We start from the raw sequence: 1,153,433 nt of genomic DNA on the forward strand, positions 1-1,153,433 counted from the left end.
AAGCAAAAAAGTGCCAGGGGCTACTGCCTCTATCTAGCACCATGCTCACAAGACAAAAGTGTCACTCAAGAGAAGCGTGCCACTGTCTCCACCCCTAGCTTCACAGCAGTGGCCTTGAAATTTCGCTCAGTCGAAGAACAGAGAGCTAACTGCATATCTCTCCCCAACAAAACTTAGTTTATTTGGAACAGAATGTGGGAAAGTTCAAGACTAAGAGTACTCCTGATGGTAAACAATTAAGAGAGGGCTGGTAGCTGCATGAGAGCATCAGCTAAACCGTAGGCCAGCTGGATCACTACAAAGAACCAGGGAAGAGATGGCTAAGTAGAGCCACCCTAGGGTTAAAACAAGCCTGGACAACTTGCTTCAAAAACTACTCTTATCAAAGACTTTTATTTCATTAGATCAAACAATGGAACAATTTAAGCCCTAGGGTATATTGAAAAACAATAGAGAAATTAGTATGCAATTCATGAAGACTAAACAACTGGGTGTGATACCAAGAGAGACAGTGTAACAGAGAAACAGAGAAAGAGACAGTCATAAAGCCCTGCTAAAATCGCCATAATCCCAGGGTGACATGCATTATTAGGTTGAGTCCCCTAAGGAGCGATATCAGAGGCTTCACATTTCAGGGAGAAATAAAGTCTATTAAAATAGTCTATACAAGTCAGTAAATGAATTAACAAGCAAGCAACGAAGTGTTAAGGAGGGGCTGTATTAATAAGGTTAGTACTTTGAAAATTATTGTGCTTTTCTTTCTTTTGGCTTCTTTATAAAACATAAAATTATATAAAGTAATTAAAGCAAGGTATGTTGGAAGGAAGAATTAGTGCTCAGAGTTGCTACAATATATTATCTAAAATGTTCAATTTTCACCAAGAATTATGAGACATGAAAAGGAATAGGAGTCTGTGAAACATGCAACAGAACTAGCTGTGAGAGGGCCAAGATGTCAGACTTAGCAGACCACGATTTCAAAGCAGCTATTAAAAATTCAAAGAACTGGGCCCCTGGGTGGCTCAGTTGGTTAAGCATCTGACTCTTGATTTTGACTCAGGTCATGATCTCAGGATTCATGAGTTTCAGCCCCACATCAGGTTCTGCACTAACAATGCAGAGCCTGCTTGGGATTCTCCTCTCTCCCTCTCTCTCTCTGCCCCTCCCCAGCTCTCTCTCTCTCTCTCTCTCTCTCTCTCTCAAAATAAATAAATAAACTTAAAACAATTTCAAAGAACTGAATCAAACCACCCTTAAAGATGTAAGGGAAGATATGATGACAATGCCTTCTTTTTTATTGTTTATTTATTTTTGAGAGAAAGAGAGAGACTGAGCCTGAGTCAGTCATGACTCATGGGGACGGGGCAGAGAGAGAGAGACACACACACAGAATCAGAAGCAGGCTCCAGGCTCTGAGCTGTCAGCACAGAGCTCGATGCAGGGCTGGAACTCATGAACCATGAAATCATGACCTGAGCTGAAGTGGGATGCTTAAACCACTCAGGCACCCCCTCGAAAATATTTTTAAATAAATAACCATTGAAAACTTCCCAGGTAGGTACAGCATTCCAATGTTACCCAGGCTGCCTCCCACTGACAATGTTTTAACTAATGTTCAGCTCATTGTGTGTCTATTTATCATCTATTTTGACTTACTCCTACCACTTTGTGCTGCCTTTTTAATTTTTTATGAATCTTTTCTGGCTTATTTCACATTGATATATTCTTTGTTGCATTTTCTTTTTTGCTGATTTGAAAATTATACACTGTTTCTTCTGTTAAATGGCTACTCTTAAATTTTACTGCTGCACACTAAACTTAATGTCTAAGTACTAGGAATACTTCTGCCCTTCTGAATAGTTCAAACAATTTTGGATGGTTTAACTCTGATCACCAATCTATATCTATTCCTCTAATATTGTTTATCTATTTTTTCCTAGTTTATATTGCTTTCCTTTTTTTTTCAATAATTGTTTCCTTAAATTTACTCACTTAGATTTATTTGCTACTTTATTTGTTCACCCTTCTTTCTGTATTTTACAATTTCCTTTTGAGATCATTTTTCTTATTCCAGGCTAAAAGGGGATTTTTTTGGAAAAACTAATAAACTAATAATATTAATCTAAAAAAAAGTAAAAAAAGGACACAAATGACCAATAAGAAAATAAAAAAGACATCTCTTTAGATTGTCCCAATATTAAAAAAGGTATGATTAACTTTATCCTAAAAATCTTGAAATTTTCCTTGAAACAGAAGTATTCCACTCATTGTGACATCACAGAACACCAAAGACAAAGAGAATATCCTGTATGTCTCCAGATATTACCTGAGAAGGGAAGACAATGAGACGGTTGAAGCTGTTTAAACTACACTAGAATTATATTCCTTACTAAATTATCATTTAAGTTCAAGTGAAAAATAAAAACCTCTTCACACAAGGAAAAACTAAAAGAGTTCATCACCGATAGACTCTTCCTAATGACAGTTAAAAAGGTGATGCTTAGGGGCCCCTGGGTGGCTCAGTTGGTTAAGTGTTGGACTTTGGCTCAGTTTGGCTAAGGTCAGGATCTCACTGCTTGTGGGTTCGAGCTTGGAATCTGGAGCCTCCTTTGGATTCTGTGTCTCCCTCTCTCTCTCTGCCCCTCCCCAACTCATGCTCTCTCTCTCTCTTTCTCTCTCTCTCTCTCAAAAATAAATAAACATTAAAAAGAATTTTTTAAAAAAGGTGAGGCTTGAAAACAAGACACAGACTACCAATAATAAGGATAAAAAAGGGGTACCTATCATTAACAATACTGTATTATACCCTTAAAACTCTGTTAAGATGGTAGATCTCATTTTAGGTGTTCTTATTGCAATAAAATATAAATAAGTAAGAAGGATTAAAAAGAAAAAGTAACAGAAGAAGATATACCAGGCATGAAAAGTAATTCTCTGATTAGGGAAGGTATTTTAACTGACACAATATTCAAAAGGCATACATTAAAACATTTGTGTAAATAACTAAATCATTTAAAAATATTCATATCAAAAATAAAATGTCATGTATAACATCATAAACCCATTTGTCAAAAGACAAAGACGGTGTATTTATTTCTGATAAATACTAACTGGTATATCATTCCAAAGATTCCACTGATGAACTAAACAAGCTATACAATTTAAAAAAAAATTTTTTTTAATGTTTATTTATTTTTGAGAGAGAAACAGAGTGAGAGTGGGAAAGGGTAGAGAGAGAGAGAGAGAGAGGGAGACATAGAATCGGAAACAGGTCCCAGGCTCTGAGCTGTCAGCACAGAGCCTGACGTGGGGCTCAAACTCATAAACCATGAAATCATGGCCCGAGCCAAAGTCGGACGCTTAACTGACTGAGTCACACAGGTGCCTCCCCAATTTTTTTTAAAGACAAACTGTTGTAGACATTGGTATGCCACAAAGACAGTGATGAGCTTAAAGGTTGAGGTTTATTACTAGGTGGTCCCACTCCCCAGTCTAACATGGATAAATCATGACTGACCACGAAAGTCTAAGTCAAACACATTAATCATCAGTTCTTTTCTGGTTATCATTCTGGGTGTGGGCACCGGATCCCATCCTGACTGACGGGACCTGAAGGGCCGTGTGCAAGGTGCCTCTAGAAAAGGTTTCTTCTCTAATGGGAAGGGTGCCATCAAAGAAAATGGCCTTTCTTCACAGGACATTGCTACATCTGCACGTGACTTTTAAAAGAATGGCAGCCACTGTGTGACCACAAACACAGGGGGTGGCCAGCACACGGAAGGAACAGGCACAAAAGGGAAAACACCCAGAGTCCCAGTAAAATGTCATGTTCCTGCATCAACCAATCCTGTGACTAAGTCTCCCCTGGGCTTTTTATTTTATCAGGTGACAACCACCTACTGTCCCAGCCACATTTAGCTGGGCATTGCAATACTTACAGTCAAAGCATCCTGGTTAATAGAACGTTCCACCTTGAAGAGATTGTGGAAAACCAGGGACTCAGTGATGGGTGGTAGAATGTTTTAAGACACCCTCTTTGGGGAATCGTTTGGCAGTATCAAATACAGTTAAAACGTTTTCAAAAATGACAGAGCAATTCCAGTTCTGGGAATTTATCCTATACTATTATATCTGTGCACAAAGATATACACACAGGATGTTCACTGAAGCCTTGGGGGAAATAAAAGAAGCTGAAAACTACCTAAACGTTCATGGGTATGAGAAAGGCAAAATAAAATACTCATTATATGGAATACTATGTAGCCCTTAGAAAGATTGATGGATGGGGGTTCCTGGGTGGCCCACTTGGTTGAGCGTCTGACTTTGGCTCAGGTCATGATCTTGTGCTTCGTGAGTTTGAGCCCCATGTCGGGCTCTGTGCTGACAGCTCAGAGACTGGAGCCTGCTTCGGATTCTGTGTCTCCCTCTCTCTGCCCCTCCCCACTCATACTCTGTGTCTCTCCCTCTCAAAAATAAACATTAAAAAACAATTTTAAAAAGAAAGATTGATGGATGGATAAAAAACAGTCCACACGTTATACTGATTTTAAAAAGATATACAAAAAATATATAAAGTGTATGTATAAATTAAAGCATACTGTGTTCAGATTATGCTTGTATGTACAGAAATTATTTCTGGAAGGATAAAGAAGAAACTATAAAGTATGATTGTCTGTAAGGAAGGGAACTGGGTGACTAAGAGAGACCAGGGTGTTCTATTATAATTAATGCGTTAATTTTTGCATTAATAATAATGTAATTAAATAAATAATTAATAATGCGTTTGCATTAACTGAGGGGTGAAAGATCCTTGAAAGGCATATCCTTTCTTTGCAAGATGCCTTGATTAAAAAAGACTGTGCAAAACAAAAGCAGCCCACTGTCCAGACTGGTGCTGCCCAATTGAGGCTTGAGGAAAAGGGCAGCCTTGGGGCTGGACTTAACCAGCTGGGTCCTGCAGTTCTTCCTGCCAGTGTGCAGAGGGCGCTGTGTTGGTGCTGAGTGTGCAAGTGACAGGAAGAACAGTTTGAGTGGCTTATAAGACACGTGCTTGCTAGCTGGACAGGTCCCGAGCTCAGCACTTGCAACAAACTCAGCAGTAGAGAAAATGTCCCTGTGTCTCAGGCTTGCCTGCTGTACACGGGACACTTTCAAATAGGGAACAGTGAGATGCAGAGCCCTAGAATGGTCTATTGGAGTGAGGCCAACTGCATTCCCACTGTGGTAAAGCCACTTATATCCTTTGTGACCTTAGGCCCTTACTTATTCATTTTTCCTAAAAAGAAGTATCTGAAGCACTCTTCTTAATGTAATTATGCGTGTTTAAACAAACCTGAACAAAACAGAAACGTAAAGTGAAAGTAAAAATCTCTCATATGTCCTGTCAGTTTTTCCCTCTGCTCCTGCCCTACCTTGACAATCATGTCTATGGTTTGCCCTATTTCCTCCCAAATTTTAATGACGCTAAATATACCTACTCATTTGACAAAAGTATGATCCTAATATGCATTATATTTTCCCATTGTATGCAACATAGGCCAGGAATCAGCAAACTTTTTCTGTAAAAGGTAGGATAGTAAACATTCTAGGCTTTACATACCATCCAGTTTCTGTCATAATTGCTTATCTGTGCCATTTCAGCAGGAAATCAGCTACAGATGATACATAATGAATGGATGTAACAGTGATTGAACAAAACTTTATTTACAATACAGGCAGCAGGGCCACGTTGGGCCTCAGAGACATAATTTGCCTACACACACACACACACACACACACACACACTTCATCTCTTTTACTGGGTACCTAATACTCCATTGAATGGATGAGTAAATCCCTTGTTGAAAGATATCTACAGCTATTTCTGTTAGGAGCTCTCTTAATCAAGCACTGCTTATCAACTAGCTGATATGCTCTCCATCCCTCTGCTCACTGCTTTCCCTGGTACACTGACATGTTATGTCTGCTCCTTACTGTACTTGTCTCCTTGTGCTTTCACCAGCTGAGCTTACCAGCAACTCCAGGCATGTTTAAACATTTGTACTTGTTCCTGTAGAGTGGATTGTAATTCAATAGGATGCTAACTGAAGAAACAGAAGTACTTGAGAAAGAGATTGTTGATTCCAACCAAAAGTCTTTTTGAAAAGACTGGATTGAGGCAAATAGTTTTAAAAACAAATCTTGCGGGGCGCCTGGGTGGCGCAGTCGGTTAAGCCTCCGACTTCAGCCAGGTCACGATCTCGCGGTCGGTGAGTTCGAGCCCCGCATCAGGCTCTGGGCTGATGGCTCGGAGCCTGGAGCCTGTTTCCGATTCTTTGTCTCCCTCTCTCTCTGCCCCTCCCCTGTTCATGCTCTGTCTCTCTCTGTCCCAAAAATAAATAAAAAACGTTGAAAAAAAAAATTAAAAAAAAAAAAAACAACAAATCTTGCAAGGTTGGTCAGTTGGTTAAGTGTCCCATTTCGGCTCAGGTCATGATCTCAAGGTTCATGGGTTCGAGCCCCACATCGGGCTCTGTGCTGACAGCTCAGAGCCTGGAGACTGCTTCGGATTCTGTGTCTTCCTCTCTCTCTGCCTCTGCCCCATGTTTTAAATAAACATTTAAAAAATAATAAATAAACAAACAAATAAAAAAATTTTTAATCTGTCAAATGAGGTATGTATGGGTGAAATAACTAGAACAGATAGAAAAGCCGAGGAGCATGAGTTGGGCAGTGGGTGTGAAAGCCCCACGATCTTTGGAAAGCATAGGCCCTGCTATTATGGTGCATCTGGGCACAGGTACTCTGTCCTGCTTCCTCCTGCAATTTTCAGAGGCTGGACTGGGCGGGGGAACTGCCTTCTGCCCAGTGACGCCCCACACTCCCACCTTGCCCAGCTATCTTTTCCAGGTCTTGGGGGACCTATTATCTCTGATTTTTAGCTTACGTTTTCAGACTCTCTGGCTGTGAAAGGTTAGTAAGCATGAGATTCTGCTTCTTCTCTCAAAGGCCCGGTCCATTAACATTTAAAATAGTGCCTATGCTGGTATTTACATTTTGATATCGTTCATGCTTTATTTCTTTTGCACACTGTCTATTCTGTTCCCCCCAGTTTTTCTCCCAGGCAGAATCTATCTTATCTGACATTGCAAAGCAGTTAACATTGATTCTGGTGAATGGTCTACTTTGATTTTTGCTACAGGGAGATTTTAGCACAAATTCACATATATTGTTTTCTCAACAAATAGAAAAATATGTTCCACATTCATTGTGCCGCGTATGCCGAGCCTGCTCTTTTGTAACTCACTGTCTCGTCTCTTTTATTTGCTTTCTCTGTCACTGTCGATCTTTTCCTAATACTTCATCTTTTATGCAGACTCCTTCCTTGGAGCCGAATTTGGCAGTGGAGTTTGCCTAACTAATGGGGACCATATGCTCTGCAATTACATTCCCCAACAACGTTCAGATTTGTTAGCAAATATTGGAGAAGGCAAGTTGAGAAACTGAAGTGCAAAGACTGTCAGGAATTGGCACATCCTGACAATAAACCTGCTCTTGCTGACCCCTGTGAGTGAGTTCTGGTGTGGGCTGGTCTTGGCTTAGGCAGAACTGGGGTTTGTTTGTGGAAGTATCAGTCGATTGGTAGACTGTTTTTCAAGGAGGCTGAGTGCCTCTTATGTGTTCCCAATGGCATACTGTGCTGACCCCTTTAGATCAGTTTTGAATACATGACTCTTATCTATTTATCCGGTGGTTCCATCCGCTCCCAGACTGGAGACGGAGATCATGATGTTGTTACTTACTGTTGTATCCCCCCAGCTCCCAGTAGAGAAATGTGAACACAATAGCTATTCAGTAAATATTTGGCTGATGAACAATGAAGTAATCTCTAGAATACATTAAGTGCCGCTACACTATATACATTGTATGTATATAACTTGGATGGCTTTTCTCCACTCCCCAGTTCCTTCCCTTTCTCCAGGCTAGACCAGACTTAACCTTGGGAGTCCAGCCTCCCTCAAAGAGTTTAAACTCCCAGGATTCTGAAGAAGAGGGAAATCATGGCCCTGAAACCACAGTGCTAATTTTGAAGAGGTCTTTTTTGTCTTGAGACAAAGTTTCATCTATTGCTCCGTTGGGGGTGAGTGTGAGTCAAAACTTTAGAAACTTGTCCTGGGTTTTGATGATATAAATGCAGGGGGAAAGAACATTGCTTGGCTCTGCAGATGTCAAGAAAGGGTAGTCAGCTTGGGACCGTGCGGCTGAGGAGAAAAGTTTTCTAGCCTCCAAAGTCCTGTTTAAAGGCTACCTATGTCTTTACAGGCTTTCATGCGGACGACCTCTGCATGAGCATGCGGTCCCTCTGGCACCACATCCAATGTCAGTGGCTCTCCCTCTCACCCACTGTGCATTGCAGCCTTGCCCGGGCACCCGCTGACCATCTCCTTGGACCTGTAAGGGTCTGTGTGTGCACTCCGAGCTGGAAAGGCACTCAAAAGGCAAGCCCGTGGCTCTTATTAGTCTACAACTTTGCCTTCATCTGAGAGAGCTAAGCTATCTGGCAGGAACTCAGGGACTTTGCCAGCCTCATCCCCACCCCACCCCCAAAACCCCCACAGACACGGGTGCTACAGAAACACAAGGAACACTCGTTGTTTTAGAACACAAATACATAAATTTTTAATCTGCGAAAAATACAAAATGAAACCATGTACAAGTTATGTACAAACCCTTTTTACAAGACAAGAGAGTTATCACTGGTTGTTACAGATGACAGAGTTGGGCAGATCATTTCAGAGCACCGGCATTTATTCTCTCCTCCAATTCCTGATCCGTCATGGTAATTAATCATAATCATAATCATAATGCCAGCAATCAAAAGTTTGAAAGACAGATGAATAAGCCACGCTCTTTTTCCTTAATGAATATGTAGGCTGACCTCTGTGTAAGTGTACTGTTTTTTTTCTTTGTCCCTGAAGAAACATTGAGTGCAGGTTTTGGTGTTAAGTGGGGAAAGCTTTTGCTTCAGCATCTGGGTGGTGGGATGTGGGCCAGAAGTTTTAGGCAGGATGCAATCGTGCCACCTGGGAATGGAATGTTTTTAATTAGGATTTCCAGGCTGAGTTTGGTTTATGTCTGAAATGTTGCAGTTCTGGTCAAACGTGTCTTGGGCTGTGCGAAGCGGAAGGAAGGGAAAGGGGGCGCGCCGCTCTGGGGCAGCGAAGCTTTGGTTTAGTGTGGAAATGGGGCTCTGTCAACGTTGTTGGCAGGGATCCCTTGCCTGCTGGCTGCCTCTCACGCTGACCCTGAATCCCATGTGAGGAAAGCTCTGGTTTGCTCTGGCAGGCGTGTGTCAGTGCCGTGTATACATTTCCATCTAAGATTCTGAACAGCCATCTCGGTAACGCTTCCAGAGGCAGGGACACTGGAGAGCTTTGGTGTCACGTTTGTCCCTGTTCTGCTGAATTGCAAGGTAGGGGAGAAGAAACACAGATGTCCTCAAGGGGATAAGCAGACCAAATGAAACCTTTTTAAACTTAAAATCTACCTAAACATTAAGGTCAGTTTTCACTGGGCCAAAGAACCTCTCCCCTTCTGCTCCCTGTCCAGAAAAGCCACCAAGTCAAAGGGATAGTCACATTTGTTTTAAGAATGCTAAAGCCAAAGCTTCCAGTGTGTGTGGTGTTCAGGAAGGGATGAAGAATAATGGGGTGACATGAACAGGGAGGGGAAATACGCCCACTTCAAGATCCCTCTCTTTTGAGTCCTTCTCCAGGAAGCCCTGCCCACCCTGCATTTCTCATGGCATCCAAAATAACACACAGTGGCCAGCTGACTGTCCACCTTGAGCCAGGCCTCATGACAAGCTCTGCAGATAAAGACACATCAACAAAGTCCTCGCCCTTATCATGTGAGTCTTTTTACTTCTGAGTCATCATCTCCAATACCCTTCAGCACCAATGAAGGTGACTCACCTTTCTTTGAGTTTCTCTCTCCTTTTTGCCATTTTTCTGTTTTTAGAGTACTCTGGATCCCCTATCACAATGGCATTTACCGATTTCGTTCCTTTTAGCTCCTACAAGCATGGCTGTAGCCCCCTATCAGTCTTCCGCCAGATGACCTTCCATACCTATGCTTCCTCCCTTGGAAGACTCAGCCATGCTCCCCACTTCACAAGTATCTCAGTGGCTCTGACTTCCAAACGCACAAGGCCTGCTGGAACCCTCTCCCCAGCTCCACTTGCCGACTCCTTTTTGCCTGCAAGGTCCTCCTTAAAGAAAGCTCTCAGCTTCTTCCACTCTGAATGAATCCAATACGATGTTGCTCAGCTGCCTACATTTGCTGGCTCCCCTTCTTGTCTTCTTGTTTTCTTTCCTAGTCTTCCACATCATTCTTCCCTTGAGGTCCAAAGGCAGTGTCCCTTTCACAAAGAACCTTTTCCAGAACCAGTTATTGCCCCAACGCCCAGTGCACCCACCAGCCCTTAACAGCTCCAACTAAACTTCTAGTATGATCCATAAGACTCATCTGAGGAGAGTAGGCGCTTCCCATACTGAGTTCTTGACTTGGAACATGCACCCTTGAGAACTCAATGCTGCTGAGAAAACATTTAGCTCTGCATATGTCCTCATGATGACTTCCAGGAGGAACTGACATTTGAAAACTTTCAACCTAAAAAATGAACAGGCATAGGTGTTCATCACTCCATTTACAACTTTTAGCGGCTTTCCGTGGCTTTCTAAATCAAGTCTCAACCCTTGGCCCTTAAGACTGTCTACTTCCTAAGGTCTCATCTTAGATTTCTTCAGCTCCCCTACACAATCGTGTCACCGTAGACAAAATAGACTGTGTATTGAAATCACATTCCGTCCAATGAGCCATGGCCCATTAAATCACCTCTTCCTGGAAAACCTTCATTCTCTTGATTTCTCCAGGCATCTATTTCCTATTGAAATACCTCCAAAACCCATCAAGCATTATATCACTCTGTATTCTTCCCAACCCGTATAATTCAATGCAACCTTTCCTTCCTTTCTAAAGCACTAACTCTTGCCACCACACACCTGCCCCTGGCTGATGGTGCTTGAAAATCCTATTTATATCATTTTGTTTTTGTTCATTCTTCCTAGCTCCTAGATGCATGTCCTGACTTGGCTTGTCTTAAGATACTTGAGTCTCAGGCCCTTTTTCAAAAAATGAGGCAAAAAAAGAAGGCCTGGTACAGATAGTCTAATTCAACATTCCTTCCCCAGTCTAACCACATGAGGCTGTGGTATAATGCAGTCTCCAACTGGTGTACAGCTAAAGGGTTTCTGCGTCGGGGCAGACAGGCTACTTTCTGAATGTGTTCCAAGCAATGGCTAAGTAGGGTCTGTAGTTCCTTGGGAAATAAAATTAAGCATAAAAGTATTCTCTGAACTGTCTTATTTTATGGCAATTTTGAAAATATGAACAACTGGTATTGCATGGGCAACAACCAATCAGAGTAGACTTCACTTAAAAATCCAATATGGCCACACTCATACAAACTGGCCGGAAATTGTTTCTATTTACCACTTTCCATTAACAAATCCAAAGGGCTGTATCACTGCCTTACATGACCATGGGATTTGAGTGTCAAATCATCTCTGCTGAATAGAAAAATAAATGTACTTTGAGAACATGGGGTGAGTAGGGGAGGAGCAGCAGAAAGGGAATTTACCAGGTGAGTTTCAAATGAAACCTCAGTTCCCTTTGCTTTTTAAAGAGGATGAGTCAAGCCCTAAATAAAAAAGTCCCTTTCAAAGACCACAGTGATTGGTGATTTTACCATCATTCCAAAAGCTGCAAAGAGGAACAGAATAGAAAATAGACTTTAGGGACTGAATAGAAAACTGACAAATTTTGCAATGGACCACCATGTCCAAGTTGAGTGGATTTGCTTGTTCTTCTATGAGTAAGGTGGCTCATGTTCAAATCAGTTGGTTTGATATTCTTTTTTTCTCTGTCTTCCTACCTGTCTTCCTCCTTTTGCTCTTTCCTTCCTTTCTTCCTTTACTGAGATTCTCATTGAAAATTAAGAATGATAGATCAAAATTAGACTTATGAATGTAAGTAACAGAGATGGTATACCAAGAAAGGAATACTAAGATGGAAGAAAAGAAATCAAATAAACAGGACAGGAAATGAAGTGAGAAGTGAGACAGTTGCTTCCTAAAGCCCAGATCCACTTGTGGAAATAAAAATGAGGAAAAATCCCAGAAATCCAGGGGTCAGAGCTTGTCACTACATATTGAAAAGTGGAGAGATGGGTTAGAGATGAATGAATTGACTAGAACTTGAGGCTGATGCCAAGAGAAAAGGTAGGTAGGGATGAGATGGCGAAGACCCTGGGAACACAGAGAAAAGTCTGGACCACACCATGACCCAAGAGAACTTGAAGTCTGAAATTGCATTTTGAACCTAAGGAGACTCCAAAGCGTAAGATGGAGGAATGAGGAATGAACTTAATTTCCACGTTTCTAGAGCAGAAACTGCACACTACTTGCAGGAGTATCACTTGAGTACTGCAGCAAGAGGACCGTCATTCCAGCACAAGACAAGGTCGTCTCCACAGGCTGTTCCCACGCTCCCACTCCCAAGCAAGCTCACAGCTTCCCAGACCTGGAAGGGAGGCCATTTAGATGAATCTCTCTCATTTCCAAATGAGGTCCCTGGGACTCCAGGGGTTTCAAGAACATTCTCACATAGCTGGTTATTTGTAGATATAGTTCTTGAGTATTCATATTAAACCACAAGAAAGGAAGTTGCACTTTTTCTCTTTTCAACCTCAATTTTAGGTGTGCCTGGGTGGCTCAGCTGGTTAAGCATCTGACTCTTGACTTCAGCTCAGGTTATGATCTCATGGTTCAAGAGATGGAGGCCTGCATCTGGGTTCCGTCCTGACAGTGCAGAGCCTGCTTAGGATTCTCTCTCTCCCTTTTTCTCTGCCCCTCCTCCACTTGTTCTATTTCTCTCTCTCTCTCTCTCTGTCTCTCAAAATACATAAAAATATTAAAAAAGAAAACATTCCCAATTTTCTAATGTTTTCTCAATTTCCCTCTTTCCAATCCTAACTGAACAGTTCTAATTCCCGGTTTTTTTAAAGTTTTCAATAAAGTTTTGCACAAAATACATCATAAGATGCCCAACCTTTGGAAAGAAAGAGCTCTGGGTGTCCCCCAACATGCCTTAGTCACGATCACTTACATTTGAAGTACTTTATATTGGTTCAAGGTGGTATTTTTAAATATAAAATTGCTTAGATGAAAACAAAAGTTTTCTTAATAAGAAAGATGATGGTGGTGATGACGTTTTATAAATAGGTGGTTTTAAAATAGCCTCTTGGTGAGTCTTTGATTCCCAAAGCACCCAAGAGTCTTTAGTTTGGGTAAAGGACTTTTCTGGAACCCTAAACTGGGATGGGAGACCATAGTCTTACAAGACAGACTGCACCAATGATGACTATCATTGGCTGCTGATAATTTAATCAGAAAATGTGGGAGCGGGTTTGTCACAGTGGGGTAGAATGATTACCTCTTCCCAGTCAGAGAGCTCAACACATAGAAACTAATCAGGAAGCTCTAGCATTGGCTTGAGCCCTTCAGTGGTCATACAATCTTGTTTCTGTTCTTGTGTCACTTTTAACCTACTAGGCACCAGTTTTTGCCAAAAGAGCCACCAACCAGTCACTTTGCACACTTTCTCAATAAAAAAGTAAAGCTTGCTTTTATTTTCTGTTTGAGAACAGTTCATTATTGCAAAAGCAAAACTGCATGAGCTTGCTGCTCTACCTTAGAAGAAAAAATAGATTCCTGCCAATTAGTTTTTGGGGGCAGCTCTTTGCTGGTGGGAAACATCTTAGCCATTTTGGTCAAGAGAAAAAATTTCTTTCAACTATACTTGAATGAAAAGAAAAGAAGAGAAGAGAGAAGAGGAGAGGAGAGGAGATGAGAGGAGAGGAATGGAGGGGAGGGTAGAGGAGGGGAAGGGGGAAGAGAAGGGAAAAGAAAGAAGAAGAGAAGAGAAGAGAAGAGAAGAGGAAAGGATAGGAAAGGAAAGGAACAGGGAGGGAAGGGAAGGGAAGGGAAAAGAAGAGAAGAGAAGAGAAGAGAAGAGGAAAGAGAAGGGAAGGGAAGAAAAAAGGAAAGGAAAGGGAAGGAAAGGAAAGGAAAGGACAGGAAAGGGAAGAGAAGAGAAGAGAAGAGAAGAGAAGAGAAGAGAAGAGAAAGAAGAGAAGAGAAAGAAGAGAAAAGAGAAGAGAAAGAAAAGAAAAGAAAAGAAATTTAGATTCAAATCTCTGGCCATGATGGTCACGGAGTTTACACGTCTGCTTCCAGACCGACTTGGCTGAAGAGATGGGTTTGAGAGGCATGGGGCACTGTGTTTCCCTAAGGAAAGATCATTTAGGTGGCCACCATCACCTGCCCCATAGGATACCAAATAGTTATAACAAATTCAGAAATGGTTATCAGGAAGAAGAGTGAAGAAGAGTCCACCAAGGTTCATGAAGGAAAGAAGAGCGTGGATTGCTGTGAATGTACTAAGGTGACCCCAATGCAAAATCATTATGTAGAAGAAGGCATAGCTTTCAGGAAAGTGGTAAAATCCTCACAAGGGATTCTCCCCACAAACCCATTCTACTGTTGGAAACCAGGAAATATTCATAAGCCTGAAGATAGACTGCTGACGTCATTTTAGTCTGCTGTGTAGACTAGTGATTGGTTATAAGTAGTTTTTAAACAATCCAATTGGACATACATTATATTCACAATACTTTTATAGAACTAATTCTACAAAATGTGACGACAGGGTAACCACAGTCTGACAAGTCACTTCAGGACGGCCCCTACAAGGCGGAAGCACAACTACATTGGCTCTGCAGGGAATAGACAGAGGTGGAAGCCATTTTGCCTACACTGGTAATTGGAGTACTTAGTGGACATATGTTTTCATGGTGATTTCGTTGCTTGGCTCTGATCTGATTTGCACTAATGTACTAAGTACCACAGGGTCATGGCCTAAAGAATTAATGGAATAGATACCATGGGACTTTGGGGGATATTTTAGTAAGTTTGGATTCTTTGAGTGTCCACAGTTGACATTTTTAAGAAAAGAAATATCACTATCACATCCATGCTTCTCATAGACCCTGATGATTGTATAAAAGATTGATCATTTTGAAGTTGAAAGATTTGCTAAATCGTTTGGAACGTAACAGTTGCCGGGACAGAGAGCATGCAAGCCACAGCAGAGCTCTGAGACTTGGTAATTGTGTCTGATGGCTAGAAAAATCTTTGAGCACAGTTGGAAGTGGCTGATACATTTGATTTCATTGCTGGTCATTTTCAAAGGCCTTTTCTAACAGTCTGTATTGAGCGCATTCATTGCTTTCCTTTTATCGTTATTATGTTTTACACTGTCGCAGCTAGTTTGTGTGTTTTGTCCCAGCAACTAAAGGAAGGCTGGAAAAAATAAAATCTGGGAAAAAGTAGTCTCTTTGATCATGACAATGTTCTGACTTTTTAACAAAAACTCAGTGAAAAGAATGATTGCATTATCATATCCTATTATTAAGTGGAACTACCCATTGGTGTTCACAAACTTTCAGGCTAGAAGCTCTGAGATTTGAGGAGTGGGGAGAAAGCCCACCAGAGCCTCCCAGAGTTGAAATGACTGTACTTGCGCAGGTGGCTTGGAGATAGGGAATGGGAAGCATAACAGCATGGAGGAGTCCCCACCATCAGAACAACAAACAGAGCAATATCTTGTGTGCGTCTGGTCCTCAACTTCCACGTCCCAGGCATGCTCACGCCCCTCCTGGCATCGTTAGTTGGCTGGATAAACCTGATCTGGCAATTGTAGCAAAGCTGCAAGAAGGTCTTCCCTTTAAATATACGAACAAAGGGAGGAGAAATACAGAATGAAAACTAAAACTACAAAAATATGACTTTCAACTGTGAAAATAAATAAGTTTCCATTTATTAAGAGCTGGTGTCAGTGCAGCTAAAATACACACCCATCCAGGAAATTCACCTGCCCCCTTTTGTCTTCTTATATGAATTTACTAAAATACATGTTTACATCATTGGACCATTTTAAAATTGTTTTAGCAATCCATTTGCCTTCATTACGATCAATTGTGGTGGTGACCATCATTCTCCTCAAAGAAAAAGACAGAAAGAAGAGAAATACATATTAAGGAGTCTGGCCACTTACTCATTTTGGTTTTGCATTGTTTAGATACAGGGAAGATATTTGACAATGAAAAAAAAAGAAAAAATATATTTTCTTTCTAATAAATAAAAATAATTTAAAATGCTAGAGGCTATACATGACTATTTTAATATGTTCATTTATAAATGAAATCATTTTCTTTTCCAAAATACATGGAAGCAATATTCAAGGCAGACAAAGAGAAAGATCTGTCTACTTTATTTTTCTTGCAATTCTCGCTTATCCTAACGTTTCCACCAGTGATTCAGCATGTAAGAGGAAGAAAAGTCACATCACCATTTATGAAGTTTGTCAGGCTTTAAAAAAAGAGTTCTGGTCTCCTGGAAGTCAACATTCATCTTCAACTTCTCTGATTGGTGGGATCAAGCTGCTTGTGGATTTATATTGGTTGATCTGGTTAGCCATGTGGGTACTCATGGGCTTGATTTGAATGTTTCTGGGATAGGCATTATCCGGTTCATCTGTAAACCATTTCTTTTCTGCTAAAGGGCGAAACGGATAGAGAACAAGAAGGAGAAATGAGAAGCTTAATTAGTCCTAGGGTAAAGCCTTTGGAAAGTTCCTTGAAAAAAAAATGCAAAAATGTAATCGATAGAAGCTGACAGTGAATATAGTTGCTAAGAGGGAGTGCAGTGTAGGGAGAATTCCAGAACCTGGGACAGCTCTGCTGCCTGTGGCAAGTAATGACCAGCTTGCCCTTGGGACTTGCAAGGACCATGGGTTGGACCTCTGAGAACAAAGAGGGGTTGGAAGAGGAACTCCAGCAATGTTCTCTGGGGTTCCTTTAGTGGATTGGGAATCTTTGGTGGGAAGGAGATGCTGAATATATCAAATATTGGGCATAAACACTGTGCCTGAGGAAAGATTTGTGTGTTCACTGAATTGAGTGAAACATGAAGGAAGTCGTCCCTGACACAGAGCCAGTGATCTGGAACCTTATGCAGGATCTCCTCTTCCCAACCTGTACTTAGCTTTGTTTGTACGAGACATACTTGAAGTTATATCTCAATATACCACTCTTCTGTATTTTTTTTTTTGCAGCCAGTTTTGAGGGTCTTAAAGGAAGCCCACAGATTTTGCTGGGTAATGAGACTGAAAATCAGAATGGTCACCAATGTTTTAAGACGGTTTTGAGATGGCTTTTTATTTCAAGAAAGAAAGCTCTGTGTTGGTATACAGTCATGAAAAGAATTCCTACTGGCAATACCTTAACCGACTATAATAATCCAAGTTGTTGACAAGGGAGCTTGACGACATCTTGGCATTTCATTTCCACCCTAAACACAGAGATGGCTGGGGGAGAACGCTGAGTCAGAGCGTTTGGGGGCTGGGGAGGGGAAGAAAATGGCCTAGTATCCTCGTGGCACTTCAGTGGTATTTTACAGGATTCAGGCCTTGCCCCCGCCTTTTTCTAGGATTTGAAACTTTCTGCATAATCGGCTATGTGTACAGATATGAAGAGACTGGGCAAATAAGACATTCTAATTTGGGAATCATATCAGTGGCTTAGGAAAAGAAAAGAAAAAAGGAAAAAGCTTTCAGGCACATCCACTGCTCTAGAGACAATGGCTTCTCTTCTGCCTATCAGAACAATTCACAACTGGCCTGTTCATGGTTCTGGACTGATACGTAACAAAAAATGGCTTGATAGAGAAGTGTGAGTATGTGTGTGTATGTGTGTCTGTTGGATGGGCTAATGATCTACAAATTCAGCATCTGTGATCAGCTCACGATCGCTCTGCTTATTTCTCCTTGATCTATACTTTCTCTTGCTGTGTCAAGTCTGAGCCCTCAATGTAAACACTGTCACTGGAGTGGGTTAGTGAGAGCTTGCTCACTACCCTTTGTTCAGCAGCTCAGTTTACCCCCAGGAAACTACTGTCTCTCTCTTGGATCATTCTCCACTCCCCTTTCTCCTGCTCTGGCTCTCTCACCTATTATAATTAAGTTCACTTTGATTTGAACAGATTGGACGATAGGAATTCATAATGCTACATCCTCACAGTGAAGCTAACTGATTAAGTGCTTTAAATTATTCCCCCTGACAGAATGATAAAGTTACAATCTGTTCTGAGATGATCTACAGCTTGCCAGACTCCTACAGCTTCTTTCTACATTCATTTATCTTTTTGTCAAGCAGAGTTTTTTTTTTTTTCCTAAGCTTCAATTCCATAGATCTTTTAAAGTCATCAGCACATCTGAATTATTAATGAGGCTTTAGAGGCAAGGTTCCTGATGGACTGGTTAAAAAAGGTTGTATAGAAATCCAGGACTGTGTACACATCAAAATAATTTCAGCTCCATTTAAAAAACCATTTAGTTCAAGTGTGACATAGATGAACCATTATGCATTTGTGGAAACCAATTTTTTGTGATCTACGATTAAACTAACCTTTCAGAGAGGAGTAAAGTGTGATGGTTATCATGTTTTAAAAGCATTGCCAGGCCGCTGAAACAATTTCAAACTACGACTTTTTCCAACGGTTTATGTATAAAGATGATTTTCAGAAGAGCTGAACCTAGCGCCTGTGCTGTTTGCCTGAGCTGCCCTTGGTTTTGGCTGTACCACTGTGTGGACTGATTTTGCAAAGGGATTTAGTGCTGGGTTGGACATGCCAGTTTGGAAAGGAGACTGAACTCTTTTGATGGAAACGAGTAGGTCTTTTGGGCGAAAGACCTAAGACAGCTGCAATTTGCTGAAATTTTTACAACTGCTGCAGAGAATAATTGTTCAAAATTTAGTCTTTACAGTTCAATTCAAAGTTGGCATTTTGACCTTTCACGGCAGAGAGAATATCAATTTCCTTCTGCTGTCGGTAAGATAGCATTATTTCCCCATTTAAGCTTCATTCTCTTTCTTTCTAAATTTCTCTCCTTAAAAGAAAATCTAAGAAGAGTAGCCCCTGTGTTTTGGCCACTGAACTTCCACACAAGAAGGACTTGTGTTAAAGTGCATCCTGGTGATGAGTTGAGGTTTTTGTTATGCCTGAGAAACATGCTTTTTAATTTGGGTACCTTGTAAGATATAAACATATATGTTGTTGGAGACTTGGTTGGATAGGATGTTGAGGAAATGGAAATATATCAATGCTCTGAGCATTCTAGTAAAATATCCAGGGGCAAAGGTATTTCATGAAAAGATTCTTCCACAGGGCATCAGAGGAACACACACTTAACTGATCGCCAGTCGTTTTCTTCAAGAGAGTGCGTTGAGCATGATGACGACACTTTGGTTCACTGAATCTCATCTTCCAAAGAAGAAACTGTGCCAATGGGAAGCTACAACATTGGCTATAGGAAGAATACTCAGGGAAAGGATTTAAATGGGTGCTGAAGTGGTCCAGGATAAATCCAAATCCCTGGATTTATCTCCTCTCCCTGCCTCATCCCCTATGCCAAAAAGATTTCCGGGAGCTTCATTTTTGTTCCTAAAATGGGAGGGGCAATGGATCTAGCTGCAAGGAGCTCCTCACTGTCAGAAAAAAAAAACAACAACAACAACAACAACAAAAACCAGCCCTATTTGTTAAGTCTCTTGAGGATGCAAAGCATGACGTCATCACTGCAAGTACAGTGCGTGACCTGCCCAGATCAGGAAAGGAAGGCATTTTAGGCTCTGGCAAGTGGGCTAGTAGAACAACATAGACAGTGACTGCAGAAGAGATGCCTCTAAAAGACCTGGCACTACCATCGGGAGAAGGCACCTATCAAGACCAGCCACGCCCTGAGCTATCCACCATGGACCAGTGATGAGGTGTGGGCTAAGGAGATGGCGTGGGGCAGTGGGGAAGTCTAAATGGATCTGGGGTCTCACACGGTAGTTGCATGGCTCCAAGAAAGTCACTATATAATTGATCTCTGCTAGTTTCTCTTCTGTAAAATGGGCTAGTGATCAAATCTTCCTAATGTGGTCTGGATGAAAGGGGCTAGTGCTGGTGAAGCACTTACTGCAGGTCCAGATACGGTAAATAAACGTGAGCACGTACGTCTGTTAGTAGCCACATCACAGCATAGTGGCAGAGTTCATAGCCCAACTTTAAATTCCACTCTGCCACTTTCTGGCTGGATGCCTTTGAACAAATCTTTCAGATTCTGCATCCTTCAAACAGAGATGCTAACCACATGTACATCTGAGCTTGTGTGAGGATTGAATGAGTTAATGTATGTAAAGTGCTTAGAAAAGTATCTGGCACCGAGTAAGCACTAAGGTGTCAGTCAGCTTGTCACATAAGGTTATGTTACACGTTAGCATTAACGTGAATATTCTCAGTACTAAAGGGTTACGTAAGGATGGGCGGTACTTTTCAGTGTGGCTGCAAATGAACAAGGGATGGAGAACTAGGGAACATAAATTGGGGTGCTGGCCCACAGAATGGGGATTTTGGCAGCAGAGATGACAGAGGAGGATTCACTTGGGCTACCTTCATTTGGAAGGTAAGGAGAGGAAGGAGTGACCCAGTGTTCTTTCTGGGGGGTTCAAGGATGCTACCCTGCTGTAGGACCTGTATCCTTGAAATAATGGCTTTATACTCAACAGGTGCCCTATCCCATCCATGAACCATCTGCGTCTTCCATTGCTATTTTCATCACTGAGACAGAAGGGTCCAGGGTATGAGTGAGGACTTCCCCAAGCCATAAGGAGCCTGGAGGAGTGGGCTATGGGTGGGAAAGAACGCCAGAGCTGGGCGGACCTGACTGCCTGGATGCCTGCAAGCAGAGAAATAGGCTGCACTATGAAAACTGAGCCTCGCTGTCTCTGTGGGTTGTCAGTGCTGTGGGATTTAGCCTTTTCACATAACTACTCCCCAGAGAAGAGTACACGAAAGGAGAGATGATAATACAGCAAACGTATTTGAAATAATTGGTCCTCTTCTCGCTGTACCACAAGCTGAGGTTTAGAGAGAGAGGGCTTGAAAGAAAAAGGCTGTTTGGGTAGAGACAACAGCTGAGAACAGTGAGCCCTAACCAGGAGCTGACGCCTTCAAAGGTAACGCTGTATGGTTTCACAGCTCACCTTTCCGGAGGCAGGCTGGCTTTTGCCCTTTGCCTGGCAGACCCTGAGGCCCACAGTGGACCCACCCATGCATACTGCCTTCTTTCCTCTCCATGGGCAAAGTATGGCTATTTCATAGAAATGAAAGTCATTTGTACCCAAACCAAGGTAGCTTCCATTTGTGAAAACTGTCATTTGCAATTGTCCGCCATGGCTCTAGTTTCCTCTTTTCACTGAAAGTCTGATGCTGCCATTCGCTGGGCTGAGCAAACTTCCCCCTTTGGCCCTTTCCTGGGGCCTTGATTCAGCTGCACCCCGAGACAGACTCTTCACTGTTCCCTTTTGGATGGCAAGGGGTAGGCCCCCTCACCTCCCTAGGCAATAGATATGTAATCTCCTGGTGGGAGACAGGCAACCAATTTAGTGATAAGTGCCCACAGCTTATTCTTCATCATGTTATGACAAAACAGGGATGGGCTGAAGAAGCTTCTGGAGACACTGATTTTTACCCTGTCTTGACTTCCGTGGCCCCCCAAGTTTCTACACTATCCTTTTTATCCTTCCAAAACCTGAAGGATAGGATCCTGTTGCTATAGGAACCTGGCGGGTTGATTTAATTGTCCCTATTGGGATACAGACACCTTTAGGCTTTTCCCATGCTGAAGAAGAGCCAGTCTAAGGTTTTTCTGGTCATCTGAGATCTTGACAATACTGGCTGGAGGCACAGTCAGTTCTGTCTCATGGAACTTACGAGGGTGTTCCCCTTCTCAGAAGAAAGTGCCAACAGCACAGTAGCATCGGGAAGCACCTAGAGGCATTCACTGTTTGTTTTTTTTAAGATAAGCCAAAGGAGTAAAGATAATGTATAACATGATGAATGGTATAAAAATATTTAAGGTCAATTTATTTCAAAATATTACTGAGCGTTATTGTAATGTTCTGGGTCACAATCCTTAATATTCATAACAGAATCTGATACTTCTCCAGTTGTGGTAGAACTCTATGTATATGGGTCCATCTTTCCCTTTATACATCTGAACTGGCTTTCAGGAAGGACCCTGGGTAGCAGTCCTTAGGGGTGTTGATGATTTTATGATCATCTGGGTGAACATTGAGGCTGAGAAAGCTTCACTGCACCTCCCGGTCTACCCACTCACTTAAGGTTCAGCCCTTCAAAGCCTAAAGCAAATTGGACTGAATGGCTCACAGACTGCTTCTCTTCTAGAATGGTACAGATAATTGAGTTGCTAGCTATTGCTCTTTTAAAATGTATATACCTTCTCTTCAAATAATTCTTTCACTTTCTACCTTTACCTACTTCTTTCTTTTACTTTCTTTCCTTCTCTTTTTCTTTCCTCTTCTCTTCTATTCTTTTTTTTTATGGGGAGCAGGAAAGGGAGAGACATAATGTGAGAACCCTGTGTACTTCCTAAGAGAACCTGAGGGGGAATGGGGAAGTTTGGGGTCACATGGAAAACAATGGAGGAGACTCTGTGTTCTGTTGAGGAAAGTATAATACAGTAGTTTCAGCTAACAGAATAGAGGTCGCAATGATACCTTTTCATCACTGAATACATCATTGGCCAAATACTATAGTCAACTCTCAAGTGTGTGCCCTAAGTCCAGGGAAAATTCCAAAGTTACATCTCATGTCATAGTCTGTTCCCACTCCATTCCTGTCACAGCATCATCTCGTCAGAGCTGCTAACAGACTGTATATAACACGCATTTTGGATTTACTTCTCTCTATCTGCCCAATCTCTGGTTGGGATTGAACAAAGGCAGGTGACAGGAGAGACCTGGAAAATACAGAGACTGAGTCATGAAACCTCAGATCACTGGGTGTGGGCTATGAGTTGATACACATAACTGAACAGTTTTAACTTGGGGTCATCCTGATCAAACATAAAGGAGACCAATGTTCTGTCATTAATGAACCTCCTGGTCTAAATTAAAAAGAGGGACAAAATATTAACCAAGAAGCAGGTTTGCCAAATGGAATAGCTGCAAATGTTTTCCAGCGAAGTTTATCACCTGGCATCACACTTGTAGTAGGTCTTGCCAAGATAAACACAGAGATGTGGACAGACCGATGGTGGGGGCCGGGTTGGGGTCGTGGTAATGGGGGGAAGTGGAGGAAGCTGGGTTTCTCGATGGCAAAAGGCTTTTGGACTTGGAGCAAGGTACCAAGGTGGGCAGGGAGGCCACGTGCAGATTCGAAGGCAAGCCAGATGGAGAGAAGTTCCCCCCAAATCACCCAACCCCAAAACCAAGAACACCAAAACAAACTCTAAGGGATCTAGCGGTAGCAGCGGCACAGCCTCATTGCGCTGAGCAATTTAGAAAGTGGAGGAAAGAGAAGTAGGGAGGGAAAGGGAGGGGGAAGGGGAGGAGGAAAAAAAAAAAAGCAAAACAAACTAAAGAAAACCACAAACAGAACAATATAAACAAAAAGAAACAAACCAATAACAGAATAAAATTTGTAACTCCTTTTTTTTTAATGTCACAAAAGTTTTCACAAGGACAACGTTATAGAAGAAAACCCCCAGCAGTGGCTAGGTCATGCAGAACCATTAATTGTCATACCTTGGCCCATTCTATTCATCCTTGTTGCACTTTAGAGAGAGAAGTAAGCTATGTGAGTTTTACAATGCTTTTAAACTGTCATATTTCCTGTCGAGCACTTTAACTGGCACATTCTTATAGTTATAAATGTTCTATGGGCACAACTTTATAACCTCCTTTGCAAAGAATGCATGAAAAGCTCTTCATGATCCCAAACTGGGGTATACGTGTGTGTATATATATATATATATACACACACACACACACACATGTATATGTGTGTGTGTGTGTACATATATGTAGATATAGATATAGTTCTATATAAAAGGATAGTTATACGTAATATAGAAATCGATATATATGGGGACAAAAATAATTTGAAAAAAAATTCTTCCACTCATAGGGCTTTTTAATATACATGTATACAATTTTTCCCCACCCCATTCCTGGTCTGAATACTGCCCTGTCTTTGGTGTGGGGGCACAGGTGCAGACTGAACCTCACCATTTTGTCAGTAAAAGTGCTTGTCAATTCACACAGCAAGCAAATCTCCAAAACTATCATGCTTAGGGGAGAGAGGGGATCCGAAATCTAAACTCAAAGCATTCACCATAAAAACACCTTTTTAGAGATGGTACCACTGTGACATATTTCTCCTCCCCTCCACCCCTATTCTGTTTGGTGGAATCTGCTCAAGTAGACACTTCAAACAGGTATATGCCAGCCCAGGGCTAGTCCACACACAGGATAATTCGGTTATGGTGGAGTTTGCCGATTCATAAGAACTACCGCACCGCCTACAGCATGCATAAACATCTGACAACTGTATGCTGAAAAAGGGATTTTTCTACCTTTCAGCTCATGCTTTACTAACTGTTCAAAAAGGAAGGAAAGAAAGAAAACAAAAGAAAAAAAAAAAACAAGAATTATACCAAAATGTGTTTGGCTCACTGTTGCACACTTCTTCTCCCCCGTCTCATGACGGTAAGGAGTGGTTCGCTATTACCGTCATTCACCTGCCTAAGTGAATTGGCTGTGTTCAAGAAATTGAGGAGGAGGAATTTTCCCACCAGCTTCCTGCTTTGGGACAGCCAGCGCCATGCAGCTGTGCCCACAGTTTGAAGTAGTAGCTAGCTTTTGTCTCTGTCGAGTCAACTGTGGCTCGATCCCCCCACAATCTGATTTATTTAGCATGTTGGCTCCTAGAAAAACATGATCTGCTGCTGGGTTTATCTTCCTCACACTCTAGCTTGGCCCCAGCCCCTGCTCCTGCCTGGCACTGGGGCCTTAGCTAATCAAACAAAGGGGAGTAAAAAGGTCCCCTGAGAATGCATGGAAAAATACTCGCTCTTTCCTGAGCATTATTTATTCTGTACATAAGGTAAGTAATTCACCTTTTAAAAGATGTAAAAGTCCCAGGAAGGCAGTTTTTAATGACTTACATCTGATATTTATGATACATATGGCTTTTCATCCCAAATGTCAAAAGTGAAAGAAAAAAAAATAGCTAGTCATATGGCATAAGGAGACAGAATAACAATTTAATATGCAATCAAACCTCTGTTCACTTAGATGACTAGAATTTGATACATCCACGAATGGGATATGATTCTTTCCTCCATAGTAAGGGTAGAAATGTGCCTAAGAACTCCCAGAGGAAGCTAGCTCTGGGACGAAAGGCCTTGGTGAGTAAAAAAAGCTAGGATGTTCTCTTACAAAAGCAGATGCTTAATAATCGTCTACACAAATGGCGAAAGCCTTTTAAATGCTTCGCGATACTTCAGCCCAGAGAGTGAGAGTGGAAACAATCGATGTGTTTTTGTTGCTTTTTGGTTGCTTGCTTCAAAGAAATGTGTATGTGTATATTATTGCGTGTGTATCAAAAAAGAAGAAGAAAGAAAGAAAGGAAAACAACAACAAAATCAAAACCCGAAGCACCCTGATAATCCTGATCAATCAGAACAAACTTTTCTTCTACATTAACTAAACTTGCTTTGCATAACTGACATGGATCACAATGACGCTCCTCTACTCTGCGAACTCCTTCCTGCAGTGAGCTATTTATGTCTGGAGCATGCCTTTGGGTTATTTTTCCCCTAGAATCATAAATAACTTTTGGTCCTTCTGCTTATTTGCTGTTGTGCTCAAGGGTTTTATGGTGGTGAAATAAAAATGGCAACCACATGCACACTATCATACATATGCAAATATGTGTAAAAAAAAGGGGGTGGCTACAGGGGAAAAGGGGGAAAGTTACTGTTGGAAACACCCACTGGGGAAATGAGTGGCAGATACAGTTTCACACACGGTGGCAGTGGATACACATATCAGAGGCGCTCTTCCTGCACGTACTTCTGTTTGTCTCGGGACTCCCGGGACTTGGGTCGGTTGGGTCGGTTTGCGGTGGATGGGATGGAGTGCACGGAGGAGCTCTTCTTGCTGGATGACTGGGACGAGTGGGAGGAATGGGAGAGGCTGGCCCGGGACTGGCCGGCGTTGTGGTCAAACTGCATCAAGCAGAAGATCAGGTCTGTCGGCACGAGCTCAAACTCGTACGGGGGGTTGGTGATGACGTACCTGGACAGGGAAGCAAAGGGGTCACAGAATGAGGACAACTGGGTGCGTATTTCACCTCTCATTGAACCGAAAAGGATCCTCAGGTCTTGCAGAGGATCTGGAAGGCTTCTACCCGGTCCAAGACCTTAAATATTATCTTCCAAGCTGAACTAGCTCTTCCTCTCTTCAGCTCAGCGCAGGTGGCCAGCCGTGAGCCCTGGCACCAGAGGCTCAATTGGTGCCCGTGGTGGGGGAACCACACTGCGCTTCTGATGGTCCCCACCCCTTTCCACTGAAGTTCGAGTTCACTTCAGATCCCGAGTAGCCCAGACGCATGCAGGAGGTTCACTGACTGCACCGCCTCTTTTGCTAGAGAATGTTCTGACACACCTTACAGGGTCTTTGTTTCCCATGACCTAACATCTTCTCAGCCTTTTCTCACTCTTTACCTCTTAAAAATCAATTTTGGTGGGGATTTTTTTCTAAATGAGAGAAGATAAGATCCCTCCCTGCCTCTGTGCTAGTCCTGCTTTAACTATTCTCAATCCCATCAAGCTTTCTCTGGTTAACGCCAGACACCGCTAACACAAAACAAAACAAAACAAAATAAAACAAAACAAAACAACAACCAAAAAAAAACCCCACCGCCTCCTCTCTAGTAGTAGGAGATCCCAAAGTGGGTCCTCAAGCCAAGACATATCAGCAACACCGGGGCATCACTTAAAATGCATTTTCTTGGGGGGTGCATGGATGGCTCAGTGGGCTAAGGGTCCAACTCCTGATTTTGGCTCCGGTCATGATCTCCCAGTTTGTGAGTTCTGGCCCTGTGTCGGGCTCTATGCTGACAGTGCAGGGCCTCGTTGGGATTCTCTCTCTCTCTCCCTCTCTTTCTGCCCTTCCCCTGCTTGTGCATGCTCTCTCTCTATCAAAACAAGTAAACATTTGAAAATAAATAAAATGCAAATTCTTTTATTTATTTTTTTTGAGAGGGAGACGGGGAAGGGGAGAGGGAGATATAATCTTTTTTAATTTAATTTTTAATTTTTAAAATTATTTTCTTAAGATTATATAATTTATTCTCAAGTTAGCTAACATACAGTGTATACAGTGTGCATAGATTCCCATGATACATCACTTATATACAACACCCAGTGCTCATCCCAACAAGCGCCCTCCTCAGTGCCCATCACCCATTTTTCCCACCCCCCAACCCCCATCAAGCCTCAGTTTACTCTCTGTGTTTAAGAGTCTCTCATGGTTTGCTTCCCTCTGCGTTTGTACAGACACATGAAAACATGCTCAGCATCGTTCATCATCAGGGAAATACAAATCACAACTACATTCAGATATCACCTCACACCAGTCAGAAATCGAGAGAATCATAAACAGGTTCCACACTCAGTATGGAGCCCCTCACAGGGCTTGATCCATGACTCTGGGATCATGACCTGAGTTGAAATCAAGAGCTGGATTCTCAAACAACTGAGCTACCCTGGTGTCCCTAAAATGCAAATTCTTAAGCAACTTCACTCCAGACCTACAGAGTCAGACATTCTGGGGAGTGGGGTCTAGCAATTTGTGTTGTAACAAGCTTTGTAGGTGATTCTGTTGCTCTCTAAACTTTGAGAACTCACTAGTCTACAGCAATTAGCCGCAACTCTGGCTATATACTGTAATCTCTGGGCACTAAGAAATTATCTACACTTTCAAGCCAGACCAGATAAATCAGAGAAAGCAGAATATTTTTAAAAAGCACCCCTGGTGATTCTAATGTGCAAGCAAAGCTGAGAAATACTAATCTCTGTAGCATTGTTTCTTGAGATATAGTATGCAAATGCACAGATTTGGGTAATTCTATGATATACTTTTAATTTGGGGCTGCCATGAATTTATTTTAGTGCAATTAAAAATATATAACTAGCACACATAAACTATTATATTTTTCTGCTTAAGGTGATAACACACAAATTTCTTGAAATAAATATATAAAAGTTTAAAAAGTGAGTCAATTAAAAATATATTAAGTAAAAGCAGAGGCATCTAAGATATGGCAAAGGAAACATCTATCTTAAACACTAGCAATATGAAATATCTCTTTATGAGGTACCGGCAGAATAATCCCAGTAGCTAGAGTTTGGAGGAGATGCTCCTATTCAGGAACTATTCTATAAAACTTGAATTCTTCCCATAATGTCTTTACATCTGCTATGAGGAATTAAAGAAAAAAGCCTCCCATAACCTCCAAACCCAGTGTTGGATTTAATGCGGGCAGAGTCATTTGCATGTTGAGAGCATGTACTTGGACCTTTGCCTTCACAGTGGGAAACAAGACAGGGCATTTCTGTCTCTGCATTTGGGGTGGGAGAGGAGAGTGGAAATATACTCACCTCTTCGTGCATTGGCTGGGGGTGCTGAGGTGAGCATCTCTCAGCCGGTAAATTCCAAAACAAAGCATATTATACGTTTTCAGAGCTTTGCAGAACAGATCACCATAACAACCACCATCCTGGGAGACAAGAAAAGAACAGAGAAAAACATTTTCATTTGCCTGGAAGTAGAGGTCCAGGGGGAACAGAGCCTTTTCGTGAAAGCTTGTATTGGTGTCTCCTGAGTTGGAGGGTCTGTCCCAAGGGACTGAGGCTAAAGCAGTCAATGTGATTAAGAGCCTACATCCAATACTGGTAATTTTGGGGGATCAGATAATGATGGGGTTCTCCTCCGGTTCTCTCCAGTTTTCCATCTGTAGCAATGAGAGCCCTAGAGAGAATGGGCCTCTCCCTCATTCTAAGTGATTGTGTAAGGCTCAAAGCTCTCAGATGCATGTTTGGCAGAGAAGAAACCAGCTGGGCAAAATGGCGATTATGTTTAGCCCCAGCTCAGCTGTAATCACTGTGATCTGACCGTGTTGTCAAAACTGCTCGAGTGATAATTAAAATCACTGCGAGGAGAAAAGACCCCACCAGGTGCTACGGTGAAAGACTCTTTCAGGGAAAAGACTGTGTGAAAAGCACAATTTACAGACCTCAGAGATGGCGCGGTGGAAGAGAATGTGTTTCCCCAGGAGGTGGAGAGCTGCAGGTGGAATAAGTGGGATTCACAGTCCTAATCAGTTCACAGTCACCTCCCAGAGGGTCTGGGGCCCGACATGGAATGTGAAAGCAACTCCACTCACTTGGAAATGCTGGCTTCACACAGCCAGGTGGCTTCAGGTGGGTGTGAGTGTAGGAAGGGCACTGAAGAATGACATCGCTGGGAATAAAGTGGCTGCCTGTGTCCTTCTTGTCTTGTTGGAATTTCCAAATGGGCATCATATTACAGAACACAAATGGGGCCATATCTTACCGTCATTTAAAGTCTTTATCCTTTTAAAGTGTATCAGTAAGTCGGTGATAGATGAAAGGAGCCACGAGCTACGGAAGCTGCCTTTCCAAAAAGCCCAGTCTAACATAGGTCCTTATCCATAACCATACTAAAATATGGTGCAAGTCAGCATCATAGTTTCAGAAGAAATAGCAAAAGTGACCCTTTCCTTGGGCGACGCTATTGTTCGTGCAATAAATGTATTGGTTGCCAAGATTTGTGGCTCCACCCCTTGAACCCATCCGTGGATGCCGTATAGGGCTGTGAATAAGGGTCAAGACTGCATACTTCTGCCCAAGTGTGAGAACCCAGTTGGTGTGTGGAGCCCAAAGGGAGGCACTGGTCATCCCCTCTGCGGCAGGAAGGGCGTGGGGGAGATTAACTGGGTGCAGCCTCAGAGATGCAAAGACCTAGGTCTGGAATTAGAGACATTAAATGGTCCACATGAGATGCCATTTGTTTGGCCAGTGGCTCGAGATGCACATAATTACTGGTAGTGTTTTAAAAACCTCCAATCTGTATACCCAGATACAAAAACTCAGAATCCTGGGAACTGGACATGGCCATCAGTGGTTTTGAAAAGCTCCTCATGGGCTATTAATGTGCCTTGGGAGTGAAGTGGCCCTGAGGTAGGCTAAGACCCTGTGGAAAGGGGTCCCAGCCTCGGTCACATGCTGGAATCACCTCATGCCTCCTAGCTCGTGGTAGAAGATACCTAGGGGAGTGAGTAAAGCCCACAGGCTCTGAAGCCAGGGTTCCTGGCGCAAATTCCTGATAGGGCCAGTCTTCTGTCTCTCTGAGCCTCAGTTTCCTTAGAATGTCTGAGAGTAGAACCTATGTCAAAGGATTGCCGTGGGAATAAAGATGAAGGACTGCATGTAAAACACAGCACACCATACACATCACCTCTAGTGAATCACCACAGAAGACAGAAAAGACAGGTGCCTGGCTCCTCACCCTGGCACCCAGTTCACTCTGGCCAAGCTATTCCCAGTCAGTGGGCTCAGGTGACCTCTGCACCATGAACTCACCCCCAGGTCCGCAAAGGGCCCATCCAGCAGCGCTAACTGGGCCACGCGGCAACGGTCCCTGTTGGCCAGCGTCTGGGGGGTGCTATAGCCCCCTCGAAGTGCATTCTCCTCGGCAATCAGAGCCTCGAGCTCTGGCGTGGCTCCTCCAGTCACCAGCGTCCGGATTAGTGTAAGGATATTGTCATTGAAGTAGGTCTGGGGAGAGAGTTGGGGGGTAGGGGAGAAAAAAATTCCTTTAAGCAAATACCCTAAAGTCACGACAACAGACATCCAAATTACAACTTTTCTTGGTATCTCCTGTTTAAAGTTCTGGCCTGTCTCTTCAAATAATTTTATGTGGGAAGTGAAAAGACAGCAGCCTCCAATTATTCCATTCTTTTCTCTCTTACTTGGTTCTGCCATGAGAGCTTGACTTTCAAAAACCACTTCAGGGAACTTTTATTAAAGGGCTGATGTCTAAATAGTTGGTGTTTACCATAATTGGTGTCAGTAGGGATGCAAATACTGCTTCCCCTTCCTCGAGTCCCACGTGTCTACTGAGGGACTTTGGACCTGGGACACAAATGCAGCTTGCACAGGCTGCTAACCCAAGGAGGACTCCTCCGAGGTCCTGTCACCCTATGCCAGGAAGCCGCCTTCCCCAATGTGGCAAAACTTCTTTGTGTGTTGGAAGGAGATGTCGAGAGCATCATTAAGGCCACACGCTCAACAGTTTACTACAACCTTTGATAATAATCTAACCCAGAAGTCTCTATCAATTAAATATGCCAGATAAAATTGCAAGGAGGAAGATGCCCTCGTGTGTGCACTTTGGTTGTTTTGTTTTGTTTTTAATAATCTCAATAGTCTGAGGCAAATACAGAAGATGACAGAAGTTTCCTTCTATGTGTACATTTCTCTCACACATGAAACATAACAGGTCTGTCAGGAACAAAACAATTAGGGTTTAAAAACATTAATAGGGGGTCAAATAAAAGAGCTCAAAAAGACATATGTCACCCAGCCTAATTTGAGAAAAGTCTCAACTGAGGGTCTGCATTCCATTTTCCAAGATAAGAAGAAATCAAGCAGGCTGAAGTGAAATCAAAGCAAAGTTTGCCTGTGTCTTCTGAGGGCATGTGGACCTTTGGAAGTGGGTTAGGAAAGGCAGCTAAATTTCATTTCAGTGATTTTGTTGGTTTACCTGGCAAAACACAGTGGGGAACAAGCCAGGGAAGGACAATTTCCCATCCTGCATGGCCATCACTAGTTCTATGGCTTGGGGGAGGTGGACTAACCATTCTAGGCTTTGATTTTCTCATCCATAAAATAAGCACAGACATTAGGGTCAAGCACATACGCAAAAAATTCCATGAGGACTTCTGAGTTCAGATGATAGCCGTTCACGGGGCAAGATTCACTTTCCTTACTGAAATACTTGCAAAACACCCAAAGTGATAGAAAATTCTAACAGCAAAGGAAACTAGGAATGTTACTCAGAAGGAGTCAGACCCTGAAGAGAATGAATGTATCCTCTACTAAAGCTTAGATGGGCCCTGGGGACACAGAAGCAGAACCAGGGCAGGTACAGGAGGAAATGTTGCTGGTGTGGCCAAGAGATAAGAGCCAGGCGGTGGGTTTAATGCTGGGCTTCACCACTTAGTAGCTGCGTGACCCTGGAAAGTTATTTGTCATTTTTGTTCTTCAGTTTCATGATCTATGAAATGTAATAATGGAGTGGTTATGAGGATAATATAACTAATACATGTGAAGCACATAGAAAAGTGCTTGGTGCACCGGAAGCCCTGATAAATACTTCTGGCCTAATATCAGAGACTTGCAGCTTTTGCTGGTGAGAGGGACAGTCAGCTCATCCTCAACCTTCCCTTTTAAAAATCGTTTACACTTGAGGTGAGAGGTAGGCAAACCAAGGCTGTTTACATCATCCCTGAATCTGCACTTTTTTTTTTTAATTTTTTTAATGTTTATTTATTTTTGACAGAGAGAGAGACAGAACATGAGCGGGGGAGGGGCAGAGAGAGAGGGAGACACAAAATATGAAACAAGCTCCAGGCTCTGAGCTGTCAGTACAGAGCCCAATGTGGGGCTCGAACCCACGAACCACGAAATCATGACCTGAGCTGAAGTTGGGTGCTTAACCGACTGAGCCACCCAGGCACCCCCCTGAATCTGCACTTCTTAATCTCCCCCCATTCTAAGACCCTATTTGGACTCAGCAGTGGCACAGCAAATGTCACCAGGGTGCTGAATCCTGGGAGGGGACAGCAGCAATGGGAAGAGCCACTAGAGTTGTGTTCTAGTAGGGGTCACCTTGGGGAAAATCCACAAACATGTCCGAAGTTTTCGGAGGTAAATCCACAGCCCTACAGTCATATAACCCACCATGAGAAGCAGAAGACCCCTACTTAACCCTGTGGCACATTAAATGAGTGAGTGCTGAGCAAAGAACTTTGACAAGGGTCTCTGCACTATAATCACCCCTTTAGATCAAGACCAAGAGGAGGAATCTAACAGCTAGCGAGGTGGGAAGCAGAACAGTCAAGACCTCAAATACTGAAAAACAGACCTCTCCTTGCTCAAAGATAGAGAGAAATAAAAAGAGCCAGTATACATATTTTTAAAAAAGGAACCATAACATTTAAGATATAAAGGAAAAGCATCATTTTGACTGATTAAATTGTTAGTGGAAGAAGTAATAGGAAAAGATCAAAGCATCTGTTTTGGAATCAAAATAATTTTTTCTTAAATATGGTTTCTATAAGAAGTAAAAGATCAGATTATAAGAAAGCTGACTTCATACAACTTACCCAATTACTTTTTTATGTAAGATATTTAAATTAAAATGGATATGATTAGAGATGATTAAAAGAATCCAATACCCTTCTTAAGATCAGGAATAAGACAAGGAAGTCAACTCTCACCACCTCTATTCAACAGAGCACTGGAGGCTCTAGCCAAGGCTAGAAAAAAATAAGGTATCCATATCCAAAATGTTTCTGTTTACAGAGAACATGATGTTATATACAGAAAATTCTAAGGTATCTATTAAAATTCAATCATAGGTAATAAATGTGTTCAGCAAGTTTCCAAGTACAAAATCAATATACAAAAAAAATCATTTGTATATCTATATGCTTGCAATGAACAATACAAGAATAAAATTAAGATATTCCACATATATTAGCATCATAAAGAATAAGTACTTAGGAATAAATTTAACCAAGGAGGTGCAAGACTAGTACAATGAAAACTACAAAATAGTGTTGAAAGAAATTAAAGAAAATCTGAATAAATATAAAGGCATCCCATGTTTATGGATTGGAAATCTTAATATTATTAAGACAGTAGTATTCCTCCAAACAATCTACAGATTCAGTACAGTCTCTGTCAAAATCCCCAAAACCATTTCTATAGAGACGGAAAAGTTGATTCTAAGATTCACATGAAATTTAAAGCACTCGAAATGATCAAACAATCTAAAAAAAGGAAAAGTTGGAGGACTCAAACCTCCTAATTTCAAAATACACTAGAAGCCTACTATAATCAAAATAGTGTAGTATTGACAGAAGGACAGACATGGGATTAAAGAATGTACAGGAAGAAATTCATATGCTTTTGTCAATTGATTTCAGCAAGGGTGCCAAGTCTACTCCATAGAGAAAGAACATAGTCTCTTAAGTAAATGGTGCTACAACACCTGGGCTTCCACATTCAGAAGAATAAAGTTGGACTCCTACCTCATACTATATATAAAAATTAATTCAAAATGGATCAAAGACTTGAATTTAAGAGCTAAAACTATGAAACGCTTAGAAGAAAACATAGGATTAATTGTCATGACTTTTGATTTGAAAATGGATTCTTAAATATGATACTCAAAGTTAAGGCAACCAAAAATAAGTAAATAAATAAATTGAACTTCATTGAAATTAAAACTTTTTTGTGCAACAAAGTACACTATCCAGAAAGTGAAAGAAACCCATGAAACCTGCAGAATGACAGAAAATATTTGCAAGTCATATATCTGATAAGGCCTAGTATCCAGAATATATATACAATCTTAACAACCCAACAATATAAAGACAACCCAATTTTAAAAAAAATGGATAAAAGACTCAAACATTTCTGAAAAAAAAGAGATACAAATGGCCAACAAAATAAATGAAAAGACATCACTAGTCATCAGGGAAATGCAAATCAAAACCACAATGAGCTATCTCTTCACACCCACTAGGATGGCTATAATCAAAAAGACTGAGGATGGGGAGAAATCGGAACACCAACACTCTACTGGTGGGAATATAAAATGATACAGCCACTTTGAGAAACAGTTTCACAGTCCCTCATGTGGTTAAACAGAGTTATATATAGCTCAGTAATTCTACTTCTGTGTATATACCCAAGAAAAACTAAAAAAATATATGTCCATATGAAAACTTGTATACAGATGTTTACAGCAGCATTATTCACAACAGTCCCAAAATGGAAATAGTCCAAATGTCTATCACCTCATAAATGCATAAGTAAAATGTCTGATATCCATGCGTGAGTATCATTCAGTTATACGAATATTATTCATACCATAAAAAGGTACAAAGTACTAAACATGCTCCAACATGGATGAACCTTGAAAACATTATGTTAAGTGAAAGAAAATCACAAAAGACTACATACTGTATGATTCCATTTATATGAAATATGTAGAAGAGCCAAATCAAGAAATATAGGCAATAGAGTAATGAATGGTTGCTTGGTGCTCAGGGAGGGAGACAGAGGTTTATGGGCCGTTGCTAAAGGGTATGGAGGTTTTTTGGGTTTTTTGTTGCTGTTGTTGTTGTTGTTGTTGTTTGTTGTTTGAGACAATGAAAATGTTCTAAAATTGACTGTGGTGATGATTGTACATACTTGTGATTATACTAGAAATCACAGAATTACACACTTTAAGTGGGAGAATTGCAGGATTATTAATCATATCTCAGCAAAGGTCCTAAAACAAGAGAAACAGCTAAAAGGTAAACTAAACTTGTAATGGCCAGATTTTTATCCATTAAGAAACAGTAATTAACAGTACTATATGATACACTGAAAAATTTAAGTGGGTAGATCTCATGTGAAGTGTTCTTGCCAAAACAACAACAAAAAATACACAGTATGTTGTAGAACTAAAATCACATACATAAAAGTCAGTGATGTGGAAGTAAAACTAAGAAGTTGGCCAAAACCACATGTAGAAACTCTCTTTCATCCTTTCTCCCTCCCTCCCTCCCTTCCTTCTTCCTTCCATCTGTCTGTCTCTATGAGAATGCTGGTAGATACTGAGGAAAGACAACAGACATCAAATTGATAAATAGCAAGTGTTCACAAGTTAATGTCGTAAACAAAATTCAAGCAGGTAAAAATGAGGAAGCAAGCAAGGAAACAGTTGAAAACAACCTGTCCTGAGCTGAAGAATGAACTGAGGATGTGGATTGAAATGGCTCACCAAGTAGGTGTGGTTAACACCTAAATCTGTACTAGGCAAATATTTAAATTTAAAATATGAAATGAAGAAGGGCATCTCGGTGGCTCAGTTGGTTAAGTGTCCGACTTTTGATTTTGGCTCATGTCATGATCCCAGGGTCGTGGGATCAAGTCCCATATCGGGCTCTGCACTGAGTGTGGAGCCTGCTCGGGATTCTCTCTCTCCTTCTCTCTCTGCCCCTCCCCAGCTCTTGCTTGCTTTCTCTCTAAAATTAAATAAATAAACATCTAAAAAATATATATTAAATAAATAAAAAAAGTAACCTAACACAATATTGTACAAAAATAAAAAGTACAAGATCAGGTTAGCCAGAGACTTCTCTAGAAAACTTAAGAACGATGCCAACTGAGATTTCAAAAGACACATTTATTCCAAGAATTCTACATAGAGCTAAATCATCAATCATTTGTGAAGGCAATAAAAATATTTTTGAAAAAAAAATATTTTGAATCTCTGAGTACCTAAGCATTTATTGACTTACTTCATTAAAAAAAAAAAAAAAAAAACACTCAGAAAAGGGGCGCCTGCGTGGCTCAGTTGGTTGAGCATCTGCCTTTGGCTCAGGTCATGATCCCACAGTTTGTGGGTTTAAGCCCTGCATCGGGCTCTGTGCTAACAGCTCAGAACCTGGAGCCTGCTTCAGATTCTATGTCTCCCTCTCTCTCTGCCCTCCCCAGCTCACGCTCGCACTCTGTCTGTGTCTCTGTCCCTGAAAAATAAATAAACATTAAAAAAAAAAAAACTCAGAAAAAAATTTGCATCCTTTAAGATCTTTTCAAACTTTTAGAAATTAAAAAATGAGCAAATTTGTTTTAAAAATACTGTGAAATGTATTGAAATATGGAATTTAATAAATGGTTGTGTTTTTTATTACTAAACTAAATGCAAATGTCAAAAGTAATCCTTGAGGGAAAAAAAATGACATAAAACTGTTAATACAGTAACATTCATTAATTTTTAAAAGTCCACAAAATGAGGTAGGAGAGAGGAGGATGGATATAAAGGCATCTGAATTCCTTGATCTTATAGAAGGAAGAATCAAGAATTAAATTTTTCTAGACAATAATGCTTAGAAAATATACTTTCACACATATTTATAGAATGCCTCGTAACCACTAACTAGAATCAAAAATAGAATATAGATAGTTCACATACCACTAGAGTCAATGAGCATACAAAAATATACCCAAAGATGGATAATAAAAGACACAATTACAGAGGCACGTGTAAAGCATAATGCAAAATTATAGCATTATATGTTAATAACTAAACAGATATGAACTAAGTGATTTGGTTGAATTACAAAGATTCTCAGACTTGTTCAAAAGCCAAAATGAAAATCAAACTCTGATATATTCATAAAGAAACATGAAAAAACAAAATAAAACAGCCATTGAAAACTGTATTTCAAGAGTAAAACGTTAAATGTTACATTAAGCAAGTTAACTTTATATTGAGAGTTAAAATTTACAATAAAGATATTACCTATTTATGGACAAAATAATATAACTGAAATAGAGAAAGCAAAACTAATTAGCAATTAGAGTAAAATAAATGTGGACTGAGGGTGGTATGTAAAATATCACTGTGTTTCTAGCTTCCACAGCTCAAACCAAAATATAAGAAAATTAAGGATATAATGCAAGTGATTTAGTAGATTTGTGCTAAACTTTGTGACATGTTTAGATAGCTCCCAAACAATAATTACCAAAAAAAAAAAAAAGATCCACAGCTCAAAGTATAAAATCTCAGTATATACAAATAAAGTATGAGCTGTAGGGTCTACATTTAAAAAATTAAGATAATAATAGAAATAAAAGTAAATATTCCAGCATCTCCAAGTTTAAAAGAAAAGTATTCTAAAACCTGACTATAGGTCAAGATGGAAATCAAACTTAGAATATAGAGTATTTAAAAATTAAATATTTGAAAATGGTATGTAAAAATGTCATAGACTGAGGCCAAAGCTGCAGAAACAAATTCAGAGCCTTAAATGATTTTATTATTAAATACAAAAGAATCATAATAAATAATGCTAAGCATTAAAAGAATTGTCTTTTATTGTTCTTTTTTATCTTAGAAAAGCAGAAGGATGAAATGAAAAGGCATCAATTAATGAAACTGCAGGAAGATATTTATTAAATTGATAAATACCAGAAATAATTCTTGGAAAAAATAAAATAAGCAAGCCTATGACAAATATAACTAAAAAATAAAATTAGAAATAAGAAAGAGAATATAGTGTCATATACGTTTGAGAATTAACTCTCCTATTCCAGAAGCTCTCTTTAATGTCACAGTTACTGGTCATGAGTAAGAAGAACAGCCACTGTTGTTCAACAGCAAGCAAAGTAATGATCATCTACCAACAGAAAAGATTATTAGGAAAAAGAGAAAAATAGAGAAAAAGACCATGTTCCTTAACATGTAAACTGGATGTTATAATGTCATATTTTCTCTAGTAAGTTATTTTAAAGTGCCTTTATTTATTTTGAGGGGGGATGCAAAGAGAGAGGGAGAGAGAGAGAGAATCCCAAACAGACTCCACATTGTCAGGCCAGAGCCTGAGGCTGTGCTCAGTCCCAGGAACCGTGAGATCATGACTGAAGCTGAAATCAAGTGTCAGACGCTTAACCGACTGAGCCACCCGGGCGCCCCTCTAGTAAAATTTTTAAGTTTGATATATGCCTAATCATAGATTCAACTGGGTTTTTTAAAAACTTGATATGAATATGCTAAATTTCCTCTGGAAACAGTTTATGAAGTTGTCCTCCCAAGTGTTAAAATAAATATTAAATATTTCATAATTAAACACTGTAGACAATATTAAAAACGAGAAGATCAATCAACCAGAATGGATTAGTGAGAACAAGAGCCTAGTAGTTATACAACCTTCATATGGGAGTTGGCAAATCTGTGGGCCAAATCTAGTCTGCCCCCTATTGTTTTTTTTTTTTTTAAATAAAGCTTTGTTGGGACCCAGACATGCCCATTTGTTTACAAGTAGGCTTTTGTGCAATAATGACAGAAGTCAAGTACTTACAGAGTATGTATGGCTTCAAAAGCCTAAAATATTTACCATCTGGCTCTTTACAAAAAAAACAGTTTGCTAATTTGTTGTTTAATATGATAAGGAAAGCATTATATACCAAAGGGAAAAAATGTTTCTTCAACAAATGATTTAGGGGCAACTGGCTATCTGGAAAAAATTCTTCAACAATATGGTAATGATTAAATAAGTCACAATACATTTACATTAGTTATATTGTCCAGATATTAATATTATGTTTTCAGAGAATATTTAATGGCACAGTAACAATTATACGATATAATAGCAACATATTCAAAAAAGCAGTATCCAAAAAAACGCCATGATCTAAAATTCACATTAAAAGTGTAGACCTCAACAGATAAAGGCTAATTTATGTAAAAATAATTGTATTCTCAAATTTTACTTGGTGATTAATTATGGGTGATAGAATTCTGATTGACTTCAATTTTTTCCTGTAATTTTATTTATTTTATATAGTTTTGACTATGAAAATGTATTTATATTTATCTTAAATTTCTAAAAAAAGGAAATGAATGAATGAATTCGTATAACTCAACAGCAAAAATAAGTCACAAAAAACATCCTACACAAAATGGACAAAGGAACTGAATAGACATTTTTTCAAAGAAGACATTCAAATGACCACCAGATACATGAAAAGGTGTTCAATATCACTAATCATCAGGCAAATGCAAATCAAGACCACAATGAGCTGTCTCCTGACACCTGCTAGAATTACTGTTGTCAAAAAATCAAGAAATGACACATGTGTTGATGAGAATGAGGAGAAAAGGAACCCCCTGTACACTGTTGGTGGGAACGTAAATTGGTGCAGCCACTATGGAAAACAGCATGATTGTTCTTCAAAACTTACAAATAGAACTACATATGATCCCGCAATTCCCCTTCTTGGTATATCCCTGAAGGATGAAAAATCACTATCTTAAAGATACATCTGCACTCCCATGTTCACTGCAGAACTTTTTACAATAGCCAAGACATGGACACAACCTAAGTGCCCATTGGCAGACGAGTGGATAAAGAAAATGTGGTATATATATATATACACAATGGAATAATATCCAGTCATAAAAAGAATGAAATCCTGCCAACTGCAACAACACGGATGAATCCTGAGAGCGTTATGTTAAGTAAAATAAGTCCAAAAGAGAAATACAAATATAGTATAATCTCACTTATATGTGGAACCAAATATATAAATACATACATAAATAAATAAATAAATAAATAAATAAATAAGCAAGCAACTATCTCACAGAAACAGAGAACAGATTGGTGGTTGCCAGGGCCTGGATGTGGGGATGGTGGTCAAAGGATACAAACTTCCAGTTATAAGGTGAATAAGTTCTAAGGATGTAATGTACAGCAGGGTGACTACAGTTAACAATACTGTACTACATATTTAAAAGTTGCTAAGAGTAGATTTTAAAAGTTCTCACACACATACACACACAAATGTAGCTATGTGAGATAATGGATGTGCCCACTAACCCTATTGTGGTAATCATTTCTCAGTATAATACATACATTGGATCATTGCACTGTATCCTTAAATGTACATAGTGTTAAAAGTCAATTATATCTCAATGAATCTAGGCAAAAGAAAGGAAGCAAATGTTTATAAAGTAGTTAAAGGCAAAAAACACAGCCACAAACAACCTGATGAAAATATAGCTGAATACTGAACTGATCTCAGGATACCTGAGAGTTCGCTTGTTTGGCAAGCACTTTTTCAGCATAAAAACTATAGAAAAGAATAAAACAAAACAAAATAAAGCAAAAAAAAAAAAAAACCAGTATAGAATAATTCACAAAAGAAAATATGCATTTACACGACTACATACAAATTAGAAGTTTATATACTTCAAAACTATCATAAACGCAGTTAACAGAGAAAATAATAGTGTCCACTAGAGTGCATAGGATGACATTTATCTAACAGTTATGGAAGTGCAAATTAATAGGAGATAACCTGGCAATATTAAAAGCATCAAGAGCTTTAAATGTTCATATTTGTTAAAAACTCAGAAAGTTTGCCTCAAGATAATAAACTGCTTCTTGTTCAAAGATTATATACAATAATGTTTATCACAGGGTTAATTATTATTACAATAACAAAAATTTTAAGTGAAATGCCCCACAATAAATAGGTAATGGTTAAATAGATTCTGGAATAGCTATATGTTAGAATCTCATGAAATCCTATGAAGGCTTTGTAAATCATGATACCCAATAAGACGACATGATTCAATGTTCTGGATAAAATACTAACTATGGGGGTGCCTTTGTGGCTCAGTCACTTATGGGTCTGACTCTTGATTTCGGCTCAAGTCATGATTTCACAGTCATGGGATCAAGTCCCACATTGGGCTCCTCTGGGCATGGAGCCTGCTTGGGATTCTCTCTCTCCCTCTCTCTGTACCCCTCTACCCTGCTCATGCTCGCTCAGTCTCTCTCTCAATAAATAAAAATTAAAAAAATAGTTACTGTGAAAATAAAAGGGAAAAAAACCCAACATAATAAAACTGAATGATTCCATACTTATCTATCCATCTGGGAGGAAATATACCAAAATATTTAAAAAATTTTTTGATGTTTATTCATTTTTGAGAGAGAGAGACAGAGACAGAGACAGAGAGACAGAGCATGATCAGGGGAGGGGCAGAGAGAGAGGGAGACACAGAATCTGAAGCAGGCTCCAGGCTCTGAACTGTCAGCACAGAGCCCGATGCAGCCTCAAATCCACGAGCTGTGAGGTCGTGACCTGAGCTGAGGTCAGAGGCTTAACTGACTGAGGCACCCAGGCACCCTGGAAATATACCAAAGTATTAATCATGCTTATCTTTGGGTGTTGAAAATATGGTTCACTTTATATATTTATATATATTTATATTTATATATATTCTTTATATATTTCTTGTGCTTTCAAAATACCCCACACTGAGTATGAATAACATTTCTAATGAAAACAGTCAATGATTTTTAAATGAAAACCAGTATAAATTCTGTTCTGCAAAGTCTAGAAGGTCAACATGAAAGATTATTGTTTTGTTAAATCTTTAGGATTTGGCTTTCCCCTTCTGTGTTGAAACCAGTTACACTGAAACAACACAAACTTCAGATCAATCAGTCACTGACATTTATTGAGCATCTACTAATCCTTGGGTCTTGGTTTGTGCCTAAAATTGTATGCTGCTCAGAGTGTGTCACTTTCAAAATTTCCCATCACACAGGTATAATTTCAGGGCAGGCCACAGGGTTTCATGGGTGCCCGAACAACACAGAGTTCACTCATAACTCTGAACACAAATCTCTGCCCTCTGACCTGGCTCTGTATCCCAGACCTCTCTCCTTGATTTTTCCACGCAGGCATCAAGAAGCAGCACTGCGGGCAACAATACCGGCTATGACAGAGAATAATGACGTCTGTCTGTCAGCAGAGCACTCTTGCTCCTATTCTGCTGCCTCAATAATCAGCCTGCAGAGAAGTACTTTGAGCATTGCATGTGGGTGTGTTCTAAGCATGCATCAAGGTCTCTTTGTGATCTGAGTGACTTGGTGGAAAGACCATGCTTTTCTTGAAAAAGGATATCCAGCTGGTCATAATGGAAGGCACAGATTTCTTCTTGTGGTTGGGGTATCACTCACAGAGCATAACATCGGTCTGCAGCTAAGCACCAAATCCAGAGCTTTCTGCATAGAAAGTGGCTGTTTCAGCACCACACGGCAAACCAGATGCTAGGACTTCAAATACCAATTATCACAGACAATTCCTGTGGAGGATGCGCCAGCTACAGCAAACTTCCGTACAACTCCCTTGACCCAGAAGGCACAATTCTTTTCTGGATTAATAGAAACACTAGAACTGAAGAAACACAAACTTCTGGAGGGAGGACTGCAGTATGGAAGTGTGATCCTTTGCCTCCTAAGCTTCTGTACTGCTGGCCTTTTCTGTGACTGTGTTCATCTTACTTCTGCTAGAAGCCTTGTGAGGGACTTCCGTATAGAGCCTCCAGACTTAGCCGGACTAGTCTTCAGGGATGCTATGGGCAGAGGCCATGGCTGTTCCTGTGTCACATGGGCTTTGGGAAGCCTATGGGAACCAAGGTAGGGTCTTTCTTGTGCTTGGAATCAAGAGACCCATGTAGGGGCGCCTGGGTGGCTCAATTGGTTAAGCGTCCAACTTTGGCTTATAGGTCATGATCTTGCAGTCTGTGAGTTTGAGTCCCGGGTCAGGCTCTGTGCTGACAGCTCAGAGCCTGGCACCTGCTTTGAATTCTGTGTCTCCCTCTCTGTCTCTCTGTTTCTCCGCTGCTCATGCTCTCTCTCTCTCTGTCTCTCAAAAATAAATAAAGGTTAAATGTTAAAAAAAAAAAAAAAAAAAAAAGAGGGAGAGAGAGACACACACACATGTTGTTTAGGGAATAGGGGAGCCCCTCTTCCTACTACCAAGGTCAGGACTCCATCCTTAGTCAGGAAAGCTTTTCTTCTAGGTAGGACAACATGGTCCTGACTTCAGAATTCAGCTAGTATGGCTTTAAATCCCTGATTCGCCACTCAACAGCCATGACGATGGGAAAGTTACCTGACTTTAGTATGCCTCGAGTTCCTCATCCATGTAACCGGAATCCAAGAAAACCCAGTATGAGCCAGCTTACAGTGTTAAATGAGATACTTTGTGTAACTTTTAGTGCACAACAAATACTCAAAAAATGGTAGTTTATAAAAGTAACAACCAACTAGCAATGCAAGCAATTTAGAAAATTCCGTCTCCCTACGTTTCTGTGTTCTCAACTCTCCTATCAGAGAGCTGGACCACGTGCATGGCCTCCTTGGCCTCAGAACTTTGACCTTTCTCAGATATAGACGGAGTAACAGGGCTTGAGGAAGCTGAGAAACCCTGGGCAGAGGACCTGACTGCACAGAGAAATCTGAGGCCACAGTGCCACCTAGCCTGCTCTGCAGACACCCCTCTGTGCCTGTGTTTCTAACACACTGGAGCATCTTCCTCTTTTTATTTTTTTAAAGTATAATTACCAGAGCTTATGTTTCACAGTTAATGCTGTCAAGCCTGTTAAACTAATTGGTCTTTTATAGAAAATTTAACTGAAAATTAACACATCTTTTAATAACATTGCCTTAACTTTAATGGCACTTTGCCTTTCGTTTATAATTGCTCTAAAATTGTCATTTTCCATGCCATAGCTGCCATTTTTTATATTTGCTAGTTTGCATGGTGTAGATTTTTATTTTTAGTATTTTTCTTTCATGAGGGATGAGAACGATTTGATTTTTTTTTTTTTTTTTTTTTTTTTTCCCCAATCCCAGGCCTTCCTGGCCTGATGTGACAGCAGTGGTATGTTCCAGGTGCAACACAGCTCACTACCGTTTGCTACACAGACATTGGCGCTAGCTGGTCTGCCTCAGGATGGCCCACGGGCTGTCTCTCACCTAGTGAGCAGAGGAAGTGAGGCTTTAGGGTGGAATGTAAGGAAGAGGGCCATGGAGGAATAATCTGTTTATGTTAACGTGGCACTGGATTAGCTTGGGCTGACTGAGAACTTGTCCCCTCCAAAACACCCTCCTTAATGCAAGGACAAATGCAAGTACAACTAAGAGAGTAAATCGTGTGGGGGAGCCTGGGTGGCTCAGTCAGTTAAGCAACTGACTCTTGATTTTGGCTCCGGTCATGATCTCAGTTTGTAGGGTTGAGCCCTGCATCGGGTTCAGTGCTGACAGCGCAGAGCCTGCTTGGGATTCCCTCTGCCCTTCCCCTATTTGTTCTCTCTTTCTCTCAAAATAAATTTTACAAAGTAATAATTAAAAAAACCCACAGAGTAAATCATGTGGGTCCATCTTCCAGATGGTCACATTCTTCATTCTTCCCAACATAAGCTCGGTAATTTCTGGCAAACAGAGACCAGCTCTCTGATATTAGAGAATAGAATACAGAAGCATAACATATATGTATCTGTGAGTACATACACATATGCGTATATGTACATGCATAGATATGTACACACACATATATAATCTACTTCTTTGTAGTTACATTTGATCTTAAATATTTGTCAACTCTGTGAAAGATTTTCATCTACCTTTGTCCCTACCTGATTCCTTGAATGTGGTAAGAGGCTGTTAATATCATTCTCATTAACAGTTAGACTCAACTGAGCCCCAGGCAGTGGAAAAGACAGACACAGGATGCTGCTGAGCTGGGACCAGAAGCTCTAAGTCCTAATTCATGGGCTGGTGCCACACTGTTTCTCCTCTATGTCCTTGCCTTTTTTATGAAATACTAACTTATTGAACATGCAAACACTCACCCTGGGCATTGATGCAGTGGGCAAAGCAGAGGTACACATGGGATAAAATGCTCATACTGAAGTTTTTCTTGGGCTCCTGAGGGATTCAGCACTGAGGGTCCCTCGATATGATGGCATCCTCTGTTGTGCCTGCAATGCTTGTTGGATGTATAGGACACTGGAAAAGGGGGCCTCTGGTTCTCCTCTGCCCTTTCCCTTTACACTGGTAGGTATGTCTTTCTCTGTATTTTTTTCCAGGTTAGGTAGAATGTACAAATCTGAAACTTCAGGGAATCTTATTTTCTAAAAAAGCAACAACACTGTGACTGTGCAGTGGAATTCATCAGCTCTCATTACAGGATGCCCTCTTTTCTCCCCAGAAGGGGTTGTCTTCTCAGCACTCCTTTGATAACGATGGTACAGTGTGGTATACTTCTGTCTGAGAAAGGTTGAGGGTTCAAAGAAAATGGACATCACATGTTCAACCTCCTGACTCAAAGGACAGGCAAATGGCCAGAAGACCAAGGATGCTCTCTGATGACAGTCGTGAGGGCTCACAAAATTAGAAGCAGGAGGCCTGTAAGTCTGATTTGGCAGAATGGACAGGCAGGGACCAGTGGCATGAGTAAAACAGGCCTGGTAGAATCCAATGGGGAATAGTGTGGGCTGTAGCTAAGGGGACCATCGCTCAGCTCTAACCAATTGCTGCTTTGTGGGCATTTGGGAATCTGCTTTGTGACTCTAATCAAAATTAGCTGGAAACCCATATTTTATGTGTAATCTTGTAATTTTAAAACATTGGCAGCAGATTCCATTTAAACATTAAAAACCTTTTGGAAATGCAGAACCTGTCTGTGGGATGGGTGTTGCCTGCTATGTGCTGTTTTGAGACTTCTATGATAGACCCATCATTACAAGCCAAATATCATCAGTCCAGGTACTCGTGCCAAAATATTGTGCTGTTTCTCTTTCTTTCTTCTCTTAAAATGAGTGCACTAGGATGGCACACTGGACAGAAAAATAACCAGAGGTTGACTTCAGGACTCAATTCAGTGATGGATTTGTCCTTCCATCCAGAACACACAGGAAGCAGTGCCCTTAGGAGGATGCCAGTGGCATCCGAAGGAAGAAGCATCCTCTAACCAGGACTGAAGTGTTTAACCCCGGACTTAGAACCTTGTGGAGTGTGATGTTTTGGACGCAGAATACTCACAGTACGGACGACAGCTTTGCCTGTCTGACTGCTTATTGTATGTCCCTCCCCGGTATCCGCTATCTTCCAACCATGATGGCCTTCAACTACTCTCTCAGACAAACCAAACCCAGCTCAGCACCACTGTTCAGCCTTTGCCCTGTTCTTTCTTCTGCCTTGGAAAGCTACTCGCCCTCACCCCCAGGCGCTTTCTTCTTCTGATTTTTTGGTGTCAGCTTCCAAGTGTTCTGTTAAGATAGCTTTACTCTGACCACGGTTGCTAACACAGGTCTCTACACCCATGCAAACTATTTTATGTTCTTCAAATCAGTCTTGCCCATTTCATAGTATTCATTTACTACTACTAGCAGTAATGATAGCTACTGTCATTTACATAGTTATCGCCCACTAGAATGAAAGTTCCAACAACAGGAGGGCAGGGTCTTCCTTTTTCTTCTTCACTACTGAATCCTCAGCATCAAAATAGTGCCTGGCATTTAGTTAAGTGCCCAGTGAAGGCATCGATTAGTAACAATGAATGCATATAGAGCTTGTCATGTGCAAAGCACTGCACTAGTCACTTTACAATCTTAACTCATTTAATTATCTCATCAATTCTGTGAGGAAGGTACTATTATTTTTTTTTTTGATATTTATTTATTTTTGAGACAGAAAGATAGGGCGTGAGTGGGGGAGGAGTAGAGAGAGAAAGGAAGACACAGAATCCGAAGCAGGCTCCAGGCTCTGAGCTGTCAGCACAGAGCCCAACCCAGGCCTCGAACCCACAAACCGTGAGATCATGACCTGAGCTGAAACCGGAAGCTTAACCAACTGAGCCAAGGTAGTACTGTTATGATCCCAATTTTAAAGATAGGGAAACTGAGGCACAGAGAGGTTAAGGTTACACAGCCAGTACATGGTGATTCTGGGCTCTGGATCCAAGCAGTCGGACTCTTAGTTCATGACTTATCTTTTCTGTCTAGGGAGGGTCCAGGTAGAACTCACATTGGGGGTGAGGGATGGGAAGAGTATGTAGCTGTGGAAAAGAAGTCTGAATACTCGCGTGCCAGTTTTAGCTCTAAATACAAAGAGGCTTCCTTTCATCTTTCTTGTCTGTGTGTGACCGGCAAGCTGGTACCACTCTGAAAAACACATTTCTTATTTTTCGGTCGTCTTCCTAGAGGCATCCACCCACAAGCGTAATTACTCCCTCTCATCATGTGTTTCTGCTGCTGATTAGCAGGAGGCAGCCGTGAGGCCATGTCTGAAACATCCCTATCTGTTCAGGAATGCCTGCGATGAATCAAAACATTACTCTTTTAACAAATGAAGCAGGAAGCAGCAGGAGTTGACTTATGAAGGACAATATTCAGGGGATGTTTGGACACATGATTAAATGGCAATTTGGGGGCTAGAAAAAGGAGATCATGGACATCTGAAGAGGTGTGTGTGTAAATGTCGGCATGCTGCTTGTAAGCGAGTGCCTGGGATGAAGCTTACCTCTGGCTCCCGCTGCTTGGAGAGGCCTCAGTTTCTCAATTTACATTCCTGCCAACCCTCTCAGTTCCTTCTAGTTACTGCCTTGGTTCTTGACTAATCTCCTGGTTTTTCATACATGAGGTAGAATGCAAAGAAATCACAGGTAACATTTTTGTCAACTGGGTCTGAGGAACCCGACTCAATTCAAGACCTCACTGTGCAACTTGTTCGTCCCAGACGATGAAAACCAGGCCTGGAATAACTGGATACGCATTTTGACTAATGATTTGAAAAGTCACTGTCAGTAGATTGGTTAAATATGTCCTGCTTCAGGTTTGTGCACGTTATTGCCCAAAAGATCAGACGCTAGAGCTGAAGTGCCTCTCACGGTTCTGGGCCCTCAACGGATGAAGCTGGTGATGAGTACAATGACAGTTACTAGATTCTTGATACCCTTTTTTCCCAGGCTGGAATTCAGAAGGAATGCTGCTGGCAGACCGTAGCATCCATACATGCCTTAGCCACTCTCTCCCAGACACTTCAGTTTGCATTTCAAAGGAGATTAGAGACGGCTTTTTAAAAATTTCAAGCCAACCCACTTTGATTTCTCATCTGAGTTTCCAAGAACTGACTCCCTGGTGGTGCTACAGACAGACAGTTGTGCAGCTCAGATCCAGATGTGCCCCCTACCCCCGCCCTGTGGCTACCGTGGGCCCCTTCAGTTGTGTAGGGGTGAAGTTCTTTGTTGCTTAAAATCAACTTTATTGGTTTTATTGGTACGAAGGGCTGGCTTCATGGGTGTGTGGCCTGTGCAGTCACCCAGGGTCCAGGCTCAGGAGAGCCCCTCACTTGGCTTAAAGCTCTGCTGTCATCATTTTGAAATTCTTAATAATGTATGAAAAGGTGGGCTTGCTAATTATACAGCTGGTCTTGCCTGGACTATTCTGAATGTCTGACAGGTAGACACATAAATAATTTTATAAATTTGAATTTTTATAAATTGTTGATAGAGTATTTTGTAGTTCTAGGAAAAAAATCTACTGTAAACAGTTTCATCATCTCTTAGTAACAACAATCTTCTGTAATCTCTCTAATTAGGATCAGAAGTCAAATGAAATTTCTAAAGAGATGAATTACAGAAATCCGGCTGAAACTGAAGACCATACAGATAAGTCGGCACTGTATGAGCGTATCCTGTAGCTTCTATCTTCTGGCTTGCTTAAGGTATTTGCCCAAACTGAGCCCAACATCACTAGCAGGTAGAAAGGTTACTCCTGGAACCAGCAGACAGTCAGAAAGAAATCACAAGTCCTGGGAAACCAAGAGTGCCTTCTCCAGGGACAGTTTTCTCTCCTTCTTGCCTTGGAAAGCTAAGTTATGGCATGATGCCTAGTCAACCTTAATTCAGATGAATATTGTCTCATAATTATTTTTAAACCCATAATTCTAATTTTTTAAATAAGATGTGCTTGCAGTTGGACCACATTCAGAAATACCGAATAACCTAAATTAGTCTTAAAAAGCTTTATGTTTTTTTTCTTTCCTCAAATAGAGGTTCTTCTGGGATCAGCTTTAATGAATAGAGGAGAATAATGCATAATTAGCATATCAGTTGTTTAACACATTCAGGAGAATAGCCTTCTTAAGCACTTTAAGGAATGTATGTGTATAAAAACTCACTGAGCTATGTTTATGGTTTTAATGTGTTCAATAAAACACTTTTTCATGGATTCCTCAAAGCTCAGTTTTTATCCAGCTTGTGTCTGTATTTTCATAAATTGTGAATTTGAGGGCTCCAAAATAAAGAGGCTTTTCTAATAAATAAAGACATTCGGTGGGAACACTTCACAATCCTCAATAATAACCAGAATAGGTTATTATTGTCTGCTTTTTGCCTTTTTTAGTTCAAGATAGCTTCATGAACCGGGGCCTACTTTTAATTGTTATTTGTTTTTAGTCTCAAAAGTGAAAAAATCATGCTTTGACTGTTTGGTGCATATCAAGTTAGAAAAGAAACCAATGATGCTTTTGACCTCCTCAGCCAGCCCGTCCTCCTCTCTCTGCCACTGCTTCATTCCTTCCTGGCAGCAGAGAACCGGCTAGGCCTGGCCCTCATGCGAAGTCTCCTCCCAGGACTTGTGTTTCAGTGATGGGCAGGGATGGAAGAGACACCCTTGACACCTTGTTCTCTTCCATCTTCTGCTCATATTCAATCTATCTCCAAGTCCTATCAATTTTCCTGACCAACACTACTCAGATGCACCCACTCCCTCCAGCTCCACCAGCTCTATCCCTGTCCAAGCTTTGATAGCCTCATATGCTCAGACTTCCTGCCGCCATCTTGTTTCCTAAGCCATCCTCCACACACCAGCCAGGACAATCCTCTTAAAACATAAACCTGATCACATGACTTGCCAGCTTAAAACCACCCTTCAATGCCTCCTCATTTACCTTGAGATAAAAAGCAAAGCCATAAAAATGAGTTTTCTGGTCTTGCAGGTCCAAACTTGCCTCGCCCTCCCCTCTCCCTCTTTCACTGTGGCCCAGCTACACAGGCTTTCTTTGGCCTCCTTAAGATTGTCAGTTTCCCTCACCGCCAGGCCTTTGCATTTGCTTTTCTTCTTCAGGGGATGTTCTTCCCACAAAATCTCCCCTCTTCCTTACCTTCCTCACACTTTCAAGAATTCATAACCAAATATTGAGTTAGTTACACAGCAGTCTGACTAACATTGGTATCCCCTTCTAGACTGCAAGCTTTGCATGGTCATGCTCTCCCCGGGAGCTCAAGCTCCGGGCCTAGGCTGCTAACGTTGGAGGTCAGAGATGCTCCCATATCCCGCACCCACTCACCGCACTCATGAGCGAGTCCAGGACACTGACTGCAAATGCTGTCCCGCATGCAAATGGCTGCGTGAGGTACAGTTCTGTGTCGGGATCGTCATCATCGTCTTGGTCCAAAAACTGAACATTAGTATCGTTCACTAGAAAAAGTGTAAAATGAGAATTAGCTCCAAAGACCATACACAAACAGTGAAGCCAGAGAAAGAGCAGGCTACTGGTTTAGCAACACTGAAGTCACTGAAAAAGAAAGAAAAGCATGGGAGAAGCTGTAAATGAATCTTGGGGTGGGAGCCAGCAGACTCAATGGACTGCTTCTACGTGATTGTTCAAGCTTCTCAGGCCTGGAGAGCAATGAGTTCAAGCAGCCTTGCTCCCTGGCAGGCCGCCGGAGAACTGCTGGACAGTGCTGGTCAGTCCTTTGGTATAGTTTTAGAATCATGACCGAAGAACACCCTGAAGTGTTTTTCGGTAGCCAAGTCCTTTGAGAGATGAACATATTTCAAGGATGAGTAGCCATGAGTAGCCATGCTGGGATGCTAAGTTTAGCCACAGGAAAAGAAAGCAATTTATTAAGACTGAAGAGCGATAGACTGGGAACACGGCAAAGGCACATAGCAAGGAATTCACCTGCAGGCAGGACCTAGCCCGCCGGGGGTCAGCCTGGGTAGAGCCTGGTGTCCCTAGCCCTGAATCTAGGCACACACTGACAGGCCCTGTCTGACAGACCGTGACCCCAGGTGGGATGGATTCCTGGCTGTCTCCAGCTGCTTGCTGATACAGACTTGCTGTGCATTCCGAGTTGCGTGGGGACGCCCACGTTCTCCCTTTCCCCTTCTAAACAGCTCAATCTTTTATGTGCTTCAGCTAAAGTAGATGCAGCATTTGATGCTGTAGTTCATTTCCATCTGAGGATTCCTCAAGGACTCCTCCGGCAGGCACGTGCAGACTGATTGGCTGTGTCACTGAGATGTCTTTAACTTATTAAAAATTAAATGACAAATTAATTTCCATTCCCATCTTGGCTTCAGAAATTATCAGTTTTGCAGAGCAAGTAATAGGGAAGAAAGTGTGGGGTGGGGGAGGAGATGAGCGCTCATGATTTCTGGAATAATTATGGTGCTTTTAGGAAAAGAATAGATGAGGTTTCCTTTTTTTTGATTCCTTTCTAAATGTATCAGTTGCTAATTCTCTTTCCTAGAGTTATTGTTCTAATTTTTTTTCCTGAAAGTTACTTTTTGGGTAACTTTTTTTAACTTTTGTTTGTTTATCGTATGAGGCAGAATAAATGATAATAGGCTAAGAGGCTAGGCATGGAATTATTTTTAAGTGACACCATCTTGTTTCCCTACAGAAAAATTTTAATGGGGGAACATTTTTGCTCAGCAACACTTGAATTACAGGCTAGTGGGTTAAGGTGCAAAATGCAAGATCTGACAAGTCAGCTTTGAATCTGGGCTCTGTATAAACCCTGTACAAGCAAGGCACTTCATCATTCCACGGCGTAGTTTGTCTGTCTGTAAAATGGGAGAAATAATAGCAGCTCTCATGAGGTTGGCAGGAGGCTCCTATAAGATTGTGTTTGGTGAGCCTGGCCCAGGACCTTGATAGACATCAGCTGCTCTCAGGATTGCCTTTCTGAGTCAATGTTCTGTCCACCTCACTACATTATGAAAATTCCCAGCTTCCCTCTGCCTCTCTCAGAAGCAAGAAAGACCTTGCTGAGAGACCCTACTGGGGCCATATGGTAGCTTTTCCTCTCTTCCCTCCATTTACCCAAAAGTATCTTGGAGGCTACAGTATAGACTTCTTGCTTTGTGGATCAGAAATATGAACTCTGGACAATACTCAGAGGAGTGTGGTTTCAATTACTTAGAATAGCCAAGGACAGCATGTGCACTGACACTCCAAAAGCTATAGCATCTGTTACCTCTTTTCAAGACCACGGGGAACGGGAGGTACTAGACTTGGAGGGGATGTGGCCACAAGTAGGGAGACACGAGTAGATTGTCAGCGAGCCAGGCATTTCAGTCATTGGGAAAGAGCTCCAGGGCAGGAACCAGGGTTCCCTGAAAATCCTGTGTTTTGTTCTGGGATAGTCTCAGAGGGAGAGCAGACAGTGTTATCCAAAGCCTATTTCACAGAACAGTCATTATGTGGATGCTAAGAGGGACTTTTTTAAAATCCCTCCCCAAATGTTGTACAGTTTCCTAGAACTGGAAAGCAGGTGAAATAGCTTTAAACAAATTTCCTTCTTGCGGAACTTCTGGGAGCCTTCAATCCACTAACATCAACTGAAACTCTCCAAGTGGGTGAAGACTGGAATACACTACACAGTTTTAAAAACGTGTTTGGTGCTAGCATCCCCTGTGCTTTTTAGAAGGCATTCTACTGGTTGGCATATGTGGAACGTGACTCAGAACATGAAGGTAAATAGTAGATATGTGTGGGGACGCAGGGAGGCCAAGTGATTGGTGGATGATGGTGTACTTGCAAACGTGGTATGAGCACTAGGAAAACAAGGCTTAAGGCAGAAGGTAAGGATGATGTGAACACACGGAAGGTTCTCTGAGCTCCCAGAAGAGATCTGGTGAGGAACAAAGGCTCAGGAGATTCCATTATGCTAACTGAATGCCTGCATTGTTGCCTCCGATTTGGGCCACCCAGCCTTTTCTTTTCTCTCCTACTAATCACAAATAAAGATATCCTAGTTAGCTGGCGGCACATGAATTCCAAACAGAAAAAGAAATTCCTGGCAGTGATGATTTTGAAGTGCCACTAAAGGTTTCTGAGATGGAGATATCTGGATGAATTTTCCAACCTGCCGTCCCGGCTGCACACGCTCTCTGGGTCTCTTACAACCCTATGGTTCTGAGAAGAGCAATCCCGAAACACAGGCTTTTAGCCAACTTCTCTAAACATGAAAAAGACACCTCTCCTACTGTTGGAAACAGAAAATAGTGCAATCCTCCTTGACCTGAGTGAATTTGTCCTGATAAATAGCTACGTCTCCAATAATGCAGTGCTGAATGGTGGACAATTTATTCCTTAGTTTCCAGACACCTCACAAGCAAGATTACTGTGTTAAAAGCCTGCTCTCTTATTTTGAAATATATTTGGGGGCCACGAGAATGGCATGTTCGTTTCATTCGTGAGTCATTCGAAGGCAGGTGCTCCCCACCTCTCTATCCACCCCTCTGCAGAGCGGCACATTTGCTGTCTCTATTTAGAAGATCAATCCCCAGTTCTGAGACCTGCTGCTGATGGGTGCCTTTTACAGAGTTATTAACCAAGTCATGGGGAAGTGTGAAGGGCCTGACAAATGTGGTCACGACCAGAACCCTTCATCTTCCCGGTGAGTCCACTCTGAATCTCCCTGAGGCTCTGGGCCAGGCCGGATGGGGGTGAGAGAGCAGGACTGTGCCTCAGTGGTGGCTCACCTCAGCCTTGGCACCCTTCTTGAAATCTTGCCTTTTGTAAGAAAAGGTCCCCTGGGAGCTGGCTGCTTTTTATGGTTTCAGAACCAGAGGTTCTGAGAAAAGGCCTTGTGGTGGGGGGGTGGGGGGGGGGGAAGGCAAATAAAGTCAGAATAAAGGAAAATAAACAGCTGGAGGGAAGGCTCCGTCTTAGGTTTCTTATCTTAAAATTTTTATATTTCTCCTTTGGCTTCCTCTGAGAGCTGTGAAGACATGTCAGTCAAACTGACAGTATGTTGGAAGAGGAATATGAGGGAGAAGGCGGAGAAGCAGGGGGACACATGGAAAAGAAAAAAAAGGAAAAAAAAAAAAGGCCCAGGCCACAGAAAATGAATTAGAGCAAAGATGCTTTGGAAACAACTGCCAGGTCAGATGGGTGTGATCAAAGGTTTACTGATGCTGTGTGGGGAAAAAAATCATTAAGAAAGGCCAGAACAAGACAGTCGATTCCAACCAGAGCCACAAATAAAACACATTCAAAGCAGTGCCATGGGGTAGTCTTTCTGTTACAGCCGGTGAAATAAAAAAACAAGCCGATGATAGTTGGAAACACCAACCACGGAACAAAAGGAGATACTGATGTGAAGGAAAACAGTGCTTCTTACCCAGTTCAGTTATCATTAGAATGTGCGTCCCACTGTTTTTTTCCTGATTGACTGATACCAAAGGCAACTTGCCAGGTTTAGCTAATTGGATACAGCATTTAAGGGTTGGGGAAAGGGAGTGGAGGAAAGTACAGAAAAAGAAGAGAGTGAGGGAATAACAGAGGAAACATTGTAACGTAAAGAGACCCAGCACCTTAGGTGGTTAGTATTGTCTTGGGGGGAAGACACCACTCAGCAGTTTTGTAAATTCACAAATGGTAGGAAAAACTGTCACAGCCAGGTTAAAAGTTGGGTTCCACTGGCCAATAATCATGGCCCTCCAAACCCCATCCTACTTTAGGCCTGAGTGACATTCACTGCAAATGACCTTTAGCTGAGAAGTTCAACCAGGATAGATTAAATGGAGGGTTATTACACATTAGCCCAACGCCTCCACCCAGTTCTCAAAATGGGTTTGGCTTAGTCCTGAGGCTTTGTACCTCAGTGGGAGGGCTCTGATTGTAGGAGCTGTCTTGAGGTGCTTCCAATGAAAATCACCAGGCAGAGTCCATGGATTATGCCTTTCCTCCTTTCCTCCTCCTTCCCTAATTTATGCCCCAATCTCAAATCCGTCATCTCAAGCTGCTTTGAGAATAGTGACCAGCACGAAGGAAACTGTCTATTCTTCTCAGAGGAAAGATAGATCAGTTTTCCTTTTGGTAATCTGTCACATTGCTACTCATACCTTTCTCCACCTCCCCCCAAACAAACCCTACTAGAGCCCACTATGCTGAAGGAGCTAAGAAATAGGACAACTTCCTCATATCCTACATGGTTGGAAAAGAGTACAAAAAAATCTACCCAAAGCTGACTTTCACCCCTACCTAGTTCAGTGATGATAGGGATGTTGACCCCAGTCGTGATGGATGGTTGGCGTAACATCCCGTGCACTGGGCTGTTATCTGGAGAGGATCTGTCCATTCCTGGAGGTGTGAACCCTAGTGAAAAAGAAAGAGAAGGAAGAAAAGTCAGAGACATGGGAAGCTTGGGAATAATATGAATATTATATATATACATAATAAAAAAAGTAGCTTATGTTTTATTTACAGGTCAACAATTAGCATTCCCAGGATAAGCTCTGATGTGTTGCTTTCATGAAGCACAAAGTAGGAGGCCATTATAAATAATTCTAACCTGCCTTATAGTTCCCGAAAAATGAGTCTCGACACCAATTACTGATCTTGCTCATAGATTTTTGTTCCCCTCTCCCTCTAGGCAGACAAGAAGACTGTACTCTGTGCTTCTGTGTGACACAGGAGATGCTTTGGCCCATGAAAAGTGAACAGAACAATGTACACCATCACTTCTGTTACAAATATTTGACTTGACTTTCTGCCTCTTTTTCCAGACTGTGGCAACCATGGGAATATGGGTTACTATGGAGATGAAGGCTGGGCAGCAGCCCTGGACAGTAACCTAGACCCAAAAGCATTCGGAGTGAGTGAAAAGGTGATCTGTGTTGCTTTAAGACACCAGGGTTTGTGTGGTTGTTGTTACCACAGCATAACCTAACCTATCCTGACTATTATCTTAAACCAACTGATTACTTATTCTCTTGCCAGTGAGTGACTCAAGCCAGGGTTTTTGATAGGTTCTGGCCAAAGGGAAATGGGAGGAAATTTGTCGGGGACTTTTAGGAAGTGTTTCTTTGCTATTAAAAAGAGTCACATACAAAGAGATTCTCTTTTAATTCACTAGACATTGCTCTGGTACCTGTAGTGCCTAGAACTATGGCAGCCATCTTGCAACAAGGATGGGCACCAGCTGAGGACCAACTAAATGACATTGGCTGAACTGAATGATGGACAGCCTTAATGATAGAAAGAAATATCCTTGAGTTCCCAAATTAACCAGCCCTAGAGCCAAAACCAATTGACCTCAGGATTCTTACTACGTGAGACTTTATACACAGTATATACAAATGAGATTTTAATATACAATATGATGAGATTATGTATACATTTTATATATAATAATTATATATAATATGTATGTGTGTGTATATATATACATATATATATGTATACACACACACACACATATATATATATATATATATATATATATATATATATATAATTTCTTATGGTAAAATATCCTGAGGTAGGATAGATTGGTTTTGTACACACACACACACACACACACACACACACAATTTAAGATCCTGACTTTCTTATAACATTTTCTTTTCTTTAGTTTACTTCATTGTAAGAATATAGTACATAAGACACATAACATACCAAATGTAGGTTAATCGATTATTTATGCTATCAGTAAGGCTTTCAGTCACCAGTAGGCTATTAGTAGTTAAGTTTTTGGGGACTCCAAAGTTACACATGGATTTTCAACTGTGCAGGAGGGCTGGCACCCCTAAACTTCCTTCATTGTTCAAAGGTCAATTGTACATATTTTTCCTTTTTGTTTAAGCCAAAAATGAGGAATTTGGTTTTGTTTTGTTTTTACTTGCAGCTGAAATCATCCTGACTGCTGCATATGCCACGAGCTTATAGTGGACCCTTGAACCTCCCAGCGTGCCTAACACAGACTTCATAAGGTAAACATGGGCATAGTAAATTGGAAAGTAGCCTACTTGGTTTCTGATTTTTGCAGTTTGAGCTTCTCAGACCCAAATCCCGAGTACATACAAGAATGAGCCTGGCCTAACCATAAGTTCAAATTTAGTGAGGGTGAGAAATCATCCCAGCTAGGCTTAATGGCTGCCTCTTTAAGGATGTGCATAGAGACCTATAAACCTGAGACATTTATTTACCTCAATATATTCATTTGGTGAAAATTAATTTTATCAAGTAAAACACCTGGTAAGTGGTACCAAGAGCTCCATGCTGGTTGTTGAGACCCAATCTCCTCCCCAACCTTACAGGACAGGCAGATAGACGTTCACATTTTCTTTGGTTTCTCTTCTTTGCCCTTGGTGGATTGGCTATACAGACTTATCAATGAATTAGGGGCTTATAGATACAGAGTCACTTGCTAAGTTCCCAAGGACAAAATTCCAAAAAGATTGTGTGGCAACATGCCCAACTTACTCTCCAGGAACGTAGCAAGGTTGGATTCACTCTGGTTTATGGTATGTGTGAAGCTCTATCTATCAGGAATGAAATGACAGGTGCTCAATAATTGCCTGTTGTTTTGGAGGTGCATAATGCATGAAATGCCAGAAAAATATGAAAGGGTTTTTTCCTATTTTCTGCTCGCTCGTGTATAAATTTTATACTATGGAATGCCATACTTTCAGAAGGAAAAAAAAAGTTTTATTTACTCTTCATTCTCTGATTGCACTTAATTTTATTCTTTGTGTTGATAGACTGTGCACAGGGGAAGTAATTTCAAATGACAATGCAGTGTCCATCTTTCTAAACTTTGGAATGCGTGTTTTTCAGCCAACCGCATCACCGAGAACATGCATTTTAAAGGCTAGCTGTTTTCTTCCCCAGAATAGCGACGGGGAAAACTAAACTGTTTTCATCAGAAGTTTCATTCAAAAGCATGAAAAACTGCAAGTGGCAGCTGTGCGGATTCAGTGGATGTGACGTTTTTGAATTTCTTCAACTTGACAAGTAAACACTTTAAATCGGTAATGCTATATGCATAATACATGGCCTGTATTTTGACATCCATCATCAAATGCTGACTTGAGAAAATACGGGTTTGTACGTCAAGGAATAGCACCCATAAAACAGGGAGAAATGCAGGTCACACGGTATTAGGAAAAGTGTATTTCATTACAGAACCCGCAACAAGCCAAAGCATCCTTTTATTTTATCTTATTTAAAGATTCCATTTTCAGCTGTGAAAAGACTCAACTCCTTTGCATGAAACCTTCATTTAGAAATGACATGCTTGCCTCATAGGCCTATTCCATTTTGCTTTCATATTCCATTTTCCCCTTCAGTCGCCAAGCCTGGTTCCATTAGCATCTGCAACTGACAAACTATGGTGGGTGTCCAAAGACATCTCTCCATTAAAAGTCCTTCTCTCTCCTATGCATAACCCCAAGAGCAGGGTGCTTTTGTTGGCAAGAAAACTTCAGTAATGATAATGTCTCTTTTTCTTTTGCTAGTTTTCTAGCCACACATTTTTGAAAGCAAAAAGCAAAGACAAAAGAAACAGATTTCATCTTTTTCCTGTTCCTTTCCTGTAGAGTTGTGTTGAAGATAAACAGAATTCGTTAACATTGTTCTCTCAGAGGTCCTAATATGGGAAAATTGTGGTTTGAAATGGCAGGACTGACCCAGATTCCCTAAATGACCTTGGAGAAAAGAGTAATTCAGGCACCTTCCTTCAGAAGAGATGAGGCAATCTGGCCCTTAATGACATTTGATGGCATCTACCCTATTCATCATAGCAGCAGTTGATAAAGGGACAGGTCCAAATTGTGTCCACGTTTCTTGATTGTCTTGCTCCCCACCATTACTGTTTGCTGCAGTGGATACATCTTTGGTTGGACTTGAAGTCTCTCTCCATAAAACAGTGCTCCAGTTATGCATGTGAACGTGCTGGCACATGGAACCTACTCCAGGGATCATAATCTACACCTGGAGAAGAGTGAAACTGGCAAACTCTCCTTTCATTAGTTAAACTAACACTTGCGAAATTAATTTTAGAAACCAGCACTTATTTTGCCAGAAGAGGTGACTAAGAATATTGGCATCAGAGAGATAGGATGAGAAGTTCTCAACCAGGAAAGGATTCGAGTTCAATCACCTACAGCCCATGCTCTTACCAAGATGGTCTTCTGATTCTTTAGATGTGCCCCCATTCTCTCTGTTAAGCATGGACACAAGAGGCAAGTTTGAGGCTACAAATGACTTCCAAAGATTACCTGATCTCCTAAAATTGAAGGCCCTTCCCCATTCTAATCCTCAGGGCCGGATGTAAGGGCCTTATGTTACCTTTCCATTCTTTTGGCATTAGGCATAAATGGGACAAACATTGCCCCTCTGCTAAACACGCTCACTTCACATGCTGTATGAGAACTTTAGGACAGAGACTGGGTTTTCCATCTTTTTAAAACTTTCCCAGATCAAGCCATACAGAGAAAGACAGATACCATATGTATTCACTCTTATGTGGATCCTGAGAAACTTAACAGGAACCCATGGGGGAGGGGAAGGAAAAAAAAAAGAGGTTAGAGTGGGAGAGAGCCAAAGCATAAGAGACTCTTAAAAACTGAGAACAAACTGAGGGTTGATGGGGGGGGGGGAGGGGAGGGTAGGTGATGGGTATTGAAGAGGGCATCTTTTGGGATGAGCACTGGGTGTTGTATGGAAACCAATTTGACAATAAATTTCATATATTAAAATAAATAAATAAATAAAACTTTCCCAGATCGTCTTTGGAATTCCCGGCCTGTAGACAAGAAACAGTGTGGAATAGTTAGAAGTATGGACTTTGAAGTCAGATGTCTTGGGTTCAAGTACTGACTCATCTACTTATGAGCCACATAACTGTGAGCATAGCTCTGACTCTCTGTAAGCCTCTGTTTCATTGTATATACACTGGAAGTGTCTCCTACATAGGACAATTAGAAGGATAAAATGAAATAGTGTATTAAAAACATTTAGTATAATGTCTAGTATAAAGCAAGTACTCAAACACTGGACAACTGATGTTACTGTTTCACTGGGTACACAATAAATATTTGTGGATAGGTGCAGCATCCATTGCCACTTGTTCCCTATGGATAAAGAATTGAGGAAGGTTTGACATATTTTCTAGAAAGAATTTTCACATAGAGAAAACCATAGAAAAGTAAAGGGAAGGCAATGAGCAGTGTGAATACATTTTGGTAGAAATAATCAGATGAATTCAGTGATAAAAATGAATTCCAATATATCTAAGGAATGAAGATTTTGTGTATGGATGGTTAGGATTTTTTTTATTTTTTATTTAAAAAAAATTTTTTTGTTAACGTTTATTCATTTTTGAGAGACAGAGCATGAGTGGGGGAGGGGCAGAGAGAGAGGGAGACACAGAATCTGAAGCAGGCTCCAGGTTCTGAGCTGTCAGCACAGAGCTCGATGCGGGGCTCCAACTCACGAACTGCGAGATCATGACCTGACCGAAGTCGGATGCTCAACCGACTGAGCCACCCAGGCACCCTGGTTAGGATTTTTTTTTAAGTATGGGGAAAACTGGGGGCCAGTTGATAAGAAAGACTAGGAAAGTTTCTTAATTCCTTATAGCAACTGTAGAATCTCTCTGGAGACTTCTTTTTCCAGATGTAATCTCCCACTTATTTTTTATTTATGTTTATATATTTTTTAGTTTGAGAGAGAGAGAACACAAGCAGGAGTGAGGGGCAGAGGGAGACAGAAAGAGGGGAGAGAGAGAGAGAGAGAGAGAGAGAGAGAGAGAGAATCTTAGTCAGGCTCCACACTCATCATGGAGCTCCACACAGGGCTCGATCCCATGACCCTGGGATCATGACAGGAGTCAGATGCTCAACCAACTGAGCCAACCAGGTGCCCCTCCCACTTTTCTTAATTATTTAGGGATATAAACTCCTCTCTTGAGTTCTAAGGCTCCTAAAATGGCTTTTGCTACTCTCTGCTTTCTTTTCCAGTATTTGTGTTCCTAACCATATGTGCTACTGTTACGTTCAGATGAACAGAATCAGCAGCGTGTGATGTTCTTTTCATGTTATTAATTATTCCAGGAGCTGGCAGCACTCAGCCCCTGCCAGGGAAGTTATCTTAAGTAATTTAAGTGACATTTAGTTAAATTAGACAAGGCTATTTCAGTTAGGGTGGCTTCCAGTTAAAGAATTTAACAAACATTTGGGCTATTCCTAAGAAGTTGAAGGAGAAGAGACAGAAAGGGGATAAAAAGGAGATCACCCAGGTGTCATTTTAAAAATCAATTGTTTTGGGTACCTACTGCATGCATGTGCATCTATGTGCAGCATCCAAGAGACACCATGTGGTTGTAGGGGAAAAAAAAAAAAAGCTGTGGCTCAGACAAGATCTACCATAGGGAATGCTAGAAATGGGTGGGATTCCAGGATAATGCAGAGGTGAGTGCATTAGAAAATGAGAAAGACTCAACATCACTGTCTATATGGAACTCAAAACAAAAGTTCTAGATTTAGACTGATTAAGATAATTAGGCATGAAGAAAATAAGTTTCAAAAGAACCTCAAGAAAAAAAAAGCCAACATTTATTGAGTGCTTACTATATTCTAAACTCTATTCATGGAGTAACTTTAGTTCTCAAAACCATCTTATGTAGATAAAACTATTTGGCAGACGAAGAAACTAAAGCACAGAGAAGGTAAGTAATCAGCCCTGGGGCACACATCTAGGAATTAGCAGATCTCACATTTGCACCCAAGGGAATTGAAATGAAATGCCATGACTTACAATATGTGTTATAGCTGCACTAAGAGCTTTTCATGGGCCACCTCATTTATTCCTCTGAACAACCCTATGAATGTAGGCACTGTTAACATCCCCATTTTGTAGATAAGGAAAATAAGATTCAGAACAGTCCAAGAACTTCCTCAAACACAACCAGTTAAGAAATGGAGGCTCTGGGAGTTGAGCCAGGCAGTCTGACGTCACAGCCCATGGATAACCATGCCCATGTTGCCTTCTCCCTGTGTGAGATGCTCCCTCCTTCTCAGGGGCTGATCCAGGCAGGTAAGTTGGAGGCCCGAGCCAGTCCTACTCTTTTGCTGTTTTCACTTTTAAACAATAGCAGATAACAACTGGGACCCATTGTAGTTATGCCTAACTTGCTTTGGTACAGTAGCATGCACAATTCGGTACATATAATAAATGCTTTATTACAGTCCTTTTCCATGGGGGAAAACACAAAGTACTTTCTAAATCTCCCCTAGTTAAATCCCCAAGCCTTTTCAGGGAGAGAGAGATGGAAATTCTTATCAATCACCTCCCCTAGAATAGATGGAGAAATGAAGGTAAGTGCCTCTCCCGCCCCCATAGATTTAACATAAAGGAATTGGTTCAAATGGTGGGCCAAATTATCTTTTATTGTGTGCATATAAATGATGGCTAGAAATCCATATGCTACGTTAAACTAGGGAAATAAATTAGGCCAAGTCATCTAGGTTTGCTGAGACAGGTATTCAATATGAAGTTGTAAAAGGAAAAGATCACCGTTAAAAATGATCTATAAAGACATGTTAAAATCAAGAGAAACATCTCATATTACATCATCTATGAGATGAATTAAATTTCCTGTTAATGCCAGGCAAAAAAAAAAAAAGAAAAAAAATCCCAAAGTGAAATGTCAGATGAAGTGAAGATCAATAAAAATATTTTGATAAGTAAATGCAACAATGCTATTTAACACATGATTGGCAACTGTTGAAACATAAATTATCCAAATTTCCCATTGCTGCTTATGGGAAAATTATGCAGATTAGAACTTGATTAGGCTTATATCATGAGACTCAATTTGGACTTTTAATCTATTAAGCTCCAATAAATGAGGCATCTGAATAGCTCCCCTGAGCAAGAACAGTAATAGCCACAGCAGTGATTTTGCAGTATGTATTCCAACAAATTCTTCAGCAGCTGAAGTCAAGAAAATTCCACCTACAGAAGCACAATTGCTTTCTAACTTATAGGGGGAAAATCTACATGCCTAGGCTTGATTTGGAAGATAGATTTTTGGAAAAGTCTGCAAGAGCAACCTGTCCAGAGAAAGCCTCAGTTTAACCTTGTAACAGGGTTTCCCACAAAGTTGGAGTCCTAGAGTCATGAAGGCCAGGCAGCTGACCAGTGTTGACTCAATAAAAAACAATGATTTACTGAGGCGGCATCTTCTGACCCTGTCCAAAGGGTACTCCCACCCTTACTTTTCCCTTCGGAGCCTGAGGTGTGCTAGCCTGAGACAGGGCGCTGGAGGGCAATGTTGGGGAGCTGTGTGGATGGGGGGGAAATTTCAACCAAAAACTCACGTGCTTGGAGTCGATTGGGTCTCCTTTGCCTCTTTACCAATCACTCTATGCTAGAGATTTAAGAGCTTTAGAAATCCTCTAATCAATCTCTCCATTTCAGAGATGAAGAAACCAAGGCTCAGAGCAAAGAAGTTACTGTGCCCAAGGTCACAGAACCAGTTGGTGGCAGAAGAAGGACAGTTGATTATCTGCTCTCTTCCAAGTCCTTCCCCACATAAGGAACCCATTCCACAGTGTTTGGTGGGGAGAGGGAGAGGGCAACCCTGTCCCCAGCCTGGCACAGAAGTGACAACATGAAGCCAGACAGTGTGACTTCACAGGCCCATCATCCTGGGCACACAGCTGGTTTAAGATGAACCTGTCCCCCGAGCTGGGGCCAAGCCATGTTCTCCCCATCTCTCTCTGATGTAAAAGATGTTAAAGATGTTGTTGTTGCAAAGCCAGAAGGAGGTAAGTATGGGGCTGTGGGTGACCATTTAGCCCACGATGGGGCAAACAAGTCAAGAGGGAAAGAGGATGAGACAGAATTCTGACATCACTCAAGCTCATGGGCTCACATGTCTGAAGCCATGGGCACCTCAGTTCTATGACTTCCTTTTTATTTAAGCCTTTTTGAGTTGAACCTCTATGTTTTCCAACCAAAATGCTCCAAATGGTACAGTACCCAAATATCTGTTTGCATGGTGAAATAGCTCATGCATGTCTGATGTTGTATTAAAACAAATGGTTGTATCTTTCTTTATTCAAGCTTTCCTTTTCACTTCCAGTGACCAAGCACAAGAAGTGGGTCAGCGTCACCCTCCATTTCCTCTATTCACAGTAAGTGACATTGATATTTTTAACAGTATTTTTTTCTAGAGACTGTGTTCGATGAATGCCTTGGGCAGTTGGCTCACCCATTGTGTAAAATACCTCACTTTTTTTAGAGTTTGTGTTTTGGGTCTGAATCAAACCAAAGCAGACTAAACCAACCAACCAACCAACCAACCAACCCACGTTTTCATAGCTGTTTGCTCATTAAGTTTCATTACGCAGAAAATTTCCTTTTAAAATAAGCCTAAAGAGCTTACTGTTTCCAGTATCTATCTCTCAAAGGAAAGAGGGAAGGAAGGAAGGAAGGGAGGAAGGAAGGAAGGGAGGGAGGGAGGGAGGAGGGAAGGAGAGAGGGAGGGGAAAAAAATCAGTCACAACTCAAACACAACTAAGACCACAGATTTGGAAATAAACCTAAGATTCATATGGTCTAATGTCTTCACTTGCCCCTGAGCTCATAGTGTCATAGTGAATTTTCCACAACTTCTCAATTGCTTTTTACCCTCTCTGAATTCATCTTACAACTTAAAAATAAGATTAACTTTGGCGATACGAATCAAATGAGTTAAAATTTTATGTGCCCTTTGGCCTAAGCAATTTCACTTCTAAAAATATGCACATACAGTCATAATTTCTTCACATTAAAGATCTGGTTACAACAGTCTTCATTTGTGGTTATTAAGTAACAATGTTAAGTTGAAAACAATAGGCATGTTCAGTATTAGGAAACTGATTATGAGAAGTATGATCCACTAAACATAAAGCAGAAAAATATTTACTAACATAGAAAATGGTCATGGTAAAATATTTGTGGAAAAACACAGGTCATATACTAATATATACGATCCCTTTTTGAGGGGGAAATATTCATATCTACAGAAGCAAGACTAGTATGTCAATACTAATATGTCCAAGTGGAAAAGTATGAAGAATGTGTGTTTTCTTCTTTTTGCTTATATGTAGTTGCTAAATTTTCTTAAACGAATATATTTTATTTGTGCAATGAGAAAAAATGATCAATGGATAATTATCAAAATTATAGATTGATAAAAGAAAAGAGCTTGAAACCTTAAAACTTCATGTGATCTTTATGAGTTGAGAGCAGCTGGTTGGATATGGTAGATGGACTCATCCTGTTGAGCGACACAGATCTTAAATGTTATTTTTGAGATCCTCAGTTTGAGGAAATGGAGGTTCTGGGGTGGAAATGACAAGTTGAAGTTTACACATTAAAAAGCGAGTCTTCAAGGATCCCGTTTTCTGCTATGCCAACCTCCAATCACTTTACAAGAGCCACTCAAACTCAGAGAAAGGATGGCTAATGCTCACGGGGCTCTAAAGAGCACTGGACTCATGGCCAAAGGGAGGAACAGTCAGAAGTGGTTTCCAACACAGAGGAAACTGTGTTTCCAACACAGTGGCACCTGCTGATTCTCATCCCTGCTCCCACCAAGGCTCACTCACTTCAGAAATGCCGTCTCCTCTCTTCTCTTCCAACCCAGCTCCCACCCCTCCTTCACCTCCTCCAGGAAGCCTGCCTTGACTAACTTCTCTCCCCCCTTCAGATACTTTCTGAAGATGTCTTTTTCGATACTTTTCCCATTTTCTTTATTTATTATTTTAAACTGAGCAAATAAATCACTAGTAATTATAAACTAATCACTACATTCTAATGTTTAAATGTTTTTTAAGTGTCTTTAATGTGTCCTATTTTTAGTCATCCTACTTATCGGATTCTTCATTTCGATATGGCATGGACTATGTCAGCCTTTTCTTTATTACTATTATTAATTCCTAATTCCTATTCTGGACCCTCCCTCTTTGCTGCCACCACAATAGGTCAAAGGCTGTTTTGCCACTAATATAGGGTTCCCTCTTTCATGCCGGATCCTGTTTCCAGTAAACGAGACGTGTGCTATGCCAGGGAAAAGGTAGACGTATACATTGTGAGACAGTGATATGCAGCGGATACTAATAAAACACACAGAAACCTCCCCTGTGTTTTCTCATTTTGTTTCCATTACATCAATTTTTTTCTCCCCCTTTTGTGAGCATTAATCAAAGAAATGCAAAGAGCTCATTAAAGTGATAGATTGACTGAAAATGTAACCACCTTTACATTATAAACAGTTTCTTTATGTTCTCAATGCTATGGGCTTTGTTATTCAGCATTTGTCATGTAGTTCAAGTGTCCGTTTACTTTTAAAACACCAAATGCCAAATGGGCCCCAGTTGTTTGGTTTAATGGGAACCAACGGCCAGCATAGCAAAAACCAGAGCTAGGAAATCACAGGCAAACTAAAACATCCGTATCTTAAGAGCACAGAAAATTAAGGAGCTGTAAGAGATGGCTTTGCCAAGTGATCCAAGGGAACACAGTTCAGGAAAAGCAGAATCCCATCTCCGGCAACTTTCTCTGTCAGAGACAGCTGTCTCTGAAAGGTTCTCAAGACAGGACGCCTGGCCTGAGAGAACAGTCCACGTTCTAAACATTTGAAAGTCCTTTAAAAGAAAGCACAGTAAACTTTTTTCTTTTAAGTTTTAAAGGCTTTCCTGCATACATGTTCAGGCTGGCAGATGAATATATAACTAGGATCAGGTATTCCCAATCCACACCAATCTTCACTAAAGAAGATGTTGATTGGTGCTAATTTGATTTTGAAAAGTCATTTACACCATGATCAATATCCCTTGACCATAATCTGAAATGAACCATAACACTGTGGTTGAAAACTTGAATTCTGGAGCTAGACTGCGTTCGTGTGAGTGCTACCTTGTTCAGTTTCTAGTTTGTGATTTGGGGAAATTTTCTTAAATTCTGCGTCTCAGTCTGTTCATCTGTAAATGTGGGAGAGTAGTACGTCATGAAGATTAAATAAGTTAAATAATACAGGTAAATTGCTTACAAGAGTGCCTGGAACAGAGTAAGCACTTTATGAATACTAACTTTGATGATGATGATGATGATGATGATGATGATGAATGTCGTCAACAATAGATTGGTAATGCTGACAAAGAAATGGACAGGGAATCCAAGGTCAATCCTTAACTCCCTATGAGAACTTAGAAGGACTCAGTGTTTTATCTAAACTCGGTTTTCCCTTCTGTAAACTTGAGGCAGATAAGGCAGTGCCCAATCCCTTCTGGTTCTCAAAAACTATCATCCTAATTCTGAGGGCACCGTATATGACAATGGAACCATGATAACTCTGGGTTTAATCCCTTGGTATTCAGGAATGACTGCAGAGTCATTCATGGGTTTTTTAAAAAATGTTTTTATTTGGTTTTGAGAAAGACAGAGAGAGCAGAGGAGGGGCAGAGAGAGAGGGAGACAGAGGATCTGAAGCAGGCTCTGTGCTGTCAGCAGAGATCCTGATGTGGGGCTCAAACTCATGAACCATGAGATCATGACCTGAGCTGAAGTTGGACACTTAACAGACTGAGCCACCAGGCACCCCCATGGGGTTGTTTTTTTAAGGATGCGGAAGACATGAACCTTTTCTTCCAGTATCCTAGCACACAGTCCGTTAGCAACAAACATACTGACAGATGCATACAAGAGACACACACTAAGTGCACCATGAGAACCCTGCCACTTGCACATCACAATTCACAACATGACATCATATCCTCTTTCAGGAGTAACCCAGAAGGCACGATCTTCCAATCAGGAGCCCTGCATCCACTCCACTCAGTAACAGACAATCCGGTTCATCTCCTGCTCTGTGATTATAGTTATAACAACTGCTCTGGTCCTCAGTTTCTTCACCTGGGAAATGGGGATGACTCTAAGGTCCTTTTTAGCTCCAAGGTTTAGGTCTCTTTCATGACCCCAAATTTTAAAAGTAAGTGTGTACAGACAGAATAAACAAGCAAGGAGAATCAAGAGGATCTCTTTTCAGAGGCTCTGGTACAGAAACTGCCTTTCAGTTGTATTTTATACCTTTGCCCGGAGAATGAAATTGCAGTGCTCAAACCAATGAGAAGGATGTACTTTCTCCAAAGTTGCTATAATGGCCAAAAAGGCCATAAATAACCATTTATTAAACAAACAGTATGGGCTAAAGGAAGAGAAACCGCCACAATTAGGCTCCTGGGGCCTGCAGGCATGGTACGAAACAGTGGGACTCTCTCATAATCCCAGCAATATGTTACCAGTTGTTCCATTTTCTTGAAGTTATCTTCATAATCAAGATGCTATCCCAGCCATTGTGGGCTTTAGAACTATTTTTAATTTTAATTTAAAGAGCAATTAAAGAAAGACAATGGATACTCTGGATAATAAAGTAAGTGATTAGCAGCATGCAAATGACAAAGGCTTAATGATAATATGGTTCTAGTCTCCAAAGGGCTTGTCAAGAGAAAGCCCTTTCTACATGTGGTTGTTCAGCTAATGCGTCTCAACCCACAATTACAACATTGCTGACACCATTAACCAGTGAAACAACATCACTTCGCGAAATCCTTGTTGTCTCATTAAAATGGAAAGGGTCAGGTAATTTACCAGCGTTGTATGTCTAGTTTTGTTGTTGGTAATTAGCAAACATTACCCAGCATGGACTCCCACTGGGAACTGGAGAAACTTTGTGAAATATTAAAGAGGAAAGTCTTTATATTTCACTAGAAAATTGAAACGAGATGCAGTGATATTCTCCCTGTCACTCTTGCGTTTAGGAGAAGGAAGGAGCAAGCTGGAAGGAATTCTTTAACTTAAGGAGAAATGTTCAGAAAGCACTGGGAAGTCACTATTGAAATCAATACCCTGAATCAGGCTGTATCCTGGCCGACAGGGTTTATAAAAGGGGGTGGGTTGGGAGGACAGGAAAATTGCAAACTACATCTTTATTGCTCTTACTTAGGTTTTTTTGAATTAATCTCCTTGAAATAGAGGAAAGGGGCTATAAAAAGTTTTCTCTTTGGAAGGCTTTGTAATTTAAATAAGCACCAGAATTGTTTATTCAAAGTTATTTATATATATTTTTTTTAAATGGAGAGATTGAGGAAATATATCCCAGTGCCCTGACTTCCTGCCTTTCTGCCTCTTTAATGAAAGCCTCTGTAGACACTGGAACTGAGACCCCACCCGAAATGTGGCCACACTTGGTGTGTTGTCAGAAAGCAGAATGGTATCTTATTCTTTAAATGGAACTTTTGGAACATAAAACACATTCCAATAAATGTGAACAGAAAATTATGAATTCATTAAACTACTTTGGTATCTTGCGCTATATATAATATTTATATTCCGACTACTGTAAAATATGCTTTAATATCTTTAGGCAGCTATAAGGGCTTAAATATTTATAAAATGGCTAAAGATAAAGTATGGCCCTTTTATTCCTACATACAGATGATGTAAGGCGTGCAATCAAAGACAATAACACTCTCTGCCCATTTGTCATCTTAAAGGAGCCGATCAGTGCGCCATCCCTCGTGTGCCATCTACATAAGAGTTGTTGCCGACACAGGCAACTCCAGAGGAGTTTGCGCCTTAAAAACTACCTAGAGTGCTATACTTCACAGAAAACAGGGCTTTCTGAAAATGGAGACAAAACAATAAATTTGCAGGCAAAACAGCTCCAAGAGGGGCTTCAAAATACTGCCGTATTTATCTCTGGGACATCTGGGAACAGGAAGCATTTTGATTTAATATTTCATAACATAGAGGCAATTGCTTCCTTGCATGGTATATAATTAATGCTCATAAAAAGAAGACTTTAGAAAAAAAAAAGTCTATGGAATCCTAAATGCAAATAAAAATAAATAAATAAATAAATAAATAAATAAATAAATAAATAAAATGAGACACACACCTGGACTTCTCTTAGAAATATGGAACAGCCTCATGTAATCCAATACAAAGAAAGCCACCCTGAATTCACAATCACCTGGGGGCTCATTAAAAGTAGCTTTATAGATTAAGTTTGAAACTTCAACCATGACGTTCCCATTATTTAGTCTCCTTCTCTGTCATTATACCCAGGGGTTTGATTGATTTTCAAAGTTCTTCCATTTCCTATACTGCTGATTAAGCATCCCGAAAACTACCTGCACCTACCTGCCTTGACCTCTCCCATGCACATTCCCCTGGTCTATTTTCCCCACTCCTTGCGGATCAGGACGGTGTATATTTGGGAACCACCTGGAAGTTCACGAGTCAAAGTTCATTTCTCCCATAGTTCCTATTTTTATAATGTCCATGATATGCCTTCCAAACTTCCCCGCAAGCAACCCTGGGAGGCTGCCAGTTCCATGGAGATGGAAGCTTACTGAACCAGCAGTCCCATGTGAGAATCACGGATGGTTACCTTGAGTAAAGAGGCTCAGTCTGTACTTCTCAATGCAGGCTGCACCTTGGAATCTCTGATGCCTGCATCCTATGTCTAGAGTCTGGTGCAATCGCTGTGGGATGTGGCTTGAGTGAGGTTTGAGAGCTCCTGGTTGATTGCAATGTGAAGCTAAGGTGGAAAACCCATTAGGCTAGGTAACTTGTTACCTCCATATGCAAATATTTCTGCATACAACTCTGGGGAGGTAAAGGAAGGGGCCAAGAGAAGATCCATCATTTTATTAGGCACTTAAAGGGATCCAAGACCCCTTCCCCAATTAAAAACTCAAAGTTCCTCAGATCTTCTGGCTGAGAGCCAAAATTAGTTTTTTTGAGGTGAAAAGAGGCCAAGGGCAAATGATAGGTATAACCTATCATCTAGTTGGAGCAGTATGGGCCCTACTCTGACAGTAGCAACTCTGGATAGTTTCATTTTACCAGAACCTCAGTGAACAGAGACCTAGCCTCTCTGCTTCATAGAGAAGCCCCATCATGTGGTGCCATACTAGCCTGTCTATGGAGGAAAAATCTCAGTGGTCACTGTCAATGTGTCCCAGTTTTTCCTCAACTCCTCTGTAGGCTTTTGTAAATCTACTGTTCCTGGATTTCTCACCTCCCAAAGGTGTGTTTTGTTTTCTACGCGTATTTATTGACAAGCACAATCAACAGCTATTCTGGCTGCTAGGTACAAAGGGATAATTCTTATCTTGCTATTTGTTATCTTGGGGGAGCAAAGGAAAGAAAATAGTAAAACTCTCCAAAAATAATAGTAACAAATGTAGCTGATGTTGCGTGATCTCTTACTACATCTCAGTTACTAAGTGTTTTATATCCATTCATTCAGGGCTGCCATGTGTGGTTGTGAAGGACGTGGTTTCTGACCCTATTTAATTGTGTCATGTATTGAAAAAAAAAGTTGTGTCATCACTCTGACAGCCCCATTTGTGACTCGCCACCATGAATTAGAGTGACAAAACCCATCTGCTGAATTCTTCCTGCCCAGGTATTAGGGCGACATGGGCTAGTCTGCTGCTAAAAGGAGTGCCCATCTCCACATGGCCAGGAAAGCTCTAAGGAACCATTCAAAGCTCCCTGGAGCAGAAAGTAGAGATGGTTTCTGCCCTTCATTGAACTTTGGAGGTCTCAGTCCTACAGCCTCCTTAGGCCTTGGGCTGGTATTGTGCAACACTACCTGCAGTGAGGCCAATGCAAGGTTGAAGATCACGAGCTATTAGTAAAGGTTCAAGGATTGGGGTGATTTACTAGAGAACGTTTGGACAAGCCTGACAAGTTCAACATCTTGGATCTTTGTAGCCCTTGCCTACTGCTCAGCAGTCAAAGGAATGGAGAGTGACTGAAGCCGGGGAGGAAAGTATGTGGTTTTTAGCAAAGTGTCGAGCTGCTTTGTCTCATTTGAGGGCAAACGAAGATAGGGCAGGCTGCAAACAACAGATATTAGGAGTATTCATTCATTTGTTCACTCCACAAACCTCTACAAGCATCTAGTAGGTGGGAGGTGCTGTGCTAAGCATTTAAATGCATTTCTGACAGTTGGCGGGAGTGGGGAGATCAGTAAGGTGATAGACCAGGCCATTCTTTTGAGGTCCCACCCAAATTAACAGTGACCTCACCTACCTCCTTTCCTCTGACGCCCTGAGACCATTAAGGCCCCTCTGTTCTATCATCAGCAGACAGATAGCTAAGTGCCCCTGCCTGAACTACACTTGGCCTTTCTTGTTTATGTGCCTTCTCTCACTCAGCCTCAGCCTCTTCCACCTGCCTGTAGCCCCTTTACTTATGATAATCATACCTATTTTCAAATTGAACTTCACTTATTCTGGAGCCCCCGCCCCCAACCACTGCAGCCCAAAACGGCTGCTGGCTTCTCTTAACACACTATGTGGTGACATCCCTGTGGCTCTTATAGCTGGTAGAAACTCTTTACTGGGGATATGTAACAAGATGCTCAATGACTGCTTTTCTAGAATTGGGGAATGATTTCCACCAGAACATTCCATGAAGTTTGACTGAAATACTTAAGGACCATCCACACTCCTAAATACTCTATAAATCCAGAACTAAGGTCATTTATAGATCAGTGTTTCTTTGCAAGGCCATTTTTAAGACAAGAAATAAAGGTTTTAGGACTTCATATGAGTTTTTTGGTTATACATAGATGGGTTAAGACAAAACTCCCTTGGATGGTTGGTTAGGCTCATCTACCGGCTCAGGGCATGCACGTTATCTTTACAGCATATGGATTAAACTCATGCCTCAGAAAATTACAAATGACTCACACCATGCCTTTTACAAGCTACTCTGGAATGATGCAGGCCCCATATCATTAAATATGTGTATTCAAGTTGTGCCATACAACTTATTTTATATGTCTGTGTCATTTCTGTCTATGGATCCCATTAGCTCCGTGACAGCATGACCATGGAAAGAGTGGGGACACTAATCTCAGCCATGGGGTATAAACCAAAGTAATGCTCAGGAAAAGAACTCTTGATGGACCCATCCTTATCCAGAATCTCATCTGGGGCCTTAGAGAGTCCACGGGATGACAAGACTTCTTTTACTTTTCTTTGATTATACAGTCACACTTCCCTCCCAAAGGACAATTTATCTGGACCATTTTCCGAGTGTAACACACCATGTGAAATCCTAGGCTTTGGGGGCTAGAGTGGTCTGTTTATTCTCATCTACTGCCTTTTACGGAAACTTCCACCTGGAGAGTGAGATGAATCGATAAAACCTGGAAATATTTTGTAAGTGTCTGGACAACAGAGAGCAATATCAGGGGTCTCTAACTTTCCACCTTTGTTCTGACAGCTCCAAAAGCAAATCTATAATAACAGGGAAAAAGCTGCAACAATTAAACTGCTCACAGAGGCAGGCTAAGCAGAGTTCTTGATATTTCTCTCAACTCTACTCTTGTTTGTTTAGCTATTGTAGCAAGGAAGACCAGAACCAAGAGAATCCCAGTGTCTCTGATTGCTGAGGGGAGGAGGGCCAGGGACCTACAAAATGTGGATGCACAGAATAAGAATGTTAAAAAGACCCTTGAGTCTCTGGGTGCAAAGAGACATTTAGCATGCCCAGGGATGCTTCCATGACCGTTAAAAGCAGACGTACGGATTGAGGCCTGTTCTCATGAGAATAACACTTATTCTCTTCTAGGGGGCTGACTGAGGCGGTAAGAAAAGCACAGGCTTTGGAATCACACAATTTGGGCCTCAACTCCACGTGCCCTTGACGCACTATGAGACTGTGGGGAAGCTGCTGCAGTTTCCTCGGCCTTAGTCTTCTCATCTGTAAAATGGAGATAGATGACCTCCGCCTTAACAGGTTATCAGGAAGAGTAACTGAGATAGTGCATATGAGTGTGCCTGGTGCATGACTCAACTGAAAAAAAGGGGGCCTACAATTTTTAAAAAGAGGCATTAACTACACACGCAGGTTTTAAGGAGTAAAACCTGATGTGAGGACGATGAGTTCAGCCCAAACCCAGCACCACCCCACATCTGTTTTCTGTCTCTGAAGCTAAGATTTTCCTTCACTGCAGTTGTCCCAAGCTGGGCACAACCTGAGAGAGGAACTCAATCTGCTCTGCATGTAGTCGAAAGGAAAACGTTATTTTGTCCGTTTTTATTTTTAATCCCCCACATCCACTCCCCAAGGAAGAGCCCCATCTATGGAAGGCCTACAAACCACCACCGGGTGAGCAAAGAGTCCAGGCTTTCCCATCTCTTGTTACAGTCATTCTTGTTTTTTCGTGTGTCCTCGTTTTCGTCGCTGGGAATCTATTACCAGAATAGTAAACGGCGGTCTTCAGAGGATCTCTCATGTGGTAAAATATGCTGTGTAGGAAAAATTCTCCCAAGTTGAAGTCATTTAGAAGAAAGCAGCTGCAGATGCTGCTTTGCTGTAATACATGTGCACTCCTGTGCTGAGATTAGTCTTGTAATGTCCGCCACAGAAACATAACGGGGCAGGCCCCTTTCTGTACTCGAGACCTGCTCGAGCCCTAAGCCAGATTTTCTTTATTGGTTAGTAAGCTCTTTTAATGAAATGTACTACTCTTATTATAGAGGACTCAAAATAAGATCTAAATCACAAACCAATAAAAGAAAATTATTGGGCTGGGTATCTAAAGTTACTACCTAGAGGCTATTCCAGTGTGGTATTTATAAATCTCGAAACAGTTAAGTATAATTGTCTTTCTGGTTTGGGGGACTGAAGCCAACAGCAGTTTCAGTTACAACCGAAGACAAATATTTTAGCACAGAGCTTTGTTCATTCGGCGGCTAGAGAGAAATGGCTTCTCCCCGCCCCCACCCCCACCCCAACCCTTTCAGAATTGAGAGACCATATTGTGGCAATGAATGTCATATGGGAGCAGCTGAAAAAAATGCTTCTCTGGTTTCAAGAAGGGAGAATGTGTGTAAGGATATGTGCATAGGTATGTTTGGGATTGGGGCAGGGAGGTGTGTGGCCTGGGTGTGCAGGGGTGAGGCAGGGAGGACAAAAAGGGGAAACACTAGCAGGACAGAAGTTGAGGGTGACATGGGAATTGAAGATGGGGTGGTCCGTCAGATTAACGGGAAAGCCAGATGTGCACTGCTTACCGCACTGCAACTTACACACAGAGACAGTGCCATTCTGGAAGGATGTGGAAGCTTCCACCAAAAGACCCGTTATAACCCCAATTCTACCAAACGCCATAGCTCTCTCTCTGGAGTAACAATGTAGATCATCAAAAACACAGATCCCCATGTAATAAACATAAAAAGCATACCAAAGACCCTCAGTTATGAAGGACCAAAGAACTCATCTGGTTTGACGTCCCTCTCATCACAAAGATCAGGTCAGTACCTCTCCCTTGGCAAATGGACCTGTGGCGACAGAATGCTCAGTACATTTTTAGGCAGCCCATTCTATTCTGGAAATGTCTTCCTTATGCAGGGCTAAAATCTGTTTCTCCTTAATCATTAGCCATCGGCCGTGGTTTTTCCAGTGGAGCAGAAGGTAAAATGGCCCTTTCAGTCCACTAACCCCCCACTCTCTTAACTGCTTGGCAAGGGATAGGCTGTCCTAGTGTTTCCCCATTCTGACCATCTCCTTGGCTGCATTCTTGAGTTGGTTAGTTTTTCCCCTCAAATCTTCATAGCTCCTGACACACTCACTCTCAGACCGACCAGGATGAAACAATCACTACTCAAAATAAATTACACTTCCATCAGCCAGGTTTATGCAACCCGTCTTCAGTGATTATTTGAAACTGAACGCCCGGTGGACTTCATTACATTCCATCCTGTGGGTTTTGTCCCGAAGTACTAGTTTAGGAAGGTCCTTTTGAATCCTGACCCTTTGAATCCTGCCATAATTTAGAGGTCCTAACCCACATAGCCTCCCCCAAAGATAAAAGAGAAGTCACATTTTCTTCTCTGGAACAGGAAAAGAAATCTCAGACTTTAGGATATGCCCTATGCCCCCAATTAATGCTGTCTCTCTAAGAACCTTGGCCATTCTTCCAAAGAAAAAGGTCATTCTCTACTTGAGGCTCTTAACTTTTGTTGAAATGCAGTCAAGGGAGAGCATCTGCTTATGTGTGGACATCATTTAGTGTCACCGTGGCTGAGGGTCACGGAGGGCTGGAGGTCTGGGTGTGTGTGTGTGTGTGTGTGCCCACATGCATGTGTGCTGGTGTGCGTACACATACATGCTTGTGTGTCTATTGGAGTGTTTGTGTGAGCCATTATATATTTTTTAACTTGTAGCTATAAAGAGGCACAGAATACAGAAAAATAAATTTAGAGGGGTGAAGAAAAGCAGGCAGGGGACATTCATTTCGGGTTTGTGACATATGTTTCTCCGTCCCTTGGGAAGTTGGGAGCCCAGCTCAGCTTGTGGTTCCTTGACTTCTACAAATGTTCCTCTCTGCCCTTTCTAAGGTGCTTCTCATCCTTCTGCTTTTCACATTTCTTTCCTCATACCTCTCTCCAAGGCTCTACTCCACTGATAGAGAATAAGCCATGGGGCAAACTTTTAGCTGTGACCCTCTCCTGAATGCAGGACTTTATTTCCACCCATCTGCATTTCATGGTCACCTGGATTTTCTGCCAAGTCTACATGGAAATGAACCATGGCTAGAACCCAACATTGCCAATACCACTTTCTCCCGCTGCCAGGCCCTGCCTGCTGAGGCCTCTTCCTATGAGCTCATCACTATCCTCTGTCACTGAGAAGGAAGCTGACAATCACATAATCTGTTTTACGTCTACTATGTCTCACAGTAAAATAGTCTCCCCTTCTGTTTCCAGCTCAAGGTTCCTGATCTCCTGGATAACCACAGTTCCTACCCAGACCCCTGCATTCTCTTCTTTCCCACTCCAAACAATGCTTCACAGGCTGCCAGATCAATCTCCCTGAAGCTCAGGTCTGATCCCATCACTCTCTTGCTCTGAAACCTGCTGTAGCTCCCCAGTGCCTACTGAATAATTATAGCTTCATAACTCAAAATTAAAAAAAAAAAATCCCTCAGTGCCTAACCCACATTTCTGCCTCAGGCCTCCCTGCTGTCTTACACATACCCTGTTTTCCAGCCAAACTGTACTCATCACTGTCCCTCAAACACATCTCCATGCATCCTTGCCCCTTACTTCAATTCTTTTCTCTGACTGCAGCCAGCTCTATTTGGTTCTACCAGCTGAAATCCTATTCATTTTTTCAAAATGTCTCTCAAACCCACTCTCTTCCTTTTTCTCTTCCTGTCCCATATCTGCCTCCATGGACTGTAATTCTTTCCTGGTAATATACCAGCATTCAGAAGCAGTTGCACATTTGCATTGGAGGTTGCAAGGACAGGGAATGTGCTTCACGCATCCCTGTCTCTCTAACAGTGTCTGCCATGCACAGTCCGAGCACACAACAGGTGCTTAATAAGGGTTTGGGGACAGGCAGCATGCATCTGAGGAATGCGGAGCATGTAACAGGAAAGGGAACCACAGAGAAACCTTCACACCACATCCAAAATGAACCCCGATGTTGAAATACACACACTCCATCTTCTTAAAGAGACCCAAGCTCTTTAGGGAGCACACTGCTGGCCCTGGGGGTGAGCGACGTTGCTGTTTAGTAGCAGCATAGTGCTGGATCTCTGCTTGGCCGTCTGTCAAAAGCTGTGGTCAGGAGGAAGGCCTGTCCACTGGGCAACTAATATCCTTCACTTATCACCATGAGACATGTGACAGAGACAAGATGACAAATGCAGCCAGTTGGTAGAAACTAGAACCTGGGCTCCAGCACAACCCCAAGCCCCTTTTTCTCCACTTAAGGTTTTTTTAGTCTTAGGAAGCTAATGACCATCCAGAAAATATGAAAGAAAGAAGGCAGACCAACAAGCTGAGCCAACAGCATTGTCCTAAGGAAGTAAAATAGTAAAGTTTAGGATCCGTGGGAGACCAGAAGGCCCAGGTGAAAACCATTACTTCACCCCTCAAGGCCTCAGTTTCCTCCCTTTCCAATCAAAATGGTAACCTCCTTACCACATATGCCTCCTCAGAGGACCAATTCGGGCAGTGGTTCCCACTCTGGCTGCACCATCTGGGAGTTTATAAAGCTTCTAATGTCCAGGTTATACCCTAGATCAGTTAAACCACAGTTGCTGAGGTGCGACCCAGCCATTGATATTTTTTTTTAAGTTTCTCAAATGAATACAATGTGTGGCCAAGGGTGAAAACCTTATCGTCTCAATTGGCAAAATGTCTATCATGCAATGGCAGCAAACTTTCATAAGCATTAGTGTTATTATTACAGTTGTTGGTGGTGCTGGTGGTGCTGGTGGTCAGATGGGCTTTGCCTTAGACCCAGAATCCGCATGCAAAATGAGCATAATACCACCAAACTCTGTTCAGGATCTGCAATATTTCATTCTCCGAGCTCATCACACACTCCTCTCCCACATCAAACCTCCCATGCTTCAGCTCTCCCACGCTTTTGCTTCACACCCTGTTCTTTGATCACAGGGATTAACTGCCTGCTTTGTCATGGCCTCTCAGTCTGTAAGCCCCAACACTGGTTTGACTTCCCCATCTATCATCTTAGACCTGGCGACCATTCATTTTAATATCCTCTGAACAGCTCCATGGAATCCTTCGCCTCCTCTGAATTGCTATCCCAAACTCAAGCCATTTTGTACATTTTCTGCTGTTTCTGCCAAGAGCTGCAGAGAAGATCGCAGAGCTGTGTTGACTGGCACCATAACGCCTTCCAACCCCAGCTGGCCCTCACCAACACTCACTCACACCCTCACCTCACTCCAGCCAGCTTCCTTACATGTTTACTGTAATGTCTGCCCTGAACCTTTGTCACCGTCAGTTCCCAGTCCCAACTGTCCCGGTCCCTCAGATCTTCAAGGAAAACCAAACTGGCAGCTTCGTGAAGAAAGGAGAGCCATCTGACTGCCTCCAGCTTATAATCTTCCTCATCTAGCTTTCCGTTTCACAGGGACCAGGGCCATTCCTTCTCCTTTTGAAGGCCACATTGTTTTCTCCTGCTTCTCTCTGTTACGCTATCATATAATGACTTCCTCCTAAAGCTTCAAACTCTCCCTCTCAATGGGGTTTCACCTCAGTCCACTGCAGCCAACAAATATGGTGGATTTCTCCACGTTCTAAAAACAGAAAGGAAATCTCTTTTTTGACAAGATTCCCCTGAAATACCCTATTTCTCTCCCTATGTGCACTTGAAAGAGTAATACACGGTTTCAACTTCTCACCTCCCATTAATGCTTCAGACCCCTCAACGCCAGCCTCCACTGGCAACAAGCTACTCAAGCTGCTCTTGCCAAGGTTGTCAACAACTTCCTGAGGGTCAAATGCACCATTGCCTCTTTTCGGACCTCATCTACTTGACTTTCCTGTAGTATCTGACAGTGCTAATCATTGCTTTCTTTCAGATCAGTGCATCCCAACAAATTCTTATGGCATGTCAACTCTGTGTCAGGTCCTGTGCTAGAGGCACTGGGGACATGAAGATGAGCAAAAGAAGAATGGTCCTCGCCTCTCAAAGAGCTCATAGTCTATTCAAGAAAACATATGCATCAATACTTAATTAGGATACACCCTAAATTGCTATCTGGAATTTATTCAACTCTCTTCTTTACTTTTGATAGTACCCACTCCTACTTCCTCAATCTTTGCCCTCAGGCCCTTTCACTGGATTCTCTCCCTCTGTTTGTCACTTCACTGTTGACATTTCCAAGGTTCCAGGTTTGGCCCTTCTCTCTTGGTTGCTCTGCCTTCTCTCTCTGGGAAATATCCACTCTCGAGGCCTATACACCATCCATCACCAATGATTTCCAAGTCTGCAACCTCAAACCTGACTTTATCCCTATATAGTCAGGGTATGGTTGTATTTTTTGTTAGATATCTACATATACTGTCAACTCAAATGAACCAGGACCATATTCTTTGCCATCTGCCCCGAGCCTGTTTCTCCTCCTGAGCCCTCAGCTTACTTTATATCCACCTAGTAGTCAACCCCAGAACTCATTACCAGCTCTTCATCCTTGCTCATCCACACCTCCATCCCACCTGACTGGCCTTCAATGGGCTATCTTTGCTGTTACAAATCCACCTCAATCTCTGCCTGGCCCTTGTGACTGCCATCGCTATAGCTGTCCTGTCATCTCAGCCCTATAATCCCAGCCCTTAAAATGGCAACAAGCTGATGACTTAGACCTGTGCCATCCAATATGGTAGCTACTAGCCACATGCCAGTATTTAAATTCAAATTTATTAAATTAAGTAAAAGGGAGAAAAAAAAAATCCTCAGTCACACTGGTCACATTTCAAGTGCTCAAGAGCCACATGTATTCAACTCATCCACAAACGTCACCTCTTCTTGGAAACTTTCGCAACCCCTTGAAGTGTATAAACAGAGGAGCTCTTTTGTTTCTAGCCTCATCCTTGTCTCATTGCACGGTAATTGTTTATGGGGGTATCTCACCCACTCACCTGAGCCCCTCAAGGATGGTGAGTGCTGAATCCATGTCATCTTTGTGTTCTGGGCTTTTATAGTGCCTGATGCATAGCAGACACTCATTTACTCCTATTTCTTTCTCTAAGAGTTACCTTCACTAGGAGGTTAGCCAGGAAGGAACTATAAGATGTTCATTTCATAATGTGATTCAAAAGCACAAAGGGAAACTCAATCACATGCCCCCTCTTTTCAGGTACTGACTCAAGTGGCTCTCTGAGAATGGGCCCTTCCTTCCTCTACCCACCCTCCCTTTCAAGATCAGGCTCAGTTCTTGTCTTTTAGAACCACAGGGAAACAGTCTGGCAAGAGCCACTGTTGTACCAGCTGATTTAAATTGAAATGTTTTCCCCAGATAAATACGTGCTAAATAATATACCAGCTCTCCAGCCAAAGGGAAGTGACAGGCGCTCTGTAAATAAAGGCACTTAGTTGCTGGTAAAGAGCTGTAAAGTGGTTCTGAGCTGATGTTTGCTGACCAGCAAGAAGCAGCTTCACCTGCTTTATATAATTGTCACTGCAGTCTTGCCTGCTGTATATTAAAACTGCATCTCATAGACCCAACTGTCACATCGGATATACCATCCAGCATGGGGTATGCCACCTTTCTCTGTAATTGTTTTTGACAACCAGCCATCACATCTCAGATCTTTTCAGAAAGCGTCTGGTCCAAAGTCCCTAGGCTGGGTCAGTTCTGACACCATGTGGGCTAGAACAGTGGCACCAAAAGGGAATGTGAATAGAGAAGAGGAAAAAGAGGTTTTGTTAGTCTCAGAGACCAGATAATGCACACTGGCAAGTGTCTGAACCCAAATCTCAACAAAGACTCTACCTCCTCAATGTTAAGGTACATTTTTCATGTTACATGGTATCATGCTAGAAAAACTTTCCATTGAGATGCATGGATATTTTGGCCCCAGAGCACACACGCTTGCCCTGAGTCCACACTTCTGTCCTGCTGAGTTTTGGAGAATTGGTAATGTAGCTCTCAAGACAAAGCCGAGGATGCAGCTTCATAAGGGCTGCAGAATAAATAGTGGTGAAAAGTGGGTAGCAGTGGCCAGAAATCTATGTTGCTATCCCTCAGGGGAAGTTAGATTTGCTTCCCAACATGCAAAGAGTAACACGAAATCCATTTTGTACCCTGTAATTCCAATCTACTTGGAGCGTGGTCGTGACAAATACCTAGATGAAGGGTAATTAAAATATCTGAGGCCGATGAGCGTTCCAGCTGGTCAAACAGTTCTCAAGGAGGGACAGTGACAGGGAAACCTAGTTTGTCCCTGCAGCCCCATGGGCTGGGACAAACCCAAGGAGTGGGCTGTGTGATGAGCAGCCCAAGATGAATACAGAGCACTTGCCCATCAGAGAGAAAGTCACTTCCTGTGCTGATGGCCACCGCTGGACTTTTGGAAGGTCAGAGTGTCCCCAGAGGAGGGTGTTAGAAACCAAGGACAAGAGAAGGGCAGACAGAGTAAGAAAACAAGGGGAAATATGGGCTCAGTGTGCTGGTAGCTTTGGCAGTCTCTCACTGAGAGCAGAATGAAGTGCTTGCTGGCTGCTGGGGGACATGGGCTCCACACCACTGCTGACCAAGAGTCTGAAAATTGCCGCTGGCCATGGGGTACATCCTTGGCCTCCTTTGGTGTGTATGTGTGTGTGTCTGGGGGGTGGGTGTACTAAAGAAGGAGTGCCCTTCTCTTCTTTGTGCAGGAAAAATATGCTCCCGTTCCCTTTCTTCCTTATCTCCCGCCAAAGCCTATTTTCCTTGCTTATTCCTGTCCTAAAGCAGTAAAGAAGGCTTTTGAGAATCAGGTATGTGCGGAGGGGAGGGGAAGCCTTTTTATCAGCGTGGCCATCATATAGGATCTGAGAGGCTGGGGTCAGGTTTATGAGAGCTGGAAGGAACACCCATGTCAGACACACACGTAACTCAATCAGGCATTGAGATTCTGATCTATGGACCTTGACAATCACAATTATTGAATTGGGAGAAAACAGACATGCTGGGGAAAGGGAGTATTTTCCGGCCCCTCCTGCTCAGTTCCATCTGCCCCCCACCCCCCGCCTGAAGGGAGCGCTTCTCCTGCTTCCACTCCTTTCCATTCCCCTTGCTAGCTCCCGCCAGGAGAAGAGGAGCGTCTAATCGGGTTGGTCAGCATGTTCACTGGACCGGGCTTTGTTAGCGTGCAGAATATTGTGCCTTAAAGCAGTGCACACGAGTCACCTGGGGACCCTGTTAGAATGCAGATTCTGACCCAGGAGGTTTGGGGTGGGCGTGAGATTCTGCATTTCTAACAAGCTCCCCAGGGGACGCCCATGCTGGGACGGAGTTGGGAGGACACATGAGGAAGAACAACTACTTAAAGGCAGGAACCAAATGGTGGCTTGGCTCTTCCACCTCCCAGAAGGCCAACTTACTGTCTCCTCATATCCTCTGTCACCTGTGCTCCCTGAGCAGGCAGGACAGAAGGCAGTCTCTGGCTCTCCAGTACACAGCTGGGTAGGTAAGACTCTCTTTTAGAGCCTTGACATGTTGCTATGACCTGAGGCCCAGCTGATCAAGTGGATACCAAGATTTAGATCTGGGGGAGAGGCAGAGGATGGCAGAGTGGAGAGGTGAAAACCAGGCTTCAGACCGTAGCAGTCAGGGTTGCATCAAGAATAGAAGCCACTCTATTCCAAGTATAAGGAAAATTAGATGTGGATGCCACCATCGGAAGGGCTGTAGGAACAAAAGTCAAAGAGGCCACCACGAGCCATTGCACTCGCAACACCAAGTTGCAAGCCCCACAGGAGGTACTGCAGATCTCCAGGCAGCTCGAAGAAGGCCACACCACGCCCCTCAGTCCCTAGCAGCAAAGCCAGTGATTCTCAGAAAGCTCCTTTAAAAGCTGCTTTGAACCTCGCATCTGCTCAGGGTCTGGCTGCCGCTGCCTCCAAAGAATCAAGGTCTCTTTGTCTCTTCCAAATTCCAGATCTCGTCCCAGTGCCCGGCTCTCCTTGGCAGACTCCAGCCCAGAACTGTGCAGGGCAGAGGATTCTAGGAACTGCCGTTCCCAGCTTTGCTGCACTGTTGAGCAGATGTTGGAAGGAGGTGGTGCTGGTGCTGAGCTGACAAAAGATCCAGCAGCACATGTCTGGGCTGCAAGATGGGGCTGAACTTTATCCCGTCAATAAGGTCGCGCTTCATATCCCAGCAGCTAGAGTTCTCACGGCTGTGCTCCCTCCACCTTTGGTCCTGGAATGATGGGATTCAGGCCCCCACCATGCACCCAATGTCACCCATCCAGCAGACCACTTATGACAACGATCCTGCAGTTCATGGCAAGCCTGCGCAGAAGCAGTCCTGCCAAGGCTCAGATTAGTCAAGCTGTTTGTTACAAGGTTTTGCTGTGCTGCCTCTCTGAGACTTCTAGATGACATCTTTACTAGCAGCTATCTGCCCAGGATCCCAGAGAAAATGACAGGGAAGATGGGGGCAGAGCAGAGAAGGTGGATGTACCTCATTTCACTCTGGCATGCCTGCTGTAGAGAACGTGTGGGCTGATGAGCCTCACCTCTTGCTAAATGACTTTTTGTGTCCCTATAGTCCCCGCTGTCCGGGGGTCACCATCCATAGGTCAGCGGATAACAAGGTAAAGCTTAACACCCCCATGCAGCTATAACAATGGCAATGCTTAACATAGGTCAATGGCAAAAATATATACTGCAGAGAAACATTAGGAATTGTTCAGCCAGCATCTTTTCAGTGCCTGACATTTAGCTGGTGACCCGGGTCACAGAGCCACTGTTTGGGAAGACTGAGGGCAGTGGCAATTGAAAGGCTGCTTTCCTCTCTGGGAAGGCAGGCTATTCGGAGTGTGGGTGTTCAGGTGTTCTCAAGCCTGCTTCCCGAGATGGTAAGAAGACGCGGCAGATGCCCCTTTGAAAGCCATCACCCGGACCACAGGTTTTACTGCCAGCAGGCTGGTGTGAGCCTCTTTGAATTACTGAGTGAAGGATATCCCTCTTGCCAGCCCCTGTCCCCTGTAGGCACAGCAGAGAAGTATTACAGGCTGTCCTTACCTTGGGAATTAGCCTGCAAGACCCCGATGCTGTCATCAAACTGCATAGATTTGATGTTGAGTGACGCCAAGATGCATTCCTTGTCCTGCAGCGAAGTATCATCAATATTATTCTGATTGGCTGACAGGATAACGCACATGTCACAGAGGTTGATGTTGACGGCCCTTAAATCAGCCCGACTTAATGGCGTACCCTTTGGCACCGAGGAAAGGGAAAAAAAAAAAGAAGAAGCAAAAGTGAGACCGAGGGACGAGAGGGAAAGAGGGGGAAAAAAAAATAAAAACAAATTAAAGATGGAGCCGGAGCTTTGGGAAATTATTTAACAAGTATCTTTTTTATGCCTTGACATTAAGCTGGCCTAACTACATTCAAGGGAATAGGAGCTGTGTGCTAATCTAAAGGGTAGTCGGTGCTGATGGCAGCATTTCAGGCTTGCTCTCCACACTCAATCAAGCCGTTGCTAACAAACGAGGGAGAGGAATAATGCCAGGGTTCTACATCTTCTTCCTGCCTGGAAATTGTCTTGATTTAAGAAACTGTCCTGTGGCAACCTCTGGCTTTCAGAATGTAACGAGGGGGTGGGTTTCAAATGCCTGTTTATTTAATAGCAGGTCACTTCTGTCTCGGGCAAAAACAGCAGCTCTGACTAGAATTTCCAATGCAGCCAAGGGGAAATAGCCAGTGAGCATGGTATGATGAGGTGGGACTGATAGCACTGCTCAACCTGGAGGACGTGAGAGGGATGGAATTAATGTGCATCTTGTAAAGGGGAGGGGGGAAGAACTTAAGCTTCAAGTCATATAATTTTATTGCAAATTTTCAGCAAGAGAAAAAAAAGCGCAAGAAAATCGCCTAATTGACCAACAACAGAGTGATGGTTGAATACACCACTGGACATACATACAAGGAAAGTCTATGCAGCAGGTAAAGAGACCAAAACAGCTCTCCATGTAGGTGTAGCCTGGGCAGGATCTCTAAAATAGTGGGATAAGTGCAAAACAAAAACACAAAGAAACAAGTCCTAGATCATTTAAAAAGTATTATTTCATTTATGTAAAAAGAAACCCACAAAATAAAACTATATATTTATGAATGCACTAGTAAATGCATGTACATTTGGAGAGAAATTTAAGGAAAAATATACACTAAACTAATAATAGTAATTACCTCTAGGGAGGAGAATAAGATTGGGGGTAAAGGGAAAAGTTTGTTTTTGACTTTACATACTTCTGTCTTGTTTGAATATTTTATAACAAGAACGTATTTGTATATTACCGGTGTAATTAAAAATAAATAAGCCAGTAAACAGATTTTTTAAAATCCCGGAACAACAAAAAAGCAGTGGGGGAAAAAAAACCCAGAACAAGGAGGTAATGACAGAGAGGAAGAGAAGGCAAGCACAGGTAGGAAAGAAGGGTTAAGTGTCAGAGGGGAGAGGCATGACCTCCACACGCTCTGTGTCCTCAGGAGGGATCACAGAAGAACTAATCAGGCCATCCATGTCAGGGCTCCCCAGGGGCCATGTGGCATCATTTTGGAGTTCACACACTTGGTCCTTCAGCCTGGATCCAGCTTCTGCTCTGCCTACGTGAAGATTTGAGTTGACTTCAACTCACTGACCACGTAGGGAGAGGGTTTGCCAACCCCCATATATCCCCGGATGCCTTCCTCCCATTCTCCTTCCTGGAGAAGGGGCTTTGGGATGATGGAACTTGGCCGCTCAGATTGAGACCATCAACCCCCTTTGAAGCCTCAGTGAGAGACATGATTCTGCTCTCAGGCCCCAAAATACTGCTGCAAAGTGGCATTATGGAGCAAGAGGCATTTAGTGCTTTGGGGCTGGGAAGCTACTAATTCCAGCCTCTGGAGCAGTATCTTCTGAGAGGAGAAGAATCCCTCTTTTCCAGGGATCACTTGGTACAAAGTAAGTCTGACCAACTTCCTGAATCATTTTGCCAGTGCATAAGCCTCAATTGCCTACATTCATATTCTTTTAATTTTCACCTTGTAGGGAATCCAGCAGTAATTGTGATATAAGACAATCCCTGCATAGTTGTATACACACGATTTCAAAACTCAAGAAATACCGATGACATATATAGAAATACCATGTTTCTCTGGACTGACTCCATACGTGGGGCACTGTTTAAACAATGAAATATGTGAAGACATAGAGGAAGGCCCATTTGTACAATATGCTGTGCTTGAGTGTGTTAAATTTCGGAGGGTTTAAAAAGGACCAGCAAATATGAGAGCTCATTCATATGTAGGCCAACAGGTGAGTGCATGTATACAAGGGCACACAGGAGACACACACATATACACACACAGAATGCACACACACACACACACACACCAAACATTACCCATACACCCAACACCCATACATACAGAATGCACACTTGTGTGCATGTGCACACACGCACATACACATACACATGTGCGTGCACACACACACACACAGCCCAGCAAAATAATAAGCTCTTTACAAAACACTTTTAGACCCAGTCCATGTGTTCCAAGGGACCATGTGTAAAAGCACATGTACAAAAATAATTGTGGAAATACATAATCAAATCTAACATGACTGAAATTAGCAAGGTATATATCTGCTTATGCTCTTCTATGTGTATGACTATTTGTTTTTCTTCAGGTGATTATTTTTAACTACATGTGTTTACTAAATCAGCTTACTAGTTTCCTAAATCTAGAATTGCTTAAAAGTTTATGAAAAATATATTGATTAATGATCAGGAAATAATTACGTGCCTCCTAGATCATGTATCCTGCATCTTTACACTAAATTGTCGAGTCTCAAACTGTTCCTTTTAGATTTGGGTTCTAGCATATTTTTCAATCAAGAATATCACATGCACATATGTGTGCGTACACATACAAGCCTATGAAAATATTGCTAGGCTTCTACATGAATGGGAGGCAGGGAGTGGCCAGAGGAAGGGGCTGGCCTTCCATACAACAGAAATAAAGAAAGAACTCTGTTAAATCCACTTAGTTAAAAACAGAAAGCAATATGACCAAGATTCACAGAAGCATTAATAATATCATAAATAAAATGCTAAAAATAGTTCCATAAGTAAATGCTGCTATAAGCATCATAATATCTCAAAGCACTAGGTTTGGGTAGGCAAGACAGAGAGAGAGTGTATAGACATCGATATGGTTAATACATTTGGTATCAGCTAAACTTCATGCTTGATGAGCAGCTGAACTTGGCTGCAAATTCCTTTTAATAAGGTCTCCCAGGGTTTAGATATTCCTAGACAGAGCATAAGGGAAGGGCTGAGTCCTCAGGCCCATAACCGGATGAAGAAGCGGAGGCATGATCAAAGCTACAGCTACTATATCCACCTGGGATTTTCTTTTGTGAATGAAAAGAAGGAAAAAGCATCGATAATGTGACCTTGGACTTACAGGCAATATGGACACTTTGGGAAAGTTATGAAGCGTCTCCCATTCCCGCTTGAGGTACTCAATGGAGCCCACAAACACGATGTGCTTGAGCTCGTGGTAATGAAAGTTGCTGGCACGGAGTGGCATCACCAGGTTCCGGAGGCCAATCAGGGCTGAGCTGACATCACCAAAGATGCAGACCACGACGTGGCCGCTCAGGACGGTCATGGCGGCTTCACTTCGAGTCTGCAACATGGAAAAGCGCACCAGCATTGGAGAAAAGACCTCACAGTGTTTTGGTAAGTATTTAAAAAAATACTTTCATAAAGATAGACATTTGCTGAGTGCTTACACTGTGTTATTATTTTTATTTCATCAATGTTATGTGTATGCCACATAAACTTACAATTTGAGTATGTGTGTGTGCATTATACTGGGGTCACAAATATATGTAAACATATACCCACACATAACCTGACCTTCTTTGTCACAAGATTTAAGAAAGTTATACCATCATACATATGAGCAGGTGGTCTTTCCTGATGATTTTTAGGTGGGGGGAAATATGAGAGAATAGTAATATTTATGTTGTTTAAAAAGAGAAGTCTTAGTTCACATGAAATTTTTGATAAAAGGAGTTGTCTTTGCTGTCTCTCTTGCTGAAATGATATTAAATTGGTCAGATCCTATGCTAGTCTCAGCTTGAGAATTTTCAGTTTTGAGTTCCAGACTCATCAAAGGGATGTCACACTACGTTATCACATCAACAGGTAGAACATCACATCCTCAGCCAGGGGCTGGCGAATTATGGTTCATAGGCTAAATCTGGTCTACAACCTGCTTTGGTATGGCCATGGCTGGTGAGCCAAGATTGGTTTTTACATTTTAAAATGGTTGCAAAAAAAATAAAAATGAAGATTTCATAATATGGGACAATTATATAAAATTTAAATTCCAATAAAATTTTATTGCAACTCAGCCAATCTTACTCATTTAGGTATTGTCTATGGCTGCCTTTACATTGCAATGGCAGAGCTGATTAGCTGTGACATAGAGCGTATGGCCAGCAAGACCTAAATTATTTATTATATGATCCTTTGCAGAAAGAGTTTGCTGACCCCTGTCCACTGCTGCCTTGAGTTTTCCAGGGACTGCCTGGAGTGGCCCACCTGTGAAAGTCATCAGACTATTACTTTAGTCACAAGACTATTCCCAAATAACAATTAAAAGGATCTAGAGAAAGGTCAGCCAGAGAAACAAGCCCATGTCTTCTCCCAACCCTAGGTTTGGATCTACAAAGGAGACAAATAAACGAATAAAATCGCTCCAGTGAGAGGAGGACCCCAGCTTCCCACACAAATGGTTAGCCACTGCTGCCCCTTTGCTCACTGTGTTAGTGAAGAGAATAACGCAGGAGGCCAGTTAGTGGGCCTTCCTCTGCTTCTCCTTCTGGTCCAATGCCTCCTATTCTTGCCTTGCTTGCTCCCTCTCCACTCACTGCATGCCTGGATGGTCCCATGTGGCTCACAATGCTTTGGGGGAGGCATATTAATGTCCACTGCACATATCAAACTCTGCTTGATTTAATCCCTAGAATTGACCAGTGTATTGATTGTTTAAATGCCAATATTGCAATTCACGACAATGTCAGGGTTATTACAGTAACCCCCAAGGAGAAGAAGAAGCTAGCTTTCACTCCCTGATCGTTACAATAAAGCAGGGGCTGTCACCATTATCGGTTTCCCTCTGTGATAATACAGTTATACCTACGACAGGGGCTGTAAGAAATGTCTTATAAATGGTGACCAAGAAGGACCCACTGGGAAGTCACATCCCACATCACCGCTTCATGGACAAGACCTGGAGTTAGTTACCTTGGCTGCTTGGAAGTGTGAGTGCCTGGGTACCACCAACAGAGCATCAGTGAGTCTGTAACATGCTGTGATGGGGTTTCTAATTACTTTTAATTGGTCAGGTCACCTGGGAGTCTAGCTCTCTTCAGTGAGCCTCAGGAATACAACCTGGGTTCAGAGTGGGGGATGGAAATCTGGGGAGCTGAGGAAGTCACTGGGAGGTGAGGAAGGCACCATCTAGCAAAGTGGCTGACCACAGGAGCTTAGCTCTGGGGACCAAAATACCAATCTTTAGATTGGCCACAGTAACATGACCCACAGAATCTTGTCAAGACCCCAGTTCCTGGAGAGTCTGATTTTGCCAGATTTAAGACCCAGTACAGCAACTCACATGCACATCTTGTGCTTCTTACACATCTTTGAAGGCTTAACCCAGTCTGGGCCTTCATCGCCTTAACCCCTTCAAAGCACAATCTGCGTGCACCCAGTAAGACTTCTCTTGCCACTTAGAAACATCCTAGTCCTTCTCCCCTAGATTTGAATCTTGTGCCTCATAACACAGCTTTAAATATATTGTTCCATGGTTACATTTTACATCTTCTAATTAAATGATCATTTCCTCAAGATTGAGGCCATTTCATATTTTCTAACCCCCAGAGCAGTTAGTGTCCTGCATCCAGTGGGTACATGCAACCCCAAAGCATCTTCACACAGCTGGCTCTTCTGAGTATGCTCATCTCTGCTCCAGTGTGACTTTGGAGAGGGCTTCTTGGACCACACTAACTAGCACCTCCCAGTCCCTTTCTAGCCCATGGCCCTGCTTGATTGTCTTCATAGCACTGTAGCAGTATCTGAAATGTTTTTCTATACTCATCATCTACCTGGAGATCTTCTCTTTGCCCCACTAGAACATCAGCTAGTCAGGGACTGTACCCCCAGCAACAAGAGCAGTGCCTAGCACATAAATGGCCTGTTAAAAATGTTTTGTTAAATGATATTATTTTTCAGATGACAGGTAGTAACTCACTTCCCTAAACTCTTTCATGCCAGAAGGGAACTCAGTTTGGATGTCAACTAGCCATATGCTCTTCAGGAATATAGGCAAGCCATTAAGACCTCGGATTCCAGATAGAGCACCAAGCCCTTTTACCTGCCACAGATGGGTAGTGCCACTCTGAGTTTGGTTCACCAGGGCAAAAGTGCAGTGAATACAACAGGATGTAAATACACAGAGCACCTTTGTGATTAGAACCATTTGCGCTCCTGGTAAATTGGACAATTGCTGTTTGTTGAGAATTCTGACTTTCTGTGCTTTTGTCTGCGACTTTCACACCTCCAAGACAGTCTCTAGCACAACCCTGTATTGGCTCTTAATTGCTTGATTATAATTAAACTGAGAAAACACACATATACACACATTCCAATAAAACGCAGGGAAGTCTGGTGGATTAGAGTACAAAGCCATTCTGAGGGACTCCTTTTCTAAGAAGGGTGGCCATGACATCAGAAATGATAGGATTTTCCCCGCTGACATACAGAAGCAGGGCACAGTGATCTGCAATGAGAAGGCGAAAAAGAGAAAGAACCCTTCCACCTGACCTTCCTATTAATCCATTTTTCATGGATTAGCAAGACAATGAACTGTAGGGAAGCTGGTGTGGGCATTCAAACCTAAAGCTGTTAACAAGACAAGTCTGGAGAGTAGATGGATTGTTCTCTAGGCTGACATTCTTAGGACAGACCAGAAAAAGCCCACTGCTGCTGCCGAGATGACACAACCACAAAACAGGGCTCTGAGCTCCCACCTCCCCGAGATAGACCCATGCATGGGTCATCGTTGTCATCATCGCCAAATGCATTTTGCATCATGCGTTAGGCAGGATCCCAAATACGCAAGGCTATTACCTAGAAGAATGCAAGATGTTGTTATAAACAAATAACATTGTTTATTATATTGGTAGCATTCACATTTCCTCATGGCATTTCATAATAATAATGATAATAATAGTAAGTAACTATTGAGTCCCATGTGGGTTTTACTCTTCAGTACAACCCTAGGGATTAGGGTCAATCTCATCTCACCTTCTTAGATAAAAGAGAACTAAGGTGTAAAGAAGCCAAGCAGAGCCACATTCGTAGGGATGACAGTACCTACTGCCTCCCATGATGCCTTTCACACAGCACATGACCATCCCTATCATGATGAGCCAATAAATATTCAGAGATTTAAAATTCCATCCTTGGTTCATATTCTGATGAGGGTTCTAGTTGCTTCGATGTGTCCCTAATTTTAATTATCAAAAATAATTAGGACCAGGGACTGTATCTTCCCAACATCCAGTTAGGGAAACCCATTCCTGGCAAATGTGGTTTGGGACAGAAGTGAACAGCATGGATTCTGTGGCCCGTCACTCACCAGGATGACTTTCTCTATCTCCTTGGGTGCGCACCAGTGAAACATGCCAGTAGAATCATACTTCTTCACGTTAGAGTCCATGTTGTCAATCTGATCATTGCCAGGAATTAACAAGGGGTCATGCCTGGGGAGAAAAGGACAAGAAAACCTAAGTGGAAAATGTAATAAATTATAAATGGAAAGTGCCCCCTGAGTTAGATCTCAGAGGAGTTGAAAGATGCACAGGAAGTGGCTGTCACTGAAGGCCATTCTTTTGCTTACAGAACCCATTCTTTGAAAGACAACTACCCCAACTGCCATCGCCACTTGGAAATGCAGGTGACCTTTATCAGCTAATAATTCTACCTTCCCCTCCTGTTCCTATTTCTCTAAAATGGCCTTCACGTCATTCTGTGGATTTAGCCTCCTTTTCATGGATATCCCTCCCTCCTATTCTCATTTTACCAGCTATCCAATCTCCCCAGTGACCGCACGCATGCACACACACACACACACGCACACGCACATGCACGCACTCACACCAAAGGGTTGTTATTAGCATTGGCAATGAAGAGGAAGGAATAGGAATAGAGCCTCATGCTGACTGACTGGCATGAGGATGGAAAGCCAATTACTTGCTCTTTCTGACTACAACTTCTGACGTGATGCTCTTCGCAGTAAAAGCTTTAACAGGCTGCACTTTAAATATTTTAGCAATTTGCCCAATCAGATTTTGCTCTCCCCGGCTGAAGCCCTTTAAAGATTCAGCAGCATGTCACTTCAGAGCAGATTGACTACCAAATGCCCACATCTGGAATACATGATTTCAATACTAAACAACACCCTCTCTCCTTGCCGTGACAACTGTATTTGCACTAACGGTCCAATGACGGTCTCCCCCACCCCCACTTCGCCTCCCTGCTGCAGCATTCCTTGGATGGGAGCTCACGCTCAGGTGCATCTTAATAAACTTGTCTTGAATTCGCTCTCTTGCCTTGTTTACTGGTGGAAAGGGAAGATGCTGCTCTAGAGACTTCCCCTCCAGTGGGTTGGCAGATCTTCGCCAACAACCTTAGGAATTATAATAAAATCAGGCAGGTCTAACAGGCTTACAGCATAAGAAATATACTCCTACAGCTTGGACTATGTCCATTGTCAGGTTCCATCTGTGATAGTGATTTCATATTCCCATTTGGGGGGAGGTCATTTGGGTTTCTACAACATTGACCGCATATAATTGGGACAACGTTCCAGGAATACCTAGCTCTCATTGCAGGGGAACTATCTTCCCTAAATAACACTGCCAATTTAAGACAGAAAATATAAATAGGTTCAAATTCCAAAAACTTACTATCAAGTGATTTTACCTTTTAAGTTATCTATTTCAAGCATCCAAGGGTAATCTTTATTGAGTTTTCAGTATTTCTCCCTCTGAAATTTCTCTGATGCTTCTCACTTATATATCCACTACACAGAGTGGGACAGGAATGGTCCACAGACCTAGAATTAATCTTTCAAGATATCTATTGTGATTCCCCTCCCTTCAATATTCCTTCCACCCTCACTCAAGATGGGAAAATTCTCGCTGCATTTATTTATTCCTGAGAATTTGCTTTTAGTCTATACCAAATGACAAATACCCTGTGAGGCAATCCTGCAAAGTTACCTTCAACAAACATGCTGGATTACTATAGGAACTGTCATATCTAATCTTCAAAGGGGAAAAACACTCCACCTTGGAATAGCGTCTCAGTAGCTGAGCTGTTGGGAGGTCTTAAGGTGTTGTAAACTACCAGGCCACCTTTCAAATACTGAACTCGGTCAAAACTGCTAAAATAAAATGGCAGTTTCTCTTAAGAACTGGTCACAGATCAGGGCAAGATCAACTTTTGATTTTTTTTATCCTTGAAGAATCTTCAATAGTTGTTGTAGATACCATCTGGGATAGGTAGGTGGATAGAAACCACCAAAGAGAAGAGATTTAAGAAAATGAACAGAATGAACTCTTCCCAGCCCTAGAAGAACATATTTTGCAAGAGGATCTTAATAAATTTACCTCAGAGAAATAGAGCCAGGTTCAAATTCTCTTGCCCAGTTTATTGGTTAGAGAGGAAGTATTATCTCAAGAAGGTCTGAGTACTGCCCCTAATGTATTCAGGATTTAAAAGACAGCCAGGACAATATTTACATAAAATCTGCAAGCAAGCAAATGATATAGCAAGCTGGCCAAAATTCCTTCTAGAAAATATGTGTCTTGGGTGGAAGAACAAACATTCGGGTTCCCTACCTTTTTGGGAAAGAATCATTCTTTGGTCACAAAGGCCTCCAACTTTCATCTTAGAAAAGTAAATAAACAAGGCTGATGATCAGTCGTCCCTCAATAAGAAGAAAAAAGACAGCCTTTTGTTTTCTTTTTATTTTTTCTTAACATTTATTCATTTTTGAGAGTGAGAGTGACAGAGCATGAGCGGGGGAGGGGCAGAGAGAGAGGGAGACACAGAATCCAAAGCAGGCTCCAGACTCTGAGCTGTCAGCACAGAGCCTGACACGGGGCTCGAACTCACGGGCTGTGAGATCATGACCTGAGCTGAAGTCGAACACTTAACCTACTGAGCCAACCAGGCGCCCCAAAAAGATAGTTTTTTAATGTCAAGCCTCATTAAACTGGGGCTAGGGTTTGGAGAAAGCAGGTATAATTTTTCAAAAAAAATCCTATTTATTCTTGAAATAGAGTTGATATACAATTTTATATTAGTTTCAGGTGCAGTTTGACACTAGGGATGTGAATCATGATTGTGAATCACTGGAATATCTAGAAGCATCAGAGAAGTCTCAGTGGTATGCCTTGTTGCAGTAGGTACTCCCTACACACCTCTCACCCTGGCCTGGATAACTTAAATGTATCATCCAAGATATTCCTCAAAAAGTTTTATCTGAAGAACATTAAAAATCTCCTCAAACAAAGATATTTTCTTTTCTGGCCAGCAGGGTACCTGGAATTCAAACTTTGATTTCTTAAATCGTCAAACAACCAATAAACATAAATTTTCTATTTTGATTCATGAATGGGAGATATCCTAATGATGAAGACACAGTCCCTAGTCAAAAGGAGGGTCATAATACAGCAAGAAAGAGAAAATGTCAATCAATAGTTGTGATACACTGTGATGAGTGTCATATCATGCAAGGTGGTATGATAATACCAAGAAAGAAACTGTTAATTGCCTGGTATTTGAGAAACATTAAGGAAGGCTTCCCAGAGAAGGTAACATTTTATCTGAGCCCTGAAAGGTGAGGAGCAATCTAAGCATATTTTAGTGTTGATCCACTAGCAGCCATTAGAACCTGCTCAGAGAACTGAGGCCCAAATGAGCCCACACATGGCACCCCCAACCACGGTTGAAGATGTTGGCTGTGGTATTGGCCCAACCTGAGGTATAGAAGACTCAGGCCAGGCACATTAGCTGTCTTTTTTTTTTTTAATTTTTAAAAAATGTTTTATTTATTCTTGAGAGAGAGAGACAGAGATGAGCAGGTGAGGGGCACAGTGAGAGAGGGACACAGAATCCGAAGCAGGCTCCAGGCTCCGAGCTGTCAGCCCAGAGCCCAACGTGGGGCTCGAACTCACAAGCTGTGAGATCATGACCTGAGCTGAAGCTGGATGCCCAACTGGCTGAGTCACCCAGGCGCCCCATACAGTAGCTGTCTTCTGATGTGCAACGGTAGTCATCGAATGGAAGATGGAATCCACTGATTGTGTACAACTGATTCAGAACAGGCGACGAACCATGTGTGGAATTTCAATAGAACAAAAATCAAGTTTCCAAACACAAAGAATGTTATAAAAAATGGAAGGTTTTAAAAAAAAAAATGACATGAGTTGTGTCCCAAGGCAGTGGATTTCTCATCACTTGAGACATTCCAGAAAAGCTGGGATATAGAGATTTCATTCAAAACATTGGGTGAACCTAGAAGACTCTCAAGGTTTGAAGCACTGTTCTCTCACTGAGGAAGACAAGGCTAGGATTCTGAAATACTTGGCCACTGCCGGACATCAAAAATCCAGAAGGCACTAAATAACTGAAGAAAGGTTGTTGTTGGAGCAAAGATGAGAGATAGGAAGAATTAAGACTGATCACTCTAGAGTTCCATGAAGGACCATAACTGTTTTTCCATCTGGGAGGAATATGATTCATTCCAGCAACACGAGCATCCATAACAACTTTGAGCCAGACAGGATAAATTTCTTTACCATGTCTGTTCCTGTAGTAACTTCAAGTGGCTTAGGTTGACTTGAACTCCTGAGAGGTCTCTGACATAGGTGAACAGTGAAGAGCCAGTTGGCTACAGGAACATGTGCTGCTAAACTGAGATTGATGGAGCTTATACAAACAAAAGAAAGTTCAAGCATTTGCCACTGAGCACAACAACCAACAGTGCCATGGTCAGAGGAGGCCCAGGAGAAGAACCTGGCAGTTTGTTGTACACAGAAAGGAAGACCACCAGAAACCTCTCTGAACAAAGCATCCCAGCATCACTGATTCACAAAATGATTAAGAGAACCCATTCAAATGTCCTCAGACAATTCCTCAATGACCACTTAGTTGGAATCAAGGGCAATACTAGATATTGTCTTTCCTATCTTAATTATTTTATACATTTGCCCAACTCACGAAGTAATCTCGACTCCCATAAAATGCACCATAATTGATTCAAGGCTCATTTGTCATTTACCACTGAGCCATGTACATGCGTTATTTTAGGATAACAGGAATGCCATGAGGTGAGGTCTATCTGCTGCAGAGTTGTTAAATGGGCATAATTTTGTCCCCCACAAGGTCTGTACACTGAGTTTACAAAGTCTGTAAACTCTCAGTACCTCAGGATGTCACTATATTGTACAATATGGCCTTTAAATAAGTAATTAAATTAAAGTGAGGTCATTAGGATGGGCCCTAGTTGAATATGGCTGCTTAATTTATAAGAAGAGGAGATTTAGACATGGACATGTGCAGAGGGAAGACATGTGACATGTGAAGATAGTGGTATAAGACAGACATCTAGAAACCAAGGAGAGAGCCCTGGAACAGAGTCTTCCTTCTCCTACTCAGAAGGAACCAACCCTACTGACACCTTGATCTTGCACTTTCAAAATCCAGAACTATGAGAAAATCAATTTCTGTTGCTTAAGACAACAATAGCAAATATCTTACTTAAGACCACAAGAATACATGGCAGAGCCTTAGGAAACTCATACAAGAGTCCACCTTGAAAAAGGGGCATGAAGTATCAGATATCAGTCCCTAGAAGGAACCCCAGCTGCCCTTCTTGTGCTTCAGTCTCACCTATTCACTTCATGGAGAAAAGCATCCTGCCACCAGTTTAGGAATACATGGAACTATACCAGAAATACACAATATCTTATTCAAAGAGTTTGGGCCATGTCCCTTCCCTCCTCAGCACCACCTCACCCCAACACACGTGTATAATTAGATCTAAGAGGGAACTTCTCTCTAGTCTTTAACTTGTATCCACATTTTTGGATCAATACCTATGACAACCCAGCTCAAAAGAAAAAGGAAGCCTGTGCACCAGCTAGTTAATGTATTTATCTGAACCAAGAGTCGTTCTCCAAAGGGTACATTTTGGGGGTGGATCACTGAGGGCGGGAAACCAATATTTCCTTAGTGATGATATGGCACAGTGGCTCCACATCTTGGCTTATCTACCACTTGTTACATTGTGCTTTGCCTCAATGTCTTCATCTGTAAAATGAGTGTTAATCACCATCATGACTTAATGGATTCCACTTGAGGACTCCATGAGTAAAGTCCTGTCATGCGCTTAGCATAGAACCTGACACAGAGCTTTCCTTTAAGAAGTGCTAACTACCATTATTATTATCATTCTTTATACTCTGCTAACAACCCACCCATTTCTTTGTAGCTCTTCTGAAAGGAGACAGTAAAGGTAGAGCACTTCAATAATACAAATGCAGAGTTACTACAATTATTTCTACTACTGTTGCTACTATGAGTGGCTAGCCACTGTGAGTTGAATTGTTACAAATGTTGCAGGGCTGAAATTTTTACCTACCTTTTATGATTTACTCATCAAGGTAACACTTGCATGTAATTTCTGCTGTGACTACACATTTGTGTGCCTGGGAAAGAGACTGGATAAGTAACATGGCTAACGTGGCTCAGCCAGAGAGAGGAGAGGCAAGGTTTGAACAGACAGGTCTTGACCGGAAGCCAATGCCACTTGGCCCCGTTCCACCCCCTCCCACTTACAGGAGGCAGCTGGATCTTGTTCCTTCTCCATTGCAGAGCCCTGAAGTACAGTGCCCTGAGCTGCAAAGACAGGCAGACCAGCATGGCGGGCATTCATGAAATGCACAGCTTGTGTGAATAATCAGTACGAAATTGCCCCAAGAGCCTTTGTCAGGACAACGTGCTAAGGAGAGCCTCAATAATCGATTAAGCCTGGGACAGCTTTTGCCTTGTCCCGGTATCTGAAGGCTCTGTGCAGGAATACCCTCATTTTTATAGCAACCAAGGAGCTCCAGTGAGTTAAATTTTTCATATCTATGCTTCTTGAATCTTAGCTCACACCTCCAAAGTCCACAGCTAGAAATTAAGTATGCCTGACTTCAAATAAAGAATAGAAGATCATTGTTTTGAGGGTTTGCAGAGCGAGGAATGCCACTTGCCATCAATTAATCTGAGGAAGTGAACTAAATGCCCTGCTACAGCAGAAACACAAAAAGCTTGCCTGGAAGACAAGTGCCTAAAGCAAAACCACAAATCCCTTTTCTAGCAAACCTGCTGTGAGGAAGCCGGTATTATATTTTAAAGAGCACAGTTCCCCTTCCAGGCAAATACAGCAAATCCCAGTTTTTCTGTGGCAGTGGGTTCAACACTGGCCTTCAGAAATGTACATTAAAGTATAAGTAAACAAACCAAAACACACACACACACACACACACACACACACAAAAGGAGGGGGGTGAAAAAGGAAAGTTACAACATGCTCTTTGTTCTTTTTTTTAAGTAGGTTCAAGCTGGAGCCCAGCTCAGAGCTTGAACTCAGGACCCTGATATCAAGAGTTAGATGCTTAACCAACTGAGCCACCCAGGTGCCCGGTAATATGGTTTCTGAATTGTACCCTTTACTTGCTTGAGCTTTGGGGCTTCATTTATCATCTCATAGAGGCTCTCTCGTCATTCCACGCATCCCATGTAGGCTGAGGCCCCACCCTGCAGTGGTCTCCCTGGGAGATCAGAGGCTGGATAAAACGTGAGAGAATTTTTCAGCCCTCTGCAGGCTTCTTGTCCCGGTGGCAAAAACTAATTCTGTGGGGTGGATCTATCAATGTCAAGTGCCATTGTGGATCTGTTGGGATATTTTTGAGGCCTCACAGTTTGTCTCATATGTTCCCCCTGAAGCTTCCCTCCTCCATAACCAGAGACAGTTGTTTTCCCTTCCTAGGAGTTCCTATAGAAGTGAGAGATGCTCCTTCAGAGATAATAATTTGCATTTTTGTCTCATCCATTAGATAAGGAGCTTCCTGAGGGCAAGGAACTCCTATTTTACTCTTTAGCAAATTTCCAGAACCCAGCAGAGGACACAGCAGATGCTTAATAAACAACCAACTAACAAGAGGAACTGATGAATGATCTCTAGTCTGACTCTAATTCCTTGACTCTTAAGCCAGTCAATGCAAACTCACCAGACCTTTTAGGGAGACCAGAAAATGTGCCCAGTGACAGTTTACTCACCTTTGATATCTTGAGACAGTTTGCTGTGGGAACAACCAAGGCTCTTGCACTGTTTTTCGCTTTTCAAGGACTATATTTGAAACAGGGCATCTTGATCTAAAGGGAGACTCTGAAAACGGGACTTTAACTGGCCCCGCTGTCTGGAGTGTTCCTGGATCCAGATGCTGTAGCTGATCAGCAGGGAGGACTCATGTTTGATCGCCAGTGGTGGTCAAGACAGGTGTTCTGAACGAAGCAACTATTCAGTGCTCCACTGTCAAGTCTGAACATTTCTGTAAGGAGAGCCCCTATGACATCAGGTTTCTTTCACTGTTCTGACTTACGGAGGCAGTGGTTCTCATACCAGCTGCATCAGCATCACCTGAGAGCTGGAGAGAAATGCAAATTCTCAAGCCCAGCCAGACCTACTGAATCAAGCTGTTTTACCAAGATGCTGTAGATGATTCTGATGCATGCCTAAGTTTGAGAACCATTGCTATAAAGTGTTGCCCAGATGGAGAAACTATATGGTTTGAGTCAGTCCTACCAGAGATAGCAACTGTTTGCAGCATACCGACTAAAAGGCTATGGTTCTATCCAGCAAGGCCAGGGACAGAGCAATGCAAGCAAAGTGTCTAGGTGCGGAATTTAAGGAGGCACTTCATATGGCTCACCCTAGTCCTGGACCTCTTATCTAAATGGATAATTACAGGACTGATGACAAAAACACATCCAGGTTGCCCACCCTGCCTCTCTGTGACTCTCTGGAACCTGAACTGTTGTGTCACTTGATGGGGTTCCCAACATGGATGCCACACTCATATTCTCTCTGTTGTTGACTTCCACTCCCATGAGCTAATCAGCGAATAAGCAAACAGAAAAAGGCAAATGAAATATTAGTTCTTGTGAAGTACGCTTAAAAGTCAGTTTTCTAGTCTCCTTTCTTTTCATTTTTTCTGCCACTCCACGAAAGAAACAAGGCAGTTAGTAACTAAGTCCTGTTCAAGAACGACAGGCCATGCAAGTGAGTGTCTGACTGTGCTGAAGAGTGTCTCAGGCAGACCTCCTCAAAAGGGCTCATAGCTGGGTGTTCAGCACCATAAATAATCTGCCTCATTCTGGGGTGTATTTCATTTCTGGGTGGATACTATTTCCTGCTATGTTGCAAGGACACTGACTTTTGGCTCCTACTTTGGCTCATTCTTCAACACTGCCCCCGCCCTCCTGTGTAATGAGCATCTCTCCTGAGACACAGCTGTCCCCAATTCCCCCCCACCCACCCAACCCCCATCCCCCACTAGATGGCCATCTCTGGAGCCACCTTGACAAAACCAGGCTCTTCAGGCCAGGCTCTAGCCACTCTGTCAAAACTAAAGTCCCTTTCAACTTCTCTGTATCTATCTACATACATTTTTTTCCCTGCCTAACAAGTAAACAGTCAAGAGCTACTGCCACCTGATACGTCATCTCTTGGTAGGCAGCCACCACTCTAAAAGCAAGAAGGAAATTACTGCCTTTGTGTCTGGGAGACAACCTGGGAGGACTGACAGATTCTTCCGTCCTAGAGGAGAGCGTGCACGATGCTCTCGAAACGAGAGGTTGGGATAATAACCCTCTGCTGCACATGCAACTTGTCCAGAGACCTGTGTCAAATCCACCCAAGCCCTGGTATGATAAGCCCCACTATTTCTTTCTTCTCCAGTCCTGTGAGGGCCTGTCACTTGCTATTTGTGCATTTAGAGGTGAATTTACTTGGCTAAGCTGTCCCTGCCTTCCTTCTTCATTCTGCCAGTTGCAAAGAACAGCAAGAGTGGCATTCTGTCCCCAACTTGGACTGGGCTCAGGAAATTTTGCCATTTGCTATTACGAGAACCTCTCAAGTTGGCAGTCCTCACCAAAGACCCTATAAAAGGTATGAGGTGAAAGAGAGAAATGGGCCTTAACAAGCAGATGAGTTTATTTCAGTTGATGATCAGTAAATGCCCAAGAAGATAATCTGTTTTCCTCAAATCATATTTCCCCTCCTATTCAGCAAACTGATCTCTAATATTTTCTAGGTCTCGGGACATGAACTCCCCTCACCTGTTCAATTCCTCTGTTTTCAGTATTGCCAGTGATCCTTGCTAGCCTGGCTGTGGGCCATCTCTTCGGTAAATTGTCTATCCAACACATCCTACATGAATCGTCATGGCTCATGGCCCCTCTATCTTACTCCTCCAAGTTTCCTAGGTCCTGGAGAAGCAGGTGTAACATCAACTGATGTCAGGAATGCTGTGTGTCCTTCTTGGGAAGAGTGGGGCCCACTTCTGCTCCACTATTCTATAGGAGACCCTGAGTGGTGTGGCACCCAAAGGACCTTGGCAGAGGCTGGGGCTGGCTGGGCCTTCCCTTCACACCTCTCTATTTCTGTAACGTGTGTCTTCACAAGGCTGCCCTGATGGAGAGTCCTAAACATCTCCTGACAATGTCACCAGTGATCCTCCCAAAACACCGCCTCCTCAAGAACTTGCAAAGGTTTCCCAATGCCTATGACAGACAAAGGCTTACATAAGTAGGTGCAAGAATACTCTCATACTTCCAGCTCCAGTTATGTCACCCCAGGGACCCCTTGCTCCAACCACACCACACCAAGCCTCTTACAATGGCCCGAGCATTCTCCTTATTTCCTCCATTGGACAGAACAGTGAAAGAGTTCATAATATGGGCTTAGAAGCTAAACCACCTGGGTTCAATCTTCCTAATTAGGTAAGACTCACCAGATTCACTAGACTTTACATCTCAGTTACTCAGCTTCTGCATCGGTAAAATGGGGGAAAGTATAATTCTTACTCATGGAGTTATAGTTAGGACTCAGTGTGCTCAAAGGCATAACACTCTGGGAATGGTGATCCCTGGCATCCAGTACAATGAACAAGGGTAGGTATTGGTATTACTAGAGAACTCTCCTCATCAGTCAGGGGTAGATTTAATAAACCTTCCTTCACAAACCAGCCTCAGCCTCCCAAACTAGGGGTAATGACATCTCTCTCTGTTCTCACGGCCTCTGCTAGTACATCTCCAAGCTCCTTCTACTCTATTTTGCCATACACGCTTGTCTGTCTCCTACATTAAACTGTGATCATTTTGAAGACAGAGACCTACTCTAACCCGTCTTACTTTTCACTCCTCAAAGACGTTCTAGGCCTTGAATACAGTAGACTTCGATAAACATTTGCTGGGTGAGAATTAATCTGAGGAAAGGAACAGAAACAGCTGAAATGCACAGCATTTTTGGGTACCATTTGAGAATATGGTGCGAGAGCCCAGACGTTTACTCTGTACTGCCTACCCAATGGAGAAATATTTCACAAAACAGAAATATTCACAAAACAGAAATATTCACAAAACAGAATTTGTGAATACAACTACGTGAAGGTGCCTGTGGAAAGAACTGAATATGATTGTAAGCTGGGCAGGGATTGAAGCAGTCCATGAATCTGCTTCAGTTGTAGTCAAAGTGGTGCCCAATGTCCTTTTTTTTCCCCCCTAGAGAGTCTTTCTAGAGAGCTTTCATTTGATGTTCTGTGGGGTCTGTGAGACCCCCAAATTAAGAACAATTGACTTAGTTATCTAGAGACAATATGCTTGCCCTCTACGGCCTTGCAATGGAAGGGAAACACAGCCCTCCTCCCAAGGCACAGACTCAGTAGCAGAGACAAGTGGACAATGAGTGCTTGTTGATTTTAAAGGGAAACTAGGAGAAACTCCTTAAATCACTCCATGTTAAGAGACCAACAAGGAACGGGAATAACAAGAATCTGGGAAACTCCATGGCCCGCTCCTCCTTCGGGGGATGGGAAGCCAAAGGTTATCTGTCATGACACAGGAATGCCTGGCTTGGAGCACAGACGGTTGCCATTTGGTTCAGTCTGGCTGCGAGAGTTGTTGTCTGTCACGGTGACTAAAAAACATAATGCATCAGGATCCAGACACACAAAACGAAGCTGTTCACCTAATGACTGTGCCGAGAGTTAAGTGACACTGAAAAACCAGGGTATGTCTGATACCAGAACAAAGGGGAGACAAAGACCATCAGTGCAGAGTCCCGGCAGCATTTCATGCTGGCGGATGGTTTGCAAGAAACCCTCGCGCAGAGTCTGTTTTATTTGCAGAAGCCACAGTGGTAAATTAAAGCCCATCCTAGCCCATTCTGGGCTCTCCGGTTTCTCTTGGAGCTGTTCCTATCACTGCCCATAGGCCACTAAAACCTTTCCACGTTCAGAATGATTGATTCCGCTCAAACAAGCAAGCCGCAAACTCATGTCGAAAAACTCACTTCAAATAAGTCATTAGCTTCCTTTATGGATTTTTCAGGTCATGAGGAATAGGACCTAGGAGCCCTATCTTCTGCAGAGGAGAAAGGGAGTATGTGAAGAGGTGGGGCGACCTGGAGAAGCCACGAGATGCTGCATGAGCCCCTCTCTCTTTTCAGTCAACAAGAGATGTATAACAGAAACAGGTCCTGGCAACCTCACTGTCAGGGCCAGGTATTCCAACCAAACGAAACTGCACATGCTGGAAGTGAAGGGAAAACGACGGCTCAGCACCCTGTCTTTGTCTCCAGAGCACTTGGGACACAGAAAGTCATGGCAAGGAAGGAGTGTCTGAGACTTTCTGACTCCTCGTGGGACAGGCTGTTTCAGCTGAGCCGCAAGTGAGACCGCGGTGGGCAGGTGGGAACAGAAGTAGCTGTGGCCGTTGCGGTAGCCCAAAGGCACCAATACCAGAAACCCAAGTTCCGTAGCTTGGCAAGCTTCGGCTCACCGCCTGACCCACGTTTAGCAATTCTGATGTACCACGGAGCAGACAGCTCCAGCCCGGGATGACTGCTCCCTCAGTCCCTCTCCAACAGGCAATGAAAGCAAGACCCACTTTGAAAATTCTCCCCCATCATGCAAACTGACATAGGCATGCTTTTCAAAAACCCACAGCCAATCTGTTGATCATTACTTATTTACAAAGGCCTTCGGGCAGAAAGTCCTGTAAAAACCATACTTGATACGGTATACACTAGCTTTTTCTGCTTGTGGAAAAAAAGTCCCCCCAAGGCTACCTCAAACCATCACTTTCTATTGCACATAAAATGTAGCGTGTAACACTAAAGTATTTAATATATATGGTATAATATATCTACAGGAAAGGCATTTGTGTAGAAGTATGTTACCCTGGATTTGGTAATTTGATGTTTTGCTGAAGGCTACGACTTAAAAAAGCTTCCACCTCGTACAGAAGACCTGTCATCTTGGTACCCAAGAGCCAACAGAATAAAGAAGTACCCTTAAGCAGCAAAACTTTGACACAGCTTTGAAGCATATGAAAACAGTATAACGCCTCAGAATTATTATTACTCAAGATCAAAGAAATGAGCCATACTTTACATAGCAAACAGGGACAGGGAATTTGGCTCCAAAGGTTTCAGATTTTTCAGACTTCTCTTTATTTATTTATTTGCTTCTCTAAATTTAGGCAAAAGAAAGCGCCTGGGCTTTTCTCTACTTTAAATGGATAAAACTATTAGCATTAGATAAGGCGATTACCTAAAGGTGAGTAAATAGGAAATGAATGGTAGCATGACAACTGGCACCGTAAAAATGAGAAGCTTGGCAGTTGGTGCATTTCATTGCTCCTCATAAAGTGTAAACAAGCATGTAAATCAGCAACACCCCAGCAAGATTGAGCGAATGGGCAGGCAGAGGACTGGTAAGGAAACATTTAACAGGAAGAGATGATCATAACGGAAAAGGACATGGGGCCAGGGGCTTCCTCCATGGGAACCTGTGCCCTGGACCGCATGGAGGACTGCCCCGTCTGTGTCCCAGAAGGGTGGCGGTGGAAGGCCAGGAAGATGCGAGTGAATGGAGGGAGGGAAAAGTAGGGGGAAGTGGCCATAATTGTATTTCAGTAATCAAAGGGAGGGGAGCAGCCAATGGCAATGAAAAGAAGAAAGAAACATCAAGATGGCAGGTATTTCCAAGGCAGTTATTATTCAGGGGTCACTCTTGTTTCATCACTGGGGTGCTGGAGAGTTAGGATGTTGGAGGAAATAAGCACAGGATTGGCAGATGAGTCGAAGACAATCTGGGGAAATGAAAGATGAAGAGGCCCGGAAGAGAAACCTGCAGAAGTCTGTCGAAATCTGGTTTCATTTGCCATTTCTGAGAGGAAGCCATAGTCAAGACAGAAAGAAGGATGGGAAGGAAGGAAGGGGGGAAGAGGGAGGAAAGAGAGGAAGTGAGGAAGGAAGGAAGGAAGGAAGGAAGGAAGGAAGGAAGGGAGGAAGGGAGGGAGGAAGGAAGGAAGGAAGGAAGACAGAAAGAGTACACACACGCCGTATTTCATAATTAATACTGCTTTTAGCCTGAGCAGAACTGGATTACTTTTGAACTTTGCTTTGGCAAGTCCACAGATTATTAGACTTTTTTATCAGTCAAAATCAATTAACAGAAATTTGATTTCAATCGACAGGATAAAAGGAAGGTAATCTTCAGGTTCATTTTTGATTGTGATGATACATCTCACATATGGCCTTAAGTACAGAAAACAGTCCTCGGAGGGACTCCAGCAGAAAGAGACTTGCCGGAGGCAAACTAACCACATGAGTTCCTCTGATTGGTTGCCGCCGTCATTAGTGCCACTGCTGTTTAGGAACTACACATAGACAGGACATGGTGACAGCTAAGACTTTAAAGCCTATGTATTTTTCAAACAGCTTTTCAAACTGTTTTTCATGACAGAATTTTTTCAGCTCTATCATTAACTGCTGACAAGCTGACAGAATAAATACTCCAGCCTTTAAGAAGCCACCTAACGATTGGTCCCCTCCCCCGCCTCGTGCTTGCTGGGGAGGGGCGGCTCCAGGCCTGGGCAAGGCGGGGAGGGGGCCGGGAGAGGAGGAGAAGGCGCTCAAGGGGGACCCGCATGGCCCATGGCCCCTCTTCTTACCTCATCAGCTTGGGTGAGGAGCTTGGTGAGTTCCGCATGCCTCCGTTCCGTTGCTTTTTTTTGGGGGACAGTGTTGATGGCGGCTCATCTTCAACTGGAAATATAGGCAGCTCATGAGATTATGAACAGTTTGAGGGCAGACCGTGAAATACAGGCAAGCTATCAAAGGACACACACTCACGGCTCAGTCACTCACTAGGAATTCATGGCTGTCTTTTAGGACCCAGTGACAAAGACCAAATGCGTTAGTCAAAGAGGCCGGCTTCGAAAAGGTGAAACCATCACCCCTTAACTCTCCAGCCTTTGAACATGCACTTTAAACAGACTAAACCAGTTTGTAAAAGCCCTACCATAAGAAAGGAAAGAACACATGATTTATCTGTATATAAAATATATTACATATATGGGAACACTCAATCATTTTTCTTAGTTAATTTTAGTTACTTTGTTGAGTAATCGAATGGGTTTCCTCATAAGCAAAATCAGAAATAAAGTTGTATGGGAAATAGCAGCATAGTAGCCGCCAACCAGCTGATTCTACAAATAAACCAATGTAGCTGGTGCCTAATCCCTGCATGCCAGACGAAGAGCCTTGGAGAGAGGCAAGGATTTGAGGACTTGACAGCCAATGTTTCAATCAGTCAGGGCTGGGAACACTGATGCATGCTGGCTCAAGGATCCATAGCCCATCTCGGCTCTTGTCCCCGTACCTCCCTAGAGGGAGAGCATGTGGGGTTGTGCACAGAGGATCCTTTTTTAACTCATTAAGACTGGGCTGTGAGTTTGGAGAACCAGGCTGGAGAAGAGTACCCACATGAAGGAGGAGGTTGCCATTGAATGGTATCTCGGATGATGTGGTGGGGGCAGGGAGGGAGGGCAGCATAGGGGGTTGGAAACCAAAGGCTGTTTTCCAAATGTCTAAACCACACAGATCGCTAAGCAATATGAAGGTTCGCTCACAAACAACACAGCACACTCTACTGCTTTTGCCCAAAGACACCCGCTAATAAGCTTTATAGATGTATTAGCCTGCATCATGCTTCTTTTTAAGAGAACTGCTTGATAATTAGCAGATGCGCACCCAGCCTGTCACCCAAGGGCATCAGCGGCAAAAGTCTAGCCCTCCTCTCCCCACCCCCACAATTCAGGCTAAAGCTGTAATGTCAAGAAGGAAAAATAGGATCCTTGGATTCTTAGAGTTGACTGCAACACAGACTGGGAGGAAGCACCCTTGAAACTCAGAATGCACGGCCGTTACCTTAAAGCTAAGAAGAGAAATATTAGCAGTGATGACATCAAAAGAAGCTTGACATACGTTAATGGTGTACAAGTCTCGGGTTGGGGGACAATGCCACCTCAGCTACTCGAGAATGCCCAGGAAGACCCATATCAGGACATGCATTATATGGTACTTTCCTGAAAACCCTAAATAAATTTAGTGTTACCATACATGGTTCCAAGGGATCATAATAATCCAACTATCTTCCAAACCTGCTTCAGAGTGTCCCACTTCGTAGGTTCCCCTAATCCACTGTTAGTCTGGGGTCATCTATATTCTGGCTGACACGTGGAAAGGGAGCAAGAACGCGGTTTGAGGTGAGAGTGATTCCAGAAGGCAAGGAAGCACCTACAAATGCCCACAGCCCACTCACTCCAGCAGCTGCTCCCCCGCCCCATTCCCCCTGAGGCCCAGGCTCAGGCTGCGACCCTATCAGTCACTTAGGGCTCCAGGCAGGAACTATGTGGCTGGGAGGATATCGCATCTTATCAGAAATGAGTATCCACAGCAAATCACACAGAGACTAAACAGCACTTAAAAGATTAAAGGAAATAAATACAAGCCACATAAATGCTATTGAAAAAAATCACTTAGAGTTGATATGCATCTCTCGGCAAGCAAACAGGCACTCTGAGCTTGACCTGAATTCATCTTCCTTTCACAGGATAGGAGGCCAGGCATCCCAGGTTAATAATGGGGTAGAAAGGCAGTGAGAGAGGGAGAGAGAGATACAGAGAGAGAGGGGGAGGAACAGGGAGACAGAGAGAGAGAGAGAGAGAGAGACGTGTGTGTCTAAGTATACTTTGGCGTTTTCCGCATCTAAGGATGGGGTAGAAAGTCTTGCATTGATTCCACCCATAATACAAGGTTGCTTTTTAATATGGACCGCCTACAGTTGTTGTACTGTGTTCAGGGTGACGTCGATTCATTGAGTCACAGGACAGACTAAAATAATGTGTGCGTGTGAGTGGGTCTAGTGGGGGTGAGTGTCCTTGCTTCTCTATCACACAGGCCTCCTTAGGCTTGGAGTGACATATCCAAAAAGGTTCTTCACCTAATCTAAGCTACTATGACTTAGCTTCATTCAAGGACCCCAGATGTTACCATGGTTTTGTCCAATTTATACGCTGAGTCTATTTTAGTTAAGATCTGAACAGAAGTCACACTCATTGGCGTTTCTGTTGGATACCTCTGCTTAACTGTTGTTTCCCCATTGGCCCTGGACCTATAATAACCCACTTTGGTTAAGCGTGGGTTATCCTTGCACCTTGTCACTGTTTGTTTACCTGCAGCGATCTTCAAATGGAAGACATGTAAGTTACCCAGCTCCAGGGAGACACTTCGTTCTAGTGCTAAAATTATACCTCCTTCTACGCAAGGAAACTATTTATTTTCATTGCAACTCACAAAGATCATCCATCATAATCATGCTGCATTTAAACTGGGATTTGTTCTCTTAAATGAAACTCATGTTCAAAGGTTTCCTCCTGCACTCACAGGCGTAGAAATGCAGATCTGTTCCCTGAAGAAATGGGGTGGGGGGGGGGGAAATGTCTTCAGCTTAAATATATGAACGTTGGGTAATGGAGACCATTACATATGGCTTAGATCCCATGAGAGAAGTAGTGATAACTTCTTTCTCATAAGTAGGTTATAAACCATATTTAATTATTAGCCTTTCTATGGATTCTATCAATTTCTGCATATTTAAAGAAAGCAGACCTAGAAAAACTTTTAGTTAAGCTATAAAATATAATTTTCATTTCATGGCTTCTGCGACTACACGAAAGGAGTAAAAATTGAATTACAAAGGAGACTTAAATTTACTTACTTTCACGAGAGACAAACGTATTGAAGTAACTGGCCAGCACCTCCTGTCAATGCACATTTTCAGGCTCTTACTGAGACTGCGTTTTGGCTAATTTGGCTAATTACAATACACCTCTGTCTCCATCATTTTCACCTGCACCACACTGTGGACGATATGATCTCTGAAAGGAACCTGACTTGCCAGCTTCTTTAAAACACAAACAAGTTCAGGAATCTTACGTGGAATTTTTATAGGAGCTGAACTCCATCCAGTCTCCAAGTCCTCATAAAATTCAAGGGCTTGTTTTTGCACATCCCTAAGTATAACACTTAATGTGCTGTTGTAACTTCCCAGAGCTCACTTGTCTAATAGGCACTGAATCTAACAGTTTTACAGTTTGGGAAGACTCAGTGCTAGAAAAATGTCAGGCAAGTCTAATGAGGCTTCAGATCCCTTGGTTTGCGCTAGAGTTTAATTTAAAGTTACAATGATGTTTTAACATGTTTGCTTATACTTGACTAAAGAGGATTCATTATTTCAATGACATAACCTCCAGACAATGTTCTGGGAATTGATTTAAGATGTGGTGGTAATTCCAACAGCCTTAATGCAGAGTCGAACATCTGTAACAACATTTTACTCGACTCTTCATCGGCATTCTGTTTTCAAGCGAAAGCAAGGCAACATCTTCCAGAAACACTGGCCAGAACTCTGGGCTTATTTCAAGATGATCCTATATTTTACTAGATTATTTTTTTTTAAAACAGAAATCTCTTTTTTTATTGGCCTCGCCAGCTTGCAAACACTGTGTCAGGGTTACCAACGCCTCTTTGTGGGCCTTTTGAGTAAAATGGGGCCAGGATTCCACCTTTCAGCTTTCCCAAATAGCCCAGTGCTGACATGTGATGGATCTTATGCTCAGCTCCAGCCTGGGGCACATTCCTTCTTCCCTGTTTCCTCCACAGGGTTTAGGGGGATGAGGCCCTTTGACACTTAAAGGTGAATTTGTTGGCTGGAGTTAAAAAACAGTTCAAAGCAAATAAATTCGGAAATGCAATAAAAGGCAAACAACCCATAAACATGAGTCGACTGGCTATCTCCATTACGTTATGAATCACCACATCTGGAGAAACCCACATCTGCACACACTTAGCAGGTCATTAGTAATGTCATATTCACACTGGAATCACTCAGAGTGAGCGGCATGCAAAGTGGCTTGAACGCAAAGGCATCTAGCTAACAGGGCTTCCGACTAAAGTCTTGAGCAAGCTGCTAGTTTGAGGGCAGGGTCACTTTAATTGTTATTTATTGTTTTCTATGGCTTTTCTCTTTGGTCTTTTGCTGCCCAACAAGCTGAAGGCATGCTGAAACCAACAATAGTACATCTTTCTTCTTCAACTGAGCTCAGCAGGTTAAGCTAGAACACTAAGGGGTGCAGTTATTAAAATAAGGACGGGCTCCAGAACTCCTTCACCTGGCTCGGTCACAAGCCGAGAATTGTGAGTTGTGTCCTTGAACTCAAATGGGTCTTTGGGATAGCGCGATCTAGCTGCAACCTTGACTGCCAAACAATAACGAGAAAAAGAAAACGGAAATGAATCCTCTGCAAAATTTTTCGTTAGGAAAGTTCCAAACAAGTTTTAACATTGAATAGAATGATCGCTTTACATGAAAAGGGAAGTTTCTTCCTCACAGCTGAACTGCAGTTTTTCTTTTTCTTTTCTTTTACCCCGATGGCTTCTTGAAATGCTTTTTGCTGGGTTTTTGTCATCAACGTCAGAAAGGATAATATGTCAGAACAATATTGTTTGTGAAATAATTTCCAAAAACCTACAGAGGACCCTTCTCCCCTATGACATAATACACAGACACCAAAAACTCAGTTTAGCCGCAAGGCCAGACCCATTATTTCCTGAAGTCTGCTAGAATGCATCCTACTGACTAATCATTATATTGCAAGTTATCAATCTTCAATGTTAAAGTGTCATTTTCATCCCACACCGCAGGTTTGGTCACTTGGCCATGATTGCTGCCTAATTTGTATTAAATGCCATAGGTTTGCAACTCCTAAGAAGGAAGGATGTGTAGCATCTCTTTGTGTCATGAGTGAGGAAAAAAAAAAAAAAGTGGGTGTGTGTTTTCCATCTTTCAAGATACAAATCTTGTTTTACTAAAACTGAGATTCGATCAAAAAGAATGAGATCCTGCCATTTGCAACAATGTGGATTGAACTTGAGTGTATTATGTTTAGCAAAATAAGTCAGAGAAGGACAAACATCATATGATTTCACTCATATGTGGAATTTAAAAAACAAAGCAGACGAACATAGGGGAAGGGAAAGAAAACTAAGAGAAAAATAGAGAGGGAGACAAAACATAAGTTTGTTCTCTCTGAAACAGAACAAACTGAGGGTTGCTGGAGGGAAGTGGGTGGGGGATGGACTAGATGGGTGATGTGCAGTAAGGAGGGCACTTGTTAGGATGAGCACTGGGTGTTATACGTAAGTGATGAATTGCTGGGTTTTACTCCTGAAACCAATACTACACTGTATGTTGACTAACTTGAATTTAAATAAAGTTTTCTAAGAAAAGGAAAATAGGAAATTTTGCTTCTGGTATGTGTCTAATTTTGAGGATGGGGTAGAGATGGGAGAGAGACGTATAGAGGCTGGCAAAAAAGTGTTTAGAGGACTTAAAGTGTATATTTTATTTTAGTTTTTTTAATATTTATTTATTTTTGAGAGAGACAGACAGATGGTGAGCAGGGGAGGGGCAGAGAGAGAAACAGAGGCACAGAATCCAAGGCAGGCTCCAGGCTATGAGATGTCAGCACAGAGCCCAACGCGGGGCTTGAACCCATGAGCTGTGAGACCTGAGCCAAAGTCGGACACTTAACTACTGAGCTACCCAGGCACCCCTTAAAGTGTGTATTTTAAATTTAAGACTGTTTACAATGAAAGTAAACATTTGGCACAGGTAAAAAATGAACTAAAATAAAACTAGGGTAAGGAGAGAGGGTAAAATTGCCAGACTAGGGATGTTAACAGTGTGCTTCCTACTTTCTGTATGTTTACCAAACTTTCTCCCCAAGAAAAATCATGTTAAGTCACAGTAATACCGTAATTTCCCAACAGGTAATTCACAATGGACAAAACTCCTAAACTGACCCAACCTCTCTCTAATATGATGGAAAGGCTTAGCCTTTCCCCAGAAAATCTGGGCTAGTTAACTTTCAAGGTCTTATAATGTGGCCACGAAAGAGCAATCCACAGAATGGCCCCTGCTTCCCGGAAGGATGTCTCCTGTCTTGTAATCATAGACTACCAGAACCCTGGCTGCCCGTCACACAAAACAGACAGGTGAGAAGGTGCAGATGCTTCCAGAAGCAATGAAGGAAAACAACAAGAACAACAAATGCCAGATAAATAATCCACACTGCAAGTTTGGTTTTATAATTGCTGTATAGGAGCACTTGACTGTTGGTTCAGGATGAATCCCATAAGTGGGAAATGTCATGTGCCCATCAGTGAGATTGAGCCACTAAGGAGGCTAGGACACAGTGAGGCAGGCATCAGAGCCAAGTTCTATGCCTAGAGGGTCATAAGCAGGTCATGAACATGGGGAAGTTATAGTGGGTGATATCCTTGGAATGAGGGCTTCTGGTCTGAAAACCTTGGGATAACATTCATTCCCCCCAGAAAACTGAACATTTTGCAGTATTATTGATAAGACCAATCCATAAACCTATATTTTGAAAGATCATGGGGAATATTGATACACAGATGAAATACAAAAGGATGAAGGACACTGTCTCTCAAAAGCAACGCCAACAATAATATTTCCAACACATAACATATGTAATTCCCTATAATTGAACAATCACTTTATCATTTACATTATCAGGCAGGATAATTTCACAACTTCTAGTCGAGGAATAGGAAATAACATTTATTTGGAAAATCTAGAGGATGTGGGTTGAAAATAACACTAACCTGTCATTATGTAAAATGAGGATGGAAAGTATCTCCAAGTGGCCCTGCAGCCCCAGCACAGGCACAGGAGCACCTGCCCCCAGGTAGGCCGAGGGGGGCAGGGAGGGGAGGTTTGTTGGAGCTTTTTCGTTTCTGGCTTTTGTAGAGCTAATAGGAGGATGGGGAGGGAGATTTTAAGGAACAATAGGTTATGTAGAAGCTAATCACAGGGTGTATTTCTGGCTCTATTCACTGCCTGGGAAACCTGAATTGTGTAAGTTTGAGTCCATCAACACAGAGTAATGAAAGAATTCAGCTCCTACATGGGAGAGAGGAAAAATACTATATAAATATACTAACAGAACCCACATGACCTGGATTGCAATGTTCTCTACGGAAACACTGCAGACCTAATGGATCCTCGAAAATCAAACAGGGTGGATTAGATGTTACCTCCCGAACCCATGCCCCCCTTCCCACATCAAACCATAAGCCTCATGTTCTATATGCATCCTGGTAGGAGTCCAACATTCATCAAAATGCCTTGTATCTAGAATCTCAGCTCGTATATCTTCGCTAAAAACTTGACCTGCTGTAATAACCTGCCCAATGCTCTGCTCTGCTCGGCATTTGGTAGAAAATTCCTTTTGGAGATCTGGTTGCCTTTGGCTCTTTCTTTTTTTCGCTTGGAACAGATTGTTTCTATTGTCTCAAGAGCAAAGAAAAGTCTCAAACGAAGACTAGATATTAGCTTCTCAGAGATAAAACACAAAGGTAAACAATGGAATTCTAAGCGCAAATACATGACTAGAATGAGAAATGCAAGAAATTCCTTGAATTAATGCTATGGAGTTTGGAGATCGGGAAGGTAGTAAAAGATGGAAGATAACTTTTACTTTGAATCAAACTGTGAAAAAAATATACAGGAGTCCAACAAAACAGCCCCTTCTCAACTTTCCTTTCCTTCTTTCCCTATTCTTTACTCTAACACCAATGAGATGCTCATGGCTTTGAAGCCAAAGGGTGTATCTGACTCCTTTCTGTAGCCCTGGCATGTGCAGTAACTGTTGGTGGGAGACAAGTTTCAGAGTAAGGATGAGACTTGCCAAATGCCCGGCATCAAGAGCTGCTTTCTTCTTATATTTCTCGAGTTCCAGGGTCAGCAAACTATATTCTGGAACACGTTTTTGTATAGTCCATAAGCTACAAATGTTTTTACATTTTTGAATGGTTGGGGGACAATCTATGAAGAACGATATTTTGTAACACATTAAAATGATAGGACACTCCAATTTCAATGGCTATAAATACAGTTTTGTTGGAGCATGGCCACATTCATTGACCTACTGTCTATGGCTGTTTTCACTGTACAACACAGTTGAGAAGTTGCAGTAGAGATCTAGTGGCCCGCCAAGGCTGAGATGTTTACTAGCCAGCCCTTGATAGAAAAAGTTTGCTGATCTCTGCTCTCATTACTCTTCTCACATTTTCCTAGCTGTCCGGTTTCCAAAAATGACAATGTGTTTCCCCATATGCCACGATGGCCAGACAACAAAAGGAACACACATGGAGCCCACTTCAAGTGCACAGATTTGGGGAAGTCGGGAGGGGCAGAGGTAGTTTAGTAGTTCGAAGGTCCCTGCTATCCAACCTGCTAGGGGTCTGGCAGGTCCCGTTGCATTTGGGGAAACCAGTCAGGTGAGTTTCCCATTTTCCAACTCAAGCGAAGTCAGATTCATCTACCCTGCACTTTGAGAATCCACATCGACCATGAGCAATTCCTTGAAGCTGTCAGTATGTGCTGCAAATCCACCCTGAGAGAGCCCGCACAAGACAACAGATTAACCATTAGACTAGATATGTTGAAAATATACAGCTTCAACCTTTCCCCAGCTAGCTCAGAGCGATATATAGATGATTATTTCAACCGTCAGCTGCCGCATAGATTTAAACCCCTGCACAATAACTCCTGGATTCATCTGCCCCTTGTCAAACTTGCACGGCTTTAGTTGGAGGATACATGGTGTGGCAGTTTCACTGTGAATCCAGAATGATCCAGACGGCTGCTGTCTCTTTGTTAACAGGAAGCCAAACTGATGAGTTTGTAATGCATTTCTTATCAAAGGTAGTTTCAGAAAAGAAAATGTGCCCCATCAGTTTGGTTAGAATTTCACATATAGTAGATTATGGGCTTAATCAGAACATCTCTGTTATTTTCATGAGGAAATAGATAATTCTGTATCCATCCCATTAAAATCACTTTATACTGATGAATTATGTATTTATAAATTTATAATTATCTTTGATTTTTTCCCCTCCTTTCAGGATACTTAATAAAATCATCAGCTAGATCCCAGAAAACAATGGTACTTCATAGACACAAGCATGGTAATATATTTTTTTTAAGTTAATGCCGATCTTTTTGAGCTGTGTGTCTAAAATGATCATAGTGAATAAAGGGATTGTAATTTTCAACTCGTATGTTTAACAAAGACAAAATGGACTGTAATGGAATTTATGGAGCCTGTAAAGGAACTCTTTCTCTAATATGGTTTATTATCAAATAGATTTGGATTTACTGTAGGATAAATCAGGCCCCACTGAAATGTATCTAGAGAAAATGACTATAAGGTCCTGAACACTGCTCCTGGCACATGGAAAGTGCTGCCATTTTTTGTTGTGCTTATTCAGTATGTAAAAGCCAGCATTAAAATTGTTATCTATCCCACCTTTATTTAAAATTCTGACATTTTATTCACCATGGATTTTTTGCACTTTGATTTAAAAAAAAATATTGCATGGAACTATCACTTATCTTGATTACTGAGAGTTTTGGTGCCATCTTAAATTTGGTGCCCAAGGCAAGTACCTCACTCTCTTTCCTCAAACCCTGGCCCTGCCCTGCCCATTTCTCAAGAGTGTTCTCAAGAACCTGCTGGGTCTGCCCACCCTGCCTGTCATTACAAAGACGTTATGTTAGTTAGTATCTGCATGTGTGTCTACACACTCTCTTGTTCAGAACTGGGCAAGGCAGATATAAAACCAGAGTTATTCTTTTGATCACTTCATGCTGTTTGCATGAGATTGTTAAGGGAGACCCTTGCAAGAAAGGTTTCCTTGTGGATTTACAAATTGTCAGACATCCAAAGGAGTGGAGAAAAGATCATACTGCCTCAGGAATCTGAGATTTGCCACCTGCCTGGGGTGAGAAACAGAACAGAGAGAAAGGGTCAGGTCTCTCATGGACTTAATTTCACACTTCACATCAACTTCTTCTGGTTAACACAATGTTGATTTACATTTCTACTTTGGGGTAAAAGTTTTTGTTTGCTTATATGTTTTGACTCAGATGTTACCTCCCTTCTCTTTTAGTGTTTCTTCCCCCTAAACAGCTTCAAGCAAATATGACTGACCAAAAATGTCCATCATATTTTCATCGTACTATTTATGTTTTAAAAATTAATGTTTGCCCCAATAATTCTACTTGAAGACCAGCCTAGTGTCTAATGGTGGGTATGTGAAACTGTTTTCTAAACCATAAGATGTTATGCAGATTAGGACCATCATTATTATTAATATCACTATTATTTCTGGTTCACCCATAAACACCATATCTTCCATTGAGGTGGTTGTGACAAGAGCCACCTAGAATTCTAATATGTATTCCAGATGGTTGCACTGATACTTTCTCTGAAGCTCAGATAAAGGTAAAATGCATGGGTTTTTAGTGCAAGCTAGGTACCCTCCATGGCCCAATGAAGAATGTTCTGCCAGAACACTTTAGAAATACTGTATGTTTTTAACCTTGGGAGGTAAGGACCAGTCTGGATTGTGATTTTACGCTAAACACAGCATTTAGTATATTTCTTAAGGGCATAGTCACCTTCTAAAGATGCTCTTGAACTACAAAATCATTATCTGTACTCTACTATAATTTATCCTCAGACATATCCTGTGCAACATTTTAAAATGCTAGTGCATGGGCCCCTTTTCCGGTCAACACAGAAAACAAGATGTAGGATGCAGGAGTAGGGTTTGAAGGGATTTAGAGATATTCTGGTCTCATTCTCTTTGGGCTCAAGACTACAGTAATATGCAGACCCAGAACCAGGGCCCAGGTCTGCTGACTTCTAATCCAGACCAATTGCTGTCAGAATTCCGCTTACAAGAGTAGTATGAGGTTACAAGTTTCTAGAGTCAGGCCACATGCCTAAGTCCCACCTGTGACCCTCATTACTGTTCTGATCTCAGACAAGTTACTCAACACTGCAATGTCACAAGATCAGCTATTATCTCTGCTGGACAGAGGTGGACACCAGGATTTAGAGAGGCTATAGAGTTAAAAGAGATTATCAGGGCCACATGCTAACAGCCTGAGGACCAAATCCTGTCCCGATGTGCTCTGCCTAGCACTGCTGCTCCACGGGATTTTATGTGTAGGGCAATCTTTAAGTCTGAAGACTGTCCATAAAAATATGCATTTCTAATGTCTGTTTGAACAGCTTGCAGAAGACTGGGCTCCCATTCCAGAAGGGTAAGTGTCTCATGGGGTATGGGCTCACCAGTTAGTCAAACACCCGAGTGCTGCCTACTGTACCCCACCTACCTGGCAGGCACCCTTCTTTGACATCTCTGGCCCTGGCTCCAGTGACACTCAAGTGCACCATCCCTGCGAGAAGGATTACAAGGTATGGGAAATCCTTCTACATATGTCAACTCGTATCGGGCTGCAAGAAGAGAAAGAGCTAACACAGAGGCCTTGCAGCCACACTCTGGGGCTGAACCCAGGTATTGGCAAATTACCTAACTTCAATTTTCTCACCTGTAAAATGGGAATCCTCAGAGTACCGTCCTCACAGGGTTGTTGTGACAATGGATTGGAAATCTAAGAAGTGCTTAGAAGAGTTCCTGGCAAGGTCTGGATAAATGCTACCCTTCATTGTTATTGTGGCTTTGAGTAATCAAAGTAATTAGAGCTCTTGGCCATTGGGTCCTTCTCTGCAATGCCAACCTGCTCTCTTTTGACTTTGTTCTGCTCAGATGGGTTCATGCTCTCTCCTCTGCCCCGAGTAACTGATCTGGTATCTGAGCACTACAACAGGGTGAGATTCAACACCCCCTCCCCATCCTCTGCTTTTGTTTGACTACCACCTTTGTCCTATATTTCGCATGGCCCCAAGGAATGGCTCAGGTCAAAATAATTAGGCTATGCCAAGTGTCATAAAAACAAAAAGCCAGAAAATGTTTAAATGGGCCACAATTGGAGAAGGCTGGGACCATTCAGAGCAATAACAAATGAAAATCAGATGGAAACATGGAGAAACCCTACTGTTCCCTCTAAATTACAGGAAATTCTTGCTGATTGTGAGGGACTCTATCCCTTGGATTTCAAGTGGGAGGTCATGGGATGGAAGCATGCATGTGGGCAATGGTGCAGGTCAGAAGAATGGTGGGGCAGAGGGGCAGTGACTCTTCCACTATTCCTTCCCACAGGTCTTCTTTCCATATACCTACTCTGTCCACCCTTCAAGAAACAGGTTAGCCTGCCTCCTCCAGGAAGTCCTCCTAGGCAAGTGTAACAAGATAGAATCCCTCCTTTCTTTACAAACCCCTTGGCATTTCTCATCCCACACCCCTCTGACATCTCCTTATTTATTTTTTTTGCATTACAATTGGTTTTCCATTTCAATATATCCTATTCCCCAACTAGACGTATACACTCCTTTACTATAGTTTACAAACCTCTGAATGTCTCATAGTCCTGGGCCCCTGGTAAGGTTCCTAATAAATAGCTCCCAGTTGCCAGAGCAGTAAGTGTTGCAGAGGGAAGAAGCACAAAGCGGAGGCCAAGTTCATCCGGGCTTGGATCAAAGGTGTGGCCTTGGAAAGACACTTCCCCTCCTGAAGGACTGGTGTTCACTAAGCACAAGGGCCTCTTCAGCTCAAATCTGCAATGGTTCTGGGCTCCATGCTCTCTTATGTCAATTGACAGATACTACAGGAGCCAGCCATGGTCAGAAGGCCTCATAACTCTCCAGCCCCAAATAATTATCCAGCATTTCCTCCCAGACTCAATCCTAAAGCACTACAGAATCAGAAAACAGAATTCCTGCTCCAAGAAAAGTGGCCTAGCTCAGTGGCTTTCAACACTGCCTTTCAATAAAATGACCTGGAAAACTTTATAGAGCACACATGTTTGAGTCCCACCTCACACCCTATTCAACAAAAATCGTGAGGGCAGAGGCTGAGGCTGGGCATTGCTTTTGCTTTTTCTTGTTTTAAAGATGCATAGTAGGAGAGAACCACAAGCCCAGCTGGAGAGATGATACAGCTGCAATATATATATATATATATATATATATATATATACACACACACACATATATGTATATATATGTATATATGTATATATATATATATAGCTGCAACATGTTTTATATATATATATATAATGAAATGTACATGAAATAATTTACATAGATTACATGAAACAACACTACAAAGGTGCTGCATGATAAGGTCAGATGAGGGCTAAAAGAAATGCCTCATATGGTAAATGCTAGAAGGTGTAGGGTAGTCAAGAAAAAAAAATAAAAGTCAGGCTTGAAACAAGGGTTGGATGTACAGAGATGTTAGCCTCGTTGAGCTACATATCCTCAGAACCAAACATGGGCCCTGGAACACTGAGGCCACCAAAGCCACCATGCTGAAGAAAGGGTGGGCAGCAGCCCAGGGTGTGAAGGGCATGCTACATGGAGGGGACAGCTTGAACAAAGGCAAGAAGATGGGAGGGCACTAAGCTAGGGAACTATAGGAAAATCCATTTGGCTAAAGCAGGCAGATCTATTTGATGGTACAGTTGGGAGCATAAGGGACAAGATAGTGTATGGCTTTAAATTCCCAAAGACAAAATTATGAATATTAGATACTAATCTGAATCCTCTGAAAGTTACTTTTCCTTCAATTTAAGTACTCAAATTCAAAGAGGGAGGCCGGTGGTTTACATCTAGGCAGAGTCTATCAAAAACCCTTCACTCAGCTTACTTTCTTTCTGCCCACTTCCAAATTATAAGGGTCCAAAAATAAGATACACACGTGTGTGCATAAAACTAAACAGGAGAAAGAGGCTCCTGGCAGTGGTCCAGTTCCCTTGGAGGTCTCGTTTTTTACTCTGGAGAGTGTATCTGAGAGCAAAATAAAGTTATTTATGGCCTTGGAAAGGGGGTCCTATGAAACTCACAAGGCTGCTCCCTCAGAGCCTGGCCAGGTAAATCTGACCTTGACTCTGGGACGGTATTTCCTGTCTTTACTGGAGATGATCCTGTCCCATTTAAAAAGAACTGGAAAGAAAATTATCAGGGTTTGACTTCAACAAGAAAACTGATTACAGTCCACAGTTTGAAAAACATTTTCAAGAAAACTAGTGATTTCAAGTGGATTCATTGAGAAAGAAAGGTTTCCCCCCCCTCTACTCCTTTGTTTCACTTAATCAATAACACTTCAGCATTTTCTCTGTCAAAAGCATAGAAGTGAATAAAAGAAGAATGTACATTATGTTATCTGGATCCTTGACCTGCACCCCTTAGGCCAGAATGCCAAAAGAAATTTACAAACTCAAAAGAGAAAATTCTTGCGGTGCCTGGCTGGCTCAGTCGGTAGACTCTTGATCTTGGGGTCATGAGATCAGCCCCATTTTAGGGGTAGAAATTACTTAACAAAAAAAAGAGAGGGAGAAGATTCTTACTGGCAGTTCAAGATTAGTGGGTTTGAAATTTTAAATTAAAAAACAAGTCAATTACTTGCATTCAAAGTTCTTTGTAGTCTGATAGGTAGCACTTAATAATGAATAAGATGAAGACATAAATGAGTCGCCCTGGGATGTATTTTAATTCTCCCCTTCAGTAACCCCAATAAATCCATTGCCCCTCTGTAGGTCCATGTTTACACCCAAACACCCTGTATAAAAGAAATAGTGTAGGTTTAAAAAAAAAAAAAAGGAACAAAAACATAGTTTTGTTTTTAAAAAAATGAAAAATAGGCTATGTGTGGACAAAAGAACTCCCCAAAATAGCTTTCCTTATATGTTTGTTTTGCTTCATTGATGCCCAGATTAAAAGCTGATCAGCCTTTGTGTGGATAACTTTGTTTTAAAAAGACAACCCGAAAACCTCTGATCCTATATGTCAGAAATTTAGTTTTGTCCCAGTGAGAAAGCAACATTCTTTGGTTAACTTGGATTCTAAGTAATTCTTGATGAAAGGGCATCATGATAAAATTATCTCTATATAGTACATTAATCCAGTAACTAAGCCACGTTTGTAAAAATGACCCACCTTAGTCTGGTGTGGAATGAAGCCTAGGGAATTAATTTGTATAAATAAGTATTAAATAAAAATGGGGACTTGCCACATAACAATAATCAGATGGTGGAGGTAATCCAGTCTTAGGGGTAAGAATCTGGCATTGAGTAGTTACCTTTTAAAAATATAATAACATTTATTTAACTAGGATTTATTCCAAATGAGCCTTAAATCAAGCAAGTTGGATTTAAAGAAATCTTAGCAATTGAGAGGTGGTGTCTTAGTGGAGGTATATCTCCTCAATAAACAAACACACAAACTCAGTTTTAGAAATTCATTTTGGAGAAATAAAGGAGTATCTGGAAAAGGCAGAAAGTATGTGGGGGGTGCGGGGGGGGGGAGTACCTAGAATACATCCAGGTAGAGGGTTTCATTTCTAGAAAAGCAGCGCCACCTGCTGGTCAATTTGCATTTCAAGCCCCTCTGTGGTTTGCTGGCCATCATCTATCTTGCAATCTATGCATAAATATATAGCAGTATTTCTCAGCTGCTGTTATACATAAGAATTTTATTACCAGCCGGCAGATTTCTAACACACTGGTTGCAGTTTAATAATCCTCTATTACCTGAAGTATGGGTTATATAAAAACCTAGAATGTTAATTGTTGACAAACCAATTCTAATATGTAAAGCACTGTAAGTCACCCAGTAAATATCCAAATAAATCAAAAGGGATACCTCTTTTTTCTCTAACAACGTGTTATTAAACAACACAACTTGATCACTTACATAAAAATAATTTTCATGCATTTCAACGTGCTAAGAAATCAGGAAAAATGCATTATAATCTTACTAACTGAGAGCTTTCCCTTCATTTACAATTTAGAGGAAAATCTTTTTGCTGTGAATATTTTTTCCCTTTCTTTAAAAAAAATGTACCTAAAGCAAGGTGTCATTTAGGAAATTTTCTCATATAACAAAACCTGAGTTATAAATAACTAAGATTACATCTATAAAATGTTATATTTTTAAAATGGCAATAGAGAAGTCGTGGAAAATATAAGTCACTGATACAGTGAGCAGAGAAACACTACCTGTCATTTTTCAGAAAAAGATCACACAACCGTGATAGCAAAGGAACACAATAAAAGGAAGAAACAGGGATGTGATAGGTGACTCTGATTATATCTGCAAAGGAAACTGTGAAATAAATTAACACCCAACAAGCACCCACGAAGGCATATTGTTTTAGCTTCCCCGCAAGTGCTCGTTATACAGCAGAGAAGGCTGGTGATTTTGTAAGAACAGAAATAAGGTGTAGGCTGTGAAATCTGGTGGTGATAAGTAATGACCACACAACTTACAACTCTGATTTGATCTCTAACAGAAAAAAAAATAAAAATAAAAAAAAGTACTCTACGGGATAGATGTATGCAAGAGCGATCGTATTTTTCAGTTGAAACAAATAAACCCCAAATGGGATCAAAGGGCTCCAGCAAATGAAAAATGACAGTTCCTATGTTGCCCTGATTTGATCTCAAGCAAAACTACCATGCTGATAACATTCCGGAGGTTGGGAGGAAGGCAGGGCTTAGCTAAAGGATTTGGGCCCCATTTGGCCCAGATCCTCACACTAATCTCACTAATGAGAAAATCAACAAGAAGCAGAACTCGACTACTTATAAAGCAATTTAGGAAAGGTGATGATGGGAAGTATCAACACGACCAGACCTCAAAGATGGGTAGAGATCAAGACCATCACCAAGAAAAGAAATTCTGATAGAATTTGAAAGGAAAGAAGTGTCATCCCTCCCCACCCTCTGTTCCCCTCGTTTGCTCTCCAACATGCCTTCCGTCTTCCAGTAACACACTATCCGTGTCCGTGGTAGAAATGGAAAAGTCATAAGGCAATTTCGATAAGATAAGGGATGATGAGGCCACAGTCACGGGTGCTCTATGAGACAGGTCCTATTATTATCTCCATTTTACAGATGGGGAAACAAAGGGATAGAGAAGTTCTAATACTTGCCCAAAGTCCCACAGTAGTAAGGGAGGATGTCTATCCTGGGTTCCCTTAGACGAAATGAGAAGAATAAAGATTCATACATGTGTAAGCCATTACTCTTATTATAGCAATTGGCATGCACTGAGCATCCATTTGGTGAATATATCAAAACACGACTGCTCCAGTACTGATTTCCAAAGTCTGCAGAAAACACACAAATCCCACCGCTTCCCTCCCTTTCCCTGCTCTGAGGTTCCCCAGAATTTCAGGCCTTAATTGCCAAGGAGAATCACTTAGCTCATTGCACAGTGAGATGAATGGCTTGGGAATCCCCAGCGAGATAGCTGAGAAAAGACAGGAGATGTCTGACTATCGGACATCCATCTTTATCTTCATTGAGGATATCTGCGAAGGAATGGCCCTTCCAGCAACTAGCCTCTTGCACGTTTCATATCCATGTCCCAAGACTTCCAGGCCACGTGATCGTAGCCCCTTCCTCTACCCTCTGCATTCTTAGCAAGTTTCATTCTATCATTTTCACAGGGTCTCTCTACTCTGCAGGTCACCATACTTTCTTTTTCAGTAACACCTGTTTAGGGCTTTGGCTTTGAAGCATCACTGCTGGATGTGTTCTCTCAGTTGGATATGTTACAGGCCATATGTGGAAATTTACTCATCTGCACTGAAGAAATGGCCAGATAGACCTTGACAAAATGCAGAGAGCAATTCAAAGCCACTCAAAGGTAAGAGAATGCTTGGTGCAACCTGAGAGCTCTGCAAGCAATCTGGAAAGCTCTCTGCCCCCTCCTTGTCTCAAGCAGAATAAACAGAATAATGACACTTAATAGGAAATAGCCATGAGACACACTCAGCCTTTGGATACCTTGAGGTGGGAAGAATTCCCACTTGGGTGCTGTTGGATTCGATCTGCCTACCTTAAGTCAGAGTCAATGATTCTAATAGTCATGAGTGGACTTAAATGTTCCCCCACATTGGGGCAGATTGGTGCAGCCATGTGCAAATGGTCACAGCTCTCCGCAAACAGGTCCCTCTCCTCATATTGGCCCTACCCAAGGCATCAGTATTTTTGTGCCACCCTGACTCACAGGAAAATGATCAGTCTCACTGAATGCAAATGTCACAAGTCCTCAATTTTTGAGGAGAAATGCTCTACATACCCTTTGTATGGTGGTATCTCTCTCATTTGGCTCATTGGTGGATTTTTGCCTATTGTGATTCAATTCTGTCTAGATCTGTTTTAATCTGGATCTGATTTCATTGTTTCGAGATCTTCTTTCTCAATATTTAGTCTTCACAAAGAATATGGGATTGTACCTACTAGTTGATAATGTTCAAGGGTCATCAGTTATGTCCTTGATTTTCTTGCTACATTTCTTCCTTGTAATCTTCTTGTATCATATATATATATACCATATATATATATCATATATATATATATGATATATATATATATAAGGCAGTTTCAATAAAATAAGGGATATATATATATATATATATATATATATATATATGCTATAAAGTTGTTTAGAAATTTTTAGGGAACTCCATGGATCCATGTGATCCTGCTTCTAGCATACCATCTATTCCTTTAACTGATGGTTGAGAATCCTTTCATTTATTCATTCTTTTACTCATCAAATATTTACTCAACTGGAATCCTTCAGGCCATTTCCTACTCAGGTATTCTTGCCAACACCTGAAGCCCAGCCAATGATGCCAGCATGGCTGCATTTCTGACCTTGAAGGGAAGGAAGGCAGCCTCTATGTCCTTTCTTGACTGAGTGCAATCCAATAGGCCCCAGCCCAGAAAGATGCCATTGGCCAAAGTGGAGATCACTTTACTGCAAGCAGTCAGCTCCACTCCCAGAAGATGGCCCACATTCTGTGGCCTACAGATGCCCCTTTACACACTATTGGTGCATCTTGAGGGACTCCAGCTCCAGGAAGCACTCTTTCTCACTTTGCTTGGTCTCTCAGTGCAACTGACCATCCCTAATGTTGATCTGCTTCAGAAGCTTCCACTTTGAGTTTGCATAGGGTTTTTTCTAGGAATATTTGGAATATTCTCTGGGAGTATTTGCAGTATTCACCCTGTTATATTGAAGGGGATAGAATGGGGGGCCTTCAGGTTTACCAGAAGAGTTTCTTGATTGCTATTTCCCTTGTTTGTGGGAGGATAGCTCCTTCTGAGGATGACCAAGTGAGATGGTCAGAGAAGGAAGGTCTCTGAGTCTCCAGACCCTTCACCCAGTTTGTCTGAGCTGGACTCCAGAAGAATGTCTCCTCAGAACAAGAATCTATGGGCATGTCTAGAATCTCCCTCGAAACCAGGCACCATCTAGCCATTTACAAAAAGCTCCCTTTAATGCTGAGATTTTCAATGTGAGGTTCTGACAATGCTGGCCTTGTTTCTGCACATTTAGATTCCTCTTAGGAAAATGGTTGGCTGGGAAAGCAGAACCCTTGTAAGTAAATATGGGGATGAAGGATTCCCTGATTATCTAGGTAATTCAACATATTGGTTTGGGAGAACGCCTCTGAGAGAGGAAAACAACATACAGCCAATTGAGTGGGTACATTCTGCCTCATTCCACCCCCAAAGTTGGCATTCTCAGCATGCATGCCCCAGCACTGTCAGGAAACGTAGGACTCTAGTGCTTTTCTGTGTTGTTTTAATGACCTTTTTGGGGTCAATGGCGTGTACAAATCCTACAGCCAAGGATGGCCAATATACAGCCACGATGAAAAAAAGGTCTTGTGAACAGAGAAGAAAACTGTACCATGGTACTTAGAAATGCCACATGACTTCCCCAGATTTTTGTGGCAGCACTTCACAGGAAATGTGTTTTGTATTTCCACTGGAGTGGGGTAAGTGGTTGAAAACTACAGTGAATTTTCAGCGAATGGGATGTGAAGTACTTTATTATTGTTTTTCCTCCATAGATGTAAGGAGACATGCTGTCTCCCTGAGAAAGACACAGAGAGAAAAGTCTCATTGCCATACAAGGGATTTGAAAAATAATTTTCATGAGGTCAGGCTGAAGCTACCACTTGGAGCTTAAGCCAAGACCCTCGGGGCCGGTCACACGTCCCTGCTGGTGGTGCTCACTTGCTCTGTTTCTCTGCCCAGCCTGGGCCAATACCGTTCATGGCAGCAGTCCAGAGCTACCTGACTCTGTCCCCATCAACACACTCAAAAGACGTGAGCCCTAATGGAAATGGAGAGCATGGCAAGGGAGGAAGAAGAAATACGAAGTTAGAAAAGGAAAAGAGATGGAGATCCCCCAAGACTGGGGATAGTGGATGCAGCCTGGTAGGTCTCCAGTTCCAACCAAGGCTTTAGTAAATTCCCCTCCAACAGAAGAAAACTCCACTGAGTCCAAATAAGAATCATGACTGCTGGGTCATCTGGGGAGAATTAAACTCAAGAAATTTAACTAATGCAACTCAACTGCTTCAGAGTCATTAATTAAACGTTCTTTAAAAAGATTTTTAATTTCTTGGATCTGCATTTGGATAAGTGCTTCAGCTGCAGAGTCCTGGACGCTGTAGCTCTGGCCTTCCTTCCTAGGGCTTCTCAGAGCAGCTCTCCAGGTCTCCTCCGACCACAGCTTCCCCTCTGCTGGTCTTCCCCACCCTCAGGGGGAGTCTCCCAACTGTCTCATCAGGCTGGCCCCTGCTACTACACTTCTTAAAACAAAGTCTCTGTGGTCCTTTCCCAGATCAAACACTCTGAATGCTTTCTATTGTATTGCAGATTAAGAACAAAACCCCTTCAGGGCTCCTCCCCCAGGGAACAGGTCATAGACTCCAGCCAAACTGGGTGACCAGCTGTTCAACTATGTAAGTATCTGAGTAACTCAACTTACTCCACAGCCTGTGGAGGCACTCAGCTTGCTTTCGAATCCCAGCCCCACCTGCTGACTCAGGCAAGACCTGAGGCAAGTTATTGAACCTCTCTGTGCCTTAGTTGCCTCATCTGTAAACGGCACAGTTTATAGCCGCGTCGGTTTACAGCCACCTCAACCGCCAATAACAGTTACTATCTCGTGAAAAGGATTAAGTTAATATATATGAAGGACATAGTGTCTACAATGCAGAAAATGCTATGTGCTAGATTTAACAAGATATACACATGTATATATGTACACACACACACACACACACCCTGGCTGTGTTGGCAGAGCACCTTACACACTAAGAGCAGACCTTACACAAAGCCTAGTCTTAACGTGAATCTAAGTGAAGCTTTAGCCATTTCCTACCACTGCCACCTTAAGAAACCCTGGGTTCTGTGCAATGGAGGACAAATATAACAATAGATCTGCCTGGAGAGTGGACCTTTACTTGGATAAGACAAAAGCATCAACCTCTTCTCAAAAAGGGAGAAGAATTTTTCAGCACACCTTAGCAAGCTTCACCCTTCTCTCCTCACCGATAAGCCTGATCTGTTTATAATCTCCACATCCACTCCCCTCTGAAAATGGTTCCCCCTATGCTCATTGCTTCTAGGCTTAAACCTGAATCAAAGATCCCAAATGCTAAGATCTTTCCTATGAGCATGCAGGCAAATGTCTTGAATCTGTTGGGCCAGATGACAAACGTCCAGCTCAGATGAAGTGAAGCGATGGGCACCATCCAAGGAGGGGGAGTCCCAGGCGTGACTGAGACCAGGAGACCTGCACATCTAGGGCTTGTTTCCATCTGGATGGGACTCGAAGGCAGGGTGTGGTGGGGCCCCATGCTGCCGCCCCACAAGACTCTCTTCAGTGACTTAACACCATTATTGGTCTGATACTAATTTGAGACGATGCCCAATCGCATCACAACAAATTAACTGCAGACACGCGATGGCAATCAACTCAGGGGCCTATCCTGAACACCGGCTGGGGGATTCCCTGTCTCCACGAGCCGCACGCTCCCACAGATGTTTCTAAAAGCCTCTTCCCAGAGGCCCATTTAGAGAGAAATTAAATGCAACTTTGACTTAATTAACGTTTTAAATGATAATGAATACAATGTAGATTCATAGGAGGCATTTACATTGTGTTGTAAAATTGATAAAAATTTAATAACTCTTTGTTAATAAGTTATGTCTCCCCAGACCCATAAAGCCTAAGGCACTGCAAACTCCAGACTGGGTCTAATCCGGGCTCCTGGTGCAGGTGGAGGAGGGAGGCAGAGATGGACCTGACATTTGCTCCAAGCCTGCTCCAATTCAAACCTCTGCTTGTTCATCAGTACTTTATTTCATACAGTAAAGGTCAGCATTTGGGCTCAAGGCAGAGCCTTGACAAGAAAGCTCAAGTGAAAGGCGGACTGGCCCTGGCATCTGTCGCCCGAGATAGTGGAGGAGGGAGGGAGATGGAGAGCTAACTGGCCACATCTGTCCTCCACCATGGAGGGAAGATGGAGAATCCGCTGCCTGGTGGTAGGGGCTGTCAGGCTGAGTAACGTGACAAGCGGCCACTGTCCTGAGTAAAATTGCAAACATAATTTCCACGTCACCTTGCAAAAGGACCTCTGCTCAGCTTACTTGTGGCATGCCAACGTCGTTTCTAGTTTGTCCTTGAAGAGCTGAGTCACTTACTAAAGTGTCGTACTCCTGGGAAGGGAGGTGTCCAAGTGACAGAGGGACACACAAGGGACCCTTCCATCTTTCCTCATTCTGACCTTTCTACTTCTTGTCCCCTAACTCTGTTTCAAAGTATTTCTTTTGAAAAGTTGGCTGCCTTTTGCCCGAATATTCCCTCTCTCCTTTATCTGTATGAAGTGGTTCTTCATAGAATATTTAGCATAAAGAATTCAACAACACCTTTTGTGGGAGAAGCACGAGGTCCCCGAGTACAAGTCAACTGCTTCACCTGACACCAAACTAACGAAAGCATCTATTTATTATGAATGAAACCCTTTAAAGATAAGCATTTGAAGAGGGTTCTTTGCAAAGGAAATTTTGCCCATGTATGATTTCTTGCCTTGCAAAGCTGATTTAACGAACTGACCACTGTGGAAGCACGTGGAAGGCATAGTCCCAATCAACCCATTGTTAAAGGTGGCTACCACAAAATCGAGTGAGAGGCACTGGCTTCTGTAACCTTGCCTGCTACCAACAAAAGTGCCCGAAGACGCCCTCCCAGGTACATCGTCAGTCTCCTGGAAGGATTAAATGGCTGTCTGGCCCTAGTTGCCTTCCTGTTTTCACGTACTGCAATGAAGTGCAAATGGCCAAACCAGGGAGTGTGCACTGGGGGTAACAAAGAACTAGAGAGGAATCCAAAGGCTGCTTCCATATTTACTGTCATGGATATAGAGAAGGAGAGGGGTAGAGGGAGGAAGAGTCAGAGAGACAGATCATACCAGCATGCACAAGAAAAATAGAAATTACAGACGCAGAATGAATGGGCTTAAAGAATGCATGGAATACTATGTTTAGCTGAGTTTCCTTCGACTCTCCTGTTTCTATCTTTCTATCACTGATGGCCGTGGTGGGAAGAGTTTTCGGTTTCAGGGACCAGAAGTAAACGTAGATTCATAGGAGGCATTTACAAATACAATTTGATGGGAGCTTGAGGGAGTCACCCAAAACTACACACAAAAAGAATCAGATAATGATAGGCTGTTGGTTTTTAAATACAGCTTATTAACTCAAACCCCTCCTTAACAGGCATTGGAGACTGTCCGTGCAGGGTGTGTCCTGTTATAGACATTTTCCTAGAGCTATTTCCACCCCTTGCCCTCGTATCTGATTTTATGTACTTCAAAATGCCATTAGTTCACTCGAGTGACTTTAGTTCTATTGACAATGTTAATTCTCTGCCTGTACAAACCAAAGGGTACTCGGGATAAGCTGATTTTTGTTTATTATCTGACAAGACTCAAGATTACACTAAACTGATTTTGGTATGTATCCCTTCAACCTAATGGTATTGGACTTGTCCTCTCAGCTTAACCATTGGAGTTGAATGCCTCCTTGTATTATATTTATACCCGAAATAAAAGTCACACGCCATTTAAAATTAGCTACAGTAGTTTGCAAAAGGGTGTACGTAATTGCGCAGGTTTAAACTATTAGCAGATTGAAAAGTGGGTGTGAGTGATCGCATGTGTACTTTAGCTAAAACTATTTCCAAGTGCAAGTCTAAAGATCTGTTTCTCTTCCAGCACATGATGAATTTGTTCGTGCCAGGGCTGCTGACGGTCTGTGGCCAGCACTGTGTCACACAGGTCTCAGGAGGTTTGAACCAATAGGGTCCTATATGTTGACACTGCATCATAATTTCCATTGTCCCTCTCTATTAGACTTAGCAATCACATGAGGCAGACTGAAATAAAAGAATAAATTCTGAACAGAGAAAAACCACTACTTTATCAACCTGTGTGGAGGGAAAATGGCCCTGATTAGAACTTACATCTATATTTACGTGTGTGTGTATGTGTGTATGTTGCTAGACATAATTATATATATATAAACTCTGTAAAAACTCTGGGCCCATTTCATTCTGGTGTCCTTTTCTGGTTCTTCTGCCCAGGATCAGCCGGAATAGAAACAAAACCAGGATGATCAGAAAATGAGGTTTTGTGCACCGATTCTAGCCTACCATATGGAACAATTCAGTCTTGTCGAAAACATAGTCTTGGATGAATTCTTGCTGGTCACTATTTGCTTTACTTTTCTGACACTGTTTTTTTTACGCCTTTTGTAAAGGAGTCCTCCTTCTCTGAAGATCTTTCTGTCTGCACAGTCTGACCTTACATCTCTCGAATTCAAAAGAAGACAACTGTTGGAAAAGAACGTGACTTTGCAACAACAGATCCTCGATGATGGGCCACACCTCCAAGGAGAGGTGCCCCGAGCAAGCAGGCCCTGCTGTTAGAAGGCAGATTTTTAAAACTGTGTGAACATTTTAATATATTACTACTCCTCTGGGAACTGGCTACTTTTCTCCCCACTTCAGAAAACACATAATGGGACTTTGTGTTTCAATTTAACGTCCCTTGAAAACGGAAATCTTTCCCCTTATGAGGAAAAAAAAAAAAACAAAAAACAGCAAGGAGGGAGACTAAAGGCAAAAGAGAAATGAATTAGGCAGTCTCCAAAGAGCATTGGCTCAACTGGGAAACTGCGACCAAAGCAAAGCTCCATAATAATATAATGACCTTTAATGAGTGTCTTGGGAAACAATACGGCCCTAGCATAAAAGACAAAGGGCAAAACCCATCAGGGCTCTGCTGACACTAATTCAAAATGATTTTCAGAACAACTAAAGAATGTAAGAGAAGTAATCTGATCCGCCCATCTGACCTCACTTTGATTCAAGGGCCCTTCTCCTGCCATTTCTAATTGTCAAACCCTCTACATCTCACATCTGCTCATATTTAATGAAAAGCCCACTCTCGCCACTGCTCTTTGAGTCCACCAGCTCTGTCAAACGGGCACCACCCAGCCCCACCACCAGCAAGGGAAGCCCAGGGATTGCTATTGGAGCTCTGCCAGTGGAGTTCTGCGTAGAGATAGACATTTTTTAATTGGAGAAGAAGGGTTTATGTGGGCGCATGAAGGGGCTCAGGTTGGAATGGGTTTTCCTAACTTATTGTTAATGGTCAAAGGTGCGAGGACTCACATGGGGTGGATGAAATCTTCTTTTGTTTGATGGTGTGAGGACGGCGGGAAGACCGATGAATCAGAGGAGGCGACCCCCACACCCCACCCCCGAGCTGTCAGTACCAGTTATGGCTTCAACACACAGCCCAGAGCTCCATGTTTTCCACGGTGGGGCTCATTTGGGAGGGCGGGAAGGACGACAATCTCACGCACAGGATGTTTCTGAGAGGATGGGACAATCCCACCCTAAGTTTTTCTTCCCCTGGCCTCCATCAATGCTGGGATTAAGTTGCAGAGCTGAGAAATCCCTCCAATTATGGTTTCTCCTGTATGAAATGGAAATTACACACACTGGGTATCATGAGCCCCACACAGGGGACACACATTTTGCTGTGATTGGTATGGGTGGCCAGTGCCAAGACACGACCGCATACAGCCCGAATGGCTCCTTCCTTTTCTCCACTGACTCTCTAGCCAAGGTTTTAGAGCCTAGTGGTTATCTGAACACAGAAAAAGTGGTGCCTTAGGCAGACGGGTAACCCCAGTGGCTGGTGGTTACTTTTGCTGCCATCAGTCAAAGATGTGGCCAAACTGTGCCACCATAGCTTACTCCTTTGTTCCTCCCCCACTAGCTCCTGTCTTTGAACCCAGTGTCTTGCCACACATAGTAGACCAACAAATTCCTTGTGTGGTTGTGACCAAGTTCACCTTGCAGGGTCATGGGAACTAGCAAGAATTCTCACAATGAGAATAAAGGGGTAAAGGTTCACACTGTGGCATTTGTATGAAAGGAAACTTTCTTCCTAGGATTTTAGGCTAATGTGGTTGGCACAGTCCAAAATCCCTCTCAATACGACCTCCATTAGGTATCACTTTTAAAACTGAATCCTGTTTCTTGGCACTGGTCTGGAAGAACAGTGAATCATGAAAGATAAAGGATGATTCGCTCAGTCCTAGATACAACTTTTCCAAATACCTTCTAAAACAGTTCAATGCACAGATTGTGCCTCAGTCCTGAACAGCAGGTTCAAACACCAGCACCTGACATGGCACACCACTCCAGGGCATACAGTGAAGTCAGGACTCCTTCAGCCCTGGGAGCCTCTATGGATCACTGTCCCACAATCACCCCATGCTGGGACCATCTTCAACACCCACGCAGGTGAATCAGCAAATTCTTCGCAAAATGCTCAAGAGGGAAGTGCCCTTCCCTTTCCCTCAACCCCTTATTGTCAACATGAATTTACTCCTGCTGGTGAAAGTTTATTTCAACCAGCTCTGGGCACTGAGAAAGAGAGAGAACATGTGGCAATATGGTTACCAATAAATGTGTCGGGTGCTTTCAAGAGGAAGGGATGAAGTACAGAACACAGAATTATCTTCTACCTCTCATGCTACCAAAAATGTGAAAATAAAGTTAGAGCCACACTTGAAGACATCTAAGTCCTCACAAGGAAATACAACGTCTTCTGCCCTTAGATGAGGACCCATATCTCCGCATTTCGGTGTACAGACTGGAGCTTCCAATAACATCACCCATGAACCATGTCAGTGAAATACTGGCAAAGACCACGCTGAAGAACAAGGAAAAGGGAGATCTCAGAAATCTGGTGTATCTCAGTGCTGCCAGCTGCAAGACCTTGGCCAGTTCTCTAACACCTCTGAAACTGTAAGTGACGAAGAAGACTGACCTCAAAGCCTGGTGCAAAGGACTCTGGGAAATCATGGCGGTTCATGGCTTACAGGTTTTGTTTTTTGAAATCACAATGGCTACAGGAGACCTTAGTTCAACAGAGGGTTCTATTTGGGGGAAAATGATGATCCTTTGAACTAGTCATCTGAGAAGAGCCCTAGACTTCATCAGTCAATATAGGTTTACAGATTTAGAATACTTGTTCCTAGAACACAGGACACAATCTGGCACTGGAAGAATGAGATACAGGTTAAAAAGACAAGGTAAAAGAAAAAAGAAAGAAAGAAAGAAAGAAAGAAAGAAAGAAAGAAAGAAAGAAAGAAAGAAAGAAAGAAAGAAGAAATCCACATTCATCCTAGCCCTGTTGTGTTTTGGAAATGATCTAAGCTCACTAAAAGCAATTGAATGGTCGAATTGGTTTCTTCTCTCTACGTGTTTCCTCTCCTTCCTCCCTGCAACCCAATCCAGTGTAGAGCCTTTACCCAAATATGAAGATAGGCATTTCCACACATCTTTGTAGTCATAGGGTATTTGATTTGCTGTCACATTAATTTCCATTTATATTTATTTAAAGGACAGAGAGAGGGAGAATATCACTAGACTAGAATATCACAGTTCCACACACCAGTACGAGAAGCACAACAAGTTAACAGAATGGGAAGGGAGCCTTCCCCAGCATGTACACAGGGACACAGGCAGAGAGGACAACATATCAGTCACCACACAAGATCACACTGGGAAGAAAACATCAGCTCCACGGACTCACAGAACCACAGGGCACGACACAAGACGGGGATGATACCACAGACAGCACAGACATGGAACTCCGTGTGTCGGGGTTAAACTTACAGGCACGGAAACTGGTGGAGCAATCATTAACAGAGACAGAAGAAAGTGGGAAGGTTCTCTCAAGGGTGTCCATGTTACCACGCACACGGCCTGACATGCACGAGCAGTCACGCTCAGAACGTCCGCAATCAAAACAACATGCCCGTCTCATTCTCTTGTAGATGGACATCTTGGCTATAACCATGTGGTTGGATGGGAGGAGAGGAAGAGCGGTAGTTAATGGCAAGGTCACACACAGCAAGGCAGCTGGAAGGGAGCTAAAGGGATTTAACACAGGTCTTAGTTCACATTAACAGTCTTGACCCAGAAAAAAATGCAGAGTGACTGCTGGTAACAGTTTGGTTGTACATCAAAAACAGCAGCGAAAATATAAATTGCCTTTATAGTTCCCCAAGGCTGTTGTGTATTATTTTTCTCCCCTAGGTAAAGCGGGTGACTACAGGAAAAGGGCATGGCTGATTACAATCGGGTTCTCGGATGAGAAGAACAACACGTTAGAAGACAGCAAAAATGTAACCGACATTTTTCCCCTGGCGCAATTAATACAGGAGGTCAAAATATACACACAGCCAATCAATTAATTGCTTATTTGGTACAATAAATGGTTTTTGCGAGTTGCAAAATATGTAATATGTAGGCTTTCTAATTTCCCTCCATTTCTGGGCATTAGGCAGAGCCTAGGACAAGCTTTCATCAAATTAGATGTGAAACGATTACATGTTAATATAGAATCTGAGGATGCCTCTGCTGAACTTCCCCAGAGTGAGTTTACATGATGCCTACAGGAATTTAAATTTACTCTTGACAGAACAAATATCCAAATCTGTCCATATAAGAAATGCAGCTACTCAAGGCTAACGCTGCGTATTTGACATTAAAGGCAGTTCACAAATAAGAAATCACCAAAAGCATATGAGATGTTGGTCTATTGGAATGCATTTAGCTACTCATGGGTGTATTTTCTGCTTAAAGCCGGGAGAATCTGAAAATCGCATCTGCTTTTCTCTCCCCTACCTCCCCCCCCCAAAATTCAGAAAGCCATCGGGTTATTGGTTAATCATAATTTTTTCTAATATAGGAAATATCGGCCAAAATAGACCAGAGGTTATAAAACATGAAGTAAGAGATTAGGTCCCATGTAAAATATCTTACTTATATTTACATGTAACATTGATAGCTCTTCTAAACTGATATCGTAGGAGCCTGGGGATCCAGCTTGAGTGTTGACCTACAAAACTTGCTGGACATCACTGCAGTGGTTCTCAAAAACACTTCACCCTTATCCTTCAAGCCAATTTATATTTCAGTCCATGAAGCCTTTTTGTGCCTCATTTTGATGCTACAACAGGCAAACGTGTTTGCTTATCACTTAGCATGACCCAGCCTGCTTCGCTCACAGGATTGGAGAATAACTTGTGTTTATTCCAAGCATCATAGCCAAATAGCAAGGCTGAACTGGAGAGGTGTTATTCCCCGCGCCTACACCTTCCATTTTAAAAGTCATTCTCCCCCCCCTCTTTCTTTTTCTTTGTGGAGAATGGTTGCACTCTTACTTTAAAATATGGCTTGTGGTTTTGCCCTCTTTGAATGTTACAGTCACCAGGAAGAGGGGTTTAAATCTCTCAAATGGGTCAAGTCCTGTTCTAAGACCTTTATGACTTGCCATACAGTATATTTGTCAAGCAGGGGTAACGTTATGATTGTGAAGAACAGGCACTGGGGGAGATGAATGAGAGATTCATTCCTGTAAACTTGGCTCCCATTTTTAGTGACATGTTCTTTTAGCATCCTCACTAGCTGGTCGTTCAGATCATCACCATGCAGCCCCAGCCCTCTTCAGTGCATGGCACATCATTCCTGAGCTGAGCTTTTACAAAAAAAAAAAAAAAGGAAGAAAGAAAAGAAAAGAAAAAAAGTTCCACTATAGCATTTGAATTGGAAGACTTTAGAAGGCATGGTGTGAATGCCCAGACACCCCAGACAGTAGTAGCTTAAGTCAAGAAAGAGGAAAAAGTCTTCAGCGGAAGACATAAAAATAAAGTTATTTTACATGCATCCAGATCTGTTGTACAACTTGTAGACTGCTCACTTGTTTCTTGCTTAGTTCTTTTACTGGAAATATTGATTTGTGATTTACACAGAGGAGGGAAACAAAGATGATTTTTTGTTTCACTGTAAATAAATTGTTTTGAAAAAAATTTAATCAAATGCTGTAGCAGAAGAGAAGCCCATCAAACTCTGAAACGCTATGCTTCTCATTAGCAGCAGTCCCTGGTTTTCATTTCCATACTGCCATTTTGGGTCATACACAATAATAGAATCTGACACATTTATAGGGAAAGAGAGTTCTTCTCCATATACCCGTCTTTAAGGACAAGGGGAGGGAGAATGAGGCGGGATAACTTTTGAAATCATTCTGTCAGAGGTAAGCCCATCCATCCTAATGGGTGATTTTCAGCCTCGTATTTGATAAGGGCTTCGGGAGGAAACAGAACCTCAACCCAGTGTCTCTCAGGAACTGTTTGCAACTGTTATTGCTGGCTGTTCTGGAGACCATGCATTGTTCTAAAATTTCATATTGTTAGCATGCAGGAACAGGCTGAAACTGGTAATCGAAGCAGCAAAAAACCATTTGCTATAAGAAGATTAAATGTTAATTATAAGCAGTCACATTCCAAAGCAGCATATGCATAAAAAAAGCAAACATGCTATTACTCGTCATTCCTCCCCAGTCATCATTTTTACACTCACACCAAATACAAAATAGAAATCTCAAAAGACACACAAGCACCACCACAAAAAAACCCAGCAAGAATGATCAATGAGAGGCTCAAAGACAAGACAGAAACAGTTAAAAACGATTGAGCCCCATGTGTTGACAAACCTTTGTGAATTACAATGTCTAGACCAAGGTGCCACCGACTGGGAGGGTGGCTCTCGCTCTACTTCTGGAATAGTCCATTTTCATGGACACCCCCGCCCCTCAGATGTCTTCACCTATATACACTTCCGGGTCCCCCTTCTTAAAAGGAAAGGCCCATCTGACCTCCCTACTGGTGGAGTGATTCATCAGGATTGACGGATATGCATCCCAGCCAGGAAGAGCCTTCTGCTGTGCCCTTACACGAGTCATGAACATGAACAAATGCTTTAACTAAAAACGTTTGAGGATTTCCCTGCTTAGTGGTAGCTGTTTCAGAAGATGTGGGCATTCTGTGTGTAAAATTATACTCTCAAGTTGTAAAATAAAATTATATCGAAATTAAGTCTTGGACCTCCTGATTTGGAAAATACCACCCTTTCAACTCTCTCTGGTTTCCTAATCCTCCAGGTTTGTTTTAGTGAATCATGGATACTCAGAACCACTGGTGTTTTATTTCCATTTCTCCATGATTGTTTCCTTTTCTGGAGCTGATGTAGGTTAGAAGGTTAATTTCAGATATCAGAATGCCACTTAAAACTACCAAGGTTAGGTTTCAAAGAACAACGTTAAAAGTTTCGGTATTTATTTAAAACAGAAGTAAGTTTCTTAATCTACTCCCTGGACACATAAAGTGCCCTCTCACCTTTGGCGATTGCTGGTTTTCTTTTTTACATAGTCACCCAATGCTCTCTTCCCAAATCTCAGTCCTCAGAAAAGGGACTTTTCCCCAGGATTTCAATAATACAAAGTGGATCTATGAGGACATCTAGTGGATCTGTGTGGAAGAGCAGCTAGTCGACAGATCACCTGAACCAGCTGGCCTTTCTACGAAAGGGAGTGGAAAGGGGACCCCGTGTGTCTCCAACAGTTGAAATCTGTGCATTTCAATCCAGTGGTTCTTACAAATCACAGTGGATGTTTAGGGGGCCGTGGGGGATGAGTGAATTCTAGGAGATGGTTCCAGAGTGGTCTAGAGTAGCAGCTTGCAAACACACTGGCTTTGTAGCCATGGCCAGCAGAGTGGGACCACTTCAGCACCAGTTGGCTGGGTCTCCTCAAAGCTCTGCTGCAGCTTCCTGAGACAGGAAACAGACAAGAGCGTGTCTCTGGTAGGTGTGAATACTGTAGCTACTTGTCATTCCGTCTTAGGGCTTTTGGAACTTTATGTTCAATTAATTGGCCCCATAGGCCACCTTAACTCTGGGAAAGCAGAAATATCAGCCTCTGGGGACTCAGTTTTCTCTTTGGCCCACATCACAAGGTTCTTGTTCTTGGGCCAGTGCCACAGATTCAAAGAGGTTATGCTGTTGCCAAGAATTAGACCCTGGGTCTCACCTTCCTCCAAAGAGCCCTGTCTTAGCAGTTTTACAATTTGAGAAAAAGCTTTTATATGCTTTCCTTCACCACAATGAAGTGGATATTCATCCAATATTTCCATTATGACTTCCTAGTGCTATTTGTAGAGATAAAATACAAGTATTTCCCTAACGGACATCATCAAAGCTATCTGTTTACTCCTAAAGTGTTTAAAAATGGAAGATGGCTCAGACGTACTCTTGGAGCACTTTTCCTATATTTTCAAAGGTCGTGATCATGTGAAAGGAAACCTGTAGAGAAGTGGCTGCTGTAGATGTGGCTCGGTTACTGCTCTGTCCTTGTGTCAAACTGACAATCAGCTGTCAAACTCAGGTTCTCTGCTGGCTAGCCCTTCTGCGCCAAGCCTGGAATGAAGAAGGAGTTGGACTCCAGCCTGTTCTCAGCACCATCTGCCTCCCGCATCAGCGACCAAATTGTCAGCCAATTTCCAATTGCAGAATCTTAATTTCCAGGGTGGGTTGGAAGGGGCAGGAAAAGCAGCACTGGACTGAGAGGTTCAGGTAGAGTTTTCCAGCTGCTGGAGAAAAAGTATTTTAGGTTCAAATGGAGCAGATTCAAAGGAAGACTAATGTGGAAGGAAAAAAGAGATAATCTGCCTTTCATTTCACAGATATTTTTTAGGCTGCAATCACAGGGTTAAAATCAATCCAATGAAAGAAGGATTAATTTGAAGCCTGACCCTGAGGCTGCTCTTCGTATGCTCAGCAGCAGCTAAAGTGATACGTAAAAGTACCATGGAACAAAAAGTCCACTGAGGCACAGCGTTTGAGACATTTTTTTGATGTGATACTGGGAATCAGAGAGCATTCTTTCCAGTCCTGTAAATGAGGAATAATGTCTTCACTATGCAAAATTCCTCCTATTGGCTTCTGCAGGGAGAAGAAGGATCTTCCAGGTGGTTTTCCAAGATCAGAAAGAGGGGAAAGAAAAAGCTAGTTAATGTCAGTAGCACTAAGTATATGGAATTAGTTGATATTGCCCTCAACACCACACCGTGGTTGCGGAAGGCAGAGGAATTTGGCACTAGAGTTGTTTGTTGACTGACATCATGTTTTCTGTCTGATTCTGAAGGATCACCAGGTACAGGAGGTGCCTCTGCAGGTATGAAAGTGGCACATGCCTTCGAGCCACCCTTCCAGATGTTCTGCAGATGAAGGGAGCCACACAGTCAACTTGGGCAGTGTTGTGCGATGAACTGAAGACGTCATTCATTTGTTTTGTTTGTACATTGAGCATTCTGTACCCTCAAACTCTGAAGACTAGCCAGAACCAAATGACCCATTTGCATGGTACAAAGGCAATGAGAGTTCTGAGTGCTGAGACATCTCCAAATTCCAGGACCATTGGATTCAATTGGTCTGCAGGCTGGGTTCCGTTTTCAGTAGAGTCTCATGAGCATGTGTAAAGATCCGACGATGCTCACTGCTGGTGCCACTGAACGCAGCATTGCTTTGAGTCACACATAGAAACCCTGGCCCTAAAATTGCCACATCTCGTGGGTGAGAGGGGTCCTATTCTGTGAGTAAGTTAGAGGCTCAGAGACTTAACATTTACTTGTTCAGACTTCTATATAGCTCACTAATGAAATGGAACATTCTCCTTGAGTCATCTTTCCTTGAGTCATCTTTTCCATCTTAAACAAGTCAATGGATCTTCCAAGATGCCTAACACCCATAGAAGAACTGGGTATGTCCTAGTGGGTACTGATTGAAAGAGAAACTTTAAAGCAAGGGAACTTCATAGACTGTAGGAAATAATTACCACTGAGGAAATATTTGTCTCCAGTAAGACTGTTTAAGATACTTACACTCCCAAAGTTTGATGTCCAATTAATTCTTTAGCAAGCACTTTCTCATATAGAGAGGTACATATATTATAATAAATACATCACTCTCTCTATAAAATATTTCTGTGCTTATATATAAAAATGTTCATTTTTACATATAAAGTACTGGTACATATCATATATATATCACAACACAGGAATATATATGTAGCATGTGTGTTTCCTTCAGGATAGGAATTCAAGCTCAGTAGCAGAGACCAGATAAAATTTATCAAAGGCAAGCATGACAATGACCCCCAATTGACGAGGCATCTACAGCTATAGTGGTAATTACCTCAGCCTACTCAGCGTCCCCTAAAGGTCCGAGACAAGGCCTTCAAGAGAAACACTGTTGTCAAGGTCTTATTTTCAAATGGAAAAATAAGACAGTGCCAGAAGCTGGCAAGAGGCTGGGGGGATGGGAAGATGAACGGAGGGCGGTTCCCTGCTCTCAGGGGTCTCCAGCTCCAGGCTACTCTGCAGACCATGTTGGATGAGGGAGTTGGGGCATGATGTCACTGCTACATGCAACATAAATACCAAAAGAAAAAAAGAAACTGAAACTGTACAGAAAATAAAAGAAGTATCTCTTCTAGAGAGAAAGACAGGGGGAACTGGACTCCGGGCTCCTGGGAACCCGTTTTACTCACAATATATCACTACCAGTGTGCAGTTAAAATAGAGTAGGGGCCGTATTCCAAGGCAGCAAAGAGGAAAAAAAATAAATCAAAAATATGTCAATGATTAGAAGTTCAAGAAAATTCCTTCAAACACATCAATTCAGACATGACTTGTCCCCTAGGAGTCCACCCTTTGGCAAACTTTTACAGGCTGGGGGAAAAAATGTAAATCATTAGACCAAGTTTGTTATACAGAAGAAGAAAATGGGTAAATAGTAGTTTCTGAGAGCTTGCTCCTTGGCCAGACAGCTGAATTTGACTCTCTTCCTTGATGGAATGCTATGAAGAAATAGAAAGAAATGCAAAAGTTAAACTATACTACCACAGGATTTCCAGATGGAATGCCCACACTCGAGATTGCTCCAGATAGTATGGCATGAAATGTTCAAGGTGAATGGGGAGGGTGGGGGTGGGGCTGGGAGGGGAAGAGCTAGGTTGGGAGGGGAGGGTTAGGAAGCTGTGGATAAAGACCACTGACTGTCATCAGCTCTGCCCTCATGTCATCAGCTCTGCCCTTGTTCCAGGGTGAATTATGATCACCTGGCCTAACAGGTTTGGACAAATGACTGTGTGGGTGAGCTGCCCTCTCCAACTTGGGGCACCAGGCAATGTGCATTCAAAGGCACAGGAACCACCCCCACCCCACCCCCACCCCCATCCCCGATGCATTATTCACAACCTTAGCTCCTTCTCTTGAAAGTTTCTTTGCAACCAAAACCTATCTTCTCCAATTTCCTGACTTGCCTGGTATGCATGGGGAGGTCCATGTTCAATAGTTCACTTTATTCTGACCACTCCTTACACATACACATCTGCATCCTGCCCTCTGTAACACAGGCGGCTATGGTCTTTTAATTAGGAAGAACAATATTTGGACAATTTTGATCGTTATCAAACATTAACCTCACAGCCAGGGGCCTCTATGAGATGAGCCCAAGAGGGAAGGGGGTACAGAGAGACAGGGGCAAGACCCCTGTCATGCTGGCTCAGCTCAGAGGCAGTATTTCTGAAGCAATCCATGCCATGCATGGTGAGAGATCACACCCTTCACTAGCTGGAACCAGCTTTAAGGGGAATGAAGAGAATAAAATTATTTCAAACAGTTATGTGGCTCTCCCTCCAGGATGAAGTTGAAAGTCAGCTGCTGGGTGCTTGCCTGGAACCAGGGTGGAAAAATAACCTAGAGGCCAAATCCTCATTTCTAGGGACTTAAAAAACTTTCTGCTGAGTTCCACTGCAGTGCCTACGAGGAACATTCCAGTATCAGAGCAGGGATCAGAGACACTTTCTCTCCATCATTCTGTCTTCTACCCTCGCCTTCTTAGAGTCTACTCTCTGTCCAGTCACCATGGAGGTCATCTAATATAGAAACTGATGCTATTGAGTTCTTGCTCAAAATCTTCCAAAGGCTATATCTGTTACAGGACTAAAACCCAGGTTTCTCCTCATGGCCGCTGTCTTCCTCTCTGAACTCATTTCATTCTGCTCTCTCCCCAGCCCCACCAGCCCCACTGGTCTGCCTTCCTTCCGTCCTTCCTTCCTTCCTGCCTTCCTTCAGCACTTCAAACTTATTCCTGCCTCTTGACCTTTGCCCTTGCTCTTCTACTAACCTCGACAGGGTCTCAGCTTCAATGTCACCTCCCAAGGGAGGCTTTCTGGCTAAAGCAGCGTCCCTGCAAGGTTCCCCATACCCTCAGGCAGTCTCCTCTCTCTTCATAGCATTTGACTCTACCTGAATCTATTTAATGGTTTCTATGATCATTGTTTGTCTCCATGTACTACTGTAAAGGCTTCAGAAGAACAGCGATGTTATCTTGTTCACCCCTCCATCCCTGGCACCAAGCATGCACCTGGCACAAAGAAAGTACTCAAAAATATGTGGATGCCTAATCAATAAGTAACTTTTAGTGATGCCCCGTGGAACCAGGTTCTTTGACAGATTATCTGGTTCTGGATTATTGGCCTTGACACTCTCCTGCATTTCCCAACCTCCTCTACTACAAAAGTTTCCTTACAATGCAGTTAACCATTTTGTATTTGTTGTTCTCATTTACTTCCACCTTGGGATACATGTTCCTCTGATGGAAAAAATCTGAGGGATGCCTGGTCAGCTGAGCTGTGTTTTTGTGTTCGCGACTAACCATGCTGGGATGCATGGCCTGGTAAGGAGGGCCTTTTGTATCATGGAGTCCAGGGGACTGGAAGTGAGGTGGGTTTGTTCTGGACCTACAAATAGGCTTAGATGCTCTTCCTGTTAAGTTGTCAGAATCAGAGAATTCTTAGACCTCTAGACTTTTGTCTGGATCTCTTTTTCTGAGACATCAATAAATACTCATCTTAGTAAGGTGTCAGAGCTAGGGGGAACAGGGCCATGGAAAAAGCAAAACAGTGGGCCTCAACTGCCCCAAACTTGGGAACCAGCCTCAGAGGATTTCTACAGAATCTGCTCTCGACCAAGAGTGCTCCCATGGGTATTTGCCTAAGAGCTCGAGTGTCTTCGTGCTTCAGCAGAATGATATTTATATCTTACTGGTTTACATTACTGTATCCCCTTTAGGAGTGTAGTGAAAAAAAGCCCCCTCTTTGGTTGGCCTATCCCAGGAATAGTGCTCTTCTATCTGGTTTCTGCTTGTGAAAAAAGTATTTTATGGGGCAATCTTTCATAACTGTGCTTCTACTCATCAGAGTCAAGGTCATTGTCTTGCCCTTCTCTCTTGCAGATGTGATTAGGGCACTGAGCACACAGCATCGAGAGGCTTTTGTGTGAGCCTGAGCCCTGGTCTGTTGGGTCTGTGTGACTCTTAGCAATCTCATCCTCCCACTAAACTTGGAGCCTTAGTTTCCTCTTTTTGTAAAATGGAATTAATAACATCCCTTGACAATTACCCAGGGTTATGGTGAGGATCAAAGAAAATAATGATCATAAATAAGGAGCTCTGAAAACATTAAATCACCATAGGAAGGAAGGCATCATTATTATTGTTTTCTTTACGGCCATGAACAATTTCTATTAGGCAATGCAACATGATTACTGCAAAAGGCACGGCCTTCTCAAGGCAAATCCACTTTAGGTCCTGGTTTCTGGAGAGCTCACGACCCAACGTTCCTGACTTACCATATCTTTCTCAAGAGGTCACACTGGCAAGCTGCTTTGGAAGAGATTTGAGACAGGATATGCCAGAAGCTAAGGAGACCAATCTAGTCTACCCCAAGGAGCAATGGAGTTTGAGGTTGGTTATTGGAGCAATGGCAAACAAAGCTGATTGGTCATGGTCAAATTCTCTTCCTGAGCCAGCTGGAGGGTACCACAAGTGAAAACTCTGGACTTTGGTATCAAACCTTGCAGCAGCTCCCATTTGGGAGACACAGTCCTCAGACTCGGTTTCCCTTTCAGCCCTAGTCCCCATGTTTACACTTGGTGGCCCCCCATCCAGTGGAAATCACTATGCAAAAAAATACTCCCTCTTCCATGGTCTTAGCAGTCCTCCTTCTCATATATTGTACTGAGTATGTTCAAGTGGGCACAAGCGCCTCGGCATCCCTTTAAGGTCCAGAGGTGGGGATTAGGCACTAGGTTCACTCAAAGGTGTTGATGGTGGTGATTTTTCATCCTTGCTCTAATAAAGCGAGGACAAGTATTTATTCCATGTCTCTTTAAACTGCTGGGCGAAACATAAACATATCCAAGAAACCTCTTGATGTTTAGTGTTTCTTTACTAGGAAAAGGAGAAGGGAAACAAATTTGGGGAAAAGGAAAGAGGGAGGGAAGGGGGAAAGAAACACTACTTACGCCGTTTGCAGCCACATTTTTTTATTCTTTTGGGATCTGTGATGTCATCATGACAGGCCTTGCAGTAAAAAAATGCCCTGGAGAAAGAGAATGGAAAAACTGACACATTTCATAATCCACCCGAATGAAATGAATACCACATTTCCTCCACCGTGGTGCCAAATTAATGAAACACGCCAGCACTAATTTCCTTTCATCTTTTGAAAGGTTTAGACTTTTACAGACGGAAATGTTTGTTGCAAGACCTCTTATTTCAAACACAGGACTCTGCAATTGGAGTTCGTGCTTCTTTTAATAAACCTTCCTTTGAACAGGAACGGGGTGAATGGCTGCTGAGGTGACCCCCTGCATCTGCCTGCTCATCCTTCGTTTTTTGAGCACAGCCTTCAGGGCTGCTCATCAAAGCATGTAGGCAACCAGCCCCAGGCCCTTGGTGGGGAAGTGGAATGTATCTCTGAAACCCTTGCCGTCTGGTCAGATATTTATTGAAGGGGGAGCCAAGATAAAGTTCCACAGTCAAATAAAATCATTAGCCTTGCCCCTCTGAAAGGATATTTCTTTTCAAAGTGAGAGAGGTTAAGGAGGAAGGTGGAGGGGGAAATACAAAAGTGATGGGTCAAGGGGGTCCTCTGTCAAATTTCTTCTGGCATTTCATAGCCCATACTTTGCTCCCAAGCTAGAACGATCAACTCCCATACTCTCGGCCCCAAGAACACAAAATAAATGGAGGTTTGCTTCTCACGGTGAAGCATAGCTCAACCGAGCACTGGAATGGGGTGGGCAGAAGGCACTATAGGGCTGGATACCCAGAGGCAGCAATCAATAAGAAAATCCCCTCATCTGACTTAAGTGTCAAGTTGTGATTATAAAGCACATTGGTTGTGTCCAGACAAGCGACAAACCAAGATCGTTCAAGTATAGAATGCATAGGACCTAGAAGAACAGCACTGGAGGCCTACATCTTTTCAGGACGGGGGATTACTGGGACAAAATTCACTGGAACAGCCTTACAAGCTTCCAGATATGGGAGCTAACAAAATCCCTGGTTTCACCACTCCCAACGTGAAATTGAATGGCAGGGATAAACATGGTCTTCCCTTGACCAAGACTATACAGAAAGAAACACAATTCTTGGCGATTCAATTCCCAGGTTCCTTTTCATGTTTTTCACAGGATTTGCACACGTGATTGACACCAGCTGAAAACCAATGTGGGATCTGGAAGAGATCTTGGAAGTCTCCAGGACTCAGTGTCCTCATCTGTAAAATGAGGAGGTTGTCACGACCTGCCCAAAGGTATCCTGTGCTGGGGTTGGTCAACTTCTAAATCCAGGCCCAGTGCTCTTTCCACCCCAGCATCTCACTCACTATTTCCCTAAATGCCAGTTTTCATCCATGTTGTGAAAAAAGGAAAAAGAAAAAAGGCAGCTGATTGTTTGCCCTGCAAGTGGCAATGTGGCTAAGAAGCCAATCAATGGTGACCTGCCTTGAAAAGGCAATGACAGGAAAGGAGGAAGCCTTTTTGTGTCCACATCCTTTGGCCATTTTCTCTCCCTATCTGATGCCCCTATACATAATAATAATGATAACAATGATAACAGACATTTATAGGGCAAGGCTATAGGCCAAGCACTATTCTAAGCATTTATAAGTATCAATGAATTGATCCTTAAACAATCCTTTGAAGGAGTCATGATTATTATCTCTGTTTTATAGAGTGTATAGGAAACTTAAGCACAGGGAGGTTATGTGACCTTCCCAAGGTCTCACAGAGCCGGGATTCAAGTCCACACAGTCTAGTCCTAAAGTCCATGGTCTTAAACACATCTCTATTGCTGAGATGATGAAACCGTGCTGAGCCTGAGTGGACTATTGAGAAGATAAAGTTGATTACTTCACAAATTCAAAGTGGATTCTGAAAGTGGCCCCATGGGGGCCAAACAGGTAAAGCTAATGACTGAGATGGGGCCAGGTTGGGGGGGGGGGGTGGTCTCTGGTCTGTGACCTGGAGACATATCTCCCAACCAGAGGGAGCACCGTAGCTAAGCTCCAGCTGAGTTTTGCCAAGTGGAACTTCTTTGAGAGCACCACTGTCTTCTCCACTCACCTCTGCCTCTCTCACACTCACCTGGCAAAGCACACACCCTACTGCACACCTGCACCTGAGCAGCTGAACTGAGGAACGGAAACACAACTGTGTTGACTAATCTCACTTCAAATCCATGGCCACGGATGCCAGGGGCTTCTTAACACACCTCAGGATCTATTCCATATCCCCTCCTTCCACCTCAACCTTCTCTGCTCTCCTCCCCACTTCCTCTCCTGCTCATCCACCCCTTCCCCAAGTGGCCCTGTGTTGGTGACCTTGACACACACATCATCAAGAAGACCGGATCCACACCCTGCAAGGCTGATCTTCAGGGTCTCCTTGTCCTCTGCTTTCCTGTTGTGTTTAGCCAATGGGAGGAGCCAGCTGGAAACTGGAGGATGGGAAGAGAGGAATTCCTCCCTGCAGGGCCATGAAATGGTGGTGGCCACATCTCTATATTCCAGAGGACTCAGCTCCTGCCAAGCGGCCTTTCCTACACTACAGCCTCTCTCTCCAGGTTCTGAGAACTCTCCTTCCCCTTGATTCTGCAGATCTAGGGCTGAGAGTGGCTCCACTCTGCTGCCAGCTCCAGGGTGCTTTTGCATCCCTTATTGGTTCTCCTTAACCCTCTGCCCACAACTTTTTATGTTCCCTTCATAAAACTCTCCTCCCTTTTCTCATTTAGGTGTGTCACCTGTTTCTGGCCAGGACCCTCCCTGATATAGCACCCAAAATGACACCTCCAGCTTTCATCTTCCCCCCAAACTCCAGAATCTTAGAGCTGACTGTCTACTTAACATAGCCAAATAGAATTCTTAATTTCCTACATCCCAAACTTGCTCCTCTTCCAGCTAAATCCAGTCTCAGTAAAGTGGGAAGCCAGCACCCACCCAATTTCATAGGCTCCAAATCTAGGCTCCATTCTTGATTCCTCTTTTTCCCCTCATTTCTTGTATGCAGTTTACCAGCGGGTCCTATATATAGACTCTCTAAAATATATTCTGAACTGGTCTCCCTTCTCTGTACCTCCACTCACCAGTTTTACCCAAGCTTATCTTCACCTACACTATGCAGTATCTCCATCTGTTGGGCCTCCCACTCCTGTTACCCCACATCCCATTCTCTATAATGGAGAGGAAAGACCTTTCAATGATGTAAATCAGACTACATCACTCCCAGCTTAAAGCCATCAGTGACTCCATTTTATAACAACCTGACCCATACATATCAAGTCCTATGGGAGCCAGCCCTGCCTTTTTCTCTTACCTCATCTCCCCATACTACTCCTTCAGACACACTTTCCTTCCCTCAGCTCCCTACACACAACAAAACTGTCCCTACTTTGTCTCCTCTTCCTTTCCCATCTCCGTATGATGGACTCTTTCCCATCACCTCCACCTCTGCTCAAATGTCACTCCTTCCAAGCAGCCTCCACTTGCGCACAATCTAAATCAGTGACCTGGCTGCACTAGTTCTTTGATTAATGTACCATGAATAAACAAAACTGTAATTCTCTCCTCCCTAGAACATGAGTCCATGAGAGCAAGGACTTCATTGTTCACCACTGCTTCCCTGGCACCTGGTACAGAGTGTTCTAGAAAGTGAGTGACCTTTGATGCATGAATGAGTATGAGAATGCAGCCAAGTAATGCCAGATCTGCAAGTTTTTCAGGGGAAACCAGAAATAAGGATTTTTAAATAAGGATGATGGTGTCTTCTGCTTGGCAAATAATTCATTTGTTAAAATTATGAATCAAATGAAGCCTGTCTGCAAGCCACACCGAGTCAACGAGGCACCATTTTGTGACCCTGACATCAAAGACTATGTGCCAACATTATTTAAAAAGGAAAATACTCAGTGGCAAGGAGCAGTGGACAAGTGACTGAATGCCCATCCCAAAGTGGCCTAAGGCTGGAATGGTGGTTTCACTGCTCTGTTCCTAAAACACTGCATCTGAAAGTTTCTGTGAGCTAAAAATCCATTAACTTCTTTTGTGGCTTTTTTGTAGGAGAGGGTGCATACTCAATACTAGATCGTCATAATCAACTTTTCCATTTTTACAAAACTTGTTTAGTTTCATTCAAATCTCCAAGGCCCTTTCTGTGGTTTTCTGCCGTCTTCATCTGTTTGAAGTCCCCTAACTGACAGCATTTGCTCCGACACATCACACACCACGGAAAATTACAGGCTGCTGTTGTTGCTGATTGTGTCAGCATGTATTTGTGAACACCATAAAGCACTGAAATGAGACATATTGCACTCCCTAATATAGGAGGTAATTTGTTTTTTGGACTGCCTGGTATTTGTGACATTCATTAGCAAGAGATGCAATAGGAAATAGAATTACACAAATGGGAGCTTCACGTTATATTTGCTATCTGGGAGGTACACGTGATCTATGGTGCCGCTGTGCTCCCCAGCCCCCCACTCCCCATACGTGGTGTTGAGATGCTGCTTCTGTGTCTCACATTCTGGATGTGAGCACAGCCTTCTCTTCCGGGGGGATGTGGGCAGGGGTACTTCAGTCCTGTTCACCAGCCCCCTCTCCTCTCTCAGGTGAACCCAGTTCTTGAGGTACTCCTGAAGAACAGTCAGGATCCATGAACTGGATGAGGTTTTCCTGTCCCCATCTGAATAATGGCAATTCTTTCCCAACTTGTAGACGTAAATTTAAGCCATTAGAGAGCTCAGTTTAAAGAATTTTTGTTTTTGTTTTTTTGCTTCCCCATCCCATTTTTCCTCCTAAAATCTTTCATAAATAGTATGGCTAGACTGTAGGAGTGGGTGAAGAGGCAGAAAGTAATAGACATCAGTTATCAAATATAGTTCTGTGCTCGGCATGCCAGGATCACATCATGACGAATAATTAACATCATAAGCTCTGGCACTGGACATACTGGCCTTACTACCCACAAGCAGTAGGGCTTTGGGTATTGGTTACCCAATCAGCCCCCCAGTTTCCTCATGTGTAAAATGGAAATAGTAATGATACCTATCTCATAAGGTTGGTGAGAGGATGAAATGAGTTCATCAATACTTGGGGTCCCTGGTCCATAGAACAGTGCTGGCACATATTAAACTCTACATAAGAATTTGCTAGTTTCATTAAATTTGGTAGAAAGTGTGGGTTTTGGAAAAGGAAAGACCACTTCCCATCTGGGCACTGCCCCTTGCTTCTGTGCTTTATAACCTCGGATAAATCATTTATCTCAACTTGACCAATGAGGAGACCAAAGCCCTGAGGGTTTTAGAAGACTTACCTTACGAAGTTATTTTGAGGACTAACAATTAAGAATGTAGAATACCTAACACAGGCCTGGCTTTGAGTGGAAGCTCATTAAATGAAAACAATAGGCTTACATAAATAATTACAGACCTTCACAAGTAATAATCTATTTTAAATAGTTTGTGTAACATTATTGTTAGAGTGAGTGACCTGTCTGGCCATTCGAGTCACATCTTCTGCTCATAAATTTTTCATAGATCAAGGATAGAAGCAAATATAATGATATTCCATGGTGTTCTCCAAAGAGCCCTATGATTCCCAGCTGTTTAAACAGGTTTAAGGATACTGATAAAAGTGTCGTAAAACACCGAGGTCAATAAAATCGTGGGCTGTACCTACAGAGGCCTAAGAATTGAACCTGACAACCTTGCCTACTTACCTAGTAGCCCACAAACAGAAATACAGCCAGTTTAGTATTTCATCTGAAATTAATCCAAACCTTTTGAGATTCCATTCGGCACTTAAAGTGGAAAGCTGATAAATCTCAAGTAAATTTTCCTGGATGATACTAGGTAAAGGGTACTAGACAAGGAACCAGTTGTCCTGTGTTATGTTGTTCTGGGTCATCAAGAATCTGGATGATCTCGAACAATCACTTCAGCTCTCTGGGACTCACTTTCCTCCCTTGGAAAATGAAGGAACGGTTAACAAGACCCTCCTAGTTCTAAAATGTTATTATTCCAGTTGAAAGATGTGGAATCAATGATGTGAAGAGGAGCTCATGGAAGCATTTGAAAGCACAGTCTCCTTTTCTTAAGACGAAGCACCATTGATACCCACAGACATGTTAAGAAGTTTAGCGGTTAGGGCCCTATACATACTGAAATTATGCCCATTGTGGTGGATCAAGACATATGTGGCTGGACCAGAAAGGAAGACAGATGAATATAAACTCTTACCTTTTAACTTCTTTGGCATCACTTGCGATGAAAAATCCTAAAGTACCTTCTTGGATCTTAAGATGGTTTCCAGGATTAATTAATATACTGCTCAGTGAACAAAAACAAACAAAGAAGATACAGTTGTGAGTTCATGTTCTGAATAAAACCTTGAAGGCTACACTGCACTGTTAATTTTATAGGGGGCCCACTAGTCTAATGATTTTCCCAAAGATGTTGTCTAGAGCCTGATGTCCAGAGTCCCAAACATTTAATTGGATAATGCCATCATAAAGCTCTGATTCTCAATTCCCAGGCTGGCATACTCCCAGTTGCAGAAATCAAAGCACATCTAGGTTTTAGGGCTGGGCGTGTATAATGTGGTTGCCATCATGGGCTTCTCATCTGAAGCAAAGTTCCTAATAATGTTGCCCCTTGGAAACTTCTGTTGATGGTCAACATTGAATGTGATTGGTCTATTAAACCTATTGCTACACCAATTTTCCATTACATGACAGAGCATTAATGGGACCCCTATATGCATCCAGAAACACACATATATACATGTATTACTGCAAGGAATGGTACACGACACCTGTAACCAATGCAGAAGCAAACATAACATCTGCACGACATCGGTAAAGACATGGAAGTGGATTCCACGTGCAGCCTTATGTAGAAAGAATTGGATCTACCTGAATGGGGAAAAAGAAAAATGCCAGCAGTTGGAAATGATTCCAGTCTGCTTTTACCAGAATGCATGGGAGTGTTTGAATAAAGTGTGTGTCTAGTACATCCTGATTGGGGCAAATTGTAATTAGAAAACAACATGCAAATTATGCCTTAAAAAAAACTTCCCCTTGCAGGGAAGTATACACTTAAATATACACTGTCCTATTTCAAAGTGTTATAAATAGATTAGCTGACCAAGTTGTGTTTGGACTGACAAAAGAGATACATGCATCCCAATCTAATAAATGGGTGAAACAAACAAGTTAAATTTTCTCCTGATCAAGAGCAGATTACAGAAATGTATTACAAACAGACTAAGATGAGGCTTTGGGCTTAATGGACACAGAATTTAGACCCTCTGAATGTAGCAATAGATACAACAGAGGTATTCTCTGATCTGAAAAGCTGGCTTTAAGGTAAAAGATGTTTGGAATCCAGCTAAAGGAAGTCCTCAACTGTCTAAAATAACCAAAATGGAGGATGGTAATTAATATGGAAATTTTTTACTGCTGGCAAAACAATTCCAGAAAGGCGCTGTGGACAACAGGGTGATGTGTCTGTAGCAATACGGGAAGGACCAGGTGAACTTTCGTTGTGTTGGGAGGACCCAGAGTGGATCATGATTGCAAAATAATTGTTTGTGGTCACAAGAACATCCACTATTACCCATAACGAGACCTGACAGAAGGAAACCAATCCTGTGTCATCACTGTCATTAACACTGAATAATAGCAAGAGACCAGGATGATTGGACTGTTCTGTCCTAGAACTACAGGAAACAATGACATTCTTCACAAATCAGGAAGCAGCAGGCCACACTAACAGCAACAGCTTGCAATGGACAGTGGCACTGTACAGGCACCTCCTAATTACCCCTCTGCCAATTCTTTACATGGGTTCAACAGCTCTCTGACTTCTCATGATCATCAGGGGGAAAGGGTCAGAGCTTATACAGTTTAGATGGATTCCTTTTTCAAAGCCAATTAAATGTGATGTCTTAGAAGGGCAGAATTCTGGATTCTGCACACTTTCTGACCCCTTTGCTACAAGGCAGTTCTCGTATGCCCTGGCTCTGCAATCAATCAGAAATTGGGCCCAAATTCCAGCATCAACCATTTAGTAGCTGTCTGACTTTGGGCAAGTTACTAAATCTCCCTCAGACTCATATCCTCACCTACAAGATGGGCATGATGATAATGATAGTCTTTCTTCAGAGGATTAAGCAAGATAATGCACAGAAGGCTCACTGCATATTGGTTTATTGTTACTCGTATTATTTATTATTGCAAAAAAGACAAAAGTATATTTCATCTTTAATGGAATTATCAGATTCTCTTTAGCTGGTCTAATGGAATGGAACACAGGGCTCCTTATCAAAATATCCTGTTCATAAAGAGATAAAGTTACAGAGTGAAGAACTGTACATTCCAGAATAATGCATAAGGACATACATGAAAAATTCTAGGTACTTCTAGTGACTAAAGAAGCTAATTTCAGGAAACCTGGGTGGCTCAGTCAGTTAAGCAGCTGACTCTCGATTTTGGCTCAGGTCATGATCTCATGGTTTGTGAGTCTGAGCCCCACATCAGGCTCTGAGCTGACAGTGCAAAGTCTGCTTGAGATTCTCTCTCTCTCCTTGTCTCTCTGCCCCTCCCTGCCCCCCCTTTCTCTCTATCAAAATAAATAAACTTTAAAAAAGAAGCTAATTCCTTAAAGTTGGAAAAATCTACATTTTGATATGTATTTATATAAGAGTGTAAAAAAAGCTTCTGAGGAAAAAAAATCCTATCATGATTTCAATGATACAATTCAAAAGCGGAAATTTGACACTCATCAATGTCTTGGTGACACCTATGTGCACAACATGCTTTGCACAGAACTCTTTTTTACATTATGTGCTTCATTAATTGCACTCCAGTGATCAAGCCCACTGTGTCATGGTGGGACGACAGTGATAGCAAGGTTCCTATCAATGAAAAGTTTCTTCTCATTTCCTCTGTTCTTTATCAACAGTGAACAAGAATTGGCGTACAATGAGAATTTGGGATTGTCATTCCAGACACTGTGGGTTGAGATCATTTATTACAGCTTTCAAGGCTGCTTTAGTCAAATTAGCGTGGCAGAGAAGAAAGATCTGGGGCACTGATGTAAAGCAGATTTGTGTTCAAATCTGTTTCAGCGCCGATGCTGGTTAAGCAAGCAGGCACATGTGTCGGGCCTGTGAGTTCAGACCCTGGGCGCCACTAAGCCTCACTCTCCTCATCTATGAAATGGAGTGAATAATCTGTAGCTTACAGTGTCACTAAGAGAATTAAAGTATATACTATGTGCTGAGTGACTGCCACAGGGTAGATCCTGAACGCAAGGTCACTATTAATAGTAAGCAAGGCTATTAAAACAACTAAAGGAACAGCAAATAATCTCTCACATTGTCTCAGCTCTCCATTTTGTCCTTGGTGCTAATAAGCTACCAGGAGGCACCCTAATAGCATTTGAAAGACCTTTTTAACTGACTGCAGGATCCAAAACATTATATCCCCATACAACATCTGGTGACAGACTAATTTGGAGTGACTTTTGGTTGCAGAGTGGAGTATCTCTCTGTTCCTCAAACCTTGTGTAGTTCCAAGGACATCACTGACTGTGTGTTTTCTTCTGGACGTGAATAAGAGGCTTTGAATCAACTCTCTAAATCATGTGTGAGGCTGTATGCTTACCTTTGCAGCTATCCAGATCAGGCTAAGGAAGCCCTCTGGGTGGGAATTGAAAGAATGAGCCTAGATCTTGAGAATAACGAAGGAAAGAAATCTAGATACATATGAATGTTCATTGTGTTGGATTCCACTCATACATTTAAGGTTTTGATAGAGAAGCTTGTGTCCCTTATTCCAGGGGGCCACTGCTTGTAATACTCCCTATGTAAGAGTTCAACGTTTCAAAGACTCTTTGAGGAAATACGTTACTCTCTTTAATATAGTAGACATTAAGTCTTCTATCCACATTCCATATCTAGAAAATTTAAATAAAATGTTAATCCTCCTCTTTTTGAAAATATAAAAAGATAAGTATCCTAGACAGAAGTAATTTTTTTTTCCCAGGAAAGTGCCTACTACCCTCAGAATATGTTATTGACCTCCTACTGGGAATATGTAAATCTTTCCAAAGGTCTTTGATCTCTTAAAAGAATAGCCAACATTAAGTTTGTTTTGTTCTAATGACCTGCCAGAAGTCTCCCTCCCCATGCATCACGTTAAATCAGTCTCTGGTTCCAATTCTGTCTAATTCACTAGCTTATCAGAGATAAACTTCAAAATGTGTCATGTGAAGAATCAAGAAAATCTCTAAGAAAAAGTCTATATATCAATTAGCAGAATTCCAATAGGGATATCTTCTTGGCAAGGGTGGACTTTCCCTCATTTCAAGGAACCTATAAATTACCCTCTTTCTTCTATGACCTTGCGGATTTCAACAGAAAACATTCAGTGGCAGCTGGAGGCAAAGGGCTTATGTAGCTCCTCCCCCGAGGATTCTTGCTCGCTCTCTTTTTCTTTTGCCCTCAGACTAGTTTTGTATCTAGACCAATTCTTTGGCTCCTTTCCAACATGTGAAACAAATATATATTTTCTGTGGGAAACCCATAGTTGAATAAAGGGGTGAAAAGCATGATCATGTTTTATATGCTTTTGTAAATAAGTTTCTCATAGTAGCCAGCTTAAAGCCCTGTATGCAATAGATACTTTTCAACTACTGGTGGAATGAATGAAAAATATAAACCATTGGTCTCAGTTCAAAAAGTGTTCCTTTCCCTCTCCTAGAAGGATAAAGGTAGCCATAGCTGTTCTTTCAAAGACCAAGATGTGATTCTTATTAGTCAGCCCTACCAAAGGAGTGACCACACCTTTTCTAGGGGGTTGGCAAATAAGCGAACAATCTCCCAGATGCACTAAGTACAAAAATGTACATGTACAAATATATAAACAGCTAGCCACTTGAGGCATGGGAGCAATTAATTTCAACATTGAAAACACCACTCACTTAGAACCAAAATATGTGTTTCTCAACTAAAATGCAAAAACACGGAACTGGCTAGCAGGGCTTGGTTCAACAGAGAAATATTCCTCCCAGATTCCTCCGGAAGGGGAACTCCAGGGCTCAAGCTACAATGCATTTCATTGTGTAGGTCTTGCTGAACTTCAGTCAGGTTGGAGAATCGGGGCTTGATGAGGCAACATGATTTATTCTTTTTCTCCACCACTTAGGGATAACAACTAGGAAACATCTACTTATTCCTTCTTCAATCATCATCAACTTTACTTGTTTGCTGTTTTTGGAGACAACCAATGATGAATAGCTCAACTGAACCCTATTTTTTAAAGGAATCTTTCATCCATTGTGGATAAATATGATAGGTCTGTATTTCTCCACCCCACCCCTCAGTTTTTGGTAGATGTAATGTACCATTCCCTGAGCAATTACAAAATTATCACTCACATGAGAATATAGTTTGTACTTGACAACATGATAATTATATCTGTGTCTAGCAAGCTAATGGGACTTCATTAACTACAGCAAGGGAATCAGAACCATCTAAGACTTCAGTTCATGCTGTGCCCAGATGAATCAGGCCACTGGTAGGTGGCCTCTTTGACCATCCATGGTCATATATGATTGCTATTGGTTGGCACTTTGTTTGAACTAATTGTTTCTCCTTTCAAAAGTACAATTGCCCTGCAGTTTACGGGCTGTGTTAGGGCACAGCCTACAGAAACCCCAAATCTCAAATCTTCTTGCTTTTCTGGAATTTTTCATTTCTTCTGGGCTTTCAAATAGATGTTGCTGGAGTCCCACACAACTAGACACACACACTTTCACTTATAGAATATACAGAGGAGACACAGTGTGTATTCCATGCTTCCATATACTTGAGCCCAGTTCACCCACACAGAGACAGCATAATAAAGATTGCTCCCAGTTGGTCAGACTCAAATGGCTGCCGTTGTGGTCCGCCAATGATACGGGCAAGGGATTGATTAGCCCAAACCCATCACAATGATTTTGGAAATGGCACTTAAAGATATACTTTGCACATAAGGAAAACAGTAGCCATATGGGATGGGGAAGACATCATTCATTTGGGAAGGCCAATGGTGGCTATTTGGCTCTGGGAGCAAGCTGTGTCACTTTCTGGTACCCTTTACAACAAGTCATGCTATGTCACAACATGCCTCCACCACAAGATAAAAGGACTCAAAGGCCAAAAGCCAACAGCAGAGGTGCAGCCACTGTGGACCTTTGAAGATGCAAAGTGCTGCAGTAACTTCTTGCAGTTGGATCATAACAACAATACCAAACTGACAGGAAGCCACCTCATGGTCACACATCAACACCAAAAACCACAGAAGAATCTGACTTTGGAAAGAGTTCCAGACGGATATCCCCCACCACACACACACACACACACACACACACACACACACACACACACACAATTACAAACATGAACATGTGACAGTGATTCCAACCACGGAGAAAAACAACTCTTGAATAAATGAACACATGGGCATCTCAATAGTATGTTTTCAACAATACTGTTTTAGAGAACACATTATCAAAAACTACGCTGGAAACAGTAACTGGAAAAGTTAAAAAAAAATGCTATCGATGAGGATTTGGTCATGCTTCATGCAACAGAAAACAGCAGCAAAACGGGGTGATGTCACATGGTGAAAACTGAGATACTTCACATGAAGAAATATGCCCAAACACGCTAGGGAAAAAATAAAGCCATGAGTTCATCTCCTTAAGCAGTACTCATTCACTGAGTTGAATGTGATAATCTGGCAATTTAGTAGCAGTGTTCTGTGTATCGAGTACTGTCGAAGAAATAAAATATGCAAAATGGTATCATCAAAACAAGTGTAAGGGGAAAAAAAAGTTGAGTATAAGAGCTTGGTCTCTGTTTTGTGGATAAAAGGACACGGATCCTGCTCTACAAACTTGAAACGGGACGTGGGGAGGAGGAAGTCACTGGGAATGTGGATGTGGTATGCAGACAAATGGCACCAGAGTCTGGTGGGCACCAAGACACATCAGGACAGGACAGAAACAGACACCAGGGGCTGGAGAGAAGCGTCCTCCTTCTCAACATCAATAACACTTGTTCCCATCACTGGTGCCATGACTGAAAACAGGGATTGTACCTGTTGGTTTGTTAGGTTTCCTGCAAAGAAGTTAGTGCGTCATCCAAAAGAATCAACAAACTAAACAAGAAAAGCAATATGCTATTTCCAATTTTTATGTGCTCTAGTTGGAGAGGGGTTTAAATATAAATATACATATATATATATAAATACATATATATACATATATATACTAGACAAGGGAATGAGATTATATGTATGTGTATACATATATATAATCTCTATCTTCCTGAATTCTTGGCAGATGGTTAGTCCTGTGGTGAGCAGTGAAGATAGAGGGTGGGGGTTGGGAGGAAGGTTAACGAAGAGCGCATACCGCTTTCGGCTTCTGCAAAACGACAAGAAAAAGAATTTAAAATCAAACAATTTGATAATAAGTTGACTGACACCAGAAGGAGAGAAGGAAGAAAACCTTTGTTTCAAATTATTTGAAGGATGCATGTGAAAACAAGGTTTTTCAGCAGAGCATGGAAACAGCATCATGGGGTAAAACAACAGAGGAGGTAGTTCAACACAGGCTGGAGGCAAAGGAGTGGAGAGAAGAAGCTGGGTTCTCCAAATTTTCACACCCAGCCGCTTGGAGGATGGGGGAGGGGAGGAAATGGGAAATTCTTAGATGAAAAACAAAATCCTTATCTCAGGAAGGGTTAGAAACTCAATCCTTTTTAACATGGATATTGTGTTTGGTAAGTTCAGTGTTTTCTCAGAGGCGTGATCCACATTCCCTCAAACACACCTTTTTCCACAAGAACCAATGTGCTTCCACACTGAGACCAAGCCACATGTGAGGATTAAAGTTGGTAACTGCACACAGAAAGCCAAAACAAACCCAAACAAGTTCTTTTCACTCTTTTCTGAAAGAAAAAAAAAAACTAAAAATCTGTATCTATAAATATGGCTTTGTTGAAAACATCTCAGATTGGTGAGTTAATTGGAGGGTCCATCAAAGAAAAGATTTTTGTCTTCAGGGATAGCTGTTAGTTATTTTTCTTAGAATAGTGACAGCAGATTCACACTGAACCATTAACAGGCTTTTTCTCTCCCTCCTTGTGACCAAAATGTGGCAGGTGGGAGATGATAGGTCAAGGTTCAGGGTGCGGACTCCTGCTTTGAGATTATACCAGAATGGTCAAGAAACAATACACGGCATTAGTGCCACCCACACCATGACACTTCTTTGAGAGATGCACAGAAGTGATAAAGAGAGGAGACTGAATTACACAGATTTACCGACGTGGCAACATGAAGAATATCATTTGCAAAAACCCGGGAGACATGTTTCTCCCTACACAGGCACCAGTGACTATTGGCCTCCATGCGGGAAAGCAGTAATTCCAGAAACATCCGCTTTATCTGTTGAACAGCAAATAGCCAGGACTCTGGGTTTGGGTTTTTTTTTTTTTTTTTTTTTTTTTGCACATAATATTCTTCACTTTGCCAACACAGAAAAGAAAAATGTATATATACATACTTGTTAACTGCTATGGCCGTGTTCTACATGTGGCCACCAAATCCACCATTTTTTTTTCTTCCTCTTGGTTGATTTGGACTTTCAAAATAGCTTAGCCTTTGATCAGATTTTGTGAGCAATCTGATCTGGTGGTTAAGGTAATATAGCAAACACTGGATTGATTGACTTGCTTACAATCCAGTGTTTTTTCATTGTGTTTTGTTTGTTCTTTGTCAGAGACAGACCATACTTTTGGAAGTCTGGCTTCATTGAGTTATTCATCCAGATAATGAAAACTCCTTAGATGGTGATAGCAGGCATCTTCTACTGTTGCCCTGCACTCACCGTATTAAGGCATATGTCAGAGGGTATCTGCACTCCACACTTGGGCATCCATAGGAAGACTTATTTACTATAGCTAGGAGGAAACCTAGCTATAGGTTTTGTCATTTCAGAGGACAAAAGCCCATGCATTTCTCAATGAGTTCTTTCTTCCAAACCCATTGATAAAAATTGGGGAGCAAAAAAATCAACTCTATTTTATCTGTAATACATATAGTCCTTCATCAACAAAATCCCCTGTTAATGGGATGCTTCCTTCTTCCAGTGTGAACTCATATATTGACTGGGCTGTTATCTATTTCAACCAGACCCAGTCCCTCATCAGTCTGATCTGCACATAATCAAGTGCAAAATAAATAAATAAAGAGGGCTCCTGCCTCTGAGCCTGCTCTCCTGACTAATTTGCATGAAGCTGATACTCTGCCACCTGGATTTCGGTTGCACGGGGAAAAGCACATATGGTACACAATAGGCTGCTTGCAATTTGGCTATCGGGAGAGCTGGCGTGTCCCATCACAGCCCTGCCCCATCCCTGCTGTGAAGGAGGCCAGAATCCACCTGCTTCATGCTCACCTCAGTAAAAAGGGGTTTGAGGACAGGGGCTGTCCCCGATTTTGTGCACAGAGGGTAAAAAGTGCAAGTTGGCATGATCAGCTGGCGATCTGGATGCCTCATCACTCTCCTCCGGAGAAACACTTTCTGAATGCCCGCTGGGGCATGAGATGGAAGTGGCAGTATCTGGTTGGGTACGCCACGAGAAGTGCCCGAGGGCCCGAAATGTGATGCATCAGGGTTCCAAGTACATCAATAACGTGTAAGAAACAACTGGGGAGACCCAGACTCTTAGTGCACTCTCACATCTCATAAATGTCGGCCGGCCACCAGGCTGTGGCAAACTTACCGGCTCTCTCGGTTGGCGGACTTGTACTCAATGGCTATCATCAGGAGCTTGAGCTTCACAAAACACAGCCTGCAATGAGATGGAGAAACCTCCCAGTCAGTGCTTCTGAATGACCAGAGCCACACGACACTGTTACGACCTCTCCATCGCCCGATGCACTCATTATTCCAGGGACCTCCATTCCATAGTCACTGTGCCAAAGGGAGGGGGTGGGAGCGACACCTCCCCATCCTCCCCATTAAACCTGATTTCTCGCAAGTGATAAGGCGCTGAATGTTCAAAGTGCAAATTGCACTCAGGTCTGGATGTCTAGACACAGACCCCAAGCAGGGATTTGTGCCTGGGGATTTATGCTGGGCCAGATTCATTAGTTACTCAGTCGGGTAGTAAAATGTTAACTGCAGGAGGAGGGAGGTATTTGGAGCAGCTGGACCTGTTATTTGGATTCCATTTCGGTCTTTTGTACAAATGGCTCATATTGTTGTTCCGAGCAGACCCCTGTGTGCTCAGAATGATGGTAATAATCCTTAGCCTCCGTGTAACTGCCCAGCACATGACTGTGGCACCGTCACTCTTGGCCTCATCCAAGCTGTCTCACCTCATCTGCCCGGTGCTCTCGCTTGCAGCCCAGCCTGCTTTGAGGTTGCCTCGTTCCTGCCTTGATGCGATTCCTCCCCCAGATGCCTTCTCTTCTTCCAACCCTTCCTCCCAGGCCCCCGTCAAGTCCAACCTTCTGTGCAGCTCTTCCGTAGCCCACCGCCACCCTCTGGCTCTCTGTTCCCAGAGAGCCACAACCTGCAACAACCTGCAACAATCTCCTTCAACCCGAAGTCAGCCGCACACTGGCTGTGGCTGCTCCCCGTTGCATTCTGTGTCTGAACTTTATCTCCTCAACCAGTGTGACTTCTTCAAGAGTCTGAGACTTATTTAGGGGCTCATGGGTGGCTCAGTCGGTTAAGATTCCGACTCCTGACTCTGGCTCAGGTCATGATCTCAGGGTTTGTGAGATCGAGCCCTGCATTGGGCTTGACAGCACAGAGCCTGCTTGGGATTCTGTCTCCCTCTCTCTCTCTCTCTCTCTCTCTCTCTCTCTCTCTCTCTGCCCCTCCCCCACTTGCTCTCTATCTCTCTCAAAAAAATAAATAAAAACAAAACTTAAAAACAAAAAAGTTTGGGACTCATTTGGAATTCCCCATAGTACTGTCCGTGGAACCACTGACACACAGAAGCTAAATAAATGAAAGGTTTTGCTTACTGGGGTTCTAAGAAAATAATAAAAGATCCAGTAAAGTATTTATGGGTAAAGATGTTCAAGGTGGTAATATTTATACAGAATAAAAAAAAAAAGTTACCTAAATGTCTAATAATGAAGCAGTGGTTAAGTAAAGTATGGTACAATATGGTTTTAGCATTCAAGATGAGTTTTTGAAGAATATTTCAAGGTATAAGATTAATAAATGATTGTCATATAGATACAAACTTCTAAATTATTTGATACAATTAGGTGAAAATACATATTTATATACTCAAAGAAATAAAAGCACACACAAAAGAATTACATACATTCTATATGACAAGTATCAACAATGAGCATATGTTTTAAGGACTTTCTGGATAATAAAACATTGGCTGACTGATAGATTGAGAAGTGAGTTGATGGTTATTGATGGGTTGATGGCTGCAGCCCCATAAGGGGGGAGGGGTGCACCGGTTCACAAGTCAGGGCCGTCCTTGGTGCTCTCCTTTAATCCCTACAATATCCCTGAGAGAGAGAGAGAGAGAGAGATGGCCTCAGTTATTCCAACATCTACTTATATCTCTATATCACGGGTGATGAAACTGAGGCTCAGAACACCCATGTTAACTTGCCCAAGATCCCCAACTAATACCTGGCAGGATACACATCCTTAGCCCCAGGGAAGCCTATTTCTTACTGGGAGAGATAGATAAAAAGCAAATATACAAGTGGTAATACATTTCCAGAGGAGGAAAACACTGTGCAGAAAACAAAACAACCGAAGAGGACGAGGAGTACCTGGGAAGACCCATAAATACAAGGAACCAACTGGTGTTGCCAAGGGGGAGTGGGAGGAGGGTGGGCAAAATGGGTGAAGGGGAGTGGGAGGTACAGGCTTCCAGTTATGGACTGAATGAGTCAGGGGATGAAAGGCACAGCATAGGGAGTATTGTCGAAGGTACTGTATCGCGTTGTATGGTGACAGATGGTAGCTCCACCTGTGGTGAGCATGCAGCATAACACGCAGAACTGTCACAATGTTGTACACCTGAAACTAATGTCACACTGTGTGTCAACTATCCTCCAACAAAAACCCCCAAAACCAAAACAACCAACCAAACAAAAAAGAGCAACTGGGAAGATGTGTTATCTGCAGTGGCCCAAGAGGACCATCCTGAGAAAGTGAAGTTAGAGCACTGAGCCCTGGAGGTGATGAGAAGAGGCAGGCAATGAGGATCTGGAGAAAAATCTTTCCAGGGAATGGCAGCAGCAAGTGCAAGGGTCCCGAGGCAGGAAGGAACTTGGGGTGTCTGAAGATCAGCAATGAGGGCAGCTGGACTGCAGCAGGCTGAGCAAAGTCACAAGTGACAGTGATTAGGTCGGGGAGCTAGGCAGGAGCAAGTTTGTGAAGACTGCTGGCCACAGCAATGAGTCTGCTGGTCTGTCATTTATTCTAAGTGAAATGGGAGGCTTCGGGCTGGTGTCAAATAGAAAAGTGACATAATCACGTGTGAGACTTTGTGGCTGTGTTGCTTGCAGGTAAGGGCTTGGTGAAGGCCTCATGCTCTCCGGTAGGAAGAAGACCGAATTGCTCATTCCTACATGTGAGGTCACGGTCTTCATATTGCTTTCAACAGACAGATTTCAAAGGACCACTTCATCTAGGCACATTTGGGCTCTCCCAGTGATTTGCAGGTTTGCTGATTCCTGCCAGCAGACTCTAATGACCTGGGCTTTGTGCTGATTACGCAGTTTGCTGAAACACCAATCCAGGTATCCAACTACAGCTGGAAAAACGCTCTTCTTAATTTATGTCCCATAGAGAACTGCTAACATGCACCCTTTATGGGGCTGTTACTTGTGGAGCTTAAATTGTTTAAAATATCAGATGGCTTATGCAATATTTGTTGAACCAAATTACCAGGGTAGGTAACCACTTTCTAATGTAAATAACAGCTAAGTGCCAAAATCTCAAGGAGAAAGCTGCTCTTAGCACATGTCACAAAGAGGCCGATATGCTGATACCCTATGAGCAGCTGGCCACTCTGTTTTGGGACTCTGTGGTTCATGGGATCATGGACCTTAATTGCTTTAATGACCTGATCCTGTTGGTAGAAGCAAAGAAATAGTCCACAGTAATGGTGAATTATGTCTTCCTAGGTACTACAATATCATTTACCAACTAGGTATAAAAAGAGAGAAGTTTTCCAATGCAGCATAGTCAGTAAAATCTACACGGCCTTGTGCACATTCCTTAACCTAGCAGGGTGGACCAAGGAGATCTCTGAGTCCTCTTTCATGACTTCCAAATCCGTATCTAAGATGACTGATTCTACACTGCTTTACAGAAGCCTCTTTTTAAGAAGCTCTTTGACCCAAACCCAGCCTTTACTCACTGGTCAAAGGGGGAGAGGGGAGGGACAGAGTGATGTCAACAAAGTAATCATATGCAAATAGTGCCACAACCATGGATTATCCGATTCAGGCCTGCCCTTCTCACAGAGATGACAAAGAGGGGCAACTTGCTCAAGGTCAAATGGCCTTTATGAAGAAAGGCCAAAAGTGGAAATTAAATCTCAGTGGTGGCCAGAAGCCCAGCATGGAGCATTAGGCAGTGCAGCATGTTTAAAAATTCAGAATGAGATACTAACAGGTGATTTCATATAAAAACTAGCCTTTCAGCTTTCCTTGATAAATCAATCATAAATAGCCACACTGGAGCCACATTCTGTATGGCTAAAAGGGACGTGAGCTTGATGCCCTTATACCTCTGGATGGGACATGTGCTCTCCACTATGCCAAGGTCCCCTGCACTCCTTACCCTACCTCCTCATTCTTCACTCTTTGTTGCTCACTCCTGCCTCCTACAGACACCTAAGTTTTTAATCTCTGCTCTAACTAGTATCTTCTGCATGTCCGCAAAAAGCACATCTTGAGTAATTTGCAATTTGCACTAGAAACAGAACTACATCCCCCCTATTAAACATCAGGTTTTTTTTGTTAGATCCTGCCACAGAGAGTTAGCCAATCTAGGATGGTGGGCTCAAGTCTGCAGCAGAGGTACAGTCTCTGTTGGGGGGTCCTAGAGGTATGAACAGACCAAGGCTAGGAACAGGAGTGCTGGGGTGTGGTAATCACTTGTTTACTCATCTCTCTGCCCTCGAGTTGAGCTTCTTCAGTGCAAGACACATGCTTTGTCTCCCTGGAATTCTGCAAAGTGCAAAGAGTGCAAGGCGCATTTAATAAACGATGATTAAATGCAGGAATGACTGGGGAGCAGAATCTCATGAGGTGCTGGAAGTATACATAAGAGATAAAGTGGTAAACTAGGAAAGTCGAAGCAGGGAAGGCTTGTGAGTTGAGTATCAAATCCTGAAACAAGGTGGCTCTTAACCTGCTCATTAGAAGCAAAGAGACTGGAAAAGAAGGATATACAGAAAAAGAATAGCAGCGATGTACTCTGGGGATCTCACATTCGCCTTGAATCAATGTGCCAAAATGCAAATACAATTCTAAGATACAGACAGCAATTTATCCTTGGGAATCTCTACAGATCCTCCCACAAGGGGTGTGCTTCTCAGAGCACATCTTCAGACCAGCCAGGATTGATGTCCTGAGATTAAATATTTACTTGTATCATTGATACCATTGTTTTTGGTAAAGCAAAATAAGCTTTGCTCATCCAGTTCTTATAGTCCTTCTTATGGTTTTACTCAGTGTCTCCACATAGATAGGACCGGGGGTGGATGAGAAAGGGGCTTAGGTTGAGGGAGGGTATAAGAAAGAGAAGCGAGACCGCCTTTACAATGGATAAACAGGATAAAATCAGCCATAAGTTAGCAGGAATTCAATTCTTATTTCTAAAATAAAATGTCCCAATATGTCCAATGCAGGAAGTTGCTGCTGGTTGTGAAAATAATTACAGGGGAACAGAAATGACTTTTTTCCAGAAAAAAAAAAATGCCACTTGTCACAAAAAGGTCTTAAACCAGCAATCTGCAATAAAACTGTTGTAATAACAAGTTAGATTGCTTTCTTGGTAATTATTAAGTAGAGATCTACCAAATTTGACAATGACATTATTCGAGGCCTTTTTTTTTTTTAGTGCTAGCATCATCTGTTAAATACAGTAGTTTCAACCCAGATGTTCCTGAACAAAGGCTCTTAAGAATTAGAGTCCAACTGTTTCTACCTACCCAGAGGGACATAAATTGTTCTTGCCATTAAATCAGACTCCTTGACTAGAAAGATTGCTTGCTGATGTGAATTAAGCAGAGAAACCTGTCGCAGAACCTGTACTTTTGAATGTGCCCAAGAAGGGTGTGTGAAGATGTGGTTTGGGGCTGTTGAAGATGAGTCACCTAGGAGTGAGTGGGTGAAGAGAGAAGAGGTAGCTTTCATTGTGCCCTGCAAACCCAGCTTACCCTGAAATACAGGCCCCTCTTCTGCGATCCAGAGGGACCCTGGCAATGTCAGGCTGATGCATGTAATCAGAGTAGATGTGGATGTAAATACTGTGCATTGGGAAACCAGATCTTTAGGATCTAGGGGCTAGAATGAAAAAGATTCAGATTTAGGAGCTTTGATTTAAAATGATAGGCTCTCGAAATGGAAACATCTAGTTAAAGGAAATTTGAAACAGCAGGATTTATAAGACTCAGGACCAAGAAAAAGGAAGTGATTTAAAATGCTCATGGAGATGTTCAGATTTCATTTCCCAATAGCTTTGATAGAGGTGGAGCGGGCTTCAGAACACCCCCACCTCAAACACACACGCATGCGTACGCACACACACACACACACACACTCACAATATCTCCACTACCACACCTGAGACACTTGATTTTATTAATAATTACATTCTTTGATATAGACAGCAAGCATTTGTCTAAAATATGAATAAATGCATTTTAGAAAACTGTATTACTATTATTAGTCAGAAACAAAATGTAAACTGTGTGTTTGTTATGTGGACCTAATATCAAGTGAAGCCCCTAACATCTCATTTCCAACGGACTGCCTCCTTGACCCTCCTGAAGAGAATTCTAGATGTGCCACTGTCTCTGTGGCCTTCGATTAAAAGTTTAACAGATTTTAGGGGCACCTGGGTGGCTCAGGCAGTTAAGCATCTGACTCTTGATTTCAGCTCAGGTCATGATCTCATGGTTCATGGATTTAAGCCCCATATTGGGCTCTGCACTGACATTGTGGAGCCTGCTTGGGATTCTCTCTCTCTCTCTCTCTCTCTCTCTCTCTCTCTCTCTCTCTCTCTCTGTCTCTCTCTCCATCTCTCTATTCCCCTCTCCCCCGCCTCTCTCTCCCTCAAAACTTAAAAAAAAAGTTTTAACAGTTTTTAGGGTCATTTGTTTATTCACTAACATGTAGAAAGATTACTGGTCATCTCTGGGTCTCTGTAGTAGAAATCATCATAAATATTGTATTCCTATCTGTGTTCATAAATGTTGTCTTAACTACAATACCACCCCTCAAATAATTGGATGAATAGGGCCACTTTGTTCAGGAAAAATATTTTTTAAAGATGAGACTTGAGTCCCTCCACAATTTCTCACAAAATTCTCATTTCTGCAGCCTGGCTAAATGAATCCATCAAATGACAATCAGGCTTGCCAGCTTCTCTCTGCTCCATGTTCAAATTCAGAAATCCTTCCCTAAAATCTACTGATCTGCTAGAACTCAAGTTCAAGTGGCTCTGGTTTTCATTTTACAGGAGACCCAGCTTTCCCCAGGTAGTCTTAAATCTCCCTCAAGCAGCTTCACTGGAAAGATCTGTCCATGCAGAACAACACAGCACGAGAGCATGATTTTCTTCTTGTTTAGGAGCCCTGAATGCAGGTGGACGAGGGGATGGAGAAGCCCCCTCCAACCTCCACACTGTCTTCAGTCATCACAAAAGCATCCATGCTCACATCTAGACCGAGGGCAGAACTCCTGCCCTGTAGCACCGCGAAGATCTGACCAGAGTTCCCCCAAGTTACCCAGGCATTAAATACTCCACATCAAATCTGAATTTTAACTACTCCATCAGCTGCAGGGGGACAGAGAGAGACACACTGTATTTTAAATACATCTTTTGTCCTAATCCCCTCTGAGCTGTAAAACCCAATACAATTAAGCTTTTATATTTTGCAAGCGATGAATGACTGACTAATACCCTCACTGAGAAAGCCAGGACCTGGAACATGGTGTTCTTGCCATAACCCAACCTCAGAACCTGTGGTTTCCTCCTGCTCCTCCTTCCCCACTTCTCTGGTCTCCCCTCTGCCTTCACTTTCTTGTCTGGAGGCAGACAAAAAAAACTCTGTCGCTGTTTCCCCCTGAAAACATCACACGTCAAAAGAAATCTGATTTGTCTCTTTCTCCCATCTAAAAGGGAAATCAGTTTGCTCTTGTTGGAAAATCGGAGAGATGCTATGTGGCTCCCAGCCTCCCAACTGCCTACTGCTTAGAATTCCCTCTTCCCTCTTTATTCCCTCTCTGAATCCAATCTCCTTACAAGACACAGCTCAAGTGTCTTCTCTTCTAGGAAGCCTCTCCTGCCCACCCCCCAGCCTACAGGGAGTTCTCACCCCCTCTCTCAGCCTCTGTCCTCCAGTGTGCACCCATCAAATACTTCTCCACAGGTGCTTAGTTCTCTCTGAGGATGGGTATTCTTTCTTTCTTTTTTTCCAAATGTTTATTTATTTATTTTGAGAGAGAGCACATGCACACGTGTGAGTGGGGGAGGGGCAGAGAGGGAGGGATACAGAATCCCAAGCAGGCTCCACACTGTCAGCACAGAGCCTGACTCGGGGCTCAATCTCATGAACCATGAGATCATGACCTCAGCCGAATCAAGAGTCGGATGCTTAACCGTCTGAGCCACCCAGGTGCCCTGGGTATTATTTTTCTTCGCCAGACTTAAAACTCTCTGAAAGCAGCCACTGTAGGGAAACAGAGTTCTTTACTTTTCACTTATAAGTACTGTCATTAATCCTTTAATTAATCCTTGATTAAATCTAATTGCAGTTTCCTTTAGAGATGGCACCATGCCTGGCACACTGCACACATATCCTAAGTTTATTAAAAATCTAGTCGACTGAGTGGCTGGTGACTGACAGACCACTGACTGACCGCAGAACTTTTCTAGAGGGTAAGAGTAAATACAACCTGGAAATGCCACAATGTAATCCCTTTCTTTCTTGGTGCTTATGTTGTACTTGATGGGACAGGAGTGGAGGAGGTGGGAAAAGATGAGGTGGGAGAGGGAAAAGAATATCAGCACTATTGAGAGATAAGTAATGTTCCTATTTCAGAGATGAGGATACTGGGGTAAACACCATGCCCAAAGTCAGGCAGCTGGTAACTATCAGAGGAAGGAGGTATGGAGAAATCAAATACCTTGTCCCAAATTACACATCCACCAAGTGGCTGCTCTGAGGGTTTGAGATTCCAGGGTCACACTCTACAATATCAAGCATCATCCTATTATGGGGACCGGTCAAATACAAGACCCTTTAGTGGCAAACATGGCCTCAGACAGCAGCTCCTTGATTCCTGCAGGCTTGGTGCTGGCCCCTCGCACCCTCCATGGTCCCTTGCTGAGGAAGGTGGGGAATGGGAGGGAGAGGGAGCAGGTGGTTTTGTGGTGTTCAGAGCACAATGGATGGCACCTTCTCTTTCAGATCCCAAAGCTCCTTTGCCTTGATCGTACTTTCACACAGACCCAGGGGCAAGCCAGCTATGCAAAATGAAGGGGGGTTGCTTAGGAGTTGCTGGCTCTTAAAAGGAACACCCTAAGGGCATCCTGGGGAAGGTCTAGGACATAGCCACCATGATCTTGCCAACAAAGCCAAGAGGCACCTTTGTGGGTTGCATCCTGAATTGTCCTTATTTCCTCTGTGCATCTTGGCATTGAGCGCTTCTCTGTTCTCTGCAGCCTGAAGTTGCTCTCATGATGTCCAGTGGAAATCTCACCAAGAGCATTAAAGGGCTCAGCACCCCCATGCCTTTTTTCTATACTGATTTGGATAAGGCATGGAGAGAGGGCAGAGCAGTCAGGAGTGTGCCTGGCGTGGCAGAGTGTAGATTCAGCCTGTCTTCCAGGAGATTGAAGAAAATGTGAAGCAGGAATGGTGGCAAGGAAACTCACACAAAAGCCCAAATGTTAACATTAGCTTGTCAAATATGGCCCACCTATAATTCTATGATTTGCCTAAAATCAGAGAGAAACATTCCAGTGACTGAGCCCAAAGTGCGGAGTAAGGGGAGCTTATTCCAGCCTGTGGTGTAGAGGGATGAGGCAGGAGGGGGTAGGGGGAGGCCCCAGGCATCAGACTTTGAATCAGAATCACCTGTCTTTGCTTATAAAAAAAAGTACAGATGTGGGGGACTCCCCCAGATATTAAAATCTGGAGATGGAGCCTAGAAATCTCTCCACTTACTACACTCCCCGGGAGATTCTTAATTAGACAGCTTTCCTCCAGCAGCTCCTCCAAGCTGCTCTCAATTACACAGGCCCAGCATCAGAACCCTGGCTCTGTCACTTGTGCACTAGGTGGCTTTGGAGGGGCACCAACATCCTCTGAGTCCCAGTGTCCTTGTTCATAAACCAGGAAGTGTGGCATTAATAGAAACCACAGGATTGTTGTGTGGCTAAAATGAGAAGACATAAATGAAATATTTAGAAATGGTACTGTGTTTTGTCTAAGTTAGTGACACACGGAACAAAGGTGCATCTTCTGATGACACACGCAGTGAGGCCACAAGGCCGGTGCCCAGAAGTCTGAGGACATAGCTGGTGTGAGTCTCCCCCGGGCAAGAGGGAACACCTCTCCACTAGAAATTTTTAAAAAGCTTGCCTTGTGGGGGCCTTCCGGCCCTCCTGCCTCTCCTCTTCCCCACTCTGTTCTCTGGGGAAATAACTTCAAATTTCATCCGTGTATCCTGCTCCCTTATCTTTCCACAGAACGTTTCTCCCGGCTTCTGAGAAAACTCCAAGCTCTCCTGGGCGGTGATCCCACCCTGCAAGGGGGCATACTGCCAGCTAGGGGAAGAGCAAATTTATTTCTTTTCATGCTTTAAGACGTTATTGGCTGCATATTGTTTTAATGCAGCACATAATTACAGAAACCGCTCTGAAAATCTGTATATTTTATCTGTGCTTTATTGTCCCCAGAATATTCCCCAATTCTTTTTCTTCTACATGAACCAGCTTAAAATATATTTCAGCGTCCTTTATGTCATCTCGAAATTGAATAGCCAATTCTTACTGTAATGAAAATACTTATGCGCCAGCCCGGTGATATACAACACTACACTCTAATTACGGCTGTGCTTTAATTAACCTGAATTGAAGAGTGTTATCATTAAACTGCTGGTAACTTTGAGTTATGGCTTTTCTTTAATTTAAAGTAGAAAACACAGATAATTAAGCCTCCAGATAATCAAATGCTTGAGGAGAGCTTCAATGTTTTGGGATGTTCCTAAATCTCATTAAATGTCCTTTCTTTATTGATTATTCCTACCTCTGCTGTATCATTGTGTTAAACGAATAATAGCACTAAGTTGAACACATTCTCACTCACATCAGAAGTTTGTGGATTTTTTTTTTTTGTATTCTAGAAGCTGTGCTGAACAAATATTAAATTCTCTGACAACGAGGTGTGTCTGAAAGATTCTCTCCTCCTCAGGACATGATCTAAACATGCAAATCCATCAAAGGAAATATTTACAGCAGCCACTAGTGTCCAGCTCTTGAGCTGGCTCCGAAGGGCAGTGAAGTGTCACACCACCCAGGGAGTTCTTGACAAAGTCACATGGCAGTGGGGCCAGGCCCAGGGTATCAATGCAGATCTGGCCTGGTTTAAGACAACAGAGAGGGGAGGACCTACACTAACTCCTTCTTTACAACAAATTAGAGCCAGTTAGCATCTGGTAGAAATGCAAGTGCACATCAGGTTTTCAAGAGAGGCCAAAAATCTGGTTTTTATGTGAAATACCACTATTTTGAAATATTCGCAATTAACTGTTAAGAAATGAAACACTGCACAGGGCACTTAAGGGAGCCAAATTTACCTTGTGGGTATCCCAGTTGCAGCCTCTAGGGGGAGCAATTCTAACCTTGCGGTTTAATGCTCTTAAAACAAACTGACTTGGTATTCCGCAGCAGAGTAAGAAAAGCAGTGGGAATGCAGGCTTCCGAGGAAGCACTCATGATAGATATAAACACTGGTCAAACCAGGGAAAATCAACAGCCAAGGAGGGCATCTTCACACACACCTCTGCTAATGCCCCCAATGCCATAGGACCCCTCTGGGCATTGGCATCTTCACACACACCTCTGCTAATGCCCCCAATGCCATAGGACCCCTCTGGGCATTGGCAGCTTTGCCGTGTGCTCAGACCACCCCTACATTATATAGGAGGCCTCCATTTTTTTTTTTTTAAACATAGAACCAGCTTCTATTAAAAGTCTTGAATTCTCCTGGGCTTTCTATCCTAGGCAGTCCAAACCCCAAGGTGGAGAAAATCCCCTGGGACAGCCTCAATGTTCCAGGACCTGAGGCCTCTGAATGGTTAACTTCTTTCTGTGGCAGAAAGAGAAATAGCTCTCACAGAAAGGAACACATGGGAGTTACAATAGGGCATCCATTTTCAGGAAATAACTCCTTCCGAATCAATTACCTATTCACTTTTCCAGTCCATTTAGCGTTTAAACTTTCGCTTAGAGACAGGATGGGAAATTTCAGTAAAGAGCCAAACCGTTTTGGATTGTTTAGGGTCTGGGCCCAGGGACAGACACAGTACACCTGCTGTGTTCTGTGACAGGAGTCTCCAGGTAAACACCACCTCCCAGGTGCTCTGTCCCCTCTCTGCTGTGCACAGAACAGAAAGCTAGAAGACAGAAGAGCCCAAGGGTCCCCAGGTCTATCCTTTTTAGACCTCCCTTTCCAGAAGGTGGGTTTCATTTGTAGGTACTCAGCACAAGGGAATAGCTTTTCATCCTCAGCCCAGTGGTTCCAAGATTCCCCTATTTCTGCCCAGTTTTTACCAGCAAGACTGAGGTTATCAAATCTTTTGCTAAAGTGTCAATGGATTAACAAGGCTTAATGTTTCAACATTCCCAGGGAGTTTATGCTTTCATAGGGGACAAAACCCCTGTTTGACTTGCACCCAACATTTGAGATTCCAAGTGGGAAATCTAAGGCATCATCATGATGGAAGTTTCTCGGGGTCCAGGACCCATGTAACTCTTGAGTTCATATCCCTTAAATGATCACCTATGCTACTTTGAGGGGCCATGGCCAGCTGGGGCTGCCTCTTGTTCAAATCCATCCTGCTGAGCCAATAATAAGGAAAAGCTAAGCCTTCTCATTGTCATAACATGGTGGTTGTTCATGTCAGGAGCTAAATTGCTAAGAGCTTCTCAAGGCCTCCTTCCATACATTTGGTTCCACATTTCCTCAGCAGTATTTGAATGCACTTTGAATAAAGGCTTCTCAGATGTCTCTATGATCTGATTTGACTGAAAGATATTAAAATTCCTTTCATCAAGGAGCAGGCAAGATTTGTTTTCATCCTGGTAAAAAGACATGGGTTCCTGCCACCCATCATACTTGTGTCTACACCACAGGAGCCTAATTCAAGACATGCAGGAACACTGTGGTTCATAATTTAATGCAAATGATGGACCTAAGTATAAGGTTCTCAGAGCTGTGGGGAAAAGTAGGGCCAGCAGAAATCCCCAAGGCAGAGACCATGTAATGACCCACCTTCCTGTTCACCACACAAGACAGAGCACACAGGTTACCCTCAGTAATTGTTGAGTACCCCAGCTGTATTGGGCAGGCGTAAGGTGTCTTCCCTGAAAGGGGCACATTAAATACCCCTGAGAGCCAAAGAGCACATGGTTAATGGTCACTTACTCACAAACAGTAGGGAAGGACAGACCCACGAAGGCACTGGAGAGATATTCTGTGTACATTTCATTTGAGACTCCTTCCAAGTAGTATTTCTGCCACGTGTCTTCCTCAATCTAGAGAGAAGAACACAGGAGGTTCAAGATATGACAGCACACTATAAAAGGAAAACCAGAGTTTACCATCTGGCAAATGAATGAATGCCCTAGTTATGTGATGGTGACTGTCTTCAGCAGCCAGGACCACAACCACATCGTCCACGTGAAGCTTTCCATGCTCCTAAGCTCTTAGAATGGAAGTACATCCTCTCTAAAGCACCATTTTTCTAACCTGTATGCTTTTCAAGGGTGTGAAGCATGGGCATTCACCCACAATACTGGTGGGCAAGTAAATCGATACAAATGCTTTGAAGAGCAATTTTGCAAGTGTTATAAAAATTTTTTAAAGGACATGTTCTCTTACACAACCATTCCATTTTAAGTATTCATACCAAAGAAACAAATAGACACATATACAGAGACATATGTATAAGAACATCCTTTCTATTAATAAAAAATTGGAAAAAAACACAAATGGTACATTTTTCAATGGAATACAAAGAAATAATTAAAAATGATGGTGAAAATGTATATCTGTTCATATAGCAATTATGTAAAAATTACCAAATAATGTTAGTAGTCTGACCCTATTAAAATACCCTATAATTATCTGAATGCTTGTAAAGCCATAGAAAAATCTAGAAAACTTTATACTAAAACACTAACCATTTCTTGTAAAGCCATAGAAAAATCTAGAAAACTTTATACTAAAACACTAACACTAACTATCTCTGAGTGGAAGACTAACACTTTTCTCTATAGATTTCTGAGTTGTCTGAAGGCTTTTACAATGAATGTGTGTGTGTGTGTGTGTGTGTGTGTGTGTGCATATATATACATAAAAAATAAAACAATAACACAATAGAACAATACGTATATTTCTACTCTGGGAAAAAAAAGATTTTTCCAACCACACACTGAGTATTACAAAAAGTAAAATGTTGTTTCAGACAGGCTTTACCCCAGATTTCATTAAAATGTGTCTTTTTTCCTAATTTATCAAGCTCTACTGGTTTTCCCAACAACCCTCTTCATGCTAAGCATTTCTAGAAGGATTTTACATTGGAAGTGATCTTTAAAAATTAAAGAGTGAGTAACAACAAGAATGCTGAGCCCCTATAGGAGGTCAAAGACCTTGGGATTCCCAAGGCAGGCAGACTGAGTAGTCCCTGGGAGTCTGTAGGCTGTGGCCTCCCATGTATACCTCTACATAAGGTGAGGAGATGAGAGGCACCTTCCCAGCCAACAGGAAGTGACTCCTTACAATTTCTTGGGCTGATGCTGAATTAAAAGGCATCTTGCCTATGGCCCATAATCAGTTAGCTAGGGGAAATGCAATGCTAGAAGTTGAAAGAGACTTGGAAACAGTGGGAAATGAACACCTACCATCTACTGGGTGACACCCTGGAATACAAAAAAGGCAGGACTCATTTAGAAATAAATTGAATGCTCCCTGCTTCTATGCTATTTGCCTGCTTTGTGCAAGTCTGGGTGATTAGAGTATGTGGGTTAACCTCATTAGTTTGAGCTGCTTCTAACCTACTCCCACACATTAGACATTAGCTATGCAGTGCTGCTGGGTATGGGCTGTTTATCTACAAATTGGTCTTCCCCAGAGTGGGGTCTTTAAAAAAAAAGCACTCAACCATTTCTACTGCTAAACTGTACGATTTTTAAAAATTAACTGCAATGTGTTTAACTAAGCATAAACTTTTTAATTTCCCTGAATCATAAGATTTCAACTTTTTTTTCAAATAAAAGATATTTTGACTTTATAAGCAAAGGCCATTAATTCTAACTAATTTGAAGAAAGCCTAGTCTGCATTAGTAAATAATTTGAAATATAGAATAGTTGGGGAATTATAGTATCATAATTTGTTTTATTGGTAAATAGGATACTACATGAAGAATTGCCAATGATAAATCCTCATGGTAGAGCTTCATGGGAAAATAGTGTTTTTGAAATGGAAGAATTCAGCCTATTCTTTCAGCAGAGACATTCCCTTTATAATGTGTTATGTTACTAGTTTAATCTGATTTTCAAAGCAATGAAAATAGGAGCCTTTATCTCGATTATTATTGATTGGTGGTGGTATTCCTCAGTTAATATAATTTTAATATGGTCCTTTTAGTTATGGCCAGTATTTTCATACCTCTGTATCCTAATAGAACTATTCTTTTTTTTTAACATTTCCTTTTTTAAAAAAAAAATATTTTTATTTATGTATTTATTTATGTTTATTTATTTTTAATGTTTTTAATATTTATTTATTTTTTTGAGAGAGACAGACAGAATACGAGTGGGTTAGGGGCAGAGAGAGAGGGAGACGCTTTCCCAAGCAGGCTCCAGGCTCCAAGCTGTCAGCACAGAGCCTGACACGGGGCTTGAACTCATGAGCTGTGAGATCATGACCTGAGCCCAAGTCGGATGCTCAACCGACTAAGCCACCCAGGTGCCCCTATTTATTTATTTTTGAGAGAGAGTGGGGGCAGAGGGAGAAAGAGAGAGAATCCCAAGAAGACTCTGCATTGTCAGTGCAGAGCCCAACATGGGGCTCAAATTCATGAACCCAGAGATCATGACCTAAGCTGAAATCAAAAGTCAGATGATTAGCTGACCCAACCACCCAACAGCCCTTGCAACTACTCTATAGACCAAATTTTATTGTAAGTTAATCATTAAATATTTTTATTAAGTAGACACAAATTCTTGCAGGATAATAGTATTATTCATGTTTGTTTTGAACATAGCAAATGTTCATTCAATTATTCATTCAGCAAAGACTTACTGAGCATATTCAGTATCTATTCAGGACCTATTCCAGTTGCTGATTAGATCTTATTTAAACGGGTATTTATTTTCCCATTTTTTTTTCTCTTTGCTGGAAGAAGCACCAGATGTCTAGCTAAGATATCTAACCAGATATACCTTTTCCTGATTTTTTCCCATATTTTTCTTTCTGCAGGTTTTGCCTTTGTGGCTGATCAAAAACACTTAAGGGATTCAATGTCAAATAACTTGGAAAAAAAACATACAGAACTTTTCTGGAAAGCAAAATGCCTCTTCTACATCTATCTGTGGATTCTGAGATGGTATCTGCAATGCTAGATAGAGTAGCACTGAAGGGACTGTTTAAACACTGAGAGGTTTCACTTCATTGCTTAAGATTTTTGCTTAAGATTGCCACATCTTTAACACTATTTCTATATAGATAAGCCAACATGTTTTTGAGATTCCTAACAAAGGTGTTCTGGGGCACCAGGGTGGCTCAGTCAGTTGAGTATACGACTCCTGATTTCGGCTCAGGTCATGATCTCATGGTTCGTGAGTTCAAGCCTCGTGTCAAGCTCTGTGCTGACAGTGCAATATCTATAATTGTAAGGGCAGAAGAACCAGTAATTATAATGAATCCTAAGACCTTTTAATCCTTAAGGGCAAGAATGACAAGTTGTGACAGATCAACAATAAGAACAGGCTAATCACATCAGGAGAATCAGGAAATGAGCCCCAACCCAGGACACTGACACCACAGCACACAGCAGGCTCAGACAAGAGAACCTCAATCTTCATCCCAAGGCAAGGGCTCAAACTATCTATCACTTCTTACCAAGGTTTACCTTTCTAAGTCTCAAACCTGGCATCTTTGGCTGAAAAAACAAAACTGAAAGTACATATTCTTTTACCTTTGTTAGCAGTAAAGACATGCATTCTTTTTTTAAATTTTTTTTTAAATTTTTATTTTTATATTTGAAAGAGAGAGAGACAGAGCACACGCAGGGGAGGGGCAGAGAGAGAGGGAGACACAGAATGTATCTGAAGCAGACTCCAGGCTCTGAACTGTCAGCACAGAGCCCGACATGAGGCTCGAACTCAGGAACTGTGAGATCATGACCTGGACTGAAGTTGGAAGCTTAACCGACTGAGCCACCCAGGTGCCCTAAGAAATGCATTCTTAAGAAAGGAAAAATAAGTGTAATATATGTTGAGTTGAAAACATTTGTGCTTCACCCAAGAGAAGATGGCAGTGAACAAAGAGAGCTAGAAAAGGTGGAGCGAGTTACTGTCATTATGATTTCCCTTTTACAGGGGACTAAACTGAAGCACAGAGAGGTTAAGTAACACACTAATAGTCACAAAGCCAATTGTTGGTGTGAATAAGATTCAGAGTTCATACTCTTAACCACACACCATGTACACCTTTTGCTAGAGATGACAGAGTAAATATATAAGGAGGGAGTGGTGCTAGGATCTTGGGGGGCAGGATGGATTTGCTGTATATGAGTACCTAAGAGGGGAAATATCAGAACAGAAGCTCACCAATGACTCAAATTCTTAAACCCTGGAGCCCATGACCTTGTGAGAGGTTGATGAGGAGTAACATTAATTTTGAGTTGTAAACCAATGGAAGGGAAAAGATATTTGCAAATGACACATCAGCTAAAGGGTTAGTATCCAAAATGTATAGAGAACTTACCAAACTCAACACCCAAAAAACAAATAATCCCGTGAAGAAATGGGCAGAGGAAGTGAATAGACACTTTTCCAAAGAAGATATCCAGATGGCCAACAGAAACATGAAAAGATGTTCAATGTCACTCATCATCAGGGAAATACAAATCAAAACCACACTGAGATACCACCTCACACCAGTCAGAGTGGCTAAAATGAACAACTCAGGAAACTATAGATGCTGGCGAGGATGTGGAGAAACGGGAACCCTCCTGCACTGTTGGTGGGAATGCAAACTGGTGCAGCCACTCTGGAAAACAGTACAGAGGTTCCTCAAAACATTACAAATAGAACTACCTTACCACCCAGCAATAGCACTGCTAGGGATTTATCCAAGGGATACAGGAGTGCTGATTCATAGGGGCACATGTACCCCAATGTTTATAGCAGCACTTTCAACAATAACCAAATTATGGAAAGAGCCTAAATGTCCATCAACCAATAAATGGATAAAGAAAATGTGGTTTATATATACACTGGAATACTACTTGGCAATGAGAAAGAATGAAATCATGCCATTTGCAGAAATGTGGATGGAACTAGAAGGTATTATGCTGAGTGAAATAAGTTAGCCAGAGAAGGACAGATATCATGTTTTCATTTATATGTGGAACTTGAGAAACTTAATAGAAGACCATGGGAGAAGGGAAGGGGAAAAAATAGTTACAAACAGAGAGGGAGGGAGGCAAACCATAAGAGACTCTTAAACACAGAGAACAAACTGAGGGTTGATGGGAGGTGGGGCAGAGGGGAAAGTGGGTGATGGGCATTGAGGAGGCCACTTGTTGGGATGAGCACTGGGTGTTGTATGTAAGCAATGAACCACAAGAGTCTACCCCAAAAACCAAGAGCACACTTTACACACTGTATGTTAGCCGAGTTGACAATAAATTATATTTAAAAAAATGAAAAATGAAAATGAAAATGGAAAACAAATATTGAGCTGCACTGAGAGTGTGGGCCTCCTCTCAGAGCATGACGGCATCCTTTCTACTCTACAAAATGGAACCATCTCAGCCTACAACTTCTTTCCTCAAATAGTACATGCTATTCTCCACATTTGTGTTGTGAAGGTATTTTTAACTGTAATGTAATGTACACATTCCCAGCAGAAAAATGAAGGAATGGGACCAAAGTGACTTAAGGAAAGGTGCCAAAATTAATTTGCCAGCCATGCAGCCATCAGTCAAAGGCAAAGCATTTCCTGAGGCAGCAATTTCTCCTTTGGCTGTCACATCAAACTCCAGCTGTTTTAGAAGAGCAAAGATGAGCAGATGATGTGCTGTGGCTCCTGATTCATCAAATACTCACTCACAGAATCTTCAGTGAGAAAGGGAAATTGAGCCATTGGGCTAGCTCGTCTACACTGCTTGTGGGCTTATTTATGTTTTCTTCATTATCTAATTTTTCAACCAGTCTAGTTCAACCCCCCGAGTAAATGGTTGTACACCAACTCATGGGCAGACAGCTCCACCATCAAAGGGTACCTGCCAACTGGAAACATGAGCCTTGGCTTCGAAGGAAGTAACACCTTCTTGATCCTAGATTCTGCATGTGTTACTAATGGTGGGTCGGTAATGACACCTTTTATTTTTTATGCTTTCTCTGATTAGAGTGAAACTGTGTTTCTCTAATGCTAACAACCCAGTGAATGTGAAAAATCAACCATCCTGGCTGGGGTATGCTACAACCACGGTGATTTCTGTTCCCAGCGAAGAGTCTGAATGACCGTGGTGATTACGGTCAAATAATTTTGCTAACGTCTGTCCCCACCTCTGGAGTCATGTAAATAATTCTGGAGATTATCTAATATGCCAATTCTTATTTAACTGGAAACAAGTACACTATTTTAATCCAAATATATTGATATTATGCACATCAAAAATAATGAACTAAAAGGAAATTATAAAAACCAATGACCATTATGTTAATAGCTGCAATAAGAAGACGGGAGTCATAACACAGACACTAACATTGCCCCAAACTGGTAGTAGGAGGCTAGTGTATTAGCAGGTATTCAACGCATTACTATTTTTTTAATCTATCCAAATTTTAAGTTAATATTTTTCTCTAAAGAATGCACAGTTTTAAATCATCAAACTGCTTTGATAAGAATTAACTAGTCACAGGGCACCTGGGTGGTTCAGTCGGTTAAGCGTCCAACTTCGGCTCAGGTCATGATCTCACAGTTTGTGAGTTTGAGCCCTGAGTTGGGCTCTGTGCTGACAGCTTGGAGTCTGGAGCCTGCTTCGGATTCTGTGTCTCCTTCTCTCTCTGCCCCTCCCCCACTTGTGCTCTGCCTCTCTCTATATCAAAAATAAATAAAATACTTAAAAAAAGAATTAACTAGTCACATCTGAATGAACTTTGTACATATAAATTACACAATACATTGTCATTGTGACAATGACATGAACTGATGACCAAGTGCCTTAGATACCATTAAACATATTAATTCCTACAACAAACAAAAAAAGGAAGAAAAGAAAGAAAAAGAAAGAGAAAGAAAGAACGAAAGAGAAAGAACCCAGAGGAAGTGTCAAGCCCTTGACTATAATAATAAACACAGGATCAGCATTTATGGTCTCTAGGCTGATGAGTGTATGGGTGGTTATTAAAATGTGTGGGGTCATTTATCCCCATTCTTTAACAGCATGCTCTGTCACTGAGAAAAATCTGATTTAATGTTGCATCTAATCATTTCTTGCTGGAACGAACAATGTTAAGGACAATTGAGTGTTAAGAAGGCTTTATCATTGGGCTTTTTGGATTCTCTCTCTCCTCATTTCCTCCACACACCAATCTTAACATATTTGTCCCAGTTTTTATCAATGGGTACAGGGCTACCTCTTTCGCCTTCCCTTTCTCGCCTCAACGTTCTTCAGTATAATGACAAATCCTAAGACCAACTTGTGGTATTAAAAAAATAAAGCCTTTGCATCTTGCTAGCTTATGTCCTCACAGGTGCCAGAATAGAGAATGCCTCGCTGCACAGCTTTCTGGGGGTGGGATAAACTGGTGATAAAGTTGAAACCAAAGGAGAGAAGCAGAGGAGATGGGGGCGGGGGGAATGAATGGTGATTTGCACCTTTTCAGAATGTATTTCTTCTCCATGCCAAATTGCACTTCAATGCTGTACTTCTTGGATGTGGACTCAGGTCGGCTGCCCTTCTGAGAGCAGCATTGGATTTCAGGGACTCCATAACGATTTGGCATTCCACAATTATGGCCTATTTCAGATTGCATTCTCCAGAATGTGAGAGCAGGACGAAAGGATTTCAGACTCGTCCAAAGCCTTCAGGACAATGTCAATTAAAACAAATTATTTGGGATTTGATGGAATGCCAGATAACTGGTTGCTTCAGTACTGAACGAATAAATAAACAACTCCGAAGATTAATTCTGGGTGGACTTGAGCCAAATCTCTTAGACCCAGACTAGTGGGCTGCAGACTATCAAATGAGATTTCTTCCATCAGGCATTATGAGGAAAAAAAAATGCCCACATGAGGTGTTCTGAGAGCGACTGACAGACACAGCATGCAAGAGTGTAAGAATATATGGTGTTTCCTCTGCTATATTACCTCCAGCCCAGATTATTCTGAAAACACAAAGGGTGCCAGAGGGGCTAAAGCTAAAAGGGCTTAGTGCAAAGAGTGATATGAGAACTTTTTTTTTAAAGTTTATTTATTTATTTTGAAAGAGAGAACATGAGCAGGGGAGGGGCAGAGAGATTGAGCGTGAGAGAGAATCCCATGTAGGCTCTGCACTGGCAGCACAGAGTCCCAAACGGGGCTCCAGCTCGCAAAGTGTGAGATCATGACCTAAGCTGAAATCAAAAGTCGGATGCTTAATTGACTGAGCTACCCAGGCACCCTGATAGGAGAACTTTTTTTAAGGAATTATTATTTAGAAATGATTTAAGAAAGTATTGCTTGTGTGGCCAGAAATTGGTATTTTTCTCAATATGTTAGAAGGCTTCTCTACTCTCTCCCTATTTTTCTCTCCAGTGAAGAAAGGGTATCTTATGCTTAAGAGACGTCAGAACTCATTAAAGGTTGGCCTATTCACTCTCTGTCCAAATAGGACTTTGGCTTTGCAATCTCGCTAATGGTTAGGAACATCCTCATTTGTGCTTCAAATAATAAGGTTCTTAAAATATCATGAAAAGAATTCTAATCTGGGTAGAGCAAGCAGGAAGTAAATGTTCTCAAGCAGATGCCTGCTGAGCAATCCTCATGAGAAAGCAATCCTCATGGGGATTCAGCCCCCGGCATGCAGGATTATCCAGGACAGAGCTTCTCAACCCATTTGAGGTAGGGGACCAGATTTTGTTTTGATTTCCAACATCCACTCTTTTGCAGACTCAAACTTCTGCAAAATCTAACAGAAATGAATTCCAAAAAAAAAAAAAAGAAAAAGATATGCAAAGTACAGGTCCCAAATTTTTCTTGTTCGATTCAACCATTATAAAATTAATCTATCAAATTGCTCTCAAAGTTCCTAAGAACTTGCTCTCATTTTCTGTACTTTGTCCCTCGTGGATGAGTAGCATACAGTTCACAGCACCCATCCATGGACTCACTGACAGATGTGCTGGCCTTCTCTTACAAACCCAACTTCCCACAATTCCCCCCAAGTTTTGGCAAAGTAGGAGTATTCTCAGCTATTTCCCAAAGTAAGCGCATCAGAACTTACTAACAGGTATTATCTCAAATGCACAGAGTGGAGAGAGGGTCACCATGAAAATATAGGTTATTTTGAGGGCAGAAAATTCTATCTGAATCTCCAGTGTAGCCTATGTACCCAGCAGTAGCTCAATAATATTTGGAAGAAGTAGATTTGGGAAGGACTGGAATTCACAAAGCCAAACTGGGCTTTTTTTTTTTTTTTTTTTTTTTTTTTTTTTTTTTTTTGCAATGGTTAGAGACTTAACATGTTAATAGTAGTTGTAAATCTGCAAACATGGCATTTAGTCACACGATCCTTTATTTCAAGGAGTAGCTCATGGAGATAGGTAATGCTAATCTAAAAACTTTCCTTCTTTCTGATTTCCCTACCACTTTGTTTCCCTTGATCCTTCTGTTGGAAATATATATAAATCCCTATTTTCAATTGTCAAATCCAATTCTTCCTATAAAGTTTGCATCATATGCCCCTTCACTGGTGAGGCTTTTCATTTCCCAGGTTGACATGCTCTTCTTTGCCTTATTGGAAATGCTAATCAAGCCCATTTCTAGGGGGCTTGGGAGGGCTAAATGGGGTTATCAGTACAGAATGATTAGAACACTATCTGGCCCACAGTAAGTGCTCAGTGCATGTTAACTATCATTAGCTGCCATCATAGCATTCAAGTCTTCTAACATCTGACGAGAGCTACAGCAAAGTAGCATTTGGAACATGAGCCCCTCCTTATGCACTCAACTTTGTATCTTCCAGAACAAGCAACATACTACCTTCTAAGGTGCTTATATAAGAGGTGCTCAATTAATATTTGTTGCATTGAACTAAGCAAGACAAAAACTAGAGAAAGAGACACAATGAAACAAGCAGTTTTCCTAAGTATCTAATCACAAGTCAGCACTGATGACTTCACAGCATTTAGTGTCGGACCATGCAACGAACCAATTCCTGCCTCCAAATGTTGAAAAATTCTATATTAGGTTCTAATAAGGAATGGGTAGAACTGGGTCATTTTTAAACTTCCCAGAAAACTTCATACTAGGAGCAATATTTTTCTGGAAAATTTTGTCATCACAGAACTTCTTTGGCTACTTAACAAGTGGCTTATGGTTTTCTAAATTCCAAATCCAATAACTTGGAGGCTTGAGTTTGAAAGAAGGAATTCTCAAGAGCTGGTATACTGCCATCAATCCAACTAATGTTCTTCTTCCCACTAGCTAGGAGTCTCACTGCCATCCCTGAGGAAAGAAGCCCCCTTTGTGTCCTTGTCTCATGACCACACTGTCTTCCGCATGGGACTTAGCCTTCTGTCTTCTCTTTGCCATCATTTTTTGGATTCCAATGTAAAGTCAAACAACAATTCAACAGGAAACAGACTGAGCCCAGAAGAGGCTACATTTGGCAATCCCATTACCCCCAAATTCTGAGAAACAATGGTTTATTGATTGATTGATTGATTGATTACTGGATGGATAGGAAGGGAATTAGAAAAGAAAAGCATTCTCCATCACAGAAACTGTGAGCTTGCTTTGAAGAGACAAACCACCACAGCATTGCCTATGCCTTTGCAGGATCTTCAGTATCTTAGATGGTTTGGTTTATTGCTGCTATCACTCTGGATAATTTCTCACCAGGGGGCACTTCTGAGGCTTACTTAACAAAAGTCTTCTGAGGCTCTGAGTCCACAGCTTCCCAAACTCTGACGTGCATGTAAATCATGCAAGGTTCTTACTGAAATGTGGTTTCTGATGCCATGGTCCTGGGTGGGGGCTGATTCTGCATTTCTAACAGGCTCCAAGACAATGACGCTGCCCGGACATAGACCACACTTTGAGTAGCAAAGGTCTATTCCCTAAGACAGTGAAGAACAGAAAACAAGTATTCTCCATCATGCCTTTGAAGAATAAAGATTAAGGAGAATCAATCACAATCCTTTAAATTACAGATGAAAAAGAATGTTCTCCACAAATATCACTAAATACTGGAGCCAGTTACAGAGAAAGCTTAAACCTAATTAAGCACTGAGTATCCAAGTGTTTGGGTTGTTTTGGTAATTAGTCTAAACAATATTCCAGGAGTCCAGATTTATCTACTTAGTCTCTCTCCATTGACTCAGTGACCCCAATGATAGTTTAGCTTCCATTTCAATGTGGGCTGTGTAAAGACAGAACAATGAGATGGCTATATTTAATTCAATTAAAAATAAAGTTTCAAAAAATGGCCCTGATTTGGATCCCTAATTTCTATTCAACTTCCCCATTTTAGGACACAGCATCGAGTGTGAGGACGAAAACGCTTGCCAACTCAGTCCCATTTTAGTGACAGCAGATTCTGGATACTTATGTCTCCTATCGCTGTACAATACGGCCTAATAAAGTCGAGCCAAAGAGACTAGATTTCATTTCAGAGCAAAGGGTTCAGCCATAAACTTTTGCTTTCTGGCTGAACAGAGCCATTCCAGCCGCAAGCATAAATTCTGCTAGTTTTAGGTATCAGGGTGATTGGGAAGCCAAATGGGTTATTTGTGAGCCAGGTATCCAAGGCAGAGGCACCCGCTTTATTGTGTATTCATTGTTATCTGGAACATCTCTTGCCAGCTACAGAATATTTTCACAGGAAGTTAGAAATGACTTCAGAAATTCCCCTCTGTGGCTTCCTGGAGTGGATTTTAGGCCTCATCAAAAAGACATTTGGTTCAGAGATTGAAAGTGGGCAGCTTATAAGTTGCCGAGGCATTTAGTTGGGCTTAGCAGTTTCCTTTTAAGGGGGGCCATGGTCCTCATTGGCATAGCAGCGTAGGAAGTACCAAAGCACATGCAGGCTCTGGGTTCAAATCCTAACCTCCCTGCGTGCCCCTGAGCTAAGCTGTATAACCTCTCCCAGGCTCAATGCTTTTACCTGCACAATGAGAGCAACAATTGGAAGACAGTTGAAATGAAGACAGTTGAAATGAAGGGACACGTGTAAAGTGCGTGGCAAATGTGTCAAATGCCCTTGTGCACTAAAAGATGGCATTTACTGAGTGTGTACCCTGTAAAGTTCTATACATGTCAGCTATCATTATAAGTAATGAGTGACTGTGATGGTGATGATGGTAATGGTGGTGATGGTGGTGATGATGGTTACAACAGTGATGGTGATGGTGATTATGATGATGATGATGGTGATAATAAAGACATTTCTCCAGCTCACACAAAGAAACAGAGGTCAGTTAGTTGGATGTTGGGTTTGAGACTCATGGCTTCCTATTGCTTAGCTGCTGCTAGAAGAGCCTGGAACACCACTGACTATCAAATGATCCTCTGGATTGAGGAGAAAAACTAAGAAGCTTGAGTTTGTCCCCAAAATGACTGAGAGGTCCTCCCAATCCCTCACCTTTCCTAGTGGCCAGCAAGTTCACTATAAATAAATATGATGGTAAGACAGATTAGATATTTGAAGAAAATAATGGTCCCCTAAAATAGGAGACGGGTCACATGTGGATGGAGCCTGAAGCTGATGGAGGAAGACCCAGCCTGGCCTTTGGAATGGATACCCAAGCCAGCAAGATCCTGATGGGTAGACTGGGCTACCCCAGTCTTCTGGTTCCTGGACTTGACTTTTGCCCACATGCCTCAACTGGGGAATCTCTATACCATACTCTTATTTATCATCCTCCTTCCTAGCAAATGGCTTTGCTCCTTACTTCCAGCCTCACCTCTCAGATGGATTTGGAACTGATACCTGGAGTATCCTTGGTCCATAGAATGGGCATACCAATAAACTGGTGCTTATTCAAACATTATTTTTTTAATGTCTATTTTTTTGAGACAGAGAGTGCATATGAGTGTGGGAGGAGCAGAGAGAGAGGGGCAGAGAGAGAATCCCAAGTAGGCTCTGCACTGTCAGTGCAGAGGTGGATGCAGGGCTCAAACTCATGAACTATGAGATCATGACCTGAGCCCAAACTGAGTCAGACACTCAACTGACTGAGCCACTCACGCACCCTTCAAACATTATTTTTAAAAAATACTTGCTCAACTCATATTTGGAGTAGAGGCTAAGCACTCATGGGGACATAAGAGAGAAGAATGATCAACTGCTCAGAGTCTTTAGCCTCTACTACCCTTATAGTCTATTTCTCGCCCCAATTTTGCAAACTTCCCTCAAAAAAGAAAAAAAAAAAGCTTTGCAGTTAAGTGGATTTATCCTTTTTAGTAGGCAATTTAGAAAATATCTGTTGTCACTTGGGGGGAGAAAGCCCATCCCTTCCACTCCAAATAGTTTACCAAAGTATTCCTTCCAACTGCAAATTTCATGCCTCCTGAGAAGAGTTCTGGAAGGCATGTTTTCTCCTTCTGGTCGTATTTCTAGGAAAATGTTAGCAATCATTATAATTCATTATTCCCCCAAAACTGTCAGGCTAGCTCTCATCCTGCAGTTGGTATAGACTTGTGATGATCTTGTTTGGGCAGGGACAGGTCTCTCTGTCCCTCTACGTTCACTGGTCCCATAAGCAAGGTCAAGTCAATAGTACATTTCAAGCCTCCAGGCACAAGCTGGGAGGTTGCTAGTCTCTCTGAGTTCTCCCCAGGTAACTCACTCTAGCACACAGCTTTTCTCCTGTAGGTCACTCCACTGTAAGGCTCTGTGTTGGGTAAGGCTGTACTAGCTAGCTGGGCTTTCATTACATATGGGGAACAACAGTCAGTGAGTATCCATTCACAGAAGAGGCCTGGGAAAAACCAGACAGAGGCACCCAGTTTTCACCTGTAAAAGCTTCTAGCTTAGGGGGCTGGGGGTGGGGTTTTTGACAGGAAGGTTGAAAGGGTTGAAGGAAGTAGTGTCATTTAGACCAATGAACAATGCTCCTGTCCTAGAAAGTGTACTCAGGCAGAAAATTCTGCTAACCTCGTATCTCACTACAAAGAGTTCTGGAGACCTCCCCCAACATCAGTCATTTACAAAGATGTTGGCAACACAAAAGTGTAAGCAATATAGGGAGGGATAACTTTATGCCACCCTTGAGATTGGTTTTATATTAGGTTCACCCCTCTATCTTCTCCCATCAGTGATTCAAGCCCAACCCAGTCTCAAGTCTCATGGCAAATAGAAGCCCAAACCGTACCACCCACTCCTAAGAAGGAAGAAAGAGGCTAGGGGCTTTAACACACTTGCAATCATTCCAATAATCATCTATACTCTCACACATTTTACAGTGGGAAAATATGAAGCTCAGAAAAGTTGAATAAGCAGTCCAAGGTCCTACAACAAATTATGTCCTAAATCAGAGTCTTTACAGCTTTCTCACTGCCCAGCCCTCTACTTGTTACACAGCTATACAAGTCCCTTCACATTTCACAAGTGAGGGAGAAAAGGCAGAGTGAGGGCTATGCTGGAAAATTTGGAACATGGTGGTCCATGGATGTATCTGCATAGGGAGACACTACCCAACATCTTTGGCCAAACAAGCCTAATACTTAATCTGAATTCTGAAAGGGGCACCAAGTATTCCTCCTTTGTTGCTTCCTTCCACACTAGTATATTCAAGAAGAAAAAATACCCAACCACTGAAAGAAATGGCCTCTTGCTGCCAAACTTTAACTAAAATAAGAAACCCAACAGAAACTCTTTCTTAAATGATACTTACTTTGTCACAGTCTAGAGAAAGGAGAAACTGATTAAATCCATCGTACTAAAAAGCAATGCCATAAGTATGAAGGCTAGGAATAAACACAGACTTCTCTTGGTAGACTGCCAGCAAGGAGCTTTTGCACACCAAGATCAATGGGCACAGATATAGATGTTATTTCTCAATGGGCAGAGATTGCCTATCTACTGATACAATATGGGAAAAAGAGAGGAAATGCTATCTTTTACTCATATATGTCAACTAATTCCATCTGCTTCCCACCCTACTTCCCATCCCCTATGGCAAATAAAGCACAACACTGAGGCAGGGAACCTGCATTTCTTAGAACTTCAAACCCTAATAAGTGGGCCTGAATCACTCTTGTTACCCTGAAATACAAGTGGCATTAATGATAAAAACTAAAAAAATTATACCCAGTTGAAAGCTTTTATTGCACACCATTTTTCAAGATGGCAGATGGATGCCTAAATTGATCTCAGTGTCATTTTACTGTTGTCCCAAAGTTTCTCTAAATCAGCCAAATGAGTTTGAAGTTGAAATAGCCACCTCATATTGTTCTACCAGGAGAGGCACAGGAGTTTGCCGTAATGTAGCTTGCCATATTATGTTATCTATAGCTTCGGATGAAAAGGTGGATAATCTCAAACCCATCCCAAAGAGAATGATTACTGAATATGTTAAAAGGACTCGATGATGACAATACCGTCCCAGAGGCAATATTCTCCTGGGTCTGACTGTAAAAGACAATCTAAAGCACTGTTTGGGTTTTTGGTTCTGGATAAAGTGGAATAAGTACTCTCTGCCCTGTATATTTCACTGAATGCATCTCTTAAACCTTGACAGAATGCATGTAGTAACCAGTTGAAGACCCTGACAAGTGAACAATAGCAGGCAGATTAGAGGAAATGACCAGAATTGGAAGTATCACCAAATCGGCAATGAGTTTACTATTATTTTTCCTCTCCATCCTCCAGCCTGACCTCAGAACCTATAAGCAAGGACCAGGATGTGGACAGAAAACTCCAAGAGAAGCTACGGTTCTGGCTCAAACACCAGTAGAAGGAATTCCTAATACTCAGGAAGAATGGGAGAAACAATGTTTTCTCTTTTTTTTCTTTTTCTTTTCTACTCTTTTCTAGCACCTGTACCCCTAAGGCATCCAGTGGTGGCAGTAGCAGCTGTGGCAATGGGAGCTGGAAGGACATGAGCGGTAGGAGAACCTCCACTGGCTAGAGGATCTGAGGTCCCAGAAGAGTGAGAGACAAAGCCCTGTTGCTTCTTGTCATTGTCTTCCCACTGGTTTGCCCTGGGTGGGCACATAGGAGCAGGAAATGTATAATAAGCAGGGAAAGTAAAGCCCCAGCTTTCTGGTCAGAGGCTTAAAAGAGGAGGAGGCTGACAGCCATGGAGGCTGACAATTCCCTGGTTGATGACAGAGAAAGAGGACTTGGGAAAGTAGCCTCTTACAATCATTTCTGAACTTCTGGGCTTACCCTGAGCTGTGCATGGATGCAGCTGGCCCTATATACAGCATATACAGATTTTGAGAACAAACTATAATATAGACTATTGCCCAGTCTGAGACTGATGTGAGACAGATCCAAAGAGCACTGCCAATGCTTTGAAATTCAACTGACATTGGAATCACAATCCGTAGAAGCCTGGTCAGAGCATGCAGCCTAAAATCCAACAGGTTGATTACATGTCAAAATAAAATTATCAACATTTTTTCTAAGATCAAAATAGACCCAAAGTTTCAAAATAAAAAAAAAAAATCAAAGTGTCCAGGATACAATAAAAAAAATTACTTGGCTTATGAATAAACAGAAAAATCTCAATTTGCATTCATCCAATGCCTAGACACCACAGATACTAGAATTATCTAACAAAATCCATAAAGCAGCTATTTTAAAAACACTTCAACAATTAAAGGAGAAAACTTTTGTAAAGAATTAAAAGACAAAAAGCCTTAGTAAAGAAACAAGATAAAAATGAGAATCATATGAAAGCTCTAGAGTTGAAAAATACAATAACACACTCACTGGATGGGTTCAGTAGCAAAATGGGAGATGGCAGAAGAAAGAATCAATGAACTTGAAGTTTGAAGCAACATAAATAGTTCAGTTTGAACAACAGAGAGAAAAAAAAATTTTTTTAAATGAATACAGCCTGAGGGCCCTGTGGTCTATTAGAAAAGGTCTAATATTTGTGTCATATGAATCCCAGAATGAAAGCAAGAGAGAGTATAGAGCAAGAAATATATTTGAAGAAATGAACAAAACCTCCCATATTTTACCAAAGACAAACCTAGAGATACAAGAATCTCAGTGAGCTCCAGCAGAATAAGCCCAAAGAAATAATGTCCAAACACAGTGTAATCAAATGATAGAAAACCAGAGACAATAAAAAATTTTTAAAGCAAGCAAAGAAAAATCACTCATTACTTATAGGTTAACAATAATTCAAATGACTACAGATTTCTCATCAGAAACAGTGGAGGCAAGAAGGAAGTAGAACAACATTTCAAAGTACTGAAATAACAGATCTGTCAACCCAGAATTCTGTATCCACCAAAAATGACCTTCAGGAATTAAGGTGAATTAAAGACATTCTTGGATGAAGGAAAATAGTATCTGTTTCCAGCAAACTGCTCTAACGGAATTGTTAAAGAAAGCTGTTCAGACAGAATGAGAAGAATAACAAATGGAAAGCTGGAATATCAGGAATGAAGAAAGAACAACAGGGGAAATATCAGGATAAATATAAAAGATGATACTCTTCTTTAAAATATGTTTAATGGTTGAGGGGTGCCTGGGTGGCTCAGTCAGTTAAGTATCCGACTTTGGCCAGGTCACGATCTTGCAGTTCATGAGTTGCAGTCCTGTGTCAGGCTTTGTGCTGACAGCTGGAGCCTGGAGACTGCTTAGGATTCTGTGTCTCCCTCTCTCTCTCCGCCCCTCCCCTAACTTGTGCTCGCTCTCTCTCTCTCTCTCTCTCAAAAAAGAAATTAACATTGAAAAAATGAAAATAAAATAAATAAAATATGTTTCATGGTTGAAAGTAAAAAAATTATAGCACTGTCTTATGGGGTTGTCAGTGTATATAGATATAACATAACAACAACAACAACAACAACAACAACAACAACAACGGGGAGGGTAAAGAGACCTACAGGTTCATAAGGTTTCTACATTACAACTGAAGAGGTAAGTCACTGAATCTAAGTAGACTTGAGAAGTTAAGTATGTACATTACAATCCCATGGCCAATCAATTATAAGGCTATATATATATATATATATATATGTAATAAGAAATACAATAGATAAAATGAAATACTAAAAACATTCAAAATACCCCCAAAGAAGAAACTAAAACAGATGAAACAGACAGAAAACAAATAGCAAAATATTAGACCTACATTATAGATAAATAGTCGAACACACCTTTTAACAAACAGATTCACAGAATGGAATTTTAAAAAAATTACCCAACTATAAGTTGTCTAGAAGAAAATCACTTAAAATTTAAAGATACAGTTTGGTTTAGACAGAAAATGATGAGAAAAGGTTTCTTCCCTGTGAAAACACTAGTCAAAAAAGAAAGCTTGAGTGGGTTTGTTAACATCAGATCTGAAGTCTACTAGACTTCAGAAAAAGAGAATTACCAAGAATATTAGGGACAATATGTAATGATAAAAAGGATCGATTCACCAAAAGAAAGAAAGAAAGAAAACAAGAATGCAAATGTATATGCATTTAACAGAGTTTTAAAATACACAAAGCAAGACCAGACAGAATTAAATAGACAAATCACAATTATCTTTGGAGACTGCAGCACTCTTCTCATGGTTATGGGTAGAACCAGCAGACGTGAAATCTGCAAGGGTGTAGAAGGACAGAGCAACACCACCAAGTGGCACGGATTAATGCTTGATGTTCATAAAGCACTCTATACAACAATAGCAGAATATACATTCTTTTTAAGGTCACACGGAACATTCATTAAGATAGATCCTATAAAACATACTTTAACAAATTTAAAGGACTTGAAATCATACAGAGTAGGTTCTTTAACCATAATGGAATCAGACGACAAATCAGTAATATCAAAATAAGAGGAATATATCCAAATTAAGCAACACACATTTAAATAATCCACAGGTCAAAGAAGAAGTCTCAAGTGAAATTGAAAAGTATTTCTAACTGAATAAAAATCAACATACAACATATCAAAATTTGTGGAATGTAGCAAAAGCAATGCTTAGAAGGAACTATATAGCATTTAATGTTTATATTTTTTAAAAAGGAGTCTCAAACCAATACCCTAAGGTTTATCTTAAGAAGCTAGAAGCATAAAATAAACCCAAAACAAGCAGAAAGAAAACAGAAAAATTAAGAAAGTAATAGACCCAAAAGTTGATTCTTTGAAAACACCAGCAAACTTTACATGTAGTAAGATTGACAATAAAAAAAGCATAAATTACAAAATCAGGAATAAGAGAGAAGATATCACTACAGACCCCATAGATGTTAAATGTAAAATAAATTGAAAACTATAAACAACTCTATGCACATAAATTGTGTAACTCAGATAAATTAGACTAATTCCTCAAAAACCTAAAATTGCCATAATTCATCCAAGATTAAATAAATAACCTGAATAGAGCTGTAAGTATTAAAGAAATTGAATTAGTCTTTAAAAACCTTTGGAAAAAGAAATTCAGGCCCAGATATTTTCACTAGTGAATTCTACTAAGCATTTAAGGAAAAAATTACACCAAATTCTACACCCTTGCAGAAAATAGAAGAAAAGGAAAGGCTTCTCAACTCATTTAATGAAGTCAACCATTACCCTGATACTAAGACCAGACAAAGACAGTATTAGAAAATCTACAGAACAGTATACTCACAAGAGTATACTCACAACACATACACAGAACACCTTCATAAAAATATTAGCGAATACATCACATTATGACCAAGTGGGGTTTATCTTGGAATGCACAGTGGCTAGTTCAATGTTCTCAAATCAGTCAACATAATTGACCATATCAACAGTCAGAAGAAGAAAAATAACATGATTATATCAATCGATGCAGAAAAAGCCTTCAGCAAAAGTCAGTATGCATTCATGATTTAAAGAAAAAAAAAAAAACCTCTCATCAAATTATGAATGGAAAAGAACTCCCACAATCTCAAAATAAAGGCATCTACAAAACACCTATAGCTAGCATTATACTTAATGGCTAAATACTGAATATTTTCCCCCTAGGACTTGGAAAAAATCAAAGACCACTACTCTCACTCTTCCTATTCAACATCCTTCAAGAAATGCTAGTCAGTGTAATACGGTTGCAGGATACAAGGCCAACATAGCAAAATAACATGTATTTCTACATACCACCATTGAATAATTGCAAACTGAATTTTTTTAAGATGCCATTTACAGTAGCTCCAAAAATTGTAATAATTTATGTATAAATCTAGCAAAAATGTACAGAACCTGTTTGCTGAAAACTACAAACACTGATGAAAGAAGTTAAAGATTACCTAATAATGGAGAGACAATGCTCATGGATTAGAATCCATGTTCATGGATGCCAGTGCTCCCCCAAAATGGTATATAGATTTAACAAAATACCAGTAGGATTTTTTTGTCGATAGGTAAGCTGATCGTAAAATTTACAAGAAAAGGCAAAAACACTAGAATAGCCAAAGTAATTTGAAAAATGATACATTTGGAGGAATCACATTAGCTAAGGCCAATTTTAAGCCACAGAGGATTATGCCCAGACGTGAAACTAATGGAATTTTTCTGATTGGATTTTGAAGTTAATTGGGGCTCATAGAGCCTTTCTTGCTTCCATATTCTTCCCTTTGGAATGGGAATGCCTGTAATTGTTATCCTATGGTTGTCCTATCATTATATTTTGGAGATAGAATGCTTGTCTTGTAGTTTTACAGATTTGTTGATGGAAAGGAATTTTGCCCCAGAATGGATCATACCCGGAGTTGTACCCATACTAATTTTGATGATAAAATTTGGGACTTCAGAGCTGATATTTAGATGGGGTTCTGAACTTGAATTGGTGCTGCAGGGTTGGTACTTTTTAAAATATTAGGATGGGGTAAATGTATTTTACATGTTTGATGGATACAGAATTTTAAGGCCAAAGGGCAGACTGTGGTGGACTGAATAGTGGCCCCCCAAGATATACCTGGAACCTGTGAATGTTACCTTGCATGGCAAAAGGGACTTTGCAGATACAATTAAGATCTTGGGATGTGAGGTGGTTCTATATTGTCCAAGATGGCCCTAATTATAATCTCAAGTGTTCTTATAAAAAAAAAAAAAAAGGAGGCAGATGGGGATTTGATTAAGGACGAGGAAGTAGGAAATGTGATATTGGAAGCAAATGCTAGAGGGATATGAAGAAGGAGTCACAAGCCAAGAAATGCAGGCAGCCTCCATAAACTAGAAAATGCAAGGAAACAGATGCTCCTCTAGAGCCTCCAGAAGGAACCAGCCTTGCCAACACCTTGACTTTAGTCCAATGAAACTGATTTCAGACTTTTGGCCTCCAGAAAAGGAAGAAAAAAAAACATTTGTGTTGTTTTAAGCAGGCAATTTTTTGGTAATTTATTATAGCAGCCATGGAAAATTAGTACATGCGGTTTCATTTCTCTTAGGTAGACACCTAGAAGTGGAATTTTTGGGTCATGTGGAAACTCCATATTTAACATTTAGAGAAAACCCCTAAAATCTTCAAAATTAAACACTTTTATCCAGGAAAGACAGTGTTAAGAAAACGCAAACTCAAGATACAGACCCGAGAGAATGTATTTACAAATCCATCAAGATATCCAGAATATATAAAGAGCTCTTAAATTTAACAGTGAAAAGCAAACAACCCAATTGAAAAAAAAAAAAGGGCCAAACACAGATAATACCCGATGCTGACAAGGATGTGGAGCAAGAGAAACTCTCATTCATTGATGGTAGGAATGCGATAGGGTACTTTGGAAGACACTTTGGTGACTTCTTACAAAATTAAACATATTTTTGCCATACCAATTGCTCTCCTTGATATTCACCCAAAAGAGTTGAAAATGTATGTCCATACAAAAACCTGCACATGGATGTTTACAGCAGCATTATTCATAATTGCCAAAACTTGGAAGCAACCAGGATGTCTTTAGATAGTTGAATGGATGAATTTACTGTGGAACCTCCAGACAATGGACATAGGGAATATCATTCAGCACTAAAAAGAAATGAGCACTTAAGCCACGCAAAGGCATATAAGAATGCAAAAGAATATTACTAAGTGAAAAAAGCCTATCTGAAAAAGCTACAGACTGTGATTCCAACTATGTAACACTCTGGAAACTGCAAAACTATGGAGATGGTTAAAACATCAGTGTTAGCCAGGGATTAGCAAGGAGGAAGCTTCATCAGTTGTAACAAATGTACCCACTGTCAGTAATGGGGGAAACTGTGCAGGTGTGGGGCAAGGGGTATTTGGGAAATCTCTGCCTCCACTCAATTTTCCTGTAAACTGAGAACTGCTTTAAAAAATAAGCCTATTTTTAAAAATGGGCCAAAAACCAAAAAGGACAGATAATAGAGTAGCAGATGAAGAGATGTTCAACATCATTAGTCACTAGGGAAATATACATTAAAACCACAATGAGATACTCTACACATGCAGTAGAATGACTGAAATAAAAAAAAAAAAAAACTGACAATCCCAAGTGCAGACGAGAATGCAGACCAACAGGAACACTCACGCTTGCCTGGAGGGCATGACAAATGGTACAGCCATTCTGGAAAAACACGTTGGTGATTTCTTTTAAAGGTAAACCCACACTTACCTTCTAATCCAACGATCCTACTTCTAGTATTTCCTCTAGAGAAACTAAAACTTAATGTCCACACAAACTTCTACACAAATGCTTATATCAGCTCTATTCATCATCTCTCCAGACTGGAAGCAACCTAAATGCTATCAAAGGAATGAAGCGACAAACAAGCTGTGGCACATCCATGAAACGCCATGCTATTCAGACACAGGAAGGAATCAAATACTGATACAATAACTTGGGTGAATCTCAAGGGAATTATACTGAATGAGAAAAGCCAGTCTCAAATGGTTACATCCTGTATGATTCTATTCACAAGACTTTCTCAAAATCACATGATGAGAGTGACAGAGAACAAATCAGTGGTTGTCAGGGGCTAGGGGGCCGGGGAGGATATGAGAATGCACAGTGAGAGCATGAGTTTATTTGGGGGGTATTGGAACTGTTCTGTACCCTGATTCTGGTAGTGGTGGCACGACTCTACATATGTGTTAAAATGCACAGAGCTGTGTACACACATGTACACACACATCAATTTTACTGGAAGTTAATTTAAAGAATAAAATGAAAGAACAAGATAGCCGGACAATTAACATTGCTTCTGAATCTTGGTGGGACTACATACTTGAAGCATTTTCCTGTAATGGAAAATGGCCAGAAGAAATGCTAGGTAAATGTGACTGGATTTATGTCCCAGTCTTGAAGACATAAATTCAGAGCCTTACCACTGTGCCCAAGTGGTTTGTGTTACTTAAATATTTGTACTTTAATCAGAAGGAGCCTGGACCTCACGCCCTCTTTACTGATACCACCTCCGTGTTGGAAATCACCATAGTGCATTCTGACCCACTGGTTCCTCCCTCAACCAACCAGTCACCCTCTCCCTCCCCTGTGCAGCCACAGTGCTTGACTTGGGCAACAAAGTCTCCCACATGCCAAGGCTTCAGGGATGATAGTACCTTTTTCAGATCATGGAGGGAATGGGGCAGACATAGGTATTGCCTACCATTGAAAAATATCTGAATTTTCATATTACATAGTTTGGCATGGTTGGGGAAAATGGAGGATACCACTTTCACGAATACTACGAAGTGATTTCTACTCTTAGAAGCTATCGATTTGAATACAAAGCCAAACAATGTGTATATCAAGACATTTCTCTCAGGGAAGCAACACATAATAATGGGAAAAGCACTGAGTTGAGCACTGAGCACTGGGTCTGGTGGAGTTCTGGGCCCTGCTCTACCATTTTCCATCTGGCTGTGCAACTAGAAGTCAGCCATCTTCCTGTTTCCTCTTTTCCTGTCTTCCTACTCTACACATGAGGAAGGGTCAGAAATGCTGGCTCCTTTGCCCAAATGATATTCAATAAGATGCTTTTGTATCTGGTCAAATAAAAAATAATTTAAGTAAAAATGTATACGTTATAAACTATAAGGTGCTATGCAAACTTAGGATACTATTATAATTTTAAAGTTGACAAAATACCACTGTAATAAATCACTGATGTGTCTTTAATTTGCACCCCCTAGATATGTAGAGTAGTAGAGAGATTCCTCGTTCTTGTTCTGGGCACAGATTTATACTCGGTATCACTTTAGGACAATGATAGCCAGTAGATTTACTAAAGGAATCTGCAACTTTATTCCTCATGGTTTCATAGTGTTTTGAGACTTTTGCTTGAAAAATCACCAATGGTATGTGCCATCCATAAAATCTAAGTGAGAAAATTCCAAGTCGGGGAGGCCAGGAGGACGCAGCCTGTGAATACACGTAGTTAATTAAAGGGTGATCATCTCCAAAGTGGATAGTTTTGATGTTTGTGGTCAAGAGGGCCTTATTTCACATTATTGACACTATACTGGCAGTTGATAAAAGCCAGGGTGAGTTGCAGCCTCTCCTGGTTTTCACGGTGAGTCCTGGCCACCTCAGCTCCTGTGGCTCTGTTCTCACTGGGCCATGGGGCTCTGTCTCTATGTTATGTAATTTTTCTGTGCTGCCTTTCCCTTTTGTTCAGTCTGTGCCAAGAGCCAAATAAAAGAATCCATATGTGATTACGGCTATAAAACCAAAAGGAAAATATTAGACAAAAATTTAACATTTTGGGGTTTCTAAGTTTGTTTTACCTTTAATGCTAGGCAGACAGTTTACACAAATCATTTTGCTGCAAAGTAAAGAGTAATGAGTTAAATGTGTTCCCTGTCACCATCAATCATGTACGTTTGCCTTTGATTGACCAAACATATAAGACACATGAAATGACTTTCTAATCATGTTAGGGGGAGGGAGGGAGGAAGAAGGAGAGAAAATCGGGAGGGAAGCATAAGCCTTTTTTATTTTATTCAGAAATTCCATTGACATTTTCTGGCAATCTTCTAACATGCTGTATGGGCTTCTCTTTGCTAATAATGTTTGCCTTGAGAATTTGTAAAGGTCTAAGAACTCTTTAATTCAATGTTCTAGAAATTACCAGGGCCAGGGGGGAACGAAATCCCTGTTAATAGTTCATGGATTAATTCTCTCTTTATTTGAAATCATTTGCAAGGAAGTTGCCCTGTTTTCAGGTGGGCGTTAGTCATCTTGAGCACAGTGGATGGCATTAGGGGAGGCAGGCTGAGCCGCTGATCTGACGAGATTCGAGGAGGGAAAAAGAGGATGCACAATGATGCTGACCCAGATGGGATACTGAGGTTTAGCAAATTCATTTCAGTGCATGGGTGTTTATTTTGATTTGTGAATTTAAACAACACACTGACTGGATTTTCTGGCAGTCGAAATGCTTTGTAACCAAATGTAACCAGCCTCCTGCGTCCTCGCCAAGCTTTGTATTTCAAGTTTCTACATGGAGTCCAAGCTCTTTAATTTGGAAAGGGAACTACCTACACAGTAGCAATGGAAGAAGTTTTCAGCACCAAAATCACCCCAAATTGTAATTGTGATCCTGGCCCCACCCAGCTGTCTGTCATAAAGTTCTGGCCAGGAAAGGCTAAGGCCAATTTATTCATTTATTTATTCAACACGCATTTATTGAGTACCTATTGGGCATCAGGCGCTGTTCCAGGCATTGGGGATTCAGCGAGTAGCCCTAGGCTTCACAGCGTTTACACTGTCTCAGAGAAAAGAGGCGATAAACAATGCCACGGAGGAAAACAAAGCCAGAAGCATAGATAAGGCCATAGATGTATGGGGTTCTGGAGGGGACAGTGATGTAAATCTTGAAAATGTTATTCTGATGCTTTTACTATGGAAACTTTACTCACCCCACGAAGCCAAGGAGAACCTCTAAATCCTTCCTGGAGAATGCGGTGAAGTGGGACATTTATTCCCTGTAGGGACCCAGGGACTCAGGAGCCCCAGAGAAATTTATGAGCTTAGTCACTTTCTTCTTGATTCTCCTGCATTTTACAGGAAAACTGTTGAACTGCAAAGCATCTCTTTATTAGAGATATGCCATATTAGACTGGAGAACTCAACATGGTAGAGATGTCAATTCTCCCCAGGGGAGCCCAGAAACAGACCCACACATACACTGATACATTAAAAAAAAAAAAAAAAAAAAAAAAAGGCTCCTGAGGTTCTGATAATGTGTGGCTTCTTAATCTGGGTCCTGGTTACATGAGAGTTCTGAGTTTGTGAATATTTAATAAGCTGTCCATTTATTAGATGTACCTTTTTATGTTTGTATATTATATTTCAATTAAAAATTTGTTTTCAAGCCCTTTTAAAAATGGACTTCTACTGTTTTAGAGAAAGGTCTGAGAAATGAACACTAAGCAAAGACATGAAGGATTTGCTAGGGAGAAGCCATGAAGCTACATGAAGGAAGAGTGTTTCGGCCAGAGGAATAGCATGTGCGAAACGTGCAGACTAGCTGAAGCAGGTGTGGCTGACAGTAAGGAGCAGGAGAGCATTTACAAGATGAGGCCAGTGAGGATTGCTTAGGACCTAGAGACCTTGGTAAGAATTTTATCTTGGTGAGATGAGATGCCTTGGTAAGATTCATGCAGAAGGGTGACAAGATCTGGTTCACACCTGCGAAGGATTGTCCTGGATGCTTTACTGAAGATAAACTGGAGTGGGGGAGGGATAAAAACAGAGCAGGAAGGATGTTAGGAGACTGGTATAATGCTGGAGGAGACCGAGGATGGTGGTGTGGATCTGACAGGAAGAGTGGCAGTGGTGAGAAGCGCTCAGATCCTGGGCATATTTGGAAAGTCAAACAGAGAGGATTTCCTGCTGGATTCGATGTGGTACATGAGAAAAAGAAAGAAGCTAGGGATGACTCCAAATATTTCAGTTTGAGCAATGGGAAGTAATGGCATCACCCATAGTATAATGGGAGGAGACAAGGTTTCCAGACAAGGAACTGGAATTCAATTCCGGATATGTTAGGTCTCAGATGAGATAAAGCATTCAAATAGAGATGCTGAGTATCAGTTACACAGATGAAATTGGGTCCAGGGAGATGTTCTGGATGGAGAAATATATTTAGGAATCCTTGGGGCATCTGGGTGGCTCAGTCAGTTAAGCATCTGACTCTTGATTTGGGCTCCAATCATGATCTCACAGTTTGTGGGTTCGAGCCCTGCATGGTGCTCTATGGTGACAGCACCGAGCATGCTTGGAATTGTCTCTCTCCCTCTCTCTTTGCCTTTTCTCTCTTTCTCAAGAATAAATAAACGTTTTAAAAAATCGGAATCCTCTATATATCTAGGATTTATGAGAATAAACATGTGAGTATATTTGTATTGGGAGCTGCTCTCTCCACTGGTGAGGGTATCTGCAGAAGTCCACTGTCATGACACCATTTGTGCTTAGGATGACACCCAAGGGTATGAAATAGGCAACAGTTTGGCTCTCACTATCTAACTTGCACTACGTGGATTTACTTTGCCAGACAAACCCTCTACTCTGACACCATTAGCTTCCCCTCCTAGAAACAGAAAGCCACCTTGACCTCAGCCTTATCCGTTGCAGCCCTGGCCCCCTTTAAGAGATCCTGTCACCCACCTCACTCCTGTCCACACAGGGTTGAGCCCTGTTTCTAGTATGTCTCCCTCACCTGGGTGAACACCTCAGATCTGCAGAGCCCATACCTACCAGCCAATAAGAACTGTTTGTTTTCTCCCAGAAGCATCTACTGAAGCCAATTAGCTTTACCCCCTGAATACAGCAGTGAGTGATGTCACTTCCTTCTGGAAAGCCTGGGGCATTTCCCCAGCCTGACTCATCCCAGCCTAGGTTCACATGTCTTGATGCAGTGAATTCTGCCCTTATAGAGCTGGCCAGAGAGAAAGGCCATCAAGACCCAGAGAATGGGGCTTGCAAATGTGTGCCCATACATCCCAGTCATAACAGAAGCTTCCTGAAGCTTATGAGTGCCTCCTACCCATGAAGATGACAGTGAGATTAGCACCCTGTCTGGAATACAGTAGGTATTCAGGAAATCTCTACCAAAGCAACCGTTTCCATAAACTATAGAAAGCTATGATGCTGGCACTAGCGAAGGTCCCCCTTACCATTTACCGTATTTCCTCTTGGTGTACCCAAGGACCTGGAGACAGTTTGTTTGGTCTGACACATGAATTTGTCAATTCTAGGCTTTCTGCCCTCATACAGGTTGCTGAACTTCTCATAACCCACAGCGTCTGCCACTGGAAAGTGGGGATGATAACAGCGCCAGTTTTGGGTTTGGTCACTGTGAGAAGTAAATGTCTGATGTACATAAAACAATTAGCCCAGGGCTGGGCACACAGTTAGAACTCACTATAGTTCAGCCATTATTAGAGTCTTGATTTATATTTCTAGCTTCTGAACCATAATGCATTCACACATGCATATAAGAAACACATCTACACATAAACACAACCCAAAATAAAGGTATTAAAATGATTCATTTGGCTACAAGTAGCACCAGGACTATGTATTTATCTTAATATGGTAATATCAATAATGAACAAACGTTTTTCATGTCCAGCAAAGTCCACTGCAGCCAGGATATGCTCTGAAGAACATGGACCTGATTTTCCTATGGCTTCCTCACTCAGAAATAGAAAATGTGACAGAGGAGACTGTTGTGATCAATATTAAGTAACATTTCACCCACAAATTTCAAAGCTTGTAAAACAGGGAGAAAAAATACAAGAAGGACATCACATACTTTTCCCGGTTTCCTAATTGATTCATTCAACCAAGAAATAATTACGGAGTGCATGCCATGTTCCAGGCTGTGTCCGTGTGTGCGTGTGCACGCATAAATGGTAGCTTAGCAGAGTTAAAATAGTTGGCAATCCCGAGAATGATTTAAATGTGCTAAATCTGAAGACTCCGTGTAGAGTGAAAAGACATGTTAAGAGTTAATCACTCTCTAAATTATATACAACACCCACACACACAACTTATCATGTCCAAGGACAGCTAATCCTAGTAAGAATAATAGCACAATTCACAGAGATGGCAGGTCAAGCCCCAACTTGAAACCACATCTGCTGAAGAGAAACTTAAGTATTACATGCTAGAACTCTAAAACCAAAAGAAAAAGAAAAAAAAAAAATCAATGGATCTTAAAATACATCCAAGGGAGGAAGCCAAGTAGAGGGTAAGTGTGGTCCATTATGAGGCAATGGCAGACAGGCTAAATAAGTTCATTGTCTTTGTCTTTACGGAAGACCTTAGGAAGATTCTCATTTGAACCTGACAGGTGGATGGGATCACCTGGTTAACATGTAGATGTAGACAAGTCAAAGGAACCAGACGATCACCTTCACTACTTAAAGGAACCCAGGGCAAAATCTGGGTGCTGCTGGGGAAAATGCTTAGCCTCTCATTAACAGGCTGCTGGGTCAGAGGACCCTTGACTGGCCAACCCATGCCTCTTTTGTGAAGGTATTGGCTATAAGGTTAGCATGAATTTGTTAAATAAATCCCAGCAGACAAGCAACTGCGGAGGGCATGCCTTGAGGGTTAAGCGGAGCAAATTAAATACAAATAACCAGGAGAAAGTCTTTAACAGTAGTTAGCACACTTGAATTCATTACCCCCAAGGATGTGGGCTAAAAATATAGATTCCCCAAAAGTTTAGATCAATTATGAGATGACATCTCCAAAATGGAAGCTAGGCTTTCAGGAGCAATGAGGCCCCAGGGTAAGAAACTTTGCAAGTGACATTGTTCAGGGGATAAACAGGTGTTCCTCATATTTTCCTGGTACCTCTGGGCTGGGTCTATTTTGTAACCCCTGCATACCAGTACCCCATCTCTCTTTTGTTGAGCTTTGTTGTCCTTACTTCCAGCCTTGGCTTTTGGTCTCATGGACACGAAAAGCCCAGTGGGAAGCCACCGTGATTCTACCTTTGATATACCATAATTTCAGTCTTGTTCCTCTTTCTTCTCTGCTCAACAGGGGCAGAGTACAATGCATTCTGCAGAACCAAGAAATAGACGCTGTACCTGCCCAGGGCAAGGGACAGACTGAGCTCACACTCCACGTTTGGCTTCCAGAAACGCTAAGTGTTCTCAAGGGATCAAATGTGCCAAAGCCTCATCCCACCTCCCTCCATCCTCAAGGCCTGCCTGTCTCTGTGGAAGTGCTAATGAATTGTCTGCTGTAGGACATGGGGGACACTGGGGAAGGAAGCACATTTCTGTAAACACTCATCCAGTTATAGATTCTCTTTTCCATCTTCCCACCTGCCAAATAAAAAGGAGTGAAGGCTTTGTGACCTATGGAATGAGGGATAATACATAAACATGCCGAGGAGAACATCATCATGGTGTTTATTATGACCTAAAAGAGACAAGGATCAGGGGTTTGGAGGGTAAGTACACGATGATGACAGAACGGGAGCACATGCTTAACACTGTCCTTATTTTAAATTAAAAAAACCTATATGAAGGTAAACCTTGTTATTTCCAGGTCATGTGCCTTAGCAAATTCCAACACAAAGACCACCTGAATGTCAAGAGGCCATGTTCAGAGAGCTACCTCCAAACACAGAGGAGTTGGCCCCGGGCAGAAATAACACGGTAACATAACCCTAGGAGGGAAATGTGTTTTCAGTTACACCGGGGCCTGGCTGGGCCTCTCCCACAGGCTCTTCCTAAATAGGAACTTGGCAGTGGGATTAGCTGGGCTGGAGGGGACGTCCTTGGCTCCAGAGGTGAGGCCCTTCAGGGTCTTGAGGAAAGTTGGACAGAAGTTCTTTCTCCCTGCTGGTAATAACACTGAAGAATCAGCGTCACATCCATTTTATTAATTTTCTTGACAGGCAGCTCTAGTTTCCATGCAGGCACCACAAAATCAAAACATACGCATGTCAAGCGCCCCATGTGTGGTAGGGCCCTGCCAAGACCACGTTACGTCAACGTAAGGAAGCAGAGCCCAGGTCTCAGACCTTGTGCCTGGGCCTGTGGGTAATTCCCTGCTGGAGGAAACCACCAGAACTTGGTCAAATGAGCCAGGAGAGCTCTCTTGGTGACAGTCCTTTATCCTGGGGTCTGGGCTCCTTGTGTTGAATGTAAGAGCCGTGGGAGACGCAAGGCTACGTCTGGCTTTGGGGCATGCCTCTAAGTCCAGCCACACAGAACTCCCCTGCCAACTCCATTTTGCCTGCATTCAGTTTCATCCAGGCAGGGGAACAGCAGCCTGGATTCAAGAAGCCATTAAAAAAAAAAAAAAAAAAAAAAGCCATGTCCTTATTTGTGAGCTGGGTCTGAGCCTGGAGATCTGTGGAGTTGATGAGGTCTTTGGGACCATAGTGAGTTGCAGGAATTTTTTGATCAAGGCATCCTTTGCTAAAGTGATTGAAGGGACTCCAAAACAATTTGTTCTTTTATATAAAGTATTATTATCTATAAATTGGCTAAATAATGTAAATTAGGTGGGTACAGAGGGTAAGGACCTAGAAAAAAAGCCTTGCTCTAATCACACAGCTATGGATGCCCAGGGTGAACACGCACATGGAGTTGGTCCATCACCTCCAGCCCCACCCTTCCCACTCATCCCTCTCACTGAGTGCAAGGCTATTTCCTCACCTCCCCCAAATGACTAACACTGGTACCAGACATAGCAGTAATGGCGGCAAAGGGCCGGAGGTCTTACACCTTTGACTGCAGAGCTTCGAGCCCCGCTTTGTTGGACCTCCTGGTAACTCATTAATTTCCCACTCCAATCACTACAAATTCAGGAAGGGGAATGAATGTAAGCCCAGATGCTGAGCTAATAGCCACCAATGCCAAGTCAGAAAGGCCCAAACGAGGCAGGTTTTACTGCACTGGTCTGCCTCTTTGATGGTCTAGGCCAGGAACAGACCAAGGATAAGGACTGGTGTTACCATTATCCCACAGTCTCCAAACTCTCTTAGTAGGGGCCTGGACTCTCAACACAGTGTCCTGGAAACTGTCCTGGCCTGGCCTGTGAGGACAGGGTTGGGTCTTTCACTGCCTGGGTTGGTCCAACAGGCAGGGTCCACTTTGGAGGCTCTGGGTGGCTGCCCAGTAAGCTCTATGGGGTGAGCCGGCCGACGAGGAGCATACCCAGACCGCCCGTGTCACAGGGTACAGGGCGCCGCTGCTGAGGGTTCGGTTCATAGATTCACTCTCCATTCAAATAACCATGGCATGTCAGCCCTGCTGGCCTCCTTGATTGTGCAGAAATAAATAAATGAATTATGTTGTTGGGGTTTGGGCTTCAGCACAAACACATGGTCTGCATTTATCCGCACAGTGAGAGGTCCACCAGCCACTTGATGTAAAAGAGCAAAATGATAATTCTTTTCTTTAGGCGCTCTGGTGCCATATGGAATGTATATAAATCATATTTTTGTTTTAACAGCGGAGGCTTTGTTGATAGATAAACATGTGGTTTATCTAAAAAAAAGAGAGGATTGTGCTTTGAACAATCATTTAATGGCCGTGGATGTGCCAAATAAAAATAAAAACATAATTTTGAAAGAAGTTGGCCTTGTGCCCAAATCTGTAACAAGGAATTTCTCTTTAACCAAAGTGGTTAAAGCCCGTCGATCTGTTTTGAGTTTAAGCTGTGCTCTCTACTCAACCCCACGACAAACTGAATCCGGGGCTAATGTGCTCTAATAGGACAAGACGTTACCTTTATGAATGACCTCATGGAGAAGAGGTTGGCGAGCATGGTGGAGAGGCCTTGAGCCAGGCAGCTCTGGGCTATGAACCCCAGCTTCAGCTCTGCGAGGCAGATTGCATCATCCCCCTCTTTCCAGTTCCAGCTTGGGATGTTTAGCAGATGCGCCTGTGGAAGCAAAAGCAAGGTATGAGACCTTTCATTCCTAAATGCTCAATTGTTGAAAAGCTCCTCTGGGAAATGCAGCATTGCCCAGCTGCTTAGAAGGCATTCAGACTCATCCTTTCTTTCCCTCTCCTGAGTCTGGTGTTTGGTGTTTTATTTGACTCTCCCATTCAGCAGACTTCAGTCTTCAGTCTTCCCTTTGGATCATTGCTTCTGCACCTCCCAAACCTAGGTCCCCCGCCTCTGGTTTGTCATGTAGCCAAACAAAGTCCAGAGGGAATTTCCTCTTGTGACAGACACATCAGCCTATGCTACTAGGATGTCTGGTTAAATTGTTCATAAATTGGCTCCTCAAACAGACTCAGACTATCAGATGTCTGTGTGTTTTAGATTCCTTTTTTATCTGCAATCCCAATACTCCAGATCAATGGCTCCCAAGGCTGAGTGGGCATCAGAATCACCTGGAGGGTTGATACACATATTGCTGGCCCCTATCCCAGAGTTTCTGAGCCAGTAGGGTACAGGGTGAGGCTGGAGAATTGGCATTTCTAATAAGTTCGAGGTGCCTCTGAGCTGCTGATCGGGGACCACACTTTGAGAAGCACTGACCTAAATTATCAGGCAACTCACAGTGTAGACCTGGTACAATCTCTGGCAGACGGACTGATCCTATTCAACAGTTAGGTCACACCCTGAGATAAGATGTATGTATACATGTATGTATACACCCAGATGTATGCTCATCCAACTAGTTTTAAGTGGCATGAAGTAGAGAGCCAGAGATGATATGTTGGATGAAAGAATCAAAATTCAAAAAGTTCTCCAGGGTTAGAAAAATGGGCAGAAAACCAACCAGAAAAGATTTTAAAGGCCTTAATGTCAAGTACAGCATTTAGGGTAAAAAAAAAAAAAAATCAACTGTATAAATTCAAAATGAGAAGACCTAACTTGGCAGCAGAGCTGAGGGGAAAGAAGGAAAAAACTTAAGTGTGTGGGCAACTCAAACCCGAAAAAGAGGCCAACCGTGTGACAGATTACAGAAAAGGCCAATGCTTGCTTGTTAGAAATGGTCTCCAGATCAAGGGAAATGAATGTTTCCTTCTGTTGTGAACTGGTCAGGCTACTCCAGAATACTTGATCCAGTTGTAACAGTCAGATTTAAAGAGGGAAACTGATAAACTGAATAACTTCCAGAGAAAAATGACAAGCACAAGGAGAGGTGGGGGTTCTGGAAAACATTTTTGGAGAAACAGTTAAGACAGCCATCCGTGTTTGGCTGGAAGAAGGGCCACGCCTTCAGGGAGACAAGATGGTTGCCTCCAAATACCACAGGTGCTGCCATGCCAAAGAGAGATTAGGCTTGTCTTGCTTCGTTCCAGGGGCCAGAATTAGGACTGACTGATGTATATATTATAAGAAAGAAGATTTTTGACTTGTTTTAGAAAGGAACTTTCTACGGATCTAATGTGTCTAACAAATGGAGAAAGCTACCTCCAAAAATGCAAGGTCTTTGTCCCAAAAACTCAGTAAGTGTTTTTCCAAGTCACAATGGAAAGACCTCTTGTTTTTCATGGGAGGCTGAAGCAGAGAGCCCTGCTAGGTTCCTGCTGATGCCAAGACTTCGTGGCCCAGAAATTACTATTTCTCTCCATGGAGCAGCAAACACAAGGAACCCCCTGGAGGTTTCCCTTCACTGTCAGGACAACACACTACAGTTGTACCTACTAGAAGAGATGAAAGACGCCATTGTGGACACAAACAGCAAGTCCAACGGCTCTTTGCTCTGCTTTCAGAAATACGACTCTTGTGAAATTCCTTCCTGCAAAGTCCTGTGACAGTCTCACAGTCTTAATCCAGCAGTGACTCCTGGGAGAGAAGACTATCCTCCCTAATGAGAGCATGGTTAAAAATGTCTGGTGTGTGGGCCATCGCGGATGGGAATTTCTGTCAAGCTGAGTGTCAGAGACATTCTCCCATAGGCTTGATTCCAGCGAGTAGCCTTGCCCTTTACCCTGTTTTCCTCCCTACTCTTCACTGGCTTATGAAGGCCACAGAGAATACTGACACCACAGAGAATACCTCAGTCTCAGTGGAGAAATCCTCATTTGCATTCACATCATCTGAGGACAAATGAGATCTATGTAATGAACAAGTAAATCGTCAAGTGTGAAAGGAGATTCGAAGGACACATACCCTTCATGGTACCTTCAAACAAACAAACAAACAAACAAACAAACAAAACCTTTTCCACAGAGTCTCTCATATCCCCATGTGCCTGGTTTCTGCAGGTATGGAAGTCCAGGTTTTTGGGCCTTGGGTCCCCCATGTCCCCATCTGGTTTGAGTTCCTTAGATAGATTTTACACGTTATTACACAGGAAAGTCAAGTTTGTTTCATTTCTCAGGCTTCCATATGGCCTCCTTTTATTGGCCATCATAACTTCCCCAATTGTGGAGCATGAAGCAGGGAGGGATATACCAAAGGCTGGGAGGGACATGTGTATGCATGAAACGAAGAGAGGAAATTTCCCCAGAGTTCCCCTGGCAACTCTGTCCTTCATATGAGGGACAGTCAGGTCTAGTGGAAAATGCCAGCATTATTGCACAGAAGTCTAGAGGCAAATCCTCTGTGACCTGGAGAATGAGGCCTGATAGAGCTGGCCTAGCAGGACCAGGGTCTCCCTCTCATCAGCCACTGAACCATTCCTCATCTCAAGAAGAAGGAACGTGAAAATGTGAGGACATATAATAACAGGAAACCAGGAGAGATTAATTCCAGTCCTAGTTCCAGCTCTCCCTGCACACACAACTTTGGGGAAGCCACCATAAGGAACAAAGAAGGTCATTTCAGAGAAAACACTTTAACACTACTACCTAAGTGTGTAAGGGTTGTTAGTGAGGAAGCGCAAATAACTTGCATCTCCTTTGGGCCACTGGGACTTGGCTTCCAGGTCCCAGGCAAAAACCTCTTTTTCTAGAAGCTGTTTGAAAAATAAAAAAAATCCATTAACAGCTAAGTCATCAGAAGTGACACTTTTCTAAGATATCACAAACTGTTCTTTCCTTGAAAAGCATCAAGACATTTACACTCAAATCAAAAATGTCCTGTACCATCTTTCTGTGTTCAGAGATGGCTAGGCCGAGTGTTTCTCTCCATGAATTCAGATCCACTTTAGGGAACATCAGTCTTTCATTAAGGCCTCCTGCGAGGAACCACAGTTTGGTTCAGTGGGGTGTGGCTCTATTTAAAGAGAAGGTGGCAGTTGGCAGTTCTGATGTTAGCTCACTGCCTGCCAAGTGACCATGAGTTGTATCTACCAGAGCTTCTCTGTCTGAGACATAGTTTAGACTCCCCATCTGAGGTCACACTGGGATGCTAACATGCACAGATGGTCAAATGAGAACTAAACGCGATAATGGATGTCAAGCTTTTTTAAAACCATAAAATAGGACATGAGTGTCTGAGATTACTATGATGACAAACTCAGGACCAGTTTTACATGCAGAAAGAAAGTACGCAGCTTCCCTACACCCCTGGAATTCCAGCATCATTAGGGTGCAGGGAATTAAAATTCTTTATATTTTAAGTCCAGTATCCAGTTACGGAATTAATTATCACTTGAAATACATTCAATGTTAACTTAAGTTTACATACACATACCAGGTTCTTTCAAGAAAGAGAGTTTTAATGGGTGGACATCTTTGGGCATTTAGGCATGGGTGAAGAGAAAGTACAGAGAGAGGAAGAAAAATACTATTATAAGGTAATGGGAAGAAAAACATATTAAACGTTAGGGGGAAGCATCTCATGGAACAGCACAATTATAAAGCAGGATGACAAATGCCCACTTGCAATTCCATGAGGAACGGCATGACAGTCACCGGTGGACATGCTGCTCTCTCTAGAAGAGAGAAATGAAATGAGAGAGAAAAATGCCCTGTATCAAGGTCACTCTGTTCCTTGTACCCTTACTAATCCTACAGGGGCAAAGTCTCATATGTGATTTTGCCTTACTTTGAAACCCAAATAGATTGGGGTGGTTCTAAATAAAATGTGTGGGGTATTTATTTATTTATTTGTTTGTTTATTTATTTGGAATGGGGAGAGGGGCGAAGGGAGGGGGAGAGAGAGAATCTGATGCGTGGAGCCTGATGCCAGGCTCAATCCCACGACCCTGAGCCAAAATCAAGAGTCAGACGCTTAATCGACTGAGACACCCAGGTGCCCCCAAAATGTGTTTTAAGCAAATAATCATGGATCAGTTGATGCCATTCATCCTTATTTCTGAATAATTACAATGAAGCAGTTTGTAAAAGTCATTCGGCTTGCTATGGTCACATGAGTACTGCCCAGGTACCATCTGGATCCTAGGTCCGTTGAGCTACTTTGAGCTTGACATGAATCGCATCGCTGAAATCCTCCTTACTTTCTTGAAGATGCTGAATCAGCACTCATTGGAAGGAGAGGAAAAAGGAACCGACATCCCTTTCTAAACATATAACATTAATTTTCCTATTTGATCTAAATTCAGCCAAAAATCTAAACAACAGCTTAGAACACTCTCACGCTAAATGAAATTTCATATCATAAATGAAAGAAGAGTTTATTGCCTTAGGAGCTGTCACCAGCCACAGCCTGGCTAATAAAATTTACTTCTACCTACAGGCGCTGCTGTCAATAAAAACTTCTCTGGCCTAATCCTTGTGAGTTACCAATATCTTACTTTATCTCTTCAATGTCCTTGGGTTTTCCCGAGACAAACAGGACAATGTGACCTTGGGTGCTCACCACCAAGCCCCACTGGCTGGAACGCAACACGTTCTACAATGGAACCACCTGCCGAGGGTTGGGCAGTGGGCAGCAGACCCAAGTGGTAGGCCAGTCACCGACAGCAGGCTCCACTCAGCAATGGCCTCTGATGAGCCTCCACACAGCAAAATGGGACAGCACTTGCCAGCAATTAAGAAATAATGGCATGGCACTGGTGCATTTGGCAGAATAGGGTCTTCTCTGGGTCACCTGACTGCCTATTTCGTAGGGAATATGGCCTATAAGATGGGACACGCACTCACTCATAACCCAGCAGGGAGTTATTCTGTTCAGACAGGACACCTGGTTCCAGGTACTGAGCCTCCAGTTTCTGAGCCTCATTATGGGCATAACCGGTTCCATATCGAACAGAGAAAGGTGCCACCTTCCCTCCCCCAAAGCTGTTTTCCTGGGAATTTAATGACAAGCTGGGTGAAGGATCAGTGCCTTTGAAAGAGAGACTGGGAAGAAATCACAAGGGAAACAACATAGACTCCGTTTGTTTTCTTTCCAGTCCCCCTGTAAACTAAAACACTAGGAAAATTCCTTCATGTTTAATCTCTGGAGAGCAGCTATGTTCCCGAATTCAACAATGCCAGTTCTCATCTTGAGGGTGAGAATGCCAGATTCCAAAGTCTCCACCCAGCATGCGATCTGTTCTTCCAGGTCACACGGTGCCAGGTAGAAAAGTCCTATCACTTGCCTGGAACACTCCCTACACCTTGACTGTGAAGCCCCTGAGGGTACAACATAGGATTCCCCATGGGGGGTTAGGGAGGTCAAGGTAGCGTGTTGACCACCTGGTAGGTAGTCAGTAAATACCGAATGAAGAAATGCGTGCAGCACACGAAAGTGGGAGTTGTTGAAATGGGATCTAAGATCGCATCAATGTTCTGAACCTGGGGGCCTAATAGATGCTTCCTATTGGAAACATGAAGGAACACATGCTTCCTTTCAGTGACCAACTGTGAACAAGGTGTTTGCCCTGCAAAAAAGTCCCAGGGAGGTTTTTACCCACCACCCCCTTTTCCAGGGCTTTGGATTGTAGCAGCATATGTGTGCATATGTGTGCACGTGTGTGCATACGTGTGTGTGTGTGTGTGTGTGTGTGTGCGCGTGTGTGTAGCTGGACACACATGTGCATATTTGAGCCTGGGCTAGGCTCTCGCTGACCTACCTTGTTGTGATACTGCAGCATCTGAGTGATGATTCTTATCTTCGGATGGTAGTTCTTTATGGAGATTACTCTGAAAAAGAAAGAACCAGAGTTGAGGCAGGATCTGCCTAACCCTTGGAGTCTGATGGGAACATTGATTTGATTACACCCAAATGGAGTGAATGTGGGGCCAGCAGCCAGGCCCATCCAGAGAGCTTGAGGCACAGGGCCAAGTTAAACTGTGTGTCCATTGCTGTACCCCATGGTGGTGTGAAAAAGAAATCACAAAACGGCCACAGACTGTGTTCTGGGCATAGAAGAAGAGAGCAGTCCTGTGGTGCCTTGGTGTTGGCATGTGAGTATGTGTGCACTGGAATGGGGGCTCTGGAGCAGGGGTCATGGGCTAGGCGTCTAAATAAAGGAAGCTCAACTCATGGAGCCAACTCATGGGGCTGACGGCTTACAGTCTCACATACCCTAGGGACGAGCCTAGAAACCATTTGCTCTGAGTCCAATTCTCTAAGTTAACTTGAGACAACGATGACAAATCAAACAAGCAGTCTGACAAATGATGCTAATTGTCACACACACATGGCCACTCACAAAAATGATTTCTGAGCCGGGCTCTTAAGACTGGATCAATGACTCAGCTTTCGACAGATACTGGTGTCTAAATGACAACTTTAATGCTGGTTGGCGATAAGTACCGAGGCCTTGCAGGGGTCACAGTCTGATAGAAAATCGCCTGGCTCAAACCGCCTTCAGTCCATGCTCTCTATGGACCACTGCCCATCCCCTCCCCCAACCCTCGCTTCTGCTCCCTGACACAGTCACTGGGCTACAGGTGGAAGAAGAGAAACACCTGGATTCCAGTCCCAGTCTTGTACGAAGGAACTAGGTGACCTTCAGGAAATCCCTGGGCTCTTTGTGACTGTTTCCTCATCTGGACATTGGGGGCAACAGTACCTGCTTTATTTATTTCACAGGTTCTGGTATGAGCAGCAAATGAAAGACCAGATGTGGAAATGCTTTGAAATCATTAAAAGCTCTCTCCACGTGTAAGTTATGGTTTTTGTCATTACCGACTCTGTCAGAGGTGACATTATACATTTCCTTCGTGACAAGGAAGGAATGGAATTCCACAGAAAGGCCCACCTCCCAAGCCTACTCAGAAATGCAAGTGCGTTTATTGTGACCACCCTCACAAACTTCACACCAAGAAACTGCTCTGTGCTCCATGCCTTTTTTGTGCAAAAATGGAGAGAAGGCAGCCAGGGAGCCATTTCGGCTGAAAAGCTACAACTTGTGAATTTAGGAAATGGATCACTCGTAAGCTTCTGCCTGCACAAATTCATCCTGGGCTTTTGCACTTGAAGGAATTCATTTTATTTTTGAAGAAGTGTTGTGTTGGCTCATGCTTAATAACTCAAGGACTTTGAGCCTCAGTCAGCCCTCAGAATTCTGCTCATAGCATCAGCCAGTTTTTCTGCATTAGCTCATTTCAAATGGATCTTTGACATTTTAATTTCAAAAGGGGCAGACTGGTCTCATTAAACTAAGGAGAAAGGAGGATTATACAAATAAGGGAAAGACAGAGCCCATTTTTAACCCTGAGTTTCCTGTTCCCTTTTGCTGCCTGCGCCTTAGTTCTGATTCTGGTTAATGAATGGCATCATTAAACTTATGATGCTAACTTTGTTCGGTAAGTTTTATGTCTTGGCATCATGCCAATCACCCTGATAACTTACATGTCTTCATATTAGCCCTACTGCACTTAAGTAAAATACTGCGATTAAGAGAATTGCCCGTTTCAAAGCTATTATCCATTTCAATTATTCACTTTTGGGGGAAAAAAAAGCCCTAGCCCTAAACTTCTCTGGGGGGATCAAAACATTAAGCTTTATCTTCTTTTGTTTTTTATGTTTGCAAATCTGAAGATAATGAAGCCTAGTTCCTTAAAAGGGACATTTTTATCATTTCAAATGACACAAAAACGCGGGGAGGATGGAAATCCTAGTTCAAGGAAAGGCTCACTGAAGCACTCTCTGCTGAGCTGTTGTAGTCACTTTCCAGCTGTGACTAGCGGGTGGACCGAGGTGTGGACACATGTCCCCATTCCATCATCTCCCCGTAGGCTGGCAAGTCCCACGCTTACAAGAGTTCATGCATCAACTTCCTTAAAACAACTGCACTGAGCATATTGCCAAAGAGAAGCGGGAGGAAAGAGAACACTGTGCCAACTGTCGCTTGTCAGACACAAGGTCCAGATGCTGAGGGAAAGACACGCTCATCCCAAATGCACTGGAGGAGCTCCCCCAACTCAGTGATGGGAGAGCTCATGTCACTTGGGGGCCACTGATGAGAAACGAAGGAAGGGCAATGGGAGCCTGGTGAGGAAGCAGCTCCCTAAGCCCTCACCCCAGGTAAATTCGCAGGACATGGTGGCAAACCAGGATGTGGGGAGAGGGCGGTCTGTCTGGACCAAAGGACGGCTGCCCACAATTAGGCAAGTGTTCTTGGGAATGTAGTGGGAGTGAGATGTCTTCTCTTTGGTCTCTTCTCCGGAAGTGTCTCTTTATGATTCCCTCCCAGTTCTCTTTACTCTGCAATGTGCACGGGAGGGGAGAAGAATCCTAAGGGGCTTTAACTCTCTGGCGCCAAATATCTTAACTCGTCCATCATTTTGTTGTCACAGAACAGTGTGCTTCTGAAATGCAAAAAGAATAAGGAGTGGGGAGTCGGCAGGGAAGGGCCTTCTATGGGCCTCGCCCATTCACAGGGAGGGCACTGAGCCATGTTTTCCAGAGTGTGCCCACACCCACCCAAAGGTGTTCTGTAAGAAAGGGGGCATTGGAGTTAAATACGTTTGATATGTTCTCTGTAGAACATTCTCTTAGAAATTCATATTAGTGTTAAAAGCACTGAGAAGGCTCTCAGTAAAGACACGATTTCATTTTGGAAAACTGGTTGAAACAAAAGCTCATCAGTCGACAAACTCCTCTTTGTGGGGCTATTAATCAACATGCTACAGACAAGCTCGAAAAGCTCTAACATGGAGCTTCTCAAGCTTGGCACTAGACATTTTGGGCCAGATACTTCTCTGCTGTGGGTAACTGTCTTGTGCACTGTAGGATGTTGAACAGCATCCCTGGCCTCTACCCGCCCCCTTGATGTGAGCAGCATCCCCTAGTTATGACAACCAAGAACATCTCCAGATACTTCTAAATTTCCTCTGAGGGACAAAATCACCCACAGTTAAGACATCCCAGGTCCACTCTCCCTTAGGGAACATGGTACCCTACTTCAGGCCTGCACCCATCTAAATCTATCTTTCCTTTCCCAGTCCTGTCCGAAATACTTCAATCCCAAAACCAGTTGTGAGCCCCAGGGCTCCCATTCACCAAGGACAAGCTTGTCTTGTGTCATCGCCCTCCACAGCCACCAGTGGCTCAGCTCCCCCCACACCTATGCTTGTGGCAAGGTGTAGGGTGTCTTATGGGGGAAAGAAGGTCCCACAGAGATGGTGCGCTGCAGAGAACCCCAAAGTGCAGCCAATGGGCTGCAGAGTGCCAAGCCCAGAGCCTTCCCTGGCCTCCCCGGCGTTACCTCATGATGTTGGAGGCGTCTTCAGCATCAGGGTCAGCGCAGTACTTATTGGCAAGGATTAGGCACGCATCTGCTGACTCTATCTAAGACACCAAAAGGAAGATCACAGAACACAAACATATAAATAGCCATGCTTGGTTTGCAATCTTTCTCTGTTGACAGCTTTTGGGGAACCTGGTAGTTTCCAAGGAAAGAAAAAAAAATAATCCTGGGAGATTATCTTTTTTTTGTCAAAAGTATAGGCTGCAAATTCTTATTATGGTATAAACATTTCATCTTGTTGCCATTAGAGGGTACGACATGTACCTTGGTAATTATACTTTTCATTTTGCACAGTCACTTAGGTATAATCTTTCCAGATTTCTTCACATAACAATTAATTAAGGCTTTCAGTCCCCCTCCCTGCCTCCTTTCCCAACCAACGGATCTACACCATCATCCTAATTTTTCCAGTCGGGAAATGGCATTAGGCAGACTAAACCCCTCCTCTCAGGTTACCAAGTTAACCGAGTAGTCGGGGATTCAGAAATTGAGACTCCAAAGTCCTTCATCTGATCTTGTTCACATCTTAACTGTGGCATAGAAGGCAGTAAGAGCCCTAAATCAGATAACAGCTCGGTATCGTTTAGTACTGAATTAGCATTCAGATACTCAAAAGACAACACATCCATGTGTATGAAATGATGTGTTCCAGATGACCTCAAAACCTACCGACTTATCTAAACATGAGCCAAAAAAAGATTGATTCCTTTGAGGGAATGATGAGTTATGCTAATAATTGCTTGCATCTAAATTAGGTCCTTGAACAGTAACTATTTTCTCCAAGTTCTCATTAGATTTCACATTAAGTCATAACTTGGATCCTGTCTGGATAATATTAAGATTAACTGGACTCTATAAGCATAAGAATTCTCGTGCTGGCCCAGGTCTGCAATCCGTCCTCCCTGGTTTGTTGTACTTAACAGACCATCCCTGCATTTGGTGGGGGGCCACGGTTTCCTCCATGGTATGTCACAAATTGTCTCTAGTTTTCTTTAATAACCCAAAGAATTTACCCAAATCCTTCTGGCTTATTCATGTTTGCCAATTACATGATTTACTAAATTATGTTGGAACCACAGTGAGCATTTAGATGTCAGTGGATTCACAATATTAATCTATACCCACTGCCATGCAAATATCGAATGTGCTCACAAAACCAATACAAAATGAGCAAAGTACCAGATGTCACTTTGCTATAGCCCTTTCCTTTATAAACCTCAGGTCTGCTTTATAAGAAGATTCTAACTTAGCAGATTTGGGAATGAAAGATTAGCCTATCACTAAGTGATATCAGATATCTGCATGGTTAGTTTTTCACTTTTAGTCTTTAGTGGGGGCCAAAAAAAAGGAAGCTCAAAATGTTTTATGGCCTGTTCACATTTTATTTATACTTTACACTTCATGTTCCTCTCTAATGTAAATAATAGATTTCAGAGCTACATTGAGTCTAATTTCAGTATTTCACATGGGAATTACTTTATTATGATGTTGTGTATGAGTCTACTGAGTCCATACAACTAGTCTGCTTCCTTGAGGAGTGTGGATATTGAGGGAACTAATTTTACGACTATTTCAAGTGAAAGAAGGCAGGTGCCAGAGAATAAAGCCCTGGGGCCAGTGGAAGGGTGATGTCAAGGCTGGTGGCATACTGACTTATGGCATCAGGGGAATGGGGGTGACTCTTGGTCATCCTGGGAGGCATATGCCCTCACCACAGAGTCAGTCCCCCTCTCAGATGGAGTAAAAGCAGAAGTCACCTCTTCCTTCTTACCTTGACTCTTGCAAGATCATGTGGATTGAGGACTGAACCCTGATAAAATTCCACCTGAGTAAAATGTCGTTTGAACAGAGCTTCTAGCTCCAGGTTAGGGGAAATGCTGGCAGGGAGAGAAGAAACAGCCATTAATATAACAGACTTGGGTATTTCTGCCTCCGTGGCCTCCTTTCTCTCTGACTTCCAAAAACAAAGCCCTAGGAAAAGGCTTTCACTTTCAAAGTAGCCCCCTTTCCTGCAGAAATGAAAGGGTCACACTCAAGAGGAGTAAAACCCCAGCCCACTGAAAACTCAAACCAGTACCAAGGTAAAATGAAGCCATTCACAATCTTCACAGAGTCTGAGGCCTATGGGGCAAAATGTCTTTCATTTTGTTATGAATGGAATCGCTATTCTACGAATAGAGAGACCGAGCTGTGACCTCAGAGATTAGTCAAAGGTGCCCCTGGCAGAGCCTACTGCTCTTCCCTCCCTCAAAGCCTCTTCCTTGCTTCTCAGCCCTATGGACTTCTCATCTCCTGGGGCCTGGATCAAAACATGTCACCTCTGAGCAGCCACAGACAGAGTGAATTTACTCTTGGTACTGTTCTTGGTTCATACACGTGTACGCTATTCGTCATTCTTAGTGTGAGCCATACAGATACCTTTCCCATTGGAGGACAAGGACTAAAGCACGGATTGACCTATTCATTCATTTATTACTTCTGCAAAGATGAAAAATATCTGTTCTCTATAAAGTACTATGCTAGATGGCAGATGATATTTCGTTTGAACCTTCTAGGTACCAAGACTTGTGTTGGTCAATGCTTGCCTAACATTCATTAAGTACTTAGTAAGAGTTGTTCATGTTTTTGAGCATTTACTATGTGGCAGATACCATTCTAAGCACTTGACAAGTATTAACTCATTTAAACCTCAAAACAACCCTAGAGGAAGGGATGTTATTAACCCAAAGTTTCAAGAGGTTAATTAACTGGGCTGTCTACGACAAAGCTGACGCTGACAGATGCTGGGGACGTGGAGGTGAATCCCAGCAAGTGAGGCATTAGCAGCCAGCTTGTTGGTTCAGACTCAAGTAGTGGATGAGAAACAGGTGCCTGTGCAAATCCAACCAGTCTTCGAGATCCATTACTGGTCTGGCCCCTCTCAGAAAGTCTGCCTGGTCATGTAAGAAGTGGTGGTCTCTCCCTGATGCAAATGCCCCATGTGATTCTGCCATTTGACTAAACTGACCTCAGTCAGTGAATATAGCATGGATGTTGAGCTCTAGCTGTTGCACACATGCTCATCTTGAAATGCCCAATGAGGGCAGGACCTACACACTGTACTTCTCTTGAACCTTCCATAGTGCTCAGCAGAGGATGGGCCCCTCAGCTGGTAATGAGAGGCTAAAGCACTGAATTGATCTATGAGTTCTGCTCCTGTGTTCATAGCCTGGCCGGTCTTTTCAGAACTTGGAGAATTCAGTGCTGAGAAGAAAAAAATGCTGGTGTGCTCAAACATGGCAGCCAGTTTGGTATTCTGTGAACAACTGTCAAAAGGAAGGAGACGCACAGAACAGAAGCTTATAGGAAAGTCAACTTCTGTGGGATCTCAGAGCAGGATTGAGTTGTGGGGTGTCAACCCCCTATGGAGCTAGCACCACACATGAGCTTTGTCTCTTGGTAAATTGGGGCTAGTGCTGACTCTATGATGGCCCATTTCCATCAGAAAAGAAAACAGTGCCACTCACATCAACATGCCCGAGTCCCAGAACTCTCTATCCCTGTGGCTGACTACCTTTTACCTAAATGGGGGTCAGATGAAGCTTAAAACCCCAACAACATTGAGCAGAAGGAGATCTCTTCCTTTCTTCCACTGCACAACAAACATGCAAAACAAACCTTCTATGTTGCTTCTATGTTGCTTATCTTGCCAAATATATTTTATCTTTCGTAATACTAGCTAACATTTATTGAACGCTTGCTGTGTGCCTGATTCATTCTTGACATGGCTTACTTCTTTTCATTCTCTCTACAGCCCAAGAAAGGAGACCAAAACCATTGTGATCTCCTTATCTACTGAATGTAAAAACTGAGGCCCAGGGAGGTTAAGTAACTTATTCAGCGAGTAACTGATTGAGTCAAGATTCACATGGAGCACTCTTGAATTCACAGCATGTACTTTTACTCCCTGTGTTGATTAAAGAAGAGAACTTATGCACGGGGAGTAGCACAGTGTCCTACAGCGGAGGTTTCTAGAAACGGGAATTATTGTTGCAACTGTTTCCATTACATTATACCCTGCTTCCTCTTATGTCTGTGTCTTTCCTGGCCACTGTGTCCCTCCTGCACTTGTAAAGAATCCACACGAGACAGCTAATCTTCCACACCAGACACTGTGGACACACCTGGATCAAATAGATTCAGACAGCTGATGGGACGGTAATGACGTATTTGACCCATAATGAACTTCACTGTTATTTGCCAGAGTTGCTCCACAGAGGCAGGTGGTGTTCTCACCACTGAACTAATGTTCCCTTTCCATTGGTTCCAGATTGTCCTCTTTAAGGAGGCCACATGGCTGATTCAACTCTGCACTACCCTCCAACACTGCCCCCATACCACCACTCCACAGATATTCAGTGAGCCCTCCTCAGGAAGCCTGGTTGAGTGGAGGGTCTTGAAACAGCAGGGGCCCCTTACTTGTGAAGAAAGACAATCTCCACGTTGACATCATCCCGGTCCTTGTGCAGGAAGTCCTTCAGGAAGTTGGAAACACTCTCCAGAGTGATGTGTCCACAGACCACAATGTGCCTGAACAGGAGAAGCCAGTTAGATGGGGCCAACCCAGCGAGGACCCAGCACCCACCCCAGGCAAGACAGAGGAAGCGCACAGCTGCGGGGAAGCATTCTTCTCCTCCCGAGGCCTCAATTAAAGCCCAGCTCCCATCCCCAGAGGGCTGTGAGGCAAAGCAGCGGTGCTGGCAGGTGTTCAGAGACTCCAGACAGAAAAGGCATATGGCTTCTCACCTGATGCTGCACAAAATCCTATTAAAAGCCCAACCGTTTGGCCAAGTGGTTTTATGCCTTTAACAATAAGTGACATTATGCGTGCGCTTAAATGCTGCATTATCAAGTCCCTTGCAGATTCAGATCTTTCCCTTTCTGCCCACAAAGCGTCCTCCTGAGAGATTTACCGAATGGGTCTTGGTTTATGACATAGAGCTTATCAGGTAATGAGATAACAAATCTTGCTGAAACGATGATTTTGTGTGTAAGAAAGCGGACTTTTATCAGGGTGGCTAATGTGCGGCTTGACACGTTATGGGCTCTGCTGGCCATAAGCAGTAAAAAGGAAATTTTGCATTTTTCCGCCATAACTCCTCCGACAATGGGGGCATGTAACACTTTACAGTAAGTGAGCATTACTCAGGGCTAAATGGGGATGGGACGCCTATGGAATCGGAGATCAGCAGCAGGCTGTCCATCCTCAGATAGCTACCTCCTCAGGGTGCCTGGGATTTCCATGAGAGCTGAAGGAATTTACTTCAAGATGGGGAGAAGCTAGAAAGGGATGAGGCTGGAACTGTTTGCCTTGATCCAGGGAGGTGTGGACTTCTGTTTCTGGAGATGGTGGCTCCCCCTGAGGAGATAAGCCTCTTTTCCAGAACTGCCGGGACAACAGTCCCCCCAATATCTTTGGGCTCCCAGACCAATCTGATGAATCTGAACCAACCTGGCTGTACCATGGCCACTTACATTTGCTATCCAATGCTCAATCAGGAATAAGCACTTCGGTGCACGAGTTAGCCCCATGACCCAAAGCAGGGGCCTCACTGTGGAGATGAAACCTGCTGGCTTCTAATAAGAAGACTGTAGCAAGGGGCTCAGCCCAGGTCCCTGTGCCTCTCAGGCTGCTAGCGACAGAGGCTGAATCCCTGGCTGGGCTCTGAGGCATGGGTAGGTGGTGAACATCGAAGCATGGTAATTTCGTGGGAAAAAATTTAGAATGGCTAGGTCCCTTGCACCTCATAATTGCTCTGTGCACATTCCAATAAGGCAGAAAGCTCATTGGCTGGAGGCAGCGCATAATGGGAGGAAGTGATGATCACTTATGCAATGTTCCATTAGATGCCATTACAAGAGCCTGCCCTTTCGTTGTAATTTGGTGCTTGACTAAGTATGTGAGAATAAGGCAGTAAACTCATTGGTGAAAGGATAATGATGCAGAACAAAGAGTAAATCAATAATATGCACAATGCAGTTAATAATATCACCATTATGGACTGTTATTGTTACGGTGCTGCACTTAGTGGCCGGGCAAGCGGAGGCCATCGCAGGGAGGAAAGATTGTCAGTGGCTGCCTCAGAAGAGACATCCCAGCATGATCACTTTATTCTCTAGCAAGTGCCAGCCAGGTACAGGGAGGTCCCTTGGCCACCCATTCCAAATGCCCCAAACCCACATGACTAACTCCCTCCTGAAATACACAGCGTGTGAGACTATAGGACGTAAACAGAACACTCGGGTTATATACGTTTTTATCATGTCATATCTTAAAATATTTCTTGTGACACGTGCATTTATATGGACAAAACAGGCTGCAAATGAATTTGCATGTTTTGCATAAGATCTCTGATTTTGAATTTGCCAAGTATGTTCAGAAAGTGAGAGAGAAATAGGACCTCCCTCCTGATCTGACATGTGGGGCTGCATGGGGCAATTCTAATGCTTTCTGCCTACAGACGTCTATGATTGAGAATAAGCCCAGCATGAATCCAATGTACGGGCGCCTCCACAGGACAGTTCTGGGTTGGGCCCTTCCTCTCACCTGGATGCGAAAATAAGCCAGATGGGATTCCCTGCTCTGCCCCCAAAGACGTGTGTGATCCTGGGCAAGCTCCTTATCCCCGTTCAATAGATGAGGGAGCTGAGAGGCTAATACCATCCAGCTAGCTTCCTGCCTCAGGCATTGCAAAGCTCAAAGTTCTATACCAGTAGAAGCCTGGTGATTATTTAAAGCTGGACTCAAATCAATGATAGGTCTGGGTAAATGCCTGAACATCCATCCTTCCCATCCTGTACGCAAAGGCCTGAATGAACATCGGCCAGCATTGCCTCTCCCTCTTCTGAAATCATTCATCTCTAGGACAGATGTGCAAGAAGTGGAAGGGAAGGAGATGAGTTCACCCTCTCACCCTTGAATCAAAGGCCCTGCCAGCTGATTTATTCAGCCTTAGAAAGAGTCAGGGTTCTCTCAGTTGAAAATGTGCTGGGTACATATAAAATATATTCCAATGCAATCAATATTATCCCTTAAGCCTTTAATTAGCTTTCACTTCTCTTAAGAAGTAGACAAATGCAGGCAGGAGAGGGGAGAAAAAAAGGATTGACTTTTCTCATTTGATGCTAGCTGTCCAATACCATTCTAGACAATTGAGAATATATATCTTTTAGCTACAGCATGATTTCTGGGGTGGAGAGCAGCCTTTATCAAAAAGGAAGAAAAAAAATCTTCCTTCAACATAATTGGTATTTTTGCTCAGAAAAAGCGAGATTGATTGAAAGCAGATTGCCTTTTTGCCCAAGGAGAGTTATTAGGTACATTATCATGGCAACCTTGGAGGACCCATATTGTTCCAATCTGTCCTATATCTGATTTGAAGATTTATGACTTCCTCCTTTTGTGCCAATAATCATTTCCCTCCATTTTGTTTTCCATACAGTGGAAGTTATCAAGAAGCCCACATATTGAACATGTTTGAATGCAGTTAGAGTTGATGGATGGGGAGAGGTCGCCTCTCTAACTCAGCATCTGCATTAGAAGATCTGCTCTCACCAGCCTACGTCTGAGGAAGCACCAGGGGCCTGCAGGAGTACAAGGGATGGATGGCAAAAAGGGAAATTTATTTTCCAGAAACATTTGCAAGACTTTCGAAGATTCCAGGGACAGTAGTTTGGGGAAGGATGTTATTTCAGGGAGAAGAGAAGCAGAATTTCTTATGTCCTCCATGATTGAAAATATAATTGAAAATATTCAAGACTGAGAGCAGGGTGTGTCCTCCTTGTACACAGAGTGATGGTTGTTCATGGTGCATGATTTGAAGAATGCCAAAGAGACCCTCATCCAAAACTGTCTCTGCCAGATTCCATGACACCTACAAATCTACCATGTGAGATTTGTACTTTGATAGCCCCGTGTTAGCTCAGCTCAGACACTAAATAACTGAATAGTCTTGGGCAAGATACCAATTCTGCATTTTACAACTATAAAGTCAGAGTCTCTGAGGGGCTGGTGCTAGTTCCTGATTCATGAGGTTATCTTGAGGATTTATTTAAATAGATAATACATGCGAAGAGCCTAGTAAAGGGCCTGGGCCATTGTAAGCATTATTAAATGGTGGGATTCATGTGATATCTATAAATCAGTAGGTAACAGATGTAAAGTGCTCTACGGCCCCTGGAATCTCACCTAATCCTAAACAACCCTATGTTCCTACAACCTATATCATTGCAGATAACCTCTCTTAACCTCAATTTCCTTAAGCCGCATGCCTGACATCCCACAGCAAGAAAGTGACTTGCCCAGGATGTGACCCAGGTCCCCGACTCTAATGCTTGTTCAGATGAAGGTGATAGAGGGCAGAGAGCAGAGGATGGAGTATTCCAGGTTCCGCTCTTTATGGCAGGCAGAGCTGGGCCAGCAGGATGCCCTCCTCATCACACAGTGGAGGGGATGATGGAGGGGTCCTCACTGGACCAGGAGAGAGACTTAGCCGGGGACCGAGATGGACGAAGATCATTCTCACTTAGGACGTCACAGTGTTGGGGCACCTGAGTGGCTCAGTCAGTGAAGCGTCCAGCTTCAGTTCAGGTCATGATCTCATGGTTCAAGGGTTCAAGCACCACATCAGGCTCTGTGCTATCGCTCAGAGCCTGGATCCTGGAGCCTGCTTTCGATTCTGTATCTCCCTCTCTCTACCCCTACCCTACTCGAGCTCTCTCTCTCACTCAAAAATAAATAAACATTAAAAAAATTTTTCTTTTTAAAAACATCACAGTATTGCAGCATCACTAGATACTGTGAGTGAAGGCAGAAACTCTAAATCAAGTTTTTAAACTTAAGCCACACAATTTGGTCAGTCAAGGGATGGCAAAGTGATGCAAATATCCATTTTAAACATTGTATGCTATGTCCGGCCCAGGACCGCCTCTCCAGTCCAAGGATCCTGAAGATACGGAAAACCTAAATGATCCATGTACAGTGGAGAATATTTAGGAAAGTTACACTATGAAGGTAACTAATGCTGTTCCCAATGTGATTTGAACTTCTTCAGACTACTGATTAGTCTATCTTAATGTCAATCTTATCAGTCTTAATGACTGATATTTACAGGGCCTGGCCGCATGGTTTGTGAAGATGGCCAACAAGCTTAAATCAATAACGATTTCTGATCGGATAGGACTTTTGGGTTTTTAAAACTTTGTCAAGTTCTGTAAACAAATCTTTCTTGGGATAAACTAATGTTAATGGCTGGATCAAAAGATTCCTCTCAGATGCATGAAGAAGCATCTTAAATGCCAAAATAGTAGCAGATGGCATTCAGTGGAAAAGAGTTACTCATCCAGTATAAGCAAACAGGCCTGGTTTGGGGGCAGGGCTCCATAAACACAGGCTGGACTGATGTGTCATGAGCAAGTGTGGCATCAGTGGATGAAGTGGATGAGTATGACAACCTTAAGAATAATGCTTGACTATTACAAACTCTATCAGGGCTCACCAGAAAATTGCCAATTGCTTGTTAAATGGGTATATCTTCACTAAACAACCATGAGTATGCCTCTCTCATCATTAAGCATCTCTGCCTCCAGAATGCAATCCCACACATTCTCCTCAATCACTCTCCTATCCTTCTTGGAGATGTCCAAGGGAAGCCAGGATGCCCCAGTTGAGTTGGAACCTGTTTCTGAGCTTAGTTCCACTGCGGCTTTTCAGAACGGACAACTTAGGGGAGGTGACCAAGGGCAGGAGGCATAAGAGGAGGATGCCGAGGGAGCCCCCAAACTCTTCAAGGCTCCAGTGAATGAGGCCTCCAGAGACTCACTGAGGCTGAGGTTAGCTAATGAAAACTAAAATCTACACATTTTTAAGATTCAGGTAGTGTTTCTTAGAGCCTGAAAAGTAATGGGCTCCACTCCACAGTCTCATGTTTATCTTAGTATGAGAATAGCCCCTGGTGAATGTTTAGTCTAGTACCTGCTATTTGGATGTGGAAACTGAGGCCCAGAGATTCAGTACAAGGTGAATGGCAGAGCATGAGCAGCCCTACCCCGTTGGTTTGGTGCCTTCTAGATAGAGGGAGGGCTGATGCCGCTGGGCTGGGAGTCAGGAGACTGGGGCCAGTCACTACAAAATGAAGGAGCCCAGACTGACTGGGCTGTTCCCACCGACACCGATGGATCCCCCCACAGAGTTCTAGCTCTCTGCCCTTCTAGTCCAGGCCACCATCACATCTTGTCTAGACGTCGGCAGTACTTCCTAATTCAGTTCCCTGTTCACCCTCCACACCACCCCCCCCCCTCAAAACAGCTAAAGAGCAAGGACTGAGGCAAATCTGCCTGCATCAGGTCCCCCCTGGGGGCAGGGAGGTCTCACATCGCTCTTTAGCACAGCCTCATTCTAGGAAGACAATGTAAAATGCACAGCTCTGGGCTGTTTATTTTTAAAGATACTATATCCATTTTTACTGGAACAAGTATAAAGAACTTAAAAAACCCATAGCTATCCTGTCACAATAAATCACACAGAGTAAATTGAAAATCCTATACAGCTTTCCCTGAATACATTGTGCTCACTTTGTCAGAGAGGTAGATGAAATGTGGCATATATTGATCTAGATGTCTCTGTAAAACTATAATATTTATATCAAATACATATGCTAGAATCTCTTCTGTCTTTCTGCTGAGACTTCTAATCATGCTCTTTCCATCCAACCTCCCCCAACCTCCCCCTGCCCCCCGCCCACACCCCAATGGTAGCCACTGGCTTGGTGGGAATGAATTTTAAGAAGGACTTGTCAGGGAAATTCAGCAGCATTTTATCACATAGAAAGCAGGCTGGGGGCAGCAAGAGACCCCACAACCCAAAGCACACAGTGGTCAGTACTAAAATTTAAAGTTATCCCTCCAAGGTTGAATTTGAACCATTCAGTGTCCACAGAACTATCTCTCCAAGACTCTCACACAAGCTAAGGTCTGGGCAGATTCTGGGCTTGACCTTCTGTATCACCTGGTGGTGCTTTCTGTGACTGCTTTGTCCCACAGCTTCCCCTACTTTGGATCATGTCCTTCAGGATGACTGTTAACCAGGTTTTCCTGTGAAGTGCAGGACCCCACTGCCTAAAAGGAAGGAGACTAATCCAACTCCTGCCTTCCCACTTCCTCCTGTACTGACAGCCAGTCCCAAAGGAACTGACGTCCATGCAGGGCAGTTCACCTATGGCCAACAAAAGCTAGCTCCAGACTGTGCAGGTCCCATCCTTCTGATGAGGGAGCATAAGGCAAGCCACCCGACACCCTGCATGGCCCCCCCACCCAGGTGGGATATGTGTGATATTCCTTAGGCACTTCTGCGTGCCCAAGAACAAAGGAAAGGGCAGAAAACAAATGGTTACATTGACAGAGTCTCTATCAGTTTACAAATATCTTAGTAAAATTACCAGAAAGGGGCAATCTTATCAATAGCCCAATCTCCAGGAACTCCTACTATCTTAATGATGTTTTGCTAGAGGGAAAACAAAAAAAAAAACTTACCTTAGTTTGACAAAACTAGGCACTCAGTAATCTGTGAGTTTTAGCATATGGAAATCCCTTTAAGAAACTTCCTCTTGACTTCACCTCCCCCAACTCCATAGTATATATAACCAGTCACTCCTCACAAGCCCAGTGCAACTCTTTCTGCACACAGGTCCTGTCCCCATGCTTTAATAAAATCAACTTTTTTGCACCAAAGATGTCTCAAGAATTCTTTCCTGGCCATCAGCTCCAAACCCCCATCACTCCAAAACCCATCACTTCCATTCCACCTAGGGACCCATCACTTCCATTCCACCTAGGGACCTGGCTCAGGACCTCCAAAGCTTGCTAGACTTTCCAGAACTATCTACTGACCAATGGACTGGTTGGTAAGGTGTGCTTGTCTTGGACACCTGATGCCATTGTAAGTGTAGAAGAAACATAACCATTAGTTAACGGCAAGATTGTCAGATCATTGGCTGATTCTGCTACCCCAGATCTGTTTCGAGTTTGTGAGAGAACAGTACATGTAAGGAGGGCAAAAATGAAATCAAAACAACTGTGAGTGTGTTTTGAGGCCATAATCCCAAACGCTGGCTTTAGCCATTTCTGGTTAGAACAAATGAAAAACAAAACAAGCAAACAAAAAGCCCAAGGAGGTTTGGAGATAAGACTTTCTACCCAGGGCCACAGCTAGTACTTTGCTAATTACAAAGAAAGGAAATGCCTTCTCCCTCCTAGTGAGGAAGAGAATAAAGTAATCATCTTATCCAGCTGTCAATAGAGCTATTCTGGAAGACACAGGCTGCTTTGCAGTTTCCCTAAAAAAGGGGCAGAAGGCTGAGCAAATAGATCCCAACAGTGCAGCAAAGGCACCTCTGTAAAACAGAGCCGCAAGGTCACAGGACAGACTATTGGGAATGCCAACAGTGAATACTGAGATGTCCTGACCAGAACAGAACTTTCTGCACAAAGTAGGTGCATCTGATCATATGCAGATGGTCAGGACCTAAACAACGCCAGAGGGGTCTATATCTACACCTCCACCATCCTAGATCACAATTACATCTCCATAATTAGACCATGCCCAAGGAATGATCAAATATCTTTTGTAGCTTGCTGCCTAAAGGAAGCCTCAGTCCACATCTTGAAAATAAATTCTGAGAACCTCAGGAGGCATTGGCTGTACTGACATGTGCAGCCCACACCCTCTCTTCTGTCAATGGCACCTCATTTTTAATTTGGGGAACCAGTCATCCCCAATGAGATATAGTGTTGGGACCTTTAATCAAGTTTCCCTGCCCGAACTAGGCCAATCAATACTTCTTTCTCAGCCTTGAATGGAGTGACACTAAGTTCACAGTGGGATCCATCCTTGTGCAAAGCCCTATAATGACTATCCCTGAGTTTCTGCTTGCTGGGTCCCAGAGCTGCTTGCCTAGCTCAACTCTGTCCTTTCTGGGATCTTGCTCTTCAATTTTTCTCTGAATTCTATAAGGTACTCTAACCTTCTAAAAAAATTCCTCTCTTGCTTAAGTTAGCAAGAACCAGTTTCTGTTGCCTATAATCAAAGAGCCCCTAACTGGAAGAGTTGTTTACCTTAACCTTAATTTCTCACTTAATTTTCACAACAACCCAGTATGCTGGTATTGTTTGGGTTTCTTTCTCTCCCCATCCTTCTTTCCTTCCTTCCCCCAAGAGGAATTATACACCGATCTTAAGTAAGCAATTCCATAACTGCCTGACTCTCACAAATTACACTGTGTCTCTCCCCAATACCCTTGCCCTTCCACATTTTATTCATCCCTTTACTGCAGACTTGGTAGCCTTTGGCCATTTTCAAGCAAGTCAATCTTCCTTTGACCTGGTTCTTCCAATCTTAAGAGAAATCAGGGCACTGAATAGCACTTTCCTCTATGCAGATCAAAGTAGATTTGCCTGTCTCTACTTGGTAATGCTGCTTCTGAATAAGAGGCACCAAGAGAAGAGAAGACTAAGGCCAAGGTCAACCATACCCTTCGGGGATGAAGGCGGAATGGGGGGATAATGAGTCCAAGCACAGAAATGGCTCTTACTTTTGCCCTGGTAAAGGGGAGGTCTGTTAGCTTTGATGTGCAAAGCGAGCCCCACCTCCCTGCTAACACTCCGGGTAAATCATGCATCATGGCCCTAGAGCATATGTTGTTGGGACTACCTTCCCATAATGACAATCAAGTTGACACATCCTGGCCTTGTTCCCCAGCCACACCCAAGGGTGTTGTCCCTGCTAGCATATGCTGCTAGCTATCCAATCCCCTCTGAGTAGATCCAGCACACTTGCAAAGGCCTCAACTGGCCTCCAGCATCTGTTACACAGGTAAGAACTGGGAGGAGTTCACAGGTGTCAGGGTCGGCTGAGACATAATACACCACAGGGGCACTCAGGGTAGCGTCAGCAGCTCCCCCACCTTCCCAAGTCTCTCCATATCCCTCTTTTACTGGGCCCATCATTAAAACCATAGGTTTTTAGGTGCACAAGTCACCCCGCTATTACCTTTGCCCAAAACTGCTCCAAAGGGTACATTTTAACAATATGAATTATCCAATGCTTTTGGAAGCATTCCCTCTGAAATGTTTGCAGTCTTTATGATTTTATTGAACAAAATTCCTGCCAAAGAGCATTTCACTGGGATGATTCCCTACATAATCAAGCCTCTATTTAGCTACCACTTGTTCCTTGGATGGTTCTGATTGGTCAAAGTCTCAGGTAAGCTCCAGGAGAGCAAGAACCACATTTTCTTGCTCATTCTTTAGCCACAGCACTTAGCGCAGTGACTGGAACATGGCAGGGGGTCACATACTTGTTAGCTGAGCAAACATGCTGGGATGGCAACTTTCCTAAATCTGTTCTATATCCTAGCCAGCATTTGCCTTTGAGTTCAGTGGCTAAGGTTGCAAAGCCTCGCCAGAGACGGGCATGAATCTACCTCCGAACTGCCTCTATGTCCCCTAGTTAAGAAGGGATAGGAAGGGGGGATGAGATTGCTTTTACTGACAACTGGTACCATATCTGGAGCAGTCCCCATGGTTCCGGGGTGGGAACAGATCATTGTCATGCAACACTTGTACTAGATGTGGGAGCCCAAACCCTGAGAGACACAGAATCAGGTTTTCATGAGTTTCACATTACAACAGCCTGTAAGTTTACTAGAAGGAGACACTGGGCTTGGACAGCTAGAGAGTTTCCTGGTTTATTTTCAGTGTATGATGGCAGCAGCAGTGGGCCACACCCAAGTCTACTAGGAACCACTTTGTGTGGCTCTGGAAAGGCTTCCAACACAAGAAATGACATACCAGGAAGACAGAAAACACGGTGAAACTTACTCTCGGATGGTGGTGTTTGTTGTTTAGATTTGGAAACTACCCAGGGAGGATTCACCCAATCAAACATGAGGCTGAGCAGAAAGATTCTCTAGGGATTATAATTAGAAAAGTCATATTCAAAATTCTTTCTTTCTTTTTTTTTTTATGGAGGAAAGACTATCTGAGAGCAAAAGTCTAGGTTTGAATATGACTTTTTTTTTTTTTTTTTTTTTTAGGTACACAGTTCATCTCCCACCTACATTTCTATTCTTGTTTTCAGAACAATAGCTGGAACATTTTGAAAAGTGTGTGGAAAGGAAGAGAGACAGCAAGAAAGTGGAGGGGGGAGGGTGGGGCAAGCCTTCACTCCATTAGGTATTATCAGGAAATTGATTTAATATGCATCCAAGTCTCTTTAAATAGAGCTTCAAGTTTGAAAGGGGCTGAAGATGTGGCTTACAAGAATCCAAAGCAGATGCAAAGAAAGAAGCGCCCACATCCACACCCACCAAGACCCCTCTCATCAGAAAGGAATACCTAGCATGTTACATTATACAGTACAGCATCTAATGACACTTGCTTTCGGTATCTGCCCCTCGGTTCTGAATTTCAGAAGTAGTAAAGGGGTCATTTTTCCAAAGTATTAGGGCAATCTCAATTCTTTTTTCCTCCCCCAAAAGTTTAATGTTAATCAAAGCAGAATGTCTAATCAGTCCAAGATGGTCTGTCAACTTGAATTATCTGTTTGTCTTCCTATTTACTGTATCTGTCTGTCTACAGTTCTTCCTATCTTTGTGAAGATCAGTTATTGGGGCCTGTGTTTCCTTCTGACTAGAATGGCTACCAGATGATCCTTCCTGGTGATATGTTGATGATTTGCTAATTTATGGCTTTTAAAATCTAGGAATCTGAAAACATTGCTGGGAGTTCAGGCTGGGAATCACATGGGCCATGCAAGGAGAGGACTGAATGGCTTCCCTGTCAAAGGACAGACGTTTGTGTGAAATGCAAAGCCTCAGTCACATTTCAACCAGAGTGATGTCTGTGATCTAGAAATCATAAATGGCACCTTATAGGAAACACTCTCTCCAGGAGTAACCCCCCACCCGCCACGTCAGGCTTTGCAGAAGCGAGAGTGAGTGTTGCCCAAGCTGTACATAGACGGGAAAGGAAAGGAGGCCCATGGTACTTGGCCCAAGACAATACCACACGAATTAACCCCACATCCTATTCCCAAGTGCTGGAGTCAGCCCTTATCAGAAAAAGTACACATGGAAATGTTATTATAGGAAGACGGTCACCTCTGGGAACCAAGAGGAGAGGCTTAAATAAGCTCTGATTTTGAACTCCCCAGCCACTTTAGTGGCCAAATAATATAATGCATAGCTCAAGAGAGATGTGGCATATTTGGAAATCTTCATGGGTTTGAAGAAGTACATTTATACCCAGTGCCTGTGTGTAGCAAGCACTCAATAATCACACGTGGAATGGACGGTGAAGGCATGACTCACGCTAGTTCCCCTAGGCTGGGGTTGGGGGGATGGCTATGGGGTAGACTGAGTGAGTCTTTATAAACAAATATGCTTGACCTTTGAACAACATGGGGGTCAAGGCACCGACCCCTGTGAAGTCAAAACTCCACATGTAACTTTTGACTCCCCCAAAACTTGACTACTAATAGCCCATCATTGACTGGAAGCCTTACCAATAACATAAACAGTCGATTGACACCTATTTTATGTGTTACATATGGCACAGACTGTATTCTTACCATAAAGCAAGCTGGAGAAAAGGAAATGTTAAGAAAATCCTAAGGCAGAGAAAACACATTCACAGTTCTGTACTGTATTTATCTCAAACAATCCACGTGTAAGTGGACCTGTGCGGTTCAAGCCCATGTTGATCAAGGGTCATCGGTAATGCCTGTTTGGGCACAGCAGATCGTTTAAGATTCTAATTCTTTGAAAAAGCAAAAATTGGTCTAGAACCACAGCAGACAAAGGTTGAGTGTGGTGGAGAAAATGGAGCGGAATTTCAAGACAGCCAGGCAGGAGGGAATAGAAAGTGGTCTCATAAAGGAACAAAGGCCACAGAGAGAGACGGATGAGGAGACCATTTCTGATATGAGGAGACACAGAATTTTAATAAGAACCCGCTAATAAGGAACCAGGGAAGATACGCAGGGTACCCTCTCCTGGTAAGTCTGTGGAGAGTATACTATACAGGCGAAATAGAGTCTGAAAGGAAAATGAGATTTTAAGACTTACTCCCATGGTTGTAGGACCACGGTAGTAGGACCAAAGACCAATGGTTGTAAGCGGAGTCCGTGTGACATGAATTTTAAAACTAGGGTGTTGACTCCTCTCAGCCTAGGAGTAACAAAAGCTGGGGTGCACAGCCACGGAACAGGCTGTGACATCCCCTCCTCTGAAAGGTCACCTCCCAGGACCTCTTTACAGTAAGTCACCCCTGTTCTGCTGTATAATAGGATCTTAGTCTTTTTCGTGTTCATTTTTGCCACATGTATGAACATTTGTACTTGGTATTTTCTTCAGTCATAGCCTTGCTCATTGCCTGTAACCTCCTGGCGACTGTAATGTCCTTGAGGACAAGTCCCACGGGTTGCTTGCTCACCACCGAATCCTTGGCATCCAACACAACCCTCATTGTGCCGGGCACAGAGGCGCTCAGTGAACATCCGTGGACTGAAAATGAGCAAGTGGAAATGATAACAGGAACGGAGAGTGAGGCAGGAAACTAACTGTGTTCTAGTATTTCTTAGCTCTTGAAATTCTTATCTAAATTACTGAAAACTCTTTAAAATATAACCACCACATTAAAGAACATAATAAAGTACTCTGTTTTCATTTTTAAATGGAAAAGCATGATACATTCTGCCAACCTCTGTGGCTTTAGGGCTCCCTTTTACAATCCTGAGGCCATGTTGAAGGCAGACTGCCTTACTCCCCCCAGGAAGACCCAGCCTCCTGAGGGTAACACTTCCACCTACAGCTCTGCAATAAACCTAGAGAGTGGATCTTGCAGAGGACTTTTGGGGCAGGCGGGAGGGAGGGAGGTCCTGCTACTCTAATTTTCACTGACAGTTAAGAACCCACCACCAAAGAAGTTCTCTAAACCGAAGGAAGCCAGGTGGATATGTCTGCCAGGGCAGGGAATGCTCTTCTTAAGATGCCATGCAGGTAGACTCTGCCTAGGAGGGTGTCTGCATCTGGCAGATCACTACAATCTGCCATGGCTGGTAACCTAGGAAGTGAGCTCCCCAGGAAGAGGTTGAAAGTGTTGAGACCCACAAATAAGGCACAATTTTGGTCAATGATCCGTCTGTCTATCCTTGAGAGCCCCTCATTGTTACAAGTGTACAAGAGGTAAATACATTCCTAGTCTAACCAAATGAGAAAAATCAAGGAAGAGACGGTTCAGTCCCCTCCCCACCTTTTTGTCCTTGGGGTGGGGCGAGGATCCTTAGAGGCAGTAGGTGAGCGAAGGAAAACACAGGACCACAGTGATACTCGTGCATTTCTCTTCCTTTCCATCATGTGCACGGTGTTGTGGCCCCACTTATGGGTAGAGGTGGAAGAACAACCATAGGATCATGAGGTTCAGAACAAAAAGGGGTCTCAGGAGATGATCTTCAGAGGCAGCACGGCCCAGTGAAGCAGATTGCCCCTTGGTTCAAACCCTAGATGCACCCTTTGTTAGCTGTGTGACATCAGGCAAGTCACATAACCTCTCTGTTCCTCAGTTTCCTCGCCCACTGCAAATGGAGATGATAATACTTCCTTTTGGTGGTTGCTGTGAGAATTAAGCGATATGCAAGTTTGTAGGTATTCTTACTGTCAGAGAAGGCAGTCCTAGGGCTCTGGGCTATAACGAGTCACTTCTCATCTACAAGTACCCCCAAAAGCTTGTGACCCAAGCTTTGTCTATATAAAGAAGAGTTCTAAGAGAAGCCACAGTATTTAAGTTTCACAAACAACTTTCCTGAATTGAAATTAGAGCTAGCTTAGTCTGTGACAATGGTTCCCTCAACCAGAAGAGAGGCCTAGCCTCCTCATTCAGCCACAGAACCTCTCCTTCAAGAAGACTTCCCTGGTCCCCTTTGCCTTCTCCTTGTCGTCTATTATACCTTGTCCTCTCTGTGTGTCCTCTCAGCATTTGGCTACAGAAATCAGTAGAATAATCCAAAGCTATCCTATTCTTCCTTGTCCCAAACACCTGGCCTAGGACTGCCTCAGTTGGGGGCCCCAGAAGCCCATCATGGGAAACACGAGGTCTGGATGGCTCCCTGGCCCGGCCACCTCTAACAAGGGGGTTACAACAGATGGATTCCTCTCTGTGGCTGATTATTTTCCATGGCCCTTGGCCATGTGACCTCAGACCATGATCTTGTCAGTTCTCATAAACTAACCAGGAGTGGCTGAGTCACACGCAGAGAGGAAATCTCAGGGGGGAACAGCAAGGGCCATGGGAGGAAGGAGAGCAAGCTGGGACCCAAAGGCCATGAGAGCCTCACCCCACTGCTCCCCCAACTCTGAGCAGCTTTGGTCTTACATGAAGGGAAGGAGGAGGCATCGGCCCTGGGGGTCAGCTGGGCTGTAGGCAGGCTACCCTTTTGAATAAGACCTGGGGTCTCAGCCCGAGAGGACAATTGTCCCCAAGACCTCCAACCCACAGAGACTGCCTGCCGAGGCCACTCATTGAACCTCTGGTCACTGACACCCAATTCCTATTCTTAGGAGCCCTGATGCATCATAATAAGATAGAGAATAGCTGACATGTCCCCACATCTACTGCTGGCTCTGGATGTCCTGTGGGAGGTCAAGTGAGGAACACTGAAGTGAATGTTGGAGGAAGCCAGGCCAGGCCTTTGATCCCATGTTGACGGTGAGGACGTGCCGGGGATGCTATATGAAGTGTTCACATTATGTCAAACACATTGATCAAAACCGAAAATGAGGTGCCAACAAAACCTCCACGTTCTCCAATATCCTGAAATTGGGTGTTGCGTAAACAAAACCCTGAACTTTTCTGCCTAATGTGTGTGTGTGTGTGTGTGTGTGTGTGTGTGTGTGTGTGTGTTTACTTTAAATCATCTTTAGATTTCAAAGTTGTGTGTCTCCGTAGCTTTTGGGTCACAAGTTACCTTAAATTCTCTGACAAGTTAATGCATTGTTAGAGTAATTCTGAGTAAGATATGCATGTGTAAACAAATCCCTTAACTATGTATATGTTTTAATTACATTCTGGGCGTTCACTTGATGAAATCCTGGGGAGAAGAGTGTACATACGTGTATCCATGAATACAGCACATGTATTTTTGCATACACAAAAACACAGGGCAAAGCACGCTATTTTAAGAGTCTGAGCTCTATCTTTCAACAAAGTTTAGCTGCTTTCCCCTTGCAAATGCATTTAATTTTATCTGGAAACTTTTTGACGTTAGAAATAGAACAACTGTAGTTTCTCATTATGTTTGCTGCCAGAATCCATGCTTGGTTGCTCAACTAAAGACCTTATATTGCTAATTACTACCACATGCCCATATCCCAAGCGAAAGAAAACTTATTGATTCTGACAGCCCATTCTCTCAACGCTGAATTCCAAATGAAAACTCAAATTTTGGCCAAACATAACATTTCATCAATCTTGTTCTACTGACTGGAAAAACAACATCAAACAAAGGGTGCTAATGGCCCTTTATTACCGTTCCTTTCCCAAGCTTATATTTTCTGATGAAAGATCTAAGTGACCAAAGGGCTTCTTTAAACTACTTAGTAATTAGCTTTTGAACCAGGAAACAATGCGTAAAGTAAAGTGAACGGTCCCAGTGTTGATGACAGGACCGACTCTCTGTCCTCAGGGTCGGGGGACATCAGAGACCCAAAGAGAACATTAAAAGCAAAGTGTGTATTTTCCTAAAGGGAGACGAAAAAAAGAGACAGAGAAAACACCAGGCTAAAAGCCGGTGGTAAAAGATGACAGAGATGGAGACAGAACAAAAGCTGCGGGGAGTCTGTGATCTGAAGTCATCAGCACTCGGGGGTTTGAGTGGAGGTGCCAGGGCAAAAAGATGATGGGATCAGACCAGGGGTGGGTGAGTGACTGCTGGTCTCAGTCCTCATCTGGGATGCCCACCAACAAAAGCCACCCGCCACCAGGCCCACCCGCACTGGACTAGGGAAACTAGAGGGAAAAAAAATTTTACCTGGAGGGAGAGTCAAGAAGTATTTTCAGCATAGACTTGGGGGCAATTGACTTTATTGGCTTCTTCGGGGGCAGTGACAAGGAAATGCTGGCCGAGGTAGTGGGGTGGGAGGAATAAAGAGAGCCCATGCCCTCAGAATGCCTTCTGCTTTATGGCGACCTGTTCACACCTTAAAGGCAAAATGGACAGAGGAGCTGTTTTTCTCTTGGCAATGGAATAAATGACCAATGGGAATCTCTGGACTTATCTGGCCTTTTGGATCCAACCAATGGCCCAGAAATCAGAACAGCTTGGTTCTAATCTCATCCAGGGTTGTTAAGATAATAGGGAGAGGAGGGCTCCATTAGAGGAAAGGTGGAGGAACGTGCTGCCTCTACAGACGAGACGCCAACTGGCCTCCTCTCGCTCACTGTCCTTTGTTCCTTTGAAAGGAAACTGGTGTCCTGTGGGCAGTTCAAGAAAATGAGTCTTTTTATTTTCTACCTCTTCATTTTCTGAAGGAAGGACAGGACACCTGAGCTCAGGATGCACTGGAATCACCGACAGGAGATGAGGTTTGCTCCATCCAACATGATTACTGGGCCCAGAGGAGATGGGGGTGGAGGATGGGGAAGGGCAATGCTATAGTTTTATTTTCTCTTAAAAAGCAAAATAGGCTATTCAAGAGCTCATCTGAAAATGTACTGGGGGAGGGGGACCTAGTTATGTGATAGGAGCTTCTATGACCGGGAAGGGGCCTGAGTGATGAAAATATTCTCATCTTCATCTGCACGGTAATCACTGGGTGTGTACATAGGTACAAATCCCTTGAGCTGTACTTTAAAGCTATATACCTCTTACTTTATGGAAGTTAAAACAAAAACCCAGAAACAACAAAAACAAGGCTGAGTGCCCAAGAAAAAGTTAAAAAAAAAAAAAAAGTAAAGAATGGTTGCCACCAGCCCTGCCTCTCCGGAGGCCTTCTCCTCCCAAGACAGTGCTCTGGCAGAAGACAGAGATGGTAAGGCCCTGCCATTTACTTAGGAGTCAAATTTCAGGTTGATAACGAACCCAGACACTGGTATTGATATCAATAAAACGATCTGAACACAAACTGAAATAGTCCCCAAGAAGACAGCATTGATGTATGGGAAGTCAAACAAAAGACCATCAGGAATAGCATGTGGTACCCTAACATACCATAAATGTAATATGTCTTGCCCAGAAGGAATTTCAGCTGAGTAATGAGTCCCTTTGAGGACACGTTCGGTGCCTCCTGGCTAAAGAGAATTGGTTTCCTGGCTGCCACGATGCCTTTACAGCAGGCAAGGTGACCTTTTTCTTGCCCTCCCTAAGACTTCCCTGCTGGAGTATGATCCCATGTTATTGCTGCATGAAAACAACCCCATAGGATGGCATCACGTTAGTCTGGGGCACCAGAATGTAATCACTAAGCCAGTTGAATGAGCTTGGTTTACTTGGTAGGGATTAGAACAGAAGATACAGGCCCAGTAATCTACAACCCGTTCCAGGAGAAACACAGTGGGTCTCTCAGAAAGACGGGTGGGGAAGAAAGGCACGAACGGGTGGGCACAGGTCTGGATAGTCAGTCCACAGGTGACGTCACACCCCACACAGAATGTGGCCCTTCCCTCACAGAAGCACCTGGGTAGGAGGAGGGAGGGGCAGGATTCAGGTGTCACCGCCATAGGGGCTCTTGAAAGTCACTCAACCACATCTTTTCTGATGTAACTGACTTACTTTCTGCCTCCATGTTTGTTAAAAGTCCCGCCGAATTTATTCCGATTCAGGATGAGAGCAGCAATTTCGGGCACGTAGCGGGCAAACATTGCCTACATGCATGAAACAAAGAAACAAGAGCCAAAAAAAAAAATGGCATGCAGAGAGGATTCTACCGCAGCAGAGGCAGCAAAACCTCTTGGCATACTTACTTTCTTCCACTAACCGCACTATAGGAGCCCCCGTATTTCTTGCGGTTTCCTATTAATTCTATGATTTCAGGGACGTAGCTGGCAAACATGGCCTGAGGAGAAGACAGGAGACAGAAGAGAGACTGAAAAGACAGGCCAAAGAAAGGGGGTGACCTTTTCAGAGGGGGTGGGGGGGGGTCGGAACACTAAGATCCGAAAACACAAAGGGGTTAGAACTGCAAAGGTATATACCACTGTGGTGGGTTGTAAAAATAAAGGCACAAAAAGGGCAAGCTCCTGAAAATACACAGGACAAAACAAACATTAACCAACCCGGACAACTAAAAAAGAAAAACAAAAATAAAAAAATCGCAGTCGAGAAAAATACAAAAGAGACAGGAATAAATAAGTTGACATCTAGCGCTTCTTGCTAAAGGAAAGTCAGTAAAGGGGGTGCATGCTGGTGAAATCACACACACACACACACACACACACACACACACACAACTGCAAGAGAAGACCTTTCTAGCTAAAATTCACAGGAGAATCAATGCCTTTATGAGTGATGAAAGACAATAAACATCAAAAGAAGATTAAAATAATATAAACTTATCCAGTAAAAAAAAAAATCACTAAAAAGCACAAAAGGTAAATTTAGGAAATCATGTGGGGGGGTGGAGAAGAAAGGAGAAACACAAAACTGCCATGTTTTGCCCAACAAACATTGTGCTTGTGGCTGGATAAGTGGGTCTCGTTACCTACAGGGACCTCCCTGATGCTGAGGAAATGCTTGTGTTAGCTTACACACGCACATGTACATTTAATATACATTTTTAAAATGTATATATGTCGTATGCATACAGAACAGAGAGATGTATATGCATAGTACAAATGTATGTGCCGTGGACACATGTGAAAGCTGTGTGTGAAGTAGGATTCTAATCACTTACCACATAACAGTGCAAACATCTAAACTTCACCTAAGTTACTTTGAAAGACAAAATGCAGCAACCCCCAATATGCTGCCAGAAATCCCCCTTTCAAAAATTACATCCTAACTGACTGTTATGACCTGCAAAGACCAGAAAAGCAAAGAGCAGAACCTTCTGACTTACAAAGGGGGAGGGAAAATATCCCATGTGTTGCTGCATAATGGAGTTGGTTGGTTCTTTACAAAACCACCCTCGGCTCACCTAATGATGTCCACCTGCATGAGACCAGTAGGCTTTCCATCCTCTGCGGGGACCCTACTCTCTGGGGCAGGCCCCAGCCACAGTGTTTGTTGGAAGTCAGGAGAGGATCGTGAAGGATGTGGGGGAGCTCTTGAAACCGCAAACTGTCTACCGAGTATCTATAGCATCTACTGGGTCAGGTGACAGCAACTGTCCTTGCCGAGGGTATCAGCTTCTGAATCATATTACTAAAGAACAGACACTCTCACTTAATAAGTGAGCATCACTTTCTTAAGACAATTAGGTTTCCTCCTGGTGAAAAGGCTGACCCTGACAAGGGCAGTGTGCCTGGGTCTCTGGGGAACAAGTCTCATATACCAAAGAAATATGCAGTAAAGCCACCATTGCATTTGGATGGACTCGGTCTGATTGTAACACTAAGGCAATCACTTGCTTGCAATGAAGAAACAGAGTCAAAATACAAAGCTTTAAAGAAATGGATAACGGAAAATATTAATGACCATAAAAATCAACATCATAATAAAGAGCTTTTACCAGTCCCCCGAGGATGAAGAAGACCATGAAGAGGCGTCCAAGTGTGGTTTTTGCGTAAACATCCCCATAGCCAACAGTGGACATTGTGACCATGAGTAAATAGACACATTCCCAATACGTAAGAGCCTGGTTGTTTTGGAAATTTTCCCATGGGTCCCCTGAATTCTCCACCTAAAGCAAGGGGACAGGGAAGAAAAAGGATGACATTATATACATATGATAAACCAGGGACACAAAAACTCCAGCGGGCTGCTTCCGGATACACAGCCACCTCAACACAAGGTGTCTGCTGCCCGGGTAAGTTCTGTAGTGATGACTCAGAATCCAGCTTCCCATCCCCCTACTGCCCCACTCCCCCACCCCAGACAGGTAACAGAGAAAGTGGAGAGGCTGTTAACAGAAACATATCTTCCTAGCTGATTGGGACAAAGAGGGGAAGAAACAAAGGTAAATATCCCTAGGTTTTCTTCTCATTGTTAAAGATTTGAAGTCAGCTGAATTTTAAGGCATTGCCCCTGGCTACGTTTTACAGTATCCTCTTCAAGGGAAGAGCCAGAGAGCCCTGCCCTGACCTTTCTCTGTGAGTTTCTGCTCAGTCTCGGAGGGCCTGGCTCATGCACTCCCAAAGAAATTCTAACCTCTCCCACAAAGGGCCTCGTCCTTTCATCATTCTGACCAAGGCGATTGCCCGGTGGGCCTCCCTCATGCAGATCTTACACCCGGACCCCAACCAGCATCTCTCGGAGTCTGACTCTGCTCTCCTGACTTTGCAGAATGTCAGGGATGGCTCTACCCTGCAAATGGCAGGAATTTCCCTGAGAGCACGAAAATCGAGCTCATGAGAACAATTTGCTTTTGTGCAACTCGTCAGACCAAGGGTCAGCAAGCGTTTTCCGTAAAGGAAAAGATAGTAAACATTTTCAGTTCTGCGCAACACAGTTTGTGATCTCTGTAGCAACAACTCAACTCTGCAGAAGGTGAATCAGCCAGAAGCAATACTTACACTAAAGGGGCATGGATGAATTGGGAGCCCTTTGGCCCCAGGGGTGCAGGCTGCCCATCTCTGCTTTAGACTTTACAAAACACTTCCCATCGAATTTGATCCACCAACAAGTTGTGAGGTAGGCAAGAGAGATAATTCGGGAGAGAGGGAGATGGGTGGGCTGGGCCTCCAGGTCTACCCCAGATCCCAACCCTGCAATATCCCCTGCCAGTGTTCTACCAGCACAGCCCCTGTGGGCAGTGAGCCTCCAGGCCTCCAATCCCCCAGGCCTCCCGCTCTTCCTCTGCAGAAAGGTTCCAGAACTTAGCCTCTTTCACACATGACTTCTTGATCCCAACGTGCCATTTTCGTGGAGGTTTCCTGGTGAAGCAGAAGCGACTTCACAAGATAGTAAGGTGAACTCACTGGCCTACCAAAGACCACATTTGTGATTGGGGTGATTACCTACTAAGAGTGATTTCAGCCAAGAATTCCATCAACACAAAGGGGTGGGTGGGGAGCCATCAGATCTACTAGTGAGAGCCCTGGCTTCCATGCCAGGCTGCCTTCCTCTGCATGGTAATTACATAAACCCCAGTGATGTTAGGTAACTAAATGCACCCTTCCCCTCACTTAACGCAGATAGAGGCTTTCCTCAGCAAGGGAAAGGCACTTTTACTCAAATCTTCAGAATTAGATGAGGCTCCTTCCAGTTTTAACAGTTTGTGTTTGTATGAAACATGCTTCCAACAAAAGCTGTGTTCCCTAAAAGCAGGGATAAAAGTCGGCCTCCAGGAGGTGAGAATAGCTTGACTTAATAATATAAGCCTTTCAAAGAGTCATTAATTTAAAAGAATTAACATTTTTGAGATACAAAATAACTTGACAAGCAATCAGGCAAAAGAATCGAAGGTAGCTTTTTGTAAGGGGGAAGTGGAGGGAAATTAAGGGATCTGAATTTGTTGTTCATTAAGAGATGTGGGTCAAACTTTCAACCTTGTCACCAACACATTTTCAAGTGTTGGCTGAGGAAGCACTGCCATCTTGTGGCTGCCTGGAGTTACTGCAGACAGAATGAAAAATCCCCCAACCCGGTGAGCCGAAAAATGCAGGTTAATGGAGCGAACATCATTCACCATTCGGAATTAGTTTGGGGTGTAGGGTTGGACACCCAGACAATTGTGCAGTTGCCTCTCCTTCTCTTACATTCTTCAGCTAGGCTGAAGTTTCTCTTCAGGGAGAAAAATTTCAGGTAATAAAATGACACGGTGGGGGGGGAGGGTACCTGTTGCAGAAAAGCCAGAGCTGAAGCATCTTCAAGGATACTCACCAAATGGATGAACCCAGCTGCTGTTAGCCATGTGCTGATAAATATGGAGAGCAGATTCACCAGCTTGATGGAATTACTGTGCAAAAGAGACAATAAGCAAAATCCCCAAGTTACAAAAAAAAAGACCATGCTGGGGCTGCCTTCCAGAGTGACAGCAATCTTTAGGGGACAGGCAGCCCACCTTCACTCTCCAGTGTTTCCTCCATCATAAAGAAATGTCCCAGAAGACAGCATCAGTAGCTAGGTAGGGCCAGAGCCTACAGAAAAATGACATCTGGGCCACTAAAAGTGACCCCTAAATTAACCCCTCCGTTGGGTTTAAATTTTTTTAATTAAATTTTATTTTGAACATTTTTATATCTATAGAAATATGGAAAGAAAAGTATAATAAACACTTACATGCCCTTCATCTAGATTGATCAATTAACAGTTTTGTACATTTGTTTTGTCTCTAGGAGCACCTGGGTGGCTCAGTCAGTTAAGCATCCAACTTTGATCGTGGCTCAGGTCATGATCTCACGGTTTATGACTTCAAGTCCCATGTCAGACTCTGTGCTGACAGCACGGAGCCTGCTTGGGATTCTCTCTCTCCCTCCCTCTCTCTCTCAAAATAAATAAACTTTAAAAAAAAATAAGGAGGGGCACCTGGGTGGCTCAGTCGGTTAAGCATCTGACCTCAGCTCAGGGCATGATCTCACGGTTTGTGGGTTCAAGCCTTGCATTGGACTCTATGCTGGCAGTGCAGGGCCTGCTTGGAATTCTCTCTCCTTCTCTCCCTCTGTTCCTCCCCAAATTGCACTCTTCTCTCTCTCTCTCTCAAAATAAATACATATTTTAAAAAAATAAATTAAAATTAAAATTAAAAAACATAAGGAAACCATGCAACACAGCCACACTACAGCTGTCATACCTAAAATAATTCACATGAATCCAGGAACGTCATCTAAAATGCACTCTTTATTTGAATTTTTCCAGTTGCCCTGAAATTGTTTATTGATGCTTTCATTTTTTTCACCCTGATACAGGAACTAACCAAGATTCAGGGACTGCATTTGGTTATTATGTTGCTTTCTGTATTCCAGGGGTCTTGAAAGTTTTTCTATAAAGGGGCAGGTGGTAAATATTTTAGGCTTTGTGGGTCACAGCGTCTCTGTAGCAACTCTTCTACTCTGCTGCTGTTGCATAGAAGCAGGAGAACGAATGTGTCTGTGTTCCAACAGAACTTTATTTACCAAAACAGGCAGTGAGCTGGATTAGCCCTTGGCCTATATCGTTTGCCAATCCCTGCTTTGTTCTCCTTTAATCTATACCCCCACCCCCACCCCGCCCAACTCTTTCTGTTTGTTTTCAAAGACATTTAATTTTCTTTACACTCAGGTCAGCTGCCTTATTTATGTCCCATATTCTGATTTGTCTAATCGTTCCCCCATGACAAGATTCTGTTTATATGCTTCTGTTAAGAGTATCTACCTGGGATGGCATCACATCAGAAAATCTCAACTCAATTACACTAGGCCCAGTCATTTGGTTAAGGTGGGAACATCAAATCTTGCCACCAAGAAGAGCCCACTTCCTTGTAATTAATATGTCATCTGTGCAGCAAGAATCTGAGACTATATGAACATCCTATTCTCTAAAAACCTCATGCTGAATAATTTCAGCATCCATCAGTGTTCCCTGAGTGGATCATTTGGGACTCACTACATTTTAAGCATCCTGAAAGCACAGGCCTTGTCTGTCTGGATCCTGGGAACATGAGTCCCTGGCATATAATAGGGCCTCTATGCATAAGTACTGAATGAACTGGTCCCTTCCTCTGCACTCTCCATACTTAGCTTCACCAGGCTCACTCCCACTGGAGTACAGCTCCTTGAATGCTGTCATCAGCAGGTCATTTCTCTGTCCAAAGACTCCCTGTTGGCTAAATGTTATTATGTCCAAACTCCTTCCATCCTCAACACTGGCTAAAGTTGCAGGCTTAACCACCACCCTCTTCTACATAAACTCTTGAAACTTCTGTAGCAGCCAAACCCGGGTATTACATCTTTGTTTATGCTACTATCATAGGTGGTCCTTCCCATCAATGCAAATATTTCCCTTTCTTCAGAGCCTGGTTCAATCCCCATGTCCTCATTAATATGGTCCCCCACCTGCAATACAAGGTGACTCCTCATGGCTCTTACTTTCAGGCACTTGTTGGTAATCAATCCCAGTGTCTTAAGACATCTTCTGTAATGTTGTTTGGATTGCTTTTGTCTCATGTTCCTAACTGCATCTTGCAGAAACAAAGTCTATCTTCTGCCTCTTTCAGTCTCCCTATAGTGGCTGAACGCCACCCACAGGGTAGTTCAGCCCATTATCCTTGACAGATTGTTTTCTGCCCTCTCCCATCTCTTCCTCACGGGGATCCGATGATGTAAATCCTGAGAGTTTAAGATCACGGTTAACAGTAATGGCTTACACTTCTATGGTTCCTTTATGGTGCTTACCATTAGCTCACTGTTCGAAGTGCTTTGAGTGTATTAACTCCTCTACTTTTCACAATGACTCTGTGAAGTCATCCAAACCCAAGCTCACATGGTGAGCACCAGAGTTGGGATTTGAGCCGGGGCAGCTTGGTTGCTGAGTCTGCCCTCTTGGCCGCTACACAGTCACAGCCTGGCATCTGTCAGAAAGTCTTCCTTGATTGCTAAAGCAAAGCTGTGTCTCCCCCCATGCTCTATGCATAGGATAGGAGAAGGTCAGAGATAGCTGCTCCACGGAGGAGAGAGACTATGTAGACACACTGATTAACCTCTTGAATTGCCACAAAAGAGAATGGAAAGGAAAAATTCTGATAACTACATCTACACTGGGGTCACCATGTAGAGGAAGGTGGGGTGGGCTGCAGTCCAAGGTAGCACAGGGGTTGAAGGAGAAGCCCCTCAGTGGAGGTCAGATCAGTGGCTCTAGGACAGGCACGAGGCAAGGGTCCAGTTTGCCTTTTTCTTCAATCTTCTTTTCTTTAAGTAACTGAGCAGAGGAACCCATGGTCTTAGTTTTCTAGAGTTGGTTCTAACAGTTCAAGGAAAGAATAACCAAATATTTTTAATTTTGTTTGATACTGATCTCTTGAAATGTGTGGAATGACTCCTTTCTGGTTCAAAAACAGAAAAAAAACAATAAAAACGTCTACTCTGTCATTCTTGGTCATTTCTAGAGTTGCCAGATTATGAGAATTGCCTATAAAAATTGCCAATATTTATTGAATCCCTATTATGTGCTATGCACTTTGTTGGGTTCTTTATTTTCTTCAGATTTTTACCATTTACCTTTTGATCTAGGTACGATCACTGTCCTCACTAACCAAATAAACTGAGGCTTAGTGTACTTAAGCAGCTTGCCTGAGAAGACATGGTCGGAACATGCAAGTGGTGGAGTTAATAGTCTAACCAGGCCTGTCTGATCCAAATCCTATTTAACGCGGTAATTCGGAGAAGCAGTACACAGCTGTTTTTATTGTTCTTTGTTTTGTCCCATATCTCTTCCTCAAGGACAGCCCAGTCCTCAGCCTCTAGCGCTCAAAGGTTCCCACCTCTCCCTCTACCTGGGTGGCCTGCGGCACACTGGCTGATGGAGGAGCTCCCGGCTCTAAAGGGCTCGGAAGTAAGGCCTATCAGGCATGTCTCAGAAACTGAGCAGGATAAAAATAATCTTTTTCCTTCTGAGATTTGGGTGCAGAAAATATTAAGTCTGGAGCTCTAGAAGGCCATCTGCCCTGGAGAAACTCTGTCTGAGAATGTAACCTAAAAGAAATAAAGAGAGAGGCAGAATCCTGATGAGAGAATCTGAACCCCTGGATCCACACATGCTCAATTCTCTCTTGAATCCCAGTCATTACTAAGGCTGGTTCAAAGTAGACTCTGTCACTTGCAATTAAAGCCATCTGCCTACAACAGAAGGGATTGGGAGCCAAAAAGCACGTGGGCGTGAAGCCTATATGAATGAATGAATGAATGAATGAAGAATGAATGAATAGAATTTAAAAAAACAAAAACATAGATATAAGGCATCCACCCAACGAGCCACTGGGGAAAGCAACTCTGGCAATCAGTGAACTGAACATTGTTGTGGCTGAAACACCATTATGTCTTGTTCCCAACTAGTTTCTTAATGGGAAGCCAAACTAGAGCAAAACCCCCTGTCTCTACCTTGTTACTCCTCCAAGGTGTGAGCTAACATTGGAGCATGAGAAGCAGTTGAGGAACAGGTAGCCATTAGCAAAGGGAGAGATCTCAGAAAAGCGTGTATAAATAGTCCTCGATTTAACAATGGTTCAACTTATGACTTTTTGACTTTACAATGGTGTGAAAGCCATCTGCATTCAGTAGAAACTAGATTTTGAGTTTTGGTCCTTTCCTGGGCTAGCAATATGCCGCATGATTTCTCTCATGATTCTGGGTAGTGACAGCGAGATGCAGCCCCTAGTCAGCCACGCGATCACAAGAGCAAACAATCGATACACAGCCATTTTGTTTTGCACTTCCGGGACAGTATTCAGTAAATTACATGAGCTATTCAGCACTTTAATATAAAATGGGCTTTGTGTTAGATCATTTTGTCCAGGTGTAGGCTGATTTAAGCGTTCTGAGCATATTTAAGGTGAGGCTAGGCTAAGTTCTGTGTGAGAGGTTAGGAGTATTAAATGCATTTTTGACTTATAGTGAGTTTATCTGGCCATAATCCCATCGTAAGTCAAGGAAAATGTGTAGTGTTCATTTTCTCAAAGGGTAATTAAATACCAAGTTGATTCACTTACAAACTTCCAGATCCTTGGAACCTGAACAAAGCAGTGTCCCACCAACCACCATGTGGAATGCTCTTGAGATATTAAAACTATTGCAGCCTTTGAGCCTCTTGGTGCTTTGGAAAAACAACCTAAATATGGTGATTACTAATTTCTAAATAATTGTCACAATGATATTAATAGTGCTTAAGGGAGTTCTTGCTGTGCGTGGAGTTCATCATTGATGATGAAAGACTCTGTATTCAGTGCTGAAATCTGATTATTTTATGGCATTATCATCATTACAGATCGCTAGTATTAGGAATTTGCTTTCCAAATTAAACTATACAACCAGGTAATTATCTAAAAGCTCTGTGAAAAAGATGCAAAATTAACTCTTGGTGCACTTACTGCATATTCTGAAATTTGAACCTCACCAGGTTGCACAGGGCTCCGTGGGAGGAGGCATGGGGTAGCAGGGCCAAGTTTGTGCACTCTGCATGGCAAAAGGGGGCCACTGGAAATAAGCATAGGTTTTTGGCCAAAGCCATGGGTCTGAGCCAAACACAAACTTCCCAATGGCAAGAATGACTGGAACCATTCAGATTCAAGCCCCTTTCCCATGCCTTGAGGGAGGGGACTATGACCTTATGAGAACCTAACTCATAAAGAAAATCATTTCTATGTTGTCCATTTTCATTGCTGCCTCCCCAACTCATGAGTTCTCCATAGCCATTGGAGAAATTTACATTACTGGATACAGTGAATTTTCCAAGGGCAGGCACAGATATCTTTCTGTTCCTATAGATCAGAGACCTTTCCAGGACCCCATAGATACTGGAAGAGAGAAAGTCTTTCTCTTTTTGAAAGTATAGCTATAAACCCAGAGCTAACATGAGCCATCTTTGCCCTCAGTGTATTTAAGAAGACATGTTTTGGTTAACACTAAAAACGTCATCCACTTTCTACAAAGAAGGGCAAATCTGTCCCTGTTCAGCTTGTCCACTATTTTCCTCCGTTCTGGCTAAAGTTACAGCCAGGTGTCAATGGGTTTATTTTGTTTTATTATTATCTTTGCTAGACAGATGTAAGATATCCACCCCTGAAAATTCACTTGGACTATACTACTTTGAGATGAATATTCTGAACTCTAAGCAAAATCAGGTTCTGGCAATTCTTCCCCTTTAAGTAATCTCTCTGCCCCTCTGCCTGCTCTCCACCCCAACTTGCCCTGCCTAAGGCCATTTCCTGATACCACTCGCCTGGACAACTGCCTTGACTGGTCTAATGCTCTACAGTCTTAGATGCTTCAAACCCATCAAACAATTGGTGGACTAGTAGATCTTTCTAAAATGTAAATCTGACCACATTCCTCTCCTACTTAAACCCTTCAGCAATTCCCTCTTGCTCTCCAAGTTAAATCCATGATACCTGAGAGCCCTCACGATGTGGCCTCCACCTGCATAAGCCCTTGCAGTCTCCATAGGGAATACTCTTTTTTTTTAAGAACCTAACTTGGAAGTTCGTAAGGGTTGGGGAAGTTTTACTTTATCCTTTATGCTTTTCTACATTGTTGAAATGTTTACAATGAGCTATAGTCTGCTTTGATAATTAGCAAGGCCGTTGCCACTTAAAACAAATTGTTGGGACGACCCATGTTTTTATCATCAGCCTGTACACACGAAATGAGATCAGAATGACAGCCTTTAAAACAGAGATGCTTATTTTGCTGTGAGTGTAGAATAAGTCTGCTCTCATCTGGGAGTCTGTTCGCCAGTTTTCAGAGCCACTGAGGCACCGCCAAAGCTCAGACGATGACATAGAGGGGAACCTGTCCCCTTCAAGATGCCATTTTCCAGAGAAGGAGCACATTAGGACCCTCTTTTGGCTGGTATTTGGCAGGAATGGCCCTGATGCTGTCCCATAACTGTGAACTGTTTCTTTCTTCTGTGTTTTCTCTGTCATCCTGTTCACTCTGCTGCCCTCTTGTCTCTCCCTCCCTCCCTCCCTCCCTCTCTCTCTCTCTTCCCAATATACTTCCCTGCTCTGTTTCTTCCAGCTCTTTGCCAAGCAAGGCAACCAAAGGACAGAAAATGAAGCTGCAATTTCAAATCATTATTTCAAATCACATTTGCAATATCTCTATGCCTACCTAATGCCACAGATTGGTAGGGACTGGCCACCCGAGGAAACCAGACAAAATCTCCCTAAAGATGATTACAGGGCTGCGCCCACCCTTCTGGAAGGTCATCATGAACACAGCAGAGTACAGAGGAGTCACCAGAAAAGTCACTCTGCGTCCAAAGCCCTACAAAAACCAAGCCTTCCCTTTCTCTGTATCAGAGCCTTTGGGATCTGGGCTTGGGGGTGTGCATAAGGAAAGAGCTGAGATTAACCAGGCACCTGAGGAGAGAATAGGCTCAAAGAGCTGGTCTAAAGCCTCTGGAGTTCTTATAAATTAAATCAAGTTTTCTTCTGTGCCTGGGGTCTGGCCTTTACCTGCCCTCCTATAATGTCATTTTTGTTTTCCCACCCCAGAACCCCTAGTCTCCAGGAGCACCAGACTACTCAAAGCACCCCCAAGGGCCATGTTCTCTCACCCATGTGCTTTTGCAGCTTCTATGATTGGAGGTGCCCAAGCCCACCCCTGCCTGGATGACATCTAGTTTTCTAGGAAGCTTACCTAAGACCTTTTCTTGAAAATGCCTCACTGCCCCCCACTCCCATCCCTGGATATACCTGTGACCCAGTACCACCACACCACAGGTCCAGCTGGCTCTTCCCTCCTCATGCACTCTCTGATAGCAGGACGCTACCCTGGCACCCACCTCACTGCTGGTACGAATAGATGGTCAGTTCAGGCTTGCTGAATTAACTCAGCCACCCACCTAAGCAGCAGGAACAGGGACAATCCAAGGGGGGCGGGGGGGGGGGGGGTTTGTGATGAAAACCTGCTCTACCATAGAAAGAGCTTAACTGAGTGGGAAGTAGGATGATGGGGAGATGCTGTTTGGGGCTCAAGATAGCAGACACCTGGCATACTGCCACCCCATGAGTCTTCCCTAAGGCCACTCTCTCCTGGTTTATAGTCACCTCTGTCCCTTGCTGGCTGCTTCAGCTCTTTCCCCTGTGCCTTGGGAGAACGAACCTCACCCATACTTGTGGCCTTCTTGGTGGATTGTGCACCACAGACATTAGTGCTATTTCCTGCACCTAAAGGAAAAGAATCTTCTCCAAGGATTGGAAAATCGGTGGGTCTCTTGATAAAGGTCCAGAAAAAGATATTTTATTCACATGGCTTAACATTCTCCCAAGTCCAAAAAGAATCCATGTGGAATGCAAGAAAAATGAGAACACAGTTCTCGCCATGTTATTCCTTGGAGTAATGGCACATTCTTAAAACACTGGTGTCAGAGAGTTAAAACCCCCTAATTTATGATGTAAACATGAAACAGCAAACGAGGGGCACTATACCATGTTAGAATGTTAGAGAGTGTGGTTAACTCCACAGGACACATTCTGCTCTAGAAAAAAAACAAGTGTCTCTTAAATCAGTCCCTGTGCTTGACACTGGGTATGCACCAATTCTACCCTAAAAAATATAGCAGAACAATTATGACATAGGTAAGCATTGAGGATTGCTGGCTTATGGATAATCTTAATTTCAAAAGTAATATGAGTTCATTGCACAGAAGAGCCATAAAAAGGTAGAAACGAGGGTTACTGTCACTCAGAAGAAATAGGAAGAATAACAATATTCATTCTATATTAATAATATTACATAGTATTAAGTGCAACATCAATAAACTCTGACCCCAGGGTAATGAAGGTACAGAGTAGGGGGACACACTATAGAGGGCTTCTATTACGTTAGATGCTCATTTGCTTTTTAACTTGGCTAACACAAAGAGAATTTATCCCACATGCACACAGATGAATAGTTAGCAAGGAAAAACCAATTTAGAATTAAAACAAACCAAAATAAACAAACAAAAAGCACTAACCCCAAAGAGGGAAGTCAACAGCCCATCACATTTGTTGGATACGACAGGTTTGGGAAGCTGAGTCCCAGCCTCAGTTACTGGGAAAACAATGCCAAATCCAAGGGCCCTCCCCCACCCCAAATTCAGGTATATTAATTATAAATCACAAAATCCAGAAGCATCCTGTTTTTAATCATTTATCAAACACGTCAACCTAAGAGGAAATGGAACATTAGGAGTGAGCTTCTTAAAGTGTAATTTCCTATAAGAGAAATTTATGGCCTGTACTTATTCTCCATTAGAGTACGTCTAACCTCTTTTATTAGTTTATTCATCAAGGCAGCCTGGTCTCAGACCAGCTCTGCAAACCCACAGGTCATCAGGAAAGGCATCTCTGGGGGATTTTTCCTCCTGCTCCCATAGTGTTTTCCAGATCATAACACAGTTAACAGAAGCAGTCACAGTACATTCGGCAGAAGGTTTTTAGGTATTCCCCAAAAGGCAATTCACAAAGCAAGCCCCAGGGACTACACTGGCAAGAAAGTGAACATCTAAAATGTACTTTGAAATGAAATGATTTTCTGTTTGCCATATGAGGTTTGTGATTGCCTCTCCAAGAGCACTGCTTCCATTGCTTTTGGGTTTAGGTTCAATTTCTTATTTAGTGATGTAATAAAGGGGCGATTCAGAACCTAGGAGCGAGGACTTCCCAATCAATGAGCTGCTCGATCCCTCATCCACTATGCACCATCTCTCCAGGATGCTGTGGCTGATTTCCAAGCAACCCACACGGTCCCCCCAAAACTATCTACTTCTCCACATGCACGGCTGTTTCTCTTCTTACCAGACAGTTCCCAGCCCTGCAGAAGAGAGCAGTTCAAACCCCACCCCGGGCTTTCTCCAGATCTCTGTGTTAGATCACTTTTTCTGAGAATAACAGAACTCTAACTTTATAGTGATGAACAAAAACACCTGCTATTTATAATTTGGCCTTGGGAACCAGAATGAAGAAAAAATATGAATAAGAACATCTTACCTTGTTTTAAGGATGTTCAGAAACTGCAAAATTTCTGAAAACTGTATCAGTCTGAGAGCTCTTAAAAATCTCAAACCTGGAAAGAGAAATGAAATAGAGACACATTATTCTCACCGTGTGGTTTTAATGTTCACACTCTGCCGTTTGATCTACAGCTGCCAGGGTTGAAGGGATATGAAGTTTTTGCAGGAGATTAAACCAACCGGTACCTTGGACATAGTCCTTCATTCTGATTCTTGACTTTAATCTCAGCTGGTAAACTTTCTCATTAAAGGAGGCCTGTTTTGAGCCCCTGTAGAGGAAGGTCTGGTGGGGAGAGCCCAGTTTAATGAGGCCTCTCTTTTGTCCATCTTGGATTTAAAGCACTATTTCTAGTTACCTACTGGTCTGAGAGGATTTTTGGCTCTGAAAAATACCAGGAATAGCACAGGGTAACCCTTGTGCTAGGAACAGATTAGGAACAAATCGGATAATCTTATGTCTTTGATGGATTTTTTTTTTTAAACTTTATCTTCAGTCCTGATAAAATGAAGAGTATAGGCCACAGCATTATCTGTTTTCTAGAAGGTTCTATATTTTTCTCCCAATCAAAAAAAAAAAAAAATCACATCAGTAAGATCTCACTCCCCATAACTTCAGGATCCAAAATGTGTATATTTCCACTTTTACTAAGTATCAAGATAAATGTTTGTCCTTTCTAAATCGGTAATGAAGAGCTGCTGAACAGAAACAAAGAGGTAGATTTCCAGACAGCAGAAGAGAGATGAACACCTGAAAGGAAGATACAATCAAGGATTAAAGAAAACACAAATTGTTGTTGTTTTAATAGACCAGGGTAAAATATATTTCTATTCAGACCCAATTCACGAGTCAAAAACAATCTGAGTCACTCAAAGGGCTTCATGTAAGAGAATTGCTTACATGCTTGGTCATCATATAAGAGAATTACATACAAAATACTGATTATCACAGCTTCAAGATATTTTCAATATCACACCCTTTGCTAAGGGGGTTTTCTTCTACAGATTTTCTGAAAGCCTTTTGTCAAGCAGCCCCACGTGCCAAGAGCAGTGCTAAGCAAAGAGTGGGCTAAATTATTGACAGGCTGCTCTAAGCCGGTGGGTGAGACTTTATCCTGCCTCCATACATAAGGCAGGAACTGGTGGGAAGAAGCTCCAGGGATTCACTGGAATGAATCAAGGAAAGGAGACAGACAGGAAGCTCCCCCCCCCCCCCATATAGCTCCACATCTGGCCCAGGTAGATTTTGCCTTGTTCAAGCATTAGGTACCAAGGAAAAACTAACACAAAGCCCAGGAGGGAAAAAAATCCCACTGCACAAGAGGAAGAAAAGGATAATGGCTCAAAAGGGAAATTTCTCATCTAAAAAGGATTTACCTTCATGAACAGAAGATTTTCTCAAAAGACATTGGCCTTCTATGCCAAATGATATTTATATTACTCTTATTAAACCAAAAATCACAGAGACGAGAAGGGATATTGATGAACTGAAGGCCCAGGAGCTGAAACACAGTCTTAACCAAACTGATGAAAGGTTCACTTAACACAGCTGAACACTGCACTGGTTGCAGAGGACAAAACTAAGAAGTAATCCCAGAACACAGAGAACATAAGGAAAAGACAGAGAAAAAGGATAAAACTTAAGAAAATGGAAATGGAGGGGAGATCACAGAAATCCAACCTATGAATAAAACATGTTCTGAAGGGAAGTACAAACAACCTGTAGTTCATAAGTAATGGCCGAGACATAATAGAAAAGAACTTTCTAGAAAAGAAAAAAGGATTTGAGATTAAAAGGCAGAATGAATGACCAGCTCTTAGAAACCCATGCTGAGAAGTATCTGCCTTTTCTTTTCTTCAAGTTTCAAGTATTAAAATAAATTAAAAAACAAAGTGTCAGGGTGGGGAGAGGGTCACCATTAATGCCACTAAGACCACAAGATGTAACAGTCAGTATAAATGACAATGTGGCAACACTCAGAACTTGAAGATGAGGAGAATCTGATCCAAGACTTTTATGCACAGTCTAGCACTTGTTCAACAATAAAGACAACAAAAAATGTCTTAAAAAATCCAGGATCTCAGGGGTGCCTGGGTGGCTCAGTTGATTAAGCATCCAACTTCAGTTCAGGTCATGATCTCACGATTCATGAATTCAAGTCCCGCATCAGACTCTGTGCTGGCAGCTCACAGCCTGAAGCCGACTTCAGATTCTGTGTCTCCCTCTGTCTCAGCCTCTCCCCTGCTCACATTCGGTCTCTCTCAAAAATAAATAAACAATTAAAAAAATTTTTAAAAATCCAGGATCCCAGAAAATACATTGTTTGTGCAAAATATTTTCAAAGTTAGCAAGCCTTATTAAATTGGAGTGAGTAGCAGAGGCTGGAAGGTGTAGTTTTAAAAAAATTTTTAATGTTTATTTATATTTGAGAGAGAGAGAGAAACAGAGTGCAAGCGGGTCAGGGACAGAGAGAGAGGCAGATAGAATCCGAAGCAGGCTCCAGGCTCTGAGCTGTCAGCACAGAGTCCAACGTGGGGCTCGAACTCACAAACTGTGAGATCATGACCTGAGCCGAAGTTGGACACTGAACCAACTGAGTCACCCAGGCACCCCTGGAAGGTGTATTTTTAACAAACTCTATTGTTGGTCCTAAGCATCCAGCCCAACCTGGATGGCTGGTCTTAGTCCAGCACCACTGGCATGCACTTGTGGGAGATGAAAAACCAAATTTAGAAACTTGAGGTAGAAAAAAACCCAGTAGCACAGAAACCAGTCAGGAAATAATGATGTTTTAGTAATTATTAGCTGCTAATGGTTTCATCCTGAAAATCTTGTGTGTGCATGTTTGAGTATATATATATATTAATATATTATATATATATATATATATATATATATTTTTTTTTTTTACACTTATGAAAACAAAAATAGGATACTTATGACCCAAGCTTTGAACTGGATTTCTTTCTTTCTACTGTAGGTGATGCTATTTGTATCCTATATTATTTGTCTGTAGCTTGCCACATTTTAAAGGGACTCACAAAAATATAATAATAGAATAAAAGCTTCCCTTTTAATGGAGCTGTATGAAAACAAGGGTAGGAAAAACAGTGAATTCAGCAGCCAAAGGTCCTATGCTCTTGCTAGAAGCAAACTGTAGATCTAGCTCTGAGTACTTTGTCAACAAAGTAAGGAATGCAACATCAGAAGATTAATGATGTCCAGAAGAGAAAAGCAAGCTGGTTCTTAGGAAAACAGGTTTTCCAGGATGAAGACAGGAGAGAACTGTCTCAGAACTGTCTCCCTGAAAAAGCGACCACCGTAGGTAATACAAGAATGGGCTGAACAACAGTGGGCTTTTATTTGACTGCCTCATGCTGGTCATTTCCATGGCATTGGCTTTCATTAATGCAAATGAACAAACAAAGTTCTATGTGGATTGAAAAAAAAAATCAGTCTACATTTTATCTTTAGGTCAAGCCAAACTGTCTGAAGAAATAGTGGTTTGAAGGACATACCCTTCAGTTCCCTAACTACTTTCTGCCCTGGACCCTGGGGGGCTATTCTCAGCATAGCAGCCAGAACGAACCTGTTAAAAAGTAAAACAGATCACACCATTCCTCTGCTCAAAATCCTCCAATACCCGCATTTCACACAGAGTAAAAGTCAAAGTACTTGAAGGGCCTAAAGCAAAGGCAACCCATTTCCTTCTGGATCTGATGTCCTCCCCCACTCCTGACATTACTCTCCCTTCAACCTGGCTGCCCTCCTCAGTGATCCATCCCTGCCGGCACAGGCAAGCTCCTGTGCAGGGGTCCTTCCTGGACACGCTGCTCTCTGTCTGGAGGGCTCTTCCCCACGTGGCCACAGGATTTACTCCCCCACCTCCTGGAGGTGTTTCCTTAATGCAGCCGTCTAGCAAGACCTGCCCCTGCTACTCTACCCCAAATGCAAGCCCCCTCCTTCTCCATCCCCCTAACTCTTATTCGTCGTGCCCACTTTCCTTCTCTCCTCAGCACGAAGAAGCGCTAGTGTCTTACTTGCTTATGTCATTTACTTTCTGACTCCCTACGTATAGCATCAGCTCAATGAAGGGAGGAACTGGTGTCCGCTTTGCTCGTGGCTTTATTTCATAGATGTAAATTAGTACCTGGCACAAGGTGGGAGCTCAATAAATACTCAGTTGAACTGAATAAATGAATCAGACTTCTGAGAAAGAATGAGCAGACAGCTCCAGAGTACATACTCTGCATTCAGGAGTACGTACCCAGCTTCCTGAAGAAAAGAGTCATGAGCACTGAAGGCTTACCTGACGAGCTGAGGGCTGACACCCTTAGGAAATGTAAAGCAGCCTAATACAGGAAAAGCTCTTAACCAGTGGCCACTCTGCTGCACCCAGAGAGATCCTACAGAGGTACAGACAGCAACTCAAATTACATACAAGAGGCCAAGAAAAGGGAGAGGTGGGATGGGTAATGCCTAAATGGCAAACCATTTGTCTTCTTTGCTTCATGATACTGTATTCTTACTACGTGTTTCCTATGACTGAAAATCTCTGGAATAAAATGATATTCTAGGAAAATATAAAATGACTCTAACAGTTGCAAAGAAGCAAATGTGTGTGTACCGAAAAACATGAATTATGCCCCCACAAAGATCTAGATGAGTTCAAGTCAGTTCCTTTAAATATTAAGAAATAGCAAACTTCTCTATACTATATAGTCAACTAATTAAAATGGATTGGCTTTTTAAAAAATTTTTAAAGTTTATTTATTTATTTGGAGAGAGCGAAAGAACAGGGGAGGGCAGAGAGAGAGGGAGAGGGAGAATCCCAACCAGGCTCTGCACTGTTGGCACAGAGTCTGATATGGGGCTCGAACTTATGAACTGTGAGAACATGACCTGAGCCTAAATCAAGAGTCAGACACTCAACTGACTGAGCCACCCAGGAGCCCCTAAAATGGATTGTTCTTTCTTTTTCTGCACTCTGTATTGGTTTAGAAAGCTGTAATTACCTGGACACAGGTACTCCACACATTGGGGGAAAAAAGGCAAACTCATCACATAATGACTAACTACAAGAATCCTAAATAAAACACTATCATATCATATCTGAGACTATATTAAATGAATAACACACATGAGCTGTAGTGGGTGTTGTGAAGCACAGAGGTCTTTATTCTCCCCTGACTCCTGAAGTGGCTTCACCTAAGGTTACATCCTTGCCATGGGAGGCCCCCAATGAGCAGTAAGTGTGGGGACAAAAATTCGCTGTCCTGCCCCATTTGGGATAACCCTAATGAGCCATCCAGCTGCAGAGCTCTATGTGGCATTGGCTGAGGCCTCTGTTGCAACCGTACTAGAGCTGGAGTTCTCCACCCAGTCTTATTACCTTTATCTCTCGGATCATACCCTGAAGATACAAAGGTTCAACATCTTTGGGATCCAGCAAAAGCAGTTTTAAGAAGGAAGTATATAGTAATACAGGCCTATCTCAAAAACAAGAAAAATCTCAAATAAACAATCTGATCTTAAAGTCCAAAATTAGTAGAAGGAAAAAAATAATACAGATCAGAGTGGAAACAAACAACAAAAAAGAGACTAAGTAGAAAGATAGAAAAAAATCAATGACACTTAGGAGCCAGTGTTTTGAAAAGATATACAAAATTGATAAACTAGTCAGACTCAGAGAGAGAGAAAGAGAGAGAGAGAGAGAGAAGTCAAATAAATAAAATAAAAAATGAAGAAGAGGAGGGACACCTGTCTGGCTCAGTCAGAAGAGCATGAAACTCTTCATCTTGAGGTCATAAGTTTGAATCCCCCCATTGGGTATAGAGATTACTAAAAGAAAGAAATAAACTTTAAAAAAGTAAAGCATAGTTTCAAACTAATATTGCAGAAATACAAAGAATTACAAGATATTACTATGAAAAATTATATGCCAATAAATTGGACAACCTAAAAGAAATAGATAAGTCCCTAGAAACAAATAGTCTTCTAAGACTAAATAGGAAAGAAATAGAAAATTGGAATAGACTGATTACTAGAACAAAATTTAATCAGTTATCAAAAAACTCCCAACGAACAAAAGTCTAGGACCAGATGGCTTCACAGGTGAATTTTACCAAACTTTGAAAGAATAGGTAATACCTATCCTTCTCAAACTATTCCAAAAAATAGAAAAGAATGCTTCCAAATTCATTCTATGAGGTCAGCATTACTGTGATACCAAAACCAAACAAAGACACTATAACAGAAAAGAAAATTATGTACCAGTGTCCCTTGGTGCAAGCAGTCTCAACAAGGCAAAAACATACCAATATCCAAAATGAACCTAGATGCGAAAGTACTCAAAAATATTAGCAAACCATACAAAAATGATCATTTACCATGATCAAGTGGAATTTATTCCAAGGATGATTCAATATCCACAAATCAATCAACATGATACAGCACATTAACAAAAGGGACGACAAAAATGGTATGATCATTTCAATAGATGCAGGAAAAGCATTTTTTAAAAAAAATCAACATCCATTCATGATAAAAGTTCTCCACAAAGTGGGCAGAAAGGGAAATGCCTCATCATAATAAAGGCTATATATGACAAACCCACAGCTAACATGATACTCAATGGTCAAAAGCTGAAAGTTTTTCCCCTAAAATCAGGAAAAAGAAAGGATGTCTACTCTCATCACTTTTATTTAACCTAGTACTGGAAGTCCTAGCCGTAGCAATCAGGCAAGAAATAAAAAGTCATCCAAGTTCGTAAGGAGGAGGTAAAACTGTACTACTTGCAGATGACATAATATTGTACATAGAAGATCCTAAAGACTTCACTAAAAATCTATTAGAACTGATAAATGAATTCAGTAAAGTTACAGGGTACAAAATTAATATATAGAAATCTGATGTGTTTCTATACACTACTAATGAAATAGCAGAAAGAGAAATTAATAAAACAATCTCATTTATAATTACATCAAAAAGAATACAGTAAGAAAAAAATTAATCAAGGAGGTGAAAAACCTCTACTCTGAAAACTATAAGACATTGATGAAAGGAACTGAAAACAACACAAATAAATGGAAAGGTATTCCATGTTCATAGATCAGAAAAATTAATGTTGTTAAAATGCCCATACTACCCAAAGCAATTTACAGATTCAATACAATCCTTATCAAATGCCAATAGTATTTTTCACAGAACTAGAACAAATCATTCTAAAATTTGTATGGAACCACAAGAGACCCCAAGTAGCTAAAGCAATCTTGAGAAAAAAGAACAAAGCTGGAGATATCACAATCCCAGATTTCAAGATATACCACAAAGTTACAGTAATAAAAACAGTATGATACCAGCACAAAAACAGACACATAGATCAATGAAACAGAATAGAGACCCCAGAAATAAACCCATGCATATCTATGGTTAATTAATCTACAACAAAGGAGATAAGAATATACAATGGGGAAAAGGCTGTCTCTTCAATAAATGGTGCTGGGAAAATTACATGCTGGGATAGCTACATGCAGAGGCATAAAACTCGACCACTTTCTTATACCTTACACAAAAATAAACTCAAAGTTGATTGAATACCTAAATATGAAACCTGAAACCATAAAACTCCTAGAATAAAATGTAGACAGTAATCTCTTAGACATAAATCTTAGCAATATTATTCTGGATATGTCTCCTCAGACAAGGGAAACAAAAGCAAAAATAAACAATTGGGACTAGTGAAACAAAACAAACAAAAACACCAACAAAACAAAAAACCAACCTACTGAAAGGGAGAAGATATTTGCAAATGACACATCTAAAAGGGGTTGATATCCAAAATATATAAAGAACTCATATCACTCAATACAAAGAAAAGTAATCTGACTCAAAAATGAGCAGAGGACCTAAAGAGATATTTTTCCAAAGAAGACATATAGATGGCCAACAGACATATGAAAAGATGCTCAACATCACTGATCACAAGAAAATGAAAATCAAAAACACAATGAGATATCACCTCACACCTGTCAGAATGGCTAGAATTAAAAATAGAAGAAATAACAAGTATTAACAAGGGACGTGGAGGAAAGGAAACCCTCATGCATTGTTGGTGGGAATGCAAAATGGTGTAGCTACTGTGGAAAACAGTATGGAGTTTCCTCAAAAACAGAAATGCAATATGATCCAGTAATTCCATTTCTGAGTATTTACACAAAGAAGATGAAAACGCTAACTTGAAAAGATATATTTACCCCATGTTTACTGCAGGATTATTTACAATAGCCAAGATATGGAAGCAACCTATATATCCATTGATAAAGAAGATGTATATATACACACATATGTGCGTGCACGTGTGCGTGCACGCGCACGCGCGAGCGCGCGCGCGCGCACACACACACACACACACACACACACACAATGGATTACTCAGCCATTAAAAAGAATGAAATCTTGCCATTCGTGACAACATGCATAGAAGGAAAGAGTATAATGCTAAGTGAAATAAGTCAGACAGAAAAAGACAAATACCACATAATCTCACTTATGCACAGAACCTAAAAACAAAGCAAATGAATGAACAAAAATGGACACATAAATACAGAGAAGAAACTGGCAAATGCCAAAGGAGAAGCTGGGGAGGGGATCAGAGAAATAGGTGAGGTAGATTATTAAGTTATAAAACAAATAAGTCACAGGGCTGAAGAGTACAGTGTAATAACTTTGTATGATGACAGATAGTAACTACACTTACCATGGTGAGCATTTCAGGATGTATATAATTGTAAAATCGCTATATTGTACACCTGAAATTATATCTCAACTATACTTCAATTTAAAAAAATACTCTGGAGATTGTATACCAGAAGAATAAGTATTCTGATAATACATGAAGGCACGTTGGTGGTACTCAATAAATGGTCATTTCATCATATGAAGCTCGAACTCATGAACGGTAAAATCATGACCTGAGCCAAAGTTAAGAGCAGGATGCTTAACTGACTGAGCCACCCAGATGCCCCAGTCATCTACTATTCTCGATTACTTCTTTTATGCCAAAATCCTTAATTATAGTTTACACATACAACAGAAGAAAATAGCTAAAAGTAAACAGACTGGGCAGTGTGTCCACCACAATTTGTAAGCAATGGAGCCAAGTCTCAACCCAAATTTGTGTACCTGCACAAAGCCTAAGCTTGTAAACACTGCCCCGGCACAGACTTTAGCCAGCCAGTTCCAATTGCAAACATCAGTACTCAAGTTAGCACTTTCAACATGGAGATCCTCTTGCCAGAGTCTGCTAACAATGTGCTACCACTATGTAAATGGTCATCTGCCCACAACCCCACCAGATTGATACCCTGATAAAAAAAAGAAGGGAGGGAAGAAGGGAAACTAAGCCTCTGAATTTGAAGGGCCCCAAATAGGAGTTTATCACTATTTTAGTTTTCTTTTCTATGTCAACAAATGAACTTCATTATTTTTCACATACTTATCAGTCATTGTATTTTTTCTTTAAAGTGCTTTATAGTGGCCTTTGCCACATGACCTGTGTCTTCATCTTATAAATAAATTTGGGCTTTGTTATACTGAGGACATTTTGTTCTCTAGTATCTCACACAGTTCGTCATTCTTGTTTTAATTTTGCTTAAGGTTTTTTTCTAAGTCTAAAATTTTGTTTTCTTTCTTTTCAAATTCTAAATTTGTTATATGGTCAAATACATCAATCTTTCATCATTGTTTCTTTCTTTTAATATTCAATAATGGCCACCTCCAACATAAAAACAGACTTTTTAAATGCATCCACCTTTCCTCTTTATACTTTTAGGGCAGTGGTTCTGAACCTTGGCTGCACATTTCAAACACCTGGGAAGCTTTAAGAATTACTGATACCTGTGTCCATTCTGACTTTATGGGCCTTGGTACAGCCAGGCAGAGGGAGTCTTAAGCTCTGAGATGATTCTAAGGAGCTGTCAAGGTTGAGAAGCATTGCAAACTTTTTCTGTAAATGGGCAGATAGCAATTATTTTAGGTTCTCTCACAACTCCCACTCTGCTGTAAATATATGTAAATGAATGGGCGTGGCAATATTCCAGTAAAGTTTTATTCAAATAATAGCCCAAGGGCCCTAGTTTGCTACACCTGCATTAGAGACCTACTATCAAATTCCACATTCACAGGAACTGCCTAGGATTTATTAACATTCAGATTCTGATTCAGTGGGTCTGAGATGGGGCCTGATACTCTACATATCTAACCAGCTCTAAAATGATGCAGATACTCTTGGTCAGAGACCATACTTTGAGAAATCAAGGCTGGAACGCAGCAATTCCCAGACTTTGCTGCTAATGCAATCACCCCAGGGATTTTAAAACAATACTGATACCTGCCTCCCCCTCCCAGATACTCAGATTTAATTGGCCTGGGGTACAACCTAGGTGTCAGAATTTTTTAAACTCCCCAGATGATTCTAAAGTGCAACCAAGTTTGGGAACCACTGGTTGAGAATATCTTTTTTTTTTTTTCTTTTAACCTTGTTACTCTATCTTGATGTATTTATTTATTTTGGTTAATAGTGTACCAAAGGAACCAAACTTTATTTTTGTTCTCAAATAGTTAGCAAATTTCCTCTTACCTGAGTAATCACTTGAGTAACCTAAAACCACTAGTATACCCACTAAGCATGCTGCCTCGCTACTTAATTTTAAAGAGCATACTTGCTAACTATAACTTAGAAGAAATCAATAGTATAATAAGACACTACCTATAAAAAATACATTCAGCTTAAGATCTTAGCAAAAAAGTAGTTTTAACAACATTAGGAGGTAGATGATTTCCATTTTAGTGTTTATAACTGAATACTCAGAAAACCAATAAAGATTAAAAGTGATAAAAAAAATTTATGGGGACAAACAATAACAACAGTCAAACAAAGGATAAAATAAATGACTGGCTCATCCAATAGAGAAGCAAATAGAAAAAAACAATTCATGCACAGTTATATACTAATAAAACTGAAAACCTCAGTAATAGGGGATGACTTCTCCAAAATGTAAACCTTGAAAGTTGATATGACCAAATGGGGAAATAAGTCATTGCAGAATTGTAGCTGGTATGTAAATAGGAAAATGTGCTAATACCTTCCTCTCAAAGGCTTTGCAACCATATAATTTATCATTAAATTATTTAAAACATTTTTTATTGAAATTCTAAACTATCCCATAATACAAAAAAGATAGAAAGCTACTAAGAAAATAAACATCAACCTGCTACGAAAAACTGACTTTTCAAAACACAAAAATAAAATAATCTCATGAATGTTAGAGATGCTGCATTCTACATAAAATACCAATATATATAATTCATCAGTGGATCAAATAATACTCCAGAGCATCGTAGTTAGATTTAGCAGGTTGAAAACAATGCTTTATCTCTGCCCCCTCTCAAAACCTCACTAAAGTAATACTAGTGGGGGAAAATGGTAAAATGCCCAAGGACAAAAAGAAGGGAAGAGAGACTATAGCACATAAGAGAAAAGCACAAAATGTTGGCAGGTGAAAAGTGGATACTTGGTTGGAAATTAACTCAACAGAACTAAGAAACCTAATTTCACATTTGTATAACACATAGAGCAACCATATACATATATATATATACGTATATGTATATATATTGAACACATTTGTTATATGTCTCTATATATTAACATATATATTAATAACTGTATATATATATATATATAACCATAATGATAAAAGAATATATGAAATGTCCTTTGTCAACAAATTTCAATGAGGAATTCCACAAAGACTGAGGCTGGAGGAGGTGGCAGATGGGGAGATTTTAGTAAAGAAGAAAACAACTGTCCAAAAAATGAAATGGTGTGACTGACACTGGGAAGGAGGAGGCTGGGACAGTGACACTGACTGATGGGGGCACCAAATGGGAGCAGCCAGGACACAGCAATAAGTGTGGGCATTTTAGTTGCTAAGCAATACTGAGTGAACAGGTAAGTCCTAGAAAGAAATTGTCACCACAGCTGTAAGAACAGCTACTAGAGCGGAAGGCAGCACAGCACAGCCCAGCATTCACTGGACAAGTGGCCAGAGGCCAAGACAGAACTCACAGCACACATCTCAAATCCAAAGAGGAACACAGAATTGAGAAAGTCATTTTGAGGAAAATCAAGTTTCCTTTGCAAAAATACATATTCTAGGGGAGCCTGGGTGGCTTAGTCAGTTGAACGTCCAACTTCGGCTCAGGTCATGATCTCAGGGTTTGTGGGTTTGAGCCTGTGCTGACAGCTGAAGCCTGGAGACTGCTTCAGATTCTGTATCTCTCTCTCTCTCTCTGCCCCTCCCTTGCTTGCACTCTGTCTCTGTCTCTCTCTCAAAAACCAATAAATAGTAAAAAAAAAATTTTAAAGAAAAAAATGCATATTCTAGAAAACTGACATTTGAGAATATAACATGAAAGCAACAGCTTCAGAAAAAATTTAATTGAAAACCATAAAGAGTTGTAACAAAATATGTCAACACTACGAAGTCAAGTAGATAGCTGAGAAATTAAAATTTGAATATCAAAGCATTAAAAAGTCAACAAAACAGAAGAGTGGACATAGCTACATACAAACCGGAGGGCTGAACTATCAGATAGAGATCTCTTCCTTCAAAAGGATAAAAAATACAAAGGAAAAGTCAAGGCATGGAAAACAAGTACAGCATTTTTAACATTTATGTAGTTGAATTTCCAAAAGGAGAAAATAAAGGCAACTGGAAGCAGGAAAAACTCAAATAATATTAGAATCAAGTTTCCTGGCCAGAAGAATGACCTGTATCCTCAGATTGGAAAGGTCTGTTAAGTATCCAGCAGGTTGCATTGTCAAAGGTCCAAATCTAGGCATATCATGGTGGCATTTCAGAACATCAGTGTAAACATCTAAGCCCCTCAAAGCAGTGAAAATCAACTTATTGTCACAGTTCCCCTAGCCACACTGGGTGAAAGGAAACAAAGGAAGGATATCTTCATAATTCCCGGGAGAAATCATTTGGAACCAAGAAAGATATACTTAGCCAGCTTCAAGAAAAATAAATCCGAAAGAAGTGAGATACAAGAACCAATGTAGGAAAAGAATTAAAAGTAACTGATTGGTTTATGTGTTGGCTGAATATTACAAAACATAATGAATAATAGCAATGACCCCAAAATTAAAATCTCTAGATGATACTGTATGTAAGATAGAGAAAGGGAGATGGGACAGCGGTGGAGGTAAGAAAGGTGTGCTAAAGCTCCCGTCCTGCTTGAGGAGAAAATACTATTTTTTAAGTGTATTTATTATAAGTAATCTCTACACCCAACGTGGGGCTCAAACTCATGACCCCTAGATTAAGAGATACATACTCTTCTGATTGAGCCAGCCAGGTGCCCTGAGGGGAAGATACTATTAATTATACATATTAATAGAAAAATTATGTTTAAGTATGTGTATCAAAAACTTAAATAGGGGCTCTCGTGTGGCTCAGTCAGTTGAGTGTCCGAATTCGGCTTAGGTCATGATCTCAGGGGTTCACGAGTTACAAGTCCTGCATCATGCTTTCTGCTGTCAGAGCAGAGCCCTCCTTAGATCCTCTGTCCCCGGCTCTTCCTGCCCCTCACCCACTTGCGCGCGCACGCATTCTCTCTCTCAGAAAAATAAATAAGCATTAAAAAAATTAGAAAAAAAACTTAAGAATATATTTGGAATTAAAAATTCAAAATCTTAGGAGGGGAAAAAGAACAACAACAACAAAAAAAAGACCAATCCAGCTAAAGGAAAACAGTTGTGAAAAAAGAAACCAAAGAAAAGCATATTAATTAGAAAATACTATTGTAACAGTAAAAACAGCCCAAAATTATATTAGTCATCACAATAGAACTAAGTAAGTTAAGTTCACCTATTAAAATACAATGACTCTCAGGTAGTAGAAAACCATCACTAACACATTACAGAGGCATGCTGTGTGTAAGAAATACACCAAAAACAAAACACAAAGAAAAGTTAGAAATTAAAAGCTGAAAAATAAATATCAGACAAATGTTGACAAAAAAGGGGGAAACAAAGTGACAATGATATCAACTAAAGTGGCAACTGCTGTGAAAAATTATGAGAGAAGTAAAGAGTAATACCTCATATTGATAAAAGGAACATGCACCAAGAATGTGTAGCAATGAAGAAATTTTACACACCTAAGAATATAACTTTGAGATGCAGGACACAAAATCTGATAAGAATACATCGAACAAAAAAAGTTGACAATGCCACATCACAATGGGAGATGCTAATGTTCCTTTTCCAGAAACTAGCCAAAAAATAAGCACAAATAAGAATATATGCATAACATTTAATTCCTTGGGATATATTTGTATAAGTTTATCAGAATGGATGGACAGACATATATACTACTCACTAATCTAGGAATACACATTCTTTAATAACAACTATTGAATAGTCACAAAAACTGACCATGCATTAGGCCACAAAGAAACTTCACCAAATTCCCAAATGCAGAAATCATAGGGGCCAACTACCCCAAAGCAATAGAATAAGAAAATCACAAAAAGATAGGCAAAATAGACCGTCTTATAGAGAGAAGCACTGAATATATGAAAATGGAGTTATCACAAATTAAAAGGACGTGAGCATTATAAATGATGGAACAATTGGTTAACAGCAATGATCAATACAAACAGCCATCTCATACCAGAATTGAAATTAATTTGAGATAAATTAAAATGAAATATAAATGACAAGCCATAGAAAAGCTAAAGAAAATGTAATTATGTATCTATTAGCTCTCTGCAGAGAGGAAGAATTTCTAAACTCAGATATGAAAGAATCATAAAAACTCTTAAATATCAGATCAGCCACCATAAAATTATCAAAATTCTACATGTCAAAAACAGTACTGAAGATAAGATGATAGCCTATAAGAAAAATAATGTAATATGATATAATGAGGATATGATATAATAAGGATATGATATATAAGGATGAACCTTTTGTAATGTCAAAAGCATGTATGGAAAATACCTTATCCCTAGTTCATAAGGAGGCAAAAAATCATAATGAAACGCATCATAAAAGAGTAAGTATAAGTAGTAAGCAATGATTAGAAATGATTAGACTTGGTTGAAACAAGAGAAATGCAAATTAACCAAAAATACAGTAACATTGTGTTTATTCTACTTAACCAGCAGCACATCTGAGTTTCACCTCCTAGAGATGACTCTACAAACAAGATAATTTTATAGTTTGAGGGTGGAACTGTCCAATGATTCAGAATTTTCAGAAAGTTATTCTACATTATGAATCAAACTAATTCCATTTCGGAAATATAACAAAATATGGAAAAATGCTACAGGAAATGTCCGTTGCAAAATTACTCATTAAACAAGAAAAATAGGACAGCAGCTTCATACCTAAACATGGGTTTTCTTCAATACAGTCCATCTTCTTTATGAGCTATTACACAGGTTTGAGAATAATATAACAAAGGAAATGTTATGAGACAGTGTTAAGTTAAAGAAGCAGGATGTGGAAAGCAGAGTGGCGATTACCAGAGGCTGTGGCGTAAGGGAAAGAGGACTTATTTACTAGGTAAAGAGCTTCGGATTTGCAAGATGACATCCGGGGATCCATTCCACAACAATGCCAATATACTTAACACTATTAAACTGTACACTAAAAAATGGTTAAGATGGAAAATTTTATGTTCTATGTTACTGTTTTTTAAAACAACACAGAACATAAAATTGTGTTTCAAAACAAAACAAAACACACAAAACATAAAATTGGGTATGGAACCCAATGACGGGCTTGAACTCATAACCTGAGATCAAGACCTGAGCTGAGATCAAGAGTCAGATGCTTAACCAACTGAGCTACCCAGGTGTCCCTATGTTCTGTGCTTTTAAACCACAATTTAGAAAAGAAGAAAAAAAAAAAAAGCAAACTGGAAACTCAAAAAAAAAGTAGTATATAAAATGCATGTTCTCTATAATAAAACTATAAAAACTAGGGGGTGCCTGGGTGGCTAAGTCAGTTAAGTGTCTGACTCTTGGTTTTGGCTGAGATCATGATCTCACGGTTCATGAGTTTGAGTCCTATATCGGACTCCGCGTTGAGAGCAGAGCCTGCCTGGGATCCTCTCTCTCTCTCTCCCTCTCTCTCTCTGCCCCTCCTCCAATCTCTCTGTCTCTCAAAATCAATCAATCAATCAATCAATCAATCAAAAAACTATAGCTATATGAAAAAAAACAGAAGAAAAGCATAAAATGGTGACAGTGGTTGGGTTACAGAGGCAGGGTTTTTGAATTTCTTTAATTTCCTCAAGTTTTTAAAAATTTTCTGTAACATATATATATATATATATATATATATATATATATATATTTCTCTTTTTATTCATAATTTTTTGTTGCTGTTATAAAGTTGATGGCAAGTCAAGACTGAGCACAGGTCCTCTGGCTCTGAGCCCTGTGTCCCCATCAAAAAGTCAGGACCCTGAAGCCAGCAGCTCTAGGCAGGGTAGACCCCAGGCCACTGCTGTTCCTTCAGAGGGTCAAACTTATTGCCTGGGGCCTGAACAACTAGGTTAGGGTCATCCTGCGAACCAGTACCAAGGCATTTCCCACTGGGCAGCTAGCCAGGTAAGTGATTAGGAACTCTTTCTCAGAGGGAAGCAGCATTGTTATTCTGACAGACATTAAGGGATGTGGAGGCAAATGATCAGTCATTCACCATTCAGGGTTCCCATTGCCCTGGGGCAGAAACAAGGTCCCATTTGAGTAGAAGACTGAGAAAACACAAAAGCAACCACATCCCAGCCTGTGGAGGAAAGCCTGCCAGGGTTTTCCAATTTGCTATTCTCCATTCCCTTTAACTCCTTAATCTTTAAATCCAAAAAGCTGAAAGGTTCAAATAAACCTCTGTCCTTTCCAATCCCTCCACCCCCACGTAAATCCTGAAGAGCAATTATTTTTGTGGTGTCTGACAAGGTCATAGTCATCTGGCCTTGCAGCCAGTGAGCTCAAACTGAGGCCAGGAGTTCTCAGGGTAACGGCGGAGGGGGGGGGGGCGGGGGGGGGGTGCAGATACAAGCACAGGGAGGCTTCTCCAAGGTGCTCCCCTTCTCCAGGGTAGTCACCCAACTGCTGTCACCAGGACCCACCTCCCATGCTCACCTCACGTGCTTCTCAGCCCCAGCACAGAGTGAACGGGAGCCTCTCCTTTCCAGCTGGAGGGAGAGGACTGTCTTTCTTGCTCTCAAATGCCCCTGGGCTTTTGTTCCTCCAGTCAGAGCTTTTATAAACAGTGCCTGCTTGTCTGACCTTTTCAAACCTTTTCCCTGGGTAATTGTTTGGGCTGTTTTGTTCCCCAACTCATCCCAGTACTGCTTCCTGTGTGACAGATACGAAACATCAGTTGAGATGCAACTGGGATTATCACCTATTCATTCATTCATTCATTCATTCATGCCGTAACATGTACAGTACGAGTGCTCTATACCAGTCTCTCACTGTTTGAAACACTAAAGGCAGCAGGGGTGATGCTCTGGCTTCAAGAGTCTTCTATTTGAAATGGGGAGGGGCAGAAAGTAAAGGAACACATTTTTTGTGTGTGTAAACAAGCAAGTCTTCTTGATTTTATCCCTTAAATATATATGAACTATCTCATCTTTTCCTTCTCCGCTGCCAGAACCATGGGCCAAGCCATTGTTACCTCCAGCTTGGCCGACAGCCCCAAGCTGTTCTTCCTGCTTCACTTTTATTCCTTCAGCCCACCCTGCCCAGGACCATTCTCCAGACATCAGTCAGGTCACATTGCCACCAGCCAAGAGCTGTCTCACCAGAAATCAATTTCAGATTCCTTATCTTACTCTGGAAGGCTTTCCATGATCTCTCCTTTCACTTCCACTCTCCCCATCCTCATACCCTCCACACTGTGCCTCTACTCCTTGAACGTTTCCCACTCATTCTCAGCTCAGCCTTCCCTTCCATTCTTTTCTAGAATGTCCTTCCCCTAAATCATTGTAAGAGAGGCTCAACTGGACACTGCCTTAGAGAAGTCTTTTCTGGCCAGCCAATTTGTAGCCCCCCTCCCATTACCCTGTCCTTCTTTAACTCTCTACCATGACCTTTTATTTGCTTGTATATGTGCCCATTTTCTCCCATAGAATGTGTGCTCCATCATAGCAGCTGCCTCATACACCTGCTCACCACTGTGTTTATCATCTTCCAGCACAGTGATGACTGACACATAGTAAGCACTCACTGCTGAAAATGAATGAATGAATTTATGAGAAACCATTCCAAAGGAAAGTAAGAAGAAGATTAGATACTAACTTAAACCTGTAGTATTGCTCAGTTACTCAACTCTTACTCAGGAAATGGTCTATTTCTCTTAGCTTATAACCCATCATTCCTGCTCATATCTCTAGGTGCTTTAATGGCGGTCCTCGCCAATGCTGGATGTTTTAAAACATGAAGCAGCTCTTTCCTGAAGTGAAGGGAGAGGGAACTTAACAATCTGATCAACAGATCTAGGGCTCCAGAAAGGAGGCATCAGTATTTAGATTCTAGGTGAAGTCCATGCAGATGGTTTAACCCAAGGAAGACTTTTAGGTCAGTTCTAATGAGAAGGATTGACTAGAATTCACCTATCACTTGCTTGCTAATTGGAATTTCACCATGCATAATTATATAATGCCGAGGTAGTTTGAGCTGTGCCTATCCACATCAGAATCCTAAACTGGGCTCCAAAGGGATGACACTTTATTTTAAAGAAGCTCCTAGTACTACTAACCTTTCCGGAATAAAAGATATCTCTTCCTAAGTCTGGCATCTTTAGGTCCAGAAATGTAAATTTAAGCCATTAATTCCAAACTCCTATACATTAATGGATGCCCAAATAAAATCAAATCCCCCTCAGAAATCTGTTGAGACAGAAGAATTTTCCCAGAGGATGTCTCTTTCATCTCTGCTGGGTAAGAAGAATGAAGTAACACCCAAGATAGGCAAGACAGCATCCCCATGGTCTAATATGAGGACATAAGAAAGCAAACAGAAATGGTACTGGTGTCCCTGAAAACAAATATTGTTCATACCTCCAAAAGCCTCTTTAGAAAACGCTGACTCACTGGAAATTGTTACCACTTAATAAATAAGGAGGCTATTGCTATTATTTGCCAAGCTTTCCCCAACATTTCTGAAATATATTCTCTAATAGCTCAAAAACATTTGGGAACACTAGAGGCCAGCCACATTCATCTAAAAAAAAAAAAAAAAGATGGGATTTCTGCCTGGCTTGGCACATCTGAGTTCAGGGGTGTATCAAACAAATGGGAATGGAGAAAGCTATCACCTGCCCTCTGGATATCACCCTCAATCCAGCCTATAAGAAGGGCACTTCTTTCCTGGGCAGCCTCCAAAAGCACAGGATAACTTTGGGGGATAACTGCTGGGGCTGGGAGGGACCTTACCCCAAGAGGCGCAAACCCTGCTGTAGGACACCAATGACTGCCAGAAGCTCTGCCGTTCCTCCTTCTCAGGGGCCGCGGGCCCACACCTCACCCGGTAGCCATTATGGAACAAGTCCCCCAGGGACTTTTTGCGGCGCCTGGTAGGTTTGTAATCTTCCGTGCTGGTGCCGTTGGGTGGGTGATGGTAGACCAGAATCTTACTGGGGATCATGGTGGGGGCAGAGAGCCGGACTGGGCTCTAGGTTCCCTTCAATTCACGTCTTGCACAAACTGATGTCCTGCAAGGATCTGGAGGAGCCTGTATTTCCTGGACCTGTGCTGCAGACAGGTCCTCCTGTCCAGCACCGTGTGGCTCACCAGCATTTATGTCCCGATGGAGATTTCCTCCTTTCTCATTCACCAGCCCCCTTGAAAAAGCCCCAGCATGCTCTGGGCAGCTGCAGGAGGCCTCCTCAGAGAGGCTGTTGGGAAGGGAGGGGGAGCAGTCTGATCCATTATGTCCTACAAGCTGATCAATCAGCTTCACTCTGGAAATTACCACATAAGCTCCTTTGGACATGATTTAGGCGGATGGAAGGAGAAAAGGCTATAATTCCTCAAAATCAAGGAGCACAGAATAGGGTGTGGAGGGGGGCTGCAGTTTGGGTCCTATTGGGCCATTCCTTTTATTCTGGTGATCTTGTCTGATGATTAAGGGTTCTCAGGGAAGACTCCCTTATGGGATATGATGCCCAACTAGAGAGAAGGACTGAATGGCCCCACTCCTTCTTTCCCACCTCCTACTACCAACATAACCCAGATGCACAAATCCTCTGCTAATATCACGTGTAGGACTGAGGCAGAGGAGGGACTCTGGGCTTTCCAGAAGGCAGAAGGAGACATTCCATTAGAGCTCCTCACCCCTGTGCTTCCCTACCTTGTAGTTCTCAGCACCTCGTCTTGTTACCAACACCGGTCCCCTCTTTCCCCTAGGGCACTGAGTGTAAACAAAAATATAGCAGGACAGAGAAAGTATTAAAAATATAAACAGAGAAATACCTAGATTCATAAATTATTAGTTAAGTCTCCCCATAATCTGGCCCCCACCTTTTTTTCCAGCCTTCACGCTGCCTTCTAGCAAGGCTAAAGTGATCAGATGGAATTTTCAGAGAGGGCAATTTATTTCTCCTCAGTAGAGATTTGTCCATCCCCCCAACCATGACATATTAAGCTTCTATCACATGCCAAGAATTGTGATTAGTACTGGCTATTCAGCAACTGATGGGAATGATACAAGTTCAGCTGTAATGGAGTTTACAGTCTAGTAGGAGAGAGAAGCAATACAAAATTCCTATCATAAATGTATCTAACTAACAGTTTGAGTAAAGTGCTGCAAAGGAAAAGCAAAAGTAGCTATCTGTCTAAATGAGTGTGTGTGTGTGTGTGTGTGTGTGTGTGTGTGTGCATGTGTGCGTGTGTGTGTGCATGCGTGCATATATGTGTATCTGGATAGGAATGTGTGGAACATGTTGGGGTGTGTATATCAGAAAGGGCTTCATATTGATTATGAATCCTAACAGTTGAACAGCAGACAGCCAGCTGAGAAGAGACAACAGTGGTGAGGGGAATTTTTTTTTTTTTTTTGGTTGAGGGAGCAGCATGACAAATGTCCTGAAGAGGGGAAAAAATGGCCTATTCCTGATTTGAAAGGAACTCACTGTGTCTAAAATGAAATAACTGATGAGAGACTTTTTAAAACTTACAGTTCTCTTGAAATGATCCGTGTAACCATAGGCCCTACAGACATCAAGAGGATAATGAAGGAAAATAATGAACAATATTGTGTCTACAAATTTGAAAAATAAATGAAATAGATAAATTTTGTTACAAATACAACCTTTTCAAAATGACACAAGAAGAAATGAAAAATCTAAACAGCCATGTATCTGTTAAAAAAAAAAAAATTGAAACTTCAATGGAAAGCATCCCCAGAAAGAAAATTTCAGGTCTAAATTGTTTCCACTGGAGAATTCTACCACACATTTAAGAAGGTAATAATTCCTATCTTAGACAAACTCTTTTAAAGAATAGAGGAAGAAGAAACATTTCCCAATTGTTTTAGGATGTTAGCCTAATTATGACACCAAAATGTGACAAGGGTAATAGAAGAAGAAGTGGGGTGGGGGGGCGAAGGAGAAGAAGGAGGAGAAGGAGAAGGAGGAGGAGAAGGAGAGGGTGAAATTATAGACCAATATACCTCATCAACATAGGCACAATAATTCTTAAATACATACAGTACTAGTAAAAGTAATCTGGAATGATACATCATGACCAAAGGAGTTTATCCCCAGAATACAAGATTAGCTTAACAAATGAAAACCAACAATGTTATTCACCACATTAACAAATTAAAAGAGGAAAATCTTATGACCATTTTAATAGACATCAGAAAAAAAATGACTAAATACAACATGCACTTTACTATAAAGACTATAAAGGTACATGTAATAAGAGTTTGAGACAGTATGCTATGGCCTAAACAATGATACATTGATTAATGAAAGAGAACAGACTCCAGAAATAGATGCATATATATATGTGATGATAGAGGACAATATACATATGTATGGGTGAAGGAGAAAGTTAATTGATTTATAACAAAAGCACCAATACAATTGCATGGGAAAAGGAAGAAATTTTCAACAAACAGAGCTGGAAAAAACGAGATCTCTGTACCAGAAAAGAAACAAACCTCAATTCTCATCGAACACTATATACAAAATCAGTTTGAAAGGGATCATGGACTTAAATGTAGAAGCCAAATATAAAGCTTCTAAAAAAGAATATTGGACAGTATCTTGAGGACACTTGGGGTAGGAAAAGATTTCATAGGACACAAAAGGCATTGACTGTTACAAACTTGATAAGTTAAATAGCATTAAAATTACAAACTTCTCATCAAAAGACACTTAGTGACTTTAAAACAAAAGTCACAGAATTGGGGACAATATTTACAATACACTTATCCAACAAAGCACTTAGGGAAATGCACATTAAAACCTTAATAAGGGGCCGCTGGGTGGCTCTTTCCTTTCAGCATCAGATTTTTGATTTTGGCTCAGGTCATGATCCCAGGGTTGTGAGACTGAGCCCCTCATTGGGCTCTGTGCTGAGCATGGAGCCTGCTTAAGATTCTCTCTCTCCTTCTCTCTCTGCCTCTCTCCTGCCTGTGTGCATGCATTCTCTCTCTCTCCCTCTCTCTCTCAAAATAAATGAACATTAAAAAAAAAACCTTAATAAAATATCACTATACTAGAATGACTAAAATGAGAAAGTTGGCAATAGCAACTGTTAGCAGGCAAACAGCAACTGTGGCTCTCATACATTAATGGGAGGGAGGGGTATACAGTGCTATCATCTCTTTGAAACCTGTTTGTCAGGTCCTTAAAAGTTAAACATCTATCCTATCACCCGGAAGTTCCATTTCTAAGTAGTTATTCAGGAAAAATTAAAACACATGTCCACAAAATCACCTGTACAGGCTGATCATAAAAATTTTATTCAAGATTACCCAAAGTCAGAAATGATCTAAATGTCTATCAGCAGGTGGGCAGATAAACAAATTGGTGGCATGCCCACAGAATGGAATAGTATTAGTAATAAAAAGGAACAATCTACTCATGTACACAGCAACATGTATGAATCCCAAAAATCTTACTTTGAGTAAAAGGAGGTAGACACAGGAAAGAGTAACCTGTTTGTTTTCATTTGCATAAAGTTCAAAAGCAGGTAAAACTAAACTGTGTTGATAGAAATCAGGACAATGATTACCTATGACTGAGGGAAGAGGGCAGCTGTTGACTGTAAATGGCAGAAGGAACCTTCTCAAGATAATGGCAATGCTCTGTATCCTGACATGGGTGATAGACTATTTCACAATAATACCTACGTCAAAACTCATTGAACTGCACCATAAAGTCTTTGTATTTTATTGTAAGTCTCATATACTTCACTAAAAATATTGAGATGGACGTCTCCTGATGATGGTGACCTCCTGGTCACTAGAGGTGTCCGAAATGTGGCTGTTTGTACCAACTTAATGAACATGGAAGTTGATCTTGGTGTCTCACTAGAGATCATCTGCTCTAACCCTATTAGTTACCTCCCAACAGCAGGGTAGACGGCAGAGTCATGAAACTCCAGTAAATCTGAAAGAGGATCAGTTTAATGGAAAGAGCGAAGGACTTATATATTTAGGCTCTGCCATTGCTGCTGTGGGGGCAGAACAAGTTATATGCTCCTAGCCTCAGATTCTCCATTTCTCAAATAGAGGTTTTAATATCTACTTCACAGATGACAATCCAGATTTAAACATGTATGCAAAGCCCTGCACAGGTACCTACACAAGGTTGTACTCAGCAAATTCCCCTCCATCCAACTACCAAAGTTCTAGGGCACAGCCCATCTGGTCTGTGTTCTGCTCACAGAATACCCCATCATTGATGGGCAACCTGGCCACAGAGTGTCAATAACCAAATCCCTTTTTGTCTCCACACAGCAGGCCTGCCAGCTGCTTCATAAGACTTCACTGATGTGGACACGACAAGTTTGGACCCTGGAGCCAGACGGCTGGGATTTGGGTCCTGGCATCTCTATTTATGAGCCATGTGATCTTGGAAAAGTTATTCAAACCCTGCCTTGAGTCCCTGACTCTTAACATGGTAGAAACATCTCAACATAAGCCTCTTCACTACAGGAGAGTGCTTCTTAAAACAATTTTTAAAAATTTAAAGAGAATCCTATGTAAACATATGCACACACTCAAATAAATTGGGGCTCATTTCTCTGGACACGTGTCTATTACAAAAAATTGTCCTAGACCATATCCACACTTTACACACCCCTCAGTGTATCCCACAGTTGCTGCCCTATACCATCAGACCCCAAGGAATTCAGTGGGGGTTTCATTTGTCTTCAAGAGCCCAGTGTTGCCAACATGAAGTTACTGCCCTTCATTCACACTCACTGTGCAGAAACACCCTGCACCTTCCCCTCTGCAACAGGCTTATTTCTCTTGGGGTGGGGGTGGGGGGCAGTTGGTGAGGAAAGAAGAACATGAGAATGTTAATCCATTCTTTTAAAAATATAACCAAGCAATTAACTCCGATGCAGTTAACCTCTTCAGTGAAATGAACGGATATCCAATTCCCTAAATCCTGTAGTTACTCATTTGTTCAAATAACTAAGCGCCTATGTAGAAGACAGGCAGGATTCTGGAACCCAGAATGATGGGATTCAAATCCCAGCCTCGCCATTAGTAGGGAATGAACATTGGCAAGTTCCTTCAACCCCCCCCCCCACTGTCTCAGTTTCCCTAACTATAAAATGGGAGTAGTAATGGTAACCCACCTCCTAGAGGAATACATCACCATATCTTTAACAGTTAAACTTGTCTTCAGTACAAGTAAGTGCCACTGAGTGTTTGCTGTTTTTATACCTACGAGCCAGATACTGAGCTGGGCGCCCTGGGGACACAAACTCTAAGTCCATCCTCAAGGAAGTTATAGTTTTATGGAGCAGTTTACAATCTACACTTCTATTTAGCCTGAAAGGAGAGATGACTGCCTGCATCACTTTATTTTAGGAGAAGACCCCCAAATTAGCTCTTTTCCCTCACTTGCTCCTTGATGCCTGAAAGTCCCCTGGTGGAACGGCAGTGATGCATAGTAAGAAAGTCCAGAGAGATGTGGGTTTGAACCCTGCCCCTTCCTCCTGCAATATGAGAATGGGGGCTGGTTACATGAAACCTGCAAACCTACCTCCTCACATACACATAAGAGAATAATTACACCTCTAAGGGGACACACAGAACGTGCTACACAAACACTCATTCCCTTTCTCCTCCGAGGGCCCTGCTCTTGCTCTCTCCTCCTAGGATCTAATGGTCTGCTCCCTATGAAAATGCACATTTGCCTAGGAGTCACCGATCCCCCAGATAAGTCTTGGTTACAGGAAAACTATGAAGCCACCTGGGCATGGGGGAGGAGAGCAGGTGCCGAGAATCGGGTAGAAAGGGGCAAACTGTGGACCAAATTGCGAACTGAACCAACTCCACTGGCTGGCAAGTCATGGCCCTGTTTTTAGCTGATGAAAGAGCCATCCAACATCTGTGATTTGAAATAGGGAAAATAAAAAGTCAAAGCTGAGTCTATGATCGGGCACATACTACTGTTTATTCCCCAAATCCCAGACCATTTGAGTTAAGTGCCTCAGGTCACCTCCCCACACTCTTAACTCTTTAAAATTGGAGACCAGAAGCATGCAGCGTTTGCACAGGCCTCAAGTCACAAGGGAAAAGGATGCTTTACTTTGGTCCCTGGTTTCTCTATTCAAGAAAATATCACCTAATCTCCAGTTAATCTGCCTCCTCCCACCCCACTTCATCTTCTCCCCTCTTTCTCCCTCCCTCCTGAGAACTAACCATCTGAGGGGTGCCTGGGTGGCTCAGTCGGTTAAGCGGCCGACTTTGGCTCAGGTCATGATCTCACGGTCCGTGAGTTCAAGCCCCGCGTCAGGCTCTGTGCTAACAGCTCTGAGCCTGGAGCCTGATTTGGATTCTGTGTGTCTCTCTCTCTGACCCTCCCCTGTTCATGCTCTGTCTCTCTCTGTCTCAAAAATAAATAAACACTTAAAAAATTAAAAAAAAAAAAAAAGAACTAACCATCTGAGGATCTGAGGGATAGAGTCTGTAACTTGGTGCATTTCCCTCCCCATCATCACCAGCTAGCGGTGCACATCACTATCTTCTTGGTCCCTGTCCTGCCCTCTCATCTCTAAAGTGACAGCCTCCGCCTGTCCTGACACACCACGTGTGATGCTGCAGACAAGTGAATCCAACTACCTCCAATATCCTCTCCTTTGCCCCAAGATGAAAACCCGAGCTCAATGATGAGAACTGGAATAATCCTCCCTAATCCCACCTCCCACGCTGAGCTCTGGCTGGAAAGCTGACACATGGCCCTGAGCATCCCTCCTGCCTGACATTTGGACCCACAGGAGACAGATGGTGTCCCCAGTCACTGTAGTGCACGCAGGTTTGGTTTTTGAGATTTGTAGCCCCATCTACTGCAGGGAGGACCTGAATCAGTTGACATGGTCAAAAATCACATCAAAACAAAACCCATACCTAGGGATAAACTAGGACAGGGCTCCTGCCAGCTAAAAGAAGCAGCAAGGAATGTTACCTGGAACCTGCCAGGCTCGGGACAAGAGTGAGGTTAGAGAGGCATGTAGCACACAAAATTTGAGGAGGCCCCCTTTTGTTAACGCCCACTTTGCCCTTGCATTGCCCTGAGAGTGAGTCATTCAATTTGCACCCCATACTCCTCTCTCACCTCACCCTAGTCCCCTCCCCGGCACTTGCAATGAATCTATTACTAAGCTCATCTCTGGAAATGGCTCTGCCTTTTCTGTCACCTGTGGCAAGAGAGAAACATACTGGGTTATGATTGTTGTGAACTGGGAAAACCTATAAAGTCAATGCAGAGATCAATGTTATCCTAAAATTAATCTCAAGCAGAATTTCTGTGCCAGCGGCTTTGAATAAAGACTGAGGAACACAGTGAATTATATCTTCAATTACAGTTTACAAAGAACAGAGGCGCTCCTTCCAAACGGGTGCTCTTGATTTAGCTCTCTATAAAGGCAGGAAGCAGAACACTGAATCTCGGATCAGTAAAAACATTTTCACAAGGGCCTCAGGTGCCACAGGATTTAGCGATGTTTAATTCCAATGCTCAAAATTAATTTAAGGTAAACTCGGAGGATGGAAATGAAGTGTTCGTTTTGGGGGGATTAATCCACTACCAGGTGTATCTCAGTTATGTTTTGTTCTAATGCTCGCAATTAACCCCAGGATAAACTTGGATAATCGAAACCAGGGCTCAGCACATTTTTTTCCTGTAAAGGGCCAATAATAAATACCTCAGGGTTTGGGAGTCGTACAACCTGTGTTGAAACTGCTCAACTTGGCCACGGTGGCGTGAAAGCTAGCCATAGACAATATGTAAGAAACCGAGCTTGGCTACATTCCAATAGAATGTTATTTCCCAAACTAGGTGGCAGGCCAGGTTTAGCCTGCAGGCCAATCTTGCCAACCTCTGATCCACTGACACTTCAGAGGGAGGGAGGAATGATTAATTTGCCAGCAAGCACTTTTCCAAGTTGGTAACACTTAGTTCCTTCTGTTTCCTGTGACACTCATTTTAACACCTGATATGCTGTTTTTGTTTTCCTAGCCTAATCCAGATATTTATAAATCACTTCAGACTATGAACTCCTTGAGGTCAGGGTCTCAGTCCCTCTTCTTTGTGTATAATTTGTAACATCTAGCAGAGTCGGGCATGTTGCATCTGTTTAAGATTTTTCCCTTGTTCCACAAGGGATGTAGTTCACATCTCTGGTTTCAGTATGTGAGGACTTGGACATCTTTCTAACCCAACAATTGAGAGTTTCTTCCCTCCCCATGCGCATCCTGTTTCTAATCAGTTCTGAATAAAGCTATGTTAAAGGCGTAAACCAGTTTGCTCCGACCCAAAACAAGTTAGCAAGTCCCACTTTGAGACTCCCAAGTCCTCAGCTCATGTGCTTATTTCAGTCTTTTTTCCTATAAATAAATGGCGATAAAAATTCTGTCTCCTTCTACGCTTGTCGCCAATGCCCAGCATATGGTAGCATTCAATAAATATGTGTTGAAGAAATGAGGAAATGAATATGATTTGGGTTAGCTCCTAAAACCTTTGTTATGTGAGAGGCCTTTGCCAGCTTAGTTTAGGAAGCAAAATCTGTTAAGCAAGATTTTGCGCTCTTGTGCCACCTAGTTGAAACCCACACTTGACGCTGCTTAGTGGACTGATCCTGTATCCCTGTATCCCTAACCCCAATTTGTCCCTGAGTACAAGGGGGTCACCGATCGGAGTTTGGATGGCAGGTTTCATTGGCCTGCCGATTCCACTGGCCTCATCCATTTCCGCATCCCCTTCTGAGCGACAGGGGATGAACACAAAATCTCCATCCCTTCACAGAACCAGAACGGGAGGCACCAAACCATCTGCTTATTGGTCACGTGGCAACAGACAATGTCTGGAACGTCCTTACAGCATATTACTTCACTGATAAAGATGGATCGCACTTAAGCAGTGATTCTTGATCTCTACGAAATGGCTCAGACAGCACAGGAACAATCTCACAGATAAGACAAACTGCGCCGAGCTGGTCTCAGACTATGAAAATGCCTGCCAGGACACGATTTATGTGAAAATAAATAAGGTGGGTCACTGCTTTATCATCGGCAATAAGTGGATTCTTTCTTCCTACCACAAAGCGAGGATGTAAAGGAACCACACACACCTATTGTTGCTTAGGCCTTTTTTCTTCACCAACTGCCTGAGGTGTGGGTTTGCAAACGAAATCATCCCAACCATTCTTTTGGACTGACTGTTTAATGAGGGGGTAAAATAGGCCAGCCCTTTCCTCTTCCATCAGATGCCTTCCTTGTGGTCATTTCACTAACTGCATGAGGGGACACCAGAGGAGACAAATGGGGGCAAGTTGCAAACCCAGCAAACAAAGGGTAGAAGTAGATAAACGGAGTGAATTAATCAGCGATAAGTCACCGTGTCCCTATTACATATTTGGTCCTCTTCTGGGAGCGGTTAGGGCCAGAAACACTATGAGACATGGTGTCTAAAGAAACACAAACACAACAACAAAAAGTAAAATCAGAAATCAAAAATAGCACATAACTAATCACAACGATTTACTGGAACAGACCGAGCTTTTAAGAGCACTGAGAGGGGCGCCTGGGTGGCTCAGTCAGGTAAGCATTGACTCTTGGTTTCAGCTCAGGTCATGACCTCACAGTTTGTGAGTTTGAGCCCCATGTCAGGCTCTGTGCTGACAGCACGGAGCCTGCTTGGGATTCTCTCTCCCTCTCTCTATCTGTCCTTTCCCAGCTGCTTTCTCTCTCTCCTCTCTCTCCTCTCTCTCTCTCTCTCTCTCTCTCTCAAAAAATAAACAAACATTAAAAAAAAGAGTACTGAGAGCACGGTCCACAGGCAGACATCTCTGGATAATGCAAAATCTTAAGTTGATTGGCAAATTAAACTTCCTTTCATAATTCTTATATGAAAACTGCTGAGAGGGACAAAAAGGGCAATAAAAATTTTTTAAAATTCTTAAGACTTCTGGCGACTATGAAAAGAACATCTGTATGACAATTTGAAAAACTAAGTGAGTGCTAGTTTTGGGAGTACTCCAACACAGCCCATCACCTTAGACAAGTCATGTTTCTTCTTCCTGACCTAAATGGTTTCTCATGGGAAGGGGGAAGGAAAGAACGAAGGAACGAAGGAAGGAACAGAGGAAGGAAGGGAGGGAGAAAGGAAAGGAAGGAGGAACTGGGAGAGTTTACTAGTAGGTAATCCCTAATGTCCCTTTCAAATAAAATTTCTTTTTTTTAATATAATTTATTGTCAAGTTGGCTAACATACAATGGATACCATGTGCTCTCGGTTTCGGGGGTAGATTCCCATGGATCATCGCTTACATACAACACCCAGTGCTCATTCCAACAAGTGCCCTCCTCAATGCTCATCACCCACTTTCCCCTCTCCCCCACCCCCCACCCATCCTCAGTGTGTTCTCTGTATGTAAGAGTCTCTTATGGTTTGCCTCCCTCCCTCTCTGTATGTTTTCCCCTTCCCTTCCCCCATGGTCTTCTGTTAAATTTCTCAAGATCCACATATGAGTGAAAACATGATATCTGTCTTTCTCTGACTGACTTATTTCACTTAGCATAATACCCTCCAGTTCCATCCATGTTGTTGCAAATGGCCAGATTTCATTCTTTCTCGTTGCCAAGTAGTATTCCATTGTATATATAAACCACACCTTCTTTATTCAAATCAAATTTCTATAACTATGTGGCTCTATGCTCTTAGAGGTCACTCATGAACAAAGAAATAATACTTTAAAAGTAGCCAAAAGAGAAAAAATAAAAATTACTTTCATAAATCTGCAATTTCCGTAGCTACTTTGTAACCATGAAGGAAATGCTACTGCACAGTAGGCCTGACTCACTCCAGTGAATTCCCTTGCCTTCATCCACCCATCTGCCCAGCTGGACCACATACATTTGAATGCCAGAGTGCTGGGCTTATTGAGATGCTAATTTCTGAATGTTCCCACTCACACCAGGGGGACAGCTTTGGAAGAAGATGTCATATCTCAGTGACCTCACCTTGTGGAATGATTTCTTTTTATAAATGCTAATTGCAACCCATTAATTAAGAGAGATGTTATAGTGGGCAGGAAAATCATGGAGTAAGCAAATCCTGCAATTCTCTCCAGCATTTATCATGAAGCAAAATCCTCTGTCTGATGCATTTCTGTATGGCCTAGAGGGCAGTACAGGAGTTAAATATTCCAGCTTCTGATTCAGAGGTCAACACGGGTCTGGTAGAGAAAGGGTCTCTCAGTTTAGAAGGGGCCAAGCATCCAACCTCAGTGAATTTTTGGAGTACTGTGGTTACAGTTGGAAGATAGGCCTGGACTAATTTATTTCTGTCTATTGTGCAAGACAAAGAGTTTTTTGTGTGAGTTTTTTTTTCCTGCATCTTGTCCTGTCATCTAGGAGAGTGCCAGGCACACAGTGGGTGCTCAGTAAAAGTGTTGATTAAATTTAAATCCTGGCTTTACCATTTGTAAACTATGACCTGGGGTGCCTTCTCTAGCCTCTTAGAGACTCTGGAGGATCTTTCCTTTGCATTTTGTTTTTTTGTAAAATGAAGTATCTCAGTGTAAATTCCCTTGGAAACAGAATGTGAGCAGAAGATTCTATTGTGAATAGTTTATTTGGGAGGTGATATCAGGGAACACAAGCAGGGGAGCAGGGATTTAAGAAAGGGACAGGATGAGTGTTGTATGTAAGCGATGAATCGCGAGAATCTACCCCCAAAACCAAGGGCACACTGTATACACTGTATGTTAGCCAATTTGACAATAATTTATATTTAAAAAAAAAAAGAAAGGGACAAGAAAGAAGGTAGCAATAAAGAGTTCATCGGGGGCTCAGTCGGTTAAGTGTCTGACTTCAGCTCAGGTCATGATCTCACGACTTTGTGAGTTCGAGCCCTGAATCAGGCTCTGTGCTGACAGCTCAGGTCCTGGAGCCTGCTTCACGTTCTGTCTTCCTCTCTCTCTGCCCCTCCCCTGCTCATACTCTGTCTCTCTCTCTCAAAAACAAATAATAAGCATTAAAAAAGAGTTAAAAAAAAAAGAGTTCATCAAGCAAGCATCACTGTGGACAACTGGAGAAGAACACCAGCGGGGGCCTGGGCAGCCCTGTGGAGGGGGATGCAGAGATCTCTCACTAAGGGACAATGGTAAGGATCCATCACCTCCAGTAGGTCATTGGTTGAGGGGAGCACTAAGATCCCAGCATGGTATCTTGGAGGCAGGCCAGGGAGCAGGCTTAGGTGACTGGAGAAAGGCCTCAGGCAAAGAAATGCTGCTGCTGGCGATTCAAAACCCAGCCACCTGCATAAAGGTGAAGACAAGGGGTGTGGGTGGGCACCAGAAGGGCCTGCCTCACCAGAATAGTAAAACCCACCTCTTAGGTCATTGTGAGGCTTACGTGAAACTGTATAGGGAAGTATTTGTCACTATGACTACTTTCCGCACTGTGCCTGCAATGACTGAGGGCTTACTGTTGGGAGGCCACGTCAGGTGGAAAAACACTGCTCCAAGGGTGTCTGAAGACACCACAGGTTCAGAGATAGGCCTCATCCTGTCCTCGGAAACTGACAATGTGTGCCAGCATACTAAAGGTTCTGAGAATTCCTCCAGTTAAGAAATCCTCTAATTAAACTAGGATTTCCCAAACTTACTTGACCATAGAGCTCTCTTTTCACAATGCCTACTAACTTTCTGTGTAATCTAAAATTCCACAAAGCACATTTCAAAAAAAGAAGGCCTGAGGCTGGTGGGTTTTACCCAGGAAGGCATTCCATAACTTCCAGCTCACCCCTAAAATTCTGCCGCCAAATGTGTTTTCTTAGCGCCACCCATATCCTCTGCTTTTACCTCCTTTCTTGATGAATCCAAACCCACAGTGATGATTCCCTTACTTTTCATTTCTCAGGCTTATGGCTGGCACGAGCTTGTAATATGAAATTCCTCTCTCTGGCACCCATATGCATAGCTTTTATCTCCAAAGGAAGGACTCCCTGCAATCTGCCTGAAGTTAGTTAGCGACTACCATGTGACATTTCTTTAACAGGCAGCACCGATGGAGGGGAGCCTCCAGGTCCTGCTCTACTGCTACTAACTGCGAGAGACTAAATAACTTCCCCAGCATCGTTTGTAAAATGGGAAAATGAGTCTACCTCACAGGTTGCTATAAAAGTTGAGCAAGACACAGCACAGGGGCGCCTGGGTGGCTCAGTCAATTAAGCATCTGACTGTTGATTTCAGTTCAGGGCGTGTCCTCACAGTTCGTGAGTTCAAGCCCCGCATTGGGCTCTGCACTGACAGTGCGGAGCCTGCTTCGGATTCTCTCTCTCCCTCTCTCTGCCCCTCCTTCTCTGCTATCTCTCGGTCTCTCTCAAAGGAAGTAAATGAACTTAAAAAAAATTGAAAATACAGCACATGTACTGAACGTACCTGCTCTCAAATCTTTTCTTCTAGCCACTCCCACAAGAACCCTGAATCAAGTTCTTATTGATTTAGAGGATTGTCATGGGAAGAGAGGATAGAATCATGAGAATAATTTGCCAGAATAATTCAAGCCACTAAGTAACTATCTATAGCTGTATAAAGTTTGCCTGTTACTTTCTGATCTCCAAAAAAGTGTGTGTGTGTGTGTGTGTGTGTGTGTGTGTGTGTGTCCCTATGGACCTATAGATAGGTAGCTACAGAGGGAGAAGGAGAAAGAGAATTTGATAGATCAATCTATTAATACCTGTATGGCTACCTATCTAGGTACATAGATAAATAATTCATTCCATCCCCACAAAACCCCATATGAGGTGGCTCTAGTTGCCCCCATGTTATAGATGCAGCAATTGAGGCACAGAGAGGTTACACAGCTTGCCCAAGCTCACCCAGCACCCTGAGGATGGAGCTGGGGTTCCTCGTGGCATGGGAGCAGTTTTCTCCACCATTATTCTCTAAACTAACAGTAAAAGCTACAAAGACAGGACCTGGGTGAGGACTTCACACTTTGAAATACTTAACCAAGACTAAATGACATGGAAAACTCTAGTTCCAGAAGACAGTGTTAGGAAGCCTTGGCAAAATGGAAATAAGAACCAATTCATGGGGGGAGGGGTTGGGAAGGATGCGGTGGAAATGTAAGCGTGGCCACGTTCTCTCCTTTCCCAGCACAGAGTTCACCCCTGTTACAAAACATTTTAAAATAGAGTTGAAAGAAAACATGACTTCACCTTCACTCCTTTGGTGAATTGTTGCTCTCCTAACCACATCAGCGGCCTCAGGAGCTACAAGTTAGGAGTTTAGCAATTCCTTCCCTGGTCTTCAATGTTGCTCCTGCTACTTCCAAACAAACTTAAATTTAACATTTTAGTTTTTAACAATATGGATAATGTTAACTCATATAAATTTCTGTTTAGTTAGCACTCAAGTATCTAAGGCATACAAAGATGTCTAACATGAACTTCACCTAGTTATCAAAATTTGCATGGTGTCTGTTTTAGCTCATTTTCTTTTAAAATGAGGATGTGTAGGGGTGCCTGGGTGGCTCAGTCAGTTGAGCGTCGGACTTTGGCTCAGGTCATGGTCTCACAGCTCATGGGTTCAAGCCCTGCGTCTGGCTCTGTGCTGACAGCTCAGAGCCTGGAGCCTGCTTCGGATTCTGTGTCTCCCTCTCTCTCTGCCCCTCCCCTGCTCATGCTCTGTCTGTCTGTCTGTGTGTGTGTCTCTCTCTCTCTCTCAAAAATAAACATTAAAAAAATTAAAAATAAAATAAAATTAAAATGTGTCATTTTTATAAAAATTATAAAAGAATTACTTTGAAAACACATAATTAAGATGTCCAGACTTCTTTTACTCTGCCCCATAAAATAGAATCTTCTTGTGTTGGAATAAAATAAGAGCTTCCTTATCTTGGAGGGATTCAAAGCATGTTTATGGTTTCTGGGATGCAATGTACCAAACAAAAAGTAAATCCCCTCATCTTGCTCTGGGGCTAGGCAAAGTTCCTCGCTGTGGCCAAAGTCTGAGAGGTCCTGACTATGGGGTTGCAGTGTCCTCTAAGCCCCACTGCCTTCAATGGGAACAGAGTCCTGGCACCTTTTCGGGTACCACTGCAGTGAGCTCTGGCTTCTGGTCACCTGCATTACAAATGCCCTAGCAAGATCCTTCTGCTCAGCCATGAGATGCCTCCCTTCTTGTTGCTTTGGGTTCCCCATGGGTCGGGGTCAGGCAGGACATGAACCAGGAACAGTAAAAGTCTGATCTAGAGAAGCATGCGGTCACATCAAAGAAAGAGTATACACAGGTCCCCAGTGATCAGATTCCTAACAGCTCCGAGAAAACAATCAGGAATAACTGGAAAGACAGAAGTGAGACTGGACAGAAGAAAATACTTTTAGAGAGAAGGAAGTCTGAGGTCATTGTCCTCAAGAATCTTCTTTGAGCAAAAAAAGGTTTCATGCCACGAGAGGGTAAAATGAAATAGGCAGAGCAAGAGAAAAATAACGACCTAGCCACTGGCTCAGGATTAAAAGTTATAACATTTCCTTTGATCTTCACAATAACTCTCTTACGTAGCTAAAGCAAGAGCTCATCTCCGTTTTGCAGGTGAGTTGTTCAAGGTCAACAAAACTGGCTCCAGCCTGAACCACAACTGGGGCCCTGGACTCACATCTGGGGCTTTTCGTGCTTGATTGCTGGGCTGTGTGGGGTGTCCTCTCTCTTTCTCTCTCTCCCTTCACCTTCTCAGAGAAGTGAGAGTTGGATGAATCTGATATTCCCCACAGTCCAGTATCACCAGCCCCTAGCCTGCCCCAGCCCCTTCCCTCCCTAGCTCCATAACAGGGGTCAAAACCATGCTGACTTCAAGAGTTTGGTGGAAATCCCATTTATGGCTTTCTAACAAGCTGTCCTGCAGAGCCCCTTCATTTCCTAGGAAGGAAGGACTCCTAGGGGGGCTCCAGTTTCTTGCTGGGGTTTAATATGAATCAAGGTAATGCAGTTCAAGCTTCAGTCGATGCCCAGGTATAATTTCAAGGGAAGAAGGGGTTCACAGTGACTGTTCTCTTTTGGGGAGAGGCAGGGTAGAATTCTGCATCCTGGATGTTGCAGCCTGGCCAGCTGGCATGTGAGTGTGATAAGTAACCCTTGCACCCCACCCCACTGCAGGAACTGGGCCGATAACCTTGACCAACAGCATGCCACCCGTCCTATCAGTGCAGATTGAAGCAAAAGGCATTATACATTAAAAACAACAACATTTTATAAACTTCCTGTTGGGTGAGTTTTTTATCCATGCTGTTTCAAAGCAACTGGCTTGGTTATAAATCACACTGTGTGCTAGAGAATATATGACACAGCTGTGAGTTACAAGGTCATAATTTTACCAGCGATTTTAGATGCTGCCATAAACCATCCAAGGTCTGAAGAGAGCTCTAATACATTTTGATTTTTCCTTAAGTCCCCTGAATGGTATTCTAGGCCAGCCATTAAAAGACACTTCATTTCCTCCTTTTGTTTTAGGGAAAACATAGTCTAGTACCACCAATGCCCTCCTCGCTTTGTTTTCTTCTACAGTATAGTGCTGCCTCTTCTCTTTCGTCTTGAATTGCTGGGTGTCTAGCCTTAGACAGATGTTCCCTAGGCCTTCTTGTGAGAAAGATGAGATGAGTGTTGGGCTACGAGTCAGAAAACTTCCCAGAGCAGTTCCATTTTTACCGAGGACTTGCCTAAGGGGATGTAGACCTGACCTTGCACCAGGTGGTCCAGTAACATTTTTCATAGAAACATTTTTCCTGTATCTTCTGCCGTTACCTTCCTCCCCCCTTCAGCTTGGATTACACCTACTTTCTTGCTTTCCCTCCAGTGTCTAGGCCTTTGTTCATTTGCAAACACTAACTCAGTTTGACCTGACTCTCCACCCCTTTTGTAGCTGATAAAGTCCAACTTCCAACTACAAAAGTCACCAAAAATGTCACTTCTTTTAGAAAGCCTTCCCTGACTCCATGGATTGGTGCTTCTCTATATGTTCCCAGAGCACCACACTGCCACACTTAGCCCAACACACTGGAACCCTCTATTTACTTCTCTCTCCCCAACAAATGAGCTCACCAGCCCAAACCCCATTTCTTTTGTTGATTCATTTATGTACTAATTCACCAAGCATTGAGGGTTCCTTTCAGTCGCTTCACTAAGACTTAATGCAGTGCCTAGATCACAGAAAGTACATAATAACTGTCTGTTGAAGGAAACAAAATGAAGTGAAATGAAGGAATGGGTGGATGGACAGGTGGATGAACTCCATCTACTATGCATCTGCAAGAGGTGGTCAAAGAGAAGGACCATAATGGAGTATCAGGTTCAGGTTCTCCTCCCCATTCCTCGATCTTCCCCAAAGAGCTTCAGCTATCCTGCCTTTCTTGAGGTAAATCCACTCCAATTATTTTTACCACCAGTGCAGATCCATCCACACAAACACTGAAATATCCACACTGGTCTACTGACTGGCTTCCCAAAGCAGCGTGCAGATTCCTCCCCATGCTTACTCTTGTCTACAATGCCCTTTCCTCTCCACTCCATTTGATCAAACCCTACCCATGCTTGAAAGCTCAGCTCAAACCCTATGCCCCCAGTGAGTCTCCACGGTACAGCAACTCCCTGCTTTCAACTCACAATCCGGTGCAGACTACACATGTGGCTCTCAACCAGAGAATAATTCAACCGATCTGAGCATATACCTAAATTAAGTGATCAGCACTGAGAAGGCAGGACATGTCACAGTTCTTGTATCATAGTGGGAATATGACTGATGGAAAGACCTCCTAATTCTAGCCCTGGTCATGCTGCTTACTGGTCATGTGACACTGGACATAGGCCTCTTGGAATACCCTTGGTCACATCTGCCAAACCTGGAGAACACTGACACCTACCTCACAGAGTTGATTAAATACAATAATGTTCACAAAATGTTTTCACAGAGCCAAAGAGCTGTAGAAAGGCTGTATGTCTTACAAATATACGTAAATAAACTCAAGCAGCCCTGACAGACCCCAGTTCCTATTAGGCATCAAGGCCACTCCTTTTCTATGTTATACTCCCTTGGCACTGAGCGTCCTTTCAAATTAAGAATTGAACATTCAAGCAGGAGACTCAACAACTCATAATTTAGGTCTGCTTTCACTCTCACCATGAAATACACACAGGGTGCTGACACCCCGCTCTTGACTTACAAGCCTATTTTGTGAGGAGGCCCCATCCCTCCAAGGCTCTTTCATCCACTCAATATGGTCAGTCCACTGACAGACACGTTGTCTACATGTTCCACAGTCCTTGCCCACGTGATGGCCCTCAAGGACAGATGTGAAATAGGTACATAAATATCAGTTGTTTAACAGATGCCTATATTCATTCACTCAGGGCTAGGTGAGCAGGACAGGGAGGACTTGCCATTTGGACTCACTGGGAAATTCCACCGGTCTTAGTATTAATTATTGCCTTGTGCCAACAAGATACCCAATCTAAGAAAGTCAGGCACACCAGCTTGTCTTGTTCAATTACTCTACCATTATAGATCACATGTATAGATAAGTGTATATGTGTCATGTAATCAGCACATGGACAACATGTGAATTATGTCCAAAGTAAAGAGTGCATTTGCATGCATTCCAATGCATACCTTCTCATGTTTACTCATCAGTGTTATTACTGAACTGTTCTATTGATTCATCAAGGACTTCAATCTCCCTTGGTAGACAAGGTACTTTGAATTCCCATATCCATAACTAGATTAAGCTACTCTAGGCAGAAACCATCTTACATCTCACAGTATAACCCTCATGACAAGCACAGTGCTGTAATCAATATGTTATCTGTTGAATGAATCATTTATTACTCTCAAATTGCATGCCAAAATCCTGTTCTCCTCTCTCTCTGCCTTTTTTTCCAGGCCTCAGGAGACACAGTGATTCTACTCAAATTGTTATCACTTTGGGCCCAGTTACAAGCACCCAAAGCGGATACTGTTGGTGTGCCTGTTCTAAACACCCTTTTATACACAAAGAACCATAATCCTTTGGGCAAAGAGCTGTAAAAACTGACAGCAGCTAAGGAAATTATTCCCCTATGCAGATAATGCTGTGTTCCCAACAGTTCTCAATAAGCAAATAAAATCTCTCAGACAATTAAGTTGCTGTTTAAGGCTATTTGCTCTGGAATTCCCCGAAGGTATTCTGAAAGAGTACAAAATGTTGGTGATGAAGAACTAAACTACTGGCTGGGATACAACAGATCATGGAATTAAGACAGACCAGAAACAGACAAACAAGTAAAGTATTATGCAAAACCTTTCAAGGTCCTAATTTTACCTTGCTTCTATGTTCAATAGTATTTTCCTGGACCACATTCTATTGTCAGGAAATAAAATGGACAGAGAGTTTTATTGTTTTCTGACCACAGTATAGAGAGCCATCTACACTAGTTTTGCTTCTAGTTTTGATCAAGATTAAAAACTGGGCAGGTCCACACCAAATGAGAAAAACTGGGAATTTTTTTTTTCTAAGTCTTTCTAATCTGTAAGGAAGTTATCCAAAAATCCACAGGCCCTCTCCAATGGGCAAGGAATAAGAAAGAGAATTAGCAGAAAGTTTTTGAGCACTAGAGACTAGGCAAATTGACTTCAAGAAAGTGGGGAAATCACTCCATCTATGTTGATTTTCCAATCTGTAAATAGGGAATATTTGTGTGTGTGTGTGTGTGTGTGTGTGTGTATGTGTGTGTGTTTAAAAAGGGAATATTTGAAAGATGCTTGTGATGTTTGGAAGGTGTAGTCTAGAAACCCCCAATTAACTTTAGAGCGCTTTGCATACATTGATTAGATGGACTGTGAGGTTCTTATTTACTACACAGTTATGACTCATCCTTTGAAGATCTGACCTGCTGAACATAATGACTTTGTCTTTGTGCTGGTGACTAATCATCATTAGGACGGCCAAGAGAGGCTAGCCATACCAAGTCTGCCTTCCAAAAGAAGTACAAAAATTATTATTCCTGTTCTATAGATTTAGGGATTAAGTCTCATAAGGAGAACTCTTTAAAAATTATCAAAGAAGGAAGCTCCAGAGATCTAATCACCCTCTTCTAAAACATACCCTCCTTCACTATTTTCTGTGTGGAGGATGGTACCATTAATGGGGAGATATCCAAGCCAAAAGCCAGTCATTCTAGATTTTTCCTATACCTTCATCTTCCACATATCTATCCACCACCAAGTCTTTTAGGGTCTTCTTCCTTGATATTTCTCTTGATTTTTGCCTCTTCTCCATAACTCTGCTTCTGCCTTAATTACCACAAGTCCTTATGACTTCCTCCCTAGATTCTGAAGTGGTCTCAAGCAGTCCTGTCCTCTGTCTCGAGCCAACACCCTCCCAATTTCTCCCACAGGATGCTCTTTACACTCTTTCCTGCAGACGACAGAATTCTAGAGGGTTTTCAGGGAGACACTTCCAAGAACAGACTTGCACATTTCAAATTCTGACACATAATACCCCAAGTCCTGGCACATATGGCCCATGCCTCCCGGGGTCACCTTTCCAGGGCCTTGCCCCCATCATAGCTGACTCTCGAAATAAAAACTGCTGCTGCATCTCTCCACACGTGGTGCCTTCCCTATCTTTTCCTGGCCATTACTTACTCATCATTCAGGCCTCAACAGAAGCAACACCATCTCCATGAAGCTCTCTCATCCTTCTAGCACAGAATTGACCACTCCCTCCCTGTGCCAAGCTTATTTTTATTATACTTATTTTTTTTTACATGTATCTTCTTCAGTTAGACACTAGACCAACTGAGGACAGATACTGTGTCTTATTTCTGCGTATGCCCAGTGCCTGATGTAGAGCCTGGCTCAGAACAGATAAATGAATCAATCAATTAAAACTTTCATGAGACCTTTAACAATTTATCTACTTCTATAGCAGGGTTGGTAAACTATAGCTCATGGGACAAATCTGGCCTGTCACCCCTTTCTTTATTGTCTGTAAGCTAAGAATGTCTATTTTTTTACATTTTTATTTTATTTTTTTAAGATTTTTTTTAGTTTATTTATTTTGAGAGAGAGAGAGCATGAGCAGGAGACAGGCAGAGAGAGAGGGAGAGAGACAATCCCAAGCAGGCTTGACGCTGCCAGCACAGAGCCCTTGTAGGTCTCAATCTCACAAACCATGAGATCGTGACCTGAGCAGAAATCAAGAGTCGGACACTTAACTGACTGAGCCACCCATGTGTCCTTATTTTTTATATTTTTAAATAGTTAAAACATATTATAATATTTCATGGAACAGGAACACTGTATGAAATGCCCATTTCAGTATCCATGAATAAACTGTAGAGATACAGCCATACCCCTTCTTTCACACATTGTCTATGCCTGCTTCCTTGCTACAAAGGTAGAGTTGAATGGGTGTGCTGGAGACTATATGGCCCCTAAAGCCTCAACATTTACTAGCTGACCCTTTACTGATGTTGGCTGATCCCTACACTATAGAATGGAACATGGGCACCCATATCATTTTGTTGTTCCTTCCATTGTTCATTCAGTGGATATTTACTGAGTATCTACCATGTGTCAAGTGTTTTCCCAGGTTCTGGGGATAAAACATAGAGCCAACAAAGGTACCTGCATGATGGAACTCACAGTCGGGGCCTGCAGCAGGAGATAAAAACTAATCAAACCCTCTTACAAGTACCTTTGCTATTACAGTGCTGATGGGTGCCAAGAAATGGTACCAGGGGTAACCTCCCATCATGCACTGGTGGTTACTGTAATTATCAAACACTGTCAAATCTGTGTTCACATCCACAGCATGAAGGTGGTTCTCTTTTCTCCCTTCTCTCTTGCTTCTGCCCTGAGACTCTTCATCCTCGGCCAGCTTTTTCTCTTAAATTGACTTAACAACAAATTTCTACTCCCCGTGTGACACGCATCCTCTTTATAAAACCCCGGCACCAGAACAAAGCCTGGCACATGAGAGACACTCAGGCATCATCACTGAATAAATAAATGGAAGAATTAATTAATTAGTGGAAGAAATGTAGGCAAATTCCTTGGCATCCCTGGGCCTCAGTTTTTGTCGTAAGTGAAATAAAGGACAAGATGTTCCCAAGCCCTTCTAGTTTTGTGCTCTGCAATTCCTCATGTCCTTAGAGGGGGTCCCCATCTGGCTTTCTGATTCACTCACTTCTGTGGACATACGGCAGCCTCCCTCTGCCTCTGTAGCCTGATGCATCGTCTCTTGAATGACACACGCACCCTGCCCAAGGCAACGCAGCCCACACCAATCCATTCCACAGATGACTGCTGACAGTGAACGAGGAGTATACCTTGGGGTTTTAGCCAAGGTCTGCTCAAGGTCTTTGGTACAAAGGATGGCCAGGCTGAACACACACCAGCAGAGAAGAGACTTGACATTGGCTTCTTAAATTGACCCATTAGAGCTAAAAATCATGAAGCTTTTTTTTCCACACCCATTTTTAAATTGCACCTTCAACATGGGTGGCCATTGTAAAGCACATGAACACATACACACAAATTACCCCTTTTGTTGTCCCTCCTCCACACACACACAAACACATGCTACTGATCATTTTTTAAGGGTCCTGGAACATAAGGAGCTCTGAAAACCTGATTCCCGGATTACTTTGTAGCTCTTTTCCCCTCTGGAAGCAGCTGCGTCCCTTGGTTATCTAGACCCAATAGAGGTGGTCTGAACAATGTACATTTGCACCCAAGGGTCATCTGTTTCTCTTGCTCTGTTAACTTCCTGGTTCCACGGCTGCCATTGTCAGATCATTGAAGTGCTCCTTGAGCAACCACAAATGCTTCTGGGATTCCTGTTAGCCCTAGAATAACACGTTTCCTTCTTGAAAACCCTAAACTTTCCATTTGGCAACAGGACATCAGAATTCTGTTTCTCCTTGTGTTGTGGCTCTCTCCCTTCTTCCAGTTTCTTCCCATCATTTTTTTCCCCTCATCTAGAATATTTTTTCAACTTTGCTGAGATGAAGTCCAGCCAGACAGTCAAAAAAAAAAAAAAAACGACAGAAATGTCATAACAGAAAAAAACAGGCTTTCTCTTCCCTAAAAATGAGTTGATATAAGGAATGACAACTCGAGATAAAAATATTCACTACTTTTTTTGGCCTCTTTTCATATTATTCTGCATCTGCTAGGCGGCTTGAAAGCATATCATATGAAAAGCTCTATTATCTTCCCCAGAAATGACCTTTGGGACCCACCCAATGGCAGTCAATGGTAATATCATGCTAACTCACCTCACAGGAAGAAGGAATGAAATACTAACACAACACTAACACAGTACATGCCTTATTTAAATACTGTAGTTCTGGTTCATCTATCAGAGCTGCTTTACTGGGATACATGTATTATGATCACACTCGAGTTTATTAATAAAGTTCCTATTTCTGTGTAGGTTTGACAAACATATCTATTCAGGATCTGCACATTCTTCCATTTTTCATAGCTGGCCAGCTTGACATACAAGAAGGAAAGTGACAGGTCCTTCAGTATTTCTTTCAAATCCGAAACCAATTCAAAGGACAGAAGGCACATATCCCACCAAAGGACAGAAGGCTTAAAAAGATTAGATAAACAATTGAAGAGAGTCCTTTGTGTTAGAGCAACACTCTGGAGTCAGGCTAGGGTATCTCCTTTCCTTGGCCTTCCTGGGACATCTTAGCACATGTTTAGCCTGAATACATATGCCTACTTTTTAAAATTTCTATCTATTGGCCTGACATTTGTCTTTTTCAAGCTTTCACAGATAGTCTGAGGCACCTTTTGAGGGATATGCTATCTCGAAGAGTCAAAAACAGAGCTTACATTCGCCGAGGTTCATTCACCAGGATTGAAGGAGGCAGAATCCGGAGGACAGAAGCTTCTGTGTGTTTCATTCCTAATTTCTCCCACTAGGGGGCAGAACCACACAACAAATCTTTTCAGAAGCGTGGCCTAGAAAACGCGGTCCTGCTACAGTGAGGGACTGGAGAGAGTCTCTGAGGGCCAAGAGAATAGACATTTGGGGCAGGTCACTGTAGGGAAAAAACGTGTGACACCTGGGTTTCCCTCAGATCCCCTCGTGCTTGCACTGGATCCCTCCTCTCCACCAGACTAGAAGCGCTTTTACTAAGGGAGTAGGGTGGGTAGTAAGCAAAGGCTATTGCTCAAAATGAACAAAAACCAAAAATAGGAATGAGAAGTCCTGAGACAACGTGCACTTTGCTCCAAATGCAAGAACATTGGAAAAGGGATTTCTGTCCCAGTTTGCAAATTCAAGTTAAGTGTTTTAAGTCGCCTAAGATACTCACCCGCCACATTATGGATATTTATTGGTGAATCTGCTGTAACCTGTTTAGTGTTGTCAGCCGATGTCAGGACATACATAGCCTTTGTAAGGATGCTGGACAATAGATGTGGTAAGTGGGAAAACAGTCTAGTATGACTGTTTCCTATAGAGAAGAATTTCTGTGTCCCAAGCAGAGAGATAATATTGCAGCCTAGACCAGTTTTTAAAGGGCAAGTCACTGTGGCCAAAGATAACTGTTCTCGAGGAGGAGGAGGAGGAGGAGGAGGAGGAGGAGGAGGAGGGGGAGGAGGAGGAGGGGGAGGAGGAGGAGGAGGGGAGGGGGAGGAGGGGGAGGAAAGGAGAGGAGAAGGCCCTATTGGACACTGAGGATGTGTCTACATAGCAAGAATCTGCCAAACATGATCAGCTGCTAACGTTTTAAGGGGGAAATTCACTCCCCAGCTAGAGACAGCCTTCATCTGGCAGGCTTCACTCATCTGTTATCTTCCCATCCCTGGAAACATCTGGGTTTACAAGCCCGGGTTTATAGACTTGCCCTTCCCACAGCAGGGGAAAGATATGTCACTCACAGTCTAAACACCAAGCCCCGTACAGCAACTAACGCGTGTACTTGTTTTAAGGTCTGTGGAATGAATGAATGAGGATGATAACAGCAGTAACAATGGTGGCATTTAATGGAGTCTCTTCACTAGAACCGAGATTCAGGGAAGGTGAGTGAGGTGTGCAGGGAGCAAGCACCTGGAGGGGCTAGGGCTGGACCGGGAGTACCTAGCAGGAATGAAAAGCGCGGGCTCTTAGATCACAAAGACCCGAGTTCGAATCCTTGCTGAAGTCACACAGCAAAGGAGACAGCTCACCTCTCAGAGCTCCAGGGTTTCTTATCTAGGGCTGTTGAGAGGATCAAATGAGACAGGCAGATAAAGAGCAAAGTCCAACACCTGCTGCACAATACTAGGTAGCTCTAGAAATAACAGCAATAGCATGGGCAGAAATAAGATGTTATTTTATTACTATTACGTTTCTTACTGATTTCAGAGGAAAGTTCATGCCCAGTTTATCAAAACCGATCAGTAGGGACCATATGCAAAACACTGTGGCAAACAGTTAGTGGAATGTAAAGGAATACATAACATAGCTGTTATTCTAGAGCAGGGATCACATCACAGACTTTCAATAAAGAGCCAAATAGTGAAGATTTTAGGCTTTGGGGACCCTAGATCTCTGGCTCACTGCCCAAGATAAGATGTAAATAAGTGGGTGTGGCTATGTCCTAATAAAACTTTAGGAAAACAGGCAATGGGCCAGCTTTGCCAGTTTCTGATCAGTTCATCAGCCAGGACATGGACTTATAAAAATACTTTATACATGACTTATAAAAAATATAGTCAACTTTGGAAGGGAGGCCATGAATGATTCAGATGATGGCAGTTTCAGAAGGGGCGAGATCGTAACTGGCTGCGTTCAGGTGAGCACAGGGGACGGATGAGCATCAGTTGCTAGTCAGGGGGTGGGGTCTACCAGAGTCATGGAGTTGGGGCATATCTGCAGCGGGGATTGGGGTGGCTGGTGAGTAAGCTGCTTGGTGACCACAGGGAAGAAATTCACCGAGAGAGGTAGAAAGGGAGGCCGCATGAGAATACGAAAGGCAAAGACTGTGAGATTGAGTTTTGACAAAAAGGACGAATTTGTTCTGCCCCTGGTCTGGCCGTGGAAAAGTTCTGCAATCCACCCAGGAAATAATAAATGAGTGGTACCCTCTGTGAGATGGGTTGCTAAATTCTTATCTGGCCTTAAAGACAGAAGTTGAATTTAGCAGTTGTTACTTGAGAGCAAAGTGTCGTCAAACTGGTACTTGATTTTTATTTCTGGTAATACAATGTGGCTCATGAAAAATGGAGCTTTGCTCACCACCTGTCATCTGCCCTTACTTTTGCCAGCAGGCCTGGGTCCAGGCTGGGGCATCTAGGTGTCTCCAGGTAGGATGACTGGGAAAGAGTGTTTGTTAGAATAAATTATCCTGGGGGTGGAGAGGAGTCAGGCTCTATCATTCTCTAGAAAAGGGAGCTGAGAGGCTCTGTCCTGCAGGGAGGGAGGAGGTCTGGCAATGGCGTCTCAGAGCTGCTTCCCAGTGTCCACTTTCTCCCTACCTGGTTTGCCAGCCAAGTCAATCCATCACGGCCCTATCTCATCGAGAAGAATCAAGGCATCTATTTTCTCAAGATGATGCAAAGGTAAATATACGTCCAGTCCTAGAGATTTAGGTTGCTTGAGAAGGCTGTTCCAATAATACCCCAGATGAAGTACAGCCATCTGGAGAGGTTTTGGCATCTATGAAAACCTACTGCTGAATTTGTTCCTTGAAGACATTCGTTTTGAGATGTTATTTCCAATTTGGCATATAACAGAGCTGTACACGTCAATGAGGATTTAGAATCCCTGCTACCTACAGAGGGCATCTTATTTAAAGCATGCCCTGACAAAGCAATATCAAGGGAATACAGTCGGAAATCTCTTACAGAGGAATAATTTCTCTAGAAGCAGTTTCAGCCAGAGCAGCTACCAGAGCAGCAATTAGCTCCCTGAAACACATCTAAACTTTCTGCGTGCCACTTTGCTGGGGCTGCCTTCCTTCAGAGCCCAGTCAAAGGGACGGAACTCAGTGAGTTCATTGCTCTTGCCACACAATAGCAATCCAGTCCCAATGCTTTTCCCAAGGCGCATGGCACCACTTAATAGCCCTCTCCACCCCAAAATAGCTCAGGCAAACAGTACAGCCCATAATCTCTAACCTGACACTATTTCAAGATGGACCAATGGTGGTAACATAGATTGTTTTTATTTATTTGGCTACTTGTATAGAATAAACCAAGAGGTTCAGAAAAAGGGGGCTGGTGAAAAGGGGAAAAGGTGTTTTAAGGCCAAAACCAAAAGTAGTTTTGGAGGCTACTAAGTTATAGAAATTGTATTAACTCAGTTTAAAAAAAAAAAAAACGGATTGGGTTATTTTTCTTCTAAATTTCCTTTCTTACCTAGGAGTACCAAAGAACTTTCTGTTTAGGGGGCTTTTCACCTTTTCTTAGGGGACTGGAATGAGGAGGAAGCTGCACTCAGTATTTGCTCTGATTAGACAGGGCTGTTAGATTAATTTTTTGTAAGTGAAACTATAATGGCGAGTTAATTTTATAGCTTGAAAGCTAGCGTAATAGACCACTGAGGAACATAAACCTTGGAGGTAGAGTGCCTGGGTCCAAAGCCTGGCTCTGCCACTTACCTACTATATGACTCTTGGCAAGTTACAGAACCTCTCTAGGCCTTGGTTTCCCCATCTGGAAAATGGGGCTAAAAATGATCCTTATTTCATAGTGGTGTTTGGAAGACTACCTGGGATAATTACAAATTGTACCTGTACATGTACAAACACACACATAAATACACACATGTAAAGATGTAAGATGTGAACAGATCCAACACACCCTAGTTATGGAAGCACCTTCTCTTTTAGAGCACATACTTCTCTCTCTTTCTCCATCTCCAAAGACATCTGGCCCCCAAAAGGGAAGCCACACTTTTCTTTTATTGTTATTATTTTAAATTAAACCACTAACTACAGGGAAGGGTTTACATAGAAGGCTTTGGGTTTTAGAGCATCTGTGTCCAACTGCCTCAGGTCACCTCTGGTGGTTCTCAAAGACCCTTCCTTCTAGACCCTGGGCAATGGGACCAGGAGAGCCCTTGGGGTGGTGGGGGGAAGAATGGGGAGTTTATGGTCATAGCGGCTGACTCAAGTCAAGTTATTAGATGTCAAACACCTTGTGGGAATGCGAAGTGAGCCTATCCTTACCTCTGACTAACTGCCAAGTAGCCACTGACTTTGAGCCAATTTATCTCCCCTCCTCCAGCCTACTTAATCTCACTCTGATCCAGCAAAGTCCAAGACAGTCCTGTAGGGGGCACCAGAGACCTTTCCTTTCAGAGCCCAGAAGGCCATTTCAAAATGCAGCAGTAGAGTCCTGGGGAAGAAGCTGGAGCTGGAGCCAGGCCCAGAGCCTCTTTTGTGTAGTTGTTGCCTACTGAGGCCTTAAATAATGTAATCTGGATAGGGTGGTGGGGAGTCTCACTTCGATTGTGTACATCTGTACATCGGTCCTCTCATTAAAAATCACTTCAGTAAACATTTGTTAAGCTTCCACAGTTTACAAGGGTGTCCCAGACATACAAAAAGTAAAAATTCATGGTACGTTCTATCACAAGACACAGTCTAAAAAAAAATTGTTAATGTTTATTTACTTCTGAAGGAGAGAGAGCGAGACAGAGCACGAGCAGAGGAGGGGTAGAGAGAGACAGAGACACAGAATCGAAAGCAGGCTCCAGGCTCTGAGCTGTCGGCACAGAGTCCAATGCGGGGCTAAAAGTCACGAATGGTGAGATCACGACCTGACCTGAGCTGAATTCGGATGCTCAACCGACTGAGCCACCGAGGCACCTCTCTCACAAGACACATTCTAGAGTAGTGTGGTCAGGTGGAATTCTTGTGATGATGGCAATGTTCTGTATTTGTGCTGTCCAACACCACAGCCACTAACCACACGGTGCTAGCGAATGCTTGAAATGTAGCTAGTATGAATGAGAAACAGAGCTTTGAGATTTTATTTAATTTTGATTAGTCTACATTTAAGTAGCCCAATGTTGTTAGTGGTTACCTTACTGGACATTTCAGTCCAGACTAGAAAGCCTGGCTACTTCAAATATGGTCCCCAGACTAGAAGCACCAGCCTCACCTGGAAACATGTAGAAAGGCAGAATATCTGGTCCCACCCAAACTTCCCAAATCAGAAACTGCATTCTAAGACCTCCCAGTGTTTCACATGCACATAAAGACTAGGAAGCACTCTTGTAGGGAGAAATTAACTCAACGTTCACAATTAGAAGATGTATATACATGGTTCTCAACCTTATTGCATTTTTGATGCAATGGAGAACATTAAAAAATGCTGAACCTGGGTCATATCCCCCAAACCAGAGACTCTGATCTAATTGATTGGAGGTTTGGTCTGAACATCATGAGTTTTGAAAACCTTCTGGGGGATTCTTGTGGACAGCCAAATGTATAAGCATCCCAGAATAGCCTAGGACAGTGGTTCTCAAAATTGGGTGAATATCAGGGTGGCCAGGAAGGTGTGCAAAACAAAGATTGTCAGATTAAACTCTGGGAGTTTTTGATTCATTGGGTCTGTGCTGGGTCCTGAGAATCTGCATATCTAACAAATTTTCAGGTGGTGCTGATGCTGCTGGTATTGGAACCACACCTTGAGAACCACTGGACTAGTAATTTTAAAAGCATGGGCTCAGAAATCAGATTGAACTGGGCTGAGTCCTGGATCCACACTTACTACCTGAGAAAGTTATGTAACTCGCAAACCTAGTTCTCTAAATTGTAAAATCAGACTATAGTATTTACTCATTGGGCTACTGTGAACATTAATTCAGATAATGTATATGAGATGCTGAGCCCAGTGTCTGTCTTTAATAAGCAAGTAATTGTTCATTATTATCATCCTTGAAAGAAAACACACTCATTCATTCATTCATTCATTCATTCATTCAACAAGCACAAATTATGTGCCAGGCACTGTTCCAGGCACCAGGACACAGCAAAAAAACAGGACGGTCAATGTTCCTGCACAAAGGTGTCATGGAACTTGTATTCTAACTGATAATATAACACAGATGATAATACTGTTTTTATAGCACTAATTGTAAGAGCAAAAGAGAAAAAGGTCAGGGAATTCATTCCAACTGGAAAAATGGGAAGGCTTTACATGGGTGGTGAAGTTAGGGCTGTGCCTTAACAGGGAGAGGGATGCCAGCCAGTGAGATGGGGCAGAAACTCACTCTGCCCTCAGCAGAGGGAACACACAGCAGGGTAGATGCAATTAGCAGCCTGGTGGACCCCTGGTGGGAATTGTAAGGGGCAGGGGAAGCTGGGAGTCAAGTCTGTGTGCCTGGGGCTGCCCACAAGGGGCTGCCTCTACTTTCTGGCCAAATCATATTTGGGGTTTTATGGTTTTGTTTTGTTTTGTTTTGTTTTAAGTTTCAATACACTGAAAATTCCTGATGTCAGGAAACAGAAACCAGGCAAAGGCTTTCACCATTGAGTACTTTTACCAAATGCAGAGGCCAGTCAACAGAAGGCTAGATATTAACCGCCCCTCACTTTACCCGTTGTGGGATTCTTCAAGCAAGGGAGTGGCCCTGGGGCCAGACACCCTATGATGTAGAGGGCAATGGAAAGCCTCCTAAGACTGCAGCTGTGCCCTGAGAGAATAACGAGAGGAAAGGTAACTCCACATGCTGCTTTCCCTGGGAACACATTATAACTTGTCGCCTCATCTGGCATTCTAAAATTCTGGTTTCTCTCCATTCTTTAAAGTAAGCTCCAGAAAAAGCAAGAAAGCATGAATTCTAAGGAAAGGAAGCTTTTAAGCAGGGGGCATGTAGACCTAACATGTTCCCCTCAATTGCTGCAGCCACGTGGGAAGCCCCCCCCCCCACCAGAGCAAATGTTTAAGAATAATGAATAGTAGGCATATCGGCTTAGTAATTCACCAGGTCCCAAGAAAAGAAGAAGAAGAAGAAGAAGAAGAAAAACACTACGTGGAAGTGAGGAGAGGGGGGAAGTTCTCAGGCTCCAAGCAAGATTTCCCCAAAGGTCTCCTCCCATAACAGGGTAGAAACATATGACAAGGCAAGGGCATGGAGGGCCCAGAATGCCTACTAGGTCTTTTGGACTCCAAAAACTGTGCAGCCCTGGCTCCATGATTTGGGGCAAGATACTTAACTTCTCTGAACCTCAGTTTCCTCTTCAGCAAAATAGGAGTATTAATAATAATACTGCTTTTGATGGGCAGAATAATGCCCACCCCTCCCCCAAAAAAAACATTCATGGTAATCCTCAGAATCTGGGCATATGGTAATTTACATGGCAAAAGGTAATCACAGTAGCAGACAAATTAAGGTTACTAACCCGCTGACCTTAATATGGGGTAAGTATCTTGGATTATCCATGTAGGACCCCAGTATAATCACAAGGGTCCTTAGAAGTAGGAGCAGGAGACAGGAGAGAGACAGTCTGAGGAAGGTGATGACAGATGGCAAGATCAGTGAGACGTGGTAAGAGGACTCAACCCAGGGCTGCTGGCTTTGAAGATGGAGGAAGGGGCCCCAAGCCAAGGAGTGTGGGTGGTCTGCGAAAGATGGAAAAGGCAAGGTAAGAGAACATTCCTCTGAGCTTCCAGAAGGGAGCACAGCCCTGAAGACTCTTGTCCCTTAGTCCAGAGAGACCCAAGCTGACTTCTAATCTACATACCTGTAAGAAATAAACTTGTGTTGGGGCACCTGGGTGGCTCAGTCGGTTAAGCATCCGACTTTGGCTCAGGTCATGATCTCACAATTCATGAGTTCGAGCCCCGCATTGGGCTCTGTGCCGACAGAGCTTGGAGCCTGCTTCGGATTCTCCCTCTCTCTTTGCCCCTCACCCACTCATGCCCGTTCGCTCTCTCTCTCTGTGTCTCTCTCTCAAAAATAAATAATAAAGCATTAAAAAAAGAAAGAAAGAAACTTGTGTTAAGCCACCGCCATTTGTGGCGCTCACTTGTTACTGCAGCAAGAGGAAACAAACACATCCATCTTGCAGGGCTGTGGGGCTGTGGGGCTGATTGATGCCTGGTGCAGGGAAGGGTGCTTTCTTCTCTAGGACGGCATTATCATTGGTGGGCACCTGCTATCCTCTGCACAGGGTAGGCTGGTCTCCTCTCCCCTTCGAAGCGGGCCACTGCTCCCCAGTTTCACCCACCACGGCAAGCCGGGCTGAGCTGGTGCCTTGCAGAAGCCTCCTCGCGTTCCTCCACCCACATAAGCTCTTTCTCCTGTGAACTCCCACGGCCCTTACAGCCTGTACCTGACAATTTGGGACTTAATTATACAGCGGGCAGTGTTACCTGCTGTTGCTGCATGCGTGTTTATTTTGGTTCTAAAACTAGATTGAAACCTCAGTCTCAAACAGGAACTACGTTTTGTCCTTTTGTTGTTGTTTTTAAGGATCTGACCTTTTTTTTTTTTTTTTTTAAATCCTGTTTTTATCACCTTTTGACACAAAAAAGGTACTGCCCGGGCATATATTTATAAGCAGATATCTTAAATCATTTTAATTGCCTTGTGGCTGGGCACTAACTCATTTTTCTATTTTTTATCAGAGTTCTCTATTTTCTAGCAGTGTTTTCCAGAGGTGCTGAAGTCTAACATGGGTTAGAGGAACAGGTACGTTTATAGTTGACAGTTTTTCCACCCTGGGTTCAAGGCCTGGGGCTCCTTACCATCCCCTGATTTCATTAATCAGAGAAGAGGGGCAATGTTGGAGATCATAGTAAAACATAGTAAAACAGGGTGGCCAGACATGGTCCCCTCATCTCAGTGCTGAATACACAGTAATCACTCAATAAAAGCTAGCGAGATGAGTGGCCAGTGAGTGCATCATTATTTTTTCTCTCCTCTCTCCTTTTAACCACACAAAATGACCCTCAATGAAACCACATAAATAAATACACAAAGGAGGCACAGTCTGTTGACCTACCTTGGGGATACAGTTCCCCCCAAAATGAGACAGACAGAAGAGCTCTCCTCAGCATGTTATTCTAGTCTCAAAATAAAATACATCTCTCATTTCAAGGTACATTTATTTTAGTGAGGTAGGATAAGGATTTGGTGAGAGAAACAAAAATGAATAAGCTGGTGTGTGTGGGAACAGGAATTAAAATAAGCAGAGACTTGCCGCCTGCCAACGTGGATGTCCTCACATCCCGCTGCCTTATTTTTGGTTCCATTCTGGTTTGTTTTCTTTCTTGGTGCTTTAAAATATGATAGGTAGGTTAGAAAGAGAAGCCTGGGATCATCGTGAACCCCGTCCTAGGTACATGGTATTTTACTTACACTGCCTCACAAAATCCCCTCTGCAACCCTGTGAGGTGAGTACTGCCCATTCATTGGACAGGTGGAAAACTGAGTTTAAGACAGGTAAAACAACCTTGCTTAAGGTGACCCATTGGCCAAGCCAAGATGTGAATTGGGGTGGTAGCCCAGAGCTTGGCTCTGACCCACTCTGCTCTATTGACAGCATGTGTGGAAGCCTCTAGTCTCTCCCTCTCTCTCAGGTGGAACAGATCTGGTCCCCAAGGTGCTAAGGTACCTTGGGACTCGGGAGACACCAGACAAGCTCTATGTGTTCCCCAGGTCCTAGTGACAACTCTAGAAACTGAAGGTGGGCAAGGACGAGTGGGATGGGGATGAGGAGTCATGAGGACGTGTGTTCTTAAATAAGAGCTCCCTGCCTGCCCGAAGTGAATCTTTCTCAGTAAGGAGAGATGGAGAAGTGCCAACAGAAATTAGCCAAATCAGTTCAGTCACCCCAACCCAGTCCTCAAAACCCCCAATCTTTCAAGGCTAAGGACAGAGGCAGAAGAACAGCATGAATACAGACATAAAATCAGATCAAATCTGGGCAAATCACCCCTTCCCCCTCTTCCAAAGCTACACAACCTGGGACAAGAGCTATCGTCGCTGAATCGGTTTCCTTATCTGCAAAATGGGGAAAGTAACTCCCAGCTCACAGGACTTTTCTGAGAATTAAGTGAGTTCATATATGTAAGGGGCTGATCAGAGTTCCCAGCACATGGTAGAACTGGAATTAGCTGTTATTATCAATACACCATCAAATGCACTAAGATAATACATACATAAAGTAAACCAATACAATACTATATAATATGCAACCATACATTATGATAAGAAGTCAAATGTGGTGTGCATTTTGCTCTGGCAAAGGTAAGGATGGGGGTCATAGCCCTTGTTCTGTTTTGCACCCACATGACTCCAGCTATAGTGCAGCCCCCTGTGTTATAGAGCTCAGCAGGTGTGTGCAGGAGAAATAGAACAGACTGCACTTTTCCTCAGCTTATGCCAAACCTCAACCAGTAAAGGCAGCACCTTTTCGTTTTCCAGGAGGAAGGTAGCACTTCCTGAAATGCCCCCCGTTTAATGGGATTATTCCTTCTACTGTATAAGCCATATCTCATGGGAATGTTCATTTTATATTTGGCAGCTCATCAGCACAATAATTGTTTCACGATGTAATAACCCATGTATTAAATCAGACACGGAAACCTCCTTGAAATATTATTCTACTGAATTCTCTTCCATAACAGGAAGACCAGTGGTGGAGCTCACCCAAGGGGCTGAGAACCACAAGCATTTCATTAAGGATGCCTTCTCCTACAAGGGGGGAAAGGTTATTTGTTGTTGGTATTTTTATTATGATTTTATAGCCCAAAAGTTTGTTGGTCTGTTTTCAGTTGCAACACACTTATGCTTCCTAACGCACTGTATAATTTGCCTATTTACTAGGCTCATTTTTTTCCTGTTCTTCCCTCACTGCAACATTATGGGGTAGGATGCTATTTTATTCACTGTTGTTTCCAAATCATCTGGAAAAGTGCCTGGCACATAGTAGGTATTAATAAATACTGTTCAATTGAAGCACATTTTAAAGGTTTAATTTTTGAAGAGAAACCACAGCAGATGCAAAAGTATATCTCATTTCTCTTCTTTTTTCTTTTTCTTCCCCTTTTCCTGTTCACTCTGGTGGATTTTTCACTAGATGAGAACACCAAGCCAAAAATCAGGATTAAATCATTCCCAAGAAGGCATGAGTTTTTAAAACATCCAAGTTCTCCTGACACAAAGATGCTTTTAGTCTCACAAGGAGACTTGGCTCTATACCCTTACCCTGGGGTGAGATCTGCTCGCTGCACAGGATGGTGTCTCCACCAGTCATGAAGGACTATCCTCAATCACCTAGGACCACAAGGGACCAAGAGAGAATGGAGCTTGACATAAAATTCCAACTCATGAAGTGTGGGGACTAGATGATAATTTAAGTCCAAACCTCCCATTTTTCAGAAGGGAAAACTGAGGGTCCAGAAGCAAAGTGGTTGTTCCAGTGTACAGAGTAATTAAGAGAAGAGAAGAGAAGAGAAGAGAAGAGAAGAGAAGAGAAGAGAAGAGAAGAGAAGGCAGGAAGAGAAGGCAGATTCCTTTCCCTCCTCCCTCCCTCCCTCTCTCCCTCCTTCTCTCTCCCTTCCTCTCTTCTTTCCTCTTCCCCTTCCTTCTTTCTCTGTCTGTCTGGAGTTTTTCAGGGTCTGTGCACGCTCACAGGTACATGGGTACATGCGTGTACGTGTGTGCACACATGCGTGTGTATACTCTTTGCAACAGGATGGACTAGGATGAACCATGGTTAGCAACCCATATGTAATTTTGACTCAGGAATGTTGATGGTTTGATTTCACCAATATCCCAGTCCTTCCCAACAACCTAGATGCCAAATTTCCCATGAACAATGCAAGAATCCTAGAGACATTCTGAGCTCAAAGTACCTGAGAAATCATCTAACCTAACCTTTATTTTACAGATTATAAACAACAGGCTGAGTGAAAGAAAAGTGAGCTCCCCAGGTCACAAAGCCAGTTAACAGTCAAGCTGAGGTAGCTGGGACCCTCAGTACCAGAGCATATTCAGGTTACTTCTCAGATTTGTGAGTGGCTCTGATGGTTTCATCATGCTGGCTAGAAAACCCAATCTAAGCAAGCAGGTCTCAAATCAAGGATGATGACTTTTCCATTGAGTGAATGAATACAATTCTAATGTGAAAATCCGTCCAAAATAGAATCCTTATGGGATATACACACGTAGATACACACAGATATGTGTGTATGTGATTATTGCATACATCATATACAAAGGGTGCTTCTTTTTTTAAATACTTGATATGAGGCATGTAATAAATTCACAGTGCTAGCAAGGACATCAAAAACATACTGCTAGTGGAAGCATATCTTGACACAACATTTCTGAAAAGTGAACCATCAATTTCTGTACAAACTAAAATATATGCATGCTTTGATTCAGCAATTACTCTTCCAGGAACCTAGAACCATCTAGAGAAATAAAATTGCACAGATGTGTGGATGAGGGTGTGTATTAAAACATTGTTTACAGTGCAAAAAGAAAATAATCAGGTGGTCCATCATTAGGGCTGTGTCCAAATGAACTGCAATACAACAATTTGTAGAATTCTGTGTAACTCTAATAAAATGAATTATTACAGAGCTGAAGGGATGTCCATCATTTATTTGTTAGTGAGAAAACCAAATTCCAGTGCAATGTCATGGACACACGTATTTGTACAAAGACCACCTCCTCTACAACATATATATGTACACATCCATGTTTGTAGCAATGGGGCATGAAGGAAAGATATGGAAGTCTATGAACACTGAGCATCCCAGGGAGAAGGCAGTGAGAACGGGGAAGACATGATTGATATTTCCTTTATACATCTTTAAATGTTTATACTGAATGTAATATACATAAAACCTTGGTTTGCGAGCATAATTCATTCCAGAAACACACTTGTAATCCAAAGCATTTGTATATCAAAGCAAATTTCAAGAACCGTTGGTTCAGTTGTGACATTCAGTGTCATTCAGTGTGACATTCAGCCTCACATACGACTCATATTGCAAGGCATAGCTCGTTTATCAAGTTAAAGTTTCTTAGAAATGTTTGCTTGTCTTGTGGAACACTCGCAGAACAGGTTACTTGCAATCCAAGGTTTTATTTCTATTACTTTGAAAAAAAATTGAGGTAACACCAAAAATTTCTAAAAATACAGATTGGACGCACAAATAGTCCTGTGAACCCTGTTTCAGCCTCCCTTTCTCCCGGTAGACCTACGGCAGCAGGAACATTCTGAGAGAATTATTCAGTGCAACAAAGAGAAGCTCAAAGCTGTCTCTCTATGCCTCTGGCTGCCATGACCATCCTCGAGCTAACTACTTCTCCTGCCAAACTGTCTTGCTCGTAATGCAGGAAGTCACCTGCCAGGGACAGACAGGAAGTGACATGTTGAGCAGATACGGGAAGTAAGATGTGAACACAGCACCAGCAAAAGCCTCTCCTTTAGCACGGGAGGGGAGCTCCACCTCCTTCAAGGAGACAGTGGCTCGAGATGCCTTCCTGTACGCTGTCCCACAGAGGAACTCTTAGCTCTAGATAAACCAGGCAGGAACCACTCGTCATAAAACCGAGAAGCAGACAGAAGCTAACTTCGGCAGGCAGGCCTTCTGGGGCACCTGAATCAGTTACTCGGAAAGTTGGCCTCGTACCAGGCTCTTCTGTGTCCAGTTCTAACGGCAGGCTGAATGAAAATGACAGAAACACGAGGCAGAGGTCCTGGCTGTGACAGTGTGACGCCTAGGCTTCCACAATGAGAAAACTGCCTTACCTGAAGCACTCACTGCGCGAATCCTCCTGGGCTAGTGCTCTGAAGAGAACTGTCCTCACTAACCCCCCAAACTCCAAGAGTTGTGCACATTCACACAAAACTTTCTTTCCGTGGGGACAGACCAGGCCTCTGATCCACCACAGTTCGGGAACCAGTAAGAAGAAAGGAGGAGAGACTGACTTACCAAGCCAACTTCTGTTTAAGTACACAGACACAAACACTGGGGGAACCGTGAAGAAATCTACCACAGAGTTCACTTCCAGCCAGAACCACAGCTTATCGTTGGCTGCAATAAACTGGGGAAAGAGAAAAGGAGACAAAAAAATGAGAAGCATGATGCTGGCATTCTAACTATGTTCTTTGGCCAAAGGCTATGTTTTGGTTTTTCATGGGGGCCTGGAGGGAGATGTTATGTCCTTCTCATATCTATACCAATCACAGGCTGTTTCTGTCTTAGAATTTGGATATACAGCCTTTTCTGGAGAGTGACTGTAGACTATGTTAACCTTGGAGAAATACCCGGCAATCTATTTTCCTATGGTTTTCAATAGTGTCATCGGAAAGTTTGAGTGGTCTCATCTTCGTTAGACTCCAATGTAAATATAACTGTAAATAAGGCATATACGTATGCATCCACTCACGCATGCACGTGTGCACACACAATCTCTGTGATACACACTCTATGCAGCCACCCCTGCCCCCCACCATTGCCGTAAACAGGCTCCAGTATAAATGCCCAAGTCCCAAATTCGGCCAATCTACCCCCTTGATTCAGTCCTCACACCTGTTCTCTTAGGATTCAGTTAAGCGAACCCTGATGAACATAATTTTAAGAGAAGTTTTTTTTGTTCCTATTTAAGGCAACAATGCATTCGTATTTAGAGAGATGAGAAACAGTAGGCCAGCAAAGGCAAAATAGTTATTTCAATCCCTGTTTCTCCTCCTTGGAACAAGATTTTAACATGTACTTCAGAAAATGCTGAGTTGAGGAAAGGTCTCTGTCAGAGACTGAAAATCACAGTGCAGGTCTGTTGTCTCCCCTGGAAACACTGGGCTTCATCTCTGCGAGAACAGATGCTGGTGAAGGATGGTCCCTGGGTCCAAGATGCCCCATTATGATACCGGGTGGCACGGATCAGACTTACCCTCAAGCCAAAGTAGAGAAGGAAGAACACGTTGAAAGCCATGTCGATCTGTAATGTGAAATCTTTGTAGAAATTCTGGCAGGATTCTATTGGGCTATTAGACAGGAAGAAGAAAAAGCAAGAGGTAAATGAAAAGCATCATCAAGTCTTCCACAATACTGTGTAGCAGTGGTGCTCGGGGTAGAGGACAAAATGAATATTCGTTAACTAAAACATTTGGTCTTTCTACCCTCTGTGATAATCAAGCAAGCATTGCCAAGGGGTCTTTTCATTCAACCATTCAGTCTTTTGTTCTTTTGTTTTTGCAATTATATATATATATATATATATATTACTTTTTACCATCATTCAACAGGTGAGCTAAGAATCTAAAAAGGATCATGCAGACACCTTGGAGGAAGGACAAGCAAGAGAGACCATCAAATTCCTTAATTTCATATTAACCCTTAAAGAACTGACTTCTTTCTTTAAGAGGACACGTACCAAAGCTAAAAATAGTCCCTCACACCCTCAAGCACACTGGAAGTGGAGCCCATTTTCAGTGAAACACAGTGGCTATGTTTTAGACCTCTTTAATGCCATCAGTTGATTAATAATAAAGGACCCAGGAGCATCTCAGGAAAGCTGTGGAAGAGAGGATCCTGGTTGATGTTCTGGCTAGACTAAGTATGGACTTTAAGTGCAGCACTCGGATCTGGAGAAAGAAGCATTGCCTAACCGGTAAAGTTCAAGACCCTTAAACAAAAATGTTGAAGCAGTACTCTAAGGGTTAATTTCTTTTCTTTTCTTTTCTTTTCTTTTCTTTTCTTTTCTTTTCTTTTCTTTTCTTTTCTTTTTCTTTTTTTTTTTGGCATGCAAGTTAATTGGCTTTGTGTGTGTCAAGCAGCCAATGCGAACCCCCAGCACACTCTACTTTGTTCAAGAGTACACAGTTTAAAACGGTACTACTATACAAACTGGTACATGGCTTCCATGTGCTTTCCCGCATCAAACTGATCAGAGGATCAGTGTGTGAAAAGTCCCAAGTTTGGGGCTGAGTGGGAAGCAGGAAAGCCTCATAAGTATCTCAAAGCTGTAAATGAAAATTCATAGTATACTCTTACCAGTAAGCAAAAGGTAACACTCAGGCCAGGAATATAAAGAAAGTGAGGGGAGGGAAAGGGGAGGAAGGATGGGGAGAAGCAAAATACCTTCCCTGGATGGGAAGCAACATGGACCTCCGGGCCAGGAGAGGGCCCCCTTGAGAAGTGCAGGATGTTGGATTTCTGAGTACCACCATTTTGGAAATCACTGTAGGCAATACCAGTTAGTATAGTTGTACTTCTGCAAGGGCAATGCTTGGTTGTTCAACAGGCATTATGGGAATGCACAGTGGGTCAGTCTATGGGACTCTCCAATCATATTACATGCACTGGATTTATCCATTCTTCATCTCTATTACAAGTCAAACATGCCCTTGGTCATCTCCCAAATCACAAATAGGCAGAAAAACCTCCAGACAAGCATTAAGAGTTATCTACACTTGCATTTACCAACTACGCAGACTGAACAAAGAGCAAACACTGAAAAACAGTTCTTTTACGAAGGAAATGACAACTCCTAGGTTTTCACTAAGGTGGGGAAGTGGGAGGGGAGACAGCATGGAGTTTGCTTAGTCCAATGCTGAAAGGAGGCAGAGCACAAAAAGCCAAACCATTGCTATTTGCCTCCTCCCTTACACAGGTATTAATTTAAATGAAAAAAAAAATCCAGGCCTAGAGTTAGTAAGTGACATTTCTGCAATTCCCAAGCCATGACGGTGTTTTGTTTCATTTCAAAAACAAGACCCATATGGTTCAAAGGTGTCAGAGTTCTTAGCTACTCTAGTTGTAGTGAAAAGAAGTACATGAACTAGGTTGACCAGAAATCCACTGTAGATTGCAAGGGATAAAGAGACAATGCATCTCTGTGCTACATAAGCCACTGGTATGATATGCTACTGAAGAATGAATGAGGTGTGTGTGTGTGTGTGTGTGTGTGTGTGTGTGTGTGTGTGTGTGTGTAAGAGAGTGAGCAAGAGAATGAGGGTGGGCAGCTCCATTCGTAAATACTGCACTTCAGCTTTTACTTGTACCAGTAGTGACTTAGCTGTGGAAATTCATATTCATCAAGATTAATAGTCATAGTCAAAGGGACAGAGAGAAACTCTTTGCTCCCAAGTCTATCATGGAAAACCCACTATCACTTCACCAAGGCCAAACAATAACCTTACAATTGCCTACACAATAGTTTTTCGTGGCTTATTTGGGGCTCCTGGGAATTTTCTAGCTTCTGTTAATGCCATGGCCTTTGTGGTTAATTTGGTAGTAACCTTAAAGTGTATCTAATAGGGAAAACATTTGCTAGGCTGTGGAAGAGAATGGGAGTGGGGGGAAAGATGTTAGCTCAATGCCATTGAGGATATTTTGGCTCAGTATAAATAGAAGCAGAACTATAAGGAATCAGACTAGACTGTAGCAACTTCTTTCCATTGATCCTTTCCTTCCTTGTCATTTCTGTTGTCCCCTCCTATATTGTCCATACCCAATGACAACAATGAGAGGGCTTGATGCTAAAGGACACAGTGTTGAAAAATATACCTCAACAGCATCCCTAATTTACAGTAGACAATGTTGAAACCATATTAAACCTTTTCTTTTGTACTTCTTTCAAACATTCAGACCTGATTTAACCGTTGCTTCACATTGTTCCTTGAGTCCTAGACTTTGAGCTGCAGTAAGAAAAGGAGCAAATTATGCAGCTTTTTCTCTGGCTGGAACTCACCAATGATATGAGCATATTCTGCTAAGATGAAAGAGAAGCGGAAAACTCTGGGATAAAAGAGGGCCAGCCTCTGGGACCCCTGTAGGACCAGAGTGATCAGAAAGTCTGTTTTCTATCACTTTTAGCTCTTTCCTGCTTACATGAGAGCCCAAGGAGAAATGTCCTGCCTAGTTTTCTCAAGTGGCAGTAGAACCCTTTATCAGGATCCCCTCTGAGTTAAATCCTCCGAGTGCCCGCAGTCCACAAACTCCAACAATCAGAGACCACAGAGTGGAGATTCTAAAGCCCCATCATTTCATTCCCCAAATGGAAACAACCCATGGAGAAGTTCATTGATCTTATAAAAAGAAAATACATAATTCAACAATAAAAGCGTTGGCCATATCAATGAGGATTTATTTTCCTCCCAACGAGATTTTTATCTAAATGATTAATGCTCATTGTAGGATAGAAAATGAAACACAAACTCTTCTTCCTTCCTATGTAAAATAAGAGAGTTCCTCGTCTAGACACACAGAAGTTTCAAGAGCTAGAAAACAAATTGTTTTGTTTTTAACACAAAATAAACTCTGAATTACACACTTAAATTTGGATTGGCATTCTGATGAGGCATGACCACATCAGAATATGTTTTATGTGGATATATGTTGCCAATAGAAAAAACAAAGTGGAGTTTTAAGAACTTAAATAAGTATACTGGTTCTGATCGTGGTAGTAGAAAATGGACTTTCCCTAAATTATTCCTGGTTAACTAATGACTTACCAATTAGATGATACAAGGTAGTTGGTAAGCTGATGGACTCTTCATTTTTAGACTCCCACAGTCCATGGATCAAAGGTGATACTAAAACCTTAGGCAACCTTAGCATTTTGACCAGGACTCTGTGATTGGGACACCTTCAAAAGAATCTCAATAAAGACCTGCTTCTTTTATTTAAATGTTCAGTGTAGGATAGAGGTCTTATTTCCTCTTGACCATCAAATAAGGATATCTTCAGTATTTAGGTGTCTGTAGAGGAAACTGAGACTCAATGTGGCAAATAGATCTCTTTCTTCATCTATTTAACATTAAAATATCCAATGAAGACCCTTGAGCCAGAAGATCCAATAGTCCTTCCTAAAAACTGACTTACGTACATGTCTTTCCAAAGACAAAGTTTTCTGAGCCTCAGTGGCTCAGTTGGTTAAGTGTCTTACTCTTGGTTTCAGCTCAGGTCATGATCTCACAGTTGTGAGATCGAGCCCCACATCAGGGTCTGTGCTGAATGTGGAGCCGCTTTGGGATTCTCTCTCTCTTTCTTTCTCTCTCTCTCCCTCTGCCCCTCTCCTCTCCTCTCTCTCCAAAACAAAACAAAACAAAACAAAGAAACAAAGAAAAACACTTGTCTTTCCAAAGCATAGGGCAAACAATAGCTAGCCAGGTTTTCTTTCCAGGAGCAGGGACTCAGGTCAAAAAAAAATCTCACTTCCAATGCTTATTCCTCTGGAAATCTGCATCATCTCCAAGAGGGTAGTGATTGCCCTCTCTTCTCAGCCTCTCAACTCCCCTGGTGTTTTCTGAAGTCTGTTTTCCTAACCTTGTGAAGGTATTTCTCCAGGACAGTGGTTCTCAAACTTTAGCAGGCACCTAGAAGGCTTATTAAAGCATTGGCAGGCCCCTTCCAGAGTTTCTGATTTAGTAGGGCTAGGATGGGCCCCTGGGAATTTGCATTTCTAACGGTTTCCCAGACACTGCTGCTTTTCTGGCGACCACATGTTGAGAGCCACTGTTCCAGAAGAACTTTCTTGCAACTACACACTAATTACAGGTGTCGCTGCTCGAGAAGATTCCCATTCAGACCTGAACAGAGGTGATTAAACATCTGAGCCCACCCCCGGATAACCAGCTGCATACCACTTAACTAATTGCTGAGATCAAGAGGTTGAACAGATATTTTCAGTTTCAGATGGGAACAAAAATTAAGACAATACAGAGAAGTAATTACAATACCACCATGCGAGCTTTACCAACGACATTCTAATTAACAGAGTGCCTGAGGAGCACATTTTTGTTTAAGATTAAAAGGAAAAATGATAAGGTATATATGGGGAGAGGTTATGGAGACCATCATTTATAAGAGATAACAAAATGTTAAGCAGTTTAGGGACAACAACAACAGCAGCAAATATCTGAGGTGATTTAATAAATAATCACATGAGAGGGAAGGGACTAACTGAGGAACAAAATAGCACTTTGTGAAATAATTTCCAACACTTAAACTCTCCTTGCTTTTGTGGCTAGTCCCTTTTTAAATTGGATGGAGCCTTCTCAATTCCCACCAGGATTATGGACCACCGGAGTGCCCACAGCACCAAAGACATGAATCAATACAGTAAGCTTAATGATTCCAGGCTCTTCTCCTAGTCTCACCTCTGCAATGTTGCCAGATTAATTTAATTAAAAGATGTCATTCATCTACCATCATGGCTGCCTCCTGCCTCTCGCATCAGCTCTAACCGTGGCTGTGAAGGACCTCTAAAACGCAACCTCACTACATGTCCCATTTTTGACCACATGCTCCAGGCCAAGCCCTTTGCCACCAGGAGCTGGTGCCTTCCTTATTTCATGAGTGTGACCCACACATTCCTAATTCTAAATCTATGCTTTTGTCATGGCCTCTTCAAATTGTTCCTCCCTCTTTGTGTTCAAACATTTTGCAGCCTTCAAAACCAACAGAAAGGTGCAGCTCAGTGAATTACTCATGCCCTGGCTGACGTCTCCCATGTGTCAATTCCTATAGCATTAGGAGTGAGGATTCTAAACCATCTTGTAATGTTGATTCTCATCCAATCCAATATAATCATATCTGTCAATTGTATAAAGTTTGCACATACTATTGTATTTGGTTCTTACAACTTGGCAAAATAAAGTATTTTGTTATAAACCCCATTTTGCAGGCTTCTGAGAAGTAGAGTCTCAGAAACCTACCCAAGATCATGTAGGTAAGTGGAAGAGTTGGGACAGAGACCCAATATCCCTTCTGCCATGCCACTTACTGTTCCAGAAGAACTGCAACATCCTTGGAGAGGTAAAAGAAACATAAGAGGTAGCCTCTGATATCCACAGACCCTGGCATGGAGCTTAGGTAAAAACGAGGAGGGCTGACTGATTTACAGAGGAGGTAAAACTGCCCTAGAAAATATAATGTGTTTGTCAAATGGTTTGGGAAAATTCAAAGGAAGTTGATCTGTCCAACCTGTATCTAACCCTGTTCTGTAAAGATGGTCATATGGGACATTACTAATCCCCAGAAGTGCTTCCTGGGCCCCTGAGGGGGCTAGTGGCATCAGGAAGCCTGACCCCATCTGCTGAGGATAAGTCCCACTGCTTCTTGAGAAATAACTCCTAGGTATCCATCTGCTTAAAGATGGATGACCTTCAAGATAACCCAATTTTTTCTCACCCTCTATTATTCTAGAAGAACAAGAATTGACATACTAATGGAATAATGTTTAGATACTTTGAACACTTCTAATTATGGACCAGACTGTAAATTTTGCATCTCATTTCATTCCATTGAAATAAAGAAAAAATATAAGTTCATACAGTCGCAGATACTATGGAGTCTATTTGCAATCAAGAGGTAGGCAATCTAAGTGATTTGAGGTTTTCCTAGCAATGTCTGGATATACTGGATAAGCAAAGTACCTCAGTTTTCCTGCCAACAAAATAGGAATAAATTTTTTTAATGTTTATTTATTTTTGAGAGAGATAGAGAGACAGAGTGCGAGCAGGAGAGGGGCAGAATGAGAGGGAGACACAGAATCTGAAGCAGGCTCCAGGTTCTGAGCTGTCAGCACAGAGCCCGACATAGGACTTGAACTCACAGACCGCAAGATCATGACCTGAGCTGAAGTCGGACCCTTAACTGACTAAGCCACCCAGGTGCCCCCAAAATAGGAATAAAAGCACCTAGCTAATCAGAATATGAGACCAAAAAATTTTAAAAGGGAATGCAAGTCTTTGCAATATACTCCAAATTAGAAATCAATATTATTATTCATATAATTTTAGGTCTCAGAAAAATACGTTGCAAGTTAATGATAATAGTGGATTTAGTGCAAATGACATGACAGTAATTAATCATTGAGAAAATAATATTCTTCACATAGAACATTGTCTTCTAACCTGCACAGCACCCCAGGTCTTGAATGGATCCAAGCTGCAAGCTTTCTATCCTTTAGCTATCATTAGTGCTCCCATTATAATTACCTTGTCAGAGGTATGTACTTTAGAGCTTATCTTTCCAATGTTGGTGCTTTTAGTGTTTACACTGAGTGGAGCATATATTCAATAACTTGTGTAGGCTTTATTACTTTTATCAAACAGAACCCAACTTCTTCTGTTGACCATCATTTTTACTTTATCCCAGAACATCTGAGTAGCTATCTTCTAAGACATTATTGTTGATGGGGGCAGTTTGTGTTCAGTCATTAATCAATACTAACGACAATGGCATCAAAAGGAGCCTTTTCTAAATCTTCAGACACTTGTTTTAGACCTTGCAATGGTTCTAATGCAAATAGCAAACACTTTTTGTTACTTGATCCCAAGCCAGTTGGTTAAATGGCCTTGTTGGGAAATCTTCAGTTACGTGTTTGTATCAACAGGCCTATTAATCTTTCTGACAGCATCAGGGTTCCAATTATGCCTCTGCTCAACTGATGAGATGCGATCCAATAGTCACAAACACATGCCTCATTAGGGTCATGCTGAAATGAACTGGAAAAAATGGAGAGGCGATATATAAACCCTTACTACTCTGGAATCCTATGTGCTCTGTCTCCTTGAGCTTTGACTGTTATGGAGAATCCTGGAACAATGATAGCCATAGACTTCAGAGCAGTTGTATGGCTCAGGGTATCTACCTGAATAATTGGTCCTAATAATTAAGCATTCTCAAGAGACAAAAATATGACATAGATGGCTGATGAAGAGAACAAAATACATCAGTTCCTTACACACTGGATTTCTCAATGAAACACACAGATAATTTGTTTTCATAAAACTCACATGGTGAAATCTTTGTCACTTTTTTATGGAGTTCTTCTGAATTTTCTCACGACATTTCAATATGCTATCCAAACTTAGGGTCTCCTCATCTTCATTCCATATCTGTTTATCCACTTATGTACCCAAATAAGTAAGTCAAAAGCAAAATGTGGGCATTACAAGTTGACCTCAAGCACAAATAGCAGTGAGGTAGTTTTTGGAATTTGATGAAAAAGTTAAAATCCCAGCTCTATCACTTATTAGCTACACAGTCATGGACAAATAATTTCACCTCCATGCCTTGGTTTTCTCATCTGTAAACTGGAGATAAGGATACAGACTTCACAGGCTGTTGCGAGCATAAAGTCAGATGAGCAAAGACCAAGCACTGAAAAGGTGATAGTTATTTTTAAAACTAAGGTAATAACAGCAGTGATAATAATTACTGTTTGTAGAAAAATGCCAAAAAAAGGGCAATCATCCAAATGAACAAAAACCTGATAGAATCGATTATTTCACACTTAATTTTCTATTTGTACCGGCTTTATTGCCTCTTTACCGGGTGTTGCAATATAATTCAAATGCCCAATAGGTTGTGCAGTGAGCTAACATCTGGTGCGATTCTATATATTAGAGCATTGCATTTGGGTAATATTAAAGAAGAAACACCAGGGAAATTATATTTCCATGAAGGCAGCCACACAGTCTCATAAATACTAAATAATTAACCAAGATTTCCTGACAGAGAGAGCCATGAGTCACTTTAATGAGTGGCCACAGGAGGCTGTGTATTCTTTTCCTGGGTCTTTAGCAGAAGAGAGAGTTTCATTTGCCTAGTTGGCTTAGTATGGATCTGGAGGAGAGGCAGGGGGACGAACCAGTCATATGTCTTCTAAATATCTCTTCCAACTCTACATCCGTAAGATCACTGTTGGACTCTTGGAATGAGGTCCAAGACAACCTACCCACTAATGCTTGTTTTCTCCAATTTGTCCACAGACTACAATTATTTCAATCACTGTTGTTACCAGAGTGGAATTAGTGTTCATATTTGCCAGCAACTTTTATGTAATAAATCAGAGTTAAGCTACTACGTGAAACAGAGTCTCGCCAAATGAGTGCTGCTTTGGTTTTCACTGAACTGTCTGAGGACTCATGACAGATTAATTCTTACTCTTATTCCTCTACCTCCACTGACTACAGCCATCTCTCATTGAGTAAACTCCTATTTATCTAGTAGAGGGATAGGATGAAGTAGATAATTCAAATACACACACACACACACACACACACACACACACACACACAAATACTATAAAACAGACTGAGAGTTCTTCAAGGGCAGGGTCAATGAGCATGTACAGTCATCGAGTGGTACATGTGGGAGGGTACACGTGCACATACACATGTGCACACACACCCACAGCCTTCCAGCACAAGCGTATTCTCTCTACCCAACCCCAACCGCACTCTGAGACCATCCACAAAACAGGATGGCCTGGGTGAGGTGAGTGGAAATGGGGAGAAGAGGGAAGCGAGAATAAGTTCCAGGTCTGAAAGGAGAGCAGGGAATCCAGACACAATGCCTGGCATGGAGGGGCGGGGCAGGGGTGTGGGGGACACAGTAGCTCTGACCCCTGGAGCCAAACTACTCTCATGCCTACAAAAACTTAGACCTGAAGAAGCCAGAAATGAGGATTCATCCTAACACTCCTGGATATTAAGTGTTGCCACACCACACATGTGCTGAGAGGCCCATAGACAATCATCTCCTGGCAGTAATAATCACTAGTCAGCTCCTAGACACTGGGGGGCAACTGCCTGGTGTCACCATTTCTGGAGGAGAGAGCAACCATAAGGAAGCAGCCTGGGGGCACAGTTGCTAGGTGCTTTGGCCTCAAGGCTTCCCAAATAAACTATGAAGGTCTCATAATTGCATAGAGAATGGGAGGGGCTCCAAAGGTTGAGTGGGTGGGTTGGGTTTTCCATAGTTTAACAGTCTTTCAAATTACCATGGGACCTCTTTGAACTGTTACTGGGTGCAGACTTTAAAATTCTCCTGTTTGGGCCTTCTCCTGCTATTTGTCTTGGATTCTTCTGGGCATTCCCTGATCATCCTACTAGTCTCCTACTTAGTATGCTAAGGATACTAAGATGCTAAGGAGCTATCTCCCTATGCTCCCATCTCTGTCCGCTTCCCTGGCTTTCACATAATCCTGACACACCAAAACAGCCTGACCTTGGCAATGCCTCCTTGCTATTGGTCTACCTGCAAGGATTTCGAGTGGGAAAGCCAAAACTACCAAATCTACTCAGCCAGGCCCAGTCTGCTCTGGGTCGCAGACTGGCAGCCTAATCAAGTGAGGGTAATGAGGATGCATGAGACAGATCCTTTCCCTGTTCTCTTCACTGAACTCCGATTTCCTGCCAGCAGCCTAAGAGACTTAGATCTGCTACAGTTTCAATCCTGCTATCTGCCAGCCACATCCGATCCAAGCACAACGGCATATATCTCCTCGATGGTCTCATCCAAAGAGCTACAATGACAAAGACTGCCAGTGCTGAAAACCTGCCTGGTACCAATACGGGGAGGCTCAAGAGCATGAGGGAAAAATTCAGTAGGTAAAGAAACAGTTGTTGCATTTGTCTGCTTTGCTTCACTTTGAGGAATAGAAAACACTGTCACATAACATACATACTCACGCCGAGACACCGGCATTTGTTAAAAGCTACACGTGAATTTATATGTGATGCTAAAGGATAATTATGATAGTTTTGTTTCTGACATCCTGAGGTGGTTTTTTTTTGTTGAGAAATTTTTTTTAAGAAGACAGAGAGAGACCTGGTACAAGTCCTTCTGACATCTGGCGTAGAAAACAACTGCACCTTTATATTACACAAGAAAATAAAATAGCTGTGTCTTAGCTCTGTCTTTGGCTGACAGCTGAGTCGTGGAAGTTTTGTAAGTATTCCTATTTAGGAGTTTTGTTGAGAGCCCAGCAGCCTCACAGCCAAAACGGAGAGTCTGAGATGTTGCTGATTAGAAGTCATGAGTCTGCTGAGTCCAAAGCAGGAATCACTCCTTAGGAATGCCATAAAGTGACCTGGGCAGTGAGGACCAACATCACCATGGAAAATCAGATGTGACAAGTTACCTTTAGAGACAAATTGTCATCATTAACAGGGAAAACGGTAATGGCTTGTTAAATCCTATGGTTGTGCCATCATATATTCAAGTATACACTCTCAATTTCCTCTTTACTTCATGAAAATAACTTCTTACCTCGAGGAACATTTATTTTCCTTCACTCTTCCTTTCCCATTTGCTTCTGGTTAGCAGGGCAAATCATTTATTATCAAAATTGTCCTGCTCATACCTCAGAAACAATAGCTCCTTCCACCAATATTAATGGTGTCTACCTGACTTCTGGATCCATATTCAGAAAGTAATGACGTGAGTTGTATGCTCACTGGAGTACAAGCTTCTCTTTCCTTGCTACCTTCCGCATGTCCCCCTTTTTAATTCTGTGGCCATGTCTTTGATTTTCTCTAGAGCCATTTTCCCCCTCACTGTAAAAGGGGGATGCCCCTAGGAAGCTTATTTCTTATGGTTCTCTCTTTTGTCTTCATGAATGGATCCATTTATCCCCCCTCTATGTTGGGTTTCAGAAATCCTTTCATTTTATGCGGAAGCGCTGTGTTTTTATGAGAAAGAGAAGTGGGTTCCTTTACTGAAGAACCCCAAAGAGGAAAATCAGTCGTTTCCCTTGCCAAACCCCCAGATGAAGACAAACTCTGGTAAAGTGAGAGCATGTCAACATGCTGGTCAGGATCACCTGCTCTGCACTGGTCTACACTAAAATTCCATCTAAGGTCCTTTCAAAAGAGGAAACACTTCCATGTAAAGAGCCTTTTTACTGGTTACCAAAAGAACATGCTATAAAATTCTAAGCAGAGTCTATTTCTACAGGGTGAATAGGATATATTTAACAGAATGGGGGAAAAGAAGTATGGAAAGAACTTCAATCTACTAAATTCCCCAGATATGAGGAAATCAGGATTCATGACAAAAAATAAAACACAGGATATGAAGCTTTCAGTTTTGTGTCATTATGACTGCTTAGTGTGGAGTTTCAATCTACTGGAAAGCTGATTCTACCAAGAATTCTTGGAACTCTAGGAACTCTTATTCCTGCCCTAGGATTATCAGAGTTTGGTAACACCAACCTGTCATCATTCTCTATTTACAGCCAAGGTATGTCTAAAATGTAAAGCATCTACTGTTTATGTGAAATAACAAAAAAATCCAGTTCAAAAAAAGACCCTAACAATTATTTTTTTTGTAAAAGTTTATTCTGAAAATAAAAGCATGAAAAAAGGAGAAAAAAAGACATGTTAAAAAAAGAAAAGCAGTTTTAAAAGGAGTCGTTAGACACCCTAAGGCAAAAATATATTTCAATGAGTGAAAAACGATCACAGTTACTAATCAGTAATACTGAATGCAATGCCAACATGTTTCGATAAATATGGTATTCCTTCATAGTACTACCATTTTACTCTTTTAAAGTTGAATTAGTGGTACTCCTGTTTACACGATAAACTAAGACAAAGGCCAATGACTGTATTTCCCAGGCCATTTAGCCTAAGAAGTTTTGGTTTTTTTTTAAGTATATACAGTCAGACATTTATTAATCTTATTAGCTCTAAACAAAACCAAACTAGGTCACAGTGTTCAGAAAGATGTGATAAGGTAATGTAATAACTGGTCATTTGGAGCACATCCATGCAGATCTGGGAATTTGGAGGACTGATCATCAGGTAAGTGGTTATTTGGAAAACTGACCCTTGTTTCTAAATTCCTTGTTGTTAGCCTTTGCTTAGCATACATCTAAATAGATTAATTTCTCTTTCACAACGTTTTAGTCTTGAGATTTTAAGGGATAGAATGGCCTTCCTGGTATCACAGCAAACTGGAGACCTACAAAGGTATCCAAAGGGAACCCTACATCCCAGTGCTTCAGTGTATTGGAATGCTCGCCGCTTCAATTCCATGCATGCGCCCAGTGCTCACTGCATTCAGGTCCGGGCCTTGGGGGAAAGCTCGCGGCATGCATGCACAGTGCGGGAAAAGGATCTGGTTAACCTGGAGGCGACAACCAAAAGGGTGAAGTTGCATCATGCAATGAAAACCACAGCTTGGCCTTAGCTGCCATGCAGAAAAGACCTACATCAAAGAGTCTGCAGTGCGGCTCCTGGGTAAGAGTCGATATGAGAGAGGTGAGTTACTTCAGCAATGAAAGACACGGGCAGAAAAATGTTCAAACCACTCTAAACAGAACACTGTACAGAGCACTGGCATTACACATGAGAAGAGGCAGCGTTGGGGACGGGGAGGGGAGAGACAGAGGAGGGAAGGTGAGGACAGAACCTCTGACAGTCACTCTGATGAGATGGTTTCCCCGGCCATCCTTTCGAATGCATGTCTTATTATAATGTATGTTGCTTCAAAAAATAACCTCATTAGAGTCTTTAACATCAACCATAATTTTTAAGATGTTTTGAAAATTCAGGAAAAGCAAGGCATCAGTTACATAAAGATACACACCATGATTTCCTGTGGTTACAATTCATTATACAAGCAGAGCTGAGCTGGTCAGATAAATAAAAGACAGTTAAGTGCCAACATCCTTAACCTGTGGGTTACAGAACTCATGGTGAGTCCCGAGGTATAACATGGCAGTGAAGCAACCCAATAGTCATGAAAGCTTGGGGCAGCACAAAGTAGGTAACTCTATGCAACTATAGCCCCAGGAAGCCACTTATGACCCTTTTTCAAACCCACTCCCAAGGGAAGCCATGTTTTCTTCATCTCAGCATGCATGGCAGGTTAGAAGTGAGTTCATCAACATATACCTTGACCATTTCATAAAACCTTAGTTACAGGTGAGACTCCCCAAAGGTGTTTTAATCAAAATCAAGTGATCAGAAAAAAAAAATTAAAGTTCTTCCTAAAGGAATAAAAATAGTACTGATTCAGTAGGATCCCATCAAGCACCCCTCTGATGTCAAATCCACACAGGATGTCTGAGAACTGCCTGCTTAACATCTGCTTTCTTTTCTCCTCCCCCTTTGCCTCTTGTGATCTCTGACACAATGAACGCAACGCAAAGGATGGTATGGTCTAAAGGATGGTGTGGTCTACGTCTAACTTCCTCCAATTTCTCCTTCCTGGTTCTGATTGGAGAAAAGTAGGCACCTCTTGAAATGCACTCCTGGAGCTCAGCCTTCTCCTACCCTGTGGGTGTGATCACAGCCCTGATGGGGGACACACTCCACAGGAAGGGGCAGGATGCTATCTCAGCCTCACGTGCTCCCTGAGAGCTGACCATCCACCAACACTACAGGATGCAGGTAGAAAAGAAACCCAGGGCTGCTTCCCACACCAGCTTCCACACCTCAAAATGCAGCTGTTTCCACTTGGTCGCAACTCATTCCTTTCTCATGGATTAAAAACCTAAAGGCTTAATTTAAATGACATGTTTTCAAAAAGATTATAGTTTGCAATGAAAATATAATACTCTGTACATTCGTTCAACAAATTTCTCCAAGGTTCTTTTGAGACAGGCACTATCTAGTTTGGGGAGACATAAAATCCAATCAAACATGGTTCCTCTTCTTGAGTCATTTTCCATTTAGTAGAGGAGTCTACCCATATTTTAATTTCTGGAAGCATATATGCAACAGTGTCTTGCTTCAAAATTCTGCTATAGGACCTTAGGCACGTTACTTAATCTTTCTGTACCTCAGTCTCCTCATGTATAAAATGCAAAGAATACCCACCTCCTCAGGTTGTTGAGAGGAATAAATGAGTTAGTAAATGTTAACTGTTTTGTTAGTGACTGGCACATGGAAAATGCTGTGTCATTTTAGCTATTATGGTCATTAGTACTGCAATACACATAAGAAACAAGCGGCTCTGGAGAAGGTGGCATCCGCCTAACTTTTGAGATAGGTTATGAGTGATGAGTAAAATCCGTCAGGGACAGAGGCAGGATAAGGTACTGAAGCAGAGGGACAAGCATGGACAGAAACTTGGAGGCACAGGAGCACACAGTGCATTCTGGGAATGGGGGGGGGGGCTCCGTATGACTGGAGCCTCAGTAGACTGTAGGATCGGCAAGAAATGGGGCTGGATGGAGATTGTGAGGCATCTGTGTGCCTTGGTAGCATGTCTAGTCTTTATCCTATAGGAAACAGCGAGGTGATAGAAGTTTCAATGCGGGTGAATAAGGCCATTATCTTTTGTAGGACGTTAACAGGTAAGGATATGGAGAAGGAATCGGAAGCAGGAACACGTGGAGGCAAAGAGGATCATCAGTCAAGTTAAATTCTAAAGGAAAAAAGTCACCTACACAGATAATAAGATAAAAACTGTTACTGCAGCACTAAGTATCCTAAGATCCTGGGAATTGTCCCTTACCTAACCATGTGGCTATTTTTTTTTAAAGTTTATTTATTTATTTTTGAGGCAGGGGGAGAGGGAGAGGGGCAGAGAGAGGAGAGAGAGAATCCTAAGCAGGCTCTGTGAACGGAGCTCGATGCAGGGCTCAGACTCACAAACCGTGAGATCATGACCTGAGCTGTGAAATCAACAGTTGGACACTTAACCGTCAGAGCCACCCTGGGACCCCACCATGTGGCTACTTCTAAGACAGCCCTCCCCATCATTACAGTCTTTGTATCACAGGACATGTGTCTCTTCATCTTTGGAAAGGACCTACCCTATTAAGAAGGCATTCTCTCTGCTTTTTGGAGAGCAGTCTCTAAGTTATAGTTAGAATCTACATGGATTGGATAAATTTCAGTACCTTGAATGGAGGAAGGCCATCTGTACATACTAAATACTTGCCAACGATTATAGACAAATAACATGTGAACATACCTAGGCATGCAGAGGAGTTACAGCTAACACTTTCTCTGCTGATTGTCTAAAGACCTTGGTTAACGCTGTCACCAAGCATCATACTCCAATGCCTTTTAAATGTTCTATAAAACCCTATGTGTCGTGTGTCTAGGCTTCTATGAGCATGATGAAGTAGTTTTTCTTTATAGACTTAGATTTCCTCAGATCCCAGAGGGCTGCTGAGAACACAGATTTTGAGGGGGTGCAGCTTTCTTTTGGCTGCAGTCAAGAAGGCAAGAGGGAGAGGGCCATTTGTGAGAATGTGCTCTCCTGTTAAAAGTTATTAAGTGTGGAGCGCCTGGGTGGCTCAGTTGGTTAAGCATCCGACTTCAGCTCAGGTCATGATCTCATGGTCCGTGAGTTCGAGCCCCGCGTCAGGCTCTGTGCTGACCGCTCAGACCCTGGAGCCTGTTTTGGATTCTGTGTCTCCCTCTCTCTCTGACCCTCCCCTGTTCATGCTCTGTCTCTCTCTGTCTCAAAAATAAATAAATGTTAAAAAAAATTAAAAAAGTTATTAAGTGTGATGCTCACTTAGCCCAACTTTCAAGGACAAATGTAGTGGAACTCTGTACCCTCAGCTGATGAGGCAGGAACAGGAAACGTTTGCTTATATACTGACCATGTGATCATACTTCTCTGGTGGGTTTTCATTTGTTCTAAGTGCATTCTAGTTTGAAGCCAGGACCAGAGTACACACGCTGACCTCGGGGGGGAAATGAACCCTCTGCACTCGGACTTGTGAGAAGAAAACATGATGAGCTGAACTCGTGGCAGAATCCCAGACTGGTACTATCTAAAATGACTGCTGCTACACAATTAGCAGACACTCAAGGAACCGGTCAGCTCAGCAGGAAGCCATCTTTGTGGGGCAGCCGCTGCCGCAGGGACCGATTTCAAAGAAGAGTGTAACAGGTCTTAACTAAAGCTAAAATAAAAGATCGCATCCAGGCAGCTGTTGTCTCTGAAGAATGGAGGAAGGAGCATGTCTTGTCTGGAAAGAGGGTGAATATTTCTCAGCTACCTAATGCCTCTCCTTTTCTTTCCCAGCTGGGTAAAAAGATGGATACCAACAAACGCTGTTTTCTCCCTCCTGCTGCCCCAGTAGGTAAAAAAAATATACACACAAACAGAATTCCAAAGAGCTGACAATATCATGCAGCAGGGTCTCATCACCTCCCCAGGTTGCTCTGCTGGTACTTATCGGACAGAAACTGACTGGGAATTTGCAAGAGCTCAGAGCATGTGTCCAGTCCCCAACGTCTTTCCCAGTGACTCGGTAAGTAGATCTGCTTCACCTGCTCCTTTCAAAGCCTGTACTCCTGCCAAGAAATGTGCTGATCATGTGCACCTTCATATGTATGCATCTGTGTGTGATTTCAGATGAGCCTGACAGACTGAGAGTAACTTTTTAGTAGGTAGCAAGTTAACAGTTTGATCAACAGAACTGACCAAGGTTTGAGGATGCTTATATTTAGAGAGGCTAAAAAAAGAAAACAGGTGATTTAAAACACACACACACACACACACACATACTGTATTTACAAGTAGTTTACTGAATAACGATTGGTTTTTAGTTGATTTTAATCCTCAATCGAAGTCATTTTGAAATTAATGCCATTTAAAAAATTCATTCAATGGGACCTTATAAAAATCTGTATATGTTACAATTTGTTTATTTCTCTTTTAAAAATTTAGTTTTTCACAAGGGAGTTTCTTTTTTTTAAATATGAAATCTGTTGTCAAATTTATTTCCATACAACACCCAGTGCTCATCCCAACAGGTGCCCTCCTCAATGCCCATCACCCACTTTCCCCTCCCCCCACCCCCCATCAACCCTTAGTTTGTTCTCAGTTTTTAAGAGTCTCTTATGTTTTGGCTCTCTCCCTCTCTAACTTTTTTTTTCTTCCCCTCCCTCATGGTCTTCTGTTAAGTTTCCCAGGATCCACATAAGAGTGAAAACATATGGTATCTGTCTTTTTCTGTATGACTTATTTCACTTAGCATAACACTCTCCAGTTCCATCCACGTTGCTACAAAAGGCCATATTTCATTCTTTCTCATTGCCAAGTAGTATTCCATTGTGTATATAAACCATAATGTCTTTATCCATCCATCAGTTGATGGACATTTAGGCGCTTCCCATGATTTGGCTATTGTTGAAAGTGCTGCTATAAACATTGGGGTACAAGTGCCCCTATGCACCAGCATTCCTGTATCCTTACAGGGGAGTTTCTATGTGCTGACGGAAGATCTCTATCTTCTGATTGGGAAGGAAAAAAACATAAATCCACATGTGATAAGATGTCCTCAAATGATACAGAAAAAAAAAAAAGTGCTTCTAAAACCTGGGGGGAAAAAATCAAAAAAGTTCCACACCCGAGTACAGTGTTGTGGCGACATCAGTTTCCTGGTTTTCGATCAACCACGACCTGCGGCTATGTAACATACAACACTATAGTTGGAGGAAGGGTGCATAGAAACTGTAACATTTCTGCAACTTCTTGAGAATCTTAAATTATTTAAAAATAAAGCTATAATAACAACATAATAAATTACTTTGCCTGCATGGTTTTACTTTAACCAGGTATCAGGTTAGTATTCTATTCAGTGGCAATTAAGAGCCACAATATATATGTATATATTATATATATATACACACACACACATATATATATCAGTATATATATATACATATATATCAATATATATATATGTATATATATATACTGATTTCTTTAAAAAGTGTTTATTTGGCAACTGTTATGTGAGTAGTACTGCATTCAATCCAAAAAGATACAAAAGAGGTTTAAGATAGACTGGAAATACCAATCGATATTAACTATCTTGCTCCCTTCTCAGAGGAATGCTAATTGAGACAGAGATGCTGTTTATTTACTTTGCAAATTATCATAGACAATCTCTCAAGACAGAACGAACTGTCAATAAATATAGGTCATTAATGTGATAAGGAAACTCCTAGAATTAACCCACAGCAATCTCCTCAGGTAAACAGATATCAGGTGACATGCCGTGTTGAATAATGCTACTGATGTTATAATGACCTCCCCATGTAGCATAAAGCTGGTCCTAGACTAAGCTGTTCTTTATCTTGTGTTTTTCCCTCTCCTTATCTTCCCAGAGCTCAATGCTTGCCTTAGTAAGGAGCCAGTATCTGATACCTGCTTAGTTAAGGTACAAGGGAATGATAAAAATTAATTAGATTTTTAAAAACAACCAAATAGGCTTCAAGAATGGATTTATAATTGTAAATTTTCATATAAATTTTAAGTGAGAAAGAGAGATATTTGGAGTACAGGGGTCTTTGTAGCCCCTCAAAATCACCCAAGGGTAGCAACCCATCCACTCCACCTACTAAAATAATGCTTGTTCAGGGCAATTCTACGGGAAATAAAGTCAATACCAAGATGAGGCAGTAAAGAAGGATCCTTAGAATGCCAAAGACTTTACAAGGAACATGTCCACTGCTTTATCTTTCTGAGAAGCTTCCTCTACTAGGAACAAAAGAAAATTGGAGACATGTGCAAAGAATAAAATCTCCTGGAACTGAAGCCTCACAAATGAGTATCCAGGAAGAGCCACTTCAATCCTTCCTGAAATAGAAGATGTGGCACTGCTGTTAACTCAACACTGTCATTACCTGCAGGTGGTTTGGGGTTATAAGGATTCTGGAACCTCCACCTTTCTCTAGCTGTTTAAAGGATAAACAAGCAGATCAGCTCACACTGGAAAAAAATAAGTTATTGAAACCTCTTTCCCAAAAAGCTGGGAAAATCCTACTCTGAAGAAGGATCCTATCCTGACTGCAATATTTTTTTTAGGTATTTCTTAACCAGAGGAAGACAAAGACTCACAGAAATATATGGCATCCGTAAGAATGAACACCAGCAAAGGAAGAATGGGCTGCTGAACTCACTCTTATGTTTCACACCCATGCTATTCCCTCAAAAACTTACTCATCTACCTTTGAACACCCAGTTCAGTGGCTACCTCCTCCAGGAAGACTTCCCTGATCCTCCCCTCACCTGGGGGTACCTGAGCCCTTTTCTGGGTTTTTCCCTTTCTTTATGAGTGCTTCTGTTGTGGCACTTAGCATTCATGCAGTGGTCATTTATCTGTTTGCTAGTCGCCCTCCCTTCCCTGCTAGACTTCAAGCTCCCTAAGGGGATGTGCTTTGTTCTTTACATCTGTCTCCACTAGTACTGTGCCTGTGCAAGAGGTCTTCAACAAATGTTTAGGGAAGAGGAGAGAAATAAATGGATGGAGGGAGGAAATGGAAGAATCTAGGGAAAACTAATTATAATCCAACAGCATCAAGATGAGGGGCCAACCCTACTAGAGAAATACCATCTTCTGACATAACTTTAAATGATCCCAGAATCCTTTACAGATTGAGAACTTAAATCATTATGACAATTACATCTGCTATGATAATACTACAATCTCTAAAGGATGCAGTGTCTTCAGTGGATGGATTTATGGACTCCTCTTGTGTCCCAGGAGAGTTATAGGTGATCTCATCTAGATGGAATTCTCACCTGCGAGAAAATTCTAAGCCTTAAATGGGGGTCTCAGAGACAGCAAGCGTCACATTTGGTGAAGCCACCTGACCTCTACCCGTGAAAAGCCAAAGTCCTCAGAGGGTCATGGGAGAAGTTGAATCCTATAATAGGGGGATCTCCACCAGGGCATTTGATTCCTCTGTGTCATTAGACATCACAAAACTAAATGTGTAAAGCCAAATTAAAACTCATTTCTCTTAAAGTAATGGATGTGTCATTTTTTTCTTTATGTGAGGGTTATCTTCTACCACTGGGAGGCCAGAACGGAAATAATACATACAGATGACTGGAGTCACAATTCATTCTTCTCTCTTCTCTTCAAATAATATATTTTTGTACTGTAGATCAGAAAGCTTAATCTGAACTTGACATGAAGCATATAAGCAGCATAAACCGAAACTCTAGAGATCTCTCCGGATCAGATATTAGGACGTAAATTTGGCTCTCTCTTGCTGATCCACTTCTCCAGGAACCAACCCAGAGAATCAAGTGTTGAAGTAATAATGGAAAGCAACAAATTAGAGGGTCCCCATAAAAACACAGGGGGCAGGAGTTTAGATGAGCATTTGAACCTAAAAGTTCTGCTTATAAACAGACCAGTCTTACTAGATATGAACCAACATGCTCCAGTGTTCAAGTAATGCTGAATATAATACATTCTAACCTTCCAAAAAATACAGTAATGTTTAATGCAATCTTACATAGGTATAGATGGGTTCTATCACAGTTTTTACCCTATGTTGCACATGTGATGAAGGTTCCATTCGAGACCGTCTCTAAACCAAACATTTAAATCACGTAACATTGACTTCCCTTTAATTTGTCCTCTCAAATCAGCACATATTTTGATGGACAGCTCCTTCTAGTCATCATTCTCTCTAAATATTAAGTGGATAAAAAAATCGGTATTATTTTCTAAAATGGCATGATATTATAATAATTTTCTAAGTTGCCACTAGTTTCTAAAACACCACGCTCTGTGTAAGCAATTCTAAAAAGACTATCTGTAGTTCTGTGTGAGCTAACTAATAGTAGAGAAGCAAAGATGTAATAATATTTGTTTATTATGAGTAGCAACAAAATTGTATGCATCAAAACACCGCTTTTACTCAGATGAAACTATGAACAATGTGATATCATCGTGTGAACAGAGCAAAATAAAGCCGTTCAGTGGACCCATTTGCTAATGAGCCAGTTTCAACAAAAGGAGGGACAACACCAGTTAAATTTAAAGCTTAAAAACAATCCCATCAAATATAAAAATACTTTTCCTCAGTTAAAAAGTTACCTATTAGTGCTAATGCAGTTACATTAGAACAACGTCATCACTGAAACTGGAAAAAAATAATTTAATGTCATTGTGTCCTAACTCACGGAATAGTTAAAGAGTTTTTAGAATGATCAACCTGAGAGTGAATTCATTGTTTTTCGGCTTAGTAGAGGTGTTTTAAAATTCCTGGAGTGGAGTTGTGATGTTTAAATGAGTTAAAGTACAACAAATGCTTAGGTTGCTGGCACCTAGTAAGGGCTCATTAACTGCTACCTGCTGATATTGTTGTTAAATGTAACACCACAAACCAAGCTCCTGTCTGCTCTTGGGTAAGTCTCACTGAAAACTGGATCTCTTCTGCTTCTAGGGAAGTTTTCTGTTCTGCACATCACTCTCCCTCTTGCCCAAAAACTCCAACCACACTCACCTTTCTCTTCCTCCAAATCCCCAAGTGTTTGTCCATCTCCCCTGGCATGCAAGTTCCATGAAAGCAGAAAACCCACGTGTCTTGTTTATTGCTTCACCAGAGCCTAACCTGGGGCCTGGGACATGGTAGGTACTCAATAATCTTTGCTAAATGAAATTTAAAAATGAATGAAGGATCAAGGGAAAGAATAAAAGCAAACAAGGACCTAGTTTGCCATGTTTCTCTTATCAAACCATGATCATTAGCATGAGGTTGCTCCCACCTCAGTTCCTACATATATATGACTTACATACCCACATCAAAGGATTTTCATCTCTTACTCCAACAGGAGTCCCTTGATAATTTAATATTCTATAATAAGTTAATATTCTATAATATATTCTGCAAACAACCTGGAAGGATGTTTAACATCTAATTTTTGACTTACACTTAGCCATATACTTCCAATCTCACTTGAAGGCAAAACAGAACATTTTCTTGTCAATTGCTTTTCTGGGTCATGTGAATAAGAAACTGACAGCCTGTTTCATGTTAATCCAAAGCTCTCCTTATTATGTATATTAATAAAGGAATGCCCCTAAATAAATTTGAGACCCATTATGCAAATCTCCCACACTTCAAGTGTGCTGACAAGGAGGAAATGGTTCAGGACTTCACACATATTGGCATATGACAGGATGTATAATTCTGGAGTTAAAAAAAAGGACTCTGGATTCAGACCAGGGGCTTAAATTCTGATCCCAATTAGTAACTGTGTGACCTCAGGCAAGTTCTTTAAACTTTCTGAGGCTCCCTTTCTTCATCAGTCAAATGGAGAAAAACACAGTAGTGCAACTGATTAGAATAATAAGATAGGTTTGTAAAGGGCTTATCTTTGCACATAGTAAGTTCTCAATAAATATAGAAACTGCTTATAAGCCTAGAGAGAGCAAACCAGGACTAAAGCCAGAATCCCTTACTAATAGCTAGCTGAGCCAGGCCCTGACCTCGTGAACATCTGATAAATATTGGCTGAATGAATGGCTGCTTCCTGGTGACCGGCCACGTGGCAGCCCTCCCCTACCACCTTTGCTGACAACTATTCAAGTTGTGTGGTGCTCCATACACTTATGAGACGCATTTTGTAGAATCTCTTTCCTTGAGCCCATTATAACCAGGACTGCATGCATACCAGAGATGCTTAAGTGGGGAAGCGCCCCTGTAAGACTGTGATGCCAGTTCCAGCTTATGCCTTTATACATAAGTACATTCCACTTTACTCTTCGCATTGGCATTTTGTTTAGAAGAGCAAGCCAGGAGTGGCCAGCTCTGGGCTAAGAATCTGGAATGCAGATTATAGCAGCTCAGCGAGTTGACTTGTTTGTGTAAACTGCTTAGGCTTCTTTTGCGCTCATGTAGAAAACAGCTCTGGCTGCTTAATAACCAGCACATCTTCCGTTTTACATGCTCCAAGTTTCTGACAAGAGAAGTGGAGAGTGAAATTCGGTGCTGTTGCAAACCTGCTAATAAGCATCGGTTTAACCTTACTCAATCTGGTGGACTTGGGGAAATGAGGAAAGAGAGATTTGGGCTACAGAGTTCCAGACCGACTCCCCTCTCTTAGTTCCAATTTCACAGGATTCCCTCGCTCAAATTCCCATCATGACTGGACCACCCTACTTTAGGCACCCCCTTCGATAGCTGCGGTTTAGCCACAATACGCATTAAACCTCCGTGCAGGAATGAATACCCATGAAAGCAGAGTAAAAAGTGAAACACAGCCCTGGAGCCATGGAGAAACCAAAAGACAGGTGCATATAGGTTAAGGTCCGTTAGCTTCCACTGTCCATCTCAGGGGCTTCTATAGGCAAACCCACAGGAGAAGGGAATATGCCTTCGTTTTACATTTAAAAGCACATTTGCTCTCATTTGGTTATTGCAGCAATGAACTTTGCTCATTTTTAATGTACAGGCAAAAGCTAACCAAGTACACTGAACCCCCAACCTGACCCTCAACAGCACAGAGACTTATTTTTATAGCAGTGTTAAGTACTCACACCAACCATTATGTGTACTTTTAAAGTAATCTTCATCCTGTCAACTGGTGTAGGATCCTGGGGCAGATGCTGAGCAATTCTGGTGCTCAGTGGTTCCTCAGCCAAGCCCAGCAGGTAATTTTCCCTAAGTATATATGTGCTTAAATGGCACCTACCAATTATATCTCTTTGTAAGAGCACAAATGGGTGGACCCACTCCCCCAGATGCATGCATGGTCCCACCTCCCCAGAGGGCTCTCTGCCTCCCCTCTCCAGAAACATTAGGGTAGCCCTTCTCCCAGGCACAGAAGAGTCGAGAAAACTGCGACGGGTGCAGTTATCACTGTTTTCAATTCTGGCTCTGAGACACGAGTCGGAGAAAACCTGCTCCCAGACAAGACCGCCCCTCTGGGATGTCTCCATAGAAACAACTGGTTCCTGTGATACAGCCCCAAGTTCTCACAGGCACCCCAATTCACAATCACCCAACAACCAAGGACAATGCACATGAAGAACCATGATGAAGATGGCATTTGTTCCCTGTTCCGAAGGCTGGGTTTCTCTCCTATTAATTTTGGTCTTGTAAATTTAGTCTTGAGCATGACAGGTGCCTGGTCCTAAAGTTCTAGTTTCAAATAACAACTCAGAAGGAGTGTGGGGAACTAAACCAGGGGTGAAGGAAAGAAAAAGTCAGAGGGGCACCTGGTGGCTCAGTCGGTTAAGCGTCTGACTTCGGCTCATGTCATGATCTCACGGTTCATGAGTTGGACCCCACTTTGGGCTCTGTGCTGACAGCTCAAAGTCTGGAGCCTGCTTTGAATTCTGTGTCTCCTCTCTCTACCCCGCCCCCACTCATCCTCCCGCCTCCCCCCCCCCCGCCCCGTCTCTCTCTCAAACAAACAAACTTTTAAAAATGTAAAGAAAGAAAAAGTCAGAGTGGGTCAGATAAGGACTAAAGTTCAAACAAAAAATCTGAAATCTCTTAACATGGATTCTATGCTCCACATGAAGTGATAACTGTACTACTTATAATTACTAAATATCAAACTTGTTCTCTTCCTTCCCTCTTCTGGCTATCTCCCTCCCCTCCCCTCTCTCCTCCTCTCTCCACTCCCTCTCTCCCCATCCCTTTTTACCTCCCTCCCTCTCTCATCTATGTCCCTTGTTCTTTTCTCACTCCTTCTCTCTCCCCTTCTTTATTAAGGAAATAAAAGCCATCTGCTCTTCCAAGCATGACAACGGTGCATCAGTATCCTTGACTTTGACAACCTCAATTCTTACCACCATGCTCTGTTGGACAGAAAACTGACAGGAAACTTCCAGATCCCCTGCCATGATCCTTAAAGATCTGTCCGGATCATATTGTTCCTTTCACTTGCTAATTGGTTTCCTAAGCCTTCCTCCTTTCTTGTTTTGTATTCTTGTTTTCGGGGCAATTGCCAACGTATGCATAGTTCTGGATTTTATTTTAAGTAATTCGTAGTTGACGATGGTTTATTTGTGCAATTGGTATAATTAAATCTAATTACATAATTGGTGAAAGACTGAGTAATCACATAATTAGAATGTGCAGTAATAACTGTTGAAATCCCATTGTTATGACGTGCAATGATACAATTATGATGTGTCACCATGCGGTATAATTCACAGGGTACCCTGTGAAGAGGGAGAATAGCTTTCATTCTGCATGTGGGAAAGGCAGCTAAGGTTCAAGACCTGGGAAGTGGCTGTCAGCATCAAGGCTTGGACTTCTTATTCATCTTTATTGCATTAATCTACCCCCCATGCCTATGCTCTGTGCTAACTGAAGGCAACAGCAGAGGATACATGAAGAAGGTACTTGTGGGAACAGAAGCACCCACATCTTCAAGAACCACCGAAACAATCATCCTTAAAACATAAAGCAGGAGCTGCAAGGGACAGTCTTGAATCTCTGAAACTTTCATTCCCACACGTCAATTTCAAATTCAAAATTGTAACCACGACACAAGAACCATGCACACAATACCAAGTGGGCCATAATCATTAGATTATGGCTGGGGCCCCAGCTCCCAGTTCACAGTCTTCCCTAGGCTCTCCACCTCCTATCATCTTTCGGTAATTGTCACATTGATAAACCAAGGGAATGCTGGACTTTTGGTTTCTTGCTCTGTTCGTTGTCCGTGACCCATCCCCCCACTGCATGCCACCCACCGCTCCCACGGTCATGCCCTGGACCTGGTCAGCCCCAGCAACTGCAAAGTATCTGCTATCTCCACCTCAAAAAGCCGGCTCTTCAACCACAGCCTCTTACCCCATGGGCTCACCAGCTCAAGAGTTCCCCTCTGGCATCATTCTTCAGCCTCCAGGAAACCTCCAAATCGTCAACCACCCCACTAAGCCATCATCTGCTCCCTGCCTCGCCTCCCAACCCTCCCTGTCCAGCCCGACTCCCCCAGCCCAGCATTATCACCACCCTCTGCCACCATCCTCCATCCCTAACAAAGGCCTCCCCATGATGGACTGGACTCTTCCTCCTCTTCCCCTGCTCCCTCCTGGTCCCTGAGTAGCAACAACCCCTGGATAAAATCACACAACTGAAAGGACCACTCTTACTCTAAATTCATGATCTCACACTGCAAACTGACACTCAAGGCTGACTGGCCAGCTGCTATTTTTCTTGAATTTGTTTGCTTTCCAATTCCCCAAGGCCAGTATTTCATAGCTTCTCTTCTCCTCTAACCTTTCACGCCCTTTGTGCACCATCACGCTCGGCCCGTGGACTTGCTTCATAATGTTATTAGAAAGAATCCCATGTGAAGTCAGATCGAGTTCCACCCTTTTTCCTCCCACCAGCCCTCCAAGCCTGCATGGGCCCCTCCTCAGTGCCTCTCATTCCTCATAGCCGGTTTTCCTCCTTCTACAAAAGGCCATGGCCTTCATAGATGCTCTGTCAGCTCTGTCCTATCTCTGTGGCTCTTGCCGGCTCTCCCCCACTACTGGACCACTTGCCAGCTATCTTGATTGCACCTTCTGTCTCCCATGGCCGCTCCTACTTTACCCAGCCTCTACGTGTTGGGGATGTTCCTCCCTCTGCCCTGGTCACTTTCTCAAACTCTTTCCCCTAGATAATGCAATCCTTTCCCATGAGTTCAAAATCATCTTTACATTTGACGAAAGTTAACACCAGCCCAGACTCTCTTCCAAGTTCTGTACTTTCTAACTTCCTCTTGACATCTCTTCTTCCATGTCTCACAGACTTCTCAAATTTAACACATCCATGAAATCCTAATTTCTCACCCAACTTACCTTCCAGTGCAGCCCTTCCTTTCTCAGGAAGTAGCAGCACCCTCAACCTGTTATTCAAACCAAACACCCACAAGGTCCATGATTCCTTCTTTCCCTTCATTCCACATCTAGCTCACCAATGAGTCCTGCTCAAAATATCTTTCTCATTAATTTCTCTGCTTTACCACCCATTCAGTCAAGCCACCACTATCTGTGACTGGCGTCCTCTCTTCACTTCAGAGCATGATTACAGATTAAAATTGGCTTTTAATATTCATCTGTTTTATTTTGCTTTTTATTTTTTGCCTCTCTCCCCTACTAGATTATAAATGCCCCCTGATTACATTTACTGGCTTGCTGATTTACAGCAGCCAGCACTGATCAGGTAATTAAGTTTCCATTGAATGAATAAATGAATGGCCACAGTGTTTGCATAGCTGCAGAGTCACTGCCTCATAATAAACTCATAAGGATCACTATAAAAGCTGGGCCCAAAACAGAGCTCATAACAAAAGAAGCCAAAAGTTATTCCAAATGTTAAACACAGAGATACCATACCATAGACTGAATTGTGAATCTCCAAAACTGTTATGTTGAAGTCCTAAGCTCCATGTGATGGTGTTTGGATGGGGCCTTTGGGAGATAATTAGCTTTAGCTGATGCTATGAGGGTGGAGCTGTCACTATGGGATTAGTGCCTTTATAAAAACAGACACAAGAGAGTTTGCCACATGAGAACACAGGGAGAAGGTCTGCAAACCAAGAAGGGGACTCTCACTAAAAGCCCACCATGTTAGCACTTTGATCTTGGACTTCCCAGCATCCAGAAATAGAAGCAATAGATGTGCTATTTAAGCCATCCAGCGTATTTTGTTATGGCAGCCCATGCTGACTAAAACATCATATGATCCAGCAATTCCGCTATAGGATATATACTCAAAAGAAATGAAAATCATACATCCACACAAAATCCTAAACACAAATGTTCATAGAAACATAATCCATAATAGACAAAAAGTGTAATTAATGTAATTAACTTAAATGCCCATCAACCGATGAATGGGAAAACAAAATTTGGCATATCTGTAGACTGGACTATTATTTGGATGAGGCACTAATACATGCTATAACATGGATGAACCTTGAAAACATTATGCTAAATGAAAGAAGCCAGTCACAGAAGGCCATGTATTTTAAGATTCTATTTATGTGAAATGTCCAGAATAGGCGAATCCATGGAGACAGAAAGCAGATTGACAGTTGCCTTGGGTTGGGCGGATTGAGGGCAGGAGGTGGGGAGTGACTGATGGTGGATACAGGGTTTCTTTTGGGGGGGGGGAGTTGAAAATGTTCTAGAATTAGATTGTGGTGATGGTTGTACAACTCTGTGAATATACCAAAAACCTATGAACCATTTAAACAGGTAAATTGTATGGTATATGAAATATGCCTCAAAAAAGCTGTTAATCAGAACAAAAAGAGGAAGAAGAAAAGAAAGAAGGAAGATAAGGAAGAAGAGAAAAGAGAAGGAGGAGAAGTTATGCATTACACATGTAATGTCTAGTAGGCTCACCTTTAAAAATATAAATACTCCAGTTTATTGAATCTAAGTTGCCATCAATAAGAAGGACCACTGTTTTATGTACCGCCAAGAAGGAAAACAAATAATGCCAATTATAGCCTTATGAAGCCATCAACTGTAAAGACTCTTCTTAATTTTGGAAATGTTAAAATATTGATTTAAGCTTTGTATCTTAAAATTAAATATAGTAGCTTTCTTATGTTCTAAGCATCAGCTCCCAGTGCCTTCTAAATAGGAATTACTTTTTTTTTCAGGTTTATTTATTGGAAGAGAGGAAGAGAGAGAGACAGAGTGTGAGCAGGGGAGAGGCAGAGAGAGAGGGAGACACAGAATCCGAAACAGCCTCCAGGCTCCGAGCTGTCAGCACAGAGCCCGGCGCGGGGCTCAAACTCAACAACCATGAGATCATGACCTGAGCCGGAGTCGGGAGCTTAACCAACTGAGCCATCCAGGTGCCGCAGGAATTACTTCTTTAAAAGAATTCCTTCAACTGTGAACTGACTTATTAAAAAATAAAAAAAGAACTAACATTTATCAAACGAGTACTATGAAGTAGGTATTGGCTGCATGTGTGCGTGACTTCGGCTTTGCATACATCATTCATTTAGTCTTCAACGACTATCTAGACCAGCATGATGCTCCCATTTTATAGACAAGGGAATGGGCTTCAGAAAGGTCCCATACTTAGTGAGCAACAGAGCCAGGACTCTAAGGCATGTCTCTCACTCTGCCACGTTATGGATGAAAAGCTCAGATGAGAAAACCTGGTGACTGGAGGATTTCATTATGGTTTTTTAAAAACGAACTCTATTTTTTCCAGCTGATTCATCTGTATCAGCTATACAGATGTAGACACCCAGATCCATCCCATCATCCCCCACTTTTTCTTGGTCACCTCCTCTCAACATCAACTGGTATATATCAAAGGAATAGGAATTATTATCCATTTATGGAGAGTGTTTGGGGCCACCCTTGAGCTCCCTACCTTCAATAAGTGGGCTTGCTGTGGAGTCTCCAAGAGCTGCAGAAATGAAAACACAGAGATACTTAAAGATGACACAGACAGAACAAGGTGGAAAATGAAAAACACAATGAGAAAAAAAATGATATGAAGAGCAGGTGCTCCTCAATTTATGCTGCCGATGTTTTCCTGAAAATTATGTGTAGATCAAATTGATTTATAAACTAAATCCTATTGTAAATTCAACAAGAGCACTGTGATGAAACCTTGCAATGGAAACTTTTATAATGAGAAAACTCATTTTGTGCTGAGAGCAGTCAATTCCCAATCTTTGTTTGAAATTCAGTTTTCTTTTTTTTTTCTTTTCACGTGGGACCCACCTAACATACATGCCATAACCCCCTTGGACCTCTGGTGGACAGGAATGTCATGAGACAAAAAGATTGTTTGAAGACTTTAAAAATATGCCTGGATTCTACCGTATTTACAACGGTCATCTTAAATGTATATTTCAACACAACGGGAGAGCTGGAGGATGCTTTCTGGAAGAGATGAAGAAGTGTAAGCTCAGGAATGGAATTCTAGGACCACCTAGACTTGGAAGGGGAGACAGAAGGCTTAGAGGAGAAGAGTATACCCCTCAAGTCCCCAAAAGCTGTGAGACCTTCTCTCTTGACAGCTGGAGGAAGGTAACCAGAGTTGAAGGAGTCCAGCACCCCGATGCCAGAGGACCCCTCTGGTCTCCTTGCACATACGGAGCAAGTATCTCCCTCGTCTTCTTCGAAGGTCAAAGGTTGCAAACTAGCCACCCACACGGTTCTTTAAAATCAGAAGTGTCACATTAAAACAGAAATTCAATTTCCAGAATTTCTGGAGGACCTGTTCCATGTTCCCACTGGGGAATAACTCTTTAGAGTTGACCTACGGACCAGTCTCCCCAGGCTCTACTACTCCTTGTTGCATTGCGTCCAGCCTGGCTCCTGTGGGCATTTTCGCTTGAACCCCCGAGGGAGACCCTTCAGAGTTAAAGCTCCACCACGTGGTCCAACCACATCAGACCAGAAGCAGTTCCACTCTCACGGAATCCCACGCACTACGCAGGACCTGTATCTACCATCATGTCTGTTTTCAACGTTTATGAGACCATTTCTTTTTCCTTTTTTACAAAAAAATGTATTAATTTTTTTTTAGATCCACCCCAAATTCTTTCAGATCCTCTGGTCTTAAAGTGCCTGCCTGCCTGGTTCACTCTGTCCAGTGAGAATCAGGACTCTATTATGACTGCCGTCCCCGGAATCAGCACTGGAGTCACGCTTCCAGAGCTTTTGCTTCACAGACGTTCTTAATGCATTAATTTTACCCTTTTAGTCCATAGGGCCTAGAGAGAAGCACTGATTGTTTTTTCTGCTTTCCATTAGCATAATACAATGTTGATGCCATCCTTCTAAGAAGAGCCTAATACGTTCATTTCTTCGAAGCACTATTAGCAGTAAACTGGAACCAGAAACTCAATATATAAAGGCACAGGCGCTCAGGTTCACTGTGCTCACATGGGGAGCCATGAGAGGGGGACAAATCCCAAACCCAGGCAGGCCTGCCAAGTGGGTACTGCTTGGGTACCAAGTGATGTGCTGCTCTGGGCCTCTTAGTGTCAAAGTCCTCTTTGACACTGATGGAAGCTACATAGGGCATTGCAGGCGAAGAGCAGCATTTTTGAAGCTCCTACCCACTCTGAGGTTTCTCAGCAACCTCAATCCATGTGGAAACTGCCAAGATCCCCCAGGTCTGTTTCCTGTCCTTCCAGCTATGACCTACTGCCGCCAAACACTGGCTGAGCATGCGCGATCTGCCCCGCACTGTTTTAAGCACATTCGCTGCAGCACCTCATTATCCTCATGACAACCCTGCATTTGCAGCTCTTTTCTACAAATGGAGCGCCTGAAGCTCAGAGCCTAAAGAATAATCGTAACTATTCCTGAAGGCGCTGTTCTAATCCTCTAACATGGCAGGCACTCTGACACCAAAACTGTGCTTTAACCTCTAGGCTGACTTGCTCAAGGTCACACCACTGCTCAAGATCGGGGCTGGAAGCATGCCTGGTGTGGTCACAATCTAGAGTCAGAGGAGTAGCCATGGGCTCTGGCCTCTGCAGTGTCTCCAAAGACTGGCCGACAGGGTCTAGGATGGATGTTCTAGCTTCCTCAGAGCTAGGCTGGGAAAAATGTTTCCTTATATTATTTTTTTCTGAAATCTCAGGAGATTAAAAACGTCTAGCAGAGGAGATAAGCCACATGAAAGAATTCTGGGTCATTCTTGTGCATATACGGTGGTCACGGGGTATTTTTTAAACAGAAGGAGCTGGAACTTGTATCAGGTATTCTTCTTTTGCTGGTGGGTTTGAAACTCCATCTAGTTTTGAAATAGAAAGATCCCCAAGCTCTTGGATCTAATCTTCCTTGCCCACTTAGCCATGTATTCCAGTTTCTTTTTTAAAAGTCTACCTGAGGACAGAAATCACGCCCACCTTCATGAGGCTACCTGTTTTTTCTTTTCGTAGAAGCTGAAGATTCTGGGGGGGGGTGGGGGGGGTGGGAGGGGGGCTCTTGAGAAGTCTCTAGCGGCCACTGACCTGGCCACCAGCATCTGGGTTTTACTAATAATGGCCCCAGGGAGCTCAGTAAGATTGTCAATCACTCACCCCCACTGATCTTAATAGAGAGTGGATAGGTGGAAGGTTTATAAATCAGGATGAGCCATTTGGTTCACCAAGGGAAAAGATAAATAAACCAACACTCCAATTAATTTTAACGTGAAAAGAAAATGCTTGTGAATAGTGCTTCAACCAAGTCCGTAGGGTCTGAACAGCCTTAATTATTCACAATGCAAATTGCTTTTACTGCTTGCTGTATAATTCCTTAATGCCTTCCATCCTGCTTCCTCTTCTCCTCACTCCTCTCCTCTCCATCTTCCCATCCTCATCCCTGTTCTTTATTCCTGAAGAGCCAGAAGGAAATTTCTGGAAATGGCCTTCCAATCACCCTACCTTTTTCTTAAAAAAATTTTTGTAAGCTTATTTACTTATTTTGAGAGAGAGAGAGAGAGAGAGAGAGAGAGAGAGAGAGAGAGAGAGAAGGGGCAGAGACAGGGAGAGAAAGAATCCCAAGCAGTCTCCATGCTGTCAGCACAAAGCCCAACATGAGGCTAGAACTCATGAAACATGATAATGACCTGAGCCAAGATCAAGAGTCAGACGCTTAACCGACTGAGTCACCCAGACACACCTCTTTAAAAAATTTTAATGACTCTTTTACTTGTAATAAATCTTCCCAAGATCCTAACTAGCTTAACCTAGGATCCAAGACTCTCCTAGGCCTAAATAATCCCCAGATGGGCTTCAGAGACCCCATGGACCCCTAGAAGTTGTATGCAGAATTGTGAAGTTGGGGTGTCCCTGCCTCTCTGCCCACCCAGAGGGGCACAGTTTTCATAAAATTCTCAAAGAGGTCTGCGTCCTCCGCCACCCTCCAAAAAAAGAGCATTATAAATTAAAAAACTAATCCATACCTGCCTAACCACTGCATCGCAAGGACATTTATGATGCAGAGTGGGACGGTCTGGACCTCAGAGCCAAACAGACTCAGGTTCAAATCCCAGCTCTGTCACTGACATGTTATATGAATTTAGACAAGTGTCTTAACTTCCCTGAGCCCCTGTTTCCTCATGTGTACCATGATGATCCTAAAAACAACTTCATTACAGGATTATTGGCGATTAAACAAAATATACATGAAAGCACATAGCATTCATATACAAAAGAGGCAACATGAAAGTCGTCTCTACAGGAAAGACAGAAAGGTAGATATAGACTCATTAGTAATGGACTTGCTCCCTGATCTTTCGGAGGTGCATCTTAGGCTTTGTTAGTGAAGCTCAGGGTTCTACAAAGACAATCAGGTTGGTATGGTCTCCGGGAATTCCACAAGAATTAGATAGTAGGAGCACTTTTTTTGAGCATCATATTGAAATGTCCAATCTGAATTAAATAAAATTAAATTGGGGGCACCTGGATGGCTCAGTCAGTTAAGTGTCCAACTTTTGATCTTGGCCCAGGTCGTGATCTCACAGTTCATGAGTTTGAGTCCTGCATCAGGCTTTCTGCTGTCAGGAGGGGGCCCACTTTGGATCCTCTGTCCCCCTCTCTTTCTGCCCCTCCTCCGCTCATGTTCTCTCTCTCTCTCTCTCTCTAAAAAAATAAACATTAAAAAAACCAAATTAATTAATTAAATTAAAATAAACCTCCAACACTCTGCTTCCCCACTCACTTCACCCACTGTCCACTACCCCCAACGTAACATGAAAAGCGAGGTCTAAATATTTCAATCACGTAAAATGTGGAGTTGCATCACTGTAAGGGCACTAAAATGACCTGAGGGAGCCTACACAGTCAGCCACCAGGAGTCCTGCTGCAAGATCCACATTTTCTCCATCCCAGTAGCAGCCTGGTTCTACCTGGGCCAGTGGGCTGCTCTGGGGTAAATACCAATGGGATGACTCTAGAAGCTTTGGCTGCTGGGACTTCCAGGACAGCAGTAATGATCCCAGGAACATCTTGATTAGTTGGCTCCTGTTTTATTGGCCAGATTCCAGATTTCAGGGAGATAGAGCCAGGAAAACACTGAAGAAAAGAGGATCCCACCTTCTGCATTTCTGCTTCCCAAGGCAAAGCTGCCCCAACCCCCAGTAAAAAAAAAAAAAAAAAAAAAAAAAAAAAAAAAAAAAGAACTTTAGCCTAATTAGCTGAGACTAGGTCAGGGACTGGAGCTGATAGCCATTCTCTAGATAAGTGATTTTACATTATGAACTGGACTGTGTGGTATCCTACTGCAGGACTGAACTGCACTTAAATAATTATGCCATTTCTCTTCAGCTTTAAAGAACCATAATTTGGAGGCCATTTAGAGTGATCATAGTTTTTCTCATCAGACTATGTTGTAACACAGAACGTGTTGGTTTTTCAGATGACATTGACCCAGCCACTTGCTCATCTTGGCCTTCTCAGGTGATCTTTGCCCATCTGTACTGTCATCCTTACAATTCTTACTATCAGCCTCACTCCCCAGTTAGAGAAGCTATTTGTACCCAAAGCAAATTTAAAAGAAAGCGCAAAAAAATTAGAACATGCCTAGGATGAACCAAAAAGGAGAACCTCATAACAGTGGAGGCTTTGTTGGGATACCTTCTTGATTGGACTTGCAGACACGGTGGCAGAAAAGGGAAGGGAAGAGGGTTGGGCTGATGGTTTCAAGAGCCACTGTCAGGGCTAATGAAGATCACTAGGCTACAAGTCCATTTTCTCAAATGTGGGTGTTCTGCCCTTTCTCCTTGTTCTGACTGGTTGTCATGTCTTCTTCTCTTTCCAGTCCCCTAACCAAGGATAGCTTCTCTGGACAACACAGTTTCAGATACCACAGGTTCAAGGAGGGTGAGCTCAGGCCACAAACATGATCACCTAGCAGAGGTCGTGAGTGATATGTAGAGGGAGGTGAAAAGCCACATTGATGCTGGCTCACTTGCAGAACCAAAGAGCCCAATGAACCAGAGATCTGGGGCAGTAAGGAAGTGTGTGGGAGTCTCCACTACTTGGAATATTGCCTGACATCAGAGAAGTTCCAGAACAGAGCAGTCCTTGAGCAAGCCGACTGTGCCTCTCTCAGCATGAATTTGATGGCTACAGAAGGGCTGGGAATTTCCCTGCCATGGTGCTGCTATTGGCTTGCTGCTGAAGTCAGGGCACAAAGAAGGGGTGTTTTCCATGAGTCCATTGATCTTAATCCCTGCCTCTATCTCTTTCTTTTTGCCAAATTTGCTGAATATCTGGGATGTTACAGTTCCATGGACCCAGATGCACCTGGAGTTTGGCTGATCTAATTAGCCTTAGATGTGTCTGCTCCCAAAATAGAGAGTTAATTATTCTAATTTCTGCTCTAACCAACAAGGCATGGCCTGGGCCCATGGCTCATAGACCCAAATTGGGAGAGGAACCACATTCCTTCTGCACAGTTCCTAATAGGCTTTCTATCCCACATGACTGTAACTTTGAAAGCTGAAGCTCCATCTTCAGATGGAGCTGAGCACATCGATCTATGTACATACCTTCGCCCCTTTGCATATAGCTCCCAAGTCCCTGGATCCAAATGAAGAGGACTGGTGAGCTTGCCTCCTTTGCAAAGGTCCTCATACTACAAGAAAGGGTTGTAGGATAGTCCTAACACCTGGAGACTGAGCCCAGAGATCAGGAAAGCATGGCTGCTCTCACCAATGCTGAAGACCAGGATGCCTTGAGAAGAGTCAGGACCCAGCTCAAGCATCAGCTCCCTAGAGAGGCTTTCCCTTAGCCCACTGAAGTGCTGACCACTCCCTTCCCTCACATCCACACTGCCCTAGACTCACCTCACTGTAGCATTAATTTAGAGCATCTATCTAGAGCTCTAGCTCCAGAGATTCAGATCATTTCCTATGTGACTCTGGGGGAGCTCCCTTGCTTGTGTGAAGGCCTGTCTCATCTATGAAATGAGGATGATGATAGTAGTAAGGCTCAGATGAGTTAGAAAGAAGAAAAAGCTTAGAACGTGGACTAGAACATACTAGAACATAGTAAGCTGCTATTGTTACCACCACTACTATTTGTCAGATTCCACATGAGACTGTGAGCTCCTGAGGGCAGAAAGCTTTTCCTGTTTCCATCTGCGGCCCCCAATACCCAGCACAAAGCATGGTACACAGGTTCACTAAATGTTTGATGGATGAATAAATGATGTCAATCCAGTAGGCTGTGCTGGACCACTGACACTCAGTTTTACGAGACCACGGTTGCCCTACTGAGTCCTTCTCTGCAGTATCCTGAGTGAAGGGAGGATGTCATGGGGAACACCAGACAGACAGGATCTGAGCGAGGTGAAGACAGACCGAGGGGATGAACATGGCAGCAAAACAGACAAGCCTTAACGTTGGCCAACTTGGTGTTCATGGGCACGTGTGTCTGCTCTCAGGCCTCAGTCCATTCAATGGTGTGCCTAAACAGAGGCTGAAACCATTAGGAAGGTTGGGTCATTATTTCAGGAAGAACAAGGTAGGGAGGGAGAGCATGACCCATCTATCTCCACCTGTCCCAGGAGACTCCACCATGACTAGGAAAACCAGCAAGCTCTCAACAGACCCTGCTTCTGAAGTCATAGCAGAAGCCAACTGGTGTCCCCAGTAATTGTCCAGGGTCGGCCAGTGCTCCTGTCACCAACATAAGGGCCAGTTTCTCCCCATCACAGGCCCTGGGCGTGCGGTGTCATGCCCTGCCTCTCTCTGAATCCACGAGGCAGGAAGTCTGTGACACTCCTGCGGCTGCTCACAGGCAACCCACAGAGCTGGCCTGGGCTGTTGGCCCCTGGGTAACCATCACTGAAGAGGCATTTGTGGCTTTCCTCCTGTGACCCTGAGCGGAGGCAGGGGCTGGGACCTGGCAGGCAGCCAAGGAGCTGTGGTGGCCACATGCCCAAATGGATGAGAGTAACAATGGCCTTTGAAACTGGGACTGCTGAGGTCCCATCTGCAGCTCAGACAGCACTGTGGGCCCCTCTTGCAGGCCTGTTACCTTACCTGGGCTCTGACTAAACAATCCTGTGACGCAGGCCCAGCCTCCAGATTCCAGCTCAAGAAGTGTCTTCTTGCCGATGCCCTGGAGGCCTCCATCACCAAGCCCTATATGTCTGCCAGGCAGGAAGCCCCCGCTCTCCGGGAATCTAGAGGAGGAAGGGGGCCCCGTACAGCTGGAAAAGGTGTGTTCTAACAGTCCTTTGTGACTTCAGACATGGTATTTAATCTCTTTTGAAATGCCAAATAATATTGAAAGAGGGAATGCTATTTTTATGATTTTTTCAGAGGGGGTCATGAACCAGTAAGAGTTTGGGAACATGGCCTGAAGGGTTTCTGCCCCTGCTGTGTGTACATATCACTGCTCTATTTATAACTGGCATCAGTCGCCTCACCCTAACAGTTACACATGGAAACAACACAGTAATCCAGGACTTAACAGATGTACACAGCCCTTTCCCCTACCTACTTCCTCCCTCAGATCTGGAATATTCTGGACTTTCAGCAATGGCTGAAAGGAGTTGAACAAATGCAGAGCCCAGAAACAGAGACCCCCCCCCCACCCCTCTTTGTCTGCATCCAGGAGACACCCGATCTGACCCATCTCAGCCTCCCATACCCCCCCAACCCCTCCCTGAGCATGAAGTGGCAAGAAGGCCCCCTGCCACCATAAACATTTGTCAGCGTGATTTGGTGAGGTTCAGCACTGAAAGCAATTTCTTACTCGGAAAATCATTTATCATGGACAGTCTGTCGAAAACAATCTCATTTCAAACCCTTCCCAGGGAAAAAAGAACTGACAACTGGCACTAAGTAATCTACAACACGGCCACTGGGACTCATTTATCTTTCCCTCGCCCAGCCCAGGACTGGATGCTTTGAGGAGAGAAGAGGAATAAATCACATCAGCTCTAAGGAAACCTGTTCACCCTGCAAGGAGGGGCTTCAGGTAAAAGGAGGAGCCATCAGGACCACCACACACACTCCAGGGTGTGTCGCTGGAGATTTTTTATGGTCTCCATTTTACTAACAGCCAACGTCCAGAAAAAATAACCTCGGTACTCTAAGAGAGCGGTGCACCTCCCCCATTACAAAATATGTTCTTTTTGTATTTTTCAGTTCATCCTAGAAGCCAGAATTCTCCTTTCTCAGGAGTAATGGAGGAAAGACTTACTGCTATTTTATACAATCCAAGTTCCCCTTTGCCTGGAGCAGTGTTTCCTTTGCCAGACCATAGCATGGAGTTTATGGCATGTTAGATAATTATTCTGTGCATGCCGTTTCCACTGACGTCAATACCCTGGAAACAGCCAGAATATCAAGCAATTTGAGGTCCATGGAGAAAAGCAGAAGACGGAAAAATTTCCCTGTTAAGTTCTGGGCATTTTTTTGCAATTAGTTACAGATAGGAAAAGTGATCAATCACTTTCCTTACTGAGTGTCTGACTAAACCCAGGTTCTGGTTCTGAGGTTCACCAGGCCCCAGAAAATGCCTGTGAACTCCAAAGTTCCATCATTCTAAAGCTCTGGCCCGTCAGTGTCTTGGAAGTTACTGCCAAATGCAAATTACGGCATAAATACTATACAGAAACACCCTCCTAGATGGGCAGCTCCTTCCAGTTCTCAGAAAGATTCACATTTCAGATCCTTATACATCATGCTTATAACAATTTTGATTCTTAAATAATTCACAAGCATTGCTACATGTGCTATTTTAGTATCAAATGATCCCCACACGGCTTTCATTTCACTGTTATTATCAGGGGGTCTGACGTTAGAAGAAATAATAGGCGATTTTGCCCAAGAAAAATGTAGGGGTTAAAGTTAAAGGTATGGGCTCAAATCCTCCTCTGCCACCTCCTAGCTGTCACCTTATGTAAGCCACTATCACCACCCAGTGTGTTGGTTTCCTTGCCTGTTCCATGAGGATGGGACAGGTGCATACCTTATGAACTGTTGCGAGGAACAAATGAGGTAATACTTACAAGGGGCTCAGCACAATGCCTGTCACAGAGTGAGTATTTAATTCAAATTGTTTGTTAAACTCTCAGCCACAGGTGAATGAGGGAATGACCCAGCTGGGCAATTTCCTGGGTGTCCATCTATAAGGTGCTCAAGAGATCACTGGAAAAGTAACAAGATTTGGAAAAACGGGATTTTCAGGGAGAATCATTATTACACATGATCAGGAAGTGAATATTTGGAAAAGCCACTTGTGAGGAGGTAAGACTCTATAAGGGCAAATTTGAAGACCAGAGGCTCTCTGAATTGCCAAGGCAGCTGGCTAGGGCCTCTGACACACCTCTATCATCATTTTCTTCCTCCTCCTCTTTCTCTTTGCTCACACAAGGCTCAGTCTCTCCACTAAATAGTTAATAAATATGTAAAGAAAACCAATTTGAAGGGATGTAAAATTATTAGCCAGGCTATGCATCTCCTTGGTCTACCATTCTCTCACGGTTTTTCTCATTCTCAACCATTATTTAACCACCTCTAGCGAGCAGAAATTCCAACTCAGACTACCTGTAGTCACACAATGACCCCTCATGAGTCACTTCCCATGGGACCAGCCCCAAACCCTCACTATCATTGGGGCCAAACCCCAAGGGAGGAGTGGTCCTCAGTGTTCACTGTCTGAGGACCTACAGTGCTTGAGACCAAGAAAGAAACAATTCATCATGAAAAACAGCACCACTGTGACTTACCAGTGGGTGTTATTCGGGAGATGTGGTTGAGCTTTGAATGTAGGGATCATATTACATCATAAGTAATATAAAGAGCTGTTGTCTCCTCCAAAGTGAATGAAGCAATTTGTGGCCAATAGATGCTCATTTTTTTAAATGATAAGAAGGCCATGTTATGGAAGGAACACAGAGATCAATAACCACTCCAATAACCAAGTCCATCCTCAAACATGGACACAACGTATCATCCACCCGCGAAATCTCAAGATCAAGAGTTAGCCCAGTTTATCTTCCGGATTTGGCATTTCCCATGCCCCCATCAACTGGCATACACGTAGAAAATAAATTTATAAATAATACAAATATTTTATGTGTAAAATAAATTGATAAATTTAATAAATACTTCATTTATAAAACAAAATAATAATTTAATCAAGTGTACTTTGGCAGGAAGTCCACTGCAAAGAAAGCACTCTATGATAAGGTCCAATAGCAAAAATAAAACAATAAGAAGAATTTCAAAGCAGATTGTTTAAAATCCAGCTCTTTCACTCTGCTTGTCTACACCATTGAGAAGGAAGAACAATACAATTTTCAGCCTAGTACCTGCCAGGCATGTACTGGGAAGTTGCTCATCCCTTCACCGCAGTGTTAAGGTAGGTGGTATCATGACTATTGTACAGATGAAAGATTCACACATATTATAACAGGTTATGTTCCTAGAAAGATGCAGACCTAGATTTGAATCCCAACTCTGAGTCCGAAGTCCATGGGAAGCAATTTGGTGATTCCTCAAAAAGTTAAACAGAATAATAAGATGACCCAGCAATTCTACTCCTAGGTATAAAAGAACTGAAAGCAGGATTCAAACAAATTCTTGTGCAGAAATGTTCATAGCAGCATTATTAAAAATAGCCAAAAAGTAGAAACAACCCAAATGCGCATCAACTGACGGATGGATAAACAAAATGTGACAAATCCATACGATGGCATATTATTCAGTGATAAAAAGGAATGAAGTAATGATACATGCTCCAACAGGGATGAACCTTGAAAATAGAATGCCCTGTGAAAGAAGCCAGACACAGGTATATGATTCCATTTATATGAAACATCCACAAAAGGCAAATCTTTAGAGACAGAGAGCAGACTGTTGGTTGCCAGGGGCAGGGAAGTGACTGCTTATGGATATGAGGTTTTTTTTAGGGGTCATAAAAGTGTCTTGGAACTGGAAAGAGGTAATTGTTGCCTAACACGATGAATATATTAAATGCCATTGAATTGTACGCTTTAATATGGCTTATGGTTAATCCTGTGCTATGTGAATTTTACCCCAAGTTGAAAAAACAACCAAGGGTGTAAAGTATAGAAAATGATTTTACAAGTTTTCTATTCAACTCTATCCTCTATAGATGAGAACACTAAGCCCGTGAGTCCATCTAGCCTAGAGTTACACATCAAAAAGTCAAGTTCTTTCGGTGCAGTCAAGATTAGAAATGAGCCCTCTGTCAATTAATTTCATGGAGTTGGACGTCCGGGCTCCCAAGGGGCACTGGAGGAAGAGGAAAAAATATGGAGGGAAACAGATCTTCCTTAAGCATAACTGAGTGTATATCAACTCCTGCCTCTCTGGCTCAAGGCTAAGGTTCCTGGGAAGTCTTCCTCTACCCTCACCCTAGGGAAAATGCCTTCTGTTTCATGTGAACATGAGCCATAAAGAACTCAGCATCATGGAAAATCCTTGACTCCCCACAACACGTTCAGGAGTCTGTTCCATTTGCTTCTGCTTGGGGTGAAGCAAATAACCTCAATTAACAATCTGATAACTTCTTTAATTTCCAGAGCTCGTTCATTACTGAAGCCACACTGTCTCCAGAGAAAGGCCTTAAGTAACAAGGATTTTAACACACTCGGACTGACAATTTACTTTGCCTGGGCTTCAGTTGGGACCTGGTGACTGAAGCAATCAGTTATTTTATCCATTATTTTGCTAACAGTATCAAAATCTTGTAATACTCAAGGCCCTGAAGTGACATTTTCCTCTCCCTTACTATTTGTACATGTGACTAGGAGAAAATTATGCTTGATGGACATGTTTAAGAAACATAAATTCTTGAATAGATTCTTTCCTACTTGCTCTGATCACAGATCTCTCTTTCTACAGAACAAATTCAGCATTGGCATGAGAAGTCATGAGGCTGGGGATTCATTCTTTCTCCCTTGGCTTGGCTTTCCAAAGCATGTGGTTTTTATGCTCTTTCTTTGCATGCATGAAAGTGTGCATGAAAATGTGGTGAGTGTGTGCACATATACATGTGTATAATGATCATTTTTCTCTGTTAAAAGCTCCAATGAAATTGATAATCATGACATATTGAGATCCAACTCTCCAAAGATTGTGTCGTGTTTAGGTCTATCAAAAATCCTCTCAACATTTCTGTAGATTGTAACTAAAACTCAAGTCTTCTAGGAAGAAAATACCAGTTATTAAGGTCAACAACCCAGAAGTCACTCTTCATTTTTCTCTATTTTCAACTAAACAGCATGGTCTGTCTACGGTACCTCCAGTGTGTGTTCGCCCCCTCCACTGCCTCCATCCCAGCCCAAGGCATCATTCTCTCAACTGGACTAATGACACAGCCTCCCAAGTGTTTTTTTCCTTTAATCTTGCAGCCCACACTCTCTTCTTCACATCACATCAGAGTGACTTTCTGGTAACAGCTTCATTGAGTTATGATTCATATATCCTACAATTCACCCCCTTAAAGTATATGATTCATTTGGTATTTAGTACGTTCACAAAGTTGCACAACCATCACCACAGTAACTTTTAGAATATTTTGATCACCTTAGAAAGAAACACTGTACCTTTTAGCCATCTTCCTCAATCTTCTCTCTCTGACAAGCCCTAAGCAACCACTCATCTATTCTGTCTTTCTGTATTGCCTATTCTAGATATTTCATATAAATGGAGCCATATAATATGTAATCTTTTGTGACTGGCTTCTTTCACTTAGCATAACTTTTTCCTGGTTCATCCATGTTGTGACATATGTCAGTACTTTGTTCCTTTTTAAGGCCAAATAATATTCCCTCAGTGGATATACCACATTTTCTTGATCCAACTGTCCATTGATAGGCATTTAGGTTGTTGCCATTTTTTGGTGGTTATGAATAATGATGCTATGAACATATGGGTATAAGCTTTCATTACTCTTGGTTATATTCCTAGAAGTGGAATAGTTGTGTCTTATGGTAACTCCATGATTAACTTTTTGAGGAATTGCCAGACTGCCTTCCAAGGCTGCTGCACCATTTTACATTCCCACCAGTAATGTACAGGGTTTCAATCTGTTGATATTTCCGTTCTTGCTGACACTTGTTATGAAGTGTCTTTTAGTATAACCATAGTAATGAGTGTGAAGTGGTATTTCATTGTGGTCTTAATTTGTACTTCCCTTATGACAAATGTGTTGATGAATATCCATCCTTTGCTCATTTTTAATTGAGTTGTTCTTTTTTATCACTGAGTACTCAGAGTTCTTTGTATATTCCAGATACAAGTCTATTATCAGATATATGATATGCAAATATTTTCTCCCATTGTGTAGACTCTTTTCACTTCTTGGTAGTGTCCTTTGAAACACAAAAATTTTCAATTTTGATGAGGTCTAATTTATGTATTGTTTCTTTTGTTGCTTATGCTTTGGCATCATATCCAAGAATTAACTGCCAAATCCAATGTCAAAAAAGTTTATTCCTATGTTTTCTCCTAAAAGTTTAATAGATTCCGCTCTTACATTTAACTCTATGATCTATTTTGAGTCAATTTTGCATATAGTGTGAGGTAGGGGTCCAACTTCATTATTTTGCATGTGACTCATCCAGTTTTCCCAGCACCATCTTTTGAAGATGTTATTCTTTCCCCATTGAATGATCCTAGCACCCTTATCAAAAACCAGTCAACCACAGACATATGGGTTTATACCTGGACTCCCAATTCTACTCCACTAATCTGTTATGTCCACAATGGATTTTTTAAAGTAGAAATCACATTATTCATCCCTCAGTAAAACAGCTCAACCCCCAGCACAAGTCACTCTCTATTCCAAGGGTTTTTACTTGGTGGCACAGATTCAGGAACAATATTCAGGGATTCCATGACCTTAGATGAGAAAAATTACATCTTTACTTTTATCAGCCTCTAACTCCAATACAGCACGTTCTTTAATTATAAATGTGGGCAACAAACTATGATAGAATTAATGAACCTTCTGACTCTATCAGCAATAAAAGTATCAGATATTTATATATAAGATTATAATTGACACAGATACCTCAAGATTTCATTTACTTTAATCCTACTTTAAAATTAAAGCGTGTATTAGAACTGTTGCACTTGATCTTGATAATAACGTATGAATAAAGAAGCATACATTATCATGAATTTGTTATTTTGTATTCTGATAACTATATCTCAATATAACTGGTTTTCTTGTAATCCAGTGTTTTTACATTATGCATTTATAAATATTCTCAAAAGGGAGTAATAGTCTCCACTAGACTGCCAAAGAAATCCTCAGCACAAAAATGTTAAGAAACTCTGCTTTTCCCATTACCAGTTTTATTTTCTTCCCAGCACTGATCATCAACTGAAATTATCTTATTTATTCATTTGTTGATGTGTTTATTATCTGTCTTCCTCTGACACTACAATTGGTAAGTGCCTGGTGCTTAAAATAGTGCCTGGCACATAACTGCCATTCAATAAATATTTATTAAGCTAATTACTAAATCATCAGTCATTTTTCTAAACAGGAGCTAAACCATCAGCTTAATAAAAATGAAAACTACTGGTACCAAGTTACTGATGTACAATTCACACCGAAAATGATTTCATATTCATACCATCAGATTTAATAAATGGCAATACAGTCTATGCCCTATACTAGATGCTTTACGTGGAGTATTCATTTACAGTTCTCAGTACCAAGGAGCAGAAATCATTATGATCCATATTTACAGTTGTGGATATTAAGTCTCAGAGAGGGTAATTTCTTGCCAAGGGCACACAGCTAGTAAACAACAGCATCGGCACTTATAACCAGGTCTACTTGCCTCAGTTTTTAACTGCAACAAAACAATTCTTGGAAAAAAAAAAAAAAAGAGGTGGGGGGGCGGAATTTCAGAGAAAAAAGAGAAAGATTTTTCTTATTGTTAAATTGAGAAAGCTGAGATCCTGTGAAGAAATATGCCCTGGGACATAGAGTTCAGCAGAGATTTCCAGTAAAACGTTCTTTCCACTGTCCTGTTTATAAGCTATAGCAGGAAAACCCCTTAGCAAAACTATAGCAGAACTGGGTGCTAACAGATTGCTTCACATAAAAGGATGAATTTCTGAAAAGGATAACTTTGCAAGTACAATTAATACTAGCAGCTATCCACCAAAGTCTGTTCTTTCCTTTCCTAGGGTCTAGCTTGCTTCTCTAAATATTAGGATTCAGCCTCATTCAGGACATTAAGCACTTCATTAAACTGAAATCCAAGTTAATTTGATTGCACAATTACAAACTGTCCCTGGCTGGAGATGGTTTCATTTGTCAGGTGGCAAGGGGGCAGCATGGCCTGATGGCATGCTGGATCTGCATTTTATCCCCAGCTTGAGGCCTCGGCATTTTCTGGTTTTGACCTCATCAAGCCTTACCGTGGGGAAGTTAAACTGGAGCAGGGGGCAGATGTTCTCCTTACCAAAGCTGTCGAGGGCACCTGGAGGCCCATCCGTTGGGTTTGCAAAGGAACAGGGCATAAGAAGAGTCCTGGTCACCTAGAAATGGCAGCAATGGGGTTGAACCAAAAGCCCACTGTGCACAGGGCAACTCACTCACATGGGGAGCATGCATCCAGGCGGCCCCTTTCCTGTCCCCTGTGCCCAGCTTTACCTTAACAACAGCAGGCTCACCTGTTAAGCTATTCAACTTAGATGTACATGGGGATAGATAAATCCTGTTGTACTCAACAGTAATTTACTGACATTAACAGACCCTGTAAACACTAGACTTTGTGAATTAGCATTTCCCTCTCCCCTGCTATTCATGCATGTGATCAAAGGACCTACCCCCAGTTCTTTCCAGGAGAGACCCCTCCTCCAGCCAGCCTAGTTCCCTCACTGACTCTGGTATAAAGATGTTAACCTTGCCCAGAAAGAAGGCTGGCCTTGGCCCTCAGCTTTTGGGAGGCAATCTCTAAGCCTTTGGGGGGTCATGCCCAATTAAAAGTCTTTGGCGGAGTGTCTTGTGTCAGCCCAGAGAGTAACAACGAGATTGGCAAGATGGAGAGGAGTGGCTAACCACACCAGAAAGTCTCACATTGTGATGTATAGTCGGGGCTCGGGGTCATGTGGTATTTGCAGCTTCCAAAAAGGCTGGAGACTGGGAGGTCAGCCATATGGAGAGTCACTCAAGTTTGTGTGTTGGAGCCCCCAAAATACTCTGAACATCTACCTTGGTGAGCTTCCCCCACTGGCAATATTCTTTGTATGTTGTCAGATATAAATGCTGGAAAAGTAACACTGCCCGTGACTCCCCAGGGAGAGAACAATGGAAGTTCCATGTTTGGTACTTTCATGGTACTCTGTGCCTCTTTCCTTGTCTGAGTTTAATCTGTATTTTTTCCCTGAAGGAAACTGTCTTTGAACCTAACAGCTTTTAATGAGTTTTGTCCTTCTAGTGAATTATCAAAGCTGGGGGTAATTTGGGGAGCTCTTTGAGCTTGGGGCTGGTGTTGGAAGTAAGGGTGATCTTGTGGACTGTTCACCTATCCCCTCCTTCCATACTATCTAAATTCCACCCATGCCTGGACCCCACCTCCCTGGTGCCCTAAATTACTGCAGCTCAGAGAACATGCTCTCTTCTGGACTCAGAGCTAGCATTGCTCAGACTACTTTTTCACAAAACCCATACATAGTAAGATACAGATTTTACATCACAAGCCAGTACAGACATACATTTACATAGTACACACAGCTCTACGTATATAACCAAGACAAATTTTCATCAAATCACAGTGACCTTCCGGAGCAGTATTTTCACCAAAGGCTGTTCAATCTCATCTTTTAAAAGTGCTTATTGTGACCCACTCTATTGCCTTCCCAAACCATTAATGAGTTAAGGGTTGTAGTTTGCACCACCTCGATAATTAACCACATCCCTACTTTGCAACTTCTTGTTTTGTTTCCTAATTTGAATGTGTTCACATGTTGTCCCTCTAAAGACCTGATTCCAAACAAACTTCAAAAGGACAACAGAAATATCTAAATTTGGGGGGCCACGGGAATGCAAATTGGTGCAGCCACTCTGGAAAACAGTGTGGAGGTTCCTCAAAAAATTAAAAATAGATCTACCCTATGACCCAGCAATAGTATTGCTAGGAATTTACCCAAGGGATACAGGAGTACTGATGCATAGGGGCACTTGTACCCCAATGTTTATAGCAGCACTCTCAACAATAGCCAAATTATGGAAAGAGCCTAAATGTCCATCAACTGATGAATGGATAAAGAAATTGTGGTTTATATACACAATGGAGTACTACGTGGCAATGAGAAAGAACGAAACATGGCCCTTTGTAGCAACGTGGATGGAACCGAAGAGTGTGATGCTAAGTGAAATAAGCCATACAGAGAAAGACAGATACCATATGGTTTCACTCTTATGTGGATCCTGAGAAACTTAACAGAAACCCATGGGGGAGGGGAAGGAAAAAAAAAGAGGTTAGAGTGGAAGAGAGCCAAAGCATAAGGGACTCTTAAAAACTGAGAACAAACTGAGGGTTGATGGGGGGTGGGAGGGAGGGGAGGGTGGGTGATGGATATTGAGGAGGGCACCTTTTGGGATGAGCACTGGGTGTTGTATGGAAACCAATTTGACAATAAACTTCATATATTAAAAAAATAAAAAATAAATAAATAAATAAATTTGGGGGGCCACGTTCATGCTGGGCACTTTACTAAGAGCTTTTACAGGCACGATCCGATGCCTTGTACACACAGCCACAAGGTACGTATTATCGCTGTCCCTCGTCACCATTTTCACCCCACTCCACACAAAAGACCTTACAGCCTGGAAAGGTTAACTAGCTCACCCAAATACAAGGACTACGGAGTGTAGAGCAGGATAAGCCCAGGAGGGCCTGAGTCCAAACCCTGCTGCTAACTATTGGGTGGTGCTGCCCACTCCTTTCTACCCATTCTCATGCTGGGCCAGAGCCCCCCAGCGACCTCTTTGCCCTCCATGGACAAGGCAGCAACAACACACATGAATGCATAAAACTGGCCAAGCAGCTCGGGGTGGAAGAAGCTGGCAAACGTTTCCGCCAGCCAGCACTCTTTCCAAGCAAGGGTCACTGACCTCCTGCCCCTACACAGCACTGCCAGGCCTGTCTGTCACGGTTCCCCTCACGCATCTCAGGGGAGTCTCCTTCTTCCGGAACGTCAGTCACCCCTGACTGCTTCCCCCACCTTGCACCAATTAAACTGTCTCAGTTGGCTGGGTTGGAGACAGGTGCAAGCAGGAAGAAATCCTAAGGAAGCAGGGAATTCAGGAGAGATGGGGCTTCTCTGGGAAGCTGCTCTTCAGTTTTCTGTCAAACTGGTCTGAAAACTGGTCAGATGAGCCCACAGAGGTTCCCCAGAGACTCTGCAGCCATAGGTGAAAGACTCAGCCTTCTGGAGAAGTGGCAGCTGCTTGCGTCTGTTTGGGCACCCCACACATGCCCAGGTTCTGGTGCGCCAGAGCTGTGTCTCAGATGAAATGCTCTTGGCTGGAGATGGTTTGCATCCCTGGATTGCAACCCAGGGAGAAGATTTCCCTCTAAATATAGGTGCTAACCAACAGTGTATAAGAGAAGCAGAAAAGAAAGAGTGTTTAGTTCTGCCCTGTAGACACATCTCACCTTATGTACTTCCTGGGTAGGGGCCTCCTTTCCCTGGTTTTGTTAGCACTGCCCCTCCATTTTCAAGATTTCAAATGCAGTGGGGGAAAAGGGGTATGTATGACTGCTTGAGATGAGAAAACACACTACAGAGAGACTTGCCCTTGGATGTGTTTTATATGCCAGGAAGGGAGGGTTGTCAGTCAATCTCTGCTTAGCCCTTGGGTATGAGGACTGCCCTCTGTCTGTCACGTGATCTTCATGGCAGAAGAAACAACCGTGTGTAGGCAGATGAACCCACCGTACAGAGCAGGAATCCTTAACTTGGGGTACATGGACCAACTTTAGGGTCCCTGGCAAGCAAAATTCCCATAGCGTTCATCAAATTCCCGAAGGGGTGCCTGACCCACAGGAGAACCACCACCACTGCACATCGTAATCATGCACATTGCCTTCCATAATTTTACTTGCTCTAGGTACCAGCTCTTACTCATGCGTGCCTCCTCTGAGCATATGCATATGAGTGCACACAGACACACAGCCACCAAATGCTCCATCCTTGTCTACTCCCCAGCCTCACTAAGTACTTGATAACAGATTGTGCTCCAAGGCACTGACAGACTGCATGGCTGCCTGGAGCACATCTCAATTATTACTGCTGCTCTTTATAGACCTTGTCTTATCATTCCTGTTCATGTCATTATGAAGAGGGAAAAATCCTTCATGCACTCCCCACCCTTCTTCCTGATGCTAGAGGAAAAGCATATGCCAGGCAGGGTCATCCAATGGCACCCTTGTCCTTCATCTTTCTCTACATACAGTCCCTGCAGTTCCCTCTAAGACATCAAGATCAATTGTATCTCAAACTGGGCCATAGGTTCATTTCCAGGTGGGAGGTAGGGGGAGGTAGAGAGAAAAAGGTGAAAATACCAGTTCTCAAAAGAAGAGACGGGGGCTCTCTGCCTGGGCATAAATAGGGCCATGGATCAAATATCTTTAAGAAGGACAAGTGCCTTATACTAGATTCCAACATCTAACTGGTAGGCCCTACAGTCCTACCTCCATTTTCTTCCTGAGAGTATCATGATAAGTGAAAGGTGGTATGAGTATTTTCCATTTGGAAACCAGACTGATGAAGCAGCTCTACTGGAATCAGGGTTATCATAATAGAACGGCCATCTTTTTCATAGCTCTGAAAATATTTGAGCCCTCTATATTCAAGGACAGCCTCATAGCACTACCTTAACATTAACTGCCAAGTTTCCATGTAAAAAGTGAAAGATGAGGGGATGAAGATACAGCTGAGACTTGGGACCATATCTAGGAAGAAAGGTCCAGAGATGCTTCGGATTTTGTTTTTAAAGGGGCCATCGCATAAGAATTTCATCACTAAGTGTTGAACTGAATGCTCAGCAAATTGCAACCTTTAAAGTTGATAAAAAATACAGCCAAGATTTATCTATGTTACCCCATGCTTTTATACCCACATATGCTAGAAATTAAACCAAGTTTCATATAATGTGTCCATTTAGACAAGTCAGAGGATAGATCCCAACAATGATCAACACACATGCTCAGTATAATCAACTTGGTTTTGGTCAAGTTAATACACCAGCAGAACACACAGACTTGGGCCTCTTTTCTTATAAAGAATCTGACAATTTAAGGGGGTTGTGTTCACTTCCATTTATGTCCTGGAAAATACACTCTTGTGACTTAGCAACCATGTTTAAAAAGCTCTAGCAGTTCTTAAACAAACAGAGCGTATGTTTATGAGGTCCTAACGACGTTATTTTCAGGGATGACGTAGAGTTTTTGATATGTAGCTTTAGGGATTTACAGTAAGTTACGGGTAATTTATTACTGTGACATACAGTATATGCCTAGAGAAAAGTGGAAACTTACCTAAGCAGCATTTGCAAATGTGTCAGATGGGAAACAAAACAGAGAACCTGAAGACCAGGGTCTTGTCACTTTGGAGAGTGAAGGGGCCCTTTCTGGGAGACGGAAAATCAAGAGTTAAGAAGATTTTTCTGGCACTCAGAGAGCAGAGCTAATTCAAGACCAGAAAGAGAGACGGTTTAGAATAAAGACTGAAAACGGGAGGCCCAAATCTGGCCTGCAGAAGTGTTTTGTTTGGCCTGCAGACTGCTTTAAAAGATCTGGAGCCGTGGGCAGTATTTTAAACCTGGAGATTCAACATCAAGCCTGGTTTGCCTCTCCTCTCTCTGAAACACAGGAAGATCTGGCCACATGCGCCTGCACTCTGCCTGGGGATGAGCAGCTGGAGCTGGGAAGTCACTTCAGGAGGGCTTGAGCTCTCAGCTCAGCTCAGTCTTCACCAGCCCTCCAGCCCTCCTTCCTAACATCTGGCCGACCGCCCCCGTCTACTAGAGCCTTGTACCCCGTCTACTGCAGACCTTGCTGTAGGGAATGTTATCTTTCACATGGTGCTCCTAGTGAGCAGATCTCCTAAACTGGCAAGGCTTCTTTTCAGATATAAGGACAGACAAAGCACACGTTTCTCTCTAAAACTCATCAGAAGATTATTAGGTTTTCTCACAAAATTGGACTTACCTACAGGTGCTACTCTTTTTAAGGCTGGGCTGCTGAAGTTCTCATTTCCCAAAGCCAAGTCAAAACACATGGTTTGAAATGGAATGTGTTTTTTTTTTGTTTTAGTTTTTTTGTTTTGTTTTGTTTTTTAAATATCCTCATCAGAAACAATTAGATGATGCTGGGAGGAATGGGATATTAGGCTTCTGTCTCTGGGCATGCTTTCTTATCTGTGAAAATTTCCAGATGGATGGGGCTGACAGGAAGGGAGGAAACAGAGCCAGCTTTCCATCAGGCACAGCAAACACTGTGTCTATGGCCCACCAGACTTCTAGCGACCTGCAAAAATGTCTTACTTTTCATTTCTTTAAAATCAGAAGAAAAAATGTAAATATAATAATAACGAACATGTAAAAATGAATCCAGCCTGGATTATATTTATCTTTATATGAATGTAGTCGCAAAATGTGACTTTTAATATTCTGCACAGAGAAAGGGACCCAAGAAGGCATAAGGACCTACACCCACAAAAATCATCGTTGTGTCCCTACAGGCAAACCATGGTCTCCAGACAAACATCCTGGAACGTGTGGGGACCGCTTTGTCAGTATAGCACTGCCTCCCTTAGCCATAGCTTTCCTCCCCACCACATCGCGGGACGTTCCACATGTGGCAAGTTCATAAACTAGGCCTCTGAAAGGCACGTTACACCCTGACTTTGGCCTCAGAAAGATGCAGTGGATGCCTTTCGGTCAGCCACTTCTGGAATTTTCCAAAGAGAAGTCTCCAAAGATTTTTGTCGTGTGCAAGTGGAGAACAGGCATTACCGCCAACAGGGAGAGTTTGCTTTTCTGGTTCTGTTAGGCCACCTCTGGAGCAATCTCAGTCCTTTATCTCGGCGGCTCATTTCAAGGTGGGGCTTTGCTGGACTCAGCACGTACTGAAAATAAAAGCCAGAGGACACAGCACAGGCCAGAATGGGAGTCCCCTCTTGTGGGAGACTGAGTTTTCTCTCTCCTCAACTCAAAACCTCCCCAGCCTGCCAACACTCCCAAGATCCAGCTGTCTGCTTGGCTTTTCTAACTTCAGCCCTTATCCTGAGCAATGCTTATATTAGAGACTGAAATATGCTAATACAGTATATGCTATACTGAAATCTTCCTTGGTACCTTGTTTTGTTGCCTCCATTTTCCTGTATCTTTTTTCTTTTTCCTTTGTTTATGTTCATTTTCCCTCTATTTCCCATATGATGGCTAGACTTCCTGACCCTTGTAAAAATATCTATAACTTTAAAGTCTTAATGAAAAAGATTGAGTCTTACACATAGTATTGTAAACCTTCCATACCTCGCAAATGTCTTACACGCAGTCAGTATTTAACAGGGATCTCTTACCTGACTGATACCTTTAAGGTCATGGGTGCATGGCTCTCAGCTTCATCTCTGTTGTTATGGTAAGATTGGTGGCCAGTCCTCCCATGCTATACTTTCCCATCAGTCTAGAGGTGGGACAGGGATTGTCCCCTACACACACACACACACACATACACACACACACACACACACACTCCCTTCTCCCAAATTCTATGAGTAGTCACAAGTGCATTAAAAAGTCCCAAGGGCATCTTTGCTGTAAGAAGTTCTATTTTTAAAACACAAATGACTCATCACTGACCAGGGTCTCCCCAAAGCTACAATTTGTCAGGCTGTCAGGAAGAAGGACAGGGGGGACAAAAAGCAAAGACAGAGGTCACATCTCCATCCTCATCTGAAGCCCATAAAACCCATCATAAAGCTGTAACCATCTCCACCAAGCTCAGCACAATCCAGGGTTGTGTTAAGCACGAGCCCTGCCCTTATGTTTGGATTACACCGCCCTGAGTGCTAACCTCTCCAGCTGGCTCCTACCCCAATCCCTTGAGAGTTTTGCATGCATGTCTGCCTGGGACATCAGGTAGAAGACCACTGCTGTGCAAGGGAGAAGATCCGGCCCTCGTGCAACATAAACACACGCTAATTGCAGAAGACATACACACTAACTGAACCTCCACGGGAATGCATTTTCTTTATTTTCCCTGAAATAAGCATTCTTTTCAAAGCATCAGAGAATCTAAAGTTTTCTTTTGAAATTCTGGAGAGTGGTGAGGAAAGAAGAAATAATTCATTATAATTTTTGGAGAGGAAAGTAAATGTGGATTTATAGACATAGTTGTCGGATAGGGTTTTCACAGGGAAACAAATGAGCCATTGGGCAACATGTCCTCAAAGGTCATGCATAACAAATTCCAAACAGGCCAAACCAAAGCATTCGGCCTTGTTCACCTTCCACAACACAGTTGAACTCTTACTCCCCTTCTGAAATAGTACAGAAAAAAAAAAGGAAAAGAAAAAAAAAAAGGATCATAAAATCAAGGAATTCAGGGCCTCCCTGCCAAGGGGGATGAAATAAAGGAATCCCAAGCATCTATCTGGCATTATCTTTGTTCTTATCCATGACCCTAAAGTTGCCCCCATGATGATAGACTAAAACTCCAAAATGAACATAAAAACCACTATTTGCTTTGCTCTTCAATGAATATTTGCCATCACATCTTTGTTGATTTTGTATGTGGTAGAAAGAACCCAAGAGATCAAGGAGAAAGGGCCCTGGACTGGGGAGCATTGATTGCTCTGTCTTTAATTCAGCCCCTGGCAAGTGGGGTGTTCTTGAGAAGGTCACTTAACCCTCATCAGGCAGGGGAGAATGCTGAGGCACAGGGAACAGTGGCACCAAGTGGACTCTGAAATCTCTCCAAGTTCTAACATTTTATTCTCTCCAGTTGTCCCTTGCTGCAAACCCGGAAGTAGGTCTAGCTGTGTCTTCCCTCCCACTCCTAACACAGTCCCTGATTTTTCCCAAGGAAATGCCAAAGATGAGCAGCTCATCCTGATGCTTCCAGCTGCTGTCACGTGTAGTACCTAGGCATCACCTGCACAATGAGAAATAAGTGAGGAAGCCAAGACCGCCTCACCCAGATGGAAGGGGGAAGGTTACCCTGTGGGCACCTCCTCCACCTGTCTTCTCTGCCAGGTTTATGCACCACCTGATGAAAAAAATGGCATTTCAGAAAGCTAGACCAAGTGGCACAGTTGAGTTAGGGTTGTTCCCACATAGGAGAATTGAGTGTTGCCATTAAAGGTTAAATCCTGAAAGGGGACAAGGACTTCTCATTGGGAGTTATTTACAGACTCTTTGCCCTGAAGGCACCCCCCTCCCCCATCCCCTCAGTGGGCCCAGCTCCTCCACCATCTGACATTCCATTCTTTCAACAGCTGCAGGCGCTCCTGTTGTGCTCCCCTTCACAGATGTGCAGTGCTGTTCTGAACATCCTGCCCTTGAACTTTCCCTACCCATAATTTTCCAGACCGAAGCCTGGCAATAAAAATGTCAGTGAGGGACAGAGAAAATTGGGGGGGAGTATGTAAAAAGGAAAAAAAAAAGAATAGGAGGATGCTTTGCACAGACAGCGATTTGTGTTGACTTCTTCAACAAAGGCTAAATGCATACCGTGACTCCTCAAAAAGGGCATCAAGGCGGGGAACGGCAGTGAATTTCTCAGAACGCCAGCTAGAAAGGCCACGTTCCATAAAGGAGCTGAGCACAAGGGAAGGTGATGAGCTTCCTTCCCTATACCATGGGCCACCCAGCTCTTCTTGCTGTGAGGCAGGGGGCGCGTTCAGGTACTCCATAGTACTTCATGGTACTTCACAGTCTACGATGAGCTTCCGTGGAGGTGGCGATGCTGTCCTCACAGCTCTGCCAGGCGCCTGCTACAAAGCTGCCACGTGTGAAGCACTGGGTCGACACCTGTGCTCATGGCCAGCAAGAACAAGACTGGAAGAGGCGATCAGGATATCTTACATTGTTACAAAGACCTCCACAGAAACCTCTTGTGGACCAAATTCTCCTAAAGTCCACTGGGAATCCTAACTTTCTAGGCACATCATGCAAAATTATAACAAATTAACTAAATTGTACAACTTTCTAAAGAGATAAGAGATAAAAGAATCTGTCTAATGGAGAAGCAGGGCTTCTCTCATTATCTACTCTAGTGTGTCAAATGATAGGCGCAGAGGGGGAGGTAAGCAAGGGGATGGGGGGGTGGGGTGGGGAAAGGGTCTTTCTACTGGGAATGAATCCCTTAACCGGGAGAAGCCATTGAAAAACAATCAACTTCCCTTGTTCTTTGCAAACATGACCCTCTTCCATCACCAAATACTGCCAGTCCATTGAGATAAAAGAGAAGGGAGTCTTATTAAGCTATAACATAGGAGAAAATGAATCAAGACATAACCAGACATCAAACAGCACATGTCCCACAGACATGTTCCATCTCTCTCATGTCCTAGGAAGGAAGCTGTGATAGGGCCCCTGCTGACTTGAAGGCCTGGCCCCAAAGGTAGGAAATGGGAAGATGGAGAACAAAAGAGAAAACAGGACAGAGGAACTGGCTAAGGAGGCTAAGCCATATCTTGTTCTGGTGACATGTCACTTAACCCATTTGGTCACTTCTACAAGCTGGAATTTCACTTCTAGATACTTGGGAGAGAGATGCCTTTAGATAACGTTGGGTTCAAATCCTGGCCGACTCATGAGCAACGTGGTTTGGGACCGATGTTGCATCTTCAGCCTCCTCACCTGTACAGTGGGAAAGGTGATAAGACCACCCAATCAGGTTGTTGGGGGAATCTAGTGAGGTCCCATGTGGTGTGTATTGTAATGTGCTTGACACTATACCTCACACAAGTCTATGATCAGGGAATGTTAGTTCTCCTGACCACCTGCCTGTCTCTCCCTTGTTCAAGAGAACTTCTAGGCTGAGGGACGAGAGGTCTGGCTTGTGTGAACACTCAGCAGGTAAAATAGCTGGTGATTGGCCAGTTCTGCGAAGGCTGTGGGTATCCCCATCATGTAAAGGGTACCAGTTTTATTTCCAGAAACTATGGAAACAGTCTGGTCAATTTCTACTGCAATCTTCAAGATAACCTTCCTGAACCATACCTAACCCTAAGCAATTTTACAGTGTAAAAAATCTTCCACGTTATCACACCGAAGAGGTCCCAGATGAGTGAATGAATACAAGATGAATGAATCCATGAATACAAACGTAAATTGTTAAATGAATGTTAAAGACCAGGGGAAGGCCATTTCCACATCATAATACCACCATTATCCTGGAATCCAGCCCTTGGATTAAATGCTCTCCAAATTTTGCACCACTCTTCCCTCCTCCTTGCTAATGTCCATATCCCCAAAGCTTCACTGCTGGTATGAGAAGCCAAGAGCAAAGGCTGGTGAAATCAGCGGGTGCCCCCACTGTGTGCCAGCAATTTTGGAGCAGATAAAGTCATTAAGGAAAATTTTAACAATGTATAACCTTTCAGCTTTACTCTGGTAACAGCAGGTAGCTTGCCTTGCAGAGACATGAGCCTGCACTGAAGTCACCAGTAAGCAGAACTTGACCTTCATTTTCAGTATACGCAGTATTAAATATTCATCACCCACAGAACTGTAGCATAAGAAGCAGCTGAGTTTAAACATGAATCAAAGGAATAAATATCTCCCCACAGGTGAGTCATCCTTTCCAAGAATGCCCCTGGAAAAAAAAATGCAAATACCCAGGGCCTGGAGCCTCTGTCTCTTCCAACTTTCTCTTGAAATTCTAGAAGCAGCAGGAACTGCTGCATTATGCAATCCATGAATCCTGCCCTCACACTGACATCGTTGGGTCTTTTTTTTTTTTTTCTTATCTGTTAGAGAAGAATTACTGTTCCTATGTCAAAGACAGAAAATAGACAGGGATGGAACCAGCAATGGTGACATTATCACCCACAGGGTGTCTGGGGCACTTTTGACTTGGTTGTACAATTTTTTAAAAATCTTTGCTTCACAGAGTATCAGAGTGTATGGGAGGAATGGGTTGGAATAGACATCAAGAGACATCAGAATTAGGAGCTGGAGTGGCAGATGCCTTAAATTGGACAGAACATCTTTCAAAGGGATGGAAAAAAAATGGAGTTCTTTTGGACAATGTCTGCCTCATGTGGCTAATTTAATATCTTTTGAGGGATGGGATGACTGTCTTTGGAGGACTTAGTGCTCCTCTGTGTCTGCAAGGAATCGGCACTTGTGCCTATCCAGACTTGGTAGAACAACTCCTTCTGCTTGGGTGTTTCTAGAGAGTCTACTGCTGGGATGATGAAGCATAATTTTAACACAGTTTAATGTCCCTCTTTGGCTTTCAACTCCAGGAGCTCTGAGCACAATCTGTCTTAGCTAGACAGCAATCACTTGAGGCTGCACGAGTGATTCTTCTGCGGCAATCACTCTAGGAAAACTAAGACCCAAAGAAGGGCTCCTCAAACCCTTGAATGAAAAAGAGCTGCTTGGGGACCGATCTTGGCCTAACAATGGGAAAGGAAAGATGCATAGGAGAGGCTGTGTTTGGAAATGACTTACCCACTGCCTTGATACTAAACTCAGCTTTGAAAGGTTAAAAAGATCAGACAACCACCCTTCACGACATTTATCTGAACTGCCTTCCCCACCTGTTGCCCATTCGCACAGCCTGGACGGGCCTGCCTGACACTGAGCCAGCAGGGCAGACCCCGGAGCTTACCTCATATATTGATCTGCATTCCTCCCACTCTGCAAGGGGCTGGGTGCAGAGAGCCTCACATCTTGAGCTTGTGCTGCTGGAGTATCCCCCACCATTGTGAGGGAGGCCAGCTCTGATCAAAATTCACTGAGACAAGCCACTTCCCGACAATGTCTGCCCAATTAGGCTCATGCAAGGGAAAGCCTACAGATTGATTTATTCAAAGGGCATAAATGTTAACTAAAATTCATTGGAAGAATACTAGGTGTTTTTTTTCCCAGTACTGGGTGATGATATAGTATAACTTCCAAGAGAAGTCTAAAGCTCTCATTCCAAGATGCCCAAATGGCCAGCCAAACCACCAGTGTGTACAATCGATGAGAATCTTGAATGAATAGATGGATTTGGGGAATTTACATCCTGCTTTCTTACACATTTTCCATTTGCATCTTATGTGTGGACAGAACTTCATTTTCTCTTGTTGTGCTTGATTACAATGTCTAACAGGTTCTTTGTTTATTCCTGGGAATCTGTGGACTTGCCATAAAGGTTACTCTACAGACTCAACCTTACTTCTTCCCCTTGCTTGATATGCACATGCTCTGCTGGTCTTTCCCCAGGAAGATGGAAGCCTCCTTGGTATTGGCTGTGCCGATCAGGTCACCCACGGTACAGAACCTTGGGAGATGGCTTTAGAACCAAAGGTAGTAATGCAAATGAGAAATGGAAGGGCCGACATAAATAAACCAAGTCTCGCTTTGCCCAACCATGTGTGGGTTTGAGGGACAAAGAAGGACTGAGCTAGGACAGTCTCCAGGGAGAGTGGAAGCAAGCTTGGTTCTAAGATTTTTGGCATTTTTGCTGAAAAAAAGTGGAGAACAGGGTCACCTGTCCATCTTTGGAATAGACTCTTTGCAAGTCCATAAAAGAAACCAGAACCAGAGAGGGCTCCCAACGCTGGATTTCCCAAGGCTTAGCAAAATCATAGCTGAATCTAGGGTGCTGAGATGGTGCAGGGTATCCAGGGAAGAGGCTCTTTTGTCTTAGAGAATTTCATTCCTCTCCATCCTCTCACATGGAGCCAAGAACACCAGGATGAAAGATTGCCTCTTAATATAAACACTGTAAAAAAGGACACAATTCAAATCCATCTAACAAGAGTATTTTATTTCTGAGAAATACAGAGGAGCAGAAAGGGTGGGGAAGGGAAAGAAGGTGCCGAGGCATCTCTCCTAACTGATCACCACACTCACCTTCATGTAAGGGTTTGCTCTGTCTGGGGCACACATATGCATGCCCAAACCCATTTCCTGAGCCCGCCACGGAAGCTGACAGGCTATGCATCCCCTGACATGTGAGAACACTCCTCACTCCTGAAAGGGAATGGAGAAATAAGACCAGGGCTTTAGGAGATCTTTGGTTCAATTCAAATATGGTCCAGAATTATGAAGAATAGATACTTAAAAGAGGCTTACCTTCAATGACATACCAGCTGGAATTTTCCAGACTTAAAAAGCTCTTCTCTTTCTTGGCCAGGAAGAGCTGATGGAGGGAGTGTGTGGAATCTTGTCTCCTGGAGGACTTTTAAAGGACCCTCCTCCACCTGAGACAGGTGAAGGCAGTCCAGCCTCATGTGTGGCAATGGGCAGAAGGACCTCTGATACTCTCAGACTTGGCTGACGCCCAGAGACAAGTGATTAAAGGGGACGTTTTCTTTATTTTCCCTGACATGGCATCTTGGCCTCAGTACCCAATTGCACATCAGCACCCAATTGCACAAAATCCTTTGGCTGGTGACCAGATGCCTCCGAGAAATTTAGAATTCAGGCGTGCATGACATTGCTACCATCCTGAGACACAGGAAAAGGGCACTAGGCTCAGAATTCAGGCACCCCAGGGTCTGCTCCAACAAGGACACAAAGCAGGTTTCCTGGAATCAAACTCTAGCAGACGGCCATACCAGGGATGGAGTTCAAAGAGTTGAAAACACGCTTACAGTAGACTGTGTAGGAAAAGAGCTCAAGTCCACTGCCCAGTTTTCAAGTACATGTCGCCACAAAAAGGTGTGTCAGACCAGCTCAGCTCCAGTTTCCCAGATGCTGTCAGCCTCAAACTCGCAATAGAATCGTTGGAATAAATGAGCCCCTTCCTCTCCCGCCCCCCCGCCAGGGTGACACCTGCAGGAACCAGAGCAGAGCTGGCCGCCACCTAGCAGCTCTGCTCAGTGACCTCTCCTGCCTCCTATGAAGCCTTTACAATGTCGCAACACCCCACCTCAGGGTCACCCTAGAGCACCAGTTCGCTCAACTGGCACCTTAGGGGTCTGCACAAATGTCCACTCTAGGAAATCCTAGATGGCCATGGGTCTCCACCTCTGGGAGTCATCACGAACTCCTCCGTCCCATCTGTGACCTTCACAAGTGAAGAAGCACCAGCAAGCAATGCTTCTGCTGAATATTCTGCTTGGTAGCTGCAAAGGATAGAGCCATGCTTCCTAATCTAACCTCCAATAAGGTTAAAGCATCAGAAACCCTAATGAGAAGAGGACCTTACCATCATGGCAAGAATAGTTCAGACCCTCACTGGCTGGATACCTGTAGCCCTCCCAGTGGTTGGACATTCACACCAAAGCCCTCTTAACCTCTTGACATCTTCAGTGCAAATACTTCGACGGGAAACAGCTATTTCAAAATAAATAATACCCAGCAAACAAAAATAACACCCTCACATACCTCTCCCCCCTCTCAGGCCAGCAGAATCAAAGTAACCTTCCTTGTGAGAACTTGTTTTCCCATTCAGAAAACCAGCACAGAGTAGCCCTGCCGTCCTCTGAAAGCCTTCCACACTCAAAAGACTCTTGCAAATTTTGGTGTTAAAGTCAATAAACTGATCAATGTAGAGGCTCATGATTGTTTTTAGGAAAGAGGGCAAGACAATGTATTTGAATACTCACTTTGACGAATCTATGAAGTATATTACAAGTGCACCAATGCTGAGAGCAAAGACTAAGACAACCTGCAAAAGAAGAGGAAAATGCCATCACTTAAGAGCCGACACTGGGAAGCTTCGGGTTTTTTTTTTGACACAGGTGCGGCAGCAGCTGGGAAGCAGGGTTCCAACTGCTTTCTGGGGCCTGCTTGGGAATCTCAGCCCCTCGAACTGCCGCCCACCACCCCCCCTCCCCAGGATACCCTGATGCTGACTCCGCACCTTGCAGCGGGCAGCAACCTCACTGCTGGCCAACAGGGGTCAGGGTAGACTCTTATATCTATGGCTTTGGGTCTCATCTAGCCCTATTAGCACAGGGTCCCGCTTCTCTGCAATGAAGTCAGCACACTCCAGTGGGAAGAGTGAATCAAAATTCCGGGTGATACAGTTGGTCATCTTATGTGTAATCTGGGTCCAGAGGAACTCAGATATGGGAATATCCATTTTTCGCAGCTCTGCCAAGATATAACTTACATACCATAAAATTCGCCCATCGTAAGTGTACAATTCAATGACTTCAAGTAAATTGACCAAGTGGTACAGCCATCACTATGATCTTCTAGTACCAGAACATTTTCATCATCCCGGTAAGAGCCCTCACGTCCATGAACAGTTAATCCCCGTTCCTACCCCCAGTCCTACACAACCCCTGATTTACTTCCTGTCCCCACACCAGAAACATCAATTTGAAAAACATAAATTTTCTGCTTGTACAAATGTGTGTATATACATTGGTGCATGTGTGTGTGTATGCTTGTGTGTGTGTGTTTGTGTGTGGTTACAACACTTCTCAGTATTCTGGAAATAGTTCAAGTGCAGGAAGCCAAATTAGGTAATACATTAGGCCAGCTACACAAGAATCCTTGTTCATCTTTACACTCTTCACTCAAAATTAATCACCACTGATTTGAAAGACAGTTTGGCATCTCCTTCAAAGGATACCTGTCACACTGAAGTCCATCCAATGCACATGTAGCAGCGGAAGCCGATACCAACACTTGTGTCCCCACTCCACATCCTATTTTATTTAGTCTTTGACAGAGGAGACCGGGAGGGCAACTTAATGGTCTCAAAAATAAAGACGTGGAGAGCCAATAATTAAGAATGAAAACAAAAGTAAACACCATGACCACACACAGTGCCAGGGCTCAACAAATACCTTTAGATATGCTAATATTCTAAAGGGTCTATAGACAGAGAGAAGCGTCAGCCTCCTCATAGTATCTACATATTGACATCACTGTGGCATTGGCTGGTGAATAGAGATGAATCTCAGTTTATGTAATGGCTGGGCATGGTCGAGCTGTGTGTGTGTGTATGTGTGTGTGTGTGTGTGTGTGTGTGAGAGAGAGAGAGAGAGAGAGAGAGAGAGGGGGGCGGGGATCATGCTGTATTGTGTGTGTGCACCGAAGTGGCCAATAGGAAGTGAAATCTGCATACGGTATTCATTCAAAACATTGCAGAACCCCACAGAGCTCCTGGGACAGAGAGCGGACCACACAGTAAACACTGACAGTTACAAACTGCCGGACACTGTGGAAGGAAGACACAGCCTCATAGCACCTGACAGATTATCTTTACAAAAGGAAGTGGTAAAACAGTACACCACTGGGGCTTATTTTATTCTTCCATTTTGTCTCAAAAACTAAACCACGCTGCAGCTGAATGCAAGGAAACCCTGCATGCAGTCTGCTAGCAAGTACCTTCTACCCAAGTACCTTCTACCGGGTGCTAATCCCCCTGACAGGCTCACCCCAGGCTCTCCCCTCACACACACTCACTCATTCATTCTTTGCAAAGTTATGCACAAAAACAAACAAACAAAAGCATAAACAGGCCTCAGCTTTTCCCTCCATTATCTGAATGAGGCAGCAAAACAAATAGCTTAAGATTAATTTTGATCTGTGTTGCTATTTCTGAGACATAAGCAGTTAGATCCCCGCCCCGACCTCATTCTCAAAATGCTGCAAAGAGAAGGGGCGTGGCCAGGACACAGGAAAAGGACCTCTTCTTCATTCATAAACAGCTGACCCAAGAGTAATCTCTGTCAGCTGGTGTGTGTGTGTGTGTGTGTGAATGCTGAGCTTTGGTCAGAGCTGGCTATCCAGGCCAGTGAGGGGAGGGCAGGGACAGAGGGGAGAGGAGAGGAAAAAGGATGGAAGTCCTTGAAAATGGCATCTACATCATTATGAAATGAGCTCAAAATCTAAGCTCTCCAGCAATGGCGAGGGTTTCCCAGCATTGGGGGGCCAGACGAAGTAGCTGACACTAATTTGTCCCAGCTGCCTTCGCTCGGCCTCTGTGACAGGGAATAATGTGCAGCTTATTTAAGCAAATCGGCCAGTGACAGGAGGAGAGGACTCCTGCTATCTTCTCACGATGCAAACTCAAAGAGCGGCATCTCTCTGAGAGGGTAAGGGAGGGAAGAAATCCAGGAGAAAAATGACCTCCAAAGCTCCCAAGAACTGAAGCTGTTGGGTGCACCTATTCTCGGGTCCACATGTTCTGCCGGAAGGCTTTCTCATGAGGAGGTTCAGGGTGTCCAAACTCTTCCACCCACCTGCCTCCAGGAATAAAATGATCAATGGTGGGAGGCGGGGGGTACCTGCTTCTCAGTATTAAGGCAGCTGTGCATGTGATTTTGAAACTTGCCACATGGCTCTTTATCATGTCAGGCTTGATTACATTGTCACCCTGGATCCAGGTGCTGCAGAAAAGGAATCAACCCTTTGAATTAGGCCATGAAAATAGGGATCCAACAAGGACTTGTCTTCTAGAGGGCCTTGGCCAAGGACTAGTTCTCTCTTGTTCTCTCCATCTCTTACCTCTCCCTCTCTGACAAATCCCCCATTGTCTGAGAACTCTGCTTAAATATGAAAAAATTTAATCCAACTACACAAAATGATTAGATTTGTTTTGCCTAAATGCTATGATGGTTATGTTATAGAGTACCCCCAAATAATTATCTTAAGTATTTATGTCACATCTCCTAAGGCCCTAGGAAAAATGAAAGAAGTCCACTTACAGTCATGAAATACACTCTTCTGCAGAGTAATCCTTACATAGATGAATGCTATGCTATTATGCAATCAGTGCTCAACTGTATGGCATAGGTATAGTCAATATGCAATAAGGTATTGACTGGGTGGAGATATAAATGGGAGAAGAAGCTAGGGACAGGCAGAACAACAGGGGCTCTTGTCTCAATACGCCTTTTGTCCTCAAAGTGCTCCTTTTTCCTACACGTAACGGCTACTCTAATATCCCTTCAGTAAGGGGGAAGGCCACTGGGAGTCCTTCCATGTGCTTCGATGGTCCCAGGAATAAGGGACATTGAAGCCCAAGGGACATGGTAAGAAGAGGCCAAGAAAAGCATAATTCCTAAGACAGAAAAACACTAGCCCTCCAGCAGCTGGGTCACAGAAGACACATTATAACAAGCAAGCACTTTACAAAGCACTGTGGCAAACAAGATCTTGTAAGCACAGTGTGACACATGGGACGTATGAGCATTCCCTCTCAGGGCACATTGTGTGCTGACCTTTCCCAGAGGCTTTCTAGCTTTCCTAGGCCGGGTTCACCAAATCACCTTGGCTACCGGGGATGGTGCTAACTGCCGTATTTTTAGGTTTACTGAAAATACCCACATGTTGTGTGCTGATACAAAGTACGTCGTGATATTTACAGAGTGCCAGATACCTAAAAACAAAAGCGATTTGACAAATGTAATTGAAACAACGGTGCCCTTGCATCATTGCTTTTCAAAACTTCAAGATCAAGCATGACATGTGTTTGCACAGAAGAATGCCAGGAACACGGACACACAGAGACACAGAGGCAGAAAATTTAAAAGAAATAAGTCTGTCCTTAACAACTGGCTGGCACCAGGAACGTGATGATAAATGGAGAACAGAGAGGGGGTATTCACAGGTATTTTCATGATGGACATTGCAGCAGGCCCCGAAGATCTTCCAAATGTCTCAAAAGTTCAAAAAACGGGAAACAGGATAGCAACGCACAGAATAGCTCCCCTCAGGTCACTGGAGCTCGTCAAGGAAAGGACAGTCCCAGTGAGGTGGACACAGAGTGAACGAATCAGGAAGGGGGGCTCTTAGGCACGTTGCCTGTTCTGGAAACTGGTCCCAAGTCATTGAGTTGGACCCAAGTGCTTCCAGTCGACGCAAGTCTTCGAGGGCCTCCAGACACTGGAGCAGAGGCTCATAAAGGTGGCTACCACCACAATCCTAACACTTGAGCAGCTTTCCTAAAAAAAAGAAAAAAAAAACAAAACAAAAAAAACAGATGCCCCCGTCCTGCCCTGGAACCAGAGAACGGCGAGCTCGGGGGAGGGGGAAGCCGGGCACCTCTATTTTTCACAAGCTCCACCAGTGAATCTGATGTATGGCCAAGAATGGGAGTCACTGAATTAAAGCCATTAGGGGAAACCACTTAGCTCAAGTCAGGGATTAATTTACAAATGTCGCCTTAACAATTAGCCCATTAGAACATATGTATGAGGCCTGCAGGCTTTGAGGATCGTGTTAGAAGTACTCTGAAAAGTACAGAGAGGGGGATGAATCAATTCTCTCCTGGGCAGGTTTTATACATTCTGCTCAGCTCACAGCCGAACAAATGACCCTAATTAATGATTCTGCACGTTTGACTGGGGCTGTCGCCAGCTACTGGCAGCAGCCGCCCCTCCAAAAATGGACCATTTTCTACACAGAATCCCTAGGGCACATCACTTTTTTTTTTTTTATTGAGGTATCATTTATATACAATAAAATTCACTATATAAAAACAATAGACCCAAGAATTCCCAAGGCAAAACAACGTGGGGACGTTTTGTTGATGAGTGATCACATCATTCCAGCATCCAAATTAAAATGTTTGGTCTGGTGAATTTAACAACTCCGACAAACATTTACTGGACTCCTATGTGCAAAGCCCGGAGGGAGAGAGAGGGAAATAGGAAACTTAAAGAGCAAAGTCAGGCCTGGTCTTTGCTCTCAACAAGCAAGGAATCCAGAAGTTTAAATTACTCAGGAGTCCCCCGTGGCTTTGGTAAATGCCACACATATAAACCAACACTTCTGGGATGTCCAAGGAAGGAGAGGACACAGAAGGAACAGAACCACCATCACAAATGCCCAAAGTGGAAGGGGAAGAGGAGAATGGAAAACCAAAGGAGAAGAAAAGAAATGCCCAACACCCCGGCTCCACCTGTCTGTTGCCGTGAAGGACAGGTGCCAGGTGCACTGGCAGACAGACTCGTGGCACAGAGGGCGCAGACCTCCCATCAGGAGGCCTGACTGGATTTGAGTCCTGACTCTGCTGCAGAGAGCAGTATGCTCTTTTTTTTTTTTTAATTTTTTTTAACATTTATTCATTTTTGAGACAGAGAGAGAGAGAGCATGAACAGGGGAGGGTCAGAGGAAGAGGGAGACACAGAATCAGAAGCAGGCTCCAGGCTCTGAGCCATCAGCCCAGAGCCCGACACAGGGCTCGAACTCACGGACCGTGAGATCGTGACCTGAGCCAAAGTCGGACGCTCAACCGACTGAGCCACCCAGGCGCCCTTTTTTTTTTTTTTTTTTAATTTTTTTTTTTTTTTAGAGAGCAGTATGCTCTTGAGCATATCACAGAACATCTCCAGGACTCAGCTTCCCAATCTGTGAAATGGGGAATTGGAACAGATGATTATCAGATCAGGACCTTGCCAGGTCATGGCACAAAGCAAAAGAACTAAAAACGTTTGGCTTGAAAAGGCAGCGCTCTTTGAAGTCAGTGGGATGCCATTCACGCATAACTGTAATTCAGCCTGATGGCCATTATGTGTGTCACTAATTCGTGTCAGAGGGCATGTTTCTTTCAGATAATCACAAGTGGGAATACCATGGACACTTGGATTCATAGTTTTGTGTTTCCAGTAGCACAATCAATCGCTCGTGCAGCCTGCCATCCCACAAAACTACAACAAAATCTGGAGGGGCCACGGACTAGCTCTCTCCTGGCTCTGTGCTTCTTTCTGCTATTGCTACACGGAATTGAGGGATGGTCTCACCCAGTCTCCTCTCCTCCTGCCCCTATGATTCTTCGAAAAGCCTATGTTTCTGTAAGTTTTGCCCAGAGAAACTCACACTCTGAGTATCAGTGTTTTCTTAAGGGAAAAAAAAGAAGGATATTTTTTTTTTCTTCGCAATCTGGTCAGTAATGTTTGCCTCACCCTTAAATCACTCTCAAGAGAAGATGTAATCTTGCTACAAAGAAAGATATTTTTGTTATCCTAAATAACAAAAGATTTGTAAAATATAAAACCAATATTTTGACAGTGCCGTTTAAACATCCAAAGGTCCCCTAAGTTTCCAAAATAACATTCTGGCACAATACTTTTGACTTATGAAGTGCTTACCAAAAAATGCAGTAAACTGATTCACTGAAAGCCAAGACTCCAAACAACAGTTTAAGTACAGATGTATTCAAGATGAAAGAAAGGAAGAAGAAAGAAGTGCTTTCAGTAGTCAGTATTTAGAATTATAAAATACATATAGGACTTCCAGATAAGAGAAAACTGTGTTTTATTCAAATGTTAGGAAGCCTAGTGAAAATGTCGATGCCTTTGGGGGCATTTTTAAATCTGGTCCTTCCAAAAATACAATATTTAAAACCATACTCACTATAGAATGGACTGGATTTTTAGGACACAAGATATAAATTAGAGAGGGCCCTCCCCCCTTATATTGCTTCAAATGACTTCCATGGCTTTTAGTATGAAGAAAAAGAAAATCTCTAACACAGCTTAAAAGACTCTGAAAACTCTGGCCTCTTTCCTCTGTTATAAATTCCAATTAACAGAAATTTTAGTCCTTATTCACCATGTGTGCCTCCCTACTCCCAACTACCACAGGGCCTTTGCACAAGCATTTTCTTCTTCCTGGAAGTCTTACCTCAGGTCATATACTTTTCATCCTCCAGATCTCAGTTCTGCTGCCACTTTCTTGTCACTTAATGCAAGAAGGTCCCCCATAAGCACAGTGGGCACTTTGTAGCACTTAGCACAGCAACCATTTTACATTTTTGTGTGCAATCATTTGATCAATTTCTCTCTCCTCTGCTGGACTGCAAGTTCTATGAAGACAGGTTACGTGTCCATTTTTATTCATCATTAAACTCCCAGAAGCTGGCAAAGTGTCTCAATCGATATTTGTCAAATAAATGTGTATTTGGAGAAAAGACTGGAGAATAAGTTTGGGGACCAGGTCTACTGAAAGCAAAAGAAAGCTGGAAAGACATGGACCTTCACTGAGTGAGACTTTGTGGAGTTTCAAACCCCAGAAGAAGGTGAGGTATAGTTTCCTGTGAAGGCAGGATTCAAGGGACACGTGGCTGGAGTGGAGCGGGGCTAGACAGCATCATGGTTGAAGAAATTAAGGATCTAGGATGCACGGGGGCTAGCGAGGAGAATCATGTGCCAAAGACCCAGCAAGGATGGCTGGGGCTGCGGCAGGGAGAAGGGACGGGGATGGAATCACCCTGAATGGCAGAGGAGCCTGTGGGTAGGAGCCTGCATCGGGGAGAGCAGACAGGGTGAGAGTTCAGTTGTACAGCAGGAGCCTCAAGAGAAAAGGTTTTGCACAAAGATGGAAGAGGCTATGGAGGATCAGAGTGTCCAGGGGGTCCCTGGACTGTGAGGAAATAAGCCATCCACATGAGAGAAGAGAGGGAAACCATGTCTTTGTGAATAACAGGTTCAATTAAGGTGGTGGATGTCAGGAGTGCTACATGAAGAAGTTGAGAATTTAGGGTCAGGACCAGGAATGCGTGGGGACACAATGAAGTACATGTCATTAGGAGGTGAGACACAAACTAATGTAAAGGTAAGTGTATAAGTAGTACATGAATATCTGTATGATGTGTATGTATACATAATACATGCTGTAAGGAACACGGAGATAAACCTATACTCCATTAATTAATCACAAATACTGGGTCTCTATTAATATTTATTAACCAACTACATTCCTAGTAATGTGTCTCTGTCCATTTCCAAGTTAGCTAATTTCAAAATGACCGTAGATAAAAAGAAACCTTGGAAAATAATAGGGCTCCTTAATGTAAGCTACTAAGGACAATCTTATTGTAAATCATATGCTTGCTTATATATAGACAAACTAAGTACAATAATGAGCTTTTTGAAGAAGGCAGAGAAGAATTTGACTAGTATGGAATAGATAAAAAGGGTCTGGGTCCTTCTTTCTTTCCCCCTCCCCCAAAGAAGAATCGGGGGCATTAATTATAAGTCAGTTGCCCAATCTCTTGTCTCGTGGGGGCTCATGTTGATATAACTCCAGGGCACAGGTTGTGTGAATTTTTGCAGGTCAGTGTTTCCCAAATGCCATGAAGCTGTCAACTATCTTACATCTTGGGTTTTGTTGACCATGTTCATTTCACTTTGTACAACACAAAATACAGAAGAGCTCAAATGTGCTCCTCTGAAGGTCTCAACTTATTATAACTGAAACAAAAAACCGAAATGATGGAAAGCCATTGTAACACTGAGTCAGAAAACTTTCCCTAAAGCCTGTGACCTTCCTGAGAATCGAACTTTAATGACACTGAAATCTTATATCATTGCATCACAAAACTTAAAAGGTTGATTTTCACATATTTTTACCAACAGCATTAAACTGGCGCACTGGCAAGCAAGATAAAATGTTCCATTCGAGGTCGAAAGTTTGAGAGACCTTTCCTGTCTAATTACTGAAAAATCCAGGGGAAAAAGTTCCAATTGCTGGTGAAGCTCCCAACTTTGCAGCTAATGAGCTTTGGGGGAAATTGTCCTGGCTTAAGTGCATGTGGGGCTGGCCAACTGGATTTTTAATTTAATTAGTTTCATAAGATGAGAAAACTTCTGGAGCATTGTCAGGTCACCAGTTGCCACTCACCATCACCAAGGACTACATTTATGGCCACCTTTGCCCTACTTCTCAAATCCTTCCATTCTTAGGCAAAAAATGGAAGCAAAAGCAGGGACTCAAACATTCTTGTACACCCAAGTTCGTAACAGCTTTGGAGGCAACCCAAGTGTCCATTGATAGATGACAGATAAACGAAATGTGATCTATATGTACAATGGAAAACCAGCCTTGAAAAGGAAAAAAATCCTGACACATGCTACAGCATGGGTGAACCTTAAAGATATTATGCTAAGTGAAATATTACAGACACAAAAGGACCATTATTGCATGATTTCACTTGCATGCCGCCCCTTGAGTCATCAAGTTCAAGGAGACACAAAGTACAATGGTGGTTGCCAGGCCCAGGGGAGGGAACAGGGAGTTATTGTTTAATATGTATAGAGTTTCTGTTTAGACTGATCAAAAATTTCTGGAAATGGAGAGTGGTGATGGTTGTACACCATTGTGAATGTACTTACGCTACTGAATTATACACTTACAGATGGCTAAAATTGCAAACTTTACACACAATAAATTTAATCACAATAAAAATAGAAGGAAAATTCTGAGAATCTGCGAGCAGAATCCAGCAGTATATTTAAATGTCAAAATTCAAACATAATCACCTTTCCAGAGGGATACTAATATCTCTCCTTTCAATGGCAGAGGGTACCTCTGAGAAACTTGTATTATGTGCAGGTGACTCTTACCTCTCTGGGATGTTTGCTCTTATCCCTTAGTAAGCTGGAATTTCTCCCTTAGTTCCAGAATCTATTGCCATTTAGCCACAGAGAACTTACATGGGTTCCTACCTACCTTCTCTTCCCACTTCCAGACTCATCTAGTACTGATACAAAAAGGGGGCTAAGAATTTCTCAGGTATCAGAGTTTCTAACTAGAGCCAGAACCAACTTTGTCTTTTGGTAACTGTAGCTAAAGTCCCAGATATGACTGGGAGTTTTAAAAGAATTTGCTCTTTACCACAAAAGGGAAGGTCCTTAGTAGGACCTTAAAGTCATCCCAGAACAACCTAAAATTTCCATCTTTTACAATTATGATATTGCCACCAAAGTGCTGTTTTAAAAAGGATTGTCAATGCACCCTAGAAAGCAATGCCACCAAAAGCCCTCCACATCAAGAAAGTTGGCCAAAGATGATAAATAACCATTCAATTGGCAATAAAACATTGACACCAACATTGACCAGGCTTCAGAATCAGTCACCCACCCCACACTGGGTTTGACCATGAAGTTTCATGTTCATGTACTTGGTTCCAAAATCACTCCATTTCCTCTTTTGGGACCATAACAAAGGGGTTGGCTTTGGCAAATGCCATCTAGATGAGAATGAAAGCAGCAAGGCCCCTTTTACTAAAGTTTATAGTGGGTTGAGACCCAAGTCTCCAAAGAGAAGGTTCTAGCCTGTCCACCTCTGATATATCTCCCTCCTTCCCTCACCTCAGATTGAAAAAAAAAAGAAATATATATTTATATATATAACATACTATTATAGTATATATAGTATATATACTATATTATACTAAAAATATATATATAATATATAATATATATATTTAATGTACTATTATATTCTTACAAAGAAGTTACCTATCCTGAAAGAAGTAGGAATCTTCACAAGATAGCATTCCTCACACTCACAAATTCCCACCCCGACAGCATGGAAGATCAGAAGGCAAAGGTCACCGGTACAAATGTCGCCATATGTAATTATGGTTGTCCTGCATGGGGGTGGATGCCCCACCAAACACTGCATCGCTGTTAATTTAGAAAGGTTGGACTACAGCCCCAGCTATCGCCCTACTTCCTGCAACATCTCATGCATCTCCCTGTTACCCAGTGATGATCAGATGCTAATACTGCGCACAGCATAACTAGGGCTCTGGCTTACAGGACACCAACAATCAGAAAACCGCAAGTTCCCCTCCCATGGGGCACATGTTAGGGAAGGAGGGATGGGAGCATGATCAGGTAATATAGCTTTCCTGCCTCTCTCAGCCTCACACTTAGTTTAGATACAAAAGAGGAGAAAGGGGACTGTCTATGTAATGCCATTTACTGTCTTTTCAAGGCCATTTAAAAAGGGTAAGAGCGGGTGACTAGATGGCTCAAATCTGTTAAGCATCCAACTCTTGGTTTCAGCTCGGGTCATGGTCTCGTTTGTGGGTTCAAGCTCTGCATCGGGCTCTGCACTAATGGTGCAGATTCTGCTAGGGATTGTCTCTCTCCGACCACCCCCCCCCCCACTCTGCCCTCTCTCACACGTACACTTTCTCTCTCAAAATAAATACATACAAACTTAAAAAAAAAAAAAAAAGAGGATGAGCATGTGTATGATGTTCAGGTCTCCTTCATACTTCAGTCTCTCTACGGACAGACCAGACACACACAGTCTGTCCTCAGCAAGGCAGGAGCCAGAAAACATGGAAGAACTTTTTATTTCCTATTTTTAAGAGCTTTGACACAGTTATGAAGGTTGACACAGTTATGAAGGAGAAATCAGAATCGAGGTGGACGTCCTTGAGTCTTCGTACGGGTTTTCCAACTTTTCAGTTTATACCTGGGGGAGTACCATCACCTTCTCAGGGTTTTGGGAGCTCTTGCCACAATCCGGCCACGCATTTCAGCACTGCCTCAGCTTGATCACCAAATTCCCCTCCCTGTCCGCTCCATTATAAGATCTTCCTGCACAAGAACTCATTCCTCTGAATGTCTCGCACCATTCTACGGCTATCCATTCATTCATCATTGCACGTGGTTGCCAAGTGCCCACTACAGACTCAGGGTTGAGCTGGCATGGGGTACAGAGCAGGAGACAATGCTCAAATTTGCTTTATCAAATGTAAACTCTAGCTTTGACTTTTGTGCAAAGTAGGATGACAGATGCCGAGATGAGGCTCCCAGCATCAAAAGCCTTTCGAGACATTTGTGCGGCAGCTGAACAGTGGTTGTCAAATAGGAGTATGGATCAGATTATCTGCCGGGCATGTTAAAACACACATTGCTGAGTCCCATCCCAGAGATTCCAGTTCAATAAGTCTGGGAGAGCCTGAGAATTTGCATCTGTAACATCTTCCAGCCGAGGCTGATGTGGCTGATTCAGGGACCACATTTTAAGAATCATTGCTTTAAACCATCAGAAAAAAATTTCAAAGTCACTCTTTTGAAGACATTCTGTCTTCTTTGAAGATGGGTGTAAAAACATTTTAAATTGTTTTGGGGATGTGCTATATGGACAAAATTCCTTTAAAATATCTATAAATTTTGAAGGCTTCCAAAAGGGAGAAAACTGGTCAGAACTCTGTCTTGAAATATTATTCAAAATAATTTTCATACTCTAGTTAAATGCACCTGATAATGCCAGCAACATGTTTGCTGTTTTTAACTAAGTTGATGAATCCTCTCCATAGAAGGAATCCCAAGAATTTAGATATACCACTACTGCTAATAAAACTAATAAAGCCCCCACTTCCAATATGCAAGCTTAGATTTCTGAAGACGTGCTTCAACTAGGACTTGTAACCATGTGGCTGAGAAGACTTGTTTCTAGACAAAGTAATCCAAAAGTCCCACAAATGGAACACAGAAGCTTATCAATAAACTATTTCCTTTACTGTTGTAACGAAGCAGCATTAAAGACTAGTTGCCCACAAAGCTTCTAAAATCAATGGAACCAAAGATAAGGCTTCTGACCATTTCCCCCAGATGTGTCTAAGCGAGAGGAAAGGCAAACCAACTCCCTTGGTTCAAGCTCCACCTCCCTGCAAGAAACATCTGGCACTAATTTGGCTTCCCTGTGTGCTCTGGGCTGACTGACCTTCCTAAGAATGCAGGTCTGCTTGGCACGTTCTCTTGACACGTTCTCTCCGGAAGCAGCCACAATTGTCATTTTACATTGCCATTCCACATTTTGTTTCAAATGCTATTTCAACTACACAGGGTGATTGGATTTTTTTAAAGCCTTGTTTCTTTTTCCTTCCTCCCTCCCTCCCTCCTTCCCTTCCTTCCTTCCATTTATTCTATTGAAAAATCAAACCATTGAGAAGCAGACAAGGTAACAACTCTCAGCATTCCCTAACTTCATCTGATGCTTCACTGAAGGCAACTCCTAAAAGACTCTGAGCAGACTTTATCAAATCATGTCTCACATTCCTGACTATAGTCGTCAGTTTTCTCTCAGCCTCTTGTCCATGATCTCCTTGAGGGCAGAAAGTGTGTCTTTGTCTCCACCTTTCATACATACATTCATTCATTCATTCTATAAACACTTATTTGGGTAACTACTGCATACCAAGCTTTGTGCTAGGCCTGAATATACAGCAGAGAACCAAAGAGGACCCTTGCCCTCATGAACCTTACAACCTAGAGGAAAGAAAGACACTCCACCAATGGTCACACTACAGAGTAAAAACTGTACATGGCAAAGAGGACTCTGAAAAGAAGGAATGGAGAGCTTTGTCAACTGTGGGGTCCAAGGAGGCTTCCCCAGGGAAGAAGGATAAGAAGGAGTTAACTAGAAGAAGACAAGCATTTTACACACAGAAAACAGCACATCCAAAGCTTCTTAACCATTGTCCCACTAACATTTCCTGAGTGGATGGAGGGACCAAGGTGCTGTTATGCACTCACTGTGACAGGGCAGAGTGAGGGCAGGGTTAAACACTGACTGAGTTGAACTGAATGAGGACCCGCTATTCTCAAGCAGGAAGAGGTATCTCTTTTCTGAAGATAGAGAAACTGAGTCACAGGGAATTTAAATGTCTTCTGCAAGAGGCAGAGCTGGGTCTCAGAGGCTTGACTCTCTACCTTTGTTCTTTTAATCCATGATACCAAAGCAAGTTTCTGAATTTCAGGTTATGAGGCTGTCAGCAACTGCCAAACCTTCCCCTGGTGGAACTTTGTGGGGTTCCATCAGCTTTCTTGGAGTTCCTTGGTGAAGAAGCATCAAGGCTAGAAGGTTTTCTTGGATAGCTTTGATGGCAGAACCCCCGCCCCCCCCCACCCCCTGCCGCCAACCGGGACACAAAAGGTAAGCACGAATCCCACTTGTCCCCCAAACCATAAGCAACCCTCTCTCCCATCCCCAAGGAAACTGTATGTTTACTGCTTTATGTATACATTATTGGCATATTTTCCAGTCTTATCCCCCATAATGGAAAATTCTTTTATGAAGTCTAAATTTAACAGTGAGAATCATTAGAGATTACTTCCTTTGAATTTTGCATTAACCTTCTTTCTTGGCCCTTTTAAAATGCACAAGGGATAACAAAAAAAAATCCATATGAAGTTGTTAATGATTTAATATAGTGATGTTGACAACACAGTGTACCTGTGATCCATTGGGGCTATTTGTCAAAAATTCTGTTTTTGTTAAACATTTGTTTAAAATTCTCTAAATATTCTTATTCCAAAGGCTTAAGAGATGACTCAGAAATCTGCATTTTCAACAAGCACACTGTACCCCCTTCCCTGTAAATTCTGACACATTCTGAGAAAGGCCCATTTAATACATCAGTTCCTTTGTGAAAAGGAGAACTTAAGAATTTTTAAAACCCAGATCACCAAGTTATACCCCAGAGCAATGACACCAGCATCTCTGGGAGGTAGGACAAGGCATTAGTATTTTTCTGATATATTATAAAATAAAGTTCCTCAGGTAATTCCAATGTGCAGCCTGGGTAAAATCACTCATTACATGTATATGAGAACTGCAGTAACCTCAACAGTGGTTTGGAAGGATCTTAAGGTATTGGGGAAGAATATGCACCAGTCAGGAGGCTGGGTAAATGGAAGCCCAACACAGAGAGTCAGGGTTCTGCGCTGGCAAAGGGAGAAACTACCCAGTTCTCCAAAATCTCCACTTGAATGACCTTGGAAGAGTGGTCCTCAGTTAACCCAGTTGCTGAGGACCCCCACTTCTCTCGCACACACCCACAACCTTCCTGGACACCAAGGCTGACGGGGAGGCTGCTGCATTCCAGACCTCTAGGGACACAGATGGCATGCGGGGGTTGGGCCTGAGCCAGAGGCCCTCACTGATGGGAACATTTGCTGCTGCCTGCATTTCAGTAGCCCAAGTGCTTTGGCAGTGGCTTCCTGCAAGCACAGCCACCTCACCCCTGCTCCTTGGCACCTCTGGGTCCAGGTGCAGCATTGGGCCCTCATGCGAGGGAAGAGGTAGACAGCTGCTTCCTGCCAGTGGCAATGCAGGCCTCCGTCCCAGCTAAAGAAACAGGCAAGAGCAGAACAGCAGGAGTAGGATCTGGTTCAAAGATTCTGCAACTCCAACCAAATCCACATCTTTTTTAGCAAAATGGGGGCCACGTGCAATGTATAAGCTCCCACAAACCTCTGTCTCCTGGCACTCCGTCTGCAAAACCTATGTTACAACAGCACCCATTGGTCCCTGGGAAATGGAATGAAGATGTGAGGGCCCAGGGGTCCATGGAGAACTGGCGATCGGGACGATGGCTCAGTATCCACCAAAAACATAATAGGTACTTCCCTTTGACTGAGCACCCGATCCAGTGGCCTGAGGGTGAACTTCAGGCCAGTGGCATCCAATAGAAATGACTACATTTGCTGTTTTTTTTACATGAAATTTATTGTCAAATTGGTTTCCATATATTTGTCATTTTAAATTGCCTAGTAGCCACATATTAAAAAAATTAAAAAGTAGGTGATATTTATGCTTAATATATTTCACATTTAACCCCACAGGGGCAAAATACTTTTATGTCAACAACGCAGTCAAGGTTGAATGTTATTAAGGGGCTTCTAGAAACAGCCTGTGCACCCACCACACCTACTACAATACAACAGTGTCTTATGTGATGCAATGGTTGTGGCATTCGGTGAAAATTAGTCCTAGTGAAACAACATAGCTGTGTTTAACAGAAAAACAGTTCAGATTGCTTCCGTTTTTTTTTTTTTTTTTATTTTTTTTTTTAACGTTTATTTATTTTTTGAGACAGAGAGAGACAGAGCATGAACGGGGGAGGGTCAGAGAGAGAGGGAGACACAGAATCCGGAACAGGCCCCAGGCTCTGAGCTGTCAGCACAGAGCCCGACGCGGGGCTCGAACTCACGGAACATGAGATCATGACCTGAGCCGAAGTTGGACGCTTAACCGACCAAGCCACCCAGGAGCCCCCAGATTGCTTCCGTTTTGAGGTTCACATTGAAATGAACCAAAACTGAATAAAATTGGAAAACTTAGTTCTTCGGTCACACTAGCCACACTTCAAGTGCTCGACAGACACAGGCTACTGGCTACTGTACCGGATAGCACAGAGAGAACATTCTCATCTTTGTACAGAGAGTTCTTCTGGGCAGTATTGCTCTAGGGCCCTTAACCAACTGAAAAGGTCCCACCTCTCTTTCTACCAATCCAGGATGAGGACACTTTGAAATGTTCTCAGTGATGTGGGTGGCCCCTCCTCTTATGGAAAGGAAGCACAGTGGTTAAGGGCTAGACTGTGTACCCAGACACTTATCAGCCACGTGACCTTGAGTAGACCACTCTCTATAGCTTGGTCCCCACATCTGTCAGAGGAGGTAACAAGAGTGGCTACTTCAAAGAGTTCTAAAGATTAAATAAATTAATATTTGTAAAGCACTCAAGACAGTGTCTTGTATGTGGTAAGTGCTCTATAAATAAATGTTAAATAAGTAAATGTCCAGCAGGATGCCTGCCGATTGGCACTTAGCGCACTGATATCTCTTATTCCAGAATGATCTTACTGAAAGATGAATATACATACATATATATATATACACATACATATATATATATACGTATATATATATACACATACATATATATATATACGTATATATATATACACGTATATATATATACGTATATATATATATGTATGTGTATATATATATATATCACTTGCCTGCCAATGGCTACCAACTTTCTGACTGCCAGAGTCATTCACAGATACACTTGAGAAATATTCACTGAGTCCTTACCTTGCAGAGGACTGCAACCCCAGACCTTAGGGAAAAAGGAGCTCAGATATTCTGAAATGTTCTGCAATGTCTATCCCTTTCCCATCCTCCAAATCATATTTCCTGGTTCTTCAAGGCAAGGATAGAATTCGCACCCCATTCGCAAGCTCCCTTTCCTTCTTCAGGCCTGATCTCAGGCCAGCTCCTCATAGAAGCCTTCCCTGACTATCCTTATTGAAGCTGCGTCATGGGTGTGCAAGTGAGCACACAGGTACACATAGCGCTGGCCTGTCCCCTAGCACAACCTCATTTCCTTCATTGGCTTATCATTCCTTGGAATCACTTTGCTTATTTCCTGTTACTTGTTTATTGCTTGTCCAACCTCAAGATAAGATAAACTGTATGGACAGAAGCCTGGTCTGTTTTGTGTTTGCTATAACCCCAACACCTAAGTCGGTGGCTGGAACATAGCAAATGCTTTACATGGAATTGCTGAATGAATGAACAAACGAGTAAATGCCCTCCTTAATGTATATATTCCCCACTTCTCTCTGCTTGGTATTCCAAAGCACATTTCATTTTTCATATTTTGAGGACACTCCATTCCATAGTACTTGATACATATGGTTAACTATTTTTGTGTATATGTCTTGTCTCCTCAACTAGACTACTAACCCCTGGAGGTTATGTCCTGAATGTTACGTTCCCCTTCTTAATGCCCAGCATGAGGCACATCCTCAATGAATACTTGTTGATGAATTAATGGGAAGTATAAAGCAGAGTCCCTAAATTAGTTTACTTGGTCACACATAGTGGACTATTTCTACAAATGATAATTTCTAAAATGAAGTAAATACATACATATACATGCATCTATATGTGTGTCATATTTCTCCTTCTAATTAAATGAAGCTATTTTTGTAACTATTTTCCAGTCTAGGAGTAAAATTGTAAAAAACAACGCTAAATGTTAGATCATTAAGTTGGTTGTCTTTAATTATATGGCAGTGTTTCAAAAAAGCTTTGAGTCATCTTTAAGATTCTTTGCCAGGGGTACAGCATGCTACATTTAAAATGGCACTTATCTTAGTAAACACATTACTATTGCAAATGATTTGTTCCAATAAAGCAATTCCTTGGCAAAGAGCTGCCATTTCTTCTAAACCCCCTACCAAGAAGAGATACATGAAAACATTATAAGCGCCAGAGATGAGAAAAGCTTGAAAAGTTCCCTTTATCAGAAGTCACCAAGATATACCCCCTAAGGCAGAAGAAGCATTAAATTTGTCTTCCCTCTTCTCCAATTTACATCCTATGGCACTTACTTTTTGTAAATATTTTCTATAAGATAGCTGTAAGTAAGCCCTCAAAACTCATAATAAAGTAAGCTATGGGCATCAGTATACATCCATATTTTCTTTCTCTCTTTTGTCCTCTTCCTCCGCCTCCTTCCCATTCTTTTTCTCTCCCTGTCTTTCTAAAACAAAAATTAGCAGGTTGGTCACATGCAAACATAAATTCAATTTCTACAGAAAGCTGAGTTCTTGAGCGATTAAGCATATAGACCAATCATTTGAAGTGGGAAAAAAAATCTTATAAAGGCAAAAATTATTTTCTGATGTACTTATTACATGAAGGGTCTATTATGATAAGCTATTATCCTTGCAAGATAAATTGAATTCACATTTATGCAACTCATCTATTCCTAGAGAAATGCAGATAAAAATTTTATAGCAACCTGAAAAGGTTTGTGAAATGGATATAAAAAAGATCAATACCGTAAGAGTTTAATATCAAATTGAGACAATAGAAAAGATGGCCCAAACCAAGGACTCAATTTCCAATTCTTTTTTTTTTTTTTTGCAAAAAGAAAAGTACTGTTAATCAAGTAAGCAGAGGAGAGAATGGCCATTCAGGCCGGGGCTGTCGGGAAGGAGATGATTGAAGTATAATTAAGCTGTGAAGGAATAATGGGTAGAATATGGAGGGTGGAAAACAGTCCACTTATAATTTATTTTGTTCACACATGTTTACTGATCTCCTACTATAAGCTGGGCGACATTCCCAGCACAAGGGAAATTGCAGAGAACAAGGCACAAAGAGCCTTTGTGCAGTTGATGTCCTGGTGGGGAGAACACCCTTCCTAGACATTAGTTATGACAAGACATGTACAATCTGGTGCTTACATGTACGTACAGGAAAGGGAGGGGTTTACTTTCTCTTTTCTGTTGCCTTTCACTTGAGTCTTGAGGGTCTTGCCTTATGCTGAAATCTAGAATTTCTCCGGGCTTTGTGAGATCTTTGTTGCAAACAAGAAGCCTCCTCTCTCAGGGTCTATCTTTTCCTTGCTCCTTCCCTCTCGCCATTATTAACCATAGGATGCAGTTAATGACCATGACAAATCATAAAAGATTTCTCCTAACTCCTTCAAGTGTGACTATCCTGATTATAGCCTGCAGGTACAGCCCTCCGTGAACCACATGCTATTTATAGGCTGAAAACCCAGGCAGAATTTGTGTCACTCGTGACGAAAATGCAAGCTTCTCCCAGGACCCAGGAACCTCCTCCTCTCCGCAAAACCCCACAGGCAGTGAGGATGCCCGCACAGTTCCTCCCAGAGATGCGTTCAATCAGGATCCCCTCCCCCACTCCCAATCAAGGAACCTGCACAATTACTGAGCTAATCATTTAAATGATGCTACTGAGAAACAAAGCCATTTTCCTTGTTAAAAATGTGTTTGCTGTCCTATCCATTTATCTCTTTCCTTGGCAGTGCTCTGTATTAATTTATTGCCCAATAAAGCACAGACACTAGCAGACTTGCTGAGCCATGCCCAGCGGAAGGCCCACAATTTCATCCTAGCAAAGGCAGCCTGTAAGCCAAAAACACAAACACAAGCATACCAGGCATCACAAACCTTGGCTGGCTAATCCTGGTTTCATTTGCTGTCCCAGAGATACAAAAGAAAGGACTGTATACAGCTTTGGGGAGAATGCAGGTGATTAATAATTACTGATTATCAGAGGAAATGGAGCTAAGTTTGGTCTATTAACCAACTGACCTAGGGTTTCTTTTCTACTGGATGGTAAACCTCACTGCTACAAGCAAGCTCATGGGGAGCTTTGTAGGGAGAGAAGCTGAGACAAGAAGTGATAGAGATAGAGATGGAAGTAGACTTGGCTTTTGCCACAGTGTCCACCGTCCCAGGAAACTGTGTCCCTCTAAATGAAAGGGTGATGTTTGTTGCTTTCTCTGCAGTTCACGCCCAGTGTTGTTGTTGTTTTTTTAACATTTATTTATTTTTGAGAGAGAGAGCACAGAAATAGGGAAGGGGCAGAGACAGGAAGACAGCGGATCCAAAGCAGGCTCAGCATTGTGAGCACAAAGCCCAATGTGGGGCTCGAACCCACGAACTGCGAGATCATGCCCTGAGCCGAAATCAAGAGTTGGCTGCTTAACCTCCTGAGCCACCCAGGTGCCCCAACACCCAGTGATTAACCCTAAGGTCCCTGTTCAGATATGTGCTTCGTGAAAAACATTGGCAATGATTATCAGGTGTACAGAAGGGTTTATCATCTGAGAATCTCCTTCATGGGTGGTTAACGGATGGTCATGGATGGTCAACTACGTAGACAGTGGGTTCTTCCTATTTGGAAGGGTTTGACCTCAGAGAGCCTTTACCAATGGAAAGTTCATAAACAGATGTTTGAGAATGGCTCCAGGCATCAGGATTCCCTTCTTGACTTTTGGACTAGCTCCAGTTTAGCAGGAGGTTCAAAGGTTCAAAGGGGAATGAACCCAGGAATCTGGGCCCTTGCTCAGACAGTGAGCTCTGATAGTACCTAATAGTGAAGGTATTAAAGCCAAGAGAACTGAACACCAAGGATGGTTCCAAGAATTCCAAAAAGTCATTGAATGTTACTCTGGGAAGGAATCATCAAGGACATCTAGCACTGGGCTTGCATTTAGGGACCCAGAGAGGAAATCACTTGTCCAAGGCCCGACTATAAGCAGAGGCAAAGGCAAAATATGGAGACTGGACGACAAGGAGGGAAGGAAAAGCCCAAGGGCTTGCCTTCAACTTGTCATAGTCCCAGTGGCTGTCCCTCAAAGAGGGCACAGCTGGCCAAGCTACTCACAAGCCCAAGACTTATAAAACCACAACAAAATCCCTGAAGCGGATGGACATCAGCCACTCCTGCAGGAAGTTCTCAGCAGGCTATACTGCTGACAGCCATCATCACTCGGCAGAAGGGCAAGAAGGAGGTGAGAGGAATGGGCAACACTGCCCCCAGGAGAAAGAGAATGGCGCCCACAAACGTCCCACCCATTCACACAATCCCCTTTCTCCCACGTGTCTTACCAAAAGTTATGCCACCTCCCATGTCCCCTCCAAGGGTCCCCTTGGTGAAAGCTGAGAATGCACCGTGGAAAAACCACTGATTTTGCAGGAAAAGGCCCTCAGTTCTGCACAGAAAGTGGGGAAAGTGCCCATGGGAGTCCTTACTATCCCTGCCACGTGCTACCCCTTCCACCCCTGCGCCTCCTCAAATGGTGCCCCTCCATGCTCCATCCTCACTCTTCTCCACAGTCACAAATCCTGCCAGCTTGTCCCAGCCACTCCTGTCCCTACAGGCAACATGTGTATCATGGGTCTCATGGTTAACCGGGCTGCTGCTCAGAGTGGGCATAGCAGACATGCACAGAATTGGTGCCTGCTATGCACTCTGATTTAATTTGATAATCACCTCCATAATAAGACCCCTCGGCAGGCACCCTTTGTACACCTGCCATACCGGAAGCTCTCAGAGGCGCCTGGTGACATGCACAAACCCAGTCTGGCCCCAGACCTGCAAACTCAGACTCTTGATCCAGGTCAAGAATAACTGTCTGGGAGTGCCTCCCACAGCAACGGGTATATACAGCAGACATGAGGGAGAACTTGCCAACCTGGCACTGTCTACACTGGTCATGGAGAGGACTCTGGGCTTATACTCAGGGAACCTGATTTTAACCCGACCCGTCTGGTCCCATGAGACTTTAACCCTCTGGGCCTCAGTTTCTTCACCTCTGAAACATACGTCGCAGGCTTGTGGCTCGTGTGTGTGAAGTTTCCTGCACAGATCCAGGCTTAGTGGGTACTCAGTTCAAGATGTTTGAATTAGGAGTGAGGTCTATGCAGGATTCGGACAGGCTGATCCAGCAACTCACCTGAACCAAATCCAAAGCAGGCGGGAATCAAAAAGCTAGTGACTGGCCCTGGCTTGGGAGGATACTTATAACATAATAACTATATAATACCTTAATATAATATATATTATATAACAAATTACTAATATAATGTTAATAGCAGCGAACATGTATATGGTACACATTTTGTGCCAGGAACTATCCTAAATACTTCACTTACAATAACATATTTAATCTCCAAAAAAAAAAAATAGCTATTGTTACTATTATCCCCATTTTATAGCTGAGGAAACTGAGGCCCAGGGCTACTGGGTCATTTGCCCAACTTCCCACAGCAGTTAATGGCACAGAGCTGGGAATCTTCCAACTGCCACTCCTTCCTGAGATATCTGGTGGCTGCCCAGTTTATCCCTTCTCTTTGTTGTCTCTGCCCTGGGACCTACTGAGATCTTCTCAGCAAGCCATCCTTGACTTATAGAGATCCTTGCCTCACCCTGGAAAAATCCCTCCCTCATGCAGGGAAGGACAGGAGGGGTGAGGAGCTACTGGCACAGCCCATTCCATTGGCAGTGTTTTCGGGGCTGAGCTCCAGGCCAAATCCTGGCAAGAAGGAGCACCCCCCCCCCGGACCTGTGCCCCTTGCAGTTCAGATTCTGGGGCCCCTCACAATAAAGAGGCCCACTAATGCAAGAGGCAGAGGCTACCCCCAGATAGTTTTTCCATGATGTGCCAGGGCCAGGATGGGGGGGGCCTGTGCAGACACCGGACGCATTTTTCCAACTTCTGAATGACTGATGCTGCCTCGCCAGGGAGAGGAATTAGCTAAAAGGATCACATGGTCCTAATGCCAACCCATCAGAGAAGCTGGGACAGACCATAACAGAGATACCAGTGCCCAAGATCCACCTCTGAGAGCTTGCCTCCAGGGACAGGAAGTGTCTCCAAAATTGAGTGGCATTCCTCCTGGGACTCATTCTCTGGACTTTCTGGAATCACTAGAAGGGTCCTGATACTTTATCCATAGAACTGACTATGCCTTCTAAATGGACTCAGCAGGCCACTCTTCTCAAAACTCACATAGCACCAAACCATGTCCAAGGCACCATCATCTTCCACCAGATTATTACACCGTCATTCTAACTCGTCTCCTTGCTTCAACACTTGACCTGAAGCACCACGGGTCAAGGGGGGGGGGCGGGGTGCTGGTGTTCAAAGCTACCTGAAAAGTCTACAGTTATCCCCAGGGAAACAGACTCTTTAGATCTTTCAGTTTCTAATAGTTCATCCAAGGGGGAAAAGAATGCTAGAGATGTGTCCTTTCCAACCCTTCCATTAATCAATGCCAGGGGCTGCCCATCCAGCTAGATCACACTGTGCTCACCCCCATCCTCAAGTCAGTCCTGCTGGTTATATGTATATAATCAACGTGCTCTGTTTAGATCTTTGTGACTATCTACGCAACTTAGTTCAAGTCTAGTCAATGCCATTTGCATTTAGGAAATTGGAAAGAATCTGCTCAGCACCTACAGTGACTCTGGCCACCTGCTAGGTGTTACAGAGGACAAAAGACAAACGCGAAAAAGGATTTTCTCTTTTAACAAAAATGTACGTCTTGTGGGGAGACAAAAGGAATACCCAACAAATAGACTGACAATCATATCAGATTGTTATGGCTAAATGGAGCTATCAGTAGGACAGATAATAAAAACCTTAGGAATGGAGAAGCAGAAGATCCGTGTGGCTAGAATGGCTGGGGAAATAATGTATCAAAAGTAAGTGGAATGATAAATGTGCGAAGTGTAATTGAGTCCTAGCACTACATCCCGAAAAGCAACAAATATTTAGTGCCCAGGACTGAAAAGCTGCTGCTGTTCCCCGCTCCTGCATTTGTCTCGAAATAAGAAAGCAGTCTCCAAAACCCAGCCTCGTGTGAGTATTATAGAAACTTGTCATGACAGTGAAGACAAAAATAATTTTCCCTGCTATACTGGGTCACCCAAAGCAACTCAACAGTTGAAGCAAGGGATGGAGGATTTGGTGTAGTAGAAGTTAAGAATTGCATGTCTTATTTTGTAGAAGAATATTATCTCAGCTCAGGGGAGAAACAGAGGGATAGTGCAGTCATTAAAATGTCACAGCTAAAAGGAAAAATAAGTCTTCCAGCCACTATGTGCGTTCCCACGGCTAGTCAGTTTTGAGAAGAAAAGCTGAGGAGACACACAATGTATTACATTGTAAATGTTACCGAAATTCCTATATAAATGGCTTTTTTTCATAGAGTGAAAATATTCCTGAAGACCCCCCCCTCATGATTAATAGGAATAGAGTCAATTCTAGATATACAGATCTCAGAAATGTTCCCATACTTTTTTTTTTTTTTTTTTTAATTTCTGGAAGCTCCAGCATTTTCTTTTCCACCACCTGCAACACTGGGTCACTGGAGCCGTGCCTGGCACAGCCAAAGATTTCCGTGAGGCTCTGACAAGACTAATTTTAAATTTATAGCAAGTTTTATAAGACAACGTGATGCTCTACTACATTTAGAATAATTATCCCATTAACTATTTACTTATACATTTTAAAGGAAAGGATAGAAACTGGGGTGGATATTTTAGGCTTTTTTTTTTTTATAACAGATATTTTCAGAGTAAATTGAAATATCCCAAAGCAGCCATTGAAAATGCTTAGTCTCATGGTGGGGGACCCAGCTGCTCCAGTGGAAACTAATGGTGGGAAGAGCGAAGAAATGGAAGACAAATCTACCCAGGACATCAAGATCCCAGCAGGAATACAAAGGGCAAAGCTGAACAAATTAATAACACCACTCAGAGTTAACTGGTACCTTTCATCAGGGAACTGGTACCTTTCATCAGGGAACCTCAACGCAGTTTACAAATAACACTTATTTCTCATGTCAATGGCAAGCCCAAAGGTCACACAGAAAGTGTGTAATGATTTGAAGAATAACATCCAGACCTTATTCCCCCAGTTTCTGGTCTAACAGGCTCCTCCCTTCAAGCCCCCCCCCCCGCCCCCACCGAGTGCATCTCACCTTTGCTATTTCAACCAACTACGGTGTCTGAAAATGTCCAGATTCTTGTTCCTCCAGTAGAGGACATCGCATATCAAAGACCCTTGAAAATCTTTCTCTCATATTGCAATTTCAACTGGAACAATAATACCTTATTCACTAATGTGCTAGAGACACCACTGATCACCAGCGTAGGGGTAAATGTGTGGTTTCATAGAAAAATTTGCACTGTCAGACTCAAGAATACTTCTTTGGGCTACCTGATTCTGACTGTATGGAAACAATTTCACCATTCTGTAAACTGTAGATATGTGATAGCAACGCAAATAATTGTCTATGGACACATAAACTCTGCCCTGTCCAAGGCAGGTTTGACTGAGTTCCCCCTCCCCTTGTGGAGCAAACAGCTCTGCTTCCATTGGCACATTTCTTCTACGATTCCTGGTCTATAGATGTGTGCTCTTTCCAAATGATCCCCTCATTGATTAAGGAAAATAAAATCTTTACCACATGGTCATTCTGATATCTGATATTCATGGTTCTACCCTTTTCATGAAATTTGATTTTTAACACCAGTTCAACCTCAGAAACGCTCTACCCCAAAGACAGAAACACAGATGGGAACAGCAAGAGATGCTAGAACTCAGAAGAGACCTGATGGAGAAAACAGAAAATGTGAAAATTGCGCTTGCTCATGGTAGAGCTGTAGATCTCTGAACACAAGGTAGAGAACAATTTTCTTATGGGCACAAATCCACACATTAGAAAACATCTGTAATTTGATCCTCTATTTGTCAATACAGCTCTCTGACAAGTGCCGAAGACAGGGCAGAATGCCAACCAAAAAGCTGCCAGAACCCCTGACAAAGTTTTGGGTTAGAAAAAGGCAACAGACTCAATCCCTGTTGTTGTTCTGACATCTGGCATCAGGCTCCTCCCCCTCTACCAGCTCCAGCCCCACTGGCCTGTCCTCAGAGTGACACAGGTGTGCCTTCCTCCATCCCCCCACTAGACCTTTGCAAATGCTACTTCCTCTGTCTGGAACATTCTCACTGACCCTCCTCCATCTAAGCCTCTTCCAACGGACGACTCTCACGCATCCTTCGGAGTCAAGCCAAGTGTTGCTCCCGAAAGCCGTTCCTCACCTTCAATCTATTGGTGCTCACAGCAACACTTCTCACATGTATGTGTACATGGGCACATGTATCTGAGTCCTGTAAGTTCAGTTTACAGATTGCAGGATTCTATTGATTAAACGATGCCCAGGGAATCCGTGGAAGACAGACGTCTTCTATGGAATAGGTTTGCATCCATTCTGCCCTCTGGCAGCATGACAATCGCCTGTGTGGCCCGGCCTCAGCAGACAGCTAGATGGCCTGATGAGAAACACAAGTGGCTGCGTGGCTCGGGCCCCCGAGGCCAAATATATTCCCACCTCTGGCAGGATGAGCTTCCCTACTTTTGGAGTCAGACCAGGAAGGGCCAAAGATCCTTTGTGGAAGCACATCGTGGTGGAAAATATAGGCCTTGGAGCCAAACAGGCTTAGGTTCCCCCACCAGCCCTTTCCCTATATGTTGGTGCCTCAGTTTCCTGGTCTGTGGTGATGGAGGAACGCAAGGAGGAGACAATGGGTGTGTATACGTGTGACACGGCACAGTGCCTGCAGCACAGCGAATAGTCAATAAATGTCCGTTTTCTTTCTTCACCTGCAACTTCTTTGCCTGTCAATCATTTCTATAAGACTCTATTTCCTCTTCTCCGAGTGTCCAGGCTGTCTAAATAGAACTTAATGCCACCTGTTTCATTTCCAGATCAGCCAGTGCACTGCAGCCTGGAAGTCCTGCTGCCGGTAAAGAAACCCTGGCGGCCCCACCCCTACCCCCCCACCCCAGCTGGCTTGGAGGGCGCTTATCAGGAAAGTGATGTGCGCATGTGCACACTGACAGCGCCAGGGGAGCCGGCAGACCTCTCTATCAGGTTCCTGATAGATTCCACCAATGCCAGGAAGTCTCTGATCCCTTCACGAACTTGTCGTGTGGGGTCAGAATCGGAGGCCACGTCAGTGAGAATTCAAGAAGGGTGGTGGAGTGCCGGGTTTCTCGGCATCGAGGGCAGAGTTGCAGAACATGGAGGTGTGCGAATGCTTCCGTCCGCGTGGGTCTGCCACAAATACTTCACCGAGTGCTCCGGTGCCGGGCACAGAGGCGGACGCTGAGGATATAACTGTAGCAAATGTTGCAGGTGGCAGCTGCTTTCAGGGAACGTCACAATTTATCAAGGAGGCAGACACTCGTCCCACAGTCAGTCACCCCCAGCGAACGAGGAAACTGAAACTGAAAGAAGAGCGTGGAAGGACGGAACGGGACTCCGGGAGAGCTGCGGGCAGAGGTACAGGGTGAGGGGAAGCTTCCGGAGGAAGTAGCACGTGAGTGGACATCTGAAGGGCAAGTAGATACCATCCGGGTGAAAGACGTGCAATGCCGGGGAAGGGAGACCGGAGGAGGAAGGAGTATCCCAGCAGAGGCCACAGCACATGCAAAGCCGGTGACGAGAGAGACTCCGGACATCGGGGGATGAGACAGAACCTACAGGACTGGAGCCCAGACTTGGAGGCGGAGAGTGAAACGCAGGGCACAGTTCCTGACGGCTGTGGAGGGGTGGCTGCTTAGGGGGTGGGATCGGGAGGAGCAGGTACGCTGTGCTGGAGATGGCCCCCCAGTAAGCCACTACAACCAAAGTCCCTGGAACAAGATTCTCCAGGCCTCCTGCCTAACGGAACCAACGGCCACTGAACAGAGGTGGAGACAGAGCACGGCTCTATTTGTCTCATTTCTTAAAAGTGATACAGGCATAGTAAAATGTTAAAATTAGAGCAGAACCACCTCTCACCTGGCAGCGTTTTGTAATTCTCTTTCAAGGGAGACTGTGAAGCTGAACACAGTGCACTGAACGGCCCTGTTATTTCTCTGCAAATATATGTGATTGCCTTTTAAATAATTCTCAAATGAAGGGTATAACAGCTAGTGATAAACATTCATTCATTTCTCACAAGATCAGAGAATGGGACCAGCATTAACAAACTGCCTTTTCCTGTTTTCTCCTGAAACGGCACTACGTGTCTCATTTATCATGAGTTTCTGTGAGCACTAACAATTTGTGAAATGAGTTAATTGTGTTCTCGGAGGTTTAATAAAATCTACCAACTTAAGGAATATCCTGATGGTCTTGAAATTTACCCAGAAAACTTACAAACAAGGAGTAAGTGCATTCAGCTGAGCTGAACGTCATACGTACTTACAGACGGCATCTATTATGCTACAGTGGTCGTGCTAAGAATACTACTGTTAGCGTCCTAGATGGACTCTAAATCAAGTCTCGTTGCAAACGGATCCCTCCTTTAATGTAAAAAACCTTCATATCAGTGTATAAATATTGGCATACAGCCAAATCCGCATTGCAAATCCAGAGGCTTTGGTGATCCAGATTGTGAGAGAAAGAATCACAAAATCTAATCATTAATGAGCCCAATAGGGATGTTAAGAACGTCCGTGGATCTTCAATGGCCATCAGCTTGAGGGAAGCAGAGGGTGGACAGCAAAACAGAGGTGACAATTACAGTGTCACATGGGGATTACACACAGGTCTCAACTGCCTACATTTAGGTTGGTGTCTTCTCTCTCTCTCTCTTTTTAAAAAATGTGTTCTGCTTTTTCCTCACTAGAATTTCAACTTGCCAACAGTTAGTAAACTGGAATGTGCACAGTTTTCTCTTATTCCATTTCCCTGGTCATTTGCCGGGGGACATTATTAGGTGTGAAATGGAATGTGGCATAAGTGGGAAGTGCCAGTCTCTGGAGTCAGATTGCCTGTGGTCAAATGCTGGTGCTGCCTCTTGCCAGTCCAGTGCCCTTGGAAATGCCAGCCACCACCCCTAAGTTTCCACATCTTTTAACAAAGGGATTATAAGAATACACGTTTTGTGGATCGTTTGGATGATTATATGAGGTGTACGAAAGGTACTTGCTTAGTCTCTAAAGGTTAGCAATCTGCGTTGCTCTGTTGGAAATGATGGCAGGATTTACAAAGTGAAGGAGGAACCCAGCCTTACTGCCTCCCCACAGTCAGAGCACTTACCATCCCCTACCCCAGGGTCTCCTAACTTGTCCTGTCCCCACAGACTACGTGTTTTAACTGGGTTCCACCTGCACAATTAATTATGTAGTGATTTTTTTTTCCCTTTAAACTGCATCCTTCCAAATGGTTTTCTTAAATGGAACTTTATATTATCACCAGAAATGGAAAGCACGTCTCACTTGCCATAACTAGAAAGTAATCCTATACGGCAAAAAAGAAAACCCAGATAACATAGATTCTACCTGGATACTGTTACTCCAGCAAAGACTCAGAGTCTGAGGCTTTAAGGCTGATTACCACAGTTCACAGAGGTGTTAAAGACATGGTAGAACCAAGCAGAGACTTTCTCCCTGTGGTACATGGAATATAAAAGGCAACATAACCCTCTCACCACATGAGTCTGTATCCTGTATCATCTGATGCTGGGTCAGCCCATCATCTAAAGTCCTGTTAATACCCATCTCTCACAATGTCATCTACAGTGACTTCTGTTGCAATTTGTGGGGGTTTATGGATAAACAGTGCTCCACGGCAGTGAAGAATACTTCCAATATCCCCTTGAAAGGAAGGTTCCCAATGAATTCTAGCCTATTCATTTCTAAAAGTGCAGAGTGATACATTAGAATTCATGGAATTTGTAGACCTGTGAATTCCCCTGGCATGCAACAACGTAATTAGCTCATCAGTAAGCCTTTGCAAATTTGATTGGAGATGGTGTGTGTGTGTGTGTGTGTGTGTGTGTGTACATATATGCATACGTGTCCACATATCTATATGCATAGGGGTGCTACTTAAACTTTATGCAGCTACAGTCAGACCCCCACTGTCCTGGGGTTAGGCTTCCAAGCTGATGGTTCATATCTTCCATCTCTGTCTGTTAATGCCTTTGACCCAAATATTATGTGAGTCCACCGGTGCATAGGGCTCTTAAAACACCTTAAGTGGAAAGCATTGCCTGTTGAGGATTAGAGTAGACATGTAATCACGTTTCATACTGAGCTACGGCCTTCATCCAATACAAATGCCACATTCACTTAGGACGGGTGTCTGCACGCCATAAACGGCAGCACCATTGTGGGTGGTTTCCTGAATCCCCCTGCTCAGCAAATCTGAACTCGTTCAGCCACAGACCCAGCTAACTCACACTTCAGGGTGTGTGCCACTCTAATAAGATGAATGGAAAAGCAAAGACGTACACATGGAGGGAGTCCCTTTAGATTGGGTACAATCAACCTGGGCTTCCTCGCACTTGAAAGAGCAGATGTATTGCACAGATAATTCAGAAGCACCCCACAAACAATCCTCGCCTTCAGGGAGCCTGTACCAGGAAAGTGCACATGACACACCCACACAGAGAGGCTCCGAACCAGTGCTGGCTCGTCCTCTCTTACCTGTCACATTGAGGTGAATGAACCATGACAGAGGATGTTGCCTAGTCCAGAAGCTCAATCAGCGACAGGAAATCCCAACTTAGGATCTTAAATTTGACCACAGGTCATTCCGACAGACAATGGGAGTCGTCTGATTTGTGGCCTGAGCAAAACCAAAAGCTTGAAACACCTTCTGCACATCTAAGAAAATGTATTTCTAAATCAAAGGCATGTTTTCTAGATGGGAGTCGGCATGAGGATCACCTGTAAGGAGAAAGGGAGTGCTCTTGGAAGGGGTGGGGTGATGGCAGGCTAAGGGCTGAGCACAGGGACACATGTGCAAGCTGAAAGCACACCAAGGGCTTCTCCCCACTCCCAGCACCTAACACGTCAGCTCAAAGGGCTGACAAGTCCCTGGATCACTCAACAGGCAGGCAGCAACCTCTCAGGGCACTGGGAGTTAACAGTGCCTTATCTTGAGCTCTGCTATTAACAAACTTGTCATCACTAAACTGGGTTGTTACTCACTGGAACACTTTGATGGAAAGAGCGAACAGCAAAGAGAAACAAGTTGACCCAGATGGGCTAGCCAAGATCAGGCAGCAATAAGCTTCGTTATCTCTCCTGGTCCACGAACGAGAGATTCTTGCTCAGCAACCATTCTGGGTCACCACAGACTACTCCACGTACCACAGAAGGTGGTCATGATGCCAATAAATAAGCACTGCAAAAATATGCATAACACTAAAACTCTACTGAAGGAAGCGACATCTTTCTCCAGTGACTTGGGTTTGTTGATCTGCAAATTAGTTACAATGGTCTTGACAAGGCATGGGGGTGTGAGTTACTAGAGACCTCCAGTTAATAAAGTGCCCAATAGCAAACAGTTTATACAGATCATCTGCTGTGTGCTTTGCAGCATGACAAAAAGGGGATTAAGGGCCAAGGGAGATCTCTAGCCCCGGTTCTGCCACGAGGCACAGCAGGCACTAAGTGTTTGTAGACTTCGGCTTTCTTCTCCGTAAAGTGAGACTAATAGACTAATCAACAGTGCTCAAACTGGACGGGTAACACACTGGTGGAAGAGTCTACCTGTGGAGCCCTCAAAATTAACTTACAATGAAAAGCTGGTATTTATTTGGTAGTTGCTTTATATGTATCAACTAATTTGAGCTTCACACCGATCCTGTGAAGGCGACAGTCTTGTCATCCGCACTTTACAAATGGGGCAACTGAGGCTCAGAAAGGTCAACAACTTGTCCAAGGGTCCCCCACCCAGCCACAGGCAGGGGTGGGACCTGAAATCCCTGTGGTCTGGCTCCAGGGCCCTGCTGTTACCTACTCCATGATAATGCTTCTCAGTAATGGTAAATAACAGCTATCGGTTCTAGCCAATCAACTGACAAGTGGCTGATCAGAGAAGAGGGGAGGCTTAAGTTAAAAAGCATATTCTCAGGGTGCTTGTGTGGCTCAGTCGGTTAAGCCTCTGATTTCGGCTCAGGTCATGATCACAGGGTTCATGGGTTTGGCCCCTGCATCAGGCTCAGTGCTGACAGCTCAAAGCCTGGAACCTGCTTCAGATTCTCCCTCTCTCTCTGCCCCTTCCCTGCACGCACTCTGTCTCTCTGTCTCTCTCTCGCAAAATAAATAAACGTTAAAAAAAAGTTTTTTTAAAAGCATATCCTCACCCCCCATTTCAACATGCTTTTTTTGAAAGACAAAGGGATAGAACAACATAACACAACCTGAGGCCTCTCAAAAGTGAATGCCACCCACCGGCTAGACGAGAAGAAAGGTTGACCAGACAACTGCCGTGGTTGGTTCCATGTAGCTTATTTATGGGGTCTGTGATCCCATAAATGGGGTGCTTTGAGAAAAATGTTGCATCTTACTGGCTCCCCTTCTGGTAGGCCAAAGCCCTGCCTCGCAGCAGTGACAATCCTGGACCTAAAACAGCAGAGAGGATCCTGACGGGCTTATCTCTCCAGCTCCTTGGGATGTCTCCTGTGGGTTGTCAGATGGAGATCACCAAACCGATTTTCCCAATTACCTCCTTGGCAGGTGAATTACACTGGAGCACTTCCTTTTCCACCTTGAACCAAGCAAGCTCTTGCCCCCGTGCAAGCAGCCCCATTCTTCTCGTAGGGCCCAGCCCCAGAAGCTCGGGGCTCCCAAGGACGTGACGTGATTCCTGACACCACAACCGTGTTCAGTCAGTGTTTGAGAGGGCCCCGCGGTGCCGGCACACTGGGTGGGGAGGGTAATATTCTGATTAGCAGCAGGCATCTGGAATTCTAGCCAGCCCCTCAGCAGGCACACAACCTACACCTGCATTTATGTACAGGAAACGGACAGCCGCCGGAAGTTACCAGACACTACTAGGTGTCCGTGTTTGGGACAGAAATGAAGGTCTCAAAGCTGCCCCTGAGTCCCTGCCACCAATTTCTTGAGGTAAGTTCTCTTTTAAGGAACCATTCAAACTCTTCCAAGCTTGTACAAAAGGAGTAAATAATGAAATAATACAGATGACTCCAAAGGAGGAATATCTGCTTCTATCAAAAAAGATCCACAAGAAAAGTCTTTCTCAAAAGGTCACATACTGCAGGTTCTATACATCTGACATTCTCAAAATGACAAAATTATAGTGATGGAAAACAGGCCAGTGGTTGCCAGGGGTTATAGGTGGAGGGCAGGAGTTTTATGGGGTGAGGGACAGTTCTGTATCCTGATTATGATGGTGGTTACATGCATCTATATGCATGAGCTAAAATTTATAGAACTATATACAAAAGGGAAAGAAAGTCTATTTTACTGTACAATAACTTAAAAAGTAAACATGTTTAAAGGCCCATGAATAGATTTTTCTCCAGAAGGTGACTTTTCTTCATTTTTTTTTTATTTTGAGAGAGAGAGAGAGAGAGAGAGAGAGAGAGAGAGAGAGAACAAGCAGGGGGAGGGGTAGAGAAAGAGAAAGGGAGAGAGAGAATCCCATGCTGTCAGGGCAGAGCCCCATGCAGGGCTCGAACCCACAAACTGTGAGATCATGACCTGAGCTGAAATCAAGAGTCAGAAGCTTAACTGACTGAGCCACTCCGGCTCCCCTTTCTTAGTTTTTAAAAACTGGATCATACTTAGAATATTATGGAGTATCTAATAAAAACTTAAAGTGGATATAGTTGCAGTGGATATTAAGTAAGTAACACAGGAGAGTGCTCTTAAAATAAAAAGAGCATGGAATATAGAAGGGGAGAGGTAGTGCTTAGAGAAAGAAGTCAAATCAGGCTTTCTGAGCCCTGTCCCAGACAAGGGTCTGAGCCCTGCCCCACTCAGGCTCCGGCCTCTGTCCTCAGAACTTCACTTTCCTCATGTGTGAGAAGGGGACACCTGAAGGGGGCACCTCAAGGGGGACCGTCTCTTCGTGCACGTCAAATCCACCACACAATTACTGAAGTGCACAGACCCATCCTTGGGAGCTGGCTGCTTTCCTTCAACACTCAAAACAGGGCACGTTTGTCCTTCAAAACTGAAAGTACTAAGGTCATGAATGAAGGCTGATGGAATTCTGGTCTTGGGGGAAATTCCACTTTCTGACAGCCTGACGGTGCCTCCCAAGAAGAAAAACACAATGACTCCACTTTTGAAGAGCAGGAGCAAAAAAGACTTAACCAGTACCTTTCAAAGCAAGGAAAATTCTATGTCATCACAAGCTTGACTAAGCCCAGTTCTGTGAAATGATAGGGAAGAGGGTAACTGTTTGGAAACCGGCAGAATATTTTTCTTCCGTGTCTCATGCGGCTGACAGGGAGGGGCAGTGGGAAGAAGACCAGGACATTCGATATACAGGATGTTCACCAGACACGCGGTGTTTTCTGAAAGGCGCCCTTCACCTACCGTCATATTAACAACTCAGACAGAAATCTTGGGAAGTGAGCATGCGTGCACCCCGCCCCACCAACGTACCACCACACCCACAGCTGCCCAAGCCTTTCTTCCCCAGGATTTAGCACCAGCCCCCCACGGGCTATTACCTTGCTTTCTGCAATTCAGTTGAAGTAACTTCCAGAAATGTTTAATAACAGGTCGGTGTCACTGTTACATTAGAGGTTTAAATAGAAGTCCCTGGCTTCGAACCTGCTGAGATTTCCAATAATACAAGGTACAGCTTTGACAAAGCAGCAGTCAACCCTAACACTGAAATGGGAAAAACCATTGCAGCTCAAAATTCAACCCTGGAGCAAAACTCTGGGGACAAGGCAGCAAAAAAGAAAGGAAAAGAAGAAAAAAAAAAAAAGAAAAAAGAGAAACAGGTACTCCATAATTACTCAAATAAATCAGTCCAGGCAGACTACAATTTTGTGTTTTAACACAGCCAACCTGTAAGGGAAAATTTATAGTAAACCTGCATTTACTCCTTTAACAGGACAAAATGTCAAAATGAGATGTAGTCATAAGTGGCCAACTTATTACCCACCTCTGCCCCAACCACACTCTTCCATGGAAGGTAATCAGCAGGAGGGAACCTGAAAATCCACAGGGGGGGTGCTGCATTGAGCCCTGGGTGGGAGCAGGGATAAGGGACGTCTGAGCCACCCGCCAGCGTTTGGGGAAAGTTATAGGAAAGCATTCTACATCATCAGGCCTCAAATGTGCTGCTGCTTTATTTTGGGTTGGTTTTTTTCACCATTTCACATTCCCTCCAAGGTGTTCATAACTCCACCTTACAGACAAATAGAGGCTCCAATATACTGAATCAATTCTCCTAGGTCACCAGATAGAGGCCGTAAAGAATGTGGAATTCAGCTCTAGTTCCTTAGCACCCCAAGGCCACGAATAAAATCCAGGGTACTGGGAAGGGTCCCAAACACTACAAATTTTAAAACTGAATGAAGAAATGGAGGTTTAATATTGTCTTCAAAGGAATTCCTCAAGCAATGTAACCCCACACATACAAAATCGACAGCAAGCTCAGATTAAAGGGATCGTGCAAGAATGTTCTTTCTTTTCAGAAATAAGAATCCTTCTCCCTTCCCCGGGGGTTAGGTGGCAGAGAGAGGACACACCAGGGTCAGAACCTACCAGGGGTCACAGGGCGTGATGGCCAAGCCCAGGCCCAGAGCTCCTCTCCATCAGGTCTCACTATTTTAACAGGAGTCAGTCCCTTTAGAAGTGACTTTGGAACGGACTTGTGTGGAATGGTGTATTCATACATCCATTCAATAATTACTTACTGTGGACCTATTACATGCCAAGGACCATGGAGATGCTGGGCACAGAGCAAGGCACCAGTTACCTGCTTGCTCTAACACCTGTTCCCCACCTCTGCTCTGTTCTTGGTTATGGAGGCTAAACCTCACAGGCAGCACACTTGCAAGTGGGTCACTGCTGGATTCCACCAATGGGAGCACTGGGGGAGGCTGGAGGGTGAAGGAGGGGGAGAGCTAGGGGGACTGCTCTTCTGTCGCTCCCTGCCCTCTCTCTTCCTCAGGTGGTGCCTCCAGCAGTGATGAGAACTCCATAACACCACCTCGTCCCTTTGCCTTTGGTTCCCTTCTTTTCCTAACCTCTGGGTTGCCCTGCAGTGGCCTGATTGGCCCCTGCACTCCTCCTAAGCCCAGGGACTAGCTCGCTATGCTGAATTCCCTCTCTTGAAACCCCTGCTTTCCTGATTGGACTCAGACCCCTACAGCCACTGAAGATGACTAACCAGATCTCTGCCCTTTTAGAATTTACATTCTAGTGGGGAGAAATCTAAAGGGCAAGAAAGCAATCAAATAAACAAACAAATACTAGTTCCTGGCCATATTAAGGATTATGAAGGAAATCAGCAGCAAAGTGGCAGGAGCGGGGGGTTGCTGACTGCGTCAGAGGGCAAGGGGATGTCTCCCCCAAGAGCCAAAGCATACAAGTGTATCCAACTATGAGGGCCAGGGGAGGAGAATTCCAGGCAGTGGGAACAGACAAGAACTACCTTAGGTGTGTTTAAGGTGCCACAAGAAGGCCAGTGTGGTTGGGCCATATGAGTAAGTGGTAAACAATGAAACTGGACGTGCAGTCAAGGGCCAGACCATGGCCGTCCTTGGGAGTCATGGGAAGGAGTTTAGACTCTGTAACTGACCTGATTTACACTTCAGAAAAATCACTCGAGCCAATGTATATGGAATTTTCCTTTTGTCTACAGAGAAAAAAATTCTTAATGCCCCTCCCCGAAATCGCATCCCTGTCCACATGTCACCTCACTTTAAAGGGTTAAGAGGGAACTAACCATCTCCCTAATCAACTTGCTCAAAGATGGACAGAGGGGACAACCACAGCTCCTGAAGCATGGCTTTGGGGAGATGGCTTGGTTCCCTTGATAACAGTTCCACCATGTTCTAAGGCCAAAGGAGAAGAGAGGTAACCACTCCTGTGCATGACAGCTCCATCACTCAAAGGCCCTGGTGGTCCCATCCTCCACCACTCCAGAAGGTTCCTGGTGGAACGTCCAGTGCATACCAGCATAGCTTTGCATTCTGAGGTGGTCCACTGGGCTACCCAGACTTTTATTTCAGGACTCTAGGAGTCAGATTCTCCCACCTGTGCCCTTGGACGACCAGAGTATCATGCTTTCCTTCCAGTTATTTCTCTGCTATGTCAGCCGGCCCTTTTCTCATTTCCTCAAAGTGACAAATGTATACTGCCAAGCAAGGCTGAGGGAAAGGAGAAAATAGACACGCACTCCCCATCGTGCATTCTTCCCCCAAATGCTACTAATCTGGCATTTAGGTTGTTTGCTCCTTTAATCAGAATGCCATTAAGAAATCTCTGCCAGGATTCTGTACACAGTTTTTCTCTGATGAAGCATCAAATCTCTTTCACAAACAATAGCTGTTACATCCAGGCACTCTGGTCCCAGCCAGCGCGGCTGCCATCTCTGGCAAATGCAATGCATCTTTCAGACCCATCCCTCCCAAAACAGCCTGCCACCATGGTACTCGGGTCTAAGTCTTGACACTCTCTGTCTCCAATAACTTGGGGAGACAAAAGGAATCTGTGGTTTTCAAAGAGAGACACACTATCGAATCTCCAGCATTTGACACAGGATCTTGGAATGTGATGCTTCATGAACATCCTTTTGAGTGAACATGTCTGTCCTGGTTGCAACTCTGGGTCCAGGACTGCAGTGGCTCACCCAGCAGGGGGCGACTTATAATCCTTGACTTAACCCCCTCATAGTGAAGGTAGATGTGGTGAGAGACGGGGCGATGATGAGGTGCCCCAGGGGTGATCAGTGAGGAACATGGAAGAGCTCTGGGGAGCGAAGTCTCCAAGTGCTTGCGGATATATTCTTCTTGGGAGGCAATGTGGCAATGACTCTCCAGGTTTAAGAAGCACAAAAGCGGAGACTGGACAATGCCAACCAGAGGAGTTTACCCCATAGATACACTGGCACATGTGTGCAAAGACAAATGCGAGAAGAAGCTTGCCATTGCATCCGTTCGTTCCAGCAAAAGATTAGCAATAATGATAGGCTCTCTGAATAAAGGGCTGGTTACATATATTCTGATAGAGCAATGCAATGGAACTAGTACTATGCAGCTGTTAAAAACGGCGTGTGTATATAAATCTTGATATAAACAGATTACTAAGAAACATAGTTCTGTAAAAATTAGCTATCATTTATTTTAAAAAACGGGACAGTTGTATACATATACACATGTGTGTATATATGCTTGTCTATGCAATCCTTCTGATTGGAAGGATACACCAGAAAGTGTTAATGAACATAGTTTTCCTCTCTAGGGAGGGGAAACAAAGCACTAGAAATCAAGGGTGAAGAAACATTTAAAATTTTGTTTTTGTACAGGTTATTTCTTTTCTTTTTTCTTTTTCTTTCTTTCTTTTTTTTTTTTTTTTGCAAATGTATATTTTCCCTATTAATTTTTTTTTAATGAGCAAATGTGATGCTCCCTGAGGCTTTGGCAAATAAAACAGAGAAATGAGGGGCACCTGGGTGGCTCAGTCAGTTGTGCGTCTGACTCTTGATTTCAGCTTAGGTCATGATCTCATGGTCATGGGTGGAATTGAGCCCTGTGTCAGGCTCCACACTGGGCACAGAGCCTGCTTCAGATTCTCTCTCTCTCAAAAGAAGAGGAAGAAGAAGGAGGAGGAGAAGAAGAAGAAAGAAGGAGGAGGAGGAGGAGGAAAGAGAGGGAGGGAGAAATCACTCACTGGAAGACCAACCGTTCCCCAAAGAGGACCACACCTTTATCCCCAGAACCTGTGAATGTTACCTTACGTGGCAAGAGAAATGTTGTTGATGTGATTCAGGGCCTTGAGATGGGGAGATTATCCTGGATTATCTAGGTGGGTCCTAAATATAATCACAGGGTCTTTAATAGAAGCAGGAGGGTCAGAATCAGAGACGATGTCACAACAGAAGCAGAGGTTAGAGTGATGTGCGGAAGAGGCCAGGAGTCAAGGAATGCACTGGCTTCTAGAAGGACAAAAAGGCAAGGACATGGATTCTACCCCAGAGGCTCAGTCCTGCCAACACCAAATCTTTACCCCAGTGAGACTGATCAGACTTATAACCTCCGGAACGGTAAGACAATGTGATTGTGCTGTTTTAAGCCACTAAGACTGTGGTAATTTGTTATAGCTGCAATTGGAGATTCATACAGGAGTACATCTTTGAAACAGTCTCATTCATGTTTCAGAAGGGGGAACAATCAGATAGGTTTGCCTCAAATTATGGCTCATCAGCCCTGACTGAAAATTCTGCTGGAGACACACAGGTTTTCCATAACACTGCCCCTTACAATAGTATCTGACAAATGACAAACTTCTCCCTTGGTTGGTCTGATAGCAACAGAGCCACCCGCCCAGCCCCACGCTGGGATGGACTCAGCATCCATCTGGCCTAACTGCTACTCTCTGAACAGAATGGCATCTCTATTCTAGCATGTGTCAGTCCCATTTGTTCAGGCAGGTGACATGGCAATAGGAAGGGAACAGATGAGAGGCCCTACCTGCCAACCTGCTTAATGGGGACTATAAAGTGTAAGAGGATGTCTAGGAAGCTGATGTAGAGAGGGACAAAGCTCTTTCTGGGGCTTTGGAAAAGCCCCACTGTGAGCCTGAACTTCCCTCTGCCTTTGAACCATTCACCTGATTGTGCCCAAGACATCTAAGGAGGATGTAGACTTGTCTCATTGCCCCAGAAGTTAAGACCATCCCCCACTACAAAGACAGAAGACCTAGTCCCCATGAAGAAGGCTCTGGTGAGATACAGAACAAACTGTGAGAGGTGAGGTCTATAATCAGAGCCTTCCTCTGGCTTCTGGAGAGCCACAAAACCAAGAGAATGCCATTGTCTCTCGTGGCAAGAACAGAGCCAAACCAGGTGGCCCTACCGCACCCAACGTTATGCAACGTGGAGCCCAAATCAATTGTCTCAACACACATTTCATCTATAGGATGTTGTTGCCAAAATTCCTGGTATCTCAAACGAGAAAACAAGAAGTTATTAAAGAGCTAAAGACAGAATCGCAAGGACCTCAATGGAACTTTACAGCTATTTCCCTCTGCTTGGGGAACACAAGCCTTTATCATTCTCTTTCACTGAAGTGACAGCTTCGTCCTAGCTCTGCAGTTGTCATGCATGGTGCGTGGCGCTGCTCTGCTGATTTATAACCCGTTGAATCATCATCTCATTAAGTCAAAGGAGATCAGTATTTGAACCCATTTTGTAAACTGTAAGGTGCTACACACGTCTGGTGGCAAGGCTAGTAAAGCTCTAAATACACACATAATTAATTTGGCTGCATTCTAAGACAGATGGTACAAAAGAGACAGCCTTTACCTATGAGAGGAAGGGGAGAGAAAAAAATAAAACACACTTCCTTCTGCAGCCAAGTAATATCTGCTCTCTCATGCCTGAGCCTCTTTATTCCCAAGATCTGAACATCACAGGTAGGGAGAAAGGAAGATGAGCTACATTCCCTGGTTAGTTCCTCCTTCCTGGGTTCCGAGAGGAAAACTCCAATGAAGAGATGTGTGCATTAATTGGCCCCCAAATGAGTGCACACAGCGTTTTCAGTAGCAACACCAAACAATGCTGATAACCCTCAGGGCAGCAACTGGTATCCATCCCAAAGGCTTTCAGCTTACCATTTCCTCCTAAGGCAGGCCCTTGAAGTTGTCAAGAAACTAGCAGCCTCTACTTGTACATCCAAACGGCGTCATGAATTGAGTCGCAAGGATTCAACAATAACTGTACCCTAGCAGGCTCTGCTGAACGAGACAAAGCTTGTCAACAAGAACAGAATAGCCACAAATGCCCCTCAAAGAGTCAGGGGGAAGGGGTTCACCTGAGCGTCAACTAGAACCACCAGAAACATCCAAGGAGCTTATTAAAAATGGATGTTTGGGCTCCTGGCAAGCCTGCCATAATGGAAAAGAGGGTGTGCTCTAGTGAAAAAAATCCCAAGATGATTCTACTACCCGCCGAGTTTATTCTCTACCATGACAGGGTGACTTCCCAAAGGTCTCCCAATTTGAGGCTCCCTGCCACCCCCTGCCTGAAAGCCAGCAAGTGCAGAGAGGAATGGCCCTCAGCCTCTAGCAGTGTCCTCTCCAGGGCCACTGGAGTGGTGGTCACTAGCCCCACAGCCTGACTGGGCTCCTACTGCATGTGAGGCAGGGAGGAGAGCGTAGGAGGTCTTTCCTGCAGAGGCTGAGGCAGGGGCTGGCCTGCGCAGAGACAATCCTGGACACCCACCCTACAGGCGCTCAAGGAATCTGCACCCCAAGTGTCAGACGGGCCTCTCTGCTCATGGAATAATGAGCCCATCTTTGGAACAAGTGATTTTGTTGCTGCTCTTTCCACACACGTATGTTTACCAGCGCTGGCTCTACAGTCACGCGATCTTACTGCACGGGGCGCTCGGGGGCTTTCTGAACATCCATTTGCGGAGCCAGCAGACCATTAATTTAGACTGCGCGCTGAAATGGAATTGGCCTTTGGAATGTGATAGAGAGGAAGAGTTACAGACCACACCCTAAGCCCCTCACGCCCCCACCGCACCTGACTTACTGCTGCCACCCACGAATGCCCCTCTTCTAAACAGCCGTCATTCTAACGCCAGCTACATGCTGCCGACTTATTACACCTTTCCTCCCATCTGAAAGCCTCCCCACGGAGCAATGTTTTAAGGCTTGCGGTGAGGGTCCTAAGGAGGCTGCTGCTTTGACAGCCCAGAGGAGCAGCAGAAAGGACCTCCTTCCCCAGGCCAGCGTCTGGATTTCCCATCTGGCCCCCGCCCGGAGCCGCGAAACCCTGGCTTTCCTCCAATGAGCCACGAAACGTTAGTTCTCATTCCGGGTCCAAGTGGATGCTTTCTGAGAAGTCGGTGTAGCCCATCAGGCTTTGGAAAGCAGTTAAAGTTGTTTCTGTACTTTCCATTACCCGGGTTGTTCTGGAATGCAGCGCCTGAGAGGTGCAGCCGGCCTTCCCGTCAAGGAGCCTGAGAAAGGAAAAACAGGAGGGGGAACCTGCACAAGCACAAGCGAGGCTGGGTTCAGGAATTCAGAGAGGTTGCCTTCTGTGGTTCCTGCTCGGTCCACCCTCCCCTCTCCCATTTTCAGCTGGCTGGTTGGAGCAAACTGTAATGTAAAGCATAGACGTGGGTCCTGAAAAGCATCAGAGGCCCCAGAGCTACAGGGCGCTCAGATTCCTTCTCCCCATCCTCTGTCACCAACAGGTCCCCTACAATGCTTCCTCATGAAGCCATGCACAAGAGGTCAGAGAACCACTTGGAAGTGGTGGGAAGGCCTGCTGACTGCTCTGTGATCTCTCCTCAGCCATGTCACCTTGCCTCTGGTCCCTTCGACAGGGCTCCGCCAGCTTACACGGAGCCTTTGTGGAATTAGAAGGAGCAACCCCTCGAGTTCGGGGCCTGGTGAGGGTCTCAAGTGGGATTTCATCCCCACTCATTTCCTCGGCCAGGCACCCTTGTGCAGTATACAACAGAAGCAACTGTACAAGATGTCCCTGTTCTTGGGGGATTCGGGGCCCTGGTTATGGGAAAGCCACCTTCCTGGGCTCTGAGAAAACACAGCCCCGGTTCTCACTACATTTCCTGGGTTACCGCTGAAAAGCAACTTCAAGTTCCAGTTCTATTGCTGACCAGCTCTGTGGCACTGGACAGATTATTCAACTTCTCTGTGCTTTCAATCCCTGAGGCCCCCATAAAATGGGGACAACAGTAGCAACCATTTAATCTTGTGAGGATTAAATGAGCACATTTATGTAAAGCACTGTATCATTATGTTATTAGATCAATTTTGAAGAGTCACATTTTCCAACATATAAGTTTGAAGTTAAAAGATATCTTACAATCAATGCATAATTTAAAACATTTAATACAGAGTTTTTTTCTTGTCCCTATGTTCCAAAGAAACAGTGCATCTTACTAATCAATGTATTTTTTAAATTTTTTATTTTATTTTTTTTACTGTTTATTTATTTTTCAGAGGCAGAAAGAGACAGAGCATAACCAGGGGAGGGGCAGAGAGAGACGGAGACACAGAATCCGAAGCAGACTCCAGGCTCTGAGCTGTCAGCACAGAGCCCGATGTGGGACTTGAACTTACAAACTGCAAGGTCATGACCTGAGCCAAAGTCAAACGCTTAACCGACTGAGCTACCCAGGCTCCCCGTAATCGATGTATTTTAGAATCAAGAAAATATAATTTTGAATTAACCCTTTCATGTACAGCAACAAATGCAATGTTCACGATACCCTTCTTCTCAGAGAACTTTGCAGCTTCCTCACTACGACCACCCCTGGGGGTGTAGGTCCATTCAAGCCAACATCTCCTTCTTCCCCGGGCAGCTCTAACTCTTTCCTGTCTCTCAAACCCAAACTCTAAGGAGCCCTCCTGGAGGGCCAGTGTTTCTCAGCCCTGACTGCTTCCTGGGATCCTAGGGACCCGGGCCACCCCCAGAGATGCTGCATGGACATCGGATTTTTGGAAGCTCCCCAGGGAATTATAATGTGATGCCAGGATTGAGAACTACGGCCGCAGCCAGTCTTGTCTCATTCCCCTGTCTGAATTCCCCTCCAGCCCAGCAGCTTACAAGTAGCTGGCAGCCTCCACTTGAGTTCCAGCAGAATCTCAGCCCTCACTAACTTAGGTCATAGAACACCATGAAAAAGGAGAGGTTCTTCCCCAGCCAGGGCCTTTGTTATTCTGAGACAGGGGTGAGACCTGAAAGGCAATTTTAAGCTGGGAAATAAGGAAACCTACCTTAATTTGATCCCTTCTTCCTAGCCAGCTAAACTGAAATACCTGGATAGTCACCTATTTTGAATTTTGTAGAAATCTTTTGACTTACAAATGATCTAATTCTCAAAGCCAATCATGCTGAGGATGAGAAATAACTTCTATGCTGGCTTGATTCCACAAGAAATGGCAAATGGTGAGAATAAGCGTCAGAAGAAAATTTCTTCTAACATGTTAACCAGATCTGTTTCTAAGTAAACTAGAATCACCTTTGAGGTATTTTTCCCCCTTGCTTTTTCTCATGCAACCATGCCAAGTTTTCTCTTTCTTGCAGACCTCTATTGCCCTCCACCTTCTACTTTTGGAGCCGAACTCCACCAGATTACACACATTCCTCATTTTGCCTACCACAAATATGTGGAGAATTAGTGTTAGTTTCAACTGCACTTTAATGGACCCCCTAGAGGGGTGCACATACATTTCCACCTGTACTCAGCACTGGAAACTATCCAGTTGGGCACTAAATGTTTAATTCTCTGAGAAATTGGCAAAAGCTACACTAAGTATCCAAGATGCTTTTGAATCACAATAATGGGGACATCTCACCACGGCTTGATGTTTTCAACCCATCTAAAGGCAGATTCTCAGTGAACCTAGGAGCATGGTGGCAAATCAAAGCCAATTGAAGGCAGATAGGATGAGCTCTCGTCCTGGGCTCCAGAATCTGGGAGCAGAGTCACAACTGTCCACATGGAGAAGAGCTACCGAGTTTTGAGGGTGCACCGAATGCCAGAAATCGGGTTGGGTCCTTCACGTGTACTATCTCATTTAAAGTCCTTCTCACAGTCATAGGGAGGCGGAGATTATATTCAGGCTCCTGCAAGGTCATAGTGATAATAAACAGCAGACCCGGGATTCAGCCTTGATCCCTCTGACTTCCAAGCCCCCTTCCACCAAAAGGCAGAGCAGCTTACTCCCAACCCATGGATCCAGACCTGGGTAACAGGGTGTTTCTCTCAATTCCAGAAGTTCATGACTGAGAATTCTACTTTTTGAATCTTTGTATCAGTACCCCCCACCCCCGCCACCTCTATACCGCTCCTTAAGCACTTAGCTAATGCTGCCCTATGACCAATCCAGGGTTCGAGTCCCCATCCCACCACTTATAAGGTGTGCAACCTTGGGCAACCTCTCTGGCCCCAGTTTCTTCATCTTTGAGATGGAACTCATAATACCTACATGTCTCTCACAGTCCCATTATCTTCCTTTTGGAGGGTGTGCGTCTTAGAAACCCTTTCAGGGAAAATCTTGTTTTTCTTTCATCCCCCCAGGCCTAGCTCACTGCAAATGCTTAATGATCATTGTCTCATCATGGATTCTGAAGACTACTAATGGGATTGTCCTAAACTGAAGGAACTTCTGACAAACTTCTACTACTTACCCTGGCCACCCACTCCCCCACCTGTAACGCCCATTACAGAAGAATCCATAAGTGATGCAAGTAGGCTAAATCCCATGTTACCTCTTGGCCTCCACAACGATGCAGTGTGGACCCAAAGTAGCACATTCCCTCCCTTGCTATGCTCTACTCTCGCCACTAAGTGGGTGCAGCCTGCAGATGAGGGGCATCAGCACCCGGGAGCTGGCTAGAAATGTCAATTCTTGGGCCCCAACTATGGAATCTAAACAGCTGGGACTGAGGCAGGAAGCTATTTGAACAAGATTATGGGATAATTTTTAGAAGAGTCATGAAGCCGTCAACCACTAGTTCAACACCCTGCACACTGCAATCACCCAGGACAGATTTTTAAAATACTAAGGAGCAGGGACAGGTGGCTGGCTCAGTTGGTAAAGCATGTGACTGTTAGTGTCAAGGTTGTGAGCTCGAGCCCTGTGTTGGGCTTGGAGCCTACTTAAAAAAAAAATACTAAGGATCAGGTCCCACTCCGAGAAATTCTGATTTAATTGATGGGGGAAGGAGGGAATCAGGCATTGGGGTTTTAAAAGTTTCCCTAAGTGTTCTAGTGCACATGGATAGAGATCTTTCTCACCTCACCTGGGGAGGACCACCAGGATGGGTCCTCAATGACCCATCAAAAGGTCTTGGTCACATTCCTTCATATCTCAGTTACCTGAAAATCTGTGTGGTCCTAGCAACATGCACAGTTCTGGCTTTAGAGCTTTCAAAGCCAGATCTTGTAACCTTGGGGAATAAGAATTCTAGCAAACACCTCTGCAGGATCTACTATGCTCCAGGAACTGTTCTAAGTACATGTTAACCCAAGAATTTCAACTATTAACAACCCTAAGATATAAGTACTAATATCGTCCACACTTCATATGTGAAAAAACTGAGACACAAAGAGGCTAAGTAACGTGTCCAATTCAGCAAATTTCAGACATGGAGCCCATGAGCTTTGCTCCAAAGACTGTGCAGTAAACTATGCTGTTTCTCTTTATCAGCAATAAAATGGAGGATTACAACTCATTTCCAACCCTGGTTATTGACTAAAACATGATCAGCCTTTCCTATTCAATTAGTTAACCATCGCTTCTGATCTTCCATATCTGAGATAAGACTGGTGGTTTGACAGATGTCTTCAAGCCTTGACCCAAAGAAGTGACAAACATGGACATTTCAGGCCAATGCTAAGGAATCAATGGAACATGATGATGGTCCACAGGGCCATAATGGATTCCTCAAATCACACCCCAGCTGCCCAGTTTTCTGTTCATGGAGTTGGACCAACTTACCTTCCAGAAATACATGAAGGGAAAAATGGTAGAGGGAAATGGAAAAAAGAAAAAATGAGGCCATGATCTTCACCCTGCAGGTATCTTCTTCAATAGGGAAGGTCTTTGAGAATGATTGAATGTTTATTAGCAAGGGACTTGGGAAAAGAATATTATCTCGCCATCTGTTATTGCTTAGTAATAGCCAATAAGCATACCTTAGAGGTTCTGGGTTTTCCAGAGATGATCCCTCTGAAGTCCCCATCCACTAGGAGTCACAGCACTTACCCTGGGCACCAGGGTCCCCACCTACTCTCTGGCCTGGTCCTTCAGATGTCAGCAGTCAATCCCGGAGGCCAGGAGCAAGGAGCTCTGATAGCAAATGGAAGAGGGCTTTCTTATTTGCCTGGTTCTGGAGAATGGACTTCCAGGGCCAACGTGTTTTGTTATGGTGAAATGGCATGGGGAGAGAATTTTGGGGTGAATGGTCAAAGAAATGTTTGCTTTTGTGTTAAGTCACCCAGAGGCGAGTCACTGGTTGCCAGCTGCCTGATTTTGGTCCTTCCTGGCCCCTGAGTAACACAGTATTTAAATCCAGTACAGCCCTGAGCAACCAGTTAATAGGTGCCCAAAGGGCAAGATGGACTTCAGCTACTTAAAAATGTTACTCCCGTTCTTCTGGTTCTAAAATATATGGTGAGCTAGTTTCCAGAAACACCGATTTATGTCTGTCCCCACTGTGGGTGGCTCATACCCACCAGGTTGTCTAAATGAGGGGATTTTAAAAAATTTTTTTATGTTTTTATTTTATTTTTGAGAGAAGGAGAGACAGACAGAGCACAAGCAGGGGAGGGCAGAGACAGAGGAAGACACCGAATCCGAAGCAGGCTCCAGGTTTCTGAGCTGTTAGCACAGAGCCCGACGTGGGGCTTGAACTCATGACCGAGCTGTGAGATCATGACCTGAGCCGAAGTCAGACACTTAACTGAGCGAGCCACGCAGGTGCCCCTAAATGAGGGGATTTCTGCAGACAGGAAAACAAAGGCTCCTCTTCTGGTTCACACTGTGGGGTTCATGGGAGAGATGGGTGCTAGGGATGGCCTTTGAGGGGCACCAAAGGAGAAAGGGAGAGATTTTCTCCAGACTGAAGAGAAGTAGGAGGCTGGGCTTATGAGCAAGTCATATGCTCCCAGTACCAGTAAGAGGGCAAGACCTCAGAGGGGGTGGCTGCATGACCTGGGGAGGACCACCACCAGTGTAGACTTCCTGCCTCCTGTGGGACTCCCATGCTCTGTGTTCAGCACTGATGCAGCAGAACCCCAAACCCAAATGGACCCGGATGTCACACAACAAGCATCTCAGCAGGGACCAGGTGCACACATCATTAGTGGCCAGAAACCTGTGGCTGGGCTCTTTCTTAGACACAACAGCTATGCACAGCCCTGAGTAGGGAAAAATATCCCCCCAAAACATGAAAACTCAGGAGTCAGATTTTGGTTCATTAGAAGATTAAAAAGTAAAGATGACTCTGTTAGCACACGCAGGTTTGTGAACCGAGTCACCCACTACAAGTGCTACGTAGCTGTGGATTAACCAACCACCGTGTCTGCCTGGGTGTCTGTCCAAGTATCCTTCTTCCTCAAAAAGCCCACTCATTCGTCTTTCCGTCCTCAAGGCCCCCGCCACAGTGCCACGACTTCCACAGAGTCCTCCCTTATACCCAGCTCTCAAGGTTCTCTCCTCTCACCTCTGCCTATGCCTCTCAAATCATAAATTACATTCTACCTCCGGTAAACAGTGGCATTTTCCTGTGACTTAGATTCACCTCAGCAGCCAGAGAGCAAACTCCCAGGAGGCAGAGCCCAGGACATCATTCTATCTTCCCCTCCGCCTGGCAGGAGGCTGGGCCTGCAAGTGACGTCCACTAAGCCCTAGGTTGATGGAAGGAACAGACCACTACTCAGAGCATGGAGTCCAAAGTTGAAGGCAGAAGGTGCTCTTGGAAGGGGAGCTGGGGCAGAGGAGCTATGACAGTCACGCCCCTCTCCCCAGACAGGGCTGGGCTCTCAAGGACCCCCGAGACTGGGAATATTGCTGCAGCTCATATGCAGGTCTGGAGGACTATCATTACCTTTGCTTCCTAGCTGCCCCGACTTAAACCACAGGTAGACCTCATCTGCATATAGTCAGGCTGAGGGCCAAGTGCAATTTTCACAGTAAATATTCAAAGCAACTTCTCAGAGACCAATCCAACCAACACCACCCTAAAAGACCTGCCCACCCATCCCCTCTCCCTCTGCAGTTCCAACCTCCTGCCTGATACAAAGTCTCCAGATGTACCTAATTGGGTCTCAAAAAAAAAAAAAAAAAAGCCCTCCAGGATACAGCACGTGCAGACAGACAATAAGAACTTCAAAAAGACCTGGTAAAGGCAGAGGTGGGCTTACCTCCACATCAGCTGTTTGAGGGATATGTCCAATGACTGCCCCTAACACGGAGGGGGAGCCCTCCCCTTGGAGGGCACAGCAATCGGTCAGGCTATCAGGAAGCAGGCATCTAGCGCTGTCCAGGCAAGGCCTCCTCCTCTCTCTGATGGGTTTATTAGGGCCTGACTTATAGGAAGAAATCTCCAAAACATTCAGCACAAGAACGGTCAACCCTGTTTAACCCCACAACATACTTTGCAGACATCTGTGTCGGTAAAATGATGATAATTAACAACCACGATAGGCCTACTCATGTATTATCTCATCAAATCCCAAAATGAGCCCAGGGTTCAGAGCAAGTGGGTAGAGGGAGGGTAGGGACTGCGTCTGCCTTCCTCATGATGCACCGTCAGGGCTTGCCCAATGTCAGCGCGTTATAGACATTCGATAAATACCAGCAGAAAAAAAATAAATAAATAAATACTCCCATTTTAGAAATGAGGAAATTTTACCTCTCTAAGCTTAAACAGGTTGCTCAAGGTCACAGAGCAAATTAGGAAACTTGAGTTCTGGTCCCTCATTTTCCATTTTATTCTAAGTCCCATGTAGTCACATTTTGGACCATGAGAATGGCAAGGACACTAATGTGACATTAGCAGCTAACACTTGCCATACTGGTCACATGCAGGCCCTACAGGCACTTTTCTCATGTAACTCATGAAATCCCCACAATGACCCTATTAGCATAGGTCCTAGCATCCTCCCCATTTACAGATGAGGAAAAAGAGCCTGAGTTTGAATAACTTGGTCAAGGTCACTAGGCAAGGATGAGGTAGATCCATACTACTGAGAGGTGACCAAGTAGTGGCTCTACACACAAATACTGTATCACCCTGAATGGGTTCAAATCCCAACTGAGTCTTGATTTAGGATCCTGTGCTCATTCTTCTACTTCACTCCATTCTCCTCTTGCCAAAGGGTCCAAGACCCTGAGGAGGAAGGCTCCAGGGATGCCTACTGCTTAGGGCACCAACATCAGACATGATGTTAGGGCTATGGACATGATGTGTTCAAATGCAGATGGTTGGACCCCACCCCCAGGGTTTCTGAGTTGGGGGCCTGGAGTGGAGACTGAAAATCTGTATTTCTAACAAGTTCCCCCATGATGATGGTCCACAGACCATACTTTGAGTAGCACCACCATTGAGATCATTTGAGCTAAACCTCTCATTTCACTAACATAGAATCTGGGACCAGAAAAGCTGACTAATTTGCTCAAAGTCACCCAGCATGTCAGTGGCAGAAGTGTCCTGATTCTTAGTTTTTACTTTGCCCCCCCCCATACCAGACTTACAATAAAACAGCAATTAAATTATCATTTTATTACCTACAATTGTTTTGAGTACCAAGTGCTTTTTCTATTTCATTTCCTTTGTCTTTAGACCCACCCTTTCAGGTTAGGGACAGTAGTCACGATTTATAGAGGAAAAAAGGAAGGATCAAGAAATTAACAACAACAAAACTCAGCTCAAGATTGCAAGCTAAGGGGTAGAGCTGGAGTCCACAATGCTCTGTCCAACCCAAGCTGCTCCTTTTTTTTTTTTTTTTAATGTTTATTTATTTTTGAGAGACAGAGAGCAGGAGCAGGAGAGAGGCAGAGAGAGAGGGAGACACAGAATCCAAAGCAGGCTCCAGGCCTGTCTGTCAGCACAGATTCCAATGCGGGGCTCGAACTCATAAGCTGTGAGATCATGACCTGAGCTGAAGTTGGACACTTAACCAACTGAGCCACCCAGGCACCCCTCCCCTGCCCCCAAACTGCTCCTTGTTAGGCCTCCTCAAACTCTAAGAAGGGGGCGGGGTTCTCTCTGCCAAATGCGGAATGCAAAATTCTACATGGTCACTTCGCTTACAGGAAGGAGGGGCCTGGAGACCAGGGTAAAATTAAGATAATAAAACAGTAAACAAATATTTGTAAAAATATTTTAAAAATTGTGGTTCAAGAGGAGAGCTAGAGGCAAGTTTCCCGAGTCTCTAACCACTCAAAAGACTGTTTATCCTTCTCTTTCCAAAACCTTTCAGGGGTTGAAGGCCCAGATCCACGTGTCTGACACCACAGCCCTGTAAATTCTGTCCCCAAGAGTCCTGGCTCTCCACAAACAAAATTAATAGCCTGCAAACTCTAAATGGGTGATTACAATCTATAAAGCAGCCCATAAAATGACATCATGGGGATTCATATTTATTCTCTCCCACTGATTTCCACTATAAATTTGCTCTGTTTATGAGTCATAATAGTTTCTTCTGCTACACGCCTGGGCATCTAAAGCACATCTAAAGACAGAAACATCTGGCTGAGTTGCCTGAAGCTCCTTTCACCTCCAGTGGTTCCCTGGTCAGTAGGACACCCGACAGGAAACCCTGAGGAAGCTTTGGAAACCTAGAAGGCCTACGACCTCTGCAAACATGTCCTGAATCCTGCTGAATTGTAGGCCCTGTGCTAGGTCTTGTGCAGTAGCCAACAAGATGGGGGTGGTGGCTCCCTGCCCTTGGGAACCTTGTGAGTGCCTGGAGGAAAGACAGACGTCAAACATCAAACACCAGCAAAAAACCCTGCACAGATAATATGGTAATTCAAAAGGTGCTTCAAAGAAAAATCACAGCAAGCTGTGAAGTATGGAATTGCAGCAGCCATCCTGGTCTGGTAAGAGATGATGTCCATAAAGAGCAAATAGGAGGGAGCGAGGCCCAAGTGGGACACATGAATGGAGAGGGAAGACATCCCCAGGAGAGGAATCCACATGGGTAGAGGCTACTTGTTTGTTGTTGTTGTTGTTGTTGTTGTTGTTGTTGTTGTTTTTAAGCTGCATTATAAATAGCACTTAGAGAACGAGAAAAGTTCAGGACCAGACAATCCATGATGAGATCAGATTTTCTTCTATGTACATGGAGGCAAGCAATGAGCTTTTGAAATGGAATTACCATGATCAGAAAACCATTTTAGAAAGGCCCCCCTGGCCACTGTTGGAAGAATGGATTTGATGGGGAGGGTGTGGCTTGGAGGGAATACCAGTAGATTTTTAGACCACAGTTGCAGTCGTCTGTGCAAGAAGTGATGGCTGCCTGAACTGGGTAAGAAGCAAAGGGACCACAGCAACACCTAGCAGGTCAGACTGGCTGGGGCTTTGCTGGTGCTCAGCATGACACAGGGCAGGGCACTAAGGAGGTGCACAAGAGCTAAATGGAGGTCATTTACTGACTCGGTATTTGCAACATTCTTTGAGTCCAATCTCATTAGCCAGGGTCACAGCTGGAAGCCACTCATCAACCAGTGTTGGTACTAAGTCAAGTGACCATTTATCCTGGCCACCATGGCAGATGTATGGCAACCTCAAGTGGTCCCCAAGCTAGACAGAACTCTTAGCTTGCAAAAGGACACATGAGGCAGAACTCTCTTCCTTCTATTTTACCCAGGCTCTGCTATTGCCTCAGGCCCAAATGGGGAGTCAACGGAGAGGGCATGGCTCCCTGCAGTGGGTACATTTCCCAATAGGCTGTGCAGGGCTCTGGCCCCATAAGGCTCATCCGAAGCCAAACTCTTTCAGCTTTCTGGAGCTTCTTTACTTTGTAAGCTCCAAGGACATCTAGATTGGCCCTAAACATATCTATCTTGCTTAGACTCCATTTATAACCATAATTTGTACCGTCTTTACTGTTGTCTAATAATTGCATGTTCATTCATCACAATTCCCAAGAAGACTATAAACCACTAGAAAACAAGCACAGTATACCCAGCAGTGTGCTGCCTCATGGGAGTGCCAACTAAATATCAGGATATGGAACCAGCTGACTTGAGAGAAGAACAGCTGGGTCTGGAAGAAGATATTTCATGGGACAATCATGCAGCCAGATAAACAGGGAGGAGCAAGGAGAGGAACGGGCTCAGAGTGCTGCGCTATCCCCAGTTGTCCTCATGTACTGGCCAAGACAGCTGTCACCCCCTAGGTGCCCAGAGATGGCGGCTTCCTTGAGCATTTGATCTGAAAAGAGGTCCCCCAGAATGAGCCAGTCCTTCATTTTCACACACTATCCAACCTGCGTCCCATGCTGAGTACAACCCAGATGAAATTACTGCCTGTAGTTAGAGCGTAATCACAGGCCAGACCTTTCCGTGTCTCACCACTACGGAAGGAAAGACCTTGCTCCCTTACTCTCAAACATTAGCTTGGCTTACAGAAATGCATTCCCATTTCTTAATGCCTGCCGTGATTCCAGGTAATTCCTCTAAGTGCACTATTAAATCCCAGCAGCTGTTCCAGATACCAGCAAAGAAGATGACTCCAGCTGCTCCCCTGTCAGTGCTCAGGAAATGAAGCAGGCCAGCTGGCAGCTTTCTAACACTGAAATGTGGCTAAAATGGCAGCCCACGGGGTCATCTCATGTGTGGGTCTCTTCGTCACCATACGTGACTTTCCTGACCTGAGTCCACGCTGATGCCTAAAGCCAGCAGACTCTAAGACATCCATTGCAGTTATCGTGAAAGCCCGTGAAAAGGACCCTGGAATTAACACGGAGCCCCTCCCCACAAAACTGCCCCAAGTGGTGGAGAGCTGTATAAGGCCCCTTAGCTGGAAGGCAGCAAAGTCGGGATTTGAACTCTGGTCCTATAAACTCCAAAGCGCCATGCTTCCCTATCCTACATTGTTCCCTACTCCTCTGGGTGCCACTCTAAGTCCCTTACCCAAAGGAGCCTGGCCATCTTAACAGTATTTTCCCCATCTGGGCCAACCACGTGCCAACCCAATGCATAAATACCATTTTTGTGACGAAAACTGTGTTTTCTCAATGGATCCAACATCAGCATCTTTGCACCTGCTACTTTCTTTACTTAGGAAGGAATTTTCCATGATGCAATGACAGAATGTGCCAGCAAAGGGGGTCATAGACACACATGCGTTCACAAACACACAAACATTTACCTCATAGCTTCTTGGCCTAAATGACCCCTCCAGATGTTTCTATAACCCAGGTGCTTTAGAGGCTGGCCAGCATCTCCCTGACAGTGGAACAAGTCTGACTAAGGAATTTCCATTTGAAAGCAAGTCCTGTAAAAGCTAAGCCAAGCAAGGTATCAATAGTAAAACGTCGCCCTCCCAGCACATGGCTTAAAGTTAGCTGTCCCCCTGCCCAACACCAGGTGGGTAAGAAAGACACAAATGTGGAGCACCTGGGTGGCTCAGTTGGTTGAGTGTTCAACTTCAGCACAGGTCACAATCTCACCGTTTGTGAGTTTGAGCCCCATGTCGGGCTCTGTGCTGACAGCTCAGAGCCTGGAGCCTATTTCAGATTCTGTGTCTCCCTCTCTCTCTGCTCCTCCCCTGCTCGCACTCTGTCTCTCTGTCTCTCTGTCTCTCTGTCTCTCTCTCTCTCTCTCTCTCTCTCTCTCAAAAATAAACAAACATGAAAGAAAGAAAGAAAGAAAGAAAGAAAGAAAGAAAGAAAGAAAGAAAGAGGGAAGGAGGGAGGGAGGGAGGGGAGGAAGAAAGGAAGAAAGGAAGAAAGAAAGACACAAATGTTTTCCATTTCCCCAGAACTCCTACCCTGGTGTGTGTTCTGGGATGGGGACCTAGATAGGAGACCTCACCCACACTGACTGCCCGGCTTCAGTTTTCCCAACTGGTGGATGCCATCTCCAAAAAAAAAAGTGTGTTTTCCCCCTACCCACCTCCCTTCAGAATGACTCAGCAAGCATGTGCAAGGGTAGGAGGGGTGCTGTGCAGGGTGGGGGCTGACTCTGATCTAATGCCAAGCTCAAGGAACAGCCTCAGTCATGGGGTACTGGACAAGAAGCCTGGGCAGTGAGTCAGGAGACTGAAGTTCTAGACCTGTTCTTGATGATTGCGATGGCCTAGGGCAAGTCACTGCCCCTCTCTGACCTGTTTCCTCATCTATGTTTCTCAGGCTGAATTCTCTGTGATGGCTCAACTCAGTCAATGGTTCAATTGACCATGCAGGAAAAAATTTCATCCTCTTTCTTCCCTTCTGGATAAAAAATACAGGGCATGAGGCTCAGGGCTGGATCACGGTGTTGTATGAGGTTGGGTTTGAGCTGGATCTTATTGGTGGGCAAGATTGGAAAAGTCAGTAAAACATGGAGGGTCGAGTGGCACAAACAAAGACATGGAGGTAGGGATTTGCTTGGCATTTTTGAAGGAACCACTAGGGCTGATACTTTAGACAATATGCGCTGATACAGCCAAATAGATTTCTAAAATAGTGAAACCTTTTGTACTGGTTGGCAAACAGGCAATGGCCAAGCCCACATGAGTGCCCCCTTGGCTGCTCCTGCTGCTCCAGTCTCCCATCCCTCCAACAACCCCAAGATCCAAGAACTAAAAGGTCAATGCCTGAGGTCTTGATCAAATAGGTGCCCATACCATGGTACCCCTAGGCCAACCTAGAGCAACATGACGCATTGTTAAACATCACTAAGTGTCAGGTACCATGTTGGACACGTTGACACTTACTACTTCCTATAACCTTCACATCAGCCCCTTCAGATTAAGAAACAGTCTTGGAACAGTTAAGTGACTTGTCCAAGGTCATTTTGCCAATGAGTGGAAATGGCAAGACTTGAACACTGATGGTAGGACCAAGTCCTTGCTCATTTCATAAAACCCTCGCTGCCCCTGAGCAGCCTGGACCCATAGACAGACAAGCTTTGGAGGCAGCAGGAGGAATTTGGCCCTGCTATAAGGAAGATGGTTTTAAGATCAAGATTTGTTAGACAGTGGAACAAATGATTGTGGGAGCTTATGCAATCACCTCCTCCAGAGAGTTTTATAAACAAGAGGGATTAGAATAGGCTGGGGGCCGAGGGATGGATGAGATGGCCTAATAAGGCCCTTCCCAACCCCCGAACTCCTCGGTCCTATATGAACAGGAAAGCTTATTGATTTTTAAAGTCCCAATTTACCTCCTGGAGGATTGAGGAGACTGAAATATGTCTGAAAGCAAAACAAATGTCCTCTTTTGCCTCTTTTTCCTGACTCCAGCTCTTCATTTTAGATTTTCTTCTGGCAGATCTGACAAACAGAACCTTTTCAGCCAGAGCTGCTGTCAGTTCAAAAGCTTAGTTCTGGCATCTGAAGACCAGAGTCTGCTCAAGACGGATCTCTTTCTAAAAAAGATTCTTAAATTCTGTTGGAGTCTCTGGCAGGGGAGAAAGTCATGTGAGAAAGCAAAGAGGATGGCCGCAATGTACTGGTAGGCCCACTTTGCTAAGCCTGTGCAACTGGTGTTAGAAGATGTCTGCTGTTCCTCCGGCTTTCTCTCCTGGCAAATAAGATGACTGGTCCCAGCGCCACCATCAAGGCCCAGCAGCAGAACCAGCAGCAGTCTTGTGAGAGGAGCTATAGTCAGTGGGGAGAGCAGCCCGCTCTCTGGTTTCCATGGCAATGGATGATCCTTCCTCCCTGTCTCTTGGCTTCAGGGAAAGACAAGGACACCCAAGAGAAGACAGTGGCAACAAGGATGAGGAGAAGTAGCAACGGGCCCCCTTTCCTTGTAGCCCAGGCAACTGTCACCCCACGTGTTGGCAGTTATAGCTCTCATTGACTTCAGGCAAGCCATCACCCAGCTCTGGACCTCAGTTTGTTCAGGTGTAAAAGGAGAGAACTAGACAAGAGAGGATCAGCATAACCTTTTCAACTCCAAAGACCCAGGATCCAGTGGCTTGTCTCACCAGACCAGTCACTGGGAATGGCCTTGCCTCATCTTTGCAGGCCTCGGTGTAAAAGATACAAAGAAGTGTGGCATTTCATAGAACTGGAATCCATTTTCCTCACTTAGAAACCACAGCCTTATTCATTCTCCAAGCCATGCTGCCTTTCCTTTAAGGGTCTGCTCTGGAAGAAACCATCTCCGTGAAACATTCCTGAGAGTGCACACATACATTATCACACATTCCTGAGGGTGCACAGGCCTCTGGGGGTTCACTTAAGCCATGGTACGGCAGGTGAGTCAGAATGTCACAGTCCCCCAGCCAGCAACTTGCATCCCACCTCACTGACATCACGGGTTCAAGCTTCAAATTCCAGTGTGCACAGCTTACTAGGTTCTAGTCCCTGTTATGATGCTCAAGTAAAGAAACTCAAGACAGAAGAATACCCTAAGAGGTCATTCTATCTGGCGTAGACAGTGCTGGACGGGGTGACTGTCGAGGGTGTAAGGGAAGATCCCCAGGCAAAGGGTAAACTAAGCAGAAGCAGGTTGCTGTCAGTCCAATAGCCCCTCAGGTTTGGGGAAGTATTTATAATTCTGGCTGATTGGCTAAAGTGGAATGGAGGGTGTGGCATGATGTGAGTGTAGGGGGGAAGGATAGAAACACGGATGAAGAGTATCAGGAGGTTTAATGACATGGTGGTATTTCTAGGGCTGGATTGAGGGTAGGACAGGGGGTCTTGGGTTGGAGGTACAAGCCATTGCTCAGTACTGGCTTTGGGGAGTAGCGGGGGGACTGGAAAAGAAGGCAAGTGCCCTTATGAGGGCCAGATTTTCACTTAGCCCTTCCCACGGGCCTGCTGGGGGGCATACTTATTCTGCTTCATGCATGAAGAAAGAGCAACTCAGAACTATGGAGTGACTGGTCCTATCAGCCAGCTGCTCCATTCCCAAGAATACACAATCTAGCTGGGGAGCAAATTAAATATAATGAAAAATCAGCACATCATACTAAACCATCATGTGGCCACCCTCCCTGTGTCCTCAGAAGTCCAGTAGCTCAGGAAGAATCAACACTGAATGAAAGCTTCTCATTATAGGGAAGACTTAAGGAACATCTAGCCCCTTATACTCCCTTGGGCCCAGTTTACCTCTAACCTCTGTGGTCAAACAGAGCATTTCTGGGACTTGAGTCAGAAACTTCCTTAAACCCCCACAAAAAGCTGGTCTAAGCATAAAAAATATGATTAGCTCCCAACACTGAGCAATCTCATTTACTAGTCCCTGCAAATTGGTCCACCGGATTAGTAGTCTATATGGGACACTAATCAATACACAACAAGTAATTAGGGCTCCTAATACCTGTGACAATGTCCAAGAGAAGACAGGGCCACCACAGCTCCACTGGCCTTTTTTTGTAGCATAAATTCATTTTGAGTTTTGTGTTTATTAACTGCAGCATGTTAAATTCTCTGCTATTGGACTAAGACTTTAGGGCTATATACTTCACCCAGAAAGATCAAGGAGAATGTGTGGAAATGAAGTTCCAAGGTCCCTCCCTCCCAAGAGAGGTAACTGCTGAGACTCTCATAAACCAAGGAAGTCTAATCAGGATCCCTATAGGTAGGTACTCTTCCAGGGCAGGGTTTGTGTATTATCTACTGTACATCACTGTAGCCTAGACAGTACCAGGTACATGTTAAGTGATGAATAGAATGAATGAGCAAGTGAATCAATGAGTGATTAATCAGATGGTTTTCAGTCACTCAACAACTCTATATGGGAGTCTGCTATACACAGAATTTGCATCCTAATGTTATGGTGGTGATTTACATTGCATACACAGAATTTGGGTGTTAAAAGGGAATTTGAATATAACCTAATCTAGTGCTACTTTTTAATGCAGCCCATTAATGGATCATGAAATGGATCCACCTAATAAGTCCTGGCCATCATTTTAAAAATGAAATGGGAATGGAATGAATGGGATAGATGGGATGGGATGGGATGGGATGGGAAAGAATAATGGGATGGGATGGGATGGAATGGAATGGAATGGAATGGAATGGAATGGAATGGAATGGAATGGAATGGAATGGAATGGAATGGAAGAGTTTAGTAGAGTTCAGCAGAGTACAATAGAACAGAGTACAGAAGAACGGGATAGAATAGATCAGAGTGTATCACATGTAGTAAGGGTCAGTATAGACCAGCCAGACATGTGTTTGTGGAGTAGGGTTGTGTGTGCTGGATGTACCCTGTCCTAACAAGTCCAAAAGACACTGATGAATCCAACTTTCATCCAGTTATTTCACGACCTCAGAGACCACATCTGGGAGAAGGTGATTTTCCAATTTCCAGCCTCTTCTTGTTATAGGAAATGACTTTCATCCAGGAGCAGTCTGTTCTACTCAGAGACTGTCTGGCTGTGGAATTGCAACATGGTTCAGGACACACCACAGACACACTCATACATGTATATACACCAAACCAAAACACTGTTTCATGAGGCAATACTTACTACGCATAATGAGATGCACTATATTTTATTCTATTTCATTTTTTAGTTATGTTGGTGATAACCCATTAAATAGATTTTACAAGCTGCTAATACATCATGGCCCACAGTAACACTGGACTGGATGGTGCCTAATAATCTGAAAATGGCAAGGTGAGGCTTTAGGAAAATTTTCACATCAATCCCATTTCTTTTCATTATGTTCAGCTGTGTGCCTACAACTGGCTATGTGCTAAGGAAGATAAGTGCTTGGTGAACTGGAGCCCGGCTACTTTGGGGGCTCACAAAGCAGAAGTCACAGCTTCTGCCTGTCTCTTATTGCCCCTGTGGACAAGATCATTGAGAGAAGCCTGCATGAGTCTTGTACAGAGCACGCTAAGAGCTACTGTAAATGCATGATTATTCTTGGTTCTCTTGCTTATGACAACACAGCAGCTATCATGGGTTTCCTCTTAAGATTGGTCAGCAAAAGCATTTCAAAGATTAAAAGTTAGAAGCAAAGTTTAAATGATGTGTTTCCCCTCGCCCCCCAACCCAACTTGGAAGAATCTGTCTTTGGAGAACCAACCTAATCAAATAAAGTAGAATCAATTTACTGGAGACATAATCCAACTTGCATAATTGTCCTGGCTGGTTAACACCACAGCTGTTCATAAGGACATGGTTCATTAAATAATGAAGTCTTCATCAGACTCTCCTTCACTGGGCTGCAATTCTTTTACCCCATACCACCAAAGAAGTGCTGCCTTCATTAGTATGCAGTGTCACTGATCGCCAATGGGATAATCGGGGGATTTATTTTTATGACATTCTATTAACCAAACATCATCAACTGCATCAACTAAAAGCCACTGTATTTTCCCCAATGGAGAATCCCATCACTAGATAATCACAATAGACTGTGGGTTTCCTATGGGCTGATCACATCCCTTCATCTTTCTATTCCCACTCCTAAGCAAAGTGCCTGGCATTTGGTGGGTGCAGGATAAATATCTGTTGAATCAAGGAGAAAATATCTCCAGTGTGGGATTCATCAAGGCTTCACGAGAGCAATGCTTAGAAGTCTGGCAGCACCCTGGTTGCAATGAACATTTGGTCTCAAATCATGTCCCCTTCCTTTCTGGTTTGTTAATTTTCCACTTGACTGAACCAAATTGTCCAAGTTCACATGAAAGCAGACAGGACTCTCAAAATCCCCTCTGGCCAACAGAAGGTTCGGCCATGCCAATTTTGCTGTCTTCAAGCTCAGAGACACACTTAACCCCTCTGGCTATAGGAAAACCTGTGCCAATCTCAGGCTTCCTGAAGAATCCCACTGTTAAAAGAGGCCACCAGAAGCTGGGATGCTGAGAAGTAGCAATGACCTTGTAAATTTCCTGAGGCATGAGAAGCCAACAATTTGGTTTACAAAGCATGGAAATAAAGACTCACTTTAAAGCTGATAGATTTGTGGCTTAGACCAACTTGAACTTCTACAAACACAGAAAGCTAGCCCCACTCCCAGAGTTTCTGATTCGGGAATCTGCATCTCTGAACAAGTTCCCTGGGTGATGCTGCTTCTCCAGGCACCCCACTTTGAGAAGCACTGGTTTAGACTTCTCATTACAAGCAAGGTCCTGGAGCAAGCTGTCTACATTGGAATGCTGAACCCACCACTTAATAGTCTGTAACTTTAAGTAAGTCCTTTAAACTCTCCCAGCCAATGGCTCGAGGTGTCCAATGAAAGCACCAAGAGCATCTTTCTCACAAGGTTGTTGTGAAAGTCAACACAGAATATCCGTTGCTTAGCAGGGTGCTTGGCAGATAGAAAGGGCTCAATTAAAGTTAACCACACAAGGAAGAAAGGTCTGGTGGAAAGACTGCTGGACGGGGAACCCAGACATCCATTCCAGTTCTGGCCCTGCCACCACTGCTGTGGGATCCTGGGCAAATGGCTTCCCCTCCCTAGGCTTCATGTCCTCATTAGTAAAATCAGCGCATTGGACATTTTATAATGGACTGAGGGTGCCTTTTGAGCTAGAAGCTTCCAAAGCCCTTTGCTCCTCACCTACCACTCAGCACCATAAATCAGGCCAGCCTCCCCAAACACTCCCTGCTCCTCAGGCTTCCCACTGCCAGGTCTCCAGCAGGATGTTTTCAGACTGCTCAGAATCACGGCCTGAATCCTCTGCCCTGGAGGGTCCTTCCACTTAGCTGTACCCTCCTTAACTCAGCTAACATAAACTAAGGGGTCTAGTTCCTCAACAGTCTAACCCAGGATTCTGGTTTCTAAAGCCCTATCGCATGCCACCACAATGTTTTCTCTCATTTGCAGCCAGCTCCACTTACACCACTCCTTGATATTCTTTTGTGCTTGCATCCTCGACTGAAAGATAGGTGGGACTCATGGAAGTTCAGAGGTGATGAGACTGGTTTCGCTGATAGCACTGTGTTCAGATGGGTATTGGAAGATGGGGCACACACTCTCAGAGGAAGAGGCAAGTCTGAAATTTATTTTCACAACCCCGTCTGGGGGAGAGGGGTCTCAGAAGGACATCTGAAGCCCAAACTCTGAATTGAAGATACAAAACTCACTTCCCCCCTCTGTACTTTCATTAGTCCCATCTCAGCCTGCTGTGCTAGCTTTCTGCTAACAGCTGATGACAGGGAGAGGACTCTTGTTGGCACACACAAGGCCACCGTGCATTTTGCTTTTATCAGATACTGGCAAAATTTCCCCACCAAGGAAGATAAATTCGAGGTGTTATTAATAAACTTCTGATGTGGAGATCAGATCTGGCTGGCACTCTTAATGATCCCATCAGCAGCCAGACATTTCCAGCATGAGGAGTCGAGAAGTTTACAATTCTGTAGCAGGCAGCCTGAAGGCTGGAATCTCCTCGCCTGGCTCCTTGGGGAATCTTGAGCCCTACTGGGGCTCCAAACATAGAGGAGGCTCCCCCATGCACCCAGGTGAACCAGGAGCTATGGGAGGAGAGGCACTGACAAAAGCCATGAGTAAATGTCGCCCTCATTATTTTGTATCCAGAGAGTGCTAAGGGTTTTGTATCAATCATCTCATTCAATTTTCTTAAGCTCAGTGAGGGAGGTACTATTTTTAGGTGAGGACACTCCAACTTGAAGAGGTTATCATTAGCAATATAGGCCAATCATTGTAATGGCTCACACCTACTGCATGCTTTCTAGGTGACCGAACTTAGGATTTTGCCTGCATCCTCACAACAATACTGCCAGTTACACACTGCTGCTATCCCCATTTCCGAGTTGGCACTGAAGGCTTAGAGAAGTTAAATGTATTGCTCAAGGTCACACAGCAAAGATGCTTAGCCTGTATTGGAATCCATGTCTTTGGATTCTGAAAGCCATGCTGCCACGTGCTACCCTCATTACAGGGGGTGTGTAGGGGACAGCGCCAGAGGGGACCCTCTAGCCTCTCATCCTACCACTGCTCCATGCCGATGCACATGGCTTCCCTGTGGTTCTGCCTGCCTTCCCACAGGAAAGCCGCCCGAGTTATTGGCCACATCTCACTGGAGACAGTAACACCAGCTTTTGGTACAGGGCCTGGCACATGGTAGGCATTCTTTAAGTTTTCTGTATATAAATCAATGGATAGGCAGTCCCCACTCATGTCCTAGAAGGCTTTACAAATGTGCCTCACTCCACTCTCCTTTGGGAGAGCTAAAATTAGGCTCAGAAAAAAAGTGAGTTGCAAAGTTCACTAAGAGACCTTAGAACAAGGCAGCAGGGACAATAGAGAGAAAGGAAACCAAAAAAATCCTGTGGAGGGGAGAGCTGAGCACCCAGGTGGCCATCTGCACAGGGCTTGTAATAATAGTAATAGCACAGACATGTCTAAGTCCTTTATGTCCTTTACAGTTGTTAACATATTTAATCTTCATGCCAGCCCTTTTACAGATAGAAAAAGTAAGCCATAGCAGGGTTGAAGTACTTGCTCAAGGGCCTACAGGTCATGAGTGGTAGAGCTGGGATTCGAACCTGAGCCATTTAGCACAAGAGCCTGTGATCTCAACCTCTCCACTTACTGCCCCCCCCCCCCCGCCCCAGATATTGGTTGTGTGCAGGGATGGGGAAGCTCTCCTGGGCCAGACAGAGATCTCTGAGAGTCCACCGCCCCAGGCCCCAAGCTCAGGCTGAGAGGAAAAAGCATGACATATGCAGCAGCTGGAGGTTAAATTCTGAGTAATTAACATGTTTATCCATCATAGCAGAATTGTTCCCCAGAGAATTCAAGTGTCATTTCACTGTGCCTTTAATTCAGGAATGCTTTTACTGTGTCTTGCCAACAAATACTAAGGGGAAAGGGGTTGGCAGCTTCTTGACAAAAAAAAAAAAAGGGAGGGGGCAGAGCTTTGGCCTGAACCAGGCAGAGTGTTACTGCCCTGGCTGTTCCCAAGGACACCATGCTAGGGATGTGGGGGCAATGGGGTCTGTTCTCAGCCCCCAAGACTTGGAGCAAACAGACTGCAGCACCTAACTTAAAAGTCACGGTCCAGGGGAGAGGGGGGACTGAAAGTCAGTAGAGTCAGGGGCTCTGGAAACAGGCGGGTTCAGTCCTGGCTGAACCACTTACCAGCTGTGCCACCTTGGCAAGTTACTTCTTTAACTTCATGTATAAAATGGGGATGATAATATGAGTCTTCAGCTGAGTTCTTCCTATAGGCAGGCCTGAAGGCCAAAACCTGGTGCAAGAAATTTATTTGGAAGATATTCAGGGAAACACCATAACCCATGGAGAAGTGAGACAGGGAAAGGAGGAAACCAGTTACAGGTGCACTGATGAGTAGGTTACTTCCACTGTGAGCAAATGGGGCTCTCCAAGAGGGTGAGGGTGAGGAAGGTGGGCTATCTGTTCTGCCAACCCGCCCATCATTGCTAGAGGGTCACTACTAGGGGTCTCCCTGGCATTTCAGGTCTGGCCCTATGAAGACAGAGAACACCCTCAGGAGGGAGATGCAGGAAGCCATCTATACGATGAGGTCCACGGTCAGGATCCACCTTCAAGTAACCTCAGGGATTGGCCATGGAGATATGGGTGGGGCACTGGGAACTTCTGCTTCACTGCAGGTTAAGGACTTGGAATAGTGTTATTTGCTGTCATGATGACGACGATTACTATTCTACTGCTGGCCTCAGGAGGACAAGAAGGAAGACTGAAACAATCCAAGGATAATGAAGGCAAGAGCTGATGGACACCCCTTCTCGCTCAGCAGCTCAGCCCACCTCCCACCCCCTACCTGCAGTGACTGATGCCATTGGAGTCCTGCTGAGGACAGACCTGCCTCCCTCCTGGTCCCTGGGGGAGGCTCAGAGGAAAGACCAACAGCTGAAGGTCAATGATGAGAGGAAATTCGGGAGATGGAGGAGTCTGGGAATATAAGGATTTCTAGGCTGCCAGCCTCTTCAAGGTCCCATGTGAGAGTTTAGGGACCTGAAAGTCAGAGGTCAGTTCCTGAATAAAACCACATGAACTCCAATGGCACTGAGAAATGAATACACATTGGTTCACTGAACAATATATACATGGCATCTGTCTTCCTGGCACTGTGCTAGGCACTGGGGGTGCAGAGGCAAATCAGACACTGCACATAGCTGGGGAGAAAGTGAAAAAGATGGAGGAGAAAGAAAGCCATAAATGGAGGAAATTAAGTGTCTCCTCGGGGAGGGGCAACCGAACAGGCTCCAGTCTACCCATAACCTTTCTGTGCTATTCAGGGGTCTCATTCACATGGCCAGTCACACCTTCTAGTATGGATCCTCTAACCCTCCTTTTTTGTACAACAAACCAGTACATAATAGTTATCTGTTGCTGGTAATGCTCCAAGAGCTTCACAAGATGTTAATTCTCACCAGCCTTATGAGGTTTTACAGAGGAGGAAAAGGAGCACAGAGAGGTTAGGTAACTCGTCCACAGACACAAAGCTAGCAAGAAGTAGAGTAGTCTGCAGTCACATCCATCCCCTTCAATCCCTCACCCCCAACCCACCCCATCAGAGTCTTCCCTCTCTTCCTGACCTGCCAGAGCACCCCCTCACTTGGGGCCTGATGGTCCAATATATAGCCCTTGTTTCCCCAAACCCACCCCACACAGACTGCCTCATTGTGTTTATTTTACACGTATGTGTATTGTGTCTCCCACTAGTTTTTCATCTCCCCAAGGAGTAAGACCATATTGTCAATTTCTATGGATTCCCAGAACGTCATAAATATGCCAAAGCAATAATAACAACTCCCATTCATCCACGTGAATGCAAGCTCCATGAGAGCAGTGACCTTATTCTGTTCTCTGCTTTATCCCCAGCATCTGGTAGAGTGCCTGGTACAAAGCAGGCACTCAAAAAATATTGCTGTGGAATGAGTGAGCAAACACATTAACTCAGCACTAATTATGTGCCAGGCATTGTATCAGGAGCTCCATACACACTCTGTTTTGTCACTGTGGATGACAGAGGAAATGAATGAAGTCCCAAGTAAATAAGTGAAGGAGTGAGTCAACCAATGAATGAGTGGCCAAGTGAAGGTATTCCAAGGCTGGTGTGCAGTCCATTGCCCACAACACCCACTCCTCAGTCTTCACAGGTGTTTCACTCCCCTGCCTGCCATCCCCCCCACCATCTCCTGGTCCAGGGCTCCTATGCTGCCATCTGCCTTTGGGCATATCGGTGGGGCTACTCTCCAGGGCCAATGGTTCATCAGCACAAGTGAAAATGGTCAAGGAAACTTTCCACATCCTACTTTGAGAGCCCTTGGAGCCTCTGTTACTCTAACAGGCTTGGAAGTCAATGCTGGATGCAGAGTGAGGAGAGTTTCTTTTCTGAGCAAAGACAGTGCTGGCCCACCCCTCCCCTCCCCTGGCTACTTGCCCACCACAAGGCAGAAGAGGCAGAAATGCACTCACTCATTTATTCCTTCACCCACAAACATGCCTCAAGCAACTGGGCACCTACTGAGACCAGAATAGTTCTGTGCTCTGCAGAGGACATACATATAAATAAGAGACAGTACTTGGCCATGAGGAATTTATTGTCTAGGAAGAAAAATAACAGGTATAGTACCTCAGACGTTGGCCATCTCTGGCTTATTCAGCACCTAGGCCGAGATGTTCTGCCTCTGATTTTGCCCTGAATGCTTTATACCCTGAATGTGGTGCTTGTCTGAGACCCTCCCGCCTGCCCCCACCTCCACCCATGTTCCCAGATACAGGCAAATAAGGAACAACACAAACTGTTGAAGATTTCACAGGTAAGGCAGAAAAGGGATATAAGTTGCCCAAATGGATCTAATAGGACATTCTGAGTTCACCTCAGTTCCTTCTAGGCCATGGTACAACCAAGTCTCCTGACCTTTCCCCTCACAGCCCATCCATGTAGAAACATAGTCCTGATAAGTCAAAATCCCTCACTCTCCCTGCAAAAGCCCCTTGACCCTGACCCTCCCACTAGAGTAAGCATATTCACCCCTATGGACATCACAGGGGATATTCACAACTATCCCAATTCTTTCCTCTTTCTGGGAAATTGGTAGAATAATTTCCTGTCTCTTTTGAAATTAGGTGTGACCAAGTGGTTTTCTCTGGCCAATGATTAAGAAGCAAAGTGATGTGTGCCATTTCCAGATGGAAGCTTTCAGCCAGAGAGGTGCACCATTGTGTTGGGCCAGGATGACGTTGGAAGGAAATGCCAAGATGGAACTTCTTCTATCAGTTTGGCTCACTGCCTGACTTTAATGAAGAGCCTCCCTCTTTCCAACTCCCTGCCTTTTCTGACTGATATTATATATGTATGGAGCATGAATAAACTTTTCTTGTGTTATGTCACTGTCAGGGTTGCTTATTACTATAGCATAATATGGCCTAACCTGATAGAGCCTGCTTGATGCAGAACAATTCAGCTTTGCCCTGATCTCCAGGTAAACTGTTCTATGCAACTAATGATGTCATTCACCAAACAAAATAGATCCTCCAGGTAAGAGAATCCACATTTGGCAAAAGATAGTTTATGACATCTTTTGATAGCTTGAACGTTCTCCTTGAGATCTCACCCTTTGCCCTTAAAAGACATATATATATATATATATAATATATATACATATATATATGACATATATATAAGACATATATATGTATATATATGTATATATATATGTATATATGTATATATGTGTCTTATATATATATGTATGTATATATATGTATATATGTATATATATGTATATATATGTCATATATATATGTATGTATATATACATATATATAAGACATATATATATATGAATATATATATAAGACATATATGTATGACATGTATATATAAGACATATATATATATATAAGACATATATATAAGACATATATAAATATATATATATATATATATTTCCTAAACAAAATGGTGGAGACTCCAAGAGGAATTCTGGAGAAGGACCTTCTAACTGGTGCAAAAGAAATATGTTCTGTTAAGTGCCATTAGAAATGTGGGTGTCATGAGCGAGGTGATATCCCCCAAATCCTCATGAAGGCTGTTCTGAAAGAAAAAAAAAGGGAACAATTCCTTAAGAATCAAATGTGTACATGGCTCCAAACACTAAAGCTGAGGCTGAGACTCCAGGCAAATTTGAAGAAAGAAGACGGAATTCCAGTGGCTTTCAGGGCCCTGCATCCTTGGGCTGAACCCTCCTCACCATACAAGTATCAGAGCCTTTGCAGGCCCATCCACTCCTGCCTGCCTCCCAGCCCACTCCCCAGGCCAAGATGCACAAAGGTAGGTAGGTATTTCCTTATTTGGACCCTACCTCACTTCTCTCTCCTTCGCACTTGCCAACCCCACCACATCAGAGGTTGGCAGACAGATCACTTGACCTATATATGATAGGACATGACTCCAACCTAAGAGTTACAGGAAAAAACCTAAACACAATTAAAACGTTCAGGAAGCCTGTGTTTAATGTGAAAGAAATCAGCCCCACAGGACACACCAATGCAGGCACTCATGACCAACCCTGAACAAATGCTGACCTTTTACCACCCAAACCCAGTTCATTGTCCACATGTAGGGTCAGAGCTCTTGGGCCACCCAGGTCCTCTGCCACATCATACTGCTCACACTCACCCTGCCATCCTCTGTCCTAAGTGGCTCATCTCTCTACTTCACACATCCCATCAAAATGTATCTGACTAATGTCACGTTCTCTCAAGGATTTTCTAAGGAAGTCATATTTATGCTGTTAATGACTTACTACTTTTCCCTCCCTACAAAGGAATATATATTCAATCAAACCATTTCTGGGATGACATATCTTTAATGGAAAGGCATGTATTACTCATAATGGAATTTTTCAGTACACAGTGAGTCACCATGGACAGAAGACCCTTTTGATGTCATGATGGACAAAAGACCTTTTCCTGAGTACGTACCCTCTTTGTCATTCTATATATCATAAATGCCACATAAGCCTCTTACACACAACTAGGAAAATACGACATAAGTGTCCATTCTCAAATAAGTGACTTTTGCCATTAACAGAAGAGAAAGGATCAGATTAGCTAATTCTGCTGAGTGGTAAAAGTCCGCTAAAGAAGAAATCACTTCTCCCACAGACAGAAAAGCAACTCTAAGAAACCCAAGTCCTGAGGATATTGTCAGTGAAAACACACACAGGCTTCAGCCTGTTATTAATCAATTAATTCTCAGCTAGCTTTGTCCCAAGTCATCCAGCAGAGAAGAGATTTGCAAACTGTGTGCATTTAAATTAATATTTTTAAATGGTATGAGTGTGTAATTAATACTTTCAAAGAACATGTCCACACGAGATCAGGCAGTGTTGTATTTTGCCCATGTCAGTATGCCTCTGTTTTTAATTCCTTTCTGGGAGGAAGACAACAGCTCTAAGTTTGTTTTGTTTTGTTTTCTTCTTCTGGGACTCAAAATAACCATGTTCTTTCTGCTTCAGTAAATCACTACTGCAGTTTGAAAGGGTTCCTAGAAAGTTCTAGTTTCATTCAGTCTTTAAGAGGTGAAGCAAACTACAAATGCCAAGAACTAGAAGTTTCATGCACAAGAAAGTCTGCTTCAGGACTGTATCAACCTCATTTTTCAGGATATACAAGGTTATGCTGCAGTAACAAAGAAACCCTAAAATTCCAAAGACTTAACATTTCATCATTTATTTCCCACTCATTAAAAGTCATATTGGGTCTGGTGGCTCTCCAAGGTAACTTGTTTTAAAAAGGTGACATCCAGGCTGGTTTTACCTCATGGTTCTACCATCTCAACACATGGTCTCTGTGATCACCATGACAGGGCAAGGAAGAGCACGTGGAAGTAGACAGGGGCTTTTAACTGACTCAAGCTGGAAGGGACACATTGTCATTTCTGCTCATAGTCCAGTTGGAGGAGTGAGAGAGTCCATGGTTATTTGGTGGTAACTGCATGTCTTTTCACTGGTTATCAGTGTGCAGTGTTGGGACACTTAATCTACTTAGCAATTTTGGAATTCCAGCCCTTAAAATTTGTGCTCCAAGTTCATCATGAAATCATCAGCAGAGGTGACAAAAGGATACAGAACACTGTGCAGTTCACTGGGTATGTGGCACAGGTATGTTTATTAGAACCCAATGTTTTCTTCTTTTTGTCCTCTGAATATGCCAGATGGAACTACTTCCTGTGCTTTGGCAAGAGAAGAATGGACCAGAGCAGGGTCACCTTGAGCTTTTGATGATAGCTCTGTTCCTCAAAAGCAGAATAAAAGCTATCAGGGTGGAGAAGGGAATGAAGACTAGACAAGAGCACCCACACTGGGAAATATTCCTCTGCCTGGGAACTGGTAGATAAATGAGATTGTTGTTCCCAAACACTGGAAGGAGGACTGGCTGTTAAAAATTACAGTCAAGAAATTCTAATTTGGTCAATCTAGTGTGGAACCTAGGAATCTGCCTATTAACAAACAACCCCAGGTCATGTGATACATAGCCATATTTGACAGCTATTGCCCTGGAGAAAAATATAAGGTTCCCCTAGCACCAGGATTGACTTACTCAGTCTTAAAATGAGAGCCAAGACCAAGTAATTGATTTGAAACCAACCGAGATCAGCAGACCACTGGGGTCCATTCAATATCTGATAGATGGCAAAAGAGCTGAGGCGGGTCTTCACTGGAGAACAGACTAGAACATCAAAAAAGTGATTGGTCCTCTCATTTGGAAACCAAGGCTCTTAGAGACAAATGGAACTCCCTAGAAGGATGTTTATAGGCTTGGAAGAATGGTTTGAGATGGGAATAAAGCCTTTGTCAATGGTAAGCACTGGTTTTTCTATTCCATGTCAGTTTGGGACCTACTGGGACACAGGCACATAGATGGGTCTAAAAGAAAAGAACTTCGTTCTGGATCAATGGGTTTGCCCTCCCCAAATGTGGTCAGGCCCATCACTATAAAAGAGCATAATTTTGTGGCAAGAGATTTGTCATACCTACTAAGCTGTGAGAGGGGTAATATGAACACATAGATAGCTTGAGTGAGCTGAGCATGTTAACTTAGCAATTGAAGAAAAGTTGCATAATAAATAGTAGATGTATTTATATGTGTTTTCCACTTCTCTCTCATGCTTTATGTATCACTATAAATTTTAGAGGTCAAGTTATCATGTCAGGCCAGTGGGATCTCCCTCCTGATATAGAATGAAGGGCCTGGGGCAAGTAAATTCATGGAAAGGGGATTGAAGGATAAGAGTGTTTCAGAGCTGAGAATGGGCTCAAAGCAATAGTACCATCCTGTAGTTTAGGGCTGTTATGGGTGAGACCTGAAGGAAATTTCTGGAGAGAACATTCTATGAACTTCTGAGTTGTCCTGGGTTAGATATTCAGATGTTGAGTTACTGGATCTTGTTTGGACAAGACAAGAGGGTAAGAGCAGTGTCTCTTCTGGAGATTCTGGGGGCAAGGTGAACAATGAAGCAAACGAAATGGTTCTCTAGAACACCTGTGATCCCATCTCAGACCACTACAGGTTACTGGAGTGAAAGAAAACCAAATGGTGTAGTGCCCACTGGACCCTGCCCACCTTCCAAACTGACCCATGCCCCCTAAAGTAGCAGTGTGGTGGCTTTAAGGTCAGGTTTATATGACTGCTTCCCAGCTGAAAAATTCTCAAACCTTCTAGTCCCCTCATCTAGAAAATGGGACAACTAGACCCATCCCACTGGTGAGAGTTAAATGATGTAATGCAGTTAAAGAGTTCAGTACCAAGCCTGGCACATTGTAAGTATACAAGAGCCTAAGTTTGTTTTTTTTTTTTAATTTTTTTAACATTTATTTATTTTTGAGACAGAGAGAATCAGAGCATGAACTGGGGAGGGTCAGACAGAGAGGGAGACACAGAATCCAAAGCAGGCTCCAGGCTCTGAGCTGTCAGCACAGAGCCCGAGGCAGGGCTCGAACTCACGGACTGTGAGATCATGACCTGAGCCCAAGTCTGATGCTTAACCGACTGAGCCACCCAGGTGCCCCTACAATAGCCTAAGTTTTAGCTTCCTCACCTAGAATGGCACCAACCCTGCCCATCTCACCATGACACTGGGTGATGATAAAAAGGCAAGAGCCCTATAAATACTAACATCCTTGTGGCTATGTAAGGAATTTTTGTCATGTTCTTAGCATTCCTGAATGTACATAGCAAGAGTTTGATCCATGTTTCATCCTGTCTGGAAATGGTTTTTGTCAGTAGCTGGAAAGGCAGGCCAGGATGGAGGCATTTCAAAGTGCCCAAGTTGTCTGGACTGAAGCTGCAACTGTAGGGTTAGCAAGGAAGGAACCAAGGAGAAACAGACTTCTGAACAATCAGTACAGCTCTAGGGACTCTGCACACGTGTGTGTGTATGTGTGTGTGTGTGTGTGTGTGTGTGAGAGAGAGAGAGAGAGAGAGAGAGAGAGAGAGAGAGAGAGAAGCAGAGACAGACACAGACACAGACAAAGAGACTGACTTTAAACTGACCAGAAGGCTTCCCTTCATTACTGTGTTGATTTAAACTGCCAAGACTAGGGCCTGGCCAGACCACTGAGGAGGAAAGACAATAGGAAAACAGAAGGCAACTCAGGATGCAAACACCTCATTGTTGCAGTGCAATAAATGGATTCACCCTTTCGCTAAATGTCAAGTTAATATTTCTCTTGGCACCAGCTGCGTTCCTCCCCCTCCTTCCCCCCACAGCAAGCTTGGCCTCCCGGAAGCCCGCCCTTCGGCAGCCGCCCAGCCTCAGCACTGGGAATTGAGGAGGGCAGGAGTGGCTGGCACAGTAAACACAAACATGCCCAGTCCAGCAGCAGAGGGGAAACAGCCTTTGTGTGGAGTGATATCCTCTGACAGCCCCGAGCTCTGGCTGTGGGCAGCTCTGGGCTTCAGGGTGCAGCTCTGGCAGCTGACCATGCCAGGGAGTGGCACTAACAGAAGTTCCCCCTGTCCTGCTCACAGGCAGGGAATAGGCAGGCAAGGAGAGAAGATGACCTTCAAGGCCAGTTACCAGCTAGAACCATGTGCTCATCTGCACTGCCCCAGGTCTCTTTGTCTCCAGGCTACTCTTGACAGTATCAGTAGTATACCCCCAAATAGAGGAGAGGTTGGCCCCATTACACTGAACTCACATGGTCCCTTGCCCAACCCTATTATCCACGATAGTGGTTGTCTATTTTGGGGTCTTCTCCCCTATTCATTAGTGCGGGGTCTGTGTCCCTCACCTCTGCATGCCCAGTGCCACTTTGCATGGGGCCTGGAACAGAGAATGTGCTCAGAAAATTAGAAGGTCATTCATTTATTCTTCAGACCACTCTACACATTGTTCTCTTCTAACCTCCCACCTTCTTCGTTCCAAAACCATTCAGGTGTCCTCCCCATCCGTTCACCTTCACTGTCCTTATCTCTCTTTGCAGCTTAGCTCAAGGCCCCCTGAAAGTCTCACATTCTCCATGAAGCCTCTATACTGTCCTGGTTTTTTCTAAGCTTCTATTGTACCTGATTAGCTGCGTCCCCCATATGGAGCTTCATAATAGAAGACTTTGTAATAGTTATTTTAACACCTCAGAACCTAATCTGTAAGCATGCTTAATAATAGCTTTGCCATACATTTTAAATTAAGACATAACATAAAGCATGTAGTACAGTGTCTGGCACATAGTAAGTGCTCACAATAGGTTTCTGTGAAAATGGTGACAGTGATGGTGATGATGATGATGGCGATATCTCTGTTTTTATATTTCAAATCCCAGGCTGTCAATCCCCTCTTTCAGGGGAAGGACAATTGCTTACTTTGTCTTGACAAACTTCAAATCTTAATCCCAATGCTTTACCCTTGGTAGAAGCTTTATCAATAATATTAATACTACTGAAAATATTTTGTTGTTAATATGCATCATGTTTGCAGCATAGAGTCACAAAGAAAGCATTGGATTAGGGGTCAAATATTGAATTTTAGTTCTGCTTTCCTACTCTGGGTCTCAGTGTCCTCTGCTATATAAGAATGAGTTTTCTACAAGGATCTGAGGTTCAGTCTACTGATGATATTGCAATGATGTGGTCATTAATGAGATTAGTTGACAACAAAGCAAGCCTGCCCTCCATCTCTATGGTCATCCTTACCCAATATAACTTGATACACAAATGCAAGCCTACCAGTGGGGAGATGGAAGAAACTGGGATTTATGTCAGCCAAGCAACAGAACACCAGTGCTCACAGGACATGCAAATGCTTTCTGTTTTAAAGGTTACTCCAGACAGCATCATGGTTGACATTCCTCCTCCCAGCAGTGGGTTAGCAGCAGATGTTGTGACAAAATGATCCAGACTGTAGATGCTTATTATCCCTTCTACAAGGCACACCCATTTTTACTTCTGAGCCCACACTTTATGACTCCTAAGGAAGCTTCACTTGCCTTCTCTGGCTTCTAGAGTATCACTACCCTCTTGTCTAAACAAGCTTGGATCATAAGCAGAACAAGGGACTGAGCATCAAATCCTATCAAATGCCAACCAAATCTCCTACATCTCTGTTCGGAAAAGGTTATCCCTCTCTTTCCACCCTGAGGACCCCTTGTGAGTGGATACAGGATTACCGTGAAGTTCAGAGTGTGGGCTCTGCTCCACTAATTATGACCTAACTGGGTTATCTTGAGCAATTTAGTCTCTCTGTGTCCTATTTTCTTCCTCTGTAAAACTACAGTACATTGCCTAGGACTGTTTTGGTTGTGAGAGATTAGATAAAACAATACATGCAAAGCACTCAGGGCAGAGGCTGGCTCACAATAAGCACTCAATAAATATGTATTGTCATCACCCATGATGTCATTGTCATGTAATGATACTGAAGAACAGGTAAATGAATTTCTTTATTTTGGCACCAACCACACTAAGGGACCAAAATTTCAGATAGGCAGGCTGTACTGAAAACAAACTGTCAAGCCTATGAAGTCTCAATAAGGTCAGAGAAAGCAAAAAAGGGCCAGTACCAACTCCGCAGAATGTTTGAAGCATTATACACTCTGATGTCAGCATGCGTGTATTCAGACAATGCTAGTGTGACTTACTACAATGCTTAGAAATATGTCTTATGGAAGATGGAAAAGAAACTGAGCCAAAAACACAGGCATAATCTAACTAAAATGTTTGCCCACTCCAGCACCCAGGACCCTGTCCATGGTACTGAAATAGACAAGTGGACAAAGGCTGATGGGAGTCATGACTTCTAAGAAATTGCCAAGGAGGATAGAGAGAGACTCTTTGGAATCATTCAAATAAAAACAATTATTCAGAATAAATGTGTTTCAGCTTAGCAATTGAGCTTCCTCACCTATTGTGCTCCTGATTCTAAACATATCATTCAAAAAAACCCTCATAATGCAGACCAGAGCTAACATAAATTACATGGGGAGTCATTGGCTCCCCTCTGTTGGCCTGAATAATAAGAAATTGAACAACATGGATCTTCTATCCTGAAATGAGTTAATTCTTCTATTCTCTAATTTACCTACTGCAAAGAGGTGGCAGAGAACATTATCGAGAGTGAGGCTCTGGAAGCAAACTGCCTAGATTCCAATCCTAACTCCTCATTTATCAGGAGGCGACATTGGGCAAGTTCCTTCACCTCTTCATGTCTCAGCTCATTCATCTATAAAAACAATCACAAAAATAGTCCTCAGCTCATAAAGTTATTTTTAAAATTAAGATAATGCTCTAAATTACTTAGAAAGGGCATGTAAGAACTGAGTTAAGTATAATTATCATTGTTATTATTATCATAGTGTTTATTGTCATTACTGTTTCAAATCAGACTTAACAAAGATGAAGCCTTCTTTTTTCCTCCTACATCTTGGTTTGCATGGATGCCCTTCTTTCTCTCTTTCCTATTAACTGCTATCCTGTTCTTCTGTCCTGTTCCTGAGCAAACTCTGGAGACAGATCAAGTAAGAAAGAAATAAGGGAAGGTTACTCACCCATCCCCTGAACTCAACATGAAGAGAACTCAGACATTCCTTAAAATGGGAGACATAAAAACACAAATGCCACAATTCCCCTAAAAGCAATGGAGAGCTCAGTCCATATTACAAGAGAGCCACTCTCCACCCCTTGTTCACCCATGTTTGAGGCCACCATCCACTTGCTTCTCCATCAGTCTGTCAGCTTCCAGAGGAGCCCAGCAGGCTCACAGGGCTGACACAAGCTGTGTAGATCACCAAAACCAAGGCCCCAGTTGCATGGCTTCTTTGAGGAATGGCCAATGCTAACTCAACATTCCCAGCCCATGACCCCAAAACTCTAGCAGTCATGATGGAAGACAAACAACGATAATGAACCCATCTGATATTGAACTCACAATACTTTCCTAAATACTTCCATGTATCTTACTTCCTTCAATCTTCTTCATATCCTTCCAGAGCAGGCACTTAGTGTCATCCCCACTATACAGAAAAGGTAGCTTAAGTCTGGGAACTAATGTGTTTTGGTAAAAGTCATATAGCTACTAGTGAATGGAAAATTCAAGACAGCCAGGCTGGCTCTTTAGGCAGGAAGGTTTTGTGAGAAAAGCATGGAAAGGCAGCCAGAGAGAAATCTGAAAACAAGTTTCACCACTTACTAGCTGATTGACTTGGTGAAGGTGACCTTAACTTCTGAAGACTCACTTTCTTCATCTGTAAAATGGAAATAGTATCTTCCATTCAGGATATGGGAGGGAGGGTGAGCAAAACACTCAGCCTACTGTCTGGCATAGAGATGGGGTTAAATAAGAAGACACTTGTCATTATTGTCAGTGTCCAGCCAAGTCTCTTTCCAATGTGCAAAGACACACAGAATCTGAATTAAAGGAGGCCGTAACATATACTGGCTTCAAACAAATGCCAGTGTCCTACTGTCCCCTCCCCACCCACCCTCTCTGATGTACTTGCCAGTCACATGCCTGAACTACAGAGAGCTCAGTTATCACATGTGGCTTATCTGGAAAACTTTTAAATCCTACACTGGCTTGGCTCACCCCACTTGGCATACCCCCAGGCTCCTAACAATGACTGACAGCAGGTCTGAGCGTGAGGAATATAATAACTAATAACTTAGAAAACCCTGTCCAAGCTTATGTTCAATTTATACAATACTACTTTAGGAAATACACCATCAGGACAACAGTGGGTCGATGAAACATATCCATTTCCATAAACAATTATTCCTGTCTTCACTAGGTAGAACCAATAAGGATGAAACAATGCTTAAGAGGGAGTCAGTGAAAGGCATTTTATACTATCAATATTCAAACACTACCAAAATCCTCATTTTTATTTAATAAATGTAAAAATGATCAAGAAGCTACCATATCTGTTTCCTTCCCCCAAATTGCCCTATGGAGCACTGCAAAGCCTTAAAAATAGTAAATTTTGGGGCGCCTGGGTGGCTCAGTCGGTTAAGCGTCCGACTTCGGCTCAGGTCATGATCTCACGGTCCATGAGTTCGAGCCCCGCGTCAGGCTCTGTGCTGACTGCTCAGAGCCTGGAGCCTGTTTCAGATTCTGTGTCTCCCTCTCTCTCTGACCCTCCCCCATTCATGCTCTGTCTCTCTCTGTCTCAAAAATAAATAAACGTTAAAAAAAATTTTTTTTAAATAGTAAATTTTGGATTAAGTCCTCTTCTGGCTTTTCTAGGCTGCTGGTTTTTTTCATTCAGTGGATAATCGAGAGATGTCTCTAATCGATTAAATGATGCTATGCACATAGATGTCATTGACTCCAGACTGTAGCACAGGCATAATTTTCTGGGCCCTGGAAATACATTGTGGGTCAAGACACAATCCCAGCCACCACCCAGTGTGGGAAACAGCTTGTAGAAGCAATTACAAAGCAGTGCAGTGGACCAAGTCCTTGGTGCTGGGGGAGCATAGAGGAAGGGCACTTTCCCTGAACTGGAGGCATTTAGCTCAAAGCTGGGAACTAAAGGGGGGCAGGGTAGGAGAGAGGAGAGAGGGGGGAAACAGGAGGATGTTGCCCGGGATCAAGAAAACACTGGAGTAAAACCCCTTTGTCACAGAACCTGGGGACCTCAGTGCAGCCACTGCACCCAGGTGGTGAGTGGCAAGTGATCATCCATAAAGGCAGCAGTTCCCAGTCACCCACCCAACGTTGTTCTTCACTTGCTCAAGAGCTGAAACAACTCCCAGCTGCTGCCACCTTCTGCCAGCAGGGCTGGCTCCAGGTGAGCTGATCTGCCCAGGGGTCATGGATGATTCAGTGTCTCCTTCAGGCTCAGCCCTGAAACCTCAATTCCCCACCTGTTGCTGTAACCCTAGCCATTCTTCCACCTGCCTCCCTGGGTGGCGGAATGGACAGTCTTGCCATCTGCTTCCCTCCCCAGAGCACTGAACATGGAACACTGGGGATTTGTGGGGTCACCAGGAGGAGGTAGCAGAATTTTGGAGTGACAGGGAACTATGAACACATCCGTGGGATGGCAGCAAGGAAGCCAGCAAAGACAGGTTAGCAATCAAAAGGACAGAAATGGAAATAACAGAAATGCGTGACTTTCAAGGAAATCATTCAATCAGCCTCAGCTCAGCTTCTAAACTTCAAACTCAGAGAGATACTGGACTCACTTAGCAAATGTAGTGTATGTGTTAACCTTTTTCAAAGATGAAATTTACAAAAAGGAGATTCTTCTCTTTCACCAAGTTGGGGGCCCTTACAACAGAGAGACTCATCAGCCATGAATAAGATAAATACAAGTTTTCATTCTGCTTTTTGCCTGGAGCTCCATGATGACCTCACAAGGTCAAGATAGGTCTCAATCCTGCCAGCCAATTCCAGAAGCTAAACCAGCAATGGCATAGACTGTATAAAGCAGGATGTGAGTCACACTATCTTGGACTTCCCTGTTGGCTCTGGTCTTAATAGACTAAACAGGTGAGACACAGCATGTATCAAGAATGGCCTGGCAAATAGCCCACAGTCCTCTCAAACCACATCACCACAAACCAGCCCCATGATTAGAATCAAATTCAAAACAAATTTTGTGCCTAAATTCACACTACCACACTGCAACGAAATTGCAGCATTTCAACTCCTTTTGGGTTCAGAATGCCAGCCAGAGCCTCATAGCATTTGCTTGCAGGACCCAGGTTCCTTGAGAGGGATCTTCCCAGGCTACAGCCCCGGCATATCTTGCATCAGATGATACTTCAGATGAGGTGTACTTCTGTTACCTGAGAATACCATACAGTGACTGCAGCTGCTGGAGGGCTGTCTAATTGAGGATCGACTTTGAAGAGGATGCAAGTGTGATGTATAATTGGCACATTTTCCATACTTCTGAGACTAAGCTGTGAGCTTAGGAGGCAGAACCTACTTCCTCATCTCACCAATGCCTGAAGCACATAAAAGAATTTCAATCCACATATGTACTGAATGAATAAGAGTGAAAGAAACACAATGTGAGGTGAATTGCTGAAACAATACGATAAAGTGAACCTCAAGAGATTTGCTCACCTTCTCCAGACTTTTGATCGTTATTTTCTTGATGAGGCTCCCATGGAAGATTCACAGGTCACCCACCTGACCCACCATACCCCCTTGCCTTTGCCTTGTGTTACTTTTCTCCAGGCTGCTAATTATATCATCCAACCTATAAACATTTTACCGGAAATGTGTTTATTTTACTTGCATACATGCAAGGAATTTCCAAAGAGCAGGGATTTTTAGCCCATTCATTTACTGCTATATCCCCATCACCTAGTACAGTTCACTAAACATTTTAGGAGAGTTTTGATCATTAGACTTTTAAGAAGTACTCCAGGTCCAAACAGAAATGACTGAAGATTTTTCTGCTCCTTGTACTAAGGATCTTTATATGTGTAAATTAATCAAACAATTCAGATACATTTGAGGACCCTTATTCTAAGTAATATAACCATTTCACCTTGCATGCTTTTTCAAAAATCTTTGCAATTTGGCCCCAAAAGATCATTTGAGCTTTATTAACACCCTCATCACCACAACCATCAACACCATCCCCATCGTCAACAATTACAGAAAACATTTGTCACTGCCTGCTGAGTACAGGGTGTTTTGATAATAGGTGTTTGGGGGACATAAAACAAATAGGATGTTGAGGTCTCTGTCCTCAGACTGTCTGTCTGATGGAAACATCAAGACATATTTATATATGAAACATATACTGAGTGGAAAATGAGAGGTTAAGTCAGTGCCATCTGATAGAAATATAATAATGCAAACTACCTAGGGAACTTAAATTTTTCTAGTAGCCATATGGAAAGGTAAAAAGGAATAGGCTAAATTAATTTCAGTAATATTTTATGCAACCCAACATATCTAAAATATTATCATTTCAACACATACCCAATATTTTTTTAAAATTTGTGTATTATCATTTCAACATATACCCAATATTTAAAACAATTTTGTCAATAAGCTATTTTACATTATCTTTTTATAGTTATTCTTTGAATATGTATATGACACAGCACATCTCAACTCAGACTAGCTATATTTCAAGTGTCTAACAGCCTTACATAGCTAGTGGCCACCATACTGGACAGCTGGCAGTTAGACCAAAAGTTTTTAGAGTATATACAAGAGGAGTACCTTAGTGGGAAGACGAGTCTGGAGAAGACTCCATGAGGGTCACCCTCCTCCCTCCTTTTCCTCCCCTCCCCCTCTGCCCACCTCTCAGAATCAAGAGTGATGGCTACAGGCACAACATAGGCACCCCCAAAAGAAAACAAGTAAAGGGTGTGCCTAGTCTCACCCACTGAGAATCCCCACTCTACTCCACCCCACCTCTTCTCTTTATTCTCTCAGGCACAGTCAGAAAAAGTACAACCCCATTCCAGTGTTAATGAGAGATCTGGGTCTTTGCCCACAAGCACTAAAATAAGTTTCCTCTGATCTCAAAAGAAAAGTATATTCAGGCTTTAGGCAACTCTGGGGACTTAGGGTTGTTCTCAGCCCTCGCATGCATCAGATTTACCTGGAAAGAATTTTTAAAGTGAAGATGCTATAAGCATATACCCCCAGATTCTGATTTAATTGGTTTGGAGTGAAGCTTGGGGATTTGGGCACCTTTTAAAGGTTCCTAGGTGATTCTAATGTGTATCTTTAACTGAGAAGTAGTGGGTTGGGGTGGAGGACAGGGAAGAATGGCCTGTTAGCTATCGATGCCATAGCCCACAATGCTGAGCATTGGGCTTTGTGTACATTTTCTCATTGAATCCATACTATCACCCCATGAGAGAGGTATCACTAACCCCATTCTACAGGTAAGGAAACTAAGGCTCTGAGAGGCTAAGTGCTTTTCCAAGGTCAGGCAGTTAGCAATTGGCAAGAAAAGAAATCCAGACCAGGTCTGACTCCAAAAGCCACTCTCATCTCTTCTTATCCATCCATGCCTGTCCTCGTTATCAATCCTGCTCCCCATCTCCCCTACACCAGTCTCGGTTCAAGGTGAGAAACTTGGATGGGGATGAGAGGATGAAGATAACCAGGCAGGAGACGGTTGGTGGCAGGAGTGAAAACTAGTAGCAAATGCATAACAGAGGGTACTACGGCCCTGGGAGACTTGCAAGTCCTGAAGAGATTGAGTACTGAAAGAGCACATGGGGGAGGGTACCAATATTGAGTACACTTGTTTGGTATCATGACAATGAGATAATAATAAGAAGAGATGCCCCAGAAAAAAAGTAAACATTATCCAGTTTCCACAGTGGAGGAGCCTGTCTTCCCTTATCAATGGCTAGACCAGAAAGAAGGCCAAACAATAGAAGAGTAAGAATAATCAAGCCATAAGCAAAGACACGCCCTCTTTCTTAGAGTTCTTACCTTGTAAAATCATCAAGTAGTAACAAATTAACTCAGTACTTTAATTTATAAAAGGAAGAAAAGAGCAAAGGAGAAGGAGAGAGAGTGTGTGGAAGGAAGGAAGGAAGAAAGGAAGGAAGAAGAGAGGGGGATGTGGGGATAAGAAAAGAAAGAAAGAAAGAAAGAAAGAAAGAAAGAAAGAAAGAAAGAAAGAAAGAAAGAAAGAAAGAAAGAAAGAAAGAAAGAAAGAAAAGGAAGGAAGGAAGGAAGGAAGGAAGGAAGGAAGGAAGGAAGGAAGGAAGGAAGGAAGGAAGGAAGGAATTTGGTAATACTGGAAGAGAAATCAGTCGTGCCTGACAGTATTTAAATTGAATGTCTGTGAGCATGGCTCATAATTTTTAGTGAAAGTAGAAGCTATTAAAAAGTCGATGCACAAGATTAAAATTTAGAATGCTATTTTAATAATACTGAATTCTACTCAATTTCAAATGGCTGTCATGTTTAAGCTCCACCAATCTGAGAATGTTTGATTGATGGTGTTGGGAGCTGAATGATGGGAAGCCTAAACTCGGCAGGTCCAGCTCAGTTAACACAGCCAGAGAGGAGATGAGCTCTCATCCATAAGGAACTAAGCGGATCAGGTTGAAGGGCCAACTCTGAGAACGCTTGCGCATCTGTCAAATGGGAGCAATGATATCTGTCCACCTAAAGGAACAAGTGGGACGAGAGGATAAATGAACCATTGTTAAAAGCAAAGTATACTATGAAGGCCAAGAATGTATGATATACCTGCCCCATGTGGAGCCTGGGCGAGGTCATCACTCACAAACCACCTCCTTCTGGAAGCTTCTTCTACCACCTCTCCCATTTCTAACTTAGTCAATCAACAAGCCATTGGACTAGTCAGTGCCAGGATGGAGGCAAGTCCAGGGTGTTCTGGAAGTCACAAGCAATGCAAAGCAACCCCCCCCCCCAGCCCTGATCCACCACTCTGGAAGACTGGGATTTTGTTCTGTGTACCAGCATTGTGCCTGGTATATAGTATGTGGGTCCTCAATAAGTATTTGTAGGTCTCTCATTCAACATATTTCTTGCCCTTAGGAGTTTTGACGTTAGTTGGGGCAACAAATAAATATTTACCAAACAGCATACTATGAGCACTAATGGAGAGATACTCAGAGAGCTACACAGAACAGAGGAAAGAGATTTCTACTTGATCTTGAAAAATCAATTTCATATCTTCATCATTTATTATTATCTTTGTGGTCATCTTTAAAGCTGTTCACAAGTATCTCCTGCTCTTCACATCCGGGGCACATGACGGGATTACATTTCTCTGCTCCCTTTGAAGTTAGGCTAAGCCATGTAACCTACAATGGCCAATGAAATGTCAAAAGAAGTGGCATGAGTCACATCTTGGCAGAAACTTTAGGAGCTGTACAGAGTTCCTCACGTCATCATGCCCTGCTATAGCCATAGTGGGAGCACATGCAAAAATGAAGGGGTGGGGGAAATGCAGGCTCCAGAAGCCTGGGTTCCAATATGAAGCATGAAAAGCAGGAAGCCTGAGTAGGAAACACACCACTGTTGCTCTGCCCTACTGAGATTTGGGGGCCATTTGCTACTAGAGTCTATCTTCATTGATACAGTCATGTCCATAGGAGGTCCAACTCCAGTAAAGTACCTGTCAGAGAAGGAGTGAGGGAGACACAAAGGTCTTGGGAGTGAAAAGAAAACAAGATTCTAGTCTCTCTTTGGTCATACACTCTGCTACTTTCTTTCAGAGATTCCCTCCGGACACTCTGGAAAGACTGCTCAATTTCCAAAAGCCCATGAGTTAGGAACCCCATCTCCTTCCCTAACCTATGAAGAAAATGTCTTTGTGCCCCATGGCAATTGGGCAAAGTATCCGGGCTGGGTCACTGACTCAATACCACACTCTAACTAGAGCCCAGAGAGTGACAGGCTTCCCCGTGGCTTCTTCTGGTGACTTGATGGCTCCACCCACATCTCCCTCAGCTCCCAATCCTTGGCTTTCAGGCAGGGCCCCATACAAGTCCTAAGCCTTCAAAGCTCCTGTCCCCACTTCCTGGGCTGCCTCCCCCTTCTCATTTCTGGGTCTTCAAAGCCTGGTCCCATCCCCTCCCCTCCAGAAAGTACCACCATGAACTAAGCCCATTCTGTTCTCCTAATCCCACCAGCTCTGAACCCATTTGACGCACAATCATACCCTGCCATAGGAACAGTGTCACCTCATTCATCTGGACAAAGTCGGTCTCTTCAAAGGAGGGATGAGCCTCTGAAACTTGATGCCCCTATTTATGAGATGGGGTCACAGTTCTGACCTCCCATCGGGTGAGATGATGTGTTTAAAGTGCCTGTTTTTGTGCCCGGCACATGGCAGGTGCTCAAGAAATGTGAGATTCCTCCTAGCTCCCGTCTTTATAAAAAGGTCTGAGCAGGGCCAGCTACTCCCCTCCCCAGAGAAGCCCAGATGTGCCCCCCAGAGATTTGTCTAACACATGTATTATCAATAACTCCTCTGAAGGGGCACAACTGATATTTGGGGGATCTAAACAATGTTACTCCTTTTATAGATAAGCACAGGTATCCATACAGCACATAAACATCTGTGATATTAAACTTTCATGGGTGGGTGGGGGGATGATTAGGAAAAAAATGTGTAAAAAGGCTCCACAAACAGGCCCTAATAAGAAGTTGGTTGAGAATCACTGGTCTAATGTCACCTCCAATCAGAAAACAGGCTTCCTCTCTCATGCCCATCTCAGCTGAGCCTCTTAGCACCCGTCTCTTACATTTCCTCTCTTGTGTCTCTCCCAAATCAATAATATGATATTTTAGAAAATTCTGTCGAATCCACATTCATTCCTCCTCCACCCCCTCCCCAGCCTCTCTGCTGCTCCACTGATCTAATCTGTCGCCTCTCCGGGGACGTGAGCGGTGCAGCTGGCTGCAGAAAAAGCAGGCAGTAAAGAGCTGAGAGACTCTGGGCTGGGTTTTGCAGACACCACAGACGTGACTGTGTTCGTCGCCACCTGCAGCAGCCACAAGGCAGAAGGGAGCTGGGCGCCCCTAACTCCTCGTGCCGTCCACCACTCTGCTCCACTCAGAATGGTCAAGGCCTGCCTGTATCGTCCAGAGAACTAAATGGGCTTTCCCCGGGGATGAGGGTCCCTGGTGGGTTTGAGCTTTGGCTGCTTTGTTAACATGTGGCCGGCCCCACAGTTTGGCTTACCCAAGGTGGATTCCCAGGCTGCCCGTGCTAGAGGCTGTACAGCTGAAAAATCCCTTCTAGCTCCTCTTGCCATTATGGATGGCCATGTCACGAAGTCTGCATGGCAGGAAGTCCAAGAAGGAAGAGCGAACAAGCATCACCTGATGTTGCCTCTTCCCCTTTTCTTCCTACCTCAAAAGACACACAAAATCTGAAGCTGCCCATTTGTTTTGTAACCATGAGCAAAAAGACAAGGGAATCTTGGCACCCGAGAGAGGTCAACCGTGACATGATAGAGCACCTGAACTATCACCAGCAACCACCCGTGCCTGGATTTCTTTCTGTGCAGAAAAAAATGCTTTTCTCTGTTATTAGCCAAAAGCATCCTAAGTAACACAGGAGCCGAGGGGGAGATGCATAACACTCATCTGCTTTTCCTGAGGTCTCTTGGCAAATTCATCTCAACTACAAAGAGAAGGCCTGTGCCTTTCAGTGTCTGGGCACGCAGCGGGGCCCAGGGGTGTTCTGCCACACTGCCACACTTGTGGGGTGCTGGCTCTCTGCAGGGGATAAGCACATGCACTCTGCAGTCGCCTGGGCCTGGGTTCCAGTCCTGACTCTCCACCAAACGTTGTGTGATCCTAGATAAGATGCCTGGCCCTTTCAAATGTCCGTTGTTTCTACTATAAAACAAAGTTGAGAATAATACTTACGTCATACTTGGGTTGGGAAGATTAAATGAGATGCAAAGTGCATAGCTCAGTGCCTGGTACACACTAGGTTCTCAGTGCTGGATTGTTCTCATGACAATTTTCTACTTTCCCTTCTGTTTCCAAGAGTTTTCTCACTTCCCAGTCTCACTCTGGTCCTGTCCTTCTCCAGTGCCCTGCAGTGACTCTGACTGCCTCTGGCTTCTTCTCCCTTCTCCCCCATCCCATTCATTTTCACAGTGGAGGCATGTGCAATTTGCCTCATTGGCCTATGATTCTGAAGAGCTCATCCCACGCAGACGTAGCACCAGGTCCCCGCACATCACAGGCCCAGGCTCCTCTGGAAAAAGGGACTCTTGTTGCAGCTACTTGGTTTGGCTGAGGCTGTGGGCTCGGGGAGCAGGGTGAAAGCCCCAGACTTTGGACCCTGAACCTCAACGAGGCCACAATGGCCTCCCTTTGAGAATGAAGCTTTGCTGCTGAGGCTCATGTTCTGGGAGATGAGCAAGGGCAGCCATGAAAGGCAGAAAAGAACCCAGAGGTGGTACCCTACTCAGCCCTGGAACCTCAGATCAGACCACAATGTCAGTGCTTTCAGGGACCTCAGGGCCTCATCCACACAGGGGCCCTCCCGAGCAAACAACTCTGCCACTGGGAATTCCTTAGGGACAGGAAAAGTGTCAACTTAAGAGATCCAACCACAAACAACTCCCAGGGAATGGTTGAGGAAAGGTTGTTAATTTTTTAGATGTCCTGTCCCAGATGCAGGAGAAGCCCTTCCCAGGCACTCAGAGGCGAGTCCCTAGGGACTTCATGCTCCCCAGTGATTGGGCAGGGGGTGGCTTTCTGCAGGGATGGGCTCCTGAAGAGTCAGGGCTCTTAAGGGAGAGGGGATGGGGCGGTAAGAGAGGGGTCTTCTGCCCCTCACCGGAACTGCACTGTTTCAAGGTGGCACTGATCAGCCCAGTCTGAGGGCTGGAATCACGGATCCACAGACAACTCCCATCACCCTTTGGCGCCTGTCCCAGGATCCCTCAGCAGAACTCAAGCTTAGGGTTGGGGCAACTCCTTCTCTCAAGAAGCTCACTGCCCCAAGTGGAACAAGACCTCAGTACATAATACCAAGCTACCGTGCGGAGTCTCCTCTCCCTTGCCCCTTCTGGCTTGCACAGCATGCAACCTCCCCCTTGGTGAGGGAGGCAAATCACCAGTGACAACTGGCAATGGCTAATATTCACTAAGCACTTCTCTGTGCCGGCAGTGTTTGTCCTCAATGCTCTCCATGCACTCCCTCATTGAACGGCTCACAGTTACTGAGGAATGCATTACTCTTTTCTCATTTACAAATGGGGAGATGAAGACCCACAGGGATAAGAGATGTGTCCAAGGCCACACAGCTACTAAATGGCAGAGATGTATTCGAACTCTGGGGATGGCTTTTTCACAATGATGATAATAATAGTAACAAGGGCAAAACTATTTTTTAAAATAATCGTTTTTAATGTTTATTTATGTTTGGGGGGGGGGAAGGGGGAGAGGGAGGGGGACAGAGGATCCAAAGCAGGCTCCAGTACTGACAGCAGCAAGCCCGATGCGGAGCTTGAACGCACCAACCGTGAGATCATGACCTGAGCCAAAGTTGGACACTCAACAATCTGAGCCACCCAGGTGCCCCTAAAATAATTTTTAACAAAAGACAAACCTATGTAGCATTTACCATATGCCAAGCACTGTTCTACATGCTTATGTGTATTGGCTTATTTAATCTCACACCAACCCTGCAAAATAACTACTAGTATTATGCTTATTTTACGAAAGGAAGTGGAGGGTCATCATTTGCCTCCGGCCTCAGTGATTCAAGACCCTAAGAGTGTGAATTTGGGGCTCTGCTCTCCATGCAAGCCCAGGGGCAATCATCCTGGAGATGGATGAGCTCAAGCCACCTCCAGGCTTGAACATGTGGGTCATTAAGGACTGGTCACCAAATGAATGTTTCCTCCTTCGTCTCACAAAATTCAAAAAGTGCCATTATCACAGAAGCCAAGGCTGTTTGCAAACTACAGAGGTGACACGAGGTAAATTCATTTCCCTCCTGTCAAGAGAAACTCAACAAGGGTATAATCAGAAGCTAATGTGTGCACTCGTGATTGGGCCCATCATGGGGGTGGCACATAATTGAACAAGTTCTTCGTGCCCAGAGGAGCAGAGCAAAGCCCCATCACTGGGAAGTGTCACTCATCTGGCCGGCATATGTGGCTTTTTAATAACATTATGGAAATCTTGCTGAAGGACTTTGGGAAGGACAGAGCCTTGAGGACGGGACCTCATGAAGCCTTGGGAGCTTCAACCTTGAGAAAAGGACCTTCCATTCTCACCCCGTCAGCCATTTTCCTCAGGGACCCCTCCTCTGGGCTGGGTGGGTTTATGTATCTTGGGCATAAAAACTGGGCTGAACCTCCTTGTTGAATGGACCCCAGGGGACCTCAGGTGACCTGCAAGGTCAAGTCTGCAGGTTACTGAGGGGATGCCTAGGGGGCCACATAGGGAATAGACCCCTCCCCTCTCCCAACAACTGGCAACAAGGTAATTCTTACATGCTTCTTCATAGGAGTCAGGAATTTTCCTGAGTTTTACAAATATTAACTCATTTAATCTGAAAAATAATCCTATGCAGAAGGTAGTGCTACTGTCCAGACTATAGATGAGGAAGGTGAGGCATAGATGAACTTGCCCAAGGTCACACATATGTTGCATTTAAGCCCAGAGAGGCTGGGTCTGATGTTCATCATTTTAATCAGACATTCTACAGCCTCAATGAGTCAACCTTTCAGCAGGCCCTGAGGGAGGGGAGAGCAGATGGGAGAAGTTATGGAGAAGGAGAGGAGGTGCCTCCCTGGTGACTGGCATTCGTTCATTCACATTTTTATCAGGTACCTTCTTTGCACCAGGCACTGCTATAGGCACTGACGGTACAGCGGAGTATAAGCAGACGAGAGGTTATAGTCTAGTGAAAAGACACAGATAATATATAAACATAAATAAGATAATGTCACAGAATGGCAAATACAATAAAGAAATAACACAGGACAGTCAGATAGAGTGACTAGGGCAGAAAGAGGTGTGGAAGTGATCTTAGAGGAGGTAAATTTAACTTTAATAGAAGCAGAAGCAGGCCTAGCTGAAGCTGAATAAATTCATTGGGTAGAGGTTTGCACATGTCTACAAAATACAGGGAACAAGCAGTCATTGAGGCCCTTATGAAGCCAGAAGTCAGAGACCCATGAAGACAGACAGTGAGGGTTCGCCCACCCATTCCAGGGCCGGAGCTAATGGAAGTTCTGCCATCTTGCATCACACCATCAAAAGCACCCAACCTGTGGTGGGGTGCCATCACAGGGAAGGGAGTGCTGGCGTACCCCACATGGGGACTCCCTGCCTCAGACCAGAAGTGATGCCCATCTCCTGGGTTCCTGTGTCCTGCCTAACCGTAGGAGCTGGGAAGTGTACAGAAGCGACTAGAATATTCAATGAGCCTAACTGCCTCAGCCACAGGCCCAAAGGGGACATTAATGGAGATAGCAGAGATGCAGGAGGACTCATGCCCTAAGAGATGGAACTCAGCCAGGCTGACTGGATAGTGAGCCATCGAGGAGCAGGGAGTTAATAGGTTTTTCCAAATGAATGGCCCTTAATTTCAATTCAATGAAGTAAGGGGACCAGGTGAAGGAAGCCAGGTGAAAAGGAGGATTAATCCATCTATCAAGGACCTTTGGTACTGAAAACACGAAAAGATGAATTCATTTGTGAGCCATAATGATTCACTCCTGGGTACAATAATTATCTTGAAGCTTGTTTGGCCCCAGAATCAATCTTTATTTAACTATATTTATTTTTGGTTGCTTATCCTGTTTGCCTCTCTTGGAAACTCGAAGAGTGCTCCCCCCACCTTCTTTTTTTGGTAAATTCCAAAGAATTTATTTCAGAATGATCTCTGTGTGTAATGCCTGTTTCCCTCTCCCTGTCCTCTCTGTATTACTGATCCTCACTCTACTCCCTCACTTCCCGGTGTTCTCTCTTGTCTCCTTCAGAGCACTTATCACTACCTTAAGATGCATCATTTGTCAGTTTGTTTATTGGCTTTTTGAATAATCTGGCTCTTCCACTGGAATATAAGCTGGGCAAAGCAGAGAACTTGCTAGTCTCCACTGCCTTGATCTTAACACGACCAATAGCCATTGAATAAATAAACAAAAAGATACTTATAATGAATACATGGAGCTCTTAATCTCTTATAGTCCTCAAAAAACCTCCATTTGCTATTATTGATTATTCCCATTTGATAAATGAGGAAACTGAGGCACAGAGAATAATTATCTAACTTGCTCAAGGTTACAAAGGTAATAAATAAAACAGCCAAGATTTGAACCCAGGTAGTTTGGCTCCAGAATCCATGCACTTTTGACACAGATATTTTAAAAATATTTGTAGATTGGGTGAATGGCTGCCTCCCTGCTTTCCTTCCCAGGCTTATTTGGGACTTTACTGGACCCCCTACGTAGCAGGCATGGTCCTAAATTCTCTATTCATATTGTCTGGTTGAATCCTCACATCTAGCCGGCTCTCCCTGACACCTTCCCCCAAGTCTGATACTTTGAACCACATCTCATTGTCCCCATCAGGTCTATCATCTCCCCCTTTGCCAGGTGGTACCTTCCTGATATGAAATCATGGACTCAGTTCCTTCAAAAAGAAAAACCAAACTAAAGATTCAGGAGGAGGTATTTCCCCTGAGAAGCATGTGGCAGAGCTTAGCCGGTTCAGAAGACCCTCTCCCTCTGTCCAGAAACTGAATCCCAGAGAGATGAAGTTATGGATCTCATATCTATGTTCACCTTTCAGCCTGCGGGACAAAGGCAAAATAAATAGCTGAGTATCAATTGTGAGATGCTAGGAATGGGGGTGGGGGGGGAGGAAGAAAGTAAAGTGTTGTTCCTACTAAGTTGGTCCTGACTGAGAGTGGAGAAGAACTAATAAGGTAGGTTAGTAAGGAAGCATCACCATACAGCACAGACCAACTCCCAATCCAGTGCTCCCATCTCCACCATGTTGGCCCCATTGCCCACACTGTCTGTGACATGACTGTGTGTGGTTGTGCTTGGCTGCACCAATCACAGCTTTATACCTTTGCCTGGCACAATGCCTGGCACACAGCAGGTGCTCAGTCAATGTTGACTGGGTGACTGAATGAAGGATCCTAATGTCCTAACTGCCTTGGACCTGCCTTTATCTCCACTCCCAGACTGCCCAGCTACACCTGGACCCATTCTCTTGAACCCAAGTGTTGGGCATATTCATGTACTGGCCACCAACCTTGGATGGACACACCCTCCCTTTCCCCCACAGGGATGCTTACAGGACCCTGAGCCAAGGAAGGTAAAATAGGGATATCCTGGGAAATGTGCTGCAATTGAACAGTGGAACCTGCTATTATTCCCCATGAACAACCCTGAAGTGTAATAGTGCTGCAGTGACTGTCCTTCCAAACTGTGGGATTTAGCAGACCCGGGCCAAGGCCAAGTAATGTTCCACTGAAAACTTAAATGCAATCATGCAAAACCAAGTGCATTTTCTTGTCCTGGGAACAAAAACATTCCACCTGCTCAGCACATCAAAATTAACACTCCCTTAGTATTGAAGACCCATCCTGGCTCTTCTCCTGGACTCTCAATGCCAACTGAATAGGAAAAGCATGATAGGAAAATCTTGGACTCTCCCTTGCCTTCCTTTCCTCCCCCTATTCTAGTGTCTTGCATCTGGTACCTCGGGTCCGTTGTTTTTCTCTTGTCCCTCAGGCTGATGGGTATTTTGAAATTGTTAACTAGAATTTGTCTGGAAGATGCAAACACTCTGTTGTCTTACGATGCATTGGATTTCATCCCCCAATCAGCTGGAAAACTGGCTGGGTATTCTCTCAGTTCATCGTGCAGGAAATCATTTCTTCTGGTCACCTGAACTGTTAAGAAGGTAACTGGACTCATTGGGGTCAGTGTGTCCTATGCCATGGCATAGACTCTAACCCCAGCCAAGCATGCACATATGAATGGGCCACCATCTCTGAGGTGACTGCTGGACCCAAGACTGGAGTTGGTACATCCCTCCTGGTGAAACTTCTGCCTGATTCTCCTGGCTCAGGAACACTGTCCTCAAGCCCAAATGACAGTACTATCCTACAGAGACATGGCTAAAATGTCCACTGCCAGACTACTGGGCTGACCAAGTAACATGGTCACGCACAAATCCTGCATATATCCCAGCACATGGCTCTGCAGAAGAGGAACGGGAAAGGTGTTTCCATGGAGGAAGGCTGCCAGGGCTTGAACCTCAACTTCACAGTCTGTGGCTTTATGACCTTGGGCAGGTCACTTACCTACACAGAGCCTCAGTTTCCCCATCTGAAAAATGAAGAGTCCAGATCTCCTGCTGGAGTTGTGAGGATTACAGGAGATCATGCATGTGAAGCAACCTGCACAAAGGCTGATGCACAGCATCACTATGAGCTAAGACTTATTGGGCACTAGCTATATGATAGGCTTTGTGCTTGACCTTCACATTCACTATATCATTAGCCCTGTTGTGTCCATCAGATATGGGTATTCCCATTTCTATTTTACAGCAGAGAAGACTGAAGATCAGAGAAGTCAAGTGACCTGTACAAAGGCAAGGAACTAGAGAGGGGTGGAATTAAGATTCGAAACCAGGATCTAGTGGAGGGTGCCTCCTACAAGAGCTGACACCAGGTCCATGTCTGTGGGTTTCTATCAGGGTCTGATTGACAGGTAGTTAGAGGTGCTTGGGGATTACGGGCATGGAGCCAACAAGCCTGCTTTGCACTGTGCCCTCTATGTGTTGGGGGACTTGGGACTAGTCTCTTCACCGCTCACGTATGCCTCACCGTCCTCCAGTATAAAAGAGGGACAGCTACATTTTTCCTCTAAGATTGTCATGAGGCTTAATAAAACAAGGGTTCCTTGTAATCTTTCATCCAAGGTAGTGTACTATCCTGTGCTCTACAACATGAGGAGGAGACATTAACACCACTTAGCACAAAAGCTTTCAGTAAACCATAATTAAAGGTATCAGTAATAACAATAGCTAATATAGAACACATTATATTTCAGAATTTGTGCTAAAAGCTTCACTAAAGCATTTAGCCCTCATGACAATGCTATGAAGTGGGTACTTTTTATTATCTCCTTTTACAGATGAGGAAACAGAGGCATGAAACAGGTAACTTGCACGAGGGCACGGAACTAGATGCTGAAAACTTACCACCTTGCTATTCACCTGGCTGCATCCAAACTTCATTCAAAGGATGAATCAGTCCAGGTAAGCAGCACATGTACACTGTGCCCTGCAGAATATCAGCATCCTGGTCTCACAGGATAAACAGAGGCAAGCTTGTCCAGGTCACTTTACTATAAGACTTCCATGGTCTTTAATATGTAAATATGCATGGAAATCATCAAGTGGGAGACAGAGTATGCAAGCTTCTTCCAAATTTGAGGGGTGCCAGTATTTCCTGAAATATGATTTCATAAATACCACTCCTGAGTCATTTACTCTAGACAGAACAGCCTCCCATCAGCTGTTGGAAACACTAAGTACAGTAGTACTTATCCATGGTTTCAGCTACCCACGGTCAACCACAGTCCAAAAATATTAAATGGAAAATTTCAGAAATAAACAATTCATATATTTTAAATCAGGCACCATTCTGAGTAGTGTGATGAAATCTCATGCCATCCTGCTCCATCCCACCAGGGATGTGGATCATCCCTTTGCCCAGCATATCCATGCTGTATACACTGCCTGCCCACTAGTAATGTAGCAGCAACCTCAGGCATCAGATCTACTCTTGTGGTATCACAGTGCTTAAGTTCAAGTAACCCTTATTTTACTTAATAATGCCCCCCCCAAAACACAAGGCTAGTGTTGCTGGCGATTTGCAGATGCCAAAGTAAAGCCATAAAGTGCTTCCTTTAAGTGAAAAGGTAGAACTTCTCAACTTAATGAGGGTAAAAATCATGTGCTGAGGCTGCTAAGATCTACAATATGAACAAATCTTCTTTCCGCCAAACTGTAAAACAGGAAAAAGAAATCTGTGCTAGTTTTATCATTGTTAATCTTTTCTTGTGCCCAATTTGTAAACTAAACTTTACCACAGGTATGTGTGTGTAGGAAAAAACATAGTATCTGTAGGGTTGGGCACTATCCACAGTTTCAGGCAGTTACTGTGGGTCTTGGAACTAGTCCCTGCGGAGAAGCAGGACTACCGTATGGGCAGAGGGAGAGAAGAAAAAAGCGAACAGCCCAAAAATGAATAGTCCCTCATCCTATGTCTTTTGTCCTCTTGTCCAGATCTGAAGTGTGTCTGCCTCCAGACCTGGACATCCACACACTGAATGGAAGGTCCTCAAGGACTCCAGCAAGGGGTAGGACAAGGGAAAAGACGTCAACTTGGCACCGTCCTGGAAAGTGGAGGCTCTGGTCAGAGCCTGCGAGGAATCAATCAATGGTCTTTTTAACACAGGTGTGACATTCACCTGGGCTACTGGGACCCATCTGGTGGGAAGGAAGGAGGTTTTTACATCCCTGCTTTTATCCCCAGCAGGCTCCAGAGATATATTTCTGTACTTCCCCTAGCTGATAAGTATGAAAAAGAGAATATTGAATATTATAATAGGGATCTGACAGAACAGGGGCACGTTCATTAGCTGCTGAATTTCCCAGTGACTCCTAGAAATTGCTACGATTAAAACAAATTAAGTGCTTCTGTCCCAACTATAAGCTGCCACTGTTCTTTGGGGGTATATCTCTGCAATGCTGGCCTTGCAGAGGAAGGTACGGCAGTTCCAGACAAAGGCGGCATCTCCTTCCCTCTCGCTCTCTGAGCAAATCTAAAATCTGGTGCCAGATTCCTTGGAGCTAATTCTAAAGCCAGGAAGGCTTTTCATAAGATTACTAAGATTGTATTGACCTTTGAAGAGGAGTTCTTTCCTCTGCAAGCTCCCTTTCTTAATGCAGTCCTTGGAATTCTCTCCATCCACCCCCCTCCCTTGGGCAAAAGGGTAACATCTCCCCCATCTCTATGGTGGATGCGGACACGTAGAAAGTTGCTCCCAACCCACTGGGTGAGTCAGCATAGAAACCAAGTTTAGAAAATACATTCAGTTCCTTTTCTCCCTATCATCTGCTTTCCCCTATAAGAAAATGATCAGCAGTTCTGCATATAGAGTCAATTTGAAAAACATTAGCAAAGGGTAGACAAGAAGCCACAGCTTTAGTTTCTTTGCTTTCAGAACAAGAAGAGTAATGAAATTTTATGGAGCATGGAAGTAACCGTGTCTGAGATGAAGGCCAACTATTCCTACTCTCTGGTCCTACAACCAACATTTATTTGGGAAAATTTGCCATTAGCCAAGTGTTTAAGAGCTTTAATCTTCTAGTGAGTCTTATGTAGACCTATTTATGTGCCCATTTCACAGGCAAGAATACTGAGGCATTGGGCACGTGCCAATAGGTAGAGACAAGAGTCCGTGGAGGACAAGTGCTCGTTCATCCATGTATAAGAATCAATTGCATCTGTGGACACTCTGTAGTTGTTTTATTACAGGTGACAGTCTGCAAGGCAGAATGAGCACAATGGGTCTCATGAGCCTGGGGTGGAGACCACAGCAGGACTTCCAGGTGCCCTCACCTGAGTTTGCAAAGCAAGAAAAACTGGATCAACCCAGAGTTTGAGCTAAGTTGAAAACCCTCCTCAGGGTCTTCCCAGCAGAATCCCTGAGTGGAGCACACACTCACCGTGAAGACAGGCTACATGGAGGCCAGTGCTCAAAATCCCCAGCTTTGCCTGGGAAACCATGAGCCAAGTTCTATGAGGATATGTGCTACTCTAGAAAAGAGCCTGGACTTTAGGGTACAAAACAGATGAACATAAGGAAAGGGAAGCAAAAATAATATAAAAACAAGGAGGGAGACAAAACATAAGACACTCTTAAGTATGGAGAACAAACAGAGGGTGGCTGGAGGGGTTGTGGGAGGGGGGATGGGCTAAATGGGCAAGGGGCATTAAGGAACTCAGGCAACAACAGATGTTGGCGAGGATGCGGAGAAAGAGGATCTCTTTTGCATTGTTGGTGGGAATGCAAGCTGGTGCAGCCACTCTGGAAAACAGTATTGAGGTTCCTCAAAAAAACTAAAAATAGAACTACCCTACGACCCAGCAATTACACTACTAGGCATTTATCCAAGGGATACAGGTGTGCTGTTTCAAAGGGACACGTGCACCCCCATGTTTATAGCAGCACTATCAACAATAGCCAAAGTATGGAAAGAGCCCAAATGTCCATCGATGGATGAATGGATAAAGAAGATGTGGTACATATATACAATGGACTATTACTCAGCAATCAAAAAGAATGAAATCTTGCCATTTGCAACAACATGGATAGAACTAGAGGGTATTATGCTAAGTGAAATTAGTCAGAGAAAGACAAAAATCATATGACTTCACTCATATGAGGACTTCAAGAGACAAAACAGATGAACATAAGGGAAGGGAAACAAAAATCATATAAAAACAGGGAGGGGGACAAAAGAGACTCAGAAATATGGAGAACAAACTGAGGGTTGCTGGAGGGGTTGTGGGAGGGGGGATGGGCTAAATGGGTAAGGGGCATTAAGGAATCTACTCCTGAAATCATTGTTTCACTATATACTAACTAATTGGGATGTAAATTTTAAAAAATAAAAAATAAAGTTAAATTTTAAAAAATATTTAAAAAAATAAAATGGTATTTGTTGATCTGGAAAAATAAATAAATAAATAAAAATTTAAAAAATAAATAAATAAATAAATGGGCAAGAGGCATTAAGGAATCTACTCCCGAAATCATTGTTGCACTATATGCTAACTAACTTGGATGTAAATGTAAATAAACAAACAAACAAACAAATAAATAAGCAATCCAGCCTGTGAAGAATCCAGTCCCTATCCTGCCAGTGACTTTGGATGAGTCCCTTCCCCCTGCATCCATCACTATAGACCCTCCTTGAACTGGGCCAAGTGGTGTAGGGGCCACTCTCCTCTCTCTGGCTGCCACCCTAATTCCAGGGGTAGCACGGGGTTGCTGTTGTGATCAGAAGACACACTGGCAAGGCTTAGTGGGTGATGCTCTGAGGTGGCATACTGGTGACCAAGGGGCTGGCTCAAAGACTGATGGAGGGTATGGGGGGCATAGGTTCAGTGAGCTGTGCTCCACCTTTTCTCTCCCCTCAGTCACCGCTCCACTTATATCTGGACTGCCTGGTGGATTCTAGCCAAGGAATGATGGCTAGAATGGCTAGGATGATGCTTCCAGGGGGCTTTATTCAAAAGGCTACAGAAATGTAAAGAGGTATTATTACACTTATTACTGTGATATGTTTAGAGTATTATAAATCTTCTAATATTTTTATCAGTGACAGGAGTTAAAAAATTCTCAATGTCACCAGTCAACTCTGAAGGAACTAAAGGTCAAAGGGCACCAAAAAGATGACCCCTAACATGGGTTGAAATTCCCAGGATGCCATTATTAAGACTATAAGGACAGGGGTACTTGGATGGCTCAGCAGGTTAAGTGTCCGACTCTTGATTTTAGCTCAGGTCATGATCGAGCCCTGCAGCATGCTCTGTGCTGATTGTGGAGCCTGCTTGAGATTCTCTCATTCTCTCTCTCTCTCTCTCTCTCTCTCCCCCTCCCTCCCTCCTCCCCTCCCCCACCCCACCTCACCCCCACACATGCACACTCTCTCTCTCTCTCTCTCTCTTTCTCTTTCTCTGTGTCTCTGTCTCTCTCGCAAAAAAAAAATCTTAAAAGACTACAAAGATATTTGGGGAAGAGCATCCTCTTGTCCTGGGACTTCTGGTCTTTTGAAAATACTATAGATATTCTCCAGCCTGTTTGGTAAGCCAGCTGCCCACAATTTGGAACACAATGACCCGCACCCCCCCTGCCCCCCATACTCACCAGAGGCTTAGAACGCTGCTGGATAAGCCCATCTCAGGCAGGCACATCAACCCCTTCCCACACATGCTCTGTCAATCAGACCTCAGATCTTGGGGGCAGCCTCTCCAACCTTTCCTGTTAGCTCAGACAGCCAGTGACCACTCTCTGCTTTTCTTCCCCTCCCTGCACCCCCACCCACGCCACACACAGGACTTAAGGATTCAGAACCTTTGTCCCGTATGTGAATTAAACTCTGCAAGCTGATTAAATTAGTCATTCTCAAAACCAGGTCTGGGCGGCCCCCACGAGGTCCACACGTTTTTTGCAATATTCATGCAGTGATGCTCATCTCTTTGGATGGTACTACTGGGCAACCTACTGATATTTAACAACAAAACAACAGCAGACGCCATTCTGATATTATCAAAAGCAAGTGTGTTCTTGCAGTCATTTCTGATGTCTGGTGTCTGGAGACAAACGAGTAGGCTCGATTATTCCTAAGTGGATTTGCACCCCAGAGTAATCCCCAGCCAGAAATGTTAAAGTTTAAATTGGACAGGAGTATTTAAAAGTCTTGGACCAGTTCAAGACCTGCCAAGCAATGTTCAAAAACAGTCTTCCTGAACCCCACTGTCTCCAAGACAAACAAGGTATTAACTACATTGGCCACCCCCTTGCCAGTCACCAAAGGGATGAAACATAATGTGCTGTCCAAGTTCATTGTTCATATGAAGTAACAAAATAGGCATTTATATTTCTCCATAAGATTAAAATAACTCAATTTTCAGTGAATGCTTTCATTGAATGTGTTGGATCGAAGAACAATATAGTCTCTTATTTCTCCTGGTTGTAAGTGTCCTTGGAATCACAAGAGAAATACACACAGAGTGAAGAAAGAGGAATATTTTAATATTTGTTGGTCTGGGGCACTATGTCACTAATGCTGACACTCATCGGCTAGTCCCCTCTCCTTTTCTCCTTTACACCAAAGGCTAGCTAGCACAACTTTCTGCATGAATGGAAATGCTGTCCAATACAGTAGCCACTTGCCACATGTAGCTACTGAACACTTGAAATGTGGCTAATGAGAGTGAAGAGCTAAACTGGTCACTTCATTTAAATTTTAAAAGCCACATGTGGTGAGTCACTACCACATTAAACAGCAAAGGAGTGTAGAATTCAGGGCCCTGGAATGTGTGTGTGATCACTTCTCGGTCTTTTGGCTAATATCAAGTGTGGAATGTGTGTGTGTCTGTGTGTGTCTATGTCTGTGTGTATGTGTGTCTGAGTATGTGTGTGTGTATAATGTATATATGTATGTGTAATATGTGTGTGTCTATGTCTGTGTGTGTATGTGTGCCTCTGTACATATATGTGTGTCTGCATTTGTGTGTGTGTGTATAATGTGTCTATATGTGTGAAATAATATGTGTATGTGTGTGTCTGTCTGTGTGTGTATGTGTGCCCATGTGTATATGTATCTGAGTATGTGTATATGTATGTGTGTGTGTAATGTGTGTGTGTGTGTGTGTGTGTGTGTGTGTATGAACACATTTTAACCAAGCAAACACTGCTCCTTCCATAGTGAACAATGCTCTATGGTCAGAGTCTAAGGAATATGCACAGGGGGGTGAGTGGAAGTTTCAGGCTTCTCGCTTCTCTAAGGTCTTATCAAAAGAAATTTCCTTAGCATTCCCTCTGGGCGTATAGAAAAACATCCATTAGGAAGAAAAGCACATGCAGATAGAGACACAACAAAAAGTACAGACACGTTAGGGGCAAAATATAGATGCAACCTTGTAAACTGGTTGATAATTTAGAAGGTGACAGTTCTCTCCGACTTAGTTGGAAATCCAACTGCCAAATGGGAAACATCAGTCTCTTCACGTCCATGGAAAACAATCCCCTGAATGCAGAATTAGAACTGGGTGACTATTTCCTGATCCAGCCCTTTGTATTTTTCATGAAGCTTAAAGGAGATTAATGGGGCAATCAGGATATTACTGATGAGAACTGCATGCATTTCAAAAGAGGCTGTGACAAATGGCTGGGAAGCCTCCAGGATGGAGAGAGAGGGGATGTGGTAGGAGCCCCGGACAAGGAAGCTCCTCACAGTGGGTCCTGCCCTCATCCTGAGAGTGACCACCTGGCCAGGACACCCTGGGAAGGCATTCAACCCTCCTCTGGGACCCACTGGCCAGAAGAAGGGGCCCCATCACTGAGCAGCTGTGAGGTCCAGGGGGGACAATGCTGGCAGCAGGCACTCTGGCAATGATAAAGCTCTACTCAGATGACTCACATTATTATTAAGCAGCTCGATCAAAATAATTATCATTAATAATAGCTAACATTTATCAGGTGTCTGCAATATACCAGAGAGCATATATGCAATGTCTCTAGGGCTTAGAGCAACCCTACAAGATATATCTAATTATCCATACTGTTGGTGCTTACAAGATGCCGTGTCAACTGTTTACCATATATTAACTCACTTAATTCTCACAACAACCCTATAATGTGGCTATTACTTGTATCCATATTTTACCAATGAAGCACTGAGACCACAGACATAAAGCGACAGTCATCACCCTCCCAACTAAATTGGAAGGTCGGATGACAAGACAACACCTCAGAAAACAATCCCCTGAATGGAAGATTAGGACCTGGTGCCTATTTCCTGATCCAGGTCTAATATATGAGAAAGCTGGGACAGGAACCCAGGCACAGCTTGTAAACAAAATCCTAAAAGCCAGGATTTAGACTCAAGGCAGTCTGACGACAGCCTGTATTCTTCATCCTCATGACACATTGCCTCTTCAAAAGTGACAGCATCAGAATTTGAAACCCAGGACTACCCACTTCCAAATAGTCAGCCTTTCCTAGAGCCATCCTGCTGTTGTTACAATCCACATACGATTGACCAGCTCTGGCTAATAACAGCCTTGGGTATTTCTTCCTCTCATCAGTGCCGGACATCTTGGGAAGCTTTTTTTTTTTTTTTTTTTTTGCTATTCCATGACTGAGGATAAATTTAGGTATCTCCGTAGAAAGGAGAAAGTAGTGGTCTTAGAGTGTGGTAAGGGTTTTAGAAAATACTTTGACAGATTTTTTTAAGCTTATTTATTTATTTTGAGAGAGAATGTGTATGTGAGCAGGGGAGGGACAGATAGAAAAAGGGAGAGAATCCCAAGCAGGATCCACAAGATTTGCACAGTCTACATAGAGCCCAATGTGGGGCTCAATCTCACCAACTGTGGGATCATGATTTGAGCTGAAATCAAGAGTCAGATGCTCAACCGACTGAGCCACCCAGGCACCGTGTGTCAGATTTTTTTACCCTCTTTGAAGCAGCTCTGTAAAAGGCCTAAGAGATTAGCTGCTATCAAGTTCTAGACCATCCTGTGTGGTACTTTGTCATTATGCCCAGAGTATCCTGGTCTATCCACAAAATTTACCATATACTACTAGAGAGTAGGTGTTCTGGGTGTTCTCAAACAAAGTCAAAGCAAGCTGGTCCAGGAGACAAACTAGGAAGAGACAACATGGAGAAAAAAGGTTCAATGGCTGGATTACCCAAGGTCAAGCTTGGAGTTTGAGGTACCCCAGACTGAGCATCAAAGGTTACGTGCAGTAGGTATAAGCCACCTTTACTGCTCAAGACAAAAGGAATATACAAACCTAAATGCTGTGGTAACATTTCTTTAATGCCTTCCCAGCATCCACTGTCCACTTCCCCCTTCCATCTAGAGTCAGAGTGCCTTGGGTTTTGGGCTGAGAATCCTGGGGTGAAGCCACCTTTCTTTCCTGATGAGCATGGCAAAGGAGGGTGTCAGCCATCTTAACACCCTAAAAGGAGCCAGCCTTGGATGATAAGACCATTGCCTAAGACACAAGAGAGGGATGGAAAGAAACCAGACCCCTGGCAATATCGGTAACCCAATGGATTAAGCCTTACTCTAAACCAGCCCTAATTCAGTGCTTTTCAATTAGATGAAACAATAAACCCCCTTTATTATTTGAACCAGCTTGTGCTAGGGTTTCCATTCTTTGCAAATGAAAGCATCTGAACTAAATAGAATCACTTTGGCCACCCAGTAAAATGAGAAGGCAGAGTACAAAGTGATATTACATCTTCTGGAGGTGGCAACTCCATCACACACACACACACACACACAAAAACCAACTCATGTATTACTCAGTTAAAGAACAAATTCCCTCTGCACCATACCCACGTTGGAAACTCCTACTCACTCATGAAGGCCTAGCTCAAATGTCCCTTCCTGCCCCCGAGACTATACTCAAGGAAAATTAATCACTTCCTTCTGGTGTATCATTTATTCCCATTGAAACGTATTACTCATTCTTTTATGTAACTGTAAACACACAGCAATTACATACTGTTCAAGGGCACAGAACATGCCTTACACATCCCTATATGCACTAAACCCAGCACAACCACATAAGTGTGTAGGATGCTCCAGGTTACATGGCCTCTGATAAGTCACATAACACCCTGACCCTGCTTCCTTTCCTGTAAAAGAGGACTCATAATATATCTCACAGGGTTCCTGCCAACATGTGACTTAATATTTATAAAGCATGCAACTGCCTGGTACATAGTAAGTACTCAATAACAGATAGATACAGATATTTAACAAAAACTTGTTCAATTAATAAAATTAAATAGTTCCAATAGTAAAATTAGAAAGAAAGAGGGAGAGAGGGAGAAAGAGAGAGAGACAAAGATTTTTTTCAATCTCCAATAGCTATCAGCTCTCAATTGATGGCCAGAAATTAATAGCAAGCCTAGAGGGTGGAAGGATTTCTCAAATCTGTAGTCGGGGAAGAAGTGTGGGCACAGAGCTTTTGCCTTGTCTTCTAGAGGAGGTCCAAGGTGGTAAATTAGCCTCTGCACACCCTTTCAGTGTCAAGGAACAAGATGGCAAAAGGACCATTCAAACAACTGAGGTACTTTATAGGAAACCAAAGAAGAAATCACCTAAGAATATCATCTGGCAAACATGGGTCCACCCCGAGGCTGGTCCCTCAAATCCACCTGACCAAACCACACCACAATGGAGAGCTATTATCTTTATCTGCTTAGTATATATTGCCCCTTTAGTAACAAAACTCCCTCACTCTCATTCCATCTGGTTCAAGAAGGACCCCGACCCCACCTTCTAGCTCTGGGAGCAGGTCCTGCCAGGCTTCCCCAGTAAGAGCATCAGACCCATCTTCCTGGCTATGGTGATTGGCTCAGGAACAAGCATGTGAACCAACCTGTTTCAATGGGAGTTGGTTCTGGGGCTTTTGCTGGAACTTCTGTATGCAAAACAGAAGTCATTTTTCCACTGGAGCTCAAGGTAAGGAGCAAATAGGATATGCATTTGAGGAGGAAGCTTTCCTGGGTGGAAAACCCGCATAGAAGAAAGCAGAAGTATAGATAGAAGGAGAAATGAGTGAAACAGTGACAGCAAGAGACCTTAGGACATCATTCAAGTGCCTGGAGTCAGCTACCTCGAAAGCCAAACCTAACCGTTGGGCTTTCTGGTTACTGGAACCATCAAACCCCACCCCCACTTTTTTTTTTTTTTGCTTAGGCAGCTGGAACCAGATCTCTCCCATGTGTATACATAAAATCCTGGATGATACATGCAGTCACACTGGTGAGGCTTTCTATCAGGTAACAGACCCTGGCTTTGCTCCCTGACACTCATGGACTTTGGGACAGCCTTTCTGGCAGCATCTTCTGGTGGTCCTAGAACCGGGACAGGACACATCTGGAGAAAATCTGCTTGGTTCTGCCTAGGTAGATCCCACTGAAAAAGAGGGATGATAAATTCAGCCTTGATTTCAAAATCCAATCCTCTAGATTCGATTCAGCACTTTGTATCTTCCTCTATTCCCATGGTTCCTCCCTAGCTGAATAAAGAACCGTTTTCTGAGCAAACATGTTCATTGTTTATCTAGCAGGGCTTTCCTCTTTATTGGAATGTGGGATTTATTTTAAAAATTAAATTTCCCATGATATGTAGTCATTTCAGTTAAGGGAAAAGCTTGTCTTTCTTAGACCGATATTTTATACGCTCCAGAAACTTCTACAGTTATGACGAAGGCCTTTGGTTTTACTGCTGGAGTCAGGTTCTCTTCATCACTTAAAACATCATGAGAAGGATCAGTCACAAATATAATCTGGGAAAATCCCAAAAGAACAACCTAAGATTTCAAATGTCAGCTTAAGAAAGAACGAGTAGCTTAAAAATAAAAAGCAAGATGAAGTGAAGTGGGCTGGGGTCTCTGGAACACCACATCACAAAATCAGCTTAGAGTCCAAGGGAGCTGCAGATGATCAGATTCAGGGTACAGAGAAACATTTCAGCTCTTGATGCCTTTCTCCAAATACAATATTTAAGCACAAGCACAATATAAAAGTAGAAGTACTTTTTCTTTTCTTTTTCTTTCTATTTTTTTTTTTGTAGGCTCCATGCCCAACATGAGGCCTGAACTCACAACCCCAAGATCAAGACCTGAGCTGACATCAAGAATCAGGCACTTAACCAACTGAGCCAGTCGGAAAAACAAGAATTGCTTTTTCAAAGAGGGAGGTTTGAGAAGGAGCAGTGAGGGTCAACTGAGAACCACCCCCAGGACTGCCTGCGGCCCAGCTGGTGGCCCCAGACCTGGTCTTCTGCCGCCCCATTCTCCAGCACCCAGAGCCTCACACCTCTAGCTTAGCTGGGGCTGCACTAGCAGAAGTCCTTCCGGGAAGCTTCCAGGACTGGACCAGTCTTTTTCAGCTAGTGGTCTATTATAAGCATACATAGTAAAAAGTAGGACTTATCGTATTGGCTTGTCTCTAGTAGATCTTGTTAAATATACAGAACAGTCTCCTGCCCCACTTTCCCAAGTCTAACCACAGAGCAGGATGGTATCTATCTATGCTCCCATCTGGGACACGGCACCAGGACACTGCTTAGAACCTAACCACTGATTGTCCCCCTGTCCGTCCCCAGGACACCGCTGAGCTCATCTTCTCTATAGGCCCCAGGGTCCTGGCCCTCCAGCATCCTTCCCCAGGCCACCCGCTCCCTGCAGGAACCTGCCAAGGAGAAGGATATTCCCTGCCACCTCTACATTTCTTAACACGGCCTTCTCCAAAACAAGTCCACAAACCTTTCAGGATTACACTGCTAGGACCCACAGGGAGGGAGAGATAAAGTAACAAAAGCTAGGGCAATTTTATAAAGTAAGAGGAAATGTTCTACATCATGGTAAAATATGTGCCAGGCCTTCGTACAACTACACAGACTTCGTGCCTGGCTCTTCCTTGACTTCTCAACCCACCACCCCCAATCTTCCCTCATCTCTCTGGGTCTCTTTTTAGAAGCCATCCTTGGTCAAGCCTTCTCTTTCTTATAATACAGGTGGAGCATCCTCAGTTTCCCCTTGATACTAGGAGCAAGCCCCATTGTTGGTTTGTGCCCACACCACTTCCCCAACCTCTCACCCCTGAAGCAAACAGGGGCCAAGTGTGGCACTTCCCAAGGAAGATTCGTCCATATCCCAGAGGAGGTGAGGTCCTATCTGCTTTCCCCATCATGCTCAAGATCAAGCATCCAACCCCTGTTCCAACCCAGAGGCCGAGAGATGCTCACTGTCTAGCAGGTGCTTACAACCTGGAAGTCTGCAGTGAGACCCTCCTTCACATCTCATTGGCTCAAACCCTCTTGCTCAGGTCTGCTGGGTGTCATAATGCACACAGGTACTGGTGGTTCTGTACCTGCCATGTGGGCACACAGGCTGCCAGGGAGGTGCAGGAAGGAGTGCCCAGCAGGAGGACGGGCAGGCCACAGAATATGGAAATGAGGTGCGGAGTCTGAGCCAGCGTGGCAACGACAGAACTACTGTTGCTGTGTGTGTGTTTAAACGGGTGCTGCTTATTTGACTGTGGCATCTGTCAAGGCTCAGTGAGGATGACAGATGTCTCTCTGCTCTAGGAACAAGCAACACAGCCCTGTGGGGGTGACAAAAACAGCCTCAGCCAAACCAGATCAGAGAGGTGCAGTTCTCCGGGAATAATCAGAAGACAGCCGCGTAGGAGTCCAGAATCTACCACACACCTGTTCCCCTAAAAAAAGCGTGTTCCCATTATGAAACCTTGGAGGGTAGCTCCAACTCCAGGAACAAGTGTGTGTGAGCCTGGGTGGCCTCATTCATTGCCAGATGAAATACTCATTCAAAAATGACCTGAGGCATGTCCAGGAAAGGGTCCGCAGATACTCAACCCACAAAGTCAGCTCCCACAGGATGTCAGCTCCAGGGGTGATACTGTTGAGCCTAAGTGAATCCTAATCCTGTGTCTTTCAATTGCATAAGACAATAAATATGTCATTCACCTCTGTACCCCCAGTACCTAGAAGACTGTCTGACACATAGTAGGTACTCAATGATTATTTGGTGAATGAGTAAATAAATGCCAAGATAGGAAAAAGTAGTGGAAAGCAAAGCTGTTAAAAAAAAAAAAAACCTAAGTAGAGCAAAGTGATAATAAGAATAATTAACAATATCAACTACAAAGAAAAGGGAAATGATCTAAATACCCAAGAGTATAAACTCACTATGCATGCTAAATTATGCCAGCAGTATTTTAAATATTTCATGGAACTGGCTATCCAGAAAGGAGACCACCCCAGGCTGCAAAGAGCTTGTGGACTTATCTTGCAGAAAAGGAAGAGAAACATATAAAGCATTTAGACCACAATGCAGTAGCTGTTCTAGAATGAGGTGTGGAGCCCTGATTCTGGGGCAGCCAAAGAAGACCTCCTACAGGAGGTGTCAATGTCAGCCTTGGAGAAAGGATGGGAGCCTAGGAAGAAGCAGGATAACCAATGAGGAAAGACAGGAGAGCTTCCAATAACTGTCTCCTCTGCGAACCTAGGCACAGACAGCCACTGGGCTTCCCAGCCCTGCCAGGGTTGGGGAGGCCAGCCCCTGTTGGAGCATGAGGTTTCAGGCTGGGGAAGCCCTCCTTGCTTTGTTCTCTGATTGTCTCAGGGAAGTAGAGCGTCAAGACTAGCAGGGTCTCACGCCACCTTGACCTCTGGGATGCCAGGCCACTCTCCAGACAAATGTGTGCCTAAGCACTTAGGGAGATGGGCACCCTCCTCATATATGAGGTCTTCAGCCTTCTTTTTCCTATTCTGCTTTTTCCTATTCTGCTTGCTTCTTTTCATATTCCCATTCATTTTTCAGATGTGTTTCTCAGGGCTCCAAAGGGAAACTCAGGGGAGAGACTGAGTCAAGCCCCTTTGAATTTTCTTTCTACCCGGCACTTTCCAAAGCACCCAGGCCAGCCATGGCAATTTTAGAGTTGGGTGGGTGGGAGGGACTAAGGATCCAAGGTACTAGTGCAGTCAGGGGCCTGAACCCCCTCATCGCCAGAGTGACAAAATGATCTGGAACCCTGACAGCTCTGGGGGGTTTCTGAGTGAGTGACTCCAGGGCTCACAAAGTCATGTGTCAGGGCACCTGGTGAACAGAGCTGGGCTTTGGAGTCGCCAAGACGTGGACACAAACCTCAGCTCAGTAACCTTCCAGCTGTTTGACTCTGGGAAAGTCACTCAACCTCTCTGAACATTAATTTTCTCATCTTAAGATGACTATAATACGTGTCTTGCAGGTCTAAATGACTTCTGGTGCAAATTGGCATTTGGTAAATTCCAATTTTAACTATTATTACTATTAGTACCACCATCAGCAAGATTAGACATATCTTAGACTAGGCCCCAGTCTTCCTAAGTCTGCATCCAGAGCCCTCTCTGTTCTAGCAGACAAGAATGAGAAAGTGGGCCCGGAAGTAGAACAGGCCTAGAGAAGTCACAGTGTGCACCCGTAGTCAGGAGACCTTCCTCCCAGGGAGGCCACTTGCCAGAGGTTCCATCTGCCCCCCCGAAAAAAGGTGCCTGGCCCTTGGATTTGCTCTTAGCAAAGAACAGGAAGGCAGAGAGAAGATCACAGGAACTAACAAGATTCCGAGAGCTCAAAGATTCTAGGCAGCAGGAAGGATGTTTCCACCTGATTGCTCCAACACCTCCCACTGCAACTGCAGGGTAACTGCAGAGATGAGGTGAGACAGAAGTAGGGGCAGGGCTGGGGGAGCTGGTGGTCCAGGCCACCAGCTACAAAGAGGAGCACTGGCTTTCTGTGGCCAGGTGGGACAGGTGACCACTGCCCACAGCTAGCCTGCATGGTCTACCTGGTGGGCCAAGAGCTGCTCCTGGCTAACACTGGGCTCCAAGCAGCAGGATGAGAGGGCCCACACATGCAGCCAGGCAGGGAACAGGACGCCCAGGCACCTCCTCAACCATGCAAACGGAGGCTGGTGACGTGGGCTCAGGAAACACTGTTTCTGACCCAGCCTGGGCAAACCATGGCCCAGTTCTCTGTTCCCTGGGAGCTCAGCACATATGTAGCCAAAACAAGCCCAAGGTCTCTCTCAGCAGGCTACCAGTGGTCTTGGCTGCCCATTAGCACTTCAGCCTCCTCTCCTGTGCTCTCTCTTCCCTAAAGACCTTCACACCCATTATCTCACTCGGGCTCCCGGTAGGCTGGCAGAGGGCAGCCCTGCAAGGCGGGCAGGCTGACCCTGCTTCACAGAGGAGAAAATAATGGCCTGCTGACAAGTCCATGCTGGGACATGCCCTAGCCAGTGACCCTTCATTGCAACCCCACCAAGGACAATGACTTAGCACCAGGAGACATGCTTCGGAGAAGGGCATCACTGACCCTCTTCCTGACATGCACGGGCATGCAGAAAGCTGGGGCAGGCTGTGAGACAACGTGGAAAGAGCCAGAAAGATTTGCATTCAGAGCCAGCTCTACCTGTGTCTTAGTCCCAGTTGAGCCACTCCAACAGAGTACCACAAACGGAATGGCTTAAACAACACACATTTATTTCTCACAGTTCTGGAGGCTGGGAAGTCTAAGCTTAAGGCACTGGCAGCTTCAGTGTCTCGTGAGGACCCACTTCCTGGTTCACATACAGTAATCTTCTCTTTGTGCCCTCACATGGCAGAAGGGGTGAGGGAGCTCTCTGGGGCCTTTCATATGAGTACGAACCCCATGAGGGCTCCCCTTTCATTACCCAATCACTTCTAAAAATTCCCACCTCCAAACATCTGCACATTAGGGGTTAGATTTCAACATATGAATTTGAGAGGGGACACAAACATTCAGTCTATATCAACCACTTATTGCCCGTCTGCTTTTGGGTACCTTACGTAACCACTCTGGGCCTCAGTTGCTTCATCTGAATACATAGAGCATCACTGGAAAGGGTAAATGGCATGGCATGTGGAAAAGGCAGAGCTCCAAAGATGGCAGACTCTCGATAAATTCGAGATGCTCTTTGGATGGACCTTGCCTTACACCCTGCCTCAGACCCGGCCACCCCGCTCACAGGGCAGCAGGACATGGGAGCCTCAGTCTGTTTGCCTGAGTTTCCATTAGCTTTCTCTGCCGTGGCCCTCTTCTTAGTTAGAAAGACTCTCCCCTCGATGGTTAGCTTTTAAAATACATGCATCAGTCAAGTGGGCCTCTGACAAATCTCTCCCCAGGCTACTTGCTTATATAGAGGAGGAATGCTATGAAGGGTTCCTGCCATTCTCCAGGTCAGGCAGAAGTGGGGACAAAGGGCAGATGTCCCCTTTTCAAGTTTTTATGGTCCTCCTGTCAGTGAAAAGAGAGAGACATGGTTGGCTTCGCTTGAACTATCTCCGTGCCCAAGAGCACCAAAGTGGCTAGGCCAAGCAGTAGACAAATTGAATCCTTGTGCTGCCAAGGTGACTTACAATATTGAGAGTAGTTTGAGATTCTTAAGAACTTTTTTTCCTGGAAAATACATGGAGGGCTTCCTCAATCCAGTTTATTCCAACCGATACCACAGCTTCCTTGCTTCTCTTTCAAACAATAGTGGATTTAAATCAAGTTGGAATTCCAGATCAGGCCACACAGCTGACATTTTCTGGATTCCCACTCCTGGGGATTCTCATACCCAAAGGCATAATGGGAGTGGGTCATGGGAAAGTCTATGGCTTCAGGCAGGCAGAACCCCACTGACTCTAGAGACTGTAGCATCTATCAGCCTGTCTCCCACTCTACAGCAGGGACCAGAATCAGGAAGAACCAAAAATGACCATCAACAGCCACCCTTGCCTTATGCCAGCCTTCAGCGCTGAGTGCATAAGCTCTTCCCATAAAAATGGCATCTGTGTTCTTAGTAACCTTGTATTCATTTCAAACTCATCTGGTCCTAATAAATAGAATTGCATTAATTCCTTGCTCAAAGCCCTTCTATGGCTTTCCCTGGTGCCCAGAAAAGATGCAAAACACTTCCTGTGGCCTGTAAGGCCTCTTGCCCTCCTCTCCAGCCTCCTTCAGCCAGACCCCTCCTTGCTCACCACACTTCCGCCTCCCTGGCCTTATTTTTCCTTCCTTGAATATGTGATGTTCTCTCTCTTGCCTCAGGACTGGACACATGCTTTTCCTTCTCTTTGCCCAGTGAATTCCCGCCTCCCATTCTGATCTCAGCTCTCCAGTGCAAGTTATTCCCAACCTCCTCTCTCTTCTAGATCTTTTAAAAACAAACGTATTAATGTGCATGAGTATACATTTCTGTGCACATTGCCCTCTCTTTCCCTGCCACATAAGCTCTGTGAAGCTTATGTGACAATATAAGTAAGGGACAATATCTTACTGTCCCCACCAGCTTGCATAACGTCTGATGCCTAGCAGATTCTCAACAAATCTTTGCTGAACAAATGTGCTCATTTATTCATTCAATTTCCCAATGTCTGACTTCATTCATTCAAAGAGCTTCCATGAGCCATGAAGTAAGAAACCACTGTCTACCAAGCACCATACTGGAGGCTTATATTAGCTCATTTTTATTTGTAGTTAGTAACATTGCCATTTTAAAATGAGTAAATCCTGACCCCAAGAAGCTAAGTAACTTTTATAAGTCATGGAGTCAGCAAGTGGCCAAACCAGAATGGCTCCTAAGCTCTTGTTTTTTCTACCAAATGACAGAAGTGGCAATAAGCCGGGTGCCCAAGTCTGAATGGGGAGCAGCTCCTCAACCCTCTGGTCCTCAACCCTCTGGCAGCCAAGGTCAGACTCATCATGGCCTCATTCCCCCACCCCAGCAGAGAGGGCAGCTTAGGCAATGAAATGGAACTGGCATGTTTACCTGCCTCCGATTAAACAGAGTTTTTACTTGACAGCAGTTGCTGAAATAACTTGGGCTATAAATAAATAGGAACTGGGCTAGAATCTGAACCTGTTTTCAAAACTGACTCCTCTTCCAATGGAGCTGCACAAAATCCAATCTGCTCAGAAGGAAAAAAGGGGAACAAGGGAAAAAAAGCCTTTCAGTCTCTGTGGCATTGTAACTGAGGATTAATTGAAGTTGTATGCAGTAGGGAAGGTACTGTTGAGGGGTAATTGCCAGGAAAATTGAGGTTTAAGAGCCATCTGCATAGAAGAATAACTAAGGTTATCAACCAAAGCACAACTGAGGGTAGGGGTGCCTGAAACAAATGACAGAGACGTCACAACCTCACATCCCAACAGCCCAACCTAGGCATTGTCTTTTGGTTCCTCTCACTGCCTCACTCAAAGGCACCACAACTCACTGAAGCACCATTCACAGACATCTTCTTCCACTCCCAAACCCTGAGCAACCCAGATACCCTTTCCTGGGACCTTCCGGAGACAAGGCTTTCATTGACTTGTTTAAGATCTCTCAATAACCGAGGTGTCAGAAGAAGCCAACTGAAGCCCAAGCCCAAGCCTAAAAAGACTCTCAATACTGGAATGTTCATGTACTACCTCCTCTGGTTGGGGGAGGAGAAAAGGTAATTAGGAGTAAGTGATAGTATGGTTTCCCACAGACCCACCATTTGACAAAGATGCACCCTTCAGTCCTTCACTGTGTATTTAAACCTATACTTGACAGTCATGATTTTATCTCCTCTCTTCTGTTCCCTCCCCTTGCTTTTTACTGTATCTCCATACAGTATTTTATTCTGCCGTCTTCACCTTGGTGTGTGAGCTTGCAGCCCACTCCCCAAAAGAGTCCTGAGAACCTAATTCCCGTGCTTGGTGCTCCGTGATGGCTCTGGCCATTTGACCTGCCTCTTGTGGGGAATCTTGGTCACTCTGGTGGGTAAGAAATCAGCCTCCTCCTTGTTCTTTCGCTAACACACTCTATAACCATAACCTCCCAGGGTGTCAGTGATATTACCTGCAAGAAGGGAGAATAATCCCTGCCTAGGATCCCACATAAATGTACAGTATCTTAAAAAATAACATTAATCCATAAGCTCTTGGAGAAAATAATAAAACTCTGACAGACTGGGCTGAGGTGAATAATTAAGTGCATCTTCCTTAGGACCCTCCTAATTTCTGTAGTTCCAAGGAAGCACTTTTCAGACTGTCAGGCACCAACAACCGTTGAAGTGTTTGTTCAAGTCTTTTGCTCATTTTTCACTTGAGTTGTTTTCTTGCTGTTGAATTTAGAGAGTTCTTTATATATCCTGGCTATACAAAGTCCTTTGTGTGACATGTGAATTTCAGGCACTTTCTCACACTATGTAGTTTGTCTTTTCATTCCCAAATAGTGTCTCTCACAGAGCAAAAGTTTTTAATTCTGATGAAGTCCAGTTGATCCATGTTTCTTTCATGGATCATCTTTTTGGTGTCATGCCTAAAAATGCTTTGCCTAGCCACGGGTCACAGAGATTTTGTCTTCTGTTTTCTTCTAAAAGTTTTACATTCTTACTTTGTTTCTGTGATCCATTTTGAATATATTTCTGTATGAGTGTGATGTTTAAGTCAAGCTTTTTGTTTTGTTTTGTTTTGTTTTGCTTTTGAATATCCAATTGCTTCAACTCCATTTATAGAAAACACTGTCCTTTCTCCATTGAACTGCCCTTGCACCTCTGTCAAAAAACAATTTGGCCATATTTGCTGTGAGTCTATTTCTGGAATCTCTATTCTGTCCCATTGACCTGTGTCTATTCCTCTGCCAACACCACATTGTCTTGATGACTATAGTTTTATAATAAGTCTCAAAATCAGGTAGTGAGTGTGATTCTTCCAAATATATTCTTTCCAAATTATTTTAACTATTTTAGTTACTTTGGCTTTTCACATGCATTTTAGAAATTGACTTAAAAAGTCCTGCTTTGATTTGGTTGGAACTGTATTAAATCTATACAGAAATCTGAGGAGAACTGACATCTTTATAGATGAGTCTTCCAGTCCATGAACATAGTATGTCCCTCTATTCATTCAGGTCTTCAGAATTATTATTTTAACATGTCTAGATAACTTTCCTGAACATCAGAGTTTGAGAAGCATTCTGCTCTAAAGTGGAAATTATAGTGAAGTCATCTGGGAAGATTTATAAAATATGGATGCCTGGGTTCCACCTAGACCAACTGAAAAAGAATCTCTGAAGCTGGGCTAAGGCACCATTAATTCTTCAGGTGATTCTAAGTGGCAGTCAGGTGTGAACCCCTACTCTAGACTCATACAAAGGCTTATAAGAATCTGGGCTCCCATGACTCTGGCCCCCTGCATCAGTCTGCTTAAGGTCATAGATTCATTGCTTCCCAATCCCACTGCACATTATAATCACCCAAGGACAGGGGTGATTTCACTGAGAATTTTCAAGGAGGAATTTTGATTAACAGATTTACTAAACTCTCTCTGTCTGTCCAACACATCTCTTAAACTTGAGGATTGCCTTTCCCCACCTAACCCAAGAATAGGAGCAATATTCCAGAAGCCCACCTTCTGGCTGTCTCCAGTCTTCAGAAGTCTCTCAGGAAGTTACTGAAACAGCACAAGACAGAGGAAACAGAAAATATGTGTGTGCATAAGAGAAATATTCAATCACATAGGTCTGATCAATAAGATTCATGACCCAAAATACTTGCTTCATGGCAAGGGAACATCTGCTTTCATAACCACCTCCTTTCTCTGCTGAGTCAGAAAAAACAGCTCCATATATAACAGCTCCAAGAGAAAAGCCCTCCTCTAATCTCTAAGGGCAAATGGAAGTTTTCCTCTCTCTTTGTGGCTCCTTGGAAATGTTAAATGCATTTCTCAGTTACAGCAAGGTGGGGCATGACATATTGGCCCCCAAAATATGAACCAATTGAATGTGGTGTGAGGAAAGTTCTGTTTCTGTTATCTTTTGATGGATTTGGGGGAGAGAGGAGCAGATGTAGATAAAAATGGATGTAAAACTTAATGCTTCCGTTTTGGATGTGCACCAACCCCAGCCAGCCAAAAATAGACTCAGTGCATCAATAATATTTCTCTTTGAAGCTGCAGGTCCTGGGGGTGGGGGGATTGTGAACATTCATAGAGGATAAAAGGGCAGAAATACGTGAAAACAGGAAAAGCTGCATTCTAGGCCTCTAGGTTGGGGGCCTCAGTGACAAACATGCTAGAATGACTATTTTTTACACATCCATGTGCCTATTTCATACACAAAGCCCTTCCAAGAATGATGAGAATGCATCCTTTCCCACAACTCTGCCAAATTCATTCTCAACCCTGCTGCCCCTAACTATCTGGGGATGACACATCTCTGATTCCTAACTCTTTGAAGTTAAACATTCAAAGACCTTTGGAATCATAACATTCCAAAAGGCAAATGCCTCAAGTTGCAGAACCAGAACATGCTGCAGACAAGCCCTAGGTTTCCTCTCTTGCTCTTCTGTGAGTAGATGGACGTGACCTAGCCAAGGTCACACAATGGGTTAGACTTGGAGCTCAAGGTGGAATTCAGTATAGGCCACAGCAGTAGTAGGGTCCATGAGAAAGAACTTGGCCTTTGGAATTCAACTGACCTGGGTTCCAACACCAGCTTTGCCACTGACCAGCTTTATCAAACAAGGAGCCACCAACAAGTGGAGTCCCAGTGTTCTCTACCTCACAGGGCAGCTTGGAGAATTAGCAGAATTAATGAGAATGTGCATGATGTGCCTGACACACAGATGGTACTCAGTAAATAGCAGTGACTTCTATGAGCCTGATCTCCTGACTCCCAGGCCAGTGTTCTTTTCAGTCCCACCATATGAAGACCCTGAGCCATTCCAGGAAGCCCACTTGGGCTAAGGGTTAACTTCCCTGCCTTCCTCACAAGTACAGGCCAGCATCACCCACACTTCTTTTTTCTTAGTTGAAGTATAATTAATATACAGTGTTATATTGGTTTTGGGTATACAATATAATGATTCAACAATGATTTTAATCGCCTTTATCTATGTCACCTCTCCCCTCAACCACCACCCACCACTGGCAACCACGAGTTTGTTTTCTATATTTAAGAGTCCAATTTTTTGTCTCCTTTTCCTTTGATCATTTGTTTTGTTTCTTAAATTCCACATATGAGTGACATCATATGGTATTTGCCTTTCTCTGACTGACTTACTTCACTTAGCATCACACCCTCTGAGTCTATCCATGTTGCTGCAAATGGCAAGATCTCATTTTTTATTGTTGAGTAAATTCCGTTGCATATGCATACATTTTCTTTATCTGTTCATCTATTGATGGACACTTGGGTTGCTTCCATATCTTGGCTCTTGTCAACAATGAAAAGATGTCCAAAATCACTTATCATTAGGGAAATGCAAATCAAAACTACAATGAGATATCGCCTTAAGCCTGTGAGAATGGCTAAAATCAAAACACAAGAAACAAGTGTTCGTGAGGATGTGGAGAAAAAGGAGCCCTCATGCACTGTTGCTGGGAATGTGAATTGGTACAGCCACACTGGAAAACAGTATGGAGGTTCCTCAAAAAGTTAAAAATAGAATTACCATATGATCCAGTACTTCCACTACTAGGCATTTACCCAAAGAATATATAGACTCTAATTCAAAAAGATATATTCACCCCTGTTTATTGCAGCATTATTTACAACACCCAGGCTTCTTTAAAGACAGCAAGTAAGAAACTAGATTTGTACTGTTCACCAAACCCTGAACCCAACACATGCTCCCTTTCCTTTAGGTACTCTTCTGTTCTAGGTCTTTGGTTCTTGGTGAGGGTAAGCCCTGCTCAGCATTAATTATTATCCCTGGCCATAATTGCACAAGAGCCTGACTATGATGCTGCCCACTCCTTGCTCAGTTCTCCAGGTGAACGCCCTCACCTTCCCTCTGCCATCTGTCCTGTGATGCCCAAGCCTGGAAGGACCTTCAGTGACCACACTGCCTACAGAGAAGTCGCATGTCTGTTTCTTGACCCATGGAGTAATTTTTTTTTTTTTACTGACAACATGTAAAAAACAAGCAGACTTCACACAAATGCAGATTTCTGACTTCCCTTGAAATATCACAACAGCAACTTTCCAAATAGCCACAGTCAGCCACAGCTCCAAGGCAGTTTCCCTTAGCTAGGAAGACTCTCACTGTGCTGACCAAGCTCCCACAACCAGGCCCTCTCCCCTCACTGCATGAGCTTCCTAGCCCCTGTGAGCATCTGAGCATTCAATCCCTGGTATAATATGGACTTCCAGTTTCTCAGCTGGACACTTAAGGTGCTTCACCACCTGGCCCACTGCACCTATTCAAACTCTTCTCCCAGGAACCGCAGGAAATCTCCCTGATTCCAGGCCTCTGCTGGGAGCTACTCTACTGCTTAGAATGCCTTCTCTGCTCTTTTGTTTACTCAACTCTTGATTGAGTGACTCCTCTCCACAAATTCCTCCTGACCACCCAAGCCACAAAGAGCTCTCCTTCTCCCAAAGCCTTGAGCAAACAGTTATCTTATCCACCACTGCATATGGTTAGCTCTTCTGGTGAGTGTGGCCTGTCTTCCCAGCCAAATCATAAGCTTCTTGAAGAGTTCACCAGGTGAATACACTTGTTTGCCTTGCCCAGGGGGCAGCAAGTTTGCAGGCACTTGCACAGGCTTTGCATAGAGAAGGCTCTGGACAAAGATGAATTGCATGGTCAAGGGTTGTCATCCATATCATCAATCAGCTAACAGCTGGGCTCTCCCACTTCTTTTGGCCTCATTTGTCTCCACTCTGCTGGGTTCCCCTTTTCCTCCTCCCAAATGTACCTAAGACCCCAATCTCCTCAAAACACCCCTAAAAGCACTAGGGCTTGTTTTCTGCTCCATGAATGGATGTCTCCATGTCCTTCGATCCCTACACATATCCCAAGACCAAGCACAGAACTTGGCACATGACAGAAGCTCAACAAATACACATTAAATGACAACCGCCTTACATTTTATTCCCTACATCTTTGCATATGCTGCTTACTTAGCCAACCTTGCCCTGTGCCCTTCTCCTTTCCACCAATGACTCCATTCTGTGGGGCTTGGAGATTCCCTATCTAACATTCCTGTCTCTTCCCTTACTCTGCCAAGGCACCCCTCTGCATAGGTTCCTGCAGCCTTTTGCTCTTGCCTCACAGCCATTACCCAATGGTGGCATAGTTACTTGTACAAGTCTGCCTCTCCAGTAGACATCAAGTTCCTCGACTGCCAAGACCATGAGACCTCCTGCCTGCCCAGCACCAAACCATAAGTTGGCACCCCCAGCCCACGAGGGAGGTGGTGTGATCCTCACGTCACCAATGAGGGAATGGAAGCAAGGACCCAGGCTCCATGCATGTGTAGGAAAGAGGTAGGGAGGTGATGAGTTTGGTGGGAAGACCTGGTGCTATTGTCAGGACTGAGGCACCAGAAGGGCAGCACATGCTTTCAACGTCACAGGTGGGGTGTGGGTTGACAGCCCTCCCAGGGGATGTTTCATTATCTAGAGGAGAGCACCTTTGCTTGGCTTGTTAAAAAGCTCAGAATCAGTGAAGGTGCATGTCCATGTGTGGGGTTTTCCCAGTAAGAAGACAAATGATTTCTGTTCAGTAGAAAAAAAAAATACCAGTTAAGATTTTACTGCCCTATAAAACATTAATTAGATCTGTATCTAATCTAGCAATCTCATCCCAAAATTCTCCAGTGCCTATGTAACTGCACTTGATTATCCTGTGGATTCCCTCATTAAGGAGCTAAATGCAATTTTTGACATGTGCACATTCTATATTTGTCTGAGTCACATTTTTAGCTTCCAGAAAATTCTACTTTGACACCAACCTGCCACCAACTCTGACAATGTGGGCAAGTCTCTCCCATTCCTCTTTCAGACTCAGTTTCCTTGTCAGTAATACAAGGAAGTGGGCCCAGATGGTTAACTACAAGCCCTGGGAATCTTTGAGTTTAATACAGAATCCTCAAATATTCTCCTCAAAGGGTTGACCATCTTCCGGAGTTATTTCCAAAAACAATGGCAACGATAACAGCAGCCAACATGTCTCCAGCCCCAGGTATCCTGCACTATTCCATCTAATTCACACATCATTGAGGTAGGTGCCGGCACCACTAGTCTCACAGAGGAGGTTAAGCAAGCTGAAGCATAGTGTTTTTTAACTGAAAGACACTACATTCATCCCTCCATCCATGTTCCCTTCCATTCATCTCTTCCCATCTCCTCAGCCAGCTAGCTAACACAAAACAAAGATGGCTCCCACTTTCACTTTAGATCTGCGGAACTGGCTAAAATGACATTTAGACGAGGCAGCGGTTGCTTCTAGCTATGGCGTCCAGGAAGACTTGGTGGAAGAGATGCCATTTTGAGCTTGTCCCTGAAGGTTCAAGCAGAGCTATTTAGAGAGAGGTCATGTGAGCTGAAGGAACTGTGGGTGGGTAGCAGAAAGGACCAGAAGCAGGAGGGAGGGGGTCATGCACAGCAATGTGGGAGCAGTTGTGGTGGGCTGCTGAGAAGGCTGTAGGAAGGGCAGAGGGCAGCAGATGGAAATGGAGAGACAGACTGATTGGTCTTAATGTGTATCAATACCTGACTGAGAATCATGATAATCTTCCTTGACCTGATGCTTCTACGCACTCACCCAGACCCAAGTGTGGTAGTAAATGAGCAGAGACAAACCAGAGTCCTGAACTCTTAGACAGCAGACTTGCAAACAATCATGGAGGGAATCTACTCCAACCACTAGCCTCTATTTCCCAACACATGGCCCTGAGCTAATTTCAGCTAGTCTGAGCTCACTTTGCAAGCAGTTGTCATACGAAGCTACATCAAAAGACTCCTGAGGCCCAAATATTTAACAACCAGAATACTCCCTCCATCCATCAGTTTGGTAATTGTATCCAAGGGGGGCGGGAAAGCTATTGGGGTTTCTTTTCTGGCCTGCTCACTTCTTATAAATATGCCAAGGCCATTTACAGCTCTCAACTCATTGCTCTGTAAACATTTACACATTTCTCCCACTTAACACATCCCTGGCCATCTGATTGAGTGTTAGGTCACAGGGGCTGGATGTCAAGGCCTTGGAACCTTTGGGTTTTGTCCAAACCTGCGTTTGGGTGGCTTCCGTGCCAGCCTCCCCCTTCAGCAAACATGGGGATTGTCAGAGTCCGTCCTTCAGACTTGCTGGTACCCTGGCCTCCCCTGAACCTCCTCTCATAATACATGAGATAGGACAGGTACAGACCCCCTCAAGATGGCACAGATGTGAGAATTTTTGCCAGCTGGGCTTCTGGTGGGAAAGCTGGTTGGCTTCCCCCACGACCCTTAGGGCTGAGTGGCGGCCAGCATTTTACAACACTCTGATTCCCAGAGAGAAGGGTTAGAGCGTCTCTGTTGGGGGAAGGAAGCCACCCACACCAAACTTCCTAGACCACGAGCACAGAAATCTCACAGAGTCCTACATCAGCACACATACAACAGCCCTGCCCTTTGGAAGTGTGCGGTCTCTCTTCCAGTGCAGCGACTAGAGAACATAACTGTGGCCAACTGCAAAAAGTCAGGGTGAGGAGGAAGCCATGTGGGCTGGAGAAGGGGGAAATCTTCATGGAGCAAGTATGGAAAAATGGCATCACAGGTGGGGGAACCGCAGGAGCAAAGGCACAGAGCTGAGACGGGGCACGGGCAAGGCTAGCAAGAGGGGACCGATCTCCCACAGTCACATCGCTCCTGTTGGCCCTGCTCCGCACATCTGAGGCAAATTTGAATAAAGAAAAGCACACGGCTTTCAGAGTTGGACCTGAGTTTGGATCCTGGTGTCTCCCTACTGGCTGTCTCAAGCAGCACGCTACCCAGCAAGGTACTCAACAGCTGCTTTCCTCATCCGCAAACAGGGTGCTGGCATATACCTCCTAGCGGTACCAAGGGGAGTTCTGAGGCTGTGGAAGACGACCAGCTGGGGTTGCTGAACAGTCCCAGGTGCAGCCCTCCACCCCTGCACCCGTCACACTAGAGTCTGGGCCACAAGGCTGCAGGCACTTTAAAGATAGGGACCAATCCTTTTGACTCTATCTTAAGTGCCTTAACATAGTGCCTCAGCCATGAGAAAACCATGATGAGCCCAGGAGTGACTTACCGCCCAGCTGCTGGGAGAACTGTCTGCAGTTCTTTAAGGCGTGCGCAGCCGCAGAGAACTGCTCGGCCCAAGGTCACGCCCTTTGGGGGGCAGCCCACTCCCTGCGGTTGAGTGGGGCTAGGGAACAGAGGCCCATTCCAGCTCATCCCAGGACGACACTGGCAGACCATCTTAGATCCAGCTCTCTCCATAGGTTTGGCCGAGGCTGCAATAGGGGGGAATCTTCATGGAGCTGCATCACCGCTCACTCTCCATGCAAAGTGATTCCTTCCACCCCTCGCGTGGGCATTGGTCCCGTGGATACTCTGGAATCAACATCCTGCACACACTCGACTCTGCCTCAGAGTCTGCTTCCCAAGAACCCTACCTGCAGAAAACCCTGTATTTGTTGACAGAATAAATGTCCGAAAACAAGACTCCCTGCCTACTAAATCCAGAGTGTTCCCCAGGCCCCATGTACCCAGCCAGGCTGTGGTCCTGGCCCCTGTATGTCCAAGGCACTTTTGCTGCTGGCATGGTCAAGAGACCAGGGTGAGCAAAATGGCATGTGGTAGGCTGTGGCCACCCCCATGGCCACACTTGCAAAGGGCAATTCCCCCTTCCAGGAAAATCAGAAAATCAGACATCTGTCTTCCAACAGGGTCTAGGAAGCTTCAGGTAGAGGAAGGGTTTCTGTAGACCTTCTCCACTCCAAAAGCCACCAGATTCACTCTCCCCACATAGCTGGAACAGTCAGTCCCACACAAGGAGGCAAATAAAGCAATAAAACATGCCAACGGGACCCTGCAATGGGACGGCGCCCACTTTTTTATCCACAGAGTCCCTGAGGGCATAAACATAAATATGAGTAAACATAAACATAAATAAACATAAATGATGAAGGATAAACATAAATGATGAAGGCTGGTCACTTCAAGGCATTATCTGGAAGGTCACCCTGGGGGAAAAGGAAGCTCTTTCCAATAGCAAAAGAACCAGAAACATTTTTTTTTTTTTTTTGCTAGAGGATAAATGGTCAATTTGAAAATAATTATTTTGTCAATGCTGTGTAAGTTTCAATTTAAAAAATAAAGACATTGTGGTTTATATACACAATGGAATACTACTTGGCAATGAGAAAGAATGAAATATGGCCTTTTGTAGCAACGTGGATGGAACTGGAGAGTGTGATGCTAAGTGAAATAAGTCATACAGAGAAAGACAGATACCATATGTTTTCACTCTTATGTGGATCCTGAGAAACTTAACAGAAGACAATGGGAGAGGGGAAGGGAAAAAAAAAAAGTTAGAGAGGGAGAGAGGCAAACCATAAGAGACTCTTAAAAACTGAGAATAAACTGAGGGTTGATAGGGGGTGGGAGGGAGGGGAAAGTGGGTGATGGGCATTGAGGGTGGCACCTGTTGGGAGGAGCACTGGGTGTTGTATGGAAACCAACCTGACAATAAATTTCATATTAAAAAAATAAATAAATAAACATATGATCATATGGAAAAATAAAGAAATAAAAAAATAAAATAAAATAAAATAAAATAAAATAAAATAAAATAAAATAAATTTAAAAAAAACCCAAACATGAAATGCTTCACTTTTTAAATGAATTGGAACATGTACATTTAAAATACCGGTAAGTTCTTTTTGGCAGTGAGGTGAAGAAGAGCGGGAGCTGGCTGAGCCCACAGGCCCTCAGGTCTGCTCAGAGCCGGCAGGCACAGAGAGGTGCCTGGAAAAGGGGGCACGAGTGGGATCTAGGCATGTCTGTACACAATGCCCTCAGGGCAGCCTCCTTGGCTTACGTCAGGTCAGAGCCAGCTTGCCTTAGAAGTCCCAGCTCACCTGTTCCCAGCCTGCAGCCACCAGGGGAGAACAGCATTTTCTGCTTTGCCCCACTCCCACCTGGGCTTTCTTCCAAGCAAGGGGCTTGCTGAGAAGGACCCGTATCTCCAGCACCCTCATCTGCAGCCTCATCAAGAAGGCCTACTCCCTTTCCCACTTCCAAGGACAAAGACAATCCCTCTACAATTCCTGTTGCAAAAAAAAAAAAAAAAAGAGAGAGAGAGAGAGAGAGAGAGAGAGAGGTAGGCCAATGGCTGCTGGTCTTCCCCACCTAGAAGATGGGAAGGCACACGGAGGCCTGACACGCAGCATTGACTGAGACGGGCCAGCCTGGGTTTCCAGAGAAGGGGGCACAGGTGAGCACCAGTCTCCCCCACCCTGTCATCAAAGCGGCTAGGTTTTTGTCAATTTACACAGAGCTCTGAGCCTTTACAAGTATGAAAGCAATGGCCTTAAACTATCTCCCTTACTGGAGATCCTGGGCAGCAGAGGCTATAAGTCAGACCACTCAGTGACTGTGCAACCATCAGCAAGTTACTCAACCACTCTGAACCTGGCATAAAACAGCAATTATAACAGTGTCTACCTCGTAGTCTGGGTGTAAGGGTTAAAAGAGGCCCACTAAGCACTTCACCCCATACCTGACTCACAGTCAGTTCTCAACAAATGTGAAGAAGTCACTGGTGGCATATAAAATTTGCTTTAAATGAGCATTTGCCCTTTTTAGTGCCTGAAGCAGAAGATGAGCTTCCAGTCAACCCTAGGGTACAAAGGCAGTGGAGCTTTATTTCTTTTCCTAAGTTTAAAGAAGTCCCCAGTGTTTAAACTGCTTAAAGTCTGAGAAAAGAAACTGTTCTGAAAGCGCTCCGTCTTTATCCACCTGAACCAACACTGGTCAGCACAGTCCCAGGGTGCCCAGAAGCCAATAAGCCGGGAAAATAAAAGGCACTGACTCGCCCCTCCAGTTGGAAGGGTGTCACAAGAACCTTGGCGAGGTGGTGAGGCTGCTGCTTTTCTGTGGACCACATGTTTGCATCTCCTTATGACACCACCCTCATCTCACAATGTTTGGGGCAAAGGCTTAGCTACGAAAAGTTTGCCTTTGTCTTGACTCTTCAGCAAGTAAGGTGAGGGCCACCGAGCTGGAGAGCTCACTCTGCCAAGTTCTCCCTTTTCTGCCTTCAGTACAATGGATAGCATGATGTCTCCCTCTGGCCATAGGCACTCAGGAGAAAAATCCTGGCTCTGGAATCTAGAGATGTAGATTAGGTCAACTGTCACTCCTGGTATGCTGTGTGTCAAAAGGCAACTAACATTACCTCTCTGATCCCCAGCTTCCACATTGTAAGGAAAGATCTTAGTTCCAGGTCTCATTACTTTTAGGATATTTGAGATCTTCAAATGCTAAAAAAGATAGCATTATGAGAGAGCATGTTGACAACTGAAAAGCACTCTATGCAGATTCAAGGCACTATTATCCTCATTATAAACCAACTAATCTATGGTGATCACTTGGCAGGAAGGATGTAAGAAAGTAATTTCAAGACAGAATTATTATTTATTGTAGGACTATTTGTGTAATGTTGTAAATGACAGTTCTTGGCCCCATCCTCTGATTCAAGTTAAAAGCCCCTACATGTACCTTCATTTTCATTGTTCAATTACAAACACCAAGATGAGGCGCAGATGACACCCTTGGTAATTGATTTCTATTGAGAAGTTCTTGGTTCATAAGCATTGTTTCATTTGATGTTTGGGGAATGACAAGGCTTTCCCCTGACACTATAGATAGAAAACACTGTCTGTTTAATGATTTCTATGTTAAACTGAGTAATAAATAACCAAGAGAGACAACAGACCAAATAAGAATTCCTTGACACAAGTGATTAACAGAGAATTGCGATCCACCCACCCCCACCAGGGACCACTGTCCAATAGAGAATCAGAATATCCTTTTGATAGTAATGAAGTAAAAAAGCAACTTAAAGTTATGACATTTTAAAGAAAGAAGTATTAAAATCATCCACAATTTTTAAAGTAAAGCATAAAATTCTCCTCTAATAAGCAATAAGAACACAAGAATTCTTTCTTGTGGGCATTTAAGGAATACTAATAGGTACAGAGAAAAAAAGAAAAGTAAAAAAAAAAAGCAGATGAATAAATATAGAGGCAGAGAAAAGAGTGATGGAAAAGAGAGAGAAGGGGTAGGAAAGACATCTAGGAGGTAGAGACGAAGAGAAAACCAGACATGGGCAGAAAAGAAAACAGTCAACCAACCAAACAACAACCATAAAATGAGAAACAAAGAGAAACCGCCCTAAAGTGACCTCTGATTTGGCAGATTATCACTAAAAGCTTTTAAAGCGATGTTACAGATTTGCGATTACAGGAGTTAAAGGGTATGGAACCTCTTGCTGTCTGCTTCCTTAATGTGGTAAAATCACATCACCATCACATCCAGTGCTCGGGCCAGCGGCCCCTCATCCCTGCCCCAGAACACCATGCTACGTTATTTTTCAACAGAAAACGTTTGACGTCTACAAGAGCCAACGTTTCCATCAGGCCTGCCACGTACCAGGGCAATTTCCTCACCTGTAAGAGTCCTTAGACGCGGGATGAACACGGTGCCCACGCCACCGCAGGAATGTGAGGATTACAGGTAATGTAGGGAGAGCACCTGGCACCACAGGTGGCACTTAGTAAATCCTTACTAAATACTGCCATCTGTTATTGGCTGGGGTTACAGACGGACGGAGAAAAAGAATGCGTGTATAAACAAAACTATTTGGAAGTCTGATACTATCACCTGAAAGTTCTTTCTTTATCAGGTGAAAGGCATCATACCCAGCACCATGCTCTTCTCATACCCGATACAAAAAAACATTCTCCGATCTCTGCCAAAGATCTACACACGGCATCTCCTTCCCACCTCTGCGTTTCCACACTGAGCCCTCCGTCTCGGTGGACATCCCCCCCCCTCCCTACGCATCTTCTTCTGAAAGCCCAGCCTGGAATCTAATTTTAAAGCATTTCCCGTATTTCAGGTCTTCATTCAGCCTACGGTTCAACCACAGAATCACTTCTGTTTCCTTCCTTCATTTCCCTCACAAAGGAGTCCTTTCATCTGGAGCCCCTAGGCACAGCTCCTTTGAAGAGACTGTCTTCCTGCATTACTTTCTTATTCAACCTACCTCACCGAAGAATGAAGGCACATTTCAGGAACTGGTGGAAAATGTGCATCCTTCTCTCCCTTAGTGGCCTACTCCCGATTGCTTCTTCCCTCAAACGTGCTCACAACCAAGCCACAGAGCCACATCCAGCCAGAGCCTAGCGTGTACTAAGGTGTACTCAAGAAGAATGTCAGCTGAATGAAGGATCATGTCTGCCTTCACAACTTTGCTTCCGGCAGTCCGTTCGTTTGGAATGCCTGCTCCTCTCCCACCTTAGCCTAGCGAGACCCTGCTGGTACTTCATATTAAAGATGCCTTCATTTGGGGAGCCCAGGTGGTTCCGTCAGTTGAGCGTCTGACTCCTGGTTTCGGCTCAGGTCATAATCTTACAGTTTATGGGTTCGAGTCTCACATCGGGCTCTGTGCTGACACTGTAGACCCTGCTTGGGATTCTCTCTGCCCCTCCCCAGCTCACTTTCTCTCTGTCTCTCTCTCAAAAAAAACAAAAAACAAAAAAAAAAGAAAACAACTTTAAAGATGACTTCATCTGGAAGGAAGGCTGCACCAAGTATCCACCCTGTCTGTTTATTTCAAGCAGCATAGTGGGCACGATGACATGATGGCTTGGAGGCACTAAGTCCCAAAACTTATGACCTCTTAGACTCTGAATTAGACAACCGAAGGAAAGCTGACTGACGCCAAGATGGATCTTGAGACCCGATTAGGCTCTCATCCACTTATTCAACATTCATTCGGTCAGCACCTACTCTATTCCACCAACTAGATGCTAATGATACACCAGTGGTCCAAAGAGACAAAAAAAAAAAAAAAATCCCTGCTTTTACAGAGCTAGTATGGATTCTAGTGGGGATGGGAGAAGATACCTAATAAATAAGATGAATAAGCAGAGTATATACTATATCAGAGAATGATGAACGTTATAAGGAAAAAAGAGAAAATAGGAAAATGGGAGTAATTTAAATTAGGGAGAAAATTGGCTAAGAAATTATTGAAAGTTACAGAAAATACAAGGAAGCCTCCTTCAGAAAAAGCGTGACACTTGGCGCTAATTTGCTATGTAAACCTGGGCACCTCCCCTGCTCAGTGCTCAGGCTCATCACCCCCCCGCCCCAAGCCACCTCCTAGCACTGACACTGCACTTCCCTAAGCAACAGGCAGCGATGGTAATGGAGATGAGAGTCTGCCAAGACCTAATGATTGCAGTCTAAGGTTCAATGACACAAAGAACATCCCACATCCCCCGGAGATCCCCACAAATCCTGCACGGGTGCCTTTGGTCCCAAATAATTGTGAAGACAATCAGGAATTCACTTGTGATTTTATTTTCCTCAACTGTTGACTTAGAAACAACTTTAAATCCAGGCCTTTCTTCCCCTCAGATAAGCTCAAGACACCCTGCTGATAGGCACAAACCCCTACAGAGGGTCGTACAGTGGGGCTCTGAGAGCGAGGCTGCTGGGCAACCTGGCTTCAAACACCCGCTTCTCCTAGAGCCACACACGTGAGCACAGCAGGCGTGAGTTCAATTAAGTCAGATCCGCCCTAATGAGGTGGCATCCAACAAAGGGTTTCCTATTTGTGGACCTTTTATTCCCTCTTTATTTCCAGTGGAGCTGACACAAGCCTCAGGAGATGGCCATTTATCTAGGAAAAGTCATCTTGGGACCATCCAGAGAAAGAAACCCATCCAACAAGCACTCACCACCACATCTGATTAAAAGCTCCCTTTGGGGTGATTCCTCTGTGTCTCTGAGTCGGCATTCGGCCTGCCAGAAAAGCAGTGGTGTGCAGGCTGGGGAGGGTCTGGAAGCTCTGGGAATGGCCACTCACCTCCACGCAGGCCCCGATGTGAGCTGATCGTCATTACATTCTTCCTACGTGCCCACAATTCTAAGTGCCCTACATGTGTCACCTCAACCCATAACCCTATGAAGTAGGTGTTATTCACATTATACAGATACAGCAATTAAGACATAGTAATGCAGCACAAAGTTTTAAGTGGGAGAGAATATCCCAGACCCTGCGTTTCACCACTAATCCTACAGAGCAGCACTGTCAAAAGAAATCTAATACAAGCCACATATGTAATTTAAAATTTCCTAGGAGGCACATCTGTTTGATGCTTAACTGAGTTATTTACAACCATAAGCAGATTTAAAGACGGTACTATTCCAAGTGGGGGAGGACATCTTCAAACTGCTTTCACCTAATGTTCAGATACATCGATTTGCTCGTACATTTTCCTTTAAGGTTGCAGTGTTGGCTGCCATCGCCCCCTCTCCTCTTCAGAGAGCCTTGGTTTTGTTCTAGGATACGGGTAGCTCATCACAAGAGACCCTGGCCTCACTCCTGTGTAGACTTAGTTAATCTGAGACAACTGAGTGGTGTCATTCTTTTGTGAGGAATTGGCTTAGGACCAAGCCTGTAGGGAACTCAGTCCTGACCCATAAGATAAATAGGGAAGTGTCCGGGGGGCTTCTGGGAAAGTGATCCAGACTCCTAAGAAAGAAGCCTGGAAGAGATGGTTCTTTTCCCATCAGACTTTTCTTTTTTTTTTTTTTTTGCTTTTTGCTTTCTTTCAATTGTGGTAAAATATAAATAATGTAAGACTTATCATTTTAAGTAACAGTTCAGTGCATTCAGTACATTTGCATTGTACAATCCTCACCACTGTCCACCTAAGGGGTATATTTTTAAAAATAACAAGAAACAGGTGAGATTAACTTTAATAAGGAAGTTTATTTAACCTAAATTAGGTTCTAGATAGATTATGCGAAATGTTATCATTTCAAGATGCAAACAAGGCAAAAATTATTAAGTATTCATAATATATTTTGCCATCTTTCTTTTCATGCTAAGTTTTATACTTATAGCACATCTTAGTTTGGACTGGCCATATTTCAGGTGCTCAGTGGCCGCCTGAGGTTACTGACCCCCGTGTTGGACAGGGCCTAGGTCTAGAGCTTGTCAAGCCTACGCACACTCAGCCAGATCACAGGCATCCCCAGGACAGAGCAGCAAGCAATCTGTTTATGAAAGGTATGTGCGTCACCATCAGCTCTCCAGGGTAGTCTGGGATTTACTGCAGGACCCTACACGGTGTCTGACTGTAACAGTTCTAGATACACATCTCTAACGTCCCCACCCCAGGGATCTCCATCATCAAGCTTACAGACAGCAGGAGCTCAGGGTCCTAAACGAGAGCGCTTCCTGCTGGGACAAATCTTGTGCCTCTACCCCCCAACCTGTGGGTCCATCTCCAAACTGAGAGAGTGACCTCAGCAATGGAGGTGCAGACAGCACCTACACGGCCACTCGGCACTCCCGTGTTGAGCCAATAATAAATAAACACATGCCTACGTGGAAAGAAAAGCGTGTGTGGGGGGCTGAGGCAAGCAGCAGTTTCCATGGAAACCGGCCAGCCTCACTCCAGACTTCTCTGATGCCTTGATCATTCAGTGGCTGATAAAACCCAGTGAACATTGTCCCCGTACCTATGGAAGCCTTCCAAATGGGCCCATTATGATGAAAGTAGACCGAAGAGTGAAGAGTTAAGTACTTTTTCCATCCATCATCACATCCACTTCTTGTCCTCAGTATTACCCAAAGGAGAAGGAAATAAAACCACCTGTGCCTCAGAGAGAAATGGCTGAAGGGCATCAAGGTATGACAAAAGGGGTGAGGTGGCCCCCAAAAAGGAAGCAATGAAACTGTCCCGCCTGTCCACCGTAGTAAATGCTTGACTGGGCAAATGGTTATGGCTTCAGGGGCTTACTACCTGCCCAACCTGACATGGGACACACGGCAAATCCCTGGTTTGATCTTCTCTTCCTGGAGCCATGTCTTTGGGATCTTCCAATTCATTCTTTCACACCTCTTTGTTCATTCCTTCACTCATCCTTCTTTTTTTTAATTGAAGTATAACAAACATACAGTATTATAGTTTCAGGTGTATAATATCATGATTCAACAATTCTACACATGTCTCAGTGCTCATCAAGATAAGTGTACCCATAATCCTCCTTACCTATTTCACCCCTCAGTGCCCACTAACAACCTCCAGTTTGCTCTCTGTATTTAAGAGTCTGCTTTTTTGTCTCTCTTTTTTTTACTTTGTTTATTCATTTGTTTTGTTACTTAAATTCCACATATGAGTGACATTATATGCTATTCGTCTTTCTCTGATTGACTTATTTCACTTAGTATTATACCCTCTAGGTACATGCATGTTGTTGCAAATGGCAAGAGTTCATTCTTTTTTATGGCTGAGAAATATTCCAGTGTGTGTGTGTGTGTGTGTGTGTGTGTGTGTGTGCGCGCGCGCGCGTGTGTGTGTGTGTGTGTGACATCTTCATTATCCATTCACCTACTGATGGATACTTGTGTTGCTTCTTTATCGTGGCTATTGTAAATAATGCTGTAATAAACATATGGGTACATATATCATTTTGAATTAGTGTTTTCTAAATACTCAGTAGAAGAATTATGGATCACGTGGCAGTTCTGTTTTTAATTTTTTGAGGAACCTCCATACTATTTCCAGAGTGCTACAACAGTTTACATTCCCACCAACAGTGCACGAGGGTTCCTTTTTCTCTACATCCTTGCCAACACCTGTTGTTTGCTGTGTTTTGTATTTTAGGCATTCCTCCTTCACTTGTTCTTGAATGAGAAGCACCATAGTAGAGTTGAAAGAGCCTGAGCCATTGAGTCACAGGAACCTAGGTTTAAATCCCAATTCTGATGCTTACTGGATGTGTGGTTTTATCTAACTTACTAAAAAAATCTCTGTGCCTTGGTTTTCGCATCTATAACATGGGGCTGAGATCAGAATAATATCTGCTACTTGTTTTCCATATAGTTAGAGCCAACAAGTTTAGATACAGACTTACATCTCTGTCCTTTTCCCTAGACTGTGAGCTCCTTGAATACTGAAGACATATCTCATTCCATTTTGATCATTAACAACTACTGAGCACAGAGCCTCAATAATATCAATAATATCAGCACCGATCAATAATATGAGCACAGATACTCAATAATATCAGTTGAACGAAGAAATGACAGTGCTTTCACACGTATTCATTCTCTCTCCACCTCTCTCTCTCCCCACCCCCCCCCCCCGTCTTTATCCCCCTTAAATTTCATCCTCACGTCAATCTGGTTCAGGATTATTTTAGCTCAGTATAAGACAAAGTTGATTATTAAAATCCGTGTTTCCTGTTCTCAAGGAATTTGAGGTTTACTGTATTTATTTAACAAACAATTTATATAATATTTAGTCTGTGCCAACCACTGTTCTAAGCCCTTTATAAATATTAGCTTATTTAATCCTCAAAATAACCCTATGAGGTAGGTACTATTATTGGCCCCGTCACTGGCTCTAGGTCACACAAGTACATGGCAAAGCAAAAGTCAGACTCAGCCAGGTTGGCTCTATAGCCAGTGCCCTTAGCCATTTGGCTGCTGTCTTTAATAGGGCACACAGGTCACATGCACAAGTGTAAGTGAACGGTGTACAAGAGCAGTGGGTTACACAGGAGGAAGGACCCCGCAATGCACCATGAAGGTGAACAGGATTTGAACACATGGAGCACATGGAGGAGAAAAGTGGGAAGCCTGGCAGGCAAGTCAGCGGGAGCCCTCGGATGGTGAGCCCTGACCATCTGCATAAGGAGTCTGGGCTTTAGGACATGAGAAGCTACTAATGGTCCCTGAGCCATGGGGGAACCAAAGCAAAGCTGGCTTTAAGGATGCAAATGGCATCTGAGAACAGCATGAAAGGTAGGCCAAAGGGAGGGGGTGGGCCAAAAGAGGAGAGTGACACAGAAGCTGCTATAATGGAGGAAGGAAGAGGTCACGGGGCTTCAACCAGGACATGGAGGCAGGAGTGTCGGGGGCAAGTCCAAAGAACTCTGCTACTGCCAGGATGTAAGATGTGTGTATCAGTTTCCCACCAAGCACCCAAATCAGAAACATGTTCTAGGTAGCACTCACAGGGTGCTTTCTTAGCCACCCAACATGGCATCTGGTTTCTAAAGAAGGCGAGACGTGGGGATCTCTTGAGCAGTGCATGGAAATGTGAAGTTAAGCCTTCTGCAGTTGTGCCCAGGTAGGCACTAAAGACAAAATTCAACACTGACAAAGGATCCCAGCCACCCCAAGCATGAAAGATTGCCTGGCACAGGCAACCACAGGCCTGTTTGTTATACTGCCCTGTCGATCACAACCCCAGAATCCAATCCCCGCCTGGGTCTCACAGCTAATGCAGCGCTCTATTCCAATCCCCATTAGGCTGGAAGGGGAGGAAGAAGAATTGAGGAATGGATGAGTTTAGGAGTGAATTATGGCCCGTGAGCACAATTTATCGCCTTCTTCTGAGTTTTACCAATTGTCTGAAATCCTCTATCCGGCCCCAGTTTTGCATAAATTCCTCGAGAAGGTTCTGTCTGGCATCAGAATGAAATAGACTCCAAGGTGCAGCCACAATAGGAAGACTCATAAACCTAGTAAAGAGAACTTTGCTTTGACAAAAGCTGGAGTTTTCCTTATTATTTATCTATCATATTTGAAACGTTGGAATCCCATTTTCTTCTTTATGGAGGCAATAAAATCTTATCAAACTTTTATGGCTCCCAGGATACAGCTGAGGACTCTACCCTTGCTCCCATCCAGCCACTCTTGCAGACTTTTAAGTTCAAGTCTGGGCAGAAACTGCTCTTGGTCAGAGGCAAAATGTATTTATCTTTGTAATCACAACCATTAAGATGTGAGCATGAATACCTGAAGAGATAAAACAATGAGGGGAAAACACAGGAAGACAGGAAGAAACAGAAGGTAAGGCTTCTGAAGCAAGAGAAGGAATGATGACGCACCAGCCCTCACTGAAAGCGTTTCACAGAGTGACAGAGAGTGGAGCAGGGGTCGGGCATCCTCAGAGATTGGGAGAGCGGAACCCAGGAGTGCGTCAAGGGCAAAGCTTTGCAGTGAGAAAGGCTGCGACCGGCACATACTCTGTGCTTAAGAGAGTTTTGAGAATGGTCCCAACAAATGGGAAAATTGTGCTTGCATTTCTATTTATCCGTAGAATCACTGTGGACCTGAAATCCACCCCCTCTGCTTCTCCAAACACTAAAGCAAGTCTCCAGATGGAAGAAACTAAAATCAGGCTACAACATGAAAAAAGAAAAGAAAAAGAAGGCTCTTACAGGAAGCTGACAAGTTTCTGCTTCTCTGAGATCTAACCAATGGAGCTGGGGTATCGAACGCTAGACATAGTCAGGAAACATGGGCTCTTGTCCACATGCTGCTTGGGACTGACTGTGTGATCTTGGACAAGCCTCACTTTAATCACACATAAAGTGAACTTTAAGGAAAACGATCTAGAACAGAGACAGCTAAGGCATAGTAACGTGTAAATAACACCGGTACTGCACCCCCCACCCCACCCACACCCCCTCCCAGTCACTGCTCATGGCAGAAATCACTAATCAATCACAGCATTCTGGAGAGCAGAGCCCCAATTAGGCTTTGCTGCTGAGCCTTGAATCTTCAGCAAAGCATTCTCGGAACCACTACCAATTAATCAGAGCAGGCCCAGGAGCTGACATGTTCACCAACCCCTGGATCAGATCTCTTCTAATCCTTGAACACCAAAGCCAAAAAATGCTCCATGTCACACATATTCTCATTACAAATACCCTTAACTAAGTTCTAGCTCTCTCTCCTTGCCCTGCTCCAAGTCTGGGCAAACAAGGCTACGAAGAAAACACTGGCTTCTAGGTCCTCACTCCATGCCTGAAGCTCTCAGAGTGACCTTGGGCCTTTCCCTTGAACCTCTTTACCTTAAATCCCCGCCCCCCCAATTCTGCTAAAAAGCTCCTTCCAGGGCCAACATCCCCTCCACCCTCTTAAGGAGTTCATCAAGGTAGAGAATTCTATTTCTTTTCATATGCTTTGAGATCATGGAACAGAAGACAGCCTAGGGAAGTTCAAAGACATTTAATTATTACCGTTGGTTCTTTTGAAAATTATTAAAAGAGCATGGAATTAGAAATTCAGATCTCCTCCAGCTCCCTAAGAACAAACAGCTCACTTATAAATGGCTTAATGTGTCTGTTTAATGTACACAAAATTATCTTTCAGGAAAGCGGATTGTTTCTCGTGTCATTTTGCATCTCTATACCACCTATGGCAAAAGGAAAGGGATTCAAGGACTGACAAAATCTACTGCAGAAATAATTAGCACCAGAGGCTGTGTCTGAAAGAAAGTTAAATGAAAGAGAATCTAGTTTCTTATTTATTTCTGGTCTATCTGGATCTCTCTATCAAGCCCCAGGGAAGAGGAATTGTAGCTTTGGGGGCTGGAAGGATGGCTTACCTAGCTGCCTCCACAAGGTTTGCTTGCTGGAGATGTCCCTGATCCCCCAGTACAGCAACTCCCTCTGGGCCAGGATGCTATGGAAACCTGCTTTAGCACTGAAATTTCTGGAAAAAACACCAGATAAACCCACTGGTTTGCAAAGTGGGCACAGGTCAGAGCAACAGTGGTGTTTTATACCTTAGCCTCCAGGAAACTGCTTAGTCCTTACTCCCAAGGATTCAGACAGTCTTTGCTTCAATCATGTTAATTATATCAGGAATACTTGAAATAGTCAGCTGAGGGTTTGCTGTGGTTGTTTTGTAAGTTCACTGAAGTTCACCTAAAATGAAGCTTCATTTGGGGAACTCCCACCATGTCAAGTCCATCAACCACCCATAGCGTTGACACCCTTGCTATGAATCTGGGGGTTAGCCTGGCGGCTCCCTCCGGCCCCCGGGGTGCACCACCTTGCTCCAGAAATAAAACAATGATTTTCACCACAGTAATCTTCCCTACTGCTCAGCCCCTCCTGGGTGTCTCTGCCACTAACCACTTTAAATAAATGTGCCTCTTCTGTTTATAGGTACCACTTCTACCTCCAGAAGAGGAACAGACTTCCAGGAACACAGTGACTTCTTCCGCAGCAGTTCTGCCAAAGCAAAGGACGGAGGCTGTATCTCAGTCAAGGTCTCCCAACCAGAGGCTGCTCAGTCGGAAAGAAGGCTTTTCTTAAAGTCAGTTTTGGTGCTAGTGTGGTTACCAAGTCGGAACATGATCCCCACAGGGGTTTCCGACTGTTTAAAGCTAACTCAAGGAGGATCCAAGACTGAAATGGTTTAAAAGAAGCCTGCACTTCCCCTGGGAGGGCCCAGCCTTCAGGATGTGACCCCTGCTCCCACCGCATTGTTCCTCCCACCTGACTCCACACTCACAGGCCAGAAGCCTCCCTTTCTGCACACAGACATCCACCTGGAAAGAAGTCCAGAAAGAAAAGAACCTTAGGTGAGTGTGAGGCAGAGGCCTTATCACAAAGGAAGAGTTTTAGATTTTTATCTTAAACGACAGGTGCCTGAGAGCCTCCGTTGGTTAAGTGTCTGCCTCTTGAGCATGGCTCGGGTCACCATCTCATAGTTTGTGAGTTCGGCTCCCGCATCGGGCTCTGAGCCAATGGCACGGAGCCTGCTTGGGATTCTCTCTCTCTCTTTCTCTGCCCCTCCCCAGCTTGTGCGTTCTCTCTCTCTCTCTCTCTCTCTCTCTCTCACTCTCTCTCTCTCAAAATAAGTAAATAAACTAATAAATAAATAAATAAACAAAACACAAAGCCAGGGAAGGGCCACATGGGGACACCACGCTGCTGGACTATCTCTTGCTTCTCTTCACTTACTCCAGCCGATGAGAAAAAGACTATGCTTCTTTCTCCTTTTGAAGCTCTCAGTGCCTAGCACGTTGCCAGGTGCACTAAAGGTCTGAGGTCAACCCTCACTGCCTTTATGGATGGAAGGACAGTAGAGGGAATGAGAAAACATAGAAACATTTGGGGCTGCAAGGGAATAAACTATTGCTACCCTCTTGTTTTGTTCATGGAGACGCCAAGGCCTTAAAAGGGAATTGACTTGCCCAAGGTCACCAGGAAGGTTACGGCAGAGCCAGGATAAGAACTCAGTTAGTTTTCCACTGACCACAGTTCCTCAGATGAAAGAAAGTGATTGCAACCTCTCCTCTTATTTCTCAAATTGATCTCCAACACTATCGATGGTCCCCAAAGCCCAGAGACACACACCACATGAACCTAGGGGAGCAAACTGTTTGCCTTTTTTTCTAATGATCCAAGCTTTCCTCCTGGACAGATCTAAGGTCACCAAGTTACCCACCTCACGGCTCAGAGGGAGACAATAACCTCATGGCAGCTTCCCCAGGAGCCCACATGGTGCCTGTGGGATGTGACAGCCCCTGAAAACAGCCCCTTTCCTTTGCAGGAAGTTCTTTTCCACCCCAGGGCACAATCCCAGAGAGAAGGCTCTGTGAGTGCCCAGCGGATATAATTAGCTCCAGATAGATCTAGCATGACACACAAGGAGAATGGTCTGGATCCCTCCCAGTGGGATTCCAAACCCCACGCCTTCCTGTGCAAGTCAGGGCCCAGAGACCAACAAGCCTAGCAGGTTCATGTGGCAGCCGGGAAGCCAGCAGACTGGCCTCTGAAACGCCACCCTATTGTGATTCAGCCTCTGTCTCAAGCTATTTTTAATGTAAGTGAAGCCTGAATTTGAGGGAAGGTAGTGTGGGAACAGGGTCTTTTCTTCTTCTCCCTCTTTCAATGAGTTGCTCTCTGTTTCCCATAGGACAGCCACTTCACCAAGAGCCAAAAGGAAGGAAGGAAGGAAGGAAGGAAGGAAGGAAGGAAGGAAGGAAGGAAGGAAGGAAGAAGGGAGGGAGGGAGGGAGGGAGGAAGGAAAGAAGAAGGAAAGAAAAAAGCTAAAAAGAGAAATGGGGAAAGGTCAAAATTCAGCCTCTTTGCTAAGGCAGGCTGGGAATAGTTCTAGGAAGCTGAGGCTTTCTGAACCCTTCAGAGGAATCCACTAGACCCCGGATTCTCCACAGGTGCAAGAAACCAGTATTACCAGTCCATTCACTTCTGGATTCACCCATGTGCAATGAACAACGAAGGCTCAGAGGTCTGCTTGCCCAGGGAGGAGGCACATACAATTGACAGGTAAACTCTGGTGCCTGAGGGGAAGACCTGTGTCCCGTCAGGCTTGGGAACTGGGAACCAAGCTTCCCTTCAGACAGGCCCCCAGCCTCCCAGCTTAGTCGTGATCTTCCACATCAGCACCAGGCCAATTTTATGAACTAAAATTAACTGGATGAGCAAAGAGGTGGGCCTGGGTGCACTTAATGGAGTTTTCGAGTGGCCTGATTCCTTAAGAAAGAAGGACAAGCAAATGTCCTGCCCTAGTTCCCTCACTACTCAAGTTCTAGAGGACATATTTTGCAATAAAATTTTAGGGCAATGGTGGGTTTCTGTTGTTGTCATTCCCCTGACGTAGTTGTTTTTCTGAGGAAAGCCTCATTCTGGACCCACACCCTAAAAATGGGGCTTCTAGCGCACCAAATTGGGATGTGTGGGGCCTGTAGGCACGAGTCAGTCTGCGTCCTCCTAAACATAGCCTAGTAAACTAAACTTGGAAGCATCAGCTTGCGTGTGGTCCCGAGTGTGACTTTCCAAGCACGTGCCCCGAGCAACGACAACGGCTGGCGACTTTGTCATCAGCATCATCTCTATTTTGGGGCCTCCCTGCTGAACGAACTTCCGCACAGCTGACAGGGAGGCTCCAAGGAGAGTCTCAGTCCACTGGGGTATTTTTCTGGCAAATAGGGTCTGCTAAACCATTGGCATCCTCCAAAGGCCCTGGGAGAAGAGCCAAGTGAGAAAACTCTCCCAGCACAAGATGGTGGGCTCCAAATACAGACATTCCATTTCCGACAAAGCCTCCAGGGGGTGCCAGCTTTTACCGGTTGGGAAAGGAGAAGCTAGTTTAACATTAGTCATAGAAACACATTTGCTCAGGCCCCTTGGGTCCAGCACAGGATGTGTGATCGGGACCAGAAGTGTGGGGCTCCCAGGCTTGTCCAAGGACTGATGGAGAGGTCATGGGCTCTGATTTATGACCAAACTACTTCAAAAATCTTGCCACCCAGAGCATTGTAGCAAAATGCAGACATAACATTTGCACTTTCAACACTTTGGATGATTTCACTTTGCAAGCTTTGCTAGAAGAACCAACATGTGTCCAGAGCCTTAAATAACGTCTGACACCTAGCAGATCCTCCAGGAATGTTTGAAGGAATGAATGAATAGCTCAAAGGAGATGCCTTGCACGTACAGCAGAATCTGTGTCCTCTCCTGGTGACAGCACACTTCCCTGCACCCTTTCAACAGATTCGTGGTCGCTGCCCAACAAAATGAATGTGGAAGACACCTCCCCACATACTGGGGCTGATGAGTTCTCTGAAACCAGCTCTGTGTCTGGCAGCCTCGCCTCACATCCAGGAAGGACCAGACATGGGGACCGCAGTGAGTGTACTTGACCCTCTTTTTACAAGACCCATGTGTCATCCTGCCAAGACATTTCCTATGGCACATACACCTATAATGTATGGCTCCCAGGGTGGGCCCAGCCTGCCCTCCAGACCCCAGCCAGCTCCGGGAGGCCACATGAAGTGAGAATTTCCTGGCCGACTTGACATTAGTGAGTCAGGCTGCCATGAGCTGGCTTCAGAAATGACAGGGCCTGAATTTGTGTGCATGGAGCAAACATCATCAGCTGGCTGGACCCAAAACAGGGCCTGCCTGGGATTCTCAGACCCCTTTCAAACGACCATGCCCAGAGCTGGTTCGGCATCCTGAGAGGACATCTGACTCTGGTGAGAGCCGAAGGCTGCTCCACGTCTGTGGCAGGAAAGGATTTATCCTCCACTCTCCAACCCCGTGTGTCTCCACACCAGCCCATTTCCTCCATGGTGTGTCACTGGGCTTACACAACAATGACCAAAACAATAATAGCTAATGCTTAGTAAGCACCCACCACATAATAGCCACTCTTCTAAACATCAAATATGCACTGATGCATCAAATTCTTACAACATTAAGAAGCAGGGACTATTATGACACCCACTGGACAGATAAGGAAACTGAGGCACCAAAATGGAAGCAACCAGCCCAGGGTAAAAGCCCTAGGGAGTGGCAGATCTGGGACTCAGTAGAATGGCCACAGAGGCTGGGCTCCTACCACACACAACAGCCCTCAGCATCCTTTCCTGAGGATGCATGTCCCAGGAAGGGAGGAAAGCAGGAGGTGGAAATGCTGGGGATGCTGAGTGCTTTACATGTCCTCCTTGTTGGTTCCAGTCAAATGAGAAAAAGACATAAAGAGCCAGATGGAGATCAAAAGAGAGTAGGAGCCCCAGGTCAGATAATGCTGGCTTAGCAAAGGGGCGGGGCTCCTGTCTCCCAGCCCAGACACAGAGGCTGAAATAGAGCAGAAGCAAGGGTGACTAGCAAGGGAAAGTCCTGCAGTGCCCTGCCTTGTTCACCAGACACCCACTTTGTGCTGCATTCAATCCCATGTGCTTGGGAACACCAATAGAGGTCGTGGACAGGACAGACGGATGAAGGGATACAGATGAGGGAATGGACAGATAATGCGGGAGGACTACATGGGTACCCACTCCCCCCAAGAAACTCCAGAGGAGAGAGGCAGTTGGGCAGAAGTGCTTCCCACCAGAGCCCAGAGGCCCCTGGGAGTCAGAGATAAACAGCCAGGACGAAGCAGGCTGCTCCTGGGCCAGAAGGCTCTTCCTCTTCCCAGAGCCGTCTGAGGATTCACTTCTGAAACTCTCCTTCATTTTCACAGGGGAGGCCAGAGGAGCCAACACACCAGCTAGTAAAATTAACAGCTGCTCCTTACAGAATGCGCTGGAGAGGCCGGCTCACGGATCACGTGGCCCGCAGACCAGCAGTGCATACGAGCAGCCAGTGTAGTGTGGCCGAGGCACCTGGCCTGCAGGCCAGAACTGGGGGTGTCCTCCATGGTAGGAACTGGACTCCGGGCTGCTGGGCAGGGCCTGGGGTGGGCTCGACTGCCGGAGATGCAGGTAGGTGGAGTTACAGGGAGTGACCCTGCCACAGAATTGCCAGACACGCCCCACTGACCTTGGGAAGGGGAAATCCATAAACTGAGCCAGCTGGGAACCTGCTGTAGAGCTTTGAGGCCCACCTGGCTCTGGCCTCCCTCTCCCCATCTCTACCACATCATTTGGTTTAGACTGTGAAATAAATGTCTCCCTGAGGGGCTAGATGGTACCCCTTATCTGTTGTGCTCTGAGGAACCATAGGGCAAGTCTCGCTGACTACTTGGAGACAGTCCTGGAGCAGAGGGGAACTTAATGATCTAGTTCAGGGACTGGCAAGCTTTTTCTGTACAGGGCCAGACAGTAACTATTTTAGGCTGGCGGGTATTTTGGACTCTGTGGATACTACTCAATTCTGCCGTTGCAGCACGTTGCAAAAGCAGCCACAGACAATATGTAAATGAGTGAGCATGGCTGTGTCCCAATAAAGCTTTGTTTATGAACACTGAAATTTGAATTTCATATAATTCCACATGTCACAAAATATTCTTCTCTTGATTTTTTAAAACACCATTAAAAATCTAAAAACCATCCTTAGCTTGTGAGCCATACAAAACAGGCAGTGAGCTAGATTTGGCCCATGGGTTATAGTTTGCCAATCCCTGGGCTATTTAAGTGTTTCCCAAAGTGCGTTCTTTATGATGCCTTACAGGTGTTTCATGAGGAAAGGGTTCCCTGGTGAAACAGGAAAGGGAAACGCTGGGCAAAGCAAAGTCTGCCTTCTTACTGCAGGACTTCTTTGAGCTTCACACGTTGTTATGCATTGACAATCTCACGAAGGGGAGAGCAATGAAGTCTGTCCAAGTTCCAGGGAACCATTTTTATCCTAGAGCATCTCCTAGATCCAGTTTTCTGTAGAACCTAATTAAAGCAGTGAGGATGAAGTCCGACCAACTGTCACAAACGGCACCAAATGTGATCCTGCCTCTCTTTGAACATGTCCGGTGACAGGCAGCTCACCACCTATCATGAGTGCCTGTTGGATTCAGTGACTTCTGTGACTCACGTTTTCTCACCCAATGGTGCGGTGTCACCAGCAACAAATCTAGTGCAAGCCCGTGCATCTTTCAACAGGTGAAGACAACATTTCATGTTTAATGATATAAAGAAAGCACACCTTCCTTGACTTATTGATTCATATCCAAAATATAAACTCTTTGCACAGGATAAAATGAAGAGCCATTATTAAGTCCCGAAGAGGGACTGCCATGCATTTCCTTTAAAAGAAGCCTCACTTAGGGGAGTTTAAAAAAAAAAACAAACCTCAAACAAAATCCCAATTTACCTCCAAGTGTACAGACAGTGGGGTCTACCTATTTACTATGAGAACATTCTTACTAAGAATGCAGGTCCATGACACCTCAGGTCTTTCCGCCACATAGGACATTTGTAGGTGATAGAAAAATTTTATGCAGATTTGCTTAAAATGCAATAAAAAGGGGGAGGGGGCATGAGTGAGAGGAAGACAGAGATGGAAATGTGAGCTGTGCGTGAATTTGCCACCAGGCAGCCCTGCAAAAGGAGAGGATGCTGATGAGATGTGTCAGCAGCACTGTGAGTCACCTAAAGGGAGAAATGAAGGCAATAAATGTCACATATTCGATTAAGCGTATGCCAATGCGCACCCCCATTTTGTTCAACTAGTCCAATTTCATGTGCAAATGGCACTGCAGAGAACGTGTCTATTTAACTCTATTAAACCAATAGGATTATTTCTATTTGAAAGATGTAGTTATTTTCTTTTGGGCTCTAGGAGATAAAGATGGACGGCCCAGCCTACGTATATAATGTTAATGTAAAATGCACACACATGCGATGTTTGGGGGAAGATAAAGGAAAAGACTGGTGTTTTTCTTTCTCTATCTTCAATAAATCATCCCAAAGACGGTAAAGCAAGTATAGCCTATCTTCTCAGTTCATGGATTCGATTTACATGTTTCCCGGAGGAATATTTAAATGTAGTGGCATGGGAAATAGGGGGAAAATAGCCAAACAGAGTGAATTCTAAGAGTTCTATCTTTGCTCAAGGAGCTGATGATTGTATGGGCAAAAGTAGTCTTTAAAGAGAAGCACAAAGCAGTGACCGTGTAAAGGGACTGAGGTCCGGTGCAGGCAACATAGATACTACGGCTCACACCTAGAGGTGAGGCCATGCTTGGCCATGATGCATAGTTTTTTCTTAGGGAGATAGCCTCTCTGAGATCAATGTAGAAATTAATATGAATACTCGGAAACAAGATGTTTAACAGAGGTGGGGTGAGTGTATGTGTGTGTCCACATTTAGCCATGGGTGTATCTGTGTGTCTGTAACTTTTCTCATTACAAATGGGTTCTCTGGGACTGTCACTCCTGTGCTGTATTACCTTAGAAAAGTCCTTCCTAAGGAAGTTCTTCCAATTTCTGCCTTTCAATTTCTTTATTTATTAAATAAGGAATTGAATAGACCATGATCGGAAACCTGTGACTATGAAAAAGGATCTGGCCCACCGCCTGTTTTTGTAAAGTTTCATCGGAACACAGTCACACTCATGTATTGTCCATAGCTGCTTTCAAATTACAATGGCAGAGTTGAGTAGTTGTGACAGAGTCCCTGTGGTCTGCAAAGCCTAAAATCTTTACTATCTGGCCCTTGACTGAACACCTTACCAACCCTGAAGTAGACTGTCTCTAATATTGATTTTTGCTAATGATTTTATAAAGTACAACCAAACAATAGAAAAGCCTACTCTGTTTCTTGCCCTCTTTACTTAAATGTACTGCCTTATTCTTAGAAAGATTTCATTTAGCTCACAAAACTGTAATGGAGTACATAGCCACATACATGTAAAGTCTGAATAGGAGAGAATAAGGAAATCAGGACAAAGGGGAAATGAGCAAAGAGACACAGACGTGAAGTCCAGGGGATGTGAACACATGGAATGTAAATCCTGAGATGCTGTGTGTTTTCAGTGGGCCACGAACGTGGCTCACAGCAGCCACTACAAGGAGAGGGCCATGATCCCTTTCCCAACTCCGTGTTCACTGAAGGTCCGCAGGAAGACCACAGCAATCCCCAGCACAGAGAACCACTTATCCCCGGAGTCTGTGCATACAAGGGAAAACATGACATGGAGTGAACAAAGTCCCAGCAACGCCCAAACAGCTAGGAGTTACCTCCATGGCATTTACTGCCCCTGAAATGCCCCTCAGTGTGGGCCAACCCCAAGTCCCAAAGTGGACTTTGTCACCAATTCTTCCAATATACTCCCCAGTTCTGAAATAAGCATGCATCCTTTTTATAGCCAGAAAATAATAAATATTTTTAATTTTTAAAAAAGATAAAGGAGAGGCACTTGGGTGGCTCAGTCAGTTAAGCGTCCAACTTTGGCTCAGGTCATGATTTCACAGTCGGTGAGTTTGAGCCCCACGTTGGGCTCTGTGCTGACAGCTCAGAGCCTGGAGCCTGCTTTGGATTCTGTGTCTGCCTCTCCCTCTGCCCCTCCCTTGCTTGCTCTCTGTCTCTGTCTCTGTCTCTCTCTCAAAAATAAACATTTAAAAAAATTTGAAAGATAAAGGAAGCAGTAACCCTTGCCAGCCTGGTGTCCACTTTGATGCAGAACCCCTCAGCCATGTGCTCCAAGACTCTGTCCAGTCTTGCTATTTTTATGAAGCTAAGCCTGACTACCACGGCAGGAGAACCAGGCAGGCTATTCCCAGCCCCAATGCTGAAGCTCCAGGTGTGAACCATAAAAAGCATTGGGGAGTGGTGACTATCATTTATTCTTATTCACACTGAGCTCAACAACTTTATATCTAGGCTATCGATACAAATAGTTCACCCCCTAGATCTCTGTTACTCATCCCCTATGCCCAGGGCCTAGAATAGTGTCTGGGGCAGGTCAGAAATAAGCACTCACTGAATGAATGGTGTGCTCGTCTGAGAGATCTCAGACAGCAGGTGAGTCAATAGATGTGCTGGGGTCATCTGGAGAATCTTCCCCAACCTGGGCCTTACCCACAAATGCCTAGCTTTGAGACTCTCACCTGTGACAATGAGACAGGTAAGAAAGGGGCCCACGTGTGGCAGCCAAGCTCCTGTGCCAGGTGTCAAAAAAAATTAAACATTAAACAGGGAAATTCTGAACAGCTGGGTGTCTAGTCTTGCTTTAATCCCATTGTTGCAAGGATAAACATTTGGACAGCTCAAGACAAACACAGCTTTGGGTTCGGAACAGACAGAGACGCTTTCTCGTGCACACTGAAACTTCTATGTGAAATCTGCTCCCTACTCAGAGCAGACACCCGCCTTCTCCTCAAGGAGAGGCCTGTTCCGAAGGCACCAAGACGCCTGCTCTCTTTGTGCAGCGGGACCAGGCCTGCTATGATGGAGCCAGAACAGCCCGGACAGGATTTTCTCCAAGGAGACCTTCAGAGGGCAGCTGGCATCAGGGGCAAAGAGGCGTAGGCAGACTGTGCTTGTCCATGCAAATGTTAAGAGAATCAGGCCAAACAGCCTCAGGATCTAACTGGCTCAGACAGTAATGTCAAAATGTCACAGCCAAAGCGACAGCTGACAGTGGCTTAGAAAAAGAAGAGGCATTATCTTTGCCTGGGAAGTAATGACACAGAAAGAGCACTAGACGGGGAGTCCAGAGGCCTGCAGGTACGAGCCTGGCTGTGTCACTCAAGCCTGCATGCTCTTCGGCGAGTTACTGCCCTTCCTATGCTTTAGGTTCCTCAACTGCAAACTGGAGACAAATTCATCGATAAGACCCGCTTGCTTGCTTCCTTGTAATGAACCCCGACAACACAACAGCAAAATGGGAGAGACCGAACAAATACAACATGGCCCTTGCCCTTCAACCTGATCGTAATGCATAGCGCCTCACACAGTGCCTGGCTCACGGGAGGCTCTTGATAACGTTACCATGAGCGGTAGCATCAACATGGCTACTGGTGCCCTTGGCCTCTTAGTTCTGCTTCCCTAGCACCACCCACATCCACCCACCTGCCTGCACCGCGTGGTGCTCATTCAGGCCTGGCTGCGGCGGGTCCCCTGTGGTCATCTGCTCACGGCCTGTCCCAGCGGGGTAGCTCACTGTCCTGACGGATCCTAGCACGTCGCGCTCCCGCCTCACCAATCTGCTCCCTACTTTGTCTCCTTGTGTTTCTCTCGGCACAACCACCAGTCATGATGCCCCTCCCTCAAAATCTCCTTTTCCTACAAAATTCAGTCCGCATTCTTTGGCTGGGCATTTGAAGATCTGACAAGCTGCCACCAGCCCATCTTCCGGGTCTTCTATCCCCTCAGGTGCCTCCTTGTTCGCCGCCTGGGCCTCGCTCCCTCCATGCTCTGCGCCCTTTCTCTGCTGCCACTGTTCCCTCACTCTGGGATGACCCCCTCTACTGTGTAGACATTCATGATGCTAGCTCACAGTTCAATGCTCATCTCAAATGTTCTCTGTTTTATTATGTATTATCTAGGTATTCTCCGCTTCTGGCCCACTAAGTGGTCCCTTTCTTATTTTCAAGCTCAGGGATGCTTCCATCTCAGATATCTTCTCTGTCATCAAGCATGTGCTCAGTTCATCTTGAAATGGAAGTTTTAGCTCAAAGGCTCCACCCGGTGAAGTGCCACGAGGCTTTCTTGATGGCCCCTGTGTCCCCACACTCAGCGCCCCCTACGCACACCCACACAATGCTCGTACTCAGCATTTCTCCTCCACACATTCCTTCAATAACTTCCATCCACGGTGCAATGGAAGTAGATCATTCCTTGTTTTCCACGGGGCCGCAAAAAACGCCTAGCCAAGTCATTCTGGTAACTCTCGGCTGATGCCGATGGAGAAAATTAGAGCTGTCGACAGTAGCCATGCAGAAGCGACAGGCGTCACATTTGTGCAACCAAATTGTCTGCTGTTCCTCACCCACCATCACCACCACAGGTAGAGCATACACTGCCTGCATTTCTTTCCCCATGAATGCCCAGACCCAGAACTCACCCTCCGTCAGCTTCCCACACAGAATCCACTCATACACAAGCACGAAACAGCAATGGAGCCTTTGCTGAAGAAGACTGTGCAGGGAGGTGAGGAGGCTGGTAATGGAGCAGAGCCTGCGACAAGCGACCTACAATCTCACATTAGATGCTCCGTGCCACCCGGTCTCTCCTGGGTCCCACCGACCCGGGAGGTCCTCCTCCATGCAGCATCTGGCCTCGTCAGTTTCCCTCTCCTCCTCTCCAGAACCACAGCTTTAAACCTCTCCCATTTCTATGGTGCCAGCAATCAACATCAGCCACAGCTTCTGGACTTTCCAGAAAGCTCTGCTCCCAAAAGCTCCCTCAGTTAACAGAACCCTGTCCTCCTTGACGGCTGTTTGGCCACCACCTTTGTGATGCGAGCATGACATTCAGTGTCATAGTCCCTCCCTCAAACGGTTTGTGACATAGTCATCCCAAACATGATGTAGAGTTGTCCCCAAGAAGGATTCTGACGAATCCAGAAGTTTCTGGTGAAACTTCTACCATCTCCCCACATCTATCGCCACCTCCTCACCGAGCTCTCACCATGAAACACCTTGGGTGTGGCACCTATTTTCCAATGGCCCTGCCTTATCTTTGGTTCACCTATCTGTCAGGACATTCCCATTCATTCTTTGAGTCAAATTAGTCTTGACCAAGCCCCAGCTTCAGGCCCAGGAAGGACAGCCCATACAAAACAGCTTCCAGAATTGTAATAAGAAATCATTTGGAATGCAACATCCTTCTCAGGGAAACTTCTGACCCAGAGCAGACCCGACAGAGCCAATGGGCACGTGCTGAGAACTCTATGGATCCTGGCATTTATCATTTATGGGTTCTTTGTGGAATTTTGAGCACAAATTTCTTTGACTCCCTTCTCCTCTCCAGGATTATCAAGGTGTGTATGTGTGTGTGTATGTATGTGTGTGTGTACATGGTGTATGTGTGCATGCATACACCTACTCTGCTGGCAGAGGAAATGCCCTACATCCTCCCCAACATACCCCCTTCACCCCAGGTGCTGGCCCACTCTACAGATCCTCCCTCATACCTCTGGCTTACGTGCACAGAGAACCAGCCTCTACTCCATGACCCGCTGTTCACCCCCATTCCCCAATAATGGGTAGCTTAGAGAAGACTTGGGAAACATGGTAGGATCATACACCAGACAGCAGGCCTCCCTGAGAAGGAAGGTGTTGGGGACTCACCAGGACTCTGCCAGTCAGTGTCTGGGCAGATATCATCACCCCCGCCCAGTCCTTCACAGAGGTCATCCAGCCGACCTCGGCTGCCACTGCCTCCTCTTTTTCGTCCACTGGCTTGAGAGTGCCATCCGCCTGGCTCGAGCCATTGTTAATCTTCTGGGCCTCCTGGCAACAGAGAGAACAGGATTGAGAACAGGAACCAACTGGATTTAGTAAACACAACCTACTCAAAAGAATCAAAGTTGGAAAGGTCCTGGCTGACGTGGATGCCGGCTTGAAGGTACAAGGGGCGAGGAGGTGCGATAGACTATGGCTTTGGTTTTCTTCTTAATCTTTTTTAAAAGAATCTTTTCTTTATTTTCTTTTAAAATATCTTTGTGAAAGAAAGAAGAATGAAATTATTCTCTTTCCCCTTTAAAGAAACAACCACTAAGTTCAGTAGGGAGAGCACCCTGTCTAGGGTCATGGAGTAACTACGAGGAGGCGAGGTTGGCATGCCGCCCACCATTCATACCGTCCTCACAGGAGCACCCTGTCTTTCTGAAGGAAATCTCCATTTGCTCATCTCAATCCATATAGTTCAAAAGGAACTGAAGGCCCACGCTTGTCCCAGGAATGGAGACTCCATTCCATCCCTCAGGAAACAGAGATTGAGCCAGTGATGGTCACATGACCCATGCCAACCCAATACAATTCAAGCCTGGGACTTTTGCTGGAAAGAACAGGAAAGGCAACCCTTCCCTGAGAATGAAGCCACCACAGAGGAACCTAGGAGAAGTGATAGAATACTGGTGTCATCATTTGAACACCTGAATCCAGCTGTGTCTGAAATCCACATAAGACCTTTTTCTTTTTTTTTTTTTTTTTTTTTTTTTCCTTTTCCACTTTTATTTAATGGTATGTACAGCTCAATAACATGTGTATAGTAGGTATGCAATGAATATTTGATGAGAAAAAACAATGGAAAAGGCTAACCGATGAAATTTGAAATCCTTTTTTCTAGCAACACCCTGCAAAATAGTTGAAGAGAACTATCCTACCTTATTTGAGACTCCTCTCAATGTTATACATCCATGATTTCTTTAATCCTTCTTCTTAGGAACTATTTTCAACATCTCTCGTCACTTAATTAATGTCTTTTGGGCCTGCCAGTTTATTAATACTCCATCTTAAAATCTCACATACAGAAATGAGTAAGAGTTTTCAGGTATTATCTAAGCAGTGCAGTCATCATTACTAACAGACATGATTAAAAACAAAAAAAGTAAGGCTTGCTCAAGCCTAAGGCCTGCTCAAGCCGTGGTCAACAAGCCAGCCTCCCAAAATGTTGTTACTATCTTGTCTCTATAATGGTAACCTGAGGCAAGTGTGAAACAGTGCAGCTCTCCTTGAGTTTTACTGTGCAGACATTTTCCCTCAGGATCTAGTTAAAATGCAAATTCTGATTCAGTCGGTCTGGGGTAGAAGCCTGGGATTCTATATTTCTAACAAGCTATGATCTATGGGCCATACATTGAGTAGCAAAGCTATACTTAAATGCCGGACCAGGAAATAAGAGAGCGAAATTTGGACTGCAGTTCTAACATTTTTTTTTTTTTTTCACATAAGACCTTTTTCAATAACTTTTTAAAATGTTTTATTTATTTCCGAGAGAGCACAAGTGGGAGAAGGGCAGAGAGAGAGGGGGACAGAGGACCCAAAGCAGGCTCCTCACTGACAGCAGTGAGCCTGATGTGGAGCTCAAACTCACAAACCACGAAATCATGACCTAAGCCAAAGTCGGACGCTCAACTGACTGAGCCACCCAGGTGCCCGCAGACCTTTTTAATTACAAAAGAGAATAAATCTCCCTTCGTGGCTAAAAACATGCTTGAGGAAACAAGGCTGACCTCTTCAGATAACCGAGCCCCACATGGGGCCCTAAACTGCACACTTTTGTATACAATGTGCCTTTGCCTAAAACACTCTTCTCCCACAGAAGGTCATGGCTTACTCCCTCACTTCCCTCAAGTCTTTGCTCAAATACCACCTTTCAGTGAAATCTTCTCTGGCAACCCTTTGAAAATTCCAACCCTATGGGGCACCTGGTGGCTCAGTCTGTTAAGCATCTAACTTCGGCTCAGGTCATGATCTCACAGCTGGTGGGTTTGAGCCCCGCATCAGGCTCTATGCTGACAGCTCAGAGCCTAGAGCCTGCTTCAGATTCTCTCTCTCTCTCTCTGCCCCTCCGCCACTAGCACTCTGTCTCTCTCTCTCTCTCTCTCTCTCTCTCTCTCTATCTCTCTCCCTCTCCCTCTCTCCTTCAAAAGTAAATAAACATTAAAAAAAATTTTAATTCCCACCTTCCTTCCAACAGCACCACCTTTCGGTTTTATTTTTTTACTTACAGTCTGCCTCCCCTACCAAATGCTGTACCTTGAGTGCCTAAAAGTGTGCCTTGCATATAGGTGGCTCTATAAACATGAATGAATAAATACAAAGGGTTATAAGAGCCAGACCTTCAATGTGCTTAGGACTACCAAACAAAATACAGGACACCTAGAGAAATTTGAATTTCAGATAGACAACGTATTTTTTACATGGCACATGGTTATACTAAACACACTGGTTATATAAATTTTAAATTTAAATTTAAATGGGCCCCCCTGCTCAAATACCCACTGATATCATTTCTGCAGGTACAGATGTATAAAAAGATACCAGCAAATTATATTCACCATTTAAAACCTTTGAATTAATTTTCAAGAGGCGCCTGGGTGGCTCAGTTGGTTAAGCGTCTGACTCTTGATTTTGGCTCACGTTATGATCGATCTCACAGAACGTGAGTTTGAGCCTGAATCGGGCTCCATGCATTTGGGATTCTTTCTCCCTCTCTCTTCCTCTCTCTGCCCATCCCCACTGCCAGCTCTCTAAATAAATAAATAAATAAATAAATAAATAAATAAATAAACTTTTATAAAATTTAAAAACGGAATTAATCTTGAAGGCAAACAGACCCTGGGGACATTGTGAGTTGGAGCACAGGAGAGAAACCAAGGGAGAGGTGAAAACCTTTGTCTGCAGTGAGTGGGGATGGGGCGAGTGAGGAAAGGAGAGCTGAGAGGCATGGGATGACTCATCCTCTTGGGGACTTGCAGGCAGGCAGGAAGCTGCTCCTGACACAGGGTTCTCCCCTTCCGGCCTCCCGTGGCTCAGGGAAGTGGGAAGCCAGAAGAAGCATCAGCACCACTGGGTGCTCATGTTGCATTTCCAAGTATATTCGGCCCCAGGGAGCTAGAATCGTCTAAGAGGAGGCTGTAGTAAGGGAGTCACAGGGTAGGCATATTTGGGGCCACCTACTGACATCTGTGGAGTCTGCTGCCTGAGCCAATCTCAGTGGCCTGTTAGGACCCTATATCTTGACTATGTGGAAATTATGCACAAGTGGGTGTTCTGGAAATGACAATGGTCCCGACCCAGGGGCCCTCACTAAAAGCCTTAGCAACTGAAGGTGTAGTTTCAGCTCTCCTGCGCATGGGACCCCCCCGCCCCCCGTAAGATGGGGACAAGAGGGCCTGCCCCATAGATGCACACAACACACTTTCAGTTCATTAGTCCTCCCGCCTCTCCTTGAGCCACGACACTCTAAAGCAGTGCTTCTCAAGTTCAAGTGGGCATCAGAACCACCTGGAGGCCTTGTTAAAACAGAGTACTGGGCCCCATGCCAGAACTGCATTTCTAAAAAGTTCCCAGAGAACACTGATGCTGCCAGTCTGGCACCCCACTCTGGGAACCCCACTTGGAGAACCACTGTTCCTAATCGTGCCGGCATGGCTTAATCATCCCTGCCCTGATCTAAAATGGGACATGGATCTTTCCCAGCCTCCCCCTTCACCCAGGACAGAACCACCTGCTTCTTTCAGAACTGGAGAATGTGGGTGGACAAGGGAGAGGTCGGGACAGGGCAAAGCCCTCCAATCAGAGGCTCCTGCGTCTCCCTCTGAGCAGTGCCCCCCGGCAATGTGTCAAAGCTGGTCCGTGGCCACAGGCTGCTCCTCAGCCCTGGAGCCTCAGGGCCCACAGCCACCCCGCAGGCCTTCGGACCTTGGCGGAGAGAACCTGCGGGAAAAGGGCCGGCAGGCAGGGAGTCTTCCCCAGTCACAGTGGTTTCAACGCATCAATAATTGAGAGCGCAAGACGTATATTGCACATGATGCCCTTTGCCAGCCCTCTTAACTATTGTTTTACAAGGCATTCATTATTTTAATTACTTTATGATAGGCAAGGACAAACAGAGACTAAAGAAAGATAATGCCCTTGTTATTATTTGCTTACACTAGATGCTGTGGGCTTAATTACCACGTGTGGGAGGCAGGACTAGGGCAGTGGCAGGACAGCGAGGACGCTGCAGCTCTGCAAAGGCACTGCCAGCCGGCCAGGTTAGCCATGCTCGGCCTGGGGGAAAGGCCCCCGCCACCTCTGACCTTACTTTGGCCAAAGCATTCCTTGCTGGGAGCAGGTACAGCCCCATGCTCTGGAGAAAAGAGGGTAGAGGCCCAGGGAGGAGGCTGTATCCTTGTGGAGACACACAGCAGGGAAGAAACGGGAAGGGACAGTGCCCGGTATCATAGTCACTGGCCACCATTTATCAAGCCAGAACTGGGTGCCAGCAACTAAAACTTTAGTGCTTTCCATATACGATTTGCTTAGGGCTTATAATAAATCCAACAGGCAGGTGAAATATCCCCATTTTACAGACAGGGTAACTGAGAGCAGGTATTTCTTAGCAGAAGACACAGAGCTTGAGAGGACTTGATCAACTCTGCCACTTACAAGCTGGCTACCATGGGCATGGTAACTGATGAACCTTGCCGCCTCCATATACAATGGGGACAGGCACACTGGCCCCATCCAGGTGGTGCCAAAGCTTACGTGAGACAGACAATACACAGCATGTGGTATGGTGCCAGGCAGTAACAGTTGCCCAGACAGCACCGACGGATGGGACTGGCCTCCAAGGATATTCAGCTAAAACGGCACCACTTCATTGATTGGTGGCCCTGAGAGGGACGCTAATAATCTACTAGGCGGGGACACTGACCCAGAGAGGAACCTTAACAAATAATTACAGAACGGAGGATAAACGCGTGTAGGTTCTAACAGCTATGACTATTCAATGAGGCAATGGGCCCCTGGGAAGGAAGGCAGCATGACTTCTGGAGGGGTTCCATCAGGAGTTGTGTGACGTCCCCCCAGGGCAGCAGGGGCAGGGATTCCTACATAGAGTGAGCCCTGGACCAAGTGACCTCTTAGATTCTTAGATCCCTTCTGATTCTGAACTCCTTCAGATCAGCCTCCCATTGGAGATGAGGAGACTGAGGGCCAGAGGGAGGCTGCCGCTTGGGTCCCAGGACATCACTCTGTCTCCCAGGACATTGCTGGCGTGGTGGGGGGGTGGGGGGCAGCCCTTTGTTCTGAACGGCAAAGTGGGCATCCATCAAACCTTCCACTTCCCACTGCAGAGAAGGACCCAGCTACCCTTCAGGGAAGACACCTGAGCAGGGTCGGGCAGGCTTCCCTGAGCATCAGGAGCAATCTGACCCTGATCCCCACTCATCCTGTGTGTGTGCACCCCTGGGTGTGTGTGTGTGTGTGTGTGTGTGTGTGTGTGTGTGTGTGTGTGAGAGAGAGAGAGAGAGAGAGAGAGAGAGAGACCCCACAAGTTACAGGCTCCAGCTACCCTTGCCTCAGACAGGACACCATAGATTTTCTGAAGAGACTGTGAGTAGGTAGGGCCTGCGGGCATGTCCTGAAAGCTACAGATCCAGCAACAGCCAACCCCTTGAGAAAGGAGTTCAATCTTGCTTTGGAGGCCACTCTTCCCTCCAGCCCTGCCTTCTGTCTCCACCAGAGTCTTACGTAAAACAAGCCACGCTACCTCCTGCAGACAGCACAGGACAACATCTAATCTCAGTGCCCAGCCCGGAGGACGAAGAGGGCTAGCGGGCAAGAGTGCAGGTACAGGGGTCTGGGGGTACACTGGAGAGCACAGTGGCCGGCAGTCCCCTCCTCCCGCCTGCTCACACAGGCAGCCTCTCACGGGTCTCACACCTCCTGTGTCACCTGTGGCCAAGGGCCTGACTGGACCGCAGGCCCCTGGTGCTCACTATACAGAGCACATATCTGCTGGATATTTAGGCATTGCTTCTGAATCATACGCTCAAAGACGGAAACCTGAGAAGGGACCTCGGCAATCCCTTCGGATGCCAACCCCGCTCACTATACAGATGGGAACACAGGGGTGGGGGGTGGCTGGAGAGGAAGCAACATGCCCGGTCCCACCTAGCCCAGCCAAAAGTGAAGCCCCAGCGGCTCTGTGGCTCTCATGCTTGTTGCCTCCTGGACAAGATGATTCTTCCTCCCAAGTGTAGCCTAAAGGAACCAGCCACTCCCTAGCACACCCCTCTGATGCACCAGCCTGCAGCTTGGCGTTCGGGTGTTCCTAGCACTGGCAGAAACGACTGGTCCAGGCTTTGAGTCAGGGGCCATGGTAGGAAGCAACCTTTCTTGTCTTCAAAGGGCCTGGCTTTCCCCAGCAATGGGGGCAGCCCTGGCCCCTCACTGGAGAGCAAGCTTGTTCTAATCCCAGGACCCCACAGCCCCCAGTCCTCAAATCTAGGCCCCCTCTGTGTCTCTCCTCCTTCCTGAATTGGACCCAGTATACTGCAAACTTTGGGTTTGTGGTGTGGTAGGAAGAGCTCCGAGGATCAAAATACTCAAATCCAAGTCCGGTTTTTCTGGATGGCCTTGGACAAGTCAGTCCATTTCTAAGAGCCTCTTCTGTAAACAGCAATGAGTGCTGCCTTACAATCTGATAAGGTGGAGCATAGCACTTTCTGAAAGCACTGAGTGGGATGGGCGATGGTGGCATCACTGTTCTCTGCTCCTGGGCAGGAAGCAATGCTGCTCTGGAGAAAGGGGCTCCACACCCCAAAGCCAGGCCTCACAGAGCCCATGGCTCAGCTGTCAGATCCCCACCCAGATGCATCTTGCAGGGCAGGGCCCCCATTATCTCCCTGAGCCCCAACAGGATGTTGCAATTGCCAGGTCCTGCCAGGTGGCCCACTGTGCTGGCCACACCCTCCCGTGAGACACATCACACCTGCTCCCACCTGGCCGGGCTCACTCACCCCAGGTACACTCGTACCCACACCTGTCAGGCGGAGCCAGGTCAGGCCACCCTGGGCACCGCACCTGCTGCGTGACTACAGAAGGGATGGGGGTCAGCTGCTGGGAGGAATCCAGAGTTCCCTTCCGGCTCCTGCTGGGACTGCCCCCAGTAGGCCCACGTCTGTCTCGAGTTTGATTTCATCTGGGTTCTTTGGACACAGGCTCCTCATCCCAGATCTGGGAAGTTGCTTAAACGGTGATCATCTGGTAGGAAAACTACTCTTAAAAATGTAAGTCAGATTATGTTGCGGCTGTGCCGACACCCTCCTGTGGCTCCCCGTCCCACTTGGGAGGATAAGTCACAGCCTAACACAGTCCAACGCACCCAATCTGTCCGCGCCTCCCACCACCCTCCTAGTCTCCCACTCACTCACTCACTCCAGCCCAGTCAGCCTCCTTGTGCTTCCAGAATGTTCCAGGCTGCCCCCCCCCCCCCCCCCCGCCTAGATAGCCCCTTGGCTGCTTCCCTCGCCATTCTCAGGTCATTGTCACCTTATTACTGAGAGGTAATTACTGAAAATGACACACTTCCCACCCTGACCACCCCCACCCTTGCTCTATTCCTCCTCAGAGCGTTTATACACTATCTGCTAGCCTGCCGACTTCGATCGTCCCTTATGGTCTATAAGCTCCACAAGGGAAACACTTCACATTTCTTTTGTCCACTGCCCTGTCCTCAACGGTGGAGCATTGTGAGCTCTGAGTAAGCACCTGCTCCATGTGGGTGAGAGACGGGAGCCAAGGGTTCAGGAAGGAAGGGAAGAGGGAGGGAAGAAGGACAGCTGCAGCAAATGGGAAGTCGGCTCCAGGCCCGCATAGCATCTGGAACGGGTGGTATTACTAACGAGGGGTAACGACACTAACACGGGCCACTGCCGCTGAGCGCCACTGCAGTAACTCTATGGCGCAGGCAGGAATGCACTGGCAGCAGAGGAGGGGATGAGTGGCTGGCCCAGGAAGACACAGTCAGAATTGTAACCCAGCTGTCTGACACCACAAAGAGGCGAGTACCTGTCCTGACGTCCTTCCAGGGACAGCGTGAGGAGTGAAGGGGATGATGTGTGCAGAAGGGTTATGGACTACTGCAAAGTGCCCATGAAGGGTTTATTACCATTCTGAGCACTCGATTCACCCCACTTCCGGGTACCACGGGTACCGCAGAGACCCTTCTTCAAGGTCCCCATGCCTTGAGAGGGTGATGAAATCAAGGACAGAGAAACATGGTTCCTTTCTTGGCCAAGAACCAGCTTGGAGACATAAATCACCCTTCACAGAGCAATGCATCCAACTGGAAATGAACATGGCCAGCTGAAAGGCCGTGAAGCCTTCCTCCTAAGCACTAAGGTGTCCTATGCAGATGTGGCTGAAGGTGGAGATAAAGCTTCCCAGGTGCTTCTGCATCCTTGGAGGGCCTCAGCGGGCAAATCCTCAAGGAGTCCTGCAGGGCCTGAGGCACCTCTGGGGTGTGACAGGGAATCGGGGGACACTGCAGGGACGGGAGCCAGCCCCATCCCTCGAAGTCCCATAGCTGCACCCCCTGCCCAGAGTCTTGAGCCACAGGCTATTTCCTGGATGTTCAACTTCCACAGGGCTGTGGGGGAAGAAAGGATCCAGAAACCTCTGTCTGTCCTCTCTCTGGGTCTCACTCTGAGTCCCACTCTTCTTCACGTTTCCCCGGTCATCATCAGAAACCCATTTCCGGGAGCCTATACTGAAGGATTCTGCTCCTGAACTATCCCTTTCATCCACCTGGAACCCCAACCCTCACCCCGTCTCCAGTGGCAGCTCCCCACCTCTCCTGCACCCTCTTGTCCTCAAAACTGACCCAGCAGCCCTGCATGCAGCTGCCCTCAGCTGAGCACAAGAGTCTTTCTCTCTCACTAGAGGAATGGTGGCAGGCGAAGAGCTCTGGGCTGCAAGTTAGGAAGCTGGCATTCTAGCCCCAGCTTTTCCAGGAATAGGCTGTGTGGCCTTGGCCAGTCATCCAACCTCTCTGAGCAGAGCCCTCAAATGAGAAATGAGAGGGAGCAATAAGCCCATAGTTTTCTGTTCGTTGGGGTCCAGCATCGCATAACCTGTGAGACGCCTTAGAAGGTTAGCAAAGGAGGGTAGAGGAGGCAAGGCTACGGCCCCCGTGAAAATCCAAGCATCTCTGCATTGAGCCATGCTAGACTGGGTCTGAATGAAGTGGTTTTCTGTGGGGGAAAAAAAAAAGTTTGAAATCCACTGAGTCAAAATCCATAGGCCCATTTTAGCTCTTAAAAAATGCTTTATTTTGTGGCAATGATTATGACATTCCGGGGCACAGTTTGGCCTAAGACCCAGAAATGCTTGAACTTTAGTATCTGTAAACCCACGGGGCTAGCGGTACCTCCATGCAGGCTACTGGCTCCTCTGCCTCAGGCCTAAACATTGGGGAATGGTCCTCCAGACACCCCTGCTTGTTCCAAACAGGCCCACAGGAAATCCCTCCAGCAGCCTCCTTTACATCCTGGGTGTGTGGCCCAGCAAGGGATTCTCTCAGGTACTGATAATCCTATGTATTAGGGATTAGGCCGATTACCTAAAGCAGCTCAGGCAAATAAAGCATAATGTGGGCACCACCAGCTGGGATTTTCATGGTGAGAGCTCTGCAGAGAAAGGAAAAGGAGGAGTGCACTGCTCTGCAGCACAGAGAGGGGGTAGCCCCGACACGTAGGGGTGGGGGCAACAGGGCAGCAGAGGATCTGGGCCCCACCTGGAGCTGGTGTGAGGAGGCAGCGAGACTGGTGTCTACCCTGGAGAAGTTCCTATTATCACACTCCTTCCTTGCAGCTCAGAGCGTCCCCGCACCTCACAGCCTCCCCATCCATCCCCCGGGAGCCCACAGGGGCAGGAGGACCCACACGCATGCCAGATGAGCCTACCCAGCAGCTATTACACTTGCTAACGACAGGCTACACCTCTAGGGAAGGCATACAGTGCCCACAGACGCAGGTCACAGGAGCTTAAAAAGAAGGCTGGACAAAGCCAAGTGCTCTGAGATGTCAGAAAACCATCCGCGTTTACTGGGTCTCTCTGCTGGTCATAAGACACTTGTTCATCACAGGCATTTTTAGCTACTGCTACCCGGGTGCACTGTCCAGTTTCTCACTCCTAGGAGTCCCCTGGGCTGTGTGTGAATAACTGCTCCTCATAGGTCTTTGTGGGAGAAAAAGGTGACAGAAGAAAAAGGCTAGGTGACCTTTAACAAGGCACTTACCATCTTTGTGCCTCAGGTTTCTTTGTCTCGAATTCAAAGGGGCTGTGTAAACACTCCCCGAGGCTCTGTCTTCTTGCAAACCGCCTGACCTTGAGGACTGGATTTTCAGCCCCTCCCTTGCATGAGTCCCTGAATATGAAGTGCTGGGGGAGCCTGGGGCCCTTGCTGGCTCCTGTCAGGAGAACACTGTAATGCTCGCCAGTCTCCCAGGCACTGAGGGGGCTCAGCTGGCCCTCAGGAAGTCCTTGGTTCCCTCCTGCATCTACAGGCCATGTTCTCTACTGACGGTTTTACACCATCTTATTTAATCCTCACAATACGCCTGCAAGGTAGGAATGTCATAAGACTTAGAGAGGTTGAGTAATTTCCAAGATCACTCATCTCCTAAGTGGCAGCACGGAAATTTAAATCCAGTTCACTCTAAGACTAAAAGCCATGTTTTCCCTCTACTCCTTGTTGCCTCAGGATAGGCAAAATGTACAAAGAGATGGGATCTCCTCCTAAAATGCTGTTTATTACTACTACTGAAACTATCATCTTACACCCGGTGGCTTCTAACTAACAAAATTTTGTACCTCAGACATCTAAATCTGGTCATGCCATATACGGATAGGGAGTTGGAGAAATGGCCCAGAGAAGGGGGTTCCAACCTGGGAACAGAAGGACCCATTAGACATAATGTCCCATGGTGTGATATGTTCTCAAATGGCCACACTAGCTGCTTAAAAATCAATAAGTCAACCCCTAACTTTATATCTCAGCCACTACACCATACATGCAGACTAACGATCTCCTTCTCCTTCAATTAGCTTAACAAAATGACAACATATGTGATAGCCCAGAGTTCACTACTGGGACCTCAGAGACTTGGAATTGTGTTAGCAGAGACCCCAGCTCTGATCCCTCAGCCAGACTGACCCAGGCTGGGCCCAAGTCAGTGCATGCACCTGCAAAGACATGGCCACCGAACTTCTGGTCTGCAAGGCAGAATGGGAGAATGGCTCATTCACCATCCAGACAAGAAAATTGTCACAGGGGCCCAGTCGGAAGACAAAAATGACACGTGTTTTAGTTGAGGAATAATTTGTAATCACACCCGGAAAGTCTGAGGCAGGGCTAGAAGTTCAGAAGGATTAATAATAAAGGTAATTTTCTGAAGGTAGTGTCTTGGTTAACCCTATTAACATGATTGCAGGTTAGACACTATTATCCCCATTTTGAAAATGAGAAACTGAGGGGCACCTGGGTGGCTCAGTCAGTTAAGCGTCTGACTTCGGCTCAGGTCATGATCTCATGGTTTGTGGGTTCGAGCCCCACGTCAGGCCCTTTGCTGACAGTTCAGAGCCTGGAGCCTGCTTGGGATTCTGTGCCTCCCTCTCTGCCTCTCCCCTGCTCATGTTCTGTCTCTCTGTCTCTCAAAAATAAATAGATGTTAAAAAAAAAAAAGAAGAAGAAGAAAGAAAATGAGAAACTGAGGCACTGAAGCTCTCTGAAGGTCTGAGGTTAGCACAACAACCTTACAAATCCCAGTGAGGACCATGAGCTCAATATAAATCCTTTTTTTTTTTTTTGTAGGAAGAATCTTGCATTTTATAGGAAGGCAATCTAGCATGACTTCTTGCTTCAAGGAGAGTACTCAAACCCTTCAAAAAAACTTTTTTTTAATGAAATGAATCTCAGGGTTACAGAGGTCAAGGTTGCAAGCAACTTCATAACTTGTGCAGTCTGATTCCTTCTCTTCAGAAAGGAAGTGTCTAGGGTCATGGAAGGAGGAGGGCCTTTTCAAGGAAACACAGCCTATTCAAAATTGTTTTTTAATGTGTATTTATTTTTGAGAGAGACAGAGTGCCAGTGAGGGAGGGGCAGAGGGAGAGGGAGACACAGAATCCGAAGCAGGCTCTAGGCTCTGAGCTGTCAGCACAGGGCCCGACGTGGGGCTCAAACCCACGAACCATGAGATCATGACCTGAGCCGAAGTCGGATGCTTAACTGACTGAGCCACCCAGGCACCCCCAAAGCCTGCTCATATAAGAGACTATGTAGAACCCCATGTGGCTGAGAGAGGGCATGAGAAGTGTGGGAAGCACGAGTGTTGTTGTCTGAGAGCCAGAGTCTGACTCCAGCCTTCCCCTCTTACCACTGTGCAACCTGGAACCTCATCCTAGCCTCAGTTTCCTCATTGGAAAAACAGGCTTACAAATACCTGCCACAAGAGAACACCTGTAAGGATCAGCCATCAAGATAAATGCTAAACAGTTGGTGAGGGCTCAGTAAACAGCAGCTATTATTATTAGCTAAGTGCCCAACGACCTGTTCAAGGTCCCACAGCTAATAGAGCTGATCAGAATGTGAATCCATATTTTCTAAACCGCAAACCTCATTCCTGTTCACTTCACCAAAGTGGAGGCCAAATCCAGTTTCTAGTCAAGACAGACTGGCGATGCATAACTAAGACCCACAGGAAATCCCAAACGCTCATTTTCATAAAAGAAGGCAGAAATCTCCACATCACAGTCAAGTTAACTTTTATGACTAAGGTTAATTGGGGAGGGGGAGGGGAAGACAAGTGAATCAAAACACGGATATGGACATGGTTGGGGAAAAAATGAATGCTTCCCAAAGACAAGGAGTTTAGATGTTGGAGGGACCGGTTCACCTGGTCAGTGAGGTCATGGATTCTTCCTGTCTCTCACCTTCACCTGGCTTCTGAAAAGCAGCCGGAGACCATTTGGAATGTCCCCACTTCCACAAAGGAGGTACTGAGAGGGAAACAGTAGAGGGTTGAGAGGGGAGAAGGAAGGGAGCCCATTGCCACCTGTGGATCTGGCTGTATGGGGTCTCACTCTCCACAGCAAAGGATGCTGGGAAGTTGGCTCATAGGCCCTCTGGTTCCAAGGTCCCACATGTTGGGCCCATGACTGTGCTGCTCCAGGAGGGAGTTTGAAAATAAAAAGCAACAGCACAATGTAATGATGTATGTCAGTGAAAGACAGCCAACATTCTTCTCCAGGGAAGAAGTGTCCTTTTCTTTGACATTATGTCATCACTCCTTTGTTGGGTATTAATATGCCCTTTTAATGAAATGACAATGATGGTAGAGCTGGCATTTGACAGTTTCTTTTTTATGTCCCTGCTTCTCAAAATAAAAACCTGGCAACCCTGTGATATATTCTCTATGTTTTTAAGTTTAATTGAGTATCCCATGGAAAGTCTAGGAACCACTCACCTACTCCTGATTCTACAGATGGGAAGTTAAGGCCCAGAGAGGCCCTGCTCATAATGGCCACGGTCCCCTACATGGAGCTTAGGGTGTGTCCGTCACGACCATCAGGGACAGCCTCAGGGCCAGGAAAGGTAGAGCCCAAGGGACAGAGACAATGTCCCTCAGCTCAGCCGGTGCCGGTTGGTCACGAGAGCAGGAAGAGAAGGGAATGCGTTCGTTTTCAGGGCTCAGGGCCATACTGAAGGGTCCTGAACTACTTCTGAAGGCTTCACTACGACTATAGGAAGAAGTGCACAAAACTACCAGTGCAGCCGTAGCCAGGGCCCCACGCCACCATTCAGGGGCCAAGTGGGGAGAAGTTTACCAGCAGACTGCAGGTGGGAGGAACTGCTTGGGGCTGAACATTGTTCTCCAAGTCAACAGACAGAAGCAACATGAGGTGACAAAGTGAACTAACTTGTGAACACTCCAAGGGACGGTCCAATGTCCCGAATGGGACAGACCACCTCCATCCCCTTGGCTTGACCCACTTTTCCTCCTCACGCCTGCCGCTACCTAACATCGTGCACGGGTGGGCTCGCTCTCTATCAGCCTCCACGACAGCATGAGCTCCTAGAGGCCCGGGTGTTGGCTCAACTTGTTCACACATCCTCAGAGCCCGGGACCTGCCTAGCACACAGAGGGGACTTAATGATGTGCTGAAAGAATTATTGGACAAATTCTGGTTTTGGTTTTGTTGTGTTTTGTTTTCCCTCTGTTCACATTTTCTGGAATCTCAAAATCCTCCCCCATCTCCACTGCCTGCTGCACAGAACTTGAGGGGTTTGAGTTATCCCTCAAGGCCTGCTCTTCAGGCTTGTCTGCTGCCCTTCCTGCTGTTCACTGAGCTTGCTTTCTCACTGGATTTCTCTGAGAGGACTTGGTCCTCCTTAGTGCCAATCTCCGTGCTAGCTGTTCCTACTCCTGGGACACCTAGTCCATTGCTCTCCAGTCGGTTTCATCCCCGTCAATCAAATCCAGGGGCCCAGTGAAGTCCTCTACCTGCCTACAACCCCCACAGCTCCCCCTGTCCCAATTGCAAGGCTCACTATCCATTCCTCTCACTTGTCACTGGACAGACACAGGCTGGGAGCCATAGTTGTCTTTTTATCCATGTATGTCCCATCGCCCCCATTAGCCTGAAAGCAACTTGAAGTCAAGGCCGAGTGTTAGGCATACAGCAAGCGATTAATAGGTATGTAATGATTGAGTAAATTAAAACGCTGCTTAGTAGGTACTGGAAAAGCAAGCCCTTTTCTGGGCACCACTGATATCCTGGCTAAACCAGGCCGGTCTCCCCAACTTGAGGCCAGCACTGAGTCTTGCCTCCAGAATTGCTGCTCCCCAGTGCAGCTACACTTTCAAATACAAACACCAAATCCCAAACAAGATCAGATGTCATGGGGCTTCTGAGAGGCACTTGCCTCACCAGACACGTCAGTCAAAAAAAAAGATGAATGTTCTTGTTTACAAAAGGATTTGTCCCAGTCCAGGAAAATTTCCACCATGATTTAGGAGTTAATCCAGCCTGTGCCTATGGACCTCTCACCGACTAAACATCTTTCTGCCTCTTCCATCTGCAGAACTTGGGATGGGGTTTGGCTTCAGGTCAAAAGAGCAGTCCCAGTTAGGTCGCCCCACTGCCTTTCCCAATGCGTCGCATGACCCTCGTTCAGGAAACCAAGGCCGAGCGGGTCAGAAAGGCCTCGGGAGGCAGAAAGATGGCCAGGTTACCAGGCACACCATGCACTCTGGACCTAGCAATGTAATCGGCTGCCCAGTGTGGCCGCCCAGGCTCAGACGTCCAGGGCTCCGCACAGCTGCCGGTCACCTCATGCTTTGATTCCGCACCCACCTCAGGAAGCTGGGCTGGACTCCGAAACCTCAACCTCCTATGCTCCTGAGTTCCCACAACCCGAGTCTGGATCTAGGTTTCCAACACGGCAGCCAAATACAAGAGAGTCTGGACCAGCTGCTAATGTGAAATAACAGCAATAACTCAACAGCCAGGGGAGAAGCGAGCGGACTTCTATTTCTAACCAGTTCAGATGACTATTTCTCCTAGATCCCTGATGGGAGTGAGGACTGGTGAGCACCCCAGCACTGCAAAGCCTCAGCTCTCTACTTGGCACCCCTAGGTCCATCAATCTCCTTCCTCCCTGTGGCCTGGGACCCCTCCAACCCTGGACGGCGGAGAGAGGCTCAGCAGCTGTGAGAACCTTCTTTCTCAAAGAAGGTTTTTCCAAAATTATATCAGGTTTCCTTCTACCCCAGCTTGTCAGCGGGGGACTCTTTTGCCTAACATGGTTGAGGAATGTCTTAGAAACTGGTGTGATTCAGTCTGGCTTCAGATGAGGTTTTCCACCCAGACAGAGAACACCGAGTGTCTGGACACGGCAGCTCACTACCCCCGGGGGCACCCACACCCTTTCCCTGTCTCCAGACCTCAGTCAGCAGGGCACAGTTGAGAAAGTGGCAGGTCCAGCCCAAAGATGAAATTAGATATAGGAAACAAGTGAACAGGAAACTGAAAGGTCTTGCTCACACACTTGCATACACAGGGGCTCCCTCCCTACAGCATCCCTCCCTTCCCCCCCCCCACCCCGCTATTCTTAATTTGCAAATCTGGTTGCAATGCACCCAGTATAAATATTGAGGAGCTAATGGGGAAGGTGATTCAACAACTGAAATCTCGAAAGGCACACACCTTTCTCTCGGTAGAGAGGGCAAACTCATTTAGCCTTCTCTTCCAATGGAAATGGTTTTTCCTCTCTTGCCTGTTCAGACTAGCCTCCTTCTATAAATAAGACTGTAACCAGAGGGGGGCCCAAGACAATTGTTAGAAAATGCAGTCTGCAAAAATGTCTGTAACCTGAATGTCAGGTTTGCTAATGAACTACTACTGAAGTGTTGTTAGTTCTGCACATTCTCCCCTGAGGACCCACAATCTCCCTTGGACAAAAAGAAACATGTTTTCCTTCCATTAGTGCTCCGCTCCATCTACTGTGCTCAGGAGACAGTATGTCATATCAGGCGGGCATGGGGACGAAGATAACACGAAAGGGAAGCTTCTTTTAAATCTCCCAAGTTTGTTACTGTACAGATCCAACTACAGCAATGAGGACAGGGGCCCCTGCCTGAGCGCTGTGGTCCTCACCTGACCAGGCATCCTGTGAGCCCCACGTTTCCACAGCAACTGTGAGTCCAGCCCCTACAACTCCCTGAGAGGGGACCTCCTTTGTGTGGGCAGCTCTGGAAGGAAGGTCGTATTGTTGTCTGAATCTCAAGTCTCTGTTTTTCTTCTCCTTCTACAGCTGCTTTTCTGACCAGGAGCCTGACAGAGGTAGCAGTTAGTATTTCTTAGCATTGACACATCAGAGGTGAGAAGCTGGCCAAGGAGAAGGGACATAGAGAAGCTTCTGGAGATACTTGGCAGTATTCTACTTCTTGACCAAGTTGGTTATAACTATTTTGTCATGATTATTCACTATTTTGTACTTTTATGTTTCTACACTTTTCTGTATATTTGTTATATTTCACTATTTTTAAGACTTTAAAAATAAATCAGCCAAACTGTTCTTAAGGGACCCATCATCATCACCCTCATTTATTAAGTATCTTTTGGCAAAGGACAGAAGACCAGATTACAAATGACTCTGTGTCACAGCCTGGGACAACAGAACCGAGAACCAAGCAAACTGCATTGAAAGTCACTGGTCTTGGGGTACAGCCAGGGGCCAGGCACCAGCCAGAAGAAAGAAGTAGAAGCAGAGGTCAAAGGCAATCAGAAATAGCCATAGGAGGGAAGGGCTAGAACCCTCCAAGAGGACTTGCTGATACAACAGTTGCTATTGGCTCAGGTTAAAGGCTGTGCCTATAAACAAGGTCATGGGGAGGAAGGGTGTGTTTTATGAGTTGTACTTGCTTCAGAAGGTCATGAAATGACGTAGGCAGGGCCCTAGCCATCAGACAAAGAGTGAGCCTTCCACCACCCTGCACTGCTCCCCCAGCCCTTCCCTGTACACACCTCATACCATCACAAACCCATCACTTCGCTCATGTTAGATTCATTATCCCTCGCCTCCTTCCCAATTCCTACAAGTTCTTCGAGACTCAGTTTAAATGCCACCTCCACCATGAAGCCTCTCCAGATCTCTTAATTAAAATTAATATCTGCCATGAGTGTTCACTCAACACTTACTCTTTGCTCCCTAAGAGAACTACTTGCTCCCCTGGTTATGAGCCCTCGCTACATTCAAGCACTGTGGATACATCCATCATTCCCCCAGCTAAGAATCTTGAGGTCAGAAACCTGACCCTATTAATTCTTATAGATATAGAATATAGTTATATTATCTGTAGAACATATTCTATAGTAAGTGTATATATACACATATGTATATATGTGTATATAGTGTGTACATACACACACACACACACACACACACACACATATATATATATATACACACACATATATATATATTCTTATTCTATCTCTGGCACCATGCCAGATACATATGTAGCAGGTGTGCAACAAATAATCCATGGTGATTAATAAAAAGGCTTTAAGAGGAGGCAGGCCAGCACCAAGGAGACAGTTTCTTTAGGTTGTCAAGGAGAGCACAGAACCTGCAGGAGGGAGGGTAAATGTCATAGATGTCATAAAGAGCCGTCACATCCCAAATCCACTTCTCTCCATCCCCATTCTCTCTCCCGTGATGGACAGTCAAACTTCATAATTATCTGCGCACTGCCACTCTTGTTACAGTCCCCCATCCGTTCCCCATATCGAAGCCAGAGAGACCTCGCAAAGTTTAGATCATTCACATCATTCCAGTGCTTAAACTCTTCAATTCATTCCCATTGTTCTTAGGGTAACACTCAAAATCCTCAGCATGACCTTCACAGATGCTCTCGTATGTCTGGCCTTTGCCTGGCATCCATCTGGTCACATATGGAACCACTCTTGGCTCACCTTCCTTATGTTCCAGCCATACTGGACTTCCTTCCACTCCTTCAGTGGGTGGTCCTCTTTTCTGATTCTTGGATTTGCAGGTACAATTTCTTACAACAACCCTCTCTGCCGTGTCATATTCTAGGCTTTCTACTCATCCTCAAGATCTTTCTCCAGAGAGCCTTCCCTACTGCACCATCCACCTCCATCTCTATGCAGTCCTCTGTAACACTCAAGGCACCTGCAAATGTTTGTTCAGAGCCTCTTTGCTTCACTCAGCTAGGGGTTGGCCAACTGTTTCTGCAAAGGATTAGACAGTAAATATTTTAGGTTTTGTGGGCCATACGTGGTGCGGTCTCTATGGCAACTACTCAACTGTCATTATAGAGCAAAAGTGGCCATGGACAATATGTAAACAGACAATGAGTGGTTGTGTTCCCATAAAATTCTATTTATGGACATTGAAATTTGAATTTCATATAATTTCATATTTAAAATAAATAAAATATCCTTCATTTAAAAATTTTTTCAACTATTTAAAAAATGCAAAAACCATTCTTAGCTCGCAGGCCATACAGAAACAGATGGCAGGCCAGACTTGGCCCACAGCCTGTAGTTTGCCAGCTCCTGCATGCAACTATAAGTTCCATGGAGAGAGAAACTATGTCTTGTTCATGGACGTATTCCCCCTAGCACAGGGCCTGATTCCTAGAAGGTGATTCATAAAAATGTGTTGAATGCCTTGATATGTGGATGAGTGCAGTTTTTCCCAGTGTGTACTCTGCAGAATGCCAGTCCAATGGGATACTCCATTCAAGGGAGGATAATTCTTTCACCAATGAAATTTGGAAATGCTACTGTTCCTCTTCCTGGAAATTTGCAAGGTCTAGTGCATAAAGCATATCAAAAGCTCAGAACCAGTCAAGGAACTTGCTTGGCTTAGACCAATACAGTACTTCCTAAACTCACTTGACCAAAGAACTTTCCACTTTAACCCAAAATACTTAACACTGTCCATGGACAACCCCATTAGAAAGTACAACAGTGAGGACAAAAGGTAAGGACTTAGAATAGTCCTCAGACTTCACGGTGCATCAGAATCTCCTGGAAGACCTGTTAAAGCAGAGATTGCAGGCCCCTACCCGAGTCACTGCTTCAGGAGGTCTGGAGTGGGGCCTAAGAATCTACATTTCTCACTAGTGCTCAGCTGATGCTGATGCTGATGCTGCTAGTCTGGGGTCCCCACTCTGAGAAACACTGATCTGGGAAAAAAAGACCTTCAAGGCATAAATGCTCCACCTGAGGTTTCCTCCTCATTCCAAGGACCTGATTCCCAAGAACCACCCACTTGCTCACACTGGTACAGGAAACCCTGAACCATCTTCCCAGCATCAGTGCAAGGAGCACATAATGGGTTGCACTGTGTTCCCCCCCCTCAAAATATGTTTAAGTCCTCCTAACCGTCAGTGCCTGTGAACGTGACTTTCTTTAGAAACAGGGTCCTTCCAGATGTAATCAAGTGATCAGGATCACTGGTGTCCTTACAAGAGGAGGAGAAAGAGACCAAGGGAGGAGAATGCCAGGTGAGCACAGAGATACAGGGAAAAGGGCAAATGACAGCAGAGGCAGAGACTGATGTGCTACAGCTGCAAGGCAAAGAATGCCAAGGATGGACAGCCACCACCAGAAGCTCAGAAGAAGCAGGGAAGATTCTACCCTACAGCTTCCAGAGGCAGCTCAGCCCTGCAAATCTCTGATTTGGGACTTCTGGCCTCCAGAACTATGAAAGAATAAATTTGTTTGTTTCAAGCCACCCACTATGTAGCAATCTTTCCCACAAATAGGGTGTTTCTTGCCATCACAGATTATGAGAGTCACACACACACATACATATGAAACTCTGGCCAAGCCCTAACCTTGGTGGATGTGCACAGAACTTCAGGGGAACAACGGGCCTCAGCTCTCTGATCCTTGTGGCCACCTCTGCATCACTGCGAGCTGTTAGGAGCTTGAGCTGGGGTCTCTCTTTGGAAATTAGATTATCTAATTAGTATTGGTATGATATTCTATTGGATTCCTGCCCCACGGCTGGTTTTGGCAAAAAGCGTGTGATTATTTTTTAGTTTAAAAAAAAAAGTCAATGAATAAATTAAGGAGACTTGGCTTTCCCCCATCCTGGTTCCACTGGTCCTGTCTCTCATTGAGAGACACTTGCAAAGAGCTTCTCAATGACAAAGAGCTTCTTTTCCTCCAGGTCTGAGCTAGAAATGCCTTCTCTCATCAACATGAAAACAACTAAGCAGTAGATATTTTCACAGCCTGAGTGCCCTGGTTTTAGCCACAAATTATACCCCTCCCCTTTTGAAAAAATAAGGGCCATAATGTTTATTCTCAAAAGAGGCAGACATAGTTATGTGCCCAAGGAGCATTTAAGGGAGCCAAGAAAGGGAATGTAGATACAGCTTGTCATTGCTGATGGAGAGAAAGAGGACCAAGGGATGGAGACTCCACAAGCTCAGAAGCCACAGAATGAAAAATCAGAACCAATCACTTTCCTTGCCTCTCCAACTCATGCCAACCCAGGGTTGACTGCTCACATGGAGTCTGTGTGAACTTGAAGGCCTTTGAATGTTTTAGAGATGGGTCGAGGCCATGTTTTCTGCCACAACAGATCATGAGATTTTCGGGATGCTATCTCCCACCTCAAGGTCCTTGAAATATAAGAGAAGGGTCTGATTCTGAGACAGGTGGAGCAGACACACACACACATACACACACTTAACCAGAAGTTAAGTATTCCTTCCTTCATCCTTTCCAAGGATAGCATCTAATTTCAAGTATCCAGCTGGTCCATGAACAGCACATTTGTCTTTGGCCAGGAGAGCAGACTTCTGGAACATCTACATCTCAGCCTCCAACTAGTGTTAAGAATTAAGCCAGTTAGATGAATAGTACGCTGTCGTAGAAGACAAAAGTCTTCTTGCAAGTTTGCCTCATTTTTACATTTGTTTTGTTTTGTATTAAAATCTCATTTGCCACACAAACTGCTGCAGGTTAGTCAAACTTTCAAAACCTCAGGTTTCTGGGCTATAAAATAAAAATAATAAATGCTTTGCAAGGAGGTTACGAGAACTTTGTGAGATGCTGGACGTTTCTGGAACACTACTACTAACTTCTAAAGCACTGACTGTGGCCAAGGACGAATCTAAGTAGCACACATGTCATAACATTTTTCATCATTACAACCTTGCTAACATCGCCCATTCTACAGATGAGGCTCCAGCAGGATAGGGAGGTCAAGGTACCTGACAAGGGCACACAGCCAGTAAGCAGCTGAGCCAAACCCAGGCAGGATGGCTATGGAACCTGTGCTCTCATCACAGGGCCCTGACACATCCCCTAGGGAGTGTCTGGGGTAGGAATGGAGGCCCATATTCATTCATTCAACAACAATCTACCTGTACAACACTCATAGAGGGACTTCTCACAGTAGGTTCTCATCCAATAAAACATAGCCTCTCCTTCCAGGAGCTGAAGACACAGCATGGCAAAAAAGACAAGTGCCCGAAATTAAATAAAGGTAGAATATGACACCGGAGTGGAAGACAGAGCATGGCAGAAGCCTGTGAAACGGCGGGAGATAATTTTCATAGAAGAGGCTGATGTCATGAAGGCAGAGGGCTTCTGTCTGGCCTTGATGGGTGGGCACAGCTATGACAGGCACATGCAGCACATCTGAGTCTCAGTGGGGTCCCCCTTATTCACCTTTCTGTCAACATCCCGTTGGTTTCCTCTGTCAGACTCTCTATAGGTTTAATTTCACAGATGTTTGCAGATTTATTTGTTTAACACAGAAGTCCCTCATTAGACCACGAGCCCAGGAGGAGAGTGTGCACCATGGTATACCCAAGGCATGGACCACAGCAGGCACATTAAGAGATATTTGTTGAAGAACAAATGAATGAATGAATGAACAAACGAATGAATGAACGAATGAATGGGTAAATGTTGGAGTGCTGGGGTCTGCTTCCTGAAGGAGTAAATGTTATGTGTAAAGACAATGCCCAGACCTACCTACCTATGTAGTAATTCCAAACCCTTGGTTCCCCTCACCCGAGTTTCCTCTCCTGTGGGAAGTTTTCAAGACCATGACAGTTCTCCTAGCCCCCTCTCCTCCAGTTCCCACAGTACTCAGGTTTTGGCTTGTGGGCTGGGTGTCTCCCCAGCCCTGCCTCCTCCTTCATGTTTGTCCACAGTGTTTGGGAAAGACCTGGACATCCAAGGGGTGCTAAGTCCAAGTCCATCAATGGCCTGTAGCTGAGAGCCATTGTCACTGTCCTCACTTATTGTCATCAGTCAACTGCCAATCAGCCCACACCCACCAAGAAGCATGGGTCCTCAGGTGGGCTCACTTGGCGAGGCAGGGTAGGCTGCCCTTCTGCCTTTCCCAGGTGGAAGGACTTCTCCTGCTGAGAACAGAGCCAAGATCCTTAGTTCCCCAGTGCTGAACCGGATGACTAAGAGCCCTAATGATTCCGGTAGTTTCCGAAGGCGGGGGGGGGGGGGGGGGGGGGCGGCGTTTAAAAATGCATGAGTCTCGCGGGGCTGTGCATCCTGTTTGGAACCCTCTTTAACACAGCACTTCAAATAGGGGCCAGCATTTGTCACGGGCTCTTTGTCCCGTCAGGGCCTTGGCTCCTGAGACTGAGAGAAGATGAGCCAGGCATGGGGCATGAGACACATCTCTGACACCAGCACAACCAGACAAAGCCATCTGGAGGCTAAGTAGCTGCAGGAGCCATCAGGAAACCAAGTCTTGGTAGTGAATGTCTGAGTTGCCTCTCAGGGCAGGCCTGAGCACTCCCCAGGACCACCGGGCTTCCAACCCTCCCTCTGCCCAGTGGAGAGGATGCTACCCTTTCTCAGGACCAGGAAAGGACCTAATCTGCCACATATTCAAAGGAAGCAGTGGCAGTAGGTCAAGGACAGAATGTGTCCAGTGGTTCAAGAGCACAGGCTTCAGAGCCAGACCAACCTGGGTCTGGGGCCTGGCGTGGCTCCTCTTTAAATACTCATTTCCCCCATCTGTAAGATGGGCATAATGATTCCCACTCCATTGGGTTGCAGGACTCTATTCAATGTCTGGAATATATTTATGATGAAAAAAGAGCAGTTATGATGATCATGATGAGAAAAAGGATATTAAATGAGGTGAGCTTCAAGCCTGCTTCAGGTCTTGTCTTGGTAAAGCCTTCTGTTAGGCACTCCAATAAAGCTCATATGGCAGACTAGGTATATAGTACATAAGTGTAGGTATGTTGGTTGGCCTTGTGCCAGGCATTGATCTGAGCATTCTGCAAATACTAACTCAATCCACACAACAATGTTGCCCAGTGTGGACCATTGTTGTGCCCACCTTACAGATGAGAAAACTGAAGCATAGAGAAGTAAGGTGATCCACCCTAGGTCAGGGAGCTATAAGCAGTGAGATGGCCTAAGATTTAAGCCTGGGCCAGCTGTTCTGGAGTTCAGGCTCTTAACTATGGCTACGCGGCATGGCTCAGTTATTATTCTTTAGGTGTTGACTGTTACCTCTTCTGTCTGGTTGGGCAGACCTGTGTTCTCTGGACAGAAAGGAAGAAGATTGAGGATCAGCAGGGGCCTCCTCTCCAGCATGCCTGAAGCTCCCAAAGCACCTAACAGAGCCCGGCTCAGAGTGGGCTCTCAGCCAACCCCCACTGACCAACCTGTCATGACCTGCTCCTTCAACCCATCCCCCGAGCAAAGACCCACAGCAAACACAGCAAACCTCCCTCTGGAGTGTCTGCTGCATGCCCAATAACCCTCCAGGGCAGTACTTTCAAACAAGTGACCTTCACCCAAAGTGAGAAAGACGTTTTACATCATGACCCATACATATCTAGTACATAAGTGATTGCAGCAAAGAAGTCATCCTTTTTACCAGGGATGTACTTTTATATCTTTTTTTTTTTTTTTTTTTGTAAGCATTGGTTGTAACCTGCTAAATTGACTTTATAGTCTACTTATGAGTTGCAGCCAGGATTTGGTAAATTCTTCTTGGGGGAGTTCAGCTCTAACACGTAGTATATGAGATTTCTGAGCACAGTGCACAGCAATTCTTTCCAAAGGAAGAGCTAGACAGCCCATCTACTGCATGTGAGCACCATGGTGCTATCACAGCCTGGATGGTCCCTCAGACCCTCCCCTAGAACTTGGAGCCTGACTGGGGCACTAGGGCATGGAGTCTGGGTACCAGCTAGAAGCTAAGGACTCAAGATTCAAGATTCAAAACTCATGGGAGGCAAAAAAGTAACAGCACAGCTTTAGAATCTGCTGGAAATTAGTTCAAATCCCAACTCTCCTAGTTAATAACTTGGATGGGTTCTTAACCTCCCAGGAGCCTCAGTTCCCTCACCTGGAAAGGCGACTATTAATATCCACCACAGAGGGAGGTCATGAGGGTCAGCAGAGACGCCAAAAGCATTCGGCAAAGTTCCAGGACTCATAATACTAAATCAGTGCTGACCAGCAGTAGGAGGTCTTTGTTGCTCCGACTTAAGCCTGACCCAAAACCCCACAAGGGCTTTCTCTGCCCCTCTCTGTGTCTCCATATTTTACAGATTCTGCAACCTTCAGAACAAAGAGCAGCACTCTCTAGCACATGGTTACCATTCAATAAATATCTGAACCAAGTAAGCAAAGGTCTGGAGTTTCCCCCAATAAGTCATCCATCACAGAGTGTCCTTTTGAAAAATGTGTTTCATACAATCCCCTCTGGGGCCAGTGGTTAATAAAGTTTGTTGCATAAATTTCACTCATTCAATCTCATCTGATATCTCTGGACACAGGATAATGCTCTACTTGCTACAGACGGGAAAGACATAGATGGCAAATCCCAACACGGTTTCCCCAAGGCCTCCTAGGTTACCGTTGGTGGCAGAGCTGGGGTTGTGAGCCCACTCATCAGGGCCTACGTTGCCTTCTGATGAAGCAGCAAGTTCTCCAAACATGGCTCATACCCCTAATGATGACGAGGTCCCCTGTTATGAGAACAAGTGCATGGTTGATGGGGCGAAGGGCAGGAGGGTAATGAGTTTCTACCTTGGGTTGGACCATTCACATGGTGCAGGGATGGCAGAGAGTCCTCAGAGACCACGTACCTCCGAAGGCTGGAGAGGAAGGGAAGCTTACAAAGAGTGTACCTCGGGACATGGCAGGCTGATTCCCTGAAGTTGTCCATAGGAAAATTCACTTCTGTAAGAGGCTAATTAGTCATGACAGTGCCTCGCTTCAGATATAATTGCACTGGTCCCATTCGGGTCTCTGTGGGCCAGCCTGTGATGGAATTTCCGTTACTTACTGTGTTTTGGTTACTGGAGAAAAATGTGTGTTTGGAGAAGCGGGGGAAGGGGGTCAAGAGAAAGCATAAAAAGCTGGAATACCTTGAGTATCCATAAAAACCATCTGTGACTTTAAAACTTCATAAAGATGATGAATCTGTGTGAGCTAGAGACTCTTCTTGGAATCTCAGCTCCATCTGCGGGAACAGCTCCTGGCAGGCAGCAGGTTTTGAAATCCAAGTTTCTTGGGCAACAGAGCAAAGTGAGCTCCCCCAGCTTGGCCACTGAGGGTGAAAACAAGACCCAGGAAAGGGAGACTTCGTGTTCTTCTCACCTCGCCACCAGCCTCTGAGCTGCCAGAAATGCCAGACCATGGTTACTGAACATATGGATACACGGATATGCGGCTCCTGAGCCAGCAGTGTGCAAGTATCTACAAGGATAAGGCAGAATGGCCTCACCTCTTCTGCCTTCCAGAGAGCAGTGGCATTCAAGGGCCAAAGATCCCTCCAGATAAACTGGTGTACCACATTGGAGACTGTCACCAAACCAGCCAATCCCCTAAAGTGTTAGAGCTGGGAGGAGGGGGGGCACTTTAGGGACCCCCTAGGCCAGGGTTTCCCAACCCCATACTATGACATTTGGGCCGGATAAGCCTTTATGGTGGGCATCTGTCCTGTGTGCTGTAGAATGCTTAGCAACATCCCCAGCCTCTCTCCACTGGATGCTGGTGACACTCTACCTCCCTCCCTAGTTGTGACCATTAAAATATCTCCTGACATTGCCAAATGTCCTCAAGGGGGCAAAATTACCACCAGTTGAGAACCACCGATCTAGGCTAGCAATTTCCAAAGTAGATTCCAAGGAACATTAGTTCAGTAAGCTCCCCTATAACACAAGTATTGCATGGTCAACTAAGATTGGGAATCACTGCATACTATACCCCCCCAGGGGTGGTGATTCCCCATATTAGTATATTAAACACCCTGAAATTTTCTGCAGTAGCAAAAAACCCATGGGATAATTTCGTTTAATCTAGTATTTTGCAAACTTTCTCAAACAAACTCCTTTATTATCTATTTGCATCTTCCAGAGTAATGTTTCAAAGACTATATTGTGAGATTTTTATAAATGTGCTAATGTGCACGTGTGCAGGGGCAACTATCCACCCCATTGACCAGATGAATGGAGGCAATAAGCCAGTCATGTTTCTAATGATCATTAACAGAGGAGTGGCAGGGCCACGTCTAGAAGTCTGGAGTCCCGAGTCCCAGTCTACTGCCTCCTGCATAAATGCCTTGGATGTTATTTACAAGACTGGAGTCCATCTTCTCGTGATCATGGGACAATGTGGTTCTACACCAACATTCAGAACATCTACCTGGGAAGCCAGAGCTAGTCAAATACTAGCATGAACATCCCCCAGGAGAGCAAACAAAGCAAGTACTTTCTGCAGGCAGATAGAGAAGGACCTCACATTGGTGATAACCACAGGAGGATGCAGGGAGGTGCCATCCATGCAACATCACATCCGTGAACCCTGCCAGCCCATCAAAGTGCAATCCCCATTAGCGTCGCTCGATGTAACTCATCTCTGTATCAACCCATCTCTGTATCACAGTGCACCTTTGTATCGTGGCTGGCACAGAGTGGGCCTCGATGAAGGCTGATGGGAGGAATATGTTAGCGAAGAAAAGCCAAGACCTCCACCATTGCCATGCCTTGATTAAAATTCACAGATCGTCAATAGCATAGTAAAGACTCTCCACTCTCCCCTCTATCCTGTCTCATGATTTTCTTGGGTCATATTCCACCCTGGCCTTTCCAGACAGCAGAGAACTACTCTTTTTAGGAACAGCAGCTTCGATCTCCAGTGAAGTGTCCACTGTCCATCTCTGCACTTAACATCAGTTCCAAGAGATAAGAGATCAATTCCCAGCTCAGATCAGCTGGTCCAGTGACTCTCCTAGAAGCAGCATATCAAGGTACCAGTTTCCTGTCACTGTGGGCCCAACCACACGCAATGAGTGATCATTCACTCCCCTGATGGGCTCAGCTGCCAAGACCAAGCACTGGAGGAGCCAAAGACCGGCTCCCGTTCTCAGATTGCAAAACAATCAAAATAATATCCAGAAGGAAAGTGTTGATGGTGTGACATTCTATAATTCTGCATGAGGACTGAAATAGAATCCTACCCCTAAGCCTCTGGTGTCCCAGGGATACTCTTTCAGCCCTGGGGAGCAGAAGACTTTCTTTGTGACTTTCCAAGCAGAAGAGCGTAAGTATATGGGAATGGGGAAGGGTCTAAGCTGGAGGGCAGGCCTGGGGCCCCTGTCCGGGTTTACCTCGGCTCCAGGCAGTCTGAAGAATACAAAGGTGACCGCAGGCCACTGAGCTCAGCCACAGGGTGGCTGCAGCCAACAGCTGCAACATGAATGCAGCAGCAACTGCTAGATGTCTGCAGCTCTGCCTGGAGTCTGTGCTGTTAGAAAACTGACAGCAAAGGACTCAGAGGCTGGGGCCCTCGGGATGGGGAAAGCACATGGCAGGTCTCTCCCACGTGCAGGATTCCAGACTCTGAAAGCCACACCTTCACTCCTTCTCTCCCCTTCCCAGCACCGTCAAGTTACTGCAGTATGGTAACGCTTAAGGTGAAGCCAAAGGGACTTTGCCTTCTGGAGCCTTATTTATCGCCTTGAACAAAACGCACAATTGCCTCGTGTTCTTTCACTCAACCCATTTTTACTCACACTATTCTAGGCACCGGGTGGAGGGTGGTGAACAAGACAGAGAAGGGCTCTGCTCAGTTGTTGATCTTCTTCTATTATGATGCCATCCCTAAAAAGTGCATCTAAAACAAGCAGGTGTCCTAATTTCACTTCCTAGTCCCACAAGTGGTTTCAAGTACGGTCATCAAGGGTCAGACGCAGAACATCAAAATGAGAAGAGGCCTTGGAGATTAGCTTGGGCGTCACTGTCACACCAAGGAGCAGACTGACATCCAGAAATAAAGAGACCCGCTCATCTGGCCCAAATCCCTTTGGCGGCCAATGAGAAAAAGGAGTCCCGGGAAAGTGAAAGGTATCATCACGTGGGGAGGTGGTGGCTGAGCCAAGCCCAGGAGGCAGAAAACCCAAAAGGCCCCCACTTTCTAATTTTTTTTAATGTTTATTTATTTTTAAGAGAGAGAGAGCGTCGGGGCGCCTGGGTGGCTCAGTCGGTTAAGCGGCCGACTTCGGCTCAGGTCATGATCTCGCGGTCCGTGAGTTCGAGCCCCACGTCGGGCTCTGTGCTGACAGCTCAGAGCCTGGAGCCTGTTTCAGATTCTGTGTCTCCCTCTCTCTGACCCTCCCCCATTCATGCTCTGTCTCTCTCTGTCTCAAAAATAAATAAACGTTAAAAAAAAAAATTAAAAAAAAAAAAAAAAGAGAGAGCGAGAATAGGAGAGGGACAGAGAGAGAAGGAGACAAAATTTGAAGCAGGCTCCAGACTCTCAGCTGTACGCACAGAGCCTGACGTGGGGCTCAAATCCACGGACTGGACCACCAGATCATGACCTGAGCCAAAGTCGGATGCTTAACCGACTGAGCCACCCAGGCGCCTCAAAGGCCCCCATTTTCAAACCAGAATTTTCTCTGCCCTGTCATTTTAAAGCTGGAACATTCTGATACAATTTAAAGAACAAATTCTTAAAGTTTCAACAATTTTTAAATTATCAAGCAAGATGCAAAACTGACTTTGCTATTCTATACCTGGTGGGAGAGACACAGAGGAACGAAGAGTGAGGTGAGAAAGAGAAGAGGGCCAAGAAAGGTGTGAGGCAGGGGATTAGCTAGGGTCACGGAGGGGTCAAGGTCAAGGATGGAGTAGTGCTGGGGTGAGAAAAGGTCAGCAAAGTCTGTTAGTGATAAGAAAGAAGTGACGATATTTCATATTTCAAAACTAAGGAAGGCCAAGTGCTGGGAAATCAGGCCACAATCATTAGATCTGTTTTACTGTTCATAAAAAAGTGATTTCACTTTTTGACAGATCGTTTTGACATCCCAGTCTACACAGTGGCAGCAAGCAGAGCGTAGCACAATGTCTTAATCACCCCAAGCCCGAAGCCCAGACTACAGCGTTAAGTGCAAAGCAGTCAGAGCCACATCCAGCCACAGAATGCCTCCCACTGGCTAAGCTCAGCTACACTTCCTCTGGCACCAACATGCCATCGCCTCAGAGGTATCCCTCCCTCACCCAGCAGGGGACTCTTCTCCCCACCATCACCAGCTGGCTTCGAGCTTCCTTCTGTTCCCCCAACCATACACTTGCCTCTTGGAAGGAACACACAAAGGCTAGTCTTCGAGCCGTGGTGGCCACGGTTGGGGCGGGGTATACTTAAGCACGCTCTCTAACATCTGCGGCAGGGCGCATCTCTTACCATCTGGGCCATTTCCCCTACAGAAGTGCTGACTGCTAGGAAACTGCGCTGCACCAGACCAAGTATCCTTCCCGCCAGGTTCGGGGAGCACGGTGGGCCCCCGGGCAAGGATCCTGGTTCTGGACAGTGTGGAATAGAGTTGCCTATGAGAAGAACTGAGAAATAGCATTCTCTGGAGAAGCGGCCACTACTGGAACTGCTCTCTACACACACATCTTGATGCCAACCTTGGGATGCCAACTCAACACTCTTCTCGGTGACAGGCCAATGTGTCTGCGTGAGGTGGGGTTTTGAGTCATAACGAAGGTGAATTCTTTCATATGAAGACATTCCATATTCAACAACAGCATCTACCTGTGTCTTCAGAACTCCGAGAGACTGGGGCATGTTGGCCCCCATTCCCAGACCCCAGGGCCCACCGCAAGACTGCCAGAAATCAGGCAGTCCACCAATATGTGTGTTAAGCAGACGAAAAATAGTAATGTGGCACGTCTCTATGTCATGCGCGGACAACAACGATGAAAAGGACGCTGCCCTTGACTTCAAGGAACTGGTAGGCTGGTAGAAGACACCCATGTTATTTGTCAATGTTGAGGTCAGAAATGGACTCAGGGTCAGCAATGGAGTCAAGGGGGCTAATCCAGAAGACTGACTCAGTCAGCACTACTCACAGCCCCCTCACAACCCCTGCCCTATTCACATGCCATCCACACTATTAATGACTAGGCTTTTTCTTTCTTTCTTTTTAACGTTTATTTATTTTTGAGAGAGAGAGGGAGCAAGCAGGGGAGGGGCAGAGAGAGAGGGAGACACAGAAGCCTAAGCAGGCTCCAAGTTCTGAGCTGCCAGCACAGAGCCCGACGCGGGGCTCGAACTCACAGACTGTAAGATCATGATCTGAGCCGAAGTCGGACACTAAACCAACTGAGCCACCCAGGCGCCCCAGGCTGTTTCTTTAAGTGGACTCATATTAGGTAAGTATTTTTAATGAAACTGTGTAACACTGGCATATGTAAAAAGCTGGTATTACTTATAAAAGAGACCTAGAAGATAGCCTTCAAAATAAACACAATGCAAAACACAACCGGGTCACATGATGCCAACTAGACGCTACAGCTGGCAAAGGCTCTGGCCTGAGGGTGGCTGTGCCTTTGTTCCAAAGGGACAAGGGTGAGGGTGGAGAGGTGCTCAAAATACCTCAAGGAGACTTTTTCCCTCAGGTAACCAGAAGAACTGGAAGAAAGCTGAAAAGGAACTACCTTCCTCCTGGAGAGTCAAGGTCTTGTGAGCATATAACTAGAAGTTCTCTGGCACATTCCCCACGGTGTGCTTCCCACCCTTGGGGAAACCCTAAAGCCCAGCCTAACTGTAGCATTTCTGTCCATGTCCAGATTCTGTAACAGCATAAGCACGTGGCTTATGCCAAAGAAATCAGGCACAAGGGAAACAGACAATGCTCAAACAACATTGGGCCGCTGGCTGAATTAGGTTCCCAAGTTTCTGCCCCTTCCTCCCCCAAGGTTAAATATATCCTACGGTCTTCAGGTTACAAACAAGGACATCAAAGACCAGAGAGGGGAGAGAATGTGCCCAGGTCACCCAGCTGGCAGGGTGAGCGAGTTGAGCACAGAGTTCCCAGAATCCCAGGTACAGCTGAGCAACAAAACCCTAAACAGGCAACACTAGAGGCTCACCAAAGTTAAAGACCTAAACTGGAGTTGACTATTTACACTACACGAATATTCTTGACTCTCCAAAAGCAATCCGCTGTAGTCTGAGTTTCCCTGGAACACATTAGTGTTTGTTAACAGATTATTAACTCCTTGGCAGGTTCTCAAGCTCTAAAGAAAATTAGCAGGGAAAGGAAGGGGGAGGGAACAGGAATCCCTGCTCTGTTTGTTTGCCAGGCTTTCTGCTAAGTGCTTTACATACAGTATCTCATTAAATTAATTCTCCCAGCAGGGTTAGGAATGATCATCTCCATTTTATAGAAAAGAAACCTGGGCGCAAAGAAGTAAAGTAACTGACCCAAGGTCACACAGCTACTATGGCACCAAAAGCCCGGGCTGTTTCCAGCGGCACTCGGCATAGTCTTCCCAGGGAAGTGCCATTGATATTTTGTTATCACCAGGCACTGGAATATGCCCCACTCTTTGAATATATATAAATGCCAAGAAAGTCAAGCACAACAAAGATGACTGTATCAAGCTTCAAACTTACTACCGGTCAGAGGCATCAAAAGATCTGAGTGTACCGGGCTAGAAAGGGAGAGGATTCCTGGTGCCTAAAAGTCTACCATTCCAGTCCTACCTCTTTACACACGCACACAAGTGCACTCACACACACTAACCTTCGGCCAAAATGTTCTACTTTAGTAGATGGAAAAGCAAGGGCTAGTGAGGCTTTTCCGGCTTCTCCATGATGCCTGCCTAGCTTTCCCTCTCCTGCATCCCAGGATCTGGAACTTATCTGGCCAGCCAGACAGCAGACAGCAGAGAACTCCTTTACCAAGGGTGGGCGTAGGCAGCTGACTGAGCGGGACTGGGCGACTGTATCCTCTGTCAGGTGATAAACTCTGGACATAGAAGCATTGTGTTACCTTGCAGTTATCAGGTGGGAAAGAATAGAAGGAAAGGGAAAAGAAAAGACAGGGAGGGGAGGTAGAACAGAGGAGGTGGAACAGAGGAAGGGAGGTGGTTAAAATTATTGTCAGTGGCATAAGATAAGAATAAGAATATTTTTTTTTCCGTGATTTAAAGCATTTTTAAAAATCAAAGACAGAGATTGCTGCTGGGCTATGCTGGTGAGATCATGACTGGTTTCCTAAATGTCTTTTCAAGTTCTTATTATATAGTTTTTATACCAGGTAAAATTTTGGGGTGAAAAGGTATTAAGAACATTCATGGGTAGAAAATTCAAAATGACTCACCAAGGGGAGCTTGGTTTGTGATAATTTTATAAATTATTTTATTATTACTACAGTTATCTCATTCCCCGCCCCCGCCCTGCCCCGGGGCCACCTGAGAGCCAGAAACAACACTGGACCAGGCTTATGGGATTTCTCAGAGTCTCAATGAGGCTTCTAATGGGAGGGCTACAGAGAGAGGGGCCACCCATACAGAGGTGTGGGACCTGCCCTGGGAGCCAGGGGCCTGCTCTGTGGACAAAATAGATGGCTTCAGGCAAATCCCTTAATCTGGCTGGCCAGTGTCCACTTCCTGCATTAGACCAGGGTGACAAACTCAAATGGTCTGAAGAGTTAGGCTGGAATGTAAGACTGAAAGGGCCACCAGGGACTGTGGTGACCTAGAGATCACAGGCACCTGCCACTCAAACCCAGGTAACTGCTAGGTCCCAGGCTGACTGATCAGTAGATTTTTGCTGTTCAAGAGAAGCTAGAAATCTACACCTTCATGTGGACTCTTAATTTTTTGCTGGCATCTAATTTTTCAAAAATGTAAACACCCCGAGGGTGACACAGAACCTGGACGTGTTCTCTGGGTTAACAGAGTCCAGAAATTCCCTTGATCGTAGGGTGTGCAGTAGGCCTGCTGTGTGGCCCCTGCTTCATTATCATCCAGCACTGGCCTCACTGGCCCCCTGGCTCCTACAGGACACCACCTGTCAAGAGGAAGGGTGACAGAAAGCTGCCGGGTGGAACTAACCAATTCAGTCACTAGAGCAAGGAAGAGCTTCTGCAAAAGTCCAGCTGGGGTCCCATCTAAGGCTCCCTGACCGCAGGGGAAGGCGACAACGTGCCTGGCTGGACCATTTGCCTCTGCCTCCGGACACAGGCTGTGTGACTGTGCCTCTGGGCATGTTGCCGGAGGCTGGCGGGGCCCTTCCGGTCCTGAAGTTGGACTGGGGATTCCAGCCCCACACTTCTCTGACGTCACTGAGTGCAAGCATTCTGCTTCTCAGACGAACTGCCAGGTGACACAGCGTTGCCCTCATCGGGGCACACTCTGAGGAGCTAGGCGGCACTCTCCTCCCTCCCGCCCCTTCTCTCCACCTGTGCCCCACAGACAAGTCTCCTCCATCCCCCCCGGTTCCCTCCCCTGTCCTCGTATTTCTAACAAGACTTCTGACTTCTCCACCTACCCCCTGTCTGTTTAAACCCCTTTATCAGCTTCTCCTCCATACCAGACCACAGTCCTAGAATAATTCTTTCACGTTACTAATGGCCTTCTCATTGCCTAATTCAATGTCCTCTTCTAAGACCCTATCCAAACAAGTGATAATAATGATAGCTGGTGCTTATCAATTAGATAAGTGTATCACACACTGTCTCAAGCCCTTGCCTAAGAAGTACTTCAAATGCATTATCTTACCACCTATGATATGTTCTATGATTATCCCCCATTTTTGCAGATGAGGAAACTGAGGCTCAGAGAAGTTAAGTAACTTCTCCAAAGTCACACAGCTAGACAGGGGCAAAGCTGGGACTGACTACCCCGGCAGTCAGCTGCAAAGTCCTCACTCCTTCCCCCCACCATATTGTATTATAAAAAAATTCAAACATACAGCAAGGCTGAAAGAATTTCACAGAGAACACATGAATATTCATCACCTAGATTCTACATGAACATTATTACATTTTACTATTTTGTTTTATCACAAACCTGTCCAAGGTTGTCACCTTTGATTCTATCTGAAAAGCAGCCTGGAAAGCACTTTGGAGGCTTAGGTCAGATGTTACCATTTCTGAATTAGAAATCATTTGGCATTTTCTGGCCATTCACCCCTCCCCTCTTCCGGGACTGGGGGTGGGTTGGGGCAGGCAAGAAGGGAAGCACTGATCTTGGAACACCCGTGCACATCATCACAACACGTGTCCCAGACAAACTGACTTCTCCCCTGGCACGAAACGCGGAGAGTAAATAGGTCCTCGACACCCCTCCCGAACCCTGAGGGGTCTTTCGGAATGTGGCCAGGAGACGGCAGGAGGGGCAGCATACAGCAGGGGCAGCTGTACCTACCTTCAGAGGCCTTCAACCTGTTCAAGCAGGGTTCGAAAGCACCCTTGGCCCTGACGCTTTTGTGTTTTCCGGCTGCAGGTGGCCTCAAGGCTCCATCACCAGGCCCAGGAGTGAGATGGGAAGGTTGTCAGGGAAACCTCCCATCCCAAGGCCCTTTTGTGCACCTCGAGGGAAGGCCAATCCCATAGAACTAAATGTGAGTGGTTCCCTGGAATTGCTGCAGGGCCACGGCTTCCATGCCACCCCCCCACCCCCATGGCATCTGCTCCTTGGAAAAGATGCTCAATCATTTAAAAAAAAAAATTGTCTCTGTGTCCCTGGCATAGTAAAGACCCTCAATGGGAAAGCATATGAAAAGAAAGGCCCTGGGGCTCCTGGAGCCCTGAGATCCCAGTCCTGCCCCCTATGGCTCTCCACCACTTCCTGCTGTGTGACCACAGGAAACATTCTCACCCCCTCCAGGCCAGAGCTTTCCCATCTGTACAAATGATGTTATACCAAATGAACAGAATAAGCAAATCTGGCCCATGTACTGTGTCCAAGGCAGGGGCCAGGGGCTGGGTGGACGGCAAGTATAGGCATCTCAGCAGGCACCACGGAGCCCTGCTCTAGGCCTTTTCTCTGAAAGTATTGACTCACTAAATCTTTAGGACATTTCTGACGCAGGTGTGATTTTAATATACATTTTACAGGTAGGGAAACTGAAGCACAGAGATGCTGAGACTTTCCCAAGGTCACGTGGTTAGTAAGAGGCAGAGCGAGAATGACAGGCAGAGGCAGGCTCTGGAGCCTGTGCGGGTGACCACCACACATCACCGCCTGCTGCGGAAGCCGACATTAAGACCCTCCCTCCGCCCTCCAGTGACACTCAGTCTGGTTGAGGTGGCAGGACAAATATCAAGACTTAAATGCTGATGAAATATTTAAATAACTCTTTTAGATAATAGTGGGAAAGACACTGCTAGGCAGAACATGATTAATTGCCAAATGAAAGAGTTCAGACAGAATTGCTCTAAAGGTCCAGAAAAAAAAAAGAAAAAAAGTGTGAGATCATTCTGAGATTGTCGGGAGCCCTGGAGACTGAATGTGAACTGGCTTTTGCAGGGTGAGGAAAATTTAAACAGGCAAAGAGGAAACATTCTAGCAAGAGTCAAAATTCAAAGAGGCAGCCCCCATATTTGGAGAGGAAAGGAGCCCTAAAAGACTGACGGTGGCTCAGGAGAACAGGGTACAGAGCTAGAAAGATGGGCTAAGGCCAGGCCTCAGAGGCCTCAAACACTAGGCAAAGAAGCCTAAACTTTACCCCGTGGGTAATAGGGAGCCATGGAAGAACTGGAATGAGGGTAGAGAGGTATCATGACCAAAGTGTCTACAGGTGACCCACTGGATACACTAGGGGGTGTCAAGGGGTGAACCTGGTGAATTGTCACAGGTGTTGGCCAAGGAAAGGTCATGACACACCTCTGACACTGACCAGGTAGGGGGACATCTGAAGTCTTCCCCGGGCTGTTCAGAATTTAGCACACTGTGTCATCAGGGAAGTGATTAAATGTGATCCAAAGAGCCCCCCGAGGATCACATCCAGTGAACAGAATTTTTTTAATGCTATTTTTAATCCTTCTGTTGACCAGAAACACACTGGGAAGAAATGAAGCATGAACATCGACAAGAGGCTCTCCAAACTCCCCTCTCTCCTCCTATTAGCCACACGGCGACCCTGCAGACTCACCATATGGCCCACCAGCCAGGCAGCCCCTTCTGATCCCAGACACGTTGATCTGCTTAATCATTTGGTGACTATAAATAGAAGGGTTGGACAATAAGCAGAGACCTTTTCTGTCTTACAAGCAAAGAAAGGGCCACCAAGCGGCAGACTGAGGAGGGTGAGGGTTTCACACACTCGATCCCTGCCAGTTGCCCTCTGTGTGAGCCAGAAAGCCGAAGGCAGCTTCAAAAAAGGCCCTAGGTCTGCTGGGGACCTGCCTCTCCCAGCAGAGCCAGACATGGAGATTGCTTGACCACTCACAGTTCTTAGAGGGGGCCACGGGGTCAGGAGAGAGACCATCCAGAAGACTCAAAAGGACTGTTTTGAGGTGTCTCCTTGACCTAGCTCCGGTCAGCCAGAGCCTTTCCTACCTTGCCACCCACTGTGCCTATGTGCAGCCATCACTCAAGCCCCACTGCACTCCCAGCTATAGGAAATGCCCCAAGGACTGGACTCTCAGGACCCAGAACCAGGAGGTGAGCTCAGTGAATAACTCAAGGGCAGGAACACCTGTTCTGGATTCTTGGTGCCCACGAGAGGAAGCCTGACACCCCAGCAGCCCCCCTTCCCTTGACACTTAGACCTCTGCCACACTGAAACCCATCGTCAGCCATCAGTCCTGCCCACTGGTCTCCTCCCCTTCCAAGTGGACTTTCTGTGCCCTGCACATGAGCCTTCTCTTGCCCCAACTAACTCCTCAGTTGTCCTCCCAACCCTGAAACCACGGTGGGCATCCAAATTTGAAGTCAGATAAGCCTGGCTTTGCCTTCTGGATCTGCTACCTTACTAGTTGTAAGAACTTAGTCAAGGGGCTGAAACATTCAATGCCTTGGTTTCCTCAACTGTACAGTGGGCACAACAATGGTACTGATCTCCCAGGATGCTTACAAGGACTAGCAAGAGAGAGCACGTAGAGGGTTTCACCTGGAGCCTAGCACTTGGCAATGCTCCCTACAGGAGTGTCACTGGGCTGCTTTTACCAAAACCCAGTCGCCAGCCCCAGCATGCATCAGACTCAGCAAGCATCCCATAAATGGCTGGGTTCTGCCCTTCCCCTTTTCCCCGTTCACACCCCAGCAAAAGGCCAGGTGACAACAGGAGTCTACACATTCAGCTCCTGTAGTTGGGACTCCTGATCCCGGCCAGTGTGAATTTGAACATGTTTTCATACGTGTCTGACACCTACTGCTTACCCTCTGTCACCATCCTTCCTCCTGTCCTAGCTAGGGGGCCCTCACTCCACACAGGTGACCAAGGTGCAAGGAGAGTCCTCCTGCCTAACACATGTTTGCTTTTCAAAGAACGTGTTTGCTCAGCAGCACGAATACCATGGTGACAGCCCAAGGCTGTCCAAGATCCAGGAGTGGGTGGGTACACACAACAGATGAGAACCTGGGTGACAGAAAAAGCCCCTAGAGGCCACCGGTCTCCCACTGAGGGGCCAGACTGCTTCTACATGAATGTTTTCCCCAAAGAATGGTCTTCTTGGTGGTCCCAGCAGGCTTCCGGGACACTCCTGCACACTGAGGCCCAGATGTTCTTGGTCTCGAAGCCACTGCATTCACGGAGTCTGCCACAGACACCAACCTTCATCAGATCCATCACTAAGCCCCATGACATTCGTGCTTCATGTGCATTCAGAGCCACTTATGGGTTGTGGTCATGGTTTGGAAAATTCCTTAGGGAGGCTGATCTGGGCTGGGCTTCTGGGGACAATAGAGGACAGGGTGAAACATCTACTCGTCAGAGAAAATAACAGCCCTCGTGAAGTGCAGAGACCGCAGCACATGATGAACGAGGCTCACCTGGCCCTGCACTGACTCAGGTGGAACATAGAATCAGAGGCCAGGGCCAAAACTTAGCTGTCCCACTTCTTAGCTAGGCGAACTCTGGTGATACATTTAACCTCTCTGAGCCTCAATTTCCTCATCAAAGAAATGAGAATTTTAAAAATGCCTTCTGCAAGGCACTGTTGAGAAGCACCAGGATGTAATTTCAAAGGGTAACAGGCACACAGTAGGAGCTTGCTTAATGGAACTGAGACTTCCCAGCACAAAGAATTCTTGTGGTGACTTCCAGACTCCTTCTGCCTGGAGAAAAGACAGTCCTGAGAATCACCTGACATTTCACCAAAGTGAATTCTCCAAGGATGAGTAGCAAGGAAAAGAAAAAGAATTTTTCTCTCTCTTCTTCAAAAACTGCAGGCATCCAGAGGAAGTATGGTGTAGGTGGCCAAGCAGCTAGATCCTTAAATAGCAACTAACGTCTTTGATGAGAATTAATAATGAAAAGGCACCTGTTAGCTGACTTGGAGCCACTTTAACTTGCCACAAGGCAATTATATCCACTATCCTATCGGCTGATCCGTGAGATGTAAAATGCCATGCAATCTGCCTTGGGTGTCTCCATGCTAAGAGGCAGAGGCTGTTCCCAGACACTCCAGAGGTTATCCTGGGCACTTCCCAGTAATTCCCAAAGGCCCAAGGCCCCCCTGCCCCAGAGAGCACTGTGGAGCCTGTGGGAGCAGCTGGGCAGCCCGTCCAAAGGTAAAGACCTGCCCTACACAAGGGAAAAGCCACCCCTCCAAGAATCACCAGCTTCTCCCTGTGGTTGCCATGGGCGGGGCCTGGAAAAGCCTCGCTGGATGGCATAGGGAATTCCCAACGGGCCACGAACAGAAGTGTCACCATCACCATTATCTCCCAGGTCAGGGGCAGGACGTGGAGAAATAAACAGGCTCTATGCCATACTGTGAGACTTGGTTTCCATAGCAACCAACTATAGCTACACAACTAGGAGAGACTCAAGGCTTGCCCCAAACAGGGTGGGAATGCTGGAATCCCAACATCCGATACAGCCCAGCAGTATCTGTCTGCATTCAGAAAAGCCCAAGAAAATCACAGTGGGAAAATGTGGCTGCTATCTTAGCCTTCTATCAAGGCAAACTCCAAGAATATCTTGTGTGCTGAGCTGGTGCAGGCCCTCTGCTCTTCTAGGGAGGTTAGAGTGAACAACAAACCTCTAGATCTTCTGCAGAAACATTCTCTCTCTCTCTCTCTCTCTCTCTCTCTCTCTCTCTTCCTCTCTCTCTCTCACACACACACATACACACACACAATGCAAGCACATGTGGGAAAATAAAAATACACACAGGTCCCTATGGTTAATTTGCAGATGAGAACGATACTGACGAGTGACCAGTTTCAACAAGCTCCTTTAATGAAAATTTCTAATTAACCTTCAGACACTTCTATCACTATACTTGTAGAGTACTTGTTACTTCAGCCATGCAGTATTTCCTAATCGACTCGGTACTGAGTGGGAGGGACCTGAAACCCAAACTCCGCACCAGGTACGAGCTAGCACAATCAGCAGCCAGCGATCTGGCTGCTGGACTGCTGATACGGAATAACTCAGGAAACTCAATCACACAGGGTTGCACCAGGGACCTGCCTACTGTCCACAGATGTCACTGCAGTCATTAGTCAAGGCCGAGGGAGGTTACCCAAACAGGCCACGAGGCCATTCTAGCTCTGCTCTGTTGTCAAATTCCAAAATACCAGGACAACACCCAAGTGGGGGCCTCTGAGAGTACTCGAGAGGAAATCCAACTTCAAGGGACTGATGTTCAAGGTGTGGCCCATGTTGGGCAAGTGGCAGCAGAGGAAGGCAGGGGACTGGAACAGCACATGTGAAAAGAGGGAAATGCTGATGGGTAGGGCAGGTGTCGGGGGAGAGCTGGCTGGACCCGGGTAACCTGCCTTCCTGGGGATGATGCTTCTGTTTCTGTGTTCTTCTCATAGAACTCCTGCTGCCATATACACCTGGCTAAGGAGACCCCCCTGCCACACACACACACACACACACACACACACACACACACACCACCAGTGAAGGTGAACAGAGTCACTGCCTATGAAAATCCCCTGGCTTCAGGGGCTAGCTCAGGAATCTAAACAGATAAACTGTCAGGCCAAAGACCAGCCTTTCTTCATCAGAGGGGCTCCAAGATGCCCAGTAAATACATGTTGCCTGGCTGCCAGCTTCCCAGATGCTGGTAAGAGGCCAACAATGGCCCCTACACTTGGGAGCTGGGATGTTCTATCCCTGCACCCCCCTCAGAAGAGCCTGTAATGAGAACGGGGTGACCTGGCTCAAGGAGGTTCTCAAGGCTCTGGTCAGCTGCCCTAGAAGTCCCCTCCACCTTCATCGAGATGAGCCCTGGAAATCCAGGCTTTGTGCAGGAAGAAGCAGATAATCTCCCCAGTCACCCAAGGTGAAGAGGCTGGAGGACACAGAGGAAAGGCCACTCCGGGTCACACGGGAAGACACATCACCCGTTTAGCTTGGCCTCCCTAACGGTGATGGGGAAAACGGGCTTCAGGGCAGGGGTAGAAGGCAAACAACAAGGCGGGTCACTCACACGGGTGGCCCCCTGGGCTGCTTCTCAATGGCTGGAAAGTCTCTGCCCAGACAAGCCAAACTTCGATGCTGTGCATTCTGGCTCTTGGTTATGACACCCTATCATTGTACCTCCACACCTTTGCTCACACTGTTGTGCTCACCTGGAAGCCCTCCCTGTTCCTCTGTGACTACCAAAGCCTGAGGTATCCTTCAGGATTCAGGAGGAGCTCCGGCTCCTTCATCAAGCTGTGCCTGCCTATGGGCATGCCCTGGCCCAATCCTTCTTCAGGGGAGCTTCATGGAGTGAAGCAGGCAGCTTCCAGCTGGCTCCATCAGGCTCAGCCTCAGCTGCAGGGGGTGGCCTCAGCCAAGGTCACACCATTCTCGGGCTAGTCAGCATCTGGTGAGTACCTGAGGTGGGGTATAGAGGCCCAGCCCTTGCAGCCACAAGAAATCAATTCTGTTGGGCAATATTTACCCTGAACTCCCGGCTGGGCCGGTGGGGGCTTGGTGGGGCCTGCACCAGCCCTCCACTTGTCCCTGTGGCCACTGCTGCCTGCCTCCACCCCTCCTTTCACAGGTATCGATCCCCAGCAAACATCCTATGGCCAAACTTAGGTCTGTTTCCAGAAAAGCCGGTCTGCACCAGTGCCCATCCCCTCTTAGCACTCACTGGTTGGCCATTATCAGTACAACCTGGGTTCCTCCCATCGAAGATATCCCATGAATGTTTGACACAGAACCACTTAATGACCAACTTGTTGACCAACCTCCCACACAGACAGCCCCTCCTCCAGGCTGTTTGGCAGGTAAACTAAAGGCTGCTGAGGCCAGAAACACAGACCACCACCTTAGGAAAGTCCCTTTGGCTCCCTGAAACTCGAATAGCACACCTGCTCCCTTCCATCTTTCACATGCAGCCTGAAGACCACCGGGAGATGCTCCACCTGGAACATTTCAGAGCCCAGGATCCAGAACAACAGCTCACTGGGTCCTTAGCGTTCTAAGTGATGGCTCAGCCTTTTTTCCTGGAAGGTCAGCTTTAGTGGCACCTTCTCATCAGCAATGCTGCCACTGGGTGCGAACAGCCTTGCTTTAATCGGGGTGGTGTGACAGTGTGGTAAATGTGAAAAAGGTTATAATTAGAGATGCTGTTAAAACAACCCACGGCTTAGTGTTACTAAAGATATTTGCAGAGTTTAGTGCAATATAAATAGGACGGTTTATGGTGTCATGCCTACAATTTCGAGCAGGCTGACATTCCAAGGGGACACTCAGTCAATGCCCATCCAAGCTGGGGCTCCTCTTGCCTGATTCTTCTCTCCTCAATGTCAGAGTTCTCAGGAAAAGTAATCCAGGGTGTGTCCATCCTAATAAAGGGATGATGATATCCCGCTCCCCAAAGTGCCTAGACGAACAAACTAGGACATAAGCTCAGTGTAGCCGCTGCTGGAAACTCTCTGCCTCCTGCTAGCATAGCTCCCAGCACTGTGATTCTACCAGGCTGGGCTGAAAGCAGTCTCACAGAGAAGGGCCAGCATCCGTCAGCCATTCAACAAAGCCGACGCTTGTAACAGTGCCTACCATTGGCCAGGCCCCCTGCACATGCCCACTTCATCCTCACAGTCCAGCGAGGTGATTCTTGGCACACCCATTTTACAGATGAGGAAACCAAGGCCCAGCAACCACATAACTGCCCCACCATCACACGGCAACATCCAAATTCGAATTCAGGTCTGTCCAAGCCTGGTCCGGCTCTAACGGGGCTTATTTCCGAGTTAAAGAGGGAGGTGGAAGAGGGCGCCCCTTTTACTTTTCACTCCGTGCACTTCCATATTGTTTGAATTTTTTATAAAGAGCAGGTCTTCTTGTACTACTTTTTTTAATCTTCAAAGCAGCAAAAATAATTTATGGGCAAGAGAAATGGTCCTATTTCCATACAAGAAATGTATCACAATTTGACAGTATCTACCAACAGCCATAAGTTTCTGTCCTTTGCTACAAGAATTCCATTTCTGGAATTCTGTCCTGAGAAAAAATAAGCACGGGGGGGGGGGGGGGGGGGGGCGGGGCAAACTTATACGTAAAAAATGTTTTTATTTTAAAGTATTACTTTTAATAACAAACTGGAAAGAAGCTAAATGCCCAACAGAGAATAGAGATGGGAAGATGAAGACAGCTTCATGACAGACTGGAATGGTGCCCTTTAAAATATTTTTTGAGGGGCGCCTGGGTGGCTCAGTCGGTTGAGCATCTGACTTTGGCTCAGGTCATGATCTTGTGGTTTGTGAGTTCAAGCCCCGCAGCGGGCTCCATGCTGACAGCTCAGAGTCTGGAGCCTGCTTTGGATTCTGTGTCTCCCTCTCTCTCTGCCCCTAACCCACTCGCATTCTGTCTCTGTCTCTCTCAAAAATAAATAAACATTAAAAAAAAATTTAAATATCTTTGAAATATCACTAGCAAGGAGGAAATGCTCATTACCTGTTTCTAGCCTCTAAGCCTAACTAGTCATGCATATGAAAGGTAGTATATGTGTTCTCCTCCCCACCACCACTACCCCTGGGAGAAACAAAAGAATCTTTGAAGAGTAGGTACCTTTGGAGAGAGGTTTCAGGGATCAGGGAGGGTGGATTAGCAGAAAGCTTATATTTTTCATTTTCTCTTTATGAATTATTTGAATACCACATGTGTTACTTTTAGTTTTAAAAAGCAATATTTAAAAAAAATTTTTTTAAGTTTATTTAGTTTTGAGAGAGAGAAATAGAGAACATGAGCAGGGGAGGGGCAGAGAGAGAGGGAGACACAGAATCCAAAGCAGGCTCCAGGCTCTGAGCTGTCAGCATGGAGCCCGCTGCGGGGCTTGAACTCACAAACCACAAGATCATGACCTGAGCCAAAGTCAGATGCTCAACTGACTGAGCCACCTAGGTGCCCCAAAAAGCAATATTTGTAAAGCTTTATATATATTATGACCCAATCCTTGTTTCAGAATAACATTTCACTGTAATAATAAAATACACCAAAATAGATTGCTACGCTGTAAAATTACAGAAGAAATTGCTTGTTCTTTATAACTTCCTGTTATTTCCCAAGTTTTCTACCATAAAAACATAAAGTCACGTTCATAAAAAACCTCTTTTTTAAACTTTAAGGTATCCAGTTAGTAAGAGGATAAAAATCTTACAGAATTCAGAGTTTCACCAGTCACGGCCTGCCTCAGACCCACCCAAAGGGTCACCCTGTCCTGAGTCCAGGAGAGGGAAGGAGCAGCAGGAGACCCATGACAACAGGTCAGCTAATGTAGCAGACCCAAACTCTGAACAGTTTAGCCCGATTCCCAGCTGAAGCCACTTCCTATGAGCCCTGAACCCCTGAGTCCCTGAAATACAAGGGCAGGTGGACCCAGAGGTAGCCCTGAATGAAATAGGGGAAGAACCTTCCTTAATTTTCACCCTGCGCAATACACTGGGCTGCAGAAGATTAGGCAGATCAAAAGGAACCACTAATGAGACGTCACATCTGCTCTGTGCAAAGCACTGAAGGGGTCACAAAGCTAATTCGGACCTGGACCCTGGCCTCCAAGGAGGGTGCAGTCCAGCTGAGGAAGTAAGAAGGTAAGTAACTAACTCAAATCCCAGACAGAAAGTGACCAGAGCCCTAACAGCAGAAATATGGGTCAAGGGCAACTGGGGCTCAGAGGGGGAAGCTCACTTCCAGCTAGGGTACAGGGGTGGCTTCTTGTAGAGGTGACATGGGACGTGGGTTAGAAATCTGGGCATATTCAAGACTTTTTTATCTGCAAATGTGATGTAATAATCCTTTCACGGTTTACCGTCTGCTGAGAGGTTAAAACGAAAACAGTTTGCAAGTATTTGCAAACTGTAAAGTGCTACAACATATAAGTTGTCAATTTACTATTGTTACTGTTAATGCCCTTTGTCATGGACTGAATGTTTGCATCCTCCCAAAATTCACTATAGAAGCTCCAGTCACCAGTGTGACTGTATTTGGAGATAGGGCCCATGATGAGGTGATAAAGGTTAAGTGATGTCATAGGGCAGATCCCTAATCTGATAGGGTTGACACCCTTATAAGAAGAAACACCAGAGATCTTCTTCTCTCTGTGTGCACTCAGAGAAAAGGCCACGTGAAGATGTGATGAGATGGTGGCCGTCTAACAAGCCAGGAAGAGGGCTCTCACCAGGAACCAAACTGGCCAGCACCTTGATCCTGGACTTGCCCACCTCCCAAACTGTGGAAAATAAAATTTCTGTTGTTTTGGCCAACAGAGAAAGAAAAGAAAGAAAAGAAATCTGGGTGTATTCAAATAGAGGCCAGGTGTCCACCTGACCCGGGTGTGGTCAGTCTCCACAGTGTGTGGACCACACGCTCTAGTGATTGCCCCTCCTGTTTATGGGCAAGGCCACCAGCCATCCCCATGTGGGGCACCTGTATGTTCCAGGACCCATGTGCTTGGTTTTTTTTTTTTTTTTCTCACTCAATTCCAAACCCACAGTAAATAAAAGTTTGCGGATGTTCACAAAACGCTTTTGAAATCCACAACTCTTTTTGCCACAGGAAACTAGGCCTGACAAGTATTTCTGGGTCTGACTGAACCCCTTCCCCCAGAGCCTCCTTCCCACCAAAGCTTTGCTAATAGCAGTGGAAATAAAAGTACAGATCCTATATTTGATCACTGCTCTGGACACAGGCTGGCATTCCAAGACAATAAAGTACTCATTTTTTTTAATGTTTATTTATTTTGAGAGAGAGAGCATGCACAGGGGAAGGGCAGAGAGAGAGAGAGAAAGCGAATCCCAAGCAGGCTCCATGCTGTCAGCACGGAGCCCAACACAGGGCTCGAACTCACAAACTGTGAGATCATGACCTAAGCCAAAAATCAAGAGTTGGATGCTTAACTGACTGAGGTCCCAGGTGCCCCAGCAAAACACTCTTTTAACCAAATTCATCAAGACTGTCCCCTCCCTTTTACCTACTGATGATCACATGGAGGAAGCCACACTCAAATGGGACAACGAGGTGGACACCCAAGGGAGCAAAGTGTACTTGACATCTAACCAGAGTTCTTCTCTAGATGGAGTCAGAGGGTTATCTTTTGGAAAAGTTCATTAGAGAATGAAGTAAGTGGGTTAATTTAATTGGAGCATGAAAGACATTTTGATGGTGATGGAGAGGTGAGGTGATGATTTATTTACAATTAACAAGGTTGTACCCATCCAAGGTTGTATTCATCCATCCAATTTTCCAGGAATAATGGTACACTTGAGAAATGCATGAGGAAAAGCCCCTTCACACAGCAGAGACTGGGGCAATTAAGGGAAAGTCCTGCCCAGAAGCTTCCTGTCTACCTGTGAGTGTGATATTGTCACAAAAGCGATTGGCCACTGGCCACCACTAACACCAGCTGTAACCTGGGGACTGAATAATGTCAAAGTTCCCTTCTAAAACTGAGGCCTTTTGCAGGAATAAGTTTTAGCCTCCATCCGCTTCTGGGGATCTTTTCTTATCTCAGTGCAGGGATCAGGAAGCATCCTTCCTCTTGCATCTAATCTGTTGTTTTTGTTTTGCTGATTGAGTTGAAATTCCAGCTCTTGGAGCCTCCTGAATCAAAATGCTGATGAAGATATTGGACAACATAGCATCTCATTTAAGGGCCAGCAGAACTAAGTTCAAACTCTAGATTTGGGAAATTTCCTTAACCTCTCTGTGGTTTTCCCATCTGGAAAACAGGGATGACAGAACCCGCCTGAGAGGGTTGCTATGAGGACAAAAGGAAATCTTGGTGTGCAGCAAGAACCCACTGACATGACCAAGTAAGGTTAAGTCACGGTGAAGGAAGCCCTATGGGTTGACATCAGTTCTTTAACAACTGGTGGTTCCAGCATGAATGGAGCCCGATGTGACCACCACCTGCATCTCTAAGGGCTCACAAGCACTCAGCTTAATAATCCAATAAAAAAATATTCCCAAGGATAAGCCACAGCATCATTAGAATGGAGATTCCAGAACCCATCTTCTAACATACACTGAGGAATACTAGCAAGGACAAGAAGTTCCAGAACACTAGGGGTGTTCCCCACTCTTCAAACACTCTCCAAAGGAAGTAAGAGGAGCCAGATTTAACAACCACTCCTCAAAACAACTACAAAAAACCAGAAGCAACATTGGAAACAAGGGTTTGCAGACATTGGAGTTCAGGCAGAGACAAATGAGAGGAGCCCACGATGGCCCCGGCCAGCCACCTGGAGAGTGTCCAGGCCACAGCACAGAGAAGGGGACTGAGGCAGAGCCCAGGACTCTCAATGAGTTGAGGAGATGAGCTGGGATATCAGGGAGGCCAAAGCGGCTAGAATTCACAGAGCAAGGCATCAGAGAGGAGAAAGCTGCCAAGACAACACTCCAGAGATCCGCAGAGGGGCCTCCTGAGTCTTCAGCTAAGTATTGATCAGCACAGGCCTGTGAGGAAACTGCCCAAGGTGGAGGAGAGAAACATCTTGAAGGGACATGGGGAACAGCCTGGAGCTCACATAGGGCTGAAAATAGGTCATGTCCAATCAGCCAGAACAGAAAACCTCAAAATTCATGAGGCACCAGGTTATGGACTGAATTGTGTCCCCTCAACATTCCTCTGGTGAAATGCTAACCTCCAGAGCCTCTGAATGTGACTGTTTGGAGACAGAGTCTTTAATAAGGTAATTAAACAAAAATGTGGCCCTTAGGCAGGAGCCTCATCCAGTATGACTGGTGTCCTTTTAAGAAAAGATTAGGATACAGACCACACAGACAGAGGGACTATGTGAGGACATAGAGAGAACATGGCCATCTGCAAGCCAAACAGAGAGGCCTCAGAAGAAAAATAAAATCCTACCAACACCTTGATTTCAGATTTCCAGCCTCCAGAACTGTGAGCAAATAAATTTGTTGTAAACCACCCAGTCTGTGGTGTTTTCTTATAGCAGCCCCAGCAAACTAATACAGGTACTCAGAATGGTATTGCCTCTACGGTGGGGGAAAATTAGCCCTACATTAAGACAGCTCTGGTCCCACTTAATAAAGCTGAAAAGCAAGACCCAAAAGGATCAAACTGTTTCTGTGGAACTTAATCATGTCCCAGAACGAAGCTCAAGAATATTTATAGTAGTAGTAAAATACACAGCACCCAACAAGGTAAAATTTACTGTCTAGCATCCAATCAAAAATTACCAGGCATGCAAAGAAGCAGGAAAATACAATCCATAATAAAAAGAATAATCAATCAAAAGAGTCTGCCTCACAACTCTGCAGTCACATCCAATGTGCATGTGAAGGCCCTGCTATAGAACCCACTTGATCCTAGAAATGCATTTTAAAATGACTCTCCAGGTCCTTGCAAGACACTTTCTTCCAAAGAGAGTTCATTCCAGGTGGAGAAGACAGAGAAAAAACAGAATGCTCACTTTTCTATTTTGTTCCTCTGTCTGCTAACAGTATCACTTTTCCAGAGTAGTGATACTATCCCGTCTCCTTCACGTTCTAACTCTGGGGCTATTATTTTACAAAGGCCTGTGGCTATCTTTAGCTCTTTTTACTAGCTTTAGTTCATTCTGTGTTTCAGCCCTCCCAAACCTCTTTTGATCAGTCCTAAGTAAGATGACTCTTCATTCCTCTTCATAAGGGTCTGTTAAAATCAGAGTTTGTCAGTGATCACTGCATATGAACACGTACTCTTTCTTTGATGCCTTCACCTTTCCTTCTTCATTTGGGGATTAATGATGTAATTATTTCACTAGTGAAGCACCCTCAAAATGCCACGGTGAGAGCCTTCCCTCACTCTTGGGCTCTATTCCCTTTTAAGATCTTCATACGACCAGCTGTATAAAGCAACCTTGAGGAGAACGAAGTCAATAAACAGCCCCAAGAACCCCAGGGTTGTGATTTGTGGTCATCCATCCGATGAGAGCAGGACAATCTGCATTATGTCCAGAGCACTGTTCTTCCTGCAATGAGGGTACTTGATAGAGCTGGCCAGGCCCCTGGGATGATGGAGCTTCATGGATGATTTGCAAAAGTCCACCTTAACTTCCTCTTTGTCACTGTTGTTTCATTATATTTATTTTTTAACACTTATTTATTATTTTTGAGAGAGAGAGAGACAGAGCATGAACAGGGGTGGGGCAGAGAGAGAGGGAGACACAGAATCTGAAGCAGGCTCCAGGCTCTGAGCTGTCAGCACAGAGCCCGATACGGGGCTCAAACTCACAAACCATGAGATCATGACCTGAGGCAAAGTCGGATGCTTAACTGACTGAGCCACCCAGGCGCCCCCATCACTGGTTTTTCAATGCTCGCTCTTTATAGTCGTAAAGTTCCAGGTAATATACCAGCTTTGGTCTCTTTCAGTTATTCATGTATTCCTGCAATTAAACAAACTATATTTACTAAGTACCTACTATGTGCCTGGCAGCACTTTCAAACCCTACCTCCCTTTGGAACGCCACACCAACCTTGAGAGGTGGGAAAGACAAGTATCAACACCTCCATTTTAGAGGTAAGGAAGCTGCGGCCTCTAAAACAGACTTAGGAACCTGCTGTGACCACACAAATAATGAAATGTGGAGCCAGGAATGTGAACCCAGGAGTCCTTGCAGCAAGCCCTTCATGGACACCTTTTGCTCACTGCAATCACAGCACTAGGTCGCAGAGATGAGCTGGAATGTCCCCTGCCCTCCCTGCCCAGCCTGCTCCAGACCTCCTGAGAACTCCTCATTTTGATCACTCCTTTGGAGTCCAGAAGAGCAGCGATTTCTCCCTCCCAGTTCAGTTACATCACAGAACCATTAAAATGACCTTCACCTAAATGTACACCTGCCCTCACTGCTGAGGTGATGGAGTAATATCAGGCAGGCTCGAAGGGTGCAAGATGAACTCAGGCAGGGCATGAGGCCGCTGCACATTGTAACCCTCCCGTCCCCTCATGAGCTACCTTCAAGAACACTTCCAGGAAGCCCGACTTGCACAGAAGCCCCGTCCCCTGTGAAAGGGCAGGCTAGAGAAGTGACCGGCCCCTGGGCCAGTGCAGAGAGAGCCAGAATGCAATTTCCTCTCCATCACTGCTGTGTTGGGTAGAAAGTGGGTCAGAGCTGGTCAGCCCATTCATTTAATCCAGACTCCCCCTCTCCATTCAGCTTTTAGTCTTCAGAGCTTTCACTCCAAGGAAGTGCTATTTCCTCTGCAAAATAAACAAAATAAATTAAGCCTGTGCTCTTTGCTCCCTGGGCTTTTGTGTGACTGATGGACTGAAGAGAAACAATCTGCCATCCTCCTGACATCTCAGAGACACCAAAACATTCAGCCACTGTTCTGGGGAGCAGAAAGCCAGCTTCCAGCCACCTGCCACACACCCTGCTGAGAATAGAGCATGGCGAAGGAAGGGGCACTTTGCCGCCCATTCACCCACTAAAGCAAGAAGAGCGTGCAGGAGGCCTGGCGGAGCTAGTCAGAAGAATCACACTGTCATGGCAGTCTAATTTGGCTTCAGCCACATGGGCACAGTTTATTTTTGTTTTTGTTTTTGGGGTCCTCATTCCCACCCCAGGGCCTTTGCATGGGCTGTTGCCCTCATCCGCCATGCTTTTTCTCTCAGAGAGCTGACTCCTTATCCCTCACATCTCTACTTAAACATGTCCTCCTAGGAGAGGCCTTCTCCATCAAAAATAACTCTCATACTCAACCATCATTACTCTATCCCATTTCCCCATTCTGTTATCTTCTTGGCACTGATCACGGTCAGAAATTATCTTGTTTGTGTCTTTGTTCTCTTGTTTGTTTTCTAATCCCACCTCCACTTCCATGACAGCAGGGTCATCATTTATCTTGATTGGCGCTGTCTCCCCCCATAGTCAGCAAAATGCCCGGCACATGGTAGGTGCAAGGTCCATGCTTATTGAATGAGGGAGACTGAATGAAGAAGAACTGGAGTCTGTTCCCAGTGCCAGCTCTGCCTGCCTCATTCACTGTGTGGTGCACCTAGACCAGGATCTAGATCGATGGCATGGATGCCACAGCTGCAGGAACATGCTAGATGGAGCGGTTTTGTGGGCCTGAGATCAGGAAGGCTGACCGGCAAGCAGAGACACACAGCTAGTTCTGGAGAGGCAGAGAGCAGACAGGGGACGTTCCTAACATCCTCACGCGACCAGGACAACTGAAGGACAATAGCCAGTTAGCAGAAGGGACCCTAGTCCACGAGGTCAAGTGTATTTCCCTGCATGCATAGATTTCCCATGAGTAAGACAAGGTGGTGGATTATCGATGGTGCTAGATCTTTCGGTGGGCGCAGGACAAGTTGAGAATCCGAAGAAGGATGCTGCCTCTCTTTCTAGAAAACGGGTGTATATACATGGACACAAAACAGTGCCTACACTCCCCAGAGGTGCTTGGCCTCCCTGAAGCTCATTCACAGGCTCCAGGATTAGAACCTCTCTTCTGAAGGCTCTCTTAGGCCCCCATGCTGACCCACTCCTGACTCCCCCTCTACAAACCGCACTTCCCCCACCCCCACCCCACTCTCTTGCCCTCTGCCTTCTGGTAGATCTGGCCAATAGGAATATAGGCAGAAGACTGTTTTTCTTCCTGCAAAAAGGAGAAGAGACACCAGGACACTTCTCCCTCTCTGTGTGTTGGGGGTGTCTCCACAGTGGTTCTACCCCCTCTGAGTCCCCTGGATCCCCAAGGAGTCACTTCCTCTGTGATCTTGCTCCATCCAGCAGGCCTTCCAAAATTCCAACATCCCCAGACACTACTGGATTCTGAGCTCCAGGAAATCAGCTCTCCCTGTTTCCCCAGCCCTAGGGATGCTAGCAGCTTCCTGCTACTGCTGTTCTGGGGGTCATCTGCCCATCATATGCTCAGCTTGTTATCTCTTCCACTACCTCTGTACTTAGTTCCCCATATAAACTCCTACTGCACTTGTTAGCATGAGCCCTGGTTTCCTGAACGGTCCCTGATGGACCAGCCTCCCTCCAGCATATTCTGGGGGGCTCTGAGCTTCTGGAAAAGGCCAACCCAAGCTGAAGGAACAAACCTCTAGGAAGTTCAAGAAGATCGAGGGAACTAGGAAAATCTACATTGACTACAAGTGCAAGGCTCCCAGCCCGTCCATTCCAATAGTTCCACTCCAGGAAAAACCTAAAAAGGATAAGCCTTCAAGTCACCACCTAAACTGTTTACTGCCACTTTGTGGACAAGGGAAACAAATGTGAGGCCCTCGGCAGCCATTATTAAATCATGCTCTTGCTCTGATCAAATGGCAGCCAGGGTGAGTTTTTCCAGTGTTCCTGCTCAGGAGCTCATGCTAGAGGCTAACTTCACCCTGCCAAGAAGACCAGAGTATGCAAAGACAGCTTCAGGACACTGGCATCCAGGGCAGCCAGGAACACCCATCCTAGCATCAAAGACACACGCAGTCCAGTTTCCATCAGCCATGAGCAAGCATCCCTGCAGCCAGAAAGAGGGTGCAGCTGGGACAGTACATCTTGGAAAGGCACCTTTCATCCTCACTGTGCTCCGTTGTTATGACTAGTCCCATCACCGAGCTCCCTTGTTCCTTCCAACCAGCCTGCAAGGCAGGTAAGGGCAGGCCCCGGGCCAAGGTGCAGGCAGGATTATCTTCACTGAAGACTGAGGCACAGACAGGGTTCGTGGCTTGCTCGAGGCCACACAGCCACTTTGAGGCACAGTTGGGATTAGAAACTAGCCTGGGCAGGGAATGATTTCAAACCTCCCTCCCCTAGCTTATGCACACAAATCAATACAAACCTCAATACCTCATGAGGTTGGGTTTGCCCAGAGAGCAGACCCAAGCTGGGGATTTCGGTGCAAACTAAATCATATGAAATGAAAGTACTAACATTCAACAATTTTTTGATGTAAAAAAAATGGCAATTTCATATGGCTGGAATGAATAGTTTATTTGGATGGCAATTCCAGGGAAGAATCAGCTGGGGAGTGGAGAAGGTAAGGAATTCAACGCAGGGTTTGTTAACAGCGAGGACACAGCTAATGGCAATGGAGCCAGGCTCAGTCCTGCTGGGGACCCCCAGGAAACGGCAGAATCGCCCTGCTCAACATGGCAGGCACCAACCACAACTGGCTACTGGCATTTAAATTACTTAAAACTGAAGATTCAGTTCCTCAGTCTCACCACATTTCATGAGCCAGTGGCTACCATATTGGACAGCACAGGTGTAGAGCGTTTCCATCATCATAGAAAGTTCTGTGAGAAGCTTTGGTGTAGAACACGCCTTGTGGCTGTGCCACTTGAGGGGCCAGATGCTGGGGGGTCTGTGGCTGGGGTTGTTCCTGCAGGCACTGACTCTTTCTGGGCTCACTCTGGCTCTGAGAAGTGAGGAGGAGGGGCGGGCACCGACCGGGAGCACAGGATAGGAATGGAGAGCACTGGGGGGGGGGGGGGGGGAGGGGGTACGGGGACGGGGCGCGGACGGCACCTGCTACATCACTGATCCTCCCTGCACATAACTCTTGGCTCTGGTCGAACCCTCCTCGAGGTGCAGGGACTTTGACAGCTCCCTTCTGATAGCACTGTGTCCCCAGAATCCTCTGGCCTGACGAGACGCCATTCTGTCCTGAACAATACACCGTGCAAAACACAACCCAGGCCTTCCAAGCATTTATGAGCTAGAGCAGGCAGCTAGGACACAGACCACAGCACGTGGCAACTGTATAAACACTGACCAATAATCTAAATTAGGAAGTCTTTATGGAGAAGCTCTTGTGAGCAGGGCCCAGCTAATGACATGCAGGTGTTGCCTCTAAGAACTATCTAGAGCTTAAGAGAAACAGTTTGGAGACTGAGGATCCCCAGAGGCAGGGTGGTCCCCAGACATCCGTGTTATGACAATTTCCGAAGCAGAGCACTTTTTTTTAAATTTAAAAAAAATATTTAAAATTTTTAAAATAGTAATAATAAATAACAATACCATCTCAATAGGGCTGTTATGAGGATTAAATAAGTCCATATTTATAAAGTACTTATAACACAGGTGGCAAGCTGTTTCTGTAAAGGCCCAAATAGTAAGTATCTTAGGCTCTGTGGGCCAAATAGCTCAGACTGCATTTTGTGGAGTGACTCATTCAGCTGCAGAATCTAATAACTCCTGTAAGATGAGATGATCCAGGGTCTTGTTCCACCACTTCTGAGTCTGTCACCCAGCGGGGGGCCAGGCACGTGCTGAATGAGGTGGAATTAGTCCTTCCTTTTTGTTCCCCTTCCTTCACTGTGAGTTCTGCCCACTGTCTTCTGGGCAGAAGGAACATATCCAGGATAGAGCCAAACAGAGATATTCCACAGGGAACATGTCCCTGTCCCATCCACGATGCTGGGGTTCAGGGCCACACTCCAGAGCAGCCGGGCCCTGAGGCTGTCTGCCGGCTCCCCACTGAGGGTGGACTTCAAAGAGTCACAGCCTAAAGCACACTCACAGACACACAAAGTCAAACACATACTCACATACATACTCATACAGATATACACATATAAACACACGGACAAGCACACATAGATACGTGTGCCACACATTGGCATAGACACAGGCACACACACACACACACACACACACACACACACACACACTCACACTTCCTGATGCTTTCAGCTTTCACTTTTACAGATGCATACAGCATGCTTTCCCAGGAAGAGGTCCAAGGTCCTTGAGAAAGGGACTGTGTTCTGTTCACTCCCCTCTGGCTCTGAGCCCTTGGGCAGCCCACCTGGGGCCTTGACCACAGCTGGCGCTCACATTTAATTGGTGGAAGAAGTCATGAACTTACCAATCCACAGGCCTTGGGTCCAGAGACAGAGCTTGGTTAAGAAGTGCCAGTCACTGTGTCACCCTGAATTTCGAAGCAGCCCTCCCCCTCCCCCTCCCCCGACCTGGAGAGGCCCTGTCCTACCCGGCCCAGCTTGGGGGCAGCGCTGCTCATTAACGCCTTGGCCACAGGTGGGAGAAACTGGGTTGAAACACAAACCCAGTCATTTGGCAAGACTTGTCTGGGGCCTGGGTCAAAGGTCTCCCCAGGGGGGGCAGGAGCGTAGTGGCCCTGGCCATCTTTTCTGGCGTGAGGATTTTCCAGCTGAACTTTATAAATAAAGACCAGTCCACCAGAGGGTGGCATGGGTCATGGCCCCCCACCTGGCTTCCCTTCAGATCAGCCTCTTGCAAAACAGTGGCTCAGAGAGAGTCCCCAGCCCTGCTTGACATGGGAGAATGGCCCTTTTCCATGACCTCGCCCGAGCAGGAAGGTGAAGGGCGTAGGGTTCCTAATCCTGGGGACCGTCACTTGCTCCGGGCCTGCGTTTCCGCCACATCTACCAAATGGGGTGGATAATCTCTCCATCCTGAGCACTAAGGATACAGTGCCGAGAGGAAAAGGATGACTTCATGAGGGATGGGGACCAGGAGGGGAAACTCAGGAAAGCCTGAGGACGAACTCTGCCGCCCCTCCCTGTCGAGCAGAGAGAGCGGCTCTGCGAGTGAGGTAATTGATGGAGCACACTCTAAAAATACAAACTGGGTTAGCACTCAGGGCAGTTTAGTGCTCCAGAGGGAGTTAATTCAGGCATTCGGGTCTCCCTGGAACGGGGACTATGAGCCTAGAGCAGACTTGTAAGCCGGGGGCCTCGCAGAAACCAGCGAAGATGTGACGTCTACTTCAAACACAGAGCAGGATGAGACAGGAGAAAATGGGCCGGGGAAGCACCCCAGCAGCAGCCCAGGCCTTGATGGCACAAGAAAAAGAAAACTCAGGAAAAGCTGGGGGCACACACATCAGTAAGGAGGTGGGAGAGATTTCACACAGGACAGAGGGCTCACTCCCACTCGCCCAGACTGCAAAGACCCCAGCCTCCTAGCTTCACCGAGCCCTCTGCTATTCCTGGCAGGGTCCCCAGACCAGCAGCATCAGCAACACCTGGGCCCTTGTCAGAAATACTGAATGTCCAGGCCCCACCCCAGACCTCCTGATCTGCATTTTCACAAGATTCCCAGGAGATTCTTGTGCATAATAAAGTTTGAGAAACACTGGATGGGAGTAAAAATCCCTGAGTTCTATTGCCTTCAAATTGCTGTGTGATTTTCTGAGAACTACCTGACCTTTCTGGGTGCTGGAGTTTCCTCATCTGGGCTATTGGGCCAGTGAGCCTCGTTTCCTTCTCCTAAGTTCCAGGAGGTTCAAGTCAGACTCCGTCTTCAAGCCCTTGGAGAAGGGGGAAGGTCTCTACAAATAAATGATTCCATTCTTAACCGGCTATGCTCCCCTCCCTTTTTTGTATGTCATTAGTGCGCAGATAGGAAGGTGGGGAGGTGATCCCTGAAGGACACAATGAGGCCAGGAAGATGGTCTCTTAATTCCACTTTAACCTTAATGGCTCTCAATTCCAAAACAAAAACAAAAATTAAAAAAAAAAAAAAAGAAAAAGGTACTGCCTCTTGCTAATGGGGAAGCAGCAAATCTGAGGCATGCTAAGTAAGACAGAGAATTGCACCCAGAAATCCCCAGTCTGGCACCATCCCTTGCCTTAAGGTAATTCAGGTATCACCACTGAATTCTCCTTTGAGACACGAGGTTTCCTAGGCTCAGAGAGGCTAAGTGAGTGGGTCAGAGTCATGCAACCAATGACAGGCAGGGCCAGAATCCAGAGCCTGGCTCCCTGCCTTCTAAGGCAAACTCTCTTCACGGCTTCAGGGCACCCGTGTCCTTGACAGTCAACTCAGACGGGTGTGCAGACAGGAAGGGGGAAGCCATTCCAGTACTGGTCTGAGTTGCACAGAATTGAGGAGATAAATCTGCCATGAGAGGAAATTACATCACAGAGCTTAGATAGAAAGTTTTTAAATTGTTGCTTATCTTGTTTCATCAAAGTCATTGCTTCCTTCCATCAGCTCCAGGGGCTGAGACTGGAGCACCAGTCCAGTGCTTGGTGGAGCACCAGTCCAGTGCTTGGCCACCAGGGGCTGGCCAAGCACCTGTCTTCTACACGGTACTATGGTTGTGTATAAATCTACAGGGGTGGGTAACAAAGAGACAGGGCTCAAATTCTAAACCAAAAACAGATGAGACACTTCAGTACACCCAAAATGGAACACATGCACACACCAATAATCCAGATGGTCTGCTCTGAGAAGGCCAGGTCTGGGTCCTCCTGAGCCCTCACCTGGGGCCCAGTCACAGTCTCTGGTGAGGCTGGGAGTAGCAGGGAGACCTCAGCAGAAGCCGGACTCCCTGCCCACTGCTGACTCCCGAGAGCGCCAAGAGCAAACTCCCTGGCCTTCCAGGCACTGGGAAGGGCCCCTGACCCAGGGGCACCAGGCAGTCTGCAGGAAAGAAAGGTGTCCTGGCTAGGTCTTCCATTCTATGGCACCTGTCTCTGGAGCTCCCTGGCTCTACCTGGGTCTTAGAATTCATCATGGCAGCACAGAAATACTTGGGAGGTGGAGTTGGGGAGCCAGAGATTGAATCTGGACTCTCTATTCACTAGCTGTGCCCACCTTAGGTAAGCCACTTAAACACATTGAACCTCAGCTTTCTCATCTGTAAAATGGGGATAATAACAATACCACCTTCAGAGGGCTGTAGGGAAGATTATATAAGACACCATATATAGGGCATCCTGTTAGCACCTGGCAAACACAGGCATCTAATGACTGTTGGCACCTTCCTCCAAGGTAAAACAAACAAAAACTGTTCAGGGATGGGCCCTTCCGGAGAACGAGCTCTTCCCTCATATATTATATCGAGAGTGAGCCAGGCCCTCCCAGATTCCCAGTTCCATACCTTAGCCACCAAACAACTACAGCAGAGCCCTGCCCATATTGTGGCCCTGGGGCTGGATAGTCCACAACCTTCCTCAGTCTATGGAGATGCCCATGGGATGCTGGGAGGGAAAGGACAGACCCAAATCCACCCTGGCAGGGAACGGGACCACCCCCAGAAAGTGCTCCTGGCAGGAGCACAGCTGGAAGGAGGTGAGAAGTCCAGCAAAGGCACACCCTTGGCAGGAACATCAGGAGCCAACCACAGCTGCTGAAGATGGAGGCCAAGACCAGCTGTGTGGCTCAGGGTGACCCACCCATCCCTAGCTCAGAGCTCCCTGCCTCTTGGATCCTGGCTGCCTGTGTCTCACCTGTCATACAGCCTAGCACACTTCCTTGCATGACCCTCCCCCACCTTCCCCTGGCTTCTCCAACTAGACAGTAGGCTCCCCATAGGCAGGAGAGTAATGGGTGTGGCTGCGGTCCCCTTGAACAGATTGCAATGACAGAGCCCAGGTCTATGTCATCTGATGGCAACCAGAGATGTTTGGGCAAACCACCTACCTACTTGAACCCGTTTCTTCAGCCCCAAAGGAAGACTTATCCAACCCCCCACCTCCCTCATTCACTCAACAAACAAGCATTGAGACCTACTGCAGTCCACACAGTGTGCTAAGCTCTTGGAGTACTACAGTGAAAGCAGACAGGGTCCCTGTCCTCAAAGAGCTTATCCTCTAGTGAGACACAAAGCAAATCAATTACTCACACCTATTATTTATAGCACAGATATGTTAAGTTGTGACAACTTCCAAGAAAAGAGTCATTACATTTTACAACCAGTCACTGGAGGCTTCAATAGTCAGAGAAAGAATAATGCACGAGGCGGGCTGAATCTAGCCGTGGCAAGATAGTAAGGGGTCAGAAAGGTAAGAGAAAGGAAAGACTATGAGCAAATAACCCTTCTACGTGCACTTTGGTGCCCATTCACAGAACCAAGGGCATGCACGTTATGTCACACAGAATGGCAATGCCCACAGGAGGCAAACTATCACCTTTGATCTGAAAGCTCTGATCAACAGTACTTAAAAGAAAAAAGGAAAAGGGCACCTGGGTGGCTTAGTTGGTTAAGCATCCAACTGTTGATCTCACGTTTGTGAGATCGAGCCCCACGTCAGGCTCTGCACTGGCAGTGCGGAGCCTGCTTACGATTCTCTCTCTCCCTTCTCCCTCTGCCCTTCCTCTGCTTGTGCTCTCTCTCTCTCTCTCTCTCTCTCTCTCTCTCTCTCTCAAAATAAATAAATAAACTTAAAATTTTTTTTTAAGTTTTAAAAAGAAAAAAGGAAGGAAAGAAGGAGAGGGAGATAGAGAAAAGAGGAATAAAAGGGAAGGGGAGGGAAAGAAAAAGAAAGCTAGAAAGCTGTGCTGGGAACACACAGCTGGAAGAACACAGAGCCTGTCCCAAGATCTCAGGGTGACCTCTAGGCCAGACTGTGAAGGACACCGTGTTACAAAGCTATTGCCACCTCACTTTGACACGCATCACCTCCCATAGCTCCTGGCCTTACAGATCCATCTGTTAAAACCAATTTTACATTGCAGAGGCCATGGCTACGCTGTGGGTAGGACCAAGCAGGCTCCACATTAGCTCAAACGACCACACTTCAATCATCTCCTCCTTCCTGATTGCGGTGCCTCACGATGGAACGGCACCCTGCCACACGGTCATCTGCAACAATGTTGGGGGAGCAGTATTCAGCGGATGTAATGCCAGGCGATCAGAAGACCCTGATTGTCCCTGATGGCATCTGGGTTCCAGGCACTACAATTTCATTTAGCATAACATTCAGCCACAGAAAGAGCTCTCAGTCACAGCATCAAAATTGTGGGGACATTTGGATCTGCTGGGACCCATAAAGGTCACCTTTTACTACAACACCTCCATTTGAGACAGGGAAGGTAAGCTCAAGGTATATGACCTTCCCAAGGTCACCACTTTTTCCTGGAGAGTTCAGAACCCAGGTGTCCAGACTTGGGAGGAAGTGGAGCACAGTAGTCCAAGACTAGAGACTGGGTAGCCCCAAAGTTTCAGAAAGGCTACCCCAAGGAGGCAGGGAGGAGCAAGGGCCCACTAGCCAAGTCTACATTCACAGAGGACCCAGAATTAGACCTCAAAGCGATCCTTGACGGGGTTATATACACCTCCACAGAGATGCCACACAGAATGGGAAGAGATCCCACTTTCCACCAAGTCTCCACTTTGATCCTGTTACCAGACCTCATCCCTGGTGGTACACAAAGAATTAACATTAAGTTCACATATTAAGTAATTGTCCTCTGAATGGCAGAATCATAGTGTATTTGATTCTTTTTCTTTTTAAAAGAGCTCCTTTATTTAATTCATCTAAACTTAAAGTATTTGTTTTAAATGCAACGTGCATTTGTGCACAATTGCATTACCTCGCTTTGGCGTTTCTTCATTATTTTTTTCAGTATGTGCAACACCAGGGGATTCTGGAGTCAGACCCCTGACTTCTGATCCTGTAGCTGTGCAACCTCAGGCAAGTTACCTAGCCTCTCTGTGCCTGTTACGGGCTGAACTGTGTCATCCCTCAAAAAAACTCATGTTGCATTCCTAATCTCTAGTAACTCAGAATGTATTTGGAGATAAGGTCTTTAAAATGAGGCCATTAGGGTGGGCTCCAATCCAATATGACTGATGTCCTTCCAAGAAGAAGAAATCCGGACACAGGTACAGAGGGCAGATGATGTGAGGATACGGGGAGAAGATGACCTTCTAGAGGCTAAGGCCCTCACAGCCCCCAGAAGGAACCAACCCTGCCTGACTTCGGACAGCCTCCAAAACAGTAGGAAAACAAATGTCTGTAGTTTTAAGCTCTCCTGCCCAACCCCAGCGTGTGGTACTTGTTATGACACTTCGGCCAGCTTGGCTTCCCTCATCAGGAAAATGCAGAGGGTAATAGTCCCTTCCTCACACAGCTGTGACGAGTGCCCTGTTCCTCACACTCAGTAAGTGCCCAGTAAATGTTTCTTACACTTCCTATTACTAACAAGTAGCGTTAACCCAACACAGTCTTGGCAAACTGATTACCTTACTGTGTGAGCAAAGGGGCGTACAATGAACACACACAGCACTAAACTCTGCAGACAAGCCCAATCTCTTCACGCCCCCCACCCCCCACCCCAAGGACCTCACAGCAGACCAGTCCAAACTCCCAGACCTGCACTCGGTCCACTTGCGTTCCTCCCATTCACCCGGCTGCCTCTCCTGCTCATCTCTGTTTCAGGGCCCTGCCTGTCAATCGCCACGTTCTCCCCACCAACACCTCCGAAGGCCTAAGTAGGAAGCCTGGTTCTCCTCCAGTTTATCAATGTCTAGACAACATAGGATGTGGCTCCAGAAAATGGCAATGACAGAAAAACATCTACAGGCTATCGGAAACCCCACATTATGGGAAGCAGAGGCCTCCATTTTGGTTTATTGGAGACCGAGGATTCCTGGTCAAGAAGGCCTACTTCAAAATGAGCTGGAGAGCTGACATGGTGCTGGACAGGGCTCCTGGCCACCCAAGGATAACCCAGCCTATTGCGGCAGCCTGAGACCTGTGTCTGGTTCTTGGTTTGTCTTGCAAAGGGCCCCTGCATGCAACAGCCACCAGAAGGGGTCCTCTGAGGGCCTAGGACAAGTTCACTGGAAGGTGGTGGAAAACTTGCCATGGGTGTGTGAATTTAGCTATAAAAGCTGCATGAGAACCGCTTGGGTCAGGCCAATGAAAGCAGGGGCACGAAGCTCTTTAGAAATCGATAAGGCTTCCAGAGGGATCACCCATGAACCCAGAAGCTTGCAGACTGTGAAAACCCCAGCACGTTGCTGCCTCAGCAAGTAGCAAGAGGTTCAGTGGCTGTGGTTGCTCCCAAACCTGCATGGCATTGGTGATTAAAATTAAGGTCATTTAGAAACCCAGAAACCAAAGCCCTTCTGACTCTGAAGGGAATTTTAATTTGTTGATGGATTTTCCTGCTGATGATTGGGGGGAAAGATAGCAATTCACAATGGGTTTGAGGCCAAAAATAGGGCCACATAAGCCAGGAAGTCATTGATAGCTCCTTAGTCTTTCTTCAGCTGCTTCAAGAACAGGAGGTCCCAGGATGCAGATTTTTCTTTTTCTTTTTTTTTTTTTTTTTCATTTTAATCAGCTAATAGCAGATGAAGACCTAAAAATGCTGCCAGACTTCTTTAATCCCATCAGTCACAGTGAGAGCAAGGAGGCAAAGGTTGGATGCCTACTTGTGCCTCTGGCTCTCTACTCTCTGAGCCTCATTTGGAGAGGCACAGGATTTGGGGCCTGGGGCAGAAACACCCGGAGCCAGCTTCTCCACTAGTCGCCCACTGTTTGGAGGGAACTGGGAAAGAGAAGCAAGTGAAGTTCTCTGTCCCCGTGCCAGTTCTGGTAAGGATCTTAGAAATGGAAATCTATTCACTTATCCCACAAATGATTATGGACTGCCTACACAATGCCATGGCTACTCTGAAGGCCAAGATGGACCCAGTCCCTGCCCTCATGGGGTTTACAGTCCAGCAGTGATTCTGACTGAGCATACCAAGGAGGTGATGCCACAGAATTATGCCTTTAAGGTCCCTCCCTGGACACTACAAAGGGAAGACGTGGGATGAAGACACCAGATGGAGTGTCCACACGGAGAAAGGGTGAGTCAGGAGAAGGGATCCTCCAGAAACATAAACCAAAGGCCACACACGTTCTCCTGAGCGCCCAGAGCCTGAGAGCTTGGTCACTACATGAGGCCTCTGCATAATGCCAGTGCTCACAGAGGTTGCTCTATGGTGAGGACAAAAGAGAAAAATCCAATTCCCGAATCTTATTTTTAGCTGCAAGCCAGGCAGAAGAGTAGAAATAAGCCACTCGACTATAATCCTGATCACAGTGAACAAGTAATTTCATCATTTTTAAAAGCCTGCCCACAGAATGTGCCATCTTGCAGGGTCTAATCTGGGAAATTCTCATCTTGTTTCAAGCAACGAGGGTTTCTCTAGAAGAGTCAGCAAGTGATTCCCCTGAGAGGTGTAATTTCTAGGCATTTGTTTGTCCCCAAACTTGGATTCTTTTCTTTTTTTAATGTTTATATATATATATATATATATATATATATATATATATATATATATGTTTTTAATGTTTATTTTTGAGAGAGAGGGAGACAGCACGAGCAGGGTAGGGGCACAGAGAGAGGGAGACACAATCCAAAGCAGGCTCCAGGCTCTGAGCTGTCTGTCAGCACAGAGCCTGACATGGGGCTCAAACTCACAAACTGAAAGATCACGACCTGAGCTAAAGTCAGACGCTTAACTAGATTCTTCTGTTGTGTTCCTTTAGGTAATATAAACACAACTATGCCAGCTGAGGAGGTGAGCAGGGGCAGACTCGGGCAGGGAGTGGGAGAGGTTATGTGGGCATCCCCGTTCACAGAGGAACACCCCTCATTTGTCCAAAGAATAAAAACACACACTCACATGTACACACACGCACACTGTATTCTTGCCTTTAACAGAAAATAGAGTTTTAGAAGGAAACATAAAAACTGGTATTTGGACAATTAGGCCAATCTTACTCTAACAGCTCCAATGAAGTACCTTCTAAAGTATGAGTTTTTCCACCTCTCAAAACTAACGTACTTCTTTCTGTTCTGTTGTTGGTGTTGGGCACTATGATATAAATATCTGTGTAGGTGGAGGCAGCTGCCTAACCATTCACCTGTGACACTTGTGGAGAGCTTTGGGGCTTGTGTTCTTTCCCAGGCGTCACCCCATTTCATCCTCGGAACAGCAAAGGAGGCAGATAGAATCTGAAGATAAGGGAAGTGGGGACCTTTGCTCGAGGTCTCACAAGGGGTAGGTCGGCCACAGAGCTGAGTCTTGGATGTACATGTTCCATTCAGTGTGACACTGAAGGTGTGCCTTCTGTGAGCCAGGGGACATGGCCCTGCACAAGGGACCCCCCCCCCAAGCTCTCCCTGTCCAGGGCACCCACAGATGGGGCTGGAAGGACCCCACCCCATTCTCAGGCCTGGCAGGGTAGGGTATGCAAACCAAAGATGCCCAAAAGTTCATTTCCCAGCAGGACCACTGACCAGGGTCCTCTAGCTTATCCCCCCATCCTGTGGCCTGACCTGGGTCCCCAGAGGGGCATAGTGCCACCCCTCACATAGGGCAGATTCCCTCTATCAATACTTAGCCTCTACCTTTCTCCTGGCCAAACTGATAGCACAGCTATCTGTTGAGTGATTCCTTTTGAGAAGTACTCTGTTTTCCCTACAATTGCTCATCAAAGACCAGTTGACGACAATTGGCCAAGTTTTATCTGGACCCAGAATGACAGCCGGCCCCATGAGGAGGGCACTGAGGAAGGTACTACACCCCAGAACTGAACATCCACATTCATCAAAAAACAGGGTAGGATGAAATCCTGAGAGGAGCTGCTTATGGAGAAACTGGGGCCCACAGCCTGGAGCAGGGAAGGCCAACAGGCCATCAGCCCTGTCTTCAAGACCTGTGAAGAGCTGCCCAATGGTTAGACACATTCTGTCCATCCCCAAAGGTGGACCCGACCAGCAGATAGAAGATTTAGAAAGAAGAAAGTTCCTTCTGACTTTCCTAGGATAGGATGGGCCCCTTGGATACAAAGGTGTTCCCTGGCACTAGAAGCATCTGAGAGAGGTGGAATGGTCCCTCAGGGGGACCACGGGAACAGTGATACAGGTGTCAGGTAGAAGGCTGGGCTGATAGGACCTTCCAAATGTCTTCCAGCTGTGAGAGTCTCCAATTGGACAGAATGGACACAAAGCCACAGGAGACCAGGTCACCTGCCTACAGGGATCTCCTCTGGGCCTAAAAATAAGACTCCTGGAGTCTGATCTAAATTGGATCCTCAAAAATGTGTCACCATGGCTATAAATATGTCTCTTTGAGGGCCGGTTGATATGATTATTTTAATCAGTTACACTCCCTAGAACTACCTCCCCCCTCTTCGGCCCTGAATGTTTTCTGAGTAGGCTTGGTCCTCCTGCCCTTACTCCAGGCAAGTCTGGGGAGCAGCCGTCGTGGGGTGAATGTGGGGGGTGGCCACAGGCAGCCCCTCTGCTTCCCCCTCTTTAGCATTTCCGGGACATTCCTTGCATTCTGGAATCTCTCCTGATCATTCGCCAAGGCTTCCAGTAGAAGATAGAGTTGGGAATGCAAATGCCCACAGGGGCCAAACAGACACAAGGTGACATGAGGGGGAATGTTAGGGGCTGGCGAGTCCCCCCACCCTCCCAAAGCCATATGTTGAAGTGTTAATTGCCAGTACCTGAGATGGTGACCGTGTTGGGAGACAGGGTCTTCAAAGAGGTGATTGGCTAAAATAAGGTCCTAGGGCGGGCCTACGCCAATCTGACAGGTGTTCTTATAAAAAGAGGATGGGAGGACACAGACACACACACAGCAAGACCACATGAAGACCCAGGGAGAAGACGACCAAGCAGAGAGGCCTCAGAAGAAACCAACCCTACAGAAACCTTGATCTCAGACTTCCAGTCTCCAGACCTGTGAGACAGTAAATGTCTGTCATCTAGCCCCCAGATCCGGGGTATTTGCTGCTGCAGCCCAAGCTGACAAATACAGGGAGAAAGGGGCACACGCAGAGGATTTACATTCTGTTTTTACCTCTCTCTCAAAGATCGGCTAAATAAAATGAAACCCTGGGCCTCACTACACCAGTATACAACCCGCTGGCAGAACTTCAGGGCAAGAAAGGCAGTAGGGTGGGGGGTAAAGGGCACTGTGTTCCTGGTGGGGAGAGATGGTCATCTCAGACTGCTTTAACAAGCTATGTGGCCTTGGGAACTACTCAATCATCTTCCCCCCACTCCAGCACCAACTAAAACAGTCAGACCTGATGACATCCAAGGGTCTCTCCAGCACTAAGTTCTAAGGCTTGAGGACCCCCAGTAGCTTTGGGGCCCAAGCCCAGACAGGGAGGTTTTGGATGGCAGAGTGAGACAAAACCGTGGGAGAAGCTCACAGGGGTAGGGGGGCTGTGGCGTGGCAGTGGGGCTGATTCTCAGAGCTCAAAGCTTCAGTTCCTTCCCTGCCCCTGTCTCGTTCCTCAGTCCCCTGGCTGCATGACCTTGAGCAGCCCCCTCCGCCCACCCTGCACCTGTGAAGAAACGTGAGTGTACGTGCTGTGCACCAGTAACACATCTTACCACACCAAGCACACTTGTCCGTCACTAGCGGACAAGACGGAAGGGTGGACCCTGAGGACTGACGTCCACCTCTATCGGTCCCACGGGGCGACTCCCCAGCAAGGGAGGGGGAGTCTTCAGTCCGAGTTGGAGCTGGAGTGCCCATCTTCTCCCTACCACAGTCCTGGGCGCCATACTGCTACAAGGCCCCGGAGATGCTCTCAGATTGTGGCCCTGTGTGGGATGAGGCCGTGAAGAAACCACGGTGCGCCTCTTCCAAAGGATCTATGCAAGGCTAGGGTGACCATATGGAGATCCCTCCCCACGGTCAGTGCTTTGCACTTTACGCAGAGCTTCACCAATACCATCTCCCAGGTAGTATCGTCCCCATTTTACAGATGAAGAAACCAAGGCTAGGGGAGATTAAGCAGACAGTGTGGTAAGGCAGAAAAAAACACAGGGCTTGGGCCCTTACTTTGACCTTGAATGAAGTTATTTAATATCTTATTATCAAACGACATGCAAATGAAGTCCTGTAGCTGGCCCCGGGGGAGCCAGGGGCTTCACCCCTGAACACACTATTACCACATTTCATGGATTCAAATAATCTCAGCACTGGAAGGGCCCTGGGCAATCACAGATGTGATCCCCTCGGTATACAGGTGAGGATACTGAGATCCAAGACTGTCCTGTCCAGGGTCCCACAGTGAGGCTCCACCAGGCTAAGATCAGAGCCCAGGGGGGCCCCATCCCGTTTGCCTTGAAAATATTCCTCTAAAAAACGAACAAACCACAGAGAGATGTTCTTCTGAGACATTGGGTTATGGAGAGAAGTTTCCATCCTTACTCCCCAAATCTGGATCCTTCCTCCAGGCAGCCTGCTGCTGGCCTCCTGCAGTGACTTTGAGCAGGAGAGCAAATGTGTCAAGTGCTCCTCTCACCGGATAAGGCTGCTGGGAGTAACTCAAAGGACTGGAATTAGAATTTCTAATTATTAGAACTCTCAGAATGCACCGAAGGACAGCTTATAATTAGCACATGTCAAAAGGCCATCCCCAAAGGGGACACATGATAAATCAGAAAACAAAGATGGTCCAGAGAGGGACTGGGGAGCTAGGCTATTCGGCCTCCCGCCTCTCCCTACAGCCCTAAATCCAATCTACTTCCCACCCTCCAAGCCCCACTTCTTCCTAGCTCAGGACTCTCTCCTGCTGCCTTGCCTGGAGCTCACCCATGGGGCCACCTGCTCCCCGAGCCCTCCACCTTTTGCAACGTAGGTACTACCACCGTCCTGGAAGGCTTTCTGCACAGGGATCCCTCTACTGAGGACCCCCCACCCCCCGCCCCCAGTCTTAAGCTGGTTAGAGGCTTGTGGCTCCTGCTGTCAGGGCTGCAAATAAGGGTTTAATGACTAGCCTGTTTGTGGGAAAGAAAGCCCCAGCGGAGTGATAATGTCATTATCTGCTGCACAGGTGTGGTTGTTCCCCGGGTAGCCTCACAGCCAGAGCCGCTCTTGTGATTAAAGCTCAGGGCACTCCCCTACCCCCAGAGTGGGAAAGGCCAGAATGGGAGGGAGGCAACAGGTTTCTTACTAGAGGGAGGGAGGGAGGGAGGAAGGAAGGGAGGGAGGAAGGAAGGGAGGGAGGGAGGAAGGGAGGAAGGGAGGGAGGAAGGGAGGAAGGGAGGGAGGGAAGAAGGGAGGAAGGAAGGAAGGAAGGAAGGAAAGAAGGAACTTTCTGCTGACTTGTATGTCATAAATACTTTCTTAATCACTTCCTGTGTTAGTCACAGTACTTGAGATTGAGGACGAAAAGTAGTCAAAGATAGAGCAATAAGTAAGACATGACCCTACCCTAGAGGAATTCATATTAGTGCAAACTCAAAAGGTTAAAAAAAACTGAATTTTTTTTTTAAAAGGAACACCCAAGAAACTGCTGCCTGGAGGCAGGGACACCAGGTTTCCAGGGGAAGTCCCAGCTGCAGGACTTGCCTCGTGCAGACCATTTATGTTCCTTCAGCCTCTATCATCTGTTCCATGGAAATAATACCAAGCGTGCCCGTCCCACAGGTGTTGCTATGGAGAACACATGACAAAGCACAGAGACAAGTCCTTTGGGAAATGCCTACAACAGAACTCGCTATCATAACATGAACCAATCTTCATTCTGGAGGCTGACAATAAGAGGGAGATCTGTGTTTTTCCACATTCACTGCTTTTACTCAAGATGGTACCCAGTTCTTTGAACAAACATCCCTAGAGTTCAGAACAGCAATTTATCAAGCCACCATATATCTGTGCTTACCAAGGAACTTCCTTATAGATGTTGATTTATTTTCCCATATGGTGTTGCCCATAGGAGAAAGAATGTACCCATGCCTAGGAATGACAAGAATGTTGTATTCCGGGAGCAATGACTGCCATTGTTTGCAAGTGTGGCTGCTTGGAGCACGGTGTTAAGAAGGATTCTGAACCTGCACCTTGGCTGGGCTAGAAAGAATATCCTGAGAGATTGAGGATGTCTGTCATGAGTAAGGGACAGGAGGTGGCACTTTGTCATTTATCACTTAGATGGATGATACTCCCTCCCCCCCCACACACACACACACTCCTTGTTGCCCACCTTTATAGTTGTACCCCCAGGCATTAAAGAATTAGCTGAGTAGTGGTCAATTCTCTGAACCTGTTTCCTGCTTCATGAATTGTTAAAATTAAGTTCATTGAGGCAGCAAAGCTAAAGGCTTGACCCCAGCAAGAAACTGCTATCCTTAATCAATGAGCTGGTCTCTCAGTCAAATGTGCTGGCTTGTCTCAATCTATGTTATGTATAAACTGAGAATAAGAGGTCATAAATTTGAATGCCATTATCTGGGGTCTGTGGAACTGGGGCACTGCCACACCCAGTCACCCGGCTAGGATACCCTGCAGGTACCAGCTATCCTCTGGCCTTTCATTCTATGGCATCTTTCCAAAGTCTTTGCAGTGTCCCGCCTTCAATACTTCTCAGGACAATACTTTCTCTGATATTATCATGGGCTTGATGGGGTAAGAATCCCTCCCATTTATCCTGCTCAAGTTTCAAAGGGGACCTCTCTGGGCATGTCAGCATTTGGTCAAGAGTCTTCCTTCCTTGGTCGCTCTGCTCACAGTTTTATAAAATTCTATTATGTCCGTGCTAATTCCAAATGGATCTGGGCTGCAGTCAAGCCCTCAACTACTGTGCAGAAGAAGAGCTGGGCAAATGGACACCATGATCATGACCGAGAGGGGAAGAAAACAGGCCCCACGGCAGCACCTGTGCACCAGGCCTCAGTGAGTCCTCAGGGAAGAGGGACCCCTGCGTGATCTTACATTTGCAGTTAGAATCACAGATTATTGGAGGCAGGAAGCAGCTTCAAACCCATCTAGTGACTACAGATATGGAAACTGAGGCCCAGAACAATCAACCTGCCCATGGTGCTAGGGCAAACCAGGAACTGGCTACAGATAACATCACAAAACTGTGTGATATGTTTTGTGATTTGTGTGATTGTGTGGTATGTTTTGTGATTCCAGATGGTGTCCTCCTAAGTTGTCCCATGACATTCTCAATTACCTATGCCTAAAAGCCTTTTCCTTCTCAGGGCTAAATGCACATTGTCTTGCACATTGCAGGGATTCAAGGCTTCTAAAATAAATGAACAAATGAGGTAATATATATAATTATGAAGAAAGATATTCAGTGCAATTCTATTTGTAATTTAAAAAGGAGGGGAAATGAAAGAAAAGAGGTGAGTATCCATATTATGGGACATGAGTCATTTAAAAATACGTTTACGGATCCCAATAACACATGGAAATACCGATAATATGACAACGTTAAAGAAAAAAGCAGAACATTAAATTGCAAGTGCTCTGTGACCTCAGCACTATAAAGAAAAAATGTACAATAATGCTATTGGAAGAAAATAAAGCAAAACATGACTAGTAGCAATGTTTCTGATGTGATTACAGGTGAATTTATTTCTGCTTCTTTGCAGGCTTCTGTTCTTTGCAAATATTTTACCATGTGTCCAAAGGACTTTCATAAGCAGTAGAGGGGGACTGAGAAATAGAAAAGAATGTCCAGAGGTATTCTTCATCCTCGTTGGAGTTTGGAGAGAAACGGAATTTCTCTCTTTTCACGTAGACGAGTTCATGAAGCAGAAAGACACAGAGGCCGACCAAGGAGGCAGCTCTCCCCACCGTGCCCAGCGGTCACTCCCCACCCCAGACATTCGTGTCACTGAGCAGATGCTGTCTTAGGACATCTCCTGAACTCCTGCCCACGGTCTTGTCTCTGAGGCTAGTACAAGTTGTTAACCTTTCGTGTGTGTCTCTCTATTGCTCGCCTCCATTGCACTGGGAGCTCCTTGGGCAGAGGAGGGAGTCCCTGCTCTGCTACAATTCCTTGCACCCCTACAGAGCCAAGTCTAGGGATTTTTTTCAATATTTGACACCTCAAATCTCAGGAAATCCTTGCTCATCGACTGACTAAGTGGATAGGTTAAAGAGAAGAATGGTCCCATGGGGCACCTCAGCCTTCAACCAAGACAGAAGCTGATGCATTTTCTTCAGGACCCGCTGACTTCACCCACCAGGATGTCTCAACACATGTCGACTGTGACGTTGGTATCTGCCCCCGCGAGTGCGAGCCACTGGGCAATACACCACAGGTCATCCAGACATCAGGACGTGTCCCTCGCTTCCCACCAGACCTGGGCTAGCTACAGGGCTGACAGGGAAGGGCTGGCTCAGCCTGCCTCCCATCCAGCTGCAGGGGTCCAGTTCCAGGTTCCGGCAGTGACCCAGGGCTCCAGCAGGCAGATCACAGTTGTACAACTCTTGTCTGATGAGACCCAATCCACAGTGCCCCCCACTAAACTGCAGCAGGGTGGTTTTTCCTCTGGCTGAGCCAAAGGCACTCAAACAGGGCCATGCTTACTTTTCCTGTACTATTAAAGCATCCAGACAAATAAGAAGACAGTCCCCTCTCCTGGAGCAATTGCATCCTTTAAGCCTAAACTCGCCCCAGACATGCTGAGCATTCAGAGCCCTCTCTGAGCTCTTCTGAAACCCCAGGGACTGCCATAGGCTTCTTCACCCCTTCCCGGGCATAGATTTTACCTCTTGAGAAAGCTCTCCCTAAGAACCCTACCCATAATAATCCTAATTTTTAGGAAACTTTTTCTCCCTGTATGATGAACATATTAAGACACAAACACGTACATACATACCTAGCATGTACATGTGATTTCCCCCCAGTGGAAGCATATTTTCCTTAAGAGCAGGGTCTGATGGCTTACACCTCCTGTATCTAGCATGAGCCAACAGCCTTGAATAAATGAACAGATGAACAAGTAGGCTCGTTAACAAAATGGTCAGTTTATAACTCCAAGAAATTGCTGGCTGCAGCCTCCAGAGGTACATCCTCCCCTCAAATCGTGCCTTCCCAAATCCAAGGAGTGATGCGACTCAATCACGGTATTGTAGAAATAAAGCAATAATGATAGTGATACTTTCTGTGAACTACGAGGTGCTAGGTACAAGGACCTGGATATACATCTCACACAATAATCTCATAAGTGAGGCAGCATTATCAATTATTATTATGATTCCCATTTTGTGAAGGTCAGAGGGCTACCCAAGGTTGAGAATATTGAACTTGGGATCTGCTGGGATAATGCCTCATAAAGTGTAAAGGGCCTCTGGTCTTAGCACTACCCTTCTTGGCCACAACCGGGGTGAGTCCAAAACTCTGGCGCACAGAGAGTCAGGGCTAAAACAGGAAGCAGGTGGGTTCTGCCGGATTCCAGCTGCTCCCAGGCACCGGAACCCGGGCAGAGAGTAACGGCCATGACTTGCCTTTTGCTAACGTGCTGAAAAAGACAACTCCCATCCTTCAATTTTATTTAATCAAAGCAAAGAATTCATAAGAATCTGCAAGTGTTCATTCATCAGACCGACTAAATATTTGATAGCCCTGTAGATTAATTTTTTATGGCTCAGTGTGTGGTGGGAACCATTCCCAGGGATGCCAACCCTGTCCCTGTAATGGAGCAGAGATGGCCCAGGGGCCAGAAACAGTGGCACAACGGGGCTCTGCTCCATCCCTGCACGTCTGCCCTGACCACGGTAAGACAACCGTTCTGGATCTCTGGGTCAAAGGGCCACAGTCACCATTTTCTAAGCTCTTAAGCAGACCGTGCAAAAAGGAAAGAGAAGTTGTGGAGAAGGCAGGGCTGAGGACCTTACAAGGTCAGGGAGGAACCTGGGTGACCCCAAATGTCCAGGTCCCGGGAAGGGGAGGCAGCATCCTCCTGTCTCTTTCCAAGACCACCCAACCGCACAGCGGAAAAAGTTTCTAGACAAGTGTGTGTCAGCATAGGGGTAAAGTCATCCCATCCGACCCCTGGCCAACTGCTAGCACCACGGGGCCACCCCACACCTTCCACTGCCCGTCCCAGCAACACCCGGCCACATGGGTCTTCCCTACGGCTCACCGGAGCCCTCGCAAGGTTTAGTTTCTAAAGGGGAAAAAGCAGCATTTGGAAGCAAGAGTCTTCACAGTTTCCAACTGTTTTCTCCAAGGCTAGAGAAGGTCTTTCAGAAGTCCTCTGATTATCTTTAAAATGAAACTTCAGCAGATTTTGTCTCCTATATGCCAAAATGCTCAAATCACATGCAGCATGCTTTCAATCCCCAAATTGCCCCACAACCCCTGAGTCCCTCCCTCCATTTCTCTCTCTCTCTCTCTCTCTCTCTCTCTCTCTCTCTCTCTCTCTCACACACACACACACACACACACACATTCCTCTCTACCCACCACAGAAAGAACTGGTACCTAAGCCTTCAGCTGGTACCCAGTCAACATCCATCCAATTAATTTGTTCAAGGGTTTAAAGAGGCCAAGAGAGAAGACTTTTGCATTCCAGCAGCCATCAGAGATTTCTATTTTAATTTCTTTTTAATTGGCTGCACCACTAAAAGCATATCAGAAGTCTCTCTGCTCTGACCCTTCTTCTCTCCTCCGCTCCCTTCTCTCTTACAGGGGAAGGACACCCTGGCAGTTTGCTAGAAAAGTAAAGAAATGCCCCAGCAGAGCTCAACTCATTTTTCCTGCCGTCCCTATTCATCAGCAGCCTCTAATGAGGACACGTGGTTGTGACATATGCTTTCACTTCATCAGTGCGTGGCTCACTGAGGCAGGCCAGGAGGAGGGAAGAGGTGTGCCTCTCCTCCCAGAGACAAGAGCTGCTGATGGTAAATAACAGGGTGAGGGCTCTCTTCCCCTGGGGCCTCCGGCTCTATCTCTGCTCTGCAGACCCCCCCTCCCCGGGGCCCTCAGTACTCTCTGGGAAGACGGGAGCCTTCCAGCAGCCAGTGCTGGCTGGCCCCGGGGCCTCTCTAGTGATGGATGTGTTGTCATTGGACACCGCCATGGAAAAAGTGGGAGAGTGTGGAGAAAGGAAAGCTGTTTGCCCATTTCCCTCGTTTAAGAATCTGGTGAAATTACTAGCAAAGCTTATCTTTACACTTGGAAAATTCATGTTGCAAAAACAGCACTGAGGCATTTAAGGGGAGGAGGCAATTTATTTGATGTCTTGGCATGGCCACCCAAGCAATTATCATAATGACAAAAGGGCACGCTGGACAGTCACCACCACCTTCACCTCCTCCAGGAAACCAGGCAGTTTTCATGACTTGCAGTTGACGTTTTAATAAAGGATCAACCACAGGGGGAAGCAAGCTGAGGACAAGATCTGGCCTAAGAAGGTCAGAGTAGGAGGGAACGAGATGGCATAGAGAAATAATGATTCCTGGGGCAATAAAATCCCTGTGTGACCCAGCCTAGAGTGGAGGTCTGGCATGGTGGGATTCCTGACTTTCTTTTACTATTTGGGAGGAGGAAAAATATTTTCCAAGGGGACAAAGTACAAGCCACCTCAGTCAATAACTATGCGGAAATTTCTCATATTTGCCTGGTAGCTTACAAATTACAAAGCACTTGAGGCAACTCGTCTCATTTGATCCTGTTAGTTGGGTCACACTTTACAGACAAGGAGACGGGTCTGTTCAAGGTCACAGCGCTAGTGTGTGAAGGAATGGGGAGTCACGCATTTCCATCCCTCCCCATTACAGAAGTTACTGCTGCCCCATCACAATGCAATTAATGAGCAAAACAATAACTGGCACTATATGCTTTGCTTTGTGGTAAACACTTGGCATCTCCTCTCTTAATCCTCATATTGAAGTTGCCAGAGAGAGGTGAGAGTCCTCATTTAATCAGATGGAGAAACCAAGGCTCCGGGTGTTAGTAACTTGCCCAAGGCCACAGGAGCAGCAAGGACAGAACCAAGACTCAAACTCCATTGTATCTCAGCAGTTCTCAGTTTCCCCTGGACATCAGAATCACTGGAGGGCTGGTTAAGCCAAGGCACACTGGGCCCCCAGCCCAGACTCTCTGATTCCCAGGGTCTGGGATGAAGCATAACAGTGTGCCTCTCCAACAAGTTGCCAGGTGGTGCTCCTGCTGCTGGTCCAGGAACCCCACTCTAAGAACCGCTGATCTAACACTGCCTCCTGTCACTCATCAGCTGACACGTCCATCCTGCTAGAGACGTGATAAAATAAGGTGGGCAGAACGTGACTGCAGGAAGCCAGCTCCCCAGTGCAGGGACCGCTCTCCTGACACTTGATACCACAAGTAGAGCACACATCATCCACAGAGACTCTTAAGTGCCATCTGCATCAGTTGAACATCAACCAAGGGATATTCTAAGCCAATTTCCACTAAAACTCATTCTGCTCTTCATCTGGACCTCCCCCTGCAGAAAGTGATTCTAACATCTCTCCTCCAGCCAAGAGATCCCATTATCATTAAAATACCTCTTCCTCAGAGGCAGAGAGAGCCTTCCACATGAGCAGCCCCCATCCACGTGCACCCTCACACGCGTACATGTATGTTTATCAGGTGCGATACTGCATTTATCACGATACGCTATAAAATACACACAGAAATAGCCACTTAAAAGGATGATAAAAAGTAAGTAAAATTGATGTTTTAATATTTTCTTCCTGTATTCCAAAAAAAAAAAAATGGTTTTGTGCATACCGCTTTGAAGACCACTGGTCTAGAATTCAGTGTCCCCACCAAACACGGGAAGGGATCCCAGTTTCAACATCTGATGCTGGGAACTTGTCACTTGCTCCGCCCCTCCACCACCACCCCCCCCCCAACCCCGTTCCCACTAAAGAATGGCTGTGCTCTTGTTCAGGAAAAGCATGTTCCGTTTCACTGACTGTAAGCCCCTAGAGCAGACACTGCCCCTCAAAGAGCTACCCTAATAACTCCCAACCCAGCACAAGTGCCCCATAAGGAGCCTTGAGCCAAAGCCACTTGATAATGAGAGTCCTTTCTCCAACAGAGGCTGAGAAGCACCTAGGAACCCAGAGAGAAGACAGAGGCTACCTATCCACACTGCACCTCCTGGGCACGGAACGGACCAAGCCTCATTTCTACAGGCTGTGGGAGAAGAGAGCACTGCACTGTGAGCAGAGAGCAGGCCCAGGATCTGTCTCCACCAATGACCAAGGCTGAGGCTCGGAGCACACGGTGTTCCCCACTGGCACCAGTGTCCTTGCCTATCATATAAGGGATACGGTGACCAACCATCCCAGTCGGCCCAGTTTAACGACGGGGTTTCCCAGGATGCCAGACCTGCAGTGCTGCCCAAGCAAACCGGGACGGTTGGTCACCCCAGGTGTAGACCAGACAGCAGTTCTGGGTGAGGCTGCGTCTTTCATCAGACACCCTGTAAGGTGTCTTGGGAGAGCAGGAAGGTGTCTGAGGCCCGTCCCTGCTCTCAAGGGCTTTGCAATCTCACCTAGACAGAGTTAATAGTAACAGCGGAAATATGCCCTTCCCTCACCCTCACCTTCACCTTCCTCCCACCCCTCACCACCATCAGCTCGAGCAGGAGAGCAGTGCAATCAACCTAGGCTCCGGGGGCTCACTGTCTCCACGCCTCAGTATTCTTTCACTTAAAATGGAGTCAGTGAAAGCCCCCTTTCTGAGGGCTGTTTCAAGGACTGAATGAAGCAACGTGTGCAGAGTGCTTCAGAACACTGAGGGTGTGTGCTCCACCAGCACTGACTATTCTTAACCGTTCGACCCTTTCCATCTGTTACGAATCCAAGGTATTTGTACGGAACAGTGCTCTGCACACAGCAGACAATCCACTAGCATGAGCTGTCCCGAATACTTTTGTTACTAATGATAGTAACGGCAGCACATTTTCCTTCCTCAGTTTCTTGTTGGAGCTCGTAGCCCTGAGCAGTCAGTCACCATGGTGGGGGGCTTCCCTCCCTCCTCAACCCCCCAACTTCTGAAGAAAGGTTCCCAGACCTCTTCCCCCTGCTGCAAGGACATGTCTCCTTGGGCCATGACAAGTCCCTGGCTAAGCATCAGCTCAGGACCGCTTCAGACTCTTGGAAATTAGCTTTCTAAGAGCATGGCAGATTCCAAGAATCCCTGGAGGTAAATGTCAGCAGCATTTCCCACAAACTCAGGCAGCAAGTTGACACTAGGGACCCGGAAGGGTGCTCTCCTCGTTAAGATAGTCTCTATCCAAGGAGGGTCTCCATCCAGGACGGCCCTAGAAGTAGGCATATGTAAAGAATCCATCCAGGCAGCCCAAGAAGCAGGCATATGTAATAGAATCCAAATCAGTAAGACTCTCACAAATCCTTGGACCTGAATTCCACCAACAGGCATTCACTTCTTGCACTCTGGACACAGTACCCCAGTAAAGGCACTTATATCCGTTCACCATTGTTTTCAGCGTCCAGTTCTCTCACTGCACGGTGAGTTTCCTGAGGCCTTTTTTATCCTTTTATGCCCCCAACTTGGTGTGCTGGGCCATAGTAAGTATTCGATAAAGACATGTGTAATTCGTGAATGAATGATTATTTTAATAAAAGTAACATTGAAATGCAACAAGGCATTTGTGAAAGGCAATAATTTAAGCCAGTGGTTCTCAAAGCGTGACCCCAGACTAGAAGCATTATCTGGGAACTTGTTAGAAATGCAACGTCTTGGTTCCTACCCAGACCTACAGAGCCACGAATCCCGAGGCTGGGGCTGGTCTCTGGCTTAACAAGGCCACTAGGTGATGCTGATGCCCGCTCAAGCTTGAGAAGCAGTGGCCTCAGCCTTTATCATCAGACACCTTCTACAAAACAGAACTACCCCTCTCTTCTCTTTCATGTATTCACTCAACACGCATTATTATGCACAGATACATACAGCAAAGGTCAGGTATATTCACTGGTTCTCTGGTGGCCCACGGATGTCCACAAGATGGCAGGCAATGTGGATAATCCCCTAAGCAGTTACCCCCGAAGACCCTCAAAAGCTATTCCCAGTCCACATGAAGAAAGGCCACCACGCTGAGGCACTGGCCAGCTGAGTGCCCTTCAAGAAGTACTGTGGGGAGGAGCTCCCCCAGCAAGAAGCCGCTCTGGGGAGAGGGGACAGATGGCATCCTCACACCCAGGAACAAGCATGGACCTTGGCGGGGGGTGAGCTTCGTGGAAGGAGTGGGGCAGGGCGACAGCACCACCCTCCACATGGGCTGTCAGCACCTGACTTCCAACCGCTCTGGAGCCCGTGTCCAGACTAGCAAAGTAGCAGGCTGCCAAAGGGGGCAGGGCAGGGTGAGGCTCAGAGGGCAGAGCAGCCAGGCCAGCATCCCCTTCTCGCCTCGCTTGTTAACAAAGGGGTTTCCAGTGGCCAGGCCCACTGGCTCAGAGGCAGTGCTGTGGGTGCATCATCCCCTGCCCTCGTCCTCTCCCCATGAGTTAAGTGCAGCTGCCCAGCCCCAGCCCCAAGGGCAGGCCCAGAGCCAGGGACCATGCAGGGACAGTACTTAGTCCTGGAAGGTGCTGGAGCATAGCGGCAGCCCAGGTGCTCCTCAGGCCCAGGTAGCAGTATTCTCTGGAAGCCAGTGAGATGGAAAGGACACTGCTCCTAATTTAGGGGCAAAGTTGCCAGACCTCTCCCCAGACCTGGTGTTCCAGGGACATAGCTCACTTGTTGACACTTCAGCTGAAGTTATAAAAAAGGGACAGCTTGACCACCCTCTCAGCTTACGGGCTCTTTAACCCAGTCTCTCCCAGACACCTGTGGACCAGGAGTTAGGGATGCCTGCTCAACTCTCAGAGCCACCTGCCCCTTTCCACCTTTGCCCTCCAGGCAGAGGGCCTATGAGTAATGCCGGAAGCCTCGAGTAGGAGCGGAAAGGTCCCATGGCCTGTGTGTGATCTCAGGGCAGCAGGTAGAGACTAAAAGGTTGCAGGGTCAAAAACAGGATGCCCCGTTCCATCTGAATTTCAGATGAGCAAGAAATAATGTATTGAAATAGCATGCCCCAAATATTGCAGAGGCCATACTTAAACTTAAAAACTATGTCTTATTTATCTGAAATTCAAACGTAACTGGGTATCCTCTATTTCTATTTGCCAAATCTAACAACCCTCTGTATCCACAAGCCTGGAATAGGAAAACCTGGCTTTCCCAGAGCAGAACTCAGGAGATGACAAGACAAAGTGCCTTGAAAGTGATCAAGTGTAGAATAAGAGCTCAGTAACGTGACTAAAGTTAATGATTTGCTTCACACAATGAGATGAAGGCACCAAGGTACATTAGGAAAGGGCCTGATCTCTGATCAGTCAACTCAGTTTTGGGTCCCGGCTCTAGCTTGGATGTGCAGGTGACCTTAGCAAGTCAATTCCCCAACCAGAGCTCAGTTTCCTCATCTTCAGATGAGGGCTTCACAGCCCTGACTAGATCTAGACAGTTCTTTGTTGTGGGGGCATCCGGTGCATTATAGGATATTTAGCAGCACCCCTGCCCTCCGCCTACTAGATACTAGTAACATCCCAGGGGAGGGGCAAGCCATGCCTGGCCGAGAATCACTGGGTTAGAAGATAGTCTGGCCTGATGTCTAGGGTCCTGCCAACTTTACATGGGGGGTTGAAGAAAAGATTCTTCTTGAACACTCAGTGCCCAAAAAGAATGTGCCATAGGATGTGACTTATCAAGGTCTGAATACATGTACACTTTTCAAACTGTATCCCCCCCTCACCCTGACTCTAGCATTAGAAATTGGCCTCACTTGGGGCGCCTGGGTGGCTCAGTCGGTTGAGCGTCCGACTTCGGCTCAGGTCATGATCTCGTGGTTCACGGGTTCGAGCCCCGCGTCGGGCTCTGTGCTGACAGCTCGGGGCCTGGAGCCTGCTTCGGATTCTGTGTCTCCCTCTCTCTCTGCTCCTCCCCCGCTCACACTCTGTCTCTCTCTCAAAAATAAATAAAGATTAAAAAAAGAAAGAAAAGAAATTGGCCTAACTGGTTTCCAGCAAGTGACTCTAGGTTTTTGATGGCCATACAGACAGCAATGACTTAATAATACTCAAAAATGAAATTACCGTCACCCTGACTGAAAGCAATGACTACTGAAACTTCCCAGGCAAACACAGTTTTTATTAATTTGATACTGATGTAACACTAGGCACTTTGGATTGGATCGATTATGTCTTTTAATTTTCACAACAGCCCTTGGATGTCCGTGCTACGCTCATTCACATTTAGCAGCTGACGAAACAGGTTCAGAGAGGGTAAGCAATTTGTCAAAGGTCACAGAGTCCACCTGACTCCAGGGCCTATGATCTTTCCACTATACACACCTTCCGCCACATGCAGCTCCCCCAGGGAATGGGAAGTTCACTTCTTCCTGGGCCTCCATTGCAGGTAAAAAAATTCACAAGCTTTCCTCTCCAGAACCTAAATCTCTAGGGGCAATACAAGGCCAATAGGCAAAGGGATGTAGCTAACATACAGAGGACGCATTTCTTCCCTTGGGCCACACAGAACACCAGGCCTTAGGGGGTCACCACTGGCTTGTGCGTCCTGAGCTTGCTCTTACCTTGCACCTCTCACTGTAACTCCAGAGCCTACGACAGAGTCAGCCCCACAGTAGCTGTTCAATAAACACACGCTAATGAATCACTGAATGTTCCTCCATGTCAAAGATGGGGACGCTGGGGCCCACCTCTTTCCGTGCGAGTCATTACCCAAGGGAAAACCAAATTCTGGCTCTCAGATTCTCTTTGTCCTGCATCCAAATTCCCTACCCCCTCCAGTGCTGACTCACTTTGTTTTTGCAACTTGTTCTAAGGATCCCCACATTCCCTTTTCTGTTATGAGTGAATGGAGAATTGATTGGGCTTGACTGACCCAGTTGTCTGGTGGCCCAACGGACTGTCACAGAAGACCACTGAAGAATTCTAGAGACTCGACCTGGAACGAGGGCTGGCAAATCATGTGTCCGTGCCCTCAGTTACTAGGGCACCTTGAGTGGGGCTGCCTCACTGTTCCATGGCCCAGTTTCCCCCTTGGACAGCAGGCTGAGTGAGATTCCCCCCACGGCGTGCTATTATTACCTGGCACACCAAGGAATGAGGCCACTGCGACAATGAGGCCACCCCATCCCCCAAGATTCTTCAAAATCCTGCTCTTTGGGGCAGCACAACTGGGCAATGTAGGGCAGCAGCTGCCCCAATTTGCCAAGGACTGGGGGATAGAACAGGGCATTGCAGGGATGAGAGGTAACCACAGCTCTGGGACACCCAATGACGACAGAAGGAGCCAGAGAACAAAAGGGCACAAACTGTGGGACTCACCTTGGGGGAGATGGCTCTAGAAGTCACACTAACGCACATGCACATGCATACACACACACACACACACACACACACACACACACACACACGCTCCAGGAGTCTAATTTTAGTAGCCATTCGCTCCAGCAACGCACTTTGCAAGCAGTTATTTTGAGAAATGCTATTAGCCACTGGGTTATTTTTAATGCCTCTTGTGGGACAGGCATTTGTGACACAAACAGCAGCTGAAAGTCAATAAACTCGGGGCCTTGGATTTGTGCAGGGTCCAGGGCTAGCCCCCTGGGATAGCAGATGGAAGGACTGGGCAAGCATCCTGTGTGTCCAGCTGGTCCCTTCCTTTGTGACTACTGCTCTGTTTACCAGGGATGGGCAGCTGGATTCGAATGAATGAGAAGTCCCTCCTGTCTGTGACAGCCACGCCTCTAACAGGCCAGAAGACTCTGAAGCAATCCCCGTGAGCCTGCCGTCCCTCAGTGTCTCCCTACCGCCCACAGGTCAAACCCCACACCTAACATCCCCAACTGTCCCAACCATGCTGGCACCCACCCTCCACTTTCCCACCTCCTTCCCATTGTCCAAACTGCCCTCCTCCCTTGGGCCACCCCCTCCCCATCTCTCCTAATCAGCCCATGCTGAGCTCTACACTCTAAACACCTATAATAAAAGAGCTGTATAGCCTTGTTGGCATTCTGCCTCGTGTAGCTTGCACTGTTGGTCACCTGTGCACATGTGTTCCCTATCAAGAAATTGCTGTCATTGACTGACTATTTATGATGTGCCAGGCATCCTGCCTGCTAAGCCCTTCACAAAGCTCAAGGGATTCTCCTAAGGGTCCTAGCTGGCACCCTCATCATTCCAATTCTAAAGACGAGGAAACTGAGGTACCTGGAAGTTGTCCAAGATTTCATAAGTGGGTCTAAGCAAGGCCATGTAGCATGGCAATTAAAGGTACAGATCAGGGGCTGGACTGCCTACACCAAACCCCAGCTCTATACCTTGAACTTCAAACAGCTCCTTGCAACCAGTCTGTGCCTCAGTCTTTCCCAGATCCTGGGAAGATGAAATCTGCTAATGCCAGTAAAGTGCCTCCCAGGCGGTTCACAGGAGGCACGGTCTGCGGGTCAGTTCTTCTCAACACAGTGGAGGTGGAGGGGCCAGTGTTTTAAGCTAATATTTACTGGGTACCTGAAACGTGCCATGCACTACATTAATGCTCATGAAAACCTCATAGAAGTTTACAAAGAAATTAAATTAAGAAAAATGAAATCATTTGCCTAAGGTCAAAGCTAGTAACTAGGGATCTGAACTGGTAGTTAAATACAAATCCAAGTTTTAGCTAGAATCCTCTGCTGCTTGTCTAGCCTCTGGAAACAGTGATTGTGTCTTCACATTCCCCGAAGTTCCTGGCCCTGGATCAGGCCCTTTAAATGGACTCAATAACAACTCCAGGTTTCTGGCAAGTCTCTCTAAATGGGGAACCCTGGCTGCAGATCAGGAGCCCTTCCCCATCCCAGGGTGCCCTAGTTTATCACCCCCATTTCCACCCACCCCCAGGCAGGCACGGTGCTTCGAAAGCAGAGGAAAAGCAGCAGAACACTTGATGAAGCCTCACTGAGGGCCAGGCCCTGGTGTTCGCATAGCAGTAAGCTGCCCATGGGGACCCAAGGCCTAAAGGTCAGGAATCTGGGACAAGCCGGACGTGCCACTGTGTGCTGGCGAAGTCCAAAACCATAAGGCGTCAAGCGTGAGCTGGAGGCAGGATGGCAGAGAGAATGCAAGCCCGAATGAGCAAAGTACGTGTCAGTGAATTATGTGTGTGGTTCAATTTTAGGCACCAGGCAGATTTATAAAGCTCATCGCCCTCCTCGAGTTGCCCGCAAAAGGCCACACGTTTAACACCATGCTCGTCAATCAGCACAGGAGGGGAATGTGTGCCCAAGCTGGGGCTGAGAGCCCGGGGGCTGCAGGAAAGAGGTGATCCCTGTCCCTGATGGCTCACTGTCTTAGCTGAGGACACAAGATTGGCCCCTACGGAACACTGAAGGCGCCATTAAACACAGAACGCTGATATGGTGTCTGTGAAGTGACCACACTTCCTATGGCCCTACCATGTGCCAGGGGACCCCTGGTCTAGCTCTGCTTGTGTAACATTGAGCAAATCACTCCACTCCAGAGTCTTGGTTTCCTCCCCCGCACAATAAGGATGAACTGATGGAACATCCCACGCAGGCCTGCTGAATGCGGCCAAAAATGACAAGCCCTAGGCAAAGGCTGGCTTCCCCCACGCCAGGTGAACAGGACAGGGAGAGGTCTTCGCCTTCTGGGAGTGGGAAGTAATATAAAGGGGGTGGACTCAAACATTCCAAAGGTAATAACCACTGGCCGGGGGGTAAATCTACAACTGACCGTGCCACTCAGTGGAACAGGATAACCATTGCAGAGGACTCTGAACACCACAGAAACTCACCACGCTACACTTGACTTTAAAAGGTGGTTTCTTCTTTGATCTTAGCCGCAACAACTTTTTACTCAACACGTCTCCGGAGGCAAAGGAAACAAAAGCAAAAATGAACTACTGGGGCCTCATCAAAATAAAAAGCTTCTGCACAGCGAAGGAAACAATCAGCAAAACTAAAAGGCAACCGACAGCATGGGAGAAGATATTTGCAAATGACATATCAGATAAAGGGTTAGTATCCAAAATCTATAAAGAACGTATCAAACTCAACACCCAAAAAACAAATAATCCAGTGAAGAAATGGGCAAAAGACATGAATAGACACTTCTCCAAAGAACACATCCAGAGGGCCAACCAACACATGAAAAAATGCTCAACTTTGCTCATCATCAGGGAAATACAAATCAAAACCACAATGAGATACCACCTTACACCTGTCAGAATTGTTAGCATTAATAACTCAGGCAACAACAGATGTTGGCGAGGATGCAGAGAAAGAGGACCTCTTTTGCGTTGTTGGTGGGAATGCAAGCTGGTGCAGCCACTCTGGAAAACAGTATGGAGGTCCCTCAAAAAACTAAAAATAGAACTACCCTATGACCCAGCAATTGCACTACTAGGCATTTATCCAAGGGATACAGGTGTGCTGTTTCGAAGGGCACATGCACCCCCATGTTCATAGCAGCACTATCAACAATAGTCAAAGTATGGAAAGAGCCCAAATGTCCATTGATGGATGAATGGATAAAGAAGATGTGGTGTGTGTATACACACACACACACACACACACGCACACACACACACACACACACACAATGGAGTATTACTCGGCAATCAAAAAGAATGAAATCTTGCCATTTGCAACTATGTGGATGGAACTGGAGGGTATTATGCTAAGTGAAATTAGTCAGTCAGAGAAAGACAAATATCATATGACTTCACTCATAGGAGGACTTTAAGAGACAAAACAGATGAACATAAGAGAAAGGAAACAAAAATCATATAAAAAACAGGGAGGGGGACAAAAGAGAAGAGACTCATAATTATGGAAAACAAACTGAGGGTTACTGGAGGGGTTTTGGGAGGGTGCATGGGCTAAATGGGTAAGGGGCACTAAGGAATCTACTCCTGAAATCATTGTTGCACTATACGCTAACTAATTTGGATGTAAATTATATTTTAAAAAATTAAAATAAAAAAATAAATAAAATAAAAGGTGGTTTCTGTTCAGTCTGCGTGTCTCACCAAACATACCGTGAGCGACCCAATGACAAGGACCTCGTCTTCCTTACCCTTAGGGCTTAGGGCCAAGGGCAGGATGGGTGCTGGGGAAATTCCTCAGTGGGGCTGCGCAGAAGGAGTCCAGCCCCGCTGCCTGGTTGGGCTTGACACACACATTCCCTGGCAGGGGCAGCTCCGACTGCCACCCGGCCCCACAGGGGGTGCAGCAGGGGCTGGCCAGGCAGGTGCATGGGGAGGAAATGGGGAACAAAGTCCCAGAGGCAGCCTGTGAACACGGGAGCTCACTGGATTCTCTGCAGATCAGAGAGCAGCTTGCACTTACCACTGGTGACCTCCTCGGGCTCAGATGGTCATACACACAGTCCTTGACATCAGTGGGAGCAGTTTTCCAGGAAGTGGGAAAATGGGATCTGGAAAGTGTGGTATACTCATTTGCCAAGAGCTATCATGACAAAGTATCACAAACTAGGGGTGTTAAACCACAGAAACATATTGTCTCACAGTTCTGGGGGCCAGAGTCTGAGATCAAGGTATCAACAGTGTCAGATGCTTCTAAGGGCTGTGAGAGAGGATGTGTTCTGTGCCTCCCCCTTAGCTGCCGGTGGTTTGCTGGCAGTCCTCGGCATTCCTTAGCTTTATGGATGCCTCACCCCAACCTCCGCCATCTTCTTCACACGGCGTCCTCCCTGTGTGCCCGTCTGCGTTCAAATTTCCCCTTTTTATAAGGACACCAGTCATATTGAAGTAGGGCCGGCCCCAATGACCTCACCTCACCTTGATCATCTGCAGATGCTATTTCCTAAATACGTCACATTTATAGAGACATGGGGCTAGTATTTCAGTATCGTTTCAGGGGACATAATTCAACCTATAATACTTGGGTTCCGCAAAGAAAAAACAAGTTTTTTTTTTTTAAGAAAGCCAAGTTGGGGGGCACCTGGGTGGCTCAGTCAGTTAAGCGTCCGACTTCTTCTCAGGTCATGATTTCACGGTTCATGAGTTTGAGCCCCGCATCAGGCTCTGTGCTGATGGCTCAGAGCCTGGACCCTGCTTCAGATTCTGTGTCTCCCTCTCTCTCTGCCCTCTCGCCTGCTTGCATTCTCCTTCTACCTCTCTCAAAAATAAATAAACATTAAAAGTTTTTTGATTAAAATTTAAAAAAAAAACAGTCAAGTTGGAATTCCTAGCATTGCTCCTATACTGGGGCAGAGTCCTGAGAAGTAGGCTAGACATCTGAAAGGACTTCCTGGCTCCAGCCCAGCCCCAGCCTTTGTGCCTCATGTCTCCATTCACTGAGATGGACTCCTTGCCAGTTGGTCTAACTAAGGTCAGGCTCCCTTCACTGCCCCTCCAGCATGCTGCAGCCCGACCTCGAACCCTACCATCAAGTGTCATCCCTAACAAGACCCATCCTGCTCTATAGCCCCAGAAAACAGAATGTAGCCCACCCCGCTGCCCTCTGCACCCCTGATGATGTGCACCAGTGAGAAAGTTAGCTGAGCTTCCTTGACTTCTCAGGCCATTGTCACATTCGTGAAAGGAGAAAATGCAAACTCCCCAAGCATTGTTCCTGGAATGTCCCCCTGAGACACCGGCAAGGAAGCATGCTTGGAGCCCAAGTCAAGGCTGCTGTTTCAGAGGCTGGCACACGTGGACACAGGTGGCAGTGCTCTGACCCCAGGCCCAAGGAGGGGCACAGGAGCAAAGGAGCCCTACACTCCGCAGAGGCAAAAAGGAGACCCTCAGACTGGAGACAGACATTTTCCCGAGCGGCCTCTGCCTCACTCCCTGTGGTTTCTCACAGAAGGCTGCCAGTCTCTGGAAGTCATCCTGCCTGCGACACGCACTTGCACCAAGGTGGCCAGAGGTTCTCAGTGAGAATCAGTCTGATAAAGAAACAGAGCACTCTCTGGAGGCAGAAAAGCCCCAGCCTCAGAAGGAGGCAGAAGGCTTCCACGGGTGTGGACACTCTTCATCTCCAACAAAGATTGCCTGAGGACTCTCTTGCCCACCTCTTCTTCCTTGACCCCAGGGCCCTCGAATCATCTCACTGCACACCCTGGCCAGCCTTCAGTACCATCCTGGACTCCAGACCCTTCCTTACCACCTCACTGACAAGAAAATCCTATCCAACTGTCATCTTTCTAATCAAGGTCTTCCTCACCAGGGGACAGGCCTTCCAGATAGGAGAGCACCTCATGAATGCTACACAGAATGTTCCAGAGAAAGCACCCTTCTAGGAAGAGATTTTGAGTACCCTGTCAGACCAGCAGCACTACCCTTATTGACTTACTTGATTTCACAACAGCACCATGAGCAAGTTACGAACATCGCAATTTTATAGGTAAGGTAACTGAAGCTCCGAAAGGTTAAGTGAGTTTCCCAAGACACAGAGCTAAGCAGAGGCCTGCTGCCACCCCCTGCAACACCATGGAAATATTCTCTCCACCCCTACAGTCTACTGGCTGTCTTTACCCAGTATCCCATGAGTACCTCAAACCCAACCTCTCCAAAGTTCAACTCCTTGTCCTCCCCTCCTCACGCTTCCTGCCCCCCTCCCTCACCAGCCTCCCACCCAACCTTGCTCTTCCTGTATTCTCACTAGGAAATCACCATCTACTCCATTGGCAATGCGGATGAAAACATCAGTGTCCTCCAAGGTCTTTGTAGAAGCCAATGCATGGGAGCAAGCAACATCTCAGGAAGCAAACCTCACACTCGCCTGGGGGATTACCCACTCATCTGAATGTGTCCTCTCTTGGTTTTCTGTCCTAGCTCTCATTGGAAAAACTCTGTGACCCGCCCCCCCTTAATGAGTTTTCTGAAACAGAGCGTGCCCTATTATCAACTGTCATTTATGAATAATCAAAGTCCAATGGGATCATCATTCTTAGCCTGGGAGTAACGTTGTTTGCAAACCACACTTGATGCCTCTAGAGTGTCAACTACTTAGTGACTGTCCATCAAGTAAACTTCAAGGAAGTGACTGTGCCTAGCACCAGACACAGATGGACTTGGAAATGATGCCCTGAGTCCACGCTGGTTGAGGGTGAGTGAGCTCACATACCCAACCTATCCCTGACACTGCATCTTTCACCTTCTGATAGTGAATCAGTGCCACATTATTGTGTCCACCTCTGAGTTCCAGACCTCCAGGCAGTCTTCTAAAACCTGAGTTCCCAGCCTGAAACCATGTGATGAATAAGGATTACATTAGTAGAGGACCCACTCTGTATTACAGTCTCTCATCTCCTAAGAGCTTAGTTTAGAAACCTGACCTGGGCCACCTGAGTCATAGAGTCTGAAGCTGCAATGTCTCATCCAACTCAATGTCAAATCCAGGGGCCCCAGTCCTCCCCTGCTAAGACTTGAGATCTGAGGTGGGGAGAAATGTAGAAAGTGGGAGGTGCCACCAGCAGGAAGAGGTGGTGAGTTACCCCCACCCCCACCCTCAGGAGCCTGGGCAGTGGAGAGACAAAAGTCCTGCCACTGGCTTTGGAGGGATCTGTCCATTTATGAGTCACCATGGCGACATGCGCACAGGCTTGTAACGACTTCCTGCCCGGATTCCTATTGTCACAAGCAAACAAGTACAGCAGGCCTGGCAAACCTGCAGTGGGAAGCTAGGAACAGGTGCCATTCCTGTGCCAGCGACCTGAAAGAATGTCTGAAGAAAATATGATGAAGACAGAGAGAAGGCCATGAGGCCCCTGGGAGAGCCTTGCTTTGTGAGAAGTGGCAGAAAGAACACACAATAAGAAGTGGAGGTTGCAGAGGAGCTGCACGTCAGAGCCGCCAAGATCAGGAGGACAGAACGGGACAGTGAGCCCAGCATGGGGCAGAGATGCTGAGCACACCTGGCTCCCTCTTGTCACCGGGGAGCGACAACAGCGTGTGTCAGCAGCCGCCCCGGGAAGCCCCAGGAATCACATGGCAGGTACACCAAGAAGAAAACTGGCTAGGGGCAGGAACTTGTCCCTGATGTGGCAGGTGGCAGCTCCAGGAAGGACAGGTCCAAGCACAGTTTGTACCTGGCATGGTGGCCAGGTCAAACAGCCAGCCAGATGCAAACAGTTGGCTCACGGTGCAATGGGTTCACCAAACTCAGGGAAGAAATATCATGGGGATTAAGTTTCCCTTCTGGAAGTCCTCATGGTAGGAGCTCACTTGCCCTGCCTTACAGTTTGCTGGGTCATGTAAGACTTCGTTTCATCAACCAATGATCTGCTGTAAGAGCCAGGAGGAGGAGCATTCTATGAGCAGTGCGGTGGACGGCATGGGGACCCGGAAGAACTGATCCTTCCTGTTCATAGGCAAACACTGTCCACATTCACAGATGAAAACCATAAACCTCCCACGAGACCTGTGGAAGCGTTCTTAAACACAGAAAGCAGAGAATACAGCCCTCAAAGTGAAGAAGAGATTGGAAAAGAATCACGGCTTGGAAAGACAGCGTATCATCATGGCCAAGGGCATGGGCTCTGTTGTGAAAGCGCTGGCCCTGAACCCTGGCCCCAGCACTCACTATCTGGGTGAGGCTGAGTAGAGCTCAGTCGCCCTGAGCACCTGCTTCCCAATCTGTAGAGTGAAGACACTCAAACCACAGGCCTCTCAGACTTGTTCTAAGGCTCCTCAGAGGTAATGCACACAAAATGCTTAGCACAGTGCCTACAGCACAGCACATGCTCACTAAAAGAGAACTCTGAGGATAGCTGAAGCACCGAGACACCATCTACTCCTTGTCTGCAATCAAAGCCAAGAGGCCTTATCTCTGAAACAAGATGTGTTGTGAAGGACAAATTTAAAAAGCACTCCCAAAATGAAGAGGAAGAAAGACACAAGCACAAATGCTGTGACATCTAAGACCTTGGGCTATACAAAAAGATAACAGTTAGCGAGGACAGGCCGCCAGTTCAGAAAAAAAATAACCGAAAAATTATGAAAAGCCAAGAAAAGTTTCCAACACGGAAGACACACCCAGGTCTGAAGATCAAAAGGCTCACTGATGACCAAATGGATACATATGTATTTATTTATTTCACTGTGAAGAAGGTGGCAGATGACCCACGGAAGGGAGAAAACTCAGGCTGGTCGCCGACTGCTCCCCGGCAAAACTCAGCCAACAGGGCCAAGCTGTCCTTGACATTAGGAGAAACAAAGTGCAATAAGTCAGAACAGATGTTTCAGAAAGCTTCTATAGGTGTTAGGCTTTTCATATTTACAGGAAAGACATTAATCAAAGTAAAGAATTCAATAATAGGGAAGGCCCCTGGTAATAAAGATCTGGCAATGAACATGAAGATCCATTAGGTCTCAATAATTGTTATAATTGGGACATATCAAAATTAAAATAAAAATTAAAAATTAAACTTTTCTAAAGAGAAGATACAATGTAAAAACGATAAAATGCAGTAATACATTTAGTAGAGTAGTAATGCAGTAATACATTAAGTAGAGGCTTAAAATACCAGAAGATATAATAAAAATATGATTGTACTATTATAGGAGTAGAGGAATAAGAAGAGGGAAGACTTACTGTTACTTACCTTACGTGGTAGAGAGTCAAGAGCTGCTGTTTCACTCTGTACATTAACCATCAGCAAAAGATGGATGAAGAATATTTAAAAATTTTTTCTAACATTTATTTATTTTTGAGAGACAGAGTGAGACAGAGCATGAGCAGGGGAGGGGCAGAGAGAGAAGGAGACACAGAATCCCAAGCAGGCTCCAGGCTCTAAGCCATCAGCACAGAATCCGACACGAGGCTCGAACCCACGAACCACGAGATCATGACCTGAGCCGAAGTCGGACGCTCAACCGACTGAGCCACCCAGGCGCCCCAAGGATGAAGAATATTTTAAATACCTGAGAAGCAACAACGATAGAGCTAACCTTCTGATGTATCAGAGGAAAATATAAAATTAAATTTGAAAATGGTTCATCATCGCAAGACAAAAGAGACTGCCAAGAAACATAAAAAGCAGAAGAAAGCCAGAGGGTCAAAATACATTTGCTTTCAGAATAACAAATGCATATATATGTAACACACATACACATAGTAGGGATGATGCCGGGTTGGAGGCATTGGTATCCAGATCAAGAGAAAGTCAAGATGAAAGACATTGGACAATTCAGGAGATTTTGTGTTGCTAAGGAGTACAATCCAAAGTAGATATCTAAAAGTCAAGGACTTTATGCACTAAGATAGCAGCTCAAAACAGAGGGCAGCAAATTTTCTTTTGGTTTTCTTTCTAAGTAATCTCTGTGCCCAGTGTAGGGCTTGAACTCACAACCCTGAGATCAAGAGTCACATACTCCACTGACTGAGCCAGCCAGGCACCCCAGCGGCAAATTTTCAAAAATAAAAAGAGACAAGGACAAAAACACAGTAGCAAAAGTAGAGTTTGTCAAACTGCACTGCTCTTTCATAAATTAAATTGGCCAAAACTAAACATAATTAGGAGTAATTAGAAGAACGGCATTCGTGGCAGGAGACTCCATCCCTCTTGTTTCACGGGGGAGGAGCCTGGGATGGGGGAGATGTGAGGATAGAACAGTGGTTCTCAAAGTGTGGCCCCCCCCCCCCGCATCAGCATCACCAGGGAACTGAATAGAAATGCACATTCTCAGGCCCATCCCAGACCCAACCAGAATCAGAAACTAGGGGGTGGGGCCCAGCCCTGCAGGTGATTCTGAGGCAGGTTCCATGCCAAGGATGCAGTGATTCAGCCCATAGGCTCCCAAGGCCCTGGTTAGTCACTGCTGGGTGACTTCAGACAAGATGCTTAACCCCTCTGGGCCTCAGATTCATCATCCACCAACTGAGAAGAAGAAGAATGCCTCCCTCTTGGTAGGGCTGTGAGGAGAGAATGAGATCACTCCTGTAAGGCACTCACAGTGCCTGCGGCCTAAGCACTCGTGGACGGCTCTCACTTTGATCCAGGGATGCACAGCAGGTCCCACCTCGGACCGCGCTGCTCTTTGCCCCCCACCCCAGCTCGGTGTCCACTCCTGTGCCCAGGGAGGACTGCCACCCCTGACAATGAATCTATGTTTCTCGGGGTTGGTTCCTACCCAGCTGCATGAGGCACTGCCACAAACCCCTCCCCGACTCTCTCTCCTGCTGGAGCAGAGGCTCTGTGAGTCACTGAGCCTGTCATTCGGGGCCTCTTCCCCCCGCCCACACCACCCTCCCTCCCTGCCTCCGGGCCCTATTCCACCTCCCCCTCCTGGAGAGTCTGCAGAGCTGGGCAGAGGCAGACCCAGACCCCAGGCCCTAGTCTCTGCAGAGGAGAGAAAGCCAGCACACAGGGGAGCCCCAGGCATGTCCCAGGACACGGCCTTCAGGTACCAAACAGGCACCGCTACCCCGGGCGGGAGGGAGCAGGAGCAGGCAGAGGCCTTGGGCCACGTAGCAAATTCTCTGTATCCCTAGGCAGACTGGAGTCAGGTGTGTCCCAGTGAAATGAAAATGTCCCAGGAGGCAGGAGACAATCTCTTCACTCATAAAGATGTCATTCAAATTTGAGATGTGGCAGTAATTTCACTGTTCTATGTGTCCTCATGATTAGATCATATGCTCAAGCGCTTTAGAGCTACAAGTGCCCAAGGAAATCAACCGGTGTAACCCCTCCTCTGCCAGGTGAGATTCATGAGGCACAGAGAGGCTTGGGGCAACCCCAAGGTCAGAGAGCAGAAAACCTAGCAGAAAGGACGAAAACACACTGAGGACATCTGAGGGCACCAAAAGAATCTTTCTACGACATCAAGTTGCCATGAAACACAGCAGCCACAGTACCTGGGAAGAGAGAAAAAAAATCACAGAAAGAGCAGTTGCTACTTGATATTCCACTGAGAATTGTGCTCCTGATACCAGGAATGCCTCTTCTCTACGGCACTTTTCTTACATGGAGACGATGAATCTTGCATCGCTTCATTCACAGTTAAACGTGCCCAGGACGGTGGGGAGACTGAGGCCAGAACACCGAGCCAATTACCTCTGAATCCTTTCTCAGGTTACTTCTTTCACGCTACACACCTGCCCCTCCTCCTACCCCAAAGCTTCCACATTTCGGGCCCCTCCAGGGCGCTCTCCTCCAGGACGCCATCCCTCGGAACTTCATCTTAGCCCTAGAGGAATCAGTTTCTGGCTTATTATATACCACCTGGCTGGTCCTCAGACTCCCAGCTCTATCTGGTCTAGGAGAGAGCGCCACCCCCTATGCTTCTCACACCCCACGGACATCAAGAGAAGGACTTGGGCTGTCTGATGGCAAAGCCTGAACTCTCACCTTGCCGAGGTCAAATGTCACCACTCCCACTCACCCACCTGTGGACAGCCACTTGAACCCTCTAAGCTAAAATAGCAATGACACCTTCCTCCTGGGTTCTTGCAAGGATTGAATGAGGTTACTTGTGTAAAGTTCCAAGTATGCCCAACAGACACTAAATTGAAGTCCCTATAATAAAAAAAATGATAATGTTGATGGTAAATAGCATTAGTGCATAATACACACTTTTCAATTTAGTTTGATTTGTCCGAGACCACTTGGTAACACTGTCAAAGAAATGCAGATAAATCATACGCTTTTGGGCAAAAATGTCGCAGATACAGTAACTCTAAACCCTCTAGGTCAGAGATGGAGAGTGGGGTGGTAACAAACTTCTTGGTTTAAAGGTGTAATAATAAAATCCACCTTCCAGGGGCGCCTGGGTGGCTCAGTCGGTTGAGCGTCCGACTTCAACTCAGGTCACGATCTCATGGTTCGTGAGTTCGAGCCCCGCATCAGGCTCTGGGCTGATGGCTCAGAGCCTGGAGCCTGCTTCCGATTCTGTGTCTCCCTCTCTCTCTGCCCCTCCCCCATTCATGCTCTGTCTCTCTCTGTCTCAAAAATAAATAAACGTTAAAAAAAATTTTTTTAAATAAAAAAAATAAAATAAAATCCACCTTCCAAACAAAAACTAACCTCACCACCTCAAGAATCCCTGAGAAGTATACAAGGGTACTTTAAAGGTCAAACTATCACCTCTTCATCTTAGGAATCAATGTCTATTTTTTTTTTTTGAAGCAATGAATATACAGTTTACACAAAGGCACAAAAGACACGTCATATCTAGGGCTGTTAAGTCTGTTGGAGAAGTATGCTCAAGTCGTATGAGCGAAACATAGCAAAGGCAATGTACAACTTGTGTGACAGTAATTCACTAGTAAACAGGGGAAGACCTCGTAACTAAGACTAATTACTGGCCCAGGTAAAGCAATCTACCTGGAGAAGAATCATGGCAGGCTTCCCACAGACTAACTTCCCAAGCCCCTCAAACACTGTTTTAATACACGTCAAGGTTTTTCCTTTCTTTCTTCCAAGGCTCAAAGAGTCAGTTCAATCCCTTAAAGAGAGAGTACACCAACCTCGCCTCTAGCACCAGTGACTTGGAAAGAAAGGTCACTTCACTTATATCTTAGACATATCCACATGCCACCCAGCCGGGGCGTTCCATGTGACCCAGAGTTTCGTTCTAGGCTCCTAAAGAAAGATCCAGAAAAGCCTGGTAGCTTTATTTCAAGTTGAAGAGGTCCTTAAATTCACAATATTTTAGCAACTAACATTCTCAGAGATTCTGAGCACATCCTCAGGTGCTTGTCTGCCGTCAGGTGTTTAATGGATCTACCTCCTGCATCCAGCCATCCAGCACTGGTCCAAGACCTACTAAATACCAGCACCATTCCAGCAGGTAAGGAGATGAGGGCAAGTCAGGCACGTCCCTGCCTGCATGGGGCTGGCATTCTTTAAACTACTTCTCTGGAAACCCTAGGGAGCAAGTAACTGGCCACTCCCATGTTTGAACTGCAAAAATGCTGTTGGATTCTCTAGTGCAGAATGGAGTCCTTGCCATATTGGTCACAAAGCATCAGACCCAAAATCTTTGCAACCCATCTTACAGGAGTTGTCATTACAACAACCTTCTGGAGCATGTCATTTCCTCATGTAACAAGTCAGGCACAGGGGTGCCTGGGTGGCTCCGTCAGTTAAGCGTCCGACTTCAGCTCAGGTCATGATCTCATGGTCCGTGAGTTCGAGCCCCATGTTGGACTCTGTGTTGACAGCTCAGAGCCTAGAGTGAGCTTCAGATTCTGTGTCTGCCTCTCTCTGCCCCTTCCCTGCTCATGCTCCCTCTTTCTCTCTCTCTCTCTCTCTCTCTCTCTCTCTCTCAAAAATAAACATTAAAAAAAAAAAAAAAGTCAGGCACTGAAGGAGACAACACATGACTTGCCCAAGGTCACACAGCTAAACCACGTTCATCCTGATGAAAGGGGGCATGTTGCAGGGAGGGGCAGGAACACAGGTTGCTGGGGTGTGCACTGCAGGGTCACTCTACAAGGGGGTACAGCCAGGTGGCATCATCAGTGGGAGTGCTCCCAAATGTCCCTTGTTTTGGTTATACTCCTGCCTGAAAGAGTGTGTTTCTCACACTGATCCCCAGGGGCTTACACTTCACCTTATTCCACACGTACTGTTCAGTCTTATGGTTTCTAGCACTCACATCTCTCCTCTGCAAAGACAGAATGGGAGCATCCCTTCCCCCATCGCCCTCTGGATACAATGTCAACACAGCAGAAGGGATTTGAACCCAGCTCTGTGCAATTCCAAGAAACAGTCTACACCCTGCTTCAGATCAGCCATAGGGTGAGGAGGCAGTGATGGGAAACTAGCAACAGGTGGGGTGGGGGGTACTGAACTAGCCTGGATCCTTGCAAACTTTCCAGCACAGCCCCTGAAGGCAAGAAGAGCGGGCACCAACCTCCCACCTTCCAAGGGGATCCTGGGTTGGGACCTCAAGCAAGCCTTCAGCAGGCAGGAAGCTGCTTTAAAGTGTTACATTTTATCTCTTAATACATTTGCATTTCTCTCATGATAACTGTGATTGAATATTAAAGAACATTTATTCCCAAACCTTCAGAAAGAACTGGTTCTCCAGGAAAACATGCCATGTTTATACAGAGGCTTCCAGCACTCCCCATGAGGCTCTGGGCCATGCACTTGTAAAGCTGGGAAGCACAGATCCAGGAGACCCAGGTCCCCTGAGACTCCGTGACCATCTGTTCATTCATACCATCCACTCATTGATTCATCGCCCAGAGGAGCCCCAGGTTGGCGGCTGGTGGCTGAGTCAGCAGCTCTCAAGGCGATCACCTTCTCCACCTACTCATGAATCACTAACCTGCTGCCCCCTTGCTACGTGCCTGGAAATAAATGCGAGTGCTTAAGTGAAGTGGTCCCTGGGCTGCGAGTTGCTCACCAGCAGGAACCAGTGCAGGGGAGGGGAGGGCAAACAGAACAGGGTGAAAAGACAGGTCCAACACCACTGAACACCCCGCGTCGTTTGTTCATTTTATTCACCAGATATGGCCACGTATTTGCCATATGAATGTGCAAGACGCCAAACCCTGGAAAGGTGGGCACTCAACAGCGAATCCGAGTCTTGCAAAGACTGTGGGCATACGACTAGCAGTCAAGAAACTCTAACAGAAAGTACAAAAATTCAGTGCTTTAGGAGAGGGAATGGGGGAGGAGGGTACTGGGTAGAGGAGAGAGAGGGATTACTTCTAGTTTGGAGCATCCTGGAAGAGAAGGATTTAGCCCCAGGCTATGAAGAATTATTGGGACCTATGAGTGCACAGACAAGGAAGCAGAAAGGATAAAATGAACTACCACGTGAGGCAGGGGCACGGAGTAATTTTGTGGGCTGGTACCCAGAGACATAAAGGGGAGAGAAGACAGGGAAGAAATACGGAGTTCTCTGATCACCAAGAAAAAAATATTTGGACTTTTTGTTTTCCTTTCAACTAATGAGAAGCCATGAAAGGGTATTTGATGAGGAAAGTGAAATAATCAGCTAACATTTAGAATGTTTAACTGGGCAGCCAGATGTATGACTAATCAGAAATGAGAGAGTTGTGCGGCCCACTGGAAGACCACTGCAATGGTCCAAAGCAAACGGCAATGGAAGCCCGCACTAGACAAGACATGAGGCAGCCGCAATGGAGAAGGGGGGTGCATGCAGGCAATGACTGAGAGACAATCACTAGCATTTGGCAACAGACTAGAACAGGTGCAGGGAAAGCCGGTCCCTGAAACCACAGTCCCTGTTGAAAGACACACTCTTTCTCCTCTCAGGGAATTGTAGCATGGCTCCCCCATCCCTCTTTGGTGGATTTAACCCCACGGGTTCATGTGTAGAGCTAATCAGACTTTCTTCTGAAAGTTCTGGAACCATCAACAGTGAGCCTCCTCAGTCAGACCCTCACCATCAGGCCCATAACTGTTTCTTCCTATCATCTCCACACCCAAGGGGTACAGCTCAAGAGAGCCCCACTCCCCTGGGAATGGTGAGGGCCAGGAAACGTGTCCTTTCAAGAACAGTCCAAAATCAGTAGGAATCTTCAGGGAACCTTATCAGGGCTTCCTACAACACCAGAGAGAAACCAAGAACACATCAGTAGATGTTCCCAAGCAGCATGTGTGCACGTGTGTGAGAGAGAGAGAGAGAGAGAGAGACAGACGGACATGGAGGTTCCCAAGCAGCGTGTGAGAGAGAGAGAGAGAGAGAAAGACAGACAGACGGACATGGAGGGAAAGATTTTAAATGTGGAGTGAGAGAGAGAGAGAGAAAAAAAAGGAAAGGGAAACAGAAAGAGAGATGGAGACCATCTTTCCTCTGAAGCCTTCAGGGGAGTCCCAGGCTCAGAGCTGTAAGCCCCTCCCACCTCCAGCGGAGCTTAATTCCGGAGGAATAGGCCATTCATTCCAGACCTGTGTTTATGCCGTCAGCTCAGAATAAAGAGCAGCACACTATTTCCCAAATGGGCAAGAACAAGCAAACATTTGTTTCTACGATCCACAAAAAAATAAACAACTTTGAAAAACAGAAAATGCTTTGCGGCCTCTAAATTTTTTTTTTTTTCATTCAAAAGGTAAATGGCTATATGGAGCCCACAGGGAAGTATATATTCTTCCAACTTAGTTCCATTCCCCGTTGAACAGGAAAATGCCTGTTAGAAAGCGGCCACCTGTTCTATCAGGGTATACTGGAAGAAAGCAACACAGAGACTCTCGAACGTTTTCCCAATCAGGAAGCTCAGTGAACCCTGCCTGGGCAGCTCTGCTGGCTGCCCCAGCCCAGAGCTGGGCTGGCAATCAGCCCTGATAAAAATCTCCAGACTGGAACCAGAGCGCCAATATCAAGGGATTATCCCTGAACTGGCTGTTCTCTCCCTCAGGCAGGCTCCGAACCCTTGGCTGGCCAGAGCACAAATCAGCGCTGTCCTGGCTGGCTAAGCAGGCACCCACTTACTGCCCGAAAGAAAAATGCACAGGCTGAGACCCAGCTCTGGCATCCGAAGGGACCAGGCTACCTCTCTCTTTCTCTCTCTGCATCCTCTAGGCTCCCTTTAGGGAAGGTAATGAAAAAAGACACTCTTTCTTTACACACTTCTGGTGAGATTGCATGAAAGCTGCATGACCTTTCTGGAAAGCAACTTGGCAATGTGTACAGAGAATCTTAAAAACATGTGCATTCTGGCCCAGCAAATTCCACTTCTTTTTTTTTTTTAATTTTTTTTTTCAACGTTTTTTATTTATTTTTGGGACAGAGAGAGACAGAGCATGAACGGGGGAGGGGCAGAGAGAGAGGGAGACACAGAATCGGAAACAGGCTCCAGGCTCCGAGCCATCAGCCCAGAGCCTGACACGGGGCTCGAACTCACGGACCGCGAGATCGTGACCTGGCTGAAGTCGGACGCTTAACCGACTGCGCCACCCAGGCGCCCCGCAAATTCCACTTCTAGGAGCCTGTCCTAAGGAAACAATCTGTGGTGTGAGTAAAAATGGACATATACAGACCTTAACTATAGCACAGCCTGAAACAGTGAAAAACTGGAAATAACTTCCAGAAGCAACACCAGGGAGATGGTTAAACAGACTGCAGCACATCTACTTGACAAACAAATGTGATGCACATTTGTATACACGGGTGCACTGGGTATACAGCCAATAGGGAAAGGGCAGGGTCGTACGGTAACTCTATGTGATATACTCTATATGATATATTAAAAAGTATATTTTCAACGAATTGTTGATGGCATGGGAAAAGATCCATACGTGCACCTAAACGCATCGAGAAACGATTGATACGCAATATACCCAAACATCCACAGCAATCATCTCTGAGATGTTAACAGTTGCTTTCATGTTTATACTTTCTTAAAAAACTGCGGTGAGATACACACAACATGAACTTTACCACTGTAGCTATTTTTAAGTGTTCTGAGATACACATAACATGAAATTTACCATTGTAACTCTTTTTAAGTGTACGTTTCTGTGGCGTAACTAAGTGTCTTCACGTGGTCGTGCACGGTTCATCACCATCCATCTCAAGCACTTTCTCATCTTTCCAGACTGACACAGTGCACCCATTAAAGTCTCCCCACACCTCCCAGCATCTCTGCACACCATGCCAGGCAGCCCCACTTCTCCTTTCTGTCTCTCTGAATGTGAGTACTCTAGGCCTCTCCTCAAAGTAGGACCGTAACAGTATTTTGTAACTGGTTCCTTTCACTGAGCACACTATCGTCAGTCAAGATTCGCCTGTGTGGTAGCACGTGTCAGAATTTCCTTCCTTTTCAGAGCTGAATAATATCCCAGGGTGTATGTTTCTCTATTCTTCTGTCAGTGAACACCTGGGAGGATTCCACCCTTTGGCTGTTGTGAATCAAGTTGCTATGAATATGGGCGTACCAATATCTGTTCAAGTCCCTGTCTGCATTTCTTCGGGGTATACAGTCAGTAGGGAAAGGGCAGGATCGTACGGTAACTCTATGTTTAATTTTTCGAGCAACTGCCATACCGTGTTCCTCAGAGGTTGTACCGTTTCACTTTCCCACCAGCAATGCACACAGGTTCCAACTTCTCTACATCCTCGCTGACACTTGTTACTTTCTGGTTTTTGGCTAATGGCCATCTTAACGGGTATGCATTTTTATACTTTTACGTATTTTCAGAGTTTCCTGTTATGTGTATACTCAAAGAAACAATGTTGCTGTGGTCGTTATCATTGTTGTCGTTTTAAAACTGAGCTGGGGAATGGCTCGTGCCTTCTTCCAGCCCTAAGCACTGCAGAGCATCATCTCACAGTGCAACTTGCAAGTCTGGTCCTCTGTTCCACGAGTGCTCCCTGTCTCCCTCCCCAAGCTCCAGGAGGTGATGCAGAAATAGAAAGAGAAGAGATCTGGGGCTCACACAATCCTGGAGTATGATCCCAGCTCCACCACCTACCCACTGTACACCCTGCAATTTTACCTTTCTGCACCTCCATTTTTCATCTGCTAACTGGGACTCAGGCTATCAACCCGTTAAGGTTGTAGGGCCTTGCACTGTGCCCGCCACAAAAAAGGCATCTGAGAAATAATGATCCCTGTTCATTTCTGGCATTGTTCATAGCTTCTGCCACAGGAAGGAACACTGCATACCTCTTAGTAAATACAACTTAATTGATAAAAACTCGTTGTGAAGATCCCAATCCGATCATTTGTATCTCCCCCCGAAACCCCTATGGAGTGCCATGTTTCACAAACATTAGTCCTGCTATTTGCTCCCCACAAAAGGCATTTAACAGTCAAGTAAGATTGGGAAATACAAATATCGCCATCTCCAAAAAGAGTGAAAGAATAATCACTGTATTAAAGATCCGCAACAAAGAAGCCTATCGACCACCGACACCTTTTTGGCATAACACCTGTTAGCGTCACATGGGACTGGCTCTGAGAGATGGCTGTGTTGCTTCTCATCTCACGTACAGCCTTGAAATCTGGCTCCTGAAGACATCCAGCCCTGGATTTCCCAGTGCAAACTCCCCGTGAGCATATCAGGATTGCTGTGAACCGGTGATCTCAAAATTTAGCAAAGCATGAGAACCTGGAGGGTGTGTTAAACCGAGAGAGGGCTGAACTGATAGCAGCCCCAGTTTCCAATTGAGGAGATCCAAGGTAGGACCTGTGTGTCTGACAGATTCTCAGGAGATGCTGCTGATCTAGGGACCCCACCTTTATAACCACTGACGTAGACAGTAAAAGACTCCTTACATACAAGTTTAACACGGGACACAGATGAAAGCTGTATATAGTTGAGTCTTGAACAGCATGGCTTTGAACTTATACATAGATTTTTTATAGTACAATACTGTAAATGTATTTTCTCTTCCTTACGATTTTCTTAATAACATTTCCTTTTCTCTAGCTTACTTTATGGTAAGAATACAGCGAATAATACATATAACATACACAATCAACTGTGTTAATCAACTGTTCATGTTACCAGTAAGCCTTCTAGTCAATAGTAAGCTATTAGTATTAAGTTTGGGGTAAGTCAAAAGCTATGCATGGATTTTTGACTGAGGCAGGGACGGCTGGCATCCAAACCTTCACATGGATCTAGGGTCAACTGCCCTTCCTGCAACACCAAAGAAATCAAGTCTCATTCAGAACTTGAAACAGCCATTCTCTTCTGGGACACATTCTTCAAGGAAGCATTTTATGGTGGATAACCAGACTTTGGAATCAGAAGGAGCACGTCTGCAAATCCCAGCTCCACCAGTGCCTGGAACAAGCACAGACAAGTTACTGAAACTTTCTAAGATGTAGCTTCCTCATCTTCTAGTTCACAGAATTTCTGTGATGCCAAAAGCCTGCATCCCAGCAAGCAGGATTCTATGGAGAAAGCCTGGCACTTAGTAAGTGCTCAATAAATACCGGTCACTCTTTTCAATTACTCTGTTATTTAACCACCTGATCTGGCCAACAGCCCATCATCTGTGTGCTTTCAGGTGACACCATAAAGTCAGTGGCTAGGACAGATGCTATTGTCACTCCTTCTTCCACCCACCGCCTCACACAAAGTGCACTTGCTCTCTCGGTGGACCTCCGAGGCCCCCGCGCGCTCGTGGCACTGGGGCTGAACTCTTGCACACGGCCACCTGCAAATATCTGTTACCACTGCCCATCGTCCCAGAGACAAGCCAAGTGTGGGTCCCAAGTGTTCAAAGGAGGTCAGCACCATTCAGTTACTGCATGCCACCCACCGTGCTGGCCTGTGAGGAAACAGGCTGGTAGGGCTGTGTCCCCCGTAAGATTCGTATATGAAGTCCTAACCCCCAGCACCTCAGAAGGTGACTGTGAGTGGCGATAGGGCCTTCGAGAGGTGATTAAGTTAAAATGAGGTCATTAGACACCTATATGACCAGTGCCCTCAGAGACATAGAGATTAGGATTTAGCCAGGTACAGAGGGAACACCCTGTGAGGACACAGGGAGAAGGCGGCCAGCTACAAGCCAGGGAGTGGGGCCTCAGCAGGAACCAACCCTAGGGGCACCTGGGTGGCTCAGTCAGTTAAGCGTCTGACTCTTGATTTCAGCTCACGCCATGATCTCACGGTTTGGGGAGTTCAAGCCCGATGTCAGGCTCTGTGCTGGCAGCACAGAGCCCACTTGGGATTCTCTCTCTGTCCCCCTCTCTGTCTCTTCTCCTCCCCCACTCTCAGTGTCTCTCCAAATAAATAAATAAACTTAAGAAAAAAAAAAAAAAGGAACCAACCCTGCCAAACACCTTGATCTCACACTTCTAGCCTCCAGACTCATGAGAAAATGTTCAGCCCCGCCCCCCGCCCCCGCCCCAGTCCAGGGTATTTGTTACAGCAGCCAGAGCAGGCGGATACAAGGACCCACAGGGACCACCCTCACCTCACATGCCAGCATCACACCATGCAAGAGAGGCAGGCGGCCTCCTCAGACACCACAGCTGAGGTGGGGGGAGTGCCTAAGTCCTGAAACCGGGGCTCTGGCTGCAGCTGTCAGCCCTGCTGCTTGCCGGCCATGGGACGAGCCATCAGCACCTTCTGAACCTCTGTGTCTCCCTCTGTCTCTAATGCGGATGCTCTAAGCTTAGAAGCAGCATAACTGATCTACGCTTTGGAGCCCGAGCCACACTTGCACCCTTAGCTCTCACCAGGAAAAATGCAGTGGCCTCCTAACAGGCCCTACTGCTTCTGTTCCTGCCTTCCGCTTCCTGGCTTCGCTGCTGCAAGAGGAGGCTTTTAAAAATGTTCACCGCATCACACGCACGGCTGCCTAAAGCCCTCCAATAACACTCTGTCACACTGAGAAGGAAATCCAGACTCTACGCCGTTGCCTACCACGCCCCCCAAGATACGGCCCTGCCAACCTCCTGTCGTAGCACTTTACCCGATCCCCCCACCCCCGCCGCACCCTACACTCTGTTAGAGTGGATCTGTTGCTATTTCAGGCCAGCTTATTCCTGCCTCAGGGGCTACGCAGTAGCTGTTCCACTTCCTGGAATGATCTTCCCCCAAATCTCTGCCCAGCTCCCTTCCTCTTGGGTTAAATGTCTCCTCCTCAGAGAGGCCTTTCTCCTTCTCACAAAGAAGCCTATGGGAGCACTTCACACTATTATCTTCCTAGAGGAGAGCATCAGCGTCTCCTGCGTCCCTGAGAGCGGGCACCACTCCTGCCCCTTCACTGCTGCTTCCCCAGCGCTGGTCTAGCACCTGGTAGGAGCTCAAGAAATATGGGTCACCTGCTTTGCAAACCGTAGAGTGCTGCAGGAATGTGAGAAAGTGTCACAAGTACCCCAAAGAGCCAGCCAAATAATTCAAAGAAAACAGGGGCCGGGGGGGAGGGGGAGGCGGTGGTGAACATGGAGGGACTCCCAGTGGTGATGTAAGAAGTAAACCAAGGGGCACCTGGGTGGCTCAGACGGTTAGGCAGCCGACTTCAGCTCAGGTCAAGATCTCACACTTTGTGAGTTCGAGCCCCGCATCGGGCTCTGTGCTGACAGCTCGGGGCCTGGAGCCTGCTTCGGATTCTGTGTCTCCCTCTCTCTGTGGCCCTCCCCCGCTCACGTCTCTGTCTCCCTCTCAAAAGTAAATAAACATTAAAAAAAAAAAAAAAGAAAGAAAGAAACCAAGCAACCCATGTGCTTCACAACGTGAGGCTTGCAAGGCCAGAGAAGCACAGATCACACTGACGATTCGTCTACACTCCACTCGTGCTTTACCTGCTCCCACACCCCACGGGAAACCACAAACAGGACAGGCAGCTGCAGCCCTCCAGGAGCCAGGCAGCAAAAGCCCCTCCTTGAGGGTGGCCGGGACTGCGTCGCCCTCATTGCACTGGCCCTCCCCCTCCTGCATCTGGGCCCTTCTCACTGCAGCGGGCGGGCCTGTGATTCACACAGATGGCCCATCACTCCCGCTGCCACCAGAGCGCCACCCAGGCCTATCTTTAGAAGTTCCGCAGGCTGAAAACTCAATCTACCCGCCTGGCACCTGGGCCTGGAGCCTCCCCACTACCATCAGTGGCTGGCGGCATGTGGCTTCCCCCCGCCTGGCGCATCGGCCTTGATGCCGCCCCCGGCGGTGCCGCCTCGAAGACTTGTGAGCCCAAGGGTGCACGGACCTGCCCTCAGAGGTAGGCCAGGCCTCTCCAGTAGCTGCAGGCAAGCACCAGGCCTTGGAAAGTACTGGCAAAGGGAAGCAAACCACTCTGTGTCCTGGCTGCCCCCGCTGGCACATTCCCTGGGTGGTCATCCGATCCTAATCGACGTGTGGCCCCATCAAAGCAGCTCGCCCAGGTGGTGTAAGCTCAGTCTCCTCGGAGCACAGACCAGAAGTGAGACAACAGAACGTGACTCCCTACTTCGGCAAAGCCTCGAGAGGCAAATTCCCAGTGCCTCCTCCCAGCCTGCCCCGAGGCTTCCCGCTTTCCGGAAATGACCATGTGTGAATCCCAGGGGCTGAAGGGGACACGGTGTTATGGGGTGTGGGGAAGGGGTCACCATCTAATTAGACCCTGACCACATCAGTCATGTCTTCTTTCTTTCTATAAAGACTCACTAAGGAGCTGGCTCAGTGAGTAGCCTGGGTGACAGGGAAATTGGGGAGTGAGGGCACAGAAAAGGAGTCCCTGGCCATGTCCCTGTCCTCTGCACCCACGAGCTCTCCATGTTCAGCCTTTGAGATTTCCAAAGAACTTCAGACCTTCTACCTCTTCACCCGCATCTGGACACACCATTTTTACAGACGCCGGGTGATGTGACCTGTGTCTTCCAACAATATCCCCCATTATTTCTGACATACAGTGACGCCGAGCTGTCCTGGAGCAAATGAAAACAGAGAGGGGGCTCCCACCTACTGGCTTCTAGTTGAGAAATGAGAATGACCCAGAAGAGCTTAAGGACTCAAAAGCCATCCCCAAGAACTTCCAGAAACACAAAACTGTGTTTGTTTCCTACATGCAAAAGAAGGGGTCCAAGCTTACATGCCCATGGGAACCAGCCTGCTATGGTAAGTAAGGGCCTGTGCACTCAGGCCCACAAGCTTTTTTTCAAGAAAAACTAGAAACCCATTTTTTTTTCCAGTTTATTGATTTATTCTGAGAGAGACAGAGATGGCACGAGTGGGGGGGAAGGGCAGAGAGAGAGGGAGAGAGAGAATCCCAAGCAGACTCCTCACTGTCAGCGCAGAACCCGATACGGGGCTCAATCCCACAAACCAGGAGACCATGACCTGAGCCGAAACCAAGAGTTGGACGCCCAACCGACTGAGCCACCCAGGTACCCCAAAACCCATTTTTTTAATCCCAAACCTCCCACTTTGTAAATGTAGGCAGTAAATGCAAAACAAAGACAAAAATCAAAAACAAAATCAAAAACAAACACACACACACACATACACACAAGACAAAACTTTAAAGCATGCAGACCAAGTCTGTCTATTCCCTCTGAAAGGGAGGGTGCGGTGACTGGATTCTGGGCAACATGTTCAAAGGACCTCTTCCTTCTCTGCTTCTCCCCAGGGAGGCCCTCCTGGCCCGCCCCTCAAACAGCAGCACCAGCCAGAAGGTGAGGCTTGACTGATAAGCCAGGAAATTTGGCTCCTGCCACTTTAAGGGGGGGAACTAGGAGGATGACCACGAGGCACAGGGAACAGGTGATTCAGGTACTCTCAGCCATAGGGATTGGGGAGGGGGGCACGCAGCCACAGGGCTCGCCCCCATGACAGCATCAACGCGAGGGTGAAGTATTTGGGACCCGTCTTGCTTCCTTCCTGGCCCAGCACAAACAGAGCATGAAGGCAAGAGCAGACGGCACTCCTCGAGCCCCTAACTGCCGGGAGTCCACTTGCATACATTCTCCAGGCATCACTTCCCTAGTCCTTGTAGCTCATCTCTCTGCCTGCAATGTCTCTTTCGAACTCCTCCCTCTCACTCTAGGCTAATTCCTCTCCTTCCTGAGGATTCTGCTCAGAAATCAGCTTTTCCAAAGAGCTGTCCCCTACACGGGGTCCCCTCACCAGCCCTGGCACATCCCTGGCACAGGGGCCTGGCACAAAGAGCCCTGGCACATCCCTCTCAGGGCACTTAATATTCACGCATCTGTCCAGCTGCCCGCCTCGCCGGCTGGGAGCCCCTGGAGGGGAAGGCTAGCTCATTCCATCCTGTCATCCCTAGCAGCCAGCACAGATATCTCATAACACAGAAGAAGTTCTGTGTAGAACTGAACAAAGCAATGTGTTGAGGGGCAAGTATTTTCTGGGGATGGATCGGTGCCAGGCACCATGAGAGGAACACACAAGACCACTGAGATGAGTCCCATGCATCCAGGGGATTCTGGGCATCACAATCTTTTTGGGGGTGACCAATGTTAAGAAGCCTCCATCGGAGGGACTCCCCACCACTCCCCGTTATCCCCGCTCATGGCTACGCTGCTGGCCTTTCTCCACTGCAGCCCCCACCACCCCACCCCCCACCACCCCTCCACACTTCTGTAAGTGCTGTTCCTCCCTCTGGCTGTGCTCTGAACAGACACCTGCCCAAAACTCAGCTTCTGGAAGAGCTTGTCTCACTGCCCCGTATGAAAGTGTGCCCTCCTCATCATTCCTTTCCCGTTTCCCTCCTTTATTTGTCCTATTGCCCCCACACTATCTGACTGACCCTGTCTACTTCATTATCCTGTCTGTGATCTGCTCTGCCTCTAGAATGTAGCCCGAGAGAGCAGAGCCTGTGTCTGCTCTGTTCTCTGGTGTATTCCCGCTGCCTAGAACAGTGCTTGATGTACCAATAGGCACAATAAATGTTGGCTAAGTGAATGAATTTGAGAAGGAGAAAGTAAGATCCTTCCCCAAAGCCCTGCACTGAGCCCCTTCTGTGCCCAAGAAGCAGCTGGGACCCCTTCCTCCTCCTCCTCCTCCTCCTCCTCCTCCTCCTCCTCCTCCTCCTCCTCCTTTGCTATCAGTAAGCAGGACACCTGCAGAACTTTCCACTCCTCACACCTCATCACGTTTCTGTGGCTCCGATGCCACAAAGCAAGTCAAGAACCCCCCTGTTTAAATGTAAGAGGATCTGATGAGGGGGTGCCAGGGGAGGTGATGTGGGGTGAGCATCCTGAGTGCACAGAGGTAGGCTGAGGGGTGGAGAGGGTCCACCCATGGAGGCATGTGTGGGGAGCTACAGGTGTGTGAGCAAATGTGTCAGATGAGGGAGTGGAAGCGTGTGGGCCTGAGTGGGTGGGTGAGGGGTGAGGGAGTTCATGGGGATGTGTAAAAACAGGCGAGGGTGAGGGGAGGCGGGCATGTCAGGGTGGGCGTATGCACGTGCTCACCTGGGTGCATTTGCATGCGTGTGAACGCAGGGAAAGCGTGCTGCTGGGAGAAGGCGCTGGTGCCTCCTCTCCCAAGGGCAAACTCCAGCTGCAGAGGCAGAGATGGGGACCAGGTGGGCACTGCCCTTGGGTCTTCAGCAAGAATCGCTCCCTCTGCTGCCTGCTGCCTGGCCTATGTCAGACTGCATGGGAAGGACACAACGTAATGGGAACCCAGGCCTCCTCCATTAACGGACCAGAAGGCAATTACACAGCAGCAACCAGACAAGCAAAGCAACCCCTGGAAAACACAAGCCAGCACCGAGCACGGATGCCTCAGGGTCCCTGGGGGTGGGGTCACCGGCATCCCTCAGAAGGAGCCCAGGCTCCTGGTGATTTTGCACCATGGCTGAACGTGTAGATCTGGATTCCCTGGAGACTCCGGAACGCAACAGAGGCATCACTGCAGTATTGGCACTTTTTTCATTAGCTACACACTTAATGAACATCTCAGCTTCTGGGAACAGGGGGCTCGGAGGTACGGTGACCCGCCGGTCTTTCTGCTGAGCTAGGGCTCACGGGGCAAGAAGGTCTGTTCCCTGCCCGCCCCATCCAGCAGGCTGTAAGACAAGAATACAAATACCTAAGGAGTGTTTCCAGCCTCTCCTCCTCACCCCTACGTGCCTACCTCGCCGGTTACATCTCCTCCCACCATCCACCTTGCTCACTGGCTCCAAACACAGGCTTCCATCCGTTCCTCATCTGACAAGAAGGTACTGAGTATCAGTACCTCCCAGGCACTCTTATGGGTACCAGGGACACTGCAGTTGGAGAAGCAGACAAGAAGCCACAGCAACAAAGCAAGGAATAAATACAAGATATGTTGGATGGTGACAAGCTCTCTGGAAGAGATATAGCTGGGGAGGGAGGCAGGAAAGGAGGCACTTAGAGTAGCGAGGGGAACTCTGCAGCAGCTGGGCTCACTCCCTCCCCAGAGGCTTCACAGCTGCTGTTCCACATGCCTGAAGCACCGTTCCCCCACAGGTCCCCTATGCTTCCTTTTCCCTCTGGTTCCCTGTGAAAGCCACTTCCTTGGACACATCATGCCTCTACATGGCCACCTACGTAAAACAGATGCCCCTTCACACTCATACCACTCACTACCCCTTAGCCTGCTTCATATTTTTAAACCACTTATCTAAGGTTAAAGAATTATCCACCTATGACGTTCCTGCCTCCCCAATTGGAATTTAAGGTCCAAAAGGAGAGAAGATTTGGGTCTGTGTCACCACTCTATCCCCAGCACCTACACCTACAACAGGCCAACACCCAGCAGGCCACACGGGGCCTGAAATTCTGCCATCCAGCTTTCCTTTGGGATAAGCAATGCCCTCCCCAGGCACCTTTTCTTAAGTTCTCTGGGCGGTGTGGGGCGGGGGGGGGGGGGGGGGGGGGGGGGGGGGCGGCGTGGTTCTGGGTGGTAACACAGGAAGTCATCGACACTGATGTGAACCCGCCATTTCCCTCTCGGGACTGCTTACAAATCTAAGATGTAGTGTTGATTTTGAGGGAGGGGACTGAGGAAAGAAAGTTGAGAGCACAGAACTGCTTTCCAGAGCACAGGACAGAAGTGCTGGTACCCAGCCCTGCCCCAGCTTCTGGGTGAATCTCGCTAAGCATCCGTCCCTTCCTGACTTGCAGCTGAGAGGCAGTATGTGGTCACCTGAGGCCCGGGATTCCAGCGGGAGGAACCGATCAATGGGGAAAGGACACAAATTCAACGGCCTCCGCGCTCTGCCATCAAGGACAACAGGTCTGCGGTCTGGCCTCCCAGATGGCTCTCCACAGGACGGTGGCAGAAACAAAGTGGGGAAAACCCAACAATGGTGAGAAGCCACGTGCCCTTGTATTAATGCACACTCAGTGAAGATCATCTCCCCGTTGCTAAGCACCGGCTGTACACACACGGTTACTATTAGAAAGTTAATCATGGAAAATGCTGAGGTTTCGTTCCCCAGCCCGGCATCGCTCCGCTCCACGCTACAATTTCATCTTCCATATAATGTTACCGGACAGTGCCATTGGCTCCGTCCACTCCCTTGTCCCAGGCCTCTGTGACCTTTCCATTCCCTTCAAGCTGCACGCCACGTCAGCCCCGCAGAGCTCTAAGACACGCCGGCCTTGGCCTGTGCCTGGCTCGGACAGCACGCTGACATTTTCCATGCGGCTGCACCAGCCAGAGAAATGCTCAGGGGGGATTAACAAAACTTGCTCCATCACCCAAGTTGCTTTAGGAAAGGGGAAAACATCACTAGCCCCACCTTGGCTGCTGACGCTATCCACACACTATCTCTACCCAGGGATCAAAGGCCGGAGCAAAAGCTGTGTCTCCATCCCTGTTTTGCAAAGCACGGACTACTTCCCAGCTCGCACTTTCTAAAAGCACACCAGAGAGGGGAGTCATGTTTGAAGGCCAGCCTCATAAAAGGCTTAGTACCTACTTGTCAGTCAACACCCCAGTGAGCAGATAATTGATTTTCTTGTTTTATGACTATTTGTGGGCACGGCTTCCCATTCCATTAGCCTGGATAATCGAGAGGAGACTGCAAAAGAGTATTAACATCCCAACCAAGGTCACTCAGCTCCCTCTTGCTGCCTCTCGAGCCCAAAGACTGAGTTAGTTTGGCTTTCATTAATAATAGCAAGAACAATAAATAACACCAGCGCTTACGAAGTACATGAAGTCTGCAAGTACCTCCACAGTGAAGGCCTCGCTTGGTGAAAAGCAGAGTGGAAAATGTTTTCTAGGGCTCAAGCTAGGAATCTTCTGACCATGTAAGAGCTTTCTGCGTGGCGACACTAACGATGAGCAAATGGACTTGTCTGAGGTTGTACAGTGTGAGGTCTGGGGCTCGCTTGGGTGGGGTTCCCAGCTCCACCAGCCGTGTGACCTTGGGCAAGTCACTCCCCCAGCACATTCCCAACATCACACAGGGACCCGTAAAGACTGAACAACAGGGCGCCCTTAAAAGGCTTGGCAAGGTGTCTGCCCATAGCAGTGTTCCCTAAATGTTAGCTCCTATTAATCCTTATTGTTCATGATAATGATGTGTTCTCTTTGGTCCCCACATCAGGGGGGGACCCAGGTATGGAGACGGGAATGGCGTGTCCTCTACTGTCCCTCAGCCTGCGTATGTGCAGCACCCGGGACAGGCCTCGGGTCACCCCGTACCACACAGTCCACTGCTTCTGGCAGCCAGCTCATCCCTCGCCCTCCCTTCCGTCTGCCACAGAGAGGAAAGGGCACCGCCCTCCCTATTTTAAAGAGACAGCGGCGAGGCATCCAACAGACTTTCTCAAAGACTGCCTTGTGGGAAAGGCATGGAAAGCAGCTCGGCCAGGGTCCCTGTGTTGACGTGGGCACCATCGTTCCCAGCAACACTGGCCTTTGGAAGACATCTCAAAAGGCTCATCTGCAGAAAATTCTTCCAAACTTCTCAGTCTAGATATTCCCCCAAAGTCCAAGAGCTTTACTTCTCATTCATTTTTTCAGCAAACACTTGCTGAGCATCGACTTTGTGTCAGGCTCTGGGCTGGGTGCTTGGGACACCGTGCTGACCAAGACACTCAAGGCAGACGATGATCAAGTAAACAAAGAAAATAATTATAAATTGTGGTAAGGGCTTTGAAAGAAGCAGAATGCTGAAACAGAGAATTACAAAATCACACAGTACAAAACTGTCCTTATATGCTGTGTTTATTGTGTATTTTCTCCCTCTCCCAAATAGACTTAAGCTCCTCACTGGCAGCGTTTTATGTCTGTTCACTAGCTTTGCAGTATGCCTAGAGTGGTGTGTACGGACACAAAATAAATACTTGCTGAGTGAGTGTTACTGGATGGTCAGGAAGTCTTCTCTGCTCCAATGACTTTAAGCTAAGACCTGACAAATGAGAAGGAGCCGGCGTACAACAAGCAGGCAAGACAATGATCCTAGCCACAGAGGATAGCACATGCAAAGGCCCTGAGGTCAAGAGAGACTGACATCTTTGTGTCACCCTCATCCAAAAGCAACCTTTAAAGAGCCACGGGAGGCACTACTTTCAACCCAGCAAATCTCTGAGTCCCCTCTCTTGTCTTCTACTTACACATTCTTGCTCTCACCTCATTTCCTCAGTTTCCTGGTTCCTAATTCCTAGGGCAGCAAAACGCAAGGTTAGAGGCCTACACACTAGTGCCAGAAAGCTAGGATTTCTACCCCAGCTCTGCCACTTACTGCTTCAGTGATTTGGGGCAGGCTACTTGACCTCTCCATGCCTCAGTTCCATTATGTGCAAACCATGGATAACAGGGAGCCAATTCTGAGCCACTGTAAGGATCAGACAAGTCAGAGGATGTGAAGCTCTCAGCTCAGTCCCTTACACATGGGAGGCACCCAATAAATGTGAGCACTATCACTGCCTGTTTTTAACATCTTCATTTTTATTATTAGATTCCCCTTCTCCACCCGGCCCCTTGTGAGAGATGACTGGGTGGGTGGATGACACCCACACCAGAACGTCGTTCCCAAATGCCCGAGCCCCCCTGCCTTGGGGGTGGGTATCAATCAGATGTGCCCACCCCACATCCTCACCCAATACCATGATTTCTGGGGACCCTAAGAGGACTTAGGACCAAGAGCCATTCCAAATGGCTCCATGGGGCCACCTTCAATTTCTTGGGGAAGAGTAGGGGGACTCTGTGACCCACAGAGGACTTCTGTAACCATGCCTGTGACTTACACTCACCCAGCTGATATTCTTCTATTTAACTTCATAAAAAAAAAACACCTCCAAATGTTTTGCCTTTTCAAATCACCTCTCCTCCCCCTCAACACCACCCCCCCCCCATCCCCAAACCCCCAGCAGTTTCAAAATTGAGTAACTGCTGGGAACTGCAGTTAAAGATGCTAATTTAAACACACACGCCACACAAGGCAAGCTGGAATCATTTTCTTAGCAACAGCCCCTCACCCACACCTCCCAGCTGTCGCTGCCCAAGAGCAGGGTTCCAGCAAAGCTGGCAAGACAGTGGGACAGGTAAGGGCAGTTTGGGGTGCCTGGCTCAGGGTCTGCTTCTGGCCTCTACCTTCGGAGGGCAACCTTCAAAGGTTCCAGCTCTGCCCAGCTGCCAAGTGAACCAGAAACAAGTCTCAGGGCAACCAACTGTTTAAGCAAACCCATTGGATTGCATTTTGAACTTACAGAACTGGTAGCACAGAGAACTCTAATTTCCTTTAATAAACCCAAAATCTTCCCTTTGAGTCAGCTTCATGCATTACATAGAGGGACCTACTATCAAAGCACAATAAGATCCCTTTCCCTGTCGCTCACATCATAACTGTGAGCATGGGTCCCATCAAGAGGCATCATGTCTCCAAGAGGCAATGTAAAATGTCCCTTCCTTCACACAGTCCTCCTGAATCCTCCTCCCCACCCTCAGATGGGGGTGACCACCCCCCCCCAAATCTCTCAGCCTCTTTGATATCTCACTGATGTGGCAAGTTCATGGTCAGGCTAGCACACATCTGTGCCCCCACTCCCACCCCAAGACTAGCACATCTTTGAGAAGAGAAGTCATGACTTAGCCTTGGGTCTTATTTCCACTGCACACACACACACTATCTCCCAGAAAGTCTGGCGCATAGTAGGAGCTTGATGAATAGTTATGGGTTGTTAAGGTGGGTCACTTTATAAATGCAAAAGAAGAGCTGACCCAATTGAAGGAACAATCAAGTAGGAACAGCAAAAAAGAAAGCAGCAAATATGTAAGAAAAGAAAACAACAAAAGAGTTAAACAATGAAAGTGTTAAATAAGATTGTCCTCAGTTGGTCTCATTGGTAAATATGGCTGTTCACAGGTTGGGTGTATTTAACATGGAGGTAGATACTCATTAAAAAATAAAAACAAAGACCAAAGCTAACACATAAGAAATACAAAACCCAGGTAACCCCTGCAAGGGAGAGAAACTCCCTCAGCTTGGTGATGTTTCAGAGGGGTGTCAGAGGGGAGATACTGAGTGCAGAAATGCTACGGAAAGAACATACCTCTAGTGAAGGGTTTATTTCAAGAAATTATGGAGATGCTCTGTTTCTTGATTTGGCTATTGGTTACATGGGTGGGTTCAGTTTGCATAGATGCATAGACTTTATGGTATGCTCACTTTTCCATACCATAGTATAGTTCCATTAAAAAGTAGAAAAGAAATTACTAAAATATTTCCTCCTGGAAACTTATCTTCACGGCCCAAGTGAAGTCAATGCAAGAATAGGATTTGCTTTACAAAAATTCACTCTGCAGAGAACTCCGCTGTAACCACCTACAAAGTAAGATAAGTCTCCAGTGCACAAAGGCAAGCAGGAAGGGTATAGGAGATGTCGAAAGGGGACATGGAATGCTTGAGTAATAAAACAGGTATGGAGAGCTTTCCATCGGCATGACAAGAGGAGAAGATTTGGTGGAGTTTGCTCTCCGTCCCCACGCCAAACGGGCTCAAGAATCCAAATGTTGAGGAAGCCAAGAATGTGCACATTGTACTCTCTGAGAATAATAAGAAGGCTATTCCTTTCTCTTCTGGGAACCTTCAAATGTGTTGGAGTTTCTGACACTCTCAAGATGGCACAGGAAACAGAGCCTGATTTTAGAAACTTCGACATGGTGTGTGTGGTGTTCTGAGTTCTGAATGATTTACAGCCCTGGTGACTCGGTTCTGGGGGAGAAAACAAAAATGCCAGGCACACTGATACACTGTAGGCCACTCATTTGGCTTTATTTAGGGTGGCATCTAGGGACCAAGGGATCTGGGTCTAGTTGTCCACAAACTACTCCCCACCCACATTTTTGGCAATTGACATCAGACCATAATGGACAACCAGAGCCACTCTGATGGTAAGACAAGGCTCCAGGAAGTGTCCTGAGGGCTGTGCAGGAGGCAGGAGGGGATATACCCACTCTGGCCCTGCAGCCCAGGGCAGTCACGAATGACCCGCATGGACACGACCTCCAGCTTCCCTCAGCACCAGTGGGTTGTGCCACCATCACCGCCTGATTCCCTCACCAAATCAATACCCAACCATCAAGACCACACTCCTTAAATAAGGCCAGACATGTTTGCTGTCAGGAGAGCATGATATTTTTCTTTGGACAATCCTGTCTAGAGAATCACTAGCATGACTTAATTTTATACCCACCTCATCAGGTGAAAATAAGGTAAAATTAACATTTTCATGGCCTCATGCATTTTTCATCAATGCAATTTGACATTTATCTGTGGGGTTAACAGTTGTGTTCCAGACACTGTTGTAAGTCCTTGGAATAGGCAGTGAAATACAAAAAACGAGGACTCTCCCCAGAAGAGAACACATACCCAGCTTTGACTATGCCTTCATGGGTTGGAACTTTGTCCTCTTGTGGATGCCTTGAGACTTCTTTACTGCATTTACACTCATAACACCCAGCAAGGGCGGGCTTAGAGACGCAGTGGTCGACCGATACTTTTCGTGAAGGAAAATAACAGGCCCTACAAATGGTTTCTAGAAGCCCTGACAACATCCTCCCACCCTGGGTTCCGGTACTCTTCCACAAGCTGTGTAACATCAGCCAGAACCCCCCAAGTGCCATCCATGCCCACACAGTTGGAGCCGGGTTCCAGGGTGGATCAGCTGGCTTTGGGCAAGTCGCCTCCACTCCCAGGGCTCAGTTTGTTCATCTGTGAAATGAAGAGACTGGAGCAGCTCACCTCTGATTTCTCTCCCAGGTTCAAGCATTCCTTAATGCCTTGTGCACCCAAGTACATGGGGGCTGCCCTTTGCTATTTGTGAATGCAAGCGACAGCTAGACATCACCCCCTTCCTCGTTCATAGCATGGCCTCATTTTGTTCAGGTTCCTACCTCTCTTCTATACTGCCTTGGGCCTCAAGTAAGCTGGGCCCATTCCCTTGCCAGCTCCTGAGTCCTGCCCTAGTTCTGGTCAACAGGACAGATAGAGAATTTGCTGGGGGCCTTGGGAAAGGTTCCTCTCTCCATAAAGTCTTCACTGGAAGAGATGATCCCACCATGCCTCTGGCCATTGCCATGACCGGATGTGATGCCCAAAACTGCCACAGCCATTTCATAGCCATGAGAGGAACCAGATTTAGGATGAAGCTGTCACCAAGGGCCGTAGAGTAAAGAAACAGGAGGAGCCAAAGCCTCAGATATCACTCAGCCAGAACCATCCACACCTGAGAGCTCCCCCCCCCACCCCAGCCATCTCTGTCCTACTTGCCACAGATATGTTTCCTTACAGTAAGCCAACTTGAGTCCGTGTTTCCCATCACCTGCACCCAAAAGCATGCTAGCTACTGTAGCAGACCACGACTTTGAAAAGATTGGTGAAATGCAATATTTCTTAAAATATTCTGAAACACGCTTAACACTGATACTAGACCACACAGAGCTAGCTCTTCCTTTCATGTCAAGGAAAAATGCTCTAGGCCACCATCTGAATGGAGGTTACCCTTTCAGACAAATTCCTGACATCTCTTCCATTTCTTCCTCTTAAGCCAATGGCATCCAGATACTGACACTTTGGAGTTGCTTGGTTTCCAGACAAATGCAAGTGGCCCACACATTCCAACAGGAAACAGCACGGATTTTGCCCTTCTCCATGGAAACAATGAGCACAGCCATGAACTCAACCCCAAGAGCAGAAGAATCAAAATTGGCACCTTGAAGGCAGAATTATGTGTCGTTAGTGATCCTAAGCTTTCAAAGTGTTAGTATGCATTTTGCTTTACCTGTGAATGAGTCCCAGATTTCTTCACCTGCTTACTAGCTGAGATAGATTTTAGCACAATATCAGGGAAAGACTTACGGTCCGTCCTCTCTCTCTCTCTCTCTCTCTCTCTGTCTCTCTCTCTCCATCTCCCTCTCCACTCCCCCCCACCTCTCACCAAGGTAACAAAAGAAACAATAATTAAAGTCAGTGAGCATTAAATGGTGCCACCATGTGCAATAAAAAACATCTCCCATCTTACAATGCCATTTCCTTTTTAAACCCTTCGGGGGCATTGTGTGCAAATATAGTAAACAGCATTAGAGGGAAATAATGCTGCACATACTTCTGGGAGCACGTCATGTCCCTTTAAGACAAGGCCCACTGTTCAGTTCCATTCTAGGGCAGAGCTCCGGTTTCAAGTCTGCGGTCCCCTTACTGCCTCATGCGGTATTAATATGGCCCTGGCATGCTCCCAAATTTGCATTGTAAACCATCATCTGGGCCAGCTCCCACAGGACGAACTGGTTTGGGGCTCCATCTTCAACTTCCAGGAGGGCCTCCCCACTCCCCAAGGCCCAGCCACCCCTTCCCAAGGGTTCCCCACCTTCAGCCTCAGCCAAGGGAACATACACAGGCTCTTCCACAGGCAGCTAGCAGCCCAGTATGAAGCGTCCTCTGTGGGTGCTGCTTACACCACAGCAGATGACATGGACCAGCCTGTGGCAGTCACAAGCGGGGGGCGCCCTTAGCCACCTGAGCCTGAGCCCAACTCAGGGTCATCTCTGCAACCCGCAAGCACCATGAAAACCCCTGGGCTGGATGGTCCCGTGGGTTCCCCTCAGATCAGCTGAAGGAGCACTCTCTCCTGGACCTTCCCCACTGCTAACCAGAGGGCAGGGTCTCTCTGTGGTATTATTTCTAGAAGAGCCCATCAACTTTTCTCCTTTATGGAAAGAGAAAGAGTAGAGGCTGGTGGCTGCGGTGGGGTGGTGGGGAGAGGCAAGGTAGAAAAAAGAACCAAAGGGTGGGGGTGCAGCTGAGGGGCCCCAAGGGCAAATGTGGGCTCCATGCTGCACACACAGCCTCCCACCGCACATCAGGAGGCTTCCCAGGCTCAGCCTGCAGCCTCGTCTGTGAACACTCCCAGGCCACTCCTAGGCCTCTCTGAGGCATCCTGTGGTATGTCAGAGAAACACCAGGCTCTGGAGACTGTCTGTCTAGCTTCAAATCCCCAGTGCACTACTCACAAGCTGTGTGACCTTGGGTATCATGCTTAACCACTCCGCGCCTCAGTCTCCTCATCAGAAATCTGGGAACAAGGATAGTGCCCATCTCCTGGGATTGCTGGTAAGGATGCAAAACCGTGCCTGGCACCTGGTAACTGTTCAGTGCATTTTCCAGAGCTGGTACCCAACAGTGCACATGAGAAGGGCCTGGCTCTAAGCACAGGGTGGAGCTAAAATGAACTCTCTGGGGACGCCTGGGTGGCTCAGTCGGGTAAGCGTCCGACTTCAGTCCAGGTCATGATCTCGCAGTTCGTGGATTCGAGCCCCGCGTTGGGCTCTGTGCTGACAGCTCGGAGCCTGAAGCCTGCTTCGGATTCTGCATCTCCCTCTCTCTGCTCCTCCCCTGCTCACGCTCTGTCTCTCTCTCTCTCTCAAAAATAAAAATAAACATTCAAAAAATTTTTAAATGTACTCTCAAGAATCCAGCAATTTCCTCCACGTGTTAAATGCAGAATTACCATTGTAACCCAGCAATTTCACTCCGAGGCATGTACCCAAAAGAATTAAAAACAGGCGCTCAAACAACCATTTGCACACAAATGTTCACAGGAGCATCATTCACAGCCCAAACGTCCATCAGCAGATGAACAGATCAACACAAGGTGGAATACCCATACAATGGAGGATTCTTTAGCCATAGCAAGGAATGAGACAGCGCTACTTGGATGAACCTTAAAACATTATGCTCAATGAAAGAAGCCAAATACGAAAGGTCACATACTGTATGATTGCACTTCTATGAAATATCAAAATAGGCCAATCCACAGAAAGCAGAAAGTAGATCCGTGGTTCCGGGGGCTGGAGGAAGGAGGAGGTGGGGAGTGACCACTAATGGGTGTGGGGTTTCTGTTTGGGGTGATGCGGAAGTTCTGGGACCAGGTGGTGGTGATGGCTGCACAACACTGTGAGCATATATTTTAAAATGGTTCAAATGGTCAATTTTATGGTATATATAATTTACCACACCCCAAAAAAAGGACCCAGAAAAGGCAGAGCACACAGACCCTTCTCCGCCAAGACCTCTCACCTGGAAGGGGTTTGGGAGGACAGAGGGACCAGGGTCAGAAGGCTGGGGGCTGCTGTTACATGCAGAGTTCCAGCCCTGTGCTCTTGCCCCCTCATTCCCCACACCACACTGCCTAGTTTCTCACATGGGCCATGCTGCCTATCCACCCCGGACATTTCTCATACTATTTTCTCCACCAGGATTGCACCCCTGCCTCCCCCCACCTGCCCCCCCGCCCCCCTGCCCCCCCCCCCCCCCCCCCCCCCCCCCCCCCCCCGCCAAGGATGCTGCCTAACTAACTCCCCGCATGTCCTGGGACCCAGCTCAGGTACTATCTACTGTGTAAGCCTCTCCCTCCAGCTGCCCCTTCCTAGACTGGGTCAGGTGGCCTCCTCCTCTGGGATCCCACCTGGCATGCTACACTCACCCTTCTCAAGCAGTGTTCTATGCATTCCCAACACAGCTCCCCCATATGACTGTCACTTTGTTCCAAGCAAGGGTTATATCTAATTCACTCATGGATCCGTAGAACCTAGCACAGAATAACTACATGAACAAATGAGTTAAAATTACAGACGACGATCTAGAAATCATGAGAAAGGAAATAAGAAGTGTAAAGAAGGAAGGGATGTCTGGGTGGCTCAGTTGTTTATGCGTCAGACTTTGGCTCAGGTCATGATCTCGCAGTTCGTGAGCTGGAGCCCCACATCAGGCTCTATGCTGACAGCTCGGAGCTGGGAACCTGCTTCGGATTCTGTGTCTCCCTCTCTCTCTGCCCCTCCCCTGCTTGCTTTCTCTCTCTCAAAAATAAACATTAAATTTTTTTTTTAAAAAGGGAGATTTGATTCCTAGATATTCTAACCCCACCCCCCACACCAAAAGCTCTACAGGATGAAGGAGCATGAGCACCCAAGCTGGCAGAGTGACCAGGCCAGTTCAAGGAACCAGAAGGAGCCCCTTTGAGGAAGGCCATGAGCTGGGGCTTAGTTTAGTGAACAGCCTGGCCCCAGCTCCAACCACATTTACCTGGGGCGCCAAGCACTAGGCCTCTCACATCTCTTATCTCATTTAAACCTACAGACATCAAAGCACCTTATAAAGGAAGAAATTCAGGCCCTGGGGGGTCGGCTGCAGGCCCAGGCCACACAGCTTGCAACAGTGCAAACACAAAAGCCAAAATTTTAAAAGTCATTTCCTCTTCTTCGCACAGAGTCTAAACAGCAGCTCTCGAACAGGAGAAACACAGAAACACAGGCGATGCTGAAGAGCAGACCCTCTGGGCTTACCCACCTGAGGCCTGGTGGGTTCTGCTCTCAGAACACACACTCCAAATAATGAGGCTCATGCCCATGATGGGCAGCCGGAGAGCGGAAAGAAAGATCTTCAGGGAAAGACACATAAAGATTTGTCCCAGCCACTGTGCTATTTGTGTGTCCCTGAGTAACTCTATACTTTTCTGTGTTCTCTTTTGTTTATATAAAATCATTTTTTTAAAGAAATCACGTGAGTCTCATATAAAATGGAGTAGATTGTCGCCAAGATCTCCTTTAGCTGGAGGGCTCTCATTCTGAAATGACTAACACTTGCCCTGGAAAAATCTGGAAGAGTGGTCATCTCATCCAGAATCAGTGGAATTCACAGCTGGGAGCTGGGAGAGGACAGCATCCAATCAGGGGGAGTCAACGCACAAAGTTGCGTTACCAACAACCTTTCTCTTTTGAGCTTCTTCCGCCAGCACCCTACGCCTTCCTCACATCAGAGCCAGCGCCCTACGCCCTCCCCACACCAGTACCAGACAAGAAAGCAAAGACACACCGACTGACCCTGCTCCCAGCATGTATTTATTCTGTCAGAGATTTTTAGTACAACATAGCTCCGTCGTGCCCAGAAATTTCTGTCCTACTCACCCCCCTTCCTGATTTCTGCCACGTCTGCATGTCCTGCACTAAAATTCACTGCACATTGTTCTTTGAGTCAACTTTAACTTGTCTCACTTCTTTAAAATTAGCATTGTCCTGAGCAATTGTATCTGCAAAAGCACAAGCTCTGATGTGCTCGTTCTATTTTTATAATAAGAAATCCGTCTGTGTCCCACCTAAAAGCATCCCACCAGTGTGGGGGTGCTGCAAAACACAGCCTCCACTGATTTAGTCTTTACCAGCCAACCGCTTAGGTCAATGCCGCCTTCTCCCATGTTAGAGAAGGTAAACCGTGGCTCGGGAGGCTGGTTTCCAAGGTGACACGGCCAAAAGCCCCACTGCCAGCTTCAAGCTCGGGTGTGCCTGGTTCCAAATCCCAAGTCTCTGCCACTCTTGTAAGCACTCAGCTTGTCTACAGGCCACGGAGGTGAATAAAAGTCAAGAGATTGTAAATAATGCTGATGACCTTTATCACCTATTCTCCTTAATCCTGTCCTAAGAACTTGACAGTAAGATTTTCCATGAGAGTCTGAAACAAGAGTAATTCATCTATGCAGAAGCAAAGCTGACAGCCAGAGTACTGTGATAGAGAGAGCAACGCACAAGCCCAGACTGGTCAGCTCCATGGGAAGGTGCCCCTCCCCCACACCACCAAGGTCATGGTTATTCCTCATCTGGGCAACACTGAGTTCAGGCTGTCCCAGTCCAAAGGCTGCACGACTGGCCCTGCCAGCCCTCCTGAAAATGCACAGCTTAGTCACAAGGGACTCTGGCTGTGCGTGTGTGTGACTCAGCACACATTCATCAGGCCTCCTGGGGAACCAATGGCAAGAGCACATGGGGTCAGCGGTGTCATCCATGAATGCAGGAAAGCCCAGGTCTTCAAACACTAAACCACCAGAGAAAAGGGCTTCCATTCTAGTCTGGCAAATGTGAGAACTGGGAAGCCCAGCACCCATTGTCATCTGGTCTGATCCCTGGTAGGATGGCAAGGAAACACCAGAGCCAAGAAAGAGACAGCAAGGGACTTGCCCAAGGGCACTGAGCTGTGTCAGGCCAGGGCTGGACAGAAGTGCCCCTATCTCAGGCAAGAACCTCGGTCCTGGAATCATACTGCTTCTGGTGGAATCAGCATCCACAGATACAGCCCTTCTCTCTGCTCACACTGGTTGGAGGAAATTGTCAATTACAGGACCATCCCCTAAACTCAGGAATCAATAAAGTGTAAGTGGAGAGCCCGTATGAATTCAACAACAATAACAAAGAAAAATGAAGAGGCAAACTACCCAGCTCATTATCCCTCTGAAGCATTTTCCACTAACAAGTCAATATGCGTCAGAAATAATCTCCTACAAAAAGCAGCAACAGGGGAGGAAATGCACTAAATTGGTGCTCAGAGGGAGAGGAGGCCTGCCACGCATTTCAGCGTGATGCAAAACCCCCTGAGTGTCATGCAATATGTCAAATGCAGAAGGATCCCCCAAGCAGGCATGTGATAACACGTCATTTGAGTCCAACAAGATGCCTTCGAGCCTCCCCATGATATGTGCAAAAGGGGCAGATTCCCCCCTGCTGGGCACTGGGCTCTCTGGACCATCATCTGACCAAGCAAAGAAGGCAAGAGGCTGCCAGCGGATGAGGGACCAAAATGAAGGAGGTGGAAAACGTGCTCTCACTGAGTAACAAGGAGCAAGGGTTAGTATATTTCTTCCCAGATCTTTTTTTTTTTTTAATGCATTTAAGCCTGGAAAACGCTTCCCTCCAAATCTTACCCACCAGGAACCAGCCAGTGACCAAACTCCACTCAAAAGAGAAAACACAAACACTAAAATATTACATGTACTGACTATTTTTAAGATAGGGTTAGGATTTCCTCGGTGTGTTTCTACCATGCTGGTGGTGGTTGAGGCGAGAAGGTGGCTTGATTATTTATAGCAGAATTTTACAATCTCTTCATTCATATACTCTTGCTTATAGATAAAGCAAACAAGATGTAAAAAAGCAAATGGTTTTTTTAAAGTAACCCAGCTGGTCCATAGTAGAACAAAACCAAAGTCCAAGTGGAAAAAATCTAGTTATTTTAACAGAACCCTCTCCTGGCCCTACGGGACCCTGCCTTCTGGGCAGGGCATCTGGGTTTATGCTGAAAGGTGTCTTCCCAAACTCTGGTGTGCCCCCTCTACATACATTCTCTTGGCAACCTGAAACCACTCTCTTCCTTGGCTCTCCTACCATTTGTAATTAATTAATTCTCTAACTCTTGGTGACAACTTTGTCCTCTGCAGGAATAGAAGGTTTACTGCTATGCTCAGAACAGACATAGTAAGTACTTAAAAATATTTGTAGAACGAATGCATGTGCATTTCTGATGGACGGATGAACAGTCACCAAACACAGGCTGACCATCCACATCGTGAGAGGCCCTTGCAGTTGCTAACCACTCAAGGTTGCTAACAGGTCCACTGAGTCTTAACAAGGGCATATCACACATGATTCAATACCCTGACCCCCAAGGAGCAGAGAGCCCAAGCGAATACAAGCCCATACATGCAAGGGGCTACATCACACAGTGGATGGGTTACTAGGAAAGCTGGAGCTCTCTGGTCTAGCTTCCCATCCCCATTCAATGGCTACCCAGCCCTGGGCAAATATTTTAACTTCTCCAAGACTTGACTGTTTCATTTGCAAAAACAACACAAACAAAAGGAGGAAAGCATCCCAAAGCTGGGGACATCCAGGGCTAGAAGAAGGGCTCCCAAGGAACATAACCTCCTTGAATGAAGGGGCCAGTCTTTCTTCCATATCCACCCTACCCTTGGGTCTTCATGCCAGACTCTGCCCCTCTCTCTCCCCTCTACCACCCCTCCCCTTGCAAGATTCACCCAACCCTATGATGGGGCCACTCCTCCAGCCACTGACCTTCCAAGATCCCTCTGAGGATTACCTAGTAGCATTTCCCAAGCCCTGACAAAGGAGGGTCAACTGTTCCCTGCTTAGGCTTTGGTTGTGGGAGAAAACTGCCTATTGTTTATTGACAACTCAGGGCAGAAATGCCAGAGGAGTATGGCTCCCCCTTCCCACCCCATGCCCATATCCACTGGCTCTATAAACCCAAGTCTCTGAAAGGCATCCATTTTCCTTAGCTCTGTACCTGCATATCCTACTCATGTCTAAAGAAAGCAGAACACTTCCCTCTATATACACTACACTGCCCAGTGCTGGCCTCTGGGCCAGGCAGCCCCTTGCCAAGGGAACACTTGAGCCAGGCAGCCATGTAACCCCAGGCCAGACTTCCCACCAGGGACTAACTAGGCCTCCCCCAGCCTCTCCTGAGTGTGGAAAACACCCAGCCCCACATTCTCCCTGGAAACCTAACGATATCATCTTCAAGAAAACTTAGCTCAAAGATGACTGTTGATGGGCATGTGGATGGCTCAGTCAGTTAAGCACCCGACATCAGCTCAGGTCATGATCTTGCAGCTCTTGTGGGTTGGAGCCCTGGGTTGGGCTCTGTGCTGACAGCTCAGAGCCTGGAGCCTGCTGCGGATTCTGTGTCTCCCTCTCTCTCTCTGTCCCCCCACCCCCAACTTGTGCTCTCTCTGTCTCTCTCTGTCTCTCTCTCTCTCTCTCTCTCTTAAAACTAAACATTAAAAAAAAATTTTTTTAAGATGATTGTTGTTATCTTAGTGATAAGCCAAACACTACAAACAGCCTAAATATCCCACACTGGAGAAAGGCTAACAAAGAAATGGTGGTATAGCCATACTGAATAACATGCAGTCATAAAAATGTTTACAGACTGATAACAGCACAGAAAATGTTTATTACAGTAATTGGGGGTAGGCATACAAAATTAGATAGAGTACAATCATGGCTAAGGAAATTGAAATAATTTGTAAATCTGTACAAAGTAAAGAGGGTTACAGGAAATGTATCAAATGGTAACCAATGAGTATCTCTAGGTAAAGAGACCAGAGACAAGGTGACTCCTCTGTCTATGTTTATGTATATTTATAAGAGCAAAATATAAACAATACTTTTGAAATACACCTCATCATTTCTTAATTTTTTTTAATGTTTATTTATTTTTGAAAGAGAGAGAGAGCATGAGCAGGGAGGGGCAGAGAGAGAGGGAGACACAGAATCCGAAGCAGGCTCCAGGCTCTGAGCTGTCGGCACAGAGCCTGATGCGGGGCTCAAACTCACAAACTGTAAGATCGTGACCTGAGCTAAAGTCAGACGCTTAGCCAACTGAGGCACCCAGGTGCCCACTTTTTAATTTTTTTAATGTTTATTTATTTTTGAGAGAGAGAGGCAGAGCATGAGCAGGGGAGGGGCAAAGAGTCATCATTTCCATGGAGGAACATATATTCAGAAAGACCAGGGATCCTGGCACCAAAAGATCTGGGTTCTAGGTCCAGGGCTGTTTCTAATGGCATGTGACCTTGAGAAGTGAAAAGCCCTTTGTTTCTATTTCTTGTTTACGTGCTCTCACGGAGTAACTTACAACTTATACCTACAACCTACACGCTATGCCTATAACCTACAACTCATATCTACAACCTACACTTATAAACTACATCTACAAACTATACCCGCACAACACCTCCACCTACAGCCTCAATCTGCAACCTACAGGGTTGCTGTCAGAGTTGTGGGGTTCACCCAAGTGCCAGTCTTCACATGAAGATGTTATAGGAAGGTAAGGCATAAAATAATTATGATTTCTTGACATCAACACTCATATACACACTACAATATCAACAACATATCAGTTCACTAGGTGGGTCTTAATTCCAGGAGGAAACACTAACACACCAGAAAATTCTTATCAGGGTTCAAAGTCAAAATGAATACCATGTGACTCCTGTTCACCTACCCAATACTTCTCAAGGCCTAACAAATTTGATTCAAAGAGTTTATCATCCTGTTGAAAAGTACAGATAGAAGAAGGTTTAATTCAGGCTTTCAAAAAAAAAAAGGGCAAAGAAAAAAAAGGAAACATACTGGCAGGTGCATTTTGTGTAATTATTTGGTTCCCAACTACTCTTGGCCTAGAAACAATGGTTTAGAATTTTCCCCCAGGTGAGGGCATAGTAGCTGGCATCTAGGGGCAGAAGGAAGCCAAAACCCTTTCTTGGGCTCGGAGAGCACAGGATTTCCCAGAGGGCTACATCCTGCTGTGGTCTTTCTTCTCAGTGAAGACACTGCGACCAAGACTCAAGAGTCCCCTAAGACAAAGGGCCTCTTCTCTCTCTAGCAGATATCACTTCAAAAGTCAAGAACTCTACTCCTCTCCCTTATCTAGTTGATAAGATCACAAAAGGTGGAAGCCAAGGCTAATGTGTGACCCCCACCCTCTGCCTCCCTCTGAGACTGGATTTGACTTCTAGCCCCACCAGGTACAGGTAAGTGACCACGGACACGTCACCTCACCTCACCAAGCTTCAATCTCCTCACTGGTAATAGAAATACCAACATTTTTCAGCTCTAAGTATGTACTAGATACTAAAGCTTGCATCTAAGAACTCACGTATTCCTTGCAACAGCACCACTATGAGAAGAGCAATAGATACTATTATATCACCCCCATCTTAGGGATAAGGAAGTAGAGGCACAGAGAGGTAGGTAACTTTCTCAGGGTCCTACGGCTAATTGGCAGCAGTAGATTAAAACTAGGTGATCTGTCCCCTATGCTCTTATCATTTACTGTAAAACATCTGTCAATTGGAGGGGAAAAAAAATGCCCACTTGACACGTTCATCCTCTGGACTTCAAAAGCCAACTATCTAAAATACCACAGTAGATCTTCACCTCAATAAATAGTAGCATTGCTATTTCCTCCCAGCATGCCAAATTCTGTACCTTTCACTCAACAGCCATCATGATGGTGCTTCCTGTTAGATACAGAAAGGATGCATAATTCAACACAGTCAATGACAGGGCAATACAAAACAAAAGTCACAGTTCACCACATAAAGAGTGAGGTCCTAGGGGCAAAGGCTGTCTTATTCATCTCAGAGCCATCTGCACAACCCAGTAGAAATCCTGGCACAGAGCAGGAAATCCAAAATGCTTCCTGACCCTCCATTCATTTCCTCCAAAGGCACCCCCTCTTATTTTATGTTCATGTTTGTTTCCAAGAGACAGCACTCAACACTAGTTATCACTGATTCTAAAATCTCCAAAGGAACACACAGAACCCCAGGGCTGGGAGGGACCGGGTCCCCTAACGCCAACCCCCACAAGATCTTTGAATTCCCTCTAGAACCAAGGACTTCCCTCTAACTTCACTGGCAGGAAACGCCTTCCTTTTGGCCCATCCTAAACCACTCCTCATCAGATGCCAGCTCAAGGGACATACTTTTCTGCCACAAGAGCCACTCACTCAGCAGAATCAAGGTGAGTCTGCAGTGCCCAAGCCATGCTACAGGAGAACTCTCATCCTCACCACCTTCCCCCAGCCCACCTTCCCCAAACTGCAGATAATTTCCAGAAGAGAGCCCCAGAAGGGCTTTTCCACAGTCTGAGACATGTGAGCTGGCTTGGAGAGTCCCTTCCACGTTAAGATCCCTCCCATGAGGGCAAAAAAATAAAAATCACTCAGAATTCTTTCTTCTGGCTTAGAGTGTCAGAATTTACTCGATGATCCCTGAAATCTTTCCGTCTCTCTTGCTGTTCGTATCCCCCTCTTCCTCTTTCTATTCTGCCTGTAAAAGAAGAAATAATTTTAAGAAGAAAGAAAAATAAATGACCTAACATGAGAAACTGGGAACAATCTGTTATTAAGAATATAGCCGCTCCTAAGGAGCCATTATGAGTCCCAGTGGCAACGCTGGCCCCACTGTCACCCAATTCATCACAATGGGCCATTCAGACCATAAAGTGCTCATGTCCCCCCGTTGGCCTGGACATTCTTTATGACTCTCCTTCCCCCTAATTTTTTTTTGGCGGGGCTCAGCAGGAACGCAACAGACTTCTGTTATGATGATGGACGAGCTGGCTGCTAGCAGAGTGGGGCCTTTGAGGAGGCACTTTACACACACACACTCACACAGATATACTCATATACTCTACACACACGCACACACACCCATATACTCTACACACACATACTCACACAGCTCCCCACACGCACAGTCCCCACCCTGCATATGTACTCACCCACACTACACACAAGCGACATTCTGCAGCCTCCTCGCCCCTACCTACTCTATATGTATACTGCATCCCACACCCTACATCCTACACGTGCACACACACACTCACGCTCTCACTCTTGCCCCCAACACCCAGGAACCCCAATGGTGGTCTTATGGGTCAGGACAACCTGCCAAGCTCTTTGGCCACTGAAGCAGCCCCATGAGCCCTTTCCTCTCACCCTTTCCAACTCTAGAGCCTTCATTGGTATCATTATCCCTACCTGGACTCCTTAGTTAGCGAGAAGACCTGAGTTCAGATCCCAGCTTACAAGCTGCGTGGCCTTGGCAAAGTCACTTAAGTGCTCTGGACCTCCACTTCATCCTGTGTATCCTGGAGAGTGGCAGTACCACAAACTCCAGAGCTAGTTATGAAGCCATCCTCAGCAGCTCAGCCAGATCATGAGTCCCAAGTCTATCAACCCCCCGGTACCCCCCAAACTGGCCCCCCCACCATAGAGCCCCCTGGATCTTCCACGACCTAATGACTAAGAGGTTAAAGGCTGAACCCAGGAGGATCCTGTTACAGCTCCATAAAAAACACCCAATCTGATTGGTCCACACCTGTGAGGGGCCTGTCGTGAAGGCATCGAGTAAGTGGGCTAATATAGGGGGAGCGGTTCGCACGGGACCCGGCACAGAGTCCCTGCTTAGTACAAGTTTACCTCCAAGCCTGGGCTGCTCCGAGATCAGGTCCCTCCTCCTGCTGAGCAGTGACCTGTCCCCCTCATGCCGCCAGTCTCGGTCCTGCATCTACCCATGGGACTAAAAAGATTCCAGTATAGGCTGGTTGGTCCAGGAGGCCCCCTGAAAGGGGCTGGGGACCCCGAGACTTATACCATTCATACACCAGCTCCCCCGCCCTATGAAAGAAGCAGATGTCCCCAAGAACCCTTCTCTTAACTCTCTCCCCTCTCCAGAGCCCACTAGGCCACTCTTGCATTCATACTTCCCAGCTCCCAAGAGGAAGCAAGGGCATTTTACAGATGGTCAATCGTCCAAGTCAGAAGTCCAAGATCATGCCATCAATCACCCAAGCCAGATGTCCAAGATCACGTGGTGATGGTGATGGAATTAAAACCTAGGTTCATCTTCTGACCCCTTCCGCTAAAACACCTGCAATTCTAATTTTACTGGTTGGGAAATAGACATCCAGGTGGGGAACGAGTGGCCTAGGATTTGCAAGATAATGGATTGTAGCAGGGAAGCAAAACCGATACTTGAGGCAGAACCGTGTCCTGTCAAGGGTGGATCTGGAAGACACCTTCAAGGATGGGACCCAGCTTTGACAGGGTCCCTCATCCCCAGCCGTCCCGGCTTACCCTACTCCTGGCCCCTGCTATTCCCGGGACCATCAGAGGAGCACCAGGGGTTGGACTCTCAGGCATACTTCTCTGTTCTGAGCTCAGCCTGTGGCACCAGGCATGAGCATCACCCCCTCCCAGAGTATCTGCACCCCCTACCTCCAGGAACACTGCAGCCGCGAAGGGAAAACAAAGCATAGCTCGCTGCCAGCCCAGCCCTGCTTAGTAATCTGCCCTTTGCATTGCCGGGGGAGCAGTGGGAATACAGCTCCAGTACCTGATGGTACATCCAAAAAAAGCCAGCTGAGGGGGCCCACAGACTCCCACCTGTCCTCTCCCACCCGCCACTCTGGGAGGGTGTCGAGGAGCTGCTGTTTCTTTTTTCTCCCACCCCAAGGAGATCAATATGTTGTGCAAAAACATCTCCATCCAGCAAAGTGCTGCTTTACACCTACCTCCATCTGGCCCGTCCCTTGTAGCATTCCACTAATTCACCAATAATTCCTCCTAGAATCATCATGATTGATTTCACAGTGCTGGGCTGCCTCCTCCCTGGCTGTGCCCGAAGCAGGTGGAGCTGAGCAGTTACATCCGTGCTCAACCCACTGGAGCTGTGGGTCAGGAGGTCAGAGCCAGAGGGATGCACACCAAGAACTGGCTTTCAGGGAAATGAGGCAGGGTAATGCATCAAGGCTAGTGTGTTGGAAAGGGGAAGTTCAGCTGTGTGCCCATATAAACGCTACCAATTATTGAACACCTACTCTGTGCTAAGTGCTTTGCAAAATTTATCTCATTGAATAAGAGAAGTCATGTAAAAAGATGCAGTCATGAACCCAGGGACAAAATACACCAGGACACAATGCTATCTTTCCTAATAGGCAGGCCCTCCTTTGGGAAAAACTGTCACTACTCAGACTAACAGATTTTCTGCATAATTTTCATAATAGTCAGCTTCTTGATAACATACTCACAGGTAAAAATACTGCTTAGCAGCTCTCTGGGTAAAATGATGGAATTAATATTAATTGTAGTGCTGGCAGTAGTAAGAGAAGCACTAGTAACTGGAAATTATTATGCATTTTAATGACTGTTAGACACTATGTTGGATACTTTCATATAGTATTTATTAATAATCCTGTATCACTTTCAGTGTTGCCAGAAACATTTTTTGGCTAAGTACGTACAGGCATACCTTGGGGATAATGCAAGTTTGGTTTCAGACCAGCACAATAAGGTCAATATCACAATAAAGCAAGTAATGAACTTTTCTGGTTTCCAGTGCATATAAAAGTTATATGCACACAATACTGCAGTCTATCAAGTGTGTGATAACATTATCTAAAAAACAATGTACACACCTTAATTTACAAATACTTTATTGCTAAAAAATGCTGTCCAGCATCTGAGCTTTCAGTGAGTTGTAATCACTGATCACAGATAAACATAGCAAATATAATAATAATGAAAAATTTTGAAATATTGTGAGGATTACCAATTTATGACATGAAAACACAAAGCAAACAAATGATGTTGAGAAAATGAAGCCAACAGACACTCTACCCAGGGTTGCCACAAACCTTCAATTTGTAAAAAAAAACAAAAAAAACAAAACAAAAAAACAACAACAACAACAACAAAAACAGGGGCACCTGGGTGGCTCAGTCAGATAAGCATCTGACTTTGGCTCAGGTCATATCATGGTTTGTGAGTTTGAGCCCCACATCAAGCTCTCTGCTGTCAGTGCAGAGCCCGCTTCAGATCTTCTGTCTCTCTGTCTCTCTGTCTCTCTCTCTCTCTCTCTCTCTCTCTGTCCCTTCCCCACTTGTGCTCTCTCTAGTTCAAAAATAAATAAACATTAAAAAAAAGTACAGTATCTACAAAGCACAATAAATCAAAGTGCAAGAAAACAAGGTATGTCTGTATGTTTAAAATATTAAGAATAACCACTAAGAGAATAGAATATGATCTCTAAATAGTAAACCAGCAAAGGAAAAAAAGGAGGGGATGTGGAAATATCCATCAACATAGAAAAGGGAAAAAAGGAGCAAGAAAAAGGAATGGTAAAAAAGAAACCGAAAATAAAAAAGTAGAGAAAAAACTCAGAAATTATATCAGTGATTATAATAACCATAAATGGATTAAACTTACCTACTAAAAGACAGAAATTACCAAATTTGTTTAAAACATTGAACAAAATTCAATTGTGTTGTGATTACAAGAGATATATCTAAAACAAAATCTTATTAAAAGATTGAGAATAAAGGGTCAGGAAAGAATATATTAGGCAAACAGTAACAAAAAGAAAACAGGCGTAACATGTAGTTAATGTCATTCAAAACTACTACAGATCCTCAAAACAGCCTTCACAACTGTGCAAACTAGATGTGAAATCCCTATTTTGCACGAGAAAAACTGAGGAACAGAGAAGTTAGGTTACTTGCCCAAGGTCACCCAAGCAGCAGGGACAGAAATAGGATCCACATTCAGGTTTCTATCATTCCAAAGTCCATGCTCCCTACCACAACACACTATATTGTTCTAAGTAACGTTATCTTATTTAGTGAGTGGAAAATACGTGTTCCATAACCAAGGGTTGGAGTACGAGTAAAGGAAATGGAGAAAGGATCATGAATCACTAAAGAAATAAGGAAAAGGGGCGCCTGGGTGGCTCAGTCAGTTAAGTGTGCAACTTTGGCTCAGGTCATGATCTCAGTTTGAGAATTAGAGCTCACATCAGGCTCTGTGCTGACAGCTCAGAGCCTGGAGCCTGCTTCGGATTCTGTGTCTCCCTCTTTCTCTCTGATCCTCCCCTGTTCACACTCGTCTCTCAAAAATAAATAAACGTTAAGAAGAAGAAAGAACAATCTACTGGTTTTCAACCCTGGAAGTAGATTAGCTAGAACATCTAGGGAGCTCTAAGAAAGGCTAGTGATTTGGGCCCCAATTAACACAGCATCTCCAGGGGTGAGGCCCAGGCATGAGTATTCAAAAATCTTCCAGAGGCGCTGTAACACACAGGAAAGGTTGAGAACAATCTATCTACACAAACTCAAGGACAAGCCTACTAAAAGATAGAGGGTGCTTTTACGTCACTGTGGAAAGCAAAGATTAGATAAGCCTTCAACCTCATCCCTCCAACATACATAGTTCAAAAAAGAAACGATCAGAACAAGGGGAGATGCATGACTCCTTCTTCCACATGATGAGGGAAACCACATCTGGGAATATCTGGGGAAAGAGCTGATAGAATCCCTGAACTAATACACCCTCCCTCCTTCTTAAAGAGAACAGAATGAATCACAGAATCTTAGGGGCAGAAAGAATCTTACAGGAAACTTAAAATTGATCCTAGACTTGGCCAACTGTTAGAACTGCCTTGGGAACTTCATAAAAATATACAGTTGACATTTGAACAACATGGGTCTGAATGCTTTGGTCCACTTACATGCAGATATTTTACATCACGTACTGTAAATGTATTTCCTCTTCCTCATGAGTTTCTTAATAACGTTTTCTCCAGCTTACTTAATGGTAAGAATATAGTATATAATACGTATAACATACAAAATATGTGTCAATCAACTATTTGTGTTATTGGTAAGGCTTCTGGTCAATGGTAGGCTATTAGTAGCTAAGTTTTGGAGGGGTTAAAGGTTATTCTGGACTTTTGACTGCACTGGAGGTTGGCATCCCTTAACCCTGCACCGTTCGAGGGTCCGCTAAAGGTCTCTGTGTCCCACTCATAGGGGAGTGAGATTCCATGTACATGGCTCAAGACTGAGAAACAATTATTTTTTAAAAGATACTCAGAGAGGCTTTTGGAGAAAGACAGTAGAGTGAAGCCACATGTCACACACCTCCATGTCCCAACACATTAATTAAACAAAACAAAACACGCACCTCCCTCAAAAAAGACGGGGTGGGGGGGCAGCAGTGATTAAACAAGGAACGCTATCAGAGCGCCTGGGTGGCTCAGTTGGTTAAGCGTCCAATTTTGGCTCAGGTCATGATCTCACGGTTGGTGGGTTCGAGCCCCGCATCGGGCTCTGTGCTGACAGCTCAGAGCCTGGAGCCTACTCCAGATTCTGTGTCTCCCTCTCTCTCTGCCCCTCCCCCATTCATGCTCTGTCTCTCTCTCTCTCTCTCTCAAAAATAAATAAACATTAAAAAATTAAAAAAAAAAAAAAAACAAGGAACGCTATCAACATCTAAAGGAGAAGTCCCGGGGTGAGGGTAGGGGAGTAGGATTCAGTGTGCCTTGTAAGTCTCCTATCCCCACCCCAGCCCCTGGAAGCACTATCGGTGAGGCCACAATCCTCACACTTTCTACTAATCATACTTCCATCATTATACTACTATTCCTACTCTTTAGAAAAAAGCGGGCCATAGCTGCATTGTTATTTTTTTTCCCTTTTCTGACTTGATGGGAAATTGTCGAAAGGATAAACTGGAAACTGCTAGAAGGCAGCTATAAAGCCATGGTTTCAATAACTCGGGGTCCCCCCCCCCTTCCTCTCAGATGAGCATAGGCTCTGAGACCCAGTGCTTAACTCAAGGGATCGTCTAAGGGCATCCCCTCACAGAAGACAACACATTCACCATGGGCGGCATGAACTTGGAACGGGACGTTGAACAAAACCAAGGGAGAGCAGCACACAGTCCTACCAAAGGAACACACAGCTCTGAGCTCCGACCCTCCCTCATCCCCAGGTTCCCTACAATGCTCTCAGGCATCAGAAATCACCTCAAACCGCAGTTCAGATTCCAAAGCAGTGGTTTTGAATAAGCTACAAAAAGAGTCATTTCAAAAAGGCATGAAAAGTCATTTTAAAAGAGCCTTTGCCCAGTATCGGAGTGGAAGGACCAGACAAAGCTACCCAAGGTCAGCATGCCATGGCACTTGCATACATACACGAACAGAGGGAAATATAAGGAACACCGCGTACAGACCAGGAAGAGCTCCGTCTTGAAGAAAACGGAACCGAAGAAACAGAGGAAGTTTTTTACAAGTGCTCAATGTATAGGAGAAACGAATCAGAATACATATTCAATACAACAAGAAAAGTTAGATTACCGTGAAGTGAGAGCAAAGAAAACAAACTAAAGACCAAAATGACAGCATTTCAGAGGGCTGCACAATTTGGAGACAGAAAGAATACTAGTGAAAATTGAATTCCTACGTAGGGGAAAGGCTTGAGGCCAGACGGCTCTGGGACTTACTAGAAATCATCAAGCTTAACAACGTACAAACAATGGTAAGTACCAAAATAAGGCAGAGACAGGTTGTAGGAGAAAGTATGAGCACATCTTTCTGCATCTTTTATAGCATGCACTTACAAGTCTAAAATTAAAATCAGTTGTTAACAGAAAGCAATGACTACAACCTCTTAATATTTTTCTTAACCTCGGTGAGATCTTTTAGAAACTATGTTTCAATGAAGAAATATTAATCCCGAGCTCAGCGCTTCCTTCAGATGCTTCCTCTTAGAAAATCAAGCAAAGTAAGTGAATACTCTTCGTTAAAATTAGAACAGAGAGTGTGATCCTATTATTCTAAAAGTATTCCTGTCAATCTATGGTCTATGTATCCTCCCAGCTGTATATATCCATAGAGAGATTCTTTAATGATTTCCTCCTACTGTTGAAGACGATTATTCCGAGGTGGTGAGATTTGGACTTATTTTCAAAATCTCTCTCTGAATTTTTTGCAGTGATTATTTCCACAAACAATTGCTGTTATTTGCAGAGGAAGAAACTCCCAGGTGGTTGAAACGATCACTGCCAAATCTGAGGACCACTGAATGCAGCCACCATCACTGCCCAGCACAGCTAATTTTCTCACTGCCGCTACACCCTGGTGGTCATGTCTTCCAGCAAGAATACCTACTTTTTATGAAATTGCCCTCATTATGAGCTACTCATACCCTTCTACTTTCTCCTTTAATCCTCAAAGCAACCTTATGAGGTTACAAGGTTTCATGAGTTTTCCCCATTTCGTGCAGGACAGATGGAGCCCCGGAGAAGTGAATTTTCCCGAGGCCCCACGACCAGGAGCTGGTAGGTCTGGGCTCCACAACTCCAAAGTCCGTGTTTTGAACCAAAATGCTTTTCTAGAAAGTGCTCCCTCACATTGATCCAAGACCCATCCTTCTATAACTTCTGACAAATGGCACTTAAATCTGCCCTCTGGAGGGGCGCCTGGGTGGCTCAGTCGGTTAAGCGTCCGACTTCAGCTCAGGTCACGATCTCGCAGTCCGCAAGTTCGAGCCCCGCGTCGGGCTCTGGGCTGATGGCTCAGAGCCTGGAGCCTGCTTCCGATTCTGTGTCTCCCTCTCTCTCTGCCCCTCCACCGTTCATGCTCTGTCTCTCTCTGTCTCAAAAATAAATAAACGTTAAAAAAATTATAAAAAAAAATCTGCCCTCTGGGGACTCACCAAAAAAGGCTAGCCGCTTCCCATATGGCACGGCCTTCCAATAGAGGAAGACAAAAATCCCATGACCCTCATCTGCCCAGCCTTCTTCCTCCCCAGGTGATCCCTCACCAGGTGCAAACGATACAGGCAAAAAAAAGAAACGACATTCTTTCTTACCTATGATGCAGTCACTGAATGATGAATTTATTTATTTTTTTCCACTGCATGATGAATTTAAATGGAACCATGAAGCTTCCAAGATGCTCTTATCTATATGCTATCATTCAAGTTCCACTTTTAAGGAGTTCCTAATAGTTGGGTTCCCTGGGAGAATCTCCCAGGAGACTTTCATGCCACAGACAACTCCCCACTCTGCAGTTTAATGGATGGGTGTAGTGGTGTGGGTAAAGTCATTTATATCTTGCACGGAAGCATATTATATGCATTTTTCAATCTATCTTCCTAATTATATTTTTTCATAGACTCATATTTAAATGAGTTTCTGCTCCCCTAACACACACAGACTGGCAGTGAGGGGAGGGACAGCGGGATGAAAATGTTAAGATTTTCCACCACGTGTGAACCTTCCCTATGCCCTGGCTGAGAACTCTCTGGGCTGGGTGGGGGCCGTAGGGTTGGGGTGGAGAGCTGTCACCGGCTGATAATCTCCCCAGGTCTGATTTTCACACGCAGATCCACCAGCCGCATCTCCACGCCAGGGGCCACGGGGCAGCTGGGCACAGGGGCTCCCCCTGGGCCCTGCCCAGAATGCACACTTCTCAGCAGGACCTTGTTCCAGGGAAAGACTCTGCTGCCTTGGTTTTGCACAGAGGTCGGCGGGCCTCCACCAAAATGCACACCTGTGTTGGCAGTGGGGCCATGGAACAGGGCCTGGAAAACATGGCTTCATGCCTCGGCGTAGGAACAGAGACCCAATATAGCTCAGCCCAGACTGAGTGGAGCTGCTGACCCCACTAGCCTGTCCCTAAATCCTCTCCTGCAGTGTCCTTGATCCTCTCCTGCAGTGTCCTTAATTTCACCTCCCTGTCCCCAAAGCCAAGCCCCCCAGACCCCTTGGGCATGTGCATTGCTCTCTTCTTCCTCCCCATGGCTTTTCCCCAGGCAAAATCTGAACTCACTTATCATAGCCTGTCTGTCCCTTGCAGGGGAAGGGAGACACCCAATACCGCAGCCCAGAAGGAACCTCCGCAGGGAATCAGTCAAAAGCCAGACACTAAAATTACATTTTCTCACTCCCTTCTCGTTTGAAGGGAAGTCTGCATAGCGCTGGCTGTGATCACACACTCCCTGCCGTAAATGAGAGAGCCATCTCCACAGCCGCCTCCTCCTCCTCTTTTTTCTTCTCCCTGTCCTGTCCCCTCTCTGTACCTTCAAGGCCTCCCTCCTCCACTGAGTTCCCAGCTTACTGCCTCCCTCTAACTCACAGTGTGCTAAGGGCACCCAGCTCTGACAAGAATCTGCAGACAGCTCTGGCCCACCCAGCAGGAAAGAGTACCACCACTGCCCAGCATGGATAGATGGGATGCAGGAAGCAGCAGGGCTAGACTATGCTTGGGCAGAGGGTGCCTCGTATAAAGGAACCATGCAGGAACATTCCAGCCTCAACAAATCTACAATAACACCAGGACAAGGAGAGAGGCAAGACAAGATAGCATGAAACATCCAGGGTCCCAGGCCACCCCTGTCTCCTTCTTCTGGAAAAGTTCACACAAGAAGATTATTTCCCAAGATGCAAAGACATGTGCCCCCCTTCGCCTTGGTGCTGCCTGGCCCCATACTGGCTGAGTATTTCCAATGGGTGGAGGAAAGGACGGTCGTACTCTCAGAAATGGATGTTCACCAGGGAGTAGACCGTCCTTTCAGGGCCTCCTTTATACTTTAAAACATTACTACTGGGTGGTTACTCAGGGCAGCACATGGACAACCTCAAAGATGTTGAACCAAACCTGGATAGTTGAAGCCGACCTCATTACAAGTGAATTTTTGTTTTCCTTTATAGGGCACCTACTATGTGTCAGGCACTGTACTCAGTACATTGCACATTGGTCCTCAGTCTTCCTCACTGGTCCTCAGTGCTGGTACCTTAGCACTGGGTACAGGATCATCACACCCTCGTGCAGGTGAGGTCTGCAGCTCAGAGAGGTTAAGGAACTTGCCTGAGGCCATTACAAGTAATGGCACACAGCCAAGACATAAATCTAATCCCAGAAACCATGATCTTCCTACCACACCAAATGTTTCCCCTAAAGAGTGCCCATAACTCCACACAGGAACCCAGCCCAGCCTGAATAATCCATCAGGGCAGAAGAAGAAAACTCCTCTGTCAAAATGAAAGATGCTAACAGCAGGATTATTTAGCTGGGAGTGTTCGAATTTCCATAAAAATCTCCCTGTGCAAAGATGTGTTGAAAAAATCATGCTGAATTTGTCTCTTATAAGCCAGTACCTCCTGGAATCCAGACTTCTATCCCAAGACCACCAAAGAGCCCCACTGCTTCCCCACCAACCTGCAATCCCCACCAGGAACTATTAAGGAACCATGCAGGGCTTGGCTAAAGGAAAAGAACTGGTCAGTTATATTTCACCCTACCCATTAAACCCTAAATATTATGCCCAAGATCACAGAGCCCTTGCCTTTCATTTTTCTTGGCTTTAGGAAGGCAGTGAGGAGGTATGGAACGAAGAACCCAAGTGTCTGAACATTTACAGCAATTCATCCTCACCCCAGACTGGCCCCCCATCCAGGCTCACCCCTGTGTGGCTTTTCCAGATCAACTGGAATTTGGGGTGAGAGCCAGGCTTTCCAGACACAGTAAGCCTTCTGCATGGAAGGCACATGTCTCCAGGACCTCTCCTGGGCAGGTATTCTGAGAAGGGTTTAGAAGCAGAGACTGAGAAGTGAAATCAACATGGAATTGCCTTCTCTTTGGATTATCTGACTCAGGCAGTACCCAGGATCAGCAAGACCGAAGGAAATGGGCCAAGCCTAAAGATGATCATTTAGAACAAGGGTTGCCAAACTAACAGCCGATGGGCCAAGTCTGGTCTGATATTTGTTTTTGTAAATAAAGTTTTATTGGAACTAACCCATGCTAATCTACTAAGTATTGCCTATTGCTGATTCCATGCTACAAAGGCATACTTGAGTAGTTGCAACAGCATGGCCCATAAAACCTAAAACATTTACTACCTGGCCCTTTACAAGAAAAAAAAAATTGCAACCCTCAATTTAGAAAAACTTTCAGAAGTAGTTGGGCCTGCTTCCTGAGTCCCTTTAAAAGCAAAACATCTCTAGAATATATTTGGTACAGTCTTGCATGGAGGTGAAAGGATGGAGAAAATAGCCCTGGAGGGCCCAAGCAGCCCCATAGGAAGCCAAAAAAGACACAAGATGCCTGGTACCCAGTGCCTCCCATGACAAGACATCCTACTTACAGAAGGGCAATCTGTGCACCACCTTTGGGAAGCCAGGTTGACACGCCCAGTGCAACCACAAAGCCTCCCCCTGCGCCCACACGCAGAGCCTGAAGCCTCACGTAGGTAAGGCCTGCTTCCGGAAAGCAAGCGGTCATCTGCACCACCCCAATCAGCTAGGGGCAGAAGCTGTCCGTCAGCAGGATTCCATGCAGCAGATACCACTGGCCTACAAGCTCCAGGGCTTTCGGCGTGCAGGATACGCACATGTAAGTGCACACAGAGGAGCCCCAGGCAGCGGCATGGACGGGGATCCAGGAAGTTGACCTGAAAGCTACCCACCTTCTATTTCGTTCCTGTTCCAGGCAACCTACTCCTAGTTAAGGCAACAGCACGCGGGGGCAAGTGCACGGAACCAGGACTCAGGAGACTGGGGTCCCGCCCCGACTCTGCTGCTAATGCCTCATACAGCCTCAGAAGAGTCAGTCATGTCCTATCTCAGGGCCTCAGCCTGTCCTCCTGTCAAATGGACTAGTACTACCTGCTATGCCTAACTCACAGAGCTCAGTCATTCAGCAAGCAATTAATGAGCATCTACTACAGGCAAGATGCACCTGAGATACAGTGGCAAACAAGACAGGCAAAAGCCCTTCCTCATGGAGTGTACCCTGTAGGGTTGGGACAGAACCTAATACGAACGCATGCAGGAATAGGTTGAAAAACCATGTTTGCCATGGTTTTGCAGCATGGATGGAGATATCCTCCGCTCCGGGCCAATTATGGACCAGACTCACACACACACAGCAGACCTGTTAGGAATCAATCACTGACCACAGGCATTTGCATGTAGTAACCCTACAATCACAAGCAGCCCCAACACCAAGGAAGAAGACACTATAAATACACACACTCCACAAACATGCAAGTTGGGGCCCAGAGAAGCGAAGCCGTTTTTTCTGTTTGGTTGGTTGGTTGGGGTTTTTTTTTTGGTTTTTTGTGTTTTGTTTTTTTCAGGATAACACAACCAGTAAAAGGCAGAGACAGGATTTAAATGCAGGCATTCTGATGCTGAGGACGTACATATCTAATAACCACTACGTCGTCTTGCTTGTACTGAGAAGGAAATCAAGTGGCCACCCCTTTTGATAGCTCCTATGCAGCCTGGAGGTGTTGAACTTTCTATGTTGAATTCTCCCATCATGACCTAGAGGAGTGAGGCCATGCTGCTCTATGCCAGCAGGAGTGCCCCAGAAGGAGGAAAGGAAGCTTTCGTCTCCTGGACGATGGACATCCTCTGGGAGAGGACAGCTGCACCCAGGACACAGGCCTTCAACTGACAAGGAGTTGGTCCCTGCATCTCCCATTCTGGGCCACCTCCCGGCCAGGGATCTCCAGAAGGGCAGATATCTAGTTGTGGGCTGCAGTGAGAGCAGCGACCCCTGTGCACGGAGGAGGAGGCCCAGACTAGGACGCTGGTGGGGATACGTTATGCCCTGTAAGACAGTCCCCTGGCTCTGTGACCCTCTGTTTATTTCCCTAGTGTCAGCCCCAAGTTTTCCATCAAGTCCCGTTTCAGTGTCTCAGGCCAGATGTCCAGCAACACGAGGAATTTAAGGAAAGGCTGAGAAGCCATGTACCCAAGCTGGGGCCACTGTGGTTAGAGGAAAATGGTGCCCCTTTAAAACTAGTATCTTATGAAAGTACTAACAGATGAGAAATTCCTCAAGAGAAAGGTAAAAATTGGAGAAAGTCAGGATGAGCTACCCTTTGGCCATGTGGAGTTTTTCTCCACTGCCGATGTGGAGGATGAAAGTCCTAGGTAACTTGGGCAAATAATAGCTCCCTTTTCAGAAGAGGAGGATGCTAAGAGGGGCAGAGAATGGAAGATGAGGGAAAGGGGTGAGGTTCAGGGACTGTGCAAGGATTCCCCCCGCCCGCCCAGCCATCTAAGAGACTCTCCTGAGCCTCGCAATAATGCTCATGTCTGGTATGCTCACCACCAGGGCCACGGTGGAGCAGACTAGAAAGGAAATGAAGACAGAGACAGGGCCCCCTCTTGGGGGAGTCCTGGTACATCCAGGTGGGAGGATAGAGCATCAAGACAGAAGACTTCCCAGGCCAGATGGGAGCATGGTTCCTCAGAGGCTCCATCTGATACTGGTTCTGGCTGGAGCTGCCTCTCTCTCAACACCTGCAGTGTAGACCTGGGCCTGTCTGGTCCCGAGAGGTGCCAGCACCCAGAGCTATCTTCATTCTGCCGCTGGAAGCCATGGGAATTCCCTGGATCCTCAGGCTCCCTCTGGGATTTCACACTGCTCTCTCCTGCCTCGCTTTCTCTTTTATCTCCTGGATTAACATATTGCTGTGACGTCGATGTGGTTGTCAGCCTGCCCGGCTGAGCTTTGTGACCTCATGCAGATGCACAGAACATAAGAGCTGGAAGGGGCCTTGGAAAACATTGCCAAGCAAGCATCTCAGACCCGGGCATGCCTCTCTCCCCCGGAAACCGGGCTGCGTCTAGGCAAAGCTGGGGACTGGTGAGGGCCGGGTGTGCATCTTCTGAGCACAGTTGCAACAGGGGAGCATCTGTAAGGTAAGATGTTGACATCGTCACTAATTCCACGAAGAAAAGATGCTAGAAGCAGTGTGAGAATACGACCCTGAGACGAGCAGAAAACGTGGTGCATGTGGGGCACCACTTTCATATGCTGCCCCCCAACCTGAGCATGACACAAGCCTGCTCCCTGAGCTTTGCCTCCCAGACTTAAGGTGTCAGGGCACATAAAACCACTCTGGGAATTTACGAATGGAGCATAATTGATTCCAAGTTGTAGGGAGAATACTATTTACATATTAAATAAAAAACAAACATCACATAATGACAGGGAAAATCTGCACAACTTTATCAAGTAAACATGTGCATGGAGGGTGACTTCAGATTATGCTCCTATATAGTAACAGAGGAGGAGCCCATTCACCTTTATTCATTTCTCCCCTTAAAGAATGTCAGTAGAGGGGCCACCGGGTGGCTCAGTCGGTTAGGTGTCTGACTTCGGCCCACATCATGATCTCATGGTTTGTGAGTTCGAGCCCTGCATCAGGCTCTGGGTTGACAGCTCAGAGCTTAGAGCCTGCTTTGGATCCTCTGTCTCCCTCTCTGTTCCTCCCCCGCTAGCGCTTTCTCTTTCTCTCTCTCTCTCTCTCTTTCTCTCTCTCTCTCTCTCTCAAAAATAAATAAAGATTTAAAAAATTAAAGAATTTCAGTAGAAAATTCTCAAATGCACTAAGGTTTTTTTTTTTTTTTTTTTTCCAGCTTTACTGAGATATAATTGACATATAACATTGTGTGAGTTTAAAGTATCACCTTAGGGGGCGCCTGGGTGGCTCAGTCAGGTAAACATCAGACTCGCGATTTCAGCTCAGGTCACAATCTCACGGGTAATGAATTCGAGCACCGCCTCGGGCTCTGCGCTGGCAGTGCAGAGCCTACTTGGGATTCTCTCCCTCTCTCTCTCTCTGCCTCTCCCCTGCTCTCTCTCTCTCTCTCTCTCAAAATAAATAAATAAACTTTAAAAAAGTAAAGTATCACCTTATGTACTCAGTTTCTAATGCCCCATTTTACAGATGAGAAAACTGAGACCCAGAACAAAAAAAAAGAACAGAAACCAACGGGAACCCGAAGCCCCTGAACCCCATAATCAATCAAACGCTCTTTCCGGGAAAGTATCGTGCACCGTTAGGGGGCCCCACCGGGAGGCCAGGAACTGTTTCCAATGTAATTCATCCTGCCCTGTGACTGGCACAGCATGCTACAAAGTTGCATCCTTAACTAAATAGTTCTGCTGAGCCGTGGGATGCTCTGAGATTCCAGCCAGGGTTCAGCTGATGCTATAGACTTGATCTTTCAGGTAAAACCCTTTCTCCCCTGAGCACACTGTATGTAGAGCAGAGTCCCTACCGTCCAGCCTGGCCAGCACGTCTATTGCAGCCATCACTAAGATGGCAGAAGGGGACCCAGAAGTCACCCTCTCCTTCTAGAGATTCCGGGAAGTTAATTCTGCAAAGGGACCCTCTACAATTCTAACATGATAGATACCTGCACAGTCCACCAAAGTGGCCACAAGCGGCAAGGAGGAAGTCAATTGTCAGCGACCGAAGCGCAAGCCTCCTGGAGCCTCAGTGGGAAAACACGCCCTGGACAAATCTGCAATTTCCAGGCATTTCTGAAACCCGGAAGAGTAAGAAGAGGGTTTGGACGCAGAAGGCTAGAGAGACTGCATTCAAAGAGACAGCAATGTCCTAGGAGCAGAGAGCCCTGCCAGGACAAAGTGGGGCAGGAAAGCAGACAGCACCGTGTAGGATGGGACCCTAGTTAGCCTCTGCACGTGGTGGTTAGCCCGGGGACCTCCAGGCTTGAATCCGACCTCCTCCACTTACCAGCTATGTGACTGCAATATGGGTCAGTTTCTTCACCAGAGAACAGACAATAACTGTGTACAAATAGCATGGGTACAGGGAGGAGGGGGAGGGGGATACAGGCTGAGCACTGGGCACTCTCTAGGTGGCAGCTCTGACAAGTCCCCATGGAGGCTTCTGTCTACCGGGCAGGCAGACAGCCCATGTACACCCATGCTACAGCTCTCCGCTCCCCTTCTATATTTGAAATATCCAGTAATGAGGGGGTTTTCTTGAGTTTATTTAAAATAAATAATTTTAAAAGTTCATTAAAATTTTTTAAATTTTAAATTTTAAAAAATTCAGTTAAAAAAATTTTAATTTAAAAATAGACCTACCCTATGACCCAGAAATAGCACTGCTAGGAGTTTACCCAAGGGATACAGGAATGCTGGTACATAGGGGCACTTGTACCCCAATGTTTATAGCAGCACTCTCAACAATAGCCAAATGATGGAAAGAGCCTAAATGTCCATCAACTGATGAATGGATAAAGAAATTGTGGTTTATATACACAATGGAGTACTACGTGGCAATGAGAAAGAATGAAATATGGCCCTTTGTGGCAATGTGGATGGAACTGGAGAGTGTGATGCTAAGTGAAATAAGCCATACAGAGAAAGACAGATACCATATGTTTTCACTCTTATGTGGATCCTGAGAAACTTAACAGAAACCCATGGGGGAGGGGAAGGAAAAAAAAAAAAAAAAGAGGTTAGAGTGGGAGAGAGCCAAAGCATAAGAGACTCTTAAAAACTGAGGGTTGATGGGGGGCGGGAGGGAGGGGAGGGTGGGTGATGGGTATTCAGGAGGGCATCTTTCGGGACGAGCACTGGGTGCTGTATGGAAACCAATTTGACAATAAACTTCATATATTGAAAAAATAAATAAATAAAAAATAAAAAAATAAAATTTTTTTTTCATTTATTTAAAATAAATAAATAAATAAATAAAGATAAAGCAGTGCATACTCTGGGGAGGGGCAGAGAGAGAGGGAGAGAGAGAGAGAATCCCAAGCAGGCTCTGTGCTGTTAGTACAGAGCCCAGTGTGGGGCTCGAACTCACGAACCATGAGATCCTGACCTAAAAGCTGAAACCAAGAGTCAGATGCTTAACCAACTGCACCACGCAGGTGCCCCAGGAGTTTTCTTTAGGAACATATGTGGGTATTCACAATTGCTTTTGTTTTTTGCAGCTTCCTTGAGATGTAATTGACAAACAAAATTCTAAGATATTTAAGTGTGCGTTATAGTGATTTGATGTATGCATCCACTGTGATAGGACTTCCACCAAGAAGTGCTGAGATCAGACACTCCCGAGGGCGTAGGTTTACTCTTCCTGAATGAGCCATGCTGTGCACGATTTTCTCTTGTCATGAACACCACCGGCAGGCCACCATGCAGCCCTTGAGTTCGCTTAAGAAGGCAAAAAGTTAGAAAGCAGCCTCTGCATCATTACTCTTCCCCAAACAGCACACACATTAACATTTTAGTGACAAAAAGGCGAGGTCAATTTTCTCAATAGTGTTCCATTACTGAGTGAAAGATGAAATCTAAATGTTTTTTTTTTTTTTTCATTTTTTTGCCCCTTGGGTCTCCATAAAACTACTTCTGCTTTGAATTTCTTGAAAATGCGGCCCATCAATCTTTTAAATGTTCCTGAATCTGCCCTCACAAATAAACGGTTCTTCCCATGCCCAAGCTTACCCCTCCCCCTACACTGAAGAAAGGGGCCCTTGGGGGATGAGGTGACAGAGGACAAGGGCAGGATGGCACTCCCCAGTAGAATGAAAACTCCCCCCACTGGGTGCAGGGTGAGCACCTGTCCAGTGGTGTGCCTGCCTCCAGCTGGGCCCTTTCCAGGCCCCCCTGCACTGCGAGTCAAGCCCTTTGTCCATGACACACACCTACCGGGAGCCTGAGTGTCCCTGTGGCCGGGAGGAACCACTGAATTGTTCAGCAGTGAGCCCACCTGTGATGTCTCAGGAACACCCTACTCCCAGAAAGCAGCTTCTGTCTCGGGGCTGTTCCCAGGGAAATGCCCACACCGGGGACCAGGGTGTCCTGCTGACCTCACTCCCAGGGCCCAATGTCAGCAGCAGGCTGTTACCACGAAGGTGGGTGCCCAGGACGTGAGCTCAAGGCAACCACAGAGACACAAGGTCTCATCCGAGTGTCACCTCACCCCTCCTCCTGCCCTCCCCCACTGTCTAGCGGATGGGTAAAGAGTCTGGTGGTTTCTGAAGCATGGAAGGTCATCAGAATTTCCTGTAGGGCTGGTCTAAGTAACACACATTTCATATTCCACTCCTGGATGTTTCAATTCAGTAGTTCTCGAGTGGGGTTTTATTTATTTTTTTAGGTTCTAACAGGTGATTCTTGTGGCCACGACCAGGAAGCACTGGCCTGGGCCACTCACTACAGACACCAGGAAGAGAAGCCCACAAGGGCCCTCTGCATGAACACAAGCTCCTCAAAGCAAGCTGAGCAATCTCCCCAGCAATCCTCAGAGCCGCATTTTGCACAACTGGGGGTGAGTGTGCTATTTCTTTAACCCTCTGAAAGCCCAACAGAAAAACTGTCACAGGCGCCCTGAGGACGTTTCCTGAGAACCAAGTCCTCTCTGATGAGGTGAGGAAAACTCCACGGAAGAGTCCAAGTGAGTCTTTGCCTGCATCTAACGAGCACACATACTTTCCAAGGCCCTCCTGTTCCCGGAAACGTTGCCATCTGCAAAGAGGGCGGGACTTGACAGGCCCTAACTTCACGGTCATGGCACAAAGCCCACAGAGTCAACCACCACGGTGCATCCTCTTGGACCAGCAATTCCTGGGGGACTTGGGGACAGTGAGAAACAAGGAAGATGCAGGAAGTGTTGATCACAAGGGGGGTTGAGTGGGGTCGGTGATGACATTTTACCAGCTCCCCACATCCTGCGAAGGTGATTTCTCTTCTGAGAAAAAACATCCGCTAACAAGGACTTCATCTTCAACACCTCCTCCCTCACCCTTTCTTCACTCCGACACACACGTCTGCACACACACACACACACACACACACACACACATGCACACAGGTGTGCACCACAGAAACATGAAGCAGACAAAGAACTCCCCTTATCAGGAAGAGGGGGACATTCATTCTCAGGAAGGGTAGCTGGGGGAACAGAGAGATGGACACATGTGTCTGAGGTACTTCAGGAAAGAGATCAGCAGGGCCCTTCCTCACAGGCCAGGGTGATTATATGACAAAGTCACAGGCCTTTCGTGCTTCTGGAGACTTGATTTGAGCCCAAATAAACCCATGGATCAAGGGCCATTTCTGACTATTACAAGGGATGAAGATCCCATAGGTCAGGGAGAAAAAAAGAACTATATATCTTGGGAGAAATAACCTGAAAATTAGAATCAAGGAATAGCCAACCTCCCTTCTAGGAGAAGACAAAAATCATTTACTCAAATGATACCTCAGTGTCACCTGTTTTTTTCAACCTTGTCTTTCTGAACAGAACATAAAAACTAGTTGTAAAACTCAGGTTCAGCCAACCTCACGACAAAAAAATCTAACAGCTTCTCGTAGCTTTAAGCAGAGTCCTATGCTGAGTATATTGAAGTCTTCCAAGATCCCAGCCCCCACGCCAGAGTAAGAATGATGTATGAGGCAATATAAAAACATCATTTTCCATTTGGCACAGACAGCATGGTACAAGACTCTGGAGGTTAAACTAAACAGATGAGAAGGGAAGAGTACAGGGATCCAAACTTAGCTCCCCCACCCCCGCCATCCCCTTGCACACAGCAGAGACCTCACACCGGTGGCATCTACAGATGAAGTTAGTGCTGGAGAAGCCAGGAAGCTTGGTTGTGTTTTGGGGCCTCTGGTTCTGTGCTGGAGTCAACTAGGCAAATCCCAATGAACAATAAGATTCTTGGTCACCACTACCTAAGAACTAACTTAGGCAAACACTGACATTCTATAAAGCAGCAAAAGCAAAATGCAGGTTTTCAAAAAGCATTCTTTGCTCCTCTCCAAAAGACCCATAGTGTGACCAGAGAGAAAGAGCTTGGGCTTCAGACAGAGGTACTAAGCCCCTTTCTACTACCTACCATCTGGGGGATTTGGGGCAAGTCACCCAACCTTGCTGAGTCTGTTTCTTCATCTTTCAAAAGTGGAAGTATAGTTTTTCAAAGTGATTGGGAGAAACTGAAGGTCATAATTCAGGTGACAGACCTCTGTCACCTCTGACGTGCTCCTACAGAAGTGTCAGTGCTGTAGATGATGGTGAAGACAGTGATAGAACAAGGCCACTGCTCATACATCTCAAAGCCATGATCACGCTGCACCAGGAAGAATCCAGGACCCTGGAGATATAAACCAGATCCATCTGAAAACGAGGATCACAATGAGCATGGATCCCAGGGTCACGAACACACCCAACCAAGTGCCTCCTGCTCAACACCAGAGAACCATCTTTCATCGACACCCAATGGTCATGCCATGGTGATGCACACCTGTGAGCCAAAAACACACGAGGAAAATGCAATCACTGGGGCATTTCCCCAGCTCCAGCCCCCCATCAACCACAGATACAATCACACCCCAATGCCTCAAACTCATCTCTACGGGCCCTGAGAGGACCGAGACCGAAAGTCACCAGGGAAGACAAGCATGTGTTCTATTTGTTGGTCCTCTAGCTGTAATTACTGGTTGGTTGGAGACTAATACAAATAACTCACTCAGATAATTCTGGCAATTAAGTCTGGCAAAACAGCAGGAGATGGATGTGACATATACTGAGCACAGAGGAGCTACAGAGGCAGGTTTCTGAAAGGTAGGGAGAGCTATGTGCAAAGAAATCGACTCCAGAGTAGTTTGCAGGGAGTCAGGGGCTCCGGGCTCATTAGTTCAATCTTGGCAGCTGTCAATCACTGCCAAAAGGCGGTTTAATCTTGCCCCCAAAGCATTCAGGAACACTATGAGTCATGGCCCATGGTTAGCCATTCAATGTTGAGTTTATGAGTTATGAGTACCCTCCAGCTGGGAGGACACAGGCTTCTCCTACCCAGCATGTGCCCTGAGCATGAAGGATGTGTGGATAAGTACAAATACAGCCAGACAGCCAGAGGTGACAGAAACGGTCTACAATATTAGCCCAACTGGGTTTATGAGAAACAAGTGTGCAGTTCAATACCGTTTATATGGTTCATAGGAGACTCTTGAGCAGTGACAGAGAATATAATTCTCATGCTCTTTAGGGTTTCCAGAGATAAACAGGAGATACAGAAAACACAGTAATAATGTGCTATTAGCAGGGGGGCTGGGTGATTCTGGGTCCCCCTCCCCAGCGTTTACAAAAAACCTTAAGCTGTCTTGCCAAGTTAAGAAATTCAGATGCCAGGGAAGAGTGATTTTGTTTCTATGTACACCATTCTGTATGCAAGGAAACTAATATCCCAATCTACAGTTGTAGAAAGATTGCACCGAATAAAGCATTTGAGTGTGCGAATTCTAGGAAATTCTTAATAGCGATATATTAATTAATAATAATTCCTTCTTTCACCTTGAGCTGAATAACTTGCAAAGTTCTATCTCATATGATCTTCACAGCAAACCAGTGAAGCACGCATTCTTATCCCCCTGGTACCGATAAGAAAAAGGCTCACAAAGTGGGTTCTTGCTTCTCCAGATTCCCCCCAGATGACTCCTGGAATGTTCATAATTCTGGTCTTAGAAAAATAAGAACACAGATGTCAGGACACGCATCGTGAGTCAGGTGACACCGAAGAGGCACCACATTCAGAGTGCAGACTTTCAGGAGCAGAGCCTGAGTAGAAAACTATTTCATAAGAACTATTTGACCAGGGTGACACTAGGGGAGGGAAGGGCAGAGAGGGAAAGCCGAGGCCCTCACAGAAGGAACTGAGCACTCTGGCTCGTGGTTCACCAGCATAAATGCAGTTCCAGGAAGGACCTTGGATAACAGGTGTCCTAAGGAAGAAGAGTCCCAAGGAGATAGGTTCCTACAATAAATTTGCTATCAATTATGCACCCTTTGTCCACAGTCCTGCCTCCACTAGTCAGAAATGCTGCTGCATCTCAAGAAAGGCCTCAACAGCAGTCCTGAAATTCCAGTAAGGTCTCTGCTTGTCCAGATGGAAAAGGGCACAGGCACAAAATAAAGCCATGAAGCAGAGGCTTGGAAGTAAGCATCACGCCAGGCATCTGGACCGTAGAACCCCTGGCAGAGTCACTAGCTGCTGGGCCTCAAGGCCTCTCCAAGGAACACCCCTTTCTAATGAGTGCTCTTAAAACCACTGTGGCCCAAAAGCGTTAGGTGGCGAGCCCACAAGATACTTTCATCATAATGCAGCGGGGGACATTTAGGCTCCAATGCTACCCGGGGAAGGCGAGGGCCTGACTTCCGGCCATATGCTGGAAAAGGCCTGATGGTTATGTCAGCCTCAGGGGCTAGCTCCTCCCCTTGCCTTTGGTCAGCCCAGCCCCTGTTGCCCGGCAACATGCATGCCGGCCTACTGGTGGCCTCTCAGGGACAGCCGCAATCAGGCTAAGATTGGTGCAGTTCCACAGGCATGAAATTACGGAACGACTTTGTACATGTTAGTATGTAGCCGCTCCTCCAAACTCTGGCGTGCCCGCCGCCACCATCACACTGCCCACCCACCCCCACCCCAGGACCCCAGACCTCCTCAGGATCCTGCAGCTCAAGAGTTGGCACCTGGAGCGGCAGGTGGGCGCTACTCCGGGACTGCACGTGGGCTCGGGCTGTGCAATTTCCACACAAGGTGAACACCCTCCCCACGTACGCTGTCGGCGGGGCTCAGCCTGACCCACTGCACTCCCCTGGCAGAAGGGCTACAGGACCCCGTTATGCCAAGAACCATTTGAAACCACTGTCTGTTGTCCTCCATATGGCGATAGGCCTCCCTTCCTTCCCACTGGGACTAGAGGCTAGGGAAGGAACTATAGTCCCACATGTGTTCTAATTCATACCTGTGAGTTTATGGAAATATCCACTTGATTTCGAGGAAAGGGAAAAAAAAAAAAAGGACCAGCAGCTGGCTCCACCTCTGGAATTGAAAATCTGGCTGGTATTTCACACCATCTCTGGCCCACAAGGGAGAAGCCACATGTCCCCCCAGTACTGTCCCAGCAGAATCACTATACAACAGCCCACACGGGCCCTCAGCTATCATTCAGCCTCATGTGTTTTAAGTGCATGTCATGACCCATTAGCAGCTCACAGAACCAACTTCATGGTTCACAACTGGCATTTTTCAATAAATAGAAAAGCATGTTAACAGCACAGGAAACAGAAAGTATGCCTACAGAAAGGTGCCGTTATGTGGAACTTTTGCTTAATTATCTTCACAGATGTAGATATTGAATTGAGAAAGGAAACACATCTTCCTGGGGTCTCAAGGGAAAAAAATAGAGTTTGAAAGCCCCAATCTAGCTAATTCCACCCTACTGCTGATGAGGAAACTGACCCATGCAAGGAAAGCCACTGGAGAGCATGGCACATGGAGGTGGCTGACAGTCCACGTGGCCTGCAGCCTTCACTTCTCTTGGAGGTGACTCTGGCTCTGGAACCTGATATCAGGTTTCCTGGATGCTAAGGAGCCGGGCTCTTCAGCCCCCAAGAGCTGCACTTAAGTGGTCTCTAGTGTGGCTGTGACTTTCACCAGCAGACTAAACCTTAGCACCTGACCTCCTGACACATTCAGTGCAATCCCAATCAAAATTGCACTGGCATTCTTCTTAAAGCTTGAACAAACAATACTAAAATTTGTATGGAACCACAAAAGACCCCGAATAGCCAAAGTAATACTGAAGAAGAAGACCAAAGGAGGAGGCATCACAACACCAGACTTTAGCCTCTACTACAAAGCTGTAATCACAAGACAGCATGGTATTGGCACAGAAACAGACATGTAGACCAATGGAATAGAAGAGAGACTCCAGAATTGGACCCACAAAAGTATGGCCAAATAATCTTTGACAAAGCAGGAAAGAACATCCAATGGAAAAAAGACAGTCTCTTTAACAAATGGTGCTGGGAGAACTGGATGGCAACATGCAGAAGAATGAAACTAGACCACTTCCTCACACCATACACAAAAATAAACTCAAAATGGATGAAGGACCTGAATGTGAGACAGGAAACCATCAAAACCCTAGAGGAGAAAGCAGGCAACAACCTCTTTGACATCAGCCACAGCAATTTCTTACTCGACACATCTCCAAAGGCAAGGGAATTAAAAGCAAAAATGAACTATTTGGACCTCATCAAGATAAAAACTTCTGCACTGCAAAGGAAACAATCAACAAAACTAAAAGGTAACCGACGGAATGGGAAAAGATTTCTTGCAAATGACATATCGGACAAAGGGGTAGTATCCAAAATCTATAAAGAACTCACCCAACTCCACACCCGAAAAACAAATAATCCAATGAAGAAATGGGCAGAAGACATGAACAGACACTTTTCTAAAGAAGACATCCAGATGGCCAACGGTCACATGAAAAGATGCTCAACGTCACTCCTCATCAGGGAAATATAAATCAAAACCACACTGAGATGTCACCTCATGCGGGCCAGAGTGGCTAAAATGAACAAATCAGGAGACTGTATCTCTTGGGTATCCTGTATCTCTTGGGTAAATTCCTAGCAGTGCTATTGTTGGGTCATAGGGTGGTTCTATTTTTAATTTTTTGAGGAACCTCCACACTGTTTTCCAGAGCAGCTGTACCAGGTTGCATTCCCACCAACAGTGCAAGAGGGTTCCCGTTTCTCCACATCCGCGCCAGCATCTACAGTCTCCTGATTTGTTCATTTTAGCCACTCTGGCCCGCATGAGGTGACATCTCAGTGTGGTTTTGATTTATATTTCCCTGATGAGGAGTGACGTTGAGCATCTTTTCATGTGACCGTTGGCCATCTGGATGTCTTCTTTAGAAAAGTGTCTGTTCATGTCTTCTGCCCATTTCTTCATTGGATTATTTGTTTTTCGGGTGTGGAGTTGGGTGAGTTCTTTATAGATTTTGGATACTACCCCTTTGTCCGATATGTCATTTGCAAGAATCTTTTCCCATTCCGTCGGTTACCTTTTAGTTTTGTTGATTGTTTCCTTTGCAGTGCAGAAGTTTTTATCTTGATGAGGTCCAAATAGTTCATTTTTGCTTTTAATTCCCTTGCCTTTGGAGATGTGTCGAGTAAGAAATTGCTGTGGCTGATGTCAAAGAGGTTGTTGCCTGCTTTCTCCTCTAGGGTTTTGATGGTTTCCTGTCTCACATTCAGGTCCTTCATCCATTTTGAGTTTATTTTTGTGTATGGTGTGAGGAGGTGGTCTAGTTTCATTCTTCTGCATGTTGCCATCCAGTTCTCCCAGCACCATTTGTTAAAGAGACTGTCTTTTTTCCATTGGATGTTCTTTCCTGCTTTGTCAAAGATTATTTGGCCATACTTTTGTGGGTCCAATTCTGGAGTCTCTCTTCTATTCCATTGGTCTACATGTCTGTTTCTGTGCCAATACCATGCTGTCTTGTGATTACAGCTTTGTAGTAGAGGCTAAAGTCTGGTGTTGTGATGCCTCCTCCTTTGGTCTTCTTCTTCAGTATTACTTTGGCTATTCGGGGTCTTTTGTGGTTCCATACAAATTTTAGAATTGCTTGTTCTAGCTTCGAGAAGAATGCTGGTGCAATTTTGATTGGGACTGCATTGAACGTGTAGATTGCTTTGGGTAGTATTGACATTTTAACAATATTTATTATTCCAACCCATGAGCACGGAATGTTTTTCCATTTCTTTGTATCTTCTTCAATTTCCTTCATAAGCTTTCTATAGTTTTCAGCATACAGATCTTTTACATCTTTGGTTAGGTTTATTCCTAGGTATTTTATGATCTTGGTGCAACTGTGAATGGGATCAGTTTCTTTGTCTTTCTGTTGCTCCATTATTAGTGTGTAAGAATGCAACTGATTTCTGTACATTAATTTTGTATCCTGCGGCTTTGCTGAATTCATGTATCAGTTCTAGCAGACTTTTGGTGGAGTCTATCGGGTTTTCCATGTATAATATCATGTCATCTATAGCAGCACTTTCAACAATAGCCAAATGATGGAAAGAGCCTAAATGTCCATCAAATGACAAAGGGATAAAGAAGATGTGGTTTATATATACAATGGAATACTACTTGGCAATGAGAAAGAATGAAATCATGCCATTTGCAGCAACGTGGGTGGAACTGGAGGGTATTATGGTTAGTGAAATAAGTCAGGCAGAGAAAGACAGATACCATGTTTTCACTCATATGTGGATCCTGAGAAATTTAACAGAAGACCGTGGGGGAGGGGAAGGGGAAAAAAAAGTTACAGAGAGGGAGGAAGGCAAACCATAAGAGACTCTTAAATACTGAGAACAAACTGGGGGTTGATGGGGGGTGGGAGGTAGAGGGGAAAGTGGGTGATGGGCACAGAGGAGGGCACCTGTTTGGATGAGCACTCGGTGTTGTATGGAAACCAATTTGACAATAAATTATATTTAATAAAAAAAAAAAACTTCTTGGGGCGCCTGGGTGGCTCAGTCGGTTAGGCGTCCGACTTCAACTCAGGTCACGATCTCGCGGTCTGTGAGTTCGAGCCCCGCGTCGGGCTCTGTGCTGACGGCTCAGAGCCTGGAGCCTGCTTCCGATTCTGTGTCTCCCTCTCTCTCTGCCCCTCCCCCGTTCATGCTCTGTCTCTCTCTGTCTCAAAAATAAATAAACGTTAAAAAAAATTTCTTTTAAAAAAAAAAACAAAAAAAAACTTCTTTTTCCAATAGGACCTGGTTAGATAACAGCTAACAATGACTAAAAGTTAACTATTTGGCAACTATTTTGTAAGGGGCTTACACACATCCTCTCCCTCCATGTACAATTACTTTATCTCACTTGGCATATGATAAAGCCCTGTATGTTAATATCTCACACATATATAGTGCCATCATTTTTACTATGACTGTTCTATTCTAAGCATTTCATGCATATTGTTTAATGTCAGCCTCAGCTCTATACAGTAGGTGCTATTCTAGTCCCCATTTTGCAGGCAGTGATTTAAGGTAAGAGAGGCTACATGACTTGCCCAAGATCACACAGCTAACGGATGACAGAGCTGAGACTTGGACCCAGGTGGTCAGGCTTCAGAGCCCACCCTCATAACTACTTCTACTGTTCATGATTAGCTCCATTTCCAGGTGCATAAACAGAGACCCAGAGAAGTTCGATCATTATGTTGACTCCACCCAGAGACTGCCCATAAGCCAGGGAAATGTCCAACATATTTAACAGCAGGTAAGGCAGGACCATGAACATCAGGAGGGACAAGGGCCTAGGCTGAAGCCCCTCTCGGTGCCAAACGTTGAGTCGTTAATAGCTGCCTCCTGAGAAGGTCCAGAGGCTTTCAGGGAAAAAGCCAGAATGACAAAGATACTCACACAACCTAGCACAAAGGCCATTTTATTTCATGTTTAAAATGTGATTTTATTTGAGAATAGTTGACACACAATGTTACAGTAGTTCCAGGTGTACAACTCAGTGGTCCAGCTTCTTTGTGTGTGAGGCTGTGCTCACCACAAGGGTAGCTACCACCTGTCCCCACGTAAAACTACTACAACACTGACCATATTTGACTATGGCTATTTAACCAGAAGGGAAGTTTTTAATTATGTTATCACTTTTCACTACTACAAACAGCCCAGATAAAAGAGAACTAAAGTTCTTACTGGAGTCTTTGAATTCTGCTTTGTCAATTACAGGCTTGGGGATGATTCAATCCCCGACTTTGACTGATGAGGAAACCAGGGCTGCTATGTGAAGTGTCATGCCCAAGGTCACACAGCTAGTCAGTGTCAGGGTCCAGATGAAAACCTAGGGCTCCTGAACTGGAGCTTTCAGGGTTTGTCTATGGTGGCTTGTCCTTTCTCCATCCATGCTGACTCTGCTCAATACATACTCACTAACGCACATGTCATGAGCCCAGCCCACAGCTGACAGGGCACACCCTGACAATCCCGGGATCCTAAGACACAGGCTCAGCTGCCCAAATTTCCACCAGTGATGATGCCAGTCTCATGCATATGTAGATTTTTTGAGTAAGCACCTGAATTCTCTGTGACTGATTTCAGTACCCATTGGAGGCGGCTTCTAAATTTAGAATGAACATCCCAGGCAGTCTATTGCACGAATGTATACTTCCTCAGAAGACGTCAGAAACAGTAAAGTTGACATACATAAAACAGTTTCTTCATACCTTAATAATACTGAACTGTAAAAATAAAGTATCTCCAACAAACAACGCTTTAACCACAATGCCCTTCAAAATTAACCACAGTAGTCAAGGACTATCCAGATTTGTTTTTAATGAAAAGCCACAGGAGTCCCCATCCTTACTCTCACTTGCCAGTACAGTTCCCTAGGCCTGGCAGCCATCACCACATACCTGCCACTATTCAATCTAGAGCTTTAGTAATTGATCATCTGGCATGCCAACCTGCACATTCTGTGACAATACCACCTTTGCAGGAGCTGAAGAGCATGTTCATTTTAATCACCACCCCCTTTGTCCATTCTGATTCGTTGCTTATATTCAATTACGTGGCTCCCCTGGCCTCTGCATATTCAGGAGAGGGAGGGGCCAGGACAGGGAGGGGCCTTTCATTGAAAACATCTTAACCATGTAGACCCTGCAAAGCAACATTGCAGAGGGACCCAGAGTCCACGTTGACATGCAACCTTCCATCAAAACACCTTATCGTCCCTTACCAGAACAGATGGGGAAAAAAAATTACTCTTACGCCCTGAAATTTTCCATTCTTGATCTCAGCCCAAAGGTGACTCTTTTATTTTTAAACTTAAGCAAAAAAAAAAAAAAGTTCAACTATTTTTGATTCATGCCTGGGCTAAAGAAACACACTTTGTTCTTGTTAAAGCAAGGTAAGATTTTTTTTTAACACCTAAGTAGCTCAAACAACTGAGCTTCAAATGCCCAAGCATCCCAACTAGCTAGTGTTCACAGTGATAGCACGTTTGCTATCATTGCAAAGCCAAAAATCAATAGCCAGCGTAACAGGGAGCTGGGATTCCACTTTCTGTATACCTTGTCCCCAGTTCTACTAAATACTTTAAGAACGATGTAGAATTCTGAAATATTTTAGCTGGGTGTCTGAGCCTGAAGCGCTTCCTGGATGATAAGGGATAGGTCACCTGACTGCCTCTGTCCCCAGACCTTGCTCCTCTGCCCTCTTCCCATCCATCCTGTCCACTGTAGCCCCCTCCCACACTGTTCCTTCTCCTCGAGTTCCATCCAGCTACTCCCATCTCCATGGAGGAAGAGGAAGGTAGAACACCTGCATGAGAAGCATTAGGGGAACAAACCACCCTTTATCCAACCAGCCCCATAACCCCATGTACCTTCCCTCTCCTTGATGAATCCCCTGGACTTCAGCCACAGGATTCTTCTCTCTACTCTCTCATCCTACCCTAACATACACAACTACAGGCCCAGGGGAGAGCCCACAGTGATGGGGTTGCCTCCATCTACCCTTCCATTGGAGGGGGGGGAGGGTTGCTGTGTGTATGGTTGCTGTGTGCCATACACTTGGCAAGACCCTAGGGCCGAGTCCTGCCTCTGCCACTTATTAACTGTGTGCCTGTGAGCAAGTCGCATCCACTCTGCAAACTGGCCCTGATCACATCTGTCCTGCCTGCCCCATAGTGTCATTATGAGAATCTCGGGGAATCACGGAAGTGGGCGCACTCTGGACTCAGCCCTCGACATAAACGTGTATTCCTATCAATAGAAACATAGTGCAGTAGAGTGTGGTATGTTCCTTTAGAACAAAGTCCAACAGATACTGACATTAAGTGAAAAACACCAGGCAGAAAACAAGGCACTAAAAGAGAAGAACACAGACTGGGATCTATAGGGCTCCTGCTAAGGGCAAGTTCACAGTGACAAGCCATCAGTGAAGGGTTCCTGGAAGAGGAGCCCTTCTACCAAACCTGGAGTGGCTCTCACCACGCTGATCAAAGACGAACAGCTCTTCAAGGGCAGGGCACCTCTCTCATATGTCTCAGTTTTCCCAGCCTCTCCCTGGCACTAAGTCACTTCATAGTAGATGGGTGTTGAGTGAAGGGAAGCCTGAACGAACCAGAACTCGGACACCTGGGAGGAGGAGGAGGGAGTCCCAGATAAGAACAGGCAGGTTGTGAAGGCTTGTTCGGGGCACACCGCAGACCAGTTTGGGTGCAGTGAGGCTCACAGAGGGCAGATGAGGAAGGGGAGGTTGGAAAGGCGGGCCGGGGTCTGAGGGCAGAGGCCTCGACCACGGGGTGCAGGAGGAGGTCAGGCTTCTGAGCACATGGAGGAGCAAAGGGAGTTCAGAGTGATGTCATAAAATCAGTATTTGGGGAGATGACTCTGGCAGCTGCACACAGGACTGGCTGGGGAAGGGAGCACAGGAGACCTGGCAGAGCAGCCAGGAGGCAACTGCAATAATTCAAGCAGGTGGTGAGAGGGGCCGGCGAGCCACTGCCTCCCCGGCAGAATCACGCTTCTGGCAGCAACCGTCTCTACGACAGCGGGAGCGCCATCAAGGGCAACACTCGGCGACTGTCCCCATTAGACTGCACCTCCAATGTCCACCGGTCCTCCCGCCTGACAGCCAGTGCTGGCTATGCCCGGCACCGGTTTCTTGCAAGTGGCCACCTTCCCCCTCCTGGATCCCGCCAGGGCTGAGCCAGTCCATTTTTAGATGACAGCTCCCATAGTACACTCTCCCTTAAAGGAGATAAACAGGGATGAGGCGGGGTGGGGGGTGGGGGGGCAGGGAGAGAGCTTCCACGGCTGAGCACACTGTCCCAAAGAGGTATCTTCCCAACGATTTCATAAGGCACTATGTTGACATGACACTGAAGACTACGATAAAAAGGAGGTGGAGAAAAAAGTATGAAAGAAAGGACTGGAGGGTTCAAGCCACATTAAAACCACGACGAGAGGTAAATCCTGCTGGTTAAGAGCTGGGGTGGGAGGTATGGGGTGGGAGTGGGCTCTGATGACAGACTGCCTTGATTCCAATCCAGCCCCTGCCGCTTCCTAGCCTGTGACCTTGGGAACCTGGACTCTGTGAGTCAGTTTCCCATCTGTAAAATGACGTTAATGATAGCTCCCACCCACTGGGGCAGGAGTGAGAACTGAATGGTTGATCAGCACTTGGCGCTGGTCTGTGATTGACAAGTGGGCCAGTAACGTGGCTGATGCGGAGGCAGGGGCGGGGGCGGGTACTGTGCCAGAGGCCGGCTCCCCGGCACAAACTGGCTCTGATTCCCGTGGCTTAGGAGCAAGCCCCCTGCACTGTGATGTCCTGTAGCAGGTGCATCATTGTGAGCTCCCTGCTCTCACCGGAATTCCAGGACGACACGTGCCTCCCCACAACCTGGTTCTCTTATCAGGGGGCACACAGAACAGGCTGACACCTCTTCCCCATCACAGACCTTCAGACATGGGAAGGCGGCTGCTGTGTCTCCACAAAATAGTCCCTTCCCAAAGACCTTTGTGTTTCTCTCCCCTTTCATTTCTCTTAACATTCACCTGCTGCACAGAGAAGATTAGGCATCAGAGATAGCTAAATAAGAAGAAAATGTTTTTTAAATGGAATAGCAAAAAAGGGGGGGGGGGGCTTTGAAAATGATTTGCATCCCATTGGTTCTGGAGGCTTATATGAATGGAATCCCTTTCACAAGAAGCTGCAACCCTCTGGGGAATATCCCCACACCCCATGCCCCCAGAGCCCTGCCCCAGAGAAGATGGAGGTTAGCTTCAGGTCCTCCTGATCCCCCAGGGCCCAGCTCAGGGTGGCCACCTGAATAGCCCAGCAGCATGAGCACCTCTCGCCATGCATGAATGCTGTGGGAAGCATTTGAAAATAAAGTTTCCAATTACTGCTGGCATTTCTGGAGTGTCCTGCTGCTGGCTGCAGCTGTCCCATGGAAGGCCAGTGACGTCATCTGCAGGCCTGACAGTGCTGAGTTCCAAGGCTGGGCTGGGCCCATGTCACTGGGGAGGGGGAACCTGCCATTTCCTCCTGAAAGCCAGCTCCACTCGGGCTCACTGCTTCCCTTCCTGGGTAGAATTCCATTGTCATGACTTGGATCCACACCAGGAAAGGTCCAGAAGCTATTCCAAGGTCCGGGACAACCCCATTAGACAGTTTCTAAAATCTTGGTATATGCCAAGCATTGTTGTGGGTCCAGGCCAAGTCCAGAGGAGACCTACTCCCCAAATTCTCACTGTACTCATTTCACAGAAAGAAAAAAAGAATGAGCTGTGTTCCTCTTCTAGAGAGAAGGAGAAAATACAGAGATAAAAAGGGAAAGGGAAAAAAAGGAGTTGGGTGCCTGGGTGGCTCAGTCAGTTAAGCATCTGACTCTTGATCTCAGCTCAGGTTATGATCTCACAGTACGTGAGTTCAAGCCCTGCAGTCAGGCTCTACACTGGCAGCGCAGAGCCTGCTTGGGATTCTGTGTGTGTCTCTCTCTATGCCCCTCTTCTGCTCTCTCTCTCTCTCCCTTTCTCTATCTATCTCTGTCTCTCTCTCTGTCTCAAAATAAATACACTTTTTAAAAAAAGGAGTGAAAGTCAAAGGAGAAGAATGGACATGGAGAAAATGAAGGTGGGAAGCGGAAGAAAGAGGGGGAGAGGATCTGTATGTGAGGCTATTTTTGCCTCTGAGCTCCTCTACAGGTACCTCCCATCCCCCTCCTCCTCCCCACTGTTCAGGAACTCAGGTCCTGTCCTGTAGAGCTGACCAAGAGGACAGGGTGCACAATGTCTGCAGAGCAATGTAACAGGTTGGGCCGAACCCCAAAATAGAGTCCAAGCTCAATGCAAAATTCAGATTTCCCAAGGGTTGGGATTGGATTAGCTGGGGATAGGATTTGCAGGCTTTGCCTGACCCAGATCCATATCTGTCGCCATATTAACCACATTCAGGCCCCTCTCAAAGTCCGAACCCCACCATCCACTCCCACCTCAGGATGGGAGGCCTGACCAGAGCCTCGCTACCTGAGACCAGCTCTTCTGACTGGTAGCCTGCCTTGCAGTCATCCTGGCTGCAATTACAATTATTAAATTATAGGACCCTTCCCAAAGGAGAAGGAAATGGGAGAGACTATGTATTCTTCAGAAGCAAGAGAAATAAAGGGAAAAGGGAAATCAAGATCCTTTCAAAAACTACCTAATAGAACCTTCAGAGCAAATCTGTGGAGTCTGATTACATAAGATCAAACTGCATCTGAGAGGTTAAGAAGTAACCCAAGGTTACATAGCCAAAAAATGAAAGCATGCCTGGGTCCCATGTGGTTTTTCTAATACATTATAATGCATTCAGTCCTGCAAAACTGCACATTTTTTAATGTTATCTTTGATGTACGCTTATTCGGAATTGCTATCTTAATGTTTCTAATAAAAATAGCCTGTAAAAGCGCAAGCCTAACACTAAAGATCATATTTTCAATTTCAGCGTTACATTTTTCATTTCTGGAAGTTCTATTTCTTTTTCTTCAAATGTCTGTACTTTTTTAAATTAGTAGAGTGCTTCTTGCTCATTTTTTCCAACAACTTATTTTTGTAACATTTGAAATACATTACGTACCCAATTGGTCTTATACGTGAAGCCCTTGGATCCGATTCTTGTATCTGTTTGTGCTCTCACTCATGGTGACTAGTTTCCCTGTTTCATTATTTAAGGGTAAAGCTCATGTCTGAAGGGTTTTACCTACAGGAATCTTTCAATGCTCGAGCTATGAGAATGTCCCTCTAGAGGGAATTTGTCATTTGATTCTGACAGATGCTATGGAGTGTTATCAACCCAAAACTACATCAGGTTAATTTCAAAGCTTGGGGTGTCCTGGGTCATGCAGGTAGTATAAATTCAAACCTGAACCCTCGTGAAGGCAGATCTATGACCATAAATTCTCACAGAAAACATTGTTTCACCCTCCCTCAACCAAGCCAAAGGTGAAACAGGTAAAGTCCCCTGTCTGCTCCCTTTGCACTGCCCCTGCCATCCCCCCACCCCCTCCTAAATGTTTGCTGGATCACCTGCTCCCTGAGGATGTAGCCACCACCACCACCCCCCCCCCCTCGCCAAGGTCAGGCTTTATGCAGGAATCTCATTTCCAACTTCCCACCTGGCAAGGGCCCAAGGTCTGGTCTCCTGGGCCTTCATAAAGACCATGCTTTCAATCCTGGCTTAAAGTCTGACACTCTTTCAGAATGATTCTTTTTAGACATATCAAAGTATCTCTCAGGGCCTGCATCTGTGTCCTCTCCTGTACTTAACTGAAGGCTGGGTATGACTTTCTCTCGTCTCAGGAGCCCACAGTTCCCAGAGCCCTCTAAGGCAGAAGCTTTAAAAACTTTAAAATTTTAAAGCCTTTACTGGGGAAAAAAAAAAAAGCAGCCACAGCAAGGTTTTAATGACCTACAACAGCTAATAGTAATGAAGAAAAGTGCATTCCACTGTGAAGTCAGCAGTTTCTATTAAGGGGCATCTGAACTCTTCTAAAGAAAAGAGAACAAAGAAGAAGAATGAAATATTAGAACAGAGCCAAGTAGATGTGAAAGGAATATACAAAGAATGCAGAGACATTCTTGTCTTTTTATTTTGCTTGGTTATTCCTCATCTGTGGCACAGCAAAATAACAGTGACACATTTTCTGTGCATGCACACACACACACACACACACACACACATACACACACGACGTGGGCCTTTGTTAAAGCTGGAAATAAGTGCATCATTAGAGACTACAATTCAGTTTTCTAATTTTTTTAATGTTTATTTATTTTTGAGAAAGAGAGAGAGAGCACAAGTGGAGAAGGGGCAAAAAGAGAGGGAGACACAGAATCCAAAGCAGGCTCCAGGTTCTGAGCTGTCAGCACAAAGCCCGATGCAGGGCTCTAACTCATGGACTGTGAGATCATGACCTGAACTGAAGTCAGATGCTTTTTTTTTTTTAATTTATTTACTTTTGAGAGAGAGACAGAGACAGAGCACAAGTTGGGGAGGGGCAGAGAGAGAGGGAGGGACACAGAATCTCAAACAGGCTCCAGGCTCTGAGCTGTCAGCACAGAGCCCGATGCAGGGCTCGAACTCACAGACTATGAGATCATGACCTGAGTTGAAGTCGGACGCTTAACCGACTGAGCCCTCTACAGTTCAATTTTCTAAAGAAACCAGACTACACGAAACCCCTGATATAGGTACAGACCACAACAGTTCTATCGCTGTCAAACCCTTCACCTACATCATCCCCACAAAAAAAACCTCTGTCGTTCGCAGGTTGCTGGCACCTTTCTAATAACTAGTCTTCCCCACTTTCCTCCATCTACCACTCTTTCCTCTCAAAAGACATCCACTGACTAAATCAATAACACACTCACACACACACACACACTTCAATTTTTATCTGCAGGTCCAAAACCCCTTACTCAAAACTGTGGAGCCAGATGTGTTTTAGAATTCCAACTGTTTCAGATTTAGAAAATTAATTAGGTGAATCTATGGGGTTTGGGCCACAAATCACTGTCACACACACTACAGTTTCTTCAGGGACACTCACATATGATTCTCCAGACTAAGCTAGTGAATCAAGACCATCAGCAGCCTCACATAAGTTTGGGGAAGGATTGCCTCCCTCCCCAATGAGTTAGGTGAAAACCCTCACTTTCTGGAGCTTCAGGGATTTTGGAATTATAAGCAAGGGGTTGTGGACTCAGATCAATGAGTTCTCTCTCAAAATCCCTCGCGCTTAGATCCCCAGTCCAAAAGTCCTTAGGACTCAGTTGCAAAATCCATGTTCTGGTTCTCAGAAGAGGAAGAAAAAAAGAACAGTGACCAGAAGAGAAAGCATTGAGATGGGTGATGGCCAGAGAGAGCCTGGCAGGCCTGGAAGCCACGGCTTTGTAGGCATAAAACCACAGAACATGCCATGAAATGGCCCTAAAAGGTCCCTAGCAAAGTCTCAGGTTCAATAGGTCAAGCTGGGGCAGGGTGGATGGTGGCAATCAATACAGTTGGATTCGAGTCTCAGATTTGCGACTAAGAGACACGCAATGTGAGGCAAAGCTTCAGCCTCCTCCCGGACAATGCTATACACATCATGGGTCATGAGGATCCCATGAGGAATAGTGCCTCGGGCACTTGGTAAGTGCCATATAATTTCGTTTGTAAGATTAAATTATGATTACTTTCTACATACAGTGTTTCCTGACACTTCTGAACCCAGCATTTATGATGCACATTCAGCGCCACCCCGTGATTGGAACAAACGGCTACTTTCAGAGGCCCTAAATGCTGGCCGCTGCAGAGCCTGGGTCTGGAGACCATAACCACCACCCTCTTTCCTGCCTCATCTTAGCCCATGGAAGGCTCAGCTCAACCCCTCGATAAATGATGAGCAGAACTCTGTATTTGTTACCCAGCCTCCTGGGAGACGGGCAGTGGCATAGCAGAGGGATTACTTGGGGTAAATATTTCTCTAAATGTCATTCTTGCCACCACCGGTGTTCAGGGCGAGGGGGCCAGGCTCCCAACAACCCCTGATTCTAACCCAAGGGAGCCTGGGATGCTGCAGACTTCATTATCTCACAACACAGAGCAAAGGGCCCCACTAAGGGTGAGCTCCAGCATGAGGCACTGGTGGCAGAGGGAGGGCAAGGAGAATTCCTGAACCAGGCTCGCAAGGAGCTAGTGACTGCCTTCCCCGGAACACAGCAGCATATCTTCGTTATAACACTTAGTACTTGGATCTGCGAGCCACTGCATTATAATTCCACCCCTCAGCCCATAGCAGGTATCCAACCCCACCTCTACAGGCACAGGAATCTCGCTGCACCTTTCTGACAGGTGGAAGCCGCCTCCCGATGCACTTTTCCAGGCTCCAGGGAACTAAATGAAAGGCCGAAGGCACTTTCCTTTATCTGGCAGGCAAACAGGGGTTAGTCTACCCAATTCCCCCTGATGTACAGCTGAGAAAACTGAGGTCTATTTTTCCATGGGGCTAAAGCGCTGGTCCTCAACGCTGTCTGCACATTAGAATCACCTGGGGAGCTTGTGACTTTCCCAGTGGCCCTGCCACATGCACGTGCTCTGCGGTGATCCTTTGTTTATCTTCCCGAGTGATTCCACTGTGCAGCCAGCGCTGCGGGCCAGTGCTCTGGCTCCTAGTTATCGATCTCACCAGTGCTTCAGAGCCACCTGGAGGCCCCCACCCCACAGGTCCTGACTCACTGGCTCTGGAGCGCAGCCTGACAATTCCCGTTTCTGACGCCGCTGGTCCAAGGGAAGAACTAGTGCTTCCCGGGTGGTCCAGGGAGAGAAGCGGAACTTTGAGAATCAGTGCGTGAGGCCCAGGGATAGCCTCAGTTTTCTCAGCTGTGGGTTGGGAAGAATGACTCCTGGCTTAAGAAGCTCTGGTCTGGAGCTGAGCTCCCCAGATTTCCGTATGTACACCTGGGAAATCTTGCTGAACTCCAGGCCTGGGCTCGGCAGATCTGGGGTAGGACCCATGCTCCAGGTCCTACAACTAAACTGGGAGCAGCGAGCCCAGACTAGCGTGCCTGACTTCCATGTTCTTCCCATGCTTCTCACTTCAGGCAGGTTTAGGGCCAGGCAACTCGGCCTTTCCCTAACAGAGATGTGTCTTCCTGAAACTTCCATTCTGACGTCCTTGCCCTGTGACACGGGATAGAGGGAATATGCCTCTCCTCCAGGAGACCCCCTAGGTATCCTGTCCCTCCCTCTGACTCTCAACCTCTCTCCATACAAATCTAACAAACCCCACCCCCTCTTCTCTTCTTCCACTGTCATGGCAAACACCGCTCTCCACTAGCAGAGTGCTTCCTAGGAGCCCACTGTGCGCCGTGCCGTGTCTGGGGCATAAGGACAGAGACACAGGAAGAAACAACATCGTAAGAGGGGGTGCCACAGGCCTCAAGAGAAGGGACACTAAGAGCTGGAACCAGAGGACTGCAAGGGAAGAAGCCTCAGCCGCCCGTCTTGAGGCCAGGACGTCTCAGGGCCAGCCCCCTGCCCTCTGAGGCACCAGCCCCATTCTCCAGATAGGACAACATCAGCCTGGAAGGTGCTGCCAGAGGCAGACAAGAAGAAGAGGGTTAACAGTAATGACTTAGGTTGTTTCACAGTTACCACGGGCTTGGCATCGTGTTCTCAAGTGCTCTACAGGTCCTATCTCTTTACTCCTGCCAGAACCCCAAGAAATGCTCAGTACCATGGTGTCCCATTTTACAGAGGAGGAACAGAGACAGGATGAGGAGGTAACCTGGCTACCAGGAAGTTAGAGAGCTAAAATTTAATTCCAGGTTGAAAAAGCTACACTCTTAACTGCCACATCGAAGGCTGGGAGGCACCTTAGACTCAGCACTCTTCCAAGATCAAGTGTTCCTTGAAAGATGGTCACGCAAGGGCAGGTTGCTTCTGGAGCTGTCCTCATGCCATCCCATGCGGTAATAAATAACAATTTCATTTTACTCAAGATACTAGACTACTCTAAATAATGCATACATATACAGATTAATTACTTATACATGTTAATATATGGTTATACTGTATAACAGAATATGTCATTGTAGTACATAAATATATCTATCAAATGAGTATACATATATGCACATATATCTCTAGTCTTACAACATCCTCATTAGGCAGATACTAAGTTCTCTCTTTTCCAAATGAGAAAGCAAACGAAAAGAGTTCGTGAAACTTCCCCAGGGGCTCACAGCTGTGAAAAGCCAGGATTTGAACCCTGACAGCTTTGTTCCCAAGTCATCCTCTTGATGCCCCACTCCACTGCTCACACTGGCTTCCTCTGACTCAACTACAAATTCAGAGCACAGTTCGAGGCTTCTAGGTGCTCTCTATGCCCACACCATGCCCAGCCCCGACGCCGAATCCTTTGTAGGTGCCTTAATAAATGCCTACTAATGAACAAACAGGTGCCTCCTGCACTATTTATAGCCCCCAGCATGGCCAACTGGCTATAATTAGCACAGCCTCCCTCAGGACCTTGGCTAAATTAAACCGGTGGGATTAGAAGCAACAGCCTCGAACAGCACCTCTGGACACCTCCAGCAAAGAGCACTGGTGCTGCACAGGAGTCCCAGCCAGTGGCCTTTCTCTTGGATGGTGCCTTGATCCAAGGGTTTCCCAATGGCCTCTAGTGGCCTGATCTCAATTCTGGGGGCTGATTTCTCCTGGTACCCCCTAATAAAGTCAAAAGTAGATGAGTAATCCCTCTCTTTGAGGGTCGGGAAGCCAGGATTCTGGTCCTGGCTCTGCCTCTGATCAGCCCAATGGCCAAGAGACTCCACTTGTCTGGCTTTCAGTTTTGCCTCTTGAAACGCAGAGGCCAGGACAGGTGCATTTCTGAAGTCCCTCCGGGGCATTTTGCATATGTCAAGTGGCCACCGCTGGTGCTGTCCTGGGGCTGAGATAGATCCCAGGAGGCTGTAGAGAAGGGCCTAGGGAAGGTGCAGGCCACCCACAAGGGAGGGCTCTGACCTGAGAGCCTGCTGTGACTTCTCAGCACGCCGCGCTGTCAACCTTTTCTTTAATGATCTGTGCAACTGCTCAACCACCATTGTTGCATAAAAGCAGCCACAGAAGATATGTAAATGAATGCACACGGCTACGTTCTAATAAAACTTTATGTATACACATTGAGATTTGAATTTCTCAGAATTTCCATGTGTCAAAAAATAATATCCTTCTTTTGTTTTTTTCCAACCACTGAAAGATATATAAACCATCCTCAGCTCATGGGCCATACAGACAGACGTGGCCAGCCATGGGGGCGGGGGGGGGGGGGGGGTGTGGTGTTGAAAAGTTTTAGTTAAGCGAATGAGAATGTCAGCTGGACCTTGTGTGAAGATGGTGACATCTTCAATCTCTCTCCTGGTTTGTGGAGGATGGGCCAATGGGGGTGTTTTTCCAAAGGCTAAGAGACCCTTCAGGAGGCCCCTGGTATGGGTTAGGTGAAAGATAAAAGAACCCAGCAGAGGAAATGAGACATAAAGGCTCCTCCTGGACAGCAGTCTTTATACTCACCCACTGAGGCTATGAGGCAGGTGTCCCAGGATCTTTCTTACCAAAACAGTGAGCCACTGCCTTCTATGAATGGCAGTTAAACGTAAACAAGCATGCTCAGTTTGAATCTGGATAACAGCCCTTCATCCTAGCAAAGCAAATCTACACTAATCACTTTAGGTCCCCACATATACCCAGCTAAACTTTACATAAAATGCTGCTAAAAACAAACAAACAAACAAACAAACAAACAAACCTTGATGTCTATAATAATGTTACTGTGCACGTATAGGAAAATGGCCCTTAGGGGCACCTGGCTGGCTCACCCGGTAGAGCATGCGACTCGTGATCTCGGGGTCATGAGTTGAAGCCCCACGATGGGCATAGAGGTTACTTAAAAAAATTTTTTTTAATCTAAAAAACATAAAAATGCCTTTATTTTTCAGAGAGGCATAGTACAATCTTTGGGATGAAATTCTGTGATGTCAGTGATTGACTTTTTTTAGGAAATAAAAGTGAATACAGGAAAACAGCATCCATTTCTCCCATCGTCCTCCAGCCCACGGCTTGGGGAATCCAGGACACGGCCTGCTCCCCCAGAGGAGACATCTGTGCTCGGCAAAGGTGAAAGTCCTGACCCACAAGCAGGTGAGAGCAGAGGACAAAGCCCAAAATGTTCCTGAAGCTATGCCATTACTGAGAGTCCCCGTCCATGCTGCCTTACGGCCCTTTGCCAATGGCCCAAAACGAGGCTGTAAATTTCTGGCATGGCACTTATCAAAGCTGACATTTATCGAACCCTTACCCTGTGGCCTAAGGCTTAAACTTCATGACAAGCCCCAGAGGGACATTCTACTATTATCTCCATGTTGCAGATGAGCAAACTGAGGCTTGACGTACAAACCGTGCAGGCCCACAGGTCCCCAGGCTTGGTTTAATGCCCTGATGCCACCACCTTAAAATCCTTAATAATGTTTGAACAAGAAACCTCGAATCTTGGCACGGGCGCCCACAAGTTAGGTAGCCAGTCCTGCTGAAAGTGGCCTAGATCACATGGCTCGCCAGTGAGCCCAGGCCATCAGCCTCCAGCACCGGCCCTCCTAACCACAACACGGTCAGAAATTACATTCATGAAGTGCCTCCTTGATTCCAGGCTCTTAAGAGGCAAAGCCAGGCCAGACACCAGGATTTGTTTGACACCCAAGTTTGGACTTTTAATCCAGGCAGGACAAAGATTCGGTGGCCTGGGCCAATCAGCCTGAGCACAGTTTACCATCTCCTACCACTCTCTCCCTCCTTGGGGAACACAGGGCCGGCCGTCTCCATTTACCACACAGCAGCCTTGGGCTGGTGACGGGCACTGCATGGGGACTGGCCTCAGAAGAGCCACCCTGCTTTGCCTGGCCTAGCCCTGCTGTCTGGCTCTGACTACAGATGCACGTTCCCCTTGACAGTCAAAGAGGACTTCAAGGGGTGGGAGAGTCAGGACAGAGGCGGTTCTACAAGCAGTTATCAGTTTCCCATAACTAAGCAAGAAAGCCTGCTGTAAAAAAGAAAGTAAAATCTCTCGTAAAAATTCAGCAAACCAGAAGACATGCCCTTGGGATACAGCTTTGAGGTTCCACTTCTCAAACTTTCTAAGGGTTGAGAAGATTGGCGATTTCTCCAGCAAGATCAAATGCATGTCACCCCAGCCCCAGTGGGGAAAGATCAGAGTCCAGACGCCATGACTGACACTGAGCCCAGCTCGGAACTAGTGGGCCAGGGGTCGAATCCCTGGCCCTGACACTCACTGGCTGGTTGGCCTTGGTGAGTCACTTAACCTCCTTGCACCTCGACTTCCTCCTCTATAAAACAAGTAACAATGGGTTATTGCCACACAGGGCTGACATGGGGCATGCACACGTTAATGCATGTGAAATAAGAGTGTAACAATTGCTAGCAATTCGTATTCGTAACATCATCTTCCAGCTGGAATTTAAGACCCCGAAGAAATGCTCACACATCAGGAAGCAGCCTCTGCTAAGTCTCTCACCTCCGGAATCTCTAAGACAAACAAGCGGTATTGCCCTCTCTTGACCAACTGCAAGGAAGCGCCTGTCCCCAGCAGCTCCCAGAGCCATGCCCTCCTGGGGGCCTTCCTGACCTGAGCAGTTGAGGCCTTGGCAGACACCCAGGTGTTTGGTTCCATATTAGCTTCCAGATGAAACTTTCAGCCGACTTTATTTAAGAGATATGTGACTGCTTAGCTATGGGCATGGACCCAAAGGCATAGGGCAAGCAGCCAGCAAGGGAGGCCCCACTTCCTGTGTGATTTGTCTGCACCCATAACCAGCCACCGACCGGCCCCATGTGCCAATTTGCAGGGCAAAGCTGACTCGGGCGAGGTGAGATAATTCCAGCATCTCCACCCCTCCTGCTTCAGTCAGCAGCACTGTGGGCCTCCAACCTTCTTTTGGCTACAAATATTGCTCACACGTCCAGGACTGTCATGGCTATTGCACACCTCTGTGCCAAACTCATAAGCAGGGCTGCTCTCGCTGACCTCTGACCACTCAGAGCCTGGCCCTTGGGGTTCTGCCCACTCCTCCTTGGTCCTGACCCTTTGCCTCTGCTCCCTGGACTCCCAGGTTGGACATCTTCCAGGTGAGACCCATCCCGGCCCTGACCACAGCTAATTCCACTCTGAGCAACTGAAGATCATCAGAAATCAGGTCAATGTATCACTGGCCCAGTTTCACAGAAAGATGGATGGGGAGAGAAACGGCTACTGGAATCCAGGTCCTGGCAAACATAGGCTTGACAGAGCCTGGGCGGGAATCATTTCTCACACAGGGGCACCAGTTCAGGAGACGATACGTCCAGGGACTGGTCTAACACCTGGGAGAGTCTAATCGCAAGAAGAAATGATTGGAAAACATTTAGCCCTTGGAGCCTATGCTGCTACAGTTTTCTGAGACCTGAAATCTGAGTAACATGACAATCAGCTTCATGACAAAAAGTCCATCCTTGAGGGAAACTTGTCCACCCTTCTCCGATCAGTGACCTAACTTTCCATACAGGCAGAGCAGGGTCAAAGTTTGTCCTGGGTTTGGGGTAATGCCTTTGGTTCTGTGGCAGAAGAAAGGAGAAGATGGGGTGTTGACTCCTTATGGCTTTGGGGCTTTCCCCGAGACCGCCCATCCTTTCATTCACCTTTCACACTCAGCCTCAGTGCTGGCTCAGGAGGAAAGACTGCCATGTCCAGACTCACTTCCTAAAGGCCTGGTCTCCAGCCCCAAGCCCTGATCATGCCCAGGCAGGAGGCACTAAGGAGGAATAGCCATACATCCACTTAAAAGGAATTTTCCATTTCTGAAAAGTAAAATCTCATTCATAAATGATACAATTTCAGGGGTCTGAGGTGGGGGGGGGGGATGATTACCCTCTGTCTCCTTCATATGTCATGCTTTATCATACCTTATCCAGGACCTGACCTGGTGACGATTTGCTGACTCCTTCAGTTGCTTAGTCCAGTTACCAAAACTTAGAGAGCAGGACTTGGGTACCCTGCTAGTCAGCAACTCAGGGTCAGAGAAACTCTGTCAGGCCACAGTCCTGGCTCCTTGCTAAGCCCCCACTCCCTTGGGTCAGGCCTTGGTCTTACCACCCACCCAGTTCTTCCCTGACAACAATCACCAAGAGCCCAACATACAGATAAGAGCATTAGCCTGTGAGCAACCCTTATCTGTCCCGCTAGCCACAGAATGTGGTACATTGAAGTTGTTCAATACGTGTTTTTAGCCAAGGAAATGCTCCTTGGAATCCAGGCCATGGGTCGTTCAGTCCCACGCTCTGTCTCTGATACAGACACCAAACGGTGAGCTGGGGGACAGCCTGGTCATCTGATATCCCCCGGGAGGCCCAAGGTCCAACCCAATCCTTCAGACCCTGAGAAGTCCCGCAGCGGAGCCAGCATTCACTGGTACCCACTGCCCGCACCCCACCTCCCAGGTCACCTCCAGCTTCCTAGATGCACCCCACACTCCCGCCCGGGGGACACCACTTTCTCCCCCCACCGGCCACTCACCCGCTGCGGCACTTGGCTCACGCTCTTCTCTCACCCTGAAGTGCCCTCCCTCGCCTTCTCTAGACTGTCCCTCAAAACCCAGAAGATGTGATCACTCCTGTCCTGAAGCCCCCACAACAAATCTCGAGTGCTCAGACCACAGGCCAACAGTTGGCTGGATGAGCGGGTTGAGGGGTGAGATGTACCCCTGCTCACAACCTGCATGCGTGCGGCTGGGGGAGGGGGCAGAGAGGTGGCTCCCTGCCGCGCAGGGTGAGAAGTGACCGTGTGTGGTGCCACAGCCAAGAGCATGAGCTCCAGGGTCCAACCAGTAGGTGGGAGTTTCTGCTTCCTGACATACTAACTGCGCACGCTTCAGGCGAATCACTTGACTACATGCATCTCGGTTTCCTCTTCCAGAATTTGAAAACGATGATGACTCCTACTTCATTGAGCTGCGCTCATGATTAAACGAGTGACTACAACTGAAGATGCTTATTACACTCAACAATCCCTTACTGTAAGGAGTGAAGATAAGCGCAAGGAATATTGCTTGGTTTTGTACCAAGCTCTTACCTGATTCCCTTCACCGGATGGGAGCTCCGTTGATGAGAGAAGGCTCTGAAAAAGGTGCATTAACCTGCCGTGAACGAGCTCCGCACCTCATCGCCTTCCTCCGTTCCCTTTACCTCTTCCATCTCTCTTTGTTTGTAAAATATATAGTCTTCAAGGGTGAGCTCCATGTCTCCTCCGTAAGTAGGCTCACGTGCTTCGTGAGTCCCCAAGTGAACAGCTTCCCTGCCCTGTTTTGGGATCTCCTTGGCAATCAGGAATGCAGGTCCTCACCTGCATTTAGTTACGGCCTTCTCTGCAGGGGCGCCGTGTCCTCCCACCAGTCCGCAAGCTCCGTCAGGAGAAGACTGAGTTCACTCATGCTTTCATTCTCCAGTGCCAAGCCTCTAGTGACAGAATAATTACAGCAGCGCTATTTCTGTGGGGGAGCACACCTAAACTCCCTTCTGAGGCCTCTTTCTCATAAGCACATAGGCCAGAATGGCCTTCCGGAACCTCATTTTTATCAGAAATAGAAGCCAATTTGACCCACCACGCTTAATATCACAATGAAATTGGACGTCCCAACCAAACAATGTATTTACAACACACGCCTTCTATCCTCTATATAACAAAGGGCCCCAATTTAATCTGACGTTGTAGGTAACACTGTCCACTTCCAAATCTGAAACCAGCCAGTTTCACAGTCATCGCTGCTGAGAGACAACTCCAGATCTATCTTCATTTGTTACACAGGACCACACGATCCGTCTACTGAGCTAGTCCCACCCATGCTCTTGACTCTGGGGACAACGGAGGAAAACTGATTCTAGCAGGTAGACAGAGGCTGCACTGTCTCATGTCTGACAGCCTCTCCTCGTGCTCCATGGGAGAACGCTCTGGATCCTGTGCGGGCCACCTCCCACTGTCCACATTCATGGTCAACAAGTCCAGTTTGGGATAGGTAACAGTTTTTGCTCCATTTCGGGAACAAACAGAGGTGCAGTCATCAATTAAATGATTAGAATTCTCATAGTAGATAGTAAATGTTATTGTTTATTAAAAAGCTAATAATCCATTCAATTTTTACATTATGTAAGAAGCCTCTAATATAATAAATTGGAATAATTAAGCCTAATATTAATGAATTAGTGAAATCATGAGGGAGGAGAGGAGTAAGTTCTAGAACCTACATTTTTTTCCCCCGTATACAACGTGCTGCTAATGAAACAAGAGAAAGAAGTTTTTATTCTTCAAATAACTGCCAAATATTTGCCAAAGCCAAGGTTCCCATTTAGGCTTAGATGGCTGAAAATTTCTAAGAAAACACAGAAAATTTTCCTAAATCAGCCCTCACTACTAACCTACCTCCGTTTTTTATGTTATCTCTTCCTTTTGTTATTTTATCTCTTTCCATTACAGACTAAGAATTTTCTACTCCAGTTAGGGAGTGCCCTGACCAGAACCCAGGCTGACAACCTTGATGGGTGGTCTACTCACCATTCTCTTTTCCCCACTCAGTAAATGCATCAATTCAATGATGGTATACTCGTGTTCTGAATAACCTCGCACAATGGTTCTAAACAAAGCGCTGCTTGAAATTATTTCTTCTGAAAGACAATCTTCCCACCGTGTAACAGGATAAAAGACACGAGGCCCAAGCACAGTGTCTGCCTAGAGACAACACCAAGCTGGTACCATCACACCCTGAAGAAGGCAAGGAGCCCCTTCCGAGGCCACAGAGTACAGGCTTGTTGTGTAAACAGGCGATATAACTCACTAGGCAGAGATGAAACACTGCACTTCTCTCTGAGCATGTTCAATGGGAATGCCAAACTCATTATACAAGCTAAACATCTTCTACATTCCCAGATATCCAAACAAACTTCTCCCCGGCAGCATGCACTTCTTACAGCTTTGCATTATTGGGATAAACCAAAGGCGAAGGAAAAAGGAGCCTTTTTGCATAAGCCCAGAGACATCAGAGTAAAGAAAAGAGTTCTGGAGAAGCACAGGATATCTGCGTGGTGAGCGTTTCTCAGGGGGGTGTGACTTTCTATGTCTAGAGCTGGAGGACATCTTTAGCAGAAAGGCACAAGTCAGACTTGCTCCCGATAATAATCCCTTGCCTCACAGATCCTGTTTTGCTTTCCCAGGCACTGTCATATCTTGTACCGATCAATGAGCAAACATTTTCTGAGCGCTTACCAGATGCAGGAGCTAATCTCACCCATCAAGAATCTCACAGACTTAATCTTCATATATATGTGTGCTACTCTGAAAAAAATGATCTGCCCTCAAGATGTTTCCAGTTTATTGGAAGAGATAAGAAGAGTCTCATAAAAAGATAAATACTACTGCAAAGCACCTTGTTTTTACTTAATGTTCCTCAAACTTTGGTCAAAATCAGAACCACATGAGGAGCTTGTTAAAAACCAAAGAGACCGGCCCCATCCTTGGAGATTCTACTTCCACGGGTCTGGGGTCTAGGCTTCTGGTTTTTTTGGTTTTTTTTTTTTTAACAAGTTTCCACAAGGATTAAAAAATAGCAACCAAAACACTACCCTGAGTGGCAAATGAGACAGTCACTCATGTTGGCCAAGGTCCAAAGACTCCAGCAAGGTCAGACACAAGGGGGACCCACAAGGGCAGGCAGCAGAGAAGCAGGAAAAGCAAAGATCAGGGTGGGACGCAGGGTCCCAGGCAATATGTAGGAGACACCATGCAGAAGATTCTGGATGCAACAATAGGTTGCACTGGAGACGTGAAAGACAGACAGGTAAGTAGTGGCCAAAATAAGGAGGGTGGTGAATGACAGGCCAAGTGCATACCATAGCCTGTAGGCAAGAGGGAGCCACAGAGAATGGTGAGTGGCAGGGGAGCCACCGAGATTCAGAAAGAGAAATCCAGGGCCAAGCTGGTTTAGAATGATCAGGAACACAAGAATCTAGGCCTGAGGTTCTATTAAGATATTTCAATATCCTGTTCTAACCTCACCACATATTGATGGAGGCAGACAATACTATCATCTTTCTATAGAAAAAACTGTGTCACAGAGAGGTCCAACAGAGGGGATGAAAGCTAGGGAAGCCAGGACAGCCAGGTGGTGGCTCCGGCCCCACACACTTAATCTCTGACAACTGGGCCCATTGCACTTCGAGTCTGGCCAACATATATTTATGAAGCGCTTACTATAAGCAAGAAACGGAAGATGCACAGATAAATGAAACTCCTCTCCTGCCCTTAAAGAATTCACCTTCTATTGCCGCAGCTGGCAAACTTCTTCTGTAAAGGGCCAGATGGTCAATATTTTAGGTCATTTAGGCCATTTGGTCTCTGTAACAACTGCTCAGCTCTGCCACGGTAATGCAAAAGCAGCCATGGCCGATAGATAAACAAATGGGCACAGCTGTGTTCCAATAAAATTTTATTTACAAAAACAGGCAGTGGGCCAGATCGGACCCTGCAGCCTGTAATTTGCTGATTCTTTATCTAGAGAGTCAAACAAACCCACACATGACTACTTATAAAACAAGAGAGATGTGTTACAGATAGAACAACTTGGGAACGGAAAGGAACGAGAGAGCAATTTGGTGTGGCCTGAGACGGTTGAGGAGGTGACATCTGCGTAGGGCGAGTCACTTAGCCTCTGAAGGTCTCAGTTAAAATGAAGGGGTTGAACCAGAAGCTCACCGATGTCCCTCTCGTTCCAACGTTGTGTGACTTGAATGACACACTGCCCCCCTGCCCGGGGCCTTCCAGCCGCGCAAACAATGCCAGGCTTCTCCCAAGCTTGCTGATCCCCCCCCCCCCGGCTCCCCTCTAACACTGATTATGGAAGGCCACTTAAAGGAATAAAAACTTCTAAATGAACCTGGAAGTTTAAGCACCTATGCACACGTGTAAATATTCCTACCACCGCCGTGTGTTAAGTCCAAACATAATTCAATTATCTATCTCCCGAAAGGTTTCGTCTCTCCATCAGAGAATGTCTCTCTCCTGAAAAGAATCCGTCCCCAGCAGATACTCCAGTGAGACTCAGATGTTCGACTTGACCAAATGCTGCCCTCAAGAAGAACATGGAGCCAGGAAGAAAGCAAGGGTGGCCACATACCTCATCTGCCCCCGCTGAGCTGGTGCCAGACAGGAAAACAGAAATAGAGCCACGGAGCCCAACAGCAACACCTCGAACGGTGCCAGCGGGCAGAGAGCTAGGCCCAGGCAAATAAACACATTCAGGCAGCCTGTGCAATACGGATACATCCAGGCCTCAGAGTGACTTCATCCAAGCCAGCCAAGGTCAACTCCTGTTAAAGGCTTAGTCAGCCTCCTCTTCTGGGGGCTCAGACTCCCCTGGTCAAAACGGCTCATGCTACCAAGAGGATTGAACAAGTCCACAGTGAGGCCAGAGGCCAACGTGGCAAAGGCAGGCAAAAGGCAACCACAGATTACATATGGCAGCAGCAAGAGAGCTGTGTATTCAAGCCCCACCCCAACCTGTGTAAACCCTGCCCCATTCAAGCCTGTCCTTTTCCTCCATGAAGGCTTCCTGGCCTGTGCTAATTGGCAGTGGCCTCTTTCTCCTCTGAACATCTAGAGAAGTAGTTCTCAAAGGAGGGTCACTGTAGCAGCAGCTGCAGCAGCATCTGGGAATTCTTAGGCCCCACCCCAGACCAAGTGGATCAGAAACCTTGTTGGTGACACCTAATAATCTGTGCTTTAACCAAGTCCACTGGGTGATTATGATATAGACTGAAGTTTGGAAACCACTGATCTAGAGTCCAGATGCTCAACTGACTGTCTGTAGCATGGCCACCGGCTCTTCCCACGCATTTCCCTGGACTCTTGGTCTACAAGGAAAATAAACCCATTTCAGAGCCTGGATCCCAGGTACCCAGCACAGAGCTCCACAGCAAGCACACGTTCAGCTAACACTGGAATGTGAGTTTGAGCTCATATACCACCATCTGGTATGTTATCCTGGAATCTGAATGTTGGAAGAGGCTTAAGGGTCCATCCAGCCCAGCCACCTACCAAGGCTCAGCACTACCCAGCTGCTCTGGTTCTCTCTTACTTCAGGTCAGACGCTCTGCTAATGCTGGGCAGTGTTGAGCCTTATCCGCTCGCGCAGCAAACACTGACTGAGCACATGTGCGGGCCTGGGGAACGTCAGTGAACCAGGTGGATGAGGACACTTGCTCTGAAGGAGCCCACAATCCAGTGCTGGGATAGACCCAATCAACAGCAAATAAAATCAATACACATTGACCATTAGAAGATATCAAGCAAATCTAAACTGGTGAATATTCTACAAAAACAACCTAACAGTGTGCTCTTCACAAATGTTAAAGTCATGAAAGATAAAGCCGTGTTGGAGACTGGAGGGGGGACCGAGGAGACAAGACCGTTAATGCGATGTGTGATCCTGGACTGCATCCTGCAAAAGAAAAAGGACATTAGTGGAAGAGCTGGTGACATCCGAAGGTCTGTGGTTAGGGAGTGGCAGTATACCAGGTTCATTGCTCAGGTTCTAGCCCTCCCAGCCCGTGGTTACCTGAGGTGTGCACACGAGGCGAAGCTGGGCAGAGGGCAGACAGGAACTCCCCGAACTAAGGTGCAACTTTTTGTATATGTTGGATGGTGAATCCAGTCCAGAAATAGGGGGTCAACATATTCCGGGGGGAGGAGGGCACGCAAGTCACATGTTCAAATAGAGAGGTTCCTGTAGACCTATCTAGAAGGTGACATGTGAGCAAGACCCAGAGGCAGGTAAAGGGTTGACCAGAGGTGTGAATGAATAGAAGGCCAAAGTCAGCCTTTCCCGGACTTCTACTCACTAGTCCCTCTTCTACCTGGAGCAAGCCTGATAGCCCTCTGAATACCTAAAGCATCACTGGATGCCCCCGGCCTTCTCTCCAAAGGGCCCTGGGAGTCCCACAGCTGCAGGGGCCCTGGTAGCCGGCGCCCCCTGGGGAGGGCAGTCAGAGGGTGCACGAGGGGGTGGGGCCTGACGAGGGCCAGGCTCAGGAGCAGGGGCACCTCTGCCTTCTGGAGTTCTGGAACTACCTTCGTCTCCTTTGCTTGCTAGCAAACTACTTCAGTCCCTACTCTCTGCTCTCCTGGACCTTGTGCCCAAGTATCTGAGCTTCTCTGAGCACTGTCCAAATTTGCCCAGAACCTCGTGCAGTAGAGCTCAGAGTGGGGTCAGTGTGAGCGAGCAGACATGAGTCAGAGCTGCTACTCCACCTAATGACTAAGGCTAAGCGTCCCACCCAACCTCCTGGTTTCTAGCGTTTTCAGAAGCACAGGCCATCATAACCCAAAAAGCAAAACAACCCACTCTCGGGAACTTCAGAGTCTGCAGTCCTGGGTTCTAAGGACTTCAGGTAAGTCTCTCCACTCCAGGTGTCTGCTTCACCATCTATAAACCGGTAGGGCTGGATGAGCTAACCCCCCAAATTATTTCCAGAACTAACATTCCATGATCATTAAGAATCAAGTGAAACTGCCCATGGTAATTGCAGCTTTGGAGCACCACATGGGGTAGCAATGGTAGCAGTGATGACATCTATGGTTTCCTGCCCCAAATGAATCACCAGGGTTGCAAACGACAGTTGTTACTATTAATATAATAATGCCTTATACTGCAGAGTGCTTTCCTATTTACAAAGCACTTTCATACACGTTATCTTGTGTGATCCTCAGAAGAGCCCAGTGGGAGTGGTAAGAAAGATGTTTTTTCTGTCGCACAAGTGAGAAAACCGAGTGCTGCAGCCATGCAATTAGAAATGACAGTCCGGAGCCCTGACCAATGGCCTGTGGATGCCTCTTCCTTCTGCTGCTCGGTGCTGACTTTGCTACCACAAAACCCATGCAATCACCTATGATTCTGTCTCTGTAGGCTTTGACTAGGTTAGTTGAAGGCATTCTCACTAAAAGGAAACCCAGGTGTCCACCCTGGAGGGGAAAGCATCCCAAGTGTGTCAAGAGCTGCCTTGGCTCCACCCATCTAATGGGCTCTCGGAGAAACAGTCCTTACGCAGAGGGTGGGTGAGAGCATCCCACATTTGTCTCCCTGCCGCTCGAAATAGAACAGATGAGATATCACAGTTCACATGTTGATCTCACTGCAACATCAGATGCTTTCAACTCATTAAATAAAGGGAAATGGGAGCATGAAGAAGAAAGCCCCGATTTCAATGCTAGTGTCCCATGCAAATGACAAGAAAGGTATGATGGCCAAAGTCAAGGCGAGGAACAGCTCGCCTGGAAGGTGCAGGTTTATGGCGAGTCTGTCCTACGTAGGACACCTTGGCCAACCTTCCTACCAGCAAGAGAACCGCCACCCTTCGCCATTTGGGTACTATTTATAAAGGGCAAGAGACACTCTCAAGAGTAGAGGATGTGCTCTGACCAGCCTCTACCATCCCCTAACCAAACAGCCTGTTCTCCCACATGCAGAGGTTCATCCAGGCATGCCCAGAGTGGGCGAGTGCTCTTGTATTACGTTAGAAAGCGCGGGCCAGGTGAGAGCTTCGTTCTCAAGCTTTCTCCACAGGCACCTATGTCCATACCTGACTGCCTCACCTTGCATAGGATACTGACCTCCCTGGGCCTCAGCCTCCTCGGATCCAAATGAGGGGTAAATGCATTCATCATACCTCTCTTTCACAGAGCTGTCAAACGACGGAGTGAGACCACACTTAAGAAGACACTTAAGACTTACAAGTTCCACACGGCGCTAAGAGACCATGGTGCAGCAAGTTCCTGGAGTCAAGACTGGCCTCCACCGCCCAGCCTCCCTTGAGTTACTGGGACACAAGACCAAGTTCTGGCCAGAGGAGCATGGGCACAGCCTCCAGCCCATGAAGCCCTCTCACACATAATCCTCTTTTCTCCCATCCCTTCTGCTAGCTGAGGACCCAGAGGAGGCCTCTGGGACCTGGAAAGGGCAGAGCCACAGACAAAAGAAGCCTGGATCCTTCACTGGACACCTAGGAGCCTGCCCCGTGAGGAACACCCGTGTTGGCTGTAACCCTTGTATTGTGTGAAGTTATTGAAGTTGGATGTTGTGCTATAAGGCCAGGAGCTGTTAGGCTACCTGGACAAGCATAATGACCCAGGGCGGTCCTTGCTTTGAAAATTCCCACAGTGGGGTTGTACATTCAAGCAAACGGAGAAATTATAGTAGCAGATGGCTAAGTTTCTTCATATTTCCTCAAACCAATGATGGGATAAAAATGAGACCATATAAAAGAAGTGCCCAGGCTGATGGACTCCCCGGCCCCACAGTTCTGTTATATCTGAGTTTAAGCTGTTTGAGGAACAGTCAGTGTAACACACTTGTCAAAACACAGCTGTGATCTACAGTTTGTTTTTGAGGCTTACTTCTTTTTCTCCAACACCTAGACCTTCACCCCTGAAAATAAAGACAGTGCGCCTTGACTCGTAACTAGTCAGACAGGTTAGGTTATCTGATCAGTGTCAAATGTCTTCACAACGTGGGCAGACCACACTGGAGGAGGCCAGATAAGGGACTAAATAATCCAACAGGAAAATAAAAAAGTGCAAAGGATTTGCAAGAAAGTCCATAAACATAAAACAGAAATAGCTCTTGAACATCTGAAGGGGAGTTCGTCTCCACACATGAGAAATAAATACAACACGAAATAAATACGTAATAGAAATGGGATTCAACTCACCCAGCCGACTGGCAAAAATCAAAATGTGTGACAAGACCCCGTGTTGCAGGGGGTTTGGGGAGAGGGCGCTTTCTTGCACTACCTGGGGATGGGGACACTGGTCCCTCTCCCAAGGGAGGTCATTTTGACAGTATCTATCACCACCTAAGCAGCAAATCCCTTTCAGTTCAGGAATCTACCCAACAGATATCCCCATACATGTGCAAAAAGACTCATGCACAAGATTATTCACTGTTTGAATTGCAACAGATGGGAAACAGCCTAAATGTCCAACAGCACAAATCACACAAGTACATACAGGCTATTAAACAGATGAGAATCGGCCTCAAAGTTGACAACATCCCACTTTGGAACGTCGTGGGGGAAGGGGGGCCAGGCAAGCACATGCCCACCGCCATTCTACCGGCGTTCCCAAAGCTCACAAGACCCGGTGCTGGGACGAAGCCTCGTCCTTCGGATGCTACAGGAACACGCTTCAATATCTGACAAGGTGTGAATCTCCGTCCGGGCGGCTCCTCGCTGTTGTGCTTATTTTAAGTAGACGGAAAATCAGCCGTAATGCAAACAACACAGCAGCAGCTGTGTTTTCATCTTCTGGGCTATCTTGACGTCACCAGCATCAAATACAAGTTCCAAAAAAGAGCTAATGACATTGTTCCCGGCAGCACACCCCAAAAGGCCACACACCTTCCCACCAGCTGAAGGATTCCACAGCTGTCCCTGTTTGTAGGTGTGACTTCCCCTCTCCGCAGGGTAGCTCTTTAGCAACTCAGGGACAAAGCCAGCCATCTGAGACTGAGGAAGGGTTCAATCTTGAAGAGAAAAAAAATCTTTCTGGAGAGAAATCTAACAATACCTATTAAAATTAAATATACGCACATCCCTTGAGATCCCACACGCCAACATATAAAATAAAAGCACCAGTATGGAAGGCAACATAATACAAGGATATTTATTAGAGCACTGATGTAGTCGGGCAAAAAAAAAAAAAAAAGCAGCCTAGAAGTCCATCAAAAAAGAATGACTGAATCAATTATGGTACATGAGTATGTTGCAAATATTTTTGAAAATGAGATCTCTATCTATGGACACGGAGGAGTGTCTATGATGTATTACTAAACAAGAGAAGCAAGTTGCAAGGTAAAAAATATGACGAGATCCCCTTTTCATGACACAACTGTAAAGCCCTATCCAATGCCCAAAGGGCCCTAAGCAATCTTCCCTCATCCAGTTCCTTCCTCTTCCCTCCACGACTTCATTTCCTACCTCTTTTCCCATCTCACGCCCTACTCCAGTTGACAGAGCATATTACCAGGCACAACTCTGCCACAGGGCCTTTGCACTTGCCCTCAGCCTCAAAGTTACTCCCAGAGATCTCATGGCTTTCCCCCACATGTCCTTTAGGTCTCTGTACAAAATTCACCTTCTCAGTAAATTCTGCTCTGACCTCTTGATTCAAAATTATGAAATGGGGGATGGGTGGGAGCTTTCTCCTGCTTTATTTGCCTCTATAGAACTTATCACTGGCTGGCACTTCAGACATTTTGTTATTAGATACTTCAACTTTCTAGACTGTAAGCCCCATGAGAGCAGGGATTTTTATCTCCTGTTCACTGTGGTACCCCCAGCATCTAGCACAATGCCTATAAATTCTTGCCAAATCAGCAGAAAACCCATTTGCACATCTTGCTGTGTGCCTGGAGAAATGAGTGGAAGAGTCTACACTGGGCTCTTCCCACTCACTGGTGGGTGAGACTAAAGGAGAGAAGTACGTTGCAGCAGAAAGTTATCAAGGAAGAAATAAAGACTACACTGTCTGCGATGTCATTATTCCACCAGTTGCAGTGAACGTGTGTTACCGTTATAATTGTTAAAGAGGCATTTGATAAAATAAAAAGGCAAAGATGGAAATCAGACAAAAAGGAAGCGGGCCAAAATGAAGAGAGAGGGAGCCTAGACCATGCCCAACAACCACTAAACCCTCTCTCACCTCATCACATCTCAGGCCAGCTGCCCTCAGAAGAAAGCCAGCTCGTCCCAACATCACAGGCACGAGTGTGTGAGGACAAGCTGTTGCTCATAAAAGCAATCCTAGTGTACGTTCTCACCCAAATATAAATGCATCCAGAACCCCCTTCCCACCAAGCTCTGCTGCTCCTGGAAATGAGTAAGAAAGGACAAGAGCAAGTGCTGGAGATAGTAGGGTCTGAAGAAGGCAGGTGGAGAGGAGCAGAAAGCAAGGAGCCTTTGCTCTCCTCCTGCTCACTTAGGGATGCTGAGCAAGGACACTGGAACCTCTCTGAGCCACTGGTTCCTCCCATGTAAAATCCAAACTAAAGTTACCCGTTTTGCCCTGGTGGGCTGGATGCGTGTGACAGTGCTTTGCCACACTGCACAAATATCCGTTAGGAGACATCACTGCAGTGGATGCCACATGGGATAATGCCCGGAGCCTCCATACAGAGACCCTAGGTTTTCTCGCCTTCGCTTCCAGTTAGTTAGCTGCTCATGGTCTACGAGAAGCTATGCATTCTGTACTTGACCTTTGGCCCCCTGTCTGAATTCCGTTACTTCTAATAATTTACAGATTCAGAGTCTAGGATCTCCTCTAGCCAGATGACTGGATCACCAGCAAATAATGACACTGTTCTCTCTTTCTGTCCAATGCTATGTCTCTCTTGCCTTTCTCTTGTCTTACTGCACTGGCTTGGACCTAGGGTTCAATGTTGAACAAGAGAAGTGATCATGGACATTCCTGTCATGTTCTTAAATTTAAGAGAATGCATCTCATGTCTATCTATTAAAAATGAGATTTGCTATAGATTCTAGCTCCTATCTGTTATCAAATAAGGAAGTCCCCTTCTGTGCCAAGTTTGGGATGTTTTCTCATGAAATATCCACTTGAATATTTTTCCTGCAACTACAGAGATCATCATATTTGCCCCCCCCCCCGATCTGTTTTAATAGAGAACTACTCAGCACTAGATACCCACCCCAATGCTGACTTTCAAGGTCAGGGGCAACAAGTCCTGTGACCCTGGACATAATGATATCATCCTACTTCAACAACCAGCAACCAGAGCTGTCCTGATGGTCCACTCCACTCTTCAACCCTATAACTTTCTGGGCTAATCTCCACCTCACTAATCCCTCAAACACCACTGGCCTTCACCTGTGTGTGTGTGTGTGGGGGGGGGGGGGTTCAAGAGAAAGTCACTGCCAACCTATCTTCATGTCAAGAAAAATCATCCCTAGGCTATACTGTGGGATATAGGCTGATTCTACCATTTTCTCAAGATGAACACCACATCATTTTGATGTAAATAGTTCATGATCCACCCTGGCATATTCTAAGATTCACATGAAACTATTCCAAAATGGAACAAAATGTATGCCTCAGGAGTAGTGAGCTCCCCGCTCCTGGCGGTATGTAAACAGAGGTGGGAATGCCTCCCATGATATTGTTACAGAAGGCTTTTCCACACAAGATAAAAAGTGGCCCACATCTCCTCATCTGTAAAATGAGGGTGACAGACCAGTTCAAAGGAAAAGGAGGAGGGGGAGAAGGCAGGCGGTGGTGGCCCAGAGGGTTGAGCAGCAAGTAGGATATATTAAGCATTTCCTAGCACTTTACACACATTTCCTCACTTAGTCCTCACTAGAGCTTTTCTGTACCAGGATACACACACATACACACACCTTGTTCAAGGTAACAGAGCCAGCATGTGACAGGGCCCAGGGATACATACACCAGGGGCCCCTCATGCTCCCTCCACTACACTACTCTGCCTCCCTATAGGGCATGAATCTTCTTGTTAAACTGCCTAACACAGTGACAGCCACATAATGGGCACTTAATGATTCCCCCCAGGTGGAGATGACGGAAGGTGCCTGCCACCCAGCAAGGGCCATTTTCTCATTTACGAAGCAAAGGGGAGACCGCATCCTGGCCCTTCGTGCACAGGAAGGTCTGACTGTGTGGCTTTTATGGCCAGCCCACTTTTTCAAAACATATTCAGGCACATGCTTTCATCTGAGCTTCACAGCTCTGAGAGGCAGGGACTTGACAGAGGTCGCCGAGGCTCACATGAGAAGTTCTGCTGCAGGTCCCATAGGTCCCATGGCTGGACCACCATGCTCAGGTCCAGAGACACCAGAGACAATCCTTATCTCCATCCCAACCAAAGCCTCTCAGATAAAAACACAGGGCAATCTCATAAACTGCATTAAAGGCAGAGCTACAATTAAACCTAAGTTCAAATCCCAATTTGTGATGTCGATTAGAGTGTGATATGCACTCCATAGCTCTTCGGTGACATGAATGAGGAAGCAGTAAGCCCATGATCTGGCCAATCGAGCACAGATAACGCCATTGCCTTAGGCTCAGACCATATGACCTTTACAGCCTTGGTATATACATTTGTTCTCCTTTCAAAATCTGGGAGCCAAAATATCTATCAGCAGCTCCCTCCCACCAGCCCCAGGATGAAAAAGTTCCTGCATTTGATCCCAACACAGAAGGCAGCAAGCCCTTGGAGGATACAGTCCAGTTCCAATGGTCTGTTTACCATCAGAGGTCATCACCATGGTGCCTTCCTGTCCCCCGGGTCCTGGTAAGCATCAAGGCCAATTTATTTGCTAATGATTCAACCAGAAACCATGTGGACCCCAAGGCATCCTCCTGGCCCTCAAGGACCTGGCCAAAGTCAAGCTGGTCAAGGGATGTAGCAAACTACTTGGACCAAAAGCCAAAGCAGGTGGCACAGACCATGCTAATGTTCAGTTCCAGGAAATGCTGAGTTCTGAGCAAGCGGTTTAATAGACACGCCCCCCTTGCTCCTCTGCTTACAAGGAGACCCTTTTTAACCTAAGAAACTAACCTTGCTTCTCACCAAAACTGTACCAAACTAAAGGGCACTGAAAATGACGCCATCCCTTACACCTATCCCCACCCCAGATAATGGGAGCAGCCTTCTGATTTTGCTCCTACTTCCAGGGCACAAGAAATCTACCAATGATTGACATCAAAACTGGATGGCACACAACCCAGGCTTCCCATCTCCACCCGGGCACTGAGGCTGAGAGAGACACCCTCGTGGTGGTAACTTTTCAGACTCAGGTGACTCCTGCATCCATTGTAGACAAAAGTGTTCAGAGAAAAGGACAGAGATTCACTCTCATAGCATGACATGGAGATCATAATGTATTTTATGATCTCGTTTATATGAAATGGCCAGCACAGGCAAATCACAGAGACCAAAAACAGGTCAGTGACTGCCAGGCCTGGGGGAGGGGGTGGGGAGTGACTGCTCGGCTGTAAGGATCCTATTTTGGGGTAATGAAAACATTCTAGAATTAGATAATAGCGATGGATTCACCATCAACTCGGTGAATACACTAAAGACTATTTTAAATTTTTTTTTAACGTTTATGTTTGAGAGAGAGACAGAGTGCAAGGGGGGGCGGGCAGAGAGAGAGGGAGACACAGAACCCGAAGCAACGTCCAGGCTCTGAGCTGTCAGCACAGAGCCCGACGTGGGGCTCGAACCCACAAACCGTGAGATCTTGACCTGAGCCAAAGTCAGACACTCAATTGACTGAGCCACCCAGGTGCCCCGTTAAAGACTTTATTGAAAGGATAAACTTTATGGTATCAGAGCGATATCTCAATAAAGCTTTTTTTTTTTTTTTTTTTTTTTGGTTGGTGGGGAGAGAGAATCTGAACGTACCAAATAGGAGGTTCGTCCCCTCCAACATCTTCCCATTTGTTCCTCCTGCACTGATAGGGGTCCTCGTATCCTAAGCACTCCTAGCAGCCCTACAGCACTGGGACCAGCACCCCACACATTGCCCTTCCATCGACCAGCCCTCAGCAGACAGGCCCCTTCCACCAAGTGACAGTCCCCACCCCCCCCAACCCCCCGGACACTCAAGGGTTCTAAGCAACCAAGGCTGGCATGGGAACATTCTCAGAACATTCCCAGGAAACAGGAAACACCTCTGGGAATATTCATTCATCTGGTAGGGAAGCTGGCTGCTTTCAGAAAACCAAGCCCAGGATGAGGAAGGGATGTGAAACCAGACAGACCGCCACCTCCCTTCTCGGGAAGCTGGGGCTGGCAGGGAGGAAGCGACGCACCCGACAGTCCACACCATCGCCGTGTTACTCCAAGCTGCATCGAAGGAGAAGTACACTTTGGGGCTGCAAGCGTGACAGACTTCAGAAAAAAGCAAATCAGGCATAAAAACTGCTAGAGGTTCCATTAGCAAGACACAGCAAAAAATAGGATTCCCACATCCCCCCTGTTGCCCTCAGGGCCCCTCATACTGCTAAAAATAAAGCTACGGGCCCTGGTATTTGTGATGCCAGAGTTCTCAGGAGGCCCGACAGGGCCGGCCTCCCTCTGGGCTTCCTTCAGTTTTCCTTGCCTCCCCTTCTCCTCCACCTCACCATGGATTTCTATAGCACAGGGGCGGGGCGAGTCCAGGACTGACAGAAATAAGTCTGGGACAGACTTCCTTCTGATGTCCCAATTCAAGGATGTGCACCAGGGCTTGAGAGCCGAACATGTGGACAGGTGCTACGCCCCTTCAAGAGAACACGGTGTGGGCATGTGTGTTAGTGGGGGCAAGGGCACAGATCCATTCAATAATGGGACACCCCACGTCCACCGCCCCAGTATCCTGGCGGGTGTTTAGGGGAAGGAATAAAAAATGTGCAGGCAGGGGCGCCTGGGGGGCTCAGTCCGTTAAGCATCTGACTGCAGCTCAGGTCATGATCTTGCGGTCCATGAGTTCAAGCCCCGCATCGGGCTCGGTGCAGACAGCTCAGTCTGGAGCCTGCTTCATATTCTGTGTCTCCCTCTCTCTCTGCCCCTCCCCTGCTCACACTCTGTCTCGCTCTCTCTCAAAAATAAATAAACATTAAAAAAAATTTTTTTAAGTGTGCAAACAGGGGGACAGCTGGGGCAATATGTCAGCCTGCGCCCACACCAACTCCCTCCTGTTACATGGCAGGAAGTGTCCCCTCTGGCTCCTTCCACAGACCCCCACTCCCACCCCCAGGGCTGCCCAAAACTCACGCAGAACCGTAGTTTCTCAGAGACACAGCAGCCTCAGGAGCAAGAAGGCTGGGTGGTCGTGAGTGCGGACTGTGCGTCGGCTGCTTTCGTTCCCATCCCTGCCCTACCCTGTAGCAGCGGGACCCTGGACAAGTTACTGATCCTCAGCTCTCCACCTCTAGAACGAGGATAATAATGTTTCCTAGCTGACAGGGTTCATGTGAAGCTCTTACAATACTGCCTGATGCAAAAAGGCATACAATAAATGCAGGACATCACTGCGGAGCCACTAACAATCTCTCCAGGGAACCCACTGGCATTGGGGGAAGGGCAGATCCTACCTGTCTAGGGCTGCCTCAACGTGGCAGGACAGGGACTGTTCCGGGCCCTGGAAGCAAAGGCTGGCAGTGCTTCTCCAGCCAGGTGACCATCAAAATGGATGAGCAGTGAGGACAGGGTTTGAACCAACATTTGTGTACCCTAAGCCTGTTCCTTTAACCACTGACACGAAGCAGCCTCCTCTGAAGCCCATGCTGAGCACAAAAAAAGAAAAAAAAAAAAAAAAAAACCTTTCTCCTCAAGGACAGCAGACAACAAAGAAATAGGACTGAAAAAAATAAAACAAAATAAAGCAATCAGAAGGCATGGCATTTATTAGTTTTTAAGTTACCAAATTCTCCTCTTCAGGTCTTTTGAGAGTCTCTTATGCCACAGCACAGAAACCAGGCTGTCATTCCCTTCCTAAAGATGAGCAGATAGCTCTCGTCAGAAGTGGACCACCGGACTGGGGTGCCTGGGTGGCTCAGTTGGTTAAGCGTCCGACTTGGTCTCAGGTCATGATTTCGTGGTTCATGGGTTCGAGTCCCGAGTGGGGCTCTGTGCTGACAGCTCAGGGTCTGGAGCCTATTTCAGATTCTGTGTCTCCCTATCTCTCTGCTCCTCCCCACTCACACTCTGTCTCTCTCTCTCTGTCTCAAAAATAAATAAACATTAAAAAAATTAAAAAAAAAAAAAAAAAAAAGAGAGAGAAGTGGGCAACCAGAAAGCCAACACTTTCCTCTGAAGGTCTTGGGGTCACCGGAAACCCCAGGTCCTGGCCTCATGGCCCAGCACTCCCCTAGCCCCTCCCTTTCACAGGCAGCTTGTGGTACCTATCACAGGCCACTGTGGCCCACAGAGGCTCTGGGAGATCTCAAGGTCTGACCGTGTCTGAGGTGTGGCTCCAAGAACACAGTGGCCCATAAAACAGCCTCAAGGCTGAGCACCAGGAACAGCCATAAAACCCACAGTTGTAACAGCAGACACCCCGCGGCCAGAGCAAAGAAGCCAGCTGCTGGGCTCCCTGTGAACCACAGAGGGATGTTCCCTCCCCAGCACTCCACCCAGCTGCAGCCCCGGGACACAGGATTGTAAGATCCTCGGAAGCCACCTGGCAGAAGATGCATTTCACAGAGTGCTCACTAGCTGCCGGGGACTGCATTGGATGCCCTCCCCGAAGGAGGTCAAGTAGATAATGCAGGAAAGAGCCGGCACCCCGCCTGCAGCCAAGGACTCTGTAAATAGTACCCTTCATCTCTCCTAAGACCAGAAGTGCCCAGCAAGTTGGGCATGATTCCCGTCCTCCAGACGCGGAAACCGAGGCTCTGAGAAGTTGCACAACCAGGAAGTGACCGCACTGGGTCTGGGCCAGGTCTATCTCCAAACATGGGTTCTGCCCACCTCCCTTTCTCAGCTGCTCCTGGAGGGACCGGGGGACAGGCTGCCAGAGATGCTAGAGGAGGTCTGGGGGTTCCCGGCTAAGCGGCCTCTAGACTCTGGGCACGTGGGCTTCCGGGGCACCCTCCCGTATCTGCTGGGACAGTCCCCAGTGGTGTCTCAGGGGGCAGGCCCAAGCAGCCTCCCATATCAGCCACGGCTGGGGGCAGGGGTGGGTACCATCTCCTACTCCCGCTTCTGGGAAGGTTTTCCATGTCGCAGGCCCTCGGGCTGCCAACACATGGTAACAATGACAGTAGTAGTTCACCTTTAGTAGGTGCTTCCTAAGTGCCGTGTAAGTACCTGACCCAGATTAGGTCCCTGCATGGATGCAGACACTCCAGGAGGGAGGTGCCCTTTTATAGAAAATGGAGGTTTATGGTAGCTACACAACTTGTCCAAGGTCATGCAGCTACAGATGGCAGAGCTGGGAGTGAATCTTCAGTCCTCACCATACCACCTCACCTCCCAGGTATCACATCCACAGAGGTGTCCACTTAGCCACCATATTCCCAGACACACAAATGGCTGCAACCTGGATCCTCTCCTCAAACTCCACCTTCCACCCTCCCTCAAATCCCCTGGCCTTTCTTGGCTCCCTGTGCCCTAGGCCCTTTGCAGGTAAGACTGCTGAAAGGCCAGGTTGGTTCTAAGCTTAGGGTCACCCAGCCCTGCCCCTCATCCCACTTCCAATTGGAAGGAGGGATGCGTCAGCCAGGTACAAGTACCTCCTCCAGAGAAACACCCAAACCCCAAAGGTCTTTAAAACAGCACCCCAACCTAGAGTCAAGAAAGACGTTTGCACCTGGCAGTCCCTTCTTCCTAAGCCCCAAGGGGTGCTAAGCAGGCAGTATTGCCCCATCACTAGCTCTCTCTTGATGACATGGAACCCCCTTCCTGAAGCAGGCAGAGCCATCAGGGATTCACCACATTCGGCCAACAAACCCTTGCAGGGCGCCATCTTGGTTGTTCAGAGCCACCTTGGGCACCTTGACCATGGGGAAGACCCTACAAGACCTCTAGGGGAAGCGGATCTTCCAGAGATCCTCTCCCCACTTTGGCAGTGGCCTTGCTCTGTTCTCCCTCCCCATGACTGTGTGCCTACAGTGACTCACCCTGGCCGGGCCTGGGGTTCTGACTCAGCTAGGCGGATGGGGCAGGAGAGACGTGTGCCATGCCAGACCTGGGATGAGAAGAAGAGCTGCCAGCTAGGGAAGGAACGGAAGTCAGGGAAGGGCGTGAGTGGGATGTGCGAGACTGAGGAACCTCGTGTCACTCTTGGGGGATATCAGGAGCAGCCACACAGGACGAAGGGTTGTACTGCAGAGTCACGCCAGCCAAGCGGAAGGACAGCCTTCCCCGCGGCTCCCCTGCTGAATGTACTTATGGACTCCCTTACCCTCAATACCCCTTAAGAACATCATTTGTGGACACGCTGGTTGGCGGACACACTGGACATGGCCTCACCATGTCCACGTCCTAATCCCCAGGACCCATGAGAATGTCTTACGTGACCAACAGGGTCCCACAGGTATCATTAAGCAATAGATTTTAAGATGCGGTAAGTGTCCTGGATTATCCCTAGATGTGAACACAAGGGTCCGGAGAAGAGGGAGGCAGAGGGAGATCTGACTGCAGATGAGAACGTAGGAGATATGGTGGTGGAAACAGAGACCACAGTGATGGGCTCTGAAGATGGGGCACAGGCCACAAGACAAGGACCACGACTGGCCACTGGATGCTACAAAAGGCAAGGGAAGGAGACCCCTCAGCTCAGAGCCTCCAGAAGGAACCAGCCCAGGGGATGCCTTGACATTAGCCCCAGTGAAACCAATTACAAATTTCTGGCCCCCAGAGCTGTGGGAGAATAATCGCTGGTGTCCTGAGCCACTAAGTTTGCAGTAATCTATCACAGTGGCGATCAGAAACAGAAACACACTCCCCCCATCTGAGAAGCCAGGACGTACTCTCCTTGCTCAGCGCCGTGCTGGCCAGAGGCTAAGAGATGAACAAAACAGACGTATGCCTGGCCTCCTAGAGCTTCTAGTTACTCTCTCCTCCTCTTCCATCTTTCCTCCTGGGGCCCCAGGGCCTGGAGTACATTGCCATCTGCCTCTCAGAGTCTCCCCGTCCCTTTCCCTTCCAGTCCACTGCCTCCAAGCAGCTTTGCTGGGGCCACAGAGGCTTCACGGCACTGGGCCCTCGGGCACACCCCTCACCTGCCCAGGCCTGACTAATACTGCTCTCTCCTTCAGGCCTTCCTTCTGCAGAGAAGCCTTCCGCGAGCCCTGCCCTCTTCCGCGGACTGTCATCACACTCTGGACTCCCGTGTATACACACGCGTGTGCACCTGTGCGTCCAAGGGGGCAATGATCTGTCTTCCTATCTACCTGCACTCTCACCAGAGCAGACTCAACAAACACTAGCCTACCAGGCTCCCGTCCGCAAGTGACAGTGTCCATCTGGACTAGGTCTATGGTCCCTGAAATTTGGCGGATATGATGTTTAAAAAGAGCATGAAGGTCTTTGAATAATCAAAATTGTTTAAAAAAAGGAAAAAAAAAAAGACAGGTGATCGGCACTCTCAGGCCTGAGTCGGAAACAGGAGGAAGTCTGGGCTCAAGTTTCAGTAACACAGAAGGGGCTTAAAGCCCCAGATTCCAAAGCCTTCCAAGGATGAATGTCGCCATGACCTTTAGACAGTGATCAAACCCTTCCAGGGCAGAGGCTGCAGGGAAAAGGTCCCAAAGAGGGAGGAACCATTCAGGAAACGCAGAAATGAGGTGGCAGTCACCATCATTCCAATCAGCCTGACTGCCACCCACGTCCCCACCCTTGGGCTAGGCCCCAACCCCCTGGACCTAGGGCACGCTGCCCCAATCCTGCATGGCCACCTCTCCCCTAAGGCAGGTCTCAGCTCAGTGAGTGCCTCCTCAGAAAGGCCTTCCCTGTCACCGACTAAGGGGGCCCCTCAAACACCCTCAACCCCATCGCCCTCTTCTGTTTTCTCCACTGTGCCCTAGAAATGATCTCATTCATTTATTGACTGATTGTTGATTATCTGACCCACCCCCCACCCCGCTCCCCACCTCCCCAGCCCTTTTCCTTGCTGTTCTCCTTGGGTGGGCTTCACACAGTGCCTGGCACATGGGGGTGCTCAAGAATGCAGAATGAACCCTCACCGTGCATATCCAGGAGACGCCGGGATACAAAGGCCCACTCCTGTCCTCACAAAACCCTAGTCTGGTGGCTCCCCCAAAAGAGCCCACCTGCAGAGTGAGAGCCTCTCACTAGCACAGAATCTCTTTCTTCCCCGGCCAACAGCCCCATCCACTTCAAGACAGAAGAGATGGGAATGGAGAATCCTTAAGGTCAAGCACAGCAGATCCCAGTCAAAAACAACTCACTGGCTAAGTGAAAAAAGCCAGACACAAACGGCCACACATTCTGTGATTCCATGTATATGAAATGCCCAGATTAGACACACCCACAGAGCTACAAAGTAGATGACGTAAACGGAGGAGGGGACGGGGGAGTGCCTGTTGAATGGGTACAGGGCTTCCTTTTAGGGTGATGAAAATGTTCTGGGATCAAATAGTGGTGACGGTTGCACAACTTTGTGAATATACTAAAAACTACTGAATTGTACGCCCTAAAAGGATACATTTTATCTCAACTAAAAAAAGAGAAGACCCATTGAATAATGCAATGGAGTGGTCAGAACTGCAGGTTCTGGAGTCAGACTGCCCAGCCTCATTCCTGGCTTGAGCCACGGGCTGTATGGACTCAAGCAAATTCCTTGGTCTCTCTGTACATTGGTTTCCCTATGTGTAGATGGGGGTAATAATTGTGCCAGCCTCAAAAAGGTGTTGTGAGGATGAAATTCGACCATCACTTGTAGAAAACTTTGGTTGACTGCTTTCCCAATGTCCATCTTCTCCCTTCCTCGCAGACCCTGTTTTCCATTTAGAGGTCATCAAGGTTCTAGGGACACTGACCACACAGCCTTGCCTTAGCCTGACCAGTGAGAGTGACCCTCAGGACCAGTGCAAGGAATTCTGGGACAAAGGTGTTCTATTTCCTGCAGGTGTGAACATAAGAGCACGTGCCCTCCAAAACTGTGGAAGCCATCTGGGAACCCAGAGGCAATGCAGCCTCAGGATGAGGCCACCTGTAAGGAAAGTAGACCGGAGAGACAGAAAGAAACTGAGTCCTTGGAGACACTGAGCCACTGGATCAAGCATCACCTGAAGTCACCCACCCTTTCAGTTACATGAACTAATGAAGTCCCTTTAACGTTTAAGATAGTTAAAGTCAGGATTCCTTCCACTTACTATCAAAAGCATCACAACTCATTCAGTTACATAAAGTCCTTCCCTCTGGGCCTGGCACATAGTTCCCTAAACGTGTGAGCTATTGTGACTTTTTTTCCAAACTTCTCCTATGCTATTCACCAAGGTCAAAGCTATTCATCCTAATGTCTAAAGATGAACACTACTGGCTTATAAGCAGATACCGGCTTATAACCTTATAATTCAATTCCACATCCCTGTTGATGGCAAGCCATAGACAACTCCCTCAAAGACCCTAAAATCAATGCACACAACAATTATTCATGAGGTGGTTTACTGTGTGCCCAGACAAGATGAGGTAGGCAAGAGGAAAGTGTAAGAACAAGGCACCATGGTTATAAGCTGACAGAGGAGTTTATAACCTAATCTGGAAGGCAAGAGCCAGGGCCACAAGACAGTAAAGCCTGTATTTGCCTCCTTATATGATTTAAGCAATTCAAAGTGAAAGCTAAAAGAGTTTGAGGGAAAAAGAGATGAAAGTCTTGGTGGCTTTCTAGTGTCTCCTGGCCCCCTCTGCTCCCACACAGGGGCCTACGCAGATCCAAACACACTCCCTCCGCCATCCAAGAAGGTACAGACTAAACAGCACACCAGAGTCCAGCCCCAGGCCTTGCCTCGCTCCCGCAAACACCAAAGTTCATGTCCATATTCCATGTACATGGCCAGAGACCCAGACCCATTCCCGGTCATGCACAGCAAGCTGGCTAAACTACTCAAGGATTCAGTCAGTTCCTCTTCCCCCAATTTCTTTTCTTCCCGATGCAGTAGAGATGTGATGCATGAAACACTTATTCCACAGAACCCAGGGGCAGGTGGGGAGCCTCAAATCCAGAGAAAGCAAGATGCAATGATGCAAAAAGAGATCAAGATACATGAATATTCATCTTCCTTCCCCTTATGATAGAAACCAAATTTGTGCGGGTGCATTGAGCTCCGTTTCCTCTGAATCCCTCAGAGCGCTCAAGGTCTGTATCTCATCGCTCTGCCTGAACACAGAACGTAATGTGGGGTTCCTGCCTCCAAGGACTGGTGGCTAGAAAGGTGCATACATATGTAAAAAAAAAAACAAACAAAAAAAAAACACCAACCTCTACACTAAGTTCTGTGCATGCCCTATATGTATTTAGACCTCAGTTTAGAAATTGAAAGTCCAAAGACTGGCAGATTTCTTCTTATCCTTCAAGGAGTTCTCTAGAGACCATCCCAGAAGACAAAGCAGAGGCTGACTTATTTCTGGATCCCCTGCCCCGTGCCCAGGTATACAATAGGTGCCTAATTATTGCTTGTTGCAGGAATTAAGTTACAACCTGGGACTTCTGCCCATACGATAGGACTGTAAGTTCTCAAACTCTGTGTCTTCTACCACCTGGGCTGCCTATGTGACCCTGGGGCAATTACTTAACCTCTCTGGGTCTCTCCTCCCCAACACCTGCCCTTCAGGGCTGCTGTGAGAATTTTACCGGCTGCAACGCAAAGTGGCCAGCTCAGAAATATGACACACTGCAGACACGTTCTAAGCTCTCAGTAAATGGCAGCCCTTCTGCCCCAACCTCCCCCCAGCCCCATCACAGTACAAGGTTTAAAACTTCCAGGATCCCAATAAATTCTGGTTGACCGGAACTGACCAGCCCCACCCTTGGGGGTACTCTGTGCCTCTTTCCAATACACCCTGTGCCTTGTTAAAGAACTCAAAGCTATCTGGTCCCAAAACAATGCTTTCGTCTGAAGTCAGAGCCAATGGGGGTAGCAAGTAAAACAAGAAGCCCATGAAGATATCTTGGCCAAGTGAGTTTGGCTGCCAAGGGGCCTTCCTCAGAGGCGGTCGTCCAGGCTGCAGGCCGGTTCACACGGAATGTAAGTGTGCACCAAGGGGTTAATTAGCAATAAACAGATGCCGAGATTCACCTCTGTGCTGTTATTCCCCGTGTGCAGCAAAAACTATAATCGTTCTGTTCTTTGACAGGATGTTTGCATTTGAGCTAAAATTGCCTCCTCCACCCAATTTGCTGCAATTCGGTTCAGCACTGTGGGATGAGGGACTTGGCTCCTCTCTTGATGGCTGGTGGCTGGCCCGACAGAGTCCCCTTCCCACAGGGAATGAAAGAAAGAGATGGACGGGGGAAAGCGGGGAGAAGAAAAGCACAAATCTGTCATTTTATCAAACACAGGCAAAGACTGTCTGCAGGTAGGAAGCTGCTGTCCAACACTTAGACAAACAAAGCATACAAAATGCCCTTTCTTTTGGGGAAGCTGGCCAAGCCGCTGGCAAACAGAGCAGGGAGAGGCTACCTTTGCAGGCACCCACACCCTGCCACTGCCCAGACTGGATGGGCGTCCTGTCTGCTCAGGGCCTGGGGAAGGTGGCCTGGAAGGCTCCATCCCAGCTTCCAGAGATAATTAAATACCCTCAGTGCTCAAGAAGCCACAGACAAGAAAGAGATTCAGTGCCCAAAATACAATTTTAGCCAGTGTGGAATATTAGTCAGCTCATCAGCAAGAGTTTAACGCCCATCTGTTCACTCATTCACCAATGTCTACCAGGTGGCTATCTTGTGTCATGCCGCATGCTTGGTTCTGGGGATACAGAGGATTACCATGAGGCCCACAGTTTGCCCAGGCCTAAAGGATCCGTTATTAGGAGCTTACACTCTAGCCAGAGAGCTGGGCAAGTGAAGCAATGTGGAATCCTCCAGAGCTCATCTCTACCCTCTACCTAACACAGTACTTTGTATAAGGAGGGCTCAACGGAAGACTTGAATAGATCTACTTCTGCTAAATAGTATAATTCCACCTCGCTCTGTAAAAAAAAAAAAAAAAAAAAAAAAAAAAATGGTGGCCTCTATATACTGAGTATCTCTCATGTGCTAGGTAGAACTTTCTCTGTGGTCTGCATCCTACAGGCAAGGAAAGCTGAGGCTTGGGGAGGGTATACCACTTGCCCAGGACCACTTACTTAGCGAGAGCTAAGCCCAGATCTTTGTGCCCCATAGCCCATACCCCTCCATGTCACCCGGCAAGCAGAGGAAAGAACACCCATGTGGGTCCCTCACCCAGCCCCAACTCAACTGGGGGCTCCCCCAAGGAAGTCCCACCATGACTAATGTCCCTGGGATCCTCTTCACAGCCTGGCCCAATGTGGAACAACTTGCTAATGATAAAAATATTTGCTTAACTCAGTGATTGTGGGAAAATAGCCTTTCTTCCACCCTAAGCTCTACCATCATATGTAGTATCCAAAGGAAATGTCACCACCTCACCATTGAGATACCATCTTGGTACTCCGCTGGCCCCTGGCTACCATGTAGGAGGCAAGGAATCCCTGCCTCCTACCTCATCCTCACTGTGGCTATTGATGGAGGAGAGAGGTCAAAAATAACTCAACCTCAACTGAACAGAAGCCATCTATTGGGCATCTAGGAGGTGCTAAGTGCTCATAATGACCACCTTATTTTACTCACACAAAAATTCTATGAAGCAGATATTTTTAGTATTCATATTTTACTGATGAAGAAAGTGAGCCTGGCAAGGTTAAGTGAACTGCCCAAACCCACCTAACTAGTGCAAAGTAATGCTGGGATTCAAGCCTGGCTTTGTTGTACTCCAAGGCTAGGCTATAATGCTCACAAGCCTAAATTTAAGAGAGGAAAGTTAACATGCAGCATGAGTATTGCCCCTCTGTGGTGGGGAGAGGGGAGGAGGGATCACACATTTACTCCAATGCTGCCAAAACTCGAGGCATTTTTGGAACTTTTCTTTGGAAGTCACCTACAGAGGTCAATTACATGCCACCCAGAACTTTGAGATTCAGTACATCATAATTACACATTTGGGGGACCAGAAATACATTATCCACATTGGCTTCCTCTCTTATTCATTATACTCGCCTGCAAACTACCTCAGTTTCCTAAAATCATATTGACTTTCAAATGCCAAGAGATGTCACCCCAGTAACATTCAAAAGAATGCACGGATGCTATCAACAAGCCTGTTGCCAAAGACAGACCCTCGTTTTCCAAGTAAGAATGAAACCGTTTGTTCTTTCAGTCCTGCATTTATTCAAAAAGCATTTTGTGATGCTGGACAGTGTTGCAGGTTGCTAAGGAAACAGGGATAAACATAAAAAGTTGCCTGTCTTGGAGTTCTCAGCATGGGGACAATATCTCAGGCAACTTTTGCAGAAGCCTTCCAGTGCCCCAAATACTATGGATGCAAAGATGGACATACAGTCCCAGACGTCAGGAAGGCTACATTCTAGCAGGTGGCCAGACATGCCGGCTATCCCTCCAGAAGCTGGGTCCCCTAGAGTGGAGAACTACGGAAGACAGAGTGACCACATAAGCTACTGTCCTGGTCCATGCTAGGAAAACAGCCTCCAAAGGTAACCAAAGCAAAGTAACAATCATAATGGACGCTTATATGGCACCTGTCACATAGCAGGTGCTACTGTAAGCAATTAACACATATCATATCCTCCTAACAAATCCACAAAATGGTTACTATGATTAGTCCCACTTTCCAGGTGAGTAAACTGAGGTGCGGAGAGATTCAGCAACTTGCCAAAGGTCTAAAAGTCACCAAGTGGCAGAACTATGATTTGAGGCCAAGCAGTCTGGCTCCAGAGGGCATGATGTTGACGACAACACTGCACTAAGTGGAATGAGAGATGTTCCTGTGGACATGTACACTCTGGTCCACTGGGTTTGAGAAAAGCAGCCACATTACTCTCCTTATTACTCACATCCGATCCCCTGTTGTCTCGGCAGTGAACTCTTGAACTTGAACTCACTCTGCTAAAACATGAAATTTGAACTGTGTGGAATGGGCTAAAGGGAAGAGACATTTCCAAGGGTGAAGCACTTCACTGCAGGCGGGACGATGAGGGACCTGGGAACCAGCCTCTGCCTCCATTACACTCTGGATGTCCCAGGCACAGAGCCACTCAGAGTAATACTCCAAGTGGAAGAGAACTGAGGGGCAGACGGTGCTTCTGGGTCACAGGGCAGAGCACAGGCCACCGCTGTCAATGCTCCACATCACCACGGCGGAGAATAAGGTATAACTTCATCTGGCAACAGCCAAGACGCCTTTGAGCTCTCCATCCTCTTTGGAAGGGCTCCGGAGAGATGGGGCACTCTAGCCCCTTGGCCCCTCTGCTCTAGTGTGTAAGAAGGAGAGTAGCTCTCAAGCTGATGGCAGGGACGAAAAGGTTTTCTGGAGCCAGAAATCCCTGGGTTGGAGTGGAGCCCTGCCACTTCTTCAGTGACACCCCTCGGCCAAGTGCCGTAACCACTGCACGGCTCGGTGTTTGCTCACCTATAAAATGGGGATGAGGGGGATGGGATAACACCCACAACATGGGCTTTTTGAGAGGAATAAGGGACATAAAGCATGTGGCGTGCTTAACACCATTCGTGACCCTTAGCAGCACCAGGAAACATCCAGTGTGATTAGTAAGTTCTAGAAGCCCTCGCCCCAGTTTCCCCCCAGCACAGCACTCTGGAGCCCCTTCTGCGGTCTGGATATTCTCCAGATCTACTTCCCACTCCTCCTGGGTGCCCTGCTGCAATTCTCAGGATCTCTCGCTGTTAAGGTGTTAGGGTACCATGTGACTGAGTTCTGGTCAACGGACTATGTGGGCAGAAGTGATGTGAACGGCTTCCAGGACCGCTCCCACAAAGCCACACCTCAGGATCCTTACTTCTCACTCCCCAGCTGTCAGTTGGATACAGAGGATTCAGCAGAGACTGTCAGAGTACCCTAGAAGACGGCAGGGCCATCCACGGGTGCAAGGAGCCAGGGTCTCTGAACGACTGTGTGGAACAAGCCCCAACCCCTTCCCACCCCACACACCCCATAGCTGGCCTGGCCTGACAAATGCACACAAGTAACCAAGCCCCCAGATGGACTCCCAGGTCCCTGTGAGCTCACTGCTTCCATGACCACTGCCTGCCTCACAGAGTCTAGACGCCATAATGTGGCTGAAGAGAGAAATCGGCGGCTGTGACTGGTTTGGCGTGGTAAGCATGAGGAAAAGCGAGCAACAGCTCACGAGAAGTAGTGGAAGGACCACTAGTCTAGAAGACAGCAGACAGCCCAGCAGCAATGCCACCTGGGCTCAGGGTCAAGCACAGGCTCTTCACGAGAACAGCATAGGGCACTGGAAACAGCATGGTCTTTGAGGCCAGGACCCCAGGATCCATGCCTGCCACGACCTCCCTAGGAAAGGAAAACCCTCTGAGCTTCAGTTTCACACCTGCAAAATGGGGGCGACGATGCCTGCCTCCGTGTCCTGCGACATCATGTTGGTATCTTGAAAACGGCCACGGTGGGTGTATTTACGCCACAGGAATGGACAAATGCTACAAATAGGGGTTTCTTCCTAGAGATTAAACACTTACCAGCACGTCTCTGGATAACAGGTGCCAGATAAATGGAACAGGAGAGGAGGGACAAGGAAAGAGAATTCCAGGCGGAGCAGAGGTCATCCTTGACAGGCAGGAAGTCCTGTGTGGCTGGCCGGCAGAGGCTGGGGAAGAGAGGCTAAGAGGAACCCAGAGAAAGCACTATGAACTGGATCTCGCAGAAGGACCACCCTAAATGGTCGTTGTTTGTTCTAGTTATTGCTGCATAACAAATCACTTCAACATGTAGTGGTTTGAAACAATTGTTTTATTTTGTTTATAATTTTTTAAGTCAGGAATTCAGGGCGGAATGAGCTAGCTGGTTCATCTCTGATTATGTCAGTTGGGGTTCAACTACCCATTTCCAGGACGGATTCTTCCCGCCACGTCCGGTGCCTTGGTGCTCCTTGGAGAGACTGTCTCTCCATCCCGTCCCCACCTCCATGTAGCATCTCAGCCTTCAGGCCTCTCCTTGTGGCCCGGACTCCTCACAGCACGGTGGTCTCAGGACAATCAGATGTCTTATACCCGATGGCTGCCTTCTCAAAAGCCAGTGTTCCGAGGGACCAAGAGGGAAGCTGGAAGGGTTCTTCTGACCTAATCTCAGAAGTCATAGTCATCCCCACCTCATTCTACTGGTGATGAGCAAGTCACGGTCCAGATTCAAAGCAAGGGAACACCCAAGAACATGAATACCAGGAGCCTTGGTTTGTCAAGGACCTTGCTAGAGGACAAGCCACCACACCATTACTGATGGGCCAACGCTCACCGCCCACAATCCAGGACCACCCAGAAGAGGCACAGGAGGTCGAAAAAGGAGAACCCCCAGCCCCGTCCACAAGAAACATCAGACGGGTGGTGGTCACACAGGACAGGGAGGACAAGCGGCAGAGAGTGTCAGAGGCAGAGCGAGGCCTGGCTCGCTGAGCGCAAAAGGCTTTGCAGGAAGGTGACACAGCCGGCAAGTGCACCACGCGCCTTGAAGGATGGGGGAGGCAATGTGGAGAGTTAAAAGGGAAGGAGTGGGCCATCCCTGAGGTCACACCCAGCCTTCCACCACACCTGGACCGCCCTTGGACCAGACCAGGCCGTCTGCACACTTCCCAGTCCAGGCATGCCGCTCAGCCCTGGGCACTCGGCGGCAAGGGTCAGGTAGCGCTCCAGAGCCAAAGCAGCCACTGACTATGCCAGCTCATCACTAGGCCCGTGAGCCTGTCCAGTGCACCAGCGCTCAGGGAGGGGCAGTGGAGTGTAGACCTGTTTACTCTGGCCCGACCTCCTCACCCAGAACCAGCAGGCACCACGACCGGCAGAAAGGCCAGTTATGCAACCACCCTCACAGCAGCCTGCCAGCCCCAGAGATCCGGCCTGGCCGCCTGGGCCCAGGAGCGAGACTGCCACGGCCTACCGGGCCAGCCTGGGCTCCGACTGCCATTTTCCATATAGGTGCGGATGCTCTGCTGACAAACACCTGGGGACAGCAGGGGCCGTGGGAGGGAGCTAAAAATAGCACAGCTGGCACTGGAGAGGCCTTTTCCACATCCTCTGGGTCCTGTTATTCCTCGTGCACAGGCCCTAGGGGCACACACGGGCTGGCACCCAAGCATTCACTCTTCTCAAAGGCTCGTGCTGAGAACGAACGTGGGGGCCTGGGAGCCTTCCTACATCACGTCAGGAGCTGCACCGTCGTCAGAAGTCATGGCAACAGCCTGTCCCGGGAGCTGGGCCTAGGGATCGGAAGGCTGGGTTCACCCTCACACCCCCACATCCCCCAGTGGTCCCTGTCTGGCCACCTCCTCTCTGACCAATCATCAGTGTTCTCCACCTTTTCTGGATCTCAAGCTCTTAATGTTTCTCTTACTTATTTGGCCATTAAGAATTATGGGCCTTACCCTGTTCTTCATTTCTTATGTAAGCGTATACCACCCCAGCTAGACACTTAGAAAAGTCACATGTATGGACGTGTGAGGCGCACACTGCACAATTCCAGGGGCATTGTTCACACTTATGATGTGGATGGTGGCCCTGGAATCACACAACGTGGCTACTGGCGTTGCCCGAGAGGAAACAATGCCTTATGCAAATCTGTACCCCTGGGAAGAGGATAGCCAGGATAATAAAGATTCACAGACTGACCAGCTCGTCTCCTGCTTCCAGATATTGTGCACAGGGTCTGGCAGACGCAAGGCCACAATACCCAATGGTCTAGAAAGAAATCCATGTTGTGATACAATAAGGTATTTCCAGGCTTTGGAGGTGGAGAGCGGCAAGGAATCGATCTTTCTAAGGCAACGGAAGATTCATAACCACTGAATGAGTTAGCACTACCTTCTTCTGAGTGCACAGATTAAATTCTCTGCCCCACCGACATCTGAAATGCACTTTATTTATAACAGATCAGGGAATTCAGATACAGTTACGTGCTTTTCATAGAAGTCCCGTTCTTTTAATAACACAGTTTCAGAGTTTGAGATATGAGCAAACTGTATGTGGGAAGAATAGGGACTCATTCCACATCACGACGCTCAGGTTCATAGTCTAATGATCAGGCTTTACTGGGGGTGTCAGACTCTTCCACCCTCCGTGCCCTCCTGCACATGCATGCACAAATACACACACGCCACACACACCTCGAGCTTTTAAAAATATGCCTGAATTCTGCATCCTAGTCCTAATATCTCCCATGTATGTGTAAATATTAAAAATAGTGGTTTTGGGGGCACCTGGGTGGACCAGTCAGTTAAGTGTCTGATTCTTGATTTCAGCTCAGGTCATGATCTCACAGTTGTAAGATCAAGCCCTGCACAAGCGCAGCGTTGGTTGTGGAGGCTACCTCAGGAAAAAAAAAAAAAAAAAAGTGGTTTTATTCAAAACTTAAAGGAAGACTGATACTCAGAAAAATGCCCCATATTTATTCTGTGCCTCCAAATACCCCCCAACATAGAGAGATGTATGGCACATGGGCCATAGTTAAAAGTCTAATTATGTATTATCTGATATGAATCTCATAGCGGCCCTAGAGTTGTGCAGTGAGCAACCTGTACAACTGCACACAGCATACCTGACTTTGTTCCAGCAAAGAAAAGCAAGAGTTAGAAAGATTAAAAGGACTAGATAATCTTTAAGGTTCATTTCTAGTCATAGTACAGAATTCTCGGAATTTGTGCAAGGGGTCTCACACCTCATCTAGGGATGGTACATGAGTCTCCACACACCAACCCTTCTCTTCAGTCCTATCTATCTATGCCCTAATGTTTTCCCTCACTCTGTGGCACAGATGAGCTAAGCAGAGCCAATCTACCACTACAGGTGGTACACCTGCATGTGGACAGTGCAAGGGTCAGATGTGCAAGGTCCACTGCCTGCCCACCAGGACTTAAACCTGGCTTGGCCCCTCACTACTGTGTGACCCCGGGAAAATCACTCTACTTTCCATGCCTCAGTTTCCTAATCTGATAACACCACCTACTTCACTGGGGTGTTGTGAGGATTAAAATAAGATAACGCACGCAGGGCTTAGAAACCATCAGACACATAGTAAGGACTCAAAATCTATTATCCAAATTCACACATATTCTCTATGCTTCACTGTTCTGATGTACAAAACGGGGATTATAAACGTGCTTACTCCATACGACTGTTTTTTTAAGTTTATTTATTTTGAGAGAGAATCAGCACAAGAGCATGAGGCAGGGAGGAGCAGAAGGAGAGGGAGAGGGAGAGGGAGAGGGAGAGGGAGAGGGAGAGGGAGAGGGAGAGGGAGAGGGAGAGGGAGAGGGAGAGGGAGAGGGAGAGGGAGAGGGAGAGGGAGAGGGAGAGGGAGAGAGAGGGAGAGGGGGAGAGAGAGAGAGAGAGAGAGAAGAGAGAGAGAGAGAGAGAGAGAGAGAGAGAGAGAGAGAGAGAAAGAGAGAGAATCCCAAGTAGGCTCCATGCTCAGTGCAGAGCCCCACAACAGGACTCGATCTCACAAACCATGAGACCATGACGTGACCAGAATTCAAGAGTCGGGCATTCAACCAACTGAGTGCCCCCATAGGAGTGTTTTCAAAGTTAAATAACATAATAAACATAAGGAGCTTAAGACAGTACTTGATGCATAGTAACTACTCAAAAAAAAAAAAAAAAAGTTTGTTACCTTTTTTTCCCCTAAGAAGTCAATTACTCCAGTTGACATAGACTTACCAAAACAAAAGCACCACTACGTGTAGGATCAATGCAATGACTAAGGAGGAAGAGAAAGTGGCTAAGAGAGAATGTCTGAGAATTCACTGCTGTTTGCTACAACACGTAACAGACAGGATGTACTAGAGATTAGAGGTCTTTGTTCTAAGTTAATTCTTTCTGAGGTCAGGAAGTAAAGAGGAGCGTGGGTGAACAGGCACTGAGAGGTAGGGAGGAAAGAACGGGACCCACTCCCTTGCTGGTTTCTCTCTTCACCATTAGAATCGTTTCAAAGCCCTGCCTAGCATTTAAATAGCATCATCCCCTAGAGATCGCTGTTTCGGCTTCATTACAGTCTGTGTTCATAGCGTACAAATAGAAACCTTTGTGATTTTATTAGTTTCCATGCAACTCAGGAGAGATTTGCATGATAACATTTCACCTCCTGACTTAAAAGAAGGGACCAATTAAAAATATAGTGCTTGCACTGCCTGTCACTGGAAAATGTAAAGGTTCCCGGAGTTTTAAAAATCTGTCGTATCTGGTTCACGGCCATAAATCAACCATTCAGTACAACCGATACAATAACCACTGTCTAAATTTTTAGCTTATTCTGTAAGAAATATTTGCAGGATGTCTGCACCCCCTAATAAGAGTGTAACGACAATACGGAAAAATCTAAAGTGTTTTTGTCTGGGCTTCGTCAAGTCCTACACAATCACCAATTCACTCAATACCCCAAAGCTGCCTGGGACCCTGTGGATCTGTGAAGTGCTAACGTAATGTATCTGTGACGAGTTAAAATGTAATACATGGCCCCTGTAGCATGATCTAATTGATGTTATGTAACCTAAGACTATTCAGTACGTTCTGATGTGCTGGTTGTTTACGATTTGGGGGTGGGGAGGATTTTATTTCAGAAATCATTGGGATGTGGGGATCATCCTTTCAGACACTCGCTCCTTTGCCACAGAAGCTCTGGGCATCTCCTCCCACTTCTCGTGGCTGAAATGCTCCATGGAACAGAGCCCAGATGAACATTCTCACCCTGGAGTTGCCTTCTGGGGCAAGTCAAAGAAAAGCATCAAAGTAGGTTGATTTGTGTGACCTCCTCTTTAATGAGATGTTTCTTTTTATGCCTAACCTCAACCAAGCCAGCCTATCATGGCACACCACTTACAGTCTATAATCTAAGATGTTTTCAACCTGGCCTCCACCCCCAAAATTAAAACTAAAACCTCAATAAGTGATGTGGCTATTTCCTTCGAAGTAATAGCAGAGTCACAAAATACTACTTCTGAGACTTTTTTTTTAATGACAAGTTTGATGATATTTCCAAAAGGGCCTCTGTCCTCAGATTGTAATTCTCAAATATGCCATCTCATCGAAGTCAACATTGATGTTTCGGGAACACATCAGTCAGATTTCAATCTTGTGATTTATAATAGAACCAGAACTGCCCATTTACCTTGAATGATTTACCACTGGGTTCTTTATCAGGCACAAATGATAAAGAATCTGACTGTAGAAATGGCTAGTTCTTGAAATCACTGAACCTGAGAACATGTTACACAGTGAAAACTGAGGCCCAGGGACAATGACTTGCCTAAGACACCAGAGCCACTCGTGTGTTAAAATCAAAAATCCAGAGGCGCCTGGGTGGCTCAGTCGGTTGAGCATCTGACTTCGGCTCAAGTCGTGATCTCATGGTTCTGGGTTCGAGCCCCACATCAGGCTCTGTGCTGACAGCTCAGAGCCCGGAGCTTGTTTTGGATTCTGTGTCTCCTTCTCTCTCTGACCCTGCTCCGCTCCTGCTCTGTCTCTCTCTGTCTCTCAAAAATAAATAAACATTAAAAAAAATTTTTTAATAAAAAAAACTTCACACTCAGAACAGATACCATCAAATCAGACTCCGCCAGCAGAGGGACAGTTGTCCTGTCTGCTCTGCTGTCAGTGTGGACAGCACCTCAAGCAAAAAAGGCCAGGCTGGGCACTTCTCAGGGGACTCCCACTTACCAACCCTTAGAGGAAAATTACTAGCTGCCCCAATGACAAACACAAGCACCACGGTGGAGAATGTGTCTGGGAGGAAAATGTACCTGAAGATAATGGGGGTCATCTCCAGGAGGGAGGATTTGGAACAATTTCTTTTTCCTTTTGTTTTCTTTTTTTTCCTGTATGGTAAAATAGTCCTAACATAGAACTTAACCATCTTAACCATTTTTAAGTGTACAGGTCAGTAGTATTAAGTACATTCACACTGTTGTACAGAATGCTTTCATCTTGCAAAACTGAAACTTGGTACCCATTAAACAACGCCCCATTGCCCACACTGCCCTCCTTCCTAAAGCCTCTGGTAACCACCATTCTACTTCTGTCTTTATGACTTTGACTATTCTGGGTACTTCATAAAGTAGAATCATACGGTATTTGTCCTTTTGTGTCTGGCCCCTTTCACTTAGCGTAACATCCTCAAGGCTCATCCATGTTGTAGCATGCTTTAGAATTTCCTTCCTTTATAAGGCTGCGTGGTTCTCCGCTGCATGTACAGACCACATTGTGTTCACTCACTCATCTGTCAATCAACATTTGGGCGGCTTCCACCTTTTGGCTTTTATGCTGCTAGGAACATGGGTCTCCAGAAGTGGAATTACTGAATCATATGGCAATCCAATTTTTAATTTTTTTTTTTTTGAGGAACCACAAATACTTTTTTCCACAGTGACTGCATCATTTTATATTTCCATCAACAGTGTACAAGGATTCCAAATCTTCAAAGCTTAGCCAACACTTGTTATTTTCTGTTATTTTTTTTATAGTAGGCATCCTAGTAGGTGTGAGGTCTCCTTTTTTTTTTTTTTTTTTTCTTTTTCCTAATGACTTTCTGTGCATTTCTACAATGAACATACATTGCCTTTAGGATTAAGGACAAAAGTATAAAACACTGAAGTTGAAAAAGGAATCTTATGGATGGATAAAAGACTTGAATATAAGACTTGAAACCATAAAACCCAGGCAGTCAGCTCCTTGAAATCGGTCCTGGTCGTGATGTATCAGATTTGACACTAAAAACAAAGGCGACAAAAACAAAAATAAACAAGTGGAACTACACCAAGCTAAAAAAAAAAAAAAAAAAAAAAAACCTTTGCACAACAAAGGAAACTATCAACAAAATGAAAAGGCAATCTGCTGAATGGGAGAAAATATTTGCAAATCACGTATTTTATAAGAAGTTAATATCCAAAGTACATAAAGAACTTATATAACCCAATAACAAAAGAAAACAAAAACAATGCAATTTAAAAAATGGGCAGGAGATCTGAATAGACACTTCTCCAAAGAAGGCATCCAGATGGCCAACAGGTACATGAAAAGATGCTCAACATCACTCATCATCAGGGAAATACAAATCAAAGCCACAATGGGATACCACCTCATACCTGTCAGAATGGCTATTATCAAAAGGACAAGAAATAAAAAATGCTGGTGAGAATGTGGAGAAAAGGGAGTCCTCGTGCACTGTTGGTAAGAATGTAAACTGGTGCAGCCGCTGTGGGGACAGTATGGAGAGTCCTCAAAAAATTAAAAATAGAGCTACTATTTTTACATTTTACATGATGCAGCATTTCGACTTTGGGGAATTTCTCCAAAGAAACCAAAAACACTAACTCAAAAAGATATCTGCACCCCCATATTCATTGCAGTATTAATTATAAGACGCAATATATAGAAACAAACTAAGTGTCCATCAATGGAGGAACGGATAAAGAAAATGTGATTTTAGACAGAGAGAGACAGAGAGAGAGAGAGAGAGAGAGAGAGAGAGAGAGAGAGAGAGAGAGAAAGAAAGAAAGAAAGAAAGAAAGAAAGAAAGAAAGAAAGAAAGAAAGAAAACACACAGACAATGGAGTATCATTTAGTCATAAAAAAAGAATGAAATCTTGCCATCTGCCATAACATGGATGTTATTGAGGGTACTATGCTAAGTAAAATAAGTCGGACAGAGAAAAAGAAATACCATATGATGTCACTTATATGTGGAAACCAAAAAGAAAGGGAAAAAAAAAAAAAAGAAAGAAAACCAAGCTCAAAGATATAGAGAACAGACTGGTGGTTGCCAAGGGCTGGGAATGCAGGGTGTATGAAATGATGTAAAGGGAACCAAAAGATACAAACTTCCACTTATAACATCAATAAGTCATGGGGGGATAATGTGTAGCAAAGCAACTATAATCAATAATACTGTATTGCATATTCAAAAGTTGTTAAAAGAGTAGATCTTAAAAGGTCTCAGAACAACAGAAAGTAATCTCTAACTCTGTAAGGTGACAGATATTAACTAGGCTTATTGTGATTGTTTCACAATATATACAAAAATCAAATTATTATGTTGTATATCTGAAACTAATAGTATATTAGTTTAAAAAAAAAAAAAGAAATCTTACAAGGAAAATAGGGTTGCACCCGAGCTTAAGGAAAGGATGCCATTTTGAATACTGAGGCAAACCACTGACTTCTCTTGTAGGTTCAGCTAAAGACACCATTCCTATGCCCGTTGAGAATCTTACACCTGATCAGTTGTGGCTGACACAATCCGCAGGACGAAAGGCCATAATGCATGGGTAGCTAAAACAATTCCTTTAAACACTATGAGGAAAATGCTCCCAGATGCAAAAAGAAAAGAAAAAAAAAAATGTATACAAAGCTGTAGCCAGCTAATACTGGTCACGAAACTCCCCAGCACTTGGATAAACCCTGTCATCTTCCAAACCTTCCTCCAAGCCTGAGAGTCCTTTCTCTGAGTTTTCCACTTGATCATCATTAGACGCCCACTTTTTCCCCTTCCAGAGCTATAAAGGGTCTATACTCCAAAGTCACATGAAGGGAAAATAAATCAATGCAGCCACTGCTCCTGAAGAGGGGCAGAACTCTGCTCCTGTGTAACGTGTACATAGAAAAGACCCCCACGGAGCCCCGTGACTCCCAGGATCTGGGCCACAGGCCACCCGGGGCCCCATGCTATCAGTTAACCAGACAATGCTTTTTACTGGAAAAGCCAAAATCTCCCCACAGTGAAAACACTCTTTCTACCGGTCTTTATATAACACTTCTCTCTTTGGGGGTGAGGTCACTTGTCATGACTTATTCGTTAAGACAAAGGTGCAGGAACTAAAAGCAAAATCCACCCAATTATATATTTACCCAACGTCTAGCTCCCAGAAAGGAAATTATATTTTTCTTGGTGTGAACATCTCCTTCTCCCCCCTACTCTCCCTCACCTTCTCCTCTTGCATGTTCTCCTTCCTTTTCTGGTTTCCTTCTGTTCCGCGGACCAGGGGAAATGGCAGAAGTAGTATATGGAAGCCCAGAGAAGAGGCGTAAGATGAGCAGTTGGGAGGGACAAGCCTTGATTCTAGGGAGCAGCCGTCCTTAAATGGTACAAAAAGAGGCCCCAGATCACTATCTGCTCTCTGCCCTTTGGGAAGAGCCGACACCTAGAAAGCAGAGTCCGCCTCCGGCTTCTTAACAAAGGATCCACACTCTACATCTGGATTCTTGGCATGGCCCCTGATTCACATCTGCTCCCAGCCAAGACCAGCACTAAACTATGAAGGAAGCTGAAGTTTGGAACACAGTGCATGCACCATTGACAAAGAGGTGACGTGATGGCCCGGGGACAGCCAAAACCTCCACCCGCAGCGTCTAACAAGACCAGACACATCCTGGAGGTTCAAACTATCAGAACCAACGGCCAAAATGGGCCACCTTCCAAACTTCGGGGAATAGGACAAGGAAAACTCTCACTACCCCAGGTGAAGGACACCAGCAAGTCATTAAGAGAAAAAGAAAGTGGCCTGCACAGGAGCAACACCATTATGGGCATTCTACCCCTCCACAACATTGCTGCCTTTAACCACCACCCAGCTCATGGCCTCCCTGGGCTGGATTTAGAATCTGAAATCTACTCTCCACTGAGATTGGCTCTGGGTGTCATGGAAACAGACCAGAAGCAAAGAGGGGCTAGTGCAAGGAGAAAACTCTTTCTCTCCACTCATTCTAAGGTGGGCTTGTCCTCCATGAAACAGTGGCCTCAGGAGATCATGAACACCCCCATCCCCAATGATGATGGGGCACAGGGCTCCCAGCACCGGCACCGGGGAGGAAGTAGAATCCAGGCCCAAATCTCCCTTCCACCTCTGTGACTTCATAATACCATGTGCTTCTCAACTCGTGAGACCAAGTTCCTGTTTGTTGTCCACTAACCTGCCAACTTCAGTCTCTCTGCTCCCAGACTTAGCAAAAGTCACTACAGAAGGAAGAAAAGAAGTAAAGGGCGAAAAGCAGAAGGAAGGCACGAAGAAAGGAATACAGGCATGTCTGCTGATTAGCTTTCACATGTCCAGAGTCAGCCAGATCTGGGTTCCTCAGAAAACATGGTAGGGAACCCAGTGAAACAGCACAGAGAACAGAAAGTAAATGAGATGTCTTAAATAATTTCGCGTTTGGCCAGGTAAAGAAGCATTAGTCATACAGGTAATGAGATCTTACAGGGAGATGAGGATGTTAAGTACATCCATTCAGGACCTGGAGTGTCAGTTACATTTCCAAATTGGCAATGAGACAAAGACAATCACCAAATAATGCTGAAAACAAAGCAAATTCCATTTCCATTCTTTTGAAGCTCCCCTCCTGTCCCCTGCCTGACTCACCCACCTCGCAGACAGCTGCTCATCATGAACTAAATCCTTGTTATCCGCTGGCCAAGAGAGACCTGGGTGGCGTGAATAATTGAAAGCCAGGAATGACTCAAACATCGTGTCACCAAATCAAGCCCATCCCTTTCACCCAGACTTTCTCCACAGCTCCTAACAAATTACCCAGAAAAAAAGAGCAAAACATAATTGCACCTACTACACTCCCACCCGGCCCCCAGCTAACTGTGATGGAAAGGGCCCTTCCAACATATACTTAAATGACTCAATTCCTGCCCTCGAAGGAGGGGCTCACAGGCAACTCCAAGACCAGACACTGCACACCCCATGAGAAGATAACTGTTTTTTTCCCTCTCATCCTATCAGATGAAAGTCACAAGTGGGGCGGGGTACCGGGGGGCACCTGAGTGGCTCAGTAGGTTAAGCATTTCAGCTCAGGTCATGATCTCATGGTTCATGAGTTCGAACCCCACATCCGTCTCTGTGCTGACACCTCAGAGTCTGGAGCCTGCTTCAGATTCTGTGTGTGTGTGTGTGTGTGTGTGTGTGTGTGTGTGTGTGTGTGTGTCTTTCTCTGCCCCTCCCCCATTCACACTCTGTGTCTGTCTCTCTCTCAAAAATAAACATTAAAAGGGGTCCCTGGGTGGCTCAGTCGGTTAAGCATCCAACTTCAGCTCAGGTCATGATCTCGCAATTCATGGGTTCAAGCCCCGTGTCGGGCTCCAGAGCCTGGAGCCTGCTTCAGATTCTGTGTGTGTGTGTGTGTGTGTCTCCCTCTGCCCCTCCCCATTCATGCTCTCTCTCTCTCTCTCTCTCTCTCAAAAATATACATTAAAAAAAAAGTCACAACTGGGTCTTATTCTTCCCCTAGCACCCAGCCTGGTTTGTGCACAGAGTATGTACTCACCAGGTGGTAAAAGCAAAATCAACAACAACAATCGTAACCATAACATTCAACAGAGGACCTACTGTGTGCTTGCCACTGCACTAAACCCTTCCTCCTTCCGGCCGCTGAAGACTCTCAGGGCTCAAAGCTTGGTCCGACTGCTCCTCGTTGACAGTGCAACCACATCAACAGGACAGGGTCCCTGGTGCTGTGAGCTGCAAACAACCCTAATATGCTAGGGTGACAAAAGAACGACTTTCAACTTCCCCTGACAGAACCCCTGAGAAGAGCAGCTGAGGGGGCCCAGCACCGTGCCGCGCCACCCATCTCCCCACACTCAGCATCGGTCTTGAGTCCAACCCTTTTAAGCTGAACCCTCCATCTGGGAAGACCCACCCAGGTCCCTGTGGAAAATCGGGCTGGCGGTCTTGCTGTCCGCAGACTTCAAACACTCCAGAGGGACCGGCCAGCAGCTGGCTTCCTGGAGCATCACCACAGCGCAGGCCTGGCTACACCACCAGCCTTTAATTTTGCAAGAAGTTGGTTTGGCAGACTTGCCATCCTGGACCTCGAGAAGCCTAGCCCCTTGCAGTGTGACCAACTGGCGAGAGGGGGAACCCGCATGTTGATGGGCGGGGAACGCACACACCCCACCCTGCATCTCTGCGGACCACTGCTCTGGCTGCCACAACCCAACCCTCCACCAACAGCTCTTGTGGGTTCCTTGGGAGCAGGCACCCGAACAGTGGGTGTTAGCAGTCAGGGCCCAGTCTGAACCACAGAGGCTCCAAGGGGCTTGTGCGGAGTCGTCCCGACCTGGCTGTCCTGGCACAGGATCCCTCCCCACCGCTGAAGAGCTGGGAATTTCCATATTTAAAAATAGGCTTTTTGGGAATGCAAGCTGGTACAGCCACTCTGGAAAACAGTATGGAGGTTCCTCAAAAAACTAAAAATAGAACTACCCTACGACCCAGCAATGGCACTACTGGGCATTTATCCAAGGGATACAGGTATGCTGTTTCGAAGGGACACGTGCACCCCCATGTTTATAGCAGCACTATCAACAACAGCCAAAGTATGGAAAGAGCCCAAATGTCCATTGATGGATGACTAGATAAAGAAGATGTGGCATATATATACAATGGAGTATTACTTGGCAGTCAAAAAGAAGGAAACCTTGCCATTTGCAACAACATGGATGGAACTGGAGGGTATTATGCTAAGTGAAATTAGTCAGAGAAAGACATATATCATATGACTTCACTCATAGGAGGACTTTAAGAGACAAAACAGATGAACATAAGGAAAGGGAGACAAAAATAATATAAAAACAGGGAAGAAGAGAAAACATAAGAGACTTAAATATGGAGAACAAACTGAGGGTTACTGGAGGGGTTTTGGGAGGGGGGATGGGCTAAACGGGTAAGGGGCACTAAGGAATCTAGTCCTGAAATCAGTGTTGCACTATATGCTAACTAATTTGGATGTAAATTAAAAAAAATTAAATTAAAGCAAAAAAAAAAAAATAGGCTTTTTTTTTTTCGGGGAGGGACTGACTGGAGGGTGGGGAATGATCCAGATCTTGGCTACTCAAAGTGTGGCCTGCACAACATAGGCACCTGCCCTCCCCCATGTCTTGTCAGATGTGCAGAATCTCAGGCCCGACCCTGGACCTTCTGTCGGAATCACAAGCTGCATTTTTAATGGCTACCCCAGATGATTCTTATGCATATTAACATGTGACAAGCCCCAGGACCAGACAAATACTCTCTCCAGCCCTCCGAAGCAGAGATCTGATATCCCAACTGAACATTCCTTGAGACTTCTACCCAGAATGCTAAGACACCTCTGCCTGGGAGGGGGAGAGTCCTTCTCTGTGTGCCCAGGGCCAGGATTCCACCTACTTTAAGTAGCATTTCAAAAAAGGAAGCACTTTTGATCTGCTACCTGCCATGCACCGAAAGGCTGTGGAATCTCAGAGGTGCTGCAGGAGGCCTGGCCTTGCCTGACCCCCAGACACGGGTCCATGAAGGCCAGTATTTCCCACGTGGCCCAGCAGCTCGGAATCACTGCACAGACACAGCCCTTTCCACTGGAGGCACAGGGGCACCCCTCCAGGGACTCCACAGCTCTGAAGTCCCAAGATGGTGGTGTTGCCTGCTGTGTTTCAAAAGTTAGCATATGGCCACTGCCACTGTGAGCTGGGGCCCCCCTGCTGCCCACTTTGGGAAAGAGGTCCCGGCATTGCAATCCAGTGCCAGGCAGTTTCAGCAGCACGCTTCTCCTGCCCCGGTGGGACAGAGAGAGGGACCCAAAGAAAGCAAGGACTTACTCTGTGCCACGAGACACCCAATGAATGTTCCCCTCCAGGAAAAAGGACAGGAGCAAGGCAAAGAAGGGGCCCACTCGGCCTTGGCCTTGGAATTCTCTCTGCCCCAGACCCGGTAATAGGGCAGCTCTTCCTTTCCTCCTGACACATGTTTGGATAAGTCCCCAGGGCACCTGGATACAGAGTCAGCCCAAGGCTTTAGGTCATCAGTGTCCTCCTAGGAAAGTCTACAAAATAGGGCTAGAGAGAGCACCTACCCCACAGGGCTGTGCTCTGTTACAATCCCCAATTTGCAGATGGGGAAACTGAGGCACAGAGCAGTGAAGTCCTTGCCCAAGGTCACAGGTGGACTCAGGTACTACACAGCAGTCTTGACAGCAAGGCAAGGCTGCTCGAAGTGAGCCTGGTTAAGAGCAGTTTGACCAATTTCTCTACTACAGGGCTTCTCCCCACCTGTGATCTGACTCTTCAAGGGGGTGCTCAGGTATGCCAAGACTCACAACATTTTCCGCAAGGTAAGTGCAAGGACAAGTGCTCCATGGAACGCACTTTGGGAAACAGCACTGGGAGGAAAGCTGGTCCTGTTACAGAGAACGCTGCCCAGGAAACTGTGGCATTGTCAGGGGAACAGGTCTACGAGCTCTGGACTGGGGTAACGGGATGAAAGTCCTCCCTTCTCAATGGTATGACGTTGGCCAGCCCTGCCCTCCTACCAAACATTTCACACCCTCTCAGTCTATCATTCCCGGAGCCCCACAGCGTTAACACTGGTCAACGCTAGTCCACTGATGTCCCCACCATCAAAACAGCAGCTGTCCTGGCAGGCCCCCATCCACGGACACTTCCCTGGCTGCCCCTCCCCAATCTTCCAGCCTTGCCACAGCCAAGAGCCATGAGCCCAAGTCTCAGTGTCACCTTAGCTGGTTGTTTGACCCAAGGACAGCAGACTTCAGAGTCTAGAGGTTCCTTTGGGTTCAAAAGTTCTGTTTGTTGTCGTCTGTGCCCATCTGGGGCCAAACACGCAAGGAATCAAAGAGAAAACAAACTCACCACTTTGTGAGCTATTTACAGGAAGCCTGCTTAGTGCCAGGCATTTGCTGGGTCCTGTATACCCATTATCGCTACTCCTCATAAGCATCCTACAAAGTAAGCATCATTATGCTCTTTTTTACAGATGAAGAAACCAAGGTGCAATATGGCTAACAGCCAAAGATACCCTGCTAATAAGATCCAGGATTTGCACTTGGGTCTGACTGCTGAATCTCTACTGAAGTGTGCATTTGCACAAAGAGAGCCAAGAATGAGCAGCAAAAATCTCTCTGCACAAGGGAAGGTCAGCTCTAACTCCCCTGTGACTGGGACCTGAGAGCTTCTCCAAGGCCACCCTAAGTGACCTGATCAAAGAGAATTATCTGAAGGTCATCCAGTGCAGGCAATGCCCAAGACGAGATGAGGCTGCAGGTCTGATCTGGAATCAAGAACTCTGAGGCACTGGAGCTCCAGTCCTGATTGGATGCATCGGGCCAGACCCTGGGTAATTACCAAGCCATGACGGGATCTGATGTTTATATTAGTCACGAACCTGACAGAGAAAACGTGTTGTTTTCTCAGACACAACCATGGAGACAATACCTCAATAATTCATTACATGCAGACCAGGCTCGATCAAGCCCAACTTCTACAGGGAGGACAGCTCAAACTGAGAGCAGGCGAGAGCCTATGCCCGGCCACATCCAGGTCCCCCAGTGAGCCGCAGCTCCATTGAAAGCTGGACTCAGTTTCCCCAGGCTAATCTGAAGAGAAGCAGCTTGTGTGCTGAAAGAGGAAACACACAGAGGCACTCCAAGGCTGAATTCCTAAAGAATTTGCCAGAAAATTACAAAACACACTCTGAGCTAGAAACTTTACCCATAGTTTCTCAACTCCTCCCAACCTCTGACACCGAGTCACGGGGCAGGAAGGGGCATCAGAAGTCAGAGAATTCAATCTCCACATTTTAAACACAAGGAAAAAGAGACCAGAGAGGTTAAATGACTTCTTCAAGGTCATGGCCTTATCCAGGCTGCCTGAGCTGCTCGCTGTTCACTACAGTTCGCAACTGGATTGGACCTCAAAACATCACAGCCTGGTGAACACAGAGCTCTGATGAAACCCAACAGAGAAAAAAACAATGACGTGAAAAAGTATAGCAAAGAACACAGTACCGGATGATTGTGCCCAAGTTCCCAACAGGAGGCAATGTGATTAGTTCTCTCATTTCCTGAAAAAAAAAAAAAAAAGTCCACACGCCATTCTTTTCAAAGTAGTAAAGTCACTCACCATTTACAATTCAGAGGCCAAAGGTACTAATGCTGAGATGCCCTGGGAGGCACGTCCATAGTCTCGGGTTCCTTTGATCAAAAAGGAAGATTGGGTTCCTTTGATCAAAAAGGAAGATGCCGTCCTAGGGGCCAAATACTTGTGATGTCACAGTGCCCTGATGAAATTTACTTCCCGTGGAATTTCAGATGCTAAAAAACCAGGCCTCCATGGGACCCCAGCTGCTGGTCAAACCGTCTTGGGACTGAATGAGGGTGAGGGTGGGCACATCTGAGGGCTGACAGAATTCTATGCCCCAGCAGTCTATGTTTGCTTGGGAAGCCCAGCACTGGAATAATTATTCCAAACTTAGGCCAAATGCATTCTTCTGTACCGCATCTCAACAACTAGCAAATACTTGGAAAACAAAAAGAATATAAGACAAAAAACCAGGATGGCAGTAAAAATACAGACCTCAGGGGTAGAAAGTAATAAGTTACTATTAATGGGTGTAATGAGCCAGCTACACATGGTTTAAGTGAGCAAATCAAGGGGCAGTTACTAAGTAACTCTGGGAATGTTTTAAAGTGGACTCTAATGGGATCAAAAGTGACCCAACCTCGTGCTACGTTGACCTCACATCCTCCCTCCAAATGCAAGCGTCTCTCATCCCAGGTTGATTTTTTTGTAGAAACTTGGAGTGACGTCAACTCAGCAGGTCTTGGAGCTACAAAATAAGGCCTAAAATATATAGGGATTATTTTTTCTCATGATCGTTGCCAAAAACCTATTTACTTAAGAAGACCAACAGAAGTTATGCTTGGTCATCATTTATGAAAGAGATTCTCTACGTGAGCCATCCAATTAGCATTTCATCACAGGTACTGCAGTGGCATCCATGAACCCCTAGAGTAAAAGGACTTGGAAGCCGTGTTTAAAACCCCAGGATGGGGTGCCTGGGTGGCTCGGTCAGTTAAGCGTCTGACTTCGGCTCAGGTCATGATCTTGCGGTCCGTGAGTTCGAGCCCCGCGTCAGGCTCTGTGCTGACAGCTCAGAGCCTGGAGCCTGTTTCAGATTCTGTGTCTCCCTCTCTCTCTGCCCCTCCCCTGTTCATGCTCTGTCTCTCTCTGTCTCAAAAATAAATAAACATTAAAAAAATTTAAAAAAATAAAAAAAATAAAAAAAAAAAAAAATAAAACCCCAGGATCACAAAAATACCAAAACTTATTTTGACTCGCTGAAAAAGTTTTCACTACGATCAAGAAGGTCCCATTTCTTAAGGATGAGGAGGCTGTTCAAAACTTCACCAAAACCACTTAGTCTAGAGAACATTTTAGAATGCACACATCCAGGAGTTCTCTCTCCCCTAAGGGCAGACACTGACCCTCAGTAAAGGAAAAAACAAACAAAAAAAACAAAAAAAACCCTCCAAGACGAAAGACTGCGAGAGAAGGAGACGAGGGAATGTGTGGTCAAGATGTTGAAGAAACAGGTAAGGGGCACCTGGGTGGCTCAGTCGGTTGAGCCTCCGACTTCGGCTCAGGTCATGATCTTGTGGTTTGTGAGTTCAAGCTCCATAATCGGGCTTGTTGCTGTGAGCTCCGAGGCCACTTTGGATCCTCTGTCCCCCTCTCTCTGCCTCTCCCCCACTTGCACTCTCCCAAAAATAAATACTAAAAAAAAAAAAAAAAAAAAAAAAAGACACAGGTAAGAGAAAGGCTAAGGCAGGAAGCACCATCTCAGGGTCTCATGGTTCAGATTTTGCTTAACCTGTTTGCTTCTTAGGAATGTGGGAGATTTCTCACCTGGACAAGGAAGGAGAACCCCCATGGCAGAGGAGGTAACTCCAAAGAAAGCTGGCTGGCCAACATCTGGAAGCCTCCCGAGAAGTGGGAGGAGAAAAGACAGAGATGGCTTTTATTTTTCTCCCTTATGTCCAACACACCAGTATTTTCCAAAACACAAATGTGCCTGCCACAAAACTCAGCTGATCTCCAGCACCCAGCGCCGTGTATAATTAATGATCAGGAGAGGGAGCCTTGGGTTTGCCCTCGGTATTTCACCCAGAGCCCCCGGCTTCCCTACTTCCCATAGCAACTAAGGAGACTGCGACAAGTTGCCGAGTCCTATGGAAGTTTGAGGGGTCCTGGGATTCACTTTGCTGGAAAAGAGGTGTGAAATATCCCGACCAAGATCTGCCTCCACTTTGCACTGTTCGCCAATTCCCCTTGATCTCCCCTCCCTGAGAAAATGTTAGCGCTGTGAAGTCCCCTAGGGTGGGACGTACTCAAACACAAAGCAGCTCGGTCCCTCTTTTTTCCAGTTTTCTCTCTCTCTCTCTCTCTCTCTCTCTCTCTCTCTCTCTCTCTCTCTTATTCAGTTTTCTGTGAAAAACTGCCCCAGCCCCTCACCTTCAGCCATTGGGAGGATGGGGGGGGGGGGGAAGGGAGGAGGAGGGCAGAGGACATCTCTAGGGACACGGCGACAGACCAGGCAGTCAGCCTAGCAACCATACTTAAGGTGTAGTGAGCTTCGGTGCTGGTGGGCGTCTATGCGCCAGGAATAGCTTAAGCCGATATCCAGCCACCTCAAAAGCGCTGGGGAGGAGGCTCCGCGCGAAACCGCGGCCTCGGAGGCTCTCGGGCGGACCTCCTGCTCCAGCTCCCCGCTGCTGGCGGCATTTCCGGGCACCTAAAGGGGGTAGCGTGGGGGGCGAGAATACACAGGCTGAAGAACTTGGGGTGGGGGTATATTCCAGAAGAATATCCAAGGGATGGAGAGGAAGGTGACATCAGATGTGCGCCCTTGCCACATTCCTAAAGTGGCAGCCTCCGCGGGCTGCCTCCAAAACTGGGATGCATCTCCCCAACTTTCCCTCTCTGTCCCCGAGATCCCCCACTTCCTCTGGCCAGGTTCCTCCCCTGGGATTCCCTAGTCCAAAAGATTTTCTCCCCTGTCCAAAGGCTTTCCCCCTTCCTTCTGACTCCGCGAACTCCTGTCCCCAACAGGTTTCTAGAGTGCGGGCTGCCGGGCTCCCCCTCGCCCACCACCAGGAACGCGGCCGCCGCACCCGGCACACGCACCCGGCGGCCCCCTGGGGCCTCGGGGCCCGCGGGCTCGGCTCTCCCCACCCCGCACCCGGCAACCGAGCGGCGCGCGTCCCCCGCCCGGCCCCAACCGCGGCCGCCGGCGACCCCACCGTAAACAAGGGGACGCGGGACCAGGCGTCCGCGTCCCGGGGCGCACCGGCTGGGGGCAACTCCTCTGCCCGGGCGCACCGCCCGCCGCGCCGAGCGGGGCGCGGGGAGAGCGGAGGGAAGGGCAGGCGGCGCGGGGAAGGCAGGCAGGGATGGAGGGCGGCAAGGCGCGGTGAGGAGCGAGGAGGTGGGCTGGCGCAGGGGGCGGGCGCCCGGGGCACGCGTTACCTTCGTCTTGCCCCCGCAGTGGCAGCAAACGGTCCACAGGTACTTGAGCGTCCGCCAGAGCAAGATGATGAAGAGGCCCCCGAAGAAAGTCACCATGGAGGAGGCCAGGAAAGCCCACCACATGCGCTGGCCCCGGCTGTCGCACGGCACCTCCATGGTCACCGGGATGATGAGCGCATCCATCTTGGGCTCGTGGACCGAGGACGAGGAGGAAGAGGAGGAGGAGGAAGAAGAGGAGGAGGAGGAAGAGGAGGAGGAGGAGGACGCGTCTAGGCTGAGATGGTTCGCGTGGATATTGCTACTCATTCTAAGACTGCTGCCTCCGCCGCCGCCGCCGCCGCCGCTGCTGCCGCCGCCGCCGCCGCCACCATTTGCCATAGCTAGCAACGGGCAGCCGGCGCAGGGGCTCGGGGGAGCTCCTCCCGCCGCCAGCGCCACCCCGAACACCCATCAACAGCCATATTGCTGCTACTGCTGCCGCCGCCGCCGCCGCGGAGCGCGGGGAGGGGGCGGGGAGGCGCCTGGGCTCGGGGCGCTGTGCGCGACCTGGCGGGGTGCGCCGAGATATATACGGCGGGCCGCCGCCGCCCGCCCTCCCCCCGGCAGCCCGCCCGGGGGGGAGGGGATGGAGCGCGCGGGCAGCTCCCCGCCCCGGCCCGCGCCCCGCTCGCCCGGGGCTGTGCCGGCCCCGAGCGCGGAGAGCGAGGGGGCGCCGCGGGCCGCCCGCGCCCGGGGTCTGCGCCGCCCCCGGGCCCGCCCCGGCTCTGCGCGCCGGCCCGCCGTGCGCCACGCGAGTGCGCTGCGCTCCGGCCCGGGACCCTCCCCGCGCGCAGCCCGCGCCGCTCACCCGCCGCTCCTGGCTTATTAGGTGGCAACTAGTTAATAACGGGTAATCAGCCCCCTCCGCCGGGACACCCCCACGCCAGCCCGCGGTCCCCGGCTGCGCTCGGCTCCGGCTCGCCGCCCCTGCACGCGCCGGGCCACGGAAGGTCCACTGCGTCCCGCTGCCAGGCCGCCGCGGCCGCTAGCCCATGCCCCCAGGGATCCCCGAGCCGCGTTGCCACGCCGCTGAGCCTCCTCGGCCTCCCCTCGCTCTTCCTCCTCGCCTCCTCCGGCTCCTCCTCGTCCCCGTCCTCGCCGCCCGAGCCTCTTCGGCGCGCTCCCCGCGCTCCCCGCAGCCGCCAGCAGCAGCAGCTGCGGCAACTGGAGCGGGCGCGGGCTCAGGCCGCCCGAGGCGGGAGGGGAGGAGGCTCTCAGCGCCGGCTCGCCTCGGCTCGAGGCTGGGCAGGGGGCAGGCTGATCCCTCGGCGGCCGCCGGGCGCGCGCCCCTGACCCCCCGAGAGCAAGGGAGAGCGCCCCAAGTCAAGGCGCGGGATCGGGCGCCTCTCTCCAAGGTGCTGCGCCCCCACCCGAGCGACCCGCGGGGCCCCGAGGAGGATGGCGGGGCACCCATGGCAGGCTGTTTTTACCAAAGGAGCCCCCAGTGGGGAGGGAAGGAGTGACCAGCTGTCGACACACGGCCGGACACCTCCAAATCCTCGGGCCTCGGGAGTGAGGAGGACCCTTCTCCAGGACACCCTAGTTCGACCCTCCCACCTCGGGCCTCTAATTCGTTCTTCCCTCCCCTCTTCCTAGGTGCCCCAGTGCCCCACGCACGGCTGGAGGCTGGAGGGTGGTCTGTGGCCCCTGACAGCAGCAGGTGGTTTTTCTGCTTGTTTTTAAGCGACAGAGGCTGCCTGAGAGGAGAGATGAGCAGGGTGGGGACCTGGCCTCAGGGATGGTGCAGGCTTCAATAGACAGTAGAGTTCCCCAAAGTGTTCCTTCCCCCTCTTATCTAGCCCCAAGCCTCATTGTGGGAAGAGAGCCACTGGGAGAAGGGGCACTCTAGGCGCCATCCAAGCCTGCTTTTCCCCAGTTGGGGTCTTCCCCCCTCAGCAGCCTCTATCCCTACACCACAGGGGAATACCTCTTCCAAAGCTCTGGGAAATTTTGCTCCCTCTGTACACTGCCCTTCAAAGCTCTTGGCTACCAGTTGGACCACAAGGTTTTCCAGTGCTAATTAGAAGGAAGATGGTCACATTCTCCCTTCAGTGGTTTCCCCAAAGTTTCCAGCTCATTAGTTTAAGCCTAATTGGAATTATCAGGTTCCTTTCAGCCCTTCCTGTGGTGAGGGCCAAGTTACCAACCTTAACTGTGTAGGCAGGCAAGTGCTGCTTCTGCCTGAGCCAGAGCACCACCCCCCCCCCTCCACCCGCCCTTGGAGGATGCTGGGGAGGACCTGGGAAGGGAGGCCCAGCTGGACAGAGAGGCTGAAGGGAACGTTTGCAGCTTCTCCAGACACATTCAGAATATGTTCACTGGGCTCAAGACACACACTCATTAGAAAAGGGTCAAGGCCAGCATCAAAGGGGGAAACAGAATGAGTAAGAGCTCTTGAATATTTGGTACTCAAAAAACAGTGTTAAACCTCCTCCTTCGTGCTCAGCAGCCACACAATACATCTGTGCTGCCTTAGTCCATGCAAAGGCCCTGGGTTCTTCCCAGCACTGGGTTAGGGGTCAGGCCCAGAAGTGCCGTGAAGATGTGCAAGAAGGTAAACCGTGACCTTGAGATTCCTTTGATTTGTTAGCCTTCTAAACAGCTGTACTTTGCTACCTTTGGGCCTCAGCATATGCCAGGAATGCTAAGGACTTTCCTTAAAGCAAGTACAAGATTTAAATTTTGAAAATAAAACACCCATAGCACAAAAAGAGCAGAGAAGGATAGGATTGTTTGCCCAAGGGGGTGTGAAACCCCCAGAATGGATTTCCTCCCTCCTACAACTGAGCTTCCACAAACCAGTGAATCCCCTCCAGGCCTTCCTGAACAGCCCCCACAGCCTGAGTTCCCCTACAACAGTCTGGGGATACTAGCAAGAAGCCACCGGTTGCTATGACTTCGGTCACCCCAACTGCAGGATCCCCACCAGTGTATCTCCTTCACTGTCACCTCCACCACCCCATCGTCCTTCCACAGGGTGCTGGGAGGCCCTATCTCCTGCTCTCTGCACACCTCTGCCTGTGCTGGTTGAAGCTTTTAGCAACTTCTGTGTCATACAAAACCCAGGCTGAGTTGGGATTCATCAGGGTCCCTCGCTGTGGTATACCCTACCAATCCTACAACCCCAGTCTCACACCACCTCCCAGGATGGCCCGACGAGTAGGCAGTGAATGCAAGAGTGCCACCATCCACCAGGCTCACCCGCCCACCTCTCCTGCTACCTCCTTATCATCCACCAACTTCAGCACCAGGTTCGGAAAACCTGCCCCTGGCCCCACTAATTGAGGAAAAAGTTATACACAGATGGAATGGAACCTCAAACTTCAAAGGAAACTTAGGTGCCTGCTTCCTCGTTCATAAAATTGGAATATAAACAGGAACTGCTCTACCCACTTACCCACAAATAACATTGGTTATTCGTAAGGTGAAAAAGAAAACGTTATACAGATCTTGGCTGTGACCCAAAAAACAGACAGCCAAACTCTGACCAGATGTTCTGACCCCAACCCAGTACTTAATGTGTGTGTGCATGCACCAGGCCATGGGGGAGAGGGGTCCAGATAGGACTATCTCCCTGCCCCCTGCTTTGCTGTTCTGCACCCCACAAGTCCCCTCAGTTGGGATGAGAACTGAGGCAAAGCGTTCCCGCTCTCTGCTGCAGCGATTACACTGTGACCTGGAGGGCCCCACAGCCAGTCCCCAGATGGACTGCAGGGCAAAGTATAGAGAAGCACTTCCAAACAGCCCCAGTGCATGTCCCCTCTTGTAGGTGTGTCTGCAGGCTGGGAACTGAGGGCCACTGCACAAGAACTCAAAGGCTAACCACAAATAGAAACTTCAACCCCCCCCCCTCCTAAAAACAATACAGGCCATTTATTTATTTCTAAATACATTTATAAGCTTCTCAGGGGGGAGGGCAGCCTCTTTACCATGTGAACATGTGCCTATCTCGGCTTTCAAAGCAAACCAGGGTTTCAAGTTTGTAAAGTATTCTAATCTGAACTATCTCAAATGATTTAAAAGAAATAAATAAAAGTACATTAACATACAAATGAAAAAAGCAGAGCAACTAAAGTAATAGCCAAGGAGGAAAAAGGAAGCTTATTTACTTAAATGTTGGCTCAACATCATAGTTAATGTATAGATTTCATCTTTTTCCTGCCTAGACCCAGTTCCAATACTCGACGTAATAAATCATGGTGATTTTGTTATGCGGAAGCCAGGGGGACACCGTAAGTGATCTAGCGCCCTCTGGTGACCATTTCTGGTACTTGACATTATTTGGTGAATGCAAAGGGGACCTATTAAAATAGTCAGAAATTTGGTGTGAAAATTCCAAAGAAGAAAGTCCTACTGCAAAATCCTGCAGCCGCAATAATATTAATTACCCAATTGCCAGTCCTACCAACATATAAAAGTACTGTGATAAAGGCGGTTAACAGGGTTGATATTGTTACCATGCCTTGATGTCAGATCTTCTAAGCTGTAACTACCCTTGGCAACTTACCACTTCTTAAATTACCATTGTGTTTTGTTCTAAATGGTTAAAGTACTCTCCCCTTCCTTGTTTCCTTCATTCTTTATAATCTCTTTGTGCCATAAGAAAGGACAGTAGCCATTCTCCCATTTTACAGGTAAGAAACTGAGTCTTAGATCTGTCAAGTTACTGGGCATGACAAGAGCACCTTACCTTTGGAGCAACGTCTCTCTTTGTGACTTATAATGAACAAGGAAGAGTCCACCCCTGAAACCATGCCCAAAAGCCTCTGAGGTCCAGAAGGAAGCACTGGTCCCCAGGATGGAGAGAGGGACTCAGAGAGCAAGCTTGGAGGGATTTATTTATAATAAATATTTATTTTATGTTTATTTCTGCTTATGAGAATAATTCAGACTAAAAGAATTTGGAAAATAAATGTTTCATAAAAGAATAGAATCCCACAACCTACCAATAACCATGATTGATTTTTTTTACATTTTAATGTTTATTTATTTTTGACAGAGACAGACGGAGTGTGAGTGAGGGAGGGGCAGAGAGAACAGAAGACACAGAACTTGAAGCAAGCTCCAGGCTCTGAGCTGTCAGCACAGAGCCTGACAACACAGGGCTCAAAATCACAAACTGTGAGATCATGACCTGACCTGAAGTCGAACCTTAACCTACTGAGCCACCCAGGCACCCCACCATGATTGATATTTTCATATATTTCTTTCACATTATATCCTTAACAGGGGTGTATTTTTGAAAAACTAAGGGTTAGATTGAACATCTAGTTTTTATCCTATTTTCCCTTAAAATTAAATTGTATTTTTCTCCACGTCATGAAATATCACCAAAAAAACATGCTTTTTAAAATAATTAATATTTCAGTAGATGGCATATTCTGAAATGTAACATCTTTTTAAATAAGTCCTAGAACTTATGTGTAAATGATCCATAGTAGCCAAAAAGACGTCCTAAAGAAGATTGCCATTAATATCCGTACTTCCTAGATCCAGTACCTGTCTTCCAGGGAGAGTGCATGTGTGGGCCAACCCAACTGTGGGACACCTCCCAGCCTTGCACTGCACTGCTGGCCTCATATCAGCCAATGCTGAGTGAAGAATGTGAAGAATAGTGTCATATCTTCCTCTGTCATTGTCCCCAGTGCCAGCCAAGATACAAACTTGCAAGAATATAGTCTTCATTCCCCTAAACTGCATCCTTGGCTGGGTCCCAGTAGACCTAATTCAGGGGCCAAGGCGTGGTTTGAATTCAACTCCCACCTGCATTCTTCACGAGTTTCCGAATAACAATTCTGCAAATTCCCATTTCCCTTTCATTCTGTGATCAGTGGTCACCAGACCAGAAGGCCAGGACTATAGGCCTTGCTTCTGGGAAGTAGGCAGGGCAAAAACTAGTCCACCCATTTTTCTGGTGGAGAAAGAAGGAGCCAAAAGTGAAGAGATACTCCTCGATACTACCCAACTCGTTCCTACTTCCAGACCAAGAGACGTTTTTGGTTTTTGTGTTAAGGAGACTGCACACCCACCATGGGGCTTAACCTCACGACCCTGAGATCAGGAGTCACATACTCTATAGACTGAGCCAGCCAGGCAGGTGCCCCAAACCAAACGAAGAGACTTTCTAATCCTTTTCTGAGAAGGTCCCTGATTTTGTCTTTGTAGAAACAGTGGTTCAAGATCTGGGCAGTCTAGCATGGAACTCATCTCTCATGCTAAAAGGCGCTCTAATGACTGCACCATAAAAGGGACCGTGCAGATGAGCTGAGGGCTTCCCTCCTGCCTCTGCCTGGAAGCTTGTGTCACATTGGCACGCAAGGACAATGCTGAGACCATCCATCCCACTCAGAAGCCCTCTTGAGAATAAGGAAAGATGAGCCAAAAGTCAGATATCTGTGGGTTTCATTGACTTCTAATTCCGACTGCTCCTTCGGTGTCCACTTTGGGCACAACATTATCCAGAGCAGGGTCCATCCCTTCCTTTCACACTGACACCTGGCCTCCCTGGAGGTCACGTCCCTTCTTCAGCTTAGTATCTATCCCACAGTTGTCAAGCTTTCTACTTCCCCAAAGATGAGAGAATGATTTCATGGCTTCAAAAATTATAAACGGTGGTATTTTTATAAGAGGTAAAGCTACCTGTACGAAATCAAGAAATCCTGCTTCTGCAATATGTTTGCAAAAAACAAACAAGACTAGACAAAAACCCAACCTAGCAATACCCTGGGAGTTGAAGAAGAATGAGACATAAAGGCAACAGACCAATAAACTAGCCACTGAGTGAAAGAGGAAAGTTTATTAGAAGTCTTTATGGGGGGCACCTGGGTTGCTCAGTGGGTTAAGTGGTTAAGCATCTGACTTCGGCTCAGGTCATGATCTTGCGGTTTGTGGGTTGAGCCCCGCGTCAAGCTCTGTGCTGACAGCTGGGCCTGGAGCTACTTCAGAGTCTGTGTCTCCCCCTCTCTCTGTCCCCCCTCCATACTGTCTGTCTGTCTGTCTGTCTGTCTCTCTCTCTCTCTCTCTCCAAAATAAATAAACATGAGACAAATTATTTCAGGTATTTATGGAAGGGGCTTGCCATGTTTCAGCAGAAGAACACAGATTTCCAGAATTTATGAAACACTATTCTAGAAATATAGCCTAAGAAGGAGAGGTAGGTCCTCACCATTGGCCAGAACCTGAGTCCTTGAGTCCGCCACCTAGGGAAGTTTTTCCAGTGGACTCTGCATGGCCGTTCTAATCCAGGAGAGCAGTGCCAATTGCCTGGCCGTTCCAGAAAATCCAAACCCAGAAAGGAGTGACCTCTGGTTTTTCCAGGTGCTGAAGCCACTGCTGTTTGCAAACATCCCGTGGGTGCTTTACCAGCTCCTTCTTTCTGGGGACTTCTGACATGGGCTTATATGAGCACAAACTTTAGATACTTGAGATACTCCTGGAAAAACACCTTGCACTGTGTAGCTGGAACGGAGCAGACTGTTAGAGGCAGATGCTGCCAGGTACGTGGCTGTGTCTTTGCTTTCAGAAAGCCTCCAGGAGCATCCAGACACTGTGCTAAATGAATTTCCTGCAAGGTGCTACACTGAATCGAAGGCTTACAAAAACATCCTTTTGGTTATCTATCAATCTCATTTCGCTCTCCCCTCCTTATAACAAAATTGAAAGCTATGCGTTAAACAAAGTAACCCACAAGCTGCCCTAACAGTCCTGGGAACTCCCTGAGTGATAGATAGTCATGGACTTAAAGCTTTTTATTTGACTTGCTCTTGGCTCTTCTACCAAGATCTGTCTTGGTGGCACTCTACTGAGACAGATTGGCTGGTATGCATAAGTGGCTTTTATTTCAGAAGGCAACACATATTCTGTTTAAAGTACAATGGCTCAGATGGGAAGTCCAGCCCCTCTGTCATTATTGTAGAAGTTCAATGGTTCACAATCTGGTGGCCATTTAAATGGCTTCCTGTTCAATTCAATGGGGGAAACCATTTAAGTCAGAACCAATCTGGAGACTGAAGGAATTTATTCTCACACTGCACCGCCCAGAGGGTTCGCTCTGCTCTTTCATCCATGGGTCTTCCAGGGAGACTGGCGTCACCTGCACTACCTGGGAGCTGAGATGACAAGCAGAGAAATGGCATGTAGGCAGCCCATGGCCCCTCCTTCTAAGGCAGTAACAGTCACGATTACCCCCATGATTGCCACGTGGCACATCCCCACATTTAATACAAGCATTTCTCCTATTCTTAGGTCATCTTCACAATTTCACTATATCACCATGCTACCTTTACTAGTATTTAACATTTGTCTCCAGTTGACTCCTATTATTTATTCAAATTTATTGCAAAAGGAAATTTTGTAACCCTAGCCTTGTGGAACACTAGCATTGCCATAAATAGAAGGTAAATAAATGATCATGAAAGCCACAAATGAGATAAAAATATATGGATACAAATAATGAAAAAGAAGAAAGTACAAAAATAGACATAATGAATAAAAACGATGTTATCAAATCAGAGGTTAAGGGCTGTCAACTGAAGGCCCTCACCCCGAGGCCTGGACTCCCTTTGCTAAATAGAGAAATGGATGAGTGTTACTGAGGTGGTACAGACATGCCAACTGTCTCCGTGGCAACTAGGTTTAAGAAAGAATTGATCAGGGTATGACTTTCTCGTTGAGTGCCAGGATCGAGTATGAGCTAAAATCCTCCTTTGCACCGCCTGGGGCCACACCGCTCAGCCTTTGAGACAAGCTGTACATTCCTGCTGGATGTATTTCTTACAGGATCGTACAAAGCAAGGATTACCCTCACCATGTAGATGTGGAAACTGAGGCTTAGAGAGTTTAAGTACCTCGTCTGAAGTCACACAAAGAGCTAGTATTTGTTGAGGCTTTTCTACAGGTCAGGGGACAACAGCAGCCTTGGTGGTCATCCAGCACCTCACCTCTCCCCTGGGCCATCATCATGGTAGAGCTGGGAGGACTTCAGAGCTCTTTTTGTCTTTTTCTTTTGAGAAGGGAGGACAGTAGGCTTGGAGGTATTAAGTAACCTGCCCAAACTCTTTGCTCACCAGTGGCTGAGTTGAAGTTCGAATCCAAGTCTCCCCCTTCCTTACCTGATGCCTTCTCTGCCCCTCTCCAATGCCATCTGGTCAGCCTGTTGGGGACTGGGGGGCGGTAAACTTTCCTCACCATCACCCCTTCTGCTCCCAGCAAGTCTCAGAAATTCCTTCTTGCCAACCTTTCTTTAAAATGCTAATCTGGGTCTCTGAGCTCCATGAGGCCCTTTATCCCATGGAGAGCCCACTGGCCCAGTGAGCCCCTGCTGTGGGTCAGCACAGAGGACTTCAGAAGTCCCCTAGGCTGGTGACTGGCACCAAGAAGTTCACCCCCATGGCATCTGGGCCTCTGCACACCGTGCAGGGGCCGGGCATCCTAGTTAGCTCAGCAAATGCTTCCCAGTGGGAGGCTTTAAACTCGGCAGGTGTGTCTGGCAGCCTAGCTCCTGGGCCTCTTGCTGGAGGCCAAACGCAGCCTGAGGCCAAGATGAGAGCACTGAAGAGCCTCTGTGGGATGAGCCCTGGGGTTGCAGGCAAGCCAGGACCTTTCAAGGCCACAGGGGGGCCAGTAGGGGTGAAGACAGAGAGCAGGAACGGGGGTCCCTGGGGAGAGAAAGAAGGCGTTAGGGGGGCAGAACTGTGCAGAAGTTCACAGGGACAAAAGTGTGAGGACTGGGAGAGGAACTTGGAGATGAGAAGGAGAGGGAAGAAAGGACATGAAAACAGGGAGAGAGACAGAGACAAAGTCAGAGAGAACTAGAAAGACAAAGAAAGGAGACCCAAGACACAAAGAAGACATCAAGACACACAGTTGCCTGGGGCCGGTTGCCTCTTCCGGGGGCTCCACTTCCCTGGCAAAGCACAGCCAGTTGTGGCTGTAATACAGGGGGTTTCCAAAGCTCCAGAGCTTCAGCGTAAGAAACAAGTCATTTCCCCTAGAAAGGAATGATATGCAGGATCCTGGTAGCAAATCTCAGCAGGTGAACCTTCCTGTCCCCTCCAACCCCCCAACCTCCCTCACTCTGGGCTGGGCTGTCTCATTGTCCAGGAGAAGAGATACTTGAGATGCTGGGTCTGCCTGCAGGGCATAGGTCCAGGGAGACCCTGCAGCTCTATAAAGTCTCCTGGTTTGCTGGGATGCGTCTGGGCTGCGTGTGTAGGAGGTGAGCCAAGGAAGGAATCCCTTCATTATGTATGCTGTTGCCCTCACCAAGATGAGGACTGACAGTAAGACTCAGCAGGATGAATATCTAGAAACTGCCACCCAGCCAAGAGAAGCTCCAAATAGCCAGGCTGTGACTCCCCATCACCATTATCGACTTGCAGTGTGACACGTTTCTAAAGAATCCCACCCGGCCCAGCCTCCTTGTCAGGAAAAGTGATCAGGACACTGGTTTCTCTGGCTGACTATGCAGTACTTTAAAGCCAAAGGTGAAGCCAGAGAGGGAACAGTCTCAATCTAATTGCCCTAGTCCACTTCTCCAGGGCTCAGCTCCCCAACTCTTCAAAGGAAAAAACATTATTTATTTATTGGGTAAATATTTATTAAGCACCCACCATATACCATGCACTGTATGCTGTTGACAGTTTCAATAACTTGGGTCTTCCTGTGCATAGCAGCTCTCCCACCACCACATGAAGAGTCCCTGGAGGGCCTACCACATGTATTAAAGTATTTTATATCATAACCCAGTGGGAATGCTAGTCCAGCCCTGCAGTGGCTACATGTGCCTGCTCTGGAGTTGACAGAGCTGGGTTCAAATTTCAGCTCTGTTCCTCTCCCTGGCTGTGGGGTCTGGGTCAAGTTTCTCAGCTTCTCAAATTTCAGTGACGTCATCTGTATAGTTGGGGGTGGGCGGGAGTGCCTCTTCCATGAGTTCTTATAAGGATCAAATGAAAGAACACAGATAAAGCTCTTCTTAGCACAGTACCTGGCACAGGGTATATCTTGACCCTTTACTGTCATTTGCTTTTTTTTTTTTTTTTTTTTTTTTTTTTGAGAGAGAGAGAGAAAGAGCAAGCATGAGCAAGAAGGGAAGAGGCAGAGGGAGAAAAAGAGAATCTTAAGCAGGCTCCACACTCAGCATGGAACTAGATGTGGGGCTCGAGCCCATGACCCTGGGATCGTGACCTGAGCCAAAATCAAGAGCCGGACTCTCAACAGACTGAGCGCCCCAGGAGCCCCTGTCATTTGCTATTATTAATAAAAGCAAGAAAGTGGTTGCGTAAGCCTACTCCCACTTTCTCAGAGGCTCCACACTCTGAAGCATACAAATGAGATTCTGATCTATCACCATGTTACCATGTCTTTGCACCCCTGTCTCAAGCCAGGAATGATGGTGTCCTGTTTACCCATCTTTGTTTGCTGCTCAACGATGCCTCTCCTCCTGTGACTAAAGAATTGTTCCATGTCCCTTTCCAGAATTTTTGCTCATTTCTCTTATCCCAAGGCTAGCTAACATTCTCTGGGCCCAAGAATATATGTCTCAACAACAGTGAAAATCTCACACACTCACAAGCAGACAAGCTTGGAGGGAACACATGGAAAGGAAATATGTCCCCTTCCAATAAAAGGGTAAAGAGATTTAGTTATCTTTTTGTAGCTTGTCCATGTCATCAGCAAAGATGAATGTTTGTTGGGCACCTAATATGCACATGAAAGTGTATTAATTGCTGGGGAAAAAAATACACATCCTCGACTGACTGGGAAGAATTCCCAAAGATAAAGCCACATTGAGTATGAACTCACCATCCAAAAATTTCAAAACCCATGAAAAAGCAATCACATCATGAGCTAATAATGTCAATAGATAGAAGGAAGCCAAGATCAGATAAGACTGCAGAACTTTAGGTAAGTGAATAACATGATGGAGACCATAAAATTAAAGACTTTAAATTATTAAAAGTATAAAGAAACAAAATAAAAAAAAAAACAACTAAAAATGGAACAACCACAATAGAACAAAAAAGGTGGATTTGGAAAAGAACCAAAAAGAGCTTATGGGAATTTTTTTTTTAATGGTCACTGACCTTTTAAAATTCAGTGAGTAGCAGGGCGCCTGGGTGGCTCAGGTGGTTAAGTGTCTGACTTTGGCTCAGATGATGATCTCACGGTTTGTGAGTTCCAGCTCCACATCAGGTTCCAGGCTACAGTGTGGATCCTTTTTGAGATTCTCTTTCTGCCCCTTCCATGTGCTTTCTCGCTCTCTTTCTCTCTCTGGAAAAAAAAAAAATTCAGTGAGTAGCATAAATTAAATAGATTAGACTTGGTTGGACTCTAAGAATTAAGCAAGTAATGGGGCACCTGGGTGGCTCAGTGAGTTAAGCGTCCAACTTCAGCTCAGGTCATGATCCCCCGGTTCATGAGTTCGAGCCCCACATCAGCCTCGCTGCTGTCAGCACAGAGCCCACTTCAGATCCTCTGTCCCCCTCTCTCTCTGCTCCTCTCCCACTTGCTCTCTGTCTCTTTCTCAAAAGTAAATAAAAACATTAAAAAAGAAGATTTAGTCACAGAAAAACAGATCTGAGAGATAAACCCAGAATGCAGTGTATGAAAAGAAAATAGAAAGAAGGAAGAGCGTGGACCCAGCAGGCACAGCAGATGAAAGAGGAATGTCTGTCCTGTAGTGTAGCTAACGAGAGTTCCAGAAAAGGATCCCAGGGAAGGGAAGCGATCATATTCAAAGAGATGATGGCTGAAAATTGATGAAAAACAAGAATTCACAAATTCAGGAAGCACAAGTTCTAAGCAGGATAATAAAATCCCACCTGTAGATGCCTTGTAGAGAAACGGTAGTTCGCCAAAGTCGAAGAGGAAAACAGCCAAAGCAACAAGAGGGAAAAGAGAAATTACCTACCGAGGAGTGACAATTAGCAGACTTCTCGACAGCAAAACTGAGACCACAGACAGCAGTCCTCAAAAGACTGAATGAAAAGAGCTTTCAATCTAGAAGTTTTTGCCAAATGACATTTTAACTCAACTGGGAGGTTCAAATGAAATGTTTTTAGATAAATGAAAACTAAGAGAATCTGTCACCAATAGACTCTCCCAGAAAGAATTTCTAAAGGATAAATTTCAGGGGGTGAGGAAGCAAACCCAGAAGAAAGTAATAAAAAAGCATTGATGAGCAAATATACCAATTGCCAGATGGGGAATACTAAACAAGCTTGATTTGTAAAACAACAACAATAATATTAAGGACATCTGGGCGGTACCAAACAAAATGGAACCCAAATACTAAACACAATAACATGTTAGGGCATTAGTCTTAAGCAGATCGATATTCTCCAAGTTGTTTGTAAGAGGGTGGAGGTATAAATGAACTTGAGATTGTGACATCAAGTAAACCTGTTAAGTTTAGAGATAATTTAGGGATAACCACCGAAAGAATGAAAATGGAATGGACAGCTAGTTCCCAAAACAAAAAAAGATGAAAAGGGAAGCAAGAAAGGCAGAAATAAGGAGGAGGAGTAGCATAAAGTAGGGTAAACAGAACTAATAGAAGAAAATGGTAGCTATGATCAAAAAGACAAGAAATAGCAGGTGTTGGCAAGGATGGGAGAAAAGGGAACCCCCGTGCACCGTTGGTGGGACTGCAAACTGGCGCAGCCACTCTGGAAAACCGTGTGGATGTTCCTCAAAAAATGAAAAATAAAATCACCATATGATCCAGCAATCTCACTACTGGGTATGTATCGAAAGAAAACAAAAACATTAACTCAAAAAGATATCTGCACCCCCATGTTCACTGCAGCATTATTTACAATAGCCAAGACATGGAAACAACCTAAGTGTCCATCAGAGGATTAATGGGCAAAGAAGATGTGGTATACATATGCCATGGAATACTGGTCAACCATAAAAAAGAATGAAATCTTGCCATGTGCCGCAACATGGATGGAGCTAGAGTGTAGTCAGGCGGAGAAAGACAAATACCATATGATTTCACTCATACGTGAAATCTAAAATGACAAGAAATTGCAAAAACAGAATTAGTGATGATGAACACTAGAAAAGAGAACAGATTAGTGATGATGAGAGGCTGGAGGTGGGGGGGGCGTGAAATGGGTGGAGTGAGACAAAGATACAAACTTCCAATTATAAAACAAGTCATGGGAATATAATATACAGCATGACAACTGTAGTCAATAATATTGTATTGTGCATTTGAAAGTTGCTAAGAGAGTAGATCTTAAAAGTCTTCATCACGGGGCGCCTGGGTGGCTCAGTCCGTTGAGTGTCCGACTTTCGCTCCGGTCATGATCTCGCGGTCCGTGGGTTCGAGCCCCACGTTGGGCTCTGTGCTGACAGCTCAGAGCCTGGAGCCTGTTTCAGATTCTGTGTCTCCCTCTCTCTCTGACCCTCCCCTGTTCATGCTCTGTCTCTGTCTCAAAAATAAATAAACATTAAAATTAAAAAAAAAAAAGTCCTCATCACAAGAAAAAGAAATTCTGTAACTATGTGTGGTGATGGATGTTAACCATTATTGTGGTGGTCATTTCATAATATATAAATATATCAAATCCTTATGTTCTACATGGGAAAGTAATATAATGTTATATGTCAACTGTATCTCAATTTAAAAAAAAAAGAAAATGGTGGAATGCATTCAAACATATTTAAAATTACAGTAAGTGTAAACAGATTCAACTAACCGATTAAAAGAATTACTGTATTTAAATTGTTTAAAATGCGTATGTCCCAGAAACACATCTGTAATTTAAGAACCCAGAAAAGTTTAAAGTAAAGGACTGGGGAAATATACACCGGATAAATTCTCATGAAAAGAAAACCATGTTGCTGTTCTTTGGTCAGAAAATATAGAATTTAAGGTGACAATAAGCAGAAGTGACATACATGTAATGGTGGGGGAAGAAGGGAAGCCATTGATGGCAGACAACTGCATGAGCAAAGACACAAAGGGAGAGTGTGCCTAGCAAATTTCAGTGGCCCAAATTCAAATAAGGAGTAAAGAGAAATTCTTAATTGTACTGTTACGTTCTGTTATTTTTTAAAATGTATGTTCTGAGCATCTTGGTGCCAGGCATCATGCTAACTACGCTGTATACATTATTCCTACTCTTCCCGTGAATTTCCACATGCAGCATCTTGCTGAGATGCCTCTGAAGACTTCCACAGGAAACAGAAGATTTCCATGTCATGACCAATGGGAACGACCACTACCAAATGTATCACTAACCAGGGGACACCTCCAGGCCTTGCTGACAGCCCATAGCTGGGGCAGCATACGAGACAGCACTTCCTATGTTTCTGATGCAAACCCCTATGAGATGACCAGACAGTCTAGTTTCGGGGACCTATTGATTTATCAGAGTTCTTTCTCCCCACCATAGTCACCCTTGACACTTCTTTAGAAAGCATCACTGTGTTCAATGTATCCATCACCGAGGCGAAAGCCAACTTCCCATCAACAAATTTTACCAGGAAGAGGCCTAGAAACCCTGAGAGGAAACTGGATTTAGCCAGGGAGACTTGAACTATAACCCCCTGCTCAGATCCCCATGACATAGCCTGAGGGGAGGTGATTTTCTAAGATATCTTGGCTGCTGGTCATGCCAAAAAACAAAAACGATGGGTGCCTGGGTGGCTCAGTTAGTTAAGCATCCAATTTTGGCTCGGGTCATGATCTCACAGTTCGTAGGTTCGAGCCCCGAATCAGGCTCCACACACTGACAGTGTGAAGCCTGCCTGGGATTCATTCATTCATTCATTCTCTCTCTCTCTCTCTCTCTCTCTCTCTCTCTCTCTCTGTCAAAATAAATAAACTTTAAACACAAAACACTACTTTCTTCCTACCCCAGCGTTACACCTAAATGTGCTAGGCTGGCTGTGGGAAATCAACTGAGGTAAGAAAAACAGGAAGGAAGGAAGGAAGGAAGGAAGGAAGGAAGGAAGGAAGGAAGGAAGGAGGGAGGGAGGGAGGGAGGGAAGGAAGGTAGGTAGGTGAAAGAAAGAAAGAGAGGGAGGGAGGAAGAAAGAGAGAGAGAGAGAGAAAGAGAGAGAGAGAGGGAGAGAGAGAGGGAGAGAGAGAGAGAGAGAGAGAGAAAGAAAGAAAGAAAGAAAGAAAGAAAGAAAGAAAGAAAGAAAGAAAAGAAAAGAAAAGAAAAGAATACAATACAATAAGGCCATTTATCCTGAAACAAACTGGTGATCCCCTTTCCACAGGACACCCCATCACTCACCCCTTTAGGGAAACACTTGCACGTCAGTTGCCTCACTCTCTGGGCACCAAGCACCTTTAACTTAGAAAATGGATCAAGCGTTGTGGGAGGGACAGGTCATCCTGCACGGTGCCATGAAAAGGGTGGTGTGCGATTCACCTATGGAAACACACAGGAAACCCACAGGCCACACACTTCCCCAGTGGAATCTTCTGAGAAAACGTCTCCCAGCTTTGCATGGTGGCCATATCATAGCCAATGAGGTTTATCCGAGGCAGGATTGTTGTGATTGAAAAGCTCCTCCTTCCACCAGGCAATCCCACCAGCAGCAGAGCTGGGCCCTGAGAAATGAAACCCAGAATTTCCATCTGCCAAACACTGGTACTTTTGCTTCTCAGCTTACTTTCCACTTGGGGGCCCTTCTCTGAAGTCAAACAGGATGGAGCTCGAGCTCCACCTCTGGACCTTATTTTTAAATATCCTGTGATCTAATTATTTTTACAATCAAACTTTCGTTTGACTGTTGGGTCTCCTCTGGGACTCCTTGCAGGTTTAACCACGCAGCCCTGAGGTTGCCTGAACACAGGAAAAGGTTTTGTTGGGCATACGTTGCCTTCGTTGCCAAGCTATTCGTAAATCATTAACCGGTTTTAAAGACATGTTCCATAAAAACCTTCTTCTGGGCTCCATCCAAGGCGGTGGAGCCAACATGGTCTTGGATGGATATTTCAGGAAGGCCAGGAGCAACCGCAGAGACGTGCTGTGCCTCATCACGGCACTCAACCGGATACTGTAGGAAAACTGCGACCAAAAATACCTCCTGAAGACAGAATGACCACATGGCCTGGGGCAGACGGGCGCTGTCTAGGTGTCCCGTTTTTCCAAGAACGGCACCTAGCCTACTAAGGTTTCCAGCTTTCCCTGGAAAATGCCTATGTCGGTACCAGGGGCTGCTCTGGCAGGTTGGGAAATAAAGAAGCCCCCTCCCCATAAGAAAGTCTACCGCAGGGCAATGGCACCTATGGGAGTATGGCACAGTCAAGAGCCAAGTGTAACAGCAGACGGATCTGGGTTCAAATCCCAGCCCTGTGCCTTTCCCGAAGTGTGGCCTTGGACAATCTAATTCCTCCAATTGCCAGTTTTCCCATTTATAAAAATAAAAACCATTGTGTGGTCAGGATCAAAGAAGATCATAGATGCAAAGTATTTCATGCAGTGTCTGGTAAACACTTGAGAAATGGTAGCTGTTAGAGTATTATATCATAATTGCTTTCTCATTATTAAGCGCTTATATCTGTAGAATGTTTTGGAGTTTGGAAAGGGCCTTCCTAGCCTTTCTTCCTTCCTCCCTCCCTCCCTCCCTTCCTTCCTTCCTAGAAAATTAGACTAAGTAATTTATTCATATAATTAAAAAATCAAAACAACAGGGGCACCTGGGTGGCTCTGCTGGTTAGGCATCCGACTCTTGATTTCAGCTCAAGTCATGATCTCATGGTTCATGAGTTCAAGCCCCACATCAGGCTCTGTGCTGACCGTGTGGAGCCTGCTTGGGATTCTCTCTCCCTGCCCTCTCTCTGCCCTTCCCCCGCTTGCTCCCGTTCTCTCTCTAAAATGAATAAACTTAAAAAAATCAAAACAATATACAAAATACAGCCTGTGTCTGTCCACTCCCTCCCTTCCTCACACCTGAGGCCCCTTTAGCAACCACTTTGTTTAGTTTGTGTATCCTCCAGTATTCTTCTACACACACAGTCCGTATATATTCAGAATTTTCCCTTTTCTTACATGAAGGTAGCATTCTATTTGCACTACTCTGGTCTTTGATGTGTTTACCTTACAATAAATCTTTACTGTGGATGGGTCCCCCTGGAGACCTTTCTACATTAGTATCTAGGAAGCTCATTCTCTCTCTCTCTCTCTCTCTTCCCTCTTTTCTCCCTCTCTCACAGCTGCATTGTATTCCATGGTGTGGCTCTGCCATACTTTGTCTAGCCAGCCCCTCTAGGTGTTCCCAATGACGGTCTTATATTGGTCCTGACACCACTACAGTAAAGACACTCGCCCACCATCATTGTGTACAAAAGCAGGCACACCCTTTGAATAGTGAGATCACGGACTCAAAGAGCATGGGCATCTGTGATTCTGGTCAACACGGCCAATTGCTCCCCATTGGGACTGTGCCACTGGGCACCCCCTCCAGCAACGTACAAGAGGAAGCATTCCCTTTCAATTCTTTTCACTGTTTCTTTGCTAGCTACTCCCCCCCTCACTTCTCCCCACGCATGTCTCCAAACACGCCTAACCACTATTTCTTGTTTCGTTTCCCACTGTAACCATTTTTAAATGCACAATTCAATGGCATTAAGTACACTCACAATATCAGGCAACCACCATTACTATCCAGCACCAGGATTTTATCAACAGCACAAGCCAAAGCTCTGTCCCCATTAAACAATAACTCCCAATCCACCTTCTAGCCATCTTTATCTGTCCATGTAGCCTGGTTTGAGGCGAACCAAGCCTCATGAGATACTCCTACATGCTTTCAGAATCATAACATTCCTTTAGTGATAAGAGAACAAAGATTTTCATTGTACTGGGAGAGAGATCAGCCTGACATCAAAAATTGCCCTGGAAGAGGAAAGCAAAATCTTTAAATTTCACATTAACTTGGGAATGATTCATTTCTAGATGAAGCTTTCCATGCAAGGTGGGGTGGGGTGTGCTCATGGTGTGGGGAACAGGCTCACAAAGGAAGGTTGTGTTTCTGCTTACCCACCAAGAATAACGCCTACTTGTCAGATACAGAGGGGCGAATTCATGCTCGCATCAGGCAAGTACTTTGTTTTCTAAGCCCTGTGGTCCGGTGGGCACCTCCCTACCAGGACCACGCTTTCCCAGACTCTCCAGCCTTGTCAAGATTCTTCATTCCAAGCTCTAAACCGCCGAGGACCACAAGCCAGAGGGCTCAGAGGTGGGGAGAACGAGCCTCCAAGAGAAAAGGAAGTGGCAGTAAATGGCAGAGATACCAACTGAGACCATGGCCGTGAAGAGCTTGGCAGAGCACTCAGTAAATGGTGATGAGGATGCAGATGATGATGGGGATTGTGTTGATAATGGACAAGCTTCCTCCAGTATCAGCTGCTTGAATGGTGGTTCAGCTCCTAACTACTGCAGCTACTAACTTCCTTATTCTGACCTGGACTCTGTCCCCATCCAGCTTTCATTCATGGATCTGAATTCCACCTCTTGGGCTATCCAAAATCTGACTATTCTTCCAGATATATACACTCGGGCCAGTGAATTAAACAGAGGGACCGTGGTTCTTTCTGATCTCCTCTTCTCCAACCTGAATATCCCATCATTCTTCAGATATCTTTTATAGAACTTGGTAGCTGGAGTCTCATCAAGCCTTCTGACAAACTGAAGCAAGGAAGGCTAGGAGGGAGCGGTCCTATCCCATGCAAGGAAGATGGAGCGCAGCTAAGGAGCAGGTAAAATTGGATGGACCCAGAGACTGAGAAAACAAGACAAAAAATGAGGATCTCCCTGGATCAGAGGCCCAAACGAGTGGTTCCTCAGGTCTCACTGCAGACTGAAGATCCATGAGGCACCAATACTGGACCATCAGCTGACTTAGCCCTGGGCCAGGGGACACCATGACATGACAGGGCTCCATCTGATTAGTATTTCTGAGGTTTGGCCCATCTAAGGAGGGTATTAGGGAGGTTCCCAATGCCCTCTAAAGGCCGCCTTCTCCATCTTTAGGTGTAGAATTAGCTGTGATACGACAACTCCAAACTCCATGTTTCAGGAGTCAAGCACCACTTTGACCGGAGGATCTCTCTCAGTTCCCAGTGATCAACCTAGTGGCAGCACAAGACACAGTAGAAGAGCTGCATGCTGTAGGGTGGGAAGGACACATGGGACAGCTTTGCTCTCTTCCCCTAGAGATGCCTGTGGACTCCAGAGCCCGTGGGGGAGCGATGGCATCAGCAACAAGACCTACCAACAGAAAGCAGTTCCTAGGCAGGCAGACCCAGGCGTTGAACTCCAATTAGGTCGTATGTATATGCACATCTTTTTCAGTCCGATGTGATTTTCCAGCTCAAATTATTCAAGTAACCTGTTCACTGCAGCAACTTTATAGCTTAACTTCTTACACAGTTGTTCCTTCCTTTCCAATAAGAAAATCTCCTTTATCTGCTTCTCTATGAAGCCCAACAGCAATTTCAAGAATGAAGGCAGAAGTGGCCTTTGATCCACAGAACACAACTCCAGGAAAGAAAGTTCATGGTCACTGGTGTCCCCTGTAAGGATGCCACCACACAAACATGAACAGAATAGCAATCACTGGCTCTCTACTTTCCCCGGTTCACTGACTACAGGCTCATGCGGTCAGTCGCAAGATGCCTGGTCAGCGTGACCATTACGAAGAGTCCCCCAGCCTGGTTACTTCTGCATGACAGGGCATAAGGGGACTGAAAGGATTCACCTTCACCGTGCATGGATATGGAGGTCAAGTGCAGGCTCGGTTCTTGCCTTGGCCCCAGGGGGAGGATTGTGTGTGGCTGCACGTAGGCAGCCTTGCCCCCTCCCAGGCTGCGGCTGCAAGTTGTTGCTGGCAAAATAGCATCCCCTCATTGACGCCGCCCGATTTCCCTCCCAGCCACCTTCTCTTTTCTTTTTTGGATGGTAGCGACGGCCCGAGTTAGCTCTTCTAAGTCAATTCCACCTACTTTTGGTCAAACTCCACTCCTGACTTGGTCATCTTCCAAGACAAATGCAGAAGCCACAGGGTGCTGGAGAGTTGCCCTCGCGGAGAGTTGCCCAACAGAACTTCAATTAATTTCTCAGGTTGCCATCAGGACCTCCAACATGGGAGGGGAGTTCAGCATCCAAGCCTGGCAGGGCACTTGGCTGGAGTCCTGGGTGGACATTTAGGATGCTGGAGACTCTTAACTTCTGCCTTTTAATAGGAGAATAGTCCCTAATTCCAATACACGTGCACGGACACACACACACACACACACACACACACACACACACACACACACACGCAGTAGGGACAAAGCTTTAGAATTCCACATTATTTCCCAAAGTCAAAGTCAGAATGAACAAGAGATGAGAGAGGTGGTGAGGTAGGCAGAGACAGAAGCAGAGAGAACTTGGTAACTAGTCTGGCTGTGGCCCACCTCGTACTCAGACCCCTGCCCAAGCTAACCCCACATCTTCGAACTCTTGCCTTTCCTGTTCCCCAACATCCACCGGTGGCTCTAGAATTTTCATATAAGAACTTGACAATCTTGTTGGAAGGGGGCTAGGAGCTTGTTCTAAGGCTACCATTAGGTAATAATCATGCCGTTTTGATTTTGAAGAAGTACGGTTTGAGGTGGCCGACGGGAGTGAGAGCGCATCCCCCGCCCAGCACCATGCCCACTCCAGTTGATGGGATCATTCTCTTTCCCTTCAATTCACGATGTTCATACCCATGTACCTAGAGTTTCTCCAATCCCTCCTTCCCTTTACCCAAACTGCACAGACCTGCCCAGTCTCAGCTTTTCAATGAAACCTAATTAAACGCCATTCAATGAATATTGCTTACTTACTTGGCAGCTGGGTATGATGTCTGAATAGATGCCAGGCACTGCCTAGTAAGTCCTGAGTCTATTCAGGACTTTACAGTTTGCAAAGCTTTCATATCCAGTATCTTACTCAACATTCATAGCAACTATTTATGGCAGTCAGGAGAGAAAGGGTCACCATCTTGTCTGAAAGACAAGTAGAGAAACAGCATATACACAGATTTTAGGCACACAGACCCAGATTGAAATTCCACCTCCAACAACTATTGCTTTGTGTGAGCGGAGACGGGTACGTGTCTCGGTTTTCCCGTCTATAAAACAGAATTACAGTGACCCACCTTGCAAGATTTTTATAAGATCTAGAGATGATCTATTTAAAGTGCCTACCAAAGTATGTGGAATGAAGTATCTGTTCCTACCTGGTAGCCACTTTGATGATGAAGATACTGAGGATGATGGTGATGATGGTGGTGTTGGTAATTATAATGACTAAACTCACCAAGATGTTGGTAGTGGTTTTGTTGTCTATATTTTCTGGGTTTTTTTTTTCTACAGATAATCATGACTAGTATCACTTAAGGGACAAAACATGACCCAAGTCCCTTCAGATATTCCCAATGAGCACTTTATTCTCGTATTCTAGGTCAACATGTTAGCTCTGTTGAAAGCTCATTGTGCAGCCAGCGACCATGGGCAGATGCTGTCTGAGCGCCCGGCCAAAGCTTCATTCCCCTCACTGGGTCTCACTCACCATGTCTTCCAGTCCAGGTAATTGTGCCCAGCAGCCACTAGCGCCCGTGTAATTGTCCCCAAATTGCTCTGGGTGGCCTTTCCAGGCAGGAGCTCTTTACAATTAGTCCACACATCGAGATGTTGAAAGACAAGTGATTATTTGGGGGAATTACTTGTCAGCAAGAAGATGCAGTGCCGATACGACACAATAGAGGCCTTGTGTTAATTACAATCAGCAAGATGCTATCTCGTCATTTCTTAATCCAAAGCTCATTAGGCATTCCAGCCTTAGCCCCTGTCATTACCGAGGGCTTGTTACAATGTGCAAAGAAAAAGGCAAATGAGGACAATTTAAGGACTATGGGGACCCACCCACATGCAGGTGGTCAGCAAGCATCTTCTTAATGAGCCTAATTTTGCCTTGGAGCCAAACTACCACATGTATACCTATGAGGGCAAACACACCCATGTATGCACACACCCATGCATGCACACACACGCACGTGCACACGTACACAGAAGCAGGCACTCTCAAAACGTCTTGTGAAAAATGTCCAAATGCTTCCTTATTACATTTCTTCTGCTTCATTTTTTTTTGTTATTTTTTAAAGGAACTAGGAATTATTCCTTGAGATAGGAAACCAAAATTCTCAATTATTTAATATTCAATTATTCAATTTTTCCCAAAGGGCCTACTGTGTGCTGCGCCTGCTATAGGCACAGGGAAGAGGGAGTAGACAAGAATTCATGTCCTCCTGGAGTTTTTTAATCTTGTTAAGGAGAAAGTCTCAGTGCCTGCAACACAAGAAGCTAAAAAAGTGACAGCAGGCGGAAAATGAGGTTAGAATCATATCCTAAATGCTCCCAGCATTCTGAGAAGCAGAAGTAGAAGCCAGACTGAGCCTGGAGGGATGGGCCAGACTAGGCACACAGGCTTGGGGGAGAAGCAAGGAGGAAGGTTGTGTGTGTGTGTGTGTGTGTGTGTGTGTGTGTGTGTGTGTGAGTTTGGGTGTGTGGGCAAGCACTAGACAGGAGGCAGGGGTGGGGAGGATTACAAAGCAGTGAAGGCCCAGAGAATGATCTTGAATATTAGATAAGATGTGGACTGAGAGATGGGGATGCTGTTTTAGGCTCTTAAGCAAAGAGTAATAACAGTGATGACAGGAGTTAAAGTATTTTTGAAGGTCAATCCAGGAGCTGTTTACAGATTCTTTAAAACACTGTTCTTTCCAAGAAACTTCACCAAGTTAGTTTAACCTCACAGGATCTTAATTTCCTTTAAGAAGTAACTGGGAAAGTGAGAGATAAGAGTGCGTGCGCATGTGTGCGCATATGTGAGTGTGTGTGTGCGTGTGTGAAAATCTCGACTAGAAACCTGATAGGTCTTCATAGCGCTAATCTGATGTTCTTGTTCTTTCGGCCAAAGTGTTGGGGGTAAACAGACAGGAAAGGATGCCCTTAGCCTCAGGAAAGTTTAAAGGAAACTGGCTCCCACAATCATATGTTATAACTTACAACCCCACCTTCCAATACGGCAAGACCCTTACATGTCAATATTATTTTGGACTGAGGATTTTTCATGCTTGCTGAAGGTGTATATATTTGAGGATCACTTGTCACTGACTGTTTAAGGGAGTCCAAATTTCCAAGGGCAGTGGCCTCAGACTTTGCCCCTCATTATCCACCCCGTAAGTATGAGCTGACACTTCTATTCCACCCCTGCCTCTCAAGCCAAGTCATTTTAGGATCTAGCTGTGGGGGGCCAGTGCTGGGTCAGCTCTGAGTGATGGGCAGGAAGCTTATGGGGATTAAGGCAAGGACACCAGATTTGGTTTCAAAGTGATATTCACCACGATATTGGATTGCCTTTTAAGGAGCCACTAATGGAGGTGGCCAGCCCTCTGGAAAATAATAGCCCCTGGAGATTTTCCATCCTGATAGTGAAATCGAGTCTCCAAGGATGGGCGGCCACTGGGATTGCTGCTCCACTTTGCTTGGGTAGAGGGGAGTCAATGCCACCTGAGGGCCAGGCAAGGCCAAGCCACCAGTGGTACTTCTCACCAAGTCAGCATCGACGTGGGACAGGAAGGTGTTCACTGAGCCCTCCAACTTCCTGAACCCACGGACACATGTGTGGAACAGACAAAGGGTAGTCCCCCGACAGTGAGGGGTGCCAGGACACCCTCCTGCCAGCCTGTAGGCCACCCAAATAGCCAACAGTAGCAGCTGCTTCTCCACAGACAGCCTGGGAGGCTTTCAGGTTTCTGGGAACCTCTATGTGGTATAAATATCCACAGAGGCACAGGAGGGGATCTTGACGTGGGGGATGGGGGAAGGATGGGGTACGGTAGATGATGGAGGGTTGATCTGTAGCCAATTGAAAGGCCCCTCATGGAGTCGCAAGCAGTCCAGGCCAGGGGAAGGGGTGAAAAAGTCAGTGAAACTTACTGACCTCACCATTTCGCCAAGGTCATCCCTTCAGGGGAACATGGCCTTCAGTATAGCTGACTCAGACGTTACCCTTTAATGCAGAGCTGGAGTTTAATCCTTCTTGTCTCTCCTTACTGCCAGACCAAACTGTTGGCTCTTCCCTCTCAGAGCCCGCTACCACCTCTTTTCTACCTTCCCCTGAGGCCGTTCACAAGCCAAAGGAGACTCACCCTCCAGGCAGGGTCCTTGATTCCACCCCCTGGTGGGACCCAGCTGTGTCACCAGGGACTTGTCCCTTGGCATTAGACCACGCAACCCTGTGGGAGGTGCCACAGAATGTGCATGGGTGTTGGAGTCCCTCGGGGCTGGAATTGCAGCCGTGACACTGGTGAGCTGGGGCACTCTCTGAGACTCTGTTTAAGGACATCATTACAGCTCACTCTTGAGTTGTAGGGAGGACTAAGTGAAGTGTGGTATATGGGAGCCTGGCCAGCATCCGGCCTGGCACATGGGAGGTCTAAATTATTTCTCTCCCTTCAAAGCATGGGCCTGTAAGGGTAAGGACTGGGTGCTCTCGTTCTCCCCTGTGGACCATCCCAAAGTGGCTCAGACAGGATTGTGTGTGCAGAAAGGGCTGCCGAGTACCCAGTAGCCAAGGCCCAGAGGTCTGCATTACCCTTGATGGGACCACCAAGTAAGAGGACGGGACTCAGCCCCAAAGGGCCAGCGCTGCGGCTCTGAGACACTGCAGCTGAGGCCAAGGGACAATGAGCTGAGAAATATGCAGGCCACCACCCCCCACCACCCTCACCACCCTCAGCCCCACGCACCTTGCCAGACACCCACATAAACCTACGCTTTGCTGACAAGGGTAAAATTAGTAGCAACTTCTGGGGGGCCACTACTTCCCTCACTCACTCCCTTCTTCCTCCTAAGCCAACAGCTTTAAAAAAGTCACTTTTCATTATCAAGATGGAAAATCTTCAGAGCTGCTTTCCAAAGGATGGTCAACTGAGCGGCAGCACAGCCCAGTGGAAAGAACCAGGAGGCTAGGACGGAATCCTGCTCTGCCATTCATTAGCTGAGCAATTCTTGAGCCAGTCACTTAACTTCTCTGAACCTCTTTTCCATATCTGTGAAAGGAGGAAAAATGGCTCTGTGCTGACAGCTCAGAGCCTAGAGCCTGCTTTGGATTCTGTGTCTCCCTCTCTCTCTGCCCCTCTCCCACTCTCTCTCTCTCTCTGTCTCTCTCTCTCAAAAATAAATAAGCATTTAAAAAAAAATTTTTTTAAGGAAAAACGTGGGGCACATGGGTGGCTCAGTTGGTTAAGCGTCCGACTTCAGCTCAGGTCATGATCTCTCGGTTCGTGGGCTTTAAGCCCCGCCTTAGGCTCTGTCCTGACAGCTCAGAGCCTAGAGCCCGCTTCGGATTCTATGTCTCCCTCTCTCTCTCTGCCCTTCCCTCATTCATGCTCTCTCTCCATCTCTCAGAAATGAATAAACGTTAAAAAATAAATAAATAAAAATTTAAAAATTATAAATTAATAAATAAATAAAGGGAAAATGCCCAGGGTTTTTAATGAGAGAGTAAAACAAGACAATGTATTCGAAAGGGCTTTGTTAACAGAAAAGGCTATAAAAACGTGATGGGCAGTCATTAGGAAGGGCATTTTTTATATGACACAGCAAAAGTCTATCTGATTGTGTCATTTCATTGGCCACATATTGATTGTGTATTTCCTATGTGACAGGCGGGGCACTAGGCTTCAGGGAAACCGCAGTGATCCAAAGAACCTGTTTCTGCCCTGGGAAAGCTTCCATTCTAGTTGAGAAGACAGTGTATGTATCCTGTGCCATGCAATCCGTGCTAGGGGCACGGAGCAGGTGGGCTTAGGGAGCTTAGGGGCTTAGGGTGGGCAGAGGTAGCCAGGGTTAGTCCTGAATAGAGCAGGTCAGGGAGGACCTTTCTAACAAGGGCCATTGCCAAACCTCCTAGCAAACTCCCCCTGCTTCCTCTGAGAGAGCTGGATTTTAGCCAATCGACAGCAACAGACCATCCTCTAAGGGTGTTCAGGAGCAGGAATTTGCCACCAACAGCATTGCTAAACATTGTTCTGGAAGTACAAGCCAGTGCCATTAGACAAGGAAAAAACAAAATAAGACGGAAATACAGTATATTCAAAAGGAGGGGGCAGATTTAATATGATTTGAAGATAATATGATCATATATCCAATCAATTGAAAAACTTTAGAAACATACAGAACTGATTTGGATGGTTTCTTCTTATTCAAACATCAAGCCAGTTAGAGAATACGCTCAAAGAAAAGGTCCCTAAAGCACCTGAGAGTGAATTTTACAACAACCGTGCAGGATCTGTATAAAAAAAGCTTTAACCCTCCAATGAGGAATTTTAATATTATTTGAATAAATCAAAAGACATATATTCTTTTTTTTTCTCTTAATGTTGGCCTCATGCCCAGAGCAGAGCCTAATGCAAAACTTGAACTCACCACCCTAAGATCAAGACTTGAGCTGAGATCAAGAGTTGGACGCTTAGCTTACTGAGACATTCAGGTGTCCCAAAAGACATATATATTTTTAAGACAAAATTTTAGTTTTGTAAAAATTTCAGTTTTCCTCATTCAGAGAAATTCCAGTTAAAGTATCAAATATAATTTCTTTCAACTAGACAAACTTATTCTGAGGTTTATCTGGAAAAGCAAATATAAGGTTAGCCAAGAGGAAAATGATAGGGGAAAATGAAGATAGACTTCCTTACCAGGTATGTTAAACTATTTATTATAAATCTGCAGCAATGAAAATACTTTGGCACAATGCATTAATAAACAAATTCATGAAACAGGAGAGAATACTTATGTAAACCCAATCACATATTGGACTTTGGTAAATGACAGAAGTGTGATTCAAATCAGTGATTAAAAGATTATTCAATAGGGGCGCCTAGGTGTCTCAGTTGGTTAGGCAACCGACTTCGGCTCAGGTGATGATCTCACAGTTTGTGAGTTTGAGCCCCGAGTTGGGCTCTGTGCTGACCGCTCAGAGCCTGGAGCCTGCTTCAGATTCTGTGTCTCCCCCTCTCTCTACCCCTCCCCTGCTCATGCTCTGTGTCTCTCTGTCTCTCAATAATAAATAAACGTTAAAAAAATTTTTTAAAAAGATTATTCAATAAATGGAATGGGAACAAATTCGAACAAATTCCTAACCATTTAAGGGGTGGGAGGGGCGGGAAGGTTCCTAAGATGGAAACCCACATTATATCTTACACTAAGATAACTTACAGATGAAGCAAAAAATTTTAATGAAAAATGTAAACTCTAAATGTTCTAAAAAGATACATAAATGACTTAAAAAATAATCTTGAGGTAGAAAGCCTCTCTCCAAAGATAACACAAAATGTAAGCATCATTTTAAAAAACAACCATGTAAAAAAATTATAGATCTGTATTATTAAAATAAATAGCATAGAAAGGGTCAAAAAACAAACACTGCACATATTTGATACATAAGTTAGAATAGGCTACTTACTCTGAATTTTGTGTACTTGTTAGAGGGGACTGGCTACTATTTTAAAAAAGAGAAGCCATAAAATGCATAATGGTTCAATTAACCAGTGGTTTCAATTAAACTCCTCCTCTACATCATCCAGAGACTAGGCTGGCAAAAGCCTTGCCAACTTTGACCTTTGGATTATGGTGAAGGATCAGTGAGAAATTCTAACCAGCTGCCGGCAGATGGCATCCACGCTCTCAGCCATTGGTTAGAACTCAGTCACGTGGTTCCACCTGCCCCGCTGGAAACGGCTGCCAAGGGAAATCCCTCGCTGGCAACCTCTTCCCAGAGACAACGCCCACAGCAGAAGAGAGCACACATCTTTGATGAACAGTCATCCAACCTTCACCGTGAATTTACATCACACAAAGACAAGCAAAAGGTAAGTACTGTTAGAGTCTCAAAGCTATTCAAAAAGACAAGCAGAGCAAAAGATATGAGCTCACAGTTCATAGAAAAATAAGTGCAAATACCCATCAAACACAAGAAAAAAAAATACTAAAGCCTACTATAAATAAATAAAACAAAGCAAAAAATAAAATAAAATAAAATAAAATAAAATAAAATAAAATAAAATAAATCGACAGCAAGATAGCGCCTTTTATTTATCAGACCGGTAAAGATGAAAAAGGTTGGTAACGGTTGGTGAGTGGGTGTGTAATACACACTTTTACATACTGTTGGTAGGAGTATAAATCAGTGAAACAATTTTGGAGAACAATTTGCGGTATTGATAAAAATTTTAAATAGACATATATATCTTTTGTTTGACAAGAGTTCCACACTAAGAAATGCATCCTGTAGATATAGTGGTTAAAGCACATCCCAGTATACGTGCAAGGAGGCTCACTGAAGCATTTCATTAGTAGCAAAAAAGTAAAATGAGCAGACAAGAACTAGAAACAACTTCCACATCTACTACCAAGAAGCCTGTAAGTTAAGGCATATGACACAACCCTACGGTGGTTACGATGCAGTATATAAAAAGAACGATATGGAGCCACGTGCACTAAAATAAAACGATTTCCGAAAAAGCCAGAAGGAGCTCGGTTAATCAGTCTCTGCCTGACTGACTTACCGACTCATGTGACTTTTGTCCTCTGTAAGCACACCATTGGATGACCGTGGCCCTCTCCAGCGTTCCAAGGCCCTTCTCCCACAAGCTGAGTAGGATCCTTAGAAGGAACCGGTTGTGTGTGTTCCCAAACCGATCTATGCCAGTTGTTACTGTTAATTCATAACTGAATACTACAGAATACCAAGTAAGTATGAGGATGAAAATGAGAGTCATTTCTATGAAAATTAAGGTGAATGCTTTGGACATGCTCAATGAAAGGGAGTTTATTAAAAAAAACAAACTCAAAATGATGTCAGAATGGGTGTGAGTGAGGCAACTATCAAAGATGGCAGGAGACAGTAAGAACTACCTGGAAGGATTCTGTTACCATATGTCCCGACATATCTCTAAGTTCTCATCCCGCAATAAAAAACTGAAGCTCCAAGCTGTAGATCATGCATGAGGGATGCGGTTTTCACTGAAAGGCAACATGGGCCTCCAGGGAGCTAACGTGCTCTCAGGAGAAGAGCCCTAGCCCCATATCTGAAGTTCATTCTAAAGGAGTCAATGGTCCAGTTTGTAGGTGCGGCAATGTTATTTTTCAATTTGCTTGTTTTAAAGAATCTTTGTCTTTTAAAGATGCTGTGTCAGTATAAGCTGCCAAAACAAAATACCACAGACCTGGTGGCTTATACAACAGGAATTTATTCCTCACAGTTCAGGAGACTGAAAGTCTAAGCTCAAGGTGCCAGCAAGGTGGGTGCCTGGTGAAAGCTCCCTTCTTGGGTTGCAGACGGCCACCTTTTCACCGTGTCCTTACGTGGCCTTTCCTCAGTGGATGTGGGTAGAGAGAGACAGTGAACAAGTTCTCCAGTGTCTTTTCCCATAGGGGCGCTGATCCCATCATGAGGGCCCCACCCTCCTCACCTCATCTGACCCGAATATTCTCCAAAGGCCCCATCTCTAAAAACCATCACTTTGGGGGCTAGGTCTTCCACATAAGAATTTTGTAGGGACACAGTTCAGTCCATAGCAGATGTGGATTAAAATATCATGGATTAAGCAAAATTACATCTAGGATCTGCTTCAAAGTAACAGTACATTGGGAGGACAGATATAGACCAAACAAGCTTGGCTGTGATTCAATAATTTTTGAAGTTGGATTATGGGCACACGAGGGTTCATTATACTAGTCTGCCTATTTTGAATATTAATTTTGCATATTATTTTAGAATTCTAAATTCTACATTTAGAATTTTCCCTAAGTTTTAAAATACCAGATTAATATATATTCATGTTTATAAATTAGAATAAAATGTTTAAAGTGCGTATATAAAATTTTTATAATCATTCTCTTAATCTGCTCTTTAACCAGAAGTGATGGCACCCGATAAGGGGGCTTTGGCTCTATCAATAGGGGAAAAGTAAAAAGGTATAGATCCAGTATTATCACATTACACTTAAATATGCTGGTAATATACATCTGTAGCATATTTAAATTTTGCCCCAAAACTCAGGAGCAAGAAACATTTTTTTTTTTTTAAGTGCTTTTCTGAAACCAAACTTAATCTGTTCTGAGTCCCTACTCCACAGAGGTAATAAAAATGTAAATCTCAGGCATTCTGGGACTTCTCCTCATCCCATCAAGGGAAGCCAGTGATTGTTGTAACCCTCCCCACATCTTCGACATGGTGATGAGACACGGCAAGACTCTTAAAGCAGCAGACCCTACTCCCTTTTCCTGGTGCCTGAGGTCACCAGTGTCCTTCCTCGATTCCAGCTCCCAAATAGCAGCCCCCAACACCCATGTCTTCTGTCCCCAGCCTTCACGCTGGGCACATGCAGGGGATGTTCCAAGCACTGAGGGACTCCTGTCCAGCTGCTGCTCAGGGATCCCCAGACCTCGTTCTCCCTGTGCAGAGAAAGGCAGCCCAGGACCGGGGCTCTAAGGCCCTTCAGGGACTACCTGGGGGAAGCCTCTCCACCCCTGCTGACTCTCTCAGTTACTTTTCCTTTGTAACCAAATTTGGGGTGTTTTTTTTATCATTGACAGTTTTAAAGACCTTTTCAGCTTCACAACTTATTATTGGCAATTCTTCAGAATTGTTACCAAATGTGGAGAAACTTCTATTAAGTTTCTTTCATATATATTAGCCGAAAACTGTCACAACATTTCAATTCTTCTTAACTGTACACAAGTCAGTTTTTATGATGTTCCCAATTATTTTTTGAGATGCACTTCTTTGAGGGGTGCCTGGGTGGCTTAGTCAGTTAAGTGTCTGATTTCAGCTCAGGTCATCATCTCAGGGTTCATGAGTTCAAGCCCCACATCGGGCTCTGTGCTGACAGCTCAGAGTCTGGAGTCTGCTTCAGATTCCGTGTTTCCCTCTCTCTCTCTCTCTCTCTCTCTCTCAAGAATAAATAAAACATTTTAAAAAACTGAAATTGGGGCACCTGGGTGGCTCAGTTGGTTAAGCGTCCGACTCTTGATTTTCGGCACATGTCATGATCTCACAGTTCATGAATTAGAGCCCCTCATCGAGCTCTGTGCTGATGGCACAAAGCCTGCTTGGGATTCTCGCTTTGTCTCTCTCTCTGTCCCTTCCCTACTCGTTCTCTCTCTCCCTATCTATCTCTCAAAAGCAAATAAACATTAAAAACAATTTTTTTTAATTTGAAATGTACTTCTTTGAGCTTCCAGACCCTGTGGTTTCTAAAAGTCATCAGTTAAAATGCTGATTCCCTAGAAAAGGATACAAGGCCATCATCTTTCTTGGAAGTAGACATTGGTTTGCAGGTGGGAGAGAAAAGAGAACAATTACAAAACTCCTACTGTATGCCATACCACGGACTCAAGATCCTTTTCATCACGTATATTTTATCCTCTCTACACTGCTGGGACGTAGGTATTCTTTTCCACTTACTTTTACAATGTGAAAGGCCTCACTCAGTTGCATGTGGTGGGGCTGGGATTGGAACCCAAGACCCTGTGGCTGCAGGCCCCAAGACCACAGACAGCCCACAACTCATGAAGCGGGAGCTTTTGCCCTCTGCTAGGTTGAACACAAGACCCCTGAGCACTTGTCTGTAGAACCTGGGCCCACGCATACTGTTTTCCCATTCCGTTTAGAAAGTTTCCATCATTTGCTCTGCTTTAAGTAGCCACCAGGACCAGGGTGCCTGGGTGGCTCAGTCAGTTAAGCATCCGACTTCAGCTCAGGTCATGATCTTGCAGTTTGTGAGTCTGAGTCCCATATCAGGCTCTGTGCTGACAGCTCAGAGACTGGAGCCTGCTTCAGATTCTGTGTCTCCTTTCTCTGCCCCTCCCCTGCTCGTGCTCTGTCTCTCTGCCTCTCAAAAATAAACAAACAGTAAAAAAAAAAAAAAAAAAAAAAAAAAAAGCAAGTAGCCACCAGGACCATCTGACTGTGGGCAATAATATATTTTAGGAATGTCAAAGAATTAAAAATAATACACACAAAAGGGTCCTGCTCATACTACCTGGCCCATAGTAGGTCTTCAGTAAGTTATGGTCAAGACTGTTACAGTCGTTATTCCCTTTTTCCCACTCACCTTCCTTCCCCTCCTCCCAGGAGGATACTTCCAACTGCAAAGGTTAGCTGGCTCCTCCCTGCCTCCTGGCTTTCCAGTTCAGGCTGCTAATGAGCAGATGTTCCTGGAGATCAGAGGGTGTGTGGGGGAGAGGAGAGGCGGGGACTCCTGCGCAGGCTCTCTCCCTCTAGGAGAGGCATCTGAAGACCTGGGCCCCCTGGTGTCATGGAAAGAACACCTCTTCTGAAGCGCACAGCTGGTGGCCTGGTGGCTATAAATATTGGCTTCGCTGAGTCACTTTCCCTTTCTGGGCCTCAGTTTCCTGCCTATAAAATGAGAGGGTTGAACCCGGTAGATTCATTTTCCTTTCCAGCCCTTTCATTCAACACTCCCTGAGCGCCTACTGTGTGCCGAGTGGCCCAGGCCATGGAGTGTAGCAGTGAACAGGACTCGGCAGGCCCTACCTGCTTGCCGCTTAGCAGAAAGCTCTTGCAGCCTAGGCTCTTGGAGGGGGAGGGACCTTGGTGTGTCCCTCCATCCCGGACTCTGTGCTCAGAGGTACTTCCAGCATCCGTCTTTAAATGACAAAACCAAAGGTGTTGAGAGGAATCTTTGGCAGACCACCCCACCGGATGCTCACAGCTCACCCCATCAGAGAGAAAATGTGAGCGAACCTGTTAGTCCCCCAGCTCCCCGCCCTCCTCCCTCCTGCAGTTTCCGGGAGGCTCTCTGCCCTGCCTGGGGACACTAACCAGGCAAAGCACAGGAAGTAAACTTCCCGACTCTTAGCCCTTTGCCACAGCCGTGAGGTCACTCGGCAGTTGCCGGGAATGAGTACAGGTTCCCACACGGACACCTAGGAGAAGGGCGGCAAGAGGGCTAGAAGGAGCAAACTCCGGGAGGGTCACCTTCCAGGGCATGAGGTCATGCGCCACACAGGCTGAGGTGGTAGAGTGTGTCCTAAGGACTTGCCTCCATTCTGGTGGCCTGGCTAGCTTGCTACCAACCCAAACATCCCAGGCCCACACCAATGAAAAGAAACGGTGGCATCCAATCCTCAAAGCACAGGAAGCCAGCTCATGCCAAATTCACATCTGCTTCCTGCCCAGTGCAAGGGGCCGTAGTATGGCGGTCAGGCACACAGGTGCTGTGGTCACGTGCCTGGGTGCAAGGTCTGGCCTTCTCACCTACTCACTGTGACCCTGGGCACGTTACTTAACCTCTCTGTCCCTTGGTTTTCTCATCTGTACAGTGGAAATGACAGTAATCACTTCTACCTTGTAGGGTTGTTGTAAGGATTAATGGATTTGTACACTGTGTGTGTCTGTGTACATCTAAAACTCCATTTAATACTCATGTATGTAATCTTCATATTATTATGTATATAACCCTCATGTATATTTTACATAATCTTCAAATGTAATTTAGAGCAGTGACTGGCACATGGCCAATGCATCACATAACTGTTGTGTTGCTAGTATATTACCATTGCTTCATGAATATAATCCTTTACTGTATGTAGCATGTATAAACTACAAATTCCCTTCACATTCATTGTCTCAAACACAAATCTGTACACTTGATTTATTCATCCCCTAGAATGTAACCCTCATGAGGGCAAGGAATTCCTAATTGTTTCATTCACTGCCGTATCCTCGAAGCCTAGAACAGTACCTGGGACAAAGTATGCTGAATAAATATTTGTTAAATGGATGGATGAATGACTTCAACAAACATTTATGGAAAGCCTAGTATATGTCAGGCGCTGAGGATTCAAAGGTTAAAAACTATGGTAATCAGCCTTTGGAAAAGACTTAAGTCGACTGGTAATTCACTTGTAAAGTGATAAAATGCATTACCCTGTGACATACCAGCCACAAGAGCAGTGGTTGTAGGCAGTGATTTGGCCCTAGCATCTCCAGGGGACCCAGCCCAAGCGGAGATGGGAGCGTTACAGCTCAGGAAGCCTCTGGGGGAGGACGGGAGGAAGGGAAGGAGTGGAGGACTCACACCCTTGAGAATCACTGTGCTTGTTTACTCTGTTGGTGGTACCAGTGTCTATTGTCCACTGGGTACCATTACAGGTTTTGTTTTGTCTTTTACTCTTACATCTTAAATAAACTGGTTCCATGTTTCCATGGAGTCCTCTCTGACCTGACCTTCTTAAGGCTATTTGGCTCTGAGCTTTATGTATCATCTAAGACTGTCCCATCCTCATATTATGTTCAATATAGTCTTCATACCGAGGGCTTGAACAAAACTATCTCCCTTAGACACAGTAGGAAGGAATGGTGGAAAAAGGTGTTTTCTTCCCCCAGTCATTGCTCTTTCTCTTTGTCCTTTGGTATTGTGGGTCAAGCAGTGACTTGGGAATTAAGAGACTTGGGTTCAAGTCCCAGATGTGCAGTTGGGAAATGCAAATCAAAATCAGAAGGAAAGGGGAACCTGGGTGGCTCAGTTGGTTAAGTGTCTGACTTCAGCTCAGGTCATGATCTCACGGTTCATGAGTTCAAGTCTTGCGCTGGGCTCTGTGCTGACAGTTTAGAGCCTGGAGCCTGCTTCCGATTCTGTGTCTCCCTCTCTCTCTGCCCCTTCCCATCTTGCATGGTCTCTCTCTCTCTCTCTCATTAAACATTAAAAAAATTTAAATAAAGGAAAAAACAAAATCACAAGGAGATTCCACTTCACACCCACTAGGGTAGCTAAAACAAAGACAGTGATGAGTGTGGGTAGAGACATGGAGAAGCTGGAACCCTCATATACTGCTAGTGGGAATGGAAAATGGCACAGCTGCTGTGGAAAACAGTGTGACAGATCCTCAAAAAGTTAAACTTAATGGGGCGCCTGGGTGGCTCAGTCAGTTAAGTGTCCTACTCTTTGATTTTGGCTCAGGTCATGATCTCATGGTCATGAGATTGAGCCCCATGTCAGGCTCTGCAAGGATCATAGAGCCTGCTTGAGATTCATATTCTCTCTCTCTCTCTCTCTCTCTCTCAAAATAAATAAATAAAACTTTAAACAAACAAAAAATTAAACTTAGACTTACCATATGACTTGACAATTTCACCCTAGGAGTATACCCAAGACAAGTGAAAACATCCATACACAAATGTTCATAACAGCATTATCCATAATAGTCCAAAAGTGGAAACAATCGAAATGCCAATCAAAAGATGGGTGGATGAATAAAACCTGGTATAGCCACACAATGGAATATTCCTCTTCGGCCAAAAAAAGTAATGAAATTCTCATACACACTACAACAAGGATGGACCTTAGAACATGCTAAGTGAAAGAAGCCAGATACAAGAGGCCACATATTATAGGATTCCATTTCTGTGATATGCCCAGAAGAGGCAAATCCATGGAGACAGAAAGCAGATTAGTGGTTTCCAGGAGGAACTCCATCCCCAAAATGCATCTGGTTGAAACATGGTCATCTTATGAAGTCTTTACCACACCCAAACTGAGGGTTGTTGGAGGGAGGTCGGTGGGGGGATGGGCTAAATAGGTGATGGGTTTTAAGGAGGGCACTTGTGATGAGCACTAGGTGTTATACCTAAGTGAGAATCACTGAATTCTACTCCTAAAACCAATATTGCACTGTATGTTAACTAAAATTTAAATTAAAAAAAAAATGTTTTAAGTCACCAGGGAATGCCTGTTTAAAGGGTTCCTTAAGGAAACCCGTCCTGTGTAAAGTGCCTAATTACCTACTAATTTACCTTTCCTTCCTTTGGCCTAATTTTCAAGTGGTGAACTTGCTTCAAGCCAGGTGTTGTTGTGCTTAACAGGGCATTGCCTGCTGACCGCCTGCTGGTGAAAATATTTCGAAGCACTTTTCCAAGTATAAGCCAAGTTCCAAATGAAACCCTGTTCTCTCGATGTCTAACTCTCCATGATAAATTGGCTCCCTCCCACCCCCTGCCACCCCTCTTTTGAAAGTGCCCCTGAACCAAATCAAGTGAGGACAGGCTGCATCTCAGAGGCCTGAGTTAGGAGGCAGACAATAATCTTTTAATGGAATCCTATTTTTCAAACCGACATTTAGCCCAAGCGAAGCAGACGTGGAAGCAGGGAGGATGGGAGGTGAGGGCTCAGAGAGGCTCTGAGGAGTGTTTGGAGCAGGAGCCCAACAGCAAAGCAAGTTTTTCCTGCTGGGCTGGCAGGTAGTTCTGGTGGAACTACAGAGGAGCCAAAGTGGCCCTGACCCCATATCCCTCCCAGGGCAATGGCTCATGAAAGCCCTCTAAAAAATCATACAGGAGTGGAAAATCCTTAAAAGTGAAGCTTCAAGGAATACTAGAGCTGCAAAGGATCCTAGCAATTGTTCTCCAATCAAACACCTTGTTTCACACATGGTGGAACAAGGGTAGGGGTATCTTCCCTAGGCCATGTGAGCCTGCCTGGGGTTAGGAAATGGCCAAGGGGCACTTGGTCTGGGTGATTGGGTGATTGGGTGATTGGGTGATTGGGTGATTGGGAGTGAGGTCGAGGGAGCGGGCATGAAATGGAATCACCCAGGGAGGTGGCTATTCACTTTCCAATTCATTCCCAACCGTTCTGATGATCTCAAGGAGAAAGCCTTAACGGAAGCCTGTCTACCTTGCTGTCTCCATCTGGATCTAGACAACATGGCAGGCAACAGCATCCAGCTAGGATTTGGTGACACTGCTTTAGTTTGTGGTGGTGGCGGTGGTGAATTTTTAAGCATTCTTTTCTATTTATAACATGCAGTTCTGGCTTTCCTTTATGATATGGATTTCAAGTTTTCTTTAAACATACATTTATGTCCCAAAGAGTAAATTGTTTAAAGAAAGAAATGGTATATAAATAAACAGGACACAGATATATCCAAAATCTGTAAGATGGCACATGAATGGGAAGTATTCATCTAGTGCAAAGTTACAATCATGTAAATTGCCATTCCTCATTGAAAAAAACACACACACATACACGATCCCTGGGAAGTGCTTCTCCAGTCTCAGTTTGAATATCACCAGTGATGGAGAGCTCACTACATTTCTACTGAGTCTCTATCAGACAACTCCATATTCAAAGTAAGAAAGTGTTGGGGCACCTGGGTGGCTAAGTGTCCAACTTCAGCTCAGGTCATGATCTCACGGTTTGTGGGTTCAAGCCCCACACCAGGCTCTGTGCTGACAACTCAGAGCCTGGAGCCTGCTTTGGATTCTGTGTCCCTCTTCCTCTGCTCCTCCCCTGCTCACACTCTGTCTCTCTCTCTCTCTCTCTCAAAAATAAATAAACATTAAAAAAATTTTTTAATGAGAAAGCATTTATTTAATAATTCCCAACATAACAATGCCCTCCTCTAGCCCCATTGCTGCTCCTCACTGAATGGATAGGATTTGACCATCCTGCCTGGCAGACCTAGGGCTGAGGTCTGTGGGTGACTGGTGCCCAATACAGGTTTCAGTCTCAAGTTTGGTGACAGTTGCTTGATAACCCTGAGGTCCCAGCTGGAGGGAAAGAGCCTTCTCTCCCTATGAGTCTGTGCTTGGATGGAGGGAAGGGAAAGCGCCGAGCAGGCCAGGTGACCCCCTGGATGGACAGACCTTACAGGCAGTGCTGTGAATTCTGGAGCCATAGAGAGGGAAGGAAGGAGAGGATGGGACCCCACTAAACACAGACTTCTAGGACTTCCTGATTTTTCTGTGGATACCCCTGATGCAGAGGTACCTTAAAGCCCATGATCAGCCTCCGAGGTTCTCATGCCACACATGTACTTGCACACAGACACACAGTCGTTTCGGGGGCCCTGCCCAGGAAGCAAAAAAGGTCTCCCTTTCACATGACTCCTGGCCCATCATTCTGTGGCCTGGCCACCGTGTGTCTTCAGGGATACCGTGGTCCTGTGGCCAGGCGAATCCCCCGGCGCCTCACCATCCTACACCTGCTTCCTTCCCGTGGGCTTCAGGGATGTGCTGCCTCCAGCGCCTCCTCAGGCAGCTCCCAGACACAACCTTCCAGATTTCCTTCCCTGCCCCAGTGTCCTCAGCTGCCCTCCCTTCCCCTCCGGTGATCCAGGTCGCAAGTCCCCTTTCTTTCATCCTGGCACAGCTGCCAATCAGCACACAGAAGTGAGAAGTGAGCAGACCAACAGACAGCAGGAGGTGATGTTTCTGGGCTTTGCAGAGAGGCCCCTCCTGCTGGGTGCTAGAGCCAGCCCGCATCCCCTCTGATGGCGCAGGAAGTCTCCAGCGCTGTGCTGTGACATTTATCCCTCCCCCGGCCTCTGCTCCAGTGGGGGTCCTTCCCTCACCCAGGAAAAGTTAATTAAGGTCATTCTGCACCAGCGCAGGAGTCCCTGGAATCACAGTTCCTGTCCTTCTAGCTGGCTCTCAGCACACAGATGCCTTCCCTAGCCAGATGGTAGTCACCGGGAGAGGCTGGCCCAGGGGCTGGCTGTGAACACCTGGGAATTTTCCAAGCCTTGGTGACAACATCAATGCAAAGAGATGGATTTGGCTTTTCCTACTTGAGACTTTCTTCAACCGAGCTGAAGCGAAAAGGTAAAATGTGTTTCCTTACCCAGAATTCTAAGCCAAAAGTAATTTCCCACTTTCCAGCTCTAAGTTGACTCAAATCTCTTGTAATCCCCCACTACGGGATCAGGGCCATTAGCGGCCAGCCAGGCTAGGTGGTGTCACTTGGACCAATGTCCTCTAGGCCAACCTCCTGTCTGCCAGTCCTTAGAAGGTGACAGCCTCTGCTTCCTTGCCCGCTCCCATCCGCCCAGCAGTCCTGCCGATGGTGGCAGGAGCCCCCAATGGGAAGGACAGTCAGGTGTGCCTAGAAAGGGACACAACCCAGTCCCCACGGTCAACTATAAACAGAGGCAGGTGGAATGGTGCAGGGTCCCTGAAGCTGAAGGCAGGCCATCTCCAAGTTCCCAAAGACCGGCTCTAGTCCGCATTGTCTATCAGATGTAGGAGAAGCCAAGGAAGCCAGGAGGAGGGAAGATAGCAATCGTCAGTCTCAAGACTCTCTCATTATCCTGAGAGGACAGAAAAATGGGGCAAGCTTTCAGGGGACAACCAAAGTCTTTTATGAACAGGCAAGACTAATTCACAGTTTTCAAAAACAATCAAAATAGCAGTTACCTCTGAGGTTGGGGGGTGGAGACTGACGGAGATGAGGCATGAAGGAACTTTCTAGGGTGTTAAGATTCATTGTATGCAAGTTTTCCCTCAAAAGAAAAGAACTGTAAACAAATACCAAACTCTCAAGCAATGCTGTCTAATAGAACATTCCAAGGGGAAGGAAATGTTCTGTATCTGTGTCATCCAGCACGGTCCCCACCCGTCACCGTGGCTGTGCAGCGCTTGAAATCAGGCAACTGAATTGGGTGCTGGGGCACATGGGCTGTCACGGGCCCTCACAGCCCCTGGGCCAGCCAGGGCAGGACCACCTTATTACAGACAAGGTCAGCCTCACCCAAGGTCATTCATAGGCAGCAATGAGCTGGTCAAGGGCAGAGAGCTGTAAGTCTCTGAGGTGTGCATTTTGTATCCTGGCATCTCAAAGGAAGAGAACAACCTCAGAGTTGAGGGTGGGGGGAGCACTGACGGCCCAGAGTCAAGGGTGGGGGGGGAGCATTGAGGGTTCAGGGGCTTGGGTAGGGAGAGCATTGAGGGCTCAGAGTGGGGGTGGGGGGAGCACCAAGGGTGGAGGGAAAGCCCTAGGAGTCTCAGCCAGAAGCCAGAGGCACCTGAAGTCCTAACCCTCAGAGCATAAGCTTCTTTCTTCTGGGGACAACTTCTGGTCCAACAGTGACAAACTCAAGTCCATGTTGACACTTTAAATTGTATGGTACGCCTTCACACACAGTCCCTCATTTCATCCTCACAACCTGGAAGACACCCATTCTCCCTTCCCCCTTCCCTCCTTCCTCCCTCCCTTCCAGCCAAGTGATGGGCAGCAAATAAGGTGTTTAAACTCTGAGTGAGACTGCCAGGATTGGCATTCCAGTTTACCAGGCACAAGAAGCTGTGGCATGGCACATCTTAGCCGCTCTGTGCCTCAGTTTCCCAACCTGTAAAATCAGAATAATAATAATACATGCCTGGCTGGATGCCACGAGAACAAAATGCCACAATCCACCCGAACCCCTCATCATTGTCATTGTCATTACTGCCGCGGCTGCTGTTCATCACGCATTTTAAACGACGGTGTTGGCAATGCAGGTGGCCCCAGGGGCCAGCTCAGAAGCCCGGAGGAGGGCAGAGCCCTGCGCATCAGAGTTGGTGCAGAGCCGTCCAGACTCCACAGGAGGGGGGATGGCGTCGCCAGCACCCTCTCTCCCCTCCCAGAGCAAACACCTGAGCTGCATTTGGCCCTGAAGTGTCTGCCCTTAGAGAGGAATTACCTTTTGCTTGTGAATCTCCCACCTGAAAAACGGCTCTTCCTGAGCCAACCGGGGTGATGAATCACTAGGACCATCACCACCATAGTTAATGGTCCATCTCCTGCTGCCCAGCAGGCAGCACACTGGCCCTTCTCTCTGGAGGCTGCAGTCAAGAGGGGAGGTTTACAGGATCAAATTAATGCAGAAAAAAGGGACTTCTGGGCCCTTCCATCTTTCCATCAGCCCGTCAGGGTGGGAAGACGGGCAAAACCATCACTGGTAAACCATGTGCAGGAGCATGTACCTGTGTGAGAGAGTCTATTTGCAGAGCATCACATAGTTATACAATCCTAGAAGGGCAGATATTTCTTATTCCTGGTTTTGAGATGCAAACGCAAACGGAGTGGGTGAGGGGCCAAACAATCAGCTGCATCATTACCAGCACCCTATCAATTATTACATGTCTGGGAAGTTCCCTGAAAGAACCACCTGTAATCAGAACGGGCATTGCTGAGTCTGTCCAACAGGGGGTCTTCCTGGCTTCATTTTCCCTGGCCCCACACCCAGGCATTGCCATTGTGCCGTCCCTCAGGAACGAGTTCCCCCAGCTGATGGGTGGCATATTCACTTCTGGTGGGCAGACCATTATGGAGAACCTCTCTGCTAAGCACTGTGCTTGCGGCAGGTTGGGGGTGGGGTAGGTGGTAACAGATGATGCAGAGGCCGGGCTCGCAAAGGTAACAGGCATCTAGTTGCTTAGACACCAGGGCTCCAGCCTGAGCTATCATTCACGTCTGCAACTGGAGAGAAAAATCTGTTGATATTTGGCTGCAAAGATAATGCTTTGTAAGTTTAAGTGACATTCTGTGTCTTAATTATGGTAATAGCTATCATTAGGGAGAACCTCCTCTTTGCCAGGCCCTGTGCTAAGTGCCATATATAGAACAGTCTCAATTAAACCTCACCTTAATTGATAGATACCTTGTGAAATAGACACCCTTATTATCAGAGTCTTAAACATGAGGAAGCTGAGACTTGCCAGAAAGCCACCAACTCAGCTCCTGAGTGGTGGTGCCAGGACTTGAACCCAAGCAGTATAATTCTAGAGCCTCACTCTGAACTGTCCGTGTAGGTCTCTTGCTACAAAAGACACAGCACACACCAAGTGAAATATCCCACTTCTGATCAGCTTTAGCCACAAAGGTATAAATACGGTTCCTCTTTACTCAGTTTACTAATCCTCTGTCGACCCCCAGCTGAAGACTTTGCCCGCATTTTTGTCCATAGTGGTGGCATAAATCAAATAAGCCAAATCTTGGTCCATCTGAGCATACAGGGCTCCAAGACTGAAGTCTAGGTCTTGAACTTCATTGTTCCACTTTGTGGCCAGTTCAGAGGGCCCCTACACTGGATGTCATGCTGTGCCCAGGACATATCACCTAAGGTAGAGGGCCCTGAGGCTTGAAATGGGGCTCTGTGATCGAGCAGCTGTGCATTCTGGGGTAGTCCCTTCACTCCCCCGCAGCCTAGCCACATCTGTCACTTAGACTCTAGAACCCCGCCCTCCCGAGCTCAGCAGAGAGGACACCATAACAGATAGCTGTATCACTGATTGACCACTTGCTATGTGCAACCACCATTCCCACATCCCTCCCTTATCTAACTTGATACACACAACAACCTTGGAAGGTAGGTACTTTTGCAGCCTGCATTTTACAGATGAGGAAGCTGAGGCTCAGAGAGACAAATGATTTGTGCAGGGTTAGACAAGGAATAAGTGGCATGCCCACAACCATTCTATACAAGGCCCTGTGGGTGCCCTATAGACTGTAGAGCTCTGCAGAAGGTAAGGGCCTAGCAGAGGACTGGAAACGTGTCCCAGCTCCTAGCACCTGGTCTCACGGGTTAGCCTGGTTTCCTGGCTAATCCTGTTCTCTTGGTCTTGAGCTCACTGACTCAGAGGTATAGAAGAACCCATGTCCAGCTTTAAAAGCCCACTTCTCCCTGATGGTGCCCATCTCTGCAACATACACTTCCTGATTCATCAGCCAGCTTTTTGCAGCCCTCAACATAGGGGAGGGTTTTGATGAATGTTGACATGGGAACCCATTAATGTTCTACCCCCATAGCAATAGAATCCTGCCACTAGTGATGCCTGGCAGGCCCAGATCAGACACTGCTTCTCCAGGCACCCAGGTGGAACGTTTGGTATTCCCCGGCTGGCTCTGGCAGGTCTGTGCAACTGCCTGAAACGAAGCAAGTCCTGAGACACATCAGGCAGATCGATGTTGAGCTGCCTCAGATAGAAGCTCATTAAGGGTTTGCTTCTTCCAGGACTGCTTCGGAGCCCCCTCTCCCTAGCCCTCAGCACAATCTTATCTCATCTCTCTTTACCCATCCCCACCCCCAACCCCCCTGTAAGCACACTGATGCAGTGTGAGGCCTGTTCTAAATACTGTCATGTGTTAACACATTCATACTCATGACGGCTCTTAACCACATGCTAGGTTTGCTGGGAAAAGCCCTAGTTTATATTGTTATATCACATCATATTGTGTGAATCAGTAATACAATTTCACGGTAAAAAATACAAAAGGGATACAAGGATATAAGTCAGCCTGTACCCAGGGCAAGCTGTCCTGCAACAGCTTCTAAATAGAAACCAGATGGTGCCCTGCTCTCTCCTCCAGTGGCTGGCTCTCCACTGCCCCCCCCCGCCCCCCCACCCCCCCATGGCCCAGAACAGAGCTGAACACTTGCAGGCAGAACCATGGAGCCTAGGCTAAGCTGATGCTTCTCAAACATGGATCTTTCAAGGACCCAATTTTTGTCCCACTCACATAGTACTTATACTTTTTAATTCTTTACCTAAGATTTATCTTTAAATTAGCTCACTTTAGGGCACCTGGGTACCCTGAGTTCAGGTCATGATCTCAATTCATGAGTTCAAGCCCTGCATCCAGCTCGCTACTGTCAGCACAGAGCCCACTTTAGATCCTGCTTTGGATCCTCTGTCCCCCTCTCTCTCTCCCCCTCCCCTGCCTCTCAAGAATAAATAAAAAACATTTTTAAAAACTTTTAAAAATTAAAAATAAATCAGCTCACTTTAAATATTTTTTATTTTTATTTTTTTAAGTTTATTCATTTATTTTGAGAGAGAGAGGGAGAGAGCGTGTGTGTGTGTGCATGAGCAGGGGGTGGTGCAGAGAGAAAGGAAGAGAGAGAATCACAAGCAGGTTCTGCATTAACAATGTGGGGCTCCAACCCACAAACTGAGACCATGACCTGAGCCAAAACCAAGAGCCAGCCTCTAAACCAACTGAGCCACCTAGGAGCCCCTTAAATAATTACAAAAAAAATTTAAATGTAAAGTATCACCATCCTAAAAGAGACAACTCCTAAGAATATGGGCTCTGGATTGAAGCCAAGCTTGGCCCTTTCCAACTTGTGACTCTCTTGGTTTACTAAAATTCTCTGAACCTGTTTCTAGATCTGAAAAATGGAGTACTAGAACCCTTCTCACAGAGTTCTCATGAAGATAAAATGAGCTACTAATCAAAAAGCATTCATAACACTGCTTGGAACATATTAGCTACTACTTATGGCACATACCTTGCCATAAGTAGAAGATAACTACAAAAATACACACAAAGAGGGGAGCCTGGGTGGCTCAGTCAGTTGAGTGTTTGACTTTGGCTCAGGTCATGATCTCATAGTTTGTGAATTTGAGCCCCATGTCAGGCTTTGTGCTAATAGCACGGAGCCTGCTTGGACTTTCTCTCTCTCTCTCTCTCTCTCTGCCCCTTCCCCCTCTCTCTTCTTTCTCTCAAAATAAACAAACAAACAAACAAATAAATAAATAACTTAAAACACATAAAGAGAAAAATAATTTATGAAACATTAACCAGAGACTATCTGCCTGAAGCCCAGTTTTCTCTTTGTTAAAATACAGATGAACAGAGGTTAGAAGTGTGAAAATCTGTAATCCCTATCAAAATAACACCAGCATTCCTCACAGAGCTAAAACAAACAATCCTAAAATTTGTATGGAACCAGAAAAGACCTGGAATAGCCAAAGTAGTCTTGAAAAAGAAAACCTAAACTGGAGGCATCACAATCCCAGACTTCAAGACGTATTACAAAGTTGTAATCATCAAGACAGTATGGTACCGGCAGAAAAACAGACACTCAGATCAATGGAACAGAATAGAGAACCCAGAAATGGACCCACAAACATATGGCCAACTAATCTTTGACAAAGCAGGAAAGAATATCCAATGGAATGAAGACAGTCTCTTCAGCAAGTGGTGCTGGGAAAACTGGAGAGCGACATGCAGAAAAATGAACCTGGACTACTTTCTTAAACCATACACAAAAATAAACTCAAAATGGATGAAAGACCTAAATGTAAGACAGGAAGCCATCAAAATCCTCGAGAAGAAAGCAGGCAAAACTTCTTTGACCTTGGCCATAGCAACTTCTTATTCAACACATCTCCAGAGGCAAGGGAAACAAAAGCAAAAATGAACTACTGGGACCTCATCAAAATAAAAAGCTTCTGCACAGCAAAGGAAACAATCAGCAAACTAAAAGGCAACCGATGGAATGGGAAAAGATATTTGCAAATGACATATCAGATAAATAGTATCCAAAATCTATAAAGAACTGATCGAAATCAACACCCAAAAAACAACTAATCCAGCGAAGAAATGGGCAAAAGACATGAATACACACTTCTCCAAAGAAGACATCCAGATGGCCAACCGACACATGAAAAAATGCTCAACATCACTCATCATCAGGGAAATACAAATCAAAACCACCGTGAGATACCACCTTACACCTGTCAGAATGGCTAACGTTAACAACTCAGGCAACAACAGATGTTGGCGAGGATGTGGAGAAAGAGGATCTCTTTTGCACTGCTGGTGGGAATGCAAACTGGTACAGCCACTCTGGAAAACAGTATGGAGGTTCCTCAAAAAATTAAACATAGAACTACCCTACGACCCAGCAACTGCACTACTAAGTATTTATCCAAGTGATACAGGTATACTGTTTTGAAGGAGCACATGCACCCCAATGTTTATGGAAGCACTATCAACAATAGCCAAAGTATGGAAAGAGTCCAAATGTCCATCAATGGATGAATGGATAAAGAAGATGTGGAATGGATAAAGAAGATGTGGAATGGATAAAGAAGATGTATACACACACACACACACACACACACACACATACATATACACACACACACACACACACACATATACATACACAATGGAGTATTACTTGGCCATCAAAAAGAATGAAATCTTGCCATTTGCAACTACGTGGATGGAACTGGAGAGTATTATGCTAAGTGAAATTAGTCAGAGAAAGACAAAAATCATATGACTTCACTCATATGAGGACTTTACGAGACAAAACAGATGAACATAAGGGAAGGGAAACAAAAATCATATAAAAAGAGGGAGGGGGACAAAACAGAAGAGACTCATAAATATGGAGAACAAACTGAGGGTTACTGAAGGGGTTGTGGGAGAGGGGATGGGCTAAATGGTTAAGGGGCACTAAGGAATCTACTCCTGAAATTATTGTTGCACTATATGCTAACTAATTTGGATGTAAACTAAGAAAATAAAATAAAATAAAAAGAAAGAAAATATCCAAAATAATGTGCAAATAAAATGTCAGAATTAATGGGGCACCTGGGTGGCTCAGCCAAACATCTGGCTCTTGGTTTTGATTCAGGTCATGATCTCATGGTTCATGGGTTCAAGTCCTACATCAGCTTCTGCACTGACAATGTGGGGATTCTCTCCCTCTCTGCCCCTCCCTTGCTCATGCTCACTCGCTCTCTCTCTCTCTCTCTCTCTGGATAAACATTTTTTTTAAATGTCAGAATTAATAATAAGTTTAGGTTGTTCAATAAAATGTCAATAGACAAGAATCAATTGCATTCATGTATACTAGCAATAGCAAAAAAAAAAAAAAAAAAGCTGATACCTAGGAATTAATCTAACTATAAGACCCCTCAGAAAACAATGAAAGACTAAGAAGATAAATAAGAGAAGATATAAAATAAAGATATACCAGTTTCGTGGATTGTGAGACCGATATTTTATTAATTTTTTTTAAAATGTTTATTTATTTTGAGAGACTGTGTGAAAGTGGGAGAGGAGTAGAGACAGAAGGAGACAGAGAATCCCAAGCATGCTCTGCACTGTCAGCTCAAAACCCCAAGTGAGGCTCGGTCCCATGAACCATGAGATCATGACCTGAGCCAAAATCAAGAGTCAGACATTTAACTAACTGAGGCACTCAGGTGCCCCAGGAGACCTATATTTTAAAGATAACAATTCTAGGGGCATCTGGGTGGCTCAATCAATTAAGCGTCTGACTTCAGGTCATGATCTCGCAGTTTTTAAGTTTGAGCCCTGCATCGGGCTCTGTGCTGACAGCTCAGAGCCTGGAGCCTGCTTGGGATTCTGTTGTCTCCCTCACTCTCTGCCCCTCCCCTGCTCATGCTCTGTCTCTCTTTGCCTCTGAAAATAAATAAACGGTAAAAAATAAAATAAAATAAAAATAAGTTAAAAAAATAAAGATAACAATTCCTCCCAAATTGATCTGTGTATTTAATGTAATCTTGATCAAATCCTAATAAGGAATCTTATAAGAGCTGCTTTCCAAATCTGTGTGGAGAAGTAAAACTTCCCACCACAGGGCAGACTATGGTAGCCACGAGAGTGTCTTGCCGACCTCCAACTATAAGGAGAAAACTGACCAAGGACCCCAGTGACTGAATGCATTTAGAGATACTAAAGCAGACCTGTTCTTGGCAGACAAGAGACTCTTCTGACAACCAGCTTTGGCTCCAGAATTTCCAATAATCTTTTCAAACCTTTCTTTGACTACACAGTTGCCTAGAACAATTCCACCCAATTTTCTCTTCTCCCCTTTACTTGTAAGCAGACTTGTACTGTTCAGTCTGACAGCTCTCCCAGCCTTAGCAAGCTCCCTCCCTATTTCCTCTCACATAACCATTCCCTTAATGAAATTTGGTTTTTAGTGTTTATTTATTTATTTTGAGTGAGAGAGAAGGAGAGAGGGAGGGAGGGAGGGAGGGAGGGAGGGAGGGAGGGAGGGAGGGAGAGAGAGAGAGAGAGAGAAGAACATGAGTGGGGGAGGGGCAGATAGGGAGAGAGAGAATCCCATTCGGGCTCCATGCTGTCAGTGCAGAGCCCTACACAATGAACCTTGAGATGATGACCTGAGCTGAAATCAAGAGTCAGATGCTCAACCACCTGAGCCACCCAGGCGCCCCTTAATGAAATTTATTTGACTTTTTAATGTTTATTTATTTATTTTGAGAGAGAGCATGAGCAGGGGAGAGGCAAAGAGAGAGAGAGAGAGAGAGAGAGAGAGAGAGAGAGAGAGAGAGAGAGAATGAATCCTAAGCAAGCCCTACCCTGTCAGTGCAGAGCCCCACGCAGGGCTCAATTTCACAAACCATGAGATCACCACCTGAGCCAGGTGCATAACTGACTGAGCCACCCAGGTACCCTTATTTATTAATTTTTAGTGCTACCTTGGTGTCCGATCGTTGGAGGATCCAGACTAGCACAATAGCCATGGTGTTCAATAAGAAGGTGGGGTTAAGGGGCGCCTGGGTGGCTCAGTCGGTTAAGTGTCCGACTTCGGCTCAGGTCATGATCTCGCGGTATGTGAGTTCGAGCCCCTCGTCGGGCTCTGTGCTGACCGCTCAGAGCCTGGAGCCTGTTTCAGATTCTGTGTCTCCCTCTCTCTCTGACCCTCTCCCGTTTGTCTCTCTCTGTCTCAATAATAAATAAACGTTAAAAAAAAAAAAAAAAGAAGGTGGGGTTACATGCTTGACTTAATATCAAGACTTGTTAATAAAGCATAGTAATTGAAACAGTGTTGTTCTGACACCAGGTTGGACAAATAGACCCAAAGAATGGAAGGCCCAGAAACCTTGCAATGCACGAGCCTGTGTACACGTACACATAGACACACACACTCACAACTTAACAAATGTGGCTCCAACAGAGTGGAAAAGAGACTGTATCTTAATAAATAAAGTGGAATACTGGATATCTGTATGGCGAGAGAAAATGAAACCATTTCACACTTCACACAACAACTAATTCCAGGTGTATTGTAAACCTGAATCTACAAGAAAAGAATAAAGCTTCTAGAATATGCGAAGCTATCTTCATGGCCCTAGTATAGAAAAAAAACTTCCTAATCAAAGCACAAAAGGCTAACCATTAAGGAAAAGAATACTACTTAGACCCCATTAAATTAAGAACTTCGTGTTCATCCAAAAACAAGCACCGGAAGGTTGAAAAGACAAACCACAGAGTGGGAGCAGATCTTTTCAACACATATAACTGATGATGGGATCATACGCAAAATATAAAAAGAACTCCTCCAAAACAGCAAGAAATAAACGTTTCAAGAGAAAAATGCCAAGAGTCTTGAACAAACAATTCACAGGAGGAACCTAGCCCCATTTATTATCAGAGAAATTCAAATTAAAATCACAGTGAGATAGTGCTATATGTCCACCAGAGTGTACCAGGAAGTACAAACGTACAAAGGCTAACAAATATATGGGAGTTACAAAAATGTACCAATGCACACTGTTTGAACTGATGAATCCAAGGGTGGGTGAGGCTGGGAAGCAATGGGAGCTCTCCTATAGAGAGTAGTGTAATTTTGGTATGATCACTTTGGAAAACAGCTTGGCACCACGTACTGTGACTGAAGATCGGCTTACACTAGAATTCAGCGATTCTACTTCTACATGGAACAAAACACATATCCATAGCAACGTGATTCTTATAGTCCCAAACTGGAAATTACTCAAATGTCTATTAACAACAAGATGGATAAACGTATTGTGGTAATTTCGCACAGTGGTCAACTATAACGAAATGAAATTGAAGCACATTACTGCTACATACAAGTATATGAGTGAATTTCTCAGTGTTAAGATACACATTTCAAAAAAACACACACAGTAAGATTCTATTTATAAAAATTCAAACTTAGGCAAAACTGCACTGTTTAGGAATGAGTATACATATGGCAAAATTATAAAGAAAAGTATAGCTACCATAAAAGTCGGGACAGTGGTATCCTCTAGGAGAAAGGCAGAGATAGTATTTTTTATCATTCATTCATTCATTCATTCATTTATTTATTTATTTATTTATTTATTTTTGAGAGAGAGAGAGACAGAGAGAGAGAGAGAGAGCGAGCGAGCGAGCACGAGCGGGGGAGGAGCAGAGAGAGAGATAGGGAGACACAGAATCTGAAACAGGCTCCAAGCTCTGAGCTGTCAGCACAGAGCCTGATGTGGTGCTCAAACTCACAGACTGCGAGATCATGACCTGAGCCGAAGCCAGATGCTCAACCGACTGAGCCACCCAGGTGCCCCGATAGTATTTTTAAAGTAACCTCTATGCCTAATTATGGGGCTTGAGCTCACAACCCCGAGATCAAGAGTCACATGCTCTACGGACTGAGCCAGCTAGATGCCCCATTATCCTCTATGAGGAAAAAGAGGGAGATGTCAGTGGGAAAAGGAACGTGGCAAGCCTTGGAAGATGCTGTCAAATAGTGATAATTACATGCATTTTCTTTTTTATGATTTATTGACCCATAAAGTTTTGCTTAGTAGACTTTTCTGCATGCGTGTCATATTTCAAAGTAAATAAACTTAAACTTGGCTAACTGATTTGGCAATAAGAACTAGCTTTGCCATCTCAGATATTTAGTGGACATTTTCCAAAGTTTGGATGAAAATATGTTTAAAGCTTGCACTAAAACAAAAGCATTTCATCAAAAATACTGTGTTGATAAGGGCAAATTGAAATTTACATTTGGATTTTTCCCAACTCTTTTTGTGACTGTCAATTTACACAAATGTTGCTCTGGAAAGGAATGAGAGTTAATGGATTACCTCTCAATTAATAGTCATTCCATAGGACTTGGTACAAAGCCTTCATAATATACTTCCCAGAAATTAAGAATGTGAATTACTCTATCCTTTGCAAATCAATGGTTTCTAATTCTTTGCTCTCAACAAAACTAAAGAAGGGCTTAGTCAAACTATTAGCTTATAGAATGTTAAAAATGGTTTTTGATAGTATATCATTGTGATTTTTAGCATATAACTCATAAAAAGTTCAAAGAATTATATGACAGTGTGATAATAAAACCTGCTCCATTTTTATTTACTTATGTGAACAAGGTTTCCTAGTGTCTAACGCTACAAAAACCATCAGTAGGAAGAGAAATTAGCTAATAATAATACCCACCCATAGATAAATGATACTCAACCATAGATAAATGAACCAATTAATTTTTAAATGCTCAATTCATGTTATTAAGAAATAGATTTACAATTCTTTAGTTATATGTTTATTATTTATAAAAAAATTTAATTTATATTGTTTTGTCTAGTTGTATATTCATTAAGATTGCAACATAGCTCAATCCAGGTCAAATTTTCAATCTCTAGAAATACATGGTTACACAATTTTAGTGTGTGTGTGAGATCTTATTGCAGAGACACAAGATAAAGTAATCTGGGGCACCTGGGTGGCCCAGTCGGTTAAGCACCTGACTCCTGACTTCAGCTCAGATCATGATCTCATGGTACATGGGATTGAGCCCCGCATTTGGCTCCATGATAACAGTGTAGAGCCTGCTTGGGATTCTGTCTCCTCTCTTTCTGCTCCTCCCCCAACTCACATGTGTGCTCTCTCTCAAAAATAAACATTGAAAAAAAAGGGGGGGGGGCGCCTGGGTGGCTCAGTCGGTTAAGCACCCAACTTTGGCTCAGGTCATGATCTCACAGTTCATGGGTTCGAGCCCCGCGTCAGGCTCTGTGCTGACAGCTCAGAGCCTAGAGCCTGTTTTGGATTCTGTGTCTCCCTCTCTCTCTGCCCCTCCACTGCTCACGCTCTATCTCTATCTCAAAAATAAATAAACATTAAAAAACATTTTTTTAAAAGAAAAAAGAAAAAAAAAAAGCCTGGGTGGCTCAGTCAGTTAAGTGCCCTACTCTTAATTTCAGTTCAGGTCATGATCTTACAGTTTGTGAGTTCAAGCTCCAAGTTCAAGTTGCCAGCACAGAGCCTGCTTGGGATCCTCTCTCTTACCCTCTCTCTCTCTCTCTCTCTCTGCTCCTCCCCTGCTAGTGCTCTCTGTCTCAAAATAAATAAATTTTTAAAAAAAGACAAAGTAATCTATAAAAGACTTTCAAGCATAAAAAAACACGTGCATAAAAAACATGTTAGGATGGGGGCGCCTGGGTGGCTCAGTCGGTTAAGCGTCTGACTTCGGTTCAGGTCATGATCTCACAGTCCGTGAGTTCGAGCCCCTCGTCGGGCTCTGTGCTGACAGCTCAGAGCCTGGAGCCTGCTTCAGATTCTATGTCTCCCTCTCTCTGACCCTCCCCCATTCATGCTCTCTGTCTCCAAAATAAATAAACATTAAAAAAACAAACATGTTAGGATGAAAGTCTGTAAGAGACACAGAATGGAAATAAGAGTTCAAGAAAAAAAAATGAATGAGCTAAATTTGACTGTTAAATATTTGTTTATGGAATTTTTTATTTGATTATAGTTGACATGCAAAGTTATGTTAGTAATTTAACAAGGTTAAACATTATGCTTACCACAAGTATAGCTACCACCTGTCCTGTTACATCACTATTACAATGTCATTGACCATATTGCTTATGCTGTGACTTTTATTCCTGTCACTTATTTATTTCATAACTGGAAGCCTGTATCTCTGACTCCCCTTCACCCATTTGGCCCCACCTTCATCCCCCTTCCTTCTGGCAACCATCAATTTGTTCTCTGTATTTATAGGTCTGATTCTGATCTTTGTTTATTTATGTGTTTGTTTGTTTGTTTGTTTTTGTCCACTCATAAGTGGAATCATTTGGTATCTGTGTAATATTCCATTGTGTACCTCTATCACATTTATTCATGTATTTTTTTAAATGATGGTATTAGATTACCATGAAGTTTTTATTTCTTTAAATACATTTTAAAGTGATATGACAGTTTTAGAATGTTAACAGTTTCAATAAGTCAGAGTTCATTCTTTGCAACTATTTAAACCTTTAAAGAAATTTTAGATGTCAACTTAAAAATCTACACAGGGGTACATGGTTCTCTAAGCCCAATGGTTTAAAGAAACTAATGGCTTATTCTCTTACATAAAAGAAGCTAGGGACACACAGTCCAAGCTGGTGTGACAGTTCCTCGAAATCATCAGAGGCTATGGATCCTTCAGTCCTTCTGTTCTGCCATGCTTAGAAGGTGGCATCTACCCTCAAGGCCACAATATGACTACTGGAGCTTCGGCCATCATTCCCATCATCTGGGAATCCTGGAAAGGGGCCACAATAACTTTCCCAGAAGACCAACCACACCACATCACCTGGCCACTCCTCTTAGCCAGGGAGCCTGGAAAACCGGGCATGTTGCCCAGAGCCCTATTACCAAGGGAGAAGATGAGAATATATATATATGGCAGGCGATTAGCGGTCTTAGTTACACAGAGTGTGATCCATGACCGCTACATTATACACATGCATGTGTACCTTTGCATTGTTATGACTAGGAGATATTTACCAGTGTATGAATGATTTATCCTGGGTGGGGGAGCTTCAGGTTATTTTTACCTACTTCTCGGCACTTTAGTATATTGATTTTTGACAATCAACCTGGTAATTCTTACAAAAACTTTGCTGAAATTCTCATAAGTTAAAAAGGGGCAAACTGGGAAAAAGAAAAAAAATCAGACTTCAGAGTCAAAAGACCAGAGTTTAAATTCCATTCTCCAGTATGACTTAGGTACATATCTTCATCTCTGTGAGCCACAATTCCCTTGTCTACAGAAAGAAGATTGGTTAGGTTTTTCCATTATCTCTGGCTTTAGTTGTTTCTCATGAGAAGTCATAGCCATCCTGATTTTCATTCCACTATATGCAATTTCTTTTCCTCTGGCTGCTTTTAAGATTTTTTTTTTCTCTATCATTAGTTTTCAGCCATTCTCTGGTGTGCCTGGTATGGTTTTGTGTCTATTCTGCTTGTCATTTTGTTGAAATTTTCCTATCTGTATATATTTTTCATCCTATTTGCAGAACTTTCAGTCAGTAACTCTTCAAATAAAAGCTATTTGCAGTTCTGACCTGCTATTTCTACCTATCATCTTGGCCATTCCTAGGTCTGTTTCTATCAACCATGTTTTTTTCTTTTTGATTAAAAAAATTTATTAGATGCTGGACAATATGATTGGTATGTTTAGAATTTGTTGTCTTCCTTTAAAAATGTTGTTGTGTTCTGACAGTTACTTGTGGATCTGCTCGCCACTGTCAAAGCAATTTTTTTTTTTAATGTTTATTTTTGAGACAGAGAGAGACAGAGCATGAACGGGGGAGGGGCAGAGAGAGAGGGAGACACAGATCGGAAGCAGGCTCCAGGCTCTGAGCCATCGGCCCAGAGCCCGACGCGGGGCTCGAACTCACGGACTGTGAGATCGTGACCTGAGCTGAAGTCAGACGCTTAACCGACTGAGCCACCCAGGCACCCCCAAAGCAATTTTTTTTTTTTAAAGCTTTGTCAAAGTACATCTAGGATGGCCTTTGTTTTAGGGATGGTTTAACCCTTGAGCTCCCTGTGTTCATGAAGACTTCTCTATTCTGGTCAGTCAGAACTCAAAAGTCTTCCAATATTTTATGTGCTTGGGTAGGTCCTTGCTTGTTGTTCATTCCCCAGTATTTGTTTTTTTGTCTGGCCCTCTGGGATATCACCCTACATATGTGCAGCTTAATATTCAGCCAAAAACTTAAGGGGATCCTCTTTGCCGCCAACTTTTTAAAAATTTCTTTTTAAGTTTATTTATTTATTTTTAGAGAGACAGAGACCATGCAAGTGGGGGAGGGGCAGAGATAGAGGGAAAGAGAGAATCCCAAGCAGGTTCGGAGCTGCCAGCGCAGAGCCCAATGCAGGCCTCAAACCCGTGAAACCATGAGCTCGGCACCTGAGCCAAAACCAAGAGTTGGATGCCCAACCGACTGAGCCACCCAGGCACCCCTACCCCCACTTTTTCTTTATTGAGATGCAATTCACGTACCATAAAAGCCACCCTTTTAAAGCACTGGTTTCTAATATATTCACAAGATCGTGTAACTATCCCCACCATCTAACTCCAGGACATTTTCACCACTGCATGGGGATCCTTCAGGAGATTTCTGGAGCCTTCTCCTCTCCAATATTCTGCCCCACAAGTTCCAGATGCCTCAGCCTCCCTGTACTCAAGACTCTGTGTGCCCAGCTCAGTGAGACTGCTGAGCTCCCTTGGAAACCTTCCTTGTGCTGGGTTCTGCTAAGTGCCTCCAGGCAGAAAGCCAGGGTGATCACAGGGCTCCACTGTCTATTGTCCAATGTCTGAAAACTCTTATTTTCATATATTTTTTCTAGTTTTGTAGTTATTTATAGAAGGAGGGTTACTCTGGTATAATTATTCTATCACGGCCAGAAGTGGAAATCTCGTTTATTTGATTTTCAAGATTAAACCAGCTTGTCATTGTGCTTGGCTGTAATAAACACTAAACAAATCATAGTTATTAAGTTACTATTTTATGTATTACTGAACCGAACATGATCTTCTCAATACCTCTTGTATCAGATTCCTATTGTCCGGTACCCACAGAATAGAGGGGAGAGGAGACGTCACCTCGGCTATAGCTTCACACTGGCTGTGTTTCATAATTTTTTTTAATGTTTATTTATTTTTGAGAGAGAGAGGGAGACAGAGCATGAGTGGGGGAAGGGCAGAGAGAGAGGGAGACACAGAATCCGGAGGAGGCTCCAGGTTCTGAGCCGTCAGCACAGAGCCTGATGCGGGACTTGAACTCACAGACTGTGAGATCATGACCTGAGCTGAAGTCGGACGCTTAACCGACTGAGCCACCCGGGCGCCCCTGTGTTTCATATTCTTTCAAACCATTTCGTGTGACTCCAAGCCCCACACCCCTGGCCATACTGATTAGTTCAGTTAAACCAGGGCTAAGCTAATTAGTGCATGATATTCTCTTGGCCACATGGATGGTTCTGGAAAGGAGACTTGAGGGGCAAGGGGGAGGGGAATGTGTCTTCCCCTCTCCTAATGTTTCCTTCCCTTAGAAAATCCATTAATGTGGTTTCTGACCTCTCTCTACCCCTTTACTCACAGAGGCGCAGCAATCCCTCTAAGTGAAAACCAGGGAAGAGTAAACTGGCCATGTTCAGCCCAGCTCAGCTTTTCTTCCCATCGAAGAGAGCCTCAGGAAGTGTGTGTGCAGAGAGCACACAGTCACCTCCACTTCTCCGTAGCAGGAGGCTTACTCACCTGGCAGGTTTCCCACACGGGGAGACCCCAACTGGATGAGCAGGCTGTCCTAACTGAGGGGTTCTGGAAGAAGGCTCACTGTGTTCTCGCCCTAAGTAACAGTCTCCAACAGTAATAAGGTAAAGGTACTATTTTCCTCTTTTGTTTCATGTATCACATTTTTTTATAACTCAGAGACACGAGTGTCCTTTACTGGAGCCCCCTCAGAGACCATCATGGTTACCTGGCCCCATTCAGACCTGTGAGATACAGCAGCAGGTTTGGCGAATGACTCGGGGGAAATTTCCCTCCTCAAGAATCTTCTACTGTGGTTGTAGTGAGAACATGTGCATCCTGCAGCCACCTGAGCCAAGCCTCAGAAGAAACCATGCGGGAGGAGGGTGGAGCTAAGAGAAGCACAGGAAAACCCGGGTGCCAGTGCCTGCCTGGTTACAGGAACCAGTACACATCCTTTACTGCTTCAGCCAGGTGGGGGTTTGCCCTCTTTTACCTGTTCGCTGACATCAGCCCAGCAGACACAATCTCTATTCCGTTTAAAAGTACTTTTACTCGGGGCGCCTGGGTGGCTCAGTCGGTTAAGCATCTGACTTTCGCTCAGGTCATGGTGGTGAGTTTGAGTTCATGTCCCGCAGCAGGTGAGCTCGAGCCCCACTCCAGGTGAGCCCCACTTCTCTCTCCCTCTCTCTCTTCCCCTTGCTTGCTTACGCTGTCCCTCCCCCTCCCTCTCAAAGCAATAAAAAGTGCTTTTACTTGTATCTATATCATTTGATCCTCTCCCAGTGGTCCAGAGTTACAGGAGATGAGGAAATGGCCACAAATGTAAAATGATGTGCTCAAGGTCACAGGGTGGAAAAGTGACAGACAGGGATGGGACGCACACCCGGGGGTCCCTACTCTAAGCTCAGCGAGCTTTCTGCTGGACCACACCACCCGTGCAGGCAGCCCGGCAGGTGTTCTGAGCACCCAGCGGGCTTGTCTCCACTATAGGTGTCATAGTAGGGCCGCAACCAGACTCTGGGGCTGACATCAAAGAGGGCAGTGGCCACGGTCTCCCCAAGTCACCCTCGTCCATCCCCATCAGACATGGGATCTCAAAGTGGGTGGCCCTCAGAACTGAGCCCTCAACAATGGGGATCTGGATGGGGATCCTGCTTGTGAATGGAGAGACTCCTGAAGGAAGCAAGGAGGTATTTCCAGGGCACAGGGATCCCAGTGATCAAGGAAATTGGGTGGGAGTCTGCTGAGAGTCCACTGATATGAGCCTGAAGGTAGACATTTGTAAGTTAAACTAAAAAGCTAAAAAATCCATTTTGAGAACAGCAGCAGCGGCGGCCAGCCTCTGGGTACCCCTCCCCCAGGCCACTCACTGACATATGACATTCCCTCAATTCCCATCTCACCCCTCAGCACCTCTGGGGAGTGGTGAGCTATTAAGCATCGACAGTCACTTACTCTTCATTGTGACCAGGCTACCACTCCTTTCCTGAAAGACACGGAGGGTGAGTCCTAGGCAAGACAGGAGGGAATCCCCAAACGTTATGTCTCCACGGCATTGGGAACACCTGCTCTCTGGGTGTCCTCGGACCTCCCTCTTGTCTGACCAGGAACAGGACAATCACTGTGGGTCCGGGGAAGAGGCAAACGAGCCCACTAAACTGGTCTGATGCTACAAGGAATTACTCCTTCTCCTCCCACTGGTCCTCCCCCACCACCGAGGAAAAAAAAATGCCAACAGGAAGAAACATTTCCATCTCGGCCTGTTGTCCTCAGTCTCTTTCTTTCATCCCACTGTCTGATTTGATGTCAGGTGCGGGGTGGGCTAAGTCCTGCTGTTATCAGAAGGCACTGGCCCTGGGCAAAAGGTGGACGCCACAAGCAGTTCGCATGCCATTGGCTCTCCAGGCGACATTCCCAAGTTTCATTAGGTGGAAGGGCAGGAGCAGAAGGAACAGAATGTGAGCTGCCAGTCTCCTGGGGAGGACATCACCGTCAACCTGAAGTTGGCGAACAACACTGGCCGCATCAGATCAATACGAGGAACAATAAAGAAACGAAAAACAAAAATCTCTCCTTACATTGTAGAACAAAGATCCGTGGAATCCAACAGCCCTGGTTTCTGCCTCTGGGCTCTGCCACTCCCTAAGTGTGACCTCACAGAAGCTACTTAAACTCTCTGTGTTGCAGATTCCTCATTTATAAAGAGAAATGACACTAACCACACAGCCTTACAGAGCTCTTCAGGGAGAATCACATACAACAATACACATACAGCACTTAAAACAGTGCCTGGCACGTAGAGAGTGCTTATTAAATGGTGGCCCTTATTTCTACTCATCTTGGGTCAGGGGCATGGACAGGAGATGGGAAATATTGTAGAGAAGTAAAATGCAAATTGTGGATAGGGAAGATCACATGGGCATTTTGTGAACATTAATAACACCATTGCCAACACTGAGGAAATGGTCACCAGACCTAGGTCTGGGCAGACGAACTGCTTACAAAGGCTTTCCCAATTGGATCAAGAGATTTTCCGGAGCTTTCACAGAGTCTGGGGCTGCCGTCTACCTTCACTGCCTCTGCTCCCTGTGGCTGACTCCCAAAGGCAGTGTCCCCACCACCAACTGGAGGAGAGTGTGCTCATTTGCAAAAGCCCCTTCACCACTAAGGACCACACTCTCCGTGGGGCTAAGAAGCATTGACAAGGAGGATCTGTGGGATTTGGGCCCCTCAGGAAGTCAGATCTTGGTCCATCGGGTTCCTGTCTTCCCCCATCATCTCCAACCAGCTCCTGGCTCTCCTGTATCCTCTGCCCTCGGCATCTCCACAGGCTGCTTCACTGGATGGACCCTTAGGCTCATCTGGCCCCACCTAATCACTGACAAAGCACAGAGGACCAGAAGGGACACGGGCTCATCCAGATTCGCACATGAGGCTTGGGATGGCTGTGTGGCTCACCCGGGTTGGAGGAGCCCAGGACAGTTATCACCCCCCATGCCTGCGTACTCTGCCATACATAGGCAGCTCACAAAGCACACACATATCCTGCACCCGGTTCACATATGGGAAGCCCTGACCACAGAAGCTGGCATGGAACACACTGACAAGGACTCGCTATCCTTACTGCTGTTATTGCTTCCCATCTCCTATCTTCATACCAGCTCCAAGTCACGGTGTGTGTTAGCACCTTGTTATACAAGAGCTAAGTAGGTTCACATGGTCCTCTGAAGGACTTTCCCCAAACCCTGCAGTTAGTAACAGCACAGCGAGGCCGGCACCCCAGACTCCAAGGTGCTGCCTCCCACCGTCCTCTGGGGTGGGACACGGACCCTGAGAGGATGTGGCGCTGGCCTGGCAGTGACGACTGTGACTCTCTACTATTAAGACCCACTTTGAGGCACCTGGGTGGCTCAGTCGGTTAAGCACCCATCCAATTCTCGATCGCAGCTCAGGTCATGATCTCACGGTTCATTTCTCAAGCCCCACGTCGTGAAGTCTGTGTGGGATTCTCTCCCTCCCTCTCTCTCTGCCCCTCCCTCACTCATGCTCTGTCTCTCACAATAAATAAAAATAAACAACAACAACTAAGAAGACCCACTGTCATCCTCAGCACTCTGCCAAGATGAACTGCCAGGCCTCCAAACAGCCCAACAGAGAGAGAAAGCCCAGGAGATGTGAGTGCTGGGAACCCGTCCTGCCACTTGCTCTTGACAGAGAGGCCATCGGAGTCTCTGAATGAAGAAGGCAGGGATGCTGACCCACCCAGGCACAGCTCACGCCACGGCGCTCGAGAAAGCTGGCAGGGCCATGCCCCATGGGGGTCACTGCATTTTGCAAGTGGTGTTTCACTGTGGGTGCTTATTGTGGGCCAAAGATGGGGCTTGTCGGTCCCCAGCAACAACACAAGTGCATCGTGGAGAGGAGTAGGCCCACCCCAGCAGAGCCAGACAAGGGGGGAGCAAGGAGAGAAGTCAGGGCAGAACCCACCCTTCCAGGCCTTCCCCACCTTGTTCAAAGTCAGCAGGAGGGCCTCTCAGAGTCAGAAGGACAGGAGCAGCTGGGGGGCTGTGGCTCGGGAAGGGAGACACTTCCCAAAAGGGTGCATGGCGCCCCTCTTCTGCCTCTAACCCGTGGACTCTCACCCCGGGCCCCTCTGCACACCCACGAAGCCCTGCAGTTGTGGGCATAATGGGAGCAGACTCACACAGATATATTTTTCCCGTGGAGAAGGCTGATAGCTCTCAACAGATTTTTAATCCTCTGCGGAGGACACTGTAGTTCATGTGGACAGATAGAAAGACTTCCTGCCTCACCGGGTCATGGGTGCCTGCAGTGGGAGTGGCCAGGAAGGGAGGCGATAGAGCCAGGCCCTCCTCCTGAAAAACAATGAGTTTTTGAGACCCAGTGTCCAACTCCAGTCCTCACTTCTCAAGCTCCTAATTCCCCTCACCTTTAGGCCTTTGCTTAGGGGCCTCCTCTTCCTCCAGGAAGTTCTCCTTGATCTTCCATGTCCACTTCTCACAGTTTAGCAACTGCCTCTTTAATTGTTTCCCTGAACTAAACCTCAGATCTCACTGAGGCAGTGGGCTGTGTCTGCGGGGTCTCTTGACCCTGCCTTTGGCAGCCTGCTAGGGGCCCTGGCCCATGGTGGAACCTGGTCAATCCTCAGTGAATGAATGAATGAGTGAGTGAATGAATAGTAGCCTAAGTTAGGTGGCTCCCAGATGCCCCGCATCTCTGAGGACGGTTGTACATTTTATTTTTTAAGCAGTAGAGCAACAGAGAAGCTTGAAGTCACTCTGCTTGCCCCTGACAGTTTGCAGGCAAGGGGAGAAGCTGCCGTCCCAGACCAATCTGGCCAGGGCCCAAGGCCTCCAGTTTCCTTTTGTGGAACTGGGCTCTGAGACACGGGGATGGGGGATGGGGGATGGGGGACGGGGGTGGGGGGTTGGCAGACCTCTTCTTTCATCTGAGAGCCCCGGCATGTACAAAAATGAAGAAATGCAAAATGGCTTGCATTTCTGGCTTGCAAAAATGATGGTCCTTCTTAAATGTTCACATTTAACAACTGGAGCTGTTTTGGCCTTGGGTTGGGTACCCTGTCAGGGGACCTCCCTCACCACACACCTACCCTAATTTGGAGGTGATGTCCCAAGTGGAAGTTTGAGGCCCTATGTGATTGGGTGGCCAGGTTCAAGGCCCTCTCCCCACCCCACACATCCCCAGCCCCAGGCTGTGATAGGCCTCAGCTATTATTTCTACCACATTCAGGGTGCAGGCGGTGCTCAGGGCATCTCGGGCTCAGAGAAGCCCGGATGCCCAGCCCAGGCTGGCCCAGCTCTGTGAGTCCTGCAGGGCGGGGGCCACGTGGCCATCCTGCTGTCCCTGGGAAAGCAGGACCCCTGAGCCCTCAGGTCACCTCAGGGCAGGACTCATGAATGGCCACACTCCTGGCTGTGGCCTCTCCTTCCCACAGGCTCTACAGGTAACGGCCAGTAACTGGTGCTTCTCCAGGTGGAGGTCCTGAGGAGGCCTGAGGCTGCATGGTCAGTTGCCCAGCCACAGCCACTCAGGGAGCCTGGCCCGGCCTGCAAACTGGCGCCACCGCCTGGTGGGGAGCGGGACTGATGCGCTCCTTTCCATCCCTCTCCCCACACATCTCCAGAGTCGCGGGGATTTTTCCAGAGTGCTGGCTGTGATGTTCAGGCACAACGTCCACCACACAACTGGGTGAAACACGTCCCGCCAAAGGAGCACAACGGTGAACAAGCCGAAACACCAGCCGGCAGAGGAGAAGCTTACAGGCAAACAGGCCCGCCTGACTCAGGGGGAAGAGAGAGACACACACGGGAAGGCTTGGCTGAGATCTCCAGGATCCGCAAGCCCAACCCAGGCTCAGCCTCCAGCAGAAGATACCTCGAAGACAGGCGCCAAGTGTGTGGGCTTTGGGGCCAGGCGAGCTGGGGTTTAAATACCCACGCTTCCGCCTCCGTTCACCAGGTGTGCGATCCCTAGTGAATCATTGTTCTTCTCGGGGGCACATTTCCTTAATCTGCGAAAGAGGGTTACGAACACTTGCCGTGCTGTGTTGATGGAACAATCACATTAAATACGGGATGCAGAGCACTTGATACAGTGCTCAGAATAGAATCTATTCTTAAAAGCAATCCATTAATAACAGGGAACCAAGGCTTGAGAATGCTTATTTAAAAAAAAAAAACACACAAATTAAAACAGATTCAAGTTCATTCCTACAAGAACATCCCTCTTGGTTCCTACTCGCATTCTTAAGCAGAAGGAGCAGAGTGGCCACCAGCTGAGGAGGGAATGGCCCGCAGCTCACCGTCTATTTTATCGATGCTGCAGCCAGGCAGAGACCCTGTAGAAATGACATCACAAGCTGTGGAGAGAGCAGGGAATAAATGCTGGCGCTGATTGCTTGGGAGATGCATTCACAATCTCATTTACTCTTTGCAACACTCCCCTGCAGGCAGGTGCTATTATTACCCCTATTCTAGAGGTGAGGAGGCCGGGACACCCAAGGTCACACTGCTTCTACGTAGCAAACCTGAGGCTGCAGCAGGGCCGCCGGGCCCCACAACCCCTCCTCTCAACTGCTAGACAAAAGCTGCCTCTCTGGTCTGGGCACTGCCTTCATCCCCATTGTTCAGATGAGAAAACTAGGTTCAAAGAGGTAAAGTCACTTTTGCAAGGTCGCACAGGCAGTCATCAGCCAAGCCAGGGCAGTCATGATTCTGAGCTGAGAGTTTTAGTCACGTGAGTGTTCTCTTTAATTCAACCTGGAACCCAGAAAGTAAAAGCCAGCCCCTCTCTGGTGGTAGGAACTGTGAACAGCAGTGAGGGCTCTGTCGGTAGCCATGTTTCCCACGTGTGCCAGAAGCTCCTGTGTGGTGAGACACCACGAAACCATCACATGGGGAGAAGCAAAGTGGTGACTCTGCCAGCCGATTCGAGCCCTGGTTCCGGTCGTTTCTGGAGTCCAGCAGCACCCCTTCCCTTCAAAGATCTGGTCGTTCAAATTCAGGATTTGATTCCACAAGCCAATAAAGCCCCCCTGGGTCCCCAAGTTGTTGATGAGTTGGTGTCAGTCACTTGCAACCCACACGGGTTCTTGCGTAGAAGGCGACATGGAGAAACAAGAAGCTGAAAGCAGAAGACGGGGGGACCAGGAAGACTGGCCGAGAGGCAAAGAGGAGCCAAGAGAGGCAGAAGAGCTACGAGGGGCACAGAGCTAGAGAGGGCTACTGGCCCAGCCTGTCACAGCCTTCGCACTGTGCGGCTCCTGAGCTTGGTTCTCCTGTCCCCAGGCTGTCCCAAAACAGCCTAAAAACAACATGAGCTGGCACTTCTGAACATTTCCTGTTCCAAATGCATGTGAGTTTCACAGCCCTCTGAATTCCACGTGTAGACATTCATCTATACCAATTTCTCCTTAGAAAGGGCTCCCTTCCCATACATCTTCATACTGGCTACAAAACAATCCCCGTCCTTCAGAACCCCTGCATGCTCTCCCGAAATGCCTGCCCCCCTGCCCCCTACTCCACTGCACCATCTTAGCAGGGTGCTTCTGGGAAGGCAGATGGTATTAGCTGGGAGCTGACCCCCAGCCCAGCCCTCAGGAAGGCAGAGCTGGTGGTGCGTCAGCAGGGTCTATGCAGAAGCATCTGGCCCAAGGAACCAAGATTAAGCCTTGTTCATCTAAATGCACACAACCCAACAGGCAGCACCCCATGCGGGGCACCCCAAGGCTGCTGTTAGTCACGCGTGCATTTTAATTTAGCTACAGAGGGGGGATGAGCTAAGAGCACAGAATAATCCTTCCTTTAGAGAGAAAAAAATGGGGCCTAGGGAGGTTACAAGTCAACCAGGAAACTCTCCCTGGAGACAAGTTTCCTGGTGCTCATTCTAATCCAGCCAGAACTCCAGTAATCCTGGAGTCAGAATCTGGCCATATTCCTCACCTTCTTTTTCTCCCCTGCTCAATTTTACTTTCTCTCAGAGCTCAAACACAAGGAGATCTGGTTTCATTCCATCCATCCATCCATCCATCCACCCGTCACGTACTGAGCCTCGTTCACAGTGTGCAGGCTGGAAGAGACCTTACAGGTCATCTGACCAAATCCTTCCCATCCAGTGTTGGTGGGCTCTTTGATTCTAAGAAACAGAAATTGACTCTAGCTAACTGAAGACATTTTTTTTCTTTTTTTTTTCTTTAATTTGTATTTAGTTTGAAAGGGGGGGGGGGTGCGGACGAGGGATCCAAAGTGGGCTCTGTGCTGACAGCAGAGAACCCGATGTGGGGCTCAAACCCACAAACCTTGAGATCATGACCTGAGCCAAAGTCAGATGCACAACTGACTGAGCCACCCAGGCACCCCAGAAAAAATTCTTTAAAAAATTTAAAGAATTTGAGGAAGAGGGGTGCCTGGGTGGCTCAGATGGTTAGACATCCAACTTAGGCTCAGGTCATGATCTCATGGTTCGAGGGTTCAAGCCCCACATGGGGCTCCATGCTGACAGTGTGGAGCCTGCTTGGGATTCTCTCCCTGTCCCTCCCTCTCTGCCCCTCCCCCACTCATGCATGTGCTCTCTCTCTCTCTCTCTCAAAATAAACTTTAATTAAATTTTATTTAATGTTTTTATTTAATTTTAGATTTAATTATTTAATTAAATAAACTTTAATGTAATTGAATTGAAAAAAAGAATTTGAGGAAGATGGGAAGCCTATATAACTGAAGAAAAGCTGAAGACCTGGGTCCCTGATAGGACAGACCCCAGGGACCTTTGGAGCAAGAATCTCTGGGCAGTCTCCTGAGGGTCACCCCCTTGGGCCTTCTTAACTGCCCCCCCTCCACCCCCAGAAGGCAATCAGGTGTCGGTTGTCTTCAATGTTTTGGAGGAATCAGCAAACCCTCAGATAACGATGGGACCCACTCTGGCCTAAGAATCACCTGCAGGGGTTACTAAAATATAGAGTATTGGGCCCCACACCCAGAGATTCTGACTCTGAGTTAGGTGTCTGGAGTTTTGCATCTCTGACAGGTTTTGAGGCAATGCTGGTGTTGCTGGTGTGGGGACCATCCTTTGAGAGCCAGCCCTTGGCTTGGCCACACACTTGGGTTGTGTGCCTCTCTAAGCTGGGGATCCTGGGGCACCTTGAGAAGCAGTCCCTCCAAAGCTGTATTCAGCAAGTCCCACAGGGCTGTGCTCAGTGGGAGTTCCAAAACAAAATCAGAATGTTATGACTGAAAGGGGAATGGATGTTAGTGAGGCAGGAAAAAACACAGATGTGTACCATTAAATATTTGGGGAAGACTCTCAGGCTTCCCTGGGTTGGTTCAAATAACCCCCAGGTACTTCTGCGGCTCTTCACAAGGTATGCTGATAACCCTCCTTGTAATCTTGAAGGAGAACAAGCTCCCAGTCAGGCAGACAACATGTTTTTGCAAGCTTGGTATCTGACCAGTTCAATGCGTTTATTGGCAATACAGTAGCAAAAGAGGCAAACACTGTCCCAACTCTCATGGAGTTTTCCTGGGTAATGAAATGAAAATGAAACAGTTCTACAGATAAGGTCTCCTACAGCGTGCAACAGTGAGGCTATCAATATCACCTCCCTTATTCTAGTTAACGTGCTTCTATTAATGCAGCCTGAGATGACATTAGGTTTCTCAGCAGCCACATCCTACCATTGACTTATTGTCATTATTCAAAATTATTTAGTGAGTATTTCTAGGGCACCCAGCCCTGTGCTGGGTGTCACGGGTGCAAGAGAAGCAAGAGGCCAGTCTCAGCCCCTTAGGAGCTGCCAGCATCTTAATGAAAGGCTGGTTAAGTGGCAACTGGACAAGATCTCCAGATCTCAAATTGGACACCCAAAGAGTCATCATTACCTATCCCATTAGGAACACTTGGATCCCCTGTCTCAGTATAGCCCATATTGGGAGGTAGGATACACAGGCTGCACAATCTGGCATCATATCCCTATGGTGCAATATACATCCTGGCACCCTGCTTGATCCTCCCCCAACTGAAGCAGATGGGGGCTCCCCCTGCCACTCCCCTAAAGGGGTTTATGAATGGTCAGCTGTAAATCAGGAGTGCAGGAAGAGTTGAAGCATCAAAGAGCCCTGAGCTGGCAGCATCCTTACCGATGGCCTTAGTCCGCATCTCATTTAACAGAAGACCCTGGACCCCAAGAGGTAAGTTCGCGCAATTAGTAGAGGGCATTTGGGAACTAGAACCCAGCTCCCCTCTGCCATAAAAGCCAGTGCTGTGTCCATTATACCACCAGAAGCAGAGGTGGATGAGGCAAGGGATAGAGAGAGAGAGAGAAAAGAGGATACATTTTGCTCATGAACTAGTGCCCTCAGGAGACTCTAATAGAAAACGTGCCAGACAATGCACTCTATACATATGTCATTAAGCAAATGATGTGATGTAAGCGATACATCAGGGGAAACCTTCAGTGCCTGAAATGGAAGAGCCTGAGACAGCACATTCTTCAGAAACAATGGGCAGATATAACTCAGGAGCTCAGAAAGCTTTTGTTTTTAAGTGTGCAATGCTAAGGAGAGGAGACAAACAGGGACAGACTCCAGGGACCTAGTCCTCAGGAGACAGGGCACTGGGGCCAAATGCATTAAGGAGATCTATTGGTCAGATGGTTCAGATTCAATTACTCTGACAGGAAAGGTGGCTTGTTAACTGTGGGGGGCCGGGCCCCGGTGCCAGGCTGAGACCGGGTCGAGCAAAGGCTGGCTCCCTGTCGACTCAGCCAACCTGCTGGTTCCCCCTCCCGTTCATGTGGGAGGCCGGGCCCCGGCGCCAGGCTGAGACCGGGTCGAGCAACGTTCCCTGTTGACTTAGCCAACCCGGTGGTTCCCCCTCCCATTCCCCCACTTTCAAGGGCATACGAAAGCCTTGTCAAGGCTGAGAAAGTTAATTCCTGAAGCCTGTGGTCTGCAGGTGTTGGCAGTAATGCTACCTCCCTTTTTCTACCCCGAGTCAGATAGAAACAAACATGGGAATTGTGTTTTGCTAGCAATCTTATCAACAAGGTCTTGTTGTGACCCGTCTAGAAAATTCACAAGAAACACAGAACTAAATGTTTTGGTTGGCAGCGATTATGTGAAACCTGATTATTCTCAGAATGACCTGATCCATAAGAGTCTTATATTATAAAAGATTGTGTACAGCAACAATAAAGCCGTCACTTGGGCCATCAGCCCAGGGGACCCTCCTGTTCCCAAACTTTCTTCTCTTCTTTTTTCTTGCATTCCCCTACCCTCAGGACCCTGACCTCGGTGTTTGTCACGCTGGTCGCGACAGTTAACCAGCTCTACAGAGGAAAGGCAATGAGGACTCTTTTCCAAGCCAGAGCTACACAGGTGTGTGCAAAAGAACTACAGAGGGGGTGTGGGTGTGCAGCAGCTGGGTGGGTGAAAGGAAGACACTGCTCTCCTGGAACACCCGATTTCACGGTGCTGTTTTCAGAAAATGAGGACGGACTTCCTGAGTCGGTAATGATAAGAGCTAACACACGTGTAGTGCTTACTGTTTGCCAGACACAGTTCTAAGCACTGAGTAGGTATTAGCTTCTCACAATAACACTATAAGGGAGGGGTGCTCTCCTGTCCTCAGTTTACATAAGAGTCGATTTTGTCACAGCAAGGCTTAAGGCAGTTGTCCTAGGTCACACAGCTTGGCAGCTCAGTCACGATGGAATCCAGGAAGTCTGGTTGGCAGTGCCTAAGCTCACCTCTGTGCCACCTTCGATCAGGCGAATTGACACGTGGCTGCAGATACCCCCCCCCAACGTGCCTGTATCAATCTTCAGAGTACCTCAGGACTCTGGCTTCTGACTGTCATTCGGGACCTGACTAAACTTTCCAACTTGAACCATTTCCTGCTGATACCGACACAAAGTACTTAATAAGTTCTGGCAATAATATTTTTTTTTCTTTTGCTTGTTCATTAGAGAGCTCTTATGGATAGCCAGACTGCAATATTTTAGCTTTCTTACGAGACAGAGAACTGGCACATCGGTACAGTGTGTAATGGCCAATTGTTCCCTTCCCGTTTGTTTCTTACTACCCATGATGCAATGACGAGCTGCATTGACCCTCAGTCCAAGGACTTCCTTATCTTAAATGAGCCCCAGGATGATCTGTCCCATGTATCAACGCTTCCTAGCCTGGTGCCTTGCTAGTCACCAAGGAGACACCAGTGGGTCACATATGATCTCTTCAATGCCTTCAATGAATTCAATCTCCCAGAGAGATTGAGTGCAAAGGAGAGTTAAACGTGGTGAGTGGTACAGCAAGTATCCAAATACTTCGGGAAGAGAAAGAGAACCCAGCTCTTGGGAGAACAGCAGGAAGAGAGGCTCACTTGGGGACAGAGGTCCGATTGTACACAGCTAGGCAGGCTGGACAGTCTCACAGGAGAGAGGGAGATACTGGAAGCCTCAAAGCGGGGATGTGTTTTAGAAAGATCACCCTTCTAGCTGCATGGACGGGAGACTGAAGGGGAGAAGGACCAGGAGGAGGACAACCAGCTAGGAGATGAGTGTGGGGTTCGGGCAGGAGAAGAGGGTTAGATCAAGGCAGAGGCGCCGATATTGGAAAAGAGATGATGGATTTGAGGGGGGAAATCAGAGGTGGTGTGAATAGGGCTTTTTTTCCCCTGTGGGGTTCACTTAGGCCGCAGGTTCATTTGCCATGAAAATAGCTTTGGATACAACTCTGATCATGGCTGAAGAATCACAGAGACGCAGGTGGTAGATTAGGTCATTTCAACACAAGGACAGGAAACACAAGTCTGATCAGAAGACTAACGTTCAGAAGCGCTGGGGTGGCTCAGTTGGTTAACCGTCCAACTTTGGCTCAGGTCATGATCTCACGGTTCGTGAGTTCGAGCCCCACGTAGGGCTCTCTGCTGATAGCTCAGGGCCTGGAGCCTGCTTTGGATTCTGTGTCTCCCTCTCTCTCTGCCCCTCCCCCACTCATGCTCTGTCTCTCTCTCTCCAAAATAAACATTAAAAAAACCTTATTTTAAAGAAGACTAGCATTCAGATCATGCCCTTGTGCTCTTGTGCAAGTCACTTGCATTCTCCTAATGCAGGTCACATCATTTGCAAAGTGAGAATCACCACATGTACCCACATCTACCTCTGAGCTCATTATGACCGTGGCTCACGTTCAGGCAATATTGTCTCATCCCTTTTTACCTCTCCTTACAATGACATCAGCCTCCACCATTCACTGAGCACCTGCTACGTGCCAGGTACTATTCTAACGTGCATTAACTCGCTGAGTCTCCACGACCACCTTAGGGAGATAGGTACTATTCTCAGCTTCATTGTGCAGGTAGAGAAGCTGAGGCAGAGATTCAGTAACTTGTCAACTTCTCACAGGCTAGGACAGAGCAAAGATGTGAAGTCAGTAGAGCCCCCTCTCATAACTGCCTAAGCATGTACCTACCCTTATGCACAGGAAGCCCAGGCTCTCCCCTCTGAGCCCCCCACCTCCCCTGTATGGTTCAAGAATCCCTCTCCTTTGGTCCTGCTTCCTCAAACCAGGCAGATAAAGAACAAGCTGAACTTTCTGCTGCCATTGTAAGATGCTGCCACAAGGTGTCGCTATTGAAAGGCAATCCAGCAAGGTTCATTCCCGAGGTCTGCTGGTGGGATGCCCTTACTGGCTCAGGTTCCCGGCTAAGCTACAGGGGTGTCTTACACTGGAGCTGAGGCTTCACTTTTTCTGTAGTCTTACCACGTGCTGAGATATTGTTCCTCAAATCATGCTGGGGGTGGGGACTCTGAATCCAACAGGGCTTCTCGTTCCTTAGTGGTTCAGCACCACTAACTCAGAACCCCCCTTTCCTTTCCAGCGGGTTCCCTTTGGATCCTTTGGGGCTCTTTCCTACCAGAATACCATGGGCAGGGCCATGCCAATTGAGCTCATCAGTTCCCCTTAACTTCAAGTTTCAGGAGAGACTGAACTTGTGGTCTAAGTGCCTTTACACACACGAGACCCCCTGGGCAACTTGTACAAATTGGCTTACCCCCTCTGAGACTGACTACTAAAGAGACGCAGCATTTTCTACACACACACACAAACACCATGTGTGTTGTACCTTTTTTCCATGATAATGGGTGTCAACTCCTCTTACCCATGCATAGCTAACAGGGGCTCAAATGACTGCTATCTGAACAAAAGCTTACTTCACAGTATAGAGTTCTGTTCACTGACATACAGAAATGCCAGAAGCTTCTTTCTCCAACTATGTCTAAAGAAGCTATTATATACTTTATGGCTATTAGAAACCCTCTTGTATACCAAGTAAAAGCTTCCCACAACAGACATTAGGACAGGCTAAGGAATCACCAAAACCTTATGGGGTGTCATGACAGTGTCTTCGTGGAGTTATTTCAGAAGGCTGATGAAGGCAGTTTTTGGTCCCAGGCAGAGAGAATCGGAGGCTGTAATTGACTATAAACTCAAACCTCTTCATAAAACAGATGGTCCCAATACCAATCCTCAGCAAGAGAAGGAGAATGCTGTGGGAAATCACATGCATCCTCAAGTATAACCATAATTGGTGCAGCCAGGTTTAGCACATAAAAGCACAGGATATCCAGTTAAGTTAAATTTGAATTTCAGATTGTAAAAGGGGTAATTTTTAGAATGAGCATATTGCTTGCAATATTTGGGACATACACTCTCTAAAAAATTCTTGGTTATTTATCTGAAATACAAATTTAACTAAGCATCCTGTATTTTATCCATCAACCCTAGTTCTGAAGTACAGCCATGATCAGAAGCAAACCTACATCTTAAACAAGCAAAGGTCAAAGGTATTCTAAGAAGTTGATAGTTAAAATTCATTTGTCTACTACACACTGACTAAACTTTCACTTTTAAGAAGCGGTTCCTAAGCCTGACTACACATGGAAACTAGCTGAGGGATTACAAACATAGATATATAAATGCCCATGTTTTCCCCGGGGATTCATATCAAACTGTCCAGAGGGTATTCTAAAATGCACCTGGGGTTAAGGAGTACCTTCTTCAAGTGAAGAATTGTCTGTTTCTGCCTATTCAGCAGAACATTTTTCTGAAGTGGTCGAGGAAATAAGACTGATGCACTTTCTCTGCAATTCTGTTTCCTTAAATTTCTTTAATATTTATTTATTTTTGAGAGAGAGAGAGAGAGAGAGAGAGAGAGAGAGAGAGAGAGAGAGAGAGAGAGAGAGAGAGAATGAATGAATATGAATCTGAAGTAGCTCCAGGCTCTGAGCTGGCAGCACAGAGCCCAACGCAGGGCTTGGACTCACGAACTGCGAGATCATGATCTGAGCTGAAGACGCTCAACCGACCGAGCCACCCAGGTTCCCCTGCAATTATGTTTCCTTAAACTCATAACTCACAGTGAGTTTACACTGACAATAGCTCTAAATGTGCTGAGGATAAATTGGCAAAGAGATAGATTGGCTACAGATAAATCTTTTTTTTTAAGTTTATTTATTTATTTTGAGTGAGTGTGCATGTGTGAGCAGGGGAGGGGCAGAGAGAGAGAGAGAGAGAGGGAGAGAGAGAAAATCCCAGGCAAGCTCTGTGCTGTAGCATAGAGCCAAAATCAAGAGTCAGTTGCTTAACCAAGAGTTGGACACTCAACCGACTGAGCCACCCAGATGTTCCTTCTTGTTGTTATCAGAATAACATTTCTAGTCATACTCTTTGTCCGAGTAATTCCAAATTAGAGAACAAATCTTAGGGAAATATTCAGAAGTCCAGGAAAATATTTATATGCAAAGATGCTAATCAAACTATAAAATAGAGGAAAATTATAATTTCTGTAAAACTCCAACAATAGGAAAATGGCTAAATAAATTTTGATATGCTTATGTTGGGGTATGACAAAGCAGTAAAACCATTTTTCTCACAAAATATTTATTAGTGAACATACTGGCAATATTATTTTAAGAAACAGAAGCAAGATATACATCCTTGATGGGGAAAAACAGAGCTTTTCCTCTACGGTCAGGAACAAGATAGGGATATTCATTCTCACCATAACTATTTAACATACTACTGTAGGTCTTAGCCTCAGCAATGAGACAACGAAAAGAAATAAAAGGAATGCAAATCGTCAAGAAAGAAGTCAAACTTTCACTATTTGCAGGTGACATGATACTCTATGTAAAAAACCTGAAAGATTCTACCAAAAAATTGCTAGAATACATGAATTCAGCAAAATTGCAGGATACAAAATCAATGTACAGAAATCTGTTGCATTTCTATGCACCAATAATGAAGCAGCAGAAAAATAAATCAAGGAATTGACCCCATTTACAATTGCACCAAAAACCATAAGATACCTAGAAATAAACCTAACCAAAGAGGTAAAAGATCTGTACTCTAAAAACTATGGAACACTTATGAAGGAAACTGAAGAGGTCAGAAAGAAATGGAAAACCATTCCATGCTCATGGATTAGAAGAACAAACGTTGTTAAAATGTCTATACTAGTACCCAAAGCAACCTACACATTTAATGCAATCCTACAAAAATACTACCAGCATTTTTCACAAAGCTGGAACAAACAATCCTAAAATTTGTATGGAACCACAAAAGACCACAAATGGCCAAAGCGATCCTGAAAAAGAAAAGAGGAGGTATCACAATTCTGAACTTCAAGCTATATTACAAAGCGATAGTCATTGAAGACAGTATGGTACTGGCACAAAAACAGATACACAGATCAGTGGAAAAGAATAGAAAACCCAGAAATGGACCCACAATTATATGGTCAACTAATCTTCGACAAAACAGGAAAGAATATCCAGTGGAATAAAGACAGTCTCTTCAACAAATGGCGTTGGGAAAACTGGACAGCGACATGCAGAAAATGGAACCGGACCACTTTCTTACACCATACACAAAAATAAATTCAACATGGATGAAAGACCTAAATGTAAGACATCCTAGAGGAGAAAGCAGGCAAAAACCTCTTTGACCTCAGCTGCAGCAACTTCTTGCTCAGCACATCTCCGTAGGCAAGGGAAACAAAACCAAAAATGAACTACTGGGACCTCATCAAGATAAAAAGCTTTTGCACAGTGAAGGAAACAATCAGAAAAACTATAAGGCAACCAATGGAATGGGAGAAGGTATTTGCCAATGCATCTGATAAAGGGTTAGTATCCAAAATCTATAAAGAAATTATCAACCTCAACACCTAAAAAGCAAATAATCCAGTTAAGAAATGGGGAGAAGACATGAATAGACATTTTTCCAAAAAAGACATCTAGATGGCTAACAGACACATGAAAAGATACTCAACATCACTCATCATCAGGGAAATACAAATCAAAACCATAATGAAATACCACCTCACACCTGTCAGAATGGCTGGAATTAACCACAAAAGAAAAAATAGGTGTTGGCAAGGGTGTGGAGAAATGGGAACCCTTTTACACTGTTAGTGGGAATGCAAACGGGTGCAGCCACTCTGGAAAATAGTATGGAGGTTCCTCAAAAAGTTAAAATTAGAGGTGCCTGGGTGGCTCAGTTAGTAAAACATATGACTCTTGATCTAAGACCAGGTCTTGGATCTTGATCTCATCATGGTCATGAGTTCAAGCCCTGCATTGGGCTCCATGCTGGGTGTGGAGTCTACTTAAAAAAAAAAAAAAAAGAAGATAGAACTACCTACAATCCAGCAATTGCACTACTAGGTATTTACCCAAAGGATAAAAAATACAGATTCAAGGAGGGTGCATCTGGAGATCAAGGAGATGCACCCCAATGTTTATAGCAACACTATCAACAATAGCCAAACTATGGAAAGAGCCCAAATGTCCATCAACTGATGAATGGATAAAGAAGATGTGGTATAGATGTTTATATATACAATGTGATATTACTCAGCCATCAAAAAGAATGAAATACTGCCATTTGCAATGATGTGAATGGAGGTAGAATCTATTATGCTAAGGGAAATAGTCAGAGAAAGACAAATACCATATGATTTCACTCATATGTGGAATTTAAGAAACAAAATAGATGAATATATGGGAGAGGGAGAAAAAAGAGAGGGAAACAAACTAAAAAAAACTCTTTTTAAAGTTTATTTATTTATTTTGAGAGAGAGAGAGAGAGCGTGCAAATGGGGAAGGGGTAGAGACAGAGGGAGAGACAGAATCCCAAGTGGGCTCTGTGCTAAGGGCTTTATCCCATGATCTATGAGATCATGACCTGAGCCAAAACCAAGAGTCAGATGCTTAACTGACTGAGCCACCCAGGTGCCCAACCATGAGAAGACTCTTAAAGATAGAGAACAGACTGAGGGTTGGTGGAGGCAGATGGGTGGGGGATGGCTGATGGGTATTCAGAAGGGCACTTGTTATGATAAGCTCTGGGTGTTGTATGTAAGTGATGAATCACTGAATTCTATTCCTGAAACCAATATTGTATGTACTGTATGTTAATTAAATAGAATTTGAATAAAAATTTGAGATGGGGAGCCTGGGTGGTTCATTCGGTTATGTGTCCAACTTTGGCTCAGGTCATGATCTTGCAGTTGGTGAGTTCAAGCCCCACGTCAGGCTCTGTGCTGACACCTCAGAGCCTGGAGCCTGCTTCAGATTCTGTGTCTCCCTCTCTCTCTCTGCCCCTCCCCCACTCGTTCTCTCTCTCTCTCTCTCTCTCTCTCTCAAAAATAAATAAACATTAAAAAACTAAATAAATAAAAATTTGAGAAAGAAAAAAGTATATAAAAATGTATACACATTAGTGTTTATTTTTGAGAGAGAGAGAGAAAGACAGAGTGTGAGCAGGGGAGAGGCAGACAGAGTGGGAGACACAGAATCCAAAGCAGGCTCCAGGCTCTGAGCTGTCAGCAAAGAACCTGATGGGGGGCTCAAATTCATGAACTATGAGATCATGAACTGAGCCAAAGTCAGATGCCACCCAGGCACCCCTACAAATGTATATGCGTTAGAATTCTTATACTTTAATATACGGGGGGGTGTGGGGGGGTGGGGAGAAGAGTGAAATGAAATAAATACACCACAACATTAACATATATCTCATAGTATTCCTAGGGCATACATTTCCCCATTTTTATTTCTCTGAGTTTTCAAAATTCAATACAATAAGCAGGCTTAACTTTTATTAACTAGGGAAGTCGGTGTTTCTCTAATTAAATAAAATATTTATTTTAAATGTCAGTGTTAAGACTTACTTCTCCTAAATGCAGACTAGGTGGTTCAGACCAAACTCTTACCAAATATAGCTAAAAGGATGAATAAAACATTTTTTAAATCTTCTTGAAAGTATCACAGAGCTCAAAAGATAATAAAAAATTATCTGTCCAAAATCCTAGAAAGCCCTGGAAACCAGAGAGACTAGTGAGATAGTCTGGGCTCTACTACCTGAAGCTAAGCTGCAATTTGGGGCTTTTGATGGCCTCAAGGAACTGTGGGCGAAAATGTTGGGAGTCCAGAGCTCTCAAAGTATGAGACCCAATATATGACTTCTGGCTTTGGGCTATGGCCCCCAAAAGCTGCACACTAGAAGTAAGAGTAACCAAAAGTAGACTGGGCCTTACACAGATGAAAATCTGGCTCCAGGTAATTTGGGTGCCTGAGAAAATAACAAGGCCTGAACTTGGTATGAAGGAGACCCCGGATTGGTAGTTTCCCCAGTCACCTGGCTAAAGCAATAGAAAACCCACTCTCAGAAAAATATGGAACACATCCCAGACATTAGTTTTCCCATGACAATGTCTAACACACAGTCAAAGATAACGAGGCACATGTGAAGATAAGATATTATAAATAAAAATAAGCAGAAAAAACACAAAGAACCCACAGGGATTTCAAATAATGGAATTGTCAGCTGAGACTATAAAATAAATAGGTTTGCTATTTTAAATAAATAAATAAAGGTTTGCTATTTATTTTGTCTCAAGGAGATAAATCCAATCTAAACAATTTGTACAGAAAACTAGAAACTATAAAAAGTGACATAATAAGGGAGGAGCCAAGATGGCGGAACAGCATGGAAGCTTTTTGTGTGTCTCGCGTCCATGAAATACAGCCAGACCAACACTAAACCATCCTACACACCTAGAAAACTGACTGGAGGATTGACACAACAATCTGTACAACTGAACCACAGAATTCAGCAGGTACGTGGCGCAGAGAGATGAACTTGGGGAGCAAGAAGGCACAGGGAGGTGCTTTTGTGAGCAGAGAGAGGACGAAGACTGGCTGGGGGGAGAATATGGGAAAAGCACCTCTCCCCAAAAGCAGTTGGAGAGAAAGCAGAAAATTGGAAACAGCTGCAGGGACTAAACTGAAAAGGGATAAAGGAGAAACGAGAGGGTTTAAACTCCATTAAAACTGTAAACAGGGCGAGCAGAGTCTGCAACTCCACAGCTCCATACCTGGTGGTGCTCTGGTGGGAAGGGCGAATCCCCAGGAGCAGAGTGGGGTCCGGGAGGTTCTCGGGCCACACAGGGAAAAGCGGTTCCACTGCTGGAAGGACGTTTGGTAGAGGCTTGAGGCAACCTGGGCCCAGCAGACCCCAGAGAATGGCCACATTCGCTGGTGCTGGAACAAGGTCATTAAGGGTGAAGCCTGGTGCCAGATGTGTGTTGTGATTTTCCATAATCCCTGAAACGCTGCTGCTACACTGTCTCGCGAACATTTTCTGGACGGGCTGGCACCTGGCCGCAGTCTCGGGGCACCGGGCAACAACAGGGTCCAGCGGGCGTTCCTGGGTGCAGCCAATATTCGGCCATTGCTCATTCGGCTGTTGCTCGGTGAGACCCTCCCGCAGAGGGGCGGAACAGGTCAAAGCCACAGTCCTTCGGAAGTAAGGGGGCCGGGGAAAACAGCCGCATCTGAGACAAAACTTGGGAGAGAGGTACTGCCTGGAGCCTGGTCACAGAGAGTGAAAAAGCAGCGAGTGGACGAGAGCTGAAGACAGAGGACGGGTGCACGATTGCTGATCCGGGATAGTGCCATTTTCACCCTCCCGCGCATGCGCATACGCACCTACGAGCCCTGCAACAATCCACCCCAGTAGGCTCGCAGCGCCATCTAGTGGAGAATGGAGCCATTACACTGAGCCCCACCCAACTGGGCCAACTTCGCTCTTCAGGAACACAAGTCTCACTGCAGGCTTCATTTAAGGACTATAAAGAGCTACATAGACTGACTTCTAGGGGAAAACGAAGCAATTTCAGTCCTACTTTCATGTGTTAGCAGGTTCATCTATTCAATTTTCTTTCTTTTTTTCTTTTTTCTCTTTTACAATTCTTTTCTTTTTCTTGAATACAGAAAGAGAAAAAATTCATTATTATTTTCAATTTTTATTAAAAATATCTTTAATTTTTATTACTATATTTGTTACTCTTTTGTAAATTTTTTCAAATTCTACTTTGCTTCCATAATTTTATTTTAGTCTACTTCAGTGTATTCACCTTTGCAAATTTTCAAACAATTTCCTTTTATTTTTCCTTCTTTTTCTTTTTTCTCTTTTTCGTTTCTTTTTCTTGGATACAGAAAGAGAAAAACTTCATTTTTACTTTCAATTTCTATTAATATTTTTCTTTAATTTTTTTACTATATTTTTTGTTTTTATGTAATTTTTTTCAAATTCTATTTTACTTTTATCATTTCATTTTAGTCTACTACAGTGTATTCACTTTTTCAAATTTTCAAACGATTTTATTTTTCTCATTTTTCTCTTTTTCGTTTCTTTTCTTTTTCTTGAATATATAAAAAGGAAAACGCATTTTTATTTTTAATTTTTATTAAAAATACTTTTAATTTTTTTCTACTATATTCTTTACTTTTGTGTGTATTTTTTCAAATTCTATTTTACTTCCATCATCTCATTTTAGTCTACTTCAGTGTATTCATTTTTTCAAATTCTCAAACGGTTTCCTCCCCCCCCCCCCTTTTTTTTCTCTAATCTGTCAAACTACTTTCAACACCCAGACCAAAACACACCTAGGATCTAGCATCATTTATTCAATTTGTGTGTGTGTGTGTGTGTGTGTGTGTGTTAATGTTAATTTTAATGTTTTTTTAATTTTAATTTTTCTACCTCATTAATTCATTTTCTCCCTTCCGATTGACAAAATGAAGGAATTCACCTCAAAAGAAAGAGCACAAAGAAACGACAGCCAGGGATTTAACCAACACAGATACAAGCAAAATGTCTGAACCAGAATTTAGAATCACAATAATAAGAATACTAGCTGGAGTCAAAAATAGATTAGAATCCTTTCTGCAGAGATAAAAGAAGTAAAAAATAGCCAGAATGAAATTAAAAATGCTATAACTCTGCTGCAATCACAGATGGATGCAGCGGTGGCAAGGATGGATGAGGCAGAACAGAGAATCAGTGATATAGAAGACAAACTTATAGAGAGTGATAAAGCAAAAAAAAAAAAAAAAAGAGGGAGACTAAGGCAAAAGACCACGATTTAAGAATTAGAGAAATCAGTGACTCATTAAAAAGGAACATCAGAATCATAGGGGTCCCAGAAGAAGAAGAGAGAGAGAGAGGGGTAGAAAGGTTATGTGAGCAAATCATAGCAGAAAACTTTCCTAACCTGGGGAAAGACACAGACATCAAAATCCAGGAAGGACCAAGGACCCCCATTAGATTCAACAAAAACCAACCATCAATAAGGCATATCATAGTCAAATTCACAAAACACTCAGGCAAGGAGAGAATCATGAAAGCAGCAAGGGAAAAAAAGTCCCTAACCTACAAGGGAAGACAGATCAGGTTTGCAGCAGACCTAACCACAGAAACTTGGCAGGCCAGAAAGGAGTGGCAGGATATATTCAGTATACTGAATCAGAAAAATATGCAGCCAAGAATTCTTTATCCAGCAAGGCTGTCATTCAAAATAGAAGGAGAGATAAAAAGTTTCCCAGACAAACAAAAATTAAAGGAGTTTGTGACCACTAAACCAGCCCTGCAAGAAATTTTAAGGGGGACTCTCTGAGGGGAGAAAAGATATATATATATATCTTATAAAAGATATATATATATATCTTTTATATATATCTTATATATATCTTTATATATCTTTATATATATCTTTATATATATCTTATATATATCTTTTATATATATATCTTATAAAAGACATATATATATATATATATATATATATATATATATATAAAGCAACAAAGATTACAAAGGACCAGAGAACACCACCAGAAACTCCAACTCTACAAGCATCATAATGGCAATAAATTCATATCTTTCAGTACTCACTCTAAATGTCAATGGACTCAATGCTCCAATCAAAAGACACAGGGTAACAGAATTGATAAGAAAACAAGATCCATCTATATGCTGTTTACAAGAGACCCACTTGAGACCTAAAGACACCTTCAGATTGAAAATAAGGGGATGGAGAACCATCTATCATGCTAATGGTCAACAAAAGAAAACCAGAGTAGCCATACTTATATCAGACAATCTAGACCTTAAAATAAAATAAAGACTGTATCAAGAGATGCAGAAGGGCATTATATCATAATCAAGGGGTCTATCCACCAAGAAGACCTAACAATTGTAAACATTTATGCGCCAAATGTGGAAGTACCCAAATATATAAATCAATTAATCACAAATATAAAGAAATTCATCGGTAGTAATACCATAATAGTAGGAGACTTCAACACCCCACTCACAGCAATGGACAGATCATCCAATCAAAAATTCAACAAGGAAACAATGGCTTTGAATGACACACTGGACCAGATGGACTTAACAGATATATTCAGAACATTTCATCCTAAAGCAGCAGAATATGCATTCTTCTCCAGTGCATATGGAACGTTCTCCAGAATAGACCATATACTGGGACACAAATCAGTCCTAAGTAAGTACAAAAAATATCGAGATCATACCATGCATATTTTCAGACCACAACACTATGAAACTCGAAATCGGCCACAAGAAAAAATTTGGAAAGGTAACAAATACTTGGAGACTGAAGACCATCCTACTGAAGAATGAATGCGCTAACCAAGCAGTTAAAGAGGAAACTAAAAAGTATATGGAAGTCAATGATAACACCACAACCCAAAACCTCTGGGACGCAGGAAAGGTGGTCATAAGAGGAAAGTATATAGCAATCCAGGCCTTCCTAAAGAAGGAAGAAAGATCTCAGATACACAACCTAACCTTACACCTTAAGGAGCCGGAAAAAGAACAGCAAATAAAACCCAAAACCAGCAGAAGACAGGAAATAACAAAGATTAGATCAGAAATTAATGCTATTGAAACCAAAAACAAAACAAAACAAACAAAAAAACAAAAACAAAAACAAAACAGTAGAATAGATCAATGAAACCAGAAGCTGGTTCTTTGAAAAAGTTAACAAAATTGATAAACCACTAGCCAGTTTGATCAAAAAGAAAAAGGAAACGACCCAAATAAATAAAATCAAGAATAAAAGAGGAGAGATCACAACCAACACAGCAGAAATAAAAACAATAATAAGAGAATATTATGAGCAATTATATGCCAAAAAAATGGGCAATCTGAAAGAAATGGACAAATTCCTAGAAACATATACACTACCAAAACTGAAACAGGAAGAAATAGAAAATTTGAACAGACCCATAACCAGTATCAAATTAGTAATCAAAAATCTGCCAAAAAACAAGAGTCCAGGGCCAGATGGCTTTCCAAGGGAATTCTACCAAACATTTAAGGAAGAGTTAACACCAATTCTCTTGAAGCTGTTCCAAAAAATAGAAATGGAAGGAAAACTTCCAAACTCTTTCTAAGAAGCCAGCATTACCTTGATTCCAAAACCAGACAGAGACCCCACTAAAAAGGAGAACTATAGACAAATTTCCCTGATGGACATGGATGCAAAAATTCTCAACAAGATATTAGCCAACCGGCTCCAACAATACATTAAAAAAATTATTCACCACAACCAAGTGGGATTTATACCTGGGATGCAGGGCTGGTTCAATATCTGCAAAACAATTAATGTGATTCATCACATCAGTAAAAGAAAGGACAAGAACCATATGATCCAATAGATGCAGAGAAAGCATTTGACAAAATACAACATCCTTTCCTGATAAAAAAAAACCCTCAAGAAAGTAGGGATAGAAGGAGCATGCCTCGAGAGCATAAAAGCCATATATGAACGACCCAACAGTAATATTATCCTCAATGGGGAAAAACTGAGAGCTTTCCCCCTAAGGTCAGGAACAAGACAGGGATGTACACTCTCGCCACTGTTATTCAACATAGTATTGGAAGTCTTAGCCTCTGCAATCAGACAACACAAAGAAATAGAAGGCATCCAAAGCAGCCAGGAGGAGGTCAAACTTTCACTCTTCACAGATGACATGATACTCTACATGGAAAGCCCAAAAGATTCCACCAAAAAACTGCTAGAATTGATTCATGAATTCAGCAAAGTTGCAGGATATAAAATCAATGCACAGAAATCGATTGCATTCCTATACACCAACAATGAAGCAACAGAAAGAGAAATCAAGGAATCAATCCCATACAGTTGCACAAAAAAACCATAAAATACCTAGGAATAAATCTAACCAAAGAGGTGAAAAATCTATACACTGAAAACTATAGAAAGCTTATGAAAGAAATTGAAGAAGACACACACAAAAAAATGGGAAAAGATTCCATGCTCCCGGATAGGAAGAACAAATATTGTTAAAATGTCGATACTACCCAAAGCAATCTACATATTCAATGCAATCCCTATCAAAATAACACCAGCATTCTTCACAGAGCTAGAACAAATAATCCTAATATTTGTATGGCACCAGAAAAGACCCCGAATAGCCAAAGCAATCTTGAAAAAGAAAACCAAAGCAGGAGGCATCACAATCCCAGACTTCAAGCTATACTACACAAGCTATACTACAAAGCTGTAATCATCAAGACAGTATGGTACTGGCACAAGAACAGACACTCAGATCAATGGAACAGAATAGAGAACCCAGAAACATATGGACCCACAAACGTATGGCCAACTAATCTTTGACAAAGCAGGAAATAATATCCAATGGAATGAAGACAGTTTCTTCAGCAAGTGGTGCTGGGAAAACTGGACAGCGACATGCAGAAGAATGAACCTGGACCACTTTCTTACACCATACACAAAAATAAACTCAAAATGGATGAAAGACCTAAATGTAAGACAGGAAGCCATCCAAATCCTCAAGGAGAAAGCAGGCAAAAACCTCTTTGATCTTGGCCGCAGCAACTTCTTACTCAACACGTCTCCAGAGGCAAGGGAAACAAAAGCAAAAATGAACTACTGGGACCTCATCAAAATAAAAAGCTTCTTTCTGCACAGCGAAGGAAATAATCAGCAAAACTAAAAGGCAACCAATGGAATGGGAGAAGATATTTGCAAATGACATATCAGATAAAGGGTTAGTATCCAAAATCTATAAAGAACTGATCAAAATCAACACCCAAAAAACAAATAATGCAGTAAAGAAATGGGCAAAAGACATGAATAGACACTTCTCCAAAGAAGACATCCAGATGGCCAACCGACACATGAAAAAATGCTCAACATCACTCATCATCAGGGAAATACAAATCAAAACCAAAATGAGATACCACCTCACACCTGTCAGAATGGCTAACATTAACAACTCAGGCAACAACAGATGCTGGCGAGGATGTGGAGAAAGAGGATCTCTCTTGCATTGTTGGTGGGAATGCAAGCTGGTGCAGCCACTCTGGAAAACAGTATGCAGCTTCCTCAAAAAACTAAAAATAGAACTACCCTACGACCCAGCAATTGCACTACTAGGCATTTATCCATGGTATACACGTGTGCTGTTTCGAAGGGATACATGCACCCCCATGTTTATAGCAGCACTATCAACAATAGCCAAAGTATGGAAAGAGCCCAAATGTCCATCGATAGATGAAAGGATAAAGAAGATGTGGTATATATACACAATGGAGTATTACTCGGCAATCAAAAAGAATGAGATCTTGCCATTTGCAACTACGTGGATGGAATTGGAGGGTATTACACTAAGTGAAATTAGTCAGAGAAAGACAAAAACCATATGACTTCACTCATAGGAGGACTTTAAGAGACAAAACAGACGAACATAAGGGAAGGGAAACAAAAATCATAAAAAGAGGGAGGGGGACAAAACAGAAGAGACTCATAAATATGGAGAACAAACTGAGGGTGGCTGGAGGGGTTGTGGGAGGGGGGATGGGCTAAATGGGTAAGGGGCACTAAGGAATCTACTCCTGAAATCAGTGTTGCACTATATGCTAACTAATTTGGGTGTAAATTTTAAAAAATAAAAAATAAAAATTTTAAAAAGTGACATAATAGATATGTAAGGGAACAAAATAGAATTTTTTAAACTGTAAAATATGATAATATGAAAATTAAGAATAAGATTTTTTCTGGCCTATCTTCCTTTTTATCTTTTTAACAACATTACTGAGGTATAATTTACATAAAATAAAATCCATTTATTCAAAGTACATACTTTAGTGAACTGTACTTGTGCAACCACCACCACAATAGAAAAACAAAGCATTTCCATTACCCCCAAAACATTTTGATGAATGGCTCAATGGTAGATTACAAAAGCTGAGAGAGAATTTGTGAAGGAAAATGTAGGAAGAAACTATGCAAAGAACAGTCAAGACAAGAAGATGGGAAATGAGGCAGAAAATCTAAGTGATAAGTTTTAAATGCTTTTATTTATGTCTGTTATCCTGACTAAAATCATTAAGTTGGGGAGAAGGCAGATTATAATTTACAGCAGTAACTGTATCTTTCCCTACATCCAACTTCTTCTGCCTCAGGGTCACACAATGAGAACCAGAGGTTAGACCTGCAGGAGCCAAGAGTTTTTCACACCACAGGAGAGAAACCCTGAAATTATGAATCTAGCAGTTTATATAGGTTGCACAATGTCCAGCTAGCACACTCTCTTCCTAAGAGACAGTTGGGAGGGAGAGAACCATTTGCTTTAGTCACAAGTTTACTCTCTAGTTTACTAGACAGGTATCTAGTATCTAATTAACTATCTAGTTTACTATCATTTGGAATGTAAACAAATGCCTCCAGGATTCCAGGTTTTATCCCCCTCTGAAATGTAAATGAATTAACTAAGAAGTAAAACAGTAAAAGATCTGTATGCTGAAAACTATAGAAAACTTATGAAGGAAATTGAAGAAAACACAAATAAATGAAAAGCATTCCATGCTCATGGATTGGAAGAATAAATATTGTTAAAATGTCAATACTACCCAAAGCAATCTACACATTCAATGCAATCCCAATCAAAATTGCACTGGCATTCTTCTCAAAGCTAGAACAAACAATCCTAAAATTTGTATGGAACCACAAAAGACCCCAAATAGGCAAAGTAATATTGAAAAAAACCAAAGTGGGAGGCATCACAATCCCAGACTTTACCTCTACTACAAAGCTGTAATCATTAAGACAGTATGGTATTGGCACAAAAACAGACACATAGACCAATGGAATAGAATACAGAACCCAAAATTGGACTCACAAACATGGCCAACTAATCTTTGACAAAACAGGAAAGAGTATCCAATGGAAAAAAGACAGTCTCTTTAGCAAATGGTGCTGGGAGAACTGGAAAGCAACACGCAGAAGAATGAAACTATACCACTTTCTTACACTATCCAAAAAAAATAAACTCAACATGGATGAAAGACCTAAATATGAGACAGGAAACCATCAAAACCCTAGAGGAGAAAGCAGGCAACATTACCTCTTTGACCTCAGCCGCAGCAATTTCTTGCTTCAACACATCTCCAAAGAATTAAGAATTAATAATTAAGGGAATTAGAAGCAAAAAATGAACTATTGGGACCTCATCAAGATTAAAAGCTTCTGCACTGCAAAGGAAACAATCAACAAAACTAAAAGGCAACCAACGTAGTGGGAAAATAGTTGCAAATGACATATCAGATAAAGGGCTAGTATCCAAAATCTATAAAGAACTTACCAAACTCCACACCCGAAAAACAAATAATACAGTAAAGAAATGGGCAGAAGACATGAATAGTACTTTTCCAAAGAAGACATCCAGATGGCCAACAGACACATGAAATGATGCTCAACATCACTCATCATCAGGGAAATACAAATCAAAACCACACTTGGGGTGCCTGGGTGGCTCAGTCGGTTGAGTGCTGACTTCGACTCAGGTCATGATCTCGCAGTCCGTGAGTTTGAGTCCTGAGTTAGGCTCTGTGCCAACAGTTCAGAGCCCGGAGCCTGCTTAGGATCCTGTGTCTCCCTCTCTCTGCCCCTCCCCCACTCGTGCTGTCCCTCTCTCTCTCTCTCTCTCAAAAATGAAATGAACATAAAAAAAATTTTTTTTTAAACACACTGAGATACGACCTCACACCAGTCAGAGTGGCTAAAATGAACAAATCAGGAAACTACAGAGTTGGCAAGGATGTGGAGAAATGGGATCCCTCTTGCACTGTTGGTGGGAATGCAAAATGGTGCAGCCACTCTGGAAAACAGTGTGGAGGTTCCTCAAAAAATTAAAAATAGAACTACCCTATGACCCAACAATAGCACTGCTAGGAATTTATCGAAGGGATACAAGAGTGCTGATTCAGAGGGGCACATGCACCCCAGTGTTTATAACAGCACTCTCAACAATAGCCAAATTATGAAAAGAGCCCAAATATCCATCAACTGACAAATGGATAAAGAAGATGTGGGTTACATATACAATGAAATACTACTTGGCAATGAGAAATAATGAAATCATGCCATTTGCAGCAGCATGGATGGAACTGCAAGGTATTATGCTGAGTGAAATAAGTCAGTCAGAGAAGGACAGATATCATATGTTTTCACTCATATTTGGATCTTGAGAAATTTATCAGGAAACCATTGGGGGAGGGAAGAGGGAAAAATAGTTACAGAGAGGGAATGAGGCAAACCATAAGAGGCTATTGAATACAGAGAACAAACTGAGGGTGGATGGGCGGGCAGGAGAGAGGGGAAAATGGGTGATGGGCATTGAGGAGGGCACTTATTGGGATAAGCACCGGATGTTGTATGTAAGCAATGAACCATAGGAATCTACCCCAAAAACCAAGAGCACACTTTACACACTGTATGTTAGCCAATTTGACAATAAATTATATTTTAAAAAAACTAATAAGCAAAACAGGGAACTCCCCACTCCAGAATGTAAGCATTTGGCTTGGGGAGATGGGGGGTTCAGAGAAGATAAGTTTTTTTACCCTTTGAATGGGAACAGGTGGCTTCAGTTCTAACTGCCTTCCCCTCAGGTATCAATAACATTTGTTCAGAAAGTCCTCGCTATGCAGAGATATGGAAATATTCACTTCCTAACAGATATAGACATAGAGCATATTGTGAGGAGGTCTAACACATATGTTTTATTGGTGTCCCAGAAGAAAAGAGAATAGGAACAGAGGAACATGTGAAGAAATGGTGACTGAGAAGTATCCAGAACCAATAAAAGATGTTGCTAGGGTCTGAATATGCCCCCCACCAAATTCATATGTTACAATCCTAACCCTCAAAAATGATGATATCAGGATATGAGGCCTTAGGGAAGTGCTGAGTCCAGGAAGATTAGAAGCCTCATGAATGGGAGTAGTGCTTTTTGAAGAGGCTCCAGAAAGCTCCCTAGCCCCTTCCACCATGTAAGGACACAGCAAGAAGACGCCATCTCTCAACCACAAAGAGGGCCCTTACCCCATCACGCTGGGCCATGATCCTTGGACTTCCAGCCTCCATGTCTATGAGAGGGGAATGTCTGTTGCTTATAAGCTACTTAGTATGTGGTATTTGGTTATAGCAACCTAAATAGACTCAGACACATACCAAACCACATCTTTAAAAAGCCAAATAAACAATGAGAAAGAATGAAATCTGGCCATTTGTAGCAACGTGGATGGAACTGGAGAGTGTTATGCTAAGTGAAATAAGTCAGGCAGAGAAAGACAGATACCATATGTTTTCACTCATGTGTGGATTCTGAGAAACTTAACAGAAGACCAGGGTGGAGGGGAAGGGGAAAAAAAAAGTTACAGAGAGGGAAGGAGGCAAACCATCAGAGACTCTTAAATACTGAGAACAAACTGAGGGTTGATGGGGGCTGGGAGGGAGGGAAAGTGGGTGATGGGCATTGAGGAGGGCACCTGTTGGGATAAGCACTGGGTGTTGTATGGAAGCCAATTTGACAATAAATTATATATATATATAGACACACATATATATGTATACGTATATATATACATATATATGTATATATATGTGTGTGTGTGTGTCTATAAATATATATATAAATATATATATATATATATATATTTATATATATATAGCGCCAAATAAATCCCAGGGAGAGAGTGTTAAAAAGAAATCCACATCTTTTGAGTGTATCATTTATTCTGACAGCTGAATCCTCAAAAAAAAAAAACAAAAAACAAAACAAAAAAAAAAAAACAAAAATCAAGAAACAATGGAACCTAAGAGACAGTGGAATGACCATCTTCATATGCGGAAAAATAACCCTCAACATAAAATACTTTACTCAAGAGAGAAAAAACCATTGACCATAAACATGAATTAAAGATATATTCAGCAAATGAAACCTGAGAGCGTTCACCACCATATATACCAGTGTTCACTCTTTATATGGAGCAACGAGTTTACTGAAATTAGGATAAATCTAAATACCTATTGGGTAAATAAAAAGTGATGATTACATCTTCACACACCACCCCTTCCCACAGATTTGCCCTTTTCTAGTGTTCTTTCCTATTGATGTGGGCGTCATCTGATACCTTTTCCCTTTAGCCTGAAGAACTTATTTCCTGTAATGAAAGTCTACCAGAGTCAAGTGCTTTTAGCTTTTTTCTGAGGGCAAATGTCTTTTTTTTTTTCTTTCATTCTTTAAGTATGTATTTTGATTGTTTTTTTTTTTTTAATTTCAGCATTTTAAAGAAGCTATTCCACTGTGTTCTGGAGTCTAGAGTTTTTGATGAGAAGTTAGTTGTCATTCTTATTATTGTATCATTAAACTATGTGCCACTTTTCTCTGGCTGTGCTTAATATATTCTCTTTAATTTTAATTTTCAGTATTTTGACTATGATGTGCCTTGATATGGTTTTTTTGGTATCTATTCTAATTGGCTTTTCCTGAGCTTCTAACATCTGTGAATTGATATTTTTTTATTAATTTTTGAAAACTCTCAAGTCTAATCCCTTCAAATATTCCCTGTGCTGCATTTCCTTTCGTCTCTTTCATAGGGACTCCAATATACATACATTATAGTGCTTGATATTATCCTACAATTCTCTGAGAGTCTGTTGTAACTTTTTAATTTTAATTTTTCTCTCCTTATGCATAAATTTGGATTAATTTTATTAACCTGTCTTCAAGTTCTGCTGTTAAATCCTTCAAATGAAATTTTCATATCAGTTCTAGAATTTCCATCTTATTCGTTCATGGAATTTCAGATTCTCTGCTGCAGTTTCCCCTATTTTTACTTATTTTTCCAATATTTTCCACTAAACACATTAATAGAGTTACCTTAAAACTTTTGTCTGCTGGGTCCAACATCTGGGTCATTTCTGGTTCTGTTTCCATTGGCCATTTTTTCGTCTTGGTTATGGGTCACATTTTCCTGCTTTTTTACATGTCTTCTATCTTTGACTATGTATTCATTTGGAAAGGATTGGTGGGCACGTGTGACTTGAAGGGGTCTCTATCCTTTCTTGTCTGTGCTGTTGCTATGTACTCAGTGGAGACTCAGGTAGAAAAAGCGACCTGTGAGTGCTCCTAGGAAAATCTCTCTCCACACTCATTCCCTGTCCTTCAGGGACAGACAAGAGCCATGCATTTGTGGGGCCTTATGGATGAGAATTTGCAGGTGGGTGCCGTTTGCATTTAGGTCTTTTGGAATCTTACTACATCATACCAGCTCATCCAAATTTCAGCCAGTTCAGCTAGTTTCTCATTGCATCTCCCAAATCCCCATCTATGGTGGGGATTCCTCCTCCATCCACAATGTTCCTATATGAAAGCAGACTCATGTATCACTCTCCTAAAAAGGGCTCTTTACGCTGAAATTAGGTCATTTTATTTTTATTTTTTTATATTATCTGTACTTTTTTTTAATATATGAAATTTATTGTCAAATTGGTTTTCATACAACACCCAGTGCTCATCCCAAAAGATGCCCTCCTCAATGCCCATCACCTACCCTCCCCTCCCTCCCACCCCCCATCAACCCTCAGTTTGTAAATTAGGTCATTTTAAATTCATTGCATCTTCAGCTCTCTGGTAGGTTTTTAACCACTATGATTTTGTAGCTTATACAGCTTACTCACATTGTTACAGTGAGAGAAATGGTCTCTTACAACTTTCTAGAACTCACCTGGAAGTCCAGGTGAGCGGAAGTCCAAATGTTTTCCAAAAAGGCTTATTAATTGAAAATATGAAAAGACAGGGTAAGAAGAAGCTTCTGACATCTGTAGACTATGAGATTACCCATCTCCTCTCCATATCTGGAACCAATTAACACTGACTGGATTCAGGGAAAACACTCCCAGGTCACATGTCAGGTCCGTATCTCTGCTGAGAAAGCCCAGGACAGCTAATGTATCCAAGGCCCAGTACAACAGAAACATCTGTCTTTAAAAGGCCACCTGTTTTAAAGTGGAATTTGGGGGAAATGACATAAAAGAGAATTTACTCCAATTTTACCAAATAGAATTTCTGTTATCATTTAAAATCCTCTTTATCCTCATTTCACTAGATTTCTTCTTCTTACTCCATGCTGGACTGGTACCAAATTCAGAAGCCAGTTTCTCTAACATACCTGCTGAGTCTGAAAAGATAGTTTATGCTTGCCAAAGAAACTGCAGTATAACTAGAATGTATGCATTTTCACACAAAGAAAAATAAACAAGGGGGCTGACAGGACAGGATCTTTGTTGCGGCAATCATCTAAACTTGTACATTAAGAAAGCAGAAAGGAAAGAGTAGCTTAATCCGAAAACAGTAGAAGAGAAACATGAAGGCAACAATAAGAATAATGAGGGTTTGCCTGGTGGCTCAGTCGGTTAAGCTTCTGACTCTTGGTTTCAGCTCAGGTCATAATCTCACAGTTCCTGTGATAGAGCCCTGGGTCAGGCTCTGCACTGGCAGTGCAGAGCCTGCTTGAGATTCTCTCTCTCCCTCTCTCTCTCTCTCTCTGCCCCTCCCCTGCTCATACTCTCTCTCTCTCTCTCTCTCTCTCTCTCTCAAAATAAATAAATAAACTTAAAAAAATAATGAAATAGAAAATGGACAAACAGTAGAGAGAAACCAATTAAGCCAAAGCTGTATCTTTTAAAAATGTAATGCATTTGATAAACCTCTACAGTTATCGAGAAAAAACACAAATTACCAATATCAGGAGTTAAAGAGGAAACATAACTACAGGTCCTACAAACACTAAAATGATAGACTAACAATATATGCAAATTTATTCCAGTACATTCATCAACATAATGAAACTACCTATTCCTTAAAAAAAGGAAAATTAAGGGGCGCCTGGGTGGCGCAGTCGGTTAAGTGTCCGACTTCAGCCAGGTCACGACCTCGCAGTCCGTGAGTTCGAGCCCCGCGTCAGGCTCTGGGCTGATGGCTCGGAGCCTGGAGCCTGTTTCCGATTCTGTGTCTCCCTCTCTCTCTGCCCCTCCCCCGTTCATGCTCTGTCTCTCTCTGTCCCAAAAATAAATAAAAAACGTTGAAAAAAAATTTAAAAAAAAAAGGAAAATTAAAAAAACTGACATAAAAAGAGAAATCATTTAATACCATCTAATACCACCTCATTTTGGAATGGCTGAAACAACTCAGGCAACAACACATGTTGGGAAGCATGCAGAGAAAGAGGATCTCTTTTGCACTGTTGGTGGGAATGCAAACTGGTGCAGTCACTCTGGAAAACAGTATGGAGGTTCCTCAAAAAGTTAAAAATAGAACTACCCTATGACCCAGCAATTGCACTACTAAGTATTTATCCAAGGGATACAGGTATGCTGTTTCAAAGGGGTACATGCACCCCAATGTTTATAGCAGCACTATCGACAAGAGTCAAAGTATGGAAAGAGCCCAAATATACATTGACAATGAATGGGTAAAGAAGATGTGGTATATATATATATATATATATATATATATATATATATATATATACATACATACAATGGAGTATTGCTCAGTGATCAAAAAAAAAATGAAATCTTGCCATTTGCAACAACATGGATGGAACTAGAGGGTATTATGCTAAGTGAAATAAGTCAGAGAAAGACAAATATCATATGACTTCACTCATATGTGGAATTTAAGATACAAAACAGATGAATATATGGGAAGGGAAGCAAAAATAATATAAAAACAGGGAGGGGGACAAAACATAAGAGACTCTTAAATACAGAGAACAAACTGAGGGTTGCTGGAGGGACTGCAGGTGGGGGGATGGGCTAAATGGGTAAGGGGCACTAAGGAGAATACTTGTTGGCATGAGCACTGGGTGTTATGCATAGGAGATGAATCACTGGAATCTACTCCTGAAATCATTATTGTACTATATGCTAACTACCTTGGATGTAAACTAAAAATTAATTAATTAATTAAAAATAGAAAAAATACATGTTTAATACAGAATTAAGGACAAAAGTAAGTTTGTTTAAAATGAGAAAATAAATCATACAAATTACAAATCTGTAAAGTCAAAAAAAAAGAGAAATCATTTAAATGATATTATATCTATGAAAGAAATTGAATTCATAACAACTTTTTAAAAACCCTTTACACAGGGGCGCCTGGGTGGATCAGTTGGTTTAAGCGTCTAACTCTTGATATCGGCTCAAGTACTGATCTTATGGTTATGAGATCGGGCCCCACATTGGGCTCTTCACTGAGCATGGTGCTTGCTTGGGATTCTCTCTATCCCTCTCTCTCTACTCCTCTCTCTCTCTCTCACAAATAAATAAACATTAAAAAAAAAACAAAACCCTTTTCACAAAGAAGATGCCATACCAGATGGCTTCACTGCTGAAGTCTATCAAACATTTAAAGAGGAAATAATACCAGTCTTAACACGAAAACTTCCAGAAAAGAGGTGAAAGGAACACTTCTCACATTATTTTATAATGCAACATTATCCTGATGAGAAAAACAAAGTTATTACAAGACAATTACAGACGGCTATCTCTCCTGAACACAAATCCTTAACAGAACATTAGTAAGTTGAATCCAGCAATATTAAAAAAGATAATACATGTGACTTAGTGGGGTTTATCCCAGGAATGCATAGTTGACTTAACATTCGAAAACTTACTGTATTCCTCAACATTAACAGAATAAAAGAGGCAAATTATAATCATCATGAGAGACACAGAAAAAAAAACAAAAACAAAATTAAAGAACTGGTTATGATAAAAGACAACAACAACCAACCCTCTCAGCAAAACACTGAAAATAGACGAGGACTTCCTCAACCTAATAAAAGGAGTCTACAAAAAAACTTACAGCTTCTGCATCTGAACAGAAAAATAAGCTGAGGGAAGAGAGAGTTGCCAAAAAAATGAACAGGACATTCCCCCAAAAAGGTAGGTCAAGTACCACAAGAGATCAAAAACTCCCATGATCACAAAGCCACTTAGGATACCACGTGCTCCAGCGAGGAGACTAAGTGGCAGACAAAAATCCTTGTAAGGATCATGAGCCACTCATCTTAGAAGCAAGGAGCAACAAAGACTCGAGTGGCAACAATTTATATTCTTACTCCACTAGACACACAGATAGAAAAAAGAGCAAATGATAAGAATGCTGGCCAGCCTAAACCCCTGCTAACTACGCCTTTTGACCTTCCTCTGACTTAACTAAGGAAGTGATGAACCTGCTTTGCACCAGACTCTAAAGAAGGTGATAGCGAAAGAAACCTATCTGTAAAAGAAGAGAAAAAATTCAGCAAAATGTCTAAGGAACTGAACAACACAGTAATGAAGGAAGCAAAAGGGTTTGGACACAGCAGCCGTCGGCCAGACGGGCTTAGCAGGAGCCAGAGTCAAGCTGTCCTGGGCAGCCCACGTGGAAGCCATAGTCCTGGAAGCCAAGGCTGAAGGCACAGTGGCAGTGCCAGCCCAGCAGGACGTCAGGACAACAAGAACAACAAACACAAGAAACACTTTTTTAAAAATGAATAAGCACACGGACACTAAGGTAAAATTGAAAAAAAAGTCAAACACACACACAAAACAGAAAAAGAAGTCAAAGAGCAAAGATAAAGAAAAGGAAAAGAGGAAAGATGACAAAAAAAAAAGAAAGAAGAAAGAAAGAAAGAAAGAAAGAAAGAAAGAAAGAAAGAAAGAAAGAAAAAGAAAGAAAGAAAGAAATCCTTTAGAGTATAAAAGGATGGGTTTTTTTTAATTGACTTAAGTCATCATACTGAATTTAATGTTACATTGTTAAAGAGAGATTCAAGCCTTATAAGTAATGGAACAAATGGAAAACCTGTGTACACTTAAAACACCACTGCTTGTTATTTGATTTTTATATCAGAGCTTTATTAATACAAACTTTTGTACAGAATAGTGAGTTGTGACCATGTGACATGGCAGGTTTTGCCAGGGATGGAGTTTATTACACAATTTTCACTTTTGAATTTTTTTTAATTCTCTAGCAAAAGTCAGTATCAGTTCTAAAATATCAACAGAATGATATGCTGAATTCATTACAAACCCATTAGGCCATTTTTAAAATCACAATAATAGTTTTCAGTGAACTTAAGGAAAAAAATACAAAACACAGAGCTACCATTACAGTTAATGATAAGATCAAGAAAAAGGCAAAATTGTCTATCTCATCATTCTATTCAGTATTGTACTAGAGTGCCACATGACAAAACAAAATAGAAAGAAATAAATTAGAAAGTTATGGATTAGAAGAAGTAAAACTATTTACAGAAGACTTAATAATATATGATTGTATGTAAAAAATCCTAAGAAACATACTATGAAATTACTAAAATAAGAAAATTCACAAAAAAATTCTAAAATACAAAGTCAGGGTGTCTGGGTGGCTCGGTTGGTTGGGTGTATAACTTGGTTTCGGCTCAGGTCACGATCTCACAGTGCATGGGTTGAAGCCCCATGTCGAGCTCTGTGCTGACAATGCAGAGCCTGCTTGGGATTCTCTCCCTTTCTCTCTGCCCCTCCCCTCCCTCAAAATAAATAAATAAACCTTAAAAAAGTACAAAGTCAATATACGAATTGTATTCCTAAATATTGACAATAAGTTACCAGAAAACTAAAATTTAAAACATGCGATTTACACAGTAGCATCACACACCATATAATAATTTGGAAAGAATTTAACAAAATAGGACCACAAGACCTGTGCACAAAAAGACATCGCTAATGAAAGTAAAGAAGACTTAAATAAACAAAGGGATATGCCACGTTCGGAGTTGAAAGACTCAGTGTAGTGAAGACGTCAGTTCTCTCCAAATTTATCTCCAGATTCAACACAATCCCATTCAAATCCTAGAAGATTTTTTTGGTAGAAAATGACAAGATTATTCTAAAAGTTTACAAGAGAACGCCAAGAATCTAGAATAGCCAGAACAATTGTAAAAAGAAAAACAAAGTAGAACATATACTACCTGATTTCAAGACTTCCTATAAAGCTACAGTAATCAGGATAATACGGTAGGCCACTGATTCCCATGAGCGCGGGCTCATGGCTGTACCTCATTTGCTGTAAAATGAGTTCCTTGGTCAGAAGTGATGCAAGGCGTAATACCGTCATGGCGACTAAGATATTCTGTCAGCACATGCATAAGAGTTTTGGAAGAAGTACTGCAGACAAGAAAAGCAAATCCATATCCAGAGTATCTATGTCAGTGAGATCAAAATCCTATCCTTTGTATGTTGTGGTAGCTCACTGGTTTTCCCAAAGGGTAGTGCTACATGGGGGGCTCAGTGTCGGTCTCTGCTGCTGGAGATTAGGCTTTAGGAAGTGGACAGTCCATGAGGTTGAGCTGATGCACCATCTCTGTCACTGCTGTCTTGGCCACTTTGATCTCTGAGGCCTTTGGGCAAGAACAGAGATGCCTGGGAAAGAAGCTAACTGACATCCAGAGAACGGATCATTTCCTCTACCTGATTATGAAAACCCTTCTCGGCTGCGACTACTCTTGAGTGACCATTGGGATGCCGATCTCCACATTCTGTGGCCATTTAGAGAGGTCCAGCCACACACCTCTTCCCCAGAATGCCTTGTGACCAGTTTTTAATTGTGCCTTCCCAAGTCCCTGACCAGCCAGCAAAACCATGGTAGAGAGTACATGGGGGTTCGTTAAACACTCTCTGCTTTTGCATGTGTTTAAAACTTTGAATAAAAAGCCTTAAAAAATTCTGATGAAAGCTACAGACAACCTCCCCTTATAAATGTACCTAAGAATGTAATAAAATGTCACCTGGCCTCACCAGCCTTCAAAATAAGCCTACAAAATTTCTATGTAGACCCAACTTATGACTGTAAGACCCACCCACCCATCCCTGCAGCCTAGGAGCACGTGCTCACCCTCACCAAAATGCCATTATTCCACCAAGTCCTCAAAAGGGTTCCACGTATTAGACCACAAGTAAGGCTGAAGCTGACAGCCGTCCCTAAGGCCTCCCTCCGTGCCTTGGCTCTCCTCTTCCAGTTCCCACCTGTCTACATCTACTGCCCGAGAAGCCACTTAAAGAGGCTTCATCATTGCTGCCATTGACAAAAAAGAAAGACAAAGAAAGATGTAGGACTCATTCTGAGGTAAAGGAGACTAAAATACGTGACAGCTAATATGACATGTGATCCTGAGTTGAGTCTTAGATGGCGGGGTTGGGGGGGAAGGCTATTGAGTCATTACTGAGAACTGAAATTACAAGACGGACTGTGGATCAGATGATGGTACATTCACGTTAAATTGGCAGATTGTGATCATTGCACCGCGGTTACGTATGAGAATATCCTCACACTTAGGAAATACAGTATTTCCTATTTGAAGTATCTGAGGGTACAAAAGCAAAGCATATACATTGAAAACTTTCCCCCCTTAACCCAGCCTTTCAGCCACATGATTTCCCTCCCAAATGGTAACAAATGTTATCTCGCTTCTGGATATGTCTTCCCAGAGGTATTTCATGCTTTTGTAAGCCAAAAGACATTTTAACGTCTCCTTTATACCGAAAGTGGGAGCATTCTCTACATTGGGCTCTGCATTTGGCTGTCTTAACAGTATGTCTTGGTGATCACTGCATAACAGGACATGAAGTGCCTCCTCATTATTCTTTACAACTGTGTAATATCCCATGGAGAGATGTGTCATGACTTATTTAAGTAGTTTCTGTTTTACACATATTTGGCTTATTTCCAATCTTTTGCTGTACTTTATTAAGACGAGCAGAATAGCAGCCTTCAAGGGACTCAGGATGATTTGGGAACCTAAGCATATAATAAAAATATGATGTTAATACATCAATAATTTTGTCAGGAGTTATATGTTAAATGACTAATGAATGCAAAATTGTAGGTTATAGACTTGCAAATGAATGATTGATGGTTACAAAAAAACAAGGATGTGTATGGGAAGGTCAATGTTAGCAGCCCTGTGTCTTAACCATTAAATGGCTGTGAAAAAGCATTTTAACACAATGGGATTATTTTTTCAGAACTGTGTGAGACGTTGAACCCAATAAATAACAATCAAGAGTAGAAGTAGAGTCGCTAATGGTGTTATTATTGAGACATTAATGAAAGTATTGATAGAAAGAGTAGAACTTTGGGTTCATAAACAAAAGACCCAAAAAATGCAATGTCTTAAGAGTTAAAACAACAAATAAAGTTGCCTTTCACTTCACTGCCAAATAAGGCTATACTGGAAGGAGAGAATTAACTATGAGCCAAGAGTCTGGTGCAGGGTATGAGCATATGTATCCATAAGTACATATACACTGAATGTATGTTTTGGGGTTGTAGGATTTTTTCGTTGTTGTTAATAAATTCTATGTCCACCCTTATCTTCAACACTTTTCCTTAAGTTCTTGAATTGCAAAAGATAGTAACACAATTGAATCTAGCCTTAGGCCTTATACCCAGAGCCCGAGCACACATAGGCAACTAATCCTGACCTAAATGCCTCTCTTCTTCCAGGAATCTGAGTCCAGTACCCATCCTTTTCCAACACACTTACCACTTTCTGTTCCATTATAATGACCTTTCATGGCTTTTCACTCCTCCAAATGGATGGGTAACACTTTAAGGGTAGGATCCATATATTTTTTTTACTGTTTATTTATTTTTGAGAGAGAGAGACAGAGCACGAGTGGGGAAGGGACAGAGAGAGGGGGGAGACACAGAATCTGAAGCAGGCTCCAGGCTCTGAGAGCACAGAGCCCGATGCGGGGCTCAAATCCACGAACTGCGAGATCATGACCTGAGCCGAAGTCAGACGCTTAACCGACTGAGCCACCCAGCGCCGCTAGGATCCATATTTTAATCTTTTAGTCTCCAGAGCCTACTGGAGCTGGCATGGCTCCAGCTCCCACCTTCCAGAGACAGTTCAGCAGAGGTTCGATCCCCAGTGTCTACCGCCTGGCGTCGCAGTGATGGTGAGGCAGACCTTGCCACCTGTGTCAGCAGTACTAGCACTGATGTCCCGACGAAGCAGTCTGAGCACATGATTCAGGGCATTGGGCCTGAGTTTGGAGCCACCAAGCCTAGTTTTCTGGCCTTATTGGTCAGCATAGCCTAGGCCATTCCAGCAAACAAACCCAACATCTCATCAGCTAACTGCAGCAAGCTTTACTTCCCAGTCACATGCAGGCCCGTGCAGGCTGGACAGCTGGCCTGAGCAGGACAGCTCCAGGTGGGGACGCAAGGCCGGGCTGCTTCACTGGTGTGGCTCTACCATCTCTGATTCCTCCTCTTTCACATGAGAGTAAAAGCCAAGGATCGGGCACAAAATTTTAGAGCCGCGCCTGGAAATGCCAGATATCATTTCCTGCCATGTTCCACTGGCCTGACTGAAAGGTGAGCTGAGAAACTTCGCCTTCCTGTAGGCGGAGAACAAGAAATGAGATGGGCAGCGTCCAGCCGGAATCCACCTTCTCTGAGATTTCATGAGCCATCTTTGACCGCTTCAGAAATCCATCTTCTGATTACCCCAGCCAGGGACAGTTCCTGTGTCTGCACTGAAACTCCTGACCAATGTCCAAACTGGAGACACAAGAGAACGCAGAGGTCAAAGAGTGCACACCTGAGCTCAAACTCTGGGCTCCTGCCCCACCAAACCGTGTACGGTTTGGCAAGCAACTAGGTCTCCTCCTCTTTGAATTCCAGACCCTAGAGTATCTGCCTTATGAAGTTGCTGTAAGTTAATGAGGGGCGGTGCGTACATAATGTTACCAAGTATTCATCTTCCCCAAAGTATCCAACCCTCAATCACTTCCCAGGACCAGGTACTCATGAAGACTTGAATGAATGACAAAACTACTGATTGTAGAGCACTGGGCCAAGGAAGGGGCCTTAAAGGAAAATGAGTTTCTCTAGACAGGAGGGCTGTATTGTCCTTGAATTAATGAGAGCTGAGCCCCACAGAAAGGGCTCTCCAAGAACCTGGGTGTCCCTGTCACGTGCTCCAGGGAGTCTCCTAGCCTGAACCCAGCCAAATTTCTCCTTTAAAGTGACAACTTTGGGCATGTGTCTGTGCCAGGCATCCAGCTCTAGAGGGTGGGTGGAGTGGGCAATCCTGTGCGAGCCATGCCTGTGTGGAGAGAGCAACTGCCACCGGCCAGCACATACCAGGCAGGGTCTAGGCTTGGGCTTAGGGAGGCCAGAGGGAGGATGGCTACTCTGACATCCCAGGTCAGGCCCAAGATCTTCCTCTAAAGTGTAACATTCCTGGACTCACTGAGAGGACAGGCGGGGGGTATTGGTTCCACAGTAGCCACGGACGGGCCCGCACTTACTCCTGTGTTCCCCGATGATGCTTGCTGAGGCTATGAAAATCCTAGCCCTAGTTTCCCCACCAACACTTCCTCTACTAACACAGAGACAGCACTACAAAAGAGGCAGTTTCCTGTGCCAGAGTCCAACAGGCCTGGGCCCCTGGGCTCACTGTGCTTCCACAGAGGAGGACACAGCAATTGTGGGGAATAGTCTCTCCTCAGGACAGGTGTTAGATTTCCAGAGGGATAAGTCCTCCCCCTGCAACATGGCCTTTCCAGCCACAAACAGCTCCAGGAAATGAGTACATTTTCAGGCAGAGTCCTCTTTCTCTGCAGAAAGATTTTCCAGATGTGAAAGGATGGAGGTGCACGTCTTCTGAAAGGGTAATAGCCCAAGTTCTCCCTAAAATAACGGCAGCATGCAGCAGAAAAACAGTGCACACAGTCAGGGGAAGAAGTGGGGGTATGGACACGGGACTAGACAACACAGCCGGGGAAACGCACATGGACCCTCTCAGCATCAGGCATCCTTTCAACCAGTTGGGCCAAGGGCGTAGTGACCATGCACTACAAATATCAGGATACTGAAGCTGCAACAGGCCAGCCCTGGGGGACTGAATCTGATTTCATCATTTACAAGTCCCAGAGCCTTCGTCCATGTTGCCTTGGTCCATGATAATTGTCTGAGCCTCAGTTTGTCAACTAGAGATAAAATTCCTTGCCCAGACTACTTCACAGGGTTCTCCTAATGAACTAAAAACAAAAAGCCCATGCAAACTCTTGATAACCCCAAAAGAGTTGTTTTAAAACAAAGCACAGTTATCATTGTAGTTGTTACGCTAAATGTCAGCCCTCCAGAACCCTACAATCTAGTTGCAGAAACAAATCAAAATACATGAAGCAGTGAAAGTAGCAAACCATGATGGTCTGCATTTAGCACAAAATGGTGTTATCAAAATTACAAGCAGTAAGTTTTCAGAAAAAGAGACAGGGGTAGAATGAATGGGACAGAACAAATTTCATGGAGGTGGTAATAAGAACTGAAGTGAGTCCTGGAAAAGGAGAAGGTTGTGGACAAACTTGCAGAAGAGGGAAAGCTTTAATTGTGTGGGTGTGTGTTGAAGTACAAACGCTCAGCTAGGACATGCACCATGCCAGCCTAGAGACACACAGTCAAGACTACAGAAGGTGGGAAATAGGTCTAAGGCAGGGCTTGGCAAGCTATAGTCCCACAAGCCATTTTGTGTGTGTGTGTGTGTGTGTGTGTGTGTGTGTGTGTGTACGCGCGCAAAAACTGATAATACCGAATGCTGGTGAGGATGTGAAGCAACAGGAACTCTCATTCTTGCTGGAAGGAATGCCAAATGGTATAGCCACTTTGGAAGACAGTTTGGTGGTTTCCAACAAAATGAAACATACTCATACTATATGATCCAGCAATGACACTCCTACCAAAGGAGTTGAAAACTTATGTTCAGACAAAACCCTGCACACAGATATTTACAGCAGCTTTATTCATAATTGTCAAAGCTTGGAAGCAACCAAGATGTCTTTCAGTAGATGAATGGATAAATAAACTGTGGTACATCTAGCAAAGGGACATTATTTAGTGCTAAAGAGAAATGAGCTATTCAACTATGAACAGACATGGAGGAAAACTTAAATGAATATTACTAACTTAAAGAAGCCAGTCTGAAAGGTTACATATTCTATGATTCCAACTGTATGACCTTATGGGAGAGGCAAAACTATGGAGACAGTAAAAAGATCAGTGGTTTCCAGGGGTTAGGGGGGAGGGAATAATGAATAGGTGAAGCACAGAAGCTTTTGAGGGCAGAGCAACTAGTCTGTGTGGTAACATAATGGTGCATACAGGTCATTATACGTTTGTCCAAACCCGTAGAATGTAAGACACCAAGAGTGAGCCCTAATGTAAACTATGGACTTTGGGTGATTATGATTTACCATTGTAGGTTCATCAGTCGTCTCAAATGTACCATTCTGGTGGGGTATGCTGATGATGGGGGAGGCTATGCACGTGTGGATACACAGATGATCTACGGAAAATCTCTGTACTTTCTGCTCCATTTTGCTGTGAACCTAAAACACTCTAAAAATAGTCTCCTTTTAAAATGTTATAAAGAAGAAAAAAGAGAACAAATGATATAGACCTTATACATTCCACAAAGCCTAAAGTATTTAGTATCTGGCCCTATGCAAAGTTTGCTGGTCTCTGGTCCAAAGGATAAACATCTAGGCTGAATTACAATGAAAATACAATGAAAAACATAACTGAATTTGTGTTCTGCAGCTAAAGCAGTGCTAATGTTGCAGGATTTTTTACCACAATACCCGGGATTCGTTGTCTCGCCACTTCGAAGAATGAAGAAGTGGACACAAAATGAGCAGCAGGCAAAAGCTTATTAGAGTATAAGATTAGGAAGGAAGGCTAGTAGGAGAGCTCTCTTTACAGAGAGGGGACATTCAAAAGTGAACGCCTGCCGACAATAGGCGAGGCCTTTGTTTGATAAGGTTCTGGTCACCCTAACCCTTCCCTTCCCCCTTGTTCCTTCTCAGGTTTTATCTGTATTGGCTGGATAACTCTAGGTGCTGGGTTGTCCTTTCCTGATTGGCTCATTTCTGTTGTATGAGGGGTGGTCTATGACCATACCAGTTCCTCATGGGTCATAGGTTTTACAGCCTACTTATTTTTAGTCAGGTCTTTTGTCAAATTCCTGAAGGAAACCTGAGGGGGAGTCACCTGAGGGGGTTTGCTGTGGTCAGACACTCCCAACATTGTTCCATAATGTATCTTTCCCCACCCAGGGACATCAGGTCCTAATCTTTTCCTTCTCTGCCTATTTTATCCTATTTTTTTCCTATCATACTAATAGGGAAAAAGAGGGAAAGCTTCAAATCAATATAATAGTCTGATGTCCCACAATAGGAAACTAGGAAAAGAATGTTTTTCACCTCAATGCCCAGGATTTGTTGTCTTGAAGCTTTGAAGAGTGAAGAGAAGGACACAAAATAAAACGAGCAGCAGGCAAAAGTTTATTAGAGTATAAGATCAGAAAGTAAGAATAGTATGAAAGCTCTCTTTACAGAGAGGGCGCATTCAAAAGTGAATGCCCGCAACAATAGGCAAGGGGCTTTTGTTTTATAGGGTTTGGGTGGGTCCCTTCCCTTCTCCCTGGGTTCTTCTCAGGTTCTACCCTTACTGGCTAGGTAATTCTAAATGCCTAGTCGTTCCTTTTTGATTGGCTCATTTCCATTGTTTGAGGGGTGGTCTATGGCCATTCCTTGTGGGTCCTACCTTTTATGGTCTGCTACATATTTTTTAGTCAGGTCTTTGGTCAAATTCCTGAGGGAAACCTGAGGGGGAGTAGGTGCTGTCACATTCTTAAGAAGAACTTTACGCCTGAAGGAGTTTGCTCCAAGTCTGACATTCCCAGAAGAAATGTTTTAAAATATGTGTTTTTCCCCACCCAGGGATCTTCAAGCCTTAGCCTCTCCCTTTCTGCTTACTGAGTCCTATCTTGTAATAGCAGAAATAAATGAAATTTCTATTATATATATTTAAGATATATATCTATGAAAAAATGTTAGCTAAATCCAGCAACATTATAATTTCCAAAAAAGTATCTATGAAAAGGATCTATGAAAAAAATTTTAGAATAAATCCAGTAAAATTGTAGGATACAAAATAAATATAGAAAATCAGCTGCATTTCTATACACTAAGAATGCGCTACTGGAAAAAAGAAACTAAGTAAATATGCTCATTTATAATAGCATAAAAATAATAATTAGGGACAAATTTAAACAAGAAGGTGAAAGACATATACTATAAGACCTAAGAAAACTAGAAGACATTGATGAAAGAAATCAAGTAAGACACAAATAAATGGAAAGATATCCTACATTCACAGATTGGCAGAGTTAATATTGTTAAAATATACATACTAACCAAAGCAATCCACAGATTCAATGCAACCCCTATCAAAATTCCACAGGCATTTTTCACAAAAATAGAAAAAATAATTCTCAAATGTGTGTGGAACCACAAGAGACCCCAAATAGCCAAAGCAATTTTGAGAAAAAAAGCAAAGCCAGAGGCATCACACTTCCTGACTTCAAACTATATTACAAAGGTATAGTAATCAAAACAGTACAGTACACATAGGCCAGTGAAACAGAATAGAGAACCCAGATACAAACCCAACTGTATATACAGTTAACTGATCTTTGAAAAGTACACCAAAAATGCACAATGAGAGAATAATCTCTTCAACAAATGGTGTTGGAAAAACTGGTTATCCACATGCAAAAGAATTAAACCAAATCCCTGTCTTACACCATACACAAAAATTAACTTGAAATGGATTAAAGACTTAAACATACAGCCTGAAGCTGTAAAACTCCTAGAACATAAGGAAAAACTCCCTGGCATTGCCTTGGCAATGATTTTTTGGATATGAAGTCAAAAGCAAAGATAACAAAAGCAAAGATAAGCAAGTGGGACTACATCTAACTAAAAAGCTTCCACAGGGCCCCTGGATGGCTCGGTCAGTTAAGTGTCCAATTTTGGCTCAGGTCATGATCCCATGGCTCATGAGTTCAAGCCCTGGGTCAGGCTCTGTGCTGACAGCTCAGAGCCTGGAGCCTGCCTCAGATTCTGTATCTCCCTCTCTCTCTGCCCTTCCCCTGCTTGCTGCTTGCTCTGTCTCTCTCTCTCTCTCAAAAATAAACAAACATTAAAAAGCTTCCACACAGCAAAGAAAATAATCAACAAAATCAAAAGGCAACTATGGATGAGAGAATTTGCAGACTACATATCTGAGAAGAGTTAGTATCCAAAATATATAAAGAATTCAATAGCAAAAAAGCTCATATAATCTAATTTTAAAATGGGCAAAGGCCCTGAATAGACATTTTTCCAAAGAAGATATACAAATGGCCAGCAGACACAAAAAAGGTGCTCAACATCACTAATCACAGAAATGCAAATCAAAACCACCAATGAGATATCACCTCACATCCATTAGGATGGCATTTACCAAAATGACAAGAGATAAGTATTAGGGAGGATATGGATAAAAAGGAAACCTTGGGTACTGCTGGTAGGAATTTAAATTTGTACCGCCATGACAAAAATAGTATGAAGATTCCAAAAAACCAAAACTACCATATGGTCCAGCAATTCCACTTCTAGGTATGTACCTGAAGGAAACAAAATCAGTATCTTAAGGAGATATATGCACTCCCATGTCTATTGCAATATTACTCACAATAGCCAAGATGTGGAAATTCTCTCACTGTCCATCAAGGAATGAACCAAAAAAAAGAGATGTGAGATTTTATATGATGGACTATTATTTACCCATGAGAAAGAAGGAAATTTTACCATTTGCAACAAGATGAATGAATCTAGAGGACTTAATGGGCCAGACAGAGAAAAATACTGTACAAACTCATACATGTGGAATCTTAAAAACACAAAAATAGAAGTCAAACCCATAGAAACAGATTATAAAATGGTGGTTACTAGGGGCTGAAAAGTGGGGGAGATGGGGAAATATTGGGTCAAAAGTTACAAGACTTCAGTTATAAGATGCATAAGCTCTGAGGATCTAATACACAGCATTGTGACTATAGTTAATATACTGTGTTATGTACTTGAAATTTGCTAGGAGAGAAGATCTTAGGTGTTCTTACCACACACACACACACACACACACACACACACACACAAGGTAACTGTGAGGTGATGGATGTGTTAACTTGATGTGTCAATCATTTCACAAAGCTTACATATGTCAAATCATCACATTGCATACTTTTTTTTTCAACGTTTTTTTAAAATTTTTTTTCAACGTTTTGCATACTTTAAATATATACAATTTTAGTTGTCAATTATACTCAATAAAGCTAAAAAATAAAAGAATACCTAAAAAAAAAAAACTATGAAAGATTGATTGTTTTTCCCTAAGTTCAGGCACAGGACAAAAATGTCTGCTTTCACCACTGACAGTCAACATAATGCTAGAAGTTCTAGCCAGTGTAATAGCATAAGAAAAGGAAATAAAAGACAAAGATTGCTTAAAATTTTTTTAAGTTTATTTATTTATTTTGAGAGAGTGTGTGTGTGAGTGGGGGGAGGGGTCAGAGAGGAGCAGAGAGAATCCCAAGCAGGCTCTCTGCCACCAACACAGAACCTGATGTGGGACTCAAACTCACTAACTGCAAGATCACGACCTGAGCCAAAACCAAGAGTTGGGTGTTTAACCAACTGAGCCACCCAGGCACCCCAAAAGATTTTTTTAAGACAGAAATTTGTCATATTTGCAGATGACATAATAAACCTTAAAGAAAACCCCAAGGAATATACCAAAACAAAACAGAAAACAATACCCAACTCTGAGAACTGATATTAAGGTTGGTTATAAGATAAAAGTTCCATATATATGAAAACTAATTGCATTACTATATAATGGTGGGAAGTGAAATAAAAATATAGTACCATTTGTAGTTGGGGAAAGTTTCACTTAGGTGTAAATATAACAAAATGTGTACAGGACTGAATGCAAAACATGACAAAATGCTGATGAAAAAAATTAAGTTCGGACTAAATGCAGAGATATTCCTGGATCAGTACACTCAACATAATGTCAGTACATATATATGTTTACTGCAATTCCTATCAAAATCCCAGAAAGATTTTTTTTTCAGATATAGGCAAGATTATTCTAAAATTTATATGGAAAGACAAAAGAAAATTGGAATTGCTAAAACAGTTTTGAAAATGAGAAAAAAGTAGAAGAAATCACTACTCAATTCCAAGACTTACTACATAGCTATGGTAATCAAGACTGTGTGATATTGAGAATGAAAGACACAATAGATCAGTGGAACAGAACAGAGGACCCAGAAATAGCCCTATATAAGTACAGCCAGTTGAATTTTTTTTAGGTAAAAAAATCCAATGCAGGAATGATGGTCTTTTCCACAAATTGTAGAACAACTTGACACCCACAGGCAAAAACAAAGAAAAAAAAGAAAGAAAGAAAAAAAAAACAAAAACAAAAAAACAACCTTTGACCTGAACATCAAACCTTATATAAAAATTAACTCCAATGGGGTCATAGATTTAAATGTAAAACTGTAAAACTTCTAAAGACTTCTATAAGAAGTTTTTATTTATTTTTGAGGGAGAGAGAGACAGAGAATGAGTTGGGGAGGGGCAGAGAGAGAGGGAGACACAGAATCCGAAGCAAGCTCCAGGCTCTGAGCTATCATCACAGAGCCCAATGTGGGGCCTGAACTTGTGAACCATGAGATCATGACCTGAGCTGAAGTCAGATGCTTAACTGACTGAGCCACCCAGGTACCCCTGAACCATCAGTATCTTAACTGCCTTCCAGAACAAAGCCAACACTCTTAAAAGCAATACAACAAAATATAGCACAACAAATGTAAGATGAAAAATATCCTGCCCAATAAAAAATTACTGGGTATAAAAAGGAAAGAAAGTGCTACCCATAACTGGGGTGGGGGGTGGGGGGGAGGAAGCTAGTGAGGAAAAAAAATCCAAATCACATATATGATGGGAGCATATCAAAGTGATAAGAGCCAACTTGAAGAAGAACCCAATGACTAGGTCAGGATCAATTTAAACAATATAATGATAGCGATGGATTACAACATATAGAATAAAATAAATATCCATGATTCCACACTAGCATAAATGAATAAATAGAAGAGAAAGAGTGGCTCTTCCTGTCTTCAAAATTCCAATTTGTAAATGTAGAAGAAATTACGGAAATTAAAAAAATCACCACTTGGGAAATATCACAGTAATAATTATTGCTGGCAAGAATTTTTAGTGAATGTTAAAATCAGTGGGTGAATGCTAAAAGTTAACACTATGAGTAGTAAGACATATTGATATCTTGTACCTCCTTGACAAAATACAGGCAGAGGGCACAACATGACTTCTGTGGTGTTGTTGCCAAGCTACATAACTTCAACCCTAATCATGCAAAAATATCAGACAAATCCTGATAAGTGTCAAAGTCATGAGCTGTCTCAAATTGGAAGAGACTAAGGAAACATGATAGGGGAATGCAAAGTGGGATCCTGGATTGGATCGTGGACCAAAAACATAACTTTAGAGAGGTAAAATTGTCAAAATTTGAATAAGGTCTGTAGATTCATAAATAATACTGAATCGATGTTAATTTCTGGTTTAGATCATTGTGCTGTGGTTATGTGAGATGTTACAAAAGTCTCAGAGCCATCATCACACAGAATGGTGAAAGATCAGATGATTTCTCCTTTAAGATCAGCAGAATGTCCTTACCAGTTTTATTCAACATTTTATTGAATACCCTATTCATTACAATAAGATAAGAAAAATAAAAAGATATACAGATTAGAGAGGAAGAATTAAAATTGTCTTTATTCATCATTAGCATGCTCGTACACACAGAAAATCCCTAAGAATGTATCATAAATCTACTGGAATTAATGAGTTTCGCAGGGTTGCAAGATACAAGATCAACATACAAAATATATTGTATTTCCATATATTACATATCAGCAACAAACAACTGGAAAATGACACAAGAGTGGCCAGAAAAATGAAATATTTAGGAATACATTAAAATACAGGCAAGATCTAAACACTAAAAACCTACAAAACATTCCTAAAAAAGACTTGAAGAGATATACCATATTTATGGACTAAAAGACTAAACACTAGTGGTGCCTGGTTGGTTCAGGCGGTTAAACATCTGACTCTTGATTTTGGCTCAGGTCATGATTTCATGGTTTGTGGGATCGAGCCCCATGTTGAGCTCTGCACTGACAGTGCAGAACTTGCTTGGGATTCGCTCTCTCCCTCACTCTCTGCATCTCCCTTGTTCACACGCATGCTCTCTCTCTCAAAACAAGTAAGCATCTTTTTTTTAATGTTTATTTTTGAGAGAGAGAGAAGAGAGAGAGTGCAAGCGGGGAAGGGGGAGAGAGAGAGGGAGACCCAGAATCTAGAGCAGGCTCCAGGCTCCGAGCTGCCAGCACAGAGCCCAATGCAGGGCTGGAACTCACAAACTGCAAGATCATGTCCTAAGCTGAAGTCAGACACTTAACCTACTGACCCACCCAGGCAGCCCAATAAGCATTTTTTTAAAAAATACTAAGTACTATTAAGATGTCAATTTTCCCCAAACTGATCTACAGACCCAATGTGATACCTATCATTATCCCAGCAGCCCGTTTGTAGAAATTGAGAAGCTGACAAATTTATATGGAAATGCAAAGGACCTATAATAGGTCCTGAATTTGTTTTAACATAAAGCTAAAGTAATCAGCAGAATGGGGTACTGGCTTAAAGTTAGCCACGCAGACTGATGGAATATTAAGTCCAGAAACGGACTCCTTTATATATGGTCAGCTGACTTTCAACAAAGATGCCAAGAGAATTCAATGGAAGAAAGAGGAGTCTTTTCAATAAATGATGCTGTAACAACTAGATACCCTTATCTAGTCGGGTTAAAAAAAAAAAAAAAAAAAAAGAATCTCAACTGTTACCTCACACCACATCCAAAAATTAACTTTGGCTAGATTACAGAATGTTCATAACAACTTTCCTCATAATAGCCAAAATTTGGTAACAAAACAAGTAAACAGATAAATTCTTGTGTATCCAAACAATGGACTATTACTCAGCAATAGAAAGGAACTAGTGGTAAATGCAACAGCACAAGTGAAACTCAAGACCATCATGCTGAGCAAAAGAAGTCAGACACAAAAGAGAACATACCATATAATTATATTTATACGAAGCTGTAGAAAAGGTTAAAGCTCACTGACTGTATCAGAGAGCAGGTCAGTACAGCTGAGGCTGCTTGGTGGGCATTAACTGCAAAGGGACATGAGGAAAATGTCCTTTAGCTGGACTGTGATGATTACAAAAACATAAACGTCTGTCAAAGCTCTTCGAACTACAGATTTTATTTTTTATTTTTTTTTTAAAGAGAGACAGGGAGACAGAGCACAAGCAGGGTTGGAACAGAGAGAGGTGGGGGGGAGACACACAATCTGAAGCAGGCTCCGGGCTCTGAGCTGTCAGCACAGAGCCCGACACAGGGCTTGAACTCATGAACTGTGAGATTATGACCTGATCCCAAGTTAGACACTTAACCTACTGAGCCACTTAGGCGCCCCATGAACTACAGGTTTTAAATGAGCAGATTTTATTGTATGTGAATTATACCTCAATAAAGTTGATTTTTTTAATTATATTTTGAAGGTTTTTATTTCTTCATTTATTTCGAGAGAGAGAGTGCACAAGTGGGTAGAGGCAGAAAGAAAAGGGGAGAGAGAGAGAATCTGAACCAGGCTTCTCGCTGTTAGCATGGAGACCCACAGGGGGCTCTAACTCACAAACTGTAAGATCATGACCCGGGCCGAAATCAAGAGTCAGGTGCTCAACTGACTGAGCCACCCAGATGCCCCAATAAAGTTGATCGTTAAAAATTAACTGTATATATTACAATCCCCGTATCTGTGGTCCTCAAAATGTCAGTAGATTTTACTTCTGGATCAGAATCATGCCATGTTTGATAATCTGGTAAAAGCCCTGAGCTGCCTCCCGCCCAGCATTTCCAGTCGAGGGCTGGAGTTGCCACTGGAGCTTATCATGGCAGAGAGTGTGATATCCTCTCTTCCGAGATAGGATGTCTGGGCTTTAATCCCAATTTAAGCCCCAATTTAAGCCCCAATTTAAGCAACGGATCAAGCCACGCCCCTGGTCTCGGAAATGCAAATATTTGCTGCCCTGTCAACCTTTCCAGCTGATGAGGACCAACGGAAAGTTCCTTTATGAATAACTGTCATCAGCGTTGACAGTTGGTAGGCTTAGCCCAGCCCATGTTGCCAGGACAACCAGGCCATGTCCCAGAAGCCCTCAGGTGTGCTGCTCTCCTCCCTGAGGCAGGACAAGGCTTGAGGAGAAAGTGAAGGGGAGCAGTCCCTTCAAGGGTTTAGGGAGCCGAGCTCTAACACACAGTCCCATAAATGCAGGAGCCTCCTGAAGCGGTCTTTCAGAAGTTGGGTCACAAGGAGGCCTCAGAGCTGTTGCCAGGCCTGGGAAGGAGCTGCCATCAGAGGCAACCGCTAAGGAGAAAGTCCTTCCATCGCTCAGTCCTGAACGGAAGAAGGCTTTGCCACCATGGGTCCCCAGGGAGGGGTGGGGGTGGCCCCCAGTGTCTCACAGAAGAGCAGATGGAATGTCCTGGGGAATGGAGAATGGAGGTTGAGCAGAAGCTTCAAACGGACCTATACAGATATATTCAAATACAAGAGAACCAAAGCTTGTTAGCACAAAAGGGGGGTGGAGGGTGGGAGTCAGGTGGTGGAGAGGGAGTTAGAGAAATAATGATCCCAAAGAATCAGCCTCAAGAGGCCGGAGTAACTGTGCACGAAAGTGGCTCTGAGCTTCTCAGCAGCAAACACGGAGAAGGGGGCAGATGGGTGACATCAGACACTTGGACTAGTGGAAGGCACATGGGTACTGATTTTTTTAGGAAGGAAAACTGCTTTCCTGACTCTTGAGCAAGGCAGCAAGCCAGAGCTTCTCATATTTCCTTACACTTGAGATAGGGATTCAGTATGCATAGCAAAGGAAACTCTTCATTCAAAGAGAGGACAGTGAGTGGTTCCAAATCAAGAAAAAGGAGGAACGGTTTAGTTCAAAAGGTAGGAGGAGGTTGACAAAAGGCTATTACCTTGAAGCTAATGAAGCCTGATTTCAGGACCCCACACTCACAGGACCTCTCCTCCAGTTCTCTCCCTTTTTTCTGCCCATCTAGGGAAAATTGTATAAATTTGATTTTCTGCTTTTACTGATTTTACAAACTCAAATCGGTTCGTGGGCACAGATGGAAATTTATATTAGAAACAAAAGCAAAAGCAGTTAAGTGCTGTCCTAAAAGCACTGCACATTGGAAAGTTAGCCTGGGAAGCATCTGGACCTCTTTTCAGACCATAGATTACTGGAGAAGACAGGAAGAGCTGGCTGGCAGGACCAGGAGCACAAGAAATACCTCATTGGAGGGGTCCAAGGGTGGAGGGTGGGTCAGCCACCAGGACTAAGCTTAGCCTCCCCCACTTCCTGTTAGTCTTGAGGCCTGATTGCAGCTCTCTCCCCTCCCAGCATAACCAGGATGCCCCGCTAGGATGCGGGGATAGTGGGCTAAGTGCCAGGCACAGGAGCACTCTTTTACTTCTCTTGGGGTATTTACCTAAGTGCTTCCTTTCACAGCCCTCTGGACTTAATCCTCCCAGTAATATGTGCCTTGATGCCAAGGCTAAAATCCTCCACATCTCTCTGCTCCATCCAGGAGCTCCTAAGGTTTGCGCAGAGTACCTGGCAACATGCTCTTGGGGATGGAAGTAAAGAACACAGGAGCCAATAATAAACTCCAAGTGCATTTCCAGTCCTATTGTAATAAGACACTAGTAAGCACACTCAAGTCCCACACGTCAGTGAAGCAGCACATGAGAGTTACCAACAGTCAGGAACAGAGAGGGGTGCAGGTTTTATGTGGGCTGGAAGTTTCCAAAAACAGGAGATCTGAGAACTTCAGGGTAAACAGCCCGTGGTCTTGCAAGTGGCTGGTGAAGGTGCTTATGAGATGGGATTTGAGTTTGGTGGACCTCGAAGGACAGGCAGGATTTGGAAAGGCCTGTGTGGCAGGATGAACAGATTTAAGAATGCAAGAGAGCTAGCCGCTCGGGAGCCAGGGGCAGACCCATCCAGCTGGACAGGAACTTTGCAAAGCACAGGCGGAGAGACAAGGAAGGCAGCCTGCGGAAAACTTGAGTGCAGACCGTGGGACCTGACTGGTATTTCACTGGCTACAGGAGCCACGGACATTGTTCTTACATGTCCCTGAGTGATCTGAATAAAATGTTTTAGGAAGACCGGCCCAGCTGTTTTAAGGCAATGAAGCAGGGGGAGTTTTATTATAAGAGTCCAGGTTTGGGGAACAAGGGCTGGTGGCTGTGTGGAAGGGAGTAAAGGGAAAAAGCCACCTTGATGGGCTGTGGTGGTTTAGGGACCAAGAGGGAAAGCATTCCAAGATGACTAAAGCTTCTGCTGAGTGTTAGCTAGAGAAGGGCTGTACCAGGAAGGGGAATGCAAAGATCAAGAACGGGGGCAGATCTGAGGGGGGAAAATAGAAGGAACATTTTAGACGTTTAGACTTGAGATGATGGAGGACCTGTGGACTTTGAGATGGATATCTGACCCCCTAGGAAGTAGGGAATGGAGAAGTCTCATTAGGTAATCAGGGCATCCATTTATTCATTCATTTAACACGCACTTGTCAGTAGCCTCTGGCACACCAGCCCTGTGTTGGGTGTCGAAGGGTGTAAAAGATGAAGTGTTCCCTCCCTTTGCATAATTGAACGTAGGCTCTCAAGAGAGAAGAGACAGAGGGGAAACCAGTTGAGTAAGGCAGGGTCTGTGGGGCATAGAATGAGCAAGGCAGAAGTGGGGGAGTTGGCTGTGACATCGGTCACCCTGTTGATTCCCAGAAAGTCTCCCTGTTGACTCCACTGACTTACGGATACCTTTACCACAGGTGACCTCGAGTCATCCTGTTGACCCCTCTGACTTGTGGATACCTTTACCATGTGGATACCCCTCTACTTCTCCCCAACTCCACATGTGTTCTGAAGGTAGACTTGTCTGAAGAGAACAACGTTCCCAGAGCCCACAACTATACTCTGGTCAAGGGTCCTTGAGTAACATGGGTGGTAAAGACAATGAGAGGAGTTCACAGGATGGAGAAATCCCTAGGAGAGGAGGGACAGTTAGGCCACGCTCCTGGATTCTGGAGGAAGTGATACTGGATCTGAATCCCAAAAGGTTGAGGGATTTGCCTAAGAGAAGTGGGGAAAAGACCTGGCCCTGAGAGAGAAAAGGCTTCATTCATCTAATAAGAAGCACCTGGTATTGGGCAAATCCTCTTTAACCCGTAAAACCTCAGCTAGGAGGAAACCTCAGCTAGGAGGAGGAGGAAGCAGCCTTCCCCGTGGCAGCCGTGTTAAAGCAGGGACCATGTCCCCTACGAAGGTAGTATAATCTCCATGGTCTCACTTGCCTGACTCCTCTTGTGCTCTTCTCTCCATTTGGAATGGCTTCACCAAGAAGCAAGTGGCAGAAACTAAAGAAGGGGAGGGGCGCCTGGGTGGCTCAGTCGGGTGAGCGTCCAACTTCGGCTCAGGTCATGATCTCGCGGTTTGGTTCATGAGTTGGAGCCCCACATCGGGCTCTGTGCTGACAGTGCAGACAGAGCCTGGAGCTTGCTTCGAGTTCTGTGTCTCCCCCTCTCTCCACCCCTCCCCGTCCCCCCCTTCTCACTCTCTCAAAAATAAATAAACATTAAAAAAAAGAAGAAAGAAAGAAACTAAAGAAGGGGAAACGAGTAGAGGTGGGCAGACGGAAGGAGCCACCAGGTCCGGGGAGGAATTAGGCAACAACCCGAAGACAGTCAAGTACACGTAAACTCCCAAATTCGAACCTGAAGATGTCTTCTTGGTAGCAAGCTTGTCTAGAGCTATTTTTGCAGTGCCTTAAAATGAATAGGTGATGCTTTTTTCCCCCCTAACTTCTATCACCAAAGTGTGTGTGTGTTTCACTTTCCTTCCTTCACTATGCCTTTTCTTGAGCATTCTATGTGAATGTGTACAATACATATTTCGAATGTAACACATTGACTTTAGGGAACTCGGATCAAAACGGCCACTGTTGAGGGCCATCTGAAATCCATGGGCTCGATTTCCCTCTTAGCAATCAAGCAGCGCGTCTCACACTATTAAGAAAAAAACATGCACTGCACACCTTCAGAACATAGAAATGGTCCTATCACCAAAGATGCTATGTGTGAGCTATCATTACTCTGTGTCTCCTTGGCTGCCTTTTGCTCTCCAGTTTTCTTTGCCTGCCATGAGTAAAGTGAAGACAGGAAATATCAGAAAAAGGAAGAAGTGGCAATCAAGTTAATTTTGCCACTTGTTCCTGCTCAGCTGCCCCGCCATGATGTGATGCTGAGGCTTCGAATGTGATGAGGGCGTGCAGTCCCTCCCTGGCGGAGCCCCATACTGATGGACCAGTGGCCCGTGTAGCAGGAAGGCTGGGCACTTCTCTGCCGATGGAATGGGGCTCCCATTCCCATTTGCGCCGAGTACCGAATAAGCTCACCCTCCCACAACCTGAGATAAGGGGTGGGGCTCGAACCCCAGGGGCTTTGCCTGTAACTTCAACTGCCAGTATCCCTGAAGCTAAGCTTCTTGTCATGACCCCTGCAAAGTTCTCACGTGGAAGAATCCGACCCTCCTCGCTGCAGGAAGACACTTGCTCACACTTAAAGCTCCTTCCAACTGGAAATGGAAAGGACCTTAGAAAGCAAGAAAGACCTCTTTGTTCCCTGATCATGAAATATTTCAGCAAACTGAACAATACTGAGGATGAATGCCCATATGCCCCCTACCTAACTTTAGCAAGTCCTACTATGTTACTTTGCTGGTTCAGATCTTTTTTCAAGAAGGTTAAATATGATTGATGTCTATGGGGCTTCTGTTCTGGCATCGGGGCAGACCAGGATAACCTGAAAGGCTTCCTGCAGCAAAACACCTAGAAAATACTAGGTACAACTTGTCAAAGAGAATTTTAATGCATAGTGGAGCTTGCCAGAAGGTAAGGGAAACTCCCCTGGGCCTGAACAGCAAGAGAACGGAACTCCATAAGCAGCTGCTGTTGCTGCCTAAGGCAGGAGGGTGTGGGAGTGTGGGACCATGTTTCACAGACTTGGTCTTCAATGCCCACACACAGAGCAGAGACTGTGACCTTGTTAGGGGGTATTGGAAGTAAGACACTCCTCACACAGACGAAGTTGGAGCTTTCTAGAAGCAATACTTAACTCTCAGATAAAGTGAACATTAGAAAAGTTCACACAGGAAGACAAGGGAATCTGTCTATCGGAGTCTGAGTTCTGGGTAGAAAAGTCTCCCCAGAGAATTCTTAACCAATGTCTAGGCCTCATAGGCTTCTGGGTTTAAATATACACTCCACTCATATTTGGGGAACTAAAAAAATTGACGCTGAGCTGGTGATATCCTTTGGCTACCTGGCATAAGCAAATGAAATATCTCTGTACAGGACCCACGCACAAGCCAGGGCTCACAGGGGTCCCACAGATAAAACCCTTCTAAAGATGAGTTCAGAGGTAATAATGCTTAAGGGAACAATTTGCTCCTTGTGTTGTATTTTTTTTCTCCACTGCTTTCAGCTACAAGCCACCCCTGTTGTATGATACTGTTCCTGTTAGCAGCAAGTTCCTGACGCCCAAGAACTGTGTGCCCCTCCCCTATCTTGTTCCTTCCTCCCTTACAGCAACCACTAAATCCCTGATAATTCCCATGCATCATCTTAAACTACACTGAGTCCATAAGTAATACATACATTTGTTTGCAACCTCAAGCTTATGGATGAAGAAAATGATGCTCGATTACAAAGGCGTGTGAATCAGCACATGCCAGAATTGAGTAGAATACAGGTCCCGGGCTCCTGAGTAGAATTGATTCCCGGGCTCCTACTCTTTCCAATTCACTATTTTGCTTCTCTCTTTCTTACGGCCAATATTTGCATTATTAAAACTCGCTTCATTTCTCTGATAATGCACCAACAATATTTGAGAGAAAGCACCCGAGAAGTTGGTTTGTTTTAAAAACTGTGACTAATTTCCAAGACAGATGATCTCTGATTGGATGATTGTCACTTGACTGTCCACCAGAGCATGGCTGACGTAGAGAATTAGGGAGGGGTGTGTCAGGATCACATGTTGAAGTCCATTAAGAGGGGATAAACCCACATGTGATCAAAAATGACCAATGAAGATCTACTAAATCACCGAGACACTGAAAAGCCCGGGGGTGGTGGGGCAGTCGAAAGACTGGAGGAGAGGCTGGATCAGTCAAGGACTCTGTTTTGCTGGAAGCCCATTGCTAAATGAGGTGCACATCCCAGAGTCCCGACAGAGGCTGAGTGTTCCCCATGACTATGTGGAAGGTGAGGGACCCTTCTGGCATCAGCATCACCAGATGGTTGTCAGCATTTCAAGGGCAGGGCCCGTGCCTGATTCAATATCTTTGTATCTTGAGCACTCAGAAAAGAATACGGCACCTGTAGGGCCCATGAAAAAGTTCACTGGATGATGAATTAGGCCACTCCCCTGGCCCAGTATAATAACCACCAAATCCCCAACTCTTCTGACAACACATTCAAGGCAGGCAGGTGGGAGAAGGCAAGGGAGACCGGAGGTGGGAGGCTCTGAACTCTACAGCTACAGGGCCACACTCTACAGCTGTGGCCCACAGCTACAGGGCCAACAGTCCAGCTGGAGACCCTAGAACAGCCATCACACCGAAAGCACTGCCCCTTCTCCTGACCCACATGTCCCCACCACTCTCTACAAATTACCCCAGCTGTTTGACAGCACCTGCTGTAACTTTCTCTCCTGTAGCTTTCTCCTCCCTGATCCACTTTGGCTGCCATGATACTGGGCCATCACTGAGATGATGATGTTCTGTGCCTGGAGAGACAGGAGGGGCCTGTGGGCTCAAGTGCAGTCCGGCCTGTTGGCTTGGGTTCAGGGCCTCTCCCTATTCCAGACACTGTTGGCCAGGGTCCCACGGCCCTCACCGACTACCGAGTCTCTGAGTGATTGCCCTTGGAGCAGCCCCTCCCAGCCACACAGCATACCCCGGCCTCTTTCCAAACAGTGTTTACTGAGAGTGAGGCCAAAAGGAAGGAAATTGGGGAGGGAAGGAGACAGTATTTCCGACTTCTGAAACAAACTTAAATATCAACTCTAACCTGGCCTGAGCTTTTCTACAACACCAGTCTGTGGAAGCCCCCTCACCACCGTGAAATCCTTAGACTCACTTCTAGGAAAAAAGCCACATTTCTGTCTGTCAACCAGTAATTATCCTGCGTTCTCCCTCCTACACCCCACAGTCCCGCCACCCTTACCCACTCTGCTCCTTCCTAACCTTCCACTGGCACTGTCCTGCCCTCACTGACCCTCGCCTGGGGGCCCTGTCAGCACAGCACACCCTTCCCACCAGAGCCGCCCGCACCCAGGAAGTAGCAGCTCCCCTGGGAAGACTTTTACTGGTGGCTCAGTCAGACGGACGTAATTTCCTGTCACCACAGTCAGCATCCCCATTTGTAGTTCTTGTCCTTTGGAGGTTCCTGAAGTGACTTTTAGAAACTGAAGAAAAGACACAAACCACTAAGACTTGTGAGCCCTTGGGAGACTCCTCCCCTAGGGGATCAGGGCAGACAGGCCTGTCTCAAAGTGGTGCATCTGACCATGACTTACCCAACTCACAAGGAATCCCTTTCCCCAGCCAAGCAATCCACCATATTATCCCCACTCTGCGCTCTCCCAACTCCACAGCACCTACCGCCTCAAATGGCGCTGGCCATGAAGGACTCTCTCTGCAGTGAAGAGCTCCAACACTTGCCTCCTGCCACACTGGCTCCTTGTTCCAGGAGTTCCCCACCACCATCCTCTGCTTGTGGCAGACCCTCTGGCGCCAGATGCACAGGTACAAGCCACCTTGGCCTTTGGGGCCTTGTCCCATGTCCAGCATAAAGAGGACAGCAGGAAAATGCCAGAAGTGGAACGATCCTACACATTCAGCTGAGGAAAGGGACAAAGCATTCTAAGCCCCACGGAGTGGCACCACACACAAAACTCTTGTCACATGGAGAAGGCAAGAGGGCAGGGAGCTGCCTAGACGGAGCTCCACCACGGCGCCCAGGCACCGATGCACAGCCGCCTGGCACGCCTGTCCCCCACAAGACCGTGAGCTCCTGGGGACAGGGACCATGTCTTATTCACCTTTGCTTCCCTGTGCACAGCATGCACAGCTGCTTGATGAATAAATGAATAAAAGCAATGAATGGAAACTGCAAACAAATGGTTCCACTCAGGAACCAGTCAGGGTGCCACCTAAGGAGGAAGGACTTCTCTGAATGAACCTTCATCTTCAACTAGAGTTGAGTTAGAGCTCTCCCTCCGTTGAAAGGGGCAATGGGGGATTCAGGGGATAATGAAGAATTGGGTCCACCCAGCCCAACATGAAGACAGGCTATCTCAGAGACTGAACAGAAGGAACCCGGCTTCTGATGGTCTCCAGGGACCGCCTCTCACTCCCACTGCTCTTACCTGAGCCCTTCCCATAGGTCAAGGCCTATTTCAAACACACCTTTGCTGGGAAGCCTACCTATGCTCCCTCACACCACCACTCCCTCTGCCTCACAAAAGGAGCTTGCCTTTGACCTCCTGGAGCCTGGTGCCCAGATGGCCCACTCAGGTGTGGAGACGGGACAAATGTCAGGAAACAAACAAAACAAAATCAACAGTTAAGTAACAAAAAAACAAACAAACAAAAAAACCGGGGCACATGTCTGCTTGTTGCTCTTTGCATGTACTCTCTGGAAGAACTCCCTGGAAACGTAACCAGTTCTGGTGCCATGGCTGTCTCTGGCGACGGGGACAGGAGTGGGGCTGGGTACCACATGTAACTGAGGGAAGCTTACTTTAACTGGATATTCTTCATAATGTTTGGGTTTTTACCATATGCACACAATTTTTTTTAAAAGAAGTATAATATCAGGGGTGCCTGCATGACTCAGTCGGTCGAGCGTCCGACTTCAGCTCAGGTCATGATCTCATGCTTTGTGAGTTCAATCCCTGCATCGGGCTCTGCTGACAGCTCTGAGCCTGGAGCCTGCTTCCAATTCTGTTTCTCCCTCTCTGCCCCTACCCCACTTGTGCTCTGTCTGTATCTATCAAAAATGAATAAAGGTTAAAAAAAATCCATATTTATAAAAAATAATTAATTAAATAAAAATAAAAGAACTATATCAAACCACAGAGAAAATCAGACATTCCAAAATGTAGAAATCTTTACAGGCCACAGTCACAGACCTCGTTATAAATAATTGAAGTTCCAGCATCATCAAAACAAGATAAATGACAATGATGAAATGGAAGACTTAAAGTCTTTCCTAAAACAATAAACAAAATCAAGAATACAATGAGCAACTATTTTGAAAGTAAAAATACTATCAGTTTAAGTGAGAAGAAAGAAGTTTTCAGAGGAAGTTTTTTTAATGCTTATATATCAGGAAATATTAAGAAAAAAAAATAAAGGAAAGGGGCGCCGGGGTGGCTCAGTCGGTTAAGTGTCTGACTCTTGATTTCGTTCAGGTCATGATCTTATGTCCGAGCCCCACATCAGGCTCCACGCCGACAGTGCAGAGCCTGCTTTCTCTCCCTTTCTCTTTGGCCCTCCCCTGCTTATACCCTCTCTTTCTCAAAATAAATATTTAAAAAAGGGGGGGGGGAATAGGTGAGAAAGAGGACTGCCAGGAAACCAGGGAGGGAGGAAAATTTGCTAGCCACCCTGAATCCACAAGAAATTTCACATGTAAACAAGTTCAGCCCTCAGGTGTCATCGTTAGGAACACTCAATTTATGCAGGTCTTACCAGTACCTTCTTAACTGGTTCCTTCCTCTGACCCAACGTCCCTCACCTCCAATCCATTGGGAAATACTCCTCCTCCCAAAATCTGATGCCACCATGTTCATTTTAAATTTGCAACAGCTTCCCAAATGACCTCCTATGGAATATACTTCTGAATCACATCCCGTGTCTGGCTTCATCCTCTCGCCTGTCTCCTGGGCCCTTGGTTCCAGCTCTGTGGGCCTGACTGTAAAACACAGGCCACGCCTCCATGCTACTAGCTCTGTCTACCAGCCGCTCCGGTGGCCCACCTCCACTGCTCTGAATGGCCAAATCTGACTCTTCATGTTTTAGCTCAAATGTCACTTCTTCTGTGAAGCTTTGTTAGACTTTCCCTGGAAGTTTCTCTTCCACAGGGCTTTGTTCATGCTGCTAGTGATTTCTGCGTGTTTTGTAACATCTGCCTCACCCAAGGAGTTAGGGAAGAGACTATGCCTTGTTCATCTTTGTATTCCTAGCTCCTCCCATGCCAGCATATAGCCCAGAGCTTAGATACCCCTCACTGAAGGTACACTGGGTGCCTCAAGTGACTTTTTGTAAGAAGCAAAAGAAAGCTAAAAGACTTCCCAATCCCAAGCCCCAAGACAACCCATCTACCCATCTTAAAGTCTCCTGCCCACCATGGACCTCAGGCTCACAGACATTGCTCTTCATGATGGTACCCAGACAATGCCTTCTCTGGCTGAAGCTTCTTTCACTAACTATTTAGGACCTAGGTGCACTGCTGGGGATGTCTGAACTCTGTTCACAAAAGACCACCCCATTTCCATTATGATTCTCCTTGTCCTTGATGCGTCTTACCCAGATAGGTCCCCAGACTCTTGTACACAAACGCCAGTGATTCCATACCCTGATCCAGGACCTGGGTCTGGGCAGAGCCCCTATTTAGCTCCTGATGCAGGGTCTCAGACCTAAAGGAGAAAAGCAGATGCATTCAGTTATGCATCCGGTTGTTTTCCTACATTCCTCCTGATCTCCTGGTTGGACAGCCCAAAGGGAAGCTTTATCTTTAGATACTCTTCCACAAGCCCAAGAGAAAAATACTATGCAGCAGCTGAGTGCCCACCACAGTTCTGTGTATGAAGGTGATGGGCCCTCCCTTATTGTCAACACCAACCAGATAGTTGTCAGGATCTTAAGGGCAGGGCCCTTCCATCCTGAGCACTCAGAAGAGAACCTGGCACACTGTCAGCTCTCCATCAATAAGTCAATGGGATGATGCAGTACCGGGGCCACAGAGCAGGGTCAGACCAGAGGTAATGAGTGACACCACTCCCCTGGCCCACTACAACCTGCAAATCCCCGCTCGGCAAGCCCACATTCCCGGCAGTCAGTGGGGAGAAGAGAGACCTGGGATGGGGAAGCTCTGAACACTCCACCCACAGCTACCAGCACATGCTCTATCCTTCAGAAACTTAGCTTTCTGGTACACATTTGAACCTGAAAAAAATGACACTTCTCAATCTTCAAAAGGGTTTGTTTTAGAACACAAGTTTCTAGAAAGCAGATTTTCCTTTCTGTATAACAGCAAGCACAGCACTTTTCATTCATAAATATTATTTGATAGGGATATTACTTTACAAAATGGGCAAATATTCCTGCTTGGTTATTTTCAGAAGTAACTCCTAGAAGAAGAACTCCATGTATCAGGTAGAGAATGCATTGCCTCAACAGAGGGTGATTAGCATGTTCTCTTCCAGCACATAATCCTAAAAAGGGAATCCTTTCTAATAGTGGTAAAATTAGTATCCTCTCAAGGTTGTATATAGTGTTTTAATTTTAAACCTGTTTGGTTGGGGAAGCTCAGAGAAATGTAGTCATTTCCCTACACATCCAGCATTTGAACTCCCATCTAAATCTCTATAAGGACAAAAAGCTCAGTACCTCTCGAAAACCCCTACCCCATTTTCAATCATTTCTATTAGAAAACATTTCCTTATGGCCAATCCAGTTTTGTCATTAGAATACTGCTTGCACACCAAAAACAAAACAAAACAAAACGAGAAATAAACCCAAGACTCACTACCAGATGCTGGCATCTAAACGATCTTCCTGCTCTATACCGGTGCTACACATGTGACTGTCTTCCAAATCCTACAGCTGCTCTCTGTTAAAGTACATTGGCACATTTTTGAGTGAGGAATTTGACCTCAGCTTTCTGTAAAGGGTATCTGTTGGGGTTAAGCATGGGCCCTGGGGCTCTTAGCCTCTTGAGTTCTTAACTTAAAAGGAAGATGTCAAAAAAAAAAAAAAGAGAAAAGAAAGATATTGCATTAAATATATTTCTCAAGGTGATTCATGTTAAGTATGGCTGACTATGTTTTGACCAAGACTTAACCCAACTCACAAGGAATCCCTTTCCCCAGCCAAGCAATCCATCATCTTATCCCCACTCTGCGCTCTCCTAACTCCACAGCACCCACCGCCTCAAATGGCGCTGGCCATGAAGGACTCTCTCTGCAGTGAAGAGCTCCAACACTTGCCTCCTGCCACACTGGCTCCTTGTTCCAGGAGTTCCCCACCGCCATCCTCTGCTTGTGGCAGACCCTCTGGCGCCAGATGCACAGGTACAAGCCACCTTGGCCTTCGGGGCCTTGTCCCATGTCCAGCATAAAGAGGACAGCAGGAAAATGCCAGAAGTGGAACGATCCTACACATTCAGCTGAGGAAAGGGACAAAGCATTCTAAGCCCCACGGAGTGGACACAAAACTCTTGTCACATGGGAAGGCAAGAGGGCAGGGAGCTGCCTGGACGGAGCTCCACCACGGCGCCCAGGCACCGATGCACAGCCGCCTGGCACGCCTGTCCCCCACAAGACCGTGAGCTCCTGGGGACAGGGACCATGTCTTATTCACCTTTGCTTCCCTGTGCACAGCATGCACAGCTGCTTGATGAATAAATGAATAAAAGCAATGAATGGAAACTGCAAACAAATGGTTCCACTCAGGAACCAGTCAGGGTGCCACCTAAGGAGGAAGGACTTCTCTGAATGAACCTTCATCTTCAACTAGAGTTGAGTTAGAGCTCTCCCTCCGTTGAAAGGGGCAATGGGGGATTCAGGGGATAATGAAGAATTGGGTCCACCCAGCCCAACATGAAGACAGGCTATCTCAGAGACTGAACAGAAGGAACCCGGCTTCTGATGGTCTCCAGGGACCGCCTCTCACTCCCACTGCTCTTACCTGAGCCCTTCCCATAGGTCAAGGCCTATTTCAAACACACCTTTGCTGGGAAGCCTACCTATGCTCCCTCACACCACCACTCCCTCTGCCTCACAAAAGGAGCTTGCCTTTGACCTCCTGGAGCCTGGTGCCCAGATGGCCCACTCAGATGTGGAGATGGGACAAATGTCAGGAAACAAACAAAAAACATCAAAAAAAATAACCAAGGATTCAGTGCTTCCTTTTATTTTCTGTTTGAGTGTCTTGTTTCCACAGTTGAACTAGAAACTCCTGAGGTGAAGAACACAATCTCCTCTTCCCTGATCTCCCCACAGCAGCCAGCACTGGACTGGGCTATGCAGTCTGCAAGCGTCACTGCACTGCCCGAGCAAAGGGCCTCACAGGCCTCTGTCTCAGGTGCAAGGTCCCAAATGGGAGCCTCCCAAATGCAAATGGGCCTACCATAGATCCCCACTCCCTGTTTAAGGAAAAGGCACCTTCCAGGTTTCTTCTTTTTGCAAACAACAGTACTGGTCACCACATCTGTCTGTGAAGGGCAGGGTAGAGAAGGTGAGCCTCATCACTTCAAATCCCAGCTTTACTACGTTGTAGTCATGAGATCTAGAGCCAAATTATTTCTCTTTCTATCCTAGGCTTCCTCATTTATTAAGTGAGAGTCAAAAGTAGTTATTTTTCTAGGGGCATCTGGTTGGCTCAGTCAGTAGAGCAGGCAACTCTTAATCACAAGGTCATGAGTTCAAGCCCCATGTTGGGCATGGAGCCTACTTAAAATTAATTATTTCAGTAGTTATTTTTCTAGGTCATTGTGAGGATACAAATAATACATGTAAATTGACTGGCACATGGTAGGCCCTGAAGAGATCCAATATGGTCATCATCAATTCACTGTTAGAGCAAATAGAATCAGCCACATGTGCTCACTGACCAAGCAAGCTCCAGAATGCTGCTGCCCCGTCCTGATCTCCCAGCCAGCACATCCTCACACCAGAGGGTAAGGGAGCATTGCTTGGAGAAGTGGCAGGAGCCCCCCGCCCCATAGGTTATGCTAGGCCAGATCACACAGACTGCTCTTTCTTCTTCAGCGATTTTTCTGTCTACTGCTTTCATATTAGGCTTAGTATATCTGCCCCCAAAAATCCTCTCCAAACTGGAATCTCAATTTTTTGGCAACTGCAAAACACTGATAATGTAATAATTTTTTTTATCAGAGGTCTTTTTTTATTATTTGAACCTTTTACAGTAACAATTTTTTTTTTACTAATTTGAAAGGTCAATGTAGTAAGTAAAAAAAAAAAAATCAAGGAAGTTGGTTTTTATCACAACTTTAAACTGTACGCCATTCAACCCAAAAATTCCATTCTGAGCATCTATCCTAGGAAAGCATTCACATGTAGATAAAGTAACTTGCACCATTTTTAGGAGGTTTTACGGCAAAAATGTCCACCGTCAGCCGGGGAACAGATTAGTAGTAATCAGTACATTAGGACACATCTAAACTATTGGAATTCAGCAACAAAAAAGCAAAATTTTTTGAACTCCAGATGCTATGCCTATACAAATCACAGGTCTGTTACCACTTTTCCACCAAGGCCCAACTGCAGAAATACAAGGCAGAATTTAGCTGTCATGAGAAGAGGAAGTGCTGAAACAATCCCAGCCCCAAGACCCGCACACACAGAGTCTGCCTAAGTCTAAGGATGACCAGAATGATGGAAAACCCCTACCAGTCCCAACCTGAGCAGTAGCAAGTAATAAGCCACCACAGTCTACTGCCAGAGGGGAGGCAAGAGCATGTAGAGACACCCTCTCTGTGGTATAAGTGTGCACTTGTGAAAGCTGGTGGTGTATCAGGAACACAGAAAAACCCTCTTGACACCCCCAGGCCCAACTTTGAACACAAGTTAACAGCCACCCACTGCTAAAGGAATTTGAAGTCTGTGATGCTCTGGAGTGATGACATCAAAAACATCAAAAACTAACCATCTCATGACTAGATTGATTCCACCTCTATACTAACAACCTGACAAAAGAGCCATGCTCATTTCTGGGCATAAATACTGAATGTCTTAGTCTCTTCTAGTTTTCCAAAATGATGTCCAGCATTAAATTTAAATTGTCAAGACAACCGACTGGGTGGCTTAGTGGGCTGCGTGTCTGACTCTTGATTTTGGCTCAGGTCATGATCTTACAGTTCGTAAGTTCAAGCCCCGCATTGGGCTCTGTGCTGACAGTGTGGAGCCTGCTTGGGATTCTCTGTCTCTCCCTCTCTCTCTCTGCCCCTCCCTCCCCCCTCTCTCAAAATAAATAAGATTTAAAAAGGGGGGGTGGTGTTTGTGTGGCTTGGTTGGGTAAGTGCCCAACTTCGGCTCAGGTCATTATCTCAGTTTGTGAATTCAAGCCCCACATCAGGCTCTGTGTGGGCAGCGTGGAGCCTGCTTTAGATTCTCTCTCTCCCTTTCTCTCTGCCCCTCCCCAGCTTGCACTCTCTGTCTCAAAAATAAATAAATAAACATTTAAAAAATGTCAAGACAAAGCAAGGTTAAATAATCTATTATCAAAAAATAAAGAATAAACACAACTCTATTCAAAGATGACCCAGATCTTGGAACCATCAAAGAGTTTAACTATTAAACGGTCCAAAGGAAAAGGTAGATGGGGAATTTCAGCAGACATAAGGAAACTATAAAATAGAGTCAAATGGAAATGCTCGATATAAAAAACATGATGTCAGAGATGAAGAATTACTTTAACAGGCTGATCAGCAAACTATACACACCTGACGAAAGAATCACCGAGCTCAAAGAACAGGTCAATAGAAATTATCTAAATTGAAACACAAAGAGAAATGAGTGAAAGAAAAAATACCCAGAAAGAATATTCAAAATTTGTGGGATAATATCAGTCTAGAATAAATGGACTTGCAAAATAGAAAGCAGAATAAATATTTGAACTAATGGTCAAGAATTTTCTAAAATTAAAGGCAATAAACAATACACCCAAAAAAACCCCAGGTACCTCAGAAGACAATGGAATGACTTCTTTAAAGTACTAAAAGGGGGGTAAGGGGGAGACCAAAATCGTCAACCCAGAATTTTATAACAATGAAAGCATCTTTCAAAATTGAAGGTGAAGTTCATCAAAAAGTTAAGCAGAATTACCGTATATGACCAGCAATTCCATTCTCTTAGATATCTACCCAAAAGAATTGAAACCAGGTATTCAAACATGTTAAAAGAATGTTCATAGGAACAATATTCACAATAGCCAAAATGTAGAAACAATCAAATTTGGGGGTGCCTGGGTGGCTCAGTCAGTTGAGCATCCATCCAACTCTTGATTTCAGGCTCAGGTCATAATCCCAGGGTCATGGGATCAAGCCCCATGTCGGGCTTTGCACTGAGCCATGGAGTCTGCTCAAGATTTTCTCTTTCTCCCTCTGCCTCTCTCTCTCGCTTGTTCTCTCTCTCTCTAAAAAAGAAAGAAAGAAAGACAAAAGACAAGACAAAGAAGAGAAAAGAAGAGAAAAGAAAAGAAAACAAAACAAAACAAAACAAAAGAAGTAGCCAAATTTCCATCAACGAATAAGTGGATAAACAAAACGTGGTATACCCATACAAGAGAGTATCATTCAGCCATGAAAGGAAGGCAGTACGATAGATGTTACAATCTGGATGAACCTTGAAAACATGCCCAGTGAAGTCAGAAACAAAATGCTACATGTTGTAACATCTCACTTATATGAAATATCCAAAATAGGTAAATCCATAGAAATGGAAAGCAGATTAGTGGCTTACAGGGGGTGGCAGGAACAGGGGAGGGGGGACCACTTTTAGAATTAGACAGAGGTGATGGTTGCACACAGTCTAAATATGCTGAATGCCACTGAACTGATATTCTAAAATGGTTTTATGTTATGTGAATTTCACCTCAATTTCTTACAAAAGACACCAAAAAATCAGACAAAAAATAACTATCTGCTTTAAATTAACTATGTCCAGGCACTTCCACTGCATGGTGTGGAACTCTATAAACAGCTATAGCCATGCAATCAATAGAAAAGTCACCCTCAAAGGTAGCTTAATTAATAAACAGCAGCTGGCTTTAAAATCACTACAAAGGAAACATAACAATAAAATTCACTTTTTTAAAAAAATATGAAAGAATTTTTCTTACCACCAAAGCTGAAAAAAAGTCATTGTCATCAGACCTAAACTTTGAGAAATACTAAAGAAAATTCTTCAGGCAGAAGGAGTATGATACCAGATGGAAACTTGGATTTACACAAAGAAACACAAAGTTTCACCAGAAACAGTGAAAATAAAGGAAACTCTGGCAAGTTAGTTTATTCAAGTCAGTTGTAAACAACTTACAATTTACTTATCAAGGCTCACTGGAAGACCCTCTCCTCGGTGTTACCGATCCTAAATTATAGTATCCTAAAACTTGCTAATCTCAATCAGTTTCCTGTCTGCCTTAAACCACCAGAGTCTAGACCCAAAGCTTCAAAATTACCCAGCTTCCAAACTTCCCTTTCTGGGACACTGCTAAGATTGTCAAAGTGTTCTTTCTTACTGCAGTGAATTCACATAAACTTTGTGTGTGTGTGTGTGTGTGTGCGTGTGTGTGTGTGTGTGTGTGTGTGTTTTAAACAGCAAGTAATACAATATATTCCTCAGTAAATGTACTACATTCCTCAGTAAATGTACTGAGAAAGACCTGGGCAGGTAGGTACCCACCAAACCCTTACAACAATCACAGTGGGAGAGGAATGTGCTGAAAGGTTCTGGGAACAAAGGGGACTGACTTTCCTCCTTCATGCTATATGCTTCTGTGTTAGTTGAATGCTCCACAGTAAGCAAATATTATCTCTGTGATTTAAAAATCCAATGTCTAAAAGAATGACAAATTGAAGCTTAGGCCATACTGTTATGAGTTCAGGGGAATATGTTTGACTCAAAATGCAGCATGGGTCAGTATGACCTAGGCAGGGAAGTGTTTTATTTTGACAAAATTTTGTCTAAGTCGCAAAGTATAGGAGTCATAATCAGACTTTCACTCAGCCCACTCTTAGAAGAAAATTAGCCAATAGGGTGGAAACCTTTCCCCTAATGCAAAAAGGGTCTGGGGAGGAAGGCAGTGGGGTGCTGGCCCTGCCCTAATGCTCGGGAGGCAAGTACAGGGGACACTGGAGGAAGGTCCGGCCCCAGAGTACCGCAGCCACAGGCAGACTCAACTCTGCTTGGTCAGACCACACTCTGAGACGCAGTCGACTTCTGAGCAACTTTCCCTATGACCCCAATTCAACCCATCCTAGTCCAGGCCAAGAGGCATCGTTACCACCACATCTAGTGCCAGCTGCCCTATCCAAAGGGTGGGCAACCTGCATCAGCGTGGCCACGGACTCCTCCCCGAATACCACAAGGTCAAGGACTCCTTATGAGGCTGACTGCTCTCCTAGGGGGATCCTCCACAATGCCTTTTCCCAAACCTATCTTTACAGATGGGAAAACTGAGACCCAAAGAACTTGGGTAACTCTGGCAAGGTCACAGTGAGGCAGACCCTTTTAATGCTGACTCCCTTGGCTTGAAAAAGAAAAAAAAGAAAAGAAAAAGTCTGGCACTTAGAAGAGATTTCTGTACTCGGAGAAGAACTTAACACGTCATACAAGAAACTTCAAATGGCTTGCTTACTCAATGCACATGCCCTAAGCCAGATCAGAATTCCCACTAACTACATCCAAGCAGTTTGGTCAGGCTTTCTATGGAAGCTGGGACAGCAGCTGTCATTCTACGTCTCGGCGGACGTGTGCTGCTGTTTCTTCTAGTTCCGAGAGGAGTGTCAGTGAGACTTCGTTAAGTCGTTTCAGTTGTCATTTTTAATAAGTAGGTGTTAAATCGGCCATCAGAGGCTGTATTCTCAACCTCCTCCCAACGGGGTTCATCTACAGGGACCCAAACATACATTCCAAAGAGTCAGTGCAGAGAGAACTTGAACTTGGCCTCCTCCTGGGTTTGCTAATGGAAGCAGTCCTGCCCCAGGGACTGGGCAGCCCAGAGAGCTGACGGAAGAGCTCCACGTGCAGGGTGAGGGGCTGCCAGAAAGCTCTTCCCCAAACTGAGCCGTAACCCCCCTCCGGGAACTTCTGTCCTTGGGCCTGGTTCTGATAGTCCTGCAGATATTTGAAGCCAGGCATCACGTTCCCCCTAAAATGTTTTTGGATTCATCCTCAGGGTTTGCTGCAGGGCTGGACTGTGTAGCGCCTTCAGGGACAGCCGCAGGGGCTCAGGGAATCTGACTGCGTATCTTATGTCTGTGTGAGCATCCTGCCTGCTCCAGTGGCCAAACTGACAGCACGTTTTGTATCACTTTCCTGTAGACCTACTCCTGACCTTCTGCCTTCTAGATTAATAGGCCAGCCCAGGATCTGTCCTGGGGACTTCTTAAGCTGCCAGAGACTCCCTGGAGTTGCCCAGCCTGTTCCTCTGGCCTGGGGCAACCACCAGGAACCAGCAGCCGTATTTTGTTGGCATCGCTTCTGCTGCTTCTATACAGTGTTGCTGCTGACCACTGACCCCAAACAGTGAGACACCCTCTTGCCTGCGAATGGGATGGTGTTCTCGATGGTTCGGATCCCCACTGTCACGAGCTGGTGCTGCAATCCCACATACACTCAGATGCTCTGTCCCATCCTCAGGATTCTCCCATGGGGCCAACCAGGTTCCTCACCATGACAACGCCTCTCTGGGTATCTTTTCTTTGTGGTGGTCCTCAGTTGCAAAGGCTAAGGCTAAGTACAATTCTAAGGGAACCTACCTCTCCGAAGGAATACACACTGAACCACACCTGTCCCTAGGGTCACAGTGGAGTAAAGGGTCCCACAGCCCCTCTCTGGTCCTGCCCTAATGGCCGATGCCAATCTTGCCTCTACGTTGAAGTGGACAGTGGCAAGGCTGGCTGTTTTGAGCCTCCAGCCATGGCATTAGCCCCAAGGGCTCACATGCCGTCTAGGTAGGGCATGAGGAGGCTAGAAAGGCAGCTGTTTTTATCCTGAGGATGTCCCGCAGCTAAGCATAACTTCAGAGCCCATGGTCCTCACTGGGACTGGCTGAGTATGGGGGAGAGGCTCCATGTTCTCTGGGGGTTCCCCTTCCTTCTGGCTCCTACTTCCCTTAGCAAAGTTATGTGCCCTGTTGGGTCAGCATGCCTGCCATTTCCTGCAGATAGTGGTCCTCCTCCCAGGTTAGGCCGGGTGGCCCAGATCTGGGAGGAGAATGAACGCCTTCTCAATTGCCTGGCAGGCATTCTAGGGGCAGAGTTAAGAGCATGGAGTCTGGCATTGCCACGTTTATGACCTTAAGCATAAGTTTTTCAACCTCTCTGTGCCTCAGTTTCCCCATCTGTAAATGGGGATAATGGTACCTAGCAAACAGTGTTGTAAGTTAATATATATGAAGCACCTAGGGAAGGGTGGCACGTAGTAAGGACCACAAGCTATTACCGTTACTGTTTTTCCTCCGCCTGCCTCAGGACATCATAGCTCGCCATGCCTCTGGCTGCCCACGGTTGAGCTTACAACTAGTTGAGAATCTCTCATTCGACGCCTACAGCCCGGAGACACTCACCCACCCTTACCAAGGTTCCCTGCTCTCTTCCACTTCTTTTTGTCTTGGGGGAGAAGTGCTGACCAGGGATGGGAGGCAGCCCCTGGCCTCGAGGCCGCAGGCTGATGTTACTAACCCTGCAGTCACGCTGATGTCTGGGAGGCAGGGAGAGCGCATCTTCGTGGCAGCAGAAGCCCCTGAAGGGTGCTGAGCCTTCAGGCAAGTCTCAGTTTCCCCACTCCGAACCGATAAGGCTGGGAACAGATAATCTCCAATTTTCTTTAAGTACTGACATTTTAGGATCTGGCTTATTCAAAAGGGTCCCTGAGATACCCACGGGTCTTTATAATCCGCCGAACCTAAATTTAGGGACTGTGGAATACGCCCAGTAGAAGGCGCCCTTGGCAGATAGGAGGGTTTAAAATCTGAGTTGACTGACATCCAAATCATGGAAATGAAGTTCTCCACATATATGGGCTGGTTTTCCAGATGACGGACGCTCACTTTTCTAAAAGCACCAAAACTTAGAGCTCAAAACTGTAGAATGATAGGAAAGAAAACAATTGGTGTTTTCTGCATCCTCTTTTAAGGCTGATTTTCAGGAAAACCAAGTTGCAAACTGCATTTTAAAAAGTGGCAAGTGGAGGAAAAGCGCAAACTTGGGTGGGAAAGCGTGACGGGTAGCACAGAAGCAGCTGCTGTAAAGAGAGGCTACAGGCCCCTCCTCGGGGGCTTCCACGTGCCCAGCCAGGGGGCCGCTTGGGGCTGTGGCCCCCCCCGGAGCTGGCAGTGCTGGGCTCTCCACCCGAACCTTGGTTACATGTATTTGTGCTGGATGTACGTTGCATGCCTGGTGGCATTTCCCAGTAGTAAGGGATTTCAAAGAGCAGCAAAGGAGTTACTTGGGCAGTTTTAACAACTGTAGCTTTCTATACTTCTTATGTGCAAAGAATCCAGCTCAAAAGCCACCCCTCATTTCGTCAATAAGTTGTGGTGGCCGTGAAGAGGCATCACCCACTCTCCTTCAAGAGAACCTGCTGTGGGCAGATCTCCTCCCCAGACTGACCGCTTTCAGCTGTTGCACGCACGAGCCCCGAGGCCCTGCTTCCCCTGGGCTGCTATCCAGGCAGAGGTAGTCATGCCGGCCCCCTCCTGCCAAATGCAGGGCTCTTCTAGCACCTTCCAAACGCAGCTTTGCTTGGGGCCTTTGGCCCGGTTGAGATTTTCTCAGAATTGCACTGCAGTTTGAGGCTCTTCCTTCTCGGTCCTTCCTTCCCTCTTTCTGTCACAGGAGTCGGGCCCACTGCCAGCTGAAGGCTTCTTTGCGCGCCAACTCCCTCCCCTTTTATCCTTCACAGGCGTTTCCCCCAATAAACCTCTTGTATGTCTAATCCCATGTTGGCACCTGCTTCTCAGAGGACCCACACGGGCACCTATATTACAAGGCTTTTCCCCTACACATCTTTTTAAAAATAACGAGACCACCCTCGATGAATGGTTTTGTATATCTTTTCATTGACCATATTTTGAGCATTTTTCCATGCCATTAAATGTTCTTCAAAAGGGGCTTATGAAATGGCTGCATATTACATGTTACGAATGCACCACACTTACCTTAAGGCATTTAGACTCATGCTGTACATTTATTGCTTGAAGCTGCCCAGCACCTTTTTTTTTTTAATGTTGAGAGAGACACAGTGTAAGTGGGGGAGGGGAAGAGAGAGGGGGAGTCACAGAATCTGAAGCAGGCTCCAGGCTCTGAGCTGTCAGCACAGAGACCAATGCAGGGCTCGAACCCACAAGCTGTGAGATTATGACCTGACCCAGTCGGTCGCTCAACTGATTGAGCTACCCAGGTGTCCCTGCCCAGCACGTTTTGAATAGCCTTCCTCCATATGGGAAATCCCTCACGTTAGGGGGTCCTGCCTCCCCAAGCTAAAAACCCACATTTGCTTTCTTGGGCTCCCTCACAGCTAGGGTGTGGACAGATGACTCTACCAGAAGCGGTCACAGGAAACCTGAATTAGAAGTGTACTGTGTGGGGAACATCTTCTATTGATGGCAGCGACAGGGATGTTCAGCTTTCCGGGCAGTGGTCCGGGTGGTCCCTGCTTGTGCCTCATCCTTCAAAGGCATTATTTTATTGGTTGTAAGGAAGTAGCAGGCCCATTTATAAAAAAGGACACTAAATATCAGAGATAAGTGCTTAAAGTGACGCATCCATTGTTAGGTACGAATCAGTTGAGGTATTTTTGACTCTTGATCAAATGCCCCCATATTACACACCAGGTGACAGGTCAGTCTCTGAGAGGCCGAAGACAAATCAGTCCCAAAAGGGGGGGATGCTAGAAGAAGCACTTGTTTTATGAACACTGTGTCAAGGGCTCTAGAAACATGAACTTGGCTTCAAAGCCTGGTTCTCTCTCTTACTTGGCTATGTGTCTTCGGGCAGGCAACAAGCCTGTTTCCTTCCATGCCTCTTTCACTCTTTGAGAGAATTAGATAATGCTTCTAACAGCAGAAAAACTATTTATAAAAAGTACCAATATTAAATAAATGATGGTTCATTCATGCAAATAAATACTGTCATAAAAAGAAGAGGCAGATTCACATGTTTTGATATGGAGAAGTCTCCGTGGTATTGGTGGGGAAAAATCAAGCGACCAGGTTATGGTTTTATTTAAGTAAACATATAAGGGAGAACACAAGTCTGTTTCTTCCTTGTGTAGACATAAATTGTAACTGTGGTTATTTAAAGGAAGTAGAACGGAGAGCAGGTCAAAATACTCTTTTCTAAGTGTTACAGAAGAAGTTCAGACAAGTGTACTTTTCTGTGATGAAAACCCAGGACTCACCATCCAGATCTAAAACTACATTTTGCCATGTGGCCTCATCTTTACCTTGCTGAACCACTTCAAAGGAAATGACACTAGGCGCCGTGCCTCTGAAGAACTGAGACAGCATTGCCACAACACATTGCCCTAGCACCCCAACATCTTGACCCATTCCCTAATACAATTTCACTCGGGGTCCATATCCAAACCTCAAGTTTCCCAAATGTCTCATAACTTTTTTTCTTATAGTTGGTTATATGTCCTTAAGACACTTTGAATTTAAAAGTTTCTTCCATCCATCCACCCTGCCCTCACTGCCCCCCTCCCCACCCCCCTATCCCCCCACCCCCCCACCCCCCCCACCCCCCCGCCACACACACACCTTTTTCTATACCTCGCACTGAAGAGACCAGGTGATTACCTTGTAGAATACTCCTCATCGTAGATCTGATTATTTCTTCATTCCCTAAACTTCCTGTAAACCGGTGCCTGGATTTAATGGCTTGATGTGATCCAGGGGAAACATTTTTGGCACAAACGCCTCACAGGCAATGCTATGTCCTTACATCACACTGCATCTCATCATAATAGCTGGTGATTCCATTATGAGATTGAATATATTAATGGACAACAGCAGGTCATATATAAAAATAGGACTTGGACCCACAATCTGTAGCCACCAGGCCAGACAACCTCTATAACAGTTGGCTCCAAACGGTCAAGAGTTGGTCAATACCTGCCAGCTTCCGTAATTTTTGCCACGGCATCTAGCTTAGTAAAACCAACCACAGAAAGCCGAATAAGCACCCTAACTGATCACGCAGGATGCCCCCCTGCTAGTTAGCCTGCCTCCAGCTTCCCAGGCCAACAGACTGATCAGAGCACACCTGACCCTTTCCTTTTCCACCACACAGCTTTCTCACTCCCCTGCCTGCCTTTGAGTCTCTACGGCAAGTGCTGGGGGCTGACTCCCTTCCTACGGCAAGCTGGGAGTAGCCCTGGCTTGTTCTCATCAGAGCAGCTCCTATTTATTTCCACAATTGTTACTGATGCTAAGTGGGATCACATTTAATGTGGTAACAGCCAGACCTCTCACAATGTCAACGACAACGGAATCTAACGTCAATTCTTGCAAATACTATACCATTTGCATTTTTTGCCACATGCCTGTTAATATTTACAAGAAAAAGATGGTTTAATTTTTTCTCTACAATGTAATTTTTTAAACTAAAAAAAGAAAGTTTGTGTTTTTTTGTTTTTTAACTAAGTGCCTCCAACTAGGCAATTTTAAGTCTTGCATATCTGGCTCAATAATGCAAAATAATGTCCTGTTGCTTTAAAATGACAGGGTTTCATCCTCTTTTCATTAGACATGTGGTTAATTAAACTGACCTCCTAAAAATGAGTTTAATTTAATTTGAATAAAAGAATGCCACAAATACTGATTGTTAAAAAAGAATAAAGAATTTTAACCCTGGAAAAAACGTAGAGCACAGAGCCTTTGAAAGTCACCTGGTGTAATACATGGCACATAGTTGGTATCCTGCAATATTAGGGCCCATTGCCATGGTGGTGCACATGGCTCATGACCAGCCCTTTTTTCTGTCAGGTTATGTTCGGTCACAATCCGCAGTGCATCCTAATAACCGCGTTGCCACCCCACGGCATGGTGGCATTGCCACAGGGCCACCAACCTCTCCTAGTGCCCAGTGGGAGGGAAGTGCAGCACCATTTTCCTCCCTGGACAGCATCACATATTTCCTCACTTTCCGGGACCCTTGAAGAACACTCAGTGTCCCTTGGTCCAAGTCCCTCATTTGTGCCTCAAGGTCCTAGACGACACATCCGGCTCAGGATATTCTATAAGGATCAAGGGCGTGAGGCAAGGCGGGCACTCTAACTTGTTGAGTGCTAGCAGAAAACCTCCACCCCCCCATGACCCCAGGGAACCCAGGGCTATTACAAGCACAGAAATTACTACCCACAAACCCTAAAGCAGGGGCCAAGACTTCTCCTAGCACCCCCACCCCCAACATGTGGGCACAGAGCAGAGCTTCTTGTCTGGCTTGACGTGAAACATCTTTAAACCTTTTTTTTTTTTTTCTTTTTCAACCACATTCCCTGTTCTCCACTGCCTAAGAAAGACAGGAGATAGTGGATGCCCCCTCCACACACTTGCCCCTCACCCCGAACACCACCCCAATCTCCGGCCCATCTTCGGAGGGGCATTGTCAGGGAAATGGGCTCTCTTTGGTGGGATGTGAACCTTGTGCCCACTTCACATGGGCTTGTACTTTCCCACCTCTACTGATGGCACCTGCATTTGCATTCTCAACTACAAGAGCCCCATCTGCTGCCATTGTAGTGTGTGCAATATAGAGCAAAAGGCCACACCAGCGTTTTGGGTTATGCAGAAAAAAGTAGGATACAGAATACAGGGTGTGTTCCTTCTGGATGAGAGGGGAGGGTGGGGAAGCTCATCTGATTTAGCTGGTGTCTGCTTTAAGAAGCCATAGGGACAAGGATGAAAGTCTGTCCTCTTTCTGGGATGAAGGGTGGAATGAACCTGAGAGGAGACATCTCATGTATAAAAATATACATTTTTATATCTTTTCTACTTTTGAAGCAAAAAATAAAAAATACTCCAGGAAGCCCTGATCAACAGATCCTTCCAGAGAGAGATCTTCTAAGCCAAGGAGGCACCTCCAGTCCCACCCACTGAAATCCTGAAATCCTTTACTCACCCATCCCACCTCATCACCCGATGTGTTTCCGGCCACTTCCTTTCTTTCACATCTCCACCTGGTCCCCCGGGGTCATGTGAGGCCTGCAGGGGCAAAACCACAACAAAGAGTCCAAGAAGCCTTTCCTGCCCCCCCAGCACTTCCTACAGATGGGCCGCCTCACAACAAGGGGACACACACCTCCCCCACTGTGGGCCTCTGGCCTTTCATCCCTGCATTTTCCCCCCATAGATTGGCTGTCATACCAGACTATTTCGACTAGCCTGAGGACACCAAGTACATCCTAGAGGATGTCTTCGCGGTCAGAGCCCATGTTTGATCCTGCCAGCTAACGTAGTAACAAGCCCGAGTATTGTGACTGTAGCTCCTGGTGTCCATTCTAAGGCTTTGAACCCAGCACATGATGGTGTGTGCTCTATCACCAACTGGCTGCTGTGGGGACATCAGAAAGCCTTCTGCGTGAGAGTTTAACCCCTCCAGGGTATCTGATGGAGCCTGTTTGTCAGCCTTCTTAACCTCTTCTACTGCAGCAGGAATGGCTGAATGTCTGCTTCCACTTGGCAGACCGCAATCCCAATGTTGGTTTTGGCTCCCCCTGATGGTGCTGGCTGCTGTCATCTGGGCACATTCAGACATATCTTGACTTGCTCCTCCGCTAACTCCTTCCCTGATTGACCTCAGGATGACAGCCATCATGAGGATCCAACCCAAGGCCACACACTGACCCAATCAGTGTTTGGTGCAGAGAACTGTAAGTGATCAGATCAAAGACTCAGTTCCTGCTAATGGACAGACACCACAAAGGCCTTCAACCTCTTTGAAGGTGATCAGCACCGCGTTACCTTCTCCACACAGCAACAATGCCAAAGAGTGTACCAGGGACACTTGTGCAGATTGACACAACTTTGATCGCAGTAGCCTGTGCAGAGCGCCTGCTACAGTGACTTCTGCTGGCCGAGCAGCTGGATGGTAAGCAGTAGCCCTTGACCTCTCATGAATAGCACCATCGTCAAGAGCGTCACATAATCCATTTGTTACACAGCGTAGGAAATCAAGCCTGCTGTTACGGGATTGAAGGATGGACTCCAGTCAGGATGAGGCATTGCTTTGGCACGAAGGCCAATACGCTCCTGTCCCCCCATACCTAGCCCTCCTCCTTGCACTGTTGGGGAAAACAAGTTAGCAGTCTCCTAAAGACCCAGAGAAGTTCTCCTGCTAGGCTTCCATCCATGTTCTTTTGCATTTGTAGACATTTTGAGAGGCTCCTTCCCTGCATTCTTAAGGGCCAATTATCTGGGCTTTGACCTGAAATAAGGGCCCTGCCTTCTGATCTTCAACGATATGTACATGGACACACACCTTTCAGATTCAACTCTGAGATTTTTGGTTCTAAAGAAACAACTGTATTCCCCACAAAAGATGACCTCAAGCAGCAGCCTCCTTAGAGAGGCGCTTGCTTAGTCTAGACCCTGTAACACTGCAAAGAGATTGAGAATGCCATTAAAATGGAATTTTTAAAAAGACACTGATTTCTAAGAACAAAGGGAACTGTTTAGAAATTATAAAATGCTATCAAAATACATTCCAAACACAAAAATGTAAAAGTTATTGTACTTCAAGAGACACGTAAACTTGCAAAATGCAAAAGTTAAACATAAATTACCTTCATGCTAAGTATTAGCAGATAATCTTTAAAAGTAAGCTGTTCGTCAAAAGAGACCACCGTTTTCAGTAAAATATCTTGCAATTTTAGATACATTACTTTCATTATTTCCATAGAGAATGAAGACCAGCATGCGTTGTTACTGAACTCAGAGGACCTTCTGATTCTGCTGTTTTACCATAATGTATTCTCAGACGCTGGCCATGCCACACCACGAGCGGCAGAACGCCCCAGTCTGTGGCTGGACCCCAGGGGCCCTACCAGTCCCTCCTTTACCCTCACAGGCACTCAGTTCTCAGAACCTCTGTCCCTCTTTCACAGACTCAAGCAGGCGTGAAGTGGCTTAGATGATTAACATCCTCAGAATGGGTAGCATCTGTACGAAGCTAAAGAGAACTCCAAAATAAGCACGAGATTGGTTTTATCCCAAAGGTAACCTGGTGTTAGAAAAGGGCTCAGGCAATCTCCTATAACTGCATAAAGCCTCTCGATGTCTGATGTCCGTATCTGTGAGGTACAGACTCCACATTGAAGCTTCTATGAAGATTAGGTTAAGTGAATCTATAAACAAACAACAAACTTAATCTGAATGCCCATTTGTGGGGAACTGGTTAGGTAAATGATTGGTAAACGCCCCTGTGATGGTTTTTTGGAGGATGGTTTTTTCGACTTGGCTAGGCCACAGTCCTCCATTACTCAAACACCCAGCTAGGCATGGCCATGAAGGGATTTTTCACTTGCGATTAAAGCCCCTAATCAGCTGATATTAAGAGCAAGGGAGTATTCCAGGATAATCTGGCTGAGCCTGATTCAGTCAAAAGACCTTGGAAGCAGAAAGGCCTGTAAAGGGGAGACCTCCCTGGAATAAGGGAAGAAACTGCACGAGTGGACAACAGTGTCTGCTCCCCTGAGGAGTTTAACCTGCCCACTCTTCCCTCCGTCAGTCCCCTGCCCAGGAGCCCCACCTGCCCGGGACCTGCAGGCGGGACCCCCAGCCCTGTGGACCTCACGCTTGCTCGCCAGCACTCACTCTCCCATAAGCCCATATCTTGTCACAGGTTCATGTTCACACACCCACGGTCTGGTTCCTGCTGGCCCTGCCTCTCCTGTCGAGGCTTGAACGACATACCCCCCAACTGGAAGAGACACTGCTGTTGAAAGGCATGCATTTGAGGTCCTTCCGGGCCCCCAGTGAGATCAAAAGAAGTGTAAAGGAACATGAAAAAGTGTAAGCCTGCCTTCTGGGATAAGAAAACAGAATGATACATACACTGCATTTTGTTCCTCCATTAAAACAAAGTAAATATAGGAAAAGGATTTCTTTTTAAAAAACTATAAATCCAGAAACACAGGGAGAGCAGAGAAATAGCCACCACAAAGTCACTTTAGAAAATGAAAAGGAGGGGCACCTGGGTGGCTCAGTCGGTTAAGCATCTGACTTGGGCTCAGGTCATGATCTCATAGTTCGTGCGTTTGAGCCCCAAGTCAGGCTCTGTGCTTGCTGACAGCTCAGAGCCTGGAGCCGGCCTGGGATTCTGTGTCTCCCCCCACCCCCCACCCATTCCTCCCCCACTCATGCTCTCTCTCTCTGTCAAAAATAAATAAACATTAAAAAACAATTTTTTTTTAAGAGAAGATGAAAAGGAGATGGGCCAGTGGCAAGTTATGTAGCAGACCTAAGCATGCCCGATCCTAAAACAAAAAGGGAAAACAAGGCATTCTCTAATGCAAGGAACCGAGGTATTGTTACTTCTAGAACCTGGGGTGGAGAGAAGACTCAAGGAATTTCGGAAGGCCAGAAAGAGACTTATTCCTAGATTCCAAACTCCAGGGCTCCTGCACTTCCCTCAACTCAGCAGAAGTCAGGAAGTTTTCTCCCTGAAGAACGTAAGAGAGGTTTTCTGGACAAGGGAATGGCAGGCACAGACCACCCCCGCCAATGTGGTGCCACACATGCTGCCAGGCCTGCCCTTCCGGTCAGAGCCCAAACTACTTCTCTGGGGAATCTGACCAACTCCTGCAGACGTAAGGGGCTCATCACTGACACTGCCCAATGAGTGGCACAGCCAGTCCATGATAATCCTCAGCAGACACCCAAGGATTCCTAGACACCTGAGGTCAAATCCTCTGAGGTCAAATCCAAGGCTGAGGCCAAGACAAATAGGAAAAAAAAAAAAAAAAATGGAGAAATCAGATTCAGGAGAAAAGACAAAAGAAAAAAGTCTATCTTCAGACAGAATATTGTACCCAGGAGACAAATCCAGAATGACATAAAGAAGAACGTTCAGGGGCACCTGGGTGGTTCAGTCAGTTGAGCATCCGACTTCAGCTCAAGTCATGATCTCGTGGTTCGTGAGTTCAAGCCCCACATTGGGCTCACTGCTGTCAACCCGTCAGCCCAAGAGCCCACTTTGGATCCTCTGTCCCTTTCTCTCTGCCCCTCCCCAGTTTGCACTCTCCCAAAAATAAATATTAAAAAAATAAAAGACCATTCAGAAAATAAAGAGTTCTTGGAAATTAAAAGCAAGATAGCGAGGATGAGAACTCACTAGAAGGGAATGACAAAGTTGAGTAAATCTGTGTGAAAGAACAGCAAAATGACAAAATATACTGACAGGGGATCAGAAATGGAGAGACTCAGTCAAGTACAGCTGACACACGAATAACTGAGGCCCCATGCCAGTTGTCGATGCAGTTCCTTCTTATTTGGGCTCTTAGCATCGAGGTGCTGCCTCCCAGGCTTCCTGACCCAGATGTACCGATCTGGAGACAATGGTGAATACAGACTTGGATACTCTTTTCTTAATTCAGAACTCTTCTATTTTTTTCTTCTTTTTAATTCAGAACTCTTCTAAAAGACAGTGTCAGGAGAAGGTAAACCAAGTCACCCTGCATATTCCGATATTCCAATATTGGAAAGAATTCCAATATTGACCCTTTCTTCTCACAAGTGGCACCAGAAACAAGAGATCCGTCAAGAGAGAGGAGAGCCCAAGAAAGAAATGATGAAAATCCCCAGGAAAGCAGAGGAGAGATTTTGGCATGAGAGCTGGCACCAGACTTCTTCAAGGGCAACGAGTCAGGTTTGGGGCAGGGACTCAAGACAGAAACGGGAAGGGCTGTTAGCACCAGTGTCTCTCTCTCCACGTGGCTTTGCTAAGAGTAGTGCATCCAGTGACCCTGGTGCACATTCTCATTTCTACTAGGCTTGTCTTGACATGAGCTGACAAACTTCCTGCCCTGCAGATCACCTTGAGGTATCAGCATTCCATCCCACAGCAGTGTCTCTCTTTGAGTTGCTGGCAAAATCCAGACGGCGGTGGTGAGCACGCAAGCAGCAGCATCCCAAGTCCTCCGATCACATTTCCGTCAGACGGTGAGGACCTCGTGTACGGAAGGCACCGCTGCCACGTGCCCCGACTGGCGGCCCCGACCCCCCTGCCCCTGGGCCCATTCTAGGCCTTGTGTGCTGACTCCCCCAGAAGGGGCTCCGGTAAATTCCCAGGGGGGCTGAGAGTCACTCCGACCCAGAGATCGCATTACTCTTCCTGGCCAACTTCATCTAATGGCGGCAATATTGTTCTCTCCCCACACAGCTAAGTTGCTACTGGATGCCAGGTGTTTGCAACACTGAACACTATATTCTTTCAAGATCTCTCTGTCGGGGATAAAAACAGAAAAGCAAGGAAATTATTAAACTACAAGTCAGGGCACGGCTTCCTTTGGTGGAAAAGGCAGAGAATTTGACCATGTTGGGCCTAAGAGGCCTTCTGAAGGATTGGTAGTGTTGTGTTCCCTGAAGAGAAACACCCTGCCCATTTTATTGTTGTTTGGGCTGTACGATTACATTGTACACACTATTCTATATGTAGGATACACTTCACAGTTGAAATATTTATAGATAGATAGATAGATAGATAGATAGATAGATAGATAGATAGATGCGTAATTGCAAAGAGAACATCAAGGGGAGCCATCAAAGAGCCAGAGACTAATTCGGGCAGGTACGAGCCAGTGAGGATATAGACAGACGAAACAAGGTCAATGAAACCTGCAAGTTCGAACACCAGTGGCAGGGGGCAGTGCCACCGCAGGCCCTGTGAGAGGATCAGCCCTCTGACGCCAGCCACATGCTCCCCGGTGGCATAGGCTTGCTCTGAGGCCCGCCCTGCACGTCCTTGTATTTCTCTCCATCCTTGGTATCTGATCCAGGTGGCCCTCTGCCCTGTCCATCTAAGGCGGGCAGCAGGTCGGTTTCCTTGCACCAAACCCTTTGTTCCAGCCAAGGAGAGGTCTGAGACTCTGGGGCGGAGCCTGGCTCCTAGCCCAGACCCTGTCAGTTTCCACTCGCAAGCACGAGATGTCGAGCAGCTCCTCTGACCTCCGAAAAGGCTACCTGGAGCTGGGGTTCTGCTGAAGCCCCATTTCCCACACCTACCCTGGATGTCAGTACGGGAAGGGTCTTAGAGATGATGTAGCCTGCATTTGTCTTCAAAGGCCCAGGTGCTGAGGCCACGAGTGTGATGCATCCAAGGCCTCACGGCCGGACGAAAGTCAGCTCTGCCTTTCCAGAAGGATCTGAGCCTGCATGAGACAGACACCTGCTTGGGGCAGAACCCCATCTGCCTCTGCAGCCCTCCTTGCTGCCCCAGTCTCGGCATGGCTTAGAGACGAGCATGAATTCCCTCAGTGGTACTTTGTAGCATCCAGAAGCAAGCGCTCTGGGATCTCAGCAACTCAGCGGGCCTCCACTGTTAAAAGCCATAGTAAAAAAAAAAAAAGCCATAGTAGTTTTTTTCCTTGTAATCATAACAGAAAACCAAGTTTCCTATAGGAGATTTGGAAAATACAGATAAGACTAAAAGACCCATTGCTAAAACAAGTGGCCCTTGCCCCCATTTGCCAGGTGGGTGACAAAATCCGTGCAGCCGCTGCCGCTCTCACCCTGGCTCTGGGCAGCCCGGTGGCTGGGTGCACGTGGACAAAAAGAGGAGGCCCTCTGGGCCCCGGCCAGCCGCACCAGCCCCCCACCCCCACACCTCAGCTGCCACAGTCCACACAGCCCTGTGACTCTCGTGGCCACCGGTGAGCCCAAGACTGCAGGTCCATGATGGAACTTCACCCAGCAAGAAAGGACCAAGGGGATACTAACACCAAGTCGGCCCCCGCTGGCCAGGTCACCGCAGTGGCATGGTGCAGTGCCCCTGCACGCCTCCAGGCAAAAAGAGCAGAGGAGAAGGACTCTGCTCTGACGGAGACCTCGGCGCATCTAATGAGGCCAGTCCGGGCTTCCTGCCACCCCAGAACTCCAGAGAGCCCTACGTGGTACTGCAATGCTGGGTCCTATCACAGTGCAGCCCCCACACCAGGCGCGGCCTTCTTTAGCCCCGGGCCTGACCTGGGCCTCCTCCCCTTACTGAGGACATTAGGGGATCTCCGTGTCCTTCAAATCTCCTTTGCTCTTCACAGCTCTGAATGTAAGCAGCTGAGGGTGCAGGCAGCAGGTCAAAGGGGCTCCTGAGCATCACAGGCGCTGGAGAGAACCTCGCACACCAGACAATTCCGGCTACATGCAGAGAGCCGAAGGACGGGGAACAGACAGAAAACCAATTTAAAAAACAGGTATCTTCATTGCAACAAGTTATGGAAATTGACCTTTATTTATTGTACTAAAGTCTGTGTAACTTTTGATACAAAGTAAGGTTTTAGTACAGAAAATCCCAGTCTGTCAGAACAGTACCTGTGCACACTACCATCACAGTCCCACTCGGGCCGCAACCCAGAGAGACAGCCAGAGGGCACCAGGTGGGACCTGACAGCCCACCGTCTGTCTTGGTTGTCTGAGCTAGAAGACGACGCGTACCTGTGAAACAAAGGGCAGCACTGAGGACTGACACATGTCTCTTTTTGAACAACTGTGCAAGAAAATATATCCCTTTTTTTAAAAAAATGTCAGTTTGGCTAATCTACAATCTAGTGTCTAGAATTACAAAGAATAAAATGAAATCAAAGATTTCTTGCTAGTAAAATGAAATGTTAGGAATAGTATTAAAATATAGGTCCTACCCCAGTGACACTTCCACGGAGCCCAGTACAGTACCTATTATTAACAGGACGCACAGTTTAAGGAGGAACCACATCAAATCTTCAGCCGGAGATATCCAGCATCAGAAGTGCAAAAAAAAAAAAAAAAAAAAAAGAAAAAAGAAAAGAAAAGAAGAAAACCCAACCAAAACAGAACCCCCAACAAAGACGTTCTTGTGGGGTTGTGTTTATGCTGGGAGCACGGTCACCGAGACTAAGAAGGTCCTCAGCCGCTCTCTAGATGTCTGACAGTGAGGACACTCGGCATTAAGCTTCCCCTAAGCGCTCTGGGTTCAAAGTCTGAAACACGAGTGTCTTCACATCAGAGACAGCTGATGTACCTGCCCCAGCCCCCAGCGTTTAAGAGTTACCCTGCAAAAATTGCACTGATAAAGCGGTCATTATTTACAGAAGCTGAAGAGGTCCCAGTAGCACGCGCCAGCCCTCGGTTAACTAACACCCTGCCCAGAACTACGGTGTGGTGGTGACCCCAGGTAGAATGCGGATGCAACAATCACAGATGGAGAAGAAATGAAAGAACACGGAAGGTAGGAGAGAAAGCCCGAGCAATGAGGGTGCAGGAAGCCTACGTGGTCTTCCTGGCGCAGGAAGGGAGAACACGGCTGCTGGTGACTCGGCCCTACAAAGGCACTGGTCCTGCCACAATAGCGGCTAAGCCTGCGCAGTCACCGTGTCCCTTCCAAGAGAGGTGCCACCGTGGAGTGGGAAGTTTCTTGAAGCTCTGGTCCCACCGACAGGAACCTCCCAGAGCAAAGTGGGCCCCAGTGAGGTTCCAGAGTCATTTTGCTAAAAGCAGGAACAAAACCCAACACCAAAGCAACACGGGGGGTGGCTGACAGAGGGATAGGGCTGGGCACCGACAACATGGAGCCGTTCAAGTAAACATAAGCAACCAATACTTAGAAAAGGCTTGTAAACGTGTGATCTGAAAGGTTGTCTTTGCAGCATCTCTGATCGGCTGGCTAAAGAAAGGGTGGTGTTGAACCCCTCTATCGAAAGTCTTTTGTGTTTTTTTATTTCGTATTAAAGCACATGTGTGAGAGGAAGGCAGTCCAATGGCCTGGGCCCGGATCCTGTTCACTTGTGGCCCTGGGTCTACAGAGGAGATGCTTCCGGAGTCCATGTGCACAGGTCCTTCCCCTCCATGTTTATATACAGATAGACTTGTACTTTCAGTCACTGAGAAGGAGCTGGGCCAGACGTTTATGCCGGCAGACAAGCCGCAGCGACTTCCTGCGTGGCATTCTTCTACAGCGGGCAGGCTGGAATCCACAGGACTTTGTTTTGTTCTTGATTGACCATTGCCAAGATCTGAGTGCAAATGCTCGACAGGGCTCCTCCCTGGATGACCCCTGCAAGAGAGCCCCCAAACACATCATTGAGTTCAGAGTGAGTGAGACCCCAGGCTTGTGGCAAATAAATACATCTTTTACTCTTTCTGGTTTTCTGCCTGTTTGGAACTGCTTGGTTTTCTTTCCTCGCTCTCTTCCATCAGCAAGAAATTGGGGAAGAGAAAGAAAAGAGTTGAGTGCAAATAACTTTGGTTTTTTTATCTGTCCCTCTGCTCAGCTGTTGAGTAGGAGGATGCTGAAAATGCGCGCTCAGATGAAGGTTGGTGTCAAATTTTGCCAGGCTCAGGGGCGCCTGGGTGGCTCAGTTGGTTAAGCGTCCAACTCTCGGTTTTGGCTCAGGTCAGGATCTCACGGTTTCGTGGGTTCGAGCCCCGCGTTGGGCTCTGCGCTGACAGTGCAGAGCCTGCTTGGGATACTCTCTCTCTCCCTCTCTCTCTGCCCCTCCCCCACTCACGCTCTCTCTAAAAATAAATAAACTTTAAAAAAAATTTTTCTTTTGCCAGGCTTCGTGGGCCCCTGTAACAGGGATGACCAGGATCTACCCACTCACACCAACTGCACACTCTCACCGCATGCCCTGGGTGGGGCTTGCCTAGTCTTGCAATGTGGAGCCTGGCACATGGGAAAGCAGTTTGGGGCTCTGTTGCAATGGTTCAATCAGCAGCAGGATTCTCCAGAAACAAGAATGGGTTTAAGGAGCCGGGGCATCCCCATAGGCCAGTGAAGACTCCCAGGCAAGATGATGATACGTCCCCAGCTATGGCCAGCCCTGCCCTGCAGGCTTTCAACACCAGAGGTCCCGTAGACACTAGCCCAGAGCTCTCAGTGTGCTCCATGGAATAGCACCGGTAGACAAAACGGTCCCCGGCCACTTCCCACAGGTATGGACAGAAATAGACAGGGAGCATTTAGAAACTGCTGTTGAACTGTGACAAGAGTAATTTTATGTCTGTTGAAACTAAGAGAAGAAAGTCAAAGGTTATATTTTGTAAGTTCTGGAGTTTTAAATTTTCATTTCTCTAGTAATTACTAACATATTTGACTAAATACTGGTCTGGGACAGATTGGAGATTGAAACTCCCATACACATACATAGAAGCTCCGAGTCTGGTTTTTGAGACCCACTGTTTTGCACAAGAAACACGAAACCAGATCACAACAGTCCCTACAAGTGAATTAGAATCACGGTCCTTGTCTCTGCGAGCCCAGTGTTAATTAACCCCACCACAAACGACTGGTTTCATCAGAGGTTGAAAGCCACAAAGTGAAGTGCTTCTTTTGGTTCGCGGTGCTTCGAAGATCAAAGCTGGTAAGAGTGCAGCTTTTTCTTCGCCAAACCGTACGGCAAGAGTGGAGCTCCCTGGAGGGTGTGAAGGGCAGATGGCCGCAGCCACCAACTAGAATGCTGGAGCTCTACGCTCGGCACCTGTGCTATGAGATGAACTTGTTGCTGCCTGGGTAAAAGTCCGGGTGGACAAGGCCATACCACACCTACCTGTGAAGTATCTACTGTACTCCTGTTCGATCTTCTGAGCCGTCTCAAACTGCTCTTTGGAATGCCTCTGAGTCACCTTGTCCTTCAGGTAGATGGGGTCTCTCTGCTCCCTATCAGACATCCAGAGAAGCAGGCTGAGTCTCCTGCCTCCCCGGGCCCTCCGCCTTCCAGAGTAATAGGGCCTCTGTCAACAGGGCCCCATGCGCTCCTCTGGTAAAGCACAGCGACAGCCTGCAGGCCCCATGGAGTGCTCTGGGCAGTAGGGGGGAGGTGGGCGCCCCACTGCGGGCACACAGAGAACAGACACCCCCCTGCCCCCCAGCTGGTCCCCAGGTGCAGGAACCGGAAGCTTAGAAGCACGGAAAGGCAAAATGGAGGGGAGGGCTTGACGAGTTGTCAGCCCAACCAGTGTGAAAACTAAAGCTCAGTGAAAACAAAGGCTCATCCATGACCCAAGCCAGCTCCTAGCAGACCTGGATCCAGCCCAGGTCAGCTAGTCACCGTGTCCCCGTGAGCACCAAGCTGAGAGGCAGAAGGGCAAAGAGGGGTGGGACGCCCAGGAAGCAGAGCAGACAAAGCCGCGCATACTCCGGGAACCGTGACAGCAACCAGAGAGGGCAAAGGTGCAGTGGGAGGAGGGCTGTGCTTGGTTAGCCCTGCCTGACTGAGCATTGAGACGGGGAGGGTCCCACACACGCTGCCCGTCTCATTCTCCCACGTCCGCCCCCACTGCCTAGCGTTTGAGCCAGCAGCCCCATCCCCAGCAAGGCCCCTGCCGAGCCCCCGCCGAGCCGGGCACCTACTTGATGTGTTTGGCGCTCTTGTAGTGGATGAAGATGACAATGGGGTAGATGTGCATGTGGTGCAGCCGCTCGATGGCATGGGGGGAGATGTCCAGGAGACAGTGCCGGTTCTGAGGGGGGGAGGGGGAAGAGTAAGTGCCCCGGGACAGGCAGGGGGCGGTGGGCTGGGCCTCAGAAACACTGACACCCTTCTGAGGACACCTCCTGCCTTTCTCTGCCACTGCTGGGTCCCACCTCTCCCACACTGCTCTCCCTCACTCCATACACAAACACGAAGGTCTTACCCGCGAACCAGGCAGCATGACCAGTCTTCCACGAAGACCACGTAGGAAAAACCGTGGGGAGCTTTACCCCAGAAAATCTCTCCCCCACAAGCTGTCAACTCTGACGCTGGTCAAGGCTCAGAGCCAGGGTGGAGTGGGGTCTGGACGGCCCACCTCCAAACTTCCTGTCCTTCCTCTGCCCAGATACAGGGAACTTTCTTAAAGCCCACCCCCAGCCGGGCCTCAGAAGCCTCACTTCTGCCAGATTGAGCAAAAGAAGACATGGAGATTCAGCAGGGCCTGCCCCAGGGAAGGGGAGTGCGTGTCTTTGAGTGGCTGTGACTGAAACGTGTCCCGGGGTTCCCTGAGCCTGTGGGCAGAGTGTGAGCCAAGGAACGACCACGGGCCCTCTGCACGTGGCTCTCCCCGATGCCCGCAAGCTGCAGAGAGGGAGCCCAACGTCGGCCAGCTTTCCACCTTCCTGGAGCACCCCTAACTGGAGCACATCCACCTCCTTCACTCAGTGAGGAGGAGACCAAGGAGTAGCCACACCTTCAACAGCTGCTTTTCCAATATCCCTTCCAGATTTCCCCACTTTTCCTCATGCTGCCTGGCAAACGGACCCCAGTACCTTCAAGAGGCTTAAAGACACACAGAAATGGCTCTTAATCCTTTCAGGGGCAGCGACCCTGATGGAGGCTGGGAGCCCTGTCCCCAGAACAAGGCACACGTAAACACGTCTGCACATAAGCAGAGCAGATGCAGGACCCTGCTGTAGAATCCCCCGTGTGGGGCTTTCCTAGAGTTCAAAGCTCCCATCAGATCCCCTCAGAGGGACAGAGGTGACATGTGCGCAGGGACTAGCATCCTGTTGGTGACCGTGGAAGCACACAAAAGCAGTGGGGGCAACCCTCGAGGAGAGCGACTTGGACTAAAGGGACACAGGCAAGTTCACTGAAGGCCCAAGAAACACGCAAGGCAGAGATCCAAAAGGGCCAGGCATCCAAGCCCAAATGCTCAAACCCTAACCCTTGGTCTGAGGCAACAGGTACCTTTTCTGTGATCTCCTTTATGGAAGCCACCGTGGTCACATCAAAATGGCCACTCCTCCGCTTATAGTCGACGAACAGGCAGTCTTTGACGCCCCGCTCGATGGCCTGCTGGGAGGCCTTCATCACCTCTGCAAAGCACAGACACGGGAATGAGGGTGCCCCCTGGCATGGTGAGCTGTCCTGGCACATTCTGGGCAAGGACACTGTGCAGAAGAGCAGTTCTGCCATCCTTACTTCCAGAGAAAGATCCGGAAGGCACACAGCAATGTGACCCAAGTCAGGAGGGCTCGGAAACACCGTGGAACGCAGCCCCAGGGGACAGGTGGACATAGCCCAGAAGGAACAGAGGGTGCCCCTTACCAAGGGGGCATCTGCAGAACTTGCCGGGCGCCTCGTTCACCAGCATCTCCTTCACCACGTCCAGTAAGGGCCCCAGAATGAGGACGGGCCTCAGGGAGGTGCAGTCTACTTTCTGGACCCGCTGATAGGCAAGGCTCACCGAATCTGTGGGAGACAGGGGCAGTGTCACAGGCACGTGCCTGGACCAGAGGAAGGGAGAGAGGCCGGGGACCCACTGCTGCCCTGACCTTTCTCAGCCCAGGCAGCTTTGCCCGCTTCAGGCCACACATCCAGAGCCAGGTGGAGTGAGCAGCTCAGCACGGTTCGCCTGTTCAGTACTGGAGAGTCCCCTTGTCCTGGGCACACCAAGCTCACGGGCAGAATTGAGAGGAAGTCTGTCCCCTCCCTCACCCACACCTCCACACCTCCACACCTCCACACCTCCATACATGAAGATTATCCATGTATATCTACATGGCTTCCTATAGAGCATTTCTCAACCTGGTGACCAGCTGACCTGTTCTGGTCAGCAGGGGAGGGTTTGGTGGCCACAATGACCATCTGGGAACTCCTATGCATTTCTGACTAAAGCCTCTGAGGAGTCCTGGGGCAAAGGAACTGCTCCACGAAAAGATGAACACATCTTCCCTTTTAAAAATCAGAACATCACAGGTAGGGCGAAACAGCTCTGACACCCATTCTCCAGTCCTGGTCCCCGCCAGCCTCCTCATAACCACTATTATGAGCTGGAAGTACATCCTTCCAGATGTTTGTTGTTGTCACATGTTGATTTTTACATACTCAAAAAAGACTAGTAAATATGCTGTGTGTGTGCATGTGCCCAAAAAAATGACACAACACTATAAACATTCTGCACCTCCCTCTTCCAGTCAGTGTTATGTTTCCAGAAGGCATCCCTGTTAATTCATACTGCCCTCCCACATTCCTTCTGAACTTCCCATGCATGGAAACACTGCGTCTACACCTCCATTTCCCTGTGTATGGACATCAACTCACAATGCCTTCAACTTATTTGAGCAAGAATCATATTCTACCCTAATGACTATGAACATTCCACACAGTGGGATACCAATTTAGAAGATTCCTGTTCCTCCCTGAATAATCTGCTTTGTTGGAAGTCCTCACAATTACAGATTCAGAGAGCTATAGAACATCTCACAAGTCATTAAACCCAACCACAGAAAATATAAAACTCCCTGGGAAGAGAAAAGATACATATAGAGAATCTGGAAGTAACATAATGTAGGCATGTAAATCACTTTAAATCTGGTGTAGATATTTCAAAACGAAAGCATAAAAGTAACTATAAATCTATGCTAATCTATACACTGATAGAAAAAGAGGTAATAGGTGTCATCAACAACATAAATGGGGTTGGGATCACAGAGGTGTAACATGGAATTTTTGCAGGAGACTGAAATTAAGTTATTATCAGTTTAAAATGGATTGTTATAATTTTAAGACTTTAGGGGGTTTTATGTAATTTCAATGGTAACCAAAAAGAAAATCTCTTTAAAATATACATGAAGGGAAATGGGAAGGGAATCAAAACCTGTCACTACCAAAAGCAAACAAAAAAACCCGAAACCCACAAAGCATACAACAGCGGGCAGCAAGGGAGGAAGAGATGGACAAAAGTGGTATAAGACACACAGAAAACAATTCAAGTGGAAATAAGTCCTCCCATATCAGTAATTACATGTGAATGGATGGGCTGAATGGGTAAATAAATAAGATCCAGCTACATGCAGTTTGGGAGACTCACTTTAATTCTAAGAATACCCACCGGCTAATAGTGAAAGAACAGAGAAAAGCTATTTCGTGCAACTGAGAATGTAAAGAGAGCAAGGTAGTCATGTTCTAGCAGCCTACACAGACTCTCAGGCAGACGATGTCACAAGAGACAAAGTAGGACATCATATAATGACAAAAGGGTGAATTCTCCAGAAAGATACAACAATTATAAACACACATGCACCTAACATCAGAACTCTCAAATACATGACACAAACACTGACAGAACGGAAGGAAGAACCAGCAACACAATATTCATAGGGACTTCAAAGCCCCACTTTTGTTATGGACAAAACAGCCAAACAGAAAATAAGGAAAGAGCAGCTGAACCACAAAGCACTACATACCACGTGGACCTAACAGACAGGCACAGAACACTCCAACCAGCAACAGCAGAATACACACTCTTCTCAAGTGCACAGGGAGCATTCTCCAGGATAGACCACAAAATTAATTTAAGAAGACTGAAATTATATAAAATATCTTTTCTGACAATGGAATGAAACTAGAAATCAACAGCAGAAAGGAAAAAAAGGAAAATAGACCCATACTTAGAAATACAACAAGTCACTCTTAACCCAAGGGTCGAAGAAACAAATCAGAGAGGAATTTAGAAAACTTTGGAGACAAATGAAAACAACACAGCATACCGACGCTTGCAGGATGCAGAAAAGCAGCCCTAAGAGGGAAATCTGTGGTAGTAAATGCTGACATTGAAAAAGAAGAAATCAACAATCCAACTTCACGCTTTGAGGAATCAGGGGGAAAAAAGAAAAAACTAACCCAAATTTAGCAGAAGGAAGGGAAAAATAGAGAGCAGAGATAAATCAGAGAACAGAAAACCAGAAAAAAAAATCAATGAAACCAAGACTTGGCTTTTTAGTAAGGTCAACAAAATTGACAAACTCTTAGCTAGAATAATGAAGAACAAAAGGGGGAAGCCTAACGTAACTGTAGTAAGTAAAAAAAGGGACATAACTGATTTCACAGAAATAAAAAGGATTATAGAAAACTACTATGAATAATTATATGTAAACAAACTGGACAGCCTGGAAGAAATGATAAATTCCCAGAAACATAGAATGTATTATGACTGTCATGAAGTAATTTTTAAAAATCTGAACAGAGCTATAACAAGGAGACTGCAAGTAATAGAAAAAACTTCCCAACAAGAAAAAGCCCAGGACAAGATGGCTTATTCAGCAGAGAATTCTACCAAAATAAAATTTAAAAAATTAGTATCAGTCTCTTCACACTCTTCCAAAAATTGAAGAGGAGGGAGCACTCCCAAACTCATTCCTCAGCACAACAAGAAAACTACAGACCAGTATCCCTGATGAATATAGACACAAAAATCCTCAACAAAATACTACCAGACTGAACTCAACAACACATCAAAAAACACATCATATGCCACGACCAACTGGGATTTATCCCTGGAATGCAAGGATGGCTCAACATACAAAAATCCATCAATGTCATACACCGTATTAACAAAATGAAGGACAAAAACCACATCACCTCAATTGACAGAGAAAACGCATTTGACAAAACTCAATACCCTCTCATGATAAAAACACTTTACAAACTAGAACAGACAGAAAATACTTCAACATAACAAAAGCCATATGAAAAGTCCATAGCTAACATCATATTCAATGGCAAAAGATGGAAAACTCTCCCTCCAAGAGCAGAAACAAAGGCAAAGATACCCCCATTTGCCACTATCCAACAGGCTTACTGGGAATCCCAGCCAGGGCAATTAAACCAGGAAAGAAAGACAGCATCCATGTTAGAAAACAAATACTAAAATTATCTGTTCACAGATGACACAAAATTATTCAACAAGTTCTAGAGAATACACACACACACACACACACACACACACACACACACAACCTGTTACAACTAATGATTTCAGCAGTTTCAGAATATAAAATCAACATACAAAAATCAGTTGACTTTCTATATGCTAACAATGACCATTCTGAAAAAGAAATTAAGAAAACAAACCCGTTTACTAGAGCATCACAAAGGAAAAAATACTTAGGAACCAACCTAACCAAGGAGGTGAAAGACTTGTAAACTACAAACTACACAATATTGCAAAAAGAAATCAAAGAAGATACAAATACATGGAAAGACATCCTATGCTCTGGACTGGAAGACTCAGTATTGTTAAAATGTCCATACTACCTAAATCAATCTACAGATTCAATGCAATCCTTCTGAAAATCCCAATGGCATTTTTTGCAGAAAGAAAAAAAAAAACCCTGAAATTCATATGGAATCTCAAGGGACCCTGAATAGCCAAAAGAATCCAAAAAGAACAAAGTTGGAGGCCTCACACTTCCTGATTTCAAAACGTACTAGGAAACAACAGTTATCAGACAGTGTGGTCCTGGCATAAAAACATATATACTGACCAGTGGAAGACAGAGAGAGCCCAAAAATAAACCCTGTATAATGGCTACATGATTTTTGAAAAGAGTGCCAAGATTACACAGTCAGGAAAGGACTTCAACAAATGGTGCTGGGAAAACTGATACTCACATGCAAAAGAATGAGGTTGGACCTTTATCTTACACCATATATAAAAGTTAACTCAAAATGAAATAAAGATCCAAACAGAAGACCTAAGATCATAAAACTCTGGGAAGAAAACAGAGAAAAACCTTTATGACATTGGTGTGGGCAATGATTTCTTTTTATTATTATTTGAGAGAAAGAGCACAGGTGAGAGTGGGGGCCAGGGTGGCAGAGAGAGAAAGAGAGAAAGAGAGAAAGAGAGAAAGAGAGAAAGAGAAAGAGAGAGAGAGAGCGCTAGATAGTGAGAATCTTAAGCAGGCTCCACACTCAACACAAAGCCCAAAGCAGGGCTCAATCTCACAACCATGAGATCACGACCTGAGCTGAAATCAAGAGTCAGATGTTTATGGAATACTACTTGGTAATGAGAAAGAATGAAATCTGGCCATTTGTAGCTACGTGGATGGAACTGGAAGATATTATGCTAAGTGAAATAAGTCAGGCAGAGAAAAATAGTTACCATACGTTTTCACTCATATGCAGATCCTGAGAAACTTAACAGAGAACCATGGGGGGGGGGGGGGAAGGGAGGAAAAAAGAGTTGCAGAGAGGGATGGAGGCAAACCATAAGAGACTTAAATACTGAGAACAAACTGAAGGTTGATGGGGGGTGGGGGAGAGGGGAAAGTGGGTGATGGGCATTGAGGAGGGCACCTGTTGGGATGAGCACTGGGTGTTGTATGGAAACCAATCTGACAATAAATTATATTTAAAAAAAAAAAAAAAGAGTCAGATGTTTAACCAACTGAGCCACCCAGGCGCCCTGGGCAATGATTTCTTGAACAGAACAAAAAGCACAGGCAATGAAAGCAAAACAGACAAATGGAACTACATCAGATTTTAAAACTTCTGAGCATCAAAGCAAATAATAGAGTGAAAAGGCAACCTCTGAAATGGGAGATAATATCTGCAAAACATACATCTGATGCTAACATCCGGAATTGATTTTTCGAGGGTTTATTTAAATTTCAGTTAGTTGGGGCACCTGGTTGGCTCAGTTGGTTGAGCATCTGACTTTGGCTCAGGTCATGATCTCACAGTTTTTGAGTTTGAGTCCTGCATCAGTCTCTGTGCTGACAGCTCAGAGCCTGGAGCCTGCTTCGGATTCTGTGTCACCCTCTCTCTCAGCCCCCTGCTCCTTCTCTCTCTCTCAAAAATAAATAAATATTAAAAAAAAATTCCAGTTAGTTAACATACAATGTGATATTAGTTTCAGGAATCGAATTTAGTGCTTCAACACTTACATAGAACACCTGATGTTCACCACAATAGGTGCCCTCCTTAATACCCATCACCTATTTCACCCATGCCACACCCATCTCCACTCTGGTAACCCTCAGTCTGTTCTGTATAGTTAAGAGACTGTTTTTTGGTTTGCCTCTCTTTTTTCCCTATGATCATTTATTTTGTTTCTTAAATTCCACATAGTGAAATCATATGGCACACTTAGCTTTCTCTGACTGATTTATTTGGCTTAGCATTATACTCTCTAGCTCCATCCATGCTGTTGCAAACAGCAAGAGTTCATTCTTTTTGATGGCTGAGTAATATTCCATTGTACATATATACCACATCTTCTTTATCCCTTCATCAGTTGATGAACACTTGGGCTGTTTCTATAATTTGGCTATTGTTGATAATGCTGCTATAAACATCAAGGTGCACGTATCCCTTTTAATTAGTATTTTTGTATCCTTTCGGTAAATACCCAGTGGTGCAACTGATGGATCACAGGGTAGTTCTATTTTTATAAAGAATTTCTACAACTCAACAACAAAAAGACATATAATTTTTAAAAACAGGCTAAGGAAGGGGCGCCTGGGTGGCTCAGTCGGTTAAGCGTCTGACTTCGGCTCAGGTCACGATCTCGCGGTATGTGAGTTCGAGCCCCGCGTCGGGCTCTGTGCTGACTGCTCAGAGCCTGGAGCCTGTTTCAGATTCTGTGTCTCCCTCTCTCTCTGACCCTCCCCCGTTCATGCTCTGTCTCTCTCTGTCTCAAAAATAAATAAATGTTAAAAAAAAAAATTTTTTTTAAAGTAAATAAAAACAGGCTAAGGATTAGAACGGACAATTCTCCAAAGAAGATATACAAATGGCCAACAAGTTTATTTTTTTTAAAAAAATGCTCTACATCACTAATTATAAGAGAAATGCAAATCAAAAACTACCCTCAGATACGGCCTTTACACCCATTAGGATGGCCACATGAAAAGAACAGAAAATAACAAGTTGGCGAGAATGCAGATAAATCAGAACCTTTGTGCACTGTTGGTGGAAATGTAAAATAATGCAGCCATTATGGAAAACAGTATGGAGGTCCTTCAAGAAAATTAAAAATAGAGGGGTGCCTGGGTGGCTCAGTCGGTTGGGTGTCCGACTTTGGCTCAGGTCATGATCTCACGGTCCGTGGGTTCGAGCCCCACGTCGGGCTCTGTGCTGACAACTCGGAGCCTGGAGCCTGCTTTGGATTCTGTGTCTCCCTCTCTCTCTGAACCTCCCCCGTTCATGCTCTGTCTCTCTCTGTCTCAAAAATAAATAAACATTAAAAAAAAAAAAATAGAAACCATACGATAAAGCAATCCCACTTTCAGTAATATAACCAAAAGAATTCAAGCAGAGATATTAGCACACCCATGTTCATCCAGCCTTCTTCATAATAGCCAAGAGGCAGAAGGAACCCAAATTCACTGCAAGATGAATAAAGAAAATGGGGTAGGTATACACAATGGAATACTATGTAGCCTTAAACAAACAAACAAACAAACAAAAAGAAATCCACAGAAATCCTGTCATACTACAACATGGATGAGACTGCAGGGTATTTGCTAAGCAATTACGCCCATCATAAAAAGCCAAATGCTGTATGATTCCACTCATATGAAATGTCTCAAGTAGTCAAAATCATAGAAACAGAAGTAGAAGGTGATGTGGGTGTCAAGGTGGGAATGGGGGGGGAGGGAAAATTAGTGTTCAGTGGGTACGGTTTCAGTACGGCCCGATAAAAAGTTCTAGAGGTCTTGGGCACAACGATGCAAATACACTTAACACTACTCAACTGTACCATACTTACAACTGTTAAGATGGTAAATTTAAAGTTATGTGGATTACTGAGCAAGAAAAAGGTCTGCTGAAAACATCCAGGCTCTCCAGGCTGAAGCACGGAGACAAAAAAAGAGATGGAAAGGCATATAAAACATAAGGGACATCGCCAAACAACTGACGTACAGGAGAGAGAAGAACAGCACAGAAGGAGCTTACGAGAAACACCGGACCGTCCTTTTCCCAAACTGACGAAAACGTCCGGCCTCAGATTCCGGAAGCGCTAAGAACCACCCACCGCCACCACCGAAGCCCCAGCCGAGTAGACATAAAACCACACCTCGTACCTCATGGTAGGACTGCTGAGAAACGCAGACAAGGAAGATCTTCAAGACAGCCAGGGGGATGGAGAAGGGTCAGACACACGTTACCTTCCGCATGGCGAACAACGTGAAAGATGACTTCTCACCGGAAACGACGTGGGGGGAGGCTGCAACGCGCCCCCTAGAGCAAGTCTCCCCCAGCGCCGGAACCTGGGACTGTTCCCTTACAGAGCGAAGAGTAACTGAGTGAAGCATCTTCGGAGGAGGCGCTCATCCTGGATCGCCCGGGCCCTGAGCGCAATCATGTGGGCCCTTGTGAGCGACAGAGGGAGTTCTGAGACAGACAAACATGGAGAAGGTGAAGGAACACGGAGCAGAGAGATGTGAAGATGCTGGTGATGTGGCCACACGTGTAGGCACGCTGGCAGCCACCAGAAGCTGTAAGAAACAGATTCTCCCCTAGAGCCCTGGAGGGAGTGTGGGCCTGCCATGACTTTTTTTTTTTTTTTTTTTTTTTTTTTTTTGCACCCAAAGGTAGATTTTGGACTTCTAGCTCCCAGGACTGTGAGAGAATAAACGTACATTGTGTTAGCCACAACACCTGTGATATTTGCTACCGCAGCCTTAGGAAATGAATGCCCCACGAAAGCCAGAAGACCGTATCTTGAAAACGCAGAAATAAAAGACTGCCCGTTTAAAATTCCATATCCGTTTGCATATCCATATCCATTTTTCACTCCATTTGGAGTGAAAGTCTCCAAAGATGATGGGAAAACACATAAGCAAACAGGGAGAGAATGTGTCGCCCAGGATCCTGCATGACAGGAAGTGCTAAAGGTCCCCCCACAGCAACAACAAAACAGCCACTATGTGAGGTGAAGTAACACGTTAACTCACCTTGCTGTGGTACTATGGTACCTACTGCACGACACACGTAACAAATCATCACGTTGTGGACCTTAAACCCACACAGGGTTACATGTCGACTCTATCTCAAGGAAGCAGGGAAACAAGAGACGCTAAAGGGAGCTGCTCGGCGGGAAGGAGGGAGCATGCGCGGGGGGCAGAGCTGCAGGCAGGCGTGAAGAGCAGGAGGCAGGGCGCCTACAAGTGAATGACTGGCGTGCACACCAACGATACGGTCTCCGGCTCAAAATACACGTCGAATGAAAGTGGTAACGGGAATGGCGGGGAGGAGGTACCTGGAAGTCAGAGGCTTTCCGTGTTTTAGAATTTTTAGGGAAATGGCCAGAGTGATGACTTATGTTGGTGCTGAGGCAGACACGTACGCCGTGAGGCCTCCTGCAACCCCCCAAGGAACAAACAAAATCAATTAGGAAAACGAACAGACGGACTGGGGGACACAGAATAATGAAAATACTTGATGCAGCCAAAAAAAAAAAGGTAAGCAAGGAAACAAAAGAAACATAAAACAGGCAGAACCACAGAAAACAAATGGTAAGACAGTAAAAGTAAATCCAAACCTACCAGTATATTTAATCAGGTAATTAAATACTCTGATCAGATGATAAAGATTGCTACAAGTATGCTCACTCAGACTGTGAAAGCTCATGTCATACACTGTTCTGTAAATGTATGTGCACTTTCTTTACATATATGATATTTCAAAAAATGAAAAAAGACAAATTGTCACAGTGGGTTTAAAAAAAAAAAACAAAAAAACCCTAGGGGTGCCTAAGTGGTTCACTTGGCTAAGCATTTGACTTTGGCTCAGGTCATCATCTCGCGGTCTCTGAGTTTGAGCCCCGTGTCAGGCTCTGTGCTGACAGCTCAGAGCCTGGAGCCTGCTTCAGATTCTGTGTCGCCCTCTCTCTCTGCCCCTCCCTGCTCATGGTCTGTCTCTCTCTCAAAAATATGTAAACATTAAAAAACAAAACAAAACAAAAAACAAAAAAAACAAAAACACCCTACAACCTGCTTACAGGAGACATTTACATATAAAGCTACGGAACAGTTTAAACGAGAGAGACAGGAAAGGTGAACTATGCAAAAACTAACAAAAAGAAAATGGGTGTCACAATTCAGACAAAACAGACTCTAAGGCAAGAAACATTAATAGAGATGAAGATTATTTCATAATGAACAAAAGGGTCAATTTACCAAGGAAGGATCATAAATCAAAAGGTGTGTGTGCCTAAACACAATTTCCAAAAATGTAACGTAAAAACCCCGAAGAACCAAACGAAGAATGGACAAATTTCTATTCTTCAAAGACGTCCCCAGGACACGCATGGAAGACACCAGAGATGGTGTCTACGGGAAAAGGGGAAGGGGAATGTGAAACTAAAGATCAAAAGATCAAAAAAATGAAAGGGGAAAAAAACAAAAAAACTAAAGAACAAAACCTTGCTTTAAGATATCAACAGATTTTTCTGTAAAGATCAACAAAACCAAGCAAAGGTTTTTGCCAAAAGGTTCATGCAGCTAAAGATAGTCTTTCTTACATTTTACATTTAAACATGTAAACATCAGGGCGCCTGGGTGGCTCAGCTGGTTAATCGCTTGACTTTGGCTCAGGTCACGATCTCACAGTTTGTGTTCAGGCCCCGCATCGGGCTCTGTGCTGACAGTACAGTGCCTGAAGCCTGCTTCAGATTGTGTGTGTGTGTCTCTCTCTCTGCCCCTCCCCTGCTCACACTGTCTCTCTGTCTGTCTCTCAAAAGTAAATAAATATTAAAAAAATAAAAACAAAATAATAAATAAAATAATAAAAGAAAAGAAAAGAATAGAGTAGAATAGAGTAGAATAGAAAAGACTACACAGAAAGATCCATTCTTAGCTCCAGGACACAGAAAAACAGATGTGGCCCACTGGCTGGGGTTTGCCAACCCTGTCCTGACGGGGAGAGACAGAGACCATGAACAAGGGTGGGATTCACTCAACCCCCTGTGCCTAAAGCCTTAATTTTAAAAATAAAAAAGGGAGGAGGGGAGGAAGGCAGGGAAGGAAGAAACCAGCTATCCTACTGGCTGCTTCTCAATGCCACCTTCACTGCCTGCCTGCCCGTGAGGGCGACATTCTAGGACACTGGACACACACCCGGGTCCCAGGAGCGGCATTCACAAGGGCCTCCTGCTTTACAGGACAAGTGCACCCTTTCCACAAGGGCAATCTGCCAGGGGATGTCTGACGCTCCCAAATATGCAACTCCAGCCCTGGCTGGGTGCCTGGTCCTGGAAAGATCTTGTAAGAATCATCAATGGACACAGGAGTGAAGCCAGAAAAGGCCAAAGATCCGCAGAGACTGGTGGCTCTCGGTTACCACCAAACAGCCTATGATAACCCCGAAACAAACCAGGAGCAACGCATCGAGCAGAGGCTGCTTCCGCCCATCCAATGCCTATCCTTCCTCTCTTCCTTACTAGGTACTGAGGCCGGCACAGTGCCAGCTAAGACCCTGCTTTTTCAGGGTCTCTTGCCGATGCAAGTAGCCAATGAGATGTGAGCAGAAGTCACACGGTGGGACTTCCAGGTAAGCCATTTAAAGAGGCGCACGCGGCTGCAGCACACTCTTGCCCCATCCTCCTTCCTGCTGCCTGGACACGGATGTGACGGCTGGAGCTGCAATGTCACACAGAGGGCAGGCCCTGGGGACAGCTGCGCCGCCACCCCAACCCAGACAACTGCTTCTGCACGAGAGCAGAGCAAGCCTCTATCTTGTCTAAGTCACTGTCACTGCTGTGCGGTTTCTGCGGTCAATGGCAAACCTAATTCTGAGCAAGTGTGCTCAGCCTTGCCTTCAAAGAGTGGAATGGTGTCGTTGGAAAAGGTGTCCAAGGCCAGGAGGTCCTTCCCATCTTTGGACCCGCTGCGTTTGTGCTTATGTTTCCTTCGGAAGAAGGATCTGCGTGCAGCTGCCGACAGCGTCTTTGTGGCGTTGTTGTCGTCTTTGACTTCAGACATGCTGAGTCTCCTGGAGAATTCTTGGTCCATCCTGTGGTCACAGGGAACAGTGGTGCTGGAAAGGGCCTAGGGACCACCTCCCGCCCGTCCTGCCCTGCCCGTGCAGAGGGTGTGAGCCAGGACTCCAGGCTGCTCCAACACTCCTCTCCAGGTTCCTTGGCCACATCACCCACCCATGCCACCAAGGACCCCTTGGGACCACTGCTGTGGGGGCGACACACACCCCAGTGCTGGGGGAGCTCTCAGAGCGGGACAATTGCTACACTCAGGTGAGTGTCAAAAGGAGCTGCTAGGACAGCCCTCCCTTGGTGACAGGACAAGTTACACTTCCTGCCAAAAGAAGGAATGAGACACGCATGCACACCGCAACATGAAACCACCTTGAAAATGGTTATGCTAAGTGCAAGCAAGAACCCAGTCTCGGAAGACCACACTCGCATGAAAGTCCACAACAGGGAACTCAACAGGGGCAGGAAGCAGTCATGGCCACCTCGGGTAGCAGGGGCAGGAGGCAGCTAATAGCTAACGGGGACAGGGCTGCTTCTGAGGTGATGGGAAGGCTCTAAAATGGATGTTGGGGACAGTGGCACATGGCTGTGAATACACTGAAAGCCACTGAACCTGTACACTTTGGGTGAACTGCACGGTGGATGAATATATCTCAATAAATCGGTTAAAAATAAAAAAGTTATGTCTCCTAAGTTGCCACCGTGCTTCCATATAGCAGTGACTTACAAACATTGAATTGTGCTAGGAGCAGCTTTTTGGACAAGCGGTGTGGGCAAAACATACAGACCAGAGCCAGGGTGCACGGTGGAATGCGTCCCAATCCTGTGGGACAGCCCCAGGTTGGGCCCCACCCTACCCCCAAGCCCAGACACGAACACTTACACGTATTTGCTGGGGATCTGCCCGCGCTGGATCTTCTGGGCATTCTCGTCCAGCTGCCAGGCCATCCAGGACCCAAATGTGCCCTGAGGCAAAGTGTCGTCAATGTAGAGGATGTCATCTTTCTTAAAGCTCAGCTCATGCTCCACCTCGGCCAGCCGGTCGTAGAGGGTCCTGGACCAGGTGACAGAAGGACCGGGATCAGAAGCTGCTGGCTACTGGAGGACTGACCAGCCACACAACTTGGCAGCCAGTCTCCTGGGACAGTCCCCCTGCTCTAAGCTTTCCCCAGGCCACAATCAGGACCCACCTCTCCCCTTCCTGGTGGCAGTTCCCAAAGGAGGGAGCCCCGGCTTTAACGTAACAGACAAAGTCACCTTGCCTCCCTGAGACCGGGGGCTCCCTGGGGACAAGGGCTGCCTCACATCCATCAGAGAAAGATCTTGTTGCCAAGGACCAAAACCATATCACCCCTTCCAAATGGAAGGACTTTCTTCCCTGAGTCAAGGTCAATGGTTCCTATAGAATGGAAACTCCTCAGGATGGAAATGTCATCTCCCACCAAGGAAGATGTCCTAGAGACAGAGACCTGTACCTTATGGTACACAGTTAGTTGATCGGCATTTTTATTCATTGTGGCTTCAGAACTTAGAGAACATGAAGGAACTGTGAGCCCCTTCTAGACAACGCCTGCTGTCTGAGCCACACACAAGTCATAAAGCACTTTGGGCACACACTGCAGATGAATCTGCAGACTTGGGTCGGGGGGGAGGGCAGGAGAAGAGTGCAGCCCACTGGAAAATGGGGTTCTGTGGCCTCAAAATTTCCCAGGCCCCAAACCCTAGGGAGCCTGTGTGGTCCTGCAAACCCTCAGGCATTTTCCTAAGTCATAAGCATCTCACTGTGAACTTGTGGTTTGGGACCCAAGCAACAAGGACCCTGGTCCCACCCTCTGTGTTTCAGAGACACTCATCAGGACCAGTCTCCTCAGGAAGCCCCGCCCCTGGCCCTGAATCCCCAGAAGCCCTGGCCCCTGGTACCTGATGTAGAAGCTGTCACCAGGCAGGCCCTTCACCTTAGTGAACTCCTCAGGGCGGTACTGCACCTTGAGACGGACACTGTCCTTGGGCTTCAGCATCTCCACATAGACCTCCTCCACCGTCTTGCCGCGCATGTCCAGACTGCCGTACTGCCCAAGGACAGGGAATTGAGGTCAGAGGACAGGGGCCGGGGCGGCCTGGGTACCCATGAGTGGGCAGTTGTGGGACAAAGCAGAGATTTAAGATCCCCTCAACTGGGAATCTGCCTGCCTCACCTCTGCAGGTAAGGCCTAGTCCTCCGCCCAGAGGCAGTCTGGACCTGCCAGTCCTCTGCCAGTGTCCGCCCTGCCCTCAACAGTTTCTCCCAGGAGAGACCCTGTGCCAGTTCCCCAGCAAGTAAGGGTTATAAAACATGGCACTTTATCTCACTCGTGCTACTTGTGTCTTTGAACACCTATAAGCCCTCTCCCCCATCAAAGGGGTCGACCCAGCCAGAGGGAGAAGACACTCCATCAGACCACAGTCCTGCTGCTCACACAGCAGAGCATCCTGCCTCCTGCTTCCCTCCCGACACCAGCGCCCAAGCCAGGGCCCTGCCCACATCCCTGTGACCCACCCCGAGGATCCTCAAAGCATTCAACAGGGGGCGCCAGACAAGAAGCTGTGCTCTGCCTCCTGGGCCACTTGAGATCACAAGAGTCCAGAAGTGTGGGCAGAGAAGGGCGGGCCTGCTGCTCGGCAGCCCAGAACTCACCTCAAGGATGAGGTCTCCTGGCACAAGGCCATCGGGGCCCTTGGCAGGACTATCATCCTCCACCTCAGCCACAAACACCCCGTGCAGGTTCCCTCCACATAAATGCACGCCAAGCTCCAGCTGGGACTTTTTGATGAAGACAAGTCTCGGCTCTGGGGTCTTCTTGTTGGCTTCTCCCACCATCCTTTTGGTTAGGAAAATAAAGTTCCTCAGTCGCACACGGCGGGGAGCAGGGCATGAACGACCAAACAGGCTAATGACTGGACAGTTTTCCGCTCACTCCATGAGATCTCAGAACCACTGGGAGCTGACAGGTGGTTCCATCTGGGTTCTGGTTCTAGTGACTTGGTTTACAGGCCGGCTGCTGGGGTTTGTAGAGGTGAAAACGTGGCCCCACTTGAGAAAACGAGCTGGGGATCGAGTAGAAATCAACACCCCTACTTCCTGGCCCAGCTGCCAGCCGAGCGCCATAGGCAGCGTCTCTCCCCACCTGGACGGCACGTGTTCTCCTGACCTTGTTCTGCCAGAACTGAGAGCCGGTCTCATGATTCAGGGCACAAAACAAACCATTCAGCAATGTTTACTGAGCAGCTTCTATGGCCCAGAGACCATGCTAAACCACGAAGAGAGGGCCCCTTGCCATCAAGGAACTCACAATGTAGGAGGGAGACTGAGTGCCAGCAAACTGAGTGGAGGCAACACGACAGTGCCTGTCACCGATGAGGGGGCCCCAGGGGACAGGCCAGCTGTGATTACTGCAGACAGGTTCCAGCGAGATGGACCCAGGGCAGAGGACCAAGGTGGCTGCATCCTGGGTGAGGCCGGGGCTTGGTCAAGGGGATGGCTCTGTCCGGAACTACAGAATGATTGCCATGTGCCCTGGCCCGGCGGCCCTCTCCCCATCTTCCCTCTGGATCCTGCTGCTACACAAAAGTTGACCCCCTCCTCCTGACCCCTCTCCACACCCACCACTTGCGTGGCTAACCCCTGCTCACCCTGAACATTTCAACTTAACTGTCACAGCTCCCTGTCACACTCTCACTGACTGCTCCGTCATGGCCCACAGTGGCTCTCCCAGCACATGCTGCACATGCCTGGACACCTGCCTGTCACCCTCTAAACCCGTGGCTCCCTGGGGGCGACTGCTGGTGATGGCCACAGCCCAGGTCCTGGTTGGGTGTTGACTGTGGAATTCTGTCTAAAGACAGTCAGAAAACGAGTAGATGAAAAAAGGAGGAAGGAAAGGAGGCAGAGCTAAGAACAAGTCAATGAGAAAAAAGGAGAAAAACAAGAAAGTGAGGAAAGGTCGGGACGGAGGGAGGAAGAAGGAATGGCCCGCTTCCCATCCCAGATCCTGACAAGCTGCTCTGCGGTCTGCGGCACAGGGGGACGCCGGCAGGATGCGCTCAGGCCACAGCGATGGCTGCCTGTCCACCCCACCGGGCCGGGGAGCAGATGCGGGAACAGCACGCATTTGCTGACCTGGAACTGGGGGTGCTCTGCTTGGCCTGGGGGGCACCAGGGCCCTCGTCCTGCTCCATCAGCGGGTCGATGACAGAGGGATGCTCCGGGCTGGTGGCGCTGCTGCCCTGGAGAGTGGAGTGAGCGCCAACAGGGTCCAGGTGGGAGCTGGGGACCGAGGTCAGGAAGAGTAAGGAAAGGCACACAGTCCTCAGCCGTCCCCAGCCACCCGCTCTCTGGCGGTGACCGGGGCTGGGCTGTGAACAGAGACCGGGTCACATGGCTCTGAGCCCTGAGAAGAGTAGCTCTCCTGGGAGCTTGGACTCGGGTCATCCACCCGACAGGATCTGCCTGTCTTCTCCTCCCCATCCGTCCTCAACCAGGGGGTCCTCTCTGAAGGTGCCGGCCTGGGGGCACACACATTCACTGTGTTTGCACATCCCGCCCCCTTCGCTGAGCTGCACAGTGCTGCATGGCAGGGGCAGGTGCTCCCCTTCTCTCACGTGCCCTGCAACCCACAGCTCAGGGGCAGAGACAGGCAGCGTCTGCTCGGGGACTGAGGGCCAGAACACTCTGCGTGAGAATCCTGCCCCCAGGGCCTCAGCTCCTGGCTACCACACACCTGTGTGGGGCTTCCTGCTGCACCGGGGGACCCAGCCACATGCTTCCAAACCCACACCTCAGGTATCCTACTTCACATCCTCCCCCTATATGTCCTTCTCCCCAAGTCCAGGGCTGGCCAACTCCCCTCTTACAGCAACCAAACGGCCCAGAACATACAGCTAGCACCTTGGCTGCACCCTCTCTCCTCCCCCAGCCCAGATGGCCCCCGTAGAGGCCAGGCCCTCACCTGGACCGAGAGTGGCAGCTGAGCTGGTGCATATGTGGGTTGTACTGGGCCAGAATGGTGATAGTGTCACACTGCTGTCCAATGATGAGCCGGGCCTGTTGCTCCGTGGCGCTCCGCAGGTTTATGCCATTGAACTAGGAAACATGCAGAGCACGCTTGGTGATGTGGTGGGGGGTGGGGACCGGGGGAGGAAAGGCGGAGGGAAGTACAAAGTGCAGAAGGCCAGCTCCCACTTACCTCAAGTAACTGATCCCCATACTCGAGGCCAGCCTGGTGGGCGATGCTTCCCCCAGTCACCTTGGAGACGTAGACCCCGCCCTTCTCTCCACTCACGATGGAGATGCCCAGAGGCTCCGAGCCCTTCTGCAGCTTGACGTGGCGTGGCTCCTCCACATAGGGCCTTGGAAGAGAGCCAACAGTTGTGGGGACTCAAACACAAAGGAAAGGGATGGGGAAAATCTGAAGTCGGGCATGCAATCGGCTACGCAGAAAGGGCCAGGGATCGCCAGGTGCTCCTATAATGACGCAGCTGGATGAAAACACAATGACCCCACTTTGTATGGCAGTGGTACACATTCCCACAACCTCATGCAATATAAGCACGACACCCCCAAATGGACACAGAAGCACCCAGTCCCAAAGACACAAAAAATGGGCCATGTGAATTATAAACACTGATATAGCAGGGAAAAAGCGCAAAGTTTCATACGTGAGAGTTGCCTCAACAGAATGTGCAATTTACAAACCCCAGTGGGGTCCCAAGATGCCCCAGGAGGAAAAGAAATGGCTCCTGTGATGACAGTCACCCAGAAGAAACAATATAAAGTATCACTTTTTATATTTACCAGTATATGGTGATGTACAATGACCATGGAAATTAAGCCGCAAACCCAAGCCATTAAAAAGGGAGTAGGGAGGCTCGGAGCAAGGCGGTGACCATGCACTTGCTGGCCCGGGGGCAGCCGTCCACCGTGCCAAGGGCACAAGGGGGCTCAGGCGGGGGCCTCATGTCAGGCCAACCTCAGACTCCTCAGGGAGGAAAACCTGGGCCTGGTGGCCACGGGCAGTCTCAGGAGGGATCTGTGGTGGTGAAGACATCTGGAAGGTGCAAAAAGTTAGAAAGAAAAGAGGGATGCTCAGAGAAGGATGACAGACGCCTGGAACCTAACGGAGAGAAAGATGGCCAGGTGATGCCAAATCATCCCATGAGGACTGTGCTGTCCTAAGCTCTTCCTCTCGGGACAAAACCGCAGCCAAAGGTCCAGGGAGGAGCCAGCTGGAGCACCACGTCCTTGGGCTCCCCTCCAGAGCACGTGGGTGGGGGCAGACTCACAGACCGTGACAGACTGCCAGACAGACCGGCAGGCCGCTGAGCCACCCTACCCCTGCCACCTAGAGGCACAGTAGTCTCTCCAGCACAGCGGGCCTCGGGCTGGGACCCCACGGCCCAGGGCTCAGTCCTCTGGCGATCTGAGATCACAATCCTTCTTGACTCATCCCTTCACCTTCCCTGCCCTCTCCTCCTCCCAAACTCACCCAGCCGCAATGCCCTCCCTGACCCTGCAGCTCAGACACCTCAGTCCCTGGCTTGCACCCGTGGTCACTTCCAGACGCAACACGTATCAGAGCACTAGCAGTCTGGAGTTATAAGAACCCTTATCCAGCAGCCACCACACCACCCTCACACCCCCAGCCAGCCTCGGAGGACAGCACAGCAGGTGCAGGCAGATCTTGTTTCTGGTCTGGGCTCCTCATCCCCTGCTGATCACCCTTCCTGTGTTCCACCTCCAAAACATACTTCTATCTCAAAAAAGCAGGAGGTAAGAGCCATATAACAGAAGGCACAAAGCCGTTATGAACGATATGAGTCAGGATTTGCCAACACGGAAAGACACAGAAGGCACACACTGCATGAGCACACAGGTGGGTGTAATCCTATTTACACAAACCTGTACATGTACACGTGTCTCCTCATGCATGGAGACGTCTCTATGAAGGACCCTACCAAATGGCACCTCTAGGTGAGGGACTTGAGGTGATCCTTACTTTTTCATCCCCTTAATGATCTAAGTTTCTTACAGTAGGCACAAGAGTTTTCTCAGAATAAGGCTGCGTTGTGAAAGAGATTAACAAAGCATACTTCACGATATAACAAATACTTTGAAGCAAGTATTTCTGTATGGAAAATACAAATAAAACATGCCTTTAAACAATGTACATCACACACTTAACAGAAGGGAAACAGCAACCGAATCTTCGGTTGAGGAGATTATATGTGACTTCTCTTCCACTTTTCTATTTTCCCCATTTTCTATAATGAGAAGTTATAGGATAATGTACTTTAGAATCAGGGGAAAGAGGCTGCTTTTTCTTCAGTCAGGCTACACATGCTAAATTTCATGCCTCCAACTAGAGCACCGTGCAGGCAGGAATGTGGACACTTTTCTCTCCCCAGAGCAGTGCCCAGTTCTCTGTACGCTACAGGAACTGAGGGGATACCCGACCACAGGTGACAAGGCCCTTTCTGCTTCCAGGGAACTCACTTCAGTTGTCACCTAGTTTCTCAATGACCTAAGCTGGGCTTAGGTAAAACCACCCACCAGACCCAGGACTTAGTGCCGGTTTGTGCTCCTGTGTATATGTCACATGGGCGAGACACTCCCACATGAACCGTACATGCTTCTTCTGTGGGCCAAGGTGCGTTGGCGTTTAGGTATACTTCTGTGCTCCAGTTAGTATGTGCCAGGTTCTTAGGTTACTTGTTAGGTTGTCTTACAAATTCAGATTTTCAAGTCAAAGGACTTTCCTAATGCTGGGCCCACCCTGCAGGGTCTCTTCCGTGGCTCACAGTGACGAGCGCCCTCAGCATTTTGGATTTGAGGGGAACAAGAGTGGCTCTGTTGCTTTTAAGTGATTCAATAAAGCCAAGTTTGAGTTTCATCAGATCTTCTGAAGGTTTAGGATCTGGATAGGACCTCTTCACTATAAGTATGACCTGGTAAATTCTACTGTGAAGAACAAGAGAGTTGGGTGAGGTGTGCAGAGCTTGTGGGGGGAGTGAGGGACCCCGCAGAGGAAGCATGTCTGGACTGATACCAGCCTTAAGTTAACCTGAAACCTCAGCAGATTGGGCAACATTTTACAATAAACCAATAAATGGCTAAGCTATACTTCTGTGCTTTATGTATGTTTTCTTCTGTGTATATTTTATTTCACAATAAAAAGCTCAGTGGGGGCCACCCGGTGGCTCAATCGGTTAAGCGTCTGACTCTAGATTTCGGCTCAAGTCATGATCTCACACAGTTCGTGAGATCGAGCCCCAAGTCGGGTTCTGCGCTGACAGTGCAGAGCCTGCTTGGGATTCTCTCTCCCTCTGTCTCTGCCCCTCCCCTGCTCAAATGTGCATGAGCACTCTTTCTCTCTCTCTCTCTCAAAATAAATTAATTACTTAATTAAAAAAAAAAAAAAAAAGCCTGGGAACGAGGGAGCAAGCGATGCAGGTGTGTCCTGAGGCCAAAAAGCAAAGAGTAAGGACAGGACCTGATTCTCATAAAGGTGGGCTGGCCACCAATCACGTGACCACAGACCCCTCACTCCAACCTCTGGCCTCAGGTTCCTTATCTGTAAAACAGAGCCAATAATGATGATGACGGTGATAACGATGCTCATGGGGTCACTGTGAGCATTTCCTGACTTGTGACACGGAAGTGCTTCATCAAGGGCCAGGGAAGCAGTGAACGGTGCCACTGCATCGTCACCACCAGGTGGTCCAGTATCACTTGCTACAGCTCACCACCTCTCGTGGACACTCAGCGGAAGCAGCCTATCTGCCCCTCACTTTGCCCCCTACGCATACCACCCCGTGGCAGGGCTTCCTGGTGAAGCTTTGGAGCAACACACCAGAGAACGCTAGGTGACCCAAAGCAGCCTGGCCCTGGGATCAACCCTGTCAGAACCCTCCCACACCTGCTGCCTCTCCCAACAAGCCCCGCCCCCTGCAGGGACACACCGCCCACTGCCATGCCCACGGCACAGATGCCCGGTCCCGCTCACCGGTCCTTTCTCCGTTCCCCGAGGGCCGTGGGGTTGACAGCAATCCTGGGCAACGTGGAGGCTGAGGTCTGGGACTGGCTACATGAGGACAGGGTGTCGATGTTCAGGGGTGACTGGGGAGGCGTGCTGCACTCAGAATGTGACAACGAACCTGCCGGGAGAGGTGCAAAGTAATTCGGGCCGCAGTCTCACATCTCCGTTCTCCTGTAGCCGAGACCAAGAGGGAGATGTGATCCAGGCACACGGTTGGCTCCACACCATGGCCACACCAGATGGTCTCGAATTTAGGTGCCGGGCTCTGCGTGGCCTCTCTATCCCCCGTATCACCAGGCCTGAGGCATGCACGGACTGGCTGGGATGAGGAGGAGGTTGCCCGCTGCACCCAGACAATGCACACAATGAGGCTGGAGTCAGCTAGCAGGAGAGGAGGGGAGTGCTGAGTCCTCACCTCTGTCGGAGCCCACAACAGACCGTGGGTATCTTGGTGTCGAAGGGATTTTAATGCGTTCCGCCTTGAACTGCAAGTTGCTCGAAGACCCTGTGGTTCCACAAGGGGACAAAACTTCAGGGCTGTGATTTAACACCACCCCTTGCTCCTTCACCACCCCTTCAGTAGTTAGGAAAGAGGCACAGTCAGGACAAATGCAAAGCAGGCCCTGCTACTTACCCCTGAGGGTGCCTAAATGTGAAACGGTCTAGGAAAGCAGATATTAACCCAGTATTTGAGTAAACTGCGGGCCTGGACCGCTCCAGAGCAGAATCCCACAAATCTCACTCCTAGCCCTGGACAAGGACAGTAACCCAAGTGACAGAAGGAACTGCTTGTCTCCACCCCACATGGCTGGAAGCAACACCACCGGAATGCCTATGTGAGGGAACTGCCAGTCTCTCTCTCTGGGTTCCATTTCCCACAAGTGAGCAGTGATACAAACCCCCGGAATCGCTGACAGGCTCAGGGACAGAGAGTAAGGCTCGTGGGCGCCATGGGTCACCTGGAACAACCACGTGGCTGCTAGGGAAGGCCTAAGAGACACAGAAGGCTAAGGGAGATGACTCTGAGTGCAATGTGGAGCCAAGCTCAGCCCCAGGAGCAGAGAAGGGCCCATGGGGGCAGGCCACCGGGAGGCCTGGCCACAAGGATGCAGGCAGAGAGGAAAACAGGCCCCATTAAGGTGAGAAGGTTCCAGTGGCACAGTTACCAAGGCGGGCGCTGGAGGGCAGAGAGTTGGACCCATGAGAGGTTCTCATCTCTGAGTAGTCGCTGCCAGTCCTGTGGCTCAGATCCAGGCTCAGGCGTCCCTGATGCTGGACGCTGCGAGAGAAGCAGACAGGTGAGGCATCAGGAGAAGACCAGAACCAGACCCAGCCGCTGGGGAGAAACAAGCAGCGGGCCTGGCCCAACACATCCCTGAGCCCACAGAAGGGAGGCCCAGAAGCCACCTGCCATTAGCTGGGGACAACAGACTGCCATACCCAGAGGCGGCACCCAGTGAGGGTCCTGCCTACAGAGAAAGGGCTGTGAAGGTAGAGGAGTGGCATACTCACTTTGGCCCTGGACCAGGACTGGGCTCTACCGGGAAAAAACAGGCTCAGAATCCTGTCTGTGCCCAGAGAAGTGGTGTCTCTCCTCCAGGATGGGTGGGGGAGGCTGGATGGGCACCAAGGACCTTGGAGAGGAACCTATATACCTCACTCAGGACAGCTGCCTAGGACGCTGGAGGGCAGAGAGCCCAGGCATCACCCGTAGCAGGGGCCTCCAATCAGGCCCAACAATGTCCTTTTCTAGCTATGTAATGAGACCATCTCTCTTCCCAGCTTAAAACCTAAACTAGGAAAAACTCCAAACGTTGCATCATGGCTACAGACTCTACAGGATCTGTGCCCTATAACCTGTGCTCTTCTCCTGATTCACTGTACCCGTGCCAAGCTCCCCACTCTGTGCCAGCCTACTGCACTGTTCCCAGGTGCCTGGACTGTGGGTCCTACGGCCCTCCTTCCTGGAGACTCCACCCAGGTCTTATGTAGCTGACCTCATCTCAGCCTCTGGATCCCGGTAGCATCCCCACTCTGCCCCCACCGTAGGGCCCTCCCGCCCACCCAATCTAACTGTCCACCCTCTTCCAAGTCACAGCCTAGCTGGTCGCTCCGTTTTGCGGTCTTCAGAGCTACTCAACATCACCTGGTATCACTCTGTTCATTTTTCTCTCTGCCTCCCACACGCCAACATAAAGGCCACATGAAAAGAAGCTCACTGGTTTAGTCCTCCACTGTATAGTCTCCTGGAACTAGTACAGTCCATGCCACATAGTAGGTGCAAAATTAAAACCTGTCAAACAACCGAATGAAGGAATGGGTGACCCTGAGCCAGTCCATTCACTTTTTAAGGCTCAGTCTCCTCATCTATACACCAGAGACAACAACAGTCCTTAGCTCGCAAGGTCACTGTGGCAATTACAAGAGACGAGGTTTGTTTGTTTTCTTTTTAATTTTTTTTTTAACGTTTATTTATTTTTGAGAGATACAGAAACAGAGTGCGAGCAGGGGAAGGGCAGAGAGAGAGGGAGACACAGAATCCAAAGCAGGCTCCAGGCTCTGGGCTGTCAGCACAGAGCCCGACGCGGGGTTCGAACTCATGAACCGTGAGATCATGACCTGAGCCGAAGTTGGACGCCTAACCTACTGAGCCACCCAGGCACCCCAAAAGAGACGAGATTTAAATGGTCCGGCACAGTGCCTGGCATGTGAGCACTTAAGCACCAGCTGCCATCACTCTCTCTTTAAATGCCTTTTCTTTATTTTACAGAGAGAGAGACAGAGAGACAGAGAGACAGAGAGAGACAGAGAGAGAACCAGCAGGGGAGGGGCAGAGAGAGAGAGGGGGACAGATGATCCAAAGCAGGCTCTGTGCTGACAGCAGAGAGCCCGATGTGGGGCTTGAACCCATGAACCATGAGATTACGACCTGAGCCGAAGGTGAACGCTTAACTGACTAAGCCACGCAGGCACCTTTAAATGTCTTTTCAAGCTTCTTGTTGGTGAATGAAGAGAACACCCTTAAAGTTCACTCCTCCTGGGGTCCCAGCGCTGCTCTAACCAGCCCCTTCTCAGCTTGGCAGGGACGCTTCTCTGCCCATGGGCCACTCTGTGCACCAGTAGCTTTTTGTGCACACGAATTTGGCCGGCTGGCGTGCAGGTAAGTGGGGGGTGACTTTACATACCTGGGGTGCAAACCCTGGGGGCCGACCTCTCTGGGCACAGGCGGAGAGCTGCATGGGCCAACCCTGTGGCTACGCACAGTGTAGATGGGGTTCCTCAGGATGGAGCTCACAGTGGTGCTCGGGGTCATACTCCGGGGAACAGTACCTAGAAATGGACTGGGTAAGAACAATCACCCCAAAGCACCCAGCCTGCCCCAGACCTGTGCAAACTATTGGCTTTCTGCATCTGTAAAATGGGAGAACTCACTTTATGGCTTCCTATTTCCCAGGCTGATGGAGAGGTGGTCTGAAAAGCTAAGAAATGTCTCTGATAGAAGATTAAACATCTCAGAGAGGGGAAGTCATTGCTAGATCTTTGGACCTCAAGGCTGAGGACACACAGTAGCACCTTGACATGACTGACTCCACTCTCCCTGGGAGAGTGCTCATACAGATCTCATACAGGGCCCCGTGAGCCCACTATGGACCCTCCTCCCCAGCCCCAACAACTCACCCACAGACGCCCTGCCAGGGTAGAATGGGGGGTTGCTGTGCCTGCTGGGGTGCCCTGGTGAGTAAGGGGACCATTCCTGAAGCTCTGGGCAGAGTTCTCCACTGGCCGGGACACACTTCTGCTCCTGCAGGGCCAAAGATGAGAGACAGTGGCTGGAAATGGAAATGCACAGGCATCTGCAAGTCTGTCCCCTACGTACTCGCTCTCCCACTCGGACACATGACGGGACAGTTGGGAGAGGTCACTGCTCATTCATGTTGCCTTATACTCCTGGAAGGGAAGAACCTCCTTCAAAACTACTCTGGAAGAAAACCCCAGAGAAAGAATCCATTCTCTCAAGTAAACAAATTATGTGCAGGAGGTGGAATGCACAGGTGCCTCTGGCACAGATGTGACAGCTCCTCAAAACATGCATGCCTGTGCCAGGGTCTTTGTCCACAGAGTGGCATGGATCTGTTCTCCAGCTCACAGCAATCACTCCCATCTGAAAGTGACTACCATACCCACACAAACAAGCTGCCCGCCACCTCCTGCTGCCGGTGACAGACTCACAAGTGCTGTCTTGGTTCCCAAGACCCTTCCAGGCAGGGCCATGTCACTTGCTTTTGTTGTGCAGTTCAAAAGCTTCTTGTTGGAAAAGCAAATCAAACACCACACCCAAGAAAGTGTTCCTGTCTTGGCATCATATGGCCACTAACATGCACGCCCCCTACGTTACTTTCCAATCTCCTAAGGAGGGCTCCTTCTCATGGCACCCACCAGGTACCCCATCCTCGAGTAGGTGCTTAGAACGAAGGCAAAGGAGCCAGGGCTGAACATGAAGCTGGGGACACCGGTTCAGGGTCCCTCCCCACGCCTTCACCCCCACCCCAGGATTGAGCTCTACCTCCAGGAACTGAGCAGGAATCACTACTGGAGCCAGCTTGGGCCGGAAGCTGGGAGCTGACTTTGGACGACGGCGCTTCTGCCCCAGCTCGTCCATCTTCTGGGAGGTGAGGTCCCCGTCACAGGACTTCTTGGCAGGCAGATAGGAGGAGTCCCCGTCCCCTTCAGGGTAGTAGCTGGAAGCAATGCGGACTCTGGCCTTGCGAGGGGGTGAGGTGTGCGTGAGTTCCCCGGGGTCCACGCCAGGGGGCAGTGCGCTCGGGGGGCTGGCAGACGGGGAGCTGCCGACCAGAGTAGCCTCAGACTCGGAACTGGTTTCCAGTCTGTGCTGGAACTTAATGGAGTCGCTCCTCCTGGGAGGTTTTGGGGGCGTCAGAGGCCCCACCCTCTTAGAGGTCTGGGGAGAGTGAGCAGACCCAGGGCCTGGGAGCAGGTAGTCAATTTTGGGGGGAGTCTGGGGGCGTTTGAAAGTGTTAGGGTCAAAGATAGACTTTCTTTGCTTTGGTTTCTTATAAACAGAGAGCTTCTCGGGCCCTGCCGCGGAGCCGAGCACAGCCTTGGGCCAGGTCCCGCCGCTGCTGGAGCTCTCAGGTTCTGTCTTATCCAGGGGGGCCTCTGCCGCCCCGCAGGGGCCCCCCTCTGTGTCGAAGGGCAGCAGCGGTCGCCGGCTGCGCACATCCACCAGCCCGTAGCCACGCTCCCCGGAGGTGTCTGAGCGGAAGGAGCTGAGGCTGCGCTCGGACGCGCTGGGACAGGCCTGGGGGGAGACGGGAAAGGGTCCCGCAGGGAACGGCTTGTGCAGGAAAGAGCTGCTGCCTCCTGGGGGGCCCGGCTCCCTTCTCTCCTCCAGCCTGTCTGCATAGAAGATGTCCGTCTGTGTGGAGTTATTGTGCTGCAACAGACTCCGTTTATTCTGGGCCTGTACCTCGGTGCCGTGGGCTCGGATGCTCAGCATCTTATCAGAGTCCTTGATGTTCTCGAAGATGTTCTGGCCACTCCACGAGGAGCTCTGAGGGAACACCTGTGTGGGGGTTACAGGGAGTGAGAAATAGCGGGAAAGACCGCCGAGCCTGGTGCTGCCACCGAACGCCGTCCCCGCAGGGGCCACACACACCCCAGAGACAGCTAGCGCGAGGCGCATGCGCACGCACACCTCTCCCTGACCGGCGCTCTCTCCTGACCCGGCCGTGAACCCGCAGGAGAGAGGGACTTGGAGCGCTATCTGCAGTTTGCCTGCGCAGTGCCCTGCCTGTATTTCTCTTTTAATTGTCAAATGAAAAAGGATTCGTTACTAAAAATCTGTATCGTGTAGCACATTCACATGATTTTAAATTATTCAGCAATAAAAAGAAATGAGCTACCAAGGCATGAGAAGACATGGAGCAAACTCAAATACGTATTACTAAGCAGAAGAAGCCAATCCAAAGAGGCTACATACTGTGTGATTCCAGCAATATGACATCCTGGACAAGGCAAAACTACGGAGACGGTATAAAGATCAGTGGTTGCAGGGGCTGGGCTGGGGGGGGGGGGGCAGCGGGGGGGGGGGGGTGCGGGGTGGGAAGGAAGGGAGCACTAGGAGGAACACGGAAGATTTTTAGGGCAGTGAAACTATTCTCTATGATACTATGATGTGGATACACATGTCCAAACCCACAGAATGTACAACACCAAGAGTGACTCCTCATTTCAGCTATGGACTTTAATACTATTACAGAGGCGCCTGGCTGGCTCCGTCGGTGGAGCATGTAACTCTTGATCTCAGGGTCGTAAGTTCCAGCCCCACATTGGGTGTAGAGATTACTAAAACAAATAAACTTAAAAAGAATACTATTATATTAATATTGGCTCATCGATGGGGCATCTGGGTGGCTCAGTCAGTTAAGCGTCCAACTTCGGCTCAGGTCATGATCTCATGGTTCATGAGTTCGAGCCCTGCATTGGGCTCTGTGCTGACAGCTCAGAGCCTGGAGCCTGCTTCAGATTCTGCGTCTCCCTGTCTCTCTGCTCCTCCCCCACTCACTCTGTTTCTCAAAAAATAAATAAACGTTTAAAATATGTATGTCATATATACATCAATTCATCATAATTCATCAATTGCAACAAATGAACCCCATTAACGCAAGATGCTAACAGGGGAAGCAGAAGGGTTGAATAGGAGAACTCTCTGTACTAGCTCAATTTTTCTATAGACCTGAAACTGCCCCAAAAAGTCTATTAATTTTAAGATAATTAGTTTTTAAAAACATCTCTCAGTGAAGTGGATGGGCCCACTTTTCTCAGTCTCTATTATAAATCTTTTCAACTATGCAGAAAAGTTGAGAGAAAAGTACAACAAATGTCCATAAACCCACCATTTAGATTCAACAGTATTTTACCAAACTGTATCTATCCATACTGCAAACATTTGAAAGTGACAAATATTATGACATCCCACCCCTAACAACCTTAGCATGTCCCCTAAATAAGGCCATTTGCCTCTATAAACCCCAATACCATCACTGTACCCAGGAAGATCAAGTTCCTAAGATCATCTAATTATTTAGTCCAGATTTGAATGTCCCCCACTGTCCTCAAAATGTCCTTCATAGCTGTCTTGTTTTGTTTTTGTTTAACAAAATTTTTTTTAAGTTTATTTTGAGAGAGAGAACAGAGAAGAGACACAGAGAGAGGGAGAGAGAGAATCCCAGGCAGGCTCTGTGCTGCAGCACAGAGCCCCATGCGGGACTCGAACCCACGAACCGTGAGATCATCACCTGGGCTGAAACCAAGAGTTGGATGCCTGACTCAGCCACCCAGTCACCCCATTTTTGTTTTGAGACCAGGATCAGGGTTCATGCACATCCTGCACTCTGTAAATCAATACCCTTTATACAAGGATCCCAGGGATGCAGAGTAGCAGCTCGGGTGTATGGAGCTGAGGTTTTGCCTGCCCCGCAGCCGATGAGAGCAGCTGGTGTGGGGCAGGGGCCCTTACCTTCAGGAGGGAGAGGGTCAGGGAGTCCTGGCAGCTACGTAGCAGAGATTCACACTCATTCAGAGACTTGTTGTCCAGGGCAATGCCATTGATCTAGGGCCAAACAGAGCTTTGTCAGGCCCACACCCAGCTCAGGGTCTCTGCCTGCCCATTCTGGACAGTGGGCCTGATTCTATACAAGTGGTGCCCAAGTCTGGAGTCAGCAAAGGGGAGACAGGCCCTCCCTGATGAAGGCCTGAGGAATCCAGTTTAGCGGCTTTCGAGGCAAAGAAAAGACGAAGGCTTACAATCACTTTCGGGGCATTGCTCTCGGGGCAAGCACTCTCTTGCTTGTCTGACTGGGACCAGAACACCAAGCATCCTGGGGGATCAACCAGGCTCCACTGCTGCCTACTGTGTGACAAAGGACCACGGCTCAGAACTCCTTCACGTACAGAATGGAAGATGAACATGCCTGCCTCCTGGGGCAGGAGGAGACCGAAGAGGAGATCATGGTGTGAAAGGCCTTTGTGAACTGTTCACAAAGATTCTCACAATCCCTTAGGCCTGAACCTCTGTCCCCATTTCTCTCAGATGTGTCCCAATCTTTAAAACACACGTATGTGCAAGCGTGAATGGTTAGACTGGGGTGCCACCAGACCATGCGATACTGCTCAGCACCAACAGGGACACACTGACGGGGCCCCCAGCCACCTGATGGATCTCATGGCACCATGCTTGGTGGAACAGCCCATCTCAAAGGCCACATACTGACTTATATAATGTCCTCAAGATTACAGAATTATACAGATGGAGAGCAAATTAACTGCCAGATGTTATGTATGGGGGGTGTGGAGAGCAGGGTTGTGGATGTTCCTATAAAGGGGTAACAGGAGGGAAATCTTTGTTCTGGTGGAACAGCTCTGTAGCTCAAATTTTTTGCCACTTAAATCATGATAATAAAATGACGTGGAAATAAACACACACGGTTCCAATATCAATCACCTGGGTTTGATATTATATAGTCATCCAAAACATAACCATTAGGGAAAACTGCATGAAGCATACATAGGACCCGCCTGTACTACCTTCACCACTTTATTTAGTTTTTAATACTATTTATTTAATATTGTAACTGAAGTATTTCTGTAATCATTTCAAAATCAAAAGTTAAAAAAAATAGGCAGAGTGATTATTTTGGAGTGGTAGATTAATTTGGCTGGGTTTTTTCTTCATAATTTTCCACATCTTATCATTTTTCACAATGGCCATCTTGGTTTTAAATTCTGGCATCCCCCAAAATCTGAAAAACACTGGCAAAGATGCAAAGCAATGCACTCCCCCACGCACTGCAGGTGGGATCAAAAAGGCCACGATCTCCTTGACCACATGGGAAAAGATCATGTCAAATACTAACTGCTTATGCCCACTGATCCCGCAATCCCCCACCCAGGAATTCACCCCGTGGGCCCCCATGGAGGGATGGAGCAAAAGCCTTGCTGCACTGCAAAGGTGTCCTGTCTGCTGGTTAATGGCTTGAGCAGCTGCCCCTAAGGAATATGCAGTTACTGAAATGACCTAGGCAGATCTAAAGATGTAAATGCAGAAGACTCTCCAGGGCACGCTGTGGGAAACAAAAAATGAGGTTAGCAAGTGAGAATATTATGATCACACCTGGGAAGAGAGGGAACGGAAGGGTTAGGGTTAGGGTTAGGGAAGGGAAGGGAAGGGAAAATAAAAGAGAAAAAAGAAAAGGAAAGGAAAGGAAAGGAAAGGAAAGGAAAGGAAAGGAAAGGAAAGAAAAAAGAAAAGAAAGAGAAAGAAAACAAAAGAAAAAAGAGGGAGATATAAATGTTTTGAATATTCCTGGAAGAAAACAGAATAATGGGAACTGGTAGATGAGGAGTCTAGAACCAGAGAAAAAGGTTATCATCATGTGCATCTTTTATACAGCTGGGATTGTGTGTGTGTGTGTGTGTGTGTGTGTGTGTGTGTGTGTGTCTTTGATCTTAAAGAGTTAGTCAGAAATACTAAATTAGACTTCATAATCTTACAGCATTTTGGGATTTGATCACCAGGGATGCCACTGGGTGTCCCCCAAAGGTCTGTGCACACAGGTAAAGTTCATGGCAGGGTGGTTTGCAATGGCAGAATCTCAAAACAATGTATCTGTCCACAACGGGGGCATGCTTTAAACTACCGCACAACTGAATACCATGAGGTAGATAAAAGTAATGAGGATCAATTTGGTATCCATGATGTGGAATCGCAAAATGATTTGCTTAAAAAGCAAACAAAAACCTGGGGTGCCTGGGTGGCTCAGTTGGTTAAACATCTGACTTCAGCCCAGGTCATGATCTCACAGCTCATGAGTTCAAGCCCCATGTCGGGCTCTGCGCCGACAGCACGGAACCTAGAGCCTGCTTCAGATTCTGTGTCTCCCTCTCTCTGCCCGTCCCCAACTAGTGCTGTTTCTCAGTCTCTCAAAAATAAATAAACGTTAAAAATTAAAAAAACAAAAAGCAAACAAACACCAGAAATCTTTATCTGTGTATATAGATCTGTAAGAGACATACGGTCTGCTGGGAGCACATCTTGCAAGTGGGGGCAAAGAATATCTCCAGGAGCAAGATTAAAAGGAAAAGAGGGGACTACCACTTTCTACATTTCTGTATTGCTTAACTATTTTATGGCACATGTCTTACTTTGGTGATAAAAAAAAGTAATGGACATAATGTTTAATAAGATTTTTTTAAAAATCACATGCAGATGCTATCTTCTTTAAACTGACCTAAATACAGATTCATGTGCAGAATAAAGGCTACAGAAAAATACATTTAAAATGTTCATAAAGGTTATCTATAGGTGGTAGCAATTAGGATTCTTATTTTCTTCCTAAAGTTTCTATTTCCTGATTTTCTACTATCAATGGAAACACACTATGAGAAAAAAAAAAGTTTGTTCCCATTTAACGAACAAGGTTAACATAAAATCTCTGTTCGTTACTTCCTGTTCAATCTCTCAAATCGCATCTACTCTCCATGTGGGGCAGACAGCCCGGCCCTGAGGCTTACCGCCACAATCCTGTCTCCCACGGCGAGGGACCCCTCTTTGGCGGCCGGGCTTCCAGGCATCACGGCAGCAGCATATACGCCATTCTCCAGACAGATGCCGCTGTCTGTGAACCACAGGGCAGACATGGGGAATATCCAGTTAATCCCCACGCCGGTCACAGGGCCCTCTGGTCCTCCCACCTTGTCTTCAGGAGGCAACATTCCCTTCAGAAGGGAACATTCGCAGACTGCGACCTGCCCGTCCCAACACCCGGGCCAGGTCAGACCACCCGGAGGCTCAGTGACATCTGGTCTGGTGAATCAAACACCCAGAGACCGGCAAGACCCAGGACCCGGGTGGCCCCCAGCCAGGGATGCACACGCACTGCATTTAACGGCATCAGTAACTCAGAAGCATCCCCTCTGCACAAAAAAGGGGTCTGCCCCGCCATCTGAGGTGCTCTGTGCACTTTGGCAGGCCCACTACCTTTCTGTCCATTCAGGTTGATGTGCAGTGGTGTGACCACCTTCCCGCCCAGGGACTTCCTCCGCCGCACGACCATGTTAATGGCCCCCTCCCCGTTGAGGAGGGCCTTGATGGCCTGCTTCTTGTCCTTGTTGATGAGGTCCACATCGTTGATTCTCAGCAGCCAGTCATTGACCCTGAGGAGGGGCACAGCCAGGTCAGCACCTGCTCAGGCCTTGGGACCAGTGGGCAGGCCCCACCGCTCTAGTCTGAGGAGATGAGTGCCAGAAAGCAGTTGCCCCGCACACACATTCAGAAAGATCTCCTCTTCAGCAGGCTCAAATGGCTACACTCACAGATGCTGGGGCCAGGCTGCTTGGGTGCCAATCCTGGCCCTACCACTTACTAGCTGTGTGACCTAGCGCCTCCACACCTCAGTGTCCTCATCTGTAAAATGGGGCCAATAGCAGAGTACAGACCTACCTCACTGGATTTCAAAAATTAATGAATTGATTATACAAGGGGCCTAAACCAGCACTTAGCAAACGGTAGTTTATTCTCGTTGCTATTTCATGGCATGGGCATGCAACGCACATCCTAAACTCTCACCCATACTGCCTGAGCCTTTTCCTACCTAGAAAAGTGAAGGGCAGCACCTGGGGCCTGTGGAAAGGTCAGACGCAAAGGCCCCCATGAGTCACAGAGTCTCCTTTAAGGGTAATGTTAGCGGTTGAGCCTTCGAGTCCCCCAGACCCTGGGGTGCACTCACTTAACAGCCACCTGACTCCCTGGGTCCCTTGCATTGAGTCAGAGGGCCCCCCTTCCCTCCAGAGCCTGGGCCTCCTCCACTCTTACCGTAAGCGGCCATCAGCAATGCTTCCTTTGTCCACTTTAGTGACAAATATCCCACAGTCCCCCGGCAAACAAGGCTCATTCACACCTTCTGCCATATCGAACCCAAGTGCCTTCAAGTCAATATCCTCCTGTCAAAAGAGCAGTAGCCGCACACTTTATAAAGCAGTGATTAGAAACATTTCACTCTGAAACCTCAAGCCACTTGCTTCTCTGTGAGGACTGCTCCTTCACCATGTCTGATGGGGCACTCAGACCACAGGATGAAGCCCGGAGCAGCTGCCATGTGCCCCTTCCAGCTACTGCAGACACACGTCCCTACAGAAGAGCCCTGCTCTGCCCTCTGCCCTCCATGCACTGTCTCCAGCCGCGGCTGGAGGGGCCACGGACACCAACCTGTCACAACCCAGCTTGGACAAGGGCAGGGAAAGGATGCACGCACCCTGGCAAGAAAAGCCAAAGCCCCAAACTGACAGCCGAGAAATGGGGGAACCCCACAAGGGGGGCATCCTCTCCCACCCCCCGTTCAAAGGGAGTAAAGACATCAAGGCAGCTCACCGTCTCTCTTTCGAACTCCACAATTTCCGTTTCCCACTCCATGGAATCTGTGTCGATGGCCGAGTCGTGGGAGCTGTGCGCCATCAGCTGCCGGAACCGAGCCTCTTTCTCCAGCTGGGATTCCATCTGCTCCCTAGGAACAGAGAGGGCTATGACGATGGTCCCCAGGGAGGCAACACATCCCACCCAAGTCACAGCTCAGAAGGCAGGAAGGCCACCGTGAGAGCCAAAGGAGGTTCCTCTCCCTCTCACACTCCATGCCAGCTTCCCAATAAATCTGGAGCCGCACGCCAAGGCTTCTTAGCTATCAAGGCATTTTCATAGAGGTTTATTCAAAAAACAGTCAAAGTCTTCCCAAACTTAACCCAGGGTTTAATACAATTCCTTGAGAAATGCCAGCAACACTTTTTTGTGGATACAGACAAGATTATTCTAAAACACACAGGGAGAGAAAGGTAAGGAATCAGAATAGCTGAAACAATTCTGAAAATGAAACATTAAGTGGGAGGAATCAACTCTACTCGATTTTAAGACTTTTTTTATAGCTACAGTAATGGAGACATTGCAGAATTGCAGGAAGACAGACACAGAGATCACTGGGACAGAATGAAGAGTCCAGAGACACCCCCACAAAGTATGAGAGGTACTAAAGTACTTCAGCAGAAGAAAGACAGCGTTTGACCAGTGACGCTGGAGCGCCTGCACACCCAAAAAAAAACTGAGCCCCAATCTACACGTCACATCTTACAGAAAAAGTAACTCAAAACGTATCACACATTGAAATGTATAAAATAAAGCTGTAAGACGTTTAAAAGGAAAATACAAGAGAAAATCTTTGAGATGAAGCGTTAAGGGTCCTTAGACATCATACACTCAATTAAAAATTAAAAATTGGGGCACCTGAGTGGCTTAGTCAGTTAAGCATCCAACCCTTGATTTCGCCTCAGGTCATGACATCACAGTTCATGAGATTGAGCCCCGAGTCTGGCTCAGCACTGACAGCGTGGAGCCTGCTTGGCATTTTCTCTTCCCCTCTCTCTCTGCCCCTTTCCTACTCTCTCTCTCTCTCAAAATAAATAAAAACATAACAACAAAATTAAAAAATTAGAAATTAAAAATCAGTAAGTTGGATTTGACCAATATACAAACACTTAAGCTCTAAGAAAGACCCAGTTACGAGATGAAAAAAGACTCAGAAACTTTGTACTATCCCCCAGGAACTTGCACCTGAAACCCCTTGTCCTAAAACCCGCATCCAGCCTTTACAGTTCATCGGTACTGCCTACTGGGCTCTGGGGCATACTCATGACCTCCTTCTGGTTCCTTCTCAAATGGACCGGCTTGCAGGTCCACATCTCTGTCTGGGCTGTGCTCTCACTGGCCGGCTCCAGAATGCCACCCAGCCTCAAGGCAGAGCCCCAAAGCCTCCTTCCCTGGACACGACCCCCACTAGCCCTGTGCAGCCTGAAGCTCTGTGTTTAATGCTCACTGCACCTGCTCATCTCTCATCCCCCGGGGCATGTCTGCTGCCTCTGCAGATTGGGGGGTCCCTGAGCAGCAGCACCAGTTAGAAAGCTTAACAAAGAGGAGGTGCAAATTCAAACGTGCAGAACAACAAGTGGAATTTGACTTCCTTAGAAGCTCCAGGCAATTCCAGCTCAATTAAAATGCAAAACTTTCTCCCGAGCTCAAGCCCCCAGGGGCCAGGCTTTACCTTAATTTGATTCCATCACTTGCTAGACCCAAGGTGGGTCTCTGGAGAGAGTGCTTCACTTTGCCTCTTAGCCCCTGAGATTTTCTTTAGAGTACTCAAGCCCAAGAGGTTCTGGGTTTTCATCTAATAACTAAAGCTGGTTGGCTCATGTTAGAGGTTACTGAATGGGGAGGAAGGGAAAGCTGTCACTCCGTGTGAAAGGCGTTGCTCGAGCAAGCGAGGCTTGCACACTCACACTCACGCTCCTCACCACCCTATACCACTCTAGCAGCTGAGCAAGTTTCTCAGAACAGACAGCCACTGCTTCTCAGGACAGCCTCGTTCTACCCTACAGTGACAGCTCCTGGGTTCTGCCAATCTCTCCTTTTAACTTTGATCTTTGTATTTTCAGTCCATTGCTCAGGGTCACCATGTCCTGAATCACAACCCTGGGTGCAGTGCTATAACCGAGGGGAGGCTGCCTGACACCCCAGTCTCTCTCACATGGGCATTCGCACGACACAGGCAGAACGGACTACTGTCTGTCTCTCCTGTGTGCTGTGAGCCCCACAGACAGAGACCTGGTCCTCTGTTCAGCTCCCCCAGGGCCTCCCCCAGGGCCTCCCACAGGCCTGGCCCATACACAGCAGGCGCTTGGTAAATCCTAGAGGTGGTGAATGAATGAGGTAGAAAGGGAACAAATGAATGAATGAATGAATGGACAGTACATGCATGCCTGTCCCCAAATGCACTGCCTCTGAATAGAGACTTTCCTTCCTATGTACCTTTGCACACGGTGCCTGCCCGTCTCCATGTGCTCACAAAAGGGCTGCCATCTTCTGTGATGGCCTAAGAATGTCTAATTACCTCTCAGCATGGAGGTGGCATTCAGACCCATTCTACAGGCCGACAGAGTAATAAGCCTGTGAAGGGACAGACGACCCTGCCCTGCCCGCAGAGGGGCCCCTACACCCCCAGGCAGGCGCCCACCCTGTCCCCCCACGCAGGCACCTGCCCCAACATACTTGAGCTCCTTGAGCTCCCGGCTGACGTCATTCTTCTGTTTGCGAGTGTCATCCAGGCTGCGCAGGGCCTCGGCCAGCTCGCTCACCGCCCGGTCCCGCTCCCGCCTTAGGTTGTCACAGAGCGTCCTGGCAGAGAGGGCAGAGGCCAAGGTCACCGTGAGGGTAAGGGGGCAGAGGATTCACGGCCTATCCCCCAGACACCCCAGGTGCCTGCCTTGCCTCCAAATGCACAGGAGTGCTGGAAAATCTGGAGGGGAGACCACCCAGGCCAACCCCATCCAGGGACAGAAAAGACGCTGAGGACCAGGAAGGAGACACCTCTGCAGTTATTGGGCAACGGGTTCTGAACATCCAGTGCTCTTCCCACTGCTTTGCCCTCAACATAGCCGCAGCCCACCGGGCAGGCCCTGCTATCCCTACCACATGCCTCATAACTACCCCCATGCAGGCCTTTCTAGAGCTGTCTCCCACCCTGCAACCAGACTGAGCCCCCAACTCGGACAGCAATAATGTCTCCATCGTCTCTGCAGCCCTGTGCAGTCTCTGTGCAGGTAAGTGCAAAGTGCAGGCCTGACAATTCCCCACCAAAGGATGCGTGGCTCCTGGGGCCCCAGCACCACCTCAGCCATTCAGAGAAGGTAGGGATAGGTGACCTGGCAGCCAGGGAACGCGTGCTCTGGGTCACCTCCAGAACTGCATCCTGTCATAGGATGGCACCTAAGGGCTGGTCCCCACCTCTCCATGGCCCCCAATCCCTCCAACCCTGAACCCTCATCTCCTGAGCAGCCCGGGTAGACGTCAGTCTCTAACCACAGGGATCGTTCGCAAACTCTCAATGACCAAATCACCACCAGCACCACCACAGCCCCTCGTGGCTCTACCCCTGCCAAGAATTAAGGCTACGCTCCTGGGCTTCCCTTTCGAGGCCCTTACAGCCTGTCCTCAGGAACCCCATCAGCCACCTCTCCTGAGACTCCCCCAAGTCCACGAGCATGTCCCTGCCCTGAGCAAACCACACATCTTTGTTCATGTTTCCTCAGGTTGTAACACCCATCCCCCTCCTCCACCTGGAAAACCTCCACTCGAGCTTAAGTTCAAGCTCATGCTTTCTGGGGAGACTCCACACCTGTTCCCCCAGTGCCCTGCAAGCCCCCATCACAGTTCTAACTGTGACCCTGGAATTCACCATTCTAACTGTGACCCTCCCTTGCTGCCCTGTCCGACAAAGCTGCCGTGGCCCCCACAGCGCTGGCCCCTCCAGGGCACCACACCTGTCCAGGAGTCCCAGGGTGTCCTTGTATGAGGGACCCACCATCCTGGCACACAGCAGGTGCCCAAAGAATACCAACTAAAAGAGTGCATTTTTGATATGTCCATTTCATCAGAAGTCCCCTAAGAGAAAACCCTGTCTTTGTGCCACCTCATGGCAGGGGGAGGGTCTCACCCAGTCTCCACGCATACGCAGACAGCTAGGTTGCAGCAGACACTTCTAACGCTATGAAGCAAGGCTGGGGCACCACCTCAGGTGAGAAGGGAGGAACGACGGTCACTCCCACCTTACCTGGACATATGGCAAGTGACTCCGACCATCCCCAGAGACCCAGAGCATGGTGGAGAGATGAGAGCCCACACCACCAGCCCAGGGGCTCCCCGTACCGGATGCTGTCCCGTTCCGCCACGATCTTATCCCGCTCCTGGAAGGCCCAGTCCCGCCGGCACTTGGCCACGTCCGCCTCCTGGAGGGCTTCCTTCAGTTCCTGGCACAGAGCCTTGCATTGCTTTCGAAGGATTTCAGCCTCCTTGTTGGCTCTCCCAGCATCCATTGTCACCGTGTCTTTCATCTGGTGGGGTCAAGGGGCAAGCAGACAGGGTAGTTAGTGAGCCTTCGGGTGAGAAGCACCCTCCAGCCAGTGCAGGAGCTGGGCTGAACCCTCAGGAGCTGGATGGGGGGAAACATGGGATCCTAGCCTGAGCCCATCCCAACACACCCCTGCCATGCACCTGCACCCCCGGTGACTCCATGTCCCACAGCCATACTCAAGACGCCTAGTGACATTAGGTAGGGTCCAGTCCAAACTCTCCCAGCCCCACAGAGCAGATCCTGGACCAGAACCCCAGCCCCTGTGCCGTGTGGCCGAGGTCTCAGTGGCGCAGGTGGAATGCCTCCCCTGGAGTGCTTGCTCCAGGCTCCTCCTCCCTGCCACTCGCAAGGCTCACATCACGTATCGTGTGTCTCTCAAGAGCTCTCCTGTCAAAACATAACGACACAAGGACTGACTGCAGTGAAGGGTGTAGACGTCGATCATGATAATTCCCAACCCTCTGTGTCTGCAAGACTGGTTTTTATGCTCTGGCACACGGAGTTATTTTTAAATCTGAACATACACCAGCATCTTTGCTGGTGAAATCCTGCGTCTCTCAGTTTGTTTAAAAAGCCAAAATCTGAGGGGGACCTGGGTGGCTCAGTCGCTTAAGCATCCGACTTCGGCTCAGGTCATGATCTCGCGGTTTGTGAGTTCAAGCCCCGCGTCAGGCTCTGGGCTGATGGCTCAGAGCCTGGAGCCTGTTTCAGATTCTGTGTCTTCCTCTCTCTTTGACCCTCCCCGTTCATGCTGTCTCTCTCTGTCTCAAAAATAAATAAACGTTAAAAAAAAAAAAAGCCAAAATCTGAAACATTTGCATCTTGACACCTCCTCAAAGCATTACATGCTCTGCTACAGTTTCAAGTCAAACACCTGGAAGCTCTTGTGTAGAAAGCTCCCTCTGCGTCTCTCTAACCCTTAGAAAACACGGGGAAAACGACAAAGGACACAGTGAGCATCTACTGCAGGAGGAATCCCACTTCGGCTCAAGGGCTTTCAGAAGCAAAGTACAAACAGGACACAAGAGGCAGGCACTGATGTCTGTGCCGGGAATCCCCTCCTCTTTGCAGAAAGAATAAAGACGACCAACACAGCAAGAAGGCCTCTGCGGACTCCACGGCTCACCCTCCGCAGAGGAGCCGGACGCGCAGCCCCTGATACACACGTTCAAAAAGATCCCAAAGGTTCAGACGACAGACAAGGATGAGGAAAGAAAGGAAAGTACACGGAGTCATCTCACAATCACCCCTCCTCTCTCGAGTACAGACCCAGGAGAAGCTGGAAAAAAGTCTGCACAGAAAGTACACCTTAACCCAGAGTGACACGGTGGTTGGTATGCTCGGGCTCAGACCTCACATTTCCCAACATCAGTTCAAAGCATTTCGGTTTTGATTTTCCCCACTTTCATGCAGTGTTGGGAGTCTGTCTAGTTTGCCATTTTTTTGAAAACTGATTACTGCTATTAAAGATGTCAAGAATTTATTATAAATAGTAGGTTTAACGATAACACTTAAATTAACACTTTACTCGGTGTTTTATATGTTAATAGTTTGATATAAGAAACGTGTTTCCATATGGTGTCACTGAAAGGTCTTTGCACTCTGGCCTGAGGTGACACACTGGAGGCCAGCCCCAGGTGTTAGGCAGCTCCCACCCTCTCCCCCAATTGTTCATCTCCAAAATGAATTCGCTCCCCAAACACCGTGTCCATGTGAGAAACACAAGAAGCACAAGACTTGGTTTTACTGAGGGGAGAAGAACAAGGAGTATTTTAAAAGCGCAATAGAGCTGGGAGCTGAGGTCCCTTCATCCGGTCCCCGGATAATTCGGATGAGGGTGCTCAGGGCCCAGGAAGTGACTGGTCCCAGGTCCCACCCATCAGCCAGGAGCTGAACTCCATCCCAGGTCTCCCATGGCCACTCCAGGGCTTCCTGCTCTGCACCGTGCTGTGCCTGCCAGGGCCAGGTCTTACTCTGCCACAGCACCCCCAACACGTACCTCCTTCTGTCCGCCCTGGGGGAGCGTGGGGCCACAGGCTCGGGAAGAGAGGGACTGGCTTTCACGAGACACTCACTGGGGCCAGGCACGAAGCCAACAAGAAAGACCCAGCAGAGGCTCACCAGGGTCCAGGGAGAGGGCAATGTTCCCCGAGCGGGCAGCCCACCCTGAGCACACTGGTCTCTTCTATTTGGGCAACATGTGACAGCCTCTAAGTTCCTGGAACGCCCTCGCGCTCCCCTGCTTGTCCTCCCTGTCCAACAGTACTTCCTCCCCCCCCCCCCCCCCCGTCACACGCGGCTCTCACTCTGTCGCCCCCACACCGAGCTCAGCGCCACAATACTGCAAGTCAGAGGTACAGCAGGAAGGCAGGGACACGGGAAGCCACTGCCAGCCTGAGTGACCAAGCTGGCCTTTCTATGGGACAGGAGCTCTGCCAGAGAGGCTGGTCTTGGGACATAACTTGTCATCTAGAAGAACCTCTGTGATAGGCAGCGGTGCCCCACAGCTTCCCAGTAGCAGGGACCAGCTGCCCCAGGCAGTTCCTTCCCATCCTGAGGGCAGTGAGCCCTCACGGGACCTGGTCAGCCAGCGGCCAGAGGCTGGTGCAGCAGCCCTAGACAGGGAGGCCCTTGTGGACACGGCCATTCAGGGAGGGGGAAGCTGCAGAGAGGGCAGCATCCAGAGCCAGGCAAAGACCCTAACAGGCCCCCCAAAGCCCTCTTTTCACCACAAAATGCACTCCAGAGAAGAGGGTAGAACGGCAGGGGTGGGGTGAGGTGAGCCAGGAAAGAGGGTCAGTGAAGAGGGAGGAACAAAGAGAAAGGAACAGTGTAGAGAACACACAGTCTGTCAGAAAGAAAAGGAACCCCCTCCTCAGCTGAGCACAATGAAGACAGTTCCGAGACTAGGGAGGCAGCCTGGCTAGAAGGCCAACCTCGGCTGACCCTGCCAGGAGGCGGCTGCTGGACAGAGACGGGGTCAATCCCAAGGGGACTCATCAGACCATGGGGGAGATAAGACCCTCCCAACGGCACCTCAAGGCCAGGACCGCCAAGGCCACAGACCCGGCCTCCTCTGGCCAGGTGGGGAGTGGTCTTGTCTGAGAAGCCAGACAAACTGGAGAAGGAGCGGAGCGTTTCAGCTCTGGGAACTGCCGGGGCGGGAGCAGAGCTTCTCCTGTCCGGCCCGCTGACTCGGAACAGTGCCTAGAAAAGATTCCTGCCTCAGCTGACAGGCAGACTTGGCATCCAGCCAATGCCCCCTGCGAAGGCCCAGAAACTGGGCTCCAGGCCGAAGGGCACGCTGAGTGCTGGGAGCAAGGGGGGGACGGCAGACTGCCACCAGCTGCTGGCACCGCGGGAAACTGGGAGCTCTATCACACCCCTACAAGAGCACCATTAACCTCCAGAACCTTGAAAACCCCTCGAGGGGGCTGCTGTCCTACCACCTTCCACGCCTTTTACACATTCTCCTGGACCTTTTCGTTCAGTGACTGACTAGTCACTTCCAAAGTTTCCTTCTTCATCGTTTTGTCTTCCTTCTTTAATATCCACATTTCCCCCAACAGTTAAGCTCTCAGATACCAGAATGAAAAAGCGAAGGGATGGTTTCTCTGGCACAATGCCCAAGTCCTAATACGTTATCTGTGCTTATTAAAAATTCCTTCATCATGGTCTTGTAAAAATTTCATCAAAGTAGATATTCCTTTTCATGAGGCTTTCGTCCTCACGGCCTGGAGAAGTCTCACCAGCCCCCCCCCGGCCCCCCTTATACTAAATCGCTCCCATCTGGCCCACTTTTGCCTACAGAAACAACTTCATAGTGCTCACCCTAGTCCCAAGAGGCAGTAAGATCCAGACAGGCATAATAATCATCTTAACAATAAAGTAAACACTCAAATCATTCCTACTTTACGGGGCACCATTCTAAGTGTGTTTTCCACATGCATTCATTGGACTGTCACAGCTACCCTGTGAGGCACTGCTATTATCTCTATTTTGTAGATGAGGAAACTAAGGCCCAGAGAGGTAGGAGGTCCCATGACTGAGGAGCGCCCCTCTCCAAGCACAGGGCCCTGTCCCTTGCATTCCCACAGCCCCTCGCGCCGCCTGGGCATAAGGAGGCATCACTGTCTGCAGAGACCCTCACAGGCCTTGGCCCACCCCTCAGGCATCAGCCCTGCCTCATGCTCAGTCTGGAGGGAGCTGGGTACACTAATCTAATGCATGCTGCTCCTGCCTACTTGCCCGACGTTTAACACCTTGCTTTTCTCTTCTCACAGACCAGTCTTAAAGACTGCATTCTAACAGAGCTGCAGAGCAAGTAGAATGGAGAGGCAGGAATGGAGAACTATTTCAATGGGATAAAAGTCTGCTGTGATCAATTTCAGCAGCTCTAAGCAGATCAACCAACAGGATGGGAAGGGAATCTCAAATAGGACGAGTCCACCAGTCCACACAAGCCCCAGAAGCGCACACCTGAACCTGAGGGAAAAATGTGTTAGCAACAAGGCCAAGGTGGCTCAGGTAGGAAGGATGTAGAGACTCCTTGCTTATCACTCAGGAGTCACGCTTTCTGGCTCAGTTCTGACGCTACTCAACCCCTAGCCGCTGAACCTGGAGGCCATGGGCCCCAGGGAGCAAGGCTTTAGAAGGGCCTTGTGCTCAACCTACTATCACATCTTCCCAGCTGGAGTCCAGATGATCCCTTTAAAGAGCAGACTCCAGGGCGCCTGGGTGGCTCAGTCAGTTAAGCGGCTGACTTCGGCTCAGGTCATGATCTCACGGTCCGTGAGTTCGAGCCCCGCGTCGGGCTCTGTGCTGACAGCTCAGAGCCTGAAGCCTGTTTCAGATTCTGTGTCTCCCTCTCTCTGACCCTCCCCCGTTCATGCTCTGTCTCTCTCTGTCTCAAAAATAAATAAACATTAAAGAGCAGACTCCTCAGATGTAGAGGGGAAAAAAATCCTTGAGGGTGCTCTCCTGAATTCACAAGGCCAAAGGTATGGATGGCTTTGAGCCCTTGTCCTTGGGATCTTGCTTCTCGGAGAGCAAATCTTTGAGACACACACTGACCATCAACACAAGGCTGATCTACAATCACTTAACCAAGGGTTTGGGTGTGAGAGTGTCTGTGAGCAGAGCCCACGCTTGTCTGTGCGTGTCCTGCGACTTTCTTGCTACGCTCTAAGCTCCAAGGCCCGGACCACAGCCGGACTTCCCTTTGCATGCCCTGCGGCCATGCTAGAGCCGGACCCCAAGTGTGAGCTCAGCAGCTACCCAGGCCGCACTCGATAACTCAGCCAGCACGCAGACCAAACAGGAAGAGGCTCCCAGTGCGGACGCCGTGGCCCCCATCGCCCTGCCTTCCCCGAGGCGGGAGGCCAGCCGCCCCACACCCACCTGTCTCAGTGCCTCCATCTCCTCGCTGGCCGCCTTCTTCTCGGACGTGCTGCTCTTGAGCTTGGACTCGGCCAGCTCCACCTCGGTCTGCAGCTTGTCGAGCTCAGAGATGACCTGGTCGCGCTCGCTCATGATGAGCTTGTACTCGCTGTACACGGCATCCCGCTCCTCCTTGTACTTCTCCGACTCCTTTGCCATTTTTAACTGCATGGTCCTCAGCTCGGTCATCTCCGACTGCAGCAGCTCCATTTCCCACTGCAGGTCCTTGTTCTGGGCTGTGGCCTTGTTCAGCTCGTGGTGGATGGCCTCAAACCTGGGGGAGAGAGGCAGCTGGGACGCGGGGGGCGGGGACCTGCCCAGGCCGTGCCGCCGTACTGGACAGTCAAGCATGAAGTTTCGAGTGAGGTCATCCGCACCTCCGACAGAGGAAAGTCACGGAGTGCCGGTGCCCCCGGACCTGGAATTTTTCTCAGCCTTTACAAATACCAGAAGTTGATCTGAGGACTTCATGCCCTCTGCTCTACTAGAAATAACAGTGTATTTCTTCCACAGTCAAGCCACGTTATTTTTAAAAAATAAAAACAAAACGATGCTAGAATCGCAGCATATGAGAGGTAAACGTGGACTTAATGATCATTTAGTCCGACCACCTCATTTTTCAGATACAGATGATAAGGCCTGGGTGTGGGTGACTGGGGCGAGAACACAGCTCAGTCCTTCTGGCCAGGAGGCACCTTCCACACAGGCAACCCTGCAAATCAGAGCCTGCGGCTCTATAGAAGCATTTGTGAATGCATCTTCTTTAGAATGCCAATCCTTCAGGAAGCGCCATCAAAAAAAAAAAAAAAAAAAAAAAAAGTGTGTTCTCTGATGGCTTTACATTGGGAAACACTGTGTCCCCCTCCTGGAGAGACTAGTACAGAGTATCAGAGTAAAGGCTCTGAGAAGTCCCGCAGACTTCTGTCTAAGTATAACCTGGCAACTCCTAATCCCTTTTACATCCAGAGAACTGCATGCATAGGACACCAGTGAACCCTCCAGAGAACTGGCGTTCTGCAGGAATGTACCTTACGAAACAGTGTTTGAGGGCAAGGGTCACTTCCCTACAGATTTTATACCTTTAAAAAAGTGAAATTTTAGAAGAAACAATGCCTAGGATGAATAACTCTCCTATGCTGGGTGGTTAGATGACACAGAAGGGAGAGGCTTATGAGGAGATCTAAGAAACGAGGTGATCAGAACACATCAGAGCTGTTCAGACGGGAGGAAAAAGTGCAATTCCCAGGCCACACTGAGTGCCAACAAAACATTTCCAAAATATTCCAAAAAAATTTTTTTTCAAATGAAAAGGCACAGTCACTTGTGCCTTCCCTTTTTTTTTTTTTTTTTTTTTTTTTTTTTTTTTCATTCCTTGGGAACGGCTGAGAGCCTTACAGATAACAATCAGCCCACAAAGGAGAGCGGTCCCAAGGCACAGAAGACCCACTTGGCCCTCTGGCCGTTCTCTGCACACAGGAGATGGGCGGACGGGCGGCTCTTACCTCCTCAGGGAGAGGGCACACTGGTGCTGCAGCTGGATGGCCGTGTCCCTCTGCTGAGTCAGCATCTCCGTCTGCTTCAGCAGACGCTGGTTCTCCTCCTCCAGCTGTTCCAGGCGGCTCAGGTCGGAGTTGTGGATGGCAACTTTCTCGCTGTACCTCTTCCGCAGGGCATCATAGTCCTTCTTGACCACCTCCAGCTTGTCCATGGCCGTGTCGTACAGTTTATTGAGAATTTCTGACGACCCGTTGTGCTTCAACACCTGGGGACCAGAGAGGCACAGTTACCAAGGACCTGAGGACAGGAGGAAGGGCGGACTCACCACTGTCCTCTGTCCGGGGGTATTACTGCTGACAAAGGAGGGGAGGCCACACCTTCTGGCCTTTGGGAGGCTCGAGATGTGATTCCACAGGCCTCTCAATCACACTGGCTAATTCACTCACTCACAAATATTTCCGAAGAGGGAGAAAGGAGTTACTGTTGCAGCCCCGAGACGTCTATCCCTAGAAAGACCTGCTTAACAAGCTGACCCTTGGATGGCAGCTGGGAACTTGAATGGCAAGCAGTCCCCTACACTAATGTAAAACGTTCCTCAAGGTGATAAGAGGGGCTCCCCGTGCCTGGACTGGACAGAGTGTGGCTTAGGCTGAGCACATGTTTTCTCCTGGGAGTCCAGAATTTCAGTGTATGCTCGGCAGAGGGTGCCTGTACGGCCAGACCCCACTAAAACCCCGGGGCAGGGAGTAGGTCACAATTCAATGATAGAAGAATTAAGTGTGTCCCATGTGACTCCGCAGGGGAGGACTCTCAGAAACTCGCAAAGCCCTCTGGACTTTGCCCCACGCACCTCTTCCCTTTGTTGATTTTGCTTTGGATCCTTTCACTGAAATAAATTTTTAGCCCTGGGTGTGATTATATGCTGAGTCTTATACATCCTCCTAGCAAATCACCAAACCTGGGGGGAGATGTTGAGGACCCCCAGTACAAGTACCTAACATATTCTAGATGCCGGTGATGCTGGACAGGTCATGTAAAGACTGTGACCTAGGGACCTTTTATCCTCATGGACAGAAACAAACACACAGAGACAATTAGAGAGGTAGAGAGAGTTATTATTATAAAAATGATAACTACAATAACTTCAGATCATAATCAGGGCTACTAAGAAAACATAGAGGGGCTAAGGCTTAAGGAGGCCTCTCTAAGAAGGTGACTTCTGAGCTTGGATGCAAATGAAGAGTAGTAGCTAGAGCACACAGAGGTGAACAAGTGCAAAGGCCCTGAGGCAGGGACTACCACACATGGTCTAGGCACAAAGAGAAGAGAAGGGCAGGGCTCCAGTCAGAGCCCCACAAACAAGGCTGAAGTGAAAAGGGGCTGCAGAAGTGGGCACAGCTCCAAAGCTCACAGCAAGCAAAAACTGTACCCTGAGCGAGATGGGAACCATGCAAGGCTTGTAAGCAAGAGGATGGTCTACTCTGACTTACAGGTACTGAAGTTCACTCGAGGTGCCGCTCTAACGAGTAAACAGCAAGATGAGTTCATTAGTTGCCAAGGGCCTTCTGACTTCTGCTAAGCACGACAGGGGATCTGAGCCCTTGGGTGGGTCACTCCACATCTCTGGATTCCAGTTTCCTTACTCCTCCAATGATAGGACTCAACCAGAAAAGCTCGCTTAACTCCTTCCAACTGCAACACACCGGGTGTCATCTGCTTATTCAGCATGGACCCAGGGTTATCAGATTTTCGAGGCACCAAGAACCAGAAGCTAGGAGTACCGGACACTCCCTTGGAAGGGAATGTTCGCTCTCAGTAAACATGATAAAGGAGAGCCAGAAGTCAGAATCCCAGAGACAAGGAAAGTGAGTCTGTTCCCCTAAGACGTAAGCCCTAGCTCCCAGGATCGCAGACATCAGAGAGGAAGGGCACCCCACAAATCTGCCCATTTGGGGCGGTTACTTTGTTGCTCCCTTTTTTTCTAGTTGGCTTTCTTTTTTTCTTCTTTCAAGCAAAACTCTTTCCTGCAAAGGAAATCTCACAAGACAAGGACACTGAAATACAAACTCATTTTTAAAATCCAGTAATAGGGGCGCCTGGGTAGCTCAGTCGGTTAAGCCTCTGACTTCGGCTCAGGTCATGATCTCTCAGTTCATGAGTTCAAGACCCACGTCGGGCTCTGTGCTGACAGCTCAGAGCCTGGAGCCTGGAGCCTGCTTAGGATTCTCTGTCTCCCTCTCTCTCTGACCCTCCCCCATTCATGCTCTGTCTCTGTCTCAAAAATAAACGTTAAAAAAAAAAAATTGGGATGGTGCCTGGGTGGCTCAGTCGGTTGAGCATCTGACTTTAGCTCAGGTCATGATCTCACAGCTCGTGAGTTCGAGCCCCGTGTCGGGCTCTGTGCTGACAGCTCGGAGCCTGGAGCCTGCTTCAGATTCTGTCTCCCTCTCTCTCTGCCCCTCCCCCACTCACTTGCATGTACTCTCTCTCTCTCTCTCAAGAATAAATAAACATTAAAAAAATTAAAATTAGATTAAATTAAAAAGCAATAATACGTTCTTTGGCAGTTATAATCTTTTTAATTCTAATGTTTATTTATTTTAGAGAGAGAGAGAGAAAAACAGCATGAGTGGGGGAGGGGCAGAGAGAGGGAGACACAGAATCTGAAGCAGGCTCCAGGCTCTGAGCTGTCAGCACAGAGCCCGACACGGGGCTCAAACTCATGAATCGTGAGATCATGACCTGAGCTGAAGTCGGACGCTTAACCGACTGAGCCACCCAGGCGCCCCTGGCAGTTAAAATCTTGACTGTTTTGTAAAAATGCTTCAATGTGGCAGACAAGAGCTGCACACTTAAACCAGTCAGAAAACCCCTAAGCACACTCTACTGTCTCAAGTCTTTTTTTGTGAAAAAAACAGAATATCTTCCAAACATACAGAAAAGCAGAGCACCTAATATAACACCATTTTAAAGTACTCACCACCCAGCTCTAATCCTGCTATCTTGTCACATGTCTCGAACTGTTCTCCCAAGAAATAAAGCATTATGGGTGTTGCTAAAGTCCCCACCACATTCTTCCTCTAGCCAGCACCCCCCCTTCCCCTCCTGAATCAATCACTCCCCTAAATTTGCTGCCACCCATCTCCATGCACAATACTTTATTCATTCTCCCTATTATTCATAAAAATCTCTTATGGTATCATACCATGTGTTCTCCTTTTTATTCAATGTTGCTTTTGAGATGCGGTCAAGCAACGCAAGTAGGATTTCACTACATGAACACATCTGCGTTCTTTGCCTGTTTGATGGAAGTTTACATGGCCGCCATAATAGTCTTCACCATTTTCTTACATTTTTAAGTGTCCATTTCGGTAGTGTTACGTATATTCATACCATTGTGTGACCCACCTCCACAACTTTTTCATCTTGCAAAACTGAAACTCAATCCCCATTAAACAACAGCCCCCCCCCATTCCCCTCTCCCCTCAGCCCCAGGAGCCTCCCTTCTGTATTCCCTCTCTCTGAATCTGACGACTCTAAGCACCCCATACAAATGGAATCATGTAGTATTTCTTTTTTTGTGATGGATTTACTTCCTTTAGCAGAATGCCTTCAGGGCTCATCCATGCCATAGTATGTGACAGAGATTCCTTCCTTTTTAAAGGTGGATAATGTTCCAGGGTAGATATGTACTGCATTTTGTTTATCTATTCATTTGTCAAAAACACTTGGGTTGTCTCTACCTCTTGGCTATTGGGAAAGTTAGATTTTTTTATAGTATTGCTAATTTCATAGATGAGTAACAGCTCTTTTAACTCCCATCCCCAAATGACTGGAAAGACAGAGCAATTCTCCTTATGACTCCTGCTTACTGACTACACACATCTTCTCGTCTATGAACTGCCTGTCTGTATCTTTGATTTTCCTTCTTCCCTCCTTCCCCACCCACCCCTCTCTCTCCTCTTCTTGTAGGACTTATTTTTAAATTCCAGACACTAATCCTTTCCCAGTTGTATTTATTACAAAATCGTCTCCCAGTATATGGCTTATGTTATACCACAGTTTCCCATGTTGATACAGTAAAATCTATCAATCATTTCCTCTACAGTTTGGGCTTTGGTTGTTTTATTGAAGAAGCTCCTTCCTACCTTGAGATCACAAAGATACTCTCCTATTATTTTTATCTAAAAAGTTTTAGTTTTACTTTTCACATTTAAATCTTTCAACTACATGGAATATTTTTTTTTCTGCACATTGTGAGATGGAGATATAACATTATTCTTTTCCATAAGCCACCAAATAAGAACTGAGCCCCTGAGTCCAGGACAAACTGAGGATACCAGAAGGTATCCAGGTGCAGGCAGTGAGGCCTGGAGGACACCAAGCACATCACCCAATGCGGTGCCCACAAGTGAGGAGTGAAAAAAATGTCCCACAAGGACTCATACCCACACAGGCCCAGGACACAAAGAGAGAAAGGAAGAGTTCTGACTTCTGCGTCAATCGGTGCCTCCACCAGTGTCTGGAAAAGGTCCAGCTTTTAGACTGGAGTGTCCCGACTTGTGGACAGTACCTCAAACATTCCAATTAAAAATCACTTCAAATGTGGCACAAGAACAGACACTCAGATCAATGGAACAGAATAGAGAACCCAGAAATGGATCCACAAATGTGTGGCCAAATAATCTTTGACAAAGCAGAAAAGAATATTCAATGGAATGAAGACAGTCTCTTCAGCAAGTGGTACTGGGAAAACTGGACAGCGACATGCAGAAGAATGAACCTGGACCACTTTCTTATACCAGACACAAAAATAAACTCAAAATGGAGGAAAGACCTAAACGTAAGACAGGAAGCCATCCAAATCCTCGAGGAGAAAGCAGGCAAAAACCTCTTTGATCTTGGCCGCAGCAACTTCTTACTCAACATGTCTCCAGAGGCAAGGGAAACAAAAGCAAAAATGAACTACTGGGACCTCATCAAAATAAGAAGCTTCTGCACAGGGAAGGAAACAATCAGCAAAACTAAAAGGCAACCGACATAACAGGAGAAGATATTTGCAAACGACATACCAGATAAAGGGTTGGTATCCAAAATCTATAAGGAACTTATCAAACTCAACACCCAAAAAATAATCCAGTGAAGAAATAGAAGACATGAATAGACACTTCTCCAAAGAAGACACCCAAATGGCCAACTGACACATGAAAAAATGCTCAACATCACTCGCCATCCAGAAAATACAAATCAAAACCACAATGAGATACCACCTTACACCTGTCACAATGGCTAACACTAACAACTCAGGCAACAACAGATGTTGGCGAGGATGCGGAGAAAGAGGATCTCTTTTGCACTGTTAGTGGGAATGCAAGCTGGTGCAGCCACTCTAGAAAACAGTATGGAGGTTCGTCAAAAAACTAAAAATAGAACTACCCTACGACCCAGCAATGGCACTACTGGGCATTTATCCAAGAGATACAGGTATGCTGTTTCAAAGGGACATGTGCACCCCCATGTTTATAGCAGCACTATCAACAACAGCCAAAGTATGGAAAGAGCCCAAATGTCCATTGATGGATGACTAGATAAAGATATGGTATATATATACAATGGAGTATTACTCGGCAACCAAAAAAAATGAAATCTTGCCATTTGCAACTACGTGGATGGAACCGGAGGGTATTATGCTAAGTGAAATTAGTCAGAGAAAGACAAAAATCGTATGACTTCACTCATCTGAGGACTTTAAGAGACAAAACAGATGAACATAAGGGAAGGGAAACAAAAATCATATAAAAACAGGGAGGGGGACAAAACAGAAAAGACTCAGAAATATGGAGACCAAACAGAGGGTTGCTGGAGGGGTTGTGGGAGGGGGGATGGGCTAAATGGGTAAGGGGCATTAAGGAATCCACTCCTGAAATCATTGCCTCACTATATGCTAATTCGGATGTAAATTTTAAAAAATAAAAAATAAAGTTAAAAAAAAATCACTTCAAACGTTTTACTCTCGCAACATCCCCTCAGCCAGGTGAGAACCCCACTGGCTCCAAAAGTATCAGTGGCTTCTGCAGAACAAAGGCACTGCTGCCATTCCTGGGCTTTCCCACAAGGTGGCAGCCCTGGGCAGACCAGCAGCATGCTCTCCTCAGCTGCCTTGTCCTCCAAGCCTCCTCAAGAAAGCAGCTAGTTCTAAAGGCAGCCTTGGCACAGCACAAAGACCTCGTTTTGGGCCATGGTATCTTCACGGGTCCGCAACAGAATCTGGAGTCGACACTGTGGCTTGGCCTTTCTTCCTTGGGCAATAGCCCCCAAATGCCCTAACCATAAGGAGCTTGGATGAGAGCCTGGGTGACAGTCCAGTGCAGTGAACCGGCTGCCAGGATGGGTCACAAGTTCCCAGAGAGACGGCGTCAGTCAGGGAAAACCCCGAGCAGATCCCGGAATCCTTTCTGATGCTCACTCCCAGCCTGAGCTGAGTGGTGGGATCCAGGCTGTGTTGTTTCAGCCGCGGCCCAGCACCACAGGTGACCACTGTGCAAGACCAGATCTTGCTTATTATGAGCTGAAATCCACCTTCCTCGACTTCTACCCTCTCATTCTCGTTCTAGCCCTAGTCATGTAGAATAATTCCTTTCCCGACAGACAGCATCCACTCAAAGAGGCTCGCAGGCCCCCAAATACTTCTCAACTTTCCTCTACAAACAAGGCTCAGAATCATGCCTGGGGGAATGTGATCAAAAGCCTCTGAAGAAGTTTGGAAAAATCATGGCCACAGTTAACTCCAGAGAATTTGAAAAGCCATCCTATCTATTAGTGTAGAATTTTTCCTTTTTATAATCAGAAGACTATGGTCTTATTAGATAGATAGCTTGACCTATGTACACGCCTGCACACACAGTGCTTAGCTTCCCAGCAAGGCTAATGCAATTCCCAGTGAGAGAGAATACTAAAATTCAGTCCAGCATTCTCAGATGAGACGGGCAGGAATGTTCTCATCTCAGGCAGGAGACTCTCCCAGCCCTCGAGGATGGGGAGGAAGTGGCCCAGGGGAGGGGCAAAGCCAGGGTCTGGTTCCATCCACACAGCAGGACCAGGCTGCTGGGCTGCACCCCACAGGGAGGCCGATGAGAGAACCGCCCTCATCTCTTCACTGGCCAGAAACACTAGTTTTGCTGGGCTTCTGTGAGGCCTGCCCATCAGAAACTAAGAAATACCCCTTTCTCGGGATATCTGAGAAAAGAAGTCAACTTTCAGGAGTCGCCAAAAGCTGCGGTGGGGGGAGTGACTTCACTGTTGTCTGTAGTTTTTCTTTTCTAACCAAAGAGCGCGTGTCACCGCAGTAAAGAAAGCAGACACTGCTCCCCCAGCCAAGGCTTGGCAACCTCTGCCCAGGATCTCTTGGGCAACCAAGAAGAATCCAGATGGCGCATTCTGACTGCGGCACCTGGAGATGGGCCGGCCAGGCTGTAAGCCTCCCCCGACACACAGGCATGTGGACACACGCACGCGCACAGGGAAAGTGGGAGAGCCCGTGCCGCCCCTCCCCGCCAGGCCTGCCTCATTTCCTCGGAGATAAATCATGCAGAGGGCTGGGGAGCCCCACAAATCCCTCAAGCAAACACGCAAGTCAAACAGCACCATTTACCCCGCAAGGGCCTCTTCAAGTTAACAAGGCGTGGGAGGAGCCAGGCAACAAAACCAGCCTTGTCCAGCGAGGTCAACCTTTGCCCTCGGGCCCTGTGGGGAGGAAACCTGTGGCCACCCCCGTGTCCCTTGCTCCCCCACTTCCTCAGCTGCTGGCCTACCCAAGAATGAGCTTCGCCTCAGTCCTGGTGAAGGTGAGGCAGCCCAGGCTGAGGACAGCAGGTGGTCCTGGCAGTTCAGAGATGTCCCCTCACCCCCACCCCCACGGCAGCCAGCCTCCTTTCCTGATGGGGTCCCAAGGTGGCACTTGCCAAGGGACCCCAGTCCAGCTGGCCAGAAGTGGGGAAACCTACTGACCGTTGTAATAAACTGCCCCTCCACCCCCCGCAAGGGTCACAGCTGTAGGAAAGGACAAGAGAACAAGACATGGGCTGGAGGGGTCAGGGAGAAAACCTTCCCATGTCATCTGCGGGAAGAACAGGAAAGGGGAGGAAGGGAAAGAATAATCTCAGTCCGGATGTTTGTTCAAGCTGTAAAAGTCCTCAGGAAAGTCAGAGAATGGGAGGCAATGAAACTTTATGCCTCATGAGGGCAGACATTTTTCTTACGACAAGGTGGCAACTGGAGTCTTGTTTTCAAGATATAATTCACATACTGCACAATTCACCCTTTAAAGTGCACGAGTCAGCGGAGTTGGTGTATTTACAAGGTCGTAAACCCACAAGGTTGTGTAGTGACGACCGCGACGTAATTCCAGAACACTGTCATCCCCTCGAAAGGAAACCCGTGCCCATTAGCACTCACCTCCCTCCTCCCAATCCTCTGGCCCAGACAACTCCTCGTCTACGATCAGTCCCTGTGGGGTCCCCTGTTCCGGACATTTCACGTAAATGAAATCATACACCATGTGGTCTTTCTGTGACTGGCTTCTTTCACTTAGCGCCACGTTTTCAAGGTTCATCCATAGAGCAGTAGGTATCAGCACGTCATTCATTCTTATGCCGAACAACATTCCACTGTAGAGAATATACTGTGTCTTATTTACCCGTCCATCAGTCGGTGGACATCCGGACTGTTTCCACTCCTTGGCTGTTCCGAACGATGCCGCTATGGACATTCCCATTACCGGTTTTTGTGTCAACATGTGTTTTCAATTCTCTCGGGTATACACCTCGAGGTGGAACTGCTGGGTCACACGGGAACTGTATGTTTAACACTTTGAGGAGCTGCCAAGCTGACTGCAAAAGTGGCCCCTTTTACATCCTGCCCAGCCGTGTATGGGGGCGTGGCCACTACTCCACAGCCTCCACGAGAGCAGACTGCAGTCCGGCACTGATGGGACTAGAATAAAAGCGATGATAGCAAGCATCCATGGAGCGCTTCACACACGCAGGTACACAGTGCCACTGCTTTATATGCAACATCTAACCTCCAGGACAGACGACCACAGGAGAGGAGATCTGCCTCCCTGAACAAGTCCCCCTCTGCCACTTTCTGCAAAGACCATGGGGCTTCCCCTTAGGCTAAGATGGAGCCAGCAACACATCTGGAATGAGAAACCGCTCACAGAAAAATAAAATCCAAGCCAAACCCAAGGTGAAAGGCTAACTGAGCCAAATTTAAACCAGGGTGGGAAAATGTCCACAAATAAATGAGCAAGGAGACAGTGGGGTAAAGGTAAAGGCAGGGAGGGACGGCCTGCCCTCAGACTGGGGCGGCCAGCACTCCCAGCCCCCGGGCAGAGAAGGCACACCAAACCCTCATCCAGGGCTATCATCCCTGCCTCTTGCTGTGGTTTCACACTGCCACAAGAGGGAGTTAGCAAAAACAGAAAGGGAGGCAAGCAGAATGAACCTAGGACATTGTTGTATTGGACTATAACTGGGAGTGTGAGATTTTCAATATATATATTACATATTGAATATGGGGGGGGGAGAGTCATGGAAATGGAGATGTAATTGGGGGGGGTGGTGATGGAGTACTCAGATATTCCCTACTCTGGCCACTGAGAGGACTTGGGAGCAGTGATACCCAGTAGTATCACTATGCTACTATCACTATACCCAGTAGCTACATGCAGACCCAGCATTCAGATCTTGTTTCTAAGTGCCATCCTCTATTAAAAGGAATGAGGACTCCTTGGAGAAATGGTTGATTCCCAAGGCAGGGGCAGGAAATAAAATGAGCCTGGGACATTTTCTTGTGCCAAAGAACAAAAAAGTGCTCAAAGAGTGGGAAGGACCTGTCAAAAAGACAGAGAAGCAGTCCTGAAGAGGCTCCCACTGGCCACAATGAATCCCAACCCACCAAATAAAACAGGGAATCAGGAGTGCACACAGAGAGAGACATGCAGGCAGGCAGGCAGGCAGGCAGGCGAGGGGAAAACAAGTAACTCTGCAGTGGAGAAGCCCGGAGAGCACACCGTCATTTAGTGATCAAAGGAAACATCACTGGTAATGGCTCCTATCCAGCCAAGTCCCAGTCTCTAAGACACAGGGAGAAGGTGGCAGTGTCCCTTCTATGGCAGTCCCAAGATGCACAAATGGAATCCAACCGGGAGCTTGGACAAATCCAGGCGGAGGGACATGCTACAAAGTAACTGGCCTGTAATCTTCTAAAGCATCACAGCTACGTACGTCACAGCCTGAGGAGCCCTTCCAGAATGAAGCAGACCAAAGAGACAGAAAAGTAAATGCACTGCTTTGTTCTGGACTGGATCCTCTTCCTATTAAAGACACTATGTATACGACTGGGAAAACTCAAATGGGGGCTGATGATTAGATGGTATTATGTATCAGTGTTAGCTTCCTGACGTTGATGTTTGTATTACTGTTATATAGGAGAACACCCTTGTTCATGAAAAGCACACAGGTTGGCAGTTTGTTCTGGAATAAGAAGGAAAAATTGTTTGTGCTATACTTGCAACTCTCCTGTAAGTTTGTGACAGTTTCACAATTTAAAAAGTTTTCATTGTAAATGAAAAAAAAAAAAAAAGCAAAGAAGATAATGTCATGCTAAATTATCAGATAAGTTCAGATCATCCTATATGAGCTCTGTCTCAGGCAAGCTCCAACAGTCCCGCTTTAACTCCAGGAGCCATAAATGGTTTTGATGGGGACGGGGCGTTCTGTGACAGTGCTCAGAGGACACCCTGCCACTCACTAGGATTGCCTTCCAAACCCAAACATGCAACCATCGATGGACTAGAACATGGCCTCGGCTCCTACCATAAAACCAAGCAATTCCAGTCTCCAGTCCATAAGCTACAAGAATTGGCCAACATCACTCACAGCAAGTCAGTTTTCTGACTGACTGGCCCACCCTTCATGCCTTTGCCCATGTGCAACAAGAACTGAGCAAAGAGAAAAAACTAACTTGGAATGCAATCCAGCAGCAAAGGAAGAGGCCACATTCCCACCAAAAAGTAATGACAGTAACTACTCTATCTCAAATCTGCATAGGGCTTCACTATTTCCAAGCTTCTCTCCATCTGTGTTCTCACATGATCCATATAAAGGAAGGAAACTACAGACCCCCAAGTCCCCTTACTAAGTCAAATTCCTATTACACAATGAACAGCACTGCACAGCACCTCCTCAATAGCCCTTGCAATGTGTACCATTGACAGTGATACACAGATGTGCATGATTATTTGACTAGCCTTAGTCTCCCCCATTAGACTGCAGAGTTCAACAGAGCGAGGGTATAGTGTCTGCTCGGATACCCCAATGCTTCACACTAGGCAGACACTCCAAAAATACTTGCAAAACGATCACATGGATACAGGGGAAGAATGGAAAGGGGTGGGGGGTAGAAGAATGGATGATGGGTGGGTGGATGGGGCGTTGGGAGAATAAGGGATGGGTAGAAAGATGGATGATGGGTAAAAGGATGGACGGAAGGTGGGAGGATGGAGGATGAGTGGGAGGATGGATGGGAGGTGGGAGGATGGATGGGAGGTGGAATGACAGAGGATGAGTGGGAGGATGGATGGGAGGTGGGAGGATGGAGGATAAGTAGGAGGATGGATGGGAGGTGGGAGGATAGACAGGAAGTGGAGGATGGAGGATGAGTGGGAGGATGGACGGGAGGTGGGAGGATGGACGGGAGGTGGGAGGATGGAGGATGAGTGGGAGGATGGATGGGAGGTGGGAGGATGGATGGGAGGTGGGAGGATGGATGGGAGGTGGGAGGATGGATGGGAGGTGGGAGGATGGATGGGAGGTGGGAGGATGGATGGGAGGTGGGAGGATGGACGGGAGGTAGGAGGATGGACGGGAGGTGGGAGGATGGACAGGAGGTGGGAGGATGGATGATGAGTGAGAAGATACATGGGAGATGGGAGGATGGATGATGGAGGGAGGATGGATGATGGAGGGAGGATGGATGATGGAGGGAGGATGGATGATGGAGGGAGGATGGATGATGGAGGGAGGATGGATGATGGAGGGAGGATGGATGATGGAGGGAGGATGGATGATGGGTGGGAGGATGGAGGATGAGTGGGAGGATGGATGGGAGGTGGGAGGATGGACAGGAGGTGGGAGGATGGATGATGAGTGGGAGGATTGACGGGAGATGGGAGGATGGAGGATGAGTGGGAGGATGGATGAGAGTGGGAGGATGGACGGTAGGTGGGAGGATGGACGGGAGGTGGGAGGATGGACGGGAGGTGGGAGGATGGACAGGAGGTGGGAGGATGGATGATGAGTGAGAAGATACATGGGAGATGGGAGGATGGATGATGGAGGGAGGATGGATGATGGGAGGATGGAGGATGGATGATGGGAGGATGGATGATGGAGGGAGGATGGATGATGGAGGGAGGATGGATGATGGGTGGGAGGATGGATGTGAGGTGGGAGGATGGAGGATGAGTGGGAGGATGGATGGGAGGTGGGAGGATGGACAGGAGGTGGGAGGATGGATGATGAGTGGGAGGATTGACGGGAGATGGGAGGATGGAGGATGAGTGGGAGGATGGATGAGAGGTGGGAGGATGGACAGTAGGTGGGAGGATGGACGGGAGGTGGGAGGATGAACGAGAGGTGGGAGGATGGATGAGAGGTGGGAGGATGAACGAGAGGTGGGAGGATGGACGAGAGGTGCAAGGATGGATGGGAGGTGGGAGGATGGCTGATGAGTGAGAAGATGCATGGGAGATGGGAGGATGGATGATGGAGGGAGGATGGATGATAGATGATGGGTGGGAAGACATGATAGGTGGGAGGATGGAGGATGAGTGGGAGGATGGATGGGAGGTGGGAGGATGGAGGATGGAGGATGGTGGGAGGATAGACAGGAGGTGGGAGGATGAACGGGAGGTGGGAGGATGGACGGGAGGTGGGAGGATGGACGGGAGGTGGGAGGATGGACGGGAGGTGGGAGGATGGACGGGAGGTGGGAGGATGGAGGATGAGTCGGAGGGTGGATGGGAGGTAGGGGGATGGCCGATAAGCGGGAGGATGGCTGATGAGTGAGAAGATGCATGGCAGATGGGAGGATGGATGGTGGAGGGAGGATGGATGATGGAGGGTGAGTGGGAAGACAGATGATAAGTGGGAGGATGGATGATGAGTGGATGAACGAGTGGGTAGGAGGCTACCCAACCTCGGTCTGCCCCCAGCCACCCTGCCTGGCTGTACCTGCTGCTGTTGGGCCCGGAGGTCACCAATCTCCTTCTGGTCCTCCTCATGGAGCCGCTTCATGTCCTCCCATGACTGCTGCAGCAGGTTACGTTCCCGCAACAGCTGTCCGTTCTCCCGCCTCAGCATGTCCACATCATCCTTCAGCTGGGTCTGGTCGCTCAGGAGCCGGCTATGGAGTGTGCTATAATCCCCGCACACACAGTGAACCCCAGCCAGCCTCCAACCCTCTCCAGCCCCTCCAGGTCCCAGGACTCCCAGTGGGAGCCCACACAGCAACCAGGGTAGCAGCACTCAGAGGCAGGCCAAAGCTTGGTATCAGCCAAATGCCAGGAGGACCCACTTTTTAAAAACCACTTTTTAAAAACCTGACACCAGGGGCGCCTGGGTGGCTCGGTCGGTTAAGTGTCTGACTTCGGCTCAGGTCATGATCTCACGGTCCGTGGGTTCGAGCCCCACATTGGGCTCTGTGCTGACCGCTCAGAGCCTGGAGCCTGTTTCAGATTCTGTGTCTCCCTCTCTCTCTGCCCCTCCCCTGTTCATGCTCTGTCTCTCTCTGTCTCAAAAATAAATAAATGTTAAAAAAAAAAAAAAATTTAAAAAAAAAATAAAAATAAAAATAAAAATAAAAATAAAAATAAAAATAAAAATAAAAAAAAATAAAAACCTGACACCAAAAAGGGCACACGTATGAAGGCCAAGGTGAGGGCTGAGCCCTTACCTGGTACAGGCCCGGCACCTCTGAGTACTGAGGCGGGGCAAAGGGCAGCTGATGGGCAGGTACGGCCGGCCAACAGCCTCAGAGGGGCCCCAGGAGACCAAAGGGAACATGCCCATCTGCCTCTCCTACTGCAGGAGCTGCAGCTGGGTCCTGGGCCGTGACCCAGGAGCGCAGCAACCTGACGGGCCTGATCCCTTTCCTGCCCACTGCGCTTCCAAGGCTGTCACCAGATGGTGTGAAGGCTCCACACCTCGCCCCGTACTTAGAAAAACCCACCTGAGACCCAAAGACCCAAACCCACTTGCTGAAGGCCCACTACCTGCTAGACGGCACCAGAACCGCTGGCTCCCAGCCCAGAGGCAAAGAGTGGGCCCACTCACTGGTAGAAGTCGGTCTCCTTGGCCACCTCCTCGCACCGCTTCAAGGCATTGGTGTGCTGCTTCTGCAGGCTCTGAAGGTCCGACATGGCCCGCACACACTGGATCTTCAGCCTCTCGTAGTCGGGATTCAGCCTGTGGTAGGGCCTGGCCCAGACAGCAACAGTGAACACGGGCTCCGGGACGACTCGGACAAGGAAGGTCTCTGCCCCAGGAAACCTCCAGCCCAGCGTCCCCGGATACTGGCTCCTACACACCACGACCACCTGGGGTTTGTTCTGCTCAGACATCCTGGCCTCCCCAGACCGACAAGACCCCTAGGATGGAGGGCCTTGGTTGCCTGGGCTCCCTGCTTGAGCCTGGAGAGCTAAAAAGGTGTTGTCTTATTCTCTAGCAGCTCCCGGGAGACCGTGCAACAGGCCTTCACACACAGTGGGCACGCCAGAAACCTGGGATGGAGTTTCTCCTCTTTTTAGGAAACTGACTGCCAATCCTGGGTGCACATTAAAACGCCAAGGCCCAGGCCAAATACATCAGCATCCTTAGGGATGTGACCCAGACATCAGGATTTTTTTTTTTAAACTCCCCCACGGATTCCAGTGTGCAGCCACGGTTGAGAACACTGGCCAGGAGTAATGCTTCCCAGAGTGGGGTTCCCAGACCTGCAGCATTCGTTTCACCTAATGCTGTGAGAACTGCAAACCTCAGATCAGCCCCAGAACCCCTGAATCAGGCACCTGGAAGGGAGGGAGGGCTAACCAGCAAGCGGTGCTTTAACAAGCCCTCTGGTGATTCCAGTGCACAAATTCGAGAACCCCTGCCCTACAGCTGGCGTCAGTAACCTTTCTCGTACAGGGCCAGGCAGTAAATACTTCAGGCTTTGCCAGCCACACAGCTCTGTGTAACTACCCGCTCTGCCTTGGTAGCATGAAAGCAGCCAGGGACAGTATGGACTCTAGCACACTGGGTCTCCACTGGCCCTCCCTTTGTGCTGAGGACCATATCGTCATCAACACAGCCTGAAAGAACAGGCTTTGCAGCCTTGACATCACCCCAGAGGAACCTTCCTGAGGAAGAGGCACACAACTCTGATGCCCCTAAGGGCAATCCCCCTCCCCTCAGAATCCCTACCAGCATCTCCCGGAAGGATGAATCACACTGTATCCCTCCTCCTCCTCTATGAAGCCCCCCTGGACTGTGCAGGTGGGTAAAGACTCTCCCTCTGCCCCACCCCATGGACCACCCTTCCTTGGTATCTACCTCTAAATCCCAAAAGAAGCAAAGATTTTCTTCAAAACAACAAAGAAGCCAGGTGGAATATACCCTCCTGAAACACATGTGGCAGGGAACAATTAATGTGTGAACATATAATGACCCATGTTATCAGTGAGGAGGAGCGGCACACGCACATGCAGAGACACACACACACACACACATGCACACACACGCATGCACGTAGCTGGGACTGGTCGGGGGCTCAACCATGGGATCACTATCTCTATTAGGACAGGGGCTGCATGCAAGCAGCAGACAGAGATAGAGAGGAAGCACACCGTCTTGGTGCTGGAAGGCAGAGGCCTAGAGAGGAGCAGTGATGAACCCAAGACCACCTAACAAACCCGTGAGGAGGCACCAGAGTGGGACCAGGCCCCGCCAGCTGCTGCCAAAACCACCCACCAAATGATCATGAATAGAGGACGGATAGATGACAGACACGCCCACACTTCTCAATCTCCGTGTGGTATGTGACTCAGGCCACAAGCTCCAGTCTGGCTTGGAGGAAGCATAAGCAGCCTGTGTTCCCTCCCCCCACCCAGGGCTGTGGGGACGGTGTTTCAAAGTGCAGTGGGGACTGGGGCAAAGGGACACTCTGGCAATGCCATATGCACCACCGGGAGCTAAGGATGAGCATGCGGTGGGGGGCAGGGTGGGGAAGGGGGGGCACGATGGCATCAGGAGAGTAGCCCCTGTCCATCGGGCCCGGGCAGGGGAGCAGGTGTTGATCACCACCTCTTGTCAAAGGTCGTCCCATGTGTCGCGAAGGCCAGGCGCTTCCGCAGCTCGTTCCTCTCTCGGGTCATCAGCCGCAGCTGAATGGAGAGGTTCTCCACCTTCTCGTTCACTTGCCGGTCAGGCAGGAGGGGTGGAGGGGATGGCGCCTTCCCGGTGGTACCTGGCGGGGGAAAACAACAAAGTGAACTTGCATTTAGCACTCACTGGGTCTGCCAGGCACTGTTCTGAGCCCTTGGCCTGAGTCAGCTAAGCCCAACAACCCTACCAGGCGGTCCTGGTAGCATCTGCCTTTCAGATGACAACGCCGAGTCAGGAGTAAAAGGGGGAACTGAGACCCAAGCCCGGGCTGTCTGCTCCAGCATCCAAGCATCACCCACCCACTCTGCTGGTCCTGCTGAGGACTCCCACTCTCTTCCCAGCCCAGCTTTGACACCTCCAACATAGAACCCTTTTGGCCCTGACTGGCACAACTCTGCCTAGTCTGGAAACAGCAGCTATCCACGCCTGGGCATGGAGAGGCCAACATGAGCCCTGAGCAGAATGGAAGACACGGCTTGCAGAAGAAGGGACAGGAGGGACCCAGAGAAGCTCCTGAGGCCCAAGAAGCTCCAGCCGCCTCTGAGGCCGGGGCCCAAGGCCTGTGTCCCTGCCCCCAACAAGGGCTGAACAAACACTGCACAGCTTCCTTCTCCAACCTCTCCAAATGCCCCAAGGACCTGCCCCAACCAGCCCAGGTATATGGGCTCCTAGAAGGCTTTCAGAGAGAGCTGGTCACGGCTAAGGTCAATGTAATGTGCTGCAGGTAAGTCCTGGGGCCTCTGGCTGCTCAGTCCATTCATATCAGGCCCTCATCACCTGTGTCCAGGACTGAAAGTGTCCCAAAGGGCATCCTATGCCTTATGCTACTACTAAGGAACAGCCGCAGCAGTGGCCACCAGTACCTCTGACAAGATCCAAATCCTTTTCTAAGAAGAAAACATCTCACCCAAATGTCAGAGACACAGAGACAGGTCAGTGGTGCTTCTGTCTTCGACTCTGTCCACATATTCCCCCGGGACAGCCACTACCCCTCCGAGATCCTAGGTGGGGTCACAGGAAATCACAGCAGCCATCTCATTTTATGGATGTGCTCCGGGAGGCTGATTCACAGGGAACAGAGTGCCTGTCTCCCCAGCAGCCCCGAAACATGCAAAGGGCAAGATGCAGGTCTTCTGACCCTGTGCCATCTCGACCACCAGCCCCCCGACTGATCCTTGTTGGCTGATTGCTTATGCAAGCCAAGTGTCCCCCACGACAAAAGATGGGCACTTTGACACTTTGGGGGGACAGGCTAGAGCACGGTGTGAGGCAGGATCCTCCACCACTCAGTTCAGCATTATGCAAAGTGGGTACCCCCACCACCTGAGTGTAGTACCCCCTAAAGTACATGTTATTATAAAACCATCACTACCATAACACCCGCAGGCCAGACCTCTGGGTCAGAATGCCCTCTGAGGTGGGGCCCAGGACCAGCATTTCCCACGAGCACTTCCCCTGCCCCACATGGTTCTACTCCACGGCCTAAGAAGCCTTCCCTCACCTGTCCCCAAAAGACCCTGGACCCTTACCCCTGTCCCCAGAGTTTTAGAAATCAGCTGGTTACAGCTGTGCAAGCTGTAACTTTTTCCTCTTCTGGCAAATGAAGTCACTTGTATGAGCCTTAACCCAGAGCCAGGTCTACACTGTCATCCAGTCTGCAATAACTCAGCCAGCTCTCTGACAAGTGGGGCTTCCTCTGGACATGTGTCTGATGCCTCTTCTAGTGATGCCAATGAGCCAACCCTCTAAACAACTTTAGCAGGCAATGATCCCTGCAGGACTGGCAAACCCAAGACAATGGGATAAAAAGACAAGGAGCCTCTGGACGAGAGGAATTTCGATGTTCACGGCCATCGCCAACCCATACAAGAGCAGCCAACACAGATGTCCCAGGCATTAATGTAATCTCCCAACAAACTTCGGTGGGCACTAACATTATCATTCCCATTTCATAGCTGAGAAAACTGAGGCCCAGCAAGGTTAGGTAACTGACTCAAACCTGCACAAAGAGCAAGTGATGCCCTGGAGGAAAGCCCAGGCACCTGGATTCAGAGCACGTCCTCTCCACCTCCGTGCCTCGCTGCCTCCCACAGGACCACCACGACTAGCACTTACTTTGTACCTGGCAGTTTTTGAGATGCATCCCACCCCCTTACTGAAGACACTGCTGTCATTCCCATTTCACACATCAGGAAAGAAAAACTGTCCAGGTCACAGAGCCAGTCAATGACAGCACTGAGAATTAGACCTCCCTCTGTCTACCTGACCCCAGAGCCCAAGGTCTTAACCTAAAAGTCCACAAACCTTTTGATCTTAGGACCTCTTTACAACCTTAAAAATGATTGAGAACTCCCAAGAGCTTTTGTTTACATGGGTTATATCTATCTGATGATGTCTACCAGATTAGAAATTAAAACTAAGAAAGAATTTTTAAATATTTAATTTTAAAATAAGCAAAAATGTTCACATAAGATTTTCTTTCTGAAAAAGTTAACTGCCCCTGCCCCTTTCCATTACAAAACAAAAAACGTAGCAAGAAGAGTGACATCGCATCTTTACAATGCTGTTGACATCTGGCCTAATAGAGATGGCTAGAGTCTTTTCTCTGTGTAATATCACACACGAGGGATGGAACCTCTAGAAAACTCTGCTCTACAGCAAAGTCTGTGTGAGGAATGACAGTGGAAAAGGCAAGTGGCTTCTTACGATCATTAGGAAAACAGTTTTGACCTCACTGGCCCCCAGAAAGGGCCTCGGAGACACCATGCCATGCGAGAACAGGTGCTCTGTACTATAATCAGGTCCAAGAAGTATCACAGAAACAGCAAATCTAGAGTTTGGGAAATGGAAAGTACCACCAGGCTCAGCAACTTGCGTCCTGGGAGGTAAAGAATTTTCACCCCATTTTGTAAACGAGGCAACAGAAAAATGTATCCCTTCCTTGGCTTATGAGGAAGCTGGAGAGAGAAGCAGGACAGAAAGAGAGGCCATCAGATCTGTCACCACACACAGCTACGGCCTCCTGTCCCAGCCTCCGGCAGAATGAGGACACTTGCTCGAAGATGCGAGGACCCAGGGACAGCCAATCATACAGACGGTGAAATGAGCGCGGACACTGCACAACCCAGGTGCTGGGTTCTGTGCTAAGTGCACTCTGTCTTTACTCGATTAACCCCCTGAGCACCCTCCCACGGATGTGCTATGATCATCCCGTGAGAAAGTGACATCCACAAAGACTGTACAGCCAGGAAAACAGTCCACCCCCATGTAAACGTGGCTCCAACTGGAGAGCCAGGGCCTCAACCACTACGTTACACTGTCTCTGGACAAGAGTATCCCTTTCCTGCTCCAAAGGTGTGAACATACATGAAACACACAAGAAATAAGGCTGCCCAGATCTGAGAAGCCAACACACAGCAGACTGACAGGGGAAAATGCTGCCTGAATGCCTATCCTTCCACAATAAGGAAGGTAGAAAGCACAGTAGGACCACAGGGCACCTCAAGAAGACTCCCAAGATATGCTAAGCCTGGACGTTCCAAATTAACGGCAAGTGTTGCAGAAAATCCTCTCCATCCCCAGTCAATTAAAAATAAAGTTTTTCTTTTTTTGCTTGCACCTCAAGGTTGAAAGATGTTTTGAAGAGGTATAGCCCCTCCATCCAGATGATTGCCAGAATCCCCCAAATGGCCACCAAGACTGTTTGGTGGGGGAGCTCACTACTTTACAGCAAAGCCCAGCCAAACTTGCCCCATAAAAATTATGCTCTGTACAGAGTTAAAATCTGTCTCCCTCCACTTCCCCCAATGACCTAGATATACTCCTAAGGGCCACACGATACAACTGTAATTCCTCTTCTACACAAGTGTTTGAGGACAACTACCAAGTCCCTGTATCACTATCAGAATAGCTTAATTAAAACATGACAACAACGGGGCGCCTGGTGACTCAGTGGGTTGATCACCCAGCTCCTGATTTTGGCTCAGGTCATGATCTCACAGTACATAGGATCGAGCACAGAGCCTGCTTGGGACTCTCTCTCTCTGCCCTTCCCCCATTGGTGCTCGATCTCTCTCTCTCTCTCAGTGTCTCAAAATAAATAAATAAACTTTAAAAATTTTTAAAAACTTGAAAAAAATTAAAACAACACCACCTCCAAATGCTGGCAAGGGGCACGGAGAAACCAGAATTCCCAAATATCGCCAGTGGGAATATGAAGCAACATGGCCACTTTAGAAAACACTTTAGCAGGCTTGTTTATTATTATTTTACGTAAAAGTAATCTCTACACCCAGTATGGGGCCTCAACGTACAACCCCGAGATGGAGAGTCACACGCCCGACCGCCTGAGCCAGCCAGGCACCCTGTCCGTCTTTTACAAAGTTAAACATGCACTTGCCATACCGCCGAGGAATCCCGCATCCAGGTATTTACACAAGACAAAAGAAAATGTACATGCACACCAACACCCACACACAACTACTAAAGGTAGACGGCGAATGGATAAACAGCAGCGTTTCCTTCCCACAAAGGAATACTACTGGGGAAGAAAAGGCCTCTGATACAAACCACCAGGACACATGACAGCCGGGGAATCTGAAAGCCCTCTGCTAAGTGAAAGAAGCCAGACTCAAAAGGCTATACCCCATATGATTCCATTTATAGGACATTTGGAAATAGGTGAAAATATAGGGCAGAAAAGAGATGAATGGCTGCCAGGGGCTGGGGGACGAGGGAAGAAAGGCTGAGTACAAAGTCACAGAAGAGAATGTTTCAGGGTGAGGGAACTGTCCTATATCTTACTTGTGGTGGTGGTCACAGGACAACGTGTGGTCGTCAAAGCTCGCTTAACGATATAAAAAGGAGAGACTTTACTGTAGGCAATTTATATCTCAATGACATGACTTTTTAAAAAATTAAGCAAAAACAAAACCCTTGGTGCCCCTAAACTGAAGCCAGGGTCCCAACAGCGGCATGGTTGGTGGCCCTGTGGACCATCAGCACCCCCACCCCATCAGTCACCCCAGGAACAGCAAACATCATAAAGAACAAGCAAAATAAAAACTGACATCAAGTGAGTTGTCCACAGAAATCTCACACGTCTTTCCCTTGGCTCTCCTCTCCCTGCACAGCTGTTTTTTTGGATTCAAACGCAAAACTGTCCACTCTTCCCAACTTTGCTCCTTCCTCTTTCCAAATCGGGAACCACTGGGGAAGGCAGATTTCCTTCTTCCATTCTGTGTCCAGAATGGGGCTCCAGGGGTAAGGGATTTGGACTGTACTAAAACAGGGGTGCTGGGAGATGCCAGGAGAACGGGCACAGGCCCCGGATTTTGGACAAAGAGCCCTCACTCACCGGGCCTTGGTGTGAAAGGGACGGCAGGAGCAGAGTCCGGCCAGGAGACTGGGCAGGCCCCTTTCACCACCACGAGACCTGGCTCTGCCTCCCAGTCGCCATGGCCGGTTCGGCCACCTCTGCAGGCTCAGTGAGCGACTCAGCAGCTGGGTGGTCTTAGCCAGAAGACCCTCTGTCCTTAGCTCTCTCACCTCCACACTCCAGCTGAGGGCCACCCCCTATGTCTTATTTACAGCCGGACAAATCGCAATCCGCTCCAGAGCTCCGCGGGTCCATGGTGCCAGAGCCAAAGAGAAAACTGGCACGGGCCAGCAGTGGCCGGGTAGAGGGGCGATGCCCAGATAAACTTCCTGGCTACCCCCAGGCCCTGGCGGTCGGGGGAGAATCAAAGCAGCAGCAGAACACGGTCACCATAGGCAGCAGCAAGTGAAACCAAGCCATCCTGATCTCCAGCCCAGGAGAGCCAGCACCATCAGGAGAGACACAGTCCCACGCTGTGAACCAGTGATTCTGAAAGCACCTAGTGTCACACACTTGTTAGAAATGCACATCTCGGGGCACCTGGGTGGCTCAGTCGGTTAGGCGGCCGACTTCGGCTCAGGTCACGATCTCGCGGTCCGTGAGTTCGAGCCCCGTGTCGGGCTCTGGGCTGATGGCTCAGAGCCTGGAGCCTGCTTCCGATTCTGTGTCTCCCTCTCTCTCTGCCCCTCCCCCGTTCATGCTCTGTCTCTCTCTGTCTCAAAAATAAATAAAACATTAAAAAAAATTAAAAAAAAAAAAAAAAGAAATGCACATCTCAGGCCCACTCAGACCTCCTAAGTCAGAAACCCAGAAAGTGAAGTCAGCACAACCCTCCAGAAGATTCTGATGCCTGATCAAGTTTGAGAGCCTGTGGCCTGGAGTTGCATTTGCTGGCCAGAGTGGCTTTTTTCTCCCTTGTTTTACTGGCTGCCCGGGAGCCACTCCATTTAAAGGCATCACCCACTGATAACATGCAAGGAGGGGCCCTCCCCTAACAAGGGGCATGCCCCCCTTGGTCAGTCAGTACTGGACGGCAGCTCAGCTCCTCCCAGGACTGACAGTACAATGCAACGGCTACAGCCACGCCCAACTCCTAGGTAAAACACTTGCTCTCAGAGCAGATCCTTCACTTAGGGTCTGCTCTGCACAAACCCAAAAATAGAGGCACTGATGGCCTATTGCTTCCTAGCTGCTCCTACTTCTGAAGCACCATCCATAAAAGACCCAACATAAGGACCACCTCCTCCTTGAAACTTGCTCTGATGCCCCCTCATCAGAAACAGCGCTCCTCCCTCTGAGCTATTTGTTTCCTTCAGTTCTACACAGGGCACAATGGCCAGTCGCTTAACTCTCTGATGCTATGGTCCGAATGCTGGTGTCTCCCCACCAAATCCCTACAATGAAATCCTAACCCCCAAAGTGTGGTATTGAGGTGAGGTCTTCAGGGGGCGATTAGGTCACAAGAATGGATCCCACATGGATGGATCTAGTGTCCTTATAAAAGGACCCCAGGGAGCTCTCCCCTCCTTCTGCACGTGAGGATACAGCAGGAAGACGCCATCTATGAACCTGAAGCGGGCCCTCACCAGACACTGGACCTGCCTTGATCTTGGACTCCCAACCTCCAGAACAGTGACAAATAAATGTCCTTTGTTTCCCAGCTGCCTGGTCTGTGGTGTTCTGCTTTGGCAGCCTGGACAGAATGAGACATCTGGCTGGACTGTGAGATCAGGGGCCAGGGCTCTCTGTGACCCCCACAAGCATCAAGCACGTACTCCAAGAGAAGCAACTGCCCACATTCAGCAGATGAGCTGGGAAAATAGGCCCCTGTTCCAGAAGGACCAGGAAAGGGTCAGAGGGCACAAGGAGTCAGGGTGCACGCAGAACCGGCCTCCAGGCTGACTCACCCGACCTTCCTGTGCCAACCCAGAAGCTGCACTTTCAAGGAATCTTCTCTGGGAAACGAAGGAAGCCCTCCGGCTGCTTCTCCTGCTGACAAGCCAAGAGACTTCTTTGTTTCATAAGAAACTTCTCCTGTTGCTTCAATTTGCATAAATTTAAGGCTTATTTTATATATGCTACCCAAGGATGTCTGTTTGCCTTAAAATCTCCCCAGCTGTCCCAGGTAAGAAACAAAAGGCACCTGAGAAATTAGGTCAGGGTGAATGGGGAAGAAAAATATCCATTGCCTGACATGAGTGTGCGTTCCCTGGGCAGATCCGTGAGGCCTACCGACAGGCAGGTTACCTACCGTCGGGCTGCATGGGATGGGGGAGGCCTCTGAGAAGCCACACACGCTCAGCTGATGAAAATTGCCTGAAAAGGCCTCCGCAGAAGAACTCTGCAATCCTTAGGGCTGTTAACCCTGAAGGTTAGCACAGGCGTGGGGAGTTGTCAGCAGTGTCCAGCTGGAGAGCTGGAAGGGGACAGGCCACCCGCAGATCGAACGCTAGCCAGGGCAGCCGATCAGGCACAAGCTGTCACAGAGAAGACACCACATGCAAGGCTTCCCCTACCAGTCTTCTCTTCTGCTGACTGTAACTTGCCGTTCTTTCCCCAAATGTTGTTTGTGACGTGAGTGGGAAAGTGGAGGTGACATTTTTATCGTAAGACGTTGCTCTTGCCTCGCCCTTCCTGAGGTTCATGGAGAGAGACCATGCACAAACCAAAACAGCCAGTCCCCATCTGACCTACCAGCCCCCTTCTGCCAGGGCTGTGGTGCAGGGAAAGAGCACCGCCAGTCATTAGGTGAGGCCAGGCCAGCCTCCTCCTCCAGGAGGCACAGCAGTGGTCCCCATGGCCAACCCCACCGCTCATTCCACTCCAAGGGACAGGTCCAAGCCAGCCTCAGACACTCCAGTGCCCTCGCCAGGGACTAAGTCAGGTCAGCCCATGTCAGACCAGGAGTCTGTTAAATGTAGATGCTAGGCCCCATCCTCATAGCTTCTGATGTAACAGGGATGGGGTGAAGCTCAGGAACCTGCATTTCTAGCAGGTGCCTGAGTGCTGCTGGTCCAGAGACCATACCATGTGAGCCACTGATTTGGGCACAGCCAAGCTACCCAACTATAGTCGGTGTGAGGAGACCCTGCGAGGGAATTTCTGCAGAAGGCTTCTTTGCTGACAAGGAGACAGTAGAGGAGACAACCCCCTTCAGCCTCTGGAGCATGTGATGACAGAGATGTTCTTTTATCTGCTCTGTCCCGTATGGCAGCTAGTAGCCACGCAGGTGGCCAGAGAGCACATGAAATGTAGCTGGTGTTACTGTTGAAACTAGAGGGGTATCTGGGTGGCTCAGTCAGTTGAGCGTCCAACTCTTGATTTCAGCTCAGGTCATGATCTCACTGTTCGTGGGACTGAGCCCTGCATCTGGCTCCAAGCTGGGAGAGTAGAGCCTGCTTGGGATTCTTTGTCTCCCTCTCTCTCTCTCTGCCCCCTCCCACACGTGCACACGCACTCTCTCTCTCAAAAATAAACAGACCTAAAAAAACTACAAATTTTAATTTTAGTTCATTTTAATTAATTTGAACTGTAAATAGCCACCTGTGGCTAGTGGCTCCCATAAGGGACACTGTAGCCCTGGACACTTCCAGGTCTAGATGTGACAGCCGGAACTGTTGCTACAAACGCCCTGCCATCAGCCTGAGCGGAAGACACACACAGAGAGGATCACAGAGCCACATCCTGATGTACTCAGCCCAACCTCAGCGGCTTCTTACTGTGAGGTCACACATTTCTCTACTGTTTAAGGCAATGTGAGAGGGTATTCCCTCCTCTACAGCCAAAGGTCTCCAGGCTAACACAGTCTGCACAAAAATGGGGCCACTCACCCCAAGGATGATGTCAACTGCATAAGAACAAGAAAAGCAACACTTGGGTCCCAGTGAACTGAGGAGGGTCTGACCCAAAGGGATACAACCAGGCCTTTCAGCATCCAAAATCCAGGCACCAACAAGCAAGGCTCAGCCTACACAGGACGTTCTGCACAGCACTGCCTGCTTGTCAACAAGTACCTGGGGACAGTGTTCACCCCTCCATCCCAAGGGCCGAACCAGCTCCAGGTACGCATAGAACCAAAGGTCGGGTCAGTGACATGAAGCTTCTTCCAGAGTTTACGGAAGTCCGGCTGCATAAAAAATACCTACTCCTACTCCTCCTTGAAATTCCACTACTAACAATAACTGCTGTGGTTTCAGTAATCCCACTGTCTTTGGAGAGAATGATGCAAATGTTCCCAGGAAAGATAACCACTGTAAGCCCTGAAGTGTCGATGTGAATGAATTTGTCAGGTATCTGTTAGATCACTGCACCTCGTTTCCAAGGGGAACAGGGAGCCAACAGAGCAGAGCATGAGGCAGGAGAGGTGCACTCAGGATTCAACCCCTCAGGTTTACAAAAGCCCCATGACAGCGTTCCATTCATCCTGACTGCCCCACCCCACAGGATTCCCGGAAGCCAGTCCCGTGTTCAAAATTCCAACAACCCCTTCATTGAGTCGATGGACTCCTAGCAGACAGCACAAAGTAATAAACACTGAAGTTCTGTCCTGTGGTCCCGGAGGAGTCCTCCCAGACAGGGAGGAAGGAAACTGATTGGCTGCTCTGTGTCCTCCCCAAAATGTTGAAATCCTGACCGCAGTAAATGTGAATGTGACTTTACCAGAGATACAGTCAGACACTGAAGATAAGGTCATCCTGGAGTAGGACTAGTGTCCCTTGAAAAAGTAGAAATCTGAAGACAGACATGCACACAGGGAGAATACCATGTGAAGACAAAGGCAGAGACTGGGATGATACATCTACAAGCTAAGGATCACCAAGGATTGCCAGCACCCTTGGCAGAAAGAAGGAGAGGTGCCTGGGACAGACCGTGCCTGATGCCATCAGACTAACTATGAGAGAATACACTTCTGTTACATAAGCCACTCGGTTTGTCGTACTATGCTATGGCAGCCCTAGAAAACGAATACAGTACCTCCCTGCTTGTAGCTCTCTTACTGGACTGACCTCACATGTTGTATTTACTTATGAAACCGTCTTCCCCCTGGACCCAAAGATCCACAAGCACGAGGACCACCGTCTGCCTCACTCACCACTGCATTCCAAGCCCACTTCTGGCGTTACAGAGGTGTTCTGTAAGTGTCAGTCGAATTAACGCATGAAAGGTCTGCCCCCAGCTGGGTCTGGACTCTCTGACATGAGACTTGCCCTCTCTCAGTGTCAATTTCCCCATCTGTCTATGTGGAAGAAATAAAATAATTGGACCAGATGACCTCTGTGAGCCCTTCTGACTCGGAAACTCCAGGACTCTGCACTGAAGGTGTACGCATCCATCAAGGTCAGATCAGGACATCAGAAACCGCACGAGGGTGTTAAACAGAGGGCACATAACACAGGAACAGGTAACAGAGGTGTGGGAAGGCTACGAGACCATGAGAACCTTCCTGCTGAGATATCTTCAGTAAAGTAAAGGCTTCTGGAAACACTTGGACTGGCTACCCCTGTCCCTAGGGCAATACACTGCCCAGAGGGCTGTTCCTGCTTACAAAGGACAGTCCCAAAAGGGGCCTTTCTCATGGACAGTGGTCACTGAAGTACAAAGCCTGGGTCAGGGGGACAACAGCTCACTGAGAAGCCCCACGCTCTGACAAAGTGAAGAAATGGTGAAGCACGGCCTCCCCTACCACCCGCCTCCATTCTAACACCATAACCAGATTTCTGCCCTCCTCTGTTAAGAGGATGTATTGCTGGCGCACCTGGTAGCTAGGTCGGTTGAGTGTCCAACTCTTGATTTTGGCTCAGGTCATGATCTCATGGTCATGATCACATGGGCATGAGATCGAGTCCCACATAGGGCTCTGTGCTGACGGTGCAGAGCCTGCTTGGGATTCTCTCTTCCTCTCTCTCTGCCCCTCCCCTGATGGCGCCATCTCTCTCTCAAAATAAATACACATTAAAAAATAATAATAATAATTTTTTAAAGAAGAGGATAGATCGCTGATGGAGAAAATGTGAATGGAGTCAATAGGAGATGACCCCATGAATGATCTGAAAGGGGAGGCCAACTTCCCATCCCATAGACTCAGGGCTACCTCGGCTCACACCCAGACCCCCCACCTACCCGGTGCCCTCCAGGAAGGAAGGGTGTCCAGGTGGTACTCACCCACACTGCTGAGGGAGCTGCTGCTTTCTGAGTCTGAGGGCATGATGGACAAGACGCTGTAGGTGGAGCCTGGGGACAGAAGGACAGACCATTTGTTACTAAGCCCAAACCACTGTCGGACCAACTGGTCTTCAGTCAACGCCAAACTGAGAACCAACACCACGTCAGGGACTAGAAATCAGATCTAAGGGGCGGGCAGGGGAGGTGTGGTCAGCAGGGCCTAGTCTCTGGTGTTTCTGCCCGATGTCCCACCTCGCCTTTCCGCCACCCTCCTGCCCTGGAGACCTGTCTACGCACAGACAGAGGAGAACTTGGAGCCAGTCAGATGGCTTCTTGTTAAGACATCTGGGGAAAAGCTTAGCAAGGGAGCAACATATGCCCCAGGCTAAAATAGGGTCTCGGGATTTCCTACAGATCTTTATCAACCTGACGCTGGCTTCCATGCAGACAGCAAGAGAGGAGAAGCTAAACATCTATGAACTATTTGTTCTTTTTGCCCGACTGTTCTGCTCTCGCGTTCTGACTATATTCAAGCTCAGTCGTTAATGATGTAGTCAGTGCCTGCCCCCTTATTAAAAGTTACTTATAAAATTTTGAGCAATTACACGGTCACCAAAGCCAGGGAGCAGTACGTGCCCTTTGTTTGGCCAACACTTAACGTTGTTAACCCCTGAGGTGGGCACACAAGCACCACACCACAGCTTCCAAGGCTAGGATGTTACCTGCCTGGCATCAGTAAAACCTCTGGGTGAAGAAACCCAGCTTCTGAACCCAGCTCTCATCCACTGAGCAAGTCACTTGTTTCCTGGAACTGTGCTCCCGACCTGAACAAGGATGGGGTTCAGCCAGACAGCTTTTGAGGTCCTCTCCCCTGTCCCATGTCAGGATTACACGTTCCCCCTGACTGCATGCTTTGCTTGTGGCTACAGGGGACACAGTGTTAAGAGGGCAAGCCGACCGAGACTACCTTGGGAGCTGAGAAAAGCACCCATGCGCAGGCGGTGGGTCAAAGAAAACAAGGTAACAGCAGGAATGCAGGGTTTTGTCCTGCACAAAACTACACAGTGAAGAAGTGTGTGTATCAGGCAGAGCGGGTGAGCGAGAGACAAGATTTTTGCAGTAAAGCCTTTGCATAAGCCTCAGGGCTCCCATGTGAGAAAGCAGCCAAGAACTAATGAGATCTAGGGCTCCAGGACCTGAAACGTGGGGGCCAGATGTCAAAGTTTCTTCTCTCCCACCTCAACTCTTTTAAAAAAAATTTTTTTTTTTAACATTTATTTATTTTTGAGACAGAGAGAGACAGAGCATGAACGGGGGAGGAGCACAGAGAGAGGGAGACACAGAATCTGAAACAGGCTCCAGGCTCTGAGCGGTCAGCACAGAGCCCGACGCGGGGCTCGAACTCACGGCCGCGAGATCATGACCTGAGCCGAAGTCGGCCGCCCAACTGACTGAGCCACCCAGGCGCCCCATCTCCCACCTCAACTCTTCACTAGCTACCTGATACCTGCGCACTCCCCAAAGGGACAGCAAAGGGATGAAGAGATGGGGGTAAACAGGGGAGAGAAAGAAGGAGACCCGTGGGGGCGGGGAAGGGAGAGACCAGCAGGGTGACAGATGACCCTGAGCAGACGGGAAAACCTGGGGGGAGGAGAGGAAGGGCAGACAGCCGGGCAGCCCTGGCATAATGGTAGGCGGGAGAGCTGGCAGGTACGCCCACCAGAAAAAGAGACAAAAGCGGAGAGCAAAGAGAAAACACAAGGAAAAGGGACTTTCATAATAGCAAGAACTAGGACAGTGGCCAGGGTGACCAGTGGCCTTGTGGCCGAATTTTCTGAGACTCTCTTAAGACCTTAGGTGTTTAGGGTGGATTGAAGACGTTGTGTCTTCAGAAGGGACTGTCAAAGGGATCTGTTTGTTCAACACAGCTTCTGGCACCAGAAATGGACACAGCAGGTAGGTGCCGGAGAAAAGCTGCGGGTGGGGGCGCCTGACAGACAGGGCTGGCTCGGTCTGCAGATACCTAGGAAGGGCAGGGCCCCCCTCGACACACGCGTTCACTTCACGGAGGCCCCGTGCCCACCTGGCAGGGAGACCACAGCACGGTTCTGCACATCACTTGAAGGGAAAAGGAACTAGAAAACCCTGTTCAGCCCTGAAATTCCTTGATCCCACCAAAAAACGAGTAGCAACATTCAGTGAAATACCTCCCATATTTCAAGTCCGACCCACACAATTCATTTTGCTGTCCATTCAACGTTTCTGCATTTTTGTCCCAACAAAACAACGAGCACCACAAGTTTCTTAAATCATCTCTCTTCCCACGCCATAAACATCAAACATTGCATAAGGATCCACGAAGCAATGTCAGATGCAATTCAGGCAATCCGCTGGTATGTCAGAGGACAAAAACGTAACAATGCCTGTTTTCTCAACTCAATTGCCAATTTCTTAATTGTTTTTTTCTTTATAGGGACGAGGAAGGCTAGCCAGCTGGTATGTTGGTGGACTGTTTTCAAAAGATGCCCACTCAGAAAAGCAAGCGCAAATAAACTCTCCCACTCACACCTTGCGGATCTCTGAGCTGGATCGTGCTTGTGACAGCACGGCCCTGCGCTCCAGCAGCCGCTCCTCGCAGGAACGCCTTGCCTCTTCCTCACTACTGGCATCGGCAGAGCCCCATCTTCCAGTAAAGCGCCCCTCCTCATCAAGTTGCCTCCCTCCTCCCCCACGGCCAGTTTCCACTGTTAATTAAACTTGGCAGACGCCCTTGTCTCTCTCCGCCCATCTCCCTCCCTGGCTGGGGGAGTCAACTGGCCAACCAACACATTCTGTCCCTCTTCTCTGTCCCCAAAGTCCTGCTGGGGTTCTGGGGCCTGACCTGGGGGCAGCATGACATCTCTATCTGCATCTCTGGGCATCACCACCCGAGTCGGCTGGCAGGGCTCCTAGGAGCTGGGGGCCGGCAGGGAGTGATTAAAATTGGACAGGGCCCAGTTTTTACAATGTTCCCAGGGCCTTAGACGTCATTCCGAGGGAAAAAAGGCCCGAAGACGACGCTGTCTTGGTCATGCTTTGTCTCTGCTGCTATTGTTGTCTTAAAAAGCCTGTGTGGTCAGGATGTCGGGAAAAGGCAAGAGGAGTCACTCTCCTCCAAAGTCACGCGGTGTCCTTTCAAAGCCGGTGGCTTCTGAAGGGCGGGTGTCAGGCGTCATCTACCTCTGGGGTTTCACAATCGAGTCTGGAGGCCAACAGCAGCCTCCTCTCACAGGCACACGCCTCCCAGCCACCCCCAATTCCCCCAGGAGTTCCATGCAGGCACTCACACCCCACCTGCCCTGAAACCTAAAGCATACCCCCACCTGGCAGAGAGGCCCAGGCCAGTGAGGGCTGTAGAATCAACCCGGCTCCCACGCTGGCACTGCCCCCACTCCCTCCCCATGTGCCCTCCCACATCCCCGCACGACACCACCACTCAGGGCACCCCCACAAACTGAGAGGACCCAGAAGTCGATGGTCTGGAAACGTTTCCAGGAAAGGAGAGCAGGGCATAAGCCCAGCTTTTCATGGACATGTAGACCACAGAGGGACACAAGGGAGCTCTTTCCTGCCATGGGGGCTACCCGGGGACCCGAGCAAAATGTAGGTTCTAATGTGGGGAGACGACGGGGGCCTGAGACTCTGCATTTCCAACAAGTTCCCGAGGGCATGTGGTCGACAGACAGAATAAACGCAGGGCAGCAGGGCAGCAGGGATGACCGGAGTCATCGGGTGGGAAACCAACGCAAACCGTGGCAGAGGCCCCGAAAGGCAGCCAGCAAGCCGTGGGACCCACGCATTGTCTGCATCCTTCCCAAGAGCCCAGCCCCTGCTAATTGTGTTTACTCTGTGACTCAGCCCCATTGGGTCAGGGAGACCACTTCAAAAGAACTTCCAGTAAAATCACCCAAGCGATAACAGAATGCCCCAGTCCTCCAACAAGGCCACCTCCCGCAGCCTGTGGGGCCCAAAAGAGACAAGCTTAGCTTGTCACCTAATACACCCCTTCCATTCACCTGGAGCTCATAAAGGCCCCAGTGACTCACGCTTCCTCCCCATGAAACCTGTAGGCACCAAAGGGACTTGTTCCAGCCTTGAGCCAGCACACAGAGTCCTCCCTGTGCTCCGGGAGGGTGAGGAGAGGCCGGGAGGACATGACAACCAGCCCCCCCCCCCCCAAGCACCTGGGAAGCAGGAGGGAGCAGGCAAGCCACTCTTTTCCTGGGGGCTCTAGCCAGGAGGTCCTGGAACCCTCCCCCAGGTCACAGGCAGATGACCGAGGGCACCCAATCGCTCGTGTGCTTGCACGTGTCCACCAGGTTCCTGACGCACGCCTGAGCCCTGCAAGGCCCTGGGCCAGGCCTGGTGAAAAGAAGACAAGCCAGGGGCTCAGGAGGCTACTCAGCTGCTGTGAAACCGTGCAGAAGTCCCTTCCCCTCTCTGAGCCGGGGTGCCTCAACCTTAAATGAAGGCAGTATTGACTAGAACGCCCACAGCGGTGCCAGCCTGCCTGGGCTGAACTCCCCCAACTCTGCCACTTAGCCACTGTGTGCCTTTGGGAAAGCCACTCAGCTCTCCCTGCCTCCATGTGCTTATCCGTAAAATGGGCTAGGAGGAATACTTTCCTAACAGGAATCTACTGAGTTAATGTGAAAAGGACTTGAGACAGCACCTGGCACAGCCAGCGCTCCAAGTGCCAGCTGCTGCCACCGTGGTCAAACCAGGCCTTCCAACCCTGCCATTTTCAATCCTCTGCTTATTGAAAGTCATGGCGGTACTAGAGTGACAAGGTCAAACAGTGCAGGATGAACAGACTGCCAGACTATATGGTACTCACTAACAATAATAATAATAGCAGCTAATACACACTGAGCACTAGTGTCCAGCTGTGCCAAGCACTTTAGGAATTCCTAAAGCAACCCTGAGGCTGCCATTAGGTCCATTTTACAGAGTAGAAAACTAAGGGTTAGCAAAATTAACAAATTTGCCTAAGGTCCTGATAGAAGGACGAGTAAGGGTATGAACAGGACACAAACCCAGTCTAGCCCCAGGGCTGTGCTCCTGATCCCTACACACAACACTGCTGCCAGGCTCTGAAGGTAGAAGGGCAGTCAAGGGAGGCTTCATGGAGGAAGCAGCCTGGAGCTGGCCCTGGAGGATGGTGAGCTTGGACAAGCACCTGAGAAACCAACTCAGCCTGGAAGCAACACAGGCAGAGCCTATCCTGCTGTGCAAATGAAAAGTCTCAGAGTGGAGCCAGCCTTGCCCATGGCCTTACAGCCTGGATGCCCCCTACAGTGGGCTTGTCCCCTCCTTGCCTTCCTTCCCCCACCAAGAACACACTCGACAGGCACTGTAAGCTAAGCCAGAGAGGTGACTGAAACTGGGAAGAAAGGGAGTGAGAGGAGTCATGGCTCCACGGCCCTGACAAGTGCTGCTGCTTCCCGTCCACCCCAACAGCCATGCCAGTGCTGGGTGCGTGGCAGGTCATAGAGCAGAGGCACCCTCATTCAAGAGGCACCAACTCTGTGAGCTGCAGAGATGAGGAAGGCGGCAAGAGCACGAAAAGTGCTTCGTGCTGTGCAGAGAACACCTCCCCTGCTTCTGAGGACCTCAGGAGTTGCTGGCGGGAGGTACTTTGGCTGCTGAGAAGTCCTTTTGCAGAATCACGGGTCAGTGCAGCAATGCCCCCCCACACACACACACACACCAGGGCCTCAGCTTCTCCTTCCGTTTAAAAATATGAGCCAAGGTGGGGTGCCTGGGTGGCTCAGTCAATTAAGCATCCGACTTCAGTTCAGGTCATGATCTCGTGGTTCATGGGTTCCAGCCCCACGGTGGGGGTGCTAACAGCTCAGAGCCTGGAGCCTGCTTCAGATTCTGTGTTTCCCTCTCTCTCTGCCCATCCCCACTCATGCTTTGTCTCTCTCTCTCTCTCTCTCTCTCAAAAATGAATAAACATTAAAAAAATTTTTTTAATACTTTTCCTTTAAAAAATAAAAATATGACCCAAGGCTGTGGATACCGAGACCCAAAGTGGGAGGCTGGCAAGACTCAATATGTCAGAGAGGTATGGGGTGACCACAGCCCCGGAATGGAGCAGCCAGAGCCTGGCCTATCAGTGAAGGAAGTCCTGCTTCGTGCACCCCACGTGCCTGCCTCAGGACAGGCAATTCACCTTATCCCTGACCTGCTGTCATGGGTCAAGTGATGATGTACCTCTGGTATACATAAGCCACCCCCCTAAGTGTCAGGTTTTTAAGTGAAGACTTAGTTTTCCCCACTGAGATACAGCTGTAGTATTCTCTGCCAAGTTTAGGACAAGGATAATGAACTTGCTAAAATATCACAGTTAAGGATGCTTACTTCTCCCTTCCTGGGGTCATGATAAAAACCAGTAGCCCCTCTTTCAAAGGTGAATGGGGGTGTGCCTTTCCTGGCTAAATGGAGGGTTGACATCCAAGTGTGCAGGTGAGATCTGCATGGGGGGAGTGTGAAGACGGATGCCTGCTGGGCTTGAGGCTCACTCCTTAACCCCCTCCCGCTGGACTCTGGAATCATCCATGAGATAAGGAGCTAAGGAACTGAACTACCTGATCCTGAGGAAACTCAGACGTCAGTGTTGTAATCTGTGACCCACCTCCATCTCCCGCCACAAATGCCCCAAAGCGAAAGTAGGAACAGGTAGGGAAAACAACACATGCACACCCAGAACTGATCACTCAGTAAGATTAAAATAAAGATGCTTCTCTCATTGTCGGACCGTTTGATTCTCCCCCCCCCCCACCCCCGAAAGGAACAAGAGGAAGATGGAAGTTCGTTGATTTTCCAGAGATTAAAAACAGCAGTCAGAAAGCTTGCTCCCCCTCATCAGCTGGAAAAGGCTCCTGGAGGCTTTGTCATCTCCCGTCAGGGGGGCTAAGCTCCAGGATGGGAGCAGGAGGAGGACCTGGGACCATCAACCTGGCACCAGGTGGGAACACTTCTCCTTGCTTCTGGCTTTCTGTCACCCAAAACAACAGAAAAGGTCCTGTTTTCTTCTGTCACCTCACAGCTGGGCTGGGTTACAGTTCTGAACCTAGAAAGCACAGATGGTGGCCCAAAGCAGGGTCTGGTGGGCTCCCTGGGAAAGAGGCTAGGCTGTCACTGCAGGGATGGGAGGGGAGGAGGGGGAGGGAGATTGGGATGGGTGTTAAGAGTTTCCTACTAAAACACAATGATCTGGCACAAAAACAGACACTCAGATCAATGGAACAGAATAGAGAACCCAGAAATGGAACCACAAACGTATGGCCAAATAATCTTTGACAAAGCAGAAAAGAATATTCAATGGAATGAAGACAGTCTCTTCAGCAAGTGGTGCTGGGAAAACTGGACAGCAACATGCAGAAAAATGAACCTGGACCACTTTCCTACACCAGACACAAAAATAAACTCAAAATGGAGGAAAGACCTAAACGTAAGACAGGAAGCCATCCAAATCCTCAAGGAGAAAGCAGGCAAAAACCTCTTTGATCTTGGCCGCAGCAACTTCTTACTCAACACGTCTCCGGAGGCAAGAGAAGCAAAAGCAAAAATGAACTACTGGGACCTCATCAGACTAAAAAGCTTCTGCACAGGGAAGGAAACAATCAGCAAAACTAAAAGGCAACTGACAGAATGGGAGAAGATATTTGCAAACAACATATCAGATAAAGGGTTAGTATCCAAAATCTATAAGGAACTTATCAAACTCAACACCCAAAAAATAACCCAGTGAAGAAATAGACAGAAGACACGAATAGACACTTCTCCAAAGAAGACATCCAGATGGCCAACCGACACATGAAAAATGCTCAACATCACTCATCATCAGGGAAACACAAATCAAAACCACCATGAGATACCACCTCACACCTGTCAGAATGGCTAACGTTAACAACTCAGGCAACAACAGATGTTGGCAAGGATGTGGAGAAAGAGGATCTCTTTTGCATTGTTGGTGGGAATGCAAGCTGGTGCAACCACTCTGGAAAACAGTATGGAGGTTCCTCAAAAAACTAAAAACAGAACTACCCTACAACCCAGCAATTGCACTACTAGGCATTTATCCAAGGGATACAGGTGTGCTGTTTCGAAGGGTCACATGCACCCCCATGTTTATAGCAGCACTATCAACAACAGCCAAAGTATGGAAAGAGCCCAAATGTCCATCGATGGATGAATGGATAAACAGGATATGGTGTATACACACACACACACACACACACACACACACACACACACACACACACACACACAATGGAGTATTACTCGGAAATCAAAAAAAATGAGATCTTGCCATTTGCAACAACGTGGATGGAACTAGAGGGTATTATGCTAAGCGAAATTAGTCAGAGAAAGACCAATTCACTCATATGAGGACTTAAAGATATAAAACAGATGAACATAAGGGAAGGGAAGCAAAAATAATATAAAAACAGGGAGGGGACCAGAACAGAAGAGACTCTTAAATATGGAGAACTGAGGGTTACGGAGGGGTTGTGGGAGGGGGGATGGGCTAAATGGGTAAGGGGCACTAAGGAATCTACTCCTGAAATCAGTGTTGTACTATATGCTAACTAATTTGGGTGTAAATTTAAAAAATATAAATAATTTTTTTTCAAAAAACACAATGATCTAGGGGCATGTTCTCCACCAATGAACGTGACCAAGCCTGAGCAGCATCCCCCAAATCACAGCTCAGGGCTGCTACCCTTGTGACAGCTTATTTGCCTGGCACAGCAGCCAAGAGGACACAGCAAGAGGGAACAGGGAACCAGAGAAGCACGAACACCTAAGGGGCAGCCGAGCCTCCACGATGCTGCAGATGGACAGCTCACTGTGGCACATCTGCCCTAGAATTAAGTCACCGTGGGCAGGAAGCAGCTCTCACAAGGCACCTGGCACTGCCAGCTCCCTCCTGTTCTCAACTAGGACTCCCCCTCCACTCCTCAGTAAAGGGAGAAGAGGCCACGTCCTCTACACAGACTACAACCGGAGGCACCGCCCTGCACCACTGCAGGGTGTCAGCGCAAGCCCCCTGCGCTGTGTGATCCTGAGCAAGTTGTTTCCACCTTCTGTGCCTCACGTCCTCGTTCATAAAACAGGAAGGGGCACCCAGCTGGCTCAGCGGGTGGAGGGTGCGACTCTTGACCTCAGGGTTGCGAGTCCGAACCCCATGTTGGGTATAGAGATAACGAAAATAAAGAAAACTTAAAAACACAAAATAATAGAATAGAATAGAATAGAATAGAATAGAATAGAATAGAATAGAATAGAATAGAATAAAATAAATAAAATAAAATAAAATAAAATAAAATAAAATAAAATAAAATAAAATAAAATAAAATAAAATAAAATAAAATAAAATAAAATATAAAACAGGAAGAATGATGGGTTTGAGGACTGAGTGAGTAAAGAGAGGTAAAGCCCTGAGGGCAGAGCCAGGCACAGGGCACGCACTCCATAAACCCTAACTCTTAACACTCCACCTGTTTCTTTGCCTGTAGGATAAGGAGGCCTCTTTTCCCCTCTTCCACCACTCTGCCTGGCCATGGCCAATTCCAATCCATCCCTGGCCTTCCTTGCGGGTCTCTAGTTTCTGAGTCACATGGAACAAGCCAGAGTGCTCTCTGCATGCTTGGCATCATTCCAGCCCGCCCCAAACCTTCTCACAGTCCTCGCTACCACCTACCTACACACGGGCACCGGTCAGCCCACCTCAAGAGAGACGGAGTGAGGGCACTCTGCATCAGACACCACCCCTCGGTGGGCACGTCTGCCCCGGGGGGAGCACAGAGCCCATTCATTCACCAAATGCTCAGTGAGCACTGTGCTAGGAGGTCCTGGGGGTGCAGCAGAGAACGAGAGAGCTCATGGAGCTCACACGGAGCTCACAGGAGTGGGGGCGGAAGAGGACAGCCTCACTAATAAACAAGTGCAGACTGCGTCAGGTAATAAGTACTACCAAGAAAAATACTACACAGTAAGATGGAAGGTGACTGGGGTGTGGTGAAGAGATAGGCACTGTGATACAATGGCGGGGGGAGGGTTGTCTCTCTGAGGTCACATCTGAACAGAGACCTGAAGGAAGTGCAGAATGCTGAAGGATTATTTCAAGTAGAGAAACAGCAAGTGCAAACTGTACCTGCACTCCACTTACACCCTGAACTTCCTGGGTATCAAAGAGACCGATGGACATGAGTCAGAGAGTGACAGGGAGAGCTACCAACGAGCACTCGCCACCTTACACGTTTGGGCTCAAGCTTTTCTTGAATATACTAATCACCGAGTTCTGACTACTCATAGCAGCTAACATTTATGAAGTACTTGTCCCAGATGAGTACTATTTATATGGATTATTTCATTTAATCACCCCAACAACACTATGAGAAATGGCCTATTAACAACTCATTTTCTAAATGGCAAAATACAGGCTCAAAGAGGCCAAGTAACTCACCCACGTCCACAAAGCTAGTAAGCGGATCCAGATTCAAACAAGACTCCTATCTACCAGCCCTGTATTACTTCCTTTGCAATAAGATCAGAAAAAAACAAAACTCACCAGTTCCTTGTCCCAGTGGACAGCAGAGGCTGTGAGCAGCCATCCCCCTACTCAGTGACAATGCTCAGGTGAGGAGTCACAACTGATGGGTTAGAAACTCTGGCAGGGCTGTGCCAAAAAGTGGCTTATGCGCCAGCATTTGGCACTGAGGCCAAGGTTATCTTTCCAACAGCGGGAAGGAAGAAGAGAAACAAGAGAAAGATGGGTTCTAGTCATCTCTGCCACTCCTCAGCCGCCAGCCTTGTCCTCTGCTCCTGGCTTCGACCCCTCCAACCTTGTCACTCCTCTGGCCATCAGATCATCCTGACCCACCCAAGGGAGACCAGCACAATCTCTGGAACAAGCCAGATAGGTATTTCCACCCTGGCTTAGAAGGCAGCAGGAAATAGAATGAACCAATGGGGCTTGGGGAACCTGTTCATGATTCTAATGCTCAGACTGAACGCAAAAGAACTGCAAAACATTTCCCTCCCACCGTCCCCTTAATGCTACGTCATCCCCCAAAATGGCCATTTTCCATTAATCTCAGATCAGGTAGGCTGAGGAGTCAGCCAGAGGAAATGATGGCTCTGGGAACAGCCCAAGTCTCAGGGCGTAAGCTGCAAAGTAGGCAAGGACACGAGACCCAAGCTGGACAGGTCAGGGACGTTCAGTCCACAAAGGGCAAAGAGGAAAGGTCTTGCTCTCATCAGCAATGAGCTGCCACTTCTGCCCCTCTTCCTTCAGCAGCATCAACAGCACCCTCCTCATCTGCTTTGCAGGGCACCTTGAAGATTACTGACCACCAAGCCTGGGTCCCCAGGACTCTGAGACCATGGAGAACCACTAACTTCTCCCTCCTCACAACGTTCCTGCTGAGTTTGAACCCACCATGACCCCTGCCACAGGGGTGGGAGGTACACAGTGACTGCACAGTACACACGACAAAGGGCACAGGATCAGGAGCTGGATGGACCTGGGCTCTCCTTGGTTTGGTCACCTAATGGGTGACCAGGGGCAAATTATTTTTTCTGAGCCTCAGTTTCCTCATCTATACGCCAGAGCTATAAAAAGTCTTTATCTGTATTTCACTGATTATTGTGCCGGGCAAATAAAGTAACAGATGCTGAAAGTACTTTGTAACTGGGCAGGAACTGCTTACACATGCTAACCTGCCCCGGAGATCCAAGTCCCCCTGCTCCCTGACTCCACTGTACGTCATCCCCAGCTGCCGTAACTCCCCTACTCTTCACTGCTGGCCTCTCCCGGAAACTCCTTTTTCAGTACTCTTATTCAAAACACAACACTGCAGCAACAAAACACAAGGAAATAAATAAAAAAGCAAGGGCTTTGTTAAGATGCCAACATCAGACAACATGATCTATAGTCTCAACGCAGTCCCTATCAGAATCCCAAAGACCTATTTTGCAGAAACAGAAAGCCCATCTTAAAATTAATATGGAGCCTCAACGAACCCCAAATAGCCAAAACAATCATGAAAAAGAAGAATAAAGCTGGAGGACTTATATTTCCTAATTTCAAAGCTAATTTGGAACACAAATAAACCTTCCCATAAATGCTCAAATACTCCTGACAAGTGCCAAGACCATTCAATGAGGAAAGGACAGTCTTTTCAAGAAATGATGCTGGGAGGGGCACCTGAGTGGCTCCGTCAGTTGAGCATCCAATCCTTGATTTCAGAGCAGATCATAACACCAGGGTCATAGGATTGAGCCCCACATCGGGCTCTGTGCTGAGCATGGAACCTGCTTAAGATTCTCTCTCTCTCCCTCTGCCCCTCTCCCTTGCTTGCATGCACTCTGAAATGAAATGAAATGAAATGAAATGAAATGAAATGAAATGAAACGAAACAAAACAAAACAAAACAAAACAAAACAAAACATGCTGGGGAAACTGGATATATATACATGCAAAAATGAATCTGGACCCTTACCTAAAACCATAAACAAAAATTAACTCAAAATTAATCTAAGTCCTAATATCAAGTCCAACCCAGAGCTAAAACTATAAAACTCTTATAATAAAATATAGGGCTTCATGACATTGAGCTTGGCAATATTTTCTTAGATACAACACCAAAAGCATGGGCAACAAAAGAGAAAGACATAATGAGTACTGAAAGGCACTACTGACAGAATAAAAATGCAACCCACAGAAAGGGAGAAAATATTTCCAAGTCACATATATGATAAAAGATTAATACCCAGATAGAGAACTCCTAAAACAACAAAATAAAACAAAATAAAAATTTTTTAAAAATTTTAAAGCTGATTCAAAAATAGGCAAATGGGGTGCCTGAGTGGCGTGATTGGTTAAGCCTCCAACTCTTGATTTTGAATCAGGTCATGATCTCACAGTTTGTGAGTTCGAGCCCTGCACAGTGCAGACCCTCCTTGAGATTTTCTCTCTCTGCCCCTCCTCTGCGCTCGCTCTCTCTCTCTCTCAAAATAAATAAAAATACTTTTAAAAAAATAGGCAAATGACTTGAATAGACATTTCTCCAAAGAAGACGCACAAACAGCCACAAGCACATGAAAAGATGCTCAACATCACTCATCCTTAGAGACATGCAAATCAAAACCACAATGAGATACTACCTCAGACCCCTTGGGATGGCTACTACCAACAAAGCAAACAAAAACAAAAAACAAAAAAACAATGTAGAGAAATGAGAACCCTCGTGCACTGTTGGTGGGAATATAAAATGGAAGAGCCACTATGGTAACTAGTGGTGGTTTCTCCAAAAAAAAGTAAAAATAGTATTACCCCATGATTCAGTAGGTCCACTTTTGGGAATATACCCCAAAAAACTGAAAGCAGGGTCTCAAAGAAATATCCCAATACCCATGTTGACAGCATTTCTCATAATATCTAAAACACAACACAACTAAATATCTAAATATCTCATAATATCTAAAATGCAGTACAAGTGTCCATTGCTGGATGAATGGGTAAGCAAAATGTGGGGCATATATACATCGGAATGTTACTTAGCCTTAAAAAAATAGGAAATCCACACATGTTCTACAACACAGATGAGTCCTGAGGACATTACGCTAAGTGAAATAAGCCAGTCACACAAAAAAGACAAACACTGCTTGATCCCATTTATAGAAGTACTTAAAATAATCAAAATCATAGACATAGAAAGTAGAATGACAGTTGTCAAGGGCTGGGGCGAGGAGGAAAAAATAGGGAATTACTGTTTAACAGGTAGAGTTTCAATTTTGCAAGATTGAAGAGTTCTGGAGATAAATGGTGGGGGTGGTAGCACATTATGAATGTGTTTAATACCACTGAAGTCTACATTTAAAAAATGGTTAAGGGGCGCCTGGGTGGCCCAGTCAGTTAAGCGTCCGATTTCGGCTCAGGTCACGATCTCGCGGTCCGTGAGTTTGAGCCCCGGGTCGGGCTCTGGGCTGATGGCTCAGAGCCTGGAGCCTGTTTCAGATTCTGTGTCTCCCTCTCTCTCTGCCCCTCCCCCGTTCATGCTCTGTCTCTCTCTGTCTCAAAAATAAATAAAGGTTAAAAAAAATTTTTTTTTTAAATAAAATAAAATAAAAAATGGTTAAGACAGGGGTGCCTGGGTGGCTCAGTCGGCTGAGCATCTGACTTCAGCTCAGGTCAGTCTTGTGGTTCATGAGTTCAAGCTCCACATCGGACTCACTGCTGTCAACGTGGAGCCTGCTTCAGATCCTCTGTCCCCCGTCTCTGCCCCCCCCCCAACTCGTGTTGTCCCTCAAAAATGAATAAACATTGTTTTAAAAAATGGTTAAGATGGCAAATGCTACATTATACACATTTAATCACAGAAAAAAAAAAAGAAAAAGAAAGAAAGAAAGGAAGGGGGAAAAAAGGCAAGGGCTTTATCTCCCTCTCTCTCAGTTAGTTGTCCAAACTCTTTGGGCTTACAGGGTGCTCCAAACCCCACCTAGCTTCACACAACCCTATAATAATAACCTTGGTTCCTACAAACGAAAGCCCCAGCTCCTCAGCCCTGGAACTCAAGGATACCCCCTGTTTTTGAGCACAGGAAAAAGAGAGCAGGGATGAGCTTCAGCAACTGTCCCCAGCAACTGTGAACGAGGAAGATAAAGCGGAAGGGCCTGGAAGTGTGGCGAACAGCTGGAATGCTCACGCAAGGAGCTCCCCTGAACCAGTGTTCACAGGGCGTGGACGGGGATGGAACATGAGGACAATGCAGGGGTGGAGAGGAAGGGATGAAGGAGACCATGTGGGAGGGGAGGGGGAGTGGAGGTTGCTGCGAGGAGTTTGGGTTGGGGTATCTGGGAAGGTACTGCAGTTGATGTCTTAAGGAAAACCCCTGTGCGCACAGCCTGTTGATGGTGGGAAACTGGAGTCTGGAGTGAGGGGAGTTTCAGACTAACACAGTCCCCTTGGGACTGGAGGTCGTAAGTGACAGGCCCACGGTCACTACCTGGTAATGCGAAGCCCTTGGGTAAGAAAGGAGCCAGGGAAAGGGGAGAGCGGGATCTAGCGCTTCCTATAGAGCAACCACACAGAAAGTACTATTCTGGGCATACACAGGACAAAATCCTGGGATGCACACTCTGTGAGGCTAGGAGAAGGAATAAAAATTTCTGGAAGAGACAGAGACCACTCAGGGAGTCAAGAGAAGCCAGAGAATGGAATCTTCTAGATGGCAGTGGGGTTGAGAGTGGTCAGAGGGGTGGCCTGCTGCACCGAATGCTGGCGTAGGACATGGAAGGCAAAGAAACATCTGATTTCATCATCCAGAGGTCAACAATGCTCTGCCAACTAAGTGAGGCAACTGACTGGCTCTGGTTTCTCCATCAGAATGGAAGTGCTGGGATTAGACCAGAAAAGGCAAACGGTCCTTCGGTCCTTCCTGAAAGAACTGCCAAGTCTTGTTAGAACTATCCCAGGTACTGTGCTAAAAGAGCTTGAGGCCACACCTGGGCTTGTGGAAAAAGGAGCCTGTGATGGATGTATCTATGTCTGCCGAGAAGGGAAGGCATGCACCACACTCCCTCTGGGTGGTTCCTAAGGGGCAAGTCCACCAACAAGAAACACAAGGTGCTCAGCTCTTAGCAAGGTTACTATCATTGATGATTGGTTGGAATTAAATCTATAATCCAATCTGTTTCTCCAAGATTCTTTAAATGACCAGGACCACCCAAAGGGTCCTCAGAGTAAAATAAAAGGACAATGATCCTCTATGTATTTTTTTCTTTTGAGGCCCTGAGAAACAGAGAACATTAAAGAAGGGTTTGGCCTTTCAGAGGGGTTCTAGGAAGCCCAGACCAAAGCAGATGGTTTTCCTGTCCAAGAAGAGCCCCCAGACACTTCCTCTTGAATAAGGAGACACTGTTCAGGAGGGTTCACTCCTTATTCTCACAGAGCCTTGTGTGGATTTTGAAAAGGTGACCTCCAGAAGTGGGTGGAAAGAATCCATTCCTGAAACCACAGGGACCTTTTACACTGTATTACAAAAGGGACAGCTACGCGTAGTCACCTGCAGAAACACACTCAGGTACGACATGCTCACCTCTGTCACACCCAGAGCAGGGCACACCTGGGGCTACAGACCCACTGCACCAACACATGCAGGCTGTGAGTGTTCCCCTTGGCAGGCACCCCACATCCCATCAAATAAACGTGAAACATCTCGAACATCTTTCTCCCTAAAAACCCCGTAACAAAGGCTCCCTTCCGTCATATTCCAGTTTCACACCTATTTCAGCGGATCTAGTGCTCCCATTAACCTTCAACTTGAGTGCATAACCGATTTCACATTCTCATGTTCAGAAAACAGGCCCATGGTCATTCTTTCGTCAAACGCAGAAAGAAAAGTCCCCCCACCCACCCAAGGCAAAATCTGGCCACGCAGGGTCTTCAAAGTGCCCCAAGTCAACCCCAGGAAATGGGGGAAGAAATCAGAGGAGGATTTCTAATGCACACAGGGATGTAGGTTATCTTTTACACACAGGCAGCCCTCAGGAGAAAAAGTAACAAGATCTTGGGTAACGAGAGGAAATATTTCAAAGCAGAAAAAGCCAAAATCCACATCCACAACCACAGAGTACAACAAATGAAACCAACATGTACCAGCCCCCAAAGGTCACAGTCTTCTCCTAGCTCTTTTTCTACTGGCCATCTGCAGGTCGTCACGACAGTAAACACACCCAGCCTCCTTCCAGTGGACAGGACACCCCCAAGCCTGTGTCACTCTGCCTGCTGTCCCCAGTTAAAGTCTGAAGAGTAGTGTTAGATCCACGTTTCCCAGTTACCTTCAGTTGCCTCAGAGCTTACAAGGACCCCTGTACAGCCGGGCCCTGATGCTGTGCAGATGTCCAGATGAGGCACGACTGAGCCAGGTCACACTGAGAGCTGGAGACAGTGCCAAGGCCAGTTTCCGGGCCCCTCATCACTACAGAACCATGCATAATAGAAATAACCGCTATGAAGGGCTGAATTGTGTCCCCTCCAAAATTCAGAGTCTAAGTCCTAAGTTCCCAGTACCTCAGCATGTGATTGCATTAGAGATAGGGAACAAGAGGTGATTCAACTAATATGAGGTCAGTAGGATGGGCCCTGATCCTTATAAAAGGAGGAAATTTGGACACAGACGTGAGCACACACACATGAGGACACAAAGACAGTCATCTACAGGCCAAGGAGAGTGGCCCAAGATCACCCTGCCGACACCTTGATCGGAGACTCACAGCCTCCAGAACTGTGAGACAATAAATGGCTGTGGTTTGAGCCATCTTGTCCTGGGTACTTTGTGCCCCACACCCCTAACATCAACATTTTTTGTCACGGCACTAATACAGCTGCTACCGTGCCAGGCTCTGTGCTGCCCTTTCTAACACAGACACTCAATACAGTGCCAGCTGTGAAAAACCATCAAATCGTAACTGAAAACTCACAGCACTCCAGGAAAGAGGTATTGTTATTAGCCCCTATTTATAGACAAGGACCCTGAAGCTCAGAGAAATTAAGGAACAAGCCCTTAATGACTCAGCAGCACCCACCTCCGAGCCCTGCACCTTTAACTATGGCTAAGCTGCCTCTAAACCAAACCCTTCTGCCCATCCTCACCCACCCAGCAGTCACAGTATGATCCCCTAGAACACCCTGTCCACCTGGATGACCACCGTCTGAGGCCACTGAGCCTCTCCCCCAGCCGTTGGCCCCCAGCAGATACTCAGGTTTAAGGGAACTCAGGCTTTCTACCTTGTTACATGGTTCTGGAATCTTTTCCTGGATTTTTTTTTTTTTTTTAATGAGCATTGCTTTGGTAATCAGAAAAAATATATATATTATTCTTAAGGAAAAACACTGTAACACAGTTAAGGAATTCTATAGAATCTGTGGCCTGTGTGCAAATAGACAAGTAATCAAAAGGAATATATTTGTAAAGACTATTAAGAATAAAAAGCGGGGGTTGCCTGGGTGGCTCAGACGGTTGAGCGTCCGACTTCGGCTCACGTCATGATCTCACAGTGGGTGGGTTCAAGCCCCACGTCGGGCTCTGTGCTGACAGCTCAGTCTGGAGTCTGCTTCAGATCTGTGTCTCCCTGTCTCTCCTGCCCCTCCCCTACTCGCGCGCGCGCGCACGCACTCTCTCTCAAAAATAAATAAATGTTAAAAAAAAAAAAGAATAAAAGGGGAGGGATGGGGGACACAAGCAGCCGTTGCCAGTGTCCTATCAGCCAAGATGAGATAAGGGACTCACGGGGCAGAAAGAAGACCGCCACAACCAATAATCCCAGCCAGGACATCATCCCCAGAAAATACCTATTTTTAAAAGCACGTTCCATTTCATCACATTTCAGAAAAACAAAGAGGAGACCCTGAGGGGCAGACAAGCAGGCTCCAAAGCCACTCGCAGCACGTGTGCGTGCTTGCGGCCGAGGCGATGGTCGCCCGTGGCCAGCCAGTGATTTTCATCTGAAAAATTCAGATCTCTAGTGACAGACGGGGCTCCGACAGGGAGCTACCATCAGCATGCAGCCCATGAAGCGCCAGTTTTCATATTTCCTACAGCCTGCTGGGCCCCCAACTTCTTAGCTAAAATGAAAACCGTCAGACAGGATTTTGTGCAAATATGCACTTTCCTTGGGGGCAAACATTGTGAGTCTACAATTTGTTCTTTCATTTTCTGAGCTCTCTGTCCAAGGCGACTACATCAAAGATGAAAGAGGCGGGTGGGGAGGGCGTTGGGAGCACAGCAGAGCAAATGCAAAGTGCAGGAACAGCAGGCTGAATGACTAGAAGGCAAAAATGCAGCAGGAGCCCCTTTGCTCAGCCTCTCACAGTCACAGAGAAATGACCTCGAGGGGCCCGTCCTTCAGCAGCTCCTGTGTGGCTGTCCCCATCTGTGTTAGCACATCTTGCCTCCAGATGACTTGAGAGGAAAATAATGTGAAAGAACATGCCAAAAAAAAAAAAAAAAAAAAGTTTCAAGGTGGGGAGCAGCGACAATACCACGATGGACGACAGAAGAAAGCAGGATTCCCATCTGAACAGGATTAGATGAGCGGCTTAAAGCTATCAGTCATGTTGGTCGGGCAAAACTGTTGAATGTAGTTTTCGTCAATGATACTGATTCTTCCGGAACCATTTTAAAGGGCCGGCCACTTTTTCATTGTCAGGTCATTCACTGGAGCCTCGTCAAATAGTCTCAACACACAGACAGACATGTGCCCAAAGCCACCTTTACACCATCAGCGCGTGTGGGGCACGTGGCATTCTGAGGCAAGAGCGTCTGTAAGGACCAGCCCAGCCCCTGTTACTAAATACATCTTCCTCTCGAGTTTCATAATTTAAAGCTAATTAAACCACGTCACCTATTACTTACCGAGTCCCCTTGAGGTGTGTGGTCTTTTGAAATGTGTGGTATGTTTGGGGTTTGCGTTGAGGAAGGGAGTGAGAGAAAGATTCCCTCGGAGACTGCCAAGAATTGCCAAATTTGAAACATTCAAACCTCCTACAGTCTCATTTCTCCTCTGTTGGCATCTCAAGGAGACATGGTAAAAGCCCAGCCATGAAGAAGGGTCACAACCCACAGGTGACCTCCCAGGCCTATGTCAGGTAGAAGAACCGATGAAGTCTCTTCATATAGGCACTAGAAAACCACTAGAAAATACTGTCTTCAATAGCAACCCAAAGGGGAAAGAAGTGGTCCCTGCAACTCTGTACCCCACACCCCCGACATCAAGAAAAATGGGGCCCGTTGTGGGCCTCTCAGCTCAGAGCTGGCTGCCCCGGGCCCCACCCAGCCCAGAAGGCCTGCGTGTGCAGCCACCTCGCCCATGCTGACGGCCACTCTGTCTACCAGCTCACCACAAAGGCCACTTGTTTCCCATGAGTGCCCAGAACAGTGGCTCAACCAGTTGGCCCAGTCAGGGACTGTGGTCCTTGTAGATGGGTGGTGACAAGGGCTCTGTGATCTCAGCAGACAATTAGCAAGGCAGTGTCAAGTTACCAAGCACCTGCCAGGCTGGGAGACGGTAGGCCTCAGCTTCCAGACCCAGGAAGGGTCAGGCAGGGTCAGTTGCAGGCTATTTCATCTCCATCTTGTCCCTCGACACTAAGCATCAGATCTTCCGACCCTGGGGACAGAAGAAAGGTGTTCACAAGGAGAGGTCACATGAATAACCACAGCAGGCCTTGGGGTGCCAAGTAGAAGAGTAGAGTCGTCCAAGGGGGTGCTTGGAGATGTGTGGGGACACGGTTCAGTAGACACATGATGGGAAGGGGCACACCAGCCCCCCATGGGTGGAGGCCAACAGACAATGAACATCTTAAAAGTGCAGGAAGATCCAAAACCCAACAGCATCTGCTGAGACGTGCTGAAAGTCAATCCCATCTATCCCAGCTGCTCACCACACCCGAGCCACCATACGCAGCATAAAACCACAACAAACGTAGGAAGGGGAGGAATGAACCAGGGGTTGCAAAAAAGAAAGAAAGAAAAGCTCTGGAGGAACAGACTATGGTCTCTACATGCCCAAAGGGTGATGATGAGGAAAAGGAGAAACTTAGAGACAGACTGGGGCCAAAACCCAAGAGGTAACAACCAGCAGGATCCACCGATGAGAAAGACAGGCAGCTTCTCAAAGTCAGGACCCCCCCCGCCCCTTGCCGCTGCAGCAGGATGCCACCCACCAGGACCGCAGATCTTCGGCTGCGGGGCACTCCTGACAGTGAGACGCGCTCAGGTGCCCACGTCCACCTGACCCACCTGCAGCCCCTCTCACCCTGGTCACCTCTCCCCCCTGCCACCATCCTGGTACCCGTGGCAGCTCAACAGTTTCGCCCGCCTCCCGATTCCCCCCCGCATCCCTAGGGTCCCAGCTCTACCACCTACGACCGCAGGCGAGGTTCGTGACACCTCTCTGCACCTCCGCTTTCTCATCTGCACCAGCCTGGGAGGACCGAGAGAACAAGCGTAAAGTGCATCGACATCAGAGGCATTCCGAGACTTTGGAACATCAGCGAGGACCAATCCCCAGAGTGCTTCCCAGAGCCCCACGGTGCCATCTCCAAGTTCCCAGCAGTCGCCGGTTGCAGAATAAAGCCTCCCTTGAGGCTGGCATCTGAGGGTCTTCGAGGGCTGAGCCCAGCCTGTCCACACTCCCAAATGCCGCCCACCACCACCCAGCCATCCAGCCAGGCTACAGAGCCGTGAGTTCATCACTCCCTGCCCACGCCCATGGGTCCCTGCCTCCACCCTCACCACCACCTCCACCACAGTCTTAGCCATCCCTCCAGGTCTAGCTTTACTAGTATTATCACTACTATTATTTTAGAGGGAGAGAGAGCACACGTGAGCAGGGGAGCGGCAGAGGGAGGGAGGGACGGGGAGAGAGAGAGAGAGAGAGAGAGAGACAGAGACAGAGAGAGAGACAGAGAGAGAGAGAGAGAATGAATCCCAAGCAGGCTCCATGCTCAGCATGGAGCCTGACATGGGGCTCGATCTCACAATCATGACCTGGGCCAAAATCAAGAGTCAGACCCTCAACTGACTGAGCCACTCAAGCACCTCCAGCTCCAGCTTTAAATGGGACCTCTCCAAGGAGCCCTCCCAGACCCCTCCATCGGGAAATCACTGTTCTACCATTATCTTGCTTGTACTTCCCCTACGGTTCCCCATGAGGCTGAGGACCAGGACCAGTGTCATGGAGCACAGCCTGTACAGTCTCAGGAACGTCACACCTAGCTTCATGCTCTGCTGTCACCGTCTTGAAACTCTTAATGATTTATGAGCAGGGACTCTACATTTTCAATTTGTACCAGGCCACAAATTAAGTATCCAGTTCTACTGATGACTTCCCAAGGAAGAGGCTTTGTCAAACCTCTATACTCCCCACAGCACACAGTAGTACCTGTTACAGAGCAGGGAATTCAGTGAGGGAGGAAAGGGCGTATCTCTGTTTGTGTGAACAGCTAACGTACATCCCTGCCATCCTGGGCAGCTCGTTCGCACATGGCAAGCTGACCTCCCTCCCTCCCAGCCCCCAGTACTCACACAGCAGAGGAGGGAGCAATCCCCCTCAGCCCATTCTCTGTACCCACATTCCGCTCTGGTCCCTACTACACAGCACTCCACAGGAAACCATGAGAAAGTTCTTTGGACCCGACAGAAGATGTAGCATCTCGGGGCTTCATCTTAATGAGACACTGGTTTGCTGAAAAGCTCATTCTCTGGGGAGCTTCAAGACGCAGGAACATGGACTCAGGAGTCATCCGGCTCTACCCCTTGCTGACTGTACAGCCTTGACCCAGCTCCCTAGCATGAAGCCCAGAAAGGAGCCCTAGGAGGACAGGGCCCCTCCAACCCTCCCCAGCCAGCGCCCCCCTCCTGCAGCCTGGTCCAGGGGCTCGGGGCCACACCGACCACCTCACCCTGCTCAGTCTGTATTTGCGGCGCCCACAAACCCCAGACTCAGGACAGACACACCCATGGGCCAGACATGGCCTTACCAACCAGGGATGGCGGCCGCTTCCCTGGGACACCTCAGCCAATGGAATCACACCCAGTCCTGGCTCAGATCCGCAGTAGCACATCTGACACGTGCCCTCAATCCCTCTCTACCCCGTGACCCATAAGCAGCCTGCTGGCACCGACACACAGCCATAAGCCAAACCAACTTCTGAGAAAAACATTCCCTGGCCATACAAAACAAATGTATTTGGCCCGTCAGAGAATGCACGATTGTTTGTGAAAAGAGATACAGAACCCAAGAGACACCTCTCTCTCCGTCTGACTCGGGAGCACTTTTAACATAAAATTTTGGTTGACGCTAGGTGTGTTCTAACCCTCAGGATTACACTCTTTTCACAAAGAGTCACAGAATGTAAAAGACAGAGGGACCCCAAAGACCAAGTAGTCTAATGCACCCATTTAACAGATGGGGAAACTGAGGCTCCAACAGGGTCCAAACCGCCTACTTCTGTACTCCCAGAGTCCCACCTTGCTCTGCTTGGACACTGCACCCGCCTGCTGTATTAGCATGGACTATTTACAAACTGTCACCCACACCAGACCGTGAGTTCCCTGTGACCAGGGTGTTACCTCTTTCGTGTCTGCAGATCCAGCATCTCCCACAGGACGAGGCATGCATCTGTGCTCAGTAAACAACCAGTGAACGAACAAGTGACCCAGAGAGGTATCCCAGAGCCACAAAGTTGGGCAAACAGAGCTGACTGAGTCTGGACCCCTGGCTTCCCGCTCTCTTCGGACTGAATGCAGTGCTAGATAACTGGGTGAAGAAACACAAAACTCAGAATGGCAAGACCAGTATGCTGTGTGCTGCAGGGTTAGGGCACTGGCCTGAAGGCCACACCTGCTTTCAGTCCTGCCTCTGACACTGGTGTATGGGTCATGTGACCATATGAACAGCCCACTCTGAATGGAGGAGAAACAAGTCTCACCTTGCCTGCCTGCCTGCCAGTACCAGAGCAAGGAGAGAAAAGGAAAGTGCCCGTGCGCTGAGGACAAGGCACCAGTGGGACTGAGCTCCCCGATGATGCCTCGTCTCCCTGATCCCCCGGCTCATTATTTCTCCCGTAGCTCTGGGAAGCAGCAAGAATAGACACCATCAGCCCACTGCACACTGGGAAAACAAGGTACCGAGAGGCTGTTCCAGTCCCTGCAGTGTCCCTGGAAGCCTGGGTGATTGCTCCTGCTCGAACAACTGCCCCAGGGGCAGGGAAGGTTTCCAGGAGTGCCTGCCCCCAGGCAAACAACAGCGGCCAATCCCACATCCCACATCTCGCTGGGCGGCAACTCCTGGCTGTGAACCACCAAGTCCACAGCCAGTGCCTGGATGCCACAGGGAAGTACCAGCTGTGGACCATCCCATGCCTTGGGACAGAAGGACAGAAGTCCAAAGAAGCTCAGATGGCCAAGTAAAAAATAACCAAAAAAGAACCACACCCTACAGCCTAGAAATCACCGCAGACACCATTACCTGGTTTACCAATTCTCCTTGGAAGGAACATTATTAACAGCAGATGGGGGGAGGTGGGGGACAGCTTTAGTCCCCACCTGCCCCCGGGCCTGAGATGGGAAGCCCCTCGTTCTCCTCTTCCCAACACGGCCATCTTGGGTCCTTCCCACCGACGGACTGATTTATCTATCCCTCAGGCAACTAGAGCAAGTAGATAAAACCTTGGTTTCTAAACCCCAGGCCACTGACCAAAGGCTTTTGTACAGGGAGCCATGGGATAGAAGATGGTACAGAACCGCGATGCCCCTCCATACGCACCTCTGTACGGTGGTTAGCAACTCTCTTCACAAACTGCGAATCTGAACCGTAGGCTGTGTGTCTAAGGACATGTGCGCACATCCACAGTGATCAGATACCTGCAGAGGTGGTCAGTACCCCAGCGGGGTTAGCAGTATGAGTTCCAGACCCACCTGCCTGCTGGGAATCCCAGCTCAAACACGGTCTGAGTGACTCGGGGCACCTTCCTTAACCTCTCTGTGCCTCGTTTTCCTCTCCCATAAAAGAGGGATAATAAAAGTACCTACCTCCCAGGGTTTTTGCGAGGATGAAATAACATTTGGCACAATGCTTGCCATACAATAAAAGCTCCATTTTCCCCCAGCACAATGTTAATAGGGTTGCCTCTGGGATTCTGTGTGCCTTTCCTTTTTCTTCTTCATTAATTGAATTTTCTACATGAATGTGCATGCTTTATTGTCAGCAAAGAATAAAGCTTTTTTTTTTTGAGATGGGGTAGGAAGAACAACTCATAATCCCAAGTAACCCTTTCCTCGAAACACACAGTAGTAAAGCAGCCTTCTCATTGTCAGGCTGTTGGGTGGGGGGGGTGTGGTGGGGGGGGGGGGTGGATCTTTTTTTTTTTTTTTTTTTTTTAATGTTTGGGGGTTTGTTTTTTTTTGTTTTTTGGGTTTGTTGTTGTTGTTGTTGTTGTTGTTGAGAGAAAGTGCACAAGGGAGGAGCAGAGAGAGGGGGAGAGAGAATCCCAAGCAGGCTCTGCACTGTCAGCACAGAGCCCGATGCGGGGTTCAAACTCATCAACTGTGAGATCATGACCTGAGCCAAAATCAAGGGTCGGACACTTAACCGACTGAGCCATCCAGGTGCCCCTGGAGGATCTTCTTTAGGGCAGGAAGCTTACTGCCTAAGGCAGGCCCTGACTTTTCTGCTCCCTGACTCTCACTATACCTCTTCTCTAGCCAGCGCATCCAGTAAGACTCAGGCCTGACCTTGTGCCAGAAGCTCCTCCTGTGGGCGCACACTGCAACCTTCCTCTCCAGGAACACCACCTGTCCTCACTTCTGTCCCCTCCTCGTTGGCACTTGCCCCCCAAGCGCAAGCTGGTCTTATACCAGTCTCTGACAGTCCCCGGGAGGATGAGCTTATCAATCCTCCCCCACCTCCTCCATGGACAGTCTTGAAGGGAGAGCCACCTCCTTCCATTGCAGTTTCAAAGAACTTACCCAAATCTCCTCTCAGATCCTCATGACAACTCTATGGACTGGGATGAAGGGTTCAGGGAAAGGAGGGAATGAAACAGCCTCACAGCTGGACTTAAAACCAGTCCAACCAATGCCAACCAAGGACTCATTCCCAGTGCTGAGGGAGACGTACAGCAGGCCCTCGGCTAACAGACCCTCGGGTCAACCGAGTGGCCCAGCTCCTTAAGGGCAGAACGACAGTGGCCACCATGGCACCTCTCTCTGCTCTCTCCCTTCCACGTCCTGTCACCCATATCCCCTCTCTTCCCTCTTCAGGATTTCCCTCCTCCCCTGGCTGGGCTTCGGTCCTTGGTAGCCCCACTGCAGCAATCAACCCTTCTGAGGGTGTCCAGAGCTAAGAAGGCCAGTGACCCCACACCAAAAGGGGAGAGGGGAGGAGGAGGTTCTGAGCTTTGTAGAAGACACTATCAGTTTTTCTCTGTTTTATGTCAAATGACCTATAACCCTCCAGGCAATGGTATATTTGAGCCCTGGGTACTTAAAAGAATTTAGCAGGACAGTTTAAAATGTCCAGACTTGGAGGTGTCAGATTTCATAAACCAAAGAAATTCAGAACACATATGCAGACCTCAACACTGGGATACTGGAAAGGTCTCTCTGATGTTCAGACACAGATTCTGTAAAAAAGAAGAGGGTGCATCTCTCCCAGGCTCCTCCCAAGTTTCAAGAATTCTAAGACCGCCTAGGGGATATCAATGAATATGGTATATGTACACATCCACAGTACAGCACTGTGTTCTAACAAACATATGTCAATCACGGATAATCAAGTGTATAATCCAGGGTTTTTTTAAATAACGCTAGCCTAACAACCAAATGCGTGTTTATTAGAGCCTAGACTTTTTTAAATTGATAAAGGCATATTTAGGACAACCAGGAAGACTTGGAAGAGACCACGTAGTAGAACATACTATATACATCAGCCTGGAATTCAGGTTTGGTAATGGTGATGTGTCACATAGGTGCATGGCCTGGTTCACACATGACACACGCGTCAGTGCTTCGGGGTGAAGTGTCCTGATGCCTGCCATTTTTTGTCCGAGCAAATTGGTAAAAAAAAAAAAAAACTGTACTTGAATATAGAACGTGACAGAATGAAAAAAGCAAAGACGGCAGGCTGTTACCCACTGGTGAATCTAGGCGAAGACCATACAAATGTTTATTGTACTGTTCTCACAACTGTTCTGTGCATCAGAAAATTTGCAAAACAAAGTATCAGGGGGTAAAAATAGTACCATTAAGAAATGTGTTTAAAAAAGAAAAATAGGTCGGGGCACCTGGGTGGCTCAGTCGGTTGAGCATCCGACTTTGGCTCAGGTCATGATTTCATCGTTTGTGAGTTCAAGCCCTGCATCGGGCTCTGGGCTGACAGCTCAGAGCCTGGAGCCCGCTTCAGATTCTGTCTCCCTGGCTCTCTGTCCCTCCTGTGCTCACACTCTGTCTGTCTCTCCCTCTCTCTCTCACAAAAATAAACTTAAAAAAAAAAAAAAAAAAACCACACACAGAAAAATAGGAAGAAAAATAAAATGCCTCTTGATGCCACTGACCACTGCCTACACAACACTTTTAAATTGTTGCTACTTAATCGTTGATTTAAAAAGAGGTGGATAATGCTGCACGTGTAGCAGCTATGTTTTACCTACCCCAGAGGGAAAATACCCTGAGAGCATTTTTTCTCTTAATAAATGAATGTTTAAGCAAATAAATAATACATAAAGAAAAAAGTCTATCATACCATTTTTTAGTAGTACAATGAATTAAAAAAAGAAGAAAGAAAAAAAGATTTGATTCCCAAAATGAGGGCCTGTCCAAAGATAGGTGACATGGGGAAGAAGCTTGGTAATATTTTACCAAAATATTCTGGTCCCCTTGCCTGTGGGTCACCTGAAGGCTCCGGAACTTCCAGGCAGGGCTCTCCTCTCCCTCTCCGCTGCCCACAGGCGGTACAGCCATCCTGGGGTTGCCCAAAGAGCCTCAGGAGCCCTGTGACCACCTCCCCGGGGTCCAGGGTCATGGTCCCACCCAAGCCCACTCCCAGCCACGCCAGCTGGGAAGCAGCACCTACCTCCCCAGACTCACAGGTCCTCGAGGAGCCAAACAGCCTCCTGCATCAGCGACATCGAGCCACGGCTGCCAGCTCAGCCACAGTGGCCCTGCGCTTCCCCCCTCAACCTGGCACCCCCACCAGCCTAGCCTCAGTCTCCTCGTCTCCACCTTGCCCCACCACACTTCTGTCTGCAGTTCCAGGGGACTTTGTTTTTCTCAGAGAGGAAGGGAGACAAAGGAAAACAAGTCTTGTTGAATTGCTCGTTAGGATTTTAAGACCCGTCCCCAGAGGCAGACGGGGGCAGAGGTGCCATCTGAGGAGGGCAGTCCTGGCAGCAGGAGGGAAAGGACCAGAGGGGAGCAAAAGGAGAGGCAGAGGCACCCAGCAGCAGGGGCTGGGAGCACCTGCACGGAGCTCACCAGGGCCTGGTGATTAAAGCCAGCAAGGGGCCACTCCTCCTGCCAACGGAGTTATCTTTTAATCCAACCCCCGGATGACACCATCTGGCACCAGCCCAGGAGCAGCTCCTGAGGGCACACGAGTCACGAGGCTGGGCCCTGGGTCTCTCCTTTCAGGCTGGGGCTTGCTCCTTGCTCCCGAGGAAGCAGGGCCCCTGTCCCTCCAAGGCCTGGCTGCTGACAGGCCCGTGCACGCCTGGGAGGGTGAGGCGGTAGGTGAGGAAGTACAGGAAGCTGCCGCACTCTGTAGGTCACCAAACGCTCCACGCAAAGACTGGACAAAGGAAGGCACTGGTCACTGAGCATGCTGGCATAATGCTGGGATGAGGCAGCGATCCTAGGATCTCCTTTCCATCCAGATGTGGCAACGAGGTTTGCGGCGCAAGAACAGCTGCTATCAGCGGGCTGTGACGGGCTGCCTGGGATTCACGGCAAGAGGAATTCCGTGGGCAGGCTCGGCCAGCAAGACCACTCGGTACCGCCCCAGACCTGCCACCCCTCTATGCACTCTGACAACCCATGGACCAGCCTGGAGTTAGTGCCCCCTGCAAGGCTGATTTCCGACGGCCTGCAGTCATTCGGGATATGGTAGCAACACTCTCCAAGACACGATGGGTTTATTCCCACCCCCATGCAAGGGGCTGTCTCTGTGCCTGTGTCTATGAAGGACGTGGGGGAAGGAGGTGTGGGGGAGGTGGGGACGCCAATCCGGATGTCTGGAGGCTGCCAGGGATGGGGGGGTAGGGCAGCCCCTCTCCTTAGGAGGTGCAGACCCGCCTTCCATCCAGGCCCTCCAGGACTTGGGAGCATACCACCTCCAAAGGCAACCATCCCATCACTGCCCAGCTCTTTGTGCCCAGCGCGCTTCCTTGTGGGCAACTACAACCTACCACCAGGAACTGGGAGCCAAAAACTCCAAACCTAACAGCTGCTCCAGTTCCCACCACAGCTCAGTGGATATGCCCTCTAGATTCCAACCACCAGGGGTGAAATCCGACTCACTAGCCTGCTGGGACTCTGGGCAAGTAACTTCCCCTCTCTGTGCCTCAGTTCCCTCATCTACAAAATGAGGACGTGCCGCGCCTGGGTGGCTCAGTCGGTTAAGCGTCTGACTCTGGATTTCGGCTTGGGTCATGATCTCACGATTCGTGAGATTGAGCCCCGAATCAGGCTCTGTGCGCTGGCAGATTCTCTCTCTCAACTCTCTCTCTGCCCCTCCCCTGCTCTCGCTCTCTCTCTCTCTCTCCCTCTTTCAAAATAAATAAACTTAATTTTAATAAAATAAAATAAAATGAGGACAATAATAGCCCCTCATCTTCTGGTGGTTGGGATGAGCCCATAAGCTCCCTATCACACACCCAAAGTGGTCAGTAAATGTGTATGCAACTATGGCTATACTATGGTTGCCACCATGCTAACCATCACTATCATGGCCTGTTCTGCAGACTCGAACCCAGCCATACGACACTCATCCCGCTTTCTCATGACCAGACTCAAGTCCCACAAGTATCCAGTTCTGTAGTTTCCCTTAGCGCTAACCAGCTCCCTGGGGACACATTCCAAACCCTACCCTCTCCCGGCAAAGTCTCTGCCCAGAGTTCGGGCAGGGCATCCCAGCAGCCCACTGCAGCTGGTAGACAAGAAATTCAGCAGGACACCATGTGGGGCAGGATTCTTCCCACCCGTCCTGGTCTTGGCCCATGGCTCTAGCCTCACCACCCGAGACCCCAAAAGTATCCTCCACCAGAATAACACACAAACAGGGTGCCTGGATGGCTCGGTCGGCTAAGTGTCTGATTCTTGATTTCAGCTCAGGTCATGATCTTATGGTTAGTGAGACTGAGCCCCTCGTCGGGCTCTGCGCTGGCATCTCAGAGCCTGTTTGGGATTCTCTCTCTTTCTGCCCCTCCCCCACTCATTCAGGCACGTGCACACATTCTCTCAAAATAAAGAAACTTTAAAAAATAAAATAAAACACATAAACACCCAAGTAAACAGATATAATCTTATTAACCTTGTGTTCCACAACCTTCCATGGCTCCTTTGGCCTACTAGGATAAAGCCAAAAAGTCTCACCCTAGCATTGCAAAGGAAGGAAATAAACATTTATGGAGCATGTGATCCTGTGCCAAGTTCTGGGCTACATACTTTACGTGTATTACACACTTAATAATTTCCTCCAAGGTTGGTCTGATTACTGCATCTCATAGGGGAGGAAGTCAAGGCTCCAAAATATTAAGCACCTTGCCTAAGCCAAAGAGCTGAGAAGCGTCAGAAGCAGACTTATAGGCCAGGTCCGTGGCCCGGCCCCTGCCTCCTCCAAACCCTCCCTGACCACCCAATCACCATGGTGCCCACGATTACCCAGAAGGCCTGGCTCCTTCTTGACTCGATGCTCTTTCTTCCCCTGCCCGGAAGGCACCTATCCAACATTTGACAACTTCTACTCAGCCCTTTTGCCCAGCTGTCCAGTTACATCCTCCATGAGATGGCCCTCAGCCCGACTCTCCCTTCCATCAGACAAAATCAGTTCCTTGCTTGGCTATGCTTCATAGCACAGTCTCTAACCACATTAGAGCACAACTTAGCAATCCCCAAGCTGGCAGTGTTGCTCCCTGCTTCTCCTAACGTAGATCATTTATTTTGACACCACCACAGCTCAGCGTGTTTGCTTGAATAAGTGAATGATCTCCCTTCTAGATTTACGGACCAGGAAACAGAGGACAGTCAGAGGTGGACCTGGCTTTTGCAGGGACAACTGGTAAACAGCCTGTCTAGGGTAACCTGCTGGAGATTACACACGGCAAAGCAGTTTATCCTTAGCTGGGGACCGCTTGGGCAACCCCATAGGGACTGCCAACTCCAGTGTTAGGACGCGGCACATCCACATGGGGACCCTGTGGTCAAAGGCAGCATCAGGGACTCCTGGGGCCACACTGCTGGGGAGTGACCTCCCTGCCTTCTCCACCACCATCCTCCCTGGGGCTCTGCCCTGGGCCTCTTGGCACTCTTGCCGGTGGACACAGGAGGCAGCAATCCAAGGGCAGAAGCGGTTCCTCTCTGCCGACCGGGACAGAAAGACACCAGTGCCTGGAGGGGGCCTCAGCTGGCAGCACCCTGCTCCAACAGTTTATCAGTCCCAGGTCCCCTTGGGGAAGAGGCGGAAAGAGGAGCTCTGTGTCCTGACCCATTTTTCCCAGAGCTCCCTTCCCGGATCTGGCCTGGCCCAGTAAAATCCTGCTCACCTGTGACATCAGTAAGAGAAACACTCACACATGTATTCACATAGAGAGCATTTCGGCTCATCAAAACCACTCTGAGACACCCACTTTACAGATAAGGAAAAGGGTGCCCAGAGGTAGGTCCTCGAACTGGCTCTTCTGGCTCTGAGGCCTGGCCATGCACTGAGTGGAAGGGTCTCCTGTATGCTGAAACATACAGATGTGGAGACCAGCCCACTCCCAGATTCTGTTTCAGGAGGCCTGGGGTGGGGCCCTGGAGTCTCATTTTTCAGGAGCTTCCCAGGTGATTCTAAAGAAGACAGCCAAAACCACACCCAGAGAACCTAGGAGTGACTCAGTGCCATCAGCCTGCCAATGTGTATCAACAGCCCCCCAAAACACCCACACCCTTTTACCCAAAAGAGTCACCACTTCCAGAAACTTATCCTGAAGAAATAAAAAAGTGCACAAATATCTATGCATAGGGATATCCACTAAAGCATGATTTATACTGAAAAATGGGAAATCTCTGAATCTCCAGCCAGGGGGAACTGGTGATACACTTCATAATAGGGTAATACTTGCAACCATTAAAGATGATTCCTTTCGTACTCTTAAAAGAAAAAAATGGGGGCGCCTGGGTGGCTCAGTCGGTTAAGCGTCTGACTTCGGCTCAGGTCATGATCTTGCGGTTTATGAGTTTGAGCCCCACGTCGGGCTCTGTGCTGACAGCTCAGAGCCTGGAGCCTGCTTCGGTTTCTATGTCTTCCTCTCTCTCTGCCCCTCCCCTGCTTGTGCTCTGTCTGTCTGTATCTCTCTCTCTCTCTCAAAAATAAACATTAAAAAACAATTTAAAAAAAAAAAGAAAAAAATGTACATAGGTTAATTCCAGCTGGTAAGATGACCTATAAACTTATTTTCCTTTTGATTATCTACCTTTTCTAAACTCTTGACCATACATACGGCTAATTATATTTTTTTAACCAAGTAACTTTTCTGTTTTAATTATCAGCATGAGCCCTAAAATTTAAAGCCCCGTTCAGTCAGAACAGGAAGGACTGCAGGAAGCATCTATTCCAACCATGAACATGACAGAACTCTTTCTATCTGCCTGAAGTTCTACTTGAATACTTCCAGCAGCCAGGAGGTCAACCCCTTCCCTAAAGCAGCACCTTCTGCCAATTAAAAAGTTATTCCTAGGGGCGCCTGGGTGGCTCAGTCGGTTAAGCATCCAACTTCGGCTCAGGTCATGATCTCACAGTCTGTGGGTTCAAGCCCCGCATCGGGTTCTGTGCTGACAGCTCAGAGCCTGGAGCCTGCTTCTGACTCTGTGTCTCCCTCTCTCTCTGTCCCTCCCCTGCTCATGCTCTGTCTCTCTCTGTCGCAAAAATAAATAAAAACATTAAAAAAAAAAAAAAAAAAAAAAAGTTATTCCTAAACAGGATTCTACCTTCCTAAAGCCAAAATCCCCAGTCTCTCTATACAGTTGGTAGTACCTGGCATCATATGATCAATAAACACATGGAACAGAGCTGTTTTTCAATGAACTGACTTACAGGATAACTGCCCATACTTTCCCACTATGACCAAGATGAGAGTGTGGGGTTTTGCAAGCATTGTTCACAATGCCAAGTTCAAAGCAAGCATTGTTCACCTCTTGCTCCTCACAATTACCTAGATGATTATTAAAACACCTGCGTCCCTACTGAGCCCACTGTTCCATGAACAGCCGCCCCTATCTGGTGGCCCAGTACCAGGATGGATAACTCTTCACCGAGGCCAGTTTTGGGTGAACCATCTGCTGGAGGTTGCCAGCTCCACGAAGACACACAGATGCTGCACCACCAGAAACTGAGCAATCGAGCACAGCCGAGAGAGCAGGCAACAGGCCCTTCCCTCAAAGACAGCAGCCTGGAGGAAAAGTGATGTTCTTTCCTCCCTCGCTTGATTTCCTCTTATTGCCATTTCCCTGCCCATTCTCCTCCCCCACATCCACAAGCAACTGTTCTTTTGTGTTTATCTTGTGTTCTTGCAAAATGGGTATCATCTGTATGATTAATTTACATAATAGCACCGCATCATCCACCTTACTCTATTTCTTTCTCTTTGAATGCTATGCTTTAGGATCGATTCCACTACCACGAGTGTCTCACCAGCCATTTGCAACTACTGCAGAGGACCCACCGCTGCACCCACCAGCTCCCCCAAGGACAGATGCCACCTCACAGGGCACTGCAGCGAACCTAAACCTGTCCCCTCAGGGACCTGTGTGAGAAGCTGGGCGATCCCCACCCAGGAGGGGAACTGCAGGGTCACGGCTTTGTGGGAGCCCTGCCGGAGGTTTCAGGATGGCCACATCAGCAGGGTAACCTCCTGCACCCCCAACACTCTGCTGTGCACGGACAGCATCCAGCTTTCTAGTTGCTGCCAGCCTAAGAAGTGGAAAGGGACAGAGTTCACAGTGGATTCTTAACAAACCTGCCAGAACCACACTTGCTAAGAGAATAGCAAGAAAGGCATTTGCTACTGTGAGCGTCAACGGCGCTGAATGGAAACAAATGCTCATTAATAAAAATCTCCATGGGGAGACCTCACTGCCTTGAGCTGTCACAGACTGCCGAAGCACAAACATCATGCACTGGCTTACAAAATGCTCTGGATTCGCCTGGTCTGCTCGGTTGGCAGAGGTTCCTCCCAAGGAAGCCAACTGTTCAGGAGTGGGCAGCAACAGAGCCCAGCTATCACGACACTCCACTTTTTTATCTGCAGTCACATGGTCTTACTACTGATGATGATTATGCATGGCTCCTCCCACATGTGACTCCCCATGTGATCTGACAGCACCTGAAGCAGTCTATACCTGTTCAATGAGTCTTGGCAAGGTCAAATCGCTCTAATTGCCAAACACTTATTCTGATCTCTGTGCTAACTTCATCACAGATCAGGAACCAAGAGTTTACAGACCGGCACTGGTCTGGAGACCACACCCTGAGTGTGGGATAGTGTGGGGAAACAAACCAAACCAACCTGCCCTGGAAGTCAGTTTAAGGTGGCACTTAAACAGCCATGGGACAGGGTCACTAATAACAACGTAAAGAACAGCCGCTGCTTACATAGGGCTGTGTGCCAGGCACTACTCTAAACAATCTACAAACAGTAAATCCTTTACTCCTTACTATACAAGGTACGATTTCTATCCTCATTTCACAGGTGAGAAAACTGAGGCACAGAGAGGGAAAGTGACTTGCCCAGAGTTTGAACCCAATACTTGGCTCAGACACAGGCTCTTAACCATTCTTCTGAACTAACTCCCAAAGGGACATGGCCTCCCCAACCTGTTCCCTCATTTGTCAGGTGGAATAAGCACCCCCCCCACAAGGGGCTGCTAATGAGATGAAATGAGACAATAAAAAATAACAAAGCATCCTGTGCAATAGAAATGTGAACCATCTGCACAGCATACAACCACCTATGTGCACACTTTCACACCAGCTCTCAGAAGAAGGCGGTGTCACGGACCCCATCAGACATACAAGGATGAGGCCTGGAGAGGCTATGTGAACAGGCCAGGGGGCACAGCTAGAGACCAGTGGTTGCTCATTACCCTCAACCACCTCATTCCTTAATCACCCCTGTCTCCTCCCCAAAGAGCAGGCCAGCACATGAGACAGCAATCCCTACACTACTCACGAGCTGACTTCTAAATATCCCAGCCATTAACTCTCAGACTTGCACCTTAGGAAACATTTGACTTTTCAGTCCCGCTAACAGATCACAGAAAGCCAATCACACATCTCCAGGGATTCTGCAAAGGCTGCTGGGCCTATTCCCCTCACCCCATCCTCCTCTGGCAGTGCACCCTCCCACCCCAGGCCAATGCTACCCATTCCTCTCTCTCCAGCCCCGTGCTCAAGGCGTCTCATGGAGAACCGATCACAGGAAGAACGACTGGAAGCAGCAACCAGGCCTGCCTTGTGCCTCCCAGGGCCTGGTTGGCCTGGGCTCATCTTCCCAGTGCCTGCTAAGTGCACACCCCAAGCAGAAGCTCGGAGTTCCCGTAAAGACCCACCATTCACAGAATGGATTCTCCTCCGAGTCTCCTGCCCCTGCCCCGCGTCCCGCCTTCACGGGGCCCACACGCCTCCTTGTGCCTCCCCAGCACCCTTCCAGCCTGTCGGCCATCTGCCCACACCCAGCTCGCTGTACACTCCCCTCTCCTTGAGGCAGCCTCATCTGCTCTGGGGGATGTGCCCTGCTGGACGGCTGCTCCCTCACGCTGGGGCTCTCCAATGAGACACTAAACTCCTAGTGGGCAGGAACCATCTTCTTCGTCATTCTGAGGATCTTACAGCTTTTTACAAACAAAAACCCATGCCATTTGCTTGAAACCACCAAATGGAAGGTGAGGAACAGGAAGTCAATAAGCCGGGCTGATAACTTTCTGGCATTCCTAAAAGCTCCATGACAGAGCAACAGAGAAGAAAAACCTTCAATGAACGATAGGATATATACTGCAGCTAAAAGGAGTGTTTGGTACAAGTCTGTGGAGCCATTCATGGAGGATGCTAAGGGTTTTCTCACCTTTTCACACTCAGCACTTAGCAGAGCACTGACCAGGGACATGCTGCACGGATGATGGGTGGGCAGATGGATGGATGGACCCACTGATAAAATCTGAGTCTGAATCTGGGCTCCACCCTAAAGCCAGGTGACCTCACACAAGACGACACTGTGGCCACGTCCAGTGAGTTTTCACGAGAAGCCTTGAAATGAGGGGGGCTGACGGAAGAACAAGCTTACACGAAATTCCACAATCTGGCACAGAAAGTAAGGACAACTGTTCACTGCTTTGCTCCCTCCCGCTGGGTTCATAAAATGGGAGAGAAAATAGGACAGGATTTGATTTATAAAGGCAGGCCACCATTTCCTATCAGAAATGAGCTGGGTGAACAGAAAGGCATATATACGTAACTGGCACACACATAGCCCCTAAATTCTAAGCTGCTTCAGGTTCAGCTGTATTTTTTTCCATAGAAAGACCCAGAACTAGCACATTTTAGTTTTATCTACTTTCTTGCTTTTTCCTATATCCAGCTCCCACCAATGTTAGGCATGAAGGTAGGTCCCAACTCAGCGTCCACAGGCCTCTACCCTCTTATCTTTGTTGACAACTTTCTCCTCTGGGGCAAGAGGCTCGGTAGCGTCATTTTCCTGCTTGAACTCTGTCCTGTGACTAAGCAATAAGAAGCTACAGCACTGGAGGTTTTTGCTGTGTCACAAAAAGAATGAGGCAAGGAGGTATCTCCTGCCAATACCAAACCCATTCTCTGACTCAGCACTAAATTTAGATGTCATGCCCTATGTCTACATCCAGACAGTCCCCTGTGTGACAGGTGCTGAATGAATGAGTGTTGTGGCAAGAAGTGTCCAAGGCTCAGGACACAGACAACTCAATGGGGACCTGCACCGGATGGGCTGAAGTACACACAACAAATGCAGTCTTTATAAAGAAACTGACAAGGACTCCAAAGCCTGCCCAGCCTCGCAGCAGCTGGTGGCCCGGAGCAAAGCCAGCGAGCCTCTCCTGGCCCAGTCTGCCCATCTGTAGAACGTAAACATCAGTCGCACAGACTGGTAAAGGCTTTTCTCAATGGTCAGGAATGAGAAGCTAGAGCACAGCTCCTCGAACTGAGACACCTGCTTCTTGCTCTCCCTCGCTGGAAAGCCGGTGCTTGCAAAGCCAGGCCAGATCAGGAAAAACCAGCTAAGGTTCCCTCAGCTCCCCACCCAGCCTATGGCTGACAGAGATGCCTTGGAAGGAGCCCCCACCTGGGAGGACATCTAGGTCCTGTGTTCAGCTCTGCCAGTGGCATGCTATACGATCCTGGTGGAGTCCCTTTGTGTCTATGGACTGCTGTTGGTCATTTACAAAATACGCTGTTTGGGCAAAGTAGTCTCCAAGACCCTTCCCAACTGTGACATTCAACAATCATAAGCTGCTTAAGAAATACAAACACAAAAAGAAAGTTCTGGTCAGGTAAGAAAAAAAGGCTACTCTGGGTAAGAATAGAGATTATCGGGAATATTGAAAAGGTCATTACAGGGATGCCCGGGTGGCTCAGTCGGTTAAGCATCCAACTCTTGATTTTGGCTCAGGTCACGATCTCACAGTTCATGAGATCGAGCCCACGTTGGGCTGTATGCTGACAGCAAGGGCCCTGCTTGGGATTCTCTCTCTCTCCCTCTCTCTCTTCCCCCCTCCAGCTCGTGCTCACTCATGTGCTCTCCCTCTCTTGAAATAAACACTAAAAAAAAAAAAAAAAAAGGTGATTATAACTTTTTAAAGCATGACTTCTTACATCACAATATAAAAATAAAATTCTCTTTCCAATTGTTCTCACATCACTCCCCATTGGCTGGACAGATTTTCACATGTGGACAGCAGACTCACAACGGTCAAATGAGATCTCAGAAGACTCATCTGGGGATCCCAGGCCATCCTAAGGAGTCAGACAGGTACCATCCAGACAAGCAACCTGAGGTTGACTCAGAAAGAGGCCTGAGAGACACATCACACCTAGAAAAACACTGTGGGCAGAGAGAACACGCACTGGCTGGAGACGGCCACCAAGGCAGCAGCTCAGGGTTGTGGCTGATTACCTCGGAAGCTGCTGCTTCACACACAGGAGGCGGGCGCAGGGACTCCGCCTGCAGGCTGCATATCAGCAGGGGCTCATTCATGCACGCAGCAACAGTTCCCTTATGCAATGTAGGGGTAATGCCAGCTAGTGACAATATAAACGAACAAGCAAACAAAAGAATAAGAAGAATTTTTCAAAAACGGCACTCACTTCCCACTACAAGGGACCCCAACGGATGGGGGTTGCACTGTGCTCCTAACCACAGTACTGTCTTGGATAGCAGAGAGCGTGGTTTGTTGTTTTTTTTGTTGTTGTTGTTTTTTATTAGCCGCATTGTGGTCATTTGTCATTTTTGAGAGCATGGTTCATCCCAAAAGGAAACCTACAAAGGTAAACAGAGGAAGCAGACAAAGACAAGAGTATCTCCCGGAAACATAGCTGTCACTGATGGCAGCCTCTGGGTCCCAGCTGTGACTCGCCAGCCCAGCTCAGCTGAGGCAAAGGAAGGTGGCTCTTCTCTTTCTCCACATGGGGAGCATCTTGAAACAAAAGCATCCCAACAAGTGGTTTTCAAGCTGTGTTCCGTGAACCCTGGAGAACCTCACGCACCTCTGCAGAGGGGCCTCGGGGAGGCCACAAGGAAAACCGGCACGCTCTAGGCCTCCACGCACACTCACCACTTTTGTCGTCACTTCGTCTGCTTTACACAGCTGGCTTTCACGTACAAGTCCACTCAATGAAAAGAGCCCTACAGCTTAAAATCAAAATTTAAGGGGCGCCTGGGTGGCTCCATCCGTTAAGCATCCAACTCTTGGTTTTGGCTCAGGTCATGATCTCACAGTTCCTGAGGTTCCACACTAACGGTGTGGAGCCTGCTTCGTATTCTCTGTTTCCCTCTCTCTCAGCCCCTCCCCTGCTCGTTCTCTCTCTCTCTCTCAAAATAAATAAAACTTTTTTTAAAAATTTAAGTCATAATAAACATTTACACTTCCTATGTTTTCATTTAATTGTTTGTAACAGCCCCATGAGGAAACTGAGGTCAAAGAGCTTTATGGTTGGACTCCACAGCCCATTCTCTTAGTAACCACCCTGTGGTTACCCTATGTGGACTCTCCGGGAAGAGATCTAGAACAGTCGACGCCATGGCTGGATGGCACTGGCAGGCTCTTTCTTAAGCAAGAGACCAGAGGCAGGGAAGCTGCCGGGGATTATGGAAGAGACTCAGAAGGCAGACATCAACTAAATGCAACGTGTGAACCTTATTAAAATCCTCATTTGAACAAACCATCCATAAAAAGCCATCTCTCTTTTCTTTTAACGTTTATTTGAAAGAGAGCACAAGAGCGAGAGAGCGAAAGAGTATGGGTGGGGGAGGGGAGGAGAGAGAGCGGGAGAGAGAGAATCCCAAGCTGGCTCCACACTGTCAGAGCACAGCCCGATGTGGGGCTCGATCCCACGAACGCTGAGGTCGTGACATGAGCTGAAATCAAGAGTGGGATGCTCAACTGACTAAGCCACCTAGGCGCCCCAAAAAAGGCGTTTCTGAGACAAGGAAAACCGAGTATCAAGTGAGTAGGAGACGACATTGAATTATCATGAATATTGTTGGTTGTAAAAATGGTCTTCTGGTTATGTTTCTTTAAAAGGCCTTATTATCTGTTAGAGCATTTATAGGGAAGCGGTACACTGTCTAGAGCTTGTTTTACATTACTGAGGAAAGCAAAAGTTGTTGGGAGAGTGGAGCATGCTTTACATTACACACTCCGTCCCTGTGTGTGTTTGAAAGATGTGCAATATGGGGGCACCTGGATGGCTCAATCGGTTAAGTATCCGACTTCAGCTCAGGTCATGATTTCGCAGTCTGTGGGTTCAAGCCCCGTGTCAGGCTCTGTGCTGACAGCTCAGGGCCTGGAGCCTGCTTGGGATTCTGTGTCTCCCTCTCTCTCTGCCCCTCCCCAGCTCACACTCTCTCTCTCTCTCTCTTAAAAATAAAAAACTCTTAAAAAATTTAGAAAAAGAAAGATGTGTAATATAAAGTTTAAAAGGAAAGGAGGGAAGGGGGCAGGTCCCTCCTTAAGTCAAACTCAGTTCTACTTCCCAATATCTTTAACCTGTCAGACCATGTTCAGCTCTCTGGTGTCCAGAAGAATCAGGTCTCACCACTGCCCTGTATCCATTTGAAAACAGGTATCCAAGCCCCTCTAAGTCTCCTTTCCTCCAAAATAAGCTACTCCCACAGTCTTGTGAAGCCAGTGGCAATGCATTCCTCCTCAAAATGTAGCCTCCATGGGGCGCCTGGGTGGCTCAGCTGGTTAAGTGTCTGACTTCGGCTCAGGTCATGATCTCATGGTTCATGGGTTCAAGCCCCGCCTTGGGGTTGTCAGTGAGGGGCCTGCTTGGGATTCTCTCTCTCTCCCTCTTTGCCCCTCCCCGACTCGTGCTTTCTCTCTTTCTCAAAAATAAAATAAATAAAATTTAAAAACAAATGTAGGCTCCAGGACCAAAGCAACCGTGAAAGTGTGTCCTGAGCAGCCCAAGGAGATGGGCCTCCTGGTCCGTGCACACTCTAGACTTCCCCTGACTCCAGGAAGGGCATGGGCCCTATGATACCTCCTGACTCCCAGCCCGGGTGGGACACTGGCTCTCCTCTCAAGGACAGGACTCTCCCAAGAGCAGCAGCAGCTCCAGTAGCTTGCCCTCACCTCACATAAATCGCCTCAGTCCTCACCAAAGCCCTGGGAAAATACTATTAGCCTTTTTACAGGTAAGGAGAAAGAAGACCCAGAGAGGGTAAGCAATTTGATGGAAGAGCCAGGATTTAAATCCCAGTCTGTGGGAGGCCCCAAGACTGGTTCATGACACCCAGCCGTCTCCAGTCTTATGGCCTCCTTCCCTGGCCCCAAACCTACCACCGATGCTTGAGCCACCTGGCTCATTCCTCTGTGTCAATGGTCTTCCCAGAAATGACGTAGCACTCTTAGGGCAGAGACTATCTTCCTGCTCCCCAGTCCAGTACCAACGGTTAGCCAGTCCCAGACCTGCAGGTGTCACACCACCAGGACAGATCACACATGCTCACCAGGTGGCCCCGGAAACCCTGACTGGGGACCAAAGCCCAAGCCGACTCACTCAGACCCAAAGAAGACCACAAGACAGGGCGCCGGCCCAGCTCAGTCAGTGGAGCGTGTGACTCTTGATCTCGGGGTCATGAATTCAAGTCCCATGTTGTGTGTGGAGCCCATTGAAAAAAGTAAAATAAAATAAAAATATTCAAAATATTCAAAAATATTCAAAAATAGCGTCTGGGTGGCTCAGTCGGTTAAGCGTCAGACTTTGGCTCAGGTCATGATCTCACGGTCCGTGAGTTCAAGCCCCGCGTTGGGCTCTGTGCTGTCAGTTCAGAGCCTGGAGCCTGCTTTGGATTCTGTGTCTCCCTCTCTCTCTGCCCCGCCCCCACTCATGTTCTGTCTCTCAAAAATGAATAGTCATTAAAAAAAAAAAAAAACTAAAAAAAAAATATGTAAAATAAAACAGACCTAAAAAAAACCACAAGACGGGAGGCACCTGGCTGGCTCAACAGATGGAGCATGCGACGCTTGGCCTCAAGGTTGTGAGTTCAAGCCCCATATTGGGCATAGAACTTACTTAAAAAAAAAAAAAACGACAATGACCACAAGAGGTTTCACCATCTGAAAGAACAGCCATCATGAAGTCAAACTTCATTCTTGTCGAGCTACACTGGAGAAATGGAGGCCCAGAGAGGTCAGGGTTCATACCACTTCAACATCTTCTGGTCCCAGATTCTACGGCATATCTAAGTTATCCACACATCCAAAAGATCTGGCCCCAGAATCGCACATGCCTACGTCAGCTGGTACTGGAGTTTAGGAGATGAGGAAGTTCAAGGTCCGGCACCCCAAGAGAGAGAGAACGGGGAGAAAGTTTGAAAAAAAAGATGGCGTACACTGATGTTCCAGCTCTGTGCACTAATGCTAAATGTTCCAGAAAGTACGCTTCTCAGAATTCTGATGTCGCAAGATGCTCAATGAAAAAAGATGTTGTGGTCAAATCCGTTCGGGAAACACTGCATGGTGAACCCACTCCAGTGAAATCTCCAAGCATACTGGCCTATTAGGGCTCTCAAGAGGCTCCCAGTAAGGGAGCCTGTATGACCTGCTCAAACCAGCACTGCTCAAATGCTTTGACCACAGAACCCTCTCGTCAAGTAACACCACTAACATCCCACCAGGCCAGTGCTAAGAAGACGTTTCCTTGGGAAATGCTGACCTAGAAAGAAAATCCTGCTAGCCATTACCCTGGATCCAAGACTGAGAAACCAAACTAAACCAACCCAGAGTGGGGTAAGGAGAAAGTGTGCACAAAGCAGAAATAACAAACATACTTCAAGGCCTTTGGGGATGGAGATATTAGTACTGGAAACGAGACGGAGATACGTGAACACCCTTCAGCTGCCAGATGTGAATGTTGCTGGGATTGTAGTTAACTTCTGGTCTCAAAAGTCAGACATAACTACTGAAACTGAAATCTTTCTTTAAAGTCCAAAGAAACTGTCCTGAACTTTCCAAAGTAGGCTGCAGGCAAAAATCTACAAGTTTTAGAAGAAAAAAGGAAAGAAAATGTTGGAACTTGGACTCCAACCAGGCCATTCATCCTTGAGTCAAGATGCTTGGACCTTATGGATTTCATAATTAAAACTCAAAGCAAACAGGACAGTTCCTCAAAAAAAAAACAAAAAAAACAAAAAAAAAAACAACAATCAAATGTAGAATTACCAGTATATATATCCCCAAAAGACTGAAAGCAGGGACTCCAAGAGGTATTTGTACATCAACTTTGATAGCAGCTTTATTCACAAAGCCAAAGGGTGGAAGCAACTCAAATGTTCACCGACAGATGAATGGATAAATAAAATGTGGTCTATCCATGCAATGAAATATTATTCAGTCATACAAAGGAAGGAAATTCTGACATTTGCTACAACATCAGATGCTACAAAGTCAGATGTTTAACCAACTGGGCCACCCTCTGCGCAGACTGATAAGCAGCTCAGCCCTCTTGCTCTATGCCCAATTTTTCTGTGGCTCACGCCTTCCCAAGTTTACAGACTTATTGAAGAGCCTCCTTGTACTGGTCTGCAGAATATATAAGTGGCTGGAACAAGGTAGGGGGCAAAAAAACAAAGAAACCTAAGACAAACATTTCCCCTAGTCTGCTCACTTTTTCAGGAAATATAAAGCCAGAGTATCAAAAAAATCACTCAACCCTAACACTAAATCAGAAAATAGTAACCATGGTGCAGACCTAGAAGAAGCCTCAGAATCTAGTTTCCTAATCCAAGTTTCCTTGGACCTAATACCACCTTGGCAGTGCTGAGAATCCCACTGGACTGAGCAAGCCCTTACTTTGTCAATGCTAAACTTCTAGTTTGACTGCTACATTGGAAAAACCCCCAAGCACCAGGTGGCTAAGAAGCTCATCCAAGGTCAAGATGTCGCACAGTTAGAAGCAGATCCCCATCCAGGTCTCTTTCGAGGACACCAAGCTGATATTCAAATTCTGAGTGTGAAAAGGAAAGGTGTCTCCAATCCCTCAACAGCCAATGTGGGCACTCCACATGGCTCCTGGCAGCCAGCCCCACCGTGCTGATACCTGATGGGTAACCTTGGGAACTTCAGACATCAATGTCACACCACCTGCTTCCATCACAGACGTACCGTGGGTGGTGACATCCGTGTGTGCATCTGGGACTCACTCTAGCCTTCCTACACTCCCACAACCTTCTGTCACCGCGAAGTCACCACTTATAAACGCATTTCGGAAGAGAACCTGGACTTACGCAGGAGACACCATTCATTCTACACACAGCAGACTACTCATCCATTCAACAGAAATTTACTGAACACCTATCTTGGGCTAGGCTCTATTCTAGGCATCAGGAATACAACAGTGAATTCAGAGAGATTATATTCTACTCTTGATGACCCACAGCCACAGTAAACGCAGCTCTAGCACAGTTTATAAGGAGCTCTCAGAAAAATCAGGAGAATGCCAGGTTTCTGGTCCTAAGGCTGCTTCCAGGCTATACTGCTCGCCACAATAACAAAATAACTTCGTGCTACTGATTGTCAAATAGCATAGTGAAGCAGTTATTGTTTCCACTGTTTTGTAGAGTAGGAGATAAGCTGAACTGCTCTGCTCAAAGTCTAAAACTTAGTAAAAGATGGCCACCTTGCCCCACCCCACTCCAGTGATGACCTCGCCTGCAAGTTGCATCATCACACAAAGATGGGACCACCTATGGTGGATATTCATCTGATGTTTTAGCCGCACCAACATCCTCCCTTTGGAGAACCACTTCCCCCCAGTCGAAAGAACCATGATACTGTACGGGCTGCCAGTGACAGCATCCCATCACCCTACTCTATTCATTGTGTCAGCTGCTGAGCCAGTCTTAGTCCCCAGCCCTGGCCACAGTGACTGGGCCTGACATGGACAGAGACCCTAGTCCGGCCACGCAGAACCCTTCCATAAGATGTTCTGTCTGGGCTGATTAGATTGAGCTCCCTTTAGTCTCTGGCCAGGGGCCATGAAGATGAAATCCTTGGGGTCCTGAGACCATGCTCCAGGCCCACAGGAAAAGCATCACATTCGGGGATCAATCACCCCAAGGCTGGTTTCTCCCATCCATCCCAAGCTCTTGGAATACTATACAATAAATTTCTCTTTTCTGCTTACTTTCAAGTTCCTCCACCACTTCCTCTCAAATAACACAGTTAAAAGAACCAAAAGAAAATCTACAATGGTTGGAACTTTTACTTATGTCTCCGTCCCTGCTGACCCTCCAGGCTGGAGTAGATGAAGACAATGTAGCTGGTACCTGAAGAGAGCAGACAGAGAACAAAAGGCCCAGGAAATCTCTAATGAATAATAAACAATCCACACCTGACAAGTGGCAGTCACCAGCTCTCATCCTGCTGGAAAAGCCTGGCAAGTTAGTCCTTTAAAAAAAAAAAAAAAAAAAAATTTCCTCCAGCTTTAACTTCCGACAAGTGCACAGTGTCTAAATTCGTAGTGCCATCCAAACCCTTCGCTCAGCCTAGCCATCGCGGTCCCTCTGGATCACCTTTGCACCCGTATCCACCCAGAGCCTGTGCCGCCCTCTGCTCAGGCTGGTCTCATTTCCACAATCTGAACCAGCACGTCCTCCTCCTTTGCCTCTGCACGTCCACACGGCCTCTCTGACACCCAGCTTGAGCCCCAGTCCCTCCTCAAAGGCCTTTGTCCAGCAGCCACCGCTGTCTCCAGTCTCTTGCCTCTGGGGAAGCCAAGTCAGCAGCTCGCTAGGATGCTTCAGAGAAGGCACATAGAGGGGATGAGAAGGAAACTTGCATCTCTGAGCACACAGGAGCAGCTACCAAGTTCTGCCACTTCTGTCCCATAAGAGACGCCTGGGGTGACGTGGTTTGAGAAGACCTTCACGTTTGGGTGGTACTTAGAGCCACTAGAGGTAGATGAGAGTATTCAGGGAAAGTATGTGCTAATCAGTGTTTTAAAAGGAAGAAAAAGCCTACCTGTGTCTATATCACTCAATTGATCTATCGCATAATGTCACTCTCCTGAGTGACCCATTCCCCCAACTAGATGGCAAGCTGCGGGCTGGAATTACATCCTACCCACCCCTGTCTCCATCTGCGGTGCAGCCCCACCTGGGGAAAGCACAGGACCAGGCACTTCCATCCTCCCCAATTACATTCCTCCCTCCCAGTGGCTGAGACAGGCAGCCTAGCACCCTTAGCCCCATCTCACAGATGAAGACATTGAGGCTTCCGGCCAGGAAAGGACCCTCACTCCAGGGACAGGCAGTCAAAGGTCTTCAAGCGAGAAAACCTAGGTGTCAGTAACTGAAGCAAAGAGAAACAAATGACAAAGGACCGAGCAGGTTCTGAATGACCAAACAAGATCCTGGTACACCTGCAGAAAAAACATGAGACACCTGAGCCATTCCAAGAACAAGAGTCCTCCCTCTTACTACCACTGCCAGCAGGGGCAAAGGTGATCACCTCTTCCTCACAGATCCATGTATTGGGACAGGAAAGGCTTCATAATTCCAGAGTTTCCAAATGTAGGAGATGGCCTGAAATTGTACTGAGGGGGCCTAATCAGGTGACAGGAAAAACACCCCAACACGGAACCAGGAGCACTGGGCTTAGTCTCGACTCAGCCTCCTTTCTGCCCCTTTCTGCAACTTCTGGCCTGTCCTCAAACCATAGAGATGTGAGTGCAGAACCCAGTGCAATGCAGATAAGGCACCACCACCCCCATCTCCCTGGGGTTGCTACAGAATTAAGTGAGACATGGAAGTACGCAGTGAGATTTGAAATGCTGAGCAGCAAGGTACCATCAACCCTGGAATAGGAATGTCCCTGCCCCCGAAATAAAACAACATGGTATGCTTGTTAGTCATCTTCATACCCCAGGCCTGAGCACGGTGGGTTATAAATGTCTGGGGCTCTGAGCATGAGCCCGTGGTTGGCTCATCTACCCAGGACCTCCCAGGCTAGTTTCACCCTGGGCTCCAGGCCCTTGTGGGGAGCTACCAGCCATCATTTGCCTGCAGTGGACCAAAATCCCAGCGCACAGGTGCCAGCCAGGGAATGGGCATTCTGGACCAGGGGCCCACAAAGCGTGCGGAAACCACCAGGAAAGTCCCTAACTGGATGATGGCAGCACCTGCAAAGAGACATGACAAACTGGCTGCCCCTTGATGCTGTGGATCCCTGGGAAGGCAGCTGGTTTGTCTCTCGGGCTCTCGCAAGGGCCTTGCACAGAGGCCGACTACAGGCAGAGCCATGGACCTGCGTGCCTACAGAAAGGTGCCTCCAGCCCTGTACTGAGCTTTGCCCCAGAAGAAGAGCTCGCTGGCTAAAAGAGAGAAAAAAAAAGTTGGAAAACCAGTGCACAATAACTCATCCTTTACAAAGGTCCCAACGCTACTGTTTATTTGCACACCACATCAACCCTCCCCAGAAGCTCTATTTTGCCATACCAAATGCTGCCCTAATTTTTCTCTAAAGCGTTAACTAAAATGAACATAACTTTCCCCCCGACAACTATTTTCCTGAGGCTTGCATGACCCTCTGGAAAGCCACAGAATTCTGCTCTGTGGTAAAACTAGGGTCTTCAATCACTGCCCTCAGGAGGAAAACCCAAACCATAGTCCATCCCTTCCTCAGAGGTCAGGACCAGCTCCTACAACCTCAGCCCAAGCGAGGCCCCACCTCCTCTGCCAGGCACAGAGCAGGGGGAACTAACTAATGGCAATCCGTCCAACTATTCCAGAGATTAAAGCTAGCACTGATTCAAACACATCCCAGGGAGGATGTGGGTCTGCACTCTAACTTATGCACTTCCTTGACAAACTTTCTCCTTCAAAAATAGAAAGATGAAAGCAATTAAGGAGAAAAACAATTACCCCAGTGAGAGTTCCCTGTCTCTTTATCCTCATGGACACATGTGACAGCCCTCCTCAGCATCCTCCAAACCACCATCCCAGGAGACTGGGTTTGCCCAGCGACTCAAATACGACCAAAACTGGGGGGACAGAACGCAGGCTTGAGGGATATAAATGCTAGAGTCAGAAATCCCAAAGTGGAGACAGAGGACCACCGATGAAATGATGCGCACTGTGTGACCAGCAGTTTATTCCTTGTACATCAGTTTCCTCCACTACAAGATGTGAGGTTGAGATGGCCAATATACACTGCAGCTCTAACCAGGAACAGCTTATAAAATCACCCCCTTAATAAGTGAGGCTTTTAACAGCCAAATAAATGGGTTTCATCAGCCTCTGGCCTACAGTTACTCAGGGCTGCTTTGTCAGCCCTCTCCGTTCACTCTTAAAACAAGGACAAGACATAGAAAAGGTGGCATTTGCCACTTTCGGGCTCTGAACGTGTTCAACAAAACAATAGGTCATAATTGAAAACTACTGGTGCCTAATACTCTGAGCATTTTAACCACTCCAAGCCAGAGTTTTCTCTCTGGCAAAGTAATAATAAGTAGACAGCTCACAGAATGGTAACAATAAATGTAATAAGGCAGAGTGCCTGCCACAACAGTAGGTGCCTAATAAATGCAGGTTCTCTTCCTTCCTCAGTGCTGTGCCTTTTTCCTCGAGCTTCTGTCTAAAAGGCTGGCTTTCCACATTCCCCAACCAGGCCAGGCCTATCATTTATCACAAACACCCAGTAGTACCCCCTCCCCCCCGCCCACACACACACAGGAATACTCACAAATCCATCACCCAAGGGCACCAGCCACCAGCCTTCCCTCCTCAGGCAGCTCAGCACCGCCAGGGAGGGATCTGAGCCCCAGCAGCCACTACTAGGATTTTCCCATGGTGCAATGCAACTTCCCCAACTTTTCCAGGCCCACAGTTTCCAAAGAAACCTAGCAGGCATTGTGCATAATCAAGCACAAGTCTGGGCGAGCAAACAGACTGAGCTCTGGGCAAAGGGAGCAGAGAGAGCCAGAAAGTGAAACGGCACCAGTTATCATCAAATGGGGTGGCAGGGACCAGAATTCAGGAGGACCAGTCCTGGCCCAATTTCCATTCTTCTAGACCGTATCACCGATTAAAAGCTAGCAGAGACTCCAAAATGACTGGTGGATGATGAAGAGCCTTAGGAGAGACTGCCGGACATCCCTCCGAGGTCGCCCCGCGGCTGGACCTGCTGGCCTCAGGAGCACCCCGATGCCGTGGCACCCGGAGAGTCGAGGCCCACAGTGCCGGGCATTGTTCACAGCGACAGGCGGGGACTGAGGGAGGAGGTGCGAAGTAGAGGACCACGCAGGGCCCCCTCCCCAGACCCGCTAAGGGAGGGAAGGCTCCACCCGCGCGGCCGGCGCCAGGTGGATGAGTGGCCCTCGCGAGTTCCCCCGACTCAGAGCTGCAAAGAGAGATGGTGGAAAGCGGTCCGAGAGGCCGGGCCGCGGGGGTCTGCCACTCACCGGCGCCCTCGGAGGGCTGTGGCGGCCCGACGACGCCGTTCAGGTAGAGAATGGGCAGCAGGTGAGGCTGCGTCTTCTCCAGCGCCGCCCGCAGGTCCTGGAAGTGGTCCCGCTCCTTGGCCAGCAGCAGCTTGAGCAGCAGCTCCGCCTTGGCGCCTCCCGCCTCCTCGTCCAGCTGCCGCCGCTCGCCGGGGCTCAGCGCTCCCGCGGCCTCGAGCAGCCCGAGCACGGCCTCCACCTCGGTCATGGCCTGGGCCAGGCTCTGCTGACACTGGGCGAGCAGCTCCCGGCGCTGGGGCTCCATGGTGGCTGGCCGCCCCGCCCCGCCCCGCGGACGGCTCCGGCTCCCCGAGGCCGGCGGGCGGGCGGGCGCGCGCGGGCGGGCGGGCGGACGGCGGCGGCGAGTGGCCTCGGGCGGCGGGCGCTCGGTTGCAGCCCTAGCGCGCCCGGGGCCGCGGGGCCGCGGGGGCCATGGGCCGGAGCCTGGCGGGCTGGGGGCCCGGGCGGCGAGCAGCGCTCAGCAGCGGCCGCCTCCCGGGCTCAGGAGCGCAGCCATGTTGGCTGCGGCGGCGGCGGGACTGGAAGAGGAGGAGGAGGAGGAGACGGAGGAGGAGAAGGAGGAGGCGGAGGAGGGGACGGCGGCCGGGGCGCGCCCCGAGGCCGGGCTCCAGCCGGGCATGCTCCCCCGCCCCCTCCGCGCGCGCCGCCCGCCGCTCCCTCGCCGGCCCCGCGAGAGATCGCGCCCCGGCTCCGGGGCCCCGCGCCGCCCCCCAAACTAGACACAACTCCGCGGGGAAAGTCGCCGGCGCCGCGCTCGCCGGGCCCCCGACGGCTCGGGCCCGGCTCGGCGGCCGCCCCGGCCCGGCTCACCGGGGCCCCGCCGCCGCCGCCGCCCGGTCAGCCAAGGCCCGAGCCCCGCCGCCGCCGCCGCCGCCGCCGCCGCCGCCGCCGCCTCCCGTCCCTCCGCCCTCTCCCCTCCCCCGCGGTCCCTCCGTGCGCCCGGGAGGCCGGCCCCGAAGGGATGGCGAAGGGGAGGGGAGGGGTCCCCGCCTCCCCGCCTCCCCGCCCCCGGCCCGCCCGGGAGGCGGGGACGCCGCGCTCGCCCGCTCGCTCTCCGGGGCCCCGAGGCCCGAGCGCAGCCGGGGTTGGGACTCGGAGTTAGAGAACCCGCTGGAAGTAGCAGGCTACCCCTACCCTCCTCGACCAGGCACACGGCCAGCCCCCAGGCTGTTGGAGCCGGCCTCAAACAAAACCCTGTCCCCAACCCAGGGTCTTCAGCCTGAGAACTCCAAAATAAAGCTTGGAGACAAATGAGGGGGGTGGGGGGCCCCCTGAATTTGGACGTCTCAAAATTAGCACCTCTTCTGAATATGTGAGATTTCCCCCACTCCCAGGAACCCCTAGATAATTTCCCAGTAGACTCCCCTGAGTCTCGTTTCATCAGGATGTTTCCCGTCACCCCTATTTGAGACGGGTTGATGGTCCCCGAGTCTTAGAGGGGTTTGGATTTTGGAGGAGGGGATGTGTTGCTAGATGAGGAAGGAGGGGGCTCTGTGGTGGAGCCCTTGGTGTTTTTCACACGAGAGGTGCACCCCCTAGATGTCACCCCGAGATTCTAGCGAGGCAAATCACCGGGTACAGAAACCTTGTAGCCTGACGCACTCAGTGAGGATCTACAGTCCCACTCGGAGTCCAAGAACTCTTCTGCCTTCCTTTATAGGCTTTCACAGACACATACCACATACCCCCCAAATGCAGGAGGAGGTCCTTAAAGCTGGAATCCCAACTGTTGGCTCAGTAACCCCACAGCACTAGTGTAAAGTGGGATCCTGGGACCATTGCAAATGTCTGTGTTGGAGTGAATGAATCTCAATTGCCAACGCCAGGGGCCAAGGGTGCTTTTCCTACTGACTGTCACTCCTACCCCAACCACTTCCTTTCCTCCCACCAAAAGCAAAATTTTCTTCAAATTCTGCCTCTTTAAGGGAGGAGTCACTTTTATTTAATGGAAACAAACTCTATATATACACAGTGGTTAGAATGAGCAGACCAGAATTTGCACTTCACTTTTGGATTTCCCTTTAAATAACTGCAGTGTGGGAGCAAATCAGTTACTCTGGATGATCTTACTTTCCTCCTCAGAAAAACAGGGTGGGAAGGGTGTTTTTAATCAGGGGTTATTGGCCTTGGGTTCATAAATAAGCTGGAGGGTGTCAGTGAAACTTTTGAAATTATCTGAACCTTTGTGTGCACATGTATGTATCTCTGGGGCGGGGGTCCATAACTTTGATTAAATTCTTTGAGACCTCCGTGACCAAAAATGGCAGAACTAAACTCTTAAGAAGCCTCCCTGCTCAGATACTCTGAGCTTCGATAGCCAAGCAAGGTTCTAGGGTAGCAGAAGCCTGGTTATTGCACACCACCAGGGTCTAGACAGGCTCCCTAACTGTCCCTTCACCCCTGCCCCTGAGAGATGGTTCCCTCTTCTGGCCACCACCTCCTCCACAGCAACTGCAGAAACTAAATTATCCTCAAAGGCATCCTTCAGGACACACCTGAAGGATGGACCCTTTGTTCTTAGAAATCTAGGGGGTGGAGGGGTAGACGAAGGGGAGAGGAGGAGAAGCTGGAGACTAATTTGGCTTATGGTTGGAACCATGTAGGAGTAAGTCCTGATCCAAAGGGTGCCTGAGACAGCAGGGAGACCCAGTCTCCCAGTGCCCCCTAAAAGGGATGCAATGAGGAAGCTCATTTGCTAAGAGCATTATTTCCCAGTGATAGACACTACTTTCAGCAAACCCTTTATTGGAAACTACAGCATTGTATGCAATACATAAATCCCTGGGAGGAAATAGTTTACTTTACAAACATATTTAACTTTAGCATTTCTTTAACCAATGCCTTTGTACTTCTGTAGCATTTTATACCCTTTAGGGCACGTTCTCACACACTATTTCTTTTGTGCCCTCTTCTGGGTTGAATTGTATCCTGCTAAGAGATATGTTCACACCCTAACTCTCAGTACCTATGAACATGACCTTATTTGAAAATAAGGCCTTTGTGGAGGTAGTCAAGTTCAAATAAGGTCACATAGGATTAGGGTGGGCCCTAATCCGAAGGCTGGTGTTCTTATAAGAAGGAAATTTGGACACAGACACACACACACACACACACAGATACACACACACACACACACACACACACACACACACACACACACAAGAATACTATGTATTCTGTCTCCAAGAAGATGGAAGCAGAGGTTGGAGTGATGGGTCCACCAGCCAAGGAACACCAAGGATTGCCAGAAGCTAGTAAAGAGGCCTGGAATGGATTCTGCCTCAGAACCCTCAGAAGAAACCGGCCCTGTGAAGCTTGATTTCGGACTTCTGGACTCCAAAACTGTGAATTACTAAATTTCTGTTGTTTTAAGCCCTGCAGTTTATGGTAACTTGTTCTGGCAACCCCAGGAAACTAACACAGTTCCATCACGATGGGGGAGGTTGGAAGGACAAGGCTGGGCATCCCCATTTTACAAGTCACCCTGTCACCTATTACTGCCTAGGAATTTCTCTGTAGATGGACCCATTTTTCCTTCTTTCTTCTGATCTTAGAAACAGAGGGCTCCCTCCTCCTTGGAAACAGCCCTTTCTTTCATGCTCTGGGTACAATCTCCACACTCTCAACACACATGTGTGCTCACGGTCTCCCTCTGCTCTGACGCAGGTCTCCCCATTCTCAGAGGCCCCCTTTGCCTCTCTACTGTCCTCAGGAGACACAGAGACCTCCACAAGCTCATCGACCACTCACTACTTAGTTGGTGCTTTGCAATCCGCCTTCCGAGCACAGCCCCCCACAGAAAACTGCTCTCTCCCGGCAGGCATTCACGTCCTGGTGCCACCCAGGCCCTTCCTTCACACCTCCTGCAGTGTCCACTCTGCTCTGTTTCACCCCACTCTGAGAACTTGTTGCCCCCACCCCTCCCACCCCCACTGGCTCTTTTCTCCCCATGGCTGACCACCTTCTTTCCTCTCGTCTCCCGAGCTCCTTCCCTCCTAAAGGGAAATCACTCAGAAATATGCACTGAGATCCCACTACACTCGCTGGCTATGTATCCCTGGCCTAGCTACTTAACTTTCCTGAGCCTCAATTTCTGTGTTTCTAAATTGGTAAGAAACATCACCCTTTGGCAGGGCTAGGAGGATTCAGAGATAGGGCTGATACAAAGCCCTAGCACAATGCTCGGTGTCTGGTGGACATAGAACCTTCCTGGTGTAGCACTTGAACAGGCAACTCCGCAGTCAGAAGGCCTGATTTAAATATTAGCCTTGCAACTTATCAGCTGGGTGCTGTTGGATAAACCTCTCTCTGCACACACTCAGTTTCCTCATCTTTAATATGGGGATATCGATAACAGTGAGTGCTCATTCAATAGTAGATGTCACCGTGCTTTTGGCTTCCACTCTCTCTTAGGTCTGAAAGACTCTCCAAGGCACAGAGAGACAGGTTTGAAGCAGATGTTTCCAGATTCCTGAAGGAAGGTTGTGGCCTCCGGCTTAAAGACTTCCACTTGACTTGTATTCAGCTGGAAAGGGCAGGGGCCCCTTCTACCTTGTTCTCTGCTTTACTGTCCTAACACGGCGCCTGGCATGTGTTAGGTGCTCAATAGATCTTTTTTAATTAATCAGTGAACATATGAATGAATAAACAACTAAAGAGTTTTGCGTTGAGGCCACATTTCAAAAATAATTTCTGCCACAAACAGAAAGATGGGAAGGAGAGTGCCTTAAATAGGAGCAGCTTCGGAAGCAAAGTGAGATATCCCCGGAAGTGGGCAGCAGCTTGAGTGGGTACAGGTGCCTGAACTCTGCCCACTTCTGGAGCCCTCCTACCCCCTGGATGCTGAGCCCCTCCCACCCTCTCCTGTCTGCCCCCCCCTCCCCACCCCCCCCACCCTCCCCACCCCCCCTCCCACCCCTGCTTCCAGCTCCACCCACCAGACCCTGAAGAAGAAGATGCCCTAGCTAACGTAGTCTTGAAGGCAAGGCTCCCCTTCAGGACTGCAAACTAAGTCCTGCCCCGAGGGTGTTAACCCTTCAATTCAGAGCCAGTTCTTCACATTTCAACTCAGATGTTATTTACTTTAAGAAGCCAGACATGCCTCACCAACCTCCTCTCAAAAGGTGTCTCTGATCTGTGCTCTCATTTGCAACTTTTTACCTCCCCTTATTAACATTTATGAGTGTGTATTAAACTTATCAGTTTACTTACCTGTATATATCTGCGGTAGATAGGCAGAATGGCCCCCCTAACGCGTCCACGTCTAGTCCCCAGGGCCTGTGAACATGAAGTATGTTACAAGGCTAAAGGGTCTGTGCAGATGTGATCGAATTTACAGACTTTAACATGAGGAGAGCTGCCTGGATTATTCAGGTGGGTCCAGTCTCATCACATGAGCCCTTAAAAGCAAAGAATCTTCTCAGGCTGGAGGCAGTAGAAGGGGAAGTCCAAGAGATTCCAAGCACAAGAAGGACTTGACTTGCCGTTGCTGGCCCTGAGATGTAAGGTCCCAGTGCAAAGACCCAGGATGGGCTGTTAAAAGCAAAGGAAGGTCCCCAGCTGACAGTCAGCAAGCAAACAGGCTCCCTGTTAGGGTCCAGCTGGCTGACACCTTGATTTTTAGGCTTGTGAGACCCTGAGAGTAGAAAACAGTTGAGCCCACTTAGACCTATGGCCTCCAGAGTTAGGAGATCATAAATGTAGGTTGTTTTAAATCCCTACATTTGAGGTAAGTTTGTTATGGCAGCAACAGAAAACTGACAATCCTCAAAGACTCTGAGCTCTGCGGACCCAGGAACAATATCTTCTTGTTCACTGCTGAACCCCCAGGACTTACATGGTGCCTGCTGTTTAGTACGCACTCAAAACAAACCCTCTTGTATGTATGAGTGAATGGGAACCTACTCTTCCAGCAGGACTTGGTTTGGGGGTAATTATTTATGGCATCTTTAAGATTTTTTTCCCCCAATGTTTATTTATTTTTGAGAGAGAGAGTGACAGCGCAAGTGGGGGAGGGGCAGAGAGAGAGGGAGACACAGAATCCCAAGCAGGCTTCAAGGTCCATGCTGTCAGTGCAAACCCACCAACCATGAGATCATGACCCGAGCCGAGGTCGGACGCTTAACTGACTGAGCCACTCAGGCACCCCTATTTATGCCATCTTTTAAAAACAAAATCCAGGAGCACCTGGGTGGCTCAGTCGGTTGAGCATCCAATTCTTGATTTTGGCTCAGGTCATGATCTCAAGGTTCGTGGGTTCAAGGCCCACATCAGGCTCCCATGCTGACAATGGGGAGCCTGCCTGGAATTCTCTTTCTGTCCCTTGCTCTTTGCCCCTCCCCCGCTTGCACGTGTGTGTGTGTGTGTGTGTGTGTGTGTGCGCGCGCGCGCGCGCGTGCGCTCTCAAATTAAATAAATTTTTAAAAAATTTTTAATGAAAAAAAAATTTTTTAATGAAAACAAGATTCAGTTCCCCACCAACAATTGGAGAGGAGGCTTTCAAATGAGGAAACCTAGAAGCTTTGTCTGCAGGCTGAGGAGCTGGGGCCCCAGAGGCTTCTGACCCTGAATTTTATGTTCTAATAGATAAGCAACAGCTGTTCCCTGGAGAAACGGAGACTGATGCTTTGCTCCACGTGCCCAGCTCCTTTGACAGGAAACGAGGCTGCACGCGAGACAGTGTGTGCACAGCAAGAATGTGAGGGCAGTGCGGGACTGTTGTGGTGTGAGTGCGGGTGTCTGGGAGTACAAACTGCACCAGGATGAACACCTGGATGTGTGTGACTAGAGAAGTAACCCTTTCTAGAGTAGTTTCTCTGCCCGCCCCCCCCCCCCGAAATTGCAGGTGGCCCTACATCCGAGGTGTGACATTTAGATTTCCTTGAAGAGTTCTTGAAGAGAATGAACTTCCCCAGGATGCTGAAAATGGAATTCTATTTATAATGATGCTGTGTTTCACACAACTTTTTTAGGAATACTATGGCAATGAAATGGACTATATACCTGTTAAGAAAAAAATTAGCTTAAGCTAGGCTCTTGGTAGCTTCTCAAATCATGAAGACATTTTTCTTCCAGATGGCTTTCGTTCTTAGTTCAGGAATAGCCTAGGGGCAAATTTCCTGCAATTTTAAAGCAGGAAATCTGGGAGAGTCTCATTTAATAATGAGTCTTGTCCAGGGTACCTGAGACCAGGCAAAATTCTGAGATCAGAGATTCAAAGCATGTGAGAACCTTAGAAAGAAGTAATTAATGATTAACAATTAAATAAATAATTAGCAACTATTTATTGAGTGCTCACTGTGTGCCATGCCCTAGGCTAAGGCCCTAAGGCTACCCACCTCATTTTGCAAATAAAGAGCCAGGAAGTTGCTTGCCCTAAACTACACTGTCAGAACTGGGGCAAAGATTCCAGCTCATCACCTAACTCCATCGCTCTTTCTGCACTCGTCCACGCCCTCCCTGGAGCCTTCCACTCCAGTTTTTTAGTCCCTCTGCATACCTACACAGTTTGTGTGCAGCAACCCTGTAAGGCTCATGCCCCAGCTCCTCACCCTTCATCCCTCCCCTGCATTAAAACACTTCCCGGGTGTGTCCCTTCTACAGAAACCAGCTTAAAGCCACATTTGGAAAGGTTCTGATATCATGTGATAGCATCTTCCTTTGGTTACTTCTCCCAAAGGATGGTCAGTTTAACAATGTTGCCGAGCCTCGGGTGTGAGCAGTCACCTTCATGAACCTTAGCTCAGTGGGTCCGGACTGGCTGCCTAGTCTCCCATCCGTGCTTCGACAACTGCAGGATTCCCCTCTTCAGAACACTGCTACCTCTTCCCTTCCTCAAGAGTCTTCACTAGCTCCCCATGGCCTACAGGAGCAAGTGTACCTCCTTAGCTGGACGTCCAAGGCTCCTAATTTCCTCTATCATCACAGACCCACCCCTACCCCCCAATGTTCCAGTGACTGACCCTCTCTGCTCTCGCCTTGGAGCCCACTCCTCCTGGCTCCTCTTTACGTGTCCAAACCCCTTCCATCCCTTAGGACCAGGAAAGCTTCCTGCTGACCCCCGCTCCCCCTCCCCAGAAGTCCAGAGGTGCTTATGCCTTGAACCACTTCTCCCCCAGTGGCCATTATCCACTGCCTTGCATTGTTTATGTTTTCCCCGGGGTAAGTTCCACCACCCTGAACACACTGGGACAGGGAACTTGCACTGTTACTCTTTTCAGAGCCCTTCACAGTATGGCCTATGCAGGTAGAGGTCTGCAGCAGACACTTCAGAGGAGCTGAGGATTGGGGCACCTCGTGGCTCAGTCGGTTAAGCGTCAACTTCAGCTCAGGTCATGATCTCACAGTTTGTGAGTTTGAGCCCCACATCGGGCTCTGTGCTGACAGCTCAGAGCGTGGATCCTGCTTCCAATTCTGTGTCCCCCTCTCTCTGCCCCTCCTCCACTTGTGCTCTGTCTCTCAAAAATAAATAAATATTTAAAAAAAAAAAAAAAAAAAGTCTTTCCCAGAAAGACATGAGGATTGAAAGAACCTAAACAAGGGAAAGCAGGGCAAGCACATTTTTATCTTTTAGATCTCAGGGGTTTTTTTAAGTTTATTTCTTTTTTGAGAGAGAGGGGGCAGGGGAAGGGCCGGGGGCGGTGGGGAGGGACAGAGAATCCAAACAGGGCTCTGCACTGACAGCAGAGAGCCCGACAAGAGGCTCGAACCCACGAACTGTGAGATCATGACCTGAGAGCCAAAGTCAGATGCTCAACCAACAGAGTCACCCAGGAACCCCTTAGATCGCATTTTAAAGGTCACTTCTGCAGAAGCCTACCTAGTCCCAGCATCTCCCCAAGTTATCAAAATGGGGTTCTATCCCCTTTGAGCAGCAATTTCCCTTCCTGGCACTCCTCACAATTTACATCATTTCTTATGTGACTCCGTGCTTAGCGACCGCCTCCCACTGGACTATAAGCTCCACGGAACACCTGTCTGGCTCACCTGTGTATCCCCAGCATCCAGTCTGATGCATGATAGAGGCTCAAAACTGTGTGTAGGAAGAACAAATTAGAGAAGGTGAGGATATTACCTGCTTCTGGTGCCCGGAATTGCGCTCAGGAACTCCCTAGGGGGCACTTCTGTCTCCCTAGTCTAGACCAGAGATTCTAGTCTGAGGATCAGGGTCTCTGGGGTTACTACAGCCCCAGCCACAGAAGACATTATAACAGTTCTCCTTTCCTGAGTGCCGAGTACATGCCCTGCACTGTACTGAATGTCTCCCCGCCAGCCCCCAATCCCTGTCCACTACACCCACAGGCAGTACTGGACCACGATCAGCTCCATTCTACAGGTGTGGTGCCTGAGTCTCGCTTCCTACCCTTCCCAGCCCTACTAGCTGTGTGCATGTGTCTCTCATCTGGTAGGGCAAAGAATCTCTACTGCCAGGGAACAGCCGAGAAGTCTCAGAAGAGCTTTTGAAAATGCACCAGAAACTACCCCTGCCTTCAAAGGAATGAAACCCCACTGCCAGAGAACAGGCTAGAAAGCAACAGCTGTCCTGCCGTGCAGACATATGTACATCAAATGCGAATGGACCCACGAGCCTGGCGAACTCTCTCTCGGAGGTGGTGAGAATGAACCAAAGCCAGAAACTGCGTGCTAGGAGGGACCGTGCAGCTTGGGAACTCTGGTTTGGGTAAATCAGAAACCCACTTGGGCACACCAGTCCTTTTAGGGCATTCACAATCCTTTCACGCATTCTCTCCATTGTCTCTCCTTCCGCCACGTGGCAGTTAACAGTGCCTCTCCTCCACATGGAGGGTCAGAGAAGTCAGCCTGCTCAGGATCACAATGGGAGAACGCGACAGAATCAGGGTTAGCACTGATGGCATTAGGAACAGCTCCCCGTGCTGCAGTCAGGGTGAACCTCCTCGTTGCAGAAGCAGCAGCTAAAGAAACAGCTGCCCGATGGAACGCTGGCCTCCAGTTTCCAGCCAGGAAGCATCCAGCTCTGTGCAGCCTTCCTGGGGTTGTTCCCTGGGGTGAAAGTCCCTCCATGGGAGGCCTCATTAGGTATGCACACCCAGGCATTTCTGCATCTGCAGCAGCAGGGCCACAGCAGAGGTGGCCGCTGGAGTGCAAAGCCAGGATGACCTCTAAGAGACTGAATATGCAAATGGACAATGGCCAGGGGCACCTGGGTGACTCAGTCGGTCGGTCAACTACAGTTCAGGTCAGGATCTCACAGCTTGTGAGTTCCAGCCCCGCATCGGGCCCTGTGTTGACAGCTCAGAGCCTGGATCCTGCTTCAGATTCTCTCTCTCTCTCTCTCTCTCTCTCCCCTTCCCCTGTTCGTGCTCTGTCTCTCAAAAATAATAACCATTAAAAAATTAAACGAACAGGGGTGCCTCGGTGGCTCAGTCGGTTAAGCAGCCGACTTCGGCTCAGGTCATGATCTCGCGGTCCGTGGGTTCGAGCCCCGCGTCGGGCTCTGTGCTGACAGCTCAGAGCCTGGAGCCTGTTTCAGATTCTGTGTCTCCCTCTCTCTGACCCTCCCCTGCTCATGCTCTGTCTCTGTCTCAAAAATAAATAAACATTAAAAAAAAATTAAATGAACAAACAAAAAAACACAAATGGACAACGGCCAGACCATACATAAAAATAGAACTCTGACCCTCAATCTGAAGCAACCAGTTTGAACAGCCACCTCACTGCCTGAAGCAACACATAGGTCCCAAACAGCCAGAACTTCAGAAATGACAGCTTCCCTAATTTCTGCCTCCGCTTCAGCTTAGGACCAACTGGAGAAAGCCAAATGTGCTCCCCTAGCCAGTCCTACAGGGTGCTCCACTTCTAGGTAATCTGCCCCTAGCTTCCCCTTGCCAAGCCTCCAATCTGGTAGTACCTGAAGTCTTCCCCATTTCCTCTCTAAAACTTTACCACTTCTCCGCACACCAAAAAGCAGGTGATGGTGGCTGACTCCCTTGCACACTCAGAGTAGATGGCCTTTGCTTGTCCTCGTTTGGGTGGTCTTCATTTATTTCCACATCTCTTCATTGCCTAGTTGCTTTGTGACTCTGTTTTCGTACCTGTGAAATGGGATAATAATTCTGGGTATGAATCTTTGGGGAAGAAACTGCCTTGGGTTCCGGGAGAACCTCCTGACACTCCCCCGCTCCCCAAGTCACCTCTGATCTCAATTCTGCAGGCACATAACCCACTACCCTCTTGTTCTGAGCACGCCTGGGCATATCCACTTGTCCACGGCCCTCATTTTTCTTTCCCAAGGAAGGACCTTGAAGCCCAGGGAGGGAAAGCACCTACTTACCCCAGGTGAAAGCAAACACGTGAGCCTTTGCAGGAACTCCACCGGTGTCAACCTTTACCTACGGTGAAAGTGAAGCAGGCTGAAGAGAGCAACCACGCACCCAAGGGTGAGTTACCAGGAGCCTTCGTAGAAGCCTCCCAACCAGGGAAGCCTAGTCACGGCCTGTACATGGAGGGGATTTTCCTCCTTGGTTTTGGGACACCCCACCCAGCCTCTCTCAGCCTCTTTTCTTCAGGTAACTCACTCCCGAGTCCCTCTTCCTTTCTTGAGGTCAGCTCCACCCACCGCTGGCCCAGCTTCTCACCATAAGACAGAAGCAACAGGAGCACAATGTTAACAGTTACCATTCTTTAAAGCTTATTTATTCATTTTGAGGAGGGGAGGGACAGAGAGAGAGGGGGAGGGAGAGAGAATCCCAAGCAGGGCCACACAGGCAGCACAGAGCCCGACTAGGGGCTCCAACTCATGAACCGTGAGATCATGACCTGAGCCGAAATCAAGAGTCGAACGCTTGACTGACTGAGCCACCCAGGCGCCCCAATAGTTACCATTTTTTTAGCCCCGGGCACGAACTATTTTACCAGGTTCCCGTGTATCAGCTCTCTTCATCCTCAGAACAACCCTCTGAAGTGTGTGCCATTATTAGCGGGCCTGCTTCACAAATGGGGAAACTGAGTCACAAGGAGGTCAAGTGAGGTGTCCAAGGTCACATGACTGACTAGCAAGTAGAACGGCCATGGAAACCAGGTCCAAAGAGGCGAGCTCCTTCAGCACCTCACGGCACCACCTCTACGTGTTTCCACATGGACACAAATACTAACAGAAGCACCTGTGGGGGATTCCCGAAGCTGGGAGCACGATTCTTCTAGTTTCACAGATACGCTGGGTTGTGTCTCATTCATTCTTCCATCATTTTGATTCCACACACGCTCTTTAACCCCAAAGAGAACAAGAGGACGGTTGTGAATAAGGCCTTCTCCACCTGAGATCTAGTACCTTTCTGGGAATGAAGAGGTCCCCCTGCTAATGGCCCTGCCAGTCACTTCAGGGCCTCCCAGGCGGTGAAATGCAGCTTACGTCCGGAAGGAAGCAGAACATACGTCTCCTTGGACAACACATGTGACACAGAGGAGAGGGTTTGACATCCAGACTCGGGAGCCCCAGTCTAGACCTGAAAGGCCAGGCCCTCCAGGGCAGCGGCCTGACAACCTGACGTTTTAACCGGCACGCCAGGTGAATCTCACCACAGTCTGGCAAACAGAACCCAGGACCCGCACTCTCTGAATGCATCGTGCAGGCTAAGCTCACAGAGCCTCACACTGTCTTGCACAGCGGCCCTGACCAACACTGCGAGTGCCCCTGAGGCCTTGCTGGGAGGCAAGAGCTGCAGGAAGGCCCATCCAGCCTCTCAGGTAGATCACTCCTTCAAGCTCAAACACTGCCACCTCTATGGAGCCCAGCCCTGAAGGCACAGAGCCAAATATGGCCACATTGTTGGAGGCTTGTGTGTGTCCCCAGCCAGATTCCAGATGCCAGGTTTGTTCATCTTTATTGGCTGACTCCCTCCTGTCGCCCCCTCCCTCCTGCTGACACTTTGGGGACTTTCAGTAATTGTCAGCTGAATGAATAAATTAATGACAGAGGGAGACAGACGTGTTAACAGCTCAGAGTAATTCAAGCAGAATGGAGTAAGTGCTAAATGGTGGTGGAATGAGTCATTATTGCTGACAGGGAAGGAAGAGGGGAAAGGCATTCACCCTCTCTCCCCTGCGCTGTCAAAATAAAGCCTTAACTCTCCCTCCCTCCCTGTCTCGCTCACATTCAGAGGAGAGCACAATGTATGTATGTGTATAGTTTACAGTGTCATGCCAGAGCAAATGCCCGTACAGTCACCCCCTCTCCTGCCCCTCAGGGCAAGAAATAGCATTTCACCAGACCTCAGAGTCCTCCTGGGCTCCTTCCATGAGAGCCCATCACCCCTTCTCTGCCCTTCCAACCTCCATCCCGAATCTGGTGTGAACCATTTTTGGCTCTTCTCTGAAGTTTGGCCCTATATATGTGCATATATATATATATATATATATATACCACTATATATATACCACTAAACAACACATTGTCTAGAATGGCCTGGTTTTGGGTTTTCTAGGAGTGTGCATTTTCTTCTGTGGCCCACTGCTTTTCTGCAACATGATTTTTTTGGAGTTTTTCCCACGTCGATGCTTGAGGTGGTTCATTCTTTCTCCCTCCCTGTTGCATGGTCAATTCTATTGTGCGAACACACCCCAATTTACGCAGCTGTTCTCCTGCTGATGGTCATTTGGATTGTGTCCAGTCTTTGGTGATTGCTAACAAGGCTGCTGGATGTGACTCCTGACTGATGCACATGTGCACAAATCTCTTTCACATATTTCAGGGGAATTGCTGGGTCACGGGTATGCGAGTTTTAACTTCACCAGGTAATGCCTAACTGTTTTCTGAAGTGGTTCACCTGCTTCTAGGCATCTCATCCGGAGTTCGTCTCACTCGACACCAGGGTGGTCTCTTTAACATGGGCCTGTAACACCAATTGAATTTCCTTTCATCAGGCTGAGAGTTTGAGGGAAGTCAAAAGCAAAAATTGTTCAGAAAGACCACCAAAGGGAATAAGCCCAGAGTTTATTGGCTATGACAGTTAAGATTGTTTTGCTGTGTTTTCCTGAGTGGCTCAGTCGGTTGAGTGTCTGACTCTTGATTTCTGCTCAGGTCATGATTCCAGGGTACTGGTATTGAGCCCTACACCGGGCTCTGCACTGACAGCATGGACCCTGCTTAAGATTCTTTCTTTCCCTCCCTCTGCCCCTCTCCCCCTGGAGTACCTGGGTGGCTCAGTTGGTTAAGTGTCTGACTCTTGATTTCGGCTCAGGTCATGATCTCATGGTTCAGGAGTTTGAGCCCTGTGTGAGTCTCTGTGCTGACAGCGTGGAGGCTAGTTGGGATTCTCTCCCTCCCTATCTCTGTCCCCTTCCCCTGCTCACTCTCTCTTTCTCCCTGTAAACAAACAAAAAAGATTGTTTTGCTGTAAGTTACAAAACCCCACAAATAATAGCAGATTGAGCTACAAGTATATTCCTCTCCCACATAAATGAAGACCACAGATCAGCTACCTAGGTTGATATAAAGCTCCATGGTTTCTTCTATCTTGTTCCACTCTCCTCTGCACGTGACTTGAGCTGCTTAAACTCCCATGAGGCTGCGTGACTCCAGCCATCATATCTATATTCCAGCCAACAAGGATGAAAGGAAAATAACGTTTCACCCCTTTTTCTTTGAATACACTTTCTGAAAGGTACACAAGATATTTTCTCTCATATCCCAGTGGCTAACTGCAAGCAATTCTAGGAAACGTAGTCTTTATTTTTGTGCCCATGTGCCCAACTATAAGAAAAGAGAGAGAATGCATTTGTAGGACAATGAACAATCTCTTCCAAAGATGTACTTGCTCAGAAGAGCACTTCCAAACAGGTCTGCCTAATGTTCTTACCACACAAACATACACACATACACATATTTCACAACACAAAATGTTGGAGAGAAAAATACATACTTAACAAGGCCACATCTGTTCACTGAGGAAACTGTGGTGCCCACATGGCCAGTTTTAAAGTAAGTTTTCTTTTTTTTTTTAATTTTTTAAAATGTTTCCATTTATTTTTGAGAGACAGAGTGCGAGCAAGGGATGGACAGAGAGAGAGGGAGACACAGAATCTGAATTAGGCTCCAGGCTCTGAGCTGTCAGCACAGAGCCTGATGTGGGACTCGAACCTGTGAACCGCAAGATCATGACCTGAGTGAAGTCAGATGCTTAACCGACTGAGCCACCCAGGCACCCCTTAAGGTAAGTTTTCTTACCAGATAAAAGCTGTGCTGTCCAGTTAACAGTAGGTTTACAACCTACTGGAAATATATATGACCCACCCCCACCCCTGCATAATGGAGTTCACTTCCTGGTTCTTCTTCCCCTCTCCTTTTTGAGGGCTTATTTTTGTGGGCTTTGCAATGGCATGCGCCAATGCACAAAGGAGGGACCGAAAGTCTTTGCATCACCTCAGGAAATGTACATTTATTCCAATCAGACTACTTTGGCCTTACACGGACATAGGCAACATCCAGGGAAGGCTGTAGCGTCTGCAGTACTCAGCCAATGAGGAACCAGGGGAGGGACTTGTGCGCTAGGAGATAAATTGTCTGCCGTGACTGCCCCAGTGTGTCGGTCCATCAGACACCCGCTCTTGCAAGAACGTTGATTAAAGCCTCGCTTCACTGTGAAAATAAAGTAAGTAAGTTCTCTTCCCCAGTTACAATTGTACCACCCTCCTCTCCAGGTCTTCTACATTTTTTTTAAAGCCTAGGGCTTTTCTCTTGGGCTCCTCCTGGAACTGGTACTTAAAACCCCTCTGATCCATAAACATGGCACCGAAACCCAGATGGGATGGCCTAGAAGCCCACACATCCAGCCCAGATAAATATAAGGTAAATATATAAACTTGGCTGCAAGCAAATTCAGTTCTAACATCCCACAGCGTCTCTTCCTCAAAAGCCTTCCAGGGCTCCTAACTCCTGGGAAAATATGACTAATTTCTAGGCTGTTCAAGACCTAATCTGACCCTGACCTAAGTTTTGGCTTTCTCTTCAACCATTCCCAACATGGATTAAAATATAACGACAATAATGGTGATGATAATAGCAATGATACTGTAAGCTACCATTAAATGACTGTGTATTTTGTGCCAATTCCTGTGTGAGACTATTGATATACAGTCTCTCATTTAATCCTCATGGCACCCTTACAATGAATGAGGAAACCGAGGCTCAAAGGAGTCATGGAATTTTCCCAGAGTCCTAAAACTGGTGTGATAGATAACCAGGATCTTCTGTTCTGATCAAACCCTACTTCCTGTAAAGGGTGCTGCTCAAATGTCCTTTCCTCCCAGAACCCACCCCCCATCTCCACCCCCAAGCAAAATGAAATGCTTCCTCATCTGTGTTTGCTCATACTGTGTGCATTCTTCTTTACAGCACTTTCCAAGAAAGCCGTCACTGGTACCTATGTGTAGCTATATTCCCATCTCTCTGCCCAGCTGCATCTGGGTATGTTGGTAGAAGGAACTGTGTCTTTTTAAAGGACGACTCCCCATTCCCCATCCCCTCAGCCCCTGGCCATCACCATTCTTTCTGTTACTATGAATTCACTATTCTAAGTACTTCATATAACTGGAATCATGCAATATTTGTCTCTTTGTAATTTGCTTATTTTACTTAGCATAATGTGCCTAAGTTTCATCCATGTTGTATCATGTGTCTGAATTTCTATCCTCGTTAAGGCTGAATATCCCAGTATACGTACATTCCACATTTCGTTTATCAATTCAACCATCAACAGACACTTGGGTTGTTTCCACCTTTTGGCTATTATGAATAATGCTGCTATGAAAAAGGGTGTACAAATATCTCTTCAAGACCCTCCTTTCTTTTTTTTTTTTTATTTTTTTTTAAACGTTTATTTATTTTTGAGACAGAGAGAGACAGAGCATGAACAGGGGAGGGGCAGAGAGAGAGGGAGACACAGAATCTGAAACAGGCTCCAGGCTCTGAGCGGTCAGCACAGAGCCTGACGCGGGGCTCGAACTCACTGACCGTGAGATCATGACCTGAGCCGAAGTCGGACGCTCAACCGACCGAGCCACCCAGGCGCCCCTCTTTTTTTTTTTTTTTAAAGTTTATTTACTCACCTTGAGATAGTGAGAGAGAGAGCATGAGTGGGGAAGGAGCAGAGAGAGAGAGAGGGAGTGAGAGAATCCCAAGCAGGCTCCATGCTGTCTGCACAGAGCCCATGAACCATGAGATCATGACACGAACCGAAACCAAGAGTCAGCCACGCCGGCACCACATGAGACCCTGCTTTCAATTCTTTCGGGTATATACTCAGAAAATGCTGGATCACATCTTTGCCAACACTTTTTATTTTCTGTTGTTCTTTTTTTAATAGTGGCTATCCTGATGGGTGTGGGGTGGTTTCCTTTATAGAGTTCTTGCTAAATGAGTCCAGACCCTGGCATATCAGAATGTTTGTGGAGCGAGTGGATGAGTGGATTTGACCACAAATGGATGAGGTAGTTTTGTTTCCCAGGGCTTGTTTGATGAAGAAGTAGGTATCCGAGAGGCTAATATCTTTTCTAAGCTCAAGAGCTTGAATTGGGATTGTTTGACTGTAAGACTGCACATTCTCTATACAACAGTGGTTCTCCCCTGAGCCCCAAGAGGCTGGTTTCCACCTGCCAGGCCCAAAGGCCCACGCTCAGTCCTCTTGGGGAGCAGCTCCTGGAGGTGGCGGGGAGAAGCAGCCTCTCCTAGAGTCATCTCCCCAACCTGGCTCCACTCTGCACAAGGCAAACAGATCCTGGAGAAAGAAACCAGCAGGCTTGCCAAATCCATGTCCCCCCAGCCCACCAGGGATGCTCTGGGGGCCAGGGGAGGGCACGGGCAAGAGCCCCCCACCCTACCCTCCCACCCCAGGGCTCAGTGGGGCAGAGCAGAGCCACATTTCAGGGACACTCCCAAGCTGACTCGAAAGCCCAAATAGGCAGGCTTCCCTGCTCCCGAGAACTCCTGTGGGAGCCTGCAGGCTTTTGCTGGGCTGAGTCACTTCCTCACCTTAATTCTCCCTAATACCTTCCCTTTCTCTGCAGCTTTACTCCCGGCACCACTGTCTGAGTGTGGAATGTCTGGTGAAGCTACGCAGGTGGGTCGGCTGAGCGGTGTGCCCAGACATTGTAGACATGACCGTGACGGGAGTTAGAACATGCGGGGGTTGGGGTGGGGGGCAAAAGTAAAGCCAGGTTTGTCTGCTGGCTCTGAAGCACATCCTGATCCCCACAGCCGGTCTGATCTCTGCAAGCCTGAGCACAGGTCAACACCTCCAGGCAGTCTTGGGGGGCAGGAGCAGGGCTGGAGGGTGGAGCAAAGGATGGAGAGGAGGGGAGGAAAGGGTGGGGAGCCATGGCTGCTTCGCCTTGCATCCCGTGCCACATTCTCTAGAGAACAGGGCTGCATCCTGAAGGTCAAGTTCAAAGATTATGTTCTGTGTACCAGCTTCCTGGGTGCGTCTAAGGACGCCTCACTTTTACCTTGAGTCCATATCTGGAAGCACCACTGTTCCTTTTACCTGCAGGTACTCTTTCCGTCCCTGTCTACCACTAGAGTTTTCTTTTAGGATCCTAGATTCTTCATTTATATCTTAGCATTGCTTCCTGGGCCGGCCTGCCTGAGCTTGTATATTCCAAGATAGAAATCAGGGCAAGGTTTTAATTTCTAGTAACGTTATTCATTTCCACAGCTCAGAGTCAAAGGGTGGCGCAAGACTTAGGAAAAAGAGCCTTCTCCCTCATCGGGGAATCCACCTTCAATTTCTATGGCTCGTTCTTACTCCCAACAACCCACTCACTCTTTTGGCCCCCATCCTTCCAGTGTCGCCATATGATAATCTGGTTAGAGCAGCAGTAGGTATTGACCGTACTGGTACTAGATAAACGCTATTCCCATGCGTTTATACCATGAGCTATGGATAGACTGTGATTACTTCCCATTTCATGCACAAGTTTTTCATTTTTTCCCGGAGGGAATAATTATCCACCCCGCCCCCTCATTTGCTTCATTTTCTTTGTACTCAATGCCAAACTCTATCAGTTGTTGAAATCTCCCCTCACTAAATTCAGATGATAGTCTACCAGTTTAATTTCCGTGTTTTTTTTTTCTTTAAAGTTTGCTTTTATTTTGAGAAAGATACCTAGAGCAAGCAGGGGAGGGGCAGAGAGAGGGGGAGGGAGAGAATCCCAAGCAGGCTCCTCACTGTCAGTGCAGAGCCCCATGTGGGCTCAAACTCACAAACTGTGAGATCATGACTTGAGCCAAAATGAAGAGTCGGACGCTTAACTGACTGAGCCATCCAGGCGCACCACCCCCCACCCAGTTTAATTTCCTTAATGAAATCTCTCCTGAAGTTTTCTGACCTAACCTGAGTTGGGCTGTTTGCCCTCTAGGCCTGTTACACTGCTTTCCTCCTGTAGTCAGTCTGCCTGCAGAAGTATCCTCTGGGATTCTCTCTACACTTCTCTCCTGGGTCAGATTCCTAGTTTCCTTGGTCTGTCTTTTTTTTTTTTTTTTTTTTTTAAAGCAATCTCTAGGCCCAATGTGGGGCTTGAACTCACAACCTCAAGATCAAGAGTTGCATGCTTTGCTGACTAAGCCAGCTGGGCTCCCCTCAGTTGTCTTTTTCTTGGTTTATTGCCTTATTCTGGTGAAACATATCCTCCAGCAGCATTTCTAACTAAGTACATGAGAACAATTTTTTTTTAATTTATTTATTCTGAGAGAGGGAAAAGAAGGAGAGAGAGCACAAGCAGGGAGGGGGAGAGAGAGAGGGAGAGGATCCCAAGCAGGCTTTGCCCTGTCAGGAAAGAAAAAAAAAAACTTTTTTGATCTTTAAAATTTTGTTTTCAAGTTTATTTATTTATTTTGAGACAGAGAGAGGGAGAGAGTATGAACTGGGGAGAGGCAGAGAGAGAGAGAGAGAGTCTCAAGCAGGCTCTACAAGGTCAGTGCGGGGCTTGAACTCACGAATCATGAGATCATGACCTGAGCCGAAACCAAGAGTCAGATGCTTAACGGACTGAGCCACGCAGGAGCCCCAGAAGCTTTTTTGATCTTAAATGACTGAAACTGCCTTTTTCTACTTTCAAATTTGATTGATAACTTGGTTGGGTATGAAATTTTAAGTTGGGGATAACTTACCTTCAGGATTTTGAGAACATTCCTTATGTGTCTTCTGACTTGTGGTGCTTCTTTTGAGACATTCAAGTCATTCTTCTTTCTTTTTTTAAAAACAAAATTTAATGTTTATTTATTTTTGAGCGAGGGAGAGAAACAGAGTGTGAGAGGAGGGGCAGGGAGAGAAGGAGACAAAGAATCCGAAGCAGGCTCCAGGTTCTGAGTAGTCAGTACAGAACCTGATGTGGGGCTCGAACTCAAGAACCATGAGATCATGACCCGAGCTGAAGTCAGACACTTAACAGACTGAGTCACTCAGGTTCCCCAAGCCATTCTTAAATCTGACCGGTTCCTCTATCCCTTTGGAAATTTGTAGAACCTTCTTTTTGTCTTCTGTGTTCTGGATTATGATGATTTTTCTTGATGTGGTTCTGTTTTCATCCATTGTGTCAGGTGTTTGGTAGGTCCTTTTATTTTTCACTTATTTATTATTTATTTTTATTTTTTAAAGATTTTATTTGGGGGGCACTTCAGTGGCTAAGTCGGTTGAGCCTCTAACGTCAACTCTTCAGCTCAGTTCATGATCCCAGGGTTGTGGGATTTAGCCCCATACCCAGTTCCACACTGAGTATGAAATCTGCTTAAGATTCTCTCTCTCTCTCTCTCTCCCTCTGTCACTCTCTCCAGCTTGTGCTCTAAAAACACAAACAAACAAAACAAAACTTATTTTAAGTAACACCCAACGTGGGACTTGAATCCAACAACCCCAAGATCGAGAGTCACATGTTCTACTGACTGAGCTGGCCGGGTGCTCCTTTGTGGGCCCCCCCACCTTTTTCTTAAATGTTTATTTTTGACAGAGACAGAGAGTGGGGGAGGGGCTGAGAGAGGGGACCGAGGGTCTGAAGGAGGCTCTGAGCTGTCAGCAGATAGCCGGATGCACAGCTCACACTCATGAACTGTGAGATCATGAGCTGGACCAAAGTTGGGTGTTTAACCTACTGAGGCACCCAGGCATCCCTGTGTGTCCTTCAATTTGGGGAAAATTCTTTCAAGTATTTTTTTTTAGTGTTTATTTTTGAGAGAGAGAGCATGAGCAGGTGAGGGCAGAGAGAGAGGGAGACAGAAGATCCAAAGCGGCCTCTGCACTGTCAGCAGTGAGCCTGATGCAGGGCTCAAACTCACGAGCTGTGAGATCATGACCTGAGCCAAAGTGTCAGCGTGCTTAATCCCACACTTTAGGTACAGAACCCCATGCCTGGTTTAGCCCAATATCTCCTAATCTGAGACCCTCTGGTTTACTTTCTCCTGAAAATAAACTTTTAGTGTTACACAGTAGTTTAGATGGTAGAATAGGAGTGGGTATTTGGGGCGTCTGGTCTCTTCTTAAATTCTCAAACAATTCTCTTGTTCTTAGCCCGAACCTCACTGCTAATTCTGGCGCCACTGATTCCTGAGCCTTTTGGAGATTCCACATAGTAAACCTAGTTGCCTTTCGCTTCTCCCCCTGCCGATTTAGGATTCGGCCCTCGCGGACCTGCTGAATTCGTTGCCACTCATTAGTTTTCCAGCTTCCAAAATTGAGTTGTGTTGCCGGCTCCAGGCTCCATTCCCATTCCTAACGCCTGGCCCTTTCTACACGTTCATGGTCCTTGTAGGGTCTCAGCCGAAAGACCGCTTAGGTCTTTGCCAAGGTCTGTCTACTGTGGCTGGGGCCAGACTCCAGCTGTCCCGGTGCTGGACAGCTAGAAATCTCCACTCAGCTGTCCAGCTGCAGAGGCCTGATTCTCTGCTCTGTTCACGAGTCTGGCGCTCTGGGTGGGTTGGTTTAGGGGTCAGCCAAGCTTCAAGGGGGATTCTGAAATAATCAACTCTACTGATTTAAAATACAAGATATTGATTTACTTACAAGAACATTCGCTCATTTAAGAGTACAATCTTGACAAATGTAAACAGCTGTATGACCTTCATCACAACCAAAATATAGAATATTCCCATCACCTCAGAAAGCTTCCTACGCCCCCAAGGGGGATTGTAATGTAAATTTTGGGGGGAGAGTCTCCTTTTCTGTATCTCCTCACCATACCCCTTGCCTTGGCAGCCTTGCACGCTGATCTGCTTTTCCCACCAAGCGAGACGGCCATTGTCTCCTTGGACACTATTTTCCACAGTTTAGAAAATGTCCTCAGGGCGCCTGGGTGGCTCAGTCTGTTAAGCATCCAACTTTGGCTCAGGTCAGGATCTCTTGGTCTGTGAGTTCGAGCCCCACGTTGGGCTCTGTGCTGACCACTCAGAGCCTGGAGCCTGCTTTGGATTCTGTGTCTCCCTCTCTCTCTGACCCTCCCCTGTTCATGCTCTGTCTCTCTCTGTCTCAAAAATAAATAAACGTTAAAAAAAAAAATTAAAAAAAAAAGAGTTGAATGCTCAACCAGACTGAGGCACCCAGGTGCCCCCAAATATCTTTTTAAATATTATTTTAATGTTTTTTTTTAATACAGAGCACAAGAAGGGGAGGAGTAGAGAGAGGGGGAGACAGAGGATATGAAGTAGACTCTGTGCTGGTTGGGGCTTGAACTCACAAACCACAACATCACAACCCAGCCAAAGTCAGATGCTCAACTGACTGAGCCACCCAGGTGCCCCCCAAATATTTATTTTATTTTATTATTTAAAAAAATTTTTTTCAACGTTTATTTATTTTTGAGAGAAAGAGTGTGAGTGTGAGTGGGAAAGGGGCAGAGAGAGAGAGGGAGACACAGAATCCAAAGCAGGCTCCAGGCTCTGAGCACAGAGCCTGACGTGGGGCTCGAACTCACGAGCAGGGAGATCATGACCTGAGCTGAAGTTAGGCACTCAACTGACTGAGCCACCCGGGCGCCACCCCCCTGGCAAAAATATTTTTTTAAATACACATTCTATACGTTTTTTCCTGGCTAAATAAGAGAACATGAAGAAAACACCCCGGCAAAAGCTTCCTTACATCAATCAGGTGGGGAGTGGTTGTGTTTGGAGCCTTCCCGGACCTTGAAGAGCATTCAGAGATCCTGATAGAGCAGATCTAGCCAGAGGCTCCGGGGTCACACTCTGCTACGTGCTCTCTGGGTGGCCTCTGGCCACTCCTGGGGAGGCAGGTGTTGTGACTGGTCAACCACGTAGAAAGCCTGGTGACTTTAGAGTCAGATGGAACTGGGTTTGTTTTCTGGTTCCAACATTTATGCCTGCCCTGGAAGAGTGAAAGAACCACTCTGGGCCTCAGGTTTTTCACTTACAAAACAGGGACAAGCATACCTGTTACAGGATCATTTGAAGAGTTAATGACAACATTTGATATGTTCACCGGGGTTCTTGCTGCATAACCCTATCAGCAAAACCCGATAAACAGTGGCTGTTGATTGCTACTCTTATGGACACAAAGATGGTTTATACTCTCTTAAGTACTTGGTGTTTCTCATCTTCTGGACGGCCCAGCATCTAAATCTCTCCTTCCTCCATCAAGTGAAGGCATTTCCTTGTCTCCTGTTCCCCAGGACAGGAATGACAGACCCTTACTACCCCTGCCCTTGGTCCCTGGTGGCCAGTGTGCTCAACCGGTTGCCCTGCAAGGGGAGAATGGAGAGTCTTAGCAGCAGGGCCAAGGCGGCACCAGGCCCCCCAGCAAGGCGCCCCGGGCCCTCACCAGACCATGCAGGGATGCGGCCCCGTCGGTTCTCTGCTGCTGTTTGCCCTTGCCTTTTGCTTATCTCCTCATCGTGAATCCCTGCACTGCCTTCCCAGCCTTTGTGACGACTCTGTGCGCTGCCTGATACGTTTCCAAAAACAAACAGAACAAAACTTTTCCACATCGTGAGCTGGATTTGGTTTCTATCTCTTGTCACTAGGAATTCTGACTGAGACACCGGACGTCCAAGACTAGCGACTTCTCAAAAACAAGGGCAATGACCTTTGAGGTGCCAGGGGGACCAGGAAGCACTTGTGTTTCTGGTTGTTCTAGGAGCATTGACAGCAGGCCACTTGTGAAAGATGAAAACCACTAGTCAACAACAAGTTGAACCTCAGGAGAAAACAAACAAGTGCAAATTAGAGAGAGAGCATTTTCTCCTGTCACATTAGCATGAATCTATGTGCATGCGATTAACTTAAAACAGCTCATACTAATACAACACTGTAGGTTAACTATATTGGGATACAAATAAAAAGGAAAGAAAATAAAAAATAAAATAGCTGGTGTGAGCAGGAAACCTCACGTTCCAGGCACCTCACGGACAGAGAGCTCGGCCTCCGCGGGCTCTGAGGGGTCCAAACAAATGTTACCACCTGCCTAGTGGAGAAGCACTTTATTTACTTACTTACTTACTTATTTATTTTTCCCTTCTTCGGTTTAAAATTATTTTAATAATTTATTGTCATGTTAGCTAACATACAGTGCATACAGTGTGGTCTTGGCTTTGGGAGTAGATTCCCATGGTTCATTGTATATATAACACCCAGTGCTCATCCCAAAAAGTGCCCTCCTCAATGCCCATCACCCATTTTTCCTGCCCCCAACCCCCCACCTCCCCATCAACCTTCAGTTTGTTCTCTGTATTTAAGAGTCTCTTATGGTTTGCCTCCCTCCCTCTCTGTTGGTAACTTATTTTTCCTTCCCTTCCTCTATGGTCGAGAAGCATTTTAAAGATCGCTTCCCACTGCCCTGAGCAGTTTTCCTAAAGGACGAGGGTCATTACTCTCCTGTGTATGGATTTGTTAGCAAATGACTTGGCTGTGCCTTTAAAACGAAATTGTGGTAAAATACACATTACATAAAATCTATCACTTAAACTATTTTTAAGTGTATACTTCGGTGGCATTCAGTACATCCACGTTGTTGTGTGGCCATCAACACCATCCATCTCCCGAACTTTTTCATCCTGGAAAAACTGAAACTCAGTGTCCATTAAACAATTCCACATTTCCCCTTCCCTTCAACCCCTGGCAACCACCGTTCTATTTCTGTGTCTGTGGATTTGACTCTTCTAGGCACCTAATATAAGTAGAATTATACAGGATCTGTCTTTTGGTGACGGACTTATTTCACTTGGTGTAATGTCCTCAAGGCTCATCTAGATTGCAGCGTGCGTCAGAATTTCCTTCCTTTTTAAGGCTGAATAATATTCCATTGTGTTCATAGTGCACATTTTGTTTATTCATCTGTCAACAGGCACTTGGGTTGCTTCCACATTTTGGCTCTTGTGAATAATGCTGCTATGAATGTGGGTGTGCAAATATGTGTTCATTTGTAGACTGGGCGTCAGCTCAGTTCATTTTCCTTTGAGATTTAAATGACATCGGCTAGGGGCGCCTGGGGGGCTCAGTCGGTTAAGCGTCCGACTTCGGCTCAGGTCATGATCTCACAGTTGGTGAGTTCGAGCCCTGCATCGGGCTCTGTGCTGACAGCTTGGAGCCTGGAATCTGTTTCAGATTCTGTGTCTCCCTCTCTCTCTGCCCCTCCCCTGCTCACACTCTGTTTCTCTCTCTCTCAAAAATAAATAAAAACATTAAAAAAAAAATTTAAGAATGGAACCCTTCCTTGATACTGTCACGGTATCTAGGAACCCTGTCCCGCCTTCTGGGACCATGATGACACTATTTCTGGCGTGCTAGGTGCTGTTCTACGTACTCCACAACTCTTAACCCTATCAGTCCTGGTAGTAGCACCATATGGTGGCTGAGGGCCACTGCTGACCCACAGGGGCCTTTTTATGTATTAGGAACCGATGCCCTTTTTTCCTGGCACATCCATAGCTTGAAAAGCAGAGCAGGAGCTGGACTGAAGTGCCCACTCAGGCCCTTGGCACAGCCTTCTTTTGTAAGCCACAATGGATTATAAACACAACACTGGTCTGTGAGGATCCTGAGCCCGGCCTAGCTGGTAACCTGGGTTTGTGGAGGAGTACAGGGAGACACAGAGGTGGAGGACTTTGTCTGAGGTCACGGGGGGCCAAGGCAGACTTAGAGCAGAACGAGGCCTGCTTTAAAACATAGACCTCATTTTTGGGGCGCCTGGGTGGCTCAGTCGGTTAAGCAGCCGACTTCGGCTCAGGTCATGATCTCGCCGTCCGTGGGTTCAAGCCCCGCGTCGGGCTCTGTGCTGACAGCTCGGAGCCTGGAGCCTGTTTCGGATTCTGTGTCTCCCTCTCTCTGACCCTCCCCCATTCATGCTCTGTCTCTCTCTGTCTCAAAAATAAATAAACGTTAAAAAAAAAATTTAAAAAAACCCAACAAAACATAGACCTCATTTTTATTTAGGTATGGTGAGGCCAACAGATTGGGGGATAATTGTCCTAGGAAAGGTAGTGTGTGCCCAGCATGCTGACTGTAGCTAACAATATTGTACTGTATGTCTGACAATTGCTAAGAGAGTAGATTTTAAAAGTTTTCATCACAAGTAGAAAAAAAGTTTTATGATTATGCATGGTGACAGATGTTAGCTAGACTTACTGTGGTGATCATTTTCCATGTACACAAATATTGAATCATTATGTTGTGCACCTGAAACGAATATAATGGCATATGTCAATTATTCCTCAGTAAAAAAAAAGAGAGTATGTTACTCACAGTTCCCAAGAGGAGGGGACGTGCCATACAAGGGCACACTGGGAAGCACCAGAAGGCAGGTGGGGAAGGGGAAACATGGCTGAGACCCTTTGTTATGGTTTCTGCAGGAAGGATGGGCAAGGTGGGGTAAGCACATTCAAGATTGTCTAGTTTGAATAGTGTCAGTGGCTCTGGGGCATAGGGCTGTCCCTTGTTGTCTGGTACCTGGCTCTGGGGTGATTAGGGCAGGGGAATAGTGGCTGAGTGTAATAACAAGGCTATTGGGGTACCTGGCGGGCTCAGTCGATGGGAGTATGTGACTCTTGATCTCAGGGTTACAAGTTCAAGCCCCATGTTGGGTGTAGAGATTACCTAAAAAAAAAAACACAAAAAAACTTATATGTATTAAAAAAAAAAAAGGTGATTGGGATATGGGCTCTAAATCAGTTGGTTTGCATATTAAAAGTGCACTCCCAGGACAATCCTTTATCTCCAGGAATTGGCTAGTCCTGGAAGGGGTAGTCTCTCCAGGGTCAGCAAGGCCCCAGCATATCAAAGCATCAGAATAAAAAGACAGGCTTCCTACAAGGCCAGTGGCTAGGTTCTTAATCACTTTGCCATCCCTCCTTAATACTTTCTCTGGTCAGTGTCTTTCAAACTTTTACTTTTCTTTTCTTTTGACAGTGGACCCCTTTCTCTAAATGAAATCTTGAGGTTGCCCCATTTGTTATAGAATGATGGTCTGGCTGAGGGCCGTGGGGAGGAGGGCACGATCTGAAGCCCCCAGCACACGGCACCAACTCATTTCAGAAACAGCCCGAGAAGCCCTACTGGCCCTCCTAAAGAGAATGGGTGCGAGGAGGCTGGCCGGTCGCCGGGACCCCAAAGCAGCCACTAGTGGTTGTGCGACCTTGGGTTAGTACTTTCCCTCTCACTCTCTTGTTTAAACAGCTTTATTGAGATATTATCCACGTAGCATACAATGTACCCACTCAAAGTATACAATTTAGTGACTTTTAGAATATTCAGAGTCATGCACCTATCACCACAGTCAATTTGAGAACATTTTCACCACCCCGGAAGAAACCCCACACCCATTAGCAGTCACCACCCAATCTTCCCCGCCACCCCCCCCCCCAACCGCCCCCTGCCCCGAGCAGGCGCTAACTTACTTTCTGTCTTTACAGATACCCCTGTTTCATGTAAGTGCCATCACATATATGGTATGTGGTTCTGTGTGGTGCTTTGTGAGTGGCTTCTTTCCCTTAGCATGACCTTCTCAAGGATCACCCGCATTGTAGCGTAGGTCAATACTTTGATCCCTTTTATGGCCAAATAACATTCCATTTGTGGATGTGCCACATTTTGTTTATCCACTCATCCACTGACGGACATTTGGGTCCTTTCCACTTTTTGACTATTTTGTAGAATGGCGCCGTGAACATTCCTGTCCCTGTTTTTGCATTAACCCATGTTTTGAACCCTCTTGGGGATACACCTAGGTGCAGAATTGCTGAGCCATGTGATACCTATGTTTAACCCTTTGAGCAACTGCCAGACTGTTTTCTAGAATTTTTTTCATGGACTGAATGTTTGCGTCCATCCCCCCACTAAATTAATGGTTGAAGCCATAACCCCCAATGTGATGCTATTAGGAGGTGAGGCTTTGGGGAGGTAATTACATTTAGATGAGGTCATGAGAGTGGAGCTCCATGATGGGATTCGAGCCCTTATAGGAAGAAAAGAGACACCCGAGCTTCTCCCTCCACCATGTGAGGATACCTCAAGCAGGTGGCTGTCTGTACATGGGCCCTCATGAAGAACTGAATATAGTGGCACTTTGATCTTGGACTTCTCAGTGTCCAGAACTGTGAGAAAGAGGTGTGTGTTGTTTATTTTGTTATTATTATTATTTTTTTATTTTTTTAAACATTTATTTTTGAGACAGAGAGAGACAGAGCATGAACAGGGGAGGGGCAGAGAGAGAGGGAGACACAGAATCTGAAACAGGCTCCAGGCTCTGAGCGGTCAGCACAGAGCCTGATGCGGGGCTCGAACCCACGGACCGTGAGATCATGACCTGAGCCGAAGTCGGACGCCCAACTGACCGAGCCACCCAGGTGCCCCTTGTTATTATTATTTTTAAGTGTTTATTTGTTTTTGAGAGAGAGAGTGCGAAGCAGGCTCCAGGCTCCTGGCTGTCAGCACAGGGCCCGACGCAGGGCTCGAACTCACAAGCCATGAGATCATGACCTGAGCCGAAGTCGGACACTTAACTGACCGAGCCACCCAGGTGCCGCATAAGTGTCTGTTATTTAAACTACCCAGCCAATGGGATTTTGTTGTAGCAGCCTGAGCTGAGACACAGCTGAACCATTTGATAGCTGTGTATGTAGGTTCCAATCTCCCCACTAGTAGTGTATGAAGGTTCTAATTTCTCAACATCTTTCCAGACACTTGTCCTGGTTCATCTTTTGTTTGTTTTGTTTTGTTTTGTTTCCATGATAACCTCCCTAATGGGTGCGTGGAGATAGGTCATGGTTTGGGTTTGCATTTGCCTGGTGGGTCACCTTCCCTCTCTTGGGCCACACCCTCCTCCTCTGCTAAGAGGGAATATAGAGCTTCTTCAAAGGTCCCTCTGGCTTGGCTCTCTGAGTGAAGTGTTTCCTTTGGAACCCTGCAGATGCACTGCTGTGGATGGGGACTGGAGAGTGGCTGAGGGAAAGGGGGAGGAAGAGAAGGGCTGTGGTGATCATTCTCAGAAACCCTTCCAAAGAGCCCCCAGTCACAGGATGTCAGCACTATAGCAGGACTTTAGCTTTCACCCAGTCCCCACTGCCCAGCTGTTGCAGGGGAAGACACTGAGCTCCAGGGGTGTGACAGTCACCTAACAGTGCTCAGCGGGCCAGAGGCAGATCAGAGAACTCAGACGTGCTGGGGGTGCTGGAGAGCCCTGGGTTTAATTCCCACCGATCTGTGTGATGGTGGGCCGCTTTCTGAACCCCAGTTTGCCCATCTGTGTAGTGGGATCGATACCTAACCTTATGGAGTTGTTTTGAGGGTATAAATATTGAATGTAGTAAATGCTCTGTAAATAACTTATTTAATTTTAGTTTTGGAATATTTAATATTTACATACCTGACAAAACAAAGTCCGACAGTACACAAAGGAGCACACATGACGAATAAGTCTCTCTCCCTCACCCCCTTCTTTGGGGCCACCAAAGTTTCTAGTTTCCCGACTTTCCCGTCAGATGGATTCTGTGCATACGGTAGTTCTTTATCACACGGGACCCTAGACTTGGTGGAGATCATTAACTTGCCCGCCTTCCCAGGCTGGTCTTTCCCACCCTGCCCTTTCACCCCCTCCTCCTGCCAGTACACAGAAGCGTGGGGCTCCCTCATGTGCCCAGCTCCCCCTTCTCAAGCCCCATCCACCTGGTAATGATTTCCTAGAGAGTCTCCCAGGGGTCTCCATGGGGACGTTTCCTGCTCCAATCTCCATGGCAACTCTTCAGGTTGCCATGGTGACACTTAAGTGATTATTTGGAGACCCTTAAATAAATCACCCATGGTGGTATATGCTGGAAGTGTTTGGCTCCGACTCTTCTGTTTGGGGCCAGGGTTGGGGCCCAGGCCCGCAGACAGGAATGGGAGGCGGGGAGGTGCTCATCAGCCACTTGCCCCGGTTGCAGCGCGCTGCGAGGGGCCCGCCCTGGGCAAAGGTGGAATTGAGCCTTTGGTGGGGGGAAAGTGGGAGACGACAGTCCTTGGACAGAGACCCTGCAGCGAGGACACCCTTAACGGGCCTGTGGGCTCGGGGCAGCTTCGAGGAAGCTGCAAAGTGAGCAGAGATAGAAATCCAGGCTGCTGGGCTCCAAGGGCCTCACTCCTTGATGCTGAATACTAAGAGGGAATTCAAGACTGAATCCACTTCATTTATTCCACCCACTACGTGCCAGGCACCGTGCTAAGCCTGGAGGACACAGCGGGGCGATTAAAACAAAAGGAACTACCCATCCTCGTGGAGCCTGCATTCCACTGGGGGGAGACACAATTAGCAAAATAATTAAAATACGCAGGCCAGACGGTGGTTTGTGGACTGGGAAACTGGGAGGGAGGGAAAGCAGGTAAGGCGGCCACCCCAGGCGGGGTGGGTCTTGGCTCGCTCAGACCAGGACCATTTCTGCCGGACCCGTGTTCTTGGCACCTCTGTGAATTCACACGGAGCCCGAGCGCTGTCTTACTGAAGGCTGAATACATCGCTTGCCTTGAGCCCCTGGGAGACTGGTGTAGTCTAGCCGGGAGTCTGGTCAAGTTTACTTCTCATGCCAGCCTCGGGTGGTTACGATATGCTCCCCGACCTGCATGGGGTGAATTGGTCAGGCCTGTTGTTTGGTGGTGAAGTGACTGCAGGGGACAGGGGCACGATTCTCCTCACCCCTGGCTTCCCTTGGAGGCAATCCCTCCTCCAGGAAAGGAGTATGGAAGTACAGGCCCCAGGCGCACTGTGAACACAGAGCGAACTCTGTGCCAAAAAGCTTCTGACGGAGGCTGTGGGACTCGGTCTTTCTCCGCCAGGCTCCCTCTGCCTTTTCAGAGTGTGGATCATCCACCTTCTAATAGGACGTGGGTTTGGGGCCAGGTGAAGAGGCCACAGAAAATGACTTCTGGACACTTCCAAACCCCAAGAGATAGACGTTCACCAGAAAGTTCCTTGGACAGTGAGTGGGGGGAGCGGAGGGCCCAGCCTTAGAAGGCACAGAAGTCGGTGGAAACTCCCTGGGCCTGGGCTCAGCTCAGATACCGGTTAGAAGTTTCTGGAGAGGATGTCACTGGCTTCCTGCTGGTGGCCCTTGGCCCTTGAACGGGCCAGGCTCCCCTTCCCCAGGGCCTCCCTGTGGACCAGTCCCTCTTCCGGAGCCGTCGCCCTTGCTCTTCTCATCCTTCAGGTGACCCCTGCTCTGAGGCCCGCTCAGACCCCCGGCTCTACATTCTTCTTCATTACTGTAGCTCTTCCCTGGCTCAGCACAGCACGTAATTGCGTACCATTTACGGTCTCTCCTCTTCCACTAACCCATGCTTTCCAGTCTTAATACGATAGCCACCAGCCACATGTGGCTATTGCACACATGGAACTTGGGATATGCTGTTAAGTATAAAACATGCAGTGGATTATGGGGCACCTGGGTGGCTCAGTCGGTTAAGTGTCCGATTCCCCCTCCGGTCATGATCTCACAGTTCGTGGGTTCGAGCCCCACATCGGGCTCTGTGCTGATAGCTCGGAGCCTGGAGCCTGCTTCGGATCCTCTGTCTCCCTCTTCCTCTGCCCCTCCCCTGCTCTCTCTCTCAAAAATAAATAAACATTAAAAAAAAATTCACTGGATTTTGAAAATTTAGCATAAAGAGTGTAAAATATCTCATAATTTTTAAATTGATTACATAAATAAAAATATTTATTTTGGACGTGTTGAGTTAAATAAAATATATCGTTGACATTAAGCTTACCATTTTAAAAAAATGTATGGATGCTAGAAAATTTAAAGTTACATTTATTTCTGCTGGAGAGTGCTGTGACTGGATTAAGTCAACAAGGTAAGGGGCCACGGAAATTTTGCCCACACTCTCCACCCAGCACCTGGTAGCAGGCGAGCAATCATCAGGGCTACTGAATGAATGTTTGAGTTATATTCTCCAAGAGCCCAGAAACACTTTGAACAGCCTGCTAAGGGAATGTGATCTAATTTCAATATCAGTTTATTAAAAAACAAAACAAAAAAACCAAGCCAAAAAGCCAAAACAAAAACTGTCAGGTGTAAAATTTGCCAGAAGGGGAAAAGAACAGGGGGAATGAAGGGGTCAGGGTCTCGGTCCGTTTCTTCTGAAGAGGAAGAGGTTCCTTGGTCCCACCTGCCCCAGCAACATTCTGTTCTGAGGGGTTCAGGGGGGACTTGTGGACCTTTGTCAATCAAAACAACGAATTAACAACAACAAAACCCCGAAGGTCCTGATACACCAGAAGCAGAGACACGATTGTTTCCCACTTCCTGTTCCTCCGGTTATCTTTGCTAGGCACACGGCTACCCAGAACCCAAGCGGCATTTGCCAGCTTCCCTTGGAGCTAGGTTCGGTTAGTTCTGGCGGAAGGGATGGAAACAGAAACGTCATGCAGCTTTTGGGAACTTTCCTTAAAGGAAGTGCTATGCCTCTCTTTCCCCTTGTCTTCTGGCTAGAATGCCAGGAAATGGAGGGGCCGCCTTGGATCATGAAGGATGAGTTCAGGGCCATAAACCAGAGCTGGTACAAGGGGAGAAGCAGGGCCCGGGTCTGACAGCTTCGTGGAAGTGCCGTTTCAGCCCTGCAACGCCCACTACGGTCTTATGTCAGAAGAGAAAATCGTGGTTTTCTTTCTTAAAGGTTTATTTTTGAGAGAAAGAGCGTAAGCACGGGGTGGGGGTGCAGAGAGAGAGGGGAACAGAAGATCCAAAGAAGGTTCCTTGCTGACTGCGCAGAGCCCGATGCGGGGCTGGAACTCACGGACTGTGAGACCACGACCTGAGCCAAAGTTGGATGCTCAACCGAGCCTCCCAGGCATCCTGAAAATCTTGGAGATTTAAGGCCGTGTCAACTGAAGACATCTTTGTCACCTTATCCCAGTGACCGTGTCCACCCTGCGTATCTGGTGTGTACTTGCTGTTTGAGTAACTGGGAGCCACCACTCCGCTACTCTCAAAACACCTGAGCACTTTCCAACACGACTTCGTTACCATCAGATATTGATTTAAAAAAATGGCAATACCTTCAGAAAGCATGAAATTAGAAAAGCCCAAGGAACACAGTGTGAAAAATACCTCCATCCTCCGTCATTGCTTCCATTGCCAGAGGCAACTGTTACTACCGGTTTCTTAACATATTCTTTGCGGAAGGCTTTTAAATGGTAACCTCTCGTTTTGTAATGTTTTTTTACTTTATTTTCGAGAAAGAGAGAGCGAGCAGGGAAGGGGCAGAGAGAGGGAGATAGAGGATTAGAAGCTGTCAGTGCAGAGCCCAATGGAGGGCTTGAACTCACGAACCATGAGATCATGACCTGAGCTGAAGTCAGATATGTAAGCAACTGAGCCACCCAGGCGCCCCGGTCACCTCCCTTTTAAAGAGAAAAACGTTGCACCTCCTGCGACACCCTATTGTTTAATAAACCCATATAAATAAATATATCAATATCCACCTCTATAAAGACTCTGAGTTATTTTGGTCTTACTGCCCACAACTCTTAAAATGAGGTCACATTTACTTTATGGCCTAAAGTAAAACGTTCAAGCCCCCCAGTCATATGACTGCCTAATGTCAGTCCCCTTCCCTAGCCTTCTCCCTGGTATGATATACTTCCTGGATCTACTGATCAAGCGGACTGTGGGGCAGAAGTTATGACTAGGGAGGCTGGATCCTCAAGGCCACAAAAGACAGCTCCATCTGGGTGAATTAAAAGGATCAGAGTTTGGGTTTTATTTATTTTTTTAAAGTTCATCGGGGTGGCTGTGTGGCTCAGTTGGTTAAGCATCCAACTTCGGCTCAGGTCATGATCTCGCTGTTTGTGAGTTCAAGCCTCACGTCGGGCTCTGTGCTGACAGCTCAGAGCCTGGAGCCTGCTTCAAATTCTGTGTCTCCCTCCTCCCCTGCTCACACTTTCTCTCAGAAATAGACAAACGTTTAAAAAAAATTTTTATTTTGAGGGGGAGAGAGAGTGCAAGCAGGGGAGAGACAGAGGGAGAGGGGGAATCTCAAGCAGGCTCCACACTGACAGTGCAGGGCTCGAACTCACGAACCATGAGATCATGACCTGAGCTGAAACCAAGAGTTGGAAGCTTATTTGACTGAGCCATGCAGGTGCCCCATATATATATTTTTTTAACTAAAAAAAAAAATGTTTTAAGGATATATTTTATTTTTAGAGAGACAGAGTGAGGGGAGGAGGGGCAGAGGGAGAGAGAATCTCAAGCAGGCTCCACACTCAGTGTGGAGCCCATCGTGGGGCTCAATCCCACAACCCTGGGATCACGATCCGAGCTGAAATCGAGTCACTCTACTGACTGAGCTGCCAAGGCACCCTGAGAGTTTGAGTTTGAGTTCTGAATTCTCAGACCATGTTTTTCATAAAAAATACTGATAGTCACCATAACTGTGAACATACTTAATGAGTGTGTCCTTTGTGCCCCCGCTATATGTGGATCTTACATGCATAATCACACTGAAATTTCACAATGACCCCATGAGTTGGGTACCACTAAATAGCACTCCTATCTTATACAATGAGGCAGAGAGGTTAAATCATGAGTTCAAGGGCACCAGGAAGAAAGGGGAAATTGGGATTTGAATTCTGAGTCTGTTCATGGAACCCAGGCTCTTAACCGCAAGCTGGTTGACCAGATGGTAAGTCCCATGCATGCAGGGATTTTCTCTGAGGCGGGCACACCACCTGGCACAGAGCGGAAGCTGAACAAATCTTCCTGGACTTAAATGTCCACTTAGTAACACTGTACATGGAAGGTGGGGTAAGTATGGGAGCGTCCTCTCCCAGGGGCCACAGGACACCCAGTGAGTGTCCTCCACTCCGTGCCCACCTTCTAGAATCCAAGTCCTAGGGACAGAGGCCAAATCAGCAGGGAAAGACCCTGTAGAGGGGCTGGAACCAGGGGGCTGTGCTGGCCGAGGGAACTTTCTCTTTTTCCCAGTGAGCCTGAAGTGGTGGGCCTCCCACTGGATCCTCAACTGTGCAGCTGTGACCCTAGATGGTGCTGGACTTCTGCAGGCTTGATCCACAACCTCTTTGCCCTCTTCTGCTGAAGAATGAGTTTTAGGTGCATCGGCATCTGATTTGCCTGTTTCGTTTACTGCTTTAGCAGGCCCTAGTACCTAGCGCTTTAGCAGGCCCTTATTAGCTGAATGAATTTAAGAGTAAGTAAGAAAAACTTGAAAAAAAAAAAGAAAAAAACCCAAACAGTTAGGCAAGGCACTTGGTCCTGGCTAGGTGGCACTTCTCGAAGTGCACAGGCTTAGGAGATGCTGCGTTGTGTCCCTCGGAGTTGGGAGTTGGGAGTTAGGCCACATGACAGGGGCGGGGCACAGCACTCCCTGCTGACCTCCAGCACCTGGGAGGTGGGCTTGTGGCAGGGGACATTGATTATTTCAGGAGTGAGAGCCCACAGGTGTCCCAACCCACAGGCCTGAACTGTTACCACTGTATGTATAGCAAGTTTTCCTCTTTTCAGTTCTACTCAAAAAGTAAGAGTTCTGCAGAGATGCTGCAAAAATTCAAGAAAAATAACCATACAGTGTCAGGCTCAATCAGACACGAATCAGTGTGAACATGCAGGGATACACCGTGAAACAGAAATGAAGCACCGTGATTTAACTCTGACACACTTTCTGAAAGACTCCAGAATGTCTCTCCCACCCCCACGGTGCTGAACAAGCAGGGGGCTGTAACTGAGCTGACGACAGCCATTTAATCCCCTTGTACAAGAGGTGTAAAAAGGGCAAAGGACTGGACAGGTCACTAGTCAGAAATACGAATTTGTTAATATGGAGGACACAATTTAAATGTGTTTTTCTTGGGGCGCCTGGGTGGCTCAGTCGGTTGAGCGTCCGACTTCGGCTCAGGTCATGATCTCACAGTTTGTGAGTTCGAGCCCTGCGTCGGGCTCTGTGCTGACAGCTCGGAACCTGGACCTGCTTTGGATTCTGTGTCTCCCTCTCTCTCTGCCCCTCCCCTGCTCATGCTCTGTCTCTCAAAAATATATACACATTACAAAAAAAAAAAAAAGTAAATGTGTTTTTCTTATTTCTTCCAAACAGGCACACAGAAAAATCCTAACCTCGTACTGAGCTTGCTCTGGAGGACACTGCCGCGTGGATCTGGGGTCCGAGTTCTGTGCTTGCCCACGGCCCAGTGCCAGAGCAGGGCGGGTGACCTCTCGGGGAGAGGTGAACGCCCACTACGGCACCCACGGTGGGGAGCAGGGCGGGGGCTGCCAGGCACCCCAAAGACATGTGGTTTCTTCCCAGGCGCCACGCTGACCCACACCCGGCCCGTGCCCGCATGCAGCGCAGTCACACACATCTCCTGAGGGCACCCAGAGCACTGGCTCGAGCGGGACGCGGCTCCCGGCGGGATCGTCTCTACCGCTCACGGCAGCGCGCGTCATCTTTCCTCTGCGTTTGTGCACTCCAGCAGTTCTGCCTCTGGGCAGGCCGGATGCTTCCCTGTCAGGCTGGTTTTCAGGAAGGCGGTGGTGTGGCTCTAAGGTTTCTTTGCAGGTTGTGCGAGAGAAGCGGTGCCCGTGGTGACGTTTCAAGCGACAACCCCGAACAAGCCAGTTGACAGGCTTCACCTGTGTCACGAACCAGGCTAGCTTAGGTCAGAGATACAGGGGTGGGAGGCAGAATCTGAAAAGTTTTCACTTTTCACTTTTTAGGTGAAAGAGTTTTCACCTAAAGAGAAGTTCCTAAGTCAACCTCATGGGTGCAAGGAGACCACAGGGCCAAACTAATTTTAACAGAATTTTAAGCCAGAGAATGGCCAAACGCTCAGGTCAAGAATGCTGAATTCATAATCACTTCAGTACGGGAGAGAAAGCATTCATTCTAACACAGACCCCAGAACGAGTGGTTATATGAAATATACCCTAGCAGCATGAACTCAGAACTAGGGGAACCAGCTACGGAACGTCCGAGGAAGCCAAGCATAGTTCTGTGTAATACTACTTGAATTCTGTGTATCTTCTCTACTTTCTCTTTTCTTTGCTTGTTAATGTTTATTTTTGAGAGAGAGAGAGAGAGAGAGACAGAGAGAGAGGGGGAAAGCAGGGGAGGGGCAGACAGAGGGGAACAGAGGATCCAAAGCGGGCTCTGCAATGACAGCAGAGAGCCTCAAGCGGGGCTTGAACTCAGAAACCATGGGATCATGACCTGAGCTGAAGTTGGATGCTTAGCCGACTGAGTGGTAAAGAGGTAGATGGGGTGGGGGTGGGGGGCCTGGCCCCCCTCCCCTACTTTTTCTTTTACCACATCCGCCTCTTCAATCAGCCACACCATCTTCTTACTCAACAATAAACTCTTACGTCTTCAGTTTGGGCTGCTGTTTCTTCCAGCGGCTGGATACAATGAGAGAATGGGCGACATCATTTCGGAAGTAGACCTTCTCAGGTACATGGAGCCAGGAAGTAGGTCAAAGCCCCACTTTTCACTATCATCTCACTTCCAACTAAACAGCCTTGGTTTCCCAAGCCTCTGGTGAGGAGGTAAGAACCACATCAGTGGGACTCGGCTCTGGACAGGGAGGGAAAGGAGGGCAGACTTCACAGAACATTCTCCAGAGGGAGTAGAGAGCTGCGGCCATCATCACTCTTCTCCGTGACCCTGGCCCAATCTTAAGGAGCAATTCGGTACAAAACACCGCAGTCTCCAGCAGTAAAACCGTCTGCTCTCTGAGACATGCTATGTCCATTTCTTTCCTCTGTTGCACAAAACCCCATCTCAAGCCCTGGAAAACCCACCAGTGATGGTGCAGTCACCAGCAGAACACCAAGAAGGCAATTAAATGTGGGTTTTCCTGGGATACCCTGCGGGCTCTCCTCCCAGCCTGACAGGTGCTTTCGATTGTTACAGATTTACCCTTTGAGTAGCCTGCTATCGCCAAATGGGGCACACCGCCAGCTCTGACACTCCACCCCCATGTGGTCCTCCTTTCCTGTCTGGGTGGCCCGTTCACCCCTTACCTGTATGTAAGGAGGATGCCTGTCTGTACCCAGGAGGGCCCTATCCCACCGCAGCCCCCGGGGCACTTTTTAGGCCATAGCTCTGCACCTGCCCTGCTTGCTCTTTGGATGTGGGAGGCAGGGCAAATGCGCACATACCTCAGGGGGTGTGGTCGCCACCCAGGCAGTGCAGGGGCCTGGACCAGCCTCATGCATCACCTCCATGTACACTGACAGTCCCCACCTCAGCGGGCTCCAAACTTTGGCAAGGCTTCTATTGGCCACAAAGGAGGGTCTGACTCCTGTCACAAGGCAGAGTCTCCCCCTATGGGGGTCAGAGGTAAACAAAAACAATGGGGTAGCCAGGGGTGTCTGTTAAAGATGTTTCAGAGTATTGGGGCCTCATAACAGTTTCAACTTGGTTACAAATCCTAGTTGGTCCCTTTGGTTAACCAGTTTTTCCCATGATACTTTGATGCTGGCTCTCTTAGTTTTTATAGCTTCTTGGTTTTGAAAGTAAAGCCAAAATAATAACAAATAACGAGACTCTTTACTGAACAAATAAATAATAGTGATAACATTTACATGAGTAGGCCATGTTGAGAGATTCTAGCATGACTGAGGGACAGAAAAACCAGGAACATGCCCTGACCGTGAGGCTTATAGCTGGCTCTGGGTCATGGTGTGAAACTCCTGAGAGCCAATGGTTGGATGGGTGAAGTGAGAAGGACAAAGATGCCTGGCCGGGGTCTCCTCGTGACTCCAGGGTTTCAAACAGACAGACAAACCTCAGTTCTCCCAACCATGCACCGTGGTGTGATCAGGGCCACCGGTGAGCTGCTCCTGGGGTGCAGGCTGGCCGCATGCCGTGGCGCCCGGGAAGAAACCACGTGACTTTGGGGTACCTGGCAGCACGGTGGGATGTCAGGGTCTGTCTCAGGAAGCACAAGCTCTCCAGATCGGCCGCCAATGTCGACCCTTTCCAGGCGGGACAAGGAGCCAAGGTCAGGAATGGTCCCCTCTTCCCTGGACTATGTGACAAGGGGGATGTGGAATTCATTTGTGTCGAAGATCAGGGGCCTCCTGGGAGGGCTCGGGTCCCTGTCGGCCTTGTGTAGCAGCTTGAAGAGCCCAGTTCCAATGTTCATGGGGATCCCCATGATGATGCATTCAGACACCCCTGAAACCAACCAGAAAGGGGATGAGAGGGCTTTTCAACACAGGGGTGGGCTCACAGCCCAGCAGGTCCCCGCTGTCTGTAGGCACGCCTTCACGTAGACAGCAAGGATACTGAGTGATGCTCAGGAAACACCAAGCCACCCAATATTTCCTTAACTTAGGGCCTAGAAGAAAAGCAACCAGGCTGATGGTCGATAGATGCCAATCCCGTTGGAAAGAGCAGCAGAAACTTGTTCCCTGTGCTCGGGGTCAGGGCTGGGCCAGGCCTAACAGCACACCTGTGCCTTGGAAACCCACAGCCCTAACCAGACACACTTAGAAGACAAGGCTCCTGCACAGACACAGGAGTGAGGTGATGGGGCAGATTCCTTCTCTGAACTCCATTCCAACTTTGGATCAGGCTTCTGCTTCCATAATGAGTGCCTGCCTACTGTGTTCTGGGCTTTGTGCTACCAGGAGACCAGAGAGACAACCACCAAATTAAAGACCAACCGATGTGAGGGTTGACACTGAATTAGCAACATTAAAGGACGAGGAAGGGGGAGATTTCAGAGTGGGAATGGTGTGACCACGCCAGGCCCTGGAGGCGGTCGGCATGGAGAGAGGTGGCAGTGTGTGGGGTGAGTGCTGGCTGTCAGTCCCATCGTCAAGCATGCTTGCTCTTACTTTTGCCTTGCCTTGCCCTGTTCTCCTGCCCCAATCTCTGTTCCCTTTTCTTTCCTCTGACCATTATCTTAAAAACGATGTAGTAATTTCTCTGTCCCTCTATCTGCAAGCTGCGTCCCTTCCGAAAGGAGGAAGAGTTAGCCTTAGGAACAAAAAAAGCAGAGGTGTCTACCCTGATGGGCACCCCCACCTGACCGCCACCTGTTTGGCAAATCCACCTAAGACTGGGAGAGGAGACGGGAAACGACCGCCAGGAAGCAGAGCTCTGGTGGTGGGGACGGCAGCCAGGCTGGGCATCCCTGCTTGGGCCAGATGAGAATGTGACCTTGGGCAGGCTACTGAGTCCCCCGGGGACTCCCGCCTCGGGCCTGCAGGGTCTCACATGAGAAAGGATAGAGAACAGCAGGCACTCAGTGCTGGACTCAGGGAAGAGCCAGCTGGGCAGCGGGCACTGTCGTGACGGCTCCCCCACAGCTCTCCTCTCCCAGACTGTCATGAGAGATGCGCTGCATAGCAGGGGGAGGAGGCCGGTGTAGGGCGAGACCTGTCAGCAAGCAAGTTAGTTTCTTCTTCTCGCCTATGCAGGGTTTAATACCTGCACCTCACACACGTGCTGAAGGAAGTGCACGTATGGTGCTGGGCCCGGCGGCTCTTTCCCAGGGGGTCACAACATCAGGGGTGCTGGACGCTGCCCCTCTCCTGTCAGCCCAGGCACCACACAGAGGGGTGCAGGATCAGAGTGGCTGACTGCAACTCCAAGGTCGAGAAAATTCCTTGGTGCCCAAGGTTGATCTTTTCTTCTTGGCCCCAAAGCCGTTTGTACTGACAGAGGAGCCATGTAACAGAGGGAGGGACGCAGGGTGCCACAGCCAGGCTTTGGAGAAAAAAAGATCATCCGTGATTTTATTCTCAAAAAATAAAAGCTCTGCCTACTCAGCTCCCTCACCTCCTGGGAAGCCCTAGCCCACGAGATAAGCTGTCAACAAGGGCCTCTGGTGAAGCTCCTAGAGACACCAAACCTACCACACACGGAGTCCTTCTGCCCAAAGTAGGCAGCATCGAAGAGATGGTCGGCTGTCTTCTCAAAGGAGGCCAGCATCAGCACACTCTCTTTCATCTTGGCCAGGCCAAATCTCGTAATGCCCAGGACTTCACCCTGCATCAGGAGAGGAGAGGACAGGGTGGTACTCACGCCCCTTACAAAGGCCCAAAGCAACCCCATCAACAGAATAAGCAGAGATCAGCGAGGTGGCAGTTCAGGTTAGTCTCAGGTGTGAACAGGACCCTAACAGCCATCTGTCCCGCCCGTATCCCACGGCGACACGGACCCTTACACTCATGACCACGTGTCATTGGAAGAGAGAACTAGGAACTGAGAGCTAGAATTAAAGACCTAATTTTAAACAAGAGAGTATTGGGGCGCCTGGGTGGCTCAGTTGGTTAAGCGGCCGACTTCGGCTCAGCTCACGATCTCGCAGTCCGTGAGTTCGAGCCCCGCGTCGGGCTCTGTGCTGACGGTCAGAGCCTGGAGCCTGTTTCAGATTCTGTGTCTCCCTCTCTCTGACCCTCCCCCATTCATGCTCTGTCTCTCTCTGTCTCAAAAATAAATAAATGTTAAAAAAAATTAGTAAAAATAAAAAAGAGAGTATTTCTGAAGATGTTTACTATGGCTCAAAGAACTCCAAAGTCAAATAATTTGAGAGTTTCAAAGTAGGGAAAGAGTTAAGTAAATTTAGGTGCCTTCATTCAAGTAAATACCGCATCATCGTTTAAAAAGGATATTTATAAAAACTACATAACAATGTGGAAGGTACTTACAACAAATAAAACAGGATAAAAACGGTATGTCCACTACTCACTGCAACTACGTAACACATACGTGCGTAGAGAACAGCACAGGAAGGGAAGACTTAAAAACGAGAGCCTTTACCACAGGGTGGAGGAAACAGGTCATTTCCCCACCTAGTTCTATGGGGAGGCGTCCTGAAAACCTTATGGCACTACTCCGGGGAATATGATTTGTGGGAAAAGAGGAAAACAAAATAATCAATCTCATTCCCATCTAACCTCCCCTTCAGAACACATTAACTTATCATTTACCTGGAAATGGCTATAGAAGTGTGATGAATGGGTTCAAAGGGAAATAAACACCTTGGTTTTCCATGGAAATCCCTAAGCTTTCGGCAATGGCCAGTTTTGCTTTAGGAGGACATTTCTAATAAGGACAGAAATAACATCCCACCTCATTCCATGAGGTGGCACATTTCATCCTGGAAGTTAACCAGAACACCCAGCCTGACCACATGCTTTGGCTTTTGGGTGATGGTAACATCTGATTTTCTTTCAATGGTGTCATCACAGCCGTGTGTGAGACAGCCCGGCACACCACACCCCTCCCACGAACCTTGTAGGTCATCAGGTCAGATAGCAGCATCACGTGCCTCCTGTCGATGCTCATTCCGTGGTTGACCATCGTGTACTGGATTTCGTTGATGATAGTTGTCCGGGCAGCTTCGATGCCCAGGGTTTTCTCCACCTACAGAGAGCCAGGATGAGTGCAAGCAGCCTCTTCCGGCAAGCCGTCCCAAGTTCTCCCTCCATTCTCCTCTGCCTGGAAGCTAAACGGCAAACTCCGGGCCCTCTACCAGAAACGGACTGCTGGGCAATCTTTAGTGGCAGGTCCAGGGCAAGTGGCAGGGTCAGAGGGGTGTGCCGGGACAACTGGGAGGTGACCCTGGGCAGGAGCTGTACCTCGTAGGTGTTGTTGGAGGTAGTGCGGGTGCCCTTCACACCGTGAGTGGCCATGACTGCCCGCAGGTTATCGCCCTCCACCAGGAGTTTGTACTTTTCCTTTCCGCTCTGCTCGTCGATGTGGATGACAGCTCTGGAAACCTCTGGGATGCCCTGTACCACCACCTGCACTCGGAGACACAGAAGGCTCGAGGCCCTGCAGTGCCCATGGCCCCATGGCCCCGTTACCCTCAGAAACCACAAAGGCTGTGAGAACTGGGTTGGCACTTTGACCATCCCCGTTTCTCAGGTCTTACCAAACCGAAAAGTGTCTGTGTGCTGTTAGGGGTTATGCAGAAAACAGAAGATCAGGGGACCATGCCATATATACTCCATCAATTTTACGACAGAACAGACAGGAATCTAACAAGCAGAGTCAGCATGGCAGTGCTAAGATGGGAAAAACCTGATCCCAGAGGGACGTGGCAGAAAAGAAGAAACAGGCACCACCTTCAGTCTCCGCAGGACCTTCAGTCCTCAGGTTGCCAGACAGCTGGGTATTTGGGGGAGAGGTAAATGCCACCTCTCCCTTTACAAATCTCTGGGCATAGGCTGGGGGAGGGGCCAAGAAGGGACTTTTGTCTCACCTTGGGGAGATCCTCTTTCAGGAACTGCAGCACATAGTACATGGAGCTTTTGCTGTTCTCTCTGGGGGTGACGCACACCACGGCCTCACCGTGAACGGCCACGTCACCAGGCTTCACACGGAGCTTAGACATGCAGATGGAATACCGCACTGTCTCAGCGTTCACCTGCAAGGTGGCCGGGCACGGGCCACACACGTAGGACGTCACTGACGTGTGTGGAGGCTTCAATGGCCTTTTCCCATCGCTGCCCCCAGTGAGCCACCTCATTTCCCCCCCAATCTTGCTTCTCACCATGAAGTTTTAAAATGAGACATACTATGTATTTCCTTGTTAGGTAGAGACTTTTTTTTTTTTTCACAACCTCCCCTTATCCCCAAACCAACGTTTTTCCCCACTGAAAATGGATGGTCAATTCACAGCAACACACACAGGCTCTGAGGAGGTTCTGGGAGCAGGGGCTGGAGAGCAGGACAATTTAAAAGTGTCAGTGAAGTCTCCCCCTTACTGACCTCACTACAACTGCTCATGTGCCACATTTCTCAATGCAACCCGGCTCTTCTGGTAGAAGAGCCACAAGGCAGGTGGCCCGAGCTAGGCTACAGAAGCCCCCAGGCCGGGAAACTGGGCACTCAAATCTGGAATCACAGTCTACGGGCAACACAAACTTGGTACTTGAGAGAATGGGCTGAAACAATGTATTAAGGGCAGTATGGATGTTAACTACCTGGGAGGAAGAGGAAAGTGCCAGGAAGTTACTCAGTTTGCAACCTTGCCTCAACTGATCTGTGAGAAAGGCTGATGTTCTTTCAATCTTTATGTATTCAGGAACACCAGTAATAGTAAGTCGGAGTAAGCCACCCAGCCAAGAACATTCGCCGAGCCAGACAGGCGCTGTGCTGAGGGCCCACAGACGAGTGAGACACGGGTGGCCCTATGCTCCCACCAGACCCCGCAGTACTATGCTATAGTGAAAAAGTATTGTGGCTTCATAAAATTTCAACTAATTTCTTGCGTGTCTTTAGATGGGAGTGTGTGTGTCAGGGTCAGGTTTAGAAAGGGAGAAAGGGGGGAGGGTCTAGGTGGCTCAGTCGGTTGTGTGTCTGACTCTGGATTTCAGCTCAGCTCACGATCCCACGGTTTGTGAGATGTGACTCCGAGATGGCAGGCTGCTTAGGCTTTTCTCTCATTCTCTCTCTGCTCCTGCCCCATTCGTGCTCTCTCTCTCAAAATAATAAACTTAAAAAGAAAAAAGAGAGAGAGAGAGAGGGAGGGAAGTACAATGGACTCTTACAGAGCAGAAACCCAAATAAAGCCTCTGCAGTGCTTCTCGTGCCTCGCTTAGCTCCTGCCCCAGTTTACTGGCGCCCATCCTGGGACTAACGGAGGATGACTTCCTGCCCACATTTAATTACGTGACTCACTTCCAGTCTCAGAAGTCTGATCCGTTCCAGGGAGAGTTTGACGAGGATAAAGCAATCATCCGGAAGAAACACTTCTTCAATATACTCTGAAATCTGTCATGTCAAAAGAGCAGAACGTTACACAGTCACTTCTCCCTTTCCAAAGAGCATATGCTGCTTGTGGTTAGGGACACGGGCCAGCATGGCCACAATGACCAGTACACCCACCACTGGTGTTTACGCCTGTTCACAACGTTGCTGATCTAGTGTTCTTGTTGCCAAGAGAGATTTCTTCTTACCTCTCCCAAGAGGGTTTTCTCAATTCTGCCCTTCACGAGGCGAGCGTAGTCTGCGTCGTCGTCCTTGTCCAGCTGGGCTGTGATGATGGGAGTGCTGAGAAAAGGCAGGGGGACAGTGGTTACAGCAGGAGAGAGCCCGCCGGGAGACGGCTGCTCTGTGAAATCCAGGCACTACCGGATCCTAGCGCTAAACACAACTGCAATTTCCTGGGCATTTACTGGGGGCTTCACAGACATTCTCACCCAGACTTACTATTTTTAGAAATCATGCCGCGACCCACTCTATCAGTGAATGAGACAGTTTTTGGGACGTTCTTCCTGACCAAGTGAACCTATCTCTTCCTCTCTGGTCCTTGCAGGTGTTATTCTGGTTCTGCTCCCCGAGTGAACCGACCCTTCGTGTTAGTGTATTACAGCTTCCCATCGCTGTGCCCTACCCGCACCACCGCCTCTCCAGGACGTCTCCAACTCTTCCAGTCACTCTCTACCAGCCTGTGCCCTGAACGTGCTGGCTGGTGTCCCCCGAACACACTCCTGGGAGAGACTGGAGCCGCCCAGGGAGGCTGCAGAGCCCCTGCCACCCTGGACGCCTCCAGGTGCTGCTCTAGAACCAAGCGTGGCGCTCCTTCGTTGAATGCTACCGGTCATCCCTTTGTTGGATGTGGAGCGCGAGTGAATCATGATTTTGTCACAGAATGCACTGTAACGTATTTTTTTAATCTTTTTCTTTAAAAATTTTTTTAAATGTTTATTTATTTTTGAGACACAGAGAGAGAGTTTTTAATCTTTTTCTAGTCTCAGATGACCTACAAGCCCTACCACGAAATCACCTGGGAGTCACAGAATATGGCCAATAGTCAAGTGACACACTCACTGTCAGGCGTGATTAGGCTGGGAATAATCAGATCTCCAGTTGAAATCTACATGGACCTATTAATAGCTTTCCCAGTCATTTTTTTTTTTTGTTTCTCCCTTTCATGTGACTTGTGGCCATAAGCAACCACTGCCTCAGTTTTCACTGTATCTAATTTTGACTTTTCTCAAGCCGGTCTTTTAAAACCCCAGATCTGATTAACACAAGCCTATCACCAGAGTTTACCACACTGCCCATCAGAGTATCACACGTGATGAGAGAATGTGTGACAGGCAGCAGGAGAACAAAAGGGAAACAGAGGGTGGGCACCTGATGGCCTTGGAAGCGTTGATGATCTCTTTGATCCGGGGCACACCCAGGGTGATGTTCATGGAGGCCACGCCCGCAAAGTGGAAAGTCTTCAGGGTCATCTGGGTGCCTGGTTCACCAATGCTCTGGGCACAGAGTGCACCCACCGCAGAACCCGGCTCCATCTGTGCCCTATAAGGGAAGGGTATGGAAGAAAAGCCCAGCAAAACTGCTGGGAGGAGGCTCCACTTCTCTCCTCCCTCAACAGACGAGAACGCAGGTGTCATCAGGGTCAGGAGGGAATACGCTACGAGCTGGGCTGTGCTTGCAACAGGTCGGCAGGAGGTGCAGATGGAGGCGGGGAAGGGGTACGACAGTCAGGGGGCTCTGATAACAGAAGTGACCACTGGCTCCTTGTGGTCAGCATGTGGTGACTGGGCCCAAACATCAACTGCCCGCAGAAGATCCAAGAGCCCTGCTGACACATGGTGCCGACGGTGGACAGAGCAGCTGGTACCCGCCAAACATATCGATAGTTACTCCACAGGGAGAGGACACTCGGAAATGTCTTTGAGATTATTTCCACCGCCTGCAGCATCCAGCCTACCTCCCCACCAGAGCCCCTAAGAGATGAGGGGACAGAACCTACTCAGATGCTGACAGTCAGGAAGTGGTGCTGACGCAGGATTTTGCTCCACTGGGGAGACAGGAAGGACAGGAGGCCCATGCAACTGCCTGGCAGTCTAAGAAAACTAGCATGCGTACCTCATGTACTTGTCCCTGCAGGTCTCCAGGAACTTCTCAATCTGGGTGGGGGTGATCCGGTCCAACTGGTACAACACCCGGGGCTGGAAGGACAGAAGCCGAGTGCAGGGTCAGGCTGGTGGCACCTGAGCCCACGAGGGTGCCTGAGCCGGTCGGGGAAGGCCGCCCGTTACCTCTGTTGTGCCATTATCGTTGATGCCGTATTTGTCTCTGGTTTTCTTGATCTTCTCAGAAACACCCTTAATGAATTTTTTTATTTCCTGAAAGATTACACAGCAAGCATCAGTTGTGTATTTCTCGGGAACCTAGACGGCAGTTTGTTTGACAAACGTCAATAATGTCAGGTGTCCACTGATTTCGTGATGGCTAGCTCCGCCCCCTGCGCCTGCTCCACGAGACCCTGGCACGGGGAGCGTGTCCCACGCTGTCGCCTTCTCCTCTGCTCTCCCATCACCTGCACTCACACAGCTCAGCACGGCTAGAACAAACCTGTAGTCTCTAAGCAGAGTCACTCTGAGGCTTTCTTCTGAACTTATGATCAATTTAAGTAGCAGCTAACGCATAGCTTTGTAGATGCTGTATATACATCACAAACACGTGGTTTCAGCCTGCCTTCATTTCAAAGAAAACACTCCCAAATCCCTGCCTCTCTTTCTCTCTCTGACCCTCACCTCTGCATCTCCCCCAACCGGGGTCACTTTCCCTTCCCAACAATTAGGACTTTGTAAGGATTCCTGGAAAGCAAAGTTGGAAATGAAACATCTGTGTATTTGTTGTCCCCTCTGTATTTCAGAATAGTACTCAAAGCCCTGGATGAGATCTACATGGAGCAAGGAAGAAGGCGACAAGGACATCATGTGGAGGAGGCATAGGGCAGGGCTATCGGCCACAGGCCTAACTTTTCTGGCAACCGTTCAAAGGGGAAGACCCATCTGTTCTGCAATTTATGGTGTATCTCTGAAATAAATCCACCCTGTAGTTACTCCTGGAAGCAGGACTGGCCAGCACTCAAGGAGGACTTACAGAGGGGTGGTGAGCTTTAGTGAGCTACACCCACCAAAGTCCGGCTCCCAGACGCTCACACGTCAAGTGCTGACTCTTAGGGCAGGTCCCAGGTGAGTTGATGGCACACGCCATGCAGCAGCCATCCTTTAGAGGCTGCTGCGATGCAGGCATGGGGGCTGATTAGCTGCTCTAGTTTGATCCAGGGGCGTTTTTGAGAATATGGGAGAGGAGACAGACTGCACTTCCCTCAGCAGCCCTCCTAGAAATGTAATTTCCCTCACTGATCGTGGACAAGTAACGGTGGCAGTGAGCTTGAATGTCACTCTTGAATGTCAGTGCAGGCACCCAGCTGCTCTGTGTGGCTGGCAGAGGACAGACCCACGCACATGAACAGCCCGAGGGTGGACTGCATATTGCGGTGGCCGCAAAGCTTCAAGAAGTCTTGTTTCTTGATTATAAGGCGGGCTGAGGGACCCTAAGGAGAGACCAGTATGCCCTACCCAAAGTCTACTCAGTCTATATCACATAGCTGAAAATGTCTAATGTTTTGTCTGAAACAAATATTTTAAAGCAGATGGAACCAGAAGCCTACTTTTGCAAAGATAAAATCCTATGGGCACCCACAGAGAGCTTAACACTTACTAGAGCCCAGTTTTATCATAACCTTGCAAAAATTAATCTCTTTAGCTTCCCACAGACCACCTGGCGATTTCTTACTATCTTTTCTGAAAGCAAAAAACCCCTAACACTTACTGTTGTTATGTTTAAATAGCCTTAGGTTATATCCACACAGTCCATGGCTCATGGGCCCTTCTCGGTCAGCAGCTGCCCAGGGGTTGAGACCTTCCCGTGAGGTGGTATGGCATTAACCCTAACAGGCTAGAGTGGAGGGCCCTGAGGGGCTCTGGGAGGTCATGGGCTTGGCCAAGGTAACAGGCCTGTCCCTGAAGTCAGATGCTTTCTCTGAAGACTGGTCCTGGGCCAGCAGTTTCTGCAGTGCCACCTCTGCCCACTGGGAGCCCAGCTAACCAAGGGGCTACCAGAGATCCACTGCCCTCTGGCTGCCCCCCGTTCACGAATGCAGCTTCCTCATGACGACTGCTCCTGTGTGCCAACTCTCTTCCTTCTCCTTGACCAAGCGTGGAATACACGAGGGGTACTGTGCCCATCGTCATTCTACTCAGAAAGGACTTTTATCAATAAGAACTTAAAAAAATTTTAAGTAACTCTTTAAAAAGCTCTCCAGATTTACTCACTAACTGGGAGTTTGAGACTACACTTTTAGACAGTCAGCTCCTGCAAACCAGAGCAGGGAACCAGACCGGAGAGGGCAGTGGAACCGTCTCTCCTGGCATGGCTCTGCTCGACGGCAGGAGCGTGCAAAGGCACGAGTACGTGCTACGGCCTCGTCTTCCTGCTACGCCGTTCAGCGTGAAGAGCCTCTCTCACGTTGGTGATTTCCTCCCCCAGCCTACTCGTCTAGCTGTGCTTGTGTGCCCTCAGGGAGAGTTCCTGAAAGCCCTCTCGGTCCAGGTGTGGTCATCTCGCGCCAGCTGTTAAAGGCTGCCCCACCTGCCGGCACAGAGAAACCGGAGGAGAGCCCAAGGCTGAGCAGACCCGTGGATTTTCACCTGTGAGGAACTCTGCACGCAGAAGGAGTAAAAGAACACACACCTACAACCATTGCTCAGCTTAGGCACTGGAGATGAGTCTTTCAGCTACCACCCAAATGGACATTGCTTCCAGTGGCTTTGCTGAAAGGAATGACTTTCCTTACACAAAAGTTAGGGCAGATATTCTGAAAGTTAGGTTTAAAAAAAAAAAAAAGGCTCATTTTGTAGAAATGAAAACTGAAATAAGCTACTAAGAACTCAACTGAATGAACCCATGCATACTAAAAGAGAACTCACAACACGGCAACTGGCAGGCAATTAATCACACGGTTAAGCGGCAGTTACGTCTTCACACCCTCCGCAGCACAACTGTGGGCACCGGCAGCAGCCTCTGGGGCGGCCAGGGCTCCGTGCCACTCAGGAGTGGCCTCCGTGGCCTCAGATAAATCGGGTTCCGGCCAGTGGATTTTGGACCTGAGCTCATTAGACCGTCAGCCCGCAGAGGGCAAGGACACAGTCATCTGGGTGTCCCCGGGATCTGCAGGGCATGTGACATATTGAGGGCTAGGAGTGCTCACTGAATACGCACACACTCCTGGTCAGGGAGGCACCCGTAAAACCCTGCAAAAGGCAAGAAGGGAGCCAGAGTGATGAGCAGGGAAGCCGATTGTGCCGGGAGTGAGGCGGAAGCTCGCCGGGGCGGGCAAACAGCCGGACTGCTGCCAAGTTCACCCCTTAAGCTTAGCACTCCCAGCATGCTCAGCACGTTACCTCGTTGTACTTCTCATAGCCTGTCTCAGTTAAGGTCTTTGAGGATAAATAGAATAGTAAATAGGTGAATATAATATAATCATGCGTAAACACCAAATCACAATTCTAATTTGTTAAAAAAAAAAAAATGAAAATTTGGGAAAAACCACAAACAAAGGCACCCAGCCCAACCATACTCTGGATTTAAACTTATTGAAATCTGGAAGTCTCTTTTTCGCCTTTCACACCTCAACATAGGAAAAGAAAGAATCAAGGGCATACTTGACTAGAACACTCTTTCAGTTTCACATGACTGTTGTCATTTTTGATATACCGAAAGGGACAGATTCCTGCCAATTTTGTGCTGCATTTGAATCACCCATTGGCACACAAAGGCAACCATTTACTGGCTTCTGTATCCCTCTGCTTTTGATCATAACCGTGATAATAAACAGGAAGGAGCTGCTCCAGCAGGTCAGTGAAATTAAAAAAAAACAAAAAAACAATAAACTAACAAAGCCCTAAGAGGTTATCAAGGTAACAGCTCTCTGGAAAAAGGAGGCTGGCTGACTCCATGAACTACTGATCCACACTATGGTAACAGGAAGAGCAATTTATACCACCACCACCAGGTGTGTCTGGCTGGTTAAGGCAGTAGAGCGTGAGACTCTTGACATCCAGGGTGTGGGTTCAAGCCTTGCGTTGGGTGTAGAGATTACTTAAAAATGGAAGTCTTGGGTAGCTCAGTTGGTTAAGCTTCTGACTTCAGCTCAGGTCATGATCTCACGATTTGTGAGTTCGAACCCCAAGTCGGGCTCAGTGCTGACAGCTCAGAGCCTGGAGTCTATTCGGATTCTATGTCTCCCTCTCTCTCTGCCCCTCCCCTGCTCATGCTCTGTCTATCTCTCAAAAATAAATAAACATAAAAATTAAAAAAAAAAAAAATGAAGTCTTAAATTACCAGGATTCGCAATGACTGTGGGAAGAGCTGGTCTGCAAGATGAGACAGCAGGTAAAGGGGTTGATAGGGGGACAAGGTTAAAAAACAAGAACAACAAAAAACAATAGTTCTCTAAAGGAAGTATTTTTCTTCTAGCAGGGTGACACCTGCGTGAGAGACAGACACTAAGAAGGACATGACACAAATTCTTCATGTCGGCTGCTGAGAGTTTGCCTGGGCCATTCCTGAAATTTTTAACAGAGAAAACACTTTTAACACACTCCACCCCACAGCCCTCACCCCTCGCTTATAAAAACCATCTGCCGGCACCGGGCAACAATCTCTTGCTGATGGCCAAGCTGGGTGCTCCCGCCAGTACAGAGCTCACCTGCAGGAAGCTGTCCTGACAGCAGAGGAACTCCGTCTTCTTCATGATTGACTCCGTGGTCAGGACCAGCTCGTTTTTACTCAGCGCAGGCTCGCTCTGACACGGGAAGACTGCCTCAAGTATCAAAAGGAAATAGTGTGATGTGTATGGGGGTGACTGAGGGTGGGGGCAGGATTAAATGAAAGAATTTACAAGAGACAAAATGACTTTTCTCAGAGTGAGCATGATTTTTTCTCACCAATCTATGATTTTTTTTCTTTCAAAGCATATTTTATATTCTGAAGACAGGATAAACCCACTCCATCTCACATAAAGAGTGAGTGTGAGTGATTCAGTGGGTACCGTTCCATTACTTCTCAACCTTCACCCCATCCCAGATTTGCATTGAAATTATATATCGCTGTTTTTTATAAAAAAAAAAAAAAAAAAAAAAAAATCAACAAAAAAAATTAAAAAAAAAAACCAAACATTTCAGGAGTGAAACTACTCCCCTACCCCAAAGCTCACGGGAGTCTCCCAAAGTTTTAAAGGCTGCATATTACCCTAATATATGGGCAAAAGGTGCCAGAAAAACATTCTTGGTACATTTAAGTCATTTCTGTTGGGCAAATTCCTATAAGTGGAATTGCTGGGTCAAAAGACACCCACATATAAATTCAGATTAGTATTGTCAAACTACCTTTCAAAAAGGTTTTTTAAAATATACCCCTAGTTAAAGCATGTGCCTTAGTAAAAGCTTAAAGCTTGCTTCTCAACACCCACGACTTTTAACACTGGCCGGTAACATGCTTCACTAGATAGAAACCAAAGCCCTCTTCTGTTGGCATTGGATTACTACCAATACTAGACTTTGAAATTGAAAAAATATTTTTCCTTCAAATTTGGGGAAATTATGCAGGGTAACACAAGACGAAAAATACTACCGGTGGCTGGATAGATATAACTAGAGCATTAACTGTGTGTGATACTCCAAAGGATGCCTCCATTGTAAACACACGTCCTTGGAAACACACTAACCCCAGATATAATGCTAAATCTTACTTTGATGTTGTCCAGAACCCTTTTGAACTCTAAAGGTTCATCTTTTCCCTCCATAGCTGCAGGATCCAAGCCATCTCCCCCGTAAATGAACTGGATAATATCACCCGTAGAGCTTCGGACTGTCAGATCGTATTGTGAGCAAAGATCTTCAAGGGACTTGACAAGCCTTCTCTGAAGGAAAAGGAGGAGAGGAAATAAACGCTCAGCTGCTTTGAGAAGGCCAGTCACGTGTGCAGGGGATGAGATCTGCAACGCTAACTTTCAAGGTTACCAGCACTTTCATCATTTAAAATATTTTATTAGAAATCCCTTAAGAAAGAGTCCCCTGGCCCTTTGGAACAGCAAGCCCAGAAGTGACCCGTAAGCCTGTGCAGTGGGATTCAGAATACGCCCAACCTCGAGTGCTTTAGTGTGTTTTTGAATACATGTAATTTAAGGCCCATCACCCCCAAAGGATTCTGTAAACACTAACTGTTTTCCTAGGCCCTTTTGCCCCTTCCCTCTCTTTCTCCCTAAGGTATAAATTAATGCAACAGCTTTACATTTCTAAACACAACTGAATCCAGGACCCCTGTGGGTGGACTTCAATATGAATTACAGAGGATCTCAGGTGCATACCCCCTTCTGGGACCCAGGGGGAAGAAAAGAGAACAGGGATGGCATTGTGTCTGAACCAGCAGGCAGCAGCCATTTCTCACATCTGCTTAGGGAGAACCGTCCACCAGTAGAATGCTCCAGCCAGCAGTGTGATGGTGGTGCAGTGAATTAAAGAGAAATCTTCCTCCAGGCAACCTCAAAACAAAAATCCCTCGTGCCAGAACTAATTTGTTCTAAGTTAACACACTGCTCTGGGAAAGTCATACTCTCTACTTCAAAAAGGTAAAGTCAAAAAATAAAGTCAAAAGACATTCTGGCACGAGTGGTAAAAGCATTTCACAGTCTGTTGGGTTTTTGACAAAAGCAGCACACTCCAAAACTGAAGGGCAATTTCCCATCAAAACGTGATGAAAAGGGGAAGTATTGATGAGGACACACACATATTTATGGAAATAGCTATTTCTATGGACTCCAGCCTGCTCTCACCTTCATCAACCTTGTTTGCTCTGCCTGTCTTATTCACACCTCTGGTTGATCAGTTCTGCCTTCCCAGCCTGCAAAGGGCTGTGCTTCTTAAACTGGGATCCACAGTGGGGACAAAGGGGACTCAAAGCCACAGCAAGTTCACAGCCCAGCAACTGGGAGATTTGACTTTATCTGATGTTATAAGGAGACAGGAACATTGAAAAAATATAAAAGCAAACACAGGTCATGGAAGACAGAGGAAAAAATGATAATCAGGGAATGAAATGAAATCCTCTGCTTGTGGTCTTATATAAGGAAGAATGAAGTCGGGATGTGTTCTTACTTCTCTGCCATTAGGGATATTTTTATGGCGGTCTGAGAAGCATGGGAACAGGAAGCCCTCTAGTTTCATCCCGTCGCCCTGAGCCTACTGTCCCGGAGCTGCACATATGATGGAGAGCCATCCCTCCAAGTGTCCAAGACCTCCTGCAGGCACCGGAGTAAGTTCTTGAAGTCAGTTAAAATTAAAAAACAAGAGGCTACATAAATAGTTGCCAAGTGAGAAGCAGAGTCCTCTCAATCATTGGGATGTAGGTACTGTCATCCACATCTTCATGGATTAGGAAACAAAAGCCCAGTGAGGCTCAGTAACGTGTCCCCGGATACACTTCCAGTCCACGTTCTCAGTACAGCTTTGGGGAGTGTGGCCCTGGCCTGGTCTGAATCACTTAAGGCATAAGGGATGAAGTGAACATATTACCTTCTTATGCTGTTTATTTCCAGGGCTCCCGCATTTTCCAATTATTCTTTTTAAATACTAAGACTCGATACATGACAGTTCATGTACAAAATATGTAAACACTCAGCAGTCAAAATCCTCGGAACCCTGTCCTGCTCTGCCGCTAATGGCCTACATTTCTTCAAATTACCTGCATGTATCCCGTTTCAGCAGTCTTTACGGCTGTGTCGACTAGACCTTCCCGGCCAGCCATTGTGTGGAAGAAAAACTCGGTCGGTGTCAAACCGGAATAAAAGCTATTAGCCACAAAGCCTTTGGCAGCTGGGAGCTAAAGAGAGGTGGGGAAAAAAGAAAAGCCAGACAAAAAACCTTCAAGGTCCACAACTTCAAACCTCATTCAAATCACAAAATGTCCCACCTTTAGACTATAAATACCTGGCCAATGCACGCTTATGAAGGGGCAGACTTTACACGCCCTTTCTCAAAGGAGAAAGAACTTGGCATAAACCATCCTTCCCAGAGACAAGGAGGGTGAGCTCCCAGGCAGGGCTGGTGCTGGTGCTGGTGCTGGTGCTGGTGCCAGTGGCAGGCAAGTGGACCAAGCAGTTTGAATGCCCCCAGCCTCCCCTTTAAATTTGTCAGGCTCCCTTAGAACTCTGAGCCTGACATGCACAGATAGGCACCATTCCAGTGACCACTTGGCTCTCTGACTTCTAGTGAATTCTGATCTTGGACAGAGTCCTTAAAATGTTCCTCAGACTGTATGATACAGAAAATACCTACACATTCCCAGTACAGCAGTCCTGTTTCCCTGGGGGGAGGGGGGGGTGGCTGGACAGAAACCCCACAGTCCCATGGGATAAGAGCAGCTGCAGTATCTGTGCTTTAATGGGAATAAGAGCTGACTCCAAATCCAGAATCTGAGTGACCAAACCTACTCTAAGTTCCTCACCTAGACTTAAAAGTTGTCTGTCCCTGAGTCCCAGAAGAAGCCTAGCACAGATTTGTCTATTTCTGCTTATACCAGTGCCCAAACCACCAGTGCCACTGAAACCCAGAGGTCATTTAAAAACCAAGTTCGAGAAGTCGAGAGGAAAATCTGGACTTTCCTGGTCGTTTTAGTGTGGTTCATATTATCACTGTTTTAAAATCCCCATACTTTGATGTCAGTGTTCCCATAATCACACATTGATCAGACATGAGGTATCTATAGATTTTGATTATTGGAAAGGACCTTGAAATCCTCCCTCTTGGAGAGAAAACAAGAGGGCATTGATCAGGTTTGGTAGCAGCAAATCTAACAAGGCTCCTACACGACTCTGTAGGGGTTGGAGAGGGAAGGCCCCAGAGGAGCCCGCCCACACACGCCCCCTCTGGGAGCGCTGGCAGCACAGGGCTCCCAATACTCTTCCGGACTCCCCACGGTTGCCCTCCAAAGTTCTGTCTTAACCACTACTACTTACCTTTGAGTGTTTTTCAAAGTGAGGCAAGGACCTGTTTTCAAAGCCATCTGGCACTCGAGAGCCACTGATGGCTTGCTGTCCTACACAGGCAATCATCTGTGATATGTTAATGAAAGAACCTGGGAAAACAGGTCAGGAATGTAACATTTGTTTACCGAACCACGTTAATTGAAGCACAAGAAGATCCGTGGGATAAAACAGGAATATGACAGCGCAGGCTCATGGTCTAGGGACAGTAAGAGCCAAAACGAGAATAATACAGGGTGGAGCCCTCAGCAACAGAAGAAAAGCTGAGGGAGAGCTGCAGGGCTCAGCAGGGAGTGTAAGCACTTTGGGGCTGGAGGAAAGACTTGCAGGGAAGAGTCTGCCACAAGGCTGAACTTTTGGAGGACATTACAATGTGGGTATAAGAAGGGATGAGGGGAGAAATTCCAAAGTAAGTGGAAAAGTGGGAAGCAAAGACACAGGAATGGGAAAGTGGGGGGCATGCTCACCAGGAGCAGGAAGGTGAACACTGTAGGGGGTGGGAGGGAAGCAGCAAAGTTGGACTTTATTCTGCCAAAAAAATTTACAGAAATAGAAGCATGGAGGTTTTGAATCTGAATGCAGTACCATGAAACTTAACGCTTTAGGTCCTAGACAACTATGAAATTAAAGCATTTACCATATCACTAAATACATTAATTTAGAAAGCTTTATTTTTTATTGTTTTTTTAATTTTTATTTTTTTTAACATTTATTTATTTTTGAGACAGAGAGAGACAGAGCACGAACGGGGGAGGGCCAGAGACAGAGGGAGACACAGCATCTGAAGCAGGCTCCAGGCTCTGAGCTGTTAGCACAGAGCCCGATGTGGGCTCAGAGCCTGGAGCCTACTTTGGATGCTGTGTCTCCCTCTCTCTCTGCCCCTCCCCTGCTAATGCTCTGTCTCTCAAAAATTAAGTAAACGTTAAAAAAATTAAAAAAAAATAGGGGGGCGCCTGGGTGGCTCAGTCGGTTGGGCGACCGACTTCGGCTCACGTCATGATCTCGCAGTTTGTGAGTTTGAGCCCTGCGTCGGGCTCTGTGCTAACAGCTCAGAGCCTGGAGCCTACTTCGGATTCTGTGTCTCCCCCTCTCTCTACCCCTACCCTGCTCACGCTCTGTGTCTCTCTGTCTCTCAATAATAAGCGTTAAAAAAAAAAAAAAAAAAAAAATAGGAGTTAAATGTCTAAGATGTAAATAATTAAGTCTCTTTCTATACATATGATTTAAAAAGATATGCCCTGGGGCACCTGAGTGGCTCAGTTGGTTGAGCGTCCAACTTCAGCTCAGGTCATGATCTCACGGCTCATGGGTTCGAGTCCCATGTCGGGCTCTGTGCTGACAGCTCAGAGCCTGGAGCCTGCTTCAGATTCTGTGTCTCCTCTCTCTCAAAAATAAATATACATTAAAAAAATTTTTTTAATAAAAAAAGTATGCCTTTATATATATATATATATATATATTAATATGTACATATTTATATATTAAATATACATATATTTATTTTTCGAGAGGGACAGAGGACACGAGTGGGGTAGGGGTAGGGGTAGAGAGAGAGAGGAAAGAGAGAGAATCCCAGGCAGACTCCGTGCTAAGAGCATGGAGCCGGACACGGGGCTCTGACTTATAAACCTCGAGGATCATGACTTCAGCTGAAACCAAGAGTCGGATGCTTAACCAACAGACGCACCCAGGTGCCCCAAGACATACCCTTATAAATGAACGGTCTGAAATTACTCCTGCATTTTCTGGGAGAAAACCTGCCAGCCCATACAGAGAATGCAATGAGGGCAGTCGGTGGAGGAGCGCACACCTTTGGAGCCGCACAGAGCCATGGTGAGTGGGCTATTGCTCTTATCCAGTTCCCGGAGGCAGGCACTGCCCGCGTGGTCGCGGATCACAGATAGCTCCTTCAGGATCAGAGCCTGGAGGGAAAAAGCGAGGTGCATGAGGACTCTGCTGACTACCAACGTTCAACCTGACATTTAATGAAATCTGACAAAATTTAAGCCAGATGTCAGATTTCCAATAGAGAAAGGGTTTCAAGCTTTTGAAGATCAATATGCCTTATCTATAAAGACCCTAACCTTCCATGAGGAAGGAAAGGTTCCAAATCAGTGTTTAAGGTAAAAATGATTAGTAACGAAGTCTTGAAAAATCCTTTAAATGGCCCCTAAGGCAGAAAGTATAATATAGCATGTGTATAGCATCCTCTACAATATGTCTGTATACGTATCGACTGTACATGCACATGTAGAGGCCTAAATACACTTAGGAACAGAAGCTACCATGTAGTATGTAGTAACGGAAAACTGTTTATGCTAATTCTAAAATTTACCTCTTATTTTTACTTTCCAAGCACACATGTGAATTCTCACAAGTTAAGCGTGTGATAAGGTGACTCTACAGGAATATTCTAGTCCATGAGCTCATCTACAAGGTGTCCTTTCTCAACTCACAGAGAGGGTGCTAAATCAGTTACGAGTCATGGTTCCACTAAAAACAAATGCTGCTGGAGTCTCAAGTAAATTCCTAGGTAAGTGCCAGTGAGGAACATCCATTTCTCTCTCTCTCTCAAGACTCAGAGAGATTAATCAAAAAACTGCTAGAACTGATAACATGAATTCAGCAAAGTCGCAGGATATAAAATCAATTTACAGAAATTGGTTGCATTTCTATACACCAATAATGAAGCAGCATAAAGAGGACTTGTTCTCATTGCAATTGCACCAAAACCCATAAAATACCTAGGGATAAACCTAACCAAAGAAGTGAAAGATCTATACGTTGAAAACTATAGGAGACTTATGAAAGAAACTGAAGAAGACAATTCTGACAATTTTCCTTTTTGAAAAAACATTCCATGCTCATGGATCAGAAGAACAAATATTGTTAAACTTTGTTTATTTATTTTATTATTGTTAAATATCCAAAGCAATCCACATGTTCAATGCAATTCCTATCAAAATAACACCAGCATTCTTCACAGAGCTAGAACAAACAATTCTAAAATTTGTATGGAACCAGAAAAGACCCCAAATAGTAAAAGTAATGTTGAAAAAGAAAACCAAAGCTGGGGGCATCACAATTCTGGACTTCAGACTATATTACAAAGCTGTAATCATATGGTACTGGCACAAAAACAGACACATAGATCAATGGAACAGAATAGACAACCCAGAAGTGGACCCACAAACGTATGGCCAACTAATCTTCAACAAAGCAGGAAAGAATATCCAATGGAATAAAGACAATCTCTTCAACAAATGGTGTTGGGAACACTGGACAGCAACATGCAGAAGAATGAACCCAGACCACTTTCTTACCATACACAAAAACAAACTCAAAATGGATGAAAGACCTAAAAATAAGACAAAAAGCCATCAAAATCCTAGAGAAGAAAACAGGCAAAAGACCTCAGCCGCAGCAACTTCTTACTTGACAAAGGCAAGGTAAACAAAAGCAAAAATTAACTACCGGGACCTCATCAAGATAAAAAGCTTCTGCATAGTGAAGGAAACAATCAGCAAAACTGAAGGAATGGGCAACTGAAAGCAACTGAAGGAATGGGAGAAGATTATTTCCAAATGGCATACCAGATAAAGGGTTAGTATCGAAAATCTATAAAGAACTTATCAAATTCAATACCAAAAAACAAATAATCCAGTGAAGAAATGGGCAAAAGAAATGAATAGACACTTTTCCAAAGAAGACATCCAGATAGCTAAAAGACACATGAAAAGAAGCTCAACATCATTCATCATCAAGAAAATACAAATCAAAACCACAATGAGATACCACCTCACACCTGTCAGAATGGCTAAAATTAACAACTCGGGAAACAACAGATGTTAGCGAGGATGCAGAGAAAGGGGAACTGCTTTTGCACTGTTGATGGGAATGCAAACTGGTGCAGCCGCTCTGGAAAACAGTATGGAGGTTCCTAAAAAATTAAAAACAGAACTACCCTACAATCCAGCAAATGCACTACTAGGTATTTATCCAAAGGATACAAAAATGCTGATTCGAAGGCGCACATGCACCCCAATGCTTATTGCAGCACTACTGACAATAGTCAAAGTATGGAAAGCCCAAATGTCCATCGACTGATGACTGGATAAAGATGTGGTGTATATGTATGTATGTGTGTGTATGTACACACACATACATACATACGTACACACGATGGAAAATTACTTGGCAATCAAAAAGAATAAAATCTTTGCCATTTGCGACAACGTGGATGGAACTTGAGTGTATTATGCTAAGTGAAATAAGTCAGAGAAAGATAAAAATCGTATGATTTCACTCATTTGGACTTCAAGAAACAAAACAGATAAACATAGGCGAGGGGAAGCAAAAATAAGATAAGTAGAGCGAGGGAGACAAACCATAAGAGACTTAAATACAGAGAACAAACTGAGGATTGCTGGTGGGGTATTGGGTGAGGGGATGGGCTAAATGGGTGATGAGCATTAAGGAGGGTACTTGTTGGGATGAGTACTGGGTTTACATGTAAGTGATGAATCACTAAATTCTATGACTGAAATCATTACTACACTATATGCTAGCTAACTGGGATTTAAAAAGTAAAAAAATAAATGAAAAGACTCAATGAGATTAAGAATGAGCTAATGGTGAATGGTGCCTACAACTCTGCTTTCTTCCTATTTCACAAAAAATTCATGTCATCAGAAAATTTCTTATTGCTTATCCATTTTCCCACACTTAGGTGAGTTAAAGCTCTGAGCCATGGGCTGCAGGGGAGACAGAAGAAAGCCAGGTGAAATCCTGGTGCAGTCAGACTGCCGACCCAGGCTGCCTGAGAGAATGCAGAGCTCCCAGAGGCTGGTCCTCATTCTGATTCTGACCCTTGCTCGGCACGTTCTCAGCTAACCTAGTTTCTAATGTGACAGGGGAAGCAGATAGGCATGTGATATGAATTTTCCCTCTTCTGTGCCCCAGTCTCTTTTGAAGACCATCCATTGATTTTTATTTTTTTAAAGATTTGATTTTTAAGTAATCTCTATATCCAATGTGGGGCTCAAACCTACAACCCTGAGATCAAGAGCTGCACGCTCTACCGACCGAACCAGCTAGGTGCTCCTTCAAAGACCATCCGTTTAAAGAGCTGTGGTTGCCAGTCTCTACTCCAAAGATGCTAGAAATAGAAAGGGCACAAGCATGTGAGTACCAGCTACAGAAGGGGCCTAAGTGTGACGCTGGAACAAGAGCAGCCCCATGTGGTCAAGTGAACAGATGGCCCTGTTTTCACCACCTAGAACGTGAAAGCTGCTAGGGATGTAAAGGATCCGATTGAAGGCCCTCCCCTTGTTAAACGAGAACACACACACGCCGCACAGGGCTGACCTGGGGCTAAAGGCACTGCCTTTACTTCCTCCTCCCTTCTGCTACCTTCTCTTCAGGCTTGCAGCACAGCCCTGTGGGCATGAAGTGGCTAACCCACCCAAGGAGCAGACTCACCTCTAGAGTCTCCTCAGCAGTGCAACCAGGCTGCTGCTGCAGCTTTCCTGTGTTTAGGGCTTCAATGTACTCATCACATTTTTTATAGCCAGCATTCAGCAACTCATACTTGGCCTTTAGCAACCCTTGACCAGGTGTGACGTCACCAATCCCGATGGAGAATCCACGGTTTGCTGCAGAATAGTCGGCAGGTAGAGCAGAAAGAGAGTGCCATGGATGTTAGTCAACCCACTACATACAAACCAGTTTATACCTTGAGAGAATATATCATGACCCAATTAAATAAAAATGTATCAGTCTGTAGAGAGTTACATCAAAATGACCAAGACTCACTGAATCCTGTCAGAGACGTTACAACCCAGTGGGGAGCAAGTACTCCCCCCAACTAACTATAATATACAGCAGACCAATATTAAATACCAAAAAGCAGCTGGACAAAGTCAGCAATGGAAAGCGAGCCATCTGACTTCTTGTTCTAAGACATCATCTCAGATACCTTTCTGCCCACACCCCCTTCCTTCTTCAGAAATCCTCCCCAAACACAGAAAAACCCCACCTTTGAGGGAACTACACATGGTCAATAATTCCAACGCTAACGTATGTAGAAAATGGGTGGATGAGAGGCACTTGGCTTAGCAGGGTGGGGAAGGGATACCTAAGAGTGGCTATGGAAATGAGGACCCATGAGTCTGGAAATGCTCAGAAACTATACTGCCAGCTTCTGCAGATGCTAGAGACAACGTATGTGTTGGAGATAAGGAAACCTGATAGAAAACCAGTATTTTCCTGTGGAAGATGAGAGTTTATGTCCCAGTATACGGAATTAGAGAGCTCTAGACTGAGGGATCCTAAGTGCAAACAGAGAGGGAGGACTGTAAAGCAGGGCATGAGGTCTGTATATACTATGACTGTGATTCCTTAGTCCCTTTCCCTGGCCACATCCCAGAATCCTGAGAAGCAGGTCTCAACTTTGGGTGGGAGACTGAGAGCGGAAGTTATGTCCCTGCAGAAACCAAGCCTCCCTAGAGAAAAGTATTACTGACAGGGCTATTTGGTAGTTCCTCAATGAAAATGTTGCCTTGCACTCAATCAAGGGACTGAGAAGTCCATCAACCAACAGGCTCCATCCATTTCCAATCGGTGTTTGGTGTCTCACTCCCCAAAATATGAATGGATAGCCAGGGACCACCAGATTAAAAAAAAAACATAACGTTTATTTGTTTTTCAGAGAGAGAGAGACAGAGAGAGAGAGAGAGAGACAGAGCACAAGTCGGGAAGGAGCAGAGAGAAGGAGACACAATCTGAAGCAGGCTCCAAGCTCCGAGCTATCAGCACAGAGTCCAACGCAGGGCTCGAACTGACAAAATGTGAGATCATGACCTGAGCCAAAGTCTGAGGCTTAACCAACTGAGCCAACCAGGCGCCCCTGGGACCACCAGACCTCTGAGGAAAGTCTTCAACATGAAAGACTAAAGACAACAAATGCACAGAAAAACAAAGCTAAAGAGAAAATTCAGGGAGAATTTTCAGATAAATCTATGAAAAACATTGTCTCTGATAGAGAAGAGGTATCTGGAGATCAAGAACAGGAAGTCTTCAAACAAAAAAACAAACCCAAAAATCAAAATCTACCTGCAAATAAGAAACATGGAAAACATAGTTGGAAGTGAAATAAATGATAGTTAAAATAAAAAAAAAAAAATCAATAGAGGAAATCACTTAAAATTTTTTTTAACTTTATTTTTGAGAGCGAGAACATGAATGGGGAAGGGGCAGAGAGCAACTGAGGGGAGGAGAGAAGAATCCCAAGCAGGCTCTGCAATGTCAGCACAGAGCCCAGGGGGAACTCATGAACTGTAAGATCATGACCTGAACCAAAACCAAGAGTTGGATGCATAACCAACTGAGCCACCCAGGTGCCCCGAGGAACTCACTTTTAATTTTTATTTATGTATTTACTTTTGAGAGAGAAAGAGAGAGAGAGAGGTGTGAGTGGGGGGAGGGGCAGAGAGAGAGGGAGACACAGAATCTGAAGCAGGCTCCAGGATCTGAGCTGTCAGCACAGAGCCCAACGTGGGGCTTGAACTCACGGACCATGAGATCATTACCTGAGCTGAAGTTGGCCCACTTTACTGACTAAACAGAGTTCGAGCAGGGGAGGGGCAGAGAGAGAGGGAGACACAGAATCCGAAGCAGTCTCCAGGCTCTGAGCTGTCAGCAGAGCCTGATGTGGGGCTCAAACTCACAAACTGTGAGATCATGACCTGAGCCGAAGTTGGCCACTTAATTGACTAAGCCACCCAGATGCCCCTCTAGGAAATCATTTTTAAAAGTTAAACTGAGGGGCACCTGACTTGCTCAGTCGGTTAAATGTCCTGACTCTTGCTTTCAGCTCAGGTCATGATCTCACAGTTCATGGGATTGAATCCCCCCTACTGGGCTCTTTGCTGACAGTGCTGGAGCCTGCTTGGGATTCTCTTTCTCCCTCTCTCTGCCTCTTCCCCCACCCAAATAAATAAACATTAAAAACAAAAAAAAGATAAAGTGAATCCAGAAACAAAGAAATGGACAACAGAGAAAAGAAGGTAAGAAAAATCACAGAGTCAATCTAGAAGCTCTACTTACAAAATGAACAAAATTCCAAAAAGAACAGAGAAAGTTAAGGTGAGAAAATTATCAAACAAAAACAAAATTTCCACAACCAAAGGACACACGGAGGCAGATTAAGAGAGCTTACAGAGTGCCCAACACAATGAATGAAAAAAAGACTCATACCAAGCGTCTACAGTGTGAACTTCCAGAACAAAGAGGATTTGCAAAGCTTCCAAAATGAAGACACATACAAAAGTTGAAAATAAGAATAGAAATACACTTTCACGGCAACTCTGTAGAGTAGAGCAGTACCTTCAAAATTCTGACGAAAAATAAAATTCAATCCAGAGCTCTATACCCAGCCAAACAATCGATCAAGTGTAAGGGTGGAAATGAAACGTTTTTGGGCACGTAAAAACCTGCACGTATGTGCAAGGAGAGAAGGGAAACACAGAGTAACCCAGCAGAGCTGAGCTGTGAGGGCCCAGAGGGCCATAGGTGGAGCGCAGGTACCTTGGAAGCAGCCTGCGGAGGGCCCTTGTCTAACAACCCTGTCTGACTGGCATCGCGGAGCTACTGGGCATTTTGAGAGAAGAATTCAAGAGCAAGTTCAAATCTGAAACCAGGCAAGTCAGTACTGAGCTGATCCCGTTCTGTAAGTCCCAAATGATTCAGCCTGGAGTAAGTCTCCTTTCCTATGTGCGGGTATGTGTGTGGCATGTGGGGGCTGGGGGAAGGAAACAAAGGTAAAAGAACAAGCTAACGCACAGCCCTGAAACCCGAGCAACCACCACCATACGCCGAGGACGCTGGAGATACTCACAGAGGTAGACAGGAGCCAGCCTGGCAAGCCGTGACATTGCATCGGCAGCTTCGTTCTGCCCCCAGTCTCGTAGCAAAATGTAAAAAATATTGTTCTTCGATCCTGATCCCAACGTTCCCTTGTCCATGCTGCCGCTCATCAACTCACTGTTCTGGATGGTAACGTCTGCAAGGACAGCAAAGATTGGGCACTTGAACAATTACTTACTACTCAGCCTCGTTCCAACGTGGGGCAGTGGAGAAAGCATGCTCCCATTATGAAAATTAAAGCAAAGCAAAGCAAAGCAAAATTCTCTCAAAATTTTTTGAGGGGAAAAAGAGAGAAATCTAGGGACTTTTGAGAAGCATGAAAAGCCCAGTTATTTACCTTACAGTCCTAACTCTGAAATGTACTACAGGACCCTCACTTTCAACTGTGAACTATAAGTGACAGCACCGAGCACTTATCCTGTGTCACAGGGATGTTGTGAGCATCTGATGAAATCACATGCCACAAACTACTCCATAAACTGTAAAGCACTTTGTTATTCCCCCAAGATGATGAAAACTGATGACACCACCATGAAGAGCCTATACAACAAAATGGAATTACATTGAGAAGAAACAAAATACAATCTAAAACAAGGAAGCCAAAACACCTGAAAGACCAGAGGTGTGTTTTCAAAGCAAAGGCTCTAACCCTGAGAAAAATCGGTGCCCTTCAACACATTTACTCTTCATTACAAAACAGGAATCTTGACCTTCAGAGACTCTGTGGTTCAGTTCTTCAGCACAGAGTCCTGGAGATCCATTTCTTGTCACAAGACCTTGCTAGCAAAGCCCATTCGAAGTCAGTGCCATCCAGAGGAGCCTGCTGGGGAGCTGCTGGTTAGCAGTCTGGGGTGAGCAAGGGAGCTCGCGTCAGAAAGGAAACGCTGGCTGAAAGGCACTGGTCTGTGGACTATACTTTGGGTTGAATTAGTCTGGATGACTCAGATGGCTTAACATTTATATCCTCTTGTGGTTACACCTGATCTTCGTGTTATAAGAAATAAGTTGACCAGGAGGCGATAGAAAAATAGTCCCATTATACTTTTAGACAATGAACACATTTTTTGGACATAAAATGATAAATTATATGCCTCATATGATGAGATACTTTCTTATGGCAAAAAAGGGGGGGGGCAGAATAAAAGAAATTGCATTAATTTACAGACACTAGTCATCTAAAACACATCCAGAGAGGAACATTCTAATCACTGGATCATGTATCTACATGATCTCTCCTTTTTAGAGAAATGGGGAATCACAGCTGAGGAGACATACCAACTACACTTCCCTAAAGAATAAACTTCCTGCCTAAGAGAAACATTGGATTTGCTTGCTAAGTGAAGGCAGTCATTGGCCACCTGCTTTCTGCCCGCTCCCACCCTGCTGCTTTGACTCACAGGAATCGTTGACACAGAGATCTTCTCCTTTGCCACAGTACTGCTTTCCCTTGGTTCGGAGATTGGCCCTTACTGGATTGTCGTCACTAGGTCTGAGGATGACGCTGAATATCTGCTTTCCCGTCCACAGGGTGACAGGCTGAAGGAGGAAGAAAGTCACAACGTCAGCTGGCTGAGCCTGGTCTGCAGAGTACTCACATGCAAACCTGTCCCTGACATGCCTGGCTCCCGCACAAAGCTTTACTGTCTTAAATGTATAGTTATTTGCATAGAGAGAGAAAGAAAATGCATGCGTACACATGGGGGAGAACAGAGAGAGGGGAGAGAGAATCCCAAGCAGGCTTTGCACTCTCAGTGCAGAGCCTGAGGCAGGGCTTGATCTCATAAACTATGAGATCATGACCCGAGCAGAAACCAAGAGTAAGATGTTTAACCGACTGAGCCACCCGGGTGCTCCCAGCACAAACCTTTAATATTGTAGGTGGTGGGAGGCGAACTTTAATTTTCTCATCCTTGCCAACTAATATTGAAGCAATGATTTGGCAGGCCTTGGCTCGGTCAAAGAAAGTGTCCTTAAGAGTGAGGAGATAGGCGCCTATGAATGTTGCAAACACCACAAAAAGAAATGGAGTGAATGTGCGAGACAATTACAAGGTTTAAATTTTATTTTTTTTTTACCTTAAAAAAGTTTATTTTTTTGGGGGTGGGGGAGGCACAAGCAGGGCAAGGGGCAGAGAGAGAGAGAGGGAGACACAATCTGAAGCAGACTCCAGGCACTGAGCTGTCAGCACAGAACCCGACGTGGGGCTCAAACTCACCAACTGTGAGATCATGACCTGAGCCAAAGTCAGACGCCTAACTGACTGAGCCACCCAGGCGCCCCAAAAGGTTTCGATTTTAAAAGGAATCTGGAATATTGTAAGGAGTGAGTTAAAACCTATAGCTGCTTGCTGGCTCCCTCTTCCACTAGAATCTAAGCTCCACAAGGGATTTTGACTCACTGTCCTATCTCCAGTGCTTAGAAAACTGTCTAGTGCACGTCAGGAGCTGAACAAATGCTTACTGATTCAATGAATAACCAGCCAATCCAAAATCTCTCAAGCAGATTCAGAATCAAACATAGTAAACAACAGAATTAAACACATGAAATTAAATCGCTTCTCAAGTTGCTACATGAATCACTGTGAATGAGAATCCTAGTGTTCCATAGTCTCCTTTCAAGTGAATTCATAAACACACCTGTTAGAAAGTCCTGAATAGCAGCAATCAGTGGTTCTCCATTTCTTGGTGTTACAAGATTTGCTTTCGTCTAAAGGAAAAACAAACACAACATGTTAGCCATTCTCGGACACTCTTTGGATTGCATGATGCAGTCCAAAGAACCACACCACAAGCGCTCTGAATTGTCACACATAAATAAAGAAGAGCAGGCAAGCAGAAAAGTGGGACTGAGAAATGGCAGCCAAGGCTCTCAATCCCAGCTGTCACTAGCTCCTTGCTCCTTCATCTGTTAAGAGGAGTCAAAACATACCTGCAACACTGACGTCAGACGTTCCTGCCAACACTGAATACTGAGTGAAGCTTTGGATTCCTATAAGAACTCTGTATGTGTAAGACTTCCTAGTTATTAATAAATTCACTTCTCCAAAGAAAATTCACTTCTATGAATGATAAATAGCACTGTTCTCTTTGAGGTCAATCAATTTCATACCTCTCCACAACGAGGGCAGAATTGTTGAACTCTTAATGAAGACAGTGAGTCCTAATGATAATCAATGACACAATTTAATGAAAATTTAATGAATGCCTACACTGAGCAAAAAGGGGTGCTAGCTGTCCAGTGCATAATTAACAAATTAAAAAAGATTCTGCGCATCAGAGTGCATATGCTCAAGTTTTGTTGTTGTTGTTGGGAAATAAGTGACATGTAAATTTGCTTAAATCATGATGTGGAGATGCTTATGTTATTTGTGGGTTGTCTAGGCAACCTCACCTGGAGTAAAAGGCCCTCCAAGGCAGAGACCTGTTCCTGCTTTATTGTGAACATTCACAAAGATCCTCCAATGAGGGCTGGAAGGTAATCGTTCATGCTTGTTTTCAAGAATCTCTCTGGGATGGGAAAGGGAGTGGTCTGGGGCTGAGCACGTGAAGCTGGGATTTGCATATTTTGTAAAAGTCTCCCCAGTAATTTGGGACCACATTCAGGCTAGAGCCCTACCTATTGAGACAGAACTGCTGAGTTGATACAGTTAGATGATAATTTTCTTACATGTAATTGAGGGGATTTGTCCTGATGGTAACAAAGATCTTCCATCCTGGCCTTAGAGCCTGTGTTTTATTGTCATTTTTAACCAATGATATATGCTGTTATAACAAAATGGATCCTCAGTACCGAACTCATGGCTGAAGTCCAAGTAGTTGGCTACAGGCCATTATCTCTAGCAACTAGCTTACATAGCTGATATCACTAGCAACATTCTAATTATTACTTTTTTGTTACAAAAATAGTATGTTTTTTACAGAAAGTCTAAAAATATAGATAAGCGAAAAAAACCAAAACGACAACAAAAAAACCCCACCCAGAATCCCAAAAAAACATCTCTGCATGGAACTGCCAAACCAAAAGAACTGCAGTTAAAACATTTTGGTATGTAACCTTCCCAATTTCTGGCTATAAGCTTTTTTACAAACACGGAAACATCTATTTACCAAATGAAATAAGATCATGTCTTTCTTACACACAGCCTGCTTTTTAAATAAAAAATAAATCATAAGTAGCTTTATGCTGACAACAATACTACATCATCATTTTTAAGGGCCATGCAGGATTTTGTGGTACGAATGTGATGTGATTTAACCTAACCAACTTTTTTATTGGTGGACATTGCCTGCTTCTAATGTTTTATCATTACAAGTGATTTTGCAACTGGTTATTTCCTCTGGAGAGCTTACTAGAGTAAGAGTACAAGGTCAGAAAAAATGAGTGCACTGGTCAACGCACCATCTGACTGTGGGAGTGTGGATCTCACTCATGGCCATTGCCCTCCTCATCTTCTCTCTTGCTATCTCCCAATACAGAGCACAGCACTCCTCACAACTGCTACAAATACAAGGCTTAGGAGGAAACAGGCTAGCCTCTTGTTACCTCATGTATGATCACACCACAGGGTCTCTGTACCTGTTGGTCCTCTGCTTGGATTGATCTTTTGCTGACAACCACACTGCTCGTCAACTTCTTTTAGAACTTGCCTTGAGTGTTATCGTTCTAGTGGCCCTCTCAGACCATCCTCCATGAAACAGGACCCCTCTCATTTTCTTTCCTCCTTGTTGTGATTTATTCTTTTCTTCTCAGCACTTGCCACCACATGACCTATTTTATATTGGTTTATTCTCCACCTCTCCCCATTCGAATAAGGATAAAAGCAAGAATTTTGACTTTTTTCTTCTGTGTTGCCCTCCTAGGAGAGTACTTGGTGGCACACAGTAGGTACTCGTTAAGCATCAACCGAATCACTTAAAAAGGCTGAGGGGTCTGAAGAAATAACTCGGAAGAAAGACTCCAAATTCACAAAGATGGCCCTTAAGGGATTTGTCCTCATAGCAACAAACAGGGAAAACACCCTAAATTTTCAGGAGAAGGTAGGTGAATCATGGTGTGCTAAGCTTGTGAAATACTGTGAAGCCATTATAATCAATAATTATGAAAACTTTACAACAAAGGTGAGCATTTATAACATGTTAAGTAGATAAAAGCAAAACCAAGGCTACTAAAAACCATGACTGCCACCATCTAAGTTCGTGGATAAGCAACAAACAGATAAAAATAGGGGTGCCTGGGTGGCTCAGTCAGTTGAGCATCCAAATCTTGATCTTGGCTCAGGTCACAATCTCACGGTTGTGAAATCGGGCCCCATGTCAGGCTCCACGCTGACGGTGGAGTGTGCTTGGGATTCTCTCTCTCCCTCTCTGTCTGCCACCCCTCCATTCTTTCTCTCTCAAATAAATAAACAACAAAAAAAGACATGGAGATAAAGAAAAAAGAGATGTGATGTGTAAAAACCTCACCTTATTTAAATAACTCCATTACACTACAATGTTTGAATAAGTAAGAAACTGATGTTCTAAAAAAACTGAAATTACCCGCATGAATTTCTTAGTATTAAGTGTGTGTACAAAAGAAGTAACACATCAAATACTTTACTAGAAAAGATGTCGACTTTAGGCATGAAAAACCGAGGCACAGGCCATGAATGCAGCCACTCGTTCCTGTCCCCACCAAATCCTCATGTACTTTTAATAGATCTGCTTACAGAACTTAACAGCCTTCACTTTAGAATCGATACTAACATCCTACCCCAAAAGAGATGAAAAACACTCTATCAGAAATGGTAAGAAGTGTTTTGTGGGTAGAAACACTAACAACCACAGCCAAATCTACTCATAACAAGAAAACCAGAATACTGGGAAAAAGGAAAACCTAGCCTCTAAAAACTCAACAGTTCGGGGCCCTGTTAAATTTAGGAGTGATGAGCCCCGCGCAGCACTGTGCTACAGCTGGGTTCGCGAGCCGGTAGTCCATGTAGCACAGCAACGAGAGCCCAGCCGCACGCTCCTGGAGAGCAGGCGTCTGTGTGACTCATCGCTGAACTTCTCTGCCATCTAAGGGGCTCCCCTTAACTGCTGGAAAATGAAATGGTGGTATGGGTCATCATATAATGATTCTGTTTAGGGTGACCTTTAGATGACAAACAAGTATGTAACATACTATGGGAAAGTCTTCAATAAAGTGTATGGGTACTCAAAAGAATTTTCAGCTACCAGAAAATCTACTTATGCAGAACATCTGCTGTGCCCTTGACACCCAACAGTCAAGATACTGCTACGCCCGCATCTATCTTTTCCCTGCTGGTTTCCATGTATGTCCTGTACCTTAGAAACGCATATTACAGGCCAGAAGAATACCCACTCCTTTCAGCTCCCCACCTGTCACTGACACTCCCTTACACCCTACAGGGTGTTTTCACACAGGACACATGCTCCCCTCCCCCTCCTTTCAAGCTGTTACACAGAAGCGGGGCTGCCCTACCCTACATACCCCCATGAGAACAAGAGCCTCTGCTTTAGCTTCTTCTGTTTGAGGAAGATGAAGGTTCATCTCATCACCATCAAAATCCGCATTGTAGGGTGTACAGACACACTCGTTAAATCTGAAGGTCCGGTGCGGCTTGACCTTGGCCTGTGGAATACAAAAAAACAAAACAGGAGAGGGGCTTAGTCATTTATCCAAAAGCTTCATGGTTTCAAAATATTAATAAATGGCTTCCTTGAAAACTGGACACTTTAGATTAAGGAAATAAAATCTTTGTATGTTTTGTTAAGAGATACATGTCACTTGTGGAGGTATTCTTTATGAGATCAAAACAATGCAATGAGTTTGTTTTAATATGAGGCAAGCACCAAGGTTAAGAGCCATGTGAAGGGGCTCCCACTGGCCACTGACGTCACAGCTGGGTATGAAAAAGATTTATAGCAGAAGTTGAATAAAACACATGGACTAAATAAAAACTCAGGGTTTATTATTATTCTTATTTTTTAATTTAAATTCAAGTTAGCTAACATATAGCGTAATAATGATTTCAGGAATAGAATTTAGTGATTCATCACTTACATAGAACATCCAGTGTTCATCCCAACAAGTGCCCTCCTTAATGCCCATCACCCATTTAGCCCATCCCCCTTCTCAACACCCCGCCAGCAACCCTCAGTATGTTCTCTGTATTCAAGAATCTCTTATGGAAAAACCCATGGGTTAATGACACCGAAAAAAGAGAAAGCAAAAACAGACAAAAAAATCCAACCTGACCTCGTTGGAAGAAACTGAGCACCAACTTTTTCCTTCCCAGACTGACAATAAAGGAACAAGAATCAGACATTTATGCTGCTTTTCCTTCAGGCGCTATACTTTTTGGATAAACAAATAACCGTAGTTAACAAGAACAGGCTCTTCATTATAAAAATGATAGGTATGGAGGGTGCCTAAGTGGCTCGGTGGGTTAAGATCTGACTTCGGTTCAGGTCATGATCTCATGGTTGGTGAGCTCGAGCCCCATGTCTGGCTCTGTGCTGACAGCTCAAAGCCTGGAGCCTGCTTCAGATTCTGTCTCCCTCTCTCTCTGCTCCTCCCCTGCTCACTCTTTCTCTATCAAAAATAATAAATAAAAGATTTTTAAAAAAAATTTTTGAATTTTTTAATTAAAAAAAATTTTTTTTTAACATTTATTTTTGAGAGAAAGAAACAGAGCATGAGTGGGAGAGGGGCAGAGAGAGAGAGAGACACAGAACTGGAAGCAGGCTCCAGGCTCTGAGCTTTCAGTACAGAGCCCGACGAGGGGCTTGAACTCATGAGCGGTGAGATCATGACCTGAGCCAAAGTCAGGTGCTTAACCGACTGAGCCACCCAGGGACACCCCCCCCCCAAAATTTTTTTAATAAAATGATAGGTATGGAATATGAAAGGCATGATAAATGAGAAATTCTTCACTTTGCAGCCCCAATGAAATAACACGGGCAATAATTGGCCATGGATGAAGTCTTTAGATAAAAGGCTGGTAAGGAAACTTTCAAGGGAGGCATCAGGCTGAAGTATCTGACGCTCTAACCTTCTCAACATAAGAAGAGTGGGGCAGCCAGACAGCACGCCCCTCCTGAAATAAGGTAAGAAGCAGCCAGTGCCACCTAGGAGTCATTCTTGCCAGAAGCTGAGCCTGAATCTGATCGCGCCTCGAGTACTGCTCAGTTCAGAGGGATAAAAGGAACAATAAACTCTTAGTGCCGTATGCTTACACACACACACACACACACACACACACACACACACACACACACAACATGAGACATTGTTTAGGACAAGTGACCTGTTTTTTTCCAACGACCTGTTTTTTTCCAACGACGACACTGAAATTACAAGAACGGGGGAGGGGAGATTGTTGTAGAGAGACCGAGGACCTGTATCAACCAAATGTAACATGCAGACTTTACATCCTGATTTGGACAAAGTAGCTGCGAAAAGACACTTGAGACCCTTGGGGAAATGTGCACATGGGCTGTGTGCTAGACAAGAGCAGTGAGTGAGTGTTCATTCCGTGTGGTGTGACAATGGCGCTGTGGATGTGTGTGTCTTGCACAAGTAAACTGTTTAACTGACTGAGCCACCCAGGTGCCCCATCACACGCGTGAACTGATCACACACAGAGAAAAGACCTGACACCTGGGTCATCAAAGAAAGAAGGGAGAGGGAAAACAGGTGTGGCAGAATCTTGGAAAATTATTCAATATAGAGAATGGGAACATATGAGTTCATCATAGTATTCTTTCTACTTTTGTATATATTTGAAATTTTTCAAGCAAAAAAACCTTTACTTTGAAAATGTCCCAAAGCCAAGCAAAAGTTTCTGGAAAGGGAGGGATTTTGTTCACCTCCCCAGATCCCCATGATCGTAATCCCATAGTCATAAAGTGCTTCTTCGGTATTTCCACGCTTAAGTAAAATGACTGATGCAGCATGTTCGTAAACTGAAAGACCGAATCTAGAAAAACACTAACTGAAGAGCCTGTTTAAATGCTGCTGCAAATGCTCGTGGATTTAACGGCTTTGGAGATAGGAGAATTTATGAATATTTAACGAATTAAAGTTGCACCTCATTTCCATTTTAAATCTCCAGAAAAAGGAACTGCTGTTGTTGCAAAACTAAATCACTGAAAAAAATATGCTCCAAGGTCTTCATTGGAGGGCCACTGTGACGAAAAATCTCCTAAGCATTTTAGTTCCATAGTTAATAAGCCACGTTAAACCCCAAATCAACTTTCAGCTATATCTGTTTTACATAAGTCTGCATACACATATATATGTATATATTTTCATTTGCAAGTGAAATCATGCCAGTTACTTTCATGCCAATTTTCAATTAGTTCCTTTCTGTTTTACTGTTGACTGCAGATTTTATAAATATTAAAAACGTTGAAGGGAAGCTTAAAATGTAAAAGTTTCACTCAAACTAAAAAGTGAAGGAAGAGAAAAATCAAAAGTGACAAAAAATTTCAGATTACCGGCAATCTGAATTTTAGGGGTCTGGAATTTAGCATGCGCACACAGCAGACTCCCACCCAACAGAAAATAAAAACAGAATCTCACACTCACCAGATGCGCCATAATGCTCAATTTGTGCAGTGAGGGCTGCCGATTGAACAGCACCACATCTCCATCTATGAGGTGCCTCTCCACGATGTCCCCGTACTTGAGCTCCTGAGCCATCTTTTCCCTATTTCCGTACTTCAAAAACCTACACATGTGATAAGAAATGTGATCTGTGAGAACAAGGCTCCCTCACCAAGGTGCTCCCTCTTCATGTCAGGATTCAGTCTCTAAAATGATGGATATTTCATTGGATCAAAGCTGCCTCCACAAGCCATTAAACTATGACACAGATAGGTCCTCATTTTGTAAATGTTAAATATGAGAAAATTATGTCTTAGAATCACAAAAATGCAGTCGTAAGTCAGCTTCTCCCACAGCACCCTGTTGATATGTTTTGTCTCATGTTTGTCTCAAGAGATAAAAAGGCACCAGAGATCAGTGAAGGGTCAGAGCTGGCCAAACCAGTGCCCCCTAGGCTGTGAGTAGAGTCAAGTAACCCCAGAGAGCCCACACGATGCAGAAAATGATTGGCTTGCACACCCCCACGTGTTCTGTCTTCCTAGATCCAACGTTAAACGCAAGGGAACAAATAGACATTTTGTGTATATGCAACGAGTAAGCACAGCAAATGACATACCTAGGCTCACTACAATTTAAACAGTATTTTCCACAGGCTAAAATGTCACAAATGCCGGATTTTGGACGACATTCTTTGGCTGAATATGGCGACCTCTGTCATGAGAAGGTCATTACACACAGCTAGATTGAGACAGCATTGGGGTGCTGGGTGGCTCAATCAGTTAGGCATCAGACTTTGGCTCAGGTCATGATCTCACAGTTTGTGGGTCTGAGCCCCGCGTCAGACTCTGTGCTGACAGCTCAGAGCCTGGAGCCTGCTTTGGATTCTGTGTCTCCCCTCCAGTCTCTGCCCCTCCCATGCACATGTTCTGCTCTCAATAATAAATAAATGTTAAAAAAAAAATTAAAAAGAAAAACAGATTGAGACAGCATTACCTTTTCATCTGTGTGTGTCTCTGCTGAATGAAATTGGCTCCTGGGTGAACTTCAGGGCCATTTCGAACCAGTTTCCTCAAAAAGTTGATGTTTGCTTTGTTCACCTGCACAACCACGGTAGAAGACACAAGGAGAGGCTGTTAGCTTTCTGTAAGCTAGCACACTATACTGTACTGTGTCTCAATCTTTACTTTCCTTGAGTGATTCCAGAAGAAAGAGAAGAAACTTGTTTATCTCCTGCTGCCTAGAGTCTTGGGTTTAATGACAACAGCTGATTGGCACACAGGCACCCGGGTTCCAGTCCGAACTCACCACTGGTAGGGTGAAATGGCCAAGTCCTTTCTGGCCTTTGGTTTCCCCATTAGTAAAATGAGTGGGCTGGACTCAGCTGAAGGGACCTTCTAGAACATTCTATGAGCAGTTGGCAACTTTACTAGCAGTAATTTACCATGGGCTCTTGAGGTTTAAAAGCTGTAGCACCAGCACTGTTAGACCCTGGTCTGCAACATCATGTCCCATGACCTCTTGGACAACAGTCTCGTGAAATACCGTCTGAGAAGGAAACTCTGGATTGTTAGTAAATCAACTAAGGATACTTTACACAAGCTTTACTGGAAGCTTCCATGATCTGGGCTAATTATGAATCTCAAAAGCAAACCCGAAGCCAATACCTTCCTGCTATCAGGCCTTGCATTTTCTATACCTCAGTTACTGTAAAGGCCATTTTACACTCATGATGAGTGTGAGTTAAGTGTAAAGTGGGGCAGCCTTTCTGGCTATGCCTCAATAGTCTTAAAACACCCCAGATATTGGACTCGATGGTTGGTAAGGCCTTAAAAATAATAATCTATCCCAAGAAAATTAACTGGGTGTGTTGTTTATCATTTAGTGGCCTTATCTTATTTTATTGCTTTTTAAAATTTTCCTTTATTTTTGAGAAAGAGGGAGAGACACAGACAGTGTGAGCAGAGGAGGGGCAGAGAGGGTGGGAGACACAGAATCCGAAGCAGGCTCTAGGATCCGAGCTGTCGGCACAGAGCCTGACGTGGGGCTCGGACCCACGAACTGCAAGATCATGACCCGAGCTGAGGTCAGATGTTCAACCAACTGAGCCACCCAGGCGCCCCTATCATTAGTTATTTTAAAAGAAGAGGTAAGAACCAACACAGGAAGAGGTCAAAGACCATACTCCTTGGAGAAGTAAGTTGCAGAAGAGATGTCTGACGTAAATGTGAATATATACACACAAAGGCAGACATATCTGTGTTTGTGTATGTTGTAGACACTACATGTGGTGGTTTATGCGTCAGACTGGAAGATTAACACACACACCTCGGGATTTTCCAACTGTCTACTGTTTGGAATCTCAAAATAATAATGTAAAAGACTGGAGTCAAAACAGAATCGAGAAGCTGAATGGTACTTACCTTCTCAGGAAAAGTAAGAATTTTGGCCACGTGAACTGGCACAGCTACCTCATCAATCCTGAGGTTGGGGTCAGGTGAGATGACTGTTCTGCCAGAAAAATCTACTCTCTTTCCTGAAAGGTTGCCTCTAAATCGACCTAAATCAATAAAAACAGGTTATAGGTCTCTGCAGCACAAATGTATGCTGTTTGGGGATATAGTATGACCACAAACAAGAAAATTCTGTAATTTTTAACTAGATACACTAGACACACTCCAAAAAAAGAGTAACAAAAGGCAGAAAACTGTCTCCTGCACATCTTGTTGGAAACGTACCCTGTTTTCCCTTTAGGCGCTGGACAAAACCTCTGGTCCATTTCTTGGGCGCCATGTTGAGGGGGATGCCTGAGAGCTCACTGTTAATGTAGAGGGCGCACTGCAGCTGCAGGAAATCCCAGTCTTCCATGATCATCTGGGTCTTAGCTCCTGATATGCGATGCTAAAAATGAGCAGAAATAAAGAAAAAAAAAAATGATCCTGGGTCAATCTTTCTCGATAAGAAGGGTTTGCATAGATACACTCTTAAACCTGGGGCTTGGAAATACTGACCTTTTTGATGACATCATTTAGGAAAATGATTTCTGTCAGTTTCATTGTCAGATCATCTTCATTGGTGCCAGACTTCAAATCACTCACGACGGAGGGTCTGATACACAAAGGGGGCACTAAAAGTCGCGTGAGAATCAAATCAGAGGGCTTTCCAGCTTCTGGGTTCATTAGAAGTAGAGGGACATCTTCAGCTGGGATTCGTTTAAATAAATTCAGAACTACTAAGGGATTCAGGTTTTCCTATGAAGAGCAGGAAAGGAAGAATGGAGACACACGTTAACTTCCCACAGCTTGGGCACGGGTTTACTTCTCCATGCACTCTACCCGACCCACCACGGAACTCAGAGTAAGTACAAACATGGGCAGAGATTTCTGCTGGTAACACGCTACACTGGCAGAGCCCTAAACATGTGTATACCTTTCCTTCTAATTATTTAATGCCAGTAATTCCACTTCTCATAATTATTCCACAGGGTCTGACTTTAGAAGTCAACACAGAGATTTGGCTATAGGGATGTTCAGTAATGCCGTTAATAGCAAAGAACTGAGACTGTCTGATAGGTTGCTGGCTAGACAAAATCATGGTATATCCATATGTGAGCAAGCATGAAGCCATTAAAAAACGACATTACAGAAATGTAGCCACTGTTATGGAAGGTGTTCATAAGACATTGGTAAATGAAAGAAGTGTGTGTATAATATGATCTCATTTTGGGGGAAAATGTACGTCTGTACAGAAAAGAGGAAATGTACGTTTAGCGAGGTGTTAACAGTACCGTCTGCAGGTGAATGGAATTATAATTGCTTCTTCGTTTACATTTCAATTTTCTACAGTGAACTTATATTGCCTTTGTATTAACTTCATTTAATAGAAGTGCTATGCTACAACAACTCACTCGTAATACAAGAACTATACAAATGATCAGAGATACCCAAAGACGAAAGTTAAGGTCAGCTTGTGTCTTGTTGCTGCTTATTACATTTTCTTGGGATTAGAGACTGTGTGACCAAGAACACGTTACAACCAGAACTTGCTATGCGTAACTTAATGAAATAGGGAGCAAAACCAAGAAGAAATGTTTGAACAGCCACTGTCCTTAAAACACTGTCGCAAGAGGAAGTTTCCATGGTCCTACCCTGGAAGAGATGGCAGTAGAGTTGGGGAAAAGGAATCCTGCCTGACGTTCTGCAGTCTGGTCCCTGCCCACAGAATTCACCTCCCTCAGCTTCCCTATCCCCCAGCAACAAGCACCTCATGGCCACCTGAAGCAGTTGGAGGAAATCTAAAACTAAGAGCTCAAGGAACAGGATGAAGGCTGAATGTCACCTGTAGTACCAGAGTCGTGCCAGACAAGGACATCACGGACATCCACGATGCAGGGGGGCAAGACTGGCAAGAGTCACGTAACAACAATCTCCCAAGGGACACACAGAAGTGGGCCTGACTTATCGTTATGTGACAGGAAACAGAAGTTGGGGACCACTAGAGAGACAGAAGGGCTGTTTGGTCTGAGGCGGAATATCCCAACAGCTAGGGCTCCCTGGTGGAGCGTGGGCTGCCTTGGGTGGTGGTGAAGAGAGCACCACGTGCCGCTCAGTCTGCCGGAGATGCTGTGGAAGGCATTTATACCTGGTGGGGAGGCAAGACTGATGGCATCTATGGACAAACTCCTACCTGCAGGTCCACCAACCCCTGGATTTGCATTAAAACTGGGACTGGATGGGGCACCTGGGGTGGTTCAGTTGGTTGAGTGTCTAACTCGACTCTTGATTTCAGCTCAGGTCACGATCCCGGGATTGTGGGATTGAGCCCACGGCAGGCTCCATGCCAAGTACAGAGGCTACTTAAGATCCTCTCTCTCCTTCTTAAGATCCTCTACTCTCCCCCGCCACACCAAAAAAAAAAAGACTCTCTTTCCCCCTCTTCCCAGCTTGCATGCTCTAAAAAATGAAAACAAATTGAAAACAAAACAAAAAATGGGGAGTGGATATACACTAGTCTTCTGGAGATAGAGTCCAGAGTTTTTGTTCAATTCCTAAAGAGGTCTGTGAGCCAGGAAAGGTCCAGAACCACTGCTCTATGGTCTCCCATCAACTCAAGAATGCTATGCTACCCATAAAGGCATACAGGGTTCCATGTTCCTGGAAATTAAATGGGTAGGTAAACATGTCAGGATGTGGATCATCCTGAGATCAATGAACTTCAGGGCAATACGTTTGCCTGTCTGCACAATGCCCCTCTCCACAAAAGGTAAAAGTAAGTCACTGATGCTTTGTTCACTTCAGGTTACTAAGGGGTTCTGAGGAAAGGCCCTTCGGAATCAGGCAAATGGTGAATTCCTGTTTTGCCCCCTCCCTTCTTCCACAGCTGGTATAAGAACCAGGATGAGGGGCCCTGGGTGGCTCAGTCTGTTAAGCGTCTGGCTCTTGATTTCAGCTCAGGTCACGACCTCACGGTTGGGCTCTGCACTGATAGCATGGAGCCTGCGTGGGATTCTCTCTCCCCCCTTCTCTCTGTGCTCCTTCCCCAGCGTGCACATATTCTTTTGAGATAAATAAACTTAAAAAAAAAAAAAAAAAAAAGGCAGGATGAGCTGATGGTCTCTGATGAGTCTGGAGGCCCCCACACTGTCCAAGCACTGTGAGTAGCATCAAACAGGGCCTCAGAAAAACAGATCTTGTTATAGACCACACTTAAAAGAGAAACCAGCAGAAATGTAAGATGGAACACAGGTGCTATGGAGGCACAGACAATAGACATGTGGTTGAGGAAAGAGTGAGGTCAAAGGGTCCGGAGAACAGAGGTGTGCCGGGCTGCAGGGAAGAAGCCAAGGGAAGGGAGAGTTTGGTAAAGAGGGGAAGGGAGCAGGCTGGGTAAAGCCAAAAGGACATGGAGTCTGAGCCTACATGTGGAGGGGGAGGAAACCTCATCTATCCTCACCATGTCTTGTCATTATTTTTTTAAAAATAATTTCATTATCATAAATTGAATCATATAGACACACTAGACAAAATTGCTTTTATTTATTTTCGAAGTTGATTGATTTGAAGTAATTTCTATACCCAAAGTGGGGCTCGAACTCATGACCCTGAGATTAAGAGTCACACGTCCTTCTCATTGAGCCAGCTGGGCACCCCTGTCATTGTTATCATACTGTCAGTAGCAGTCCTAACTACTGCAACTGGGTAATACGGTCTAAGCACTTGCTATGCACCAGGCACTCTGTTAAGCACTTGATCTGGAATTCAACTCTTAATCCTCACAATAGCCTTAAAGCAGATACTCTTGTAATCCCTGTTTAGAGTTACAAAACTCAAGTCCAGGTTGGGTCACGTGTCTAAGGTCACAGAACAAACAAGCGGCAGAACTGGGCTCTAATCTTGGGTCCGACTCCAAGGCCAAAGCTCTTCACCACTACCCTAAACCACCTCTGGGGCATCAATCTGGATAGAGTGGGGTGAGATACACGGGGGTGGCGGCAGTGGGGGAATGCCCAGAGAGCCAAGCTCGATGCTCTAGACTCTGAAATGGGAGGGGTTACCTCCAGGGCCGAGTCATTTAGGAAGGAGACTTTCCCAAACAAGATGCCTCCCAGGCTGTATGGGAGAATCGTGCTACTCCCTACTATGGAGAGTGTGTGGAGCAGAGACTGTGGTCACCCGTCCCGGACAGAAAGCTGGCAGGGGGCAGTGGTGGGCTGTCAAGGATGCTGATCCAGGAGCGGCAGAGTGCGTGCAGGGGCACCCTGCAAGTCAGGCCACCGCCAGGAAAGCCCAGGCACCCTTCACGCCCATGACCAAGGCTGCTCACCAGGCTTCTGAAAGCTTTCTGCACAGCCACCAGCCTGGACAGTGCCTCTCTCTCTTGGGCTGTACAAGGGCCAAGACCATCTTCCTCAGCCCGCCCGCACTTCCTCTGTAGCAGCTTCACCCTTACTGCCTTTGAAGACATTTCTGCCTGAATCAATTGCTGACACCCTCTCTCCCCATTTCCAGAACACTCCCCTTTCCCAGACGTCTGCACGCACACTTGCAGCCCGTGGCCATTCTTACTGCGTGCAGTGACTCTGGCCTCTGGCTCCTTTAACACCACCAGGTTCACGGTCTGTTTTCTTTGTACCCGCTCTGTTCCCCAGTCAAGGCATAATTCACACATACTAAATTCCACAAATCCTAAAGAGACTGACATGTTTCTACGCATATATACCAGACACACACTAGTGTTCCAATCAAGATACAGAGTATTTCCATCTCTCCATAAAAGGACCTTGGTATTTTAAAAAAAATTTTTATTTTTGACAGTGCAAGCGAGCACAAGCAGGGGAGTGTGGCAGCGGGGAGAGAGAAGCCTAAGCACGCTCTGCATTGACGGCAGAGAGCTCCATGGGGGGCTCAAACCCATGAACCATGACCTAAGCCAAAGTCGGACGCTTAACCAACTGAGCCACCTAAGCGTCCCAGGACCCTGATAACTCTTTTCAGTCAGTACCAAGCTCTCACCCCAGGGGTAACTACTCTCCTGATGTCAATCACCACAGATCAGTCTGGCCTATTGCTGGACTTGATCTACGTGGAATCATACAGTACGTACTCTCTTGTATATGCTTCTCGTTCTCTGCAGGATTCTGACCTTTGGCCAGGTTGTGTGTCACGAGTTCACTTCTTTCATTACAGCATAGTATTCCATCGTGTGGATCTATGACAATTTGCTAGGGGCACCTGGGTGGCTTAGTCAGTTAAGCGCCAATCTTCGGCTCAGGTCATGACCTCATGGTTTGTGGTTTCGAGCCCTGCGTCAGGCTCTGTGTTGACAGCTCAAAGCCTGGAGCCCGCTTCAGAGTCTGTGTCTCCCTCCCTCTCTCTCTCTGCCCCTTCTTGGCTCATGCTCTGTCTCTCTCTCAAAAATAAATAAACATTAAAAAAAATTTTTTTATGACAATTTGCTATGCTCCCGCTGACAGGCATTTGGGCTATTTCCAATTCTGGCTTTTATTAATAAACTTGCAATGAACATTCTCGTACAAATGTTTCTGCAGACATATGCACTCATTTTTCTCAGGTATGTACTGAATGTACTGAAGATTAAAACTGCTCAATTGTTGGGAATGCAAGCTGGTGCAGCCACTCTGGAAAACAGTATGGAGGTTCCTCAAAAACTAAAAATAGAACTACCCTACGACCCAGCAATTGCACTACTAGGTATTTATCCAAGGGATACAGGTGTGCTGTTTCGAAGGGACACATGCACCCCCATGTTTATAGCAGCACTATCAACAGCCAAAGTACGGAAAGAGCCCAAATGTCCATCGATGGATAAATGGATAAAGAAGATGTGGTATATATATACAATGGAGTATTACTCAGCAATCAAAAAGAATGAAATCTTGCCATTTGCAACTACGTGGATGGAACTGGAGGGTATTATGCTAAGTGAAATTAGTCAGAGAAAGACAAATATCTATGACTTCACTCATGAGGACTTTAAGAGACAAAACAGATGAACATAAGGGAAGGGAAACACAAATAATATAAAAACAGGAAGGGAAACAAAGCATAAGAGACTCATATATATGGAGAACAGAGGGTTACTGGGGGGATGTGGGAGGGGGGATGGGCTAAATGGGGAAGGGGCATTAAGGAATCTACTCCTGAAATCATTGTTGTACTATGCGCTAATTTGGATGTAAATTAAACAAAAAAAAAAAACAGCTGAATTGTATGGTTAATGTAGGCGTAACTTTGTAAGAAATTGTTAAACGGCCGTTCAAAGTAGCGGTAACCTTCCACACTATCAATGTGAGTGCTAGTCACTTCACATCCTTGCAAGCAGGCAGTTTTCAGTTTTTTTTACATTTCCATTTTTCCGTGAGGGTATAGTTATAATTAGTGATTCCCTGATGACTAGTAACATTGAGCAATGTTCATTTATTGGCATTGGAATGGACGCTTTGGGACGTGCCAATTCAAGTTTTGCTCCCACTGCTTAAAATCAGGTTGTATTTTGGGGCACCTGGGTGGCTCAGTCAGTTAAGCGTCTGACCTTTGATTTCAGCTCAGGTCATGATCTCACGGTTTGTGAGTTCAAGCCCCATACTGGGCTCTGCATTGAAGTGCGGAGCCTGCCTGAGATTCTATCTCTTTTCCTCTCTTTCTCTGCCTTTTACCTTCTCTCTCTCTCAAAATAAATATAAATTCAAAAAAATCAGGTTATTTTTCTTACTGATTTTTAAGGACCGTTTCCTGGATACGAGAGTCCTTTGTCAGATATATGAATTGTGACCGCTTTCTCCTAAGCCGTGACCTGCCCTTTCTCTCTGGTAATGGGGTCTTGTGAAGAGCAGTCAGGCTGTCCTACAATTCTGTCATTTATTCACCATGAACCATTCACCACCTCAAAGCCTCTGATGGGGCCACGCTCCTCGGAGCAGGACGCGCTCTACACCAAGCTCTCAGTTGTGTCTTTTCTCTAGCACTCCAGCTGCCGTGGCTTGAGTCCTCTCTGTCACTTTGGGCAGGGCTGTCTCAAGTGCTGCTGAGGATTAAATCAGAGGCAATCCATGTGAAGAGCAAGGAACAGGTCCTGTCCCTCTCAGCAGTCCCTGAAGGCAAGTGCTTTCATTAGCACTCTCTGGTCTTTCAGAGCCTCAGCCTCAGAATCAGCCGAGGCATTGCCGCCTGGATGTGCTAAGCTCACTACCCTTGATTCTGTAAACCCTACTCCTGTTCGAAGACCAGAACAAACCACACCTTTCCTCAGTATTTCCCAATCAAGTCCAAAGCAACACGTTCCTCCTCCTTGCCCACCGTACTGTACTTCCGGTCTCTGCCACTCAAGTGATGGTTAGCGCCCTGGCCCAGGATGTCAGTTATCTTTTCAGACTACTTGCTCGTGACACATCTAAACGGTGGGGTCAGTGACAACAGACCCACTGTCTTACAGTTCCTGACACTCCCCATATGACTGACAGAATTTGGTACTCAGTAGCCACTCAACTGGTTTGTTAGTTTTGTATACTACCAATTCTGGACAGTACTGTGTGAATTCAGTACTAATCGAAATCAAAGTGAGGCAGAACAGGATACTTCATATAAGCCTGTACCAAGAAAAGTAACGGGAGTTACCTACAATTTCTTAGATCTCACCCATGTGAGACACAGGCTCTCTCAGTTTATGCTCTGTATAGCTGTGATGCCACAATCTCTTTTTTTTTTTTTTTTAATTTTTTTTTTTTTCAACGTTTTTTATTTATTTTTGGGACAGAGAGAGACAGAGCATGAACGGGGGAGGGGCAGAGAGAGAGGGAGACACAGAATCGGAAACAGGCTCCAGGCTCCGAGCCATCAGCCCAGAGCCTGACGCGGGGCTCGAACTCACGGACCGCGAGATCGTGACCTGGCTGAAGTCGGACGCTTAACCGACTGCGCCACCCAGGCGCCCCCACAATCTCTTATGATACAACTGTGACATGCTGTCTGCACAATTCAAAGTGTGTTAGTTGAGCATCTGACTTCGGCTCAGGTCATGATCTCACAATTTGTGGGTTTGAGCCCCGTGTCAGGCTCTGTGCTCACAGCTTGGAGCCTGGAGCCTGCTTCGGATTCTGTGTCTCCCTCTCTCTCTGCCCCGCCCCTGCTCATGCGGTCTCTGTCTCTCAAAAATAAATAAATGCAAAAAAAAAAAAAAAAAAAAAAAAAGCGTGTTAGTTACATGATCAGTCTACATTCAACACTGAACACACTGTAAGATAAACACTTTTCATGGAAGTATTCCTAGAGATCTACCTTAACGGAGCTTCTCATTTCAGAAGACGTGTCTATCAGAGAGGGAGGGGTAAGAATGGGTGCGTGTGATGCGGGGGGAGGCAGGCATGTGATTTCAGGCTCACCTGCGCCCTTCCCAGCAGTGGTTCTACTTCTTTGTTATGCTCGATGGCTGTTTCAAAAGACTGAAGGAAATTTGATACAATAGGATCCACCACTTTTTTGTTGGTCTTGTATTTCTCATGAATTATCTTCAGTAATCCACATTTCTTTACAGTACCTGTAAGAGAGAATTTATTTACCAAGGTTGGGAAAATGAGATACTTGCTCAGGTTGGCCTGAGGCTGCAGTCTGGCTAACGAAATCACTGAAAATGCATTTGGCTAACAGGGCGTCAGTTGCTAGGCTCTGATATCTAGTTTGCAAGAAAAAAACCTGACCTCCCAACACTCCATAAAACTAGTAAGCTAAATGGACCAGAGTGAATGGAAAGGACTATCACCAAACCTTTTATGTGTTCTCCTCACCATTAAAAGCACCGCAGTAATGGCAGATGTTTTTCTTCCGGCACTTATCAGAGATTTTCTTCTTCAGGCCACGTTTCTGGAGGTAGGTCAGGCCGGGTCTCTTCAGATAATCCAGAAACTGCTTCTTCTCCTCCTGGGACAGCATGATGTGGCAGCAGGTTTTACAGATCATCTTTTAAAAATTAAAACCGATGAAAGGATGAGAGATGAAAAAGTCTTTTCTTGAAGGAAAAAAAAAAAAGTCACCCCTACCTCTTGCCCAGGAAACTTTAAGCGATGTGCCCGGAGATATGCACAGAGAGGGGGCTGATGTTCACCAGAATGCTACCTATAGTCAGAGCTGCCTGGTAGAATTTTTGCTGATTTTTAAATTTTGTGTTGTTCTGTACTGCTTGATTCATGATTATTATTATTTTTTAAGTTTACTTATGGGGCGCCTGGGTGGCTCAGTTGGTTAAGAGTCTGACTTCAGCTCAAGTCATGGTCTCATGGTTCATGGGCTGAAGCCCCACGTCGGGCTCTGTGATGACAGCTCAGAGCCTGGAGCCTGCTTCGGGTTCTGTGTCTTCCTCCTTCTCTCTGCCCCTCCCCCACTCATACTGTGTGTCTCTCATACTCATACTCTCTCAAAAATAAGTAAAACGCTAAAAAAAATTTTTTTTTATTAAAAAAAAAATTTTTTTTAACGTTTATTTATTTTTGAGACAGAGAGAGACAGAGCATGAACAGGGGAGGGGCAGAGAGAGAGGGAGACACAGAATCTGAAACAGGCTCCAAGCTGTCAGCACAGAGCCTGACGCGGGGCCCGAACCCACGAACTGTGAGATCATGACCTGAGCTGAAGTCGGACGCTTAACCAACCGAGCCACCCAGGCGCCCCCAAAAAAATTAAAAAAAAAAAAAAAAAAAAAAAAAAAAGTTTAGGGGCGCCTGGGTGGCTCAGTCGGTTAAGCGTCCGACTTCAGCTCAGGTCACGATCTCGCGGTCCGCGAGTTCGAGCCCCGCGTCGGGCTCTGGCCTGATGACTCAGAGCCTGGAGCCTGCTTCCGATTCTGTGTCTCCCTCTCTCTCTGCCCCTCCCCCGTTCATGCTCTGTCTCTGTCTCAAAAAAAAATAAATAAACATTAAAAAGAAAAGAAAAAAGGCTATTTGTTTAAAAAAAAAAAAAAGTTTAGTTTGAGAGAGAGACAGAGAAAGCAAGCAGGGGAGGGGTAGAGAGAGGGAGGTGGAGTGAGATTTCCAAGCAGGCTCTGTGCCGTTAGCACAGAGCCCTATGTGGGGTTTGAATCCACGAACCGTCAGATCATGACTTGAGCAGAGATCAAGAATTGGACCCTTAACTGACTGAGCCACCCAGGCGCCCATGATTACTTTTTACAACACGTACTTACCTCCTACTCAAGAAAAATCAAGAGTAAAGAATCCTTATGCGTCTTCTTGTAAGATGCAGTATTACGTTATGTAATGTAAAAATCCTCCCCAGATGTCCCCGACCACTCACGGCTCCTAAGCTCACTCCCAGTGTCCCTGAGCAGTAGTTCCTAAGTTTACACCCTGAAAACGGACACCTCTGCGCCTACCTGTAAGATGCCTATAACTGCTCTGAAGTAGCCCACGTGGAAGCATGGCAACTCCAAGTCAATGTACCCGTAGTGTCCCAGACAGTCAGCCAGGTTCTTCCCACAGGTCTCACAAGGACGGTCCTTCTCACTTGTACCCTTTGGAAAAAAGCACACGCAATCGCTAATGGAGACCACTGCACAGGAGAGAGGGACCAGGTGACTCTGAGTCAAAATCGCTTGGGAAAGTGCAGTGTATTCAAATCCTCCAGACCGAGGTCTGGAGACCCTGAGATGTGCAGGGGGAACAAGGGAGATGGAGAGAAGCTCTTGCTTCTTCCAATCTGGCAAGTCAAAACGCACAGAAGCGGGAAGGGTTGGGACCTTACCATCCTATGGTCAAGCACACCATACAGCAAGGGGGCGTGGTTGTTGTCCTGGCTATACAGGTTCTTACTCACAACCTGGATGTGTGCCTGCTGGCGCATCTCCTCAGGTGACTTCATTCCAAAACAGATGTGGCTTCTGGAATAAAAAGAGACGGGAGCTGGGGTGCCTGCCTGGCTCAGTCGGTAGGGCACCGAGACTCTTGATCTTGGGATCGCAAGTGGAAATCCAATGTAGTGCATAGAGCTTACTTAATTAGTAACAAGAGAGGGGAGAAATTACATCAAAACCGCTTACCAAAAGTGGCTATTACACAGTGAGCCACCACAACCAACCTTATCCTTCCAACTGTCTGTAGGCTCGCTGTGCTATTATTAAATATATTCAAATCTCTCCCATTTTTCCTTGGTAAGCATCCCTTCGTCCTACTGAAATAATTTCCATTCTTACTATCAAGTGAATGATTGCTTGCTGCTAAATTCTAGGAGAATGTTCTTATTTTCCTGCTCTGCAGTGCTGGATGTTAACTCCCTCTCCCCCTTATCTTGAAATATTTTCTTCTCACGGCCTTGGTGACACCACATACTCTTTGAATGCCTTGGCCCCATGCCACCTGTTCCTTCTTAAGTCTCTTTTGTAGTTGTTTTTTCTACTACCATCCCTAGGTATCATCTCTCCTCACCTAGGGATGCAACACAACTCCTTTTTATTCTACACATCCCTCTTGAGTAACTGTGTCACTGGAATACCTGTTAATGTCTGTCTAATCTCCTATAGACCAGCTACTACTACTCGGCTGGAGACGGTAATAGACACCTCTTCTGCATAGCCGTACAGGCACCTCAAACTCGACACATCTAAAACAGAACCCAGAACTTTCTTTCCCAAATCTTTTCCTTCAACCATCTGACCAACAAACCGGGGATTTACTATGTGCCAAGCTGAAGATCCATATTAGAGGACACAGACAAGGACCCTGCCAACATGGGACTCACGGTTCAGGGTGGGCAAGAGAGACAAGCAAATACAGACACAAAAGTGAATAGATGCAGAGATTGAAAATGATATGAAGTGGTAGACAGAGTCTAAGAAAACTATGTTATGGGGTCAGAAAGCCTCTGTAAAGTTGACATTTAAGCTGAATTCTGAGTAAGAGGGAGACAGCCGTAAAACAAGACAGAGGTCCGGCATTTTTAGTAGAGAACAACTAGGGCAAAGGTCCCAGAGCCAGCACAAGCGTGGCATTCAAGAACCAAATGAACCAAGCCAGTATGATGGAGCACAGAAAACTAATGGTACAGGACAAAATCAGTGAGGTGTACAGGGCTCAGGTCAGGTTGGGCTTGGGAACTCTGGTAGAGAATTTAAATGTTAGTGCAAAAGAAAGCTGTTAGAAGGTTTTAAATGGAAGTCTCAGATACCTAATTTGCATCTTAACAGAGTCTGCCAGCCTGCTTTGTGAGAACAGATTACATCTGAATATGGATGGGGTTTGGGGTGGGCATGAGGGGCCAGGGAAATATGGATTCTTCCAAGTAAGATACTTGTTCCCCTTGAATGGCAACCATCCACACAGCTGCCCAAGCAAGAAATTCTGTGTTTCAATCTCATTTCTCCCTTCCCTCATCCCTAACAATCCTGTTAATTTTATATCCCAAACTCCTCTAAAATCCACTTCTCTCCAATGACTCTACCACCCTCATGCAGACCATCATTACCCCTGCCTGGACCCCCTGCAGTGGCCTCCAAGGTCTCTCTCTTACTCTGTTCCCCAAGAATCAAGAGATCTTCCAGAAGAAGAATTCTTATCGAGACACTTCCCTGCTTAACACGCTTCAAAGGTTCCTTACTGCCTGCCAGATGACTCTGGAACACAGCTTCAGATCTCCCACGTCCTTCTCATCACCCCTTTCTCCCTCCAGTGCGCTCCTTATCTGGCCGGCGTTTTTCTGCTTTCTCATTACATACTCTCCGAACCCCTATACCTACGCTTGTACTTGCCAAGGTTCACTTGTCTACCTTCTTCAACTAGACTAGGCAGTAAGGTCTTATTCACGCCCCATCCCTAAAGCCTATGGCTGGGTCTAGCACACCATACCTTCCTCAGTAAGCATCTGTTGCAAGAACAACTGGTTCATTTTCCCCCTGGAAGCATTAAGGAGAGGTCATGGCCTGATAACTAAGCTCTGAAGGAGTAGACCCAAAAGCGCAGCCTTATTTTTGAGACTGCCACCCACAGCCCAGTGGTAGAGCTTTCTAGCTGGTAACTCCAACCTTTTGGTCAGCAAATGTTGCCTCCGTGTTGGGTGCTTTGCAGTAATACCAGAATTAGACACACTCCCCGGCCCAGATTGCTCCCCCATGCTGCAGTGGCAGAAGATTCGCTGAAACAAAGGGGTCATCGTTTGACCTCGAGAGGACTCGTGCTTAGGCCCAAGGCTCACGTCCCATCCCACCTACTCCTCCCAAAGCCCAGGGGCCACCCCCGGCCTGCAGTCCCCCGAGTGCTGGAATGCCCTCTGCCTGACCGATTTCTTTGACCTACCTTGAATACTTCTGAGCTTTGCCCACCACCTTCCGCTGATTCCTGGCCCTCCCCTTCCAAGGGACCCTCATCTCCGACTCTTTGAGACCCAGGACCCCTGACCTCGCGCCCCTCTGCCCCTCATTTCTCCGTCCTTTGGCCATTCTTGCCCCTCCTTACATTTTCTTGGCCACATCTGTCTCTCGGAACTGCTCCTTCACCATGGTGACGGCTGCCGGGGCACCCTCCTCGAGACCGGGGGAGCTAGATTAGAGAAACGTAGCTCCCTGCACCTCCCGGCCGTGCTTCTTGCCTCGTTACTACAAGAGCAGCGGCATCCTCTCGGCCACCGTAGAGCGCCCCATGTGGTCGCTTCCTCTTCCGCTACTCGCCGGCGCGGCTGTCAGTCAAGAGAGGCTTCGGACACGCCGCTTTTCGCCTTCTCCCTGCACTGCCATCTTGCGGCGCCTCTTTGAAACTGCACCAGGGCCTGTGCTGTATCTTCCAAAAGCCCATTTCCGGTCCATTTCTCCAGGTCTTCTGACACCTGCAGAGATACTGCAACGCTTTGCCTCAGGACTTTCAGGCAGTCAGGGAGACAAAAACTGCATAAAGAGGAAAATCGTCGTCATCGTCATCAACAACATCTTAATTAAGATCCTCTAATTTTTTAAGTAAAGGTGGAGGCTTAAAATGAACCTGCCCAGGGTACAGAGGTACCAACTGTACGACCACGGAAAGAAATAAACAGGTCAGAAAACACGGCCATGCGTGCACCTTCAGTTTACAAAGTTACTTTGAAAAAGAAATGAATTAAACATGTTATTGATTACAAAAACAGAAGCTGTAAATCTGTGAAAAGTTAGCCATGATGAGCTAGGGATACAAGATGAGGGGACACTGCGAAGTGAAAATCATTAATGTATACAGGAGATAAATTGCTTACCCAGTCTGTGACAACCTGTGGGAGGTGATCCTAGTGTGATATCTAAGCACATGACACTACCAAGGAAACCATACTACCATAGGATTCAGTGCTACAGAGCCAAAAATGTCTTTACTATTTGTGGGGAACTCTAAACCGAATCCAATGAAGTGGTTTAACACCTTTGAATTGTAAGAAGGTACGTTAGATTCCATGGATTCTTACTAGCAAAACACAAATGCAACAGACGAAAAGCAAAGCAAATCAGATTTTACTTTACTTATTGTGGACAATGCTATACTAACAAGACTATACTAACAAGATTTGATGAGTGATTTTGTCATAGAGAGGTTAAGAGCAAACGTTCTGGAACCACAGTGCCTCCGTGGGTACAACCACCTAAAAGTTGTATAACTTTGGGAACGCTATTTAGCCTCCTTGTGTCTTAGTTTCCCCATTTTATAAAAGGGGTCAGCAATAGGTACCCTACTTCTTAGTTGGTCAAATGGCAAAATGAAGATGAAAGTAATTACAATGTAACAGGCATATAACAATCACTCGGTGAATATTAACTATTATTCTAAAAAATATAGGAAAGTTGTCCTCAAAGACTGCACTGTGGTTTTCTCGTTCATTCTAACCTTTGGAAAGTTCTTTCCTAATGTCTCTTTGAACATGTGCATATATTCTTTATTTTTGCATGACCATTTTACTTTAAACAACTAAACGAATTTATGGATCAAACAGCTTTTTTTTGTTGTTGTTAAGGACTAAGATTTTCAGAAAAAGCAAATTAATTAATGAGTTTTTTTTGTTTTTAATTTACAAAATCACCAGGAAAATCTCAGAAAAACAATACGTAGCAATCAACGAAAATAGTTTTATATATTTGACACAACAAAGGTTTTGAGTCAGGATTTCTGCAGTTTTCCTCGCTATAAAATGAGGAGGCTGGTTGACAGTATCTCCTAAGATGTCTTGCATCTTTACGAACCTCTAACTCGCAATGAGACAATTTAAACTATAATTCGGCTCATCGGAACTTTAAGGAAGCGCAGTTCAAGACGGTAAATTGAGCTGAAAGGGAACCCACGCAGGCGTAAATCCGTCGGCCCAAGTTGTTCCGCCTCTGGATTGGCCAGTCCAAAATCCCGGGGGTGTGGCCGAAGATCCTTGGCTCACCTTAAGCCTTTTTCAATCCGGCATTGGCGCGGCCGCCCTCACGGTTCGGGCCACGCCCACACGCCGGCGCCTCCTGGGGTCCTTCCGAGCGCATTGATATGATTGGCCCGCGGTTAGTGGTTCTCTTTTCCTCCCTGGCTGCCTAAAGCTCGACCGCCATCATGGTGAGTTTCCTTAGACCCGTGCAGTCATCCGTCGCGTATCTGAGCCATCTTTCGTCTCTGGGTCCTGCCTTTTGCGCTATGGCCACCTGAAGCCCCGTCGCTTTTCTTTGGGTGTGTCTGACGGAGGCTGGTTGCCTAGAGACCCGGAGCCGTCGGCGGGGAGTCCGGGCTGCGCTGCCGGACCCGGACACGCCGGGTTTCAGGGTCCAGGGCCTGGGGACTGCGCGAGCGTCTCCTGCGTTTGTCGCCTTCGTGGAGCCTAGTGGATTGGGCTGGGTGGGGTGAGACTCATTTCACCGGGGGTCTCAGTTTGCGATAGGCGGTTTGCAAGTGATGGCAGCTCTAGAGGTGAAGCGGGTACTGGCGGCGCCCGGGCGAGTTGTGGCGAGTGAAGCCGATTCCACGTGTAAGCTAAAATATTGTCAGCCGGATGGAACTTCTTGCACACTGGGGAAACCGAGGCCCTGGACATGGAAGCCTGCAAAGAGTGTGGATTAAGTCATGACTAGTCAGCTCTGTCTTAAAGGTTCAGCACCCATTTCTAAGTCGACCTCCTCTGCAACCCCCCCTTCCCCCCGATCTTCTGAAGAGTTGGGTACTATTGAAGTGAACTTACTTTGGTGTGGCTTTGCAAACTGAAATTTAAACGTAGCAACCAATTGTTGCCTCTCCCTTCTCTTTTTGTAAAATTTTTACTTAGTGGAAACATGCCGAATGCCCACGTTTCCTTGTGTAAGAGCTGTTGGGCCATTTAGAAGGGGGTAGGATTTCTTGTGGGCCATTCAAGACGGGTAGTTGACCTGCAGAGTGCAGTGTTTGTGTCCGATTTGTGCAGGATGTTAGGAACGTAGTTGAGACTATAACCTTTGTTAAAGTGGAAGTAGTTTTAGTTCAGAGAATGGGTTCTTGGGTGAGGGTGATTTTGGGGTTTGTTTACACTTAAGGGTACAGTCTGCAAAATCTGGAGACATTTTTTTAAGACTGGGGAGTTGGGGGTGCTACTGGCCTCTAGTGGTTAGAGGCCATGGGTGCTCCTAAACAGCTTAAAATAGGACAAACCTCACAGAATTAGGACCAAAATGAGGTGTTGAGTTAGAGAAACTGCTCCAGAGTGATTCCCGTAGCAAAGAGAAGTAAGTTTCCAAAAAGCTGTTGAGTGGGTTTTCTTGGTACTGCGTTTACGTGTGTTAGAGGTGTCCTAGAAGTTAGGCACTTGGGATTTGTTTTTCTTTTCATGGAAGCATTCCCACCACTGGTTCCTGTGGTTCTTGAACATTTGAAATGTGGCTCTTGCAGCTGCGGGATTCGGAATTGCATCTTAAATGTCATATGATATTTAGAAATTATTCACATATGGCTGGTGGCTACTCCTTGGCAGTTCCAGAGCTTGGAAAATTACAGCGGGATCAAGAAAAGGTTGAGTGGTATCATTAACTAGTGTGTAATATTTCCAGAATGACACAGTAACTATCCGGACCAGGAAGTTCATGACCAACCGACTACTTCAGCGGAAACAGATGGTAAGGAAGGACACATCACAGTTTGGTTGTTTTGTTTCAAAAAATGCATTTTGTAACGATAAATGCTAAAATTTGTTATTTCTTTTAAGGTCATCGATGTTCTTCACCCCGGAAAGGCAACAGTACCTAAGACAGAAATTCGGGAAAAACTAGCCAAAATGTACAAGACCACACCAGATGTCATCTTTGTATTTGGATTCAGAACCCATTTTGGAGGTGGCAAGACAACTGGCTTTGGCATGATTTATGATTCCTTGGATTATGCAAAGAAAAATGAACCCAAACATAGACTTGCACGAGTAGGTGTTCTCATTTGTTCAACAGCTACTGAAGACTGAATTTCAACAGCATTGTGCTGTGGGTGCAGGGGAATGAGCAAGAGCAAGCAGTCTGGGGAAGGACAAGCTACAGATCTGAACATTAATGGGGTTAAGAGAGAAGGTTCTTCGACAGATGTACAGATAAGAAAGAGCATAGGGTGTCAGTAATGGAGTCGACAGCTTTTGAAGAGATGGCATTGGAGATGGGTTTAGAAGGGCAAGTAATAATTGTGAGGATAGGAGCTGGAAATAGGGGGATGAGTTTGAAAGGTTGGCACCAAATTGAGATCCTTGATATTAAAGTCTGAGTTTGGATTTGGTTCTCACGGGTAGCCAGGAACCATGAAAGGTTTTTGACCATTTTGTGGGTGCCAAGCACTACAGTGAACTACAGCAGTGAGCCGGAGAAGCTCCCTTAGATTCTAGGTCGTAAACTAGTACGCAGACGGTTACTTTCAAGTACTTCTGTTTCTCTTTCTCCTTCTCTGCCATCAGATAAGTAGAACACAGGTGAGGTAAAACATGATGTGGTAGATAGATGCTGCACTCTTTGATTGGGTGGTCTGGGAGGCCTTGCTGAGCAGGTGACGTTGAAGCTGAGGTCCATGTGAAGGTTGGTTGGAAGCAGTCTTCAGGCAGCAGGAACGGCAGAGTGACGTGGGGCATTGAGAGCACGTCTGATTCCTGTGCCATTGATTTGTACATGTACGTGTCCCTTAATTTGATGACCAGGTACTAGCACAAACAAGTATTTTTAAATGTACTTGAAGAAGGATTGATTTTGGGAAGCTGCATTTCTTGAGCTGTCTGGCTTGGTCATGGTCCTTACCAGATTAGTTAATGCTGAGTTGATGTTGCCAGTCACTTATGAGGTACTCCTTTCTCCTTCAGCATGGCTTGTATGAGAAGAAAAAGACGTCGAGAAAACAGCGGAAGGAACGCAAGAACCGAATGAAGAAAGTCAGGGGAACTGCAAAAGCTAATGTTGGTGCTGGCAAAAAGGTATTGTTCATCAAGGAGAATACAGAAATGTCAGTTGCAGGTCTTTAGTTTCTAGAAAGGAGGGATTTGTTTTCTTAATAACCTTTTTTAATGTTTTCTCTTTTCCCACTTCTTCTGGATTACAGAAGGTAACGTGTTTTGAGACGCTACACGATGTAGTATCTTAACCTCACTAGAGTAGCTTTGCCCACCCTTTGTCAGCTCACAGATTAGCACAACGCGGGCCACATCGGTTCAGTCATCTTGGTGGGCCTCTTGCAAGCCCTATCCGGAAAAGTTTCCCATTTTACTGCTAATTGGTTTAGACTGTTAATGGGGAAGTATGTCTGGTTCCCGGAGATTAAATTTATTTGCTTAAAACGGATAACTGGTTTAAGAAGCTGTTGAATCAATGTGGCCCATGTTCTCCTGGCATGCTGGAGAGGCAGCTGAGAGATCTCAATTGCTTCCTCTCCAGTTAGCCAAGACTGAAGTGATTTTAATGATAAGCAGCTTTTTACCAGCTTTGCTAGCTAACTGTAAATAATAGTTGAATGGAATTAAGGTGCTGGGTTGTTAAATTAACAAATAATCAAGTGTTCTGTGAACTTTTTTTTTTTTTTTTTTTTGCCTTTTCCCTCTACTTTCTTGGATTTCTTGTTCATCAGAAATGAAGTGTCTAGCAGGTACTGAGATTGTGAGCACGGTGTGGGGATGCATCACCTTCACGGAGTTTGCTTTGATGCTTTGCATGTTGGCTTTTGGACAACAAGAGTTTTCTGTAGTATGGTGTTTTATAATTGAAATGCTATGTTTTAAAATGGTAGATTATGAGCAAAGGAGAAAAACTTTTAATCTCGTTTATTTTGGAAACTCAAAAATGCATGTTATGTTGCGAAGTGACCTGGTGGAGGAAGGTGGGTACTCTACCAAGTAGGCACCTTTTAATTTGTGCTGGGAAATGCTGTGCCCCAGTTACATACCCAGGAAATGGCTTTGGTTGATACAGGCTTTGGGAAGGGTTCTTTCATTTTTTTTATCAACGGTCTTTCCCTTAGGGACCCTGGGACTGGTTGATTTCATTGGCAGCTCTAGTCTAGGAAATCTGGCAAAGCATCTGTCCAGGAAGCATTTGCTCAATAGAATGGCCTTGTACCATTCTATTGCTTTTTCTTTTCTTTTCTTTTCTTTTCTTTTCTTTTCTTTTCTTTTCTTTTCTTTTCTTCTCTTCTCTTCTCTTCTCTTCTCTTCTCTTTTTTTTTTTTTTTAAAGTTTTTAAAGTTTATTTATTTTGAGAGAGCGCAAGGGAGGGAAGGGTGGAGAGAGAGGCAGAGGGAATCCCAGACAGGCTCCATACTGTCAATGCGGGGCTGTATGTCATGATGGTGCGATCATGACCTAAGCTGAAATCAAGAGTTGGAGGCTTAACCCGAGTGAGCCACCCAGGAGCCCATACATTGCTTTTTATTGACCTCTGATTTTCCATCTGCTGTCCATTTTTCTTTTAATTGAAAAAATTCCAAGGTAATTGTATATTCACACCAAGGTTTTCGACAAATACGCTTTTTCCATAACTCTCTGGTCACAGTAGTTCACTACCCCATGTTAACCATTTTTGTGCATTTGAGCAGCCCCAATCCATAGCATGTGAAGTGGGCTAAGACTGGGTTGGAGGGTAGTAGGGTTTTGAAACACTGTAGTCACTGTCCCTTTGTGCTTCCTCTAGCGATGACTCCCTGCCAGGCAGTGAATGTGTTATGCCTGCCCACCTCTCTAATCACATTGTCTTCCCAGCCGTGGAGTTCTAGTAATGGATGAACTGCCAGAGGAACTACTTGCTGCTTAGAACTGCTCCCTGTTTGTGAGGCTTATACCTGTCAACGGAAGTCCCAGAGGTTGCAAAAAGATTCAGTCAGTGGAGTGATCTAGACCAAAGGACATTTAACCCGTTCTTGTCTTCATTCAGCCTTTGAGACCTGTGTGTTAGTGCTTGACGGTGACGTGTGTGGAGGGGCTACCTCTGTGGACCTGAGCATCACTGTCCGTACTTCAGGTTGCACTGGTGCCTTTCACTAGCATAGCTCTGAAAACCTGGCTGGGAGATGAATGCGTAAATATGCATGTGTATTTGACTCAAAATGGCCAGGCATACTGATGTTAACTTTTGTTTTTGTTTGGATGTTGAAATTGGTATTTGCTCTTAGCTTTTGGGTACGATAGTTTTTTGTTTTTTTTTTTTTAACGTTTCATTTATTTTTGAGAGAGAGGGACAGAGGGTGAGCAGCAGGCTCCGAGCCTTCAGCACAGAGCCCAACGAGACGCTTGAACTCACAGACTGGGAGATCACGATAGAGTTGTTTTAAATGAAGGAATAAATAGTCTCGCTTTTGAAGAGCATTTGAAGCCTTTTCATCGACTGAGTTTTGCCTTTTTAAAAACTAAGTTGTACTGCTTTCAGTGGCTGTAAACAGTGACGTTTAAAGTATTGAACTGAGACAGGTTTTAGGCTTGCTTGATCATTTAGAGTTAGTTCTCTCTGAGGCTAAATTCATTTAGATTCTTGTGTGGGATGCTTCCCAGGTCTGTTAATGGTGCTTATGTGCCCAGCATGATGTTGCTGAGCAGAGCAGGAAGGATAAGGGTCAGGCATGTGTACTTCATGTATATGTAGGCGGTGGCAGCTTGGGTTGGCACTGCCGTTGGCATGATCTCTTCATTGTGAAGTCCTCGTGCCACTTTGTTTACATAAGAACGGTGGTAATCATGCGAGGTATTCTCAGAATGGGGGGGGGGAATAAAATCAATGAGTGTCTAAAGAGTGTTTGGTATACACTTACAAAGCAAACAGTCATTTTTAAGGTGTCTGATTGCATGCATGTAAATGCAGATTATTTTGGAGTTTGAAAAGGGACTATTAATGAAATGTTTCTTTTCCTTCTTCCCTCCTTTCTCCCTTCCCTGCCACTGATTCAGTGAGCTGGAGATTGGACAACAGGTATAATTTAAGCTTTTCATGTAGATCATTAGACTTGTTTACTGATAATGGTAATTTAAAACTATAGAGCATGTGAAATGGTTTTAGAAGTCCACTTACAAATTCTCTCAAGAACTGTAGACTTTTAAATACTGATAATTATATGGTTTTGTTTTTAAAACCTAGTAGTATTTAACTGCTTTTTTATTTCATTTCTGACTTGAATGCTTGCAAGTTTTATTTCTTGATGCTTCCTTTGTGTTATCACCAAGTTAATATTCTAGGTTACTAATACTTTTTCTGCATGAGCGTCATTAAGTTTGGAGTTTGTTGAAGGGTTTGAACTTTAATTTTCAGGTTTTTAAAGATGGTTAACTAACTAAATTTTTCTTTTTCTTTGTTCCACAGAAGGAGTAAAGATGCTTCAGGGACTATCTGGCGTTTGTGCAGATTTTTCATGAGAGGATTAATAAACTAAGAACTTTTATGTGTCTGGTTGTTTGAAACATTTGACGTTTACTGGAAGTGTTATGATAATTTGCTGTTAGAGCAGATTTAGATTGCTGCCCGGATTCACATGTTCACATAAGCTTTCAGTGAAAACTTGGCATGACTGTTGTTCCTTTCCGTGGCACAAAGGTGTTGGGTGTACAGTCTTAGCAAAGCAGGAGCATGTAGGTAGGGCCAGTCTGTTTTGCCTCATGTGAATACTTGCCATCAGTCTAGTTGGTCAGTCTCTGAAAAAGACACTTGAAATCTGAATTCCTTTTTGGTCTTCCTAGAACCTGACGTTATTCTTAATTAACTGAAAAATTTGCTGGCCTCGACAGGAAATTACTAGATTATAAATTACTAGATTGCTAAATGTTTTCATCATCTATCATGAAGTCAGTAGGATCCACCAAAATCGTTAGTCCACTATAAGTTTGTGCTTACGGGATAAGTGAGTGGGGAATCAGAGAGAGGCTCTAGTGTAATGAATATTTGGGTGTAGTGTGTAATAGCTTGGTAAATCTGATGGTATGTGCTTCTGGTGAAATATGGAGGGTTATGTGGTGTTACTTTTTCTTTGCTGGATGTTGATTCTGAGTTTGTCTTTTTCAGGCATCAGGGTTGAATACTCGAGCTCTGGATGATTGGTCAGTTGTGTACATTTGAGAGATTTGAGGAGTGGTTGTTTTAAGATTACTGTGAGGGTTGGGGTACCTTTTTTTTTTTTGAAAAAAATTTTAAGTTTATTTACTTGGAGAGTGAGCTCAAGAGCATGGGTGAGGGAAGAGCAGAGAGGGGGAGAGAGAATCCCAAGCAAGCTCCACACAGTCAGTACAAGCCCAGTGCGGGGCCAAACCCACGCGTGAGATGACTTGAGCTGAAATCGAGTCGCGTGCTTAACCGACTAAACCACCCTGGCGCCCTAAAGGTGGGGGGTGGTGCCTTTTGATGAGAGGATAGAGAGGGTGGAAAGTGCAGAAGTTGAGTTGAGGGTGAAGAGGCATTAATAGCTTAAGGGTTTTGGATGCTATTTTGCCCTGAAGTTGGTGTAGGATTGGTTTGCATATTAACGTGGGTCCATATGGGAGTCAAGCTTATAAATACTATAGGAACTGTGTCTATGGATGAAAAAGCAGCAGAGAAACCTCAGGAAGTGGTAATGGAATGAAAAACCTGGTTAGTTGGGTAGATGGGGATTCAGGAAAAGGCAAGAATCGTGATAGCAGAAAGCACAAGGTTGCTGGTAGGAATGGTTGTATGTTTTGGAGAGCATGGTGAGAGACTCTGAATGAAGAAGTTGGAGACCTGAGGATAGGGATGTGGGGGCTGGACCTGCTGGCCAAGGCCTGCGGCTGGTAGGGTGGGTGCAGTTGCTCCGCCTGGCTGCACCAGTATGCTCAGGCTGCACTCTTGGGTTTGTGGAACCCATGGCCCTGTGGGTGTCCTTGCTAGGGCCAGGATGTAGTAGGAGAGTGTGGAGGAGTGGGAGATTCAGGCCTGCAGGTGTCTGTTTTCACCAAAATGGCTGACTGGTGATGAATAGGAGTGGAGGGGGGGGTATTTTATTTTGTTTTAATTTTTATTTCTTTTAGAGAGTGAGCAGGGAAGAAGGGCAGAGAGAGGATCTTAAGCAGGCTCCATGCTCAGCATGGATGTGGGGCTTGGTCCCACAGTCCTGGGATCATGACCTGAGCCAAAATCAAGAGTCAGCTGCTTAACCGACTGAGCCACCCAGGCGCCCCTGGAGTGGGGGATTTCAAATTAGCAGTGCAGAGGTCACTGGTGCCTGGTGGCCCACATTGTAGAAAGAGAAGGGGTTTCTGTGGCATTGAGACTGAGGGAGCAGAGGACTGGGGAGGAGCAGGCAGGAGCGAGGTGCTGAAGGGAAGGGACAGCTGGCAGAGGGGATGCAGGGCACCAGGTAAATTGGAGCTGGGGGAGGTGGGTGTGTGAACTAGCGGTCAGTGGATGGAAGGTTAAGCAGGACAGGTGGAAGCAAACTGAAGGGTTGGTGGTGGCTTTCAGAGCAGAGTCCCAGGGACTGATGTGAGCTAGCAGGCACAGCTGCAGGGAGCCTGAGTGGAAGTGAAGGTTGGTAGCAGTCACAAGGCATGGAAGCTTCTGTTGGGGTGTGCTCAGGGAGGGCGGAGTTGGCATTCATCCAGTAGCCTCTTGGAGTTGTGATGAACTCTGGCTGAGCTCACTGTTCCAAGGGACCTGCTGGGCTGGGCGGCTGCCGAAGTCACCAACTGGTAGTCTTGTCTGTGAGCTTTGTTGCACAGGGCACATTTTGAAACTGAACAAATGATACGTAACAATCCATATTTCCAGCCTCTTGAAATATTGGGACCCAAGAGCAGGCTCACCTTCCTCCATACTGACAGTTGGCAAGGTTAGATGCCTGGCCACCTGCCTCAGGATAAGTGTTGTCTGGTCCACCATCGCCTCCACCGCAGCCTCTGCTCCTGCGCCTAGCTCACACCCTCACTGCCTGCGCTCTGATCTCATGTCCCTTCCATGTGATTTTTCCATGTAGTCCATGTAGATGTCTGGGCAAGTCATTTGGTCAAATGATAGGGTTAACTTCTCTTCAAATTGAGGTACCCATGGGTACCTGCTCTGCTGACCTGACTTAAGGCTATTTTGAGGCTCAAATGATGTAGCATCCACCTGTAAGAACAGTTTGGGAACTGTATTGCTAAGCAATGTGTGATAGGAAGGACTTGGCAGTAACTCAGTTTAAATTGTGGGCATCTGTGCTGTTGAACTTCAGGATTCTCAGATCCAGCGTTGTTGACGCTGACAGTAACCAGACCATGCTGTGCTGTCAGCAGGCTTTGAAGCAGCCCTTGTAAAAAGCAAAGTTAACCAAGGGGAGTCAACAGTGAGGGAGAATACCTCCCTTTCCTCAGTTTGGCCCTAGTGGGAGGCTTTGGCTTGGTGAGAGGTAGCGGGGATCTTTGAAGAAGCTAGAGGTGATTCTGATGGGGGTGGTTTTATAGTCTCCAGTGAATACTGGGGTGCTTCTTGACAGCTTGCCTCCTTTGTAGTTGTATGTGCCCAAGGAATCAAGCAGCTTTTAACAGTGCTGTGGGCTTGGTTCCCTGGTTGGTTATTTTGGGTTCTCCTTCCAGTATCTTAATAGGTCATACTCTTGGAGCCAGGGCAAGCGCTGTTCTAGATTCCAGATAAACACCTCCTTTAATCTGCACGGTAACCATAAGAGGCAAGTGTCATTGGACCCATGTTGGAGAGTTGACAGCAGTTAAGCAACTTGTGCAAGTAGTGGGGCTGGGGGTGGAACACAGCTGTCTGAATAGAGTCTTCATTGCTGTGCCTCTGATCACCTGTTGAGTAGCTGTTGTCTGCAAGATACGTGAAGGTGAACAAGACATGAGTTTTTTTAAGGTTTATTTTGAGAGGGAGAACGTGAGTGGGGGAGAGGCAGGAGAGGGAATCCCAAGCAGGCTCCAGTGTCAGTGCAGAACCTGATGTGGGGCTCGGACCCACAAACCGTGAGATCATGACCTGAGCCGAAACCAGGGGTTGGACGCTCAACCGACTGAGCCACCCAGGCGTTCCAAGATAACTGATTTGTATGTCCACTGTGCTCAACAAATTGCCCGTTGCCGTGAGATTATTGAAGTAGTGATGGCCAACTGAATCTCCTGTTTACTGAGCTGCTGTGTGCCCTGGTCTCTGGTGGGGACTTGGGGAAGTGAATGTCCCTCTAGGCTCAGGGGGTTAAGCAACTCCCCACAGTCTCCTGGCCTGGTTTCTCACCGTGAAGCAGCAGACGGTGCTTAATTGTGTTAAATTACATGATCGGTATCCAGAGGTGAGAGAAACCGTGCAGGGTGACTGGGTCTTAGAAGGCTTCTGAGGGAATACCACCAACTGGGACAATCTAATCTGGATGCACAGGAGCAGGGTTTTTTGATCTAGCGCCATGGAAGCTCACAAAGAACTTTTGCAGGGTGGGAACAAGCAGCAGGTGTGGGTGAAGTGAGCCCACTCTTTGGGGTACAGGTGGGTAAGGTGGGAGCAGCATGCTTGTAGATCAGATGGAAGGCCCTGTGGTGACTGGTGGCTTCAGCAGTTTGACATAGTGTGTTTCTGGTATTAGAAACTCCCATTTCAAAAATAAGACTTCGGGTTGGCTTTAAGGGCACCAGAAGTTCATTTGTGCTGGCGAAGTAGAGGCTCTCCTGGGTTCTAGAACTCTGCAGTGTGGGTCTAGGGGGGTGAACACCCATGCTTTCATTTGCCCTTTACCATCTACTCCCTGTTGAATTTCTGTAGGCCAGATGTGGAAGTGAGATGCCCAAAATAAGAGTCCACACTGGTTGGGGGTTAGGGTATAAGTGAGGTTCTGGAGGGAAGTGAGACTAGAGAGGTCAGCAGGGAGCAGGTTACTGAGGACCTCGTGCAACAGGCTAAGAGTTTTTTTTTTTTCCCTTGTTCAATATTTTGGAATAAAAAACTGCTGGAGAATGAGATGTTGAGCTGTGGATTGAACGTACGTGTCACATGCTGAATTCCTCTGCATGGGGGATACATAAAGCTGTTGGACTCTTCATCATGCATGCTGGAGAGGGGATTTGCGCAGGAGGCTAGGGATTGAAGAGATGGCATTCATGCAGTCTGGCTTGGAAAAGGACTAGACTAGAATTCGGAGACCTAGTTTCTGATCCTTGGTCAGCCTCTAGACACCTGGGGCTATGGATGGTAAGACTTTTCTGAGCCTCCATTTTCCCGTGTCTAGATGAGGTGCAGGGCTAGATGAGTAGTTCCTAAATTGGGCACCTGGGTGCTAGTTGAGAATACAAATGTCCAGGCCTCCTGAGTTAGCTGTGGGGGGCACCCAAGCATCTGAAGTTGTGATAACTTCCCCAGGCGCTGCTTCTAGTCTAGGGAAGTTTGGACTAATGGGCTTCTAAGGTCCCTTCTGCCTCACAAGTGTTGAGTAGGAGAAATGATCCCTGTCCTCGAGAAGCTGGGACATGAACAGTAACACTGCTAATAAAATAATGGCAGAATAGCTGACATTTATTTTCTACATGCCAGTAAACCTGTTCGAGGAATTAGTTTTTCCTGGCTATCTGGAAGTAGAGTGATCCTGTGAAGCCTTTCAGAAGGTGTAAAGAACAAAGTTATTAATTTATATGAATTTTGGAGTGTTCTCAGACCCAGAAAGTAACCTCTCGGGCTTTCCTGAAATCTTGGGATACATCTTACTAATGGATGCACAAAATACATTGAGGTAAAGCACGGGTGCTCACAATACCGTTCAAAGCTATGGCGTCTTGGTGCTGAGTGTATGTTGGGGCAAGGGGCTTGGCGGTGACTCTTGCCACTCGGAGTGCTGCAAAACAAACAATGCTGTTTTTGCTTCCTCCCCCCCACTCCCGCAAAAATGAAAATGCTCTTTGGATTCCTTTCAGTTAGCAAAAATAAGTGCTCATGTAGGTTTTTTGAGGGGGAGACCTGTGTATCATTTACCTTTTTCAAGTACTCTGTGAGGGAGCTATTAATATCCACCTTTTACAGATAAAACTGAGGCTCAAGGTTAAGGAACTTGATCAAAGCTAACATAGCTTTGACATGGTATAAGTCTGGGGACATTTGGAACATCTCATAAAGGGCTAGAATTTTTGCTGAGCATTGGTGGGTGCAGAGAGATTAGCAAAGGCAGTGGTTTTCCAAAAGTCTTGAACTGGCTGTATCAGCATCACCTGAGAACTTGCTAGAAATGTAAAATCTTGGGCCCCAACCCAGAGCTACTGAACCAAAAACTGGGTTAGGTTCCAACAACCTGTGTTTTAAGAAGCTTCTTGTGCAGGCTGAAGTTTGAAAACCACTGAGGGGCAGGGGAGGACATTTCAGTGGGACAGCTGTGGGGACCAGGGAGGGCGGTGGTAAGGACTGCTCCAATTACTAGCCTTTCCTTTGGTGGAATAAAGAGGTCTGTGGAGCCACACAGACTCCCACAAGGTGGCACTGTAGGCACAGGCTCGGATGCAGCCTGCTTTGTTGTCCTGGTCGCTCTCCTTGCGGAAGCATGAAAAAAGCCTAATGCCACATCAACTGGAGAGGTCACTCTTTCTTCTCAGAGAAGGTCTAATGGGGGTGGTAATCTTGTTTATAGGATTCGGCCCTCGTAGGGAAGCTGAACCTGCAGGGCTTTCTGCTGTTCGTGTGCGCATGGCGATGTCTACCCATCCGTGCTGCAGTGTCTCTGCAGATTCAGTGCAAATAGCATTTCTCCTTTGTAAGCTGCCCCTTAGCTGTGTGCCCCAGCTAAGGGGCTTGCAGTTTATTTGGGTAAGAGAACACTTGAACCCTACTGGCCTGATTCTGGTTCAGTGTTCTCCCTGTGGTGCAGTGCCTCCATCCAGTTTTTGGATGGTTTGGGTGGGGGGCTAGAGTGCTGGGTCATGAGACTCATCTTCAGGCCTTAGCTCTGTCCCAACCATATTTCCTCAGGCCAGTCTCTTTTTTCTGGGCCTCCGTTCCCTACTCTGCAAGATGGAGTGGTGCCGAGAGTGGTGGCCTTCAGACGCTTTTATAAAATTTTGCTCTGGGGAGTTGAGACAGACTTGTCCTAGTCAGGGAACCTGGATTGCAGGGCAGCTATAAACCCTGCTGTAAGACATCCGTCTCCTGTATCCACTTAAGTAAGCCTTGCTGGGGACTTGGTGCAAGGCAGTAAGGTGGAAACTATCAAATTGGGTTTTTTAAAAAGCACAGATCTCTAGACATAAAGGATTTGCTATAGATTTCTATTCTGCATTTCTTGGAAGAAGGAAAGATTTACACCCTGTTCTCAGCTGCAGAGTGTGTTCCACATACACACTGCGCAGAGGGAGGGGCCGTGACTGTGCGAGGCTTCATTCAGCATTCACCTCATTAATCCAGGAATTGGCGTACTACACACAGCTTGCTGTGACTGCTCACCCAGCTGAGCTGCTCTGCCTGGGTAGTTAGTCTCTGGAATTGTGTTTTCGGAGAGCTGTAGAGGTGCACATCACAGAGGCATGGGGGAGTCAAGGGAGGGTCTGGGTACAGCCCTCTGCTGGCTGCCATCCTCTGCAATGATACTCTTGAGAGTTTGGCTAGAAATTGTCCGACCCATAGGCAAACACCATTGAACTGCAGCTCTTGTTGGCAGAGGAAATGTGTTCAACAAGATGCATCTTTCCAGCCAGCCTCCTTGGAGAAGGAAAGTTATTTAGTTGATCTGGCATCTCCCATTTTGTAGGCAGGTAGCGCTGCATTTTCTTCTGTTTATGGATAAGGCCATGGAGGCACAGTTGACTTTCCCTAAGTCCCCCAGCTCATCAGTAGTAGGGAGAAGACTAAGCTTCAGTCCTCTTCACCTTGAGCTCACTCCCCTTCTGACCCCAGACTGAGCTGTTTGCTACTCAGGAGTCACTTCTTACTCCGAGAGAGACAGACAGACAGAGAGCAGAGGAGGGGTGGAGGGAGAAAGAACGCTGGGCTCGATCTCACAATCCTGAGATCATGCCCTGAGCCAAAATCAAGAGTTGGGCACTCAAATGACTGCGTCACCCCAGCGCCCTTTGTGATGAGAACTTTTAAGACCTCTCTTGGCAACTTTCAAATATATGATATGGTATTGTTAACTATAGTCATCATGTTGTACATGACATCGCCAGGATGTGTTTATCCTATAACTGGAAATTTGTACCTTTTGACTACCTTCACCAGTTTCTTCTACACTCTACCCCCTGCCTCTGGCAATCACCAATCTCTATTATTTCTTTGAGTTTGGGACTTCTTTTGGATTCCATATATAAGTGGGATCATATGGTATTCTCTTGCTCGAATATCACTTAGTGTATTGCCTGCCCTCAAGCTCCATCTATGTTGTCACACATGGCAAGATTTCCTTTTTTTCTTTTTTCAGTTTATTTTGAGAGAGAGAGCATAAGTGGAGGAGGGGCAGAGAGAGAGAGGGAGACAGAATCCCAAGCAGGCTCTGCATGTCAGCTTGGAGTCCAATGTGAGGCTTGAACTCATGAAACGGAGATCATGACCTGAGCCAAAACCAAGAGTTGGATGCTTAACTGAGTCACCCAGGTGCCCCTCCCTTTTTTATTTTTATTTTTATTTATTTTTTAATTTTTTTTTTAACGTTTATTTATTTTTGAGACAGAGAGAGAGCATGAACGGGGGAGGGTCAGAGAGAGGGAGACACAGAATCTGAAACAGGCTCCAGGCTCTGAGCTGTCAGCACAGAGCCTGACTCGGGGCTCGAACTCAACGGACCGCGAGATCATGACCTGAGCCGAAATCGGCCACTTAACCGACTGAGCCACCCAGGCGCCCCATGGCTGAATAATATTCCACTGTGTGTGTGTGTGTGTGTGTGTGTGTGTGTGTGTGTGTATGTGTATGGTGTCTACCACATTTTTCTTTACTTTTTTTTTTTTTTTAGAATTTATTTATTTTGAGATAAGCACAGAGCTTGATGCAGGGTTTGATCTCATGAACCGTGAGATCATGACCTGAGCTGAGAACAAGAGTTGGATACTTAACCCACTGAGCCACCCAGGCGCCCCAATCTTTTAATTCATTTTCAGTTGATTTATTTATAAGTGCATAGTGTAAGATAGAGGCCCTGTTTCATTCTTTTGCTTGTGGCTGTCCAGTTTTTCCAACACCATCTTCCTTCTGTTTTTAAGGTTATAAAGCACTGCAGTTTTGTCTGGGGCAAAACTTCCGTGCTGTTTAGCTCATTTCCCTGTGCTATCTTGCAGAGTATCACTGGTACAGAGGTCTTCCTTGAGAAGCTAAGAGTCAAAACGTCTACGACTGGTGCTCTCTGAGCTGGCTTTGTCTTTGGTTTAGATGGTGTTTTGGGTAGGAAGCCTTCAGCCGCAGAACACTGAGAACTCCACTTAAATTGCCTTGAACAATGAGGACATTCATTTGTTTATATAAGAAGGCATCTAGATGCAGAGGGGTCTTCAGGGTTGATTGATGCAGCAGATCAAGAGTGTTATGAGGACCTAGCCACTTCCTCTGCTTTGCTACTCACAGTATTGGCTCCATTCTGCAAATGGTTGCCAGATACGGCTGGGCTATTCCTGGTCAGCAGGAGGCTCTCCTCTGCATGTGGTGAGTCAGGAACCCGGGCTCCTCCTACTCTGCCTTTTGCCATCTTCAGGGCCTCGTGGTCACTTGCATCTACCTGGCAGAATGGGGAAGAGGGAGGAGAGGCACCCTTTCTCCACAAAGTCCTGACCAGAAGTCACCCACATCATTGCTGTTCCTGTCTCATTGGCTGGGACTCAGTCTCCTGGCACACCTAATTGTAAGAGGGCTGGAAAATGTAGGCTAGCTCTAGCCCAGACAAAAGTGGGGAAAATGCTTTTGGGGGACAGCTACCAGTCTCTGCCATGGCTGGATGAAGAAAATGGATGCTTCATAGAGACTCTGAGTAGAAGCCTCTCAAGCAAAAGGAAGTTATTGGAAAGCTGAGAGGTGTTTAAGAACCAAAGTGTAGGCCCTGCTGGCAGCCTCCCTGGGATCGGGACTGGGAAGGGATTCTGATACAAATCAGCCCTTCCCTCCTTCTTCCTTCCCTTTCTGTGAGTCCACTCCTACTCCTCCTTTGCAGGCAGCTTTCTATGCTCTCCTTCCCCACGCCCACCTCCCCATTGCTTCCTATTCTAGGTAGCCAGTTCCATTAACTAGACCTGGCATCCAACTTGTCACTTACCGGCAATGCGACACTGACCGGCCCCGCCCAGGACAGAGGTCCCTTCCTTGTCCTGCCAGCTCCTGCAGCCCAGTCTCCACTTAACTGGGGCAGAGGGAGCACTTCCTGAGGGGATGAACAGAGAGCATTGCCGACGTGTCCACAGCAGCTGCCGCTTGTGTTGCAAGGACTTCTGCCTCCTCCTCATCACTCCCAGACCACCCCATGTTGACACTGAAAAAAAAAAAACACCAAACTTTCTTTTTAAAAACTGCTTTACTCGTAATTCAGATACTGCAATGTTTATCCTTTTAAAAGTATATAATTCAGTGGGCTTTGGAATTGTGCACCTCATCACCGCCACCGGGTTTCTGGGTATTTTCATCATGCCAAAAAGAAACCTTGTTCCTCTTAGCAGCCACTGGCTATTTCCTCCAGCCTCTGTTCCCTACCTTGGGCAACCACTAGTCTACCTTCGCTCTTTATAGATTTGCCTGTTCTGGACATTTCATTTCCTATAAATGGAATTCTGCAACATGGGATCTTTTTTATGACTGGTTCTTTTACTTTGCATGTTTTCAAGCTTCATACTGTATGTAGCACCTATCAGTACTTCATTCCTTTTTTTTTTTTTAATTTTTTTTTTAACGTTTATTTATTTTTGAGACAGAGAGAGACAGAGCATGAACGGGGGAGGGTCAGAGACAGGGAGACACAGAATCTGAAACAGGCTCCAGGCTCTGAGCTGTCAGCACAGAGCCCGACGCGCGGCTCGAACTCACAAACTGCGAGATCATGACCTGACCTGAGCCGAAGTCGGCTGCTTAACCGACTGAGCCACCCAAGCGCCCCTATACTTCATTCCTTTTTAAAAATACGGTTTTATTGAGATAACTTATATGCCATAAAATTCACCTTATAAAGTGTACCACTCAACTATTTTTAGTATATTTACAGAGAACATTTTCATCATTCCAAAAAATAAACCTCTTACCCATTAGCATTCCCTCCCTCCCAGCCTCTGACAACCACTAATCTGCTTTCTAGTCTCTGTGGATTAGCCTATTCTGGACATTTCATGTAAATGGGATCATCTCATGTGTATCATTTTGTGACCGGCTTCTCTCACTTAGCATGATGTTCTCAAGGTTCATGCATGTTGTGGCATGTAGAAGTAATTTATTCGTTTTAATTGTCAAACGATATCCCATTGTATGCTTATGCCCTATTTTGTGTATTCAATTGAAGGACATTTGAATCGTTTCTGCTTTTGGCTATTAGGAATAATTCTGGTACTGTGAACAGTTATATGCAAGTTTTTGTGTGGACATAACAATTTCACTTCTCTGGATATATACCTAGGAGCAGAATTGCTGGGTCATATGGTAACTCTGTATTTAACATTTTGAGGTATTCCCAAAGTATTTTCCAGAGAGGCAGCACCATTTTGTATTCCTGCCAGCAGTGTGTGAGAGTTCTAATTTCTCTACATCCTTGTCAACACTTACTATTATCTGTACTTTTGATTTTAGCCAGCTAAGTAGATACGAAGTGGTATCTTATTATGGTTCTGATTTGCATTTCCTAGTAACTAGTGGTGTTGAGCATCTTTACGTGTGCTTATTGGCTGTTCATATGTCTTTAGAAAGTCTTTAGCTCATTTTAAAATTGGATTGTCTTTTTATTGCTGTGTCTTTGTATATTCTAGATATGTCTTATCAGATGTTTGGTTTGCAAATATTTTTTTCTCATTTTGTGCAGTATCTTTACGCTTTCTTGATGATGTTCTTATTATTTTCTTTATTTTCTTATTAAAACATTTGATTTTTTTATTAAAAAAATTTTTTTAATGTTTATTTTTGAGAGGGAGAGAGAGACAGAGGGTGACCAGGGGAGGGGCAGAGAGAGAGCAAGACACAGAATCCGAAGCAGGCTCCAGGCTCTGAGCTGTCAGCACAGAGCCCTACATGGGGCTCGGACTCACCAGCTTTGAGATCATGACCTGAGCCAAAGTCGGACGTCCAGCCAACTGAGCCACCCAGGTGCCACTAAAACATATGCTTTTTAAGTAGTCTCTCTACCCAGTGTGGGGCTTGAATTCGAGATCTTAAGATCAAGAGTCACGTGCTCTAATGACAGCCAGCCAGGTGCCCCTTGATGGTGCTCTTTAAAAGACAAATGTTTTGGGGTGCCTGGGTGGCTCAGTCTGTTGAGTGTCAGATTTCAGCTCAGGTCATGATCTCATGGTTCGTGGGTTTGAGCCCTACTGACAGCTCAGAGCCTGGAGTCTCCTTTGGGTTCTGTGTCTTCCTCTCTCTCTGGCTCCCCCACTCGCGCTTTGTCTCTCTAAAATAAATAATGTTAAAAAAAATTAAAAGGCAAGTGTTTTACATTTTGATGATTATCTGTTTTTTCTTTTGTCTCTTGTGATTTTGATGTTAAATCTAAGAAACCATTGCCTAACCCAAAGTTCATGAAGGTTTGCTCCAATGGCTCCTTCTAAGAATTTAATAGTTTTAGCTTTTACATTCATGTCTGTGACCTACTTGGCATTAATTTTTATGGACAGTGTGAGGAAGGGGTCTGACTTCATTCATTTTCATGTGACTACTCATTTTGTCCTAGCACCACTTGTTGAAAAGACTGTTCTTTTCTCGTTGAATTGTATTGGCACCCTTGTGGAAAATCAGCAGACTATGTTGTCATTTCCTGAGTTTTCTGTCCTTAGAAACTTCTGTCAGGGCTCCCGTGAGACTTTGAATAGAACAATAATGCTTTTTATTGAGTCCTCACTGTTTGCCGTGCTAGGCACATTACGTATATACTCTGTGTCCTCACAACACTTCTGCAAGGTAAGCATTATTATCCTCATCTCAGAGATAAACAGGTTGAAACTCAGGATTTTAGTCATTTTCCAAAGGTTCAGTAAGTGGCAGGGTCGTGAATTTAGGTCAGTGTTGGCTCCAAGGGCTGTGTCATATGCTATGGTTCTCTGCTCCCAGGAGGCCACCCACCCACCTTGGGTGTCATTTCTGGGGTTCTTCAGGGCCATAACTAGACAGATACATGTGTGGCAGGGATTATGGCCTAAAGCCTAAATGGAGATTATATGATTTCATGGTGTGATTTGGATACTAAAAAAAGCACAAATTGTTGCTTCCAGCTGCCTCCATAGGAAGTGGGCATCTAGAGTAAAGGAACAGTGAGTCCTCTTACCCTGTCCATTTGGACCACTCCTTGGGGTTATTTTATTTTTGGAAACTGTGAAGTGGAGCTTGTTCAGAGAGGAGTATCGGGATGATAGCCTGCCTTCAAATGATGGCTTATGAGACCTGTTTGCAAGGTCTGGAGTTATTTATGATTTTATTTTATTTTTAAGTAATCTCTACACCTAACATGAGGCTCAAACCCACAACCCTGAGGTCAAGAGTTGCACGCTTTCACCAACTGAGCCAGCCAGGCACCCCTGAAAAGGTCTGGAAGTATTTAGCTGGAAACAAGCGGGGATAGGTATTATTGGTCAAGGGCTATCATGTGGGAAAAGGGTGAGATTTCTCCCAGTGTATGGAAAATAAGGCAAAATGGTTTGGCTGGATAGGAGGAAGTTTTTAAAACTCAGAGCTGATGGAGGAGGGCTGGGGCTGACTTAGAGAGTCATGAGCTTCCTGTCACTGGTTGTGTATAAGTAGAGTGTAGCTGCTTACTCTGTGGGATTGCTGTGGAGGCTCTTTGGGCCTTCTGCAAGGTGCAGGCCTGGGGGATTTTTTAGGGTTTCCTTTGACCCCTAAAGCCTGTACGTTGTGGCTTTTGATTTTATGGGGACTTCCTGTACACACAGCTGGGACTGCTCCCAGCCCAGATCTGTCATGTCTCACTGATCCCGAGGGCTAAATTTGGAATTTAATAACAACACTTTGGATTTATGTAGCCCGTTTCCTTGGAGGCACTTCATCTGTTATCCCATTAATTCTCATAACATCCCTGGGCGGAAGGTGAGGGAGGGCGAGAGAGGAGAAGGAGTCTCTGGCTTCTTAACATCCTGAAGGTGAGAGGAAGTGGCTGGATTAGGTACAGGCCAGGGGCTGGGGACGTGGCCTGGATCACAGCCCCTCTGGCTTCTTCCCCATACAAAGACCAGGTTGCCTGCTGGATAAGGGTACGTTGCCCCAGCAGGAAGCTCATGTCTTGTGCAGAGTATATTGGCGATCTGATTCCATGAACAGTTTAAGATAAATCTGTAGTGCGTGAGGCTCCAAGTCGGCTCCGTCAGTGATGGAGTGGTTGGGTGTGGAGGTAAGAGGGAAGACCGGTGTGTTCACCACTAACTGGCTTGCAGGGGAGGGTCCAGGGGCAGCAGGAAGGTTTCGTTGGGGAGAGGGGATTTGAGCCGAGTTACAGCAGGGTCTGTGAAGGATGAGCAGGGATGGAAGGGAAGGGTTCCCCAGGTGGAGCGCACTGCTTTGGCAAACACAGATTGGCTTTGGGGTTCTTGTCTACTCTAGACAAGAGTTTGTCACTCCTACCTCTACTCAGGCTCTTCTGCATCCTTTCCATGCTTTTTCCCTTCGAGTCTTAGGGTTTGTACTTCAGGCTGGCCCTTGGGGCATGCCCCAGCCTGCACTGGGATGCTCTCCGCTGGACTCTGGTGCCAATCTTCCCCTCCCCGGGCAAGGGAGGGCGTGGAAACCCAGGGCCACGGACTTGCAGCCTGGTGCGGCTGGATGGTCCCCTGCAAGTCAACAGGTACTACACACTCTGCATCTTCTTTCTGCAGGTGAGGCAGTTGGGGCCTGGAGATGCAAACAGGCGAGGGATCTTTCAGGAAGAGAGACTAGCAGAGGCCAAGACTTAGAGGCAAGATAAGGTGTGTGGGTTTGTGGGAGCTGGAAAAGGCAGGACTGGGAACGTATAGAAATGTGGTGAGAGGAGGGGTTGGACTACGCAGGTGATTACAGGTTGGACTTTACTTAGAGGGCAGGGAGAAGCCGCTGAAAGATTTTAAGCAGAGGAATCGTGTATCATGTGCCTTTTACAAGGGCCACTGGCCAGAAATTGAGCCCCTGGTAGTCCCTGCTTGTCCTGCCTCTTGCTGGCCATCGTCTCCCATGGATGGCAGGTGGTTTCCACTTTCACTTCCATGGCCCGTTCATCTACACATCTTCTGGCTCTTCCTTCAAAAGTTATCCAGAATGTGATTGTTTCTTACCACTTTTGTGGTTCCTCTGGCCCAAGTCTGCCCATTTCTCACCTTGTTACTGCCGTGGCCCCTTCACTGCCGTCCTGATGACACCTTCACCCCTTAGAGTTATTCTCCATGCAGCAACCAGAGTGAGCTGTGAAAATGAGAGTCACATGAAGTCCTTCTTCTGTTCAGAACCTTCTAGTGGCTGCACAGTCACTTAATGCGATGCCAAAAGGCTCTCCATGATCCACATGGCCTGTGACCTGGCCTCCCATCACCGCTAGCTGTGCTCCTAGCTGTCAGCCGTGCCGCTAGCTGTGCTCCTCCAGCTTGTCAGCCCTGCTCCTGCTCTAGGACTTTGCACGTGTTGTCCCCTCAGCCTGGCCCACTCTGCCCCAGCTAACCTTGTGGGTCATGCTCTTCCTTTCATCTGGTCATTGCTCAAGTGTTAATCTTCTCAGAGACGCCTTCTTTGACCACTTTATCTAAGATTGTATCCCTCCTCAAATTTTCTTCCTGACTTTAATTTTTTCTCAACATTCACTTCTATTATTTTCTTGATTATTGACTGTCTTCTCTCTAGAAAGGAAGCTTCATGAAGGCAGGGTCTTGTGTGTCTACACAATTTTTATTTTTATTTTTTGTATGTACATCATTGCTGTTTCCCCCGTGTCGGGAACAATGCCTGGTACTCAGCAGGATAAGTAAATGCTTGCCGACTGACTGACCCAACAGATGGCGGCTTTGTGGAGAGCACGTTGGGCTGGGGTGCAGGGCTGAGGGGGTGGGGTGGGGAAACCAGCCAGCAGGCTGTGGCAGAATCTGACAGTAGGTGATGGGGACTCTTAGGTTTAGACGCTCTCCATTTGCTGTGGTGCATGGACTGTCAGTTGAGAAGTGCTTTTAGGTTTAGTTTGTCCAGTCCCCCCTTTGACCATGTGGGGAAACTGAGGTCCACAAAAGGAATTCCACAGCCTTCCTGCCTCCCAGACAGTATCTTATGGAAGAAGTCTGGTCTCCGTGGGAGAGGGGAGGCCCCTCAGGTTGTGTGGCAGTGACCGAAAGGGGCTTTTCGTGTGCTCAATGGCAGGTTGAGGGCCTGTCATGGTGATGTATGAAGTGCTTTTCGGAGTGGTCACCTTGCAGTTGGTGAATAGGCATAAGCTGGCGCCTGCCCCAGCACTGCCAGTCTGGTTGGAAGCCTCCATGCCTGCTAGCAGTTCTTGGAAAGACAGATCTCGGAAAATCTTCCCATTTCCCTTACAGGTGTCCACTTTATCCCCTTGCCACTCTCCCAACTTGTTTTCTGGGGAGGTGGGTCTTGACTGGCTTAAGTAATAAAAGTGTGGCGTTAGTAATAGTAAAGCCATAGTAATGGCTTGGTGATGGGCAGTGACCCGGACCTAAACTGATCAGTGCATGGAATCGCCCCTGGCCAGAGCAACTGATTGAGGTTAGGCTTATCACAGTTGGAGGGAAGGCTTCTGCTCATGGCTGGGGAGAGATCCCTCCTGCTCCAGGTGGTGTGATGTGCAGATAGAAGGCTTAGAACCACCGTACCCATTTTGTTACCATGAGGAAAGCCAGCCTGAGGACAGAGGTGAGATTTGGAGCAGAGAAGAGGTGAAAGAAGAGCGGAGAAACAGCCAGAGCCCTGCTCAAACCTACCTGAAGCACCTGTTATCCTGGACCCTAGTTATGGAGGCTAATGAATGCTGTCTGTTGTTTAAGATAGTTTGAATTGGTCATTGAAGAAAGCCTAACTGATATTTGGGTGGATGGGCAGTGATGACGACTCATGAGTGGAGAAGGTGAGCCCGGTGTGGCCTTTACTGGGAGCATGCCCCATGGCCCTGTCCGAGTCCCTGCTCCTCTGAGAAGCCTGTCCCACAAGGCCTGGAGTGTAAGTGCCGAGGGGATGCCAGCGTGGGCTGTCTGCATAGTGTCTAGCACGACTGGGCGCATGCAGAGATAGTTGTCTTTTATAGCTATATAGTTACTGGCTTTTTACCCTCTTCCCCTGTGGACACCTGCCTTCTTGGGAGGGTCTCCTTCAGAGGGGAAGGTACTGGTTCCACCTCTGCCAGGGTCCTGCACACCTCTCCATGTGGCATCCTGTGAGTGCTTGCTGGACCACGGCTGGCTCTGTCCATCCCCACACATGGGCTCTTTTACCTTTTCTTTGCCCCTGGGTGGGCTGGTGACCAATGGGGTCCATCCCAGAATATTTCTAAGTGCATAAAAAACACAAACTTATGAAGAAAACCAATTCTGTTCAGGTACACATAGCAAAATATCAGATAATTTGTGATGAAGTATCATATATGCTTCTTTATTAATGTGATAATAGTATCTCACAGCAGGTCTAAATACTTACGATTCAAAGTAGTGACTGAGAGTGTAAAGAACATCTTGAGATATATAATATCCATGGTGTTATATGAAGATACCTCTGATTTCTGTTGGCAACACAGACTACTACTGTGGGTTTGTTGTCTACATTTATAAAGGAAAAAATTAGAAGTTAGTAAAATAAAGATGTCCCCTTTTTCCTCATCCAAGTTCATGTTCCTCTTGTACTCTGTCCATGGATGCCATGGTAGATGTGTGTGGGCCCCAAGTTAAGAACTGAGTGACCATTAAAAAAAAAAAAAAACCCCTTACACACACATACTCTGTCTCATACACGTTGTGTGGATGCATGTACCTACACACCTACTGGGATTTTCATACCTGCATAGAAAGTTACAGAGAACACCTTGTACCTCTCCAGATGAATGTGTTGTACACACACACACACACACACACACAGAGCTACAGGCACACCCAGAGAGACACTGCATATAGGTGCACATGCGCACACATATATCCAGCACGCGGGGCCATGTGTATACATCCCCCTACAAGAACGTACACACAGGCTCACACATATGCTCACACACATCTCATTGTACCTAGAGCCTTCTGTATAAATGTGCACAATCCTAAGTTCCAGGCTGGGGTGGGGGATCCAGGGCCCTGGGGCTTAGTGTGAGCATTGCATGGCAGCCATGCACAGGCAGAGGAAGTCAGGCTCATGCCATCTGGAGGCCGCCACCTAGCCCCCAGGCACCGGGGAGACCTGGTCTAGGATGAGAATTCTGCCAATCATGTTTCCCAGGGTACAAACCAAGGAACCAGGAGAATGGCTCTTCAGAATCTTCTTTCTTTCCCTAATGAAATCCAAATCTGCCCCAAAGGGTGATGGGGGTTTGGTTGATGTTGCTGTGCCACCACGAGTGGGCTGGTCTGAGCCGGTGGGGGCAGTGGGGCAGTGGGCCCAGTATAGTGCAGGGGCGTCCTCAAAGGGAAGCATTATTCATTGGTATTGAACATTATGTCTGCAGAAACGAATGGCCCAACCTCCTATTCAGTTTATGTAAAATAAAACAGGCCATATGCTGCTGCTTTCAGAGTTTGGGTGTTTAAATTAAATGTTGTTTAATGAATATTCAAACCCATTTGCTCCAAAGTTGTGCTCAATGTGGCGGCGGCTTTCATCCCCCTCCTTCCTTGCGGCCCCCTCCCTGCTCCAGTACCCAGGGTATTAAGCCATTAGAACGGGGTGTGAACATCCAGGCATCTGTCTTCCAACGGAAAGTTGGATATTAAAATGCCGGAGCAGATGACAGTATAAATAAAGACATACAGTGAGAAGCTCGTCTGGTTATTTTTTTGTTTGGTAATTAAGACTGAGGAGGTTTTGACTTAAGTTCTATCTTCCTGAGAAACAGAGGTGGGGGGCCAAGAGCTCTCCCCCCTTCCCTTTTTCCTTCATTTGTCAGTTTAGGGAGGGGCTTCCACATTGGCCTCTGTGTAACTGGTTTATTGATGAGTGTCAACTTGGTAGCATAGAGATGTGAAATGGTTTTATTTTTCTCTAGTCATTGTTTTCTGCTAAACTCTGCCAAATTACCCTTAACATTAGCTGGAGTAGAGTCCATAGCTTTATGGTCAAAACCACTGGTGTATCTCTGGACTGAAGGAAGTGGGTGGGGGGGGTGGGGAAGTAGTGTTTGCTTTCTCACTCCTCCTCCTGGTCCAGAGCTTTGGGGCCCACCCCCTGGGGTCAGGTGCAAGGACAGGGGGCTGTGGAGTCAGGCTTCCTAGAGAAGTCCCCGTGTGTGGTGGGAGGCATCTCTACCTTGGCTTACTGCCGTGGCTGACCTGGGTAGATAGCAGGCCGGTGTCCTTGGGGCAGAGTACAGCTCATGCCAGCACCACCCATCCCTGATGATGTGCTCAGCGGCAACGGATCGCTTCAGTCCCATGAATGGTGCACACTCTGCCGCCTTTCTGTGCGGTGTCGAGGGGTACTGCTTCTTGGGCTGTCCTGTGGCTCTGGCCCATCCTCTCTTCTCTACACCTCCACGGGGCTGTGTAGGAGCAGCTGGGGCCCTACTATGCCTTCAGGGGCTGGTGGGGTCAGAGGTGTGGGCACCCCCTTTCTTCCTAAGCATTTTGCCCCCTGCTTTCCATACATTGGTGCTGCTGCAGGCTCCTTCTGCCTTGAGAGATCCCCAGGAAAAAGTGGGTGCCACATTCCATGCCCATGGAATCTCCAAGCTCCAGGGGACCCACGTCAGCTTCTCCTGGCACTACTACTGCCTCTCTCTGGTAGTACAAGGTGGAGCTGCAGACAGCACAGCTCAGCAAGCACCCGGCCGGGGAGGGAAATACCAGCTTCCCCCTCTCGTGGGCACTCCCCGCATTTCTACGAGTGATTCTCTTGAGCCCCTCTCACTGAAACAGTATGTTCTCTAGGACACCAGTTTCCCTAGCGATCCTCTTTTTCTTCCTTCCCTCTCATATAGACCATGTGTGTGTGGCATGGTTTGTGATGGGGCCTGGTGTTAGAGTTGCTGGTTCAGTTTCTTGGTGAAACCTTTGGGAAGGTGTCAGCTACTAGCGCCTTTCCAGGTACTTTTTTGCCTTTAACTCTGTGCACATACCAGTCTGGGGGCAACAGTAAAAATTCCAGCTGACATCCTGTGCACACACTGAGAGAGTTGGTCTGTGAGTGGAACAATTTTAGAAGCATCACGAGGGTTCCTATCCTCCCCTCCTATCCTCCAAAGTATCCTCTCAATCCAAAGAGCTCAAATTGCTTCCATGCCTTTCGTTATTAGCTCCACATGGGAGACCCCCAAACCTATCACCAGCCCTGTGCTCTCTCTGTGGCTCTGTCTCTACCTGGGGATCCCACCCGATTTCAATATGCTCATATCCAGCCTCTTCATCTCTCATTCCACTCTCTTCTCCACAATCCTAACCACTGTTTTCTGTGTGTTAAGAACTTGCTCGGCAAGCACTAATGGAGCACTCACTATAACACCAAGCCCTGTGATAGATGCTGGGGTGGTGACCAAGTGGTGACTACGAATAGTGTCTGCCCTCAAGGAGATCTTGGCCCACTGGGGACCATACACCTAAGAGAGACTCTTGGTATGAAGTGGAAAGAGCTAAGGCGAACATAGGGATGGGAGAGCTCTCATATGTTAGTTCACTAAGCTCCTGGGCACTGAGGAAGAGCTTCCTGGAGAGGATGACCTTTGAGCTCAGTCCTGGATTGTGGTAACTGGCAGGGTAAGAAATATTTGAAGGGCATCCTGAGGAAAGGCAAGAGCGAGAACAAAGGCATGGAGGCATATAGAATAGCATGGAAATGGAATGTGCTGAAAATTTGAAGTGCTTCCATGTTCCCGGGGTCTATTTTGCATGGGAGGAAATGGTAAGAGATGCGCTGGTTTCCCGTCTCCATTCCTGGGCCTCTATCCCCCTAGTCCCCCATGTGTAAGGAGTTGTGGCTGTCTCCTCTTAAGCAGGACGTTGCCCTGCCATGCGTCCCACCATAGGATGAGTGACAAGTTGAGGCGGCTCATCACATGGTATTTTCCTACTTCCCACTTTCTCATCATGTCGTCGGTAGGTGAGTATGATGATGTCTCTCTCAGGGGAGGTGAGCTAGGGGAACCACTTGAAGATGGGGAGGCTATTTGGAGTAAAGCTGCTACCCCATGGCCAGCCCCTGTGCCCTGACCCTGACCTCCTTTGAGCTCAGCTCTTGGTCCGAATTCTGAATCTCTTTGATCCTTGACTTCTCTTTGCTTTCTTGGTCCCTGAATTTGTTCTAGAATCTGGCTCTTTGATTCCATCTGGCCCCTTGAATAGGCAGCCTAGTTGGATCCATCTTTGTTGGTGTTGGCATTTTGTACATGACAGGATATACCCTCAGGAAAAAGGATGCACCTGTGGATCCTGAGATATCCCTAGAGGACCTGGCCCAGGTTCTCCCAACTCCTGGCCCCTACCCAACTGTCTAGGAGGATTGAGACCTTGTAGGTGAGGCCAGCTTGGATATGTTCTTCCCTGACCTGGTTTTATACATGTGTGTGTGGGTGTGTGTGCGCACGCGTGTGCGTAGGTTGGTAGGGAGTCAGTGTCCAAGGTGAGAATCTGTTCCGGGGCTTACAGGAAGTTGGGCGTCCTTACCCACTGGCCCTGGCTCTCAATCACACATACGTGCATTAAACACAGTGGGAGTATTCCATCTCAGATGGATAGAAGGCCTGGTCCAAGTCCATGCCTGGGCGTGAGTCTCCTAGGTGAAAGGCACGGACTCACAGAGTGTATTTTAATGATAACCAGAGCCAAACCATTCCAGAGCTGGATGTGCCATAAGGAACCCACTTGTTTGTTCCTTCCCTCTTCCAAGCTGTACTAGAGCTGGTGTTGGGAATTAGAGGATGGTAGGATGAACAAGATAGAGCTCCTCTTCTCCAGGGGTTCATGTTTAGTGCAGCCAGGAGTGGATTCTGTGATGTGTGTGCTTGATGGCACTGCCATAGGCTGAGGAGGGCTTGGCCATCACAATACACTTATTTAGTACCTACTTGTTGCCAGTCACTTACAATGAAGGAAAGGCAGGCCGATGGATAGGCAACCTCTTCCAGTATTTACAATTAGATGCATTATCTTGCTGAGCCCTTTCCAAACCATACCAAGCAGATACTATTTCCACAGGAGATGAGAAATTTGAACAACAGAGGGGTTGAGTTATTGCTCTTGGTCACAAAGTAAGTAGTGGAGCCAGAATTTGAACCCAAGCTTTTCCACTCCGATTGCTTGGCTAGTGATACAATACTTTGAGTTACAGTTTTATTTCAGTTGGTGGAGGAGATTCTTTCATTTCTAGGAGACCAAAACAATCTATCATGTCATGGCTGCACTGAAGCTTCCTCATAGAAGGGCAGTAACTCTAGGAATATTTTACAGATGCCTCTTCTTATCTCTAGACAGCTGAGCCCTGATGTCCTGAATTCTCTGGCAGTGTAATCTGCATCCTGCCCAGGAACTCAGAGAAATCCTTGCAAGATGTGGGGCTTGGGCCCCTGGGAAGGATGGAGAGAAGGACATTAGGATGGCATGGAATCACCCCAGGGCCAGGAAACACCCCTGCCCCTTGAGCAGCACCATGCCCATTGTTGTAGGTGGGGATCATTGAGTTGCATGGACTACCATCCATGTGAGCCGGCTCGTGTACCAGGCAGGCCATGGTGGTTGGAACAGTTAGGGGGCTGCAGATGGAGAGTGAAGCCAGCTGGGCTCACAGCAGCCAGATCAGGTAGGCCACCAGAGCTTGAAGCAACTTCCCTCTGCCTCTTGTTTCCCATCTCTCTTGGGCTGTGTGGCCTTTGCTCTTTGCCCCTCTCTGAGCAGGCTCTTTGCTGTTTTCTTCCCTGTAGGCAGTACTCCTTTGCTTACTCGTGGCTTCTCTGCTCTGTACATCCCCTCCTCTAGCTTGTTTGCAGATGGCTTGGTTTGCTGTAGGGCCAGCTGTGGCCATGTCTCTACACAGCCCACAATGCCTATCCCATGGTCCAAATTCTTGACAGGAAATAATCTGACTGATCACTGGTTAGCCGACAGATGTCCTAAGGACCTAGATGTTTTTAGGTCAGGTATCCGTCTCTGGTTGAGTCAGAGGAAAACATGTGGGACACTTAGGGTGGCCCCTACAGCTGGGGCTATGGGTGGGGCAAATATACCAAATGCATCTGCCACAGACCAAGGGTAAGTTGAAGCTGTTCGTCTCACTCCAGATCACGGGCAGAACAGAACCAGGCATGGTTTCTTGGGGTGCGGGTGGGGGGGTCTTATTTTCTCCTAGTGGGCAGCTACCTCCAAGGCTCTGAGCAGGGAGGTTGTGCCCTTGGGGAGGCCTTAAAGACCACAGTTCACTGGCGCATTCTTCCAGAATTCAAATCACTTTGCGCCCATGAGGGAGGGAAGGCATTGTGACAGACACATATCCACATGGAATCCCGTTTAATTCTTGTAACTTTGCCAGGAAAAAATAGGCCTGATTACTACATCCAGATGATGGAACATTCATTCGTTCATTAGGTATTTCTCAAGTGCTTCTGGGGTGCCATGGCTCTCCTGGTTATTGCAGATACAGTGGTGCATGGTGGCTAATATTACTGCAAGCTAACTGTAAAGCAGAGACCATGGGAAGGAAGGGAGTGATATATATTTATCCCTTTCAAGCCTCAGATCAACAATATGAGAGAATTTCTGTTTTTGACCCATTGTGCAGATGAGGAAACTGGAGTCCAGAGAGGTTAACTTTTTGTAGAAGGTCACACAGCTAGTAAGTGGCACAGTCTGAATATGAACCCAGGCCCATGGCCTGTTATCATTTAGTCCAGGAGTTCTGGGTAGAGAGATTTCTCTGGCCAAGGGGTACTTGGGAAGTAGTGTTCTCATGGCCTTTGTCTCAGCTGGTTCCTTTATTTCCTGAAGGAGTGGTAGGGAGTGGGGTTCCTGGCCGTGCCCCTCCCACCTTCCTCGTTCATTTCCAGAGCTTTGTTTCTGCTTTCTCACCACATTCCTGCTCCTCCTCGAATGGTTTCCCCTGTCCCCAGGTCATAAAGACCCTTGGCCTTCTTGTGGTCCATGTTGTCATACCATGTGCTGTGGTCTGAATATTCATGTCTCCCCAAAATGCATGTACTGAAATCTCAGTCTCCCAGGTGCTGGTGTTAGGAGGTGGGGCCTTTGGGAGATGTTTAGGTCACGAGAGTGGAGACCTCATGAATGGGAGTCGCATCCTCCTAAAAGAAGCCTGAGAGAGTGCCCTGGCCCTTTCTACCATGTGAGGACCCAGTGAGAAGTCTGTGACCCAGACCCAGAGAGGGTCTTCACCCAACATGCTACTGCCATGATCTTAGATTTCCAGCCTCCGGAAAGGTGTGAAATAAGTTTCTGTTGTTTATGAGCCACCCAGTCTGTGGTGTTTTGTTGTAGTAGCTCGAATGGACCAGGATGCCGTGTGTGTGTCTGAGTTCTGCTGGCTCAGCTGGCTGACTGGGGCCATGTTTGTGGCTGCCCCTGCCAGCCATTTCCTCTGTGCTCCTGTGGACCTCCTCTCTGTCAGGGGCATGTCTTCACTGAAGGAACAAGCTGTGTGTGCGAGGGGGAGAGGGTTGGACATCAAGGCAGGCCTTGGCATTGGGGCTTTTAATGGGCAAAGTGACAAGGTGACTGTCCTTAATTGGCTAGCACTACAGCCAACTGGACCATGCTACATCCATACAGACCTCGTGCTTCCTTGAAGGGCAGCTGTGTCGGGGGCCATATGGCAGTCAGTTCTCAGAGTTCAGCTGGAATCAGGCGGGGCCGGAGAACAAGGGACAGCCTTCCCTCTGGCTCTGGGAACCTGGCTTTCTGGAACTGGGGTGAAGGCCTTCCTTCTGCCCGATTGCCTTCATCACTTCTTACAGAAGGAAATTCTGGCCGAGAGTGCTTAACTCCTAAGCTGTTGCAACTCCTTATGTTATAAGAGTCCCAGAAACCACCAGTGAGTGAGAGTGTTGGGGAAGGAACAGTCCTATGTGGATGATTTGAGAGAATGGGACATCGGGAGTGGCCTATTGGCCCAGGACTTCATGTTAGCTGAGGAAAGAACATATGACCGTGTCAGAGCACTGACCTGGCAGAAAGGTGTGCTTTAATGTCATGGAAAGAGCATGAATATACAGCCAAGCTATAAGAAGGTAGTAGTTAATGATAACACAGCACTCGTTATGGGCTGGGTACTCTTCTAAGCACTTTGCATATTTTAATTCAGCTAGTGTTATGAAATAGGTTCATTATTGCCTCTATTTTATAGTTGATGAAATTGAAGCACAGAGAGGGTAAGTGACTTGCCCAAGATCATAATAGTCAGTTAGTGACTGAGCAGTCAGTCATGAGCTCTGCTAGCCAGCTGTGTGACCTGGTGCAGGCCTCTGGGCCTCTTTCCATGGGGTAGCTGGTCTTGTAGCACCCTGCCTGTTATTGTCTACTCCATTTTGACACTGCAGTCTGGCCATGGACTCTCCCAAGGGTGTGAGATGGAGAGGGGTGGAGCTCTCTTCCCAGGGACAAAGGAGCTGCCCAGATGATGTCATCATGAAGCCGCCACAGCCAGCCTTTCTGGATTGATCACACTAGTCATTAATCCCCATGTAAAACAGTTTGGGACCAGGCTCCAGACCCTGTGCTTGCTTTACTGTTTTCATGTGCCCGGTAAACGATTCTGCTGGAAGAGGTGTGAAGGGCATCTGTGCAGAGTGGTTCTGAGCAAGATTTAAGGCCGTTTTACACATTCCTATCCATTTTGAGGCTGCCCTGGGATGGAGAAATGGGAATGCTTGCAGTACCAGGATGCTGTGCTCCAAAGGCCTTTGAGCTGGAGTCAGGAAGCCTGTACAGTCTTCTTGCTGGAACCTGGAGAGGGAGAGCTTGCTTGCAGAGCTGCTGAGCCCATCTTTTTCACTGCATATGGGGGGCTCGGGTCCAGATAAGAGAAGAACCAGCTTGAGGTTGACCAGCATTAATCCCAGCATTGGGACCCTTAGGGCCACTTCTGGCCTTCCTCCCTGCCCAGCCAACACAGATGGAACACTGTTACCACACTTTACCTGCGTTGTCTCCACTTAATGTCCACACCAACCCAAGGAGTTGGGTTTACAGATACTTACAGATAAGGAAACTGAGTCCCAAGTGGCAGAACCGGAATTTAGCTCCAAATGCTTTCTTATATTCTTTGTGTTTCGTCTTAATATTAAGACATCTTTAAATTTTCCAGAGCACTTTTTCTTCCATGCATAGGCTGTCTAGTAGAAATAATTCCTGAACCAGCAATCAGGATGGTCTTGTCCTTCTCCACCAGCCCAAGTTCAAATTCCAGTTCCACCGTGTACTGTGGCCTTGAGCAAGTTGTGTAATTGTTGAAGCTTCAGTTCCTACTTTGTAAATTGGAGATGATAATGTCCAAATTACAGAGAATTTTTAAGGATGAAACGAAATCCTTGAAAGGCATTTATTGTGACAACAAGTATGCAGGTGAAAGCCACTAAATTATTATTATTGGTAAGGAGTGCCAATATTTGATATTGAGTCTTATCCTGAAAATCTATGATTTCATTTATATTAAGGTCGATGGTCGGCTGAATGACGGGCCCCCAAAACGTCCAAGTCCTATTCGGGACCCTGTGAATGTTACCTTATGTGGCAAAAGGGACGTTGCGGATGTGGTTAAATGAAGGATCTGGAGATGGGCAAATTATCCTAGATTGCCAGGGTGGGCCCATTGGGTCCTGATATGAAGCCAACAGAAAGGTCAGAGTTAGAGAAGCAGATATAATGACGGAAGCAACAAAGTTCATAGAGAAAGATTTAAAGATGGGCTGCTGCTAGCTCTGAAGTTGGAAGAAAAGGCCACAAACCAGGAAGTGTGGACGGCTTCTAGAAGCTGGAAAAGGACAGGAAGCAGATTCTCTCCTAGGGCTTCCATAAAGAATTCAGCCCTGCCAACCCATTATGGACTTCTGACCTGTGAAACTGTAAGGTAGTAAATTGTTTTATTGTTTTAAGCCACCAGGTTTGTATTAATTTGTTACAGGAGCAGTTAGAAATCAATACAAGATCCATATGTAGTATTTTCTACTCAAATTCCACAGGCATTTATAAGCACCTCCTCCAGGCCAGGAACTCACCTAAATGCTAGGTAGCTCACCTAAATGTGTCCCTATAAACAGCATAAGTGGGTGCAGAGAGCATGGGCTTCGATGCAGAAGAGGCAAGTGGGAATCCCAGTTATACTGCTCATTAGTGGTGTGATCTTGGGCCAGTCACCTGACCTCTCTGAGCCTCCATTTTCATATCTGTGAAGGAAAGAGTTTAACATACGAGAAATACCTGACATGGCCAGGTACTCAGTAGCTTCTAACCAGTTACATTCTAAGTAATGTTGCTGCCTACTCTTCCCCCAGACTTCGATGCACCGTACCCCGCTTCCCCAGGAGAGCCCTAGTTGGGATTTGTGTTCAGTGCCTCCTATCTCTGGGGCCCTCCTGGGGAATGGTGCAGCCAGCAGCACCCAGGACAGAGTTAGGGCCAGATGCAGGGAAGAACCTGCTTTCAGCCAGGGCTTTCCAGAGGTGGAACCGGCAGCTGGCCACCTTCCTTGTTTTCAGGTGTTACAGCTGCCCTCCCCTTGGACTTCAGACGTGGACTTTTGATGTTGTCACTGTATGTGGTCACATGTAGTCACAGAGCTCGCTGGTGTGACTGGAAGAAAGATGTGCATCTTGCAGCCTGGAACTTGTGTGCCCATCCTGGCCTTCCCTGCCTATAGGGTTCCATATTCTGTGACTGGCAAAATCACCCTGATTGCTCTTTGTTTCAGGTTGGTGGGTTAAAACAGTATTTTGGTAAATGTACACACTGAAAATTGTACTTTTTTTTTTTTTTTCATTCTGGCTTTGGCAATTCATTTTTCACTCCACTCAGAGCTGAGTCAATGTTAACTTCATGATGGCTTTGCCTCCACAGCCACTATCTATCTAGAAAAGAAGGAAAAAATATAAAAATATCTTTGAATAGAGGCTTTTGTATTTGAATAGAAGCTTCCCTCTTTGAAGGCTTGTCCCATTCATGGGGCGCCTGGGTGGCTCAGTTGGTTAAGCATCTGACTTCGGCTCAGGTCTTGATCTCGCGGTTTATGGGTTTGAGCCCCACATCGGGCTCTGTGCTGACAGCTCAGAGCCTGGATGGAGCCTGCTTCAGATTCTGTGTCTCCCTCTCCCTCTGCCCCTCCCCTGCTCATGCTCTGTCTCTGTCTCTGTCTCTCTCTCTAAAAAATAAATTAAAAAAACACTGAAGGCTTATTCCATTCAATGCATCCTGTAACGCTCTCAGCACTCTCTGAGGGCTGTATTCTCATTCTGCTGCTCTGAGGTTCAAGCAGGATGAACAGGCGAGGGTACTGGGTGTGCAGATTCTACCACCATGCCCGTGGTTCTGGTTGTTTGTTGCCAGCATTCATTCCCATTGCTCAGTGCTTGTGCGGCACTGACAGTTATTTAAATAGTATCCCTGGCTATCCCCATTTTACAGATGAGAAAACGTAGGTAGGTAAAGGACATGTACCAGGCCATGCAGCTGAACCCGGGGCCCTTGACTATGAGAAACCATAAGCTTTTCCCGCCCCAGCTGCCCCTCTTTATGGGAGGTTAAATCACGCTGGCTTTAAAGACCCCATTACAATACCTTGGTTTCTTTTCTTTTTACCACCTCGAAGCGGCTGTAAAAATATTAAAACCAATTGCCGTCATCTTTCAGACCGCTGCGTTTATGAGATGTAGCTTTCAAATGAATGGAAATAATCGGAAACTCCCTCCCCGTTCCATTCTATGGGGGCATTTCAGATTTATACAATATTTCTGAAAGCTCTTATAATAGGGCATATGCACTTAGGGCATTAATGAAGTCGGCTCAGTGCTGGCTGGTCTCATTTCATGGAGCTAATTGTTAAGTGTTTTGCATACTTACAATTGAACTAAATTATTCCAAGCTAGCTGGTTTCAGGAAGTGTTAATTATATTTCAGTAAAGGAAAATCAAGGCTAAAAAATCATCCACTTAGAGCTTATCTATTTATGAACATCTCATTCTGGAGATCTCAAACATATATTTTAACGCCATGTGAATATTGAGATTAATATTTCTTTACCAAAGAAACCTTTCTTCCTTCTTTGAATAGCCCCCCTCCCCCCATCCCATCCTTCCAGCTTTAATTCAGCAGCCTAGTCTGGAAGTTGAAAGAAGCCTTCCTTTGTATTTCTGGCGCCTTGAATCTTTAAGTTGGATGCCAAGAACAGCATTAGCTCCATTCATCTTGAGACCAACTGGCCTTCTGTAAATGATATTAAGTAATTAATTTATGGGTCCTGCACAGGCCATTTAGGACCCAGCGCTCCCTTGCTCCTGGGTTCTTCTTTGAGGAAGTTAGGAGTTTTCACCTGGGCCATGGATTGGAGAGGGTGAGGGGCCAAGCACTGCCACTCAGGTCTTAGTACAAGGGTGGGGACGGGGGGATGGGAGAGGAGCAGGTCCAGGGGGTCTACAATGCCTGCGTCGTCTATTCACACTTCTCTTCCTACTCATTGGACCAGAAGGTCGGAATAAATGCCTAACAAGAAGTTATTCTGGTTTCTTTTGCATCTGTTGCTCAATTTCTTTCCTATTTGTTTTTAACTTTCTGTTCACTCGCTCACGCATGCATTCATTCTCTCATTCAGTACACACATATCGGGCTATGGAAGGCCTGTCACACCAGAATGCTGGACTGGGGACTGGGCCTGGAGAGCTGAGGGCGGCAGGGCACTCCACTCAGGAGCTCTCATAAGACAGAAACAGACCAGGGCATCAGAGCCACCTGGGGGCTTGTTACAGCACAAGGTGCTGGGCCCCACCCCAGAGTTTCTGATTCTGCCAGACTAGGGAGGGCTCATGATTTGCACATTTGCTTATGATGTTCTGGTCTAGGGATCACCCTGTGAAAAACACTGGGAGACTCCTGAGATTTAGAAGTTGTATCCCAAGACCATCTTGATTTTTCCAAAGAAGACATATGGATGGCCAACAGACATCATTAGGGAAATGCAAATTCAAACCACAATGAGATATAATTTTACACATGTCAGAATGGCCAAAATCAAAGACACGAGAAACAAGTTTTGGGGCGAGAATGTGGAGAAAAAGGAACCCTCGTGCACTGTTGCTGGGAATGCAGATTGGTGCAGCCACTGTGGAAAATAGCATGGAGGTTCCTCAAAAAGTTAGAATTACCATATGATCCAGTAATTCCATTACTGGTTATTTGCCCAAAGAAAACGAAAACACTAATTCGATAAAATATATGCACTTCTGTGTTTACTGCAGCATTCTCTACAATGGCCAAAATATGGAAGCAACCCAAGTGTCTTTCGACTGATGAATGGATAAAAGAAGATGTGATACACACACACACACACACACACACACACACACACACACACACACACAGTGGAATATTACTCAGCCATAAAAAAGAACGAAATCTTGCCATTTGCAAATGTGGATGGAGCTAGAGAGTATTATGCTAAGTGAAATAAGTCAGGGAAAGACAGATACCACGTGATTTCACTTATATGTGGAATCTAAGAAACAAAGACAAAAGACTCAAATACAGAGGGGGGGGGTGAGTGAAATAGATAAAAGAGATTGCTTATCTTGGTGAGCACTGAGAAATTTATGGAATTGTTGAATCATATTGTACACCTGAAACAACATTGTAGGTTAATTATATTTCAATAAAAAAATAAAGCAGAAGATTGGTATCTATATACCTATATAGACCACCATCACAGAGCTTTTTTTGCCTGGCAGATGAGAGTGGCATTTTTTACACAAAGTTTTTCCATTAAAGAGTCACTTTTTTCTCATAAATAATGAATAGAAAATAACCAATATGTGTTGAGAAATGGATGTTGAATGGCCAGTCAGGCTCCTGAAACAGCTGTATAATTCCCCCTGCACACCAGCCTTCCAGAATGAGATTCAAATCCACACTTGTGCAAAATGACAAATTACTCCTTTGCAGAGGCCTTTGCAGAGGGACGCCCACATGTATAGGGGACCCTGGGTAGAATTAACATTTAAGTAGCCTTGGTAACTGAGCACTGAAAAAGGCATGTTAACTTGGAGAGAGGAGAACAGGAATAGGGAAGGTGATAAGAGGACCGTTGACCTGGGGCTTGAAGGGTAAATAGGAGTTTGCTAGCACTGGAGTGAAGGTAGGGTGGAGAACATTTTGGGCAGAAAGAACAGTCTTTGCAAAGGCACAGAGGTGAGAAAAGGCAAGGCTTTTTCAATGAGCATAGAGAAGGGTTGCAGACATTGCTGTTTGCCTGGGTAGGGGCAAGGAGGGAGGGAGGCTGGGAGATGAAGCAGGATTACAAAAACCGTAACTATTAGGCTGAAAAGCCAGACTTCATTATGAAATACAGGTGATAGAGGATCACTTAATGTTTTACAGTTAAGAAGAGTGACTCAAGGCTGCTGTTAGGCGGGGGTGGGATTAGAAAAGAAGTGTGGCAGGGCCAGGAAACTTGTGGGAGATAAAGCTAATGAAAATAAGATAAAAAAATTAAAAGGATAAAACTTTAGCTCCTCAGCAGTAGTAGCCACTTGTAGCTGGAGGCTACTGTTGTACAGTGCAGGTAGAACTTTTTCATCGCAGAATGTTCTATTGGACAGTGCTAGTCTAGAACGGAACCATGGTGTCTGGGTGGGCATATCCCCTTGCATCCATGGACTTCTCCCTGTAGGCAGAGATGGGTGTGGAGGTGGGGGAACCAGAGTAGAGCCAAGTTCAAGGATAGCATGTGCACGGAGTTGAAGCAGTGCTCAGAGGCCCTTAACAGTGTCAAAACCATGGGAGTGTCTGGAGAAGGCCTTAGAGGTTGGAGGAAAGATGGTGCCAGCTGAGTCCTAGAAGCCAAGAAGGAAGTTTCAACAAGTGGAAGCCATTGGTGAGCCTAGAAAAGGGCAGGAAGGGTTAAGAGAGACTCAGCCCGGGCCCGCCTGCTCCTTTCTCCTGGAAATTTGAGTGGGACACAGTGACTGAGGCCATTAAATGTGGCAGCTGAGGCTCCCATGTTTGGGAGGTTATGGAGATTTTTTGCAGGAAGATGAGCAACCTACCTGTGGAGAGAGCAGAGCACAGCAGGTGTGTAGAAAGAAAGAGGCCAACGCCTGTGAAAATGTCAGAGGCAAAGTATGGCTCTGATCACCTTCCAGTTCCCATGAGGCCCTCTCCTCTCCCTGTGACACCTGGGCATCTTCACAGTGGTGCTGTCTCTACTTCTAACCCAGGGCGTTTCAGTGAATTTCCCTTTCTTACAACCCAACACATTGACTCTTCACTGCCCAGTCCAGGACGTGGCACATACCAAGTGCTCAATCAAAGCTTGTGGAGTGTTGGAGTGTTCAAATTCATGTGAGATTTGAACGATGGACAAGACTGAGACAAGCAGAGAGAAAGAAGAGGCCAAAGGCTGCTTCTGCATCCTTCTGCCCACTCCGCTGAATGCACAAGGAAATACTGCTGCTGAAAGGTTTCCTTCTTCCCTCACCCCTTTGGCACCTGGAATATGGCATCCCCCTCTTTCCTGCTTGAAGCTACACGTGTGGCTGGCACTCTTTCTGATGTCTTGCCTTGCATCACCACACTCCCACATCAATTCAGGTGGTGGTTTAGAGCCAATTAAAATTTATAAGCCACAGGTAGTGAGTGAAATCCCAAGGATTAATTTGCTCAGTGGAGTATTAATCTGTGTAATGTCATAGGCGCTCCTTCAGCAAACGTGGCAAGATGGAGACCTGGAGGTACATCCCCTCCCGTGTTTTACTGTAAATGCTTTAATTGGTCCCACTGGGCTGAAGGTGGGGCGTGGCTCCGCCTCCTCTGAGCACGGTGAAAGGGCAGAGTCAGCTACTTGGTTCCCCAACAGAGCTGCCTAGAACCTGGCCCCCTGACTCTGCTACCTGGCAGGGCCCACAGCCCCCTCCCTCAACTGGCAACAGGCTCTCTCCGGCCCGAAGTCCCTCGGCTCTGTGCTCCCTTTCCACACTGCCCCCGGGGCAAGGCCAGAGAAGGAACAGTAATGGGCTGATCCCGTCAGCTCCCAGGACTTGCCACTTTCCAGGTTTTGTAATTAGAATCCTTCTCAGTTAGGAGGTGGAGTTAATCAGCAGCCAAATTAATAATGTGGCAATGCCCACCTGTCTAGCCCGCCACCCTGCCTCCAAGACCGCCAAAGAGCAGAAGAGAGGATTTACTAATGCTGAGGCTGCAAAATTAGGGCTCTGTGGTTGGCTGGATGTGAGCCTGTCCAATAGGCTTTGGTGCTGGGGTTTGGGATAACTTCCAAGCTTGGCTCAAGAGAAACTTGTCTCAAGGGTGCTCTGTTTCTTCCTGGACAATCTAAACTTCGGTGTTGTAAGTCAGAGCAGTTACTGTAGCTGGTGACCCTGGAGTTCAGAGGGGCTTAAGTGGCTTGTCCAGAAAGGCAGGCCGAGGCAGATCAGTGGGAAGCCATTTAATATTTAATATAATGGCTAAGAATCCTGGCTTTGGACCCAGATTTCAGTACTAGTTCTGTACTTAGCAACTGGATGCTTTTAGGCAAATTAACTAACTTCTCTGAGAATGCATATCAAAACATCTACCTTGCAGGGGTACACAAAATATATAATGAATTGTTTAGCCCATTGCTTGCAAATAGCCAACTCTTAACAAATAGTAGCTTTTATTATTGTTATGTAGTGATAACAGCAAAAAAACAACACCACCACCCAGGGGTCCTGAGTCCCAGTCTCTCCCTGCTTTCCTCTCTGTTGGCCTCTCTCAGCCTCTCCTGTGCATGGTGATAGTGAGCAGGATAGTGGAGGGGACAGCTTTGAAAAGGACCTAACTGGTGCTTGAGCATAAGGGATTATTGTTACCAACGTTAGCTAAGTCGAAGGCTGCAGAATCCTGCAGGGGTGACTGGCTTGCTCTGATGACATGGGGGAGGAAGTCCAGGGCAAAAGTTCCTTTTGGTTTCCGAGGATTCTGTACTGGTATGAGTGTTAGTCCACGTTCACTGTTGCCAGCGACCTCTGGCTGGTTTAAGTGGGAAAGGGATCTGCTTAAAGGGAATATGACCCATCAAAGCATCAGTGGGAAAGCTAGGGAAGCGGGATAAGGGTGGCCGGACATGAGGATAACAGCCTGAACTGAGCTGCAGGGAAGGCTTGGCACGGAGCTGGTGCTACTTCCATCCCCACTGTGATGCCCTCGGGACCTGGGAGCTGCCTCTTTTGGGACACATTTTCTCCTGACCTTGCCTCTTACGGGTCCTGGGCGTCTGGTCCACTCTTCTTTGGTGACACACGGGGTTTCAGCTGCAAAGAGAAGGGAAATATGAAACAAGTATCAGGCCTGTATTGTTTTCTTTAGAAAAAAATTTTTTTTGAGAGAGAGCGGGGGAGAGGGCAGAGGGAGAGAGAGAATTTTAAGCAGGCTCCACACTCAACTGTCTGAGCCACCCAGGCATCCCAGGCCTGCATTGTTTTCTGACTTAGAAGGAGGGCTTTGCCTCCTGAAGACCCACACACACAGTAGAGTATTCTATAGTAGGAAGGCTCAGCCATAAAGTGACCTATGTCAGTGACAAATACCAGAAGTCTTCCAAATCCCTATCCAGTGGACTACGAGGATGTTGAAATCTTACCTGACACATTTTTGGCATATTTCTGCATTGACTGGTACTTCTGTGTCTTCTCTTGTATTGAGAAAGGGACTTGTGTTCCTGGAAATGGAGGCCCAGACCTTGAGATGGGCCTTGATGGGGTGCTTGGGAACTCTGGGGGCATGGGGAGAGTGAGGGAATCATTGATGGCTGGACTTTAACCTGCCCTCGAAGGCATCTGGTCAAAAAGTTCAGGCCAAGGGCAGAGGCCAGCTGTTCAGAGAACCAGTGAATCTGAGCCAAGGTTGCAGGGCAGGGGGAGAGCCAGCAGTGCAGCTGTGGTGGAGAACTGCCTTTCTGGGGACACATCTGGGTTGTGATGCCCCTCCTCAGCAGGCCCAACTCTGATCCAGCGTATCCAGTGGGGAGGAGGTAGGCTGGAAAGGCCCTTTCCCTGCTCTGACAGCACAGCTCATATCCCAGGGACTTTACCCCACCCAACCCCCCATGGGGGGTGACCACTGTGCTCCAGGGAAATGAAAGGTAGCTTCTCATGACCAAATGATAAGGCCTCTGATGCATTCCAATTGTTTCCCCAAAACAGCACTGAAACAGTCAAACACCAGTAAAAGAAACCCAAAAGTTAAACTTATTCACATAGCAGAAAAGGTAGTGCTGTGGTGTTCAAAGCTCAGGTGGGTGGCTAGCTGGCTGGGGAATCAGAATCCACAGGGCCTCCCCTTGCATCACCTGAAACACCAGGAACCCTTAGGACACTGGTCCTCAAAGTGTGGTCTCCGTATCAACATCGCCTGTGAACAGGTTAAAAATGCAAGTTCTCAGACTCCTTAGTAGACTCACTGAATCAGAAACACTGGCAGTGGGGCCCAGCCCTCTGTTTTGACAAACCCTCCAGGGGATGCTCGTGCTTGAGTTTGAGAACCATTGCCTTAGGATTTTGAGGAGACGCTTTCCTTGTTGAAGGGCCTCAAGTTTCCCCCTCTGTAAAGTGGAGAGTTTGAATGCTTTTTTTTTTTTTTAATGCTTTTACTTTATTTTTGAGAGAGAGAGAGAGAGACAGAGCTTGAGCGGGGAAGGGACAGAGAGAGAGGGACACACAGAATCCAAAGCAGGCTCCAGGCTCTGAGCTGTCAGCACAGCGACTGATGTGGGGCTTGAACTCACAGATGGTGAGATCATGACCTGAGCCGAAGTTGAATGCTTAACTGACTGAGCCACCCAGGCACCCTTGAATGATTTTTTTAAACATATTGAAATAATTCCATGGAATGGAAAAACCCAGATCCCTCACTCTATTATGTTATCAATTAGCAGAGCCTCATTGAGTCACAAAACCTCTCTGGGCACGGTTTTCTTTTTCATGGAGGAGGTGGTACCTTGGGGCATGGACAGGATTGGATGACTTTTGCGGGCCGCCTGTGGATCCCGGTGTGTGCTATGCTGCTTTTTTGCGACATGGTTTGCTGCAGCACTGATTTTCAAAGCACCAGGCTGGGAACAGCCACGTGTCAACAAGTAGGACACTAAATTATGGTGCATCCATGCAATATGATATTCTGCACTTGCAAAAAAGAATGAGGAAAATGTACATGTACTGATTGGGGCCAGTCTCTCAGATACAGTAAGTGAAAAAAACCACGGTGGAGAATGTTATGTATAATATGCTAAAATTTGTGCGAAAAGATATAAATATGTTTGAATATATGTAAGATATCTCTGGCTGTAGCAGATACCGCTTGGAAAGGACACTTGAGGGACTGGGGGTTGGAGATAACGGGAGTGAGACTCATTGGTCACTAAATCCCCTTTGGTACCGATTTTAAAGCATATACAGTTGACCCTTGAACAACACGAGTTTGAACTGTGGTGTCTACTTATGTGTGGATTTTTTTTGATACAGTACAGTACTGTAAATGCATTTTCTCTTATCATTTTCTTCGATACATTTTCTTTTCTCTAGCTTACTTTATTGTAAGAATACAGTGTATAATACATATAACCCATAAAATATGTGTTAATTGACTGTTTATGTTCTTGATAAGACTTCTGGTCAACAGTAGGCTATTAATAGTTACATTTCGGGGGAGTCAAAAGTCATATGTGGAGTTTCAACTGCGCAGGGGGCCGGTCGCCCTAACCCCCTGCGTGGTTCAAGGACCAACTGTACATGTACTAGTCAAAAAACAAAATGCAACAAAAAGCACCAGCAATAGAGAACCACAGTCCTGTCTGGCTCTCTGATGTTTTGATCTTGGAGCAGTGGCAGCCAAGTCCGCAAGTCAAAGATGAACGAGGCTCATGTGGTGCCCTGAGAGTGAGGAGGAGAGGAAAGTGTGGCAGCAGGTGTCGGCAGAGTTCACTGTGACACACGCACAAACGGCCCCCTCGCCAGGCCTCTGTCTGCACCTTGCAAACAAAAGGGAGATGTGGAGGTAGAGAGGGCCTCTGCGCGTAGGCGGTGGATCGGGCTGAGCAGGGAAGCTCTGGAGGGCGGGGCTGTGCTTGCCAGGCAATCAGGGCACCGCTCTCATGGTAGGTTCCAGCTGGGCACTTGTAAGACGGAGTCCAGGACCCCAGAGGTGCCAGGGGGTGCGGGGCGGGAGGCTGTGCCGGAGCGTGGAGGCTCACCAACGGGCCTTCCCACTCACAGCGCCCTTCTCCCTTCTTGATCTCCTGTGTGCCTCTGAGGGCATTGTTGTTAACCCCTTTCTGCACACAAGGAAACGGGGGCTCCTTTTCCCAAGGACCTGTGCAAGATTGCATTGCCGGTTAACGGCTGAGCTGGGCTTGGAACTCAGGTTACTGGCTCCAAATTCTCTGCAATGAATGGTGGAAATAGGTTGCTGGTTGCTAATGACCTGAGCATGGAACGGTGATCCCCCTCTTACGGTTCAGGCTGAAAGAACTCAGGGTCCCAGATTTGAGAAGTGGCTGGTAGAGCTGTCTGTTCACGGGCAGCTGCTGGCCTGGAGGAGCTTCCTCCGGCCGGGGCTGAGGCTACTTCCTCACAGGGAGGATGGAAGTGGCTCTGGGACCCTGTGAGGCGTTCTGCCATGGCCTGGTCCCATTTTCCTCTTCTCATTGCATGTGCCAGTCTGGCCAGATAAATGAATACAATGAACATTCTCTGTCTGTGGAAATCCGGTTATTCCTTTAAGGTCCAGCTCAAATGCCTGTCCTCCACGAAGATTCTCTCATCAGCCCCGGAGGGTTGAATCTCTCTATTCTGACCTTGCTGGAAGCCCAGGCGGAGTGAGAGAGTCTCCTCAGAGCCCTCCTTGGAGCAGAGAGCCAGGACCGGATTCCTTGAGGCTGCCTACCCTATGGCAAATTACAGGCGCACAGTAATGTTTTGTGAAGGCTGTAAAGGCTCTTGCCCTCATTTCTCCTCTCCACAGACAGAAATCATTTATGATGATGAGTCTCATATAGTTAGAACAGAGGGTGTGTGTGGTAGGAAGTGGCCAGGGACTAGTACTTGGAGTTGGGGTTGGTCGTGAAGGCCTTTATCCTGCAGGCTACAGTCAGACTTTATCCCGGCGACCTTGGGGCCATCCGAGGTGCTGAACTAACCTGTGCAGTCTCTCTGGCAGCGGTGAGGTGGGAAGCCTGGGCCCACAGGGAGAGCCTGGATGTACATGGCCAGGGACTCAGCAGGCCTCGGCACTCTGGGTGGATCTGAATTAGGCAGTGGGGCAGACCTCGTAGGGGACAGCCAGAGCTGGGATCCGTAGTCGTAGGAGAGGAGGAGGAAGGAAGAGAGGGCTGGAGGGGACTCACAGTGCCTCGTGGCCTCTCATGGGCCTGGTGGTGGGTAATACAGAACTTCAAGTGACAAGAGGGGTCAGAGGAAGTCTCAACAGCAGAAGGAAAGAGTCATTTAAAAAAGGAGGGGTGGTGGCCAACCTCACAGGCTTCAGAGGTCAGTCTGTGGAGGGGCTGGGGGAGAGGTGGCCGGAGTGGGCCGGTGGGAGGCCACCGGCAGCCCCGTGTGATTGCTTTCTGGGGTGTGACGGTGGCAAAGCCGGACTGCGGTGGTAGGCAGGCAGCCGAGGCATTGTTCATGGGTGAGTAGTGGGCGCTCAGCACAGGCTTGCTGCTTGATTGATTCTGCTGCTTGAACAACACAAATAGCCGGAAATGTAAACACCGCTGGATCCGGCGCAGCACCCCTTGGCATTGCTAATTAGCCCTCATATTACTCCTTGCAAGGCAGCAGCCACGTTACACCTCAGTTATGGCTGGATGGGCTGCGTGGGGAGGCAGGTCTGGTCAGCGGCTGCCCGTCGACACCTTCTCCCCAGTTTTCTTTAAGAAACACCAGAAACCATCACCCAGTCCCTACCTCCTGGTCCTACCTTTCCAAGGTACCATTGCTTAGGTGTTATTAGTTAAGAGAGGGACTAATTTGTGTAATGGAAAAGTCACAGAGAGAGAATGTGGTATAAATGTTAATCGCTTTTTTAACTTCACATTATGTGATCCGTTAACATTAATATTTAATTTAATGCAGTCAAAAGATTAATGCTTGTGTTTATTTCTAAAAAAGGCAAGGATGCTTCAGGCTGCTTTTCAGCTTGGTTGAGCTTTGGGGGAAAAAAAAAAAACCCACCCAGAACAGAAGAAATGTATTCATGCTGTAATAATACAAATACCCTCTCCCCCACCCGCTCTCCCTCCTCAATTCCTAAAAATAAGCCGCGGGGTTCTAATGGGGACACTGATTAAATATTCGGCTCTGTAATTTATGCCCAAGTGAATCCCAACAGGAACCAGGGGCTCTGGAAATCTGTTGTGAAATAATTATCCTGAATGACATTGTCGAGATGGTCTGCAAGGGTGCTGTCAATAATGCATTAGCCCAAATCTGTTTGAAATACAGCAAGGAAATTACACGATATTCATGGGAACCTGAAAGAATTATCAGTAAACAAATTTAATCAACTTGATGTTATGCATACCACTCAACCTCTTATTATCTGATCATCTAGGTTTAGAACACGCAGGGGAATTGAATGGCGCGGGACGTGAGGCTGAGCGTGTGCCTGTGTGTGTGTGTG

General features: G+C 45.7%; 4 protein-coding genes and 3 long non-coding RNA genes across 22 annotated transcripts; 3 read left to right on the top strand and 4 right to left on the bottom strand.

The window, feature by feature from the left end:
- Window positions 1-16,338: 16,338 nt before the first annotated feature.
- On the bottom strand, window positions 16,339-742,968 carry KCNMA1 (potassium calcium-activated channel subfamily M alpha 1). Of its 8 annotated transcripts, XM_042961232.1 has the most exons (31): window positions 742,534-742,967; window positions 522,027-522,188; window positions 375,549-375,610; window positions 314,249-314,342; window positions 313,288-313,399; window positions 255,535-255,610; window positions 245,751-245,826; window positions 243,439-243,609; window positions 241,733-241,824; window positions 223,142-223,252; window positions 220,455-220,560; window positions 218,642-218,724; window positions 215,057-215,126; window positions 208,918-209,073; window positions 176,031-176,140; window positions 162,870-162,938; window positions 153,266-153,352; window positions 146,992-147,068; window positions 143,172-143,180; window positions 136,397-136,570; window positions 107,867-107,960; window positions 93,147-93,270; window positions 88,899-89,123; window positions 85,467-85,659; window positions 56,091-56,204; window positions 51,159-51,289; window positions 30,739-30,933; window positions 28,735-28,853; window positions 26,144-26,368; window positions 23,813-23,841; window positions 16,339-16,715 (listed from the first exon to the last, which is right to left on the bottom strand). In XM_042961232.1, the coding sequence occupies exons 1-31, from the start codon at window positions 742,909-742,911 to the stop codon at window positions 16,561-16,563; spliced, it is 3,879 nt and encodes a 1,292-aa protein (XP_042817166.1). In that variant the 5' UTR covers window positions 742,912-742,967; the 3' UTR covers window positions 16,339-16,560. The 8 variants fall into 8 exon arrangements, with proteins under 8 accessions (XP_042817166.1, XP_042817165.1, XP_042817167.1 ...); XM_042961231.1 differs by lacking the exons at window positions 136,397-136,570; window positions 143,172-143,180 and having other exon boundaries at window positions 16,341-16,712; window positions 742,534-742,966; XM_042961233.1 differs by lacking the exons at window positions 23,813-23,841; window positions 143,172-143,180 and having other exon boundaries at window positions 16,600-16,715; window positions 742,534-742,966.
- LOC122232115 lies at window positions 224,542-226,485 on the top strand. The gene is made up of 2 exons (XR_006209475.1): window positions 224,542-224,618; window positions 226,165-226,485. It is a non-coding gene; the product is annotated as an uncharacterized LOC122232115 (long non-coding RNA).
- LOC122232114 lies at window positions 729,643-733,051 on the bottom strand. The gene is made up of 3 exons (XR_006209474.1): window positions 732,887-733,051; window positions 732,161-732,310; window positions 729,643-729,946 (listed from the first exon to the last, which is right to left on the bottom strand). It is a non-coding gene; the product is annotated as an uncharacterized LOC122232114 (long non-coding RNA).
- Window positions 742,969-877,335: 134,367 nt separating the features above from the next.
- On the top strand, window positions 877,336-888,911 carry LOC122231709. Its single transcript, XR_006208937.1, has 2 exons — window positions 877,336-880,675; window positions 884,214-888,911. It is a non-coding gene; the product is annotated as an uncharacterized LOC122231709 (long non-coding RNA).
- DLG5 (discs large MAGUK scaffold protein 5) lies at window positions 888,723-1,014,863 on the bottom strand. 7 transcript variants are annotated; one of them, XM_042959823.1, is made up of 33 exons: window positions 985,453-985,532; window positions 985,006-985,229; window positions 965,534-965,602; window positions 953,914-954,076; window positions 951,907-952,050; window positions 950,806-950,989; window positions 937,516-937,775; window positions 935,975-936,287; window positions 930,370-930,554; window positions 928,714-928,839; window positions 925,996-926,128; window positions 925,441-925,568; window positions 924,607-924,782; window positions 924,141-924,244; window positions 921,088-921,180; window positions 918,112-919,131; window positions 917,226-917,349; window positions 916,733-916,877; window positions 914,714-914,826; window positions 913,963-914,052; window positions 913,515-913,665; window positions 909,699-909,861; window positions 909,462-909,595; window positions 908,633-908,779; window positions 907,151-907,334; window positions 906,397-906,545; window positions 905,360-905,530; window positions 904,303-904,499; window positions 892,800-892,943; window positions 892,440-892,567; window positions 891,125-891,234; window positions 890,322-890,431; window positions 888,723-888,826 (listed from the first exon to the last, which is right to left on the bottom strand). In XM_042959823.1, exons 3-33 carry the CDS (start codon window positions 965,574-965,576, stop codon window positions 888,723-888,725), a joined length of 5,436 nt encoding a protein of 1,811 aa, XP_042815757.1. In that variant the 5' UTR covers window positions 965,577-965,602; window positions 985,006-985,229; window positions 985,453-985,532. The 7 variants fall into 7 exon arrangements, with proteins under 7 accessions (XP_042815757.1, XP_042815763.1, XP_007095682.2 ...); XM_042959829.1 differs by having other exon boundaries at window positions 918,112-918,309; window positions 919,036-919,131; window positions 985,006-985,532; XM_007095620.2 differs by lacking the exons at window positions 985,006-985,229; window positions 985,453-985,532 and adding an exon at window positions 1,014,560-1,014,863.
- Window positions 1,014,864-1,053,592: 38,729 nt separating this feature from the next.
- On the bottom strand, window positions 1,053,593-1,107,434 carry POLR3A (RNA polymerase III subunit A). Its single transcript, XM_007095619.3, has 32 exons — window positions 1,107,348-1,107,434; window positions 1,105,421-1,105,845; window positions 1,102,719-1,102,854; window positions 1,102,351-1,102,488; window positions 1,100,771-1,100,942; window positions 1,100,369-1,100,523; window positions 1,092,483-1,092,722; window positions 1,092,210-1,092,372; window positions 1,091,895-1,092,031; window positions 1,090,468-1,090,571; window positions 1,089,457-1,089,598; window positions 1,086,355-1,086,495; window positions 1,082,499-1,082,568; window positions 1,081,727-1,081,854; window positions 1,081,260-1,081,398; window positions 1,079,834-1,079,998; window positions 1,076,419-1,076,591; window positions 1,072,748-1,072,859; window positions 1,070,911-1,071,029; window positions 1,069,638-1,069,775; window positions 1,067,647-1,067,817; window positions 1,066,606-1,066,719; window positions 1,062,083-1,062,169; window positions 1,061,910-1,061,992; window positions 1,061,166-1,061,336; window positions 1,059,983-1,060,076; window positions 1,059,705-1,059,797; window positions 1,058,284-1,058,448; window positions 1,057,658-1,057,822; window positions 1,057,311-1,057,442; window positions 1,055,930-1,056,062; window positions 1,053,593-1,054,241 (listed from the first exon to the last, which is right to left on the bottom strand). Exons 2-32 carry the CDS (start codon window positions 1,105,462-1,105,464, stop codon window positions 1,054,093-1,054,095), a joined length of 4,173 nt encoding a protein of 1,390 aa, XP_007095681.1. The 5' UTR covers window positions 1,105,465-1,105,845; window positions 1,107,348-1,107,434; the 3' UTR covers window positions 1,053,593-1,054,092.
- RPS24 (ribosomal protein S24) lies at window positions 1,107,431-1,113,797 on the top strand. Of its 3 annotated transcripts, XM_007095616.3 has the most exons (7): window positions 1,107,431-1,107,511; window positions 1,108,966-1,109,031; window positions 1,109,121-1,109,330; window positions 1,110,243-1,110,353; window positions 1,110,479-1,110,481; window positions 1,113,306-1,113,327; window positions 1,113,715-1,113,797. In XM_007095616.3, exons 1-6 carry the CDS (start codon window positions 1,107,509-1,107,511, stop codon window positions 1,113,306-1,113,308), a joined length of 396 nt encoding a protein of 131 aa, XP_007095678.1. In that variant the 5' UTR covers window positions 1,107,431-1,107,508; the 3' UTR covers window positions 1,113,309-1,113,327; window positions 1,113,715-1,113,797. The 3 variants fall into 3 exon arrangements, with proteins under 3 accessions (XP_007095678.1, XP_007095679.1, XP_042816021.1); XM_007095617.3 differs by lacking the exon at window positions 1,110,479-1,110,481; XM_042960087.1 differs by lacking the exons at window positions 1,110,479-1,110,481; window positions 1,113,306-1,113,327.
- The last annotated feature ends 39,636 nt before the right edge of the window (window positions 1,113,798-1,153,433 follow it).

The sequence above is a fragment of the Panthera tigris genome, chromosome D2 (assembly GCF_018350195.1).
Source record: "Panthera tigris isolate Pti1 chromosome D2, P.tigris_Pti1_mat1.1, whole genome shotgun sequence".
NCBI classification, from domain to species: Eukaryota; Metazoa; Chordata; class Mammalia; order Carnivora; family Felidae; genus Panthera; species Panthera tigris.

Excerpts from the sequence above, each read along its gene's own strand:
- KCNMA1 (XM_042961232.1), bottom strand. The coding sequence starts at position 742,911 with ATGGCAAATGGTGGCGGCGGCGGCGGCGGCAGCAGCGGCGGCGGCGGC. Across the intron at positions 176,141-208,917 it reads CCATGAGGTCATTCATAAAG|ATTGAGGAAGACACGTGGCA; the intron begins GTAACGTCTTGT and ends TCTTCTCTCTAG. Across the intron at positions 162,939-176,030 it reads TCCTTCCCTACTGTTTGTGA|GCTGTGTTTTGTGAAGCTCA; the intron begins GTAAGTGACCAT and ends ATCTCATTGCAG.
- RPS24 (XM_042960087.1), top strand. Across the intron at positions 1,109,032-1,109,120 it reads TACTTCAGCGGAAACAGATG|GTCATCGATGTTCTTCACCC; the intron begins GTAAGGAAGGAC and ends ATTTCTTTTAAG. Across the intron at positions 1,109,331-1,110,242 it reads CCAAACATAGACTTGCACGA|CATGGCTTGTATGAGAAGAA; the intron begins GTAGGTGTTCTC and ends TTTCTCCTTCAG.
- DLG5 (XM_007095620.2), bottom strand. The coding sequence starts at position 1,014,863 with ATGGAGCCCCAGCGCCGGGAGCTGCTCGCCCAGTGTCAGCAGAGCCTG. Across the intron at positions 914,827-916,732 it reads CCCCAGGGTTTGCACCCCAG|CGTCCAGCATCAGGGACGCC; the intron begins GTATGTAAAGTC and ends CTTCTCTCGCAG. Across the intron at positions 888,827-890,321 it reads GTACAGTAGATACTTCACAG|GGGTCATCCAGGGAGGAGCC; the intron begins GTAGGTGTGGTA and ends GCTCTCTTGCAG.
- POLR3A (XM_007095619.3), bottom strand. The coding sequence starts at position 1,105,464 with ATGGTGAAGGAGCAGTTCCGAGAGACAGATGTGGCCAAGAAAAT. Across the intron at positions 1,092,032-1,092,209 it reads GCGCCTAAAGGGAAAACAGG|GTCGATTTAGAGGCAACCTT; the intron begins GTACGTTTCCAA and ends TTATTGATTTAG. Across the intron at positions 1,061,993-1,062,082 it reads ACGATAATGGCACAACAGAG|CCCCGGGTGTTGTACCAGTT; the intron begins GTAACGGGCGGC and ends CTGTCCTTCCAG.